Source organism: Sebastes umbrosus, chromosome 21 (genome assembly GCF_015220745.1).
Source record: "Sebastes umbrosus isolate fSebUmb1 chromosome 21, fSebUmb1.pri, whole genome shotgun sequence".
NCBI lineage: Eukaryota > Metazoa > Chordata > Actinopteri > Perciformes > Sebastidae > Sebastes > Sebastes umbrosus.
The window spans coordinates 14,338,543-15,491,975 of record NC_051289.1 but is presented as its reverse complement, the minus strand read 5'-3'; the positions used below and the strand labels follow the sequence as shown (position 1 = coordinate 15,491,975).

Sequence of the window (1,153,433 nt, the reverse complement as noted above, 5' to 3'; positions counted from 1 at the left end):
GATATATAACAGTAATTCAGTTCAGATGAGGATGTTTCAAGACTATTTATTTTATAACTTTGAGAAGTATTTATTAGAAAGTCTATGCTGACCTGTGTCCTGACCTGCCTGTGTTAATATATTGGAATACAGCAGCCTCTAGCTGCTGTCACAATCAAGAAAAAGATCCCAAGAATCTCAAGAATCAACACATTGAAACTACTTTCTATAACTTCAATTGACAGAAGGAATCCGAATGGTAATTTCTGCAAAACCCATTTTTTTCCCTCATGTGAATTTCATAGACCTTTCTAATGATGAACTTGTGGAATCTAACTTCTTAGTGTGTTTAACTGTTTGACGTCAGGGGACCTTCATGCTAAGTCAATGTGTCAATATAAGCTTAAGTGAAGGAGTGGCTTGAAAGCTAACCACAGAATCAGACTAAGTGTGAATTTCCATTTCTCTCACACGGTTGGTAATTACAGCTGCACTCCCTTATCCTCATTCTCTCAAACTGTCTTTGCCGGCAGTGTGCATGTAAGTATGTGAAGGAAAGAAAGGAAGAGGGTGAGAGAGTGCGAGAGAACGAGCCTTATGTATTATTGCAGTCACGCTGTCCACGTCTGAAAACATTTCACAGGCAGTGCAAGGGAAATGTAAATTTGAGTTTGCTGAATCTAACACACACACACGCCCACACAGAGGAGAGAAAAAAAACCTCATCTCTCCTCTCTCCCTTATACACACATAATGCATTAAAATGGAAAACAGCTCACACTGGCCCCGGCATTGAAGGGGGCCCTAATATTTGTTTTTCCCTCCCCTGTAGTGTCCTCATTGCCAATGACCAAATTTATAATAATCTCTGCCTCAGAGTCCAGCGCTGCTTTCAGAATCTATAATCACCTCGGCAGCGATTCCTTCAGCCTTGCCCTGGCCGGCTACAGACCCACTTCCCTTTAGCTCTGCTCCAGCGATACTGCAATTGGTACCAATCCCTGGAATCTGCCTGTAGGTTGGATTGTCTGTATGTATGGTGTGTTTTCACAAAGACACATACAACCGCAGTGAGGTATTGCAATGCAATCACCTAGCATATCACTGAGATTTACCTGCAGTCACCTAAATAATACGACAAAGATGACTAGATGCATACATGTGGCAGATATTTGACCTTGCTCAAAGCCATTATGCCACCAACCTGTTGCCCATTATTACCTGTGTTGTGGTTCAGTGTGTAAAGTATTAGAGCAACGCGGTCAGGTTCAGGGATTCTCACCGGGATGATATGTATGCCCGAAATAGAAGTGCATGGATTAAACTGAACACATCGTCTTCCAACATTTTGGGGAAATACGTCTTCAAATGAAAATGCATTTCAATTGCACAAAGTGGAAAAGCACAATATAATTGTATGCATTTAGCCAAAGTCATACTTTCCGCTTCCCCAGGAAGTGTGCCGGGTGCTGAAGCAAATTTTCGTAGTGGCCGAACGGTGGAATTACAACTTCAGGATCAGTCACGTGAAAGCACCGAAAATACTTTTTCCCATAGACTTTGATTGGAAAAGAGACGTCTGTAAATCAGCGGATATCAATTTATTTTTTTTATTAGGTAAATCAACTTTCCAGTATGAACACTTGAATAGCCCTTCTTTAAATCATTAGGTCCTAAAATATGTAAAATGCACTAATAGCTGAATTCATAGTTATATCCCTTCCTCCGTTCATGTGAATGAGACCCAGACCGCGGGCTGGACCGCGGGCTGGAGCGAGGGCTGGGAGTCGGGGTTAAAGGAAACGCTACTGCGCCTGCTCTGTGGGCCCAATGGATGCGGAAGATCAGCGATTGATCCGGGTACTTTTATACGCGGAAGTCAAGCTTGTTTTTGTGTCATGCGCCGCTGAGCAACTTTCATAGCAATGAACAGGATCCCACCTCTAACGCTGTACCTCTTTATACATCCATTGTCTATGCAATGGTCAGCCTGACGTAAATTTCTTAATCAGAGAGTTTAGGCTCAGTGAGGACGTCCACATACCGTGTTGTAACCACTTGTAGCATAGTGGCTGCGCGGACAAGTCCAGACAAGTCCAGACAAGTCCGTGCGGACACTATGCTACATAATGTAGCTTAACGATCTACTGCGAATGTGTGGAATGCGTCCTCCAAGCGGACAGTATAAACAGAACTACCATGTATGCGTCTGTTCGGGAGTATAACCAAGGCTTTACTCAAGACTCAAAACTGTAAGTGGTTTGATACTGGGGATGTGAAGGTTCAAACTTTGCTCTGTTGTAGATTTTGTGGTTCCAACAACTGACGAGATGGCAGTAAATGGTAAAACCAAACACTAGCCATCAAAAGCTATTTAAGTAACTGATGGTTGGCATCAAAGATACCACATCATGGTTAAATTAAAAACTTACAATACAGTAACAGTAAAGTACAACAAACTAATCTCAACATCAGGGCATGTGACTTGCCCTGATGTAATGAAGTTCACTGTTTTTCAGCTTAGGGTTGTTTCACATTCAAAGCCTTTCATTGGGGAAACCACAGGAATGATATTGTGTAATTGCTACAAGAAGTGCGGCCTTCATTGCCAAGGTTAGTAATGGAATAGATAATAATGATTTGGTGCTTTATTGGTTTACTGATCTGTTTTAAATATTGCAGGTAACCACAGTGAGCTGCTTAGATGAAGTTGCTACAGTTTTCTAACTCCCAACACATCATCAAGGTAAGCGACCTTTACTATGCTTTTCCTGTCCTATGCTGTAGAAACCAGCTTGCACCATGCCAGCATCACACACGCTCATCAGTTATTGCTGTTGTTGAAAATAAATTGAAAAATATTTTTCCCCAATGCAAATGCATTTTTAATGCATCTTACCTATTTACAATAATTAGTCTGTAGCGCTCTGTTTATTTTATTATTTTGCCAATATTTTGTCCAATTTGTGTGGGAATGCTCCTTTTGTACAAAGCTTAGACTACCTTAAAGAAATGTCTTTAAATTCAACATTGATGTGGCATGATGTATGTATGAAGCAAATGTTTACTTTCAAAACATATACCTGTTAAAGAAAATGACAATGTTTTCCCAGCGGGGAACTAATTTAAGGCTTAATATGATGTTAACTTTACAATGTCAAGGCACTATTCTTCTTGCTTCTCATTTCCAAACTGAATTATTGTGTCCTTCTCCTTCATTTTGGAGTTCTTAATGGGATTTTCCTGACAAGATGGAAAGAGCAGAAACATTTTGAATTTGTTTCTGACCTTGAGTTCAGCTGGCTTTGGTCATGTAGTTTTCTAACTAAAGCTATCCTTTCATATTTCTGTTTAAACCAGACCTGAGAGAGTAGTAACCCAGCCTGACTCAAACCTGAGAGGCATTCTGTTTTTTTATGTTCGAACCGACCCAGACGCAGTTAGTGTAAACTAAAGCACTGAGTTTGTGTAACCGGGGTGCGTTCGTCAATAGTCACCTAAGCGCCGGAGCCCACTCTGGCACAAACTGGACCGTTTGTAAATTTGAGGCGCTTTTGGAATATACCATTCGGGTTGGGTATCCACACTCTAGTATGTATGCATGTGTGTGTTGTGTATGTACAGTACTTGCATATATGAATTGGTACAATCCTTAAAGGTGCTAAATACAGGATTGGTAGCATTTCTATTGCCTCTCAATGGCTACGGGGAACAGGAGGATGGGCGTTATGCTTCGCAACGACGTCGTCAGTCGGGATGGCATTATCAGCTTTATGCAATAAGAGAGCAGTGCAGAGCAGCGGCCGTGAGCTAGCTTGTGGGGCATGCTCACATGCAAAAACAAGCCGGCCCGGCTATGTGAGCAAAGTACGGAGATGCTCAACACACACAGAGGGATAGTGACTTAATTCTCTGCACAGGTAGACATTGCTCCACCATATCTTTACAAAGCAAATAGTTGTTTGATGCTATATTAATAGTCTAGATATCGTATAGAGCAGTGGTTCTCAAACTTTTTTCACCAAGTACCACCTCAGAAAATATTTGGCTCTCCAAGCACCACCATTATGATCGATATTAAAGTACAGTAGCGTAGGCCTACCCTATTCAGCAATGCACAGTTCATGCAGAAGGCAAATTTATTCCTAATAAGAATATTGCTTATTGTTGACTTTTGTCAGCCACGGCCACGCTGTACAAACGGGTAGCACTAGAACTGGCACTTAAACTCTTCCACACAACTCTCATACTACGTAAGGGGCAGCCTCTCACACTAGGCCTGCACGATATGAGGAACATCTGCAATGTGCGATAACACTGTTCAATATTGTGATGACGATATGACTTGCGATAAATAAACGTAAATACATATAATTGTGCATATTAGCTATATATATACATATACAGTACTGTATTTTATATATAACTAGGCTAAATGTTGTTTCTAGAGCAGCAACAGTAATGTTTACAACAGCAAAGTCACCATATAAACTCCTTAATATCTCACTGGAAACAAATCTAAAATGTTAAGAAAACAAATTATATTCCTGACATGAAAATACTAAGTGAAGTTTATAAAGACTGGAGAACACAGACTTCAGTCAGTATCAGTCCTTCCTCCTGTCCTCTGTCCTCCGTCCTCTGTCCTCCTGTCCTCTGCTGCAGTAACATTAGGGCTGATAGAGGGAAGAAGGGCTGTTTGGTTTCAGCCAGCTGATAAGTTTACAAGTAAGATATGTGACAAACTAACCTAAACAGTCTGACTACATAGCCAACTGCCAGCTTTAGTTTCAGTCTTGTGTAGCCGAGGGTGACGTTGCTCCTATACTTTATGAAGGTAATAAATTAATAACACAGAGGCTCAGTCTGCAGCGCATCACCGCTTCACGCCTTCCGTTCCTTCACAATAAACTCCCCGGACACAAACACTGGATCACTGCTTACTAGGGAACTAAAGTCAGTCACAACTCAACTAAATAACTTACACGTGTTTACAGTTAGCTGTTAACCGCTGAGCTAAAGCGCTGTGCCTGTCTAAAGCGGCGGTGGATGAGAGACTGCAGACAGAGCAGATGGAAACGCCGCTTTCCTCCATGTTTAACTGTTTCATCATGTTTATGCTTGTTGAACAGGTGTAATGATAAAGTATCTTGGCTTTACACTTGCAAAGTTTTATTGAACTTACAGTAACGAGTAGTTGTAGCTGTCTCTCAGACTGACTGCGCTGTGTGTTGATGTGAGTGGAGAGCTCCGACACTGCAAAACAGAGGAGAGGATGCAGCGAAAACCATCCCTAAATACAATGATTTTTCTGACTCATCACGTTCCAGAAAGCTTCTTACCAATGTACAGTACACTACCTTATATTAAGACTGAAAAATGTTTCATATTGTTGGAAAAAGCTGATTTATTCAGTGTTCTCCACCGTGGCCATGCTGTGACTGGAGTTAAAGTGGTATTTGCCCCGAGTTGGGCCTCCCAGGCAGAACTTCCTCTGGAGCATTTAACAAATCCTGCCTCCTTTGCAGGTATTGGCAGACCCCAACCACAATCATGGCCTCACCCTATACCATCTGTAACCTAAAGCATTTCATTGGCAATGCATACTGCTGGAGACTCAGCTCAAATCATTTAAGTTATTTTTCCCAATAATATTTATTTGGCACAGATTATGATTATAGTTTAGAGTCTGAAACGATCTGTCCAGAACAAACCAGTCAAAAATCCCAAGTTTCTCTCGTTTATATCATTTTATCTGGTTACCACAGAACCTAAAGCTCAAACTGCATAGGCAGAATGTGTTGTCTATATTTTACCCCAAAAGACCATTAACAAAGAAAAGAAAGGTTGGACAGATCACATCAATTTATATAATTCATGTAATTCTATAACAAATTTATAATGTTGGAGTCAGATCTAAACCCAGCTGGTCTCAGGGGGGTGAAGAGAATGCTGACTATATTACATTTACCCTGCATGTTTTGCACCATTCATTATTCTTATGAATAATTAACATATTTCTTTTTATTGCTAATGTATGACCTTAATGCCCCATGTCTTGCCCAGACAGAGGCAACAACAATCATTGTAACAAAACAACGTCAAGGCTTCACTGTGATGTGAATTGTGTTGTTGGGTGTCTTTTATTCTGTTCAAATACAATTCAAAGCCAAACGCTACATTGTTATTACACTGACGTTAAAAATGAAACATTTCCAAACCAAATCTAATTTCTTTTCAGTTCCTCTTTCATGTTACCATCTGCCTCCCTCTCTGTGCCTGTTTTCTTAATCTATCAATCCCTGCTGCTCTCACTTTGCCAGACAAGGTCGCATCACCAAATCAGTTTTCCAAGAACAGACAGACACCCGCTCGCCCATACAGATACATTGACATGATAAACACACATTTCCCTTTGCAATCTAAGCACATATACAAATGAAGTACTCACACATATGACCAGTCTTGATTAATCAATTGGATAAAACAATTTTTTACAAGCCTTGCTCCTCCAGGGGCGTTATCTCAGGCGGTGTGCGCTCTACATAAATCATAAATCAGACCAATCTGTTCTGCAATCAACAGATAGCCCCTTGCTTCTGCACCGCCTCAGCGTGGCCTAATGTTATTTCCCCTCCCCCGAAATGCATAATAACAATAATGATAATAATAATATGCACGTCAAGCGCAGCTCATAAATAGCAGGATCAATCTGGCTTGAGAGAGGCTACATATGCATAAAAAACAACTCAAACGAGGGGCAAGTGGCAGCGTTATTGTGCGCGTTACAGAAAAAAGGGGGAGAGACAAATAGACACACATCTCCTGAAGAGAGCCGAGTGACCCCTCACATGCATATTTTGCTCATTTGTATGTGTGATTGTGTCCCTGAGTGTATTTGTGTGTCCTCCCATGGCGGATGAGTGATGACTTGGAGCAACTGTGACCCCCACACATCACCCCTCCATGCATATAAAAACAGCCTGCTGCTTTAATATCCTCATTTAATGACTAGCCCCAGTGAAAGACCATTAACGTAATGACATCACACTGGCCATCACACACACACACACAGACACACACACGCCACATACACACACAAGCATGCTAACTCTGAGCGGTGGCATTCTCTTCTCTCACTAATGAACAATGAATTAACAGTAGAGGTGAAATGTTTTTCATTATTACGCTCATGTGAGTACAGCTACGTCTTCATTTTAATCCTAATAGGAGATCTTTGCGATTGTTTGTCCGCATATAAGCTACAATATCTAAGTGTGTGTGCGTGTTGGTATATGAGTGTGTGTGTGTGTGTGTAGCTGCAGCAGAGTTGGGGGTTGCAGTTTCATCTTACTAATTCAAGGACGGTTCCTAATCATGCAGAGTGAATACATGGAGACATTACAGGAACATATGCATTAACCTCTTGCATATTTACGTCACGGACACCGCACACACAAAACGCGAGCGCACGAACGCACGCCGGCTACACACAAGCAATTTGTAATATTGAATAGCTGACACAGTAAGATTTCATAATCTATTGACAGTGTCACAGCACAGTCATGCAAGGTGGTGGAGCTATTGATAAACACAGTATCGGCCTGTCATCCGTGTTCCCTTTAATCCGGGCTGATGTAACGTAGTGCAAGCAGCAGATCCGAGGCCACTGTTGATGACATCATAGCACCCCGTGGGGGCTGAGGACTCCCAAGAGCGGGGCTTTTCCTTTTGCATTGGAGATTCCTGTTTTTTTCTTATCAGCAAATGACACACACAGATGATGAAGGATATAAGTAATTTTATTTTGTTTAATACAGATAATACACAATTTATTTACTGCATAGATTACAATATTGCACGATGTTATTAAGTGTTTCTTGAAAAGTTTATAAAGAAAAACAGTCAATAATAATCTTCATTTATATCAAAAACAATCAAACAAAAGAGAAAAAAACATTGGTTTTGAATGCAAAAGTAACTTAAATTGGAAACTTGGCAAAAACATACTTTTGCATTGATAGAGCATTGTCATCACACACACAACACAAACATACATTGATACACAAGCATTTGCATGTACTGGTGCATATTAAGTGCCCAGACAATCACACAAACAAAGGTAAAAAAAACAAATTAACTTATCAAAATCCATTTTCCTAAACCATAAATGAGAGTTGATGTCCTTCTTTTGAAAAAAGACACCGCATTAAACTCAGTGCTGCATCGTCAACAGTTCATAATTCTAATCAGCGGGCTAATACAGTTGATGTAGTATACCTCAGGACACAATCCCCCCATGGTGGCAATTATCGCAAAACACCCGAGATCAACATCCCCAGCAGACACACACACACACACTTGTAAACAGGCGTACGCACACCATCCACATCATTTTTGTCCCTCCAATTAGAATTTTTAATATCCTGGACGGCGTTAATGGAGATTAATGGCCAATCGCCATGGTGAATTCCAACGTCATCTATTATCATTCCAGCCTTGGTCCCAGTCCGCTCTAATTACATTCTCAAAATGCCCTCCGCTCTGCAACCCCCCCCAGCACCCTAAGATCAATCAATAATTTTAATTTTCGTATGCCCCCCAACCCCGCTCCAATCCCTACCCCTCGTCCTCCGCTTTCGCTCCTCTCTTCCTTCTCCGTGCGTGTCGATTTGTTTCCAAAGAAAATCAAATGCCGTAGAAATAAAGGGCTTATGGGGGAATTAATTACCCATCTCGTCTATAGCTCCCTTTGATTCCTTCGTTTGTTTGTCCGTTCGTTCAGTCGCTCGTCCCCCTCTCGTTTCTCTCTCTCCAGCCTGCCATGTCTTTCCTCCTTCGCCCTCTCTCTGTCTGGCGCATGGGGGGCGCTTTCCACTCGTTTCCCCCTTCTTGTCACATAATTAGCATGCAGATATGCATTGCCTTATTCGCAAGTCAAATCGCCTCGCCATTCCCCCCCCCCCTCTCTGTGTCTCTGCTCGATTTTCTGATTGTTCTTATTCAAATAGGGTGTTTGATTTGGGTACCCCCCTCACCCCCCTTCCTCCATCCAGTCTACCCAAACACACACACACACACACACACACATATGAACACAGTGTATGATAACATTCCTCTTTATCTGCAGACGACAGAGCTTTGCCCAATCCACTCCCGCACCCCGCCTTGCTGCCAATCATGCAAAACAAGTGAAATTAAACACATTTCCAATCTTGCGGCCGTTTCAAAAAACACCTTGGGGTGTGCTACACTGTCTGAGCCTCAGCATACCTCAATGGCGGGTTTCATATGATGCATGCTTTGCCTCTTGCTTCGTTGGCACACATTCAAACAGACAAGCACACAGTACAGTATGTGTTCTGCACCCCCCCATCCAAACCCTACACAAATACATTTCTCTCTCTCTCTCTTTCTCTCTCTCTTTCTCTCTCCCTCCCTCCCTCTCTCTCTTTCTCACACACACAGAGCACGTCTGCTGGTGCAGGAAGATGTTTGCTCAGCACATTTCAATATGAACATCATAATACTCTATCTAGCTGCCATCCGTTTTCCTTGTCATAAACCAACACAAGCCAGCAGTTTTTTTTTTTTATTATTCCTGAACACTGTGAGACAAAAAATGACATTAATTTCCTCCACTAAAACTCAAATGTCATTATGTATAAAAGAAAAAAAAAGAAGAAGATTGAGGTGGGTTGCAACATCTATATTTGATGGCCATGGAAAAAAAAAGATATGCGAGGAGAGTCAATATTTGACCTTTGCCACATTGCATAAATGGAGGTCAAATTGGAGGCCAGACCTCTATCTTTCACCCTCATTTTGCTTTAGGCTTTCATACATATTTAAATATCTCATCCAATGCATACAGTGATTTTTGAATCATTGAATTATCATCATTCCTGCACAGATAAAAGATAAAGGGAAGTGAACTGGCCCCATTGAGGTAATATGGCGAAGCTAAAACTGCACGGTCTGGTTATGGAATCTCCTGCTACAATATGCGGTCGTAACATGTAAACACGCTGACAGCAACAAGTGTCAGAGTGTAGGGGGGAGGTTTCCCTGCGTAGTCATGTCTTGGTATCGTTGGCACAAGGCCAGCTTTGCCATCTGTCTCCTCTCCCCCTTTCCCTGTCTCTCCTCCTCCTCCTCCTCCTCCTCCTCCAAGCCAATCTGCTCTACATTTGCTATCATTACGTGCCTGCCATCCTTATGGCATATCAGAGGCAGGCGCCAGGCACCCTTTACCCCTCTCTCTCTCCTCCTCCTCCTCCTCCTCCTCCTCACGCCCCTCTCTTCACGCCCCCATTTCCGCGCCCACTTCGCCACGGAGTTCTCTAAAGGGTCCAGGTGGCATCTTGCCCTGCTCTCTTCTCGGAGCCAGGACGGAAAACAAAGAAGCGGCGGCGAAGAGAACACAAAAAAAAGCCCACCGAAAAACGAGGATATACTCCTTTCCACATCCTGCTTGGAGCCTGCTGTGCTTCCTGTGCCCACAGGCTTGTTGTTGGTTTGTTGTTGTTGTTGTTGTTTGTTGTTGTTGTTGTTGATTTCCATGCCTCTCCCTCCTCTGGATGGCTGTTGCAGTTTGAGCAAAAAAAGGCTGTGAAGTAAACCCTCTTCAAATCTTGGAACTTTCCTGGCTTTGGTGCTATTGACGGGACCCTGGTACGTCTCCTATGCCCACACACACACATACTCACACACATACACATGCACGTAGATGCTGCAGAGTGTTTCTCTCAGAGCTCCCTGCCACCTCGTCCGCCTGCTGCCTCGAAAGAACTGGGAATACCATGGGATCTACCAGAGACTCACTCAGACGTACACACAGACACATGCCGGATTTAATACGCACGTGCACTCGCCGGTCGTTTGAGGCTGCAGGAAAGTGAATAATCAATTAAGTATTGATTTCTTGTAAGATTTTGTAAATTTCAAAGGCAAAGACAAAGAGGGTAGCTTAAGGAGAGCCGCCGCGAGCGAGAGGAGCCGCAAATTAGCCAATAAACACAGATGGGGGAATAAACGAAGGCGAACGAACGAACCGCTCGTCACCGCAATATGCTTCTGTTCATTTCTTGTTTCTCTATTGTTTCTACATGCCCCTCCAGATGAATTAATGCCGAATGCGACAATGGTTTCCTATGGAGACGAAGGGATGGCGAATTGGGCGAGCGAGGGTTAAAAGCAAGAGCTGCAGGAGGAGAGAGAGTCACTGGAGGACCTGGTAATTAGGCAGCCGGCAGCACACGCCTCATCAGTATGCGGAGTATGCAAATTGACCGGCTGGCTCTTTCTTTTTGTCATGGATCAGAAGGCAAGAGCTGCAGAGAAGAATTAAGAGCTATTATTCTACCCAAGGAGAGGCTGATATATGCAAAAGAGGGGGAGAAGTGGGAGGAGGAGGAGGAGGAGAGCAAAGAACACTCTTTAACCACAGAGATATACAATGGACTCCACTGCAAAGGAGAGTCAAATACAATCACACAAATACACTCTTATTCTCCCGCACGCCTTGGAAGATTCTTCTACAGTTGCGCTGGAAATAGCGAAAGAGAAAACGACAATCAGACACGCACCTTCGTTCGCTATTATGCCTATCTCCACATATTGATAGGCTGCTTCGTGGATGATAATTACCTTTTGGAATATCGAATCCCGAAACGAGCCTCGGAATGAAGGAACAAGAAGAAAGGAACAGAAAAAAAAGAAAAAAAAAAAAAAAAAGAGCGGAGGTATGCAAAGGCGCTAATGATATTCAGAGCGCTGACTGTGTGTCATCTGCATGATGACAACGGCCAATTATAATGAACCATTGGCTCTCCGCCACAGATAAGTAGGAGAGAAAAGGATATGGGGTGAAGAGGAGGGGGAAAGCGGAAAAAAAAACTTCCCCGTCCCTTTCTTCTTAATTTGCCGCTGATATTTGCAGATTCTGTGTCGTGTGGATTTACAGTAACGATGCACGCTGAAAAAAAAGACAACCTTTCCTTTGCATTGTCCCTGAAATGGAATAAAAGGCCACAAGAAGATCCCTCCATGTAGGATTTATGGCTGCTTGGGAGTGGTATTCCATCGCCACGTTGGTCAACTGGGCTTTTGGTTCTGATGGCACTCGCTCCTCTACCAACCATCGCTCTGACGAGCCAAAAAGAATCTGTTGGAAAACACACACATACGCACAAGCATACGCACACACACGGGCGGCATCATTCTCAGTTCCGCCGTCTCCCCTTCCTCATCACACTACAAAATGCCTCCCCATCACCGTTTTGCATATTCGCATGCCGCCCCGCCTGCCACAAAGGACTAAACAGCCGTATGCAAAACAGTCTGGTATCCCCACTTACATAGTGATGAGACGAACAGTGTGAGAAAGAGGGGGCGGGAGCTGAGGGGGGGGGGAGACGGTGGGAAGGTGGGGGGGGCAGGAGGGCCACAGGGGAGCTTGTTGGCACAAAAAAGGGGGCACGTGCGGTGATACCACTCCTACTACGTGATGACAGAAAGAGGCGGGCGTGGGAAAAATAGTGGTGGAGTGGAGGGGGGATGAAAGGGAGGGGAGGGGAGGGAGAAGGGGGACGAGGGCATGTTGGCACTAAGAGGGGGCACGTGTTGCCGGAGGAGGAGGAGGGGCGACGTGGGTGGGCGAGGTGCGGTGGGAGGTGCGGGGAAATGGGGGGTTAGATGGGGGCGCGGCAGGGGGTGGCACTAAACACAGACGAGTGTCTAAAGAGGACGAGGGTTTTTTCAGATTGAGGGGCCACCTGCATTAAGGAGGAATGTCACACCATTAAAACACAAGACACACACAGAGACACACACACCTCTTATCAGACCTCAGGGGAATATGCCAGGGGGAGGGGTGTGGCTGCCATGCCTGTGACGAAGCAGGGTAACTTCCACACGAAATACCCACGTGTGCCTCCACAGACCTGCAGGGGTGCCAGCGATGTGTGAGCATGCACTCACAAGCGCACACTCAACACTCGTTTGCATACGCAGATGCATCAGGAAGCTCAGTCTTCACTGCAGACTTGGCGCCGAGCCAGAAACGTACACACCGTGTGCCTGGTAGTGCATTATGCACAAAGACACAAACACACACACACATATTGGACCAGAAGGTTTTTTGATGCACCGATTTTTTTTGTGTTCATTTGAAGGTTTTGATTCCTCTGTAAGATTTCATTCTCTTGTATGGGATGTTTTATTGCAGTAGTACATGTAGTAAATATTAAACTGTAGGCTGCATTTTTATGTTTATTTGACACTTTTTTGTAACTCGACTTTGATATATTTTGTAATACGGTTTATATGCTTTTTATTTCTTAATAATAATTTTATTTCCAGTTAAGTTTATTGTTTGAAATGTACTGTTATTTTATATTTTATGGTATTTTGATGATAACGTTTACTGTTCTGCTGTAAAAAAAAAAAAGAAAAAAAAGTGGCAAATGATGACTGATCTGAGGGGCCCTGCCTGCAATTTCATGTGTCAAGTCAATTTCATTAGTAAACACTAGGGCTGTCAAAGTTAACGCAATAATAACACGTTAATGCTAAAGGTATAATACATATGAAACTAGAAAATCGAAGGAATCCATTGGTACCAACCATGTCATACTAGCTTGTCGCAAAGGAGGCTAAATATCGCTTCAAACTTGTGCAAAATTTTGGTGAGGAAAAACTGGTATGACCATTTTCAAAGGGGTCTCTTGACCTCTGACCTCCAGATATGTGAATGAAAATGGGTTCTATGGGTACCCACGAGTCTCCCCTTTACAGACATGCCCACTTTATGATAATCACAAGCAGTTTCGGTTATGTCATAGTCAAGTCAGCACACTGACACACTGACAGCTGTTGTTGCCTGTTGGGCTTGAGTTTGCCATGTTATGATTTGAGCATATTTCTTTTATGCTAAATGCAGTACCTGTGAGGGTTTCTGGACAATATTTGTCATTGTTTTGTGTTGTTAATTGATTTCCAGTAATACATATATACATACATTTGCATAAAGCAAGCATATTTTCCCACTCCCATGTTGATAAGAGTATTAAATACTTGAAAAATCTCCCTTTAAGGTACATTTTGAACTGAAAGTGCCAATAATTTGCGATTAATCAAGATTAACTATGGACAATCATGACATTAATCGCGATTAAATATTTTAATTGATTGACAGCCTTAGTAAACAGATTATTGTTTGACTGTTGCAGTTCATATGCAGGTCTTTTGTAGATTCATTACTGATTGTCACCATCCAAGTAAAGGCTCTCTTTTTAAGCCAAGATCCGAGACTTGCTCAGCTGTGATTTGTACGTCTGAACCTTGACCTTGGCGACAAAAAACACTAAATTGGTTTGACTCCAGTCAAGAGTTCACGTTCACCGTCTTAAAGTCATCCAGTGGCAAGTCGATTTGATTATTTTCACATTCACTTCTAGTTTAAAAGCGATAGTAGTTTCACATGTCCTTCTTGAGATGCAAGCCTATTGCTTTTAGCCTCGCTAAGTGAATCATCAGTGGCAGTATCAAATTACCCTCAACAGAGACCAAAGGTTACTTAAAGGCCTTTTAGTCATCCACGCTGGCACGCCAGCTAATTTACAGCAGACTCATTAGCCCGGCATTAAACACAATTTCCTGCCGACAAATTTCATTTGGTAGAAAAATCATTACCATGGCAATAATAAACAAGCTTATACAGTAGTGGCTAATGGCAATTTGAGTAACCTAATGTCGTTAGCAAACCCCAGAAATAGCAACAGTACGGCTATGATCAAAGCTCTGTTTAACATAGACGTTGACATGGCGAGTGTTGAGATTACTTTGGAGTTTTTTATTTCTCTCTGCTTTCTTTCTCCTTTTCTTTCTTAAGCTTTTGTCTCGGGCCTGGACTATGACAGTGGAAATATAATGTTTCATAACTGTCAGTGCACACACAGGGTTGTGTGTAGCCTGAGGTTGCTGTGCTGAACAATAAACCATAATTTGATAGATGAGAAATTACAGCGGTCCATCTACTGCGCAGGGCCTTCACCCCGGGCAACGCAATACCGCGCCAGATGATGTGTCACATTTCTCCGAGAGAGAGGGAGAAAAATGGAATTATTCTTTTATACTTTGTTAATAACGTCTGCCTGTGTTTTGAATGTAGCATCCCTGTTTGTCTTATGTAGATAAACTAATGCAGCAGATGGTTGTGTTGCATCTCAATGGCAATTATTATAAACCCCCCTGTCCTTTAAAGCGTCATACGTTGCAGCGTGCGAGGTGCTTGCAAGAGCGATAAGAGTTCATGTGGTGCGTATATTGTTGAGTACACACCACTGATTTATATTTTAACAGTCACTAAACACAAACCTCCTCCTCTCTCCCACATGTGGAGAGTCACTGCTGATAGGAGATATGTATCATAGCCAGCCCACCTCTGTTAGCCATTGCCATTAGCGGATGCATATCTCTTTGAGCGTGGCATGGATTTGCCGTGGAGCAGGTTGGAAATGATGCTTTCTCTGTGACATTGTGGCTGAGAACTACTCAAACCAGCCATTAGTACCCCTGGAGCATGCTCCAGTGCTGTATCATTTGTGTCAAGCATAAAAGACAGATTTGACTTGGTCCCATGGCGAGTGACTGACAGCCATGTGAATAAACATAATGGTCGCGATCCCGCTGGAAAACTAACGCTCGAGTGTAAATTAGTGGGCAGCGCTAATAGCGAGCGTAAGAAGGGAGCGTTTTAAGTGCAAGTATTTAACTGGGAATGTACTGCAGTACACCGGAGCGGAGGTAAGAAGTTGGCGGGGTGATAGGCGGCTATTTATCATCCCTGTTGTGTAAGCTGTTGCTTTGTGATTTCACCACTAGGGTCACTGTGAGGCGTGTGTTAACTTTTACTGTGCCCACATGTTACAAGAAAGAAATCCATTGAAATGTGCCCCAAGCACAGTCTCTCACTGTCTGATCATATATATATATGGTATGAACTATGTACTAAGGCAGTTACGCTGTTAAGTATATTATATTTTTATTGCATGTTTCAAAAGCTCCAGCCAATAGCGAGGAGGCTAATCCCACTCCTTTGTTCTGCCGTGCTGTATGTCTTGTCAGACAACAGCGGCACTGAAGTCAATGGAGGAAACATTTTGTCCTCTTTGTGAAGCCGCTGAAGCTCACATCCTCAGAAGGTGGTGATGTCATGTGAAATGAATGGCTTTTATTCCTCAGTAATTTTATGATCTTGGCATGAAACCTTATATCCTACCCCATTCCTATTAAGGAACACCCCTCCCCCCATCTTTTTTTTTTTTTTTTTAACAAGAGCGATCTGATAGATGTTCAAAAAGATGTTTTTTTCTATCCCCTTTGTTCTGGTCAGTGGGCTCATGCAATGTTTATTAGATTAAAAGTCAGTCACTGCGACGAGAGAAAAGGTGAAAAAATGCAAAACACAAAAGAGAAGCCCATCGCCGGCACTGGCGGCGCGTTCTCTGCCGGCCTTTTTTTATTACAAATTGAGGCCAAATCACTTTGGAAGGCACCAGCGAGGGGAGGGATAGATTCGTCTGTGATTTAAAGCAGCAGTATGTAGCGCAGCGTTTATGATCAGAGCTCGCGTCTGTGTCTGACAATTAACGTGACTCCAGTCGGTTTTATGGCCGGATTCAAACGGGGACCGCGTTTCATAGTGATGATAGACGACGGAGTGGACATAAATAAGAATATACATATGTGAAATCCATAAAGGGGTTACCAAATGGTTTATATGGGAAAAGGGAAGTTGGGGTGGGAGAGTTCATCCTCCACATCTGAATTGTCACAGCAGCTTTTATGATGTACAACATAGTGGGGGTTTGTCATGTTCTGGGGCTTCACATGTGCTGGATTGTTCTAACAACTGAATGTGACCAAAATGACTCACTCACACTGAAAGTCTCTCTTTCGTAATACTCGTTTTTTATCCTTGTACTGTATTAAACTGGGTTGTATCTAATCAGGCCAAATGCACAAATAAAGGTATATGAGCTGACTGTGTAATTGTTAAAGCTGAGGGGGGGAAAATGCTTGTTTTTATATGAAGGTATAAAGAGGCTGCTTGGCACTGAGTGATTTTTTATGATCTTTGATGACTTTAGGATATATCTATTGCTGCTATTACCCCATAAAGCATGTATATATTGCCTTGAATGCAGCATTTATTGCCCTGTTTTGTTTAATGGCATTCTCACACTGCCCATCTAAATATTTAACCAGTGTTGACCCTGGTTCCCATTATTCCCTCACATTAATTCCTCTTTGCATAACTGTAAATAAGTGAGAACATACCCGTCGTAAGGAGCTCCTTCACATGTTTCTGATTGTAGAGTCTCAAATCTAGCTCACAGTCTAGTTATGTGTAATGCCTTTTCACTCTCTAAATAAACACACGGCCTAGTAAATTAAGTAATGTATATTTTATTGTTAGAGATTTAAAGCGTGATCCAAAAGCAGTGGGCATTTAAACAGCTGCATGTATAGCGAGCGGCACAAAGATGGTTAACAGTAGATATCCATTTGAAGCACCAGTGCACATCAGCCTGGGGTGAAGTATTTTGACTTAAAGTGATCATTTCCAAGATTCTTGTTATTCTTTACTCTGGTGACACTTTTGGCGTTAAGTACTCTATGCATTGATGGTTTTCACTATAGGCACTTGCTAGTATTGAATACTAATAAAGACGAGCCAAACTGACCTTTTTTGGTCGGAAATATTTTTGAAAGATTAGTTAGTCCTTGCCTCACAGCAAGAGGGACGCAGGTTGGAGGCTTGGGGCCCATCTGTGTGGAGTTTGCATGTTCTCCCCGTGTTGGCGTGGGTTTTCTCCGGGTTCTCCGCTTTCCTCCTACAGTCCAAAGACATGCAGGTTAGGTTAACTGTTGACTCTAAGTTGCCCGTAGGTATGAATGTGTGAGTGTGAATGGTGGTCTGTCTCTATGTATCAGCCCTGTGATAGTCTGGCGACCTGTCCAGGGTGTACCCTGCCTTCGCCCAATGTCAGCTGGGATCGTCCATCCTCTCCAGTCTTGTGCTTCTCGATCCAGTTGCTCCCATGACAGCCCCTCAGCCTTAATCTCTTGTTCTGTGCTTCTTGTCCAGGTGGTTCTTGGTCTCCCTCTTTTTCTCTTGCCTTTTGTATTCCATGGATTAATTTTGTTTTTTGAGCGTATGGCCTATCCAGCACCAAGTCTTTCTCTTAATTTGAAGTTCTATGGGTTCTTGCTTGGTGTGCTACACCAGGTTGGTGTTGGTGATAGTGTGTGGCCTGTAGATTCCCAGGAGGTGTCGGAGACAATGGTTGATGAATGTCTTACATTTGAATTAAAATCTTTCCTGTTGAGCATCTCTCTAAAGCTTTCAGTACATCTCTGAAGTTGGTCTTCTTGGTTGTGAGGAGTGAACCTTTTGTGTCCTTAATGTGTACTGCTACCTTTTTTTTTCAATTTTACTTCTATTTAGTACATCCTTTTTTCCCTTCTCTAACTCACTTCCTTGTATGTTTCTGTGGGTTATCACTTCTTTACATGTCTCCTTCCATATGGTCTTCAGATCTTTCCAACTCTCCTCCATTTAACTTGGGGTTTCTATTCCTTGGTTTTGTAGTGCTTAAAACCGGATGTGTATTCCAAGTGGTCCAATGTGGTCGATCTTATTTTCCATTGTGTGGTTGGTGTAAACCCATGTTGCTTTATGGATGTCCTTGTGTGGGAAAACCAAGCCTCCGATAACCAAGGCGTTGTCTGCACAGTCTGTCACAAACCTTTCTCCATTGTTGATGGGTTCCCAGCTGATGAGGGCCCTCTGGGCCTCTTTGGATAGCATGAACCCTACTCCCTCTGAATGTGGAATCTTCTGCATCACAGACACCGCCAGTTAAGTATCAGATTTTAAGAATGCGAATACCAAAGGGAATTGAATGCCTTGTAGCTACGAAAAACATCTCTGTGTATTTAAATTTGTTCTATAGAATTTATCAGTGTTTATATAGGACTCCCTGGTCCAATCAGCCATGTCACATCTCGACCATTTCATTTTGCATTACATTTCCCAGAATTAATTTTGACAGAACCAAGAAAGCAGGCATGAACCCATTGCTCTCAATCAAAGGTGGGTCTATGGCAATTAACTACAGCTACCATGTGAACTCATTAGTTTGGGAACCTTGAGGCACGTCTACGACCGCAGCTGAATCCTTAAAGCAAAATGCGACATGCCAACTCTTATGGCTATGTTAGATGCTGATATGATTCCTTTATGTTTTCTATATGATTTCTGAGGCAAGAAAGAAGCTCTTCCTCTTTGATTTTTTTGGAGCGGTACCTGACAAAACCTTTACCGCTGGCATTTTAGAATTTTTTTGTTCACCGTTCAGACGTTCATTAGTTCCTGTTTAACCAGTTATTCAGGGAATTTAATGAAAACAAACACTGTAACAGTGAACTTGAACCGAACAGTTTTGTTGACAGTGTTAGCATTGACGGATTTATCATTTTAGCATAGATTTACCATCGGTATCATAACTGTCATGGCTAACCTTCCTCCAATGGAGTACAGGTGCATGGCCAATGCAAACTACAGTCTAATTAGCTCGGCAGAAAACAGAAAATAAACTATAATGGAGCACAGTTAAAGAAAGACTTATGTGAAATGACTGTTGTTGAGATGTAGGAAAATTACTGTAAGGGAAAATAAAATCCCAGAAACAGGGTGAATTAGAATAAAATAAATAAGAAGAAAGAACAAGATAATATTGGTTTGTGTGTTGAAGGAGTGCAACAATACTACTTGTTTTTTCCCCCCTATAAATCTGTGTGACTTCTCTGTGTCTTAAAGGATTGGGTACAGTAGATAATGTGTTGGACAATCAACACCACGACTCTCCGCCTACCCCCCCCCTCCTTCCTTCTCTCCAACCATCAGCAGCGTCAGCCACCTTTCATCAGGCCAGACCATTGATCCTCCACCAGGCAGGGGGTCCTTTCAGTATGCAGCCTAATGTTCTCATTATATGTCCTGCATGGTCCCATTGCTGATGACTGGCTGATTACCATCTCATTAAGAGACATGGCCAAGCAGGGGAGAGAAGGACCTGTCACAGTTTAAGGAGCTCATCAGAGCACAGAAATAATACATGCTGGAGACTTGCTTCATGTCTGATGGTACCTGAAGGAAAATCATTTTCTTTATTGGAGAAAATTGCGAGGAGGAACTTGCACTGTAAAATAAGAGCCGCACATATTAGGGATATATCATTTTTAATGCGCAAATTGATCACTTTAAATATTGTTTTAGCTTGGATACATTTTTGGTGTAACCACATTTATCACATAAGGTGATTAGTGGCATGTTTGATTCATTATCAGTATCAGTCGTCATCATTATCCCTTAATCATCTGCCAGAAAGTTAATACTGCACAAGTATAGCCTCAAAGTTGCTCAGTTTGATATGATCCGGTCAGCCCTTAACATTCAAACTGTGAGGTCTGATTCTGAATGTATTGTCATGTTTAAACTCCGAGATCCAAACTCCAACATCATGAATACACAATTTATCATTCAGAAATAGTATTTTAATACACTGTTGCTCGTCCGGTTTAATTAAGAAACGTGCTGGTCAATGATGCACCTTGATTCAGTCGGTCTCTTTCAAGGTCTATGGACAGATTTTCTTTGACATGTTTGTGTGTCTCTGTGTGTGCGAGTGTATCTTTATTCCAGCATCCATGTGTGCTGGGGCGGGAGGGGGGGGGGGGGGGGGCTGAAAATCCCAAGGTAATCTGGAGCACAAAGGCAATGTCATTATAGACATGGGGGGACATTATTCTAAAATGGCAAGTGATGCAGTGCTGAGACAGTAGATAAGGTGAAGAGAAAATGTGGAGGAAAGAGGAGAGGAGAGAGTGAACGCTTGAATTTGTCATGGACAGATAAAAACAGGCTAGGGCCAGGCTGGAGGACGCCTTGATAGGGGTGTTGTTTTTTTTTCTCTCCCTCTTTTCCCTCTGTCTTTCTTCCCTCCCTCCCTCTCTCTCTCTCACTACACCCTCCTCACTCCGTTTTTGAGGTTTATCTGACATACGATGAATGCAGCAATTTTATCTGAATAGACAAAGGAGCGGTGACATGCAGCCTCACTCTGACGATTGACCTTGAAGGAGACGAAAGGAAGGAAGGAAAGAGGGAGGAGGGAAGGAAGAAAGAGGGAAACGACCATGGTCGTTATTGCCTCGGTCTGTTTGTTACAACTCTCCGAGCTATCTTAACGTTATCCTCCTATTACTGGTAATGCTATACAATGCACATGTGTTTGTGTAACCACTTTTTAAAACTGGCTAAAGGGCATTTGTATACGCTATTTCCACGTCTAACATGAAACAAATACTTATTTCCTTTTCCCACCAAAATTAGCACATTTAAATACAGTTTTTTTAAACATGGGAAAACACGCTAAAAATAGATAGACTCCTTTTCCCATTGCAAGTTTTTATAACTACTTATACTACTACTTCTACTACTTACTTATTCAGTCTCTCTTTCAAACTCTCAAACCAGAGTTGGTGATTGTTGGACCAGTGGAAAGACTAAGAAAGCTGGTTTTGATGATTTTTTTTTTTTGGTTTCTGTCAAGATGTGTGTTTTGATGATCAGCAAGGTAAAATTACTATTATCTGACTGGAGTCTGGTGGGTTTGAGGAGAGCATATTAAATATGTTTTGTTCGTTAATAATTTATAGTAATTGTTCACATCCCTGTTGATTTTATTTATTATATATTCACTAACGCGTGTCACAAAGCATTGCAATGTCAATTGTCAATTTAAAACATAATTTTGCAAGTCAAGAAAGTCGCAGGCTGTTGTTATAAGACAGTGAAAATACGTAATTAGAAAGACTACACACCCAAAAGTTGCATAAGTGACGTCTCTCTCGCTGAAGCCATGATGCCTGTTTGTTTCATACTGGGATGTACTCACATGAGCAACGGGTCTATCGCTTCCCACCTGATAAAAAGACCAGAAGTTGCTGCATAAAACACATCAGGTAAGATAACGTTACATCTGTGCGTTGTCATAGCTAAGTTAGCGAGCTATCTGGTGTTGGTGACGACAAACCTATACGACAAACTGAGACTTTCTTGGCTTGCAAAATTATGTTTTGAATTGACAAACATCATATGTCTGATTCGTGGCACTATACAAAAGGGATCAAAACATAATTTGTCTCTCGCTGTTGGTCCCTTGGGGTCCACCGGAAGGGGAGGGACTTCGCCCTTCTATTAGCGCATCCACCCGGGTGTCATGTTTCCATCACTGCCGATCGGAGCTGGAGCCGATAAATACCTCTGAGTACTGCAGAGTCATTTGTCCTGGGAATGATTGCCGGTTTTAACCTTTCCCTTTGAAGACAAAAGCCAGATGTTAGTGTTTTTTTTTTTGTCCAGTGGGAAAGAGGCATAAACATTAAAGTTTAGTTCTTTGCTGATTTGAAATGACATATCTCTATCGCTATAGATCTTTTGTGGTGAATTCAGGATACTGCATACACACAGTTAAATACAATGCCTTAATGTAAAAGTCCACCTTAAGTGAGTTAAATGAATGAATGGTAAAACCTTGCAAGTCTGTGTCCATTTTGTTATTTGGTGGTGTATTTTCCTTATCGCTGCATGAGTAACTGGTCAGATGTCACAGCTACAGCGGAGTGTAATGGCACATTTTCTGCAATCTAAAACAGTCAGGCAGAATTGAAATAAAGGGCTTCTTTCTGCACTCAATATTTAACATCAATCATAAAAAAAGAAGCCTCCTACAGCAGCCTTAACAAGTCTATAATTCAACGGAGACACAAGACACGTTGCATGGTGAGTGCGAGGCACGACTCCCTTTTCTCGACAAGAAAAGAAATTTGCTCTCTTGCTCTTATTACCCTATCGCTTGCACTAATGCTTTCTCCACCTACACGTTAAACCAACAACTGGATGCAACAAGTTCAGGCGTGTTCTCTGGGGGCTGCTGAAAGTCATCCTGTGAAATGTAGGAAATCGCTATCTGATGTCGAGATAGGGGAGCGAGGTTATTGGATGACAGGCACATCAAGAAGTCAATTACAACATTTTTGTCTCCAAATAAAACCTGGAATGCAGCGAAGAACACCGATTGATATGTGTGGATTTTTTCTTCCAATGGAAACTAAAGCTCCAACTCTGTCATCAAAACAGGTTAAATATTTATATGAATTTCTCTTTATTTGTTAAATCAATCAGGTCTGTGCGAAGAAAAATTGATTTATCTTTTGTGAAATAAATACTGAAACCGTAATGGGACACCAACAGAGTTAATAGAGCTTCATTTTGTCTAATGCAAACCTCTGTCTTCCTGCTGCTGATCGTACTCTATGATTGTGTGTAATTGATGACTTTTCTTTTCACTCCCATCCCTCATAGTTACACTAGAAGTATCTACTGCCAACATATACTAATTAATTAGCTGATTAATGGCTCTTTGGCTCACAACCAGACATTAAACATTGTCACATACAGACCACAGTGCAAGAGATAAACAGTGTACTTGTTAATACCTCAGCAAATATAATTTCTTTCTTTGTTCTCAGTTGTGGTGTCATTTTATGTGCTTTATTTTCTGCATAGGAAACAAGATTTATTGATAATGTCCTGTTTCAAGAACACCATGAAAAACAAAAGATTGTATACAGATGACCGTAAGTTCACGGTTACGTGAGAATTGTGACCATAACTGCATGCACTCGGCATCAACCTTTACAACCTTTGAGGACTTTTAACCCAAGGTAGCAGCTGTCCGATGTCACCTGGAGTGCATGTGTTGAGTTTAACACACTTTGGCACACCTAAACTTTGTAGTCTACGGTTGCACACTGACGTGGAACAGGGTTATATGTGGCCCACAGCTGGCGTCTTCGCTTGTGATGGGACATTACCCGCAGCACAGACTTGAGTTCTGACCAAATCAATTAACGGACGTGTTCTGACATAAACATCACGGTTATGGCTCAGATGTAATGTAAAAGACGTGCTGGGAACATTGCATGAGAGGATTTGCCCGAAACTTCCTGAACTGCATGTTAGTAATTTTAAATGTCAGTAATCTTCTGTGTCACTGAGCTCAATCTGAAACAGGAAAGGAGTAATTTCACTAATCGGGCTAAAGATCACATATTATTTCAATGACAATATGGAAAATAGAGCAAGACAACCCCCAAGATCGGAGGAAACATTCACGTTAAACTAAAATTACTAAGGACTTCCACGTCTTGTTTACAATCATTGAAAGAAGTTTAAAAATTGTGTTGCCTTCTTTATGCGTAATAAGAAAATGACAGGGATAAATATGAATCTTTTGATGTTAAACCTCAGGAGTTCACAGAAAATCCGAAAATGTAATAATTACCTAACAATTCACTATATTTTTTAAAGCCAGATTTAGGTCATTAAAGCTAGGGTTGGTAATGTTTACATTACATTCCAACAGCAATCAATAAATCACATGCTCTGACAAAAAAAAGTATCAGTGGCTATTGGAGAACTGTAATAAGCCCGTCCAATCATTTCATTTGACCCAATGAAACAATTGGATGGGCTTCCTGCCTGTCTACCTACCTACCGGCCTGCGTGCACTCTGCCCGTGTACTCATTGCGTATCACTGAAGCAAAGAGACAAAATTCCTGTGTTTTATTTTTTACAACAATGGCTGTTGCTATTTTGGACTGAAAACACTTATTATATTTATAATATTTTATTGTTCAACACAGGTCATTTCAGTAAAATATCACAATATAATATAAATAATTTTGCTTTACTTTTGCGCGGCACTTTGTAGGCGGACGTTTTATTGGCGTCTGGTAGTCGCTTTCAATCCAAAATGGCGGAAGTGTAGCTTTGCTGCTGGGCACTGATGTTACAATGGAACAAACAACTGACTTTCACTTCTTGGCAATATACATTCTTTGACCGAAGTCTTCCACAAGCTGCTAGCTTGACAGCTGTGAGTACTAACAATAAACATGTTTGTTGTTTACGTTCATAAGGATAATTTTGGGGGAATGGCTTTGGAGGGAGTCCTGAATGGACTTGAGTGTCAGTGTTGACGACTTGGCGACTTTCTCGCTAGATTTAGGTACTTTTGGAGCTAGTGCTGCTAGCTACTTTTATTGGAAACGAGTTGGCAACACTAGGACTGGGTTTTCGGTTGGATCATTTTTAAAATCTAGCATACTCTTACTAGTTTCTCACCATTACTGACCGTAGCTTTAAGTATACAATATATCCAAATTAATTTAAATGTAGTTTGTAAAAATTATACCTATTCTCATAAAAAGTTCAACAAACTATTCAGAATGATACATATAATAATACTTATCCTACTGTACTTGCTAATGAATTTCATTCGTTTATAATCATAGACAATTCTTTTTAGCATCGACAAACTTACATCTCTCAGAATGCATGTACTGGTAACAGGTTTCATAGATATAAACTTGAAATTATTTGTAGCAGTGACTTAAATACTGACAAATGATAGGCATTTACTTTACAATTACTTGTTGGTATATTTGAATGATCAAGTTATTAAGTTTCATATGACATATACATGTATGCATCATCTGCATAGCATGTTAAGTGACGTGTCCAAATCGATGAAATATATAGGCCATATAGGATAAACACATTTAAATAAAATAGATGTTTGCCCAGAATTGAACCCTGTGGTGCCCCATGTTAGAGGCTAGTAATGAGAAAAAACCCACTGACAGAGGAAAGTTTTACCCATATGCCAACGTACTCCTTAAGGCTGTGAGTGAAGACGATATGACCCTTGCACACAAGTAAGGTAGAAATCAAACAGAACAGCAATTGTGACTCAAAATTGCAGTTTCAGTGCCGTCCCTTTGGCAGAAGACAGACTGATATTGATGAAAGATGTCATTTCAGCCACTTAAAATTGTTACTCAGCCACTACTTTTTCAAGGACTTTTACAATAAAGGATAACTTTTAAAAAGCAAATGAATGAATGGACTTTCAGGTTGAGGACATGTTTCTTGAAGAGTCTTATATGCTAGCTTGCTTCAAAAACTCAAGGCATAACAAAGAGACCAAGGATTTATTCACAATGGGGAAAAGGAAAGACCACGTGTTCTCATTACATATTTAATCAAGTCTGAGGTTACATCCAGAAGACTAGATGATACTTACAAATCTAAAAGATGAATACTCTTGAGAGTTTATAAAGAAATTGGAGAAAACTTAATTTAACTTTGTTCTGATATAACAATCTTGTCAGTTAATACTAAAAAAGAAAAAAATGTCAATGTTCCCAGTACAGACGAGGTGCAGCATGTCCAAGATCAATAGCTCTATAGAGGGATGATATTCTTTTGTATTTGCAGTAATTAAACAAGCAAACAGTTCATGTTTTCCATTATTTTTCCAATTCAGGGGGGTCAGTAACTCCTTCATATGTAAATAATAACTTGGAGTTAACTTCACTCCATACTCAGCCTTTCTTTAATTCTTTTTCACGATTAATATATGATATATTTTCTGTAATCTTCTTCTAGAAGCAAAACAAAAGGTGTTAATCTAAGCACTGCCTCTACAAACACAATCTGAGTTGGGGTCAGCCTCCTTATATTTCATGGAAAACAATAATGTCGCCAAGCTCTCTACTGGGGGAAAACACACTGCAGCGAGGCTTCGAGTCACATGTGTGTTCACTTTGAAAATGTCACCTTTTGGGTGGTATGTACTTCCCAAGCTCTCACTGTAGCTGTGTTTGGATCATTGAGAAAATGTCAACTTTTTTCCCCCTCACTTCTTGTAGCTTTAACTTTATTCTTTTGATGAGCAAAGTCATCAAAGTCTGCAAAGAATGCAGAGTGGCATCTTTCTTTGCCGAAAAGTAAACTTGTTAAATTTAGCCTTTTCCAGGATCTTCGGGCTAGATCAAATAATGCTGTTGCGTTAACATCTGAGGACTCGAGTAAGAAAGGTTCTTAATCCATTTTAAGCCCCTCTACATACCGGTATTCTGCTTCTGCATACTTTTCCTTTGGGCGTATTCAAAAATCACAGATGTGGTGGTAGATCAATATATTATTTTCTGTTTAATTATGTATTACAGAGTGTTGCCTCTTACTTTAAATGGACAAAGCACAGTTTGTGCATGTGTCAATTTCTGCTTCAGTCTTTTCAAAATAAAACTACTTAGTTAGGTTTATGAAAAGATTGGCTTGGGTAGGCTTAGGCAACAAACTAGTTAGGTTTCGGAAAAGGTCGCGGTTTGGGTTTTAAATAACTCTGGAAGTGCCGTCACTTAAGTACGGAAGTTACGTGACAAATAAATCAACATTGACTTCTGGTTTTACACGGGACACGAACATTGGTCTCCTGGACGAATGGTGTTTTTTGTCTCCTCCATACGCTGCATTCGCTGCTCTTCATATTTCCCGGTTCACAATTACGTGGATTACATCAGAATTGATTTTGTGCTGACCATCACGGAAAAAAATTGTGTCGATGTACACAAATCAATACATCAAATTTCGTGACTATTTCACAAACTGCTGTGTGACTGGGCTGATAATTAATGATTTGATTTATTTATGGTTCTCTTATCTATAGTCAAGATTCACAGTCTTTTCCATGTAAGAATGCCACAAATTGACCAGTCGAATGTGATGTTGAGAATGTCATGAAGGCCGTCTTTGTAACAGGTGTGTGACTCTATCCAGACAGTGATCTTTTAATCTGCTAATGTGAAGGGAAGAGCAATCCCACATCTGGAAGTTTTACTACTCTGTAATTGCGGAGCTGCTATAGTGAGCAGCCCCCTGAGCCTCGGTTGAAAAAGAATGACCTGCATTCAGCTCCAAACACAGACAGACGCGATAACATTTAGAGGGGATGACATTTGTGTTAATTTCAGATGACTTGCCTTTTCCAAACCAATTTGGCTTTCGCTCTGTTTGTTGACGTTGCTTTTAATGTGACGACTGTGACATGCATTTCCACAACAGATGGATTAATGTTTTTCTTTTTCTCCGTGTATTCTTTCCTCTCTTTTTTCATTCCACCCACTACTCTCTCTCGTTTTCTCTTTTTCTCTTTTTCTCTCTCATGCAGGATTTCATCTAGACAGGTGCTTCCTGTCCGGACTTTGACGTAAAATTAAACACAAGTCCAGATGTGAAGTGTGTGTGTCCGCGCGTGTGTGCATGTCTAAGACAGACAGAGGGGGGGAAGCATGTTTCTTGCGCGCGGCCTGGTCATTTTACCGCAGCTGAGAGAAGAAGGAATGAAAAAGAAATAAAGCAAGACAGACAGAGAGGAAGAGAGAGGGTGATAAAGAGAGTGGCCATGAAAGAGAATTTGCTACAAATGCAATCCCGTGATTTGAACAAGTTAACTTTCTATGGACCTATTACACTTAGAATTCAAGCACAGCACAGGGACATGAACTATGTACACCCCTTTCTTTATTTTCATATATTGTGCTTCTTCAAAAAATACAGTTAGTCTACTTATACATCCATATGGAATCGGCCGTTGTGAATGAAGCAGTGTAAATAGTAGCATTCTTTAACAGATACTTATGTCTGTGTACCTACCCCATACACATCATGGTCATTCCTTTAATTTAATGTCGGCTTCCAGCTGATTCCAGGTTAATGGCATCACAATGCTGCTTTCAGAGGCCGATCAAATACAGTCGTGGTTTCCCGTTCTTCCTTTGCTTTTCTTGTCCTTGTCCTGAATGGAGAGACAGGAGAGAAGGGGAAGAGAGAAAGAGAGGGAGAAATGGAAAGGTCATGAGTGATGGATGCTTTGTGTGTGTCTGTCATTCCCAATTACTGAACTTTGCCTTTTAAAGCATCGCTCAGATGCATTTCTCATTTCTGCCTTTCTGACTGATGAAGAGCAGGCTCTGACTGGGGGCGCTGTGTGTTTTAAACACCGCCTCGCTAGTCATTCGCTATTTACTTCAGATACAATACGCCGTGGCAGACGCTCCATGCGCCGCACTGCAACTTTCTTGATTTGTATTCATTCTCGTGTGCTTGTATCAAATGCGTCGTTTCCCGGCGCTCAGGTCTGTTATGGTGCGACGCAAAGAAAAATGAGATTACATATGTTCTTTTAAAGAAGTGTTCAAAGCTGCAGAAATACACCGCAGGGAACAGAGTCTTTGGGGGGAGGCTGCACTTTGATACTGAGCAATGCAGATGCATACAGTCGCTGCTTCCAGCACACACCTATAACTCTTTTAAGCTTATCACCATTACCGTTATTAATTCCTAACATTTTTAAAGGCTGTTGAGATGTCTAACAGCAATAAAAAAAAACATGAAAAAGTTACGCAGAGTTGGGTATTATCTCATTGAAACAGCAAACACATTATGATAGCCTTTTGCATGCCAGGAAAAACAAAATCACCATATTTAATGCATTTTTTCTGTACATTTGCACAGAATAACCGCGTAAATATGTTCGGTATGCTCCCAATTCCTATGCATATGCTCCTATCCTTATTTTTTTAACAATACCTGCTTGATAAAAGTGTTTCAAACGCTTCCACTGCCCTATATTTAACCCAATGTGGCCTATGCAGCTGCCTCATATGGTCGCCTGTGTTATTTTTAAGGGCAAAAGAAAGAGAGAGTAGAGGGACAGGTGCTATGGCAGGCAGCTAGGTTAATCTCCTCTGTGCTCTGTCAGCCTCCTCGCAAAAACTTTAAAAAGTGTCATGTTGACTAGCTGTAACACTGTGACACTCCACAGACGTAGGAAGAAGAGGTGGGAGGGAGGAAAGGAGGGAGGAAGCGGAGATTGAGACAGAGCAGGAGGGGATGGAGAAAGAGGGGATGGAAAGAGAACTGTTGGCAACAAAAAAAAAAAATCCAAATATATACACGCACAGCAGAATCCTCCCAACACCTTCCTCATTCTCGCCTTTTTTTTTTCCACCCACTGTCTATATTAAAATCATTCCCTGTTAATACATCTATTTTCTGCTCGTGAAAACCTCCCTAAGTGTCACGATAAAGGTGGAGGTGGTTTGTGAGGTCGGCCCGAGGAGAGCTTTACGAGACAAGCTGCGCTGATATATGGCTCGCGGAGACTCCATTAAAACCCTGGACCTGCGCCATTTGGGAAAATGGAGGTCACTCATGCTAGGGTCATGTGACATCTATAAAATCAAACTTTTTCTTAATATCTGGCCGTATATCACCTGTCTTTTTTTCCCTTTTTTGCCTTTTTTTCCCCCCCGCTAATGCTTGAATCTTAAACAATAGGTCCAGGGTCGAGGATGATCGTTTTTCAAGAGGCAGAAGGGGGGGGGGGGGTCGTGTGTTTGTGTGTATATGTGCTCGGGGTTGGTAAAGGGGAATAGGGTGATGCTCAGTTTTTGATAAATGTACCATATCAGATCTGCGAAGGAGCATAAGGGGAACAATCTGCAGTCGGTAATCTTAGAAAGAGGAGAACAGGTGTGTAAAGGCATGGTCGGGAGTCCTTTTTTCTTACTTTATCTGTCTCTCCTCCATCACTCTCTTTTCCTCTGTTTGTCATGCTCAGCGTCTCATTTCGTCCCTCTCTGCAGGTAACCTAATTAAAGTGACTTCACGCTTTCTCCCTCACTCACCTTACACGTATAATTGTCTCTGTCTCTTGCACTCGTTCTGCCTCTCTGTTTTTTCCCCGCTCACACACTTTGTTATAAACTTGTCTTAAACTTATCCCCATCCTTCTACTCCAGCTCCTGTCTCTCCTTGTACTGTATATCCTTAAAACCTCGAGAAAAACGTGTCATTTCCCATCTCTCCCTCCCCTCTTTCCTTCTCTGGTTCTCCCTTCCCTTATCTTCATGTCTCTTTAAGCCATGAGTGTGTGTCCTGTCTGTCTACCCGTGGCTCCCAGCTCCCTAGGGCAGCATTTCCAGGCTTCATTTGTTTGAGGGCTTTCTAATCTGGGGACTGGGACAACCTCAGTCCACCGTGCCCTCGTCAATCATCCCTGCAGAGGAGCAGAGAGGAGGTGAAGAAGGAGTAGAGAGGAGGAAGAAGACTGGAGGTGATGGCATGATTAGTTATCTATCCTCGCTCTCGCCCACCCGCCCCATCGCCAGCGACTACCACTCCCTCCATCTTCCCCATCTCTCACTCACTCACTCCTTCTGCCTTTCTCCCTCGCTGTCTCTCCATCTATCATACCTTCTTATCTCTCTTTTCCCCTTCCACTCTCCCCTGCATCCCGAGCGCCAGCCCGTAGCGCCAGCTATCCCTCTGTCCGTCTGTCTATTTATCTGTCTGTCTGATTGTCTGACCTCAGCCCCGACGGTGGTCCCTTTTGTGTCTGTGGACAAATGAGGATGACCTTTTATTGTAAAACAGACACCTACGGGGAGGGATGAAACCGCCAGTGTTTAAATTAACAACAGAGAGAAGAGAGGGAGAGGGAGGTCATTTCAAACAGAGAGAGGGAGTCGGAGGCAGGCAGAGAGAGTGTAAAGTTTTTGAAGTTCTAATAATTATAGAGCAGTGTTTGCGTCAAACTAGCATGGCCACTGTTCAATAATAAAGTCCCCTACCTGGCTGGCAGCTATTGATGAACAGTGAGGAGCGGACCTCTTGAACGCGCCCCGGACCCATCAGTATGGGTGCATGAATTATAAATGGCATTGACAGTGGAGGCCATAAGAGTAGACAGAGTATTATTGCACATGAAGGTCCATTCTGATTTTGATTATTTTTATTCCAGGGGGCTCACAAAAGGCCGTCGGTGAATATTCTAAAAGGGCACAGGGCTGAGATGGGCTTGATGGCAGGCTTTGATTTCTGGCTAATAGCCACTTCAAACAGGCCTGGACGACCCGGAGACAAGGGGAGGAAGATGACACCGGGGCTAAAGGACAGAGGGACACGGGACGCACACAAAGGGAGGCCACAAAAACCACACACACGTGAAAGACATGTTAAAGTTTAAGCATTTAGGTGACATTCGTATCCAGAGCTGCATAAGTTCAACTGGACAACAACAACTAATCACTATGGCACATACGCATGTAAACACATGTATATGTCAGACAAAAGGTCTGCTCACTGTACTGCTAGCGCCCAGCAAATTTAATTAAACGTTTCGATCTTACAGAGATCTTCGTGAAGCATTGTCAAATAACCAAGCAGTATATAGACTATCCATCTACTCTGAGATCCATTGGGATTGAACATGTGACATCAACAACATCGTTCTGAGAGAATCATTATATGTCTTTCTATATCATTCTCAACACCCAATCACCTACGAGCAGGTACTTAGATTTTGTTCTTTAACCTTTTTTGTAAGTGCTGGTTGGAAAAAACATACTTTTCCAATATGATTGATCCTACTCTTCTTATACAGATTGAATAATAATTCATATGAATATGTTTTGATCATCTCTCCCAAGAGTTTGTATCTGATTTCCCTGCGTTAGGTATCAATACAGGTATCAATACAAATTGTGGCCCATTGACTTTGTTTGCTTTTACTGTTTAAACCCTTTCGGGCAACTAATTAGGATGGGCATTTCAAGCAAAAATACTATACGATATCCCTCTTCTCATGTTTTACAATTCACCACCAGGCACACACACACATGAGCGAATATAAATCATTATTCACTGACGGAAAAGAGCCAAACTGAACATTCCACACACGTTTTACCATTTTTTTAAGACAAGACGGTAGTTACATAAACTATTTTTTTTATAATTTAAAGACTGTTTGAAAATTTGAAAGTCATGACCCATCCCTACCAACTAATCCATTATTATTTTCTACTTTTTCTATGTCTTTTTCTATATAGTAGAACTGGAATTTGAATGTACTAGATTGTTCTTTTCCTCATTTATTTTTCTATTTTGGGCCCCCTATATGGGAGTATCGGACAGTGTTATCCAGCTCTGCTCTGATTGGTCCACTCTGAGAGTATTGACTCTCAATCATGCAGATCCCAAGCACCTGAGTGAATGTGTTTTTGTCTATATACAGTATATATACAGTATATATTGCTTGCTTTACTTTGTTATGGTCATTTGACATGCCTGATGAAGATTAAAACGTTGCTCTGTTACATTACTGGGAGGTATCAGTACAGTATGCAGACCCTTTGCCTTTGATTAGTTTTGATCCAGCACCTGTTAAACATTTTGGGATGTGCGTGCCCTACACTATATTTAACACGTGCATATACAGTAAAGCCCTTTTGAGTAATGGAATCTGTTCTGGGTTTATCTATCTGTTAAAGCCGGGGCTTTTTGGCTTTTACATTAAGCAAAGTTACATTTGAGCCTGGTCTCACTCCCAGGGCGTCCAATATCATTGCTTGGGTAGTGGCCCTCGGCGTCTTGATACCGACGCACAAGGCACCCTTAAGCGTCTGTATGAGACGCACCAGGCTTTCAACTAACTCCAATGTAAACCCATCGGCGTCATTATTAGACGCTCATAGCAACGGATGTAGCATTAAGAGCGAGACGTTCTCATAAGGGTGTGCGGGAGGGGTGGTGGATGGGTCAAATAAACACAGGACTTTTACTCAGGGGGACTGGCATTCATGTCCCATGTGAACCCAAAAGTTCAGTGATTTTTACTTTACTGACGTCATGATGCGTGACGTTCTGAGTCACATGATGTGACTTACGTCCGTAGCTTACGTTAGGTTACAAGCGTACTTATTTAAAGCCAAACCATGATATTTTTTCTAACCCTAACTACCTAACCTTTGTTGCCTAAACCTATCCGACACCATTTCACAACATTAACCATATTTGAAAACGTTAACGGCAGCATTTCACAACGTTAACCATGTTTTAAAATGTTACCCGCAACCGTTTCACAACGTTAACCATGTTTTAAAACGTTACCCGCAAGCGTTTCACAATGTTAACCATGCGCGATCCTTCAGCGTGAAGGTACTAAACAAAAGGCGTCATTATACTGACGCCAAGGGCTTCTACCCAAGTGGCAAAATATGATGAGTAAATCACGTTATATACAGTAGTCAGATGTTTCCCAAACATGGCAGGACTCTACATACAGTGTAAAATACAAGGACTGATAATGTTACTACAACATGCTGTTAAGATGTCTTGTATCTTGTCCTTGGTATGGACAGAGGTATATAGTGTAGCTCCAATAGCTCATACAGGTCTCTATTAAGATCCACCACTTTAAAATGATGTCGGTGATGGTGCAGTATTTAAAGATTCAGTTACTAGTCTTTTGTGATTGGTTTGCAGGCTATACTCTATACAACTCTTATACATAAGTACATCTTGTGAGCCTTTACTGGCAACATACAGTAACCCAGAGAAACAAGGTGCGTAAACAAGGTGTAGGAGGATATCTAAGACCAGGCACTAGTAGAAAACATGCACATGTTTGTGTTCACAATGTGCATGTACACACACAAACAGACTTCATAACTTTGTGGATTAGGATGTTAAGGTTTAGGATACATCTCTTCCCAATCTCTCTCTCTCTCTCTCGCTCTCTCTCTCTCTCTCTCTCTCTCTCTCTCTACACACTCATAAACATGGAATCATGCAGACTGTCCTGTTGCCTCGGTGATCTGGAGTCCTTTGTCTGCTTCGGCCCGTCTGAAGTAAAGGCTTCTGGGTAGGGAGACAAAGTCTGGATTATAGGCTGAATTTAATATAGCAAAATTAATCTACCCCACTGCAACACACACACAAACACACACAGCACAAACTCTCACCTACACACACACACATAAATACCCAACACGGTATAAATCTTCCTTAAGGTCCATCTCCACCCCCTCTTCATCATAACTGCCTCTCATTCATTAGCCGTGCACAAACACACCACTTTCACACACAGAAACATGTCCACACACACACATATACACCAACTGGGATTGCCACACGACTGAGATAGCCCCCACGCCACAGTCCCACTCTCTCTCTTTTAATTACAAAGAATGGGCCTGGGTAGGTCACACAAAACAAATCAATACCTCTAAAAGAAATATTCAAATGTGACCTAGAAAACAGAGCTCGCGCCCCCATTTTATCATTGATTTTTGACGCAAGGCGATTTAGTCTTTGAGAGATATTTTTGTTTTTTGTTTTTTTTTTGTTTTTGCTGCGTGCCAAACAGCACATAAATATTTACTCCAAAGATAAAGCACAAGTGCGAGAGAATGAATATTGAATTTGGAGGTAAGCATGTGTGTATGATCCAATATCCATCCAAAGAGAGGCTGCGCATTGTCTCAGTCAGAAAGGCAATATAAATATAAGCATATTTGTTAGAGGCAGGGTCAATATCATAAGGTGGATATGGTTTGTGCCTCTGAGGCTGCTTAGAGAGATAGTTTGAAATCAATGGTGTGTCTGGCACCCAGCTCATTGTCTGATTACTCTTTTGTTTCTTACAGCTACCAGTTTATTTATTTATTTCAGATTCAATCAGGGTGGAAGATTCGGTCTCTCTTTTACTTACTCACAGTTTCATTTAGAATGCTCACAAACCAGAGAAGCTATCTTTTTAATAACTGGTTATATTCTTTAAAAAAAAAAAATCAAAAGTCGGTTCAAGGTAGGATTGCTGAGCCACCTTTTTGCCCCCATATTGTGCTGCTTCACGCTCGTGCCATCACACATTTTCACCTGGGAGCTGCCCAGTGCGGCCACGGCCTTCTACTGTGGGCGACTGAGCAGTCTCACTGGGGCCGTTGGGAGTCAAGTACTCATCCGGGGATTGAAATTGGCAGCTTTCCTGTCTCATGCCTACTTCTTTAAACTTTAAGCTGCTGCTGCCCTCAATAGAACAGTTCGACTGATTGGATTTTTTAGATAATCTATTAATGTTTCTATGCAGTTGAGGTAGCAGAGATACAACTTTCCTCTGGAGGAAGCTTAAACAATGATCCATGAGCGCCTCTGTGGAAGAAGTTGCAAAATTTGTAATGCAGAAACATGATGTCACATCCAAACAATTATTAATGTTACCGTGATAACGTTATACAATCATTCTCACTCCCGATTCGTCAAATACCGCTGCTTGGTCGTCTACTTTTCGACGGACCAGGGAAGGTGTGTCAATATACGCTCATTACATGCATAGTATCCTTTCAAAATAAACTTACATTTTCACAGTAAGTTAGGTTAAAGCAACATGAACACTTAGTTAGGATTAGGAAACGATTGTGGTTGACGTTAACTTCACTGACTAGTGAATCTCGTGACTAGCGACTCACGTGACTCACGTGACTGACAATACTAACGACGCATGTGACTCAGGGGCTGAGGATACTAACAACTCAAGTGACTAGCGACTCACGGGGCTGACGATACTAACAACTCACGTGACATACAGGGCTGACGATACTAACAACTCACGTGACATACAGGGCTGACGATACTAACGACTCACGTGACTCACAGGGCTGACGATATTAGCGACTCACGTGACTCACAAGGCTGATGATACTAACGACTCACGTGACTCACAGGGCTGACGATACTAACGACTCACGTGACTCAGGGTCTGAGGATACTAACAACTCACGTGACTAGCGACCCACGGGTTGACGATACTAACGACTCACGTGACTCACAGGGCTGACGATACTAACGACTCACGTGACTCACGTGACTCACAGGGCTGACGATACTAACGACTCACGTGACTCACGTGACTCACAGGGCTGACGATACTAACGACTCACGTGACTCACGTGACTCACAGGGCTGACGATACTAACGACTCACGTGACTCAGGGGCTGAGGATACTAACAACTCAAGTGACTAGCGACCTACGGGGCTGACGATACTAACGACTCACGTGACTCACAGGGCTGACGATACTAACGACTCACGTGACTCACGTGACTCACAGGGCTGACGATACTAACGACTCACGTGACTCAGGGGCTGAGGATACTAACAACTCAAGTGACTAGCGACCTACGGGGCTGACGATACTAACGACTCACGTGACTCACAGGGCTGACGATACTAACGACTCACGTGACTCACAGGGCTGACAATATTAGCGACTCACATGACTCACAAGGCTGACGATACTAACGACTCACAAACAATGAGTGTTTGTTTGACCCATCCACTACACCTCCCGCTCACCCTTAGTGGACTCTCACGCTTTTAATACTGTGTCACCCGATCTGACCGTCGAATAACACCGCTGGTGGGTTTACATTGGAGTTATTTGAAATCCCGGTTCGTCACATATTGTCGCTAAAGGTTGCCTCTGTACGTCGTTTTTTTCCAATGCCGAGGGGCGCTGTCCAAATCGGCGGTATTAGACGAGTTGGGAGTGAGACCGTGTTGCTCATTCAGATGAAGCATCGGCCATGATGGGTGATGGTTTAAGGAATGTTTTGGGGTGAGAACACACAGATTACTTTCTGTATGCACATGAAGCTGCAAACTCAGCTGTTTGTGATGGGTTTTACTCTTAGCTGGTTTCTGTGGGTCCCTCTGCTCAGGTGTTCTAGGTGTGTGTGTGTGTGTGTGTGTGTGTGTGCGTGCATGCATTTTTTTCACGAGTTAGGAGGAGGAAGAGGATTTAAGCCTGGATTAAGTTCAGAGGATGATTTTTATCCTTGTAGGGGGTCTCTAAACGGTAAGAGATGGATGCAAGGTGACCCTATCTGGACACACACACACACGTGCGCACACACACACACACGTAGACATGGACTCTAAAAGAAACATGCAATCATCACGCACTCACCAAGTAACACACACATGCACGAACACATATAAACACATACCCACAAGGGCAAGGACTCACAGGAAGAGAGACTCTAGAAGAAACGTGCAATCATCACACACACACACACAGACACACACACACACACACACACACACACATACAGGTGTGTCGTGATCCACAAATAGGGATTATATAGTGCTGATGTTAGAAGTAAAAGAAAGAAAAGACGGCTCTGCCAAAGCTTCCTCTTCATTGTCACGGCGATAACACTAACAGTATTGACGGGGGATAGAATCACACCTTCAATAACTTCTTCTCCCTTTTTATCCTTTTTTCTATGCGCACCTCTGACTTTTATGTATCTATTTAAGGTGTGTGAAAGACGCACTGTGTGCTCGGCGGAGAACTCAGAATAAACATGGAAGCTCAATAAATTGAGAGGTTGTCCAGCAGTGTAGGATTTCTTCTTGACCTCTTTACCCTTATGTTTAGAAAAAGAGTGCAATCGTATAGTTCCTGATCGAACATCAGGCCAGCATTGTGCCATTAGAGAGCAAAGGAGCAGGTGAGCGAGAGACATAAAAAAAAAAAATAAGAGATAAACAGAAAGGGTGGGTGGTGCCCTCTGTCATTTCATCTTTTCATTTTCCATACAAGCGTTTGATGGAGAAGCCGATTATTGTGGCTTTTCTCTTTGTTCTCGGCCATTAGAGCTCGAGATAAGCGGCGGACAAGCAAATGGAATTTTCTCATTCAAATCCTCCTCCTCCTCCTCCTCCTCCTCCTCCTCCTCCTCCTCCTCCGCTGCCATCTCTCTCTCTCTCTCTCTGTACGACTTCCTCCTTTCTTCTCCTCCTCTTCCGCTCCTTTCGCTTTCTTCTCCTCCTCATCCTTTTCCAGCTCCGCGTCCACGTCCGAGGCGCTGATCAGATTTAGCCCTTTGGAAAATGAGATTTCAAGGGACTCAGTTCATCACACAATGCTGAGTATGACCTTTGCTTTGTTTTCTGTCTCCGTGTCTGTCTTGCAACATTTCTACAGTATATGCACACGCAGGGGGCGGGCGCACACCCTCGCACACACGCACAGATTACTTCCCTCTGAAGTGCATTTGACACAAACGCTCAGCACACTTTATTAAGAGCGAGAACATATGTGGGAACAGAACAATAAAAGAAACAAAGATGAGAGAATGTGGATAAAACAAGGCAACATAGTGTAAACTTGCTGTTTGTTCTTGCAAGACTGGGGCCTTTGGGTCTCGACTTGGTCTTTGAGGTGGAAGTGTGGGTGTTAGGTCTGATCTAAAGAGCAGGTACAAACTCTGATTCCCTAACACGCTTACATGTATTGTTAAATAGAGTGCTCCGAGGGAAGAACTACATCCTCGTGGCTTCTTTTTTGAAATGCAGCTCGGAGTATTGCTGCAGCAGCAGGAGGGGGAAGTTGATAATAACTTCACTCGTTTCTATGGTCGCCCACCCCTTTTGCCTCCATTTCACATCTTTAACTTTCTTTCTTTCTTTCTTTTTCTGTCTCCATCTTCGGCTGCTAATACGAAAAATAAAAAGGTCAGCTCTGCTGCTTCACCTTGAAGAACACCCCCCTCCTCCTCCTCCTCCTCCTCCTCCTGCTCCACGATGGGATCATTCCAAACAACTATTTCATTCAGGGATGGTAATCAGACAGACAGTCACACACACTCGCTCACACACACACGTACACACGGTAATGGCAGTAAGTGATTAGGTTCACAGATGAGGGATCATTTTTGTCCATTTTCTGGGAAACGGTGATTGCTCACAGCATTCATTAGCAAATCGCAGAGGTCAAATGATTTTCAGAGGCAGCGCTCGCTCTTTTTAAAACCACCTCGCACAGTCCAAGATGAATAAAATGAGACTGCAAATTAATAGACATACCACTAAACTAGTTCTTTGAATGAAAAGGACACAGCGTTATGTCCTTGATGTTTCTGGAAAGTTGAGTAAAATTCACCAAAACAGCTTTTTTGTGTTAATTATCATCAAGAACGAGTTGCATTTGTACAAGAATATCTGTTTGCGGTGTCATTGTAGCGGGGAATATACAGCACGAGAGTGTATTTGAATGGTGCCGCGTGTGAATGTATCATTGAAATGTGTAATCCTCGAGCAGCTGGGGAGCTGCGTGTGATGGAGAGAGCTGGGCTTCATCATAGCCTCCACAGGAGACGGGATGAGTCCAGAGTGAGTGAGACAGACAGAGACGTAGAGACTGAGAGAGAAAGAAGGAGGGAGGAGGAGAGACACCATACTGACAGTATGAATGATACATCATATGATTGTCTTGGACAGAGCTGTTCTCTCTGACTGCCTATACTGCACTCTCCAACTGTCCTCCATTTCACAAGCCCTGGTGGACTGATTTATTACACTCAACAAAACTGCTATAGACTCGCTGTTGCTGCCCATAAGTTTTCAAACTTTCTCTCAGGGGAATTTTCCAAGAATATTTTGTATTTTTAAATTATTTTTTTTTTACTATTTTTAGTTATCATTTTGTTTTCCCCATTGCCAGTGATGGCTTATCTAAAATAAGTAAGTAAGGACTTACAATTTGATTTTAAAGAGGACCTATTATGCTCATTTTCAGGTTTATACCTGTATTTGGGGTTTCTACCAGAACATATTTACATGCTTTAATATTCAAGAAACACTTTATTTTTTTCATACCAGCTGTGCTGCAGAACCTCTTTCCACCTTCAGTTTGAAACGCTCTGTTTTAGCTCCTGTACCATTAATGTGTATATAAAACAAACTAGGTACAGAGTTCGAGTTGGGCTCCTGTTCATTCCTTCAATTGCCGAGCACGCAGATCTTCCGGCGATCTTCCGCATAGAGCAAGCGAATTAGCGTTTTCTTTAACCCCGCCTCCCAGCCCTTGGTCCAGCTTCAGTCTGGGTCTCATTCACATGAACGGAGGAAGGAAATAACTCTGGATTCAGCTATTAGTGCATTTTACAACTTTTACAACATAATGATTTAAGTAAGGGCTATTCAAGTGTTCGTACTGGGAAGTTGATTTACCAAAAAAGAAAATAGCCGCTGACTTCCAGGCATCTTTTTGGGCCCAATGGCATCACATGCCCGACACTCTTCCTGGAGGCTCTTCCTGCTCCCCCCTCCTGAAATGCTCAGTCTGCTCTGATTGGTCAGCTGACCTTCTCTGTTGTGATTGTTCAACCGAACAAACTCTTCAGACTCCGCTCCAGCTCCACTCTAACTAGTTATTTTTGAGGGCGTGCCAAACTAGCCGCTAGGCAGGTATTATGCAAATGTATTACTTGGTGACATCACCACGTTACGGAAAGAAAGGCGGGATTTCAAGCAAGGCGTTTCAGGCAGTTCAGGAGCAGTGTTTCTGTGGGGGAGAGTAATGGGCCTCTCACACAGAATGTGGTTTGCTCTGTGCTCGCCAAACTGGTTGAACTTTGGGCTTGCGCTTTGCTCGGCACAGCGAAAAGCTGTTGTTACACCGTGCAAGCCATTGGAAATAATGTGTTTGCAGTGTTCTGTGTGAAAGGCCCTTAAGTCCCTTTGGCGTGGACTTTGGGCTTTGTAACTTTGCAGATCTTTTACATGCACAAAAAAAACTATATAACACACTAAAGGAAAAGGAAAAAGCACAAAAGCATATGAGGTCCTCTTTAAAATAGTTAAGCAAAAGGCATCAAGCATCAGTTCAAACTTTTTATTTCTCTCGTGACTTTATTCCTAATCAGTGTAAGAAGTTCACTGCCGTTACTCAAGTGCTTTTGAGGTTGAGATGGGATATTTTTGTATTGTATGCCAGCTGCTGAAAAAAATCAATAGCAAAATCAAATAAAGGTGGCATATCAAGACAGATTTAAGTGGATATATCTGAAATGCACTTTTGTTTTATCTACCATCAACTTGTCAATAGCAATCAATAATCTTTGAAGTGCGAAGCCTTTCCTTCCTCTCCTCCCTCCGCTCAACAAGCAAAGGGCCGAAATAAACACATGTCATCAGTTGGATAACAAGAATGGTGTGTTTGTGGGATGTAGGTTACATTTCAAAGGTTTGAAAGGCCAGAGAAAGCTACTGTCTGTGAATTATTGAAGAGGTAAGGGATAGGATGGAGAATATGAGTGAGTAGCATTTAGAGTTCAGAAGAGAGAGAGATGGCCGGGCTCACAGTGAAGTTCTGTGTGCATGACTGCGATGGGAAATCTATACACGCTAACCTTTCTTTGTCTGTAGTTTTATTGAAATTGACTGGTCGGAGGGACGGTATTTCATCAGAATAGTATGGAGCGCATTCAGTCCCTCCTGATTCCAGACCTCCTTCACTCCTCAACTTACAAACTGTGTTTGCACTGTATGCGGATGATGAAATCCTGTAATATGTGAGATACTACTTCCCAATTCTGTCTGGAACTCTACTCTACTTTTTCTGGTTGATAGAAACTCCTGATAATAAATGTGTGTGTGTGCAAGTATTACACTCACAAGCCAGCAGAACTGTTATTCAGTTTTTAGATACTAAAACTACTTTTGTTTTCCGATGCTATATGCCACACAATCAACATATTCAAATATGTCCATAGGTTCTCAGAAACACTTATGGGACTACATTTGTTTTGGGACAAAGAGATATCAATTTTTCACTGCCGTTTTGCACCTATTTTCTAAATTTGCCAATTTGCCGTAAACAGAGACAATCATCAGAAATGACAACATATGGAATTGCAAAGAGGATTAGGCATAAACATCTCCCCGTATCTCCACCAGCCACCCCCGTTGAGGGGAGGGCAGGTCGGCAAATAGGCTTTTCACATTTCAGACACTGCAATGTCACTCCATCTCATTGCGGCATCCATTACATGCTACCTTGGGAATGAGGAGAGGTCCATGCTGAGAATCAGGGCAGAAAATGGCCGCCCGCGAGGAGGGGTAAAATGGCCAGCGTTATTATTCTGGCTCCCCCCCAGGGGGAATTGGCCTGAATATAGATATGCAACATTATAAAACCAGGTTATTATCTGGGTGCAGGGTAACGGCCTCTTGCCTCTCTCCCTCTCCCCTATGACACATACACACTGATAAACACACGCTCACGCACGAGCACGCGCATAGCACATTATAAAACGTGTGTGTATCTGTGTCGGTGTAGCATACTGTGATGATTGTAGCCCTTCTGGTGATTGAGAGATGTTTACCGCCCCTATTGTGTCTGTTTCCCTCTTTGTTTTTGTGATTATTTTTCTTGCTTTTCTTTTATTTACAGAAAATTAACATCACGCTTCCCTCTGTTTTCTCCTCCTCTGCCTCCGCTCTCCAAGTATACATAATGTCATTTTATGGTGCAATGATATTTCCGATTTCAGTAATGCAGACGGCGGCTTCATATCAGTGAGCATTATTCACTTATGGGCCGCTTGCTTTAAAACCTACTATTACTTCGGTAATAAATTTGTTATTTGAGTCGATATCTCTCTGTTATGTGTGTGTGTGTGTGTGTGTGTGTGTGTGTGTGTGGAGGGTTTATGTGGAGGTTTTACAGAATATACCTGAGCCATGTGTAGATATTCACCGCCACAATGATCTTGCTCCTTTCACAAATGCACACACGGACAAATGGACATTTAGTGCTATCTCCACATGCAGCATATAGGATTGACACAAGCAATTTAAATTAGGCGTAAAGCCACCCTTCTCTCCCTCTCTGTCTCTCACTCTTCATATGTCTTCCTCTTTCTATTTATGCTCTTATCTTCCTCTCCTCCTCTGTATCTTCCTCTCTCAGTTTCATCTTCCTCTTTCCCTTCCTTCCTCTCTTGTTCTAAATTTCCCTTTTTTTGCTGTTGATCTCTGCTGATTACGCCTTCCGTACATTTGCCCCCTTTCCTTCCGATGCTTTTCATACAATTTAATAGCTCTCTCTCTTCTCTTTCCTCCACCTCTCTCTATCTGTCTATCTGACTTCTCCAGGTCCGCGCTAATTCCCTCCTTTATTCATGAACCTAACCCTGCTGGGTTAGTTGGCTTGGTGTGTATGTGTCTGTAGCTTTGTGTGTGTGTGTGTGTGTGTGTGCACGAGAGGAGAGGCTGACAGTAAATAGGAATATGAATCTTTAAGGGCCTGCTGCTACTGTGGCTGAAATGACTTTTCAGAGCCGCAGTGATTTTCCAAGAAGGATGTTGATGAGGGCCGGATTGCAGGAGATGTGTATACGTGTGTGTGTGTGTATGTGTGTGCTTTGGTTACTGCATGTCTGTTTTGTCTCTCTGTGAATATATATTTTAAAGAAAAAAAAGCGATCCCAGTCTTCTTGTCTCCAAATCTCCTCTATAAATCCACAATCCTTTTAACTTTATAATCTTTTGTTTTCACCAAAAAGCAGCATTTCTCTAAATATGGATTGGAATATAAAATATCTCCTACGAACAGTAATGAAGCAGGTTGCTGCATTTTTATTCATCTCCCTGCCCTGACAAAACAATATAAACGTTGATGTGATGTTTCCATTTTTACTCACTCAGATATCCCCTACATTCACTCAAAACGACAAAACATGGATTAACATATCTAAACTTCAAAACTCCACTCTTGTTTTGGCAGTTTTATTTTTTTTATTTTCCAAACCTGAGCCCCCCCCCCAGCTCCCTGCGGGTATATTAGCCCTCAGAGTGCGGGACCTAAATGACTATTTGAGCACCACAGCCGTGTGTCCTGAGCCCCCAAAGTGTCAGGCTGATTACTCACCGCTGACCATGATGAGTCAGCAATAATTCATTAGCGGGCCCGAGAGCACAGTTGGGAGAGCGGCTGGGGGTCAGGGTCGGGGTCGGAGGTCATGTGGGGATGGTATACTGCTCGCTGAATTAAAATAAGTGGCTAGCCTTGGAACGTGTGCTATCAAAATATTTGACATTTGGTGGAATTCATTGGGGACGTGAAATGCCAAAATGTCAAAGAAATGGAAAATATTTATTCAAAAGATGTAGATAACAAGTAAACTGAAAAAGAGCAATGCTTTCAAATATTGCTGCTGACGGATTTATATTCACATGTCCTCTTTTTTAAAGTATATATTGAATGTACAAAATATTTAAGGGGGCATATCATGAAAAAAACACTTTTTCTAATACTTCTGCACATACATTTGGGTATCTGGAGTGCCTAACAACTCCAAAACTGTGAAATAAGACAATCCAGACAGTATTTGTGGGCTGCTTGTATCAGAAAATATGATTCAACAAGCATTTCAGATTTGGCTCCCCTTCCTATGTCACAGTATACCGCCCACAGCTTGAGAACTACCTTTGCAAAGGTGCACAATATTGTTCTCTCTCAAGCCAATCAGAGCAGACTGGTCTTAAAGGTCTTATTGAAAACATTAATTTCTATGTAGACAAATATTTAAAAAAAAAAAAAAAAATACATCCTCCATCTTTAGAAAGTTGCTGAATAAAAGTATTAATATTAAAAGTATTATGATTGTGAATTAATAATTGAAAAAAGTTTGGCGGGTCCAAAATGAATGTTTTGTTTATCGCTGTGGAAGATATCTGACTTTTGATTCCCAACTCTAACAAGACTTGTGAGCCAGTAGTAAAATAACGTTGGTATCACATGCTATCTCTGGGTTGTCTGTTAGTGTGGGGAAAACAGATAAATGGCTGAGATTGACAGTAAGAGCCTGGCAATGACTTGTAGTGAAGTAAATGCAATGGAACGGGGGAGGGATCTAGCGGCTGAATATTATCAATGTTATCAATAGCACCTTTAAAGAGACGGGCGTTAAAACAAAGCCTTTTTAAAAAGAGGATGAAAACAGGTAAGTTCAGACAGACAGTATGAGAAAAATAATGTTGTTTTTTTTTTACATTAAGGCATGTCAACATGTTGAAGTATGAATCTGGAAGTCAGCATGATATGTCACCTTTTAGATACCCTTATATCTGATATTAAGTTGCGTGTGTGTCTTCACAGTACATCTTCTCTTTTGCGATTTGTGCACTCTTAATTATGGAAATCAGTAATGGAACTTGGATTTTTACCCACATCGTCAAGTGAGCCTAATATCTTGGCCATAATGCACATTTTTCTTCTCTCTGCACTACACTTCATTTTTACTTTTACATTTTTTACTTGCCTTTAAAAAAAAAAAAGCTAAAAAAAAAAGCTCATCATGCCTCACAAGGTTGGCTCATAGGCTACAACTGTTTTTACATTAGATTAGATTTAGCTCCTGATGGAAAGCTTAGAAAGGTCAGTGGGTGAGATACTCCTGTTTCATAAACTAATCAAACCTGACAACCCCATCAAAAAGGGCCAGGCGACTGCTGACAGATTCTAAAAGAAATTTGACTGTGCGAATGTGTGTGTGTGGACGTGTGCATTTACTTCTACGGTGTGTGTGTGTGTGTGGGTGTGCGTCCGTAACTGTGAGGATCTGTACCTGCTAGAGTGTGCCCGCTGCTCTGGAGTGTCTGTCACTAGCCTCCATCACATTACCATACAGCCGTGACATCCCTGGCAGCCTTCTGAAGCCTCAAATCTGATAAAAACAGAGATAAATCTGATCTCTGATCTTCCTGATGAATATGATAAGACCTGCTCCGGGTTAATGGACCTTGACACCTATCAGGGCCTCGGGAACCACTGATCCTGGATCAGAGGTGGAAGAGACTGTGGAGGTGGAGTGAGAAGGGAGTGAGATCCAGGGGAGGGGGGTTAGTAGAAGCTGCCCTGGAGAGGTGCTTGCAGGCTGGGCTTGGATGACAGCCATGGCTGGGTGACGGTCCAAAGCTCCATGCAAAGCCCCCCTCTCTTGTCTGTAGGAGAGAGGAGGGGCTCATTCAGTCATTCACTCACACACACACACACGCACACACACACCTGCTCACACACACACACAACTTTTCCTGTTTTTAATTCTCCCATCCTATCTCCCCCTCTCTCCTCTTGTCTCTCTCGCGTATTCTTGTAGACTCTTCTATTTCTGTTTTCTCTCTCTCACACACACACACACACTCGCACACACACACACACACACACACACACACAGGGATCTGGGGGATATATAGGGGTGTGGTAGAGCTAGTGATGGGGCTCTGCTTTGATGCCCAGTGGGAGATTACAGGGCCAAGAAGCAGAGATAAAAGTACAACCGAAACACAGGTATCTGCTCTTGCTTATGCCTTACAAACACGTTCGCACACACGCTCGCACACATCCATAACACATGTTTCGAGTCGGCCCGGGATGCACACACACACACACACACACACAGACACACACCTACATACACACTAACATCTAATGGCTAGTCAGTGACACTGAGGTCTTAGCCCCTGTCTGCCAGTCCTCATTTGTTTCCCCAGCCCCTCCTATGTGTGTGTAGCAGTAGCACTTGCTACCGGGTGTCTTGTTACTCCTCAGAAGGTCTATTGATTTAACTCTTGCCACAATCTATAACACTATTGTCTTGCCTTAAGTGTCTCATCTGTACAATTCACTGGCAGGAGTCTATACATCAAAAACCCTGCCTGCTTAAGGATATTGGTATTCTGCAACATGCTGGGAATTCTATTTTTTTTTTCTCACATTTCTTGCACACTCAACCTTACTTTTTTTTTTTTTTAAAGCGAAGATGCTCGCAGCAAATCATAACACAGGCTGGTGCGGGTTTATTTTTACTACCGCTGTGTTTACGAAGTCAATATTTTATTTCACGATATCATATAGCAGCGGTGTAGAGCAGGAGTTATGTTTTAGATTTTTCCAGAATGGAACATAGATGAGATAGGTGGTGGGATTTTGACATATTGAAGAAAAAAAAATGACATCCTCTGGTTGAAATATACACATAGGCCTACAGTTGAGGAAATTAAAATAAACAAACCAACAAACAAAGGTTTGGGTTTGGGGCCTCAAAAGGCCTTAAGGTATGTTGCCACATCTTAGTTTAAATCTTAAATACACTTTCTTTTCAGTGCCATTCTGAGAATACAGATCCTTTATGAATGCGTTGATACTTGTACACACGTTTTGATCCTTTTTGTCCAAGCAGATACCTGAAAGCAACAAATCACCCTTGTATTCTGATAGAAAAAGGCAATCGCCTTGTCTGGTGTGTGAAAAAACGCTGTCTTGCGAGCAGCCTCTACACTCAGATGTTTGGCCTGCCCTGAACACATTACAATTATTGTAAAGAATATTGGACTGTAAGCCTTATATTGATATTGCTTTTATACCTTTCTGAAGCAACAGCAATTGGAACTATAAAGAATGTCAGTACTTACATAGTTATTCAGTTGATGTACAACATTTTACGAGCTTTAGCCCGCAGTGCACAAATCTCAAGGTTACCTTTCAGAACCTGGCAAGATCTTACAATTGATTACCTTCAAGTGGCACCTCAATACAAATCGTTGACAAGGGAATGTGGCCTCTTCTGAGCAGTATTAATTGATCTGGTAAGAATGTCTAGAGAAAACAAGGACGTGTGGCCTGGGCAAGTGAATAGCTCCAACGCTGAATAGCAAAATTCCAAGACGATGCCGTTTATTTACCTTTTCAGTGATGCAAGCTTCTTTGATGGTCTATACTTCTGGGACAAGTGTTAACAGTGTTGTTAGGTCTCTTGTTCGAGAGGTGTCATCAGGTCCTTGCTGCTGTATGGCCTGCAACGTTGTACGTAGCTAATTGGTAACTTAACATTGGTTTTGACTGACAAGACAGTAGTTACTTGGCCTTGCTCGCATGGAAATTTCATCTGGAAAATTGAAATAAAAGCCCGCAACTGATATTTTTATTATCCTTTGGAGGAAATGCGTTTTGAAAAAAAGAGTTTTTCTGATGATACTATATCTAGTATTATGACACATGTGATACTGTTTTTGCAATAGACTCCATTATATTTTATGAAAAAACATAAGTCCCATGTACCCAAATAATAGATATAGTATGATAAGAAAATGTCTGTATCTCAGAAACAACAAAGAACACAGTCAAGTATTTGGTCTCTATGAATTTATAGCTGAATATCAAAGATATGCACACATACGCAGTGAAAAACATATATATATACATATATATATATATATATATATGTATATATATATGTATATATTTTATAACCACAATGTTAGCATTTTTCCTAATTTCTACAAAAACCTGACTTTGACTATTAATAAAATGTGATTTTTCATGTGATCTAAAAATTTCTAAATTGTACCGATACTTACCCAAAGTATGTCCGTACCGAGTTTCAAGACTTTTGACCAATCGGAGCGAATGTTGTGGCATTATTCCTTATCATACTAAATATAGTCTTTTTGCACAAATGGGCTAATGGACCAACAAAAAGGAGTAAGCAGAGCTTTAACTGAAATAGACACAGTATGTATTACACAAATGTATTTGTTTGTAAATGATATACTTTTATAAGCCTGGTAGTAAATCTGGTAAATGTTGGAACTATAGGGCTGTCAAAGTTACCGTGATAATAATGCATTAATGCAATTTTTTTTTAACGCCACTAGTTTCTTTAATGCCTCAACGCAACTTGCGATCTTTAGGTTATATCGGGCTTGGTTTTAAAGCTAGAGTGAAGATACCATCCAAATCCACTGGTACCAACCATGTCATACTAGCTTGTCGAGAAGGAGGTTAAATAAATTTACGCTAAATCTTGGCGAGTAGAAACTGACATTGCCATTTTCAAAGGGATCCCTTGACGTCTGACCTCAAGATATGTGAATGAAAATGGGTTCTATGGGTACCCACGAGTCTCCTCTTTACAGACATGCCCACTTTATGATAATCACATGCAGTTTGGGGCAAGTCATAGTCAAGTCAGCACACTGACACACTGACAGCTGTTGTTGTCTGTTGGGCTGCAGTTTGCCATGTTATGATTTGAGCATATTTTTTATGCTAAATACAGTACCTGTGAGGGTTTCTGGACAATATTTGCCATTGTTTTGTGTTGTTAATTGATTTCCTATAATAAATATATACATATGTTTGCATAAAGCAAGCATATTTTCCCACTCCCATGTTGATAAAAGTATTAAATACTTTATACATAAAAAATGTGGGATTAATTAGCGATTAATTACGATTAACTATTTCAATCGATTGACAGCCCTAGTTGGAACACATATATATATGTATTATATATACTGTATATGTATGTATTTTACTCACATGTTGATCGGCCTTTTTATTGCATTGATATCTGTGAGACATGGGCGATCGATTCATGTAACTTGTCCTCATCATGAGGTGACGACAGGTAGCTTATTACTATTCAAAGTTTTGTATAAATCACAGATAAATATGAAAAACAAATAGTAAATGTAACAATTTGAGAGATGCATTCCATTCCCCAGTTACCATAACATATACTTCAGTACATATGGTAGTACGCTGTGTTTGTTTTTCACGCCTCCATCCTTCTACAGTCTGCTTCCTCTGTCCGTACTGAATTAGCCCTCAGGTTTACGTTTTATCCTTCCCTCCACGTTGCCAGTTGCGCTCTGCCGCTGATCTCCATCTGCCACTCCATCTATCTCACCATCACGTTAAGAACCTAAAGTCACACAGAGATCTGGTTGTCACGGCCAGGGCCTCTGTCACCGTGGAGACATCAGCGGTGTAATCCGCGGGAGGTACATGTACCTCATCCTAGTTACCATCGTCGGGCTCAGCAGGATATGACACGGGCCCAGCAGGAAGTGGTAGTGATTAGAGAGAGACATGGTTATGGAGATGCCATTTCACTGGGAAATGATCAGAGCAGTTTCATTAGGAGCCACAACAGTGTATCAGTACACAAGATGAAGCGATATTACAGTAATCTATCTATCTATCTATCTATCTATCTATCTATCTATCTATCTCATGAAGAATACTGATGCACACGTTTTCACAAATAATTCATTCCATCTCTGTATTGGTCCAGAATATTTACACTGGAAATCAAATTCTGTTGTTGTTTCTGGTGCAGGCATGAATAAAAACATGAGGGTGATTTTCCAAGGCAGAATAATGTGCCATTGGCGCCTTTTTTCCTCTGGAGTTCCATTGCCCTAAAATGAGGCCGGTCAGACGGGGAGTGATGGCGTTCCATGATGGTATTATACGATCACTACCTACCCGCACGCTCCCTTCGCCCTCTCCCGTGCTCCCTCTCTCTCTTTCGCTGTTGCCTCATTTCAGCCTCACCCCGGCGTCCAAATACTAAAAACCAGCCATTTTGGATCCGCATCACTGTCATTCCATTATGACGGGAGCATGCAAGCGTGCACGCACATGTGCAGGGATCACAAATATGTATGGAGCGATGCACACGCGGGCCACACACTGACATTGTTTCACAATGGTAGAAAAAAACATCTAGCATTGTGAAATCAGTTTGTGATGGAAAGATATTGTAGCTACTATATGCTGACAGGCATTCAGCGTTATAGCAGTTTTAAATGTCAGTATACAGCACAGCTGGAAGGGAACATGGTATAGTGTGACTCCACAGATCTATTTCAGTAGTGGCCTAATTGGACAGATCGTCCACAAAGAGGAAATACATATGGGTGCACTATAAATATATTCTTTGACTAGACTACTGGCACCATAGATGTGATAAACACATCATTTAACTGGTGTTCACTGTCCAAATTATATGTTTGCATGATGTACCATTGGTCCTGTTGTCCTTGAAACGCGCCAGCAGGTTTTTTATTAGACTATAAGCCATCGATATGTCTCACTGAACGTCCAACATTCCTGCACTTCGGCCATTATGGCGATTCTAATTCTTATTCTGTCTTTGAATAGGCGGCACATCCGCGCCCGACTGTTCATTTTATCCAAGCTGAAGGTTCCTATTGAATGTAACAACGGGGCCCACGCAAAGTAACGTTCATAGCAGGAACTTGATCCTTGGATGATGGCTGTGTTAAGATGGCAGATAGGGAACGAAATCCTCCCCAGCGGCGCCTTCGTCTTTGATACGCAGGCCCCTCCTCGCACACGGCTCCCTCTATGAATATTTCACACGTTTGTTTATATATATTTCCACGCACGTTTTTATTAGGGGGAATTATGTCTCGGAAATGTCAAGGTTAATTTCCTGGTAAGGAGAGAGAGTGAGACAAGGGGGCGAGGCCCGCAACGAGGAGAGGAATGTGGAGGATTTGAACGTGTGCGTGTGAGTCACTCGGTGGGTGCGTGTCTGTGTTGAACAAGCACACAAGAGAGGACAGTAGCCCATGTGGGAAGGATAGAAATACCTTTATTATTCACATATCTGTGTCATAGCAAGCAGCTGTTCAGATTTAGGAGGAGAAAGACAGGGATCAAGAGAGGGAAAGGATGTGTAGCAGACTGCATATCTTCTTCAACAAAGTAGTTCCAGTCAAGCACAAAAGTATGAACATGTTAAAATGTATTACGCAAAAAACAATAATGCAGTAGTTTCAGTAAAAAAAAAAAAAAAAAATCATGAATCGACATACATGAATGCAGTCGTCACGATCTTCGTCAGAGAACTTTTACAACACAGTGATGACGAAAGTGAAAGTTTAGACACAACAAGGAGAAACGAGCAAAAGGTGAGCTGGATGAAATAGTTGGTATTCAGTCAGAAAACAAAATATCGTCGTACCTTGACGTGCACAAACAAAGAATAAAAGTGTTTCATTCTGTGCCCTCTCTTCCTTCTATCCAATTTACCCTCTTTCTTTCTGTTTGGCGAGGCATTTCCCCCCTCCGCTACAAAGCCGACGTCATGTTCAGAGCTTTTCTACATAAGTGTTTCATGTCACTCCTTTTTTTCCCTTAAAACACACTCGCCTATTCCGTGTGTTCTTGGTCTTATATTTGGGTTTGAGAGTGGATAGGTAACATTAAAGAGCTATCACTTTCTCTCTCTGTCATTCCCCCTTCTTCATACACCATTTGATCTGAAGCCAGATATGGCTTTTAGATGTGTGGATGCGGACACACACACACTCACACACATGGAATACCTGCATGCAAACACATGCACAAACAATGTGCACACACTCTGACTGACAGATAAACTGTTTGAGGGAACACATGCACACTCAAACATGTGCAAAAACACACCTTTATCTCGCAAAGGCTTTTATTTTTCCTCCTAGCCAAATATCAAAAGGCGAATCTCACGTCACACAGACAAACAACAATATTACAATCTTCGGCACTCGACAATGCCATTTTCAAATGCCCCACCCTTGACAACTTGTGGAATGGGTTGACGGAGAGAAGGATTCAAACAAACAGACATGAATACACAACAAATACCACCTACAGCCAATAAAATATGCATGGCAGAGGACGAGTACCTTTAAACCGACTACTGTCAGAATTAATAACATGCACAAAAACACAATAACGGTGACTGTCTTCCACAGGTGTTCGTCTGCGCGTCTTCACACTCTATGTTCTATTTTTGCTCTCACTGGTGTGTGCATGTTAGTGCTCGTAAATATAATGCAGCTCAATACGTCAAAATGCACGAAAAGCTCAGATTATTAGACAACGTGCAAGAAAAACATGCAGCAAAGAAAAAAGTGTTTAATTTATTTTTATTTTTTATTTAATACACATTTTCATGAAGCATGCAGCAAAGAAAAAAAAAATTGTATTTGTTATTTTCTTATTTTTTTATTTTTTTATTTAATACACATCTTCATGAAGCATGCAGCAAAGAAAACAAGGTTTTATTTTTTTATTTTTTATTTAATACACATTTTCATGAAACATGCAGCAAAGAAAAAGTATTTTTTATTTATTTTTCGTTTCATACACATTTTCATGAAACATGCAGCAAAGAAAAAAATATGTATTTATTTCTTTTTGTTTAATACACATTTTCATGAAACATGCAGCAAAGAAAAAAAAGTATTTATTTTATTTATTTTTTCTATATTTTTTTTGTTTCATTTGTTACACCTTTTCACCCATATATACTCCTTAACATGACATAAATCATTTCAACAACCGAACAGAGTTATGGGCCTTTTTAAGTACAAAATATTCCGTAAGTCAAAATTAATGCACTCAGATTGTAAGAATGTGCGCGTCTGAAAAAAAACCTTGATATTTGAGATCCCCAATAACTCATCTTTTCTTTTACTCCCGCCTTTGTTCGCTCTCTTTCTGATCTGTAATTGAAAAAGCATTCCATTTTTTTTATTTTTCACCGCTATCCAAAGGCTAAATCCAAAACACCAGCCAAGAGGTTAGCCTGGTCACCTGGCACCCACAGGCACTCTCTCCCTCTCTCTCTCTTTCACACACACATACACACACCTGGCTGCTGTGCTTCAATAAACTGTAAATTCCTCCTCTGCGCCCACCGTACCCAAGCTAACCCTTTAAAAGTCACCCGCCTCCACCTTGTAATGCATGAACACACAGACACACACATACATACTTACCCACAGTCGCACACAACAGACAAGCCCAAACACACACACACACACAAAAACAATGTGGCTTAGTGGATGGTATCAAATTTAGTGGCCACGGGGATCTGGCTGGGGTCGTAAATCTATATCTAACATGTGAGAAAATCTCTACATGAATATCTGGAGACACAGAGGGGGAGAGAGAGACAGAGAGACAGACAGCAGGATACAGAGAGAGAGAGAGACAAAGGAAAAAAGAAGCAAAGTAAGAGTCTTGTAGGGGGAGAAGGAGAGCCACAGACGAACGGCATCAGTGGGAGACAGGAGTCTGAGCGAGGTGTAGAAAGAAATAAACAAATGCACGAAAAAAGTGAGTGGGAGAGTGGGCGACAAAAGCACAGTGGAGGAGAGAAGGAATGAGAGATAAAGATAAACCGGCAGAGGGAGAAATAGAAAGATAGACGGAGCAAGAGAGTCACAGACGGAGACTATGACAGTGAGAGATATATGGGCGGAGAGAAGGAGGGCTGAGAGAGACAGACAGACAGACAGACAGAGAGCGAGAGAGATACATGACCCCTCTCTCTCTAACAATGGCTCTTCATGTGGTGCCCAGCTTAGCAGGCGAGCCGCTGGAATCAGGAATGTGGAATGTGGGATTTCAGGCTTGGAAGTGATAGCTACTGTCTGTGTGTAATATTTAGGGCCGACGCAGGGAGCCTCTGGCACGCCATGAAACACATGGACGGCACTGCGTTTTTGTTTTTTTACTGCTGCGAGTCGGTTTATGTCTCTTGAACGTGTGTGTGTGTGTGTATACGTATGTACAAAAGCGTAAAAACATTTGTGCACAGAGCTAGATTTATGTACAATATTGTAGGACATTTTTTTTTTTTTTTTAATTTGCATTTTTTATTCTCACTGAATTGTCTCTACTGTCATATGACAAATATTTTGTCAGTTCGTATGACATTTTGGTAGAGGGATTTTTATTTGTTTAATTAAAAGTAATATCACAATGTAAAAAATACTGTGCAAGTTAAGTCAAATTTTGCTTGAGTAAAAATTAAATAAAAGTAAAAATTAACTAATTATAAAGGGCTGTCCCATTTTTGGGGGTTTCGAAGCTTCAGTGAGAAATATACATTCAAAGGTATTCGAAGCTTCGGGACAGCGCTGCTGCCACACTATACTGTACACACACGCATCTCTACACACAACAAACAAGAGATATCTGTGTGAGAATAACTAATAATAATTCATTTTGAATATGAATTGTGGGATTATTCCTTATTTCATAGGCTATTTGGGGATTTATACATTATTATTACATACTTACATATAAAAAAACAACAAACAAAGCATTCGAATACTGATTTGGAGTTCAATTACCATGGCGACGGTCAAAGCTTCGAAGCATTCCGATCAGTCGTATAATTATGCCGAATTGCCTCTTTTGGAGTGTTATATTGTTATATACTATTGTAAACTTTGTATTATTGGATTATTTAAAACAGCTTTTAGTGTATCTGGTCAAGATAAGGCTAATTTTAATTACTTTACATACTGTTTAAAAGTTTAATATATAACAATACGTCATATATTATTTATTATTCATATGTTTTGTATGAACATTTTAATCTACAAAGCTGTGAAATATATGTAGTGGAGTTATGAGTAGAAGTATAGTAGGAAGTAACATAAAATGGTACAGTACTAGTAAACGGATACTGTCCACCACTGTTCTATGAATGTATATCATAAACATATGTAGAAGGTCTAATGAGTGTCCAAACTCTGATCCACAAATATATAGAGCAAAGCTTGTTCCGATGAGTGTAATCTTCGCCGCATAAACATCGAAGTTGAAAGTATAAGCACACTGTATATTGTCTCTCACTCTCCGTCTCCCTCTCACACACGGAGCTAACACACACACTACTGCTGCTAACACAGGAGACAGTTGTTGCTGGCCGCCCCAATGCCTGTCATGGCTGTTAGGCCAAATCCCATGAATTATGGCTCTTCCAGATGTAAGAGATTTCTAAGCTGCCTCCAACGGCCTGCGGTCTGTGGTGAGAGAGAGAGAGAGAGAGAGAGAGAAAGACAGAGAGAGAAAAGGGAGAGATTTGGGTTTATGCAGTGTCATCCAAAAATCCATCTTCCTGTCTCTATCCCTCATCTTTATTATCTCTCTGTATTCTATCAGTAGAAAAACTGTCGTTACCTCCAATTACCTTTGGGCAAAAATATTATTTCACTTATCACACGTTTGAAATTTCTTTGCAATATGTGACTTATGTCTGCAAGAAAGAGTGACTACCTCGCGCGCTGCTATTTTTTAAAAGTGGGCTGGAAATTGGATATTTTTCGGGGGAATATATTATTTTTCCAGCTGAATGACGGCGACACATTCTACATTTTCCATTTCTATTTAATACCTGTCTGCGATTTTGAGAGTGTTGGGTGTAAAAATCATATCATATTTAATGTTGCGAGTGCAACAAAAGGCATTTGTATTTACATATTCATCATTATATCGAGTGTCAAAAAAAATATTTAGCAGACATTTCTACATTTCTTAAAAACTACCAGTTGCTGCAGAATTATCGACACATTGATCGTTTTGTCTGACCAGTGCATTAGCTTAATTTCCCCGTACGCACGTCAACACTTAAAATTCCACCCCCATCCTTCTCTTACTTCGTTTGGTCTGCTCTCACTCTTTCTCTCATTAGTACTTCGTAACCAGACAGTTTATTTGAAATTATGAAAGCATTACACTCTCTGATGTAGCAGTTTAAAAATCAATAGCTGAAACCCTAGCCGCCTCACTTAAGCCCTCTCCTATGGCAAAGGGGATGTCTCTTTCTCCCTCTCTCTTAAATGGTAATTTCATTTGCAGTCACTAAGACCTCGCCGATAATTACCAATGCCCTGAGAGAGAAAGGCGAGTGAAAGAGAGAGGGGAGACAGGAGAGATGGATTAAGAAAGGAGAGTGAATGCCAGTCATTAGAAAAGCTTTCCTCTCTCCCTCCTTTGATCAGAGTTAAGAACACATTGCCTTCGCTCTATCGCTCCCTGACACCAACCTCTGAAAAGGAAAGATGGAGCACAGTAGGGGGAAAAAAAGGTGAGTGAGGAAGAGACAGACAAAAAAAAATGATCCCTGAAGTCTTAAATAGCAGGCCTTAATTTTGACATTGAACCCTCTCTGTTCTTGGGTTACACCGGGGCCGTCCATTTTCAGAGAGCTCCGCCATCCATTTTTTCTCCCCCCCCCCCCCCCCCACCACCACCACCGTCTTCATCTCTCAAATGAACTAATCAGAAAGAGGAATATGAAGTGTCCTGCAGGATCCATTTCTCTGGAAGCATATGGCAATGATTGATGGGGAACAACTTTGACTTTCTCAGGTCATCCTCCCTGCACACATCTGGGAGCATGCAATAATTCTCTTAATTTTAGACCCCGTCTCTTCCTCCTGCTCCTTCTTTTTTCTATCCTTTTTCAAGGAACTTCAATTTCACTTTAGCAAAAAAAAAAAAAAAAAAGCGCCTCCACTCAGCCTATCCTCTCTCTCTCTCTCTCTCTCTCTCTCTCTCAAGGCTAACACAACCAGTCATTTTGGCTGAAATAAAGGTACCGTAGTGGTTGCCAGATGTTTATAAGGACTGTCGGGGCAATCCCCTTGTTTTTTTATGGCTCCCATGATTTTTCTTTCTTGCTTAAAAAAGCCTTAAGAACCACTTATGTCATCTAGCTATGGTAACTGGATTTACCATATGTGTAATGCTAGTTGATATTTCATCATGACAAATACTGTAAAAGAGCCACAAGGAATATGAGTTACCTGTGTTTATGGCTTTTGAATGGAGTTCAGCTTCTTTTAGAAAAAAAGCCGCACATCCTGAGATTTATTCACATCCAGTTCAAACTAAGGGGAAAACCTCACAAAAAAAAAATGTTTTGCTTGGTTGCTCCATTAATTCAAAGCTAAATGGAATAAAGCGTAAAAAAAAATTATAATCTGGATTGTTATTCAAAGCCATTTGAAATCCCAACAAGCTTTAAGTTTCAGTGTGTGTGTATGAGAGAGAGAAAGGGGGGGTACAACTATCTCAAACCTCCCCGACAGCAACTGGGCCTTGTTAGCTGTGCATTGAAATCATCTTTGACTCCGGGTTTACAATAACAGAGAGCGAACTTCGACCACTAAATGCTTTCGGGAAACCCGCCCGTCCTCCTCCTGCCATGTGATGATCCCACCTCTGAAATATTCAGCACCATTAACATTCCGATGGGTATCATCCCCTTTCAGACACAATTCGCTCTGCTCCTCAGACCTGTGGGCCAATGCAGGGAGAGGCCCGGAGCAGATGCTATCTGTTCCCATTCTTCACAAGATCTCTCTTTCTCAAAAAACGCACACTTGCGAGTGTTATATTTGGTGCAGAGGAAATGATACTCTGACTGGTGACAGGATCTTTAAAAAAAAAAAAAAAGATTTAATATGAAATATTTGTTATAGAATATGATTTCTTTAAATGTAGCTGCTGGAATATATTATATTTGCTTCCATTAATAACAAGGGGTGTAAGAAAATATCGTAAATATCAAGTATTGAGATATTGTGTTTTGTGATACTGTGTTGAATCTGAAAAATATTGTATTGATTTTTAATTAATAGTTTACTTTCAAAGCTTCACTCAGTAAATAATGTATTTAATTTGCAAAGAAATGCACCCTCTCAGTGTACGTACCATCTCAAAGTAGTGCTATGATGTTGGTTGTTACATAGACTGTGATAAATGCAAACGCAGATCCCAGTGTTCTGATTGCATAAAAAAGTAACTTTTTCACTCACATTTTATGCATATGGTGGTGTGTTCTTTATACTTTGACAGTTTTCCTAAAAATTTGATTTAAAAAATCACAATATATTGCCTTGTTTACTAAAGGTGGGAAAATAAATCGATTCACCTGTGTATTGCAATTTCTTTTTTTTTAAGATTTTGAAATAATTTTTTTAATGCCAGAATCAATATATTTGCTTCATTCTAGTCTATGAGGGGGTAAAAGGAAGTTATTGTTGTAGTCTGAGTAACTAACGTTATTGTATTGCGGTAACGTGCGGTCAAGCCAGCCGTCACTCTCATCTCTGTGGTCAAATCAGCCTATGCAACAACTGTAGAGCACCCATATACTGACATTTATGTTAAATGCAATCAAACGGCAAATCAGAAGAAATTAGATGAAGAACAACACGTGTGACTACGTCCGGTTTTCAAAATAAGGTGTTAACAAAGGGAACTCTACTGTATATACAAAATATATGGAAATAAGATTGATAAGAGTATATTCACCAGATGTATAAAGCATTACATGTCCCATATAAATTAAAAACAAAATACCACTAATTTTTGAGGAAAATATCTTTATTCTTTGTTTTTTGGGTTGCTGGAAAAAAAATGAAATAAATGATGCCTGACAATGACTGATATATTAAACTTCAGGACATCTCCGCTGAAAATCAAACATTTTTACTGTATCAGTTTAGATATCTTCCAAAGTAAAAGTCCCTAGAAGTGTATGATTCAACTTTTTCCCATGGTCTAGTGTTAAAAAAAGTGAACAAAAATTGCAATAGTAAATCGTAATATTGAATCGCAATACTTGTAGAATCGCAATACATAAAAACGCAATACATATCGAATCGGCACCCAAGTATTGTGATAGTATGGAATCGGGAGATAGGTGTATCGTCCCAGCTCCGTTGTTTACAGTATCGCAATATATCGTAATGTATTGAATCGTAACCCCTTTATCATGATATGTATCGTATCGCCAGATTCTAGCCAATATGCAGCCCTATTAATATCCTAATCAAGGAGATTAACATTGAACTATTGAATTAAATAGCATGTAGTTTAAATTGTATTTTTACTGCAGCTTGTTTCATCCAACTTAATTTTGCTGTTCAGAAAGTGTTCTGTTATCTTCAACCATTAAAAACTTCCATACGTGTTAATGGCCAATAAAGCTGAGTTGTGTTTGATCTTAATTGCTAATGACTGTGTGGCTAAATTGTTTTACCAATCAGACCTTGTGTTCTCTCCTATACTTACAGCTGCTTTCATGTTGTCAAGCCTCACAGTCCAACTGCCCACAATTAGCTAGGTGTGTGAGTGCGTGTCCGTGTATGTCTCTAATCGTGTGTGATCATGTGAGAGACGGAGCACTACACTTTAAGCACAATTAGCCAGGCATTTAGGCATCTTAATTGGCGACATTCGATCTCAGGCACTCGCTGATGAACCACTTAGCAGCAGACTTATGGATTAGCAACCGGCGCAGCTCTCTCTCCTCAGATGTAACTAACAGGTCAGGAATTAGTGCTCTTAACACCGCCTCGCAGATGAAGACAGCTGTATTGACTAGCACGGAAAAACTGCTTTATCTTCCACTTTGCTTTTGCTAAATCCAGTCTTCCTCCTGTCCTCTCTTCTTATCATCTCAAGTCATGTGTGTTTTTTCTTTATCTTATCAGCTGAAGCAAGCTTTTGTTTAAATTGTACTCTTTCCTGGACGATTTCAACCGTTGGCAGCGGGCCACTCACATTTTGGCCGTGACAGTATTTGGCGTTTTGTTGTCATGGCGCTGAAGCTGTCTCAGTTGTCTGGGCAACATGCGCCGGGGCTCATGGGAGCCTCGTGAATGTCATGTATCGACGGAACCGCTCTGGAGAGCAGGAAGTCCTTGCCAAAAAGGAGATAGATAGAGCGCCACTGGTGTTGGGGATGCCATGTTGCGTTAAATCATGTTTGCGCATATGCACACTAGTACAAATGTGCATGCAACCATGCATACAAATACACTGACACTTGCCAACAGTTGTGCTTGTAAACAGGCAGGTGTGCATGCAGTGATCACCAACAAAACACAGATATTACAGATGTGTGTGTTCCTCCTCCACCCTTTTATTCCTGCCCTCCCCTTTTAAAGCTCAAGAAGCCGATTCAGCAGCCTCCAAACCCGCCCCTCTGTAGGTGTGTCACATTTTTCGCCACACTTTCCCCTCCCCAGGTCACTGTCATGTGCCCGGACCTCCTGAGCAGAGAGGCTTTAAACAGGAGAGACAGCACTTGTCCGTTAGATTAGCGTGTTCCCGACGTCACATGCCTTCGCCCGCACACGTCACCACTTGTCTGGAGGTGCCTGTCGAAGTTTATTAGAAAACGCCAAGATTTAAGGAACGGAGAAATTTTTGTCAAAAGGTAGACAAAAATCTCCGGGATGCATGTAATGTGGGAACATATTTGATTTGATGTTGTGTAAAAGCTGGTAGGAAAATAAGTTTTATTTTATTTTTTATTAATAAAAATGCCTTTTGAATTTTTCCTCACATGAGAAATAAATATTTCTGACCCCACATCATTATCATTCAACACAAAACACATATTCTAAGCAACAAAGCAACTCCAGGCCGAGGCGAGGGCCAGCCAGTCGGCATTTCAAACGCCCCTGAGATTCCAGATATTCTAATACCGTGGGACCTCCTCTCATATTTATTGTGGGAATCAGAATTTATGATGAGTAAATTGGGCTTCTTCATCTGTGTGCCGGGGGGGTTGCAACATGCGGCCGAGATGGCTTGACTTATTGATTACAGGGAGCAGTATGCCCCATTTCAAAGGGAAGGAGAGCCCCCGCCACGCAACTTCTGAGAATTAATTTGCCCGGCATGGGCCTTCATGAGAAACACATGTCCATACACACACACACACACACACGCACACCGAAACACAAGCACAAACAGGCACACAAAAACCAAAGCCTGCAGGTAGAAGAATCACACTAAAAAAAAAAAAAAAAAACAGCTACACATGCATGCAGCCCCCCCTCCAGCCCACCGAACACACATACATGAGACCAATTTTTGCAGTGCTCCAGGTGACAAGACAAGGCCATTCTGTTGTAACCATAGATTGTGATCGTACTTGCTGGCACGGGCATAAACACACACTCTCCCACTGTCTGACTAAAAAAAATTAAACTTAGAAAGTTTGTTAGAAACCTTTTTTTTTTTCACAGAAACAGTAGCTATACTTATGGTGTCTTTCAAATCTGAAATGTATTTATTTATTTTACCTTTATTTAACCAGATAAGTCAATTAAGAACCAATTCTCAACATTCTGAAATGTTTGAAACCAGTTTTTTCATTATTCTCTATATTAAATTCTATTTTACGGGGGGAAAAAACCTAATAAGAAAGAAAAAAAAGAAGAAATACAAACCCCGTCACTGACAAATATTTTTAAAATCTTTTCTTTTTTTTTGCTTTACAACCTTTCACATTAAAGTAACATCCAGTGACACTAGTGGAAGCGAATACGACTCCGACACGGTCCCATCCAAAGCGTTTCTCCAGATCGAGCCACAGCTGAACCATCAGTGGTTCATCCCTGGCATTGTCCACCGGATCGCCCTCTGCACTCAGACACCAGCTCCTATTTCACCAGCAGCACCCGCGCTAATTTATCATCATGGTCGTGACAGACAACACATCTGTGTGTGAATGGATTGAGTGAGGACGGAGGGAAGTGAAGGAGGGACGCCAGTGAGAGCGAGGGGGGGAGCAGAGAGAGGGAAGAGTAGGAGGAAATGTGGTAGCAAAAGGAGGATTCGGATCGCACAATCGGCGAGGCTTTTTAAGGGTCATATTTTGTTTGAAGGGCCCCATCCTACCCTTCGCTCGACCTCTCTCTATCCCTCCTGCCTCCTCCCTCATAACACGCTGTCAGCCAACCCCCTCGGCAACTGGACAGCTCATTGTCTTGGGCTATCTTATATTACAGCCCATATACCGCAGGTGTGATATGGAAAAGCATTAAAGAGCTTAGGGAGTGAATTGAGAATGTAGACCTGCCGAGGTTTACACCGCCATATAAAACCGGCTTCGCAGGCCACGAAAGGGCAAATCCATGACGACCACGCCGCTCCCGTACGAAATATTCTTTTAAAAAATATTTATCATTTATTCATACTGTAACGCCGGTTGACTGACGCCGCCCGATGTGTTTGTCAGCGTGGCCGAGGCCCGAGCAGACGTTCTAGTGATGAGCTTGATGGGCAGATAGGTGGAAATACGAATGGACGACAGATGCGGAGACACACGCGCCTTGTGTTCACATGCTCATATTCATACGGTATCTGTGTGTGGCTTGTGCGTACATGCGTGCATACGTGTCGAGACAGCAGGTGTGCGCATACACGCGTTCTCATGTGTGTGTTCAAGCAAGCATATCTGTTTACTTTTTGCTCTCCAAAACCCACTCACATTTGAATGCAGGAGACAGGACACATCTCCCTGCTCTGTGAGCCGCTAGACAGCTCAGTCAGAATATTTTAGAGTGCACACACACACACACACATGCCTCCCTGGGGTACCCCATATGCGGTGCCTGGGGAGTGCAAAATGGAACTTTTTAAAAGCCAAAAACACTTCTCCCCGAACAAACTAGTCTCGCTTAATAATACCACACCCGTGTTTCTCTCTCTCCTCTCCCGCGACAGGCCGTCATTATCTACAAGGGGGTGGCTGCTTTTTAAGGAAAGGTCGCGGTTGTTGTTTCGGTGTCTGAAAGCCTTGCTACATGACATGGCAAATAGGCTATAAACTATTTGGAATCTATGCATCAACAAATACATTTTGGTATGGAAATGAAAAAAAAGGGGTAGGGGTTTGGAGATTGCGGATGTACTGCGACGTTTGATTGACTGAATTGCTTATTTCGAACCCGCGGTACACGCTGCAATATTTGTGATTGTGCATCATATTTAGGAATCAAGAAAATCTATGGCGTTGAGCTTTTTTTTTATATATATATACCGAACGAGAGGGCTATTTTTTCTTCAGTTGAGGTAAATGAACTTGTGCACACACAGACCCACAAAAACAAACACACACGACGCAGACTCCAGGCACACAACCAGTATGTATACAGACAAACACACATGCACCTTCTGCTCTTATGAAGATAAATATGGCAAGGGGTAGATTTTCACCCGGCACCCGCCGAACGGGACACACACATTCATCTTTGCTGTATTTGGTGTTTTGGGGTGTGTGTGTGTGCCTGTGACGGAGGAAAGGGGGATGGGGGTGGGGGGGTGCATATTGGGGATACAGCAGCAAGGGTGCGTGCACCTCACTGCCTCTTCAATGTATGGAAATGTATGTGCATTTTTTAAAGTAGAGGGGGGGCTAAATTTATTTCTCTTCCCCACGTGTACCCCTTCGCCCCCTTCCCCTCTCTCCACACCTCATTCCCGAAGCTGATAGACCTATGGATGCATGATAGATGGAGAAAGTGGGAGAGATGGAGGGTGGGGGTGTCTCTGCATGGATGCATACATGCATGCATGGATGTATATACACCTCCACCCCACCCCTTTCCTTCTCAATCGCACGCTATAAAGTCACCAACACACACATATGCATATACACCTCTGAATGCAGGATTCATGCGCATACCAAACGTAATCCATAGTTTTACATAATGGGGAGGAGGAAAAGAGGGGAGGCGAGCCGGCTCCTGTAGCCGGGTGATAAAGATAATATGAATCATCTGACTCTTTCTCTGTGTGTGTATACACATTCACCTAGGGAGATGCGGATACATGCTATAGGGGGAATATAATGAGATATGGAGAAGGTCCCCCCTGATCGTCAAGAACACATGTGGATCATATGTGTGCTTTGTGCAATTTTCACAAGGTATAAGGATTATGCTTCACGGTATGCAGAGATTTAAGGAAATTACTCCAAGTGCACGTCAAACGTGTGTGCGGAATGGCAAAGCGATTGCACTATTTGCACGTATTGCATAAAAGGCAATCGCATTGGGAATGCAAACGTTCGAGTGCACTGTTTTGATATGCAATTGATGGATTTTCCGCACGTTTGTATAATAGTATGGCTACACTGGGAGTTTGTTTGTCGCTGGAATTAATTAAGCAAAAAGTATGCATACAAACAAAAAGAAAAAGTCACTGTTAATTATTCCGAGAAAGTTAATTTTTCTGAATATAATTAAAGGCATTTAACCATCAGGGACGGAGTGAGATCAAAGATGTATATTTGATGTCATGCAGATAGCATTTTTAAATTAGCAAACCCTCTTAACTTTATAATTATCTTTGGTGTGAGAACTGAGGCAGGAAGTTCTTTTGTGTTAATTCTGGGACTGAAATAGTCTCCTAAGAATTAGATGAAAATTAATTAGAAATAATTGCAGATAGACATGCAGATTGCATTTACAATGCAAATAGATCTTAGCAGAGCAGGGCTAAAGTTTCCTTTTTTTTTTGCCAGTGTTATTCTGCAATAACAGTAAAAAATATAATTATTATTCAAATACATTAACTTTACATGACATTTTGAAGCTATTTATAGAATTTAAACACAAATTCTGTCTAAATTAAACAATAAATTCACCTTAATTTCATCACTCAACATGACAATATTTCCCTTTTCTTATTTCTGAGAAAGGATTCATGTTTTTGAATGTGTGTGTGTGTCACAACTGCTCTCCCTCTATCCCCCCCTTCTCTCCCCATGTCTCTGCTGAAGCTGACACACACAGTAATGTCCAGATATATCAAGAAAGAGAAATAGAAAGAGGGAGTGGGATAGGGTGTGGTGTGTGTGTGTATAGCGAGAGAGAGAGAGAGAGAGAGAGAGGGAGGGAGGTTGTATTCTATCTCCAAGTATCAGTGGCCCCACGGAAACATAGAATTGTTTCCTCCATATTAGGAATCAAAGCTAAGCCCGGTGTTATTGTGTCCACCATTTTGACTGCAGCCGACAGACCTTGAGGAAGCAGGTGCACCGGGATGAGTGTGTAGGTGTCAGTACATTTTATTTATTCATTTTCCTTTTTTTCCCATTTTTGCAGGTCAAAGTGCATGCTTTTGTGAATACAATTGTTGAATATTTATATGTTTGTGTTATATGTATATATACTGTTTTATCCATGTATTATCATGTGGTGAATAAGTGTGACCACGTGTGCGGCCGGTGCAGAAGCACGCATGCCTGCAGGTGTCCGCGCCTCGTGCATTTATAGTCCCGGGGAACTGTTGACCTCACCTACCGCCCCTCGCACAACCACACTGTGTGTTTTCTAGAGGACCCTTGAACTTGACCGTGGAGGGAGAAGGGGGGGGCGGGTGATGCCGGGACTGGAGCCGAGGCTTAAAACAAACCACTCTGATGGACAACAAAGACAAGGGTGGTGGTGGTGGGAGGGGGGGGGTGTGGTGGTGTTGGCTTGGGTTGGGGGGGTGTGTAAAGGTTGAGATTCAAGGGGGAAGGTCCCCAGGGTGCATGTGTGTTTGCGGTGGTGTGTCTATATGTAGTTTATCAGTCATCCATTCATGCACTCATTTTTTTTTAAACTTTTTAAATATCTACCTTCATTACACTGGACAAATGAAAACCACATATGTTTAAAATTAATGTTTTTTTTTGCAATTACTGCCTCTTTTTTTGTTAAAAAGTTCTTTTTTTTTTTTTACAGCAGGTCAAATGCTACCACAATAAAACAGCATGGTGTGTGGTTATAAAAGCTAGTTCACATCAGCAACACGTGTGCTAAGATATGCATACTGTATGTGCTGTGTGTCCATGCATATAAAATGTATTTGTGTGCATTGATGCTCATAATATTCATAATAAGGGCTGTCAATCGATTAAAATATTTAACCGCAATCCATAATTCACACATTTTTTTATCTGTTCAAAATGTACTTTAAAGGGAGATTTGTCAAGTATTTAATACTCTTATCAACATGGGAGTGGGCAAATATGAACCTTTATGCAAATGTATGTATATATTTATTAATGGAAATCAATTAACATTACAAAACAATGACAAATTGTCCAGAAAATCTCACAGGTACTGCATTTAGTGTAAAAAAATTTGCTCAAATCATAACATGGCAAACTGCAGCCCAACAGGCAACAACAGCTGTCAGTGTGTCAGTGTGCTGACTTGACTATGACTGCATGTGATTATCATAAAGTGGGCATGTCTGTAAAGGGGAGACTCAGAACCCATTTTCATTCACATACAGTATCTTGAGGTCAGAGGTCAAGGGACCCCAAATGACCATGCCAGTTTTTTCTCTCCAAAATGTAGTGCAAGTTTGAAGCGTTATTTAACCTCCTTTGCAACAAACTATTATGACATGGTTGATACCGATGGATTCCTTAGGTTTTGTAATTTCATATGATAACGTGTATGCGTTATCGCATTAACTCTGACAGCCCTAGTTTGAATATTTGTGTGCAATGATGCTCATAATGTTTATACTGTTTGTTTGCGTGTGTCCCTGCATGGTCCTCCATGTATGTGGATGGTATAGTGTTTAGATCATACAGTGAGAAGAAAACAAAGCATAAAGTAAACCCCTAAAGGTGTTTGATCGTTTGAATATAGATTATTTCTTGTTTTTATATGAACTACTAAAATATGAGCGAAACACCACTAAACTAAACAACTAACACCGAGACCATTATTCCAAATAGATGTGGTAAAGATGAGTTTAAATCAGAAGCTGCAGGAGAAGATGAAAGGAGTCAGACAAATGGGATGGAGAAAGATGGAGAGGAGGAGGAGGGCTAACATAGCGAGGAGGAAGAAGGGTGAGGAGGAGGAGGATGGAGAACAGGTGGGGGCGGGAGGGGGGTTGAAAGAGGTCAGGGAGCATAGCATCTCTTGGTGAGGAAAATGAAGGAACGCGTGTGCATGTGTGTTTGTGTCTTCCTAATTGTGAGTAGAAGGTGAGGGGTGAGGTCTTGGCACGCTTCTCGCAAATACAGCAGATAGAGATGGACAGTCAGAGGCAGCACTGTACTGTGTGTGTGTGTGTGTGAGTACATGTGTATGCATGGGTGTGTGTGTGTGCGTGCGTGCATGCGCCTACGAGTGTGAGTTTTAATAGCCACAGTCAGAGAGCCTCTGTCAGACGGTCAGCTAATTGGCCATCTTACAAGTACAGAGGAGGCTGCTCGCAAATTGGCAAAAAGGGCAACCGGCTTCAATCTGATACCAAACTCCTTTCTGTCACGATGCTGTCCATTAGACAACAGCTTAAGTCAGGGAAATGGAACAAAAATAAAGAAAAACAGAATACAAAACAGGGGGAAAATAGTGGCGTAATTGCGCTTTGGAGACTTGTGTTGTTGCGCTTGACCCGTGCGTAGCGAGACAACGGGGATCATGCCAGATTTAGCGTAAATAAAAATTTGGGGGGCGGTGGGGGGGGGGGGGTGTTGCATCTGGCCGCTGTGTTTTTTATATTTGTGTGTGTATGCATGTGTGTTTCCCTGTTGCAGACGCCTCATGTATTTAAATCCGTGTAAAGTCCCAACTGGGTTCCAATTAGGAACAGGTTTCCTAACGCCCTGAGGGGAAACTGATAATTATGCTGTTGACTGTGGTTGTGACTTAGAGTGTTTGTGTGTGTGTGTGTGTGTGAGAGTGTGTTTTCAGGGGGGACTTAACACAGTGTATATTCTTTTTTATCTTTCCGTAATGTTTACAATGCTGACGTTGTTAGCTGTATCAAATGATTCTTCATAATTAGACACGATGCAGAAATTCAAATCCTCTTATCTCAGTTGTTTATCACGAGTGCTGAGCCCAACACACACACACACACACACTTGTACAGTATATGTTGTTGTGCACTGAATTAAAGGCACAAATATAGTTGAGTGTAGTTGTTTCTGAACATTTTTTGGGGGCCTTGTCTATTAAGCATATACGTTGGAGTGTTTGTGTGGTTATAAAGGGACTGTACGGTGGGTGGTAGCCTTTTCTGTTTCATCTTCCTGTACTGTTTACCCCCGCTGATGGCTGCTAGCTGTACCAAACGATGCTTCATAATTGGGCGTGATGCAGAGATTCAAATCCTCTTATCTCAGTTGTTTACACACTGCTTTAGGTAAGAAATCTAAGGAACAGCAGGCTTATTCATACAGTAAATATAGATGTGCAGTATCAGTCTATTAAAGCGGCAGTAGGTAGAAATGGAGCAAATATGATTTAAAAAAAGTTGTTTTTATAAAACGGTCACTGTCCTGACAGTAGTGCATGAGACAGGTAATCTGAAAAAAATCATGTGCCTCTGTGTCCTCCGGTGCTCCTAATGTCATCTGCAAGATTTCACAGACCGGAGGAAAACAACCAATCAGAGCCGAGCTGGAGCCTTGCTGTCTCTGAGCAGCTGTCAATCACTCGCGAACTCCAATCAAATGGTCAAATTAGGCAGCGCTGATCAAATATGAATCAATATTGTGTTACTGTAATGCCTATTTCTCGCCTCAAATGTTTTCAGAAAGTAGTGTACTGTTTAGCTGTAAAATGAGAAAGTTTGTGACCCGGCAGCCATGTTGAGATCAGTTGAGGAAATACCAAGCACCGCCCACCAGCCGGAGCACAGCCAATAGGAACACTCAATAGGAACGCTCTCTCTCTGAAATGACCTATGATTGGCCAAAGTTTCCTGTCACGGGCTAAACTTTTGAAAGCCTGAAAACAGAGACATGAGGAGGTGCAGAAGTCAAGTTATCTTTCAGAACACTTGAATTACAATATGTTGAACGGTTATTATGGAAATTTTGCCCAATGACGCCAAAAATATACTGCCTACTGTTACTTTAATACATGTACATGATGAGGCTTGTGTGTGTGTGTGACAGGTAGCCATGCCCTAATGCTCTTAAACTCCCCGCCCGCCGTCTAACCTTGAAAAGAGAGAGTGACGCTGATGTAGTGGACGGCGCACCTCTCACATCTAAACCTAAATGTTGAAAAATGTCCCCTCAGATAAAATGGATGACCCAACATGTTGGAAGCCATCGGTATAAATATATTGTTTTGCGAGGCTGAGCCGACAAGCAAAGCCAAGAAATTTCCCTCCGTATGGTTTCACTGCTATTTGAAAAGCGGCAAAAAATAAAATCCACCCTGTTTATTTTCAGCACTGCAGTGTTTTAGGGATGCGAGGGCCCCTTCCTTACTGTGTATTCATGAACTCTTATTGTGGTTCCACATCATGTCAGTGCAAAAAAAACGCCTCACAGAGGGGGAATTGAATATGAGATATTTACAGCGGTTTTCTTAATCCGTACAGATGGACGTGCCGGGGTGTGTACATATCGCTGTAAACTGTTGTAGACTCATTCATATCAGACGAGATTCTGGGAGGGGGGTACGGGGTTAAAAATCCAACTCCCAATTTACAAATCTGAGATAATTTCCACACTCCCCTCTGAAGATTTTTACATGGAAATGAAGGGAGCGGAGGGTCGAGGGGGGCACGAAGGAATCTTTTGAGACTGCAAAACAGCATAATTGTTTTGCTATCCAGTCGGGTGTTATACTACACATAATATATGGTTATTTCATACAGCCCCCAGACTGCCAAGATGTTTTCAATTTGGCACAGCCCTGCGATCATGATATCACAGAGAAAAGAGAGAGAGAGAGAGAGTCTGGGATGGCCAGAGCAGCGAGAGGGCGATCATTTTGCCAAACTCAAAGGCTTTTTTTCCCCCCTCTCTCTCTCTCCCTCTCTCTCTCTCTCTCTCTCTCTCTCTGGGACGAATAATTCCACAGTTGCTGAGGCACTGAAAAAGCAATCTGCGGAATACCCCAGGGTCATGTCTGTGGCCGGATGATTTGTGTGAAATGTCATACATTAAATATAAGTTTAACATTCAGCCCGGTGCACTGTAAAACTGCCCTGTCGTTGCCACAGTCCGCCATTTCCCTCTGTGCAGGGAGGGTTCGGGTTCAGGAAAGCGGTCACAAAGGAGTTGGACACACAAATACACACACACGCATACACACCACCCCCTGTGTCTGCCCAATCTTAGAGGGAGTCGGAGGGGAAGGGGGGGGGTTGCGGACGACGGGGAGTTGTGAGGCCATTCGATCCACAGCTGCATTTCATTTACGAATGCGAGAGCACTAACTTTTTTTTTCTTGAAAAATATATCTATATAATTTTTTTTTTTTTTTTCAATTTCATCTTGTATTTTTCCCAGGGAGCTTTTGGGCCAGACAGGCATTGAGAGAAAAAGGGGGTGAGGGGGGTAAGGGAGAAGTAGACAGACAGATGGACAGAGAGACGGACAGTTTGTCTAGAGGCAGGTGTTGAATTCGCGTCCAGGCTGAGATGAGAAAGTAAGAGAGGAGGTGAGGAAGGAAGAAAGGCTTGTAACTAATTCATAAAGTTTCAGGAAAATAGCAGCCACTGAGAGGAAGAGAGAGAGGAGAAGCGAGAGAGAGACAGAGGAAAAAGGTGTCTCCAGGGACTTCAGTGAAGCAGTCATCCCAGAGAGAAAGAGAGGGGAGATTCTGTCCATCCTAGCAGATGAGAAAGAAATGACAGAGAGGGTACAAAGGATGTCATCCGCCAGATGGACAACTGATGAGTTTTCTCCCTTTTCTCTTTGTCTTTCTGTGTGTTTTTTCCTCCTCATGGCTTGTTTGTTTGTGCTCAGTCTGAGCCTCTGGAAAGTTTCTGTCTGAATGACTACAATAAGATCATGTGTTTGATATGTAAAGGGGGAAACGTTGGGGATATATCAGAAAAAAATTCATTGAAGATGGCCAAGTTTGGTGATGATCAAAGGGCAAACACTGGATGTTTGGAGTATCAAACACCCCATCTGCCCTGATTAGGATGTGCCAGACCCATTTGATATTGTCCATGAATGTAATTATGCGCTTTTTCAAAAATATTCTTATCTCCTTGGCACAGTTCAATTTAGTCTTCGCCTGGTGGTGTTTGACAACATTTGCATCTGAAAAAATCCATGCACCCTTTCTACAAATTCTGCTTATTATTGCCATGAAAGAGCTTACCAACAGATTTATCAATTTCACCTTGAAGGTGTCGCGCTCGCCAGTGCATTTGTAAGCAAGTCGGAACTCTTTGAAGACAAACACAGTATCGTGCAATCTGTAGCCCCCCCCTTTTCCTATACCCTTCTCCTCCCTTTCCACTCCCCACTTCAAAGCAGAAAGGCTCAGATGAAGGTTTGGAAAGAAATGGAAAACAAATTGTTCATTTGTATCTGGGAGGAGACCAGACACTTGAGCAAATTCTCTCTGCATTCTCTCTTTTACACGCGCCGCAGTGAAGTTATCTTAAGGTGGGGCGCCGGCAGAGACGGAAAGAGGCGAGGCCCGAGCAATCGCTGTTTTTAAAGTCTCAGACGGGCGATCAAATGTGTAAATGAGAGCGAAGCTGGTCAATGATCACCTCCAGGACAGATCCACAGAGATATTAAATGCATATACAAATGAAAGAGAATTTCCCGCACTGTTGTGAAGAAGACATGCTGAATTGATGTGTTTTTTTTTACACTGCAGTTGGTATGAACAGCAAGATAAGAAAAGTTACTGCAATATTTACTTTTTTAATAGTATTTTTTAATGTTATATAGCAGAGTCGATTAAATGTACTTTACTGCAGCAGTGAAGGTCCAACAGAAATAAACTGGAGAATAATTTTAAGTAGGGCTGTCAAAGTTAACACGATAACAATAATGCAAATTCATTTTAATGCAACTAATTTCTTTAACGCATTAATGCAACTTGTGATTGCTAGAGCGATGATACTGGTATCATATGAAACTACAAAAACCTAAGGAATCCATTGGTACCAACCATGTCATACTAGGAGACCAAATAACGCTAAAAATTCCTGCTAAATTTTGGCGAGGAAAAACTGTCATGGCCAGGGGTCCCTTGACCTCTGACCTCAAGATATGTGAATGAAAATGTGTTCTATGGGTACCCACGAGTCTCCCCTTTACAGACATGCCCACTTTATGATAATCACATGCAGTTTTGGGCAAGTCATAGTCAAGTCAGCACACTGACACACTGACAGCTGTTGTTGCCTGTTGGGCTGCAGTTTGCCATGTTATTATTTGAGCATATATTTATGCTAAATGCAGTACCTGTGAGGGTTTCTGGACAATATTTGTCATTGTTTTGTGTTGTTAATTGATTTCCAATAATAAATATATACATACATTTGCATAAAGTAAGCATATTTGCCCACTCCCATGTTGATAAGAGTATTAAATACTTGACAAATCTCCCTTTAAGGTTCATTTTGAACCGATACAAAAATGTGTGATTAATTTGGCGATTAATCCCGATTAACTATGGACAATCATGTGATTAATCGGGATTAAATAATTTTAATCGATTGACAGCCCTAATATTAAGGTCATGAAATGTTTGGTTTTTTGTTTGTGTAATATGAGTCTGTTTTAACACTTGTGAGAGACCCATCTCCATAGAAAAAAAGGCCATGATGTTGCTTTGATCATGAATACAATTATGCTCTTTCATTGACAAAATAGAGAGGCCTTTTCATTACAAAGGCCATGCTTGACTTCACTAAAATAGACCACATGGATTTAAATAGACACCTTGTACGTAAGAGAAGCATTCAGATAAACATGCAATATCAAAGGTGATGCTGGGGCCCCAAATTCAAACAATCTAAAAGATAAAGAAGAAACTGCTGCACACTGCAAGTCACCTCTGCACCAATTTATCGTGTCAGTGTTTGATTGATGAGATGAAGGACTGTGTGGCCCAACAAAATTGTAACCGCCACTTCTTAGTGTTACCGGCCTCCATTCAAGCGCCAGTGCGGCGTATCGGGGGAATTTACACCCGTGTGTTTGGTGGTGGGATTGAAAACCTGAGTCAGTGCCGCAATGTAGTTTCTATGACAGTATCTATACACACAGTGCATCCCAGTCCACATTGTATACGGCTTGAAGACGAGGGACTCCATACCATAAGGGTATATCACAGTAATTCGTATATGTTTTGAGCTCCGGGCCTGTGATAAGGAGAAATGGGATGATGGGAGAAGGCCAGACTGCAGCTCCTTGGCCATTATCCACAGGCAGGCAAATCAAGCCAGCAAATCAGGAACAATGGAGCCCTCAAAGAGCAGAGTGGGGATCAAAGCAGCACTAACTGGCCATTGCAATCCAATTGAAATGTTCACTTTGCATCTCTCCAAAGGTAATGGATGTGGAGAGTGGGAGGTGAAAAGAAAGGGCTGCCCGCTCGCATTTGACGTAAAATGATGGAAGGTGAGAAGAGAAAAAAGGAGGGAAAGAAATGCACGTGACAGCCCTGGCCTTCTCAAGTCATCTACTGTAGAAGCTTCATAATGTCCCTTGGTTATTTTGACTTTGAATTTGCGAAGACCCATTTTTTCACTCTTTTTTTTTTCTTCCTTTGAACCTTCCAATGGTAACATTATGATGATATATGAGATGCTATACTATGGCCCTTGCGCATGTGGAGTAGGATTGAGGCAGGCTATTTCTTAAAGTGTCCTCTCGCTCTCTCTCTCCGTGTCTCTCTATCTGTCTCTCCCTCTCCTCTCTTTGTCTCCGCCATCACTTCTCTCTCTCCATCTCCCCATCTCTCCATTTGAATGTGTTGATCACCTGGGGAGATGCTGCATTAATGCTGACGCCCGGTAAAAAGCAGAATCTCCTCTTTATTTATCTGCACTAAAATTCCTCCCAATCTTTCCAGCACATTTCACTCAATCACGCAACTCAGGCCATTCCATTAGCCACACAGGGGCGTTTTACCTCATTGAGCACAACACGCCCCGCACTTCTATGAATATAGATTCCCCTAAATTATGTATAATGGGAGTGCTCAGATTTTAGCATTTTTACTAAGAGGGTTTGAGGGTGTATGAGTTGTTTCTGCTGCTTTTTAAGTGCATCTTGAAATTCACCACGCCTGCAAGAGACCGCGGATGGTGTGTGTGCTTTCTTTGAGAGTGGAGATTGTAAATGGAGTAATATGGACAACTAAAGTTGCCAATAGGTCAAAGCAAAGTTCACTGAGTGTATGTTTGTGTATGACGGATAAAAGGTTAAACATAAATATACAGATTTTAGATGTCATTCCTTCCTTCCAAACAATTCCTCTTTGATAGTAAATAGTGCAACGTATCCTCATACAACAGTTCATATGATTTCTTATGTGTTTTCCTACGATCGTCCAGCAACGTGTGACGCACGTGTCATTTTCTGCTCCAGTCTTCTGAAAACTAAAACTACTTAGTTAGGTTTAGGAAAAGATCATGGTTTGGGTTCAGATAACACCAGAAGTGGCGTAACTTAAGTACAGACGTTATGTTATAAAAACTACTTAGTTAGGTTTAGGAAAAGATCGTGGTTTGGGGTTCAGATAACAGCAGCAGTGGCGTAACTTAAGTACAGACGTTATGTGACAAAAACTACTTAGTTAGGTTTAGGAAAAGATCGTGGTTTGGGTTCAGATAACACCACAAGTGGCGTAACTTAAGTACAGAAGTTATGTTACAGAAACGACTTAGGTTTAGGAAAAGATCGTGGTTTGGGTTCAGATAACACCAGAAGTGGCGTAACTTAAGTACAGAAGTTATGTTACAGAAACGACTTAGTTAGGTTTAGGAAAAGATCGTGGTTTGGGTTCAGATAACACCACAAGTGGCGTAACTTAAGTACAGAAGTTATGTTACAGAAACGACTTAGTTAGGTTTAGGAAAAGATCGTGGTTTGGGTTCAGATAACACCAGAAGTGGCGTAACTTAAGTACAGAAGTTATGTTACAGAAACGACTTAGTTAGGTTTAGGAAAAGATCGTGGTTTGGGTTCAGATAACACCAGAAGTGGCTTAACTTAAGTACAGACGTTATGTGACAAAAACTACTTAGTTAGGTTTAGGAAAAGATCGTGGTTTGGGTTCAGATAACACCAGAAGTGGCTTAACTTAAGTACAGACGTTATGTGACAAAAACTACTTAGTTAGGTTTAGGAAAAGATCGTGGTTTGGGTTCAGATAACATCAGAAGTGGCATAACTTCAGGACGGAAGTTATGTAACAAAAACTACTTTGTTAGGTTTAGGAAAAGATCGTGGTTTTGAAAGTCCAGTGTTTTTTTGACCCACCCATCCACCCGACCTCCTCCCTATGCGGCTTTTGTCGCTCTTTATACTTCCTCGTTCACAATTTTGTGGATTACATATGAATTGATTTTGTAGCATATATAAGAATTACAGTGCATTCATTTTTCATAGGTACAGCTACGAACGGTGTATGAGGACTGCCTGACTAGTGGTATGACTTCACCTTTTACTGTTGCTTTATTACTATCTAGTAACCCAAGTTGGACCTACTGTATATCACAAACAACTGCAAGGTCTTAGTGTAGGGAGTCTGATCTCTTGTTGTGCTGAACATTTTCTGCTCCGAGTGTGAGCCGTGTGACTAATTGGATGGTAAGTAATTTTAATTCACATGTTGGCAGTTGGTGTCCATGTTGCCCAGCGGGAGGGAGGGACACAGCTGAGCGATATCAACAAACAAGACCAGCAATTCTATAATCAGAACAAAATCAACATCCTCATTACTGACTCCGAGCTGCTGCCGACATCAAACCGGGCTTCAAAACTCTTTCCCCTTGTTTTCAGGGGGTGATTATGTTTAGTGTCAGGCCAGACATATCAACTTCTGTTTTGCACGGAGACATTGCTCACCAGAATACTAACAACCTACCGGGGGGATAAAGTTAGATGGATATTTTAATCGGATTCATATTTTGGCTGTTCATTTTATGTAGCGATGTGTTCATCTTTTTTTTCAATAAGTAAAAACATACCAATGTGTAGTAATTGTGTCATGTATGGGATGTGAAACTGCACCCTTTTCATCGGTTGTTTTTTCAGTCTCTTCCAAAGTGAGTGATGGATGTTTTGGACACAGACATTTTTGGACGGCTAACATTAAAAATATTTCTGTCTCAGCCATGACTGTTTTAGACGGAGGGGAAATGAACAGTAGTTGGAGGGAAGCAATGAACATACAGTTTTCATGTAACGTCAATCACATAAAATAGATGCTTTTTTTCCTCATATTTAAAAACAACCAGAGCAATAACTATGTTTCCGTTGTCGTCTTTTATTGGCAACGTTCTTTTTTACTTTTGGATACTTGGCAAACTGTGATTATATAGCTGAGCACTGATAGCAATTATGTAGTGTTCTCTGTGCCCTTTGACCTCTTGCTGTCTTTGTTACCACTGAGCTAGACTGTGTTTGGAACCTTCAGGTATCTGTACCTGTGGTTTGAGATGCAGCGAGGCATCTTTAACAGCTACACCGGCTCCTTTTTTCAAAACTATTTTGCAGATTTCGTGGCTCCTTTACGCTGCCAAATTCCAACAGTGGAAAAGTGCGTAAATGCATTTTTTATGGTTTAAAAAATGTGTCTTGGAACTTCATATTTCCTCCTAGATAACATTTATTTTAAATTGTCAAATCCTAATCACAAAAATCACTTTTTCTATATGTAGATTCATAACATTCAGTATGTCCAAAATGCAGAGCCTCTAAACTATATACATAGTCCTGCAGCAATAGCAGCCATTTATGTATAAACTATGGCTGTCTGTTAACACGATAATAACGTAACATAACACAAATTCCTTTTAACGCCACTAATTTCTTTAATGCTTTAACGCAATTTGCGATTTTGAGGTTATAGCGGGCTCAGTTTTAAAGCTAGAAAAACTGTAATGGCCATTTTCAAAGGGGTCCCTTTGAACTCTGACCTCAAGATATGTGAATGAAAATGGGTTTTATGGGTACCCACGAGTCTACCCTTTACAGACATGCAGTTTGGGGCAAGTCCTAGTCAAGTCAACACACTGACAGCTGTTGTTGCCTGTTGAGCATATTTTTTCATGCTAAATGCATCTGAGGGTTTCTAGACAATATTTGTCATTGTGTTATATTCTTAATTGATTTCCAACATTAAATATATACATACATTTGCATAAAGCAAGCATATACTCCCATGTTGATAAGAGTATTAAATACTTGACAAATCTCCCTTTAAGACACATTTTGAACAGATAAAAAATGTGTGATTAATTTGCGATTAACTATGGACAATCATGCAATTAATTGCGATTAAATATTTGAATTGATTGACAGCCCTAGTATAAACCATTCTGGTCCAACTCTTCCTCCACTGCTGCAAATGCAACCACAGTGCCAGATTTATTGAGCACCTATCAGATCTGACCAACCGACAGAGATGAACTTGGCTCGGCCGCACTTGCAGCACTCGCTCAGCTGTCCTATGTGATCACGGCTCTGTAATATATTCCATAATATCACATGACTGTGCATTTTATTTGCCTGCGGCTAAGCTTGGCAGCCGAAAGTAAAGGCCAATAGGTTGAAGGTTGCCGGGGCCTTTTGCATGTTTCATGAACATTGCATCCCATGACACCTATGGAAATTATGCGGTGGAAATTCAAACGCATGTTGGAATCTTTTTAGGAACGGTTCTTGGCGATGCATGGTATACGGCGGCCGGTATGCAGACGAGCGCCAGAGAGAGGCTGTCAGAGGTTTCAGGTTGAACCGGGCCTCTGACGCCGGCTGTCCCCGTTGTTAGAGCGTAATGGACGTGTCACCCCTGAGGAAAAAGGCTGCCGGCTGCTTGGGTCACCATGCCCTTCAAGCACATGACACACGCGTCGCCGATGTGACAGGAACATGCAAAAAAGCATACAGACACCATGGCAACTGAATCTGTGTATGTGTGTGTGTGAGCATGTGCGCACGGCTCTGTGTGTGTGTGTGTATTGATCTGCCGTGTTTCCCAAACTGTATTATTGACCTAAATGTTGTTTCTTATGTCTAATCTGTTCAAACTGAGATGTAATTTTATAAAGAATTTAGAAACACTTGTTAGTTTCACTTAAGAAGTCGTCGGCTGATTGAAATTTATTGCCGCGATTCAGATGGATTGCTTTCATAAAACCTGATGTTGCATCGGAGGGAGCCAAATATAGTAAGTGTTCCAGTAACCGTATGATGCCTCAGCACACACATAATGCACACCCACACCCACACCCACCCGCCCACACACACACGTATAAACATACGACAAAACACCTTCTCATATACGGACGCATACACTTGTTATCGATCTGCAGCTTAGCTCATGCCAGCAGGTAGTCCAACTCACCGGTTATTCTGAGGAATTGCTTTCAGTAGCTCTATCCACACACACACACACACTACATGATTGTTTCCAGTGGTTAAATCTACACAATTTGTGCACAACCGACTCTTAAGACACCATCACCTCCTCTTCACAGATCAAGGGCTGAGCTTGTCGATATCACACACACACGCACACGCGCACACACACACACACACTTTGCACCCTTATAGCTGAACCAAGTTTAATGCCGTGAGAGTGTCAAGTTGAATACTGTTGCATAGTTAGAACAAAATCCTTTATCCTGTCCTCTCATCCTTCCCCTTCCTCCTCTAAATATTGCTTCTCTGTCATAGTCATGCTTTTTGGATTCTCTTTACAGCCGATAACACAGTTTGGAGTGTAAAGGATAGGGGATTAAAGCATTTTGTGCAAGTACGTATGAATGGCTTGGGCGTACTCGTGTGCATGTGCGTGTCACGTTTGTTGTGATCCCGAGCGGGCCGGGGCCCTGCGTCTCTGCCGCCGCGTCCCCTATTTTTGAATCTAATTTGAAAACAAGTAAGAGGAACACAAAGTTCAGTCTGCAAAACCGACGTTAGGCACAATGGAATGTTTCTCATTAAAGTCAATCAGGCAGTAGACAACAAAAGGACCTTTCATTGAAGAATATGAAGTGAAAATAAAAAACAGGGGCACCGCTTTAGCTGGCACCGCTCGCCTTGTAATATGTTATGTGTGCAGCCTCCTCCTCCTCCTCCTCCTCCTCCTCCTCCCCTCCCAAAATCGGCCTCTCTTGTTTGAAACGGATCGAATTAAGATGTTCAAGAATTTTTTTTTTTTTTTTTTGCCCCTTCCCGCTCTTCTGAAAGGTCATAAGTCTAATGTAATTATAGCACATAACTGCGGTAAGGGAAACACATGCCAGGAGATGATATGAACATACAAGCTGTAAACTGCAACTTTCTCTTCGCTAAGCAGGAATGTTGCTTTTTTTTTATGACTGAATCAATATCTTTAACTAAGGCTTGTAAAGCAGCCCAGTTAGAGACTTTATTTAGGCTTACCTCTGCCTGACCTCCTCTCACTCCGCCTTGACTCGCCCTGCATGAGAACAGCAGGAAGCCTTACATAAGAACCAGGAGGCATTACGTACTGTATATATGAAAGTGCTCCGACGTGGTTCATTTTAAAACGGACATTTATTAAATTTATCGTGATGTATATACTGTTTCCTGATGTCATTGTGCTCCAAACTATATGCTAAATGGATTCTCTTTTCCACTTTAGCATTTTAAAACTACTATGTGTCATTTAGAATATTAAAACCAAGTCAGACGTTTAAGATTTACTAAATGTTTGCATTAAATGCAAAATAATATAAAAAGGTTTTGCACTCGAAAAGTCTATTAAAACATTCTAAAGTGAATAGAATAGAGGGGCAAACTGAGGGGGAAAGTAAAGAAATTAGGGCTGTCAAAGTTAATGCAAAGTTGTTTCACTGCCACTAATTTCTTTAACGCTTTAACACAACTTGCAATTTTTAGGTTGTAGCCGGCTGTCGCGAAGAAGGCTAAATAACGCTCCAAACTTACTGTACATTTAATTTTGGCAAGGGAAAACTACCATGATCATTTTAAAAGGGGTCCCTTGACCTCTGACCTCAAGATATGAGAGTGAAAATGGGTTCTATGGGTACCCACGAGTCTCCCCTTTACAGACATGCCCACTTTATGATAATCACATGCAGTTTATGGCAAGTCATAGTTAAGTCAGCACACTGACAGCTGTTGTTGCCTGTTGGGCTTGAGTTTGCCATGTTATTATATGAGCATATTTCTTTATGCTAAATGCATACCTGTGAGGGTTTCTGGAAAATGTGTAATTGTTTTGTAATGTTAAATGATTTCCAATAATAAATATATGCATACATTTGCATAAAGCAAGCATTTTTGCCTCCTCCTATGAAGATAAGTATATTAAATACTTGACAGATCTCCCTTTAAGGTACATTTTGAACAGATAAAAAATGTGTGATTAATTTGCTATTAATCGTGAATAACTATGGACAACTATGTGATTAATCATAATTAAATATCTTAATCGAATGACAGCCCTAAAAGAAATATAGAGTTATGAATAGATAAAAATCCAGAAGGCGTACTCAGTCTCAGAAAGAGAAAAGAAAGACAGAGTGTAAAGGAAAGAGGAGAAGCGAGAGCCCACAATAGATTGTGAGATACGCTTCTCAACCTATACAATGAAATGAATTTTAAATATAGTTTATGCATTTCACATGGCCTGAATCTGAGCCTATACCTCTGCTTCTCTGCCTCTCTGCAGGTGACTCTCGGTGGACCGCTGCAGCATGCAAGGTGAGGGTCATGTGACTGGCGGGGGTGGCCGAAGGAGCATTCACACTAGCGAGGTAGTCTGCTAGCATGTCTAGTACTACCAGCTGACCACTATTGACCATGCAGGTTATTGTTACAAACTCATCTCGCACTGGTGTGGCTTTGACGATGTTATTTTATTTTAAAAACTGTTACAACATTTCAATAGACAATGATGTTTGTCATTACATTGAGCTGTGCCCTCTTCATCTTCTCAAATTTCATCATCAGACAGACACTCAGCAAACACAACTCTGGTAACCAGACTGTAATACAAAAATCGTTCTGTTTGCATGAATATTCAAATTGGAATAATGTATTTTGTAGGGAGGTTGTCATGCTACAAGTCTTTAGTTTGTTTATCTCATAAAGTTAATCATTGATTTAAATATTTTGCATCATTTGAATCATAATTTGTCACAACTAAATAGAGAAAAAAGAGACAGACTTCCCAGAAAACCGTGCCGTAAATTATCCAAAAGTTAACTACAGCACTTTGCTCTTCTTTCACTTTCCCTCAGCCTATCCCTCACTCTGTCACAGCTTTCCTTCTGCACTTCTATCCTCATCTGTCACCCATTCAGCTCAACAGCTCTGCCAAACACTGCATCGCACTGCATAGTGTTTTTTCTTTAATACAACAAATGTAACTTTGTTTAATATAATGAGTTAGATTTAAATTCAGGTAATGCTTTTCATCAAAACACACCAATAATGATTGTATACAAACACCTCTTTAATTGACTTCAGCGTTACCTGTCTAACCGATGGCGAGGTCGGCCGTAATTCTTTCCTCAGCCGAGACAGAAATAAACAACATAATCGAGAAAAAGCGAAGAAAACTTTTTAATAATTATAATAATCAGCGCATTGACTAACCAACAAAGAAACAGGTGTGTGTGTGTGTGTGAGTGTGTGTAGGAGGATGGAGGTGGCTGGTGTGAGCATGCTCTCTCTCTGCTATTTGCTCGACTGGTAATCAGCCAAACACGCTACAAGTCTCCTGCTATGATTTGCCCCCCGGTGTGTCTCCGGTCTGAACGCCTGTGAGTAAGTCAGTGTTTCTCTATGCAGACGTGTGTATGTATTTATAGAGTATATATGCAGTATATATCTGCTCGTGTCAGTGTGTGTGCATGGGATCTGTGCATGTATGTCCATTATGTGCGTGTGCATCTCAGGATTTATATTTGTTTCCTGTGCCTTCCCCCTGCTGAGGGGTATACCCTGACTGAGGTTTATAGCTTGTGTGTGTGTGTGCATGTGCATGTGCGTGTGCTCACAGATGTGTGTATTTGCTGGATGGGAATACAACTCCTAGGACATTTAATCTAGGGTGAATTTCACGCTAGTTACTGCTTGTCATCAAACGTTTCTAGCGTAAAATACTGCAGCGATCTTTTATTGGCGGATGTTCGGGACAAATTCACTGTCAGACCCCTGAGTGCCCCGCTGCCCTCCAGATAGACTCAAAGTGTGTGTGTGTGTGTGTAGAAGTGTGTGTGAGAGAGAGAAAGAAAGAAATCGTAGACAAAGTTTGTTGCCTCCATTTTGATGCTTTCCAGTCGAGACAAATGAGTGTTTAAGTGTGTGTGTAAGAGTTTTAAGTTCAAATTCAAACTTTGGTCCACAGAGACATGAAAGCCTCTTCTCTGCACACACTCACACACACACACACACACACACACAGATCCGATCCCAAGCTTAGGGGAAGACCGATCCAGTATATCTACAGTCGTATGTGTTCACTTAGCGAGCCACAGCTGCTAGCGCCATTACTACGATTTCCTGTGTGTGTATGTCTCTCTGTCTATCTGCCCCCTCAACACACACACACACACACACATCTAAGGGCCCTATCCAAATGGGTTTTAGCAGGACACATATTTTACACCCGCCCAAGTCGCTCTGATGTTCAGGTGCTTCGCTGTAAAATGTGACCCAGGTTGTCTTCTAATGCATATCGCAGCCCAGAAAAAAAGAAATGACGTATGTATTCCCTTCCACCACTTCTTAAAAAACAAAGGAAGGAACTCATAACCTTAACTTTGAACAAAGGAAGCAGTAATAGCTTTTTTTTGTGCCTCCATATTAAAAAGCTTTCGGGTATTTAAGCGGGGCAGTGAAAAACAAAGGACGCATTTGTTTAATAGAATAATCCTCCCTGTGTTTTAAGACGACTCCAAAGCTTTCAAATTTGAGTCTTAATGTTTCGACAAGCTGTTCAATCAGTTGTGTTTTTGAGGACATCGCAAATGGCAGGCTGTCTCTGAAATACGTTTGCTTGTTTTACCTGACCCACTTTTCCCTCGCCGCGTGTGTGTTTGTGTGCATGCGCGCGCTGTCCCTCTTTGCTCAGAAGGTTGTAAATGTAATCTTAGACACATGTTACTTCTGCTGATGTTTTTCAGATTGATGTCAGTTGCGATTAGCATATCTCCTGCCAAGACACAGGAGTGCTCTTTAGAGCCTGGCCTCATACACACTCGCTGTCACACACACACACACACACACATGTACGCAAACCGTTGGGTAAACATAGCTCAGCTGCCATTTTGAATGATTGCACGATGATTATTTGATGCAGTGATTTATTTTGAACGCAGCCCGTAAGTAAACTGAGGCAGGAAAGGATGAGAAATCTGACTGACAAGCTCCAAAACAAAATTCTACCCAGAAGACAGTCTCCTGACACTCCTTTCCCAGCAACATATTATTACATCCTGGCCACTAAAAGAGAAAAAAACACACATTTTAACAATCCCCGGCCTCCAACTTTAATGTCACCCTGTCTGTTTCTTAAAATGCCGTCTTCAGAGTGCAGCCATGTAAATGCAGCTGTGACCAACACACTTCCGCGCCCCGAAACTGTTTCATTTACATTCATCTTGTGCTTGGGAATGGGAGAATTCCTCCTCCAATGTAAGACAGCGGGGGGAACTGTGCAAAACGAATTTCTCGCCATCTCTGGAGAGCGAATGATATAGGGATTCAGAACACACCCTTCAGACAATGGAAGAGGAGGGGGTCTTATTTTCTCTTCTCTTCTCTTCTCCCCCCCTTCTCTTCTCTCTTTCCCCTGTCTCTCTCCACACCTCCCTGACCCTGCTTCCCCTCAACCTGCCCAGCAGAGTGAGAGAATAAGTGTAGCGCCAACAGGAAGGAGGGGGGGGGATTGGTAGAGAGAGAAAGAAAGTCAGATAAAAGTAGTTAAAAGAGGGAGAAAAAAGGGGGAGGAGGGTGGCGAAGAAACAACAGGAGAGTGACTGACCAAATACCCGGCGACAGAACGAGAGAGGAAGACGGATGCAGAGAGAGGGGGGAGAGAAGATGAGAATATATATGCGGTGGCCAGTGTTGTGAGACAAGGCAGGTTGCTGTCACTTTAAAAATGACTGTAATAAAAGTGACCGTCGGAAGATGGATCTGGTGATTTTGGCTTGCTAATCAGTCATCTGTGAAGAGGACCACAGCCCAGATCCAGCGGCCCGCCTGACACCTCTTGATTGATGCCTGCGCCCGATAAAAAAGGCCCATTAACTGTCCTCCTATTAAAGTGGGTGAAATGGCAAAAAATGCTCTTCTCTCCCACTCTCCGCTCTCTCCCAATCTCTGTTTCATTTAAACCATATATATCCTTTTATATTCTCTGCCCTTTTTTTTTTGTTCTTATCACTTCTCCCTACGCTGTTAAGGTAGCCCTGTTCTTCCTCACAGTTCTTATTGAGATAGTGGGGAGTTAATCAGCGAGGCCTGCTGCTTGTGTTTGCATACTTGTGCGCCGGATGTCACATATTTGAGTACAGTTTCTCCCACCAGTGCAAATCAATAGGTGGCCCCAAAAAAAACACACTAGTACACCCCTGGTCACAAATTCTTGTTAAGTATGCAAATGAGTAATCAGTGATGTCACAAAGTGCGCGACTTCCTGCCTTTCCTTTAGCCTCGTGACATGCGTCAAAAAAAAATAATGACCCCGCGGCTGAATCTCATATCTCCTCATCTCGCCTTAGACACACACACACACACACAAACACACACACACACACAAAGATTGCCTGCAATAATAATAACCCCACAGACGACAGCTTCAGCCCCCTCCCTCCCATCCCCTCTCACCCCCCCCTCCCACATACAATCAAACAAAGCCTCTCTCTTACCTTGCGCATGACCAATCCTTCCATCTCTCCCTTCTTTTTTTTTTCCTCCACCATCCTATCTATGCATGCTCTTCCCTTTTCTGCAAACCCAACCACACCTAACAGCAACACCTTGCACTCTCCCCCGACCATCCCACAGCCTACAGCGCGCCACTCACACCCCCAATAAATACAGCCCTGCATGGTCTGCCGTTTTCCCATCTATCCCCTTTTTCTCTGCCCCAGTCTCTCTCCCTTTCTCTCTCTCTCTCTCTCTCTCTCTCTCTGTCTTTCCCTCTCCCCTCGCTCCTGGCTGGTGCTGGTGAAATATCAGGGCAAACGGATTCCAGCTTTTTTCTCTGGCTCAGAGGGGTTGTTCTGTGCGATTTGGCCCTGGGGTGCATTTCAGCGCTTCTGATGTGAGAGAGGGGGCTAGAGAGAGAGAGAGAGAGAGTGAGAGAGGGAGAGAGAGGGAGAGAGAGGGAGAGAGAGGGCAATGGAGAGAAAGAGAAAGGAAGTGTGAGAGAGAGAGAGAGAGAGAGAGAGAGAGAGGAGACACAGCCAGGGTTTATCCTTTCTGTCTATGGGGCAGTCAGAGGTGTTTAAAACGACAAGCTTTTGACCGGCGTTGAACCGGCAACCCAAGGTGTGCATGCTCTTTGTAAGCTTACAGAGGCCTTGAGGTGATCTCCATACATAATCAGGACAATCCACCACCTCCATGACAGGTGCGCAGCCATCTTGGAATCTCTCTGAGCCTGGCAGGGGACTTGAGCAGAGTGTCCGTGCTCGTGGAAAAAGATGAACGACTGCAGCGCCGCGGTTTTATTGCTTTAAATAAATTGACAAATGAAAAGAAGGAAAAAAAAATACCTTTTTTCGCTATATATTTTTTCATTACCAAACAATATTGTCTGGTATTTCTGATTAAATTAGATTTTTTCCACCCAGGACACCCATACAAAAGATAATAAAATGTACCTGTATTATTCCTTTAACTCTCTAAAATTAAGGATTTGTTATTTCCTTTTGGCAAAAACTTCGTATTCATCAGAACAAACTGGACAGAATAGTTTCCTTTGAATTACTTCTTCAATATGTATCCACTTTAACAGTTAAGTGAAAATGTGTCTGGTATTTTTTAGTTTTCAGGCCAGTCATGTTCGTCCAAATACATTTTTTTTTTCAAAGCACATAATTTTTCAGTAGAATTTATTGTGGAATTTCCACAGCTGATTGTGTTTTTACCTTCTCTTTTGTGTGTCCATGCACGTGTGTAGTTTAGGTGCGTGTATATTTGTGTGTGTGTTTATGTTTCCTAATCTCACATCTCACTGTGGGGCGTTCTAAAAGGATTTGTCATTCTCGGCTCAGTTGGGCTGATTGTGAATTAAATGTATTTTTAGGCACCTTTTTTTCCATCCTTTTGTGAACCCAGTTAGAATTGAGGTCAGGACACACAAACAGACACACACGCACGCACGCACAAATGCACACACCATCTCAGAGAAAGACACATAGCTTTCAGAACAAATCACTGTTGAACTACCCTGTGTGGAATGATTCTGACATTTTGTTTGGGAGAAATAGCATTTAATTGAAGGGAGGGGCGATACGGATGGCAGTTATGCAACCAAGGGAAAATGTCTACATTTCAACCCAAATTGAAAACATAACAGAGTTTGTGTTTGCGTGTGCCAGCGTGCGTATGTGTGTGTGTGTGTGTGTTAGGGGTTGCTTGCACCACTTCACTGTTATCCACAGTTTGCCTGCTTGTTTGATTGTGAATTAGTTCAAGTTATGGGGTTTATTCCATAAAAACAATATTGACTTTACATTATAATCCCTCTCTCTTACACTATAAAGTCCGTCTATATCTGTCTTGACTCTACTACATTTGCAGGTAGGAAATTTACATGCATAATGATTAAGTGCAAAACTCTCACACTCACTTTGCTGTTCAATTAATTTGATAAATACTTTTTTTTTTTACTTTTAATTTACAAAATTAATGAGCAGTTATTATATAAATATATATATATATATAATTACATATTAATTAATTTAATTCCCAATATCCAATAACAGAAACTTCCTTTTCCTCATTAACTGAAGTTCCACAAGCTTTTAAAATCATCCCCGGCCTCTGTGGTTTCATAATTTGTTTCTGTTATAATGAATGATATTGTTAATCCATAGGGGAAATCTTATTCTTTTGCCCCCTCCAACATAGTAAGGTCAAAGGTCAGACTCATCCACAAGAACAGGCGTCTGGAGCCAGCAGGACTGACTCAGTCTTTTTGCTCAATGACACTTCGGTGCAGTATAGATGCTTGCAGAAATGGCTGCTTGAACTCAGGTCATCCGGTTTAATGATGGTCACTAGAAAGGAGGCTGAAGAGCCCTCATAAGGACTCTTCTAATGCAGTGATGAAGCCAACAAGCATCTTTCAGGGTCACTGCACAACTCAAAAACATGACGCCTTTCTCTCTCTCTCTCTCTCTCTCTCTCTCTCTCTCTCTCTCTCTCTCTCTCTCTCTCTCTCTCTCTCTCTCCTTTCTTTCTTCTCTCTTTCGCTCCAAGCGTTGCCAATTTGTCTGCAGCCGCATCCGCTAATCCGTGCGCATTTACGCATTTGGTCATTGCGCCTCCGGTTGACTTGGCTGGCTTGATAGATGATGGCGTCCAGGCAGGAGACTGACTGACAGTGACTGTACAAGCTACACAGCTTGTTGTTGGGTGGTAACTCCTTCTTGCTTTGTAACGCAAATAACGAGCGGTGAAAAGAATATCCGCCTAAAAACAACACGTCATTCCTTTTTTTATTGCGCTATGTGGAATTAAATCATTCAAAATTATGACTCATTTTAAGTCGAAATAGGGATCGAAATAAATTTAAATTATTTAAATATTCTAATTTTTGTGAGACAAAAAAACCTTATCTACTGGAAAATAATTTTGCAACAGCAGTGTCACCAATATAGGCCTACAGTAATATTACTTTTGGGTAAGCACTGGCTATGGGATGGCCCACTGAGAGCCAGAGGAAAGGAGAGTGGGTGGCTGGGAGGGGGGTCAATGGATGGATGGATGGATGGATGGATGATGGGGTGGGAAGGTGGAGGGGTGACAGTCCCCAAGAGAGAGAGAGAGAGGGGGAGGGAGAGTGGGGGTCTCCTGGAAAAAGGACCTCTCGGACCACTAAATTGACATGTTCAAGCTCCTGGGTTGTCATGAAGAAAGCACTCTAATAAGCCATGTGACAACATAGTAGAGCAGACTTACTTACTTTCACGAGGCCATTAAATAGCAGCAGGCCTTGTGTTACATTTCAAATTGTATTATTATTATTGCTTACATTTTTTTATTATTATAATTATTTATTTTAACACAGTGTGTACAAATCAGATATTAATATTATTACTTTTGTTATTATTGTTGTTATAATTTATTCCCAGGAATTTAGTAATTTGTTTTTCATAAATATCATAATAAGATACGATACAACTTAATTGTCAGTTTGCACTAAAATTCATTTTGCATCCATAGGCAGCTCATTTTGAGAAAAAGTACACATACAATAGACATACTGTTACCATAGACAGACAGACAAGTAAGACCCATCAGACAAAAAACTAAACAAATCACAATTATTCATACATAACCCATTACAAAATTACCACATAATACCAATAATTAATTGTTTTATCAATGCTGCATATTTAATTTATTTTTTAATTTCTTCCTGCAGTATTTCTCAATATTTAAAAATGCAAATTTATAGGTAAATTACTAATTGAGAGTCATTTTTGGATGCTGTCAAATAATTCCCTCTTCTTTGATCTTTGATGCAGGAGCATACAGGTGCTATTGTTCCCATGCACGGCAGCTTTACGGGTCTATAAGTGGACGTGGATCTGAGTGATAATCAATAGTATGTGGATGTTGTGTGTTGGGGGGCATCACAAGGAGGCTGTTTTTTTTTTGGATGGTGGGGGGGTCTTTTTTTTTTTTTTTTTATTCCTCTGTCCATATATGGAGGACACTCACTGGACGCGTGTCTATTAAAGAGGGATCAACAATGAAAAAGATCGGAGGAGCAAAGGGGCCAAGTGGGAGGAGGGCAGCAGGGCGAGGTGAGGCTGAATGGAAACAGCAGTGGTGAGAGGGGAGGGTGTGTGTGTGTGTGTGTTTCTGAGTGTGTGTGTGTGCTTGGATAGTGTTGATTTCCGAAAATGCGGGCGACGACGTCTGCCAAGTCACCCATCTCCTCTCCTCCTCTTCCTCTCTCTCTCTTGTTGCTCTTCTCCTCCTCCTTCTTGCTTTGCTATACAACACTTGTTCTTCTTCAGGGCCCCGCCTGCATCTGGGTAAAAGACTTTACAGTCAGGGCCCATCGATTGCTCTTATCAAATAAACAGAGACCCACCACCACCACCACCACCCTGCACCTCCAACCCCATCCATCCATCCTTCCTTCCTCTCCACCTCCCTCCTGTCTCCTAATCTCAAATCCCCCCCCTTCCTAATTCCACCCCTAGCTCGAGAGCCCTAGCAGCTGTGGTCCCATGTAAATTTGACATGATTGGCACCTCCTTATTTCACCCCCCACCCCCTGTTTCTTACCCCCTCCTTCTTCTTTCATATCATGTTGCATATTAATGCACAGTTTATGCAATAGCTCATCTGACAGTGCGCACCATGCTTTTTTTTCCCTGGGAATCTGCATACCTGATTATTATAGTGCTTGCTTCTTGATTGTTGCTGTGTGATGCTGAAATGTGATATTTGGTTGTGGAGATGGTGGAGAGGTTGGGGGGGGTGGTGAAACTGTTCCCCTTGACCCTTGAAACGCAACATAATCCCGCGTGGCCCCAGTTTGATTAGGGGCATTTTTTCTGTCTAATTGTTGTCATCAGGACGCGCGCGCTATCATTGCGCATCTGGAAGCACTTTGACATCTAAGTTCTCAAAAAAAAAAGTGGGGTTCAAGAACCCTCAAAGGTCTACAAGGGCCATGCAGAATAGTTTAATTTGATTTCATTAACCTGAAATTATTCCCAATTACGCACAGAACACATGTCTGAACAAAAGGTTTCTCTTGTATACAGCAGGTTTTACAATGTGATTCTAAATCAATAACAACAACACAAAAAAAAAAACACATTGGGAGTCCCTGGGACAGAATCCAATTAAATGGGGACCCCTTGGCATAAGGTGTGTCCATTTGGGGGTCCTTGACATGAAAATGTTGGAGAAGCCCTGATCTAAGTGACTGAGAGGCAAAGGGCTGCATTGACAGTCTTTGTTTCTTTTTTTTCTGCTTTTTTCTCCCTCTCTTTCTGTCTCTCTCTCTCTCTCTCTCCCTCTCTCTCTCTTTAAAAGGGAGCGGAAGAGTGGGCTGATACCGGTCTCATGTTGCGTATGGATTTTCGTTTATATAATCGATTGAAATGTCCCAATACATTGATTTCGGGTTCAGTGTTTTACAAACAAGCGTTTATGGGTCTCGATTTTATGTTAGGGGGGTGATTCCAGTGTGACACCGATGCGCACAGAAGTGGGGAGTTGTTGATTTTTAAATAAATGATGTAAATGCAAACAAATAAATATCTATTGTTTCATGTATATATATATATAAAACAATATATAAAAACGGAGCAAAGAAGAGGGGAAAAAGGGAGGAAAAAAGACACAATATTGTGCTCTGCCTTTCTCCTTAATCAAATAAAGTGGTGTAAAAAAAAAAAACACACACACACACACAAAAGCATTTCCTTCCCTCTGAATTTCTCCTTGAATTATATGCCATCACTAGTGTGTGTGATTGCGGAATATTAAATTAAAGTGGGATAAGTCCGCACCGAGGCGGGCTGCGTCCAATCCGCAACTCATTTCCCCTGTTGTAGCACCGCATCACTGCGCTCCTCTCTTTTCAATGACAATGTGCCAAATCTGGGCATTTTGAAAACACTTTCCATATGCTATTATCGGATCGCTACTGAGCAAGAGAAAGACAGCAAAAGGAAAAGAAAAACGGAATGTTTTATACCAAAGGTACCGAGAGTCTACATTTTTATTTATCATCTCTTTTCAATGGCTTATTATATACTTTATGCTTTTTTTGGTGGGGATTTTAAAAAGAGGTAAGAGGAAGGAAAAAATGTGAAGTTTTTATAACGATTGCATATTTATGGACCGCTGTTGGATGGCTTTAGGGCTGAGTGTGAAAACGTCGAGAGAGTTTATGTCGAGCATATATGGGGCTAAAAACTTCATTTTGTGTCACTGCTTTTACTACGTTTTTCCTCTTTTTATTGCTAAAGAGGCTATTTGTTTTTTTGCTCACTTCTCTGTGGAGTGCAAACAAGTTGAAGAAACATTTTTCTCAGACATTCATTTCGCTGCAAATCACAGAAATAATTATGCTTTTTTGATTTATTTGCAATTACTTGATTTTGCAACTTTAATTTAACACAGATGACAACTTGCAAGTGACTTTACATTTCTATAATTTCTCTGTTTCTCACAATTTTTTTTCTTTTATTGTGGTGAAAATGCAGTTGTGATTATTGCACATATTTTGAAAGAAATATTTTTTATATTGTAATTATTCTGAAGTGAGTGGCAACGTCTGTGTTGGGTGTCATGCGTTCAAAGAGTTACACTTAACTTGTTATTGTGTGTTTTATGGGCCTTTTTGTAGAGCTTGTTTGTGCTGTGTGTGTTTTGCTGGACCAGAGTTGGCCAGTGGGTCACTGTGGCAGGTTGCTGATCAGAGCTGTGGGGCTTTTTTTTGCGTTTTTTGTGTGTGTCCTGAGGAGGCTGAGGGGTCATCCATGCAGCCCCATGAGGGCGCCGACGCATAGGACAAACAAGCTGGAGATCCTATGTGTCCTATATCCAGACAACACTGACCAGGTGTTATAAGAAACATTAGGACGGATTATTATTATTATTTTTAGATTAAAACATAAAAAAATCGAATAATCAATTCAGCTTTTTCAGTTTGACTTGAGAGAACATATCGATGGACCAACTACATGGTTCCATCTCTCAGTGGGTCAAGCCTTTAAGGTAATATCTGCGGACCATTCAAAGCTATTGATCCACTGAAGTGGCATAAGATCACTTGTGAGTGTTCAATGCTATACCTTTCATTCACATGTCAGTGGATGCATTAGAAAATAAAACCTTTAATGCTTAATAATTACACTATAATTAAAAAAAGTTTAATTCCAGCCATCCTGGTCTCTGTTTCCAGTGGATGCCACTAAGACATTTATAAGTCATTTTATTTGCTTTAGACAATACTCGCACACTCTTGCGTACACACACACACAAACATGCAGACACATACAGACACCAGAAGGAGTTTACAGATCAAAATCTATAATTAATTGAGGATGCATGCTGATATGGAAATGGGGGGCAAAATGTTAGTTAACGCGGTGGTGTGGTCTATTGTGGAGCGCTCGTCCTCCTCCTCTCCGGAGAAAGAGCATCATCTGCGGGGAGAGATGGAGAGAGAGAGAGGAGACCGGTGGTGGGGGGATTTACCGGAACGCAGGAGAGGAGTTAAGATAAACGGTATGATCACTTCTTCCAAATCCGCTTTATTCTAACAAATAAAATAACAAATGGCACTAAAAAATGTCACACAGATGCGCGCACAAATGGAACCACAGAAAGTGAATATAAGTACATCCTTTTTCACAGAAATGGAGACACTAGTAGGCTATATAATAAAAAAAGAAAAGAAAGAAATATCACGTTATGGCTACAAAAATCCTCCGTTTAAGGTCGCAAATGAGAAATAGGTCCACTCCAATGCAGCTCTGAGAAGCTTTACGCACTGGACTACTTTTTTTGCGCGTCCTCCGCAGCAGCAGCAGCGCGGTTGAGTCGTCTCTCCAAGCCGTCTGAGAGCGACGCCTCCCAGGCTGACAGGGCTGGGAAACCCCCCTGGAGGACGTGGAGGCAGCTGCAGCAGGAGAAGCAGCAGCAGCAGCAGGAGAAGCCTTGGATCCGGGTGAAAAGTGACGCCTCTGTTCCTCACCTCGACCCACCCACACCCACCCTTTTTGTGTCAGAGACCTCTCTAAAACCCCAGAATAAACAGCCTCGGGTCGGGTCGGTTGCTCGGATCTCTTTGGCTTCTTAAGGATCCAAGTTGGTATGGGGTTGCAGTCCAGTCAATGTGGCTGCAAAGTAGACCCCTAGTAGTTCACTTGCCAGCAGCAAGCAGCCTTATCATCACATCCCAAACACCCGGCTCATGCAGTTCAATTCACCCCCAGCTTCGATTTTTTTTTTTCTCCCATGAAGGCGAACAAGATCTCTTGATTTTCTCCCCGATTGAGACTGTGTAAAGTCTTTCCTCTTTTGCCCAAAAGCCACTATTAAGAAACACACAGTAAACGGTTTGCATTGAAAGGATATAAGGGCCAGATGCACTTTGTAAAAGGACACTAAATGTAAACGCCAGTGAATGGAGCTTTGAATAGAGAAGGGGGATTTTTTTGTGTGACCCTGTATTGGATTTTTTGCAGTTTGGGCTCTATTGAACCCACACGGGGCCTCAGTGGGTCCCGAAAGGGCAGTGATGGCTTTTCCAACATGTGGTTGGATTACTGTGATGCATTGTGGCTTTGATTTTTTTTTTTAAAAAAAGCTTGAGTGCCATATATATATATATACATATGCAACAGATCAGATATTACAGTCTCCTCACTGCATGCGACTATATTATTATTAGAGAATACAATAAAAAAAAGCCCCAAACTATTGCATCCATGTATGGCGCAAATTACGCACATGTATGTGTGTGTGAATGCGTTTAAATGATGTTATTACCTGTAAAAATGTATTATGTGCAGGCCTATAGTTTGATACGAAAAGACAATACGCTCCTATATGGTTCTGATTCTCTCTCTCTCTCTCTCTCTCAGGTGTCTGTTATTATGCACATTAATGATACAAAAAAAAAAAATTATTCCATAAAGTCCATCATTCATTTATTCACAAATTGTTCCTCATAAACTATCATTTTTATATTCTCGGAACATTTCTCCTAAAAAAAACCCTGTTAATTTTCATATTGTAGCACAAAAACAAATTCCCCATGTAGTGTCATAATCAATAAAAAATCAATGTAATATACAAAATGAGCATCATGGGCAGAACAAATAAAACAAGAATTAAAGCTTGTTGGAGCATTCTGTGCGCTTCAGAGCAGAATCTGCACAAAGTTGTTGTGTTTTTATAGAAGATAAAAGATGACTTCTAAAGTGCTTGTAAGTATTTCTCTCAGTCCAGCCTGTTTTGGTGTGCAGGAAGCGGTTGTCCATTGTTCTACATGTGATTTGGCCCTTAGAGAGAGAAACCATACAAAAGGATTTTTTTTCCTCCTCCTCCTGCGCGCATAGACCTATGCGGCCGCCAGGGCTCCTCCGTGTGCGCGTCATTTGCAATGTGGAGACTGTTGATCAACTCACTAATTACACTTCTCTCCTCTCTCTCTCTCTCTCTCTCCCTCCCTCTCCGGCTCTCTTTTTTTGCTCCCTCCCTCTCTCTCTCTCTCTCTCTCTCTCTCCTCTCTCTCTTCTCTCTCTCTCTCTGTCTCTCTACCCATTCCCAGAGTGCATATCGGGAAATAGACACACAAAGACATGCGCACTCAACTTAATCAGCCATTTTTTTAAACAGGGGCTAAAACGATAATAATTAGCAGAATAAAGACATATCGGATTTTCATTTCCTTTCCTCCGTTTCACCCGAGCCCCCCAGTCCACAAGAGAAACTGCGAGGCAGCCCGTCGACACGTCGTTTTCACCGCCAACCGGAACCAAAATAAGGGATAGCTCTCTAAAAAAACGCTTTGACATTTTGTGGTTTTACACCCCCCTTTTCCCAATATAAAGTTGGAGGATTATTGTAATTTTCCCTTGTTTTTTTTTCCACGTTTTTGATTGTTCCAATTACGCAAAGCCGCTGGATGTGACTGTTTTATATAAAGACAAGAGAGCAGAGAGAGAGAAGCGGAGGTGACGGCTTTTGGAGGGGGAAGAAAGTAAGTTTTTTTTTTCCTTTTCCACCTCTCTCCCTTTAACTTTTATTGAGTAGTTTGGGGTGTGTGTTAAATTTAGGGTGTCGGGGTATCGATTATCTATCTCCTGCTGGTGGATCTTTGACATTTAGGCTGTTTGGATAACAGGTGCTGGGTGTTTTTTAGTCCAGAATAAAGATAAAGGCGGATATCGTTGATGTTCTAGCGCAACTCCTGGCTACAATAAAACCAAGCGACTGACAGGAGTCGGAGGCGTTCTTACGCATACATGTGTCCGTGCTGTTACTAGTAAGGATAGCACGTCCAGATCTGCCTTTTAAGCAAAGTTTATACGGAGATTGTGTGGTGGACAGATGCACGAAACGAGAGACGAGACGAGCGTTTCTCTCTCTCGCGTTTTGCAGTGCGGATGTGGTGGTGTTGCCTTTTCCAGGAGTCCGATCCTCTCGGACATGTCCGCTTTTGAGCTTGTTTCTAGTCGATTTCTCCGGCTTGATGTGTTTTCCCCTTCCACACACACTTCCTTACTCCTTATATTTCATTGTACAACCATCAGATGTTTCATTCTGAAGAGGTAAATTCGGATGCGCCTGTTTGGAAACACATCGAGGTTTTCATTTCACCTTCCAGGCATTTTCACGGCCGAAGTGACCGAGATCCGTCGTCTCCAGACACGATCCCACCTCCTCTCGAAGTGTATATCTTTGAGTCGAAGTAATACCTTTTTTGATGTAATGGTTGTTATCAAAAGCGATCATACATCTTTTACCTGCTGCGCTCAAAAAAAAAAGTAGTCTCCACTTTTACCTACCGAGGCGTGGGTGGCTGCGTCGCCCAGGAGGGAGAGCGATTGCTCGGCTACTGAGAGCACGGCGGGTCCCTGTAGAGCCAGACAACTCCTGGGTCTCCTGTTTTTTCAGAATGTATCCAAAACTCATACTCTATTGTTCTTTATTGATATGAACACATTTTAATTTCCTTTCCATCCATATTATATAGCCTTTAAGTCCCATTCCCTCATTGGAGTCGCTGGGTTTATTATGTCCTTATAATAAATTGTCCATCTCTTAATTCCCAGAGATGCGGGGTTTTGCAACATCTTCTTCTCTAAGTTGTCCATTGCTGTTGTTTTTGTGTCTTATTTAGACGCGTCAGATGTTTGGAGTTCTCAGGTGCTTTTTGCGCCTCGATGGCTGTTTTTTTTTTTTTTTTTTTTGTAGCTAGGTAGATAGACTTGGCTCGGATTGGGACGCGACAGTGACAGGGGGGGACATCGATCGCACGGGAGGAAAAAAAAAAACAAAACATCAGGGCCAAAGGGGCCAGTCAGTCTCCAACCCGGGTATGTAACGGTGTAGTGAGTGTGTGTGTGTGAGAGAGAGTGTGTGTGACTGTGTTACAGGGTATAGACGACCTTTTTACAGGACTGTCTCTATTTATACACGGCTTTTCTGGCTTTTTTTATATGGATTTCAGAGCGTGTTTATCTCCGAAAAGAGATGATTTAAATATTGTTTTTTTTCCTAATGTGTTATTCTTTTAAATTAGTTTGGATTATTAAATGCGTAAAAGGTTTTTATATATACAGTTTAAGCCTACTTTTTTAATCAAAATACGGGCTTTTCTGTAGAATCTCAAGCACCTAATACGGACCGTTATCACTGCTTTAATAAGCATAATTATTCAAGTTTATTATCATTATTACTATTATTGTTATTAATAATACTATTTTTGTTATTATTATTGTATGTGGAGACGTTTACTAGTATTTACATTTCAAATTTTAATTCAATCATTTTTTATTGAATAATAATAATAATAACATTCCTGTTTTTCTATTAATTACAAATGTTAACTGAAATAAATCAGATATATTTTTTACAGATTACTAAAATATGAGCACTGATGTATTTTTTGATCAGGATGGATCTTCTCTCTTAGTCAGACAGATTTAATTGCATCTGCATAAAAATCCTTCATTTCATTACAAAAATGCAGCCTGGGCCTTATAATAAAAAAAACAAAATCAAAAAAGTGAAATTATGAGAGGAGGATGATCCTGTCTAATTGCAGTGAATTTCATCAGTTAATGACGGTATTGTCTCACTCTGTAATAACAGAATATCCATGTTATTTTTCTTGTCTTGCAAATGAGAGTATTTTTTTGAGTTTTTTATGTTTGCAGAAGCCCCTTGTTTTTGTTTTTCTGCACGGTGGTTGTCTTAGCACTATCAAAGGGCTGGGATGTGTGTGTATCTCTGCATGTTAGTTAAGCAGCTTGTAACGTTCATTTTACCCGTAGCAGTAGAGAGGGGAGGGATGCAAAAACATATAGTGTGAAAGATGGGCTGACAGCCCAGGGAGGACAATAGCTGTTGGCTTGAAAATGCTCCTTGATTATTAAAAGCTAATGCATTTTCAGCATTGCAGCCTTCATTAAGGGTGCGGATGGAGGGGGGAGAGTGGGGGGGATGAGAGAGGGTACTGGGAGGAGGAGAGGATGGGAGAGAGAGAGAGAGAGAGAGAGAGAGAGAGAGAGGGGCTGAGTCTGTCCTATAACTCCTGGGCCCAAGACACATGCAGCTAGAAGATTGGCTCGGGCCTCTCCTAGGGGTCGACAATGTGTCATTTCCACCCGGCTAGATTGCCCTCTGCCTATCTGATATTAATGTGCAAATCAATATTTCAGGGATTAAATTTCCCTTCTTCATTTTTTATGGTTTCTACCTCAATAAGTCTCCCGTCTAATAGAGGAGGCTGGATGATTTAGAAGCCCTTTGCTGCAGAAAGAGAGAGGGGAGAGAGAGAGAGAGAAAAGAAATAGAGAGGAGCTTTGCAACAAGGCTATCGCTGCATTTTAATGTTCTTCTCCGTGGATCCCCCCATAGGCCCTTAGTGAGGAGGGCTATATCGCTGCTTCGCTGTGTAAAGACAGCCAATTTGGCTAAAAGGGCAGAAAGGGAAAAATATGAGTCCGGTTGAATACTTAAGACGCTGTGGTAATCCGAGTAGCAGGTATTAGCGAAAGGGGAGCTCCCCCCACCCCTTCTCAAACGCACACACACAGAGCTACATCCAAACCTGCATTACCAGCCGTCATGCTCCAGCGAACAGTATGGCTTACTACACGCCGGGCTGCTATAACAATATCTATTTTTCTCTCTTTCTCCTCCACTTTTCGCCTCTTTTGCATAGGAGCTCGTCGACATCCACCGGAGAGATTTGCTCTCCGGCGTAATAACATCTGGCGTATGTGTGCGATAGAAATGAATCACTCTGACACAATGACCTGTGTATGATTATTGGGGAAAAGGAGGAGCGTATTACTATAGTCATAATGCTGCATCTCATTGAGAGTCAACTAAATGAGCTTAGACCCTTTGACTCCCCATAGACGTTCATTAAGGGACAGTGCACACACACACAGAGGCGTCTGTAGGTGTGTGCATGTGTGTGTTTATTTAATCCTCCTTCCTGTACCATCTGGTGCGCGTGTGCATGCTTGTATACGTGCGTGTCCAGTGTGAACACCCCCCCACCACCACCACCCTCCACATTCAGCCTTTGCAGCAGAGCAGAGTAGACTGTTTTAACATACCCTTGATAGGGAGAGTGTCAGAGAGTGAAAACACGAAAAAGAGAGGGAGAAAGAGACAGAGGAAGAGGCACAAAAGAGCTCTAATTGTAGCACGACCGCTTGGCTTCCTCCCTGATTCACGGCCATTACGATGTGAAAAGCACAACCGCCTGTCCTCCATTATCAAAACGGCAGGCCTACACACACTCTCACATCCATACACGCATACTCACTGGGGGGAATCATGTAGATTTTTTTGTCTCTTATCTATGGCTCGGATAACTAGCTATCATTCTGGTCACCAGCTTTGAGGAGATTCAATATTGAACGTATCCGGGCATTCTCCTCGCACCAGTTGGTGGGTGGTTGAATTTTCAAAGTAAAAAAATAAATTCTTCATTTTAAGTCTTCCGAGCTGGATCATCGTATTTGACTCTGATGGGCCGAGTTGTCTTTTTTTTTTTTCACTCTTCTTCCTAAGGTTTTTTAATAGATAGTGTTTTATGCAACATGTATTATGCAACTGTTCAAAGCATGTTTTTGATGCAAAGAGCTATCCAACAGCTGAATATTTTAGATGGATCAAGGTGTGATATTCTCTTGGTTATGTAGTGTGTGTGTGTGTGTGTGTGTGTGTGTGTGTGTGTGTGTGTGTGTGTGTGTGTGTGTGTGTGTGAGGGGTCTGCAGTGTCAAGGTCTCCTGGCTCGCCAAGGCCTGTAGGGGGAGAAGCTAAGAAGTCCGCAACAGCTCAGCATTATGTCTGAAAGAGGGGGGGCTCCCTTTGTCAGCCCTGGGGCACCACCGCTAACACACACTTTCTCTCTATATCACACACACTGAGCGAGAGGCGGAGGAGGGTTAAAGACTTGGAACGAGATCAAGCCCCTTTCGTAGCTCCCAGGGAGGGTACTTGTGAATATTCGAGTTTTAGTGTAATTAGCACTTAATTATATTAACATATGCAAATTGTCAGGCGGAGAGCTTGTACCGCCGGTGGGTATCGGCTGAGATACAAGTGACTCTATTGTACCACCGCGGCAGAAAAAAAGAATAATGGGTGTGTGTAAGGCAACCAGCCAGCCAGCCAGCCCCCCGTGCTAGCACATAACCAGCTAGCTCATTTAAATCTCTGGCTGGCCGCTTGGCCAAATTTCATTAGTCGCCATGACGACCTGGCTAATTGTGCTGACTAATGTCCCCTGATCTGTCGTCAGTCGGGATGGGTGTACACCCTTCTCCCCCCCCCTAAAAACATGAGAGGGGTAGAGAGAGAGAGAGAGGCCCGACTGTCCAGATCAAACCAGCACACAATGACTCCTATTTACACGCGTTCCGCTTGTACGAGCATTTGCATATTCAAAAAATACCCTGCCATCTTTCTCTGTCTGCTGTATGTGTGTGTGTTTGCATGTGCACTCGTGCATTGGCAAGGCTGCGCGCATGTGGCAGCAACGTGTCGGACGGGACGACGACAGTTCAGCTGTGTGTGTCACATGTGTAACACACACTGTCGTCTGCGAAGCGAGACTGGGACTGTGAGAGTGGTATGGCCCCGTGTAGCGACACAGCCGAATTTGTTTTTGATTATTGTACAAGACGGAGATTCTGGCAGAGGAAAAGCGTGGGCCTAAATAACAGGGACGAGGAGTTCTGCCTTTGAAACTTTCAGCCCTTCTTTTCATTCCATCCAAATATCTAATTACAACACATCTTCCTTGCTGCCCCCAACCAAGCAGCGGGACTTTCTTTTTTTAAGGGGGAGGGTGGACAAACATTTAATTTTCTGTGCTTCCCGCTAGCCAAAGGTGGATAGAGATTGGGCCTAGTTGGTGCTACTAGTACTTGCATGCTAATCCTGTTTTTTGACAGGAATGTAAACTGATATAATTGCTTTTCAGAGGCAGGAACGGCGGTTTATACAAGTGTGAAAGCACGGGAAAGGGGATTAGCATTATTTTGCATAATGCTGGGCAGGCGCTGAATGGGGCATTGAACGCTTGACTGGGTGACAGAGATGAAAGAGAGATGAAATGCTCTACCCCTCTTCTCTCTCTCTCTCTCTCTCTCCCTCCCTCTCTCTGTCTCTGGCCGCCGCTGCCGGTGGAGGACTGTGTTTGCTGGACAGGACCCCGGAAACACCAGGCTGGTGTTTTTGGCTGTTTGTTCGGATGCCAGCAGATGGAAGCTGTCATGTGAGGCAATATGTATGATAATAGAGTAACTGTGGTGGCTTCCTAAGCTTCCATGTATATACTAAACTGCATCCCTAAAGCACTGGAGTGTGCAATTATGTAGTGGATGGATGTGGCTCAGGTAGCATTTACATGGAAGGAAGGGAGCGGCTTTCGTGGATCAAATCAAACTACACCGTTCTTACATTTTCCTTTATTGAGATGTTTGCTAAGGATTTGGACGGATATCGTCTGGGTAGAGGGAACGGTGGAATTGCGAGGCAGGTGTGTTTTATGTGAATGCCTAGTTGCGTGTGTGTGCCGGTAGGCGGGGGCACGAGGGTGGTGACGCAGCTCAAAATTGCCACCGTGACTTCCATATGACCCGGCTCGACTTTGTGAGTAATTTATGATCAACCGTCATCATTGCTATTGCATCTGGCGTATGGAAATGATCCAGGGTCGAGGGAGGGGCGGCGAGGTTTGGGCAGTGGAGAACATGAGCGCCACAAAGGCCGGTGTGGCCTGTTTTTGTTGTCTCTCATTGGACAGGATCCTCTTTCTTTGACCTTTTGCACGCCTTCCCTCGCCTTTCATATGTTAATGCCGGCCAGACCCGAGGAGGAAACGTGCTGGAGCTGAGTGGAGGAGGACAAAGACTCCCCTCTCTCTTTCTCTGCCTCCTCCTTTCCACGCCATATCTCCTCTTTTCTTGCCTCTTCCCCTCTCAACAACTTGACAGACTTTGGCATGAAAGGAAGTGAGTGCTTAGCGGATGGGAAAGGTGGGGACGGCGTTTCTCGCTGTGACCTGCACCACCTGTGAGGATCAAGTGCGCTGCAGCGAGCGATCCTCGGTTATACGTGTGTGTGTGGAGTGTTATTTTTGAGTGGCCCTTGTGGTGTGTGTGTGTTGCAGATCGGTAATCGTTTGAGCCGTGCCACCGGTAGTGTTATAGCTCGGTCGGTTTGAGGAGTGATTTGTTGCTTTGCGAGTTGTCATTCTATATTTCTCCCCGTCTCTCTCAGCTCTTCCAACTCTTCCAACCAGTAAAGTACTGTCTCTGGCGGGGTAAACGGATACTAATATGGTTACTACAACCCTCCCCTAACATAATACTCCAGTGCACCACTGTTGAGCATGACGTGGTTTCGGGGCTCTGTTATGGGAAGGGGGCATGTTATCTGTAGGAAATGTAATTTTTGTCCTCATTGAAATCGTTCATTATTGAGCGCGGTTATCTAAATGTTTTTGTTGCTGTTGGTCCTGCGCCAGTCAGGATTGCGTTACCCTCTCTCTCCCTCTCTCTCTCATGTCTCTACGTCTGTCTCTCTCTCTCATCTCGCCAGGCCTTCATCAGTCTCTTAAGGGAAAATAGAAAGAGGGGGATTTTTCTCTTCCCTCCGCGCTCCATCCCGTTCTCAGGCTCTCCTGCCTATTTTGCATCAGCCATCTCGTACAGGATATTAGCCATGGAAAAACACGGGCCTGGGTATTTCATTTAGAATAATATGTTTATTCTTTTCATTTCAAAGTGGAGAGGGCGGGGTGGGGGGGAAGAACAATCGGGGCCGTGTGTTCGAAGACTCGTTCTGTTTGATCTGAGGTCCTGCGGGCCCTGGGGGTGGCTGAGATTCTCAGGTTTAGGTCAAATAAAATAGGCTGTTGAAAAAATGAGGCCTCAGTATTGTCTCACTGATTTGCTTTCTCTGTGGATCTCTGTTGGTGTCTCTGTCTCATGTTCTCTGCTGCTCTCTGTCTCGTCTTTCATTTGCATCTCTGGATGTTTTTTCTGTGGCGTGGCAGTCAGGTGGGGAGGGGAGCTAATCACAAACAGCGATTGGGTTATTCGAATGCAAAAGAGAAACTCCCTCCTCATATGATATTCCTAAACTTGTACTTTATTGTATATACAGTATTCGGTACTAACTTAGTCACTGTGACATTGCTTGTCCTCTATACTCCTCGATGCAGTCAATGTGAAGGACACTTGCTCAGCCCCTTCAGCTCCATTTGAGTGCCTCATCTTACATATTCAACAAAGCATTCAGCAGCCCTTTTGTTTTAGAAAAGCTTTGTCCCTCTTGTACTTACCAACAAAATAATGCACAGCACAAAAGGTTATACGCCACATTTCATCGATTGCTCTCAGAAGTATTATCATTGCTTTAAAAGCTGGCAAGGTAAAAACAAAAGCGGGGGAAAAAATATGCACAGCTACTTTGTCTCAAAGAGAAGTTAAAGAGACAAGCTCTGAGTTAAGAGGAGGGGGGGGGAAAGTTGATGAATGACTAAGTTTGTCCAGGTTTGAGAAAAGATGCACCACAATAGCACAAGACGTCTCATGACAAATGATGCATTCTCCCTCCTCGTTGGCCAAAGACAAAGGCGGGGATTGAAGAGCTCAGTCACAGGACTAATGCACATTAATAGACCTTAAGGAAAAATAAGGAGAGAGTGATGCTGTATATCCAAGTAAATAAAAAACAACATAAGAGATAAGATGACAATGATAGGATACTTTCTCTTCAGTTCAGGTATATATTATTCGTATGTGTGTCAGCATGTGCACGTGTATGCATGTATTTCCCATATGTGACATGATTGGCATGTGGTATTCCTGAAGGCAATAACATGTGGATATCAAGGCCATTGGCAGGGCTCGTCAGGGAATAAGTGGCTAATTAATTATGCATGACTTGTGGGCTTAAACAAACAGTGTAATGAGACATGAGACGAATTTACCAGAGAATTTAGCCCTAGTTGCATGGAGACCTTCTCAGTTATTCTATTAATAATAATAATAATAATAATAATAATAATAATAATAATAATAATAACAATAATAACAATAATCATAAGAGTAATAATAATTACTACTACTAATAATAATAATAACAACTCATAATTTTTTGACTCCATTGACAGCATAGAAACTTAATTTGTTTTTTTTTAATTTCTTAAATATGAAAGCTTCTCTGGATCATTTTGTAATTACAGGGATATATAAACATTATTTAAAAGAAAAAGAAAAGCAGAATATTTTTTCCAGTCGGGATGCACCGATCCAACTTATTCATCCCCGATACCGATAGCGATACCTGGGCTTTGGGTATCGGCCGATACCGAGTACCGATCCGATACCAGTGTTCAATTAATAAGCCGTATGCCTCACTGTGTGGAAGTGACTGTGATCATTCTTTTAAGTGTAAGGCAATATCAGGCTTGACTTAAACATTGCTTTCCTAACTTTGTAAAACAGAATGTGACCAATAAATACATAGGTATACATTTATTTAATTGTTATTTATCATTAAAATAATAAATCGTACACCAGCAACCTAGTAAACAATCTTCAAAATTAACAGGAATCACAATTCAAGTGTAAACCTTTTTAATGCAGCAACAAATGTAAACAAGAATTAAAATGTCAGTATATAATATATATAGTATATAAACATAAAATTGAACTGAACAGATCAGCCCCATTGTCACCGGTATCCGATCCAGCTATTTGAGTCAGTATCGGCCCAATATCAGATCCGGTATCCACTATTTTCCAGCGTAGGTCTCAGTCTGATCTAATACAGGCAAGCAAACATGTGTCCCCACAACTCCCCCAAGGAGACTCCAGCCAAAACTATCCTTCTCAAAACCCCTGCCTCTTTCTTTTTTTTTTTCTGGCCTGGCACCAGCCGTGGAATAATCTTTAATTATTTGCTTTTAAAAAGAAAAAAAAAACATAAGACTCCTGTTTTTTTTCTGTGACAGTAAAGAAGAAGAGCAGAGCAGTCGCAGGAATGTTCTTGTATATGAAATTGTAGGTATTAACAGGGCCGGTTTTGTCAGCGGTTTCACTGATGTATCAGCTCCCTGCCCCTAGACTAAATAAAGAGGGGAGTTTCGCAGTGTTTCATCCCAGTTTAGATGAGCAGATATAGGGAGGCTTTGGAGGAATTGTTAAAAAAGCAAAGTATGGCTGGAGACTGGACCTCTTCCTTAACACAATACCCTAAACAAGTGTCAAGATGTGGTGATGGATGGTCCGGTGTTCTTTTTGGCTTGTCGGAGACACTCATCCTTATACCTTTTTTTGTGATATTAAAGTAGCAGCAGAGATTTTATTAATAGACTAGAGCGTACAGTGATTGCTTGCCCTTTTCAGGTAATTTAAAAAATAAGATATATGTTTGAAATGTGTCTTTGCTTCACCGTAAGCATAATCTGTGAGTTCATGTGTGTGTTTGAGAGAGAGCAAAAGAAAAAAAGCGAGATATATTGCTGACTCTGGTCTTCAGCTGCCTTGTCATTGACCTCCACGGTCCCCTGGTTGTCACATTAAGGGCAATGCAACATACAGAGAAAAAAAAAGAGAGCAAAGAAAGAGACCATTTCATGTTGATATTTTAACAGTAAGCACACAGTGAGACATTTTTTAATCTCACATGTTAGATTCCAATATGTTATTGTGTCACTTCTATCTAATAGCGGTTATTTCCTGCAGCGAACGGCGAGGTAATGGGTCCATTTCATCTCGGTTCCCTCTCAGCGGGCCGGGCCCCTGGATTTGCGTGACATGGTGTTTATTTGATAAAGCAATATTATGGCGCTAATCTAAAACCACGCTAATTACATCTGACAGTTGTTTGTTTGTAGTGAAATCCAATTAAAATGTACACTTTTCAACTCAATTGCTCATCTCCCCCCCCAGCCCCCTTCACTCCTCCCCACCACCACCATTCTCTTTCTTCCCTCCCACGGTAACCAGTAAAAGAGCCTATGATGGCATAAATAACAACTGTGCTTTCCTTGTGGTTTTTGTGAGAAGAGGGCAAACTCGCAACAGCTGTCAGAAAAAGGGGGTTTGTTTAAAAAGCAAATGGCTTTGGTCTAAAGTTCATTTGGAGACCTCTCTAATTAAATAGAGAGCGAAAAGCTTAAGTTAATTAGTAATTCCCTGGGTCCAGAAATTAGACCTGTCACGAGTATTCGAGCTCTCGGAAAGCCAAAAGGTATGTGTGCATTTGTGTTTTTCCACAAATCCCTGCTCTGCTTGCTCCCATCTCTGTACACAAGTGTGCCTAAATGTGCTTTTTTCATATAGCAAATGCACATTTTTTACCCGTCGAAATGCTCAAGACATTAATAGTCTTTTTTTTGTGGCGTGTCAGAGAAGTGCTTCGGAGCTGTTTAAGTGAGGGGCACATAGCTTGTGGCGTCAGTCAGGATACCTGCCCTATGATTATGTTTATGAAGATAATAACAGGGCTAGGGTCCCGCCGAGTACCGTCTTTAGAAAACAGCGGGGGTTTGAACTTTAAACTTTATTGTTACCCCTGGAAAAGAACGGTCGCCATGTCGGAGAAACGTCTGTACAATTAGCGAGGTGTCCTAACTGTTAAATGTAAAAGCAGATGTTCGCTTCTTTTCTCTCCTGTCCTCCTCGCTTGTACTTGACAGTGTAATTGGACAGATAAGCACAGGTTAACAGACATAAATCAGCTGACTTTAACACAATGGAGAGACAAGATGTCCCGGCCTGTTTGGACCATAATAGAGTAATAACTAGCATTTGAGACAGCCAGCCAACCACACTGCTGTGGCACAATGCATTGACTAACATGTCCTGTCCTATCACTGGCTGTACTGTTTCTCTGTCACTCGATACACATCTTTCACCATAAAGGGCAACATTTGTGACATTTTTTGTCCCTTTTCCTAAAAAGGAATGAATGTTAGGCAACAAGTAGAGTTGCTACATTAGTTTGTAATGCTTAATAACAGGTTCCAAGGAATCAGTGGGACTTACTGCTCTTGCAAAATTCATTCCACTGCTGGAAAAGTATTTTTGTGATGAAAGTATTTTTAGGAATACATCATGCTATTTTTTTGAGGTCTGCACATACAAGTTGTTTCACAAGCGTCGCAGTTATCACAGCTTAAAATACAAGCAGAGAATCGGACGCCCGTGCTAGTCGATACAGCATAACCAACCGTTTATATTTGCCATGTGGATGTGAAAACGCCTGCGTCAGAGACTGCTCTCTGTGTCTGTCTGTGAGTGTGTGCTATCCTTGACTGACGTGGACAATGTTTGCTTAACCTCTTCTGCGCTGCACCACCACGGCCTTGTCAATTTAAGTGTGTGTGTGTGTGTGTGTGTGTGTGAGTGAGAGAGTCCAGTAATGGTAGCTTTCATTTTTCATGTTCCCAGCAGTCTTTTTTTTCTAAACAAACCTGCTGAGAGGCAGAGTGAGAGAAAGAGAGAAGGGGTCTGAATCAACACAAATGAGTGATATTTGTTATTTTGTTCTTGCCGGGTGATGTATAAGTGTGTGCATCTACACGCCCCAATAGAAAACATGCTTTTTTTTAGAGATTTTTTTTCAGGCTTTGTATTTAGCGGGATTATTAATTTCACTTGGCAAATAATCCCACCCTGCCACCCCCTTCGACTTCTCCATGTTATCGCTAAAGAGGAGGTGTGTGTCTATGTGTGTGTGTGTGTGTGTGTTTATGTGTTTATGGTCTCATGCTTTTGCCTCATCCAAAGGATAAGGCTGCGATTTATGTAACAGCTAAGCCCTTTCATATTGTGTATGTTGTACCTTACAAGAGCACGATGAGCAGGCTAGATTAATATTTATTTAGCACAGGCAAATCAAGGATTAAGCAGTCATCATTTTAGCGCTAATCCACATCTCTGGTGAGATGCGGAGACAAAGAGAGAGGCAGATTGCTAAACACATAACGCCGCGACAACCACAATTAGTTGGCGACTTGCTTTTCCCTCAGAAAGAGGTGGACAGTAGACGCGCAAACGCCTATAAAAGTTTTGCTTAATTGTCTTTCGCTCACTTACCTATTGTTGCCAACTGTTTGTCTGCCTCTCCCTGACTTTTAACTTCATCTTTCTCACCCTTCTCCTCTCTTCAAAAGAATCCCTCATTTGAAATTAGCAGTGGTTCGTCTGATTCACTCATCTGACGTAAATGTGTCTCATGATCTTTTCCACTGTCCGAACACACATGCACTCACTCACACACACACACACACAGACACAGACTGACACACATGCAAGAGCGATGAATACTTCTTTCTTAGCTCCCAACCACGTGGGAGAGGGATAGTTTGCTTATACTGTGCGAGTCTTTGGGTGTGTGTGTGTGTGTGTATGTGTGTGTGTGTGTGTGTTACGAGTTACTTGGGAGTCTGTAAATAAAATTACATTCTTTACTAATTGAGTTAAACTGCTTTGCTGGAGATGTGGCAAAAAAAAGATGAAAGCTCCCTGTGTGTGTTTTGTGTTTGCATGTTGTGAGTCCGTGTGTGTGTGTGTGTGTGTGTGTGTGTGAATGTTGAGTGTGTACCGTGCTAATCTAGTTAGCTCTTAGCACTCTCAGGTGGTAACCGATGTGTGCTAGTTCTGTCCTCAAGCCTTCAGCGTATGCAAAGCGTCAAACGTAGCCTTTGCAAAGCAGATAATCAAGAGTTGGCATAAAAAAGTAGTGTGTGTGTGTGTGTGTTGACTGTAGGGGGGCACCCCTCATACAGGGAGCAACAACAAGGAACAGCAAAGGGGCCAAAAAGAGCATTGGAGGGTGTAGTGAGGGGGTGATTTGGGAGGGCACGGTTGGGGGGGTCCGAACCAGATGTGAGGGCGATTGAGAGAAAATAAAAAGAAGAGAGATAAATAAAAAGAATGGACAGACGAGTCGTGCTGCGATAGAGAAAGACGAGGAGAAGCAGAGAGAGAGCGAGAGAATGGCATCCTCAGTTCCCCTTTGCCCTCCTTCCTCTCTCTCACCCGGCCACTGAATGTTAATGGCTTTTCTGCCTCACCCCCCCTCTACACGCACACACATACACAATCCCCCCCCCCCCTCCAATCCCTCCCCATGGACACTAGTGCTTTGTTTGTGGCAGTGCTTCTATTCTTTCAAACTTAATTACCTTCTTGCCTTTTGTGGCGTCAGGGGCTGGAAGTTTTGCTCTGTGGCAGTGGAGGTCGTCACACATTCTTTGGCGGTGCATTCCCTTAATCTGGGGGGTGGCGGTGGCGGCGGCGGAGGCGGAGGGGGCAAAGAGAGACGAGGGGAAGAGTCTAGAGCGGAGCTTCTACCAGCATGCGCTTCTAAGGTGGTTATAGTACCCCCCCTGTGCACGTGTACGCACGCGTGCACGGTCATAATAGTCGGGGCATAGGCTGCCCTTTGTTTGTGCGGTTCATTTCCAATCAACCCTAATTAACTAGAGAGTGTTTCCAGATTGCCGGCAAAAGAAAAATCCCCACTTTTTTTTTTTTTTTTTTTCACTCCCCCTCGGTCTTTGCTGTTTTGAGTTCGAGGAAGGGGAGTAAAAAAAAAAAAAAAAAAAAAAATGGAGGCATTAGCTATGTAGATTGGCTTTGCCTTTGATGCTGGGGAGAAAATCTTTAGCGAGGGCAGCGAGTGGTGACTGCGACCCAGCAGTGTCTGACTGTTTATTTTCATGTTTCAGTTTGAGTTTAGTTTGAAATATCGCTTCTTCAAAGGCGTGAGACTTGTGCATATATTTAGACTGGACTGCGTAAGCCCAAAGTCCATTTGTAAAAAAAAAAAAGCCAGTCAAAGTTGTCTTTAATCCATTAAACCGTGTCTCTATGAAACCGTACAAGCAGCAGATAAACACCGACATTGATATAATCCAAAGTATTATAATGAAAAAACAAAAATTTAACTGGGCTGTAAACTCAATAGGATGTCCTTGAGCGTTTGAGGTGGTTGCCTCTAAGCAAATGATGTTTTCGCCTCATCCTGGTTGCAGTTTGGATAGGGGCTGGTGTAACCTGATCCTAAATCAGATTTGGGGACCCATCCGTGGCTTGAGTGATATGATTCTCTTGTTGCTCTGAGAGAGAAAAAAAGACAATCACGGCCCCTGGGTTCACTATTTGTTCTCACCTTGGTCAACAAGTTTGTTTTTGCATACTTGACTATTTCCGTGTGTCACATGTTGCTGATTCTAACCAAGGTCACCCCAGTCAGATATAGTTTTTTTTCTCTAACAATGAAATATCAGGTGAGGACCCGAGGGCAGTTGGGTGTATGTTACCTGAGCAACCAATGAGACCAATTTACTTGTCATCAACCTGAGGGATAGAACCTGCATACCTGCTCTAGGAAAAGAAAAAAAAAATCCCACTTCCGTCCTCTACATTTCTCCTCATTATCCCCCTCCTCCTCTAAAACCCTTCCCTTCCATTCCTTTGCCTCCTTCTACAATCCGAGATCATTGCTCATGTGGGCGTAATTTTGATTTTGATTTGCTAAAAGGCATTTTTTTCGGCGGAGTAGGTAATTTGTCGAACAAGATTCCTGTGCTAAATGGAGTGGGGCTTGCTTTAGGTGTCTGGGGCCGCGCCTTTGCAATAATGATAAGGTGTCTTTTGGTAATGAAGGCCTTTGCTCAAGAGGGAGACACAGGGAAGAGGACAGGCGGACAGAAAAGGGTGTGGGACAGGGGGGGGGGGGGCATCTAGGGTCTAATATTACACCTCCGGGCAACAAACAAGGGCTGCATGAAAAACCCTCTGCAAGATTAAGAAGTAAAAAAACACTTGGTCACGCAAAAGCCCTCCCACTTTCTCATCCTTTTGCAATTCCCCCCCTCTGTCCTTTTAAGACTTTAAACAGAGAGCATTAGGCCCTCTTCTGTGATTGTGTGCATGTGTGCATATGTGTTTGCGCACGCACGCACACACCGGCGCTCTTTGATGGCAGCCGAAGAAGCTCCTCTCTCATTGTGAGGAAGGAGATAATTCCCCTCCTCCTCCTCCTCCTTCATGCACTTCGTTTTTTCATCCCTCCGTTTCTGCATGGCAACAAATAAACAGGTCTAATTAGACCAGAGTAGGCCTATTCATGGCACTGACAGTGGGAGATGGATGCAGCGGCTTTCACAGCGCCCTTCGCCTTTGTCTTTGGCTAACGCTTGGTGACATTTTGATAGAAGATTTGGTGTTAGACTGAGGGGCCACATGCCGAGAGAGGGATGACCTTCCAGGAGACCTCGAGGAATGGACACACAGCCGTAGTCTCACGCTGTCTCCTGACTTTGTTGTTTGACTTTACAAGCTTTCATGGGTCACCTCAAAGATGCAGTCTGGATTTAATTTCACCACTTATTAGCCGCGCTCGCATATGTGTCCAAACAGTTTGACAAGAAGAAAGAAAAAAAACATCTTAGACCACATCCCCGAAGCACAGATCTGCCTAATTCCAGTGTTTACAGATCGTATAAATATTCGCAGCGGTATTAACAGCGCCTGTCTGCCCTTGCATTAAGGTACCGGACAGTTAGTGATGAAGAATTTGAACCTAACAGATCCCACGTGTAAACAAAGACGGCAGTGTGTGGCGACACTGCAATTACAGGTTTGGCATTTAACAGTCTGCATCTCTGGCTAATGCGTGGTAGTCTGACAGGAGGACAAAAGCGGGAGGAGACCCTGACATTGCTATGAAGCTCGGTGTCTCGGGTCTGCACTGTGGACATGTTGTTGTAACACATCATGTGTTATCAGCACATTTATTACAACTGAACGCGGGGCCCCAGTGAATGCACTTTTTGGCGTATGTGGCAGCTTTTGTAAGCACAGAATGCAACTTCTATCTAAACCGGAAGCGCTTTAAGAATAACCCGAGTCGGAGGAGAAAAGTTGGGAAAAAATGAGAAAAAAAGTGGAGAAATCCCCTACTTTTGACTGCCTCTCTGTCTCTCAGGGAGCTACTGAAAAGCAGATGGAGGGATAGAGGAGAGAGGAGGGGAGGGGTGAGAAAAACAATAGGCCAAAGAGTCTCTTAGCCCCTTTTCTCCCATCAGAACTAGCAGTGTCCAAAACCAGGCATTCCTGGGCTATTATTTGCCTCTCACTGGATCTGATCTGCCACTTTAATTACCTTAGTGTATGTGTGTGTTTGTGTGTGAGCCTGCGTCCGTGTGCATGCGTGTGAAAGCGAGGGGACATGCTTAATTAAAAAACAGAGGTAGGAGCGGCTCAGGCCATCCCTTTTGTTCTTCTGTTAAAAGAAGGGGACTGTTTCTGCGGTGTGGAAAAACCTGGGCTTCATTGTTAGTTTCTCTCTATGTATCTGTCTATCTATCGCTCTCTTTCAAACGAAAGTAGTCTGGTTGGTTAGCAGAGCGAAGGAAGCCAGTGGGGGAGAGAGAGAGGAAGGTTTCCTCGCTAGCGGTAACACGATCTGCCTTAAAAGAAGCGAGGAGTGGGCACTGCTGCTGTGAAAAGGTGCGAATGGAGCAAAACAAGAAGAAGAAGAAGAAGCACGGCGGATAACTTTTCCATCTGTTTACTCTTGAGACAAAATGTCAAGTAATCAGCCCTTTTATAGAGCTGATTACAAGTTATTATATTGATCTGCGCAGGTCTTAAGATTTTGATGTCCAAAATGTTACTTTGAGCTCAGAAAGGTTGAAGAGGGAAAATATTATATTCACTTGATAGCAAGACCAGACGTCTAATTACTTCTCTGACTGTCCAACTATGCTAAATGAACTCATGCTGAATGGATCAGAATGACTTCAAACGGCTGCATTGCACCACAGCGCTCTTTCATATAAGAGCTAATACTTTAGCAATTGACTTAAAGGGGAAATACACCCATTTTCAAAATTCATACATGTTATTCCTATTGTCTAAGACAGCCCTAAAAATATTAATATACTTGAACAACTCTCTCCCAAAGCCAAAAACCAGAGTGCTAAAACTCTAAGTTGGGATGAACTGGGTTTAAAGTGTGGAGCTGCTCCATAGACAATGAATTGGGAAAGATGTTACAGGTACGTTTTCTGTTTCACAGAGAACACTACAACAAGAATAAAGCTCATCTGGGTATAAAAACGAAAACAAACATTCTGTGGGTCCACAAAATCAGTCTCCCAGTCATTGTCTATGGGGCAGCTCCAGACTTTACACCAGATGACATCCCAAGTTTGAGACTTACTTCTCTGGTTTCTGGCCTTGAGCCAGCTCATGTTCACAAATATTGATCGCACTTTTCCAGGCCATGGAAACGACATGTTGGAATTCAGAATTTAAGTGGTGTTCCCCTTTAAGATCCTGCATCTGGTTTTCTGGAAGCAGAAAACAGCTCCACTATGGAGTCAATTATTAAGAGTCACTGATGTCCAACTTAAGCATCAGTCACATAGTGTTATTTTTGTTTGTCAGTGTTCTGTCGGTGGCACAATTCATGTGTTCAATTACAACCAGGGATAACAAAATAATGGACAGTTGCGTTATTGTTGGCAGGCAGCGCAGGTGTAAACAGCTGCTAACCTGTTAGCATTAGGGGTGACGTGTCGGTGCCGAGTGCTTAACACATTGGCTTATCCATGAGACATAATTCCATACTTAAAGTGTTAGGAGATGCATAATTCATAAACCACAGTGTTTTATGTCCGAGCTACAATTCAAAGGGGGTTGCTCCCCTATGAAATAAGCAGTGGAATGACACCACTGACAAGTAGTAAATCCTGTCGTATGTGTCGCATTAGCTCTCAAACCCACTGCTTCTGAACAGCTTTACCCTCAATCACATTAAAGACAAACCTTGGTGAGAGGGGCACTGGTGGAAAAATGGTATATGTGCATGTTTGGAGGAAGAAGCCCAGTATGTGGTTTTGGTGCTAAGGTGAGCATAATGGATGATTTATGGTAAAAAGCTGACTGAGCTGGATGTGGAAAAACCTTTATTTTATATATATATATATATATATATTTCCCTACTGCTAAATCATTTCGTTTTTCTTCTTCTGTCGTACAGGCAGCGCAGCTTTATCTAAAACTGAGAAATTTGTGGTGAAACAGGCTCGGTGTGTGTGTGTGTTAATACCATGCATTCTTGTGGCATTGGCCTGTTTAGGATGCAGAGATAATTGCTGCAAATTTCTTTGTAATTACAAGTGTGAGTTAACATGTAGACAGGTGTGTTGGTGTGTAGAAATGTAGAAAAACCATAGTTGTTATCTTCAGGGATCTGTGCCGTGGGCTAAAAATCACTTAAAATAATATCAGATAAGGTGTTTTGAATCTTCTTTATCTAGCAGTTGGGTGGAGTTTACAGTGAAGATAGTTATTGGTATTGGTCACAGAAATGTACAGTGTATACTACATACATTTTCAAGTTCAAACACTTTTTTTGCAATCCATAAAGATGCTTTTAAAATGTGAGAAAATAACAATATTTTCTCTATGCTTTACCCTGTCTGACTGTACATACCTATGCTTCAGAGGCGACTTTGTCATGTACATGTTACACATCTACCTCCCGCCTTTTGCCACATCCATGCCGAACAGATAAGCACTGAAATTCATTTTCTGCTCCTTGCAAATTTTCCTTTTAATCTCACAAACAGAGAGACGGAAAACTGAGTGAGACACAGAGAGAGAAAACATAATTTCTCTCTTTTAATCTATCACTAGTCCCCCATGGAATCATCTCTGGGATATGTCAGATTAGACCTGATTATAGCGCGTGCACACACGTGCACCCACAAACATACTCACACACATGTTTGATTTCATTCCTCACGCTTTTACTGTCCCTCCCACTGGCTTTGTTTAGCCCGGGATTGTTGCAGATTAATCCTCTAATTGCTTTGTAGCTTTGTTGTGCGAGAGAGAGAGAGGGAGTGTAGAAAAAGAGAGGGAGAATTAAGCAGCAGGTGGATTGGGTTAAAGGTTAACATGGCTCTTTAAAGCTTTCTTTTAATGCCAGCTCATTTACACGCAAGCATCTGAAAGGCGCTGGTACTGTATCAAGTGAAAAAAAAAAAAAAAAACACTGGCATGCACAACTAGTTCATTTGTTGCATTTAGCCGAGCAAGAAAGCAGTTTCTTCTAAGTAGCAATGGAGCTTCGGTTCTCAAGCTTTTAGTCTGTTATTCTTTTTCTCCCCTTATGGCTTTGTTGTTTCTTCTTGTTCTCTTTAGGTGATGGGAAATTATGCCTATGATTACAAAATGAAATGACTCTGGGATGCTGTGTGTGTTTGTGGGCTTAGGAGGCTTTTCTTTTTGCACATTGTGTGCGTGCATTTGTGTGTGCCTTTGCGTTTGCATTTGTGGCTTGTTGTGAAAAGCCAAGAGATTGAAGTAGTGAGGGGTTGAGAGATGGGCAGCCGCCCAGGATTGATAGCATCTCACTGGTATTCCAAACATCATTCCTCATGGAAGCTCATTCTCTCTCTCTCTCTTTCCCTCTCTGTCTCGTTCCTTCCTTTATAGCTCCTATATGAAAAGACATATGAAATATTATTAATGTAAATACTGTTTTTAATTTCCTGATTTATTCCTGCATCTGCAACCTCGTCTAGAAAATGTGTTCTACCTTTCCTTAGCTGCTTGACAATACACAGTTTCATACTTCTCTTGTCCACACTGAGTCTAACCTTCAGGGCATTAATAGGTTAATAGGTGCTGCCTAGTTGACTGGTAAGATCATGCCAAGACTGATTTAGCCAATGATTGAAGACTCCTCCAACTCCAATCCGCTCTTCCTCTTAAAGGACAACCCGGTCTCACTCTCAGCTCATCAATGGAATCGAATGGGTCAAACAAACACAAGACTTTCAACCACAAGACCGGTGGTTATGTCCCGTGTAAAACTAAAAGTAAAGTTCACTTATTTAGTCATGTCAGTCGTTAGTCACATGACTCGCTGGTATCGGCATTCTTGTGAGTCACGTCAGTCGTTAGTATCGTGAGTCGCTAGTCACTGAATTTAATGTCAACCACGACTGTTTCCTAACCCTAACTACTTGGTTGTGTTGCCTAAACCTAACTTCCTGTGAGAACGGAGGTTTATTTTGAAAGGATGCTATGCATGTAACAAGCGTATATTGACACACCATCATGTCATGTCAGTGTCACCCTGTGTGTCCGTTTTCGATTCCGAGGGGCACTGACCGACTGGCGGTATTTGACAAGTTGAGAGTGAGAATGTGTTGTAAGACACTAACTGTTCTGCATACAAGTTGTTTGATTGATAAGTGTTGCCTCTGTGTGTTAGAGTATGCAAAGCTAGCTGGTACTAGCCTGACATCATACTCTTTTAACACAGCATTACACACACACACGCACACACAACAGAAACTGCTTCCCACTTCCAGTGTTGCACAGTGGTATCTCGATCAGAGAGTCTATTTACTAGACAATTGGGTTATTCCTATAAACTTCCCCACTGCCAGCTGTCGTGGGCGCCGCTTCATTCATTTATACCTAATTTCCCCTGTTTCCAAGCTCTGGTCCCTGGGGTCAATAAGAGACTAAACTTTTGTTCAAGGATGGGTTTTTTTCTGTAGTTGTGGCAAGCAATCTCAGTCTGCCAGTTATAAGACAAAGATGCAAGCGGGAGCAGTTAATATTGGATTCCTCCACTTTTCAAAAGTTGTCATGGTGCTAGCTACTTAACGCTGTTCTTATTACTGGTAGGTGGTAGGCTATATAGAGGTAGATACCTGTCATGCTGTTTTGTTGCATTTTAGATACAACTCAGGAACTTTTGGTGTCTATATATAACTGATCAGCACATTCAGTATTGAAATCACCAACAAAGAGAAATCAATCTCATCATCATCTGCTGTTAAACCCCATTCACTAAATCTATGTTGTCCTTTTGTCTTTCCCCAACTCAGGTCCCTGTTAGGCTGGATGAGATGAGATCCCTATGTAGTGGTCGTCATGGCAACTTGTGACTCTCCCCCTATGGTATCATCACGGCAGCAGGAACATGGTGGCCAGAGGCTGGACGCTGCTGCTGAGGACAACTCCGTCGTCGCCATGGAGACCAGTGTCGCCAACAGCAACAACGCCGCCAACAACAACAACCAATCGTCGCCTGCTGCCATTGGAGAGCCAGAGAATGGCCTTGGAGAGCCCGCTGTGAGCCCACTGAGGTCCACTGCTACCCCCACCAATGTCAGTGCAACCACCGACTCTGTAACCGAACAGAGTCGGAGAGAAAGCTTTACTACCGGTAACAAAGGGAGTGTTACCGGGACTTTACCAGGAGGAGGAGGAGCAGCTTTGGGTTCGGACTGTTCTGCCCCTGCCACGTCTCCTGTGGCACCGGCAAAGGAGATCCCCTGCAACGAATGTTCTAGTTCCTTCTCCAGTTTACAAAAATACATGGAGCACCACTGCCCCAACGCCCGCCTGCCTACCACTGGAGGTCACGAGGAGGGTGAGGAGGTTGAAGGGATGTTAGGGGAGGAGAGTGAAGATGAAGGAGAGCGTGAGTTGGGTGCTGCAGAAGTGGGGGAAATGAACAGCGAGATGGAGATGGAAGAGGATAGTGATGTGGAGAACCTGAGCGGCGAGATCATCTACCAGCCCGATGGCTCTGCCTTCATCCTGGAGGACGCCAAAGAGCAGTGTGGCAACCAGGGGGGGCTCTCTGGGCCTCTCCAATTCAGGGGCCTGTTGTCCCCCCAGCCCTTCCCCAATGCCCAGGTCAACAGTGGCCAGAGCCCAGGGGGGGATCGGTTGGAGCAGCCCGCTGCACCCATGTCCTTCTACCCCCAGATCATCAACACTTTCCACATCGCCTCATCCCTGGGGAACAACCCCCTAGTGGCCGACCACCCCTCCTTCCCAAATACCTCAGCTGGAGGGCTGGCGGGCGCTGGTCCCGTGTTGCACAGTTTCCGTGTCTATGACCTCCGCCACAAGAATGACAAAGACTATCTGAAGGCGGATGGTGCAGCCAAAAACTCCTGTGTGTCCAAAGATGTCCCTAACAATGTGGACTTGTCCAAGTTTGAGGGCTGTGTGGCCGATGGACGGCGGAAGCCTGTGCTGATGTGTTTCCTGTGCAAGCTGTCTTTTGGCTACAGCCGTTCCTTCGTGACACATGCTGTCCATGACCACCGTATGACCCTGAATGATCAGGAACAGAAGCTGCTGAGCAACAAGCACGTCTCTGCCATCATCCAGGGCATCGGCAAGGACAAAGAACCTCTTATAAGCTTTCTGGAACCAAAAACCCCCCAAAACTCTGTGCTACCCCACTTTCCCACACCTGCCAACTTCCTAGGGCCAGACACGGGGCTCCGCGGTTTGTGGAATGCTTTCCACAGTAGTGGGGAGAGTACCGATTCCCTTCAGGCAGGCTTTGCCTTCCTGAAGGGCAGTGCCAGCAGCTCCTCCAATGACCAAATCCCCAGAACCCAAACCATGCCAAAGGCTGAGACCAACCCAAACCTCGGGGGAGGGGCTGGTGCCCACAGGACCCCCAGCGGGAATTCTGCTGCTGCTGCCACTGGTGGTAACCTGGAAGGTCGGAACTCTGATAGTGACTGCAAGGGCCACCTTAGGGACACATGCACTTTGCAACCCAATGGGCCGGACCTGAGCCAGTACCCGCTCGTCAAGCGGGAGCCCGGTGCAGTTGGAGGAGAAAGTCCAGAGCAGGATGAGGATGCCTACTCCAATGGTGGTGGAGTAGAAATGGAGGCAGATGAGGAGGAGGAACAGGCCATGACCATGGCGATGACAGGCCAGCGGGCCGACAGCACCAGTAGCAAAGATTTCCCTCTCTTAAACCAAAGTATTTCCCCCCTTTCCAACAATGTGCTAAAGTTTAACAGTGACAGCAAAGGCCCTGCATCCACCTCCTCATCCTCCCTGCCTATGTGTGAGAAGCTGGAGATGGAGAAGAGCCGCTTGTCCACTGCCCTGGCAGCTGCCAGAGAGCGGGAGAGCAGCAACGACTCAACCAGCGAAGCCCTGGCAGGACGGGATGGGTCGTCGCCATCCTCCTATCCTCTTGACATGATGATGTTGCGCAGAGATGATGAGAGTCCTGGACCTCTGCATCAACACATGGGAAATCCCAGTACGCCTGGAACTCCAGGGACACCTGGTACCCCTGGTCCAGGTGAAGGGTCCCCAGGTAGTGGGGTGGAGTGCCCCAAGTGTGACACCGTCTTGGGATCTTCAAGGTCTCTGGGAGGGCATATGACGATGATGCATTCACGTAACTCCTGCAAGACGCTGAAGTGTCCCAAGTGTAACTGGCACTACAAGTACCAGCAGACGCTGGACGCCCACATGAAGGAGAAACATCCAGAGTCTGGTGGATCATGTGCGTACTGCCGCACAGGACAGCCTCACCCTCGTTTAGCCAGAGGCGAAAGCTATACCTGTGGATACAAGCCTTTCCGCTGTGAGGTCTGTCCATCTAATTTTTCATCTACTGTATGTGGACTTTTGTCTTTCTGAAATTTCCAAATCATAAATGTTCATGTTTTCTATTGGGTTGGGTTTTATAAGCCAACTTTTATCCTTGATTTAACCAAAACTAATCACTGGGTTTGGTGGACATATGCTGATAGAAAAAAGTATATCATAATCTTGGCAAATAGATGATGCAATTTGCTTTTGAAGCCAATTTTGAGGCACAGGCATCTGACCAGTTATGGCAACCTCTAGAGGTGGACATCTTTACTCAATTGAAAATTCAATGTTAGACGGGAGGAAGGAGGGAGTTAAATGTGTTTGTCTTTCTCTTTTTTATTCAACAACACAGCTGTAAAGGTTAACATAATTATCTCAAAATCTGAATTTTAATACTAATCAGAAATCAGCTAGTTTTTGTTATAAATGCATAGAGTGTATATCATGCTTCCCTGTATTAATTCTTCCCTTTTTAGGTATGCAACTACTCAACCACCACCAAAGGCAACCTAAGCATCCACATGCAGTCGGACAAGCATCTGAACAACGTACAAACACTCCAGAACGGTGGCACCGAGGTACAATACAACCACAACCATAACCACCCCAACCCTGTGCCCAGTGCCAGCCTTGGTGGAGGCTGCGGTGTACCCTCGCCATCCAAGCCCAAACAGAAGCCCACTTGGCGCTGTGAGGTAATGAAACAACGGTGGCATTGTAACGCTGTGGTAGCCACATACCAATTTGCTTGCTTCAATGTCTAAACAATGAGCCAGTTCTTTCCCTCTGCGTCACTATGTCTATTATTTTTCTTTGCCACATCATCTGACCTCTGGCCATTATAAAACAGGATTTCTCATACATTCTAGCATTATCTCCGAGTCTTGCAGAAACCATAAGAAATTAATCATCATGACCGCATTACTAAAACGCTTACATCTGATGTTATTCTGTGGCTTCCAGCTTATTCTGAGATTTGTCAAGTATTTAATACTCTTATCAACATGGGAGTGGACAAATGTACTTGCTTTATGCAACTGTCTGTATATATTTATTATTGGAAATCAACTAACAACACAAAACAATGACAAATATTGTCTAGAAACCCTCACAGGTACTGCATTTAGCAGTAAAAAATATGCTCAAGTCATAACATGGCAAACTCAAGCCCAACAAGCAACAACAGCTGTCAGTGTGTCAGTGTGCTGACTTGACTATGACTTGCCCCAAACTGCATGGGTTGAGAATAAAGTGGGCATGTCTGTAAAGGGGACACTCATGGGTACCCATTGAACCCATTTTCATTCACATATCTTGAGGTCAGAGGTCAAGGGACCCCTTTGAAAATGGCATGACAGTGTTTCCTCGCCAAAATTTAGCTTAAGTTTGGAGCATTATTTAGCATTCTTTGCTGCAAGCCAGTATGACAAGATTGGTACCAATGAATTCCTTGGGTTTTTCTAGTTTTATATGATGTCACTCTTCACTTTAGCTCTAAAACTGAGCCTGCTACAACTTCCGAAAGATCGAATAGCGGCCGGGCCCAATGGCGGCCCGTCTGATTTTTAAGGGGTTACTTAAAAATCGCAAGTTGTGTTAATGCGTTAAAGAAATTAGTGGCGTTAAGACAAAATTTGGGTTAACACGTTATTGTGTTAACTTTGATATCTCTAGTTTTAATGACAATTATATAATGAATTATAATTTCATTTGAAGTGTAAAACAATGCTTCGATGATGATAAAGAAACGAACAGAGGCCGATAAAAAGTTGAATTTATCCCGCTTTGCTTCCAACAGGTGTGTGACTACGAGACCAACGTGGCGCGGAACTTGCGGATCCATATGACCAGCGAGAAACACATGCACAACATGATGCTGCTGCAGCAGAACATGAAGCAGATCCAACACAGCCTCCACATGGGCCTGGCCCCGGCCGAGGCGGAGCTTTACCAATACTACCTGGCTCAAAACATGGGCCTGGCAGGTGTAAAACTGGAGAGCCCAGGAGGAAGCAGCGGCCCAGAAGCTCAGATGATGATTAACCCGTTCCAGCTGGATCCTGCAACCGCCGCTGCTCTTGGATCTGGTCTAGGTGAGTGATATTAGAACTGAAATTAAAAAGCAAAAAAATGCATTTCTGCGGAGGGTGTGACAAAAGTATTTTTTGCTTTTTAATATATTTGCCCTCTGGCTTGTTTTTCCGTTTCTTCTGCTCATCTTTCACTTGGTCAGTTTTATGTGTTTTGTCTCATATATCTGATGCCATCTGGGTATTGTTTTTATCTCTCTGCCTTTCCTTTGTTGCTCTTCATTTTTCTTCCTGCCCTCTCACCTTCTTTTTTCTGCTCCCATCCTTTTTACCTTTCCCCCACCTCCCTCCTTGCCGCACCCTCTTCTCTTTCTCTTCCCCTCTTATCTCGGCTCTCATATTGTCCCTCTGTCATTGTCTCCTTTCTTTGACCCCTCTCACTGATTAAAAAATGATTATGAGACGCCACATGAGAATTATTCTTAATCTTTCATTTGTAATTTTCTTAAGTCAGCTTAATCCCCCCCCCCATACACACCCTACCCCACCTTCGCTCACCCTGGAGAGGACTCACACACATATACGCACACACACTCTCACACAGCAGGAAGCGGATTCCCGTAGGAGTGAGAGAGATTTAACAATGACCCTGCAGTGTTGCACACCCACTCCCTCCTCTAGTGTGGAGGTCACAGCCCAGCCAGCAGATGTACTCTCAGTGAATTACACTGATAACACACAGCTCCCCATAGTGAGCGCAGCTGTACATAGGTTTAGTCTGTGCGAGCGGGATATTCATATATTCAAATGCTCACACAAATATGCACACACAGGTGAGGGATGAATATACGTGTATACAAACAATATATTTAAATTTCTGCTCAGATTTTGCATCCTCATGCAGGTAAAAGTGTGCTATTTTTTTTAAAACCAGCACACACTGACACACACAAACACATTTAGTCATCCGCTAATTGGGGGGAATTATACTTAAACTGTAAAAAAATCAGATGATGTGTAAAATCCTCTGTGCTCCAAACACGTGTTGAGATATTATCTGGAAAAAAACGACATGATGAGCTTTGGTAACATGCATAGAGAGACAATGAAGGGATCAAACGAAAGAGTTAATTACATTTCTATGAATGGCGTATCTTTTTTTTTTTTTCTTTTTTTCGTATAATGCATTGATCAGCTTTTCAAATCTCTCTGCGTGGATGTGAGAAAAGCCCAGAGCCCTGAAACCGTTGTCCCACCATTGCTGAGAGCAGTAATTAAAGCTACCTGATGAGCAAGTTAGCAAGTTGAAAAGGATGATTGTAATTGATCCTGATTCAATCCTATTAGGGTTTTTTATAGACGAGACTTTGTAAGGAGCCCTAGTCCTCTGTGAGGCTTTATTTTATCAAATCCTTTTGTGTGAGAGAGGCCTGCATGGAGGGCTCACTTTTCTCACCACGCTTAATTTCATTAAAAGAGCCTTTTCTCTTTCCCTCTATCCTTTATCCCTCGCTATGCATGCCAGCCTTTCATTTTCGTCCGAGCTCCGTCTTTCTGTCATACCTCTTTGTTTTCATGTATTCCTTCTGTGCCTGCCTTCTATCTGACATGTTATCCTCCTATGCTTCCACGTATGTAATCCTTATGAAATCGCTACCTTTTAAACACCTTTTTGCATTGCGTTCTAACCTGCTCGTTTTCTCCACAGTGAATAGCGACCTATCAGCGGAGTTGCGTCTCGCCAGTGGTCAACTGATGGCAGACGACCTATCCCTGGTGTCCTCCGGCGGAATGGGCGGCATGTCCTCGCAGGACCCCTCCCTCTCCTCCCTGTCGCCGCCCATCAACGACCCCTCGCTGCGCCTCTACCAGTGCGCCGTGTGCAACTGCTACTCCACGGACAGCCTGGAGGCTCTCAACGCCCACGTCAGCGCCGAGCGCTCGCTGCCCGAAGAGGAGTGGCGCTGCGTGGTCGGCGACGTCTACCAGTGCAAGCTCTGCAGCTACAACACCCAGCTTAAGGCCAACTTTCAGCTGCACTGCAAGACGGACAAGCACATGCAGAAGCACCAGCTGGTGGCCCACATCAAGGAGGGAGGCAAAGCCAACCAGTGGAGATTAAAGTGTGTGGCCATTGGCAACCCTGTGCACCTCAAGTGCAACGCCTGTGACTACTACAGCAACAGCGTGGATAAACTGAGACTACATGCCACCAACCAGAGGCATGAGGCTGCCATCCGCCTCTACAAGGTAAAAACGCATTCTTATTTTTTACATTATATTGTATAACATACAGCACAATACAGCTTTAACAGCATTCTTACTGGAACACCAGATTTAGAAAAAGCACACATGGTTTTTGTTTATAATGAATTTGCCCCATCCCCTTAACTGCACTGTCACATGGATATAAAGTTCCCATGAGAATGGAATGACCGAGATGGAAAAGGTCACCGTTAGAGCGCCCAGGATGATTTCCATCGGATATGGGTACATGTCCTGCTTATGACCAGCTGGCACTGCTGTTACTGTTAATTATACACAAGTCACGTCCTATCAGCGAGCTTCAAATGTTTCAAAGTCTTGATTATCTTCAGCTTGTTTGTTTCCAGCTGTAAATAATTCTGGAGTAAATCAAGAATTTGTTTTCATGCTGAGGATGTAGAGCCATTTAGTTTTGAATAATGGAGCAATGAAAGTAGACCACACTCTATACAACAAACATTACCAAAACTATTTTATGTACTGTTTTGTATTCTGAATTATTGTTTCATTATGGTTTCAGATTTACATTTCATAATTAATGTTTCCAGAAACACACACACACACACACATAATTTATGTACACATGTGCACAGCTCTTCTGCAGATTCTCTGTTCTTCAGGCCAACAGGGTAACCTTTTATGTGTCGGGATTATTTGGTCGTGATTTGTCGCAGGCTTACCCCACTAGTTGCCCATCAGAGCGGTAAACTCACACACAAGTCGCGTACTTAACTAATTAAACTCTTCACTCTCTGAGCAGTAAACAGCTCCCGCAAAGAAACTCCAACACGACCAATATTTGGCATCTTTCTCCTCTCCAATATATCTAAGGTGATTTAGTTTGTCAGACGTCTCCTTCAGCTTAATAGGATGCTGTTACATTTCCGAGGCCTTGACCTACAGGACAGGATCAAGTGCATTACATTAATGAGGATTTCTTTACTACTGTACGCAACATTTGGCAGTGGGAGGTGTTTGTGTGCGTGTGTGTGTGTGTGTATGTTGTGCCTTAAAAGTACTGTAAGAGGATATAAAAAAACATGGTTCTATTGATTTTTTTTAGTAGAATATACAACTATAGTTCTTTTTCTAATCTACTAACTTTTGTATTGTAATAAGAAGACCTAGTCACACTTATTTCATTTTCAAAATATGATTTTTTTTTTTGAATAGCTGTAAAATTTTAAAAGGTTGGAACAGGAAACTCAAATGAGTCAGAATGACAACAAAGATTTTCATTAACATTTTGATCTGCAACATTATATTTATAAAAGGAGTCTTGCTCCACTGACCCATCAGACTTTAGTCACTCCTTTCAATCATTTTTATGTAAGGGGTTCCTGCATTATGCAGTGATCTTAAAGGAATTGCATTTATTCAGAAATCTGTGTCCAATTCTTACTTACAGTTCCGAGGCTTGAGTGGATTAAGCACATTGGCATTCTTAGGGTTATTTAAAACAGCCATAGTTGACTTAAACAGGATGTACGTATTAACACGGGATTGGTCGACAGTCTGGCAATGGCTGGACTTGGCGTGGGATGAGTTGGAGATGGCTGTCCTCAGGGATTGTTCACTAATTACATTGAAATAGATAAAATGTTTAAACTCTAAACAAAAGTCCTGCTGGCCTACATATACAGTAGTTAACCTATATAGGATCAGCTTGATTAGCCTAACACTAATTAGGATCTCCTTACTGTCAGGTGTGTGTGCCTGCAAATGTTCGAGTGTTGAGCCACTTTTGGCAGCTGTTTAAGTTGATTTAAAAATGAGGCAATAGTCAGATAAGTTACCTAGGCTACACTGAACACTGGCAGCTATGTAATCATGCAAAGAAAGCTATTTATATCAGTCGTGATTAAATGTGCAAACCCGAGAAGCACAATCAACAGTACAGAAATAAAACAAAGAGGCTTGTCTGAACATTTTTCCCTAATTTAGTTCTTATTTTGCTTTCCAAGAAACTTTTAAGTAAAGCAGGGGAGTGTCTTTTTAGGCACACACAAACACCAGTTTAGCCAAGGCAAGTGAGGGTCATCCCAATGCCCCCTCCGTGCACCCGTACACCCCTGTACCTCATCTACCCACCCACCCACCCGCCCGCCTACCCCACAGGCCTCAACAAATCTGTTCCACAGATGACGCTTTTAATGCCTCTGGCAGAAATCCCACTATTTTACCCTTGGACATGTGGTAGTAAAGCAGAAAGAGGGGGGGAGAGAGAGAGAAAGCATAGAGCAGCAGAGCAAAGGCAGAGGGAAAAAAATCATTTCTTTATTTGACCAGAAAAACACCTCTCCTTTTATGTATTGGCAGAGGTGAAAAGCACATGGGGATGGAGGTAGCTTGGCCGGGCGCATAAAAGATCCGAGTGTTGACGACTTTACCATCTGGTTTTTTGGAAACACAGAATATCTTTATGGCATGGGAAACCATTTGAAGATACAAACAAAAAGCATATTCATGAGATTTTATGGCTGCTTTGTAGCAGCAATGGAGTACTTCTGAGGGGAATTGAGAGTTTGAAAGTGTTTTTTTTTTTTTCCCAGACTTTGAAACTGCAAGAGGGAAATGACATTAGCAGCACATGGACATCAAGTCATCTGGTGTCCAGGGCACAGCAGGTGGCGCAGGAAGTTGTAGGCCTTATATGGAAAAAGCGGAGGTGTACGCCTCGCTGCTTATTGGAGAGAAAATGTAGGAAATCTGATTGGTTTGCTTTTAACGGGTGTTTTTTTCCACTTTATCTCTCAAGATTGGAAATTAAAAAGTGTGCACAGAACCTCGCTTCAGTATTATCACAGCTGTCAAATCTTTATCCCCTAGAAACATGGAAGATGTTTTAACGTAGCGTTTGTACGCTGGCGGCGTGTGAGGTAGAAGCTCCGCATTAAATGTTGCCGTAGCGTATAGCGTGTCCATAGCTGGCCCGGCCTCGTGTTTGCCTTAGCGTTTGAATATGATGATGTATGGCTTCGTTATGATTTTTAATAACAAACACTGGCCTTAATGCACACGGAGACGGGCTTAAATCTGTCAGTGCCATTCACAAGTGCTGCAGGACTAACTAGGGAGTCGAGCATGTGTGTGTCCCCGCAGAGCTTTGAGGTTTAGATCTGGGCTGTGCTCGCCCCTGGGTCATTAGGAGTTGAGAATGTTCATGGTCAATGTGGCATGGTCAAGGACCACACACACACACACATACGTACCCACACACACACACACACACACACTGTGTCTCATAGGCCATGGCACCTGTTTCTCAGATGGCTGTCCGAATAAATCTTAAACTGTCCTCAGCCACCACCACCACCACCCCACCCCTGTCTGTCTGTCCAGCTTTCCGTCATAATTCAAGCGGAAATGGACGTCCGGGGCCCATTGCACATTTCCATATCTCTGTTTTTCTTTTCATTCTTTTTTTTTCCCCTTCCTTCTCTTCGCTCACGCTCTCCTTTGAACTCAGAATCGTATAAAATGCTCAACTTTTTATGACGGAGAGGGGGGAGAGAGAGGACATTTGGACAGAGCGCTTTGTTAGTGGGACATACAGAGATAGAAGGTGTCTCTTTCCCCGTGTCTCTCTTTGTTTTGTCTCTGACTCTCTCCTTCTCCCACTCTCTCTCTCTCTCTCTCTCTCTTTTTCTATCTCTCCCCTGGGGAGCCGCAGATAGGCCATCTCATTACCCATGATCCTCTTGGCAACACCATGGTTGGGAAAATGAGGGGTGGGGGGAATTAAACGAGGGGAGTGATGAGGGAGGAGGGAGGGATGGGAGGAAAAGAAGAAGAAGAAGAGGAGGAAAAGGGGGCTGGATTTGTAGATGCATCAAAAGAAGAGTCCCCTTTTCTCATTTTCATCATCTTCTTTGTATTTTCCTTTTCTTATTTATTTATTTTTTCATCAAACCACTTTTTTTTTTTTTTTCAATCTCCCAACTCGCCCCTCTCCCTCCCTCCCTCCCTCCCTCCATCACATTTTATTCTCCTCCATCTCCCTCAGATGGAGATGGCTGTGCTTATGCATCTGTGATATTAAGTCTACCGCTGTGCCTTGGCTATTAGCGAGGGTCAAACCCTGCCCACTCTCATTTGAAAATCAAATGGCCCTATATATATGCAGCCCAAATTATTGGACTGTCATTTGGACTTGTGTGATGGGGAAATGGACAGGAGATTGACTCCCATAGATTTGCATAAAAAGCCATTGTGCCGGTCCCCGGAATAGAAAAAAGCGACTGGATCTATTTCAAATGCATGGCACCATTTATGACACACACTCACACTCACATAAATGCATACAGAGGTATGGTATTACATACATTCATAGCGACCCACTCATACAGTAACTGCAATCACATACGTTTCTTGGTTATCTAGTTACCATTTTCCACTTGAGCCCGATGTCCCCTTGTTCCAGACACCAGCTCTTGATCACTGCGTCCTTGTCTCGCACTCGCAGACGGACCTAAAGAGTTCCTCTTCAAAAAGGAATATTTGCAGACACTTCACACTGGATGCTACTTGACTGCAAGACATAGATTTTCGTGTTCTGTCATGGAGACTGATGATACGGCCTGCCGCCGAGCGTTTCAGCGCTGTAAACCTGAGCAGGCGAATGAATTCACTTCAGTGTTTTTGCCAGAAAGGTTGTCTCTCTATCTATCTGTCTGTCTGTCTCTCTCTTCATTTTTCACTTCTACAAGTTGTTCTTTCACTCTCTCTCTCTCTCTCTCTCTCTCTCTCTCTCGGCGAGGCAAAGAGACGCCGGTTAGTAGATTATTCAAATCGTCTCCTCTTTCACCTGCGTGGAGATTACAATGGAAATCTTTCAGAGGTCCGGGGGTGGTGAAGTGGGGGGATGGAGGGTGGCGGCTAATTAAAGCATAAAAGCAGGTGTGTGCATGTGTGTGTGTGTGTGTGTGTTTGTGCGCTGTTGCTTTGTGTGTTTGACAGAAAGGTTTGAATGGATGGACTTCCCCAATCCTCCCCCCCTTCTTCCTAATAATCCTCATAGATATTAATAAGAGTTTCTCCCTCCAACGCCTTAACCAGATGGTCGGCAAAGCATTAGTGAGTGTGTGTGTGTGTGTGTGTGTGTGATGTCCAGCTTTGGTCCAGCTCCTGATTGACACTCATACGTAATGGTTAATTACCCAACCCCCCCTCCTTTCCTCCTCTACTACTAGACCCTCTGGTGAATTAGTTGCGGCCTGCAGACTGCGATGGTAGTTGCCTTTTCTTTTTTGTCTTCCTTTAGCAAGGTGTGTTACTCTGTGAAAAGAAAGAAGACAGGGCTGCTTTTCTCATATTAATAGCCAGATGTGATCCTCTTCATAGTCATCCCCACTCCTCCTCTCTGAGCTGTGGGTCATTTGGGCCGGGCCGGGCCGGGGCCAAGCCATTTGTCCATGTGCAGGAGACTGTGAAGCAGATCGGGGCTGACAGGTATGGGAACGATAGCAGAGGCGAGGTGGGGGGGTGTAGGGGGTCAGTGTCTTCCAGACCACCAGAAGGAAGGGAACATCGCAGGGATGCAGGAACAAAGGAGCTAGCAGGAGTTTGTCTTTTTTTTGTCTTTTTTTTTTTTTCCCCCTTGGCTCATTTGAACCCTCCCACCCTCGCCATATCCCCAACACCCACCCAAATACACACTTCTCTCCTCCTCCTTCTCCTCCTCCTCCTCCTCCTCCTCCTTCCATCCTTACACCCCCTACTCACACACTTCTCATCCTCCTCCTTCTTTTTTTTTTCGAATCCTCATCGCCCTTCTTTTCTCTTGGGCCTTGATCATCCTGTTGGGACAAAGATAACGAGTGTTTTTTTTTGTGTTTAAAAGACAAAAAAAGGAATAATCAAAGAGGGCGCATGATCTCAAATATGAACTCTCAGCATACGTTCACTTTTGATGCCTTGATTTCTATCAGAGCTGACACGGCAGCGAGATCAGACAAATATTTTTTTACGCAAGTTCATTATCGTTGCTTTTGAAATCACCTGACATTAAATTGCGTGCCTAATTTGTGAGAGAGTTGTCTTAAAAATCTTGAAAAACACTCGTAATACTCGTGCCAATTAAGGACAAATTAAGGTCTTCTATTCTTGAAATAGTCTGAAATGTTACATCAGCTTTAGAGATATTTAGATAGAACAATCACGCATTCCCCCTCTCATGAAGCTATCAGGATATTGATATGGACAAAGTTGAGCTGAAATACTCCTCAACGCCCTTCCAAATCAATAATCAATCGATCGGAGGTAATTGTGCCTCCCTTGGAACGGTCCCAAGTCTCTCTCTCTCTCTCTCTCTCTCTCTCTCTGTCGCTTTCCCTCTCCTTCTCACACTCTCTCTGTCATTATCAGCATGTGGCCCAGTATTCGGCATTTCAGCATTCCAGCTGTAATTGATTTTAACCATTAGGTGCTCAGTGAATAGATAAGTAGTGGGAGATATTCGATTATACGGTGAAAAAGAGAGCGACGGGGATGAAAAGAGAGAGAGGATGAGGGAGAGGGATGTTGTCGGACAGCTGGAGACGGAGGAACTGACCTGTCCTGCTGTCCGCGTGTCTCTACCGCTGGCCTTCCATCCTTGCAGCAGCACAATACCGCTGACCTCCTGTGAGTTCAAGCAGCTTAGTTTCTGCGAGGTAATCCGTAATGCTTTGAAATAGACCTGATAGAAAGCCCACTTACTTGTTCTGGATTAATGTGGGTTGGGTTGTGGGGGGGGGGGGGGTCCTGAGTTTTCGGCACATGTAGTTAAATTAACCCATTGGAATTATCATATTCATCTCTAATTGTGGACTCGCGCGGGGATCAGGAGTGTCTTTAAAAGCATGTTGCACTTTATCGGCCGACAGATGGGGGACTTCCATTTAACATCCTTATATAATATCGGGCCGTGTGCATTAATACGCCGCCCCTTCTCTATTGTTTATGTTTTAGATTTAATACTGTGGCCACAGCAGCGCTATTATCCCTTTCAGTCGTCGCCCATCCCCTACAGAGGCCATTTTGAATCGGAGCGGGGTGGTATTGCTTTCCCACTGTTTTCTGAAGATATAAGTTTTTTCACTCTGTCCTTTCTCCTCTTTTTCCTCGTTCTGGCAGGAGTGTAGGTTAGGAGTAGGGGTAGGGGCGAATGGGGGGGGGGGAACAAAGGCAAACATTTGAGTAATCTTCAAAGAGCCCATTGGTATGTTGAGTGGACGCTGGTATGCGGACTGCGGCTGAGGCTTTTTCAGGGGAAAACAATATCCTTCCTTTAGACAGCCGGGGCCTGGGCAAACACTACCGGGCAGGCGACTTTGCCCAGCGCTGCCACCACTATCAGCCAGCTTAACCCCCCCCCCCCAACGCAGACAAATGGAAGGGTCCTCTATGTTGCCGGAACAGCACAGAGCTCGTCATTATGGGGTTATGGGGGTAGACGGAACATCCAAGGTTGTCGAACGTTTCGCTTATGTGACGTGTCGGAAACTGTTGCAGAAATTATCTCCATGTCACTATCTAAATGTTTGTTTTTTTTGACACAGAGGGGTAACACAGACAAAAAGAGAGAGAGAGAGAGAGAGAGAGAAAGAGAGAGAAAGAGGCGCTGGCTTAAATCGCCCGCCTTCTGTAAAGAAAGCAGGGAGGGATCAAGTGTGCCATCTTGTAGGTCAACTGCGAGGCATTTGATTTCCTGTGGCAATATGCAAAACGGCGCGGCTGAAGAGGTGCTTTCATTGTGCTCTCCCTTGGCAGAGGTACCACTCCAACACACACTTCCACACAGCTTGTACACACAACAAGTCACATTGTTTCCCAAGGAATAAGGTCTTTTGTTTCTGTGAGGTGTGTTGAAATATGACATTTTTACTATTAGGGAGTTCTGTTACATTATATAAAGTTAGGTAAAGATTAAGCTGGTAATGTGTGCTAGTTGTATCTATTAAAAAAAAGTAGCATGAGCACTCTTTTGATTAAATGCAGCTCTTAAAAGAAAAGAAGCAGACAGTCTGCCATTTTGTGACAGTTTCAAAATGAACTCCCTTTGTCCAGTAATCACTAGCCATTTTCTCACGAGGATCCACCCCAGGGATAATTTCTCCCATTTCTCTGTCATTAGCAGGGCCTGGTATTAGGCTTGTGTTTTGTTCCCTGTACCTTTTGTTTTGTGCTAAGTGAAACCATGCGACAGGGTAGGGGCTAACTGGAAAACAATACTCCCCTTCACAGGCTCAGGAATGTGTAATTAGTGATTTGAACCCGACTACGCTCGTCTAGATTCTTCCCTATCATTCTCTCTCTCTCCGTCTCTTGTTCTTTTGTTCTCCCTGTTATAGATTCTCACTCTCCTCGCCTCTCAATCCATCGGTTAGTTTCTCTCACTGTATGTTTCTGTCATCCCCTTTTGTCTAACTCTCCCTAATAGACATTTCTCAGCGAGTCTCCATTACGAACGGAGCAAAGAAAGACAAACTTGGCAAAAAAAAAAAAAAAAAATCGCTGCTCCTCTCGGCACCAAAATAATTTTCCCTTCTCTTCCCTTTCAGTTTTAGTTAAATATAACAACATCAGTGTAGTACAAACCTCTTTGATGGTACCAGCCAATAAGAGGGATTTTCAACCCCCTTTATTTTTGTTTTTCTCCCCCGTCTCTTTCATAGATCCTGTCAATTAGGCCTTGCCTTGATTTCCCAAAAGCGTCTTTGCATGTTGGGAAAAATGGAAAATGATGAACCCTACCCAAAAGCATGTTAGTATTTCTGCAATACCCCTCCCCTTCGCACAGCGCTTGGAAAAAAAAGATAATCCCATGAGCATGTTAGCATTTCAATGATCTCGATCTCAGCATTTTATGATCTCTGTCCCATTGTGAGTGGATGGAAAAGATAATCTCAGCTGCAATATGGTTTAGGGAGATGGGGAGGTCTGGTCAGTCTCACCTGGCTGCGATGGAGACAAGCGGGGGCTTTTAGACCCTAATGGGCTAAGGTCAGGATGGCTAATAGGGAGTAAGTGGCTGAGCCATGCTGTCTAAATCTAATGCTAATGTAAATACTGATCCATTTTCATGGGGGTGGATGGAGGTGAGCTGGCTTTCAAGACACCTAACACACATACATGCACCGATGAGTAAGTAAGATTTGTCCCGGTGTCTCTGTCTGCTAGAATCTGTTATTCCCAGCAGCTGGGACAATTTGTGGAGTGTATTTCCCACATATTCATTGACTCAGACCCGAAGAAATGGATCATGTTTTAAATCAACAAGACTGTTTTTTCCCTTCTCTGCATAACTTATGTGTGTGTGCAAAAGAGAGAGTAAGAGATAGAGTCAGAAGGGATTTTTCCAAGCGAGGGGTCAGAGGTCAGGGAGCTGTGAACTTCAGATTGACCTTTGCCCCGTACGTCAGACACGCTTACGTCACTGCTACAAGTGTGTGTGTGTGTGTGTGTGTGTGTGTGTGAGTGACGGCGTGTCCATGTGTGGGAGTCAGAAAAATGGAAGGCCAGACTATCAACTGGACTTACATTATTTTCCGAGCTCTTCACAAAGCCCGATCGCTATTGCTTCCTCTTTTTTTTCTGCTGACAAAGAATAAAGAAGGCAGAAGAAACAGAGTGAAAAAAGCGGAAAAAGTTGAAGGGAAGGAGCTGCAGCACAGAAGGGGGAGAAGAGCGGCAGAAAGCTAAAGACTCGTGATAATTCATTTATTTGGCTTGCCGGCCATTATGCGTCGGATGCTTATTATCATTGGGCGACCTAAGCTAAGCTCGCCCACAGGCCCTGCACCTCGTGGACGGGCCCCAGAGCTCCGATCGCATGTGACTGCCAGCAGGCATAGCCGAGAGAAACAGGAGAGGCAATTTAGCTCTGGGAAATATTTTTCTTTGCACTTATGAAAGTGGTAGAAAAGAAAGGGAAGACGGTCATCAGGAGAGAAAAGAAGGTCAGGTAGGTCGGGGGAGGGGGGGTTGTTTTGCTTCTCCAGTATCTTTAGATCACACACAGTGGCCTTGTAGGAGTGAGAGAGAGCGAGAAAGAGAGAAGCAGGAGATGTGCATTGTGTCTGTGTGCATATGCAATGTGCACTCAGCACTTTTTATACGTGGCTCCCATTTGCATATTTGTTTTTGTGCGTGTGCAGCACCGAATCTGTCTCTCTATATACACCATATCTGCTGCTCTCTTTATCCGTGGAAAGCGAGGTGGCACATACCTGGGCCCCCAGCATCTCTTTTTCAGCGGTGCAGTCTGCCAGCGAATCCATTGGCAGTGATCTTGCGTTACATCTATGTCTTGGGGGCTGAGCGGCGGTTAGCAGTAACATGTGTTGGGGAGGTGGTAGCACTGATGGAATTCTACACTTGGCAGCCTTCCAGGCAGCGCTGGTATGTGTTTAAAATACTTTCAAGGAACAAAACACGCTTTTGTTGTTTGCCGGGCCAAGTGGGGCTGTTTTTGTCTCCGATGGCCCCCGGGGGCCCAGGGTATAGCACCGGAAGCTGGTGACGTTCTAAAAAGAAGGTATACCCGACAACAAGAAAAAAAAAAAAAAAAAACACTGATGAAAGGAGATAAAGAGGTTTTTATTTTCACAATGTGTGACGATCACATTTGCATGCATGCACATACTCTCAGCGGATGTATGTGACGATTCTTTACGTATAAAACGCGTACACACACGCAGCCGACACGCACACACACTGGTTATTAAGACATAGCTGCGGTGGTGGAGGGTTCAGTATGTGTTCATTAGCTGCCTGGTTCTACACTTAATGACAGGAGCGAGTCATGTTTGTACTGAATACCCTAATTTGTCATTTGGTTTATGGAGGAAAAGCACAACCCCACTGCTTTCGAAATATTTTGTTTTGTCGTATTACCGGCGTACGCACGCACAATCACAGGCAAAGACAAAGAGACAGACACAGAAACACACTTTGTGAGGTGAAATCAAAAAAAAATGTAGAGTTGAAATTATTGATGCGTAAAAAACCAAACACACACAGATGCAGCAGAAACAGAAGCACTGAAATTACCCTCACCCACCCACATACACACACACACACACACTTTCACGTACACGCACAGAGAGATAAAAGAAGTTGTGAGAAGATGTCTTTTGCCTTGGCTTATTAAGAATTCAGTTAATGAGGCAGCTTTGTCACCACAGATAGAACAAATGAATATGAGACAGCAGTGCTGCTTTCCTCCCCCCCCTCGCCAAACCCAGGGAGCGAGCGGAGGGGAGGTGTGTGCGCTCGTGTTTATGTGTGTGTGAGAAAGGTGTTTTGTAAACATCTCATTCTGCATAATGAATGCAGTCCTCTGTCATCCCCCCACACACACACACACACACACTGCAGCAGCAGCAGCAAACCACCACACAAGGGAGCTTCCCTTACCTGTCAAACTGACTCTCCTCCCCTCGCCTCATACAAGTCCCAGTGTGTGTGTGTGTGTGTGTGTGTGAGTCTGTGGGTGTGTGTGTGTCATCGACAGGGCTGACAATGTTGTGTTTTTGACAGGTAAACAGGAAGTCCCGGGTGTCATAATTTGCATTTTGTGTGTATGTGGGGGTGTACGCGCACTTCCTCCACCACCCAGAGATGTCTGTGCCACGTTTAGGTCCACCCAGGGAGCGCTGTTTAGCTGCTTTTGATTGGCCCACAGGGAGCGTTAGCTGATTTGGTTGTTTGCCAAACACTAATCCTCAACAATTAACCACCAGGCACTCTGGAGAGGTGCCATATTGACAGGGATGTGCCTTTTTGCCATCCTGCACACACACACACACAGACACTCATAGGACACAAATGTCTGTGCAGCACACACACACACACACAAATCAGCTGCAGCATAAATTACATACACATTTCAAGCAGACACACACACACAGGCGCAAAACCCAGGAGCAGGAACAGTGTGTTTGTGTGTTTGAATATGCATTACACAGCCCACGCCTGGCAGGAGTCAAAGTGCTCCTTTAAAAGTTCATAAATCATGGATGTTCTGGCCTGTGATCACCAGACCGCCTGCATTTTCAGGGCCTGCAGAGTGCCAGAGAGCGACAGACAGCCCTCTAGTTTAGGTCTTAAACAAACCCTCTGGAATGTGCTGATGGGGAGAGAATTAATATTAGGCCTAAACCTATCTGGCAGCCCAGTTCAACCCCAAGTATATCATCCAGCTACTCTCAGCCTACGCCTCGGATCTTAAAAACACACCGAATATACGTACGGGCATCATATGTGAAGCATTTTTCAGGCCACTACTGATTTATATGAATTTTATAATTTGAAAACCAGTGCTATTACCTTAATGGCCATTAGGAACCACTGGAAACCCTCTATCTCCTGATAAGACTCTCAACTATCATGCTCGTCTCCTCTGCTAAGATGTTCACTTACATAACACGGCACATTTCCAATGAGCTGTTCTTCTGTTGTTAATATAATAGGTTGTCAGTGGAGGAAAGAGCAACCTTGTTGATTACTAGTTTTTCAAGTACCCCCTCTACCCCCCACCACCTCCTCATTTCTAGCAGAGTGGTCATGAAATAAAAGTATTATTGCAGAGGAGACCAGATACGATTGAATCGAGGAACATACATCACGCAATAGTGAAACGTGTCCTTGTTTTTTTTCTGTTCTAGTGATGATAGATGGGGATGTATGTATGCAAGTATAGAGGCTTTTGTCTGTGGTGTCTACAAGCATATGGCATGGATATATGAAAGGCCAGAACAGGATGATTGGTCCATCTATTCTTTTTCTGCCGCTTATCCTGGGCCAAGTCTTCATACTTGAACTGTGATTGGTAACATTTCAAAATGTTATTGTTGGAAAGAATTAGAAAAACATTAGAAAATTAGTTTATATTTCAATTAGGGCTGTCAAAGTTAACGAGATAATAAACGCATTAACACAATTTGCGATTTTTGGGTTGTGGCGGGCTCAGCTTTAAAGCTCGAGTGCAGATGCTGGCATCATATGAAACTAGAAAACCTAAGGAATTCATTGGTTTAATACTAGCTTGTCGTGAAGGAGGCTGAATAACGCTCCAATCCTACGCTGAATTTTGGCGAGGAAAATCTGACATGGTCATTTTCAAAGGGGTCCCTTGACCTCTGACCTCATGATATGTGAATGTAAATGGGTTCTATGGGTACCCACGAGTCTCCCCTTTACAGGCATGCCCACTTTATGATAATCGCATGCAGTTTTGGGACAAGTCACAGTCAAGTCAGCACGCTGACACACTGACAGCTGTTGTTGCATGTTGGGCTTGAGTTTGCCATGTTATGATTTGAGCATATTTATTATGCTAAATGCAGTATCTGTGAGGGTTTCTGGACAATATTTGTCATTGTTTTGTGTTGTCAACTGATTTCCAATAATACATATATGCATACATTTGCATAAAGCAAGTATTTGCCCACTGAAATACTTGACAAATCTCTATTTAAGGTACATTTTGAACAGATTGCGATTAAATATTTTAGTCAAACCTTGCGTATGCATGTGTTTGCGTGTATGTGATATACTGTATGTGCTTCCGTGTGTGTGTGGTTTCCACAGTAAGGCTCTGCAGCCTAGTTCTCCTGCGAGGGAGGGAGGAAGGGAGGGAGGGAGGGAGGGGAAGAAAGAAAAGAAGCAAAGAGAGAGGGAGAGAGAGAAGGAGCGAGGGAGGCCTCCTTTCACAGAGAAACAAAGATAGCTGTAATTAATGGCCCTGAGCTCTGGACTAGGGGAGCTTTCTTCTGACAACTCCGACTTAATTAAAACTTAAGACTTCTGAAAGGGCCTCTGACTGCGCGGGGACGTCCCACCGTCTCGTGAGAAAAACCTTGTAAGATTTCCTACAAAAGAAAAAGAAAGAAAGAGGGGAGAGACAGAGAGAAAAGATGTGTTAGCGGCTGTAGCTATGTTGCTAATCCCTGTTTGTCAAAGGAGGAAGAGGGAAAGAGGTTGGGGAGGGGGTTAGAACTCACACACCTGCAGCTAACTGTGCCCCCACTCCCACCACACACACATTTTTCCAATCGCTCTCTCCTTGCTCCATATAACATGATGCAACAATGCTCAGGAGAAAATATATTACCTGGCTAACTTTTCATGTGCTTCAACAATGAAACATCTTCCTATAGGAGCCATGAGAGACAGAGTAGGGTTATAGCATGCACACACACACACACACATACACACACGCCATTATGTGTATTAATTCATGCATAGATCCCTGCACCTGTTTCTCACATGGCTGTATGAATAAATCTTAACAAAGCATAAACTAACCTTCGTGAGCCACCTCTGTGTCTGTCTCTTTGCCTCGTTCTCTCTTCCTCTCTCTCTCTCTCTATCTCTCTCTCTCTCCCTCTCCCTCCCTCCCTCCACAGAGGATCAGATAATAAAAGCTTGGCCTGGTCTTTTGTTTTTGTGCATTGTTCATTAGCCCGGCAGCAACAACAGAGGCACACTTGATATGCTTGGCTTGACTGGGTGTATGGGAGTAGGGCAAGGTGGGATGGGGGCTGTGCATGTGTGCTTACGTGTGTGTGTGTGTGTGTGTGTGTGTGTGTGTGTGTGTGTGTGTGTGTGTGTGTGTGCTTGTGTGCATACACACACACACATCGAGGTAGGGGGTAGCTTTGCATGGCTGCAATGCCATTAAAGAGGCAACTGGAAATTAAGGGCTTGCAACTGACAGCACACGTTGAATGAGAAACCCCTGCAGCTGCCGACAATGAGGAGAGCCGGACAATGTGCATGTTAAAGACAAAGACAGTGTTCTGAACTCAACCCCTCAGCTGACTTTTTGTGTGTTGTTAATCTGTATGTCACCTAAAACATATCCAGTTCATTTGGAAGGTGTAGGGTCTGAACATAAATACAATTACCATACTCAAAATAGTAAGTTCTTCTAACACTGTGACACTGTAGTAACATGTTAAATTGAATTAAAAGCGATACATAATATATAATACCAAAGATTTGAATCATATACTGCAAAAGAAGTGAAGAGCATGTACTGTAAAAAACAAAAAAAATAATTAGGGCTGTCAAGTTAGCATAATAATAACACGTTAACGCAAATTTGTTTTAGTGCGCAGTTTTAAAGCTAGATACTGGCATCATATGAAACTAGAAAAACCTAAGTCATACCAGCTTGTCGCGAAGGAGGCTAAATAATGCTCCAAACTGACATGTCAATTTTCAAAGGGGTCCCCTTGACCTCTGACCTCAAGATATGTGAATGAAAATGGGTTCTATGGGTACCCACGAGTCTCCCCTTTACAGACATGCCCACTTTATGATAATCACATGCAGTTTGGGGCAAGTCATAGTCAAGTCAGCACACTGACACACTGACAGCTGTTGTTGCCGGTTAGGCTAGAGTTATGATTTGAGCATAATATGTTGTTAATTGATTTCTAATAATAAATATATACATATATTTGCATAAAGCAAGCATGTTTTGCACACTCCAATGTTGATAAGAGTATTAAATACTTGACAAATCTCCCTTTAAGGTACATTTTGAACAGATATAAAAATGTGTGATTCATTTGTGATTAATCGCACTTAAGTATGGACAATCATGTGATAGCCCTAAGAAAATGTTTTCTACCTATTGACTTTCTGCTTGTTTGAAGCCAGGCAAGTTAGATTTCTGGGCGTTGGAATTTTGGAACCAAACTGGAAGCAGTGTAGAAGGGAAGGCTTTTATAGCCATGAAGCACACACAACACTGACAACATGATTTTGCAGACAAGCATCATTTGTTGCATTTAATTCACCCAAATATCTTTGTAATCTCCCAATTATTAAAAACACGACTCCAATGAAAATTTTTAGAGGAAACAAATGTACTTGCGAGAACAATAACTCCTTGAATCGCCTACAGGATGCCATAAAAAAGACCAGCACCACCTAACATCTGCGCTCTCCTCTCTCCTGTTCCACAGCACTTGCAGAAGCAGGACAGCGCGTACAGCCTGGAGTCGTGCCTCTACTACTGCACGCTGTGCGACTACTCCACCAAGGCCCGCCTCAACCTGGTGCAGCACGCCCGCTCGGCTCGCCACCAGCAGAACGAAGGGCTGAGGAAGCTCCAGCTGCACCAGCAAGGCCTGGGAGGGGACGAGGACGGACTGAGCTTCCAGGAGCTGTTCCACGTCAAGGAGTGCCTCTCCAGCCAAGGTCTGTGCTTCTTTAAACCCGCTTTGTCTGCTTGCTTAAGTTGTTGTGACTTGGGTTATTTGTTATTTCTAAGGTTATTTTGGGGTGGTTTTCACATTCCTGGTGCAGTACTCACAGGCCGTGACTTTCTTTAATTTCCTATTTGCTTGTGTTTTCAATTTTTTTGATTTTCGTTAAATGCTGATGCCAGTTGTGGTGGTCATTTTTTCTTCGTTTGAAGCCAGATCCATCTTCCTTTACTCTTTTCACTCCTCCCATCTCTTTTTTTCTCTTTTTGCACCACTCCCTCTTTATTCTGTCAAACCTCCCTCCCTCCCTCCTCTGGCCTTCATATCCAGATCACGTCTCTCGATACAGACCCGTCCATTCCTCCTAATCTCTCCAAAATGAGCATACTGTTCCTATTAGGCTGCCGCGCTTATACGTGCAACACACACACACACACACACACACACACACTGTCCCGTGCACAGGGACATCCCAGGCAGGCAAGCAGTCAGCTTATGAAATTTCACCTTGGGAGTATCTCATAGAAAAAAAAAAAGGCCTGTACACACATACGTTACTCACACATACACACACACACACACACACCCACGTATGCTACGGCTACACAGTCTCTCCCTGGAGTGAGCTTTCATTTCCTTTCTCATGACCAAAGCAATTTGGCTTTCATTTAAGACTCTCCGTCCTGCCAGCAGCTAATAAGTGTAACAGAACTGTAAAACATTCAGAGAGACAAAAAAAAAAAAAAAAAAAGATTAATCGTTTTTCTTTGAGTGGGGGTTGGATGGTTGGTGAGGGGTTGCAGGGTGTAACGGGAGGGGGCTGCGCTGTAATTTAAACCAGAAGACCAAGAGTCAGGGACCATTATTTAGTCATCCCTATGTTAATGCTGCCGGGAGAAAATGAGCGCTTAACTTGTTTTTGCTTTGCTTGACCTGAAGGAGCGGGTGGGATGGGGTTGGAGGGGGGGTAACACGTTTTGAATAGCATTCCAGAATAGCATTAGTCCATACATCCATCTGTGTGTGTGTGTGCTCCCCAAAGTGTCCTGTTTATACTGTACATGTACTCCCAAAACAGATGGGGGCCCAGCGCTTAGAAACATATGTGAATCCCAACGTACACACACACACACACACACACACACACGAATAGAAGAAGAGCTCCCAATGCTGAAATGGAGACCGTAGCCGGCGTACGTTTGGTTTTAATTACACATGGATCAAAGTTTCGGTGAGATTTGGGGTGCAGCAGAAAAAAAAAGCATGCTTAGATAAATCATTACCGTACATTTTAACATCCCCCGCCCCTCTCTCTCTTTCTCCTGCTCTCTTTTTCTATCCCTCTCTCTCTCTCCTTTTTTGTCCTGCTTATTCCACCTCTCCTGCTCCTGTCCAGTTTTTTTTATATCCAGAACACAAGCCCGGCTTCAAGCCCTTTTTTTTTTCCTCTTCTTTTCACATCTCAAACCAGCGAGCGCAACCAGGTTTTAAACCTGTCAAAAGCAATATTCGCCCGCTGCTGCACCTATTTCAAATGTTCCACTCTTAAAACACACCATATTTGTTGCTCGGGCCCTCGGTTTTTATACCTCGTCTTTGATGCCACAACGGTGAATTTCCATGAGGAAGCTGGTGCAAATGCTTAAGCGGATGCTGGCAAGGTCGCAAAATGCTAAGCCACTTTTTTGGATGCCCTCCTTTTGCCCACTCTATATAATTTTTTAGTGAACAACAGTATTCTTTCACAAGGTACGTGGTAAATGTTTCAAAGGTATTTCCTTGTACACCATACACTTTTTGGCAGGTGTAGGCAGAGGCGGGAGTAGATCAAACACAGAAAGTTAATGTAATAAATTGGAGTTCTTGTTCTATAGTTCTGTCAAATACAGCGTTTTTTGTGTGTATATTTTTAGCCCTTTGTGCTTTTTTGCAAACATTACATGCTACAGTATGTTATATGGAAGGAAATATAGCTGCTTTGGGCTCATATAGTGATAGATGATGTGAATGTTTTCTCCGATGGAAAAAGGCTCTTTAGTAGGCAACATTTCCAGCCAGTGTTGGGTTTAAAGACCCTCTGTTTGTGCGTACGTGCATGCGTATGCGTGCTGTTAGTTTTCTGGGGCTACAACTCCTGACTCGAGCACTTTCTGTTCATTAGAGACTGGTATGAAAAAGATTAATTTAAGTGCTGACCGGTATCTTTCTCTTAAAGCCTGGGACCTGGCACTGAGCCAGATAATTATAGGCCCATTTGGGAATAAGAGTTCTAATGCTCTGGACTTTATGTACATGTGAATGGCTTTCATTAAACAATTTTGATGCTGATTTTATGGCCTAATTAAGGATACAGTGCTGCAGAGAGAGACGCACCGCAAGGGCATAGGTGTTTTGAACAAAGACAGGAGTGTACTTCTGCTGGACTGCATTGTGTGCATGTCAATACACGTGTTTGCTAGTGCATGTTTATTTGAGAACCTTTCGCTCTTTGTTATCCTTTTTTGAGTCTGTAATTCCCCCGAACCTGGGCCCAGCCGTCTCATCCTTTACACTAGGTAAACACCATTGTGTAGAGCGAAGTGTGTGTGCATGTGCAGACTCTCACTGACTGTACAGTAAAAAAACTTCAGCCGATCTTTCAGCCGTGTCCTTCGGGAGACAAAAAGCCCTCTGTGCCCACGTTGCTGAGATAAATCGCTCGTCTCTGTGTACAATTAGAAGTGTTAAAGAAAATTGAGTTTATTAAAAAAAAAAAAAATGCCAGTTTGCATCAGAAGAGCAGGGATAAACATGGAGGCTATCTTGCTTTGAGGGTCGTCCAAAAGTTGTTAGAGAAATTCGATCTATTTTTTTCCTCTGTAATGAAGTTACGCCCTGAATGGAGCTGTTTAGTAAAAATATGACAGATTGCCATTCACGTGGATTCCATCATCGATTTTGTAATTTGAACAATTTGTTGAGCTGGATTTTTTGGAGACTGTTTCTGAAGTTAAGTTGTTGGGGATTTTTCTCCCTCTGACTGTTTCCCTGTTGCCGCCTCTGTCTCACCCATTTGTTTAGCCATAAAGAGCACTGTGAGGAGGTGTGTGTGCGTATGTTTTTCTATGTGTATGCTCGCCCATTAGCCCTGTGCTCCATCATGTGTAAAGCTCCTCATAAGCCAGACCAAGCAGAAACACTAGGGCCTTTTCTGCATACTTTTCTTTCTGTCATTTTTTTTTTTCCTTCCCCTTTCGTTCCCTCTGTCGTGTCCCTCACAGAAAGGAAAGGGAGATGGGATCTTATGGAGGTAATTATTTCTGAGAGCCCCAGCCTGTCATCCATCCCTCCACCACCCCTCCACCCACACATCTCCATCCTCTATAACCCCCCCCCACCACCACCACCCAACATGCATTAAAGAGGGAGGGAGAGGACCCTCTTTGTCTGAGTCCCCCTTTTAAACAAAAGACCTCTTCTGACTTAGAGAGACCGACAACACTTTTATCGTGAGTGTGTGCATGTGTGTGTGTATCCAGAGCCTTTTGTTTTCTCTGAGTGATAAGGCTCTGGGTCATTTTTGGTCCTAGTCAAATTAGTGTAGCTGTGCTAACCATTTAGATAGCAGCTGTAGGCTAAAAAAACAGAGCCTAATGGACACTTATTATCCCTATATGTGCTTCCAGCAGGAAGTGATGGGACATGGGCAGAGAGCAAGTGTGCCATATTTGCCTGTTTCCCAAGTGCGCCATTGCTTGTTTTCAGATTTACCCGAGCCAAACTGTATGCGTCTGAGCACCAAAAACATTCAATTTTTGAATGTGGGTAAGGGCTTTGCCGTTTCCTCGAAGAGCATTTCGATGCGATGACACCGAGGCGTCTTTTGAGGTATTAGGTTTTCCCTCCTCCCTCACTTTCACTTCTTCGTCTTATACTTTTTTTCCTCTGGGTAGTGGGGGTGGTTTCGCCATTCCAGCGGTTGTCTTCATTTTTAAAGAAGGTCTCTCCTCAGACAGAAGTCTATTTCCAGGGTTTGTCTCAGTAATTTGTGGCCATTACATAAACATTCACGGATGGCCGGAGGAGTGAGAGAAAGGATGCGACACACACCCAGATCCAGCTAACCGCCGGAGTTAGCGCAGCAGTGGTGGCCATTTTCAAGTCAGAACGCGGTAGGTGAGACCAGCTGACTGGCTCATCAGAGGATCATTCTGTCCTTTTTTAGTTACCGCTGCAAATGCCATCCCCTCTGTAAGATATCTATGTTTAGATTAGACGTTTAATAGGTTAAGGCAGCCAATTATATTGCATATTGATTTGCTTACAAACAGCTGATTGCCTACAGTTAATAAATTATTCGTGACCTTTCTCTCCCTCATTTACTGCGAAACAGGAAGTTACTTACATAAAAGGTAAAGTCCACAGATTTCAGTCAGGCGGGATCCATTCCTCGCATAATAAAAACTTGGAATGTTATTTTATGTGCCCGACATGAGTAAAATGCAGCTCCTGGGGGGGAACTATTCTGATGAGAGCAATGTGATGTTACCCAAGAGGATCTCTGTGAAGTATGCAGCTTTTTTATTGCTGTACATTTAGCTGGAGACAATGCGCTGCGTTTTAAATCATTTGTCAAATCAAAATAAGACACGTTCATATATGTATATTATTATATTTTCGGCAAGTAGCAATTTACCCCAAATTTCCCAAAACCATATTCTCTATGGCTGAGGGAGTAAAAGATGTGGTCATTTTTTGAATAATTCCATCCAAGTGAATTATAATTACTTTGCGGTCTGTGTGTGCACATAGGAAAAAAAAAAAAAAGGGCAGCAGGCTGACTTGTGCCTCAGAAAAAAACTCGTTCACCATAAACTATTTTTGAAATGGTGTGTCGGGGCGGTATGGGCTCAGGCCGATTGTTTTTCTTTGAGTTGAGCAGCTCTTTGGTGGAGGGGTATTACCCGGGCTAAATTGTTCCCTCATGTTTTCCGCCAAGGTTCTGTGCCCACCACACTGACAGTTATAATTTGCAGAAATTGCGCTGATTATCTGAATTAGCATACCTGACCAATGCCACATTAGTCTTATTTACAATACAAAGCCGTGGGGCTATGAGGACGCATACTAAATATGACTTAACCCTTTGAAGAGGGGACTGGCGTCACGGGGCCAGGACGTTTTTCACGTCGGTGATATCACAAAGAGCTCAAGGCCCCCGCTCCATATGGAGCTGAAAGCCTCTGGAAGGTCCTGGAAAAGGAAGTGGTGGATGTGAAGTCCGAGGAGCATATTGAAAGCGCCGGGTTATTGCATGTTTTCCCCCTTACTCTCAATATTTTTTTCTCTCAGCTCTTGTTTCTTTACTTTTTTTTTTTCTCCGCCTTCATCTCCCCCCCCTCCCTTTTTTTCACCCCTGCTCTTCTTTATTTTTTTCTCCCTCACCTCCATTCTTTTCTCCCCCCCTCATACACCCTCTGTCCATTGACTCTTAACCACAGATGGACAAAACAATGGGCCATGTCACACAGCATTAAGACAAACAATCCGGTGATGGAGGGAGAGCTGTGTGGAGCCGGAGCCGCGGTAACCAGGCAATACGCTCGCTGGGTCCAAGCAGCCACTAATCTCAGACCGCGATGATACAATCCACAGATGGACGTTTAAGGCAGCCTATATGCACACACAAAGAAGAGAGCAGGAACTTTACTTTAGGGATGTAGTATTGTCAGGTAGAATTTCTGCGATTCCTCGCAGAGGCCGCAAATTCTTTCCCTCTTATTGCTGCCTTCTTCTTCGCTCTCCTCTCTGTTTCCTTTACCTCATCCATCAGTGGGAGGTATGGAATTGATAGGAGCTATTGATTACCTATAGCGAAGGCTAATCGTCGCTAACCGGAGGAAGCTTTGCAGCTACAGCAGCTGTCAGTGGCTTGTCGTATGTGTGTGCGCGTCTATATGACCCTCCAGCGGTTCAGCGGCAATAGCTTTTCCTCTCCAGTGTTTACTTACAGCAGACTAATGACCTTAAAGCAAGCACATGCTAAACAAAATGAAGATTCTCTTTGGGAAATGGTATGTCTAACCCAAAGAAACAGTGAGAAACCTGCCAGGTTTCACCTCCCCACCTATGTGAATAAGACCCATCTCCCTCTCTCTCCCTTTCTTCATCTCCCTAATAGGAAATTTGAGCACACTGTGTGAGATTAAAGCCGAGAATCAATGCCTTGTGAGCAATAATTTCCAGACAAATCTCTTTCATCTTTTTCTCTCCCTTTTTTTTCCCCCCCGTTCGTTTTCTCTCCCACCTCCTAATGCTAACAGGGGGTCTCGTGTCATGACATCCCTTTCGCTTTTATCATGTCCTAATAACACTCTGAAAATAGAGAGGGAGAAAGAGGAATGTGACAGAGAGAGAGGAAAAAGGATGCTGAGGGGAAAAAAAAAGAAATGGATAGACTGATCAAAATCCATTGAATGAGCCCGGGTCTTGATTTGTGCTTTGATGTGGATGTCTTTGTGCAAATTAGACAAATATGCCTGCTGCTTTAGTCATCTCGGAGCTCTTCGTAAGACGCCATCTCCCCTTTCCCTGCTGTTTTTTATGAAAGATGGAGGAAAAGAAGGGAAAAAATGAGTGACAAGTTCATTTAGGGGCATAGAAATATACATTTGGGTGACTGAATAGAGACAAAAACATGGCGAACAGAAGGTGTTACGTAAAAATGCGGTAGGTGGTTAAAAAAAAAAAAATAGAAAACAAAGAGAACGTATGCAGAAAAGAGGTGTTTTTGCTTGGTTGGGCCTACAAGGTGCTTCACCCATGATGGCACATGAGGCTAATGGGCAAGGCTACACACACACACACATGCAAACACATACACTTTGGTCAGGCCTTTGTTTCAAAAGCAGGTTAATGGGGAGTGAGGAAGAGGAGCATTGCAATTTTCTGCTCTTTAGGCGCCGGAGAATTCTCTCCAGTGTAAGAGAGACCAGACTCTCAGCGTAATAGGCATTTTACACCCTCATCACCTCTTGCGCACAAACACACACACAAACACACACTCGCCAGGAACGTGTGGGAGTGTAATAGGCATTCTATGGTGTGTATTGCCGGTCCCCAGAGTGCCAGTAAGTGTTAGACATGCATAGAGTCGGCAATGAGACAATCAGCATGCTGAAATTGAAACCTTGTCTGGAGTCACACTGGAGGGGAGGAAGAGGAGGAGAGTAGAGGAGAGGAGACAAGAGGAGGAGAGGAGAGAGGAGAGGAGAGGAGAGGAGAGGAGTGAGGAGTAGATTAAATAAAAAAAGAGCAGTGAAGAGGCGATGGGAGCACAGATGGCCGGAGAGAAGAAGATGAGGAAGCGGAATGAGAAGAGAGGAGAGACGGAGGGAGAGGAAATAGGAACTGATGTTTGTTTAATTGCCTCATAAGTGATGACACAGATAATTACGTCGGAAAAAGAGATGCTCCTCTCAGGCAGGGCCGACGAGCAGCTGTATCTGTTTTTGTGCGTGTCGCCCCGTCTCTCCCTATAGCCCCATCAACCCTCGTCCCCTCCAGCCACATCAAGTATAGAGGACACCATTAAAGCATTACGGTTTGTGTCATATCAAATCATTCAGCTTAATTAACAGAAACACACACACTCATCATTTGGAATCATTTTAATTACTCTGTAACATCCTGATTATAAATATATCTCCGCTTCACATACCTGGGGATATGAAGTTCACCTATATTTCCCTGTGTGTGTTTGCAGGGCGTGTGTGTCCATGTGTGTGTAAGTGATGCTCCCCTGACTTCATATCTAATTGTCTTTTTTAATGACAATATTCCTCTGTGTGCCGGCTGTATGTAATGAGTCAGGGTGTGTCAAAGTGCAGGCCTGAGCTGTCTGCTCGAGTTAAGCTCTTCCCGTCTACTGAAGAAGCCTCCAGCATACACACACACTCGCTCGCGCGCGCGCACACACACTCGAAGAGACAGTATCAATGTGGGAGTTCCTGTATCTGACATGAGATTAAGAGGGCCAAGTGGAGGAACGTCGAAGAACTGCCCTGTTGCATTTGCAAGAGGGGAAAAAAGGGACCGCGCTGTCACACACACACACACACACACATGTGAGCATCCTGTGCTGTAAGTGAGCAGTAGCCTCCCTTGCATTATTCACAGTGGCCGAGTGATCGAAGCCTGGTTCAATAGCACTAAAGCGGCGCACGCTGGAGAGATTTGTCTTACAAAACCTTGACACACACACACAGGCGCACATATGCTCTCACACACATTGATTTTTGGTGGTGGGAATCTCCCAGGCTTTGGTCGAAAGGCAGGGACGTGAGAGGGGCTTCCCCCGTCAGAGCAACCCCCTGACAAACGCACACACACACACACACACACTTTCCTGAACCTCACATCCATACACACACACACACACACAGTGCATTGGCAAATACTGTAAGTACATCTTTAATTCTCTCAAAATGACATTTGATGATGATGAGATCCAGCGATAGCCTGGATATGAAAATGAAAGAAAAAATTGGGGAGATGGGAGACGAAGGATCTGCCTCTTAGATCTGATGGGGTTTCATTTACAGCGAGATGAGCTGATGGTAAAATAAAAAAAAGCAGGAAAAAAGAAAAGTCTAACTGATCATATTTCTTTTTTTGCTGACTCTCCTGTTTTGCATTTTACCATCAGGGGGCTTTTTGCAAGCGAGGCAAAAAAAAAAAATCACGCATTGCCTGATATGTCATATCTTTCCACTGCAGTGTGTGTGTGTGTGTATGTGTGTTTTCACACAGGCGTGTTCAATTTGAAGCCTTCACTTGATTTGAATGACTTTTTTTCCCGAACACATCAGTCACTTCATTCACTTTTTCCTATTTTTTTCTTTCGGAGCGGCGTAGCACACACCACCCCCTCTGGCGTTTTTGACGTATTAACATGTATCGACAAGCCGGCGCTCGCGTGGCTGTAAACACTGACGCAAAAAAAAAAAACGCACACATACTCACACCTCTGTCCCCTGAAGACATGTGATCAACCAGACCCAATCCCTTGTAATCATCTGGAACCCCCCCCCCCCCAACACCCACACACGCACACACACACACACACACACGTATAGTTCCCATTCAATCCTGGGTAATGGTTTGGGGCAGGGGGCTGAAGCGGTGGGCTTCTTTCCCTTAGCCCCAGTGTCTTAAGCTGCCATTGATTAAATGTTAACTGATATACTCGGCCCTGGCAATCTTGTTAGAGCCGGAGCAGGCAGGCAGCTAGACAGACAGTTTAGGACCCGCGCCCTCCTGATCAATAGCACAGATAAAGATTTCATCCATCAATGAGCTCCCAAAACAAAAGGTATCTGATACCTGATTAGGCCCGTGGGGACAAATGCACACACAGATTTGAACATGAACGCACACTCACACGAGTGGAAGCACACGAAGAGACAAACACCGGGATCACAAATAAATGCAGTGGGACATAGAAATCTGCAGCTTCAATAATTTCACACACATTCCTTTCACTCACTTATTTTGTCCGGAATAATACCTCCAACCAACCCCATCTGAAGTCAATCAGTTCCACACCTAATGGTGTAATTACAACACGTACACACAAGCAAACACACACACATGCACGGTGAAGTCTGCAGATAAGGCAGCCCTGACTTTTCCCGGATGAAGGTTAATTATGCTGTGTTAGTTCACTTAGGTGTGTGTGTTTGTTTGTGCATCTTTTCTGAGTAATGCGTGTGTGTGTGTGCTTCCTCACAATGCACGAGCATTTAGATCCTCGGAGCATGCCAAAGGCACCGCAAAACGGCCGAATCAATGTCTGGGCGACCACCACTGTTAAAGTGTATCAATAATGTTCCCCTATCTTCTTTCCCGGCCAACGTCACACGGCAGTTTGAGAGTCCAAGCCTTAGCCGCAATTAAGACTTAATTATAAATCAATGAGAGGAGTCATTTGAATATTGATTTTTCCTTTTTCTTCAAATTGTTAACATATTCCCTACCCTGTCTACGCCTTTTTTCTTTTTTTGTTACAACTTTAAGGAGAATCAATACTTCCCTTTACAGTCGTAGTAAAGGGAAGCGCTTTGGCGTAATTGGAGCCAAAAACACAACGGGATATCTTCATGGGGTTCGATACCCAGAGGTGGTCGAGGAGGGGGGGGGGAGGTTGGAAAATGTCACAGCCCCTCAAATTCTGATGGCTTTTCAAAAATACAGTTAATGACGCTTTGTGGTTGTCAAAGAGTGATCTCATTTTGGGGGATATTGGGTGACATTTGTTGTCACAATGCCAAAATGCATTTCCATAATTTTCACGGCTGACATTTTCTTTGATACGACGCTGTATCAGAGCGCACTTCAGAAAAAAAAAGAAAAGAAAAAAGATATCAATGCAACCCGGTAACCTGCGTTTCATTTGATTAAATGATATCTTTGCTTTTTATTTCCCTGCTCAACCGTTTTTGAGGGGCTGCGAGATTTTCAAGTGGCGTGTCAGGGGCCGGGAGTCTAATGCATGGAAACATGGAGCTTTCTGTTTTCTGACGGCTAGCAGAGATAAGGTAGAGATATGGCTCTAGCACTGGCTCAAATCTAAAACAGATCCCGCTTGGGGGGGGGGGGTTAAGAAAGTGAAGGAAAGGGAGGGGTGGAGGTAGCAAGAAAAGGGAATATTGTCAATCCTCTAAGTGTCTGGCGGTGTCTCTCTTTCTTTCCCTCTTTCTCTCACTCTTTCTCTCCCCCACTCTCCCTCAGTAATCTGATTTATTCGAAGCATATGTGTGCTGCTCTGTCTTTGTCTGCTTCTATTAGGGCCAGTGGGGGCCCATATGACATTGTTTAGCCAGTAATGAAATGGACATTTTTTGCATGTTTTTCAGAAAGTCAGAGGAAAGCCAACACTCCTTATTTGTAACCGTCTGCGAATACCATCTCCGGGGCAGTTGCCCCAGGTCCGTGTGTGTGTGTTGCATGTGAACATATGTGCCCGTGTATTACAGGTTCCATGTGGTCCTTTCGGAGATGATTCGGAGCAACCTAATGAATATTTGGGCTTGGAGATATTTTTCTTTTTCTTCCATGACTCTATTCTTCTTATGTTGAAGAGTCCTGCCGTCCTCCCAAACCTCAGCACATAACAAGGCCCTGACGATGCACACATTTTTGTTTTGCACACTCCTTTATGGCTAAAAGACATGTCACATGGACTTATTGTCAGTATATGAAATTGTTATGCGCTAATGGCAGCTGTGTGGTGCTCCAGACTCAAACGAAGCCCCCATCAATAAGGCATGTGGTCATAGAAAAGCATTGCAAATAATGAAGAGAATGAATGGAAACCTGAAGTCATTTCTTGTCATAATTCTTTACATGCTGTTGTCCTGGCTAATAATTATATATTGAATGCAGCAGGCATACAAGACATGTTGGAAATTGGGGCTGTCAAAGTTAACACGATAATAACGCATTAGAGCAAATTAGTTTTACCGCCACTAATTTCTTTAACGCATTAACACAACTTGAGATATTTATGTTTTAGTGGGCTCACTTTTAAAGCTACAGTGAAGATACTGGCATGATATGAAACTAGTGAATCCTAATGAATCCGCTGGTACCAACCATTTTATACTAGCTTGTTGTTAAGGAGGATAAATAACGCTCCAAACTTAGGCTAAATTTTGGCAAGGAAAAACTGTCATGGCCATTTTCAAAGGGGTCCCTTCACTTCTGACCTCCAGATATATGAATGAAAATGGGTTCTATGGGTACCCACGAGTCTCCCCTTTACAGACATGCCCACTTTATGATCACATACAGTTTTGGACAAGTCATAGTCAAGTCAGCACACTGACACACTGACAGCTGTTGTTGCCTGTTGGGCTTCAGTTTGCCATGTTATTATTTGAGCATATTTTTATGCTAAATGCAGTACCTGTGAGGGTTTCCGGACAATATTTGTAATTGTTTTGTGTTGTTAATTGATCTCCAATAATAGATATATACATATATTTGCATAAAGCAGCACATTTGCCAACTCCCATGTTGATAAGTATATTAAATACTTGACAAATCTCTGTTTAAGGTACATTTTGAACAGATAAAAAAATGCAATTAATTTACGATTAATCGTGATTAAATATGGACAATCATACAATAATCTCGATTAAAGATTTTCATCGATTGACAGTCCTAGTTGAAATATCATAAATTCTAAAAAAAAAAAGTTTAAATTTCTATTGCGCTTAATCTCTAAATCTTATTTTTAAGAAATTAATTTATAGAAGTTAAACACCAATAAACAATACAACTTTTCATGAAACTGTTTTTTTTTTTATTATCCGTCCTCTCTATAAATCTTTTCTTTGATTTCCATCTAGGATTACAGTCTTGCTTTTGGTGGCTCTGAAAGCAGATGTTTTTTACTTTTTTTTTATGCAGCTAAAAACGGGACAGTAGCCCAATAGGATAAAGATCTGTTTAAGCATTATCCATTTGGCCACTGCCCGTCACAGGCCTATTTTAAGCATAACACACACACTCACAGCCATTCTCTGAGACCTCGGCAGCCATTTTATTAGATTCCCTGATTCCCTGCCTCGTATTAGTTCTCGGAAAATGAATAAACCTTGAATACACGACAAGGACCGGTCTGGTCAATTGGAAACTATATCTATCCTGCTGGTATCTTTGTTTACCAGTGTAGTTGATGGATGGACAGATAGAGAGAGGAGCAGTTAGGATAGGTATAGGGGATGGATAGCTGTGTGAAAAGATATAAAAATAGATGGACAGATGGATAGATAGGTGGATAGATAAATGGATGGATGGACAGACAGATGAATGCGGCGGGGAGATCTTGTTGGGCTGATAGAGTTGAGCAGGTATGCCGAGAAACAGCTGCTTTCTTCATTAGGTTCATCTATCGATCTCGGACCCTCGCTGTGAGTGCGTGCGTGTGTGTGTGTGTGTGTGTGTGTGTGTGTGTGTGTGTGTTTTTGAGGGAGAGAGCGGGGAAAGACAGCAGCCTCTGTAGATAAGTGCTGGTAATAGAACAGAATGAATTCTTATCACAGAGATGGGAAGGCCATTAACCCTCAGCTCCTAGTTCTCTCTCTCTGTCTCCGTCTGGTCCGACTCTCTCTTTCTGTTTCTCCCTCCCTACCTCCCTCCCTCCGTGCGTCCGTCCTCCGGTCTGGACCTGACAGGGTCACGTTGGCGAGCGTGTGTGATATTTCCACTATGTGTGCGACTCTCTGAGTGTGTGTGTGTGTGTGTGTGTGTGTATGGTGTGTTTCGCCGGCTGCCGCTGTGCAGACTGCCCCATCGGCCAGATGTTTATAATCAGGCACTAGATAAATATTGGGCCGAGGAATCATAAAAGACCAGGAAAATAGAGAAAGGGATGGCGATGGGGATGGGGGAGGATAGGGGGGAGGATAGGGGGGGGGATGAAACAGAGGAGAGGAATCTTCTTTTCAAATTATTCCTAAATCCCTCAGTAAGCTTGCCGTGCCGCCTCCTCAATTCACCTACTCAGCCTAAGGTGATTCAAACAGCCGAAATGCAATATGTCTGTTGTGTAAGATGCAGGTGTGTGTGTGTGTGTGTGTGTGTGCACACGTGTGGAGGTGTACAGTAGGTGTGCTTGCCTATTGTATAAGGCCAGGTGTTGCGGCAATTTTTTTTTTTCTCCTCCGCCGCTGAACCTTTTGAAGCCATATTTTTGTCCTGTGAAAACCTTTTGTATTTGCTATTAAAGAATCATTAACATCCCTCCCTCCCCAGTGCTCACAGCACCGAGAATGAAACCCCTCTTAACACGAAACAACAGTTTCTGTCTGCGCAGCAAGCAAGACACGCAAGCCTTTAATCTCGGCTATGTTTATTCATATGATTTTCTTCTTTTTTTCCTCCATAAGAGTAATAGGTGTTTTGTTAGTCGCCTCCAAGACAGCGGAGCGGGCAATTTGAGCGAAAAGAAAAAATACAATGAAGTCTCAGGAAGTCGTAATTGACAACAACAAAGCAAATTTGAAGCTGCTGATACAAGCGTTTTTTGTGGGTTTTTTTAACACAAAAGTCATTTTTTTCAGCTTATTCTGTCAGTTCAACTTATTGACATTCACACCAGGAGCGTATTAAATGTGACAATCCTATTGTCTGGCTTTCAGAGTCGTCCTGAAACAATAGATTTTTTCGCTGGTGTAATAAGTTCTCGTGTGTTTTAAGCAGTAAAACGGGGTGGGTGTGTGGGTGGACCGGAGCGTGTGGATGGAAACACGTGTGTTTGCTTGTGCTGGTGTGTGTGTGTTTACATGTTAGCATGTGGGCTGTGGAACCTCTGTGTGCATGAAATGCATTGAGCGCCGCGTGGGAGTGAATGTGTGTTTTTTCCGTGTGTAGGTGTGTGTGAGCGAGTGCAGGTGTGCGTGCGCGTGTCAGTTATTCCCAGGCCCTGTGCAGGAGCTGTAGCCCCTCTCCGCTGGGTTGATGTTTAGTATTTTAGACATGCTACATTAACAACATCTGGTTAAGATCTAAATGCTTGTTAAACGCGCTGAAATTCGGGGGGAAAAGGTACAGGGAGAACGAGGGGAGAGAGAAGGAGGGGGGGGATAAAGAGGGAGAGTAGGGTAAATAAAGATTTGAGGGTGAGAGAACGGGAGGGGAGGGGAGATCAGTAAGTCTGTAAGGTTATTACCCTGGCAGTATTACCACTGGCCCTTGACTGTGTGTGTGTGTGTGTGCATGGCTGCGACTGTGTGGGGATGGTGTAATGTTTCAAAGCTTTCCCCTTTAAAACCTAGAGGCCAAACTAGAGCCACGCGCGGCGCAGGAATGTGACATCACAGGGCCCCTGTTCCTCGCACACACACACACGTGGTCTCACAGGGGACATGACCAGAGTTGTAAGAAGAAATCAGCGTCAACATCACGGCTAAGTGGGGGAGACATGGCAGTCATGGGTGTTACGCAAAACATTAAGGGCTGCGTTACTACTACAGATACCCGTATCTTTATTATTTTCAGACGTACAACACAACAGCACTCGTAATATTGTAGCATATATATATAACAGCTAGTTTCTCCTATATTTCTCGTGATATTTTTCTTTGGCAGCAATTACCGTTTCACTTGATGCGCCGCTTTCATAGTGTCCATGATTTAAGATAAACAATAATGTAAAAAGCGGATTTTTTTTTATTTTTTACCCATTTAATGAGCACCATCCGAGCCCTAAGGAAGCAAATTAGAGGCAGCTCGGGCCCAGCTAATGAATTCAGCCATTTTGGTGCCTTCGCGTCCAGCTCCTCCACAGCGCGCGGCGTTGCTCCACGGTTGTGTGCTGTGCGACTGAGTCCTCCACCGGGCACATAATGACCCGGCATGGCGGTTATGGGCCCTTAGGGGGAGACGGGGAAGGGAGCGAGTGGTCTCAGAGCAGGTCATTATACAGCTAGAGGGCACACACACACACACACACACACACACTGACACTTTCAATACATCCTCCATTGCCTCCATCTCCCATATGTCCATTCTTTCTTTCCAAACATCTCTTTCTATATATCTTTCTCTCCCCCTCCATCCTCCTGCGTCTGTCTATCTGTCCAAAACTTGTTTTTCCATTTTATTTTTGGACGGCGATGTTTTTTTGAAGTAATATGTTTGTACTAAAGTTTATGCTGCAATAATTGAGAACATCTTCTAAGGTCAAGCGTTGTGTTTTGGGAAATTTCAGGAGTTTTTTTCTTTTTTTTATTATTGGACGAACAAGAGAGTTATTCATCCAGGGTCCTAATTGGTTACACTGGCTTCCAATTAATAGTTAAATGTAAAAGCAGACTGATTTGGCCTTGTCCCTGATCAAGACTCACTTAATTATTCTTCCTCTCTTAACGGTTAAATATAGGCTGGTGTTGGTTGCAGGGTAATCGGACCCAGGGTCTGTGGTTAGCTCGAGCTCACCGGCCGGCTTTAATGTTCCGACCGACCCACATCAAAGAGAGTCCCACCAGGCTGCCAAAATCACACACCCTCCACAGCCTGACCCACTCCCTGTGTATATGTGTGTGTATGTGTGTTTGCACACAAGGCAGTGGAAGGTGACTGCAAAAGTTTTTTGCTCTGTGCGTCCTCTGGTAGCGATTAAGTTGATGGTTAAGAGTCCCTGCCGCAGAACCTTCTCCTCTGTCTCTCTCTCTCGCTCTCTTTCTCACACACACACTTGCACATGACAACTCACATGCAAACACATGCAGTCACTGTCTCACTCACTTGATCAATGGCGCACATCCACACAAACACACTCGAACACGCGCACTGGCGTACACACCAGCGTGGTGTGTAACTGTCAGGGTCAGTCAGAGGGCAGACGCAGTGCTGATGTATTGAGAGAGCTCGTCTGGGAATGTCCTCAGTGTGGAAACACATTCCCCGTATGCACGCACGCACACACACACACACACTCACCACAGATCTAACCGACTAGAAGGGGAAAGGAGTGAAGAAAAAAACACTGATGAGGCCCAGATGATCACCTCCCCCCCCCCCTCCTCCTTTCCTCTTTCTTTTTCTCTTTCTTCACCCACTCTTCACCCTCATTCCTCCCTCGCTTTCCCCCCTCTCTCTGTTCATTGTCTCTCTTCTCTCTTGTGTCCTATCTAGCTACAGGTAGACTGCCCCCTAGAGGTCAGTTAAGATGCTGGTTTAGTAATGTCATGATCAAGCACCGGCTGCATCTACGATCACTTTCGCCAGAGCCATATCCTCCTTTCTTTTGTTGATGTTATTTGAGAAAATGGGAGAGTTTAATTTGCTTTAAGATGCCAATATAAAATGTGCAATCATATTTTGCAAATATAAAGCAGTATCTAACAAATTAAGTTTGATTTATATTAAGTACATAAGCTTATACACTGATTATGAGCATGTTGTCAGATATTGTGCGCATGATAGTGATCAATAACTCGTTGTACTTTACCCACATTTTAGTTTAAAGTCACACGAGATAATATGAAAATAAATACTAATAATTAAAAGCCACAGTATATTATTATAGTAATACTATTATATAATAACATAAATGTACAATTAACATGTTATATAAAAGCAGGTTGCTTTGGATCAAAGCGATGGTGTATCTCATGTTTTACATACAAACGGTGCTGTGAAGGAATGAAGGCAGACAATGACAAAATAAATGAAAAGGTGTTTTTGTTCCTTCTGCTTTTTGAGATTGTTTTTTTTATATTCTTTTTTCTTTTGAGACATTGTCCTGACCTTGCAGTATGTGGGATCTTGGAGAGCTTATTTTTCTCTCTCTCTCTCTCTGTATTCCTGTTTTGACCCTCCTCCCTCCTCCCTCCCCCCTCCGTTTCTCACTCTTCTGTGAAACATGCTGTTCGATTTGTGCCATTTGCTTTTCCTTGGCATCGAACAAAAGTCAAGTATAGAGAAAAGATAAACCAGTGATGAAAGACTTCCAAACCCACTACACACAACATTTACACAACCACACACACACACACTATCGTTCCTCTTCCCCTCTATATACAAAGGTGGGGTGAATTAAAATACAAAGATGGACGCTGCAGCACCAGCAGTGAAAATTGCAATTTCTGCAGCCCGGGCTCTCGTGGCTGACAGGAGATATTTCATCCCCGTTGTCACCAACGTATTAATAAAACATCAGGAGCAGAGTGCAGTCTCTCTCTCTCTTTCACACACAAACACATGTACAAGGACGCACGCACACACACTCCTTGAAATAGACTGTGTATACACATGTGCGAAATGCGTACAGCGCTCACACGCATGTGCAAATGCAGAAATACAATGAATACGAACACACACACACAACCACAATTTTCCTCCTCAATCACATGCCAGCATCTGCCATGAAAATTTCATGCTGTATATAATGTCCACTTAATGTGTTGGCGCTTAAAGCAACGGCGCCAGCACTTAGTCTGTGTGTCTGTCTGAGTGTGTGTGTGTGTGTGTGTGTGTTTTTGGTTGTGTGCGTGTGTGTGCACCCCGCTGTATGCGAAAGGGTTAATCATATCATGTTTCCGAGGGGGGTTTTCGCAGACCCCTTGCGCTCGTCATACAATGGCCAAAGTGATTGTATGCAAATGCAAGCTGACCTCAATGCACCCTTTGCCTGATTTCTATGAATATGACTGCGTGTGTGTGTGTGTTGTAAAATATGGTTATTAAGGCAGCGCAGGATTGATGAGCGCAGCTCTTTTACACACACACACACACACACACGCAGACACATACACCAGTTTCATTCTCTGGCAGAGTGAGGGGTTTGTGGTGAAAGAGACCCCCCCCCCACCCCTCCAGTTTAGAAGACATGAAATTTTTAACGGTTTCGCTGTGTGTGTGTGTGTGTGTGTGTGTGAATGTGATACCGTGTGTGTGTGTGATTTGACGCCTGCGTGCAAGTGTTTCTGTTTGATTTTGCATTTGTGTGTGCTGCCCCGAGATGGAGGAGGGTACTATATGTGTGTGTGTGTGTGTGTGTGTGTATATATATATATATATATGTGTGTGTGTGTGTGTGTGTGCTGTGTGTGTGCGCATGCCTGGTTATCTGGCCTCTCTCAGACTGCTCAAAATTCATTACAAAGTGACATCAGCCCAGCCGGAGACAAATGATGGCTGGATGAAAGGGAGCGCTGGGGCTCGGCTAGGATTAGTGTTAGCTTGCGCTGGCGACACATATACACACATACACACTTGCGCGCACACACACTCACACGCACACACACACTTTAATCCACTGGCAGAACACTGCAGATACACAGAATTATCAAACAAGGGGCTGAACTCTCAGAGATGGGCAGGCTAATCTGCTAATAGTACAGAGCTGCACGTGTGTGTGTGTGTGTGTGTGTGTGTGTGGGTTGGTTTGCGTGTGTGTGTGTGTGTGTGCATGGACGCATATTTTTTTTACAGAGGTAACAGAAATACATAGACACAATATCTATCTAGTACAGTAGCATCTACGCACTCTCTACATGCGTTTTTCATTTTTGCTTTTTTGACTTTGCCTGTATAGAGTAGAGTCGGTGTGGGCTATAACTTAGATGCTGTTAATATTGATCTATATTTCCCTTTAATGCTTTTACTTTTTTTTTTTAATAAAGTAGAACGGATAGTTTTTTCATATATTATTTCTTTACATTAAAACTGTACAATTTCTATTTCCGCCTATACTGTAAAATGAACATTTTGTCTAATGCGAAATAATAATTAGAATATTTTGAAGAACAGGGGAAATATTTAACATTTAAAAGGAAATATATGGACAAGTAAATGGTATTCTGCCTTGTCTTCAAATACATTTAATAGGGCTGACCTGAATGCTTCGAAGCTTTGACCGTTGCCATGGTAATCAACCTCCAAATCTTAATTCGAATGCTTTGTATTTTCTTTTTTTGATATACAAGTATACAATTATAATGTATAAATCCCCAAATAGCCCATGAAATAAGGAATACAGCATTATTCCTTATTCATATTCAACATTAATTATTATTATTATTGTCCCAAAGCTTCGAATACCTTTGAGTATTTCTCACCGAAGCTTCGAAGCCCAACAAAACAGTATTCGGGACAGCCCTAGCATTTAAAATACTGAATACAAAATGTCTGATGTAGTTCCCCTGTAGGACATTCCTTGCTTCCTGACTTCCTCTGCTTTCAGACAGTATATGTATTATGTTTCACCCACTAGAAGTTGCATGGCAGGGCTATTTTCAACAGAACATGTGTTCAAGTCACTAGAAGCATTATTTGCTGGTGAGATATGCCGTACATTAGAGTAAACCCGACCTCTGTGTAGAAAAGCGGGGGGGTTGTGAGGATTAACTGAACATGTACAAGCAGGAATATTTTCAAAATGACTCTAATAAGATGTATCTGATATCTGATAAACCATGGAAGGTTTCTTTTTTCAGTACCCAGCCAGACAGTTTTTTTTTTTTTAGAGAGCATCATGGGTAATGTAGTTGTCTTCTCTGTGCGTTTTCAGAAGAGGCTGCTGAGGACGGTGAGAGACCTCCTCGCTCTTCCTCCAGGCCCGGACTCAACCTCACTGACCGAGACTTGACTGACAGCAGGAGAACTGACCGTAAGTCCACACACACACACACACACTTACAAAAACACATATGTACCGTAAGCTTCCCTTCTTTTATATAGTTATCCTTCATCTCTCTCCGGCCTTCAGATAAGGTTCTAACATGTGTGCGTAACATGTGAACGCTGCTGACTAGCCTCCATGTGACCTGCTTTAATCGTTTCCATCTGACAGAAAGAGAAAAAGAGAAAGAGAGTGGGAAAGAAGGAGAGAAAAAAAAGCGGAGAGAAAGAGAGAGGGATAAGTTGAGTGTTGGGGATATTACCAGGCAATGTCCAGGCCCCAGATTATTTTTTAATCAAATCAGTTTGCGTGCTTGTAATTTATAAGCGCCTTGCATTAATCTTTTCTCGTTCTTGTGCCCTCTCCGATGACATATTAATTTTTCATAAGCGCAGGATTAGATGGGGGGGCCTGTGTATATGTTTTTTTTCTAATATTGCACTGCATCCTTGCAACCCTTAAATTAGTTTCCCCCCCCCCCCGCACCCTCCCTTCATTTTTCTTTCCCTCTTATTTTTCCCTGTCTCAATCCATCCCTTAATTGTTGTCCAATCTGTGACCCCCATCACCAGGCATTACCTCAGATAGAAAAAGAGCACAAGAGCTGTTTATCCGTTTGTAAGAATGGCGGCGTTGTAAGCAGGGAGGGGCAACAATCCGTACTAGACGGCTTGGTGGGGTTTTTTTGTGTGTTATTTTGGGGCGAGGTAGGGAGCACATAATGCCTCCGCTGCGAGGCTGTGGTCGGGATAGCCCTGGCTTTGTTAGATTTGATTTACCCAAATAAGAATTCATATGGTCTTTTTATGTATGAGATGGAAATCCATGGCTGGGGATGAATATTGCATGGGGTCTCTCTCTCCTTTTTTTCACCCTCTGTCATTGCATGGGGTTCTCTCTCTCATTCTTTCTCCCTCTACTAATGTCTCTTCTCTCTTACCCCACTCACCCCCCACCACCACCCCAACTCACGCACACCTTCCAACTCCCACCCTCTATCCATCTCCAACTCCCTCCCCACCTCCTCTTCCTAGCATGCCATACCTAGCTCCATAATGTGAGGCTCAATGAGGCAGAAGGAGAGCTGAGTGAGGCTGGGGCCTATTAGTTTAGCTAGTCATCTATCTTTCAGCTCTATCTCTCTGACAGGCCTGTCTGACGGACTGGCGGGGAACCACCATCCATGCATTTACCGCCGCATATTACCGCCAGCGTCATTTAACACCACCGCACACATGCAAAAAAAAAAAAAAAAAGTGGCCAGGTCCCTCCTACTTTACTTACGTATGTGTGTGTCCCCAAGTGTAGTTTATCACATGTCAGGAATCTATTTAATAAAGCAGAACTGTATGCGTTTTATATTTTTTCTGTGAATAATTTGTTCTAGGAATCACCTTGGGGTCAGCTGGCTAGGACGCCAGATGTAATATTGCTAGTGGGTTTCGGGGTGTTTTATTTTGCATTTGGATTAAAAAGGAGGTTTCAGGAAAGTCAAACGCCAGGAAAAAGGGAGCCTGGTGTGTCAGCGCGTTGTTATGCTAGAGTTATCATCAGAGACAGGGCCTTGTTTTTCTCTTTTTCCCAGCTTAAAGTAGTAAGATTTAGCATCTCCATCCTCAGCCCCAAATCTCTGGCAAAGCTTGAAATGTTCAGATCGGTGCATGTGTGTGTCCGTATGGAGATCTCCAGGGAAGGGATTACAGTGTGACCAAGTGAGCAGTGTGTTTGCGCACTTCATCTCCAAGACCAAGATCCTTTAAACAAAGAGGGGCAGATAGATAGAGAGAGGCAGAGATATAGGGGGGGGAGGGGCAAGGAGAGACAGAAAGAGATTTTTTTTTTTTCTCCCTTGCTTCATTTACATTGTCTTTTATAATCCCATGTCACTTTAGATTAATTATAATCCATGTTACATTTTCCATGCAAATGTCCCCCGATGTGGATTACTTCCAGATAGCTTTGTGCTGTGTGTGTAGATGGTACATGTCGCCACCATGGCTCAGGGGCCCACTTCTTATAAATAACCAACTAAACAAAGGCCCCGGCATGGAAATGAGCCTGTCAGGCAGCCTAAGGAAATTACAGATCTCTACCTGCTTCAAATTAGCAAAGAAATTACTCACGGTTCCTACAGTCAAATGTTATGTATTAATATCGTGTACAATTTTGAATTGTACAGATAAGAAGGGGGGAAATGGAATCGCATGCAAACAAGATCAGATGTTAAATATTCCATATCAGCTTGTTCACATTGAGAATATATATATATTTTTTTTTTATTTGCATGCATCTTGCAAATTTGCCCAACTTGAGACGAGAGCTGTGTTCGTTTTCTGTCTCTCTCTCTAAGATGCGATTAAAATATATTAAAGATATTAGCATGTTTAATTACAAGCCTGCAGCAATCCTTTTGTGCCATGTACGGTATGTGTGTTTTCTGTGTGATGACAGCTTGTTGAACGTCTCAGACGATTTGTCAAATGTGACAAGGCCGTGCTCATATTTATCTCTCATTAGAACACAAGCTGGAGATGGAAGAGAAAGGAGGGCTAGTCATTAAAAAACACAAACTACAAGACAGCTGCTGTTTAACAGCCTTCCTCTCTCTCTCTCTCCATCTGACTGTGCCTCTTCCTCTCTACATCTCACTGCTTCCCAGTCTCTCTCTCTCTCTCTCTCTCTCTCTACCTCCCTCCGGCTAGATCTGGGCCTGCTGAGTGCTTCAGTGGGAGTTTGGGGTTCAGAGTGTGTTGCTGTAATGTTATCAGGTGACCGGGGGTCAGCCTAATGCGTAACCTCAGAGCAGTAGGCCAGTAAATCATGCTGGCCGGCCCTCCCTGGCCTGTTTTGGCCAGCTCTCCCTCCTAGATTTACTACTCCGTAACCTTAGCCAGTCTGCCAGGGCTCAGGACAGCTAAATTGAATACTAAATCCAAGCTGCCGCCACCCAGCCTGCTCCTTCTTAATTGACAGCCTTTCCCCCCCCTCACACACACTCTCTGCTCTATGTTTGTGTGCCTTTTTTTTATATATATTTTCATGAACCGAAATGTCAGGAATTGGAATCTAATTGTTTTGCAGCTTGTAAAAGAAAGAAAAAGATTACAATAGGTACGGTTTGATTGTTTTCAAAGCCCGCTCCGAGATGTAGTTGATTCCATATAAAGTCATAGTCAGAGTAGATATATATAAGGATTCAATGATATGCTTGTTTGTGTGAAAATCTCATTTGCTTGGTTCAGTTTGCACAAAGTGTCTCACCCTTTTCCGACACAAAAGGGCAGATTCTAAAATAGATCGGCGGGGAAAAGCATTAGCTATGATGGTATTGCCGGCCCTTTTTGAGGAACAATTTGGGACAGAAATATCCTGAGGTATTTTGGAGCTTCTCTGTCCCTTCCGCTCTATCATTTTTTTCTTCTTCTTCCCTACATTTCTCTGCCTCTCCCTCCATTGCTCTGTACTCCATTTGAGCGCCCACTTGCGTGTACATAAGTGTGTGTACACGCAGCTCCCTAAACACCATTGACAGTCGCAAATAAAGATGGGTGGCGAGTGTGCCGCTCTCTCCCCCTGCAATGCAAAAGGGGTTGAGTGTCATAAATCACCTTTTGATTTATCTAATCAAGCAAGGTCCTGCTGCATGCAGACATTTGTCATTGGTGGAGGTGGAGGAGGGGGGGATGGAGGGGGACGGTGTCAGGTTTATTCTGCCCCTCCGCTTCACTGGGCTGCAGCTGGTGGAGCCCACCTAAAGATGAAGGGATGGAGGGGAAGGAAGAGGGAGGAGGAGGGAAAAGGACACAGTCATTAAGTGTGGGGCGCAGACTCAGAGACAAAGGAAAATGCTCCTGTTTTGTCCTCAATCCTGCTCTCTTGCATTATTACTCTCTGATTGTTTTAGCACAAACATGAAGCTGGTTAAAAACTATATGGATATTTAGATTTTCTCTCATAGCGTTTGGATTGTGCTAGCCATTGTATTTCTATGTGTTACAGGTGATTATATCCTTGGAGGACACTCTACCGTTTTCGATTGCAATTCTATGTCTCCAAACAACTTTATTATTCCCATTGGCAGGGCTTGCCATTTAAAGCTCCTAAGTGGCCATAGAGAGAGCTGCTCTCTCAACGTTCAAGGTTAACCAACTGTTTTTCCTCCGCGTCAGTGTCATAAGTGTTGATGAAAGCGCGAGGTCGAAGTCGAATCTAAACCAGAAGGACGGATCTTCGCGTCACACACACACTACACAAACATACATTTACATTCAATATGACAGTAATCAATGGTGATCTGTGGGCTTTTTCCCCCCACGCCGCATTGTAAATGGGTTTGCAACCCCCTTGTCTGACAATCGCCTCATCTCCTTTTTTGCAGGGATGTAATTTAGTTGCAAATTGACTGGAAGACGGAGGCAAAAAAATTGAAAGTTGAAATTAGAAATGGTCATAATAAATACGGGAGGCGGGGCGGCGGCTTTCGGAAAGGTCAGGTGATGTGACGGGCGCTTCCAGGCTGGACCGATCTGACCAATGGAGTGTCAGAGGCCTGTCATGAATACACACATGCACATAGACACACACGCAACCCCTGCAGGGGCCATCACAAGCAGTGGAAGACGAGATTACCTCGCTATTCTGAGCTGCAGAGCAATTCTCGGATGTTCTTGGAAATTCACATTGTGCCCTTGTGTTTTTTTTTTTTCTCTCTCCTCTCTCTCTCTCTCTTTCTCTCTCTCTCCCTCTCTCTCCCTCCTTCTTCCTCCCTCCCTCTCTCTCTTGTCACTTTCCTTGACAGGCCAATATTTCAGGCTCCAGATATAGGGGATTACAAATAAAATAAGTGGAACGCCTACTTAATGCAACAGAATTAAAATGCATGAACGGGCCGGAGGAATTGATATGCGCCCAATACAAACACGAGCCACGGAATAATATGAAATACAAAATGTTTTTTTTTTTTCAACCCCCCTCTCCATGTATCAGTGCTTTGATTTCCCTTTTTTTTCCATTTGTGCATCTAGCGTGAAGCGTTGATTCGCAAGAGTGAGGCTCACATATTGCCTTGAGTGACCAGACGAGGGAGGGGAGGCAAGAGAGGGGGAGAGTAGAAGAGGAGGAGGGGGGGTGATGGCTTAGAGAGAGGGAGGAAGAGAGCAAGGGAGAGGGGGGAGTAGGGAGGGAGAGTTGCTGTGTCTTTGTGTTGTGCAGAGTGGGTAAATTGCAGTGGCAGAGTATAGCAGGGCCTGCATGGCTTGTATCTCAGGATGAGGCTAATGAAAGATTTATCAGTGGCTGCAGCATTTACTAAATACAACCAGAGGCTGATCTCCCCACATTGAGCCCCGCTGTTAACGTCACACACGCTTTACACGCGCGCATACAAATAGACACACACAAGCAGGCGCCGCTACTGTACCACCAGCCGTGACCGAGCCCCGAAAATTTAGCATCTTGTACAGACAGAGAAGTTGTCGAGGCAGCTGGGGAAATGTATATGAACTAATGAAGTGTATAATATTACCATAACATTTAATGTATGTCGTGCTGTGATAATGAGCCTGCCCGAGTTTTCTCCATTTCACATGTCCTCAGGGCAGAAACACGTCAGTGTATATGAATGTGAATAATAACACAGTCCACACTTGTATCCATGCTTATGTTGTCTTGGTGTCAAATCACCTATGTCCCAATGAATATTAATTTGGTAGACGTGTTTATCTTATTCACTATTATCATATGTTTATTAATAGTCATTTGACCACTTTTGTGATCTAACACAGCCAGAAAATGTCAGACATTTCAATTTATTCACTCAATTGTGTCACATTTATATACTTGATGTGTTCTAGATTCATTTTCCCAGTTCTCATACAGTATGTATGTGTGATCTATGGGATACTATATATCACTCTGACATAGCCCTGTTAGTCTCTTTCAACTATTATGTTCAATATGTCATTCTGCTCCAGTACTCATTCCAAAAAGCTCCATTTAAAAAAAAAAAAAAAAAACTGTTTAGCCATCAATCATTTTGTAATTTTGCAGCTTTTGTTGTATTTTCAAAATGTTGTTGTCATTTGTAATGCTTTACATTCTGACTCCCCTTCTCTCTCTCTGTCTTTCTCTCCCTCCACCGTCTGCCAGGAGTGAATGCCACATCCAAAGAGGTTACCGGACCGAATGCTATGGTTAAACATTCCCTCCTGCCAGATCGACAAATTGAAAGTCCGCCCAAAAGGCCAAAGTCTGCTGAGGGGAAGACCTCTGCCAATGAGCAGGTAAAGGTTTGTAGAATAACTAAAGGAAAACTGCCAATTGTGCTATAATAGCTACACTCTTGAAAATGTTACCGGTGTAGTTCCTAGCAACTCAAAGAGGACTTTTAACTGTTCTCACCTTTCCAAAAAAGTCATACATCTGAGTGCTTTGTGTGCCTATTTAGAGTAACAAATAAATTGTTACAGAAAAGCTAATAGTTAATGAGGCAGGTTCTCCTTCATAAGCACTAATGAAATCTAACCTTAGCTGTCACTGTGGGATGAGCTAATGGGAAGATACTTATGAACTGCAAGAAGCAGAAATGCTAAGCTAAGCATTTAGCAATTGCTGGCGCCAGCTTTCTATCAAAGGGTTAAACGCTACCCACCATTCCCTCCCTGACAGAGCTTTTTAGCATCAAGCACAGTAGGCCAGTCTTTGTGTTCTTAAGTGGAATACCTGCACTAGCCTTAGGCCTCCCTCTCTGCTTCTCCCCCTCTTTTTGCATCTCTTTAAATTATATGTGTTTTTAAATTAGATTATGAAGTATTAGCTTGTCTGGTTCTGGGCCCTGCAAGGAGGGAGGACTTAGTCATTTCAGAAATGGATTCTATTAAGACAGGTGGTGGGGAGGCAGCTATGTTCAGAGTACTCCCTGTAATGAGGGCAAGGCGTAGCTTGGGAGAGAGTACACACCTTTGTCATCTGTAATACTGATTAGAAATTCTGGCCAATCGTGGTTTCTGCTAATAAAATTGCATGAGTTGGGAGACTTAAGTGAATTACATGAAACATGGTTGATCTACATTTTCTGGGTTAAGGTTGGCATGGGGAGTGGTGGGGAGAGGTGAGTGGGCAGTGAAGAACAGGAAAAGCCAGTAACATGTCTACATTTTGTAGAAGTGCAGTTATTTTCACCCCAAACAGTGCAGGAGACAGGATTCTTGCATGTCTCGACCCTTGTTTGTTTTTAAAAAAAAGTGATGTTTGGCGTCTTTAGTGAGGCAGACAGTGGACAGACAGCTATGCTAATTGCTCTGTGGTGTAAGAATCCCACTAAGGAGGACATCTTGTGCAAAAAAGTAATTCCTGCTGTGGATTTATTTTTACAATGCACAGGATGTTCTTTTTCTCCACTCCCAATCAGCTGCTTATTATACCATCTTGTTGTTTTTTTAGGTTCAGCAGTGTCCATATTGCAACTACAGCAGTAAAGATGCCAACCGTATGCAGCTCCATGTGATGTCCCAGCATTCCATGCAGCCCGTGATTCGCTGCCCACTGTGCCAGGATGTCCTGAGCAACAAGATTCACTTGCAGCTGCATCTCACCCACCTCCACAGCGTGGCTCCTGACTGCGTGGAAAAGCTGATTATGACTGTGAGTAGAAGTAATGATTACAAAGATTTTTGTGTGTGTATGTGTGTGTGTGTCAGCAAAAATGTGTTTTTGCAAATTTGCAAATTCTTTTAAAAAGGAAAAGGGTACCCTTAAATGTCACTTAAAATGTTTGTGAAGTGTTTTAGACATCTACTGGGCTTCTAAGGGCTTACTGCAAAATTCCAATAAAATATTTTGCATGCATTTTTTGTACTAGCAAGTTGAAACACTTCCTCAACATTTACACATATTGGAAATAGAATCTACTATCTCATAATTATTTACAAATGTATATAATAATGAAGACATTTCTTTGTTCTTAGGTTGTCGGACCTGACACAGCAACACCAAATAATATAATGCATCCCCAAACTGGACAAGACAAAGGTCTGTCTCTGATGGATTCCTCTACCTCTCTTACTGATGGGTCAGGAAAGTCTCAAGGTGAGCAGAATTTGTTTTTTTTGTCATTAATTTGTTGACCAAGTGGTAATAACTTGAATATACATGTATAATTATTAGGTTTATATAGTTGTTTGTCATTTATAAGAACAATAAGAATGATAAGTCAATTGTGCAGTGTATTGTACTTCAAATTCTATTTTCTACTTTTAGGAAACATCTCAAAGGATGAACAGACCAGTCCAGACAAGAATGAATTAGACCTGCAGGGTGAGGATCTAAAGCCCCCAAAGGAGGCCTCAGAGGCACCAGGCTGGAAGAGAGCCAGCGGGGTAGGACATGATAGCAAGTCCCCTGATACCCTACAGGACCATCTCAGTGAGCTCCAAAGGCTCCAGCAGCAACAACAGCAGCTCTCAGTATCTGATCGACATGTCTACAAATATCGTTGTAACCACTGCAGCCTGGCCTTCAAGACAATGCAGAAGCTTCAGATACATTCCCAGTACCATGCCATCAGAGCAGCCACTATGTGCAGCCTTTGCCAGCGCAGCTTCAGGACATTCCTGGCCCTCAGGAAGCATTTGGAAAATGGACACCCTGAACTTAGTGAAGCTGAGGTGCAGCAACTCATAGGAAATCTGCCACTGAATGGAGATATCACTGAGAGTGAGGCCAGGGCCTTGGAGGAAGCTCAGGCCTTTGAGCATGACTTGGACAAAGATGATGAAATGGACCAGGAAGAAAAGCCCAGTCCCACCGGAAGTGACAGTAGCTCTCTGCTAGATGACATGGGAGCAGAACCAAAACGGACCCTACCATTTAGAAAAGGGCCCAACTTTACAATGGAGAAATTTTTGGACCCTTCTCGGCCTTACAAGTGCACAGTATGTAAAGAGTCCTTCACCCAGAAGAATATCCTACTAGTCCACTATAATTCAGTCTCCCATCTGCATAAGTTGAAGAAGGTTCTTCAAGAGGCGTCAAGCCCAGTTCCACAAGAGACAAGCAACAGCATTGACAACAAACCATTCAAATGCAATATTTGCAATGTTGCCTACAGCCAAAGCTCAACACTTGAAATCCATATGAGGTCAGTGCTCCACCAGACCAAAGCCAGAACAGCCAAAACTGAAATGAGCAGCAGCAGTAGTATCACTGGCACTAGTGGTCCAGTGCCTGCAAAAAGCCCAGCCCCAAGCACACACGGGAACAACAGCAACTCAGACACTGCTAGAAGTGGAACACCCTCTGCTAACAAAGAAAACACTGTGGAACCCAAAGAAGCTAACAGCAGCAACAACACAAAACAAACAACTACTGACCATGTTTCAGCACAGGCAAGCAGCCACCAGTCAGCGCAGTCCTCGGCCCAACTGCAACTGCAGCTTCAACATGAACTCCAGCAACAGGCTGCCTTCTTCCAGCCTCAGTTCCTTAATCCAGCTTTCTTCCCCCATTTTCCAATGACCCCAGAAGCACTGCTGCAATTTCAACAGCCACAGTTCCTCTTCCCCTTCTACATCCCAGGAGCAGAGTTCAATCTTAGCCCAGAACTTGCGCTGCACTCAGCAGCAGCTTTTGGAATGCCTGGCCTTACTGGATCATTCCTAGAGGACTTGAAGCAGCAGATGCAACAGCAACACCAGCTGCAGCAGGCTCAGGCCCAGCAACAGGCTCAGCAGCAACAACAGCAGCAGCAAGCCTCTCAGACACAGTTGCAAATGCAGCAACAGAAGAACCAGCAAATGCAGAACCACAAATCTAAAATGGAGTCCAGCACTGTGTCAATTTCAGAAATTCAGATGTCAAGAGAGGCAGAGGACCAACTAGAAAAACAAGAAAACCGAGCAAAGATGGAAAATGCAGGTGATGCATTAAGTGATGGAGGAAAAGACAACAAAGACCCTAGAAAATCCAAGTTCCCAGAGCCATTGATTCCTCCTCCACGTATTGTGTCTGGAGCAAGGGGCAATGCCGCCAAAGCACTACTAGAGAACTTCGGATTTGAACTGGTCATCCAATACAATGAAAACAGGCAAAAGAACCAAAAGAAAAACAAAGACGGAGTTGAACAAGTGGAAATGAACATTGATAAGCTTGAGTGTGGGATGTGCGGAAAACTCTTCTCCAATATGCTTATTCTCAAAAGCCACCAGGAACATGTGCACAGTCACTTTTTCCCATATGTGGAGTTGGAAAAGTTTGCCCAGCAGTACCGAGAGGCCTATGACAAACTCTATCCAATAAACCCTGCTTCCCCTGAGACACCACCACCGCCACCACCACCTCCCCCTCCGCCACCTCCTACTCCATCCCCAGTGACAGCTCCTCAGCCTCCTTCTACATCAATGACCAAGCCCCAAACCCCAGTACCTTCACCAGTTTCTGTCCCCAATACGGCCCAACACCAACAGTCTCACCAGGTACCACCACCCCAGCCAACACCCCCTCCTCCACCACCTACTACCCCTGCTGCTACACCTCAACAAGTGCAGCTCCCTGTTCCCATGGATTTGCCCCTTTTCCCACCTCTAATGATGCAGTCCATCCAGCACCCAGGCATGCCCCCTCAGCTTACCCTCCAGCTGCCCACTATGGATTCCCTTACCACAGACATTACACAGCTTTGCCAGCAACAATTGGGTCTTGATCCAAACTTTCTCCGTCAGTCCCAGTTTAAGCGACCACGCACCCGTATCACAGATGACCAGCTTAAGATCCTCCGTGCCAACTTTGACATCAACAATTCCCCAAATGAAGAACAAATTCAGGAGATGTCAGAGAAGTCTTGCTTGCCCCAAAAAGTCATAAAGCACTGGTTCCGTAACACTCTCTTCAAAGAGAGACAACGGAGTAAAGACTCTCCCTACAATTTTAGTATTCCTCCCATAACTACATTGGAAGATATTCGAATGGAGCCCCAGCTCAGTGGACATGAATACTACAGAACTGACTCAGCCTTCAACAAGAGGTCTTCCAGGACCAGATTCACCGATTACCAGTTGAGGGTACTTCAAGATTTCTTTGACACTAATGCCTATCCGAAGGATGATGAGATTGAGCAACTTTCAACTGTGCTCAATCTACCATCTCGAGTCATTGTGGTGTGGTTCCAGAATGCCCGCCAGAAAGCTCGCAAGACCTATGAAAACCAGGCAGATTCTAAAGATGAGAAAAAAGAGCTGACCAATGAGCGATACATCAGAACCAGCAACATGCAGTACCAGTGTAAAAAGTGCAACATTGTGTTCCCACGCATTTTTGACCTTATCACTCACCAGAAAAAGCTGTGTTATAAGGATGAAGATGAGGAGGGTATTGAGGAAACCAATGAGGAATACATAGATTATGAGCAAGGTCCAGTCAAGATTACCCAAGTACCTTTAGAGCCACCCAAACAGTCCCATAGAACTGCCAGCAGTTCTGGCTCAAGCTCCCCTGTGATGGCCTCTCCTCGTGCTAGCATGGGAAAAACTTCCCCCAAACCAGACAGTGCCCCTGAAACTGAACTTAAACAAACTGAGACTGCATCCTCGCCTGTGATCAAGTCACTACCAGAACCCAGACCATCGAAGGCTTGCACACCTCAGCCACCTCCTCAGAAAGCTCCCCAGCCACAAATGTCAAGACCCCATTCCCAGCCACAGGCAGCCACAGTGCCCTCAAGTCCACTCTCCCTGGCCCTTTCCTCACTCACAAACAGCCTCCCCCACCAGATGCTTCAGTACCAGTGTGACCAGTGTAAGATAGCATTCCCCACTGTGGAGCTATGGCAGGAGCATCAGCACATGCATTTCTTGGCTGCCCAAAACCAATTCCTTCACTCTCAGTTCCTTGAAAGACCCATTGATATGCCCTATATGATATTTGACCCAAATAACCCCCTAATGGCTAGCCAGCTGTTATCTGGAGGCCTCTCCCAAATCCCCACTCAAGGTAGCTCTGGTTTGGCATCTGCTACAGGCTCTGGGTCAATGAAGAGAAAACTGGATGAGAAGGACGAAAGTGCTAACGATAAAGATGGTGGAAACAGTAGTGAAGAGCAACACAGAGATAAACGTTTGAGAACGACCATCACACCAGAACAACTGGAGGTTCTCTATGACAAATACCTTCTTGACTCTAACCCAACAAGGAAGATGTTGGACCACATTGCACGAGAGGTTGGCTTGAAAAAGAGAGTTGTGCAAGTTTGGTTCCAAAACACTCGTGCAAGGGAGAGAAAGGGACAGTTTAGGGCTATAGGGCCCTCCCAGTCCCACAAGAAATGCCCCTTTTGCAGAGCACTGTTCAAGGCAAAATCTGCTCTAGATAGCCACATCCGATCTAGACATTGGCATGACGCTAAGCAGGCAGGCTTTAGTTTGCCGCCAAGCCCAATGATGAATCAAGACAATGAAAGAGGTGAAAGCCCAAAGTATAATTTCTTTGACTACCCACAGCTGCCTACCAAGACTGAGCCAAATGAGTATGAGCTGCCTGCTGCATCCTCAACCCCAGTCAAACCATCAGAGGCACAAGTAAAAAACTTCTTAAGCCCTTCATCCTTAAAAGCTGAAAACTGTGATGAAACTGAAGGGCCCAATATCAATTCAGCAGAAGCCTCATCTTATGATTTCAGTAGGATGGACTTTGATGAGACCTCATCTATTAATACAGCCATTAGCGACGCTACAACTGGAGATGAGGGTAATAACAATGAGGTTGAGAGCCTCACAGCCAATGGAGGGGACAAGCTGAGTGACAACAAGAGTGGCATGGCACCAAATTCTGATTGTGGCAGTGAAAGGTTCCAATACAGCATGGTGAGCCCTGCCCTCAGCTTCTCTGGAAAGGACTGTGACTCTTACTTTAGCTCCAGAGATGATGATATGGATGACTATTATGACATGAGTGAATCATCAAGCCTAGCTGATCCCAGTTCTCCTAGCCCCTTCGGAGCGGGTAACCCCTTCAAATCCGGGAAAGGCAGCAATTCTGGGGATAGGCCAGGCCACAAACGATTCAGGACTCAGATGAGCAACCTGCAACTTAAAGTCCTCAAAGCCTGTTTTAGTGACTACCGCACTCCTACAATGCAAGAGTGTGAGATGCTGGGCAATGAGATTGGACTCCCCAAGCGTGTTGTCCAGGTGTGGTTCCAGAATGCCCGTGCTAAAGAAAAGAAGTTCAAGATTAACATTGGAAAGCCATTCATGATAAGTCAAGGCTCACCAGACGGGCCCAGGCCTCACTGTACTTTGTGTGGTGTGAAGTACACTGCCCGGATGTCTGTCCGAGACCACATCTTCTCCAAACAGCACATCGCCAAAGTGCAAGAAACCCTGGGAAACCAGGTGGATAGAGAAAAGGACTACCTAGCACCAACCACTGTCCGTCAACTGATGGCCCAGCAAGAGCTGGACCGCATGAAGAAAGCTGGTGAGGTACTCTGCCTGCCTGGCCAGCAGCAACAGACTGCAGTGGACAACAATAATGCACTTCATGGCCTCAGCCTACCCTCAGGCTACCCAGGGTTATCTGGCCTTCCGCCAGTGCTACTTCCTGGGGTCAACGGGCCATCATCACTTCCTGTTTTCCCACCCAACACACCTGGTGAGTTAGTATGACGAACAGTGAAAAAAAAAGTTAAGACTAGAAGCTTTATGAACTGAGCTTTATCATGCACTATTTTATTCTACTATACTACTGTCTATTCTGTATCACAGTGGTGTTTGTCAAAAAGTCTTATTTTTTAAAACTATTTTAAAATTAAAAATGTTGGGAGTTAGTGCATGCATAATGTCATCATCAGAGTTGAACTGCTAATTGATAATTCAGAGATTTTTTACAACAAATGTATCTATATCATGGCTTTCGTTTGTGTTGTTTGTTTTCTCCCTTATTGTAGGTTTGGTATATTTATATTATAATATATTGGCAGATTGAAATTATCATAAAGCGCATGTGACAGTTTTGATCCATAACAAAATCTCAGCCAGTGACAAATTAAGCATCTGTATCTTGTCATACAAACAAATTTCCATAGTGATTTGGGGTTGAATATTTAAATATTGAATATTTCCATATTTATATACCACTGTATTTCAGCTTTAGCGTCTCCCGGTGCTGGCATGCTTGGGTTCCCTACACCAGCCACCCCCTCTCCTGCCATGTCTCTCAGCACTACCCCAACCAAGACTCTTCTGCAGACTCCTCCTCCTCCTCCTCCACCTCCTCTTCCTCCTCCTGTTCCCTCCACACCTTTGGCAGCAGTAAATCATACAGAGCAGCAAGGTAAAGACACAGAGAGAGACAGCAGCAAGAAACCAGGAGACAAGCCACCTCAGATGAAGGTGAAGGACAGAGAGAACGAGAGCGGCTCGCGCCCCGAGACCCCCAGCATGGCGAAGAAAAGGGAGAAAGCTGCAGCGAAACAACAAGCAAGTGAGAATCAACTAGACGCCACACAGCTTCAGGCACTTCAGAATGCTCTTGCCGCAAGTGATCCCGGCTCTTTCTTTGGGGGGCAGTTCCTGCCCTACTTTCTACCTGGATTTCCCAACTGCTTCACTCCCCAGCTTCCTAGAGGGGTCCAAACAGGGGGCTACTTCCCACCAATGTGTGGAATGGAGAGCCTGTTTCCATATGGCCCAGCAGCAGTCCCACAAGCTGCCATGGCCGCTGGTCTCTCCCCGACCGCCCTCCTGCAGCAGTACCAGCAGTACCAGCAGTCCCTCCAGGATTCGCTGCAGAAACAACAGCAGCAGCAGCAGAAACAACTTGAGCAACACCAGAGACAACAACTGAAGCAGCAACAGAAATCAACCGCTGGGAAGACACCCCAGAGCATACAGAGCACCACCACCACCAACTCTTTCAAACCAAAAGAAGCTATAAAGGCTAAGGATAACACCAACAAAGGCTCTTCAAAAGAAAGCACAAAAGAAGAACCGAAAGCAGATACCAAAAGTACCGTGGATTTTCCAGACGCTTTTATTGTACCGTCCGTCAAGCATGAGTTTATATGCAGGAAGTGCCAGACGATTTTTGCTGACGAAGATTCTGTGGTGCGTCATCAGAAGTCCTTCTGTTACTTAGGACATGCTTTTACTGACCCGCAAGAGACAGTGCTTCGAAAGGCAGTGAGCAACTACACTTGTGTTGCCTGCAATGTGGTTGTTAACGGGAATGAAGCACTTGGCCAACACCTTCAGTCGAGCTTGCACAAAGAGAAAACAATCAAACAAGCAATGAGAAATGCCAAAGAGCATACTAGATTATTACCTCACTCTGTCTGCTCCCCTACTCCTAACACCACATCTACCTCGCAGTCTGCAGCTTCTTCTAATAACACCTTTCCTCATCTCTCTCACTTGTCCATGAAGTCCTGGCCAAATGTCCTGTTCCAGGCCACCACAGCCCGGAAAGCTGCTTCCTCCTCCCCGTCTGCCTCTCCTCCTCCCCCCCTCTCCTCACCTTCAACGGTTACCTCAACTTCCTGCAGCACCTCAGGGGTTCCAACCTCACTACCCACCGAGAGTTGTTCAGATGAGTCTGACAATGAGCTAAGCCAGAAGCTGGATGACTTAGATAACGCGTTGGAAGTCAAGGCTAAGTCGGCCTCTGGCCTAGACGCGAGCTTCAGTAGTATCAGAATGGATATGTTCAGTGTGTAGGAGTGACAAAAGGATCCCTTGCTTAAAGAAAAAAAATAAGACTTTTTAAACTGCAGTTCCAAAGTTTCTCTTAACCCAAAAAATTACAGTACCAAATGATTGACTCAGGATTGTTTTTCCCATATTGATATGCTGGCAAGATATTGATTGATTTTTGTTATGGACAGAACTGTTGCAGATGCTTGACTGAGCTTATATTGTATACAAAAACATGGAGTAGGAAAAAATCCCACAGGCTCCCTTGGGGGGGCTTGTTTCAAGCCAAAAACTCTCACGATAGCAAATTGCACCTCAGCTGGATTGTTTTCCAAATGCTAGCATGTACTGTATGGGATGACGATCCAGAACCCTCAAAGAGAATCTCTCTTAGTTTAGATAGGTGTAATTCAGTAGCTTTAAATTCTCAGGTCAGAACATAACATTTCTCATTTGTTAAAGCAGCAACAAGCCTGGGTACACTTGGCTTATAACCAAAACATGTCAAGCTTTATCGGACGCATTTCCTTGATGTGTATAGAGTACCAAGAGACAATATTACTGTTACAGTGGACGATGTGCATATCCTTTTAGTTTTGCCCTACAAAGACAGTATGGTTTTGCCACTGAGGGAATTTAGAATGGTGAAGTAAATGTGTATGATGCCCCTGTGTTTGCCAGTTTGTATTACAACAAGCTGTATCTATTTCCCACCCCCCTTTTTTCTTGTAGTATATACTAATCTGTGCCAACTCTTACCTTCTCACTTTTACCTCTGCTCACACCCTTTTCTGAAGAGGTAATAACTCTAGTTTTGATAGACTCTCTCGGATTATGTGAATATAACATTTTTCATTTGTGAATTGCTGTACTGTTACGGTACCTGCTTGTGTCTGGACTATAGTGCACTTATTTTGTTTTTATTTGTCTTTTTATTATTTGAGTAGGCCATTTGTTAATTTAATAGATTTTTTTCTGTTTGTACGTATGTTTGTGTTTTAATTATTATTTGTGTCTATTGCAGCAGCATATTGGTCCATATTTGTTACAGGATTGATGCCTAACAATCTAGAGACCTATTTAACAATTGGTGCATCCATGAAAGCAGTACTGTATACTTGAAACTGTTAAGGTACAAGTTGGTCACAATGTTAAAAAAACGGTATGATCATTTGCTATACGTTTGCAAATATGCTGCTTTAAAAGGGGGACAACAGCATTTTTGTTGTATATTAAAAACATTTTCATGTACTTGTAGGACTTAAAACAGTGTTACACTAATGCGCAGCCATTTAGCGCATAGGTTGACGTCCTCCCATCAATTCTCTGGGCACTTCTGATGATCTACAGTTAAAGTCGACATTTTTAATTTTTTCCACATTTAGTGATTTCAACATTGCAAAGTATTACCTTACAAAGTTTTGCTGCTACTGTGTAATGTTATTTTGCTTGCCATAAATTCTCTCAACTTTCTACCAGACAAAATACTGATCCATTACTTGCTTTGCTTTGCTATTTTTTATTTTATATTATTTTGTTATTTTGCTGTGGAACTAAGAATGTGAAAGCTGTCAAAGGGTGTTCAATTTTTTACGAATCACTTTCTAGTTTGGTAATTGAAACCAATGTGATTCATTCCAAAGTAACAGAAGGCTATTTGTATGAAAGAAAAAGGCTTGTGAACAAAGAAAGCTAAGCTGTTGTACATATTCGTAGTTGGCTGTGCATGGTACAAATTTATTAATATGAAGAAATGCAAAAATGTATTGCTTTTGGTATTTCCTATTCTGAGATGAGCAAGTAGCATGTAATGCAACTGTTTGACAGGTTAAATCAAATCATGCTTAGTTATTGTTTCAAACAATGAAATCAAGTAACATTTCCTCTTCTGTTTTATTATTGTAAAGGTGTTTTTTTTTTCAAAGTTTTAAAGCAAAATGTCAGTTTTTCATTTTCTGCGTGAGCTTTTTAATTGTCATTATTTGGATTTTTAGTATTTTAACATTTACTTTAATCCTGAAGACACTTTTCGATTGTGTTTCATAAGAGACATCCTGGCCTCCCAAGGTGCAATTCTGCCATTGTACAAACATGAGCGACTGTCCTGATTCCAAAGGCTTTCACACAACTCGGGCTTTTTGCCTTTCCCCACTCTGTGGCTCAGCATTATAAGACTGAACTGTCCGCTAGCATCATGTGCTAAGATGTTAGCATCAGACAGGACGCTTTCCACACCAAGGACTGGTAAAAGCTAACAAACCAACAAAAAGGATGGTCCAACAATATAACTGTACATAGATATTGCAACTGCACAGCAGCCAAAAAGAAAAAAAAAGAACTTTTTAAAAAAAAAAAAAAATGGATGGATTGTGTCATGTTTATGGGGACAGCCTTCAAAAGGTTGAAATTGGAATTGTTCTTCTGGATGTCAAAGGGATTTTCATGGCGCAATCATATCCTACACAATATGTACTCTTCAACATCTGGGTTACATAGGAAATGCACCCTGAGGTTTTAATAAGAAGAAGCCCCTATGGCTAAAACTTTAAATAAACTAAACCAAAAATGTTATTGATGTTTTATATATAGAGAGTAGTCGCATTAGTTTTTGTTACTGTACTGTTTGAGGTCTCAACTGTACCGTATCACGGTAATAACATGGTTTTGAAACCTTTTTTTTATTTTGTCACAGACCTGTTGTCATAGTTGAAATGACGTTTATTGTAGATGGTATTTGAACAACTTCTGGAAATAGTTCATCAAGTATGTTTGTTGCTCATTGTTGTGATACATTAAAAACTGTATCTGCAAACCAGTTTGGTCTCATCAAATATTCTTTATTCCATTTTCACTCTTCCATGTTCTAATCATCTTATCATGACGTTTCCTTAGCTTGTCTTTAAAGGGGACCCATTATGCTTTTGTGCTTTTTCCCTTTCCTTTAGTGCATTATGTATTTTTTTTTTACTCTCCCCCACTTCAACACTGCTCCTGAACTGCCTGAAATGCCTTGCTTGAAGTCCTGCCTTTTCTTCCGTAACATGGTGATGTCACCAAGTAACACATTTGCATAACGGCTAATTTGGCACGCCCTCAAACAAAGCTAGTTCGAGCGGAGCTGGAGCGGAGTACAAAGAGTTTGGTTCAGTTGACCAATCATATCAGTGGGCCAGCTGACCAATCAGAGCAAACTGGGCATTTCGAGAGAGCGGGGCAGGAGCTCAAACAGAGCATTTCAGACAGAGAGTGAGAAATGGTGCTGCAGCACGGCCAGTATGAGAAAAAGAGTGTGTTTTTTGAACATTAAAGCATGCAAACATGTTCAAGCAGAAACCCCAAATACAAGTATGAATCTAAAAAGAAGCATAATAGGTCTTCTTTAACGCATCTGATTGGTTGGCAATTGATTGGCAATTTGACAGTAATTTACAGGTGTTTTAACTACAACACTGTAAATGTTTTATTAGTGCAATGCAATTGTTTTTTGTTTTTTTTTAAACGTAGTTTCCATATTACACTTGAATTTAAGGTAGTCTTTTCCCAAAACGTTCCAAGTATGCCTATGTCATACTGTTAACAACACATGTACTGTGTAAACATCCCTCCAATAATTGTTATTCCACTGACAAACTAAAATTCCAAATCATATAATGGTTATTTCCTGTCATTAAGCTATTTGTGGTAATCTGACTCTAAGCAGATGCAGGGGATTATGTTTGGAAGTGTCTGCTAATCTGGATCTGATCAGGTGCAGCTCTCGACCCCTCCCATTACAAAAGGGAAATGTCCACAATAATAAATCACGACCATGGATAAACAGACGTGCAGCCACAACAGAGAGCAAAGAACATCTGTTATTATCTAAAATGATGGTGGTGATCCTTTATGTAAGGGCAAAATTAACCTAGATTTCCCATTCTATAGATGGATAAAAAAAATAGATAGTAATTGTGTTTGTGCTGCAGACTATATACTGCTTTTAAAATTCTATTAAGAAGTGAAATGCGCGTCAGTGTGAGACAGGAGGGCGACTTTTTACATCTGAGGTCAACAGATGCTGTCACATTAAAAATTGCACCTCAGGAAAACCTCAACACAATACATCACACCCTGCCAGCGAGACGTGTCCGCCACCAGTGTCAGGGTCACGGAGAAAGCCGACATTCACAAGTCGTTAAATCCACCTAATGAAATTTCACAAGGACGGCAAAAATGAAGGGGAAGATGAGGATCTTTTCACTCCGGCGGAATCGGTTGTGGCCTTTATTGTTTCGCTTAACACACTTCAGTGTGCAGTGAAACGGCTGCGACATGTAAAAGCCTCAAAAACAGCTTTTTTTCTCTCTTCTGACTTCACCCCTCGCCCTTGACGAATGTGCTCGGCTCACAGGGTGCAACTGTTCTGCTGAATGGCCCTTTCCTGTTGCTCACCCTTAAAGCGAAGGCGGTTGCCGAGGTAGGGCTCCCCCCCCTCCCTCCATACCCCCCCCACCCCCCTCCACCATATTATGGGATTGAATTGCGTTTGACCTTTGTGGAGAACAATGGCTGAAGGCCTTTCATTTTTCTGGCCTTCTCAGCGCCTAGAAGAAGGACCTCTTTACTCTGTGTTTTCACTGTGGTCTGCCAGTAACTCACAAGCAGGATGACGGAGTGATCTATGCACAGTAAATGTGTGTGTTTGTGTACACGACTGTATACACAAGTGTATTGTTTTCCCATTTTGACTCATATCTACAGAAATTGCTGTCTATAGGTCAAACAAAACATAAAACCTCAAAAAAAGAAGCACTTTGATGTGACCGTATGTTGGTGGCCACCCAATCTTGCTACCTAACTGCACTGTCCTAGAATAAAAAGGCCCTCTGAAGAGAGTAGTTCATAGTAGTTCAGACACAGCTTTGCTAAAGAGGCCGCAGCAGTGAGCGGTCTTGCCCTGAATACACGATAAAAGGTTTACTGTAAATTCTAAATGGCGTTTTCTGCAACCCATACATCACTCATGACCATTAGGTTCCACCCTCGCTGCACAGCGCACCCTTCTAGCCACAGCTTTCCAGATGATACAGTACAGAGGCTGCAGTTCAGGCAGATCTGCCTTTGAATAGCCTGCAGCCAATGGATTTTCTCTGGATAATACAATGTTTGGGACAGAGAGGCAGGGATTAGTCCAGACGGATACATCCACCACCCCCCACATGCCCAATCTAATTAGACTGGAATCAGTTTAAGATGAAAGCAAGCCCTAGCATCACCGCACTAAATACTGGAATTAGTATTCCCCGCATGGGAATTTAATGACGGAGACTGAAAATCCAATCACATTCACTCCCAGTTTAGCCCCTCATGCATCGGGGCCTGGACAATGACGAAACGAAAGAACAACAACAATGATTTGTCTGTCAATATATATTGACCAGCATCACATCTGAGGCCACTTGCGTATTGGCGTTGCTATGTTGTCATCATTTAACGAGGATAAACAGCTTATAATCAGATATTTAGACAGTCTGTTTCTGATGTATACCTTTGTCACGTTCTGACTCTTCTAGGGTCCGTAATGGAAATGAATCAAAACAGGAAGGCAGACAGAGCATGTTATAGGACAAACACTCCCATAGTTGTGATATGTTAAAGGGACCTATAATGCTTTTGTGCTTTTTCCCTTTCCTTTAGTGTGTTATATAGTTTTTTGTGCATGTAAAATGTCTGCAAGGTTACAAAGCCCAAAGTCCACGCCAAAGGGAGTTACTCTCCTCCACAGAAACACTGCTCCTGAACTGCCTGAAACGCCTTGCTTGAAGTCCCGCCTTGTCTTCCGTAACGTGGTGATGTCACCAAGTAACACATTTTGCCTAGCGGCTAGTTTGGCTCGCTTTCAAACAAAGCTAGTTCGAGCGGAGCTGGAGCGGAGTCCGATGAGTTTGGTTCGGTTGACCAATCACAACAGAGTGGGCCAGCTGACCGATCAGATCAGACTGGACTGGAGGGCAGAGCTTGAACAGAGCATTTCAGACAGAGGGTGAAAAAAGGTGCTGTAGCACAGCTGGTATGAGAAAAGTAAAGCGTTTTTTGAACATTAAAGTGTGAAAACATGTTCTAGTAGAAACCCCAAATACAAGTATGCACCTCAAATTAAGCATAATAGGTACCCTTTAATGTATCTTTTCATTTATGGAATTCATGTGCAAATATGCATCTATGTTGTGTTTTTGGGCCAACAAAAAAAGTTAACCTGTTTTGTGGAAAAAGATGGACTTTGTCCTCTTTTTCCTTAGAAGGCTGCGTTTGCACATAAAATCCTTTAACAGGGATTGGTGAAGTTAGTTATTAATCAGCCCTTTACATCAAAGCCCCGATTGCTGCATAGGAATTGAAACTGTCAAATTATTGCTATCAGGCCGACAGCATCAGATCCTTTTTAGTTTCTATTATCTTACAGACTTTGAGCCCACATTCGCTGATAATACAGAACCCATTTTGCAGCACATATTCATATGAAACATTCTCACAAGTCTCTTGACTTTATCTTGCCCTTATTATTATTATTTCTCCACCTAAGTATATGCCATCAAGGGAACTCTATTTTAAAACCGCTAAAATGCGAGCCATATTTCAGCTTCAGCTCGGTGATTAACGGCACAGACCGGAAATAACTCCGGCACCTGTGTTCCATCCACCACACAATATCTCCTACACCTGCGATTCATCCACCAAAGCATTACACCTGAGAAATCAGGAAACCATTGTCCCCCGTGCACAAATACTCAACATGAAATCTTATTATTTATTGCTGGCTGTATTTGGGGGTATATGCGCCGAAGCAGAACCTGTTGTTTTTTTTTTTTCTGCTAACAGGTGTAATGCAACTTTTCACAACTGATTCTGCAAAACTTTGCTACTTTTTAAGCCCCAGGAGGGAAATTCAGTGTGCTTTTTTAGTAAATGAGGGGATAAATATTGTTTGGCAGCTCTGCATCAGTGGGGAAGAGGACACAGCAATAGGCAACAAAAGGCACAATTCTTGTCGCGATGCATCCTTTAAGATGGCGAGTAAACATTAACAGCGTTTTCTCTGGATTTACCCGGGCGTCAACAAAGGCCACACACAAACTAACATATGAAAAAGGCAATCTAATCTTTTTTTCTATATATCTTTCTTTGGGCCTGCTTTTGGTGTTTGCCGCCGCAATACCTAATTTCTGAGGCACAAAAGGGAAGAAGGAAGGTGAGGAAAATGGATGGGGAGGGGGGGCAGGGGTACACCTGCCTTATCATTGCATTGTGGATGAAGGATGCAATCACTGCTGGCATTTCTACAAGACACACAGCCAACTAACACGTATTTTAAAGTGAAAGAGAGGGAGGAGGAGGTGTGAGGGAGAAAGAGAGGCAGGCCCGAGAGAAAAAGAAAAAGGGGACGCATAGGCAGACGGGCCAACGGGCTGACAGAGACTGAGTGTCAGGGACGGAGAGAGAGAAAGAAAGAAAGAAAGTAGGTGATATAGACAGCAAAATGAGCAAGTGATAGAAGTGAGAGTGAGAGCAGGAGAGAAAGAAAAGGAGGGGCGACCTGAGAGAAATCAAACATGGGCTCTGTGCAACAGAGGTGCGTCGGCAAACGAGCATGTTATGGCAGCCCGCTGGGACTTCCCCGGCAGATCGTTTGTGCTGTTTCCCAATCTGTTCTGAGGAGCGGCACAGCCCCACATGGGGACGTGTGAAGGCGTCAAGATGGGATTGCTTAAGACAGATGAAACAAGGTGTTTTTTGATGCCATCTCGGGCGGACAAAAGCCTGATTTCCTGTTTTGCCTGTGACACAAAGGGGTGCTGTGTAGTTTGCAGAACAGTTCAAGGCTTTTTTGTTGTCAGGGCTGTAAATAACTAAACACACGAGAGGTGAAGTTACAGAGGATCCACATGCCAAAAACTGAAAAATATGTTTTTTTTTTGGCATGTCTTAACACCTGTAACAAACAAACAATATTACAGTTCTCTCATCAGTTTCCTTCAGTGAGAAAAGAAGTGAATATCCTCCTGGCACGCACTCATTTAACTCTGCACGACCACAGCTTTCTTTACCTCCACTGGACCCCTGAAACAATACCATAGTAACAGAGATCAAAGTGTCAGGCTTCATAATATTGCTTTACATTTTAAAGGGCGCTGAGCAGCCCGGGCTGAGGTTTTTACAAGGCGCGCCGAGTCGTTGGGGAAATAAAGGAGCAATGGAGGAGGGAATGAAGGAATTTTAGGGGGTGATGGGATATGTCTCACTCTCTGTTCGCGTACACTCCCAAACTGAAATCATACCATGTGCAGCGGAAGAGCAGGCGGTGAGGAAATAGAAGCTAAATATAAAGTGACACGCTGCATTCCCCAGGTCATTCACAGGCCCCTGCACCAAATCACAATGCTCCACAGCTCGTCGTTTATCACACACACACACACACACACACATACGCAAGAAAATTTTAAAAAGCAGCCAAATGTGCACGCCTTGTAATTTATAAAATCACTGATGAAGGGATGAGGAGATGCATTGACATTAAATTGGCTCGTTCTTATATGGTCCTCTTTGTGTATCAACTCAGCATCCTGGCAGGGACATTTGTAACAAAAAGCTTTTTTAATGTTTAAATGAAAATTTTAATGAGGGCCCCGTATTGCTTTTCCTTTTGAGTCTTTAAGAGCCCTCTAAATCATTAAAACTTGCTCCGTCTTTGATTTCAAGGTCATTTGAAGAAATAAGGCAGCCTTAAGTGGCCCTCGGACCAAAAGTGGCCTATATGCCAAAGACCGCAAATGAATGTAGCCTAATGCTTTTTAATTTGCATTCATCTTTAAAAACACAGAAGAGCCATCTCTAAGTTATAATAGGCTGAGATGGCAGTCGGAGGCCCTCTAGTCATTAGTGGCAATGCAGCTCCTCCAAAATGAAGGCCTTTCTCATCTTGTTTTAACTTAAGCCCATTACTGCAAAGATACATTAGCCAGCTGTCCACTGCCTGTTTGTCTGCATACAATATTTCCGTCTGTGTGTGCCCATGTTCACATATATGCCTGGATCCTGCCCCGTGAGCTTGAACACATGCAACGGCGCAGCTCGGCGAACACACGAAAACAAAGGATGCCAGGAACGACATGCATTGTTTGTTTAATCGCGTGTTATGAGATGACTCTGTAATTATGTTGTCATCCGCCCCGCTTCAACGCGGCAAAACTGGGCCGCCCCAGCATGCCTTGCTCCTCGCTCATAATTCCACTCTTCAAGCTTTAACGGTCAAAAGCGACAAACATTTTTTTTTTCTTTCATCTTTTTTTCTGTTTTTATCACAAACTGTGTATAGAGACTGAAACTGTGGTGGCGGAGCAGTCACATAAAGCCTGTTTGACAGGCACTATGTGTCAACTCCTAGTGCATATGAGCGGAGGGCAACAGTTTCTTACGTACTGTATTGAACTGATGAGACAGCAAATAACAGTGTCCTATCAAACGCAGCAAGATGGGTCTTTCTTATTTTCTCTTATTCCCCCCATCCTTCCCTTTCAATTTTGCTCCACGTTTCCTTCTCTTCTCTGTTCAATTTCCTCGCCATTCTTTTGCCTCTTTCTTTATCTTCCTCTATTCTGTGTATGTGTGTGTGTGTGTGTGTGTCTCTCTCTCTCTGCGAGGATAGGTGGTGTGTGTCTGTGAAAAAACTGAACATCTCCAGTGAAATTGGTTTTCTGTGGAGAAACTGATGGATCACTCTGTGTTCCTGACAGGAGTAGGGGATTGTTTATGCCATACGGACAAATACATGTATACACACACGTAGCCTATATATATACACACACACACACACACACACACACACACATATGCAGGGGTGAGAGGACAAGGGGGTTGTTTATGCTGAAGCAGAATTAAATTTTTATGAGCCGTAGATTGCTGTTTATGGGGAAATACACTTTTAAGCTGTGAGAGATGTAATCTAGATTGTAGCATTCCCAACAATGAATTATGGGTTTTGGAGGCAACAGCTGCAGCAGCCTTCCTCTCACCCTCCATTTCCTCAGCCCACAAACACACGCAGATTAGTAGCAAAATGTTACTGCTTTTAAAAACAAATGACTTCATATGCCCGGCGAATCGGGCACACACACACACACACACACACACAGAGATGAACATGAACATCTAACTGTAAACTAGTTAAACAAAGGAATTATTCCCATTTTCAGCCTGAACAGTGTTATTATCATCTTTTGTTTAACACCAGCAACCTCTATTAGAAGAGGTGAGAAATTATTCCATTACCAGCAATCTCTCCTCCTCCTCCTCTTCCTCTTCTTCCACCACACACACACACACTCATGTAGTACTACACAAACTCTGTGAATGATGGAGGAGAAGCTTGCTCACGTTATTATTCCAGCATCTGAGGTAGCATTGGCTAACACACACGCACACAAAAGGTCTGAATTTCACACCACAGTGCATCAGATGCTCGCTTGGATCACACACACACACACACATACACATACACACACACACATGCACACAAGCTAAAAGACATCATCTACGCTCAAGACAAGACTTGCTAGAAAATAAATGAGGCCTAACTTTTACCATTATGTTCCAACTCCGTCTGCTATCCTCTTCACGGCTTGATAGATAGATAGATAGATAGATAGATAGAGAGATAGAGAGATAGATAAATGTACTTTATTGATCCAAAATTGGGAAATGATTGTGTTACAGCAGCATGTTACCCAGGCAATAAATAAACCGGAACATTAAATAAAATGTGCATATCAACACTAGAGGAATATATCTATTTAATACACAATATAAAGAATATTGGTATACACTATAAATATACCAGACTACTACAACAAACATAACATTTTGCAGTTCCCAAAATGTTTTATGTACTGCCCTGGTTGTCGCGATCCACATATACATATTGCCCTTCAGCGTAGATACACATATCAAATGCACCAAATTATTGATATCTTATAAATGCCACAGGCATGTCTTTAATAATGATATACATAGAGGGAATATACATTATAAAATATATTATTATTTAAAAACACAGCTTAAAGGCAGAGGAAACTGTTATCGGGCACATTTTAAAGTTTAATTTTGTTTGCTTTAAAACAAAATCCTGCAGATTTAGAACAGTTTGCAGTAATTAATGAACAGATTAATTACTTTTATATTTTCATTATTGAATGATGACCAGTAAAATTGTGTTGTGTCCCGTTCATGACCAAATATGCCCCTATACTGTCAATTCTGAGGCAAACTACATCCTTGATTTCACCTGACGTATAACAAGGTTTGAATAAAAGAGTCCAATGACAAAAATTAGTAATGCGAAACATCTTTATGCAGTCAACTTCTATTAACGTGTGTTGGAAATAAAGTTTTTTTATTCAGAGATTAAATTCATTCCCTGTCTTCTTCTTTTTCCTTTTTTTTTTTTGTTCCCAGTTTTTATCAGCGCTCGTGCAATAACTCGAGCGGAGATGGAGCAAATGTATTCCACCCATATGTATGAATGAATGAATGAATATGATTACCAAGTCTTGGACCCTCTCAAGGACAAAGTGCTGTGTTCTTCCTTCCTGCATGTGCTTGTTGACAGCTTTGTGTGTGAGCGTGTGTTTGTATGTGGATTTGCTGTGATGGTGATGCATTTTAAAACCAATGTTCACCTTTGTCCACGTCTCCGTTTCGGGGGTGTACGCACGCAGCTTTGAATCAGAATTTTGTGAGTATATTTTCTTTTCCTTGTGTGTGTGTAAGTGTGTGTGTGTATATGTGTGTGTGTGGGGGGGGTAGGGGGGGGGGTGGGGGGGTCTTCATGTGCAATTAAAGGTTCATATAGTGTATTTGTGTGCAGAAGCTGTCCTCTAGGACTCCGTGCGGCTTGTTGTGGCGTGATGGCAATCTTCTTCCTCCCACAGTGCACACACACACACACCTCTTTCCCCGGTTTTCCTCCCTCACCTCCTCAGTGACTGTCACATTCAAATGCAGCCGTTTGCAGGTGACGTACCCAGGAAACGCTGTCCTGTAATTGTGTCGCTCTGTCTTCCTGTGGTGAGGTAGCCGGTGGCTTGCCGCCCGCCTGCCTGCGACACACCAGAATTACCAACTGAGGGGAGAGAGGGGTGAAGGGGGGAAGAGAGGAGGGGTACCATTAAAATGCAAAATCACCACTGCGGTGCAGTGCGGCGCCTCGCTCCCTCACTCTTTCTCCGAGGCAGCCATCTTATGATGGAACGAGTATGTGTTTGATGGTGTGTGAATGTGTGTCCGTGGTGTGTGCGCGCATGCATCTATATGTCTGTGTGTTTGATAGAGTGTAGAGTCGAGCTGCGGCGGCGAGGAATGGTGAGATGGAGTTGGGGTTGGCGGCGGCGTGCGTGTGTGATTGTGTGTGTGTGTGTGTGTGTGTGTGAGGCAGGGGTGATAAATCAGAGCTAGGTAAAGGCTTTTTAATGCAGCGGACCCCTCTCCCAGCCTCCATCTTCTGTCAGGGCTCAGTAAAAGATGAGAGCCCCCTGGGGAACGGCACTAGCCCGCAGCATAGCAGGACTACGCCGCAGGTCACACACACACACATAAGCGCACACACACAGCGGCCTGACGCATAGCCACTGACTAGGCCTTGTGAATGAGTGAATACATGAATAACTGAATCTATTGAATGCATGAATATATAAATAAAACTTTCCACGGGAGCCGCGTTTATTGATGAACACCCCGCAAATAAATGTGTTTTTCAAATGATTTCCAAATGAATTCCTAAATGATTTATGGCCGGTGATATTGCATTTATATCAGAGAAAATATTTTCGCAAGAAAACAGAATGGATATTTGGTTCATTTCTGCCCGTGCTCCTAAGGTCAAACAGAGTCTTTGTCGATGATGTGCCTTGAGTCTTGAAGCGGCCCCAAGTTTCAGGGGGCCGGATATGAAAAATATGTGGAATTTGCCAACATCTGACAATACTTAGTCGGCAATATATCTCCTGTCTGATAGAAAAATGTGTTCTGAATTGCAGATACGCTCTCTTTTTCTGGCATACCTTTTTAATTTGACTTTGAGGGAAAACACGCCAGGCTCCTAGATAGACAAGCAGAGATATGACGGCTGAATGTTGTGTAGGCCTTTGTGGATGCGGGGCAGAGAGGACTCCAGCAGCTTGGCGCAGAAGACAAGCACAAACACTTGAGAACATAATACTTGACAACGAGCCCAGAGTGTCAGTTAGGGGCCCTACAGAGAGAAAGTCTGGCATGTTTGTGAAGAGGATGAAAACAGAGACGATGGAAATGCCAGAGAGCTGATTCTTGGTTAGAATTTCACAAAATCTGGGGCCTCAATTTATGTCTCTTTCTTTATATAAATTTGTCTAGCTATTAAACAGTCTGGCATTACATCCCAGTGGAGGGCATTGCACTTTTTCCAAACCACAAAAGCCTTAATCTTGAAGAACTGATGATTACAAAAAATCTATTTCAAGGATTTAGCTGAATTTATGTAAAGAAAAAGACACCAGCATAACGTCTAGCAGGCACAGGCTGCATTTTGTATATTATGCCACACTATACTTGACCCTGCTCTAACAAGGTCAGTTCTAGTATGCATATATATTAATTTGGTGGGTGCTACAGGAATATAAATTAATCATTTAGTTGACATGGTCCCAGTTGGAACAAGCCTCTCTAACTCTGACTTAATGCTCTACATGTGAATGAGAGAGAGAGAGAATGGACTAAAACACCCCTGAAAGCATTATACTTAACTTCAACCAGAAAATTAGGGAACTACATAATATAAAGACATTGCAGTTGATTTTTTTTTTATACAATCACTGAGAGTGCTACACCAGAAAAAAATCATAAAGCTACACCCGTCAGTAAAATGGAAACACCTGCTGGGCTCATCAGCAACACCGGCTACACCTGGTTCCCTGTGTGCCATGTGCTCTTTTAAAAACCCTCTTGGAGCTCAGATGCTGGTTCGCTCTCCTCCCTGAGACACCCGTATGGTTTTTGGTGGAAGTTGTGATTCAGTTGTGGTAGTTTAAAGGTGCTCTACTAGATATCCAAAGCGTTAATATAGCAACAAACATCTATTTGCTATATAAAGATATAGAGGAGTATAATGTCTAGCTGAGGAGAGAATGAAGTTGCTCTCCCTCTGTGTGTGTTGTAATCTGAGCTTCTCCATGGTTTGTTGACTGGGCTGGTCACACGTGCCTATTTGTGCATGCGAGCGTGCCCCACTTGCGAGCTCATGGCCGCCTCTCTGCACTGCTCTCATACGGTGGTTACAGCTGATAACACTGTCCCAACCGATGACGCCATTGCAGAAGCGTAGCACCCACCCCCCCAGGTTAACACTGTTGGCTCTGTCAGCACTGTTCTGTTAGCACCGTTAGCTGCTCAGCCGTCACCATGTTGAGTGTGGAGGCAATAGAAATGCTCCCAATCTCGCATATAGTACCTTTTTTAAGTTTTCCTCTTTTGATGTAAGTGGTTTCCAACCTGGGGTCCAGTCTCAAAGGTTGTCAAAATTAGATTTGCACATGTATGATGAAAATCATAATAACACACCTACTGGATAATTCATACAAAAGTCTGTATATAAAACTATTTAAAAATAAATATTTTTTTTTGCAACTAAGAAGGCCACATTCTGTTTAAACCTGGTATTTCTGCAGTGTCAGATAAAGATAAGGCTACACTAATATTATTAGTGTTATACTATTTGTAGAAATAGATTCTAGTGGTGGCTGCGTAGGATTGTTTCCGACTCCTGTGATCTAAACATTTCCAATAACTCCAGAGTGTTGTGAAGTCCAAAAGTAATAATTTATTGAAAAAAGATGAATGTAATCATTTTCAAATTCACGTTTTTATCTAACTAAATATCCATATTTGTTGGCGCTTAGCTGAGTTAAAGGGTTGTTAAAGTGTAAGTTGATTTTATAAAAAAGACTATCTCATTTAATACACTGAAACACCTTATTCAAATTGAGGGTTTTGTTCGAGAATTTGTTAATTTTGGGCGATGATATCAGAAAATATAGGTGCATTCATTAAATTAATAAATCATTAGTTAATTGGCTTGGTTGTGTGCATCTCCCTCTTTTCATCATGGTCGTACAGCCCGGTTTGTGACACAGTACGCAGAAAGTATTCAGTATCAAAGTCTTTAGAAGGTACTTTTTCTGTCTGGAAAGCACCAACTCAACAGAGGAGGTTTAGACCTCATGTAGTACAACAGAACAACATCATAATCAAAGTTTTTTTCTTCAGGGTACAGCTCCGTGTTCACTCAAGAGTATATCAGCTTCGACAACGCGTAGCTCCACTCGCAACTGTGTGTTTGTGTGTTTAGAGGCTGCAGTTCAGTGTGTGCTGTAGCTACTCTGTGTCGAGATGAGAAGGTTAATGTGCATGTCTGTGTGTGTTTTATTATTCTTTCTTGTGCATGTGTGTCTCCGTGCATCTGTTGGACCGAGCAGGTTAATGCCGGTTGACACATGCGGTTCACTGATCTCCTAGAGGAGTCGAGACTCGCAGCGAAAACCTTCACACACAGGTATCCATGGCAACCACAAAAATTATATTTCTTCCCTCCCCGGCAAGCCGGAGATTCCAAGATGCTGAAATGCACAAATACATTGTCATTACCCGGCAGCCTCATACTTAACAGGGTTTTCTGCCTGCTGCTCTCATTGTTCAGTGTGTTGCCTACACATGTAATTTAGAAATTCCTCTTGTTACCTTTCCCCGACAGAAACTCCATATTATCTTTACATGCGGGGCTGATGCTTCTCTCCGTGCCAACGTGAGGCTGCGTTATTGAAAAATTCTTCCCATCCACGGCCATTATTGTGTTTCTGTTTTACATTTTTTGTTCTCAACTTGGCCCTGAGATTTGAAATATTAGATTTAGTCAATGAATTGAAGTAATGCTAGTCAGATTGGCAAGACATTATCAAATATTCATGTCACTTTACATGTGCTCTTGCTTGTCTTTGGTTGCTTGGGAGGATTGAGGGCCTTGTAGTAGCATTGATTGACACATGATGGGGAATAAAGCTCTGTTCTACTTCACTATCTTCCTCTGTTGTTGCTGACAACTTCTGGTTGATTGCACAATGATCACAGGCTTTTTTTCTCCCCCAATAACAGTACATATTTATGGAAATGAGCTCCAACAATAAAAAATATCTATACACCATATTGTTGGTACAAAAAGAGCTAAACAAAAAAAAAAGAGAATACAATGAATTTATAATTTTTTTTTTTCATGCGACTTCTCACATCTAATCTGTGTATTATACTGGAGAGAAAAAAACAAATATAAACATTCTGATATTCATCTTAAAATAATTTAGAAACCTCAATTATTACAGTTAACAGACTATAAATGGTGCAACTTTAAAAAAGTTTATAAGAATAATTCATTTCTCAGCTTGTACACACATCAAACATCTTTTTTTCTAACAATCCTCTTAAAACGTGCATAAGACTATATTGTGCTAAAAGGTGTACTAGTACCGGAGCCGAGCGCATGCCTCCGTTTTCATCTCTTTGAGGGGAAATAGGAATAAGCACATTGTGTCCCGCACCACATTCCTGAACAAGCAGAGGTTCAATCACATTTGCAGAAGTTATCAAAACTTTCAAAGAGCTCAGCTGGCGCCTTAAGCCACAGGAAATTCACTGGGACATCTGGAGGGATGTGTGCAGATTATTGCTCATTTAGTCTGTTCTAGACATCAGTAGGAAGAGGACTGAGAGGGCTAAACACGCGTACAGACTAGAGGATGCACACACACACACACACACACACACACACACACACAAACAGGCTTGGCTTTAACCCCGGGCGCACCACAACACACCTGTGTATAATCCCCCATGATGCCCTCTGGTCGTTTTGTCCAATCCCCTCGCTACTCCTGTCCCGGCTCATCCAATCAGAGGACAGGTCAGGTGAAGTTTGCTTCCATCTCTTTAGCCCTGTGTTAGTGTAAGAGGATGAGAAATGTAAACTGCTCGTGTCTGTTTGGTGTTTTTTATTTGATGCGGTCTCAAATACCTCACTTGTCCAGTCATTTTACAGCACCGCAACTTAATGTTCAGTCAGGGAAGGGAAAAAGATATACAAAGAAAAAATATAATATGATGTTAAGATCAGACAGATTTATAATGTAAGTATTAGAATTAGGGCTGTCAAAATTAACACGCTAATTAACGCAAATTCGTTGTAACGTCATTAATTCCTTTAACGCAACAACGCAACTTGCGATTTCGAAGTTGTAGCAGTCTCAATATTGAAACTAGAGTGAAGAGATTGACATTATATGAAACTAGAAAAACCTAAGGAAGCCATTGGTACCAACCATGTCATACTCATGAAGGAGGCTAAATAAGGCTGCAAACTTTCACTCAATTTTGGCGAGAAAAAACTGTCATGGCCATTTTCAAAGGGGTCCCTTGACCTTTGACCTCAACATATATAAATGAAAATGGGTTCTATGGATACCCACGAGGCTCCCCTTTACAGACATGCCCACTTTATGATAATCACATGCAGTTTGGGGCAAGTCATGGTCAAGTCAGCACACTGACACACTGACAGCTGTTGTTGCCTGTTGGGCTGCAGTTTGCCATGTTATGATTTGAGCATATTTTTTATGCTAAATGCAGTACCTGTGAGGGTTTCTGGCAATATAGTCATTGTTTTGTGTTGGTTAATGATTTCCAATAATAAATATATGTATACATTTGCATAAAGCAGCATATTTGCCAACTCCCATGTTGACGAGTATTAAATAGTTGACAAATCTCCCTTTAAGGTACATTTTGAAAAAGATTAATCACGATTAACTATGGACAATCATGTGATTAATATCAATTAAATATTTTAATAATTCGATTGACAGCCCTATATAGAATATTTTAAAATATTATATTAATATAAACTATTGCAGTATGAACACCAGTTGAAAATAACCAGCCGCCATATAATAAAAAAAGGTTTATAAAAGTGGATAAATAGATATGAAGTACAACACGATATATAATATTTGAGCTTATATGACTCTCCCCTCCACATCTGTGACTGTCTGCATTGCATGCTGTCAGGAATATCTTTGTTTCTGATGTGGAGGAGGCGGCTACAGCCCACATTTCAACTTTTTAAAGTTATACAGTAGCATAACCTTTATCGACGCGCTTCATGAGACGCAGGACTTTTTACTGTATTTTCTTGATCTTTGTATTTGCTCTGCCAAACTACACATATTGAGGTGAACATATAGATCCTATATAGATCCCAAATTATCCTGGGTCTCGAGAACAAAGAAGGAAAGGCCAAATTCTGTTTATTCCCAAACGAGCTCCGTTCCGTTTTTCTCTCAAGGTGTGAAATGCAACCAGACAAAACCTCAACGCCACGATAAAAGCTCAGGAAATTACTTCCTTATTTTAGGAGTGATTGATTGTCCCCCTGACCTGTTAGACTGAAGAGGTGGTTAAGAAGAGGAGGCAGACTAAGATAATTGGGCCCGGTGGTATCCAAAGCCCGGCAGGTGTTGAAAGAACTCAGGTACCTGCAGCGGCTGCAGCCCTGAACTCGAGCACACCTAGGATTTCACTACCTTGGAGGAATTTTGCCGTTTTATGTTTGGCATGTCTTTTATTGAATAGATGAAATATGAGAGATACTCGTAAAACCTATTGACACGTTGGACATGCCACAAGAAAAACACATACAGGTGTCAAAAATCCTCCGAGGTGTCAACAAACAAATTTTGTTTCATCTTTTTCTTGGCATGGAAATAATGTCATTTTGCTCTTTGAGAGTGATGTCGGAAATATCTCGCCATTACGAGAGGGGTGTAATTCCCTTACCTGTTGAGAAGTAGGTAAAAGCTTTCACCATGAGCTAAAGGATCAGAGATGGAATTTTGTTGAAGTGAAAAAGCACAGGTGTTTTTACTCTTTAATTTCATTAGTGATGCACGGGGCTTTCTAAATCCTTCTAGCCATTTCAAATGAAGAGGTAAAAGCCAGGCATAAGCTTAAATGATAACATTCTCTCTCAGAGAAAAATATGCATGTACGAATCAAAGCTATTGTACTATCCGTATTATTATCTGCAAGCCAAGGGCTCTGTTCCAATTAAAGAATACCACAGATGGACCGAGCATTGCACACAAACGAACCTACAATAGGTGCAGTAAAGTACCCGGTATTACAGAGCCAAGAGAAGAGCTTTTTACTTTAAAAACTATTTAATCAGGAAAATCAACGCCTCACATCAAAGAAATGGAGATGAGGGACAGGCGGATAAAGAGGCTCATCAAAGAAGGAGATCTAGTTAGGGATTCAACGCCCTAATTCCCTTTCTCTTAAAGCCTTCGTCAGAGGGGGCACAGGGCCAATTTGCTCCCTAAATGGCTGCGTGTGAATGGGCAGATTGCTTTGCATAGCCGCTGGGAATCCGGGCTTCTTCCTCTTTTTCTTCTCCACACGGAGCCTGTGAATTAGAAAAAGATCCAAAGACAGATAGGCTTAACGGAGCCCTAGCTACCTTTCCTTAACTCCAGAGCCCCTGTTCCAACTTCCAACTCCCAACTAATTCAATCCACGGCCTAACTCAATTAATAGACTTTAATGCACTGTTTCTTCTTTATCTCGTCTCTTTTCCTGGGGATTGGGGACTTCAGTTGGAGTTGTAGAGTAATATCTGCAAAAAGGTTTCGGATTGTAAAGTCGGAATGTGAAGACAATGACGTGTCCCAGCGGCGTTACGGGTTGATCATGTATGCTTCCTTAATCTCGCCTTCTAGGACCCGCCGTACATTAAAGGTGATGTAGTGCATGAAATATTGACAAACAGTCTTCCTTGTCCCTGACTCTATATGCATTGCTATAGGATTCATTAGTCAGAATGTCCTTGATGTGAGAGCACCTCCGAGTATCCACGTGTTCTTTACATAATGTCAAACCAATCATCATATAGGATTGGAACACCCTACCTCAAGGTGTACATTTTCTTTTAATCAAACGAGGGGCTATTTCGACACTTCTATGTGCTTTAAAAACCGTACAATTAATTAATTTTGGCTTCGCATTACCACCAAGGACATATACTCTGGCACATATGCTCTGCAAACCTGCGGAAGTTCTCGGAGAAATACAGATCACATCGGTCAGTAGCATAAATAATTTAAGGTCAGCCCTGCTACCAGTACACCTACCCAGTATTCTTGGGGGCATTCGTGCACCTCATGAGCACAAATATTTCATTCTATCCTCCCCGCTCAACAGAAACATTAACCTCATCTGAGTGCAAATGTGTGTATGTCTGTCTGAGCCGGGCAGATCTGAGAGCGTCTCTCCGCGATAGGCTTTCTATCACGCCTGCAGTTCCGATTGATCGTCTCGGCAATCAGCAATTAAGCCCCAGTGATCAGAGCGGGGGAGAGGGGGAGGAAAGGGGGGAGGGAAGAAAGAGGTGGGAGGTAGCCCCCACCCAACCCCAACCCACTCTTCCCTTGTCAGCCCAGGAAAGGCTTCACTCAGCTGGGGTGCGTTTGGCCCCGGGCTGGGCTCACTGGTGGAGGTTAACTCCAGCATAAATAAGCATCTTTGGACTCATTACAGGGATTAGAGAGTAATTCGCCTGCGAGGAAGGAGACGACTGCCAGGGTTTTGGTACAGTTTACTACAGTCTTATAGGGGCGAGGGCCCTGGAGATTACAGAGGGAGAGAGATGGAGAGGCAGCAAAAGAGAGAAAGGCCAAGGGAAACGAGAGGCTGGCTGTCAAGTGTGTGTGTGTGTGTGTGTGAGAGTCAATCCAAGCCCCCGGCTGCCCCCTTGATCTTGAGCATGTTGGGGTGCTGTGAAAACGGATAATGGGAGTTAGAACGACCGGGCCTGTCTAGAGAGAAGTGTGCTGATTGTTATAACTTTCCCTCATCTCTCTCTCTCCCCTCCACTTAACTAAATAAACACCCAAGAGGTAGCACTCTATCAATTTTAATGATGTTGAAATACAATTTAGGCACAAAATACACAACAAATGCTAATTTGGACCATGATGAGAGGCATCAGAAATTCCTCCCATTATTTATTCAGCTGACTTTCTGCATTTTTCATCAGAACAAATATTCCCATTTCAACAAACACACACACACACACATACATACACACATACATACACGTGCGAACACACAGCCAATTTGGAGCATAAATCAACACGTTTGCTCATCAAATATATGCCGTGGTTCTCTGTAGTCTGTCCAGTGCACCAAAGACAAATAGTTCTGTCCAAAGTCCAGCTGGAGAAATGGAAAGGGGGCAGAGGATTGTCAATATATGCGCACATATATTAAACATAGCAGGTCTTATGTGTGTTCAGGAAAGACACAGACATCATATGGACTCAAGTCCAGTCATAAACTCATACCCTACACAGACTACCGCGTGAATCTGTCAAAAAAGGAGGGCTGCTCACAGAACAGGGATTATTAAACTCCCTTTTTTTTCATGTTTTACAAAATATCCGTACATGATAAAGTTGAATTATTCAATACATTTTCATCAAAATGTGGTAAACTTCAAGATGCATTTACATAATCATACAAAATTAGTCATGTATTCCATTTTGTGCAGCTATAAAAGATGAACCACTATTTTAATTTCAAAAAAGTCCCTCTGCAATTACAAAATAAACTCCGTCTCCGACAGCTTCTTCAACTGCCAATCATCTCCACCTCCATCTTGACTGGCTCCGGCTGCCCTGCTTCTGCGCCACATCTGGGGCAGGTGAGGTAAGCGTCCGCGATGCTGTGGCTTTTGATGCAGTAGTAGCAGAACACGTGCCGGCAGCCCGCGGTGTGAGGCATGGTCGGCCACTCACCGCACAGCCCGCACTCTTTCCACGCCCCTTGCCCTTCCGTCGCTCCCTCCCCGTCGGCGCTTTCTCCCCCCGAAACAATCGAAAACACCGCCGCCTTCAGTTTCCTCGTATTGATCAGCGGCAACAAGAAGATGAAGAACTCGGCGAAGCCGTGCCAAAGCAGCTCGCGGTTCATGTACTGGTAGGTTACGTCCCGGACCACGTTGGGCTTGCTGAAAACCGCCCGAGCTCCCACGATCCTTTCAGCCAGGACAGGATGGCGACCTTTTCTCAGGAACACGAGGAAGTTGATGAGACTTGCGAGCTGTGTGATACTAGAAACAAGGGTCAGGCAATTGCGGAGACCCTGTTGGAGTAAACCGCCGTCTCTTTCAGACACAGAAAGCCCTCCTGAACTCAAGAACCGCAGCAGGCTGTGGGAGCGCTCTTGGAGCCAGCGCGGACCGGCGGTGAGCAGGGCCAGACCCAGCTTCTGCCTGCGAGACAGAAGCCTGTAGCGGCGAGACGAGGAGAGGCTGTTGTGGTAGCGTAGGCTCAGTAAAGACTGGCCCACGGTGGCACTGTTAGAATAAAGTGTGAACCTCCACAGGAGCAAATGGAGCAGAGCTCTCAGTTCAGGCTCCAGCGGGGTGAGCAGGCCCGGACGGCAGTTGTGGAAGCACTGGGAGAACTGGGTCCATACCAGCTGCTCTAGGGCTGAGTCCAGCTCGAGGGCATCCAGCTGGCTGATGCGCAATACCGGGGTCTGCGGGTCGACATCAGATTCTGGACTAGAACTTTTTGGGTTGTCCTCGCTTTCCAAACCTGCTGGAAAAAAAATAAGGAGATACACGTTAATTAAAAAACTGATTTTTATGAGTGGACTTTTTTTTCAAGTTTATCATGTACAAAAACAAAGGGATTTGGATTTAATTTTTTTTTAGTTCGGGCCATCATTCCTAGATGTCATGATAATTGTTGACAAAACAAACTTTGTCAAAAAAGTGAAAAAAAGAAACAGGAGAGTAAAAAAACATCTCCAATGATGGCCAAAAATAGTAAAAATCTGTAAAAAAAAAAAGAAAAAGAAAAGGTTTTCTCCTTAAACTGACATTAATCAAGTACTACTCTAATAATAATAATGACTTTACATCATTAAATACCTTATTAACATACGGGCAACACCATACTTGGTCTAATAAAGTCAGGGACATGAACAAAATCTATACAGAGGCACAACTATTTAGAAGGACAACTGGGTTGTTGGGAGGAATAAGGCCCCGGAGGTGAGGCCCATCCTGTTAGGAAGGTTATTTTCTCTTTATACATAGGAACGGAAATCACTTTTCACATGTAAAACCCGTCCTTAATGCAACCTTTGAGCTGCGCAATGCGGAGGAGCAGGGGGTCTTAGACTGCTCTCTCCAGTGTATAAACACACACAATCCAACACACACACACACACACACACACAGAGAGAGGAGGCGAAGCCCAGGGGCTCTCGGTGCCGGCTCCCTCTGGAGATAGGGGTGTGTGTACAAATCACATCACTAGGGATTAGGCTAACGGCACAGTCTCTGGTACACCGTAAACATCTGCCAAATGTGGAACAATTTTCCTCCCCCTAGAGTCGACTCCATATGGGATCCCACCATTGTGACGTCCGGGCTATTTTGCGCTGCATACGTTCCCAAACTGCTCGCAGTTTTTTTCCCCCCCAGTTTTTTATCTGCCCCTTTTCCCTCAAATGAAACGCTTAAGAAGTGGGAGACTAACTAACGCATGGAGAGACAGAGCAAGAGGCCCACAGAGAGCGAGAGAGAGAGAGAGAGAGAGCGAGAGAGACAGAAAGGCCTTTTTTTGACAGTGGCTTTTGTGTCTCGCTGAACAGGATTTGTCACGAGGCTTTAAAAGAGATTTCAGCCGGGTAAATATGGCAGTTTTGACAGAAAGAGAGAGCGATGATGGTCACTTTAGACGTTTCTCGAGGAGGTAAAAAAAAAACATTCTAATATGCGGTGGCAATGCTCGGGGGTTTATTGTGGCGCACAGGACCATCTGTGTATTCATGATGTTTCAATAGAGCCAGGATACACCGTCCAACTAAGTTAGAATTAGCAAATGAATGAAAAAAAAAGAGAGTGAATTCACGCCGAAGTAAGCAGGTGTGACAAATTCATTGAGCTGCATTTATAAAATGCTGCCATGTTTGGTGACTAGAACCTCGCCTGTGACGGAAGTGGAGTTTGGGTTTTCGTCTGTATGGTAACCAATAAACAGGCTCCATTTGTTTAGCTTAATCTGAAAGTTTTTTTACTTGATGGGAGAAAATGTGCAGATTATGCGCCTGTGTGTGTGTGTGTGTGTGTGTCAAGGGTAGCCTGGCAGAGCTCTAATACAGAGCTAAATTAATCTATCAGTTCATGGTTACACACACAGCCAGGTGGTGGAAATCCCCGTCACAGCAGCAGCAGCCCTCTCGGGAGAGCACAAACCCGGCCGGGTCCAATATTCTTTTCAAAGCCTTTTATCGAGCAGTTTACAAGTTATGAATGAATATGTTTTATTTGGGGAAACACGGTATTGACAGCCACCTATCAATAGTAATGTGACTATTGTCAAGGGTCTGTCAATATTAATGTAATTATGATGTAGAGGGATCAGAGGGATGCCGGAGTCGGGGGCCAAGTAACATCTCCTGCCCACTGCCATATCAATAGCTGGGATTGCTATTGACAGCCTCCCTTCAGACTTGCAGCACTTGCCAAATATATAACAAGCAGACACTTCAGTCAATGCCGGGCTGCCTATAAAAATTAAGCATTTGAATTTACAGGGCTTTTTACCGTGGACGGCTGGAAATCCATGTTCCTTATGTAATAGTCAAAAGTCACAGTCGATGCCAGTGTTTACAGAGCACTGGCACGGCGTGTGTGTGTGTTACATTTGCAGACGAAAAAGGTATACACGGACTCTTTTCTCTGATGAATTCACTCGAACACACACACCTGATGTGATACGCTGACTCTGTAATTCTCTCGTGGGTCAGCCAACCAGCCGAGCCGGAGACAAAAAATGACCCCTCTCTTGGAGAGTCGGCGGCTGACAACCAGCGGAGTCAGAAAAGGCGGGTTAGAAGAGTTCACCGAAAATCAACAGAAAAAATCTGGGGGTCTCGCTTTTTCTATCAGAGATGTATAAAACACTTTTAAAAAAAACATCTTCCTGGAAATATTAAAGGGTATTTTGATTCAGGTCAGATGCAAGGCTTTTTTCTCCTCTCCCTGTGTTCCCTTAGCCTGTGCATCTTGTTCAGACAAAGATAGCGCACTGACTCAAGGCTGACTGCCATAGCTTACAGACAACAACAACAACAACAACAACAACAACAATATCCAATCTAACAGGGAACACACTGCAAACATCGCTTCAAGGCAAAAGGGGCCATGACCAGTGTGCAGAAGGAGAGACAGGAGGAGGCAACAAAAGCATATACTAGAGCATGAGACTGAAGCCTCGCAGCTGCACCCGGGTCCTCTGAAAACTAGACAACGGGGCTGTAATGACAGCAATGGAAAGATGGATAGACAAAGAGACGGACAAAAAAAGACAGGCGCGTCAGAAAACGCGTCATGAAACCCTCCCCAGCTGGGAGCTATACTGTCTACCGATACAGTGTGGGGAAAAAAAAAAAAAACTAGGGGCAAAGATAGCTAAGGAGAAAAATGAGGGAGGGGGAAAAACAGATAAGCACAAACCTCCCTAGGAGCTGACCTTGAGACTGACGGTCACAATAAAGGAGGAGGGAACGCTCCTGAAGCATATGCGGCTCAGCCCCACTGAGGTGCGGGCATCCAGGGAATAGCCTATAGACAGAGGAAGGCTGCACTTTCTTCTTGACCTTGGCTTTGGTGTCTAGGGAGGGGATGAGGGTGTTTAGGGCAGGGGACTAAAGACTGAGGGATGCTGGGAAGATGGAGTATCTCTAGGGGGGGGGATTGCTTTTTCTGTGCTCTGAAGCTGCTCACAATTCCACGCAGAAAAATGTGCATCCAGACGTCTTGATTGCGTGGCGCGGGGGGGCTCAAATTCCTAAGCACTTAGCTGTGGTGGTTAGCATAATATATTTGCTGAAATAATGCACAAACGTTCACTTGGCTTTCTATGATGCTTGTAGCGAGAAATAGGCTATATATGCATTGGCAAAGCGTGCTGGATTACAACTTTACATTTTCTTCTCTCGCTCATGTAAATTAATTTGTGTAAAAGCTCTGGTGAATAAAACCTATTTCTCTGAGCACTCCGGCTCTCGTTTTTTTTTTCTCCCCTCTCCCGCTCCCCTCACTTTATTGCCCTTCTTTCGCCAGCAACGAGCGCCGGCCTATTAGCCGCGGCCCTCTAATGTCCTCACTATGAAAACGGATGAGAATGTCAGATTTAGAACTTTTAAGAGAGTGATGTCATACAGCAGACCACAGGCATTACGGGGGCGCTAAGATTACCCAGGCGGTAACCAGACTAATTGTTATGAGTCTGTTTCATGAAAAATGAATGTGTGCAAATGCAGAGAGGGGTCTTCGGGCTGTGTGCATGTGTGTGTTGCACACTAATGCTTTATCAAGGCTCTCCCCTTTTTTTGTAATCACCCAAGACTCCTCCGAGCCACGGGGGTGAGGGCCAAGTTAATGCCTGAACACAAGAAAAAAATACACATCAGTTAGTAACCGCACGTCTGACACACACAAAAAAATGTGCTCGGCTTAATCTGGTTTGCTCAGAAGGTAAATTATTTAAGAGAATTAATTGATTTCATGAGTAGGAAGGTTGAGTATGCCAGGGCTATATGAGTAATAAGTACAGGGGTTTGCGTAAAAAACACAACTTAAAAAGTAATGAAACATTTAGAGGGCAGAGAGGCACAATGAACGCGGAAGAGAAAGCGAAACGGCTAATAAATGAGAGGAGTGAAAGTTGTGTCTTTCTTAGGAGTCACTGAGAGAGAGCACTGGGGCCTCACCTCATGCAAATAAAATGGGTTATACTGAGGAATATTTGATCAGCACGTTTTTTTAGCTTCTTGCTTTATGCATGGAAACATTGTGTCTGTTTTTTTTTTTTAATCGGTGTTACAATTAAAATGCGTGTGGGAGTGGAAAATTCTGAACTGCGTTGAACTCTTGTAAAATCTATGAGAATGTAAAGGCCAATGCAAAATGAGAGATTTAAGACTTTGTTACAACAGTCAAACCCCACTGTACAAATCCTACTTTTAGGAATTCCTCTTCGGTGTGTATCTGTGAATCAATTTGGAGATGGTTTTAGATTGCTGCCACTGCAAATTGTGCCCATAATGACATGTCATGACAAGACGCATCTTATTTTTTATACATTTCCTGCAGTCAGAGACATTCATTTAAATCCAGTTACATATGAGACTTCAGCCTCTCTCTGTTTGAACAAGCATCACTATGAAGAGTAGTGGTGGCAAATCATCTGATGAAAAAAAATCATGTCAGAGAAGAGATGAGGAGTTTTGTTTTGAAACTAACCTTTGAACTGAGCCATGTTGGTTTTGAAAAAGCTAACTTTTCAGAATGAAATGGATCACTTTTCTCTTATACTTTCTTCTCAATTTGGAAATTTAATGCCTGTATTTCCTGCAAAAAAATGTGCCTTGTGGCAATATACACATTAGGGCTATAGTGCACTGCAAATATGATGAAAAACTGGGAGATAACTGAATATGATCAAAAGACTATAGCTGTCCTCAACCAAAGAAATTCTTAGTCGACTAACACTCGAAAACACGAACACAAAAAAAAACGATTTTGATGACTAAGCGATTAGTTGATTTAATCGACAGATCTGTGAAACTGAGTTTCTCCACAAAGAATCACACAAAAGCACCACTTTAAATCTTATGTTTCCCAGAGATGTGCTCGTAAGTTTCTTGGAAATAGTCATTCAGCATGAAAAACGACTAATCGACTAAAGAAATCTTAAGCCTAAAGCCTAGGTATAGACTTTAACACAATTAAATAAGCGCAGTGGATGTTCAGAGAATATTTTACATTACCTATCTGTAACAGCTGTACTCGAGTAGCACTGAAATGACAAAAATCAAACTGAAATTATGATGACACATAGATATATTAGATCGTTTTGGAGCTTCTAAATTTGAAAATATTGAAATCAAAGTTAAAATTAAAAACCTTTGTTCTGTTAAATGACTAACCTTGATACAGTCCTGGTACCTGGTGCTCCTTTTTAATGTAGCCTCTATTGGTGTATTGTGTTTTTATGTGATATGTTGTTTTAATGTACTCTTTTAATAGTAGTTTTTCCACATGTGAAGCAAAGACAAATTTCTGCCTTTTTGTACACGAAAAGCAGGCTGGAATTCTTTCCAAATAAGTGCACACAGATAACCTCACTTGCCTTTATCACTTTCCTTCATCTGGAAACCGTATAAAATGACCTTATGACCCCAGAGTGAGATCACAGCCCAATTTAACTTCAGTGACTCCCCTAAAAAAAACACACTCATTACACTAAGTGTTTAGCTCCAGAGGCACGGGCGCCTATACTTCAATCTCATGCAATCAGCCGCTCCACATTCCCCCTCATAATGACATTGTCTCTTAATTTTTTAAGCCCATGCCCATCAGTCTTTAACAACAACAACAAAAACCCAAATCTGCTCCATTTTGATAATAAGGCACAAAGCATTATGTGATAATCACAGTGGGGGATTAGGGTTCGGGGCAGAGTGTGTGTGCAAGAGCAGTGCAGTCAAAGCCAGTGGAAAAAGGAGAGATATAACCAAGAGAAAGATAAGAGGGAGAGGAGTGATGATTGGGGATGAGAGAAGTGAGTAAGTCTCTTGAAAATCAATAAGATCAACTTTGCCTTGAATCTCAATGTGGGAGGTTTTGATCTCTGGCACTGATTATTTAGGGGAATAATGGAATTATTATACATACTATTGAAGGAACACACTCACAAGGTTACCACTCAATGTTGCATATGGCAAACATGCCTGAGTCGTGATGCATACTAATTCACAATAAATGGTTGTTTTGAACCATATGCACTACACACATTGACATCCATTTACAATCGACTTGATTTTAAATGCAAATCTGCAGGAAAAAGAGAATAAATATCGCTTTATAGACACATAAGACTGACAAGTTGACAGCAACAAGGAGGTGTTAGTATTAAGAAAAAAGAGTCCACGTTATATTTACTGCAGTCTTTTGTTTTGAGGCCATGCCAAGTGACAGATGCAGCTTACATACTGAAACACTCTGGTCATCATTAAACACACAAAGATTACTTACATTTAGTTGTTATTCTCATGCATTAGTTCATTCATGTTTCCCTGACAAACCAGCAGGTGTTGCGACGGTATTTGGTCATAGTAGCAATCATTTCTAGCAATAACAAACGTCATGCACAGAGAGGAAAAAAAGTGGAAAGGATGGTGGTATTTAGCTAGATGTGATAGTTTCCATTTCATTGTGATTATGGCACACATTTGTTTTTGGTCCATGAGGTTATGAATGCTTACAGTCACTCACAAGGTTACCACTCAATGTTGCAGATGGAAAACATACCTGAGTCATGATGAATACTTATTGAATGAATATTTATGAAAATAAATAAAAACAGATACAAAATAATAACAAACAAAACAAGAGTAATAGTGTCCAAAAAGGAGTAGAAGTAAAACTTATATTTCCCTCTCACTTCTCCTCTAATAACTCATATATCATAGAATGATAATATCATATAATATAAAAACTATCCCAGATTTATTTACATCCCAAATTAAATATATGAAAAGCATCCCAAGTTGAATTTTAATTCACAATAAATGGTAATTTTGAAACCATATGCACTACAAACATCAACAGACTTGATTTTAAATACAAATCTGCAAGAAAAAAGAGAAGAAATATCCCTTTATAGACACATAAGACTGACAACTTAACAGCAATAAGGAGCAGTATAACATACTATTGAAGGGACACACACAGTCACTCACAAGGTTACCACTCAATGTTGCAGATGGCAAATATACCTGAGTCATGATGCATACTAATTTACAATAAATGGTTGTTTTGAAACCAAATGCATTACACACATCGACACTTGATTTTTAAATGCAAATCTGCAGGAAAAACAGAAGAAATATGGCTTTATAGACACATAAGACTGACAGCTGACAGCAACAACAAGGAGGTGTTATTAGTATTAAGAGCCACGTGTCTTTGTTTGCAGCGTTTAAAAGAAGCAGATGTGATGCATTTGAGCTTTCAGAGTGTGCAAGAAACAATAATGCAGGCTTGAATGCTCGCTAAATGACACAAGGAAGATATATTTACCCATTTCTTTTCTTTTCAAAGACGATTCCAGTCCTCTCCTAGACGAAAACAAACTGTATTTCCGGGTTGTGCAACATTATGCACCGCCTCCTAAAGGAATCTAACCAATCGGGTGCAGTTACGTCACGATTACGGTACAAATGAGCCAATCAGATCGCACAGCTGCAAACTGTAGGAGTCTGTCAGGAAATTTCATGATGCATTCAAAGTCCTCCGTTGTAGTAACGTTAACAGCACTATAGCGACCGAAGTTTGTTGGTGAAGCCACGGTAATTCAATATAAAGTAACACGATTACATGCACTCTACATAGCATGCATTGTCCCTTTTTTTTGCAGGTTGCTCTGCATGCAAGTTGTTTTGCTAATGAACTATGCTGTGCAGAGATTCAACCAGAGTGACAACAAGCTGTGATATGAGTGTTTAGCCAGCATGAACCTGCTCTCAGCCTCAGGAGAGGAGCTGAAAGTTGCCCTCCAGGATCCTGGGACAGAGACAAACAACATTAAACAGCTTCTAGACGAGTTTAAGGGACTTTACGAGCAGAGGTTGAGATGTCTGGAGCTGGACACCACTGTAACCCGAGAGGAGTTACTGCAGGTGAGCTATGTAATGTGTATACTACAGGTGTTATCAGAGCTTTGCGTATCATCGGTAGCGTGGCCGAGCGGTCTAAGGCGCTGGATTTAGGCTCCAGTCTCTCTGGAGGCGTGGGTTCGAATCCCACCGCTGCCATTATGACTATTTAAGGTCTCATGAACTATTAAGTGTGGTAGAAGTTGTGTGAAAAAAAACGATTTATGTATATCTGGCAACCACCCAGGTCACATCTCTAGTGGCATATTCACCTCAAAGTACAGGTTAGCTGTTGTTTGAACCTTTGACCTCAGTGTGTTTTGTTGTTAGGACAGTGGTCATAGACTAAGCTTCTGGAGTTACCCTGCACTATACTCATTTTTAACAGTCTCTTCTGCACTATATTCAGTTTTAACAATTTACTTCATCTCTTTGTATTTTTTATATTTGGTATATTTTTTTTGTACTTTTTACTTTGCACTACTAACTTTTTTACTAACATGTTTTGCACTATGGAACTGTGATGCCTGGAACTTGAATTTCCCTTGGGATCAATACAGTTACTAATTATCTATCTATCTATCTATCTATCTAAATTAACACTGAAATCAAACTGTTCCAGGTAACCATTAGAGCTGGACTATACACCTATCTCCTGATTCCATACTATCACGATACTTGGGTGCCGATTCGATATGTATTGCGATTTTTAAGAATTGCGATTCTACAAGTATTGCGATTCGATATTATGATTTATTGTGATTTTTTGTTAACACTTTTTTTAACACCATGGGAAAAAGCTGAATCATACACTTCTAGGGACTTTTGGAAAATATATAAATTACTAAATTAGAAATGTTTGATTTTCAGCATGTATGTAGTCAGAGATACCCCGAAGTCAAATACATCAGTCATTGTCAGGCATTATTTATAAAAAATGTTTTCCAGCAACCCAAAAATCAAAGATTAAAGACATTTTCCTCACAAATTAGTGGTATTTTCTTTTTAATTTATAAGGGACATGTCATGTTTTATACTTCTGGTGAATATAATCCAATCATTCTTATTTCCATACATGTATTTTGTATATACGGTTCCTTTTGTTAACACCTTATTTTGAAAGCTGACGTAGTCACACGTGTATACTTCCGCTAACTAACATCGCAATCCATAGGTGAATCGATTTTTGTCCCACCAGTAACCATCCAGGGTTCTGGTCCCTGATTGTGTTCATGGTTCCAGTCAACAACATACATTATGTTTTAAAAAAAAAAAGCATTATTGAGGACCCCTTTCAGACCCAAAGTCTCTATGTACTTTTCTGCCGACATCTATTGTCATTAGGTTATCATCCATCCAATACAAATCAAAGAGCATCCTGTCCACCGTGACTCGGGCATCAGAAGATGACCTCTGTCCTGTCAGACAAATGACAGGAGGAAGCGTAGGGGTGCTTTCATAAAGCCGCAGCACTTGTAACAGGTGGCAAATTGCATTACGTTTCCATCTGAGCGGCAGAGATCAGGAACACAGATCCACCCTCATATTTAAAAAAGAGAGGTTTCTAATCATCAGGATTGTCATGTGACATCATTTAGCTACAGAATGTAGCCTGTGTGAGCCGGGCTGTGCATCAAAGCAAGTGTAACAAGGTTTCCGAGATGGGTTTCGGTCAGCCGGCCCCAGTCGCGGGCCTGCTTAACAAGGTTATATGTTTAGAACCCAGGAGCTCCCAAGTCCTAAAGGTTGATATGGACAATTAATCATAAAGCCTGTCCATTGAAAACACGGAGCCCATTCATCCATGAACCCATTGTAGGTTTATGTTTCTTAACATGTTGGAACAACCTCCCAATTAAAGAATTCATATAAAGTAGCTGTCTTATGCTTTAGTGAGGGACCAAGCTGGCAGGAGATGAGAAGTCTCAAAAGGAGGGTTTTATAAACCTCAAAATGAAGCAAACAATTTACAAAATATGTAACAAAGTTCTGGGCCCATAAAGAGGTCAACTAAATGGAACTCAACACAGGCTGTGCTAACTTAGCATAAACGGAAAAAAAACGAACAGATAAAACTGACCCACCAAACTGAAGACGAATGAAAACTTATATAATATGTGATCAGACCATTTCTGAAACAAAGGGGTAACACAAGGACAAACACTACCAACTAAACTACAAGTGAAACAAAGCAGAACCATTATCATATATACATATTTTAGCAATTAACTAAAACAAAAGCTCCACCAAAATAATATATTCTAAAGAAATAATAACCCCCCCCCCCATGATGTGGCAGATGGTACATTCTGATTTGCCACTTCCTGTATTTAAGAGCCCCTTTTTAGTGGGCCATCTTGTGCTCTGGCCTGACAAGATGTCCCTCCAGCAGCAGCAACCAGCAGCGGCACCCTCAGCACTGGTAACTCAAAGTTAAATAGAAATTAGAACAAACTCATCTGAAGACAAACTAAAGCGTGACTGTACAGAAGTTAACCAAATGTCCATGCTACAAATAGAAACTAATATTCTACCAACAAATACTAAAATTAAACTCTGAGTATGATGCATGAAACAAAAGCTATGTGTCATTGTTTATCTGTTTGCTTTGCTGATATATTTGCAAGTGCATAAGGTCAAAAGGTCAACAAACTCAGTGAGGAGGAAAATTAACTATTAAGTGCAAACTATAAAGAAAAACTAAGGTGTGTGCACATTTAAAACTTTCCATCAAGTCACTAATAGCTGTTCCAAAGCTGGAAAAAACAGTAAACCAAAAATGCTTTAGTTATATAACGGATGCATTTTAAGTCCCACACCCTTTTTAAATACAATGTCAACCCTAAATGTTATCTTAGATACTGTCACATCTATCATATTTGTAAAGTTCCTCTCCCTGAAGCTATACATCACAGTGTTATATCACGCGTCAGGGGACACTTGTTGACTTTCTTGGCTGTAGGGGACAGACGTTTATGAACACAGATGTACAGGTGCTCCTCTAAGGCAAAAAATAAGTCTGAAATTCAGGGGCACTCCCTTTTTATCAGAGCTGCAATCAGTGCATGTGTTAGGCTATCTGTGCAATCCAAGTGCATAAGCAGTTTTTCTTAACTGAGATAAAAGACTGATATAGAAGAACTGTGAGGATTTGATACGGGATATCAGTTGTGGAGCATGTTCAGGTGACCTATTTTTTGTAAGCAATAAAATGTAAACTTAGAAATGCTTTTCTTCCAGAAACACAAACCAGCAAGAGTCAGGAATACCATCTTCTGAGCCTAGTTTTGTTTTGGAAAATAAAACAGTGTTTTCAATTTAAAAAAACATTTTGATACCCCTCATGAAGACAATGCCTAAATTAGGGCAATGATTTAGACAGTCCTGCTATATAGTCCTACTCACACAAGCCTATGGTTAATGGATGCGTTATTAAACTAAACATAAGTAGAGCGAGTGAATATTTACCACAAAAGGCGATAGAGCTGCCGTAAATCTGACGATGTTATCTTAGGCTATTACATATTTCACACAACTTCCCTCATAAGCAACGTGTTGCTGCTCTTCGGTTTGACTCCAGATGTTAAAAAATGCATGGACTACTTGTGGTAGAATGAGATGCCTGCCTGTAGATTTCACCGTCACCACAGTTTTCTGCTCTTCAGATGTGTGTTTTTGTCACAAAATAAGAGAATCACAACCTGCCCTGTGAGACTATATTGACTCCTCCACCCCCCATGTTGAATCAGATTCTTCGTTTCAGTGGGACTATCCTAAAGACACAAGGGTTAGATGAAACTAAATAAAACATACAGATTCTGTTATCCTGTTTGTCTGGGGAGCTCTCATGTTTCCCTCGTGAGGCCATCATTGGAGGCGTAGAGTCCCTGTTTTTTTTTCTGTTCATTCACTTGTGTCAAAGTGATATCTGACATCACTTTGACGTTTGATGAATCTCAGGGAAATTATGCATCTCGCTTCTGTAATCTGTCAACTTCAAAAAACGCTGATTTGCCAAGAGGGAGTACTACATTTATAGGTCAGGGAAGATGACATACTGTCTCTGCAACTCTGTCTCTTTGCTCAAGAGAAGAGCAGAGTTTTTCTAAGAGTCTTAGGAACTGTGTTCATATTGCAAATAATTTGCAATAGCAATTTATGTTCACTGTCAACTTTTGGCCCCGACGTAGGAGGTAGTTGCAGGGAGGAAATTAAGCTCCTCCACTGGCATTTGTGCCTTCCCCTGCTGTGATGTGTTTAAACATTTAATGTTTTGTCAGGGATCTTTATCTTACCTCAACCATGTGTTTTATTTGCCTAAACATAATCAAAAATAAACACATATCCCAATTTAGTTTCCACAAGTGTATATTGAAGGGACATTTTGTTTTATACTTTACAATATTGTATTATATGTTGTCCATAAAAAATGTAATTATGTTTCCCCCAAAGCATACAAAGCTAATACAAGATAGTTTATCAATGTAATTCTGAGTGATCCGAGTTGCACATCCATTATTGTTTTGTTTACTGCTCTCTTGTTTAAAACAGGAGTTGGAGCTTGTCATTGATTTGACTGACTCAATAAAATAAAACAATTTGTATTATAGAAGAAAAGTGCTTGGGTTGTACTGTCAGCTTGTTAAAACAGAGCAAATGAACCACTCTTTGATCCTGCTGCGCTGTTATTCTTGCAGAAGAAAGTGAATTTCCTGTGGTCTTACGTGAGTGACCTCGCAGACCAGAACCAGGTGCTGGTTCAGACCATCGAGGATCTGCAGAAGGAGGCCGACTACAAGGATTCCAATCGGGGAATGAAGCGCCGCACCTCTGATCGTATTTTGGACGTAAGGATTTATAAATGTTTTTTTATAGAGTAGATGACCCAGTATCGTTGTTTTCATTATATCTGTATTTTAAAACAATTTGTAATGTTCTTTATGGTATTTTTTTTCATTTTATACATATTTACATCTTCAGAAGAACCATACAGTCAGAGTTTCAATACATAAAGACATGTTACGCATCGTATACCCACAGTGGGACATTTTTTTTTAATACTTACAGTATATTTTGGAGCATGGGACCTACAAGCTGAAGATACCCACAACTCCCCTTGTGTGTGCCCACACATATATGAAACAAGAGCACGAAATACTCATAAGCTCAAAGAAAAATGTGGCTCAGCTGTCCAGGTGAAACCCTGCAAACCCATCTTATATCCTTTGAATATATACAAATACATGTACTTACTTTCATATTACCTTCCTGTTTAACCAGGGCCATTTATTTAGTATTCTGCATTAAGCGCAGAAGCATATGTCAATAGGATGAAATGCCTACTCATAAACACCATCTATACAAATATCAGGCACAAACACAGCCGCATTTATTCAAAAGAGAGGAGACGAGAGAGAGGGAATAACGGCTCGCGGCTTTCTTTTCTATGCTGCAGCATCTATCTCCGAGATCCTTTCTTTGTGTGCACCTCTCGAGGCCAAGGCCTCTTCGTCTTTACAGAATCCAATCGGTAGAGATCACACTGAATATGGTTAACAGTTAAGTACATGAAAATCCCTCATTGTTTATTCTAAGTAATACCTGTATAGAACAATGGCAATATAGAGCCGTGCAACAGTTTTCTTGTTTTTTAATGGTAGAAAGAAGGGCTGTCGATCGATTCAAATATTTAATTGAGATTAATCACGTGATTGTTCGTAGTTAATCGTTTATCTGTTCAAAATGTACCTTAAAGGCAGATTTGTCAAGTAATTAATACTCATATCAACATGGGAGTGGGCAAATATGCTTACTTTATGCAAATGTATGTATATATTTATTATTGGAAATCAATTACCAACACAAAACGATGATTATATTGTCCAGAAAACCCTCACAGGTACTGCATTTAGCATAAAACAATATGCTCAAATCATAACATGGCAAACTCAAGCCCAACAGGCAACAACAGCTGTAAGTGTGTCAGTGTGCTGACTTGACTATGACTTGCCCCAAAACTGCATGTGATTATCATAAATTGGGCATGTCTGTAAAGGGGAGACTCGTGGGTACCCATAGAACCCATTTTCATTCACATATCTTGAGGTCGGAGGTCAAGGGACCCCTTTGAAAATGGCCATGCCAGGTTTTCGTCACCAAAATTTAGCGTGTTGAGTGTTATTCAACCACCTTCTCGACAAGCTACTATGACAAGGTTGGTATCAATGGATTCTTTAGGTTTATCTAGTTTGATTTTCATATGATGCCAGTATCTTCACTCTAGCTTTAAAACTGAGCCAGCTACAACCTAAAAATCGCAAGTTGCGTTAATGCGTTAAAGAAATGAGTGGCGTTAAAACAAATTAGCGTTAACACATCGCGTTCACTTTGACAGCCCTTGTAGAAATTCTTCGCTGAGACCTTGTGTTAAAGGTACATCGATGTCTTCAGGATAAACTGTGTGTAAACTAAAAAAAGGAGTCAAGCAGAGACCGGCCCTTTGTTGTTATCTTTTACGTTTGTGGCATTCTGGAGGAAACCATAAATTATCATTCATTCTTAGTGGACTGGAGATGGAAAGCTGTGTGCAAAGACGCTGTACCAAAATGTCCCACCCCCATCCCCCCAAGATAGCATCAAGGCAAAGCAGGACTATAAAGACATCACCACTTGATGTAGTGACCTTAAGGTATTGTTCCATTTCAGTTATAGCCAGGCTTCCATCAATATTCGCTCTTCTGAGTGGATTTTGCACACAGAAAAGTAATTATGGCCTTTTATCCATCAAAGTACTTATCTGCTATTACGGAGAAGGTCAGAGGGCTAGCTTTGTGTGCTCTCTGCACTGGTCACAAAGGTCACGATAATACAATGCTTTGCATTTCTCAACGTTCAAAGCTGTCCATTTTTAACTTTCATCATTCTAAAACTTAATTTCCTTCAATGACATTGCATTAGCAACACCAATAAAAAAAATAGCTGCATACCCCCAGTTACTTTTCCATACGACTTACTCAAGTGCCTTTACTGAATAGGCTGTAGAGTATGTACATTTCTTTCAAACTATAGCGCAATACATGCACACTGAATGGCCTTCATTAGTTTTGACACGTGTTATTAACAGTAATTGAATTGTAGGCAAATTTATTTAGCTCTCGCAGATCAAAAAAAATACAGCAAACGAGAGGAATAGGTGAATTGGTGTAATTTGGGAAAGGACATTCTTGTAGTTGCTAAGAGTCTTCCAGTTCATCCAGTTGCACAATTTTGTTATTGTTCGTGTGACAACAGCTGCTTCTTTTGGCAGCCGAAGAGACGCGGTAGTGCGAGGGAACATAAGAGTTTGTAAGCCGTGCCATCAACCCATCTTCTGAGCTTTTGAATCTCCATTTTCACCCGTCTTAAACGATGCTCTCACTGTCTGTTTATGTTACTTTGTGTGTTTTCAGGGTCCAGATTGGTAAACAAATACAAACAAATGGACTGCTTCACTCAACAGTCTATTAGGATAGCCAGGGGACAACAGTGTGTTTCTGCTCTGATGTCCATAATGTGAAATCCAATCAAATGAAGAGCATTTAGAGCTACTTATGGACCGTTCCACCATGTAAACGATGCAATGAGCTCTGTAATAGGAGCTTGGCTAACGTCTGATTGAATCGTAGTGTATGGTCTTGTTGATGCACAATAGGGTTGAACCGTAATGGACACTAAACAGAGTTTGTTTTGTGGTCATAATATCATGAAATCCAAGACTTCTCTTTTCTAGACTGCTGCAATTAGCCTGTTGTCTATTTGTCATCCATTGGCAGACGGATGTAGCATCATCGTGTTCCCTGCATACAATATAAACTGGAATTAAACAGTACTTTGTGAATAATACTGGAAGTCTATTTTGAACCTGTGGTTACAGGACAATACCTTCAATATGCATACGTTCAGTTAAATATGGAAGTTATAGGAGAATCATTTTAAACTTCTCTACTATTAATAACCAATGTCTACGTTTACATGCACAAAATATTCTGTTTTTTTGCCCTTATTTAAAAAAAGACAATATTCCTACTAAGCTGTTTACATGACTAATGAAAATGAATATTCTAGTTTAAATGCAACCGATTAACGTAACCGGTGGCGGACTTGTTCGACAGTGCGAACACAGCCTCCCTCTTTCATTCCTTCAACCACATTCTTGAAAAGGTTGGTGTTGCGATATCTGCGCATATGCAAAAACCTGTTGATATCAAAGACTTTCATAATGTTTAAAAGTATGTGTGTTTCTCCTTCTGACCAGAAACGTGGGCTTTTCTTTTGGACATGCATCTCTGCAAACTGTCAGCTGGTTGGTTTGTGTACAACACACAGAGCTGGCCGTAAACTGGCAAGACGCCATCAGGCTGTGTGTCACAAACTGCCATAAAAACACCCCAATTGAAATGCATATTCTGAATGCGCTGTATTAGGGCTGTCCCGAATATAATTTTTTGGGCTTCAAAATTTTGACGAGAAATATTCAAAGGTATTCGTAGCTTCGCGCTACAGGCTAACATGTAGCTTCTGTATGTCCGTCTCCATCTCCATCCCAGTTTCAGTGCCCAGGACCGACAACAAACTACGACATTCGTTTGAGAATAATAAAATGGTAATTGGACTTGCATTTATATAACGCTTTTCTAGTCTTCCGACCACTCAAAGTGCTTTACACTACATGTCAGCATTCACACATTCACACACACATTCATACACTGATGGCAGAGGCTGCTAAGGTGCTAACCTTGCCCATCAGGATCTAATCTGAATACTCATTCACACACAACAATTTGGGGTTAAGTATCTTGCCCAAGGCCACATCGACATGTGACCCGGAGCAGCCGGGGATCGAACCACCGACCTTCTGATTGGTGGACGATTTGCTCTCCTCTCTGAGCCACATAATAATTAATGTTGGATATGAATAATGAATAATGTTGTGGGATTATTCCTTATTTTTTGGGCTATTTGGGGATTTATACATTATTATTACATACTTATATATATATATATATATATATATATAAAAAAAAAGTATTCATTATCATGGGTTATTCTGGATTTTGAAGGATGTAGATGTGTAGCTGGTTGTCCCAGTGGCAGCTGAACTCTAAAACAGCATTGTTTAATCCGTATTAGTGTTAGGGTGTAGACTCCCAGTCCTTGTGGTGCCAGTATCAGTTTCTATTAGCTTTCCAGCCAGTGAAAAAATGCACGGAAAACGCTGAACTTTCTTTGTGTCGTTTGGTTACAATAAAAAGCATTATTATGAGCGCAGAGTTTTTGGAAACGTCCTCATAGTAATTTCCTTCAATCGTCTGGGTTACACTTTCATTGGACGGTCATTTTGGCAGCTTAAGGATTAGTAATCATATAACGCAATAAAATTGTCGCTTTATTGATCTCTGTAGAAATGTTTTTTTTTTTCCACTTGTGTTATTCCAGGCAGGTCAAAGGCACAAGGGCAGCTACAGAACAACTTCTGGAGCTGGCAGGGATTCAGTATCTTGCTTGAAGACACATTTGTCGGTCAGACGGTGGTCTTATGAAGGCCACTTGCCTTTTATAAGACATATAATTAGGAAATAAACCAAGCTCAAAGTGAAAATGTCAGTTCATGTTGTTGTATTTTTATAACAGCAGGCTGCAGAATGGTTAGAATGTTGATTGGTCGGTGGTTGTATGTCAAACTCTTTTGTCCAGAGCTCGAGTTTGAGTAGGAGAGAGATCAAGTCAGACTTTAAAGCTGAAGTAGGTTGGAGCAAATATGATTAATAAAAGTTATTTTTATAAAACCATCACTATAGTGACAGTAGTACATGAAACAGTTAACCTGAAAAAAATCATGTCCCGCTGTGTCCTCCAGTACTCTTAACGGCATCTGCAAGATTTCACAGACCGGAGGAAAACAAGCAGTAAGAGCTGATCTGAGGTCTGCTGTCCATCTGCTGTCAATCACTCGCGAACTCCGACCAAACGGTCAAACTAGGCACCGCTGATCAAATCAACCAAATCAATATTATGTTACGTTAATGCCTATTTCTCTCCTCAAATGTTTTCCGAATCATCTTGTAGTGAACGGTTTAGCTGTAAAATGAGAATGTTTTGCGCCATTGTAAAATCTGTTGAAGGAACGCCAAGTACCGGTCACATGACCGGAGCACAGCCAATGGGAATGCTCTCTCTCTGAAATGTTCTGTGATTGGTCAAAGTAGATTTTTTAAAGCATCAAAACAGAGCCATGAGGAGGTGCAGAGGTCTAGTTATGTCTCAGAACACTTGAATTACAATATGATGAAAGGTTATTATGTAATTTTTGCCCAACGATGCCAAAAATATACTACCTACTGCCACTTTAACAATGTTACACAACACATCCAGCATGCTGGTCACATGCACAACCTTGATGTGTGAGTCCTATTGGTGGGAATCACCAGAAGCCCCACGATACAATATTATCATGACACTTATGTCACAATGCAATCTTATTGCGATTTTAAACATTCTGCGATATGCCGATATATTGCGATATATTACCTTTTTTCAACTGCAAATTATGCAATTTGTCAACATATGTTTTATCTAGTAAGATACAGTTTTCACTCCGTTCATCTCAGAGTTTTCATTCGCATATCTTGAGGTCAGAGGTCAAGGGTCCCCTCGCCAAAATTGATCGTCAATTTGGAGCGTTATTTAGCGTTCTTTCCAACAAGCCGACATGACATGGTTGGTACCAATCGATTCCGTAGGTTTTCTACTTTCATATGATACCAGTATGAGCGGTGGGATTGTTAAGTGGTAAATAGTTTATAAAATAAAAGATATTGATACAATATTGCCACGCAAAATATCACGATACCATGCTGTATCAAATTTTCTTCCCCCACCTGTAGTGAGTCCTATTCTTTCTTTTCCGTTATCTCTTGGTCCTTCATGTCTGTGTTCAAGTCTATCATGTCTTTTGCATCCATCAGTAGGCATGTCTTTGTATCTGTTGGCTATTTTTCAATTTTTTTTTTTTTTGTGTGTACATTATCTGCAGATTGTCTGTTGGGTAGATTTTTTAATTCCCAGAGTTTAGCCCCTGGCCTGCAGGGCAGTACGGGGGACTGTGAAGGCCTGAGAGGGATCAGCGTAGATCAGAACAGATCAGTAGGGATCAGCTGGGATCACTGGCCCTCTCTTTGATCCACTCATCCTGTCATCTCACCATTCCCACACAATTCTCAAATTATTACCATACCAGGCATATTCAAAAACACCCACATGTTAGTAAACACATTTTAGAGAGTGAAGATGTGTGGTTCTCTGTTGTGCTTGAATTGAGAATATCCCATTTTAGCTTCCCGTGTTTATGAAACACAGGGTTAACAAGGAAGACCTAATTTATTTTGTCTCATTTGTATCCGAGAAATGGGTTATAGCAAGTGACGACTACAAATGTGCTAACTGAATGCCGGGAACATCTCCAGCTGTGATGAGAGTCTCCAATTTTTTCGTGTGTGATTCAGAAAGTGACTATTTATGACATTCCCTATAAACCACAGAACAGGGGCTATTAAAAATGCCCAGGAACCAAATGAGAAAATTGGTCTCATGACTTAATCCGTGCTAATGAGAACATCATTTTTCCTGTCATGTGGCGCAACCCTCCGTGGTAGCACTCTTAAGACCCATTTCAGCCAAACAGTACATAAAAGAAGAAGTTATGGCATAAGCTGTTGGACGAAAACTTTTCCGGAATTAACAAAAACAGCCCTCTTTTCAGAATGACCGCAACTTTTTTGTATTCATAGTTCACAAGCGCACATGCAGATCAGCTTTAATGTGTTTCCATGTCACAGCAGTGCCACAAATACATGTATGCCCTTTTTCCCAGCAAGATTCTAATAGCGTTATTGATATATTTTATTGGCTACAACTGATTAAAAACAGAATTAGGCTGTCTATAACCTTCATGCTTTGGACATAATGCAAAAGAAGGAGTTGCTCCAAACTTGGCTGACCCTGTGTAGTAGTGACTGCCCAGCTCAAGGCAGTGAGAGAAGGTGGAAACTCAATTCAGGTCTGCATTAAAAACAGTCTCTGAACTGTGTGACCTTTATAACCCCCCTCCTCTCTCTCACACACACACACACACACACACACATATACATTTGCTTGTGTAGCAGTTGCTTGGAGGATGAGCGCGAGTGAGAAAAGAGAGAGCAGGGGAGGTCAGGGGGTTGCGATGGTTGGCTATGCTAATGCTGTTGTTAATGACTTTGCTGTGAGTGATAATTGATCGTCTTCATTACCATATTAACTTCTCTGCCCCCACCCTTCCCCAACCCCCCAGTCTCTCTCTATGCAGTAATGAATGCCCCCGTTTGATCCTTCAAATAATGAACTAATTAGCTTAATTAAAATCAATAGAGGTGCCAATACCAGGTTAGACATCTCAGGGATGCCGTCTCTATCTGCAGGGGAAGGAATTTTTCAGAAAGAGAGGGGTGAGAGAGGATGGATGGATGGCTGGAGGTAAGAGGAGCAATACATAAACAACAGGCAGTGTGGGAAAAGGTGAGGAGCAAGAGGAATGAAAAAAACGAGACAGGGGGGACAGACAGAAAAAGAGGAAGTAGGTATTCGAAAAGAGATATCCAAAAAATAAGGTGGGTATGTACAAGCGGACAAAGAAGAAGTGGGACGATAGGATTAGGAGTTGCAAGTTCAAAGATGGTAAAAAATGCAAAAATGAGTGGACAAGGGCGAAGACAAGAAAAGCACGAGGGAAAGAGACAGAAAATATCCGAGGAAAGGAGGGAGCCACAGAGAGGGGGGAACTAAACGAGAGAGAGAGAGGGCGAAAGAGGTTCCTAATGCTGATTTATGAGTGCTTGACGGTCGTTAGCTGGAATAAATGGCTTGTAGGAGTGGCTGCAGCATTACTCCCTGTACAGGATACTAAGTGCATTGTAAGGTCAGCCATAAGGCCAAACTTACATATGTAGTGCTCTGCCCTTGTAAACCTTTGTTAATATATCAGCCGCAGGATGGAACTGTAACTAGTCCATCTGATACACCCGGATGACTGTGACTCCCCAACCTGTATGGTAATCATTTTATTTCACTTTGATTTTGAGAACAACCCAAACATGAAAAGCACCTCCTGTGCTTGGTGCGAATGTGATAGCGCTGAAACGATTAGTCGATTCATTGATTAGGTGATTGCCAGAAAATGAATCTGACAATTTTATTAACCCATTTATCATTTAATCACTTATTGAACAAAAACGTGCAGGTTCCAGGTTCTCAAATGTTAGGAATTGCTGCTTTTCTCAGTTTTATATATCAATGTAAAGTGAATATCAGTTATGGACAGCCAAAATAAGCAATTTGAAAATGTCACCTTGGGCACCGTAAACGTGTGATTGGTATTTTAAGTTTTCTCACATTTTATTAAGTACATGATTAATCGATGAATTGCAAAAATATAAACGGGTATATTGGTATTACCTCACTAGGTTATAAGTTATGCCCCTTTCACAATGGCCAAAAAACACACCAACACCAGCTAACATCTGGCTTTTGCTTTCAATGGGAAAGATTACAGTCGGCATTCATTCCCGGGACAAATGACTCTGCAGTGGTCTTAGATGTTTTTCGACTCCAGCTCATGTGCGATGCTATGTGACGCGTGATGAAGTGAATATATTATAATAAAAATCAACAGGGATTTAGACAAATTATTTAAATTTATAACGTACGTTTATTAATGTACAAAACATACGATTAAAATGCTCTCTTCAAAGCCAACAGTCAGACAAGAGTAATTTTACCTCGCTGATCATCGAAAAGAGACCTCATTTAAATGTGACAGAAACAAAATAATAGTCATCAAAACTGTCTTGTTAGTCTTACTTCTGTTCCAACAATCACCAATGCTGGTTGGTCAAAATAAACCCTTAATTCACTGAGCTAGATGTGAAAAGAAACATTACATTATATGCGCTCCTCAAAGCTACCAGACTCCATTGACAGAAACGGTAACTTTACCTCGCTGATCATTGTAAAACACACTTCATTCAAACTCAAATAAACACCCCTCAAAACCATCTTTTTTTTAGTCTTTCCACTGTTCCAACAATCACCAACTCTGGTTTGAGAATTTGAAAGAGAGACTGAATAAGTAACAGATATAAAGAAATAAGTAACCACCGTAACATTCTCACTCTTTACTAACCCTGTTTTCTGGTAAAAGAACAGAAGGTCATACTTGTCTACTGGCAACTTGTACATGAATGACAGGCAATGGGAAAGGAGTCTATCGCCTGTATTTAGCAGATTTTCCCGTGTACAAAACCCTGCATATACGTGCTAATTTTGGTGGAAAAAGGGTATAAGGTTTATATGAATTGGTGGATTTTGTGACCACTTGAATCCCTTTACCATCAAGTCTTGCACCGCTGTTATAAACACAACTCTGCTCTGCAGACTCCCAGATAGGACAAATATATTCAGAAGATGTCATAAGAAAGTCAGAATGTCGAGTGAAAGATGGAATAAACTTGTGTGGGTATATATACTATATATTTATATATAGGATGTTATTCGATGCCATACAGTATCTTTTCAATATGGCATAGAAAAAAAGCCCTGAATGCAAGGCTGTGTGTGTTTTTCCTGTATAGGCTATCATCATAGTTGCATCACTTTACACTTGCATCAAGCTCACTCTGGACAAAGCTAAGGTCCACATGTTTAGTACACACTCACTCTAAACATGTAGCTCGCCCTTGGCATAGTAGAACAAGATGCTGGCGTGTTCCTTCCAGTCACCATCACCGCGATTCGCATTATTCAGTTTTCTTTTCATTCTTCGCTTTCTGTTGTGATCTGGTGACTCACGCACAAACACGTTCCTGCTTTTGTTTTTTCTCTCCGCTGTTGCCTTCAGTTGACCTAGCTGCAGACAAAAGGGACGGAGGGGAGTGGGAAAAATGGAATGATTGTGTAAATGGATGGCTATTTTCAGATAGAAAAGAAACAAGAAAAGTGAGGTGGGGAAGAGGAAGAAAAAAAAGAGTAGGGAAGGGTGATGGGCAAGTGAATGAGACAGGAGATGACGAGAGGATGTGACGAAGATGGAGGCTTCAAACAAAAGCATAGAAACGGAGGGGAAAGAAAAAGAGGAACAGTGACAATGGAGGAGAGGAAGTGAGCCCATTGTTGCTGTAATAAGTTTTCTTTATTTGTTTCTTTCTTACAATATAAGTACTGTATGCTGTGAAATTAGTCTCAAAATGGTTATAAATGTGTATTACATGATATACAAATGAAAAATATGATTTGCAAATGTGTATTTGTGTGTAGTTTTGGGTACTCACAAATGCCTTTTCCCATCTACTGACAAATAACAATCAATTTGAACACAGGTAAACAGTTTTATAAATGCATACATCACAACCTGAATAAATATTCATATTTTACATAGAGATTTTTGTGGCGCACCTTATATTTACCCTATTTTAATGCAAAACTGAGAACAACAAATCTGTGTTGAAATCAGCAGAAGGAGAATTGGTAACGTTACGTAACGTAACATTGGCTAAATAATAGAGATACCAACGTTAACGGAGGTTCCATTAAATTACATTATGATGCGTTCAAGCTCTGTTCAGTAAAAAATGATTATTGGGCGAAGGTAAATCATAACGTGGTCTATCAGCTTAAAATACATCATTAAAACTACTAATGCCAAGATATACAGTATATTAAATAGCAAATCAGAATAATCAGAATCAGAATAATTTGAATTGTGTGTTTTCATGCAAATAACCACTATAGATGACAATAGCAAAGTACAGTACAGTGTACAGTACCCTCCCATCCCTGAAAAATAGGGCTTCCCTGGAAGCTACAGTGTAATTCAAACACTGGAATTTACCATGCATATGTTTTTTTTATGTAAAACATATTGAACATTGAATGACACCAGATCTAAAATGTTGTCTAAAATGAGTGGCAGACAAAAAAATACTTGCCTGCCACAGTGACAGGCGGTGAAAAAAGTTAATTTCAGACCCCGTCTACAGCTATTGCTCTGCTACAGTATATTTTCTACTACTGTCTTTTCTCCAGTGAACAGATCCACAGTGACTGTATTCCACATTCTTGCGTTTCTGTACTGGAGACTGAGATGTGATCGCGTTGGAAGTCTCAGTACTGCTTGTTATAGACGGAGCACCTTCTATAAGAACGTATACTGCATATGTCTGTTCTGTTTGTCTTAAAACTGAGTGAGAAAAAACAAAGCTGTAACTAAGATGTGACGCAACATCCATGTAATGCGCTTCTCTGTTTCTCTCACTTTTCTGTTTCTCTCATTCATACACTCTGCTGGTTTTGACCATTACTTTAATAGTATATTTCCTCAGCGTTCTTTAATGGTATAGTACACATAAAAACACACACACACACAGACACACACACATAGAGGCACGTAAGCCCTCCCTCTAACAAATGAGTTTACCGTGGTCATAACCTTCACAGGGCTCATTATCATAGATTGCAGGCCTTTTCATAAAGCTGAGACCACTGGTGACGGATTACTAACGGCATGGACACACACACACACACACACACTTACAAGCACACGCACACCTACACCCACACACACACCGTGATCCGTAATGAGACCTTATTCCGGACACCCAACCCAGCTGCCTGTAAATTACAGCCGCCACTCCGCCATACATACTTAATCAGCTAATGTTGTTTTATTCCTTATTATTAATTTGCTCCTGTTTCTGATTTATCTAAAGCGCTCTGCATCACACCAATATTTTGTCTCCTTTACAGTTCAGAGAGGCAGAGAGAGAGAGAGAGAGAGAGAGAGAGTAGGCCGTCCGTGTGCTTATTCATGTACTTAGGGGATTGCATCGGTAATGAATGGACTGGCTGTTTAGGCATACACAACACAGCCTACTACTCACCTTAATAATGTAAGCAGGTCGTAACTCCTGCTAACCCAAGGGTATATAAGGCATGCACACACAGACACACACACACACTCACACTCGCAGCCTACCTGTATTAGCCAGTGACCTCTACGTGTGCCGGGTCGTCTCACTGTCACATTGCAGCTGCATTGGAATATGAATGTTTTGTGATTAGGGGAGAAAATCTTGTGTGCCTTTTGTCTGGTTGTCTTTATGTATGTGTTGTTTGGGGGGACACAAGCCCTCTATATTTGAATTTATAAGAGATACTACACAGTATAAAATCATTTAAAGGTGCTATTGATAATACTGATAACATTCAGTCACTATAGATGTCGCATTCTCCCGCCCCGGCTCCATTGCATTTACTTCACAACAAGTTGTGGCCAGGCACTTACCTTCAATCTCTGCCATTTATCTGTTTTTTCCCACACGAACTGATGACCAAGAGATACCACGTGACACCAACGTTGTGTTACTCTTGGCTCACAAGCCTTGTTAGAAGTGGGAATCAAATGTCAGATAGCTTCCACAGAGATAAACAAAACATAAATTTTGGACCCGACAACATTTTTAAAATGATTAATTAACAATCATAATCATTTTTTTCAGGAAAAAAACATACTTTTATACGGCACCTTTTTTTAAAGGCTCTGTGGATTTATTATTTTTTTTTTTTTTAAATATTCCTCTACATACATCTGTTATCAATAAGACCTTTAAATTCATAATTTGAATCGTAAATACTGTTAGATTTATAAGGCGTTAAAGTCACTTATTGTCTTCACATTCTCAGAAAAGATTGTACAGTGGAGTCAAGAGTGAGGTAGAGGAACTTAACAAGTCTCTCTGTGTTTTTATCGTTTGTTGTTTCCTGTATTTTAAAGTGATGTCCTAAAAAAGCAACTCGTTCACTCGGCAGACATAAAGGTAGCCAGTCCGCCTGCATCGTGCATCAAATATTAACTTCACATATATTGGATTCAATCTCATCTCTCCATCCGCACCAGCTCCTCTTTTTGGATGCTTTTTGTGTGTTCTTGTGTGTATATTTCGGTAAACACACGATTGCACACATACCCATACTTAACACTAGCGTATGCATAATTGAAACACACACACACGCGCTCACACACACAGGGGCTGCGTGTTGACCTGTGAGTCATCGCTGTCGGCATTGATTTCCTTTTTCCCGGAGTGACCCCTGTCACCACGGCGATAGAGTGGCCGATATTTCACCAGTACTACCGGGTCTCTCTCTTTCTCTCAAGCCCCCTCTCTCTCGTCCCTCTTTCTGTAAGTCTGACTCTTCATCATACCTCTTCTCTTTGTCCCTGTCTCCTAGTCCCATATAACGAAAAAGCTGGGTCACCATAACTGTTTTCCTCTCTTTTGAGATGATTCATTTATATTCTTTCTTTATATTCTCTTTTTTTTTGTACAGATGTAGTATGAATTGACCTCACAAACAATAATTTTGACCCGTATTTTTTCACCCGTCCTCCACAAACCAATCTTCAGTCACAAAGAGACACCGGGTAATGGCAGGGTTATTTGAGTCCAAGGAGTTGTACTGTATCTGGGAATGAACAGAAGACTGTGTGCGTTTGTGTCTGCGTGTACGCTTTTATCTATGTACCACGCTGTCTCTTCACATCAATGTCCTTCTTTCAGATCAAGTGACCTCCTCTGCTACTTTTGCGTCAAATGTATTTTTTTTTTTTAAATCCCCCAAAGAGGACGTCCAAATGATTAAGTCATTAGAGTAATCAGATTTCAAGTTTTATCTTTGATTCTTTCCCCTCGATTTGATACTGTCAGCTTTTTGATTTGATTTGGGTGATTTGTGTGCAGTTGGCCCTGTTTTGAAAATGAGCAGAAAGCCTTTTTTTTCCTTGCATCAATTGCTTATACAGTTGCACACTGTTTTATTAATTTGTTCTCCTTTTTTCCCATGATGCTATTTTTATGTTGCCATGGTCAGCAAGATACAAATTCCAAGCAATTAGTCCGGGGCGACATACTTCACATCTGTAATCCGCACTGTCAAACTTCATCACAGCTTACAGCACTTGAGAAAATCACTTTTAACAAAAATATTTTCCTCTATTGAGCAATGTCTAATTAATAAATAGAAGTCAAAGTTGTGTAAGTGTGAAAATGTAACACTCCTTGAGTATGTCAGAGTAAGTTTTAATTTCAGAAAAGCAAGTATAGAGTATATTTTCCCCCCTTTATACCATTATATAACATAGATTATATTATTTGGGCTCCATACTTAAAGCTGTACATTACATAGTCTCCATAACAAAATGAATAATCATTGCTGCACATGTGACTAAATAATCTGTATGCCATTTTCTATCTCTCCCAGGTGTCTGAGGCTGATCTGAGGACTTTGTTGCTGGATGAGCTTGTTGGACCTGCGGCTCACGTCCCACACAGGTATGTATAGCCTAGTTATAGCCAGACGTGCTGTATGGCTGACTTCTAATGATTACTAGTTATTCAGCTTACCTCCTCATCAACAAGGCCTTTTTTTTCCCCAGGAAAAGTTTACTCTTAATAACTTCTTTATAATAACTTCATGAATCGACCACACACACATACACAGGTCCCCCAGTGTAGAGAGAGGTAACGGAGTTGGCCTCAGGGACTCTGTCTCTCCTCAGGGAGGTTGAGCTCCTCGGGGAGTCGCTGGAACACCACTGTCCCCATGGCAATATGCAAATCCCCATATGATATTTCCCACCATGCAGCGCTCCAAGGCCCCTAAAGACTTGTTCTGTTTCTACTTTAGACCTTTCTGGAAAGACAGATTTTTTATTTTAAGTTTTCACACATTTCGACAAAACTAATGAAAGAAGCATTTTCTGAATCTAAATCTTCCTGCTCATACATATGTACCTATTCCAGATTTTTCCATTGTGAGCTAGACACCTGGACTCACCAGACCAGGGAGAGGTTTGATATTAATATGACTTGAGTTCCAGTAATCCCCATCGTTTGCTGAAGCTACAGTTACCCGGTGTCAATCTGAGCACACTCTGTATTTGTCAGTCAAAACTATACAGCAAATAAAACATTGAAATCAATTCACCATGCACTTTAATACGACTTCTTCACACCAACTTTCCATCGGTGTCTTGTACTGATTCAACATATTCTCATACAGCAGCTCGTAAGTTATTCCTCATTTTTGTTGTGTTTTCCTACGAATGTCCAGCAACACGTGACGCTCGTGTCAATTTCCTCTCTAGTCTTTTCAAAATAAACTTTCGTCTTCACAGGAGACCACAAGGCTTAGGCAACAATTTAGGTTTAGTTTAGGTGAGTTTGGTTTCGGATAAGATCAACTTTGTTAGGTTTAGGCAAAGAAACTACTTAGGTTTAAGAAAAGATCTTGGTTTGGTATAAAATAACACTGGAGGTGGCGTAGCTTAAGTGACAAAAACTACTTAAGTTAGGTTTAAGAAAGGTTCTGGTTTGGGTTAAAATAACTCAGAAAGTGGCGCAACTTAAGTACGGAAATTACGTGACAAAGACTACTTAAGTTAGGTTTAGAAAAAGATTGTGGTTTGGGTTAAAAAACTGTGGAAGTGGTGTAACTTAAGTACGGAAATGATATGATAAAAACTACTTAAGTTAGGTTTAGGAAAAGATCGTGGTTTGGGTTAAAATAACTCAGAAAGTGGCGTAACTTAAGCTCAGAAGTTACGTGACAAATAAATTAATGTTGACTTCTGGTTTCACACGGAGTAGGAACACCGGTCTCCTGGGCCCCGACCTCCTCCCTACGTGGCGTTTCTCGCTTTATATACTTCCTGGTTAACAATAACGTGGATTACATATGATTTTGTGGGATATAAACAAATTACAGTGCATTCATTTTCATAGGTTTAACTACGAACGGTGTATGAGAACAGCATGACTGACAACATATAGATTTCTGTCAAATACTACATCCCGGAAGTTGACATTGTAATGTTAAGTGCGATTACATGAAATAAATCAATTGATTTCCAGACATAGGGATAATATTGCAGTCAATATTGTTTTTTCAGAAGCTGTCATATGAAAACTAAGAACACATCCAAATATGGTAACCAGTCAGTAGTTTGACAGCCCGCAGTGCAGCCAATTAAAGCAACGAGCGAAGCAGGAATCGGTGGTCTGGCACAATGTGGCACAACTGAGTTTGCGGCTGTATGGGGTTTCTTTGCCGTTCCCGCGAAAGGCACTGAAGGGCGTGATGGATCCTCAGTCAGCGTACTCGCTGTCAGAGACGCGGGGATTTGCATCACACCTTGAGCGTTTTAAATGGCTGCACATATAATAATAATAATAAAAAAAAAAAATGAAATGAGTAAATCAGGTCTCATGAAATGAAATGACAGGCAGGTTGAAACAGTGGGTGAGTGTGTGTGTTTCTTGCCACCAGCGTCAACATTAAACACATCAGATTGAAGCCACCCTCCAGGGTAGCATCACTCAGCCAGGTGTGTGTGTGTGTGTGTGTGTGTGTGTGTGCGTGTGCATGGTGAAACCTAAGTCTTTTATCTACTTTTCCATTTCCTCTGGTTTTTTGTTTATCTACAGCTTTATTTATATATTTCTGCTGAAATGGTGCACAGAACACACACACACACACACACACACACACACACACTCACACACACATTGATCTATCGATGTATTGATGTGTGAGTGGGTGTCAGTTTTTTTATTTCCCATCTCCCTCCAATTTATTAATTATTTTCCCTTAGTATAATCTCCTGCAGAGTTTTTTACACTTGAGTTAACTTGAGTGCTGTTTTCCTTTGCCAAAAGCAGTCAAATGCTGGAAGTTAGTTAGGTAAAAAAAGAAAAGAAAAGCTTTGACAGAATATCCTGATTCTCATTTGGGAAAGGTAGGAACTTAACTTATTTCACACTCCGGCAGTATCCCTCAGCGTAACTGCTCTAATTCAACTCCAAACTTTTCTTTGTTAACAAAAGTGATAAGATATTTAAGCTTAGGAGACCGAAGGTTCATTATTGTTCCATTAATATTTTCCTCATGGCTTTGCTTGTTTTTCTATTGTCCTGCTGTTTATCCGACAGTCTCTCGACTCTTCCCTGACCGTTTTCTTCTTTCGCAAGGACATTAGTGGATGCACAGTACTTTCTATCTCGGTCTCTATCTCTCCCCTCTCTCTCTCTCTCTCTCTCTCTCTCTCTTTCTTTCTCTCTCAGGACGGGGAGGAGGATATGTCTCTTTTTCTCCATATTGACTTTCCCAGGTCAGGCTCCTCTTCTCCTATTAGGCCAAGCTAACTGATCAATACGCGGGCCTGGTGGGCTGCTGTGTGGACATGCAGACAGGCATACACAGCGGGCCGTGCCCCGGCCAAGTGCCACGCTCATTAACACACACACACACACACACACACACACACACACACACACACACACACACACGCGCGCGCGCGCACGCACGCACACACACACACACACACACACACACACACACACACACACGTACACATTTACCCAAACACACACTCTCATAAATAGATTTATACATAAATTTCATAATGATATAGCTGACTGCAGAAACAATTCCTAAAATCTGTAATAAAAAGTCACAAATCTGAACACACAACTGATGCCTTAATCAATCAATCAATCAATCAATCATGTATAAACCTATACATCTTCATCCAGTTGGTTGCTTCTCTGTCAAATATGAAGATGCAACAAACTCCTCCTCTCCTCTCCTCTCCTCTCCTCTCAAACCTTCTCCTCTCTTCTCCTCCCCTGCTGTTTTCCCAGCTGGTGAGTTGTGACATCTGCAGTGCTGCATGGATAAGCAGCTGCCAGAGATGGAGGGAGGGAGAGGAGGGAGGGAGAGGAGGGAGAGCCATAGAAGACAATGCAGGAGAGAAGTGATGAGGGAGAGGAGGGTGCCTAAGGGAGGGATGAGGGGCACTGACAACCAGCAACAGTTAGGTGTACAGCAGGGGGAGACAGGACGGTGTGTGTGTGCGCATACGTGTATACGTGCATGTCTGTGAATGTGTGTGTGTGCATGGCAACGTGCCAGGCGGTGCCATCTGGCTGCTTGACAGAGCTCTTCTCATTAACAGGGAGGTTAATTGCTGTGGCAGCACCCAGGCTGTGTCAAACATCACCCTGGGGACACGGAGGCAACAGACGATCTACATGTTTGTGTACGCACGTGCACAAACGCGAGTGTGTGTTTGAAGCATTTAATGTGGCACTGGAAATCTTAAAACGCTTTTCTCGACATAAAAGTGGTTAACAACGACCTGCAGTATATTAGCCCTGGCATGTGTCGAGGGCAGCGTCGAGGACCTGTGTCCCATGTGTGTGTGCATGCATGCATATGTGTGTGTGCTTGTGCATGTATGCCAGGCTACATGCATGTTTATATTATTCTTATGAATTATGTCTTGTTGCTGTAATGATGTAGAAAGAATTGGGTTTACAGAGCCAATGTCTATAGCCCTGAGGGCAAACACACACCCACACACACACACACACACAGGGCAGGGGGAAGGAGTGGCAATTTGCATGTTATTACTGCATATTCATGACTAATTTTGTTAGCCTTGCCTAATAGGCCTGAGTGACAGCTTGAGATATCGAGAGGCTGCTTTAATATCACACACACTCACGGTGACATGCACACACACACACACACACACACACACTCGTCACATTCACTCGCCCTGCTCTCTCTGTCCACGCAGTAATCATAACAACACTTAGGGCTCTAAATAGGAATTCCCTGTTCATCAGTTGGTTTGACATTGTGTCATTTGTTTAGCACAACTGCTTTATTGTATAGAACAATATAGTAAATCATATAGCCTCATTTGTTACATGCATAATCGTGAGCTAATGTGCACGCACATGCACGCACACATCGGATGGCATGAATAAATTTGCATTTTGACTTGTTGCAGGTCAGAATGTGTTGCATGTTTACATATTTATCTTCCCAAAAAGAAGCCAAACACTATAAAATACGACCTCTACTAGAAAATAGAACCTTATGTACCATTAAGTAATACAATGTATTCTTATTTTCTTCTATTTTTTAATCATTGTTGACTACATATTAGCTTGGTGCATTTGTGCGTTTTTTAAAAAGAATACTTGGCGAAAACAAAATGATGTTCCTTATCTCAGCTAGCGAGTGTTTTCTGTAGCACACATGTACACACTCGTACACACAGCACTCTAAACCCACTGTGCAGGTGGAAATAAGGATGAAATTGGCTGCAGTTATTTTTCATTCAAAACCCTCTTTTCGATTTTCAACTTGTTCCCATTTCAGGCCATTCGTCTCTAAAGAATCTCTCCTAAATTTGGGGTGATTTAAGTGTTTTTCCACCGAACCGACAGGGAAATAAGTTTTGAAAATGCTAATAAACAGACCAAGCTTTTTCCACTCCATCTAAAAGGGCCCTAAAATAATACGAAAAATCACGTTATAATGCAACTGTAGAAGGTTTTATCCTTTTGTAAAAGTTGAGGATTGATATTTGTGCATATATTTAGGGGAAGATTGTCTTTGTCTACACATTTATTCACCTATAAAGGCTCCTGGAGTACACACGTTTTTTGTACGTTCTTTTTTTAAACAGATTTTCTTAGTGAAATGCTCAGCAAAGTGATAATTCATAACAAAGGAACTCTGTAGTTAGAGTGGAATAAAAAAAAAAATCAAGTTCCCATTCTCCTCTAGACACAGAAACCGACTATAATCTAAAGACAGTTTGTTCACTCTCCTCTGTGGCTTTTACTCCATTTGACTGAAAAGTCTTTTTTTTTTTTCCTGAAGTGAAAGATTTAACTCTCAGCGCTCTCGATCCACTCACATGTCACTTTTGTCAAATCTTGCCTTTCCTTCCCTGCTTGGTGCGAACGTGTAGACACGCTTGATCAAATGTGAGTTTAACATTTTTAATCTGCGCAAAGTTTCATCAGAATAACTCCTCTCATGAGGCTGGTACATATGAAATTGTGTGTGTGTGTGTGTGTGAGTGTGTGTTTGCCTGCACGTGCACTGTGTGTTTGTGAAGAGTACCGCACAGCGCCGTGTGATGTGTTTTCTTTTTCTTTTTTTCCTCTCCTTCCATCTTGGGTGTGTGACAGCTGTCACTGGTGACTCAGAAGGTGTCTGGGCAGAGTTAACATATTCTCACCGCTGGGAAACACACACACACACACACACACACACACACACACACACACAGACGCATATCAGCTCCAGTTGCTGTCACCTAGCACAAATTTCACCAGGCTCAGCATCTCTTTACTGCTTTTGAATTAGATTTTTTTTCATGAATCACATATTACACTGGATACACACTGCATGCTGTTCACATAGCAGATTATTTATTTATTATTTCACGTTAGAGAGCTTTACATTAATTAATCAAACATCTTAATTAACCATCAAGGTTTCAGTGTGGATTGTCATTTTATTACAGCAAACCAGTAACAAGACTGGCCTTGAAAACAATGATATACATGGCCATATGCTGTGTTCAGATCATATTATGATACTTAGGCTTTCAGTTCTGCAATTAAGATCACATTCTTAACATATCCAATACATATACTGGAAATTGTATCTGTGAATATATCAGCAACTTTTATAGTATTACCTGTGCAGTGATGCTATAATTTCACCTGCTTTTCTTGTAATTCTTTGTCATGTATCATCCTCTCCCTTCTTTTCTCTCTGTCTTTCTGCTTTAGTACTGGTTCCTTGGTCCAGATTGCATCGGAGTTAGAAGACCTGAAAATCCAGTTGCAAACCAAGGACATGGTCATCTGCGATCTGGAGAAGGAGCTCGGAGAGAATCTCCAGCAGAAGCAAAAGGTAATCAACTTGACTTGTCCTGAATTGAGCTTATTATAAAGGATGAACTTCAGGATTACACCACAAAAAAATGTCATCAGGATGTTGTCCAGCCTTTTAAACCTCTGCCTATTGGTTAAGAAATCGTTCCTCTGTTTCTCTAATTTAATTGAATACAGTACATTGCATACACCTACATACTGTTGTTCCTAAAATAAGTAAGCCTGCAATGTAAACAAAGAAACTACATCTTATCATTTCAGCAGATTTTTTTCCCCCCCCACAGTTCTTAGACTGCCTACACAATTACATGACTTGTTAAGGTGATTTTTTTTTTTTTTTGCAGCGTGCTTGTTATTGTTTAGAAGCCTGTCTGAGAGGAGGAGAAGTCTTTCTTTTTTTTTTTACGATATTGGTTTGGCAGCTGTGCTGGGAGCGCTCCATGTGCAGCCAGGTTTAACAGGAAGCCGAGGCGTGTGTGATGAATTACCGGCATATCTCAGAGCCCTGGGTAACAAACATGGCGTCGCCGGCCGGGATTAAAAGGGAGAGTTTTTTACGGCCTTCCCACACCTCCTTACAGGGTGTCACTAAATTATACCCACTGCTGTTTTACTGTCTTCTGTGGCTTACGGTTAAGGCGCACGTAAATACACACAGGCTTGCAGAAATGAACACACACATGCACGCACACACATATTTGTGCTTGTGGTAAACCCGGGGCTTGTTGGTTGTTTATGTGTGTGTTGGCTGGTTACTGTTTGTTTATGCTGCTTGTGAGTTGACTCATTAATTTGCACTGCCGCTAATTAGTGGTTTGTGTGATTGCAGAGCATAAGAGAAGCAAGCGGAGTAACTGGAGCTTGTTCTGTTAATCATCTTTTCAACAAATGTTGATAAAGCTTTTCATTCTGCTGGTGTTTCCGTTTAACTGGTACGTCTGCAATGCAGATGCGCGGAGAGATCTGTTGGCAGAGACTCTCACACACACACAGCCTTAATAAAGATGATTGCATCTTTGTTTGTTAGCAATAAGCCAGTTTCTCTTGTATACTGTAACTGAATACATTCCCAGAATCTGACACCTACTTTATGAGGCCCAATTAAAACAAACTGTATACATGTATTTCCTTTGAATTTGTCAGTGTAGAAGGTTTTCATCTGTAATGATATGTGAATTACTAACATGGTTGCAGTGTGTCATTTACATAACACATACCATCATCCTCTGCTTGACCCTGGGTCTCCTCTGTACAGTCTGACCTCATAAATAACTAATAAACATGAGCCTAGTTTAAGACATAAACTGTTGTTTTACTTGAGAGTGACTAAATATAAATATTTTAATAAATTATATGACAATCTTCCATAATTCTATTCTCTTTAAAATGAGATATTAACAATTTATATACATTTTTTTTTTTAGATAGTTTAAGATTATTACATTTGTGAAGAAGTAATCGACAACATTTCTGAAACACACACACACACACAAAGATAGTTAGTCACACTCACTGAAAATAAATGTCTTCCTTTTGAAAGAACCTTTAACGTTTAAACTCCTTCGTGGCCCAGAGTGCAACACAGGTGCTGGAAAGTAGCGAGAGGCTGGTGCACCTGCAGAGCGAGCTCTCGTGTCTGCAGCGGATCCAGAAAGACAACATGAAGGAGATCGCTGAGAAAGACGTCTGCATCACCAAACTGCAGGCTAACGTTGAGCTGCTGCAACAAGAGGGAGCTGACACACGCGCTCAGGTGGGTAGAGACTCACGTGCATGCGTATTCAGATACTTACGTTGTTGTATTGGTACTTTTACTTAGTAAAAAAGCTAGTACACCAACGTAAAAAAATACTCCATTACAAGTGTTGTATTTGAGTAGTGCATTTAAAATCATATTTAAGTAAAAGTTATGTAAATAAATATTATCAGCAAAATATACTATAAAGTATCAAAAGTAAAAGTACTTATTCTACAGTAAAATTACCCATATGACTGATATGTTATTATATTATATTTATTATAAACGCATAATGTTTTTATGCAAAATTTTGACCTGAAAAATAACTAGCAAGTACATTTGTAAAATAAATGTAGTGGAGTAGTATGTAGGTATAAAGCAGCATAAAATGGAAATACTAAGTTAAGCACAAGTACCTCAAAATTATACTTAAGTGCAGTACTTATAGTAAATATTTGGATGATTTAGGATTCCTGTTTTCACATGTGTACTACTTTTAAGTCCATTTTATAGCCCATTATCACAAATCACAAATTTCATTCCTCAATTCACAAAGAAACCTCAGGAAGAGCAACAGAGGAGGGATCCCTCTTCCGGTACGGACTATAGATGTCGCGTGCACAGAGTAACTACATAATGAAAATACAACATAGACAATCCGTATGTAAAAAAAATGATACATATAATGTGAACATGTATGAAGGGGTGGATCCAGGAGGATGTCAAGCACCTTCCAGGCGTCGCCAAACAAATAGAGGCTGAGCAACACGACCTCCTCACCACCATGGAAACTAGAGAGAGGGCAAAATTTAGTTTTTAGTTCACATTTGCTTTGGTAATGTAAACGTGTGTTTCCCATGCCAATATGTAAGTATGTATGTGTATGTAAGTAAACACAACACTTAGCTTTCTTACAGGATGCTGCCTTGCACTGGGCCTCTTGGTGTTTCAGATTAGTTTTGAGATTAAGTAACTGGTACTTCATTTGTTTTACAGATGTGAGATGTGACTGCCTGCCTTTTTTTTTTCCTGTCTGACTTTTTTAGCTCTCCAAGCTGAGTGTGAGGGCGAGGGAGCTTCAGGAGGAGCTGAAGAGGAAAGAGGAGGAATGGAGGCAAAGAGAAGACGAACTGAGACGCAAATGTGAAAAGGAGCATCAGAAAGCAGAGGAGTGGAGGAGGCAGGAGCAACAGAAGAGGGAGGAGGAGAGGGTGAAGAGAGTGGCGGAGGAGAAGAAGAGGGAGGAAGAGTGGAAGAGGGGCGTTGTGGAGGCCCATGCTCAAGCTGTTAAAAAGTGGGCTGAGAAGGCGGCTATTCTGAATTCTGAGGTGAGTTTATAAAAGTACTAAGTATTGTATCTAACCATCAAACCTCTTCATTGTGTTCCCTCATTTCAATTATTGAATTGATGCTTTTTTCCTCATCACAAACTCAAGTCGAAATATCACACAGTTACACACCTTCATCCGCAAATTAAAAGATGACTCGAATCGTTCAATTAAAAATCTAATTTGCATGTTTAAAATAGCCTCTCCTCTTTTGAACTTCCATTTGTACATTTTTGTCTTCAGGCCCTAATATAGTGTCAACTTTTATTCACATTTTTTATGATGTAGTTTTTCTTAATTGAGCTGTTTTAGTATTTCTACTTCCAGCAGAAGACAGCACGCATGCATGTACGCGCACTTGTAAAAAAAGAAAAAACACAAAAACGACAAAACACTTCACCTTAATTCAGACCTCAGACACTCTCTCCTCTCCTCCACCCCCACATTCCCTCCTTCCTTCCATCCTGCCATCTCGCCACAACCGCTCCAAATTAATCTGCAAAATATTGATTTGAGGAGCAAGGGGGTGGGGGGTTAGGGGGGGCAGCACACGATTGCGGCCGCATATTAATACGAGCGGGCCGCTCTTCGTCTCTCCTCTATACTTTAAGATCCTCATATCTTCATAATTGATTAATGTTCCTTTGTGAAGTGGGGATGAATAATACATTAGTGGGCCTGCTGCACCCTCAGGCTGATGAGAAAATGTTTAATTTCAGTAAATGTAGCGCTCCCTCTCTCTTTCTCTCTCTTTCATTTTCCCTCTCTGGTTATTTGTGAGTGTTGGAGAGTGTGTTTGTGAGTTTTCACTCGTGAGCCGACGACTAGAGGAGTGTTGTTGATTTGCTTTTTTCGTGTTTACTGTCGGCTCGAAGCGCGCGTTAAGCATCACAAACAAAAGGCAGCGTCTGCGTTTGCAAACACCGAATGAATAAATTGGCGAAATGAGCTCCGTGTTGTTCCATTAACTGATATAACTGCGAGAGCTGTGTCACTTTTTTACGAGCTGTTTGCCCTCAAAAAAAAAAATGAAATCACCCCTTTGAACATTTTCACACATGTTGCGTCAGAATGCGGCGCGAACATCAGCTGCTACATTATCCATCAGCAATCAGTGAAAGCATGCAAATGTGCCATAATAAACCCACCTGATGGGCACAAGTAGCCTCTTCAGCAGCCTGGAAAGGTGCCGGGAGGGTGACATATGTCATCCGCTGTGACTGGCACAGCCTGACTCGGCTCAGCTCATCTGCTTAACAATGCTAATTATGCTAAACAGACGCCTAATGATGATGATTAGGGATTTAAGAGCTACAACATGGCATGCTTGCTCTGTGTGTGTTGGCATGGGGGTGAAAGGGTGTGGGGTGTCTGGCACCTGATGGTGAGCATCTGTGTGTGGAATAGATAAATGAACACACACACACACACACACACACAAGCAGGTCTCACTTCATGCCTACTTAACTTTGCTTCATTTTCATTTGAACTTGTGCCAGCGTTGAAGGGGGGATCTGTACACATGCACAGCTTCATACGTACACACACACACAGAGCGCTAATTGAATAAATAATTCTTATCCGTTAACAAGCATCCTAATTAGTTATGCTAATCAGCCTAGATAACCCAATTAACCTCATAGAGTGAGGCTCCTCTGTGTGTTTATACGTGGGTGTGGATTTCTATGCCTGAGAGCATATCGGAGACACTTAAGAAAACACATTTGCCTAATTAGTTTTCAATGACAGAGACAAGCATTTATGTTTTTCTCATGTCCTTATTGTTCTGCTTTTGAATGCGAGGTAATAGGCTTTTCACACCGAGGCAATAAGTGGTATTGAATTCTTGTAAACAGCGGTTTTCTACATGCATATGTGAGGATAAATGCATTTTATTCTGTCTGCCTTCTGCCAGTCTGTGTCTCAGTTAGATCCACATGGACATTGTATATTTTTACAACTATTATAGTAGTTTAAACAGAGTGTGTATTTGTTCAGGGAATGTCTGCCTGTTCCATTAGTTTATGTCCTTGGAAATACAATTTGGCCCCGAGTTCTCTCCGTTTATTTAAAACCTTCAGTCAGCGTTCCCATCCTAATAGTGAGCCGTGTTTCCTCTCGTTTAGCTTCGCCACTCATTATCCGGGCCGTGTGGAAGAGACAGTGTTTAGAGAGGAGAGGGAGAGAGAGAGACTTGGAGAGGGACAGAAAGAGAGAGAGAGTACAAGCGAGAGCAAACCAGAAAGAAGAAGACAGAGAGGGAATGAATGAGTGACTGAGTGAAAGAGAGAGAGAATGTAGATTTCCTTTGAACTTGACCACAGCTCCTTGTGCTTCTAATGAATGGCGAGGAGAGTGAAGAGGGAGGGAGACACCCAGACAAGACTGTCTTTGTTGTGCCTATGCAACAGAGAGAGAGAGGGAGAACACAACAGATTTATGTCTTACAGGAAGTCTCCTAGATTTGTGGTGTCGCAAATGCACCGCCTACCCCGAGTCAACTCCACGCTCTGGCTTTTAATTAATAGTTTCTGTGTGCACACTTGTATTTATTGGGTGTTCATGTTTGTATCTGTTTGCCTCTGTGGCACGTGCTTGTGCACCTGCGTTTGCCACATTTAGGCCTGCAGTTTATCACGTGGAGTTTATAAATGATAATTAGTTTTGCTCCTCTGGTTTGGTTTTGTATGGCTGACAGTGGGAGAGCTACAATTAAAACACAATGTCATCAATTTATTTGTCATGTGTTTTGGTTACCCTTGGTTTTTCTCTTTTAGAACAGTTTACTCTCAAAATTGATTACGGTGTTTTAAAAAAAAAAAAACGACTAAGGTATTAAAGGCCAATGCGCCCAACATTAGCATTAGGTCACGGCACCTTCGCTAATGTGCTAATGGAATTCACCGTGGCGAGCTAAACTGCGGGGCTTAACGTCCAAAGCCTGCACTTTTGTAATGGGAAGACCAAACACTGGATGCTACTCTGTGCGGCGCAGGTCTCGAAAACGGGGGGGCGAGATGCTAATATTAGCTCGTGCTCACATCAGCTGAGTCATCTCCTCTGTGTCCTTGGCTTATTAACTGATTTAAGACTGATTAGATCAGTCTTGCACGAGCGTGCACACACTGGCACGCACACACTGGCACGCGTACACGCCCAAATTTGAATATCAAAATGGAATTGCTTGACCAGTAGATTAATTCAAAAATGTTTGCGTCAAGGTGTGGGTAAAAAGCGATGACTGCGCGTATTGTTAATGCACCTTGCAGCGTTTAAAGCCATTTATGACATTATCCAAAGCTCATGTTATGCAAACACGTTTTGCAAGTCAAAGCCACTTATGTTGAGAATGCTTGATGCTCCTTTTTCGCCACGATTTGACTTCAGGAGATCATCAGCATAGGTATTGATTTTGCACTCCATTTGATGGAGTTTTAGTGAGCTAAAATGTGTATACCTCTTCCATAATAACATGCCACAGTACCAGAATAATGATGTTGAGCTCTGTTACACTACACAGATACCTCGGATATGTTAATAAGACTTAGGTAAGAGATTAAAAGTTTTTTTTTTCTCACATGGACAGTGTTCACCCATTTACCACAGCGCTGTTAAAGCGTCTCTTTATCTTTGTCAAGGTTATGCAAACAGATTGGCCATTGCTCTGCTCCCAACAAATGCCACAAATAGCTCCTCTTCTCTCCAGTCTCCAGAAACTGTCAAGAGATTGCGCCGTTGCTACCAGGTCAAATCTCTTGACAGCCAAACAGCGTGGTGGGTGATGTAAGTTTGGCCTAGAAACCTCCCACATCCTTATTCTTCCCTTTTGAAAAATCATTTCTATTATGTCATTGTTGTGGTTGATGTGAGAACCCACTGCACTCCCGTTTCTTCCTATTTGAATGCGTTGCTCAGTTCTACTGTGAGCTATTTGATCAGCTCAGAACACGGCGTTACACTTTCAGATAGTTGTTCTGGTAAACAAGAGAGTGTTGTCTCTCGCTGTCTGTTAAGAGTTTGAAAGTAGAGTGTCAATTTCACTTTTTTCATGTTCGATGCGCGGCAGTACTCAGAGTCCTCAGCCAATGTAGAAATGCGTATGTTTTGTGTGCGCCCGCTTGTTTTTCTACCTCTCTGTACGTGTGACAGTTTCCTCTCAAGATGTTAATTCCTCTCCTCCCTGTTGTTGTCATGCTAACACCAGCAGCGTCTGCGCCGGGGAGACGAAGACATATTGGTGTTAATGAAAAGCCCTCCTAAACTCTCCTCCCCGCATGAATGTTTAAACATGCTTGTCATAACATTCATTCGCTCACACATGACAGCTAGCATCTGCAGCTGCCTTGCTCGCCCTCAATATTTTATCATACCATCTCCCCTAACCCCAGACTAGCACAATGGCTGTGTGTTGGCAAACGGAATTATAATGACTCAAAACAGGCCGTGTTCAGACTCACTGCCAGCACAGGCCATACATAATGTATTCAGCAACACCACAGGCCTCATAATGGTACAATTAGTCAGTCTTAAATATGAAAGAAAGAGAGAAGGGCCATATGAAAGAAATGTGGTGATACGCAGAGAGAGAGAAAGAAAAACAGAAAAAGAGAGAGAGATAAACAAAGATGATCAGAGAAAGAACGAAAGAAAGAAAAAAAAGCAACGCAGAAAACAAGGGGTGAAGTGTGTAAAGAACAAAGAACAAAGATAAATTCTCATGTCCGTATACAGTTTGCTATTCAGAAGTCCCATAACACGGCAGGTCAGCAGTTGTGACCTTGGTGGTTTTGACAGAAGTGGTTCACCATGGTAACGGTTGGTCGGCAACCCTCGGAACACCCCCGCACCCTTCATCACTCCCCAACCTTCCTTACTGCCTCTCTGCCAATTTGATTGGACGCACAATTGAAATGTCATGCCTCAGCAGCACACATGCACACGCACCAGATCAGACTAGAAACAGTGGTATGAAAAGACACGTTGTACGAGTCAAAGTGAGAGAAACCAGAGACAAAAGTAACACACTATGAAGGGGAGGAGGGCTTTTTAGTTATATCACTGTAGTATTTCAGAAAGAAGCACAAAAAGTGCGCTGTGTTTATCTGAACTCATAGTTACAGGGTTAACATTGTGTGGCGGGCGAGGGGACCTAGGCACAGAGCATCAAAGCAGAGAGGTTCGATGTAGCCGCCGAATACAGAATCAAATGAATATTAATGCGGAACCAATTACCTCAGGGAAATGTTGTCTGTAGGTTAGCTTTGCTAACACACGCGTCTCACCTTTAGCAAAGTGGAAGCAGTGGGGGGGAAAGCCTGGAGGCTGGACAGCACTGATGTATTCGTTTTCCCTCCTAACAAGCTTGTCTACCCCTTTCTAAAATAGAATTGTCCACCGTGCACCTCCTCCCCTCCCCTCTCATTATTTCACCTAGATGCAAACTGCAATTTAAGAAAAAAATGAAGTACGGAGAGAATAAATCATACAATTCAACAATGCCTATGGCTGAGAGGGAGTTCATTTTTGGCACCATGTCTGACCACGTTGTTTGTTTACAAAGATTTGATTTTATAGATATTTTGCTGCAATATTGGCTAAAAGTGTTTTTTTCTATATCAGGTTTGGTTGAATATTAGAAACTTTTGGATATAAGTAGGGATGTCAATCGATTAAAATATTTAATCACATGATTGTCCATAGTTAATCGCGATTAATCGCAAATTAATCACACATTTTTTATCTGTTCAAAATGTACCTTAAAGAGAGATTTGTTAGGTATTTAAAACTCTTATGAACATGGGAGTGGGCAAATATGCTGCTTTATGCAAATGTATGTATATATTTATTATTGGAAATCAATTAACAACACAAAAGAATGACAATATTGTCCAGAAACCCTCACAGGTGAAAGTGCATAAGAAATATGCTCAAATCATAACATGGCAAACTCAAGCCCAACATGCAACAACAGCTGTCAGTGTGTCAGTGAGTTGACTTGACTATGACTTGCCCCAAACTGCATGTGATTATCATAAAGTGGGCATCTCTGTAAAGGGGAGACTCGTGGGTACCCATAGAAAACCTATTTTCATTCACATATCTTGAGGTCAGAGGTCAAGGGAGCCCTTGGCCATGCCAGTTTTTCCTCGCCAAAATATGGAGCGTTATTTAGCCTCCTTCTCGACAAGATTGGTACCAATGGATTCTTTAGATTTTGTAGTTTCATAAGATACCATTCCATATGCACTGTAGTTTTAAAGCTGAGCCTGCTACAACCTAAAAACTGCAACTTGCATTTATGTGTTAAAGGAATTAGTGGCGTTAAAACTAATTTGCGTTAACGCGTTGACTTTGACAGCCCAAAATATATGCCAATAAAGAAAAAAAGGGCTTTTAAAGTCCCTTAGAAGCACATTTTCTTCCCTCACACCTTTCCCCCTATGCAGCAGTTTTGAGGCTCTGTAGCGGTGACATGTATACTATCTTGTTGCGCGAGCGGCTTAGCACAGTGCACCACTGATCTGTGCAGGTCTCTAGCTGCTGCTGATCTGCATAAGTGACTGTGGCACACTTAAAGCTGCTCGCTCCTTAAAGCCCCTTCTAAATCAGTGTTAAAGCCTTGATAATAGACCTCACTGGCCAATTGATTGGCCTTCATATGTTTACAGCTCACTTTAATTGCCTCAAAAATACCATTTATCAGCCATGTGTGTCCATGTTATGCATGCATGTGTGCGTGCAAGCATGCCTGTCCATCGACAAAAAGGCCTATTGATTTATCAGCATCTGGATTTGTCCCGTTCGCCGTACATAAAACCCCTGCGTATGTGCTGTTCAAAATGGGAAATGGCCCCATCGATTCCCTTAAGTTGGAGCCCAAATGCTAAAGATTTTTGGATAAGCTTTCTCATTATTTAAGCTGAAATCAATAGGGGAGAGCATGGGTCTAATGAATGAACGGGCCACAGATCAGATGGGGTGTGCTCATCCCTGGCCTGTCCTGGTCGATCTGTGTGGGTGCGTGCAAGTGTGTGTGTTTGAGAGAGAGAGAGAGAGAGAGAGAGAGAGACAGAAAGAGAGAGAAAGAACCTTGGCACTCACAAAAAATCACACCGTAGGTCCATCTGTTTCTTTGTTTCTTTCTGTTCATTTGACCCATTGCTGTTTCATTAACTTCCATTTGTTTTTGTTCCACTTTTTGAACCTCAAGTGCATGAAATGTGACAAAAACATACAGTATATCAAATTCAGGACAGTTTTTCTTATCATTATTATTATTATCATTATTATTATTGAGCCGTTTCCCCATCACACACTCTCTGTCTCTCTGTAGTTGGAGGTCAGCAGGAAGCAGGTGGAGCGACAGAACAGGAAGCTGTCAGAGTCTCACCAGAAGGAGGAGATGCTTCTCTCTGAGGTACGGAAAAAAACACAACACACTGCATTCATGTGTGTCACTGTCCTTACATTCATTTAGTTGTGTAGTGTGGTTTAGATTCCTCTCTCACCTTCAGCTTGACCACACCACGGTCCAATATAAATTATAAATGCAATGGAAATTCATCATCTGGCCTCATAAGGCCCAGTTTCCCCATGGGGATCAGAGTAGTTTGATCTTATCTTTTTGCTTTGAACATATCCAAGGGGGAAATAAATTACAAAATAAAATGTATACAACAGCAATAGAGAGGCGAAGTCCCACCCCTTCTGGTGGACCACCATGGGACCTTATTTTGGAATAAATATGAGCAGTAGTCAACAGCAAGAGACAAATATTTGTTTTGATCCCGTTTGAATTATGCCACGTCTCTCTCGCTGAATCTACGATGAATGTGTGTTTCGTACTGGGATGCACCCACATCAGCAACAGGTCTTGCTCGTTCTTTCGCTTCCCGGCTGATAAAAAGACCAGGAGTTGCTGGATAAAACAGATCAGGTAAGCTGACGTTTCATTTGTGCGTGGAACATAGCTAAGTTTGAGACGAGAGATGTAGTTCATTGAGCGGTTTGAGACAAAACTAGATGATACTACGACAACTCTACGACAAACTGTTACTTTCTTGACTTGCAAACTTATCTTTTAAATTGACAAACATCACATGTGTGATTCATGGCCCAAATCAAATGGGATCAAAAAAATATTTGTCTCTTGCCGTTGACTACAGGACATATTTGTTTCTGAAATAAGGTCCCATAGGGTCCACCGGAAGGGAGGAACTTTGCCTCTCTATACCTACTGCAAGTGATCATTGACGTGACCCAGGAGTGAGGATTTCAAAAACAAAATAAGCCCTGATACTCAACACTTTAAAATAAAATGTGATTAAACACAAATCTGCATAGGAATATAATATGCAGTGCATGTGGCTGTTAGCCAGTGAAACCAAAAATTCAGCCGGAGACAAACACACACGCACACACACACACGCACACACACGCACACACGACTCTTCCCAACCGCAACCCCTTTGGCTGCCTTTCTGTTTTTTTCCACTTTCCATTCTTTCCACTCTGAAATATCAAACGATCCAGAGTGGTGTATCTCTAGGAAATTGTCTTAGGCCGAGCGTGCAGACACTGCCTTTCAGAGTACATTTACCAGACGACTGCTAAGAGTTTCACTTTGCGGTTTGGCCAACTCATGGGATTAACTACATTAATTAGCCACAGCTGATACTGCAGACAGTTGTCACGTCAGATGGTGAAAGCGACACTCGCCAGCTGAAAATGAGCCTGCAGACATTCAAAGTTGATAATAAAAGGATAAGATTGTGGTAATAATTAAATACCACAAAGGCTACATGCAAAGTAGGCTACTTTTTAGTGGATTTCTGCCACGTGGCTTCAAATAAGAAGAACAGTGAGTAATTTGTGCATATCAACAATATCAACATAGAGTGCAAATATCACTAACCAGTCCAATTTCCAAATAGTAAACTCCCCGTCCCTTCCCCTCACTCCCCTCTAAGGTGTCCCGCCTTTTGCGACTCATAAATATGGAAGGCGAAAGATGATGAGATTCACGGACAAGAAAGGAATCAAAATCTATTGTTGCGTGTCCTTTTCCCCGTGTAAAGTTTGGATTAAATGTCACACATTAGCATGTGAACTTTTAAATGAGCTTGTTTGCTCTCCGCGGTGTGGGGCATGTAAATACCCATCTTGAGTATGGAATGGGGATTGCTTAGTTGGGGGGGTGGGGGGGGTTCACAAGAATTGGGGAAGTGTAGGACATATTTGAGGGTTGCACCGGCAATTAGGCCGCAGCGAGGGACTGGAGTGCCAAACAGCTCTATTGACTGGTTGCGTCTGGCTGGTGTTCCACACCTGAAGTGGCAGATGGGGAAAGCTCCCTGTGGCTTCCGGTGATTGGAGGGAAGGAGATGATTGACAGGCGCTCCCAAAATGAGATGATTGACGTGCACTGTCACAGTGAATCTGCTCGTTGGCAAATTCAGGTGCGAGTGGAAAGAAATGTGTGTGCAAACACGCATGGATGTGGGTACATTGTAACCATGGAGCAGTGTAGCTCAGAGATATTGACCATCAAAGATTTCACATATTAACTGTCTAAAGTGTTAAAACTTTTGTGGTATTGTTCGATTCAGTTTTTACTATTTAACTTTCAGAGATTAACCTATAAAAAATAGCCAATTGGACTGTTATCAGGCCATTAAATAGGCGTTATCTGTCGCTAGAAGCACCATAGATTTTGCTCAATAGGGGCCTATTACACCCAATTGTAGGTTTTATCATGTATTCACATGAAAGATCACCGAAATAAGGTATAAAAGAAGACGACAGCGACCTCTAGCGACCGTTGCCTAAAACAAACCTAAAAAAAAGTTGTAGTTTTGTTGCCTAAACCTAAAGAAACCCTTTTGTTTGTGTTCAAAACATAACATTTCGTGCATTTTCACTTGTTTGAACAAGTTGCCAATCAGTTTCGCTTTCACTTTTACAACGTAGTAGGTGTAGTAGGCCCCTATTGACCCACATTTATGGTGCTTATAGCGACCGACAACGCCTATTTAATGACCTGATAACAGTTAAATTGGGTGCAGCAACAAGCATGTAGCAATGATAATATGTAAAATATAGATTTGTCCATGAAGTTGTGTTTAAAAACCGACAGAATCTTATATTCCTGAGCTCACAATGTGCCTTGATGATGTGCATGCGTCGCCGTGTTGTGTAAGATATTTGATAGTAACCAAACACCATTCTATATTTGCACGTTTTTTTTCATTGACTGCGATTCCCTTTTGTTTTAAAACACGAGGCTGCTTATTTATTGACATAATTTCCTCTCGGTGAAGGGCTTGTGTCTGTAAAACACATTAAAATCATAATGCAATCTTTCGCTAACCCAGGAGCAACGTTATTGTTCTATTATACTCACCGAACAACAGCTTCGCAGCCTGTTTATCAATCCAATATCTCATAATGTGTTCTCTACTCGGCCATTTTGAATATAAAAAGATCCCACACTGTTATTGTACCATATTTCCTATATTTAGTATCAATCTCTTGTTCTGACATGGATCTGACACATCCAATATGATATTTGATTAGTTGTTTTGGGGTTTTTCTGTTGTTGTTGTTTTTTCATAGTCTCCAGGTGATATTGGATACATGTGCAGAGCTGGTATTATGTTGGCTGTTTCATCTGGGTATAAAAATGATTTAGTGTGTGCTCAGCACGCGGTGTCATTGACTAGCTTTAATTTCACTGCAAGGGTGGGCTTTATTACTCTGCTACTCCCCGAATGTGTGTGTGTGTGTGTGAGAGAGAAGGAGCGAAAGAGAGTGGATGTTTCTGTGAACATATATTTGTGTGTTTCCATGCTCTCTCATGTAGCAGCATGCCACACCTGTGCACGCACATACACTGGTGCATATCTCTGTATATCTCTCCATGCCTGCTGCATATCCAGCATCTTCAGCATGTAATTACCATCCAATGGAACTAAACCAACACAGCTCTCACATCGCGCTCCAGCCAAAACCAAAACCGGTGGTCCCAGTTCAAGAAACAGAGGGGGCTCCACTTTTAGCCCGTGACAAACCTTACTTTTGATCAAATGCTACAGAGCCATAATCATGTTTGTGCCACTGAATTCTTTAACCTTTCCATGACCCCGCTGAATGCCAGCGGCCCAATCACAGAACCTAATTGAATCTGCTCGGCGGCGCCCCCCCGACTGATGAAAAAATAAAATTGGAGGTGAAAAATGAATACAGCAGCAGAAAGAGAGGGAGGAAAGGGGGGGGGGGGGGGGGTCGCACTGCAGCTTTATAAATACACAGATGTGCTCACAAACACACACGTACACACTGTCACACCTTTTTCAATCCTGCAGGAGAATGGGGAGTGGGAAATGACTGAGAGAGAGAGAGATAGAGAGAGAGAGAGAGAGAGAGAGAGAGAGGGGTTGGGCCCAGGTTTCTCATTACCCCCTCGGCCCATTCGGAGGATATTCCTATAAGATAATCTGATTTATTTGCAATTTTCCTTTAAGCGGCTTAGTGTTTACCTCCAAGATTAATATTTTTCTCTGTTATTAATATCAGACTGTAATTAGGAGTGATGTGCCTCGCTCCGCGCAGCTCCGTGGCCGCCAGGCAGCCAGCTGGATGAAACTCTTGTTGCGACTCTGTGATCCACAAGACCAAAAAAAAAAGAGAAAAGAGAAGAAGGAAGTTTTAAAAAAAGGAGGAACGAGGCTGCAGGGCGGGGATGTAAAATTACAATTGCGGCATATACCTGTCTTTGTGTCTACGGGTGTGTGTACGTGTACGAATATGGGAGTGTGTATTTCTTTAGTTTATGTGTGTGTGACAGTGTGATGGTCCCCTCTGATTGATAAGGTGTCTGTGCCGGCTGCAGATTGCTCTTGCTGATTGCTTCTGAGAGCTCCAGCTGATTTATAATCAGAGCAGGATGAAGGATTGAGCTGTGGATTGCTTATCTGTTTAGCCCCCCTCACAACATAAACTGACAAATTATCATGTTGAACACACACACACATAGACACACACACAAGCACATGTGAAAGAAAAAAAAAAAAAGTAATAATACGGACCTTCTTATTAAACACACACACACACACACACACACACACACACTGGCCACACATAACATAAACAGGTTGATTCATCAGCACAGTCACACTTTCATGATTGCCCAAAAGAGTGCAATCACTCTCATTTGTTTACATGTCAGTATCAGATGTATAGAAGTCAAGTTAGGTTGCAATTAACTTGTTTCGTGCACTTAGAGTTTTGATTTGCTCCATGCTGAAGAATCATTTGGAAGAGTCTGTACCGATGATCAACGACGTGGATTCTTTGTTTTGTTTTTGTTTTTTGACACACACTTATTGCTGCTAACTTTACCTGATATTTAACTGCTTTTCTGTACGCTTAAGCTCACATCCCTAGATTCTGCACTGTGGGAAGAGTGGCTAAAATGCTAATATTTGTCATTATTTTGTGTTGTTAATTGATTTCCAATAATAAATATATACATACTTTTGCATAAAGCAAGCATATTTGCCCACTCCCATGTTGATAAGAGTATTAAATACTTGACAAATCTCCCTTTAAGGTACATTTTGAACAGTTAAAAAATTTGCAAGTTGTCGCTATTAACTATAGACAAACATGCGATTAATCACGATTAAATATTTGAATTGATTGACAGCCTTAATATTTATATAGTATAACTAAAGTAGGTGTTTGTTGTTTTCGATAAAGATGCTGGCATATTACGTGAGACTAATTCCACTTGGCAAGCCAGAGTACAAGCCAGCAAGTTTAAATGCTGACAGGTTTAGTGTGCCCTATGGCACTGTGACAGCTCTGTGAGTGTGTGTGTGAGTGTGTGTGTGTGTGTGTGTGTTTCTCTGTCTCCACGTCTTTCCGTCTTTCTCTTCCTTCCCATTCTTACCTGTCTGTCTGATTCTATGTTACTTTCTCTCTTTTCACCACAGTTGTTTGTAAATGCACAGTGACAGAATCACAAAAGAAGCACAAAAAACACAAAGTACAGGAGCACTTGGCATCACACACACACACTCACACACACACACACACACACACACACTGACGAATGGCAGCAATTAGATGGGGAAACCAAGCATGTGAGGACAGAGGAGCGCTGAGGGGCTGCAACCGCTGTATGGAACGCGTGTGTGTGCGCGCGCGTGTTGTACGCGTTTGTGTGTATTTGGAAGTTTTTTTTTTTTTTCTCCTTCTAATGCGCCATCCATCTGTCTAAATATCAACACTGTCTCATATGTCACCGGACGGTGGCTTTGGTGGGGTGCAGTTTGTTTTGGGGTGTTAACATTTGCAATCAAGGACCAAATGAGAAAAGGACTGGATTACAACATTATCAGTTTGCAGAAATTAATTGCTCCCGGAACTAAAGCTAGAACAGAAATGCTTTTGTATTTGGCAGCGGCTGCACAAAAACATAAGGACACAGTACAGACAGAAAAGAACAAGAATGCTTGTAATTTCTGTTTTCTCTTGCTCTGGTTCCTTGTCAGCCTACGGATTTGTTTAACCCATTGACACTGAGACCTTGAGTTTTTCTGAGCTCCTCTGCTCGGTTCCCATTGGACGAATAACCTTCTCACTCCAGTCAGAGCTGCAGTCACTTCTCATCCTTTTTAATGTGAGATTGCATCTTTGTGAGAAATTCCTCACATCAGCCTCTACTCTCTGAATCAGTGATATCTCTATCTGCTCCAAATGCTAATAAACAGGTCTCTATCCTCTATCTCTATCCTTACCTAGTTCTGCATCTTTTAGAGGATTCCTCTGCTTTTATTGAACACTTTGGTGACATGTTGTCACAGACATAATGTACGGGTAATATGTTCTCGTCTCTTAATTATTTTCAGGCTGCCTTTCTTTTAGCTCGCATTTCATATTTTTTTTCAATCCTGCGTTAAGTCTAGATGAGATGGCACTGCCGAATTGCATATTTGAAAGTCACTATTCATAATATACAGTAGTCAAGCAATATAACAAACAAGTCAAGTCAGATTTATTTGTATAAAAAGTAGGGCTGTCAAAGTTAACATGATAATAACGTTTTAGCAAATTTGTTTTAACGCTCTTAATTTCTTTAACGCATGAACGCAACTTGCGATTTTTAGGTTGTAGCGGGCTCAGTTTTAAAGCTAGAGTGAATATACTGTTATCATATGAAACAAAAAAACCTAAGAAATCCATTGGTACCAACCATGTCATAGTAGTTTGTTGCAAAGGAGGCTAAATAACGCTCCAAACTTACACTTAATTTTGGCGATGAAAAACTGACATGGCCATTTTCAAAGGGGTTCCTTGACCTCTGACCTCAAGATATGTGAAAGAAAATGGGTTCTCTGGGTACCCACAAGTCTCCCCTTTACAGACATGCCCACTTTATGATAATCACATGCAGTTTGGGGCAATTCATAGTCAAGTCAGCACACTGACACACTGACATTTGTTGTTGCCTGTTGGGCTGCAGTTATGATTTGAGCATATTTTTTATGCTAAATGCAGTACCTGTGAGGGTTTCTGGACAATATTTGTCATTGTTTTGTGTTGTTAATTGATCCAATAGTAAATATATACACACATTTGCATAAAGCAAGCATATTTTCCCTGTTTATAAGAGTATTGAATACTTGACAAATCTCCCTTTAAGGTACATTTTGAACGGATAAAAATTGTGTGATTAATTTGCGATTAATCATGATTAACTATGGACAATCATGTGATTAATCACGATTAAATATTTGAATCGATTGACAGCCCTAATATTTATATAAAAAGATGTAAGACACACTGTAAAAACACTTTAGAAGTGCAGAAATAAAAACATTTTTTTTAAAACAAACTCATATTGACACCGGTTACTTTCCCAGGCTTTACAGATGTGAAGAGGCCTACGTAGAATCCAACTTTCCTAAAACATATCATGTGTCTGTCAGTGTATTATATTCCAAATATTTGTGGAGGGTGTGCTGTGTGTGTGTGTGAGAGCACATTTGTGTGGGTTTGCGTTATTAACGGTCTTGCTCTTCATGCCAACTTTTTAGCTGATTTATCCTCTCCTCTGTGGGATTGTGCAGATTTTACAAGCAGGTGTATGTGTATGTGTGCGTGTGCGTGTAGATTTGTATTTATGACCGTTGGAGATGTGTGTCAGACACCGCCACTGATGAATTACTTCACTTCTGATTGCTTGCATCACAAATCATCCCCATATTATAACCCTTCTCATGCAAATAAGTAGGCACCGTGTGTGTGCGCCTGTGCGTTCGAGAGCACCGGAGAGAGGGCATGAATACACGTGTCTGCAAAATAATGCAAGCTGTTATTTACATATAAACTGAATGTACACTGTGAGTTCATATACAGTATGTATAGCCCATGTGTAGTATCTATGTGTGTGTATTATGAATCGGTAAGTGTGTGTGTGTGTGTGTGTGTGTGGTAACCCTGTATCGCTGGCGAGCTCATTTCTCTCAGAAATCAAAGTTAAATGGGTCATCTATCATGAGAATATGTGACTGGGACACTTGTCTCTGCCACGCTCCGTATATGTGTGTGTGCAAATATACACACAAATGCAAGGTGTGTGGTGCAAAGGCAGCATGTGTGTGTGTGTGTGTGTGTGTGAGCTTCTGCAACTGCGTGCACCCTCTTGCGTGTGTCTGCATGCGCGTGTGTATGTGGCGGCCACTTGTCTTTGCCCGCGCTATGATTAATGGTTTACATTGGGCTGTTCAGCCATGCATGTTTCTTGGTTTATCGTTTTATGCTGTCTCCAATTAAAGCTCCATAACTTGAGTGATGGCTTCACGCCAGTGTCCATCAATAGAGGCCATCAGCGGCCTCATGCATTCAGGATATGGAAGCCACACACTAACTATTATCCTCTTGTGTCAGAGCCGGTGGGCAGTCTGCGCGCGCACGAACATGCAGATTTCTTTGTGTGTGTGTGTGCGTGCACGTAAAGTGTAAAATATTGATTTTAACGGATCTTTAAGATACATCTGATTTACTTCTTAAAATCTTAAAACAAATGAAATAAATTGTCAGTGGGGTAAAATAATGCTACATTTTTATCTAATCAATATCAATCATAAGCTAATCAATCAATTAATCATCCTGAACAAGTGGAATCTTCTCATCTTAATGGCAGTTTCTTTCTTTCTCTCTTTGACATTATAAGGAAATCAAAACTGAAAATCTTCACACTAGAATAGTGCAATTTTTTGCAGTGTGTGCATGCATGTTGAATTTTGCATCTTTGTGTTATCATGTGTGTGTGCCAGAAAAATGGTACATACATCTGGACGTGTGTGAGCTCGTCCATGCGTGCGCCACGCAGGCGTGCACGCGCAATATCATTTCACGCAATATTATTTCTCATATAGCTGTAATGACATTAGGCCGATATGTTGATTATACTGTCGGCAAACAGCAGCCTGCTGATTGGGTTAGCATATTACCCTATATCACATCTCTCCATTCATCCCTGTGTTTTTTTTTATTGCCCTCATTTTTCCAAATCACTTCCCACTTCCCCCCCTGTTTCCTGGGCGAGGTTCCAGGCTATGCAAGCAGGTGATGTGGAGTAATATGATGATGGGAAGGCACAACAATGCAAGAGAAGAAAACCCTAGTGCAGCTGTTGTTGTTACACGTCTGGATTTAGGACAAAGCCCAGTGATAGGATAGCAAAGTGTTAACTTTTGTGCAAATATAAGGGTTAATAAATATTTGATCACGCTGACAAAAAACACAAATGAGCGTGTGTGATGGTTTCTGGTCAGAATGTGTTGTGGATAAGGATGAAGTAAAGGCAGGTGTGCAGATTGGTAAAGAAAAATAGGGTGTGATTTAGTGGAGACCCAGAATAAGTAGGGGGTGGGAGGGGAGGCAGGAGGCAGAGAGATATTTCAGAGTGGGCTACTCAGATTGTTAGAGAGAATGAGATTTCATTTGCAGCTGGGACATTGAGTGATGACACCCGTGGTGTGTGTCCGTCTGTGTGTGTTCACATGTGTGCACACATTAATGGCTGAATGTGATTTTCACATATAATAAATAAATAAATAAATATATAAATAAATATATAAATAAATAAATACATATATAAATAAATACATATATAAATAAATATATATATATATATAAATAAATATATATATATATATATATTTATTTATATACGTATTTATTTATATATGTATTTATTTATATATATATTTATTTATTTATATATGTATTTATTTATATATATATATATATATATATATATATATAATATTAGGGCTGTAAATCGATGAAAGTATTTAATTGGAAATTAATCGTACATTTTTTATCTGTTCTGGGAGTGGGCAAATGTGCTTGCTTTATGCAAATGTATGTATATATTTATTATTGGAAATCAATTAACAACACAAACAATGACAAATATTGTCCAGAAACCGTCACAGGCGTCACATGCTCAAACCATAACATGGCTAACTCAAGCCCAACAGGCAACAACAACTGTCAGTGTTTCAGTGTGCTGACTTGAAAATCGCGTGTGAGCATCATAAAGTGGGCATGTCTGTAAAGGGGAGACTCGTGGGTACCAGTAGAACCCATTTTCATTCACATATCTTGAGGTCAGAGGTCAAGGGTCCCTTTTGAAAATGGCCATGAAAGTTTTGCCTCGCTAAAATTTAGCGTAATTTGGAGCGTTATTTAGCCTCCTTGCCGACAAGCTAGTATGACATGGTTGGTATGTACCAATGGATTCTTTAGGTTTTCTAGTTTCATATGATGCCAATATCTAAACATTTTGCGATATGCTGAGTATTGCGATGAGCTATATTGCGATATATTGCGATTTATTATCTTTTTTCGACTGCAGATTTTGCGGTTTGTCAACATCTGTTTTATCTAATAAGATACAGTTTCAGAATGAGTTTTCATTCACAGCCAAGCCGTTTTTTTACTCACCAAACTAGCGTAACTTTGGGGCATTATTTAGCATTCTTCCCGACTAGCTAACATGACATGGTGGTTAATAGTTTATATAATAAAAGATCGATACTTGATGTCCGTGTATCGATATAATATTGCCACGCAAAATACTGCGATACTATGCTGTATCGATTTTTTCCCCTTACCCCTAATTTATATATTGTACAGACTGCAGGATCACTCCCAGGGTTGCTTGTGTATTTCTTCTGTGTGGGTCAGTTCTCTCTTTAACACCAGTCCCTAAGTGGTAGTGGCAAAAATCAAAATCACTATAAAACCCACTACAGCAGTATAGACTCACCCCTCTTCTCCTTCTCCCTGGCCAACGTGTTGTGTACACACCAACATACTCAAACACAGACTTCATTATTAACTAGCAGGAAACAAACACTACGAAAAACCCCACAGGCAATATTTACGTTACGGTGAGACTTTTTGGTGCCGTTCGGTTCTTAAGACGGCAACATGTCTAACTGTCAAGATAGGAAATTTCACCGCAAATTACTAACGGTGTTATTCGATATTTGTACCACACGTGCAGGTAATGATTTGCCCATGCATAGTGTACAGTAGGACACACAGGCAGTAAATGGAAAAAAGATAACAATAACTCAGATGAGCCATCCCTAATATATAGGCTGCTACAGCATGTCATGGCTATGTGACACTTGGAGAAAAATGAACCGTGGTTATCTGGAAATTAAAAAAAGGGGGACTGATTTAATATTCAGCAGTGGCTGAAGGGGCTGGGGGAAGGGAAAGAAGGCGGACCTATGGAGGGGGAGGGGGTGGATGAAGACGGAGGAAATTAATCAGTGGTATCATCTCCATGGGAGTTTTGCTAACCACCGACCTCAGCGCTTTAGTCAGCCTATGAGAGAGCTTCTGCTATAGCTGCTGCCATAACAAACCAAACCCACCAAATCAACATGCATATAAATTTCCACACAAAGACACACACACTCACGGAGATTACACATCAGACTTACAAGCACCAACACCTTCAGACAAGCCCTCAAAAGTCCCACTCTGTTGTTTGTGTGTGTTAGTATGTGAAATATGTGTATAATCTGTCCATCCATATTTGTATGGGCAATATCTGCATTGTCTATTGTGTGTGTGTGTGTGTGTGCTGGAGTGAGAACATAAAATCATGCTAACAATCTCAGTGTGATGTGTGTGTGTGTAATGTTTTGCCATTTTATTGCAATTTTGTCGTCTTGTGAGGATAATTCCACACAATATCGCTCATAAATGATTCGCTGTCATTTTTCACAATAGAGGATCTTTGAGTTCAGACAATAATACACACGCCGCAGCTTTTGTCTACAGTTTGTGTTCTGACTGTGTTCCAGGCCGAGGCCAAAATGGTGTCTTTAAGGGACGAGCTCGGTGCCTTGTTCGAGATGAGGATGGAGGAGAAAGAGGCGAGGATTAACCAACTAATTGAGACGCTGAATGGAGCGAGACAAAAGGTAAGATTGCAAGTGTACACAAACACGCATGCTTTTGTTGTTTGTATACAATTTAAAAGAGGACCTATCATTTTTTTTCCCTTTCCTTTAGAGTGTTATATCGTTTTTTTTGTGCATGTAAAAGGTCTGCAAAGTTATAAAGCCCAAAGTCCACGCCAAATGGGAGTTACTCTCCCTTGTTTAAGTCCCGCCTTTTCTTCCGTAACGTGGTGATGTCACCACGTAACACATTTGCATAGCACTTGCCTATAGCGGCTAGTTTGGCACGCCCTAAAACAAAGCTAGTTAGAGTGGAGCTGGAGAGGAGTCTGAAGAGTTTGGTTCGGTTGACCAATCACAACAGAGTGGGCCAGGTGCTCAAACGGAGTGTTTCATACAGAGAGTGACAAGAGGTGTTGCACCACAGCCGGTATGAGAAAAATAAAGATGTTTTTTGAACATTAAAGCATGTAAACATGTTCTAGTAACAAGAAAAAAGTAGTATATAGTAGAAGTATACACCTTAAAATAAGCATAATAAGTCCTCTTTAAAGACATGATTTTATGCTACATGTTACAACTTCTTAAATGCATGTGTCTTGTGGTTAGACTGGCAAAATCCTTATTGCTGCTTACCTAATAATATTACGTTGTGATTTTAGACTGCCTATGTTTTTGTACACACATGGATGTATAATATTGAAAAACTTTGGAGCAAATTAAGAATTATGTTGCATTGTGAAGCTTTGCTAACATTATTGGTTGACCCCTGGGATTCTGTTAGCTACTTTAAGTAAGCTATCATAGCGCCTCAATTAGTTTTCCTCCCACTTATTTTATACCCCTTCAATTATACAGATTACCAATGCTGCTAGAGCTTATTGAGCTGTACTTTTGATTCAAAGGCACACCGGCCCATTGAGGCACAAACAGGCGACAGAAACGCACACGCAAACACACAGGCACGCTCCACTTGATCTGCATATCATTACGCTTTTGATCGCATGCCAAGGTTTCGCTGAGAAAGACGTCAGAGTCAAATGGAGCGTACATGTACACAACACCTGTAGGATTTGTGTGTGTGTGTGTGTGTGTGCCCGTGAGAGAGGCAGCTGTGAAATCTGCACCTGTTTAATTGAATTAGCCCCGTTAATGTATTCACAACGCCTGCCAAAAAAGGCACGGCTTTAACGAGCTCGTTAGACCAATTAGTTAATTAATTGTCTGTATAGCAGCGGCTTCCCAAAGAGCTGCGTCTTCATTATCTGATGGCTGCCGCCTGTTGGATCATTGAATGAGGGCTGATAATGCATTGCTGTCACACCGCGCTCATGACCGAGTGTGTGCGTCACCTCAAATGTCACATATTTGTGTGTATATACATTATAATGTATGTGCGGTACGTGTGGATGCTTGTGTATGTGCATTTGTCTGTCTGCGCGCGGTATGCTGAGAATATGGCGGCCAATATCAGTGTGCATATTGCAGTGAAAGGTTATGTGGGGGCCGTCACTCCCACAGGTAAAGACAGAGCAGTCCTCCTAGCCACTTTCTAATCTCTCTTTTATTAGAAGTTAATATCTCGCCTGCTCTTTCTCACTCCACACTCCCACCTGCTTAGAAATGGCCCCGCTCCATCTTTTTAATTCAATTATATTAGCCACCCTCTCTCTCTCTCTCTCTCTCTCTCTCTCTGTGTGTGTGCCCATAACTCTGCACCTCACATCTCTCTCTCTCTCACACTCTTTTTTCTTTCTGTCTCTTCCCATCTCACCCCTCCTTCCTTTGTCCTCAAATGTTCCGTTTCTATTCGTAATCCTAGATGGAGGATAGACTTTTGGCCAATCAAGGATTTACGCAAGCCGTTCTCCCTTTCTCCTCTCCTCCGCCTCGGTGGCAAAAACATATGATGGCTAGGAGGAGAGAATAAAGGAAAGGAGACAGGAGGAGGAGGAGGAGGCGGAGGCGGTGGGGGGCTGGAGCTGTGGGGAGGACCCCAGGGGTGAGACCTTAATTGCTAAAGTAATGAGACTTGATCAGATTGAGGCTTCTCTCTCAATAGGGACTACTAATATGAAAGTCCAAGGCTTAAGCACTAATTTGAAATAAAATCACAAATCTGATATTCTTTCTTCAGGACTTCCAGCCAAGGTCCTATACTCCCCCACTGGAGAATTAAGACTTCACACAGACCACATGGGAACTTTTAATCATCTCTGATGGTGGCAGATTTGGAGATGAGGAAAGTCACCGTAATGTATTCATTATGTAACAATATAACAGAGTTCTGAAAGTCAGCGGCGTAAAGACCTTGGGCTATGGGAGGGATTTTGACAGACATTGTGATCTTTAACTAGCTCCCTCATGGATAAATAGCAGTGACCATACAGTGGGTGGGATTATGAAAAATTCAATATGAATATTTGAGTGTAATACTAGGTTCACAAGAAACAACAAATATACAATACCCTATTTGTAGACCAGTAAGAAACAGAACTGCTTATGTTTTCTACTTTATGTGACTTTTATTATCCGAACATGCCAGATTACAATTGCGAAAAAAATACAGATTATATGTTATATTGTTGGCACTGACAGAATCCAGGCTGCCATTGTAGCAGTATTCACACGCTGCTGCATCAGCCATTAAATCATTAACGTTCATCTTATGCACCCACTCGCTTTACTCAGACAAAGCCAGCTACAGTACACAACTTTAATTAAGATAGCACAGAATAATCAGTATTTATAATATCTATTACATTGTTATCCGTATTTACTCTTGTATGCACTCGTCTTCACATATAGTTGAAATCCATCATGTGCTTACCAACCTAGTTAATTTACTAATCCTGATTTGATACCTTCATTTAGATACTCATACATCAGTTGCTCAATAACTGAGGCTGCACTCCACACCGATACAAACATATTTCATGTATTATATATTGTTAAATACTATCTCACAAGGTACCAAGGGGGAAATTGAGAATGGTCTGTTAAAATGTCCTCAAATGTGGAACAGAGCCACAAAATATACTGTAGCAATGAAGTAATCCATTGTGTAGTTTACCTGACACATTCAATAAGAGACAAACATGATTTGATTCTCTTTGATTTGAGTGTTTTTGACAAAAGTAATCAATTGCTGAAAAACACCTTGGTTGGAGTTTACTTGTATATGTAGGCTTATGTGAATATGTATGGTATGTATTTTGGTTTAGCAAAAACGATTCTGTTACACTTTCATTCTTTACAGAAATAACTTCTAGGAAAAAAAAGGCTGTAAATTACATATAAATTTGATTTATTGTAGATATTCATAGTCATTTAGTCATTCAGAGTAAAGCAAATGCATACAGGGTTGATAATGTTGAGTTGTAGTGAATGTTAAAGAGCACCTATTATGCTCATTTTCAGATGCATGCTTGTATTTTGGGTTTCTACTAGAACATGTTTACATGCTTTAATGTTCAAAAAATGCTTTATTTTTCTGTGCTGCAGCACCTCTTTATACCCTCAGCTTGAAATGCTCTGTTTGAGCTCTCCCCCCCCTCCCAAAAAGCCAAGTCTGCTCTGATTGGTCAGCTGGCCCACTCTGTTGTGATTGGTCAACTGAACCAAACTCTTTGTACTCCGTTCCAGCTGTACTCTAACTAGCTTTGTTTGAGGGCGTGCCAAACTAGCCGCTAAGCAGGTATTATGTAAATGTATTACTTGGTGACATCACCACGTTACGGAAGACAAGGCGGGGCTTCAAGCAAGTCGTTTCTGGCAGTTCATGGGCAGTGTTTCTGTTGGGGAGAGTAACTCCCTTTGGCATGGACTTTGGGCTTTGTAACTTTGCAGACCTTTTATAGGCATGAAAAACTATGTAACACTAAAGGAAAGTGAAAAAGCATAATAGGTCCTCTTTAATATCTGAACAGGTAAATGAAAGATGGCTTTTCAAATAACTAAAGTTAGTTATTAAACATAAGGTCTAAAGTTGATCTTGCTGGAGCAAGTTTAGTCCCCTCAGAGTTGCCCTGCTTTCTTGTGAGTATGTGCACTCACTGAACTCAGAATTGGCAATACCTTAGACCCAAGTTTAGTTTTAAATGCACACCCTCAAGATATGTTAAAAACGTAATGATATGTATTGATGGTGGAAATTATAGAAACATTTTATGTAATATTTGGATATACTGTACATAACGTCTATTGCATATGAGATATAGGCATGAATTGTAGTCATAAGTAAGTACAGTAAAACAGTTACAGTAGCTGAATTTTAGGATATATTGCTTTAACTTGGTTTAACGTCGATGGTGATAATGTTTAAAATGCATAGAAAATGTGCTCTTTTGCTTCATTTTTCATCTGAAATCCCTCTTGATGGGTTAACATTAAGAACAAGAACTTCTGCCCACTTATGTAATGTGTTGAACTTGGCTGAAGTACTGAAATTCACACCTTATTGTCTCAGTTTTGTGGAACTTATTTTATTTCCCAGTGGTCACACTAAAATCGGTGGAATATCCAGATAAAAGAGTAATTTTAATTTAGTGTCGCAATACTGGCTGCCCCATTGCTTATAATTGTTACCATCCATTAGCCATGCCGTGGATGAGTTAAGTGCATAAAAGACCACCTTTAGCTCGCCGTTACAATAGGTTGGATGATATATATACTGCATAGCCTGGAGAGGAGGTTCTCTGTGCCAAGACACAAGTCCAGAACCACAGTCGGCTGTTAGAGGAGGTAACGAGAGAGATCAGAAGTTCAGAAGGATACTGTAGTGTAGGTATATGTGTGTGTGTGCATGTGTGTGAGTCTGTATTGTGGGTGGTCACAAATCTTAAATCATCCAGTCTGACAAAATTGTGTATGCGCGCGCAAATGTGTTTGTGTGTTTACTGTCTGCGGAGTCTCCTTACTAATCTAACCCAGGGCTCATTTAACACAGTGCTAATGAATAGGGGCTTTGATTTGGCTGGGGGTCTCTGAACCACAGGCCTACACACACTCACAGTCGTGCACGGGGTGAGGAGTTCAACCACTGTCTGCTTCCCTTTGAAATAACCCGTCTCTTTCCCTCAATCATAACTGGAGCAATAATGTATGTACAGTAACAGTTATTTTGTTGTAGTTTTCAAGTATACATAACGTTTATGTGTTTTATTCCATCTTACTGAAAAGTAATTGTTCTGAAGGTGATGAGATCCAATTTTAATTTTGAGTTTGATGATGAGAATAATGATGTGCCACTTTTACATGCAACTATAAATATCACATTACAATGGTTAGACTAGAGTTTGAACAGTTGTAAGACTAAATAGCAGACTAATGGACTTCAAAACATGAAAACGTTGTTGTTTTCACATGGAATTATCTTTAGGACATCTGCCAAGGACATTGTTGATCAGTTAGAAGTGGTACTCTAGAGATCTGCTGCACACAAGAGACTATTACAAGAGGTTTGGCGCTGGATATTTTCTTGTACTTTTCCAATGGTTTCTAGTTTGTACAAGAATTTGAAAGGGGTTCTGCAGGGGGCTACCATAATAATAGGGCTGCACAATTAAGGCCAAAATGATAATCACAATTATTTTTTATCAATATTGAGATCACAATTATTCATCACGATTATTCCTTTATTTTTAGGGACTAAATATTTTTCTTGCACTTTCACATTTAAATCTACCAAGCACTGCTTTCACTTCCATGTCGTGCTACATTCCTGCTAATGTAGGGCTGCACAATTAATCAAATATTAATCATGATCAAGATTTTGGCTTCCCACAATTAAATGGACATGATCGACTGTGGTATCGACTAACAGCTTGTCACCACAGGGCGATTAAGAAGTTCACTTCAGCTTCACTTTTGGGGGGCTGTGATGACCAAGCTTTCCAGGATGTTGTGGCTGCAGTCCAAAGTAGAAGAATAATATACTCTATATTACTCGCTTTGACCGTCTTCTCTCTATTATACAACCGAACAAATCGAAATGCACTGAATTCAAGTAAAGAAGAACCTTATTTATGTCTTATTTTGTTAAATAGCAGGAATGTAGCAGTGCTCTTTTGATTTAATTTTGGATAAAAGGTTTTGGTACAATTTTATTTTCCTCTGGAGATGAACTGTGTATAAGGACCAGTTTTGCTGTATTTAAATTTGACATTGCAATTAAAATATTTTGTCCCCAAAATCAATGAATAATTGTGATAAATAATTGTGAACTCAATATTGATCAAAATAATCGTGATTATCATTTTGGCCATAATCGTGCAGCCCTATGCCAATGTAAAAATCTTTGCATCAAAATAAGACTCAAAATAAGGTTCTTCTTCAACTGAATTCAGTGCATTTTTGTTTTGCCCGACATATACAGAATATGACTCTTCTATTCTGAACTGCAACCCCAACATTCAGTTAAGTTTTTCACAGGCTGCCTGCTGCTGCAGGGTGCGTGCACAGCGGCATGACAGCTTCCCAAAAAGTGAAGCCAAAACATCTGGATCATCCCCTGGTGGGCTGGCTGTTAGTTTAGGAAGTGCCTGATTTGATATGCAGCGGAGTTTTCTATGAGCGCATGTTAAACATCAATATCACAGTCGATCATGTTCATTTAATTGTGGGAAGCCAAAACCATGATCGCAGTTAATATTTGATTAATCGTGCAGCCCTACATAACGGTCAAACATAGCGGTGTGTAGAGGTGCAGCTAAAATACTGAAAAGTGAAATAAAAAATATTCATGATACAGTCCTAAATACAGTATGTAAGCATAATGTAAAATGTATGAAAGAAGCTAATAACTTTGACATGAAACCAACATTTGACTGGCTTATCTTGACAAGTATGTAGACTTGGTGGATCAGCTCTACTCTGACACTTCTGAGACACTTTAGTTTGCATTTTCTGCATAGATACAAGGCAGGTCAAACCTACAGGCTGCAGTAGTAGTATATATATGTATACGTACAGTACAGACTGTTCTATTGTCCGTGTGTGTGTGTGTGTGTTAGATGAAAGCGAGAGAGGAGCATGTGAGGCACCTGGACCAGGATGTGGTTGGTTTGCGAGCCACACAGGACTCTCTGAAGGGAACCTTGGCCATGAAGGAGAAACACACACAACAGCTGGTCCTAGACAACGCACAGCTCAAAGAAAGCCGGGCTTCACTGCAGAGCAAAGTAGGTAACACACACTCTCTCTCAGACACACACACACACACACACACACACACACACAGGAGGGGAGCTCTTCTTAAATAAGGAACAGAATTGGGCAACCTTCTCTAAATCAAATCCAGTCAGGTACATCGGGGAATTCTCCTCATTTTTTACTTCCTTCACAGTTAATCATCCGTCCTTCTTCCCCTCCTCCTCCGCCTTCCCTCTCTCGCCCTCTCTCCATATTTAATAACTCATCGCCACCATCTTAGCTCCGCAGAGGGTTGGCTCGTTGTACAATAAAGAACCGTGTTCGTGTGAATATCACTTAGCCAAGAGAGGGGAGCGAGCATGGGGGAGGGGGTTAAATGTTGTTTTTGTTTCTTTCTTTCTTTTGTACACTCATTATTTTTACTTCATTCTTTCTTGTCTTTCATTTCCTCTGTCATCTCACCTCGTCCAGTCTCGCCCTCGCCCCAATGAGAGCCAATGGTAATGTATGGGAACATTAAAGAGTCATACGCATGATGAATGGAATGGCCTTTAGGTTTCTCTCGTTGTCCTTTTCCTCTCTTTCTTATAATTCTCTCCCTCTGTGTTTTACACTCTCTCTCCTTCTTTTCTCCCTCTTCTCGCCCCTCCAGGTATATCAGTGTGGAGTGTGGCACTGATGTGTTTTAGGCTTAAATTAACCCATTTACTGTGTCCTTGACCAAGTCAAGTCATTCATCTGCTACTAGTGTTTTAGCTGTGCGGGTGCCCGGCAGCAAACTAAACAAAGTATATTCAATGTAAAAGCATGTTAGTTACTTGACTTCGGGAACACTTGAAAGACTTTATGCCCTAACTTTTCTAACACAAACTTAATTTCCCTGTTACCTTGCTGACATCATTGGTGTAATTCTGGAGGTGGCAGCACTTTGAATGCGATCCTTTTAAGATTGTATTTCCTCATATTTTCAAGTGATCTGGCTCACTCTGCATACTCTGTGACACAGGTTTGAGTCTGGGTCAGATTTATCAGTTTTCCCTTTTCTTATACTGATCTAATGTTTGTTTATATCAGAGTCAAAATTAATTTACACCGGTGTTTCCCTCAGGATTTTGTGAGGTGGTGAAAAAGTTGTATTTTAAAGTTAAATGCATCAATCTGGTGCATTTAGAGAGCAAGAAAGAGAGTAGATCAATGAAGAACTTTGTGCTTTTGGAAACAATTTTGTGCTCCAGCAGTGGTGGAATGTAACTAAGTACATTAAGGCTCAAGTATTGAGCTTAAATGACGTTTTGAGGTACTTAACGTGAGTATTTTTCCATTTTATGTAATTTTAAACTTCTACTCCACTACATCTCGGAGGGTAATATTGTTCTTGTAACTTTACTACATTTATTTGACAATGTTAGTTACTAGCTATATGCAGATTCTGATTCTTTATACAAAATATAAATCAACTAGTAAACTATGATGTATTATTAAGTAGTATATAAATAAATAGTTAAAAGTAGCTCCACCATTACCAGCTGTAACATTAAAGTGATGAACGCATTAATGCATCAATAATTATAATTCAATGATATACTGTAATATGTTATTCTGAAATGGTACATTCTGCATTTTGAGTGGGTACTTTTACTTTTGGTACTTTGATGATAGTACTTTTGTACTATTACTTAAGTAACATTTTGAATGCAGGACTTTTATTTGTGTGTATTGTTACACTGTGGTATTACTTTTACTTAAGTAAAAGATCAGAGTACTTCCTCCACCTCTGTGCTCTAGTAAACAATATAATCATAAACACTTTGGTTGTATAAATATGAATATTGATGACTCAGCAAAAAAAGTCACACCCACAAAGCATGGTAAACGAGACAGGGTCCGTGTTTTACAGCGCACAATTAACTTAGAAGCTGATGGACACAACTAAACAAGAGCTCACATACAGTTTATAATAGTGCAGACAAGATGTACTTAATTATAATAGACATAACACTACTATTTATACTCCTACAGCCTCAGTATTATTAGTGACACATGAGATATTTTGAATAGCTTACACCCATTTGAAAGTAGTGTCTGTCAGCCATTCCAGTGTTGGCAGCATTATTTCGGTAAACATAGAATAGTGCAGTTACTTTAAAGAAAATGTGTGTTTTCCAAGAACCCATGTTGATAAAAGCATATTCTTTCTCCTGTCTGATGTGGATCGCATAGACAAAGGACCACAGCTCTCTGTGAGCCTTATAGTTTAGGAAGCACTAGTCTATAGTTGGTGTCCTACGACTTTATGATGTGCAGTCAAGCAGCTTTATTGGTCCTGAGTCAAAGCAGTAACTGTAGGGTTCCCCAGCCTGGCACAAAGCCTTTATGATGTTCCCTTTCACTGCTATGGAGACAGAGCGGAGGCAAACGTCCCTAAATTATACTTTCATCTCCTTCTCCTCTTGCTTGTGTCTTGTTGTAACGGTTCACCCATTCTTCTCCTCGTGTGCCTCTCCTCCTCAGCTCTCACTACAGCTGCCCGCCTGCCTGTGACTGTCCCTCTCTCAGCCTTTGGATCAGACATATACTGTACTTATCCTTCATCTCTTTTTCTCCCCCTCAGTTACAAACCACTGAGTGCATGTTGAGTGACATCAGTGAAACCCTGGATCAGACCAAAACCAGCCTGGACACGGAGAGACAGCAGAGGCAGCTGATCCAAGACCAGTTGCACCATGCCAACAAAGAGATGGAGCATCTGCAGCAGGAGCTAACGCATGTCTGTCACGCCACTGAAAAGAAGGTAATTGTTTTCTTCCTCAAGGTTTTCTTGAACAACTTTGCTTGCACAATTTCTGCCACTTTATTCAGAACACTGAACACTGCGACGAGCTCATTTAAACTTCCCTGTTGTTGTCGTCCATGTATTGTTGACATTGACACATTGTCAGCGAGTTTGGTTCGCTCACAAGGTCAAGAAACATTTTCCACACAAAGCGGACAGTGTCAGGAAGAAATGGTTAAACTGAAAATACGCAATTTCTACAGGATGGAGATGGAATATAATATTCACTTTAATGTAATGCATTGTCTTTTCCCACAATGGGGCTGATAAGAAGGGTTGTACAGGTGAGGGATTCATTTAAATATTCAATTTTCAAATGTAATATTCACTGTGACAGGCATTGTCTATTTCTACAATGGTGCTGATAATAAGGTTTTAGATAATGGGTAATGGGATGTTCTGATATTTAGAGCCTTATTAAAAACACACACTTTTGACGAAGACAGACTTGACATACATTTGGATTGTTCTGCTAAAATGGGATTTTTTTTTTCTCCCTGCTAGGACTGCAGTAAAATTTTAGACCTTTTTATGCTCTGCCCTTTTTATGTGATATACAAAAAGCATATGCTAGAGCTCAGTGGTTTGTATTTAACCTTCAATTAAACCAGATACTTGTCACTAAGCCATGGGTGAATTTCAAGGACTTGGATTTGTTAAAAAAAGAGGTAAGCAGCACACTAGGTTCAGTCCTTGTCACTGGCAAGCCTCTTCACTGACTCATTTCTGAATACTTTTAGGGTTAATGTGGTCAGGATTTTGTTGGCTATCACTGAGACTATTGTTACAACAGTCTCCCAGTTAATTCAGTTGTCATCCTGCAGGATGGAGGAAAACTGTTGCATTAGGGTTTCACAAGTCTGTACTGTACAACTATGAGATTGGTCAAATTTGTATTTGTTTGCGTGTCTTGTTGTGGATATACAGTTTAGGGATGTCACAAGAACCGATACTTTGGTGCCAAGTCGATGCCAAAATTCTGAAAACGTGACGGTACTCGTTTTTCTACAGTACCACAGGTACCATAGGTACCGGGATAAGGGCTCGAGACTAACGGTGTGCCGTCATCCCGGGGACGATAGATCCCTGATAATGCTACGTTGTGACCAACAAATCTGTGTTGAAATCGACAGGAGGTGAGCTAGTAACGTTAGCTGTTAGCAGCCGGTGGACAGCACAGTCCTGCTTGGCTAAATAACGGAGCTAACAGCTAACGTACTGAGGTTACACTGAGTTAAATCATGATGTATTCAAGCTCTATTCAGTAAAAAAAAATTTAATTGGGTGAAGGTAAATTCAAATGTAATCTTGTAAAATACAGTTTTTTGGCGTGAAAATTTGGCGTATCATCGGGGATTGATAATAAATTTGCAAAAAACAGTATGCAAACGGTAATAAAGGAGTGTATGTTAAAGTACATGGGATTTATTGTTTTGTTTGTTATCTTGGTTTAGCATATCATGGGATTTCACTGGTATTGGTATCAACTGCTAAATGTCTGGTATCGTGACATCCCTAGTCCAGTCACTCTATGCAGTGCATGCAATAAGCTGTACTCTATGCATGTGTGCACGTGCATGTGTGTGTGTGTGAGGTTGTGTCTTTCATGTTTGGATTTGGTTAAGTCAACGGATGGACCATTACACTCCGTCCAGGGATCTGGTTTCTGCTCCACATCTGGCCCTGCTTTATACACCAAAAACTGTTCCTTCTCTGATCTATTACAAGCTCTCACTCATACACACACACACCCACACACGGACACACACACACGCACACACACTTACAGCTTTGCATTCACTCGTGCACTTCATTCCATTATTGTATGGACAGTGGTAGCAGTAGGTGTGTGAGTGTGCCTGCTCCCACTTGAACATACTGTAAGTGAAACTGAGAGAACTCAGTGTTAAGTATTTTCCTCTGCAGCGCTAAATGTCCTAACATTAGCACAGCTGAACAAATACTGTCAACACTCTCTCCCTCATCTGAAATGTACTCTGCTGATTCACTCTCCCTCTTACTCTCTCCCCCTCTCACTTAGGCTTCTTTGCTCTGAAGAATAGGAGAGCAGTTTGCCTTTTTCTGTAGAGAATGAGTCGTCCGCTCACTTTTTTTGGGGGGGGATCTAATTCACTGAAACTGCTGGGAAGTAGATTTGGATTTGAGTAGTGGAAACCCTGGTCTGACCTGAGGTTTATAGTAATCAATGCAAACATGTTTCAATATTCAATTTTTTTCCCGTTTTATCATTTGATAGCTCTCGAGTTGAAATAACACTTGATCAAACACTGATTTTGATATTCCGTACAACTACAGTCCAGTTACGATCAGCTGTTTTTGTGGAGAAAAACAACACAAATGACATGAGGAACTTCACTAAATAAAAGCAGATGTTTGTGCTTTTTTGCATAAAAATAATATTTTTAAGTACAAAATCCTCCTTAATGTCTTTTTAATCCCTCGTCCTTTATTTATCTGTATCCCTTTTTTTACTTGTTCTCCATCCATATTAATAGTTCTCTCCATCTCACTAACTCGCACTCATCATCTTCTCGCAAATGGCCACGTCACTGTAGTTTGAACATGTGGTTAAAGTGTTCCAAACTCCCCCACTGAGGAACTTGAAAGCGGTGAAGCCATTAACATGACAAGGGGCTTTGTCTCAGAGATGATCTGCTTCATCTTTTCAGAACCAAAAGTCACTTGCACGGTTCTCTGGAGGCTCCTCTTGTAAATGTTCAGGTCATAAATGTACACGGGAGGGAGAAAAAGGAGGGAATGAGCGAGACAGATGGATGGATTTAGTGTGAGGAACGTCGAAAAAGGGGAGAGAGGTTACAGGATGTAGGGAGGAAGGAAAAGTTGAGATAAGGGGAGATAACTTGTGATCCAGTGGGTAGAGTTTTCAGTTAACAGCAGACTGGGCTGTGGCAATTATAGCCACAACATTTGGCCGTTGCATCTTAGTTTTGTTTGAGGTTGAACAGCTTTTTCACACCAAAAAGGTTTAAAGGTTAAAGGTGCAGTGTGTAACATCTGGCCACATTCTACAAACAAATAGGAGGCCATACCATCTAAATTGACAGTCTTCTGTTACAAAAAAAACAAACAAAACAACTACTACTAACTAGCAAGAATAAGCAAATTTCTACCAAACTGCTGAAACTCTGAGAGCTGGTCAAAATAACAGCTATCTTACAGTATAATCTTCACCTGTGACATCGGCCTAAATTGGGTTTACTGTGCCACTGTGCTTTCCGTGTACATTTTGATAGTTTGTTGTGTAACAATTAGGGGGATCTATTGGCAGAAATGGAATATAATATTAAGAGATATGTTTTCTTTAGTGTATAATCACCTGAAACTAAGAATCATTGTGTTTTTGTAACCTTAGAATGAGACGTTTATATCTACATAGCGAGCAGGTCTCCTCTCCTCAGAGTCCGCCATGTTGCACCACCATGTTTCTACAGTAGTCCAGAACGAACAAACCAAACACTGTTAAATTTTCCTGCTTGGGCCGGAGTCGATAACGTTACTCGCTCCTGTCGTCGCCGCCGTGCTCTCTCTTTTGCTTCACCACTCACTTCCCTCGTACACACACACACACTCTACGCACTGACTCTGCTCCAAATGCCTTTAGAGAGGGACATTCGCGTTTTCACGTCGGCCACCGTAGCTCTCCAACACGCTTGGCACAGGAGAGAGGCTTCAGTTGGTTGCAATCTCCTCACCTCACCGCTAGACACCGCCAGATCCTACACACTGGACCTTTTAAATCCAGAGTGGCAGGAACAAGAAAAGCTGGCTCAATGCTAGTCGCTACAACTAGTCGTTAACTGAAGGCCTGTCTCTTGGAGCCACCGCCCGCCCTCCTCCTGGCTAAGTGGTCTCTTGGTGGCAGCGAGGACAAAATTAAAAACACAAGTTGTTTTCTCATTTCTGGCACTACACAGACCCTGAACCTTCAACGAACCCTCAGCTCTTCTTCTTCGTCCTCTCATGAAGGCGGACTGGACGCTTCAGTGACTCACCCATCGCCTCTCGATGTACAAGTGGTATTATAAGACAGGACTGGCCGAGGCTAGCTGTGTAGCATGCTCATTTCAGTAGATTTCTCTACAACACAGCACATAAGATGTTCTGGCCAGATCTTACATATTACACCTTTAAAGCCTTTATATCTGATCGGCCTCTCTGACCCTTTACAATCATGTTTAAATAGATTGATTGTTAACACACAAGTGGGAGCCAATACATGACTCAAATCTGCGTGGAGACTATTCAAAGCAAGAGCGAAGAAAAAAAAAAACACGATTGCATGTATTGAGCATTTTTGTTCCATTTCGCCGTAGCCTATGTTCTTATAAGATGCAGCATGAAAAACAAGATCTGTGAATTTTAGTTCAATGCGTGAAGTCCAATCATTTTATTTATTGTTAACACTCCAGCACAGTGTGTCTCCAGCTTGCCCACTGGGACTTCAGTTTGAAAAGTATATGCACTCAAATTTCTTCTACATATAAGAATTCAAATTGCATATTATTTGAAACGGACAAGGGGAGCTGGGGGGAGAGAGAGAGAGAGAGAGAGAGAGAGAGAGAAAGGGCAAACAAAAGTGAAAGGATTCAAAAAAAGAGCAGTACAGTGGAAGGTAAGCAGGAAGGTTGTTGAAGCCTTCAAGGTTGGACTTGGACAAACATCGGTCCTCCTGCTCACAATGCTTTACAACCATCAGAATAGCTTACTGGTTTCTCTCTCTCTCTCTCTCGCCCTGCTTTCTCTCTTGATCTCTCTTATTGCTCATTTCTTTTCTTGCCTTGCCACTTCTCCCTTTCATCCCCCCCCACCCCTCCGTCACCACCCCACACCCCCAACTGTTCAAATATTATTTCTCCCCCTCCTGTCGTCCTCTCCCCCCTTTATTTCTCCCTCTCTTTATCTTGTCATTGCCTGTCAGTAGGGATTCTGTCGGCGCTGAGTGTTGTGTGCGTGCGAATGTGTGAACACATTGAGACTGAGATACACTTAAGAGCTCATTGATTTAAAAATACCTTCGATATTGGAGGTCCCCTCCCGCAGATTCGTTCAGAAGCTTATCACACACACGCGCGCGCACGTAGACATCCACGTAGAGATATGCATAAACCAAAGCTCCACTCCAAAGTTTCTCCTTAAACTTTGTGATTGACCTAGTTAGCGCGTCGTTTTGACAAGTTGTCTGTTTTGACACGACATCCTCCGGTGTTTATCAACATCCATTTTGCCTATCACACGCTCACATTGGGAATTCACACGCACACACACACACACACACACACACACACAAAGATAAATCACACTAAGATTTCAAAAATTGGCAGGAAGTATGTGTTTTCTATGGGTACGCGGAATGACTTGTATTTGTTGAATTAAATGAATGCTCTGGTCTTTTTATATCTGATGTCCATGCAATGCAAAACACAACCTATATTATTCTTGTCCAGGGTTCTGAGGTCTGTGTGTGTTTACATGAGCACTCATTTGTGATTTAGCTGCTATGTGCATGGCAGTGTGTATGCAGTGTTTTTTTTTTTTTTTTTTTCTTCCCTCCCTTTGCCGTAGCTCAGGTTTAGTGTGTTTAGCGAGCCTGGCCGCTGACAGCCAGAGGTGAGAGGTCAAAGAGCCAAGTTAACTCCATCAATCCCCCAGGACAGTTACAAACGAGCCCTCAACTCTGGTCAAAACAATCCCTGGATCATGCAGGCCGGACAGGAGGTGGGGAGGGGATGGAGAAGGGGAGAGCGAGCATGAAGGACTGTGTGTGTATAGACATATAAATCAAAAAGTGGAAACTGTGTCGGCATCAAATGCGTATACCAGTATTAAATGTGCAGTGCAAAGTAGACTGAAAAGTCCAATTTCTTCATTATTATTAGTTGTATTAGTATGGTTATTTTAAGGTTGTGGAGTGAGACAGTGCTGTGGTTTCATCCCCATGTTATTCAGTATATACAAAAAATGAACTTACCTATAAAGTGTTAAAACACGGAAATGAGTTTGCATTTTAGCACTTCCGGTTCCCTTTATCTGGAAGTCAACGGGTTTTTAGTTAGATGCCTGAAATAAGGTCTGTGGTTAACACAAGTTTAAGTGATTTTAACGTTTTGTCCTACGACATAAATTACGTCTATAGATATCCCACTTGTGAATTTTGAAGCTTTGTCTTGTCTTTGCCTTGTCTTAAAAAAAGGTAGTTGCTAACAACTACTAAGCGTCATCATGCCGAACAAGTCAGCCCTTTGGCTTAGTGGTGTTGACGTTAAGTCATGCGACCGTGGTGTAGTCGTTCATAGCCTAACGTTAGCGTTTTACTTCTGGCGATCGCATTTACGCTTCAAAAATCATAAAAGTGGTGGTTATAAATATTACTTGCTGTATATAACGTGGAAGTATCGTAAACTTTTGTTTGCCACAGAGCTTACTTTCGGCAATAATCCAAAACCCAATGGAAAAATCCCATTTGCTTTTTGTCGAGGGAACCCGTTTCAGATTGGCCTACAAAAATACGTCATCCCTGCATCACTCTATTACAACAGCCCTGGGTCCCTAACTCTTAGACATGGGAGTTCCTCTTTTTCGTAGATTAACTGGTTGAAACCTGTAAAAGATTAAAGGAAAGCCTTAGCATCTTACCAAAAAAATATTTGTCAGACACAAGTGCTTATACAGAAATAGCCCAAAATACATTTGAAACCTGTTTGGCTCAATAGACAGCACACAATGGCAAATATCTGGCCATTCTGACAGACCACAAACAGAGGAAACACATGAAAAGATACAGACTCTGTGAACACAGACATAAAAGTCCAACACATCCACATAGAACCATGTCCAGACATGCACACACACACACACACACACACATTATGCATACAGTTGGTATAGAACTGAAGTGGGTAATTAGGGAAGGTCACCAAGGAAACAGACAAACACAAGCAATTGTCAGACATACTTTATACTCAAGAGAAGCATAAACAACCGTTTCTCTGCATGTAGCACCATCCACCCTCCACTACCGTTACCTTAGACGCAAATATGTAAACAAGCCAGGAATATATTTATCTCAAGTTTTGTAAACAACGACCTAAGATCTCCCGTTTCCTAAGATACCGTTTGCGTTGCCAATGATTCAAGGAGATATGATCTTCTAACTCATCAAAAAGAGCATCCGTGTTTTGCAATTTAAAAAAAGAGCATCGTCCAACAATCTTAAATGTGTTTTGTTTTCCAGATTCAGAAGAGGGAGATGAAGATATGCGCGCTGGCAAAGGAGCTCACAGAGAGTAAGAAGCAGCACTCTGAATGTCAGAAAGAGGTAAAAACAACAGCTTCATTATTCAACAAATTGATTGGAATTTTAATGCTCATGATTCATATTAATGTTAACTGCGTTAAAAAAACATTTGATTGTGGATAAAATTACTGTAATTTTTATTTGATAATGGAATTAAAATGTTGAATCAATTTAATTTAGCTTGTTTCATGTAGTGCACATGTAGATAATGTTAAGTGATTTTTGTGATCCTTGAATTAATATTTTATTACTTTTACATTTAGGGATGTTATTTAAAGTTAATTTAAATATTTTTTTAACGTGGGTGTTGTGAAGCACCACTGTGGGATCGTAGCGCTGATCGAGTGGCTCAATTTTATTGCATGTTTCCCAGTTGCTCCGAAGAGAGAAGGCTTCGGAGAAACTGAGCGAGGAGAGGGATGAGCTGAGAGCCAAGATGGAGGACCGGAGCAGAGAGTTTGTCCACCTCGACCAGACCAAAGAGAGACTGGAGGCTGACTTGGCCCTGAGCCACGAGAAACTCCACACCTCGCACCTGGAGGTCCATCTCTCCGTCTCTGTTTCTCTGTGTGTTTGTGTGTGCATGCATGCAGAGGTCAGAGCTGTGCAGCAAAAATCTCATGTTGTTAACCAAATATTTAACTAAAGGAACATAATAGACTAAAATGCCAACACTTTATTGGAATTTGCTTTAAAGTGTGTTTTCTGTGTGTTCAGGTTCGAAGCAGAGATCAGTTGATTCTGCAGTTAAGAGCTGAAATGAAGACGGCTGAACAGAAGCATCAAAGGAAACAGGAGCAGGTGTGGTGGCTTGTTTGTGTCTGTATGCTGATTTTCCTATCATTCACATCTATTTATGTCCTTATTAGGGCTTTTTACGACTGTATTTATTAACTGGTTTCTGATTATTGAGTATATTTTCAGGTTATACTATTACAATTTACAAGAGATCACACCTGGCATTTTTAAAATTTCTAATTTAGCATCTTCCAACTATGTTCCATGAGAAAATAGGTTGGATATTTCAGATTTGTTTTTAGGTTTTAAATTTGTCTCAGGGCGTATATTCAATTCTAGGTAGTACTGCAAGGGGTTTTAAACCTGTCTTTTTGGTTTTTCCTTTCATATGCCGAGGCTAGGTTGAGTGAGCACCCCTGTGTTATTTTATTCCAACAATGACCTGTTTTACACCCACAGATCTACTCAAGGGAAGTGCCCAAACCAGCAACAGTTTTGTACAGTTGGCTACTGAGCAGCTCCATTAGAGCAGTGGGAGGCGTAGCACTTTGCTCAAAGGCTCCTCGAAAGTTGGAGCTAAGGAAAGGGGAAATCGTTACTCATTCATGTCTACCGTGCCCACATTTTCCCAACTGGTCCCAAGCCTAAACTGGGAAACTCTCTGACTCAAACCTGATTCCCTCACTTTTTCGGCTACTGCCGCCCCCTCGCTATCTTTTCTGTCTGTTTGTCTGTCTGTGCTTTGTATGCCAACGTAAAGTTATTCCTTTTCTCGTTCTTCTTGCTCAGGTGGCAGCACTGGAGGGCGAGGTTAGACGCTTGAAACACAAGGTCAGAGGACACCAGGAAGAGACGTGTCTGCTAAGCGAAAAGGTCAGAGATATCGAGCGCCTCGCGGACCAGAAAGAGAAAGAACAGCAGCAGCAACATGATCAGCTCCGTATTGGTCAGCAACAGGTGAGGAAGAACTCTCTCTTCTCCTCTTCACCTTCGCTCCTCTCCACCTCCCCGCCCCTACAGGGGGCGATCTATAGATCAGTTGAACTCTGACTTGGAAGCTGTGAAACAGGCTCGCGAGATTGATGCGGAACGCTGGAGCCAGAGGAGCGTCCTGCTTCACAGCCGGTTGAAGCAGAACAACTCCGAGCGCAGCCAAACACAGGGGGCAGGCTGAAGGATCGAGGAGTCAGAGGTCACAGAGCTCAAGGACAGTTTAAGTCTGCAGCACACGGCCTGCAGAGACTGCGAGCCTTTTGTGTGTTCAGTTGTCAATCAGTTGAGCCAACGACCTATGGTGTTAATCCAGCGAACAACATAAAAAAAGAAGAATCAGATGCACTTACGCGTCTGAGTGCGAGTGATCTAAATCACAGTGGACAATCAAGTAGTCAAGAGTCTTTTACCAAGAACAAGACCTGTTTACAGCAGACAAGCTTTATTTTGCAGTCAACTTCCATATATCCCCATCTACATCATCTGAATCACCAAACAAGACAAGATGACCCCTCTGTTTGTCAACCTCTCACATCCAATCGGCCTCTTACACGAATACAGAGAGGGAAAGACTGACCGTAGAGAGGAGAATGAAGTTATTATCAGCCGAGGGGTCATCTTAGGTAGTCATGTGACCGCCATGAATACTCAAAAGGCAGGCCAAATGAGGGTCAAAGCGATGTGTTTTCTATCATATTTAATGAGGGCTGTTTGTTTCCACAAAGCGCAAGCTCCTGATTATGGTCACAAGAAAGCCATGGTGTTCCCATTAAGCCTCGTTACAAGGCCTTTCATCCGGCGACAGAATGAAACACTAAATCTACCATTAGTGTTCGGACTGTAGTGGATACATTAAAGGGGAAAGAAATAATATGACAGAGTGCAAGTATCATAAAGAGTACAGCTATAATAGGTAAAGTTGGCACATGACACTTAACTTTATATTGTGCGTGTGCGTGTGTGTTTCATAGTGTGACTTTAAAACTGTTACCTTGGGTAACCTTGGCTAAAACATCACACTCGAATAAAGTCGAGTGGGCTGAGTCAATGGTTTTAAACAGTCCACACGCACACCTACACAGGTTGTTCAGTTTTGACTCTAAAGTAGAGGATGAAAATTGATGGTGCCCTCCATTCTCTCCTCTCTGCTTTGTGTCTCTTTGCATGAGCAAGTCTTCCACCCAGTCACGCTGCCTTCCACCCAGCGTTAGTCCTAGATGGGCCCCGGCTAATCCCTGGTTAAACCAAGCTGTGGCGAACCGCTGAAATCTAACTAGTTGGCTGTCATTAGTTGTAAAACCCTCATGTTCTGATCCAGATTACAGTGGGATTAACGTGGATGAACTCGAGATGAGTGTTAGAGCGGGTTTAACTTTCTCAACCTCTCCCCTTGAAAGGTGAGCTACGGTAGGATTCCTTGTGTAACACCGGGATTAAGCCCGGTTTCACTTCCTGGGTTCCCCCTGTCATTATGAGCGAGGTTACTGTAGAGCAGCGCAGTGTGTTGCACCATGTTAGACAAACTGGCACATTTAGTCCCCGATGAAGTTTCACTGTTTGATTTTGTAGCATTGTGATGATGACGGTTGTTGCTGTAATAGTTTCAGCATTTCTTCTTTATTTATGTATACATTAAGACTTCCTACTGCTTTGTTCATCAGATACTTGCAACACATTCAATCAGTAACTCTCCACACGTTGGCAGCAGTTCAGTACATTTTCCCAAGAGCACCTACAGTATACATGAGGGGAGTCAAAATGCTTCTTGCTTCCCTTAAGATATATGTTTTGGTCACTCTACCAAACCTTCAGGCTACATCTGTTCCACTTAAATAAAGAGCGATGGTTTATTCTCATCATTTGTGCTTCATTTCGCCGCTTTCAGGTCGAGACATTCGAAGGGAAGCTAAAAGAGCAGGAGGTCGAGATGGAGCTTCTTCATCAGCAGCTGAAAGGAGCCAAGGAGGAGCTGGGAGATGCCAGTTTACAAGCCCAGGAGCAGAAAGAAACAGTAGCCATTTTTAGACACAAGTACACCGCAGCAATAGAGAAGGTGCATAGGGTGCAAGGGCAGGTGGAGCTTTTGGAAGAGGAGCTACGATATTCACAGCAACAGGTAGGTCATAGTTTACAGTAATGTACTGCATTACCGTCATTGCATTGGCTTGCTCTGCGCCTCTGAAGAGATTTCATCAGCTCTTTACGTATCATTTTTGTGTAACATGTCCTCAATCCTGTGAGTGAAATTGCAGTCTAAAATTCTGCCATTGCCTTATTCGCTATGTTTAATTGGCAGCTGAGAGAGTCCCAACTGGCAACTCATTCGGTGAAGGACGAGGTAGCCGAGATGGAGAGGCGGTTTCAGGAAAAGGTCGGCCAGTGGGAGAACTCACAGGAGGCTCTTGACCAGTTGACGGATGAGCTGCAGGCCAATCAGAATCTACTGAGGGAGAGTCAACAAAAAGAGGACCACCTTAAAGGCCTGATAGGATCCCTGCAGGAGCAGGCGGACACACTCAAACAGCAGGTCAGGACAAACATGTACACATTACAGCAGCGTATGTAGACACAACAACAGCATCTAACTATAACTCTATCTGTCTGTCTGTGTTTCTGTGTGTCTTTCGCATATCTCGAGAACCGCTCATCTGATCGACTTTACACTTGGCAGGTTTATTGCTGGGGACCCAGGGGAATACATTGTCGAATGTGGTGGGATTTGACCAGATGGTGGCGCTATAACAAAGGAACTTTACGTATTGGCCTGTAACTTATGAATCGTAACGCTCAGAAAAAAATAAATAATAATTTTGCTGGATTCTGTGGTCCTAGACGAAGCTATTCATAGACGCCCACTTGCGTCTAGATTGATTTTCCACCATTTTCGAATTGTTTACAAATCTGATTTTTTTGCTACTCCTCCTACACATATTGAGCAATCTGCACCAAATTCGGTACAAAACATCTCTGGACCAATCCGGAAAAAGTTACTTTTTTGAATTGTTGATGTCTCATACAGCTTTTCTATAGCTGACCCTCACAGTTATCTCAAATGCTGTGGGCGGGGCTTATATTATAAAAAAAATGTCATGTCTCCTATTTGTGCTATTGCGACAACATTTGGCGGACATATTTAGATATGATGTCTGAGTGACCATGACAAATATGGTGCCATTTGGCGAATAGGTAGCGCTGTAGCAGCATCATCTAACTATATATCTGTCTGTGTATGCATGTATGACTGTCCTTAGCATATCTTAAGAACCGTTCAATCAACTTCACACCATACTGCGGTTCTCAACAACGCTGCAAGCAGCACTTCTGGAGGCCAAGCATTCTGGACGGGCACGCCATCCGAATGGGCACTGCACTAGTAGACATAAATCCAGACACAGGTGACATGACCGAACCAGTAGCCACTGGGTGCGGTCTTTCATTTCAAAATAAGAAACTAATATTTTTTTCAACCTTCATTGTATGTATTCTTTAAGGAGGCCTCAACTGGAGGATTAGGATTACGTGTACCAGTGTAAGTCCAATGTGTGTCTCTGTGTTCTTGCGTGAGCTCCCAGGTGCTTGCCAGCTCCATCAATGTCGTGTGAGGGGACGCATGGGCCTTTGTGTGTGCATGCGTCATTGCACTCATGCGTATGCGAGTGTACAAGTGCACATTTGGTGCATGTGCGCACTGGCGCGTGTCACTTAATCTTTTCTCCTTTTTCTCCCTGTTTTATATTTACTACGTCAGGCAACAAATGAATCATCTTTATTACGGAGAAATTTAATTTGGATGAACTTAACTGCCGCCGCCAAGGTCAGACGGGCAGAATGTCATTTTAATCCAATCAACTTTAATCTGTTGGTTATAAAAGAGTTAGGCCGTTGAAGAATGGCTGTATCTCGGGCCCTTTATTACGCCGGCTAATGACTTTGATTGTGAGGCGCCTATCAAGAGGTAAGGAGTTCTTATGGAGCTCCACATCCCGCTAATTCTCTACCTCGTGCCGCTGTTGGGCTCAGCTAACCCTAAAATCATTTATGTCTTCATTCCCTGTTTACAAGACAATCTTTATTGAAAGAAAACTTCTATAAAATATTTTTCAAATTCAAATAAATTGATAAAAAAATCCTGTTTGAGCACAAATGGTTAAAGAAGAAACAGTATATATGTTAATGCTATCTCCATTCTTGTCCATTTGTATTCTAACCAGGGACTATTTCACTATAACATATAGATGAATACTATAAGACACTTCTACAAAGATGTCTACTTTTGAATTAGTTACACAATTTGCCTATATAAAGGACAGCAGTTAATAGACTAAGATTGAGGGTAGTGATACATTTAGCAATTTCCAAGGAGACTTTGTAATTAAGAGAACATTGCTAAGATCTTTAGGTAAATTGCCTATTATAGTTTCTCACACTTAAATTCACTTGCTAATGTTATGCTAGCTGTGTTGTCAGCTGAACATCAAGGCCATGTGTCTCTGCGCTCTGCGATGCAACAAATCAATTCACAAGTGAGTGTTATACATAATGATGTGTTTCCTTAGAGGCACATCAGTGTCATTGTCATTTATTAGTAAACCAAAAATGCATATAATCTGTTGATATGCAATTAATTACAAATGCACAAGAGTCATTTTTTGTCTCTAGATCAGTTGTTTGCATTTCGGTGGTTACATTTTCAGTGTTTGATTGACTAAAATAAGCCTGGTTAATGCTGTTTTGGAATCTTTTTTTATTTATTATTTTGTTGCTGTGTATTTATGACAATTCTGTTGTTGTTTCCATTGTAGCCCATCATTGTTCATTGTTTCATATGTAGTACCACTTCACTTATTTTCTCTTACATTTGGCTTGTTTTGTCTTTTCTTGTTTTATTTGACGCTGTTTGATTTTAAATTGTTTTTATTGTTATTGTTTTGTGTGTGGACCCCTGGAAGACAGGCGACCACTTTGTGAAAGCTAATGGGGATCCAAATAAAGAATAAAGCCTACCAAAAAAAACAAGTGATATTTGAATGTGTTAGTTCTTTGAAATACTAACTGTGTTTCCTCTTTCTCTCTACCTTTTTCACTCGCTCTATCTCCTCATAGAAACTGATGTTGGAGTGTGACCTACAGCTTTATCAACAGAGCCATTCTCACTCTGACGAGGACTACCTCGGCCTGCTGAGACACAGACAGCAGCTGCAGAAGGTAAGGTCATACATTGTACCGCTCTACGCATTACAGATGTGCATATTTTCATCACACTTAACCATTAGAATATATCCGGTACTTACAGTTACATTCAGAGATAACAATTGAGAGATGACATTTTTCTTGCTGTATTCAGAAATAACTTCTATGATTGACAAAAAAAATGAAGCTGCATTCCAGCACCCACATTTTTTTTGTGTGTGTATCTGTGTGTTTCAGCGCTGCACTGAGCAGGTTGAGCGCCTTGCGGAGTGTGAAAAGGCTATTCTTCAGATGAAGTCAGAGCTGGAGAGACAGTAATAACCGAGTCTATAAAACTCTCATTCTCCTCTGCTGATCCCGGTTCCTGTCCTTGTCTCTCCTCTCATGCCCTTCCCATCTTCCTCCGCCCCCTCCTCTCTCTCTCTCTCTCATTCTCTTAACTGTCTGCTTGCCAAATGGCACACAGTAGCACACTATATGTCACATGGGCAATTTAACATAATCTAGTCAAATCATTCTCTTTTAATTTAGCTAATCTGTTATCTGGTTTAATGTTTTTTTTTTCTTTCGCTGTGTTCATGCATTCCTTACACAGCAGTTTGGACGGTGCCAGTCACTCTTTTGCTCTCCTCCCCATAGAGCCCGGGAAAAAGCGGGTCTGAAGCAAAGTCTCGTTGCGTCCCACCACACACACATGAGCAATCACAGCCAGCTGGAACAGGAAGTGACACGCCTGAAAAAGGAAGCTACACGCTTAGAGCTCCAGCTGGCAGACACCCAAAAGGTATTAAACTGATGCGAATCTGCTGACCTGTCCTCTGATTTAGAGATGTTGTTTTGACCTTTTTGAATGAAGAAGCCTCATCCACTGTCACTAAAATGTTGCATGCGTCTCAAGCTACAAACACGGAGCTGGAGATTCAATTCAAGTTCCCCAAAGAGGAGCACTCAACCCACCTCCATAGGCACCACACACACCCACCACTCGTGCGATTGTCCCGTGATTGCCTGGCAGAAACAAATTGCCCCGCCATTAATTAAAGCACCAAACGTGCCAAGGCTGGTGAAATTGACTCCAATTAAGAGCTCAATGGGACACTAAATATTCAAATTACTCAAAGTGGTGACTGTAGCCTGGCAGAGTGCCAACATCGCTGGCAGTCACAGTCACATCATTCATGCGAGCGTGTATGTGTGCAGTCAAGGTGCAAGTGGGAGCATTTGATTTTACGCATTAATTTGTGCGTCCCCTGGCACATACAAGTGTCATGCTTACCAAGATCATCATATGCATGCACACACACACACGCATAAGCAACTGTAGCATATTCCCCTCTCGCTGTCAGGTCTTGCCCATTTATCCAGCCTAATATCACATAATGAGTCGTGTAAGGACACATGTCTTGAAGGCTACTAGCAAGGTGTACTTCTCTAGCTGTATGACCAAGACAAATATGTATTTTTTTTATTATTATTTTAAAGTTTCAGTCAAGGTTTCCCGTGGATAAAAGCAAATGTAAGCAGGGAAGCGAAATCAAATAATAAGTTGTCACTCAATACACATTTAAGGTGCTTTTTTATGGAAAAATGTGAAGTGCATTCTAGACTAGCCACAAACACCAAATGTGTGTGTGCACCTTGAAAACGTACTTACTCACTATTCTCACGCTGCAGGTACATGTGACGCTCCTCAGGCAGTCAGAGGAGGAGCGGAAGGAGGCCGGACGAGAGGCGGCGAGGAGGAGCAGCGAGGTGGACGCGCAGAGAGGGGAGGTGCGGAGACTTCAGGGAGAGTTACTGAAGGGGGAGGAGAAGGCGAGGAGCGCCGTCAGAGAGAAGCAGACGCTGAGCGTTCGCGTCACGCAGTTGAGCCGAGAGCTGGAGGAGCTACGCCGCGAGCTGCAAGTGACAGGTAGCAATCAGTCACTAAATGTGTCATATCCATCCATCCATCTGTCCATTCATCCATCAACACATATACAATTTACCAAATCATTTTAAATTACCCCACATTTGACTAGTGGCCAGTCCGGCTTTCACACCTGCACAGTTGAGCAAATAGTGCACAAGCAAAAAGATAACTTTTTTTTAATAAAGAATTGAGGTTTTATGGCACTTCCTTGTTTGATCCACTAGTTGCCCTGCTTCTTTTTATTGTTTGGCACATGTTGCCCACCGGAAGCATATATACGATGCTGGAGGAGCCATACACAGTGTGCCCTGCCTTGTTTTGAACCAGCCACACTGCTCTTAGCTCGATCAGTTAGCTCAAATTAGCCAGCAGTGGTGCAGCAGTCTGCACGCAAGGTTAACTCAGACACACACACACACACACACACACACACACACACGCTGTAGATAGAGGTTTGATTTAATGGCACACTGCTTTAGCGGTATGGTAATGATCTAGTCTGTGTGTGTGTGTGTGTGTACGTGCCTGATGGTGGCTTTTGTAGTAGTGTGTCAGTGCAGGAATGGTGATGGCTGGGTCTCACTGGGCACAGAAATGTCTCATTAAGAATTAACGTACACATCTACGGTCACGCCAGGCAAACACCTCACATACACACGCAGCCATTTCTCCCAACTCCCACTGCTTTAATTAGCACATACACACTCTCCGAGGTACAAATACACACACACACTCACCTATTGTCCGCAGAGAGATGTATCTGAGGTCTTTCTCTGTGGCAGAGAGTGGCTGGCTTGCACCGTGAACACTGCTCATTAACAAGATAGAGACAGAAGGACAACGCTGTGTAGCTTGGCCTTTGTCTGTGATCAAAACCCATTCCCTCAACTCCACGCTCCACACAAAACCACATATTATTCCGCTTTTACCTTCAGCAAATACAATCCAGCGACGTAGAGCCTATTGTAATGACTTAAGAAGAATAAAGATGCATTATTATAACAAAGGGGGCATTGTTTACCTGGATATAGCAGTAGCCTGAATAGACTGGGTGAGGAGTCAGCTTGAGAAATTACTGTTGTGGACAAAAGGCCTTTTTTTTATTATTAACATGAAGCCCTTGTTGAGGTTCTTTCTGAATTATGAATAAACAACATCTTGAGTGGAGATGATTCTTTTTGTTGCTTGATAACAGTAGATCTGATCTGGGATGGAGTGGGTTGTGAAAATGAACAGGTTAGAATGGAGATTGTTAGAACAGTACGGACAAACACAAAGAGGTGTATTGTGAAATAATGAGGGAAAAACAAGAGTAGACAGTAGATTTCAATCAAAACCACATTCTTTTTTCATTATTTTATGTTCTGTTTAGGGCTGTCAAAGTAAATGCGATAATAACACGTTAACGTATGCCAAATTTTGGTGAGGAAAAACTGGCATGGCCATTTTCAAAGTGGTCCCTTGACCTCTGACCTCAAGATACGTGAATGAAAATGGGTTCTATGGGTACCCACGAGTCTCCACTTTTACAGACATGCCCACTTTATGATATATTTTTTTATGCTAAATGCAGTACCTGTGAGGGTTTCATTATTTTGTGTCGTCAATTGATTTCCAATAATAAATATATACATGTATTTGCATAAAGCAAGCATTTTTGTCCACTCCCATGTTTGTAACAGTATTAAATACTTGTCAAATCTCCCTATAAGGTACATTTTGAAAAAATAAAAAATTATTAATTTGCGATTAATCACGATTAACTTTAGACAATCATTTGTCAATTTGACAGTCAGAGTATAACTTGTATTGCTGATGTTTAAATTGTTATGGAATTGGTCTACATCAGAGCATTTTTACTCGTAAAGTTGTTTGGTGCATGTTGCATGACTCCTACAGTTAACTGGGCGTATACGTAACTGCAGTTGTGATGGATATTATATTAAAAGGCCTCTGTGGCCAGATAGAGGGAATGTCAAACGAGGAAAGAAACAGAGGATAGGAGGAGGATGAGTTGGGAACCAGAGAAGTGTCACATGGATGAGATTGAAGCGGCTGAAGGCAGCTGGATTCAATCAGACTGTGGCAGGAGAGACAGGAAAGAAGAGGGTGATTAAAAAGGAGAGGAAAAAAAGTCTTTAAACCTGGCATATGACTGTATGTGTCAAATTTACTGTCACTCTTTGACAGTACGCACTTTCTGTGTGATTCTCAGTTCAGTAGATATTTGGTTTCGTACAAAATAGTCCAGCGAGTAAATCACACAACACTAAATAAACTCAACATGGTGCTGAGAGAATGCCAGTGTGTGTACAGTTTACAGTATATATGGGTAATTTGAACTGAATTGAGACCTGATTTGTGGCATGATTTTTGAAACTCTAAGACACTTATTCAGACAACAAATAGAAAGATTGCGTTACTAACCAGATTCATAGGAAACCGTATGTGGTATATATTCTAAATGGCTGGTTAATTGTTTTGTAAAACTGTTTTTATAGCACCTACCTGTGAAATTCAAGCAGGGATGGATGTTTAAAATATTCAAATAGTGCCATCTTACACCTTAAATAAGACGTGTTGTAACGTTGGCCGTAATGTGAAATAAATGTGATGCTGTGTGACAACAAATGAAATAACAGCATAAACAAAAACACAATATCCATATTTCCACACTTCCACTAAAACAGAAATGTGATATTACCACCCTTCTGTGCTGCTGATGTGCATCTGCCTAAAGATGATGAAATCATTATTGTGTGTGCGCGTATGTTTGTGTGTATGTGTGTGTGTGCTGCTATCCAATCTGGATCCCTGGACGCACACGTGCACAGGCCTCTCTCCTCCAATTCACCTCTATTACTAGCTATAATCCCATTTCACACTCTATCGATCCCCAAAACTGTTGTTCACCGGAACCAGCAGCAAACACTGGCATTTCTCCCCATCATTTCACCACCATTGTTCTTTATTACACAAAGAAGCCCCCCTTTTTTTTTGTCTCAGAGCAAACTCAGCCCCGCTGAAATATGAATTATAAATGTATGGCTAATAAAAGAGAAGGAGGGGAAAGAGAAAGAGAGAGAGAGAGAGAAGGGGAGAGAGATAGAGATAGAGAGAAGTGGTTGGTAGAAACATCAGAGAAAATGACTCCTTTACAAGAGTCTATTGATCAGTTTCTATCAAAGGGGGATGTCAGACATGAGATTACCTGGCAGTTTGAGCATTAGGTGCCGTGTGTTATAGCCCCGGGCCCTTGTACCGCTGCCAGAGGATTGTAAATAAAGCGGAGAGGAGAGAGCAAGAGGGGAGTGTGTTGGGGTGTATGTGTGTGTGAGTTTTAGATTCCTCGGTGTGTGTGTTGCTCTTTGTCTTTGTGAGTGTTCACTGTTGTGTGCATATTTTTTTTCCTTGTGGTGTATTTGTGTGCATGACGGTGTGCGGCTGTGCGCCTGCACCTTTTGGCTTATACCCAAAAGCAGTGTTGCAAGCCCGTGAAACTTCAGAAAGAGAGAAAGTGAGTCTTGGGAGGCTTTGGGACGTCTCCAGGGAGCACCTTAGCCCGCTACGAATCCCCCAACAAAGCCAAAGGAAGCCCCTATGAAGCCTTATGAAGCTTTTATGAGGGCCGGGCAGGGCCCAGCCCAGCGCCAGCCACTGATTCAGGGTTAGCCGGGTTCTCGTCCCTCTCATGTTAAAGGTTAGCTGCGAGAGCAGGGTAATCTGTCCGCAGATCTGTGATTATAAGCCGATGCTGTATGATGGGCTTTGAAGCTCGCATTGAAGGCGTTGAGGGGGAGAGATCCAGAGAGAGTTAGATTATGAACTAATGTCATACCTTAAGGTGTGAAGCCAGTGTAAAAGGGTCACGAAAGTGAGAGGCCCAAGATCTTATGCCTCATCTCCACTGCGTGGTTCAGCTCGACTCAATCCACTTTTGGTACCGGGGCCTTTTCTCTATTTCATTTTGGGGATCTTCAACGCGACACTTGCTGAATCCTTTCATCGGCAACCAAACAGAAGAACGTCTGCACTTGGTCAATGTACGACGTAGTTTACATCATAGTTTTGTGGGCTGACATTTTTAAAAATCTGGGTTGAGTGAATAAAAAAATTGAGGATATTATTTAAAGGGGCCCTATTATGCTTTTGTGTTTTTTCCCTTTCCTTTAGTGTGTTTTTTGTCCATGTAAAAGGTCTGCAAAGTCACAAAGTCCACACCACAGAAGCACTGCTCCTGAACTGCCTGAAACGCCTTGCTTGAAGTCCCGCCTTTTTTTTTTCCCGTTACGTGGTGATGTCACCAAGTAAAACATTTGCATAACGGCTAGTTTGGCAGACCCTCAAACAAAGGTAGTTAGAGCGGAGCAGGAGCGGAGACCGAAGAGTTTGGTTCGGCTGACCAATCACAACAGGGTGAGCCAGCTGACCAATTAGAGCAGACTGGGCTTTTCGGGGGAGAGCGTCAAAACAGAGCTTTTCAGACGTACTGTGAAAAGAGGTGCTAGAGCACAGCTGGTATGAGGAAAATAAAGTGGTTTTTGAACATTAAAGCATGTAAACATGTTCAAATAGAAACCCAAAATACAACTACGCACCGGAGAATAAGCATTATAGGTCCTCTTTAAAAATGGCGGGTTTGTGCAGGCTGCCCCGTGTCAATTCTAGTGACGTTTCTCTTCGACCAATCAGTGGTCTGCAGTCTCCAGGAGTGGTCCAGCTTCTAGTATTGGCTCAGCTCCGAGGTAGTACCAAAAAAAGTACCAGATACCGGTTACTATACACAACTTTTGATACTGAAAACCCCCCCAAAAAGCGAGTGTAATTGAGTAGAGCCGAGGCGTACCATGCAGTGGAAATGCAGCATTCGATTGTGGACTAATGCCATAACTTAACTCATGAAGCCTCAGGCCTCAGAATGTGGACTACTGTTCTCTATCTTAAGCTATTAAGAGGAATTGATTGTTGAGAAATCCACAATCCTCTGCGGATCCTCGTTTAATGTGGAAAATGTCGGCATCAAACTCAGCTAAATATACCGCATATCTATTTGTCTAAAGTAAACTCATGTATGTGTGCTGCTTTCTACTTTTGTGTGTTTTTATATTTCTAGAATTTTGATATAGAAAGCTGTCTATCTTTTCACTTAATTTTTCGTGTGTGTTTCACAGCTGAGTGTGTGTGTGTATGTTTGGGTGCAAATAGGAGCGTTTGTGTAAACGGTCAGTCTGTGCAGCTAATTGCTCTCTCTGTGGCCTCCCCTGGTGGGAGGTGTCACTGAGGTCACCTCAAAACTAATGCCATGAATGCGAATTTGATCCCCACCTCAAGTTTTTCACATCTCTTGCTTTATTGATTATTGAGATTCATAACAAACTTTCACCTTGAGATTCAGCGAAATAGCCAAGGTGGAGCACGCACGCACGTACTCACACACACACACACAAATAAGAAGTGTTTGTGCATCGTTAAATATTTAGCAATTCCAGTTGGCGCTTCAATTTTCCTAGGGCTTCAGTTTAAACAGTTTGGATGCTGCGAAACCATAAATTAATCATGGTTTTATTAAATGTAGATTTTCTTTTCTCTGTTTCCTCCTTTTTCTGGTATTGGTTTTAGCTTCCCCCCTTATTCAGTCTGTCCCACCATCACAGCGTGGTGCGTGGCCCTAAAAGCGTTACGGCAATACACTTTCTCTATTTCTATTTCACACACTCAATGCACACCCACAAAGTCGAGGTCCGTCCTGTAAATATTCAACACACACATACTCAGGAGCACCTCTACATATTCAGCGCACACACCTTCTCAATATTCACTAGCCTTGGCCACCGATGGCTGACAGTTTATGTTATATTCAATGAATACTGAATGTAGTGAAAAGGTTTTAAGATCTATGAAGAAACATTGACTCACAAAACAGCATACAGAACAAAAAAAAGGGGGGATGGTGGGGAGGAAGAGGCAAATCCTAAATTTTAAATTCAAACTGAAAAGGGCCTGCAAAAGCAAACTTAACCAAGGAAGCTGACTAGTGGTTTATTATGCATCCGCTCAATGTGCAAAACTACTAAGTGTAGGACAATGGGGTTTTATTGCATGTAGACGGAGGAGACGGCTGAAAAGGGAATGTGATTGAAGGGATGCAGTCAGGGCTCAAGTGGCCTGCTCAAGGTAAAGAGTGCCATCTATTGACGGAGTCGGGGAGCGCTCCTTTTGTCTCTCAACAAAAGGGCTGCCGCCTCGTCTTAAGTGCAAGCGGTGCAATACTTTCACTTCTGCCTTCTCTGAAAGGCATTCAGCGCCTCTTCTGTGTGCGGAGTTTTTGCTTTGAAGGTGGCTCGCAGTTCATATTTTCCCACTCAATAATCACCTCTGTGTATGCATGTTTTGTAAATCATTCTATTAACCTTGGTTGGCTGGAGCATGTGAAGTACTGTGTGTATAATATACTCATGTTACATATTTCTTTATTTAAATACATTAAAACACAAAATCAAGCCAGGCTCAAGATCTATCCCACAGTATAATATCTCAATTGGAAAATGTCTTTTTTTCCTGTCATATGGCCATTTGAATTACTCTATAATGAATCTTAACCAACGGCGTCTGAAGTGAACTGTTGCTCTTTATCTCACACTTTTCTGCCTCTGTCTGTCCTCTCTCTCTCTCTCTCTTTCTCCTGCTCAGTGGAGGAGTTGGCAGCCCGTGCAGAGGAGGCGAGGCGGATGGAGGGGTGCTTGAATGAGGGGAAGCTAGCAGAGGGGAAAATAAGGTAAGGAGAGAAAGAGAGGGAGAGAGGGAAAGAAGCTTCCTCTCTTATCCCATTTCCCATGGTCCCCTGTGTAAGCTCGGTAATCAAAAACATTTAGCTTTTTTTACGTGCGGCGTACAGTAGGCTGTGTAACTGAACATGTGTTGAACAGAACAGCCCTAAGCTCTAAAATACGTGCGTTGTTTAACAGAGTCTACTAAGCAAAAACTTTTTTGGGTCTATGACACTGTTATTTCTGAAGAGCTGAAAATGTTTATTTCTGTTCTCGAGTGAATGTAAAAAATACCAAACTGCGTATTGATGGGACACGGTGGGCGAGCAGATGTTAGGTCGTGGAGTTCAGAGTTCAGAGGCGAGACCCCTGGTTGACCCCCGTGTGTCACCAGAGCTGCGGTGATGACATCAGCAAGCATGTATCACCCAGTGGAGTGTGTGTTTGTGTGCGCCTGTTTGTGCGCACATAGTTGTGGTTGTGGCTTTGGCTCCGGCGTGACCTCACTGCAACGGTGCCTCCTATAGGGAGTTCCATGGTTAAGTTGAGCCATGGAACATTTTCATCTTCAACCGACAATTTCAGACAATTTCAGACTCGGCGCGGAGACTTTATAGGTTACATTCTGATTATTATTACGTTTTATTAACCAATTTTAGGTAGTGACTGGTAAAACAATCGCTGCGTCTGCATATTATATCCATTTGCAGAATCATGCTGTTTACTGTTAACCCAGTATTATCTAATAACTGCAAAGACATGAAAGGTTTTTAAGCAACAACACCACGCTAATGGCTTCCATCTGTGCTGTGGGAAATCCCCTCCTTTCTCCACAGGATGCCTCCTCTCTTTCTTTCCTTCCTCTCTCCCACTCTGTTCATCCTATCATGTGTTCTCTCCGTGGACCAATCTATCAGGCATTTTCTTTTCCTTTTTGTTTTGGCCGTTCTGCTTCATGCTTCAGCTTTTACTACCACTGACTTACTCTATTAGTATCAGTTTTAAGTTCAGGACTGAAACATTTAGTCGGCTAATCTACGTGTTGAGACACAGACAGTCAACTATAATTTGTTTGGATATATTTTTTTAAACTTTTATTAATCATGTGAAAAGTTAATTAATAAAAATTGCCAAACTTTTGCTGGACATGCCCTCTCAACTCGTAACATTTTATTATTTTTGTTTTTTTCTAAAACTGAGCTGTTGTATTTCCAATAAATATTTTAAAACACCTCAAAAGAACTTTAAATTTGAGCTGAAATAATTTGTCAGTTATTTGTGAATTGACAAAAGATGAATTGGCAACAATTTTGATAAATCATTTAAGTACTTTTTTGAAGTAAAAATGCCAAAAATTCTACCATCCAAACTTTTCAAATGTGAATATCTTCTTTGAAAGTTAATGGAAATACTTTTTGCTGTAATTTGAACAATTCACTTTGAGTTCTGGGAAACTGATGGATAGTTTTCACTGTTTCCTGTCATATTATAAATTCAATTATTAAATAGTTAACCGAGAAAACAATCTGCAGGTTAATCGAAAATAAAAACCATTGATAGTTGCGGCCTTAAAAAAAGTAGAATTATTGTTTTTAACAGTCAATAGACTAAATGATTAACTGAAAAAATAATAAATCATGTATAGAGTGAGAGGAGTAGATATGGAACTGTGCATTAATATTTTGGTATTTTTTTGGATGTGTCAATTTAACACAAATGCCAATAAAAACAGTCAGATGCTGACTTTGTGGTCTTTCACTGCATAGTCATAACTGTAAAATCTATAATTTACTAACTTCAGTCCACTGTCCCAAAACTTTTACTTGCACAAAGCCCAAATATTTTTACTATTCATAAGCTTGTAATTTTTCATTTTTATACGTGCTTTTAGAGGTGTGGGTCAAGAGTGGGGGTGGTTTGTTTTGGTCCTTGTGCATGTGTGTGTGGAGAAGGTTGGTGGGGGTGTCGAGGCTCACGGAGCGGCCGAAGCGAGGCTGTGGAGGGAGGTTTGTGGAAATGGTAATCATTTGTCGTATTGATCTCGCTGTAGCCAGGGCAGCTGGCACGCACACAAACTCGCTCGCACACGTGTACGCACACACTCGCAGACACTAACTGACTCACATACACACGGACGCACAGTTGCGTGGCAGGAATAGACCCCCTCGTATTGATCCCCTTCACATTCCCTTAGCTCGGCTGCCACACACACTCGCACACATACTCACACTTTCTGGGCCCACGTTAAACACTCCCACAGAACTGGATTTTCAAGAAACTTAAATACTTTAAATGTGTTTTTTAGAATTGTTTATAAATGTGAAAATATTTAAATGACTTTTATATCCAAGATATTGGGGTGAATAAAATATAGTGTATGTGTTTTTTATTAATTAACCTTTTTCTAGTAAGTTTAATTGTTTTGTTTTGCAGGTCAATGGCTGTGAGGCTGGAGACGGAGGTGGCGGAGCTCAAGAGGAATCTCCAGCAGGCTGTCGATCACAAACTCGAGGCAGAGCGGGAGAAACAGGATGCACAGGAGCAGGTAAATAAATACACACCAGACCTGAGTGACACAGCCTCGGCAAATAAGTCGGAGTGTTTGTTTGAATTGGCTCGGAGCACAGCGCAGGTGAGGTGTTTGCCATCTGAACCATTGAGATACTGTCTGAACTCGCAGAAAGCAATACCAATTTTTTAATATCATTTAAATGTAATCATGTAATCCTTCTGCCAGTTAGTGTATTGATTTCCGTAGCTGACCTTACCCTTTTTATACTTTTATTTGAGCCAGGTCTACTGTGCTACATAAACAGGAATGCTATGTTAAGGTTTCATCTCCTCCCATGCCCTCCAAGGTCTTCCTCTCCTCTCCTTCCCTCCTCTTCTCTCTCCCTACACCCCCCCCCTCCTCCCCTACACACCTTACCTTTTTGATGATTAGTGGCATATATCCGGTGCTAGAGCCCGGATTATCTTGTCCAAGAGAAGGAGGGGTGTATGCGGGACCTAAACCTGGCAAGGTGATTTGGAGCGTTAATTCTTGGGTGTAATATTCCCTGATATTCCCTAATGTTCTGGCTGGGAGCTGAGGAGGAGGGGGGGGGCGTCTCAGGGGAGAGCGGTTGTCAGAGCTGAGCCGCCGCTGTACAAAGGCAGAATGGATAATTAAGGGTAAAGCCAGGACGGGGAACTGATGTTCATTTAGATTCGACAAACTTTGAATTCCGTCTTAAGCTTCCGTGCACAGTGGCGCTCACTCGGATCTTGATTTTTGCATTTTGTTCAAATCCGTACTCCTTTTCTCTCTCCCTGTCCTTCTCTTTTCTCACTCTTTCTCTCATACATGTCTTCCTCTCTCCATTTATTTCATTCGCTCTTCCTCACCTTACTTCTTTTTTTTCCCACTCTGTCCTTGTGAATAATGCAACACGCATAACGTGGCTCTCCTTTTTTTCTCTTAACATTAGTGCACCAGGGTTTGACAATAGTGATTGCCCAGGGCCAGTAAGACAACTGACTTAGGCCAGTTGATTGGTCAGTCAGTAGCCAAGCTCGTGCTGGCAAAGAGTTCTTCATCTATTTCTCAACTGTTGAAAATCCTTTCATCTCTGCCTTTGCTGTGCGACTGGCCCTCTTTTCTCTGTTGTACAATTTCTGATCAAACATATTGCAGGACATGTCAAGAGTTAGTCACGGGTCTGTCAAGTCTTGCAAGAAGAAGACATGGCAATGGATACCAGTGTATGAACAAAGTAAAGGTCTGTTTTTTTTATGTATTGGAAGTAGCAGTTTCCTTGGGCTGAAATAGGGCTGGTTAAAGGGCAGGTCCTTTATTTATTTTTATTTTTTTTTTAGGTTTTTATATAATTCTGTAGCTTCTCAGTGGTGGACCTTATGTATTTAAATTCAAACATTCACATTTCGGTCAAAATATGTATGTTTTAGCGTCAAAAGGATGTTTTCCCAAGAACTTCTAAAAACTTTTTCCCATGTGGCCTGACATAGGTTTCTGCATGATGACGCTGCTACATCTACAGTATGTACAGTATACATCCTTATAGTCAGTGTATTAACGTTACATACAGTAACTTAGATGACGGCAGTCGGCATGCTCCCAGTTTGGAAAGGCAGACAGGAGTACCGACACGGAGGCTAAGCAATGTACTGCTGTGTGGACACCATGCTTATTCTGATCGGAAAGTCAACACAAACAAACTAACCGATCGCTGCAGCGGTAGACCAGCAACTCAACTGTGTTGTGCGAGGTAAAATTATTGATTTTGTGAATGTAGGCTTTGAAGATCGCAATATAACGGCTCTAGTCCGGTGAAAATATTCCAAATATAGCGTACACTTTATAGCCGTTATATCGCTCTCTTCAAAGACACCAGACTACATTCATAAAAATAATAATTTTACCTCACAGAATATGGGAGTATACATACAACCCCACTTAAAAAAATCAAAACTAACCCTTTTAGATATGATTGCAGCCATTGTCACAATATTAATTAGCATATTTCCTACTGATAAATATATCTATATATATGGAAAAATATCTTATATAAAATAATCACCTTGATGTTTAATACAATAAACTGTGTTCTACAGTTTCGCACTTCATCAGTCAAAACTCTTTATACAAAACAGGAATTAATTTAGTTTTAATCACAACTTGCTTTGAATAATTAATTTGGATAACAGATTTTTTTTTTATTTTTATGATAAGATCATGTGATCATATCATTGCAATACAATTTCACTGAAAGTCAATAAACGATAATATTGTTAGTTCTTAAAGAAATAGTTTTATATTTTGGGTAATACGCTTATTTTCTCTCCTGCCAAAACTTAAGTGAGAAGATCGATACCACTGTCCTGTTTCCCCCTGCTTCCAGTCTTAATGCAAAGCTAAGCTAACTGGCTGTAGCCTCCTATTTAACGGACAAATATGAGTGTTATCGGCAAGAATGTGAATAAGCATATTTCCCAAAATGTCAAACTATTCCTTCAAGGCACTGATACCACAAACCTGTAACAACAGCCAGCAGCATCTAGTCACTATGATAGTGAAGTAGGTCCTAACAGGTGGGGTTAAAGTACTGACAAACTAGATGAATTCACAAACGTATCCGTGTCATTCGTTGGCTTCCACTCTTGGCTTTTGTTTGGTTGATCTTGTGTTCGGTCCTGTGTGCATGCGTGCTGTCCGCAGCTAATCTCGCATAGGCTACTACTGGACCCATCAGCCTGATATTTTGTGTGCTCATTTATGACTGTATGATCAAGGACCTCTCGTGGTTGCAGTGATTCACGATTTAAAAAAAAATATTTTATTAACTGTTTCATACCGCCATTGACTGCGGACTCCTCGCAAGTGATCAACAACAACAAAAAACATTTCTAGCAATCGGCTTGGCTCAAAGCAAGCCTTGCCTAGTCTGCTGCAGGCCACATTTTGGCCTTTGTCGTGGCACAAAAACTGACATCCATAGAAAAGTTTTGTCTCACTTTGAACCGGAGCACCTTTAGATTAATTCCATACCCGATATATGACCCGCTAAAGTTAGGCACGATACAAGATGAATAAATCCACATTTTTGTCATCCTCCCCGCCATCTTGACTGTAAGGGAGCCAGGAGGGACAATTGAGTGAGATGAAACTCTTTTTTTGTTTGCGAAAGGGAGAGGGAGACACACCTGGCGGAGATCTGAGTGCACTTTTCTAGCTTATTCTTGCATTTGTAGTAAACTGTTTGGGAGTGTGTGTGCATGTACTGTACTTATCTGTATGTCTTTGTATATGTGTGTATTCTCTGGCTGACTCCTGCACTCATACACAATCCCTTACATTTCCCCTTTGCATTCTTGCGGTCTTCCATCATTTCAACAACAGATGAGCTTTTCAATGAATTTGACTCCAAACAGTGTTTAAACACCAGTATGATGGCCCTTCTGACTATGACTCCTTCATTAGGTCCCAATCTCTGTTATTGACCATCAGAAGATGAATTATCCGCTGGTGAAAAAAATCAAAGGGTTTGAAATGGTAAATGGTACACTACAGTGGCCTATAGAGGAAATCTATATTACAAATTGCCTCGGTGCACAGTAGCTGAACCTCAGATAGCTCTGTCTTTCTCTCTGTGTGTGTGTGTGTGTGTACAGAGTGTGTTTATGGTATATGTGTGTATGCAAAGTCTTGTTTGTGTTTTCCAGGTCTGTTTAATGTTTCCTTTCTGGTACGAAGAAAGGGATTTGCATGTTATCTGCCAGTCAATTCTGTCCTTGCATGTAAGGCGCTCAGCATGCACACACACACACACAAACACACACACTTCACTCGATCCTGTCCCTCTGCATGAGTCCAGTTCAAATGCGACTCGTGGTAAACACGAGGCATGTTTTTGTGACTGATCAGATCGTCCCCTCTCTCCTCTCTCTCTCACTCTCAACACAATCACAGTCATTAGTGTGTTTACCGCAACTTCTCTAAGCATGGAGTAAAACGATTTCAAACAGCTTTAATGAGAATTTGCAGAGAAGTTTTCAGATAGCAAAAGTTCATGAGCATGTTTTCAGTCCCATAAACTTTTTTTTAACAACTATTGATGTCATCCTATAGAAATACAATTAGACAGTAGTTTATAATCATTCCGTGTCAGCGGGTTGCCTACCTGGTGATTAGAGAGACGAGCCTGGTCCCTGCTTAAGTGTCCTTGAGCAAGACAACACGCTCAATCACAAAAAGCTCCAATTCGCTCCATTTTTCCTCCATTGTCTTCACCACTTTCAGCACAGTGGGCAACTCTGAAAGGTGAAGCTAATGCGGAGGTGCCTTAAACTTGGTTAAACATGTGTTTATGGTCTCAATTGCTAGTTTCAAGTCTTCTTCAATACAGCGTGATGTTCATTTAGTAAAAAGAGTGCCCCAGGGATGACGTGTCTTTGGTTTAGCCAGATAATTTCCACAAATGAACAGCACATTTATACATTTTTGAAGTGTGAATACAATTGCCAGAAGTAAAAAGCTAACGAACTACACCACGGTCGCATGGTGGCAGGTATAAACAACGAGGCTGCGTGATGACGTTTAGTAGTCTCATTGAGCCACTTGTTAGTAACCGCCTTTATTAAGACACATAAAGGGGAGTGAGATATTTAATGACGTATTTTATATCGTAGAATAAAACGTTAAAATCTCTTAAACTGGTCTTAACCACAAACCTTATTTCAGGCATCTAACTAGAAACCCATTCAAAAAAACCCATTGACTTCCAGACGAGGGAACCGGCAGTGCTAAAATGCTAACTCATTTCCGGGTTTTAGGACTCATTTCTGTAGCACTCTGATATGGTCCCATTTAGATTAAAATTGACAATAAAGAATAGTGTTCTTTAGGGCGTGGCTACCTTGTGATTGACAGGTCACTACCACGGCGTTGTCTGGTCTGGGATTTGTTCTGTGTTTTCGTCCTAGAACTTTAACCCTTTCACAGTGTATATTCAGTTCATGAAAGTTAACTGTAACATTTTGGTCAAATATAAATGTCTTATTCAGCGTTCAGTCGTGTTTAGCTCTACCCTCTCGTGTCACTTCTGGTTGCAAAAACCCCAAATGAGAATGACCAAAAACCAAGATGGTGCCAAAATGCCTAACTCGAGGCTCCAAAACCGCAGTCCACAAACCAATGGGTGACGTCATGGTGACTACGTGCACTTCTTACGTACAGTCTGTGCTCAAGCAGTGATAGACATTAGATAGCGACTTAGCTTCCTAACGTTGCCGTTATCTAATCACTTCTGACACACTTACTGTACAGGTGTCAAACACAGACAAGTGTTTTTTATTTGAAATATGACTGTGTGGGTGAACTTTGCAAACATGAGTGCGTAGTATTTTCATTTTGGTGATGCTAGGGAGAGTTGATCTCTGGAACGGACTTATCTGTTCATTGATCTCACTCATTATACCTGATAGAAGCACCAAGCCTGGCCTAATTAGCTTAGAATGACCCGCACTAAATCACCGTTTTTACACACGAACACAGGTTTGATGGTGGAGAAATGAGGACAGACAAATGAAGCTCATTTGTTTAGTTGATGAATAAAGAGAAGTGGTCCAATTGTCTTGACTGTTTAACCACGGAATGGCCTTCGTATTTGTTCAATTCGCGCATGCAAGCGTGTCCTTTTGTCCCATCACCCTCAAACACAGCTCATTAAGCCGCCGTCGTGTAATTCATCTGGGATGGATGGGACGGACAGTCGAGCAGACACTATTTTTCTCGTGTTGTCTCCATAACTTTCGGTGTCCCCTCTCAGCTGTCACACTGCCTTTCTTCGCCAAAGAAAACCACATGTGGATATGGATGAACCATGAACAGCTGCTCTATGCAAAGGTTTCCAAAGGGCATATAAGGCAAGATGATTTTAATTTAGCAACAGAAAGAAGATGAGAGAAAAATGTGGAATAGGTGCATGGACATTCAAAGGTTGTTTCTCTCTCTTTCTTAAGTCACGTTAAGTTTTGTTTTACAGATGTAGTTTTCTTCTTTTTTTTAAATGTTGGATTACTGAAACCTTTTTGTTCTGCAAGTGCTCAAAGTCTGTATTTACATTGTTAGATCTAGCAAGGAACCGAGGCAAATTCATGAGTTAGTCAAAGTTCAGACTTCACTTTTGTACGTGTGCTTGTGACCTTGGTCAAGGGACCCTGTATAACAAGTGGAAATGAGTCTTTACAAATCACAACTGCCACTCATCGAACAGCTTCTAATTTCTAAAAGTAAGTAAGAATGCTATTATTGTAATTACTCAAGGCTAACATTTAATCATCTCACCATAGCTGCAAGTTTTGCTCTACAAAATCCTCTTCACAGATTCAAAAAGAGCTATATAATATCGCCCTATTCAAAGTCATTCTCAGTCTCAGAACCGACGAATAAAGGCTTGTTAACTTAATACATTGATATTATTAATAACATAAAAATGGAAACCTTTGAAAGTAGGTTTCTTTTTCATTTCGACATTTTGCCATAGCAGCATACTTTTTCTTTCTTTTTCCTATTGTGTGAGATTTGTTTTGGTAAATATCATGTCCCACATCTCATATAAAGGTGAGAACATGTAACATTATACAACAAGTGAATAGTATGATGCTCGCTGATAACCCACCCAGCATTGCTGAGTTTTGGGGCTGCTTCACTGTACTCTTAAGTGAACTGAGGGCCTCTAAAAAGAGATTGGCCTTGCCACATTTTTTTTTTTCTGTGCAGAAATTCTTTCCTAAAAATCAACCGTGTAGGAGAAAATAATAAATGAATGCCTCCCACCACTATACGTAATTTTTATTTTCCAACATTTTATTAAGCTGCTGAAAATTTATGTAGCCGGTCCGGCTGAGTCCCAGTGTTAGTGCTCTACTGGCTGCTCTGCAATTCGCTCATACGGAGGTTACCGCTGATAACGTCATACCGACCCACAACGTTGTGGCTGAAGTGTAACATCAGTGCTAGAAGTGGGCCAGTACTCACCGGTACGCAGTATCGTCACTTCTACATTTTATTCTTTGGCGTACAGTGACTTTTTCTTGCGCACCGGCATTTCTCAAAAACCGCCAGTACTTGTATCTGCTCTCTCCATATCAGGTTCTCTGGGAGATTCTTAATATTAGGGTTTTCCCTCCTTGGGTGAGAACAAGGGTGATATTGATTATTATTTTTTTTTTTTAGGTGGCTAAAATAAATTTTTCTGCTGCTCCCATCCACAGCCGCTTTAGCTCGCTGTCTGACAACCCTAACCAACAGGAAACTGAAGCTATATCGCTCTCTTCAAAGCCACCAGATTACATTCACAAAAGCAGTAATTTGTGTGCAAAACATCCCTTTTCAGAAACTAGAAGATACCAAACAAGCACTCTTACAAGAACTTTTCCTGAATAAAATGCAGTCTAAAATTATAAATATTATGATTTATTTTAGAAATGGTCTTATCAAAGGCTAAATAAAAAAAATTACAAATATATGCTGGAAGTGTTGGAAGTTTCTGCGCTTCAATGATATGGACACATTTTAGCTGTGCACCCAGAAACCTAGCCTGAGGTTGTGTCTAGAAGGTAACCCACAATTTGTGAAACTCTCGCTGGTTGATGGTTAAGGTTAGGCATTGAGCTCAAATGGTTAAGATAAGGCTAGGTCATTTGGCACTGAGTTTCGTGAAAATTTTGGCAAGTTTGCGCAATTTGTGTGTTACCTTCTAGACATGACTCAAGCCTGAGTTTTTACTATATTTCAAAAGGATACCTACTAGATGTGGGAAACTTCTACCAAGGCTGGCAATGTGCACATGCAGGCTATAGATGCAAGATAGCGGACTTCAATTCTGGCAGCCACTGATAAACAACCCAGCAGCATGCGTAGGAGAGTGTGTGATGAAAGGAGTGAGGCCGTGCAGCAGCAGACGAAGGTAATTAAAGAAGCCATCATCAGCATCATTAATATGCTAGATCTGCCGTGGCCCACTGACTAGTCTAATGGAGAACATGTCATCATCGTCACCATTAGGGAGAGTGGGACACACATAAACATACGCACACATGGTCTTAATGTTGGGTCACGCCATGATTATCGCCATTAAGCCTAGAGTGAGAAGACCTGCTTAGGGAACCTCATTCTCTCCTGCCATCGCACATGCACACACAAAGTGTACACACACAGCCACACACACACACACACGCCTGTAGATCTTTAATTCAGACCCTGTGAGTGATAAGTATGCATATTTAAGTGATGTCAGGCCTGTTGGGTCTTTTAATTAGACAGAATGAATGAATGTTTTATAAAAACGTGTTTAACAATAAATGTGTTCATTAATTTGATGAGAGGATGTGCTCTGATGAGTGGAACGGAGTAATGGCTCGTATTCAGCTCTGGCGGTTTGATGGTTATGGTGATGGTAGCAACAACCGGGCTGTCTGTTTCTGATTTCTCCCCCTCCCCATGTCCATATTCCTTCTCGAAAAAGTTAACTTTGAATCACGTTTATCCCACGACTTTAGGACAGCTCGGTCTGTTTTAGTGAAAATGCACTTTTTGTCCTGGACGGCTAATGTGCAATGTGATACTAGTGCACAGCTCCATGGAGAATAGAAAAGATGGAAAATCCATTAGTCCCCGCAATCTTTTTTTTTTTTTTTCTGTCTGCAGGTACGCTTTGTGGTTTGTCATGAAAGTTCATTCAGATGTAGAAGTTCAAAAAGAGATTGCACAAAGTCCATCTTGTATCTATGGTTCATAAAAAGTGTGTGGACCGGACACCTCTGCCTTATTTTGATAGAATAAACCATCAAAATGATGAATACCATTGCAGCAGCTGTAAAGATCCCAAATCCTTCACCAGCACTGCAGTAGTCAACTCATATTCTCTAGCGTAGACCTGAAAGGACCAGTGCTATCGCCCAACTTGGTTATAAGTGCGTCCCAAATGCATTTTGTTGCCCCTTTTAGCCCCCATCATCTGCTAAAATATTTGTGCAACAAAACCAATCTAAATGTTAAGCAGGTATGCTACTTTACTCGCTTGCAATTGCACCTCCTTTGTCCCTTTTTTCTCTAAATGTCCGTCCCTCTCTCTCTCTCTCTCACACTCTCCCCCCTTTTTCTCACACACCCTTTCACTGCCTCCCTTGACACCGGTGGAAACAGAGTGATGGCGCGTAATTTAGTCCTAATCACAACATCAGACTTGTGCCGCGATTTACATTCCTCCACCAGCCCAGCCGAGCCAGTCAGACAGTCAGGAGGGAGATGTTAATGTGAGACCACAGGTAATTACTGTCATTACAGCACGGCACACATCCCGCCAAGTGTGTGTGCGTGTATGCTCGTGCATGTGGAGGTGTGTGCAGATTGCATTGGGAGTGTGGCTGTGTTTTGAGCTTTTGAATAGTATGGTTTGATATATTTATATAAATAATGCTGGAGTATTAACGTGTGGTTTTGGACTACAACAGAACATCTTTTACATGGAGATGATGTGTCTTTGCAGGGGACAAAACAGGAATGAAATCACAAACAAACAGGCGATTCACGATATTTATTCCATTGTTGGTAAATGTAATTACAATTGATGCCCTGACTGAGTTTACTCTTCAGAATTGAATGACTTGCTTGATGTAATTTCATCGTCGATGTAAGTTCATTGCTTCATTTGTTGAAACGCAGCCCGTCCTTAATCGGAGTGTAATTAAAAGTGTAATTCCTCATCATGTTATGAAATTTGAATCATTGATTATGTGTCACGGTCATCTAAACTTCCTTTCACATCTAAAGCAGCCTATTTGTGTTGTTGTTGGAGGATCATTCGCTTCTTGAACTGCTCCTTTATTATCTCACATTGTTGTGACAAATGGGAGATTGCCCAAGTCACGTCTCACACAGTCAAACTTTTTCTGTTTTTCTTTTGACCAGAACCTGACTTCACTGACAGTCACCTCTTCTCTGACACACACTTTATGTCCTCCTGCTGGCTTGCACTGGAAGTTATGTTATGTATTGCAGTACATTTTTATGAAATGCCATTTAATTCAATATTAAATAAATAAAAACGTAAGCAAATGCCTATGAAATAAAATAAAATAGATAAATATGGCTCCTGAAATAAATAAATAAATGAAGCAAGACATATAAATAGATGTAATTATATAAATGAGTCAATATAGTTCAGTGAATTAATAAAAATTAGTTTATTTTATGAAAGAACACTTTTCAAATTTGTATTTATTTCAGGGAACTTGTCTTTCATAATTCCACACTTCTTTATTTCATCAAACTATGTCCCCTATATTGCTATTTTTTAAAGCTTCTGTAGCTGTCATATTTCCCAGAGACAAGCCTTCAGTTAGCGGCTGTAGCAACTCAAATTCAGCCCGTAGAAACAAGCACCATGCAGGATCTGATCCTGGACTGAACTCCACGCCGGATCAGTAAACTTTGCGGCGAAGTAGTCTTCCCGTGGCGGGTACTCTGGGGAGTGAGGCGGAGATAGCTAGCTAGTCTGAATCTGTGAGATAACCACGCCCCATTCATTTGGAAATAAAAAGATCTGTGAAATAAATATGGCAATAGGAACTTGGCTCATTTAGCAGACTTTTTTCATCTAGTGTCCATTCCTAAAGATGTCGCAGCAGACTTTAATATTAGCCATGTGATGATGAAATGAAGGCTAATTGTTTGTCATAAACACTTTTTGATTGCTCCTGCATACTATTTTTTTACATTCAGCTCTGCATCCACAGGATTAGGATGTCTTATTATCTCTGTGTTACATTTAACTCTGTGGCGTTTTCCAGATAAACATCAACAGGAAAATATTTCGGTATAAATATGAGATTCAACATGCACACAGTACATGATTCAACTCGCACAGCAGTTGATATTTTGACATTTTGGGTTAATCATATGACATTTTTGGCTTCTTAAATCCAGACCCACATATTGGAAACTTTTTTTTCCATGTTTGCCCGAGTCATTGTGGGAAGATGGTATGGTATATCAAGGTGTTTCCATGGCGATAAGGGTAATGTGTCAGGGTCCCTAGAGTTTAGGCCTGGAAAGGTCCTGACTGATAAGCAGAATGAAAAAGTCAGCAGTTTGGCCAGTGCCATCCCATCCCTGTTTTCACCCCTCACCCATCTTCTCTCTCCAATCTTCAGTGTGCTTCCTCTGTCCTCCATCTTTCCTCCTTTGCACCTGCTTAATACCTCACCCTGTTATTTATACCTGCGTCTGCAAATGACATCTCTTTCATCCCCCATTATTCTCCATTTACCTATTTTTTCTCCTGTGTTGCTATTAGGCTCAATTTTTGACATTTATTTTCACCCTGTCCTTGCTTCCCGTCTATTAGAGCCTCACTTATCCCCCTTCTTTTTTTTTTTTACCTTCTTTTATTTAACACCTTTGGTGTGAGTGTGTGTGTAGAGTGAGAGAGAGAGACTTACGTAAACCCATCTAAATGTGGAAAGCTGTTAGGTGTTAATACTTCCCTTCAAAGAAAGTCATATTATTAAGCTCTAAACATCTGTTTTAAAGGACCAGTGTGTAACAATTAGGGGGATTTATTGGCAAAAATGGAATATCATTTTTAACAAGTATGTTTTCATTAGTGTATAATCACCTGAAATAAGTCCTTGTGTTTTCGTTACCTTAGAATGAGCCGTTTATATCTTCATGCAGCCAGCCGCCATGTTTCTACAGTAGTCCAGAACGGACAAATCAAACACTTTTAACTTTTCCTACTTGGGCCGGAGTCGATAATATTACTCGCTCCCATTGCCGCCACTCTCTCTCTCTCTTGCTTCACAACTCATTTCCCTCGAACACACATTCTAAGCACTCTACTCTTACAACAATTGGCTCTAGAGAGGGCCATTCGCGTTTTCACTTCAGCCACAGAAGCAATCCTGCACGCTTGGCGCACAGGAGAAGTATCTGCAAACTCTCCGCTAGATACCGCCAGATCTTACACACTCTTCCTTTAACTAAAGAACATTAAAACAACAATGGATTGAATGTTGGTCTTCCAGTTTCTGTTTATTACGAATCCATTCAGAGAATATATGCACAGCATTTTACATTGTTGCTATATAAACTGTTTTGTATGACGGCTTACGTTGTGATGGATAATGTTTGACTGTGTATCGTAGGAGGACACACTCCGGTCGGAGCTGGAGGGGACGCGGTCCGACAACGCAAACCTTCGCCATGAGAGCCAACTGGTCATGACGAATGTCAACCGTTGGATTACTGAACAAAAGTATGACCACACTTACACAGTGATGTGTTTTTGTTCTTAATATTAGAGCTGCAACAATTAATTGATTAGTTGTCAATTGTTAAATGAATCACCAACTATTTTGATAATCAATTAATTGGTTTGAGTAATCTTTTGATGGAAAAAAAAAAGTCTAAATTCTCTGATTCCAGCTTCTTAAATGTGAATATTTTCTGTTTTCTTTACTCGTCTATGACAGTAAACTGAATATCTTTGATTTGTGGACATATCAAGACATTTGAGGACGGCATCTTGGGCTTTGGGAAACACTGATCGTTATTTTCACCATTTTCTGACATTTTATTGACAAAAGAACTAATCGATTAATAGAGAAAACGATCGACAGATTAATAGACAATGGAAATAATCGTTAGTTGCAACCCTAAATTATTATTATTCATTTTTATATGAAAATCGTATGGCCCCCTGTGTGTGCAATGTATATTTTCATTTTATTTTAAAACTGTAAAGCCCATTACCACTGAATACATGTTAAAGTAATGCTGCTACATTATTACTGCAAAAGACACTGTTTAACTGGCGGGTATTTATATCCTTATAAAAAGCCTTATCTATTGTAGTTAAAGTTCATTACATTTCAGATGTCTTTCTTCTCCTTTCAGGGCCTCCAGCGAGAGCCTCACTGCCCAGATGAAGGCCCAAAACAAGGTGCTGATCATCGTCACTGAAGAGAAAGAGTAAGTATGCATTCAGAGTGAGGTTTTTAGGTACGTTAGTTTATCAATAAGCAAACTTCTGTTTGTGTGTTGGCGTCTATGTATGTCTCTCAATCCTCTTCAGTATGTTCGTTTGCTAAAGATCGCTACACCTGCAAACTAGCTCACTGTTCCCACCAGAGGAGGTTGTGATTATATCGCATGTGTGTGTGTGTTTTTATGTGTTTTATGCATGTGTTGGAGTGATTCAAGTTGACTCTCTGACATGCTCGCACCTGACAGTCATTCTGCATATTTGCGTCATCATGACTAACACACACACACACACACACACGCATGCACACACAGACAGACATGGGCGTGACATATTCCTCTTTCTAGAGATCAAAGCGGTCTAGCTGTCTTCTGTCATCCCACCCCCCTGCGGTGCCTCCCTCCGCCCCGCCCAGCAGCACCACAACCGTCTGTGTGTCTGCTTTTTCCTCTCTCTCTCTCTCTTAACTTACAGTGTTTGTGTGTGTTTTGTTCTTACGTTTCTGTTTTGGTAACCTCTAGCAATGATAACAGTCTTTATACACCTGGAACGCATGGGTTACATGAAGTAAGAGCGATAGATTGTTTCTTCCTCATGCTAATCTCCCTGAATATACAGAAACGTGATATTTCTACATCCCCTACCATTAAATAAAACTTGTTTGATGCTTTTGATGTGTAGTATAGTACAATAAACGTCTGAATAACAGGTTGTTTTACGAGTTCCGGATACTGAGAAATGGTGGCATAAGAATATGAAATAAGTAGCCACAAGGGTAAGTGATAAATGGCTGCAAAAAAATATAGCATTTCATTATAATGGCTCATGATATGTGTGTGTTTGTGTGTCAGAGATAATGTCTGAACTGCTAGTTAAAGGCTGTTCTGGAGGTAGAGAAACAGACACCATTGCAGAATATTTTGTCTGCCATGTTAACAAGAGTCTCTTGATGATAATAGGTGTCTGTCTCTCTCACTGTGTGTGTGTGTGTGTCTGCCTCTCCATGTGTGTTTTCTCTGTTTAACTCTGCATCTCCCTCCACGGCTTCGTCAGACATCTCCAGGACGCTAATGACACATTGAAGGCGGAGGTAAAGAGACTGAAAGAGGTGGCGGATGAGAAGGAGAGAGACATGGAGCGCTTCAAGGTGAACAAGTGCAAAGTGGAAAAAAGCAATGAACTACAAGTAGGGAGAGACAAAAAGGGCTAGAGTCGATCACAAACAGGTTTTTCATTTTTATAATTGTTTGCAGGCCCGGATCCGAGACCAGGGCATCCTCCGGCGAGACGACAGAACGTGAGTCGTCTATGTGTGTGTGTGTGTGTGTGTACATATAGGGGCATACATTTGCGCGCATCCACCAGCTGATCAGAGTTTAGCATTCACGTCCGACAAAAGCTCGCCATGTTTCGCTCTTTCACACACGATCTAGCCCGAACAAAGCTGATGATGATAATAACAGCAGGAGTGCCAAGTTGTGAATGAAACACCCCGTGGGCCTAGCCACCTGTGTTTCACCGTGTGTGTGTGTGTGTATACATGTGTGTGTGTGTGTGTGTCTTCTTCAATCTGAATACGTTATTCATGCTGGGCCTTTAACAATGATTACACTCCAATCAAGGACCCATCCTCTCCTGCTTGCCACCCCCATGGCTGTCAAATAGCATTCATCAATAGAGAGGAGATATATTTGTTATGTTCATTAAGGCAATTAAAATGAATGTGGCACAGATGGGATTGGGTGTAGGATTGGAGAGTGAGAGATGTGGGGAGAGGGTGTTTGTTGGGGGGGCACCTGCCTGCAGCAGTACTCCCCATACTCCCAGTGTGACCCCCCAAGGTCTACCTCATTAACAACCCCCCCCAAACCTCACCCCGTTTTACCCACGCTCATGTCGCACCCCTCCCCAAACAAAAACCACCAGGCTCTGTTTCCAAAACGGATCAGATTTGTTTTGACTGGAGTGGGTTTCCAACGCTATTCAAAGCTGTCAGTCATTTTAATGATATCATTAAGGGGCCGCGACAGAAAGATGAATCGCTTTTCTTTGTCTTTCCCTCATAATTGCGAATGAGCGAGCGAGAGAGAGAGAGAGAGAGAGAAGGGGGGGGGGACAGAGCGAGAGAGGGAGTTCATATAGATGTATGCATAAGAGGGGTTTTGATTGAGCGAATATAATAACATGGAACGAGATAAAAACAGTGAATGAAAGACTTCCATAGTGTCTCCCCATCCATTCTCTCTCCCCTTTTCTTTATTATGAGGATTCCTAATTTATTTCATTTCATTACTGTACCCCTACCCCGCTTTCCCCCCCCACACACACACATACCCGAAATGCCATATGTATGAAAATCATACATCCATAAGGCAACAGATGTGTCATGATATTTGCATGGCAGCCACATACATTCAGTGTATAAATCTCATTACTGGTGGCAAAGGGGATATCTTCAGTGTCTTCTCCGCTGTCACTATCACTGGCAGCAATCAACACGGCGTGAAGGTTTTGTCATTAGATATGCCTTTATTAAAGAAATTTATTATGGTTACGTGGCCTACTGTTCACGTGTCACGGCTTCACATTGCGGATGGCATGTTGTACCAGTAAAGCCCACACAGAGGTGAGGAACAGAGGAGTGGGGAAGATAGGAATTTAGATGGATAAAAGAAACAGGCCCGTGTTAGATTTAAGTTAGAAAAGTTATTTGTTAGATACAAAGTAAGAGCATAACTACTAAATTCAGGTATGTACTTTATGAAAAGATATGTAAAATTTCATTTTTATTGATAATTTTTCATTGTATGGAGATGCTGTTTGTTCTGAAATTGGAGGAGAAACCAGGGTTTTTGGCTTGAGAACAATACTCATTAGCCTTAATGGCTTAAGTCTGTTCCACACTGAAGGCACTATGTGAAGTCTTGGTTTTGTATCAATCAGATCATGGTCACATGCCTGTAAAACCCTTCTCCAGGGTACTATAGTATGTGTAGCATGTTTTCCATACCCTTCCTGTTGCTTAAGGACCAACACCGTCGCCCATAACATTACATTCCCCTACACCTAAACTGCCTTCTCAAACACGTGGTTAATGTTGTAAATTGAAACAAAACAAGAAACGCTATAAAATGACTTTGGTAAAGTAAAAAAATTGCTCTGTCAATCGAATTAAATATTTAATCGCGATTAATCGTATGATTGTCCATGATTAATCACGATTAATCGCAAATTAGTTGCATATTTTTTTATCTGTTCAGCATGTACCTTAAAGGGAGATTTGTCAAGTATTTAATACTCGTATCAACATGGGAGTGGGCAAATATGCTTGCTTTATGCAAATGTATATATATTTATTACTGGAAATCAATTAACAACACAAAACAATGACAAATATTGTCCAGAAACCCTCACAGGTACTGCATTTAGCATAAAAAATATCCTCAAATCATAACCTGGTAAACTGTCAGTGTGTCAGTGTGACCCCTTTGAAAATGGCCATGCCAGTTTATACTTTAGTTTCATGTGATGCCAGTATCTTCACTCTAACTTTAAAACCGAGCCCGCTACAACCTCCGGAATATCGATTGCGTTAATGCGTTAAATAAATGAATTATGACTTTGACAGCCCTAGTAAAAAAAATATTATGATTAAAATAAGTGAATCTTTTACTTTTAGTTTCACACGAGACATGAACACCGGTCTCCTTGGCAAAAGTCCAGGGTTTGTTTGACCACCCTGACCTCCGTATGTGGACTTCCGCGGACCGTTGTTGCAAACGTATTTGTGACACGTCAAAAACAAACGTAATCCACAACATGTACATTCCCTCGAAACGTCATTCACAATGCATTTTCGTTGTATGGGGTAATTTTTAGGATACAGGGAGGGAAGGGGGATGCTACCTGTCCCTCCCCGTCTTCCCTCCAGAGGTGTTTAATATGAAGAGCAAGAATAAGCACTGACAATGCAAAACAAATGGCTCCTATTTGTGCCATAGAGCAGTGTTTGTGCTGTAAAGCAATGTACTACTGTAGGTTTGCTGTGAAATCTGAAATGCAAAGCAGAGATGCAAATAGTTCAGCGTGTTTCTCAACGGCAATTACACTCCAGTATCAAATTATTTAAATTATCTGCTATTAAAATTTTTCACATTTCACCTCAAATTATCTAAAAATACTATCTGGAAACATTAAAATACCAGCGCACATTGAAAAGCAGAGATTGATGCTGTTTGCTGTGACTGTCTGACACAAGCCATCTGTGGGGGGGAAGCGCTCATAAAGCATCAGGCTTCATCAGTTGCACCATTAACAATATGCTTCCAATTAAGAGCAGCCAGTGATCACAGCAGAGGATTTGTACAAACACAGGGAACCAAAGTGACGGAGAAACAGAGAGAGCAGATAAGAAGGGAGACTGTGGGAGAAGACAGTCGAGTCTTGCATAAATTTTGAGATGAGAGCAGTAAATAAGAAAGATGAGAGCGAGATTGGAGGGATGAGGGGACCACGTAGTTTATTGCCTGGTTTAGAGAGCATGGCAGCTTGGCTCTGACACTAATGACTGTAATTATACACACACTGATTGGGTTAGGCCGCTAATTACACACATCCATGTTTGCGTGTAAACACAGGAACACATGTTTACACAGGCGTCATGCCAGGCGCTAAGCGCATCGCTGCCTCCTCACGTCGGGCGCATAAATCTCACACAGTTGTCTCAGCGGCGGTGATGTTTCATGATCTGCTGAAGACCACATTACCATCTAGGAGAGAGTTTAAATCATGTGGAGAATCTGCGGCGCTTTGGATTTTATGCTCGCGCTTAAAGTTTATGCCTCCTGTTTTTCCTTTCGCTCATCTTTTAAAAGGCATTTACAATTTTGAAGGATCAAAGGGAATTTCGGCATTTCTTCTTATTAATGTTCTTTGTATCATCATTATGGTGTGAAATTAAAAGATTCGGAAGGGGTCACTTGCAATTATGTTCAGTTTATGAATGTCATTTTCAGGGAATGAGGTTTTCTTTAAAAAAAAAAAAAAAATGCCTGCATTTGCCAAGCTTGATTAGTTAGCTGGTTAATATGCATGATTCAGATGATCTTCTGTCAGCTGGTGTATGTATGGAATTCTTTTCATTTTCTGTCTGTACATATTTGGGCAAATTAATCAAAAATATATATATTCGGTATATAATTATATATTTTTGTATTTTGTTGTCCTCATAATTAAAGGAATAGTTCGGGTGTTTGGGATTGTATGAGTAGGATTGTATGAGGTGATTTTCCCTAGTCAGTGTATTACCTACAGTAGATGATGGTCGTTGCGCCCACAGTTTGGAGAACCAGACAAGAGCACCGACACCGGAGCAAAGCAATGTACTGCTGTGGACGGGGCTGGCATTAAAACGTCATTTAGCCACCTAAAATAAATCAATATCCCTTTAATTGTACCCCTTCAGTTCCCCTTTCTGACGGGGAACTGAACTGAACTGAAAGCGAAACTTATCTATGCTCTCTTCAAAGCAGCCAGACTCCGTTAACAAAAGCTGTATAGATACGTTTCACTTTTTTTTCAGTTCCCCGTCGGAAAATATTCTAAATATAACGTACGCTTAAACTGATATAGTTTTTTTTTTAGGTGTGCCTTTCTTTTAGGTGGCTAAAATACATTTTGCTGCCGGCCCCGTCCACAGCAGTACATTGCTTTGCTCCGGTGTCGGTGCTTTTGTCTGTTTCTCCAAACCGGAGGTGTACCGACATCTCCGTCATCTACTTGAGCTAATACACCTACTATGGATAAGTACCTCATACAACCCCACCTCAAAACACCCGAGCTATCCCTTTAATGTATGACTAAAACAGCGAATGAGTCACTGGATCGTATCCCTTCCTTGAGAGGCGTAGTACTGCACATGAACACATATTGCACATCACTGCTTCACTGGAACTGTTTTGTTTTTTTTCTTCTTTTCTTGTTGAGAAAATGTTTTGGTTTATTTTTTTATACTAGTTTTAGGTATGTGTTGTAACTCAAGGTTGCACCATAGAAAACCAAATCCAAGTCAAGAGATGGTACAGTAGCGTTTTTTATGCGGTGGTTTTGCCGTCACTGTTGTTTATGCTGTTATTGTCTCTTGGTTGATGTTTACCATAGATGGTTACAAATACACGGGAGCTGAATTGTTCCACTAATGAATCATTCAGACAAAAATGTCAGTTCACATATTAGCCTCTCCCTCAAGTGTCTACCCAAATCTTAAATGTTTTAAGTTATTGCTAATAGGGTCAAAACTTTGTGTGTGTGTGTGTGTGTGTGTCTGTGTCTGAGCTCACCCACATCTACAGGAACAATAAAGCCATTTATTAGCGTTTCGATGAGCGTGCCCGTCTTCTCAACTGAAGCAAAACGGGACCGTCTTTCCATCCGTTGCTCTGATAGAAAATCCCAGCTTGCTCTTTTACAAGAAAATTAACATTGGGGAGGTACAGTGGTACTTTAATGGGCTAAGAAGTCTTCAATAAAGTATTTAGAAGGTTTTTCCGAATGCTAACTGGACAGGTTCACTGGGGCATGAAAGAAAGAGCGCAAAGCGGGGGCAGCGAGCTCTTCAGCCCGTACAGAGCGCCATTATCCACCGTCGTTAATTTAATAGACATTCCTTAGTCAGCCCTGGGTCTGAAGATAGCAGACCCCAACATTTGTTTGTCATTTCCCAAAACGTTTTTAATAAACAGTTAAAATCTTAAATGGCTTCTTGTACTCTTAATGTTCCCTGGCTGCGGTTGCGTTCGTTTTGTTTTTGTATCTTTTTTTTTTCCCGTTTTATATGCGCTTTCATATATAATTTAATGATTCCTGGAACTCATTTGCTCACCCATCTTTGAGTTTAGTAATAAGTTATAATGAAGATGGTTATAATGAAGACGCCAACTTCTTTATGCCCCAGATTCCGAAGGACATTTGATTGAAACGGTTTTGTCTCGCAAATGCATATCACTGTGCAAAAATACAAGAGTTTAAAAAGTTTACCACGACAGGAGAAGTGTGTACTTAATGTGCGTTTTATGGTAAACTACACATGAGCCAGTTTCAAGCAGCAGCTGGAGAGTAACGTTTTTATTGTTATGTTTTCCTAAACTGCTACAGGTAGTAAGATTTACCGTGAAGACGTCAAAGTTAATTTCTCATATGTGTGTTACAGCGTGGAGAAGCAGGGCCGCGTGGCTCTAAACCTCAGCAAAATCGAGGACATGCAGACTAGACTGCGAAGCAACCTGGAGGCCATCGGAATGCTAAATCAACAAGTAAGAGTGCACGCACGCACACACACACACACACACACACACCAGGTCCTGACAGTCCTTTTACCCGACAGATACAAACACACACCCACACGCCAGCCCACCTGCTGTTGAGCTCACACAGAAGAGGAAGCTTTCATGCGTCCAACTTCAAACGCACACGCGCACTTACACACAAGGCGCACACAGACATCCATTTCCTCTTCCTGCGATAAAAGTGAAAAGACGGCAGCAGGGGTAGGGGGGTGAGGGGGGTGAGGTGTGAGCGCAGTGTGGGGAAGGGGGAGGGGGGGGGGGGGGACAAATCGTATCGGGAAAAAGCAGTGACGTTTCTTTCCACTGGTAAATGATTTCCCTTTCATGAAACTGAGAGAGGGATGTATATCAATACAGCCGCGCTGATCTCTCCATGACAGCGTAGGGAAATGGCCCGCTGTGATAAAACAATGTGGGGGGAAAAAACACAGAGGAATATTCTGAGGAAAAGCTGACATTTTTTGTTGAACTTCACAAGAGTCAACAAATCACCAAAGGAGAGACAAATCAAAAGTACTCCTCAACCCCCTCAGTTCTCCAAAAACTCCAAGGCCTGGGGAACGGCTCACCCCACTTTTGTTAGTCTATGGAATGGCCCGCTGATTGACGGGATACGACAAAAGCTGGTACGTGTTGAAGTTTTAATGTAGTGTTGTTTCAGTTTCAAAAAAAGCAGATGGCATTAGCTGCATGCATGAGGCAGAGGAAGAGGCCGACAGAGAGGAAGAGAGAGAGGTGTTGTTTAGCAGGTCAGGTGTGTAATAGCACCTCTTAATCTCCAGTGTGAATCATTACACACATCGATCCAACGCGGACATCCGGCGCACACACACATGAACATACAAGCACAGCTGGGAAGGAGAGGATATAGACAGTTCATTTACACGAGGCTATCCCACAGATATCAGTAAAGAAGCTGGATGGCATGTCTCAGTATATCTATGTAAAAGGCGTAAATCAGGTCTGTCTCTTCTTTCAGATCAGTCTCATTTACTCACAGTCACAAACCGGTTTAGTGCCGTTGCTTTCCTCACTCGCCCACAGGCGCATATTAACACCAGCTATATACAACACGCGCACGCATGATTTACATCCGACTGTCAAGCGAATTTCACGCAAACTCTTGAATTGTCACACAAAATTAGATCCGAGTTAAGTGATTTTTCCATCAACTGGGATGAAGATGAACATCAGAGGGGAAAAAAAAGATTCTCTCAAGACTTGATTAGCATTAAGCGAGCTGGTACGGTATTGTGCTTTAGTGTCAGCTGATGTCCAGGTTGTTTCATGCTTTCACGCGAAAATGAAAAAAGAGATGCAGGAGTAGGGATCCACCGATCCGACTTTTTCAGTCCCGATACCGAGAGCGATACCTGGGCTTTGGGCATCATCCGATACACAGCACCGATCCGATACCAGGGTTTAATTAATAAGCTGTATTTCTCACTGTGTGGAAGTGACTGTGATCATTCTTTTATGTGTAAGGCGACATCAGGCTTGACTTAAACATTTTATTTTATTTATTTATGTAACCTTTATTCAACCTTTTTCGAGGGAAACCTGGCCAAGATAGCACGCCATTACAGTATTACAAAAATGATCAAATAAAGCATGTCAAAAATAAAGATATGGCCAAATAATTGATGTGGGCAATATTGCTTTCCTAACTTTGTAAAACAAAATGTAACAAATAAATACAGATATACATTTACAGAATTGTTAGTTATTATTGAAATAATAAATTGTACACCAGCAACATGGTAAAAAAAAATCTTAAAAATTTGCTAACTTGAATTACAATTCAAGTGTAAACCTTTTTAATGCAGCAACAAATTGGTCAAAACTTAAACAGAAATTAAGTTTATTATGTATATAGTATATAAACATAGAATTGTATTGAATAGATCAGCCCCATTGTCACCGATACCCAATCCAGCTGCTTGAGTCAGTATCGGCCCGATATCCAATATTGGTATTGGTGCATCCCTACGCATGAGGCAATATTCCAGAACACTACAAGCAGCTGCAGGGAGTGATGGACCGACAGATGTTGCACAGTTTTTCAAAAAACTTCTTTTGTGCTGTTTTTTTCAGTGGGCAGATCATCACAGCCAAAACTCCCAATTAAAAAAGAACCAAATTTTAAACACGTTTTTGCCAACGAGAAGAAACATACTCAAAGTTTGCTGCCTCTATTCAGCTTTTCTAGCTCAGTAATTTTCATAATTTAGTATTAAAACACTTGAATGGAAGCCCAGCTATACAAATGAAGAAGTGCAAACATGCACCAGCAATAAAACACCCCCCTCCGTGTCTTTCTGTCCGTCTCTTTCTTTCTTTCTTTCTTTCTCCCCCATCCTTTTCATCCAAACATATGCCCACCAGTTCACCCGCAATATGTGAAGGTTGAGGAGACAAGCTGTGATTTTTAATTTCACCCCCCTCCCTTGCAATTAGGAAAGCATCCAGAGCAACCAAAGACGAGGAGAATTAAACAGGTCCCCTTGAATATACGGTTAATTACAAATGTCAACCTCACTGTTTTTCATCTGGAAATCCTATTGCTTTTGGCGTAACATAAAATGAACACGTTGTGGGATGTTTGCCGGTTGGAGATAGTAAATACTCTTTAAGCGTCTTAGGATAGTTTGACACATCGACATGTCGTTGGCTCTTCGAGGGTTAAGCCTAAGACCTTGCTATTTCTAGTCATGAGATGTAATACATTTGCTCAGATTTATTGAGCGTGTGTGTGTGTGCACGGTGTCTGGAAAGGGTAATGTTAGCAGAACCATCCGGAAATGTGTCTGTCTCATCTCCGTTTGTGTTTTTCTCTCCCTCCCCCTAACACACACACACACACACACATATGCACACGTACACACACACATGGCCAGACATGTCCATGTGACATCATTCTTGAACCGCTGTGTTCACACAGATGTACACACACACTAAAAAACAGATGTGGATGAGTGCAACTGTCATTATCCGACGCGTCTCTTTGTCTCTCCATCCTTTAATTTCTTATTTTACTCTTCCTCACAGCTAAAAATACATTATTTCAAATCTTTTATTCTCTTTTATGTGCCTTATTACATTTTTTTAGACTGGCACATTTTGCATATAATTACTACGCTGTACAACAAATGTAAATGGCATTTTTTTTTTTGGCATTTAAAGCCACTTTTTAACTCACACTCCTCCCTACCTTTACCCAAATGTCCCTGTCAAAAAAAATAAAACACCCTCAATTTAGCTAGTCTGTAATTGTGTTTCGGGGAGCCCAATCATGTTCTGACGACGCGCGATTTGTTTTGTGTCACGGATGATTTTGTGTCAAATCGACCTCTAATGATCGCTCAAATTGGTTGTTTTCATGTAGAAATTTACACCGTCGCGTGACTCCTACTCGCAACCATTTCAAACTGTGAAGACAATACTCTCCTGAAAAGCCCCCCCACCCCTCGCAATTTTCCACTCGCATTTCTGTTTCAACAGGCATGAAAGTAGCTGTGAAAGATGAATTAGGCACATAATGGGATGTCAGCTACTTCATCAACTTGATAGCTGTTGACTTCTGATGGTTGATATTTATTGGCGGCTTCAAATTAAGTTTTGTAATTTGGGTTGATTTAACTAAACGAGTGTGATGTTTAAACTTCCTTGAAAGTTCACCAAGAAATTGTCTGTTCCGCGGTCACACATGAAGGTTTTCTTTCAAAACTATTATTTGTCTGTACATCTGTGCATATGTCTGTACATCTGTGCATATGTCTCTCTCAATGTCTCTTTCTTTCTCTCTCCAGTTAAACTCCCTCAGCAGGGAGAATAAGCGGTTGCGTAGGCAGCTGGAGGAGGAGAGGTCCATGCGTAGACGAGTGGAGCAACTGCTCCCTCCTCCTCCTCCCACCTCCCAGCGGTGCTCCTCCGTCCACCTCCCCCTCTCCCTCAGTGCCCGCCCAGCTCCTCCCTACATCTCCCTCCCTCATCCCCTGAGCCTGGATGCAGCGATAGGGGACACTGACGGGATTCTAACCCGAACCCAGCTGAGCTAAGCTCGGCCAGGGAGACCAGGTGAGTCCGAGGCTTCCGGTGAAGCCTTCTGGATCAGGCCGGATCTGGAAGACGCTCGGTCTGGGAGGACAAGCAGGGATCTGAACAAATGAAACCCCCTGAAGACTTTGACCTGTCATGACTTTTTGACCCCAAGCTCCTCACCGGAGAGTGCGCTCAGTATGAGGTTAATGTCCTGCAGGTCAAAGTCAAGTCCCAGGGTGCTTATCGCCTGAGGGTGGCTCCAGAACCGGCGAACGATGGAATTCCCTCAAATCGTCAAAAATCAACTCAAATGTAGAGATTTAATCCAACACATTTTTTATAGATTCTGACACTTAACATAAAAAAACTGCATTGCATCCTCAAACCGCTGCTGAGCAGTGGCAGCTTGTAGCATTATAGCAATTACTTCTTCAAATAATGATCTTGTTTTGCATCAAAACTGTAGCACTAAGCACTAACATATATTTTGTCTGCACTTATTCTGACAGTTCTGATGAACTTTAATCACTTTAACTCAACCTAAATAGGCAAATCAACTAAACAGAACAACTGCAAAGTGTTGACGAATGTGTCTCACACCGGCGAAGAGTCGTTCTTTGGGATAAATGAGGGAGGGCACATCATCAGTATCCGCAGGCGTACCTCACATGTCGATGTGGACGGCTGTAACACAGTCTCTGATTACGCTGCAGCTGTGCGCCATGTGTCCTGCATCTACTGCGGTGGATGCGGCCGCGTGTCTTTATGTGCAGAGTACATTATGTGTCTGCGTGCTTCTGTCTCTCTGCAAGTGCCTGTGGGTGAGCGTGCGCTCGCGTGTGATTGAGTATATTAGATGTTTATTATCGTAGATGTTTTTTTTTATATTTTTGTTTTATACTTTAAAAACTATTTATTGATTTGTCTGTGTGTTCGAGGCCCCCGTGTTGTAAAGACGGGAGAATAAAAACAGATACATTTGTAAGCAGTCATATATTTCTCAATATGCCAACAATATCTTATTTCTAACAGTTGGATGCGTATAAAAACATTTCAGAGTGAAATATTGTACTTTTTTTCCTCCACTACATTTATCAGACAGCTTTAGTTACTTCACAGATTAAGATTTTACAAACATAACATGTGATCTATATAGTTTTAGAAATTATTTAGAAAATAAATAATGCAATTATTATAAAATATGATACTGTGCTACAGATTCAACTATCCAACCGTACATAAAGTAGTTAAAATGTGCTCAACCTCCACCAGCTATCACAGTAAAATACTGTTTACGTGTTAAACCATCAGTGTTAATAATCCAATAATATGATATATAATAATATAAACTCTCTGAAACGGACAATTCTGCCCAACAAACTTTTACTTTGATGCTAATGCTTTTTTTCTTTTACTCAAGTAATATTTTAAATGCAGGACTTTTACTTGTAAGAGAGTATTTCTACACTGTGGTATTAGTACTTTTACTTAAAGCTGCAGTGGGTCGAATTGGAGCAAATATGAAAATAATAAAAAGTTATTTTTATAGAATGGTCACTATATCAAGACAGTAGTGTATGAGACAGGTAATCTGAAAAAAATCATGTGCCTCTGTGTCCTCCGGTGCTCCTAATGGCATCTGCAAGATTTCATAGGCCGGAGGAAAACAACCAATCAGAGCCGAGCTGGAGCCTTGCTGTCAATCACTCGCGAACTCCGATCAAACGGTTAAACTAGGCAGCGCTGATCAAATATGAATCAATTTTTTTGTTACTGTAATGCCTATTTATCACCTCAAATGTTTTCAGAAACGTCTTGTAGTGTACTGTTTAGCTGTAAAATGAGAAAGTTTGTGACCCGGCCACCATGTTGAGATCAGTTGAGGAAATACCAAGCACCAGCCGGAGCAAACTTTCTCATTTTACAGCTAAACAGTACATTATAAGATGTTTCTGTAAACATTTGAGGCTAGAAATAGGCATTACAGTATCAGAAATTGATTCATATTTGATCAGCGCTGCCTAGTTTGACCGTTTGATTGGAGTTCGCGAGTGATTGACAGCTGCCTCCGTTGAATTAACAGCCAATAGGAACGCTGTCTCTCTGAAATGACCTGTGATTGGCCAAAGTCTCCCGTCACGGGCTAGATTTTCTAAAGCCTGAAAACAAAACAGAGCCATGAGGAGGTGCAGAAGTCTAATTTTCTCTCAGAACACTTGAATTACAATATGCTGAAGGGTTATTATAGCATTTTTGCCCAAAGATGCCAAAAAACATTCTGCCTACTGCAGCTTTAACTAAAAGATCTGAGTACTTCTTCCACCACTGACGCTCCACACTCTCACCATATTGACTTGCTGTCTTTCTACGAGCATCTACAGGTGACTCTTGTAGCTCTTTTTATATGTTTATAGTGGTTAAACAAGAGCACATTCACACGAGCAGCGACGAGGAAAAGAGGCATGCAAATATCTGAACTCAAACAGAAGGAGCACTGTTATTCTGTGATAATGAGAATTCTAGGGAAAGCAGGTCTCAGACCACAATTGGCTTCCTCATCTTGCCATTCTCTCTTGTTGTCTCCCCCCTCCCACCTGTCCCCCACGCTCTCCCACCTGTCTTCCAAAGCCCTTTTTTTTATCCTCCATTGGTTCTGTACACACATAGCTGTTGTATAGCCGGTCAGGATGCCGTACATTTTAATGATTGCGAGTAGAGCTGCATGTCCTTGTTAGCTTGGTTTTCCTCATTTGCCATGTCACACTCAAAAATACCCCTCTTTTATGTGCAAACACACATGCACCCACTCGCACGCATTTATATTCTTTCACAAACACACACACACTTTGCGCAAACGGCACAGTCATTAAAAATGAAACCACAGGCTTTTTTGAAAACTCCCAGGACTGAGGGAAAAGTCAGCAGCGCAGCGGTGAAAAGAGTCCCCCTGGAAACAATGAGGAGAATGATCATTTGTTGTTCTTGAAAACCCGGTGAGGTTTCACAGAGGTTAAGCTTCCCTTTGATGTGTTTTTAACTCGTTTCAGCTCTGCGGAGGGATTAGTCAGCCTCTCGTACACACAAACGCAAACGCACGCACACACACGAGCACATACAGGCTCTTAATTTCCACACCATGAGCTCTTCTCTCACAAAAGGCGGAAAGCACAGAACAGGCTCCTTCCTAACCTAATTTCATCAAATGAGAGTGGGTGGTACTTCACCGCTGTATGTGTGGTCCCTTGGAAATCTGTGGTAAACCAGTAAAATATTGCAAGTCAGTACTTTTCTTTTTATCCTAAATTAGCGTCGGGCTGTTTGTGAACAGTGTGGGCCCTCAACCACGAGAGAGACGGGGAAAGAGAGACAGAGTAGCTGTTGATCATCACGGCGCTCATTACAGTGTTTACGAGGCATTATTTGATCCCTATTTCAAGATACAAATGATTGGGGTGCTTGTGCTTGTGATGTGTGTTTGTTATCAGCTCCACTCTGGGCTTCCCTGTAGGTCTCTGTGTGGTTGCCCATGCTAATAATAATCACAGAAAAAGCTTGCATTCACAGCCCATGTCGTAAGCAGCCCTGCAACAAATAGTGTTTGCAAATGATTCCTAAACAACTCGGAGTACCAGATGGGTGGAGACAGACCGTAGAAGCCAGTTTATGTTTATTTTTTATATCTCATCTCCATAATTTGCTCATTATTAGCTGTAAGACTCATTAAAGTTATTAAAATGAAGCAAAATAGGTTTCTATTCTTAATCTAATTAAAGTTTTTCTTGATTTTAGCAACAGTTAAATGGTGATAACTGCATTGTCTCTGTGTAGGCACTGGACTACCTTACTGTTACAATAATATGTACATACATTTATTTATACCTCTGCGCTCGGCAATAGCCGTGGCCGGAGGCATTATGTTTTCAGGTTGTCCGTCCGTACGTACTGTTTGTCTGTCTGGTCCATTCTTTTGAACACGATATCTCAGGAACGAAATATAGAAGGAATTCCTTCAAATTTGGCACAAAAATCCACTTATACTCAAGGATGAACAATTAAATTTTGGTGGTCAAAGGTCAAGGTCACTGTGACCTCACGTCTGTTCCATTGTCATGATATCTCAGGAACGGCTTGAGTGAATTTCTTCAAATGTGTCACAAACGTCCACTTGGAATCAAGGATGAACTGATTAGAGTTTGGTGGTCAAAGGTCACTGTGACTTCATAAAACACATTTTTGGCCATAACTCAAGAATTCATATCCTAATTATGACAATTTTCACACAAACGTGTGATAGGATAAATTGATGGAGTGATGACATTTTTGACAGACATGGATGTAAACTGCAACTTGACTAGTTGGCGGAGGAATACAACCACGAGGCGGTCATGTGTCAACTATTCCATGCATACTATGGTTGCATTGTGTGAATATAAAATGCATAATTTGATGTGCACCTGGGAATAATTCCAGGGAAACAGGGTCCTTGCCACAAAGACTTTCACTTCAGGAATTTGCTAAATATTTTATTTAAATTGTCATATCATGACAACCTATATGTCTGGAACAGCCCTTTTGTCATGTGAAAAGCTGGGACCATCCCAGTATTCTGCCACCGTTACAATGACTTTTAGTGGGAGAGGCGGTTCTGTCACACCACGCACAGAAAATGACAGAACAGCAACAGAGGGTGAGAAAGAAAGAAACGTGACAGGAGTGCTGGCAACATGTCTCCTCTAAAAGTTAGGTCACTCAGGAAAAAAGACAATGAAGGAAAAAGGAGACAGTTATTCGCAATGTTTCAATTTTAAAAAAGTGGGTTTTTGTTATGTGGTTACTTTTTATAGACTATACAGCGACACTATAGCAAAATGCTGACATTTTGTTGGTGCAGGTGAATTCAGGCTGTAGGCAGAGATTTATTTCCACACTGACAAAATGTCCCAGCAGAAGCCCTCATTTCTCTCCACCACCAACCCACACGCACACTTATCACACAATCATCTACGTTTTGTATTTAGTTTGGTCACATATCAAAGAGTGAATCAGTGCCAAATCACATTTTTCATCTGTAAACATATTGATATAGCCTCAACAGCCTGCAGAATGAATCATATGCTTAATTTCAATATTTTCTAAATGAACTCCTCCACTGAAAGGATAGGAAAATAATGTTTGCTCTGCTCTCCATGGACTGTAACTTCTAACCATTTTGTAGTTTTGGCTCCACCTCAGTCATTCATTAACCAGCAAATGTTGCGCAGTCTAGTACTGTCTTCAAGTCATGAATCCATTTTTGTGCATAATATCCATCCATCATATCATATAAAGATACAAACAGGCAGTGCATTAAAGGGATAGTTCAGGTGTTTGAAGTGGGGTTGTATGAGGTACTTATTCATAGTTGGTGTATTACCTACAGTAGATGATGGGCGGCATACTCTCAGTTTGGAGAAACAGACAGGAGTACCGGCACGGGTGCAAAACAATGTGGACGGAGCCGGCAGCAAAAAGGCCGCCACTTAAAAGAAAGGCCCACATAAATACATCAATATTAGTTTAAGTGTACACTATATTTAGTATATTTTCACCGCTTTATCTTGCCATCATACAGCCCTTTCCGACGTAGAACTGAACCGAAAGTGAAACTTACCTGTGCTCTCTTCAGAGCCATCAGACTCCATTGACAAAAACTGTATGGATAGGTTTCACTTTCAGTTCAGTTCAACCTCAGAAAATATTCTAAATATAGCGTACACTTAAACTGATATTGATTTAGGTCAGCCTTTCTTTCATGTGGTTAAATATGTTTTGCTTCTGTCCCCGTCCACAGCAGGACATTTCTTTGCTCCCGTGGTATTCCTGTCTGTTTCTCGAGGCTGGAGACTGACTATGGATAAGTCTCTCATACAACCCCACTTTCAAACACCCAAACTATCCCTTTAAGCTCTGACAAAGGATGCAGTACTAAAATGAAAAAAATATCCTAATGAATAAAAACTTGCATTTGCAAGATATGTATTCAACAGCTATAGTAATGGCATTTGAAATAAAAACCCAACTAAGTATACAAATGTATAGTTCATTAACTCTGTTTAAACAACCGTAGTTTAGGAGTGTTGTATAATGATTTCATTTGCAGCATGTGTGGCCCTTTTGAGAATTGAACCCTTTGCATTGCCAAAATTGTTCTTATGTATATTCTATTAAACAACACAAGACCACAAACATAAACCCCCCCAACCAACTGTAAATTCAAATATCCCAGAGGATGACTATAAGTGGCCGTAACCAATACTATTTATTTGACTCCCATGCTCATTGCTGAGTTGTAAGAAAAACAAAATATAAGTGAAGAGATATTTTCTCATTGGTAGAAGCACAGCTCTTTTACAGTAGGTATTAGTCAGCCTTGAGAGTTACTGTGGAGTGTCAGTGCTTTTGTTGTATAATGGGATGTGGGTACACCAAGTACTGGAGTCCAAGCACAACTCTGATTGGCTGCAAAATGAGAACACAATGCTTCTGCGTTGGGTTATCTGGCTGTTTAGCTGACTGACTTATCGAGTTTGTCTTCTTTATTGGCAGGATAACAATTTTCCCTTTTTTTTATTAAGTTTCTCAATTAAATTACTTTTTATATAGTTGCTGTATTTGGCAACCAACAGTGTGGATACGGTTTATCTTTTTTTGTCATTTTATTGGGCCCAGCTTTGTAGATCAGACAAATACGAGACATGAAACAACACGGCGAAATGAAAAGAATGGAAAAGTTTGGAAAAACTATTGAGCCGAGTGGAGGTGGGGGGGAAGACAGGAGGGGATTTCATGAAAGGAAAGGGGGAGAAACAGTGCAATAAATTAGTCTGAAGCTGATAATGTGTGATCCTCTACTGATCCCTGAAGGAAGGTTAGATTGCAGGGTAGTACTCGGGAGCAGGGAGGGATTCAATGATGTCAATAAAGGAGCATGAACCCAGATTCTCCTGCTGACATTTAAAACAATAAAAAAAAGTTATGGGGGAGACAGGTCAGATGGTCAACAAAGTTGTCATTTCATACTAAAAAGTTTATCAAAAGCTTGTTTGCACAGCAAACTTTCAGACAAATTCAAAGTACTGTGATAAACCAATAGATGTACACACAAATCTCGGTAAAAGCTAAATGAATCTCTTTTAAATTGGTGATGGTGAGCTACATAACAGTATCACAATGGAGAACTAGCAGCACCAAATCTACAGTAAATGGGGAGCAATTTGATTTTTGAATAGTAACCACATAAAATGCATGTAAAAGAGATAAGATATGAGACTGCTCCTCTGAATGCCATGTTAAACTTTGAGTTGTACAGCTTATTGACTATAGTGTAAGTACAACAGAAGCTACGCTATGCCTTAAAAAGACAAATCCCCAAAACATTATTTAATAATAGAAATCATTCTATTAGATGTTCCTGTGCTCAGTGAGTGGAAATTGAAAAAGTGTGTTTTTTTCACTCTATTAAATCTCATTGCCTGGAGAAGTGGTTCTTAAAATCGTACATTTAGCTCATAAATGGACAGGATCATAAATGTATTGCCCATTGAAATAGCTTTGTAAAAAGTATAGAATTATGAACCACTAGCAGCTTTTTAAAGTAAGTGTCAGCTGTCTTACTCAGGATGAAGGTACTATCTTCTATCATAACTATTGTTACTATTTTAAAGGGGACATACATTTGTGTATCTGGAGTGCCTACCAACCCACAAACTGTGAAATAAAACAACCCATTCAGTTTTTCGTGGGCTGCCTAGATCAGAAAACATGTGATTCAACAAGCCATTCTGATTTGGCTCCCCTTCCTATGTCACATACCGGCTCATTAGAATATATCACCCACAGTTTGAGAACTACATTTGCAAAGGTGCACCATATTTTTCTCGCAAGCCAATCAGAACAGACTGGGCTTTTTCGGGAGGGGCTCTTAAAGAGACAGGCGCTAAAACGGAGCGTTTCAGACAAGAAGTTGAATACAAGTATATTCAGACAGACGGTATGAGAAAAATAATGTGTTTTTTGAACATTAAAGCATGTAAACATGTTCAAGTAGAAACCCAAAATACAAGTATGAACCTGAAAATGAGGATGATATGTCCCCTTTAATGCTTTATGGAGTATGCTGGGACATATGACAGTTTCCATCTCTTAAAGGGGAGGTCCATTTGCTTTCGTGAATGCAGATCCCCATCGGAAAGGGCTGGATTCAGGGCTGAAACAGCGAGGTAAAGGAGCTGTGGCTCGTCCAGAAAAATGTATTTTAGTCACCTAAAAAAAAATCAATATAAGTTTAAGTGTACGCCATATTTAGAATATTATCCTCGCTTTACCTCGCCATTAGACAGCCCTTTCGGACGGGGAATTGAAGCCGCTATATCGCTGTCTTTAAAGCCACTACACCAGACTCACATGGCATCCACAACAGTGCATCGCATAGCTTAAATACTATAGTATCTTGAAACTAAAACATACATACTTTGACCAAAATTTGAATGTTCTGATTTGAATACGTAAGGAACATCATTGTGAAGCTACAGAATGATATAAAAACCTAAAAATAATCATAATAATAATAATGGACCCGCCCTTTAATGGGTAAATTGACCATCGGTCCAATTTCTCAAACAAAAGTTGATATGTTTCGTCAAGGAGCAAAGGAAGAGGTAAGAGGAAATGGGGGGGAAATGGTACAGTTTAAGACAGTATAGGAAACCTAGAGGGAAAAAGAGATTACGAGACAATTTGAGTTAGAGGAAAAGAGTTGAGCACTATAGGGAAAGAGGAAAGGAAGTTGTGAAGTATTGAAAGAGGGATGCATGGGGGAAGAGGCTGAAAGAACGTTGCTGGGGATTTAGGGAGTAAGTTTGAGAATGAAGGTTGGGGAAAAAACGCAGAGTGAGCGATGGATGCAGAGGGAGGCCGACAAAGGAATGAAGGGAAGGAGGTGCGTTGTGTGATTTAGAGAGTGGAGAGGTTAAGATGAGGAAAAGGAAGAGAGAGAAAAGAGGAGGATGAGAGTAATGGGACATTTAGGGAAAGGTGGTGAGACGGAAAAAGAAAAGTGAAAGGTGAGAGAAGTGGCGGAGAATGAGAGATGGAGGAGTGAGGGAGACACTGGAGATTTAGCGAGGGGAAAGATGGGAAAAGAGCAGAGTGAGAGAAAGAAAGAATGAGAGAGTAGTGGGAGATTTAGGGTATATATGGAAGAGAGAGTGCCGAAGAAGAGCATATTGTCCTTATCGGCCTGCTCCAGAAAGCCTGCTCCCTAATGGGGCCGGTGTGAAGGGGAAATGAGGACTAGGCCTGATGCTACCTGATTAGCCATCGACTCAAACACACATCAAAGGCGGTGGAGGGAAAAGGAGGAAGGAGTGCAAGGTGTGTGTGTGTGTGGTTGTGGGCTGAAGGTGAGTCACCATCACCTCATTCAGCAGGACCACGAATGAGAATCACTCTCACTGTCCGCGCACACACACATACACGGCCATTTTCTTCAACCTTGAAAGGGAAAGCTGCTCTGAATAAGGAGATCCTCTGAATGGGGGTACGGAGGAGGAGGAGGAGGGGGGGAGGAGGGTGGAAGGAGGGGAAAATAGACAAAAAGGAGGCGAGAGGCGGGGATACGGTGGAAAAAAGGGAGGGAGCAGGGAGGAAGAAGAAGAGGAGAGGGAGACATCAAAAAGAGTCATCATGCTCCATATTAGCGAAATAATGAAATTTGCCTTTTAGCTAATGACATCTCGGGACAGCTCTGTTAGTTTTCACATAAATTACAGCAGGCCGGACCGCATCTCTCACTCGCTGCCTCGGCACAAAGCCATCAAACACACACACACACACACACATACCTACGTGTGGACACAAGGAAAACACACACACACACACATTCAGAGCGATCAGTGGTGCAGCGGCGACCGGTCGGTGTCCCTGTTTGAAATTCAACACTCTCAGAGACCTATATCCCTTTCCTATTCCACACCCTGAATTCATTACTGTCACACACACTTACACACCTATAATCATATTCATCATACTCGCCGGAGCCTCCCCTACCTCTCTATACCTAAATTTCTATCCAAGGGAGCCCCAATATGGCTGCTGATGACCTTCATTAGTCTAACCCCCTTTCTCTTCCACGCTCTACCTACTGTTTTCCTTTTTCATCTCTCTCACACTGCGTATGTTTCTCTTTCTCTTATTTCCCCCTCTGTCACACACTTTGTTTCATGTTTCTCTATTTTTTTTTCACACGTATTCTTTCATGCACTATTTCCTGTACCTTTTTTCCTTCTACGTCTCTTTTCTCCCTCTTTTTTTTTTTTTTTTAATCTGTCACTCTTTTCTCATTACTCCCCTCTCTCTGTGTTTCATTAGCATACAGAGTAAGAAGATGGCGCTGGGGGTAATCTGCGCGAGTCGGCGGTGACAAAATGGAGGGCGTCATCAGAGGTCGCGGCGCTGTCATCAACCGCCAAAACCCCTCCGCTGATGTCTGCCTGTCACACGCTAGCGCATGCATCACACATATTTGCGGCGCGCAGGGGAAGAGAGAGAAGGGGAACATGTATCCGTAATCAGGTGTGACACATCACAGCGTAAATGCTGCAATCTCACCTGACAGCCACGTACACACGTACACACATGCAATGTTGGCGTCGTGGACCACCGCGACGGGAACAGACATTGACAGGTATCCGAGTATATTGTGAGATGCACATAACAGCGGCTTTAATAAATACAGCCAGTTTGTTTTGTTTACGTTGTTTTTTTCTAGTTCTTGAATCTATTAGGGTTTTAAAGGATGTAGATGCAGAGGGAGACGGACAGTGAGCCCTTTTTCTATCTTCAGGGACCACTGATAATCAGTTCAGTAGACTGACATCGTTTACAAAGAGAATTTTATGCAGGACATCTTCTGTGATCTTCCTTTAAACGTATATATACTTTCCTCCTTGCCCCAGAGAATGCTTGCAGCTGCTTAGTAACATAGGCCTACTGTAAGTATGGCTCTTTTAATTGCTTCTCATAGTTGGAGCCTATAAGCATCATATTACCATGAAATTGTATTAAATGGCGAACAAAAACGACATTACTTACTTCCTCAACCTAGATAATGTGAAACATTAAAGAGGAACTATGTAACTTGTGCTGAATAACAGCCACTGTAGCCCAGGTTGTTCTCATACACCATTTGTAGCTATACCTACATAAAGTAATGCACTATAATTCATATCTACAAAATCAATTTGTATGTAATGCATGTTCTGAATAGTGAGGCCGATGCGGAAGTGCCTTAAACTTGCATTCTTTCTAATAGCCAGCAGGGGGCGACTCCTCTGGTTGCAAAAAGTCTGATTGTATATAAGTTTATGAGAAAATGAGCCTACTTCTCACTTGATTTCTTACCTCAGCGAACATTGTAAACATGAGTTTATGGTCTCAATCACTAGTTTCAAGTCTTCAATACAACATGATGTTCATTTCGTACATTATGGTCCCATTTAGAGTCAAATAGACCATAAAGCAGCTACATTGTGATTCTCCGGACTGGGAGTCCCAAGTTTTCGTCTTACAACTTTAACCCTTTCACAGTGTGTTATCAGTTCATGAAAGTTAATTGTAACATTTTGGTCGCCTAAAAATGTCTTATGTCTTAGCTCCACCCTCTCGTTTAACTTCTGGTTGCAAAAAAAGCAAGATGGCGACAGCCAAAATGGCCAACTCGAGGCTTCAAAACCGTAGTCCAAAAACCAATGGGTGACGTCACGGTGACTTCTTATAATATACAGTCTATGTATGTAACATGTATTAGTTTCTGCCATGTTGATGCTGCAAGATTTTCCAAACAATTCCCAAACAACAGTCCAGTGAGCAAGAGAAAATAGGCATTTTACTCCACTGTTTGCATCCGTGGTTGATCTGTTTTTGAAGCTCAGCACTGCAGTGGTTAAACAAAAATGTACAATTTTAAGCAGAATCATACACAGCTAACACATCTCCAGTTTTACTGACATTGCTATCTATGCATACTTTACCTTTTAACTGATCAAAGCCGTCAGAATGTTAGAGTAAGTAGCAAAATAGCTAAATTCACCGTCTGACCTTCACAGAAACCTTGATTTTCATTTACAAATCCTGTCATGTTTTTTTTAGTTTTTCTTCCTCACCAAGGGGAGATACTGCAATGTAATATGACAGCGTAGCAGAACTAAAATCATGTCTGTGCGTTGATCAGTTGATGGCCTCCTACTCGGTTCTTGATTAGAAATTGCACACTTACTGTATTAATATTTGTGCTCGCTTGACAAGCCAGCTGTGTCGCAACAAAGTAAATCGCGTTGGGCTTATGGAGAGTGAGTGTTGGTGTATAAAGAGGATGGAAGAGAAGGGGGGGAAAGAGGGGAAAAAATGGTTATAAGGAGTGGTAGCCAAGGAAAGAGAGAGAAATGGGAAACGAGAGGACAAACAGAGAGTGAAGGATGAATTCCCGGGAGGCAGTGTTAAGTTGTATTGGTGTGTGAGCTTGTCACTAATAGTCTCCCTGCCATGGTTATGAGAGCTAGAAATACTTTGGTGCTAATAGACAGATTATGGAAAGAAACGAAGCATGTCCTGAAATCCTCTTAGCAAGACTTCACCTTTTTATTTATTTATTTCCTGCCATATTCCTTTCTTTCTCTCTCTCTTCCTCTCTCTACCTCGGTGGCCTTGGCATTGTCTCGCTGAACGTATTTCATGTTTTGTCTGACGCTTGGCGGGTAGTGTTGTCTGTCTCTCTCTCTCTCTCTCTATCTTTTTCTGTCTCACACGTTTTCAAAAGGCACTTTATTTATTGTCCCGGGGGAGCACTACATTATGCATTAACCTGTTCAATTATGCATTCATTTATGCAGCCGTTGCCTTATGTAAATGCACTTTATGATTAAACAAATTGTTTCGCTGTTTGGCCGTGTGTTCCCCACATTGAGTGTTTGCTAGTGACATCATGCAGCGGTGGCAAGAGACTCCATGCCTGTGGTGTGTATGCGTGAGTCCTATTTGTGCCCTATTAAACTGGTGAAAGGGCCTCAGAGATTGCTAAAACACTCTGTGGGCTTCACAAACTGATACTAAACAGGGAAAGGCGAGAGCTTCCTCAGCAGCTATGTTTTGTGCCCCCCTAGATCTTGAAGGCCACTAAAGACGCATCTTTTTGAATGCTGCAATCATAGTGTGTAAGCTGGTTTTGTTTTTTTCAAATCTTTCACTATGTTAACCTTTTTCACTCCCCCCATCTTTTTCATGGACCCATTTTTGTCTTTTTTTTAGGGGGTACAGGAGGTCTTTTAGAGGAGATAGCAGGTCAACAGTAGATGTCACATAGAAGTGGTGAACATTATCTGGAAGCTGGGAACCTGAAGATTCATTTGAGATGCAGCAAGTTGTTCTAGTCATAAATTATAAATAAAAAAATAAATAATTGAATAATTAATTAAGTAAATAAATTGTGAAAGTGTATAAGGGCTTAGAGCATTATGATAGAAGTATATGATAGCCATCCCCATGCTCACTTACGTCTCAAAAGTTGTTTCAGCAATTTTTGGGTTGGTACCATTGTTACAAAGATTTGGTGCTAAATTTAACCATTTTTTTTAACCACTTAATAATTGATCAAATTGATCAATAATCCCTCCAAAATACCACATTAAGACACCAAGCCCTTGAGGAACACCATAGAAAAAGCTATGCTGTGATTGGTTATCAACATTTTTTTGACATTTAGAGATTTCTGTAAGATTTGCATTTTTCGGTGGATGGTGAGCACTTCTGTTCTGGAAACTGCTCAGAAACCCCCTTATTGTCAATCTAGCTAGAAAATCCATCCATCCTCTGAATGCCCTAGATCACTAGTTTGTGGTTGTAAAGTTTCATGAGGCTGTGATTATCCCAGAGGTCACCACAGGTCATTTTATACAGTGAGGTCAAGTTGGCGTCAAGTGGGCCCATTGAATCCCCCATTGAGTCTCAACTTCCCAGTCATACCAAATTCATGAAATTCCAAGACTGTTTAGGGACCCCAGTATGCAGAAATATTCAAACACATCATTTTTATACTAAGCAAAAATTACATATTTGTACTGCATGCAAAAGACTGCATGGTTTCTGCCCCAAACTGCATGTGATGATCATAAAGTGGGCATGTTTGTAAAGGGGAGACTCATGGGGACCCATAGAACCCATTTTCATTCACATATCTTGAGGTCAGAGGTCAAGGGACCCCTTTGAAAATGGCCATGCCGTGTTTTCCTCACCAAAATGTAGCCTAACTTCATAGTGTTATTTAGTGTTCTTCCCCACATGGCAGCATGGTTGGTACCAATGGGTTCCTTAGGTTTTCTAGTTTCATATGAAACTAGTATCTTCACTCAATAGTTCAAAAACAAAAAGAGCCTGCTACTGTACAACCTCTGAAAAAAGTAAAGTAGGCCGAGGGCGCCGGCGCCCTCAAGGAGTGGAAGAGGTTAAAATCAAAGAGATGATGTATTGTGATCCATTAAGAGGTTGTATGCATAGAAAAACTAATACAAGGCCTTTCTTAATAAACACTTTAGAAATGTATAGTACTGTCCATGAAACTGCATTTGAATTAGAGTATTTAACAGTCAGATCATAGTCACCATCAACATTTATTCATGATCATTTATGACTTTTGTTTTCTGTAATTGCACGCACACCTTAATCATAAAAACACATCTGAGTTGCTTTGCAGGGAAAAGTGTCAGAAGTTTTACTTTTCTTGGCTACATTTTTGTTAGAAAGCAAACAGTGAACTCACTATGGGCGCCTCAGCCTGCCAATGTTTGTGCTTTCATGAGATCAACTAAGTGGACGCGTGCCAAATAATGAAGTTGTTATACCACAGCGATATCACTATGTCAAAAAAACATGCGCCCTTATAGGAGCGTAGAGCCCCGAAACAACCGCTAATTTAAAACAAATACCCTTAATAGGCAGTGTTACGATGTCTGCAGAGGCCTTGGAAGTCTCCTATTGACTAAAGACTGAGAGAGTTGCTCCAGACATCTTAATCACGGCTATATATAGCCTTCCCCGCTATCTGACAAGAGAAATGAGCAGCCATTTAAGACAGATGAACTGTGTCTGGATGGCGGGTAGACTTATCGAAACCGCAGCCACACCTTTGATCTACTCTAGAATCCATTGGTTTCCATCTGATACAGGCTATCTGATTTACCCACGCCACCGAGGAATGAGAAGTTTTAGAGGAGAAAAGATGAATGGAATATGCATTAAGACACCTTGACTATACAGTCACTCTATTTTTCTGCCTTGCTTTCCCTGTTTTTTTTTTTCCTCGCCATTCCTCAATCATGCGGTTGTAACGCTGTGACTGTACCCCCCTCCTCCACCACCACCACCTCCACCACCACCACCACCTTCTTCCTCTCTCTTCACCTCTATCTTTCTCTCTCCCTGCCTCCTCCTCCTCCTCCCTCAGTGCGCTCTCGCTCCATCTCTCCGTCTCTGGCGGGGTGTGAGTGAGTGATGGAGTTTTAGTGGACCCTGCGAGCAGTCCTGTGGTTTTTCAGTGCCACACATCAGAGGCAGAGCATTAGCCCTCTGCATGCTTCGGGAGTTTGGCTTGGCAGAGCACCAGGCCCTAACTACCTCCTCTCCAGCGCTCGCCGCTGCCAGCGCGGGCCAGACAAACTACCTGAGCCCCATTCGCAGTGCACACGAAATTATGCCGATGCCCCACTGTTTATATTTATATTCATTAACCTTTATAAGGACGTATGTGTGTTTTTATTACATTACTTTTCTGAGTGCGCCCTAACACAGAATGAGTTAAAGCAAGTTTATATTGGCTGTTTTGAAGGAAAGCGGCTCCCTATCTGCATAATATACAGTAAATCTTCATTACCCGAACTTCAGGAAGACTGTACAGACTGAATGGTCGAAGGAACAAGCGTAATGAAGAGAATATGCACAGCAATGCAAAGTTATAGTCTGATAATTTTGTACATTAATAATAAAGCTACGTGGGACTTAGAGCTATAAAATGATATGAGAAACTCGGTCCTGGCGGAGATGCTGGACTGAGAGGAAGCAAGAGAAGTATATAGAGAGGATAACGCTCATGTTGGTGTGTGATTCATGTACATATGTATACACCGGTGTACAGTATATTATGTGTGTGAGAGAGAAACCTTTTCCAACCGCCTGTAGCTCTTTGTGCAGTACTTGCAATTTCACGTACAGTAACTGTAATTAAAGACAGATGGTAATCTGGTTTTAAAACACTGCAGGGTCATGATAGTACGCGAGCGTTGGATAGAACCAAACATAAACATCCATTTATTATTTACCACATATTAGTATGCTGTATGCGGTCAAAACTGCAGCACTGACAGTTCTGACGTTCCCTCTGATTGCAGATATTTCCAAAGCTTATCATATGGGTTTTATGTAGCTGTTTTTTTTTTAACTTTTTGGACAAGAGGTCATTTATTCACGCCCTCGGACCCTCAGTCATTAAAACAAACTAGAAGTCTTCCCAGTAGGGGGGCCCACATGAAACGAGTCCCTGACATTTTTTTTGTCCTGAGACACATTTTAAAAAACAGCTTTATTGTGACTGGCGGTCTGACGGAAGTAGGAGGGCGTCGAGAGTCACCACGGTAGACAGATAGCCTCAGGCTGTGCCACACACCGCCTGCACTGTCTCCGTGTGTGTGTGTGTCCGTGTGTGTGTGCATGGCTTTCGTGTGTGATCCTGCAAATGTACATTCACGTCAATACAAAGCACATCTTTTTAAAGCTGGGATTTTAATTATGCTGCTTTATTAAATAGTAATCATCGGAATGCTACTTTGGCATAATTTATTACATTTCTAATGAAGGACATAGAAATATGCACACTCCACACATCACGTCCCTGCTAATTCTTGGACATTACATTTGGCTGATATACGTTTGAAACAGCTCTTTGGTGATGTTGCAACGGAATAATTTATCAAAACAAATGCTCCATTTTATGCTGTCCCTCAATTGGATGTGACCAGCACTAAAAGATGCAATACTTAGGCATGCAATATGCATGAAATTATGCTAATGCACAACACTTGCATTCATTTATATATCTACATATGGACATATGTGTAATTTTATTACTTAAATCTGGTAAGTGTAGACTGACATTCACAATATATAGATATATAGATATATAAAAGCAGACTCAACACCAGTCTTTTTCCTGATTACACTTCATTGGTAAGACTAAAAACGTGTTAAAGTGAAATAGTATGAAAGCAACACATGTGCATTAGAACTTCATCAATCCAAATTTGCTGAAATGTCCACATGAGTTGCGTGGGTTAAGAAGGAAACATTAAAATATGCAGCAATGCGAAACCATAACCCAGAATTATGTGCATTTATTTGCTGCTGTGTGATATTGGAACCCTTTCAACTTGAACACGAACTTCACAGAAAGATTTTGAATATTTTTTTTTGTATTCTTTTGTTGTGTGAATCAATTAAGTATTTCAATATGCAATTTTTCTTGTGTAGTGTTTTTTAATATTTTATAGTCTCAATCACCTCCGGCAAGATTTTTTGGCAATGAACCACAAGGTAATTTAAATATTCATATTCATGTGTTTGAATCAATCATTTGGACTGATGCCTCACACTTGTTTTATAATAACAGATATCTGAATAGTAGCGCCGACTGTTTCCTCAGGAAAGTTCATTTCAAGTAAGAAGCTATATGCTATTAAATGCCGCCTAAATGGGTGTTTAGGGGTCCACACACTCTCCCCGTACACACACATATATACTACAAACATTCAGTATGCTGGTGACACCTCAGTAGTCACATGCTTGGCTATATATCTATGATAATGGTTACTATGCTGATGATCAGAGCTATTTACTTTAAATGGGTCATTATCAGTGGAAGACTCTACCTTGTGATGGTGATGAGGGCTTTGACAGATATATTGCTGAGCGGGAATAGGTGGTGATGATGAGCCACAGAAGTGCGCTACTATTCGGCGCTTTCATTCTCTCCTTGTGTCTCTCCACCTCATCGTCGCTTCACCTCTTTGTCCTTTGGTTCAATTTTCGAATCACAAGTCAGGAGCAGTCAAGTGCCGCCATTCCGCCGCACGACGGCGTGTCCCGGAATACTAAAAGAAGGCAGTGGGAATGCATTAGTTACACAAAGTCTGTGCTGTGTTTTTATTGAATTATGAAGAATTTATGACAGCAATTTGATCTGGTGTATCACTTTCAGCGAGGCTCTTGTTCTGCATGTTTAAGATATAGTGCAGCACTTGAGTATCTGTCTCTTTGGGGAGTTGGCAGGGAGCAAAGCACGCCGTGTGATGCTCCGCTCATCCCAATCACAGCTCTGAGTCTTCAAAGAAAATATGATGACTCAAATTCGTATTTGACACGGTAATAATAAAACTACTTAAAACTATAAAGTCTCTCCCAATTCCCCCATTTTCATAAGCCCATGTTTATCTCCTCATTTTAATTAGTAAGTGGCATTAATTTCTGCTGTTGCTTTTATCGCCAATCATTTACAAGCACGAGGATGATCATGTTAATATCACCGAATTATGGAATACATTCCCTAGGTTAATTAGGTTGTTCTTTTTAATTAGAATGTAATTGTGTGAATTGGTGTCTTTTCAAGGGGAAGTGCAGGCCATCTGACAGCACTAGGCGGTGCAGAGTTTCAATGTGGCTGAGACTGTAGGCAACAGTGCCCTCTAGATGTGAAAAACACAACTGCATTATTGTTTCTGTGTGCTGAAAGTGGCCTTTTTTAAAGTCTTTAGCAGGATGGATTGTGTGTGAGTACACACTGTATGCGTGTATCCCACTGATCGTGCAAGTGTAGATTTTAATAAAGTCATTTTTTGTGTAATAGGCCTCTATGAAAAAAAAAAAATTCCATTTGAAAAATAATCCACTACAGAATGATTCATCCGTGAGTCACGAGTTTATTTATCCTATCATTCATTTGTTTTGAGGCATTTACTTGGTCATACTTAAGACGTGTGTGAGAGAGAGAGATGGTTCGGTTTAGGCTTGGATTAAGTCTTATGGGTCGTATTAGGTTTTGAAAGTGTTGTGGTTTGTTGAGCATCAGAACTTGGTTAAAGTTTAATTTAGGATACATTTAGGCAGGGATGTGGCTACAATTGAGGACACTGAGGTCACGTCGTAAGTAATGTTTCTGAGAATGTGTTGGGTTTAATGTCACAAAGAGGAGTTTGCATTCTTACATTCTATGATTACACACATATTACATATGTTTAATCGTGATAAATCACATGTTTGTCCATAGTCAAAAGTAATCAAACATTTTTTATCTGTTCAAAATGTACCTTAAAGGGAGATTTATCAAGTATTTAATACTCTTATCAACATGGGAGTGGACAAATATGCTTGCTTTATGCAAATGTATGTATATATTTATCATTGGAAATCAATTAACAACACAAACAATGACAAATATTGTCCAGAAACTCTGCATTCTGCATTTAGCATAAATATATGCTCACATCATAACATCTCAAGCCCAACAGGGAACAACAGCTGTCAGTGTGTCAGTGTGCTTACTTGACTTAGAGTCAAAGGTCAAGGGACCCCTTTGAAAATGGCCCTGACGGTTTTTCCTCGACAAAATTTAGCATAATAGTCTTATTTAGACAAACTAGTATGACATGGTTTGGATTTTTTAGGTTTTGTAATTTCATATGATGACAGTATTTTCACTCCAGCTTTAAAACTGAGCCCGCTACAACCTAAAAAACACAAGTTGCATTAATGCGTTAAAGAAATTAGTGGCGTTAAAACGAATTTGCGTTAACATGTTATTATCGCATTAACTTTGACAGCCCAAGTAAATATCTTAAATTTGGATTGTTTGGGGCTAAAAACACTAAATTAATGTAATCAAAATGAATATAATTTCTGTTCTCCATTACAATTACATGCCTGGTAGTGTAGAGATGGCTTTGAAAGAACATTTAAATCATAATATGGGACAACATTTGCAAAAATCGAGCCTTGTGGTAGTTCAGTTAAAGCTGTAGTGGGTAGAAATGGAGCAAATATGATTAAAAAAAAGTTGTTTTTATAAAACGGTCACTATATCCTGACAGTAGTGCATGAGACAGGTAATCTGAAAAAAAATCATATGCCTTTGTGTCCTCCAGTGCTCCTAATGTCATCTGCAAGATTTCACAGACCTGAGGAAAACAACCAATCAGAGCTGAGATGGAGCCTGCCGTCTCTGAGCAGCTGTCAATCACTCGCGAACTCCAACTAAACGGTCAAACTAGGCAGCACTGATCAAATATGAATCAATATTCTGTTACTGTAATGCCTACATGTATTTCTCGCCTCAAATGTTTTCAGAAACATCTTGTAGTGTACTGTTTACTGTAAAATGAGAACGTTTATGACCCGACAGCCATGTTGTGATCTGCTGAGGAAATACCAAGCACTGCCCACCAGCCGGAGCACAGCCAAAAGGCTGTCACGGCTAGATTTTCTAAAGCCTGAAAACAGAGCCATGAGGAGGTGTAGAAGTCTAGTTTTCTCTCAGAACACTTGAATTACAATATGCTGAAAGGTTATTATGGAATTTTTGCCCAATGATGCCAAAAACCTTCTGCCTAATGAAGATTTAAGGCACAAAAGTCTTTTTATAGTCATGTTCCACACACAATTATGTGTACCCACGGCTTATCGCTCACAATAGGTGGTCCACATACATATCTGGTGCTCATTCTGTCTGCATACAACAAGTCTGAGATCTTGCTCCTCATGCCCTAGCACTTAGTTGTACATGAATTCTATATGGTTTCTTTAGAGTCTTTTATGGCGAGTCTAAAATCTGTTATGTGGGTGGGATTGTGTTGGGGAACATTACACTCACAGTCTCAGTATTTCTTAAATAATCTTTTCTGAGTTTAGATGTGTTGACAAGAAAAAGGATTGGGGATCAAGAGTAATAAATATCGTCAACTTGGAGGTCCTTACATGTTTTGTGTCTACCCATGTGTGGACATTATTCCGTACTTAGTCTGTCGATATACCTACAGTATGTATGTTTGCCTACGACTTACACACATCAGCCTCCGACATAATCATTCAGTGCAGTCCCTCCATCACACTCACAAACAGCAAACATAGCAGGCCACAGGTAAACAGCACTATCTCGAGGCCAATCCTTCACATGGGGTAAGGCAATTACAAACTCTGCATGTCACCCCACCATGCCACCTATATTACACACACACACACATCTATGCACACACTCGGAGACACACCCCTCAGTCCCGAACCGCCCTGCACACTTTCTCACTATTTCATCTCTCTCTCATTCCCTCTCCCTCCCTCTCTCTACATGTCATTCTCTGTCACTCGCCTTGTGCAAAATTGCACTGAGGCGAGCTGCCACAGTATTGAGGAATAGTGTCATATACTGGCAATTTCCTCCCTAGGTGTCAGGCATACTTTACCTTAATATGTCTGCAGCGACTCTTAATAAAACAGTCTTGTCTATATACATATCTCTACCGCAGCCCGGGCCTGCGCCACACTGCACACGGCACTCAATAGCATGCTGTTAAATATTTACCTCCGCTGAATGTCAATGGAAGAGGAGTCGGCGGAGAGGAGGAGAGGAGACAGAGGAGAGAAATGGAAAAATGTGTCCCCGGTTGGTGTTTTAGCTGTCTGGATCTGTTCCAAGGCAGTCTGGGAGAAATTCCATATCAGCCAGCGGAATGTTTTAGGATATCGCGACGCCATATCAATGTAGTCTGCTTGCTTGAGTGAAAAAAAAATGGAAAGATGGCGAGAATTGGAAATTTAAAAATAGTTGGGTATTTGTGACTCAGACAGGAAGTATTTGGATGCACAGAAATCGACTGAGCCTGTCTGCCTTGTGTTCATGATCTTCAAGCCTTGCGCGCCGTGTCAGACCTCAATGTGCTGACAAGCCTTTGACTCAGAAACGAACAGTAGGTCCCCTGCAGAGAGTCTGGGCAAACTTTATCAACCAAGAAAGACTATTGTGGGTTGGGATTAAGCCATGCGTTGCGTGATTTCACCGCTAACCATGCTTCCTCTAGCAGTCGTTTTGTTTTTTATTGTTACATCCCACATATGCAGGGTTGTATTGTGTTATTCTGCGTCTTCTCAGCTAGTAAAGATTCAGTGCTGTAGGTATGAGGAACAAAAATGTTGACACTTGACCTTAAAGGTGCAATTGATAACATAGATAACATTCAGCCGTTCCGTTGCATTCACTTCACAACAAGTGGTTGCCAGTTTGTTGCACAACCTGCATATTTTATGGTCGAGTGGAGTGAGACTCCAGACAGACAGTCATGTCAAGTGATGAATCTTTTGTGGTAGTGTAATGAAGTCATTTTGCAACATGTAGCTATAGGCCTACATTAGAGGTGTGTGTGTGTTTAGTTGTTGTTGGTTTTGTTTAAATATGACAAATTGTAATTTTATGGGTTATTATTGTTCAGACTATTAAGCAAAGACAGCTAATATGTGCTAACATCAGTTGTCACTTGTTGTCACGGTAAATATCCACGTATTCTGCAGCCTGATGGAGACACCAGTGTCAGTGCAGCCAGGCATGGCAGAGACAGCCTCCGGCTTTTACCGTCAAACTCAGCCATTTATCGTTTTTTTCCTCACTATCTGGCAACTTGATCGCTGACGACACAGAGACACCACGTGATACCAATGTCATTATACTATAGGCTCACAAGCCTTGGTAGAAGTGGGAACCGAACGTCAGATATCTTCCACGGAGATAGACAAAACATTAATTTCGGACTGCCAAACATTTTTAAAACGATTAATTCACAATCAATATTTCTTGTTTTTTAAGGAAAAAACATACTTTTATTCTGCACCTTTTATAAAAGCTCTGTGGATTATTTCTTTTTACAAAATATGAATCTACATAATTTTTTTTATCAATATAACGTTTAACTTCCAAGGTTCTGGCAGGCATGTTGTATGTCACCGATCTCAGATTGGTCCTGGTTTTAGCTTGACTCTGGCTTTCCTAATAGAGAACTGATAAAAATGTAGCATGTGTGTTATATTCAGTGAGATAGCATGGGGATTGCTTGGCGTCTTAGCTTTCGGAGCCACATAATCCTGCTGTACATACAGTAGTCACCCTGGATAGTTGCTAATATTGTGAGTTATCAACCCATTCCATACCCTGGGTAGCGACACATGGAGACCCCAAAATCCACCGTCCGACCTTACGAACTTTGTCACTTAGCAGCAGTATTCACTTGAGTGAAAGTTGGAAAAGTATCTCCTGGATGTTAACTATGTGGCAGGTGATCCTGATAATAATCATGAGCTTGAAGGAAGGAAAGCTAACATCTCCTTTAAGTGCAGATTCTCCAGCTCCGACTCAGAGGCAGAAATATTCTCAGCGAGGGGAAACAGGGAAAAAAAAAGGAAGAAAAACGACGGCTGGGTTTTTAATGACTTTCTGCACATTAGAATAATCTGTCATTTCAATTAGCGGGATTGTCATCTAGGAGATGTCTCCCGCTGCACCCCGCACATAGACACACCCATGCCGTGCGCACATGCACACACACATACCGCACATACCTATACCTTGAGGTTGTCATCTGCACCCCTCATGGGAGAGAAGCAGGGGTGTCAAAGCAACCCCCCCCCACCACCTACTCACCACCACACCAACACCACCACCACAACTACACACACACCATCCCTAAAAAACAAAGCGAGGTTTCAAGGGAAATTGCTTGACAGCAGCTTAAAAGCCAGTCAGGAATAACTTATCAGGCGAGGGCTGCCATCGTGCCTCGCGGGGTCATTTCATTACGATTACCTTACCCTCCTTAACTCAAAGAGAGTGAAGCGAGAGAATGAGTAAGAGAGAGAGGAGGTGGTGTGGGGGTTGCAGGTGGTAGTGGTGGTGGTGGTGGTGGAGGTGGTGGTGGTGGTGATGGCAGGGAGGGGGTAAACTCTTCAAGAAAGATAGATAGAAAGGAAGCCGAAGTTTTAGAAAGTGCTTAACTTTTACTTTTCTTCTTTCTCACTCTCTGGTTTTTAAACTTGTCTCAGTAATGAGCTTACATCTTTTTTTTTTTTTTTTTTTTGGGCTGCTTCCCACCATATACAGTATGTCATCTGCTGTTTCCTCTTCTCCTGCTGCAGGTATTATAGAATGTTCCGAGCTGTAGAAGAAAAAGTGAACGGTTTATTTGTTTCCTTATATTGTCTCCGGTTTTTAAGGTCAACATTTATATACAGTGGAACATATTTGACCCAAGACCTTATTTCCCTGAGGGGCGTTTGCTGCCTTCAGTGCAGCGTGTGCAACAACAGGGATTTCAAGCAGAGAAAAAGAACTTCCCCTCATGTCCAGTGCACTAACTTCATTAAACTTTTTTTTGTTTATTGAGGATTACTTGACCCACTTTCAAGCTGTTATTGCTTCTATCTAATTATGTTTTCTAGGGTAAGGAAGCATGTATTTCTTTTTTTTTTCTTCCTCTTCTTTTGTACCTCAAGGCAATTAAGTGGCTTCCAGAAAATAAGGCAGTATGGCATGTAGGGATGATGTTATGATTGCTAATTACGCTCTGATGCAGCCCTGAGAAATGCTCGGCGCTCTGGCTTTTGTCCGGCCGGCTTTGCCAGGCCCAGATAATATTTATGAAATGTAGACATTCTTGGGGCTAAGGCAGAGTCTTTTATAATGGGAGACAGATGGGGTCTGCTTCGGATTAAGAACATCGACTCCGCTATCTGTGGGAACACCTTCTCCCCACGTGTGTGTGTGTGTGTGCGCTTAAACGTTTGCCCGAGCGCGTTTTTGCATCCATGCGTGTGTGCACCTACTAAGCGCTCGCCCATGTGTGCGTGCGTGTGAACGCAATTGTCTTTGACAGCCGCGGTGTGGATATTTTTTAATGCATTTCTGAGTTATGATAACCATCGCACTGTCCGCCCCCTTTCCGACGGCTTATATATTTCTGACAGTAGAAATGGGAATAATTGTACAAAAACGCTTCTCAATAACAACAAAAAAAATCCCTTACAATTACATAGCTGGACTTCATTTGGGCCAGAACTTTGTTATTGCCAACAACCAAGGCTCTGTTTCCGAGTGAATGTTTCTCCAATCCTGATTCATCACAACCGATGAACCTCCAGCGCCTCGTTGAGATGAGGAGATATGCAATACGAAGGCAAATTGCAGATAATATTCCCCCTGACAAACAACACTATACACTATATACCGTATTGTTTACACGGCTAACATGCCATTCTAATAGCACAGTAATGATAGCATGATAATTCCACAGCACAAAATGATCTTCAGGCCGGTTCAGCAGGCAAAATGGTCGCTCTGTCTGTCTATCGTTTGCAGTTATTGAGATTTAATTATGTCAATGTGATTCCCAGAAAGGGTGAGGGCGAGTAAAGGCGTCGTGTTATGTTCGCCGCCATGGTAGAAGTGTATTATGTGATTCCAGAGTAGCCATAAAATCAGATGATGTCTCTGGATTCATATAGGTGGCTTCTCCTGGCGCTGATGTTAATGACACCAGGATATCAGCTGCATGGCTGCCTATCGCTCTTTCTCCTGCTTTATCTCTCTGCCGTCTCTGTCCTTTCTTTTTTTCCCCTCCCTGTGCCTGCAGGTTTCTCTCTTTTTCTTCTCTTCCTCTTTTCCTTTTACCTCTCTTTCTTCTCCTCCGCTCCCTCTTTTCTATCTCTCCTTCCACAAACACCTCCCCTCCCTCTGGAGCAGGGGTTGACAGGATAAGAAACATGTTTCAATAAGACAGTCCAGGAAAGGAAGGATTGATAGTGAGACAAAGGAAGGCTTTACTGCAGTGTACGTGCGCACGTATATATGTGTGCCTCTAAGTATTCTTACATGCATGCGCTCCTGTCTGAGCTGCACGCTCGGGTCTTTCAGCTGGAAGAGACAGAAAATGTAGTAAAACTCGGATGATTGCATTACCATTGAGCGAGGCTCAGATTCAACCAGCGAAACACTGCTTCCATGAAATATGCTGGCTGAAATTCATAAAGACACTAACACTCCAGACCTGAGCGAAGGAAATCAATATTTTTGAAAATATTTTCTCTTTGTTTGCTGGACTTCACTTTTCTTACACTCCACACGATCCCTAAAAACTCCAAACCTTCTCAGTAAATTTACATAAAACACCTTTATGCAGATTTTTTTTACGCTAGTGTCTCCAACTTCTCGGCTGAAAAGTGCTGTAATATGCATTTTTAAGACACAAATCTCCAGCTGGCAGTTTCAAAGACAAGAGAAACAAGGTTGAAGTCTATTTTGCCCCATATTAATACTTATCCTCTGCCAAATTGAGCAGATGGAAATTAAGTGAATCTATTGAGGCCATATTAGTCCCATTTGGGTAAGTGTCATTGAAAAGATAGGGAACAGAGCTAAGTCGAATGACACTTTCAGCTCAATGAATTAGGCACAGTTCAGGATTAGCCCACAATGGAGGTCAATTGATTAACAGTGTTAAATACAGTATTAAATGTTGAAGTTTGAATAAAAGGGAACACAGAGGGGAAGAGAAGAAGGGGGTTCACATGAAACTTAGAAGGAATGTTCTTTGTTTTTTTCTGCATCTATCTCAGGTCAGGTTTGCATAATCCTATTTTACCAACTAGTATGTTTTCTCCCCTGTTGAGATGCTGTTTCTGGAGTATCAAAGATCTTCCTTCTTTCATCCTTCCTTCCCTCTCTTCTCGCAGCCTTTTATTTCTCTCCCCCCTCCGCCATATCTTTCCTGTCACATCCCATCTTTTGTTGGGTTTCAGCCTCCGACAATGGGGGTGAAAATTACATTTTAGCTGGAACGTTTCATGTTGCAAAGCGCCAGCTGGTGTAATCTTTTTTTTTTTTGCAAAGGTGAAAAACATCAGGCTGCATTTGCCGCACTTCATGTATGTAAATCAGAACAGTGATGCACACCTTCTGAGGCCGGCTAGACGATGTGTTTAGACTGCTTAGAGAGACTGGTACAATGTAAGCTCTCGGTGTGTACGCGTGTGAGCGAGTGTGTGTGTGTATATGTGTGTGTGTAGGCCTATGTTTATAGCCTTTAGTGACAGCCTCAACATAATCTGGGCTTGCTCTACAGGCATGGTGGGATGATACTTCAAAGTAAGTACCTGCTAACAGACATTAGTCCATGTAAACAGGGCATACTCTACCTAAGCTGGGTGTGTAGTAGCCTGTGTGTGTGTTTGTATGTGTGTGCACATATATCTTGCATGTGCATATGTAGATTCAATGGCATATTAAGGTGATTACACACCTGTGTGGTGTATGTCTGCGTGTGCATTTGCAATATTATTACGTCACGCTGTGCCGGACAATTCAGCATGCGCGCACGAGTGTGTGTTTGATCGTATGTAGGAGATGTGTGTGTGGTCTGTTTGCGTGTCATATTACCTCTGCGGTGGCAGGTGAGAGAGTCAAACGTAATGAGGCCGTCTCCCTCATGGTTTAAACATGAGCACGGGAAGATGGAGACAGAAGAGAGCGAATCAGTTTAGCTTCTTGAGGCAGAGAAATAAAGAGGGACTGAGCCTTCAGCTGCGTAACAGTTTGCCACTGCAAGGAGAACCCTGTGGTAAAAAAAGATGCATTTTTACATCTTTGCATGGATTCATTTTACAGACTTTTATATAGCCTGTGTTAGAGTGCATAATGCATAAAAAAAACATCATAAAAATAGCATTTCAAATTGCATATTGCAAGGGTTTTTGTCAATGTTTGAGACCATTCTGAGGCCGGAGGGGCATTGCATGACGTTGATGACCACACCATATGTCACATATGTCATTGTATCCTGCTTTCTGTCTTCATCCGTATCTCTAAAATACATTTTATATCTTACTAATTTTCTTTGCCAGATGCAGTTTTGGAGGAAATTGAATTGCTGGATTATGATCACTGGCAGCATGTTTGTGTGACATTATTTTACTGTACTGCGCAGAAGTCGAACAGAGGAAGTTGGTGTGGATGGACAAAGCACAGAATTGTGATTCGAGAGACATTAGTTTGCATCCTGTGTCCCACCCATAGACTGTATGATATGGACGTAGTCACCGCGACGTCACCCATTGTCGTTTTGAAGCCTTGAGTTTGGCATTTTGGCCGTTGCCATCTTGGTTTTTGGCAACCAGAAGCGACACAAAACATTTTTAGCCGACCAACATGTTACACTTAACTTTCATGAACTGAAAACACACTGTGAAAGGGTTAAAGTTGTAAGACGAAAACGCTGACAACACCCAGACTGGACAACGCCGTGGCATTGACCTGTCGATCACAAGGTAGTCACGCCCTGAAGCATACCCTGCTTTATGGTCTATTTCACTCTAAATGGGACCATAATTTACTAAATGAACCTCATGCTGTATTGAAGAAGACTTGAAACTAGCGATTGAGACCATTGACTCGTGTTTACAATGTTGACTGAGGTAATAAATCAAGTGAGAAGTAGGGTCAACCAGAGGAGTCGCCCGCTGCTGGCCATTAGAAAGAATGCAAGTTCAAGGCACTTCCGCATTGGCTTCACTTTTCAGACCAGGAGTTTTGCCCACTGGTCCCACCGTGGAGTTTAAGTAAGATTAGGTTACTAAAACACATAATAAGGGTTTGGGAACGATCGTGGCTTTGGTTAAATATTGAAAAAGTCAGTGGGTCCTGTGTCATCCTTTAGGTCTGAGTTGGTTTTTAACCAAGATTGCAATCTTTCCCAAACCGTAACCGAGTGCTTTCAGATGCCCAAGCATGACCCTTAAAGGTTGATCATGCTTTAGCTGAGTGGATATTTTAGGAAAACAAATAAAATATTTTAACAGTGAATGTTTTGTAGATGCGTTCAGCATCGACAGTGAATATTTCAGACACATTTACTGTAAGTAACGCATTACCTTTATAGAAAAAATAGCCCAAGTGGCATTATGTTTCTTATAAAATGCAGCTGCAGTTTAATTGTAAATAAACAGAACTTTTAAGAGACAGGATCTTCAAATATGATGCGATAAACCCATCTGTCCAACAGAGTGCCCATTTCTTTGAACACATTTTCACGAATCAAGTAAGACGAGAAACACAATCCTGAAAGAAGAGAAGTCATCAAGTGAAACTCTATCGTAGACAAATCAAATGATCTCATCCCTCTGTCATTTATTTTCACTTTTCGTGAGAGAAAATTAGATTTAGAGGCTCAATATGATTCACTGACTTAGATTATCTGTTAAGACAGATAACCTCCGAGTCCAACACCTTTACCCTATACTTCCCAGCGCTGCTGACAGGATATATATCAAGCGCACTTATCAAAATGCCATTATCACACCTTCGGATGCATTGATGGTCACCCAACCTGCCCGAACCAGCCGGTTCATCACTCACCACATCACCACATATATGTTTCTTTTGCCACTGATAGAAATGAGAGAGCAGATGAGAAGAAGGTGTAAAAAAAAAAAAAATCCCCACACTGCACACTGAGATCGTTTTTTTTAAGATTTGCCTTTGTGTGCGTCTTCCATCTGACATACTTTTGCACTTTGAATCCCTCCTCCGTTCTTCTTTCCTGTCACTTATGTCGCCTCCCTGCATGTCCAAGCTCGTCCCTTATCGCTTCATGTTCAACACAGGCTGAGGGACTTCTCTCCTTTTCCCTGTCCTCGCCGTCTCTTTCCCCTCCTCTTTTCCCGCCAAGACAATAGGCGGGCAGGATAACCCCTTACTCTAGAATTAATTATCTGCCCCTTTAATTCTGGGCCACGCTGATTAGCTCTGTATGTAAAACGGAGTCCATATTAACATAATATTTGGCTATCTCCTCTAAGCTGAGGTCCCTTGACCTTTTCAGCCTCCTAAGTCTCTCTCTCTGCCTCTCTCTCTCTCTCTCTGTCATCTTTTACTCTCAGGAGGTACCTGACAGTCCCAGCCTATGAATGTGATTTGAAGGGGTAAATTAGATTTCGCTTCTCTCTCTCTTCCTCTCACGTTTTCCCATCCTTCCCTCCTCTGTATGTGTATGAAACTAACGACAGTTCATTTCGAGGCCTGGGTATAATTATGTGTTCTTTTTTTTTTTCTCTATCATTGACTGCTCTGATGGCAAGGCTGATATGCTGTGTTAATATAAACGTTTAGCCGGGTTATTATGAACCCTGAGAGTCGTAAAGGACAGCCAACCTGCGAGCTGATTGTCTCCCATACAGGACGTCCAACCTTCACTGTCGGCCGCTATTCTTCCCTTTATCGCTGTCCCCCCGTCTCTCTGTTTCACTATTTATCGCTATCTTGTGTCTTTTTCTATCTTTGTCTATGCCCGATGTAATGTTCCCCGGCTGAATTAGAGAGAGACCGGAGAGTGCTTTCAAATCAACTTTCTTGAATGGCCATGAATGGTTGGCACACTTAAGATGGCTGCAGTAGGATTTGTGATAATGTCATTTGGGGAAATGGGCGTCAGTGTGGTGCCTGACATCAGGAGAGCTGACACGCCATCGCCATCATGCAGCAGATTCATCATGCGGATGAGCAATGCAGTATGGGTTGTTTAAAGAAAAATCCATCCTTAGATACTCTATAACTATTAGACAATAATTCATGATTTTTAATGAGAGGGCATAGGCTGTATATAAGGAGTGGACGTAGTCACCGTGACATCACCCATTGGTTTGCGGACTGCCGTTTTGAAGCCTCAAGTTCGGCATTTGGGCTGTCGCAATCTTGGTTATTTGCAATAAACACTGTGGAAGGGTTAAAGTTGTAAAACTAAAATACGGACAACTGCTAGACCGAACAATGCCGTGGTAGTGATCTGTCCATCAGCTTTTGACTCTAAATGGGACCATAATTTACTAAATGAACATCATACTGTATTGAAGAAGACTTGAAAGTAGCAATTGAGACCATAAAACTCATGTTTACAATGTTTACTGAGGTAATAAATCAAGTGAGAAGTAGGGTCATATTTCTCATAGACCTCTTTACAATCTTCTTTTTGCAACCAGAGGAGTCGCCCCCTGCTGGCTGTTAGAAAGAATGCAAGTTTAAGGGACTTCCGCATTCATTTCACTTCTCAGACATCAGAGTTGCACACTGATGTAAAGCTGCAATTATATTATTAAATCCAGTGATTGCTTTTTATCATGAATCAATTGATCATTTTATCTGTAAGATATCAGAAAATAGTGAAAAATGGCCATCACAATTTCTCACAGCCCAAGATGTTGCTTACAAGCCAAAACGAAAAGATATTCAATTTACACTGATGTCAGACAGGGAATGTGAAACGTTTTCACATTTGAGCCATTGGAAACAGCAACTGATGGGTATTTTTGCTTGATAGAAGACTTTTATTGTTGTCATCAAATCGTTTCAGCAGTAGTTCAGTTAATTCCATTACATTTTTGTTTCGTTCAATGTTCCCATATTTGTTTGGTGAATTGTCTGTGATCACTTGCTTGTAAGCTGTAGGTTATATGTGTTTATGATCTGTCTTTTGGGGAAGTTTGTCTTCTTTGATGAACTTGTTTCTCTTCATCAGCACTTGAACACATCACACGCTGCACAAAAATCACAAGTTCAGGGTTTCGGCCTTCAGATAAAGACCCGGCGTATTATTATGTTTGCTACTATGTTTGTATTTATTGTAATTTTATCTTTTACATATTAACTCGTTGAGCTCGACAGTTCACTCTGACCTTGAAAACAGCGGTTCACAAAACTGTCTCCACTCAAGGTCCACTTACTCAATAGTAGCTTATCTTTCATACAGTTTTTAGCTCATTTTTGATACAATTTAACATCCCCACTCTCTGTTGATGCAATGGCACACTTTTATCAAGTTTCACCCAAGAAATATTTTCTTTGTGATCATCTTTAAATACCTCTGGCAACCCTCTTACACAGAATAACCACAATGCAACAGGAGAATCAATTTCTCTTTAGTCTACTCGTGTTTTTTCAGGACCCAAAAGTCCAAAATGTGAACTTATGTCGTGTTGGATAGTTGTTTATTACAGTCTCAAATGGCTGGCGCTTGATCAAACAAAGACATACTTTTTCCGCCACCACTCCATCACTCACTCACACAGATTTATCAAGCTGTAGAATTAGCAAGATTCACAATGTCAGCTAAGGAAATAGGCCTTTAATTGTCCAGAAGTGTGTGGGAAATTGGCTGCACACTCTTCCTCCTCTTCCTCAGGCCATTAGATATGGTGCATGTTGTTTCAGCTCCGGGCAGGTAAACAGTCAGAAGGACATTCCAATCAGCCTGTGCTATATCACCTAGAAGTTTAATTAATTTCAATCCATAGGGCATGCTGTGTATATGGAAAGTCCGCATTACTAATGTGTGTGTGTTTGTGTGTGTCTGCTTCCATTTAGACTCCCTTATAACCCTTTCACGGTCAGGGTGTCTAAAACTGCTGGAAAGGTCAGCACTCTCTTTAGCCTGCCTCACATTTTAATTGACTATCGCCCACGCGCCCCACCCACACACATGTACTGTGCATACACACACACTCCCCCATCATTACGGCGGGTATGGATCCCAGTATGAATTGATGATCTCCTATCTAAAGCCTAATCACTCTGCAGGACCTTAGGGAAGCTCAGTGATCCGTTTCCCTCTACCACTCGGCGGGAAACTCACACTCACACGCTGAGCCTGTTGATGAGTAGAAAATGAGCATTCTACCTGGTTTAATATTGTAGTTCATCACAAAGTCCCGTGAAAAATTGAAACGGACATGAAATGGCACTGGGAGACAGCCGTCAAGATTGGCGTGATTGGTGGAAGTGAGGGATTAATAGTAGCATGCAGAGGCAAATTTAGATCAAAAATTCCATCATGATTTGTCTTTTATTGGCAAAGTAATCACATGTAATGACTGCATATAGATATAAGATCTATGAAGTGAGCTGATAGAAAGACAGACGGACGCACAGATATGTAGATCATGGGTTGGATTTGATCACTGGCGTCCTTGTCAAAGGATAACTTGGTATTTTTCAACCTGGACCTTATTTTCCCATGTTTTTCCCATGGCTTTCAGTCTTTAATATTAAAACTTCATAAACATGTGGATGACAGTGAACTTAATGAATAATATATTAACATTAATAAAGAAAATAGATATTTTTTCTCAAGTGTACTTACACCCCAAATAGTTCAGTGTGTTCTATATATCATATGTTTGTTTTGTTTTTGATTAATAACTCTGGATTGATTTAGACTTAATGTGTGCCTTTTTAGTAGTAGAAAGAGCTCATCAAGAGCTTTCATTTGCTATTTATATAACTCATTTTAACCCCAAATGTTACTTACGCCCCACTGGTTCTCACCCCTTCTGAAATTGGTCCAGTATAGAGCGCTCACAGGCTGTAATGTCATCCTATTGGGGCAAGCTAACACCTTTTTTTTATACGTCCACTAAAAGTGCTGAATGTTATTATAAGTGTTTGACATTAATGAAAGAGTCTCACTGAAGGAAGAAGTCTCGTTCTGAAATCTGGACAATGACAATGGTGGAGTACATCTATGGTGGAAACGTGAGTACCAGCCGGGCAGAGTTTGTCGTGTTGGAGTACAGAAAGCCTAATTTAGTGTTAACTAAAAGATTGTCAATGTCATGGCTGAATATTTAGATGATTTAGATAATGTGGATGAGGTCTTTGAATAAAATGGTATTTATTTGAGCCAGAGTATACAGATGAAGAGCAGACGAGGAGAGAGAGAAAGGGCAACAGGCAGAGGACGGTGAACCAGCTGCTGCAAGGCCGTAAAGCTTGGGAGACTGGTGGTGTTCCTGTGGGTGCTCTGACCCTACGCCCTCAGAGGAAGTATGCTGTAAAGAGCGGGACCTGTTGCTGCCCGATATTCAGATTTCACAACGAGACTTCTCCTTGAGGGGGACTTGGACACAATAACAAACAGACAACACGGATCAAGTGAAAGGTAAGAAAAAATGTTTTAATTCTCTGTAGGGTCCTTTCCATAATGCTGTCTGACACTTATAATAACAGTCTGAGCCTGTCAGTGACAAAAACAAGCAACTTTTAGTGAACGTAACATTCTATTGACGCTGCTCACTTGCCCTTGTTTCACGGCTGCCGGTTACAGCGTTATCCCTCAATACTGGACCAATTTCAAAAGTTGTTGGCCCCCACACAAAAACATGGGAAAAGGGTCCAGGTTGAAATGTACCAAAGTTCAGTGGTGGAATATAACTAAGTACATTTACTCAAGTACTGTACTTAAGTACAATTTTGAGGTACTTTTACTTTACTTGAGTATTTCCATTTCCTCCTCAAACAAAATATAATCAACTAATAAATGATAATGTATTATTATAGATTAAACTACTCAGCAGTATATTAAGTAATTAAAATGAGATCCACTTTCACCAGCTTTAACATTAAAGTGATGAACACATTAATGCATCAACAATTATGATACAATAATATATATTATTCTGCATAATGAGTACTTTTACTTTTGGTACTTTATCAAGCATATATTTTGATGCTAATGCTTTTGTATTCTTACTGAAGTAATATTTTGAATGCAGGACTTTTTTACTTGTAACAGAGTATTTCTACTCTGTGGTATTAGTACTTTTACTGAAGCAACATATCTGAGTACTTCTTCCACCACTGCCGAAGCTACACTTTAAATTACAAGCAAAGGATTGCTTTGTTTAAAGAAGAAAATAATAATAAAATGTACATACTTTTACATTCAAGATAGATGCAGAATTAAATATATTTCAGTAAGTTTATTATAATTTATTGTATTCAACACATTGCAGGTGCTTCTGTGGTGAAGGCCCTATGTTCTCCACCAGACCAGTTTACTGGCCCACTGCTGCTGTTTACAATAGTGCCTTGTGTGGCAAGCGCAGTGTTGGCTGGCGAGGGAGTCAAACATGGACCATCATCATTATACTTTACTGGCAGACTCAACGGGAGAGACAATTAGGCCAAAAAAAGAGACAAAAGACACAATAGCAAAGACAGAAAACGAGAGTGAACATGTGCTACAATATATGTGGGCTTTTTAGAAGCTCTGTGGACGAACAAAGGACTTTTGAATGACACCAAACTTGTTTACTTTTAATAAAGAAATGAATCTTTAACTAGAAAATGAATCATTCATTACATGCAGTAATCATTACACTGATAAGGGTCAGTAAAAGGACAAGAAAGGTGTCAAATTGGTTGTAGAGCAAGAGAAAGAACTGTCAGGGAAGATTCATATGAAGATCGCGTAGTGCTCCTTTAAACCACGTAATAACAATAACATATAGATCTGCTAGTTATGATAATGGCTATATTGTTTGTTAAAATCCTCAGTTGTTAAGATAGACTGAGAGACAGACAGGAGACCCAGATACACAGACAGACCCTGGGTGGCAGCTATTCAGACATCTACATAATGCCCATTGATGCACCATTTCCTGAAGGAGCAAGACAGGACCTCTACATACACACACACACACACACACACATACACGCACACTCACACAAACAAAATGGCAATAACACAGGCCCGCTTTTGTCTCAGCCTTTTGGAAGTGGAGAAAAGGGGAGTGTGAAAATGAGCGAGCGAGAGAAAAGAAGGCCCAGGATGAGGTGTGTTATTCAGCCTCGCCACAGGGGGTTAGGACAACTAGGAGACCAGGAGAGTCTGCCCATTGTCCACACACGCCACGCACAAACACACACACACACACACACACACACACTGCGGACAGAAAGCAGGCTCTGCCGCAGCAAAAACCCAATATGTTGCAACATTTGCCAAAGAAAAGTGAAAATGAGTGTAAATTGAGGTTATTTTCTCCACCTCTCCCTCACTGCCTCACACTTGTTATCCAGTCACCCTCGGCTGTGATGGGGGTTCATTCATTCCACACCCCTTTCTGTGTCTGGAGTTCAGCACAGCCACTATATGAAGGTGCAGACAGAAATGTAACTAAGGAACAGAGAGCTGGAATTACTTCTCCTTGCTCAACTTAATTCTTTTTTCGACACATATGAAGCGAAGCTGATCGACAGCGTTTGGTCATCCATATTATGCATTAGTGTGAATCTGAATTTAGGTACTCTGAGACCTTCATTACTGCCAAGCAGGTGAAATATAGAGTGATATTATGGTTTTAGCTGACGTGTGTCGCCTCACTGTTTTGAGCGATGCACGTTCATGTTTATGTAGAGCGAGCACAAGCTCGAGCAACTGGACGCTGACTTTCGTTGACTTAACGGTCACAGGTGTCGCTGTTGACAAGCAATATCTGATTCTTACAAATAGTCCCTTTAAGACAAAAACACGGACAACTCCGAAACCCGATAATGCTGTGGTAGCGACCTGTCAATCACACAGTAGCCACGCCCTAAAGCATACCCTGCTTTATGGTCTATTTGACTCTAAATGGGACCATAATTTACTAAATGAACATCATGCTGTATTGAAGAAGACTTGAAACTAGCGATTGAGACCATAAACTCATGTTTACAATGTTTACTGAGGTAATAAATTAAGTGAGAAGTAGGGTAATTTTCTCATAGACTTCTATACAATCAGACTTCTTTTTGCAACCAGAGGAGTCGCCCCCTGCTGGCTGTTAGAAATAATGCAAGTTTAAGACACTTCCCAATTGGCTTCACATTTCAGACCCACTGCTGCACCCCTGCTACTAGGGGTGAATAACCATGGATCAGTGATTCTTGTTAGACCACGTTAGACTGCTTAACAACAATGACAGCAGCACTTAGGTGTGAACTGTCAATCACAGATTGCCTCTCTTTCAGTTACATTTGTGAGGATACAACTTTTAATGTCTCAATCACAGCAGGGCATCTTAGGGGCATATTGTACAATCAAATCTTATCTTGGGGATTTACGTTAAACTTGTCTGCATTTATTAGTCTTTACTGCGAACCCTACATTAACATCAATCTGCATGTTCAGGAAACATGGACAGTCATTTTCAATAACAATTATTTGTACAACTCCGCCAAAGCTCAGCTTGTCGGCTTTGTGTTAAGTTTGATTCCATACTTGAGAAATAATATTAATATAGTTAGAATAGAAAAAATCTTTTTTTTCACATTTTTAATTTTTGACACAAACCTCCTGGAGCGTCCTCGTCTGAGCTGCTTAGAGATAACACAGTCGCTTGCCAAAGTGTTTGTGGCAGCCTTTTATTCCACGGTTGAGACAGCCAAATAAAACTCCTCTTGAAAACAACCTCTGCAAAAGAAAATGTTGAGTTTTGGATTTGGCTGTTCACACATTGCTACACATGTATACATTTATGAGTGTGACAATTGATTCGGCACCAACCAGATAGGTACAAGACAAGTTGGCTTCCATTGCTGACAATGATGACAGTCTTATATGCCTTCACAGCATCAGATACATTTCTTAGCAATTCCAAATTATTATTCACTGCGAATAAGAAATATACAATTGATTTTTGTATCATTCCACAACACATTTTACATTTTTGAATGAAATTCAAGAGGTTCATCACCACAATTAAATGTAGACATGAGCTACTTTCTTGCATCTACATCCTGTAGCAAGACATTTCTGTTAACTATAGTGCCTAAACATATGGAAGATACAATGTTTTTAGAAAAAGGCAGACAAAATTAATTAATTTAATTATTGAAATATATTTTAAATATATTTATTTGTCATGGGCAGTACCTCTGATATTTATACAAATTAAATTTAGTAGTAATTATTCTGAAAAACAACAAGATTAAGGTCATAATGTCAACACATGATCTAATGTAAGCGCAAGAAATGAAAATTACAAGTAAAATATTCTGACTAAAACCATGTAAAGTTCTGGCGTCCTGCTACAGTCACAATTTTCACACTTCAAACAGTTCCTTGTCTCACGTATCTCACTCTTCCTCCCATGGGAACCAAATATTACAACCCAAATATTGCACCTGTTATGGGAGCAAACACAACCCCAGCATGACTCATTACAACATTGATCAGTTCTTATAGTGTACTCTATATGATTCTTTCACACATGTCGTTAGGTGACAGAACCACAATAAACAAGAAAGAATCTGTGAATGAGACCCTCGATGATGAGGATGAGGGTATCGAACTGGAAGAGGTGATAGAATGAGAAGTTTGCTGAATAATATGATCCAGTGAAGAAGTTTATATCATTTTGGGTCCAAAAAGTTTTCGGAAAATTCTCTTGCAGAACAAAATGTGTGCATACATATTGTATTATTACACATCTCCAGCTGTCACATTATCCAAAACAAAGCAAAGATGTCGTCGGGTGTTTTGCGAATAATATAAAATCAACACATTCCAGCTAATAAAAGAAGATTTACTGCGCAGGCTGTTTGCTTTATGCCCTGATCTGGCCTTACCAGTAGAAATAAAAATAATGTTATGCTCCATTACCACTTGAGATCCTGTTTTGCACCTCCAAATAACATTTTTTGCACATTTTGTTTTTGTGTAGAGGGTCAAAAAGAATCCAGAAGTAGCTGATGCATAGTTGTTTATGATACATGAATATCACATATATCTAGGCCTGAGCATATTTAATAATGTATAAGATGTACTGATTTTTGTGTCATTGATAGCCATCTTTCAAGACAGTCTTTAAAACATGCTTTTTGCGCTGCCTTGTCAAAATTCAGTTGAAACCTCACAATATTGGGAATATGTGTGTTTTTTTTTTCCGCAGAGACGGGCTGATCAAGGGAATCCACATGAAAGCTTCGATCCTTTATTGATTTCACCTTTTAAAACTGCATCTCTCCTGAGGGTGAGAGATTCAGATTATGAGAAAGACACAGGTTAAAAAAGGATTTGCAAATTGACAGATGGATTGTGAAAAACCGAATGGAGCTCATTATTAAAATGCCATTCCTAATATTTTGTAAACTCAGTGTTTATTAGTAGAGCTGAGGTCCTAATTTGAACTGTCTCCACGCATGCATCATATTACAAGACACAAGCTCGCTTTTCTTTTTGGTGTACGATACCCAGTACAAAGTGGGGACATGTAACACATCTGGCTGCTTTGAAAAAAAAGTTGATAAGGGTTGATGATGATATAGAGAACTACAGTAGAAACTGTCATCATTTGTTCTTTTGTGTAGCACCTTCCAGTCTCACAAATCAAAACTCCAAACCAGAGGCTCTCCATTTGTCTCCGAGCATTTTGATCATCCTGCTTTATCAGTTTCAAAGAAAATATTGCAACAAAAAAAAAAGGAAATAAAACGTGTCACAGGAGCTAGGCAATTGTGACACTTGGGAGAGAAGAGATAGAGCTTCGATGAAGGCGTTCATTGTTGTTAAGCACCAAACATGTCTGTTTGTGTTCTCATTCTGTGCTTTGCTGTGCTGACGCCTTATTCCAGCTGGTCCACATGCTTTAAATAGGTGAATGCAATTTGTAAATGTTGACTCCTGTCAGGTAAGTTTTTGTGTTTTCACTAAGTAAAGAAAAGATCTTTGAGTTGCAGCTATGCAAATCCACACCACAAAAACAGCCATCAATTCATGAATTTTCCATAAATTCTCGGAAGAAATTGTTGTACATGACATGCTGACAATTTCAGTGCTATTTTACAACGCACATTAATATTAACTGCACACTTTTGCTCTGTTGTCAAATGAATGCATGGGCTATTTTCATACTATTATTAGATTCAAACAAACACTTTGTAGGAGGGACACAAAATGCCTCCTGAAGATTGGTTCCGATTGGTGAGCTGCGACGTTATACACAAGTCCTCATCATTTCACATTATGACCATCACTTAAACTGATGCGCAGCCATTGGCTGGGCAAATGTTCCATAATGTGCTTAACCGTAATGTGTTCATTACAGGTGGATTTGTGAGAGATGGAAACGAGGAGAGGGATGTTCAGTGAGAGAGAGACCGAGCTGAGATGCTCAAGAGGAGAAGAAATGGTGATGTTAATCTTTTCTTTAATTGTCAGGAGTGTTTGTTCACGTATATATAATATATACTCCAGCTCATGGGTGTTGTGTGCTGTATGTTTATGAGCGCGGCGTAATGATAGATTCACAAGCTGCTCCCGTTGGACCGTGGCGCCTCCGACCTTTGACCTTGAAATCTCCAGTCAGGTTTAATGATCCAATCCTCTCACACCCTGGAATATGTTACCATGGAAACATAGCATTCCCCCCCACACACACACACACTCATAATGCAGGAGAGTTCTCCATCCGTGTCTAATTCAGTCTCAAGCCAAGTCAGTGACCTCTGAAGAGATGTTTGCAGTCTGATCAGTGTATCCACAGATATACTGTTTGTCTCCCTGAAGATGATGTTAGGATTTCTTCAGGTTAAATAGTACAGTTAATATAATTGGCACTGGCAGTGACTGTTATCCCGATGCAAAACAGCTCCCCAGAAAACATTTGCATTACATGATGTTTTAAAAAAACTAAAAGAGGCACAAAATAAAAATGTTTTGAGTCTATTAAAAAGATAATTAACATTTATTGTGCTCTATAAAAGGTCGTTTTACCTTATTATATATTTATTACATGGCTTTGTTGAATACTCCATTCTGATTGGTCAATCATGGCGTTCTATATAACAGACTGTTGCTATGGGCACAGTTCTGATGCCGGACTCTGGCGGACCGTTTTTGTGTCAAATTATTGATTTCTTAAGTAAGTAGCCGTGTAATAAGCAGGATAATGTACAGCGTTATAGTGGGTTATTGTTGTGAAATAAACCCTGTCGGGGTTTATTTCACAACAATGACCGGCTCGCTGTACATTATCCCTTACTTACATTATTTTCGGCCATATCCAAGACAAGATCCAGTTCTTAAAGTGAGTATTTTGAGTGAACATGTTGGCATATTATATCTTTCGTGTTGTTCAGAAATATACTTCATAGTCATCCACATCCTCAAGTCAGATTAAATATTTGAAAACATAGCCGCCGCTTTTTATCACAATCATTAATACTAACGTCCTCTTGCGCATGGCTGCACCGCCACTTTAAATCTGCATATTACAGATTCATATTACGTTCCACATTAAAACAGAGGCAATAAAAGTCACGGCAAGCTAAATGTTAACCAGATAAAGTTAACAGCGTATGGATTCTGCGTGTCCAGCTATTGCGGAGGAGGAGGAAGGAATGGTCCCTTTTAATCAATGTGAGTAATATTTGTGTCTGTGAGCTGGGGACCGGCCACATTATCATGTCAAGTTACAAATTAAAATGCCAGGCCGCAAACAGACTGGGGATGTATCATGGCCATCTAAGTGTTCTAATGACATTCTTCGCCTGCCAGACAATTAATTCTATCAATCTGCATAACCTTTCCCAAAGCTCCCGAAAACAATGGCATTTTTATGGGTCAAAATGAATGGAGTCCAACTGAAAAGTATGCTTAGGCAATCATTACATTATTTAACTAATGTATTTAATTGGATTTGGATGCCTGGGTGTCTGTTTCTGGAGCGCCGGGGCCAGTGCGCTGACTCCAGCTACGGCTAATTCAATAGGCTAAATGGAATCACTGGAAACACTCTGCAATCATCACTGCATTAGGACGCTCGTTCCCATCATGTAAACATTGCTTTGAGCTCTTGCCATTTATCTTCTGGTCTCTCCGTCTCTGTTTCCCCCCTTATTTCCACCACTTCTCGAGACATTCTTTCATCCCCCGTTTAATGAAAGTTGAGGTTGAGTTCCGTTTTGGACTCAAGTGAATTCACAAAAAGCAATTTACCAAAAAGCTAGCACTTCTAGACGCATGAACTGCTTAGCTCCTCACTTTTCATAAATTAGGGGTGGAAGGCTTCCATCAGACGGGGTCTCGGAGGGATTGGGAAGGTGCTAAGCACGTCTGCCTTTAACGGAGGTGAAAAACAGACTAATTCATTAAGCATTGATCACCCCAAATGACAGCAAAGTGCTTCGACATTTAGCGGGCAAATAACTGACAAATTGGCACACAATTTTTGTACATTTCCAACTCTTTAATGGGTAAAGTATGGAGCAAAAAGGCAATAAAAATGTTAGCAGACAACCCGATGAACCCACACCCAGCCCATTATGCTCGCCACTCCTTACGGCTAAACGCCCTTAATGTCTTAAACTGTGGGCAAGGGCTGCCCTAATGACGCATTTTGGTGAGTGTTTCTTACTTTTTGATCAAAATTACATGTTTTATTTGATTCTTTTGAATGCAGTTTGTAACAGGAGCCCCATTACGCAGTGGGCGAATGGACCCATTATGAAGGGTTAGGCTCAAAGTACCTGAGTATGTATTTGAGTAAATATGCTTAATCTCGGATGGCCTAATATCATTTCGATCAACACTGCACCCTGTTCCGGCCTGTGAGATGAATACTGATATGACCTCATTATTGTGTTAACATTGGTTGGACTGCATGGCTAGCAGACACACACACACACTTCCACCTGCAGACAGAAAAAGGCAAGTATATCAAATGTATATAATTTGGCAGAACACATAAACGATCACAGACATTCTGTATTTTTAACAGATTCAACCTTTGGCACAGCTTCTGCTCAAGGACAATTAAAAGAGGTTAAGCCATATCAGTCAGCACAGGAATGCTGGCAGACAGCGCCAACCGTGTGCGAGTGTGTGTCTGTGAGAGTGTGTGAGGCGGTTAGATGAGCAGCGAGCTGACCTGAGCCCCCGCCAGACTTTATTAATCAAGGCAGGAAACGTGTACAACCTCTCAAGCTTGGCCTAAAGACTTTGCTCGCTGTCTTCCTGTGATGTCTGCTTCTCCGTCTCAATGCTCTTTCTCTGTTTGTGTTGTTGGCCTTTTTTTTTTCCTCCTCATTTCTCTCTCTCTCTGTGCCGGCAGTGCCTATACCTTACGATCTCTCTCTCTCTCTCTCTGTCTCTGTCTCTCCGCATGCTCTGCTGATAAATTCTGTCTCTGAGAAGATCAGATAGCAGCGCAGGGATTTCAAAACAATACTTCTTCAAGCAGGGACTCTGAAAGGTGGTAATGATTTACAGCATTATACCTGTGGAGACCCAAGAACTCCTGTGTCTCCATGATTCATCTCTTTCATCTTCTCATTACATGGCCACAGATGGATTGATGCCTGGTACTGCTACCCTTAAAACCTTGTCGTCGTTGTTGTTGTTGTTGTTGTTGAGCTAAGTTGTGCTCATTTGCAGTATTTTGTGGTTGGATTATGATTAAGTGTTTGTGTGCTTCCTGTGGCTATTTTACTATTTGGTGCTTATCAGGCTTTCTTTGCGGTATTTTATAAGTGGCTGTGCTTATTTGTGTAATTCTGGCAGCATATGGTAAAGGCCATGTTCTCCATAAACCCTTGCTTCCTGTAACAATGAACTAACAAATCCCTTACCCTGGCATTGCTTTGTGTCTGTATTTATTTACGTTGAAGGACGTGGTCAGTAGCATATCTGATCACGTTAAGAGGACGTTCCTAGTTGATTTTCTACAAACTAGTTGCACACAGTGGTCAGTTCCCGGGGTCTGAGAAGCGAAGCCGATGCGCGAGTGTCTTAAACTTGCATTCTTTCTAATAGCCAGCAGGGGGCGACTCCTCTGGTTGCAAAAAAGTAGTCTGATTGTAAAGAAGTCTATGAGAAAATGAGCCTACTTCTCACTTGATTTATTACCTCAGTAAACATTGTAAACATGAGTTTATGGTCTCAATCGCTAGTTTCAAGTCTTCTTCAATACAGCATGATGTTCATTTAGTAAATTATGGTCCCATTTAGAGTAAAAAAGACCATAAAGCAGGGTATGCTTTAGGGCGTGGTTAACTTGTGATTGACAGATCGCTACAATGGCGTCTGGGAGTTTTCTGCATTTTCGTCTTACAACTTTAACCCTTTCACAGTATGTTTTCTGTTCATGAAAGTTAATTATAAACATTTTGGCCACCTTATTCAGTGTTCGGTTGTACTTAGCTTCATCCTCTCGTGTCACTTCTGGTTGCAAAAGACCAAGATGGCAACGGCCAAATACCAGCTTTATTTGTGTAGTACATTTCAGCAACGGGGCAATTCAAAGTGCTTTACACAAACAATCAAGAACATTGAGACAAAGTGCAAAAGAACATTAAGACATAATTAAAACAGTCATAAAAACGTTAAAGATTAGAAAATAAAACATAGAATAGAAGCTAAAATATTGTGAGTTCAACACACAAGAGTAAAAAGTTATAGTGCAGTATGAGATAATTATTTGGTTTAATAAAAGGCAGCAATAAACAGCGAAGTTTTAAGCTTTGATTCAAAAGAAATGACTTGACTCCATAGTCCACAAACCAGTGGGTGACGTCATGGTGACTACATCCACTTCTTATATACAGTCTATGGTTGCACATAGATTCAGACAAAAGGCTACTAGAAATTGCTGTAATTCCTTTCAGCAGTGGTCTCATTTTTATACCCTGATTAGAGGGATGTCTTGAAATGTATGTAGTTAGGATTTATTAATATTACAAGTACAGCATGACGCATGAAACCTTTGAGTTTTACCCCTGCTGCTTAGTGCCAGATCCTCAACTATTCCAACTCCTTTTATTCACAAAGAAACCCAATTGAATCAGTAAAGTAGATGGAATAAAGAGAAAAAAAATTGCCTTGAAAAGTTGCTTTGTTTGAAACTTTAAGAAATCTAATAGCAGTTATCAGTCGCTCTTACTGAATATTGCGGACATGATTCGAGAAGTATGCTGCCAAAAGAATATGCAGAACCAGATTCAGCTGTGAGCTACTTTTCACTTGGGGGTCTCAACATTCTTACGCCAAGTGACGCAAATAAGGCATAGAGGAATGATTAATGTGATTGCGTGAGTGATTGCAGGGCTGATTGATGGTTGGCCTCTTTTAATAAAAAGTTTGTGACAAATAATGTATTTTTTTTTTTGTCAAAAGGAAAAAAGAGCAGCAGAGTTGGGAGGAAAGTACCCAGACAAGTTGGTGCAATATTGACTGTGCCATCTGTGATGTGTGTGACTTCAAAGCTACAATTACTTTGAGCGGTTTTAAGACTGATACCTGCTCATGTTAAGAAGCAGCCTCTCACCTCCGGAGAGCTGCCTGCCAGACGAGAAATAATTCATTTTTAAGAAACTGAGGCAAGGGCAAATTCTGCCGCGCAGCTCTCTTCACATCCATCTTCAAAGAGAAGCAAGTTCCTATATGAAACAATGGAATATTTGGCTTCTTATTCATGTCATGGGGCTTTTTTTTTTGCCAGTGCAAGGTCCTTTAATTCCTCTATTGTTACTGACAGGCCCTACTGGGAAGGCCTAAGAGGCTTTTTGGACCCCACTGGACACTCTTAAACACAGACCAATCAGAATGCACAATAACAAGTAGAACATTCATTCCAGAGCTGCGGGGATTTTGGTATCGGGATGATCTCCATCTTTAGAGAGAGACAATAAAAAGTCCCAAAGACATCCTGGGTGTTTCCACGAGAGGCCATTTTGTTCGCTGCAGCTGTTTCCTCATGTCTCTTAAATGACAGCTTTGCTGCAGCCATTAACATGCATGCCACTGAAACAAGTATTATAGTTTAATTCCTACCATGAAAAGCTTCCAGAGGCATAAAAACGGAGCCACGATACGGAAGAAGGAGGGGGGGGGGTGTGCAAAGACAGACAAGCTCCAGAGGCCTCATTGCTTGTGTGTTGCGTTGACTTAATGGCAAATGGATGTCATTGGAATTTCGAGCGAGGCAGCAAAGATCTTATCGCGCAGATAAATGAATTAATATTTTACACTTCAGCTGGATTTTTTTTTTTTTTTCTTCCTTTTTGCTACATGAAGGCTAGAGTTGAGGGGGGGAGTCAAGTAAATTAAGAAAAAAGAAAAGAGAATAGGAGAGAAATAAGAGCTCGGAATGTGAACTCTTCTAATGTTATTCAGAGGCAGTGAGTCATGTAAGAGAAAAGGATCTTTTCTTGTACCAGTCAAGGACATTATCTGCTCCTGCTAGCAGTTATTAGCATTAGCATTTATATATTCAATGCAATTTTGAGGTCTGGTGATACTCTGAGGGGTCAGGAGAGAAAAACGAAATGAGGGAGGGAGGATAAAAAAGGTCTTTTCTCTGTGTGCAATTGGCACTAACCAGGACAGAATAACCAATGAGGTAAGACACAAGGACATTTCATGCTGGAATTCAATCTGTGATCGGAGCTCAAATTCTCTCCATCAACAGGAGGAGGCCACACCTTGGAACAAAGCAATATGAATAGTTTTAGTATCATCAAAGAATGAATGAACGTCACACAATCATATCTTTTTTATTGGTTTAAACAATACATTATGCACTTATTTAGTAAAACGTATTAATATTGTATATGTATAGCGAGTTAAACCCACCCCCCACTCTAGAGAGATGTGCGATAACGTTTGTGGGTCAGATTGCATTCGAAGCAAATGGTTTGAATAATTGAAAATTGGGTGTTAAATTGTGTTTTCCATGAAAGAAAAGTGGGGGAGGTGATCCACTTGATGGACACACACAAAGTGTCTGGACATATTCAGCTAATGGTTTCACCCCCCCCAAGCACAGGAGGGTCAAAGAGCACGAGCTCAAGCACTCAAAGACGCAGTTAAATGCATCATCTGTTCAATTTAAAGACAATAAAAGGCGATCAAAATGGTCTATAGCGCGCTGCATAATTGGCAAATTTGGGCCATATAATGATGCAGATGATTTTAAAGATTCTTCTTTTTAAAGAGAAAGCCTTTTCTTTTGAACTGCTTCACAGCTATTTAACATAATATACAGCTGGATTTAGAAGGCATTATTGGTTTGCAAAAAGGAAAATGGTTATAGGCTGTCAGGGAGAGCTGGATAAACTGGGTATTGCAATTGGCAAATATATGATTATACTTCCAGAATAATACCCCAAAAATATATTATTCTTGTATTTACCCTCCACCAACCTCTTGGTTTCATCCTTCTGAATCATTTTTCAAAAAACACCTTCAACCATATGATTTGCATTGTTATTTTTGGCAGGCATTGTTTTATTTAATTAACCTAAACGCTGTGCACTTGAAGGTGCCATTTCAAACGTCTATAAGCACCATTATACGCTGCAGTTTCCTTTGACTTGAAAGACAATAGCTACTCCCACTTCAGCGATAGCCGTGCATTTCATGCACCTACATCATTTTGAATTTCCGTCGGCGAAGCTCTGAAAACAAAATGAGCTTTTTTCTGTAGAGACAACAGAGCTTTGTGACTAAAACAGCGTCAGTTCTTCATTTTAATACAGCTCCGAGACAGCGAGGAAGAGAATGAGAAAAGCTGCGATCCATGAATCTTTTATCAACATTCATATTTCAACGTGGCTTTATATGCTATACCTATATGTGAAATATCATCTTTACAGTACATATATTCATCCCTTAGTGTGTCCACAAAAGTCATCTAATGAGTCTCTTTATTCTCATCATCTTTGTGTTTGTTCCATGAGTAATTTGGGGGGGCCCTAAGTGTCACAATTTGTCCCCCACCCTCCTCACACACACCCACAGCCCACCTTGTCCTAGACAGTCATTGTGCAGTTGTATTAAGTGGTAGGGGGCAGAAGAGGAGGGGATGGGGCACAGTGAGTGGGGGAGGTAGGGGGGCACATTCTCTTCTGAGGCTGACTTTGAGATTGTTATTATCATTTTCAAAGCATCAAAGCTTTCTCTCTCGCTTTCTCTCACTCTCTCTCCATCCAAGCTTAAAGAGATGAAAGTTTGCCTTTGTTCCATCCCCTGCTACATTACCTCTATGCATTAGGCCTCCTCTTTATCCGTGAAATTACCTTTTAGCTTTCTCATTCAGCGCAGGCAGTCTGCATGCGACGAGATGGCTCACACTTTTTCACCACATCATATCCCCCCTGCACACCTCTCCCTCTCTCTCTCTCTCTCTCTCTCTCTTCTAAAAAGATTGTTGCATTTGCAGTTTGATTTTGTCTACACCCCTCTCTCTCTCTCTCTTGCATGCTCTCTCTTCATTTCACTGTATTTCTCTCTCTCTCTCTCTCTCTCTCTCCACTTCATATAAGGTCCATCTGTCCCTTCATTATATGGTTAGTGTTGTTCTTTGATCGTTCTATCTCCAAAGCAAACACAGGGGTCTGTGTTGTTCCCCCCATCACGCAGATGGCTCGGATATGATGGCTGAGATGCTTCTGTTCTCGCTGCTGTTCAGAGAGCCACTTTCGCGGCCTCTTAAAGCGCTCTTTGAAGCTGACAGGAAGCACTCTAAGAGAGAAAAGTTGCTTGATCGTCATGCAAAAACACTTTCCTCCCCCTCTTTTTGGTTATGAATGTTTTTTTCACACTTTGATTGGGCTGATCTCTCTATCTTTCTGTCTCTCTCATATCCATCTATCTATATATCTATCCATCTATCTATCTATTTATCTATCTATCTATCTATCTATCTATCTATCTATCTATCTAGGTACTTGTACTTTACTTTAGTATTTCCATTCTCTACTACTTTCTACTTCTACTCCACTACATCTTAGAGGGAAATACTGTTCTTTTTACTCCACAGCATTTATTTAATAACTTTAGTTAACTAATAAATGATGACATTGTAGCAGTAAAGTATTTAAATTCAACCCCAATTTACCAGCTGCAATATTAATGTAATGTATCCAGTAATGCATCGACAATTATAATACAATAATATAATATATATCATTCTGCATAATGAGTACTTTTACTTTTGATACTTTAGGTATATTTTACCCTGTGGTATAATATAAACACTTTTATTAAGGTAAAAGTTCTGAGTACTTCTTCCACAACTCTATCTATCTATCTATAAGCGACATCTTGGGAGCAGGCGAAATGACTTTATATAGCGATTGTATTTTACAAGCCACAGTAAAATATTCTGAAACTCCTCCTAACATCATTACAAGCAATGAATGGGAGGAAGTTTAAGGGTCAGTGCCTCTGCAACCAGTGCCAAGTCAATAGATTTAATAAACGCCCCCCCCGTCCATAAAATGCTCATATAGGAGTAGCCGATGTGTGTTTGCTTTGCAAAGCAATACACGTGAATAAAAGTCCTTTCCACGCTCTTAAACTTATCTCCAGAGAAGCACTTACTGGGTATTGTTTGGCCGCAAGACGTTAATATACAAATGAGCAAAAGTGTATATGTGTAAGGATGGGAGATATACACACAGACGGAGATACACACACATATTCTACACAGCTGGAATGACTCTTCGCAGACTAATGTAATTAATAGCTTTTTATCCATGTAGAATTTGAAATGAAGATGTAAATTGTTCGTTTAACATAGCCATAGGACATGGAGGCTTCTGCTGTCAAAGTCAATTACAGACTCAGCATAGTCCCAGACTTTATGAAAACCTAATCAAGATGTGGTCTGTGTGTGTGTGTGTGTGTGTGTGAGTGAGTGTGTCTGGACACAAGATGAGACGTGGAGTGCGAGTTTGTGCACATGCATTTGTATGTGTGTGTGTGTGTGTGTTTGTGTGTGTAGCTTCTGTCTTTGTGTAAGCAGAATGTTTTACGCTGATTTCAGGCAGTTACGGCGATATAAAAATATCTACAAACCAAATCGTATCGACAGCGATAGAAGATGGTGGAGGAGGGTTATTATCTTAGAAAAGTTGCTTCAGTCTGTCTAACGTCAAATTGAACTGAAGTGGCAGTATTTGTACAATTGTAAATTCATGATACATTACAATGCAAAGTCTGTTGAAGTGTTATTAAAGTAGACAAAACGTGAGCATAAACAAAATACTGTAACAATAGATTCAACAAAAACATAACGCATATGTGTACATTTTCTACAGCGCTATGATTGAGTCGTAATTTAACTGATTAGTATATTGAATTAATTGGAAGTCATTATTTAAAGGAGCAGTGTGTAGGATCTGGTGGTATCTAGTGGTGAGGTTGCAGATTGCAACCAACGGAAGCTTCTCCTGTGTGCCGAGCATGTATAGGACAACTACGGTGGCCGACGCGAAAACGCAAATGGCCCTATCTAGAGCCAGTTGTTGTAACAGTAGCTTAGCTCATTTGGAGTAGAGCCCTAAACAGTGTTTAGTTTGTCCATTCTGGGCTACTGTAGATACAGGGCAGATTCCATGGAGAGGACCCGCTCCCTATGTAGATATAAACGTCTCATTTTAAGGTAATGAAAACACAACAATTCATATGATCAGATGATATTACACTAAAGGAAACATACTTATTTACTTTATATTTCATTCTGCCAATAGATCCCCTAAATGTTAGCCTACTCCTGTTCCTTTAAGCAAAAAATTACAAAAAAAATTCACTGGTTTCAGCTTCTCAAATGTGAATATTTGCTATTTTTATAGTCTGCTAGGATAGTAAGCTGATTATCTTTGGTCTATTTGGTATATTGGTCGAACTAAACATGCTATTTGAATATATAACCTTGGGCTTAGGGATACTGTGATGGGCATTTTTTATTTTTGTACAGCTTATGACCAGGCGGCTGATCAATTAATCAAGAAAATAATTGATAACGAAAACAATTGTTAGTTGCAGCCCTGTGCCGACCAAGGACTTTACTAAATGGCTTCAATTCATCAGTGTTTTTCTATAGAGTCTATAGTAGAAAAAAACAGTATACGACAATAAAGCCTCTGTTAACAATTTATATGAAACATATAGACCCTATTCAGCTCATTTTTTACACACTATTTACCAGTACTAACACAACTCTGTTTATCACTCCAAAAGTCGAAAACAGTAGTGAAAAATCTTGTCAAACTTTCTAATGCAACTTGTCATGCCAATGGACAACTGACACAAATTCTGTTGACAGAACTCAAATACCCAAATGAGCTCAGTGGAGTAAGACATGCAGACGGAGGTTTGCTTATGTGGAAAGTCATTTATAAACGCCAAGGGTAGCCATTCATGCTCAATGATTTAGGACTTTCAAAACACATTTCTAGCTCATTTGAATAATAATGGTCATAAAAAACATTGCCTGAGGCGCAGCAAGCATACATCAAGCAACAACAAATGCCTTCTGAAGTTGTCGAAAGGCCCACAAACACGAAAACAATTAGGACACACAACTTAATTTGCGAAGGGTCTGTTTCTCTGTTACGCCGGGCTCATTTTAATGAGTTTGAAGGCAGTGGTGTCCTGTAGTTTGCGCTGCTGATTGATTGACTGTTGCAGCCGTACAGTGCAGACCTCTATTAAGCCTCACTATGTGTTTGTTGGCGTACACACTTCCCCTGGTTCCTTATGCCCGACTTAATCGCGCCAGGTAGCTGATGATAAGACGTTCAAACACCCACGTGCACGCACTCACACAAAGCATGGATCAAACAAACCTATCCACTTCAAACAGATGACCTCATGATTGCCTTACATCAAAACTAGCATGCAATTAAGGCTGAGTAGCGTTCATCAGCCTAGCCTCGCTTTGTCCAGAGGCTTTTCATTGTCCAGCACACTTAGCAGCAAACATCAGTGTAGAGAATCAAAAGATGAGTGCAATTACATCACCAGTCTGTGGAAGACAAAAAACAAAAACCTCAACCCTTAACTTCTGAATAAAAAGAAAATGTGATTTAACCATATATTCTTGTTATGCAGCTGGCTTGGCCCCAAAGACAATAAACATGGGAAATAATATCAGTGTGAACTGTTGGTAATATGACTAAATGGGATTGAACATTGTAAATGTGTCAAGGTAGCCTTAGTTCTTTATAATAGTATATAACATAATAGGCTATTTGAATCATTTCTTAGTAACTTTCTCCAGTGTAGGTTATTCAATACGTTCGCTCCTGTTATTCTCCATTACTGCCGTGAGTCAGAAATTGTCAACTTCACTACATCTTACCCATTTAAACACAGTGATGCACAGCATCTGATTGAGAGTTTGTTCAAGGACTTCATTAAAAGTTTAGAAAATGACTCACAACCTGGCTCATTTCTCTCAACTGCTCAAAAGTGGTGATTTAGCCCCATTCTTGTGCTGATACACTGGTAAAGTGTTACTATAGCCAGTTTGATTATACATGATTTACATTTGTACATCTGTCATTTGCACTGATGTGTTTCTGGAAATGTAACACACCCTGTCGGTAGATATCTTATTGCACAAAGCCTCTTTATCTGTGTTTTTCTTATATGAATATACTGCAGGCATTACAGACATTAGCTCTTTAAATGAGCACCAATAGCCTACTAGATGGATTTGGTTTACCAAGACACTTTGAATAGTGTTGAGATGACTTTTAAAGGACCAGTGTGTAACATTTAGGGAGATCTATTGACAGAAATGGAATATAATATTAATAAGTATGTTTTCTTTTGTGTATAATCACCTGAAAATAGGAGTTGTTGTGGTTTTGTTACCATAGAATGAGCCGTTCATATCTACATAGGGAGCGGGTCCTCTTCACGGAGCCGGCCGCCATTTTTCTGCAGTCGCCCAGAACGGACAAACCATTTTGTTAACTTTTCCCGCTCAGGCCGGAGTCGATTTACCGGAGTTGACCCCCATCACTCCACTCAGCAAACTGCAACTTCCACTGTACATTCACTTGATATTCTCAAGGCTAAACTAACTCTGTCTTCTGCTCCACTGCAGATATTCGCCACCGCTCTCTCTCTCTCTCTCTTGCTTCACCACTCACTTCACATGTACATACACACTCTACACACTGGCTCTGGTATTCTCCAAATGACCTACACTACAGCTCTAGATAGGGCCATTCTCATTTTCACATTAGCAACCGTAGTTCTCCTTGCAATCTGCAACCTCACCACTAGATGCCGCCAGATGTTACGCACTATTCCTTTAAATGTTGGATACTTCCTAGCAGTGTAGCTCACGTTTATTCTTTGTGGTAAACCTCAAAAAAACTGGTTGGTAATATAATTTTATCTAGACTCCCTTTTCCTTTAAACGTGCTTGGTGCTTTGTAGGGAAACATTGCATTAATCTAAATAAAATTCCCCACTGAGATTTTTTTTCTTGTTGTCATGAAGAAAGGTTTTGAAAAAAAAAATCGTTTCCTTTTTTTTTAATAAAACGTACAATGAGGCTCTTGAAGCATTTTACAATATTTGTGAGTATAAATTGCAATTCATGTCTTTTTTTGCACTTTCAACTGCAACAAATATGATACAATCTTGCATTTATGAAGTTGTTTGCCCTCTTGTTTGGTGGTATGCAGTTAAAATATCCTAATTACTAAGCATTTCGAATGTGAATATATTATTTACTGAAATACTCTAGTCAGACACTGTTGGTATTGTCCACCAGACCAACCAGACAATCCTGATCAACATTTTTGAACAGCAGTTTATGAATTGAATCCCTGAGCATGTTAAATATGCTGAACATTTTCAAGAGGAATGTTTAATTCATCATTACAACATGCCACATATGTACGTTTTCATTTGTGCTACGTGGAGTAACAAAGAATGTAAAATAACGAGAAAGGATCAGGTAACAAGACAACATCTCATAATTACGACAATGATCTAGTTTCCACAAGAAAACATGGCAACTTGTTTGCCAGGTGGATGCTGCGCACTTCCATAAGATTTGTGCTTGAAGTGATTCCTGTTCCACAGCTTGTCATACACAGCGGCCTCACTGATTGGCTTTTATTGTGAGTGTAACAATGAGATTCACACGTTGTCTGTCTCCACTGGAGACCTTGTACACCATCCGAACAGTACATGCATGCACACATGAAACAACATGTACAGAGACACACGTACAGAGGACAATACCCACCGCAGCCTAGGTAGAACTGACACAAACAAGCACGCACAGCTCACTGACTAAAAAAGCTTCCAGCAAACAATGCAAAGTGAAAAGATATTAATATTTAAATAGATCATTTGCAAGATTGGTATAATTAGCGACTCATATTCATGTATTCACTTCAGGGATATCACATTGAGACATGTCTACTTATTCAAATAAGATGCAACATGTCACAGGGTGCATATATGCAAATGCACATATGCCGCTAATTACACATTGCCTGTCACAAAGAGAGAAAGGCTTTCAGCACAAATGTTCAAAGTTTTCTATGAACTGTTCAACCAGGCTGCTCAGGCTGTTCAGGTCTAATTAAAACATGCATGTCCCCAAGGCCTTATCAAAGCACTGAAGAAATATGTACATCTCAAATAGAGGAGAATTAGCTAAATAAAGGACCTCCCTGGTGCTTTTGTCCTGCTCACATCCCAGGATCTGCACTAACAAACTTTATTTCTGATTGATACTGATAGTCCACCGCAGGGATTTGAGAATATTTTGACCTGAGGCGGGAGACTTTTATTTTGACATATCCTCCCCTGGCACAATTCCAGATTTGATACTGTACTTGACACCAGCTGTATTGAAGGCTGTTGTCACAGAGATTGTTAATTCAGTGAGGTGGGAATGAGAGGTAAACCTTCTAGGAAGTGTTTTCCTAATTAACCAAAAATGATTTGGCCTTAAGGGTTGGCTACTGACAAATTGAACATTGTTGTACCACACAAGATTGATAGCAGGGTTTATTTTAAGGCATCAAAGGAAAAACTATAGGACTTTTTTTTTTTTTACAATTGTACCACAACTTTTGACTGACTCTTACTGAGAATATAATTTCATCATAATTTGATTTGATGTTAAAAGTAAAAACCATTGGGAATCATTTATGAAGTAAATCATTTAAAAGGATCAGAACTTCTATTTGTGTCCAAATATTTACAACTAGTCTTTGCCTGAAACTGGACATATTGATAGCATACAGCATAAGATCTTTCCACCACGCAGCGGCAAGGTTGAAGTCCATTTACTTGTCAAAACAGCTACTTGTTATGTCCTGCTATTTGTGCCTAATAGCATGTTTGACATATTTATTGCAGAACAACTGTGGTGAAAACATCATCCAAATCTCACCATTTCCTTTTCCTTACTTTCCATTCTGTCTGACCAGCACCGATCTAGGAAACCACTGGCTACCGGTCTGACGACGGATAAGCCTCTGGGCGTAAGGGGCAATATTTCTGGGCTTCCGGTGTCGTCAGACTTCCTTTTCTGTGCGGTGCTCATCGTTTACAGGCCGATAGCAACCTGAGATGCAAGACTGGATTTGGATTTGAGAGACGACGTGTACGACCGGATTTTTTTACAAGTAGCAAGTTTACAAGCTAATTTTAAACCAATAAAAAGCAAAATCATCGTCAGATGATAGCCGGCGGGTTCTGGGATTGCATTTGGCCAATGTGTTCCACCTCATTTGCTCTCCACACTCCAACCAAAGCCTGTTCGAACTTGATTGGTCAATGCTACTCAGACTACAGAACGCTTTCTGAAATCTCGTGCCATTGCCTACAGATTCTACATGTGAATGCAGAATCTAGATTAGACAACACACAAACAAAGCTTTAAAGCACAGTCGGTAACTTACAGCAAATATGATATAAAAAGTATTTTTTTATAAAAATGTCACTATTTCCAGACATTAGTGCATGAGACAGATAATCTGTGAAAAAAATCATGTTCCTCTGCGTCCACCTGGTGCTCCTAATGGCATTTGCAAGATTTCCGCGCATCCGAAGGAAAACAACCCGTCGGAGTCGAGCTGTCTCTAGAGCAGCTGCCAATCACTGCTCATGAAACTCACAAACTCTGATCAAATGATCAAACTAGGCAGCGCTGATCAAATATGAATCAATATTCTGTTAATATAATGCCTATTTCTTACCTCAAATGTTTTCAGAAACATATATTTCAGTGTACTGTTTAGCTGAAAAAATTTGAGTTTTTGACCCGGCCGCCATGTTGTAAACAGTTGAGCCAAAACCAAGCACCGCCCAACGGCCGGAGCGAGCAGATCACACATTTTACAGCTAAACAGGACACTAAAATGTATTTCTGAAAGCATTTGAGGAAAGAAAGTGGCATTACTGTAACAGAATATTGATTCATATTTGAACAGCGCTGCCTAATTTGACCGTTAGATTGGAGTTTGTGAGTTTCATGAGCAGTGATTGACAGCTGCTCTAGAGACTAGTTGGCTCTGATTGGTTGTTTTCCTTCGGGCGCGGTGAAATCTTGCAAATGCCATTAGGAGCACAGGAGGATGCAGTTTCTTTTACATTTTTACATGTTGTGTCGGACAGTTTCAAATTTTCTTTTCTGACCAAATACTCATTTGAGTAAATTCTCTAAAAAAAAAAGAAACCTGATAGCTGTACCTGTCAAATGCATCCGTCAAAAATGATCTTCAAAATGGACATTTTGTGTCTCACTCTCTTGCTTTCAGATCGATATGCATCCATGTTAACATACATTTGCATTTGCACACACACAAACACAAAGGCTAAAGCGCCCATTCTGGAGAGCTCAGAGTGCAGGGCTGTCCAGAAGCCTGTCTGTGTGAGGAAAATGTATGCGGCTCAAATCAAAGTGATGTTGCACACAGTAATCTTTCTCTATTAAGGATGTCACATTTTGCAATCTTTTCGCAATTGCGGCCTAATATCCTTTACCACTCCACTGCTGGGCTGGTGAGCTTCTGCAAGCGCGCATACACACATACACTCACTGTCTCATCACACACATCCACGGTGCGTAGGTATCCCGCTGAAGGAGTCAGTCATGTGTGTCTTTCAGATAGGAGTTGAGAAAGCCCTTGATTAGGACAGGAAGTCATGTGTGTAAAATTCACACTTTTTCAAACCACCACTGTCTCTGTGTACATAGCGAAGGTAGTGTGTGTCTGTGTGTGTAGCGCACACGTCTATAGAGATCATAATTAACTGACGTAAAGGTAAATAGTAATATAAAATTAATTACACGCTAACAGTGAATTCCTTTGTACCTTTTAAAGTGAGCTCAGTTCTAATTTCGGGGTAAAATAATTATATCCGGAGCTGTTTTGGAAATGAAAGGCTTTGCCTCTGCTGTGAAAGGCAAATTATTTACACTTGGTTTGTTTCTGATGATGAAATTCAAAATGGAGACCCAACGGTCTTGAGAACTGGAGATAAAAGTGTCTATTGTCTAATTCTACTGATCTTCTTCAGGTGCATTTAGATCTTTTTATGTGTTCCATGATTAATATTTACTCAGATATGCACTGATTCACACTGACAGTTGTGACCAGGTGCCAAATCCGCTGAAGCGGACAATCCTGTGCGTTTTTATATATTCATATATTTTAATCAATATTTCGTAATGGTGTTTGGTAGGAAAACTTTAAATTAAGAAAGTTATTTCAATTATTTCTAATTCTGTTTCCAACTTCTTTCATTTCCCCAGAATGCCTCCTGAAAACCCCCAGACAATGTGCTTGAACTTTTTTGCATCCAGCTGGTGAGTTGGGTGGAGGGAGCGTTGTAAATGGAAAGAGCAAGGAAGCTTTTCCAGTTGAGAAAAAAGTGAGGGTCACCAATTACTCAAGACACAACATGTCTTGTGACTGCATTATCGCATTATGGACTATTGATGTGACTGTCACTGGGGAAATTGCCATCTCTGCCTCTTCTGTGATGGATTTCTCCCTGATTGCTGAACTTGAAAATGGTCAAAAGGGCCCTTTCCTGCTTCATTCTTCGAGGCTGAAAACAAACACCAAGATTTGAGGATGATGTTTTAGATACAGCAGATTTTTCAGCTATGAAGCACGGTTTTGCCAGCTGGAAACGTCTTTGCACATCATCATACTGTATCATTTTCTTTTTGTTATCTGCAGGAATACCACCTGGCACACCAACTCTTTGCTCACGGCTCAGTGCGAGGTAGGCTGAATTTTCTGTTTTGTTTCCACATAGATTACCATATTTTCAGCTATGCTAGCGGCATGGCTCTATGGACGGCATGCTGGTTGCTTGGTTGGGTTACCACTTTGGTCCAGACTGAAATATTTCAACAACCATTGGGTGGATTGCTATGAAATTTTGTACAGACATTCATGTTTCTCAGAAGATGAATCTCACTGACTTTGGCGATTCCCTGACTTATCCATGAGTGCCACCTTGAGGTTGACATCTTTTTAGCCACATGTCTTGATAACTACTGGATAGATTGTCAAGAAATGTGGTACAGATATTCATGGTGCCCAGAGGATGAATCACAATAACTTTGGTAATCCCCTAGTTTTTCTTCTAGCGCTACCAGCAGGTCAAAGTTTCCCCTTATCATCTCAACAACTCAACATCTACCAAATGGATTGACACCAAACTTTGTAGAGACATTCATGGTTCCCAGAAAATGACTTTGGTGATCCTGATTTTTCCTCTAGTGCCACCAAGAAGTTTTGTATGAAATTTCTTGACAACTATAGATTGATTTGATATGGAAATTGATGTTTCCCCTCAGGATCACTTTTTATCTGGTGCTATTATCTGGTCAAATTTCAGTTTGTCCAATACTTTGGTTAATAACCAAATGCCTACAAAACTAATGGCACTCCCAGCTGCCTCAGCTGTACATTGTGTGTAGTGCTATTAACAAATGTTATCATGCTAACACAGTAAAATGAGATGGTGAACATGGTAAACATTATACAAACATCACCATGTTAGCATTGACATTAGCATTCAGCTCAAAGCACCACTGTGCCTAAGTACAATGTCGCAGAGCTGCTAGCATGGCTGTATGTTGTTCTTTTACTAAAAAGACATACGTGACCTAAACTGAAGGTCATGGGTCGACCCCTGCATCAGCCAGCGTATCCAATCCTATAATCACACTGAAGCTATTGGTGCTGCAACTCAATGCTCTCAAGCAGGGGGTCTTTTTGAGTAAGTAGGTTGTCATTCGAACACTTCAGCATCTAATTTAACTGAAAAACACACCTTTAACCAGAAAAGCTGCTTGTTTGAATAGAATGAAAACCTGCAGACTCTTTGGCCTGCATATCCCATGGTTAAAAACAACTATAGTGAAGGCATTTTCAAAGAGAGGTATCCACTCAGCTTTGATTCCATGCTGCTTAGTGTATAAATAAGGGCAGTATTCATGCACCCTTATTACTATTTGATATCACCTCTTATGGTGCAAAACATAGCCCACCTACATGCTACAATTTGCAATACATTTAGTGTTATTGACCAAGGTCCATAGGCGCCCTATAATTTAAGGAACCAAGCACAGACTTTTACTGCGCTTCACTACAGGGTTCCCTAATATCCTTTGGATTGAAGGTGATTTCGTTTACGCTGCAAACCCACGAAACCATTAGAGGGGGTAAAAAGGTAAGCATTTCCTCGATGCAGATGGAGTTATCTGAAATCATGGCTCCAGTATTTAGTCCGCTTCCTCCTCCTTCTTCTTCTCCCCTCTTCTCCTCCTTTACTCTCTCGCCCCTTCTTTCTCAATTGTGTCCCTCGCCTCTGGCAAATGGGAGTCATTTGTTTGTGTGAACTTCCCATAACCCGCAGCGCGTGAGACACTTATCATTCAGAGTGGGGCGGCTTCGTCCTGAGTTGTAATACCTCTTCTCTTCTCTTCTCTTCTCTTCTCTTCTCTTCTCTTCTCTTCTCTTCTTCCTCTCCTCCATTTTTTCCCTTTCACACCTGTACCATGTCTGTTCCAGCTGACTTTTACCATGGTTCATCATCTTTCTCCATCCTTTCACTCCCCCTCATACAACCCGCTCACCCATATCCCCCTCTACAGTACGCCCTCTTCAGCCTCTCTCTCCCTCTTCTCTCTCTCTCTCTCCAATCTCATTCCCCATGTAATCTCGGGGTACACAGGACCGTTTTCATTACTGCACTACTCATCTTATCATCCACCCTGTCATCTCCTCTGTCTCCTGTCTTTTTTATATTCCTTTATTCTAACAAGTCTGCATCTCAGAAGCCATCAGTGGTCCACCCCTTTTCATTTCCCTAATGTACCCCAAACACACACACACACGCACAGACACACACACACACACACACACACCCATGCCTGGCCCTAACCCCTAGTTTCATTGCCTTAACCTGGTTCCCATCATCATGATGTAGAGCGCAGCCCGCCTTGCCGCAATTGTGTAAATCACTGTGTGTGTAGTCGACAGTACAGTAAATGTGTTTCTTTAAATTTTTATCTGTGTGTGTATTATCTCTGCAGGCGAATCAAACAGATAACCTAAACAGGAAGAAAGTGTAAGACAAAAATAAAGATGGAAACAGACGGAGGGGTGAGACAGAAAGAGACAAACAGAGAGAGGAAGTAGAGAGTGATTTTAAGAAGGGAAAGCTGTCATTGAAGGCCGAGGTGAGCCTTAACCCTCTTGCTTGCTTTAATCCCTCATTTATGTGAACTCAGCTTTGGAAATGAAGCTGTCACTGTATTTTCCTTCCCTTCACCCATGCTGTGGTATAATCAGAAACCACACATGCATGCAACACACACACACACACACACACCGTCGCAGGACGGAGACACAGAAAATCACTCAGGAGAGGTTTTTAAATTCATTCCAGAGTTGGAGGCAGAGATTCGTACAGCCTCACCTTGTCTCCTAGAGGAGGAATCATCGGATATGTTGGAGACAGAGGGGAATTATGGGTAAATGCACTGGTGAGGAATGATAGCCTGCAATCTCCGGCTCTAATCTGGGATCGCTGACACATGCCATTCATTTCAGACTTGCCAATATTCCCCTGCATGGTGCAGACTGGAGCATACGTGTGTGACTTTGCAATCTCTTATGTCTACTTTTGAGACAAAATCTGTTCAGACAGTTTGGAAACAGCAATGTAAAGTTAAATTACAAAACACTGAACACACATTTACACATCACACAATTACAGTAAAATCATCTTTGTTGTTTAAAAAATCTAAATGTAAAATATTTAATAGGTTTATTAAACTGCAGATGCAAATATTATATATATTTTTTTAAGCATGAAATATATGTCAGTATGTTTCTCACTTAAGTTGAATCGATTTGAAATAAAATGATTGACAGATACATACTGTGCCATCTTAGATCCTGCAACTAATTAAAAAAGTGATACGCATAGCATTAAAATATGATAAAATATGTTTTTTAATTACATGCATTTTTTCCCATTTTTTATTATTTTGACATAGAATGACAGAGGAAGGGCAAAGTACATTGATAACAGCCATTAGAGGGCAATTTGTATATTGTAAAACCACAGACATGTACTGCCATCTAGTGGTTATGATGGGAAAAGGACGGATGGAGGGATGGGTGGATGGATCAGTTATTTGATGGACAGATGACCAGAGAAGGGGAAATAACTTTCTTCAAAACAGGTCCAATTTTTTTGCAAATTTTAAACAGTTTCTATAATAAAATAAAATAAATATATGCAAACGTATGTTGATAACTCAGTAATATTACTTACTTTAGGAAGAGAATACATTTCATGATCAGTGTATTTTCATGTAGCAGGTGAGTTGAAAGTATTGTTTAGTGTCTCATAACAAATAAGAGCATCTTAATATGTTCAGATTTTTTGTAGTATTCAATCAGTATTTACATATTTTGTACCAATTTCAAAATTCAAAACAAATGTGTGGGAAAAGTGCAGAATCACCACCTAGCCTGGGTAGAAAATGGGAGCATTTTTAAATGTATAGCCTTAATCAACAAGTCAAACTTAGATGCAACTATGTAATAAAATACCCCAAAAAAAAAATCATATTCCTGTCCATCTTTTGCTCCTCCATCCCTCTATCTCTTCGTCCCTGTATTTCTCCCACTCGTCGCCCTCCTCAGGTGGAGCGAGCGTCATACTGGTGTGTAATAGCGTGCTGTCAGTGTGGGCAGCGGCGAGGTGTGGGGAGGAGAGCGGTGCGTCTCAGATGAGATATGTGACTGGCATGCTAACACACAGTTTTATCTGAGGGAAAAGAAAGAGACAGGGCCCCCACATCTCCTCACTATAGGCCTTTGATTAAAGCTCCCTGGGTACACACACTTCCCAAAAACACACACACACACAAGAGTGTACACACATGCATCCGCACAGATTATAAATAAATTGCAGGTAGGAGCAGACGCACACATACAGTATATATGCATACACACATCCTCCCCTTGTGGGTGGTGTTGTTTTGACCTAAGCCAGGTAGCGTGTCCATTATGAAGTTGATAGGAGGATTTGGCCATGTTGATTCTAGACAGCATCATCTCCTCTACCATAAATAACCTGAGTGTTTTCTCTGAGTCACACAACAATATACAGAGAATAAGAGCTCTCAGCTTTATCCCCTGGTCTCATCCACTGCACATAAACGCTCACACATGCACACAGAACCCAGAGAAAATGATTGTGCGCGGTAAACAAAATAACAGATTTAAAAGTACAGTTGGCCCCCGGCTCAGTTTCTAGCTGGAATCGTTGCTTTACAATCTGGCTTTAGGGTTTGTCTCAAAGCGTGTTTTCCCAGATGGACGGTGGGGGAAACTAGTTTGATTTTAGATGAGCAGCATCATCCAGCAGTGCAGTCTCAATAGCTTGCCAATAAAGCTTTGGATGCACGCTGTATACCACTAACCAATGGAACTGTGGGGGAGCATGATGACTTCCATGACGGAAGTAATGGACAAACACACTGCAGTATTCTTGCACGTGGAGAAACCATATTGAAATACATCCTGTCAATTTATCATCATCTGTCTGTCTATATTGTTTTTCTTTCAGGATCCAATGTGAAAAAATGGCAATTTCCATTTTTCTTTTTTTCTTTTAGCAATATCCATTGAAATAGTTTTCTGCGGCTGTAGCAACCAGATACATGTTTGATTGGAAAGGAATTTCTTTTTTTTTTTCATCTCACACTTTACTTTTCCCTATATACTGTATATATAAAAAAAATGAAATATAAAAATGAATGAACGAATGCATTTCACATGGTGCACCGATGCAAACAGCATCAATACAATGAGTATTTCCTCTCTTGTCAGCAAGAGGGTGCTGCTGTGCCATACCAGACATCTCTCTGACTGTATGTTGTGCATTTTCAATTAATCCACATTCAATTAATTAATTTCAAATATAATACACAAAATTGCATTTTAATCAATATACTGCATAAATTCAGAAATGTACACATTATCAATACAAACAAAAAATAAAAATACAGAGAGGTTGATTCTAGAAATTGAATATAGAAAGACAGTTTGATGATCCAAATATTTCCTATCATACATTTTGTTATTTACAGTAAGTAAAAATACTACAATTTATCCACATTCATTTTTGCATTTAACATGAGGTCTTTATAAAGTATTTATACATTTTATTATTATAATCATGTTGATGGTCACAAACTACCCCATTACATTGTGTGTTCAGCTGCTGAATACATGTTTATTAAGAATATATGTGTTCACCATATGTTTTCACAAATACAACTGTAAAATGAGTTACTTCTTAATGTAGAAAATCTAAATCCTGAAAATCAGCAACAATGTCTGCAGTTCTTTAGAAAACAATAACTGATCTTAGACCAGTTTACAGGTGTAATAGGTCCCATTGATGCATACAATACAAACAAAACACAGCATTCAATTTCTATTCAATGGACAGCTGTAATGTGTTGACAGTAAGCCATGATTTTTCCAATGATGGTGCCTCTGCAATTTATGATTAGATCGTATTTCGTACATTTACACATTATCAGGACTTGCCATTTGATATACACAACTGATAGACTGCACATAAAGAACCATAAGGACGGAGGGCATTTTTTGCACATATGTGCCGAATCAAGCGAGATATTATAGTCAATACAAATAAAATAGAAACTACACTTCAAACAATGCAATTAATATGTATATTACATTACATTTGAATTGCCATCATGTCTATGAGCATGTGCCTTACTGACATGAAAACAGAGATACTGCATTGAAAAATCTGTATATTGGTTTAGGTGACCACAAAAATGCACAGCATGTTTTGTTAAACCGTCGTTTGGCGTTTCATTAGTTCACTGCATTTAAAAGTGACACGTTGAAGTTTAAGAGTGCTTCACGCAGCAGCTTTAATTGCGTCTTAGTTATTGTTGCAACACCACCAGGAGTCACAGGGAGAAGGAACGGGGGTAAAGTCTAACCGCAGACACTGAGCAGGGATTGCTTTCATAATCTTTTGACTGGGGATGATGAATAGGGGACGAGGGAACTGTGCTAGTGTCAGCTTCTTTGACAGAGTGCAGGGAGAAGTCAGAGATCTGTCTGCGCGGAGGGCGAGGGGCTGGCTGGAGGACAGAGAGGATGGGGAAAGTGTTTGAACTTCTCTGGGGCAGGACCCTGAGGAGGTGATGGGATGGGAGTGTCTGGAGAAACTGCAGAGACAGAGAGACTTTATTTTTATTTTTTTTGCAAATTAAAATGTTTTTGTGTAGGAAAAAAAAGCAATATTGTATGTATGAAGTCTTTAAAATGTATCAATTGTAGCTCACTGGAAATGTTGCATCTATAGCTGCTGCTTTGTAGACACAGTGCCCATCAATCTTGTGTCGCCATTAGGTGGTGTAATATTGCCAAATGCATTTTTTTATTCTTAAATGAAAGCATACAATAGGGCCACAAATCATCAATTCTTGTAAATGTGACATTTTTATGCTTTCATTCCACATTTCACTCTTTATTTGTTTCAACTAAGTTAATGGAGACACATCTGGCACACACTTTTGGAACATTTCATGCAAAGAGATAAATTGTACATCAATGTTGTGTTGATATTTCTTGTGTATTATGTCAGAGATGCAGTTTTTGCGACTGTGCGCATGTCTCACGGTTGTCGTGGTTCTTACCGATCTGTGGAGTGTGAGCGACAGGCATGGTGCTGATGACCAGTGTGTGTCCAGTCAAAGGGTCCTGGGCCAGCTGGGTGTGTGCTGGGTGGTGCAGGTGCGTGGGCTCTGACGTAAGGCCTGGACACATAACACCAAGTTTCTTGTTATACATTTAGTTTTGCATCTCATCTAGAAATGGTGTTATTTAAGTGACATTTAAGGGCTCACACACTTAATGAAACGCTCTAAAACACAGATTTATTCTCGCACATGGTGACATGTTCCCTAACAAGCCCTCATCAGACCAAAAAAGAACAATGGGTGGTTCACTTTGCATAGTTTTTTCCAACAAGTGCTAGAATAAATCTCTGTTTTGGAGCTTTTAATTAATTGAGTGAGTCGAGTTTTTCCAAATTTATGCAGAGCTTATTTCAGTCTTTGCCTTCAAAAGTGTATTGACATGTGTGCGTGTTTTATATAGTAATTGAGTGAGGCCTCCATAACATAAATCTATGCACTGTAAGCAGCTCTGTAGCATGCTAAAATAACCCCTATTTTTTTTATATTTTATAAGATGTAGAAGGACATTTGTTTACACATCACTAAATATAATAACAATATTTTTTTTTGTTATGTTAGCTCCACATTCCTACAGGATGTTGAAAAATAAAACACACACAGCTCTTTCTGTATGCGGTCTTCTAAGTCAGGTTGTCATATTCTGGAGTTGTTTTTAGCATGTGTGGAGAAAAATGGAAGACATTTTTGGAGATGACTTAGTACTTTATTTCCACGCCTCATCTTGGGCATGAGTTGTCTGTCATGGCCCTGCTTAGAATATGTTTGATGCTTTCTGCCTTTAACTACAGACTCCCTTATTCACACACATTGCGATGTGTTTGCAGATGTCACCCAGCGGCATCTCATGTAGCACGTTGCCTATTTTGGCTTTGCCTAATATATATGTGGATTATACAAAGTTATACCATGCTCTGCACAATCCCAAACTTTTTACCCATTGTTTATATCCAGGAAAACTTTGCTGAGTAAGTATACTTTTTGTATTTTACTTCATGCTTGTCCAGTTCCACACATTCATCACTGAATAGCTCTACCGGAGCGTTTGGTGGTCTTGCTGAAGGTCACGCTATTTTTCTTTCTGCAGGTTTACAAGCACAGACATGGGGCCGCGACTCACCTCCCAGCAGCATCTCATGCAGCAGGTTGTCTATCTTGGCCAGGCCACAGAGCTTAATGAACTGGAGCTGTTCGATCATCTGCCAGGTGATGCTCTGCAGGGTGGGCAGCAGGAGTAACAGCTCTCCGAACCGACCCCTGGAGTCATACTGACGGTCATTAATGTAGTCTTCCAGACTCATCTGGACCTGCGCACACACACACAAGGCCAAGTTTCCCATCAGTGTAAGCAAACTTCCCTTGTCCATGTAAATTATATTATTTACTGCATTGTAATTATTGGAAATTATAATAGAGCATACTAGAATATAACTGCACAAAGCTACAAGAGTCAAACGCTCCACCTACCTGCAGACGAATGGCCTTGATCTTCGATGGGTCCCGCAAAGACTTTGCATCTGCAGATTGGGAGGCAAAGCATGGAAGTAGGGGATGGATTGAGGGGTGGGGGGAGAGATGGAGGAAGGGATTGAAGGACAGGAGGGTGAGAAAAAAAACCCCCAGAAAGATCAGGGATGTAATTGAGGATATGAGTGGAATTGATGGAATGATTATGGTCAAACTGGGGCATGAAGGTAAAATGAGGGGATTTAGTGAAGGGGAGAGAAAGGGAGGACAGGTAACACAAGATGGGGGCAGGGATTGTGGTCACACTAGGCCAAGGAGAGATAAAAAAAAAAAAAAAGGATGAAGGAATTGGGATGTAACCAGATGGATGGGATTGGTTGGAAAAAAAAGGATCTGGACAAAAATGGCAATGGGTATTGGACAAGTTATCATTAAAACTATTTAGTTTGCCATTTTCAGTAATGTACTATTCACAATATTGTTTTTTTTCACCTTTTTATTTATTGTTCCTTGTTTTTGCTGGCTTTTTTCAATTCAAATTCAAATAATTGGCATGCATGTTCAAGTTATTTCCAAAGCTAAATTACATATTACTGAATAATTGCATTATACACAAGAACATTATATGCTCTATTTTTTTTTTGTAATGTGAATGCAGTACTTACTTGGAAACAAGACATTAATATAATTTATTTAAATTAAATTTATCCTTAATTAATATGTTTTTTAAATAATGATAAATTTGTGCGCCATTACACAATACCAACACCTGTGGGGTCCTAATGTTGCCCGATAGTTTCTGTGACCTAAAGCAATATTCCATTTCACTTTATTCAAACAAACAGACAGCAAATTACATTAGATATACAGACTGTCCCTGAATGGAGAAGCAAGGGTGAGCTGGAAAAACAGGGTAACCACTCATCCCCAGGAAGAATAAACCGGTTCCTAGCATTTGTTATTAACTGAACCTCACAAATCTCGTGATAGCTAAAAATATTAAACATGTTTAATTACCTGGGTCAAAGAAGACAATAGCCTTGAGCGCTGCATACTCATTTTCGTCTATTTGAATATCCTGGAAGGGCTGGACCAGCTCATCCAGCACTCGATTGGCTACCTTGTACATCTCTTGTTCAGGACTGTTCCTGTGGATCACACAGCCGTTACCTGCAGACACAGTGAGTATCGGTTAGTACCAGGGTTGAGGTATGTGGTTGTGTGTGTGTATGGGGTAGAGTGCTGTTGTGTGCTTGTGTGGAGAATAAGTTTAGCCATGAGAGAAAGAAAAGTTGACTTTTGTCAACCCTATTTAACGGTTTCAGTCCTAAGACATATAGCAATGCACAATGTGTGTGTCTGAGTGTCTGCAGTTGACAGACCTACCTACAGTATGATGTTGGTACATGTCTAGGCAATGAGTAATGCAGTTTACAAGAGACACTTTTGAAGTCACAAAGAAATAGAAACCTTTAGTTAATCATTCGCAGCAAACACAACATTTGATTGGTGACACTTTACAATACAGTATACACAAATGTTAGTAGTTACTAAGGCTGGAGTGAGGAACGACCTGATAATTAATGAATCGTTGATTAGTAGTTATGAATAACTCTGACTCAAGGCTATAAAGTTGATAACTAGAGAACAGACTGGGAAATACTACATTAATGAAACATTAGGTGATGATTAGGTCAATGTTTCTTCATACTTCCTCACTGAATGAGTCAGTGAGCAGCACAAACTAGCAACGACTCATTAATTAACAAACACTTAATCATTACTTAACCTTTGTGTGCCCCTCAGGTAAAGTGGTACATCATACTGAGTAGTCGCTAAGTAGTCCCTCATTACTTCATGATAGTCTGATGTTACGACTCAAACATCGGTTGTTCATCATGATTTACTAGAACAATTCATTAATCACCAGGTCGTTCCTATTTGTTTCTCGATCGTTCATTAGTAACAACTTTTACATTTGTATGTAACCGTATTGTAAAGTGTTACCCATTCGATCAGTCTTCACACTTCGGTGCTGATTGCACCATCAATAAATAAGACGCCATTTTACTGGCGAGTTCCTACCTAAAAGCAGGAAGCCCTTGAACGGCATTGACCTTTTGGCGACCCCGAGCAAAAGGTGTTCACCTGCGTGAGCCCTGAGCAAACTCACCTGGGAACAAACACACACGCACAGTTAAACAAAGAACACAAACAATGCAACAATGCCTCCCCTTTTGTGCCCTTCCACATATCACAGAGGGGCCATACTTGTAGTGCAGTACACTATATTTAGTAGTCTTTGTATTATATTATAACACTCTACTTAATTATTTCTTTTAATATTCTTTCATCTCACAGTGCATTTGGTTGATTAAAGTTTTTTTTTCTTTCATCCCAAAGGAAAGTGCTTTGACAGAATAAGCCAGTTGTTAGAGCAGCAGGCACACTCACACAAGCTAAACATGACCAATATAAAAAGACAGAATGTTGTTTAAACTAAAGTACTTAGTAGTTTAAATTTAGGATTAAAATGTGCACAAGGATGATTTAATTCCTGCGAGATAATCAAAGTTGACCCATCATGCCTCAGAGCCCTGTTACCTGGTCATCCAGTGGCAGTTCTCCAAATGCAGGGATGTATTTGGCCCATTCCACCAGCACCAATAACTGTTGTCTCATTGAATCGCACACGTCTCCGACGGTGGCTGACTTCTGCTCCGTTATGTCGGCTATTCCAACTGGAGCAGTGATCTGCAGGGAGACAGACAACCATTAGATTCCTTGTGCAAGTAATTTAATCATGCGCATGATGTGCTGCCTAATGAAAATATCATAAAAGGGGATTTTCACCTGTTGGGAGAGTGATTCAGCCTGGGCCAAAATAGTAATGGGTGGCAAGTCTTGGGTGTCAGGGATAGTTCTTCGGGAGCTGATCCGATCTCTCTCGTTCTGTACAGCTGAAAGGTAACAGACGGCTGAAATTACTGTGTCTGTGAAACAGAAAGAGCAATAAAAAAGGAACCAGGAAGAGACAGCACCTCCTTTACTTTCCTTATTGTAAAAATCATCTATAGCTTTCAAACTGGAATATGACAGTTTGCGAGAATTTGCTTTAGTTGGTATTTATCAGTTTTAAGAGTTGCCGATGACAGCGGCCGCTATGGGGCAGTTCATATTTAGGAAAATAGTCATACAGGCTGGCATCAGCAAGAGGAGTCAAACGTTAACCAGTTGCAATCCAGAACAACATGTTTGAATAACACATGATTAGGTGTCATAAAACTCCTTGCCAAGGTTATACCCCTCATAAATACACACACAAACACGCACACACACTAAGTAATCACCTATTTTATGGCTGAGCCAATTTCAACCATCTTGAAGCAGCTTTCAGATTCTCGTAAGACATGTATCGCCTCTCCTTAAGTGCAACTACTTTTAAGTCAATGCTTTGGAAAGTGAAAAGATGAAAAAGAAACTACATCTATACCACACACCAACAATACGCCATGAAAATCAGCCAGTATTTGTACAAAAGCTAACAAGGTATCCAAAAAATTCTCTATTTTGTGTCTCTCTCTACATGTAAACTTTTAGTGGAGGTTATGGTCAATACTTTCTCTCCTGACCAGAGAGCAGGATGCAGGTTTACCTACCTTCTTTCTTCATGCCAGCCCTGAAGCATTTGTTGAGTCTGCAGAAACGACACTGGTTCCTCTTATCTTTATCCACAATGCACTGTCTGCTGAACCTGCATACGATGAGCATACAATGATATAAGTAACTTTTACAGAGCAAGAAATGATGATACAGTGTATTGTAATTTAATATGATATGACATGTCATGATGACTGGGCTGAGAAGTAAGTTATCAATAGTTTAAGAGTTCTATTTATGATCATAAGGGTGCGCATGTACGAGAGCATGTTTATGTACTTATGCACGTTCATACTGTTATAATTTTGTATAAGTGTGGCATGATTTTAAGCTGTGTTTTTTAATATATGTGTGCTCACACTGTATGTTTTTGCTACCTGCAGGTGTAGACGTGGTTCTTGCGTATGGAGCGTCTGAAGAAGCCTTTACAGCCGTCACAACTGGAGGCTCCGTAGTGTTTCCCTGTGGCTTTGTCTCCACAGATGGCACAGTTACTGCTGACCCCGTCTGGACCGACCGGCAGGCTCGGCTCTGTCGGCATGCTGTCTGAAATACACACAAAAACCCTCACGCAAGTAAATACACGGACACATCCTCATACATTTGTACATTACACACATTGACGTTGACACAAATATGCTATAAAACAGAGTCAAAATATTGCAGTACACATCCAGGAATAGTTCTAATAATGGGACCACAGTCCTGGCTGTCCACTGCAACTATTTCATCTAATTGAAGCCACTATGTGTAGAATTAGCATCTCACTACTCTCGTAAATGTATTCTGTGTATATTCCGTAGTGTAACTGCAGAGGTTTGTTTGGGTTTCTATAACTGCTGTGACATTTGTGTTATGTTTGATTCGTTCATCAAACCAAACATAAATCAGGGAAAAAGAATAAATGGCCAGGCATTTCAAACATTACTGTTGATGTCTTTATGTTTGCCGTCATCTCCTCATTATCATCAGCATTGTCATGATCATCATAGTCATTATTATTATCAGCAGTAGCAGCGTCGTCACCATAATCAAAACCATAATCATCATCATTGTCTGCATATTTATCGCTCAGTCAAAGCCTAACAAATAGAACATCATAGCATGTGCAGGTAAACGCATCAACACATCCCCCCCCCACACACACACACACACATCTTTCTCAGTTTCACACCACGCAGCGTCAAGGCGAGATGAGTCAACGTTCGACGAACTTTCTGTTCACACATCAGTCTATCTCTGAGATGCATGTTTGCTCCTCAATAAAACATCTTTATGACACATGCCTGCAATTCCTGCCTAAATACCTTTATCAACATTCTGATTTCATGCTTTTTACAACCCCGACCCAGCCCTTCTCTTTCCATCACGACCACAGATTTCCACTGACATACCCATATACAAGCAATAGGGCAAGTGGAATGAATTTCCCCCAATCAGTGTTAACAGACGGCTAGATGCACGCACTGTTGGCCAACATTAAAGTGTCAAGACTTCCCCCATTGCTTAATTTAGCTGGATATGTTAAAACCCGTACTGATTTCCTTTTTTCTGCAAATAGCAACTCACTTGCCTTCAGCTGGTCTCACTTCACTTCATCAGTGAAGTTCCAGTCTTACAAACTAACACCGTTGTTCTATTAGTCTACCTCCTCACCCAGAAGACCCATCCCAAACCCTCCTTACAAGATGCATCGTGTTAAACAAGAGGCTACCGATATTTTTCTGTCCATATTAAGCCATTTTATTATGTGAAATGTGTGTGTGAGCTGCTTATCAGTCCATGTATCTCCATATCAGTGCTTATAAAGATGCAGTGTGCTATCTGCACACTGTCACACTGTATGTCAGCATGTCCAATTTAACATGCGTGCTAAAAATCAGGTGTTTTGTGCTTCAATTCCTGTTTGTATGTGCATGCCTTGTTTGTTGTTTAGTGTGTGTGTAGGTGGTTACACGTACTTACCTCCTCCTCCACAGAGCACCTCTGCATTCTCAAAGCCCAGGGTGCTGTATGAGGGATCCAGGCCTTCACAATAGTTTGCTACATCCATTTCTAACAGAGATTCACTCTGAGGAGCAGGAGAATACTTCATTCCTGTCTCAAACTTGGTCTTCCTCACGTGTTCTTCTTCCTCTCTTTGCTTCTCTTCCCAGTTCACTCTCTCTTTCTCCTTTTCCCTACCTGCTGGTCTCTGCTTCATCTAATTCTTACAGCCATGACATGGGAGATCCCTGGCATAAAAAGATCTATAATCCCATCCGATTGGGCCAGGAGCAAGGAGAGGGGAGGAGCTGTGGCCTAAGACTTCTCACCTTGTTGCACATTACTTATCTGTCCTTCTCTCTCACACTTATCACAAGGATGGATAGATAGTGGTGAAGGAGATATTTCCCTTCTCCCCCTCCGCCCTTTTTTTTTTTACCATAAAACCGATTTCATCAGATTTTGGAGGACAGCTTGCACTTAACTGTATGTGCATGGTGCTGAGCTACGTGTGCGTTTGTTCCTACAGGCACACACATTTATGAATGTGTGTGTGTTAGTGTGTGCGTGCGTGTGTGTCCTTGCCAGGCTTCCTAATCTAATCAATAGTGGAGTAATAGCACCACCACCTCAGCAGATATAATCTATAAAGACACAAAGCAAAGTAGAAAACGCTGATAACTTCCATTAACTCCTCCACAAACACACATCCAAGCCTCATTCATAAAAGTTCATAAAACTTTATTTCTAAATTAACCGGCCATATACCTCAAATAATTTATTATATATGACTTTATCTCTCAAATGACATTGACCTCATTGACCATGTTCTAGTTGAAACATCAGTGTTTTTACTTGTATTTATAGTTAAAGGAATATTTAAATTACCCAGTGAGTCATTTTTAAATAATTCATTGTTTTAGAACCTGGGTTTATTGCGGTTTCGCTGTCATTGTTTGTGACTACAAATCAGTAATAATTAACATTAGTACTGGATGAATTTGAATTTTCAGACAGGATGATACACTTATAGTGTCTTTGCTCTTTTCCTTTACAGTAAGAATGATGAGCCAGTCTGCTGTGTAAAAGTTAAATTAAATACAACCTGAGGAGCAGCATGTAATATTAACACTAGTTCTCACACTTCATTTAGCTCTCTTATTTTAAAAAACAGATCAAATTTCCTGAGAAATTCATGTTGAAGAGTGGCAGGGGGACGCCAAAAGTGGAAATCAAAAACCCAAGGTAAACAGTTATCAGTACGCTGCCTCCTCTTTCAGGGCAGGAATGCTGTAAACTGTACTCTACTGCCATAAACCAGTTAAAATGTCCCAACCCACCCATTTTACATTGGCAGTTTCATTGCACTAAATCTTATTGTGTGGCTTAAAGGTAATCAGATTGGGGCTTTGTGTTAGAGATAGCTGTAAATGATAAGAGGTGTCGTTATGGGAGATTTGATGCCCTACATCAGTAATGAGTGGGCCGGTTTAGCAAAGCAGCGACAGTATATGAGCAGGCATGGGGGTAATATATTGTCACTGTTGGCTCAGTATATCAGAATGCACATTCTCACAGATTATTTACTGGACATGAAGAGAAAAAAGCAATTAGTATTGGGTCACAGGGTAATAACAGACATCTTAGTTAATATACAAGGCTGAAATAAAGTGGTTGAGTGACAGAGACGAGAGAGAGAGAGAGAGAGAGAGAGAGAGAGAGATTACTTTTTAACCAGGCAGTGAGGTCAGTGAGCTCCTGACTCATCAGGTGTGTGGAGAGTGAAGAAGAATTTACTCTTTCTAATCACTTTCACAATCACCTAACACACAAAAGGACTGGTACAGAGCACTCTAGCGCAAGTGTGCTGGATTCAGTTCATCGTCACAACAGATAAATGGAACTAAATAGAAAGTATAAACCTGGCTTGCATGTATGAAGAAAAAGGGGTAAAGTTTATAGTATATACTGCATGTAAGTGGATGGTTTTCTAAGAGGCTGTCATGTGATATAGTTGGGTTTAACATACAAAAAGAAAGCAAGGTCCATTGAGGCTTTGAGGACAAAACAGATAAAATCCAGTATTCATCGAAAAGTGAAAATCATTTTACTTCATAGCTATCGGTGAACAGGTTAAGCGCTTTATACGGCTCTTTTAGCCTCACCCTCCACTGTTAAGTGCAAGGACAACAAGCCTAGGAATTCAAGTCTTTATTAATGCAATGATGAGTGCCTTTGATTTTTATTTTTCTACATCTTGAATACGTGACAAATCATACCCTCCTCTTGATTTATTTATCAAGTGACATAACCCAAACATTGAAGCTGATCAGCTTTTATAAAGACAGCTCATGTTACTGTTAATGTTAAGTTTGCTCACCACACTGACATACTGAAAACATATTCAGCCATGCTTTTGTGTGAACTGCAACACAGTAAGGTCAACAATCAACATATAGGTAGGGATCTCCAGCCCCTTCTACTCCATCATATCTACTGACAAAAAAAAACATAGAAGCTTACTGGTTTTTAAATTTTACCTGGGAATGTAGGTAAAAACAGAAAGAGTTTTAATATTAACAGCTATTATGACATCCTTAGTTGAAAACCAAGCAGGACGTCACTGAGAAACATTGCCTCCGCCTAGCAACCAATAGCTCTTTGAAGCCATAAAACCCAGTGCTAAGAGGCTATCTCTGTGTGAACCGGCCATAACACTGTTGCCTCTATTTAGATTAGAGGTTTTAATAGTCGCAGATGATCATCAGCCACCCAACCGACTCTAGTAAACCACTACTTCCTGATACCTGGGCGATAGTAAAAAAAAAAAAATACACGGTAGGCCTAAAGTAGAATATTTTTTTTAGTTCAACCACTGCTATGGTATTGGATTTGTGCAAAGTAATAGAAACATGTGAATTAAAGAATCACTTTATAGTCAACAACACTTCTACAACAGCAGACGGTTTCCTTAGATTTTAGAGTTACATGCAAGATCTTTCCTATAAACCCATAGTCCCCAAGGGTGTTTAATGATTGTCACATTCTTCTTCCTGCCATTATCATTATTAAAAAAAGATTGAAGGTTAGTTTGGTCAATAACATTCACCCTTAAAAATAGAAATCTTTTTTTGTTTTTGACGAATGATTTCATCAGCTGAAGTAAAGCCTGTGTGTCTTTAGCCTGTAAGCAGTATACACAGGGTGAACACAATCACATGCACAGTTTTAAGTAGGCCAATACAATACACACACTACAGCATCAAAAATCAATCTACAACTCTCAACAAAACATCACCAATGCAATCATGTGCCGAGCATATCTAATGTTTTGGCTGAAAGTTTTGTCAAACAATTGGGGATGGGAATGTCAATTTCCAATTACAGTAAATTACAGTATAAAAAAAATAAATAATTAAGAATATTTTAGAAATATATGTGCATTACTTTATTAGATACCAAATTATTTCTGTTTACTTTCAGTGGTAGTATCCCTTTGGTGGGGCATCATAAGAGAAAAACACAATGCGACTGTATTACCATCTTCCTGCTTACAGTAGCAACCTGTTGCTCTGTAACGCTCTGTTACAGATGACGTCCTTGTGCAGGTGAAATGGGTTATCACATGATCTTTACAGCACAGCATGCGTGACAAAGTGAGTCTATATCTTATCTGTTTTCACAAAATGCTGTCTGCGAACAGAGAGGCGAGAACACTATCCCATTAAATACACTGGACAAAACCCCACAAAGGAATCTAGCAGACTTGAACAACCACATACTGTATATATTCTACAATTCAAAAGCATATACCGACTTTTCTTACATGACACATAACGGGTAGTAACTACCACCATTACCGCGAAAATACAAACCACGTGATTTAACGGAACATGTTACCAAACTTCCTTGAGAAACTGTGAAAGATTAGCTTCACTTCCTCCAAAAAAGCAACAGCATTTCTCAGTACTCTCACAGCCGATGTTGATAGTTTGCATTTCAATGACAGTATACTTCACAGGAGGACTTTGACTTACCTGTGTTTCTGTTTCCGTCTGGGATGTGCATTTATCCAGGTGTACCGTTGTACTCGGGTAAAGTGAGCAGCCCGTCAGTGCGACATTAGTCTAAGTGACACTGAAAATAGGCAAAGGTGTACGACAACATTAAAAGGGAAGGTTGGAGAGCTGAGCGGCCTATAATTCATGGAGCGACACATTGGATGGCGCCACCATAGCCCTGTCATTAGATCGATTTACTAAACAAACTCAAAGTAGGGTGGGGATGTTAAACAGTAACCCAGAGCCATAAAAACCAAAAGGAAAGGATCACCAGGGAGGGGGGGTGTGCATGTGTGTGTGTGTGTGTGTCAGCAGAGGGCAGAAGGTAAGAGATCACAGAGGTTTGAGGTAATGTTTCACAAAATAATGGGAAAGAAGTAACAATTTTAGACATTTATTTCACTCCAGCTATGTACACAGGGGTTACCAAATACGGTGAAATATATTTACTTTTCATTTCCATTCACATGCTTTTCACATGAAGTCACATTTGGGATGAAATATGAGGGAACCCAAAGACCAATGGCAAACTATATAATAATAATAATAATAATAATAATAATAATACATAAGCTTGAAGCATGTGTAGTATATACAAAGACCAGTAGATGGCAAGAGATCATTCATTTTGAGTCATAAGCAAACAACAGTTTCCAGTCATGCCTTATTTCGATATTTTCATCAATAGAAACACAGTTTAAGGGGTACCCTGGTAGCCTACAAGTTAAGACACATACCACATTGCATGTCATACCTCTCTCCCTCCCCATGATTTGTGTCTCTCTGCACTTTCAACTATCACATATAATAATTTGAAAAAATCATAAACACAGTTCAATAAGTCACATAAAAACACAACAGTGGTAGGATTTAAAAAAAAAAAAAAAGCATGGCAAATCTGACAGAAAATGGTAATAACAACAGCTCCAAATAGGTTAGTAAGTAACCATTGAGTAGCCTAAAGATTATTTTTGTAAATGCAATATTTCTTATAAACTTTAATAAAGCAATAAAGAACAGTAAAGTAACGTGTAATCTTGACCCCCTGACACACCCCCTAACAACAGTTGTCAAGGACCCTTGTCTGGGAAGCACCGGTAGCAGGTTCTCCTCCCCAAGAAGGTGAGCATGTCCACACAGTTAAAAGTGGTCAAACTCAGAAACACCTCATTGACATTCTCCAGACGGGAGATGTCTTCTAAGTACCTTAGCCGGAACATGTGGTAAGGAATGAAGCTGACAACCATGATGAGAGCAAAGCACAGACTCTTCAGCTGAGCCCCAAAGTCTTGCTGAGAGGTGCATCCCTGGTGGTGCTTCCTGTATAAATCCCTTAGAACATTGGCATGGAGGGCCGTCAGCACGAAGGCCACCACTATGATGACTGTGCTTATGATGTAGTTGAACACCTTGGCGGTTGACGCTATGTTGTTGCCAAACTTGAAGCAAGTCCCAGTGTTGGTACTGTTGTTGGCCAAGCGCTGATCCTCATCCTTTTTGCCATAGGAAAAATGGATTATGCAAGGGACCACGACAAGCACCACCATCCACACCACGGCGCTGACGAGAAGTGCGTGAATCCTCTGGAAGGAGGCAACCCCCTGTGCTTTGTTGTAGAACGTCATCATGCGTGTGATGAGGATGATCACGTAGAAGATAAAAGACATGTACATGTGGATGTGAATCATGCCGCTGACCACTTTACACCAACCCATGCCCAGGTTCCAGTGATTAGTTGCGTAATAGTAAATCCTGAGGGGCACAGTGAGAAGGAAGACGAAGTGGGTGAAGATGAGGTTGAGTACGGCGATGGAGGTGATGGATGCCAGGCTGGACCTCATGATGTGCATCATCAGGCTCAGGGTAATGGTACCGATGAGCAGAACCACAGAGTAGATGACCAGGAGGACTGTGTGGTACTCATTATTACCAAGCGGCAGCGTTGAGGTTGTAAGTAAGGAGCTTGTGGTCATCATGGAGCTTATGGCCGTGGATTGCGCACTTTGGGTTACCGTAGAAGTCATCTTAAATAGAGACAGAAAGGGAAGAAGAGAGAGGGGGCACATCAGATACAAGAGTATAGTGATGGAGGATGACATCAGGAAAGGGTTCAGTAGTGTATTTCCATTTTTCTCCCTGTTGAAGTTTTTTCGGAGGGAGTTTTTCCTCATCTGAATTGAGGGTCTAAGAACAGTTAAATGTTGTACAGAAGACCCATGAGGCAAATTTGTGATATTGGGCTATATAAGTAAAGTTGACTTGACTTGACTTGTTACAACAGAACAGAAAAGGAGTAATACAAAAAAAGAAAAGACAGAAAAAGAGAAAATACATGTCAATAAAAACTTGCTGATTGAATTTATGTATGACTCAACGGATTATATTACACTTCGATTATCATTACATATTTTACTAATACTACATGTTGCTCATGTTTGAACACATAATCCAAATTAAGATATTAACCACTGTCTGACATGTTTCAAGTTACAATATATTATCAGTTTAACAGTACACAGGACTAAAAACCAACTAAAACTGAAATTATAAGCATTTAAATATCATGAGGTTTAAACACAGAGATATTGTTCACAGTGTAATCATTACCTAAAGAACAATCCCGAAATGGAAATTGCATCATGAATGAACATTACACTAAAAAAAAAAACAGACTTACGTACCTTTTGGTTCTAACACGAACTGCCTGCCGAGTGCTCTTGTGTGTGAAAATAAGGCATTAAATCACATTATCTCCACCAAGCAGCAAGCAATAGTTACGTTTTCGCAATGTGTTTGCGAGCGTGGGAAAAGCACTATGTCTGAGAAAACAACGTCTGTGTGTGTGTCTGTGTTTCTGCTTGGATGCATGTGCTTCTGTGCGTGTGTGTGTGCCAATTTATGAGGAAGTTAAGGTTTTGAAAATGTACTTTGTGTGTGTTGTCATAAACAACCCCTACAGTTTTGCATGTGTGTGTGCATCAGAAACAGGAGGTGATTGCACCCACATGTATGCACAACCACAGGGCTGTCTTGCTGCTTCCTCCTTCTGGTCAACCCTTTATATTCGCCTGTTATTTTGTATCTGCAATATCCACTTAGATACAAACCATTAGATGGTGATGTGTACATAGAGTACAATGCCTTATAGAACTGTTGATTAGGGGAATAGAGGAAAGAGGTAGTTTGGTGCATGATTGCAGGTACATAGAGTATGTTTTTAGGCTTGCCATTACAGATTACCTTTTAAATCTATGCCATAATATTACCAGAACTAAACAGCATAATGAAGCACATCTGCCTGTGGTTTAGAAACAAATGCTTCCTCCCAAAAAAGAAAAGAAATGCAGAACACTATTAGGTGCCAACACCTAAAGCTTATTCTGCATTTTAGTTTGAAATCCAAATGAGAAGTTAAGCTTTTTACCCTTATAACCAGGTTCATTTAACTATGTTATATCTCGTGTTATGTGAGTCGTTTGGATCTCAATTAGTATGTACACCATGTATGCATATATATATAGCATAAAAACTGTCATAGGATAAGATGTCGAAAAAAAGTAAAATATTTGTAAAAAAAAAAAATCATAATATAGTGTGTCGAAAAAATAAAAAATATTCATGGTATGGTATGTCGAAAAAGTCATAGCATAGTATGTTGAAAAAATATAAAAAGTCATAGTATATTATGTTGAATAAAAAGTCATAGTATAGTATGACGAAAAATGTCAAAGTATAATATGTCAAAAAAATGAAAATGTCATAGTATAGTATGTGGAAAAAAGGTCATAGTATTGTGTTTTCAAAAAATAAAAAAAAAAGGTCATAGTATAGTATGTCGAAAAAATAAAAAAATCATACTATAGTATGACGAAAAAAATAAAAAAATCATTATATTATGTCGAAAAATGTCAAAAAGTCATAGTATATTGTGTTGAAAAAATTTAAAGTCATTATATAGCATGTCGAAAAAAAGTTGGGTATAGTAATGTCGAAATTTTTTTAAAAGTCATAGTTTGTCAAAAAAGGAGTCATAGTATAGTTAGTCAAAAAAATTAAAATTAATATTAAAATATGTCTGAAAAAAGTTATAGTATAGTATCTCAAAAATTTAGGGGAGGGCATGTGTGTGGCAGGGGGTGTGGCTAGCTCCTCCCATGGTGGCAACAAGGCACACCAGGTTTCAATCAGCTCATCAACCTCAAACCAAAGAAGTCATAGAATGGTATGTCTAAAAAATTTTAACAAGTTCATAGTATAGTATGTCGAAAAAAAAGTAATAGAATAGTATGTTTATTGAATGAAAAAGTCATAGTATAGTATGTCGAAAAAATAAAAAAGTAATTGTATAATATGTCGAAAAAATTAAAAAGTCATATTATAGTATGTCAAAAAAAATCATAGTATAGTATGTCAAAAAAAAAGTCATAGTATAGTATGTCGAAAAAATAAAAGAATCCATTTTATAGTATGTCAAAAAATCTAAAAATCAAAGCATAGTATGTCGAAAAAAAGTCATGGTATAATATGATGAAAAAAAGGCATACAAAATTCATAGTAGCCTTCAGTATGTCAATAATGTAATGCAAAAGTCATAATATTGTAAGTCATGAATTAGTCATGGTATTGTATGCCGCAAAAAAAATCATAATATAGTATGTCATAAACTAGAATTACCAACTTCCGGTTGTACGCCTCCGCCAACCAAGTTACAGTTAACATCCATGTCTGTCCAAAATGTCATCTCTTGATCATTTTATTCTATTAGACATTTCTGTGAAATTGTCATAATTAGCATATGAATTATTGAGTTATGGCCCAAAACATTAGACATAGTTTAGACAAGTTTACACATAGTTTAGTATGCCATAAAAAAGTCGGTCGCCTGTAATATGCCCTAAAAGTCATAGTATACTGTTACAAAAAATGTCATAGTATAGTAGGCTATGCCTGTAAAATGTCATAGTATATAGTATGTCATGATTTAGTATGCCAAAATATATCATCGTCATAATATCGTATGTCATAAAAGTCATAAAATAGTTTTCTTAAGGTATTAATAATAGTATGGGAATGCATATATGAGTATAGTCAGTACATGCGGCAAATATTATCCCATTTTGTTATCCATAGTAATGTCCTATGGGTTGATCTGGAAAACAATGTCACACAACAGATCAACAGCTTTTCTTTTTTTTTATTAAAACATACTAACCATAGTTTTTTTGCAGCACATTTAAGGACATTAGTAGATTTGTCTTTAACTTTCCCAACTAGGTTTTCTAAGCTCGGCTCACAGCTACGGTTACCCTGATGTACAAACACAGAGCACAGCAACTATACTGGGACCTAGTTTAATTTAATGGTTGCAGTACATACAACACACAGGTCCCTTTATGGATATTCCTGTTTCCATTCCACCCCTTTAGTTTTATTGGTACAAACAGTCACAATAAATAAAAACAACTCCCTTTCCCTTATACACAATGACATGTTTTAGGCAGCTTCACAGGAAATAATAGTTACATACTTAAAGAGTTATCAAGTTAGCTTTCTTTGCTGGATCATAAATCAGCCCCCTTGGCAAAGGCAGAGTTTAAAGTCAAATATTCAAGTGGCCTTAGTCAATTCATCAATGATTCATGTAAAAACAATGATGTTGGAACAGCGACTGAGTGTACAAAATAATACAGTGCAAACAGAACTGTGCAAAAGTCTTAGGCCACTCTGGAAAATGTCCTATTAAAACCATCTAAGCAGGAAGTGTTTCTCAAATGCTTCATTTTTCTTTACATACAAGCTTACCCAACACCAAAATTATGGATCTTTCTTGTCTTATTTGCAATGTACTAATGTTTGAAATAGGGCTGTCAAAGTTAACGCGATAATAACGTAATAACGTAAATTTGTTTTAATGCCACTAATTTCTTAACGCATTAACGCAACTTGTGGTTTTTAGTGTGTAGTGGGCTCAGTTTTAAAGTTAGAGTGAAGATACGCATACATCATATCAAACTAGAAAAACCTAATGAATCCATTGGTACCATGTCATACTAGCTTGTCAGGAAGGAGGCTAAATAATGCTCAAAACACAAAATTTTAGCAAGGAAAAACTGGCATGGCCATTTTCAAAGGGGTCCCTTGACCTCTGACCTCACGATATGTGAATAAAAATGGGTTCTAAGGGTACTCACAAGTCTCCCCTTTACAGACATTCTCAAGTTTTGGCCTTCAAGTAACATAAATACGCAAAAAGCTCTCTATAGAGCCAGTATTTGATTTGTCCATTATGGGTTACTGTGGCAACATGGCAGAGCAACATGGCGAAGGAACAAGGCGGACTCCGTGAAGAGGACCCGCTCCCTATGAAGATATGAAGGCCTCATTCTAAGCTACCGAAAACACACTAGATTCAGGTGATTATACACTAATGAAAACATAGTTATGAATATTATATTTCATTTCTGCTAATAGATCCCCCGAGATGCAACACGCAGATATACAATATAAGAGGGGATTTCCAAAAGTGGTGTGGGACTTTTGCACAGTACTATACAGTATATTGAGTCCTAAAACAATATCCGATATCTTATATAAACAAACTCTGGCACAATAAGGCAAAAGCTAATGAATAAATATCTAAAAATAAGTCAAATAAGTACTAACCATTTGGTTTAACTAGTAAATGTGAATGCACAGGCGCACACAAACACCTTTATTTAGGGGAAGTGCATCTTGGGTTTCCACCACAGGATGAGTCTTTGTGAGGTGAGAATGTGTGTCGCCACACTGAGCAACATCAGGAAGATGGTCATTGACATCACTATCACATAGTGGCTAATACTGAAAGAGACAGAGAAAGAAGTTGAACATGTTTATGTGTATAAAGTGTACGCATCGCAGATACCATTAAAAAGAGAGTCTGAAAGTAGGGCATAAGGAATGAGGAAGGACAATGTGTATAGGAGTCAAGTTACTAATTAGTAATTCATTAAGACTTAGAACCGTGTATTTCGCAGTTAACTTACCTTGTGCCAATGTCTAACCAGCTGCCGTAGTCCTGCACCAAGAAGAAGAAGTGCTGAGGGGAGAAAGAGGGAGTTAGAAACTGTAAAAGAACATCACAGTGTATCTTCAACCCAACATTCAACCTTTCAACCAGCCTTACCAGAGCCATCAAGTCGGAGATGACCAGGACAATGAGGAACAAACTGGAAAAGAAGAACAAGAGACAAAAGAACCCGAGGAAGGGAAGTGTTACAAGCAAAACCTTTCATATTAAAACATACACAACATATTTACTGCATGTACAGCATGGGCAGTAGGTTGACGCCCTCTTCACACACAACGAAACCACAGAAAAGAAACATTATTTCGTTATTTGAGCGGACTCATGGTGTAAGATCCATGTCTGACACAAATTCAGTCTAAAAGCAAGCGTATAGCGTGACAAGATGAAAAGCTTCCTTTGGTTGGCAAGTGTTTGTGAGGCAATCGTAGATCCGACGCCAAAAGCATATGTGTTTTTTTACGTGTACTGGGTGTACCATACATCAGTCCCACAACCACCGGAGAAGATCAGATCAACGATCAACGTTTGTGACTGCACTGCTACGATAGCAGATGAGTTGAGTGTCTTATTTTGAAGGCTGCTGCAAGGAGTTACCTTCTTGATGAGAGCTGCGTTGCAACTTGGATGGTCTCAAATGTACACATTACTATTATGAATGGAATGATAACCTGGAAGAAAAAAAGGACAAGACATTAATAAAGATATAAAGATAGAGATAGAGAAATAAAGATTTAATGAAGAAGTCCAGAGAAATATAATTAATTGAGAATGCAGTAAAAACATATTTCAGCATATTTCCCAGACAGGTGTATCAATAAATTATGACTAATGGGATTATGATAACATAAAGAAAGGAAATGCTTAAAATATGGTACCTTCCACATCATCAATCCTCCCATGATGAAGGGGTTGAAGACAGTGAGGAAGCAATAAACAGATGCTGGGTCAAAACTAGATAGAAGGAGAAAGAAACAGAGGAAGTGAATACAGATGACTGAAAAATATATAGAATCATTCATTCAGAGCACACATCTGTCTCGGGGATATAGCTCCATAGATTTCTTTACAGTACAAAGTGACATACTGTATGTGACACAGTGTAGGCAACCTCACATAAAGTACGCAGGCATAACTACACAAGAGACACGCTGGTATAAATAGTGCACACAATGCACAGAGAGTCTATAGTCTGAGTCTACAGTTTTTCTTTTACAGATCACTTATTTCCTGCCTGTATGCAAATGGCACACGTCATAAATCTGTCTCATATCAGGCATGCACAGCCAGCCAACACAACTTCCTGCCATTTACCACACACGGATATATACATATATATATTTAAATACAAAGACTTACATACCTGTTAATGGAAGCTATGTTTCCTGTGCCGAAGAAAGCTGTTATTATAAAAAATACCTGTAGAAAATGCAGTCAAGGAAGCAGTGTTAAACTAATCAGCTCATTGTTTGTAATTATACACTTCAAAACATCAAAGAATATAATTTTTACTTTTTTAAAAGATAATCTAATTGCTTATAATTTGGCTTGAACATAGACTGTATATAAAGATGGACAACATGACAGCTCCCCTAAAGTGAATCATCTTGATAACCCCCTGGTGGCTGGCTACAGTATATGTCATAAATCCCACCCCCTCCATGTTAGAGGATGGGACAGGGGCCAAACTAAAAAGTACACGCCAAATAAATGTTTCTGACTCTGGCTCAAAATGACGTAAAAATCTCAAGATGGAAGCTCCCGTTTCTGGGATATTTTGTCTTCAGTTCTGTACAGTGGGAGCAAGTGGAGAGCGCGTCGTCGTTCTTCTTTATATATAGTCTATGGGTCTGAAAAACACCTGCAGACTCCATTGAGACAGAAGCACTTCTTCCAAATACACTGGTGTCAGTTTTTTTTTTTTTTTGTGCTTCTGCTAATGTCACTGTTGCAAATACTCTGACAAGGATACAAAAAAATAAGATCTTCTGATGTCATCCAACTTCAGTTGTCGGATTTTGGTGATGTCGATGTTTGCAGAGAAATCGATAGTGGAGAGCTGAAAGTAAATACACACACACACACACACACACAAAAGCATGCCCATTCACGTGTGCATACACCCATTCACAGACACACCCACGCACATGATAACGATCAGTCAGACCTTATGTACATTATGTAGAGCTTTATGTAAGCCTACTTCACAGATTACAGTATGTTATCACGAGTAGGGATTTCCCTTGTTTGTTTGATTAAGAAACTGCCATTAAAAAGAGTGAGTAGTAGATAAATGTGAACACTAGAAAACTTCAGACCAGATAAGTAGAGGCTCAAGAATACATATAAAATCTGCATAAATAGGTGAACATATGCCTATACAAGATCAAACAAACTGTGACTGCACATGCCAACAGGAAATGTGGTTGTTATACAGCTGATAACATTTACCAGATTTTCGTAAAAAAAAACAAAAAAAAAAAACATGTATAGATTAGATAAACATGTGTGTGTGAAATAGCAGTAGATGTTATCTAAATTCCTTAGAAGCGTACAGTAGAATAAACAGACACACATTTGTCTATTGAAATTCGCATGTAGTTTACGCTGCTCTACAAAATCTAAGCTTGGAAACATACAGTGAAAGGTTTTACCTCTTGTCTGCTAGAGACACCCTGAGCGAGCATAGCTTCCTGTTCAATGTTGATCCACACAAACATCAACCAAGACAACACAGGGGGGAACAGTGCCTCTGACCTGGATGGGAGAAAAAACATTAGAAATTTGATCATATCGTAGCTTCGCCGTGATGATAAAACTCTACACGAGACGTAATTTGACGTGTTAGTGCAGCTGCATGATGTGTGTGTGTAATATTCTCGTCTTACCCGGTGCTGAGCAGTAGGTATGTGGCTGTGAGAGACAGGAATATGCTGAGGAGTCGGTGGAAAAGACGTGAAGAGCTCAATAATGGAACCAGCATGGAAGATGCTGAGAAAAGACAAGAGACAGGTGACGTGTGCTGGATCTTAACAGCCAGAGGGGTATAGTACAGGATGTGACATTTAACCATAATGAGATGGGATCTAGCCAGGAATAATTTAAAATATCTGATCAATATTTAAAAAATTGAACATAAATACGATTATAATCTTCGAAGGCGTTGAACATGCATAGGTCACAAGTATCTGGTGCTCACTCGCACCCACCTACCTAATGTGGTCCAGCTGATGATCTGATTAAGAAGTGGCAGGCCCTGTTTCTGCTGCAGGCTGGAGTGCGTGAGGGACGGCACGTACGCACACACTGCCACGTGGAGCATCTGTGGCGTTTGACAAGTAATCATTTATATTTAGAAAATGCAATGACACAAGCACAATGACACACACACACACACACACACACCATGACATGTACTGTAGTTACCTGGGTGACAAACTGCTGTCTATCACCAAGGTGCAGTGGTGTTCTCCGCCGTGATGACCAGAGGTAACAGGCTGAAGTGAAGAGAGTGAGTAGACCTGCGCAGGTGCTGAGCAAACAAACATCATATGTAATGTTATTATTACAGACATATTTGTGACATACAGTACAGCTTCATTTTGCACATTGTATGCTGAGTACAGATGCTGAGGTTAATTAGCAGTATGTGTGATTGAGATTCTCTGTCTCTGACTCCTCCATTTCACGCAACATATTCAGTTTTCTTGTTATTGAAAGTCCTGCTTAGCTTGTGAAAGTGTCATTTACCACTGTAAATGATTTCCAGCTAAATTTCCCCCGCTCTATGATGATGTAGAGATAAAAAAAAAATATAGATATTTCCTTGTAACTGACTGATCATAATTTGAATTTTGAGTTTTGGGCCGATGGCGTGACGCCGTGGTAAACTTTCTGATAAATGTAAGCAAATAGAGGAAGCACTCACACCAGATGTATGTTAGGCTCTCTGCCCACAACAGGCATCAGGGGGAAAGCAGCCAGACACAGACAGCCCAGACACCAGCTCACTGAACGGAACTACACATAGACAGAGAAAATTGGTTCACATGGTTAGATACAGATGCAATTTCATAATTTAACTAACTAGGTATTTATCTGGCAGTAGTGGGGTTTTCTTGATAAAAACACTAATTTGTCCATTTGGTAGCTAAAAATCCATCAGTCGAGACTTCTGTGAACAGGAAATGTTGCTACTGTGGTCACGCTTCATTTGAAGGCAACTGAACCTTGTGTTCCTAAAACTTCGTGACACATCATTTTTCAATAACCTTTTCAGGCGTGGAAGTATTCAAATACCATGACTTTTCCTTGTGTACAATAATGTGAGTGCCGGAGCGGTGATCCGTAATGTCGTTACCTTGGCCTTGCCAAAAAGTCCCGAAAGGAAGGGCCAGAGAGAGAGGACAGCCAGGCCCACAGTCAGCATGGCGCGATGGAAGAAACTCACCACCTGGGGGCAGCAAAGGGATATTGTCATCCATGTTCCAGAATAACCTCATACTGCACATAATGAGTATACATTGTGAACAACTTGTAATATGTACTGTATGTAGAGGTAAACTAAAGGCTTATAAGTAAAGCTGTATGAGTGTACTGAAGCAGAAATATGCCTCAAACTGTACATTAGAAGAACATTAAAGACTCCTACCAGTAGCTCGATCCCAAACGCCACCAGCACAAAATAGCCCAAACACTTCCACAGCGGCAGAGAGGGAGCCGAGCGAACCAAATCAAAAAGAGTTCCACACCTAAAATGGATCATTAATGAGATTATTTTTCCTGTGGTGAAAGGGAGAAAAAAGAAAGAAAAACTGCAAAGACCCATCCTTTCATCCATTTACAGAGGAGAAACATGAATGGATACAACACCACTTCAAAGGATCTAATTAGCACTTCACTGCAGCTGTGCCAGACGTGCACGAACAAGTATGTGTGAGGTAAATTACACCCAATGAAAAGCTGCTATATCCATTGATTGTTGAATATCTCCATTGATGTGTTTTTGATATTTGCTGACATCCTGTGGCTGTGTGTGGATGTTGCAGGAACTATACACATGTTCGATTATTAGACTGTGATGTATGTGTGCATGTGTTTCATGTTTTTATCTATTTTACATACTCTAAAAGTGTGTGTTTTACTCACTCTTTAAGGACGGAGTACCATACAGGGACAGGCAGCAGGCAGTAAATATAGTAGGTGATAGGGCTCCTTTGGATAAGCAGGAACCCGGTGATCACCACTGTCACACACACACACAGCTTCGCCAGGGTACGGCTGGGTATCTGTGCACATATACGGAAGCAACACCAGAAAAATTTAATTTAATAAGACATTCAATATTCATAAACTTGTCTTGGTGAAAGGAGAGGCAAGTAAAGAGGGATTATAGTGTATGCCCTGACCTGTTTGAGGAGACTGGGGTGTCTGTCGAGGCTGGCATGAGTCTTCAGTATGACTAGGACAACATATGAGGTCCAGCCTACAAATCCCAGCACCACACTGCAGCCCAGGAAGAACCGGTCATAGGTGTGGTAGTAGGCCAGGCCCTCCAGAGCGTGGGATATCAGAGAGCGGCACAGAGAGATCTGACAAAAGACAGACGAGAAGAAAATGAAAGGGAGTGCTTTAGCAAAAAGCAAATATGCCATGGAGAAGATTAATCAGCAAGGAATGTAAAGCAACAAAAACTCATCATCATTCAAACTTCAACGAGGCATGCGTAGGTTTGTTGATGTAGACAGCATTGTTTTCTACTGCAACATTAGCAGAGTACTACACTCCAGTTTGCTGCAACATTGGTCTTTTACCTACAAGTTGCAGACTTTCTTTCTCCAAAATACTCACAGCATCATCATACTTCTCCAGCTGAATCAGTATTCTGGCACTGCGGATGAATTCTGCTTGTTTGGACTCAGTGAGTATTCTGGGATAACAAGTGAGACAAAGCATTAAAGACAGAGTGAGAGAAATTGCATTCAAATGTGGTCTGAAATATGTTGACCAAATAAAGCATGCTTCATTTGGCTTCATATTTACACAACCACAACAACATCTACATTGCATTGCCCTGCTTATTCTTTGCATAGGACAGCAATGGAGAACCTCAGCATTTACCACCTGGTTAATGTTCTTACTGACAATAATTAGATGAGTTATGAATAGTAAATATAGTATAGAATTAAGAATTATCTCCACACTTTGTACATGACAGAATCCCTTGGTACATTTTTTTTTTTTTTTTTCTTAAAAAAAACTGAACACACAACAAAGGAAAAGTAAAGTTATTAATCCACGTATTCACTGTTGTTACAAGTCAATTGTACTTACTGGTATGGGGTGAAGAGAAAAGACAAGGTGGTCTCCTTTTTCTGGGTCATTTTCATCTATAAAAACATATATAGCTCAGTCACCATAGATTTATATACCGGTAACCAAATTACTATATTACAAGACATGTGCAGCAAAAGGCTTACCACAACTCAGAAGAGAAAAATGACACAGTGTTTAAAGTTATTGTTATTAATCAAATAATTAAGTACTGGAGATATCTAATAATATCAACATTAGTATAACTTCAACTGACAATATTGTTACTAATGTATTATCATTAATACCTGCATATTTATTTAAGTTCAACAATGAAGTGACGAGTGATTGTTTGCATACTAATGATCAGCATGTCAGTAACAGCAGAGTTGAATGCTCTCATACCTTGTACTGCTCCAGTACTTGAATAGCATTTGTGTACATGCTCTCTGCCTTGAAGTGGTCACTGTTGTTGAGGTAGAGAAGAGGTAACACACCCTGAAGAGACACAAATACACAAGATGAAGATGTGTGGGCACATAACTTCTGTTAAATAATTGATTTTCACAGGCAGCCATTGGAGTGTACATTCAAAATCCATTTTCGACAACTTTAATGATGCCGTGAAAAAACTTAACATACAACTTTCTAAGATAATAAAAACACTAGAATATTTCAATAGTTTATCTCCGGACTTACGACAGAGTTAACAGGGAAGGGCAAACCGATGAGAGAAGCCATGAGAGGAGCGATATCTGCCTGCAACAATAAAACAATAAACAATATTTCAATTTACTACCTGTTGTTCTATCTCTACTGTCATGTATTTTATATAGGGGTAATAATTGAAGACAATGACATCATTAAAAAGTAACATGGACATGGGTCTTTACCTGATTGACGTCAACTCTACGAAGATGCTCCAGTTTCCAATCTGAGAGAAACAATAGGGATAAGAAACAGGAATCAACAATGTAGACTCAATAAAACATATAGTGTAAAAATTAAAAGGAAGAGAACTGTCTTGTTTTTTTTTGCGAATAAATTCTGGTCTAAATATAACAAAGATTACTTATTACGAATGTAATGGGTGTAGGAGAACCTGGATCCTAAACTGAACTGAAGCTAAAAACCTGCTTGAGAGACATTGAAGCGAGCAGCTGTGAGCACAGCACATGAGTTCAGCACCTTGCAGGAAGCCATCGTTGTATAGTTGGGGTTCGGTGACTTTGTGGGCATTATGAACTCCGGCTCCCCACACCACTAAAGGGGTGAGAGTCTCAGAAGGATGGCCTGCACCGTGTGAACCTGGAGACACACAACAGATGAGATAAAAGACGCCAGTGAATTAATATGCTGAAGAACAGGTTTTTTTTTTTTCTTTTATTGCAGACAGTAAAAAGACACGGATACACAAACAAAAGTCTTACCCCAGTTTGTCATGCCGTGATCAGAGGTGAACACGTAGGCCGTTCTGCCATCGTGACCAAAGAAGTCTTCTACCATAGACACCATCTCAGCTACACCAGTGTCTACTAGACCGATGTTTTCTAGGTACTCCCTTGACAAAAGACAAATACAAGATAAAGATACCACTACTTAGGTGATGTCAATTTAATTTTATGTCATGTGGAATGCAATGAAAACAACAAGAATCCTAATAACATGTCTCTTACTGTGACATTGGTCTGTGAGCATGTCCGTTTGTGTCGATGCCCAGCAGATGCAGGAAGAGGACATTCTTGTCCTCAAGCAGACTGGCCCTCAGACTGGAGTTAGACTTTGCTGACTGAAAGAATGACTAGAGCAGAAAGAAAAACAAACATAGATTGATTGATTTATTGAAGACGGCAATGTGCAAATCCCCACAACCACTATTTTCAAATAAAGCTTGTATCAGTCGTACTATAATCTATTGTAATGACTCCACGTGGCATCATATTTTGCGACATGAAAATGCATTATTTGACCACAAATAACACAAACATGACATTGTAAATAAACAACCTGCCAACCTTGCTGAATTAAGTGACAATGAATATGAAAGTGGAAAATATTGCACACAAGCAAATAATCTATCTAAAATTCTATGACTTAAAAGGAGCAGTGTGTAGGATTTAGTGACATCTAGTGGTTAGATTGCAGATTTCAACCAATTTAATCCTCTCCCGCGTGCCAAGTGAGTGTGAGGACTACAGTGACCGAGCAACGCGAATGGCCCCCCATCTTGAGCCTGTTGTAAGAGTAGTGTAGGTTACTTGGAGAATAGCAGAGCCGGTGCGTGGAGTGTGTGTATGTGGTAAGTGAGTGGAGAAGCAAGAGAGAGAGCGGCGGCGAATGTGTGTGAGAAACAAATGAGCTAGTGGAGCAGATGACAGAGTTAGTTTAGCGTTGAGAAAATCAAGTGAATGTACAGTGGAAGTTGCAGTTTGTGCAGAAATAAATGCTACAACTACTCAGGACCAACAGAGGCTTCCCGTGTCTTGTTTCCTGGTGGCTGACGCTCTGGAGAGAGTAATCGACTCCGGCCCAAGCAGGAAAAGTTAACAGTGTTTAATTTGTCTGTTCTGGGCTACTGTAAAAACATGGCAGCCTGATTATTTTCAGGAGATTATACACTAAAGAAAGCATACTTATTAATAGTATATTCCATTTCTGCCAATAAAGCCCCCTAATTGCTACACACTGTTCCTTTAATCGGTTGTTTTCATCAACAGATTCATCACAACATTCATCATTATCATTAGTAATTCCACTACCATACTTTGACTTGAGTGAACACCCAGCTGTCCAGCCTGGAGGCGTCTGTGGAGGCGAAGTCTTCCTGCTCTGCTGGGTATGTGTGGGTATACACATGGTCTCCACTGGCACCTGGAAGAACCACAGCACGAAATGAGCTTTCATTACAAACGGATTTTAAAATATTCAAAACATTTAAGCAGTAACGATGAGGAAAAAAAGAAATTAGTAACTAAGCTGAAATTTTCTGATCTTTGATACAGTCTTTATCTGTGACCTTTTGCTTTTTTTGTATTGATTAGGCTGGCGGTTCTGATTGTGTTGTTCGTGTGAATGTGAGTGAGTGTGTGCATGTGTACCTTTAGCAAACATTGGCAGAATATCAGGGCTGCCCCAGCACCAGGTGTGCCTGGTCTCATTAAACACTGAGTCAAACTCCACAGGATTCTCCTTCCACCCTGAACACACACACACAAAAAGGTCAATGCACTTGCAGTCACAAACAGACACAAAAGTAGTCACCCACACAGACACAAATACAAGTATACGAGTCAAAAACAAAAGCCTTTTATGTATCAACATGCACAAGTGTACACTTACCTTTAGCAACAGCACTAACATCCTCATAGAAGCCAGCGATGAGAGCAACATGACCGGGACGCGACTCAGTGGGCACGCGGGTGTGTGACACACCCCAGGTACCCCTTTCCTCAATCACATCTCTGATATTGGGAAACACACACATAGACGTGCACACAAATACCTGTTATGAAGCAGTTATGAAGCATAAGAAGAAAAGACCCGAATAACAGTCTCACACATACACAAAAACAAAAATAATCATGACAGACACACCACATCGAAGCTCACTACTCTGCATCAGTTTCCCAACCTCAAGTATGGGGCCCTGGATGAGCCGTTCGGGAGGAGCGTGAAGAGACTGTCGGCTCTGAGACCATCGGCGACCACTAATACCAGTCTGGAGGCAGGGGGGGCCAGCGGTGTGACCTGGGGTGTCATGCCGTGAACCAGGGGAGAGGTGAAGTAGATGTCAAAGATAGAGAGGAAGAAGACCACGTGGACTATTAGTCCAACCAGGAGGAAGGTGATCATCCTCATTTTGAGTGTCAACACCAAGCTGGGTCTGCAGAACAACCAGGGGGGGCTGGAGAAGAATAAGAGACAGAAATAAAGATTAAAATGACTGGGGCAAATATGAACAAACATAAAGTTATGCAGTTAAGGATTAAGAGGTTAGTTCAAATAAAGAAGGAGGTATTAGAAAGGTTCAGTATATTATAGACGGGTTAAAGGTCCCATATTGTAAAAAAGTTTGATTTTCATGTCTTTTATATCATAAAGCAGGTTTAAGTTCTATATAAATACTGGTAAACTATCAAAACGCTCAATATACGGAGAAACACACACACAGCCCATATTCATAAATTGTGTGTTTAAAACAAGCCGTTAGGATTTCTGTCCATTTGTGATGTCACAAATATACAATATTTAAACAATTTCACAGTTTTAAACATAAACATTCTAAATGTGTTCCAGTTTATTTCCTGTTGCGGTGTATGTAAATAACATCAGCTGACAGGAAGTAAACATGGCCCTAGCAACGCAATTCCGTTGAAATGCACTAAAACAGAGCGTTTCAGGCAGAGGGTAAATACAGGTATATTCAGGCAGACAGTATGAGGAAAATAGAAGTTTTTTTTTTAACATTACAGCATGTAAACATGTTCTAGTAGAAACACAAAATACAAATATGAACTGGAAAATGAGCATGATATGGGACCTTTAAGCCATAGTTTGTGCCATGTAAAGACTGCTTAGTAGGTAGGGGTAATCCTTCTGTCACCTTATGCCATGAGCCATATGAGCAGAAATAATGCCTTTAATATATACAATGACAAGTTACCCATTGGGCCAGCAGTCATTAAAGCATGTTTACAAGAGAGAGAGGCACTTACAACTTTAGGCAATGCAACAAGTATTACCTGTCAGTGGAATCTGCCCATTAAAACGGTGGGACGCTGTCTCTGTTGATGAATGAATGAGAGCAGCAACTATCTACATTACAAACACCCCATTCACCTGATTTAGTGCCACTCTATCTTCGTAGATAGTCGAGAGAACGCGACAGATGAAGGGCTTTGTTTGTGCGAAACGAGATCAACGTAATCTTTAAGTGCGTCCTTTTACGAAACCACCTGTGCCGTCTCTTTCTAAGAAGATTAGCACAATAAATTCAGCCACCATGAGCATCCACTTCCTTGTTGTGGTACTGACGTTGACGTGTGTCCTTTTGCAGGTGCATTCTGGGTACTGTAGTTAAAATATGTATTTCTTTTTTAAACAGAGTTTATTTCTGAATTGTGTTGATACAACTCTGACAATCAATTGCACAAACATGTTTGGACTGAAAAAATATATATATATATATGTAAAATAATAAAAAATATTTATTTCCCGGCGAGCTTTCATTTAAAATGTTCAACACGCTTTCTAATTAAAAAAATTAGTTTTACTATCTAGATCAGGGGTGCCCAATACGTCGATCGCGATCTACCGGTCGATCACAAAGGTAGTGTGGGTAGATCGCATGGCATTAAAAAAAAAAAAAAATTTTTTTTTTTTTTTTTTTAAATAGACGTCAGCCAACAAATTGCAACACTGTTTCACCTGAACTCATCTGGAGTGGAAGATGAGATTTTGACACTACAAGCTGACATTCAGCTTAAGTCCAGGGCTCATGGACAGTTCTGGAACTTCCTCACAGAGGAAAAGTACCCCAACATGAGGAAATGTGCTACCTCCTTGACTGCATTATTCGGCTCCACTTATTTATGCGAGTCAGCCTTTTCCCACATGAAGATTATTCAGTCCAAATACCGTTCCACCTTGACTGATGATCATTTGGAAGTGTGCTTGAGGCTGGCTATCAGCAGCTACTCCCTGGCTGATTCCATTCAGTGCAAGTCATCAGAGTAAGGTAATGACAAAAAATGTACAGAGTTATATTGTACAATATGGGTTCATGCAGTTATGCAAGGTACACCAACATATATTGTACATATAAAGAATACTCAATATATTTATAAATAAATATATGTTTTGCATTTTTATAGTAGGTAGATCATTTTGACTTTGTCATTTTATAAGTAGCTCGCATGCTGAAAAAGTGTGTGCACCCCTGATCTAGATATATGTGTTACAGTCATAGACTGTGGTCACAGTGCAGTTTCACTTGAAATGTTCACAGCTTGTGGTTCTCTGATAACACTAGTGATGTGTCGGTCACGAACGAGTCGGCTCTTTGAGCCGGCTCTTTTAAGTGAACGATAAGAGCCAGCTCCTGTCCGATAGACGTTTTTTTTTTTTTTTTATTAATTCATAGCAGAATGATATGCCAATTTTCTCCGCGCCATGGGCACTCAATGCACTGACTGTGACTGAATGTTGTGTTAATGACGTCCGTGCGACCGTGATGACAGACAAGGATCATACCATCAAGCAGGGAGGGGCGGTGGTGCACGGTGTGCTGACTGTCTACAGGTACAGAGCAGGAGGGAGAGGAGGAGAGAAAGAGAAAGAAGTGCGGTGCGTGAATAGCAGACAAGATGAGTGATAGTCGGAAACAAAGCAGCATGTAAAATGATGGTATTCTGGAAATTATAAGGTTTAGTATAATTATATTGAATAATTTAAGTGATATATGTGCACACATACTAATCATAGGTCAAAACAGAGCTACATTGGCTGAATTATAAAAAGGTAGAAGTGGTAAAATGAAGAGAGCCGAAAGAGCCGGCTCTTCTTGGTGAGCCGAGTCAAATGATGTCAAATGATTTGACATTGGCATGACTGTCAGGTGAACAATATTGCCAAAGCGTCAATTCAATAATAAATAATAAATAAAAAAAGAACAAAATAAAAACAAAAACATATATATACATATATACAATTTATTAAGCAAATTATAATATATATATATTTTAAAAAGAACATGCATGTAAATGGAAGAAAACAATAAATAATTAATTTGTTTGTTGTGTCAATAAAATAAACAAACAAATAAAAAACTATTAATAATAATATATTGCAATATCAAAGGATAAATGTAAAAAAAAACAAAAAAAACAACATATATATACATATATACAATTCATTAAGCAAATTACAATATAAAGATATTTAAAAAGAACATGCATGTAAATGGAAGAAAACAATAAATAAGTAATTTATGTTTGTTGTGTCAATAACACAAACAAACAAATAAAAAACAATTAATAACAATATATTGCAATATCAAAGGATAAATGTAAAAAAACAACAACAAAAAACATGAGGTGGAGGAGTAAATTCAAGATTCAAGATTCAAGATGTTTATTGTCACGCCGGTTGTACAGGTACAAATGTGTGAAATACTTTTGCTGGGAAGCTCCATTAAAATAATAAGTTATATTACATTTACATTACAATTATAAAGAAGAAATACTTTGCACAAGGGCATATTAAGAATATATACAGGCATATTAAGAACATAAATATTAGGAACATATACAGTATATACAGTATAAGATATATGTTTGAGAAGGTGTCGTATGAATTATGTATTTCAAATAAAAGGCAGAGTGTGAGTTACATCTGTTATGTGTTGTTGTTGTGGTTGTCTCTTAGGCTGTGACATGCACTCTCTTGTCAAATGATCCGACTCACTAAAAAGAGCCGGAATTCCCATCACTAGTAGCTAGGTAGCATAGCAGCTATCAGCTGTCAAATGTGCCCTGCCCAGTTTTCTTTCCTGTCAAAACCATCATCCAATCATTTTCCAGTATCCCAGGAAAGGGGCGGGACTTGGGATAACATCTCTCCCATTCGACCAATCACAGCTTCGCATTCTTTCCCCTCTTGTCAAAGCCAACCAATCAAATCATAGCTAGCACTCAGGAAGAAGAGCGGATCTCTCATTAGCTCGAGCTAGCTTTACAAATCTTTATACAGTGCAACACAAAAAGATGGCGTCGATCAACCCGTTTAATCTCAGTGATTCAGAGGAAGAGGCTGAATCACGGTGCCCTAATGATGAAGAAACAGTTGACACAGCGGAGAGAAGAAGAAGCCCTAGTGATGGAGCTCCAGGGCCGTCGCCAGGTAACCCGTTCTCTCCGCCCGCGGACGCCGAGGCTCCGACGCTTCTGCTGTCTAGCAACCGCACGAGCCCCAGCGGTGCGGCCAACACCAACACCACCACCTCCGCTATGGCCGCTGCGGAGACGCGGATATCTGTGGATGGTATCGCCGCTCAGTTAATACGGGACCAGTACATTCTCACGGCCCTGGAGTTTCACACGGAGCTGCTGGAGGCTGGCAGAGAGCTGCCCAGACTGAGGGATTATTTCTCCAACCCGGGCAACTTCGAGCGACAGAGCGGCACTCCGCCTGCCAAGGACCAGGTACTCGGACCTGGAGGACCACTGAGTAAGTAGCTGCTCCACAGTGCTATAGTCACGTAGTTCTGTCTGTAAATGCTGCATTAGGGTAGCTACACTTTCTAGGTAATGTTAGCTTTAAAAACACTGGGGTTTTGGAAGCCATATCGATCATGAGATAACGTTATCCTCTTGCTTGCACCTGCCCTCCTGGTCTATATAGGGCCTGCAGACTACATCATCACAGACATGTTATAAGGCTAGATCACACTGTCTCTAGCTGGATGGGATGAATCAGATAATCATTCTAATGTATTTTTTTTTTTTTAAATTGATTTGCACATGCAGACTACATCATCACAGAAATAAATATCCCTTTGGTTTATTGGTTCAAGGGTGTATATCTGTAGCACCCTCATCCACTTACAGGACTTCTGCATGGGAATAACCTGCAGCATTATTATATGGTGACTGAAAAGACAGACTACATCATTACAGACATGTTATAAGGCTATATCACACTGTCTAGCTGGATGGGACCTATCATAATCATTCTAATGTAATTAAGCCTTTTAGGGAAATGCACATTCTCCTTTTTCATTAGGCCAGAGAGGGATGTCAGAGGTCAGGCTCAGCTACAGAGAAGAAGAGAAAGGCTTGTACAAATTGCATTTTCAATACTGCATTGAAACTAGATAGACAGGGAAGTAAATATCCCTTTGGTTTATTGGTTCAAGGGTGTATATCTGTAGCACCCTCATCCACTTACAGGACTTCTGCATGGGAATAACCTGCAGCATTATTATATGGTGACTGAAAAGACAGACTACATCATTACAGACATGTTATAAGGCTATATCACACTGTCTAGCTGGATGGGACCTATCATAATCATTCTAATGTAATTAAGCCCTTTAGGGAAATGCACATTCTCCTTTTTCATTAGGCCAGAGAGGGATGTCAGAGGTCAGGCTCAGCTACAGAGAAGAAGAGAAAGGCTTGTACAAATTGCATTTTCAATACTGCATTGAAACTAGATAGACAGGGAAGTAAATATCCCTTTGGTTTATTGGTTCAAGGGTGTATATCTTTAGCACCCTCATCCACTTACAGGACTTCTGTATGGGAATAACCTGCAGCATTATTATATGGTGACTGAAAAGACAGACTACATCATCACAGACATGTTATAAGGCTATATCACACTGTCTAGCTGGATGGGACCTATCATAATCATAATCATTCTAATGTAATTAAGCCCTTTAGGGAAATGCACATTCTCCTTTTTCATTAGGCCAGAGAGGGATGTCAGAGGTCAGGATCAGCTAAAGAGAAGGAAAAAAGAGAGTCAATAGAAGAAGAGAAAGGCTTGTACAAATTGCATTTGCAATACTGCATTGAAACTAGATAGACAGGGAAATAAATATCCCTTTGGTTTATTGGTTCAAGGGTGTATATCTGTTGCACCCTCATCCACTTGCAGGACTTGAAAAGACAGACTACATAATCACAGCAATGTTTTAAGGCTATATATCACACTGTCAGTGATACTATGACAGATAATCATTCTAATGTATTTATTTTATTTTTATTTTTTATTTTGTATTTATTTGCACATATATAAAACTGCACAAAATCCAGTCAATGAAAAAAAAACAAGAAATGTGTCAGGAGAGGTCAAGAAGCCACAGGCTTATACACAAAGGACCCCCCCCCTCCCCCCCCCCCAACCTGCAGGAGAAAAAAAAAACAATAACAAGAAAGGAAGAAAGATCTAAACTAACATCATTTTAGTTAAACAACAACAAGAAGTACACAACGTGCAGAAAAACCTAACCAAACATTGGGAAAACAATCCAATAAAAACAATGAAATACATACAACAAACAGAACAGAAGAAAAGAAAATATATCTAAACATATCAAAAGATAATTAGACATCATTCATTAAATGTGATGGTAAAAAAATGTAATTAAGCCTTTTAGGGAGATGCACGTTCTCCTTTTCATTAGGCCAGAGAGGGATGTCAGAGGTCAGGATCAGCTACAGAGAAGGAAAAAAGAGAGCCAATAGAAGAAGAGAAAGGCTTGTACAAATTGCATTTGCAATACTGCATTGAACTAAGTTTATTGGCCCACTTCAATCCAATATCAGTCCTACAGCTAAGAGTCTTGGTATCATCTTTGACCGGAATATGACTTTTGACCATCATGTCACTAAACTTGTCTCCAACTAAGACACATTGCTAAAATCAGATGCATCTTATCCTCCACAGATCTTGAACTATTAATTCACACTTTCATATTCTCCCGTCTAGACTATTGTAATTCCCTCTACACCTGCCTCAGTCAATCTGCTTTAAATCGCCTGCATGTGGTTCAAAATGCAGCGGACAGGCCAACCCTCATCCATTTACAGGACCTCTGCATGGGAATAACCTGCAGCATTATATGGTGACTGGAAGTCTGGACCCATGAACAAACATGCTATGCAAATTGTAACCATGGTGACAGCCCAAGCCGCACATAAATAGAGCCTGCTATAAGAGCAGCAGGAGTAGTATTACCATAAACTTTAACTCAACTGTATAGCAAAGAAAGGGAGCATGGCATTGAAGGAAAATGTGAGTGACAAAACCTTTTTCTTGTGGCCCCAATTCAATGAGGTGAGCGAAACAAATCTATTCACACTTAACATACAGACCTCTGGTGGCTACATTCAAAGAGAGCTAGAAAGGTATAAATTACACCGTGAGGATATTTTGACTTATACCATTGAGCTTCTGAAAGGCCCTGTATAAGGATATGAACTGATAATGTTTATTATAAAATGCCCTCGTCTGTACATTTTCTTAATTGGATCCTCTTAAGGACTCTTAAGTTTTAATGGAAATGACTCAGCTCGGTATTCTCCACTGCAGTGATTGGATCTGTCTTATTAAAGTGTATTTATCTTCATCAGATCCAAGAGAAACAGGATAGAAACAATGCCAGTGACCGTTATGGATGCTTACACACCCACCTTATCTTTGAAACAATCAAGAGGCACACACGCAGGAAGCACTATAGGCTGTGTGAATTGAATTTACTTCTACATCCCTTGTTCAGTACCCAGATTCAACACAGATTAACAGATCTTTACACCCCAGAGTCTTCATACATTTACCGGTCACTGAAAAAAATAGGTAATTTGGTATTTATTTCCGTTAATCAGTGTCTATGAAAGCAGATGCTCTTTGCATCTTGTCAATATTATAAGTGCAATAGCACACCAGTGGATGTGATTTGCCATTTGGACTCAGTTCAAATGAACTAAATACATATGGCTTTCAGTGTCTGCCAAGAATTGTCTGTGTTGCATGCTACCAGATTCGAGGCAGAGTGAATTGGAAATGTTTCCTGTCAGTTTTTTAGAGGACGTGCAGGCTAATTTTGGTCATTCATTTGAGGAATTCCTCCTCATCAATTCCAGCATTCAAATCAGTGTTTTAGTTTCTGAACGGTTCACATAATTTACAGTATGTCATGACAGTGGCACTGCATTTGTAATTTTTTTTCAAGCATGAGCAACAAGCCCATGCAGATGATGAATTTCCATTGTATAAACATTTGGCAGTTTTCCAGCTGAAGGAAACCACAGCATATAAATAAATGCTGAAGAAAGAGAGGATCTGGTTTTATAACCAAAAGATTTATTTTCCTCATTTAGGTGCAGTAGCAATGGACAATAACCTGGTGTCTAAGGAGGCTGTTGTATAATCTTTAGTGTGGGTCTAGGCAACTGGCCTGAGGTTAGCTTTAGTAGATGGCAGTCAGTCAGATGCACTGACAGTATGAATCCCCACCCTGTAGAATTAAATACATGCGTAGACTGACTTATACGTTTTAGAGACCGCAGCAGTGAACACAAACTGTGAGCTGTGTGTGTGTGTTAGTCGCCAAGGTCTGGTGGTTGCATTATCATACAAACCCCTAAAAGGTTAGGAGCACGTCGGTAACAGAATAAATGTGTTTATGATGATGTCTTCGAAACGCATGACAGGACTTGACACTGACAGCACCCCTGTTGTGAAACTGGCACAAACTGGTCACGGAGAGAAACAGTGATCTCAGTCTTATTAGGTTGGTGAGACTAGATAACCCTGCATTCCTGATGAGTCAAATCTACCATACATAGAAGGAAAAGAAATGGAGCAGCTGATGGAAGTTGTTGAGGGAGCATTATCTGATGAGCCGAGACCTCATGTGATCACTGGAATGATCTTTTTCCGTCATGTTCGAAGGGTGAAAGATATATAGTTAAGTAGCTGTTGAGGAGGAAGGGATACTGATCGAATGTCTTCTGTTGTCAACTGTTCTGTTGTTGTTAGGCAGCCAGTTTTCCAATATGATTTTTCCAAGAGTAGCAACACATTTAATACCTTGCTTTTGACTCAACGCCCTACAAAAGAAACAACCTCTACCTTTGGTGTACTTACTGCGTTAGAATATGACTGCATCCAAAATCGCACACTATGCACTACATACCCAATACATATACTTATCAACATACTTATGTGTGAATTAACAGTAGTGTGTATCGTTTCGGATGCACTGAGCAGTAATTTACATCGTCACTTCCTGAGAGCCTCCTTGCCGGTTGGAGACGTGTAACCATGGTAACCCGTGTTAACCTCATGTGACCAAAACGACGGTTTGTGAGAATCAAAGTCTTAATTAATTCAAAATATATATATACTACGCCTAGAAAAGTGAAATCTTAAATTGACGTTTTAGTCACTACCGCATTGCATTGCGGGATATTTATGCCAACGTAGTGTCCAGCATTGCATACTATAATATTTCACCCTAAATAGTATGCGATTCCCTTACTACTGGTTTCATACTAAGGTTTCGGACATACTAAAATATCTCATATACTGTTTTAGCGTACTAATTAGCATGTTAGTGTGGAATTTCCGACGCAACCTAAATTTGACCTGCAGAATGTTATGCCTTCAGAAGGTGTGGAAAGGATGCGTGGGGGTTTCATATTATTGCATGGACTGTACAAGTCATAGTGACATGGCACGGCGTGGTAACCACACAGTTAGCGGTCCAGCCAGCCAAGAGCATGATACAAAAAAATTATGCATCGTTGGCTGAGTGTGATTATGGTTTGCTTGGCTGGTCTATGCTTTAGCCTAATAGTTCTATAAACAGTGCATTAATAGCCTTTGGTAAGGGTTCTGATTCTTCTGATAATCTGAAAGTATCCACCACACACAACCAGTGACTGTTAGCTGTAAGCAGTCGATTGCAGCGAGCTTGTGCAGGATAATGACCGTGTTACAAGCAGCATCATACCTGCAGCTGTTCCTCTGAGCCACATGGCACAGCAAGGCATCTCTCACCAGTTTGCTAATTTGTGGCAAGCAGGCATGAATGATTCTCTCTCCACCCCTCATTGTCTATGCAGGTAATTATTCGTTCATATCATGCGAGGAGCTTTCGAGGTAGCATGCAAGTCAATTAAATTGTACCATGTACAAGGTTCACGTTAAGCTGCCACATTTAAGAAGCTGGTGTGGTTTGCCACATGACATAATATGGTATACCAGAAAGTGACTCAGGACATGGATCTGAAAGTTAATTTGTAGTTGCAGGCAACTAACCATCTGTTACTTCAAATAGGCCATAGAGTAGCTTCACATGATAAGTTCTAGTTAGGTTCTTTGTAACCACTATTTATGTGCTCTCGCCTGTTACAAATCTGTAAAGCTGGCACAATGGCAATTCAGGTCAAACACACACACCACTGTCCTGTTGAAACAATCCTGTTAGTTGGCCCAGCTTTGATGTGCACTCTCTCTTTTTCCTCATGTTTTCTCACTTTATAATGTCTCTCCATCCTTTCCCTCTGTCTGGGGCAAGGAGTTGTCAAGGCGATTGATGATATTGTTGGAGTGCTGGCTTTGCTTCATGTAGTTCTGACGAAGCACCGACTGGCTGCTTGTTCATAACTCTCTGTCTTTCATTAAGCTGTGTGTGTGTGTGTCTGCGAATGAATGCAAGTGGTTCTGTGCATGTGTATGTGCATATGTCTTAGCGGCGGAGCAAATCACATTGCAGGTTATTATCGTGTGGTGCTTTTTCATTGAGAATTGGCACAGCATACTAAATATTTTCCACAGAAACTGCGTTACAGTGTGGTTACACCAATTACTACTATTATCTATGCATGGAATTCATATTTGCAAATATATAGCCTATAGTTCAGTTACACATGGGATTAGTGCGGTGTTGAATTAGAACCAGGTGACAATCATGCGCAGTTTCTACACAGGCTGATTCATTTTTATATTTCATTGAATGTATTTTCTTGATTTTGATATTGTTAGACAAAAGTTTGTACAGGTTTGTGTGCCTGCCTCGCATCCTCTATAATTCATTCCCTGTTGTTTCACCCTATTTATATTTCCGAAATAACTGACAGTCTTGCCAAAACATCCTTCCCATTAAAAGAGCTTGTTGGCTACACCTCCTGACCAATCCATCTACTCTTGTCTCCTTGTCTCTATTTGTATCAGCTCTTTTTAAATGTAACTCTTGCTCCTCTTCCTGTCTCCAATTGATCTGCTTTGTTTGTATTCTTGCCAAAGCGGAAAAAAAATATCCATCACCATGTTTGTCTTCCCTCTTCCTTAAGCTCTCGTTGGCCTCCCGATTGAAGAAAAAGATTAGTATTTTCAATACAAACCACCAGAGAGACAAAGAGGCTTCCTTCATTCAGCGTACAAATAAAGGCTCATTTGTAGCGTGTGATTGAATGTGAGATGGGGACACGCATGTACTCCAGAGCATAGAGAGAGAGAGAGACTATGCATGGATGTGTGTCTGTGTGTGTGTGTGTGACACAAGCTGCACGGCAGGAGTGCAGTGAAGAGGTGACAGTCTGAAGTGTCAGATCTATCACAGTCCAGACAATACACGCCACAGGCACAGAACTGAAAAGGTCAGCCGGGAAGAAATACTCGTTTTGTGCAATTTAGGCACACACAGACACACAAAAGAGATCTGTGCATGCTCCTGCACATTGTGGAATTACAGGTTTTTTCCACCCTCACACACACATGCATAAAACACTAAATTATACACTGATTCACCAAATAGATTTCAGCCACTTGCAGCAAACATCCCCACACATTATCAGGAAGTAGTGTTGCACGGTATGCCGATGCTAGAAAGGTATCGCAATACCCTGCCGTGTAAAATGATACGATACCCCATTTTATTAGTACCGATATTTTAAAAGAAAGACAGTGTTTTAATACGAGCCGTAGGCTATTTCCTATCAGAAAGCGGTCAGAAAATGAACTGCGGGTCCCGAGGTTTAGCTAGCACTAACCAGGAGGATGGAGTCAACAAATGAAGTTGAAAAATCGATTAAAGCAGGTCATGAACCGCTCACCGGCTGCACATTCCCGCTCTGAGCGAGAGTGACGTTCTCTTCACAAACACCACTTCGAAACAAAACGGTACTTTCTACAGTTACTGTGGCGTCTTCCTGATTTTAGCAGCTTTCCCCCACATCAACTTCTCACATAACTTCCTCTGAATTTATTATCATTTTGTGGGTTTTTTGTTTGCTGCAGTACCACTCTCTGCCTGAACTGTTACCGATGAGCCGGAGGGGGCGCTGTTTCACAAAAAAAGCCTTATTAATAACAATTATGTTTAAAAAGTGATATTTGGTTGCAAATACTAAGTTAGCTATCAAATAAATTATATTAAAATATAGGGGACATTAGATTACTTTTTCTAATGAATACATTTTTCATTAATACAAAAATAATAATTTTAATTTCCATGTTTTGTCATATATTATTCCATTACTGTTCCCTAGGTATTTGCCTTGTTATTGTTTCAGTATCGGTCAGAATTTTGGTATCATGACAACACTACAAGGAAGTAAAGATAGCTGGAATCGTTCTCCGCAGAAAAAACGTGATAACCTGACTTCAGCATGACAGAACAATGACACACTATCGCACTCACAGCCAGCTCAGAACCACTCTCACTGTACAGTCACAGGACTGAGAGTGTGTGTGCTTTGTGACGCTGCATGCTCATACATTTGAACATGTGACACACACACAACCACTCAAAGCATAAGCATCTACTTTATACACTTTTCAACAAAAAAAAATCTTGTCAAGCATTACACACAGGGACACACACTGATTTTCCTTTGACATTTCCCTTTGCCCTAACTACAAGAGCAACATTTTTTTTTCCTTTTTGAAAGGTCTAGGCCATTTGAATAATACCAAATAATAATCTACTCCGAGGACACTTCCAGAAAAGAAAGGAGCATTGATAATGTAAGTCTGCAAGGCAAACATGAATTGATATGAATCATCACACCCAGACAAAAAAACACAGAACTCTCTGGTAAGCCCAGGAAAGTCAAGGTCACTAATTGGTGTGAGGCTAATTGAGAAAGATCTTTTTTAAAACTTGTTTTCTTTAATGTGACCTAAAAGCAGAAAGTCTCAAGTTCCTGCGGTGTGTGTGTGTGTGTGTGTGTTTTTACTCAAGGTTAAAACAAAATATCCACTTCTGCACCAACAATGCTTTTATTCTCAGCTTCATTACTCACACATTCACTGAATCACTACCCGTTGCAAAGCAAACCGAGCTATGGTTTTAAAGCTAGTCTACACGCTACATTTGACATGACCTTCCACCGTATCAGAGACATCAGAGAACAAATAGTCCAGTCTTGCACTTGTATTGAGGTGGAGGGGAAACTAACACCATTGGCTAAGCTACAAGACCAGCCTACCTCAGTGAAATAGGAGCACAAGTATGCTTATGTATATCAGCTTCATCTGTTCTTTGAGTGAACAATACCTACTCAGATGTGAGGTTGTGGGTCGGAGGTGTTGGGTTGGGAAATGGGCGAAGTGAACGTTTTATGATTGATTTGTTTTCCCACATGTGCAGTGACTCATATGTTTCCTTGGCTAAAGCATAACCTTCCCACATAGTTTTTAAAGGTCTCTGCTTTTAGCTGAATTTAATAAAGTTTCCATCTGTTCTGTAGAAGAGTGGCCTAGCGGTTAGTCACCATCCTTTAACTCGAGCCCAGTGTCAGCACGCTTCCAGCCTGGTTAGGAGTCCTTAAGAGAAAAATACTGCATCCCTACCGCAGTGGGGCTACTGTTGTGTAGCTGACCCTGTCCCCTTCAGAGAGGATCAGCATCAGTGCATTGTCACATTCTTAAGCTCTCCGTGCTGCTTGACATTAAACTTTTCTGTGTGGATCGTATTGTCTCACTGTTGTCTCGTCTCTGTGTCTCTCTGTTCAGATCGAGCAGGCAGCATCAGCACCTTGGACTCTCTGGACTTTGCCCGTTACTCCGACGACGGCAACCGAGAGTCGGACGAGCGGGTGGCAGGTAAGATGAACCGTACTGCCAGGTGCTCAAAGCGAGAGACCCGGCTTACCACAGAGAAATAAAAAAAAAAAATCTGGAGAATAGGCAACGACAGAATGGGAGGGTGGCATAGAAACAAAGAGAACAACACCTGACAGCTGCATCAAAGACTGTCCAATAGTGATGTCAGCGTGAGCCAAGCCACCACAAAATTGAAATATGTATGAATTCTGATGTTGTCACAATGGCACAGCTGTATAAGAGCTGCTTTTGTAGTGATGACAAAATAATAAGCATATTTATTTTTAACACATTTGATGTCAGAACCCACACTAAACTAATAGTGTTGTTGTGTTTTCACACTATCATTCTGTTTTGTTGAGTTTTTAAACTAGCCAGGTCGGACTAAGTTAATCAACAGACTATGTATTTCAAAAATATTGGATTAGGGCTGCACGATTATGTCCAAAATAATAATCACAATTATTTAGATCAATATTAAGATCACGATTAATCATTGATTTTAGGGACAAAATATATTTATTGCACTTTCACATTAGCACTGCTTTCATTTCCATGTTGTGCTACATTCCTGCTGATGTAGCCTACACATTTTTGCATCAAAATAAATAAATAAAATGTTCCCAGGTTGCCACTGTATAGGGTGTGCGCGCAGCAGCATGACAGCTCCCCAAAAATGAAGCCAAATCATCTAGATCGCTCCCTGGTGACTGGCTGTTAGTTCAGGAAGCACTTGATTAGATATGGAGCAGAGTTTCTATCAGCGGAGCATGCATTTTTAAACGTCAATATCGTAGTCAATCAGGTTCATTTAATTGTGGGAAGCCAAAATCGTGATCAAGATTAAATATTCGATTAATTGTGCAGCCTTATATTGGATCAACATTGTATTCTTCCAACATGCTGTATGTTTCTTTCTTTAACTTTTAACTAGAGGTGTTCACGCCTCCTCCCATCAACTCTCACACTGTTGAGTCAGTCTGTGGTATTTTTGGTACAGGACCTGTCTCAGCATTGTTTCAAATCACACCCCCTTCCCCCTGTGGCTCTGTCGTGACACACCATCACATGGTTTTCACCAAATACATTAACAGTTAAGGCTGACGCCGATGGCGCCTCATCGCAGAACGCTGGTTTTAAGAGCAGCTGCTCGGTTACGAGCAGCTTGTTGGTTTTCAGATATTGTGAGTATTTTTACACTGTTGACTGAAGGAAAACAAAACAAGATGAATCAGCCTTTTACTTTAAACATTAATGCAGAAGGAGCAGGGACTTTATCCTGTAATGTTAACTTAATCTGCCTTGTGTTTTCATCTTTCTATTCTATAATCACCAACATGAAAACATAACTTTTTAGCCCCCATAGTTCAGTGGTTAACATTATCCATTACCAGCTTTCTGTAGTCATCCACCCATTTGGTCGGTAAGTGTTAGTCAAGGAGTCCTGAAAAGCCCCAATCCATAACGGCAGTATGGAATTGTGAACAAACTAATGGCATATTCTATAATTTATGTTTCCTTTCTGTACTGTACATCACTGCAAAGCATGAAAATTAGTGTCTTTCTGTATTATAATAGGATTGTTTAGATGTCTATTAATTATAAATGTCAGGGAGTTAGCTTGCTTTATGGTTTGGGGCTTTTATCAGTTTATGAAAACATACTGTACATTAATGTATAGCCAGGGCACAGTAAAAACCATGCAGCAGAGATGTTGGTTCCATTCTCCCAACTACAAATTGTGCATCTTTAAAAAACAAAAAAGACTATTATTCACCAAATTGGCACCTCGCCCCTCCTCTGTTCCCTCTTCACCCACCCCCCACTCTCATCCCCACGACCTGTTCTTCTTGCCAAGATGCCTGCCCCCAGCTGTCTGACTCTGGGTTTTCTGGCTTCCTCCTGACGTTGATCAAACCCCAGTGAACAATACTGGACAAGTCACTCCATCCAGACTAGCTTTTTGCTTTTTTTTTTTTTTGTTTTACCTTCTCCCCGTTATTCAGTTCTTGGTTTTCCATTTTGTTGCGCTTGCATCCTGTGCACTCTTGATCTGCTCGACAGGGTAGGGATTGATGGAGTGAGAGTGGGTGGATTTGGTCAGCAAAAGTCCAATTAATGTGTTATTTTTTGCAGGGATTTAGTATTCTTAAATCTGTGGAAACAGGAAATTATTATACTTAAGATTGATGAATTGAACATTTTACATGCCTTTTGCACTTTCCATGCTAGTATGTTAAAACCTTCTCACTATACCTGTTGAACCACATTCCTAGATATTAGATAACAGATTAGGGGACATCAACAGGATCCCATCAGATGGCAGATTTTCAGTGCACAGCTATGCAACATAGTTCTCCTGCTCCATCGCTTCTTACTTTTTTGCGTGTGTTTTTTTTTTTTTTTTTTTTTTTTAAATCTAACGTGTCTAAGAATCCTGTGTGTTTCTTTTTTCTTTATTCAGTGTTAGTTTCAAATTTCAATGTACAAATCAACAATTTTATCCAAATGTCTGCTGCTTCTGATCGTATAAGACGTCAGAAACGACTTGGATTGTGTTGTTCATATATGTATGATGGCCTAGAAGAAGTAAAAAACCTGAGCAGTGGCTGTCCTTTGAGTGGCTTGAAACCAAATGATTTAATTACTTGGCAGTAAGGTATTTGCCTGGAAAAAATCCTTTGTCAGACAGCTCCTAGATTATCAAGGCTACATTTCAGTAGCTTGAATAGATTTGCTCACCTCAGCTACGATTGAAGTAACTTTGGACTCCCATTTTTTTTAAGTAAAAGTTAATGGGAGGAAAACGAGGGCAGGAAAACCCTACCATTGAGATGTGTCTCAATGCATTACACACACTTGTCATCCAGCCGGCTTTACCATGATCCTCTGCTGCATGCGTTCCTTAGACCCATGATTTGCATGTATCCCTTTTTGTTGTTTTGTTTTTATGACTCTTACAATCTTTCGTGTGTGGTTGTTTTGTTTTTCATGCCCATCTTTGTTTTATTTGTTTGTTCCCTGTCTTTGGTTGGATGCATTTCCTGTGTGTGTGTGTTGTCACTTCCTGTCCAGTGCTGGAGTTTGAGCTACGGAAAGCAAAGGATACCATTCAGGCTCTGCGCGCCAACTTGACTCAGGCAGCAGGTGTGGCGTACTTTTAACTTCTTCTCCACCTGAAACCCTCTTTTGTTACAGCTTTCTCTCTCTTTTTTTTTTTTTTTTCTAAGAGAATTTCCTCTAGATGAATAACTCTCAGCATCCTTTCAAACTCATCTAAAATCTTCTCAATTTCTCAGAGAGCGAAGTGCCCTCTCAGGAGAGAAAAAACTTCAAGTCCAGTCCAGAAATTCAGGTGGGAAATTTAAGTGTTGGGAATGAAAAGATTTGTGACTTCCTTTTCCTTTTTTTTTTCAAATGAATATAAAGAATAAATGTGTTCCTTTTTAAAAAAAACCTGTGATGATATTACTGCGAGACCTTGAGTAAATCATTTCACAGCTTCTCTTTCCTCTCTGCCTCAGGAGCCCATACGCCCACTGGAGAAAAGAGCCTTAAACTTCCTTGTGAATGAATATTTATTAAAAAACGAATACAAACTCTCATCCATCACCTTCTCTGATGAAAATGATGATCAGGTAAAGATTTTTCTGGCTGTTGTAATTTTGAAAGTTGAGTTAACCATTTTCATATCATTGATTTCTGCCTACTTCTTAAAAGTCTTTTTATTCCTAAGGCTAAAATAGGAGACTTGCAAGCATGATGACACTGATCTAAGAGCCGTGGTAGGGTCATGTGACCATAAATAAATTCAACAACTCGGATCAGCTGTCCTTGTTCTGAGCCTGCATGGTGTCCTGCTTTATCTATTCAAGGGGCACGCCCACTTCTGCCACAAATGAGTTTTGTTTAATTATTTGCTTTTTATTTCGTTCCAGGACTTCGAGTTGTGGGATGACGTCGGCCTCAACACCCCCAAACCCCCCGACCTGTTACAGCTCTACAGGAACTGCGGTACCCCCCTCCCTTCTCCTCGGGACACGGTCGAAGTGTCGGTAGGGGTGGATTTCGGCGATTTTCCGGGAAACTGCATCGCCCCAGAGCTCCCAAAGAAGCCTGACCTCTCACATCAGGTTTGTGTGTCGGTGTGTATGTACACGTATGGTTTGTAATTCATGGATGTACAGTGCTTCTTCTTGAGTTTGTACCTTCCATCCATCAATGTTGGATTGTGGTCAGTCAGGTATTTTTGCCTTTGGCTGCATCAAAAGCTTTGTGATCAGAAAATTGTACCTATTCCAAAGTAAAGATGGTTATTCTCGCTGTCACTCTTTAACCCTCATTTATTTGCATGATTTAAAGTTGTATACTGGACAGCTGTCTTTGAGAGACAACGCCAGTTTCCCCTGAAGGTCAATTACTCTGCCTCATCACAGCTAATTATTGGAAATGGTCTACAGAGCATGAATGATGATGATGATGATGATAATGGTGATGATGATGATGGTGATGATGATGATGATGGAAAAACCTAATTGCCCCCTCTACATTGACATTGTTTCAGTAAAAGGCTGTGGAACTAAATGAAAAGTGTCTGCTTCCTTCAATAAAGTCTGAGAAACTGATGAAGAAGTTTTGACTTATGGGAGTACCCACTCTTAAGCTGAGCTAATAAAGTGTCTGTATGATCTTTTTTTGTCCCTTTATAGCAACAGACAGAAGTCGTCCAAGAGTTGGAATACCAGATAAGCCTCCTCAACAATGAGAAGCAGAGCCTAGCCGAGCAGATCAAGAAGCTGCAGAGGTGTGTGCCTGAGTGCATGTTTGTTTTAATATACAAGTGACTCAGTCAGTATGTGGGACAGTCAATGCCCAATGAAAGGGTTTTTTAATGTCCGTCAATCAAGCGTCTCACAGAACAGATACGCTTCCATTTTATTCAATGTATCAATTCTATTTTTGTTTAGTGAAGCGTAGACAGCTGTTTAAATCACACATATATCCTGCTGTATATGTGTTTTGAACTTATTAACCGTATCTGTATTGATTGATCAAGGCTCCCAGTCTGTCTGTGAGCACGCCTGTTTCACTACAAAGTCACTCGCTACGGTGGGCGGCGGAATAAAATCAATTAATGAATACATAGGTCTGATTTCTTCTCATGGAGCCGACATGAAAACTATTTTGGTTCAGTAAACATCCGCTGTCAGTCACCGTGGTCAAGGCAGGTTAATGAGCTGCTGTCCACTCCGCTCCCAAAGAGCTGCTACTGATGGACGGGCAGAGGTGTTTACGGAAGGCGGAGTCAATGTCAATTGGATGACAGAACGGTCACGCGCCACTCACCTCTCTCTTATATCTCGCTTCCAGTGGGGATTCCTAGTAAGACGCTGCCTATAGTTTTGGCTATATGTCCTATTAATCATATGACTGCTGTTAGAATGCTGTGATGCTCACACACATCTATTTCTATGCCATTACAAAAAGAACATTTACCACTAGGGGGGAAATTAGAAGCATGAAAATCTGGAAATGTTTTCAGCACTTCAGACCATAACTGTGACCAAAACAGGCCATGAGGTAGAACCAGTATGGAAATGTCCCCCAAGCACAAAATTACAGAGGAAACCCTGCTCTGAGAACCTATTTTCCTTCCATGTGGAATTATTAAGATTCAGACAAATCGGCTTTACCACAATCCAAAATTGTCGAGGCATTTAACAGAACTGTTCTGCCGCTACTTTTGGATGGAAGATTTTGGTCTCGTTGACTCACTTCTTCACTAAGAAGTATTATATGTTGTTTTCTGACTGTGTCCTTTCATGTCTCCTGTCCCCTACATAACAGTGAGATTCATACACTGAAGAGGACTGTGTCCTCCCCACCTCCGGCCACTCTGGACCTGGGCTCCCAGAATACATCGAACCCCTCCTCCTCCACCACCACCACTGACCCTCTCTCCGTGGTATGTGGTCAATTTGAGTGTATAATGCACAGACTTATGTTAATAGAACCAGTGTCCTGCAATAAAAAAAAGTGATAGAAAGTGAACCTTTGCACGTTTCTTGATGTAGTTTGGCAGAGACCCAGACGTTTCACCCATTCATTCTAACTTAATCTCGTCTTACCCTCAGCCTCCTACAGATAACGGCCAGTATCTGGACATCCGGGGGGTTTCAGAGCCTGAAACTATCCCGGACCCTCCCGCTACTCAGAACATTTCACAGCCTCACCCACAGTCCCACAACAAGCTTAAGAGTCGGCCTCCTGTCCAGTTTGATCAGCCTAACAGGTGAAAATTCTGTATATTCCTCCTGTATAGAATAATGATAAATTAGATTGTGTAACTCAAATCCTTACAGATTTTCTGTGAGGTACTTGAATGTAGACTACAGAAAATGATATTCAGTATGCTGTAACAGCCTGTAACAGCCCTTCTCAGTGTAGATACTAAATATTACCACTAGATGGCGGTAGTTATCAGCCTATGCAGCCACAATGGAGAATGCAACAGCACTTATTTGCCAGTATCTGTACTTACATAATGTCCTCAGAGCACATAGCAGTCCTGGTGGGAATTGAACTTTTGACTTTTGCTCATGTATAAACATATCTTACCACTGTCCCACCCATGCTGTAGTATATTTAGTGCAGTGGCATCTAGGGAATCATCCAGTCAATGGAATACTGTGTTTCCTATCAACCCTGTCTACTACAAAATTACGTTCCCATAAAACTAAACTGCAATCACAATTGTGTTTCGAGGGAAACGTATTTCCTCCTGGACTACGCGCGCACTTTTAAATAGTTTTAGACATGTTGTTGACGTTGTAAGTTGAAGCAAAATGCAACAACTATTTGGTGAGATTTAGTAAAAACACAATATGATTGAAATAAGTGACCGTTTTCTTTACCCATCCTCCTACCTACGCGGACTATCACTTCAAGCATATTTGTGATATGTCAAAACAAGCGTAATCCGCGACAAAATACGTTTCCCTCTAAACGTAATTCACGTTTTGTTGTATGGGAATGTAATTTTTAGGACACCAGGCTGTTCCTATTTATTCTCATATATTTATACTTTTATCAGATTTATGTACAGTTCCAAAACAAATAGTGGCAAAATACAGTTGGCCATCATTTGCTATTGAACAGGTCCCAGTGCTGCTGTGTTATCTTGTAGCCAAACTCCATCTATCTATAGATTTATTTTTTTTATTCCACTGAAATGCACAGCAGTGACATGGGAGAGTGGCGGCACTATGCTCTCTGGCAGGAAGGCCCATCATTCAGTGGTCAGAGCAGTATAGATTAAGTGGTACGGACTGTAGTGACTGTTTTTTTGTCTCTTGTCGTTTGTGGTGTCGCAGGAAGCTGTCCCCGGCCTTCCTGCAAGCCCTGCTGTCCTTCTGCAGAATGTGCTCCGACAGCCGCCTGGGAGTAGAGGTCAGCACATTTTCATGCAGACTTACAAACAGTACATTTATGATAACATACAGTACGGTCCATAATGTCCCCCCTCTCTTTTCCAGGTGTCTCGTATAGCAGACAGCGAAGAGAGTGTGATGCTAATGCTGGGCCGCTGCCTCCCTCACATCGTCCCTAATGTCCTTCTGGCCAAACGAGAGGTAACCCCACTTCTGATGCTCCTTTTCTCCTCCTCCTCCTCCTCCTCCTCCCTGTAGCCCCTTCATTAGTGTCATCATCACAGGCTCCTGCTCGTAGGATCCAATAGATACACACTCAGCAGCAGGGCTAAACAAGGTGAAAATTGAATGGTCATCTTCAGCTTGCAAATTCCCATCCAAACTTTGTCTTTCGTAACCAATTCTTAACCTCTTCCTGAAGGAGATCCACAGGATGGAAATGATTTTTCTGTTTGGTGATTCACCCATTTCACAATCTGCTATTGTCAGGAAGAGTTCTGTTTGCTTTGAAAGAACACCAACCTCTTCTTGGTTAGTGCCACAGGGCATTCCCAAAATCCAACATGTCAGTGTAGTGTTACACAACGTATAAAGGCTTCCAGTGTTCTCGGCAGTGGTCTATTTAGTGTTTGTACTAACTGTCATGTACTAATGCTGCACTTAGCACCTTTCTGCTTGTTACCTCCAGATCTGATTGTGTCTTCTGCCAGCGAGCTGCATGAATAAAGAGCTCATTTAAGACATTTGCAGTGACAAAACTTTCGTAACCTTCAAATACCCAGCTGACTTGTGTCTATCTATTTATTGGGAATTTCATCTTCTTTTATGATGGTGTTTGTTTTTTCACCAGTGTCATCATCACTGTTTCTCCTCTGCTGTTTTTTGTCCCCCACCACCACTCACATTTGCTGTCCTTTCGCTGGTTTTATTTTTTACTCTTCTCTTTTTTCGTCTCACTCATTCTCTCACTCTCATGCATGCCTCTCTTCTAGAGAATGGTTGCACATCTTTGCCAGGTGAGTCTGTCACGCACTCATCCGCATGGTTCTCATACGTATGACCCTAAAAATACATAACTAACGCCCTGCTCCTGTCGGCTACAACTGCTGCCACATTAGAGTCTGACTTGCCATAATTATTCACTTTTTTTAATTAGCACTTTGGCGCTGAAATTTCTGTAAAGTGCTAATGACTGTCGTTATTGCATTGCCATAAAAGGAAATTGAAAAATTGATTTACAGCCAAAATATGAGCTAATATGTAAAGGTGGCTTCAGGTATGCAGTTTTAGCCTTACAGTAGGTGGGTCATGTACTGTTAAACCCAGTGTATCTTTACTTCTGATTGGTTCCCTGTCTTGATTTATTTGCTGTGGCTTTTGAGATTCTGCTGTGATTTTAATTAATCTGATAACATTTTCTAGCAAGCTATTTAAAAGTGGCTTTATGCTATAATATGGCTAAATAAAACCAAAGAAAAGTGTTTTTGTTTTTTGAAGTGTGCAGTGATTCCAGGTAACTAACTGTAAACCAGCTTTTTCCTAACAACAGAGGGCAAAGGGAAGGAGATTTTAAAATAGATTAGACATTAACAAGCTTTTGCTATAATGCAGACACCTGCACAGGTGTTCTGTCCACACATAACTGCTTGCATGCAATTTGTGCCTGTGTGTGTCCGTGCGTATACAAATCCTACGCGCTTGCATTTTTTGCACACAGGGTGTTGAAACTTTATTAGACACAAAATGTGAGTGTTCGAAAGAGGTAAGTCTGGTTGGAGTAGTTCTCAGTCGGGACTGCTTTGCATATCACAATGGATATGTTGTTTTAGTCAACCTCTCACAGTTATGGGAAACGTAATCTGTTTGCAAAATCAAGATAGAGGGGGGGGGGGAGAGGATGACAAAGATTAGAACGTTTAAGCCTCTGGGTCTGAGTGGTGTGGACTTTGTACTCTATCCGTTAGATTCACCGACCATGACATTGCGTACACACACAGCTGCTCGCACTTCCATCTTGCAACTTGAAGCTTTCTAAGCCTGGAGAGGAGACACGCCTTTAGGTGTCTGAACGTGACACCCACTTAAGAACAAACGGTGGAACGATGCATTGTAACTCTGCCTGCCACCTGGCTGTAATATCAGACACTGTAAATCATTAAACATGATGTTTTTCCTCTAAATACTGTGCTTGTACTGTAGCATAATGCAATGTGCTTGTATATTCTCCTTTTCTTTGGACTTGATTTATGGTCAATTCCTACAACGCTATTTTCTTAATTCTATTTAATATACAATTAAAGGGTGTGTCCAGGCTTTACAAGAAGTGGTATCACTATGAAGAGAGTAAATATATGCTTTAACGATTGACTTCCTTTTTTCTACTGACAAGATTAACTGTGATCTTTAACGAACTACTAGCAAGACAAAGAGAATGGGCAGTTTTATCAGGGCTGTTCCGAGAAAAAAGATTAGGAGTTAAGTTACAACTCAAATGACAAGGTGTTTTTTTACATTCTGAAGCTGTGGTTTGTCTGACACTACAGTAGAAAGTCAGTGTGGATTAAAAATAAAAGGATTGAAAAAAATAGGCACCTGGAGGAGAGACGCCTGTTCAGCAAGTCACAATTAAAATAAAACAAAATCATAATACACAGAATATTGTAAGGCATAGTGATACCGCATTGTATGTATAGAAATGCAAGTCCATATGGACATTTACTTGTGCTACAAAAGAGATAGTCACTTTCTATTTTTTATTGATTATGGTAACAATGTGGACTCATGCAATTAAATATTTAAATATTTAATTGCAATATTGTCCATAGTTAATCGTGATTAATCACAAATTATTCACAGATTTTTTATCTGTTCAAAATGTACCTTAAAGGGAGATTTGTCAAGTATTTAATACTCTTATCAACATGGGAGTGGGTAAATATGCTTGCTTTATGCAAATATATGAATATATTTATTATTGGAAATCAATTAACAACACAAAACAATGACAAATATTGGTCAGAAACCCTCACAGGTACTGCATTTAGCATAAAAAATATGCTGAAATCATAACACGATAAAGCCAATACCCATACAACCCATTTGCATTCACATATCTTGAAGTCAGACGCCAAGGGACCCCTTTGAAAATTGCCATGACAGTTTTTCCACTGCAAAATTTAGTGTAAATTTGGAGTGTTATTTAACCTTATTCGCTACAAGCTAGTATAACATAGTTGGAACCAATGGATTCCTTAGGTTTTATAGTTTCATATGATGCTAGTATCTTCACTACTAGCCTTAAAACTGAGCCCGCTACAACCTCTGAAAGATCAATTGCGTTAATGCATTAAAGAAATTAGTGGCGTTAAAACAAATTTGAATTACCACATTATTATCGCGTTAACTTTGACAGCCCTGAGGTTAATACCAGCACTTATACGCATTTCATTTGATTATTTAAATGTGAGAACAGGCAGAAAACTGTTACAAATACATTACATTTTTTTAATAAAGATTTGATAGGAGTTGTTAAGGTAGGATGCGAATGTGGAAATCAACATTTTGCCTCCTCGGACTGGAATGTGCAGTCGCTCTGCTCTTTGAAGTAAAGCCTCCGGGTCCTGGCGTCGTGCTGTCCACTCTACCTGCCCACAATGTTTATCCAGGACTGGTCAGATGTTTAACCTCCTGAAGGAGTCTTCACATCAGAAGCACAGGAGTTCACACAGAAATAGAACGGGGTCAGCATGGTTTCTGGCATTTCAGATGTGTGCTGAATTCCTTTATTTGTTTTATCAGGCCAGTGCTGTTAAGTCTCCAACAAATGTCTCTTTTGTGAGGATGCATGGTATTTTTAGAGGCCAGGGCAGAATATTATCGAATGTGACAGTTAAATTTCCCTGAATGCATTTCATTTGCTGCTTTTTGATGCTTGAACTGATTTCACCCGTATTGAAGTCGTCATTTAAAACCACTTAAAATGACCCTCTTAAACTTCAATGTCATATTTTTACTTTTTAAAAGATAGCCAACATGGCACCGACTTCATAGGGCTGGTCCAGCATTGAGCAAAGTGACTCATCGCAGCCTATCTTTACCCAAGTGTCTCTGTCGGGTCCATCTGTCCGTCCAGCGTTGAGGTTTTGCTCGTTCTTCCAGCGCTTGGCAAGAAACTATGATATCTTTCTGGAAAAAAAAAAACAGAGTTTGTTTGAAAAAAAAACATATTTTTAACTCTGTATGCACTCTCTAATTTGGGTGTGTGTGGCGGGAATTTAGGGCCGACCACAATTTGGCCGTGGAGGCCCTGTATCAAGGGCGGCTGAGCTCTCTCCCCTCTGGCTGGAAGGTCCATAAACTCTATCTGAACTCTGGGATAGAGCTGTGTTAAAGTAGGGGAACTAGTGCAATAGGTATATGTGTGTCTCTCTAAATGCAGCCGTGTCCTGGTGTGTGCATGCACTATTTAAGTTTCCGCAGTACGTGGCTCTAATTGTATGTGCGTGACTCCAAAGCCAAATGAGTCAAGGTATAACACCAACGAGGTATTGAAGGTAAGCATGTTTTCACTGGTGTTGAAAGACTCCTATTGGTTTCAAAGGTGACCCCGTGTATTTCTTTCTCCCTGTCACTCTCCCATTTTCTCCTCTTTTTTATAAACACATTTAATTCTCCCCGTCCTCCATAGACTTCCAGGCCTGCTTGACTGCTACCGATAATCCTTTCCCTGTGTGTTTCAACCTCGCTCGCCTTTATCAAAGTAATCTAAACTGATATCTCTGTTTCTTTCTCTCATCGTTTCACCTTTAGGAGTTGATCCCACTCATCTTATGTACCGCCTGCCTTCACCCAGAGCCTAAAGAGAGAGACCAGCTCCTCCACATCCTCTTTAACCTCATCAAGAGACCAGATGATGAGCAGAGGTATTTAGATCAAACAATATGCTTATTAGTTTATTCTGCTGGTTGGATACCATTGTTTAACATCCAAGATATGTATGTTCTCATATGTTTCTGTGTGTTTCCAAAGACAAATGATCTTGACGGGGTGTGTTGCGTTTGCGAGGCACGTGGGTCCCACGCGTGTCGAGGCTGAACTACTTCCTCAGTGCTGGGAACAGGTACAGTACACACACATGCAGGTGGCCTTTTTTTATTGAATATGCTGTCACTGGTTTTCTGCAACGGTAATACAAAGAGGGTTTCACCTACACACACGCGCTCAACCTTTTAGTTCACTTTTTTTATGAGTCATTTCTTCTTTCTTTCTGTGACACCTAATTTCCACTTTATGGTGGATGTTTCTCTGTTCTATTTCAGTACAAAAACAACAGCATTAATATTAACCACGACTATTTTTGTTGTTTCCACTTTGCCTCTTACGTATGTAGATTTGACATAAAGGAAATGACTCGTGTTTTGCAAGAAATGCTCAAAGCTCTAATGCAAAAAATATTTGTGCGATATATTAGAAACAAATCTGAGTTGTGTCTAGTATTAAGTGAGCATTCAATGTTGTTGTGATTGCATATTCTTACACAGTAAATCACTATCATTATTTCCATGATGTCCCTGACATATTTATGATAGCAGTCTTGTTTTCATTGCCACCTGTGTCACCTCATTTTCAACACATTTACTTGAACAACAGCTGCCAGAAGGCTGAGAATCTGCCCAGAAAGACTAATAGCGGTTTCCACAGGGTCAGCGTGTTGATGATACTCAAGTTGTTTCCATTCCACGGTGGCTGCCCTCCAGTCTACCTCTCTCCTCCTTTCAACTTCTGTTTCTGTAATTCTTTTAAAACCTGTTTTCCTCTAAATCTCGCTCTCTCTTCCTCTGCAGATTAACCACAAATATCCAGAGAGGAGATTGTTAGTGGCAGAGTCCTGTGGAGCCTTAGCACCATACCTGCCTGTAAGAAAATTAAAAAAAGAGATTTTACATGAATATAGATGATTAAAATATAAATTAATCCTCTGTCTCTGACCAACTTGCTTTATGTGTCTGCAGAAGGAGATCCGTAGCTCCTTGGTGTTGTCCATGTTGCAGCAGATGCTCGCTGAAGATAAGGCTGACATGGTCAGAGAGGCTGTGGTCAAGAGTCTGGGTATCATCATGGGTTACATAGATGATGCTGACAAGTACTCCCAGGTTTGTGTGTTATGAGAGGAAAGCGTACAGAACTTAACATAAAAAGTGTTCTACTTTCTTTTTTTTTTCTCATTAAACAGTGTTTTAGCAATAACACAAATGCTTGCGGGTAAATCTTCATGCTCATCAATATGTGTGTGTCGTCCAGGGTTTTGAGCTGATGCTGCTGTCACTTGGGGACCCGTCAGAGCGGGTGGTCAGTGCAGTCCACCAGGTCTTCATTCCTGCCTTTGCTGCCTGGACCACAGAGCTGGGCAGCCTGCAAACTACACTCATTCCTTCTCTGTTGGCACGTATAGAGAAACTACTTATGGTAAGTGACCTTGTGCATTTTTTTCTCACCCCCTCTCGATAGTAAAAATGTAGTTTGTTGAGCCAAAGACATATTCAGAAGAATATTCAGAGCAAATGTGTGAAAGAATAGAAAAATGCTGTGAATATGTACCAGAAAATCATTGTTCATGTAGATAAACATTGTAAGGAAAACTATCCAATACAACACATAACAATACAGGTATGTGCATTTTGAATATGTCTACCCTATAAAGAAGTAGATGGACACACCATATGAATAACCTCTTGTCCATCTTGGTCCATCTCATTACTGCATATGAGCAAAATCTACAAAAGCATTTAAGTTGTGTTGATGGCTACAGATCTCGAGACAACACAAAATCAATAAATTGCACTTCCTCACTTTTGCTTTCTTTGTTTCTCTTTTCCCTTCTATGTCTCTCTCTTTCTGTAGCAAGGAGAACACGGTCTGGATGAACACAAGCTACACGTGTTCCTGTCGGCCCTGCAGTCGCTCATCCCTCCTCTGTTTGCTGTGGTGCTGCAGAACGCACCCTTCACCAGCAGAGCCATACTCAACGGAGACATACCTGCAATAGAGGGTAGGACATAGAAGTAACAAGCAGAAGGAGTAATTCTTAATGCAGTACATTTCCTGAGTTTCTATTCCTGTTCCTGTGTCTTTTGTTTCCTGCAGTGACCCGGTTCCCCAGGCCAGCTTCTCCCCTCCAGGACGTGGCGACCATCATCGGCAGCAGAGAGATGCTGAGTGCTCTGCTGCTGCTCTACGACTACCAGCTGGAGCATGAAGGAACCACTGGCTGGGACAGCCTGCTATGGGTGGTCAATCAACTGTGAGAAATGCACACATACACCCACTCACACACGTGTAAAGTCAGCTTTGTACATGGTGTCACAAAAGCATACACAAACTGTCACACGCACTGATATTTCCATCCGTCTGCTCTGTCTTCAGCCTTCCGCAGCTCATAGAGATCGTCAGTCGTATCAATGTGACGTCAACGACCTGCGTACACGAGTTCTCTCGCTTCTTCTGGAGGCTCTGTCGCACCTTCGGCAAGATTTTCACCAACACTAAGGTACAACCATGTGTGTAAAAATGTGCTGCCACAACACTTTGGTTTTAACAACTGTTTTTTGGCTTTACTGAATACCTTAATCCATTTGCTACTAAATTTATTTCAGACATTTTGAGTGTCTAAATTCTAAGTTTGAGATGTATGTGCACTATTTTGTGCCTTGCAAAAAATGTAATGTCCTAGCATTCACACAAGTTTTTGCTAAAAATCTCACTAAGCAATACTTCACTCTTGCTACTGATGTGTACAGTGCACTTATGCAACATTAGACCTGTCAGTGATGATGCAAAATGCTGTTTATTTGTAGTTTTTCTTTAAATATTTGTTTACTACACAGCGTCTTTGAGTCCTTGAAAAGCGCCATATAAGTTGAATTTATTATTATTATTATTACTACTAACTATAGAGTATCCATTTCAGTGTTAATCATGTAGGGAATAATGAATGTGTCTCTGATTTCTATCAAAAATCCATGTGAGGTATTGAGAACCACTGTAAAATAGTACTTTACAATAAATGTCAGTGGTATTTATAAATGTAATGATGACATTTTGTTTATCTTCATGACCTTTTTCAGGTTAAACCACAGTTCCAAGAGATCCTCCGACTATCTGAAGAGAATGTCGGTGAGTGCAGATTAAACCTACACATAAACACAGATGTGCATTTGTTGTAAGATTTTTCTCAGCTCTCTCAAGAGAACGCTGGTAGGTGGAGTTCACCCGCCGACACTGTTGATGTAAACAAGCTATTTGGAGTCCGGTATGGGTGTTCCCCTCTTCTTTTTTTTTTTTTATTCCGGACATGTTTCTGTAGTTATAAGAGGTGCTTGGTCTCAGTTGGCTGCCAAGTGATTTAGCTTTTGGTATTGTGGCCATTTATGAAATGTGTTTTTGCACTGGGTCCCAGTCTGTGTTTAGGTCATTGTGACCTTACATGGCAATTGTCCTTTTCAATAGATTTTTGTAAAAACCACAGCGATGTAATGCACGCTGTAAACACATTGTGACACACAGTCAGTGTTGCCAAATGCCTTAGCACGATATAATAGACTGCACCTCATCAGTCCTGTCATATTTAAATGTATGGGCATATTTTTTTAATTTCCCTGATTAACTGGGTAAAAACGGATGATGGTTACTCACACGATATGTCCAGCACAGCTGTAATAGTGTTTAACAGCAGAAAAATAGAGTGTAAGTGTCAAATCTTGTCCCATAGTTGTGCATACAGTGAAATGTTTACCTAGTTTGTTCTGTTTTTATTCCTCTGTCAGATACGTCAGAAGGGAACGATATTCTCTGCAAAGCTACAGTTCCTATCTACGCCACTGGAGTGCTGACTTGTTATAACCAGGTAAATTAATAGCAGACCACAGCCAAATAGTAGCTGACTGGAAAACACTCGAAGAGAGCTCTTTAAGCTGATTTAAGCCGATCCCAACATCTCAAAAATAAATAATAATATGTAATATGTATGTAATAATGTACATATATATATATGTATGTACGTACATGTGTAGTTGACTTTTTGACTACTTTTTAACCCTATACTTTCATGTGTGTTAATGTATAGAATGTGAACCGCATTGCATTTTATCGTTCTTTGTCACGAGGGAAATCCACCCCAAAACACAGCAAACATGTTTTTGTTTTGACTTTTAGGTTCACAAAATTATATAGCACTTACAAGACTGTGGACAGAACATGCTGTATTTGATTTACTTTTCAATACAACACAAGAACAACAAAACGTGTTCAGAGTAGCACATTCAACTCATGTTAAAAGTGACAAAGATGTTTGCTGTCCCAAAATGCTCTGACTGATGTGTAGAAATTTGCACACATATGTTCATGTTAAAAATGTAGATGTTAATGTATTTGTTGTCTACATGATGTAACTGATAAACATTTATATCATTTCTGTACAGGACGAGGATCGCAAGTTGTTGGTGGGTTTCCTGGAGGATGTTATGACAACCTTGTCTCTGTCCCATGCACCTCTCGACAGCCTGAAGGCCTCCTTTGTAGAGCTAGGGTGAGATAGACACACGCACACACACACACAAATACATTGCCACACTACCAAAGGTGGACTATTGTTCTACAGTGGGGACCATCGTTTCTGGTCATTTAGAAAAAGCAAAAATGAAATAGAACATTTTTATTTTAAGGTCATTTTTAATAATATCATTTTCTTTTTCTTTTTTTGTTTATTTGACAATTCATTTTTTTTAAAAAGACACTTACACGGTTACAACACCAATGTACATGCACAGTTAAAAGAACATCAAGGATAACACAAAAAAGTCACAGGACTTATTTCCATTGTGGTCCTTGTTGTCGTTCAATGTGTTAGAGTTGCGTGCGTGCATGTGCATGCGCATAGCTGCACATGGAGATAGTGGAGTTTGGCTTAAGAGGCATATAAAATCACAAAAAAACATCAATATACAGACAATATTCACATTAGGCATTAACAGGCATTATTCTTATAACAGGCTCTGATAACGGTTGTTCAACGACACAAATATCCGTACAACAACTGTCATCATCTTTGAGAAAAACAGATGCTGACCCACATAAAAGCTGGTTAATTCTAGTAGCTGATATGTTAACTATGTCAGCAGAGAAAGTATCAAAAAGAAAATTAATTTAATATAAACTATTGCAGATGATTTCAAAGAGTGCTGGTTAAAACTGTAACATGATTGAGTACTGTTACTGCTCGGAAAATCTTAATGTAATATAATATGATATATATAATATGTCGAAAAAAACAAACAAACACTTTAGCAGTTTGTTTTTTTTTAGTAGTGAGTGATAGATAGATTCAAGCTTCACACATTAACAATGGTCCAGGTAATTAAAATTACGTCTTAACACCAGATTGTATAAGTTGCATTTTTATTTATTTTGCTCGTGTCCTTTTTCTTTTTCGTAACACTAAAATAAATATGACTTGCATTGACACACACTTTCTTCTGTATAGTCTAATTGATTTGCGGTGCTGCTGTTATTATATAATATGTGGAAAAAAATGACTTCACAGTTTGAAAGCCAGTTGTTGGTTGACAGCTGCCACAATATTACCCAGTATCTTATCTTATGCTCTCTCTTTTCAGCGCCAACCCAGTGTACCATGAATTGCTGCTCACTGTTCTGTGGTACGGAGTCGTCCATACCTCTGCACTGGTCCGGTGTACTGCAGCGCGGATGTTTGAGGTAGAAAACACGCACATTAATGAACTAATAACAGATACAATTTTTCTTTTTTTACATAAGAATAAATGACTGCTCTACTACAAAGCTCATAACAGTAGAATATAACATGTCTGCACAATTATTAATAAATGGTAATTCAGATAGATTTGTTGCATTTTATGATTATCTGTAATGATCCTGTTAAACCACCTTAACTTTATATTAGACAACACATTCTAAACATTCTGTATTATTGAGCTGAAATTGCAGGCTTACACAACCGTGCAGTCCTACATTATAGATACTATATTCATGTTCACCTATTTGCTGTACATGTGCTAGCTCTGCTTGCTATTGCTGCTGTTTTAACACATGCATTTATATTTAGCTACTCTGTCTTATAAGTGTGAGTACTGTAGCGTATAAGGCGCCCCTGGTTCCGGCTGTATGACTAGACCCTCCTAGAGTTAACATCAGACCTCTCGCTGTGCACTGGTCTCAGGACAGACTACATAAATATCTGCTGCATGTCAGAGAAAGGCTGAAGTCAGCACCCTGAAAGTCAAAAGAGGTTCAAGGCCTGTTCTATTTCAGTGTTGTTGGAAAAATATAATTTAATCAGAAATGTTTTCTCGTGAACATTTTTTTTTTTTACTTTTTGAGTATTTCAGGTTTTGTTGAAATATAATTCTACCACTATTTTTCAAGGGAGACGACTCCCTGTTTTTGTCCTTGTCAGGTTCCCAAGGCAAAAGTCCTGGCCTAAACAACCATAACAAATCAGCCCGTCCTTTGAGATCAGTGCACACTTTAGGTCAAATATTGGACTGAGGATCTAGATATAGCAGTAAAACCGGGCCTATGTTGAGCTAAACTTGGGGGAGGAGGAGCGATAGGCTGTATTCATGTCCCCCCCCCCTGTTTTGTGAAGTACTTGCCCTTTCCCAACACACCCCACTGTCACCATTCCATAGTGACTATAGCTGTCCACCATTGCCGAAACTGTGGGTTGAAATGTGATCCTCTGCCACAGATCCCAGATCAGATCTAGAACTACTTTATCAATTTAAAGTGAATGAAATAATATTCTGACCTGGAGTCTGTGGAAAGAGCCCACAGCTTTACGCTCACCATACTGTAAAAAGTATTTGTGCAGTTTAGCTATGTTGGCTTCGCCATTCCTTCTGCATACATGCGTGTGCACGTGTGTGTGTGTTTGTGTGCGTGTGTGTGATTGTGATTGTGTGCGTGTACACACATGCTTGATACATGCAGTGCCGTTCCGTGCCTTGCAGCTATGGTTCTTGTCATTGTATATCACTTTCTTTCCTATCTTTTTTGTGTTTGTTTTTTTTCTTTTTTCCCTCCCCCTTTTCTGTTTTTTGCTTTTTTTTTTTTTTTTTTTTTGTTTCTCTCTATCTATTGGCGGTGTTGCTCGCTCTTGTCCCAATGCCCCGCCCCACCTCTGTGACATCACGGCTGGCTCTGTCCAATCCGATCAGCTGCTGGTGAAGGGGGTGAATGAGACGCTGGTAGCTCAGAGAGTGGTGCCGGCTCTCATCACACTGTCCTCCGACCCTGAAATGTAAGTGGAACAACAACAACAGTAAACCGCGCCGCGTCTCTCTCTCCCCCCTTCTCTTTGCCGCCTGAGAACCATCACTTGAAACAAGCCTGTACCAGCCAGGAGCAATTTCTCAAGACACTAACTTCATTGTTAAATAACTCATTTGATTTCCTATCAAATTTACAATTTCCGATTCTCAATGTATTTCCTTATAATTCTCCTTTTTGGATGGTTTTTCAGTGGATGTGCGGAGTTGCTCCTGTGTAGGTCGAGGCTGGGCCATGGGGTGGTTCATCAGCATAACCACTGTTAACACTAACACGCATGTGCGCATCATCAATCCGCAACACTAACCCAGCTCTCGTCACCTCATCAGTCTGCAACACTTTACCAGTCCAGATGTGTGCGTGCACATTGCCTGCATGCGGCAATAGCACAGTCCCAGCATGCTCATCTGTAACCCTTTCCCTCTTCCTCCCCACCCTAACTCCGTTTAAGCAGGGGCCCCTCCTCCTGGCCGGTGGTTTGGTTATCTTCACCCGTCTTTCTCGGTTTTATCCTGTCACTCTATTTTCCTCTCTTTCTCTCTCATATCATCCCCTTCTATCTTCTATCTTTACCTCCCTCCTCCTCCTCCTCCTCTCTCTGTCTCCTCCCCTTCCCCTTGCCTCTCCCTCTCTCTCATCCTGCTGTGTGGTGGGTTTGCAGTTGGTTCTCCGAGGCATGAGTGAAGCATTAGTAGATCGCCGTGCGGCTCCGGCCCTTATAACTCTGTGCAGTGGGCCTGAATTGTGAGTCAATCGACACGAGAAAAAAACCTCTCTGTAAACATTGTCATTTTGTGGGCTGCATCCTTACAGTGTGAATCAGTGTCCTCCAAGAAATTTGTCTCGCTGAGCTTGAAAAAAAAAAAAAAAACTTGTTACCCGTCAGTACATCTGAAGTACATCAGTGGCAGCTTCTTTAACCCCCGAAAAACATTCAGTGGAAGAAAAAATTCGAGCAATTTGAAGTAATTTGCCTCTCAGTGATTGGCTAAATTGGATGAATACTTGTGAAATCTCCCCCTAGTTCAATCTTGTGGCACACATTTGTCCTTTTCATCGCAGTATAAACATGCCATGCTTTGATAGTTATTCAAAGATCAGCTCTCCTACAAACAAAAGAACATTTTTTTGGGCTGCTGATGTGCACCCAGCTTTCATGTTTGTGATTAGACAAAATTAGTGGTGACACTGTTGGAATGCAGCCCTTCTCATCTCATCATTCTCTGTATTGAAATTCACACGCTAATGGGTACACACTTGACCCAACTTGTAGAACATATATTTATTTATATATATATATATATATTAAGTTGCTGTGTCAACGATCAGCAGACTGTAGAGTCCAAGATGGCTCAAGTGTATCTTTTGGTCTTTCCTGCTCCTACTGACGGTGGAATGATTATCTAACATCACTCTAACAGCACCCCATTAATCTTGCTTATCACAGTCCATTATAAATCATTGAGTATTGTCAGATGTTTTTTATTATGCATTATTTTGTTTTTGTATTTTTTTTTCATGACGGCTTTGAGAATTTAATGATCCACTTAAAAATATTTTTTTACCTTTGGGATTGTTAGCTTTTAGCTCAAGAAATGATGTGATGAATATATATACCTTATTGATCTAATCTGTATAATAATATTTTGATGAGTCGACCAATTGATGGACCAGATTTTAAGAAAATAACTGATCTATATAGATAAATGGTTATCAGATTATCATCGTTGCAACTGCCCATTCAAATATAAACTTACTAGATCAACAAGGCTGTTAGCTGTTAAACTGGAAGTCTACTACGGGAGCAACCACCTCAGTCTTCACTGTGGTTACCAGCATGTCATTACCATGTAATCACTATATTTGTATAAAACCTAGAACATGTGTTAACCAAATTAGTGCTAACTCTTTGTGGTTTTAGGATAAATGCTTACTTGGAACTTGATGTGCCATTGTAATAACAAATATGCAAAAACAATAGACGATTCCAGTAAATTTGACTCAGTTCATCGTAGCATTATTTGAGGAAACCTGATTTATGCTTCCCAGCCGACTAATGACATAACCTGAAGCCATCTAAAATGTGGTTAATGTGGTTAAAACCCAACAATCTGATGAATCAAACATTTTCTTTTTCTTTTTTTTAATCGTGCTTTTTATTGTTTCCTTAAGAAAAATGATTGCAACATAACCTAAACCCTAACAAATACAGTAATATATACAGATAGTAACAGATAGTAACTGTAAATCAAAAAACAAAGTATTCAAGAACAAGGGAGGAGAAAAATGGCAATAATTATAAATAACAATAATATAAAATAAAATATATAAAAACATATATAATAACAAATTTTAAATAAAAACATAAATTATACTAATAATTTAATAATAATAAATATATAAAAAGTAATTAATAAAATAATTTCAGACACCTACTTATAAAATAAAAAGGTGATATGAGTACAATTAAATAAAATACAAAAACAAAATGGATCACATAAAGGTTGCATCACAACTATTCAGGACACAATATCGTGACTTACCTCTAACAGATACCACCTGTTAAAACCACAAGACTGTGACTACACGTTATCGACTCCAAGATATGTCAGGCTAGACTGCTCTGTGTTACGATTCAATCATTTCCAAATAAATCTACAAACTGTTTGCAGATAACATTTGACTCATTCTGATTCCTACTTAAAGACACTCTTATTGGGAAATTTGAGAATACCTAAAATAGGGATACAGTGACTATGAATGGTCAAACCGTTGTCTTGCTTTCCTGCTGCTTTTAGCTCAGTGAGGATATCTACTATCCCTGCCTTTGGTACCATCATGGAGACCGTCACACAGAAAGAGGTAGGAAAACTAGCTGCACACATTTAATTAAATAAATCATTTAACAAATCATTATAAAACATGTACTTTCTGTGTGCGTGTGTGTGTGTAGCTGCTGGAGCGTGTAAAAATGCAGCTGGCATCGTTCTTGGAAGACCCTCAGTACCAAGATCAGCACTCTTTGCACATGGAGATCATCAGGACGTTTGGAAGAGTTGGACCCAATGCAGAGCCACGCTTTAGAGACGAGTGTATGTAATGGACACATATGTACATTTAAAAGACAACTCTAATGTCTAATTTTTTTATTTTATTTTATTTTATTTGCCTCTTTTGTGCACTAACTTTTAGTGTTTTTTTATTTTATTTTTCTAGTTGTGTTGCCACATCTTCACAAGCTGGCGCTGGGAAACAACAGCCAAACGGTGGAGAACAAGAGAATCGACATCGCTACCCAGCTGTTTGAGGCCTACAGCGCCCTCTCCTGCTGCTGTATCCTTCCATAGCTTATACCTGATGGTCTGTGAAAGCTGGGCTATATACTTTGGGAGGACTTTTATTTATATTCCTAATATTATTTATTAGGGATGTCACGGTACCAGAAATCTAGTAGCGATACCAATACCAGTAAATTTCCACGATTCTCGATACCAAATTCGATACCACGGTAAAAAAAAAACAACAACAACAATAAATCCCCTGTAATTCAACACGTACTCTTTTATTAAAAACATTTGAACATTACAAAAAAACAGAGGCATGTAGCCTTTAAGTAATAAATGAAAATATTAGACCCATTTTGTTCATTTTGGCGTATCATGTTATCAATGTATAGTCAGACGACGGACACTACATACTGACCGTGAACGCATCTGGTCTGTCCACTCAGAGTAGTAGGAGCAGGAGGCAGAGGATTTATTGTTAAAGCGAAAAGCAAACACACCTGTTTGGCAATTTAATCCCAATGCTATAAGGGAACAATAACATTAATGAGGTAATCGCCGCGGGGTCGGATGGAGCCTTCACAGCCAGTGTGCACAGAGCAGCGGCGCCAGGTAGAGCCCCGCAACAAAAGCCCTACCGGAGAGGCCAGACACACCCCCACCCGACGGTACAGATCAGAGTCAACGCTCTGCACATGTTGACCGTCATCTTTCTTGTTAAATGTCCGGTGTAATCGGTAACACCGGTGTTGTCACAAGTTTATTAACTGGTGGAAAATTGTCCTCACTGTCACATCCCTACCAACGACCATTACAGGCATCGTACGGTACCTTCGGTACTGTAGAAAAAGAGTACCGTCACTTTTTTTTAATTTTGGCATCGACTTGGTACCGAAGTATCGGTTCTCGTGACACCCCTATTAGCTATACAACAGATGGATAGCCTTGTGAAGCTTAGGGGGAAAATGTGCAGCACAGTCGTTTTCCAAGAAGTCAACTTTTGTAACTACTGTACTGTTTGGTATTACCAAATTGATTTACTAGAAGTCTGTGTCAAGGTTGGCATGGGTCCAGGGTTAGCTGTCGTAACAGTGAGTCAGTGTGGGAAGGCCGTTAGAATAACCGGACAAACGCTATAGCTGCGCCGGTTAGCTCCTGAATGTGCCTGTGTAACTGTGTGGTACGTAGTAGCGTGGCCCCTGTTGCATGAGTGTGTGTGGTTCAGTGTGTGTGTTGGCAGAGTGTGCCTGTCATTTGGCAGGAGGAGAAAGGGAAAATAAGCTGCCTCCATTTTGGGGCTAGAGGTAATTACAGGGTTGGTTAAGCAAAGGAAAGGATGAGAGAGCGAGAAAGAGCGTGAGACGAAGGGAAGGACTGCGCATCGACTCCAATTGTTAGTAACAGTTCCCAGGAAAGGACCCACGTTTACATTACCTCTGCTCTGTCTCTGTCACCCGTCTCTTCTGTGATTGTTTCTCCCCTTACTATTTCTCCTTTCTCACACTCACACACTTTTTTCCCCTCTCTACTTTACTCTACTCTGTCAACCCCACCCCACACACACACACACACATAGAGTACAGCTGGTCTGAGGTTCATTCCTGTGGATCTTTGTCAGGCTGTGATTTCACAGTGCAGTAGTGTCCAGGAGGTATAGCCCTAACCTCAGAGGCTTTACCTCCCACTGCACTTCGTTCTCGTGTAATCAGTGTGACAGGCTCTGAAATTGTACATTCCCATCTTCTAAAAATATAGATTTGTTCACTCTGTGTCCCGTATAGCTCCCCACCGGCTCTGACAGGTGGCAGAACTCATACGGTCCTGGACAAAGTAGCTTTGTGCTGAAACCTACTTTGCAATACATATATTTTTAAGAATTTGTACAATCAAAGGAAAACATTTTAAAAAGAAAAACTGCTTTTATTCAAGAAAAGAACATTTTGAATTATCCTGAAGTAAACTGCACCCATCTGGTAATGCCTGGAAGCACTATCCAAACAGTATTTGTAATTGCTTGGTGTGAAAACACTAACCTTTTCATTTCTATGTCTATACATGTAGTGAGAAAAAGGTTGGTTTTGTTGTCTTTTTTCATTCATTTCATTCCCAGATTATTCAATTTTAAAGTGAACACCCACATTTGGCTTTATGAAACCTGCACGGGAGCCTGTATGAATAGTAATACACTCATTCTTGGTGCTGCAAAGGTGCTTCTTGGATCAACTGTCATTTTAAACTGTACTAGTTTCCCCATTCCAGTCCTTAACTTGCTGTGCAGTCATTTCCGAGGAGGTGATGGTGAACCACTTCCTGCCTGGCCTCAGGTGTCTCCGCGCCGACATGGAGCAGCTCTCTCCTGAACACGAGGTCAGGAGACACAGTATTTCATCCACATACTCACACACTGATGGACCAGACGGTCTCCTTCTTCCTATCTCTTTTTTCTCACACGATATTTGACAGACAGTCTGACTCTTCACCTATTTCCCAGACACACTCATACACTCACACCTCTGCCATTTTTATTTGCGTCTCAGAAAATCTCACGTGGACCATTTCATGTGAGCATTTTCCCAAGGTGACTAATGATCAGCTGATTCTTTTCCCTTCTGTACACATCCGCTCTGTCTGTGAAGTATATGCATACCAGATTCTGAGACAGGGAGTATTTTCCAAACTGGAACGCTCACGCAATTAAATCAGAGAAGTACATTTTATTTTGTCATGCTGGGGACATAATTAGACCACGCACCACCTGTATTGTACCACTCCAGTAGTAAAAAAGCTGTTTAAGTATTGTATAGATGCACTCAAAGATAGTTTTGTAAAGGCAACATGTCAGCTCAATCTGTCTCTTGTCATATCCTCCACAGGTTATTCTGAGTTCTATGATCAAGGAGTGTGAAATCAAGGTGGAAAACAGAGGAATGGCAGATGCACAAGGGTGAGGACAAACAAACAGCCCCGTCCACACCATCAGTTCTGAAATTCTTTGCGAAATATTGTTTTTTTTTATTGCCTGAGAGGCAACAAGTGATAGCTTTAAAGTGGTAGTTGAGAAGAATTCGGAGGGGGGAGATGTAGTCGTACTGTGAGGAGGAGAGGGGTCACTTAACAGTGTTGGGAGTGGGCCTGCATTGTGGGTTTTATTCCCCCAGGGGAGAGAAGAGCATTTAAAAGTGTTGGAACCACACTCATTATGTGGGTATCTTCACAGAGAGGAGAGAGAGAGCATAAAAATGAGAGGACTTGTTTTCGTAAAGCTAAGAGAGCTGGGACACCGGCCAAACTGTGGGTGTCTTTTTCAAAAGATGTTTCCCCCCATCTTGTTAACATGTGTTCGGGGCTCATTAAAAGGAGCACTGTGCATATAAGTGCGTATATGTCTGCTCCTCTCTGCGCACATATGCTCAGTTTTGGGTGTGTTCCCCCCCCAGAAAACCCTCAGTTAAACTGTGAGGTTAAAATCTCTGTTTGTGCCGAGACATTTTTGTTCCTCTCTCATTTTGGTCTGTCAAGTCTTTCTTTGACAATCTCACACTATAATTGATCATTGGGATCTTTATTTCCCGCAGCATGTGTGTTTTGACCTTGTAGAATGTTCTTTTTTCCCCCCATTTTACTCCCTAGTATGAAATAAATTTGGAAATCGTGATATTTTGTGGCTATCGCAGCTTAGTGAGCATTCAGTTTGACTCTTTGAAGTGGCATTAGACATTAGAGCTGCAACAATTAATCAGTTTTGAGTCATTTTTTTAAGGAAAAAAAAGTTGATATTCTCTGATTCCAGCTTCTTAAATGTGAATACTTTCTAGTTTCTTTACTCCTCTATGAGGGTAAACTGAATATCTTTGAGTTGTGGGCAAAACAAGACATTTGAGGACGTCATTTTGGGCTTTTGGAAACACTGATTGACCGTTTCGATTGATTAAAAAAAAAAAAAATATCGACGGATTAATAGACAATGAAAATATTCATTAGTTGCAGTCCTAGACACATTAACATTGGTGTAATAATACTCCAGTGTATTACATTTCACATGTTTATTTGCATTTTTTCAGAAAGGTATATGCAATTGCTCGAATTTCTATACATACTTTCAATAGAACAAGTAAAGTGATAACAGTAAACTAACTTTTCGCAGGAATGTTGAGGCCTTTATGCCACAAAACACGAGCCATTTTGATAACAAATAGTGAAGTTGTACTCATATAGAAGCCATGTGAAGGTGTTCACCAGTCAACAGAGTGTGAACTCCAAATTCATTGACTTTGGCTCAGTGTTAAAATGTGATGTTTGTCCTTCTGTTGAGCAATGCAGCAGCTTGGCAGAGTGTTGTATCAGTCATAATCTCAGCTAACTCAAAAGAGGAACTGATGGAGCCGTTTGACTGTAAAAACCAGGAGGGGCTGTATTGGCAAACAGCATTTCCCTTCTAAAGAAGTAGAGTAAAGGTCTTTCAGTATATGTTGTTGCTTCATCATGGCCAAATTCAACATGTATGCCCTTTTTTCCCCCCTCCATAGCTCCATGTCCATCGCCTCCAGTTTGGTGGGCGAGGACGCCAAGACCAAGTTCCTGAGCAAGATGGGTCAGCTGACCACCTCCGGCGCCATGTTGGCCAACGTCTTCCAGAGAAAGAAGTGATCACGACACTGACTAATCGACTGCTGCGACTAACTGACGATCCCCCGCTGTTTTTTGGGAGCATTTCATTCTACTGGGAAAAAGCATTGGGTTCGGCTTAAAGTAGAACAAAACCACGTGTATTGTTTATTCAATTTCAAGAAGTGAAGGTTTGCTGAAAGTTGATTTTAAAATCTCCAGTGCAGCGGGGACTCTTTTTTGCAGTGACAGCTAAGGTTTTCTCCTCTGCTCATTTTTCCTCTCCTTAAATCATGACGAAAGCATCGTCCAGGACTTTGCGTTCATGAATCAGTGTTGTCAACATTGTCATTTCAGAAAGAGGCGAGAAGGGAGGAAGACACTGAGCGGTATTGCGATGCACCCAGAGTTGATAGTAAGGGACTTGTTTCTTGGACGTTGTCTGGACTCGAAAGTATCACAGAATTTAATTTGATTTTCATCAGAAGAGCTTCACTCGTCTCTAGGAAACAAAACTCTGAGCGCGGCCTGCTGGAATTTCATTTTGAATTTTAAAAACGCCATCTTGGAGCAAAGAGTTGTGCGATAGATGCATTAACATTCGTTACGGAATAACGTCTCTCGTAAGAACGCCTTGTACAGGGTATCTGTACGGCTCAGAAGTGTCACATACTTGAAGCTATAAAAAGAATTGTCTTGCCTTTATTTCTTCAAAGTCTGTCACTGTTTTTTTTGTTTGGACAGCTTCTGTTTTATAACTTATTTATGTCTTAATGAAAAAAAAGAAACAACCTTATTCCAACTTCCAAAGAAATTTGCACTTCACTTTACTATTTTGTTCTTTATTTTATATATATATATATATATATATATATATATATATAAATATGTTTTAATTCAGAGTCTTATACATTGAACATTATCACTACTGTTTATGGATTTTGTTTATCCGTTTTGGCAATGTGAAGTTGAAGAGAACACTGATCATGATTATTCCCTCTCTGTCGGTTGCATCTTGTCTCTGTGTTGCAGTGTCTCTGATAATTGTACTTTTTTTGTTTTCTAAAGTGGGTATTTGGTTCTATTTTTTTTTGTTGGTGTTCTTTTTCGATATGCTCTATACGAGAAAACGGTAAATAACTGTATCATACACTGAACTGAGGAGGATGGTACTCACTATGTATATTTGAAATCGGTGTCATGGTGTAATAAAAAGTTGGAGGTCAGTTGTGTACTTAAAAATATACGTCCGGAGGCCTCATTGAATGTCGGCATGCTTTTAGACTTCTTGGCGTTCTGATTATGGCTCCGAGTGTCGACAGGTGTTGGAGGCTGTAAAACGAAGTCATTTCACAGACAAACACACACTCCTCTGTGTCCCTGCCCCTCACATCCAACCCTTTGATGTGATCTATTGTCTGCTTAGTACAACAAACCAAAGTCCATCTTAAGGGACATTCCCAACAACTTCTTTCAAAGGAGCACAGAAGTAAAAGCTCAGATATGCCGTCAAGATTGCGCTATCAGGCTGGCCTGTAGGCTGCAGCCAGGGCTCCAGATTATTTTTAATTATTTAAATGTACTTCAGAGAAAAAAACAACTTACCCCATAAGAAACATTAAAGAAATTAAACAGTAGATGTGGCCCTCATCTACCAAATCAGCTGACCTTATGAACCTGGCCCCATGATGTGACCAGGTTCAAAAGGTCAATTTGGTTTTCAAAAAATACGTCACTACTGGACAGCGTAGTGGTAAAATGAAAGTATGTTCACGGAGCACAAAAACAAAAAGCACAACAGTTGAAAGAACACCAAGAAAATCCCTAAATTGACTATATATTTCAAGGTTTAGATTAAAGGCTGTCTCAATGTGTGTGTGTGTGTGTGTGTGTGTGTGTGTACGTTTGGGCCATGGAATATTCCTAACACGCTTTTACACATGGCACTAAATTACTATTTTCTGGTAACGTTAAAGCATGATGAATAAGTGTGGGGGCGCCACAGTCTACCTCTCAATCCATGCTATCTTCCCTTTAGAAAAGGATGATTTACTATCAATAACGTGGTTAACTTTGGCCCTAAATCATCAAAAGAAGACAACTGATCTCAGTCAAAGACGTGTGCATCTCAGGAGGACCCCCGTAGGAATTCAACTGGACAATTAAAGCTCAATCCATCTTTTAAAATATTGAAGTAAAGTAACAGGAAATGTAGTTGCAATTTCAATAACAGACCGGTTTTGGACAGTTCTGATTGACCTGTAGCGCAATCTAGTAGATTTGAAAATAGAAATGGGTCAGGCAGGCCATTGTGGAGCAGAGCACTCATTTAGTGGTTGATTATTATACGCGAGTGAACGAACACTTCTTGATAAAGAACAGGATTTGCATATTCGGGTTAATATTCAACCGTCATCGCTGATAACGATGCCAGGTGGACAAATAATTGATACAAGACACGGTGGAACTACACGGCATGGCAGCATTGTGTGGGTGTGTCTGCGTATCTCTATCTGTAGATATGTGTGCAGGGACAGATGCCTGATATGTGATTTGCATTCTTAGTGAATAGTATTTTTCTTTGTGTGTCAAAACAACTTTTCTGCTTGTCAAGACCCTTTGTTTGGCTTGGCAGCGTGGGTGCGTGTCGCTCTGCAAATATCTGCACATCTGGGTGTGAACCTGTATTTTCAGTATGTGTATATTTCTGAAAAATTCTCCTGGCGATTTAGTGTCCAAATGGCGTCAGCAGGCAGCTCTTACTCACATTGGCGACTTGGTGTGACTCACGGATCACATCTGTTTCCAAAGCAAGCAGAAGCAATACCGATCCAACCCTTAAACCCACCGGAACATGGTGGCTAAAGCCTTAATGTTATTGAATCCGCTCTGTTGTGTGTGTATGTGAGGGCCACATGCATGTTTTTCAACCCTGTGTGCTTTTCATTGTGTTCAAGGCAGACCGTGCCGAACCCTTAGAAGCTTCCTCCAAAAATCGTGGTACCAAAACAGGCTTGCGGCTGCTTTCTTCTGCAGATCCGAGTGTGTATGTGTGTGTGTGTGTCACTTTAATGGAAACCATTCAGCGGCCCATGGCGTGTGTTCATGAGCTGTGTGGAATAGGCATGAACTTTGACTTGTTGTAAGTGATGCTAGGCAACGCAAACCCACATACTTAACAGAGCTACACTGTGCTCCGACCCAGGTCATTTGAAGTGTGCTGCTTGTAAACCGGCGTGGCGTCCGGCCTGCTGTGAATCTACATTTTTAAATACATCAAAACAAGCTACATTGCAACTTCTGCGTTTGAAGTGGAGCCTTAAACAGTGACTTGTATGTGTTTCCAGTTCATGTTTTGTTGTTAAGGGGGGCTGACTTTTCGGTGTGAGTGTTAGGGGTGCGTTCAGAGTCAAGCTGAGGTTTTCTGATTGCTATAAGAGTCAAATTTGGCTCTTAATTGCTACTGTGCGAGCTGCAGAGGCTCCACCACAGAACAGCTTCTCTCAGCATGTTTTTACGGGAAGAGAGGGGAGAGGGAGGACAGAGCCCATTACCTCCACTGGCTCAGCTTAAAACCCTCATTAGTGTTGCTCTTTCTCCACCCATTGAACTTCCTATGGGTTAAAACAGTTCTTTGTCTATCTACACACCTCAATTGAACATCAGTCACTGTAGATTTTTAGCCATAATGCGTGCTTATTTTTATGAAAACATCTGGAATATCAGTGCTGCACATTAACATATCTGATTTATTATTTTAAAGGGGACCTATTGTGCTTTTTCCCTTTCCTTTAGTGTGTTATATAGTTTTTTTGGTGCATGTAAAATGTCTGCAAAGTTACAAAGTCCAGGCCAAAGGGAGTTACACTGCACATTAAAGCACGTAAACATGTTCTAGTAGAAACCTAAAATACAAGTATGCACCTGAAAATAAGCACAACAGGTCCTCTTTAAAATAGACACACTTTTTTTTTCTTTTTTATCTCTCCAGTTTCATTTCTTCACATCTGTTGTTTTCCTTGTTCACCTCTCCTCTCTCGTGCCAATCGACCCTATTACATCCATTCGGGGCCTTCACATGCGATGTAATATTTGCATAACTGTCAACTTGAAGAGAACATATTCTCCACTCTCTCAAACCTCCCTTCTCTTGACTTTGCCAAGGTGGGCTGGGTCTAATCAGCCATGCAAATTCAGTGCATGTTCCTCACTTTGTGCCCCAGAGGCAGAGAACAGCTGTTTTCCGTAGGCAGTGCATGATACTTTTTTAAATAAGTGGATTTTACAGACTGTAGAAAAAGGGTCATTGCTTATTCCTGGACCCACGCTCCAGGAACTATTGCTGGGATCGGCCCACACGATTCTACGGTATAATGGCAAAATGTAGGAAGTGAGATCTATGAAAGTGACCACATGCTTTGCCTTCAGCGTGTGGGGTCATCTGTGGGAAGTTTTGAGGTCATAACCCAACTTGTTTGGCAGATCACATGAGAAGTGCCACTTGACAAACTCTTTCAAAATAAGAGTGTGGGAGTGCAGCCAAACATTAAAGTTGAATCACAGAAAAACATGTAGTGACAGTATTTCTAACTCCAGTGTATAAAGGATCATATTACCATGATAATCTTACATCACTGACAACAATCAGGCACACTGGTCTGTCACATACACATTCATTCATTCAGAGAGAGAGATATCACTGCTTAGAGCCAGGAGAGAGGGCTGAACTTTTTTTTTTTTTGCAAACAGTATAACGTGGGAGGAGTTCCCTCCCTACCTCCCTCAGTCAAGTCAGTCAGTTTTTACAAGCTGTTGCACGCAGCTTACTCCACAACGCGTGGGTGAAAGCAGAAGGAAGATGAGAAGAGAGGAACGGCTGGGAACTGCAGCAGCCTAACCGGGAATGAAGGCGCAAGAATGCCCTTGGAGACGGTGTGGAGGACCAACCACTTTTACGCACTTAAAGAGAAGAAGTGATTTACTGTGAGGTGGATCTGAAGAAGAAGAATTGGATCTTGGTGTTAGGAAAAGAACAAAAAGTTTTCCCCTACAGAAGTTGTCTTCATAAAAGCAGCAGAGATGAGGTTTAACTTGTCTACAAGTTGGATAGTCCGAGGCTGGATAACATGCGTCCTCGTCACCTTTTACGCACAGGTAAAAAACACACACTTTTGGGTATTAAAAAGGTTTTAATTATTTCCCTGATAACAAAATTAGGGAAAGCATTTAATAGTCAAAGTTCATTCTATACTCTGTTTCCTGTGCACCTTTTTTTTTTAATCGAGCTGCCACTTTTATTCGAATTAGACTTTTATTCGAATGAGCGCGCAATGCAAAGTATTGGCAATCCAGATGTTTTTGTGAGTAGATGGAATAGGAGGTATGAAACAGTGAACCAGATTATGTGTCATCACATCAGATGATTCGTATGAACCGGTCAGAAGGAGAAGGAGAAGGAGAAGGGGAGGGGGGGTGCATTTTTACGCCCGGACGCTGACTGGAAACAGTTTTGTTTGGGTCGAGTCCACCTCGCCTGTTCTGACCGCAAAAACGCACGCTGGCGACTGGATGCTCTTCTCCCTCTACCAAGCATTCTCTCGAACCTGGCCAAATGGCTCATTCATCAGGAGCCTCATTAGCTCTGCCAAAGGAGAGGCTTCCAAAGTGAGAAGCAGAGTCCAACAAGGGGTCGTACAGAGATCAAAAGGGGGTGGCCACTAAAAATAGAAATATTCTAGGATTTGTATTCCCTAGAGAGAGAGAGTTGGGGGCTGCAGGAATGTGAAAGCATCACCTTTTTTGTGATCATTTTCTTGTTTCCACTGTATCAAGACACTTTATCTTGTATCTTGACATTATAAGAGCTACATAATGTCTCAGCTGATTCATTTGAAGGAGAAAAAAAGTGAATGTCCCAGGGCATGTTGATGACCATGTTGTTGTTTAGTCCAAGTAGCCTAACTCTGTCCAGGTGGAGTAGTTTAAAAGTTGTGGTCACAGTGGTGGGACTGCTGGGCACCAGTGATCTATCACTGCCTTGTTTGCCTGTATATATGGTAATAAACCAGTTATGACTTTGACTGGAACAGATGCTCTTTCTTTCTCTTGTTTTTTCTTCTCTGCTTCACCGGAATGTGTTGCAAGAAGAGATAGTGCTCATTGAGGGCACTGCATTCCGAGCTCCAGACAGGTAAATGGCACAGAACAGAAGATGTTTTCCACAGACTGTCAAATGCAAGTTAGTGGCAACAAGAGTATGGAAAACAAGTCAGTGTTGTGTGGACTGGAAGAAATATTTTTCATCTACGTTTTAAGGTGACACTGCAAACCGTTGGCTTTGGTTTGTTCTCACCGTGGTCTTGCCATTACTGACTCACAGTATCCCCAAAAGAATTCCCCTTCATTTTCTTGGTTTTCGACCGCTTCATCCAGTCCACGCCAAATTCATTTCAAACTGTCTGTGTGACATTGAGCAATACAAGATTACTTCAAGATGTGGAGTGCTTAAAAGTCGATACATCATGAATAAACTGAGCTTCGGTGGATTCATTTACATGTCTACCCACACGGCTCCTGTACTTTTTTTATTAGCCAGCCATGCATTCAGTCATCTGGCCACCTTTCATTCAAATTCTCCATCAGCAACCTCTTTTCCCGACTCTCTACATCTAATATTCAACCAACAACGCCTCTTCATTTTAATAATTTTATTCATCAAAGTGTGTTTTTCTAACCCCCTGTAGCTCCATCCATCCATTGAGCAATAACAGTACATTGCCTCAGGCTTGCAGATCCAAACTTGATTTAACTATAGCCTCTTACAACAGAGACATTCAATTAAGAGATAAAGCTTGTAGTCTTGTGTGACAATAGAGCTTTGTGTGAAGACGTTTGGATTAGAATTTTTTAAGACCTTTAGTATGTCTCTAACACACCCTCTGTCTTCAATCAAATACAATTAGCATGGATTATAGTTGTCTAGGGACTTGTTTTACATCTGTTTGCAGTATCTGTTCTGGTCATTGAGCTGTCTTTTTGCTGAGTTCCCAGCTCTTATTTAATGTTTTATTGAGCCATTCTTCCTGCTGCAATTCTAGACATGGCATTTTTTTCCCTGGAAAAACCTACAGTGCCACTTGTTGCTCATTTTATTTTTGACTGGATAGCAAGAAAATCACAACCATTTTTTTTAAAGATAAGAAAAACTGTGTTTGCATCTTCTAGATGCTCATAAATGGTTAAAGTTTTTAAAGTTTTTTTTTTAATCAGGAGATTTTCAAATATCCAGATTTCTGCAGGTGGCACTTCAAAGGATTTGTTTTTATGGCTTTTAAAGGATTAATCACAGATGCAAACAGTGCACAAAGATTCATTGTGCATTACAGCTTTTACAGCACCTTATCGCGGATAAGGTGATACTGGATAAAGTCACGCTGATGTGCTTCTCTTGGCTCGGGCCCAACGGCTGCTGCGGCCGTTATGCAAATTCTCTGGTATTCTGACATTAAATGGAATGCACTCTGCATCCCACTCCTGTTTGATGGGATCACGCATTAAAGAGATAAACAAAGCAGCTAGGAAAAGATGATAAAAAAAGGGAAGTTACTGAATATCATATTTCATTTTCTCCATTCAATGCCCCTCCGCTCTATCCAGCCGTTTGACTATTTCACCTTTTCCCTCCCCTATCTCTTTCATTTAAACTCACACTCACTCAAACATAAGTGTATATTTGAATCCGTACAGCAGATAAAGTTAGCTTTGAGGTTGGATGTTCTATCTTGACCGTCATGATAACCTATAATCATATAGGGTGGATCAGCTCTTTTCCTCTTACATATATATTTAGTGAAACATACGGCCTCACATAACTGAGACCCAGTGTTTAGATGTGGCGGCAACAAAAATACAATTCCCAGCATTCTTTTGGCTTCCCGTGCACTCTGGCCCAGTTGTACGGATTGACCACCACCGGCTCCGTGTCTCCACACGTCTGTCTGTGTCTCTGTCTACCTATCTACACAAACATGAACCCCTTAGCATGGGAATCTTTCCTACTTCTGTCACTTGTGTCTGCTGCAGCACATGGTCCTCATTAGTGCTGCGGTCCGAGCTATGAGCGCTGTGCATCATTATCCCTCTGGTTAGATTTGAAAAACAAAGACTGGCTGATGTGTGAGAGGGTTAGTGGAGGTAATTAAATGCTGCAGCGTTCTTATTGTGCTGTTGTAGCCTGAGGCCAGACAGACAGACAGACACTGAGACTAAACAGAGTTTAACATGGAGGTGTGAGAACGAGAGGCAAAGAAATAAGGGAGAGAGGAGGAGTTTTAATCTAAACTAATCTTATTGTGTATCCTAAGATTTTAACATGAAACTATTATTATTAGTATGATGACAGACAGACTTTTGTGTGGAGAGCACGGGAGATGGATTTGTCCCATTTCACTTAAAGCTGCAGTGGGTAGAAATGGAGCATAAATATGATTAACAAAAAGTTATTTTTATAAAACGGTCACTATATCTTGACAGTAGTGCATGAAACAGGTAAAAAAAAAGAATTTGCCTCTGTGTCCTCTGGTGCTCCTAATGGCATCTGCATGATATCGACCGGAGGAAAACAACCAATCACAGCCGAGCTGGAGCCCGCTGTCTCTGAGCAGCTGTCAATCGCTCGCAAACTCCGATCAAACAGTCAAACTAGGAATGCCTATTTCTCTCCTCAAATGTTCTCGGAAACATCGTGTAGTGTACTGTTTACCTGTAAAATGAGAAAGTTTGTGACCCGGCAGCCATATTGAGATCAGTTGAGGAAATAAAAAGCACCGCCCACCAGCTGGAGCACAGCCAATGGGAACGCTCTCTCTCTGAAATGACCTGTGATTGGCCAAAGTCTCCCATCACGGGCTAGATTTTTTAAAGCCTGGAAACAGATCCATGAGGAGGAGCAGAAGTCTAGTTTGCTCTCGGAACACTTGAATTACAATATGCTGAAAGGTTATTATGGCATTTTTGCCCAATGATGCCAAAAATATACTACTGCAGGTTTAACTGGAGACTCTGCAGCACCAGCATTTCTCTACAGTACAAATTACAGCGTGAATGACTGGATTAGTGTGTAATTTCATGGGAAAAAGATGCTTTTATAAGGGCGGAATGAGAAAAAGAAGAAGGTTGGTCCGAGCTCAGAGTGCAGTCAGGCCTATAGGTTGTATTTTTCTACATTTATATATAGATACTGAGGCTTTGGCGTAGTTGCTGTCATAACAGACAGATTCTCTAATTCAGCAATGTGGCTAGGAGTTCACCGGCCTCTTATTCAGGGTGGCTGGAGGGTGGGTACAGTGTGTTTGTGTGTGTGTGTGTGTGTGTGTGTGTGAGCCTGCATAGCTTATCTATGTGGCTTTTTTTTTTTTACCAGAGTTCCCATTCATTGTTTAAAACATGCACAGATGTTTCACTTTTCAATTCCATGTTCCTTTGCAACAGGAGCCCTATTCCAAGCTAATTCTATATCTTACACTGTTGGATGACAGCCGGAGGCCTAACAGCTGCCTCAAGATTTGTTTTTATTCACACCATTTACTTAACGGGCAATTTGACCAATCCTGCCAAAAGAACATGGTGATTTTCTTTTAACAGCGGGGAACAGGAGAATATCTGCAGCCAATTTGTTTATTAATTCCAAGCCAACTGGAGTTGATTGCATTTAGTCCCAGTTGGTTCTCCTTGTGCAACTGGTTGCTATTGGGATTTGGTTTGCTGGTTTGGAGGGTGTGCAGCGCTGTGGTCAGGTGCTTCTGAGAGTGTGGAAAGAATTCCTGGGCATGTCTTGGAAATATTTTAACCATCCTCTTCCTCTCATTACTCACCGCCATCTCGAAATATCACGTGTGGATTTTGAATGATGAACTGACGGAGACGGATTGCAATAGAAAAGCGTGAGGGAAAAAATGTACTGATTGAAAAATCAATGTTTTTGATCAAAAAAAAAATCATGATATCATTTGGTTATCTTTAAATTGAATGATAATTCTCATGTAAATAGTTTTGTTTTTGACATATTTTTCTCTAAATGTGTGTTGCAAAAGGGTATAAGACTGCTTAGTTTCCTGTCACACAAAAAGCTAAACTTGCAGAAAATAACAGACAACTCATTTTATGTCTTGATATTTTTTTTTTTAGAATGCTGTCTCCAAATCTCTCCAGTGTAATGAAACACATTATTTAAGAGGCTCCAGATGCTGCAAGAGGTGTAAACCAGGTAATAGCACACTCACACACACACACACACACACACACACACACACACACACAGGGATCAAAGTAAAACACAAGAAAGTAGAGAGAGCATATCGTATATCTGGTTTACTCAACGGAAGCAGCATAACATAAAAATAGATTTCCATTCACAGAGATCCTAAATGAAAAAGAGGAACCATGTTTAAAAATGGAACATTTTTGCTTAAAATGGCTCTGACATGCACATGTGTTTTCACAACCACACACAATTTGCGTTGACATTTCATCCACTAGAAGTACCCACTTATAGGAAAAAGAGCTCTAATTTTGTCAATTTCCTTCTACTTTTGTCTTCTTCCATCAGGTTTTTAGTGGTTACTGTGATTATGTATGGGTTGTTAACTCCATCTGTCTTTCTTCTTCCTTCTATCTCTTTAATTTCTTTTTTTTTTTGGCTAGGCTTCCGTGTGTTTTCCGACTGCACTGATTCCCAACACACTATATGTATTAAGTGTAATCGTGATGAATACCAGCCCGGCTGGACTGAAAAGACGCTCTGTTTTCAGCAGAAGTTCTGTGACCCAGGTCAGTACCTACAGCTTTGGATTTCAAAATCCTGAAAAACCATTAAAAAGGTTTTGCTTTAACTATAAAAAAAAATGTTTAAATATGAGATTATTGTTTCTGAATATTTTGTCAATCCCTGTTTACTTCCACTGGAGAACGCAATGTCTCATAGATAGGCCTCTGATATATACATTCTCAACAAAAGTTAAGATTAAGGGTTTAATTAAGTATTTAATTGTTGTATTGTATTGATTTCAGGGTTCTGATCACCACAGAAAATGTCCCTGTAAATAATTTTGATGAAGTGAACTCCAGGAAAGTTCAGATTCCAGCGTAGAGTTTTAGATGCAACAGACAAGATCACTCCTTTGCACTGAAATAGTCTCCCCTTTGACCGCCAGGTAAGGGGTTTATGGTGCAACCTCAGAACCCAGTGGCAGAGGAGCTGTGTCGCTGTTCTTCCGGCCTCCAATGCTACCCCATCAACTGTGAGTACTGTGAGAGGATACCCACCTGCGGCGCTGGATTTGGACTCGAGGTTGACCCCGGTGAGACACACGAACGCAAAACACGATTACAGCGGAGTGCCCACTTGGAGATATACTACAATGTTTGTTATTAATTCCAGAGTCTACTAATGGAAGGAAGACGTGTGTTGAATGTAAGAAAGGCTTCTTCTCTGCTGACAACAGTGCCGAACAATGCAAACAATGGACCAAGTAAGTGTAGATATGCACACACACATACATACTCACACACACACACATAGAGTTTTTAGCCTGGAATCTTTGGGTGCCATGAAGGGAAAATGCAATTGGGTGGTTGTCGTCCGCCTCACCACCAGCCAGCTGTTATGAGTAATACTCACACCACTTCCCCTGGAACCCTGGACCAGATACCAGCTTCCACTACCGGCCGGATCTGTAGTGATGATGATGACGATGGAAAGAGGGAGGGAGAATTTTGTTTTTCTCTCCATCTGTTCCTCCTTCTGTCCTTCATCATTGCAGATCCAACTGTAAAGGCTGGCAGGTTGGCTTGTAAAATGTAGAGGGAAAGAAAAAAAAAAAAAGTATTTCCAGTTGTACAAATATTCCTCCTCACTGTGTGCTTTTTGTGATTTCACCCTCTCTTCTAGTTGTAAGGCTGAGGGTAAGAATGAAACACAGCCAGGCAGCGCCCAGGCTGATGCAGTGTGTGGACCACCTATCTCTGGTGGGCCAGGTAAGACATGGACACATTCACTGCAGACTGTCACCATACAGAGGCAATTTAAAGGGGACATATCGTGCCCATTTTCAGGTTCTTACTTGTATTTTGGGTTTCTACTAGAACATGTTTACAGGCTGTAATGTTCAAACAACACATTATGTTCCTCATACTGTCTGTCTAAATATACCTGTATTCACCCTGTGCCTGAAATGCTCCATTTTAGTGCATTTCAACGGAATTGCAATGGAATCGCGTTGCTAGGCAACAGTTTGCGTCCATGTTTACTTCCTGTCAGCTGATGTTATTCACATACACTGCAACCAGGAATAAACTGGGACACATTTAGAATTTTTACGTTTAAAACCTTGTAATGGTCTAAATATTGTATATTTGTGACATCACAAATAGACAAAAATCCTAACGGCTTGTTTCAAACCCACAATTTCTGAATACGGGCTGTGTGTGTGTTTCTCTGTACATTGAGCGTTTTGATAGTTTAACAGTATTTATAAAGCACTTAAACCTGCTTTATAATATAAAATACATGAAAATATCATTTTTTACAATATGGGACCTTTAATGCACATTTAACCTCTAAAAATAAAGATATAGACTTTGCTAGGGAAAATATTATTTCTGCTGCAGTACAGTTTAAATGTCACAGTAAATGTAGAAAATAATAGAAAAGGTGTCTGAGTTATTGTATCTTTTGCAAACGTTTATGGCTGACAGATGTAGAGTAGAAAAGCAAGCTCTCTGTAAGAACTCCTCTTTCTTGCAGGTACAGCATCCTCCTGGGTTATAGTTTCAGTGCTGTCAGTCATCACTGTTCTGTGTCTCCTCATCTTACTCCTCTTCTGCTACAAGGATAAACTGAAATTACTCTCTGGTAGGTTACAGTCATGTTAATCTCAAAGTTCTCCTCTAGCTATGATGTTTCATTATTGCTCTTTTTCAAAAGTTTATGATTTTAAAAAGGTGTCATACATGGTAGACATTGATTCAAAACAGACATACATTTACTCGCACGTTGCACAAAAGTGACTACTATTACATCTGATCACATTAAGAACACATCGTAGCACATAAAAACTAAATACTTTCTTTAGATTTTACTTGCTGTTTTCACCAGCCTCTTTGCAGAACATCTTCACCAGAAATCATTAAGATTTCTGCTTCGGCATTTTATTCAATATTAAGGTACAATAAGTTGTTTCTTTGTCTAGTAAATCTGCGATCCTGTGTCCAGAATCTGAAGAGGTCTAGGATACAACAGGTAAAGTGGAATTTCAGTTAAAAAGCCATGGAAATACACAAAGTTATTACATGTACTCACACCTACTTATTAGATTGTTTATTAAATATATGATCAAATAAAACAATTAGGAACACATACAGCTCTTATGTCTATTACTACATGGTGTAGGGTTTGGGAAATCACATATTTCTTACTATTCATGCACAAAATAACAGTTCCTTACAATGTGCCTGTCTTTGTTTCTGTGGTTCTAGGAGACCTTGGCCCCTCTTTACCACAGTGGAGCAGGAGGAGGCCCTGGAGGCCCCAAATGTACACCCTGTGTTACGACCAAACTCATTTACCCAACGCCCACACATGATGAGCTCCCATGCACCTATTCCACCTCTGTTCCCGATGCCAAGGTCTCACTGCCCTTCACGAGGGAAATGACAGAAAAAGAAGGGACCAAGGGGAAGACGGTGACGGAGGATCGGAGCGAAGGCTCTGGAGAACCTGAGGAGGTGTCAGAAGAAGAGGAGGTTGTGGGTGCGTCTCCTCTTTTGGCAGGTTCTTGTGTGTGTGTCATTCCCGTCCACGAGCCGTTGGAAGTAGGGGAGAATGAGGACTGTAGCCAGGCTGTCAGCCCGGGGACTCCGGGAACCTGCTCGTGCGGAGGGCTGGATGGAGATGAGAGTGGGAAAGAGGAGAAAAGTGGGAGTGTAAGGGCTGAAAATGGTGGAGATGGAAATCAAGAAAAGATGGTTTTGTCCAAGAGTGAGACAGGTGTTGCATCTCTTGTCTCCCTTTCTCCTCCACTCCTCCACACCTCCTCTGTAATCCCTCCGTCCAGTCCACTTGCTGAACTCTGCCTGCCGTTGTCTCAGGCTCAGATGAGATCAGAGTTTAAACCCCACCTGACCGACAGGTTACTGGTAAAACAGGAGCAATTATATAGACCGGCATGCAAAGACTTCAACTCAACAGAGAACAACACGACCTCCGCGATGACCTCGGTCAACCCCTTGATGACTTCCTCGTCTGTCGGAGATCTCTACTTGGACAAGCCCCCTGAGGCCTCGAGCCCAGAGAAAGGACAAGAACTTTCCTGGGGGGATAGCAGGGGAAACAAGCTCTCTTCTGGGGAGTCAGAACTGGAGTGCTCACCTGAGAGCCTCCATAGTCAGCTGGCTGAACCAACTCTTACCTCAGGTAGGTGAAAATGTAAAACTAGCTGCCTCAAAGACACTTGGTCCCCCCCATGCATCAAAAATGAGAAAATGACACATGAAATAATAGGTACGACAAAAAGAAAAATACTAATGAGTGTGAGACCTTAAAATTATAAAATGGGAGGTCAAAATTATGAAATACAAAGTTCGAATTATGACTTTTTAACTCAATAGAATGAGATACTAAGTAAAAAGTTTTACCTACTAAATGTCAAAGTTTTGCTATTTCATATTTTTGACTTACTTTCATAATTATAGTGTCATGAAAAAGTCATAAAAAGTCATAGTATAGTATGTCATAAAAAAGTTTTTTAAAAAGTCATAGTATAGTATACCATAAAAAATAATTAAAAAGCCATATTATAGTATGCCATAAATAAATTCATATTATAGTATGCCATAAAAAAGTCATAAAATGTACAAAAAAAAAAGTTGTTTATCATAAAAAAGCCATTAAAAAAATCATAGTACAGTAAGTCATAAAAAAGATATAAAAAAAAGTGAAAAAGAAAATCAAAAGACTTGGAAAGTCAATCACTTAATTCTGATTTAGTATCTCATTATTTTCACTTAGTATTTGTGCTTTTATTTTTATTATTCTAAAACTTTTCATCTTTTTTTTTCCATGGCAGAATTGAGCTTCCATACTTCTGCGTGTAGATTCCCAGAAAGTCAAACTATTTCTTAGCTCTCTTAGGGCAATACAAAGATGCTACAGTATGGAGCTGGATAATTCCTGAATATTTTTTGCTATGACTACTCAGCAGCGTCAATGAAAACTGAATGCACAGTGGTTGTGTGCTCTGGGGATAATGGCTCATTACAAACACTGTGGGACCACAGTTGTGTTTGCCAGGTGGATTCTGTGTTCATTGTTTGTGCAGGCAGTCACCACCACTGTATTGCCACAGGGTCATACCCATACACGATTTGATATACTACACGGCAGCGCTCTCTTCCCGCAGAATAGGTGGGATTGGCGACCAAGAACAACAGAGTGAAATTCATGTTGGTTTTAATGGCGAGTTTTACCGTCACATGGATGAACTTGTATTGTTCTCGCAGAAACCTTTACACGCTGCCAAAGAGAAAGAAAAAAAATCTCTGGGAATCATATTTATGTATTGTGCCTCAAACAGAAAGTGGTTATGGTTAGTTATAAAAGCACTATTATCAGAACGGTCTGATCGAGACAGTGGTTAGCGCAAACCGGGGTATTATTAGGTGAACACAACTTATAACAGAGGATTGGTTTCAGCAAAAGAACAAGAAATTTGTGTGATTGTTTCCAAGAAATATGCTTTATGAAAGCCAGTATTGATAGTTGGACCCCGAATTTTGGGAGACCACACAGGAAGCGGGAATAAGATATGTGAGTGTTTGATGAGCGAGCGAACCACCAGAACCACACTCTAACATACAGTGTTGTGTGTGTGCGTCAGTGTGAACTATGCCATCTACAAAGCTCCTGTTTACCCAGAGTTCCATAGGGTTGCGCAAAGTGACCACAGCTTTAATTGAAGCAAGATGTGCGCAGCTTGAGTAATACTTTAAGAACCCTGCCCACCCAACAAAAACACACAGAGACACACAAAATGTGAGTTTTTTTTTTTACTCTCACTGATGACTCGCTTCTTTAATTACACTCTGGCTGGCCTGAAATTAACACCGTTTCCCATCATGCAATAATAACATGTGATTAAACGGACTTCCCGCATGTGCTATTTAAAGGTCAAGCAAGGGTCGAAGGTGTCACCTGTCAAAATTGATTTCTGAAGCTGGACAATATGCAACATCAGTGTTATTTGTTTGGAGGGTTAAATGCATTTGCTCAGTGACACTTCAACAGTAGTAATGACCCAGATATATTTTATTGGTTGAGGAATTAAACTGGTAGCTGTCCAGGTAAAATAAGCAAGATTTTGGGAAGCATTTTGTACCATTTTCTTTGAGGTTGAACAGGAGAGGGGTGCAAGAGTTCAACTTTAGTCTTTGGCTTGAAAGCCTTGTCAGTACACTGTATTGTCCCAATTGTTGGGCATCCAGAAAATCAGCTTGACAGAAGAACCCAAGCAGATTCCATAGCGCTTTGTTTTCAAAGTTGTGGTGGATCGACATATTTTCGAGCTAGACCTCTCAGACTGGTATTCCGGGAAAGGATCTCGGTTGGGGAACACAGAGACACACTTTCTGTGAGTGTGTGTGATTGTGTTTGCCTTTTTGCAACTTTGTGTCCGCTAGAGCCTGTTTGCTTACAGTTTCTGTGATTATGTGTGTGTGCGTGCACATGTGTGGACAGATGAGGCATGAGCTGTGAGTCACGGCGGGTCGGCTGGAAACTCAGACAGGAGGCTGGATAGGAACCAGGGGCTTAATGTGGTGGTGAAAGATGGCTCACGAAACAAAAACTGTTTATTTCCTAATTCACCTGGTTGGTTGGAATCCATTTATGAACAGTACGTGGACATCCGTAGATCACTGCATGTTTGTAAGGTATGTTCTGGAGAAACATGCTACACTTGTGGATGGAAATAAAGGTTAGAGAGAGTTGAATGTCACTTTTTTTTTTTTTTTATGCACTTATTCAGCCATGTCTGTAAAACCCTAAACTCTTGACAAATGACTTGTTTTCAGAGGTCTTGGGTTTCTCACGCTAAAAAGTGCTGGACAAAGGATATGATATGGCGGGCTATGTAGCTGCGGCCTCTCTGTGGTCATCCTGCATGGTCATTACACCCACTGTCCATTTGTCATCTGAGGTTAGCCAAGATATAGTCCCTTCTTCCGCGACATCATGAATAGGGGAAGCTCTATCTGCCTGTGTGTAGGAAGGCAGTGTCATATACATATTTCTACACATTTATTAATAAGGTGTCCTTCCACTCGTCATTTTCTATACCAGTTAGAGTGGGAGAAGATGATTCATTCGGCTTTTGTCACGCCAGACCGCTTGTGGCAGTTTTTTCTTAGAAAGGGCGAAAAAAAAAATGCATGTACCAAGCAAATATTATCCATAAGTAATGTCCCATTTCTCCCTCCCACATTTCATGTGCAGGTCAGGTGTCTGGGAACAACAACACCACCTTCATCTCCAGCGGTCAGGTGATGAACTTCAGCGGGGACGTCATCGTCGTCTACGTCAGCCAGACGTCTCTCGGCAGCGACGGGGCGGGGCAGGACGATGCCTTCGGGAGCCCCGTCCAGGAAGAGGCCAATGAGACGGCCCAGTTTTTCCAAAGCGTCCTGAGGCCGCAAGGGGACTCTGTTTCCCAAAGCACCTTGCAGGACGAGACACTGCCAGTCCAGGAAGTGATGGAGGAGCGGCCGCCGGGGAAGTGAAAAGTGACCAATGGCTGTTTTGTTTGTCAGAAGAAGAAGTTAAAGAACTTTATGGGCCAAGTCCCACCGGACTGAGCTACATCTGCCCCTACAGTACAGTGATCATCTCCGTAACCCTCAGAAAAGATAGCCTCTGATCCTTTCTGTTGGTTACTCCACCTTATATATTTTAGCTTCTAATTACATTAGAAAAATACCTGAATGAATTTTTATAGCATACCAGCTTTCTGGACAAGAACAAGGAAAGGAAGGCTTTCACTTAAAAAGAAGCTGAGAGCAACTTTTAGGGATGTGAAGCTATCGATCTATGCCGACATCTTTAATATCTAGTCCATTTTCACACATTAGTCACTGAATCTTGCCTCAGGCATCGCTAAAGTGCCTTTATTCATTTTCCATTGGAAGGCTTCATGCTTTTTCAAATGGAAACTCCCTCCATTCCAGACAATGGTGGGGAATTTTGTTGGGAATTGGATGTGGAACTGGGTTCAGACTGGAAGAAGGTCATGTTTTTATTGTATGTAAATTGCAGATGGGTCTTGTTCCTTTCTCATTTCCCACCTTCCATCACCTTCCAGCCAGGTTAAAGTCCGTACATTCCTGTCCTTTAACGGTTTCTAAATTTGACTGTTGGATGATTTCAAGAATTTCCTTGCATAACAAAATATCCACCATGTGGAAATCATTGTGCTTGCTCTCACAAAATCATGCCATTAAAGCAAATATTTTTGTAGTAGAAAATTCAATCTACAAGCTCCATTAAGATCTGGCAATTTCCTGAGTGAATGTTCCTTTTTTCTGGTTTTGTAGGGTTTGACAAAAGCTAATTTACAGTAAAGAGACACATCAGGTTTTGGTACGACGCTTGTTTATCCCATATGTTTTTTATTCTCTTCTTATTGCACCACAAGTGCAGTGTGTGTCTAAGAAAAAAAAAATGCTATGCATTTGATAAGCTATTTTATTACTGGTTTGTTTTGTTTCATAATGTGCCAGCCTTAATGAAGAAAATGTCAGCCTGTTTATATTTTAATTAATTTTACAAAGTAGATTGTTTATGTAATATTTCAGAAGATGCATTATGTGATCGATGTTTGTATATATTTCAAAATAAGCATTATGAACTTTCTCTTTGTGCTTCCTGTCATTTGATTTGAGGTGTGGATGTGTGAGCCATTGACAGCAGGCAAAACACACACAGTAGGAGTTATAAGGGACTGTTCAATTACAACCTTGCCATATGTATGCAGCCTTTCAATTATCATGTACATATCTATCAAACCTAATGCAATGAACCCCTGAGAGAGTATTTTGATTGAAATTAAATATGTTTTGCATCTGATCCTTTCAGGGATGGCTGCTATCCTACATTCTGTGGTTTCTCTCTGTCAACTTTCCTATTCTGGGTTTCGACAAATTACAACGAACGAGTCATTTATCTCCTCGAGATGATCTGTAATCTTCCTGAAGCAACGCTAATTACACATGTGGCGAGGCCTCTCTGTCTTTGTCCCCGTGTTGACAGACGGACAGGCAGACAGACAGGCAGCCTTTCATCAGGCCTGTGGATGGCGAGCAGCTGTGAGGGGAAACGGAGCTAGAAGTCAGACCAGCTAGCGTCACAGAGAGACCACATGAGAGAAGCTGGCAGCACTCATTTAGGCCTGGTTTGGGTCAGCAGGAGTATGTTTATATATGCGTGTGCGTGTGTGTGTGTGTGTGTGTGCATCTCGTCTCAGCTTATTTTATGGTTGTTTTTTGAAAACAGGAAGTTATGACTAGCTTTCACATGGTTTACATGAGACCTGGCTGCCCGGCCAACACAGAATCTGACTGTAAATGACTTCACCTTCTATTTTTTTCGGCCTTTCATGTGAGAAAACAGTCCCTCATTTGACTGAAGATATGTAGGAAGTCCTAAACCACTGCATGTTGCTACAGTCCGCCCTCTAGTGGTGTGTTAGGATGACAAAAAGATAAGAAATCTAAAGTAAATGTGAAAAATTGTGGCTTTAAAAAGTAGTGAAAGGCAAGCAATGATTCTGTTTGTCACATTTTTTATAAGCAGGTCCTGCATTGACTAGATAAAGTCTGTGGTCTTATTAAATCACATAAATACAACCCATTTCCCACCACACACACACTTTTTAAATGCTATTAAATAAAAGAAATATAAATTCCTGAAGAAGGGGAGGGGGAAACCCACTCTTGAGTAATGCACCGGGTTCCGCGTTCACACTGCAGTCCCTTCAAGGATCAGATGAACTGTCACGGTCAAACCAATCAGCAATTAGTAGGATACAGCCGGATGATAACTTAGACCTTCCTGTGGAAAGCACCAGAAAATCCACAGTGGTGAAATGCTGAAATTACAGTCGGCTCACCTGTGGATCCAGGTTTTCAATTTCACCTGCGGTGAATCTTCTGCACAGACACTTAACATAAGATTAGCTTTTATTTCCCCAATGGTCGTTTTTCATTCAGCAGAAGCAGTTTCTAGTTACTCCACAGATGATGATTTAGCATGCAGGACATATGAGGAGCTTATAAGGGTCAAATCAAACTACCAAAAAATAAAGTTATGTCACTTAGCAATGCCTGGACCAGAAGATTATGACCTTAAAGAGGACCTGTTATGCTCATTTTCGTGGGGCATACTTGTATTTCGGGTTTCTACTAGAACATGTTTACATGTTTGAATGTTCAAAAAACTATCGCAGCTGTGCTGCAGCACCTCTTTTCACCCACTGTCTGCAACGCTCCGTTAGATCTCTTGCCACCTCCTGAACCAAACTCTTCGGACTCCGCTCTAGCTAGCTTTGTTTGAGGGTGTGCCAAACAAGCCGTAAGGAAATGTATTACTTGGTGACATCACCACGTTATGCCAGCGTTTCAGGCAGTTCAGGAGCAGTGTTTCTGTTGGGGAGAGTACTCCCTTTGGCGTGGAATTTGGGCTTTGTAACTTTGCAGACCTTTCACATGCACAAAAAACTATATAACACACTAAAGGAAAGGGGAAAAGCACAAAAGCATAATAGGTCCTCTTTAAAATGCTGCTGCTTACATGTTAATGTATATTTTTAAAAAAATTAAAAATTTTAAATCTGTTTTTTATGTGTGGTGGAGCTCTTCGTGGTATCCAGTCGCTACTTTTACTAAGTAAGAAACATGACATTGCAATAATCTGCTGAGCCAAAGGTCAGGTTCAATTTAGAAATTGCAAGTATTAAAACTGCAAACTAAATACACAAACAGTTCTCTGTACTTTGTCTTCGCAGTACCTACCATGTGATTGCATTTCAGGAACCCTAAGTGAAATTCTGGCAAATTGATTAGTTACATTAACAGACTATTAACAGTAGGGTGTTTGTATTGCACTCTAAAATACATATTATCTCACTTCTCTGTCGTCCTCTCTTTCACATCTCTGGACCTGAGTCGTGAGACAACATCGGTGGGAGCCTCTCATAGTTTTAGGATTACAATTTTGTGTCACCAACTACAGAAATGCAAGCAGTCAGGTAAGAAACTTCTCATGTACGATATCATCGTGTAAGCCAAATTGAGTCATATTAAATATCTATTCACAAAATTACATTTATTTACCCCGATTTGGGCACCAGATGGGTGGAGACTGTTGCCTTAGGTCATTTCAGACAGATACTGAAATGTCAAGCGAAGTTGCCAAGTCAGCTCGAAGCCTGTGACTTTTAACTTCATTTTATACGATGACTGTTGTTTTCTGGTATTCACTGTTTTGCCTTAGGTGGTAAACCTCACCCAACTTATAATTTAGTTGCTGTAAGTTTAAACAAACATGTAACATAAGCAATCATTATTCTCTCCACTTGTCTTAACAGTTTTTTTTAAATCTGGATTTTACCATCATGTTTAGTGTCAGGATCCCCCTTAATATTTCTCTAATCATTTCCACCTTCATGCCTCACTCCTCAGGTCTCTGTTTATCCCCAAGTGGTCTTCGGATGTGCGTCTAGATGGGAAGACAGCTGTAATAACGGGGGCCAACGTTGGAATAGGCAAAGAGACGGCTAAAGACCTGGCCGGCAGAGGCAAGCAAACAGAACCGCACATTTAAAGACAAATGTGATGTCTTATAGGCTCTTTGTATTATTCTCTCTTAATGTGTGACTCAGAGTGCCTGTGTGGAAAATGTTTACAGCTTAACAAGCATGCAAGAATAATAAATATAATGAGGTGGCTTGAGTATTAAACTGCCAAATTAAATGAAAAATACAGCTTAAAACATGAGACCAGAGCATAGAACTGGAATTACAACTAATGCCTGCCATACTGTGTATATATATATAAATATATATTGATGTATAAACACTGAGACAAAGATACATATTTAAAAGTAAGCTCCTTACTTTGTTCAAAATTCAACATGAATGCACATGCAAGCACACAGTCACCATTAAGAGGCTATTAATCTCCGTAGGTGCACGGGTGATTTTGGCATGCAGAGACATGGCAAAAGGAGAGCAGGCAGCTCGTGATATCATGAGGGAGGTGAAAGGAGCCAAAGTAGTCGCCAGGCAACTGGATCTGGCTGACACCAAATCAATCTGCCAGTTTGCTGAGAATATCTACAACAGTGGGTGGCACGCACGCACACGCAAACACACAAACACAGAGACGCCAGAATACAGTGTACATTTTTCATTTTCAAGACTGTAATGCCGGTAACTTTGTTTTATTCCAGATGAGAAGGCTCTTCACTATCTGATCAACAATGCAGGTGTGGCTATGTGCTCTTACGCCACCACAGTGGATGGATATGAGATGCAGTTTGGAGTCAATCACTTAGGTACGATGACATTAAAATATAGAGGAAATACACCAGTTTAGGTGGAACTGTCTCTTGACTTGAATTCATTGATTAAAATAAATCTAACATTTTTATTTATTTTCTTCTTCCTAATTTATATTTTGCTCCCTATGTGTCTTATTTCTCTTCTTATTTCTCTCTACTTCCACCCACTTTCTCCCTCCTCAGGTCACTTCTTCCTGACCTTTCTGTTACTGGACTTGCTGAAGCACTCGGCCCCATCCCGGGTCATCAACTTGTCCTCAACAGCTCACACGATGGGCAAGATCCAGTTTGATGACCTGGTCAGCAAGAAAGGCTACCACCCCGTCAGGGCCTACGCACAAAGCAAGCTGGCCAACATCCTGTTTACCAGAGAGCTGGCCAAACGGACTGAGGGTAGGGCAACATTATGCACAATGTATGTCTGTCTTAAGGTATCTCTCTGTGCCTCTGTGTCTCTTTTCCATGTGCGTAAAAAATGGATCTGCATCTCTTGCCAGCGTGAGAGTCTCATGCCTCAACCACAAACTGCTCTAGGCAAGAGACAGAGCAAGGAGAAACTTGTTTGTAAAGAAACACACTGTTCTTAAGGAATGATCGCTCCACTGATCACACCTCTGTTTGTCAGTCTCACTACTGATCTAATCATGTCTACAGAAATGATTGAGGATTGTATTCTAAAGCTTAGAGTTAATATACAGTGTTAGTTTGTTGTCAAGGGTTTTCTTTTATTTCAGGTTGACCAAAACAATACAGTGGGATAGAAAAGCAGTGTGTGTTTTGGGAAGTTTGGCATCCACATCAACCCATTTGAACGAACTTCTGTACCTAAATGCACCCCCCTTTTGTCTACAGCTCTAGGTGTGATGGCTTACTCTGTGGACCCCGGCTTTGTGAACACTGAAATAACAAGGCACATGGGAAGCCCTTTTGTGAGCATAACCAAGGGGCTCAGTTTCATGCTCAAGACGCCTGCAGAGGGAGCCTACACCAGCATCTACTGCGCCGTCACTCCTGAGAACCAGCTGCTCACTGGAGGATACTACAAGTCAGTCTGAAATGCTATTGAAGTAGCAGCAATACTCAAGATCAATCAGTTCAAATTAGCCAAACTAAGCCACTTAACAAGCCTCCTAAGAGGTGAAAGGCAGCATGACAACACACACATTTAACCAACCTGATCTCATCGTTTCTTTGATGGTGCATAATGTTTGATATTGTAGTTTTTAAATTGTAGTCATAGAATTTTTGGGTCAACAGGACACAAAAAAAGTCTTCTTAAGGTGTGGCAGAACTGATTCCCCAGATTTCAGCCCTAGGTGAAAAGCCCAAGAAACCATTCCCAGCCACATAAAAATACAAATACAAAAACAAAAACGTATTCTGGGAAAACTATGAACAAGATGCCTCCTTATTTTTAATAAACAAATACCTCTTCAATTTTAATAAATTCAGTTTCCAGTTTCCCCCTCTTTGAAAGTTTTCCCCAAATTAAATATTCTCAAAGGACACATGAATGATTGCAAAACAGCAACAAGCTTTTCCTTATGGCCAGTAATCTGGCTTTTGTCAACTTGGAGTGCCCAGTGGCAGACAACCCTATTTCCCATAACCACTGTCAATATGTAAGAGGTGTTCGTTTGAGGTCTGCACTGGTTTTTAGCAAGTTCAGAATGCCCCAGGTGGCCCATTTCCACCTCTTTTATGCCTTCAAAAGGGCACCCTAATTGGCCAAACAGGAAAATGCACCCAGCTGCTACCAACTATCACTCAGGAGCCAGAACCTACACCCTGCACAACAGGTGATCTAAATCATTTACTAATTATCTCCACACTCAGCCAAAATGAATGTGAAAAAAAACCAAGTTTGACTAAAGAAAATCCGGAAAATTGGTGACTGGTGCCCGATGCAAAAATAAGCTAATCGGCTACATGACAGCTACGTCTAAAAGCAATCCCAGCTACCAATAGGCCGTACACTGAATGCATAAAATGTACTTTTCTCTTGAGATACACTGTTAAAGTGAATGCATGTCGAAGGCGGTCATCATTCATCATTGATTTCCCTCCTTAATTATGTAACCAATTACAATAGAGGAGGATTTGATAAAGAGAAACAGGGTGTTTAAAAAGGCATTTTAAAACTTTAAGACAACCAAAAGGTTGCATATTGCAAAAGAGGTCATGACTGTCTTTCCTTTTCCTTACAGGGACTGTGCCGGTGCAGAGACCGCCAGGGCGGGTCAGGACGATGGCACCGCCTTAAAGCTGTGGGCTGTGAGCTGCCACCTGCTCGGCATCCGCTGGAGATAAACTTACATTTAAATATGCTCTCCTATATGCTGTGAAGCACTATGCATGAGCACATACAGTGATACACTTAAATATTATGCAGATGTATGGAAACAGGATACTAATACGAGCCTAATGATTGTAATAGAGTTTGATTGGTAAAAAGGTAATTAAGGCTGGGAATGCTAATAGGTTGGAGAAAGCAATGTTGATAAGCTGTTGGCTGCTAATAAAAAATATCACTGCTATTCAAAAGTGCCAATTGTTATTTGTGTGTTTTGTTTGACTCAGCTAATCTGCAAGGTAGGATGTCGGCATCTCCTAAATCTTCACTGTTGTGTCAAAAACTCCTGTTCTGAATGAGTCATTCAATATTTAAAGGAACAATACGTAATACTGACAGCTAGCGTCTGAAATGGGTACTGCAGTCCAAATTCAAAACATTTCAACCATGTATTGCAATTTAAAAGGACAACTGTAGCATTGAGAAGCCTGATAAAGTGTTTATCTGGCTGGTGGGCGGTGCTTGGTATTTCCTCAACTGATCCCAACATGGCTGTCGGGTCACAAACTCTCTTATTTTACAGCTAAACAGTACACTACAAGATGTTTCTGAAAACATTTGAGGTGAGAAATAGGCATTACGGTAACAGAATATTGATTCATTTTCGATCAGCGCTGCCTAGTTTGACCGGTTTGATCGGAGTTCGCGAGTGATTGACAGCTGCTCAGAGCAGAGACGGCACAGGCTCCATCTCGGCTCTGATTGGTTGTTTCCCTCCCGTCTGTGAAATCTTGCAGAGGAAGACACAGAGGCACATGATTTTTTCTCAGATTACCTGTCTCATGCACTATACTGTCAGGATATAGTGACTGTTTTATAAAAAATATTTTTTTGTAATCATATTTGCTCCTATCTCGCCTACTGCTGCTTTAAGAGATGATGCTTTAGCTCTATACATATTGATGAATGTAATACTGATGCATGCACACATACAAATAAACACACACACAGAAATATAAATACTAATGTATCCAGTTAAATGTTTTGTGGGAAACTAAATATAACAGTCAGGATATAGTGACCGTTTTATAAAAATAACTTTTTGTAATCATATTTGCTCTAATTCTACCTACTGCTGCTTTAATCTCTGATGACATATCAAGGTCATTTTATAATTTATTACGGTAAATATATTACATATTGGTCCTTTAACAAGATTATGATTTTTCTTTTCTTTTTTCTTACAGTGTTCAGCTAATTTTAGAAATCCTCATGACTGGTAACTTGGTCCAGTTTGACTTTGGAGGCCCTCAAGTAGCCAGGAAGCAATGTTGCAATAATATCATGATAAAATCACAGCATGAAGTAGGTTATATCCTCCTGAAACCCAGCCCATTGACATGTGTCCTATGTAGTGGACATTTAGTCCACGTGCATCTCCTTTTACTCTTTTGACCTACTCTATCAACCCCTGGGGTATTGTAAAGAGGACATCATGGGCTTTCCAGTGATATGTCATGTGTTTCTTGGTTTTATATCACTCTATAGCCATTATTTTGTGTATCTTCTAAATGCGGCTGTCTTTTCACACTGAAATGGTCCTGTGGTCCACTACAGTGGACATATTGCAAAATTAGAAATACAAATTTAAAAAGTCTAAATTGTAAGATTTTCTTTTAACCCTAAATAGGAAGGAAATCACACAAAAAAAGAAATTGGAAGACTTTTTTTACTTGGTTTCCAGGAGGATATACGGAGACTGTCTCAGTGGTGTCACAAAAAAGCTCTTCTATTTTGACAGAATAGATTTCCTCCCACTCTCTCTCTGTGGTGAGCTCAGTCTGTAACTTGAGTCTCTCCAGCAGCAGCAGCAGCAGCAGCAGCAGCAGCAGCAGCAGCAGCAGCAGCAGCAGCAGCAGCCGGCGGATCCACAGTCTGCAAGTTGCCAATCAATTATGCGTCAGCTCGCTTCTGATTGGCTGAGCCGTGTTATTGTCGCGGCGGGGTGGGGAGAGACACAGACACGATGAGGAGGACTGAATCCAGGAGGTAACCCTCATTTTGCCAAAGTGGCTCACTGGTCCTGAGATTGGAAGCTGTTGCTCTTCAGGAAGAATGTACTGCAGGTAGGAAAACACACACAACCGCTATTAATACCTCAAAAGGTTAGGTTGTTGGCTCTATTTCTAACAGGAATGTTAGTGATTTTAGGGAGATTAGATTAGACCGTGCCAGCAGCAGATTTGGATCTGATTAGACCTGTGTACAAATGTGTAATTATAACATCGATTCAGACCCAATTTCTTTGCTCTTTGTAAATTATTCATCATCATCAGTCATTAGTAAATGAAAAAACAGTTGAAGTAACCACTCTGAATGTTTTTGCTTTTGTTAATCTGAATATTTTCTTTCATACTTACAGACAAATAGCCAGGTGTTTTCATATCATAATCATAATCAGGGAATATAAATACCTATTATGTGTACAGGATATAGCAAGCATACATACACATATGTGCTTAAATGTAACAAAAGTACAATCTTTTGTTAATGTAATCATCAATTTATGGATAATGTTTTTTTATTTTCCTGTTATTCTGAATGAATGTGTGTGCTAAACAAAGTAGATTATACAGCAATAATATCAGCTGGGATTGGAAAGTTATACAAAATAATACTTATTATGAAGGGAACTATTGTTTTTACCAACATGTGTTTTTTTGCTGTGTGTTGTTCAGGAGTGTGTGCTGTTGTCAATCTGAATATTTTCTTTCATACTTACAGACAAATAGCCAGGTGTTTTCATATCATAATCATAATCAGGGAATATAAATACCTATTATATGTACAGGATATAACAAGCATACATACACATATGTGCTTAAATGTAACAAAAGTCAAATTTCTTTAATCATCAATTTATGGATTTTTGATTTTCCTGTTAACGTATTCTGAATGAATGTGTGTGCTAAACAAAGTATAGATTATACAGCAATAATAGCACAGTGGGTATTGGAAACTTATGTAAAAAATAATACTTATTATGAAGGGAACTATCTTTTTTTACCAACATGTGTTTGTTTTTGTTGTGTGTTGTTCAGGAGTGTGTGCTGTTGTCAATCTGAATGTTTTCTTTAATACTTACAGAAAAATAGCCAGGTGTTTTCATATCATAATCATAATCAGGGAATATAAATACCTATTATATGTACAGGATATAGCAAGCATACATACATATTATGTGCTTAAATGTAACAAAAGTCACATTTCTGTAATCATCAATTTATGGATTTTTGATTTTCCTGTTAACATATTCTGAATGAATGATGTGTGTGCTAAACAAAGTAGATTATACAGCAATAATAGCAGTGGGGATTGGAAACTTATAATACTTATTATGAAGGGAACTATTTTTTTTTCCCAACATGTGTTTTTTTGCTGTGTGTTGTTCAGGAGTGTGTGCTGTAACCGCTGGTCATCCGAGGAGAGGTTAGATGGGAAAACAGTCATCATCACCGGAGCCAACACTGGTATTGGAAAAGAGACGGCCAGAGACCTGGCGAGAAGAGGTATACTGTCTCTCTCCATCTGCCTCGGTCTATTTCTGGCTCCCCTCCTCTGTAATGTGTACCTGCCTCTTTTCTTTTCTTTTCACTGACTTTCAAACTGTGACTTACACATTCCAACCCTTTCCCCTGGAATTAAGCACTCTCTAATGCTTGAGGGTTGTTTAAAGCTATAAAGCGTGATCTTTGACTGTGCCCTCTGTCCGCAGACCTCCACCAGAGAATCAGGTTTAATCCTGCTGCTTTTGTGCTTATTCAGTGTGTGCTTGTTTTGGTGGGACTATCAGAGGCTGTTTCAAGTGATTGTATTGTCTCCGTAACCTTTTTACATATTCCAAGGGCAAAATAAAGGGCAGATGGAAAAAGAGATAACCAAAATGAGCACCTTGGTTAACACTTCACCAATCCAAGTGGCAGTGATGGAAGACAGACGATGCATTAAGGGGACAGAGGGGGCATTGTGAGGGTCTGCTCGAGCCAGACAGGCAACAAAGAGAGATTGGAGGCACGCACGCACACACACACACGCATGCGTGATTCAGTTTTTTCATTGGTTTGCACTTAAAAAGGCTCAGCATGGCATCTACATCCTCTTTTTTTTTTAAAACAACCCATTGTGTGAGTGCACATGTGTGTTTTATTTTGTAAATGAAAGGGCAACCACTGTATGTTAACACATTTTTGTAATAAAAAAGTGAAATAAAAATGAAGATAAATACAGCATAATGTGAGAAGTGACAAAAGAAAGAGAGGACACAAACAGAACCATCACTGCCAGAGGAAAATAATAACACTCCTGTTGTGGTCTTTGCTTCTGGAGAATTCACCGTCCGATCGCTGTATCACCTTTCAGTAAATGAGATTATGTAATGACATGATGACAACGTGATTAGATTTAGCGAGGATTCATAACAGAAGGTGGTTCCTTTGGGTGCTGTATCAGGTAACATCCAAACTGAATCTCAACCTTTGAAATCGTTTATTTGTTTGGTCATAACGTGCATATTATTGAATCTGAATAATATAGAATATGATCAGGTTTGACTTAAGCCATTATTTACATTTTGTCCTTTACTGACATTATTTCTGCATGCATAACAGTGTAACCATGTGCTGGATGATCTTTAACTTGACTTAGTATGGCCTTCCATTCTCACTTTTGTTTACTATGTTATTTAATTGAGTGAACTTGGCTACCAGGGAAATGTGGGAACAATTGGGTCTTCCCACATGGGAACAGCAGGGGGGGGACAAAGACACTGATGGGATACAGACGCTACGCTCCAACTGATTAATGGCTCTCCTCTTCCATAATTGGTGGGCACAGCAGCTATTTTGTGTGGTGGGGGGGAATTGTCTCTCTATTTGTTAGTTTGTGTGGGAATACATGCATATTTTGTGCGTGTGTGTGTGTGTGTGTGCGTGTGTATGTGTCCTCAAAGCCCCTTTTTCTGGGCTCATTAAGGCGAATGCATCGTAATTTGCGTCAGAGGCGAGTGAGAATGACACAGTTGAGAGGGTCTTGTGTTCATGCGAGCGGAGCAGCTGGCTAAATGAGATACTGAATGAGAGGTTGGGGAACATTAGAGGATGAGCTCAGAAGTACACTGAGGCAGATTCACGTGCTTCCTCCTTGATTGACGTAGTTAGCTTTGTGTGCCTGGGAATGAGCAACGCTTTTGTGGTTTTGGGTTTGAGGGGGCTGGAGCCTCTCAGAAACACATAAACAAACTTGTACCTTTAGGGACAATTTAAAGTTTTCGAGTTCCTATGGGAGGAAAGTAGTGTGTAATGGGGGGATCATGCCATTATCATCATCATCAAGTTGTGACCTTTGGCCCTTGTTTTTCAGGTGCACGCATCGTCATGGCGTGCAGAGACCTGGAGAGAGCAGAGGAGGCTCGGACGGATATTTTGGAAGACACGGAAAATGAGAATGTGGTCATCAGGAAACTGGATCTCTCGGACACCAAGTCCATCAGAGTGTTTGCTGAACTCATCAACAAAGGTATAGGGAACTAACCGCTTATATCTCCGTAAATGGCAGAGTCAGTCCTGATTTTGCTTTGCATACTGCAGCTGCACCACTATTTATGCATATATGCATGGGTTAATAAGAGGCTGTAAACTGTAAAAGCGCCATGTAAATGCAGTCTACTTACCAAACATCAACTGCATTTATGTCGTTAATTTAACATATGATACTCATGGGAAATTATTATTACTAACTCTTTGGTTTGGTATCTTCTTTTCAGAGGAGAAACAAGTGAATATCCTGATAAACAATGCAGGCGTCATGATGTGTCCCTACTCCAAGACTGTTGACGGGTTTGAAATGCAGTTAGGTGTCAATCATTTGGGTAAGTCATACATGAAGTTGTCGTCTCTACCTGGATTTTAAATCCACGATAACGTGCATTTTCACACAAGAATCTGTCAATACGCAGTAAATGCAGTGAAGTGGTTTAGTTGGCTTAGTGAGATAATTAAAAGAGAGACTGCTCAGTCTTGGTAATTGATGTAACATACAGTTGGCACTCATGTCTTTGAGGGATTTATTAATACGACTACATAGTGATATGAGGGATTTTCCTACTAAAGAAGTTACAAATATTTGAATCCATATTAGCTGGTATTAACAGAGCCGCACAACACATGTACAACCCAGCTGGCCAACGTGTCAGTTAGGAAAATGAACCAGAGTTACTGTTTCCTTCAAGCTGTCAGTGTTTTGAACTATGGCTTCCTTCCAGATGATCTTTTCCTCGGTGGTATTTTTGTCACGGGCTGACAGAGAGAGGAACAGTCTGTGCTCGAACATGGTCACCCACACACATATGCGAACACATACGCAGACACACACACACAGTCGCACATGCACGCACGCACACATACATAAATACATACCTGTACATTCAAAAACATTCTTTACATGTGCATGTGTACTTTAAGTAGCGACAAACTCTGCTTAGGTCATCAGTGAAACAGGAGAAAGAGAACAATAGTAAGGAAAGCAAAAATACTCATTTCAACATTGGTGGGGACACATTGCTTTGGGGGACCTCCCTGAGGACTTTTGAGCGACAAACACTTCATTTCCTGCATTTTGGTGAATGTTCATGCACCAATTTATGGTCGAAATGACTTTACTTATGTAAAGATAAACAAACTTCAGAATATAAATAATTTAAAAATTGTATATAAATATAAAAATATAATGGAATATAATGCAGTAAGGCTCTCAGGCATTCAGGCATGACTTTTTTATGGCATACTATACTATGACTTTTTATGACATACTATACTATGACTTTTTTTATGACATACTATATTATGATGTTTTTATGACAAACTATACAATGACTTTTTATGACATATTATACCATGACTTTTTTTATGACATACTATACTATGACTTTTTATGACATATTATACTATGACTTTCTTTTAGGACATACTTCACTATGATTCTTTATGACATACTATATTATTATGTTTTTATGACATACTATACTAAGACTTTTAATGACATATTATACCATGATTTTTTTATGACATACAATACTATGACTTTTTATGACATATTATACCATGACTTTTTTTTATGCCATACTATACTATGATTTTTTTTATGACATACTATACTATGATGTTTTTATGACATACTTCCGGGTTCTGGGAAGTCGAGAATAATGTTGTAATATTTTGAGAAAAAAAAAGTTGTAATATTATGAGAAGGAAGTTGGAATAATAAAAAAAAAAATCTGCCTTCCCTTTGCTATGCATTTTGTTATTTCTCTGTATCCCCTTCAGACCGTCTGACAGACACAGAACCCTGTTTGGGTAACGTGAGACAATAGCCTGAAAGTGTGTGTCTCACAACTTTCCCCAGGTCACTTCCTGTTGACTTACCTGCTGCTGGACCTCATCAAGCGTTCAGCTCCTGCCCGTATCGTCGTCGTGGCGTCGGTGGCCCACACTTGGACCGGGCTTCGACTGGATGACATCAACAGCGAGAGGAGTTACGATACCATGAAGGCGTACGGGCAGAGCAAGCTGGCCAACGTCCTCTTTGCACGCTCACTCGCCAAACGGTTACAAGGTGAGGTGAGATGGTGCATGCATAAAGCACACATCTTCAAGGGATGGAAGAAAGAAAGAAAGAATTACCTAGTTACACATTTGGTATTAAATTTGACTCACAAATTCATGTTGTTGAAAAGCCTTTGCAAAATCCGAAAAGCAGCATTGTATTCAGTTTTACATTTGAAAAGACTGACGTAAGCAAGTCCAAGCTAACCATCACTTTCACACTGAATAGCTTGCATAAGTGTTCGTTCTAATTTCATTTTCTTTTCTCATTCTGAAGAAGTGCAGCAATTACATTTCATTCAATCAGACTTTTTGCTGGTAATGAGCCATTTGGTCGTCTCAATCCATTGTTCTTTCTTCTGCTTAATGGCCAAGAACTGAAAGAAATGACTTTCATATTACAACCCCACAGTCTAATGGTTGATAACCTAGATCTGGAATATAGCTATCAAAACTAGGAGCATTAAGATTTAAATTAAAAAAAAAAAAATAGAAGATAAGACATTAAAGAGAAAGAACAACTATGGCTATTCTACTCATTCACTGATACAGCTGTTGTTTGAAAAAGAAGCATTATTTGCACAGAAATATGTGTAAATTGTATGCAAAATCATAGCAGAGTGTGCAAATGTTAATAAGATGGACATATGCAGTATATATATATATATACAGTATGTGTGTAGTTGACTGCGTAGGTGTATACGTGTTGCAGGTACAGGGGTGAGTGTGTTCTCCCTGCACCCGGGGGTGGTGCAGTCTGACCTGTGGAGGCACCAGCACCAGTGTATCCAGGTGGCAGTGAAGATCTTCAGGATTTTCACCAAGACAACACTGGAGGGAGCACAGACCACCATCTACTGTGCCGTGGAGCCAGGCCTGGACAGCCAGAGCGGAGGGTACTTCAGGTACACGCAGTATTTCAGCCACCCTACAATTGGTTATATACAAGAGCTTTCAGAGGGCAGACTTGTGTAGCTGAGGGTTAACAGTTTGTTTATTCTTATACAACACTCACATAAATGCAGCACTCAAGTGTGTAATGGTCGCTCTCTGTCCCTGACAGTGACTGCGCTCCTGCAAGGTGCTCAAGGGCGGCTTCTGATGACGACTCGGCCCAAAAGCTGTGGGAGATCAGCTGCAACTTGCTTGGCATCACCTGGCAGTGAACAGCGGCAAATTAACCGTGCAGTGAGAGGACATTGTATTCTACGTATCATCTTTTAAAGAGCACTTTTACGCACTTTTATATAGAGGTATTAATGTTACTGTTAATGTTGTGAAACAAGTGCGTTTTATAACAGAGCAGTACAAAAGTCATTGGATCACTACCGAGAGCTCTTTTATTTTGTAAAATATCAAATTGAATCAGACGTTTTAGTCAAATTGTATTTATGAGACAAGATTGCATGATGAAAACTTTACGTCTTTTTACTGTACTTTTACCAACCCATGTGGGAATTCTTTGCTTAGTCAGTTTTGTATCTTGAGTGCAGATGCTGTTCTATCTTGTGAGCTTGTAAAGACGTTAGCCAGCTTGGTCTTGCTTTGGATGAAAATACACTACATGCCCCTGACAAACTTTGACTTCCAGTGGGACAGTTTTCGGCACTGATGAGAACAATTTGGCTCTAAAAGTTTACAAAAGCACACATATACAGACAATAAATACTAGGTAATGGATAGAAGAGCATGGAAGAGACGGAAAAAAAGTGTCAAGCTCTTCTTCAGACTATTTTTTCCGTCTCTGATAATTTGTCTCCAAAAGAACTTTTTCAAAGTAACATTTATGTACATCAGTGAACACATACACTATTGTGGTTGATAGTTAAAGCACTTGTTCAGCTTTTGTATCACTTAAAGTATTATAATGTGCATTTATTGATCAGTAAAAACATGAACCATTGGTCTAAAATGATTCCTTTTTTCTCATTGACCAGCCTAGTATCACGTGATCTGCAGTCTCAGATGCCTTTGTGTTAGACGAGGAAGGAAAAACCTAAAATTCTATTTATGTGACAACATGTTCATAATGTAAAAATTAAACTAGACTGGCTTAACATATCTGCTTGTCTGCGACTTTTGCTTAAAAATGACTGTGTACATGAGTTCTGAGTGTATTTAGTTAATGTTTCCAAGCTGTTAGGTTGACCTTTTCAGGTGCAGTAATGTGACACATGGGACACATTTAACCTTTTAGATTTAAAAGAGATTAGGTAAGTTCAGTGTATTAACAATGAGAGAATTGAGGGTCTTAAAGTCTTAGCCATGCCACCCAAACAGATGACTGCACATGTATTTCAATGTGAATCACTCCATGGTTGATTCATTAAAATGTAAAAAAGTAATGTTGGAATCCTGCTGCCTATAGGAAAGTACTGATAGCAAAATAGTGAATAATACTTAAGGCCCCAATAATGGATAGAAAACTGTGCAGTGGACTGCAGGACATGTACTTGTCTTTGGCTGGACATGAGTATTACTGTAAGTGTGGGTCTTGTTACACCGTAGAATCAGTATAATGTGGAACAAGAGAAAATGCCACTATTCTATTTAGAAACGGTATCTTAATCTAAATCACATGACGGATTATTTAAGACTGATGGAATGTGGCATGAACAAGAGGAGTGGCGACGAGGAGTCTAGGACAAACGCTGCGTCAAAGCAATGTGTGTATTACAACTTAGATTTATAATCACACTCGCCGAACAAAATATATCCCATCGGTCTGCTGTCTTGTTTCCAGAGATGTACTCTATTTTGAAAAACAGTTCTCTTACATTATTCTAATAAACTGACAGTAAAATATTCTTATTTGCTTCACAACATTGAGCTACATAGTTTGTTAGTACAGTAAGAGAAAGAGTGAGTTTTTTTTTATCAGATACAAAAATGAATACTTCAAATTATTAAATTGACGTCCCCTGTATCAGTACTGATCCCACAGCTGTCCTGCTGTGACACAACCATACGTGTTTTCATGTTTAAGAACAATAAGAGGAAACATTGTGTCATATGATTAAATTATTACAAGATTATTAAATTATACAGATTACACAGACAGAGGCACAGTTAATAGGATAGTGCAGGTAGCTATTTATATATTTATATTCAGTAGAAATACAATAATATGTGGGAAAAGAAAAGGATATAAGTGCATATTCAAATAATTTCAGTCTGTAATTTTTTTAATTCTTTTAAATAATTCAAGTCTTGTGTGCTTTTCTATTTTGCTGCCCAACTAAAAGGAGTTGGAATAAATCTGGATATCTTTAAGAAAGTGAGTAGAATGGGGTTAACCCAGGGGTCAGCAACCTTTACTATCAAAAGAGACATTTTTAGTCAAAATAAAAAAAAGAAAATCTGTCCGGAGCTGCAAAACATTTGAGCATTGTGATGAAGGTAACACAGTTTATAGTCTAAGTATATAGTATACAAGTCTAATGCAGTGAGGTCCAAAGAGCTAATGTACTACGGAGTATTAGGGCCACATTGAGGGAAAAAACATCTGAGATTTCCAGAATAAAGTTATAATATTATGAGAAAAAGGTCGTAACATTACGAGAAAAAAGTCATAATTTTATGAGAAAGTTATAATATTACGAGAATAAAGCCATAACTCTACGAGAAAAAAAGTCATAATATTACGAGAATAAAGTCATAACTTTACGAGAATAAAGTCATAATATTATGAGAATAAAGCCATAGCTTTATGAGAATAAAGTCGTAATATTATGAGAATAAAGTCATAACTTTACGAGAAAAAAAGTCATAATATTACGAGAATAAAGTCAGAACTTTACAAGAATAAAGTCGTAATATTATGAGAATAAAGTCATAACTTTACAAGAATAAAGTCGTAATATTACGAGAATAAAGTCTGAACTTTACGAGAAAAAAAGTAATAATATTACGAGAATAAAGTCAGAACTTTACAAGAATAAAGTCGTAATATTATGAGAATAAAGTCAGAACTTTACGAGAAAAAAGTAATAATATTACGAGAAAAAAATTATAACTTTACAAGAATAAAGTCGTAATATGACGAGAATAAAGTCAGAACTTTACAAGAAAAAAAGTAATAATATTACGAGAATAAATTCAGAACTTTATGAGAAAAAAAAGTCATAATATTACGAGAATAAAGCCATTACTTTACGAGAAACAAATTGTAATATTACGAGAATAAAGTCACAAATTTATGAGAAAAAAAGTTGTAATATTATGAGAATAAAGTCATAAGTTTAAGAGAAAAAAGTCGTAGTATTATGAGAATAAAGTCATAAGTTTAAGAGAAAAAAGTCATAGTATTATGAGAATAAAGTCAATATTTTAAAGTAGTAATTTTACAAGTTATTCTCTTTTTTCTCGTACAGTAATATTGTGACTTTATTCTCATAACTGAACTTGAACTTAACCCATGCTATTGGCAGCCTCTCTCTGTAGGTGAACCTCCTCACCTGTAGGTGTCAGTGTGGACAACAATGCAAGCTCAGATGAGCAAAGAGAGTGAAGCCACTGCGCATGTGCGGTGTTAAGTATACGTCAGCTCTTCTTCACTAACTAGCAGCGCAGCAGTTACGTGGCCTTCACTCCTCTTCTCGTCTTCTCATCAAACACGACCTCACAAACAGGTAATCTAGCTGCTATTCTATTCAATATCATTTTGTTTTGTTACATAAAGCTAATCTACTAACTGGAGTGTAATATTTGATGGAGAGAAATAGTATATTAAGAGTTATAACGTTGTGGGAGTCGTGATGCTGAAGTCGACGTCAGCACTGAGACGCAGTCAAAGCTTTAGCATTGTGTTTTTATATTGTGTCTTGTAGCTTGAACAACATGGATCAGGTAATGCAGTTTGTTGAGCCCAGCCGGCAGTTCGTCAAAGACTCCATCAGGCTCGTAAAGAGATGCACAAAGCCTGACAGAAAAGGTAGGTTTCATGTTTAATGTGGCCCTCAGTCTCTCTGTTGCGTTGGCAACAGTGTCAATCAAGCTAACCCAATTTCAAGGCTAACAGATTTTGGGATCTAAAAGATCAATATGAGTGATTTTCTTTAATAAGATCATGAGATTCTTGTTTTATATTTTGATTATTTGTTGTCCTTTCTTCAGAGTTTCAGAAGATTGCCATGGCCACAGCAATTGGGTTTGCCATCATGGGTTTCATCGGTTTCTTTGTTAAACTCATCCACATCCCCATCAACAACATCATTGTGTAAGTATTAAGCAGTGACTCATAACTTATTTACATGGTAACTGTATCATACAATTTGGTTATGTTGATTGTTATTTTAAGTTACAGTTAAAAGAGGGTAAAAGGGTAATTGTTAATGACATTATAAGATGAACAGAGAAGAGAAAAAGGGTTTTCTTGATTAGAGATTGTGTGTCCAGGGAAGCATTATCTAAGTGTCTCAATGATATCAGTGATAGACAGAGAGTTTCAGGGAGTTTTGATTAACTGCTTTATTGTCTATCTACTTACTGCAAAGATGTGTGAATAAATCAAATTGGGAAAGCAAAAATTCACTGAATTCACTGGTATTGTCTGTCCAGCAGTGGTACATTATGGCAAGTTTATTCAGTGTCTTACTCTCAATTTAAAAAAAAAAAACACAGGCTTTGTTTTCTCAGGTATTTGTAGTCCAATACAGCTCTGAAAAAAATAATCTTTAATTTAAATACCACTTATTTACCACAGCTGGAAGAGGCTCATATCATTTAGATCCCCCATTGGAGTGCTTTAATTTTGTATAATACTAATTAAGCGTGTTTATAGATTGTTTTCATGCTCCATCTATTTGGTTTGATTTACAGAGGAACTTCTCAAAACATTTTGAAAACGATATCCTACTAACAAAGATTGAGATATTACTCACTTTTAACAATCCAAGTTTTTTGGCAGATGGAATTTACATAATTAATTGGATTAATATTAGCAAAATCTTACATATCCATAAAATGATGGGGCTTAAAAGAATACCAATCTATGACCCCAAAATGGCAACATTTATTGAGTCTTGGATTTTGTGTATTGTTATAACTCTAGCACTGATTTACAGTCCAAACTACAATAAATCTTAGTTATCTTATCTGTTATAGTTGTCACCCAACATTAGATGGTGTCAACAAGTTTCTTATTGACCAATTACAAGCATAAATTACCAGAAATAACAGTCTTTTAATAAAGACAAAATTTTATAAATACTTTTTAATACGTCTATAATTAACATGAGCACTAATTATTATATATATATATTTTTAAATGTCTGATTAGGATTAGCTTTTGCATCAGGGAGAAAGTTAATTTTATTACATAATTGATAGAATACCATTAACTCAAATAAGGACCAAAAGTTATTTACATTTACCACACAATAGTCATTTATCATTGGTTATTTATGTACTGTTAATTACATAGTTTTCACTACATAAAAGACGAGGGCAAAAAAAACTGGTAGCACTCATGATTTAATTTTTGTGCACAGTAGGATAAAACATTCAAATAATATTCATTCAGGCTGTTATCCTAATAGTCAGAATATACAGTATCCTAAAGTGCAGAAGTAGGATTATCTGTTTATGGAAGAATGTTGTGGCACAATACTAAATCTAAGTGATACTGATGCACACAATCGGTGTATTTTGTGTATCTAAATTCCCATTTAGCTTTCTCCAGTCACTAACACTGCCTTTCTTGTTTCTCCATCTAGTGGTGGTTAAATGCTGGACAAGAAAAAACACAAACTTCAATACCCGTGGACAGGAAACGACGATGCAAAGTGTTATTGGGCTGGTGTGATTGGGGACTGAAGGGATGTCATTTTTACATTCTGTGCACAACATTTATATTTCGATGTGTAAATAAAACAAATGGAAACCCACACACTGATTTTGTCCCGTCTATACAAATAGCCTTGCTATCGCTGCAGCATGTATACAACAGTTTGGCTTTTACCTTTTCTGACTTTCAGAAATATAGTACTGTCATCATCAAAAGGCACAGAGAATTGGAAGCTGGGTGTGTGTACAGTATTTTCTGCTTAGTAGATATGAATATGGTAGCTACAAATGGACAGTGGAGCATTGACGTCAAAGGCACATAGTGTAGGCTGTGATACAAAGCAGATACCTGCATACAAGCTGTCATCTCGGTCCTTCTCAAAAGATATCAAAATGTGTTTTAATGAAGGGAACCAGATGTTAGCATAGAATAAGGCTTGGATTTTGGTCGTATTTATGGTGCATATTCATCATTTCTATATGGTCCAACTTGAATTTACACCTGCACAGTGTAGAAGCATATCCAAGTATTGCATAAAATCTGTGTTAAAAGAATACTGTAAATATCATTGACGAAGATCAACACTCTGGTATAAAAACTAAAAATAGTAATCAGCTCTATTTGGTCAGTTTGGAATATTCCTACAGAGCTGACCGCGTCTCGATCATTATATCACAGGAGGACACTCAGTGTTTTTAGTGAGACTTTTGGCCACGTGTTTCAGTTTTTTTTTTCTTATTTTACTTCAGGCTGTGCAAAACATAAGACTAGTGAGCCATAACTCAGCCGTAGCAAAGTAGTTACATGTTCTGATTAGTCAAATGCTGCCCGAGAAGAAGGATTTCTTCTGTGTCATTACCCATCCTCACGGATGCCCATGCTCCAGAGCAGAGGCTTGTCGGTTGTCACGGTTACAGGCTTCCTGGGGTTTCCAGGGGCGACGGGTTCGTAGGTGTTGGAGGTGCTTACTAGCTTCCCAAACTGCAGGACTTGGTTATCTGGACAGAGGAGACAGACGCATAATTAAATGCAGCAGTACTGAGAGATACCGCACTTAATGGCTACTTTAAATAGTCTTAGTTAAATTATTCAGTGGGTAAAAGTAGATAATTGGTTTTCAGTGTTACTAGTTATCTTATAATCACTGCACACTGCCTTCTGTACTTTATTTGACTATTAATAATGCAGCTGTATGTCAAGGCCGTGTTAGAGAGTGGTCAGGAGTGGTTCGTGGCTCTTTGTATAACCCCGAGGCGAGGTGGTCCACATGACTTCGCTTTACGTCTGAGCAAAGAAATTTGGCCCCGAGCGAAGCAGTCCGAGGCCAAACGGTTCACAGCCAAAGCCACACACATTCACAAAGGCTATTATGCTAAGGCCACTGAGCATACTCCCACTTTATGGTTCCTGAAATCCTCTCAAAAGAGAATCCTTCAGCTGCCGCGAACAGGAAAGGTGACCACTGAGTCAAATAAGGCTTTTTTTTGTTTGGCATCAGCAGAGAGTGAAGCAGAATGAACTCTTCAAGGACACGGCATTTATGAAAGGAACGTTTTAAAATAAAGAAGATACAACATTTTGATCCACATTAATTAACATTTTTTTCACATTTTCACTTTCAAGACCTAATGATTTAAAGGTTAAACCGTACAACTAGTGATTTGCTTGAACTGAACCAGTCGGACCTGAAAGGCAACACTGACATCAAGTGGCCTAACCAGGAAGCTCAGTAGTATCTGTAGTAAAGGAGCATCACATGGTCAAAAGTTTATCAACCTGAATAAATAAGTAATTATTTGACACTGATTATGCTTTTTTAATATTAAAACTGGTAAAGATTAACTTCTAAACAACTTTTCCAGATGATGTAACTCGTGTAAATATAGCACAAGAAAGGTTGTTGTGATGAATTTAGTCATGCAAAAATAATGCATCTTTAAGGAAAATAACAAAACCATTGACCGCGCTTCAACAGGCCCCGAATGGCAGAAATAGAAATTTGCGTGTCACTTTCCCCATTAACAGTTACATTTATTCACGCAGCATTTGCTCTGAATAAGCTGAGCCGACAAACACCCTGAGAGTGGAGCTGTTGGATCGTGTCTAATGTGAGAAGGGCAAACTCACCTCTGGAGATTTATACCTGGGGCTCTCTATTATTCATTCACTATTATCTGTCACTGTGTTCTTACAATCTGCAGCAAATTAAATAGTAAAGCATTCCTCCCCTACAGGTCAGGAAAATGTGGCTTTTATTGTATTGAAGTTTTGTTTCTAATACTTCACAGAGAAGACAAAAAAAGGTTCTGTAGCTGCTTTTAGCTCTAACAGGTTTTTTTGGAAAGCTTTTCACCTATTTATGTCGCAGCACTGCCATAAACCAAGAGTAGTTATAGCACTAAGCACTCATTGACTTTACTTTTTTTAGCCATCTTTAACTAATTATCTGGTTTGTCTGCTACGAGCAGAGCGTGTGGCACAAACCACAGCTGTGACTAGGTGAGTCAGATGAAGTTTTGTTTTCTACTTGTCAATCACCTCCGCTCCATTAATAACTCCTATTTTCATTTGAGAGGATAGCATTGTCATCTGCTCTACTGAATAATTTGTGCCTGGACGAATTACCTTAAAAGGCAATGATCTGTAACATTTCACACATTCAAACAACATCACAGATAACAGAGCGTGATTTTAATAATCAAGTTTCTGACTGTTGTTGCTGTGTTACATATTATTAAAGGTCCCATATTGTAAAAAGTGAGCTTTTCATGTCTTTTTTTTTTTATCATAAAGCCGGTTTAAGTGCTATATAAATACTGTGAAAGTATCAAAACCCTCAATCCATGGAGAGATACACACAGCCTGTATTCAGAAACTGTGCCTTCGAAACAAGCTGTTAGGATTTCTGTACATTTGTGATGTCACAAATATACAATATTTAGACCATTACACGGTTTTAAACGTAAACATTCTAAATGTGTCCCGATTTATTTCCTGTTGCAGTGTATGTGATCGACATCAGCTGACAGGAAGTAAACATGGACCCAAGCTGTTGCCTAGCAATGCAATTCCGTTGTAATGTGCTAAAACGGAGCATTTCAGACAGAGGGTAAATACAGGGATATTCAGGCAGACAGTATGATGAAAATAAAGTTTTTTTTTTAACATTACAGCAAGTAAACATGTTCTAATAGAAACATAAAATACAAGTATGGACCTGAAAATGAGCATGACATGGGACCTTTAAGTAAAGTCACATCATAAAGATGGATATAACAATAATAGCAACACCGATTTAATCTGATTTCACCACATTTCACAGCATGAAAGAGTTGCTTTACTCAGGTGAATACATTACAGTGCTACATGCCCAAATATTTCATAGATTTTAAAATATGAGTTAGTTGTTTCCAGTATAGTAGAGTTAGATTTCATAAACTAAAAAGGCGTTACTTGAGCAAAAGTCTAAATCATTAAACTGCAAGTCTAACAACATTGGGTGCCAAGGCAACTATGGTGCATCATTAGAATAAAATGTCTTTTTTGTGGGCTTTGCATATTTTGATAAAATAAAATTCAATTGTAGGTCTTACAAATACAGCTTTTCTATATAAAGTTTATTTCAAAGAAGTATAAATTTGATTCTCGTATAGAATAAGGAAACTAATTAATCATATACAATGCTACGCCCCAACATCACACTGTACAGTATATTGCACATTATTAACCCAAACCAACACATGATAATTACATTGTTTCAACGTCTTTTAGAAGAGACAAAAGGAAAAAAAATAATATGAATATGCAAAAATAGTTTTCGTGCAATCGCTTCATGCAAAGGCGAAAATGAACACAAAAGGAACAAAGACAGGAGAGAATGAAGCGAATCATTTGTCCACAGGCGCCTGTACGCACATCAAACAGGGACAAAAAAAAAAAATATTCTGCTTCAAAGACTGCCCCACAAGCATGGTATTAGACCAGCTTGACTCAGAACGAGGAGTAAAATAAGCTGTATGTGAAGTTAGGGTGCTTAATAATTGAGTGAACACAGAGCCACGGTGTGTATGAGAATAATGTCTGACTGTGTTAAAGTGACGGCCTGAAGTTTTCACTCTGCAGGGGAATGTGTTTCCGCCAGATTCTTATCAGCAGAGCCACGAAGGTTACCAAAGAGCTGGAGAAAAACAGAGAAGTCAAGGTAGATATTCTAGTATTTTTGTGTTATGTGAGTGGGAGTGTGTATACTTTTATAGCTCTCTTCGGGAGGTTCAAAAAGTCCTGATAGGTAAATGTAAAGATAAACAGGGATTTATGAGCAGATTCTCTGCAGAGGCCCTGAAAACCGTTTTGGTTATTTTTCACAAGACATTTCTGCATTCGTGTTTCTACTCACGGGTCAAAGTGGGCTAGGTGCAGTTGGAAAGGGGCGATGTCACCACGTCTATGCACCAATCAGAATTTACCAATATATTTTAATCGTAGTTTGCTCATGTTGCTAGGTCACTATCAATCAAATCTCTTCAAACCACACCCATACAGTCCTGATAAGGCAGATTAACTGTTAAACCTGTCATAAATAATAACTAAGAATGTATTTCTTAAACTTTAACTTAGATTTTTGCTAATTTAGCCATGAACATTTAGTGTTTAGTGAAATTATCAGAACTATCGGGGTGGGTTAGTTACTCTAGTATCGATTTAGGAAGTAGTTCCAGGGACTAAAAAGTCCCAGGAACATTTGGTGTAAGGCCCGCTTATTAGGGGCTATAAGGTCTTTGCGTCAGTTTTAGAATAAACAATAATTTAGTAATGATAATAATATAAAACTATAATTAAAACTAGAATGGCACTCGGAGAGCGCAGATCTCCGCCAAGGTGCCTGAGTATGATTACCCATCCCTATCCGTTCTGCTTGCGCCATCATCCACGTGTATTTTTGTTTATGTTGAGATCAGCTGTACGTAGCAGAGCAGCGTAAAACACTTCATTCAAACTGGACAGAAACAAAATTAAACTCACCTAAACCGTCGTCGTTAGTCTTTCCAACAATCACCAAGTGTGCTTTGGTCGAACTCAACTGTAATTTCATAGAGTTTAATGGGAAAAAACGCTGAATCTACAGCTGTCCAACCCCCTGCTCTCTCTCTCTCTCTGAAGGAAAGAGGCGGGGTCATGCGTCATCAACGCGTCATCAGTTACACTGCGCATGTGTTATACCCAGAGGTCTTAATGTTCTGGCTGATAGGAATCCGTAAAAAAATTCCTGAATCCGGATCATGGTCCGGATCGCCACCAAAATCGAATGGATTGTTCAATGTGCCACTACCCACACCGCCAAAAGATTTCATTGAAATCCATGGCTGACTTTTGGAGTAATCCTGCTAACAGACAAACCAACAAACCAACAAACCAACATAACCTCCTTCCCAGGCCTCTGGCCTTGGCGGAGGTAAAAAGCATTTAGCTACAACTGGCTTCTTCAAAAATATCAATTCACCAGTGTGCCACAAATATTAGGTTCCTCACACTGCCAAGGCTCCATAGCTATAAAATGATCATAAGATTTCTACCACAGCACACTGTGATTATATAAGAGGACAGAACATGTCAATAATGAAAAAAAAGTGATGGCTGGTATAAGTAACCCAACTACCACCAGAGGCAGCAGAGCACTGCAATAGGGGGGGGCATTAGGAGTCCTGCTCAACAGGATGGCATAGTGGCACTTACATTTACAAACACACATTATCTCTTCTGGCTGTCTCACATTTACACACATCCATTTGCAAACAAGCACACACACTTAGAGGCACACACACACACACACACACACACACATACGTGCGTGTGCAAACTCTTTTACCGCACAAAAGGCTTTCAGATGGCTTCATTAGTAATCCCCTCCTCAAAACTGATACCGATCAATAACGGCCCCCGTTGCAGAGGGGACCGAAATGAGCATCGCACCCTCCAGTGATAACAATGGAGATGTTTGCTGCCTGTAATTGCATTTCCAGCGTCACAGCCGAAAGGGCCCGTCAGCTGTAAGTAGACCGTATTTACACAACAAATTACCCAGGAGAGAGAGAGAGGGTGGGCGAGGAGAGGAGAGACTCACAGACACTCACACTGCAGTGGACAGGTAGAGAGGGGAATTATGGGTGTTAGGGGGTGCATTGTTGAGAGGGAGAGGAGACTCTTGCTGCTCTATTTTTGCCTCTCGATGTTTTGTAAGCAGGTCTCTCGAAAGACATGTTAAAAGGTGCAGCATGAAGCATTTTTAAGCACCAAAACATTAGTGTCAAATTATCTGTGATATATTAGTGCACTGTAATACACAGCCACAGGTAACTGGTCTCTATCTAAACCATTATCCATACATACTGTTTTGTGCTATGAAGATACTGGTCGATAAGAAGACGAGTAAAGCTGCCCATCATATATCTGTTTAAATGCTAATTATACTTATCACTTGTAATGGAGGATGCTTTAAAATAGCTTTAGTCACTGTGACCCCCAGGTACTCCAACACAAACCAGCAGATCATTTTTCTCTTCCCATTATATCTGAATGTGTTTAGCATGAAACAAGTGTCCCCCTTTTATCGCGACTTGTCATCGAGAAGGCAAATTGAACTCATTCAGTCAGATCCTCCACTCCTTCAGACCGGCGTGCTATCAAATTTCATCGCGCTTCACAGTTCGAGTGAGAAAATCATTTTCTATAAATCATGTTTGTTCAATACTGAGCTGTCCAATTACTAAAAAATGAGGTGAATGTATGACTGTGTTTTCGCACACATTCTGCCATCCTCTCGCCACCTTCAGAAAGACACCGTACATCATTGCACTAAATAGACTGGTGCAGAATCTGTGTTTTTCCTCAAGGTAAGACAGAAGAGTCGTACGATAAAAAAAATAATAGATACCTGTATTTAATACGGCAAAGTTTGATCTAAGGCCTGTTTCACCTCAACAACCGTGTTTTTATTTTTTTTTAAAAAGCTATTCATCTTTCAAAAAAACAGAAATGAACGGATTATAAGCTCACAGTTGTCTGTCGTTTGCAGATGGATGAGGCAAAGACTTCAGTTAATGCTCAATAGTCAGCCAAGTTATATCGAACTCTAACAGAACACAAGAAGAAATTTGCACTGGGTTTACTGGTTGAACCATTCAGATGCAAATTCACATGAGAACCACTCAGAGTTTTGTTTGAATAGCTGATTCATATCCTTTGGAGTGTGAACAATGATCATACTCCATGAAAAAACTAAAACTCAACTGAGCACTTCCAATTTTAGTTGTGGTGATAAACTAAAACCAACAATTATAGGAGATTCTGAATATCACTGATCTGAAAAATATGTCTGCAAAATATGCACTGTGTATATATATATATATTATATCAGCCTGTAATTTCAACAGTGTCCTTCATTTCCTCTAGCTGACAGTCTCCTTATATTTAAGGCTATTTATTGGCCATGACATGACTGCACTAGCAGTGTTAGCACCATCTGCTGTGCAATGATAGCCACTTCCATTAAATGTTTATGATGGCGCTGCTGGGTTTGCCTGAGAGCGAAGTGACAAACGCCGCTCTGGCTTAAGCTGACCTTCAGATAAGAAAACCTCGTCTCTGCTGGGAATGTGGTGTCAGTCAGGAGGAGAGACAAAAGTGCAAACAGGCAGGAGAGGAAATTATATATTTTTGATATTAGGGGGGGTGATTGTGGGGATATGTTGTAGTAGATTACTTGATAGGCTTGATGTGTGCAAATTAATATCCTGTCATGAATACTTGAGTTTATTTGTCTATACATTAGGTCGTAGCTAATGCGTGTTTGGTCCACACTGTAAAAAAATATATATATTTTTTTTACATTTTTTGTCTGTATTTCAAAAATGTAAAAATTACATGTTTCATTTGTGATTTATATGTAAATGGTCTTAGATTTACAGCATTTTTTGTAATCACAATCGTAATTATCTGTATTTAAGCTTTTCTTGATCATTTTTAAAGATAATTATTCTGTTTTTTTAGAGGTTCATGACTCTATTTTAACAATTCATTTATGTTAGAAGAAAAGGATTTCATGGAATTCTAAAAATATTTCTTGTAAAAATACAGATTTTTTTTGCAAAACTTCTTAGTTAATGTAAATTTGGGCTTTCGCAACGTAAAATTACATGTTTCATTTGTGATTTATATGTAAATGGTCTTAGATTTACAGTGTATGACTATTCTTACAATAAATATATGTTAAAAGTAAAATATTTCTTGTAAAATTACAGTAATAAAGGCTAATTATAAAAAGATAATTACTGTTTTTTTACAGTTTATTTATGTTAATTAACGGAAAGTATTTTTCCGTTTTTTTAACAGACATTTTCTGGCATTTTCTGACATTTTTTTTTTACAGTGCAAAATATGTGAATGTGTACACTCCTCCTTGCCAGTCTGCAGCTCCACTGGACGTACTAGCAGCAGTTCGAATCAGGCTGCTCTTCATTCCCCCTTCTAGCCCCGTGTGTGATGTGCACAGCGCCAGAAATCTACAGATCCATAAATAAAACCATAAAACAGCAGTTTTCCCTCCCGCTGCCACACAGCACCGCTACAGAATACATACACTTTTCATTTCCCCTCTCCAGGACCTTGGTGAGTGGGAGTGAAAGCAGAGAGAGAGGAAATGAGAGGGGAAGAGAGAGTTAGGAGAGGGAAAAGGGCAGAGTGTGGTGTCGTCATTATGTAGAAAGGTGTAGCGGAGAGGAGAGAGTGTGAGAGAAACATGTGTAGAAAGGGATATGAAAGAAAAAGCAAGACGGAGAGATAAAGGAAGAATAGATTAAAAATCTTTAGTCTGAATCCCTGAAAAAAAAAGAGACAAAAACACTAGACGACGGACAGAAAAACATCGTCAGGGAAAGAAAAGAGATATGAGAAGAATAGGAGAAGGTCAGAGAGTGTTTGCATTGTGAGAAAACAGAAGGAAAAGGAGAGATCTTACAGTAGAGATGTCAGGTATGACCTCACTGAACCAAGTTTGTCAGACACATTATCTGTTAGACTACAAGATAAAGTACACTGCGTTATACCTTTGAAAACATTCCTTTCCGGTATTTAGAATGCCTCCTGAATACTGAAATCTATGGCTGCACACACACACACTGCTAAAGGCTTGGGCTGTTGCACAAAAACTTTAAAAGGTCCTGTCAACGTTTCCTTAGATTCACTGTTTCTGAACTCATATCAAAATATTTTTTGCTCGCCGTTTCACAGCTTCACAATGGAATCCAAATGCCTCGCCTTTTTTTTCCCTAGAAGGCTGTTGTGCCAGACATCACAGCACAAAAACTTAAAGCTTCAACACAAGGAAAAGAGTATGTAAAGTCTTCGCCAAGTATGATTTTCTCTTAAAGCGAAGAGGCCAATAGGAAGGCTGTCTAGTGCCAATGAAGTGCTAAAAGATTGTTTGTGATGTAAACCCAAATCTCACGATTTATGTGGTCATACTGTACGTGTAAAACAGAAAAAAAAGCAGAACAAAGGCGCTGATGTTGGGGAATCGTGCTCTGCTTCAACTGTGCGAGAGCTTGTGGACGCCCAACCAATATTTCGGGCATGTCAGAAATTCATCCGACTGTCCGGGCTGAAATTCGTCCGACTCTAAAATGAGTCATGCGGCTCAAAATTCAGGTCAGAAAGGGGCTAAAATCGTAGTGTATAACCAGCTTAACATGTAACCAAATGTACTTGCACATGTCCTAATCTGTTCCAACAATGAGTATAGGCTACATGCTACTCATACTGCATGTCTAGTTTGTCAAAATACAGAATACCTGCATTTGCAGAGTGCAACTAAAAATATGGAACATGCAGCGAAGTCCTTATTAAAACACTATCTCATTTGCATGCCGACGTGTTTGCGAAGGCTTACATTTCATAAACAGCATGTTCTCATTATCAGTGAGGGCAAGCCTTCTAATCTCGCCCAAAGTTTACTTTTAATTAAGATTTCTCAATTGCTTCGGCTCTCTGTGAGACGTTGCCGGCAAAATCCATCTGTGTTCACGTGTTTGTTTTTTATCAAACTCGGCACCTGTTTGTGTTGGGTTCGTGCGCGAGTGTGTCTACGTGTCTCATGTTACACTAGTTCATGTGTGCGTTTCGCAGGTGCCGGTGCCTGGAAATATCTTGGGAGAGTGAGTTAAGAAACCCCATCTGGTGGGTCATTTGAAGGTCTTTTACCATTCTGATGACATTTTAAAAACTGTTTTTGGAACAGTGTGTGTGTGAGAGTAGCTTTATCTGTGTGTTAAGTGTAGCATTTGGAAAAGCTGGAGAAAGAGTGAGAAGGAAAGACAATACATGTGGATACATCGATGTATAGATGAAGTTGTGTGGGGAATATGGCCTATTGAAAAGGGAGAAAGACAACCTTTTCACAAGCATGAATCCTCTCAGCCCACATACGCACTTGAACTTCTGTTGCATTTATGCAATTTGGCATTTTCTTGAGCAATGTCATTGTCATTCTCTGGCACGTTCATTATATACCAACACGTCACCTAGTTGCCGCTCTAGGCATGTTTGCTTTCCCCAGTATTCAATAAAGGTGTCATTTAGAACAGATCTTTGGGACCTGTGTAATAGAGTGCTACAGGAATGAGTCCTAAAACCCGGAAAGGAGCATTTTAGCACTTCCAGTTCCCTCGTCTTGAAGTCAATGGGTTTGTTGAGTGGGTTTTCAAGTAGATGCCTGAAATAAGGTCTGTGGTTAACACAAGTTGAAGAGATTTTAACATTTTGTTCTACGACATAAAGTACATCAATAAAAAACCCACTTGTGAATTTTGAAGCTTTTACATGTCTTAAAAAAACGGTTGGTAACATGTGGTTAAATGAGATAAAGGTCATCACGCCGACTCGTCCGCCTTTACAGCCTCGTTGTGTATACTCGCGTTCATGCGACCGTGTTTGTTTAAAGCCTAACGTTGGCTTTTTACTTACTGCATTCATGCTTCAAAAATCATAGAAGTGGTGTTCATTCCTAAAGATTATTTTACGGAACCAAAGTTGCAAGTATCATAAACATGTGTTTTCCACAGAGCTTTTTTTCTGCAATGATGAATCGGCTTTTTGTCGAGGGAACCAGGGTGATGCTAACTTCCTAGTTGGCCTTAAAAAACACGTCATCCCTGGAGCACTCTATGATTATAACTTCAAAAAGCTGGAAAAGACACATTTTAAGATATCTCTGAAGATTTAGTAAGATATATCTATATGATATATATTAAAATAACAACATCCCAAATGTAAATTTTATGTCACAATATTGATATTATATTGATTTATTTATGCTCGTGCTTGTGTGTATGTTTCAGTTTGTGCTTGTGTATGTGTCAGATGATTGCTATTGCATGGATTATGAGCGTGATGATACTGAAGTTATGAGGAACAGGGTTGTAACTAGTGTTGTGGAGTACTAGCAGCCTATTTGCATATCAAACTGAATGGAAACCTTACAGAGGAACGCCTCATCATGCCTCCCTGTCATAAGGGGGCTGACAGCCATTGTTCATGGTCTACAGAAGTTTGTCTCGTTCACACACAAACACACAAGGAAACTAACACGCGGTGAAATACAAACAATGAGCACAATGAAACAAGCGCACACGCACACATGCGCGCCCGCCGCTAATACAAAACACAAGCATATAAAAGAAAAGATACATTCATACCCACCCACCCACTCACACACACGCCATGGGGAGGAAGAGTTGGTTTGTGGACGACAGCTATTCAAATTTGTTGTTCATTATGATCCACGCTAAGCCGAAAACATCATGACGAAGCAGGTTTTAACACACACAATCACACACACCGTGCCAGAGGCCATAACTCAGACTGTGTTGCTGCAGGTTGAAGGCTTTTTAATATTAAGCTGTCGGGCCGGGAGAGGGCTGAGTCACACAGAAATGACTAAGGAGTTTTTTCCGCGTGTCAGCACATAACGCGCGCACACACTCCGATACACACGTATGATAGCAGTTCTGTCAGTCACAGATGGAGACCTATTGTCTCACTGACCTTCATAGCCATAATTATCCATTTTGCTTTTTACTTGGTGGAATAAAAGTTGCATGGTGATTTAAAAGTCCCCAAAAAAGCACACATTGAGGAACTTCATCCGCTGACAATAGATCTTGACCCACATTTACTTCTTAAGGAACATAATAGATGGCAGCCAATGAGAGGCATAATGGGAAATGAGTGTTTAAAGACAAAGCATAAAGCCTGAGGCATGTGTTGGTCATTTAAATTGGTTTAGACTGAGCTCCACATTGTATTTCAAAACCACAGGAGTGTTGTGTGTGAGAGTTCAGATTAAGTGTGTATTGCATCAGCAGTTGCTTCCGACCTTCACTCTGGACAAAGGCTGAGCTCCGAGTATAGACCACAATCAGAATTAAGATATCATACACATGTTATCCCTAAAATATTAGAGTCCTAATAACAAACATCAGAAACAAAACATCTGATACCATTCCAAACTTAATCGACTTTGGGGATATACTGATAGCATGGGTTGATTTAGACTATATATATAGAGGTATTGACCCATCTTTATGTAGCAGTGTAATAAAACATTATTGGGATATAAAATCCCAAATCACGACAAAGTGAGAATCTTTGTGTTCAGGCAGTAATATTGACTGGACGGTCAAAGAACATGAGGCGAAGCAAGGCAAGGGCAGTTTATTTATACAGCACATTTCAGCAACAAGGCAAGTCAAAGTGATTTACATAAAACATCAAAAGCATGGAGACAAAGAGCAAAAGAAACACACCACAAAAGGACATTCAAATACAATTAAAAACCGTCATTGAAGAGTCAAGAGAAAAGAAAATTAAAACATGCTAAAATAGAAAAATTACAGTGCAGTGTAAGAAATGAATAATTATTTGATTTAATAAAAGGCAGAAGAAAAGTATTCAGCCTTGATTTAAAAGAACTGAGAGTTGCAGACCTGCAATTTTCTGACAGTTTGTTCCAGATATATGGAGCATAAAAACTGAACGCTGCTTCTCCATGTTTACTTTTGACACTGGGGACAGAAAGCAGACATGTCCCAGATGACCTGAGAGGTCTGGATGATTCATACTGTAACAGAAAATCTGAAATGTATTTTGGCCCAAAACCATTCAATGCTTTATTAACCAACCGTAGTATTTTATAAAATGTATTCTTTGACAGGCAGGAAGCCAGCGCAGTGCCAGCTGCAGCTGTCTAATCTATTTTTTTAGGGAAAAGACACCCTTACAGTAGTCGAGTCTACTAAAGATAAATGCATGGACACATTTTTACAAATCCTACATAGACACAAGTCCTTTAATCATTGATCTTTTTTAAGGTAATAGTAGGCTGACTTTGGAATTGTCTTAATGTGGCTGTTGTAATTCAGGTTTGAGCCCACCCAGATTCGTGGCTTGGTCCGTGGTTTTTAACATTGTCGAAGCTGAACTACCTCAGTTTTGTCTTTGTTTAATTGAAGAAAATTCTGGTACATCCAATCGCTGATTTGTTCAATGCACTTACCGTCAGTGCTTGTATTGGACCATAGTCTTCTAGTGATATGGTTATATACATTTGTGTGTCGTCTGCATAATTATGATAACATTTAGTTTTTTCCCATAATCTGAGCCAGTGAAAGCATGTAGATGTTAAACCGAAGAAGAACCAGAATGGAGCCCTGGGGAACTCCGCATATGTGTCTGCTAAGATGTATAATTACCTAGAGATAGAAAGTAATCCCTGTCCTTTAAGAATGATTCAAACCAGTTTACTAATGTGCCATAAAGACCCAGTTTTCCAGTCAGTCTAGTAATATATTGTGGTTAACCGTGTTGAATGCAACACTGAGATCCAGTAATATTAAGACTGAAATTCTGCCACTGTCAGTGTTCAAGTGGATGTCATTAAAGATCTTAACAAGAGCAGTGTCAGTGCTGTAGTCAAAAACCTGACTGGAAGACATCAAAACAGTTTTTTAGTGCAAAGAACTTGTTCAGCTGTTGAAAAGCAGCTTTTTTTTTAATGATTTTACTTAATAGCGGGAGGTTTTGGGCTGATAATTGTTCATGAGTGACATGTCTAGACATGGCTAGATGACTGCAGTTTCCAGGGCCTGTGGGAAGACACCCGAGAGAAGAGACGTGTTTACAATTTGTAGAGGATCTGAGGCCATGCAATTTGGAACATTTTTGAAAAAGCCTGTTGGCAAAAATATCAAGGCAGCATAGGGAGGATTTCAGATGTTGTATAATCTCCTCCGGGTTCTTATGGTTGATTGGATAAAATTGTGTCATGGTATTTGAATTGATTTTCAGGGACACAGGGACAAACAATATCCTGTACCTGTTATGGAGGCACTAACTGCTTGTCTGATTTCCTGAATTTTGTCAGTGAAGAAGGCAAATTCATTGCATGCACCGGTGGATGGAAGTTCAGAGGCCACTGAGATTTGTTTTTCATCACCTGCGTTCAGCTTTTTGACACTCTCTTTTTTCCTATTTTTACCGGCGTGGCATTTTTCCATGGAGATCTTTTCTTACCAGAGACAGCCTTCACCTTAGTGAATGCAATGGCACCAATAACATTTATAATTTTATAATTGAAATGATCTACAGACTCATTGACTGAGACTACAGAGAGGAAAAACCTGAATAAATATTTCAATGGCGTTTTCACAGTGACTGTTTTGTGATTACCTTCTTTTGAACATTTGCGTGCACAGAGATAGTGCTCTCAAAGAAAACACAGGAACGATTAGAAAAAGCAACATCGGTCACCACAACCTTGGAAATGTTCAGAGACTTGGGAGATAATTAAGTCCAGAGTGTGCACCTTACTGTGTGTGAGCTGAGTCACATACTGACTCAGTTATCAAGAACACAACGCAGTTCTTTAGTCCCTCAGTCCTGGATTGTTAAAATGTTAAAATTCAAAACCAACAATAACTACACAGTCAAAGTCAATACAGAGTACAGACAGCAGTTCAGTAAAGTCATCAAAAAAGGTTGCACACTATTTAGGTGGCCTCTAGATATTTAGGAAACATAGCTTGAGAGGAAGAATTCAGCTGAAGAGCCACATATTGAAAAGAAGCAACATTTCAATAAGATATCTACTTGCATTTGAGGGAAAAGTCCAAAATGGCAACTCCGTTAGAGTAGGGCAGAGGGTAAGCTTGGTTCCAGCAGTGACCAGCTCCTTCATCTCGGTCAGTGAAGTCCAAGAGGAAGGAGGAGGGAGAAAGGGTGACGGGATAGGAGGGTGACCTGGATGGGGTTTGGGGGGTGGAGTGAAGGATATGAAGGAGGTGGAGACTCCTCCTGTCGGCTCTGATGTCTCCCATGATCAAAGCTCTGGGGGCTGAGGTGTTTCTCTTCTGAGGTTTCTGCCGCAATGTGTTATGTCTTCGTCCTATTTTGATTCCTCTTGTCTCTTGTCCTTGGCAGAGGGAACAGATTAGACTCACAAGTCGGTATCTAAACGCTTCGCTGAAAGAAATCTCCCTGGTTTCGTTGCTAAAACTGGGTGGAAACAATTAAAGAGTTCGGAAAAACCTGCATAGCAGAACCGATCCAAAATCTTTAGGGTGGCCCTTCATATTGGGGGCGGTGACATCCAGAAGTTGTCGTAGCACAAATACATGCACAGAACTGTTGTTGCTACAGCTGCTCAGCAGAATGTGACTCACGGTAACAGGTTTTATTCCTCCAGAATTTCTGGCTCCCTCCCGGAATCCTAGACGACGTCGTCCAATAACGTTAGCTTTATTCCCACGTGGCACCCCAGTATGTCTCCATGGATGTAGATAAACGATTGTGATTTGCCTGTCTGAATCCAGGACATGTAAAGGGGCGTAGGTTTGTTATCAGCCGTTCTTGCCGCCGTTCTAGCAACAACTTTGCATTTAGAAATCCCCAGACATTCGGTAGGCGGAGATCTCCGATTGTCTTGTATTGCGGGACTAGGAACAGATGGGTGACGCAGGAAGTAAAATAGGTTATAGGTGAACAATCTTACTCCTGACTTGTTAAGGCAAAGGCCATCTGCCTTAAAGAGATTTCTTTGGTCCCAGAAAAAGTTGAAATTGTTGATAAAATGCACTGAAAGCACGATACATGCAGTTGAAAAGTTATAAATTCAGTGCCAACAGTCTGCTCAATCTCTCAACTCCTCTTCTGACTGGCGGTAGAGGGCCACTGATAAACAACCTCAGCATTCACAGAGCTGACTGTGTTCAACAGATCAATACAGTCCGGTTTCAGCACTTCACACTGTTGTTTTACAACACCATTTGACCCCTATGTGCAGTATGATGTTTTTCACAGTTGGGTGTGCAGCCACAATATAGGATTTTTTTGTTCTGACAAGTCAGAAACCATATCCTTGGGGAAACAGAGTATATTGGTGTTTTTACTGCATATCTTTTAAAGCAAAGTCACCCACAATCAGAGTTTTAAACCCAGTCATTAGCTTTCCCTGCAGCCTTTTTGCTTTCTGAGTTACTTTCAGGCCTTACACCTTTCTGGGTGAAAATGAGAGATCGTGATCCAGGATCCTGCAACAGTGGAGCAGATCTGTTCTCCAGTTGCGCACTTAGTTGTTGGGGAGGTTTGTTGGTAGTTCTCTCCTTTCGCAGCATCCACGGCTGTAAGTACATGGTTCGAGGAGGCGCTCTGCCTGGATAATAATGCAGGCCAGCTGGTCGCATCACAAATCAGGGCGCTGGGCTCTGCCTGTTACTCGTCCTCCCAATTCCCAGGGAGATGATTTACTCTTAGGCTTTGCACCAAGAGAGTTTCAGGGAGGACTTGGGACTGTCACGACTTCACAAATGTAATTCTCAGTGTAAACATACACAGGCCATAAATAGACGATAGCTGTTCCTAAAAACATCGCCTGAAGCCAGAGGCAACAGATTCAATGCATGGGCCATTGAAACTGAGTACAATGTGTTTGATTTAAAATCTTCTCCAAGCCAGACAGTCTTTTTCATCAATTCCGCTCACAATGCATGTGTGTGCGCTTAGCTTAAGCTCTTTTGTAAATGAACATACAAGGATTTTCAAATCCTTTTAATGACTGCCAGGGAACATTTTTATCTCCTAAAAGTAGCTTTATATCACTAATGTGACACTAATGAAGAATTCTACAAAAGCAATATCCATAAAAGCACAAGATAGGGGAGAAAAATGAAAAATTAAGCTAAGAGAGTACCTTCAAACAGGCTCTGGCTTTTAAAATATTTGGGAATTTTAAAAGTCCAACTCACCAATGAAAAGTTATATAATGTATCAAAATAACATAGTAGGCTTAAAGCGGCAGTCGGCAAGACTGGACTAAATATGATTAAAAAAAAGTAAATTTTATAAAACGGTCACCATATCCTGACAGTAGTGCATGACACAGGTAGACTGAAAAAAATCATGTGCCTTTGTGTCCTCCAGTGCTCTTAACGGCATCTGCAAGATTTCACAGACCGGAGGAAAAAAAAAAAATCGAGCCGAGTTGGAACCTTGACGTCTCTGAGCAGCTGTCAATCAATCGCGAACTCCGACAAAACGATCAAACTAGGCAGCGCTGATCAAATATGAATCAATATTCTGTTACTGTAATGCCTATTTCTCACCTCAAATGTTTTCAGAAACATTTTTCAGTGTACTGTTTAGCTGTAAAATGTTTTTTTTCTGCAGCCATGTAGAGATCAGTTGAGGAAATACCAAGCACTGCCCACCAAACTGAGCAAACTTTCTCATTTTACAGCTAAACAGTACACTACAAGGTGAGAAATAGGCATAACAGTAACAGAATATTGATTCATATAAAAACATTCTGCCTAGCCCCTGCTTTAAAGTGTTGTAAACCATCCAACATTTTCTATATGCAAGTATAATCATTTTTACTTCACATACATATTTTTATTCAAATTGAATAGTTCCATAATAATATGACCCGTGCACATGCATTAGATATTCCAAGCATATCTCATGTTTGTGACAAAAGAAATCAGTCATGCTATGTGAATGTATGAATGTATTTCCTCCAAATACAGCACCTCCAAACACCCCATTACTGAATAAAATACTAATAATGGTACAACAAAGTATATCCTGGATGAATCTTTTTATTTACTGTGCAGCTGCCTCCAACAAGCAGGCTAAACAGCATCCATGGATCCATTTGTTTTGAGGCCTAAATATGAAACCCCTTTCCGCTCCATCATCCACCCACACCTGCTGTCTTTCCCTTAAATTCCAACCTCAGTTTCTATTCATGTCAAGGGATAATGTTGGCTTGAAACTTTCGCAGTGAATGCTATTATGCCTTTATGTAGGGCACTTTCACACTCTGCATAAACATACAACAATCGGTTTAACCTCTAACAGATACATTTAGTTGTTAGTGGGTAATTTATTAGGCAGTTAAATATGTTGTATTATAAATAACAATGGGGCTTTTGTGGGTTAAATATATAGCGTTGTACTGGCCTGCTTTGAATAAGCTTCTCATTACACTTCCATATTTAATCAGTGTATGTGTGTGTGTGTGTGTGTGTGTGCTTGGCGTAAGGATAAGGTGTCATTAATTGTTTGCAGAAGGTAATAGAGGAGCTTTGCTACATGGCGCGGCTTCAAGGGAAAAACGCATGACGCAGCGATGTGTAGGTGTGTGTTAAGGAAAGGGATAATGACCTTGACTTCATGGGTTTGCCACAGTTGTTTCTAAACAGGGATGAAAAACGCAAAATATAATAGAGGTCATTAACATCCCAACTACTGTACTTAGTGACATCAATATGCGATATTTCAATTTCACTACTTTATTGCCATGTCAATACAGTTGACAGGAATTTGCCTCAGTGCAGCTAGTGTGTGTGTGTGTGTGTGAGGCTTGCCGAGCTGCATGCATCTCCAGCTCTGCAAGATTTAATGCCACACTCTGCTAAACAGTATAATCAGTGTAAATAAATCCATAATGCTAGAGAGAGTGCAGAGCAAACCCCCAACCTCCAAATAACAGTAGACATTAATGTGGTTGAAAATTCACACATAAGCACAGTGTGATGTGAAGGTTGCTGTGCTAGGAGCTGAGCATTGGTTTCCCCGACTCCTTTCCTGCTTCCCTGGCTGTGGAGACTCAATGACATCCCTTTACGTCAGATTAATGTTACAGTGGTTATTTGCTGTGGGCGGTCCACTGCCACTTATTTTCTGCGGGGTAGAGCAAGGGCAATGGAATGCACAACGGCAAAGAAAATGAGCAGGGAAAAATAGAGGGCACAGTATGGCTTACTTAATGCAAATAAATTGGCAGGGGTCTTAAAGTGGTACTGCAGGCAACACCGTTCATTAATCGGAGCCTGGCCCAACAAGAGCTTGGTCGGGGATTTATGTTCCCGGGCATGACCAATCAAGAGTGCAAAGAACTCAACCCTTATTTTGCATAATCACTGGTATCAGCAACCAGGTTTCAGCTTCTACAGTAAAGGATATGAGAAAAAAAAACAGCCTTAGTCTGAGTCTACCACTGCTTATGCTACAGATATTTAAGCTTGCAATAAGTGCAATATATTGCAGGACTTTGCAATGTATTTTGCAACTAAAAAAGGATATTTAATAGCATATTTAGCATATTTAATATGGGAAACAAAATTATGCTCACCGTAACTGACCCTGCTTGCATTGTCATTTCATCTTTATCCCTTTTTAATCCCCAGACTATAGCGGTAATGAACTGCACTTCCACCTTTGCATATACAACTAAAAACATCAAAAAACAGCCTGTGGTAGAAGCCTGAGGCTAAATCAAAAGCTCTACCTTTTAAGGGTTTTCACACTTTGTATTGTTTCAACCTCTCATGAGAAGTAAAGTTTTGTGTGCGTATACCGTATGATCAAGCCAAATGAGGTCAGACCTTTCTAACAAACCAAATTCACACCATGTGTGGTTCATTTTAAGGTCTTGGGATGTGAATGTGTAATGTACCTTTAAGCACGCTCGGTACAGTTCATACTTTGCATTTACAGTTGTAAATCTTAAAGGCTGAATTGTATGCAGGTGGAACAAACACATGAAGCTAAAAACAAACATCAGGAAAGCTCCCACAGATGGTTGCTGCATTATTTCGGTCCAAGAAAGGAACAGATGTACTGCCTGACATTTAGAATAAGGGCAATTTGAACAAACAAAACTAGAGACTGCTGGTGAAAATGTACAATATTGCAACAGAGGAGCAGATCAGTAGACCTAAAATGAACAAAGACAAAGAAAACCTGTTAATTCCTATTTGTATCTAATAGTGAGAAGTAGATGAATCAGCCCTTCTAAAGTAAAATAGTAATTATAGAGGACGTTGCTGGATTGGCATGAGTACAAAAGTAAGACTATGAGAAACTATTAAATTATTTAATCAAATTATTGTTTGCTTTTCTTGAAGTTTAAAAGTTTGACAGCTGAATTCATAAAACATTAACACAATACACATTCCCACGGCCATCAGTTGCCAAGCCATCAAGCTGGCTGACTAGGAGATTGGCGGAGAATAATTACTGTTCTGCTAATTAAGACTGTGTACGCATTGCATTTAAACTTGTCCAGTCTGAACTATGATTTGCATATTTCCTCAAAACATATTAGAAAAGAACAATCACTTTTTTCAGCAGAGAAGCGGCCATCAGTAGAAGAATGGAGAGCGCTGCGCTCCCCACCTCCGGGGTGACATTATTGGATAAGGGCTCCAAACCATAGCAGAGTTGGTGGAGCCAGGAACAGAAACCCTGAAGCATGTCCTGCTCTCAGGCAGATGTCACAAGCTGTGAGAGAACTGCTGTCACAATGAGGCCAGGGCAGGAGGGGCAGCATCGAAGAGAAACCATCCTTGACCACAAGTAATCGTCTCATTTGTCTTAATCGTCTCATTTGAATGAAAGGTGGATGTCTGGTTTGGGCAAGATTGACGTAAATACGTCAATTCCCTATGACGGTGCAGGGAAAGTAGGGTTTCTTTATAGAATTTTGTTTTGTTATCGAGTCACACTACCAAGACTTAAAGGTAAAATGTGGAGTTTTCTGGTATACAAAGTTTCTGTTTACATTCAGTGGTTCTCTCGAGGTCTAACAAACGTGTTGAAACATTTCCTTTCTTGTAAATCATCTGCAAAGCTGATTTTTCAAACCTGCATTGTTTAAATCCATGTTTACTAGCATGCAGGCTTCTTTTTCCCTGCCTTTTTTTAGTGCATTTCTTGATATGTTACTGTTATCACTGGAGTAGTATGAAACCATTGGCTGGAATGTGTATAGCATCACCCGCGTGTGCTTGCTTGTGCATCCTTGCGCGCATCCACAAGCGCAAACAAAATGCTGACCCTCACATAAAAACATTGCTCCATAGCGTAAATAGTAGACAAAAACTTCACAGGGAACCTTTAAATGAGTAGTTTGACATTTTGGGAAATACGCTTATTCACTTTCTCAGTAAAAACAATGACATGTTGTGGGGCTATGTCATGGATGTATAAAGAGATCTGGATACAGGGTTGTAGGCGGGCTCCCGTTCATTCCTATGAAAGTTGCTCAGTGGCGCTTGAAGTAAGTTGATTTACCTCAAAAAACATTATCCACTGATTTACCGACGTTTCTTTCCCAATGGGAAAAACTCTTTTTGGGCCCAATGGCATCACGTGACGGACCCGGAAGTTGTAATTCCACCATTTGGCCACTATGTAAAATTTTCGATTAAGGTCGATCTATTACTTCAATAGAACAACATATACTCTACAATCATGTTGAAATATTGCTGAGATTGAAAAAGCTAATTCCACGGTTGTGGGTGGGATGGGAAACAGCTCCTTGTATCTACTCTATTGGTTACAGCAACCCTGTAATACTTCTACTACACTAATCTTTTTGTTATTTGAGAAACCCTTTGTTCACCCTCTACGTTAAATCCTGGTCAAGAGCACGGTTGCAAATTCAAGTTGGATAGCAGGAATGTACCAATGAAGTCAAACATGCAACACATTGCTTCTGTCTGATAGGTGCAGGATTTACAGAAGTGTCAACAGAGATTGGGTAAATAGTAAATAGTGGGAGGTTGTGGGGGGAACTAGAAGAAATAAATAAACTGGATGAAGCAGGTTTATGGCCAATGTACTGGCAAGCATCTGCCGTGGTGAATCGTCCTAGAGAAAGAAAGTGAATCCCTTCCAGCCTATCTGCTTTACAAACTCACTCTACTGCAAAAAGGAAAACCTCACCTGTGGTATCTTCTGTAACCTGATATCAAATAATTGGAACAATAAAAGTAGTGAGCACAGAAGAGGAGGATTGGATGAGGGAATCAGGGAACAAGAACTACTTGTACAAAAAGGAAAAGGCACAGAATACTTTATTGGACACTGACTACATTACAGCCAAGTTTGTATATGGCTCTCTCTATGTGTGTGTGTGTGTGAGTGCATGCAAGCTGCTGCCAACAGCTCCTACACACTTTCCATAATCCTCCACGCAGAGATATTCTGGAAACAAGCCTGTCCACTTATCACATAGAACTGGAAGGGTGGCGCATAATATAGTGTGTGAATGTGACATATTAACGTGAATTTTAAAAAATCACTGACGTGAAATTACATCATTAAGGAATATTGCCCTGAGCTACTGTCCAAATCCCACGACCCATCTTCAAATACACACATATGCACGAACGCAAGCTCAGTCATGTATGGACACTTAGACACGAGCAGTTATATATGAGCGCACACACAATGACAGTATTTACTGACAGTTTCCCTGGGGGGATTTTTTTATAACTGATGATTGAAAATGAATGTAATATACAGAAGGTGATATGGCACAGTATCTAATAATGAGAGGGAAGATAGCAAGGAGTGTCAGGATTAGAATGAGAGCAAATTGGGAAGGTAAAGAATGAATAATAAAAGTGAAAAAAGAAAATGATAGTAGGCAACGAGAGACAGTGTGAATTACTACAGCTTAGTATGGGAGTGAGAGCAGAGCAGTGCCAGATTTATGCCAACTCAGAAGTCCATCCATCTCTCCAACCAGCACATTACATTCAAGGCACTAAACCCAACATGCACTGCCCTCCTGCATGGATATCAGCCCATAGCGGTCAATTCATTATAAACTTGTACACTCCCCTCCTACATTGTTACCTTTACTACACCGCAGTCACTTCATTATTTAGTAGTACACTCCCTTCCTTTAGTATCATTACCGCAGTGCAGTCCTTTCATTAGACAGCAGTCTCAACAAAGACTCTCTTGAGCCACGGCCATCCACGGCTCCTCATCCTATACTCCCTGTTTTTTTCCCTCACTGCCCAACAGGCTGAGTGCTCTGAAGAGTTTGCTATGCAAAGCCTGTGCATTCAACCTCCACTGCGGTGCTGGGGTGATATGACTATCACAATATTATATTCATAACAGGTTTATTGATTTACCTTGAGAATGGCACCAGTTCAAAATGATATATTTTTTAAAGTAGAAATTGCAAATTTCCCCACAGTGGGACTAATAAAGGAATATCTTTTCTTATTTTACAATTGTAGCTCCCAGGCAGCCGCAGTACAACTCATGAAAATCATAAATCTGCTAAAACAATTGTGTTTTAAGTGTGCTGAGTCATAAAGACATGAGCGCATTAAGGCATCTGTTGCATGCATCTGCGTTTCTAAGATGTAGAATTAACACAAAAAGAGGCAGAAACTGAAGTGTGGTCAAGGTGTTGTAGTTTTTTTTTTTACAGGGAAAACATCTACTTATTAGACACATCAACATGAGCAAAATTAAGTTACTGACTCCTAATGTCTATTCTACTGGGAAGCACCTTGCTTTCCATCTCCCACGTCAACAGTCACTAACCAACCCCTCTTACTTACTTTTCTTTCAAATGCCTGATTCAAACATATGTCAAATTTTTAGGCCTCAACTGATCTACCGTAATCTGCAAACTGCCTGCAGAACGTTCCGAGCAGATTGCTTCTGCCGTGACCTCCAGGAATTAGACTGTGCTATCTTCCTTTCTCCCGGTACCATAGGGCATCCACCCTTGTGCTCCAAGGTTCACATTAAGTTGCCACTTTGGTGTCTCTGCCGTGCCCTCATGCCTTAAAGGATCAATCACACATTTTCCCCAACTGGTATGTACCCATGTATTTTCTTGTGGTTATGAGATATCCACCAGTAAACTTCTGCCTCTGCTCCAACACAAGAGATGTGAATGGAAGTTGCTTGTGGTGGTGGTGGTGTGATATTTTCCCCATTTTCTATGTTAGGTATAGTTCCCAATGTCAAATTCTAAAATAGAGATATTGTGGTTCACAACTTTCATGTTTAAATGAATAAAAACAAGGTAAATCTCACTGAAATTTGTTGCAGTATGAGATCTGGTATATTTTTGTTATACTTTGTACTACTTACTTGTGCCTTTTTACTAATATGTTTGCACTATGAAACTGAGATGCTGCAAACTTGAATTTCCCTTGGGATCTATAAAGTTACTATCTATCTATCTATCTATTTATCTATCTATCTATCTATCTATCTATCTATCTATCTATCTATCTATCTATCATGCTGTATTGAAGATGACTTGAAACTAGCGATTCAGACCATAAACTCATGTTTACAATGTTTACTGAGGTAATAAATCCATTGAGGAGTAGGGTCATTTTCTCATAGACTTCTATACAATCAGACTTCTATTTGCAACCAGAGGAGTCGCCCCCTGCTGGTTATTAGAAATAATACAAGTTTAAGGCACTTCAGCATTGGCTTCACTTTTCAGACCCGGAGTTGCCCACTGATGAGATCATAAATACCTGTAAAGATGTGCTGTTGAAACTTTTAGACTTTAATATGACTTTTCAATCAGATAACTTTGAATAGCTCAGTAAATATTACCTCATACAGCATCATTTTTGTCATATTTATCTGGTTTTATTTTGCTTGCCCTAACTGTGTGCATTGTGTGATACTATAATCCGAAACGTCAAAATAGAGATGTCAGGTTTCTTTGTTTTATCATTAAAATAGAAAATGAGTACCTTATTATAATGCTTTGCCATTTTGTTCCCAAGCATTTCACACAAAATATAAATGATAGATTCTCAAGACAGACTTTGACTAAAACCCGACAAGATAAAAAATGTATCCTCTGACTGCGAGCAGAAGCTCAGCTCTGTGAGCATACATGTGTAATGTGTCTGATCTAATTTCATAACAATGTAAATTATAGGTCAACTGACATCAAAAAATTAACACATGATATAATTAACTTGGGCCAAGGGTATTCCAGTTCATCCCGCACACTCCCTCTAGAGTACCACAACCAGACAGAGGAAAAAAAAAAGTTCGCTCAATGACTCCTCATCCCAAATTTACGCTCTGGATCAAAACAACATGAATCATTGCCGAGTTTTATTCTTTAAAGCGAAAGTTAAAACAAGCTCTGGATGCAAGCAAAAAGTCCCCTTTGGGGCAACAAGGCTGTAATGGCTGACAGCCCAAAACTCTTTCTTTAGAGAAAGATCATATATTTTTCATCACAGAAAGGCTTTGAACCCAAGCGTGGGGGATCATTTCAATGGACTTCTAAAGAGTCTTGGTGTCACCCGAGAGTGGCACAGAGCTGATTTTGGGCCCCTGAGCAAGTTGCATAGAAAAGCCTGCACCGACACACATTTAAATAGTAAAAACAAGTGCGAGAATCAACGCAAGATGGCATTACAAGATGCACTGTTGCTATATGAACGCTCCAACATGCAATCAAACATATGAGACAAAAACTAATATTTCTAATTTTTTCTTTCATATTCTGGTCCTTCTTCCCAACCCCAACGGGAAATCATTACTTCCAGCCTTCTAAATATGCATATGATTAATTATGCATCTTGTTATCACAGGCTAATCTGCATAGGACTCTCATGTATAAAGTCCCACTCATTACCATTCAGAAGGCCATCTCACAGGTGTGCTGAGTAAATATACAACACACAGTAGCTGATCAAAACACACACACACACACACACACACACACACAGAAAAACGGGGCTGGAGGTGCACACACACACACACACGTATGTTCAACCACGCACACAGACACACAAGTGTGCTCTCTCAAGTGTATAGACTCCCGGAAACATACAAACACATGTGCACACACACAGATGCTGAGAGTGGACACCCACCAAGAAGCAGACAAACCCTCCTGACAGAAGGTCCAGGTTTCCCCTCGCACTGATGGCAGGTTGGTCTGTGCCAACTCATTAAGAGCACAGCTGGCCATAAGGCTTCGAGCGGGGACAAGACCACAGCGATCTTCAGGCTGGTGTCTGATTGGATTTCCATACAATGTTCAAGAATATAAAAATCTCATTGTGGCATGTGTCTTCAATATATGAAACTCTAAATTACTGGATCTTAAAAAATCAGAGGAAGTCAATGGCAGCTAACGGTTATGTGTAGACACTTGATGTTAGATTCCCCCTGTGATAACAGCACAATAAAATAGAATATCAAGAATGTCCTCCCCTTCACTATCGACCTGAAACACTCATATTCAGGCTATACCGCCACCAATCTTCCTAACATGTATCTTGCTTATTTTGGACAGTTTCTCCAGCAATGTAAATATGAGAAAGACAATGGGCCTAATGAATGTACACCTCATATGAACAGAATTGTTCTTAAGTGGTACATACGAGTGATTTAAGAGAAATTGTGGCATTCCCCAGTTTCCTCGTACTCACAATTTTTTCTTATAGGTACAATCAAAATTCACCAGTGGTCCAGCCATGTCGTACGGGTCATGTACTAGTCTGCTTCTCTCAACAGGGGGAAAAAACACTTTGACTTAAGGATCATAAAAGCTTAATCTGAATGAATTATAAATATGATATAGAAATGAATCAAAATCAAATAAATGAATAAAACAAACTTATTGCAAAGTTTATATTTTGTTCACCATACTTTACTGAGAGGTTTCTTCTAGATTTTATGTAGAGGGAATTTCTTATTTTTACTTTTTAGTAAAACAAAATTGTGAATGACACTTGCCCACAAATAGAGCGGAATATGTAACCTTATACTGTATGGTATTTTTAGGGGCATTGATTACGCTAATGATCAAATCTCACAAACATGCACCTCCTCATGAACAGGCGGAATCCATCAGGCTGAAATGAGCAATTTACAACAAGGTTGTCCAGTTAAGAGGGTTTGGTGAATCGGACTTGAGCAAATCTCATATGAAAAAAAGTGAGAGTTTTAGGATAAGAATACAAAGAAAAGGTTTTTGCATAAGGACGATTGTCATGTCTTCCTTTCTCCTCATCACATGTCTATTTTTGCAGGATTGTTTGACAAAAAAGTTAGTTCTTTACCTTGTTTCCAAGTACAAAAATGAACTTTCACACTTATTTTTGTATGTTGTTTTTAAATGAGCAAAAGAAAAGACATTTTTTTATTGAGCCTTCAAACAAAATGTAGTAACAAGGAAAGCTGGAGAGTAATTAGTGGCTGTGGAGCATCATTCAAATGCTAAAAATAATAGAATAGAATAGGACTCACTCAGGTTCCATTTGAGTCCAGTGGTGATTGTTTGGCAGGGTCCTCCTACTGGGATGAGGCTGCACCAGTCCCCCTCCAGGCCTGTGTTCACCTCCAGTCTGTGGCTGCCCTGTTCACACACACAGCATGAATGTGAAAATGAATGAGTGTTTGTCTCTGCGTGTGTGTGTACCAGAGTCGATGACAGGTGGAAACAATGAGATAGGGAAAAAAATTAAAAAGGAAAACAAATATAGAGCACGACTTCTTAAACTTTTCCCGTCCCAAATGAGAAACTGAGCTTCTCCGCCCAGGGACCGAGGCTCATTAAAATAAATGATTGCTCTTGTCAGCGCTGCAACCCATTTTCAGTTCCTGCTAACACTTAAAAAGGATCCCTTGACATTTTGAATTATAGTCCATTCTCCTGTGTGTCACAGGGAGTCAACATATTTTTGTACTGACACTCCATAAGCAGTGGTTGTACACTTGAATTCAACGTGCAGTGTTTACCATAGTGAATTCTATTAGCTTAGAAAGAACAATATCTATTGATGATGAGGGAGGATGGCTGACTTTGTTAAGAGGTCTTTTTCCAATAGTGTGTGAGGAATAGATGAAGAAGTGTTTTTGAGATACAGTGAAGTATTTTTTTTATGAAGTGCTTTATAAAGAAAACAAACATGAACAAAATTTCAAAAAGTCACAGTAACCCTTTGAGGAACTATAGAGTGTAGAGAGAGAAAAAAAGCATCACGCAGTGAAGGTGCAAGGCAGTGTCACACTCTTCAGGCTGAATAATGGCTTTGCTCTGAATGCACTGGTTATAATAAAGCCTGATGCTGGAATGTAAAAAGTAAAGACACAAAGAAACACCTCAATCTCATTACAGCACATGTACTTGGTAAAACTGCCTGAAATATTATAAACACTTTGAATATCTGCAGGCTAAAAGGCTATGTGTGCTCAAACTGCCATACAACCCAAGCATAAATACAAAGACAAATAGCAGCGACAGCTAGAGCTTATGATGATCAGTCATCTAAAAAGGATCATACAGACAACAAAGACGGGCACAACTCAATTAAGAGTTTGAAATGTTGAAAGTGTGACATGTTTAAAGCAGAGTTTCCTTTGCTTGGCTTCCTGGAGCTGCAGAGCCAGAGGGAAGGGAATAACGGTTTGGTGTTCAAGAAACATCCCTGAGGTTGTTTTCTATACATAAACACAGTCTCTTTGTGTAAGTGTGTCAGAGTGAGAGTGTGTGAGGAACAGAGAGAAGGGGTAAACAAACGCATGTGCACCTGCATATGAACACACACACACAACTCGGAGTAAGATTGTACATTTTTTTTTCGGGTTGTAGAGCTAGCTGCTAACTTTTTTAGCTGGGACACAGAGAAGAAGGAGGGACGAAGGAACTTTATGGGGAAAGTTTAATATTTAAAAGTTGCCTGGTGACTGCTTGGAAAAATCGAATGCAGTACGAGACACAGTAAACCATGTGTACAATTTTACGGTATTTTATTTTGTCCTATTTCCTTTGAGTTTCAATTTAAATTATTTTTGTGAAATATAATAAAAATTGCATTGCAAAGGCAGGCTTGTTACCAAAGCTATCAATCAAAGTGAATACGTTCATAGGTGGTGTGATTTGCAAACAGGCTTATGTGCATAGTAATAACACAGAACTGGGGAATAAGAAATATAACATTAAAGACATTAACAGCAGTCCACAGCCATAGTAGCGTCTCGATGAGGCTGTATTTAAAGGAACAGTGTGTAACATTTCAGGGGATCTATTAGCAGAAATGGAGAATAGTATTCATAACAATGTTTTCATTAGTGTATAATCACCTGAAACTAAGAATCGTTGTGCCATGTAGCCCCGCCATGTTTCTACAGTAGCCCAGAACGGACAAACCAAACACTGGCTCCAGAGAGAGCCAGTACGTTACCTGAAGGCCACCGTAGGTCTCTGACACGCTTGTGAAACTGCGGTAACATGAGCCACAGAGTGCAAAACCGTGGTACCGCCAGCCGCCGTCTGACTTCCGTTGCTCCTAAAGTAGTGTTATTATGGTAAGGACGGCCTCTGAGCGAGGCGAACGGCGTTACCACGGTTTTGCAATTCGCCGACTCACGCTACCACAGTTTTGGAAAGGGAGGAGTGAGCGGAGGGGTACCCCAGTTGGTTGCAATCTGCAACCACACCACTAGATGCCCAAGTCCTACACACTGTACCTTTAATCACAGCATGCTGACGTTCGCATTCGGCTCAAGGCACCTAACATGCTCACAATGACAATGCTGTTAAAGCATTCCATGTTCATCATCTTATCTATTTTAGTGAGAGATGTATAATGAATTTAATAAAACAATCAAACATATCTATATACAAGTGTTGCCATGAGTTTTATTAAAATGTTATATTGCTAAGTAATTTGGAATTAAAACCATCACCTAAAAATCATTAATATCATTTGGTCCCGCCTGTAAAAGTTCTCTCTGCTGAGAGACTTTTGAGCTTGTCATTGTGTTTCTATGGGGATACTGTTCGTCATCTGACCTTTACTTTCAGGGAGCAACGCAGGAAAAAATTTAATTATTATGTTGGAATATTATCTGTATCAAAGTCATTTCAAAAATAGTTTTTAATATTCTGTAAGATTTGATTTCTATAAATAAAGTTATTGTCTTGCAGTCAGTTCTTCTTCAGCTCATATTTATATTTATTTTATATTTGAATGCCACATGGTTGCTAACCTTGGATGAGTTAACGCACCTCAGGTATCACACTTTATCATTTAAATCAGCTCTTGCACTGACAAGTTTCACTCTTCAAAAGGGCATCAGGTAAACAAGCTCGTACGTTTGACCTGGAGTGTGTGCGCTTATAGGGTGATTTATAGCGCGGATTGGGCTGACACAGCGCTGTGCATTGGCTGTCCCCACAACACAGAGAGCAGGCTCTCTCAAGTGTCTTCAGAGGCCGGGATACTAACTTGAGTAAATGTGGCGCTGCTCGGCCCTTGCGACAGAGACTCAAGAGAAAATAGATGAACTCAGTGCAACTTTTGTCTTTTTGTTTTTTAAGATTCAAATTGAGTAAATTTAGCGTCACCTTGAGACCTAGACTGATTAAAACATATTCTTGTTGTGTAGGGACTCAGAATAAACAAGCCTGCAGCCCCTCGCAGTGTCCCTAGCCATAATTTAATAAAAGACTTGAGAATTATGCAGTGCCCTGAGCCAGCTATAGAAGATTTCTGCATATTTCCCAAAGATAGCATAATCACACTTTGACACCTCATCTGGGAAACAAAAGTTAAAACAAACAGGCACAACCCTGATTAAATAAGAGCTAGAATGAGGTAGCATGCCTCAATAACTTTCCAAAATGTGCATGTTTAATGAGATATTGCATTTAAAAAAAGTAGCTTTAAGGGTAGGTGACATAATCCCACTTGTCAAATTTTGCAAAAATGGACATTTAACTGGTAATTTACCACTGGTCTTAATTTGTTGTGTGTGTTTTAGACTCTGTACAGAACATGAACAACTTGTATACGTATTTATTGAACCACCAAATCCCGAAGCTAGGCACGTAACGAAGCCGTGATTGCACGGAATGCGGGCGGTGAGGATATTTGGCAAAAGTTGTAAACACTTCAATTACAGATGTAACTTGAACAAATAGCACTGGGTCCTTCGAAGGTTGCGTTCACCTTCATGTACAGGCGTCTGCGTTCATCAGTCGCTGGCGAATTGGAGGCGCGTTGACAAACGAGCTTAATTTACCCTCGCTGAAGTAAGATTAATTGGAGGTGTCGAGGTATGAAGCAGCAAATGACAACGCGCCTTTGGAATAATGACAAGACGTAGGGAGGGAGCGCATGAGAGAGAGGTTTACTTAACGTATTACAAGGTGTCATCAGGAAGTGTGACAGTTAGCTGTTTGTCCTGAAGATCCGGCAAATAAACAACAGAGGAAAAAAAAAAAAAAAAAGAAGAGCAGTGTGTGTCCCAAATGGCGTCGGCTCGGCCCACTTGTAAACTCAATCAACTGAGGAGCATGAGAAAGTGGCTGGCATTGAGGAAAAACAATTTGGGAGCATCAGAAGAAACTCTCTCTCTCTTTCTCTCTCTCTCATGCACAACAGCAAATTGGGGCAACATAAGAGCAGAGAAGTGTGTGGGAGGGAGGGGGGGATATTGAAGTGATTACTTAACAAAGAAACAAAGTGTTCAACACTCCAATCAAGGTGGAAGCAGCACAAAGAAAAGAACAGTTGTGAGAGAAAATGAAGACGAGGACTGATTAGAAGGGGGAGGATAAAGATGTATCTTTATATACAGTCTAAGGTTAGTCTAGTGCAGTGAAAATATACTGCGGGTCTGCCTGTGTGTGTAGTTTTTATATGCGACTTCAAACACAGATAGAGCCATAATAAGTCCACCGTTAGTTTCATGAGAAGTGAAATACTGGAGGACTTAAAACTCAAGGATAGATGCAGCAACCAATTTATAAGTTATAACTTCACCACTTTTTAGTTGTATTTCACTCCACCTGTGGAAGAAATGGCCCGCAGACTTTTTGGACAGAATCATTGCACAGTGGTTTGTCTATGTGTGAAGGCTGAGTAATGTGTGTTTATAATACACTCACGGGTCTGAGTAGGTATGCCAGGCTGGTCCCCTGTATGATCAACAGGGGGAGTCGTGTCATGGGCAGAGCGTGGTGGAGGGTCTCAACAGATGCCATGGTCTGGTCAAACCTGCCAGCGAGACCGCCCAGCGTCACTATGGCATCCACCTGGAAAAACAAACTGAATTTAATAAGACAAAGACAAAAATGCCATGGTTTGATATACTGGATTGGTTCTCTGGCAGGATGCTGGTGTTTGTTTCAATGAAGAACAATGACAGCAGTATAGTGGCTGCAGAAAAACAAAAAAAAAGAAATAACATCTTAATTATGTTTAAAATGCTTCTATATGTGACATGCCATATCATGTTTTGCCCTGAGAAAGTGTGTAAAATAAACAACTACTAGAATAACTTTACAATTAATTATAAGAAAGGAGTATGGTACATAAAAAAACAAACAAATGAACAGCTTTTTTCCAGACACATTCAAATATTTTATGTGTTCAGTTTGGTGAGGATTGGATGGCATTTGTGAAACAGATTTTGCAGATTAAAATAAAGCAGCTAAAGAGCTTTATAAATAGGAGCACTCTGCACCAAAAGCTAATCCTATCCTGCTAACTAACAGACAAACAAACAAACTAAAAATGGGACAAAAACATAAACTCCTTGGTGAAATTAAAGTCTGGTGATATTGTCAACAAATCCCACAAAAAGACCAAAACCGATGGTGGATTGATCCCACTAACGAGTATTGTGTAGCCAAATCCTGATATAGATTACTCTTCTGTGCCATAGAAGTTCATTGTTGTCTATCAACTAAAAAAAAACACAACAATAAGCCACTGTAGATGTGTTTCCATTCAATTGTCAAGCAAATTTTAAGCAAACTTTTGAAATGTTGATGTGTTTCCATCAACTGGTTTGGAGCAAATAAACTTGGTCACAGCGTAGTTTGGTCAGAAGTTGGCGCGTCAGAAGTAGAACCCGGAAACAAAACAAGTCGACTGGCTATCTAACCATCTATGAGAGAAAAATACAGGGAGGTCTTCAGGAATTTGTTTAAATCGGGCAAGTTTTAATTGTGTTTCATGTCAGTAGTACTGACCATGTTTTATGCTGTCCAGAGACAAAGACAAGCATTCACGCTTTATGGGAATATTCGAGAAGACGCTCACAGCAGAAACAACTGATCAATCATGTGAGTTAAATGTTCGCTATGTCAGAATTTATTCAGCAAATGTATTTCTATAACCCATTTAGCACATCAACTCTTTTTCGACAAAAGCAAACACCACCTCAAAGGGAGAGTAAAAACCTTTTTTTCTTTTTGCAATTTAGGAAGTTTTATCAAATTTCCATACAGCTTTTCTAATGTGATCACTTCAAAATGTGCATAAAATATGTGAATGGAAACACAGCTACTGTTCCACTGGGTGGATGTTCCTTTATTTTCATACAATGAATAGGCACTGCAGATTATTTATCAGATTATTACATCTTCAGTAGGAACTAATGAACCTGAGTGTGACAGAGGATGGGGAAAGTAACAAAGTAATGAGGCTAATGCATTATTGGTCTTTTTATGGGATTTGTTGACAATAACAAAAATAGAGAATAATACAAGCCTTTTCATTTAACGAAGAGACAAACAAGCACAACAACTAATGCCATTGGGACTAAAAGAAAGAAACAGCAAGGACACAGAGCTTTGAGAGAGAGAACTGAGATGGAGGACAGATAAACAATCAGTGGTAGATCATAGAATGAATTTAGGCCGTTACAATGAACGTAAACAACAACAGTCTCTTGAATTAAGAGGTTGAACATGTTAACAGCAAACCAAGCAAGCTGAGTTGAAACTAATGCCATTTTCTGCCACCTCAGTGCTGAAATAAGGTTCTTCTCAACTTTGAGCCAGCAGTTCTCTCTTAAATACAATATTTACAGCTCTCAGCAGTTATATCCTTATACAAAGTCCCCTAGCAGTCAAGCACCAGCGCTGACAGCCTTAACACCCAACAGAGACTATGAGGGCAGAGGCGCTGTCAGAGGCTGACGACTGACAGTCACACCAGCACGGAAAATGAGCCACATACAGTACCGTCAATCACACTCACTTCACTTCAGTGTTCTCACTTCCACCGCAAAGTGCAAATAAATAAATAAGCAAACGGAATGCAAGAAGTAAATTCAATTTGTATTACCTCCGCTGATGCTGGGCTGCAGCTAAACATTAGGGGGATATAGTACACATTAGCAGCCAATAAACATGTACAGCTTACGGGGTTCTAATGTGGAGAATTTACTACTCTTATACACTTATCAGCCAGATCATATTGGCTCCATTCAAATTGCTACTATCACAGAAATGTGTTTTTTTTTTCTATGTCGAAGTGTATGTGCATGCATTAACCCATTAGATGAATTGCAGCAGTATCACCTCGCCACTCTGAAATGCATTTTCGTTTCCACATTCAACCACCTGCTATTACCTCAATGTATTCAACATTATTCAAAAGGTGAAAGATCAAACTGTAGCTCCTTACTGTATATATAGTGGGAACGGACTATTGCGCCAACTGAATGTATCGTAACTAACTTGCCGCCTCAGGCGATGGAGTTAAAACAAAAACCGTGTGCTGAGAGATTGAGGTTATTTCAACATCTGGCTGACGCCCCCACATGCAGAGGCATCGCTTAAACTGTAAACAACAACACTTGGTAAACAAGTGTTCGCTCTGAAAGAGAGAGAGAGAGAGAGAGAGACACAGAGAGGTGTTATGAGGTAGAAAAAATGAAAATCTTCCAGTCACATACGTCCCTGTGATTTAATAAAAATTACATAATTAGGAAATAATTCTGAAATTCACTGCATTCATTTACACAGAGAACTCCATCAATGTGTTACTCCAACAGGTGGGAACCAACACAAAAATGTCCTATGTCAACATGCTCTTACAGACCTGTTGACTTATTGCCAACACATCCCATGACAACACCAAAACTAACAATGCATCAGTCTATCTCTCAAAGCGTTCGGACTCCTGTACAGTCTGTGGGTCTCAGACTGTAGCTCATTCATACCTACAGAAGATGTAAATCTTTAAAAACAGGTCACAAATATGTAGTTCATTTAAAAAAAAGGCTCAGTCATTTCCTAAAACAGCTGGCCATTACTCTAACAGGAGTAAATACTATAGTGCATGGGAGCCATCTTCAGCCACAGATTTGGTGCCCTAGTAAGTATTCACAGCACCAGGAGAGTGTCAAGTGTGGCTCATTGACATTGTGTGTTTTTAATAGTCTTTAAAGAATGGAGTTCTATGGCAGGAATAAGAAGCTTTGGCAACTAAGATGATACTTTAGTTAGTAGAATCAATTCTTCTTAATTTTTGGTTTTCATGAATTTTCCAAAAATTTCAAATGTGAAAATACAGAAAATTGCAAGGTAGGATCTCGTATCTACAATATGTTTGTTCCTTTTTTCCATCTACCACACCCACTAAGGCCATTAAATGTGCATTATCAGCTGCTAGAAGCACCATAGATGTGGATCAATAGGGGCCTACTATGCCTAGTGTGTTGTAAAAGTGAGAGCGAGACTTAAAAGCAAAACGTTCTAACATGTTGTAAAACTGAATGAAATGGTTTAGAACACAAACAAAAAGGCTTTTTAGGTTTAGGCAACAAAATTATTTAGTTAAGTTTAGGGCGAAAACATTGTATTTTGGCTTAAAATAATATGTTTCAAAAGTGAAAGTGAAACTTAATGCTAGTGTACACCAAAACAACTACACATTGTTGGTTTCATACGAGAAGCGAACTCTGGTCTCTTGGGTGAAAACCCTGTGTTTTGTGTCCCATCCATAGCCAACCCATATCTCATTTCACTTCCGCTTTTGCTTCTGTCATAATTACTACGGTCGCTAAAGGTCGCTGTCGTCTTCTTTTATTCCTTCTTTCGGTGATCTACCATGTGAAAAGATGACAAAACCTACTATTGGGTGTAGCAGGGCCCTACTGACCAACATTTATCAGGCTTATAACCACTGATAACGCACATTTAATGGCTTGATAACAGTCTAATCTGTTGCAAAACCATTCATCTCTTATGTCCTTCCCACCTTTGTTGCTGCTTACTAAGAACATTTTTTACACAAAAGAATACCCTCAACGGACCAAAGCTGTTATCAGTGGTAGGAATGAGAGAGGAGTGGAGGGATCAAACCAACAGTGTCAGTGAAGAGTATCAGTCAGTTCAAAATTCACAGCAAGTCGCCAAAGCCAGACGACAGAAGACCTCAAAGAAAGCAAACAAAGCTGAAAGAGAACAAGGAGCAATGACTAGAGAAGAAAAAAAAAAAATTATGTATTGTGTTTCAGCATCTGATGACACACTAGCTTGCTCAATCTTCCGCTTCCCATCACACTTCTGTTGTGTCCGCTACGCATATCAAACTCCATATAACAGCTTGAATTTTTATGTGTTCCTATTTCATGTTTGTTTACTAAAAACAAAACAGAAAAACAAGCGGGGAAAGGAGAATCTCACGACTGAATGAAGAGAATCTAACAAGCTGGCTCAACAGATCCGGCCGTTCTCGCTCCTGATTGGCTGGGGGAGCCGGAGCGAGCAACGCAAAAAAACTCATATCCATTTATTGGGGGGGTGATGAACAGATAACCAGAGAAAGAGAGAAGAAAATGAAAACAGTAGTGCTGCTCATGCCTGCAACAGTGAAGCAAGGGGAGGGAAGCTAACTGGGACACACACACACACACACACGCTTCAACAAGTATATACACAAACAGATGTAAACAGTTACCGAATGCTCTCACACACACAGACACTCGCCTTTCACAAACACATGCACAATATAGATACACACACACTTTGAGACATAAACACACAACATATAAATATATATATATATATATACACAAACAAACACATACTCATCCACCCACCATAATCCTCTGATACCATTCTTTGGGATTTCAACCCGACACAATACGAGATAAATTCTCTAAATCGAGCGCTAAGCTGTGTGGAGGAAAACATTCAGGGGCTAATACGTTGAATCTTAAACAGCCCAAACAGTAGCACAATGCTCTCCGCAATCTGCAAATCACCCTGTTATTATTTCATCTATGTGTTCGATTCAATTAAACAGTATAAGTGGAGGGAAATTAGTGAAAGTGAGCAAAAGAGAAAACGACAAGGCGTGTGATTAAATCATTAGAAAAAGTTTTATGTAACCTACTCCTATTCGCAAAGTGTTGAAGGGAAGAAAAGTTCAAATAAGAGTCATGGTGGGGAAAAGAAAAAGTTGAAAAATCCTGGTAAACAAACAAAAAAAGAAGTCATCATCAGCAACTCTTATATAACATCAAAAACTGATTGCCAGGCTCCTATCTTTCGCATGCAGACAGACAGACAAACACCCAGCGTCAGTTCAAAGGCAGAGTAAATATTAGCCAGGCCGCGAGAAAAAGGCCCACGGAAGGACAAAAGTATATCCTCTCTTTAAAGGGTAACTTGTGTTTTTTCAACCTGTACCCTATTTTCCCAAGTTTTTGTGTCTAACTGACTGATAGGGACTTTCATTTCTGAAATTGTTCCAGTGTTGAGGCAGAGCGCTGTAGACAGAAGCTGCTCACGGGCTGCAATATGGTGCTAATGGGGCAAGTTGGCAGTGTCATTTATGTCCACTAAAAGTGCTTGTTATGAGTGTCTGACATTATGGACAGAGTCTCGCTCAAGGAGAAGCCTTGTTCTGAGATCTCGTGAGGTGACGTGTTGCTGGAAGACAATAGTGGAATCGTGGAATACGTCCATGGAAACGCGATTGCCAGCCGGGCAGAGATTGTTGTGTTGGAGCACACTTGCCCTCGCAGCTCGTATCGCAGCTGCCAGTTATAGCGTTACCCATCAATACTGGACCGATTTCAGAAATTGTTGTCCCCATTTGTAACTTAGACACAAAAAACATGGTAAAAAAGGGTCCAGGTTGAAAAATACTGAAGTTACCCTTCAAAGCCTGACACCGAAAATCAAAGTGAAAATGCACAATGTGGCGACACGTGCGCATTCTGTATGAGATGAAGTGCATTTTTGTGTGTCTGCAAGCGTCTTCTTCATCAGCTTAGAGAGGTGAAGTGATTGGGGCACTCGCCTGTGATTGGAGCAACACTTAGTGTGCTGCTTATGAATTTGAATAATGGAGAAAATAGAGGGATAGAGAAAGAGCGAGAGAGAGAGAGAGGGGACAGAGACAGGAAGAGGACAGACTGATAGATAAATAGATAGACAAATTGTTGAAATTATGGAAATTAGAGCGACATTGTTTGTTATAATACATCGTTGTCCTCATGTGATTGCACATTCTGTGCAATTCAGCTGACATTTTCAGAGTCGGAATGGAAATGGAGTCCATCTCTGGATCAGATCTCTGTGTGTCTGGCTCTGAAGCAGCTGGCTGGGCGCGGGGCTTCGCTCTGGCTGGCAGCTCATTTCAAAGTTTTGGATACCAGTTTGTTAGGGAATGCTTTACACTTTGAAAATATCACAGCAAAAGTAAAATATTTAATTTTAAAATCTGGCAAACCGCAAGTACACTTTGCATTTTATGTGTAGGTGTAAATGTGGCCAATGTTATTCCAATGATATTTTTCAATACTGATTTCATGCATGTTCTTTTTCCAGCAGCACGCTGTTTCATATCCATACGCCCACACACACTCGCACCTCGGATGTGCCCGCTGTCGGCCACAGTCTAACACTATTGACCTCTGAGCAGCTCATCTTAAGTACCTAAGGACTGAATGCCTTGCTTAAGGGTACTAAACTTTCAGAGGCTAACGGAGAGGAGAGCTTTACTTATTCATTTTACCCAGTGCTAGAACTGCTGCTTGTCTTTTTAATAATAGTAACAACAATACCCAATGTTTTTGACACTGATATGCCCAGGGAGTCACTGCTCCCGGCCAAGAAATATTCCGGCACATAACCCCAGTAAAACCACAACTTGTTTTTCACTTCAGTTTTTTGCAGGGATTAAACAAACAACATATAATGTGTCTATTTCTGAGCTTTGGAGGTGCTTTGTATAGAGTCAGGCTAGCTGCTTTCCCCTGCTTCCAGGCTTTATGCTAAGCTAAGCTAACCGTTTCCTGGCTCTAGCTTCATATTTAAAGGGGACCTATTATGCTTTTGTGATTTTTCCCTTTTCTTTAGTGTGTTATATAGATATTTTGTGCATGAATAAGGTCTGAATAGCTACAAAGCCCATAGTCCACGCCAAAGGGAGTTACGCTTTGTTTATACTAGCGTGAGACACCCGGCCTCTGTCAATGACACATGCACTACAAGCATGCACAGAGTGCCTTATATTGCAATATTGCTATTCATGCTCAGTGCGTTGCTCATTGCAAAATCGCGCCGGTTTCACTATGGCGAGCATAAACCAAATTCTCCCCCACAGAAACACTGCTCCTGAACTGCCTGAAACGTCTTGCTTGAAGTCCCGCCTTTTCTTCTGTAGCGTAGTGATGTCACCAAGTAACACCCTTTGCCTAGCGGCTAATTTGGCACACACTCAAACAAAGCTAGACAGAGCGGAGATGAAGTGGAGTCTGAAAAGTTAGGTTCAGCTGACCAATCACAGCAGTGGGCCAGCTGACCAATCAGAGCATTCCAGACAGAGAGTGAAAAGTGGTGCTGCAACACAGCTGGTATGAGAAGAAGTAAAGCGTTTTTTTGAACATTAAAGCATGTAAACATGTTCTAGAAGAAACCCAAAATACAAGTTTGCACCTGAAAGTAAGCATATAAGTCCTCTTCAACAGACAGAAATGAGTGGTATTGACCTTGACATCTTACTCTCAGCAAGAAAGCGAATAAGCACATTTGGCAAAATCTCAAACTATGCCTGTAACAGTTAAAATGCCAGACAAGAATTTAAATCCTGTGAGAATAAAAAGTGTGTGCAGGGTGTGCAGTGGATGTTTACCTGCAACTGTCGTCTCTGAATTTCCTCCAGCATGATTGCAAGGCACTTGGTGTAGTCGGTTAGATCCTGGTCAGCTGTTTCTATCAGCTTGCACCCCTACGCACAAAAGAAAAATAGAAACACACACGCAGACACAATCAGATGGATGTACACATAGATAGCAAAACAAAAACCCAAGGCAGAGATAAGGGAAGGGGGGATAACAAAGCACGGGAAAAACAGAACGAGATAGAGAGATGGAAGGAGGTATAAATCAGTGTTTTAGTCTTGTCTGGCAGTCTGTGGGCTGTGTTGCTGAATAATGTAGAGGTTGCAGTCAGTGGCCCTAAACTACAGCATCCAGGTAAACAACCATGCTCTGGCTTTCTCTCCCTCTGTCTCCTTCTCTCTCCATACACTGTCACTTTCCTCCTGAAACTTTGCCACACACACACACTGCAGTCAGTTCACACAAACTTGCTCGCTGTGCTCCGTTTGATCCCATCCATCCTCCCTCCCCTCCTTCTCCTCTTCTCTTCCCTCATCCCTCCCTCGCCTCTCCCCCCTCCCTTTGCGGATGCTTTTTCTGTTCTCTCCCTTCCATTTATGCAGAATTATTCACCGTTTCCGACAAATCTCTGAAGGAACGCCTCAAACTTTCCCATTGTTCTGCTCCTTAAGCATTACCATAAAAGTCTGTTCTCTCTCACGGAAAATAGGTATTGCTCTTTTTTTTTTTAGGCAACCTGTGTGATATTTGTGAAAAAAGACTAATATTACAGACAGCTACAGAGAGAGAGAGAGAGGGGGAAACGGGTGAGAGGGAAAAGGAGGGTTGTCACAGCTGAGGGCAACCCATATCGCGGCTGTGTGCGAGTATGTATGTGTGTGGTTGCATGCATGGTGAAGTATTGGATCTGTATTTCCAACTGTAAACAGGATGTATTAGAGCGGGGATGATCACAGTAACACACAGCAGCACAAAGATCACACAGGCAGTCACTGTATTTTCTTCCCTCGAAGGTGTGTGTGTGTGTCTATGTGACACCTTACCCTGTATTTATCATTTATTGAACCAAGTTTCACCTCTCCTCCACATGTTCTGGTTTAACATTAAGCCACTTCATTGAAGAATTAGCAGTTTATTTTCATGACCTTGGACAGTTTTGTCTTACTATGCTTACATGAACAAGTATCTTGCACAGCTAGGGACACAGGGAGGAAAGGCTGTGATGGAGGATGTCATCAGAAGATGACTGTGTTTATATATCAATTTTGTGGAATACATTTATATGTTAAAATGCATTTCAAGTAAACACATCAAACTCTTTATTATAGAAGATTATAGTCTTTTATAACTGACACTAGTCACCACATCTTGCATGCTCTCTACAGATTCTTAAAAGACATTTTGCATAAAGTACTTTTTGGTTGTATAAACTCATTTATATTTCATAAGTAGTGGATTTGTGCATTAAACTCAAGAGATATCAAACAGTGATTCTCAGTTGTTGTTTTTTTGCCTGTGATCCATTATTAATATAAATAAATATCTCCTGGCAACTCCTCATTGTAGTATTGCGTTTTTAAGTTGTAATTTTTCCCTCTCAGATAATTTGATTAAAATACACAAGAAGCAAGCAAAGACCACAGAAAAGTCTGAATAATAAACATGGTTATATAAATCAGATTATAGTTTTTTCTTTATTTCTACAGGGGTATTAATATTGTGACCACTGATCTGACATTTTCACAAGTACGTCCAACATCCAACAATTGCACTGATCTGTAGGTGTGGTTAAATGAGTGTTAACACTCCCAACGAGCTCCATCTATTTATTCATTTTTCTTTATAATTTCACTTGAAACTGTTATGTTCATTTTGCACTAATTTTCTTAATTAAATGAGAAAGTCCTCTACTTTTCAGCTATTTAATTCACACATGAGTATCCAGAAAATAGGTTTTACCATGTCATTATTTCATATAGACTTTATTATAGACCATTTATTTATTGAATTACAAGAAAACATGGTATATCACGATATATATCGTTATCGAGATATGAAATGACCCTCAAGATAGAAGATTTTAGTCCTAGAGAATTGGTCATAAGTATGATGGAATGTATTTTATTTATTAAAAGTAAAATGTTTGTCTGTTCCTGGGTCAGCAGAGAGTGAATTATACTTGTAAAATGGGACTCGGACCACCTCCAGGGGTAGTTTTTGAAGACCGGCTCTAAATGCTTCTTGAGTGCATTGGCAGTTGAAGCCAGGTCAGGCTGCACATTTGCACCCACTCTGCATGTTCTTGTCACTGCAGGTGAAACTCCTGGAGAGTCTGGATCATACGAGCCATTAAACCCCGGTCAACTTTGAATAGCCACTTATCCACTTAGGCAGCGTGATGTCAGCTCTGTAACCCCGCACACACTCAGAAAGCATGATATTTTCTCAAACTCAAGCTGAGTGGACAGTTCATGTCATGTTGAGTTGCTAGGAGTTTAGTTTGCTGCAGTGACAGTGCGAGGGTCATTTTGAATGTGCATATATTCAGGATTGGACATAATCTGAGTCACAACATTGAAATGAATCACCTATGTTACCAACTGACCCTTATTCTAACTGCCACATACATACACTACTCTACTGAAAAACTGTCATGACCATTTTCATGACTTCTATGGGTACCCACGAGTCTCCCCTTTACAGACATGCCCACTTTATGATAATCACATGCAGTTTTGGGGCAAGTCATAGTCAAGTCAGCACACTGACACACTGACAGCTGTTGTTGCATGTTGGGCTTGAGTTTTCCTTTTTATGATTTGAGCACATTTCTTTATGCTAAATGCAGTACCTGTGAGGGTTTCTGGACAATATTTGTCAGTGTTTTGTGTTGTTAATTGATTTCCAATAATAAATATATACATACTTTTGCATAAAGCAAGCATATTTGCCCACTCCCATGTTTATAAGAGTAATATATAATTGACAAATCTCCCTTTAAGGTACATTTTGAACAGATAAAAAAATGTGGGATTAATTTGCGATTAATCATGATTAACTATGGACAATTAATCGCGATTTAATATTTTAATCAATTGACAGCCCTACTTTTTAGTCACTCAAAGTCTTTGTTTGGTGGCACTTTGCACCAGATGCGGGAAGTTGATTCACTGGGTAAACTATGAAACAGAGATGTCCCTTTCCTGTGTGGACAAAAGTGCAAATCCTCAATCCATGTTGAAAAAAGTCACCTTCTTACTAAAGTTGTCAAGGCTAAAGATAGTAAAGAGTTCTTTAGTCCAAACTAGTCCTATTTCTTTTTGTTTATGTGTGAGTGTGTCTCTGTGTGTACACACCTGTAGCTCTGAGAGTGTGTCGCACGTTGTGTTCCACTCACCTTGTCTGCATAGAACGCTTTGACCTCGGCGGTAATGGAATCAAAATCCCCACTGATATAGTCGGGCAGAAAGCTGGATGTAAGGATAGAAAAAGAGAGGGTGAGTGACAGAGGGAGAGGGTTACGATTGCAAGAAAGACAGAGAGTGTGAGGAAGAGATAGAAGCGAGAAGGGGAGAGAGGACATCGGGGCATGTGTCAGCTCTTTGATCTGTGCAGCGAGGGAGTGACGCCGCCGGGGGAAGACGAGGAGACATGGAGACTGACAGGGTGATTCTCTGTGGCGTTGAGCCTGGCCCTGTCACACACACACACACACACACACACACACACACACACACACACACACACACACACACACACACACACACACACATGACTGACTGCAGAGATACATAGATTGATCTGAAAGCGCACACATACACATCCAATCTCTCTCACACATGCACGCACAAATAAACAGAGCATGATGTACCTGGCGTTCATCAGATATTGGCCTGTTCCATTACACCCAGTGACTACATTCTCCATTAGAGATAAATATTGGTTTGATTACTACAGGTCACGGTGTGATTTGATGGTTTGGAAACATTTGATCAATCAGTGCCGTATACTTTAAAAATAAACGGTGAAATAAGGTAATACAAATAGATTAGGAATGGGTTTATTTATATGGATACGGGTTAGAGGACAAAGTGAAGTGAAAACAATACAGACTTGTTTGCTGCAGTCCACTTAAATTTTGGAGCAACATTGACAGTCAACAACACTGAGAATTAAATTCTGCCAATATCATGTCCAGGTGTCCAAAAGTCAAACTGTTTCTGGTTTTAAAAATACATTTTTGTAGAGGATCAAATGGATTAAAAGCGAATTTTCTTATAGATTTTATGTCTCTATAGATCTTCTGTCAATCTTGCTGAGTGAAGATGTTGATCACGACAGTTTACATGTTTAAAGCTAGCTCAAAAAATGCTTTCAATTTCATTTATTTAGTTATATTTTGGAGTGACCATTGAGGGCAGGCCCTCATTTACAACGATGCCAGGTTAAATAAGAGTCAGATAAGCAAAACAAAGTTTTATAAAATAATAAAAAGTGAAGGAGGAAAATGGAGAGAAAACACAAATCGTGAGCTGATTATGTACTATATTCTCTCTATATAAATAAACTACAATTACCACCTTGCGGTTGTATACCTCCGCCAAACACTCAAGTTGTAGTTTACATCCATGTCTGTCCAAAATTTCATCACTCCATCATTTTATCCTGTTAGACATTTATGTGTGAATTATGGACAAAATGTGTTTTGTGAGGTCACAGTGACCTCGAACATCGACCACCAAAATCAAATTAGTTCATCCAAGTGGACGTTTGTGCCAAATTTGAAGAAATTCTCTCCAGTTCATCCTTGAGTCCAACAATTAAGAGTTAAGCTTTGTTAATAGGTGGACATTTCAGTCATTTTAGATCATTAGAATAGGAAATAAATTCCCTATTTTTATAAATAATAAATAATACAAGCTGAAAAGTAATGAACCAAGAATACAGCATGTATTAATACAGATAATATATTCTGCAGTTAATATGCATGAAACAAATGTATGTTAACTTTCATGTTTACAGGAACATGTGTGCTGGAGGAAGCAAACAAACCTGAACTGGTATAGGTTTAAAAGCTTGTTGCTTGCTTACGTGAGACCAATGCAGCCTACACACACACATTTTTTTATACATAAAAAATTGAAATGCAATTTTATTGGCATAAAAATGTATTCACCCATGGTTTATTACTCACATAACCCCGGAATTGCCTCTCAGAAAACAGGCACAATGATCCCTAAATTAAGTAATACAGAATATTAGTTGTTAACTATATAAAACTGGCAGAAATACTATGTTAATGCATGCAATTAAGAGGATTACTACGGGAAAATTAAACTGGGCAGGAGGTCTGGGAATATACAGTACGTGCATGCAGGCGTTGCATTCTGAATACAAATTCCACTATGCATTTTCATTCATCCGAACACAACTGTGTTTTGAGGCAGCCTGCGTTCCCAGGGTGTAGGAATTAACAAGGTCTGTAGCAGATATCAGTGAAAACAACCGAAAAATTTACCAGCCACTACTGAGTAGAACATTCCTGTCAGAGAGAGACAGATAGCTCTCTGTTTATTCCATTCATGTGTGTGTGTGTGAGGAGGAGGAAGACCACGCAGGGATGCAGTTGCCGCTATCTAGAGGCATTAACAGGTCTGACATTACGATTTCATGGTTGGTTGGGTGGTGTGTGTGTGTGTGTATTGTGTGCGTGTGCTCCCCAGCAAGAGGCGAGAGCGATGTTCCGGTCGGTTGAAGAAAGAGATACAGGGGGATTATTCCCACCCTCCCCCCTCGGCGTTCCCATTTACACCAACAAGATACAGCAAAGCAAACATAACAACAATTGTGTGCAATCTACTGTCACGCACACACAAACACCCCCTGAACCACAAGCACGCGTAAAGACAATCAAGCACAACCCTATGCCTGAGCTTCACAACCAGGTAAAAACTTTCCTTGTCCAACACAAACACATTCACTGCAGGCACTGAAAAGTGCACGCACACACATATATACAATATGCACAAACATATGCAGGCACATGCACACTTTCCCCCCTCCTGGTACGCCACAATTGCATCTCCATTCAGAAATAACCTTCATGTGACAGATGGGACGAGACGTGACACACTTTACACACACACACACACACACACACACGTACACACACATCCGATTGTGACCTGTGTGCATGACTCCATCGGCTGCTAGTAATTGACCAGGCGAGATTCTAAATTCTGTATTTGTGTCTGTGTGCGCGAGCGTAAATGCTGTTTGCGTGTGTGTGTTGTGTGTCTGACAGTCTTCACTTCCACATTAATATTAACTGACACTTTAATTTGGATGGGAAATAGAGCATTTTACCAGCAGTTTGTCTGAGTACCGGGTGGCGGGGATGGCTGTGTGACCTTTGCCTGTGCTTGCGTGTGTGTGTGTGTGTATGTGTTTGTCTATCAGCCCCACTTGTGTGTGTCCCTCTCTCTGCATCCTCTTTACCATGCTTTTTTCCCTCCCACCTCTCCTTCCCATGCCGCTTTGGGAACCGTCTTCCAATCTCGTCTCATTTCCACTCTGCAATACTTACTTTTCGACGTAACTGAGGCAATTTCCGTCAATCTAACCACTTCATTAAGATAAAAAAAAAATACAAAATCGTTCTCTTCCACTATCTTATACTTCCTGCTTTTGTTTCCATCAAACTCCCTGACACCATCCTTCCATATGACCACTTAATTACAACAAAATGTGTTTGTTTATATGCTCTTTCATCATCTCCTGAACCACAGCACGACGAACACTCGTCTCCCTTCTTTCTCGTCTTTTTCATCACTTGAAGAGATGCAGCTCTGATTGCTCCTCTCATCCCTCCCATCTCCCAATCAGAGGAGGAGAGCCAGTGAAGGGGTGGAGGAATTATTTTTGGATGACATCGTTAACGACCCATATCGATAAACAAGCCAAAGCAAAGCACTTTGACACGTTCAGCTCTCTGACTCGTGGATATGAACTCTAAGGCAAAGATAAAGAGACAAACTCTGGTCATAAGTGACTTTTGACAAGATATGACTTGTTTGTAGGAGACTGTCCTCATCAGAACAACAACATAATCGGGCATTTGTCCAAATGCAACCTCTAGTGGCAACGTATCCTCATACAACGGGATTTTTTTTTTTTTTGTTCGTTTTCCAACGAAAACCTCGACACACGTGTCAATTTCCGCTCCAGTCTTTTCAAAATAAAACTACTTAGGTTTATGAAAAGATCAATTTGGTTAGGTTTAGGCAACAAAACTACTCAGTTAGGTTTAGGAAAAGATTGTGTTTTTTTTTTAGTTAAAATAACTTCGGAAGTGGCGTAACTTAAATACGTATTTTACGTGACAAATAAAGGAATATTGACTTCTGGTCTCACACAGGGTTTGAACAGCGGTCCCCCTGACCTCCTCCCTACGTGGCGTTTGTCGCTCTTCATACTTCCTGGTTCACAATTACGTGGATTACATACGAATTGATTTCATGGGAATATATACGAATTACAGTGCATTACTTTTTCGTAGGTATAGCTACAAACAGTGTATGACACCAGCCTGCTTGTGGTCATGACTGTCCTCTCTCAGAAGAAAAGGGCAGAAGTGGGCATTGTGCCGCAAAACCTCGTAGGGAAGGTTTTTGCCTGACTTGGCACTGGAAGCCACACCATTAAGTTTAGAAACGGGGCATCAGTAGCTCAGTGGGTAGAGCGGGTCGTCCTTTAACCACAAGGTTAGTGTTGTGATCCCCGGCTCGTGCCGTCCACATGTCGAAGTTAAGCAAGACACTGAACCTCAAGTTGCTCCCTGGGCGCTTTACAGAAGCCCACTGCTCCTAATGCTTAGGATGGGTTAAATGCTGAGATCAAATTTCATGCATGTACCTGTATGATGATTCTAATTAAGTTTATGTTTAAGAAACCACTGTGATCGCATTTAAAAGAAACCAACAAACTAGTTTTAGTTGCATGAACTTTACCGAACTTTCACCGTAGAGATACCAGACCAGAAAACGACCATTCAAATGACTAATTTTGTCATTTAAATATGAGGACTTGTTGGTTCGTAGATACAAGTTGTATGTGGTTTATACGTGTCTAGTTTCATAATAAAGCACTACAGCATCGGTAGTTATGAAAAATGACCAATCAGTGCTAACAGAGATCTTATTATCCCACTGCAATAAAGATTCTAATTAGCAAGACCGCAAGGCACAGGAGTGTGAGCCTGCTTGCATGCTGATGTACATGTGTCTTTAACAATGCTTGTTACTCTATAATGAAACACTTAAAAAACACCTGTTCACCAATGGTTTTGATGTATGCATGATTTTGAAAACGTATGTGTAGTTGGATTTGTTCATCTAACAGCAATCCTGTGATTTGTGATGTGAACGGTGTCTAATCCCAAAGTTAATCAGCTTGATGCCCGTAGGCTGTGAGACTAATAACCAGACACAGTCATAATTCCACACACTCCTTATCCCCTAAGCACACACGTACACTTACTTTATTAATTCTCCGAATTACACGTAGAGCTACTAGGTGTGCTAGAGAGAGGCGGGGGGAATAATTGTAATTTTAATTAACATTAATTGTTTCAATTCTGATACGATAAAGTTAACAAAACCTAACAACACACATTATGTACAAACAAAAGTGCAAAGCCCTCACGTTAAAAGGCAAGGCCCAGTTCCCCGTGCTCATCAACTCAACTCGGCATGTCAATTTACAACACAGAGCAATAAACACAGAGGGGACTTTTCAATCAGTCTATAATAGACAACACTCCAGCACTGCAGCATAGCAAGTGTATTGAGAGAATATCTGAGCAAAAAAAAAAACAGAAGAAAATTAGTTTGGCTATGAAAGCTGTCTTCAGTTTGTCTATGTAGCTATACTGTATCTGTCCCTGTCAAATAAACAACGTATCCTCATACAACGGTTCGTATGATTCCTTACGAAAAGTAATTCCTCATTTTCCGTGTTTTCCTATTTCCACACATTACATGCATACAATCTTTTCAAAATAAACTTCCGTCTTCACATGAAACAACTCGGATAGGTTTAGGCAACAAAACTACTAGGTTAGGTTTAGGAAAAGATCGTGGTTTGGGTTACAATAATTACGAAAGTGGCATTACTTAAGTAAGGAAAAGACATGACAAATAAGTCAACGTTTGGGTTAAAATAACTACGGAATTGGCAGAACTTCAGTACGGAAGTTACGTGACAATATATCAACGTTGACTTCTGGTTTCACACGGGGTACGAATACCGTTCTCCTGTGCAAAAGTCCGGTGTTTTTTGACCCGCCCAACCACCCCGACCTATTCCCTACGCGGCGTTTGACGCTCTTTATACTTCCTAGTTCACGATTACATGGATTACATACAAATTGATTTTGTGGGATATATATATACGAATTACAGTTCATTACCTTTCGTAGGTATAGCTACAAACAGTGAATGAGAACAGTCTGAAATAAACCGTAAATGAATAAATAAAAGATGATATGATAATAAAGAATAAAATAAAATCAGTAATAGCAGCAAATTCAGTGCAGATTAAGAATTTAAGTTACTGCTAACACAACAGACCTACTGCAGTAACATTACACAAAACAATTTACATCCACCTACCACAAAAAGATGCAACAAAAAAAATCATAAATTAAGCAAGGTACTATTGTAGAAATGACTCAGCATATTACTTTGATTCATGTTGAGAGTGCAAAGGAAAAAGAAACTCATTTGTAACAGCACTGAGAGCAATTAGGGAGGAGACCAGTCATCAGCTGATCCACGAGTTTCATTTGCAGTGTAATCCTCTTAATTGTTGGCCTGTGACCCTGTTTTTAGGTCACGCAATTCTCGATACTCCAGCAGTTAAACATGATATGTGAATTTCACTACGGGGAGCTCTGAATGGATTATATAATTAGTATTAAACATCTGAAACATATTCTAAACAAATATCAACTTATCAGCCCTAGAAATCTTCAACTCACATGGGGTACTGACCACAACAACGCTAAGAGATACTAACATAATTAAAATACATTAATCATCACATATAGCCGTTAGCCTGTCTGGTGAGCATAAAGAATAAAGATGTGAATGAGAAAACATGAAATGACAAATAGAGAGAGCGACTGTCAGAGATATCGCTTTGCCACTAAGCCTTATAAAATAAGTTGTCTCGCGCTTGACAACCTCATTTGCTGAGTAAAAGCATTATCTTCTCTAAACCAACACGCATACACAATCATATGCTGACACAACTATACTCTGAAAATCTCTGCCACATGTACACATGCTTATAGTCAAACACGGATAGATCCACACATCTCCGTCTTCCTGTAACGCTACACCCACACGCAGCTGCACTTTTTTATAAACTCTGCTTGCGTACAATTACCTCCTCCCACATTCATCCATCTCTTGACTTCTTATCCTCTCAGGGGATTTTTCATTAGATGCACAAATTAGACCAAATGCTATTTTCATTTAGAAAATGGGGAAGATACAGGGTTAGATTTACAGGAGAGCCGGGCGGTCTCGGCTCCCAATGAGAGCAATTTTGGTGCATTTCTTTGACTGATAATAGTTCTGTTGATAGAATTAAATCATGTACTGCTAATATGCATAGCGAGCAGATGTACTCTACAACTGCATGTAGATAGGGCAGTGTCCTTGTGTGTGTCTGATGAAGAGAGAGGGAGAAACCATGTTGTATTGTCCTATATAAATAAGGTTTAATCTAAGCACATAATACAAAATGTGTTACACATTTGACTCATATAGTGGCAGATTTATTACAGCTGGTGCAAAGGACTTACAAAGCATATACACTACTGCTGTTATTTACTTTATTAACAGCGAAATAAGACATTACTTAAGATCAGTACAGTTTCCAAATTCACCAAAGCCTTGTTGAGATCCACTTTACTCCTACTGGTACAACAGGGTATCACGCCCACGTGTATAATAGACCCGTCTATCCACCAGAGGATAGTGTGTCAGTGTCATGTTTTTGCCTCGCAGAGGCGAGAATATTACAATGCGTGCATGAAGGTGCAGTACCAGCAGGGGGGCAACAAAACCACTTACTTAGGTTTAGGCAACGAAACACTCAGTTAGGTTTAAGCAACACAACTATTTGGTAAGGCTTAGGAAAAACATCATGGTTGGGCTTAAAATAAATAAGTAAACTAAGTGCAATATGTATACAAACAACGTAACATAAGTACGTAACCTACAAAGCAAAACATCGGTCTCGAAAACTGGTCTCCTGGTTGAAAGTCCTGTGTTTGTTGCCCGCCTTTCTCGCTTTTCATTCTATGCCACTAGCTCTGAGCGTAGCATATTCACGCAGATGCATTTTCATCGCAGTCAGTACAGACTGCAATGTAAATGCCTAAACGTTCCTATTAAAAGCTTTTGCCTTGCGCATTATCCTGTCATTCATACACTTTATTGTGTGACCGGGCTGACTGGTACTTCCTAGCATTAACTGGAGGTGGATTTTTTGGTTAGTTCTCTGTGTGAAACTTAGCTCTTTGCTGAGTAGTTACTGGCTGATTGTGCCAGTTTATACCACCCACAAACTGGAGAGGTCTGTATATGTGCAGTACAGATATATAAATAGATGTCAATGATGAATACTGCTTCTTATTGCCATGGTGCTATTATGGTAAGTAGCCGACTCAGAAAAAAAGGGATAATAGGGAAAGACAAAGTAAAAGACAAATGCAATCTAGAGAGAAAGAGCATGTATTGGATGAGCAACACTTATACGCTCACAATAATGGGACTTTGTGCAATTTCATGCAAGTATGTAATAGCTGAAAGGACAAATAAGTGACCCCGCATTTCTAAGAATTGAGCGGCTGCTTGAACATAGTGATCAAGTGCAAACACGTCATGACATGACAGAATGCTCTGAACACATAATGGTTTAAAAAAGCATGTTTCAGCCACTTACTTTTAACTGAAGAGACTGAGAAACTGAGATAAGAGAATAAGAAATATGCTAAAGGATCCAAGTTCAATCTGGATTTTGTATGACAATATGAATATGTCTTCTGACACCCCATACAGTGAAGTTGAATCCTTGTCACTTGACTCATCATGAGAGACAGAGAGCCTTTAGCCTGACGTTCACCCTCCTCTCTTCGTCCTTAATAACTACCATTAAGGCTGTTTTGACAGAAAATGTGGCACCTCTCTTTTAACTGTGGGAGGCCGTCCACCCACTCTGTTCTTGAGGCAGAGCAGGAGGCTGTAGAGGCTGACCGCAAAGTTTATTATCCTCATTCATTTATTATCCTCATTATGTTCCAATGGAAACACTCACTCACAGACAGACGCGGACAAACACATACAAACACGTCACCTCACTTATTAAGGCTTTTGCTTTTTCAGAGGGGTTTGCCATCATTTACATTTCAAAGAAAACCTTGTAACGCTACAGATTTCAAATCTGGTTTGTCCTCACCTCCACCACCTCAGGCACTGTTTCCCTACAGGCAAAATGAAATGCCTAGATTTCCCTCAACAAATCTGACATAACTTAAATCTCCCCCAGCACAATGTCAGCGCACAGACTGTGGAGCACTTTTGCTGGCTTCTCGTTTTAAAAACTGGATCTTAAGAAGCCGACGTGTTCCCCCTGCAGTGAGGCAGCACAATTTGTCAGCATTACTTGCAGAAGTTTGGGGGAGGGATTGATCCTTTCATGAGTCTGTTGATGTGTAAGCTACAGTTTAGATGTGGGACCTCCCAGCAGGCTCTGTTCCGCATGTATCCGACAAACAAAATAGCCCAGTTTTGATATTTGGAACAGAGGTTTTTCACTGTGATATCTGGGGCAGAAAAATGTCCCAGTAACGATTTCATTTGTACATAATTTGGGGGAAAAAGTGAAAGACGCACACCCACACACATACACAGAAACACAAATAGACCCACACAGGCACAACTCTGCTCTGCTATCTACAACTTTATCTTGGTTTCAAAGTAATATTTATCTAGCAATCTGTTTGTTGTTTTTGTTAATGTTGTGTTTGATTATGTAGTGCTGCTGTTGCCTGTTTTGCCAGGACTCATAAAGCTTGGCTTTGATTGATTACTTGCATCTCCGCCTCCCTTCCTCCCCTCCTCTCCCTCTCTGTAGTCCATTAGTTATGGTAATGTTGGGTTAAATACATCTTAACTTGCCGGTGATTGATTTACGCATCCCCACCCGTAATATATTCCCCTTCTTTTCCCCCCTCCTCCCCTTCCTCGCTATTTTTTCTCCCTCCCGTCTCCACCCTCCTTGTATAATGTATAACTTTTCATACCAGATGCTGTTTGGGTTGCGGTCGGGGAGCGGTCGGGTAAAAAGGCGGCCTGGCTGTCAGCTCCACTGTACAGGCTGCTGACAGAGCTCGGACTGGAGGGTCAGAAAATGAATCTGCTGTGTCACGCAAACAGACAGAAGTATGAGCGATGCAGACCAAACAAGCTCAAATTTGCACTCTGGGACAAACATGACTAGTTTTATTTTGGAAAATTCTATGAAAAAAATACATGTACATGCTCAGAGACACATATAACGCATACATGTTCGTCCTACTGCACTAGTGAGGAGCTCATTCATTATCTCTCTTTTTAATCAACAGTTTACATGCAAAGATTAACTCAATCAATTTGCAAATAGATGCACTCTCTCAGTGTATGTGCCCTCTCAAAGTATACGCTATGATGTTGGATGTTACGGGGACTGTGATAAATGCAAATGCAGATCCCACTGTTCTGATTGCATAAAAAAAATTATCTTTTTTTTACTCAGATTTTATGCATATGGTGGTGTGATCTTTATACTGTGACTTTTATTCCTAAATTTAAATTAAAAAGTATCGCAATATATCGCCTTGCTTAAGTATCGCAATATCACAATATACTGAATCGTAACCCCTTTATCATGACACGTATCGTATCGCCAGATTCATGCCAATACACAGCCTTAAATCTGAGTCATCACTGCAGTGTGTAATTCATACCTCCTCCTGTTTATGATGTCGATTGGATGATCCTCCAAGCAAATTGTTATGATACTGTAATAAAAGTTATCATGTTGTTGTTTTGTAATTTCTTCATCATGCTACTTAGGAATGGACTATAATGCACCAAACTTTCACTTTCTCTCTTTGTTTGTTTTTGTCGGACTTAACTTTCAACACTTTTTAAACATTATTAAATCAGTGCTGCTTTTGTGAAGTTGTTTTACAACACTGGTACTGGTCTGCAGTGAATCGGATAAAGTCTACACCATTGTGCCATTTCCTGAAGCGGTGGTGTTACAAGAAATGGTTTTGACTTATCAGTGTGACGTGTTTGACCCGGCAAATATGATAAACATTAATAGAAAAATATGCTGAGGGCCTGTAACCACAGCACAGGTGCTGTTTTTAGTGTAGTCAATAATATACATTCATAAAATAACACTATATTAGCTGTAAAAACATTAAGGATTTCAGCTGTAAACTTCAGTCTTAACCTCAAGGACAAGAATACGCTGTCCCAATGTCCTCACCTCAGATGTCTACAACCTAAAAATGTTGTTACCACGATAAAATTGCGAGAGCATGCCACGCACGTAGACAGACAACATCACACATAACATCACATTCACGCCCGGACAAAATGCACACTCATGCTCGCACTCGGCGTGTTAATGTGAAAGCCTCGACACTTCAGGGACACGGTGAACCCCAGATCCATCTCCTGACAGCAGTCCTCCATTAGCCAAACACACACACACACACACACAAAATGTGGTTGCAGAATGCACACATACAGTACTTTATCAGAAACACATTAAACAGGGTGTATTTTTCTCCCCTGGAAAACACGCACTCACGCACATGCAACCAAACACAGAGTTGCTGAATGCCCAATACAGTACTGCTCAAACACAAACACAAGGCTATTAAATAAACAGTTTGCACTCTCAATTTGATCATCTTTCTCCCAAACATAACCACACAATTGCATGCACAGAGGAAAACATAAGTGAAAACACAAATTAACCAACCTGTCTCTGACTCCAGCGGTGATGTCGTAAAGGTGATTGGCAGCTCCATCAGCACATGCCCTCAAGAGAGCTAAAGATAGACAGAGAGATACTCAGGCCTGTGCTATTCATTTTATACAAATAGTACATGCACTGGAGACACATTTTCTGCCTTTTTAAAATGTAACCAAGTACTGACCCAGTTCAAACTGGTGTAAACAGTGTCACAATAAACCAGTTTACACATATGCAGAGGTGCATTCCCCCCCACACACTTCACTAACATCATTTCTCCCACCCCAAAACAAAACCTCATCACATTCAGAAAAGCCTCACATCAGGCATGAAACACCACTTATGATTAGTTCCACAGGAGTGAGATACAAACAAGATCGGCACATACTAATGGTACTTGGCGTTGGACATTAAGAATTGTGACCGTCTATGAGTGCAAGTTGTACAGGGTACAAGGATTTTCAAAGAAATTATTCTCAGATAGGGCCTTGTATACTGAGATGCTCTCTCTTCATCCTGTGGTGCGGTTTCAATTCAAAAAGGTGTCCAGGGTTTTTGTGAGAACACCGACAGCTTCTGTAGCCTGCTTGCTTGATTCTCACACACCACACATAGCAATGCACTGACTTATTCTATTAGACACTTGTTTTGTGATAATTGTTTATAATAAAAGCAATGTTATTATACACTGAACGTTAAAATGTCCCAAATCTGATTTTTTTTTGGGACTCGGATCTGTTTTCTTTTTTCATAACAGTGTAAACAGCACAAATCCCATGAGATCTTTTCAATTCTGATTTGGGCCACTTTCACATCAGATACAGGTCTGATTTTTTTTACAATAACACCTCAGTCTGAACAGATGTATCGGAACTCGTGCAAATTTTAAGTCGCTCTAGATCACAACATGTCTGCGCTGTGTAGCCATTCACGTCAATCCCACCACTCCTGGCTACGACTCTGCATCCACGTACAACCCCGTACAAAAAGCCATAATAAAAAAAAAATGTGTCTCTCTTTTTCCTCATCCTCATCCTGCTCACAAATTCTCTGGCTTCCACTGCACATCAACTTAGAGATAAAACTGTAAACACCGACATCAGTGGCCTCCGTGTTCACTTCAGTACGACAGCGTTCTGCGTGTGATGAGCCAAACAAAAAAAATCAGATCTGAGCAATAAATCTGAATTGAATTGAGCACTAAGGCTTGCAGTGTGAGCCAGAGATGAATGTTCTGTTGCTTTATACATCTGACTGTCAGAGCGCTGACTGCACAAGAACAAATTTACAGAAAAAGGAAAAATACAACAACATTGTGCAATTTAAACACAGCAATAGTTTGGACACCAACATCAGCAATGCCAAGGCTTTTGTTAAATAAAAAACCTTGACATTACATCAATCACTGCAAGTTCTAAATTAGTTTTTTTTTTTTTTAAAGTACATTTCTGCCATAGAAAACATAACAAATGACAATACACAGACAAGTAAATTTGATTTGACCCTTTAAAAGGCATAGTAAGTGAAAGAGCACTTATCTTTTCTGATTTTAAAACACAGACAAATGAGGTGCTTATTTGCCATTCTTAAAATGGTATTCAAGCTGCACTAAATTAGATGCAAACTATTTGCAAATGTATGCTCTTTCATGGCCTCTATTCTATTCAAATTGAACATAAAGCCTATTTTTTTTAAGAGTTTGGGGCTTGTGCGGTACACACAGGGGAAAAACTTCAAAGTATCAGCTGTAGTTTTTTACTTGCTAGTTTAAAACTGACTAAAGCCTGCACCAAAAGAGACGGGCAACTGTTGTACACATGTTTTCTGTCTCATAGGCTTTCTTTCTCCAAATGTCTCCAAACCCACATGCCTGTGTGCATGCTATTAGCTTGGTTGCAAAAAAAAAGTGCAGTAATACAATAGGATATAATGTGAAGAATAGGCTCCAGTCACAGCTGTCTATTACACATGTGAACATTCCTGGAAGTTTACTTTGCACTTGAACAGTGTATTTCTACCGTATACATGTTTGCTACTGTGACAACTGCCCAGAGCTCCTGTCTCCCAGCGCTCAATTTATTTGTTTATTGGTGAATGCGAGCCTAAGGGAAACAGTGGTTATATGCAGAAAGGTACCCGTGAGATAATTTTTTTTCTTCACGTTTCTTCACTTTTTTTTATTTATTGAAGCGAGACGTGACATGTGAGACTAGACAAGACAGAATTTAATACATTGGGTGACATGACAGGATTTACACGAAGGGGCAAAGCAAACTGACAAAAAAAAGCACTCACTTGCCCGGGTCAGAAATCTACTTGCCCAAAGTCAATTTGCACTTGCCCCTATACAAATTGTTTTATTTATTAGCGGTTATCAACTAACAACAAAGACTAAAGTAAATGGTCATGTTGAATCTTTATTTAAGTAAATTAATCTGGAGTTTCGCCCACATCCACTAACACCACCCAACTAAAGCCATGTTTCCGAGATAATCGAAATCCTCGCTTGCGCTTCAGCTTACAAACTTTAGTTTTAACTGCCACCATTTTCTTGCGAGTGCTCGATCGGTACTGCGCACGAATGGATATGAATACTTGGCAGAGTTGAGATGAGATGGGGGAGTATAGGAGCATGATATAACAGGGTGTAGTTTGTGTACTGTATTTGTAGTATGGGTGTTTAATAGGATATGGTCGGAATGTGAAGCAATGCATTTGCTGTATGCGTGTTGGGGGGGGCGCTGGTAGGAAGCCATGCCAGTGAGCCAGCATGCACAAATGCAGGACCTTAGAGCTAGATCACCTAAAAGCAATGCAGTTGTTGTTAATGTACTCCATTACACCTGTACTTTTCCTGCTACAACCTACCAAAATGTCTACTGTGAAAAAGGTCTATTAGTTCAAAATCCGGCGACCTCACATAGACCACAGCATAGTTTTGCCCATCTTCAACCTAAGCAGCGGTTTAATCAGCCAGATAACTGAAAACACCTGTTGGGGTGTGCAGGGCCTTTAATTTAAAACATTTGTGGAGCTGATTTTTTGAATAGTCTGAAGTCTTTATCATCCACGTCTGCTAGCTGACAGTCTTCTTCCCTGCCTTTGTTGTCGCAATGCTACCGACTGTCAATTAGCAGAATGGTGTGAAATGATCATCATCGGCGTGGTTCACATTTCCCACGTGTGCGTGTCTGTGCGTCCTCACGCAAACGAGATACTAACAAAACGGGGACCGCTCATGAAAACACACACAGTGCTATTAGTGGTCATAAAACTCCACAGGGTACCTTTAACTGGGGATTCACAGACTGTCTACAAATAAAGAAAAAATAAGTACTACTTCTGACATTTAAAAAAAAAAAAAATGCTTCTTGAAGTAACTGGTATTTACTCCAAGAATATAAAATTGTATAGGGATGTTATCGACGAGACAAGACTACCTACTACCTACCTCGCACTTCAGGGTAAAATAATCATCAAGACTTTCTACTTGTAAACTGATTTCCTTCACATCACAGACATGAATGGAATATTTAAGTTTGCACTCTGTACACTGTAACAACTAATGTAGGTGGAGAGTTTAAACTTAAGCATAACTGCCAACTTTCAAGACATCACAGCCCTGAAAATAACGGCAGTACAAAGCATACTGTGTCCCACCTGCACACACACAGACTCACACTTAAGCAGACGCGATTAGCAGAGAGAGGGATGATTATTCCAATATCTGGGGGGGGTCCGTCTCAATCTAACTATCCTAGCCTTGAGCGCTTAAAAAGTGAAAGAATGCAGAGGCATTTGCATTGATGTAAATAAGACACTCAAGGCGGTGCTTTTATTCAGAACCCTCACCACCTGCTGTCGACGTTTCACGTCAAGAAATGATTGGAATGTAAATGACTCATTATCTCTGACAGAGTGCAAAGGCTGAGAAACTTTTCAAACAATGACTCAAGAAAAACAACAGAGAAACTCTTCTTTAAGCCTGGTGGTGACAGACTGTAACGCTATCAGTCATTATCTGTGTGTGTATACACGCACACACACAGAATAGTTTTCAGACTTAAGATTCTAGAACAGTTACTTCTGTCTGTCAATCATTTACTCGGCTCTGTTTACACTGCATGCCGTTTAAACACACACAAACTTTCAAATTTGTATCATTTCCCATTATATGCATCTCTGACCATATGTTTGCCGAATATCCATCCCGTAATCTTAAATTGCATTCACACTGTGGTGTAATAAAAGGGCCGTCAGACAACCACAAACTGCATTTTATCATGGGAGACTTATCATTGCTATTTTTTGATAAGCAAAAGGTCCCTTCCAGTATTGTATGAAAGCAGATCTTATGAGGGATCATTTTCAATATCTTGTTTACGCTAAAACCTCTTTTGACAATATCCTACACTGTTAATTTATTACTATGTTCTATGTCTTTATGTCAGGGTTTCCCACAGAGCGGCATCCCTCCTCTTCTGAAATAAAAAGTGCCTCCGCTAATGTCAGAAGAATGACATGATGACAAGCTTATGAATTATATTAGCCTTATTAAGCTTCAGGGGGAAATGAGCAGTGGCGCTACATCACACACAGCATGTATTTAATGAGTGAGGCGACTGTTTAAACTGTTTAAAAGTTTTGTTTACTTCCAGTGTTTCTCACCAAAATGCATTGTGTGTATGCTTGTGGTCTAATAAACGTGTTTAATGTATTTTTTGTTTAAAAATATATTTAAAATCTTGCATTGTTTACATCCATTTTAACATGGTGAGCAGTGTTCTTCATCACTGCCTTTGTTGGCGCATTACTACACTTCTTTGTGCGTTACCGCCAACAGCTGTCAATCAGTGGCTCATGCAGGTGTTTGTGATTACAAACGAAAATGGGACATATGGGATGTAAAAACATTGCTCCGTAGCAGTATTAAAGCAGCACACTGCACTGTCGAGAAGAGTTTTAACAAGTTGGGAAAAGTAGAGACAATCAGATGCTAATGTGTGAGAGAAATTCTTGACGCTGCACTGCAGATCAGACACCAGACTGAGATTAGTCTGATAATCGGCAGTTGAACACATGTTTTATCCAATACAGTCTGGTCGAGCTGAAGTTATTTGTGTTGTGTATGAAGTTAATTTGTATTGACCAGCTGGTCTTGAAACTTCAGGGCTGCTATCCGCTAACCAACTTCCTTGGGGAAACCCTGTTCATTTTTATTCTGCTTTGTATTTATCAGTAATTGATTATATGTTTTATGTCCCTTTAGGTTAAATTGTCAGAGTAAATGACTTTATTCCCTGTGTTAAAGGACCAGTGTGTAACATTTAGGGGGGATCTATTGGAAGAAATGGAATATAATATTAATAAGTATGTTTTTTTAAGTGTATAATCACCTGAAAATATGAATTGTTGTGTTTTCGTTACCTTAGAATGAGCCGTTTATATCTACATAGGGAGCGGGTCAAAGAGTATAGAAGCAAAGAGACAAAACTCTGGTTACAACCACCGCTGCCGCCATTATGGACGCATATTATATTTATAATATTTGTATTGTTCAATACAGGCCATTTCGGTAGAATATGACAATAGAATAGAAATAATGTTGTTTTACTTTTGTATGGCACTTTTTATGTGGACATTTTACTGGCGTCCGGTAGTCGATTTCAGTCCAAAATGGCGGAAGCGTAGCTTTGCTGCTGGGCACTGATGTTGCAATGGAACGAACAATTGATTTTCACTTCTTGGCGATATACGTTCTTTGAGCAGGTGCTCTCCATGGAGTCCGCCATGTTGCAACACAGTAGCCCAGAACGGACAAACCAAACACTGCTAACTTTTCCTGCTTGGGCCTGATTGGATAACGTTACTTGAAACTGTTGCTGCTGCTCTCTCTCTCTCTCTCGCTTCACCATTCACACACACACACACACTACACACTAATGACCTATGCTACTCCTACAACAACTAGCTCTAGATAGGGTATTCGCGTCAGCCACCATAGTTCTTCTACACGCTTGGCAGATGGGAGACACTTCAGTTGGTTGCAATCTGCAACCTCACCGCTAGATACTGCCAGATCCAACACACTGCTCCTTTAAGGTTGATGTCCTTGAGTGTGTGTCTACCTTCAATTGTTCTTGTGCTGCATGCGTGTCAAATAGTGAAGAAGTGTTCTTCTCCTGTCGTTCTTGACACAATTCTATACAACTCCAAATTCACATAAAACGGGTCAAGCTTATTCAAAAGTTAATCTTCATTGTAAGGGAAATGCCCGTGGGAGCATCTGTCTTTCCACATCTCTCAACATTCAATTTGTCTTCATCACAGTAAATGGCGAAAGTGAGTAAACTGAAGTTGAGAAAAGATTATCTCCATCTGCACTCCATTCAGGCAGTGGAAATACAATTACTGTCATTCTCCTGCTGAAAACAATGAATTGCCGGCTGTTTGAAGCGCGCCGCGATTGTGAATGCAACAGCCTTTACCGACTCCATCTTCTCCTTCTCCTCGGAGCATTTGAGCTTAACAAACAAGCTCGAACAGAAAAATCACATACAGGGACATGGCTGCCTTATGAATTCCGACGGTGATATTGTGAGCGGAGCGGGGACAGCGGAGGCAGTCGGTAGAGATGACCTTGTAAATTAACTAGCCATAATAATCCCTCCCTGCAGGCTTCAGAACCAACTCCTCCTGCCACTCACTCGGCTGGATGACGGACACATATGGTGGGCAGGAGATAATGCACTTCCGCACACAGTACTAAAGCTGTCATTTCACTGGTTTTTATAATCTATTTTGCTTTTGATGCAGGGAAGATGCATGTTCATGCAGAAACACACACACACACAAACACACAGCTGTAGGGTATGTTCTATAGCGGGCCAGTATTGATGAGGTTAGTGGGGAGGATTAATACCTGTCAGGTTGGGGCTTTAGCGCCGTACAGGAGAGGGCAAACGGTCACAGAGAGCGCTGAAAAGATTATTATCCTTATTATGATGCCTTGATGCCCTCCGTTCATCTATCAGTCCAGCTCTCCCCCTCCACCTGTCACCCTGTCTCCAGGTCCACCCTGCTCTCTACACCTCGCCTCAAATTTGATTGATTCCCTGCACATATATCTCATTTTCTTTTTCTCTGTTACTCTTTATTCACTCTGCTCTATCCTTCTCTCTAGGGTGGCAAAATTTCACCAGTTCTTCCACTCATTCTCTTTTGCTTTTCCATTAACAATCTTACAGGAATTAGCTTTTTGAGCTTTCTGACGACCGCTATCCATCAATCTTCGTTAGATACAGTATATAGATGGATTGACTTCATTGTCCACCTCAGTGTAAAATTTGTCTTTGGCTTCTCCAAAATACAGCAAAATTACATACAATACACGTAACAAAACACACCATTAAAACATATATTTAGAATACGATATACAATAGTGCAATGGGCAAGTAGCAGCAAGTTATATAAATAATAAAAGAGAGCACATCTTATAAAATGACAAGTGTTCCCTGGTGCAGTCATTCTGAGTTCAATGCCTGTATTGCATAGGGGATAAAAGACTTCTTATATATGTTTCCGCTGGCCCTTGAGACCCTAAATCGACAGCCAGATGGAAGCAGCTAAAACTCTGAGTGTAGTATGTGTAGTTATATGTTTAGCTTTCCTGTGTAAAGCCCTGTTAAATACATTGCAAAGTTTTTTTCTGTGACTTGCCAATTACCTTCCCTGCAATACTAACAATCTTGGAGAGCTTGTTTTTGCTCTTTGCACTGAAGTTCCCCCGTACCATGCTGTGATGTTAAATGATAAAATGCTTTCATCCAGACTTCTGTATGCCATTTCAAGTATGTGTTGGCTAACGCTAAAGCTCCTCAGCTTCCTGATTAAAAACAATCGCTGATTGGCTCTGTTACGAATGTTCTTTGAGTTCTAATTAAAAGTTAGGGCCTGGTACTTAACATGTTCAACTTTTTCCAACAGGCTTGGTTGTCTTCGTATTCTCCATCTACCTATTTACTCCATCTGGCACATGGTGCATAAATGCAGAAGCTCAGGAAGTGTGTATGTGCACGTCAAGCGCACTGCAGCCACATCACCCAACTGGCCTTGATTGGGAGGCTGATACTCGACTGGCTGACGTTCATAAACTTCAACGTCGGCAAGCTGCTCCGCATCGACAGATGATGAAATCAGGCACGTGCCTGTTTTTGTTTTTTTTCCTCTTGTAGAGAGAGCTACCTTCACTGATTGCTTTATTGATTTGCTTGTTTGTGTTGTTACACAGTGAAGTGAAGGATCTGTAAGTAAGTAAATGAGTGACTGAATGAACAAGTGAGTGGGTGACTGAGTAGATGAGCGAGTGGGTGACTGATGGACTAGATGAGTGAGAGGGTGCGTGAGCGAGATAAGCAGCTTGATCCCACTTCACAACATCGCGCTCGGCACGTGGAAATGAGCTTCCCTTTGATCAGCGGTGCGCTCTTCCAGCCCCCCTATCGCTCCTTTGCTCCCTGCTGCTCTAGCTCTCCCACAGGTGATGAGGGGGGCCCAAGGGCAGCACATCAGAGAACCTGAGAGAGCTGTGCGTATGTGCATGTGTGTCTAAGGGTGGAGACCTGGCTATGGAGCCTCCAGGTGAACAACCATCTGGAGACCGACACACGCTCGAGACACGCTCATGCGCACACCGACATCTGCTCATCCCCATAAACAACATTAAAAATACATGGCATATCAAGCGAGGAACGATAAACTCGCTACAAGGATGTTTACCATCGCACTGCGAGAGATCTGAGATCTGCCATTCATGCATCATCATCATCATCACACTGTCAAAACTTCTTCAAATCCCCCATGTGCACGGCTGCCAAGAGCAAAACCGATTTCTGACATCCACACCACAGCATCGCTTGTGGCACTTAAGAAACTTTTTATAAGTCGCCTTATCTAAGAGGGAGCAAATGCCATATGACATCATTAAGCTGCATCATACTGCCAAAGTACATCTGATATGCCCATCTATCTCACAGCGGGGCGCAAAAATGGTGCAGGTGGATGGTTTGATGATTTGATGCAATGCTTTCCCTAATGATTACTTTCCTGATGATTACTGGCAAGTATTGAATGGGGTGAGAAAACAATAGCGAAACAATCAGAGAAAGGAAATGTAATAGTTCCGCAATGCATATTTGTAAAATGTAATCACTGGAGTATAACCACATCTGTTAAACTTTGCTAGTCTGGTCACAGTTGGAATTTGAAAATAAGGAAATTAAATGAAAAATATCAATCTCACAACACAATTGAGGGTCAGTTATAATCAACAAGGCGTAAACAATGTATTACCAGTCTAATACCACCGCATGCTGGTAGCAAACAGACAATTTAAGATGAGTATTGAAAAACTGTCTTCAATTTAGATATCGCTCGCACTGAATAATTACAAATGGGGTGTTCGAATGCATTTCAAATCATGTAACTACTGCAATTTTCTGTAAAAATAATTGATAATATTGTGCAGATATCCCCTATACTCTAGATGCAGAGCGTAAGACTTTAATTTATCATCATTTAACATGTACCAAAAATCTTTTAGATTCATGTTTTATACGTTTTCCTTTCTTTAAATTCTCTATTTTTGATTCCTCTCACATAATTAACTATCCAAAGAATCTTTATCTTGGGGCAACAGGCAACCTTTGGTGTGAAATCAGATGAGGAAATTGCTTTGTTTTTTGCCATTAAACATTTTTCTAGAGGTCCTCTATTATAAAAGGCAAAAAGCGAGAGAGCTGTGCGATGCAAAGAGCTCAGGTGCCTCTTGGGTTTTTTGCTAAGTTGATAAGAATATCAAAGCCTTGTTCATTAAAATGCAATCTGGTGTGGTTTTTAATCACAAGTTTGCCTTCAAAGTTACTTTGTTTACCAACCTTCTTCCCTGATTGCATAAATCTGTTTATTACATTTTTTTCATAAATTAGTGTGCCTACAGTTTTTTTTTTGTTGTTGTTTCATGGTTTCAGCATCAAAACTGTAGAGAAGCAGTGATCCAGGCCACTTATCTCCACTACGTCCTTGATAAAAACAACTGTGTGCCTAACACCTTCAGCCCAGTTTTGGTTCAGTTAGGCTCTGTTTATGATCAGTTCACCAGATTTAAAGGAAAAAACAAAGTTGTAGGATGCAGGTTTACATGACAATGTCTGGTTTAAAGGCTCAAAGTCAGCTTTGCATATTTAATACATCACAGCCAAGTAGCACAACCGCTAAGCATCGACGCATCTCATAAGCGGCACCTCGGGGAGTCTGGAGCTCTACTTCCCTTCAAAAACCTATTTTTCCTCCTTTTAACAATGAGCCTTCAGAGCATGTTTTCTGAATTTCTGTTTGTCTTTTACTCTGATAAAGGGCCTGGGAGTATTCATGAAGCGGGAGGAAATCAAATCCAGTTTTAACTTCCTCTAGTTACTTACAAATTAGTGGTTGGAATCTAGGCGACTTCCGTGGTTCATAAATTGCCAGCAACTTGTGAGCAGCAGGTTGCTGATGTGAAAGTGATTAAACACAGTCCTTCCCACCTTCAACAAATAAACATCAAAATGCCCCTGGGCATGACTGGTACTCCTAAACTGCTAAAGTAGAGCTATTCAGCGAGTTCGTAAAGGTACTGTATGTTTGAATATGAATGTATAGCCCTTGACCTACTTGACATGTTTTGCCCTTTGCTAATTTTACATGTATAAGCAGCGGCTGTGCACATAGACTGCATATAAGGAGTGGACGTAGTCACCTTGACGTCACCCATAGGTTTGTAGACTGCCGTTTTGAAGCCTCGAGTTTGGCATTTTGCCCGTCACCATCTTGTTTTTTTGCAACCAGAAGTGACACGAGAGGGTGGAGCTAATTACAGCTTAACACAGAATAAGACATTTTTAGGCGACCAAAAAGGTTATAATTAACTTTCCTGAACTAGAAAACCAACTGTGAAAGGGTTAAAGTTCTACGACAAAAACATGGACAACACTCAGACCGGACAACGCTGTGGTAGCGACCTGTCAATCACAAGGTAGCAACGCCCTTGAGCATACCCTGCTTTATGGTCTATTTGACTCTAAATGGGACCATAATTTACTAAATGAACATCATGCTGTATTGAAGAAGACTTGAAACTAGCGATTGAGACCATAAACTCATGTTTACAATGTTTACTGAGGTAATAAATCAAGTGAGAAGTAGGCTCATTTTCTCATAGACTTCTATACAATCAGACTTCTTTTTGCAACCAGAGGAGTCGCCCCCTGCTGGCTATTAGAAAGAATGCAAGTTTAAGGCACTTTCACATTGGCTTCACTTCTTAGATACGGAGGTAGCCCACTGGTTGTGCATCAAAAAAACATTTAGGCTGAGACACAAATGCACTTGCTTGAGTGCGAGACAGTTAAGTATTTCCTATCTGTTCACATCACTAAACAGACCATTTCCCCTCTGATGGGTGGCGGCAAGAGACCTCGCAGATCGAAGCTGTGAGGGTGGATTTGTTATGACTGAAACGCCCACGTTGTGAATGCAGGGGTCTCGGGTCCAATGGGTTTGTTGATATCGACCTTGTCACTCCCCCGCTGAGTGGAGTGGACACTTACGGCCCCTGCTTGTGTTCACATTATTTACCAACCAATTAGCTGTAATGAATGTATACACACTTGAATGAATCCGACTGGATGTGCTATTCTTGTTATCTTTGAGACCTTACAATTGCTGTAAAGAGTGCTTTTAGTAGGGTTGAATGAAAAATTGTACAGTTTGTTCAGCGCTGTTAAAGCTGATGACCTACGGATATAATAAATGAAATGCATACAGACCTTTTAAGTCGGCAAAATAGCTCTTATTTGATCGCATATATTACAGGTTTATCTGACCCCTTCTAATGATTTTTCAGATGCAAAACTCCTGCTATTTAAGATGCTAAATAATGTGTCTCGGGGGCAATGCAAGCATGCTGCATATTCAGGCTGTGAATGCAATGGAACTTCATTTTGCATCATGTTATTTTTGTTTTCATCAATAGTTCAGGTCATGCAGCCACAGGAGTTATTAAAAAAAAAGAAGGAACGTTATTTTCTGCAAAAGAATTATGTCATCTTTAGCTTCATTAAAACACATCTCACAGGAAATGTGGGCAGAGGGCAAAGAGGGGGCATTTCAATGACATGGCACTAATTAAGACTTTGCACAGGCTAAAGAGCTCAGTGCGCCAAAAAAAAAAAAAAAACAGGGGAATACATGCTCTGTGAAAACCAATGCAGACGGGATCTAACTGATATTAAGGGGACTTGTTTGATCGGTGTTGGCGATGTGTGAGATATACCTTTACTCCAGAGGATGTGCAGGTAGTCCTTATCCAGAGGCTGGTTCAGAATAATCAGACAGATTCTCTGCGTGCCTGCACAAGAAGATAGAAGGCGGAGTGGCGGGGGGAAAGGGAGCAGTGTGAGTCATAAACAGTCAGATAGAGACGCTACAGACGATGGAACATAATGGACAAACACAACACATCACTATGCATGTTTTTAAAAAAAATACCTTTTAAATACACATTGGAGGCTGTTGTTTTGTGGCGCTGAATGTGCTAAATAAAGAACAAAACTAAAAACAATGCCGTTATAATGAGCTCATTATCATGGAAAATAAGAGGGAGGATTAAAAACAGAAATTATGCCGAGCAAGTCAGAATGTCGAGTCTCGCTTTTGTAAATGTTCAAAAAACTGTGCCCACACGATCCAATGAGTGGTTTGTTTGCAACATCAGACAATAACAAAACCAGAGTAGAGACAATGGACCTCATGCAGCAACGTTCTCTTAAATGTCTCTAATATTTTCTCTTAATTTTCTGTTAAGAGAAAAAAATAAGTCAACTCCAAAAAACGTTCTTAACCACCCCAAATCTACTCTTACCCATGTGATGCTGAATGATGAATCCCACTTGAACATAATATAAATAATGCAAATACTGTACTCTGGCGCATGCCCTACAATTGGAGAGATGCCACCAAAACAAAAATGACTGTAAGAAGAAGTGCAGTAGTGAAACTGAGGTACTGTTAAATAAACTTAAAACAAAGTAAACATGTGATTCTGCAGAGCGTCACAGGAAAATCAAAAAGCATCGAAGAGCAAGCCATCAGAAGATGAACGCACGCAAAATCATCCAAAGGTTTCATAGTCTTAATTGTATGTCTTTAGCCCACAAATGTATTTATCCAATCATTATAAATAATTTAAAACATATGATAATCAAAATTTGATTACATGATATTCAGGCGTTGTTTTAATGTTCCTCAAATTTAAAACTTTCCTTCCTTCCTTCCACAATTTGTGGACTGTGAAAACGAGATCACAGAATCAGGTTTATTTGGCAAAGTATGTAAATACAATTTATAGAATTTGACGTTCCGGTTTGTATGCAGCTCTCTCAATGTACTTACACAGAATGGACATAACAGAATGAAAGAATACAATAATAAAAATAAAATAAATAAATAAAATGTCTATATACAAGTCAAGTAAACAATACAAATAGTCTTTTTCTTATCTTGGTAAGATTGCCCTCGACCACCGCTGCATGAGGCCCAACGTCTATCCAAATAATGCAACAATGTCCCTCAACTACAGTACCTCTACAATGTCAATGTTACAATCAATGTCAAAGTCCTTATTATTAGCTGCTGTTGTTTTAAAAGGGAAATGTGTGCACTTAGGCTCGCACACATCTCATAGATGCTCATTTGAATGCGTTGACCTTGGCGACACACCATCTGTAACTACACGGCAACAAGAGGAAAGCCCTTTCAAAGCAGCAGAGGTGAAAATAACCTGCCATCTATATAACTATCTCTTTCCTATCAGTGTACCTCCATGCTTCTTTGTCAAAGCCTCTATCCCAGGGTGCATCATTTCACAAATCTATTTCCTCTCTAAACCCCCACCCCCACATCTATCTTTTCTTTCGCTCTGCTTCTAATGCAGATCCCCTGACTAATACTTTAGAATTGTCATTTTTCTATCTGCAGGAGATGAAAAAGAAAAAATAATGGAAAACTCTGCATTCATTGACAAAAGTCAAAACAGAGCTGCTAGAAAGGCCTTAATGGAGCAAAGACTAAAGCACAACGTCTCTTCCTCCTCGCCTCAACACTTAGCCATTTCTCTGCTCGCTCATTTATCTTTCACTCTCGTGCCTGCCCTTATGAACGATTTCTCATCCATTTTTAAGGTTGTTGCCCTTTGTAGCAAAGACAAAATGCCGTATGCAAGCTTAAGCAACACCCTGTGATTACAATGTCCTCCTTCCTGTCCCCCCTAAACTGTACTTATGTAAATTCCACACAACTGGATACCAGTTTCGGAGCAACACGACATTGCATATCTAATAAAGCGTGTATCTTTCCCCAATGCACCTTTCATAATACATCATAAATGCAGTGGGCAGCCAGAGGAACCAATGGTGAAGAAGGAAGACTTTAGGTTTCATGAAATTGCAAAAATGTGCATCACCTTGTGTCCTGACAAAAACCCCTTTGTGGATGTATACCCTCAAGTGTAAAGAGTGCATTTTTGGCTGAGAAAGTGTGGAGGAAATACTGTCCTTTGGGTTTGTGACTTTGTTGCAGCAGCGGGCTTGATGTTGTTAAAAAGTTCACATCACTGGAAGGTCATTTCCGATGCGAAAGTCAAACCCCAGCAGAGTATGGTAAGAGGAAGAGGAAAAGGAGGAGAGGATAAAGACACAAAGGAGGAGGAAACGAAAGGAGGACGCAAGGAGGGGGTGGGTGAGGAGGAGAAAGAGGAGGAGTAGATTTGTCAGTCTTGTCTCTTAATTGGCTGGAGGTGTACAGAGAACAAAAGACGAACTCAACCAGCCGTGACTTTTCAGATAACCCCTCGTCGCAACAAACACTCGCCTCCCCGCGCACACACACACCCACAAGGAAGGTGCGCGGCCTTTCGTGCACTCCGTTCAAAGAAATGTCACCTTGGGATTCTTCTAAAAAGTGCCAGACAACATAAATACCACACACACGCACACACACACACACACACACACACAATCCAAGCACATAACCTAGGCACATAGATATTCCGGGAGTAGGCATTTATAATTAAAAAGATGAAATTTAAAAGGCTAACTTTGCACACTAGGGATTTTAAAATGCAGACATCCAGGGGCTGTTTTTATATTCTCCACCGAGAGTCTAGATAAGCATTTTCCTGCAAGATATGAAACTAAAGCAACCATGGAAATATTTTCTGAACGTATCTAATGGAGGAAAAAGTGTTTCACTATACTGTGCAGTTGGGAGAAAGCTTTTATATGATACAGGGAATCTCAAACACACCTTTGATTAGAAAGCGATGGGGGTTTATCAAGAAAATTAGATCATGGGGAGGATGCATGTGCGATTTGTTCTGCAACCATATCGAGGATTATTTGCACACCCTGTGAAATCTATAGAACAAATCTAGGATTTGTGCAGTGAGCAAACCCGGGGTGTGTAGCCTGTAATGCTAAGCTAACGTGTTTGAGTAAACATTTGTTTCAACGGATGCTTCAGAACTGCTGATAGCGCCCCGTCAGAAGTGAGTGTCTCTTGACTGATGTTGGCCTTTGAGTGTTATTGATTTTCCAGCTGTACAAGCACAGAAAAATCGACGCCACTTCTGTGTTCTCGCATCTGCGTGAACCACACACACACGTGTGAGAATGTCAAGTATATACGATACATATGTACGCATACAGGAGCACAATTACAGTTGCCCCCTTTTAGTGGTATAACAGCAGGATTATAACCTTCAAACAGCAATCAATGGAGACAGAGGAGGAGACACAAAGGAAGCAAGAAGAGAGCAATGCATCATAACACAACCACACTATTATAAATACATACACACACACATATATATGTGTATATATATATATATATATATATATATATATATATATATATACACACATATATATATATACATACCTATATATACATATATATATGTATATATATACACATACATATATATATATATATATATATATCTACATACATATATACATATATATATACTATTATATATAAATATTATTATATATAGTATATATTAAATATAAATATAGGTATCAATATTAATATATACATATTAAATTTAATATTAATATGAATAATTAAATATTAAATATTATTAATAATAATATAAATATTAATATATATTAATATATTATGTTTTATTATTTTTACATATATATATATATATATATATATATAGTTATTAGTGTCAGAAAATAGGGAAAAAATGTCCATCATAAGTTCAAAGAGAGTCTTCAAATTGCAAACAGTCCAAAATCCATATTCAGTTTATAATTATATAAAATGGAGAATGCAGCCAATCCTTATATTAGAGAAGCTGGACTTCAATGATTAATCGATTATCAAAGTTGTTGCCGATTATTTTCTGTCGATGGACTAATTGGTACATTGTGTAATCATATCAGCCCTACTATGTTCAACTTTAAAACAAAAACAAAAAATAGATTGCGTTCAGATGGGAACCAAACACGATCTGAATCCCCACATGAAGCTCAGTCTGCGATCAATACAACTGAGAGTCAAAGATCACCTGCTGTTGGCCACAATAAATGCTCAGCTCGGAGCCAACACAGGTTAATAAATGATGAACAGAGGCATGATGGACAAGGTTTTTTATCAATGTAGGTCATTTATATCAAATTGTGGCTTTGTTTTTGTCAGTTTAATTAAATCCTAATTATAATAAGGTACAATTAATCATTCAGTTTTACCTTCATCATTTTATTTTTGAGGAATCCATGCTCATATCAAATCACCTCAACATCTCTAAAAAAAAAAACAGCCTTTTGCATTGCACCTGACATCCCTTGACCCATTTTCACATTCCACTCTGTGAATGGGCACACACAGACGACAAGAGGTCAAGAGACGAGATATTTCATGTTCAAGTAGAAAACAGCTCGATAAAAGATTATTCAGCTGTCCAAACAGTGGCAGGTTGAAGGAAAGTGGTTCCACTAAATTACTTCTTTGTAAATAGCTGAAGATGGCTGAAATTCATTTATACCTCGTCAGTAAAGTGCGCACAGCATGCCGCTACTGTATGTCTGTGAAACGGGTTCATCTGTGCCTGAAGCCAAGAAGGATGAGAGAGGCAAATGCTCTGACACCGCTGAGCTTTCTGGGGGCAGTTTTTCATCTGTTTTTCACTCCTAAGCTCTGTATTTATATCTTTCTGTGGGTGGACAAGATTTCTTCTAGCCAGTGTCAAAAACCCACACCTCTATTAAATTTGGACAGTGTATGGGTGTACATTTTTAAAGCAACCCTCCCAACCTTGCCCTCTTCTGATTGTTAAAAAATGTCCGTGGACCACCTTCCCAATTAAATAAGAAATAGAAAAAAAGGAGAAAAAATAAACTGGACTGTAAATACATGTTATGCCACTGTCAGCTGTAATTACCAAAATACATTATTAATCCAAATTGAATATATTCAGGGTCATATTTCCTCACCACACACTTTAGAGCTTTAACTGGCGCAGGGTTGTCTCCTACTAGGGCTGTCTTCGACCAAAGAAATTCTCAGTCGAAAAAACACTTAAACGATTTTTTCAAGTAATAGATTAGTTGATTTAATCGACAGATCTATGAAACTGAGCTTCTCCACAAAGAATAACACAAAAGCACCACTTCAAATCTTAGTGTTTATAAGAGATGTGCTCACAAGTTTCTTGGAAATAAGTCATTCAGGATGAAAAAAGCATAAAAAAACGACTAATTGACTAAAGAAATCTTAGTCAACTAAGACCAAAACGGCCGATAAGTCAACTAATAGAAGAGGGGGGCAGCCCTATCTCCCACTTTTTCCACTTTTTCGTCTCAAAAACGACAACCAACAGTGATAAAACCTTTTGTCTCTACCTGATGATGTATCGAGATTGCTGTGGTGATATTCAAATGTTACAGGTCATTGAAATTATGCATTCTAATTTGACGGTCTTTTATTTATTCCTACTCCCACTCTGAAGCCCACTGAGAATACCTTCTCTACAGACCAAACTGTTGTATGATCCCCTTGACCTTTACGGCTCTGGGTAAAACCTGCCGTTAGGCAGCTTTCCTTCCTCCACACTCAAACACACCACCAGGGAGCTCACATAAACCCTGACCTGAGAGCTGTTGCTAAAGGCAGCTATAACCAGCTTCCTCCTCTGGTCTGTAGGGCGGCCAGTGCTGACCATCTGCAGGGTTTCTTAATTTTTTTTTTAAGAGCATCAACAGATACAGAACATCTTTGGGGAAATTAATCTTGCTACATGCCTTTGGAAAAGAGAGAATACATGTACTGCAGTGGGATCAGATTTAACTTCTAGTGTTGTGTTTGAAAACAAGAATTTATATGATGACAGGGATTTTATTCAGAAGCAAAATTATTTATTTTTAGAAATATTTTAATTATCAAAATGCCTCCTCAAAGTTTGTTTTTCTCTCAAAGAGCTAACATTACAAGCAAACGCAATCAGGCCCTCTTTCAATAAACATTCATTATTTACACAGCCAAACAAAAAGGGAAGTGCATCTCATACATATACACATTGTTGTCATGGAAGTGCCAGTGATTTGTTTTTGAGTTTTAATTCCCCCGAGACGAATGTCTGTGTGTGTCTGGGAGAGAAGGAGAGAGAGAGAAGACAAGTGTGACAGGGATGCGAGTAAGTTTGTGTTTTGATCAGACGCATACAGATCTGTGCTTGGGTGCCGGTTTGTGGCTTGTGGGTGAACACACCGTATATGTGCATGGACCTGCGGATTTGATTGATTGCGTGCCTGCGTGTTTGCGCCGAGGGAATGTGTGTTTGAAAGGCAGTACCTGAGGGCAGCAGGCAGTCCAAAGGCGTCAACTCTTCATCCATGGCCAGGATCCACAGGAGCTCGTCTTCAATCAGTCGACTCACCTGGAACTGAGGAGAGGACGACAGACACTGTTTGCTACTTTTCTTGCTTTTATCTGTTTTATATTTCCCTCCTTTTGTTCTTGTGTTTTAAACCGATGACTTGTCACTAATCCCAGGTTATCACCAGCCTTCCCCTGGGCTAATTATTCACTAACAATGACATGCACAAGTGAGCATGACCACACTAAACGTTGGATCACTGCGCAAGACATGATAATGACACTAGGGCTGCAACTATAAAACATTTTTCTTCTTAATTAATGTGCCAGTTGTTTTCTTTAGTTAGCTCGGTCATCAAATTTCTTGTTTTTTCTGACCAAAGATATTCAGTTTACAGTGATATAAAATAGAAAGAAGCAGTAAATGCAGCTGCGCCTACAGATTGTTTGGAATTTCTGCTTAAAAAATATTATTTTTATGATTAATATTATTATTTTGATTAATTTATTATCAAAACAGTTGAAGATTGTTTTTCTTCAATTAATCTACTAATGGTGGCAGCTTTAACTAACACAATACATTGCCCAGTCAGGACAGTCGTCACAATATATGCTGAAGAAGCTAAATTTGTTATCAAAATAATAAGAGCTGAAGCAATAAATCAATTAATTGATTAGTAATTTGAAAGAAAATTAATCTGCAATTATTCTGATAATTGATTAATAGTTTCTTTCATGTTTTATTAGCCATTAATCAAATAAAAATGCAGAACATTTGCTGGTTCTAGCTTCTCAAATTTGTGGATTTGCAGCTTTTCTTTGTCACATATGATAGTAAATTTAATATTTTGGGGTTTGTGGTTTGGACACAACAAGCGATTTGAAGTAACACTTTGAACTCTGAGAAATTATAATGGGCATGATTCACAAATCGAAATGAATCAAGAAAATGAAGGTAGATTATTCCATAACGTAAATATTCATTAGCTGCAGCCCTAAAACACAATTTTAATGAGAAGGAATGAATTCACTGCATAATGAAGAGTGTTTAGTTTGCCAGAAGGCGAAATGAAATACGCATAGTAACTCTCTTCTATTATTCTCTGCAGACTAAGTTTAACAGTAAACTTGAAATTCAAGACGACTATGAATATCTGAAATAATCTGTAAACAACCTTTCTTCCTCCAAGAAAAATATTCGTTAAAAAAACAGGACAATTTCAAATGACGTGCATGTACTACTACACTGGACTATATTCATTTTGCAAAAGAGTTGAACTTCAGCCAACATAAAGTCAAATTAATCATTGCAATTTCTTCCCATTTTACTAGGCTAAATGTGGTCAATCATTAACATCTGCTGCCCCTTACGAAAAAGTAGTATACTTATTTACTTTATCAAGTAAACTGAAGTAAAGTTCAAGTATATTTCCCAAGTATACTTTATGTAATAAGTATAGTAATATCAATGTACTATTAGTATACTTGTCAGTGTACTACTTAAATACTTTTTCGGGACTAAATCGGCCCACTTTTTAGTTTATAGAAATATACTTTTAAGTGTACTTTAAGTGTAAGAATAGTAAACTTTGAGAACACAACTAGTTTACATCTAAGTTGTATTTTGTACTGCAACTATACTATGAAGTGAACTATACTACAAGTAATTTTATAGGTTTACTGTTAGTTAACTAGTTATAAACTTGTATCCCACTTTTTAGTTTATGAAAGTACACTTTAAAGTATACTCTCAGTAACCTACTAGTTTAATAGATTTTACTGCAAGTAGACTTTCCTGTATACTTTTATAAGCCAAGTTTACTTAGACTTTCCTGTATACTTCTCAGTATAAGCCAAGTATACTTAATCCTTCATGTATACTTCTCAGTATAAGCTAAGTATACTTAGACTTTCCTTTATACTTCTCAGTATAAGCCAAGCTTACTTAGACATTTCTGTATACTTGTCAGTATAAGCCAAGTAAGTATAACTTTGTTAGGGTTTTCTCATATAAGTACCTAAAAAGTAAACTGAGAGCGTACTCTCTTATTTTAAGTTTAAAAGAAGTATACTATTAGCACACTTGAATTAACTTATTTTGGTAAGGGGCCATACATATCAATAGCCCTGTCACGTCTCACCCAAATTCTGCTTTTCTGTAATTAAGTGTTTTTACAGATATTAAAATATACTTGGTCCATGACTTGTAATTTCTAACAGTCTGTGCAAAGTATTCGAACGTATTCAAAGTATGTAAAGTAAAGTTATTTTTATAAAAATTGTCACTATATCCTGACAGTAGTGCATGAGACAGGTAATCTGGGAAAAAAAATCATGTCCCTCTGTGTCCTCTGGTGTCCTCCGGTGCTCCTAATGGCATCAACAAGATTTCACAGACTGGAGGAAAACAACCAATCAGAGCCAAGCTGGAGTCTTGCCATCTCTGAGCAGCTGTCAATCACTCGCAAACTCCGATCAAACAGTCAAACTAGGCAGCGCTGATCGAATATGAATCAATATGCTGTTACTGTAATGCCTATTTCTCGCCTCAAATGTTTTCAGAAACATCTTGCAGTGCACTGTTTAGCTGAGAACAGTTTTATTAAATACAAAGCACCGCCCACCAGCCGGAGCGCAGCCAATAGGAACGCTCTCTCTCTCTGAAATGACCTGTGATTGGCCAAAGGTGGTGCAGAAGTCTAGTTATCTCTCAGAGCACTTGCATTATAATATGCTGAAAGGTTATCATGGAATTTTTTCCTAATGATGCCAAAAAATATTCTGCCTACTGCAGGTTTAATGCATTAAATGGGCTTAATGCAGCAGCTCGTGATGCAATACTCACACTGCTAAAGCAATGCTAAACCACTGAATCACATGCAACTCTTCAACCAGCAGCTGTGTGCGCATGCACGGTGAGACCGTGGAGGCAACGCGCTTTGACGCTGCAGATAAAACCGTGCTATTGTAACAAAAACATCACACATACCGACTCTACACTTCACAACTGATAAACCAACTTCACATGTTAAACCTGTCACTGCTTTGCTTTGTAAATATTCAATAAAAACTCACAGAATGAAGCCACTTCCGCCATAGAGGTTGTAAACAGTCAAGGAGAGCGCGCTGAGCTCACAGAGAGACAACCAGCAGGACCCAGCAGAGTGGAGGGACTTTGTTACGGGGACATCTAGAGGACAAAAGTGGAAACGCGTTTTCCTGCTCTAAGAGCAGAGGCAGTCCCAGTCGGTTCTTAAGGAGAGACTCTAGGGTTCTCCAGCAAATTGAGAAATAGTTTAATTTCACTCTGAGGATTTTTCCAGTGGAAATTATTCCAATAAGAGTCCAATCAGTGTTTTCACTCATCACTGTAACCATTATATGTGCACCCATTACAACATGGTTGTACGGAACAGATGTCCAATTTAATATCAAATAAACAAAAGTGGTTATAATTTGGGGGTGTGTGTGAACCCTTAAAATCTTTAAAATGCTCACCTGCTCACTTCCCCAGTAAGTCAGTCACTATTTATACCAGCTGCTTTGTACCTTGTTGGTTTGTCTTTCATTATGGAGTTATATTGCCTGTTACCTGCCGACATCAGGGGCTCTGTTTGTAACCCTTTTTGTTAATTAACCCTCTGAGACCTGTTTTTGTCTTTTTTTAGGGGGGTACAGGGGGTCTTTATGGAGAGATAGCAGGTCAACAGTAGATGTCACATAGAAGTGGTGAACATCATCTGAAAGCTGGGAACCTGAAGATTAATTTGAGATGCTGCTCAGCACTGTGTCAAGTCAATAAATCAGAAATATACAATTAATTATTAATTCAGTATTTAAAATGAATAGTGAAAGTGTATACGAGCTTGGGACATTATAATGGAAGTATATGATGGGCATTTCCTCTATTATGTCTCATAAGTTGTTGCAGCAATTTTAGGGTTGATACCATTTTGTTACACAGATTTGGAGCTTTAACAATTTTTTACCACTCAAGAATTGATAAAAAAATTAGCAATAATCCCTCCAAAATATCACATTAAGACACCAAGACCTTGAGGAACACCATAGAAAAAGCCATGCTGTGATTTGGTTTCAAAAACTTTTGACATTTGGAGATTTTTGCCAGAATTGCATTTTTTAGTGATTTGATGGCGAGCACTTCTGTTCTGGAAACTGCTCTGAAACCCCCTTACACATGAATGCAGTTGGACGATTGGATCCACAAGAGCTTCAGCTTGACAGTGATACCCAATACATGTAATTCCAAGACTGTTAGGGACTCCAGTATGCATAAATATTCAAATACACATTTATACGGCACCAAACAGACCTGCATTAACACCATACATAATGAGACTTTTATTGAAGGAGACTATTTTAATGTTTAACTCTAATTTGTTTAATGGAGAATTAACAGTTAGACAATTACATGCTTCATTGATCCCCCTCCACAGAGACAACTAACGGGTCTTTACTGTAGCTTAAAAAAAATGTACAGCAAGGTGGATGAACCAGGATCTTGCAAACTATCTCAGCCACCCTCTAGGCTATAAAAGTGGGATAATAAAAACAGGGGAGAGATTGAAAACAGACACCAAACAGTCATGCATTTCTTCAATATTATCTGACTGGAACAACAAGGAAATTAAATTATCCGTCATTTGGCTGAAGAGTCCCTGCAAAACAGGACCGCAGCTTCCCCTGAGGACACTGAGGTCATATCCGATTTTATTCTGGGAACGTATTTTATACAGTAGGCTGATTCTATTATTTTAAAACATAATACATCTAAATTTGATTACTTACTATCTTTTTTTAGACATTGTGTCACAGTGCAGGGAGCAGAACAGGCAAGGATCTAATAGAGACGACCAGATTCCACAAAGATATTTAACCCTCTGAGACTCGACCGTCTTCGCTGTCTTTCAGGGTTTTTTTGAGCAGTTTCCAGAACAGAAGTGCTCGCCATCAAATCACTAAAAAATGCAATTCTTGCAAAAAATCTCCGAATGTCAAAAGTTTTTGAAACCAAATCACAACATGGCTTTTTGTATGGTGTTCCTCAAGGTCTTCGTGTCTTTATGTGGCATTTTGGAGGAATTATTGGTCATTTTTTATCAATTCTTGAGTGGTAAAAAAATGCTTAAATTTAGCTCCAAATCTGTGTAACAAATGGTATCAACCCAAAAATTGCTGCAACAACTTATGAGACATAATAGAGGAAATGCACATCATATACTTCCATTATAATGTTCCAAGCTCTTATACACTTTTACTATTAATTTTAAATAATTAATTCATAATTAATTGTATATTTCTGATTTATTGACTTGACACAGTGCTGAGCAGCATCTCAAAGTAAGCCAGCTTTCAGATGGTTAGTTAACAAAACGTGTTACAAACGGAGCCCCTGATGCCGGCAGGTAACAGGCAATATAACTCCATAACGAAAGACGAACCAACAAGGTACAAAGCAGCTGAGGGGGTATAAATAGTGACTGACTTACTGAGGAAGTGAGCAGGTGAGTGCAGGACTAATGAGGGACAGGTGAAAACTGATGAAGGCATATAATCAAAAAGGTGGGAAACAAACAAAAGCCGGAAGAAAAAACAGACAAGACACAAGAGGAGTGAACTTATCAAAATAAAACAAGAAACACTAGAATAAATGAGACAAGAAATATATCAGAAAACCCAAAACCATAGAAACCAAAATAGTCTAGACAAGTCAGAACTAATAACATAAACCACAAAAAGATGCAACACAAGAAAGTCTAAAGTCTTAACAAAAAAGTCAGAAGGTCTCTGGCCACACAGCCAAACTGTGACATATTGAGTTTTGGCAAAATTTTACTCCTCAGATGATATCCTTTCTAAAATATCAAACATCACAGTAACCAAAGCTGAAATCACCACTTACTTGAAGTGATTATTTTTTAATTAATTTATTGGATATGGCCAAAGACTGTGACTGCTGCGCATCATTCACACTGTAGAATTAATTTGATTTATAGATGAATTAATATCATATTTGGGACATGAGTGAAAGAAATGTCAAAGGCAAAGACAAAAAAAAGACCTAAAAAAAATCTAAAATGGTCCCCAATCAATAATTTATAGCACACACATAAACACATCCTCTCACTCACTCAGTCACTCACTTGCAAACAACACGCAGCGAGACTTACACAGTGACACACAAGTGCAGCAAAAATGCAGGCAGCATCAGAAAGCTCACACATAACTGCACAAATATACACAAGCGAAACACACACAGGTAAACAAACATCGTGAACACACACACACACACACACACAAGCGGTAGAGTGATGGCGTATGCTTCACATATCTTCAGACAGCAGTAGAAGCAGTGTAAAGCGAGAAACCAAATCTCTCTCAAGGTGAATCCACTCCGGAGGCTCGTTAAAACAAACGCTCTCTCATCAATCAGTTCTTGTCCTGTCTCCCAGACAGACTGCACAGGGGGGGGGAGGATGATACACACACTTAACACACAGGCATGTATGGGCTACACACACACACACACACATGCTCAGATGCATGGGAAGTCATTCATTCTGTGTGCATGCATTATAAATACATCTATGAATAAATTCCTGGCTGAGTGCATTCTTCATTGGCAGGGATTTTTTTTTTTTTTTTTTTACAAGGCCACCCCACCTGAATGTTTGATTGCATCTCTCTCTTCTCTCTGAATCAAACTAACTAGCTCACCTTTCCTTGTCTGTCAATCTTTCTGATGTTTAACCCTTCCAATTTCTATCTCTTTTTAACCACACTGTCTTCTCTCACTCTCCCATCATGTGTGGATCCAGCTCTTCCCCCCCCTCACTTCCTCTGTTTTGGAATTCCCAAATATGATATTTTTGTTATTCGGTTGGAAGGACATGGGTGAGCAATAAAAAAGTGGGTCAGTGTGTGCAGCCACATTCTTCTTGCAGGAAGGAGGTTTATTAGAACCAGTGGGTCAGTCATTACACACTCTGTTTGTGCAGACTGCTGGAGAGCCAAACACTGTTCAAACCCCACAGATATTAATTTCAAACTCGATTAATTATACCAAACATACCAGGCGGAAAGGAGGAAATGGGTATAAAAAAAGATGAACACGACATTTAGAATATTTCCATTTGATGGAATGGTACAGCCGCAAAAAAAAATGTTTGTTTGAATAGCGTAAAAAGCTTCAATGAAGAGCTGGAACAAGAAGATACATTATATAGGACTACTGTATGTGATAGTGTCAGCCAGAGTGGAAAAATATGATTTTTTTTTTCTGTCTGTAAAGCTACTTGAAGGAACAGACATTTTGGGAAATACTCTTATTCACTTTCTAGATCTAGATCATTACCGCTCTCATATCTGTCTGTTACGTTTATCTGTAGTTGTTGTTTACCTTTTAAAAGATGCAGGCTATAGCTGCTTCTCCTATTTCCGGTCTTTATGCTCAGCTGAGCGGCCCATCTCCTGGCTGTAGCTTCATTTTTATCTTCCAGATATGAGAGTGGTGACTTATCCATCTTCTCATCTAACTGTCTTCAAAGAAGCAAATAAGCATATTTCCCAAAACTATTCCTTTAAAGGAACAGTGTATAGGATCTAGAGGTGAGGGTTGCAGATTACAACGTGTGCCAAGCATGTAGGCAAAGAACGTATTGTAGTCAATTGTTTCGTTCCATTGCAACATCAGTGCCCAGCAGCAGAGATACGTTTCTGCCATTTTGGATTGAAAGCGACTATACCGGACGCCAGGAAAACGTCCACCTACAAAGTGCTGTATAAAAGTAGAGTAAAATTATTTTTAATTCTATTGTAATATTTAATGTCTCTACCAAAATGGCCTGGGTTAAACAAAAAAAATATTATAAATATAATAAATGTTTTCAAAATTGGCTGTTGTCAAAAAAACACCAGTTTCGTCTCTTTGCTTCTATACTCTTTTTAAAGGATTGCAACGGTGGCCGATGTGAATGTTAAATCGCCCTCTCTAGAGCCAGTTATTGTGAGAGTGCTTAGAGTGTGTGTGTGTACGTGGGAAGTGAGTCATGAACAAGAGAGAGAGAGTGGCGGCGACGACAGGAGTGAATAACGTTATTGACTCTGGCCGAAGCAGCAAAAGTTAACAGTGTTTGGCAACTGTAGAAACATTGAAACACAACGACTCTTATTATGAGGTGATTATGCACTAAAGGAAACATACTTATTAATATAATATTCCATTTATGCCAATAGATCCCCCTAATTGTTACACACTGGTCCTTTAATTGGGAAACAGGGGAAAACTTTGCATTAAGAAGCTAAAATAACATAGCATAATAACAGTAAAAAAGACCATAGCCTGAAAAAGGCCATAGCTGTGGAAGAGTGGATTAGTAACTCGTTAACATTTACAATGTTTTCTATATATCCCCATGATTTCCGTCCTCCGTCAAAATAAAGAGACGCCTGAGTCACATTTAATGCACAGCATGAAAATTCTCACAGCTGGCAGATGGTTGAACCACAGAAAAAAACACCGTTCCCAGGAAGTGAACCTCTGCCAGGCTGTCTTTCTTTCTTTCTACTGTGCAAGGTAATAATAGAAGTCTATCAAAATCTCCTGCCAATTGCTTTTTAATTCTCTGTCTTTTTGTGCAGAACATTGTGGTTGGTCTCTAGGTTTTGGCTTTCTATCTTATGCAGCTAATTACTTTCATTATTTGGCACGTCAGAACCAGGAGGGCTGTTGCCAACTTCTCACCTGCAATAAACAGCGAGGTAACGTTAGGTCACAAACACCAATGTTAGTTGCTACAGCTGAGACAACCACGCCAGCTCATTTCTTCTTAAATTACCACCTGCTTACAGAGAGAGAGAGAGAGCTATTGCTGTGGACATTCTTATTTCATTTTCTCCTCAAGGTCACAGTGAAGTGAGTGTGTTTGAGTTCAATTTAATATCTCCTATCAGTGAATACACGGGTCATATTATTACCCCTGGCGGAATACACCTGTTATTGTGACAGATAATAAAACAAAAGAGGGAGACTCTAACTGACATGCAAATTCACACTCTCTCTCTCCCTTTTATGTACACTTTCTCCCTTTAATACTCCCTATCGTTACCCAAACTCCTTTCTGTCATTTCTCTTTCACCTGTTCTTTTTTCCCTCACTAATGCACTTTTGACTTTGTCTCCTTTATTCCTTTTTATCTGCCTCATGCCTTTTTCCTCTACCCGCTCCCTTTTGTCTCTTCCTTTGCTTTCAGCTTTATTCACCTCATTGTACCTCTGCTCTTTTCCATCATGCTCCTGGGCTTTATTTCACTAAATAATGATTTTTTTGTGATGTTTGATAGCAGCTCAAACAAGCCAGTTCAGGTTACTCAGGCGGGATCTTGCAGCTCTGCTCGGTTTGGCTACTGTTTAGGAAGTAGTTGCAGGGGGTATGTGGAGCTGAATTAGGGCTAAGTAGGCCAATTTTCATTTTTATCTGCCAGTGATGATGACCCATTTTAGTTAGGAATGAACAAGACACAAGAGCAATGGAGGACAGCCTCTTTTCCAGTTGTTTTTGAGGTAGAGTCTCCAGCTGCCATGGTCAAATAGGGTAAAAACAATGTAGTGCAGTCTGCCGCTTGGAAGGGAATTTCTCTCTCAAAGCTAATAAATGGCCCTCAGTGGAAAGAGACGGTGCTTAAATGACTCTAGGTAGACCTCAGCTCGGAGGAATGGGTCTGTGAGAACAAGGAGCAGTGTATGCATAACCTCACCTACTTCCAAGGTGCATGGACAGCCGATTAGACTGTTGTCAGGCAATTAAACAGGCACTATCAGTCGCTATTAGCCCCAAAGATGTGGGGCCTATTACACCCACTAGTAGGTTTTATCATCTAATCACATGGTAGATCTCCAAAAGAAGGTATAAAAGAACACGACAGCGACCTCTAGCAACCGTCGTAATTATGACAGGAGCAGAAGCAGAAGTCAGGCGCTGTAATATAGACACAAGTGAAACCAACAATTTGTAGTTGTACTTATTTTAACCCAAAACACAATGCCTTTCTCTAAACTTAACCAAGTGGGTTTTTTGTCTAAACCTAAAGAAGTTGTAGTTTTGTTACCTTAACCTAAAGAAGTTGTAGTTTTGTTGCCTTAACCTAAAGAAGTTGTAGTTTTGTTGCCTAAATCTGAAGAAGCTGTAGTTTTGTTGCCTAAACCTAAAAAAGTTGTAGTTTTATTGCCTAAACCTAACTGTTTTATTTCCTAAATCTAACTGTTTTGTTGCCTAAACCTAAAGAAGCCTTTTTGTTTGTGTTCAAAAAGTCACGTTTGGTGTTGCTTTTAAGTTTCACTTTCACTTTTACAACATAGTAGGCTTAGTATGCCCCTAATGACCCACGTCTATGGTGCTTATAGTGACTCATAAAGCCTGTTTAATGGCCTGATACCAGTCGAAGCGGGTGGCATGGAGACAATCCTGATGAAGGCCACATGCCTAAACGCATTGGTCTCACTATAAAGTTGTTCTTTATTCTACAAGTGTTGCTGGAGTTTTGTCTACTAAGAACAAGGAGGGCACATAACAGGCGATTGGTCCCAGGATGTCACTCCAATACTTGGGCAGGGTGGTGATTATCAACGACTTGGCAGCTTCTTCCCCGTGGCATTGCCTTGCTGTGCTGTACTTAATACCCCCACAGGCTTCCTGTCATATATCCAGGGGAAACTGGTGGATTTCCTTTTGGCCACGATATCACCGCCTAAGGGTTGGTGTCCCTCACCTGCCTGTCCAGAAGCAGGGATAAAGACCGACCTTGAGCGTGGGGTGGCAGCATTCCAGCAACTAGTATAAACTCATATCTGTTGAGGAGGCCAACCAATGTGTTCTTAGAGAGGAGTAGAGCTGGCAGCTTAGTGCAAGACAGTCATTTTTTTCCTCACATGAAGCCAAAAAAGAGCTCTCTGGCTTATTAATCACTCCTGCCTCTGATTCTACACGTCTGTCCTGAGGGCTTGGCACCCTATAGGGTATACATTAGTGGATGCTGTATAGGGTTTAGGGGTGTGGTAGAAGTCTATCAACCGAAAAATGAATATTTCCACCTGCGTATGCTACACCCCTAAGGCAGATTTCTGTGAAGGCCGGTAGCACAACCTCTCTCACTTAGGGGAAGAGGGGAAAAAAAGAGATGGGCTGGACTGACCTCCCAGAAACGGCTGGAGGAGTTCATGGGGGAGCTGCTGTGGGCCCTGCCAGGCGCTGTGAGGGATGATGCAGATGGTGCCTGGTGATGCTACGGAGGAGGAAATTTCTGTGCTCCCTGCGGTGCGGATACCAGCAGAAACGGGTTTGGCACGGGGAATGGAAGCAAACTTTCATTCCTGTGTGCAAGGGGTTATTTCAGACAAACACAGAGAGAAGAGGGCTTGTGTAAAGGTCAGGGAGACGGCCCGGCGAACACTTTGATGTTGATTGGATGTCGACACGACAACCTGTAAGAACAGTGTGTGCCTGTTAAAATACACCGCTTCTAAGAAAGTGTGACAAGATTAAAATATCTTTTGAATATTCAATTTTCTTTGCCGTAACAGAAAATGTAGAGAATATTTATTTGTCAAAACGCGAACAGCTTGCCAAGACCACCAGTGGCAGGAGGGCACCGGCGTTACTCCAGAGGTCAGCGCTCCTGCAGATGGCTGTAATTTTAGAAAATAACCTAAAAGCGTTGCATAGTTTCACAGTGTTGCTTCATTGCCCGCAGGCTACAAGTGTTTCAACTGGCTCAGTGTGATGGAGGGGAAACTTTGAGTAGGCGTCATCAGGCTGTATGTGTCCTTTATGTAAAAAGATGTTCTGTCGAATTCTTTGCTTCGAGGCCAAGTTAGCCACTTGGGTGATGATGCACAAGATAAGGATGAGTGGTTAGGTCTCAGGCTGTGCTGAAAGAGATGGTCTCAGCATGCTTCAGGGTGAGGAAAATGTCTTTTTTCTCTCTTGAAATGATATTGTCATGGGGGCAATATGTTGGGGACCTGTGAAATGCAATATATACGTATATATTGGGAGGCTGTTTGCATTCTCTGTGATGCTTGTGGGCTTCTGCTGACAATGTGGGTTTCTGGCGCCTATTCTCAGTTTTGAGAGAGAGAGAGAGAGAGAGAAAGAGAGAGAGGGATTATTAGTCATATTTCCTGTATGACTATTGCTACTTTCTTTTTAATCTAAACTAGGGGAGCAGGATGACACAAAAACATCATATTGTCTCATAACATGACGATTGATATTAAATTGATGTGTGACAAAAGATAAATAAGGTATATCTAACATATCTTGGTATAAGTGTGTGTGAGAGTTGTTGAGTTGTTACAGAGTTTATTCGTTTCACTGTCTCGTTCAGGTATACTTCATTAAAAGCCATCAGTTTGAATGTGTGCCCCCAACCCTATCTCACTCTCTCTCTATCACTCTCTCTTTCTGCCTTCCCACTTCATCCTTCCATTAAAACACCATTGATCTTTCTCTCCCCTTCCTGCCCAGTCTCTTGGGTACGGTGTTGTCTAAACACACACAGACCAACAGAAACTCTGACAATGAATCAATCAGTTTAATGAATGAAGTCCCGTCTGACTCTCCACTACCACTCCTCGGAAGGAGTCTTCAGGTCTTTCTTTTCTATTTCTACTCTATTTTTGTTTAACCTGCTCTCGTGAATCCTGTCAATCTCAAATGTCCACAACCAAATTCAATGTCTTGCTTTTTTTAAACTGAGACTTCCTCTGTGTTATTCTCTTTCTCTCAGACTGCCCCCTCCTTCCTCTCCCCTGGTGGCTATTAAAATATTGACTCAGTCTTATCTACATTTTTAAGACACTAGGGATCTCCCATCCTTAATTGACTGAAGTGTGTGTGAAAGATGTTCCGTCTGTCATCTGGAGTCTAGAAAGTTGATTAATAGCATCAACAAAGTTTGAAACTATAATGATAATAATCCAATGATTTATCTTCTAGAAGTCATTCAGTGATGCTGAATGTGCAGTAGAACATACAGTAAATCAGTATGTGTGACATACAGACTTAGCTGTGAGCAATTTGACTCTCATGATTATTTAAATAGTGTATTTGTATTCTTTTTAATAAGGTTTTCTTTCACCCGGGAGAACTTTTCTGACCTGAGGAATGTATTTTCTGCATTTTATGCATATTACTTCTTATTAAAGCAGCCAGATACTATCTGTCTGGTATGTTGTATCCTTACAGATGACCTTATATTGATTTGTGGATTAAAAATTTGAACTGTTTAACCTCAGAATAATTTCAACAAGTTATGGAGCAATGTTCCATAATGTTGGAAGATTATTATGTACAGAAAACAACTAGATACACATACACTAGAACATCTATCAATAGCATCATGCCAAATCAGGTCAGGGGCGTACTTCCATACTTTCGATGCCCAAGGCCGTTCTCATTCCCGGGGCCTCAAATACCGATGCTTTGTCACAGCCGTCGGCGTGTGATACTGACGCACACGTCACCCTTTAGCCCCAGTATGAGACACACCGGGCTTTCTGTTAACTATAATGTAAAACCATCCGCGGCAACAGGAAATGCTCCGAGAAAGCACACCGGGAGCGAGGTGACCCGTGTGTTAAGTTTCACTTTTGTGTTACAATCAGCTGTTTGTTCGTAACAAAACTAAAGTGACGCCAAGGGGTGTGACAAAGTGGCCATATGTGACGAGTTGAGAGGAGAACGTGTTATATTTCCCTTGTTCGGACCACACCCATCTTCAATCTTGACCATCAGGATCTCAACTTAAAGTATTGTGACTGCATCTTGCACAGTTGTGACGCTATCACGGGCACAAAATTGACCCACAAACACATAAACACATAAACACATAGTTCCTGCTACAGTAGGAGTCTCCAGGGCTACATTTTGCCATGATGACACACACACACAGATTCACATGGTGAAAACATTACCAGCATCGCTGGTAAAAACACAAAATGCAAACTGTAATCCCTGTCTATAAATGCATTTTAAAGCGTGAATAAAATCCACTTTACAAGATCCAGTGTTTTGTGAGGATGAGCCCACAGAAACCCATACAATCTGCCTCCTGGTAGGACGGTGCAGTTGAAGCTGGCACACAAATATGTACCCTGAGAACAGAGATTGTTACAACTCGACAGTCATTTAAAGTAACTCACAAACGTTGTCCAAATATATTGTTATTGTTTCAGAATGTCCCTTTTTATTCAGTACGAAACCAGCTGTGGTTGTGGTGCTCATATGCATACTAAATTAATCTTGACGTTGCCTGTCTGTTTATGATTATCACACTAAAGTTCTTACTGTAGCTCCTACGAACGTTGAGTGACGTGTAGTTACCCAGGAGTGGGTAACACTGACTCCTGCATCATGAACAATTCAAATGCACGAATCAAACGAAACTCTGACGGCAACTCTCCCGACACAGCGCTGATGATGGCCTCCAGGGAGGGCTATTTGTGATTCCCATGTTTCTCTTACTTTATCTGCTCTCTTTCTTTGGTGAAGAGAACATAAAAGAAGCTTATTCTTTTTTTTTTGTCACACTGAATAGAGCGGTGTAATCTCAGGAGAGGGTTTTTCTGGGGTTATGTGTGCATGTGTGAGTGTGTGAGCGCTCTCTGTGGGATGTTCTTCATATAGCAAGTGTTTGAGGAAAACGGCCGCAGTGTTACATTTTGCTTACCTTTCAGACCTCACCAACACAGGAGCTGCATGTGTATTTACTTTTAAGACAGAAAGTCCACTTTTTGATCTATTGTGTTTTCCATGGAATGCAGACCTCATGAGACAACACAGTCTCACGGCAGTTCGTGAAATAGTCATGAAATTTAATCTATTTGATTCGTGTACATAGAATATTCCCTTTTTTTCATGAGCCTCTGCACGACTTTCAACAACGGATTTTTCGTGTGTTTTCCTATGAATCTCCAGCAACACATGACGCACATGTCAATTTCCGCCCCAGTCTTTTCAAAAGAAAACTGCTTAGTTAGGTTTAGGAAAAGATCATGTTTGGGTTTAAATAACACTTTAAGTGGCGTAACTTAAGTACGGAAGTTATGTGACAAAAACGACTTAGTTAGGTTTAGGAGAAGATCACGTTTTGGGTTCAAATAACACCAGAAGTGGCGTAACTTAAGTACGGAAGTTATGTGACAAAAACTACTTAGTTAGGTTTAGGAAAAGATTGTGGTTTGGGTTTAAATAACACTGGAAGTGGCGTAACTTAAGTACGGAAGTTACGTGACAAATAAATCAACTTTGACTCACACAGGACAAGAACACCGGTCTCCTTAGCGAAAGTCCAGTGTTTTTTGTCCCAGCCACACTTTATGTAGATGTTGTTATGTACGCTTAAGGTTCCGCAAACACGTTCTGCTCTTGGAAAGTCAGCCTTTTAGTCAACGACCTCCAACACACCTTGAGGATCAGTGGACAGTTCAGGGCCATGATCATGGGCCACTGTTTCTCAGTGTGTAATTGTTTTAGCTGATTTTATTGTTCTTATCTTTGTTTTTAAATCCTTATATGTGACTCTTTAACTTTGTTTTGTTTATCTGACTGTTATTTAACTCGGCATCATTGTAAATGAGGGCCTGCCCTCAATGATCACTCCAAGATATAAATAAATGAAATAAATGAGATCAGCCGGCTGAGACTGTGCTTCCTTCACTGTCACATTAGTATCTATTCTGGTTTGGATCTGGGTTACGTTTGCTTTTATCCAAATAGCTGGGTTCCTTTACTGAGGCAAGCTGATTTTCTGTGCCATTTTGATTTGCCTAAGTCCAAATCCTCAGTCACCATTGCACTCCAGGAAAGCCCTAAGTAAAAGTAATAGAAGAATTTCAAATGGTTCAAGGTTTGGATTATATATTTCAGAACATGGGATGGACAGATGTCAGTGAGTCGGTGAGGCGGAATTCACTAAATCCTACTTTTTGAAGGCTTTTATTAACCAATAGAAGGTTTTCAGTGTATGTCGTGCTGCACACTCACACTTTCTATCCAGTCATACCAAGAAGCTGCTAGGTCCAAATACCAAACAGACTTTTACTATGAGTGGAGAAGATGAGGGTCGAGTGCTTTGCCCAAGGCCACTCTTTCAATGACACCTTTTTCACGTGGGATAAAGAAATTCTTCTCCTCTTCCTCTGTCCAGATTTTCACAGCTTGTCCAGGGATTCGAACTGGTAATCTTCTGGTGCCGAGCTTGGCTCTCTAATGTTCTGGTTAGTGCTCTCCAAATTTATGTGGAAAACGCATCAGGGTAACCTGTGAAATCCTCTGGCTTCAGCATCGGGGAGAACTTGTGACAGAACAGCAATGTAATAACATTGCTCTTCATAAAATATGTCCTCAGGTCACGGCTTTAATCTCCGATCAGTATGTGCTCGCACAGATTGAGCTTTAAACTCAGCAAAGTGGAGACTTTTTAGCTTAGTTTAGGAGTTTGAGTCTCAGCTTCTGTGCTGCCTTAAATCTGCATCCTCTCCAAATTAGTTTTTACCAACACTCCAACTCTGTCTGAAAAAATATTATACCCAAAATATACTGTATGTGGCTTCACTGCAAAATAAGAAATAGTGCCAGTCAGAGAAAGCAACCAAGAGCAAAAGAGTAAGAGAGACACTTTTTGTGCCTCAAGTCTGTTGTTGTCATTCAGAACAACGTTGCTTAAAATGCAGACAATGAACAGCTGTTTTTCTGATGTTTTTTCCCCCCTTTTTTCCAGACAAACAATGTCTGCATACTTTGTAATGATGACTGAAGTGAAAATGCATGTGTTTTATCAGACATCAACACATTTGAGTTAGTTTAGCGTTCAGCAAGTAAGTCACCCTCATTAAATAACTGTGTGTCTCTGTCTCAGTCTTTCACTCTCAAACACACCCTCAAAATTTACAATAACATAACACAGTATATACACCAAAGATCCCAGGGGGTGCGCCAGGATTTGTCTGCTCTGAGGTTGTCAGAATTAGATTTAGACACTAAAATCATAATAACACACTTACTGGATAATTTATATAAAAGTCTGTATATAAAACTATTTTAAAAAGTTATTTTTTTTCGCCACATTCTTTTTAAACTCAGTATTTCTGCATAGTTGCAGATAAAGATCAGGCTAAAATTATTAGTGTTATTAGTGTTATACTATGACTTCTGTGAGCCAAACATTTCCAATAACTCCAAAGTGTTGTAAAAGTTATAGGCAAAAGATAGATGTAATCATTTCTAAAATTCACGTCTAACGAAATATCCATATTTGTTGACGTTTAGCTGAAGAGTTATATTCATGAAAGAAGGTTAATTAAAACAGACGTTTTAATCGCTAGTCGCTAGATGTGGGTCAATAGGGGCCTACTACACCCACTAGTAGGTTTTATCATCTATTGACATGATAGATCACCAGAAGAAGGTAAGCCTTTTTGTTCAAAACGTGACGTTTCAGACATTCAGTTTTACAAGAACGTGTTGCATTAAAGTTTCACTCTCACTTTTACAACATAGTAGGCCCCTAATGACCCACATCTATGGTACTTATAGCGACCGATGAATGCCTATTTAATGGCCTGATAACAGTCGAATCAGATGAAAAAGACTAACTCATTTAATAAACTGAAACACCTTATTCAAATTGAGGGTTTTGTTTAAGGATTTGTAAGTTTTGGGTGATGATGTCAGAAAAACATTTGGGGGGGTGGGGTGGCACAGCTTTTTTTAGATACATGTTTGGGGGCTTCAGGAAAAATAGGGTGGGAATCACTGAACTATACTATAACATACATTTATTTTAAATGTTGAAATTGTATCAATATGTTTTAAAAGATGTATTAAAGATGCACTTTTTCAAAAACAAATGGACAATCAATGTAACAAAACAGCTGTCTCTCCACGCTCTCTCTTCTCCACACACTCACACTCTTAATTCTGCAAATGTTTAAGGAGGATAACAAGGTTATTGCCTCTTCCGCTTCATAACTGGGAGCGCTGGATTAAATCAGCGCTCAGTGATGACATCATTACTAAGAGCGGAGGATTATTTGGGTTTAGTAAACGTGTTCGTGATGTTTATTCAACATGTGTGCTCACCTCGGGAGTCTCTTGTCTCTGTCAGTAGCGGGAAATTAATTCAAATTTGCTTTTGGTTTTGGTGCAATTTGTTTCTAATTCTTACTGGATGTCCATTTCAAATCTGTAAATACGATAGGTACATCAGTGAGGAAACAACAGGCGTGTGAAGGAGAAAAGTTCCTGTCATACGCTTTTGATTGTTCTAAACTTTAAAGTAAAATTTGCGTTTTTTTTTGCACCTTCCTTAATTGTTTCATTCTGTTTTTTAAGCATTGTTGTGTAGCAAGTAAAGCCTGAAGGTAAGAAGGGGGACAGGGAGTATATTACAGCTCTATTGGTTGTCCAAACTATACACTGATGATAATGGGTGATTACAATTTTGCATCAGTGCCTGGAGGCTTTGAATGGACCACGCCAGGGAGATTAGCCCTGTTTAAACAGTGTTACAGTCACTTTTATGGTCTTTTATTAGAGACGATCGTCTCAAGGTTTATTGTGTATTTCACAGTCTTCTCTCTTATATTAAGACTGTTTTATTCTGTTTTTAATGAGATTTTAAAATACAGCTCATTTTAGGAAGCAAAGAGTCAGACGGAGTGAAGCGGAGGGAAGGAAAAAAAAGAAATTAACAGAGGAAGGAACAAAGGAAGGAAAGGAAGGAAGGGGAAAAAAAAAGATTTCTTTTGTCAGACACAGAGTAGAATAGATTACCCTGCGAGAGCTGCTGTGGGGGCTAGATTTAACCTACAAGCAATCTTCCTGGAGAGTGTCTGCATGTGTGTGTGCGTGTGTGTGTGTTGTACTCTGCTCTGCAGTCTCTCGGGGCAGCTCTTTTATCCCTCAGCACAACATACCACACACAGTCTCTGCTCTCCATCGTCTTCATTTTCTCTCTCTCGTGCGCTTTCTATCTGGCAAATGCAAAAACACACACTTACTCACACATTCATGCTACCTCTTAAGTTCTCCCGCTGCACTTTCTCACACACAAGCTCTGTTTCTCTCGCACAGACACAGCGAACACATTTGGAGGAAAAAGACCTCGAGGGTCATGTATTATATTCAGATTTAATTTTTTCTAAGATTGGGAGAGTAGTCACACAGAAACTCATTTAACTTCCATCCAAAAATGTTCTTGTAACACAAGAAATCTGTGAAAACCATTTGGGTTAACCAAAAAACATGCTTTTGAACTGTTGTGCTGGCCACTACAGGCTTTCTATGTTTTTGGTTTGTATAATTTTTCCAAACACTTCACAGTTGGGAAGCAGTGCAACAGGGCTCAAAATCCCAAAATATATTGCTGCTTATTTTGAATATTCAATATATGCATGACAATTTTATGGAAATTAAACAAAAATGTACATGAAATTTGGATTATTAAAATGCAATTTGCAGTGTCAGTACTCAGTGGTTTAAAGGAATAGATGAGAAGATGCACTCTCATGTCTGTAATGCTACGTTTAAGTTTAAGTTTTAAGTTTTAAGTTCATACTATGAAGTTAAAAAGCAACAAAACGGCCAGCATGGCCAGCTACATTGTCGGCAAATGTTGCTCAAGCGTTACGTAGTAATGTTGTTAAATAGCACTGGTAACTGGCTAACAGCATTTTTTAGATAAAACAGAACAGCCTGAAACAAAAACATATTGAGGCTTCACCGCATCATTGGAGTGCTTAAAAAAGTTGTGACCAGCTCAATGTTATTTGTAGTGCTTCACGCCTGTCACAAAGACAAGTGTCGGGCAGTAGTTGTAAGCTTCACGTCACCGGCTTCCATTGAAAATGACTTGTAGAATGGTGCGGCGTCGCTCATAGTGTGAGCACAGCATAAGGTAAATAAATATGAAGATACAGTATCAGCTGGTTGGCTTGGCTTAACACACAAAGACTGGCAACAGAAGGAAACAGTTAGCCATGGCTCTGTCCAGTGGTAACCAAATCTGCCTACCAGAACCTCTAAAACTCAAAATAACAAACTATTAATTGAATTATTTGTTTCTCTTACTGAGGGACTCAGGATAAACTGTATGGTTAGCAGTGTCTTCTCAGATCTGGAAACACAATAATGCTTCGATGTGTTGGGAAACTGTAATGTGGGAATGATCTGGGTATTCATTGAGAATCAACTAGAATTACCGCCTCATGGTTGTACGCGTCTGCCAACCAGTCAAGTTTACATCCATGTCTGTCCAAAATGTCATCACTTCATCATTTTATCCTATTAGACATTTGTATGAAATTGTTATTGTTCGTTATGGCCAAAAGTGTGTAGGTCACAGTGACCTAGACCTTTGACCACCACAATATAATCAGTTCATCCTTGAGTCCAAGTGGATGTTTGTGCCAAATTTGAAGAAATTCACTCAAGTGGTTCCTGAGATATCGCATTCACAAGAACAGACTTACGGATGGACGGACAACCCAAAAACATAATGCCTCTGGCCATGGCTATAATAAAACCGGAAACTCTGAGCCATACATAATAAGAATGGAGGCCATCATTAGACATGGTATAGGCTCTCCCCCTTGTCAGTAAGCATTTCCTTGTCTAAGTGTCCTCGAGCATGGCATTACATCCCAACAGGATTCTGAATTGAGTTTGGTTCATGTCAAATGGGGACATAAATCCTTTGAGTAAAAATAAAGCTAGCCTATTTATTTATTTATTCACCTACTGTTCTTAAAGGGGACCACTGCCTAAATTTAGAATTCCAATATGTTATTTCCATGGCCTAGGGAAGTGCAATCAATATTTGTGAACATGAGCTACTCTCTCTCAAAGCCAGAAACCAGAGAAGTCTCAAAATTGTGATGTCTGTATAAAGTCTGGAGCTGCTCCATTGACAATGAATGGGGGACTGATTTTGTGGACCCACAGAGTGTTTGTTTTCCTTTTTATATCCCAATAAGTGTTATTCTATTGTAGTGTTGTGAAACTGAAAATGTACCCATATACTCAGATCACTTCCCCCTGGGTGTTCTCATCTATAACGTCTCTCCCCTATTCACTGTGTATGGAGCAGTTCCACACTTTATACCCTATGACATCACAAGTTCGAGCTTTAGCACTCTAGTTTATGGATTTTGCGAGAGAGTTGTTCATGTCTACTAATATTTTTTGGACTGTCTCAGACCATAGGAATAACATGTAGGAATTTTGAAAATGTCCGTAGTTCCCTTTAAAGGTAATGTGATATCTGTGGATCTGTTAACTTTACTGAACTCTGTATTTAGCTTTCAGATGATTTTCCTCTGGCAGTCTCTCTCCACCCCTGAAGTGACACTGTCAAATCGTCTTTATTGTAGAAATCTAAGAAAACTATGGATTTATATACAAAGTGTTAGCATGATATATACTGTATATCAAACTGCATCAAAAGTGTTTTCTAGCTCTTTCTTCTTGCTTATTTAAAAATTTGGCAGGTCAGTAATTAAATGTGTAGAAAGCTGCATTCTACTTGTTTCAGTATGTTCAATAACAATTCAACGCTTGTTTCATGATATTTGCCCTGAAGGTGTTTCGAACAGCATCATACACACAGATAATCACTCAGTGTTTTCTCTCCGGTGTACACCAGATGGTTTTGTTTATGTCTCTGACATATGATATTAATTAGGAAAACAATGATGCAAGACAATGTTTGAGTGAGTGACTGACTGGGTGACTGACTGACTGTTTGGTTTTCTAATTCCTAAGGTACTATACCTGCAGGGGAGGAAGCTTTGTTGGCTGTCTTGATTGACAAACTCGCCTGCATTGCTGACTGGCCGACTGCTGGGGTGATGCACCAGCAGCTGAAGAATTACAGTGCTCTGTACCAGGAGAAAAGCCAAAAGCTATCGAGGAGGAAATAAAAAGCAGCTTTTAAAGTATTTTCACAATATGGATTGCTTTTTTTCTCTTGAGCCATGTTGTACCTAAACTATTAATTAAACCAAAACACATTTTAGGGGTAATAAGAAATGTTTACTGAAAAGAGGCAGCATGAGAAAATGATGATGCAGTATTAAAGCAACGTACTTGGCAGGGATCAGACACAAAGCTATGACCTCAAAGCAAGGATTCTTTAGCAACATTTTCCAGTGTAGCAACAAAAGACCGCGTTAGACATGAGTGTTTGGGTGGTATCTAGGTATTATGGTATACCAGGGTCTTCAGAAATCCTGAAGGTTTCTATTACTGTAACTAGTATTTTCTTTAGAAATGAATGAGGTTGAACTTAAAAGGGACCGTAAGGCATTCAGATGACATTCTGTATAAGGATTTCCTTTTTTCTTCCACCAGCTGCTCCACAGAGGCTCTGCGGTTGATGTGCTTTTATCTGTCAGCGGGCTGCTGGACATTCAGCTGTGATAACTTTTTAAGACTCATAATCTATTCAATTTAATGATAAGGAATGTTATTAACAAATGTATTCACTTTCCGAATGGTTGGTTATGTGGCACGCTCTGCAATGTAGATAAAAACCAATGCAGTGTTTGGGGATATCTGCTATTTTCCTAGGTCTATTTTCACCTTTTTGCATTGTCATAAACTTGACAATAAATAGCCTCAGTGTGTCTCGGATGAGATGGTTCCAGTAGAGAGGGTCAGATATCATTGCCAGTATTTATGGGGGAAGGTGAGTGTTTATATTGTTTTCCATCTCAGCTGCTGTGGGTTTTTGGGATGAAATTTGTCAGTCACCAGTGGACGATTTTGACAGTGACCAGTAGAGAGTACAATACTACCAGCTCCTTTTGTGACCTTGAGATGGATCATGAACACAGGTCACTGGACACAGGTCAACTCCAAAGACAATTGACCTGATGCGGCTCAAGAGCTCGCTGTAAAAAGCATAATAGAATTTTCTTATTCAACCCGGTCTCATAGGAAGGCGTATAAATACCACGACATTACACGGACATTCAGCGTGTAATGAGTCATTTGTACGACACGCAAACGTTCGCAGTTAGGTTCAGGCAAGAAAAACGCTTAGTTAGGGTTATTGAAAACGTCATGTTGGGCTTAAAATAAGTACGTAAACTATACGTATGGAAACACCGTAACCCAACTACGGAATACACGTTCAAACATCAATAAAAAACATGTGACAATCATCAACATAACAAAACCATAACCGGTCAACAACGGTCTCGAACACCTTTCTCCTAGTTACAGTTTTTCTCAATCGCTTTTGCCCATTTTTCGAAACAGTCTTAACATTCTCTAAACTGTAAGTGCAATTGTCAAAACTGTTTGATGGGACATAAAACTCTATTGCATGTCTGCAAAAGGTAGTATCTCACCCAAAACACTTCATTCATGCTTCAAAACATAGTTATTGTGTCAGTAAATTGGCCAATGGCACCAAAATGAAACGTTTCTTTGTCATTGTGTGAGAAGTACTGCTCAAAATGTTTCGGTGGTTTTTCACGATGGCAGTCGACCCTGGAAATGTTTCTTACATACAAATCTCTGTTTTGTTGTACCTTTTTTGTTGACACTGACTGCTTACTCTAGGCAAAATGTCAGTTTTGTCCAGCTGAATGCTGTTGTGTATCACACTGAGCTTTTTAGATTCCCATTTCAACAGTAGGTCAAAGTTTACTGGGAAAAGTCAATACGGTAGTAGCCAAAAAAGAAAGAGGATATGCACATGTGTATGTATACAGTAAATGTAATTGTGTAGCAATTTGTTACATGTACCGTAAACAGGAAATTCACTTTTGATCTTTCATGTAAAGTTATATGCAGTGAACAGAAATTTTGCCACAAAATGATATCATCACAACAGTAGTGCAGTAGTTCATTTCAAAAACAACAAATTGTACCTCCTCGTCATTGATATTTATGGAATATACATGTATGTCTGACAGATTTTGATAATTGAATGGATCATTTTGCATGTGACGGCTCAAACGATGAAAGAATGTTTAGAAGTTGTGAAGAGTTGACAGTTTCACTGAGAGTCAACTCATCAGTTTTGATCAGCAAGACGTGTGCTAGTGTTTATTGTACTTACTCTTTTGCACACGTGCCAAAACACGTGTAATTTCCTTGAATGAATGAGAAATTCATATCTGTTGTTAACAACAAACTAATTGTTCAGAGATTTGAACATATTGTTATGAAAAAAAAAATATTCTCATTCAAGAATTGAGCTAAAGCGAGTGAGAAAAACTGTAAAAGTCTAGTATTTGCCGCCCATGTCCAATCCATATGGTCTTTCTGGCTCTGACTCTTACAGTAGCATGGATGTGTTTACATTGCAGTCAGTTCACGATACATGGCTAACAAATGACATGCGGAAATCAAGAAAGGCGTACTCATTGCATGCTAAACACCTTGTACATTTGAGCGGCATTAATATGCCTTTTTCGTGCGAACAGGCTGTCTTATTGGACCTGCCACTCTGGCTGGATGAATGACTAGTTGGCAGTCCTGATACTTCATCAGTGCAGGCAACATATTGATCAAATGTGGTAGTCAGAAAATCAGTTTCTTTCCTCAAACCTTGATGTCAAGAGTCAGAAAGTTTACACAACCTCTTCCTCCAGTGGACGGGTTTCGATCAACATCGCAACATTCTCCCAAATGTAAGACCATTTTTTAAAATATATATATTTTTTTTTAGAAAAGGAAAGGATCGAAGTGGGAGCTTTGACCATGCCAAGTCCTTGCTGTCTTGCTCTCATTTGGTCAATAAAGATTATTGAAGGCTTCTGGAGGGGAACATTTTGGCCCGATCATCCACAATTCCTCAGCTCGCCTGGCTGTAAGTCTGCCTGCCAGCCATTATTGATTCCTTCCAGTTACAGAGCAAGGCAGCACAGGCTAATACGAGTAAGTGAAAGAGAGTATTTGTTTGTTTTAGTGTGCACACAAACCAGTGTAGAGAGGAGGGAGAATTATGCAGAAAAAGAGACTCCATGGGTTCAATTCAAAAGAGCAATATCTGTGAGGCTGCATCAATTTAGTCTATCTGCAACTGTTTGCTCATTGCCAACCGCTGAGATATTGACTCCCCACAGACTTACACGCAAAATGATCTTTTCTAGGGTGCTGTATAATTTACTTGCATCATCTTCACTGCTTATGCGGTAAAGTATAAGATTATTAGAATATTGGGAAGATGAAACATAAAAATACAGAATGATTGCTCTCTCCTGACTGAAGAAAATATGCAATATGCAAGTATTATTGGTTCAAAGCATGAAGTATTGCCACTGCCAGGAAGTGCTATATTTATACCATGTTACAATCTGGTGAGATCTGCTGAGAAGAAAAATATATATATAAAAAAAATATCATATTGACAACAGTTATTGATGCCCTTCTCCCTGCAGCTTCACAAGTTTGTTCCACACACAGTGAACGATTTCACTCGCATATCTGAAAATTGGCCCCATAACACATGCCTAGCACATTGAGAGCACTCAGGAGGAGATGACAGGTGCCAGATCTGCATTTATCAGATGCAAAAAAGAGAGAGAAGCGAAAGACGGAAAGTAGAAGGTGGAAAGTAAGCAAGTATAGGGAAGAAAAACTGAGACGCCGAGTTCTCGATATGGTGATACTCAGCAGACCGTGTGCATGTGATCCCAGGGATAATGGTATCGGCTGATGTGGGAAGTCTCCCTCGGAGCGCACAGTTCCTTCACCCTGGAAACAAATCAAGTCGCAGGAAGCCTCTAATGTCAATCTTAATGAGATATTCCATCCTGGAGAATGACATATATATGAACCAGTGCCCCTCGCTGCAAAAGAAGGATTTTTGTCTCAGCAGAAGAAATATTACTTTCTGTACTTTCTGTGTCACGAAAAATAAGATAGACCGATAGATAGATAGATAGATAGATAGATAGATAGATAAATAGATAGAGCAACATTCTTCTTCAGTGTCTTTCAGGGCAATTATTGAGCTGAGCGTTCACATAACTAACTGCAGACTGTCTTTTACTCATCCCAGTTTGTGTCAGCCTCCTTTGACCTCTTTCATTAAGGAGCCAGTTTTGACCACAGTCCAGCTTTGAGCCACACTTCCTTTGGGAGGTGGACCAATCTAGATACACACAGGACACTTCTGGGCTTAAAAAAAGTTGCAGTTCTTTACAAACCAGCCTGGCAATCCCCTATCAAAGCCTGTTCAAAGGCACATAAATCTTATTTTGTTCATTCTGTCACTCACACAATCCAGAGTCTCGGCAGTAAGACTTTAAAATCCTTATTTAATTTATCTCCCTGCGCTGATTGAGGTGGATTTAACAGGTGAAATGAAATGGGGGATCACAGCTTTCACCTGGATTTACCCGATCAGTCTGTTCCAGGGAAATAAAGAGAGCATTCATTCTTTGTAATGTTTTGCACATTACAAGTTAAATGTTCAATTAAATATGAATATGCAATGAATGCCATTCAGATCCGCCAAGAACTTGATGTGCACTGAAAATGTGACTGTTTAATCTGTTTTGGTCCAAATCCACATATTCTGTGAATATTCAAGCTGTTCTCATTCACCATTCACTGCTATGCATACGAAAAAGTAATGCACTGTAATTTGTATATATATCCCACAAAATCAATTTGTATGTATCCACAAAATTGTGAACCTGGAAGTATAAAGAGCGATAAATGCCGTGTTGGGAGGAGGTCGGGGTGGATGGTCAAAAGACAAAAACACCGGTCTTCTGGGAGAAATTCCTGTGTTTTTTTAGGTTTAGGAAAAGATCATGGTTTGATTTATTTGTCACGTATCTTCCATACTTAAGTCACGCCACTTCATTATTTTAACCCAAACTGTGATCTTTTCCTAAACCTAACTAAGTCGTTTTTTTCATACAGTGTAACTTCCGTACTTAAAGGCAGGGTTGACGATGTTATCCAGTATACACTATTTGTTGTACTGGTTGAAATGGTCTTTACACCCCGACAGCGATCGGTTACTTATGAGCTCTGAAAAAGAGCCGTCATCTGTAGCTGCTGTAATCCTGTAAAAACGTCCACCAATCACTGCCTCGCGGACCGCTTGGAAAGGAGCCCCGAGGGGAGGTGGTGGGTTTAGACGGAGCTCCTGAGGCGGTGCTACTTTCAAATAATGCTAGCTTTCCAACATTACATAACCACTTCTGGTGTGGCGTAACTTAACTACAATCTTTCCTAAACCTAACTAAGTGCTTTTATTGTCTAAACCTAACAAAATTGTTTCCTATGAACACGGAAGTTTATTTTAAAAAGACTGGAGCGGAAATTGACGCTTGACATTCGTAGGAAAATGCACAAAAATGAGGAATAACTTTTCGTAAGATATCATACAAACCGTTGCATGAGAATATGTTTAAATATTACATAACCCAGGGTTATTTGTAAATTTGGGTAATATGTGAATAATGCTTTAAATGATTTATGAGTTTTGTGAAAAACACATCTTCCATCCATCATTTTCAAATGTAGGCACAAAAGATTCCAGTCACCGAATTTCAACCAAAACTATGTATGTTTGAATGAATGATTTTAATAAATTTCAGTAATGTTTTCATCATCTTTTCAACAACATGTTGCCAGGAGGCTCATTCTAACGTCCTTGGATATGTTTTGTACTGCAGCTGCTCCACCATCTAGAGGGACTTTTTAAAAGAACTCCTGCAATGAAAGATGGCATGTGGACCATGTAGTTCTTAATAACCCCTTTCTGGAAGTCCACAGATGTTAGAAGAGGATGATTATGAGCCAGAGGCATGTTATAGACGCGGTTTGTTACAGCCTAATCCATATGGAGAAATCCAAGCTTAAAGCCTTCCCTTCTCAGACACTACACGGGCATGTGTTTGCAAGGCTGCTCTCAGTGTGCCCCCTGATGTGACAGCCCAGCCGGCGAAAGTTTGCTCAAATTAAGAGATCGTGTGCACTATTCCATAGGCGCACACATACAGTAAGCCCTCGCGTTTAACCAGAAACGCCAATAAATTCCCTCTCACAAACACACAGCGAGGGCAAAGCCGACAGAGCAACCATCAGGCTGCAGTAAAAAGACGAGGACATACTGTGATAACAGCTTTGTCAAAATAACCCCCAGACACACACAAGCCTCTGCACATATGCTCATACACTACACACAAATCCTCCAAAAATAAATCTCCAACGTTATAGCCCATGATCTGCAGGTTCAACCAGTGTTTTGCAGATGTAAAGTTGCTACTTTAAACGCTTGAAATCCCTTGTAATAGCGAAAAACAATTTCTCTTTTCAACTCAAGCTTATAACTCATTTAAATTGCTTCGCTCGGGGGCGTTCAATGACAGTACGGCAACATGGCATCAATCACACAGTGCTTCACACCTTTCTCAAGAATGGAAAAACAAATGGATATTTAACGATTTGCTTTTACCTAAAGATCTTTTTATAACCTCTACATTTTTACACATCCACGCCGGTGACAACCACGGCCGGAGGCATTATGTTTTCAGGTTGTCCATTTGTATGTCCGTCTGTCTGGTCCATTCTTGTAAACGCAATATCTCAGGAACGCCTGGAGAGAATATCTTCAAATTTGGCAAAAATGTCCACTTAGACTCAAGGATGAACTGATCAGATTTTGGTGGTCAAAGGTGAAGGGTCAAGGTCACTGTGACCTTACATCTGTCCCATTCTTGTGAAAGCAATATCTCAGGAAGGCCTTGAGCGAATTTCTTCAAATTTGGCACAAATGTCCATTTGAACTCAAGAATAAACTGATTTTGTCTGTCAAAGGTCAAAGGTAAAGGTCACTGTGACCTCACAAAACAAGTTTTTGGCCAAAGTTTTGGTTTCGGTGGTCAAAGGTCACTGTGACCTCACATCCATCCCATTCTTGTGATATTTCAGGAACAGCTTGAGTGAATTTCTTGAAATTTGGCACAAACGTCCACTTGGATTCAAGGATGACCTGATTTTGGCTGTCAAAGGTCAAAGGTAAAGGTCACTCTGACCTCACAAAACACGTTTTTGGCCATAACTCAATAATTCATATGCTAATTAATGACAATTTAACACAAATGTCTAATAGGATAACATGATGAAGTGATGACATTTTGGACAGACATGGATGTAAACTGCAACTTGACTGGTTGTTGTAGGCATACAACCGTAAGGCGGTAATTCTAGTTAGAATATGTCCTACATGGCTCATGATTCATATTGATTTCCATTTTTCTTTATGGATTAAGTCTCTCTGGGGAATTTGGCTTTAAAGTGCAACAATGGATTGGCTTTAAACACAGAAAGGGACCACAGGCGTTTTACAAAGCGTTAAATCACAAACAGAACGGACGGTTTAAGTTGAAGCTCGCAGACGACCGCATACACATACATTAGAGTGCGTTCACAAAGAGCCTGTGGATGGGCGGGTTAAACAGAATGAAATTAGAAAGAGGCTGGGTACTTTTAAAATCCCATCTGGGACTCAGTCAAGCAGTCATGACACCAAATTAGCATTTACGGCGAGGAGCAATTACCGAGAGAAAAGCTAACTGCGCTCAGCGTTCTGCAACTGTACCTGCCTTTAATACCTGGGACACCATCTCTTTCTGTCTCACACAAAGACCCTACTCACACACTCACTTGTACATTTGTTCTATTGCTCTTTGACTCCGTCTTTCTTATCAGATCTGCACAATTTCTAATTTATCACCACTTTCCTCATATGCACACATGCACACATCAATTTTATGAGCCGTACAACCAAAAGCAAAGTGAACAAGAGCAAGATATGGAAGGAGGGCACGGAGGCGGGGTGGGTGGAATTAGAATGAATAAGTGTCGAACGAGTAGATGTGGGTGAGAAATTCATTTTATGCATTACGCGCTAAGCCAAGGCTCCTCATCCACGGGTTTTCTTCTTGGTCCCTTATGCATTTGGAACAATATAGGGTCACCCTCCCATAGACACTAAGCCCCTGAATCTCTCTCCATGTCCCTCGCTGCTTTTGTCTGTCCGCTGCTGAGACAGCATGTAGCCCTCCACTAGGAAATGGCAGGGTATTAAAAAGTATTAAGAAAGAGTCAGAGTGGGAATTGGAAGCGATAAGAAATGAAAGTTTACACACAAGCAGCAGAGCTATCTTTGAGGTTTTCCACTTGGAAAGGGATTAGTGAAAGTGGGGGTGGCATTGCGGCGGTGGACATGTATCAAAATTCTTGAGAAGATAAAAATGACTAATACAGTGCACACAGATATATGATGATCAAACATTATCATGCTTCATCAGAGTTTAATTTATGCAATTTAAAATTGGACTCTACATTTTTTTTCCATCAAACTGTCACAAATTGAATTGGACTTGAATTTGGAGTCTCCTATCAAATCAAAGCAGAAGAGACAGGAAGTGCAGGTCCATCATAAACTTACCGTTACAGTGTGTGGGGATGCAGAGTCATCATAGGTGCAGTTTGAACTTTAAGGTTGGGGTTTCACAAAAAAAAAATCAAGAGGTAATATAATGTGTAGCCTACAACAGAGGCTTTGTTTACACAAAAAATAATAATCAAGCACCTGTAGGTGCATATTTATATCCCGACTAATATACCCAATGAGTGATGGAATATTGCGAGAATTACCATAGAAACTGAACCCGCACAAACCGCAAAACCCGATGAGCCTCGCTCGTTGATAGACCTACAGGCTACCCCGGGCTGTCTAATGGTACATGTCCACAGGCGCCATCCTTTCCACGCTTCCCATTCGCTGTCTATGTAAGCAAATGTGCAATGCCTTCTGGTGGCGTGGCGGTGCGATCCGAGGGACAGGATGTCACGTTGGCCGCTCCTCATTTGCATAACGTTGAGGTTTAGGCTACTTTATGCAAATCAAGGGCATCTACCACAACTCCCCGCCTCTTGAAATTCCGTAGAATCATTTAAACTAACCATTGTCCCTCTAAAATAAAGACAGATTTAGCAACTGCATAGCTTATTTCTCGCATATAATGCTCTAGAAACACATTCTGATTAACTATTTTTGTAATATAAGAGAAGAAAGGTTCCAAACTAGCCAACATGTTGGTTCCACTTTGAAAGCAGCTCACGAGGGAAAGCATTTGTCCAATCAGGTGCCTAGTTTCCAATGGCAGCTCATCAAGCGTCCAATGCTGGGAAGCGAGGCCATCCCTCGCGATAAAAAATGCCCCTGTGGACACTTACAATAATAGCATGTTAAAACGCAGAGAGGTCTAGTGTATTGGGTTGCTGTGTGTACAATACATATTACTCCTAACTGAATGCAACGCAAGTGAGCGTCAGCGACAAAATCAGTTTGATTGCATTATTTTCTGATGGAACGTCTTAACTGGCCGCGAGCGACACGGTGCAATGTTTGGCGCTGAATTTTTGTTGTACGGAGCGTTTTTATTTATTCCTGTCACTCGCATTGAAAGCGTCGCAACGGACGTGGGACGGCAGATTTGTGATGTTGAAATGAGCAGTTAATATCGACACGATACTTTCTCATTTCACTACAAAAACCTAAATAAGGTGGCAGCTGGCTGGAGGGAGAGATTTAGTGTGGACAAAGAGCGCCCTAGAAGTAAATAAAAATACCACAAAAAAGGGATCTTATTGGTTTCTTAATCTGTCAGTAAGAAGACACAACAAGGCCGAATCTATTTATCATTACAATAAATTATTAGTTCTGTATTATTATAAAATATATAGATAATATTTAAATCCCTACATGCATTTTTGGCTACAGCCAGTAGGGGGTTCAGTGAGCCCCCTGAACCAACGCAAACTGCACCTGTAAGAATCATATCTTGATGCCATATGCTCTCAAACAAACTCACGTGCACATAAATTATTCTCACATACATTTATCGTCGAAAGGTTATTTTTGCAGCCGTCCCGGCAATAATGAATTCTGAGTGTTTCTAATCAGGGGCAGATAACATGACATGAGCCGCGACCACCTCCTCCTCTTCCTCCCCCTGGCGTTGACCACACACTCTCTCTATTAGCAATCACCTTTGTATGCTGTGTTTACAAGGGCAAAATCGGATGCATTCTGGTCATTTACATGTTATTCACACCTTTAACTTTTTGCATATATATGAGCCCATTTCCTTGCTTCAGCCCTCAATGAGTGCTCTTAGGCAGAGTTATGACTGCCTCAGTGAATGGCAATCGGCACGCCTGAAATCTAAAATCAGGAGTTGGCGTGGCGGAAGTGGAGCTTTGAAGAAATTTGCCAGAAGGAAACTTTAGATCAAGCTTGTTTGTCAGTGGATTTATATTAAGCTACTGGTCATTAAAGTTAAATATTAGCTTTAATGTTTTAGAATAGTGGAATACATTTTTATTGATGATTAAATGCTTACTAGGACTTACTAGGAAAACATATCTAAAACATGACGTTAGTTTGACCTGCATGTACGTCAGTGCCTCACGAGAGCAATGCAGCCAATTCAATTACCTAGACAGGAAATGAATAGGTTTACCTGATGGCCTACCTGCATGGATGTATAAAGAGAACTGGATACTTATTTGGATACTTGTGACAGATGCAACAAGCTCTTATTTCTAGCGATTCAAAGCTTCATGAAGCACTGAAGCTCTCCAGCAAGTTGGTTTGCAAAAGGGTTCATTTCACGAGGTTTCATCTGGGCTTCATGTGCACATGAAACCACCGATTGTTCAAAGAGTGTAAAACAGGCAGATATAATACAGATATGTGGCAGTGGTTTAACTGGGCAGAGGGCAGTGAATGTGCTTGTGTAACTATAGGAAAATGATAGATGGGAGACATATTTTGTTTTTATTCAGGAATAATAAGTTCTCATCTGTATTTTGGCTTCGGGCGTCTTCAATGACGTCATTGGTCTAAGACGATACAAGCCTCGATACGTGCTTCACAGAAAACTTCCTGGATTACTCGACACACGCTCCGAAGCCTCGGCACAGCACTTAACGTCACTACTTATTTCCCTTTATGATAGAGATAGCCACTAATGCTTTGCATGTTAATTTACTCGCTCAACTATTACTGCTTTGCAATAGCTTTATTCTACTTTGTTTACCTAAGTCCTTGGTTTTAGCTCTGCTGCGTTTCTCCTTTTTTGCATTTTAATTCAGTTTGACACTATTGCATTTTAGCTTTAAGTGTTTGCTCTTTTACTCTGCTTTTAGTCCTGACAATATTAATATATATTTATTTACCACATATTTGTCCTGGTTGAATATTTTGAATCTTTTTTTTAAAAAATGACTATTAACTTAAAGGCATTGTTTGCCACAAACTGTAGGCTAATTGTATCCTTGTCATGAATGGGCACAGCTGTATTGGCACAGGGACATGCTGTGTGACTTCTCATTTTTTGCTGGATATAGCAGCAAAGCAGGGGCTAGCCCTATAAACGCTAAAGTCTGTCACTGAGAGAGTGAGTGATGAAGTTAGTGGCATGCGCTCCTTTTCACACAGCCGGGGCACAATCCGGCGAGAAGTGATGACAAGCGGCGAGGGAGGAGAATGCCTTTTAGATGGAGCGGAAAACATTCGCCAGCAGGAATAGGCGTCACTTTAAACAAAGCATGGATCTGTCAGAGCAATCAAGGTTTATTTGTGTCATTATTCGTTGACGATGCCACAGAGAAAAAAATTATACCAGCAATCACCTGCTGACTGCTCTGCTGTATGGGGTTTACTAATTCAGCTGTAATAGCATCATGTATTGTACTCTGCTATTTAGGGCTAAGACAGTAATCGCAATATACCCAAATACCCTGTTGTGTTTGTATCAGTCATGTGGTGGAGGTAGAAGTGTACGCCGCTTTCGCCAATGGAATTGAGCTGAGCATGCTGGTAATGAGTGATGAAGTTACACCATTGGTCGCTCAAGTTGGATTTTCCCCATTGATTGCTGCTCTTTTAAACTGGATAGGAGTGAAAATGTTTCCGGAGATAACAACTTTGCCACCACAGCAATAAAAAATTTACAAAGTCTCAATACATACACGGTTGTTGTTGCTTCGCAACCCGTACTCTACCTGCAAAGCTCAAAACTTCAGTACACTTTTAGAGCAAATATTACTGGGACCACTACAGAAAACTGCAGATGAATATTTAATACACAGGAATTTACATTATAGACACCAGTGACTATCCCAGGAACAATTTGGCCACAATTAAACGCGGTCCAGACATATAACCTAGACTTGTTTTGTTTTTTTGCAGGCATGCATTCACCGGTGCCCTTGTGCTTATCTGTTTTATTTATTGCAGTACTTGTGTTTTTCATGCATAAGTAATATTATAAACATTGGGTATTTTAATATTAGTAAAAAAGTAATTTTAAACATTTTTACTGACTCAAAATAAATTGTCCTCTGATTTGTTAACAGCTCACGTCTTGCCTCTGCTGATGGGAACTCAGGATGAGAGAGAGGACGAGAAATTAAGTGAGAAATTGAGCCTGAACTGTACATAATGAGTGTATTTTAGGTGAAAGTTTGAAGGTGGCATAGTTAATAATTTGGCCTGGTCGAGTCCTCTTTCCGGCTCTGCCACATTAGCTTAAATCCACGCACACATATTCATATATTTCTTTTCTTTGAGGGTGTTTTGGACTGTGGGAAGAAATTACAGCACCCATAAACCTCCCAGTGAAAGAAATAGGGGCTATTAGTTTAAGACAACAGTGCTGACCACACAGCTCCTGCTGTTGCGGCTACACTGATCCATCACTGAACCGGGAAGTTTCAGTGTTTCTATCCTCTTGGTTTGTTTTGGAAAACACACACACACACAAGCTTTGCCTTGATCCTGTAGACTAAAGGGATGATGAAAACTAAAACATGTTTGTTAAAAAAAGTTCAGTCTCTTTAAACTTTTCTGTTCAGGCAGAAATCTGGCACAGACAGATGCGTCATTGGCTTTGTACAGCGAGCAGACGCTCATCAGTGAAAAAACAATTACAAACATTGCTGCACTCTAAATCCAGACTTCAATTCACTCTTTCAGACTCAAGGACTCCATCACCTTCAAAGGTACTGCACTACAGTGGACATGTATTCATGGTGAATCCCCACTGGTCTATGTATAAAGACAGGCTTTTCATACACTGCTTTCACCCTTTGATATAATGTCAGTCAGCCAGTCTACAGATTTTAATTTCTTTCCTTTTAACACTCTTTAAGACGAGGACTTTCACTGAATGTCAAGTCAGTTTTTCAACTGCTCTTTTTGCTTTTGGTCTCATGTGGGTCACTCGTATTTTATTAATATGTCTTTTAATTCAAAATCACATGTGGCTCTACAGCTCAAGCACTTCCTTTTTAAATTACTCTCTTTTTTCAGCTGCAAATCCGGGCCTCTTCGAGACCGCCGCAACCTCAGTAATAACTCTCCCCTGACCCCTGTCCCTCACTGCCGGGGATCCCAGCGAGACCACCAGCGACCTTTTAAACCCCACTTTGCCCCGAGGCGATTCACAAGATTTATAACATCTGTCAAATCCAGCCTTTTCTCACCAGGGATTCCGCTCAAGTCCTTGTCCAAGCCCCAGTCATTTCTTGACTTAGACCCCCTGTCAGCTCAGCTCCCCGTGCACTTCCGTCTGCGCTGTGCAATTCACCCATTACACCGCGGCCCACCTTTCTAAATTCCTCCAAGCCACCTCAGCGCTGATGACAATATAAAGGATCCGACAGGAACTGTACCCCCTGCCTCCAGGCGATGGTTCAACCTTATATTCCAGCTTTGCACTCAGTAGCTAGTAGGTGCTCAGCATTCTCTTCCCTGTGGCGACCTGGCTATCAGTGCGCTGTGTCTGGGCTATTCGCCCTCCTGGGTCCTCAGTGGTGAAATGATCCTCCTGTCAGCTGCAAGACAGCAGAATCACTCCTTATCTATTGTATAATGAAAACTTCAGGCTACACCTCACCCCAGACTTTGTCTAGCCTTCCGTTTACTTTCTTTTTTCCTTTCACACTTACAGCTAAAACTGAACTAAAATAAACCTTTAGCACTGTTTAACAGTGTGTTTTACCCTCTCCCTGAACCACAGTATTGTCAGTTTTGTTGCCCTTTGACGTCTTTCCGCTGCCAGACTTAATTTTGTATTTCTAAATTCTCTCAGTGCTGCCCTTGTTGAACTTGTTTTACTGAGTTGCTGTAGGTGAAGGGGCTGGCAATAAATACAGTATGGCCCTGTTCAGACCTGGTATTAACATGCATCCTGAGGGATCGCATCACAAGTGTAAAGCTTTAAGTGAAGGTGTGAATGCACTCAAGATGCATTGAGGATGCACTGAGATCCGATCACTCAGACCACATTCAGAGATCTCACTTCCCCGCTCTATATGCAAATAAATACGTAGTAAACACACGGCTAATACAGCAGACGTTGTGACTTAATATTACATGAATGTCAGCAGTAATATTGTACATATTCGTGAATTTGGGTGCATTTTATTAACATCAAAATAAAAGTTTATTGTACCGGCGGGCCCCGCTGGACCTCCATGCCGCCGACACCGCTGCCTTCGCCAGGCAACAGTGGGATATCGAGCTTCAGAGTGCCGGGGATGAGAGCGAGCGGGCGGGCGGGTGTCAGCTCTGTGCAAAGCACTGGAACAAAAACACAGACACATCTCCGACAGCATGATAATAATACGCTTTGCATGCCTAGACTAGCCTGTAGATAAGATATATTTTAATAAAATACAGTTGTACCGACAGGATACAGTAGAGCACAGAGGCCGTTTTCATGCTGTGAGGCAGAGAAGCGCCTGCGTATGCCTGTCTATTCACATGAGGAGCGCAGAGATCCCACAGATCCCAACGGGATGTCAGTTGAGTAGGCAGTCCAGGACACATTCCCGTACACGCTGCTAAAAGAATGTGGCCACATGTGGCCCAGAACACCTCTGAATGTGATCTGAGCGATCGGATCTCAATGCGTCCTCAATGCGTTCACACTTACTTAGAGCTGTCCACTTGTGATCTGATCACTCAGGACGCATGTTGATACCAGGTCTGAACAGGGCCTATGACCTCACGTTCCACCCTCACCCACCACACAACACAACACAGACACACACCATGCTCCATCACCTCTCTCGCTCTCTCTGCATGACGTTTGTGAATGTATAAGTGGCAGACAGACTGGCAGGTGGCTTATTCACATGCACACTGGAGAATCACATGATATGTGAGACGGAAGCTCTCTTATCAGCCCGAGCATCTTTATTATTTTATGAGTGCTACATATGCATATACAGTATATGGGTCTTTATTTTATGCATGGTATATGTAGTCCCTATGATGTAGTATGTATACTGTAAGTTATGTACATGATATTATGTCAGTCAAATCTCTGCTTATGCAAGCACCAAGACTTCATGACGGCAATGTTGTTTGAAAATCTGAAATTTAAAGTGTTTGACTGTCAGATGAGAAAACGTTCCTCTTCTTCGCTTCATGCAATTGTTTCACTCGGCAGTAAAGGCTGCAGGACGGCTTATTTCCCAAATGTTAACCAGGATTAGGTTAAGAACTCCCTTGTCAGCGTGAAGTCAAAAAGTATGTATTCGCTTCTGTGTGTGTGTGTGAGAGTGTGTGGTTACACAGGAGAGTCAGACAGAGTTAAATAAGAGAAGGCATTACCATCCATCCCAGTCTCTTCCCATCGCTGGATATGACAGGCAAAATGCTGACACCGCCCTCCTCTCAAATTGAATTTGAGATATAATATATTCCTGTTTTAATACCAGTGGTAAATCATGTGGGAATAACCCACGCTCGCTTGCTTTTGTGCTCTCTTTCTGTTTCTCTGGATCAGTGGGGGGTGGATGGATGGATGAATGGAGAGGTTAAATGTGATTTGATTCAAATCTCGCTTTCTTTGTCACATGCAGACAGGCAAACATCAGTACTTACTGTAGAGAGATGCACAACAAATTCTGCCAAAGCCCATCTCCTGCATACGTTACAGCTTGTTTTGTACTTCCCTGGCTTCACTTGTTTAAGCGCCCTCACACCCTTTTTAGACCTTTAAAAACAGCAAAGCCTTGCATTCTGTTAAAAGTTCAGCACATCAGAAAGACTACAGTTGATAGCCAGCTGACTGCTGCAATTGAAGGAAAATGTGCTTATTCACTTCTTTGCTGAGAGTTAGAAGACTTATGCCACTGTCATGTCTATATGCTAAATAAGAAGCCACCGTGCAGGCAGCCCGGTCGCACTAAATGGCGCATGAATGACACTGTAATTTGCAAGTCATTTTGCGTGCAATAAGATCGCCGTTCTTGGTTGTGGCGTGTCATTTGTACGTCATGTAGTCTGTTACTAGTCTGTTAGAGGTGCTGGTAGTTGGAATTTGTTACCTTTGAACAGAACTAGGCTAGCTGTTTCCCTGTTGCCAGTCCTTGTGCTGAGCTAAGTTATCTGGCTGCTGGCAGAAGCTTCATATGGTATAAATCTTCTCATCTAATTCTCGGCAAGAAAGTGAATATTAACATTTCCCAAAATGTAAAACCTTTCCTTTAATTCTGTGTCTCTATGACAAGAAAAAATAGGAACTATTCAGTTTTTTTTGCAATCCAAAGACTGCAGAAAGAAAAAACTAGTCCCAGTTTAGTAACAGTTTTGTTAAATGCCTGGAATATGAATCGAGAGTATAACATGAGGAGAATCTAGGCTGGATGTGTGAAGTCAGTGATTAATAACTTGACTGAACAACCAGTCAGAGAGCTCTCTCATCGAGTGCCTTCCTCGCTTTTTCAACATGCTCAATTGGCGTATAAGGGCAAAATAATATTCAACTTGTGCCAACAGTGCCAGACACACTGCAAAAACTTAGGTAATGGTTGGCAAATGACAACGGTGGCCCAGCCCGCTCTCATTTCCAGGGCGTCAAAGTAACGAGACTTTGTCACGAACATCAGCATTCTTCAAGGGGTCTGACAAAGCGGCGGTATGTGACAAGTTGGGATGAGAACGTGTTGCAGCGCCAACGGTCAGCTTGATGTGTTAGAGCTCTAATGGTACGTGTCCACAGGATACGTCCTTTCCACACTCCCCATTCATCGTCTATGTAAGCAGCCGTGCAATGCATTCTGGTAGCGTGGCGGCGTGATTCGAGAGATGGAGCGTCACGACGCCCACTCCACATTTGCATAAAGTTGAGGTCTAGTCTACTTTATGCAAATCACGGGCGTCCGACGCGACTCGCTGCCTCTTGAAACTCTCTAGAATCTTTTAAACTAACCCTTGTTGATCCAAAATAGGACGATAAAGACAGATTCAGCAACTGCATGGCTTATTTCTCGCCTCAATTGTTTTCAGAAACACATTTCGGTGAACTATTTTCATGAAATAATAGGGAAAGCGTTCGTCCAATCAGGTGGGGAGAGCTTTGTGTCTAGTGACAGCCCATCAAGCGTCCGATGCTGGGATGCGGCGCGTCTCCTCGCGATAAAAAAACGCCCCTGTGGACACGTACCATAACAGCTTAACAACAGCAAAACCAGGACAACAGCCCTGAACTGATAATACCTTTTCTGCTGTGCCATCAGTCAAATTGACACCCTTGAGTTTGAAATTGTTTGACTTCGTTATTTGCTCAGAATTGGGCCATTTATCACAATATCCCATAGGCCACAAAAAGTCATAAATAATTGAGAGAAAAATATGAAAAAGAAAGAAAAAAAAAACAATAAAATGCATGACACAAATGAGGCTTTTTCCATTCAGCCTTTATTCTTTATGTACTTTTCATGCTCAACAGGAAAATCGGTAAACCCTAGGAGCTTAATAGCAGCGTAATGTGTTAAAATTCAGAAATCAATTCATTTGACAGCACATATTAATGTTCTCTACTCCCGAGTCACACTCAGGATGCAGAATGTGTCGGATTTTAATTCTTACCTCCTGGCAATTGTTATTCTTTCTTTTTTTATATTGGCACTGAATCTAGAGTAGCTCAATCATATACACAAATACTGTACACATACACACACACAAAGTGCAGAGCTGAATTTGAATTATCGCACTCGCTCATACATAAAAGCCCCAGAGCTAATGCCCCATACACACATTGGTGCTGGATTCCTCCTCTGCGTTGTGATAATTACTGTAGGCAGACCGTGTAGTTTAGCAGAGAAGCAGAAATGCGATGTGGCCTGCAGTCTTACCTGCCATTCATTGCTCTCAATAGAGCTTATGGAGACATTAGGCAGAAGTCATTAACTACAGCAGAGACAAGGAGAGATGGGGAGAGAGTCCAACTCACTTACCGAGCTCAATGCGAGAAATAAAAAGGCACTGGTGCGTGAGGGGAGAGTGTGTGTGTGTGTCAGTGTGCATATACAGTAGCATCTGTGTGTGTTTGTGCATTAAAGAGAAAAAAGAGAATGGCTTTATTTTTGCATCAGTAATTTGTATCCATGACTCAAACCATAAGCTATATTTTGTTTATGCTGTGATGCAGTGCAGAACAGTGATGCTGTTAGTGCAGCCCAGGTCGCACAGCAGTTCATGAAATAGTCATGACATTGAATGTATTGGTTCGAGTACATAGACATGAATTTCACTTTCACTGCACAAAATCAGTTGTAATCCACATAATTGTTAATCGCGAAGTATAAAGAGCGGTGAATGCTGCGTAGGGAGGAGGTCGGGGTGGTCGTGTGGGTCAAAAAACACAGGACTTTCGCCTAGGAGACCAGTGTTCGTGTGCTGTGTGAAACAGTCAAAGTCAAAGTTGATTTATTTGCACTTCCAGAGTTATTTGAACCCAAACCACGATCTTTTCCTGAACCTAACTAAGTAGTTTTGTTGACTAAACCTAACCAAGTCGATCTTTTCCTAAGCCTAACTAAGTAGTCTGTTGCCTAAGCCAAACCGAGTCCATCTATTCCTAAACCTGAGTAGTTTTATTTTGAAAAGACTGGAGCGGAAATTAACATGTTGTGTTACATGTTGTTGAAAGTCGTGCTGAGCGTCACGATTAAAAAGGGAAATTTGTGTCTATTTACATGAATCAAATAAATTCAATTTTGTGACAATTTCACAAACTGCTGTGAGACTGTGTTGGTCAGTGATGTGAGGTGCATCAATTCACTCCATTCATCTGTGGGCAATGCAACAGACATACATATCCTTGCAAGTCCTACTGTAGGATGCACATGGAGGAAAAAAAAAAAAAACACCTGCCCTTGTGCACACTGACAGCGCTTCACACTTCTACATTCAGTCTTCTTAAAATAAAAATAGAGATGGTAACATCTCTGCAAATGTCAACATATGCCAAAAACAAATTTGCATTTGCTTTCATATTCAATTCTGTTCCCACATGATATGCAGTTAAAGGAGAAAAACAGCTGCGTAAACAACATCCTGCAGGATCTAACCTAGAGATCTACAGTATGTCCCTGTGTTCACTGTAACATCCGTTTTGATGCATGTATTTCATTACATATCAGTGATTTGCAGTATTACCACCAATGTATATCTATAAGGGTGGGATAAAAAACACCCAGTGGTGCTAGCTTTCAAAACCTCTCTGTTCTTACCATATGTTAAGCCTGACTTGGTTTTATTCTAAAATAGTTGAAGTATTGGTTGGTAAAATGGTTTTGTATGTCTGTGTGACTGTGTGTGTGTGTGTGTGTGTGTGTGTCTACCGGTACAAAATGAGCAAGACTTAAGAAGCATTTATCATGATTAGTCTTTCATCAGTGGACCAGAAGAGGCCTTTAATATCATTGACAGTCGTTCCCTGCTTTTTCCATCTTCATTTTTTACCCCACCCGTCCTTGATTCACTCAGCTCGGCTTTCCACAGGCTGTTTTCATCAAAGAAGCTCAATAATCAGCGACCGCCACCCTCATCACCTCAGGCCTATCAGAGCACCCATTAGCTTGACCTTGCTCGCTGTTTGGGGCGTAGGGGTGAGGGGTTGTTATTCATATCTAACATCGCAGACTGTGCATAATATACTTATATTCTTGGGTCAAGCAAAGAAAAATATGTTTAAATATTCTATATATGAAATAGCAATGGTTAAGATCAAAAAAATGTAATCATTGTAGTGTTAAAATAATCAGATCAAAGCTGTTGAGAGTACAGACTTTTATTCACCAGACACTGGAAAGTCACAAAATGACCTCCTCCAGGGCGTTAAAGGAAGCTGTTTATCATCACATCACCAGTTGAGAAACAGTTGAAGTGGCAGGACGGAGCCTCGTAAAGCCTGGGCCCATGTTCTCTCTCCACGTAGTTCTCGAGAACAGCAGTAGCTACCAGCGCTGAGCCCTTTATGTGTCTTTTAACTACACAGTATCTGTCTAGTTCACTTTTGATCTGCGGCGAGACAAAAGGGTGGCAGACAAATGCTAGACAGTCATTTCTTACCTTTCTTGGAAGGCTGAGAAAATCAAGTGCGGTGTTAAATCTGATCCTGTCAGCGAGCGCAGTTGACGGCTAAAGGGGACTCGGTAAGAGGCTTTATGTCTGCCCTGGATCTGTTGTCTGTGGGATTTCTTCTTTAAAAAGCTAAAAGAAAAGACAGAGAAAGTTTTTGGGAGCTCGTAGTCTAAAAGAAATATATTTTATTCCGTCTGGCAGAAAAAAAGAACATCAATGCTTGTTTGATTTTACTTTATGGTGTTTGGATTATAACGACAAAAGACACCGTGAACACCTGCTGCATACAGTATGAGAACAACCTAAACAAATGTATGCACATAAATTGACACACTCAGAAACACACACACATAGATATGGTATATTTGTTCCTCCTTCTTTTGGGCCTTGTTTTAATGTGTCCTTCTGTCCTTGCAAAATGTTTAGGATTAGCTCAGTTTGCTTATCATTTGTTCGGTGAACAGTCAATACCAATACACAGTAAAATGAACCAAAAGTTAAGTGAGCAGTCCAGTCATCATCCCTCCCTACTCATTTTGCTCCACTACTCCACTACTATCAGAAAACCTTTCACACCAGTCTTTGACCTAGTGAGCCTTTAACACCATTAAAGGGGACTTATCATGCTCATTTCAGGTTCATACTTTCATATTTTGGCTTTCTACTAGAACATGTTTACATGCTTTAATGTTCAAAAAACACATTATTGTTCTCATACTGTCTGTCTAAATATACCTGTATTCACCCTCTGTTTGAAACGCTCCGTTTTGGCGCCTCCCAAAAAAGTGCAGTAACAAAACAAACAATATAATAATATATAAAACGTGTGTTTCCTGTTTAAAAGGTACAAACTTCAGAAGATAGCAAGTGCTACTCACCCATCTTGTGTGGTTACGTCTCCAGTCTGATTTTGAGCACACAGCTGACGGGTTGCGTGGTTTGTTTACATGACGTAACACGATGCTTGCTGTCAGGACACGGTGTCACTTTCTCTGCGGCCGGGTTCTCTGCCATCATTACGGTCGTGGTTGAATTATTCCTCGTTCAGGCTGACCTAACGTTACACTTCAGTGACGTTGTGTGACTCCCGACATGCGGTGCATTCATTTTTTTTTCACAATCGAATGTTAATTTTCACATTTTAACATCTGTTTGTTTTTTTCACTTTTGCTATCACTAGCAGCATCCTGCTCAATCCAATAATCATCCTCTGCTACCTCTTCTGTAATAAGCAACAACAATATGTCAGGCTAACTAGCATTCCACCAAGTCTCCTGTTTGGTGGAGGCTTGGTGGTCAGTGGTGTGTGTGTGTGTGTGTGTGCATATCTCAAGCCTCACTAGGGGAGCCGTTACAGGCCAGGTGACAGATTGTCCAGACAATTGCTTTTAACAAGCTGGAGGGAAAGTAGGGCAAAAATACTAATGTCTCGCCTCACCGATCCATTCCACCTCAATACATATTTTCTTTCACTCCCTATAATTTATAAATGGATGCTTCTTCTTCCCAACACATCTCACACACAAGTATACACACGCTAATGTGAATGTGCATGTATGCACCAACGTGCACAGACGGCACGGCAACAGGCGCACACACACAGAGAGAGAAGCAGCAGGTCTGGAGAAAATGGCTACTTTATCTGTTTTTGTTTTGTCATTTCCAGGTTTTGTTTTGGTAAAGTAAATACCAAGAGCCCGAGGGAGACGCGCCGTTACACCTTGATTTAGAAATGATGTGTTCGTGCATGTCTGTGTCTCTGCCTCTCGGGGTTTTTATTTGCATGCTATTGAACCCCAGGCCAATGTGACCGTCTAAAGTCTAAGTGCAGGATAAGATTAGCCAGTGCAGGACAACTAATCAGTTAGAAACCAAATGGATTTATTGTTAGCTCGCAGCTGCATGCAATATGGGCAGGGAGAGAAGGTCTGTCAGTCACAGACTGGAATAAAAGTGTGTTTGTTTGTAAGTGTGTATGAGAGTAGAGGAAACGGCAGACAAAAGAGAGACTGGGAAAAGGAAGAAATGCAGTTTCCTGTACCAGGTAGACTGTGAGGAAAGCTGCACTATTCTCTCTAGTTTGTTCTACCTGGCAAAACAGGAAAATTAGATATTGACTGCAGAATAAGTTTTTTCATTTCAACGAAAGTAGAGGCATTCCGGCAGTGAACAAGCTGCTGCATTAAACATTCACTGAACAATACACAAACCAGGCGAATACAGAGACAAACCAGTAATGATATTTGGACATTAGATTAGCCTTTGACTCAAGCAGATATTGACATCTCCGTATAAGGGCTGGGCAATATATCGATATTATATTGATATCGTGATATGAGACTAGATATCGTCTTAGATTATGATCGTAATATGGCGTAAGTGTTTTATTTTCCTGGTTTTAATAAAAGCATACTTGCCAAACCTTCCAATTTTCCCAGGAGTTTTTCATCGCCCTCTCCCGGTTTCCTCCCGGGGACACAATTCTCCCGATTTACAGCAATTTTTCACACCTTTTTCTCCTTTTTGTTATCTCAACCTGTTTCTGGAATTGTACAGCGTGCATGAGCATTACTGTTTCCACCCGGACGGCAATAGAGCTACACCAAATGTCTTTTCCCAGCGAAAGAAAGCTGCTCGCTACACTGTGGCGTGGTTTGAGCTGTGCACGCCGCACATCACAGCATCACAACGAAGTCGATGTGGCGTAGCTCTAGCTATTGGAAATAACGGGTTTGAGAGCGCTTTCAGTGAGTGAGACAAGGAGAGGAAATGGAGAGTACTAAGAGAAAGAAATACTCAAGATGCAAAAAAATGTATGAATGAAAACTGATGAATAGTAGCCTAGTTTATACCAGAGATTCACCCAAGGTCACGCCAGAGGGGCAAATTATTCAGTTTTCTTTTCTGAGAATTGAAAGCAAAATTAAAAGTACGCCTATTTAACAAAAAATGCTGTTGCAGTATACTTATTATTGTTGTTATTTTCATTCTTTAAAAGTCACCAGAATGCAGGAAAAAAGTCTATGAAACTCAAAGACCCCCCGCTTTTGTTTTGAAATCCTCCCTATTTTTTAGGTCTCATGGTTGGCAAGTATGCAGTAAAGTCATTTTCTGAACTTACCATACTGTTCCAGCTATTATCTGCTTTTATCCACTGAGGCTGTTATGTTCTAGTTCCCAAAACATGGACTCAAAAGCAGCACACCACGAGAGTCTTTAAAGAGTGAACAAAAATATATTTATTTTAACAAAAAAAGGTTCCAGGTTGATCCAGGAGTAGAGTGCAGGAGTGAGCAGGCAGGTAGGTAGCAGCCACAGCTGGCAGATGAATAGACCTGAGCACAGAGCAAAACGAGGTAAGTCCAAACAATCCAAAAACCGAGAGCAACAGCAAAAACAAGAGAAAAAATACTAGGAAGCCTGATTTAGGTAAATACCACTGTGGGTGACGGACTGATCTGGCGATGAGTAGCAGGAAAACCGGGGTATATATACTGCAGGTGTGATGATTGGTAGATTGTTCTCAGCTGCTCCAGCCGAGCCCGCCCAGAGGAGGAGGAGGAGGAGGAGGAAGGCCACACCCCTCAACACACTGACAAACTAGACAAACCAGGGGAAAACACACAAGAGACAAAAGGACAGGGAAACATAGGAAACAAAAGGAAACCCTAGACTACAGGCAGTGATAACATGACAGAGGCTTTATATCCACATTACTGATGATTATTTAAAAAAAATCTTATTGTGTAAATATTTTCGTGGTCAATGCTACAATATCGCCGCAATATCGTAATCAAGGTATTTTGCCAAAAATATCATATTTGATTTCTCCATATCGCCCAGCCCTACTACATATTTTAGAATCCATAGTTCTCTCCATTAATACCTTAAAGGTTAAATCACATTTCCTATACAGCTACATGCATCATTCTCTGTTGCTATAATGAATGAAAATACATTTTGACCAAACAAAGTAGTTTTCCAGTATGAAATAACTTTTTTCATCCAATCAATACAGCGCTAATTAAGTGAATAATACATACTGGTGTGCAAAATATTTGATCTAAAATTACATCCTGGTAGAAATTGTTCTTAAGAAAACAGAGTATTCTTTTCATTTCAATCATGTAGTCATTCATCTGAGCTTTTCATTGTCCAGCAGACAATTAAAACTGTGAAGGCTGCTGATTAAAACAATCACATAATCACAGCAGAACAGCGGCGACAGCAGTGGAGCTCATTCAGACCACCGGTAGAAACCCATGGTGGAGCTCATTTGGAGCATTATTAAAAGGCATAATTTGACCCATAATTATCTTTTCGCGCTCCTTGCCGAGCACTTGACAGTCTGCACACAGGACCTGTTCACTGTGTAAGGTAATTATCAAGAAGTTAGTCTTGGTTTCGAAGAAATGGCAATCTGCTGTTGCTAGGAGATTTACGGTAAAAGAGATGTCGCAGTAGCAGAATGCAAAATTCATTCATTTTAACACATAGATTTATAGACGGAGCAAGGGAAATGTTATCTTTGAACTGTCCAGCATGGGGGTCATTTGTCAAAATCTCTGGAGTTGTGTTGTTGGCTGTCGATGCCGATGAAGTAATTCAAACTTTTCCTCGGGGAGAAATAAAATGTGTAATTGTGGCTACAAGCTTTAAGTGATGAATTTGTTTCTAAATAGGAAAAAGAGAAGCATGAGGTTCTGCTATATAACACCTATAACAACTAGCAACATGCACACATGCTGCTGAGTTCTGTTGTCTTCTTCCTTGCTTTTTCCAACTTTATGCTGATGTACTATAAGAGTTATTCCAGTTAATTAACAATAAGGCAATTGTTTTTTCTCTCAATTAAAAAAAAAGTTAAACAAAATCAAAGTTTCTTTGAAAAACAATTGCGTTCCATGCAGCCCAGTCCTGCTCATGCAAAGTCTGAGATGCTATGATACATTTGCATATTTATATATTTGATAAATATTAATATTTGCTAACCTGGAAGACTTTCCAGTCCTTATCTGTCGCTGTTATGCATCTGTCTCTGCTACCTTCCTCTCTCTCTCTCTGCCTCTCTGTCCCCGGTGTGCTCTGTTTCAGCTGAGGCAAAGTATCAATCCATGCATAAATGATAACAGACTTTTTTGTTACAAAAGGATGATCCCTTTCTATCCCTCCTGCACAAGCACCTTTGATCGTGTCGCATATACAGCAACACACACGCACGTTCACACTTTTGAGTTGCAGAGTGTGCACGTGCATTAATCTGCGGGACTCTGCTTGGGTGTCAACACAAGTGCTGGTCAAAAATGTAAGTGTGTGTGTGTGTGCGCGGCTGTATGTGACAGGATCAAAGGTACTTGTGCAGAGGGGATAGAAATGATAATCCTTCGGTAACAAAACTCTCTAATCATTTATGCATGGATTAAAACTTTTCCTCTCCTCTAATGTTGCATCCCAGAAAAAAAGAGACAGAACTCTGACATTATTAATATATGGATTAATTTTAAGCACAGTCGCTACCACAGCTGCAAAACGCTGCTGAGAAGATAACCAACTTCAAAGACCAAAGAAACTCCCAAATAGGGACAGCACAGGGTCCTGTTTTAAACATAAAATGTGAGCTTGTCAACTATATGGAGCTTTAAGATTTGTAATAAAGCGCATGCAATTTGGTGGGAGAGCTATAATTCAAAGTACTTTATTGTAAGAGTGTCTCTTTTAAACAACGTTTGCGTTGACATTTTCCGACTTCTTGGAATCAAATCTACTTATTACCACATTATCTCCTCTCAAACTCTCACTGTTATTCGGCTTTATTGAAAATCAGCAGGCATATGAGTATTTCTGGTGACGGTAAATTCCTCTAACCAGCTGATCTATAATGGGAGGAAAATATCAGTTCATATGCATCACTTTTACCCTTGCAGAAGTCAAGGATAATTAGAGTGTGTGTGAGTATGCAGTGTGTCCGTGCATGTTCATTCCACTAAAAATGGAAAGATCTGTCTTTCTGGCGTTGCTTTGAACTGCTAAATGTGGACAGTTTGAAGTGCGTATTCACATATCATACACATTAGTGTCAAATCTGGAGTAATCTCTAAGTAGCTTTATTTTTTTTTGAAAACACAGATGACAGGTTTACCACAGTGAAGACGGCCAATTTCATCCATAGAGAAAATACCTTTTTTATAGTTACACCAAGGATCAGTTTGGATCATTTCATTCCATTGTGGACAATGAAAATGTGCCTTCGTCTCCTCAACAGTTATTGGCAATTTTCAGTTCCGTTGTATAATAGTGTAGGCTGACAGGCTGGGGATATTTCATATTGGTAGCCAAAGATCCACAGAATATGTTGATAGTGTTTTTTGCGTTAATGTGTTCGCCTAATACCTTAAATCCCTACTCGACAGTGTCAGTTTAAGTGACTTATCCAATTGTTTTTACTGCTTTAAGAGTGCATGAAATTGTCTGAGCTGTATATTAGTTACTTTGATGCTAGAGTTTACAGCCACAAGCGGCTCAGGTGAGGTAAGGTGAGCTTAATGCTAATGTCAACATGTTAACATGCTCACAATGACGATGCTAACATGATGATGTTTAGCAGGTATAATATTCACAAGGCTCATCTTAGTTTAGTGTGTTAGCATACTTACATTTAGCACTAAATACAAAGTACAACTGAGGCTGATGGGAATGTCATTAGTTTTGCAGGTATTTGGTGATAAGCCAAAGTATTAGACAAATAACATGTTATAACATAACTAGCTTTGTTTGAGGGCGTGCCAATCTAGCCATCGTGCAAATGTGTTACTTGGTGACATCACCAGGTTACGGAAGAAAAGGCGGGACTTCAAGCAAGGCTCCTTTTGTTCTGGATTTTGGACTTTGTAACTTTGCAGACCTTTTACATGAACAAAAAGCTATATAACACACTAAAGGAAACGGGAAAATGCACTTAAGCATTATAGGTCCTCTTTAAGGGATCACCAAAGTTATTACAGTTCATCCTGATGTGGACATGAATGCCTACCAAAGTCCATAACAACCCATCAATGGTTGTTGAGACATTCACTCAACATATGAAATGTCAACCTCATGATGGCACTATTGGAAATGTCAGGGGATCACTAAAGTCACCAGGATTTATCGTCTGGGAACCATGAATATCTGGACCAAATTGAATCACAATCTATCTGATAGTTGTTGAGATATTTCAGTAAGAACCAAAGTGTTGGACCAACCAGCCAACAGACAATCACAGAGCCAGGAAGTAGTGTCCATGGCATGTGCGCTACTTTAAACTGTTAGAAAGTGTACAGCTTTGTGAGCTCAATAACCATTCAGTTTTGAATTTGACTGTGTGGAGTCTAGTTTGTGTTTTATCAATCCTGATGATGAAAGCTCAGCGGGGGCTCGTGTACAGCAAGCTCGAATGATCATTAAATCAAAATGTTTCCCCTTTTTTTCTCTTTGAGAGCACACTGAAAAACTTGGATCGACTGAGACAATGTTCCTTTGGTGTCTGCACCAGCAGAAGAGAGGACGGGAAAGGGGAGCATTATTAAAGAAATAAAGAAAACAAGGAGAGCTGCAGAGTTGGAACAAGAGATTGAATTTGAATATTAGAGGGAAGAGTTCAGAGTGTAGGACGGGGGAGCACCGGAGAACGGAGCTGTGTGAGGATGATAAAAGAGATGCAAGGTAGAGGGGGTGAGCGGAGGGAAGAGAGAGGGAAATGCTGAATAGAGGCCCAAAAATACTGAAGTGCTGACTCAGCTACTTGACTTAACAGTCCCAAACTCAGACACACACACACTTGAGCACGTACAGTTGTTATGCTCCCTGTCGTTGCATGCTCAGATCCAGAAAACAGTGTGTGAGTGCACTAAAGAACACTGTGATTTTGTTTTATTGGACTTCATTACTGTGAAAATAAAGCAATGAAGATAAAACGCCTTTTTTTCTCTTTCAATGAATACAGCAATAGACATCTTTTCTTCTATTATTACTGACTGATATTCACACAAATGACTCCTAATGTTCCAGCAGAAATTGATATGTTCTGACATGCACTTGAGATTTACTCAATTATTTTCTGTTTAGGTTTGTAAAGATTTGTTAAAGCCAAATGGGATATTGTAGCAGAACATTTGAGGAGGGGAAAAATGGTGTTGCTTGTATCTCTTGTTGGTTTTGCTATTCTGTTTGTCTGGAACATGAGATAAGTGAGAGAATGGGCGTGTGACAAATTGCAGACATGTTGTACTCCTGGTATGAGTGTTCACCAACACTGGCTAAGCCTACAATCCAACTGAGGTATTGAGCCTTTTTATCCCTTTATGCTCCCTTTCACTCAAATTGTCTGTAACTAGCAGTGGTTGAAGAAGTATAGAGCTTTTACTTAAGTAAAAGTAGCAATACTGCAGTGTAGAAATACAAGTAAAAGTCCTGCATTCAAAATGCTACTTAAGTAAAAGTACAAAAGTATTAGCATCAAAATATACTTAAAAAAAGTAAAGGTAACCTACTCATTATGCAGAATGGCCCATTTCAGATCACATTACTTTTATTTAATGTTGCATGCTGGTAGAGGTGGGCCTTATTTTGTACTACTGGGTAATGTAAAATCCCCCCTTAGGATCAATGAAGTTTTATTTTTATCCATAATAATACATTATAATTGATCTTATAATTTAAATATAATTGTATTTGAATTAATCTGAATCTGCAAAGTAACTAGAGGTATCAAAAAAAATTTACTGGGGTAAAAAGTACAATATTTCCCTCTGAAATGTAGTGGAAAAGAAGTATAAAGAAGCAGAAAATGAATGTACTAAAGTATGAACTACAAATTGTGTCTACATTAAGAATGTCAAAGGAAATTTGGTAGTCAATACCAATACCGGTGAAATTCCATGATTCTCGATACCCAATGTGATACAACGGTAAAAAACAAAAACAAAACAGTGAACACTTTGGATGCGTTGTTAATGTAACGTTAACATGAATTGAAACTCACTCCCCTTGAATTCTTTGAATAAATTTGTCCATCTTCGCTAAGTTGGATGTGGTTCTGCCTTTTTTCTGAAAAGTTCAATGGCACCGTTTGCACACTGGCTTTTGTGAATTTATGATTTGTCTATTTCTTGTATTCTTATTTAAAGGGAACCTGTTTTGCTTTTGTGCTTTTGCCCTTTTCCTTTAGTGTGTTATATAGTTTTTTTTGTGCACGTAAAAGGTCTTCAAAGATATAAAGCCCAAAGTCCACGCCAAAGGGAGTTACTCTTCCCCCACAGAAACACTGCTCCTGAACTGCCCGAAATGCCTCGCTTGACGTCCCGCCTTTTTTTCTGTAACATGGTGATGTCACCAAGTAGCATAGTTTGTCTAGCGGTTAATTTGGCACGCCCTCAAAAACGAAGCTGGTTAGAGCGGAGCTGAAGCAGAGTCCGAAGAGTTCTGTTCGGTTGACCAATCACAAGAGTGGGCCAGCTGCCCAATCAGAGCAGACTAAACATTAACTAAAAGAAAATCTTGGCATTAGTAGTTTTAATTATGTATTGTTAGCTGTTTAGAGCTAGTGTTAGAAGTTAAATGGGTCATAATTCCCTCTCTAATATCTATTTCATATTGCTGTGAATACATCTCCTTCGAACAACTGTTTTTATAGTGTTTATCACCAAAAGCTACATTTTACAAGATTACATTTGGACACATCATGATAATGTTATAATGTACCTTTGCCCAAAACTACACTTCTTTACTGAATAGAGCTTGAATGCATCATAATTTAACTCAGTGCAGGCAATGTTTGCTAAGTTGTGCATTACAAAACCATACGGATATCACTCTGCTTGGATACTATCACTCCAATCGTGTCCCATAGATACTGTGGGTCTGATAAAACACACAAACCCACCCAGAACCACCAACAAAATCCTTGTACCAAGGCCGGCAGCTTTCCTCTCAATAAACATGTGAGTCAGTACACACAAATATTACCTGGCTGTCTCTGGTGGCATTTCTCCCATAGTCTTAGGAGGGCATTGGAAACTGCAGAATGGTTTGTGTGCACGTGTACTAGATAATTTTTTGTATTCTCTGCACACCTCTCTTAACACAGATAACATGCTGTAGCCATGGAGCGATTCCAAATTTTAATTTGGCCATGTACTGACCCGATTGAGCCCATGATTAGTTTATAATTATCTTGGAAAAGACCAGAACGCCAGCATCAGCAAATTGGAGCGGGAAAGATTTATCTGTGGGCTTTCATGGTGGGATTTTAATCAAACCTTATCAACATTTGGGAAAACACAACAAAATGTGTCCCAGAGTGAGAATGAAGTTTGTTTTTTTCTCGATGGAATGCTTATTTGAGATTTGACACAAGGTGATTTTTGTTCAAGCTCCACATCAAATCTTGTCAGCCACTGTGTCCGCAAAGTCGATCTGTAAGTCAGTGTTAATGGAGCAATTTCAGGTTTTAGTCCCTTGGCATTTGTCTTTGCTTGTTCTGGCTTCTCTGAGTTTACCCTAAAGGTAAACGTGTTTGCTTCTTTTTTACAAATCAGTGCTGAACTTACTGGATTGAAACAATAGAGGAGCCACGTGATTCTGGATCAAATTTAATGGCTTCAACAGTAAGGTTGGTAACACTTCATTTTACAGGTCTGCAAATTTCATGGTAATAAGGTGATAATTAGCAAGTAAAAAAAGTTCCTATTGGAAAATAATGGAATATATTTATTAAATAATGTTTATAATAAAGTAATTTTTGATAAATTTTGAGGTAAATATTGGGGTAATTTGGCAGTAATTCCAAAGAAATTTAAAATAGGTTACTTGCTAAATATCACCTAATTATCATACAATTTGTGGATCTGTAAAATGAAGTGTTACCGTAAGGCTTTATACTTAAATATTGTATCATTCAAAACACTTGTAGGTGCTATATAGGAGTGCAAAATGACTATTTCATATTCCAAATTACTTGACTTCAACTTGACTTGAAGGGAATTTCCTACTGTCCTTTATACTTCATAATTTACTTTCATTTTGTAATTTAGAAAGTTGCACTGTTGCACTTCATATTTTAAATGGGACATCTGTGTATTGGTGACAAAATGTTGGCCTTCTTGTGCATAATGTGTGTGTGTGTTTGTGTGTGAACAGATGTGCATGTGTCTTGAGAGGGGTTCCCTATGGCTGTGAGGTTTAGATGAAAAACAGATGTCTCCAGTTGGAGAGAGAATGAGGAACGTATAGGCTGTCAAACACAATTAATAATAACAAGACACACACACACACACAACTACCAGTGGAAATGTCTCTCTCTGTTTCACCATTGTAAGGAAAGTGTGTCATTTTGTAACATTGCTGACTTGAATGAGTGTACACGGTTAAGCTATACAAATCCAGCAGAATCACTCTGTTATACCGTATGTAAGAAGCTAATTTGGAGGAACACAGCAGGTAGAGGAAGCTGCCTCAAGAGCAAACCAAGGAGAAAGGAGAGTCCCTCTCTGCGCCGCTCTCTTTCATGCTTTTCCTTTGTGACTTTTGAGGCTGATGAGAATTTCACTGCCTCCATCTGCCCATCCATCCGATGTTTGTGCTGCCTTGCTAACAGCTAATTGTAATTTGAATAAATAATGACATCTATCAATTTATCCGTTCAACTCCAAAAATAAACACCAATAAAACCAAAGCAACACCATTAAATTAATGAGAGCAGTGACTGCATTCATGTTTACTAAATTAGCTTTTCATGGATTTGATGGAGTTGACCTACTGTGTTGCTTTGAAGGCGCGTTGCACAATTGATCCGTGGTTTGGAAGGATTCATAAGACAAATTCTTAAGTCCTCACTCTATGCTTAGTCAGTTTACTTATGCTGATGAGTCAAGTGCTCCCTTGTTTCTGTTGGCATTGGTTGTTTCTCTTCAGTTTATCATTGAGCCATCAAAATTGGGTGGCAGCACTGCTGGCTGCTTTACCTGGATTGTTAGCTCATTAGATCTTTTAGACTTAGCCCCTGGCATCCAGCATGGGTAAGCCAACAAACCGAGTTACCATGCTGCAATGAGTTTCCCCATGGACTGTTGTCAAATTCTGCAGCCAATGCCAGGATAGAGAGTGTCAATGCGTGTAACAGAGGGACTTAATTGTGAATGAAACAGCCACTACTATTATGAACATATGGGCAGTTCTTTTAAAGAGCCTATAATACTGCCTGCAGTAGGAAGAATGTTTTTGGTATCAGTGGGCAAAAACCTTTCAGCATATTGTAATTCAAGTGTTCTGAGAGAAAACTAGACTTATGCACCTCGTCATGGCTCCGTTTTCAGGCTTTAAAAAAATGTAGCCCGTGACGGAGACTTTAGGCCAATCACAGGTCATATCAGAGAGAGAGCGTTCCTATTGGCTGTGCTCCGGCTGGTGGGCGGTACTTGGTATTTCCTCAACTGATCTCAACATGGCTGCCGGGTCACAAACTTTCTCATTTTACAGCTAAACAGTACACTACAAGATGTTTCTGAAAACATTTGAGGCGAGAAATAGGCATTACAGTCACAGAATATTGATTCATATTAGACCAGCGGTGCCTAGTTTGACCGTTTGATCGGAGTTCGCGAGTGATTGACAGCTGCTCAGAGACGGCAAGGCTCTAGCTGGGCTCTGATTGGTAGGAGCACCGGAGGACACCGGAGGACACACAGGCACATGATTTTTTTTCTGATTACCTGTCTCATGCACGACTGTCAGGATATAGTGACTGTTATATAAAAACAACTTCTTTTAATCATATTTAGTCCATTTCTACCCACTGCTGCTTTAACAATGGATCACATGATTACTTGAAAGGGACCAAACCCTCAGAGAATTTTCACCCGACCGCTTCGGTGTCTTTTATCTCATGTTTTGCTATTCTGGTCCGTTTTTGCGTTATTCTCCTTGCTCTCATTGTTTTCAGTCACAGCTGCTTTCAGTGAAAAAGTTCTAAAAACCAACTGTTTGCTGCCTGCCCTTCAACAAAAGACAGACAAAGTTACCATCTAGCTGGTAAACATAATGAAGCATTTAGCGAGAAAAAATGTTGATATTTCCAACAGGAACTGATTGTGGAGACTAAAAACAGAGCTCAGCTGGAGTGAATGTTGGACTTACATTTGGCTGTAAACACGACTCCAAATGATTGCTAATGTTGCCCTGTATATATACTGTATATATATCTGATCAATTTGTAAATAGGCAATTGTGCTAATATGTGGCCCAGTGGCCTAATGGATAAGGCACCAGCCTCCGGAGCTGGGAATTGTGGGTTCAAGTCCCACCTGGGTCGTGTGGGACTTACTTGGATGGTAGTGACCCCACTTATGGTGTGTCTGGTCATCCATCAACCACACGTTTGGCATGTTGATCCATGGATCCTATTGTCTGCATGTTGAAGTATCCTTAAGGTGAGACACTTAATGCGAAGTTGCTCCCCGGGTGCTTTACAGCAGCTCATGGGTTAAATGCAGAGGCCAAATTCATGTAAGAAACAGTATGTGACAAATTTAATAAAGTTTAAGTTTAAACTATAAGCATGTCGATTGGTTCAATAGTCTTAACTGCACAAAAAGTTGCTATTGTTTGGATATTTTTTATTGTTTATCAGTCTTGACTGAAATCAGTTACAGTTTTTCTTTTCAGTTCAGCTAACATTTAAGGTTGAAATAATGATAGTAAATATATCTCTTTAAGCCTCTGCCACATAGCGGCACAAATCCTCTGCCAGCAACCGAGACAAATACTTTTCTGCTTAGCCAGGGTCGATTTTTCTTTTTCTTTTTTTTTTAAGCTAACGCGACACATTTCACCCCGGCACACTGTTGAGAAACAAGATCCGCCAACAGCACATAATCTCTCCCTCTTTATCTGCCTCTCTTTCTATCCCTTCCTATTCTCTCTCATGCATTTTTACCCTTTCATTTTTACATTTCTCTACTTTCTCTACCCATTTCTGCCTCACAATCCCAAAGGCAGCTCAGATACAGGAGGAATAAGCAGGTGAGCTGGTATAAAGGATATTTCTCTTCCCTGATATGCCTCTGCACGATCTTTATATAATGCATCCTTAGCCTTTTTTTTCTCTTGCGTTCAATAGGCTGCTTTTAAGATCTGGCACCGGATCAAGTTGTTTAAGAGGAAAACAATACTGCTGTCTACCTGAGTGGGTGAGAGAAAGAGTGTGTGTCTGAATATCTTTGTGCGTGTGGTGTATAAGCATTGCGCACCTGCATCTGAGTAATGCTGTGTGTATGTGTGTGTGTGTGTCTCAGTTCGCCTGCAATGTGTGCTTCCTTCTGATAGGGTTTTCAGTCGTCTGTAACGGCTGAAATTGTATTTGCTAATGGAGACATTTTGGGACAAGCAGGCTCAGACAGAAACAGAGCTATCTGACCCGAGATAATACGTTTGTTTGTTGGCATTTCTTCCCATTGCTGCACCTCATTCATCAGGCATTTGGGCCGTGCTATTTATTCTCTATTAAACTCACACAGCATGGCAATTCAGTTCAGTTACACTACATCTTGATGTGTTTACTAAGATCAATTTTATCACCTGAGATCCTTTGATCAAGGCACTTAATGCTCCTATTCCCCCAGCAGTGCTGTTTAGTCACTGACAATATAAAAAGCAGATTTTGCCCTATAGGTTTCAATATGTGTGAGTGTGTGAATGTAAAACAGGGTGATGCTGAGCAATAATGTGAGCAGTGAGGTTTTTTTTTGTGTGGATAAATGCAGGTTAACATAAAAAAAGCAAATTGCTCCATTTTGGGTGAGTTCATCTCATAATAACTCCCCGTTCAAATTACTAATGCCAATCTCGGTACACAGATAATAATATTTATTCTCATGGGGGATAATGATGGATCATTGGTTCAGTGCAGTCGCCATAAAAAAGCATCACCACCTGCCATTAAATTGCTTGCAAGTGACATCTGCAGGCACATCTGGACCTGAAAAGCAGTTTGCTATCAGCACAGCATCATATAGCATTACGCAACATTGAGTTACCACCTACACCGAGTCCAATTGGGTGAAATCTGTTCTAAAATGAGAAGTCAACAGCCTGAGAGAGCAACACGTTGCACAGTAATTGATGGTGTGAATTTGAAACAAAATGGTGTTTTGTTGAGGAATACACTGCTGGCCCCTGAAGTCCTTATTAGACAGCATTACATTTGTAAAACAGATGTTAGAAATGTATGTGAAAGATATTGTTTTTTTGTTTTTTTTAATATGCCTTTACAAATCAACAAATATATTTTGGATGGAAAATATAATTACCCGTTAACGCAAATTTGTTTTAACGCCACTAATTTCTGTAACGCATTAACGCAATCAAACTTTCGGAGGTTTTAGTGGGCTCAGTTTTAAAGGTAGAGTGATCATACTTGTATCATATGAAACTAGAAAATCCATTGGTACCAACCATGTCATAGCTTGTCACAAAGGAGGATGAATAATGGTCCAAACTTGCGGTACATTTTGGTGAAGAAAAACCGCCATGGCCATTTTCAAAGGGGTATTTTGACCTCTGACTTCAAGATATGTCAATGAAAATGGGTTCTATGGGTACCCACGAGTCTCCCTTTTACAGACATGCCCACTTTATGATAATCACATGCAGTTTGGGGCAAGTCATAGTCAAGTCAGCACACTGACACACTGACAGCTGTGGTTTGCCTGTTGGGCTTGAGTTTGCAATGTTATGATTTAAGCATATTTGTTATGCTAAATTCAGTACCTTTGAGGGTTTCTGGACAATCGTTGTCATTGTTGCCCACTCCCGTGTTGATAAGATTATTAAATACTTGACAAACCTTTAGGTAAATTTTGAACAGATTAAAAATGTACGATTAATTTGTGATTAAATATTTTAATCAGTATATATCTGTATATATATATACCTTTATTTTCCAAGATTTGAGTCGCCATCATCATCGACATTTAACCAAGGTAAACAGGAAAGAAAAATATTGCAAATAACATTACATTTCCCAATCATACAGACATATATTGTATAGTGTAGAGTCTTCTGCAATAGTTGATCCAATCCCTCCAGTTTTACCCCTTAGTGGCAAAGGCCCCTGGCATTTACATTAATAAAAAATAGTAGAACATGACTGTGAAATTATCTTGGTCTCCCAGCCTCCTGATTATTATGGCGTTATTGCCAATCATATATATATGTAGTGAAACGGGTCGTCCTCTCACCTCCAAAGTAATTGAAAAGGTCTCTATCTTTCTCCAGCCCTGGTCACTTTCCCATTAGCCCCGCACTCTGCACTGAAATGAGTCGTCAGGCTTCCCAATCTGATTTACCTGGGACAAGACATTACCATCATTGGTGGAAATATTACATCGTCATAGTTTTAATAATGAAATGGTGTGGGGGGCAAGGGGCTGATGGTGGTGAGAGGGGGGTGTTAATGATATTGAAAGGTATGGTATGAGGTGAGTTTGAGTTCATGGTTGAAATAATGAGGGTGTTAGGTGAATTAATATGTTTGATTCGGGGATGTGAATACATGAATGTGAAAGGCAGCTCTTATAAAGTCCTATCTACCAAATCTATGCATATTTTAAAATGTGAGATAAAGCTCTGAGGAAAATATTGCTGTAATATCGAGAAGACTCGGGCGGCCATTACGTTTTTTATGCTATTGAGTAATGTACCCGTCATTAAATGTAAAAAGTGAAAGTTACACTAGGGTTTAAGTTCAAGAGCCTGAATATTATAACATATTTGAAAAAAGCAACTCATTAAACTGCAAAAAAACACGGATCATTGGATCATTTTGCTGTACTGTTTATTTTTTTGTGAACTTAATTCAAGATCCTTAAAGTGCAGTATCTTAAAAAAGAGCAGCCAGAAGCAGTAATGACTTTTTATTTTAAGCTCGTTCTCAGTCAAGGTAAGACACATCAATGAATAACATACCTCCTTTTGTGTTTAAACCTGCGTTTGTTGACCTCAAAACTACAGGTAAAACAAGAATTATTCAATTATTCATCCATGTTATTGTTGGAATTGTCTAGTAGGGTCAGTGCAATGTGAAAAATTGTACTGTAGTGTATGTATAATGTATTCAGTGAAACATGTTATTGGCTGCACTGGAGAGATTTGGCAGGAGGATGTAAGAGGAGAGAAGAGGTGTGTGTGTGTGTGTGTGTGTGTGTGTGTGTGTGTGTGTGTGGTGGGTATGGGAAGACGTGGGAGCAGGGTATGGGATTTTAGACTTGAGGACTGCAGCAGCACAAGGGCAAAAGGGCAGCTGTCCATATTTGGAGGTAGCCAGCAGCCAGCCAATCATCACGGATTAGGAGGCATCACGACCTTCAGCCTCCAACGAGAAGTAAAATCCGGGAACAAATAGTGCATACGTGCACACGCGCCCGCACGCACACACACAGAGTTCCTCGCTCAGACACACATTAGTTGAGAGTAAGGACAAGCCGGTAAAGAAAGCCTTGGATTTGCTACTATAAATCCAGCTTATGGACGAATGGCCACCACAAACAGAGAAAATGCCTTCACAGCAAAATCACAAACGCTGAGGGCTGGAAAGAGCAGGAGAGTCTGTTTTTGGACTTTGCGGGTGAGAGTGATAAAGACTGGAGCGATGACAAAAGAGAGGAGGCATTTCAAGGAAGAAAATAAATAAAGCATGTGCTGCATGAAAGAGATCAGGATTTTTGCCTGCTGACCTTATTTTGGGCAACCTAGTTTGAAATCATGCCATGGCCTCTCCACCTTATCCTCATGTGGAAGGAGGGAAACCCATGCAGATGTTTAAGCAAACTCTACAGCCATGCCTGCAGTTTTAAAGAGCCATACTTTAAGCACAACTGTGCCTTAAGTTGAGCTAAATTAGCATGCAAATATACTTACAATAACAAAGTTAACATACTAATGTTTAGCAGGTATATTGTTAATCATGTTCACCTTTTCGGTTTAGTATGTCAGCATGCCAACATGTGCTAAACACAAGTACAGTACAGCTGAGGCTGAATGGTATTGAATGTATTTGGGTGTAACAACACAACAGCTTTTTTAATAACACCGCATTATGTAATAACTAGGCAAAATGCAATGACACCCACATTTTGTATTAACCTGTCACATCTTGTAATAAACAGCTATTACATATTGTGTAGTGGTTGTTAAAAAATGCAGATGTTGCAGTTTTTTTGTCAACATGTAATAATACATGCATTATGTAATAAACAACCAAGTGGATGTCTTCATTATAAAAAATCGTGTTAACAATGTTTACTTCATGCATGCATGAATCATATATGACTCATTTTAAAAGATACAATTAGTTCAGTAGATTATCTTTCATTGGCCAAAACTACATCAAGATGGAGGCATGTATTTTGATTGGTCATTGCAAAATGCATGTATACATAAAAAGAAAATCCAATGCAGTACTACCCGAAAACCCGAAAAAAGTTTTTTACAATTAATTATGATGGGTACATGAATGTCTTTGTCAGATATCATGATATTCCACCCCATAGTTGTCAAGACATTTCACTCAAAACCACAAAATGTTAGCTTTGGGCCAATAGAAACTCTGATATGATTGTGACACACAACAATAAGTTCATTATTTTTAAGTTGAAGTACTCACTGAAAGTCATCTTTAGACTTGTAAATTTAAATATCTGGATTATTAGCACTATGCCAGTCTTGCTACTGCACATTCTACTTTCTCATTTTTACATTTAGGTTGTGAAATGCTGTCAAGTTGAGTCGAAATGGAATTTGAATGAAATCACCCTCTGTTTAAAGGTATATGAGTAAAATTAACATTTAATGTATTGCTCATTTAGCTGCTGCGGGACTAGGAAAGGATTATTTGATCTTAACATGATTTAAATTGAAATGTGTTTCTGTTTATCACTGTGACAGACAGACAGAAGAACATGTCAGTTTGCTGTGCTGCGCCATGAAGCTTCGAATACCTTCGAATATTTCTCACCGAAGCTTCGAAGCCCAAACAAAGTGATTATGATACATCGTCTGGGAACCACGAATGTCTGTACAAAGTTTTGCACCAATCCACAAAGTGAAAACCCTGAACTACAGTTATCCTACAGTTGACGTAATGTCATTAATTTCCTTCCTCTTCATTCGGAAGAGGGACATCCTAAACTCAGATCTGACGGTGATCAGCCTGCTAATTCCATTTTGATTAGCCATCTCTTAGTGCCTCGGCCACACCTGCTCGGACACGCGCCACCGCCCCGCCCCCTCGTTAGGGCGGAGAGCGTTCCATCATTAACGAGACGCCCAATAACCACAGTGACCTGGCAACACATTCCCAAAACATTCCATCAGTCAGTAGAGCATGTGCATGAGATCGTTAACGGAACTCTCATTAATTACAAGGCGATGGGATTGGCTGGGTTTGGGGTCGCCGTGGCACTTGAGATGATAAAGGATATGGCTAATGTGATCAGTCATTAGCATTTAACAGTAGAAAGCTGAGATGAAACATGCTTTATAATCATCTCATCGCAAGAGACGGTGAAGTGAGTAAAACAAGGTGACGCAAACATGCAAAGTTGTGTTGGTGGAAAAGTATTTAAAGGAAAAGGACGGGAGGGAAAAAGCATGAGGGTGAAAAGTATAAGAAGAGATCACAGGGAAAGGAAGGAGGAAGGAGAGAAGGAAGGAGGGAAAGTTAATGAGCGCAACAGCTTTTTATTATTCCGGCTCCTTTGCAGACTTTAATGTTCTTTACAGGTCTCTGGCTCAAGCAGTTGTCCTTCTTTTTATCACACTCTGAAAATGCAATTAGTGTTTTCAATTTTCCAGATCCTTCTTCTCCACTCAGTCATAAAGCGAGACCAGGTAATGTCTAAAAATGTTGCTTCATAAACATAATTGGATGACTGCTTTCGCATAAAAAAAAAATACTAATGTGTTTCACCTTAATGTAAACTGCAAGAGATCAAAATCTATTACTTTGAGGTGAGTTGAATTAAGAAAATTACACGGTGTGCTGAATGGACATGTTAAAACTGAGAACGTTAGTCACACCAGACTACAAATTCCTAAAAAAACAGTTCATTATTTAAATAGCAGTGGTATTTAAGGGAGATTTAGTCACTCATACACAACCTACAGGTCAGTCAGTAACTCTCTTCTTCAATCTGTCTCCAGAAGTTTACTCTGCTTCCAAAGTTAGACGTCTAATTTTCCAAAATACAACCATAGCGTTCTTTTGTTTTGTTCTGTCTGCATAATGTATTTTTTTTTTTTCGGTTGATTCAGCCACAATTTATGCTCAACACAATCAGTCTGTCATTGTCAGTTCAGCATCAAAGGCAAAATGCACCGAAATATGATTGGCAGGGGGGGGGGGAAAGATGGAAATGATTCATGAGATGTATAAGAAAGTAAGAAAAATGTATTTATATAGCGCTTTTCACAGTCACAAAGTGCTTAACAATGACATCATGCAAACATACAAGGAAGAGATCAAATACATAGTGGAAACAACACAGTAGGCGGCACAATAAAATACATAAAGTGCAGGCCTGGTGCATACGGGTTACCCAAACGCCTGTCTAAACAGGTACGTCTTTAACTGACTTTTAAAAGAATCCAGAGTCAGTGGATCGTAAGGGTGCGGGCAGAGCGTTTTAGGTGCTATAGCCATGGGTCTTAAGGCGAGTGCGTGGGACAGACAATGAATTATACATGTTAAACCTAAGAGAGCGAGCTGATGAATAAGGGTGAAGTATTTCAGCCACATATGTCTGACCGTGCAATGCTCTGTAAGTAAGAGAATTATAAAATGGATCCTATAGGCAGCCAATGAAGAGGTCTGAGTATGGGGGTGACGTGAGATCGTTTATTTGTTACAGTACAGTTACAATAGTCAATGCAAAATGAAATAAAGGCATGAATATTTTTGGCATCTTTGGGCAAAAATTCCATAATAACCTTTCAACATATTGTAATTCAAGTGTTCTGAGAGAAGACTTCTGCACCTCCTCATGGCTCTGTTTTAGGCTTTAAAGAAATCTACCCCGTGACAGGAGACTTTGGCCAATCACAGATCATTTCAGTGAGAGAGCGTTTCTATTGGCTGTTCATTCAATGGAGGCAGCTGTCAATCACTCGCAAACTCCGACCAAGCTGTAAAATGAGAAAGTTGCTCCGGCTGGTGGGTGGTGCTTGGTATTTCCTCAACTGATCTCAACATTGCTGCCGGGTCACAAACTTTCTCATTTAACAGTTAAACAGTACACTACAAGATGTTTCTGAAAACATTTGAGGCGAGAAATTAGGCATTACAGTAAAAGAATATCGATTCATATTTGATCAGCGCTGCCTAGTTTGACTGTTTGATCGGAGTTCGCAAGTGATTGACAGCTGCTCAGAGACGGCAAGATTCCAGCTCGGCTCTCGTTGGTTTGTTGTTTTCCTCCAGTTGGTGAAATCCTGTTGATGCCATTAGGAGCACCGGATGACACCAGAGGACACAGAGGGACATGATTTTTTTTTCAGATTACCTGTCTCATGCACTACTGTCAGGATATACTGACAATTTTATAAAAATAACTTTTTTAATCATATTTGCTCCAATTCTACCTACTGCTGCTTTAAGTGGAAAAAAACACAAGATATTGTCAGCTGCTCAACATGGGTGTCAAACGACGAGGATTGGATGGAGGAAATTACAACCTTGCCACATACACACCAATATGGAGCCAGCCAGCCAGCCAGCCAGCCAAGCAGTGCAACAACCTTAAGACAATGACCCCATCTGTTGATGCCTTTTTCTGTCTTTTGTATGCCTGCCTTTTCGCCCCTGAGGGTCTGTGGTTGGTCTCCTTGTAGCCTTCAGTGGTATCGCCCGCACCTGTAAAGGAGATTATAAAGCTCACTCTCACTCTTCCAGCCTACCCATCTCGTGGCCTTGTTCCAGCCTAAAAGGGTGAGCATCCAGGCCGTTTTTTCTGTCTTTGTTTTGTTCTTTTGCCCGCTGGATACACTCACCGCTGTGCACATGCCTGTCCAACCATGCGAGTAACACCTACCAAATGGGAAGTTAAAAGCAGCCGCTGAGGTTAAAGTAAGGTCTCCCTCCTCAGTACATCACCCCGCGACTAAAGGCCACATCCCCTATCACTCATGTTCTTCATGGCAGCAGCTGTGAGACTTTTATAGGTGCAAACTCAGTTCAGCATGGAGCAGAAAATGACTGTGACCTCACTGCTGCCACTTCTGTATGATAGTTTTTATATATTTCTACTGTATGCCATTAGTGTACTGTCACACATTACACCAATCACTTTTTTATTCATTTTCAACCTCATTGATGTCATTTTATTATAACCTTTCAGCATCGCATAAAAGATTGCTTAAATGTGGATTGCTTTTGTTCCTAAGCAACTCTGCTATTTTTTCCAATTTATGTTATTTGTTCCCCACACATGCCACAGAGAGAGTGTGTAAAAACGCTGGTGCTTAAAGCCAGCTTCTGACCTTATCAACTGCATCAACATGAACTTCAGCAGCATCTGCTTAGAGATATAACTTTCAAAGTTTTAATTTCAGAAATGTTTAAAAATATCATGTTGGGGATGAGTAGTGGAAACACTTTCTTTTTAAATTTTCTAGGTCAAAAACAGATTTTGCACCACATACTTTTCATAAGAATGCATTTATTCACAACTCCTTGTAACTTGTAAGTAATCATGTTGTTTTACCAAGACGTAATTACTGTATAGCTTCCAGCGATGCTGATGTGTTTAACAAAACCCCATATCAGCACTATTCTATAAATGTACAACAGCATCTACTGAGTAACATTTTCATTATCAGCGCAGCAGAGTATACCGTATAATCATATGAAAGGATGCAGCCCACACGTCAACATAATCATTCCTGTAATGAGATAAAACATTAACTTGATTTGGACCAAAATGCCATTCATCCTGCGCACACAGAGCCCAGTTTAATCCTGTTTTTCTTTCTTTCTTTAATGTACTTGCTTGGCACACACAATGCAGAAATGCACATAGATCTGGTGGTAGTAGCCTACCAACACTCAAAAAGGAGAATCAGTCAGTAAATAAGAAGCTTAAAAAACACAAATCTTCCTTTTAACATGAAAACAGACAAATCTCCTAGAACGTCCATTCATGTGCAATCATTTTACATTGGTAATTATTTTCTAGGGGAAAGCCCTGAAATGTTCTCAGCAATCATTTTTGACTTGGTTGCTCCTAAAACATCTGTGTATGGTAATTAAAGTATAGTTAGGGTTGGGCTACTAAAGATCAGGATTTAAGTCACTATATATATTTTTTTATTATTATTATTATTATGATGGTAAAGAGATACCCGGTGAAAATGGTTGTGATGTTCTTACCACTAATGCAGAATAGTTGCATATAAATTATAAAAGTATTTATTAAAATATTGAATCGTGATTAATCGCATGATTGTCCATGATTAATGGCGATTAATCACACATTTTTTTTAAATCTGTTCAAAATGTACATTAAAGGGAGGCAAATATGATTGCGTTATGCAAACATATGTATATATTTATTAATGGAAATTCATTAATTTTCATTCACATATCTTGATGTCAGAGGTCAAGGGAGCCCTGTGAAAATGCCCATATTAGTTTTTCCTTGCCAAAATGTTGTCTTATTATTTAGTCTCCTTGTTGTCAAGCTAGTATGACATGGTTGGTACCAATGAATTCCTTAGGTTTTCTAGTTTCATACGATGCCAGTTTTTTCACTCTAGCTTTAAAACTGAGCCTGCTACAACCTAAAAATCTCATGTTGCGTCAATGCGTTAAACATATTAAAACAAATTTGCTTTAACGTGTCATTATCACGTTAACTTTGACAGCCCTAATATGAATATAATTTTTAGAAGGCCAATCAAAACTAATGCAAATCGGTCACTGAGGTAGAAACTCTGGCAATCCATCTGAGACATGAAACATGCCAAAGTCTCCACCTGTTACATTGTAGCACCGAGCATTTACAGTGTTCAGTGCTCCCACAAAAAATTCAGCCCAGCTGCTAATTCTTTACCCAGCGTGTGCTGGAGACATCCTGTGAATGTGAAGTCGATTCATTTCAAGTCGAGAGAAGGAAACCTTTTGAGAGTGAGGGTGAGAGGAGGACCAGGAATGAATAGCAGACTTGTGAACTGAAGAGATAAGATATCTGATCTCAATCAGTTGTATTACTCCTTTCTGTGCCCCTCTCTATTCCCTTCTTCTTCACTTCCCCCTGCCCCTCACTGATTCCTTTAGGCCCATTTAGTTAATTAAGGCCATGAAATGTTTCAGAAACCAATTATGCGGTGACATTATTAAAAGACCACCCTGCCTTGTAAGTGCAGATTGTGTCTGCCTCTTGTCTTCCAACAGAAAGGAAACTTGTCTGACCCAAGCGGCCATTAAAATAGGGTTTGGATTTATACAGTGAAATGCAACATCAGCAACTTTCACTTTCCTTTGTCTGTTTTCTTTTTTTCACTTCACTTGTGGATCCACATTTGCTTTTACTGCTATATTACTTGAGAGCTCGACATTCTTTGCAACTGGGTTTTCTATTAGGGATAAGAAGGGCCTGTCATCAGATTAGAGACAATGCTTTGGCACTGATAGGATCTCTTATTCATTTTGGGGGGATGGGGGTATGGCAGGTTGAAACCAGTAGATGGAGATTTTTAAGAAATCCTCTTAAACACCTGCTGAGACTGGACGGGGGATCCATCGGACTCAAACCTTTAAAAGGGAGTTTATGGTTTTTATCATAGACATGTAAATTTTTTATAGCATGAAATAACTAATTAAAACCAAACTTATCAGAGAAACACTTGAACATACATCAGCGTGATTAGAACTATACCTAAAATGACAGAAACCATCTTTTGAAAAAATGTATTTGAGGTTTACTTTGACTTTTTAGTTTGACCCATGTCCCATTCGCTAACATGGAGGAGGCGGGCTTTATGAGCTATACTGCAGCCAGCCACCAGGGGGCAATCAAGATATTTTGGCTTCACTTTTGGGGAGCTGTCATGTCATCCATCTTTATATACAGTGTATGGTTTTTACACACGACAACTATTTTTTTTTCCTGATTCTGAAAGCACTGAAATACTGTTGTCTTTAAGAGACCTCATACCTTACTGATAAAAGTGTACAGTGCTGTATGTGCATGACAGTGGGAAATGTATGTGAAAAGACATTGATGGAGCTCCAAATTCCTAAAACATCCATGTTTTTCTTTTACACAATGAGCACTTTGGTTTGTGATCCTACTTATTTGCCGCACAAAGAAAGACAACAAATGTACCGAGACGGGGATGACTAAGGGAATTTGCTCATGCTCATCAACATACTGCATAACTTACAGTGATTTGTACAACATGCATTGTGATTTGTATCGCAGCGCTATGATGTGTTGAAGGGGGGAGAAACGAGGAGAGTTTCACAGAAGTGCAGATGTTGATTTTCCGACTTCTAGTGCTATTTTGAGAATATGCAAATATTGCCTGGAACGATTGACACCAAAGGTCGCTAATTAACATAAGTCAATTCCACTGTGCTTCTTTTGGGAGTGAAATGTAGCGGCGTTCTACCTCCTCTCCATGTACACGTACAATGCAAATGAAAGTCAGGCACAGCAAGCAGCAAGTGCAGAAAGTAGAGAGTGATAGGAATGAAATGTGTTAAATTCTGAAAATCTGAATGTCACATTTATTACAGGGCTTGCAACAATGATATAGCAGAGTAGAGTGAGTGACATTTCCAAATCATGTCTTGTAAACAGATGTAAACAGAGTTTCTTGTTAGGCTTCATCGTAAAAAAAGATGTGAAAGCATAACATTAGAAATTTCCCAAATTATATATATTTTTAAAAGCATTTGTTACAAATAATACACATGAGCATTGGAAAAAACAGGACTTAATAGATAGAAAAAAAAAATAACACTTGAACATACATCAACATGATAATAACTACATAAAATGACAGAAACCAATTTTGTTTTGAAAAAAAATAATTTGACATGTAGGCTACTTTGACTTTTTAGTTTGGCCCATGTCCCATCCGCTAACATGGTGGGGTCGGGATTTATGAACTATATTGTTTATTTATTTGTTTAATTGTTTGTTTATTTGTTTGTTTGTTTTTTACTACTTCCTGATAGTTAAGAAGAAACAAAATCTAGCACCTGCAAAATCAACAGTCAACAGTCATTTTGTAATGCATTGCAGCAGGAACATCAGAGAAGAGAAGAACTGGAAAATAAAGAACAATACAGGTAACGTTACTGTCTTAAGTCGACTCTATTGTTTTCAAGGTAGAGGAGTTAATGCTAACGTTACCTTAAGTAATTTAACACATCTGCTAAATAAGCTGGAGTGCTGTCAGCTCTAACATTAGTGCTAAAACATTATTTTCAGACTTTATTACCAGCTTGAACTCTCTAAGAAGAGATTTCAGGAGTTTACTACTGTTGAGTAGCCTATTTATCGTTTTTGTAGAGCTTAACTATTTATAATTAACACTTGTGTTCCAATCCGCATACTTCTGTACTACATACTCATTATTTCGAGTGCATAGTGCGTTCCAATTGGGTAGTACGGCGAATGCAGTGCACTCAAAGTACCCGGATGTTGTACTCAAAACGGTCAGATCGTTGAGTGTGGAACGCTGGACACGTTCCACACTCATTTGCCTCCAGCTTGGCTACGTAGCGGAAGGGGCGGAGCCACGACCACTATTCAAACAGACGTTGAAGTGTACTTCTGGAAGTACGTGGATTTGATGTGTCGTCCCGAACGAGCCGACTCTAAGAGCCGGCTCTTTTAAGTGAACGATAAGAGCCGGCTCTTTTAAGTGAATGATAGGACGATCTTCTCCGCGCCATGGGCACTCCATGCACTGACTGTGACTGAATGTTGTGTTAATGTTGTCCGTGCGACCAATCATGTAAAGACAGATAAGGATTATACCATCAAGTAGGGAGGTGCGGTGCGCTGACGGTCTACAGGTACAGAGCAGGAGGGAGAGGAGGAGAGAAAGAGAGAGAGGAGTGCGGTGCGCGAATAGCAAACAAGATGAGTGACAGTCGGAAACGAAGCAACATGTCAAATTATGGTATTCTGGAAATTCTAAGGTTTAGTATAATTAAATTGAATAAGTGATATATGTGCACACATACTAATCATAGGTCAAAACAGCGCTACATTTGGCTGAATTATAAAAGGCAGAAGTGGTAAAACGAAGAGCCGTTTGGGAGCCGAAAGAGCCGGCTCTTCTTGGTGAGCTGAGCCAAATGATCTGGCTCACTAAAAAGAGCCGGAATTCCCATCACTAACTGGTAATGTTAGCCTTCTCACTGTTGACGCTTAATTGAAGTTGTCTAACACAGGTGTACCTAATCATAACTAATCACATTCTAGCTGGAGTGGCTTATTGGCATATCTTAATGGAAACAACAGCATACATCTTGACAGGACTATGAATGAGTTATGTTGTATGTTTATGAATATTGGAGGTTATAATTACCCTTGTATAATGTATGACTTGTATCTCTTAGTGAAACCATAATGTGTTTGTGCAATGACTTAATGGAATGGATGCACTAATATATATATGTATTTTTGATTACACTTGCAGAAACAATCTACTGTACCTTCACAGCACCTCAGTCTGCTGTAAGTAAGTTCTTTTAATTTCATAGTATAGCTGCACTTACAGTGTGTTAAGCATCCAAGATATATACAGAGTCATCACATTGATTAGAAAACAACAAAAGCACACTCAACACATTTCTCAATGAAGAACTGAATGGATTTTTTTCTCTTATTATAGTAAGGTACTGGCTTGCAGGTAGATGTCAAAAGAATAAGGAGGAAAATCACCCACTGATAACACAGATGTACTTTATAAATGATCTATAAACATATGTTTAAAAAAAACATGTTTACCAGACTGGCTTCTAATTGCTTTTACCTTGATATTTTGATCAGAGTGCAGGATGTGAAGTTTATCGAGACACTTTAATGATCCAGAAATGCTGTACCTACCTTCCAGAGAGAACTCCAAGAGGATCTCTATCCAGCCCCTCTCAGGGTGTTTGATGACATGATGAATTGGTGTTGCTTTCCACTAATTTGACTCCTCTTCCCTTGTCCCCTCTTACCTTCCGTCCCCACCTCTCCTCCTCTCTCTCTTCGATCTTCCTTTCTCTTCTTCTCCCTCTCCGCCTACTCTGTGTCTTCTCTCATTCCTGCACCTCTTTTTTCAATCTCTGTCATCAGGCTTTTCCAGTGTTTGTTCAGGCTCCAGCGCTTTCACAGGCAACCCCCTTTTATATGTTGCGAGGTGCTGATACTGGAAGGAATGCTTAACAACGAGTTGCATTTGCATGTATGTATAATTTATTAACACAGCTGACATATGTTTAACTGCAAATAATACATGATGTGAAATTAACAAGATTGCAAGTTGTGTGGCTAAGTGGCTATGTTTTCAAAGTATGGATCTTGATTTGAAATTAAATATACGATCATTTTGTAATACTATATGTATATTTACTATAATATACATGATATTATATATTATATGTGGCTGTGTAAATGTATTTGAGGACAATCTCAATTTGAAAAATGTGGCATTTTTGTCTGTAACTGTCTGTGGCTAAGAATTTCTGACTCACCCTGAAAAGTGACAGTTTACCTGTTAAAATAAATAACTATGTGTGTATGTGCAGGTCAAGGAACAAGGTAGCATCTCCACACATCACTACTGCTCTAAAGTCTGCAGACGTCCAAATCAAGATCAACATCGTCTACAGTGAAAAGACAGCAACTTCCTGCATCCTACATCCTGCTGACTGCCTGAGCTCATCTAATAAGGTAAGGACATGGTTAGCTAGCATAACACCTGCTCAGGGGAAAAAAAAAGATATTTTCACAAAGACAGGATGTCAAAACTTTGCTATTGGCACCCATTTCATAATAACCACCAATTCACATAATGGTACCATTGCATCAGGGTGCATGCTGGGCTTGGTGTATTGATGCGTACGGGTGTGAGTGTGAAATAGATTCAGTTATAATAAGGGCTTTCAATGGATTCAAATATTGAATCGCGATTAATCGCATGATTGTCTATAGTTAATCGTGATTAATCGCACATTTTTTAATCTGTTCAAAATGTACCTTAAAGGGAGATTTGTCAAGTATTTAATACTCTAATCAACATGGAAGTAGGCAAATATGCTTTCTTTATGCAAATTTATGTATATATATATATATATATATATATATATATATATATATATTATTATTATTGAAATCAATTAACAACACAAAAAATGACAAATATTGTCCAGAAACCCTCACAAGTACTGCATTTAGCATAAAACATATATGCTCAAATTGCAACATGGCAAACTCAAGCCCAACAGGCAACAACAGCTGTCAGTGTGTCAGTGTGCTGACTTGACTATGACTTGTCCCAACTGCATGTGATTATCATAAAGTGGGCATGTCTGTAAAGGGGAGACTCGTGGGTACCCATAGAACCCATTTTCATTCACATAGCTTGAGGTCAGAGGTCAAGGGACCCCTTTGAAAATGACCATGCCTGTTTTTCCTCGCCAAAATTTAATCTAAGTTAGGAGCATTATTTAACCTCCTTTGTGACAAGCTACTATAACATGGTTGGTACCAATGGATTCCTTAGGTTTTTTAGTTTCATATGATATCAGTGTTTTCTCTCTAGCTTTAAAACTGAGCCCGCTACAACCTAAAAATCTCAAGTTGAATTAATGTGTTAAAGAAATTTGTGGCGTTAAAACTAATTTGTGTTTAACTTTGACAGCCCTAGTTATAATGTATTAATCAGTCAGAGGTAAAGGGAAAAAAAAGGTTTTATATTTCCCCCATCTACTTAAATAAATTGCATTGGAAATTATGTGAATTGTGTTTAGGAACGGCATGAGAAACAGCAAGTGTTTGAAATTGCAGCTGTCACTGAAGTACGATATTAATGAACCACTTAAGATATCAGCATGTCTGACATAACACACAGTATGAAAAATAGCAGTTGTAATCCAGTCCAACAAATGCATAGTATTGTGCGGGGCTACTATTTGTGATATATTGGCAGCAAAATCTGTTAAAACCCTGAACCACTATTTTAAAAATAGGCCCACACATCTGCTTGCTCTGCAGTCTTTGAGATATTGCTAGAGTTATTTAAATTTTTTATGTTTGAGCTTTCTCTGACCTAAAGAAGAACTTTTTTTTCTCTAGGAGTGCTATTGCACTTTTTGCATCATTTGACTTGACTCTGGGCCGTTCCCTGTGGTTTAAACACAGAAGGATTTGGTTTACACTGTTTATTTAGTTTGCCAACTAAATGAACCAGAGATGGTCACTTAGACACACCATTTGCTTATCGCACTTCGTTAAAGGAGAAGCTCATGTCGTACATAAGAAACTCACCTTCCCTGTTTATTATCAGTAGGATGGTTTCTTCCTTTACCTCCTCTACTTTACCTTCACTAAATGTTTAAAGCAAATTAAGCTTGTACACCAAGTGAAACGGGGTAGATTTATCCCACTCTGCGACTGTGTTTGCCACAATAACTTAATAACAGGAGTTCCTGATGAAATTGTGGAGGGGGGATTCTTGTGTTCCTTTCTTTACTTTCCCCACAGCAGTGAATCACTCTATAGACCACTCCTGAATTCCTCCCTGGGGTAGCAATTTAGTCACATCATTCTCCAACCCTCCAACTGTATTGGGTATTTCAACAATGAATTCCCTTTTCACCTCCACTTACATGGTGTATCCAATCATTTCCTCTCCAGTGTATATTGAATACAGTCCTAGTGTTTTAACTTTATTGAAAGTCTTCTGTATTCTGCTGAGTCAGGATCTGTAATAATGCACGTTATCACCACAGTAATTTCCTCTCATAAACCGACCACGGATTCTTGTCTAAATCTTGTTCAGGTCTCTCTAGAGAAACTCTACTTAAGAAAACAGACATTTCCTCATATTGTTTGGGAGAGATAAAGGAGGCGTCTTTTACTAATGATCCCACAAACACTACGTGACATTATACCTCAGAGCCTTATTTTTTCTCTGTCCTACAGAGGGTAGATAACAGCAGCGAGTCAACCAGTTTTACTTAAACAAAACAGCCTTCCTCTGAAGATTCATCACTGCTGTCATCAACTTTTTTGTCCATCTATGGGCCATCAGTCATCACTATTTTTTTTATGAGATGAATGATGGCTGTAAATTACCATGCATGACATATTGACAAACCCATTTGCTGTCCTTGTGGAGAAAGAGCACTGTCATACAGCAAAAGGCATAGCGGAGGGGTGGGTGGAGTAATCAACAAGCAGAGGAGGGAGACAGGGATAAGGACAGAAACAGACAACAAAAAAGAGAGGAAAAGGGAGAAAGAGCAAAAAGATAAAGAAGCATATTCCTTGAAATATCCCTGGCCACAGATAAGAAGTCATACTTGATATTGTGGCTCTATGGATGACAATTTCGGCCTGTCAATCGCCCGGTCCACTACTTTTGTCCAGATTGGATTCATACTTGACACAGGGGGTTGATAGGACTCCTACCGTAGATACTCATGGCGTAGGTTTTGATTTAGAACTCAGCAGTGGATTTCACCTGTTGATAACACCACTACAGCAAGAGATGTATCTTACATGATCAGGCGATTATTTTGCTTTAACTATATTCCCCACAGGAACTGTGCTTACTTTCTTTCATTCACTTCGGGATGCGAGCAACAATGGGAAGGTCCGACTTGTTACATAACTGAATATGATACTATTCCATGCAATCACAGTATTTACGTTGTTTGATTCACTGGTCGTCGTTGGTAAGCAGAAGGTTTGCAGTGGAGATTGCTTAACTAGATGTTTGTTACTGGAAAGGAGAAGATAATGGAATATTAAATCCAACATGTTTCAAGCAGTGGGCTACCTCCGGGGTCTGAAAAGTGAAGCCACTGCAGAAGTGCCTTAAACTTGCATTCTTTCTAATAGCCAGCAGGGGGCGACTCCTCTGGTTGCAATTAGAAGTCAGATTGTATAGAAGTCTCACTTGATTTATTACCTCAGTAAACATTGTAAACATGAGTTTATGGTCTCAATCGATAGTTTGAAGTCTTCTTCAATACAGCATGATGTGCATTTAGTAAATTATGGTCCCATTTAGAGTCAAATAGACCATAAAGCAGGCTATGCTTTAGGGCGTGGCTACCTTGTGATTGACACGTCGCTGCCACGGCGTTGTCCGGTCTGGGACTTGTCCGTGTTTTCATCTTAGAACTTAAACCCTTTCACAGTGTGTTTTCAGTTCTTGAAAGTTAACTTAGACATTTTGGTTGCCTAAAAATGTCTTATTCAGCGTTCGGTTATACTTAGCTCCACCCTCTCGTGTCACTTCTGGTTGTAAAAAAACAAAAACAAGATGGCAACGGCCAAAATGCTGAACTCAAGGCTTCAAAACCGTAATCCACAAACCAATATGGTGATGTCATGGTGACTATGTCCACGTTTTATATACAGTCTATGGTTTCAAGTTGTATTCTCTCTGATCAATCTCCACCGGCATCAGGAACTTGTAGGTGAAAACACAAGCTGCCAGACACAGTTCTTGCAGTCTCCATGTGGTATCAGACGTGTATTCAAATTTTTTAGGCTCACGTCAGCTAAGGCGTAGCCTATGGCATAGTTTTGGAGCCTATGCACGAAGCCTCTTAATGTATAGAGTAACTCTTTTACGCCAGAGTGCACATTCAGCTTGGTGATGAGATAAAGTTATTATGCCGTTTACCTGTAGTAGCCATTTAAATAACTTTAACAACATGCATTTATGCTATTACTTTTACATTGTACATGTGAAACTATATGCTCAAAAGAATCACTCAACACCTAATCAACAGTGTTATGTGCCTGTATCTTTTTTTTTATTTCAGACTAATTATATTATAAGAGCAAAATGACATAGTAGTAAACACTGTATACTGTTGATCACTGATGACAGGGGTAGCTGTGGCTTTAGGTGGTAGAGCGGATCTTCTACTAATGGGAAATTTTGCGGTTCGATCCCCGCCACCTCCTGTCCGCATGTCGGAAGTGTCCTTGGGAAAGATACTGAACCCGCAATTGCTCCCGAAGGCTATGCTGTCGGTGTGTGAGTGTGTGAATGAGCATTAGTTTAGACCCTGAAGAGCAGGTTTCACCCTGTATGGCAGCCATCAGCATGTGTGTGTGTGAATGGGTGAATGACTGCTGACGTGTAGCGTAAAGTGCTTTGAGTGGTCGGAAGACTAGAAAGGCTCCATATTAATGCAAGTCCATTTACCATTTACCATGAACGACGTCGCCACTTCTGTTTGTACAGTAGTGACTGATAATCTCCTCGAATGCTTTTGACCCATGGTCCAGCATCCGTGATAATAGCATGCTGCCGCCATAATCAATCCTTCATTTGGAGAAATAAGTGAGACATTACCACTGATGGAGCTGTCTGTTATGAATTTTCCATTTCCATTCACCATTTTCTTCATTTAGAAAAATGCTCCCCGCAGTAATGATAATCACATATTATGTTCTGGACAGATGACAGTGACTCAGACATGACTGAGACATGATAGTGACAAATGCGGACAGCCAGATATGGAAAGGAATTAGTCATTATGGAAATTTCTTTCACTAGCTTCTGAAGGATATATCTAGATTTGTTCCTTCTTCATATAGCAAAAACACCACCACCACCACCACCACAAATACATTACCATCACTTGAGTGGAAAGTAATAAACAAATGTGCACAGCACTTGATCACTATTCAAAGGAACTTTCTCTACAGTTCAGAGGCAGAATTAAACAGAAGCATACAAATATAAAACATGTTTAAAAGCTTCGGAGATCAGCTGGTCTCAGTCAGTCATGCTGTGTCTTAAATATTTAGACTAAAGTCTTCTAGAGCTGGTCATCCATGCACACTGAGCAAAAGGACTAAGACACAGTTGCTATGAATGGATATTTCAGTCTGAGAGACCTTAGTTCACCTGAAATGATTGTCAGCCTCAGTAGTGTCAATAGTGACCACCAGTGTTTAATGATGGCACAAATAGAAGGAGCCAAAGTCAGTTCATAATTTAAAGATTTCCTTTCTTATTAACATAAGATGTCATTCAACACCCACAGAGCTAAATAACAAGCTTCTTTAGATCAAGAACGTAAGTCCATTGACTGGCCGAGCCAAATCCAGCCCTGAGCCTCTTGAAAATGACTTGAGAGTTACTTGAAAATAAACTGTTGTACTGTAGATTTGCTCCTCAAAACACATAAATTCATGCAATGTGGAAGCAATATAACAGAGATCAACGTAATACACATACACAAGTAAGATAAAAGTGCACATCAGCGACAGATTTCACTTAACTGAGGATAGACGTTTTCAATAAATGTGTAATCATTTCATTTTTACATGCATTAGAAGATGTATTTTTGTGTCGTTTACAACAACAATCCAAGAGCATGTTCTCTGCAGCCCTAGTAACATGCCAGAACAAGTTGAGATACACATTTCTAAACGTGTAAAACATAAATAATAATTTCACATTTTATGAACTCATTCATATCATTTAGCCTATCTCTGACAAAATGTGCAACTACATACCACACATGTTTAGGACTGTTTGTTAATGATTACATTAATCATCCTCATGCAGACCCATAAAAAAGCATTTTGACAAGGAAGGTAGGTAAATAGGAGAGATGAGGAGAGACACTAAGACCTAAAGTGACTGTAGAGGTCGTGTGTTTTTTTTTTATTTTGATGTGAGGAAAAGAGTACAGGACTACCACCACCTTGAGAAGGAGGGGGGCACTGTCTGGCTATAAGAAACAGAAAGACATTAGAGAGAGAGAGAGAGAGAGAGGAGAGGAGAGAGAGAGAGAGAGAGAGAGAAAGAGACTGAGATAAGTTCAGTTCAGCACCGCGGACAGCGCACCGGAGCTTCTGGAGAGGAGAAATCAGTTCAGTGGATTGGAGCTGATGCGCACAGTCATGCCTCCTTGAACTATACTACTGGAGCCACACTGACTGTATAAACTCTACAGTCGCACCACCTATTCGTCCTGTGCAAGGTGGAGGTTTTTGTTTTATTTGGGGGGAGAGAATCGCGTAATAAGGAGGACGAGAGAGAGAGAGAGAGAGAGAGCTGCAGAGAGAAGAAGAAGAAGAAGTGCGGTGCGAGCACATCAGGGCCAGCCTGTTTAGTCGGCGCGCGATCCTTACATCATCTCTTTATTGGAGAGAGAGAGAGAGAGAGAGAGAGAAGGGGGTGAGAGTGAGAGTGAGAGAGTGAGAGAGAGAGAGAGAGAGAGAGAGAGAGAGAGTCCGTGCAGCCAGGCTCCTCTTCGCCAGTCCTCAACTGCGAAGCGAGTCTGACGGACCGACTGGCGTCACCTCCTCCTCCTCCTCCTCCATCACCCTGTTGTGTTTTTATCTGAGTCCTCTCTCTCTCTCTCTCTCTCTCCGGCTCTGTGTGCGTCCAACACCCGGCCGTGAAGATGCACCGGCACCGTCCTGCCCGGGGATTGACGTTGTTGTTATTGCCGGTCGCTTTGTGGATTTGCAGCAACTGTGTGCACGGAGCTTTGCCAACAACCCGTAAGTTGTTATTCTAATTTTTCATTTTTCATTTTTTTTTTTGGATGAGTCTGCACTGAGCCTTGTCTCTGGAGCACAGAGTGCAGAAAAGGTGCGCGTATTACCGGCTGGGCTGCAGGTATCCATCCTCCACGGTGGTGCCAACTGAGCGCCAGCATGCTGGAAGGGAGATGGAGAGGGGTTATAGCTTCTGAGTTTTAGACCTATACACGTGTTAACTCCTCGGGATTTTTGTCATTGATTTTGGGTGATTTTGATCTTCCAGAAAGGTCTGGATTTAGCCGACATTTCAGTGTGTCAGTGTGAGGTTTTGTTGCAGTCTCAATCCGGAGGGCAGAGTGCATTTGAGTGACAGTTTGAACCCATTTCATAAATGGCTATTCTTCCGTCCAGGGATTTCTTTGGGGATTAACATTATATAAAATCATTTGTTTTCAGGCCATTGCACTGGATAAGCCCCCAAAGAAATTCATTGAATCTCCAAATTTATAGGAGTTTTTGGTCTAATGGACTTTGTGGAAGTCTTCTCTGTCAGTGACTCAGGGGCATTTTAAAGATTTCTCATTTTGAGCCTATTTGCTTGGGTCTAATTTAGGGTGTTCATGAAGTTTCAATTTGAATTTTGATTAGTCTCTCCTCTATTACCAGGTCAATTTTAGCCAACTTTTATGTTTCAGCAAATCAGTCACTGGGAAACTTGGAGACAACTTATAATAACTCAGACATAAGGAATGGATCTGTTTTACATGGTTATAAAAGCCCCACACATTTAAGACTTTAGGTTTAGCCGAGGATGATCTTCTTTTGGCGTATCAATAACTGCAACTTGCAAATCACCTGCAATTGCACATGTTTGTGCATTTTATTGACCATCTTCCAAAGGGATTCTTGGTATTTATGTAGTATGTTATTATGCATACTCATATTTTAAAAATGCATCATCTCCCTGATATTTCTAAGCTTTAATGCACAGTTTGTTTTTTTCCTGGAAACATCCACTCTTGGTTTCGGTGTCATTCCGGTTGTTGCTGACGGTGACTGAGCCGCTGTGACTGATTCCCTCCGGTGATCGCCGGGGCTCCTCGGGGTCCCGGATGAATGTGTCCGGAGACGCGCCTCATTAATCATCCCGACAGTCAGACAACAACGATGCGAGACGCGCATAGATATGTCTGCGTGTGCGCGTCAGCAGAGACAGAGGAGGAAAGAGAGAGATGGAGAGTTGGAGGAGAGGAGATGGGCAGTGCGTTTTTCTTTCTTTCACCAAAGTGTTGCTCCATAGCGACCTCCTCACAGCGAAGAGGTGTCACAGTGACAACACTTTATTTATAAAACTCAATTGGCAGGTCTGACTGGGTCATCAGTGTCCCTGGAGAGAGAGTAGAGATTTTAGTGTCTTGTTAAAGAAAACTTCAGCTGCTAGGCTTGAACAAGGTTGATTTAAAAAAAACTTGTAATGAATAAAATATAAAAATGTCGACCTGATGAATCTTTAAAACTACATAGTATATCTAAATGCTTTCTGACATAAATGAATGCCTGTACTAAACAAAATTGTACTCCCCATTAATATTTTAAAGTGTTGTACAAGAGGCAACCATAAGAAAGAAGAAGTCGCTGTAAACTTAGTATTATGTAAATTATCCTTTAAATAGTGAGGTAAAATGCATTTTTATGTACAATTTATACATATGTTTGAATAAAAATCCAATAACATATGTTAGGGATGCACCGATATATATCGGGGCTGATCTATTAAATTAAATGTTTTGTTTGTATACTATATATATTGTAATTTTAATTCCTGTTGACCAATTTGTTGCTGCATTAAAAAGGTTTACACTTTAAATGTAATTCCTGTTAATTTTGAAGATTTTTTACCAAGTCTGTACGATTTATTATTGTAATAATAAACAACACTAAATGTATATCTATGTATTGTAAAGTTAAGAAAGCAATGTTTAAGTCAAGCCTGATGGTGCCTTACACATAAAAGAATGATGCCAGTCACTTCCACACAGTGAGGCATACACTGGTATCGGATCGGTACACGGTATTGGCCGATACCCAAAGCCCAGGTATCGCTATCAGTATCGGGACTGAAAAAGTCAGATCGGTGCATCTCTAACTGTATCAAGAGTCATAAGAGGCACTATTCTGATGGTTTCACTTCCTCTACAGTTATCGCCTCCGTAGTTGACAATTATAGAATTCTGGTCTTAATAATATCTAGCAAACAAAATATTTTCATATGGAGGTCCGTGAAGCGAAATCTTATCAAATGGGGGGTCCATGCCCTTATGTTCATCAATTAAGGTGTCCTTGACGTGAAAAATGTTGAGAACCAAAGATCCGTAGCATATCAATATATGTTGCATTACAAAATATAAGACAACGACACAACAGGAATATCAAAGTGCGGAGAAGGATCAGGGTAGGATTTGCAATATGAGAGGCAAGCAAGCGAGTGTGTGTGTGTGTGTGTGACGGAGAGAGAGCGAGAGAGAGAGAAAGTCATACAAACAGCATGTTGAATCGGACCAGCAGTTCCACCCCTGAGCTTAAATCCGAGTGCTGACTTTATCCCTCCTCAGGGACTGGATGTGAAACACTCGGGGGAATAGACAGTGTCATTGTGACCAATGGTCTGAGGCACGGACTAAAAAAGATTAACATTTCCATCCTACCGGGGCAAACACTCACAGACTAAAAGTCAATGGGCTGGTTGGCCCACCGACTGTGTGGAGTCTCCCAAGTGCATGCTGATAATGCTTCTTTGAGGTGTGTGTACCAATGAAAGAAAGAGAGAGAGAGAGCAATACAGAGAGATTCATTTATGTTTTGCCCACGTTTACATGGATTTATATGCATGTTTATGTATACAGTATGTTTTTGCATGTATGGTTCTTCAAAGGGTTGTATGTTGAGCTATAATCCAGGGATTTTCTCCTACGCAAGCTGCTCCTAAAGCGTCTGTCAGTTTTATGTTGCATTGCAGTATCACTTAATTGGCTAGCACAGTGTTATCAATTTCTGAACATCTATTGCGCTCTGTCAAAATTAGATGAGACACATACAAGGATATACAAGAAACACTCAGAGATACAAACTCACATAAGCACGAAGGTGCACACAGGCACTCACACAACTGAACAAAAGAAGATTTTGTTTGTCCTTGTTGTACTTCAGCTGTACGCTCTAATGAGTTGTCACTGTACAGTATGTAAATGTGTTGTTGTTGTAGTGTGTCTGAGGCAAGGTCTCTCACCACCTCCTAAGATGTCTTATAATCATCGGGACATTAATTTTTCCATTTGCAATTCAAATCAACACATTTCTCTGATGAAGATGGTTCACATGGCCACTTTCTGACAGAATTATCAGCTCAATGCGTATGTGCTACATACTGTACTTGAAGTATATTTTATATGCACAGCTATTTGGCCCAGTCATACATTATTCATGGATATTAACAGTTTACTTTTATGAAACAGCTAATCTTTCATTTGAGGATCCTCGAACTCTCCTGCTTTGCTTTGCACTATACCTATTCATCGCTCCCTGCATAAAGGACAGGGTTTAAACATTTAACGTTGTCCAGGGCTCAACACTAACTTGTAAAAGTGGTTGCCAGACTGGAAATCAGGCAACAGCTTTTGGTTGCGGAAACTGAAAATATGGTTGCCATTTTCAGTCACCTTATGTTTTTGAGTAGTTAATATACTATGCCGATATACGTCAACTTAATAATGCAAATGCAACGTAAAAGAATAAAAGCTTTATTACAGTAACCAAACTAAATTATTTGCAGTTTGTGTTTTATCTGACACCTTAGAGAATTTGAATCTTAAGCGTTATCAGTTAAAGGTATAATATTCAAGAATTTCCTAAAAAAAACAATGTATAGACTAATACAAAAATAATCCCTCTCACTCATCAGTTATGACCCACTACTAGACACACTAAGTGTGTGGTGGTGTCTGTATCTACAGAGACCCTTGTCTTCTTATTTTGTTGTGTTCGGGACGTTTCTATGTTTCAGCAAACAGCCTTTCGGCTCCACGTGGGGGTGTAACCAAAGCCCCCAGGAAGAGCGCCGGTCGTTGATCCCAATTTTCGTAATGGCCAAATGGCGGAACTACAACGTCCGTGTTTGTCACGTGATGCTATTGGGCCCAAAAATACTTTTTTCCATAGACTTACATTGGGAAAGAGACGTATGTAACTCAGCAGATAATTTTTTTGAGGTAAATCAACTCCCCAGTACGAACACTCTAATAGCCCTTATTTGAATCATTAGGTCCTAAAAGTTCTAAAATGCACTAATAGCCAAATCCAGAGTTACTTCCCTTCCTCCGTTCATGAGAATGAGACCCAGACCGTGACGAAATGGATGCGGAAGATCGCCGGAAGATCCGGGTATTTTTCCAGACGGAAGTCGAGCCATTTTGGCATCGTGCGCCACTGTGCAATTTTCATAGGATGAACGGGGCCCCGCCTCCAACGTTGTATCCAGTTCTCTTAATACATCCATTGTGCAACCCCCCGCCAATAACAGCGTGCAAGGTGTGCAGCCCGTTCGGGTCGTCAAATATTTGCTTTCCCCGCTCCCCTCGGCGTCTGATACTGAGGCACAAGCATTATAAATCAATGCGTACAAGTCCCCCTTTAGCTCTGTTAGATGCAAAGCGGCTGTATTTCACGGATGAGAACGGGTTGTGTGTTTTTTATGTGCGTGTGCTCCAGACAGTTTTTCCCTATGACCGAGAGCAGGGCTTAGCCACACACAGAGCGGACAGAAGGAAGCCTGCCCTTCTGCTGCATTCATTCCAAATCCGGCAACTTGGCATTGGGTTGTGCATAATTGTGGTCGTGTTTATTTATGCTTTAGAATGTAACCGCCATGAAACAATCAGAAAATAAAGTTTTATTTCTGTGATTCACTGCTATGTTCTCACTAACGCCGCTCCCTCTATTCATTCACTCTATAGCTTGCTCGTTGAGTCGAGGAGGAGGGGCTACATTTGAATGTTGTGTGTTTTCAAACAGCAACCGCCAACGGTTAAATATTATACCATTAACTTAGCCACCCTCAATTCCTGGTATGCAAAATACCAGTAGTGCAGCTGTTGAATGAATGAATCCAGCAGGTCACTGGTTGCTTGTTCATCCATTCTCTCCCTTTCAAATTTTGGTTTTCTGGACTTTTGTGCTGATTCCCACCGCAAATCCATTTGCCCTTCAGCATTAAAGTCTTGAATTTTGGGTCCCTCAAGTGACACCGACATCAGCTTATCCATCATCTCTACTTTCAGAGATGACCTCCAATCTGTCTTGATTCTGCTTAGTCCGCTGAATCCAGCTGAGGAGACTGAGAGAGCCAACACCACATCATGTAGCATCAGAATGTGGGCAATAAATATTAGAAAAATATTTATTCTAGGGTGCACGTTTTGCTGTCCCTATTTTTAGATGATAAAAAGTGGATGCCACTGATGGCAACCTAAGGCCATTAATTGGTTGCCAATGGCAACCTGTCAACCTGTCGAGCCCTGTTCTCAGCACCAGTGTGAACTGTAAAGGATGTGCCTTTAAGTCAGTGCGTTAGTGACACTGTGGGTGGCTAAATGGGATGCCCCTAGAGCCTGTCTTTTATAGAATCAGATTAGCCTTTTCTCATCTCATTAAGCATGCCAGGCCATTTGACATAGACATCAGTCTGGTTGCACCTCCAGGGCCACACAGGCCAAGACAGAGTTTCCTGTTCTTCGATATAATTCATTATGTACCGTGTGAAACAACATGGAAGTGTTCAGTTGTTTTCTGTTGCCAACACACATGTTCTCGGTTGAGTTTGAACAAAACTCAAACAAGAGAATAATCTGGTATGTCCTCGCAGTCCTACCACAGTGACATTGAGGAAAGCAGCATTTCTACTGTGAACAAATGAGTCACTGTGACCAACGCACATGCAGACCTGATGCCAGTTGTGTAGCCTTATGTAGTATCTTGTGTGTGTGTGTGTGTGTGTTGGCTCCCAGTAGGAGGTGGTAATAATAGGATTAGAGCTGGAGGAAGCAGACTGGTTTGGCTCAGATTAGATCCGCTCAATACTTGATGTTTGGCTTTGTTTGGGCCCTGTGTATTTATATGTGGGCACCTGTCTGTGTTTTGTGTGTGTGTGTGTGTGTGTGTGGGTTTGTCCACATTGGTAGATTTAAACATGCAATCGAGTCAAGTTAGCCAGAATTAGGAAACAAGGTCTAGTTCTCCATTCTCCTTCCAGCTCCTCCTGATTCCTCTCGCCTGTCTTTATGCCTCTTAAAAAAAAAAAAATGCTATCCCTAACTACCTCTGATGATTCGTCTTGCTCCCTCCTACTCCTTCCCTCTTAGTCTCCACAGCCTGTCTCTCATCATTTCATTCAGTTTTCTCCCCCTCTCGCCTCCTGCCCTTTTTCTTGTCCCTAACTATCTCTAATTCTCTCTATCCCTACTTGGCTCCCCTCAGTGGTTTCATCATCTGGCCATAATCACTTTCCTCCCTCCTTGTATTTTTTTCGTCTTCTTTTTTTCAACCACCCGATCTCTCTTCTCACAATCTGTCCCCCTGTCGTTTTACTCCTGATTACTAATACGATTTTCAAGCAGCCCAGTCGCACAGCAGTTTGTGAAATAGTCACGGAATTTAACGTATTGATTTGTGTACAAAGACACAAATTTCGTTTTTTTTTTGTGATGGTCAGCACAAAATCAATTCGTATGTAATCCACATAATTGTGAACCGGGAAGTATAAAGAGCAGCGAACGCCGCGTAGGGAGGAGGTCGGGGTGGGTCAAAAAACACAGGACTTTCACCCAGGAGACAGGTGTTTGTGTTCCGTGTGAAAGTCAAAGTTACGTCATTTGCCACATAACTTCCATACTTAAAGCAGCAGTAGACGAGGTTGGAGCAAATATGATTTAAAAAAGTAATTTTTATAAAATTGTCACTATATCCTGACAGTAGTGCATGAGACAGGTAATCTGAAAAAATTCATGTGCCTCTGCGTCCTCCGGTGCTCCTAATGGCATCGACAAGGTTTCACAGACCGGAGGAAAACAACCAGTCAGAGCTGATCTGGAGTCTGCCGTCCAGCTGCAGTCTATGAGCCATCTGTCACTCACTCGCGAACTCTGACCAAACGGTCAAACTAGGCAGTGCTGATCAAATATGAATCAATATTCTGTCACTGTAATGCCTATTTCTCGCCTAAAATGTAAAACACTTGGATTACAATATGCTGAAAGGTTATTATGGAATTTTTGCCCAATGATGCCAAAAACGTTCTGCCTATTGAAGCTCTAAGTTACGGCACTTTCGGGGTTATTTTAACCCAAACCACGATCTTTTCCTAAGCCTAACTAAGTAGTTTGTTGCCTCAGTTTAACCAAGTCAATCTAGCCAATCAATTTGTCTATATAAATAGAATAAATTCAATTTCCTGACTATTTCACAAACTGCCGTGTGACTGTATTGTTTCAAGAGAGTAATGTGATGCGTATGCTTGTGCATGCTCATGCAAACTCTCAAAGCAGCACCTACTCTGTCTGTCCTTCGCAACAACCAGACTGACATGGATCGCAGCCAAACCGACACCGCGACACTGTGTTCTCCTCTTTCGGCCTCATGCAGCTCTTAAAATTTGCTCGCCCCGTCAGAGTATGAATATTTCATCCCACCGAAACATGAATTCATGACAGTGCTTTTGAGACAAAAATGCTTGACCTACAATCCACTGCTTTCCAAAAAACACTTTATTTTCATAGCACTAGGAAATCAGAATTGCTTCATTTCATACAGCCCATAATACATGAATACGAATTTGACTTGACAAAGATATCTTAACAACTTTGCATGGTCACACATTGTGATATTAGGATACACAAGTTAACTGAGAAAAACCTTCACTCTTGCACATTTCAAAATATATATTCAAACACGCACAAAGTTAATAAATTACCAAAACCATCATGCTTACTGTACATGCTTTTTGTTGATTTTCTTAGTAAGAAATTGTCAGAGCCAGAGCACCATGACTGTTTTCTATTTCCTGTCAGCTTTATACTTGAACTGCTGTATCGGTCTCCTTGAAGAAGTGAACTTTCTCTCTTGGAAGTGAATGCTACTGTGAGGCTATCTATGTTTCATCATGGGAGCAAGGCCACAGTGATACAAATGCGCACAGACAAGTCATGCAGCATAATTCCCTTAACAATGTCAGTAACGTAACATGCACACACACACTCCCACACACACAGAGGCCCACACCATGCAGCTCACACCTACCTCTCTGCCCTGCTCAGACACACACATACACACATTGAATATTACTGACTTTACATGCAATAATTGGGAACCCCGTAATTGTGTAATTCTACATTTGAAGGTACTGCATGTGCATGCATGCTTCTCTGTATGAGGCACTGCAAGTGTGTGTGTGTGTGTGTGTGTGTGCATGTGCAAACGCGCAGGATGTGAAAGTTATTCTAGTGGAATGTGTTCTCATGTGAACCCGTCAGAATCTGTCCACCTCGTTAGACAAGGGTCTCTGAGACGGAGAGTAGGCTGGCAGGATAGGGGGAGGAAGAGAGGAGGACAAGCGAATTGGCGTCATTTATCAGAAAAGAGGGAAGGATGAGGAGAGACAGCTTCAAGAGAGACGGTCAGGAGGCGAGGATTTTCTCTGACACCTTGTCGTTCAATATTACCAGCTTGTTATTAGCTGCATCAGAACGCAACCTTGCATTAGTCAGGAAATGGACCGGGCCATGTCACCTAATACTGCACTTCACTTTGGTGATACCTGGCTTTTTTTACAACTTGACTGATCATTTAACAGCGTTCATAACTGCTTTTTCAGTTGATGTGAATATCCACTTAAAATCCACTTATTGCACATCATCGTCATCATCATCATCATCATTATTATCATCATCATCATTTCAAATTAGTCTCTATAGGACCTACTTTATGAACGCAAAGTGTCAGTGAAAAAAGATCAAATTTAAAAAAATGATAAAATACTAAAAATGATAAAGTAAAAATAACAGCTGATAAAACAAAACAAAATTGAAAATAATTAAAATCGGAATAACAGTTAACAAATATTTCTGTCAAAGAAGGTTGTAAGATGGAATAAATAAGATGGTACTAAGTCGGCTGACCTGAGAATCCCGAAATCTCAAGAGCTCAGTTTTTGCTACAAGATGTTGGTTTATAAATCCACTGAGTCACTAGAGTTGAACCTGCCCCATCAGCAGACTATGTCGAGAGGTTTAGAAGATAATGTGACGTTCCAGCCTCTGAAACTCCTGAACCTTATCAACAATAACTGTAGATGTTGCAGATCTAAAACGAAGCAAGGTTGTGCAACTGCAATGTCTGTTTTTTGCTTCAAATTTATTTAGTAACCGATTTTACGAGATAAATTTGTCCTTCTTCAAAGCAGTCACCATGCTTTCCCATGTTTGTCCATTAAAAACAATACATTTTTCAGGTCAAGTGAGGAGACACGGACTTGAAATTGATGCTGATTGGACTGTAGGAAACCTGAGTAACCCTCTGTATTTACCACCTTACAGTTGATTTTGCTGCAAGATTAAAACAGGCCGAGGTTTCCCAAAACTGTACAGAATGGAGTTGAAATGATTTAGCCTCAAATGTACCAGTTAAATCACTAAGAGGAAGCTAATAGATATGGTACAACATCTGGCCTAGATTAATTTTAGGGGAATACCAGAACTGAGCTGCACCAGGGTACTGAAGGTGTTAGAAAGAGCAGTTAAAAGCAGTGTAAGTGAACCTGACCCGAATCATCAGTGTCAAAACAACAGTGTCAAAAGCAGCACAAAATATAACTGGGCAGTCACCTCTGTCAGTGGCAGGGAGAAGGTTTAGACACACTGACTAGAGTGTAGAGTGTTATAACCATTGGACGTGCTCTTGAAGTACATCCAATGCTAGAGAAGGCATCGGTGTAAATACATAAAGTTGCTAGTGCAACAACGAGGACATGATCCCTCACTGGCATCCCACACATGAATACTGCCAGTCACGTTTGATGATGTAGCTGGCCAAGCTGCAGCCGAGGACTGAATCCGAGGCGCTGTCGTGGTGGGCAGCATTTCCAGTCAGGTGACTTTGGTTTTCCGTTTTAAACTTTTCAGTAAAATTACTAATAAATGCACGTTTGTTCATTCAGCAGGTGACTGAAAATCTATACTAATACTAGAGGCACTATGTTACTTGGAAGAACAATAATAATCAATGTAATTTTTCTGTTTTAATTGTTATTGATAAAAGCATAGCACTTATTGACAATTTGCTGCATGTTTTAATTACAGTGGCATGTTATTGCTTTATTACATATTGCTTTTTTAAAGCACCGCCTCTCATCAGTCAAATTGCTTTTAATATGTGAACTTCCTGGTTGGGTGCCTGGGTGCAGTTTGACTTGCCTTCACTTTGAGTTTGAGTTCCCTTGCCACATGGAGGCAGTAAACGCCTCAGTGGTCTGTTCTGAGATTGATCTCCAGACCATTATGTGTTTGTTATATCTTTTGTGCTTTGTGTTTGCTTCAAATCCAAGCTGATTGTACCCCAGCTAACGTCCTGCTGGCAATTAACTCATGCACTGAGGAAATATAATAATTTCTGTAATTATTATTTTGACCTTTGAGTTTATTTAGTATGACTAATGTGGTTCCTGACTCGGAATGCAAGAGTGATCCATAGTAACATGCAAAATGACACAACCAGCATAGTGGTTCCCCAAGCCCCCTTAAAAATGTTAATCATAAAAAATCATATGATCATCAGAACGGCAGAGATGTAACTGTGTCATAATGTGAACTTTTAATGACACTCTACTACTATTCAGTATGCTCACTGCTCTGTATAAACAGCTATTTTCAAATCATTCAAACGTTTTAATAATTGATAAAAAAACCCCACTTAAATTTTCCTTTGACATGAGTGTGATATTAGATATCAAATTATCAATTTGCCGCAAAATTGCAGGAGACATATAGAGGGAAAACACTGATTAATCACACATACATTATTTAGTCATAGTGAGTACATTACATAGTGAGTACAGTGATTTAATGAGTCCTTGAGACAATTACATTAACTAATTAGTTATTGCTCATGTAAAAATAATCAGCCTACATTACTAAGTCATTAGCCAAGAGTTTGCCAGTGGTCTAGCAATATGAAGCTGTAATTCTTGAAATATATAGGCTCGCATCGAACGTATTTCAGCAGATAATTAAACTGTTGCTCTTGCCCGTCTCCCTCTCTGAGTTTAACCTATATTCTGCAACATTAACCCTTTGATCTGCACATGCCTGATGGGTAACATGATGAATCTGGGGATTACACATTCAAAACGGCAGCACAACATCTGTCCAGCTGTCTCACTTAAGCATGCACGCGCAAACGTACACAGCCATACTCTCACTTTCACTTTCCATCTTTTTTGTCACTCCATACATACAGTTAGGTAGCATAGTCAAAATGTGTGTGTGTGTGTGTGTGAGAGAGCGAGTTTGTGCGTTTGTCAGACCGTGCATGTACGTACATGTGCGTACGCACAAGTCCCTTTCTGTCATAATGGATGTTGGAAATCTAGCCACCAGCTCATGTGGAAGAGCGCAGTGGAAAAGGGCATTGTGCCGCAGCTAAGACAAATGTTGTTATTACTCTCAGCCTTTGCATTCAATTTGTTTTTTAAGCCGCTTGAATACCCCATTCACAGCCCAAGATTAAGTGAATTAATCTTTGGGCTACTTCCATTGAAGAAACACTCCTCCTTTTTCTCTTTAGACTCAGAGGAAAAGCACAGAGGCAGAATGGGAACATACTGTAGCCAGCCAGTCACTTGGAAAACATAACCTGTGTATTTCTGTGTGTGTATCTCTATTTCATAGTGAAGCTGCAATGTGTGCATGTCCTGACTGTGTGCATGACTTGGTGTGTGTATTTGTGAGTGTCTCACTGTGGTGCATGTATGAGTGACAGAAAATTAAGAGAAGAAATGTAACTGGAAAGGCAAACTGGAGTTGTCTACGTTGTTTATGCACACAACATTTATGCTAAAATCACACCACTGCTTTCAATAGACTTGGCTTAGGGACAAATAGATCTCTGAGTGTGTGTATGTGTGTGCAGGTATGTTTGGATCTGTTGCTGCAAATGAACACATGTTCATTGTGTTCCCTTGGGCGTGCTTGAATGAACATGTGTGTGTCGTTACGTGTGGTTGCATGCATCGTGTGCGCACATGTTCTTGTGGAGTGTGTGTGTGTGTGTGTGTGTGTGGACGGGCTCAGCCAGGAGGAAACAGTGGTTAAGGTGCTCAGTAGTTGGGATGTCCAGGTCTGGTCTCTCGCAGAGTATTGGAACAATCTCTGATTGCCACATACACAAGGATTCACACAGTGTATGTGTGTGTGTGTGTTTTTATGTATTTTTGACCCCGATCCTGATCCGAGTTCTTTAATACTGGGTGTCTGCCGGTAACGAGTCTGATCCAATACTTACATATTTGTTAAATATGTATCTGACACATTGAAATAACAAGCGTAGCCTTCTAAATTTGTCCCTCCTTATTTTTTACGACCTACTTGATGCAAAGACTGAAGGTCCCTTTGCATACTGCTCTTTGCTAATAAGAAAGGAAAGCTAACCGATTTGTTACCGTCTGAGTTTAACAAATCCATGGATTTTGCCAACCCAGGCGTCAATCACCGGTGCGACCAAATCAATTTTCACATTCAAGTCCTAATCCCAATGTCCCCCCTAAGGCCTTCAGCCCTGAACCCTCAGGGACTTGATTGACGTCACCTAGTAAGTTGAGTGTGAGAAGCTGCAAGGGCTTGAAATAGTACAAATACAAATGGGACTGCACTCTGCGGCGACATAACATGTAACCTTGAAGATGCCAATTGTGGGTTTTTATTTTACGTTTTTGTACTGCCTATTTGAACATCTTCCAGGCTCTTACCTTACGAGATGAGAGGTAACAGTCGAAAGATGAATTTACTTGTTTTTGTCAAACCTCATTAACCAAAATTAAAAGAAGTGGTTGATGAATAAACCAGCTGTGTAACATAGTCTAATACTTGCATTACTCTGATTTCACGTGTTTTTAATTTGATCTTGTTTTTGTTTTTTTACGCCTCCGGGCTTCCCCAGGTAACTGTGGTAACCCTGTATATAACGTCACAGTGCTATGCATTGTGGGTAATTCTCTCAGGCGAAGTCTGCAGAAATGCAGACTTACCAAAAGTGCTCATAAAAGGGCTCAAAATATGTGCGAGAAAGCCCTCCTGCACTTGACGATTTGACAGTGGGACAGCCCTAAACCCTCACGGACTTCGGAAGAACACGCCTCAAAGTCTGTGAGTGAGGACATTGGGGTTGGGCCTTATTGTCACTCGCATATGCAGTGAAATGCAACACTGTTGGCTGTCAATAAGGAGAGCAGTGCTGCAACACTAGCAGCACTGAGATGACAAAACACAGTAGAGTTCAGTGAATAAATGAACTGATTTTGATCTGGTTGTACGCAGTCTGTACTGCAACACACCTGCCTTGGCTTTAACACATCTTTGTGTGTGTGTGCGCGGGCGGGGGGCAACGAATTGCTTCAGGTGAACACATACTTGTAGTTGTCAATGTGTATGTATGTGTATAGCAGAGCCTAGGTGTGTATGTGTGTAAGTGTGGACACTTAAAACACCTTTGTGTGTGTATAAGATGGAGAAAAAGCGAGAGTTGAGGCGAGATGTGGATGTGGTCCATTAGCTCTGGTTCAAGGTGCTGTTACAGTGCGAGCTAAGATTAGTCAGACAGGGGTCACTGCTTCCTCTTTATACTTTTCTTTCACCTGCCTCCTCTCGGCCTTCCTCTATATTTTTCTTTCACCGTGGCTTTTTTTCACCTTCTTCTCCCTCTCTTGGTCTCCATCTGTCTTTGTCTGTGTGCTCGTCTCTCTCCTTCCCTCATTTCTCTCTTTTGCACTCCAGACTGTTTCATTCACTCAGGTTGCCTCTCACTCTTATCCGCTCTTCATTCTTCTTTCTCTCTGTTTAATGCCACCTTGTCTTTGTCTCTCTTTCATGTTGCTTCATATCTTGGTCTTCTGACTTTCCTTAACCATTTTGTCTCTCCTTATCTTGCTGTCTGTACCCACCTCCTCTTTATGTACGTTTCACCTCTCACTCAAGCTGTCTAGATTATCAGGTCTAAACAACACTGACACAACATTTACTTGACAAAAGCAAGCCTTGGTTTGGTGACCATGACACCGATGCTGGGCCCACACCTCCTCTCATGTCAGTTTTGCACTATTAAGATGAAATAACTGCTTGAAATGCCTTTTATTGTATGTAGTGGAATATTTTCTCAAAGAAGAAGTGAAATATTTCTGCAAGAAATCAACAACAGATGTAGCACATCAGCTAACTAAATGGCACTTTATAGACAGCAGGCTACTTCAGTCATGCTACTTAGAGGAACCAGAAATATGTCTGAGATTTGTGATGTTAAAATACCTGCATTTCTCTCCTTTTGTCAATAAATGCAACTAATTAGTATAACTATTTCTTGCATTTTGGGGTCAGGCCTTTCAGAAACTGAGCTTTCCTCAATTCCACTTATGCCTTTTGCTTTTTATCAATCAACTCGTTCTATTTAAAAAGAGCAGTCCCCTAAATTAGATTCTTGTACAGCTTGCATTTGATTAGTCAGTGATTTTCATTTCTGCCAACTCTACCTCTGCACTTATACTGGCTCAATGAAATGTGTGTCAGCTGCTTGGACTCTTTTAGGTTTAGGAACCGTGGCCAATGAACTATTACATGAACCAGTTTCTGCTTGTGAAAAATGGTGAGTTCTCGAAAGGGTTTCGGTTACTGGGAAATGTTTCTGTGTTGGACTATCTTTTTCTGCCGCCACCCCTCCTCCCACTCTCAGTGAAGTCTGTTAATATGCTCTCCAGCAATAATTCCGGTTAATCCTGACCTTTTGTGGAAATAGGTCAAATTACTAATTAATATGCTGTGTGAGTTTATTAAGAATGAGCTCAATTTAGAGCTGCTGAAAGTGTCACAAAGACAATATTGAAGACAGCAGCACAGCTGTAGATTGAGTTAGGTCAATCCTTTAGCAGCTCAGTTGATTAATTTGGAATTTCATTAATTCCCCATTAAACTGTTGGTTAATGAGTGCACAGCGTTGAAAATTCACTGCGTGCTTCCAAATTGTGATTCCAAAATGTACATATTTGGGAATTAGTTTTAATATCATTACTTAATAAATGCTCATCCTGTCTGCTGGCATCTCCATCGGTTGTCTAGAGATGAAATGATGGTGGCCAACATGGAGGGGATTACAGCATGGCTGATCACAGATCAGTTTCAGCCCTTTAATCTGTGTCTGGGACGACCAGAGATGCTGACTGAGTACGGACAGGGCAGACAGGAAAAATCAAATCTGATTTATAGATTTATCTACTCAGTCACCACCCTACCATGCTCCTGTATTTCAACAGTTTGGGCGATGGATAGAATATGTAAGCATTCTGATTCCTGCGTGCGCGTCTGAGTATGAATGGGTTAGTGAATGTGTGTACGTGCGTGTGCTTGCATGTGCACATGTCAGTTTGTCTCTACAGGTTTCTCCATGCGTTGTTTCGGAAATGGACAATCAGACGCGACATCGACTCGCGCGCACACACACACACACACACACACCTTCTTAGTGCAGCAGACATCTTCTTTGCTTTTTACTAAGGAGGCAGAAAAGTGTGCTATCGATTGACTGTGAGAGCAGAGGAGAGGCGAATGCTCTTTGGCACCCTTTGAAGGACACAAAGTGCTGCCCTAAAAGCTCAGTGTGGGGTCTGGTTCTTTTGGCTGGTTGTGAAGCTGGTGTAGTCCGTGCACCAGGGTGTTTAATCAAGTCTTTATAGTCCCCGGTGGTCAGTGACATAGGCAGTCAGCCTTTTGCTGGCAGATGGCTGTGGCCAGCAGAGCAACAATACATTTTGATTTGGTATTTCTATTGTTATTCAGTTATTTGTTTATTTTTAGAATAGTTCCCTCCCAGTTATGATACTCATTCCATCAGCTGTTTAGTTTATATGTACTTAGTTAGTTCATTCACCAACTCATCAAAGTTTATAACTTGTTTAATTATTCGTTGGCATTATTTTGTGACTTCCAACACAGTACTTTATAGAGAAATACATATTATCAATGTTGTTGTTGTTGTGGGTCAGTAGCTTAATTGTTGAATACCTTTCCAATCTTGTAAACATTTTGTTGGTTTTGTGTGTGAATGGTTAATTGAGTCTGTGTTAGTCAGTTTGTATTTAGTGTTTTGCACAAACCAAATAAAGAAATAAGCTGACTGGTTTCTATAATAAGTCAGTATAAATGACAGCATTGCTCATCAAATGCCAGTCTTAACATTAGTTGGAACAGAAAATAAACTTAAACTGCCAATTGCCAGCCATAAATTTGAACAGATGAACAACTCTTTTTTTAATGAAACAGAACTGGAAAGGCAGTTAGTTTAAAAAGCAGTCCTCCCACAAACGTTAAACTTTACCGAGAGGCTATAACAAGATTCCCCAATTTGAAAGAGAGTGACATTTTTTTGCCCTTTAAAACCTGACGGCTGCCACATTTATTGGGCTTTGGTTCAGTGTAGATAATGTCAATTGGCAATTTATAACTTGAAAAAGCACACTGCATGTATTACCATGGTGCAAGATACTTTAGATAAAAGCATCCAATAAATGGCTTACGCTTACAAGAGACCACAAATGAATTACAAATGATTTTATTCAATTGGCCACAAAACGAGTCAAAGTCTGTACTCATCCAGCAGTTTAACCAAACCAAAAGTGTTAAATGGGAAATAATGTAGTCCTCTGCCCCGCTATACTCTTCTCTTTCGATCCTCTGAATTGCTCAAACAATATCAGGCAATCGTACTTAAACCTATACTCTATATATGCAGACATACACACACAAATAAACACAGAGCCACACAAAATCAGTGCTACTTTCATCTCCCAGATAAAGGGGTTGGCATGGGAGAGAGGAACTGCAGACAAGGGCACTGGAAGTGTTGTGTTTAGTCAGCAGAGTGTGTCAGCTAGCTAATGGACAGACAGGCCACAGACTCTCCCTGAATGGGATCCAAAACCATTAGCAACTCGCACACTTCAAAGAGGTGGTAATGGGTGATCTTGTGAAGCCATCCTAATGGGGAGTGTGTGCGTGTGTGTGTCTTATTTACCTCTGTGCATGCCTGTTGTGCATCAAGGCTTGTTTGTGCATGTGAGGTTCAGAGCGCTAATCCCCCCGACTCCCACATGAAGACAGGTTGATGTAGACATAAATTACTAAAAATAGAATAACAGTGGGGGGTTTTCACCTGGCATCTTCAATGGATTTGTAGCCTATTAAAGCTAAACATATGATGCTAAACAGTGGTGTGGCATCATGTGGTTTTATAGGGTCCAAGACATCCTTGTAAATAGGGGATGATATTGATAACAGAACCTGAATAGGCCTACAGTATATGCATCTATTCAGTACACTGAGTTGTGTTTTTCTGTGTGGTTTGTTGCTGCTGAGATTATATGCAGATTATTAAGAAGTAATTGAAGCATCATCTATAGATGGATTGTGGTAAATACATCTGTTTAATTACACGGCTTTGTGGAATACTCAATTCTGATTGGTTAATCACAGGTCTACGGTCTGTTATTTCTTTAATAGCAGACCGTTGCTATGAATAACAGACCGTTGCTATGGGCGCAGTTCTGATGTCGGACTCTGGCGGACCGTTTTGTGTCAAATTATTGATTTCTTAAGTAAGTAGCCGTGTAATAAGTGGGATAATGTACAGCTAGCGGGTCATTGTTGTGAAACAAACACATTTGTGCAGCATCGGGGTTTATTTCACAACAATGACCGACTCGCTGTACATTATCCCTTACTTGTAGAAGTGGAATTAGGTGGTATATGGGAATGTTGACATGTATTGACCAACAAATTAAGTGATAACCTGTAATACCTGAGATCAATATGGCCATTGTCTTACACAGGAAGCGTTTCAGCAGTGTTTTTCACGTTTCACTCACACTCGTCAACGCTGCTCGTGTGGAAGCATATTTTTGTGCTTTGTCTATTTTCTTTGGTATTGACCTATACACTCAATACACGCATTGAGTGTAGGTCATTATTGTATGCATGTGCATTGCCTGAACGTATCCTGTGTAGACACAGATGGAGGACTGAAGCTGCTGCTGCTCTGCTGAAGTGCTGCTTACACTACGCCTTCTGTGCAGACGTGGTGTTACTCTTTATAGTAAGAAAATGATGTTCTGATGACCTTTCACTTCAGCACTTTTGCGCTATGTGAGCATTTTATGTAAAGTGAAGAAGTACATTTTTCTAATCTCGGCCTATTGGATGTACATTATCTATATGCACTATCAGCAGGGTGCTGGCTCTTTTTCCATTCTATTTTTATGCTATTCTTGGGATCCACGCAGCTGAAAAAAAGCAGTTGAATAGACTGAAACTGTTTTTAACAATACTGGTTTAGTGTTTAACTAGGTCTATGTTGGCTTGTAACATGATTTAAACTCCTTAGCGAGTATTGCACTCTGATCCGGTATCATGGAAAGCCTTTGCTGGTGCATGTGAGGTATCCGGAAAGGAGTAATTATGCTCAAATGGGATTACAAAAACAAACAAATCTTCCTCTACAGTACATGTCTTTCCCTTGTCCTCTGTTTTCAATCTTCATTGCTTTACCTCCTGTTTGCTTCCCCATCTCTTTGTCCTTGTCTTCCTTTCCTTAAAGCTTTCAACTGTCCTGTTTGCTAATTTACAACCATATGAAACAGTTGAAAACACTTAATCACACTATCTGAAATCAATTTCTCATATTGCCAGTTGTACAATGTACGACTGATAGCAGTTTATTCACAGTAACCTCTCTAAGAGCATCAAGATGCACTCTAGTTACATTCGACTCGGTCCGTCTACATACACTTGTCTGATACTCTCATCCAGAATGACTAACACATGACGTTCAACACCATAATCACAGCAAGATGAGGTGATGACATGACGAGAAAAAGGCTGCAGTGGGCATGAGAATAGTTTTGAAGTGCACTTCCCTTTTTCCAGCAGTAACTGCATAGTACCCTTGAGCAAGACACTTAACCTCTATGTCCTCCAGTAGATCCGTTCAGTGGCCACCAGACCGACTGTACTGAGCAGCTGTCAAATGGATGTGTGTTATACTCCGCAGCCCTGCAACTGCTTCTCCAGATTCTTACTGCAGATGTATTCAGCCACCATGCTTGGTTGGAACATTGCAACAAAATGCAGCACATATCGTAGGATATTTCTGTTACACATCTGAGCAACCGCTTACTGCTTATTTTACACAGTGGCTGCCCCTCACTATAATACAACCATGATTTGACTTTGATATTCTTCACTGTTGAGTAAAATGCCTCTTGTCATCTCATTCCATCATACAAAAACGGTTCTTTGTATTGTGGTTTTAATGGGCTGTCTGGCAAGTCTGAATAGCTAAATCTACATTTTTGGGAAGTATTTTATTGATTTTTGTGACATTTCTTCTTGTAATGTGGCGTAATGTCAGTTAGAGAAGGCAAATATATGCCAGAAAGAAATGTTGATTACATGTTAACTCCACTATACAGTATTTATGAGTCACTTTGCAGAATTTCAGATTATTGACTCTCAAATTATTGCCGTTGTCAGGGAAAAATATTGTATCTGTACAATGTCAACTTTTCAGGAATTCTAACAACTTCTAAAAACTAAAAACATTATCTCAACAACATCATTATTGATTTGTTTTCCATTTAGTCTGGTTCGGTTTCACGGTGCATGAATTGAGGCGGACCAAATTAGGTAAAAAATTTGCTGAGGGGCGTGTATGAAGGAGCACATTTATCTTTTTCGTCTCCAGAGCTGCCACTTCTATGCAGGGAATTGCGGACTTTGATATATTGCTTTCAACGTTTGTTCACTTTGACTCGGCACTGATCTACTATGCGCACCAATCCCTTTTCCTCCCGTTAATCCACAATTACTTTATAAATATCACTATTTTCGTGGACTTTATTTAGCGAATTATGTATGTTCTCTTCGGCCCAGATGTCACTCAAACATCAGACTTCTGCAGAAGACCAGGTCAGTCTTCTCTCTTGTCATTTACCTGTGTCCATTTCAACAAATACCCACGCAGGCAGCCTGCATTTTTGTTTGCTTGGAAACAGTCCGAGACCGATTGCAAGAGGTGGCCTTGGACTGTTTCCAATTGTTGTTTTGATCCGCACCAGAGGAAGATTACTGCGTTCACAAATGCCCAGACAAACCGCACCAGGGGTTGAAGTGCACCAGAGTTTGATTAAAACAGACTAAATGTTGGGTTGTTAAAGCGCCCTTAGAATAGACATCTTTATTGTCCACTTGCGTGGAAAATTTGTCTTTGGCTTCACAGACACGCACACTTCACAGACATACATACACTTAGAAGCTTCCTTTGCCATGGGTTGAATTACATGAGATTAGGGGGAAAAAAATAAATAAAAAATAAGTAATAATAATGAATACAATGATGAATACCAGTAATGGTGGGCCAAACAGTTGGGATGAGAGTGCTAAAATATTAATAGTTAATACATAATGTATCTTAAATAGACATCCTAAAGAAACAGCAGCTGTCTCTAATATCTAATGAGATCATTTGTTAAGTAAAATGACAGAGGATTAAAGATGTTTCTCTTTGCTGTGGGTACCCTGTACCATCGTCCTGAGGGGAGTTTTTCATATTCATTACACAGAGGGTGTAAAGGGTCCTGAACTATTAACAGAGAATTACATGCTACTGTAGAGGAACTGCCTGACCATTCATCACGGTGACTTACATCATACATACATATATGAGCACATTTTTCTGCTAATGCTTTTGAATGGAGGTTTTTTTGTTTTTCCATTTGGTATGTATATTTTTACTCAAGGAAAGGAACTGAGTACTTCATCCACCACTGACGCCCGTACAGAACTTTCATCTGTCACTATGAGCAACTATGTCGTTCTACTGACAAGTTGTTGCTTTGTCTGGGGTCACAGTGGGAATTGCTGCACTTGATTCAGCACCAAAACACGTTTCAAACAGAAATTACGCTGCATAAAACAGATAGGAGCTACATAATGCAACACAATTGCTTGTGATTGAGGTGTACTTGACGACGATGTATTGAGAGAATACTCAAGAGGGGATGCGTGAATGTGTAATGTACACTAGTGATAAATGCAATACAATGCAGTAGCCAACCTTGTGCCAACACTACTGTATAAACAGTATATGAAGGAGGTGAAGGTGAAGGTAGTTCCTTTTTTTTCTTTCTGTCTTGTCAGCTTGCGTGCATCAAAAGCAACAAAGCAATTAATTGTATGAAGTACGTCTCCAGGGTCAGATTATTGAACCCAATTAACTCTTACTTTCAAAACCATTTATATGAAATATCAGAGAGATTTATATAGATAGTATGGTGAGGGTGGAGCTTGATGAAAGGTCATGGAATCAACAAAAAATCGTTCTTCCGATTGACACGTTAATAGGTACTTTAATCCACCTCTTACTTCTTGAGTTAATTATGTTCACAAACAAACCGGTAGACAATCACATGATCTCAATATGTGGCCGTGGTAAAATATATATACCGGTAATACAGTGGAAACCACTCAGTGATCAAGGTTACTTTGAATAACCGCTTATAACGATCAAAAAGCTCAGGACAGAATAATAAATGCTGTTAAAATAATTCGCTTATAGTAATCAAGTGGTCCGCTCACAGTGTTCTTTTTGGGTCTTTTACTTTACTCCGTTGATGGAGGCTGGTGCTGCGTGCATATAAAAATAATAACGGGAAATAGAAAGTCATTTTCTCTCAATAAAGAGAGATTGCAGCAGTGAATCTTGGTGTTCCTCAGGCTAACTTACAGAAAATGCGCACTGGGAAAACACCTGCAGTTGAAGCCGCCCTCTCAAATCGATTGATAATACCTGGTCACGTAATGCCCTCTTAAAGTGAAACTCTTAGCCGATCCTCAGCGCCACCACAGCGTGGGCAGCACATGCAGACGAACGGCACCCGCCTCCCTTCATGCCGCCAGCGCCTGGAGCTCACCCAAAAAGTGCTTTTGCCGAAGAATTGGCAGCGTGCCAGTAAATAGCAAAGCTGTACGTTTCATTACTTTATATTCATGTAATAAATTTACAAATGTCAGTTAGATGGAATAAAGTGAAACATTAAAAATTCATTATAATTATCTGCTCATAGTGATCAATTTGACCCGGACAGACGGGATCACTTTAAGTTTCCACTGTTAATATAATAATGTAATAAAAGATACATTTTTTTTGCTGATCTAACTATTAAAGATGTCCCGATCCGATCTCAAAGATCAGTATCGGGGCCGATCAAGGCATTTCTTAAGGTTATCAGCTATATTGAGCTATCGAGCCACATCCGATCTGGTTTTACGTCAGCTATCACACAGGTGTTTTTACTCGCAAAGCTTGCTTTCATGCACAGCAGCACATCGAGTGCAGCCCGACTCTCCGCTGTCCGTCTCTCCTCCACTCTGCTGAGCTCCATGTGTGTTTGAAGAGCAGGGGGCTGAGCCCTGCCCGTGGCCAAACACCACACACCATGAATGACTGCAACACGCAGTACGAGAGTTTATTTATGTTATGTACCTAATTTATGTGCACTCGTGTTATTTCAGCTCAGAGTCTCTGAGCTGAGAGTCTCTTGCATTTCGCTGTCATCTCTGGTGCATGGTGTTTCACCACAGACAGAACAGACAGACACAGCAGTGGATAGCTGACGACAACCACCACGCCACTGCAAGTGCAACAAAAGGCCCACTATAGCATAAAGCCAATGAGATGAATTTATTCATGTAATACGCGCAAAAGATGTAAAGACGACATAAATAAACACTCAACTGAATACAGTTCATTCACGTAACTCAGGCTGCACGGAAGCAACAAACACTGGGGGAAACTTTAAGTTATTTTATACTTTATTATTTTGTAAAATCTTGTATCATGAAATGCGGTCCTCTACTTTAATATATTTTCAATATTGCCTGTTTAGTTTCCTTCAAATTAGTGTCCTTTGAGGCCTAAATTGTTAGATGCCTTCTATTTGACACCACATGAACATTTCTAGTTTTTTGTTTTGTTGTTTTTGTATAGTGGGAATCCAGCTTATTTGAAAGAACATTAGCATAAAAAAGAATCAATATGTGCTGCAGTATCTGAGGTCACTGTTGTTCTCGGGAGTATTGCTTTTTCTGCAATATAACATCAATGTATTTTGTTTCTTGGTCCAATATTAACAAGGCCTGAAATGAAATGCATCTCCTTTTTTTGCATAGTGTACGTGCCTTCATCCTGTTGTCTGTGTTTTGCTGTTAAATGCACAACATACTGTATTTTTGTACAGGATGTTATGCATTTTACATTATATAGTGAATGAAACTCATTCAAACAACAATGTGTTGGTTATTGTTTCACAGAAACATGATAATTATTTTTACCGTGTGCGTACCGAGTGCAAATGGTGGAGTTATTTCATTCACCTTAGAATTCACCCCGAGGATGCATTTACAAAATTCACTCTGGACACAACAAAGGCATTACATTTATCTGAAAACAAGGTGTACTATTACATTTTGGAGGTACATTTCTATTAAGCAGCAACATGAACCTCCACAGATTTAGCAAGTGAAACAGAGAGTAAAGTTATTTATGTCAAGGCAGGTTTACACTGTGATAGCCCTTACTGTACTGTATTCCCTCCGGTGGCTCGACTGTAAGCGATGCTCTAATAATAAGTGTCTTAGCAGGCTACAATTTGACTCGCATCAGGGACTAGAGAAGAAAAAAGTATTTTTTCTACACTTAAGCTACAATCAGTGAAGACTTGTCAAGCTCCGTCATGCATTTGTAATCTTCATCTCTGGAGAATAAGCCCGCATTGTTATTGAAAAACAGCCCAAAAATATGACACCGTACTCTGCAAGACTGAGCGGATTTAGGAGCATTTGGAGATAACAGTCAGTGCTAATATATTGACAAATCATATATATTGTAGGTCTCTAAATTAAAGCATTCTAACCGTGATCTATGGTTATTACTGCCATTTGGGGTTTCAAGGTAATGACTCTGGCCTTTGGTATTTAGTTTAAAGTGTGTATAAAGGTTAGAAGAAACAGGTTTTGCTATTACATGGCTCTTCTCTCCTAAGTTACCACAACAAACCCTTATTATTATGTTGTTATCGCAGAGCTGTAACGTAAAGTGCTACTAAACAACCTGCTTAGCAGCACAACAGCAGCAGATCGCCCTCTCGACAAAAAAGAGACCCTCTTGACAACTCTGAAAGAAACGGCCCACAAAATCCACTAATATTATCCAAGTAGGCTACCTCTGCAGAGTCAAAAATCAAATCTTTTAACCTCATTTTTATATCAAGGTAAAAATAAAATGTCCCAGAAGCACCCTCAGGATTTGACTCTAGTTTTCTTTAAAAGAAGCACTGGCCTTCCACACTTCTATTACTGTATTTCTTGTTGTGTCGCTGATGAGCAGAGGAGACACAGGAGAGGAGAATCAATCCTTGGCCGGGTGGGTGCATGCGGTTCCAGAGGTAAGGCTCGGAACAACTACACCGTCTAATTTATTTTTCTGCTCTTCAAAGTTATGTTTTGTCCAGAGCCCGAGTGAGCCCAGGGCCCTCCTCCCCCACCCCTGAGAGCTGCGAACAAAATTTCATATGGCTGTAAATATTGATGCTTTGAGAAAGACACAGGATAGCAAAAGCAGCTGCAACCCGCCGTACTGAAGGAGGAGGATAATGTGGAGGAATGATCAAGGATGTTTGAAGTCCTGCAGAGCTTTCTTTCACTGTGTGATGTGAGACATTTTCTTTGTTATATGCAGTGTGTGCGGAGAGTCTGTCTTTGTGGTGTATAAACCAGTACAACGACTACAGTCTCCCATTAATAGCAAATGGGTGGCTGCAGGTAGCACCTTTCTATTGAGGTTGTGTTTGTTAAATAATGTACCAAGTCGGCTAATTATGAATAATATATCACTCCGCCCCATTGTTCCCCTTACTTTCCTTCACCTTACAATGATTAAAATGCCCTCCGCCCATCACCTCTCCATTTTTTCCTTTTCATTTTACATCTTTCATCATCTCCCTCCCCCTCTTTTGCTCTCTGTCCTGGTTTCGCTCTCTGTAGCACTGATTCATAACAGTTTCCAGCTAAATCATTAGCAATAGATCCATAATATCTATCTAAGATGGTGTCAAAAGGTTCAGATTTTTTGAAAGATTTTGATTGCATCGTTGTCTTTACCATTATCAATGCGAACCGTGATTGTACTACCTGGCCTTGTTACTGAGTTAAAAACCTTGATGTTCCCCAGACTCACTTTGGCTTTTTCTTCTTTAAATCCTCTCTTCCTTTGTGAAAGCAACCCACTCACTGCCGCTCGCTGCAGCCTCTCTCTCCTTTCTACCCTCACCACATGCAACTCTCTTCTCTTTTCTCTAATTTCTCCTTGATTCCTCTGCTCTGTTCTCCTTCTTTTAACCTCCTCTTTTTTTTTTGTCACCTGCCACAGTGAGAAGAACAAAACGCATAGAAGCATCGTGATCTCACACACACATACCCTCCCACAGACAGACACACACACACACACACCAACATGTACAGACAGACCAGCTGCAGGTTCTGCTAGACTAGAGCGTGTGGTGACAAAGGACCACAGGAGATAGGTGAAAAAAAGAAAATCTTCAGCTGAAGTGGAGACAGTTCTTATACCTACCGAAAAAAATCACACACATGGACATCGATTGGTCTATTTTGGCATTTCCGAGCCCCCTTTTACATTATTTATTGTGCATATTTTAGTACTTCATAACAAATATGACACTGTATAGATACAGAGAGATAGAAGGAGCTGATAACAATGTGTGTTAGGGTGGAAAAAGAGCCAGACAGAGGGACAGATTGAGAGCAAGAAAAAGAGAGACTGACAAACAATGAAAGGAGAAATTGTTGCAGAGAGAGGGAACAGATCCTCACAGTAACAGCGAGGTAGAAACAAGCCTACAGAGAAAAGCTGAAACTATTTTAGTGGAGAACGTGGCTACCTGGATCCCAACAGGCGTAAAATATATTGGCTTTCTTTGCTCTGTGCTTTCCCTGTTAAGTCCCATCGCACTCCCAAACTTCACTTCAAGGACTATAAATGGTTGAAGATATAGTTCACTAGACACATAGTTCTTATTTTTTGTTTCACTGAAAAAACATTAGCATTTTTTTTAAAGGACCACATCAATTTAAACCGATTTCTAGACAGAATGAATGTCTCCATGCTCCCAAAAGTTGTGCTTCCTACTGCAAAAAAGATGCTGACCACCATAAACTATGTCCTCTTGTGTTTGGCAAAATCTCCCAGTAATAGAAAGTGAAGAGAAAACACAAACGGGTTGTTTGTAATGCGTCAAAGTTCCTTTTGAAAAAGAAAGAAATGGTTTACATTTCGGCTGTCAATCGATTTGAATATTTAATCGCAATTAATTGCAAATATGTAATACTCTTATCAACATGGGAGTAGGAAAATATGCTGCTTTATGCAAATATATGTATATATTTATTATTTGAAATAAATCAACGACACAAATCAATGATAAATATAGTCCAGAAACCCTCACAGGTACTGCACTTAGCATAAAAAATATATGCTCAAATCATAACATGGCAAACTGCAGCCCAGCAGGCAACAACAGCTGTCAGTGTGTCAGTGTGCTGACTTGACTATAGCTTGCCTCAAAACTGCATGTGATTATCATAAAGTGGGCATGTCTGTAAAGGGGAGACTTGTGGGTACCCATAGAACCCATTTTCATTCACATATCTTGAGGTCAGAGGTCAAGGGACCCCTTTGAAAATGGCCATGCCAGGTTTTCCTCACCTAAATTTAGAATGAGGCTACTTTGCAACAAGCTAGTTTAACATGGCTGGTACCAATGGATTCCTGAGATTTTCTAAGGTTTAGGTTAGGTTTTACAACCTAGAAATTGCAAGTTGCGTTAATGCTTTAACGCGTTATTATGACGTTAACTTTGACAACCCTAGTTTACAGATATGATTTATTTTCAAATTACCTGGATTTTTGTGATACTGGTGTCTGATTTTCACTTGTTTTTTTAAGATTTGAAATAAACGCTGATATGGGTTGAGTGTGTATTCCAGTAAGGTCCAATTGTATTCCAGTAAGGACTGAAACTAGGAGGCTTGAAGGATGGGGTAGCCCACCTTCACATGATACTTGGGGCGGCTGTGGCTCAGAGGGTAGAGCAGGTTGTCCACCAATCGGAAGGTCGGTGGTCGGCTGCTCCGGGTCCTTGAGCAAGACACTTAACCCCAAATTGCTCCTGAAGGCAATGCTGACATGTAGTGTAAAGCGCTTTGAGTGGTCTGAAGACTAGAAAAGCGCTATATAACTCCTAGTCCATTTACTTTTATTCATGTTCACATACTTAAAAATAACTACTAGATGGGACACACACACCCTTTTACCTACATCCTTATAGGGATCTTACATTTAATTTAATGAAAAATATAATCCTTCATCCTTCCTCCTTGTGTTGGAAGAAGTTTCGGCACAAATGACAGATGTGTCTGGAGGATAGATGTGAAAGAAAACACACACACAGCTGTCATGAATAAAGCATCCATATTCTCAACAATGCAGCATGTGCTGTGTTTTTAGGCCCAAAGCTATTAAACATTCCCTCTCCTTCTCTCCTTCTCTCTCTGCAGGCTGTCTAATGAGCCCGTGTTTGAAGTGCTTTTCTGTGTGTATGTGTGTGTGTTATTGAGCTTTCAGGGATTTATGTGTTTATCTTCCCACATCTTTCCGCATCAGTGTATGTCTTCCTTTCTGTGTCTGCGTGTGTGTGTACGCAAGCGGTATGTGTCATGCGATTGTGCATTTATTTGCATTTAGGCACCCAGCGTTGGGGGGTTTGGGCTTGTATTCTCATCTTATTGCTTGTTAGAACAAATTGAGGGTGTGACGCCGTCATGCGTGGACACAATTTTCAGCGGCGTAATCAAGAGTAGATCGATTTTATTCAAATAAAGCCAGGGGTTGCTGTGAGCCAAATTCACGCCTGAAGGGCTTGGAAATAATGAAGCAGAGCACACAAGCAGAGGGGGGGAAGCGTTTTGGAGATTCTAGTCTGACTCTAGCTTCCTTAGGCCAAAGCATTGAGGAGACAAACTGTGTAGTGCGCCGTACGGTGGAAGCTGTTTAGTGTGTAATCCTCCACAACAAGGTGTCACTTTGTTGGATCTCATAGATTTAAAATACACTTAAGTTTATGAGTTCTTTAGTTTTTTTGGAAAGTTATTTTTGCTAATAACCAATCCGTTTCTCACTCCCAACTCGTCAAATACCGCCGTTTGGTCAGTGCCCCTCGGCATCGGAAACCGCCGCGCGGAGGCACAACTTAGCAACAGTATGTGACGTACCAGGCTTTCAACTAACTCCAATAAAAATCCACTCGCGGCGTTATTCCACAGTTGGAGCAAGTGATGTATTAATAGTAGGTCTGCACGATATGAGGAAAATCTGCGATGTGTGATATCATTCTTCAATATTGCGATGACGATATGACTTGCGATAAATAAACAAATATCGAAGTGTGTATATTAGCTATACTTATGTCTGCCTCGTTGTCTTTAAATTCAGAACTGGATTAGGATTTCATATTTTAAATAGGCTAAATGTTGTTTCTAGAGCAGCAACAGTAATGTTTACAACAGCAAAGTCACCATATAAAGTCATTAATTTTCGCGATGGAAACAAATCTAAAATGTTAATAATACAAATAATATTCCTGATTGACGTTTATAAAGAATGAAGAACACAGACATCAGTCAGGATCAGTCATTCCTCTTTTCCTTCTCCCTCTGCTGATGTGAACCACTGCCTGCAGGTAGCGCTGGTAGAGAGATGAGGGGCTGCCTTATCTCAGCCAGCAGATACGTTTACAAGAATTTTAAGATAGGTAGCTGCTTTTGTTTTAGCTTGTTTGTAGCTATTTGCCACCAAAGCTTCACAGCCTTAATACAGAGCAGTCCCATGAGTCACTAGTCACGTGACTCATTAGTCAGCGAAGTTAACGTCAACCACGACCGTTTCCCAAACCTACCTAAGTTGTTGTGTTGCCTAAACCTAACTAAAGTGTTTTTTGAAAGGCTACTATGCATGTAACAAGCATACATTGACACGCTGTCCCTGGTCCGTCCAAAAGTGACGCTAGAGGGGTAACCCGTGCGTCTGTCTCCGATGCCGAGGGGCACCGACCAAGCGGCGGTATTTGACAAGTTGGGAGTGAGTATGTGTCGCAACAACGCATCTCCAATAGTGCTGACATATTGTTTTACACAGACGTTAAGAGCAGCTCATATTGCATCTCATCTCATTGTCTAGGCCTCTACACAAGTTTACTGTATTTGGTTTGTTCTAATAAGCTTTTAGCTTGTTCCACTCCAGTTATTTCCAGTTATTGCTATAAATCATTAGGGAGCAATAGCTGTTATGAAATAATTGAAAGTTCAGAATTCCCAGAAGCAATAGTTGATGCATTTTGCTTCTTGGAACAACACGTACTATAGCATGTAAACCCCTAGAACTGACTCATTTTTTGTGTTGTTGAAAATCCCAATTATTTATTTCCCGAGGGAACTTGAATACACTCGTGTTTTGATAACAAGCTGTGTCTGCTAATTATGTTTTGTCTGATTGCTCTCTTTCTGTGCTGTATTTGGCAGCTTTGTTCACTCGTACCTGCAGCAACACACCGAAACCTCAAAACTACCGAGTACTGTAGTGAGATAATCAGTTAATATACTTTATTCCACTTGGAAGACATGCTCCTGGAGTTTCGGCTTCTAAGTGCTGACGTTATGTGTTCCTGTAAGACTGAATGCAGTGTTTAATTGGATGGATGGGCAGTGGCAGGGGAAACACATGAGGCCTCCAGTTGGCTCATCAGTAGTTTGTTGAGTCCCAGAGACACTCTCAATGCTAAACAAGCTGGACCAACCTGAACCTGACTAATTCACAACATCACCCAGTAATTTACAAACTCTCTTCTGGTCTCAATGGGAGAGAACCACACTTCAAACAGCATGCCGACGTTAGCCACATGCGAAGGGAAAGAGTGTTAGATTCCAAACTCGGGATGCACCGATCCAACTTTTTCAGTCCAGATGCTGACATCTGAGCTTTGGGTATCATCCGATACTGAGTACCGATCCAATACCAGCGTTTAATTATTAAGCTGTACAGTATGCCTCACTGTGTGGAAGTGACTGGGATCATTCTGTTATGTGTAAAGCAACATCTGGCTTGACTTGAACATTGCTTTCCTAACTTTGTAAAACAAAATGTAACACATAAATACATAGATATAAATTTAATGAATTATTATTTATTATTAAAATAATAAATCGTACACCAGCAACCTGGTAAAAAATCTTCAAAATTAACAGGAATTAAAATTTCTGTATATAATGTATATAGTATATGAACATAGAATTAAATTGAATAGATGGTGTAACAAAAGATCTTACAAAGTCCATATTGCACAATTCACAAAGTGTATCATTTTCTCTGAACAAGAATTTCTTGTAGTAACAGCTACCGTGTTTGTGTTTTTTTATTTATATTCTTCACTCTTGTGGTTGTGTCCCTAGCTTCGCAGTTATGAGCTTAATTTCACGCCCAGGTCAGAACGGAAAGTAATTCACTAATTCCCACTACAAACAGATGGTGTTAATTATGTTAACGCTAAAGTCTGCGGTGTAAAGCTTCACTGATGACTTAAAAAAAAACAAAAAAACGTCTGCATTATTCAAAGATGGAACATGTGTGCAGCTCTTTGTAGCCCATCGCTTTTTTTTCCTTCATCTCCTTCTTTCCATAATCCATCTTTGATGTGATCTTGTTTCCTTGATTTCTGGTATCTCATCATGTCTGTGTGCATAACTTTAATCAAATTTCCGTCTTCCTCCAGTCACTGTTGTAAGCCCAAAATCTCTGCACAACTTCAAAGGGTGTCTGTGTCTGTGAACCCATAAAGGCCTGTCTAAACCCAGGCTTTATCACTTTCTCTTCATGTCTGCTGTCTACCCCTCTTCCCCTGTTCCTTCCTTCCTGCGTCTGCTCTCACTTTTTCTTTAAACACACCTTTCTCCCTCTGTCAGTTTTGCTTTTCAACGTGACCGCCTCACCTCTCTGTCAACCGCTTATTTGCATTGCTTTTCTGTGTCTGTGTGTGTGTGTGTCTCATAGTCTATATATCAATTCCTGCATTTATGCATTTCCACAATACTCACAGTTCTCTGTTTAAACCTATGTGAACCGTTGCCATGGCGCTCAGACTGTCAGGCCAAGGTTGATGGGCAGAAAGATACTTGGACATGTGTGCCTGTGTGAGTGTGTTGCCAAGATGATTGGGCGAGAGCAGAGCAGGGTGAGCTCTGATTGAAGCTCGGAATAACATTAAGGCAAACCTTTCTATTCTCTGTCTCTGTCTCCTTAACTCTCCTTTGCATTCTGTCACTCATTGGCTGCCTCATCTGTCTCATCACTTAGACCATGTCTCTGCATCTCTCTCTGTATTTGTCAGACTATCTTCTCTCGAATTGGCCTTATCTACCTTTTTGCTGTATTTTTTGCTTATACATTTCTTTTTCTCACAGACTTTTTTAAGAAATGCACGGATAAGTAAGATAGATATGCAGTTTAGAAACATGCACAGATGCATATACAGTAGATACACACATACTGTAAACCTCCATCATCAATCACTGCATTTTTTCAAAGACAAGCAGCTAAGCAAAGCGTCTGATGATATCCAGAGGTTTTGAAAAGCGTCTTTGTGTTTGTATGTCTGAGTCTGCCTGGTTAACTGTATCCATGACCACATATTTGTTTGGTTGTGTATTAAGACGCCTCTTAGTAAGAGCAATTATTTTGTTTTGCTTGTGACAAATTGAAAGCAAATGCTGTGTTATTGCCAGTCGGTGGTTTGTGCCTCCTTTGAATGCTCGCCCTGTTATTAGCCGAGCCGTCTCTTGTTAGTCACTGTATTCCTTTTGGAGGACTCTATAACCGAGGCGGATATTATTTCTATGTTCTTGTTTTTCATCTTAATTATTCCTCTTTAGCTCTTTGCTGGAGATATGACTACTGACATCCGTGTATAGATGCGCACGGAGAAAAGAAAAATGCCTACAGTTCCACACTCATAATCATTGGTTATGACCCGTGTAGTCATTTTAGCCTGACGTAACCAGTAATTTAAAGGTGCTAAATTACATATCTAGAGCTACTAATGTAGCAGCAAACAACAATTAGCTATGTAAAGATATAGAGGAGTAAAGTCTACCTGAGCAGAGAATGAAGTCACTCTCCTTGTGTGTGTTGTAGCTTCTCCGTGCTTTGTTGGCACATGTGAACATGCCCTACTGGCTAGCTCACGGTAGCTAACCCGCTCTCATACGGCGGTTACAGCCGATAGTCGCAGAAGCGTAGCACCCACTCTCCGGTTGTTTGCACTGTTAGCGCTGTTAGCACCATTAACTGCAAGCCGCAGGTTCGCCGTCGCCATGTTGAGAGCTGTTGAGAGGCATTATTCTCGTATTTAGCATGTTTAATTGATGCAAAGATATGATCTGAAGAATATTATCTCACTATTCCTATGGTGAGCATTCATGTAGAGGCCATATTCAGAGGTGTAACAGGAAAAACATGCATCCATGCAACTTAGTACAGAAGAAACATAATGCATAAATGACCTAATCTTTCTCCCAAAGTGTGTAGAGAAATCACGAGTTATCATGCGGGCACGTCCCTTTAACAGAATTAGGCCAGCAACACCTCATGAAAGGCTCAATAGTATATTCCAGCGTCCCAGAAGCATCAACCTCAGCACCAAAGCAGCAGTTACTGAGAGATGAAAGTGTTACATCCCGGCTTTGCCCATCTGCATTTCATCAGATATTTAATATTTACAGATTTTTAATGAAAAACAGCTTGTGCTGTAAATATAAATTTCTAAATCATAATGTTTACTGGTAAAGATACCACTATATATGTTGCCTTCTACATGGAGTGATATGGAATGCCCCTATTACGATTTTTACTGCAATCCTTTTATACATAATTGCACAGTATCTACACTATCTGCACAGTACTGTTTCATATTTGAATTTCCCTCTGATCTCTTCTGTTTGTCTAACCTTTGTGCTCATCTCTCGTCTCACCTCTTATTCTCTTTCTCTGCTCCCTGGCTCCCACGTTGTTCCCCTCTCCTCACCAGTGTTGTTTCTTGGGCTTACAACTTTGCTCCACACTTCACTTCGCACTGCTGCAATTCTTTTAAAATGTTGTGTTTTACTTGATTTTATGAATTCTATGTATTCTATAAAGTGAGCTTACTCAATGTAGTTAGTCACAGATTATGTATAACTTAAGTGTTTTAAGTTAGACTAAATGCGGTCATTAGATTTGAGATAACATGACTCTGTGGTGTGGGAAGATGTTCCGCTGCAAATATGGGTACTGATTTCACAGTAATATTTGTACCTTTATTTGTATTATTATTATTGAGTGCATTATATTTTTCATCTTATGCATTCTATGTATTCTATTTCATCTTATTTTTTACTATTATTATCAAGAGTGTTTTATTTTTCCATTAGTTATAGCCTTCCATCCCTGTTTTTTCATTCTTTGTCTATTTTCCCTTACTGTAAAGCACTTTGTGCTGCATTTCTTGTATGAAAGGTCAAGCGCTATACAAATAAAACATGTTATTATATTATTATTATTATTATAGGTATTTTTCTTCAAGGTATTTTTCTCCGCTCCTGCATACCTCTCCATTTTGTTACTCCCTCCTTTTAAACAATAACAAAGCAGAAGACGACAAAATGGAGAGGGTGAACATTAGTGACCTTTGAGTAAAGAGTGCATATCCCTTTTTCTGTGTATGTATTTTGTGTGTTTGTGTTTGTTTATTCCTCTGTGTGTGTGTGTGTGTGTTTGTGCTTGCGTGCTCCTCTACAGACTGTGTGAACATCCCTTTGAGACTAATGGAGAGGGTGGTACAGAGTCCAGTTCTGAACCCCGACTGTAGTCACTCCGAGCCAAATGGACTCCTGTTGTTAACAGGTTTCGAGTGTTGTTGGGAGGCTCATGTAACAGGGGTCAGACACAGAGCACACCACTTTTACTTTCTCTCCATTTCCCTCACTTTCTGCTACTCTTTCTGTTTCTGTTTTTTCCATCTTTACCTCTTCTCTATTTCTCCCCATTTCACTCTTTTTTTTCTAACTATTCATCCTACAGTATGTTTTCTCTGACAAATGTACATATTTCAAATTCAAATTCAGAATTACAGAATACATGTTTAGTTTTCTTGTGCTTGTACATCATAGATTAGCTTTTTTTTTTTTTAAATTGTGGCTGTATATACATGGACACATAGAATGATATGTGTGGAGTGTGAATTGTGTGCCAGTACGATGTGGTCAGCTTTAAAACGGTAGCTATCCTCAGCATGACCTACTGAACGGCCGGATTAAGCCCATCATCTGCATTCGGTTTGGATTTAAGTCCCCTTGCTCACACACACACACACACACACACACACACACACACTCACATATACAAACAGAGCCAGCTGTCATCCCCTCCCCCACATATCAGCCACAAAATCAAAACGGATAGACTGGGTTAAGCTGTGTTAAAATCACCATTCACGAGTGGTCATTTGTAATTTTTTTTTTTACCATAATGCACATGAGTCAAAAGGTTAATTGTGGCCTTAGGCATCATCTCTCACAAAATTATAGTGATACTGGTACTGCAGTCTCATTACAGTTAAATCAGGGCACGTTTAAGTATATTCAATGCACATGAAAACATGACATGCAAATCAGTATCTTTATTTATTTATTAAAAACACATTTAGATATCTGATAATATCTCCAATCGTAGTTTTTTTTTTATCCTGGGAATGGAAGCAGCATATGAAACAGCACATATTTTTGCATTAATAAGAGAAATATATAATAATGACTTTCCTACCCTGGGTAATGATAGCAAGTGTGTTTATTTCTCTTGAGGAAATTGTAGAAAATAAATCCAGAACACTCTTATTGGCATCATGATCATGGCTTGAATTTTGCCCAGAGCTAAAAATCTGTGCAAGAACCTTTTTTAAATGAGGCCGACTGTCGTCATTGGGAGCAGTAATTGGGGGTACGACACATGCAAAGTGCAAGTTTGTGCGAGACATCTCAATCGTAAGAAACAGCTTCAGGGAGCTCATTCTCATTCTCATGGTGCAGCGTACATCCGCATGTATGTTGGGATATTCTGAGAGAAACCACGAAAGTATCCACTCCAACTATGTTTTCAGTTTTATTTTTTGGACACAGGGCCGATGTGTATATGCTCGTGTGTGTAGCTTAGCTTGTGTGTGTATATGGCCAGGATGTCTGAATGTGTAACAATCATGTAAGCAAAGCAGCAGGCATATGACAGTGGCCTTCCTTTGAATGCTGTGCCGGCCACTAGTGTGTTTGGCGTTGCGGTGAAACCGCTCCTGATGTTCCATATCAAAGGGAAGGCTGGCACACATGCTGTTTCCTGTCACAAAGTAGTGCTGGTGTGGGAGCCATGCCAACAGGAGAAAGCAGGTGGAAAAAGTAGAAAAAGAAACTTTGAAAAACAGATTTCATGGCAGCAGACTATTCATTTAAAGGTGCTAAATTCGATATCCAGAGCATTAATATAGCAGGAAACAACTGTTTGCTACGTAAAGATATAGATGAATAATATAGAGAGAATGAAGTCCCTCTCCCTCCCTCTCCCGGATTGATTTATACGTGTAAGAAGTTACAAACAGTCCCTTTAAAGTCTGCATTTGTGTGCCTATGGAATGCCATTTCATTCAATCTTAAATAAATACATAAATAAATGAATATATGTCTATGAAATGAATAAATATGGCTATGAAATAAATCCTGACATAAATAAATGAGGCAATGAATATATAAATACATGTAAATGTAAATATATAAATGAGTCAATATAGTTTAATCAATAAATAGTTTTTTCAAAGTGCTACTTTTATTTATTTCAGAGGACTTTTATTTCATAATGCTACATATATTTTACAGCTCTTTTTTATTTTTTATCTGTTATATTCAAATGAATGGGGCGTGTTTTTTGTTTTTTTTACCTTTATTTATTCAGTGGAGATTCACTGAGAGCAATGCTCTCTTTGTTATCTCACAGATTCAGACCAAAGCACACAGGGTAGGGTAGGGTGGAGGGACTTTTACACCTATCTCTCCACCGGGTTACTCTATTGTGCCGTGAATCTGCTAGAGAGTGGAGAGTGGGATTAGCGTTGCATGATTGCTTTCTCTGTACACAAAACACGCTCATACACACACACCTTAAGTTAGTACACTTGCTCATTTCCATCCTAATCCTATTTGAAAGTCCATTATGCACAGTCCATGCTGTGTATCTCAGAATTAGCAAGAGAGAAATGGAAGAAAGCGAAGAAAGAAACGAAGAGTGGATGAAAATTCCAGTCACCACACTTAACATTATGGTAACTGTACCTCAATAGTGTTAACTCGCAATTTGAGTAGAACATTTTGGATTGACAATATACAGGAGGTGGGTCTACTGAATGCTTTTAACCTTTGAGATAAGATAAGATAATCCTTTATTGGTCCCACGGTGGGGAAATTTGCATGATTACAGCAGCAAAGGGGGACAGTACAAACAACAAGAGGCATCAGTAAAAAACGAAACAAGATCTAATAAATAAGTAAGTAAACAATAAAGATATAGTAAGTACCATTTGAACCCATTCATATGAGACCGCTGCCATGTTAATCCATGGCAATTATTCTTCACAAATACTCAGTTCTGCAACTATAGCCCCATACACAATACTGCGAAACAACAGAATGACATTAAGAAAGCAAAGTAAATTGAGTTGAATCTATCTTCACAAAAGCTAAGTTGTCCGCCCATGGTTGGGAAGAAAGGTGAGAAGTCAGTTTGGATGACGTGAATTGACCCGTTGTTATCGACCGCCACCGCAGGTTTTACCCACATCACTGAGACCACCTGAAAGGGGTATTACTCATTCTCACACCCTCTCTCTCTAGCTGTCCACCCTTCTATGCCCTCCATCTTTTGAGCCACCCACAGCCCCACTCTAATCCCCCAGCAGGCCCACTCTCCCTGGGATAGGATTAGAGACCTCTCCCCTACACTCAGCGAGGCTCGGGGCTATTTCTCTGTGTGTGTGCGTGCCTGTGTCCTTGCGTCAGTGTGTTTGCAGGAGTATGTGTGTAGAGGCGCACAAGAAAGAAATGGACAATGAGCAAGAGCTACAAGGAGGTAGAAGTGAATTGGACAGAAAGACACAGAGGGGGAGAGAGAAAGAGAGAGGTAGAGGTGCAGAGGTATAAATCACTAGAGCACAATGTGTCAGACGAAGGACAAAAACGTCTCCTGCAGCCCTCTGGGGAACAGACTGAAGGAGCCCGATGAGAGCAATGCAAGGTTGGAGATACCATGAGACAGAGGAGCAGAGAAAGTATAGTGTAGTGTGACGTAAAATCACAGTCAGAAGTTTAAAATGAAGATGTGAAAGTGAAAAACCGAGATCTGAAGGGTTACAACTATGATTTGAAAGTCTAATTTTGCCTACACCCTGAAGTGTGAAAAAAGGCAAGGCCTTAGGTAGGCCAAAGTTGATTTCCTTTTTAGTTTTTAATTTAGTAAAAAGTTGTATCTCTGCCCATTCAAGTAATCAGAACATGTGAAACAACAAGTCAAAGTTGATTTATTTGGCACGTAACTTTCGTACTTAAGTTACGGCACTTCCAGAGTTATTTTAACCCAAACCACGATGTTTTCCTAAACCTAACTAAGTAGTTTTGATGCCTAAACCTAACCGAGTTGACCTTTACCTAAGCCTAACTAAGTAGTTTGTTGCCTAAGACTAACCAAGTCGATATATTCCTAAACCTAACTAAGTAGTTTTGATGCTTAAACCTAACCGAGTTGACCTTTACCTAAGCCTAACTAAGTAGTTTGTTGCCTAAACCTAACCAAGTCGATCTATTCCTAAACCTAACTAAGTAGTTTTATTTTGGAAAGACTGGAGTAGAAATTGACCAGTGTTGTTGAAAGTCGTGCTGAGCGTCACGGAAAAAATCCATGTACACGAATGAAATAGATTTAATTTCGTGACTATTTCACGAACTGCTGTGAGACTGTGTTGGAATGACATCAAACCTACTGCAGAGCACACAGTTGAGCCTATAAGTGGTACCAAGTCTGGCATGCAGAGTGACAAGAGTCAAGTTTTTTTCTTTTGTAAAATCATATATATTAATTGCTGTCTGGGACTAGTGTTGTAGACAAGACAGGAGATGAGAGAGAGGGTGATGGAAGAGATAGTGGATATGTGAGACGGTTCATCAGAATAGATTGACAGTGAAACTACTGGCTGTAATACTGAGTCGCTAAGCAAACGGTGAGAGAACATTGTCATTTTCTAAGCAATAGCTTATCACTTCCCAGGCTGTCTGCTCTGAGGTTCAAGGAGTCGTTTGTTCTTGCACTGTTGAGGCTGTGAGACGTTTATTTGTTGTTTATCCAGTCTCTCAGTAAAGAATCACTTGTATTTATCCAAAATCATCCACCATCCTTTGATCTTTGGAGACGTGTACTTTTACACTTCTGACGTAATATTTTCCCATATTCCACACAACTGTTTCTGAAAGAATATTGGGCGAACAGTGATGTTGAGTGATCCGATTCTGATAACTGAATTTGGATATCTGCCGATACCGATATGATTCCGATATCAGAGCTCTTTTTGCATAAACATTGCATTTCACTGCAATTTTGCATTACATTTAAATGTTATCCGAAGCAAATTTAAATGTATTCTGAAGCAATTTATTTGAAGTGTAGGTGAAGCAGGCTTCACATACAAGCAGGTGTAAGAGAGCAATTGCTATGGCAACTCCTTTAATATTTAAAAAAAACTTGAACAAATCAAGTGCACAGCAATTATCAACTACTTGTAGATTTCTATACATGAATTCCAAAGTAATAAGAAAATGTCAAAGAGGAGTGCAACGGCAGATTGACAACTCCTTCATGAGGTTTTCAAAGTGAATATTTGAAATAAAAGTGCAAGAACTGTGAAAAGAAATAAATATCTACAGTACCGTCACTGACTGTGAGAAAAACAAATGGCAGGCCGTGTCAGTTTATACACACTAGTTGAGCGTTTCAATGAATCTTTGTTGAGACCACCGCAGGTGGCTCCCCCCACCTGTTTACCGAGCGAAAAGTCTGTCACCGAACAAACGTGTTTGCCCTGTGAAAAGCCTGAGGGCAGTTACTGTGAAAATGTAAATGATAGTAATGTGTTGCTTATCATGTTCGTCTTCTGTTCTGGGCTTGGAGCAACCATTCGACCTCCGTGCTAAAGAAGCCAGCATAGCTAACTAGCTTCTTTGCAGATACGGGTACTTCTCTTTGCCAAGAGACCCTCGTTAACAGCCAGCTGGAGCGTGTGAGCGACACACAGCAGGCTGGGGAGTCCCACATGCGAGGCGGTGCACCGCGACTGGCTCAAGGTCGACTTGGAAAGGCTTGTGGCGAAGGTGCTTCCCGGGCCCGTGACCAAAGTGTCACCGGGGCGGACTGTCCTTAGTGCGTCTGGGAGGTGGAGCGTGAGCGCGTGCGATAGGACCTGAAAGATGGTGAGGAGAGGTTAACGTCACGCTGCCGTAAAGTGGTATCGGAGCTGTTTTGCGAGTACGCGTACGAGTACATGAGCACAGTATCGGACCCGATACCTGATACCCGATACTGGTATCGGTATCAGAGCATCCCTATATGTAACAGTAAACTCTTTTTATCCGTTCAAAATGTCCCTTAAAGGGAGATTTGTCAAGTATTTAATATACTCTTATCAACATGGGACTGGGAAAATATGCTGCTTTTTGCAAATTTATGTATATATATCTATTATTGGAAATCAATTAACTCTGTAAAACAATGATAAATATTGCCCAGAAACCCTCACAGGTATTTCATTTAGCATAAGAAAATATGCGTAAATCATAACATGGCAAACTGCAGCCCAACAGGCAACAACAGCTGTCAGTGTGTCAGTGTGCTGACTTGACTATGACTTGCCACAAACTGTATGTGATTATCATAAAGTGGGCATGTCTGTAAAAGGGGAGATTCATGGGTACCCATAGAACCCATTTTCATTCACATATCTTGAGGTCAGAGGTCAAGGGACCCCTTTGGAAATGGCCATGCCAGCTTTTCCACGTCAAAATGTAGTGTAAGTTTGGCACGTTTTTTTAACCTCCTTCCCAACAAGCTAGTATAACATGGATTCATTCGGTTTTCTAGTTTCATATGATAGAGTATCTTCGCTCTTGCTCTAAAACTGAGCCCGTTGAAACCTCCAAAAGATCGATTGAGTTAACCCTTTATTATCACGTTAACTTTGACAGCCCTAAGACTTCAGGTATCACTCTCAGCTTTTCATCAATATCCTGATGATTTCTCTCATCATACATCATGGCTTCATTTATGTAGCCAGCCAATGATTTATAGAGCATGACAATGCTAGCTCTGAGCAAACATGTTCCCTCTTTTCCACAGTGCGTTCCCTCCTTAATACATCAGACAATACTTGACTGGCTCCTATGGCTAAACAAGCTGCTAAACATCCATATGGGGAAAATATGGTGTTGCTTTTGTTCCATAGTTCCCCTGTTTACGTTCTACCAACTGTCCCAAGATGACATTTTCCTCTGATGTCATGATGATGGCAGGCCCAGTCCTTCATTATGCCAGTAATGATAAGCAGTGATCTTTACCATTAGCAAATGAAGGGATGCCAGGAAATATACAGAGATGTCCTCACACAGGGATGTTAATGTCTCTCTTGGATTCTTATTAACCATTCTCTGTTGTTTAAAAGCACTCCCTTTGGTAACTTGAACACCTAACAAACAGATTCACACTGTGATGTACAGTGCAGTTGTTCCCTGTAGATCAAACAGTCAGTTGTGTTTTAAATATACAGTACCATGGCACAAAAACATCACTTGAAATGCCGCGGCTTTTTTTGTGAGCTACAGTTTGTATTTCATCTTGAGCGAGCAAAGATTTATCAAAAGATAAATTATTACCATAAATTGCAACAGTTCAAGTAGTCGAGCACAAACAAGTAGTCACAGAGAGGAGTCTGCCTTTTTATATATGTGTGTGCAGTTTATATCTGACTATATTTACATGTTAGTCAGTGTTAATGTGTGCTTGTCAACTGTTAATGAGGAGAACATGACAGACTGTGAAGTGAAGATTATATACTTCTGCTCTTGGCATCAGATTACCACATGCATAACACTATTTATACCTGTGTAAGTATGTGCTGCATGTGTTTACGCAACCTCTCTTTCTTTTTCCCTCCCTCTGTCTCCATTACGTCGATCTCCTTCCTTTTAACATTACTTATTACTGCACTACTTTCTTCCCTTCTCCTCCTCCCCCCGCTCTGTCTCTCCATCCCTCTTTCACTGTACATGAAGCCACATGACCTGAGTCAGCACTTTTTGCTCTCTCTGAGTGGAACTCGCTCGCTCTCACGCCAATGCGTCTCATGCTGTTGGATCTGTTACAGGAAGTGAATCACACTGGTCAATAAGCAAGGCTTGAGTTATCCTGTTTCACATGGTGTTGTACAGACTCACCCTGAGTCTATCTTGTTTTATTTATCATTACAGTGTTTGCACTGACCTGCTGGTAGTCACAAAACAAACACTTTTGTATGAACATGCACACACACACACACTCCTACGCACCCATATTCCCACATTTCTGCATGCCCCATTGAGAACACAGGTGCCACTGTTGCTGTCCAACTGTGTGTTGTAATTGGAAGCCTCATGTTCCACCTCACTAGCCAGAATCCTGATCAAGTCATTTGAGACAGTGACACACATAATGTTAACGGTTGCGATCTGCAGCAGGTTCATTATAATGAATTACTTTTAGTGCCCTGAACATGATTTCACCCAAAGAAATGTGCAGATACAGTTGCTGCTCAGCCTTCCTGGGTATTTTTAGTTTTAGTTTTTATTTGCACACATACAAAACCAGATAATAAAAATAAAACCGATGTGACGAGAGGTCAAGAAGCCACTGGCTTATACGATGGATAAATGACTATATGAAAAACACGAAATGAGCATAAGAGTTAACTAAATCAGATATATAAAAGTAAAGAAACAAAAGAATTAGACATAATCAAGAACTAATTAGACATCAGTTTAGACATAAATTAAACTTTAAAATACTAAACGTCATGCTTTATTGTCATGAGTAATATCTACACAATAGTTTCATGTTATACATGCTTGCCTGGCTGCTTTCTGTGCTGCCATATCATCCCCAAGAGGATGTATTTTGAATTATAGATGGTATATTTTGTATTATTCGACATAGTGTAACTGTACTGCAGTGGAAAAGAGAAATTCCACTGTCCATAGGGGTGGAAATAATAATGTATATGGAAGCTCATAGATAGCATTTGAGTTATTTTCCTTTGAAGATTTCTACGTATATTATATTTAGTGCAGAGCCCTGCGTTTGTTTGTTCAGTTGCATCAAAGGAAGCTCAAGGCCATCCAATCCATTTTTCTCTCTCTCTCTTGGTTGCCTATTATAACTTTGAGCCAGTCTCTTCAACAATTGGTACTGGTTATTTTTATCTTTTCATGGGGAGATGAAAACAGAACAACCAAAACATAGACAAGAAGAGCTGTACTTCTAATGAAAGAAGCACTGACTGAAAGTACTGTTACACAAAATTGAGTGTGGTACTGTACTTTCTGTCTCTAATATTATCATCATTATCATATAATGTCCTCGCTACGTACTTTCATCTTTCTTGTTTGCCTTTCGTCTCTCTTTGTGTGGGCCATCCTGTACAGGTGAACCAGACAGTCAGAAGGTTGCGAAGGGGAATCAATAGGCGAACAGTCTATACTGTACCTCTAGGGCCTGGCTGCATGCTTTAACAACCAGGTTAATGTATGATCTCCCCTTCACACCTACGCACACACACACACAATGCACATGGACGTATATGCACATCAATGTCCACACGTGTGCAAAACTTAAGTTAAAAAAAAAGCTTAAGAATTAATCACCATTATAATGAGAACTGGAGCAGACTATCTAATATACACTGCACAGAAAAGAGTGTGCATGCACATATCCCCATTTGTGCATGGCCATTAGTGTGCACTTTTGTGTGTGTGTGTGTGTGTGTGTGTGTGTGCGCACAAAGCCCTATTATCTCCCCATCAACAGAATGTTTAATTGGTCAAGGCCGGTGTCGAAATGACCCTGTTTGACCCGCCATAGTTCACATTTCAATTGTCTGGACGAGCTGCTTTGAACCTCAGAGGCTAGTGTGCAAAAGGCCAAAAGGTTTTCACCTCAGAAAGGAAATGGGCTGAATGTAAAAGAGGAGTCAAATTGGGAGAGGAAAAATTAGACAGCGAGGCAGAGAGGTAGCTGATGGAGAAAAGATTAAAGTTAAACTTGATAGAGGGTAAATGGACATAAGAGTGAGAGGAGAGAGACTTTCAGAGACACAAAGAAAAAATGGGAAAATGATTCATCCTCAATACTGTATGTTTTGGTGGATTTGGCAGACCTAGTGATGACTGGCGGTCACCGCATTTTATTGATGGGTAAAGTTCAGTTTGAAATGAGATGTGGAGTATACGTCGTGGGCGGCAGAAAAAACACTTTCTGGCATTAACAATCATCACTGAAAATTCATTAGTAACTCATCCATACTTCTACACCCACAAACAAACCAGCAAGGTTAAACCGGGAGCACGAGTCTACCGTATCTGTTTATATTTCTTTCGACAGACTTTTCAAAAATAGCCCTCAGCTCATTAGCTAGCTGTCTAATTCCTAAGAGCTTGCGGTGCAGTACGCATCGCCTCTTCTAATTCACATTTGACTTCTATAATTCTTTGCGTGTGCATTAAATTGACGCGTTGCAGTTTAACGGATGAGCACCAATTGAAACTATAGCATAGAGTAGTGCTCACAGAACGCATTGAATCATCCGTCCGTTTCTTACATTTGAATGCATAGACTTGTCATTTTTCATTCGCAGCACATTGATTCACATTAGCACAATCATTGCCTCTAACACACTTAAGTGAACCAACGTCATGGATATAGAATGAATGGCTAATACAGCTCAAATGATGATGAGCAGGCCATTAAAAGCAACAAAAGGAATAGATTTGTTCATGCTATCAGCAGGTTCTATCCTATAGCAGGTACAGCAGGTCAAACCCACGCACGTTGATATTTTTAGCCCCACCTTTTTTAGTCTGTCAGTCGTCGCTGAAGTGATTCTGCTGCTGCGAGTCAAGCTTGCGAGCCACTTTTGATGTGGTATGTATGGAGAATTTGGAAAGAGACAGGGAGTGGCAGGGGATGGACACACGGAGCACATGGAAAACAGCGTGAGAGGAGCGAGGGGGGGGGGGAGATGTTCGTGGCATCATGTCAATATGTAAAATATTAGCGGTTGTGCCTTGAAGCCAAATTAGACATTAACTCTGATCTTCATCTGTAAACACTTCAGCGCTGAGATTTGCCTTGAACTGGGACGGTCTCACTGCGCAGGAGGTACTTTGTTGCTGTCACTGAACATCTTGTGGGCATGTTTGTATTTGTGTGTACGTGTGTGTGTGTGCAGGACACACAGGGTAAGACGTGTTTATGCGAACACAGTTTAATTGTTGAATTGATTGCATTTCATATTGTATAATTTAATTCTATTGTGAATGATAACACACACACACATGCACACACACAGAGAATTACAATGTTGCAGTCATTATAAAAGGTTGCTCGGTGTACCACTGTTGCTTTTTTCTCCAAAACAGAAATGTTTTGAAAATTTAAAAATGTCAGTAGTTCCACATTTGTTTCTTCCTTTATTAAAGCACTCACTTAATTGGCTCGCTGTCCTGACCTCTGTTCTCTCTGGAGCTGAAGTGGGAAGAGTTAGTGGGCTTATCATTAGTGTGATGGCACAAGGCAAGAATACACAAAGAAAAGGTGGAAAGAAGGAAAGGAAAGGATGAGGAGAAATGTGTAAAGAGGAAAAGCCTGAAGGCCATCTAAAGGCATGAAACATTTTACAGGGCATTTACTTGAGCAATAATGACTTCAGCACAAATCCGGATTTGCAGCATATGGCAAAATCAATGTGGGTAGCAGATTGTCTGTGAGAAGACAAGAGTATGGTGGAAAAAATATACTGCAGGTGATAATTGTGGGAAATAAAACTGCCCACAGATGAAAAGTTGGCTGTATCTAATGTCTTCATAACTAAAAAACAGAAAGTACGAAAGGATCTGCAGAGGAAATAGGTGAGAAAGATGTAACCAGTGAGAAAGACAGAAGGCAGATATGTGGAATCAACCAGTGGATAATAAGGCTTAGAAAACGAACTATGAATTCCCTTTGACCTATAGGTGCAGACGTGAACCACAGACATGGTTTTTGCAGGAGGTCTGTTTGCACGTAGCTTAAATCTGAAGCCGTCGACTCTCTTCCTCTGCTCCGTTTGGAACCGGGCTTATTGAGTTAAGCTGTGTCGACGCCAAGCGGATCATCTCATTTGATTGCACTCTGCAATGACACTGACACAGAAAGAACGACAGGGCTGCATAGAAATAGAGGAAAGTAGACAGACGGCGTGTGGGTGTCGAGAGAGAGACAACAGACAGACAGAAAGTGAGAGGAAAACACAGCAGCAGAAAGATAACAAAGCAAATGATTGAGGAGGGAAAATATATATGAAAGAAATACATCTTGAATAAATCCCCCTAACCTGGAGGTGTTTATGTGGGGATGATTTAGATCTTCTTGGCTTAGGAGAATGGGGCTTTGTCAACAAGAACTACTACTGTCACCTCATATCTCCTCTTGCTCTCTGTTCTGTATTCTCTCTCTTTGCTGTGCTTGTACCTGAATGGCAGTGTTTGTGTTGTGTAGACTAAAAATGTCCCTCCATGTGGTATGTTTGCATTTAACTTTGTTTATACATCTGTCTGCGGACAGATTTTGTCACCGTGATACCATCACAACAGTGCAAGATGCAGTCACGAAACTTTACAGATGTGTAGTTGAGATCAAAGTGAAGGTAGAGTTTGAAAATGGGTGTGGTCCGAGCAAGGACACCGGAAGTAGGGGGGTAGGAAGTGGGGACTTTACGGCCAAATTTGCCGCTGCGGCTGATGTGATCCAATCGCAAGATAGTTTTCAAATGTGTATGTTCTTTCTTCAGAGAAGAAGTTACAGTATGAACTGCATTATTTGGGTTTGTTTTATGTATGTAAGTGTTGATGTGGATATACATATCATCCCTCTTTATGCAGCCATACTCTTAAATGAAGGAACAGTGTGTAGGATTTGGCGGTATCTAGTGGTGAGGTGAGGAGATTGCAACCAACTGAAGCCTCTCCCGAGTGCCGAGCGTATTGGAGAGCTACTGTATGGTGGCCGACAGGAAAACACGAATGGCCCTCTTTAGAGCCAGTTGTTGTCAGAGTTGCGTAGGTCATTTGGAGCAGAGCCAGTGCGAGTGTGTGTGTGTATGTTGGAAGTGAGTGGTGAAGCAAGAGAGAGAGAGTGGTAGCGACGGGAGCGAAAGCAAGAAATGTTAACTGAGTTTGGTTTGTAACATGGCGGACTCCGTGGAGAGGACCCGCTCCCTATGTAGATATAAACATCTCATTCTAAGCATTTCTGCCAATAGATCCTCCTAAATGTTACACACTGGTCCTTTAAATGATTCAATGATAGGCTTGTTTAAGATATGCGTGTATGCACGTGCATGGTGTGTGTGTGTGTGTGTGTGTGTGTGTGTGTGTGTATATGCGTGCATTACACAAGGCACCAGGTAAGTGCACCAGTTCTCTTATTGTAATACCTCCATGGCATAACAGCCATGTCAGCCAACCAAATGTTTTCTTACCCTTTTGCAAGAAAAACTGGTGTTTTCCTTTATTTTCCACTCTATGTCACTGTTTCTACATTCAGCCTCCCTAGTAGCCATTTTTCATCCATGCCATCAGCCATGTTTTCCCCCACAACTACACAAAGTGGTTTAATTCAAGATGTGACACATGTTGCGAGTGAACACTACCCATATTCCCAGAGATTTATTGTATCCGCAGCCAAGATGAAACCTGTTGAAATTGCCAAAAAGCTGTCACACATTTTTATCACAGTGACACTACTTGCTTCACTCTATTTTTACTTTAAGTATGGGGCTGAAAGTGTTCTTCCTCACAACTACATGCACGGGGCCCACAGCTGTGTGGTTTCAAAACGGTCCCCCTATTCAAGGAATATTGAAAAAAAAATCTTCTTTCTCTTCCCATCTGGGTTGCTTCTTTGCAGGGTTCTTTTGTGCATCCAAACTCTGCAACAAGGAGAAGAAGGGACAGTGATTTTTGAGGATCTTATTTAGTATGACTCATAGATTTATCTCCAACCACTTACAGTACACACACAAGCCTGTGAGTGAGCACGCACACACACACACACACACACATTCACACTGGATTCTCCTGGGGTTATTGTCACTGAAGCAGAAATCAGAAAGCCATTCAAATGGAAGGCCCTGCTGACTCAGCTAATACGTGGCGCACCGTGTATTGGGAAATTGCAGATAATGCATTCAGTGTGTGTGTGCGTGTGTGTGTGTGTGTGTGTGCGTGTGTGTGTGATGGAGACAAGAGGAAGTGAAGAGAAACAAGAGAAAGACGCACAAGGAGAGAGGGAGAAAGTTAGAAAAGATGGAAAGACGTAAATCTGGACGAAGATGGAGAAAAGATTTCTTTCCTTTTTTTCCTAGATTGAAGCACAATGCGATTGTCACTTCAAGAGTCTTGTGTTGTCAGTCAGAGCGAGAAATATATTCCTGTTGCACCCGACTGCTCGGTATGGCAACAAAAACACTGATGCATCGACGCGTCCAAAAATAATCAGCTTTTTTCCGACACAAGTAGCTCGCTGAAAAATTGGTGGGTTGCTGCATCTTTGTTGTACCGTCCTTCTCTAACCTCTACAAGTCTTTCTGTTGTGATATTTCAACATGTTTGTCTTTGTTTGGCTACAGTTTTAGTCTCATATTCCCCAGGGTCTACCCATTTCATCACCTCCCCCCTCCCAACCCTCTCCCCTCAAGTTCTTCTTTCGAGTTTTCTTTTGTTTTTAGTGCTTATTTGCTCCAGCAGCACTGTGCTATATACTTCCATACTTTGTGTGTGTGCGCGCGCTTGTGTGAGTGCGAGTGAGCAGGTGTGACTATGTGAGTGTTCACTGTATACCTCTTTTTGTGTGTGTGTATGTGTGTGTGGGGTTGCGTGTGTGTGTTCTATCAGTCTGTGTTGAAGGAGCAGATGCTGAGTTAAATGCTATATTGAGCAAATGTTTGATATTGGCTTGAGGACAGCACTTAAATATGTATAGCTGTGTACTGTACTTCCACACATACAGTATAATCTAGTGTGTATTTAGTAGGGGTGGGGAAAAAATGTATTCACCTATGTATTGCAATTTTTGTTTTTTACAATTTTGAAATAGATTTCTTTTACAGAATTGATATATGCTTCATTTGAGTCTATACAGAGGTAGAAGGAAGTTACCGCTTTTATTGTTGTAGTCTGAGTAACGGATCTGTTCCATATCAATCACCAAAACAAAGGACAGGAAAGGAAACGTTATCATATTGCGGTAACGTGCTGTCGAGCCAGCCGTCACTCACAGCTCCATGGTCAAATCAGCCGATGCTACAACTGTAGAGCACCCATATACTGACGTTCATGTTAAATGCATTCAAACAGGGGTGATGGAGCTGACCATGGATGTATGAAGAGAGCGGAGCTGACGGTAAGAGCTATAGCGACAGACTTGGCGAAGTTAGTTGAAGTATACACGTGTGATTACGTCAGTTTTCAAAATAAGGTGTTAACAAAGGGAACTGTATATACAAAATACATATTTGGAAATAAGATTAATGGATTATATCCACCAGTAGTTTAAAACATTACATGTCCCTTATGAATTAAAAGAAAATATCACTAATTTGTGAGGGAAATGTATTAATAAATAATGCCTGACATTGACTGATATATTTGACTTCAGGACATCTCTGACTACATACGTGCTAAGTAAAAATCCCTAGAAGTGTATGATTCAACTTTTTCCCCATGGTTTAGTGTTAAAACAAAAATCGCAATAAATCGTAATATCGAATCGCAATACTTATCAAATCGGCACCCAATTATCGTGATAGTATCGAATTGGGAGATCGGTGTATCGTCCCAGCCCTAGTATTTAGATAGATCGGTAGATAGGTAGAACAGTCCGTTGCCTGAATCGCAGCAGCCAGAAGATTGAATCTTATTAGCTCTGTTTGTTTTATCTCGTTTTTCCTTGTGACTGAATCAGTTTTGCCAGCTTTGCTAAACCCCGAGGCCTGAGGGTTGGAGATGAGAAAGCAGACGAGAGAGTAGAGGAAACGGGAGAGCAAAGGAGAAAGAGATGAATGAACACACTTGGGCCTTAAATATGACAGAACCACCAGCTGTTCAGGAGCATCACAAGTTTCTCTTTTTTTTCCCACTCCGTGTTTCTCACTGTAAAGGTTGGATCATCTTGTCGCATCGCTTTCATTGGATAATCATGATTTTTTGCCTCTAGTAGCTCCAAACACTGCGCTGCTTAGGAATCTAACGCTGATCTTGTGTCTGTGTGCTTTAACGCCTCGGGTTTCTTTTGCAGTGCAATGAAGAATGATGAGAATCCTTTGGGAGGTAACACTCCACTCAAATTACAGAGAATGCTCTGCTGTTGGCAGGCAGCTGTCAGCCCGGTGCTGCTAGATACAGTCAGAGCAGTGAAATACACAACCTAAAGCACCCCAGGCTACTGTTATATTAACGTAATAGTACAGAACGGTTTGATGTGGCGGCAGTAGCAGCAGCAGCAGCAGCAGCGGTGGTGGTTACAGTAATACTAGTAGTTTTAGCATCAACCTTTACATTGACAGAAAAACTGTCTGTCTTGACAGGACTGTATATATTCTGTTGGGCTGGAGGTAACAGAAACTAATGATGTCACATTTATACAATAGAAATACTAAGCATTAAAGAGACTGATCATCTAGCAAAAACAACATCTAACTGACAATGCAATTTTCATAACACAACCTCATTTGCTTTATTGAATTGACAGCAAGATGTGTTTGCAGAGTCGGCTGCTTACCTGTATATCGCCGTCCTACTTTGTTGAGCAGGTGAAATGTTCTTACTGTAGATGTGTGTGTTGTGTGAGAGAGAGGATGTGGAGGGTGGTGTTTGGATTGTATTTTTGTTTACATAACCTTTATAAACTAGAAATCCCAGCACATCTGCTCATCCACGATCTTTTCCTAACCCTAACTAAGTGGTTTGTTGCCTAAACCTCCTGTGAAGACGGAAGTTTATTTTGAAAAGCCACTATGCGCTTAACAAGTGTATATTGACACGCCGTCTCTGACAAAACCAAAACAGACACCAGAGGTGTACCTAGAGTGTCATAGCTTGAAGCGTAGGGCCACTGACTACGCCTCGGTATTTGACGAGTTGGGAGTGAGAACGGGTTGATATAATGACATATTTGTGATGAGAGCGGCAGAAGAGTCCTTAATAACTTAAAAGGAGCGAAATCTGTAAAAAGGTATGCCCCAGCGTGAACACTCAGAGGCGCAGCGAAATTTAGTGAATAGCTATCATCAGCAGTCCAATTTAAGCTCTGACGGTGCAGTCAGCGGGGAAGGATCACCACAGTGTGAGCCTTGTGGGAGAGAGAGGGTGAGGAATAGACCAGAGAGGGGCGACGCTTTGTTTAGAGGGCACAATGGAAGGTCAGTTTAAAGTGAGGGACTGAGAGAGGTGAGGAGAAACAGAGAAGGAAAGAGACAGATTTGGAAGACGGGAAGGGGGTGTGGAGGGCTGTGATGAAAGGCCACGCCGAAGTGGAGTAGGTGCTGGATGGTCGACAGAGTGAAAAACAGGTGAGACCTGTACTTACGAGAGGACAATGGAGAGCTACTTTAAAGAGAGAGAGAGAGAGGTAATGATGCCCAGTGCAGAGGGGCCATTGAAGTCTGCTCTTTGAATCCAGAGAGCGCTTTTGCCTTTGGTCCTTGGCGATTCTCTTCTGTGTGTGTATTTGGTGGTGGTGGGGGGGTTACTTTCAGAGCGAGTCTTTTCATCGCTGCCAGATATACTCTTTCTTTGTCTCCTGATGCTTTGCCGAAAGCCAAAGTGATACAAACAACGTTTGCTAGAAGTCAAAATGTATTTATTTACTTCTGTTTTACACCCAGACAGCATTCACTTGTCTATATTTGTGACCGTTTTAATTAGAAATGCCACGGCTGCCAAGTTTTTTTTCTTTTCAATTTATTTTTGTATGTTAAAAATACACAGGAAAGGCTGTTAATCTGTTAATTTATCCGAATGCAATTGCAATGCAATGCACGATTACTACCACAAAATGTTACACAGGGAAGAATCAGTAGAAAATTAATTGAGTAGTAAACAAGGTAAAAGCGACTCAAGTAATGCAATGGGAAAAAAAAAATATATATATATATATATTGGCCCAAAACACAGTAAGAAAATAAAAAAAAAAATAAAATTATTATTCAAGTTTGCAGATTACTAGTTTGTACAAGTTAAACATTGCAGGAATGATCACAAATAATTCTTCTAAAGCCGGCTTGGGTCCATAAAAAGGAACCCCCATCAGGGAGACTAATGTTGTTTTGGCTTTGATTTGGCTGATAGGGGCTGACACACACTGTTACACTTCTCCTTCACCCTACTCCCAAATGTTCATTAATTCCAGACTTAATTGAATTTTTGGCAAAACACTGACTTTGGCAAAAGCAAGAATGCACAAACAGACACACTGAACAACACAGTGTGTCTGGCTTTCGCCGAGTGATATCCAGCCTGTCCTTAGGAACAATATTTACACCATGGTGCTGATTAATGTAGCTGTGTGTGTGTGTGTGTGTGTGTGGTCTGTGAGGGCTGATCTATGTGACAGTGTAGATATGCATACTCAGGAAGTGTGTTTCTGCTCTGCAGTGCTGGAATTCAATAAGCAGTAAGATAAAACCAGAACATATAACATATCACATTTAAGAAGCTGGAATCAGAGAAGTTTTACTTTTTTTTTTCTCTAAAGAATTACTCAAAACAATTAATTGATTATCAAAATAGTTGCCGATTAATTTAATAGTTGACAACTAATCGATTCATTTGTGCAGCTCTAATATGAATTCAAACAAAGCTTAATGTAATACAGTGGAAATACATCAATTCACTGTGTCATTCTGTAAGTATAGGATTATGAAACCTGTTGGCCTGAAACAGGTCATCCCAGGTTTAAAATAAAATGAAAACAGCGGTGTTTGTTGCAGGTTATATCATCAGTCCAGCAATAATTAGAGTGGCAGTGCTGGAGATCCACAAGCAGTAATTAAACATATTCCACTGAGGCAATTACTGAAGCAACAGTATCCCTCAATTAAGACAAGTATTGCATCAGTAGCGTTTCTCATAAAACGGCCTCACTGCCTTATGATTTCTTTATTTTTCCCCCTCTCCTATATACTCTATATTTTTGCTTCCCTTCTGCCTCTTTCCTTTTCCCATCCGTTAACTTCACTCACACCAGGGACCTCATGGGATTGGCAGCTTTTATCAGGCAGGCCAAAAGGTGATTGGCAGCTTTTATCACTAGACCAAAGGCTATTAGCTGTTTGTGCTTTTGCTAATGTGGCTGTGCTACTGTATTTAGAGAAATAAACTCTTTGAACTTTAACACTTTGCTCGTCTTATCCAAGTCGGAATACATTAATGTTACGAATTGAAAATTTCCTCATTATAACCAGAGTTCCCTATAGTGCTGGGGTTCTTAACCTGGGGGTCAGGACCCCCAACGAGGTCACGAGATAATTAACGGAAGTCGCCAGATGGTTGTGGAGAAAGGGAAAAAAAATAAACATATTAAAAGTAAAATAACAATTCAGATTGGGGAATGACTTTTACATTACATCACCTGTTCCAGTGATATAATTTGCCTTAGAATAGATTTTATTGAGTGTGTTTGGGCACATTGGACAATGCCTAGGTGCAAGCTGTTAAAACTAAACAAAATTATCATCAAAAAAAACAAAACATTTATATATATTTATATAATTTTAGCCTACATTTATTAATCAGAAAAATGTTTACAGCCTTGTACAAAATAGGTTTTAACCTCTATAACTAATATCCCTGTTCATGGCAACTGTACGTGGGGAGAATTTTTATATAACTCACCCATTTAAATCATATTAAGGCTTAAAGTTATAGGCATAATTGATGGTGTGGCCGCTTTGAGTGACAGGTGGATGCCGTACCAGGTCGCTAGCTGATTGCCGTCTGCTCTTCTGCGTCACTCGGGCCGCCTCGGCTCCACCGACGATCCACCTCTTTGCCCATTTTTGGATTAGTCGTGACTCAGGCTGTGTCGTCACTGCCGAGATGACGATGGACAGAGCCGCTCACTTTGAGCTTCACAACAGCTCTTCAGAAACCTATGGGTGACGTCACAGAGACTACATCCAGATTTTTTTATAGTCTGGTAGAAACGGATGTTTACGCTGAGAACACCAACCTGATTATCCTGGTGGTTGCGACTCGAAGAACCGCTGCCCTAATGAATCACTACAGGTCAAAAAGGTCTTGGCTGCTGTCCCAATAGGCCCAAAAATGCAATAGAAATGCAATATTTTGCACCCTCTGCTTTTATTATTAAGTGTAATACAGTATCTAATATTTGTGTATCTTTACTTTCCAAGAGGGCATGATTGTGACCTTTTATGTAATTAGATCGTTGCTACTGTGTCTCCATATGAAGAGCAACATCTGGAAAACATTTTTTTATTACTCTGGATATTAAATTGTTCTTATTATTTGTGAATGATTGACACTGAAGAACATTTTACTCAAACACAACTATAATTCTAAAGAAAAGCTAGAGTTGCAGCTCTGAGTCAGCCAGCAAAGAAATAATTACGTGTGATGTTTTTGTTAGATTGAGCTCTTAGATTGGCAGTTAATTGCACAGCATTTGTCGTTCGGTTGAATGGATTATACCCACCACTTGGTCAATAGCCTGGCTGGATGTTGACGGTCAGGAGCGTAGTGAGAATGTGTGGGGAGACATTCATTCTTTGTGTTTGTCGTTTATTGTTTACAGGAACAAGATCTCAAGACATTTTTTTTTTTTTTTAAATGAGCAGGCATATTATAGTATTCTTTTAAAGCTAAAAGCAGTACGTTTGGCCACAATATCCGAGTGAAGTGAAGTCACTGAATGTCTGCAGTACTGTATGTCTAAAATGCACAGCTGCCATTCTGTAGCATGCCCTCTTTTTACCAAGTACAAGGAATCCTGATTGAGTTTGGGGCACTGGGAGCTCAGCAGTGTTCAGGAACAATACCACAGTGAATTAGAAAGCCGATCTCTTTTCAAGGCAATTCAATTTGAATGTCTTGAAATTTCAACAAATTGAAGAACATCACACTTGGATAGACTCTTTAAAAAAAAAACTTGCATCGTAAAAACAAAGCATCCTCTGCCAATTTGGCTCAGTGCAGCACCTTTCATTTGTGCCACTGGCACGGTTATCAAAACGGCATCCCAAGTAGAGCTGTTGAGGAACGATAGAAAACAACTCCCTCGATTACAACATCTCTGGGATTGTGATTTGTTTGTGTGTGTTGTAGCTTAGGTACAGTAGATGTATGTGTGAAACCTGTTGCTTTTTTTTCTGATTCATCTTACTTCCTTTAGCTTTCCTCTTTCTGTTTAACCTATTCACATCCACTCTCTTTCCATTCACATTTACATGCACAGTAAAAGACAACTTTAATCTCTGCTTTGCTTTTCCTTTTCGTTTAATTCTATATACACAAACATGTTTTTTAAATTCTCTGCTCATTCATATTTTTTTTAAAATGCTGAAGCTCAAGGATGAGACTGAGCCAGCTGTTCACTCTTATCCAGCCTCTCCTCTCGCCTCCTACCTCCCACTATATCTCATCCATCCAATCACTCCCTGGGTTTCACCGTCCTGCCTATTTCCATTCATCCATTTGTTTTTCTCCTCATTTCCTGAGTTGCTCGTCTCACGTCTCACATCACACCTCCGGGAGCTACACCTGCCCTAGCGAGTAGTCTTGATAACTCTCGGGCTCCCCGTTGGCTGCACACTCAGACGCCCTCCTACGGAGCTCTATGCTCCAATCTTGCGTGCCAAAACTTCACTGAATGATAATTTTTTTTTCATCTTATTAATTTAATTGGCAGCAAAGTCTCTTGATACCGAAACCCTTCTTCTTCTGCTTCCTCTTTCACATTTGGCATGGACTCCCTAACATGGCCCTTATCTTGAACCATCTGACAGGCAGGCAGCACCAATCAATACAGTTCCCATCTTGCCTAGATTGATTCATAGTTATGGGACTTTTACATGGTGGACCTTATCTTGTGATCTGTGAAAGGTAATGATGTCTAACAATGTGTTGCTACAGGCATGGCAAGCTCTCTAACAATCCGTTATTTTCAAGGTGAAGGAGAGCGAGTGCACTGTGCTTGTTTGTCTGTATATACCTTGGTACTGCACGATTGCATTGTTAACCTGAATTTAAGTGGTTTTATGTGTGGACATCAAAGAGATACTGTAGTCGCTCTGTAAACCAGCCAATCAAATCACAACAACACTCTGTTTGTTTGATCATATTAGTATTTCACTCCGTGTTCTTTTCCTCTAACACTCTCACCTTCCAGGATCTAGATGTTTTTCAAGTGTTAGCCTTTTGAAAAAAAAAAGGTTTCAGATTCCAAGTGAATTCACATTTACAATTATGGCCTCATTTGATGCTGCTGCTGTGATTACAGGCTTGAATCCATCTGGGGCAACATACAAAAAAAAGATGCCTTCAGGGGCCACAGAAATCTAGAGCAAGATAAGCAGGTATGACAAATAGGCAGAGGGATGGATGGATAGATGGCTTTCTGATAATATCTCGTGAACATTAGCATGCACATGCACCCTTGCTTTCCTTCATTCGCTCTCTCACAGCATATAGTATACACACAAACAGGCTTCGGCATACAAAATATGATTGTGATCAATGGGTAATAATGAAAGACCTTTCCTTAAATGTCACAAATTAGATTCGGTTTCGACATACGATGGGACAATGATGACGTTCAAAATTTCAGAAAACACTTTAAATGGATTTGAAATGGCCTTTAAGCACCGAAGCTATTACCACTATTGACATCTAAATTGTGAAGCGACAAAGAGGTGAATGCATTCAGATTCAGAAACAGGTTTGATAACACGAAAGGTGGAGCTTTCCTTCAATTTATCACAACGTAACTGTAAACTGTGTCCATTGAGAAATACCTTAATTTGCTCCGTAGGCTACAGCCAAGTTACTATTTCAAATAGTTTAGAATAGGGCTGTGTGTTGGTAAGAATCTGGTGATACGATACATATGATACAGTGTTTACGATTTAATATATTGTGATATACTGTAAGCAAGCCGATATATTGTGATTTTTGTCAAATCTAGTTTTACGAAAATTTTTAGTATAAAGAACAAAATCAGATTAAAACAAGACTTGGTCAAAACCGAGTATATGGCTGGACTGTGTATGGTTACTCTGTGAATTTGTGGCTAAATTGTTATACAAATACTTAGTGATCATGTCTATAATGTTAAATCCAGCGGTACATGTCCACCAGATCTGGCAAGGACATTGCTCAACTCTCCACTCAACTGGCCGTTCAAGCGTTGACGTATCCTATCGAGGAATGCACATCATTTGTCCCTGTTTTTCTTCTTGCTATTTAAAACAAGAAACAACATGAGCTGCCTGCTCGTAAACTTTCTGTTATTCCGTCTAAACAATCCACCGAAATCTCCTGATGAAAACATTTTAAGCAAGAAATAGGCTATGCCACTGCTGAATCTCATTTCATTTTAGAACTAGATCGCCTAGTTTGACAGCTTGATCCAAGTTTCGTGAGCCGGACGGGCTCATTTGCATAAAGGACTGTTCCCAGCCTTTTCATTTTGAAAGAGCAACGGCCAATGAGGAAACACCAACACTCGGCCGATCAATCGTGCAGGTTCATCACTCAGTCACTCACTCAGAGAGAGAGTTTTGCGTTTGTAGGGCTGGCCCTCTCAGTCCAGCCAAAAATTTTACTTTTTTTTAGGCACATACACTGAGAGGGCGCAAATAAAGTAAGTTAAATAAAGTTGAATGAGTTACTCTTTGCATGTAAACTGTTAATTAAAAATCAATACAGTGTTTTGGAGAATCACAAAACATTATATCGCAATACTCTTAATGTTCGATATTGTCTTACACCCATAGTTTAGAAGCAGTATTAAAAACTAAAACGAGGGATACAGTGTTACATTTAGTGCTAACTACTCCAAGGATTGTAGGGGAACCTATTGGGTATTTTTTTAGAACTCTGCTATCAATAATTTTTCTGATATTGTGTGTTTGCATTGTGGCTATGGTCATATATATCTGATTCTAGACCCTTGGTAATGATCACCCATGATGATGTTATATAGAGAGACTGCTGACAGTTGGTAGCATCTCCCTAGTGCTGAAATGGCCTGTATCCACTACAACCTCCTCACTAGCTCATGCCAGCTGAAGACCAGAAACATTACAGTATTCATGAGCTTGTTTGCTGTACGCCTCTTTGGATATTGTGTCTGTGTGCACTGTGCACCAACTTGACTGACAGGCCGTATAACCTTGTACTATGAGTGTCAAAGTGAAGCTACCTCTGCCATGTACATGTGTCCGGGAGAAGGAGAGTAGGAGGCCCCATAGGACCCAACCAGTTCTATCTTCGCCTACCGCCTTAGGCGAAGCACACTGCAACACACAGACTGTAGAAAAAAAACACACAAACAAACATATATAATGACAAAAATACACTCAAAGAACATATCCACTTCTGCTTAAACCTTCTCAAAGATACATGTGGGCAAACACTCCCTGTATACACTTGATCTGTGAACTCCATAGACCTAGCAAAGTTATTCTTTCCACAAATCTAAATGTGTAAACTTTAGTGGTTAAATGGAAAATGTAGCCAAGAGAATATTTCCGAGATCTTTAACTCATCAAGATGATGTATGATCTGTGCGATTTTGGTTGGCGTGTGTCTATTTCTGTGCGCATCTGTCTGCGTCAGTGCATATAAGCAGCTGTGCAATCCGTGCCATGTATAGGTATCTTCGCCAAGTTTGTGTGTATTCCTCCCATCTGCCTCACGGAAGATTTATGTGTGCATAGTGTTGGGTGTCAAACTCCAACCTGTGTCTGGAATTTCAATAGTATTCAACATGGCACTCATGGTTTGAATTTCCTCACACGGGCACACTGGAAGTATAGTCTCCTGAACACAACAATCAGAGCTCATGCATGTGTCCATGTATGCTCACGCGTGCATGTGTATTTTTAATATGTATTTGTTCATTGTTTTGTGTGAGGTAGCTTTTAAGCAGGCTGCTCCTCTACGCCAGACTGTAAGTGTGTAAGTAACAGATGGTCTGTGAATGATGTCCATTTATTGCCATTGATCAAGTACAGTATGTGCACCAAGTTATAGTTTGTTGATTACTGGAAGAGAGTGGAACACAACAGGGTTGGCCATCTGAAGTGTTAATGAGGAAAATGCATTATCTGGCTCTGTGATTGTGTGTGTGTGTATTCCTCTCTGTGTCTCCTGCCTGTGGTCAGAGGCTGTCAGACCACAGTGGCATATGACAGTTTTACCCTGAGGGTTTGTCCTTCCTATTCCATTAGTTTGCTCAGCATCACACTGGCATCATGTCATGCCAAGAACACTTCTCCACCTCGGCAGGACAGAGCTCATGATTAATGGCTCTCGACATGTTTAATTTTGTGTTTTTTTTGCTTTGTCGTGTAGGGTACAGTAGAGAGCTTTAAAAAAAACAGGCGAGAGAAAGGATACGACATGTTACAAAAGGTCAAGTTTTAGCTTTGAACTACAAGAAACTGTGTCTCTGAAGGTCATGTTTCAGAATGCCTGAGGCTCCCTTGCAATACATTTAATATAACATTAACTGTACAGTAAAACCTTTGGCCATGATCAGACATAACATTGTTTCTACTGAGCATTGCTAGTAATGAAATGTGAAAAGGGAGTTTAAAGGGTGCAATGTGAGTTGCAAAATAGTGTTTGCTAGCACAAAGTGGGAAATAAATATACAAATAAACACAAGCAATTTAGCAAGTAGCTCAGTTTGCAGGTGAAGTAGCGAATGGTCTGCGTACTGCACTCCCAACACTGCTAATGTGTCTGATGGTGAGATAAGACATGGAGCAAGTTAAACTGAGACAGAGCGCCGCTATATGGAGGAGAATGTGCATCTGACATTATCAAATTGAACAAAATAACTTGTGGCATGTTGAAAAACAATGTCCTGTGGTCATGGCCACATTTATTTATGTATATCTACAGACCATTTATGCTTTTTTATGGATGAAAACATAACGTAATCCAAGTTTTCTAACTGGGTGATGCAATTTACGAGCAATAAACAATTTAAGTAAACTGAACCATGAGGAAATTTACAGCAACCTCGCTTAGCCTCGTAGTGCAGACTGTGTTCAGTCTCATGAGACTCAACTAACTCCATGTTAACTTTGTCTCACATAGCTGGGCAGCTCTCCACACTTGGTTTCCTCTAATTTAAGTGCTGTGCCAGCACAGGATAAAAGCTCGGCCCATGCTGTTCTCGCGGAGGGACAGCGGAGTGGACTTAATGGTGGAGTTGGTGGGTTTGAAAGCAGCTCTGTAGCAGGTTAGAATCTGCACAATCCGGCACAATCATGGGGGAGAAAGTAGCAGAGAAACAATTTCCACTGCAGTATCTAATGTCAGTATACCTTTCATCGAGAGCTAAGCTTCAGTTACCAACATTTAGATTACAGTTTACATGAATGAAGATAAAGAAAAAACAAAAACAATGACAGGAAAATGAACTTTCATGATCACAATTATATGCCTAAACTCAGTGCTATCTAATTTAATTATCATCTCAATCCTAGAATCCAAGTTGCAACACATTCTAACTCCCAACTCATCAAATACCGACGCTTGGTCAGTGGCTCTACGCTTCAAATTATGTTGCTCTAGGTCTTTACATGCACTGTGACTATGCAAAATAAACTGTGCTTGTTTGACCCATCAGTCCTCCCCAGTATTCAACGTATTCTCATACAACGGTTTGTATGATATCTTATGAAAAAGTTACTCCTCCTTTTCGTTTGTTTTTTCCCACAGACGTCCAGCAACATGTGACGCATATGTCAATTTCCACTTGTTACATGTGTACAGTCTTTTCAAAATAAACTTCCGTCTTCACAGGCAACAACTTCCTTTAGGTTTAAGCAACAAAACTACTTAGTTAGGTTTAGGAAAAAGGTTGACTTGGTTCGGATTAGGCAAAAAAAAAAGTACTTAGTTAGGTGACGTGACAAATAAATCAACGTTTACTTCTGGTTTCACACGAACGCCGATCTCCTGGGCGAAAATCTGGTGTTTTTTGTATCCACCAATCCACCCCGACCTCCTCCCTACGCGGCGTTCGCTGCTCTTTATGTTTCCTTGTTCACTATTACATGAATTACACACAAATTAAAATGCATTACTTTTCGTAGGTATAGCTATGAACAGTGTATGAGACGAGGTGAGAGTGAGAATAGGTTGTAAAACCAAGTCTTAACCCTCAAACAACCTTTTGAAGAAATGAGGACCGGCCAAAATGTCCCCACACCTAAAACTTAAATTGGTCCTAACAAAGATAGAAGTACAAGAGCACACACAAACACACAAATAAACAGAGAGTGGAACGCCCACAACCAATACCATAATACACAAATAGAATGGATTCATATAGTGAATTATTATACCCTTGTGTTTCATCCCAGCTATGGCAATTTCAGACCTCATTCCCACCACAATTGAACAGGCAAAGATTCAGATTTATTATTTCTCCTGATCGTATCATTATAAATCCCACTTTTACAGCATTTCATTCAAATTTTATGGGCTGCCGTGACTGTGACTCACTCGGCCATAAATTCAGCCCTCAAATTCTTTTATTTTCTCTACAGACTTTTTTTTGTTTTGTTTATACGTTCCTTCTTTCACTCTTCTCTTCGTGTCACGCACTCTCTCTCTTTCTGTCTCCTCATCAGCAGCGCAAGAGTGTAGTTTGTTTCAGTTTTTGTGCGTGAGTGTTAATGGAAATTGAGTTGTGTGTGTGTGTGTGTGTGTGTGTGTCCGCTATGCATATTTGTGAAGAACAAAAATGGCCAAAAGTGCCCATGAGCTCTTAACACTTGAACAGATGCACTGTTTTTCTGCAACTATGTCTGAAGAGTGATTCATGTAATTAGCTGTCTTCGGCTGAGAGAGAAAGATAGAGAGACAGAAAATAAGAGAGAATGGTTATGAGCACTCTCTTTACTGTATCTCTCTTAGCTTTTTACCTCCCTCCTGTCACTCACACACTTCAGCTCCCTCTCATTTGCTTTCTAGCGCTCATTCTTTACAACTTACTTCTATTTCCATCCTACATTTTTCAGCACACACCTCTTGTTAGTCTATTTCTCTTTATATTTCTGTCCTCCCTTCCCACTCTTTCTCCCTCTTTTTTCCTTTCAAGGCCATTCTCATGATGTCTGTTAAGCGCTGTTTACCAGGCTTAGTGACCTATATCTCTACTATCCTAATGCCCTGCCCATTTATCTAGGATACTAGGATCTGGGCTAACACAGACATGTGCACACATAAATAAAAAATACATGGTGTGAGTAGAGCTGGAAAGGGTTTAAGGAGAGAGTATATAACATGACGGGTCATATTATTTGCTGGGGTTTCATGTGAACATGGTTGTCTCTGGTCATTCCACTTCAAAAGTGACATAACAAAAGCTGCGCCAAGAAAAACAGTGACTAAATAAATAAATGCAAAAATAATAATAATAAACAACATTGGAGGATTTTAGTCTGAAATTTATGCAAAGCACTCTTTTCTCCTGACAAATCAGAGTAGTAAATCCCTCCTCCTCCCAAAAACGAACAAATATTCATTAAAAAAAACTGCTTTGCATTCATATCTAACAAGAGCATCAACACATTTTAACTGTTGTCACATTTGTTTTAAAAATCTCAAAAGAAGAGAATGCTTTTATGCTTGTTTTTAGCCCTCTGTGTCCTCTCTAATGAGTACTTTCACTTTACCCCCCACAGAGTAGTACTTATATGTTGCCTGGATGCTGAGTAAATATGACTTTTCTTTCACAGCGGTAGCCTGTATAGCAAAGTACAACTCTCTCCCCGAGGTTCAGGGCAAACACGTCTGGCTCAGAGAGAAATATTTTCTTTTCCGAGAAAGGCAAACATTTCATCTCCCATATTGGAGAGCAGCCTTCAAGCGAAAGCCTCTTTCAGAGATGGTACCTCCATCTCCTCTTTTATTCCCATTGACTTTGCCATTTTCTATTCCATTTTCTATTCTAATACCTCTCTTCTATTTACTCCATTCTCAAACAAATTACCCCTGAAGTCAAATCTAATGATGGTGATCCAAAGCACAAATTATATCTATCATAATTTGTGGCTTGGATCCTGTTTTTCTTATGGTCAGGACACTGTCTAAAACCTGTGGAGCTATTATTGATGCAAATTAGATGATAGCATTATGCTAATAAAGCCGCCTACTAGGGCTGCACAATTATGGCCGAAATGATAATCACGATTATTTTCATCAATATTGGGATCATGATTATCTATCACGATTATTCATACCTTTTAGCGACACAATATTTTTACTGCACTTTCACATTTAAATAAACAGAGCACTGCTTTCACTTCCATGTGTGCAAATTATTGCTGTTTTTTTTTTGCAATATATTTTGCGATATGAAAAAAATACAGCATTATTCACCCTAAATTTTGTAGGCTACATTTTAAAGTTAAATGCATCAATCTGGTGCACCTTGAGAGCAAAATTAAAGGTGAATGAGACGGGCTCCGTGTTTCAAGTCAGTTCGGGTGTGTTGCCCACAACACCACAGACCCCTGACGCACTGAGGACAATCCGCCCGGTTGACTGTCACACTGGGATCCCCGTCCATCTCTGCAGGGAGAGCGGGCACAGCAAACATTAACTCCATGGTCTCAGGAAACAATGAAGTCCGGGCGAGGGGTGCTGTGAAGCTCACAAAAAATGCGCCTGACGAAGGCCAGCCTGCACCGGGCAGCTGTCTCATGCCCGTTGAGTTGAACCCCCTGGGCAAAACGAGTAACATACAGTATATTACTCCTCTACTTTAGTGTGCAGCTGCAACATTCAAGAACGTTTCTCACAGGCTGCAGCTGTAGGGTGCGTGTGCAGCGGCTTAGAGTGAAGCCAAACATCTAGATTGCCTCCTTGGTAGCTGGCTGTCAGTTTAGGAAGCGCTTGATTTGATATGCAGCAGAGTTTCCTATGAGCAGAGCATGTATTTTAAACATCAATATCGCAGTCGATCATATTCATTCAATTGTGGGAAGTCAAAATCGGGATCGCGTTTCGCTACCCTTAGCGTGGCCTACCACTCGGAACAGCTGTATGTGACATAGGCACTTTTTGATGACGTATATACCTGCGTTGTGCTTTGCCTCTGCAAGTGTCTGCACTATGCCCTACCGCGTGGTGAACGAAGAGCAAGTTTCTTATCATCTGAAGAGCAGCTTAACTGTTCATTAGATCACCTTGTTGTATTAATTGAATTAGCTCTCAGATAAACCCTTCCTATTTGAAATCAGAGTCAGGTTAATTCAATCTTTAGAGTGGGGGGGACACTGTGTGAAGTTCACCTGGAGGTCAAGAAGTACACACACCTTTCTATTCATGTTAAAACACATTAAACTCATGCAACATGCATATATAGCCTGGAGGAAAGTTCAATTCAAGTTCATTTGCCTCACATTATACATGTAACCAAGATAACTGCGTGTCACCTGTGTGTAAGTTTGTACATACTGTATATAAATGTGTATAGATTAGTGTGTGTATGCTGGGGGCTTCAGCTAGTTTGTGTGTGTGTGCATGAGTCTGTATCACTGTGTGTGTGTGTCAATTGCCACCTCTCCTCATTAAAGGTGAACTGAGGCGAGGCCTGGCCGTTTGTTGGGCTGGTAATTGATGTGCGCAGCTCAGTGGGATACAAGGTTTAATTCCTCAGCGTTAACGAACGATAAATCACACACACACACGCTCACACAAACACACTGCGAAGGAGGCATAAATCAAAGACTAAGGGCCTGCCACTGCCTGCCTTACTGCAATGACAATATCACACCACCTCTCCCTCTTTCTGTTTTTCTTTCTCAATCTTTCCTTCAATCCCTGTTAATCCCTCTCTACCTACGACTGTAGTGACACAATCAGCGCCCGTATCTCCTCTCTCTTCCACCTCGGTTCAATTCTACTTTGACTGCAATTACAATATCACAGCACTGCTCGCTCTCCCCCGCACCCCCCACTCTGTTTGACTCTCTCTCTCTCCCCCTCAATCCCTTTCAAGCTCTCTCTGAACAACAGATGGTCACCTCATCCCTCCCACAGATAGAGGGATAGAGAGTTAGAGAGGAGGCTGATGGGGGAGGAAGGATAGAAAGTGGAGCAACCAACTAAGAGAGAGAAAAAGAGAGAGAGGGAGAGAGAGCAGTGCTGGTGTCTTGAGAGGCCTTATACATAAACACAGGAAACACACAACACAAACCACAGCCTTGCTGGGAATTTAGATTAGATCACACAAACACACACACCGGGGCACGCTAAGAGGCGTTTCAGAATCTGCCTGCACAGATTGCATCCTCATCCCACCTGATGGCACCGGGTCAGATAATTATTTAAAGCATGATTTACATATGAATCACTAATAAGAGATTTGGGGCTGGGCAAGGAGGGCCGAGGGGGAGGTAGAGACGTAGAGAGAAAGCGAAAGGGTGGAAGATGAGGGAGAGGCGTAGTGGCAGATTGAAGTGCAGCGTAGTGTAGGATGAGATGGAGGTGACGCAAGGTGAATTACAGCGGCACCGGAGAGGGGAAACCGGGCCAAGCTTCTGTCGCTCTCGATTTTGCTGGCTAGCAGGAATTCTGACCCCCCCGCACTCCCTCCCTCCATCCCCTATCACCCTCTCAAATTGGTATTCATGGTCTATTGTGGTCACTACATAATTGAGCCGCTACCGGTGATACAGAATGATGAGAGAGGAGGAAAGAGGGGGGGGGGGGCGCGAGAGGGGGGAAGAGCGGTAGCCTATCATTGCACTAAAGCATACTATAGGTGCTATTTAATAGCGTATTGCTGCTGAAAGTGCAGGTTTGATCTTAGAGACAAAATTAAGTGCAATCAAAATATTGTTATGGTGGTTCCTAGCAGAGCAGTGACCGATAATAAGATGATCATTCATTCTGAAAGGTTTGGAGATGTGCAAAGAGGAAAATAGCAGTGGGTTTTGTCAAGGCTGCCTTTTTTTTCAGAGCGCCAGTAAAGTTAGGAGTGAAGCATAACGCTCATGGGAGAGAGTGTTTGCCCCCCTCTGTCAAGCTATCTCTTCCAACCGTGGGCCTCATTATAAAAGTGGTAATACACCAGACAAAGAAGCTAGCGCACATCGACTGGAAACTTCTGCCTTCGCAGCAACTCTTTAACACCGGATAAGTGGTGGGAACCAAGAAAAAGATGCAGCAGAGCAGAAGTTTAAAGTTTTATAGTTTAGTGGCATTTTATATTTGTATTTACATTTAATGTACTATAGCTATGAAAAATCAAATGGCATTTATTATTATTAAAACACACAAGGGTGCATGACTTAACATTGTCCTTTTTACAGTAATTGACATTGTACTTCATCGATAACGAAATGGACCAGTTGTACCACACAATATTGTTGCAAAACAGTGAGACCTTTCTCATGTTTAGGTCATCACACTTTCTTAGACGGAGGCAAAAAATCTGCAGGGAAAATCCTGGTGTATCTCTGGTAGCAGGGCAATTTATTTTCACCATTATTATGATGAACACGGCGAGATTAATTTGCGCTGCCTGAAGCTAAGGCATGGGGATTGATAGAGAGGACTCAGTATTCACAGGAGTGCTGTTAGCTCCTCATATATATACAGCAAGCTTTATTGACACAGAATGATGATACAAGATCCTGCAAAGTGTAAAGAAGAAAATACCTAATATGTTGTCTGGTACTGAAGTACAGCTGCTGAATACAGATTGGGATAACGATATTGAACAAGGGACACTGTAATAAATGGCAAATAAACAAAACTGCAGGTCCACTCTTAAAGGGACAGTCCGCTTTAATACAGCATGTAGTACATTTTGATCGTGTGTGGCTTAGTATGTTTTCATGGAAGGATATTTATTTGGCTTTAATGGATTGATATATTGATTTAATAATCAACGATCCAATATATCGATGCAAAGTGAAAACATCGATGCATATCATCATTTTTAAGATACGCCCTTATTTTGAAATTCTTAACTGATAAAAAACATTTGCACATAAACATGAGAAATGTGCCACTTTATAGTAAGTAACAGCAGGTCTATTTTTATTATTTCTATGGAAAAAAAAGATCTTTTAAATGTCTGAAAGAGCAGTTATAAAATTGTCAAATCATATTTAAGTTGCTTTTTGTAGGTTGTATAAATGTATATAAATGATATTGTCTCATATCGATCACAGGCCCCTGAATTGAATCAAATTGAAATTGTATTATGGTAGACTTGATGATATCTGCAAATATCGTATCGTTGTCCAAAGAATATTGCATCGTGATGAAACTTGTGATTTATACCCCTACTAACTGTCATTCAGACTCAGTGTGCTGTTGGGTAAAGTAAAAAGCGAAAGGTGAGAGCCTGTGTTGTGAAGCCAGCTTAGTTTATGTAGACTTGTACTTCTTCTTTATCCAGTGGAAACTCCTGAGTGATCTCTGGTCTCTGAGTATTGGAATATATAGTTTTCTGGTTCTTCGTCTGTCCCCTTCTTTGAATCAGCTTATTATATACTGTATCTTTAAAGCCCTTTTGTGAAAGTTTCCTTTATAACTACAATCTGTGATTGCATTATTGATTTTATTTGCAGTACGCTACCCTCCATCGACTTTCTTTACATGGTTTGGAGACATGATGTGTGTATTTTATAAGGCATTTAACTGGTTATTAAACATCCAGAAACACCATCTATAAGGCAAAGTTTTATAACTTGACAAACCAGATGGTTTGTTACATAAAACCATTTGAGAAGCCGTCATTTGTAACTGTTTGGAAAAGGACAGGTACTTTCAAAAGATACTTGGCAGGTGATTGGATGAACTGTCTGTCAATCAAACCCATGCCGAAGCCAGTCGGGAGAAGAGCGAAAGCATCTTTTCCATCAAGGAAAGCCTTCAGTGCCATTCTTTATTCTTCTTTCAATGACGAACTGCTCTCAGGTTCTGATATAACTGATGCTATTGCAGCATCTACATTAACCTCTTCAGGAGCCGCCATTGCATTGTTGTTTAGAACAAACAGTTCCCACTCTGTGTCGCCTCACACACACCTGAGCCACGGCCGTAGCTGCCAGTAGCTCCAACTAAATAATCGTTAGTTGCAGCCTTAGTGATATGTGGATCCTGTGATTCTCACGTGATCTCGTGAGAATCCAGCTGCCGAGCAAGGTAAAAAGTCTAAAAAACAACATACAGTGCCGGGTTGTTTCTTTAAGATGTATCTGCAATGAACTCATCCAGCATGAATCTCGTGGAACAATAATAACTTTCCAAGTCTATTGTTTTGCCGAGACACTTTCTGGCAGCCATCCAGCGCAGAGGCATAAACAGTCTCTAAAGAAAGCAGCAGAAGTACTTCTAGAAACTTACCCTTGCAGATTTCCCCCTTACGAATGCAACATTACATCGAATTAGTTTAGGAGATCTGCCAGAAACTGTATAGTGCTTACCCATCTTTAGAGAGCTGCCACTGTCTACAGTGGTTCACATCAGCAGACGTTTGATCAGCAGAAATGATTTTATTGCTGATGTCAGTTTTTGAGTTATTGCCGCCTGATTGTGTTCAATAAAGAATCTATAGGGACTAATTACATGGGGCTGAGATTGGGTATTGATAATTCTCTACGCCTAATGATGTGTGAGAAATTGTGATTGTGTGTGTTTGAGAGGCCGGGGTAGCGGGTTGTCTAGTTTCTAAAGTGTGTGACATCATGCATGTGGGTGTGTCCTGTTTCGCTTCTGTTCTTTAAATAGTTGAGGTTTTTCTAAATCCATCCTTCATGATGGACAGTTGGAAGTGAAATAGGCCAGTTTTAATTTGCTGCATGGATACCCTCCTCGGCTCTCCCGGGGACTCTCTGCTTACCACCTCTCCTGTTAAACCAACACACTCTCAGCAGCACACACACACAAACACACGTGCACACACTTACAGTATATCCACACTAGAAACCTCTGCAAATACGCTGTATGCACGTCAAGCTTCACACTGATATACTGTACAGATGCCAGACACTTTTATGCAGATAAAAACACACCGGCATGCAGATGTGTGTTTGTACACACACGGAGGCGGAGAGGGATCTCAGGAGGTGCCCTATTTAGATGAAATGAGTCACAGAGATCTCATTACTGCTGTCTAGACTATTTATCACTTTTTAGTGGATATGCTCTGAGCAAGGGCAAACAGAAGAAATGAGCAAGAAACACGCAGTGAGACAAAAAACAGGGTGGAAAGTAAGAGGAGATGAGGAAGGGAGAGAAAAGACAGAGGTCAGAAAAGAAGACTGAGAGTGGATGAAACATAATGAAAAACCAAAGAAACAGTAGACAGTCCTGTGTCAACATATCCACTTTGAACAGCCCGTCTGCTTTTGTTCTCTGTAGATCTATCTCTCTCTGATAATCACCGAGCAATATCATCACCATGACAGCCATGCTTCTGATCTGAAGACATTATACAAAATCAATCAATCAGCTCTTAGATTAAACAACTTCTGCAAGGTTTTGTAAAGCAGTGTTGCTCATTCTTCAACAGCACTGTGGTAGATGCAAACACAGTAAAAGTCTGTTTTTAGTATCCATGTTGAACTGTTTTGTCTTAAGATAAATCCTGTAATACTTTTGTCATGAAACTCAAATGACTCATCTAAAGCAGCCAACGTATCAATGCAGATTTTTTAAAAAATGACATTATAATGACTCGCAGAAAGCACTTTACTTTCTGTGTGTTGCGTAACGTTTGCTGGGGATGCAACAGATGTGCCAGCAATGTTTGTGATTAGAGTCTTATCATCCAACTGGGCATAGTGCATAGCATTTTGCAGTGGATGTTTTATGGTTGCTCCTGCTGTTGAGCTGAAATCTAAAACCATCACTCACTCTGTCTATATAGCTTTAGGGCTGCAACTAACGGTAATTTTCATTATTGGTTAATTTGCTGATTATTTTCTCAATTAATCAAACATCTTGTCCATAAATTGTCAGGAAAATAGTGAAAAATGCATATATTTTTCCTGTCCACGACAGGTTGACATCTTGAATTTCACAATCTTTTTCTAACCATCTGTCAGAAAACATGAAAATATTCACCGTATTATTGGATATGACAAAAATAACACACAAAAACTCACATTTGAAAGGCTGAAATTTTAGATTTTTTGGCATTTTTGCTTAAAAAATGATTAAAACCATGAATAGATGAAAATCATTGCCAATTAATCTTTTGTCACTGGACTTATCATTCCAGGGATACAAAGTGTATTGGTGTCATTACCACAAAAACTACTACTGCTACTGCCTCTGTAGCCAGCAATGCTGTCCATACTCCTGCTACTACAGTACTACAACAGAGACTACTTTTACATCTACCACTGCTACTGACTATAACAGGTCTCCAACCTTTTCACCTCTAAAAGCTAATTTGACAAAATAAAAGTGGTAAAGAGCTACTCATAGCACCAAGTTGTACATTGCAGATATCAGACATAATTTCTGTCTTACTTTTATGGTCCTTTAATAACGTTTAAGCCACAACAGTCACTTCCTCTGTTACAATACCGCCATAGGCAAAGGGCTTTTTGTGTTTTCTTAGAATGTGCGCCGCTAAATGACGCCTCTGTTGTTGCGTTGGCCTTTTTCGTAAGTTTGATAAACTGTTGTCTTTAAAGCGTTGTTTTCAGCTCCTTTACCTTCTCTGTTCGTAAACTGCTACCAAGAAGAACGTCCCATGAAAAGTTGCTGACGCTTGACGTTACGTCTTTTACCGACTGACGCGCTCGCACCGCAAATGAGATACACACATTTGTCATTCACATTAGTGAAAAAAAAATCACTCATTCCTCATGAAAATAGTAGATTTTTTGCCTTTTATTGGCCTGGCTGTTTGTCAAATCTGGTGTGCACTTGCTAGTCTGCTAACATCGCCTAATGTTATGGCGTCACGGATGTAACCAAACTTGAAGGCAGTGTAACTCGTTGAATTGACAGCTGATCATTTTGTGTCAGAAGGGGGCGGGACCTGTATCTGTCTGTATCTGAATTTGATTGGATAGAAATTCTAACAGGTTTACAAAGTTTCTTTGTGTTATCAAATGTACGTATTCTTTGACCCTTTAGCGAGACACTCAGAAACAGGTAGCCAACTACTTGTTGGAGACCCCTGGACTATAATAATAAAGATGCAAGACTGTTAGTAGCAGCTTTAATAGACCTAGAAATAGTTGCAGCAGCAGCATACTAATCTGTACGGCTGCAACTGTTTCTGAGAACATACAGGACCACGGACAGTTCCGTCCCTGCCGCATGAGTCAGTTGTGGGTTCAGCACCGTGGAGAGCTCCTGAGTTGTTCACTAAAGGCTCGTTCAGCCTCTCTCTTATCCCGCCTCTGTCACACTTTTCTCTCATAATTGCATTCCCACACTCTCCTCTCCATCTTCATTCAATTTTTTTCCCCCTCTCTCTCCTCCATTTTCCGCATTTCCCCATTCTTCCCAAAGGGCCTCGGAGCGGTGGTGCGGCATCGCAAAGCAGCAGCGCAACGTCGACACAGAAGTAGTTACAGTGGTGCCCAATTAAAATGCACAGCGCAGCAGCCGGGGATATGTGGCAACGATCAACATCACAGAACAAATTTTTGGTATGCTGGTTTTGTGCTGTGAAGTTTCTTGAGACAGGCTGAGGTGTGTGTGATGCAGCAGAATGCCAAAATAGCTGGAGTGATTTAAATGATTTAAACACCCGCAACACACACACACACACAGAGGGTTAATATACCCTATCCGCACCTCTCTATAGGACCGCTGAGGAAGAAGGTATTTGGAGCGTTGTTACAGCAGGAGCCGTGTTCATTATTTATATCCACAGTGAAGGCTGCTGCTTTCACTTCTGCATTCAAAGACAATAAAATGTTCTGGGGAGGAGAACAGCGCTGGAAATTAATAGAGCTGTTTCTTTGACAGCTTCACAAGCCGGCCCTTTCAGTGAAAATGCATATAGGCTTGTAACATATGTGCTCGTACCTCTGCATGCGTGCATGTGTGTTCCGTTGTGCACAGAGTGATAATGTGAGAGTTTTTGGAGTGCAAAAGAAAAACATGTAAATTCCAGAGGAAAGTAAAAAAAAGCTTTTACCCAAAGTGGAACACACACACACACAAACACACACACACATAAAGCTCTTTGAGACCAGGAGGTGCTAAGTGAAAGGTAATTGCAGACAGCATTTAATTGGTTTAGGGAAGAGAACAGATGTGAGGATTGACACACGGAGATGGAGAAAGACACACCAAAAGATGAAAGGGGGGAGATTAAGACGTAGCGAGAGATAAAGAGATAGAGGTGGACAGATGGAGAGATTGAATACGAGACTGAGAGAAAGGCCTAGAGATTGAGAGATGATGAAGAGAAAGGTGGATGGAGGGTTATGAGTTTAGAGGAAAGTCCTTTGAGGGTAAACCCAGGCAGGCTGTTTAAGGGCGTCACGTTGAAAGCAGGGCTGTCTACCTGTTTTAACCCTCCTGTTTCCTTGCTTACTACATCATGCACTTCTCTTGTTTGTTTCTCTTTCTTTGTCTCGCTTTTGTGATTGTCTTTCACACGCTTTTCGCCAAATCTCGTATCCCCTTTCCCCACTGATCCCCTCTGCAACCCTACAACCCCCCTGCCCACACACACTTACATGTACAGCAGCATTCTCCAGCAGAAGCCTCTCAGGGTTCTTAGTATCCATTTGCAGGGGTCTTGCATCATGCCCCGCTTCCTGTAACCCAAGGTCTTTGCAGCTCCACACTCACAGCAGGGGGAAGCCTTGATGAGCACCCGCTGGCCTTAAAGGTGCTTCCGCATGGGAAGGAAGACCATGTCTAATTGGCACAGTTAAGACTCTGAATCCATGTTGGTAGATTAATCTGAAAATAGCATTTCGGCTTTGGGTGGTTGTAATTTTGTGAGGTTATATATCCTGAGGAGGAGTTGAGTCCAAAACAAGAGGTCAGAGGTTAGGGTTCTTACACTTACACTGTTTCCTTTTCCCTCAAAAACAGAAGCTGTCTTAGTCAGGAACGGGGGGAAAAAGACTCGATACAGCATAGTATCACAATATTGTCTCGATACATGGACTTCAAGTATTGATCTTTTATTTTTTAGAAACTATTTTTATTGCAAATACAATGTAGTACAATGTATGTTCTCTCATACAAACAGGTTTTTCAGGTGCATGATGCAACATTTATGTTTTTATGACGGTGTTGGTCAGTCCGTCTGCTTGACTGACAATCCCATTTTGCTGCAATATAAATGATTGAAGTGAGATGAACAGAGGGAAAACTGTATCATATTGGATAAAACAGATGTTGACAAACTGCATTTTTAATCTGCAAAATAAATCACAATATATCTTATCGCAATACCCCATATCGCAAAATATTTAAATCGCAGTAAGATCGTATCGTGACATAAGCATCGTGATGATATCGTGTCATGGGGCCTCTGGTGATTCCCACCCGTAATGTTAGTGCTCATTGCTCTTCACTGTGTGTAGTTACATAAACGTCTGTGCTTCTGACAACTCTTACCTGTATAAAAAAAATACTGCAGAAGGAAAACTTTGCAGGGTTTCTGCACTAATGCCACACTGTTGCTCCATTTCGTGAAACTTTCTTGGTTTTGTTCAAACGTATCTTTTCTTTGCCCTCCTCTATAAGGGCGACAGAGCACATGGTCAGCCGTACAATACATCCCCCTCAATGTCTGGCCCAAGGACACCTCAGTAAGATGTTTTCTGTTGCCCTCCACTTGAAAATCTCCCCTATTAATGTGTCACCTTGCTGCCAAAACTCGCTGCACTTGCACATTTTGACTCTCCCTTCCAAATAAGGTTCAAGGCTTGTCACTGGGGCAGTGCACGATAAGGCTGCATACACCGCAGGTAAAGAAAATATGGCATTAATACATTTATAAAAACCCTACAAACCTTCGGTGCCCTTTACAGGATGTTCAGGTAACTTCCACATCCAACGTGTCAAACAAATTCTGTCCGTGTGTGTTTAGATTCTCCCAAGAGCACCGAGGTCGAGATGAGAGAGGGATCTGAGGTGGGGCTGAAATTCGTGTTGGAAAGTGTATCTGGGATATACAGCCTCGATCTAAAGAGAGTTCAACACATCTGAGCAGAAAAGCCAGAGGAAAATCTCAGTCTTTTGAAGTGTGAATCACAGCAGTAATTTTCAGGCAATCTGAACCATTAGACCCTTTCCCTCTCATATAGGACTCAATAAAGAACTCAGCCCCATCTGAATTACAGCGTAATACTTTCATCCAAACTATCCCTGCTTTAACGTTGTTCTCCTGCTAATGAAGGGTAACTTCAATCGAGACCTGGGCCATTACTCTGCCAAAGTGGGATTGACTGTAAGCCTGCGGTTGGAGGGCGGTACAAAGACACAAACTCGCGCGCACACTTTTTGTGTGTTCGCGCACGCGGTCACGCGTCACAACTCATCAGAGGAAGCTCTCGAACAAATCTCGGCTCACACATCCCGCATCACCTATGCACAGTGGGGGATTTGTTAATTTTTAACACGGGGGAGAGACGCGGTTCGTTTTGCTCACCCGCGACTATAGCGAACCGACAGAAGGGCGGGAATCAGAGAGTCGCAATTACAAATTTGTCTGTTACTTCAGCACCACGGACAGCGTATTATCAAAACACAGCACAGTTAGGCTACTGATATTTCAGAGCTTTAGATTCTAACTTGCACAAACCTCAGTCAGATAACGGATCAATGAGTCAAGCAGACTAGACTAACATATTCAACCGCTCTGCCCCTGCACTCTCTCGCTGCTACTAGGGCAGTGCTTCTTAAACTTTTTTCTTTCAGTCCCCCCTTTGGAGGAAGAACATTTTTCACGCCCTCCCCTAACAGAATGATGATGAAATGTCCCCAAGTTGAACATGTGTATTGAAATAATAACAACAAGATCATGAGCATTCCTTTCCCCTTTCTTACATCAGTAAGAAATGCAAACAAAAAAAGGAATTTCCACTTTATCAAACCACTTTTTGTGACATCTGTCACCAGATTGCTCCCTTCAGTCTGTGTGCTTTTTCAAAAATAGAAAAAATAACATTTGCCATCACTTTGCTACAAAGACAACATGTATGATGCCATTTGTGCTTTGTTGTTCACTGATGCAGCTTTTTACAAAGCTTTGTTCCCACTGATGGTATTCAAAGAGTTTTCTTTGAAAGAACTCGAGTGGCTTTATTGACGTGACTGGGATGTAATGTTTCTTCTTAATTTGTTGGGTCTCATACTGTCAGCTGCCAGAGTTTTCAGACGGAAAAATACACACTGGTCTCTCTTCATCTCCCACTGCATTCACTGTGACAGCAAGATAGGCTTCGTCATATTTTCCTCTTGACTTGTTTTTTGGTTGATTACTTTTACTTTTGGTTGTCAGCTGAGCACGTTGTCTTGTTCATCTCGGAGGCATCGCCTGTTCTTCTTCTCATCCCTGTCAAATATGTGTCCGTTTTCTGTCTGAATGAAGCACGGCGGAGGACGGCTTGTTTACTGTGAAAAAGATGACGAAGTCAAAACATTAGTTCCGTCAAAACTAATGTATATTTCCCCTGGTCACTCGCGCGCCACATGTCATGCCTCTGCGCCCAACAAGGGCGGCGCGCCACACACTTTGGAGAAGGAGGATGGCAGGTTAACAAGCGGCATGTATTTTGTTCATTTTACTAATAAGGGGGATGGTATCCCCCCTTAAATTTCCTACTACGTATGCACACACGCATGCTTAAAATGTGATACACAGTCACTCATATGAGGGCACACACATACAGACTACTGGGAAGCCTGTAGTGTAAGCACGGCTGATATTTGTATTGAATGATTGTGGGGAAACAAGGACACATTTAAACTCAAATATACTCTTAGTCTGAAGTTGGCTGCAGCTGTCAAACTTTGAAGAATAGTCTTCATAAAGTAGGTGTGCCCTCTTCACCCTGAGTCTGTCTGAGTTTTCCTCGCGACCCAAATACTATGGTGTTATTATCATTTCCACCAGACAGTTGGATAGAGGGCTCTCAACCTGGCTTTCCATTCTGATTATGTGGACACTGTTTCACTGCCAGTCTGTTCCTCTGAAGATTCAAAGATTGTGTGTGTGTCTGTGTCTGTCTCTTTGTTTGTTTGTGTTTTATGTACCATACGTGTTGTATCTCTCTCTAGGACAATGTAGAAATAGAAACAGAATGCCATATGTAGTTGTAACCCTGTCTGTATTGTTTTTTTTATGGCTTCACAGGCTAGGTAAAGCACTTACATAAACATTTTTACAATGATATGAGAGTCTGCTCCACATATAGAATGCATTTCTGAAAAATATAACTAAAATATTTTGTGTTTTCACGCCACAAGTTATTCCAATTATTCTGATGAATATTCTTTCAATGTTTGTTCACATAACTTCAAATTCAATTTTACATACTAATAGCGATCCAAAGCTTTCTAGATGAGAATCTGAATCACTGGGAATATACGGTTGCAAATATTGCACGAGATATTTATATTTTGCATGGTGCGGCCATGAAAAATATTGGATTTAAACATCATTCACTGAGTGCATGGAGCATGATGATTGCCATTTAGGGCAATATCGAGGTTGAATATCAGGGTTTGTAAAATGTCACCGACATTATGACAGCTTCGAAGTTACTTCAGCAACAACCCAAGTCTAAAAACACTATGGGGTATTTATATTTACAGTCTGTAATGTCTGCACATAATCAATCTATGATCTCTTTTACACCTGGCATTAAAATGCATCTCCTATCCAGATTGTATCTACAACCGATTTAACCTGATTCCATTTACACCTGGTATTATGTGTCTCCAGTGTCCACATTGAGATCCAATCTCTCTGTCTGAAAGGGCTGAGAGGAAGCCTCCGGAGGCTATGCACTATGCATGGGCTTGCAGCCGGACACGACCTCAAAACACCACTGTTAAACATGACTTTGAGGTAACGTTAGGGATGAGGAGCGGAGACGCTGAGCACAGACAGAGCGGTGGCAGTGATATCTCTGGTCACGACGGTCCAGTGACCGGAGGAGCAGTGACAGCGCGCTGCAGGTTGACGCCCACTGTGTTGTATGTGGATTGAAAACGCAATTGCATTTATATTTGTGTTCAATATGGTCACAATGCGTCCCTGACCACCTCTGGTGGTTAAACCGATTGGACCACAATGCGTTTTGGGTGCATTTACACCTTTACTTTCATGTGGCCAAGCTCTGTCCAATTGTAATCCGATCACCCAAAGCAGATGTAAAGGGGGTCTTCGATTCTCATCTCATAGAAGTATTCCACTTTCTTGATGTGTTGCGGGTCAACGTTTGAGTGGCAGCCTATACTCTAGGGGTACTAAGTCAACAATGTTGAGCCTGGAAAAAAGAATGCTGCTTGGTCAGAAACTTTTTTTTATTGAATTCAACCTGAAAAGTCCACTCAAATGTTTTTTCTAAACATGTAAAATGAGAAATAGGTTGTGCAGTTTTCTGAATCCTGATTCATTTTTTAACTACAATAACTAGGTTAAAAGTTTGCATATGAGATTTATCAGTCTGTCCCGCTGTTATCTGACAGCAGCTGCTGTCTGCTGCTGCACTTTCAAGTCTTCATGTCTTATTTGAATACAACAGGATCTTGTGAACAATCATTAAATCTAGCAATTGCAGTGTTAAGTCATTTGTTGTTACGTGTCTGGTTGAGGTGAAATAAGATAAAAAGCGATATCTCTCTGCCATGTGTCTCCAGCTGAAAAACCAGAGACAGTTTCTGTTCACTGATTGGCTGCTGTTTTTTGGGAACCGTTTGATGCAAGCGAGTGAGGGAGGGGAGGTTTCTGAGATTGATCAGTGCTGTCAGCCAATTACGGTTTCAGTCATTAACACTCATATCAATATTAACAGGTAATTAAACTAACACAACCACAGCAACAGACTGAACATGCCACTGAGGCTACTTGGAAAATATGATTGCATTCTTTCCCCCAAGGGACCACAATCCCCTGGAGAATATTTGATGCATTATTTGAAAGAAACTCCAATATATTAATGTACTTATGAAACATCAAAGATATATTCAAAATTAAACCAATATGACAGACGTTGGACTACAAACTGCTGTATGTTTAGCTCACTTTTGTGGCATTTCTTTACAAAGAACAACATTGTGAGACAGACAGAATGAGAGAGAAATTCATGTGACACAGGTCAAAATTCTGACTCAAACTCAAATAGTCTCTGTCCGTCCCATAGATTGCTCCTGAAAGAAACACAATTAAGATCTTTGATCACCTCGCTGTTGTAGAAAAAAAGTAGATTGATTGCGCTTTCAGCTCCGGGGAGACTATCGCGGATCTGTTTTTTTCTTTTTGTTTGAAGCAGATCAAAGAGCATATTCGTCAGCCAGACAGTGTATTAATATAACTGTCTGATCCACTAAGATATGTCATAGGAAGTCTTCAATCAGTATGCAGTTGGATTTTCTTCTGGGAGGGGAGGAAAAATTACATCGCAGTGGAGTGGTGGTCCCTTGCGGCTTTACTAGTGCGTTATCTCAGTCAAACTGGTTTTTGGTCCGGATCTCATTCTCCTCGTTATGCATGGCAGGCCAATCTAGGGGTACTCCTATAAAAGGGCAAGTGAAATCCCACTGATGTATTCCCACGGCAATTGTTATTGTACTTTAATGTTGATAAGAGTAGTTTGTGTCTATGTGCGAGTGGAGCAGAGGGAATACAAAGTAACGCAGCAGAAGAAAAGAGAATTTTCCTCTCACACTAACTAACTTCGGAGGAACTCTATGAGTGAACTGAACCCTGTCTCTTCTCATCTGACTTTTTCTCTCTCACCCTCTCTGTATCTCTCTATCCATCTGTCTCTTTCTCTGTCTATCTCTGGCCTTTTGTCTCAGAGCAACTCTGTGGGCGTGCATACATTATGTGTAATCCTGCTGGGCAATGACAGCGATACAAGGAAAGAGAGAGAGAGAGAGAGATGGAAAGAAGCCATTTCTTCCTCTTCCTCCGCCGATAAATTACTATTTATTGTGTCCCTTACTTTTTTTTTTTTTTTACTTTCTCCTGTGCTGTTTTGCTGCTGCACCCACAGCGACCTGTATACAGAAACGAGAGGAGGGGGGAGACAGAAAGACAGATGAGTAGGAACAAGGATATGAACAACTGAGGCTGAGAGAATCAGGTAGCAGAGGCAAACAAGAATATGAGGTAGAAGAATGTTAAGAAGGATAATAGAGTTATAAGAATAGATGAGAGCAGAGAGAGAGAAAGAGAGGGGGAGTGGATGATAGCGGCACACACTAAGCTTGTCAAATCTGCTTTGGCCAGAGAGAATACATAACCTCATGATGGACAGGTGTTGGCCGACGAGTGTTGAATCCGCTGAATGTTGAACAGGTGCCCGTTGTTTTGTGTTTTTCATTTGCTTATGTTTGTTTTCCCGCTCCGAAGTTCCACTCGATTAGCACTCAATTATCTACTTGGATTGCAGAGGGAGCGGAGAGTCTTACAGCAGGACAGTGGACCCATTCATCCACGTTATGTGGGCAGGAAGCCATGCAAATACTCAGTGGTTCACTCAACCACTGAGCACCACAGACGCGCAGTGTTTATAGTGGTGCAGTGTTTAAATCTTTTGGTATGTAACAGATTTAGTGTTTAAGCCAAGGTATATTCGCACTCTCCAACATTTTACAGCCTGCCAGGTAGAAAGATTAAAGGAGGAGTTCGACATTTTTTTGGAAATGTGCTTATTCGCTTTTTTGTTGAGAGTTATATGAGAACATTGATGCTACTCTTTAAGCTACTGCAAGCAGCCGGTCAGCGTAGTTTAGCACAAAGACTGGAAACATGGAGGAAACAGATGTCTAAAGGCAACAAATTCTGCCGACCAGCACAATTAAAGCTTACAAATTAATATGTTATATCTTCAGTAACTGATTTATCGTGACCATGACGTCCAGACAATGTGTGGAAGTTACTGCTCCAGGCCAAGAAATAGTCCGGCACATAACCCCCGTAAAACCACGACGAGATTTAGATGTGCTGTAAGGCAGATTTTGTGACCTTTGGACAGAGCCAGACTAGCTGTTTCCACATGTCTTTATACTAAGCTAAGACAGCTGGTGCTGGCTTTAACTGCATGTGTACCGCACAGAGAGAGAGTTATTTATCTTGTAATCCAACTGTCAGCAGTAAAGCGAATAAGCGTATTTCCCAAAATGTCAGCCTGTTGCTTTTATTATTTAACACACAGTAACATTCGGATCTTATTAACAGTGTGAGATTATTATGAGAAGTTTAAAGTTTTAAACACAGACTGATACCATGGCCATAACTCAAGAATTCATATGCTAATTATAGAAATGTCAACACATGAAACACATTTTTTGGACGGACATGGATGTAAACTGCAACTTGACTGGTTGATGGAGGCGTACAACCGCAAGGCGGCAATTCTAGTTTTGTCCTCAACCGGCCTAGAAAATGTGTTTTCGTTGCTAGAAGGGATCATCACAACTACTTTCCTCATTGTCCATTGATGAGAATCCTCTCCTGGAAGCTGTCAATGTTTTAACACTTACGCAGTGAGATACACAGTCCTGCTGCGTGTATAACATCTTCAGACAAAGGAGGGGAGTAAATGAAAGGAAGTGGCCCTTGTCCCATTGACTGAAACATAATATGAATGATAGAGCGGCCTCTTGACCTATATTGATAAGAGGTAGATATGCACAGCTCGGGCAGAACAAGTCTCAATTTGTAATCAATACCTCTGTTAAGATCGCAACGGAGGATCAATGAGAGAGGAAATAAGCCACATACTCTGATGCGCGTAATCTACCCTCGGTGCTCCACGCTGTTTTATTGTGCCGTATCTTTCTTCTATAGTGTGTGCGCTGACACTTTCCATTAGTTTTTACACAAAGTCTTTGTTAACGCCTCACTTCGGAAACAAATGAATGACCTCTGTCTCTCTTTGCTGCGCTCTCTCAGCCTTTTGTCTTATGTTCTCTTCCTTTCTCAGTGCACACATCATACTTGAAAATCTTTTTAGCTCTTCCTTTTCTCTCATTCTCTGTGACACACACACTTATGCGAGCTGTTTGTACTGCGGTTGTGGGGGGAGCAGCAGATGGGGGCGGGTTATGTAGCTACCTTGATTAGCAACCCTTTCAGAATGCATTTTGCCACTTCTAAATGCATGAATATGAAGAGCGTGCAAAGTAAAAAGCTTTTTGAGTGTGCGTGCAGTCTTGTGCGAGTCGAGAGGTGTTTTGTGAGTAACAACAGGCAGATTAAATTTGTTGGGAGAGGGTGTTTGTGAAGTGTGTGGGAGACAGAGAGTAAAGCCAAAAGAAATCAACTCTGGCATCTTCTCTGGCTGCTGTTGAATAGAGCGCTGCGGACAAACTCCAGTGTGCTCACTGCAGCTTCAAATCTGTTGCTTGATGAATGAGGAGTCAAAGTGGCAGCAGAGAGAACTTACAAATTCCACAAAACAAGAAGTAAACTGTTAGAATACATGCCTTGCATCCTTTCATGTGGCGTTTTTGACCAGTTGCAATAAACGCACCCTGTGGGGGGAGTAAATGAGGCAATGCGAACATTCAGCTGATTAGACTGTTATCAGGCTATTAGGCGTTATCGGTCGCTATAAGCCCAATAGATGTGGGTCAATAGGGGCTTTTTACACCCAATATTAGGTTTTATCATCTATTCACATGGTAGATCTCCGAAAGAAGGCATAAAAGAACACGACAGCGATCTCTAGCGACCCAGATGGGGTGGAAAATAAAACAGGACTTTAACCCAGGAGACCGGAGTTTGCATCCCGTGTCAAACCAATGTGTAGTTGTTTTTGTGTTCACAAACGTTAAGTTTCACTTTCATTTTTGAAACGTAGTTTTGAGCCAAAACACAATGTTATTCCCTGAACTAAGTGGTTTTGTTGCCTAAAACCAAAAGACGCCTTTTTGTTTGTGTTTAAAATGAAATGGTTCATTCAGTTTTGCACGTTACAACGTTTTGCTTTTAAGTTTCACTTTCAGTTTTACAACATATCGGACCCTAATGACCCATATCTATGGTGCTTATAGCGACTGATAACGCCTTTTTAATGGCCTGATAACAGTCGAATCGGGTGGAACATTGGAGAAGTTTGTCTATAGGTGATAATAGCCAAATGTGGCCATTGTTTTTGTTGCATACCTACCGTGTTGTTTGTGTTCACAGGCCAAATGTCTTTTTTTCCCCAAGGTCAGGTTAAATCTGGGAAGTTAGTTAAGAAGTTAGAGGGAAGTAGAGGAAAAAAGTTACAGTGTAGCACTTGTATCAATTAAGATGTTTGGTATTTTAGTCCATATTTACTTTTATACATTGTGGGCATGTAAATGATTTGTCTTTGTTTTCCCTCGAGCTCAATTTTAAAAGTTTAAAGGTCTCTCTCTCTCTCACACACACACACATACACTCGTACGCACACACAGCATCTGTGTGGTTTGAGTATACAGCCTTGAAGATGGATATTTTCTTCAAATTAATTTTAAGAAATAAAAATATATTGGCATATACCAGGGATCAGCAACCTTCACTATCGAAAGAGTATTTTTTACCAAAAGAAAAAAACAAATCTGCCTGGAGCCACAAAACATATTTGAGAATTACAATGAAGGAAATACACCCTCTTTAGTCTAATGCAGCGAGGAACGCAAGTGCAAATGAGAGGCAGGACATTGAGGAAACGTCTGAGGAGATTTGGCTGGAAGCTCCTGCTGGCTTTTCAGCAAAAGCAGTGTGCTTGTTCTAGAAATGTCTTCAAATGACTTTGTTGTTGTATCTGTCCACGCACTATTAAATTCTCTATTTTCTTCTGAGACTTTTTGTTTTTTGGATTTGGAATCCATAGCTAACCTATTGAGCTATTGAGGTTTGGCAAAATTAGAAGAGAAGGTGCCGGGCCATAGACGTACATAGGCTATGACGCACATCTTAGTTGACTGAAATGATAAAACATTTTTTTATTCAGTGTATAGGCTACATATTTTTACAATTGGAGAATGTAAGAATCACAATAGTAAATGAAAATTATAATGTTAAAAAATAACCATTGTTCATTTCCACATAATTTTTTTGTCAAAGCCACAGGGAGCCACTGGAGAGGGGCTAAAGAGCCGCATGCGGCAGCTCCATCTCCACAGGTTGCTGACCCCTAGCATATTCATACACACATGCAGACTGTAGTGTGCACACACATACAAGCATACGCAATATTTGTCCTGTAACAACAAAGGACAGTGTTATAGGATTATATATGAAAGGAAGGATCAAGTTACTTTAAGCATGGTGCAAAAAATCTCGATGCTAGTCTTATGCGTGAATCACCAAGCCTCAACAAATCCTCAAATGGCCTGTCAGCCTTGTACCACATTTCTTTAGACAAACCATTTAAATTGCTTTGAGTGCCTTTTTCCAAAGCACACTCAGAGAATATGTTGATTTTGCAGATAGAGGCAAATATACAGCAGACAATGAAAATGCCCTTGTTTTGGCACTCCAGGATGCATTTAATCTGAAGGCTTAACAAGCAGATGTGAGTCAAAGTGCGGAGGTAGCCAAGTACATTCACAGATCCTGTACGTACAGGCGTGTTGGTAGTGCTTGTGTCGGCACGTGGTGTTTATTGGGCCAGTGTGGTGTCGGCGAATTACATCATCGAGGTGGCGTAGCAGGGCAGACCCCCTTTTATCCCCTCATAGAATATTCATCATGGCTGAATGAATGAGGAATGCATTGGGTTTGCGCATAATATATCACTTTAGAAGTGAATATGTGTGTTCATTTAGTGTGTTTTTGTGTGTGCTTGTGCATACAACGTGGAGAAACGTGTGTGCACAAGTGTGTGTTTCTGCACGGATCCCTGGCCCGCCGTGCTCGCGCTGCTTGCACTCACTTTTCCAGATGAAAGCCGCTGCGCTTGTCCTCTGGTGCCGACTCTTTCACACAACATAAAAGCATGTTGAACCGCCGGCGCCACACATTCACACTCGCCTCTCTGGCTCACTTTGCTTCCAACGCTGTCAGCTGAATCTGTAAGGCAACAGGAGGTCTAAGGTACCGATGGCGATGCTGCACACCGACTATACAGACATCAGTGTTTGAGAAAAAGTAGAAAGAGGAGGATGGGGACATGTTGTTAAAACAAAATACACTTCTAAATTAATTTTCTTTGGCAGAATTTTTAATTACTTTCTCCTCAATCATAGATATATAACCATTTTCAAAATATTCTCCCACTGTAAAAGCATATCAACATGTATTCAGAAGGAGCATTTGCAAGTCCTTTCCAAATAATTGAATACAAAATTAAATTAAAAATAATTTTATAATGTTTTCCCACAGAAAAGCAATTTCATTGTAATTTCAGATTGGCTAAAACAGCATCCACAATAATGATTTTAGCCACAGAGGAGCTTAGCAAATATTTTATTACCCACCTCCCTCTGGAATATTAATCCTGTCTGAATGGGGCTTTAGTAATACAACATGCCAGCGCTGTGTTTTGAAGTGTCTGATTATTCAGATTTTCTGCAGCAACTGACGGATCACAGCTCCTTTTTTCTTCGTAATCAAAGCACTACTGTAATCCACTGTAGGCCACTGTAACAAGTCATCAACCTTCAGAGGTAAAAGACGATTACAGAAATTGTCGATGGAGTTGACACAAACAGAGAACAGAGAGAGAAAAATGCACTCTCAAATAAAGAAATGCAGCAAATATATTTGTGTAAAATTACCGCTGTGAGAGCCTGGAAATGATCGAGGAGATATTTCACTTTGTGTTTCTACAGGACAGGAAGAAAAAAGAGGGACAGAGGGAGAGAGATAAAGCCTGGGATGTGTGTGGCGACAATACAAATGCGGCGGGAGACAAACAGGAATAAAGATGTTGAGGAAAGAGATGTCAAGGTGAACATCTCACCTTTGTGGATACTGCATGTAGACTGAGGATAAACACTAACCCTGCAAGGGAAAAGACAAACGCGACATAGTGAAATAAATATCTGAAGAAAAAAAAAACTTGTCAGCTTGTAAAAATGATACAAACTCAGAGTGGAGTACTCCAGAAGTCAATGTCACCGCTTGTCAGACTTAATATTTCATGGTAAATATGATTTGACTCAAAATGGGAGCAATATCTTGAAATTGATTACTTGACACGTTACCTATACTGGACAAAAAGATAGAATGAGACAGGAAGAAAGAGACAGCGGCCTTGCGCGGAGTGCCACATCACTCCGCCAGTCATTTAACATTTGACTGTGGCAATTTGAGCCTCCATTTGCATCAATTGATTTTCTCCACTCAAGTTGGGAGCTGTCATGGGATTCAATTTAGTCGCCATTACATCGCTGGCCCCCCAGTGTTATTGCTCTCCCATTATCCCAATGCTTTAGTGCGCGTGCACACGTGTGTGTGAGCATGTGAGCGTGTGGCCATGAAAAAAATAAACTCATATACAGTATTTGGTACTGGACCAAGCTTCCACACGATCAAAGTGCCTTTGATCAAATCATGCCCTCAGATCACCCACTTACGCTCTCAAGTGTGCGCTGTAGGCCCCAAATCACGCTCACACACACACACAGCTCCGCATGCGATGCTGGGATTCTCTCTATTTAACTATCTCTCTATCAGACGTGCACACACGCGCACTCATTTGTGCTCATAGCTATGCATACGTCCCCGGCTTCAAACACCACTGATTTGACATTTCCTTCAGAGCTTCACTGTTCGTGACGCCGTCTCTTTCCCCATGTGGGCTTTACCAAGCCTCAGAAGTGAGAACCAACTTTGCTCGCTTCACACACACTCCAAACTTCTGTCCCCCTGCTCCTTCTCTCATTACCGGCTCCCCCTCTGGTGTGCCTGAGGTCTTTTCCTACTCTATAGTCGTTGTGTATGCATGTGCAAAATTGTGTGTGTGTATCTGTGCATACATGCAAAGCTAGCCACAATGCCTGCGTGCGACTGTGTGCAATCATTCTCTCATGCTGTCAGAAGCAACTCTTCTCCCGCGTCGCTTCACGAGGGGCAAACGAAGCTTTGCGAAGTTACGCTGTTGATAATGAAGTCCTTTTTACTGTAGGAATATCACTCCCTGATCTGTGTGCCCAAGTGATTTTTTTGTGGATCATTCATATGGTAATGCCGGTACGTGTATAGACGCGTCCTCTCGGATTTTGGTTTTGTGTTTAATCTCATGGATTGTCGCTTTAAAGATGGAGACAGGAGACTCAAGCTGACACTTTGATTCACAGAACAGTGAGAGTTTTTGAAACCGATACGACCAAAGTTTCAGAGCAAAACTGATCAAAGTCTCTGAATCCTTTTTTTTTGTCACACCAGAACTCATGTAAAAGTTTGATGTATCAAAGCTTTATCATCTACAGAAACACTCTGGTCAGTACTTGATTCAAATGTCAATCCTCTCAAAAGAACAGAATGACAGCTGACCTGCCAGAGCGCAGAGACATGAGCGCGACGAAAATCACACTTTAATGCTGCTGATGCTGAAGACAGAAAGAACAGCTTAGCATGTCTCGCCCCTGATGTGTTAATTGTCCTCTTGAACATTTTATTAAAATGTCAACTTGCCTGTGGGGAGTGACAGAGTGACAAAACAGACGCTGACAGAGGAACGAACCCTCCCGCGACCTTTATAATTCCCATTCTTCCTCTCAAAACCTCCCTCCACCTGCGTCTAATGAGCTGGCCGAGAGAGGACGCGCCCTTGAAGACAGGAAGCCACGCCGTCTCGACCTTTAAACGGCGAGCACCGTAGTCAATATAAACTGTAACGCTAGTACACATTCTCTACTTCAGTGCCATTTTTTGTGATTCCTTTTTGATCTCCAGATATCGAAATCTATTTTTTTTTTTTCTTCTACGTGTCACACCTCCACAGGGAATCCAGGATCAGCTACAGAACAGAGATTTGATCTGCGTCAAAGCAACGGTGACCTCATGGTCTTTCAGGCATGTGAGGGAAAAGAAAAGAGTGAAAATGTCTTTTATGTCAGTGAGTGCTGCTGGCGCTAGCGTGTCTTATTAATACAGGAGAGGATTGCCTTTTAATACCAAGACTCTATTGATCCTACTAGACCTTCTGGCTGCAGATGAATGGGGCTTACATATTATCACAGGTCTGAAATGGGCCCTCGCATATCTGTGACATTTCCACCACAGACGGCTGTAATTTGCAGAGCGACACACCCCAGCCCTCGCTCTTTTTATTTTCACCCATTTACGCTATTTTTCTCCGCTTCTCTCTCCTCCCACCCTTGCCCTTTTCGGAGTTTCCGCTCCGGGCTACTTCGTGTTATCAGCCCCTCCCGCCTCTTGCCGTCTGTCTTTCCATCACTTCCCCACCTTTTGCCATTTTGCTCTTTTCTCGCGATTCATCCCTTTTTGTTCAGCCCGTCTTTTCTGACATGTACGTCTCACTTAAGAGTTGTTTTTTCGTGGTCTCTCTCCTCCTGAACTGTTTCACCACCTCAGTCTCACTCTTTCTCACCCGCTAAACCTCTCCACCTGTCTTTATCTGTGCTTGCGCTCAGCCGTAACCCCTGCCTCTCATTTGGTTCTATTTATTTATCTCTTTCGGTTTCTCCATCCCTCTGTCTTCTCACAATCCCTCTCTTTGTATTTTACTCAGCAGCTCTGCTTTGTTTGGCACCCAGCAGACAAGGCTGCTGACAAAGGTGAGCGAGAGCATATTTAAAATGTCACTGGCAAAGTGACAAAAGGTCATATGGAAAGTAAGAGACTCCCAGCACAGTTTGGACTGACTGCTAAACAGGCATTCTTGCCCCGTTTTGTGTGTGTGTGCGTGTGTGTGTGTTGAGGGTTTAAAGACACGCATGCATATGCATGTACATGTCTGCATCTGCCCAGAGGTGTGTGTGTCTTTTTGTGTCTTCTCTATGAGAGAGAAAATACAATGAAAGGTATTTAAGGATCTGTGTACATATGTGGATTACTCTGTGCATTCATGCATGCCCCAGTGTTTGAGTCCACATGTGTGTATGTGGTTACATGCGAGCCATATAGTATGTGTTGCCATGTTTATGCTGCTGGCGTCCTTATACCTTGAATGCTAGTCCCTGTCTGAGGTGAGGCCTTGAGCAGCCTGCAGTCTGATGAGTCGGCTTTTAAAAAAAGTTGCCCGCCAGACACACTGCTGCGCTGAGAATGTAAGACTGTGCATTGACCTAAAGGATACTGGTTTAAATCCAGAAGGGAGTTGTTCTAAATCTGTAAATGAGCCTGCCAGCAAGATGTCAGCCAGGTCTTTGTCAAGGATCATGTAGGATCCCTGGCAAACTTTGCATACATATCAGAATACAGGTGGAGCAAGTTTAGCGTGAAACCACAAAGCCTCTAAATATGGATAATATCTAAATATTACACTGGATAATCCACAGTCATCAATGCCATTGAAACTTTCATTGAAGACTCAGTCCCTATATGAAACCCGTTGACAGCATGTTTTGTGGATTATCATTGTGGTGTCCATAGTCTACTTTATGGGCTTATTTTTGTGTTACCTATTTGATTAAATGGTGTGAGTTTTGTGCTGTTCTCTTTCTAACACCCGGGGCACACAGGATGTATGAGCAGCACATGTGACATGAAACCTCTTGCTTTTTATTCCGGCGCCCATGTTAACAGGTTAAAGCAGCCACGCGACCCGCAGGAGCAGCGCAGCTCAGGCGTGATTCGGCAGCGTGTCACTTGCGTTTCTTCTAGAGATTTGAGGTCTCGCCTATTTTTTTCTGCGTGCCTCATGCCGCGTTCCACGCATGGTTCACAGCAAAGATAGCAGTGAAAATGATTTTTTGACCGTATATTGAAATCATACCAGCAACATTACGACAGTTTCAATGTCCATATCTGTAGAATATTTCAAACACAGACAAAGAAAGTACATATTTATTTTTAACTCAACACTTTTCTGTTTCTAAATAAAAGCCCTCCAGCGTTTTTTTTTTTTCTGTGGACAGAATTCCTTCATCTGTTAACACAAGGCTTTTATTCTAAAATGAATATAAAATGACATGAATAATGTACTGAAATGGTCAGTATGAAAGGAAGACTCTATGTAGAAAGAAAGGGCTGGCAGAGACGCAGAAGTTCAGCGAGGTAGCCGTCATGCAGTCGTTATGCATCCACTGTGGGCCGGGGCTAATTGTGTAATGCGACTGAGGAAGACTGTTGTTGTATTCATAGAGTCTGATTCATACATAGGCTGCCAACAAACGCCTGTATGTAGAAACAGGGCCGGAAGCGAACCCGCGACATTGCGGTTACATGGTGCGCTGTAACTAGTCAGCTACCAAGGCGCTCCAGAAAAACTGAGTGTTTAGCTGCAACAAATGTATCTTCACTGTGTGTAATTTAAGTGTTTGAGCAGAAACCTTCACCTTTGCACACCTGTAAGCAATTCCCCACCTCACATTTGTCGGTCAACGTTGTTATTTTCTAATGGACAGCATCATTTTTGAGCTCTTAGAGCTGTCTTGTTGCATCCGTGAGCTAATTAAAAGCAACACATAGATGTAAATGATATTGCGAACTGCTGAGTGTTGGTGACGGGTAACTAAACTTGAAAATCTGTTTGGGGAGGGTGCTTTGAGACGGGATGAAAAATACGAGGTCATGTCTACAATGGAGTAGAAGCGCTGCTGGGTCTCTGTGGTAATCACATACAGTAGCTCTTTGGATCCTTCAGGTGTATTGGGCTCGTACAGTCTTGTGAAGGGCTCTTTGCATGAGTGGAATATGGTCTCAAAAAAGTACAAAATGCAAGTGTCCCTCAAAAATAATCCAAGGTACACTGTAGTGTTTGAACAAAATTAAAATGCTTTTTTTTACATGGCAATAGTTGTTTAAAATGACCATCAGGGTTACAGTGACCCAGTGGTCCTTCACAAAACTGTACGAGGTCATGTCTGTTCTTTTTATTATGTTTGTGTTTGGGCAACTTCTACTTCTGGGCTGTGTTGAATTTTAAGTCAGCACTTTGGTTTTTGGAGGCTGTGTACGACAGAGAGGAGTGTTGACAGATACAGATGACTTGTCTCAAGCACAGGCAGTTATGCAGAAAGGGGGGGAAAAAAAAATGTAGTGCTAAATGAGGAAAGGGCAGGTGGTGGGAAACCAACTAGCACAAAGATGTACAGAAAAGCCGCGAGGCAGGTGTGAAGTTCAGCAGGCAGACAGACAGATGTTATGGATGACAGAGAAAAGTACGATTTTTTTTTTTACCAAGTCAGGTCATATAGTTTCCGCTTAAAGCGGAGTGCAGTTTTTCTCTCTTTCTCTCGAGCAGAGAGCTACTGTCTGGAGTGACTCATTTCACAATGCTCTTGTTTTTCTGAAGCACTTTATATAGCACTTAAAGTTGTCATTTGGAGTGTGTTTTTCCCCACTTGCACTTAATGTTCTGTATGGGTCTCATTTGCAGTTTGAGGCTCATTCTCCTGGTGCATGCTTACAGCCATCTGTCTTCCTGCTACTCTTTTTTTGCCCTCCTGCCTGCCTGTCTGTCTGTACCTGCAGGCCCAGCCCTCTCTCTCTCTCTCTTTCTCACAATGAAGTGGTACAATAATCCATCTCTGGGGGAGAGGAACAGATCCATAATGTATGTGTGTGTGTGTGATGCTGAGTGCTTTCCATTGAATCTCCGAGCTATGCACTAAATGTCACTGCCAGCTTGTGAAGATTCACTCCCCCCTTCCTCACCCTCCACTCTGATCTTATCAGCCCTCATCCATGTTCTCTAACCTGAATCTGTCTTCTATCTCATACCTGTTTGCTTTCATAACATCCAATTTTTCATTTCATTTTTTTTTCTGTTACACTATTTGAATAGATAGATTGGATAGATTTTTTTGCTGACAGATATATGCAGCTAGGATGACTCAGATGGATGCACATAGGAGATGTATGTGAGATATATGTATGGACAGATAGAAAAGAGAGGGATGTCAGCAGTGTGTCAGCGGTTTTGATGCGTTGATGGCAGAGCTGACACAGCATTGGGAATAAGAGGCCAGCCCTCTGCTTATCCTTCTATCCTTCTCTCGTTCCCTCTTTCCATCCATCTATCTAGCCTATATCCATCCATCCCCTGTCAAACTGAGTTTCTCTTGCCAAGGGCAGAGAGGGATGTGAAAAGGAGAAATTGGACATTACTGGGCGGTCATTTGTTGAACACAGCTTCCACCATAACCCCGTGACTCTTGCGTGTTTTCCCTCTCTCTCTGTCTCTTTACATACATACTCACACAAATGTCAAGGCTATAGCTTTTTCTCTCTCAGCGTGACACAGATTGAGTCAATACGGAGGCAGGATAGCCTTCCTTAATTGGGTAACTACAAACTACTTCTCTGGTGGTGTTTTGAATGTAAAATGTAACCTATAACTTATACTCATATAATTTAAAGGGTGTCTACTCACCAAAACTCCAGAGCTTCTTTATATGCAATAAATTTGATAGTGTGCAGCAGTGGCTGACAAGATGACAGGCTATTAGGCTAATATTTGTCTCATGTGATAAGATCATATTAGATGTAGTTCACCAAAGACAGATACTGTTTATGGATCACTGCTCGCTGAAGGGATTCAGTTCATGTATGACTTCTGAATACACTTCTGGGGATTTTTTTTTATACATTTTGCTCTTCATTAAAGACTGAAATGAACAACATGTCTTGTAATCATATTAGGGTATATACAAACACAGGAGCTGGATTACAGTTCCGACAGTGATGGTTAGCTAACATTAAAAGTCAATCATATTTATTGCCTGAGCTTTTAACCCTGGATATAAAGTAAGAAATATGATAATTACGTAACCGGGGGGGTAATATTCCGAGAAAAATACTCAGATTTTGCGAGATTAAAGTCATAAATTTAAGAGAAAAAAACTCGAAGGTCCTGAAAGCTACATGTTTTGTTTCATGTTCATGTTTCATGTGTTCTTTTATGAACATAATTACTAATGTATTAGAAGTTACAGGACACTAGAGACAAACAACTTTTATCTTTGAATACACAAAGGCATGTGTCTTTATTTCAGCACAGCTAACACTACAAACCAACCGTTGAGAAGACGTTACTCTGAGAATGGATGAATGGAGAATCTGCTACAATATTTAATATATAATAATAATATTAATAATACATTTTGCACTCTACGGCTCACGTTACCACAGTGTTTAACGGTGGCATAAGTGTAATGAGGTTGATCCAACCTTGCAAAGTGAAGCGATGTGATTCGTAAACAAAAATACCCCACTATTTTTCATTACCACAGTTTTGTATGCCACGATTTTACTCGTAAATATCAGACTTTATAATCTTGCAAATTTGTGAATTTTTTTTCTCGTAAATTTATTACTTTAATTTTGCCCCAATATGCCGTTGTAGATGAGAGTGAGGGAAAAAATAGTGCTGAAATTAAAGTAAAGGAGATAGTTTGCCATGGAAGTCCTTTTTTTGTAATCAATGGTGTTGTTATCTCAGACTGATGATGTCCTTCTATTTTGGTTCATAATTCAGCCCTGCATTAAAATCATTTGCCACAGTACGGTTACATTGCACCTTATTTCTCTTAACTATCTAAACTGTTACAAATGTTACCTGTCCCAGTATGATAAGGAGTAAATATATTCTAATCCTGAGCATTTTGCATTTTTCTGGAGTTGGCCTGAAAGGAAGAATGTATTAGCAAGACCATGTTTCCTCCTTAATTGGTCTCTTAGAAAGGCGAGGAAGTGTGTCCTCCAGTTTGATTGGTTGACCCGCTGCTTGTGAGTCTCAGTCTGGCAGGTCAGCGGCTGTGACAGGGTGCATGCTTTTTCTCTTTGATGCTCATGGTGCAGAATAGTGGTGCTGTTGCATATGGAGATGCTGCAGACTGGCAGACCAGGTCAGGGAGAAGCTGACTTTGCTGCCCCTTCTTACTCCCGGACAATTTGTTTTTTCCAACATGACACAATCTTTGTTAGACTCCACAGAGCCTGCGGACACATCATCAGCACAAATAATAGAGGACACATCCTGAGAGAAATCACCCTCCTCAGCCACAGTGGACGAGCCCTGATTCTCCTTTTAGTGTTGATGCAGCAAAGTCATATTTTGTGTAAATATAATTAGTCTTCAGACTCATTGCAAGTTGTAGATGGCAGCTTATTTATTTTTTAATTTTTCCTATGAGAGGCGGTGATCAGCGTATAGGATCAGAGCTGAATGTGCCCATGATCCAACACTGTCAGTATGTTGCTATAAAGATAAGCAAAGAAGTTAAAGCAGTCAGTTTAATTAGAGTGGTCCGTTTAGGTCTCCGGTGCTTCACAGGTGTGCCTCGCAATGATTAGCTTTTTGACTTCTGCCCAGCTGTCTTTACTGAGAGCAGGGCATTAAGGATAAATGTGTGAGAGAAAAAGTCAAAAGCATTTCTTGATCAGGTTGAAAACGGATGGATTGTGTGTGCATGTGTGAAGTGTGTCTAAAAGTGTGCAGGTATTTGTGTGATTGTACTGGGTGTATGTGTGTCATCATATCTATCCCTATTCTGGGGTTAGTCATCAACATTTGAGAGGCCTAGCAGATGGCTTAGAGAGCTGTGAGAGGAGAGTGATCCAAATCTGGGACCGTGTGATGCTTACTCACTGTGTTTACATGCTTCGAGGTAACCTGGACATTGTCAGCCCTAATCTGCGGTAACCTGACCAGACATCATGTAAATGAGAAAGCTGGCTTTCCTAAATGGGGTAGTGAATTAAAGGTACAGTGTTTAACATGTTGTGGGATCTATTGGCATAAATAGAATATAATATTCATAACTATGTTATCATTAGTGTATAATCACCTGAAACTAAGGATCGTATTTTGTTAGCTTAGAATGAGCTTAGAATTTATGTTACCTGAAAGCCACCGTAGTTTTCTGACACGCTTGTGGCATTACCACGGTTTTGCCCTCAACAGCTCACGTTACCGTGGTCTTGGAAAGGGAGGAGTGAACGGAGGGGTATTCAGTTGGTTGCAATCTGCAACCACACCACTAGATGCCTCCAAATCCTACATACTGTACCTTTAAGAGAAACTTGGTTAACAGTAGATTTATGCTGAATAAATCTGATGTCTTGGCCATCTATAGATGCACCAGGTTTATAACTTGTTTTTTTTACAAAAAGCACTCTGTGCATGACAAAGACCTCCAACATTAAAAGGATCGTGGTGGCAGCAGTTGCAATGATAAAAATGTCTCATTAATAATCACCAAAATAATTAAAAATCTGACTGAAATAAAGACAAAATGCATCCAAAAACAAATGCTTAATATACAGTAGAGTAAATGCCAGGCTTGGATCAATAAATATGAAAGTCACTAGAGGAGAAAGGTGATTATTGATGAGCGGCATGCGATCACACGGTTTAGGGTAACCAGGTTACAGCACTGCGATGCCTTCTTTGATTTCGTGCCTTAACCTGATTTCTCCCAGCAGCCTCTTGACTCTCTTGAGTGTGTTTTGTCTGTGAGCGAGGGAGAAGAGGGTGTATCTCATTAATGGATGGAGGAGCTAGATAGTGCTTCCTTTGTGTTTGACTAATCATATACTCCACCTTAGGAGAGCTGCTAATGAGCCCATACTGCCCCGCATGCCGTACACACACTCTTTGACAACGTGAGATGCGAGCTGAAGAAGACCAATTGCCATGTGTCTGTTTTCATTCGAGTGTGTGTGAGAGAGAGTGTGTGTGTTGCTGCATACTGTACTTCTGGCCCTGTGTGGGATCAGTGTCGCCGGCTGATGACCAGAGAGTAATGAAGCTTAGCAGCTGTTAATGAGCACATCGCCATGGCAACACACTACCTACAGTACATGGCCGTTGTGCAGAATGAGTCTTGACAAAATCACAGCAATCAGGAGAAACCGCATCATAATTTGGCTCTTACTATAGAAACTTAGTTTGTGCTAGTATTGTGTTATTGTTAGGGCTGCCTCCTCTTAGTCGATTAGTCGACTAATCGGTCGTTTTGGACTTAATCAACTAAGATTTCTTTAGTCGATTAGTCGTTTTTTTTAAGATTTTTCATGCTGAATGACTTATTTCTAAGAAACTTATGACATCTCTGGTAAACACAAGATTTAAAGTGGTGCTTTTGTGTTATTCTTTGTGGAGAAACTCAGCTTTAGAGATCTGTTGTTGAGTTGTATGAGTGTTAGTCGACTAAGAATTTCTCTGGTCAAGGACAGCCCTAATAATTGTGATGAGTTTGTACGTTAATTGCATGTGTTATTATTTAGAAAAATATGCTGTCAAGTTAAGTGAGAAAAGTCCTCCTAAAGGAGAGATTAAAATTGTCCATTTGCATGTGTAAAATAAGCCTCCAGGGGGGAGGGGGTTAAAATGCCTGAAGTTAAAACAAAGACAAAAAAAACTTGAGAAAGTGAAGACAAGCTGCGATGCAAAAAGGATCGGGTGTCAGTGACAGCATTGTGTGAAATGTTTGAACATGTCAGCACATCGAGATCTTTTTACACTGCATATCTGGCTTTGGCAGCGACATAAAAATAACACTTGTGAATGCATACAGCACACACTGCCATTACCTTGTGATTTACATCAGTTTGCATTATTATATATTTAGGTGTAATTACAGCCTGTACAGTTTGTTTACATTAGTGAGAACGTATCTGCCCAGAGATAGCTATCATTACCACATCTGCATTCTATGCTACAGTATGATAACATACATATACGGTATATTTATAATATAATATAAAATTGACTGTGAGAAAGTTGATGTTCAAAAGCAGTGGACACCAATTTAGAACATTTTCCACCTCCCCAGTGACTCACCTGCTTTGAAGAGGACAAACCAAGACTTTGATTTGACCACAGATAGTCAGGAGAGGAAGAAAATACAAGTGTTTGGAGTGATCATAACTCTGAAAGCATATAGAGCCGAAGATTGCCTTTTAATGGCAGGTTTCAGCGGGTCCTTGGTGTCTGAGGCAAGTGTGGTTTGGCATGTCTCTGTGGTAACCAACAGCTCTTAGTGAGCATTTAATAGATCCTTACAGGGTTAAATAGGGTCAGTATAGGGTCAGAGTTTGAACCGGAACCAGAGAATATAAAAGCCCTTCAGCCGCATTTAATAGAATACCTTGACATTGAAAATGAAATTGGTTGTTTTTCTCGAGCAAACACCTGTCAGACTGAAAGTGGAGGTTAAGATTCAACATTTTCAAATTGTTCTAGTATACGATAAATCAAGTCGGGTACAAACTCGAGGACGTTGGGGAGAAACTGATGCGATGATGAACTGCATTCCTGCAATTTACGTCAAAGCTAAAGATAAATGTGGACGTGAATACTCAAGGCATATGGAATTACAGTAATTAAGAGCCAGGGAAAATGAATTATGGTTGAAGATCTTGATATGTAATGTGTTCAAATTAATGTCATAGTTGTGTGTTTGTATCATTTTGTGCTAAACAAAATCTCTCTTTTTTCTTCTGCATGCTCCGTGTTGGCAAACCCTCCACTGACATCTCCAGGTAAGTCTCTTGTTGATTGTGTGTGTGTGTGTGTGTGTGTGTGTGTGTGTGTGTGTGTGTGTGTGCGTGCCCAGTTGTCTTGTTTCTTCCTGTTTCTTCGTATGCATTTCTTAATGATATCAAATGTTTTTTTTATAAACAGACCAAACTGTAAACTCCTTTTGACTTTTGACACTGACTAACATTATGTTTTTGCAATAATGGCTCGATTACCCTCGTAAGAAAATTACAGTCATATTATTTTGTCTTTACGGCCTAAATAAACAGATTACATCAGTATGAGTGCTTCTGACAAGCTGGAGGTAAATCCACATTGAATAGGGTTTTGATGGCTTTAACTTGATTATCTTTTGATTTCGCCTTAAGCTACCGTTTTTGTATCTGCTTAGTGGCACCCCGCCAATAATATCAAGTCTCCACACACATTCATTCTGCTGCCTATGTTGAAATGGCTTCAGAAAAAGAGGAGATGAAATAATTTATTACTCTTGGAAGGCTAGGTGGCAGCTGATTTTTTTTTATTCTGCGTTGGGTAGTATAGTCTTTCTTTTCTGTGTGGCGATGTAGGAGTGTGTGGCAGCTGGTTAATTTTGAACGGGCTCTTTCTCTCTCTTCTCTCACTCTCTTTTCCTTTCAAGTATTTTTCTCTCTTTGTCCATTCATCATTCATTCCGGGTTTATTTGTCACACTATTGCGGAGGTTGTATGGGTGAAACTTTGCTTGAGCCTGTGTTTGATGTGGATATTGGACAGCACGCATTTTATAGTCTTCTTTAGTGATTACAAATTGGTGTTAAATTGCTATTTCAGAATCTGACTGATATGGCCTTTGTGTGTCTGCATATTCCTACTGCCTGGGCTCCATTGTCTCTCTCAGGTGTTTCAAAGTGAATTGAAGATTCTTTGAAATTTAGCAGAAAGGAGAGTAAAGCAGATGGCCTCACATTGATTTTTTTTTTTGTAATAGCAGATGCGTGTGATGGCGTTCATGCTTTTGTATGTGCTCACATCTGTCCATGTGGAGATTGCATTGTTTTGCATGCTTTTTTTGCACCTGTAAATGGGATTGTGCCAGCGTCGTCTGGTTGCGCAGTTTGTCAGTTTTATTTGTGCCCACATGAAACCCGTGGCTTTGACTTCCTCTAACTATTAATCGTAAGTAGGGATGTTAATAATTAACCGTTAACTGACATTAAGAATTTTAACCGATTACCGCTATCGGTTAAACAGTTAAAAGAAATATTAAAAATAGCTAAAAATGCTGAGCAAAACTCCGAGGAGCGGCTTGTCACTTAAAGGATGATAGCTGGTCCACCTTAATAGCCCACCTTAAGTGAGTCTGAGCCGTTGTTGCGGGACACGGAAGCTTGGCTTGGAGGAGCTGTAGCATTTATTCACCGACAAATAAACTGTACTCCCACTGCACTGCTACGTTCACAGCTATAACGCCACAGACAACCCCACACTCACTGCCGCAAAACACACAAGGTTCCGTCGGACGCCACGCTGACAGGCTGTATGTGTGTGACAACGGCGAGCGCGAAGCCACCAGCAACGATACAGCTTTGAACGTATAGCACAAACACACGGTTTGACACTCGCTAACGTTACGCTGGGCAGACACATTGCTGACAACCTCGCAGCTAATCTAAATAAAGCGGTGGAGACTTACTGGGACAATACACGCAGCGTCATGGCTGCTAACTCTCCCGGACGAGTGAACTCAGTTGCCTGATTTGTGCATACACTGCAACCTGCGATAAATGATGGATTTAACATGTTGTGCATCAGCTTTTCGTTGCAGCTGGGTGACTTGTTAGGCATTAAAAATAGCACCGCTGCATGTGACGCACTAATCTTGTCGGTTAACGGTTAACAACTGGTAAACAAGGGCCGGTTATTGGTGAGAAAATAAAATAACAATTGGCATCCCTAATCGTAACCCCTTTGGCTTTGACTCAACTTCCTCAAGTTATTAATCATATGCATCGCCTTGTCTCAACTTATGTCCACCATGTACCGTGAAACACCTTGAGCTTGTCGCGATCAAGCCCTTCTTAATGCCATTATACATTTATGACCACCTTGTAGGGACGTTCCGGGCATCGGCTTGTCAGCAACTCATTAGTGAAAATCGCAGGCAAAACGGAGCAGCTTGATGCCGGATCCTGTCACCCCTCCCCAACCCCTATCCCACCCTTCACTTTAATGAGCCACATTTGCAAGGTGCGAGACGAAAAGGTTCCCAGTCCGTCCACATCAACATGACAGCTATTAGGAGACACCAACAGCTGGTGGAAGGTGGAATTAGGGATGAGGAGGTGAGAGAGGGAATGACAGACTGAAAGAATGAAGGAGGGGAGGGGTGGAGAGAATAGTACAGTAGGTGCAAGACAGCCAAAAAATCATAGACAGTGAGAGAGATGAGGAGTACAGCTGGTGATGGTCATCGTGTTCCTTGGGCCACGCTCGTCCTTCATTAGATTCATTACCTTGCTGGAGTACGAAGGACAGAAGAAGGGAGGAAAGAAAAAGTACGAGACAGTGAGTGGGGAAAAGGGGGTAAGAGGCTAAACTTGCATCCAAAAAGAGAACACACACACACACACAAGTGATGCAAAAGACCGCTGGAGCACAAACATGAATACATAATGCATAATGCAAATACAAACTGCACCAACACACTGACACATGCTATCGTTGCAGCGGTCCTCTCATTAGTTCTGTCATTGGGAAGTGTGCTCAAGGCTGTTGCTATCATTAGCAATTTACAGAGAGTTTAAAGAGTACGAGAGACCAGAAACGGGACAGAGGGAGAGAGAGTTAGGGGGGAAAATAAAATCAGAGTAGGAGAGAAAGCCAGTGTTGGTAAGGAGAGAGGAATGGATAATGACAGGGTGTTTTCATGCAAGGTCTGTTTTTTTACCTTCCACTCCTCGAGAGCGTCGGCACCCTGAGCATGGGAATTGTAATCATATAGTTCTATCATAATTTTCTAAGCACTTGTACACTTTCAACATTTATTTTAATTAATTAATTAATTTGTTAATTATTAATTATATTTCTTATTAATGACTAGAACAATTTGACACACAGGGCTGAGCTGCATCGCAAATTAATTTCCATGTTTCCACTTCTATATGACATATACTGCTGACCTGCTATCTCCCCCTAAAGACCCCCTGTACCCCCTAAAAAAATACAAAAATGTGTGTGGAAAAGGTTAATTAAATAACATGAGAACAGGGAGAGACAGAGGGCAAATAACTGAAAAGGTCAGACCAAAAGATACAATTAAGCTTCATGCCCTGAGGTGTAATATTAATTTATCAAGAACAGTTGATACTGACTTCATGTATTAACAGGATACACCGTAATGTAATATATGTACATTTCCGATACAACTCATTAATTTGATTAATCTTGAATCTCACACAAGTTGTCACACCTCCAAAGTGTGCTTTAACTCTATAACACATGGACATGTGACTAAATGCAGGAAAGTCAATGATACAAGAATGATCTTTTGAAATGAATGTGCTCATACATTGCTTAATGCTACTGACACTAAGCTAAAATTAATGGAATGGTGGCAGTGCTGTGAAAATATTCAGTAATTTTCAATTAATCTAATTTTAGCACATCACCAAGGTTTTTTTTATTCTCCCTTTTCAGTGAAACTATATCATAGAGAGTCAAGCTAATGTGTCTCTGTGGTGATTTTTCAACTTTGCTGTGTGAGAGGCTATTCAGCAGTCAGATTTGCACTGTGGTACAAACACCTCTGATTTGTAAACGTCTTCCTGCAGTAAATAAGAACACACAATACCCGCGGTGTTGCATTCCCAGTTAAGTCTTTACTTGTTGAAAAATCCAAATGTCACTTTTGATCATATGTTACTTAGGACTGCTTCAACAACAAGAACAGCTGATTACACCAGAATATATTGTCACTATAGCTTAAATAATGTGTTGCTGTGTAAAATATAACAGCCTAAATCACATCCGTCCTTTTGGGAAGGGCAAAACATATTCTCCAGTCACATAACACGTAAAGAGATTTTTTGACTTTGCACTTCATTTGTTTATGTCTCACTACCCTTTTTTACTGAGTGCATTTAAATCTAAAATGGCCCGTTTACGTATTTTTTTTTTGCCTACAAAGCCGTAAAAAAGGAGAACAAGCACGGGGACAAAATGCTGCTCAAGATCGAGAGTGAAACTGACCTTTGTTACAATGTGCTGTTAAAAGTTAATGTAGAGTAAAAACAGGACATTTTTGAGTGATAGCCACAGGGAGTAGCTCAGCGTCCTTTGGTTCAGATTTTACTGATATTAGACATGTTTTTTTTTAACAATAAGAACTGATCCGTCAACTATAAGCCACTCCACCATAATTACATGTCACCATTACGGAGGAAATGATCAAAGTGCCTTCATAATACCCCTGTACACACAGGATGATAATGTAAGTTTGAGATGTGAAGTGTATGGTTAAGAAATAGAATAAGAATTAATCAGAAATAGTAAGGAGATTTATATAGTGCAGTCAGACTGAATGATTGGAAAGAATATGATTAAACGGGGAGAAGCCTGCTGTAAGGTTATTCTTGAAAAAGATGAATTTGCAGCCTCCGTGGCAAAGTAGGGAGTGACTCTGCATTTATGAATGGAGTGGGAAGGTCACTTTTTTCTTTGGGGAGCCAAGACAAGACCAGAGCGATGCCCTGTCGGTGCATTGAACACCCAAAACATTTGTCAGCATCCTTATTCTGATGTGCTATCCATTCATATCATCGTAAGTTACGATGCAGAATTTTTCTTGACATCGAGTAGTTTTATTATGCATCATTATATACTAACTTTTTTTGTTGTGTGGTAATTAGATCAGCCGGCTAGTGTGTAAATGAACATTTTTCTGGACAATCTATTGCCACGTCTCTACTCCCCAGGCTTTACACGGGGACTAATGGAGGTGGATCAGTGAGGGCAGGCCCATAAAGCTTCCAGCTAACTATAACTTTATATCCAGCAAATTAGGCTCTCAGGTCCAGAAGGCTCATTAAAACTCAAACTTTTTGTTCATTATTGAATGTAGCTGTAAATAATGTATTCCACATCTTCAGTCTGCTGCGCTGTGGTTGGGAATGAACGTGCCACATAAATATTTAAATAGTACACCACAAAACATTTAACTGGATACATTAGTATTTATATATGTGTGTGTGTGTTTATGTGTATGTACGCTTTCATCCGTATTAAATTAATCACCGTGTATACAGCTAAAGCACCATCTCTTAAAGCAGCAGTAGGCGAGAAATAGGCATTACAGTAACAAAATATTGATTCATATTTGATCAGCGCTGCCTAGTTTGACCATTTGATTGGAGTACGCGAGTGATTGACAGCTGCCTCCGTTGAATGAACAGCCAATAGGAACGCTCTCTTTCTGAAATGACCTGCAATTGGCCAAAGTCTCCCGTCATGGGCGGGATTTTTTTAAAGCCTGAAAACAGAGCCATGAGGAGGTGCAGAAGTCTCTCTCAGAAAACTTGAATTACAATATGCTTAAAGGTTATTATGGAATTTATGTCAAATGATGCCAGAAATATACTGCCTACTGCCACTTCAATGGATCAAGACAGGTCATATGTGTGCTGTTAGATCGCCTCAAAGGGTTTTATGTTGACATGTTATAGTGTGTTTTTTACATCCTCATACATCGTATCTTGTGTTAGACTTGACTGTGTACTTAGAAGCTGAACAGTAAAAGTGAAGGTGTTATGTTTTTAAGATAAGTGCCTTCCGCTTGTGAGCAGGGGTGCACAGAATGCAAACATTTTGAATTTGAAGTTTGCAGAACACACAGTTGTCTCCTTGAAACCCACGAAGATGTCTTCTTTACCCTTTTATCAGTTAGATACTGTGTATTGAAAATTTCCAGCCCAGTGCAACATTGTACTTAATGCTATTGTAGAGTTGGCAGACGAGCGTTCTTAACAGTTTTACAACATGAGTTCAATGAGGCCAAGGAAATAGATATTTTTCCCGGCAGGTATTTTGACTTGTCACAGCAGGGAAAGCACAGGTGTAACTAATAACATTAAAGCTGGCTCAATTTTCATTTCACAACGGCTGCATGCACAATAGCAGCGCCCTGACATTACAACGCCTGAATGCAATGCCTCCATCATTTATCATCTTAATTACGCCTCTGCTCTTCCTTTGTTGACCTTTTCTGTAATAAAAGGTTCATACAAAACTCAGACAGCTTCTAAGATGTTCAATCTTGAGCAGAATTTTTAAAGGCATGGAGGTTATTGAGCATTAAAAGCAGCAAGTAGCCCAATATTTCATTACAATCATGTTTTGCATCGCAAAGATACTTGAAGTTCAACCTTCAGGTTGACCTCAGAACTCTCTTTGTCATGTAGATTGCCATGTAGCTCTAGATCAAGCACGGTTTTTGCTTCTGCGAGGAAAGGTTTGCAGGCTTGTGTTTCTTGGCCCCATCAACTCTGTCGTGCCCATTAAAGTGCTCATCTCCACAGTCTACAGTGGGGAGTACAATGTTATGCAAAGAACAAGACCTGAACATGAACGTATTGTATGTGGATAGTTTCAATGATATGTTTAAAGCGTATTTCAAAGGAAAACATGAAGACAAAAGCATGCTGTTTTCACCTTCACCGTCAACCAGTAATAATCCACATGTAACTGATGGAGTTCTCCCGCTCCAGAGTTTACTTTAATTGGTCGGACACCTGAGCCTCAAAAAAAGTATTTTGAAAGCGAATAACACAGCAATGGCACAATCAGTGCTGCATCCATTCCGAGCGTTAAGTGCTTACTTTGGCATCCCACCCTCTGTGAAGAAATGTCTGCCTGAGACTGAATCTAGGAAAAAGGAATCAAACACAACATCCCCTGGCTAGAAACAAATGATAAGCACACCGGGATGTGATGTAAACTGTGCCATACACATCACAGTCTAGTTGAAAATGCAACATTATGACAATTCCATGAACAATTTCAGTCATAGTTTTTAAAAACACAATGGGACATTGTAGTTCAGGATATTGAAAACAAAAATATGACTCACCTCCTAGACAGATGAGAGCACACGTTACGAATGAACCTCAAACACTTAAACAGCAATATTGTCTGCTGTCAGAGAGAGTGCAATTACCTCTAAAGTAATTTTGAATTAGGATTTTTTTGATTAACACATAATAAAAGTGTGAATCCTACAGTCACGTCTATTTAAGTATGATTCTTTTGTTGATCTCTGCAGTAGAGGGTACGTTAAAATTGTGTTTATGGACGGGTGGAAAGCGGGGGATAAAAACTAAACGAGTGATATCACAAAATGAGCGGCTCAACATGTGATAAAGACTTGAGCCGTGCGAGCCAGGGTGATGACAGGCAACGGAGGAGGTTGCGGGGATGTGAGAGGAAGAAGCGGTTGAAAAAAGAGAAAATAAGTAACACAGAGAGAAGGGCAAAAAATAAAACTAGAGAGTATGGAGACAGGTGATAGACACAGAGAGAAAAGGTGGGAAATGGGAGATGGAGCATGTGAGATGATATGAAGGGAGCTCAGAAAGACGGGGGGGAAGATAAAAAATTAAACAAGGGTGAGCAAGTGTGGTGTGAGAGATGGAGAGTGGTTCTGTCTGTTGGTTATCTAAGCCTGCGTGAAGAAGAAATCAGGGACATTATGGATAACAGTTTTCTTTGTCAGAGAGATGCTGTTAGATGGACAGAAATGCATGTGTTGCTTTAATGGAGTGCCTTTACTTTGGCTACCTGTGTGCCTCGAGGTAAAAAAGACATCCCTCTGCTTTGCTTTTTGCATAGATACTTTCATACCAACTGAGTGAGATTCACTTGATCTCTCAGTTCTGTTCATTTTGAAAGCAGAGGTCATGCCAAGGGAACACAATGAATTTGTCTCTGATGAAAAAACATCATTAGTTTGGAACAAGAGGAGCTGTCACTGCTGTCATTGTCTCGCAGCAGTATTGTTTTGTGCTGCAGGTGTTGTGTTGATGCACAACATTTATGCTTCTTACACAATAGAGGTGCTCTATACAGTATCCAGAACATTAATATAGCGGCAGACGACTATTTGCTATGTAAAGATATAGATGAGTAATGTCTACCTGAGCAGAGAATGAAGTCGCCTCTGTGCGTGTTGTAATCTGAGCTTCTCTGTGCCTTAGTGACATAGCCGGGGCAGCCGTGCATGCTTTTAGTGCATGTTAGTGTGCGCTCTACACTGCTCTCATGTCGCGGTGTCCCAACCGATGATGTCATAAACCCCAAGGTTAACACTGTCAGCTCTGTCAGCAGTGTTGCCTTTGTTTTCACTGATAGCGCTGTTAGCTCCCAATATTACATTTAGCCCCTTTAATAATGCTTCTAGAAACTAAAAACAACATTGTTTGACCTTGTGTTTTGTTTTCATCAGTGAATCAAAATTGCAATGATTATTTATGCTGTAATTCTGTAATAACTAGCCATGTTTTAATTGTTTGAGTGAATAAAGCGAGCTAAGAAAAGTGGGGCTTAAAGGTCATATTGATAACATTTGTATGTAGACAAATAATCTTTAAAAAAGAATAGACCCACAGAACCTTTAGAAAGGTGCCTAATAAAAGTACGGGTTTTCCTAAAAAAAAAAAAAAATCAATATTATGACTGTGAATGAATCATTTTAAAAATGTTGACCGGTCCAAAATTTGTGTTTTGTTTGTCTTTGTGGAAGATAAAGTGACTTTCGGATCCCACTTCTTAAGGCTTGTGAGCCAATAGTATGACGACGTTGGTATCACGTGGTGTCTCTGTGTCGTCAGCAATCAAGTTGCCAGTTAGTGTGGAAAAATGGAAAAATGGAAAACAAGTGACAACTGATGTTAGCACATATTCGCTGTCTTAGCTTAAATGATCTGACAACCACTTGTTGCGACGTGAATGCAATGAAACGGGGGAGGGAGAGTGCGACATCTAGGAGCCTAATGTTATCAATGTTATCAATAACACCGTTAAAGTCCAAAACCGGACTTGAATGAACTTAAGAAACCAGGCAGGGCTAAAGCAGTTCCATAAGGTCAATTCAAGTTCATGCACACTATTTCAAGTCAGGTTTAATTAGTTAAGATTCTTGAGTGTGCATGCTATTCTTAAGCAGCCCAAGAGCAGCAGTCCACTTTAGATGATGTGGAACACTGTGATTGGCTTATGGAAATCCAATTCAATATGTTTTCTGCATTTGGGTGGAGTCAGATGTCAGTAATCATAGACCTAGACATCCTAGAAAGGTTATGTCCACTGGAACAGTGCATTCAAACATTTAGTAACAACAGAAAACCTTTAGATTATTAAAGTATATACATATATATTGGATGTTTGTCCCTTGCTCTGTTTTTGCATTTATTCATTTTCTGTATATGGATCAAAAGTTTTGATAAATACTGTCATTTTTTTCCAGCAAAGAGATTGTGGTTGGCTTTTTGTTGCAGAAAAAAAGGATGGCATTGTATTTACACGTAGCTGATTCTGGCTGACATACAAATGCATTGTGAGGTAGACCTCTGCAAATGGCCTCGCAGAACTGATCACAATGTTTGCCGTCTGTGATATTGCAGTAATTTATTTTTCTTTGGCTACATGAGATACCCAGATGCATATTCCTGAATGGTGATAACAAACTCTCAGTCTGACTATAGAGAGCAGCAGCTGAAGTCATGACATCACGTCTGGGTCAGTCTCTGTTCCACTATCCTACGTCTACAATCTCTCATTCAGCATTTATTTTACTCTAGTTGTAAACTCTGCTGTCTAAAAAAACGGTTCTGTCCTCTCAGTCCTGCTGTTACTACAGACATGTCTGACTCACCTCTTCTAAGCCGCCACTTTTATCCCGTGTTTCCTGGAACAGTGTGTATTCATTAAGTGACCCTCACATTCAAATTCAAATTTCTACCTTGTTGAGAAAGTTACTGATAATTTATCATTACATTGTCAAACCCAAGAGACTCAAGTTTCTCTATTTCCCAGACTTTCTAAAAAGCATTTATCCGACAGTGTATGTAAGCATAATGACTGTGTTTTTATCCTCTTGAGGAGAAGGAGAGGAAGAGGAAGTCCGTCCCCCTTGTTTGATTCAGCTCATAGTTTTCTAGCGTTATCAACACTGTCATCTCTGCTGGCCCATGCTGTTGCAGCTCCTGTTCTGGCAGTGCCAAGCATTCGCTGTGATAGATCACTGTTATTACCACATGTGCTCCATTACTGGAGAACAGCGGGAGGCCAGGAACACACACACAATGAGCACACCGCCAAGAAAAAGCAATTCAAGATAGAAAACAAGCACACACACACACATACACATGGAAGTATACATATGTTGTGTATATTACACACTTTCCATCTGTTGGTACATGTGTATGCATAGTGTTTCCCCTAGGTGGACTGCTTTTGGGGGGGGGTGGATGGGCCGCGGGAGGTTGGGCTTGTCCCCACTATTACCTGAAGCCTATATGCCATATGGCATTTTACACTGCATAAATTAGCCTAGCGGCTAGAGGACTTTTTCAAACTCATAGCTCTTGTACTCTTACTTGGTTTGAGTCACTGCATCAGAACACCACGGTTGAATTTCAGCCTGCATGCACGTTTTTTTCAGCCTAAACATTGTTGAAACAGAGCGGCTAATACTGGTAACGAGAGCAACAAGTAAGTGGACTATCGTCGAGTCCGTCTCTGTGCTCCACTGTCCCTATACACACCGCACGGTGCAAATCCCACCCTCGTTGAAACACAGAGATGAGAAAGAGGAGAGAGGAGAGAAACTCGCATGGCAGTAAATCACAGCAAAATGCAGTAAAACCACTCTCACAGTGCACATAAATTAGGTAAATAAAATATTTTGTTTCCTTCTTTCTGGGGGAGCGGGGGCTCACACTGTGCATATGTATGTGTTTATATATAGACCAACTATACAGATACGGTTATTATTATTTTATTACACAGATTTGTTGAATACTCAATTCTGATTGGTCTATCACTGCGTTTTACGGTCTGTTATTTCTTTATAGCCGACCGTTGCTATGTATAAAAGACCGTTGCTATGGGCCAATTCTGATTTCGGACTGTGGCGGATCACTTTTACGTCAAATTACTGATTACTGAGGTAATTTAGCGATGTAAAAAGCGTAATAATGCACATCTAGCGATTCATTGTTGTGAAATAAACCCCTTCATGGTAATGCAAGACCCCTCTGTACGCTTTGGGGTGACGCATCTCTGTCTGCCGGGGTTTATTTCACAACAATGACCCACTCGCTGTACATTATCTATAACATATCACGCATTAGTGACAAGACACACTGGTGCATTGCTAGGGGTAGGCTATAGCACAAATGAAAACACACACTGACAGGACACAGACACACTCTCATGCTGTACACGTCCACTGTAAAGTATATGCTCACAGGAGGTATACACAAAGTGTTACACATGCAGTACATATCAGCCACAGTGTAACTTAAGAAACCTCCAGAGGTCGAGGAGTCTTGTGTTAGAGCCAGCTGCAGTTGTTATTGGAGTGGGATGGCTGAGTCGACCACAGTCTGTAAGAGTAGGTTTCATGGAGACAGAATGAACGAGAGGGGGAGGCAACCGAAACAAATGAGAGCACTGGCAAGAAAAACAGAAGCCTGTGGTCAATACCGTACTCTAGGAAATTTAGTTTCGACTTCAGACTCTGTCTCGATTGATGTTTCATAATGACAAAGTATATTGCAAGCTGTCCAGACAGAACATGTTAGCCTCCTGATCCATAGTGTTTATTGTACAGCCATATTGTCTTGTTCTTGTGTTTATGTGTGTGTGTGTGCATGCATGGGCAGGATGTGATAGACAATGTTTTGTAGATAAACGTTTCTGGCCCCAGTGTTTCCTTCCATTTAATTCTCCATAATTCACTTAATAAACATAAAAACTGACAAAAGGAATTTAGCCTTTGCCCTCCGTGCACGAGTCGAATTAAAAGCATATTTTGCTCAGGGCAATGCTGCTGACTTAATGCACAGCTTTGGCCAAAAGAAGGTGGGGGGAAAAATGCTACGACAATACATTATCCAACGCAAGAGGTGCATATTTTTGGGGGGACGTATGCCTGCTGAGGAAAAAAATCTAATTTAATTTGCATAAGCACATTTTAGCTTGTGCTCTATTGTGATCACAGCTTAATTTTTCCAGAGTAAAAGTGTACATTTACGACTATGTCTGAGTGCATTCGGGAGTGTGTGCAGGAGGAAGGAAATGAAACCTCTGACTTCCTTCCTGTTCCTCTTTAATCCTCCGTAACAGTCGCAGTCATGCATGTCAACGTATGAATTGGCGTCAAACATTCTCATGATAACATAATAATGTGAGAAAGTTGACACTGCATACTGAACAGACTATACAGGATAAATTTAGTTTTGTGATGAGAGAAACAACGGGGGGGGGGGAGACAAAGCTATCAAAAGTTAAAGACTCCGGTGGAGAGAAGAGAAGATGTACATTTTCACCCTCTAAGAATAAAAGGCAGGCAGAAAACGAAGCATTTTCAGATATAAAAGAAAACAGGCAGATGGAGTACTAGACGGAGAATTTAGGCTCAGCATGAAAAAAGGCAAAAAGAAGAAGAAAAGCTAAGTGTGTCTCTTTTCAAAGTTGCTCCAGAACATGCCCCAGGGTTTGGCTTTAGTGAAGCGGATTGTGCTAAACCAGTTATGGTGCCGGGGGAGAGCGGCAGACATTGTCACAAAATAAACACAACTGAATATACTGTCTACAACCCACACTGCGTTTACACAATAGCTGTCCTCCAACATCTTATATTAACAATCAAAAACATCAATATCCGAATTACAACATGAGTCACCTGTTCTGCTAGTGAGGAGAGATAAAAACACAATAGAGATGAGGAGAGAGTTTTAGCTGTCAATAAAGAGCAGCAGATGGAAAGGGAGGCAGAGGATGTGGAGTCAGCATGTAATATAAATAAAATAAAAGAGGTGTGGGAAGTGTGTGTTTGTGTGTGTTCCTGCTGCTGCGGACCATCGCCCGAGGGTTATCTTTCACTGAGCAGATACATATGCGTGTTAATTGTTCAGCCAAAGGATATAGAGAGGCAATCATGAGGAGAATCAAGCACGTTTTAATCAAGCAACATGATTGGTTGAGGGCACATTTGAAGGAAGCTGATGATTTCCATTATGCCTTGTTTTATAGGAGTGATTTAGAAGAAAGAACAAGTGATTTCAGAAAGTTTTCAAAAGGGACATCTGAGCCAAGACAATCTCAGTGATTTGTTACAATTGCAATCCATTATTACCATCTAAGTTTTGAGGCAGTGGTTGACCCCATTGTGTAGGTATGACGTCGTTGCTACTTCAGCTTTGGTAGCTGTGGGGCGCAACGCTGCTCAAAAGCTTCCTTGTTCTCTTTGCTTGTGCAACAACCTCCGGTTCTGAAAAGTGAAGCCAATCAAGGAGGGTTAAAAGAGGAGACATCACTGCTCATGCGTCATATCATTGGATACAACACATGCGCGGTAAAATCTGGTCTGCACTTGCCAAAAGGCTCACTATGTAGCGCACGGTCACAGAACATGGGGATGATTGATTTGTACCACTGAGGCGCCCGCAGGGAGCAAAGTAGCTTACTTTATGGGTGTGAAATACAACTGTGCAATTATTGAACATTTCTTTAATAAAAGACCATAAACAAATGCTTTCTATTTGAAAACGTTCTATTGAATATCAGCCGCCAACCACTCAAGCGTACTGTCAGGCGTAGGACACCCAAAGAGCACCTGAGCGGACACCATCCCTTTATTTCTAGCGTTATCTGCTGTAATCATGACCATGTCCCAGCCTCCATTCAATAGCCAACAGCGAAAATGGCATCCCATAATATGAGTGCAGAGGGTGTTATGGACGAGGATTTTTAACTGTGTAACCGTTTTACAGCGTTTTGGCTGACTGGGATATTCAGCCGTATTTAGCCGGAGAGAGGCCGCTACTGCGGGGAAGATATGCTTCAGAACCTGAGCTGCCGAGAGCAAACACCGACTGCTGGAGCCTTTAATCAAATTGCCCTCCGACGCCAAACAGAAACTGAATAATTTTGCTGTAATGAATGTCAGCGTGGGCAGTTTCTGTTGGATGCTGTTGCCTACAACAACCCCCGAGAGCGAGCCGTGTGCACTATGCATGAAAGTTTTCCTCCTCACTGGGATAGAGGTGTGCTGGAGACCCCTTTTCAGGATCCCGAAGATAAACTGGAAAAGAACACCAATCAGGGCGATTTTGGGGCAATTTTCGTCATTGTATTTTGCTACTTTAATGGTCTGCCTCTGAAGAAAGAGTGAGAGGGTGTAAAATACGGGCGGGATTTGAGGTGGGTGCACCAAACAAACACAAGGTTTCCATCCAGCTGTTCATGTCCCGTGCGGTGCATTTCACTTTCTCTTTGGAATCAGCTGATTGTTCGTGTCCCTTGTTCACAACGTCAGGTCACATTTTCAATGTAAAAATGTAGTAATTTTAACCCCAACTATGTTGTTTTTTTCCTAAACCTAACTAAGTGGTTTTGCTGCCTAATCCTTAGCAAGTATTTGTGTTTAATTCACAACATTAAGCATGTGTTTACTGCGAGCGAAAAGTGACGCCGTGGGGTCTAACAAAGTGTCTAGTAGTCTATGAGAACGTGTTGGATTGTTGGAACAGTGTAAAGACTAACGGACTCATTTTTTGGTGAGTTTTATTTTGTTTCTGTTCAGTTTGAATGACGTGTGCTTTACAATGAGTTAACAACGCATTTAAGCCTGAAACATTCAGAAGGTGTATTTTTCTGTTAAAGTTTCTGAATATTTCCTTCATTGACATTTTGTGAGTTTACTTGTTTATCAGACGTCGCAAACTCACCGCCCGCGCGCAATGCATCCTGGTACATAAGCACAGCCGGCACGGCCCCGCAGCAGGAGAGATCAGCTTTCTCGGTCAATAAGGCACGCACTGGGGAATTTATTTCTTCAGTGGACTACATTTACCATCACTAACCACTAATTCACTGAGTCAGAGATGTGAACACTGCTGTCAGCAGGAGCAACCACAAACATCTTCCCCTGTAAAATCTGCAGCACTTTGTTAACCACTGTTGCAATATAAATTTGAGTTGTACCTCAAACCCAAGAAATGCATTTACATATTTGCAAATAATTGGCGGTACGTGAACTGAGCTACAATGAGCTGAAATATTACAGTATTCAAAAACAGCCGGGAAAACAAGTCTGTTTTTCATGTTTGAAGCTCTGATTTTGATGCTGAATACAATTATCATGGTTACTTAAAGAATTTCAGCTGCCCTTTTGAAGATCATTTTCACGCATACTTTTGGATATTACCATATGTTAGTGCAAAATAAATAACACAAGAAAGATTTCAAATTGCATCACAACTTTTCGGAAAACCTCATCAAGGTTTTTGTGGGACTGAATAAACATCATGGTGTCATGCTCCGTAACGATGACCAATGACTATGTGTATACTGCATATTTGCATATTCTACAAAGCAGCCAGAGGCTATTGGGATTAAAAACCTCAAAAGAGAAAAATTGTACTTTACTAAACAAATTACAATTTGATATTCCACAAACTGAGACCTGTGAAACTGGTGCAACTGTGCAGTATTTATCAAGAGACTTTTATCATGGCAGGCCAATTTGACTAGTTAAAAACTGGAGTGACTAATAAAAACTCGCTAATGATAATGGTGGTTTTCCATTTAGCTATGTCAGTGTCAGTGCCTTGGTATTGTAGGTGCTGGCTCACTGGGACACTCAAATTGAACAGAGCCATGATTCATATTTTTAGTTAGACCCGTGCATTTCAAATGAAATGTTTATTTGATTCCATATTTGACTAGACTGGTTTTTACAGTGCACTATACTGTGGTAGTCAGTCAGCTCTCCTCCAACGTCTTGTTACTCTCTAGATTTGGATATTCATGTTGTTGTCATATCTGTTATACCTCTCCTTTCAAACATGTCATCACGTGTTCCTTTGGATCATTTAGAGCATGTGGTTGGCAGTGATACCATGCAGTGGTTTGCCAGTGATTTCCCTTCCTAAAAAAGTGATCTGAAGAAATGGCAACTTTTATTCTTCCCCTTTGCCCTTCTTTTAGAGAGCATCACAAGGTTCCATTTTACTCTGCTGCTCCTATTCCACCTCCAAACGCCTTTGATCTCATGTCCAATTAATTTTGTCCTTTCTACAGTCCCAGATAAAATCCAAGCTTTTTTCCCGTTGTTGCTGGCTGTTGAAGAGTTTACTCATCTCTATTACATCTTCCACTCCCAGTTTTTAAATTCCTCTGCTCTTTTTACTTTAGTTTTTCAATCTGCTTAAAGGTTATTGAGACTTTACGAGAGTTCGTATTCTGTCTTCTCTTCTCTCTTTGTCTTTCTATCTCTTCCCATTGTATTCTATACATTCATATATATATATTTACTCTAATTTTAGTTGTCTAAATATATATAAACTATCCATATGTCACATTAATTATTATTATATACTAGGACTGTCAAATATTTAATTGTAATTTATCGCAAATGAATCGCACATTTTTTTAAGTATTTAATACTCTTATCAACATTGGAGTGGGCAATTATGCTTGCTTTATGCAAATGTATGTATATATTTATGGAAATCAATTAACAACACACAACAATGACAAATATTGTCCAGAACTCCCCTCAACATTAAAAAATATGGTTTACTCATAACATGGCAAACTCAAGCCCAAACAGGCAACAACAGCTGTGACTATGACTTGCCCCAAACTGCATGTGATTATCATAAAGTGGACATGTCTGTAAAGGGGAGACTCGTGGGTACCCATAGAATCCATTTTCATTCACATACTGTATCTTGAGGTCAGAGGTCAGAGGTTAAGGGACCCCTTTTGAAGATTGCCGTGCCAGTTTTTAGGTTTTCTAGTTTCATATAATAGCTTTAAAACTGAGCCCGCTACAGCCTCCGAAATATCGATTGCGTTTATGTTTTAAAGAAATTAGGGGCGTTAAAACGAGTTTGCATTAACGCGTTATTATTGCGTTAACTTTGACAGCCGTATTGTATACCTAAATTGACCACAACTCTGCATTTGGTCTATTAATGTGTGACGTTGCTGTGTGCAAATTTACATTGTTATACAGGAAAATAAACTAGTACCAGTCTGATATTATTTATCAAATGTGTTACTCACAATATGAGCCATAAGCCTGACAATTGTACCACTGTTAACTTACTATTTCACTAACCACTGTGCTGCAACCACAGTCTTACACCTCTCAAATGCTCAATATAGAGCTCTGTCAGTCATATGACACACAACAGAGGGTTTCTGTTTGCATTGTCACAATACAAATCATCATGCAATGTAAAACTACCGGCTGTAAACTTTTATCTGCATCACGTTAATCCCAAAACAGATTTTCTATATTTACACTGTACAGAAGTATAATTAAAGCATTTCTAAAATCAGAAGACAAGGCTTTGAAGATTGATTATGATGCATATACACAGTTACAATAACACCCACTGTTTACTAAAAGGAGCACAAACCTTTATGTCGTCGTTGCATTTTCAGAAAGTGAATATTTTGTCAGGTGATATTCACTTTATAAACTCAGAAAGAATGTAGGGCAAAAGCAAAAAAAAATCCAGCTATTGATTAAAGGCATTTTCTCTTTGTTCTTACAAACTGAAGTAATCGCCTAAACTAAAGTAAATTTCTCATGTGTTTTGTCGCTACATATCTCATGCAAAAACAGTAGAAATAAATGAATGAATTAATAAATGTTCCTGACTAGTAGCCAATCAACATCGCCACACTGTTATGTTGCCCAGATGGACTAAGCTTTGTGCCAATATTAGCCTCTGAAATAGATACGAGAGAGAGAATGGATTCTGCCAAAGAGTGCATTGTAAAATATTCATTCATCACTTTAGGATTGATTCATGTCTAGGTTTAATGCAAGTACAGCATCTTCAAGTCAGACGGAGGATGGGTATTTGTAGCCATCTATCCCAAAGCCATTTAACTCAGTGTCTCTTGCAGTATGAAAACAGCAGAGGAAACCCTCGAAGCAAGGTCAAAACCTAGATCTGTTTTATTCAAGCAGTGAAGCTGAACAACAAAACAAAGCATTTCTCATAATAAGTTAACATCCACACATGGGATTTTTCAGCTTATCATCATTTCTAGGGATGCACCAGTCCAACTTTTTCAGTCCCGATAACGATACCGATACCTGGGCTTTGATTCAGTATTGGCCCGATATCCGATCTTGTATCGGTATCATTGCATCCCTAATTGGTTCAATGAAAGCGTTGCAACAGTAGTTTGAAAAATATGAACTTATTTAAAACAAAAATCTTATCACAGATATAAAGGTCATAGCTGACTTGCGGAATGGTAAGACACCACTCAGTGCCTGAATTGGACCTAAAAAGGTGCCAGTACCCTAATTCAGCAGTTGCATGATATGAACATCTGATGTGTCTTGGATATATTTATATTCATACGTATATATTGGTAATATATCCCACTTTGAATGTATTTTTGTATGCATTTCATTACATACATTGGGCCTACATATGACATACATTTCCACAGTTTGTACATACATTTGGTTAATAAAAATATGTAGCTATTGTTTCAAATCAAATTGTACACAAATATAATATTGCATATATGCTACAATAATACCACTGGAAATATGATATCTGTTGGCCTACAGGTTAAATTGGATATTGAGAAGGAATACCAAAGGCATTTTCAGTGCTGTTTTCTCAGCATTAAACTAACTATGTGTTTAAAATAAGAAGTAAGGATACTTGTGGACAAAAATCAGAAGTAGTGGCACTCAGTACTGGTGATACCGGACAATTTCAGGCACTGACACCACTGCATATATTAAAATAAGGCAGAAAAAAATCAATCCAAAGTTTATTTCTAGTATTTTATAACGGACAAAAAATGTCCTTATATAGCAATGACTTTTATCAGTTCACATTTCAGTGTAGCATCTTACATACTTGCACAAAAAAAAATCATCCTCAATCAATTTTGGCATTATTCAGGCATTTCTCATATCAGCCAATGTGGCCAACCATATTTGTATGTTAATATATTTGCATGCAAGTCTGTGTGCATGTCTGTAGAACACTGATATGTTGGAGACAGGTTGTAAACATCTTGAAGGCATTTCCTAAATAATGCCCATTTCCTAATGTTCCACTGAAGAATCGGCTTTGATTAATAAAATATATATATAAATATACTAAATGTACTGTATAAAATTTGGCAAAATACTTTGAGGTAGCACTACTACTGGTTAAAGAAACACTCAAATGATTACAGATGAAAACATAATAACCAGAGCAGTTAAAAAAGACAAAGAAACAATAAAATAACAAATAAAGTGTAACTGCATCATTAAATTACACGTTAGATTTACTTTTATAGGCCATTAATCACTGTTATAGTCACCACAAGGGCTTCACAACACCCACGGTATGAACATTAGCCCTGACCTTAGAGTCTCACAGGGAGGAAGGAAAAGCTCCCACACAAACCTCATTAAGACCGCACAGCATATTAAGCATAAAATATATATATTATAAATACAATCTTGAGTGCTGAGCTGGATTTAGCAGGACCTTGTGTGTTAATCTACTTGATTCCTTACCTGAAGAGCCAATCCTCTCAGCTATGCCTTGCCAAAGCCGTTTTGCTAAACAATCTTTACAATGCCAAGACTGCGGTGGTTTTGTTAAGGTCTGGGCATTTTTTTCTACCTCAATAATGAAATTCTCCACCTCCATTGTGACATAGTAGACCACAGAAAAAGATGTGCTTTTACCTCAGAAGAGAATAACTCAAGGGACTGTAGCCAATGTGTGCCAAGTGTGGAGCAAGACTGAAAAAAATGTCACTTTTCTGGTGAATCAACTCTGGAAAATAGGACAGTGTCATGAGCAGTCACAAGGCAGCGTGTCCACCTTTGGTAAAGTGTGCACCGAGACAATTTATAGCTTTATACAGAAAGACAAGGGCCATTGTCTCGACATGTCAAATGTTGCATCAATGTTTTTTTGGGACTACACACAATATGCACAGAAAAGACCTGTTAGGTAATACAGCTGGTGTTTGGCATCACTGGCAGCTCAGTCAGCATTGTTTTATAGCTCTGTGGCTATGCTGAAAGTGAGCCAAAACTACCCGGCTACCGCCTGGAACAGATTGGAGACTTCCCTTTACACATGGCAGACCGACTCATTTGCTCAACTCACACTTTTGATAACACAGTCATCCCAACATAAATGCCCACAGGCCTGAGAAAAAAAAAAAAAGAAGCACACAGAATACCTCCAATCAGTGTCTTAGCCGACTATGGGCATAGACTCTGACACTATACCAGCGCTTCAGGATGTCACAGGGAAATGCTGTTTGGGGAGGTCTTTCCTCTAGCTTTTCCACTGTGCACAAGCACTCACACACACACACACACACAGAAATGCACGCCTTACACTATAGCACACACACCCGCACAAAGAAAAGGGTCTTGCTTTCAGCCGGCACTCTCACTGTGCCCGCGAGCGCAGAGTCAACTGTTTTATCCACACTGCCGACGGGAAACAGCCTTGCATCTTCTTCTGTCACACTGACACAACAAGAGGAATGCAGCGAGAAATACAAAGCCAGAGAGAATCGAGGGAAAAAAGGGGAGAGGTACAGAAACAGAGAGGGGGAAATAAAACAGAAGCAAAAAAGAGACAGAGAAGGGACACAGAGAAGCAAAGAGAGCCGTATCGCTGAAGCTATCAATTGCAGGGGTGTTTACACCTGACTTCCTTCACTTTCTACTATCTGTTTCCACTCTTTTCCTCCTCCTTTCACCTGCCTGAAAGGGAAATTCTCTCAACCTGAGACCTGTCATATTTCAGCTCCCCTGATGTGCAGTACAGACAGATAAGGAGGCAAGGAATGATGGTGGCCTCAAGTAGTGTGTCGAAGGGGAAGAGAAGGGAGGAGGCACCGCAAGATTAGAGGTTTACAAAAAAAGTGATTTATGTTGTATTGGATTTGTTGATGTAGATACAGTAAATACCTCAGAAACAGATGATTCATTTTATTTTATCCGGGACATATTAATCAATAGTAACTATATCAGCCTTGAAATTTCCTGTGACCCTGTCTACATAATAGACAACCTCATGTTGGTTCCTGACCCTTAAAGGCCCAGACAAAACAAACCGACATCAAAGAAATAGCGTCAAAGGTCAACTGTTGCGTCGCCTCACGTTGCCCGTGTCTTGGCCTAAAAGTTGCACTTTACAGCCAACGGCCAACTACCATGTAAGACACTGCATGAGAGGAAATAACTCTCCATACCAGCAGGCAGCGGTAGTCTATATTAGTCATTCAAAAAGGGAAATCGGAAGACCGAGGACAGCGGATACACAAGCCGTTGTTATGGTATGTACATGAAACAAAGCGACCATTTTCACACCACTCTCACTCACTACTTAGCTTCATTCCAGATGGCCATGTCGTCGTGAAAATATCCGTGTATTCGAATGATCAGATGAGATGAGAATGTAAAGAGCCTTCTGTGATTGCCCTCTTGACTTGCTTTCCTCACTTCCGTTTCTGTTCTTGTGCACTGATTTGTTTAAGCTGAACAGCCAATCAGAGTGATTTCTCTCAACATGCTGAATCGGCCAAAAAAACCTCCGACACAGGCAGACTAGAGCCGCAAATACTTGGCCGTCAGACGCTCACCGACAGCCCCAAGCTGGCTGATGGGCTGCCGTCGGCTTGGTGTGTCGGGGCCTTAAGGTAGAGACTTGATGATGGAATATATTAGTAATACCTGCTAAGTGAGAGTTCCTGTGCCTTTCTACAGTAAGAATTGGAGTGATCATAGATACAAAAAACTATGAAACAGTTATTATAACTGACGTCTCGTTCTCCTGATTAACATTTTCTTTGATTTCAAAAGACAGTGAAAAGAAAGAATTTGGAGAAAAGTAAGAGGAAAAAAATATGTGTGTGTTTAACACATTTTTTGTTAAAAGCTTTTCCCTCATTTTGTATTTCAGCATTAAACAGCGATAGATTTCTTAAAACTAAACTTATGAGCCATATGTACTAATGGTTTATAACACAGAGTATTATTTGTTGGAATGTGACAAATTCTTGCCGTCATTTTGTGGGACATCTACATTCGGTGCATTTCAGCCTTTCTGACTTACCAAAACCATTAATCATGTACTGTAACACTTCTTTTTCGAATTCCCTCTCAATATGCAACTCTCCCCTCTACAAACTTTCTACAAGGTCGGTGCTTTTTTATCACTTGAAGTTACAGCGGAAGAGACAAACTGTTGCAAATTTCAAATCCTTGCTACAAAACCCTGTTTCTGACAGTATAGTCAAAAGAGCAGAATTTAAAAATCTGTGGGGCAGAAGAGCCAGCGATGCTCGGTGTAAAAAGAAGGATGTCTCTGCTATACGTCAGTAAGAATGTGTGCAAGTGATAAGGTATTTGCATTCTATACTACAATGTATGTACATGTGAACTCGTGTGGGTGAAAATGTGTATGAACATTCGCTTTGATCTCGTCATTTTCTGTTATTATTTTTTATTCGTGAGCCTGTGTTGCCTTGTGTGTGCGTGTGTGTGTGTGTGTGCGCGCCCTCATGCTGATGTGTGCTGCCGTAATGGAAGCTGTCCTGCAGCACACAGTCTGGTGTTTGCAGCCGGAAAGCTGTCATAAACAATCTGCTCCAGCGTCAGTTAAACAGCAAGCGTGGGAGAATCGGGTGCTCTATAGGCTACAAACAGCCCCACGCTCTCTAAATAGACCGACCCATCTGCCTAATGCACTGAAATCAAAATGAGCAATGGATATCCCGTATGACATTGCGATAGCCGTGCGACAACAGGTCGGCCGGGAGTGACAGTGGCCGGCGACTCAGGGAGGTGTTGAGCTTTGACACTGAGTGAAGCTGAAGTCAATCTTATGCTGCACTGTGGGAACTGGCAGACTGTGGATATGCTCCTGCAGGAAATGTGGCTTTTTCAGGTTCAAATGATTTCACACATGAATGTGATGAGGTTGCTGTAATGTGTGGTAGAAATAGACTCCAGCCCATAAGCCAAAAATACCCTTATACTATTTGAACAGGACACATGCAGTATAGCCCCATAAATACATTTAATCATTGTGGTAAACCGGAACAAATAGTTTCTACCGTTGAACTGTGCAGGCTGAAGGCTTTTTGAGTGGCCAAATAAACAGGTCTGTCCGTCTGTCCGACACATCGGGACAAAAGTCGACTGCTGGCCAAGTTCTCATGACATTTTATATGACAATTCATGTTTTCCAGAGGACGATTCCAAAATATTTTGGTGGCCTCTTGACCCTAAGCAAGCACTGCCATCAAGGCAAAATATTCCTTGATCAACCCTTAACCCTCTGAGACTCACAATAGACCTGTTTTTTTTTTTTTTAGGGGGGTACAGGGGGGTCTTTCGAGCGAGATAGCAGGTCAGCAGTAGACGTGTACGTCATCTGAAAGCTGGGAACCTGAAGATTAATTTGAGACGCAGCTCAGCACTACTGTGTGTCAAGGTGTTCTAGTCAAACATCAGAAATAGACATGAATTCATTCATTCATTCATTTATTCATTCATTAAAATAAACTGTAAGTGTGTGTAAGGGGTCATGTTCTATTATGTCAAAGAATTGATAAAAAATGATCTGTAATCTCTCCTAAATACCACATTAAAACAACAAGACCTTGAGGAACACCATAGAAAAAGCCATCTCGTGTGCTGAGGGTTACACCTTAAAGAAGGCTGTCTGTGCCGCCACGCGTAGGTTGTTACCCAGCTCAATCTTTACATGTACCAGCATTGTTTGACTATTTTCTTAGAGGTCACAAAGGCCATTTTATACAGTGAGGTCAGGTTTCATAAAGTGGTGAAATGGCTACTATGGAGATTAACTTTATCACACATGAATACAATTGGGCTCATTGGATCCACAAGAGTCTCAGCTTTACAGTGATACAAAATGTATGTAATTCAAAGACTGTTTAGGGACCCCAGTATGCAGAAATATTCAAAGACATCATTTTTACATTAGGCGGAAATAACACAATTATTCTACCACCTGCCTCTTTAAACTGGAGCTGACCGGCTTGAGATGAAAAATGTATTCTTGGTTTCACACTCGTTTTCTTTTTTTGTGTCGGTACATGTATAAACATTTTTCTCCCCCCCAGCTCAAAATGAGCTATAATAATGATAATAAGCTATAATATATCTGCAGGGGTTTGATAGGTTTGTTGATCAATACCAGTGACTCAGCAATTGCTTCACTACCCACTGAGATTTCTGGCTTTGAAAACTCTGTTTCCAGCTTTTATTGCATCGTGAATCAGTCGCCCTCCGCTCGCAGTTCAAGCTTTTCAATGATAGATCACGCTGCTACATGGCAAGCAACACATTTTATGTTACCTCATGAACTGTTTCTCTTATCACTTTACAGTTTGACTCAGGCCAATGTCAATTATTAGCTGTGCCAGAGACAATATTGCATGTACCACTATGGTTTCAGGCATAATTGTAGATATTATTATAAGAATGTGAAGCCATGTATTATGGTATCATGCTGCTCATGTAATAATAATGCTAATTTAGTAGTGGTAGTTTTGAAACTCAAGCTTGCTCTTTGCTTCCATAAACATATTTTTGCATAAAAAATAACCTAATGATCAGATGGCATCAAACATTTATCAACTATATTCAGGAAAAAATGACAGACTTTCTATCCTTCGAATGTGGCCGCTATATATTCTTTAATCAGAACTGAGGACGGACCATCTGCTTACCTCCTGACCTTTTTAGGTTCCTACTAAATATTGATGGAAAGTACTAAATCTTTAGCTTACCAACATATTTGCCGAGTATTTGTTTACAGACAGCCTTTCGAAGTTACGGTAAACTTTAGACATACAGACAACATACAACATACAACAGAAATGCTCCCAATCTCGCATTTTGCACCTTTAATTACTGTGAGAACAGAAAACAAGACATCAAACATCTCAGCTTGTTGTTTTTGTTTTCTTCATTTTTCATACTCTCCGTATTCAACATATGACTCTTGTCTGTGATGGCGAATATAATTTGAGGGATCTGTGTAGAGGCATTCGTTCTATCAGAGGAGTTGTTTTCCAACTGTATAGAGACTTTGTCAAAGCCGCAGCTGTTGTCTCCTTTCTAACATCTCCCTGTTTCTGCATCTCAAAGGCAATGAATTCCAGAGCAATCAAATGCACGTCGCTTTAACACTGTGCCATCTGTCAAGTTGTAAAATTCCTCCCAGTTTCGAAATAATGGCAAGTAAAAAAAAAAGTATTCTAGGGCAGTTCAAGGTTTTCTACTTATCCAGCGACACTGTGCACTAACTATTTAACCAGTTATAGCAACTACTTATGCTATTTAAGCTGTTTGAGGGAGCTCTCGATTAAACCAAGCAGCGATGGAGGGTTATACATGAACATAAACCTTAGTTAAATCAAAGATATCAAATACCACATAAGGTGGAGGTTGTTGGGGTGGTGGAGGGAGCTGTGTCAGCAAACGGTGTTGACATGAGCATAATCAGCAGTGTCACATTCATAAGTGGCAGGTTACAATGTCTGCACTGTACACCTGCATGATTGAATGTTATAGCCACACGTCTGAGAATGAGCCAGTGATTTTGAATCATATTGCAAACAGCTCATGCCAATCAGCCAATACAAGCATGAATTCAGTGCTCTGCTTGAATTTCTGTAAAACTACTCAAATGGTACGTGTCCACAGGATCCATCCTTTCCACACTTCCCATTCATTGTCTATATATAAAAAGCCGTGCAATGCATTCTGGTAGCGTGGTGGCGCAATTCAAGAGACGGGGGCATCATGTTGGCCGCTCCTCATTTGCATAACGTTGAGGTTTAGGTTTATTTATGCAGCCCCTGGAAACTACCGAGAAACTTTTAAAGTACCCGTTGTCGATCTAAAATAAAGACAGATTCAGCAACTGCCTGGTTTATTTCTCGCAATTTTCATAAACACATTTCGGTGAACTGAATTTTCAAACAAGCTTTCATGTTGGTTCCGGTTTGAAAGCTGGGAGCAGCAGCCCACTATAGGGAGAGCGTTCCTCCAATCAGGTGCCTAGTGTCTAGTGTCATAGCGGCAGTCCATCAAGCGTCCAATGCTGGGAAGCGAGGCAATCCTTCGCATCCCAAAATGCCCCCGTGGACACATAACATGTCTTCAAATTTGGCGATCCTCTGACTTTGAAGAGCCACGGTCGGTTCAAAATTAAAATTTCCACCAGCCATAGCTGTGCTTTGTGTCTAGTGCCAATTAGCAAATGTTAGCGTGCTTTCATGCTAAACCAATGGGGGAGAACATGGTAAACGGTATATCTGCTAAACATCAGCATGTTAGCATTTGTTAGCATTTATCTTACTATATAAGTATAGTATAGCCTCACACAGCCACTATCAAAGCTGATGACTCTTAAAGTAAACATAATCATTCACAACAATATCATTCAACTCATGCTAAAACTAGGGCTGGGCACTATGACAATATATATCATCAAAAAAATATAAAATATCTATCATATATATTTTATTTTTTTATAATTATTTATATAATTTCACTTAAAACTGTTTTAAGAAAATACTCCGTACTTTTTATTTGTCAAGTATTTAATTCACACAGGAGAGTGCAAAAATAGGATTTTACATGTGGTTATTATAGACTATTTATTTATTGAATTACCAGAAAACTATATTGTGATATATATATATCGTTATTGAGATATGAAATGACTTATATTGTGATAGAAGATTCTGGTCATATTGCCCAGCCCTATAGTTAAAACTGCATTAAGTAAGTTTTGACCTTTTTTCAACTCTTCTCGTTAAATTGTTACAAAGCGATTAAATATTTAAACTTCCCATTAAAGCTGTCTTTCCTGACACCTGTTCAAAGTTCAATGTTCAGTCACCTTTCATCCCTGATTTGGTCCAACACCTCCTGAGGAAAAATATATCTGGGTCTCTTTTGCTCGATCTTTAACTTCATTTACTTTGGCTCTCCATTCCACAAAGGAATGGTAGAATACAACTTGTGTCTTGGGGGGGTAGCTGGGGGTGGAGATAGTGTTGTCCCACAATCTCTATGCGTGTCCTTATCTTTCTACATGTCCTCCCATGTTGAGATTAAATACAACTTTTTTTTCTGCTTACAAAATAATCTCTTTTTAGGCTTTAAGTCACCATTGGATAATTATTTCCGGTTATCTCTCCCTTAGACATATCAGTGCCTCTCTGTCTCCGCTAATTAGGTCTCCTATTAAACTAACTCCCTGAGCAGGAAAACTATTCAGCCAACGCTGACTGGATCCGTGTTATCATGTTTAGTTGATTAGAAGTGAAAGGAGGTCACCTCTTAGATTGTCATTGATCGTTTTTTCTCTTTATCAAACAACAAGAGAACAAAATGCTGTTTCTACTTCACTCAGTGGACTCTTTCTCTTTCATTGCACACCTGCTCTTCACAGCTGGGTGTCGGATAAATTGATTCAGATTCTGCGCTCCCTTTTGTTATATCACGAGGCCTTGTACGTTGGAATATCTTGGGTTACTTGAATATGAGCAGCTGGGGTTAATCAGTAAGTTATGCTTTTTTTTAAAAACCCGTAATAGCTCTTGCCAGTGAAATATTCCCCAGAGCTGCTTCTGAATTTAACATTTCTGACAGATATCTTGTAGCCATACACTGTACACCACATGCATGCTGTTCAGATTTCTAACTTATCCCAATGTGAAACCAGTGCACGTTCACAACGTCCTCTATTTCCCTCTCCGGAGAATGGCGGTCCTAAAACTTTCACCACTGGCTATATTCCCATGACGGATGTTTATGACAAGGATGTGATCCACATATTTCTACACACACGTGCACACGCACTACATACACTCAAACGGTAACAAATATGTACAGACAGACAAAGTGAACTACATTCCAAAGGAGATAATTCATTGTTACGGTTTTCCAAACCAGCTGACATGCCCATTTCCAGCATGCAGGCCTGTCGGTATTTATAATAGGATGCTTATCATTATGCAGCAATGCCAGGGAAGATAAGCAGATTTGGGAAATTTAATTTACACGAAAAGGACAGCGAAAATCATCCGGCTGTCAAGTAAGCGTATTCTGGTTTAGATTTATGTGGACGTAGGGTGCATTTATTTCCCATTTTAACATCAGTTGTTGACACATTCTGAAGTTTCCTGTTACTGAAATGTTCACGCCCTGCCTGCTCAGTACGCAGTGTCCACTTTGATTAAACGAGAGAAGAAGGGGAGGAAAAAGTTTGACACTATTTCAGGACTGAAAAGAAAAGTTGATGTTGAATCTTTACCCCAGATCTCTTTCAGGGATTTAGAGTTTGTACATTGTGTCTTAAGAACTGCGAGTTCCCAAAGGTTCCCTGGAGTCTACATACTTGTACTGTACCTTTGTTGCTCCCCTCTTTCATTGCTAAAACATGCTCTCCTTCCTCTACCACTGTTACCGCCACATCTGGTTGTGAATAGTACATTTGTAGTGGAGAGCATGTGGACTCTGGATGGGATAGGGTGAGGGACAAGAATGTCAAAAAGAGGATATCTGAAATAAACTCATATCTAAATACATTGCCAGACTTTTACTGCCTTAACTTGGGTTAGTAAGAGCCCCTGTGGAGATGTGAACTGAAGTGGATTCTAGGGCTGGGACGATACGCCCATCTCCCAATTTGATACTATCACGGTGCCGATTCGATATGTATTGCAATTTTTAAATATTGCAATTCAATATTACAATTTGTTGCAATTTTTGTTTACTTTTTTAACGCTAGATCAGGGGATAAAGCTGAATCATTGACTTCTACAGACTTTTACTTTGGAAAATCTCTAAATTGATACTGTAAAAATGTTTGATTTTCAGCATTCATGTAGTCAGAGATGTCCTGAAGTCAAATATATTGGTTCTTGTCAGGAATTATGGAGCAACGTGTTTTATTAGAACCGCAAGCATTCAAAAATGTAGCTATTTCAAGGTACAAATATGGGACTTTTATTGGGAATTTATCTAAATTAATATGGTAAAAATGCTTGATTTTGAATCTCTATGTAGTAACAGATGTCCTGAATTAAAATATGTCAGTCATTCTCATGAATATATATATATTTTTTTTTTTTCCAGCAACCCTAAAACCAAAGACTAACGATATTTCTCTCACAAATTAGTGGTATTCTTTTTATAACTTATAAGGGACATGTAACATGTACATGCAATTGTGTAATTGCAAGATCATATACTGTATATCAGCTGAATAAGCTATTTCCTCAGGAATGTTGAGATTTGAACATCAGGGTTTCTGCCAATGTATTGCAAGTATTGTGGAATTTTTTTTCAAAACGTATTTTTGAAGGGGGTTGGTGCCGAAGTTTAGCTTTTGTTTTATTGTAGCAACTAGCATTCAGCCAGTGCAAACCCCTGCGCCGGGAGTCACAGCGGGCTGGTGGCCAGTGGCAGCTCTGGGTCTAACATATAACCTGTGAATTTAGATTGTATGGACCCAGTAGTAGAGGTGAAATGCTGCCCCTATTTCTTTGGAGCATGTGGCCATATCGTACACATTGCACCTTTAAATCTCCTTGTGGCTTGATTTGTGACGGGTGAAATTAATCGCTTTCTGAGAGTTTAAAAAAAGGAGCTTTGGAAGTCTGAAGGGATTTAAAGGGATCAAATAGATCACAGGAGTGTGGTGTGTATTATTATTTCCTTTACAGATTATGCAGGTCAAAATCACACACAAATTCATTTCCTGTGAAGCTGAGCTAACGTTGCTGTTTTGGCTATGTGCCTTATTTGATGCATCACCAAATTAGCTGTGTACTTCTACTTTTTTATGAGCTACAACAGATGTGTTCAGGAACCTATTCATCTCGTTTTTTAAGAGTTTTAATGTACAGGTGGCCTGTTGTCCTTCGCTAACCTTCTCCTCTCCTCTCCTCTCTCTTACTCCTCTCCAGTCCTCTGTACTTCCCTGTGGTACCCTCTGTCTCCTTCCCTCAATGCCCACCGCTCAGCATTTACTGTTACTGTGATCTGACCCAGCCTCTCTCTCTCTCTCTTTCTCTCTGTCTCTCTCTGCAGTACCACTGCAGCTCCATCAATCACGCACATGCACGCGCACACACACACTGAGCAATTCAGAGCTTATCGAGTGGAGACAAAGATGGCTCTGTGATAGACACACAAGGAAGAAGTGTGTGTCAGTTACACACACATGCATGCATGCACGCACACCACACGCTACTCTGTCAATTCATAAAGCTGAGAAAGACTCACTGGGGATTTAATTATTTTCAAATGTGTTAACATTATTTAAATTAAGAGTTATCGTTATAGATCTCTGAGCCTGCATGGAATATTCCAATTAAGAGAGGACTGGTGGGTGCACATATTTGTATGCATGTGTCATATATGCATCCACCCTCACGTACACCCTGTGTCTCACAATTTCTTGTGTACTGTAGATCGTGTGCATGTGTGTGTTTACATTTATTTGGGGTAACAGAGGGACTTGGGAAGAGGCCTCCTCAGACTCCTGATGAACAAACACACTAAAGGCTGGCCCACACTAAAACATGTTATGTTAAATTGAACAGTTTTGTTCCTATAGTGTGTGGAGAGCAACGATTTGTCAAATGACAACAAGATACATATAACACACATAACGACGTTATGTTAAATTGAACAGTTTTGTTCCTATAGTGTGTGGAGAGCAACGATTTGTCAAATGACAACAAGATACATATAACACACATAACGACGTTATGTTAAATTTAACAGTTTTGTTCCTATAGTGTGTGGAGAGCAACGATTTGTCAAATGACAACAAGATACATATAACACACATAACGACGTTATGTTAAATTTAACAGTTTTGTTCCTATAGTGTGTGGAGAGCAACGATTTGTCAAATGACAACAAGATACATATAACACACATAACGACGTTATGTTAAATTTAACAGTTTTGTTCCTATAGTGTGTGGAGAGCAACAATTTGGCAAATGACAACAAGACTCCTGGCTATCAAAAACGAAAATCTCGCAAAATATCTCGCGATCAACCCTGACTTTAGTGTAAACAAACATGGAGGACAACGGGCAGGAATAAGTAGTGGTTAGTTTTTGCATTACTTTATACTGAAAATTTACAAATAAAAAATAAAAAAAATATGGATGAAGTCACGGAGACACGTTAACTAAACACTTGTGTTGTTTCCACAAATCAACAAATTGGTCTTCCATTCCTGAGATTCATCTTACTACTACTATATGGTTCGCATTTTGCATTAGCTGCGAGCGCCATGACCGGCGGAAGTTGTCCTTTCTTCTTCAGTCAGCTTGGTTCCCAATTGGCTATCGTTCTTTCCAACGTGACTGTGTCATCGGCTGTCCTCGGGGTTCCCCGCACACAACAGGATATCCGATCGGAAATATTGAACATACGATTTGATATCGTTGCGGCCAGGATGGATTACCGAGCTGATCAGGGGACGTAAAACCTCTCTCAACATACCTCACGCCACAGGAATATCTGGCAAGATAATCTTTAAAACCATAAAAAAAAAAATCTGGGCTGTGCTGACTATTGTCAGGAATGGGGACCAAAATCAGCTTGATTCTAAATAATAAACAAACACATACACAACATCAATCAACACTCAATTGCATTGAAAGTTGTACATTTCAAATTGGTGAGACTTGAGAGCAATTGGTATGTTTTCTTTTTGTCTTTGACAAAGTACTATTCTCCAGTCCACTTGAGCAATGACATTTTATTACAGAAAATCAAATAGTAAATGGTAATTCATATGCTTAAAAAAAGCAAATTGAAATATTCTTGCGATTCCATACAGTGGGTATTCATACACTGAAAAGGCATTAAGTAAATCCACAAAGAGACATTTATTACATTTGTGCATCCACAATGAAAATTGGTTCAGAGCACGGTTCGGTTAAAATAAACGACTTTCAGTTAGTGGATGTTGAGACCATTAACTCCAGACCCCTAATAGCATCACAGAGGCTTTCATTTCATGCCTTTTCCATGTGGAGAATGTCAAGGGGAAATTGCTGTTTCTTGCATAGTGGGACTAATTTCACATGAAAGGCAAAATATCTCAGGACAATATTGCCAGCTAATGATATGCCATGCTGTTAATTAAAAAATTTCATCATGTCTCGGCTGGAGAGTGACGGAACCGCAACACAGCGGCAATTACACTAAACCATCAAACTACTTTTTATTTCGTTACATAAGAAAGGAAAATATTATATTGATCAGATATTACTGCCTTTAATGATAAAAAAAAACAACTTGCGGGACTAACTGTAATTTGTTTCTTTTTAATAATTTAGTGCCACTTTTCAATGCCTCAAACTCAAGCTCCTTGTTCCATTTTATGTTGTGTGTTTTGCAAATTGCACGGTTGCACTGCTAATGAGCATGGAGACAAACTACTCTTTACATCGGTTCCGCCTCAGAGTGGCATTTCAGAATTAATCATCTTTAATTACCAAAAAGTTGGAACATAACAAAGTAATATTTCTGTAAAAAATGATGTCTTTGCACAAGTTTTTAAAGATGAAAGGCTGACATTTGTGCATTGTCAATATTAGGCTATAGCTTTGTTTTGGCTTTTCTTTCCTCGTCTTTGATGGTTTTTCTCCGCACCTTTTAAGTCTTAATTTGTTTTCTCTACAGTGCTCTGTAAGATACTAAAGTCATAGTCATTCTTTGACGTCTAGGTGTTTTTTTCCGACTATGCACATAACCCACCACTGAGTTCTACATGTTGCCACCTCACCATATGTCCTTTCCCTTAGGGCTGGCACACACTGTAGTGACACCATGGCGTGCCTTGATGTGGTCGTGCATGCATGCATTCACACTGCAACCTCACAGTAGGGGATAACTGCACTGACCCTCAAAAGTACGGTCCTGCCAGGGAACAGGGCCAATCTGTGGCCCTCTCCATGTTCAACCAAGCTGTGTGGTCACTGTAAACCGATTGGCTCAACAAGTGTGGTCAGAAAGGCCACTATTATAGGGAGCATAACTTTTCGAAGGCTCACCAGATTGAGCTTTAAGTAATTTTTGTAGCTCTTGTGTAACATGCAGTGGGCAACCTCCGGTTCTGAAAATTGAAACGTGCCTTAAACTTGCATTCCTTCTAACAGCCAACAGGGGGCGACTCCTCTGGTCGCAAAAAATAAGTCAGATTGTATAGAAGTCTATGAGACAATGAGCCTACTTCTCACTTGATTTATTACCTCAGTAAACATTGTGAACAAGAATGTATGGTCTCAATCGCTAGTTTAAAGTCTTCTTCAATACAGTATGATGTTCATTTAGTAAATTATGGTCCCATTTAGAGTCAAATAGACCAGAAAGCAGGGTATGCTTTAAGGCGTGGCTACCTTGTCACTGACAGGTCACTACCACGCCGTTGTCCAGTCTGGAAGTTGTCCGTATTTTCGTCTTAGAACTTTAACACTTTCACATTGTGTTTTCAGTTCAGGAAAGTTAATTGTAACATTTTGGTTGCCTAAAAATGTCTTATTACGGTTGTACATACCTCCACCCTTTTGTGCCACTCTCTCGTGTAACTTCTGGTTGCAAATAAACAAGATGGCTATGGCCAAAATGCCGAACTTGAGGCTTCAAAACGGCAGTCTACAAACTAATGGGTGACGTCACGGTGACTACGTCCACTTCTTACATACAGTCATATGGTAACATGGGACTCAGTGATGGTTGGAATTTTACTTTCATCTAACAAATACCCAGCAAGCTTTCAGTTTTCTAATCCACTTCTTTGTTGCACTTTTGGAATCATTATGACCTCTATCTGATGTTGAGCTACTGTTAAAGGCAAATGCCTTCCACCTACAAACCACTGGAAGGCTTCGATTGTGGAGAAGCTACAGGAAATGTTGAGTTAGTTACCAAGATTAGTAACCAACTGTTAAGTACTTTTGATATTTTTGTAGGTAATTTTTACCTTGTCAGATCAGTTTTCAATATTTTAAGAAAGGAACTGCAAAAGAATAAGCAGCCACGGTGAGGTGTTTGCTGAGGAGGTGCAGGTGACAGGTGCTCACTGCCGTTTGGGCGAATCTTCGCACTTGTCACCAAGGTAAACAACACCCTCTGCTGTGTCCTCCTGTCATGTGGGAAATGACTCACGCCGTGTCTGCATCATGGGATGTAATCACAACTCATATGATGTTAAAATGGACCTATAGGCAAGTAGCTGGAGATTTTTCTTGTCTTCATTTGAGTGCCTCAGTTATTCATTGTTAATTAATTGTTTCTTTAATCAACGTTGTAATAAGGACATCTTCATTTTTTTCACTTTTTCTTCTTCCTTTTTTCTTCTTCTTACTCCCTGATTTCTTGTTACACTCTTCCACTCCTTCAGAACCAATCCATTTCCACCATATCCTGCTTTTGAAAAAAAAAATTACCGTAAGATTGAAGACAGAGCGAGACAGAGATAGAGAGCAGAGAAGATGACCATTGATGGCAGGCAGGATGACAGTGTAGGTGAAAGAGTGTGACACAAAATCAGAGAGCAACAGGGCGGGGGAAAGAGAGAAACGCCGAGATGGAGAATGATAAGAGCGTAGAATATATGAGAACGGGAGAGGAGAAAAGTTCAGGAGAGAAAGGCGGAGAGGAGCGTGAGTGTGAAAACCTGCAGAGCCTTCCCGTATCGCCTCGACGGCGCAGAAACAAATTTAGCCAATTTCTAATCCTCTCCATTAGCAGCAAAGGTAATAATCTCATCTGAGAGCAGCGGATATTGTTAACATCCCTTGCTCCAGAAACATCAGTTAATACATGATAAGCAAACATAGTTAGCGCTTTATTGCCACAGCACAAACACAGCTAACCGCCATAAGCCTCGTTTTGTATTGCATGGCCATGAGAAATGCTAATTCCTGTTATGGCTGCCAGGTATTACTGACACAGAGAACAATGCTAAATCCCCGTTAGCGAACCCCAGCCACTGCAGGGGCTTAGCGCAGCTTGGGTTTCCATTAGCCTGGCAGTATAGATGTACACACACACATCAGCGAATGCATTGTCTCTCACACGCACGCACACACCCACACACACACAAACTCGTCCCCCTGATTCCCATTAACCTGTGGGAGCCCCTGCGTGGCTCGGAGAGAGAACCCTAATTTGTCAGCCTGCCGTGGGTCTCGGAGCTGAAGGTCGTTAGCAAATAGAGTTCACCTCTAATTACTGCTGGACTTCCCTTAGCATGAGTGCGCATATGTGTGCGTGCATGCATATTCTATATGTAAGTGCATTAGTGTAAATGTACATCAAGCACTTAAATATACCATGTGTGTGCTTGCATGTGTGGCTGTGTACTGTCTATGCTGTGTATCAGCAGCAGAGGCTTGTTTATTGGACTCCATACATTTCAATTTGTCCAAAAATGGAACGCTTCATGTTCCATACTTTCAAATTGCACATATATTAATGTCTTATCCCCATCTTTGCCTTTCTGTTTCTATGTCTCTGGCTGTCTCTCCTCTATACTGTGGTGTATTTCTCTCTTTAACTATCTCTGCTTGCCTCCACCCCGTCATTCCTCCCTCTCCTTTTTTCTCTCTCTGGTTGGAGTGCAGCACATCTGGTGCAAAAAGGACTTATTGATTTTAGGATTATATAAGCTATCAAACTCGTACAGTCCTCCGTATACCCTCCTTGTTCTTTCTCCCGCTATGGCCCTGAGTCCAAGACTTGTGGGTTCCAGTTAAATCACTAACACGGATTCTTAACACCTGTCAGCAATCCATAGTTATTTATTCTTAGAGGTTTAGCGCGATGATGTATGAGACAGGCAGCCATGAGTCAACGGTCAGGGTCGGCTATTGGTGCGGCGCCCCCGGAGCCCTTGTGGGGATTCAATATTACGCTCAAGGACACTTGAGCGGGGCAGAAGCTTGATGACAGAGAGACTTCAATTTGGATCCTCTGTTTGAAGGCCAGTGTCTTTATCAGTGGGCCATCATGCTGTCAACTTTAAAAATTGATCTAATGTCTGAAAGGGAATGTAGCGGATGGGAATCCACAAGTGGGGATACATTATGTGCCAGGATTGGGTTCTGATAGCTGATACCGTTTTGTTTTTGTTGGTTTGTAAAAAAACTTGCAAATATTGGTTCTTTCCTCACTGTTTTTTTTTTATGAAAGAGAAATATACGAAGGATTGTCATTTTCAACAGGCACATTTGCTGGTTAAAATGACAAATAGTGCCAGCGGCAGATTATATCAGCTCTAGCTAATTAACAACAATTCCATAAGTAACTCGCCCAAAGGCCAAAACAAATGTGCTCTTTTTAAGCTGGTGTTTACTGGGCCAACGATTGTTTGTTAGAGAGAGAAACACCAAATTTCTAATATCACTCCATTATGTGGATGGACTGTGTGGTCTCTCAGCTCAACCAGACCAACAGAGATATGTGTGAAATGTTATTGCTGATTGCGTCACATCAGCTTCTTTACTTCGAAATCCTCTCAGTTAAACTTTCATGAGTATCACATCAATAATTTACGCCGATCAACATAATAGTTCAGAGTCAGGACTTCCAGTATTTGGAGCAAGTAACTTGTGAAAAATGGGGTATGCCAAGTAGACTTACTATGTTTCAGTGTGTCAGATACTTAACCATCATTTTATGTCTGTCATCTCATTTTCCGGTTGTAGGCATTTATTAAACCACCACTCAAAACTCTAGTTTTTCTGCCTTCTTGAAGTCATAGTCCAGTCAGCACACTGACACATTGACAGCTGTTGTTGCTTGTTGGGCTTGAGTTTCCCATGTTATGATTTGAGCATATTTTTTATGCTAAATAAATGCAGTACTTGTGAGGATTTTATTATTTTTTTCTTTGTTGTTAATTAATTTCCAGTAATACATATATACATACATTTGCATAGAGCAAGCATATTTATCCATTCCCATGGTGATGAGAGTATTAAACACTTGACAAATCTCCCTTTAAGGCACATTTTGAACAGATAAAAAAAATGTGTGATTAAATGTGATTAACTATGGACAATTATGCTATTCATCACAATTAAATATTTGAATCGACTTACTGACCTCGATAAAGCCTACATCTTAATAGATTTGATATAGCAATATGAAGGGTTCAAATGTAATAAACAGATCTGATATTGGATTTAGATCTTTTAAAATGTTTTCAAGCCCCAACTCTATCACACTTTTATGTGTCTCTACCAGCCTGTCTATATTTTTCTCGTCTTTGCCCCCCGCTATCCTCTTCTCAGCACCCTCTTTCTGTAAGGCAAACCAGCCATATTGGACATCAGCATGGGACTATTTTGAAGGGAAGTTAATTGGGTATGTGTACCTTCGTGGAAGCAAGTGCATGCATGTGGGATTTTAACACATATGCCACACAAGTTTTTCCGTGTCTCGCTACTTTATTTCGACCTTTCTCTCTCATCCCCTCTCCCTGTATTCGTCTTTTACTGCCAGTCAGAACATATTGTTTCTCAGCATGGCAGAGTTTAGGGCTGACAAAGGGGTGGAGAGTAGTGGAGGGAGTGATATTATGAGCTTCAGTTGCCAGCTTGGCAGCAAATCTTCTTTATGAGCACACAGGAGAGCAGAGAGGCTCACGATTTCTCCCTGACTTCTAGAGGAAATGACTGAGGCCCATCCAGACCGCACCGACAGCCAGCGATTCACTGATTGCTCTGATATTGACCCACCGTGCAGGTATTCACAGAGGAGGAAAGGGAAACAAGCTATGTGCATCTTTTAATATTTAGTATTTCAGTGTATTTTTTTCTGTTTATCTGCTTCGTTCGTCTGTTTCTGTTAAAAGTTGCACACAGATAAATATGGTTATGCACTGGGAAATGATGACACACACACACACACACACACACAAATACTGTATATATCATATACTGTGCCACTGTGTATCAAACTACACATTTAGTAATCATGTAGCTTCTGTAGCCTAAATGAATTGTCCTGCTCAAGACCAGTTGTTAATTGGAATCCAGTAGTGTAATTGAGGGTATATGCAGGTATAGATTATCTATCCATTTCACTTTCTGGCCATGATGGAGGATGCTTATCAAGCTAATTAGAACTGGTACGGAGTGGCAGCTAAAGAATTCCTCAACCCTGCAGCTTTCCTGGATGAATAGCCACTGTAGCCTGTTAATTTTCCAAATACTGTAAAATGCATCATTGGCATTACTGTAACACTTGCTCTCACAGTTAGCTATCTGATTACTAGACTGTTTATTTGTTTTTCTGTAACAGCCAGACACAGTATAAATCTACTTTTTGAGGCAGAGCAAGGTGCAGGTTTCCTAAATATTTGTATGCTTTTGGCTGTCAGAGTACATTGATATACTATATTGGAATAAATATAGTGCAGTACGTAGTTCACACCTGCTTTGTTTGACCAAACTAGCTCCGTGTTACTCACCTTTTTTTTAGTGTTCTTGAAACAGACCATCCTTACATTTGTGTTTCTGTTTGAGCTCCTTTGATACCAATATCCCCACTAACCAATAAGCCAAATCCCCAAATCTCACTATGGTCTGCGCGTGATGGTATTTTAATGGCCTCTGAAATGAAAGGCATTCCCACCTGAGGAACCATGGGAAAATAATTAATAATCCTCAGTTGTTATGAGCATTGTACAAAGACCCTACTTCACTGGAAGAAAATACAATTGGCCACCATAGTCTTCTTTCAGTTCTTCGATATTACCATGAAAAAGCAATAATTACTTACCAAGATCTCTCAGGACAAAATTTGCTAAGCTGTTTGTTCCTTCTTTGTAGACATATTGTGCACTTAAAGTTGTGCATGCGATGTGTGAAACAGATGCAACAGCCTGGAAGCACAGTTTGACCATTATCTGACAAATACTACGCATCATCAGGAAGCACTGCACCAATAAGAGGAGGAGGACATTGTGGCTGAGTGCATTCTGTCGGATTATTAACGTATACGTGGGCCAGTTTGCGTGGTAATTTCTTCATCTCTGGAAAAAAAAAGGTGCAAATAATAGTAATAATTCAACATATAGTAAATGGTACAAAGCACAAACACATGTTGTAGTTTTCGCACACTAAAATGAGCTGCTAATGTACTTTGGCAATTGCACTCCTCTTTTATAAGACATTTATAGTGTGCATTACAGCGCAGTTACCTTGGGATTCTGGTGAGTTATTGGCCATATATACACCATTTACATTCTCCACCTGTTCATGTGTGCTTCTGCTGGATCCATTGTTCGACTGGGTCAGCTGTCTCTACTGCATTGCTCCACAACTGGATGCTCTGGCTTGTATTTATTTTTTAAAAGATAGTGTTGTATAACTATATTATTATTATTTTTTAATTGACTCCTACTGCCTTCATTTAGAAAGTAAATATTTTTGAATATTTTTCTTCACTCCCAAGTATTTCTGTTTAATAATCACTACACTAAGATTTATTTTCTGAACACGCTGATCTTTTAAACTCTCCTTCACTCAAAGAATGCGACTGGAAGGCAGTCTCAGGCGTTGATTGCATAATGAGCTGCTCACTTAGTAAATCCGGTGCTAATTGCATACAGATTGTGAGTGCAAATTGAATAAAAGACGTGGCGCAAATTTGCCCTGCACTTTCATGTATGGATTTAGCCCTCACCCCACCCACCCCATTTATCATGGGAGCCACTTAAGCTTGCCACATTGTAGCTATTGGCTATGCTCCGCTATGCTTGCAAGATGAACATAACAACACACACACACACACATGCATAAACAATTTCTCTCATTTACTCCCTTGTTATCATGTTTTTTTGTATTTCCCGTCTGCTACCCCTTGTGCCATACTCACATATAAATGTGTCTAAACGCTCTCTTTCTCTCTCTGCCAAGCTCTCCGGAATATGAACCTGCCATTCTTTTGTGCTTACTCTCAAACACATACACCTGTGCACACATTCACACACACTCGTCTGAAGGTAGAGTGTATCAGTGAGAGACAGAGGGTTCTGCTTCATGCACTGAATCAGGCAGGTATAACTGATCTGACCTGGCACCAAGCGGGCACGTCAAACAGCCAATCATATTGCCACAGGGTGACAGAGAGAGAGACAAAAATGCAGAGTGATGACATGTTGAATGAATTTTTGATACGGAGTGTAAGAGAAGAGCATTTCAAAATATTACATAGTGCATGTGAATGATCACCATGTGTCATTGAATGGTGAGAGTCTGCAAGCTTTTATTTGAACTAAAAACTACATCAGGAACATATCCTCATACAGCGTTTCGTATGATATCATACGCAAAGTTATTCATCATTTTTTGTGCGATGTCCTACGAATGTCCAGCAACATGTGGCACATGTGTCAATTTCCGCTTGTTACATGCATACAGTCATTTCAAAATAAACTTCTGTCTTCACAGGAAATAACTTGGTTAAGTTTAGGCAACATAACTACTTAGTTAGGTTTAGGAAAAAATCGACTTGGTTGGGTTTAGGCAACAAAACTACTTAGGTTTAGGAAAATATTGATTGGTTAGGTAACAAAACTACTGAGTTGGGTTTAGGAAAAGATCGACTTATTTAGGTTTAGAAAACAAAACTACTGAGTTGGGTTTAGGAAAAGATCGACTTATTTAGGTTTAGAAAACAAAACTACTGAGTTAGGTTTAGGAAAATATTGAATTGGTTAGAATTAGGCAACAAAACTAATTAGAAAGGTTTAGGAAAATATTGACTGGGTTAGGTTTAGGCAACAAAACTAATTGGTAAGGTTTAGGAAAAGATTGACTGGGAAAGGTTTAGGCAAAAAACTGATTAGTAAAGGTTAGGAAAAGATTGACTTGGTTAGGCTTAGGCAACAAAACTACATAGTTAGGTTTAGGAAAATATTGACTTGGTTAGGTCTAGGCAACATAATTACCTAGTTATGTTTAGGAATAGATTGTGGTTTGGGTTAAGGGTTAGGGTTAGGTGTTAGGGTTAGGGTAAGGGGTTAGCTCCGGAAGTGGCGTAAGTTAAATACGGACGTCGAATATATGGGACTGGTCAGTGACATCATCTGCTGTAGTCTTTGAGGATACTCTTGGCTCTCCATGTCACATTGTGCTTATCTCTGTGTCTCTCCTCCTGTCTCTCTGGGTTCTATTGATGATGCTAGACTAGTGCAAGGAAGCAGTGTTTTGTTTATCATTGTGTCCTACCCTTGGACAACTATATTATTTGCAGAACCTGGTTGGTGCTCTAATCTTAATTTGGATCCATATTGGTCAAGCACCATTATGATTTGCTCCGCTGTTTAAAAGTTGTGAGGAAAGTAATGTGGCTGGCTGATAACAAGCCTTTTGCATACAGTGCGCTTCGATACTCTCTCATTGTCCATGCGCTTGACCTATCCCTTTGTATTGGTCGAGGTTGTAATTAGTAAGATCCAATCTGTCTCCTACTTTTCTTTTTGACCCTTTCCTCTAACATCCCTCCTACCTATTATCTGTTTCTCTTCTCCTTCCTCATTTAAAATTACATGTATTCATCCCTTTCCAAAACTGCATCAAAAATCACCAGAGGTGTCCAACCAGGGGGTCCTTTCTGTCACCGCAGACCTCCCATAAACCTGCCCGAGGCTCCATGGATTACCAATGACACAGAGAATCAGTCATCCTGAGTAGCCCTTTAATTACTGGGATAAATAATAGATGAACTTATACAGCAGACCCAGGAGGGTTTATTGAGCTGGCCGGGCTAACTGAATGTTAGACTGAGGAGGGTCCATGGTTACATTATTGGACAAACTGAAAAAGCGTTGGCCAATCTTACGTACAACAAACTGACTGCAAGGATTTGATTAGGAGAGTGAGAACTGCAGCCAGATGATTTTTTAAGGATTTTTTGATGGGACATAAAGACTGAGAGCTTGGTTTCCACTCAAGTATTTTATGTAAATTATAATCTTTCAAATTGTCAGTTGCCACACTGGTGAAAAGTGGCTTTTGACATTCTGAAATGTTTGTTGAGACCAAATGGTTGGAAAAAATCCTTCCAACACAACATCTCTTAAAACACCCACTGATGGTTGTAGTTGGTGCATTTTAGTGCCAAATGCATTTCTTAGTTTTTGTCCTCGGACAGCGGGAAATATGGCCAACATTAGCTACACTATCAGCATATCCAGCATTGATCATTGTTTCCATTCTTCTGGTTTTGTTGTGTGTTTCTGATGAAGCTAAAAATCTACATTTTGTAACTCTAACTGTTGAGAGACATTTTGGTTTTTGCAGCATTTCAAAAGTTTGTTGGAATTTCATTTGACAGATGTAAATGTAGGGGGAAGCAGGAAAGGAAAAGGTATGTGCGTGTGTGCGAGTGCGCGTGTTGTTGGATGTCTGTCTTTATATGTTGTTTCTTCATCCAAAACATCTCATTATGCGCTTGGTCTGTGCACACATTGGCACAGGGCACCAGATCTGTTGACAAAAATTGTTTGGTGAGGGTTCCAAGACATGAAAAATGAATCCGGACCAAAAAATTTAGATTAACGGCTCAAGCAAAGAGCTGGCAAGCCTGGGGGTGGTGGTGGGTAGTTGGAGGGTGGTCTGGAAAGGCAGGGGATGGGAGGGGTGAAAGAAAAAAAAAAGCAGAGTGAAAGTGTAAAGAATTAATGAGCAGCATGAGAAGAGATTTCGTTTTTTATTTAATGAAACATCTTCCAAGAAGGAGAGAGGAAAAAAATAACTAATTACATTTTAACATTCTCCCACTCACATATAAACTCACAGAACAGACATGGAAACGGGTAAAAAAATATATATACAGAAGGGTGTAAACAGTGTGAGGGAGATGAATAGATCGAGAATATAATAACAAGAAAATGCTGGACGCTATGGCCAAAAATGTCTTCTTTTTTGTTTAATTGATAATTATCACATTATACAATACATTCACTAATAATAATAATAATAATAATAATAATAATAATAATAATGCTCAATTTACAGTTTTACAAGTATTTTCATGGGACAGATTCCTAAAGAAACCAGAAGGTTAATTATGATTTATAATATTCAATTATGTATTATCAGAACGGGTCAGGTCGTTAAAGGTTGATTACATATGTACAGTATATACGGTACTTGTTGGCCGTCTAACTACTACTATACTATACTTTTGAGTATGTGCACCAGAGACTTCCGCCGGCTGAGTCGGCTAACTTCCGGTTTAGCCCAGTGCTAAAAAAATGTTTATTCAAAATTAGGGCTGTCAAAGTTATCCCGATAAAAACGCATTAACGCAAATTCATTTTAACGCCACTAATTTCTTTTAACGCATTAACGCAATTGATCTTTCAGAGGTTGTAGCGGGCTCAGTTTTAAAGGTAGAATATCCTGGTAACATGAAGATACATAAAGAATCCAGTGGTACCAACCATACTAGTCATACTTGTCGGGAAGAAGGTTAAACTTGCGACAATTTTGGCGAGGAAAAACTTGTTCTATGGGTACACACGAGTCTCCCCTTTACAGACATGCCACTTTATGATAATCATATGCAGTTTAGGGCAAATCAGTCAAGTCAGCACACTGACACACTGACAGCTGTTGTTGCCTGTTGGGCTTGAGTTTGCCATGTTATGATTTGAGCGTATTGTTTATGCGAAATGCAGTACCTGTCGGGGTTTCTGGACAATATTTGTCATTGTTAATTGATTTGCAATAATAAATATATACATATATTTGCATAAAGCAAGCATATTTGCCCATTCCCATGTTGATAAGAGTATTAAATACTTGACAAATCTCCCTTTAAAGTACATTTTAAATGGATAAATATGTGCGATCAATTTGGTATTAATCACGATTTAATATTTTAATGGACTGACAGCCCTATTGAAAATAAATCTCATAAATTTCTCATCATTACCGTGGAAGATTTTATCGTTTTATCGCCCTGCCCTAATAAATAATAAGATACCCCCTAATAATAAAGTACTCACCCCAGGCAAAGTGAGTCAGATTCCATGTATATATCATAGGTTCTAAACAGAGAGAGTTGGGAAAGCAACTCACCTTGCTTCAAGAGCTCAGTTTAAAAACAACCAATTTTTGAGTTCAACAGAGTTGAGACCCGAGATTTCAGCTGAAAACAGCCATGAAAAGACCAAAGTGAAAACATTCATTACCATCTTATTTAGAATAAACATATTTAAGCAATGGAAAAACACCAACTGTTTGTTATATCTGTTCCTGATGGGATGCCATTTCTTCAGAAATATGATAACCCCTCTTTACCTCTCTCCTTTTTTCTCATAACAAATTTCACATTTACCACTTTGTCATATTGTTAAATGGTCATTTTAATTCCCACTGGGGTATTGTGTGAGTTGAAATTGAATGGGCACTCACCCTGGGGTCTAGATGATTGTTATTCACTCCAGTGCCATCCGCTATTTCATGCCGCAAGGCTGTGGGAGCCCTCTGCAGAAAGGTACATAATTTAACTTGGTTTTGAAATTACAGTGTGTAACTAGATACACGCTGGATGGATTCACAAAACTTTGATATGTGTGATCTGGTTATCGTGAACGAAAACGTTGGACTGTGTCAGGAAAATTGTTTGTTATTCATATTTAAGAGCAGCAGGAGATCTGAGTCAAGTAGTCAGAAAATTAGTTTTTCCAATACAAATTTATGTTGGGTTATTTTACCAGATATGGATGCTCTATCCATAGTCAGAAAAAACAAATTGCAGTTTCCACTAATATAGATTGAACTTCCCTTTCTGTCTATTTGGCTGGTTGGTGATTTCACTTATTTTAGTGTTGCTAAGCACTTTACTGAATAGTGAAGTTCCACTCTGTCACTGTTGCATCTTTTATAAAGTGTGTTTGTCGTGTCCTTTATTCTTCCTTTGATTTGAAAAGTGAGCTTCAGGCTGCTTCGCGAATGTGTATCTGACACAGTTGGACTGTGATGTGTTCATAGGCTGTGGGAGCTTCCAAGACTTGAAGGTCACCTGCTCAACAGAGCCTTTTGAATACAAGACGCGACCAAAATCACTTCATTAAAGCAATGCTGTTTGGCAGCTGACATTCAAGCTAAAGGTGCCCTGTGGAGTTTTCTTGTAAACAAACAAAAGTTAGAATTACATTCAGAGTTACTCTCCAAAGGGCATTATGTGTATCCTTAAGGTCTAACAAAAGTACATTTCCTTCCTCATAAAACATTTGCAAAGCCAATTTTAAATCCAGTATTGTTTACATCCATGTTTACTAGTTTATACTCTTCTTTTCCCTGCCCTTGTTGTAGGACTGGGACGATACACCTATCTCCCGATTCGATACTATCACGGTACTTGGGAGCCAATTCGATATTGTCATTATAAAAGTATTGCGATTCGATATTACAATTTATTGCTATTTATTTTTGTTAACTTGTTTAATACTAGACCATAGGCAAAAGTTGAATCATACACTTCTCGGGACTTTTACTTTGGAAAATATCTAAATTAAATCAGTAAAAAATTTTGATTTTGCATGTATGTAGTCAAAGATATCAGTTGAATAAAAGAATAAAGACATTTACCTCATAAATTAGTGGTATTTTATTTTTAATTTATAAGGGACATGTAATGTTTTATACTTCTGGTGAATAGAATCCAAGTCGGTTGCTAGCTTTCCCCATTAGCTCCGTTCTCTTTATACATCCATGGTCAATTCCGTTTCACTGTATTTACCATAAATGTCAGTATATGGTTGCTCTACAGTTGTAGCGTCGGCCGATTTGACCACAGAGATGAGAGTGACGGCCGGCTTGACCAAACGTTACCGCAATACGATAACGTTTCCTGTACATGACAGAGTTAACATGCAGCTTTAGCCATAATGTCAAGCTGTGCTTTTCCTGTCAATGTGTGAAACACAATGTGTTTTCATACTTTACTGTATGTGTAGTGTTTACCACTTTGGATTTAAAATGTGAGGATGCACGTCGTATTCACGCCGACCCTCCGCTGTTGTCTGCTCTGTTGCATCTGCCGGTTCCTTCTCACTACGGCTGGTCGGCTACTGTTTGTTTTGATTGACGGATACGGAACGGATATGACGTCACGCTACTCAAACTACAACAATAAAAGCGGTAACTTTCTTTCACCTCTGCATGGACTCAAATGAAGCAAATATATCAATTCTGGCATAAAAAATCAATTTCAAAATCGTAAAAAATAAGCAAATCGATTTTTTTTTTTTTCACCCCTGCTTTGTTGGTGCATTGCAGCATATCTTGGCGTCTTACTGGCACCTCCAGATTAGGGGAATGGTGTGAAGCTATTTACAGGACTGTGTACCGTGTCACCCACGCATTTTTTACTACATCCACCCTGCTGAGGTGTCCGTACTTGTGTTTACTTCACATTTTTTTTTGTTTTGAAGTGAGGACACTGGCAAATGGTAGGAACAGCCATCTGTAATGCCAATTACTGAGGCCTTTTCTATGCTGCGGAACATCTGTTAACTTGTGTACTATACCTCTTTGTGAAGCCCGCTGGGGAGCTGCTGTCGCGCAATTCCAGGTGTACATGCCGACACGCATATGTAACCGCTTGTTAATTAGCGAATGGCCATTTGACCGCTTTTGAAACTCTTTTTCTGTGACCCCCACGGAAAAGAAGACTAACTTCATTCAGTTTTTGAAAGCAGATTGGGAATCAGAGTCGCTTTAATTGCCAGACTTTGACAACTCTGCATATAATTTGACCAGGTTGAATTATACTTATAGTTGAATCATTTAGTTCAGGCAGTCCATACGTTTCCTGTGTGATAGTCAGAGGGTATCAGTTTTCTGATGCTTTTGTTTACACCAGCAGAAAGCAAATCTGTGCGGGTGGTTTGTTGAGAATATTTTTCTTGAAGGCTGACAAGTAAAACAGTCCTTGGACTATTTTGAGTTTATAAATATTACAGAATAAATGAGGTCACTGCAGAAGGCTTCTACGACAGCAAACACATCTGCTGCAGATGGACTTTGTCAAACTGAAGCATAAATGTGGGCAAAAATAGAAAACAGAAAGAGGCGACCCACGCTGCTCCCAGCCACACCAGAGACCAAAGGCATGTGCAGACGGAGACTCTCACACTCACTGGTAGTTTGGAGAGTCAGACTGCATCTCCATACAGCTGTTGGCACTTTTGACAGCTTATACTGTGTTCATGACTTGAGTCCAGGAAAAGCCCCCAAGTCCCAAAACTTCAGCAGTCAGTGTTGTTGAGAGGACAGACTTGACAGTCCCATACCAATACTGCACACACAACAGTGAAATTACTAGCGTCTTCGGAGTGTTGGCGGTAACTGAAGCGTATTTATAAGGGGTGTCACGCCAAGACGTTCTAGTGATCACGGCAGCATTGAATGATTTATTTTGTCCTCCGCTTCAAATCATCTTCTTTTACAGTCTGAAGGTGTGCGTTTGAAAACACCAACAGCACTGACAGACTGGGATATTAAATCCCAAATACTGTTTCTCTCTGCCACGTTTAAATTTCTTGCCTGAAGTTTTGAGGAAAGCCTCTGCACCTTGTCGGTCAGGACCTGTAGCTCGTGGTCTGAAAATTAAATTTTTCTTTTTCTCTCCCTGCCATTGTTCTGCCTACTGTGTTCTTGGCGCAAATGAAAAAGGGCAGAAGGGGAAAGGTAGGTTTGGTTTTATTTTAAGAGTCCTTTTGATCGGGTGGAGAGCGAAGCTGAGGCAACCAATGAGCTGGACACGATCGGGTGTGCGTATAAGAATAATGTATTACAAAAACTGTTAAAATTAAAATACAATGCACAAAAAAACTAAAGCCCAGGTAATGTTGCCATAAACCAACAACAAATAAAAGGTATATTTAGAATGAGACAAGATTAAAAGTCTTAGTTTTTAATAAGAAATAAATTAAAATGTCCTTAATTCCCCTCTTCGATGGCGCTGTCCTCATGTGCCGGGCTCGTACTCCGGCCACCGTGGCAGCTGCTCACTCATCAGTGTCTTTCCATTTTATGGCTGGCTGGCATGTGGGGGGGACGATGTTGACACCGGAGCCTGGGGAACGCTGCCCAGTCAGTGATTTCCTTTTGCCATGGTGCGGTGGCACTGCTGGATCCTTCCTCTACCTCTTCCTTCCTTCCTTCACAGTGTGCCCACAGGTACGCTGAGGCAGATACATACGTCATCGATGACCACATGCACATCTGGTCCTCATCTTCATCCGCAGACAGGCGCAGCAATTGTCCCCCTCCTCGGTCACACGCTGCCGCTGCCCTCTTCCCTCGTTTCTCTTTTCTCTTTTCTCTTTGTCCTATGCTGCTTGTGAGCTCCTTGCTTCTGTCTTTATTTCCATGTTTGGCACACAGTTGTTTCCAGTGGCTACATCCTTGTGTCCGAGCAATGTCTGTCCATTTAAAAACACAATATAAACACCACAAACAAAAATTTAAATATACGTAAAACAATACCATTACTTCTGTCGTGTGACACTAAGGTAAAATGTATACTTTGCCACCTGGATAATTGCAATCAGCTGCAAAACTGTATGAGAGCAATACCTTTTGTGAATCAGAACTTGAGGCTGATAGCGGTTGCAAGTGATGCGAAATTCATAGTGCTATCAGCAGCCGCAATACATTCTTTGTCAATTCACCTGTCAATGTTCTTCACCTTTGTTAAAACACGCATGCAAAAGATGAGATTTTAGCAGACTTGTCCATTCAAATTCATTATTTTAGAGCTGTCAATCGATTAATATAGTTCATTGTGATTAATCGCATGAATGTCCGTTATTCATCGTGATTAATCGCAAATTAATCTAACATTTTGTATCTGTTCAAAATGTACCTTAAAGAGAGATTTGTCGCGCATTTAATACTCTTATAAGCATGGGAATGGGTAAATATGCTTGCTTTATGCAAATATATGTATATATTTATTATTGGAAATCAATTAACAAAACAAAACAGTGACAAATATTGTCCAGAAACCCTCACAGGTACTGCATTTAGCATAACAAAATATGCTCAAATCATAACATGGCAAACTGCAGCCCAACAGGCAACAACAGCTGTCAGTGTGTCAGTGTGCTCACTTGACTATGACTTGCCCCAAACAGCATGTGATTATCATAAAGTGGGCATGTCTGTAAAGGGGAGACTCGTGGGTACCCATAGAACTCATTTTCATTCACATATCTTGAGGTCAGAGGTCAAGGGACCCCTTTGAAAATGGCCATGCCAGTTTTTCCTCGCCGAAATGTAGCGTTAGTTTTGAGCGTTATTTAGCCTCCAAGGTGATTTTCAAAACATGCATCGAGTTCGGCCTTTGTGCTAAGTACTTGTAAACTCTCTGTCAGGGCTGCTTCCCTGCATGGCCAATGTGGCAGGTACAGCAATTCATTAAAGGAGTTTTTTGCCCACCAGTTTTCCGTGTTATTATGCCACATTCTGGATGCCAAAAATGTAGCTTTGTGGCTTCAATCAGTGATTTTATGCCAACTGATCTTTAGGATGTCATGGACTTCACCCTGGATGTATTATGCTCTATTTGTATCCAACTCCCTTTAGCTCCAGAGATGTGGCAGCGATGTAAAGCCCTTTGAACAAGCTGGCCAAACCCTGTCTATCCATGGCTCTGGTCCCAGATGATGGCAGCCGGCTGACACATCTCCTGGTTGCTATTTTTCCACATCCTAGTTATTTACCTAGCTGGAAATGTCACTGAGAAGGTTTTGGTTGGCAGCCACTTTCCTTTGCTCTCACCTTCTGTCTTCTTTTTTTTCTCCCCTCATCTTATCTGTCTCTCTCTCCCTCACTGCACCTACCTGTTTCTCCTCTCTTATCATACCATCATGCGTATAACTATCTGTCTTTTGCCCTCCGGGGAATAGGCTGACATTTGCACTTGGATATTGTAGTCATTTGCTTGCCCTAAAGTACATGAACACACAGAACCCTACTTTGCACTTCAGACACGAGCAAATATCAGCCACGATCTCAAACTTGAGTCCTGAGCATATTACCTGCATTCATGAATGTGTTATACCGCATTGTAACAAGCCAGTTGCTGGTCACAGGTGACACTGTGCACTATTTTAAGTATTTTATGTAGGTGTGCATGTGGGTCTTCATTTCATTACTTAATTGATCTACTTTCATGATCTATTGTCCTTTATATTACACGACTAAAGTACAGTATGTGTGCTGCAGCAGGTGGCATTGTGATACATCAGTGAATTATTGATGGTTATGATCCCAGCTCTCCGTGTTGCTATTTAATCACCCTAAGGCAATAAATCACTTAGGTGTATTACTATTGCTGGTAAAGGTGCATTCCTTTAAGATGCTTAAAAATGGGAAAACAGACAGTGACAGATTTACTGCCAGTAATTTCAAGGTCGTAGCCTTACCCGAATTCCCTACTCAGCTCTAAAAAGTCCAGACATTTTGTAAGGTACCAAGGTGTCCTGGTACAGATTGTCATTTTATTCAGACACTGGCCTCATATTGATGAAATAGAGCCTATATAGTAGAGTACCAAAGCCACCAAAAAGACTGCATTGTTCTTCCCGGACACACTATGTCGGCTTCACTACAACAGCAACTTTCCTTTTCACTGCTCTGTCCTTGATTATATGTTGTCCTATTATCATCTTAACCAGACCAACATTCTTGTTAGTAAAGATTGAAAATGGAAAGTGTTCAGAAAATGTTGGGTTAAAATTCATTAGATATCATGTCTAACTTTTAGTACTTCACACAACAATACATACATATTCATTATCTTATAATGTAATCTTCAGGCGCTTTCACAAGCCGACATTTAGTCTGTTTTAATCAACCTCTGGTGCGGCTCGTTTGGGAAGTTGTGAACGCAGTAATCGTACTCTGTTGCGGACCAAAACAACCGGTGCGAGATCGCTTGTGAGAGATGTGATGTCGGACCGTTTCAAAGCAAAGCGAAACGCAGGCAGCCTGTGTGGGCATTTGTTGAGATGGACACAGGTAAACGACAGGTTAACATGAGTGGGAGAGGACTGACCTGGACTTAGATTTTTGCTTGACATCTGGGCCGAAGTGAACACACAGAATATGCTGAGTAAAGTCGACAAAAATAGTAACATTTATAAACGCATTCGAGATAAACTGGAGAAGGGATTAGTCTGCACAATAGATCAGTGCCGAGTCAAAGTGAAAACACTTCGACAGCAATACATCAAAGTGAGAAGGGGCAGTTCTCAAGACGAAAACGATAAATTTGCTCCTTTGTACACGCTCCTCAGCTAATTATTTTTTTTGTTTGGTCCGCTTTAACTTGTGCACTGTAAAACCGAACCAAACTAAATAGAAAAATTAACCAAAAGTATCCATTTCACTCTGATTCGAACTAGCCAAACAGACTATGGCTTGTGAAAGCACCCTTTGTTGACAACTATAGACCTAAAATACTGGTGACACTGCTGGTCTAGTTTGTAAGAAGAAGTGTCTTGATGAAGTTTATTAATGAGATGTCAACAGCCTTCTTCCTTTGGGTTGTTAAGTTGTTGCCACTTTTGCTTGCTAGTTCCATCTTTTTAAAGACCCAAGGCTTCCAAACAAAGTGAAATAGCCAGGTTCAATTGACTCTGTATGCACTTCTCTATCTGTACATTGTTGCATTGTCACTACAGCTCAGCACTTAAGCTGTAAATTGCTGAGGTTTTGATGCAAATCACTTTCATTGTGTGAAAAAAAATTGCTGAGATCTTGACCTTGTCTTTGAGTAAGTGAAATGTTGAATTATTATGGGCTATTGTACACCAAAGACCAAAGCTACATTCCAGCTTTTGTATAACTGTCTATATTCTAACTACATACTTAGCTCTGAAGGTTTCGATATGATAATGAACATTTTATGAACATTGCAGTTAAATGTAGCCAAAACCATGAATCTAAGCGGCATGCTAAATATTGAACTGGGAGCCGAATCGATTGCCTTTGGGGTATAATGTGCAGAACAGAAGCAGACATATCATTGAAGTATTGAATATATACTATACAATGCACAAGGCAAGGGATGCCATCATGTGTGTGATTATTAATTAATTAGAACAGGAGGAGAATCAGTGCAACCAGTAACAACAGCATGTAGCTGCACAGACAGGTGCAAGAAGGATGAGGTGTTGGCAGCTAAACTGACCCCCTCATTAAACTGTTAAACATGTCTGCGGATTTTTTTTAGATCAGCTGAACAAAGACTACTTAATGCACATGTACTGTGGTGGTAAAAATGAACGCGAGCTGCATGCGGGCGAAATATATTTAAATCTAATCAGTCACTCTGTAAACAAAGCCTTTAATATGTTAACGCTGCCTCAGGAGGGGTCGCCATTATCACATTTAAGAGTTTTACATTTACAGTTTTATATTTAGATTTCTGATTTCACAGGCTAAACACATTTTCACTCAAGCATGTTGGGTGAAAATTATACCTAATGAACCACAGGCTGGATTCACACATGATCCAGCCAGTGATGTGCTATATATATATATCTTTTTTTTCCAATATCATTTGTGTCTTGTACGCGAGCATTAGCCGGTTGATTAGGTATCATTTTTTATCATCCAATCACTAAAATCCTAGTGATTCTCCCCCACCGGAGAGTTAAGAGGGCTCCGAGGAAATAACTCGAGGCACTGAATGATGTACTATATTTTTTCTCCACACTTCCACACCTCTTTTCCTTTAAAATCCACTTGCTCTCCATTAACTCTGCTCTCCAATTCCATTCATTCCTTCCCTCCCAGCAGTTATTCTATGCAATTATACAGTATGTATTCACCCGCGTGCGTGTGTGTGTGTGAGTGTGATCCACAAAGCATGTTCATGCGCAGCTGGAAGAAGTCTTTGCTGAGAAACCTATAGAGACACTCTATAGAGACCCAAGCTGCAGGAAAGTAATTGTGTGGGCACATGCGTTTGAATGAATAAGAGGCAGCATGTATATGTGTGTGTGCCTGTGTGGATTAGTGCAGGAGGAGGGTTAATGTAAGTAAGCATATGTGTGTGAAATTATGCGGTTTTGTTTTCATAAACGAAGGTGCGAGATCAATTTCTGAGACATTTGAGCGTGACCTAAAGGTTTCTCCCGACCAGATGCTGCTGCGTGAGAGGTGCACCCATGGCACAGTTTCAATAGGAGATAAGCAGGAACACATCACTAGGTTTGCTGGCATGAGTCAAAACCAATGACATCAGCTCAGCTAAGATCCCCTTTTAATTTAAAAGCACTGCACTCCCTTGCATGGGATACAAACAGTTGTATAATAGAGAACAGAGCCAGGCCACCTTCTCCCATAAGAAGCAGATATCCCTCCTTGCAATGAGACCTTGAAAAGGGGTGTTACACCTCGTTTCCACAGGGTTTTGTTTTGTGTCCGTAAATCTGTATAGTACAAGGATTGCGCCCCTAGTGTTCAATGTGAAGAAATGCATCTCTTTACGTACGGATAGAAACACCACCGCAGATATGGGAGAGAAGTTACTACATGCATATAAAACAGTATTTTTATATCTATGAGTTACTGTCTGGTTTTGGCCGTCCAGTCTAACGTTAGACAAGTCACATTTATAATGTTATATTTTTTCTAAGTGAAAACTGTGCTAACATAGAATGTGCATGCATAGTGGTTCATATGTCTTTTAATACAATAGTTCACAAAAATGCTGTCAAACTTTTCACTTAGAAAAAAAATGTATAAATAGAGCTGTATTCATCAATCAGTTTTTTAATTTGCTAATTCCAGTAAGCATGACATGCTAAGTTCATGTGGCACACAGTGCATACGATCTGTCTGTAGTCTGCCACAAATTTACATTTTTTCAACGTACTCGAGGCATTGTGGACCAAAAAAAAATGGAAAGAGGAGTTTCGCAAACACATCGGATATCACGGAGGTTGACTTGCATTCGTACACAGAGCTATGTGTAAACGAGGCGTTAATAAAAACCCTCATATGCCAAAATATGCACACATGATCTATGACGCAGTCCAAGCGGATGCAACTATTGTTTTTTTTTTTATATAAATTACATTGCCCAACCCCATTTCTGTTGACAATCCCCTAGTGCACAGCACTGCGCATTTCTGTGGTGGCAAGCCAATCACCCTTTGCTTGCTAGTGGATGTTACTACTTTGCCAGTGCAAGGTCAATGTGCCAGAGAGCTCATTACTTATTGTGTGTGTTTATAAAGGAGAACCTGTGTGTCAAGAATGTGTACGCGCTGTCAAAACAGGCAAGGATGTAAAATATGGACCTGGCTTACGCGCCGGGAGGGAGGCTGCAGACCATTTCCCCTTCCGCACAGAAACACCCACACACACACTCATACATTATCAGGCTCTGATGATGTTATTTTTTTTCTCTGTGAGCCCACCTGTGACACAAAGTAATAGCTCTAACAAGCCCAAGAAGGTAACATGGCTTTGACTTTCACCCACAATGTACTGTACACACACAGATGCAGTGTGTTGTACATGCACAGAAGCACAAACAAGTCTTTTTCTTCTAGATCTGACTCCACACACACACACACACACACACACACACACTTACACTGTGGGGCATGACAGAGAGCTATTGACTGCCTACCTGGCCTGACAGACCATTCACAATTTCTCTCTGTGTGAAACTTCATGTACTGGAAGAGGTGAGTGTGTTTGTGCGTGAGTGAGTGAAAGGGCCAAATTGAGAGGGGGGTGAAGGAAAATGACTTCATGACTCTGTGTGTATGTCAGGAATATATATTTGAGTATTTGTTCCAATATGATTTTTGCTGCCTTTTGTGTGTGTCTCATGCATACACCGCTGTAGTCGCTTTCTCTCGGGTTTTCTTGTGAGTGCGTCAGGAGTTGCGAGTTGACATTGAGGTCGGCTTGGACTGAGCAGCACTACAGCGCTGGCCTTTCTGACTATTTTCCTCATGGCTGCCGCTGCTCCAGGTCATTTGATCCACAGTTCATTCTGCTAGTCAGGTGGAAATGTGTATCTGGACTCAACGTCTACATGATTACATTATATTCAACGTAATGTGCTGCAGGCTATATCGTAAAGCTGCTGTATTTACTTTTTTTGCTCACTATGTCATTGAAGTAATGAATGATTTGCACAAATGAGCATCTACATTATGTAACCAATATCTAATGTTCTACAAGAAGAAAACAGGACAGTACAGTCAGTCTTACACAGAAAGAATCAGTGCTATGCTGTGCAATATAACTATCCTCCCCTTGACGACAAAACCATGTATCACAGTTGTGCTCGTATCACATATAGCCACAGTAAATTGTATATGCCCCAAACTATCCCAAAAATCAAAGACAATTTAGGGCTTTAGTGTACCTGCTGCTGTTATACTATACTACAATACTACATCTTTTATACAATCTGTCTGCTCAAAAGCCTTTCTTAAATTCTTCATATTAATTCCTGAGATAGATCCATGTTTCAAATGGAAGTTCACTTGTGCAGGAATTGAGTTCAAGAAATGAAACTATGTGAATATGTGGCAGCAAGGCAATCCAAAATGCTTTACATAATACATAAAGGCATTAAAGTGTAACTTTGGTATGTTTGAACTTGTTTTTGTGTCTAACTTACATTTTTAAAAACTGGTCCAGTATTGAGCAGGAATGATGTAGGCGGCAGCCGCTAAACAAGCTGTAATGTAATCGCTCCGGGCAATACTGCACCGTCAATAATGTACCTCCAGTAAAAGTCCTTGTTTTTGCCACTGACAGTTGCTCAGATTGTTATTTTAAGTGTATGACAGCATTATGGAAAGGACCCTACAGAGGAATGAAACAGTTTTCTTTACCTTTCACTTTTCATTTGTCATTGTGCCATGTGACTTGTCGCCGGAAGAAAACGGTGGAAACGTGAGTGAAAGTTGGAGAGCGGAGTGCTGGTGTTGTCAGAGTTTGTTGTGTTGGAGTACAGAAAGTGTAGCTTAGTGTCATTTAAAATAATTTTAATGTCACGGCTGAATATTTAGCTGATTTCGACACTGTGGATGTGACAAGATTTCATAATTTGACTTCTCCGAGCGAGACGTGGTCAGATACAAACAGACCGGATCAAGCAAGAGGTTAAAACAAGCACTTTTAATGGATTGACACTGACATTGCGGAATTGCCCCAAGCGATTACATTGCGTCGGCTGCTTTCTGCACTTTCTCGCTCAATATTGGACCACTTTAAAAAATTGTTGTCTGCATTAGACACAAAAAACATGGGAAAATAGACCACACATAATAGAAACACAAGGCAATGTAAAAAGACACACATAAATATAATTTCAAATTAAAACAGAATAAAACAAAGTCAGTTTGAATATTTTAAAATAAAATAGTATAAGACAAAATAATAGAATAAAAATGAAAAAGTTGCAGTGCAAGATAAAATATGAATCAATAGTCTCAAATTTCACTAAATAAAATATAGTGGCAAACAGAAAAGTTTTAAGCCCTGAAAGTTGGAGCAGACTGAACGCTGCTTCTCTATGGTTAGTTTTGACTCTGGGGGCAGTCAGTCAGCTGACCTGTCCCAGATTCATAATGGAGAAGCAGATCAGAATTGCATTTTGGCCCTAAACCATTCAGTGCTTTATAAACCAACAGTTGAATTTTAAAGTCAATTCTTAGGACACACAGGAGGCCAGTAAATATCTGCAAACTAGAGTGATGGGATCCACTCTCCTAGTCTTAGTAAGGGCTCTAGGATTTTTTAGAGAAACCAGAGAAAAGTCCTTGAATTCAACTAAGAATATATCTAGAATTAATGTCCTTTGATTCTAGATATATTCTTACTGTATGCTGATAGTAGGATGGTTTTGTAATTGTCTTAATTTGGATGTTAAAATTGTTGATTGATGTTAAACCAAGATTTCTGGCTTTGTTCGTGGTATAAGCGACTAAAACTGAGCGCTGACTTTTAATAGTTTTTCTTTGTGTCCAAATACAATGATTTCAGTTTTTATCTTTGTTGCACTGAAGAAAATGTTGGCACATCCAATCATTGATTCGTTTGATGCATTTACTCATTGCTTATACGGGACCACAGTCACCTGATGAAATCGTTGTATAGATCTGCGACGTCTGCAAAATGATGGCAGCATAATTACAGCAGAATAAGACAGATCAGAGCCTTGATTGTAGAATCTGATTGTGCAGAGCCTGATGCACTGAGACTGGAGCAATCCAGAATTTAACTTATTTAACATATCAGTTTCTTTCTTTTTTTTTCCTCTTTTCTGAATCAATTATGCATCCTTATCTGGCTACAAGGCCGGATTGCTTGTTATAGTGGATATTTCGCAGTGCACTCTTGAGATTGCCTGCGAAGTCAACAATGTTTGGAACGGCCCTGCGGTTCAAGTCAGACTGACCTGACTTCCAGCTTCCCTCAACCTCCAGCTATGCCCCGTGTTTCTGCCCTTTTGAGCAAGTCTGTTTTTGACAGTACACTGAGTGAAACCATGCGGAAAATACAAGACTTCAGAGTTTTCAGCTGAAAGTACTCGAATCGGGGAGCTCTTATCGGAGAAACCATTTATTCAACATTTAATTACCAATGTCGTGAGTTAGAACTACTTCAACCACTCCATGGACTTGCATTGCATTGATGTATATTCTCTAATTGATGTCACATTTCCTAATGTTCACCATTTTCTCTTTTTCTTATTCTTTCTCTCTCCACAGAGAAGTGTGATGAGGCTCTAGCCTCTCCTCTGCCTCACACAGCCTTCACCAGCTCGTCTGTCTTCTCCAACGGATATGCACCCGGATACGCCAAGCTCAACAGGAGAGGAGGTAGACACACACACATGCACTACACACACACAGAAGAAGCTGCCGACGTGCATGCACTCACACACTCATGACTGATGCTGTAGACAGAGGAAAGAGTACATCTCTAATTCAGGTACATGTACGTACATCCTTATGAATGATTTTACAGATGACACACTGAGAAGGTAAATGTCCAAGCACTCATAGAGTGACACGCTTCATAGTGCTGCACAGCTGCTCTCCTCCTCCTCCTCCTCATCCTCCTCCTCCTCTCTTTCTTCACGCTCTCTATTTCCTTTTACTTATCCTCCCTTCCCTCTCTCAGCTCCAGTCATTATCTCAGAGACTCAGACCGGAGCTCATTTCCACATCAGTCCACAGCAGCAGACAGAGATAGGAGCCGACAATTACACCCCTCTATGTTTATACAATTAATAATTCATACTTTTCCATCTAATATAGTCACACCACAGCTGAGGCGACAGAGCTCAGAGCCGGCAAATAAACACAAGGTAATCTGGTGTGTTTAATCATACCAATGGAATTATTGCTGAGAGCTTCTCCTTAAACAATGACACCCACCAACAAGAGGGAAATAAGAAAGAGAAGAGGGAGAGAAATAAAGACCAACATGTCAATGACAGCAAATAACAGATGAGTGTAAAGCTTGTGCTTTCTCTCCACGCATGCTTTCACTTATTCAATCTCCTCGAGGATGGAGGTCCCCTGGGGAACATGTAATGGATAAAGCATGGAAATCCAGTTCCTTAGGGAGTGTTGTTGTAGATACAGTGTTAAATGCACTTACACAAGGTTTTAATAGCTCTCTTACTCTAGAGTAGCATCTTATTTTCATTAGAGCTGCAACGCTTAATCAATTAGTTGAACTATTAAATTAATTGCCAACCATTTTGATAATCGATTCATCGCTTTGAGTCATTTTTTAAGGGGGAAAAAAGTCAAAATCTCTTATTCCTGTTTCTTAAATGTGAATATTTTCTGTTTTCTTTCCTTCTCTATGACGGTAAACTGAATATCTTTGAGTTGAGGACAAAACAAGACATTTGATTACATCCATTTGGGCTTTGGGGAACAGTGATCGACATATTTTCACCATTTTCTGACATTTTATATTCACCAACTAACTGATTAATCCTGAAATAATCAACAGATTAATCAGCAATGAAAATAAGCTTTAGTTACAGCCATAAATTTTCATGAAAGGAATAAAGCTATCACTAAAGTTACTTATTCCTAAAATAGCTTCATCTGTTTCATCTGGGAAGTCTCGTACACGATATGCTAAAGGTTAACACGTCACAACTCGTGAACTCAGAGCTTTCAGAAACTTTCGATTTACCAGGTTGTGAATACCACAAGAGGGGGGCGTTCATATGGACTCTACTTATTCAAGAAAATGTTTTAGATGAGATGAAGTGAAATTTTCTGACCCCAAGGCAAATTTGCTCGCTTCACAGAACGAATTACATGATTCATTACCCAGGCTTAATGACTTGTTTAGGTGTACAAGGGTTTAGGGATGCAACTTACGATTATTTTAATTAACAAACTAATCTGCTGAATATTTTTTTTAGATTAATCGATTAATCATTTGGCATTTAAAATGTCAGAAAATAGTGAAAAATGTCCATTTCTCAAAGTCCAACGTGATGTCTTTAAAGTCTTGTTTTGTCAGTCCAAAACCCAAAGATATTCAGTTTAATACTATATAAATCTCCATATTTGAGAGGCTGAAAACATCTTTTTTTTTTTACATTTTTGCATGAAAAATTACTTTTCTTTTATCGAAATAGTTGCCGATTATTTTTCTGTCGATCAATTTATCGATTAGTAGACTAATCGTTACAGCTCTACAATGGTTATATCCACAGACATTGTACTGCTTCTGTGCTGTTAAGCAGTGAATAATCTTACTGCCAAAAAAAGAAGCGGGCAGCTCTCTCCCTCCTCCACTACCTGTCAATTTTGTCTTGTAATTAGGAGCCAAACGTGTTCTAGCGAGACTTTGTTCTAACACATCTCCAAATTTCAGCGATCCAAAGGAGATTAGATGACAGTCAGGACCACCACTGTGAAAAACTCCGTCAGATGTCGACACGAGTGCACGAGATACACGCTGTACTGAGACAAAGTGTCAAAGTAGCGGGGGGAATGAGGGAAAAGTGTAAAGTTTCATCTCATCCTCTATGTCTCGGTGTCCTCTAGAGAATGACACTGTGTTTTTATGATGAGGTCATCACCTCGTTAGCATACAGCATGTGACAGGGGGGGAATATAAAATTAGAGAAGTTGTGCAGGAAGGGACGACGAGGTTACGTCCTGCGGAAAAAGTTCTCCGCGAGGATTAGAAATGTGTCATAAAGTCAATTTATCTTTTCTTAAAAAACAAATCTCATTTTTGTATGCTGTGAATGAAGAGGCTGCTCAAAAGTTGAAATCAGCATTGTTCTTTTTCTAACTTCGTTCGGTGTTTCACTATGGGAATCGCCTCGGCGTGACCAACTAAGGAAGCTCCAATGACACAACGTCTGTCATTGACAGACAGGTCGACCTGTGTTAGGGCTACGCCCCCTCATATTAACACAGTCGACCGCCCCTTACAAATCATTCTCGCTTTCTTCCCGTGAAGAAACTATAGCTCCCTCAGCTCATCTAAGCTAGCTTGGTTTTCTGCTTAACAGTTCACAGACGACCCGTCAAGGAACACGTCGCCGAACGCAGTTCCCGGCTTTAGTTTGGTTTTGCTGAGTAAGTACTTCGTGAGAAGTGTACTTTGTGGTGTTACACAGGATAATTAACCGAGCAGTGTCCGCGTTAAGGCGAGCTGTTTTGTCCGGCTAACCTGTATTTGTTTATCGGCGTAGCCGGTGACTGTGTAACATTATACCGTACGGCTAGCCTACTAGGTTCAGTTAGCATTAGCTTGTTAGCCGAGCCGAGTACCCGGAGTTCAGCTAACGTGTCACGGCGAGCAGACTCTAACGGTGCGCTGTTAGCTCGGGCTAAACCCCGTTTGCTAACGCTACTAACCGACAGGCTAACGCGTTACGGCGCGCCTGATACGGCTGAATATTTATACTTTTCGCTCCTTTTCCAGTCGCCATGTCTTCGGCTGCTCCCCCCACCAAAGGGTCGGAGCCGAAGGTTAAAGAGGCTGCATCCCGCCTGTGCCCTGCGTCATGCGGGGCTTCCATCTCGGGCAAGGACCCTCATCCTATGTGCATAGCTTGCATGGGCGCTAAACACGCTCAAGCATCGCTGGCTAACCCCCAGTTATGTACCCACTGTGCGTCAATGCCAGAAAAGATCCTGGAAAGGAGGCTGAGAGTGGCAGTGGCCGGTAGTCAGGACCCGTGCCTGTCTGGAGCCATCTCAAAAGCCACAACCAGCACCCATCAGCCGCGAGCCTCAACCGGCTGAGCGGACTCGATGGACGCTGGTTGCCCGGACATGCCTCCACTTTTCGAGGAGCTCCTCGAGGTGGAGCCGGGCTATGAGGACGCAGAGGGCGATGCCAGCTCTGACCTCCTCGACATGGACGACATGGAGGATGAGGAGGATGACTCCACATTTCCTCTTCAACAGTCCAGACCCCCCAGCGCATCTGATGCTGTTCCCACAGTGGACAGCAACTTATACGAGGTCTGCAAACGGGCCGCGTCCAAATTGGGGATTCAATGGCCGGCAGCCCAGGACGCCACAGGGGCGGAGAGAGATCTATATGATGGTAAGAGGCTCCCACCAGCCCAACCACCATCTAAACAACTCCTGCCAGCAGTGCCTGCCTGCATGAAAGAAATGAGCAGGTACTGGTCCAGCCCATTTAAGAGTAAGCTTCCCACCAAGGGCTACTCAAAGCTGGAGATCCACGGAATGGGTGAACTGGGGCTGGCCGAACCCCCAGCGGTGGAGCCTTCAGTGGCTTATCACCTCCACCCAAACCGTCGCTCTCTCTCAGCTTCCTCCAACATCTCTCTACCTAGTAAAATGGAGCGCCTCACGGCGTCTGTTTTCCAGAGGATGTATAAGTACGCAGCGCAGTCAGTGTGCTCTCTTAATACAATGACACTGCTATCTGCATACCTGGCGGAAATCCTGGAGGAGATGGGTGGACAGCTGGACTCAGGTTCACCTAACCCTGCTCTCTGGGATGAGATTTGTGTGGTGAACGACCTCATCCTGCGCTCCTCACGTGGCGCAGTGCAGGGCTGCGGTCATGTAATGGGACTTGCAGTCTCAGGTGAGAGGGCCCTGTGGCTTAATCTCTCAGGCCTGAGTGATGCTCAGAAGGCAGAGGTTATGGATGCGGCATACGACCCCACCAAAGGTCTTTTCGGTCCAGCTCTGGAGAAAATGAGAGCACCCTCAGAAAACAAGAGGGTGAAGCTTTTGACCTCTGCCTACCCCGACGACCCATCTCTCGCCCGCCTCAGGGACCAAGAGCCGGCTTTGCTGCCGCAGCCTCAGCAGTGAGGGAGAGACAGGGGTCGGACCACAGACCACGGAAACAGGCAGCTGGTCAACAGACTAGCCAGCAGCCTCGGTCAGAAAAAGCTAAGCCATGGGGCAAACACTCTTTCGCTGCAGTTGCAGCAAGAAACCGCCCATCCCACCCCGGGGACGGGAAGAAGAGGCGTGCGACCTAACACCCCTTGCTTCTCCCTCGCCCCCTCCCTCAAAGAAAAGAAAGGGAATGGAGGTGGAGCAGAGCCCCCAAGCTCAGGCTTCAGAGGCCCTGGTGTGTTCCAGTTTTCCAGAGGTCCTCTCTCAGTTCCTCTCCCCTCATGTTCAAGGGGAAGAGAACAGGGGGCAGGTAACAGTGTCACCAAGCACTTGTACCCAGTTCAACACTAAAAGAAATAAAGTGTGCATTTTCACAGCCAGGTCAAGGGCCAAGGGTGAAATGTTCCCCCCAAAACAAAATAAAAACAAAACAAGGTCATGGCCTCATAATCCCAGCAGGTGGAGCTCACGCTCCTCTGAGGGGAGGCCGCTCCCTCCAGGTGATGGAGGTGACGTCACCGCAGGGCGTGCACAGTCCACTCGCTGCGCGGACAGACCAGTGGCGCGCATGCGCAGTTCACCCATGGGTTTTGTCCACTGTTACCCAGGGTTACAGGCTACAGTTCGCTATGAAACCACCCAGATTCAACGGTGTGTTAGTTTCAGTAGCCAGGGGGGATTCAGCACTAGTCCTAGAGGACGAGATAGCATCCCTGCTAAACAAACAGGCGATCAGAGCCGTCCCAAGCGAGGAAGCTCAGCGGGGTTTTTACTCCCGTTACTTCCTCATTCCCAAGAAGGGCGGCTCAGCCTTACAGCCCATTTTAGACCTCCGTGTGTTAAACAGACACCTACGAAAGTACACTTTCAGGATGTTAACACACAAAGGGCTCTGTCGATCTATTCGTCCAGGAGATTGGTTTGTAACAATCGATCTCTCGGACGCGTATTTTCACATCGCCATTTATCCCGCACACAGGAATTTTCTCAGGTTTGCGTATCAAGGCAGAGCCTACGAATACCAAGCCATCCCGTTCGGGCTGTCATTAGCACCGAGGGTGTTCACAAAGTGTGTGGAGGCAGCTCTGTCTCCGTTACGGAACAGCGGCATCAGGATATTCTCGTATTCTCGACTACCTGATATGCTCCCACTCACGGGAGCAGGCAGTCAGGGATTCCGCTGCGGTGATAAATCACCTCAGGGATCTTGGGTTCAATATAAACTGGGCAAAGAGTCGAGTAGAACCCGCACAATGTACAGAATACTTGGGTCTCAACATAAACTCGCTCTCTTATCGAGTCACGCTGTCGGAGGGGAGAGTAGCGTCCCTCACACAGTGTCTCTCCCGTTTCCAGGTAGGGACAGCCGTGACGTTCAGACTCTGTCTGCGCCTACTCGGCCTCATGGCGTCAGTGATTTCTGTCGTACATTTGGGACTCCTATGGATGAGGGATTTTCAGCGCTGGGTCGCGGCATTGCGCCTGTGCTCACGCCGTCACCTCAGCCGCAGAGTGAAAATAACGCCAGCTTGTGTGCTGGCGCTCCGCCCGTGGGAGGACCGGACGGCTCTCGCGTCAGGTGTCCCGCTAGGGGCGGTGTCATCCAGGGTAACCATGACAACGGACGTGTCCCTGTCAGGTTGGGGAGCGACCATGTTGGGCAGAACAGTGAATGGCACCTGGGACCAGAGTCTGGCTCAGGCTCACATAAATCTCTTGGAGCTTTGGGCAGTGTTTTTTGCACTAAAGCATTTTCTGCATTTTCTCCAAGGTCACCACGTCTTGGTGAAAACAGACAACACAACGGTGGTAGCATACATCAACCGTCAGGGTGGGACTCGCTCACTGCCGTTACACAGGTTAGCTCGGAAGATAATCATTTGGAGCAGCTCGAGGCTAATGTCCCTCCGAGCGACTCATGTGCCGGGCGTTTTGAACAGGGGCGCAGATCTCCTGTCCCGGGGAAACCCCCTGTATGGAGAGTGGACTCTCCACCCGCAGGTGGTGGAGCAGGTGTGGCAGAAATACGGCCGGGCAGCCGTAGATCTCTTCGCCTCGCAGGAAAACGCTCACTGTCGACTGTTTTTCTCCCTGTCAGACGTAAATGCACCTCTGGGGGTGGACGCGCTGGCCCACTCATGGCCAAACGTGCTGCTCTATGCATTCCCCCCTCTCAGCCTGATCTCCCCCACTCTGGCCAGGGTGAGAGAGCAGGGCTTGTCGCTAATCCTAATAGCACCGTGGTGGTCGTCCAAGCACTGGGTAGCAGAAATAATTCAGCTTCTAGTGGGCGAACCGTGGCCTCTCCCCATACGCAGGGATCTTCTATCCCAGGCGCGCGGAGAGATCTACCACCCACACCCAGACCGCATGGCGCTCTGGGCCTGGCCCGTGAAAGGTGGAACCTGAACGCGGCAGGCCTGCCCGCACAGGTCATTGACACCATTCAGAGTGCGAGGGCCTCCTCCACTCGCTCTCTTTACAGTTGTAAGTGGCGGGTTTTTGAGGAGTGGTGCGACTCGAGGCATACCATTCCTTTTCAGTGTTCGGTGGTTGACCTGCTATGTTTCCTGCAGGAATTGGTAAATAAGGGTAAGGCCTTTTCTACCATTAAAGTGTATTTAGCGGCCATCTCAGCCTGTCATGTAGGCTTTGGAGAGAAGCCTGTGGGGCAACATCCTTTAGTTTGTCGCTTCATGAAAGGTGCACGCCGCAAGCTTCCAGTTTCCAGTCCCCTGGTTCCTCTGTGGGATCTGTCGGTCGTGTTGGACGCCCTCTCTCATCACCCATTTGAGCCTATAGAGGCGGTGGGGATGAAGTTTATTTCACTTAAAACAGTGTTACTCTTAGCCTTAACCACAGCAAAGCGTGTGAGTGATTTACAGGCTTTATCTATCCGCCCTTTCTGCTTACAGTTTTTCCCAGGGCTCACCAAAGTCTGCCTACGGCCCAATCCAGCTTTTGTGCCTAAGGTGGTGGAGTCAACCTACAGATGTCCTACAGTGGAGCTTTTGGCTTTTCACCCACCTCCATTCTCCTCAGTGGAGGAGCAGAGGCTTAACACATTATGCCCAGTGCGGGCTCTGCATGTGTATGTGAGTAGATCAGCAGGTTTCAGGAAAGGGGATCAGCTGTTTGTGTCCTGGGCCACTCCCCACAAGGGCAAGCCAGTTTCCCGCCAGAGGCTATCCCACTGGATTGTGGAGGCCATATCCCTGGCTTATGGCTGTAGAGGTCTGCAACCTCCACAGGGGTTAAAGGCTCATTCCACTAGGAGCATGGCCACTTCATGGGCCCTGTTCAAGGGAGTTTCAGTGCAGGACATTTGTGCTGCGGCGAGCTGGGCTACGCCTCACACTTTTTTAAGGTTCTACAGGCTGGATGTCTCGGGGCCATCCTTGGCACGGGCTGTGCTAGAGGCAAACACGCCAGGGTCGGTGTGATGTTCACTGTCTGGCTTATTGTTTATGGCTTCGGGAAACGTATGCAATACGGGAGTGGTCTATATCTCCCATAGTGAAACACCGAACGAAGTTAGAAAAAGAACTTAAGGTTACTTAACGTAACCCCGGTTCTTTGATAACAGAGTGAGGTGTTTCACCAGCACGTCCCTACATGCATAGACACGGAAAGAAACCGTTCTAGAATGATTTGTAAGGGGCGGTCGACTGTGTTAATATGAGGGGGCGTAGCCCTAACACAGGTCGACCTGTCTGTCAATGACAGACGTTGTGTCATTGGAGCTTCCTTAGTTGGTCACGCCGAGGCGATTCCCATAGTGAAACACCTCACTCTGTTATCAAAGAACCGGGGTTACGTTAAGTAACCTTAAGTTATTTCTTGTCAGTTTCTAACACAGAATACAAAACACATCAATAGAAAACAGATGCACAGACATCTCAATCAAACAAACATATCAGTGAAACATTTGCAGACACACACTGAATGTAAGAACAAGCTATAGCAGATGACATGTATACACACTTTAACAGAAACATGAGAAAGTCAACACATAAAGCGCCCATACTTTCACAGGAACACAAGCATCTCAAGACACTTGCAGCACACACATATACATTCACAAATACACAGGATCATAAACACATGCCCACACAGTCATACTAAAAGGATCGATCCCTCCGAGAAGCTACATTTGGCATCCAAATGTGCCATCAGTGGCGTGAGTGTGTGCTGATAAGCCAATCTACTCCAGTCTCCCAGTGCTATGAAAACTGAATTAATTACATTATGGGTGCAATGGATAGTGCTAGTCCCAGACGGGGCTAATGAATGAATGACATTAGCAATAAGCTATCATTGGGCTGCCTAGATCACAACAACTGTCTAATCTTTCCTACATCCTTTGTTTTGCAAATATCCCAGAATCCAAGCTGTTCTGCAATTACCTGCCACGATCGATCTTTAAATTCCGCTTTTCTGTATTCTTTTATTTTCTTTGTATTGTGCTTTATCCTGGGAGATGAAGTGGCTGTTTATCATACCATTTTGGATGATGACATTTGCACGGACTGTGGCTCTGAGTGGTCAAACAACCCTCTTTTGCATTTTGAAAATCAAACTTGTTCCGAAAACTTAACAACGGCCGAAAGTTTCGGACTTGGTGTGCAAATGCCTTAAAGCTGCAGTGGAAAGAAATTGGAGCAAATATGATTAAAAAAAAAGCTATTTTTATAAAACGGTCACTATATCCTGACAATATTAGACAGGTAATCTGAAAACAATCATGTGCCTCTGTGTCCTCCGGTGCTCCTAATGGCATCTGCAAGATTTCACAGACCGGAGGAAAACAACCAATCAGAGCCATCTATGAGCAGCTGTCAATCACTCGTGAACTCCGATCAAACGGTCAAACTAGGCAGCGCTGATCAAATATGAATCAATATTCTGTTACTGTAATGCCTATTTCTCTCCTCAAATGTTTTCAGAAACATCTTTACAAGTGATTGATAGCTGCCTATGTTGAATGACCAGCCAATTGAAACGCTCCCTCTCTGAAATGACCTGTGATTGGCCAAAGTAAATTTTTTAAAGCCTGAAAACAAAGCCATGAGGAGGTGCAGAAGTATAGTTATCTCTCAGAGCACTTGAATTACAAAATGCTGAAAGATTATTATGGAATTTTTGCCCGAATGATGCCAAAAACATTCTGCCTACTGCCGGTTTAAATCCACACAAAACGCCCATACTTTCACAGGAACACAAGCGTCTCAAGACACTAGCTTTGATAAAAACAGGATTGTATACCCCGCACTTGCACATGTATTAATGAAAACAAAAACAACTACTGCAGCATGGAAACTGCTCACGCTCAACACACCCACATATACATTCACATATATACACAGGATCACATATGCATGCCCACATAGTCCTACTATAAGGATTTGTCCCCCCAAGCAGCTACATTTGGCAGCCAAATGTGCCATCAGTGGCGTGAGCATGTGCTGATAAGCCAATCTACTCCAATCTCCCAGTGCTATGGAACAGGGGAGGCACAAAATCAATGGGACACACCACCAATATTAAGCTTGTGTTGTGAATGCTGACAGCTATTAGAGTTTTAGGCTATAGGCGCGTGTGTGTCCGGGTGTGTGCATCTGTAATGTATGTTCATTCTGTCTATGTGTGAGTGCGTGAAAGTAAAAGAAAAAGAGGTAAAATGACGCCATAACGATTTTCCGGCAGTTAGCTGTCTGGTGTGTGCCAGCCAGTCACTATACTCTACTTGTTCATGAGACTGCTGTCACATGCTCTCCATCCATGTGCAAATGTGTGTGTGATATGAGAAACTGTATGTTTTTTAAGAGAGTATATGTGTGTGCATGTGTGTATGAATACCTAAGCAGGAATACGTATGTGCACATTGCTTTATTCATGTGTTTATTTGGAGGAGAGAGCTCGCTAAATGCTCCGTGTCTGGCTCCTGAAACACATTATTTACTAACAGACTCATCATCATGGTGCTAAATGCCTTTTGTCTTTGTTTGGAAAACACAATCACTCACAAGCTGTTACTCGATGTTGTTTGTAAGCTTACATCTTGGCATCTTATTTAAGACCAGATCAGTTTGATTGTCCATTATTACATTAGCTATATTGTTATTATTGTAGTAGAATAAATCAAGCTGGGACAGTTTCTGCCTCTGGGTTTTGAAGACAGAATAGATTGATAAAGACTGACACTTTATTTGTCTCTGTGCTCCTTTCCACTCATTCATTTTATCCTCCCTCTCTCCATCTGTTAAGATCGGATTCTCGCCATCCTTCTCGGTTTCCCCTTTTTCCCTCCATTTCATCTTTTTTCCACATCGCCTCCCTCCATCCACCTTTCTTCTTCTCTCCACTTCCTTTCAATCAATCCTCTCTGCAACCATGACCCCTGCTAATCCCTTTCTCTCTCTCATGGTGGTGACTCTTCTCTGTCTATCACCCTTCTTCCTCTGCTCTTGCTCAAATGTAGATTGTCCCACCCCCTCACTGTCTCCCCTTAGTGCTGGTTCATGTATGAGACCTTTCACATCTCGAGGGTGTCAGACAGAGGGAAAGGTGGGCGCACTCCCTCGCAGCCAAATCCCTTTGGTCTATTTGCACAGAGAGAGAGGGAGGAAGAGTGAGAGACAGAGACACAATGAGGGAGACAGAGAGAAATGAGATGGCACCAAGTTCCCAGGAAGAGCGCTTGGCTTTGACGCAAATTTTCATAGTGAATGCTGAAGATCGAGGAAGATCTGGGTACTTTATCATTCGGCAGTCAAGCTTCATGTGCTACTGAGCAACCCTTATAGGAATGAACGGGAGCCCGCCTCCAACACTGCAGCCAGTTCTCTTTATACATCCGTGGATTGCATCTAATGAAATGTAGAGATGGATCTTTTCCTCATATCTCTTCAACGTTTCTCACCCACATAGGATCACTAGGTTTGAAAATGGGTCACAGAACATGTTTAACATTGATATTAGCATTTGTTTGATATGTTAAACAATTTTTAAATATCGTTTGTATATATTTTGTAATTAATTCTGAGCTCAGTAATGTTCTAAAAGGGTACGCCAGCAATTTAGTACAGACCTGAATGAAGCTGAGGGATTTAAGAAAACAGCTTAACACAAGAGTGGCCAAAATGTGTGCTACAGAGGCCAGGCTATCTTACTTCAACGTATCCTCGTACAACAGTTTGTATGATATCTTACAAAAAGCTATTCCACATTTTTTGTGCATTTTCTTAAATGTCCAGCAACATGTGACACACATGTCAATTTCCGCTCTCGTAAAAATTGTCTTTAGGCAACAAAACTACTTAGTTTTAGAAAAGATTGTGGTTTGGGTTAAAGTAACCCCGGAAGAAGTGTAACTTAAGTACAGAAGTTATGTGACAAAACTACTGAGTTAGGTTTAGGAAAAGATCATGGTTTGGGTTAAAATAACCCAGAAGAAGCTCAACTTAAGTACGGAAGTTACGTTATAAATAAATCGTTGACTTCTGGTTTCACACGGGGTACGAACACCGGACTCCTGGGTGAAAGTCTGATGTTTTTTGACCCACCCATCCACCTAGACCTTCTCCCTATGTGGCGTTTGCCACTCTTTAAATTATATATCTGCTTCATAACTACATGGATTACATTGAATTGATGTAATGGGATGTATACGAATTACAATGCATTACTTTTCGTAGGTATAGCTACAAACGGTGTATGAGAACAGCCTGCTACTTTTAAAACCTAATCTGCATCAAACTCCAAAAAACCCTGGATCCTACACTTCCCATGATGCAAACCAATAGCATCTTTTTAATTTTTGTTTTACCTAAAAACAGAGTCATGTGCCAGAAAAGCTTTGAGAAACTCTGCTTTAACTTTTTAACATGAGCTCCTTATAGCTTTTCAATAGTGACATAGCAACCGCATGAGCTGTGATCCGCACCCCACTCAAGGCTGCAGTCAGCCCTGCCAGCTGAAGACAGCTGCCCTGTGGATGCAGGTTAAAATAGATGAGGCATGGAGAGGGCGAAGGCAAAAAGAGAGAGGAGGGGATGTGAAGATCTGGAGAGAGGAGGCGAGGGAAGAAGGGACGACACGGAGTGGGTTAAAGAAGGGTTCTCTGAAACAGACTGAAATGGACAAAAGGAACAATGGTTCACAATTTGAGCCAGAATTGTGTAAATACTGAAATTCGGCTTCAAATTTGACAGAGCGAACTCCAATTTGAAGTCTCGTCTAATCACAAAAAAGTATAAATCAAATTTTCATGTGGGTGCATTTTATTATCTCTGCCACCATGGAAACCACACCTGATAATGGCTTATTTTGACATAGCCTTCATTCATAGAAAACTTGTCATAAATTGATTTGGGCTTTGAAGCCAAGCACATATAGCAAAACTAATGAATACCTTTTGTGTGTGAAGAAAGTGAGAGAGAAATGGGTGGACGGAGTGTGTGTGTGAATATCCCTGCTGACGTGCATGCATGTGAGCATGCATACAGTATGCCATGCATGCACACGTCGCTGCACAGTGCAGACATGGCCAAGCATGAGATTGGGTGGCTAATCACAAACACGTGGCCACTGATCTTTAAATTCCATTTTCTTTTCTCCTCCTCTTCTTCTGTGTTTCTCTCTCCTCCGCTCTGCCCTCCATCACATCCTTGTCTCCCCTTTTCTTCCTCTCCCATCTCATTTTCCCTCCTCACACTTTCTATTTTCTACAGTAACATTCTCAATCCCACACTCCATTTTCTCAGCCTGTCCCCCTCTTTCATCGCAGATCTCATTATATATTTTTTTTCTTCATTCACATCTCCACCCCGACTTACACTTTTCAAACTTTTTCCAAAGTTTAAAAAAGTTGCACTCCTTATTCAAACAAAGAATGTCACAATACTGCAGTATACGACTGCGCTGCACAATTAACCACATTTCCCCCTCCCCTTTCATGCATTGCTTTTCACTCTCCGTCGCCTGGCAAAGTTGTTTGATGTCTCTAGTCATTGCAGTCATCCATCGATAATGGCGGTCCGCTCCTAATTAAATTACTCTGTCTTCATCCGCTCCCTTTGCTCCATGACAGAAAGATGAAGTACTAGCAGAGGGCTAACCAGCTGTTTTCTCTCTGCTCCTTTCTTCCGGCGGCCTTGCATCTTAATTAATTAAGATGTTATACTTTCTGTTAATGCGGCTGTGGTTGTTATGAAAAGCGGCAACTTTGATAAAGATACTCTCACATGTTCTCTCGGGGGCTGGAACACACAAGACATAAAGGCGACGCACCACGAGCCATGAAAGTGTTTAAACCCGCATGCGCAGGAGCGAATTCTGTCATGTGTACGCGCCCACCCACGCACGCTCCCACACTGACAGTAAGACAAAGGAGAGATGTTCTCTTGTTTGATGCTCTGCTTTGCCGCTGTCACTTTTGTCTGTGTGTCATGCCTGTCAGCGGCTGCTCGTCACTCGTCCAAAAAAATCACGCTGTGTCTCCATTACTCACTCTCAGAACTCAGGTCTTTTCCTTCTGTGTTTTAAAAAATCTCCTTTTTTTTTTGTACCCTCTCACACATTTTCACTTCCTCTGTTGTTCCTTTTGTTGCTCTTTCTGCTTCTCTTCACTTTTTTCCTCCCGTCTGACTCATTTTCTACCATCGGTACTGTAAAAGCCATTTACTGTACCCAGTCAGGCAGTTGAATTAAACCTCCTACTTTCCATTTCCCTGCTGCGCTGTACAAGTTGAAGTCATCTTTGTCATCATTGCACACAAAGATGTTCACACTCCACTCTATGTTAACATTGTAACTACATACTATGCTGTATGTATGTTTTCACAGCCAATTAGACTATTGTCAGGTTATTAAATAAGCGTTATCTGTGTCTATAAGCCCTATAGATGTGGGTCAATAGGGGCCTACTATACCTACTAGGTTTTATCATCTATTCACCAAAAGACGGTATAAATGAACACGACAGCGACCTCTAGTGTCCGTAGTCTGGCGCTGTAGTATAGACAGTGTGAAACTCAATATGGTACGGAGGATGGGGAAGATGGATGGGACATAAAACACAGCATTTTCACCCAGAAGATCGGAGTTTGCATCGCGTGTGAAACCAACAAAGTGTAGTTCGTAGCTATTTTAACCCAAAACACAATGTTTTTCCCTAAACTTAACAGTTTATTGCCTAAATGTAAAGACGTTGTAGTTTTATTGCCTAAACCTTTTTTTTTGTCTAAACATAAAAAAGTTGTACATGTGTTGCCTAAACCTAAAAAAGTTGTAGTTTTGATGCCTAAACCTAAAGAAGTTGTAGTTTTGTTGCCTAAACCTAAAGAAGTTGTAGTTTTTTAGCGTTAACCTAAAGAAGTTGTAGGTTTTTTTTGCCTAAACCTAAAGAAGTTGTAGTTTTTTAGCGTTAACCTAAAGAAGTTGTAGTTTTGTTGCATAAACCTAAAGAAGTTGTAGTTTTTTAGCGTTAACCTAAAGAAGTTGTAGTTTTGTTGCATAAACCTAAAGAAGTTGTAGTTTTTTAGCGTTCACCTAAAGAAGTTGTAGTTTTGTTGCATAAACCTAAAGAAGTTGCAGTTTTTTTTTTGCCTAAACCTAAAGAGGTTGCAGTTTTTTGCGAAAACTTAAAGAAGTTGTAGTTTTATTGCCTAAACCTAAAGAAGCCTTTTTGTTTGTGTTCAAAATGTAACATTTCATTCAGTTTTACATGTTAAAACGTGTTGCTTTTAAGTTTCACTTTCACTTTTACAACCTAGTAGGAGCAGTATGTCTCTGATGACCCAAATCTATGGTGTTTATAGCAACTGATAATGCCCATTTAATGGCCTGATAACAGTCAAATCGGGGTGGTTTTCACATTCACTCGGGGGCGATGCACAACCCTGTGACTTGTCCAGTTAGGCGAGCTCTGATCATCTATATCTAAAAAAAACAACAACAGCATGGGGGAGTCGACTTGACAGCCTAACAAGAGACGAACAGAGGAGAGAAAAGACGGCTGAGACAGTGCAGCAACACTGTTTGATTTAAACTCAAAGCAACCAAAGGGAGCTTCCATACCTTTGGTCGTGGTCTGGTCTAATGACTCATAGCCCAGGGTTTCTTGAACAGTGTGAATTTAGATGTGTGAGATGCGACACAAGAAAAATATCCAGCTGACAGTTTCCCAGAGGGCACTTCCTGGTTTGATTTTCTATCCACTACGTTCCCCTGCTTTTGCTCAGTCAGCACATCTCTGTTAGTACATCGATTCATTGGCAGTCTTATGAGAATATTTGTGGTAATAATCAGTACTGATGTCCGTAGGATTTCACTGTAACACACGCTCCGACTGTGCCACCACTGCAGGGTTATCTGTGTCATCGCAGATAGCTTAAACCTTGTTTTGCAAGCTTGGAGAACCTCCAGCCACGTGTTTCGGTCCCGGTCGGCTCCTTTTATCTCAGAAGGAGCCTCTCTGTGTGAATTGCCTTCCAAGGGCACAGCACAGGGACATTTTCACCAGGGGTAGCTTTCAGGTAGCAGATTAATCTGATTTCTAACATCCTGTTTGCTTAAAATGCCGGCGTCAGTGTTAGAATTAGTCCCAATTCAAATGCATTATATATTATAGAGTAGCCATGTGGTTCCGTACAGACAGCTTTTAAGCCATTGCAGAAAGGACTGATAAATTGCTAAGGTATATCATCAATACCAGGGAATTTCCCTAGTGTGAAAAAATCTGATTGGATTTCTACTTTTCTATGTTCATTAAAGGATGTTCGATCAGTCCGACAGGGGCCATTATTAATTAATGTTATTTTGTATTCATCCATTAATTGTTTAGTTTATAAAGCATCAAACTAATTGCGAAAAAAAAATGCCCACGACCACTTCCCAGGACCCAAGGTGCTTTTTTTCAACGTGCTTTTGTCAACCGACAGTTCAAAACTTTAAGTTTTCAATTTACAATTATATAGAATAGGAGACAGCACCAAGTTCTCACATTCAGGAAGCTAAACCAGTGAATATTTGGTATTTTTGGTTAATTACAGATTGAAAAAAAATATAAATTATCAAAAATGTTGCAGACTAATCAATAAACCAGCACCATATGATTTGGACAAAATAAATGACATCTATATATATTTTTTTCCATTTTTTTTCTCATCATTTCATCCCTTCACTGAATACCTCGATGTAGACTTCACATCTTATAAAGCAAGGAATCTCTGTCTGTCTGACTGGACTGAGTAGAGCTTGACGTCCGCAGTGGTCCTTTAAAGGCCGCGGCTCATTGACCGCAGTTCACTTTTGCTGCTGAATGTACGTAACCTAACGCCACAATAATTCCATTTTTCTGAGGCTGGGAGGCGTGTTCATGTGTTCCAGGCGGGAAAAAAAATTGTGTAACATAGGTCAACATGTCACAGGAGTTCCAGGATTGTCCGGCCGCAATTCGCTGCCAAAAGTTAAACCTTCCCCAACTTTTAGTTTGGCCGCACTTCGCCGCGGAATAAAACAGCCGCAGTTCGCTGAGTTCGGACCGTCCACCGCAGCTTTCCATAGACATTCCATGGCAGTTCACTGCAGGCTGCACTTCACTGCTGCTTGGTGTGTTTCCGGCATTACAACTGAACTCGTCTTCACTTACCTGGAGTCACCATGCCATGAGCTGTTCTCAACAGTTGGTGCTAGAATGGATGGTCCGGATGGTTATGCGCATGCGCTACCTGTCCCCTGACCAATAGGCAATCTTAACTCTTAACCATTTGTCCTACCGGATCATCCGTTCTAGCATTATCCGTTCTCGACAACGCTGCAAGTAGCGCCTTCATGAGCCAAGCAATCGGACAATTCTGAACGTGAATGTGCTCCAAACGGCACTGTGCTAGCGTTTAAAATAAACACATACATTGATGCTTTGAGTGTCTATTATTCACAAAGCAACCAGGTATCAGCAGCACTTTCAAGACTTTTCTCAGCTTCAATGGAGAAAAATCTGGGTGGCAGTGCTGCTCTACTTTGAGCCTTCTTTACTTTCAGTGCTTTATTCTCTCCATCTTCCTCTCGGATTGTACTTATTCTACATCCTTTGTCCTGAGCTCTATCTCCTGATCTTGCCTTTCTCCTTTTCTTCGTCTCTTCCTCAAAGGTGGTTTCTTTGACCTTCTCCGCTCCCCCTGTTCTCTCCCCTATCCTCCTCCTGCTCCTCCTCTCCTCCCCGAACATCTGTGTGTGTGACAGGTGAGAGAACGGCGACAGTCCCCCGACGCTCCTCCCCTCCCCTTTCTCCACCCCTTTCTTTCCTCCTTTTTTCTACGCCGATGCTCCTATTCGCTCACACTCACTCTCTCTCACCTTCCAATCCCCCCGTCGCCAGCCTCCTCCATCTCCACTTTATTCTGTCAACCTCTTCTCGCTTCTCCCCTTTCTCCCTCAGGCTTTCACCTTTCACTGCACCTCTGTTCTTTTTTTATATATATATCACTCTTCACCCCACTCCTAACCTCTGTCAAGCCGCCCCTCCTCCTCTCACCTCTCATCTGTTCTTTTTGCAGCCCTTCTTCCTTCCCCTCCAATCAATGACAGCATTTGCTCACTTCTCTGGTCCCTTCTTTTTTTTTTTGCTCCCCACATCCTTTATCCATGTCCCTTGTTCCTCCTCTGACCCCAAACATTGAGCTCTTTAGCCCACAGCTCTCTTTTCTCATTGCTTTTTTTAGTCCGTCTTTCCCAGATGCCTGCCATCACTTTCACGATCTTTTGAACCTTTACGTCTCCGGACTTTTCAATCTATCTGTCCCTCTCTCATTCCCATCTGTTACTTCTAATAACCCTGTAAACCTAACATGCCTTCTGCTCCATCCGTCCACTTCAACCCCTTTTTCCCTAACCATTACCCTGTCCTTTCATTCACCCCTTTAAGTCATGTTCAGACTGACAGAAGCACTTCTTCTAAAACGCAGTCGCCTCATTCATTTCGGTGAGATTGCGAGGTTGGGCTCCGTCAAAGAAAGGCAGAGTTATCCGTCAAAAAAGTCGAACCTGGCTCAACTTTTGATACAAAACACAATGCAGCATCCTCAAGCATCGCACCGAGCTGACCAATGAAGTAGTGTGTATTTTTTGTACATTATATTGTAACGTGAATGCCATAATTCTAATGTTTAGTTTGGGATTGTTCTAGGCACGTGATCAAATGATTGTTGCCATGATACCTTTCCAGTAAAATCATCTCTCATAGTATTATGAACTGTTCTGAAAGTCTTCAAACCCATGGGTGTATGGATGTTCTCAAAATGGACTCAACTGGACTTGATCATATGTCATTTTCTCATCATTTGGAAGAAGACCCAGATGCAGACTCACAGTCAGAACAGGAACTATACTAGAAATAATCTATGGAGAACAGGAACGGGTCAGGAACAAGATGCAGGCAGGTTCAAGTGAAGATGCACGTACAGGTAGAAAGGGCTGGAACGTAAAGGCGACCAGCAACATTCACTATATGGCAGAGAGCCAGTTGTTAGAGGTAGGGTCTGAAATTGGCACCCACCACCCGCCAAATGCGGGTAAATTGTTGGCATTGCCAGATGAAATCGTCAGGCCATCCGCCACTTGGTTCCCAGTGGAACCGATTCTCAATTCCCCTCCCAAGCGTTCCCATCCTAGTTTTCCGATTCCTTGGCATGTCATGTCTCTGTGACTATTGATTCTTCTTCCATGCTTTCCGACAGTTACGCATGACAATGACGCATACACAAGCTGTATCATGTTTCAGTTTGTTTACTGGAGTCACGGCGGAGAGAAAAAGAGTGCTCAATAGCATGGTGCTACTTCTACTAAACCTGAAGAGACACACCCTATTTTTTCCCTGATAATGCTACAACACTATGTTGACATCAGCAGGAGGAGAATTAGTAATGTCACCTGTTAGCTGCTGGTGGGCAGCATAGTCCTGCTTGGCTAAATAACGGAGCTATTAAAATTAACGGAGGTGCCATTGCATTATGAGGTGTTCAAGCTTTGCTCAGTAAAAATTACTTTTGGGTGAAGGTAAATTACAACGTTATCATGATGTGTGCAAATGTAATCTCGTAAAATGTATTTTTTGGAGAGAACTTGAAAGAAATCCAATTGTTGGAAGGAGATGTTTTTACAGTAATATAAAATGTATATTAGAGAGAATTATGAGCTGTTTAACTTCTTAACACTGGCTCTAAGCAGCTTATAATACATCATTAAAACTACCAATGCCAAGATTTTTTTAAATCAAAACAAATATTTAAATAATCATAATCATTTGAATAGTCTGTTTTTTATGCAAATAACCACTATAGATGACAATTACAGAGTACTGTACAGTACCGTGTACAGTACCCTTCAACCTACAAAAAATAGGGCTCCCCCTGAAGTTATGGTGTAATTCAAACACTGGAATTCACCACGCATATGATTTTTATATAAAATATATCGAACATTGAACGACATCAGATCTAAACTGTTATTCCTTGATTAAGTGTATATATTTCAAAAGTGGCAGATACAATTTCTGAGTCAAAAAGCTACTTGCCTGCCACAGTGGCAGGCAGTGAAAAAAGTGAATTTTAGACTCTGGTTAGAGGGCAGGAATATGTGCAGATTGAGGCTGATCAGGAATGAGAGACAGGTGTCTGCAGGTGTCTGCAGGTGACGGGGACTGGCGGGACAATCCTGAGGGCATCTGGTAGACGGATGGAGAATAGAAGATTTGGAAAGTTCTCAAGCGTTGCAGGGGCCCCAGAGGGGAAGTGTGAAGTGGCTGAGGTGTAGAACAGGCACACATGATGTCTGGTCATGATGACACATACCAATGCAGCCCAGTGCAAATTCCAGTGCTGTGAGAGTGGTCACTGTGGCTGTAGCACTGCAGGGTAGAGAATATACCGACCGGTAACGACCATTTAAGTGGCCTTGAACAATGTGCAAAAACTGCATGCTTTGTTTCTCAGTGACTAGTCTGACTCACAGGATGCAGAGTGCATATAAGCTGTCTATTTCAGACGGATTATGATTGGTTTTAAAGAAACACACACTACCCAGAGTGTTGTTTTTTTTTCCCTTAGTGTGAAATTATAACGGGTTCAGCCAGACCTCACTCCAGCGCTGTCACAGCGCTAAAACGAAGTGTGGAGATAAATCTGGCAATGCAAAAACTACTGTGACAACAGTAAAGAATTGTATTTGCACTTTAGCAGTGTGAATGTGTGTGATTATGAAGCAGGGGGGGTGTATGAAGAACAGCATGCCAGGTCAGCCTGCCCTGGATGGATCCATTTTTGAAGAAATACAATTTCATATCTGGTATTTGGCATCAAAACGGGTATGTCAGTAGAGTGTTTGAGGATATACTGTATACAGAAATGGAGCCACACATCTTGGCTTCACTTTCAGATGAACTGACACTGAAATCTTTTAGCAGCATACCCGCCTCACTATTATTGAGGAATGTGCAGTAGAAGCCAAATACATTGCACATGTATTCTAACCATTTCTCTCTCACTTTCTTCTATCGTCCTATAACTTTTCTAATCTTTGCTTTCTGTTCCACGTCATTAGAGCCCACCTGCAGTCTAACTCTCCGTTGATGTTGTCCCCTTTTCCAATGTGTTGAATGGGTTCAGTTTATCTCTTTCTCATCCTTTTCCCTCCGCTCTGCTCGTCCTCCCCTCTTCACTTTTGGCCTCATCCATCACCTTCTTTACCATAACCACATTGCTCCTTTTTGTTCTTTTTTTTTTTTTCCATCCCATCCGAATGCTATCTACCAAAGCCATAAAACCCTCTCTCATCACTCCCTCTTCTCCTCACCTCATCCATCTCTCTTACTCACCCTCGTTTCCATTTTTCTGCCTCCTCTCGTCGCCTGTCACCCCCCTCAACACACTCCTTCTTGTCATCCTTTTGACACCCCGTCCTCGATCTTGTTCACGGCGTCACAGCGCCTTGGTCATTGTCCACTCAGCTTGCTTTCTTAATCTTTATTTTCTGTTTACTGTCTGTTTACTATCACTATCACCCCGCCCCTCACAAACCCAATGCCTCCCCTTCCATTCCCTCCGCCCTCTTCCCCCTTTTGATAGTGTTTTATCCCCCCAAGGGAATGGCTTTGCTGCAACGTGTTTTTTGAGGTATTGACGTTTCCACTGATACGGGCCTGGTTATCTGTCAAGGCCGGGGCTGGAGTGTAATGGCTCTGTAATTGGATAAGATATAGGATTTTTGCCAGGGGGGGGGATACATCGCAAACTGCCTCACCCTTTATTTTATCATATGACTATCATCTCTCATGACTCCTCCACTACGCTTGGTGCTCCTCCCCCACTCTCTCGTACTTTCTTGGTCTCGTTATCTCTCTCACTTTGTCCCCATGGTTCTGTTCTCTCTCTGTCATTTTTAAATCAGTCATTCTCCTTCACTTGTGCTTTCAGCCCGTCACTTTCTTATCTGTATTTGTGTCCTTTTGGAAAAAAAAAAATCCATCACAGAGAATCAAAGAAGACGGCCGTGACATGGCCAGTTCGCAGTCCATCCACCACCCACTCTTCCCGATAATCATTTCACTGTCGCATTCTGTCACAGGCTCGGCTGTTTGTTGCACTGATACATTTTCGGTGCTTGGTGTGTGTGTGTGTGTGTAAGTGTGTGCGCACTAGTCCCTACATCTGTTTTATGCACTCTAGTGCGCTCTCTGCATGCATTCTCTTCTTATTCTTCGTTTTTGACTGCTCCCACAGTAGCCCGCTTACAATGTTGGCATCACACGTTTGTTTTTTTTCTCTTAATTTCTAATGGCAGATGGAATCAGGTCAGTGGGATCCCGTCCAGCATTCTTCTTTCTCTTCTGTCAAGCAGTCGCCTCGCTCTTTTGTTTCTGCAACATTTAACCGACGGCTCATTTAACCCCCGAGGTCCAGGGGAGTTTGGCCTCCCGTCTCAGGTAGACACCTGGAGGTGTGAAAGGGGGGCAACTTTTGGAGGACACATTTGTCTGGCAATGAAGGCAGAGCCATGAGGTTTGAGGCTAGGACAAGGACGCAGACTGCCACTGAGAGGATTACGATACAAACGCAGCCATCTATTCCCACAGTCGACACTGTAGCCATGGGAAAATAACATTGAAACGCTCCCCTTTGATGCTTTCAGAGATAGTCATTTTCTTCAAAGCAATATTTCACCTTGGTAGAAATGTTTTCCAACTTTAGTGCACCTCCCCTGTATAGGAGATCATAAACCTTCAACTTCAAAGAGCTGTGTTTTTGTACATATTTGACAATCTGCTAAACTATGTGCATAAGGTAAATAGGAGGTCACCTAATTTCACTCCCAAGATTTAAAGTAATTCCCTGTTTTTATAAAAAAAAAAAAGAAACTATGCATGTTCCACCGGAGTGAAATATCACTTTAATCTACACTCAAGGATTCGCATTTTGAACCAGTGCTTAGCTGGAAATAAGCGCAGATAACCATATGTAACTGTCAGCATGAAGTGGGTTCTGTTTATGCTTGACAGCGTTTGCCTTTTGACTTATTTACATCTCGAGAGATTGTCTCATTCCTGTATTACTCTGTGTAAGTACTTTGTGATCAGTAACAGATCATGCAACACAATCTCACGGCAGTTTGTGAAACAGTCATGAAATTTAATCTATTTGATTCGTGTACATAGACACGAATTTCCCTTTTTTTTCGTGACGCTCAGCACAACTTTCAACAACGTATTTTGTATGCTTTTTCCTACAAATGTCCAGCCACACATTACGCACGTGTCAATTTCCGCTCCAGTCTTTTCAAAATAAAACTACTTAGTTAGGTTTAGGAATAGTTTGACTTGGTTAGGCTTAGGCAACAAACTACTTAGTTAGGTTCAGGAAAATCCAGGTCTCCTGGATGAAAGTCCTGTGTTTTTCGACCCAAACCAATCCACCCAGACCTCCTCCCTACGTGGCGTTTGCTGCTCTTTATACTTCCTGGTTCACGTATACGTAAATTACATACGAATTGATTTGGTGCTGACCATCACAAACAAATTTGAAATTTGTGTCTATGTACACAAATCAATACATTAAATGTTGTGACTATTTCACAAACAGTTGCTGTGCAACTAGTCTGGATCATATCATACATAATCATTAGTAATGTTCTGCTCATGTTCTGACTGTGGGTTTCATTCTTGGCCACTTTGTGTATCTGAGCTGCAACTGAACATATCTGTAGTTCTGTGGACTCCACAGCATTTCTTAAATGTCATATTGTGTCTTGCATATCAATATTAAAAAAAGGAGTCCACCCTGGAATTTCATACATACTAATGCCGTTCCTCTAGAAGTTGAGGTGCCATGCTGTGCTGGACGGTGAATAATTATATGATACTGAAGAAGAGTGTATACGCTATTCCAGTGCCACTCTTGGAGCAAATGGGCTCCTCTCTGCTGGACACTGACCATTAATAATAGGAGGGACTATAACCGTGTAACTCCACATTCTCTTTGTAAAATGTCATTATGGCAGGACCATGCTGCTTCTCTGCCGGTCTTGGTGCTCAGCCTGCATGTGCAACAGGCAGTCTTTGCTAATAAGATATTCTGGTATTTCCTACTCTTTGCTACTATTCACTGTATTTAATTATACCAGGGCATAGCCATTTTACTTCACACACATACTGTTAAACAGATATAAGATAGACGAACTTTGACCTCGCACTCATTATAAAATGTCACTGTCTCTGCAGGTGCTGGCGGATGGTCACCTCTGGACAGTGACCATTACCAGTGGCTACAGGTGGACCTGGGCTCCAGAAAGCAGGTGAGCGCCATAGCAACGCAGGGCCGCTACAGCAGCTCCGATTGGACAACGCGTTACCGTCTCCTCTACAGCGACACAGGAAGGAACTGGAAACCATATCACCAAGACGGAAACATTTGGGTGAGTGAACAAGAAATATGTGTGCAGGTGTATATAGTATGTGTGTGCATATAAGCCATGGACACAGGCTATCAGATAGGGAACTAAAAACAGTAAGACCATCAAAGACAAAGCTACAGTTTTATATAATAATTGTAGCGTTGCATTTTTCTTGAAAACAATTCTGACTCTGTAACTATTTATCATTTCCCATACTAATGTTTTTCAGCGTAACAATGAATATATCAGTCAACATGTATGTGGTTAAAGGACTGATCAGAAGGGGAATATTTTATTATGATAGAAAAGGAAATGAAATGCTTATCCACATGCCTATCCACATTATCATTAAAATGTGAAGGCTTTCTTTCCACGTTCACATAACCCAGAGCAGAAAACCTTGTGTGGGAGTGCCACAGCGTGGTGCGCATAAATATTCATCAATTAATTAGCTCCGATTTTACCAAGTGTTATATCGCAACCACGGACCTCATTCAAGCACTGTTGGGTTCTAGATGGAAAATACAGTCTAAGGACAACATGTGGAAATGAGCCATTAGCGCTTTATTCCTTGACATTGATGTGATCTTTCTGTGGCGATGTTGCCTACTGTGCCTCGCTTATTCCAAACCAACAGACCTCCGTCACCGCACTTAGCAAGCACTTGAGTGGGGCAACTGACAATCCGTGATCATTAGCTAATGGGTTAAAGGCCCACACTGTTCGCTGTTGCTGCATGGTGAAGGGCTACAGGTGATAACAGATGGGCTTTCAGCAAGAGGAGAGGAGAGGAGAGAAGAATAGCCCTGTCATGAATAACGTTGATACACCAAGCTAGTCAGCATAAATTTAAAACCTGGGAGTAAAAAGGGGGGAGGCTGTTTGCTTGTTTATCTCCACCGGTGGAGACAGAATATATTTTTTCCCCCCAGTCCCTCCACTTTACTTTATTGGTCAGAGACAACACACAATAAAGGAACAGTGTGTAGCGTTTAGGGGGATCTATTGGCAGAAATGGAATATAATATTAATAAGTATGTTTTCTTCAGTGTGCAATAATCTGAAAAGAAGTGTTTTCGTTACCTTAGAATGAGCCCTTTATATATCTACATACGGAGCAGGTTCTCTTCACGGAGCCATGTTTCTACAGTAGCCCAGAACGGACGAACCAAACACTGGTTCTAGATAGGGCCATTCACGTTTTTGTGTCGGCCACTGTAGTTCTCCTGCATGCTTGGCACACAGGAGAAGTTTCAGTTGGTTGTAATCTGCAACCTCACCACTCAATACCATCAGATCCTACACGCTGTAAATGTATCATATTTAGCAAAAAGGCTAACAAACAAGACATACAAAAGCAGAAAAACAACATCAAGGACATACTGTATAGGAGCACACAGCATACATTAAAAGGAAAGCTAGTAAAAAAAAAAAAAAACATTAAAAACAGACCATATATACATGTAAGCATCTGCGTTGAGATGAAAAAGCTTTAAAAACAGATGGAATAAACAGAAGCTGACCCTGTTGACTCCTGTTTCTGAAAATACACCACATATCAGAATGTTACTAAGTGTGATAAATCTGATAAGGGAAAATGTATTTTCCAAAATACTGACAAAAATAAAATAAAAAATAACCAAGCAGTTATACGTCTGCAGTGCAGAAGTACCCGATTTGACTTTTATCAGGTCATCAAATAGGTGTTATCAGTCACTCTAAGCACCATAGATGTGAGTCATTAGGGGCATACTTCGCCTACTACGTTGTAAAAGTGAAAGTGAAACTTACTGTAAAAGCAACACGTTATAACATGTTGTGATACCGAATGAAACATCACATATTGAACAAAAACAAAAAGGTTTATTTAGGTTTAGACAACAAAACTACAACTTATTTAGGTTTAGGCAAAAAAAAATTGTTAAGTTTAGGGAAAAACATTGAACAATGAACATAACGACAAATACACATTGTTGGTTTCACAAGGGATGTGAATTTCGGTCTCCTGGGTGAGAACCTTGTGTTTTGGGGCTGTCATTTTCTTTTTTACCTTCTTCTGGTGATCTACGATGCGAATAGATGATAAAACCTACTAGTTGGTGTAGTAGTCCCCTATTGGCCCACATCTATGGGGCTTATAACGACTGATAACTCCTATTTAATAGCCTGACAACAGTCTAATCGTCTGGCAGAAGATGCATTTTTACTAATCTGGAGTTAGTGTTCACTGACAAGTAAATTGTTAAATAGAAGTGGAGCCCAATGCTTGCCCTCTCAGCAGCCACTGACACACCATATGTTCTAATCATGACATGAACACCCTATAGCCGAATATATTAACATAAGCTTTTCACTAATGCCGCTTCTTGAATGTTTCCTGACAGGCGTAATTCCGGGCAGAGTATGTTTGAACGGACTCTGTCCCTTAAGTTTTACTCCTGAAACGCTGCTATGCAATTCAAGCTTTTCTACCTCTGCTGACAGGGCAAGAAAAGTAATCTTCAATAAAGATTCATGTGCACCATCACACTTTCTGTACAAGAAGATCCGACGTGAAGAATCTTGTTTACCTGCCACAGAATTAAAAGCTCTAGTTAGCGGGTGTTTTCACACGCAAATGTGCACAGTGTTTGTTTTTCTGCATGTGTGCATTTTTGTCCGTGGGTATTAAGCTGCATTCAGCCCCAAATAGCTTCATCATTATTCTCTCTTTTAGAACTGTTAGGACGGGATGCGATGACAAATATGGATCGTTTACAGTTGAAAGTAAATTAAGCTGTTGTTTGTGTGTGCTGCATCATAATTGTTTGCCGATTATTATTTATTCAGAAGTGTTTTCCTTCTGCCATTAACCCTGATTCATTGCCTCTAATATTTCTGCAAATACTCCAAAACACATTCATCTTGGGTGTATTTGTAACTATAGCCGACTTTTTTTCTTCTGTTTTGCCTCGATGTATGACACATATATTGCTTTTTAATTTATCGCCAGTGCAATTCAAAATATTGCTTATGTAAACAAATACAGAGCCAATAATTTTAAACTGGGCATACACCATCAATAACCCCCCAGTGCAGTAACAAGCAAAAACCCAGAGCCATTTGTTTCTCTCTGTCGCTTGCCTGATTTAGAAGAGGCTTTGGGATTGCAGCAATCTACATGCATACACACACACTTCTACTCCTACTAAAGCTAAAGATTAGACCTTTTTTGTGAATGTAAGTGGTGATAATATTGGAGCTATCAGTGCTTTTGATCAAAGGGACGAGTTGGGATGGTAGGGTGCTTAAGCCATCTTAATGTTTCACACACACACACACACACACGCTGCTGCCATCAGGCCCTGTTTCAGCCCATTCAATCACATTCGGCTCAATCCCATTCACCACTGGATGAGGTTCACACAGTGATCCCCAGAGAGAAAACCACCTGTCCTGCAGTCTTATGCATGAAGGTTCTATTCAGGAACATTTTGCCACCAATCACCGCCTGCCGTTACTCCACATTGATGGCTTAACTCTTTCACTGCCAGACTTAGAGGGCGACTTTCAGTCACAGCAATAGCGTCGATGCTAAGCTGAACCGTTGTGACTGTGTCACTGGGGAGGATAGTTGGTAATGGCCTGGCAGCCGCAGTATTGGTTTTGTGAAAAAAATAATGTTTTAATTCCTCACTAATGTACTACTGAGGAGTCGCAAAGACACTGATGAATTACTGTGATAATTAAAACTGGTCGAATAGAGGACAATGCCTAAGAGACTGCCAATACTTGCAAACTTGAATTAATCAGTTACGCAATAATCATACTTATAAGGGGACTCATTGGCTGTAATGGAAGATGCAATGGATTTGTGAATAGATAATATCTGACTGAGTTCTCATCTAATTATTACAGTAAATGGAGAGTCAAGTTTTTAACCATTAGTTTGCGATAGACCAATGTGTTGAGTAGCAGGTCGATATTGTTTGTATCTTGTGTTTTACCAGGAGGCACATTTTTTTGGCAATTAATCTAGCGATTATTTTTTTTTCAATTAGTCAATTATGACATGTTTACAACTAATATAAACAACTAATCTATTGATTATTCTAAAGATACTTTTTTTTAAATTCCAGATTAATATAACAATTAATTTACCCCAAATTAATATCACAAAATTGTCAGATTCATATTTCAATATTTTATTAAATCCTTTTGTCTTAAAAAAAAACAAATGTAACAAGATAATAGACCTAAAAAGATAATAGACTTTGTTAGATGCATGATCAGAAAAATATTGGACCTCAAAATCAGAAAGGATTGCTGTGACACACAGATTCATTTAATCACTATATGTCACAGCAACCCTGAACTGAATCAGTATTTTTACTTAAGTACTCAACTTAAAACTTAAACTGGTTATGACATGGATGGATTTCATCAGTGGAGTAATATGCAGATAAGATAATCACTGGCAAATGTATTTTTGCATCAGCGTGGGACAAGGGAAATAATGGAAATGATTCACAGACAGAAACAACAGTCGGTAACGTTATGTAAAGCCATTTTCTCAGTCATACAGGGTCGTTTAAGTAAACAGAAAATATCAAACAGCAGAATCCCAACGTTAGATGATACGTGTGTGTAACGTTATGTTAGCAGCGGCGGTTACTGCAGAAGTTACTTTTAACATGGAGGTGATGAAGAATCATTTAGAAAATCAATTTTAAGTGACTACTAACAGAAACACAGAAACAAATTCCACGTGTTGATAATCCTAATATATCATGCTCTGGTGGGGACAAAAAGTAAACAGGACGATGCTGTCTTGCTGCGATTGCTGTCTTGACAAACGCAGAGTTTTTGCAGAGTTTACAGAGCTAGGTTTCTGGGGGAATGCATGGTTTGACCGGGCACAGCCATTCTTGTGACACGCGTTATGCAAATCGACGTATTTTTGTTATCAATGACGTCGATTAGGTCAACGAATCGTCCCAGCCTATAGTGACTTGATACACAGTCGTGCCTGCTACAGAAGTTGGTAATAGTAGCTGGCAGTAATGCACTTAAAACGCAGCAATGTGACAAAAGAGAAGAAGAAGACAACAAGCAAATGCAAAGAATTAGGGTTTAAATCTCTCAAAAAATGTTTTAGGAGGTACAAAATACATTTAATATGTTTGTTAGACCTTAATGACTATGATTTGGTGAGTAGCATTGAAGACAAAAACGTGTTTGTCCACATGGTACTTTAACAATATGTATTTTTTTGTTTGCCAAATTGCACTTTGGCAATGATTTCAATAAATAAAATGAAAAAAAAAATCATTGATTTACTTTCTTACGCATCCTCTGAAAACCTTCACCCATAAAATAGTGGCAGCTGCAAAGATTATAGAACATGCGTTTTAGAAACTTGGAGTACTCAATGACAGATAACAATTTGTCATCGAGGTGTATGTCTTGGAAACCTGTCAAGTGATCATCTTTTTGTCAGTTTTAGTGTCAGACTTTGATTCCACAGTTACAGCATCATGATCTATTGTGTGTCTCAGGGGGAACATTAAAGGCTAAACGTGGTGTGCAGTGAATTCTGTGACTGTCTGCACATTAAAACTCAATTACCTTAAACATTTTAAGTCACATTTTCCTTCCACACACTTGTTTACCATAACTCTTCTTCAGATAATGCCAGCAGGCCCTGTCAGATTGTTTATTAATGTGGATGAGAAGCTTGCAGCTGCATGTAGACCAGCCAGGTCAGTTGACAGTAATGTATGTATCCAATAATCTAGCACAGACAGTGCTGCACATCTTAAACCGACACAGGATCAAACGGGGGCATGTTAATAATGGTTTCTCACTGGACCAATGAAAAATGTGATTTCTGTTCTTTGGACTATACTTAAATATATAATAAGTTCCTGCCACCCAAAACTGCCTCCATGCGACTGTTTTTTTTTTTTTCCATAATGTGTTATATTATTATTACGTCTCTTTGTCATTTTCCTTTTACGTGTGTCTCTATGAACTTTGTGTAGGCAGCACAGGGTTAGAGATTGAATTCAGATTCTACATGTGTGTGTCTTTGTTGGTGTCAGGGGTTAGATACTTACTTACCTTAATTATACACATAGGAGAAATAGTGCATGACTATGCTGTAAGCTACACCTGTAAATACCGTATATGATGCATGTTGCTAATATTCACCAAGATATACTGGCACTTAACAGCAATTACCTCAGAGCAAAACAATGCAGTGGGGGGAAAAACACAAGACATAAAATAAATATTTTACTGTAAATCAGCATCATAGAGAAATTGGGATCTTTGAGATTTACAATGGAATAGGGCACCAATAATTCTTCAAGCCTCTGTGCTTGGAAACATATTACTGACCTTGTTATCTTGTCAGCTGGCCTGTGAGCCACTTTGGTCCATGCTTGAAAAAAGCAGGGCATAATGCAAGTGAATTATAGTTACCGAAAACTCTGACAGGTCTATTAATCTAACACCGTCGTATCACTGTTTGGAATCTTCACATGTTGTGAGATTCTCACTTCTATTTCCCGTTGTCTTACGAAGAAAAATTTCACTGCTGGATTTCACCGGGCCATTTCTTAAATCTAGGTCACATAGTAGACGTGCAATTATTTTAAAAATTGGTGACTTATGGCCAGATAAAACTGAGAAAAAGGCTGTAGATTTCCCTATATCTCTAAATATCCTACATCAACCAGAAAGCATTGTGCAGAGTGCCTTCCAGACCGCTCCAAGGCCACTCTTTTTATGGGTACTTTCCACAAGGACTGCCGCCGGTGGTGGCGTGTTTATGGAATTTATTTTCAGCAGAGATGAGTTGGTATTGACCAGTATTATATCGCACTGGAGTGAGTTATTATGTAGATCATTTCGAACTTCCAGAGAGCTGTACACAAGCCAGAATCAGTGGGCAACTCCGGGGTCTGAAAAGTCAAGCCTATGAGACAATGACCCTACTTCTCACTTGATTTATGACCTCAGTAAACATTGTATACATTAGTTTATGGTCTCAGTCGCTAGTTTCAAGTCTTCTTTAATACAGCATGATGTTCATTTAGTGAATTATGGTCCCATTTAGAGTCAAATAGACGATATAGGGTATGCTTTAGGGTGTGGCTACCTTGTGATTGACAGGGCGCTACCAGTCTGGGAGTTGTCTATGTTTCGTCTTACAACCTTAACCCTTTCACAGGGTGTTTTCAGTTCATGAAAGTTAATTATAACCTTTTTAGTCGCTTACAAATGTCTTTTTCAACATTCGGTTGTACCTAGATCCACCCTTTTGTGTCACTTCTGGTTGCAAAAAAACAAGACGATGACGTTCAAAAATCAAGATGGCAACGGGCAAAATGGCAAACTTGAGGCTTCAAAACGGTCATGGTGACTACGTCCACTTCTTATATACAGAATACTGCGAGAGCACAGCGGCAGATAGAAACTGAGCACAGTGAAGTTCGTTGTCGTCTACATCGCTCTGCCGCACAAACATCTCACCTGTCACCAGCTGCGGAACGAGCCAGCCCAGCCAATGGGCTTCTCTGTCGGCTGAGATTGTAACGAAGCTCTGGCGGCCGCCTCCTCCTCCATACGCTGTTGTGTCTAATTCCGCAACACTGCACTTGTGCTGGAGTAAATGTATTTACCTGCCTCCGACTTGATTTATTTATCTGTGATATTTCACAGTCAGGTCTGAGAAAGAAAAGCAACAAGAAGAATGAAAGTGCAGTGCTGACTTTTTGAACTTGAGCGATTTTCCCAGTTGTAAGATTTAAACCACCCTCCGCGTTTTTGCATCCGATTAAATACAGACATCAAGTGCCTCATACATTTCCATTTAGGCATTTGGCTGACATTTTTATCTAGAGGGTTTACATTAGGAGGGAAGTAAGTGTACATTAGTGCAAGGGACCAAAGAGACAACAACAAAGCAAGGAACAATGAATAAAATGGTTAGTGTAAAAACAAAGATAAAAGGAGTGCTCAAAATATCTTGCATATACTGTATATATTAAAGTGCTCATAAAGGAGAGGCGTATATGAGGATGCAGGGAAGTGGTCTGGAATTAAAACTTTCTCTCTCTTGGGCTACAGTCTTAGACTTTAATAGAAGAATAAAAGCAACTAAGTCTTTATTATAATGATATTTACTTTTTATGTATACATTCATAAGTATACAACATATAAGTATAACAACAGACTAGTTTCAGGTATGTCTAAGGGCCATTTGGTTGCAAAGGCAAACTACTATCTTCCAGGAACCACTGGACTATTGAAACACCCAACAGCTGGTTTTCGTGAAGCAGGAATTACGCACAATATATTGATAATGCACTTTCTTGAAACTAGTGCAGTGCCTGTCCTGAACAGACTGATTGTTTGGCCCCCAGAAGTTCTGCTTGCAGCATTGTCGAGAACCACAGTATGGCTGCTTATGCCCGCCAAGTGAGAAGTTGAATGGATGAACGGTTCTTGAGATAAGGACAGTCATATGCACAGACAGACAGACAGACAGACAGACAGATATATAGTTTAATGATGGTGCTACAGCACCACCTACTTATTGGCCAGATGGCACCAAATTTGTCATGGTCACTCAGACATCATATCTACATATGTCCACCAAATGTGGTCACAATAGCACAAAGCGTTCAGGAGACATGACATTTTCAGCTATATTAGCAAAACTGTATGGAACATCAAAATCCAAAAAATAATTATTTTCCGCTTGGTCCAGAGATTGTTCTTTACTAAATATGGTGACGATTACATAGATTTGTCTAGGCCGACAGAATCCAGGAAAATAATACTTTTGTCTCTGAGAGTTAGGAGTCCTAAGTTATAGGCCAAAACGTAAAGATCATTGTTATAGCGCCACAATCTGGTCAAATTGCACCACAATCGACACTGCACTCCCTTGGGTCCCCAACAATACACCCGCCAAGTGTGAGGTAGATCAGATGAGCGGTTCTCGAGATATGTGAAGGACATACAGAAACAGAAACAGACAGAGATTCTTCACTTTATAGTTAGATAGGCACATAGCTCCATCATACCCACATATTCTGGGGAGACCCGTGTTATGAAGGACCAAATGCCTCGCTCATAAATTCACATTTAGCTGGCGAATCTGCCGCCTGCTAAATGTCAGCTTGTAATTGAGTGATCAGGAGGAGTGCTCCAGATCTCAGCAGGAGTGCGACTACACTGTTGTTTCACTTTGCTTTCTACTATGCTTTCTATGTATTTGTTTTAATTTAATCTTCATATCACAAAGATATTTTTTTAAGGTTCACTTATGATGAGTGGACCATTTACCTTTCACTGTGAAGCTTCTGAATAAAAAAGCATGTTTGTGTGAGTGGGAGAGAGAATGAAGTGTTGGCTTAGCTGTGATAGTGTCAGGAGTAGGAGAAAGGGAGATATTATGTAAACAGAAATGTTGACTAATTTCTTTGCTCTAATTATACTGTAGCTGCACAATCTAGCGCTGCCACCACATCCAGTGCAACTGTTAAGAAACGCCTCCGATGTTTGAATGATGATAGCCTTTCATTAACTCATCTAGGAATCATTTCAAACAGCCCAAACCTTCATACTCCTGCTATTGTTTAAGTTGACCACATTAGTGGTTCTATCTAAGTGCTGCTTCACATCAGTGCCGCTAATTGCTTTTTCCAGTAACACAAGAGAAACAATAAGCCATTGTTGTTCCGTCAAAGTAAACTTGAATGCCTATTTTCTTACTGATTATTATTTATTCTGGAGATAAGCATCCATTACAAAATGTTACGCAAATATTGCACACTACATTCAACCATGCGTTGTTGAACTCAAAGCCATGTGGTTTCCAAAACGCTGCATAATGACTCAGGTCACAAATGGAGATGACCCATACAAGGGGTGGGAATCACCAGAGGCCCCACGATACCATATTATCACCATACTTAAGTCACGATACAATCTTATTGCGATTTTAAACACCTTCTTTCAACTGCAAATTATGCAGTTTGTCAACATTTGTTTTTATCTAATAAGATACAGTTGTCACTCTGTTCATCTCAGAGTTTACATTCACATATCTTGAGGTGAGATGTCAAGGGTATCCTTTGAAAATGCCAGTTTTTCCTCGACAAAAATTAGCGTAACTTCTCACCGATAAGCTAACATGACACGATTCTTTAGGTTTTCTAGTTTCATATGATCTACAATCTCTAAAAGAGAGAATAGTGTGTGGGCTGTCAAATTGTTAACAGTTTAATAGTTCATGTAATAAAAGATCAATACTTGACGTTTGTGTATCAGTACAATATTGCCATGTAAAATATTGCAATACTATGCTGTATCGATTTCCCCCCCACCCCTGATAGCTACCCCCCAAACAGTAACTGGTACCAGCTGATAAAATGGATTGGGGAGGGGATCAAAAGAGATCATTTACGTCAGAGGAAATGAGGTGCACTCATTTGATATTAATGCAGGATCTTTAAGAGGTTTAGCATTCAGTTTGATGTGTGTATTAATAGATGTTATCCTCTTGTTTGATCCTGACTCATATTGACCCAGCACATAAATTGCCAAAAGAGGCAACAAGGCACCCACATGCACGAAAAACACATTCATGCACACACACATTCACTCACAGCGACGGCATGCTGACCAATTTGCCGTTGGCAGTTGTAAAGGAATTATTACATGCAGCATTAAAGTCCAAAATGTTTGAATTTAACTAATCAGACCACAGAGGAACGCATTGCTCGCAGTCACGGATATGACTTTTATGGCTTTTCTTTTTCTTTTTTTAATCTACATTGATATAAAGTCTCTTCTAACTTTAGGCTCTATATCTTGATCCGCTGCAGTGACTTCACAGGACTTGAACGTCAGCCTCTTTAATGTCACTTCACTCCATTCCAGATAAGAGTTGTATGGAAATTAAAAATTGCTGAGTGTGAATAACGAGGATGATGAATTGAAAAAGATAGGACGCTTCCCAGTGAGTCATGGAAGTCTCCTGTGGTACGACTTGAGTGGCTGCTGTGAAATTTTAATAGTACGGTCGTGAACATGAACATTTTTGTGTCAGCGGACAAGACACGGCACTGAAAAGTTTAGACAAATAATACCTTTCTATAGCAACAGTGCAAGTGGTGCCACTTTTTGTATTTTGTCCACAAGACTGCTGGTGATGAGTGGCATCTGTCTGATTCATTTTGCTGAATAGAACTTCCCTCTTTCCAAATGGTTCTCGTGGGTCTTAAAGCTAATGTCAAAGCTCCGGGTGAGTAGGCGGCGGAGTGATGCACGAGGAGGAGTCAAACATGAATGAGTGTGAAAATGCTGGCCCCCTCAAAACATCATGTCAAAACACACATACACTCACAAATAATGAGTTGTTAGCAGGCGCAGACGCATGCACGTACACAAACACGGCGACTTAGCTCCGTGTGGTGTGTGTGTGGGGTTTTATGGCAGAGCCAGAGAGGCAGTCTTCACTCCATCAGTGTTGGTCCCTGGTGAGCAGAGGGGAGAGAAGGTGCCAAATGTTCACAGTCTGAGTAATGGGCTCTTAAAGCTCTATTCTTTCCCTGTGTGTGTGTATGTGTGTGTGTGGGTGTGTGTGTCTCTCTCTCTCTCTCTGTAAAATTTAATTCAGTGCAGGGGCATATTTTGCACACCAATGATAATTTTTGTGAAGTTAGACGGGTGAAATACTGATGATGGCGTGATGCTAAAATGTTCCTTGATTTTTACAGACCTTTCTTCCTTTCTTTCCATTACTCCACAGTAATTAATTATCCAAAAAATGGAGGTGCAAAGAAAAGTATTAGCATGAAATGTTCTGGAAGTGTTCCTCATTTTTCAGCTAATAGTGTGTGTGAAGCAAAGAAAAGGATTGCAGTTCCCTTTTGTCACCAGCTCCTTTTAGCAGGTGAGAGCAGTTAATGAGAAACTGAACTGAATAGCAACGCTTCGGCACATGGGCTATAACGGATACAAAGGGGGGTTATAATAATGGACCAGCTCCAGAGGGAACATTGGAAACACCTTGCTTGCACAAATACTTAATGTGTATTAAAAAGCGTTTGATGCACAGAAATCAACAAAAAATGCAAAAAGATGAACATAAAGTAAATGGTTATAATGAAATGTGCAGATGTGCAGTTCAAGCTCAGTGTTCTTCCTCAGATAGCATTGGAGAGTAATGGAGGACTGTAGAAATGAGGAAAAGAGGCAGGAAAACTGGAGACAGGATGTGAGCTCTCCACTGGAATAGACAACATAATATCAATGATATCAAAAGCTACTAGGAGGATACAGTGATTAGAAGAAATTACATATTTTAGGATTATACGTTCTAGGGCTGTCAAAGTTAACGTGATAATAACGCGTTAACGCAAATTAGTTTTAACGCCACTAATTTCTTTAACATATGAACGCAACTTGTGATTTTTAATTAACCACTTAGAAATCTGACGTGCTACCAATATTTCAGAGGTTGTAGCAGGCTCAGTTTGTGAAGATCTTGGTATCATATGAAACTACAAAACCTGAGGAATCCATTGGTACCAACTATCTCATACTAGTTTGTTGCAAAGGAGGCTAAACAATGCTCCAAATTTGCGATACATTTAGGCGAGGAAAAACTCACATGGCCATTTTCAAAGGGGTCCCTTGACCTCTGACCTCAAGATATGTGAATGAAAATGAGTTCTATGTGTACCCATGAGTCTCCCCTTTACAGACACACCTACTTTATGATAATCACATGCAGTTTGGAGCAAGACATAGTCAAGTCAGCACACTGACACACTGACAGCTGTTGTTGCCTGTTGGGCTTCAGTTTGCCATGTTATGATTTGAGCATAATGTTTTATGCTAAATGCAGTACCTGTGAGGGTTTCTGGACAATAATTGTCATTGTTTTGTGTTGTTAATTAATTTCCAATAATAAATATATACATACATTTGCATAAAGCAAGCATATTTGCCCACTCCCATGTTGATAACAGTATTAAATACTTGACAAATCTTCCTTTAATGTGCATTTTGAACAGATACAAAATTTGATTAATTTGCGATGAATTGCAATTAACTATGGACAATCATGCGATTAATTGATTGACAGTTCCAATACTTTTATTACCAACAAGAAATTGTCGGGAAGAGGGAGAGCATCCATTCAAAACTATAAAAAAAATAAAATAACAAAACAATTAAAGACTTCAGTCCGTCTGGAGCTGTAGACCCAGATCAAAAGTCCATTTAGCATCTGCCTGCAGCAGAACTTGGTTGTGGTCTCCGCCCTATTGGGAGGCTTGATTGACTTTGTAGCCCAGGATTTTTATACTGTGAGCAAAGTGTCAATAAGTGGTATACCAGAAGAGAAAAATCCCTCCCATCGAGACAACTGTTTTTTCTTCAGTAAGGCCTGTTCCCATTTGCTGTAATTTACCGACACATAGTTTCAGGCAAGGGACATGAATAACATAAAACCGCCCATGGGAGGCACAGTCGGATATTTAAGTTAGAACATGTTCCACTTTTGGGATTCACAAACTGCTTTGGTTTGTTGGAAGGAGGGCAGACGCAGCTTGTCTAGTGGGACAAGTGTTGTGGTGCTATTAGACTTGAATTGATCACTTAAGTCTCTGAGGTTGGTGTTACATTGAAGAGTTCCAGTGGGTTTCTCTCTGAAAACATGTAATTTGCAACACATCCCAGTAGCTCTACTAAAAGACTATTTAAATAAGCCGGAGTTGTAGGCATTCACACACAGTCTCATGTGTCCCTATACACTTGTTGATAAAAAAACAGAAGATGATTCTTTTTTACTTTTTTAAAGATTCATGACTTAAATTTAGCAGTTTTTTCCTGTCTTGGCGCAGAATAGAGGCACACGCCCACGCAGACACAACCGCCCACAGGGCTTCACAGAAACACAAATTTCTCTGTGGCCCTTCTGTTTTTGTCCTGTACACTTGTCGATAAAAACAAAAGACCAGACCAGGCCGGACTGATTTCCCCTGCCTCTGTTAGGAAGGAGCACGCACACACTTGCACACACAATGGCCCCTTTACTCTGGGCTGGTCTAACAAAGCGTCCAGCAGCAACAAGCAAACACCAGAAAATAGCTTTCACTTGTTGTTCCTCAGTATCTGGAGATCTGTTCTCTGGAAAGGCCTGTCTCTGGCTGTCAAAACAGAGACACACAAACACACACACACACAGATTCACTGACACACAAACAGACACACATGGAGAAATGACAGATTCAGGAAATGAAAAACATGCAGCCAGGGAGAATAAGTAAGCAACTGAGGTGTAGGGAGGAGGGGTGGAGAGAGCTGCTGAGCATGTAGATAATGGGTGTATGTGCACATGTGTGTGTGTGTGTATGAATGCCCAGTGGTGTGTATGGGCACAAGCATGCCAACATGCATGTGTCTCTTGTTTACATGGCGAGTGATGTGTGTGTGAGAGACAGAGCAGACCACAGGGGTTTTTGTTGACCAGCTGTAGTGAAGTGATTGTTTCTTGAATGACAGCCGCCCTGGTGTTCCAAATGCCCAACGAGGACACTGGCTGGCTCTCAGCTTCCCTCATTATTTTTGTTTTCCAAGGTTTCTCTCATTGCTTCTTCCTCCACTGATCTCACAGATTGCTTAAATCATGTGACAGCCCTGCGCTGTTTTGACTCTCATGCAATGTTTTCTTCACTAACTTTGCGTACTTAAACTTTTAAAACGCAGCATGTTCAGCTTTTTAATATTCTTAAACTTCATTAAATCCTCACAGGAGTATAAGAAATAGGAGTAAATATTTTTCGGTTTGAATCCACTAGGGATTCCCAAGTGCACCGCTTTTTTTTTTTTTTAATATAATACAGCAGTACATTTTAAAAGTAGTTTGACGAGCATGAATATACATCAATTTTAGGATTAAAGTTTTGGAGAGAAACACACAAATCCATAAAAGCATGTGCATACACAGACATATACTGAGTGAAAACTGAAAGTCGCCTCGGGCACTTTGTGGCCTTTGTTGCCGTAAATTACCTCAGTTCTTGATTAAACAAAACGTCAAAGTGTCTAAGCTCTTAAGTTGCCTAACACTTACACACACCGACATAAACGGTCACACACACACACTATATGAAGTGACACGCACACACACAAATTCCCAATTACTCATTGGATGCTGGTTAATGATTTGACTTTGGAGGAGAGGGAATTAAATGGTTGACTAAGCAGACTTTTGCGAGGTGTTCAGCATCCACAACTTTTTTCCTCATCTTCATCCTCCTCCTCTCTTCCCTATCCTACCTCTTGCCCTCCGCTCTGCATAGTAATGCCTTTGAATTGAGCTGTTCATTCAGCCAAGCACAGATAAGTGCCGAATAGCGGGATGAACACAATAGAGAAATAAAAGGAGGAAGCTGGGAAATGGGGATGGAGCTTTTGGGTGGAGCCGGAAAATGGTTTTGTTCTGTCTCCCTTTTCTATCTCTTATACCTTGACGGCTGGATAAAAGAAGTAAAGTCTTCGGCACGCAGTCAGACAAATCCTCAGTAGATATTCATTATTCAGAATTTTTTTTATTATTATTATTTTTTCCAACTATGAAATGAGCTTAAGGTTGATATCAGGTTTTAACGCCACAGAAAAAGTTTAACTGGCAAGGTGGTGTGAGGGCGATCGTATATGTGTGTGCATAATGTGCTCCATGTGTGCATGCAAATTAATACATGTGTGCTTTTTGTGCTTCAAATCCTGAGCCAGGACCACAGGCTTTTTGGAAGCAGAGTAGTGAAGGACAAATATGCAATAGAGAGAACAAGGTGTGAAGGAGGATTTAGAAGATTTGACAGAAAATGAGAAGAGAGAGAGAGATGAGTTTTGGAGAGAAAATCTGAGAAATGTACCAAAAACTCCACATGGTGGTGCTTGCCCTAGTTGTTGAAGGAGAATTTCAGTTTTGAGGACATTTTTAACCAGTTTTTCTTCTTTCAGATGCTCATTTTATGTCTTGGGATGCAGTTTGAAGGTGTTAAGCTGTGAATGTATCTTATCTCAACTGCAGCTCCAAGGACACTGCGTCTTTATAGCCTTGTCTTAAAGAGTACATGAAACACATGTTTGGGCACAAAGTTGCATAAAATCTGATTTTAAAAAGTTGTTAAAACTACAGAAAGATATGACAAATTCATTTTCATAATTTCTAGCTAGTTCATCTATTTTTTGACTGTATTGTTTGATTATTGAATGATAGACATGCATGGGGGAGAGAGAGGGGATGACGCCGACCGCTATTCAGCTACCGGGTCACCTACTTAGTAACCTACCTAGTATATTTAGCTTGGGAGCCGTCATGTTGGAGTGATGCTGTTGTATACGTTACGCGGTTGGTTCGCCTCCAGTGGTGGACGGTCAACATTTTGGATTTAAAAAGTAATATATTGTTCCAAAAGTAAATAACTGTGCCTTACGTTGGTTCATAATGGCTACGGTATTTTTTAATTTGCCACCAGACATTGTCTGACGCTTTTTCAGCCGTTAATACGGGTTAAAAATGCAGCGACCATTAACAGTGTTAACGTTAATCCTGCTGTTATAATATCCTGAGACAAGACCGAGAGAAATCTGAGTTGGTGCATGTGTCCGTGTGTGCATCGGTTTGAGAGTAACGTTCTCTCACAGAAATCCATTGGAAATTATTCAAACTTCATGCAGAGACATAAGAAAATCATTAATTAGTTTATCTGACTTTGGGTATGTAGGGGAGAGTCAAAATCCCCACAAAGCCAAGTTATCCCATATGTCCGTGAACATGAATTGATGATTGAAATCCTTTGGAACCACTCAGAAAATAAAGAGTCTTGACATGACGAATTGTTTCTCTTCTCTGAATGTGACATGGCCAGCAGTAACCCTGTATTAACTAGAAATGACGTGCATATAGTACTGTGAGTGTGTGCGTGCCCTTGAGCAAGTCACTTAACCCAGACCTTACGGACCTGTGCACCTGCAGAGACTAGAAGCTGCAGTTAAAGTATACTGAAGGGCTCCCTGATGAGTCATGTAGAGCTTTGTGAATTTAGAAACAGGGTGCTAATAAAAAAAAGCGTGTGTTTGTGGTCTCAGTTAACCTTTCCTGGATAAATAAAGATTAAAAATGAAAGTGAGGTAAAGGCACAGAAGAGATAGAAGTACTGCTCACCTCATGTCCACACACCCCTGCCACAGCAGAAGCCCTGAGAGGCTCGGAGCTTAGTGTGAACTCTTGACCATCTCTTCCTTTGCAGATAGCGTATCTTCAGGGGTCACTGAGGAGTCAGCTCAAAGCAGACTGTCGAAGCCGAGCTTTTTTTCCCCCCTCCGCACTCATCCACTGCCCTGCCCACTTCACGTCTTATCTAGAATAACACATGGCTGTCTAGTGTCTTGCTCTCGTCTAGTTACCTGCTAGGCTTTTAATGATGCTTCTCCCAAATGGATCGTGCCAACTGTTTTGTGTGTAGAAGAAAAGCACGTGGGACGTGGTGGTGGTGGTGGTGGTGGTGTGTGTGTGTTTGTTTCAGAGAGGAGGAGAAAGCACAGAAGTGAAAATAGTTCAGGGACTGTGGTGAGGTGGATTAGTGGGTGGTTAGAGGTTCTCCCCATCATGTCAGGTCAAGTGAAGGAAGAGACACTGAGCGGGAGGAACAGAGGAGGAAAAGGGAAAGAGAAAGGAGTTGAAAGAAGGGATGTGTTAAACGGTGCATTTTCTGGTGACTTTGTCGGTACTCTAGGTTTCCGCTATGCTGTGAAAACGGATGAATTTTCTCTGTTTTGTCTCTCGTCTCTGCGGCGTAAACAAAAATTGTAAATTTCTGCTTTGAGCTACCCCTCTCTAACAAGATTTACCTATACTTTACCCCAATAGATCGGTGTAAAACTCATCACAGCATCGCAGACACGAACCTCACCTTTGCTGACGGCTTTTTAGAGTGGCCACAGTAAATGCTGTTCTTTTAGTGCACCACTGCCATTACACGTCCAAAGAACTGACAAACTGCCAAATATAGCCTGATCTCCTCAAATCCATACCACTTTATTGATGCTGCCTCTTTGTTGTTAGCTGACCATGAACTCTCTTTGTGTCATTGGTGAATTTCTGCCATGCTGTTGCTCTAGACAGAGGAGGGATTCTTAAAGTTGAACTTTCCTTATATGCACCTTTAAAGAACAAAGTGTTTTTAATTAGGGCTGTCAATCAATTAAAATATGTAATCGCAATTAATTGATTGATCGTCCATAGTTAATCACGATTAATCGCAAATTAATCACACGTTTATTATCTGTTGAAAATTAACCTTAAAGAGAGATTTGTCAAGTATTTAATACTCTTATCTTATATTGGCGGCTTGTCAGATTTTTAAGAGGTGAATTAAAAATCGCAAGTTGCGTTAAAGAAATTAGTGGCGTTAAAATAAATATGCGTAAACATGTTATTATCATGTTAATTTTGACAGCCCTAGTTTTAATGTGATTTTACACAAAAACCAAAAACTTAAACTTTATTGTATGTGCATAGTAAAGTAAATAAATAGACATATTTTATTTTGTTTTGTAGATAACACAGCATGTTCTTTTCTAGAGGCTGAGATTTCAGAGACTGCACCAACTGAATGTGTAGAGCGCAGAGCTGCTAATATGACAAGAAACTGTAAACCTCATCAGTCACAAGCCCCTGTGAATCTTTTGGGAGCCAGAAATCAGCCTAAATATGAGATGAAGTGAGCAGGGACTTTCTTACATCCACTTGGTGCTGAATACGATATGCAATTTCCTCTTCAAATCCCCCGCAGTCAGATTGTCTTATGGCGGGCTTATTAGATATGTAGACTCATAATTGTTTTGTATGTTTTGTGAGTGCGCACCTTTAGGGCAGGATGTGGTGAGTGGAACAAATACTCTCGCTCCTGGTCCCGAAGCTGCTTGTTCGACTGCAGGCTTGTGGCTTTGATGTATTTAATTTCATTGTCTGTGTGTGTGTGTGTGTGTGTTTGTCTTCACAGGCCTTCTCCGGGAACTCCAACTCGGAGAGCTCAGTTCGCCACGATCTGCAGCAGGGAATCGTGGCGCGCTTCCTGAGGCTCGTCCCGCTGGACTGGAGCGAGGAGGGACGGATCGGTCTGCGCATAGAAGTCTACGGCTGTTCCTACTGTGAGTGGAAACAAACACACGTTCAACTAGCGGCTAAATATATTCACTCCCAGTACTTGAGGAATCTATTTGTACGTGAGTGTTATTAACATTTATAATTGCGGATCTAGTGGGAGAGCGTAATGATGGTTTGTCAACTCCAATCATGTCACAATGGCTTTTTCTTCATTATGGGCTAATTCTGTTTAGGAATCAAACACAAACCCGGGGTGAAATCCTGCTTTGACACACACACACACACACACACACACACACAATGTGCAGAAATATGCAGAGCACAGTTACAGATGGACAGACATACCGATGCACACACACTTACACACTGTCTCTCGCTCTCTCTCTAACAAATGTATCATCCAGGGAACTGTCTCTCCTGCAGCCTCTTTGCGCTCATCCTATTAAAGGCTGCCAAATTGATTTTGATAACAAATTTCAATTAAGGCTCTGCATAAATTACTGTTTTAAGTGACACACGTACATCTTTCATTTCAGAGATGCACTACACTGTGTGTGGATATGCCTGAGTGTGTGTGTGTGTGTGTGTGTGTGTGTCTGTGAATACAAGGGCATGCGTTGCATTCCAGTCAGCCCTTCATCCCTTTGATTATATTTCCTTTGTTTAATTTCCCTCCCATGTTAAAAGAAAAAGCAAGTCAGTAATGATAAGGATGACAAGATGTGGTACACAGAGAGAGATGCACACGCGTATGCACAGATGCACAGAACAATAAAACACAGAAATCGAGCCCACTCTAAGTTTATATCCATCACCTGTCCCCTCCAACAAAAAACACTCCTGCACTCACAAACAACTTTGACAGGGAAATAATTCACTTCTAATACTTGTGACTGCTTTTGTGCTTAGATGGAGGCAACTTGTTGCTGTTTTTTAACCAGAATAGCTTCCACCCTTATATTCTCTGAGAGTGTTCGTCTCATTTGATCTTAATTTGGACTATAAAAACTGAAAAACGAATTTGATTTTGGGAACATCTGCCTTGTTATTTAATGTCACATTTTCTTAAAGGCACATTTTATTTAAAGCCACTTCAACTTTAAATAGTGTCGTGCAGTTTCACCATAACAACGCAGTTACGCTTTGCTTTTCAGAGACAATAAAGAAGGTAGAAAAGATATTTTTTTACAAAAAAACTTCAGTAAAACCAGATAAGCATGGATAGCCTCAGTCCAACACAGAAACGTTGAGGCAGCTAGTAATCATTACAGGGCCTGCTCGCATCATTTCATTATTTATGAGCATTATTTACTTAGACTTTTCCAAATACAGTATAAAACATGGTTTTCAAGTAAGAAAAAGCAAGATGTATTTCTCAACTTTAGAGAAAGAAATGTAGGAACAATCGATAGCTTACACAACAGTGAAGCTGGGTGTCAAGCACCAGCGGCTTTGTGAGTTGTAGAATTTTTGCAGGACTGACTAACATACCTGGAACACAGTGTATACTATTTATTTATACTTATTTTAAGAAGTGGTTACCATTTGACTTTAGACAACAGAAAAAGATGGTAGACTGAGTTTGATCCAAGTAGGCTTTTTAGCACTGACACTGTTTGTCACTACTATAGCTTGCTAAATGTGAAAGTAAGTACGTAGACTGAAAAAAGACTAGATTTGATTTATTTATTCTGCAGCTCCTCCACCTACTTGTCAGTAGTCAGTGTGTCAGATATTAATATGGTTTCTGCATATGGGTCTGTTTAAATGAAATCTCTACTGGCTGTAATTGTCATCTGAAAGCATAGGAGGCTTGTGCATTAAACATGTCATCTCTTTAGGTCTCTTTGCTGTCTAAGCTCTGATGATGCAATAGAAGTTTTATCGCTTAAAATGATATTACACCCAATCACAGCTGTCGAGGCAGCTGCAACCCTGTCGCCTACAAAATTACATTCCCATACAACTAAACTGCATTCTCAGTTACATTTCGAGGGAAACGTATTTGTCTCCTTGTGCACAGTTTTAAACATGTGATTAACGTTTAAATTGAAACAAAACAAAAATGCAACAAAATGACTTCGTTAAACAATAAAACAAACACTTGTAAAACATAATGGTTTGGCTTAAGATAAGTTTTTTATGTTGTTCAAGTTTAACGTTTGGTGTCACACGGGGCACAAACAGTGGTCTCCTGGGGGAAAGTCCTGTGTTTGTTTGACCCGACCATCCACCCCGAGTTCCTCCCTTCACAGACTGTGAATAGAAACTATGGCTGTGAATCAATTCAAATATTTAATCGTGATTAATCGCATGATTGTCCACAGTTAATCGCGATTAATCGCAAATTAATTGAACACTTTTTATCTGTTCAAAATGTACCATAAAGGGAGTTTTGAAGTATTTAATACTCTTCTCAACATTGCAGTGGACAAATATGCTTGCTTTTGCAAATGTATGTATATATTTACTATTGGAAATCAATTAACAACACAAAACAATGACAAATATTGTCCAGAAACCCTCACAGGTTCTGCATTTAGCATAAAAAATATGCTCAAATCATAACATGGCAAACTCAAGCCCAACAGGCAACAACAGCTGTCAGTGTCTCAGTGTACTGACTTGACTATGACTTGCCCCAAATTGCATGTGATGATCGTAAAGTGGGCATATCTGTAAAGGGGAGACTCGTGGGTACCCATAGAACCCATTTTCATTCGTATATATTGAGGTCAGAGGTCAAGGGACCCCTTTTGAAAATGGCCAGGTGAGTTTTTCCTCGCCAAAATGTATCGCAAGTTTGGAGCATTGTTTAGCCTCCTTCACAACAAACTAGTATGACATAGTTGGTACCAATGGATTCCTCAGGTTTTGTAGTTTCATATGATACCAAGATCTTCACCCTAGCTTTAAAGCCTAATACAACCTAAAAATCGCAAGTTGCGTTAATGCGTTAAAGAAATTAGTGGTGTTAAAATGAATTTGCGTTGTCTTGTTATTATCGTGTTAACTTTGACAGCCCCATTAGAAATGTATTTGTTATGCGTCAAAAACAAACGTAACGAACATTTTTTTTTATATTTAGGAGACCAGGCTGGTTAAGGAACAAAATAAGGTCAAAAGTTTTTGTTCAAAGATGCCCATTTGTTTGCAGAATACATAAATCTAAATGTTGTCCCCATCAGAACTTCCCCTTCAGCCACCCATAAACCACAGAATAAGAAATACAGTACAACAGAAACTACGTACTCTAAAATCCCCCCAACATGCACAACAGTAGAATTAGACAGAGACTGAGGTTTAGCAGAATCTGGGCATGAAAAGATAATGAGTTTCACTTTTTCCTGCCTCAACAACAACTACTGCTGATGTGACCTTAGCCAGCATCTGCTCCAGTGGAGCTGCTCATGGGCCAGTAGGGGAACACTGTGATTATGCTTAACTCCCACATGTAAATGGGGTTCAGCTGTGTGAAATAAATCATGACGAAATAGATCGTGTGCGCTCTCTCTAGCTTTCCTTTCTTAGATTCAAATAAGACAGTTTTATTCAACAGACAGACAGAGAAACAGAGCGTTTGGTAGACAGTGTTTGAAGTATACAATATTGAAAGAACGTATCTGTTCCTACACCAAATAAGCACCGAAAGTGTCTGTGTTTCTGACAAATATGAATGTTGTCAACCACACTTTGACAGATGAAACACATAATAAATACAAAGAACGCACCCAATCAAGTGAACGCATGCTTACAACTCAGATATCAGTGATAACACAGAGAGAGAGACACACACCTGCACATGTAAACACACACACACACTCCCCCTGGTCCGCTGTGTCTTTCAGAGTTGTCTGTCAGCTGTGTTTTGAAGCCCAGAGTGCTTTCTCATGATTATGCTGTCACTGCTCCTTTCTTCGGCATTCAGTCAGAAAATGAGAACTCGTACATTTCGCCTGTTCATCCACCCGCCCTTCACTCCCAAACTCTCCAATTCTCTTAGAATCAACTTCTCCTAAATGTTTTTTCCTGCTTCCCAATCCAAAGATGAAAGAGAGGGAAAAGTACAGTGTCGGGCGACGACAAAGAAAAAGAGGATGAAAGAAGAAAGCACAAAAGAGAATTAGTAGGAGGAGAAGGAGGCAGATAAATATAGATGTTATGTTCCCCGGCATAATCACCAAATATGTTGGTTGTAGATGATAATTCTGGGTTTTGAAAATGTATGATAATTAAATGCAATGCCATATTATGAGTCATCTAGGACTGTGCAATGAAAGGCAGTGTGTGTGTGTGTGTGTGTGTATGTGGCTGTGCCAGAGCCATAGGGCACAAAGGAGTCGTGAGCCACCATGCTGTGGAATTTTACGTGCTCATTTCCATTTTGATTAACATAGGATCAACAGAAAATCAATTATTTCATAGATGAGTCAGGAAATAGTGGAGCCAGTATGCAAGAGAAAAGGGAAGTCAGACGGAAACAGAGTACAAATTTAATTTTCTATACAAACCAATCACTCTCGCGCAAGTAGAATTTGAAATGACTGCGAGCATATCATATCTGACTTCAACCTGTGGCCCATTTCTGCCAACAATACTCTAAACCTGTTTGTCAGGATGATGTATCACCATCATTATCTGTCGTGTCCAAGAAATGTACTTATGTAGATTGGCTTATTGTTAGCATCTATTTCTGGAGCAGGACTGAGGCCAAACGCATAAACAGCTATAAGAGCTTCATTGTAGCCTTCAGGCTCTGGGGTGCAATAAATATGAGGGAAATACATACAGTATTTGTTTTATCATTTTATCTACAGAACAGATCACCTAACATTTGATTATTTTGTCTTGCCAACAGTCACGCAATGCCAACACACATCTTCCATGTGTATGAAAAGCACTCAAATCCTATAGTTCAGTAAAGGAACGTCATACTGTGACTGACCGGCTTTTGTGCTCACAGCAATCGAAATTTGCTGCTTGCCCAACGACACGTGTTGCCATGGATACAATTTAACATGCCAGTTATGTGCATCCTCAATTTGTCTTGACATGATGCAGGTGGCATCTCCGTGGTATTGCTATACGTTGGCTGATTGCGTGTCTTTTTGTTTTGTTTGTATATAATTGCACAATCAGGCAGTTATCCAAAGTGACACATTTAAGAGACATGAATTGGAGGGATGCCACCAAAAAGTGCTGTAAGAAGAAGAAGAACTTAGATAGATATAAATATAGAGATAGATAGATGGATAGATGGATGGATAGAATTTCTTTAGCCCAGAAACGTAATAATCCAAACAATATAATTACATTAAAACATATAATAATCAAAATACTAAAATCAGAAAATGTGTTCGCATACCGCTTCCTGCATGAGGCCCATTTAGTTTAAAGGATATTATGTGTAAACATGTAGAATAACTGATATTATGCCATTTGAAGGGGAGAATGATTATGAATATAATGTAATCCTTTTTAGATTGAATATATTTCAAGTGTAATACCTCACTTAATAAAAGTGAATTTTGACAAACGTGACATTTTTTTGGCATTGACTTTGTAGCTCTACACACCACACAGTCACCATTGTGCAGGTAATATGACAGTGGTGTACTGAAATCAACTTGTAATTTTCAGACCCTGATAAATAATAACTTGCAGTATCATGTATTTGAAGATTATATTGGCTGTTACATGCAGCTGTCTATATATTACACCTCCATCTCAATCACCGTCTGTCGCTTCACACATCTCTGGTGGAAAACCACCATCTGGGTCAGGGTCCAAAATGGCACGGTCTCCTGGGTCAGGGTCTGGAAACCTCTGCCATCTTGTGTGTGTGCCATAACAGCTGCCCTGGCTGCAGACCAAGTAGTCGTCCCTTGTCGCTCCGCATCGCAGTGGATCAACATTCCCCCCCTCTTTCTCTCTCATTCTCTGCATCTCTCGGTCGGCTGCAGGTGGTGGAAAAGCCCTCCATCCCCCATAAAGTCTCCCCACTGACATCAAGCACTCAGCTGAGCTGCCAACCCTTTTTCTGAACAGCACACCTAGATCTGCAATATCTCATAAAACAATTGGGAAACTGTCAACTACCACCACTGTTTGCGCCATAAACGTGACAGAAGAAGATGATGAGAGGGGCTGGGAGAGAGAAAGAGGGATGAAGCAAATGAAGTGATTGAAGGAAGAGGGGGAGAGTAAAAGAGGGAAGCAAAAGAAATCAGAGAGGAGAGTAATGGCGAAAGATGAAAGTAAGAGCGAGGAGAGAGCGAGAACTAGTGTTGAGAACAAAGTGTAAAGCAGCGAAAGAGATGGAAGGATGTATTTCCACCCAGTGAGAAGCAGCATGGGACCATTTGGGGGGAGCATTGAAGTTAGAACAAAGGAAACAGATGTAATATTCCTCTAACCTCCCTCTCCAGGTGTTTATCATGAAAGGACAGGCCGGGCATAGTTGTGTGTGTGTTATGTAAGTGAGAAAGTGAAAGAGAAGGTAAGATCGAGGGGGCAGCGTGCGTGACTGCGCATGAGTGTGTCCGTATATAAGATGATACGATCTTTCCAGAGCTCTGTTATCTTACCACAGCCCCGTACATACACTCGTCTCTACCTTCTACAACCACACACACGCACGCACTCTCCGCTAACCACTTGACCAGTTGGGGTGATGATAGTAAGATTGAAGAGGGCCTCGAGCACTGCACTTTATTTCTCTTCTCAAAATGTTCTCCACCATGTTGCCTGTCTCCTTTCTGCCCTCAGTGTCAGTTTTTTTTTTTTAGATGTAAACCTTATCCGATGATATTTAGTTTATTGTGCAATCAGTAAAAATATATGTAGCATTCAAACCTGTAGATAATAGTGCCTTCAAATGGAGTCGTGTTTACCGTGTTCAAGAGAAAAGTCCATATGAACGCCCCCCTAATGTGGTATTCATGACCTCCTAAGTGGAAAGTGACGTGTTTGTTGTCATTTTTCAGTACATAATAAGTGAGTACATTGTAATTTTAGCCGTTAATTATTTTTCTACATCATTTTATAATATATCTAAGAAAAATGTTGACATTTCCAACCGACTAATCTTTTTCCTCCGTCATTATGCCTTTGTATATAGCCTCTGTGGCTTCTAGACGCCAACAGTAACGTTAATATTGCCGTTGCTTAGCAGCGGCGTTCTCACGACTTAAACTTGAACGCCAAACATATTGTGTACACGACTTCCCATGTTGAAAACACAAGCTCACAAGTTTCATTTGAAGGCACCATGAGCATGTTTAACAGGCCTGCGCACACACACAGGTGTTTTCAATTATGTCTGATTAGACCTCAGCTCAGGTTGAAGCTGGCCAGAGTTGTGTCTCCGGCCAGCAGCAGCTAATCAGCCACATTAAGTGATACCGACGAGTCTCCCCTTTACATACATGCCCACTTTATGACAAGCAGACTGACACACTGACAGCTGTTGTTATGATTTGAGCATATTATTTATGCTAAATGCAGTACCTGTGACGGTTTTCTGGACAATATTTGTCGTGGTTTTGTGTTGTTAATTGATTTCCAATAATAAATATATACATACATTTGCATAAAGCAAGCATATTTGCCCACTCCCATGTTGAATAGAGTATTAAATACTTGACAAATCTCCCTTTAAGGTACATTTTGAACGAATACAAAAATGTACAATTAATTTGCGATTAATCACAATTAATCATGAACAATTATGCAATCGCAATTCAATATTTTAATTGATTGACAGCCCTAGTATACTGTATATACAGTATATTACTAATTAATTTCCCACATAATTCTATAGGACCTTGTTATACATCAATGCATTAGAAACTATTTACTGTGAACAAGTGTCACTGTTTTACAGAACAGCACTGTTTTACATCTGTATCTGTATCTGGGAAATATTACATAAACTCCACATTTTTCTACAGGTCTTTTTCACAGCAGACATTTTGACTTGTCATAATAGGAAAAGCACAGGTGTTACTAATAACATTAGCGGTGGCTCTGTTCTATTCAATTATCCCAGTGAGCCATGACAGTGTGATAGTGAGTGAGCCAACGTGTTTAACATCAGGACGCTGAAACAGAAGCAGCCAAATGGAATTCAGTCATCATTAGTTTTATTATTTACACCTGTGCTTTTCATACTGTGACAAAATGTCAAAATGTCTTCTGTGAAAAAGGCCTTTTGGCTACGATATCATTTGAAACAATAAAATCTCTATTGCAGCAATAATAACCTGTAACGATGACATTTTTAATGCACAAACCTCCTAACATTTTGTTTTTGTTTTTTTGTAATGATTTTGTACTTAGCAGAGTGAAGGCTTTAGTACGCTCGTTTTTTCAATTTGGGATGAGGGTCTTGACCTTTCCCTCTCTGCAATCACAATTTACTTCACTAATCCCTTTCTATCTTGTCTTTTCTCCCTGTCTCTTTCTGTCTTCTTTTCGTATTTCCCTCTGTTTTGTTTCTCTGTATCTCTGTTGTTTCTATCTGTCTTCTTTAGGGGCGGGCGTGATCAACTTTGATGGACAGGGTGTAATCGCATATCGTTTTAAGGTACTGGATTAACTACATTGATATTCTATGTTATTTTGACTAGACCTTCCCATTAAAATTCACACTGTCGAGGTCACTCTAGTCAGGCTGTTGTCATACACCGTACGTAGTTATACCTACAAAAAGTAATGCACTGTAATTCGTATATATATCCCACGAAATCACTTTGTATGTAGTGCACGTAATGGTAAACCAGGAAGTATAAAGAGCTTCAAACGCTGCATAGGGAGGAGCTCGGGGTGGATGGGTGGGTCAAAACATTTTGGACTTTTGCCCAGGAGACCGGTGTTCGTACCCCATGTGAACATTGATTTATTGTAACGTAACGTCCATACTGAAGTTACAACACTTCCGGAGTTATTTGAACCCAAACCACGATATTTTCCTAAACCTAACCAACTTGTTTTCTGTGAAGACGGTGGTTTATTTTGAAAAGACTGCAGCAGAAATTGACACATGCGTCACGTTTTGCTGGACATTTTTTAGGTAAAAACACGACAACTGAGGAATAACTTTTCGTAACATGTCATACGAACCGTTGTATGAAGATACATTATTCTAGTACGTTATGGTTAGATCCTAAAAATCAACAAAAAGTATTATAACGTGATAGGAAATAAATAATTTGATGTAGATTCTGAGCAGGCCGCCTGGAGATTTGCAAAAGTGTTGTTTTTCTAGTAAAGTAAAGAAAGTTGTGTTTAACAACCACGTAAAGTTCATGGTGTTTCTTCCCATTTGTGCAGGTGAAGAAGATGAAGATCATTAAGGATGTGATTGCACTGAGGTTCAAGACTTCAGAGAGCGAGGGGGTGATTCTCCATGGGGAGGGCCAGCAGGGAGACTACATCACTCTGGAGCTTCGCAGGGCCAAGCTGCTGCTGCAGATCAACCTGGGTGGGCAACACATGCATGTCATTGATTTAGACAAAGATATGCAAAGTATGCTGACCCTCCTGACACAATGTAGCTGTCTAGTATCAATCGATTATAGACATGTTTTACCTTCTGATAATATCCAAACTTTGTAGGTGCTATGTCTGTCAAACAATGTCTCTCAAAGTACAACTCAAGCAGTCTTGAAATATTGGATATGAAATATCCAAGTGAGGCCAAGCTATACCCAGTCCAGCTCTGAACCTTGGATTTAATAGCTACTCAGTCTAATGCATGCAGCTACACTAAACTGGTTGTGTTTGCAGCAATTTGACAGCTCAAAAGAATAATACCATCATTATAGACTTGGCAATAATGCTGAACTTTTGTAATCTAAATTAATGCCCTGTCTGTCAGGATAGCATTATCCCGGAGCAAAGATAAAGTGTCCTGGCATCGCTTTTTACCCTTTACACTGTAAACAACAGCCACAACAATCCATAAGTGTGCGGAGCATCACTCACTGTCGACCGGCTGTGTTGCTGACAGAACCGGTATAACCTTTAAGGATGCCTTACTGCAGCACAGAGGCAACGACTGCAGTGGTGCATTCTCGTACCCGTTTTTGGCTGCTAAAGAAATGTCAGGTGTGTTGTTGTTGGCAGGAAACAGCACCAAAATGAACTGCATTGTAATGTGTGTGAGGATGACTTAATTTGCGAAACAAACACACAAAAAGCAGAATCGGATTGTGCCATGTGCTGTAAATTACAAATACAAGGTATAGTCAATTCCACTTATGTGAAGCACTGATATTAATTCTGTCTATTTTGGCAAATCCCTGCCAGAGAAGTTACAAATACATTTTGTGTCCATTGTTCCTTGTTAAGCTGCCCAGAATATCTCATAATAGCTTTTAGAATAAACACAAATTCAACTTTTGTTCGTAGATATTTTACCCGACATATATTCATTAATTTATGGCGGCTTCATTTACTGTACAGTGTCCAATATCTGCGTTTTTTGTAACTTGTATTATTATTATTATGCGTTAATTACAGGCAGTAATCAGTACGGCTCCATCATGGGTCACACATCCGTGACCACCGGCAGCCTCTTGGATGACAACCACTGGCACTCAGTGGTGATCGAACGCTACCGCCGAAATGTCAACTTTACCTTGGACAGACACACTCAGCACTTCAGGACCAATGGAGAGTTCGACCACCTCGATTTGGACTATGAGGTGAGAAGTATACTGAGACAGGAATGTGAAGGACGCAGACATAATAGTATAGTCTCCCCTTTGAAGTAAATGAAAAAATAAATCCAACCAAAAAAGCCTGATAACACACACACACATCCAAACACAGATGCAGGAGATGACTGGGATATATTCCATGTATACAGCTGTGTAAACAAGTTTGCTACTTAAATATGCACTACATCTATTTCTATAATCCATATCAGCTTAACATCAATAACAAAGCCTTTGGGTGCCAAATGATTCAACAGCTGTACATTGATAGGCAGTCATGGGCAGGTTCAATTATGAAAAAGGAACTGGCAGACCATGGAAGAAGTGAATAGGTAAAATGTCAGCTGATATATTCAGCTACCTCAGCTTTGCCTGAGTGATGCTTTTATGTGTGTGTCAGTCCAGAGCAGCTGCCCGATGTACAAGTGACTGGCTACTGTATAAAGAACACCTATATTAATTTAACTTCTCAGCCAATATATGTGTTAATTGTAACAGTACATCATCTCTTAAGTAGCATGCTAGCTTAGTAGGTTGTCCCAGTGTGCACTTTATTTATTTGTTGAGCCCTATATCACATACGGGGCCCTATGCTGCAGGCGCAAAGCCAGCGGTAGCGCAAATGCAGTCCTTTTGCACCTCGCCTCAGGCAATCCATTAGTCTATTTGGTAATTCTCTGGCGCCAAACGAACCCACTTGTGCCAAGGTGGGAGGGGTGGCGCAGCTGAGGCTGTGTTCACTCTGATGAGGTGGCGCAGTGTAATTTTGGGGGAACATTTTGGCATGAAATTATTTGCGTTTCCACCTGTTCAGACCACCTCTTTATTGCAAACACAAGGCAATCATCGTGGCTTTAGTTGGCAAAAGTTGCATGCCCACAGACCTCTCCAAAATCACAAAATACCTTTCATGCTTTCATGCACGTTGTGTTTTTCTCTCTTTTAGTTTGCACATTTTGACATCTGCTGGTTTTATATGTGCACAAAATGCAACTGTTAATGTGATTAAGGCACAATCTGTAACAGGCACATGAGACCAATAATGCATCCACATTTGAGACACTGAGTTCATGAATTGATGCAACCCCTCTGAGAATGGCTTATTTTTATTTTAGCACACTGCATTATGTAGCATATTCTAATGTTAGCACATGTAAATACTGAGTTGAAAGTCCCCAGGTGAGAATCCATGTCTTATTTACTTGAAAGCTTAATATAATATGAATAGTTAATATGGATTATAGAGTCGGAAAAGGGTTGTTGTTTCCAGCTTTTGCCTAAGGCATACGGCAAGACAAGAGCGAGAGCTTCTGTCAGCAGAGTATAACGTGTGCAGTACTGGGACAAAATCATGGGCACATTTGAGTTGCATGTGCTTGCATGGCCTTGCACATAACTGTAAATACTGTAGCAGTGTACATGGAAGTGAGTGGAACAGTGATGTTTTTATTTATGTATTTTAATAGTTTTGTGTTCAAGGTATTTTTAATGTTTTGTATTATTGCTAACTATTAAATAGTTGGAAAGGTAAATTGAAAACAGATACTACCCACACATAGGCTTTAGTATTACTCAAACCCAGGACTCTCAAACAGCAGACGGGTGACCGAGACCGGTGTTTGGTTTTGCCAGTTACTTTAGTAGTGTTTGTGACGGGTTTTGTAGTGTTTGTGACCGGTTTTGTAGTGACGCTTGTCACATGTTTTCCATACTTATGTAACGGTGTTTCCGTATGTATTGTACTTAGTTTACGTACTTATTTTAAAGCCAACCATGATGTTTTTCCTAAACCTAACTAAGTGGTTGTGTTGCCTAAACCTTTAGTATGTGACTGTAGAGTATATGCCAAATATCAGTGATACAATAATACTGATATTTGGCTTCTAGGCTCTGACCTCATCACTTCCTTCAAAGAAACTCAACAACACCAACTTCCCCTCAAGGTTAACTTGTACTCAAAGTGTACAGGTGGATGATGGAGTGGAAGTGGAGCTTTTGAACAGCAGCAGTAGCATAAAGTGAGAGCAGGGAAGGAAAAAGACTGAGCAGAGCAATGACGTCAGTGCAGCGTCGGCAAGAGAGGAACGTGCCATGTTGAATGTAGCGATGCGTTTGAGCTGTCTGCCTGAACTAGCTCGTGGGCTTTGTTTCATTAACTTTTGAGGTGTTGTGTATTTGTATTTTGGAGCTTAATGATGGAGGTGAACTTAAGTCCTCTAGAAAACCGAGCGAGAATTCTTGTTTAGGAGCCTCGGGCAGTACTGATGTTCAGCACAGAATACCATATCTGCTAATGTGAGCAGTTCTCAGATACAATCTGAACCCTCCAAAAAGTGCTGGGAGTCTCAACAGGGCTGTCGGATCATGTCAAACCCGTGAGAGACAATATCTTATCTTTACTTAGCTTTCATTTGTGATGCTTCTTGTTATCTGAGTGCTCTGCCACATTACCTGTCCTTATGCGCTGTACTGAACTGCTTTTTAAACAACATCTCTGGGGGTAGGAAATTAGATATTGGTTTTACACTGTGTACTAATACTAATCCATAAAACTCACATAATTAATGTCATTCAGTAATTGAAGGCAAAGAGTTCAGGTTATAATACTTAAAACAGGAAAATTGATTTTGGAATGGGTATTAAATGCACTTGTGTGTGGTGTAAGTGTGTGCAAGCATGTCAAGCTGTAACGGTGATTACATATATGGGTGTATACAGGTGTTTGTGTGCGCATTGATGTGGTTGTGTGTGACCTTTAGCAGGTATTGCTTGCTGATATGGCTGATCTGTTCCGGTGTTAAGTAGGATACTGAGAAATGGGGCAAGACAAACCACAGACCAATTAAAGTGAAGCTGTTGAATTAAAGGATCTTCGGGGAAATCTATACAACAGGATGAACCAGGAGGTTGTGTGTGTGTGTGTGTGTGTGTGTGCGCGTGTGTCTGTGGTGACTGAGTCTCTCTACATAGATAGAAAATTGTGACCAGCTTTTACTCAAAGTGCACCACTGTACTCCATCTAGCCCACACACTCCATCTTGTGTGTCTTTGTGTGTGCACGTCCGTACATTTTCTTCTCCAATTTAAGCCTGTAGACTAAATATCCGGGTGCATTTGTGTCTACCCTTGGCAGTAATTACTAAGACTACTGGAGCGTCACTACAGACACAGACAAACACACACACACGCACACAACCACACATACAGATAGACAGACACATATCGACTGGTAATTGCACACTAACCCTCCCTCTTCTTGGCTTCCCTCAGAGCTATGTCTGAAAGAAAAAGAAAAAAAAAACACATGTTCAACTGTCTAAAAATATGAAACGCGGTTTACATTTTCATCAGTTCTGTGTCCTTCAGCGCTTCCCACCAGATGCCTGTTTATTAGCCTCCATCTCCTCACCTCAGTTCTCCTCTCATTGCATCTGTTCCTCACAAACCACTGTCTTCTTCCTTTAATGCTCTCTCCCACTGCCCCAGCGGTCATATTATATAAATAAATATATAATGTTTATGTCAATAGTGTGATGATATCAAGGTGTTCGGTTAAAAAAATTGTCAGTATTGTCCTTGTAATGCAGGCCAAATACCTCAGGATTTAATGTGGGGTTGACACTAATTGTCCGATATTTAAAATCAGAGTGACTGTGGATCGGACCTCTCCATCCATGCCTGCATTCTTTCACACAACTGGCCGAGAGGTGGCGCTACAATATTTTTCATAAGCATATTTTTATACCAACACATCATCAAAAGACGTTAAGTATACATGTAGATTTGATCTACAAGTAGATTTGATCTTTTTCAAAATGCAAATGCAAAATGATCCTCTTATTTTGTTGTCATCAGTAAATAGCGTTGACTTCATAGAGCTTCATGTATTTCTTTTTTTTTAAACTTTTTATTGCAAACTACTCATGAATTATACATCCACAAAATATCTAATATATATTTGCAATTGTTTTTTTTATTTTTTTTTTACACCCAGTGGTACAAACAGAACAGGAGAGTAAGAGAGAAAAAGGAAAACAAGATAAAAAATACATACATGCAATACACACATACTTATACATACACTCACTCCCATACATCCAAATATATCTGTATAAAAAATCAGGAAGATTCATGTATTTCTTGGTCATTCCTCCACACACAAAGGCAAACATTAACCAAAACTTTACCAACAAAGTAAAAAAAAAAAAAAAAGCGTGTATTTTAAACACAGTTACACCTATTACAACATTCATCTGTGACTATCATGACATTTCATATACAGTATGTCCATTTGATACTCTTTTGGGTGTTGTTTACAAACCAAAAACTCCCCAACTGTTCTTCCCATAAACAATGGATGTTTTTTTATTAGCATAACATTATAATGTCCATACAAATTGAACATTAGCTGGCTTAAACCTGTTTTAGGAATTGTTGCAGTTTCTGTCAATTGACATTTGTATGTTGCTACTGTGACAATGACTATGTTTACATGTACACTAATATTCCACTATTATTCTGAATTTGACACAGGTTATGTAAACAGCATATTCTGTTTGGATATTCTGAATCAGGCCTTTTTTCCGAAAGGAGCATTTTTCGATTAAGACGTGTGGGATATGGCGATATTATTTGTGTTTGAGGAGCTTTGGACATATATGCAGCGCATTCGGAATATGCGTCTCAATTGAGTTTTTTACTGCAGTTGTGCATTGTACACAAAACCAATTAGCCGATAGTTTGCATAGGTGCATGCCCAAAAGGGAGGCATTTATTTCTGCACAAACGTCCACTGAACATTCACTAGATATCCTCAGAGCTAAACTAACTCTTCTGCAGTGTGGAGTGAGCGCGCTTTCACGTCTAGAGGTGGAGCGAGACAGCGAGAATGCGCGCGGTGTGAGTGAAGGCAAGCAGGCAGAGGAGCAGAGACACGGGCCACACGCGAGCGCGCATATGCAAGCGCGCATGTGTCCCGACCCGGTACATTTATACGCTTAAAAAGTTACAAACAGTCCCTTTAAGTTAACTAGTTGTTTTTTTTCAATTTTCTAGCAGTATAATCAATAGTAAAGGAAGTCATAATCTGTATTGTTCCCGCTATCAGTCTCTTTTTACCTCTTTGCCTTCTGTTCTCCTCTAGTTGAGTTTTGGTGGGATGCCATTCAGCGGGAAGCCATTGGGAGGAGGGAGGAAGAACTTTAAAGGCTGCATGGAGAGCATCAACTACAACGGAGACAACATCACAGACCTGGCTCGCCGCAAGAAGATAGACACCTCCAGCTTTGTAAGGGCAATGTGCATGCACACACACTCCTCTATACCCTCTATACATACACATACTGTATATAGGAACACAAAGCAACTCAGTTTGAAAACATTTAAATCTAAAGAGCTTGAAATAACACCCTTATAAAGGCAGCTGAATACTGAACATGCTCATTATTGTCACACTAACTCAGTATCTGACCTGAGTGAGGGGGCAAATTATTCACCGTGCCAAAATAGTTTAACAGATTCATAATTAATCAGATACAACTGACCCATCAGTGGCCCCTCCATGTGTTTGCCTCCTGTCTTTTTGCTCCCTCTTGATATCATGGCTGCCATTTCACTGCAGCAACCGTGGAACAGTTTGTTTTCAATCTCGACAGAATAAGGAACATATTAAATGCCTTTCTTCTCCTCATCAAATGCACGGCAGTCTGGAAGCAGTCTGGATTACTGCTGGATGCACATTAACTGTTTTGCCATCCTTAAAATTAGTTACTGAGCAGCCTTTGATAGACTGTAAAGGCTCAGAGCTCTCGTTTCCCCTCCTTCTCCTATTCTTCCTCAACAGTGGACAGCCAGTGTGTCTTCTTCGATCTCTGGTGAACAGATTGAACAAATGGAGACACTAATGAAGTTCGTTAAAGCCGCACGTCTAATTCTCTCTGATGACTCACACAGCCATTCATTTCTAATCAAAACAGATCTGCTCTCAAATTTCAGAAACACACACACAGGCCGAGGCAATCAGGAATCATCTGTAGCTGGTAAGGCTGCTCAATAATGTGCAATTGCTGATGATTTGATTAAGAGCACAATGTTGGAGATGCTCAATGGTAATTAGCGCCTGAAATCCACAATTAATGTTTGTTTTCCTCCAGCACACAAACATCACCCAGGTTACTGTTCAACCCTGGTTTCAAAGACAGGGTGAGCCCAAAAAAAATAATTTTTTTGTGATGTGTACAAGCAACATCAGCCTTTGAATCTCACTTCAGTGGGAACATCTGAAGGTAAACATGTAGACGCTAGATTCAAAGCAACAAAAAGCCTGGTGAATAAATACATGATTTCCTAAAGTGTTGGGGCATTTAAAACATTCAAACAACTTCACGCACAATCCCACATTACAGTGTTTAGCTTTGTTTTTGACTTTTTCTCTTAGAAAACCAATTAATAACTTCCTATTATCTCACTTTGTTGACGTCTTTTTCTCTCTAAATCTGTGTCTTGACAGCGTAACCTGTCCTTCTCCTGCGTGGAGACCCACACCTTCCCGGTCTTTTTTAACGCCACCAGCTTCCTGCAGCTGCCGGGTCGAGCCAATCACAACACAATATCTGTGAGCTTCCAGTTCCGTACGTGGAACCCCGACGGGCTCCTCTTCTTCAGCAATCTCGATGACGGCACGCTGGAGATCTCCCTCGAGGACAGCAAGGTCGCAGTTCATATCAATGTGACGACGGCGACCAGAAACAACCGGGTAGACTTATCGTCGGGTGAGTTTGTCCACATAAACACACACCACACAATTTAAATAATTTATCTAAGATTTGGCAAAGGAACAACAAGCAAGACCATTTATTCTACTACAGCTTCTCTGATGTATTCAAAGTATGTCATTGCCACAAATCCACTATGGAAATATGAAGAATTTCTGCTTTTCACTGACATTTCATGCACACGGTTTAGGGTTTACCAAAGAGCATTGGAGGAATTTTTGAATGACATCTAAACTGACTTCTTGCATATGTGTATTTTGCTGGTGTTCAGGGGGTTTGGTACAGTTTAGGACAATGTGCACATTTGGAAACTTGCTGAAAAAGTGATGCATAAGGTGAAGTTACTGTTGGCTGGAAGTCTGACTTAGCTCATTTTTGTCCTGGACTTTATTTTACTTTTATCTCAGAGGATATCTAATTTTTCTTTCTGGTAAATTTACGACTTTAATGTAGAATCTCTGAATATTACCTCCCTCCCTCGGCTCCATAATTATTTTTTTTTACCTACAATGGCCCTAGTACGCCGTCACACTAGTAACATGGATTATACATATATTTGTATTTTGCTTATATTTTGAAATAATTCCGCAATGCTGTATTTACTTTTAAAGCATTAGCACACAACTACATGTTCCCATCAAAACAATTATTAGGCTAGTTGGGAAGGCACCCAAAATCTTTAGATAACCCTCCCGTAGAACAAAGCACAACAGTGTTTTTCATAATATCTTAGGTCTCCTACATATGAAATGGATTCCTGTATAAACATATTTTATTGCAAAAGTGGTTAAATTGACAGACATTGTGACCCACCCCATAAATTAAAAGAAGTGCAAACTAAAGCCTGGCCAAATGGTGGATGATACACCTGATCTCACTTATTATTTATTAATGAAAGCTCTGATTGATCCCAGATGTGGTGAGCAAAACTCAGTGCACGTCAATCCCACTGAAAAGGCACTGCGGTTCCCATCACTACACTGTCAGTGTGTGATGTTTCTGAGCTCTAGTGAAGCAGCCGCTTTCTGAAACAATGTGGCCTCAATGCATCCGTCTTCTCTGGCTGTCCAGCCTTTTCAAATGAGATTCCAGAGAAGTGCCTTTGGAAGATTGCTATGACGCCACACTGCCGTCTGATGCATCGCTCTCAGAACATGTTGCTTGAAAGCGTCTTCAGTTTAGGGTAGTTGTGCCGCTGATGCATCGGTCGTGGATGGAAACTGTATCTCAGCTCATCAAAGCTAGAGCATGGACTCCCGTTCTCTTTTGTTTTTTGACCATACAGATGGAGGGCATATTTTCTCGCCACAGGGCTTCTCTTCCAAGCTGTCAGATAATTCAAAGTTTGACATTTCTTGTAAAACAGCGAGGTGGGTTTTCAGCTTTGTACAAGTTGTCTTGCCTTTCCTATATACAAACTGCTTGCGTCGAGTCACAGCCTTGACCTTCCTCATCAATGATGTACGCAGATGGTTCCTTTGAAAGTTGCAGAAGAGCTTTCATGTTTCCAAACACTGTCAAAAACAGTCTGCATTGAAGAACAACTGACGAAATCACAGCTTTGTCTGGACATGTGTCTAGATTTATGTGGTCTTGAGCCCAACAACAGCAATAAGCAGTCCAGCGATAGAGGAGGGTTTCCAACAAATAAAACACATAATGGATGCTTTGAAGCTGTGGCTTTGAGATCCTATTTTTCTGCTTTCTCTGGCATGAATGACAACAGAGTAAATTTGAGTATTAGCGCTGTTTTCGTATTTGAGTTCAACTGCTGTACATGAAGCTAAACGTTCAAACACATTTATCATTTAGGTAAAAATAAGACTGAAAGGAAACTTTATTATCAACAAGTCTGTCTTCTTCCGTCCCTCTTATTCTACCACCTCTGTTAGCCTCCCCCCTTCCTCCCTTAGTCGTATTTCCTGCCTCTCCTCCATTGTCTGTCCCTCTCTCTCCCTTTCCTTAGACACACTCATTTATTCTGTCCACTGCTGCTTTAATAGGCCATTATGCCCAGGGGTAGGGATTATTACAGAGTTACCCTCTAGGCTAATTGGGCTTGAGCCTGCGATTACATCAGCATTACTAGAATATACAGACACACAAACACAGACTTGCACACCCAAACACACGCTCCCTCCTTTGATTCTGTTATTAGTATCTCTCAGAAAGAAAGGCACACTGGCTCCTGGCTTCAATGACACAGTGGGAGCTCAGTAGACTTGTAATGAAATGCTTAGTCCCTCTTAATGGCAAATATACTGGGGAGAGACGTGCAGATGTGCACACACTAAGAAGGAGCGAGTGAGAGAGAGAAAACAGAGCTTCTTACAGAGACTACACAATCCAGTTTTCTTTTCCCAGTGGGGATAGACTGCTTATGAAGCTATTTAGCGACAGCTTATTCATACATATAATCAGGCATCTGCTGGAAGGTAAAACCACGCAGACTTACTCCACTGATCTGCAGCCTGCAGCACACCTCTCCTTGTGCTAATGCATGGAGACTTTGTTTATGGCACCATCCACTCAGGAGGCCCCACCAGGAGGCACACTTTGTGTCAATAATGTATCACTCTTTGATTTTTTTCTGATCTGTTATCCATGATGGGAAGAGTCTTCAGAGAAACTCTTTAGAGGTAGAATTAGTAGAATTTGTCGGCTGCTGTTTGTAATCACAACATTTAAATTTGGCCCCTTCTCTCCGGCTCAACGACATCACAAGCTCACGCCCCCAGACCGCGGTTTGGGTTACCGGCGCTTGTCTGCTTGGAGTTTCGCCTCGCTATATTTGCGTTTTTTCAGCGCTGTATCCACCATTCTTGTTACTTCCTCTTGGATGAGTGCTTACGATCTGGCACCTGGTCGCTACGTTTTTATAAAGGTCGATGCCCAGAAACGCATCAAACACAGCAAAATAAGAAAATACAGGCAGTAGGCAGGGTCTCTACAAATACAAACACCACCATACACTTCTAGTGGGTCAGAAGTGCAACCAAAGTGCCAGAAAAAAATGTTGGCACAATATCAACATGATATATCAGCCTCGTATCGTGCATGCAGAAACACATAATGCCACGTGTTTAACGTTGTGAAAGGATTGGTTAGGTTAAGGCAACAAAACTACTTGGTTAAGGTTAGAAAAGACATTTATGGTTTGTGTTGAAACAATAACCTAACAACCGTAACGTAACGAGCGCAAATGAATAACCGCCCCCTTAGCGGAGGTTCTTCTCTAACGTTTTACACTTGTTACATAACGTTACTGAACAAGCATAAAGTGACTTTAAGTATTACACGGGACACGATCTGTTGACCTTGTTTGACCCACCTACCAGCCTTCCACCAGCCCTTAGTGGACTTCCTCGCTTGTTATACTCGTTATTATACCATGTAACTTTCATACCACCTATCTTTAATTAATAGTCGCTTGATATACTACGAGCCGTGTATCCGTGGATTGTACGTACAATGCCAACATTTTTTTTTCCTGGTGACCTTGTCGAAATATAAACCATATTAGCTTAAGATGGATCAATTAATGATGTAACCATATATGTCTTTTATATATTTTTTTTCTTTTTGACCCTCAGTAATTGTTGTTGTACTATTTAAAGCCTCATTAACCAATATTTTATTTTGCTTATGTTAATATAGAATCAAATGACTCACTTTAAAGTAAGTCATTTGAGTGAGTTGCATGCACTATTGTTTCCACTAAGAATGAGCTTCCTAGTTTGCAACATTTCATTTTTGATTTGCTTGAGATGGTATTACTGAGAGCCTAATTTAGAGACAAACATATAACAAGCCAATGTGACCCAGATATTTGTTTTTCTCAGGAGTTAGCGGATCAAGCCAAGGCAAAAATGCAAATTAATGTTAGTACATCGACTCCGATAGGATGCCCATGTTGCTCTGTTTCTACTCCCGGTGTGTCAGTAATGCTAGACAATTGTTTGTGCTAACACAAGTAGAATATATCTGGGCTCATAGATGTGTTTGCTCTGGGGTCTGCTTTTGTTTGTGGTGGTGTGTCATGTGTATATATTGTAAGAGGGGGATATTTAGGTGTGGACCAAAGGGATAATTCATCAACCTTTTTTATGCGTGACTGAGCACTGCCCTCAGACTACTAGATTGTAATTTCCGAAGGGTTTTCCACAAAACCCAAGTGAATCAGCAGGTGCAGTATAAAAAGGGATGGTGGATAAAGGATGAAGGGGAGGCGAATAAAAGCTTCATGTCTCTGATGTCGTGAAAATCATCTGAATATCTCTTCATAACCTCATTCTGTCCACGGTGGGTCCCAGGTCATTAAAGTTAATTTCTCTCCCTGATTAGAGACAGAGCGACAGGTACAGTAGGTCTCACATGCTCTACTATGCATACACACATGTTCAAAAATGTGTGTGCGAGTCTACGGATGTGTGGTCTTGTATGTGTGTGTGTGTGTGAGAGAGAGAGCCCGAGGCTGTTTGTGACCTGCGGAAACATGCTCTTCTCTCCTTTGAGAAAACTTCTATCATTTCATCCACTTCCTCCTCTCAAGCAGAGAGACAGGATGAAACTAAAGGGAAGACGAGGCCTTTGAGAGAACGCTCTCGATTAGACTGTGGGGGACTATTTAACGGCATATGTGTGTGTGTGTGTGTGTTGCGTGTGCATTAATAGAGAGTACTTAGTTGTGATTCCTGCGGGGACTCTGATCTAATTTTCCCATCACTTTGCTTTTACTTACTCATTAACTCTCTTCTCTTCTCTTTTGCTCTCATCACTCATTTGTTAGAATCATACAACAGCTTGGTTTGAGCGGGGCTGGAAAATGTTGCATTGATGGCCATACAGAAGGACCAAAGCATGCTTTCATGTGCCCAAATATAAATCAAACCCCTATTTTCCACATTACCTACCATGAAATGATCCAATAAACCAGCGCCAGTGAAAAATGCTGCTTCTGTACCTGGTACAGATAGCTGGTGATTGGTATTTGTCTTTGAGTATATGTTTTGAAGATGTAATTCTTTGATCACCCTCTTAATTATCGAATTATTGGGCACCAGCTTTGTTTCCATGGAAACAATACTCCACTGTCTCCAGTGCTTTTTGCAGAGACAGGGACGTCTAATTTCCTAAGAGGCTCTAATGCAACAAAGTGAGGAAATATGTTTCCGTACTCCTGTTGGTTGTCAAAGAAGACAAAGGCAGTGTACATAGTGATAATTAATGTTGATGAATTAAATATGTTATAGCTTCAAGACAACATGAAAATAGGATTTAGCTCTCTGCACATCCTCTTATGCTTTTAGACAGTGACAAGTAACAAGATAATCATAAATGCAGTTGAGGCAAATTTGGAAATGCTTGTTCCTAGAAGAAAATATCATGTTTATTCCCCACTCCTTCACATTGTACTGCTGTCATCATTCAGTCCAGAAGCAAAATAGTACCATTATGTCCAACATTTCATGCTGTCATCGCTTTTTAACTTTCCTTTTCAATACTTTTATACATCTCTTGTACTGTATCACTTGAGGGTTATTATCACAAATATTCGTTATTCATTCATATTAGCAGGGCGAATACACTAAAGGATTGCACGGCTTTTTCGGACGCTAAACCTGCACAAATAAGACAAAAAATAACTGTGTGATTCTCAAAGCACCCGCAAAAGGTTGAAATGCACCCCTAGCTGCGCTGCAAAGCAAATAGCAAATTGCGTCTCGGTAATCCTGTGCTATTTGCTCATATTTAAATGAGGTAATATGCATACATTTAGCCCAAAATCTGCCCCTTTCTATGCAAATGCAGTGATCATGGCAGCAGTGATTTTAGCCAGGCAAAGGCATCGTCATACTCCGCTCAAACTCTTACATCTCCTACATGAGATACATTAGAAAAAAAAAAGAAGCAAGATATGAGGTTATGTAAACGAATAAACAAATGATTTCTTCCGTCTCCCTCCGCAATAAAAAGTGCAAATTGCACTCAGCTGCAAAACTTTATGGGCGTGTTTGCACTGGAACATCATTACCGTATCATCTTTTGCGAACTGGACCTTTAGACGGGGCAGATAGAGGTTGCAAATGATGCGCAATTCATGGTGCTATCAGCGGTTGCAATCCATTCGTGAATTCGCCCAATGTATTATGTCTTTCCCCTCTCTAACAGTTTTATAAAACAGGTATTTGCTATGCAAGAATAACTCTTTTATCTGCTTTGCTCTCGATCTGTTTTGCATGTTTTGCATATTTTGCATTTTTTTTTTTACTTTTCTCTAAATCGGCCTATTTGATACCACTACGGCACTGTGTCATCCCGCAAAACCCTTGTCAGTCAGAGGCAAGGCTCATTGCAAAATAAGTCAAAGCCACAGGCAGCATAAACCGTTTGATTCAGCCACCTCTAAAGCCGAAATATGTTAAAACTGTGTGAGTGTTTATGTGTTCTTTCATGGCTGCGTTCACACTCATCAACTTAGCCAGAAGTAATAACATCAGTCCCTCTGAGATGCAGAATAACTATCAGTCACACACGCACAAGGTTACTTGCACAGTCCGAATAGGAAGTATAAGGCATTACAATAATAGAAAAGCCTGAGGCACAGATTTGTGGGGGAAAAACACACAACAGCCACCCCCGATTATAATGTTATATTGTTTCATTCCCCCCCACCCCCGAGTGTTTGTGTGCATTTGTGTTTGTGTGTGTAGGCAAGGCTTAATATGTTGTATTCTCAGGCTTTGTGTGGTTGGCACATTGCCATCCGTTAAGGCGTGCAAAGATCTGCAAACTACCTCGGAGGACCGAATATTTAGGAGTGGAGGAGAAGGGGGGGAGGATAAATTCATGAATGCCAGAGGGCCCCATAAATTTATAGCAGACAAAATTAATTTATACTGTACATACAGGATCAATATGTAATAGAAACAGTTGGAAGGAAGAGGAGAGGAGAAGAGAGGAGAGGAGAGGAGAAAAACGATGAGAAAAGGAGAAGAGGAGTAGTAGGGACGAGAGAGGATGGGAGGAGAAAGGAAAGTAAGCAGGGAGAGGAGCAGAGTGGTACTGTTACAGAAATGATATCCACACTGGGCAGCTTTATAAGGATTTGTTGCACTGTGATGTGATATTCCCAACATGTGCCCAGGGAGTTGAGACAACGAACAAAAACATTCAGGAGCAGCCATAAATAATGTTTCTTCCCCATGTGTAATGGGATAATATGATAATTGTGGCATATTACTTTCTAATATCTATGTAATCAGTTTCTACCTCTGAGAATTTGATCAGTATTCACCTGGCCACTTCCTATCGACTATAATAACCCCCACTGCTATTTTCCATTATATCAAGGGGACTCATCATTAACTGAGCCCATTATGTATTTAGTAGTTTATGAAGTAGTGACCATTTTACTTACTTTGTTTAAGATCCCGTAAAACATATCTGTGGTTGTACAGTTCTCAGTTTATACGATATATGATACAGATATTTAACAATCTACAGTAGTATTGATTCATGTATTACTTTAGAATTACTGCAACAAGATTGAACTCAATTTGGCCCTCCCTCCTTTTATACATTTTTCTCTCCCTCTTTCTCACCTTTGCCCTTGTGTACTGTTGATGCTGACATGTCATCCCGAATTATTATCTTGTTTCATTTTGTAAAAAAAAAAAGAAAGAAAAAATCTTATTTTTTTATGTACGTATTTAGCTCTCCCTCACTCTTAATATGGGATCAGTCTGATGCTACTGTCTGCCATCCATCATTGATCCCTCGTGGCAAATATAGCTGAAATCAATAGAAACTACTGCAGTACTGTTTCAAAATGTGCCTGTTAGGAACGGGCAATTGCTTGGCCTCAGGTATTGCTGCTTGAAGGTTTCGTGAGAACCACTCATCCTAACAACTTAACACTCAACACTACGCTTCCTTGGGTCCTGAGAAATACACCTGCCATCACATAGTTTCATCCCTTAGCAATGCTAGAGTATACCTGTCATTTGGATGTAAAAGCTCAGACAAACATCGACGGAGAGCGAGCTCTACCCAGGTTTGTCGAGAAAATCGAAGGACAGACAGACAGAGAGAGATTCCTTCCATTTTTGGTTAGACTAGTGCAGTGCCTGTTTGGGTTGTGGCTGATGGAGAGCGTACCTATTCAGAACGGACCGATTGCTTGCTGCTTGCGACATTCCCGAGAACCGCTCATAGCTCGTTGACTCCAGGGAAGTGAAGAAGTGTTCGGTTGTGACGTTAGTATATCCAGCATCCAGCAGCTAACGTGAACCGCAGCCTGTGACGGTCCGCTGCTGACGGCATGCTCGACTCAGTCCGGAGAACGCCACCCCCGCTGCTGCACAACGTGTCGCGTGTCCAAATTGCACCAACTTCCGACACTAAACGTCCGTGGGTCCCCAGCAATAAACCTGCCAAGTGCGAAGTAGATTGGATGAACAGTTCTCAAGATATGCAAAGGACACACACACATACAGACAGACAGAGATTCCATGCTTTATACTGTAGTTAGATGCAATACCTACACATAGACATATAAACACAAATACACACACTCCTCTTTGAAACCAGAAGGATATCACTCGCTTTCTAACATCATAATACCACTAATCCTCTCGGGGCCCTAACACACTGTATTCTAGATAAAGCTCAAGCAATGCCCATGACCTCAAATTAGAAACTATGGGTGACAAATAGCTATAAATGTATCCAGATCCAAGAAATGGCTTGGTCTCAATTACTCTGTTTAACACCTGTAGTATCTCTGTGTTTTATATGTTAAACTGTTAATCTTATTGATGCAAATTACTTACCTAAAATGTAGTCTTATCTAGTGCTTTATTTCACTCTGATAATGAGAAACATGATGAACGCCATCTATTTACCACAGGTATACTGATCACAGCTTAACGCAGAAGTCTGACTGGGTAGCTGTAACTAGCTACTTAAACCTGTCACTGTATGAATTGAGTCATTCAATGAAACATGTTAAATGCAAAGCACATCCACACACTATGACATAGATGTAGGGCTGTCGCGGTGAAGGAATTTCCACTGCGGTAACAATGCTTGGCTCAACAGCGCGATATTATTGGGGTTTTTTTCTTCATTTATCCTGATTATTGTGCTATATAAATAAGCTTTATTGTAAGGCTATTTTTGGGTATATTGTTGTTTTTTTTAAAGACAAAGATGACAGTTTTTAAAACTAATTAAATACTTGTTTATTGTTATATGCAGAAGACAGAAGGGCAATAAGGCTCAGCTTTTTATCAGCTGAGACGCTTTGGTTGCGTCTGGTTGCTATGATACGGAATATCCGCAGAAGTAAAAATGTCAGCACAGGGTGGAGTAGTTGCTCTGGATGAAGGGAAGTCTGAAGCACGTAGGGGGAGAGGACAGACCCACCGGTCTATGTGAATTAATTTTCCTTCCATTGTTGTTCAGCACTTGTAGCCTACATGTAGGATGTGGCGGTTGGTTATCGTGGTATTTTTCACGCCTCTGCACCATTTTGATTGGACGGCTGGGTAAAAATTGACTGTGACGAGCGCAGCATTTTACCCAAAGGTGAACATTTTTCAGCTCTCTGCGACCAGAAAAAAAAAAACACCATATGTGCAACGCTCAGCGCCTCGTCACGCTGCTGGCATTCACTCATACTCTTCACTGTTTTGGTACACTTTGGACTTCACTGTGTTGGTACACTTGGGACCTCACTTTGTTGGTGTACTTGGGATTCCACTCTGTTGGTACACTTGGGACTTCACTTTGTTGGTACACTTGGGACTACACTTTGTTGGTACACTTTGGATTCCACTGTGTTGGTGTACTTTGGACTTCACTGTTTGGAGAATGTCATGTGACACCATGTGTCAATACTGTATGCTCATGTAGTGTCTATGTGTTTTTGCATGTGTGCAGGACACAGACAATTTCAGTAATTCAGGTTAATGAAAATATTGACTTTACTTAGTTATTAATACTCCCAGCTATAATTCATAGGTAATATTGTGTTTTAACATATGGTTCCATCTTCTCATTGGTCCTGCAGCTCACTGTCCAGTTTCACCTATAACTCTAAATTCTAGACTAGGTTCGGTTGTATTTATACCATTAAACTTGGCCTATTACTATACCCAATTACTGTACCTGTTTTATTGAGGATTAGAAAATCTTAAGTCTTACTGATTATCCTTGTATTGCATTGAGATGAAATGCTTTTTAACCATGCTGTCAGTCGATTACTGACCATGTATGCATGTGATATGATTACTATCTTTGTTGTATGGCCTGGCACAGGTCAATGGGTATCACTCAAAAATGTGACACATAAATATGCTGTTGCAAAGGCCTAATTAATTTGGATAGTGTGAGGCAAGGCCCACATTTACATGCACACTAATGCTTGATGTGGTTAATTTATTTATTTTAGAATATTGCAATTAAGACATGTTGTTATTCAAACAACCTAAAGTAATTAGGTTACTTGGATTGGCTTTATCAGTGGAGGGTTGCTTAGAAATACACCCAAGACGTGACACTCCAAGTAAGCTTGTCCATTGGAGTTTTCATAATTGTAGGACATTGACACATCATAATGTTCATTGTTAATCGTTACACCTATAGCCTATGTGTTCACACCTGATGTCTCAATATTGAATAAATGGTGCAAAAAAAACGTATTCTTCCTTTCATGACAGCAGCCAGTTAATGACAGTATAGCTTTGTGGTGATCATGCTCAGTAGTTTATTTATTAAGTGATCATAGCATACAAGAGTCAACTTCTTTCTTCTTTGTATATAAATGATCAAATTGAGATAACCAAGGACAATATTCACAAAGTATGTGAATGAGATGTAGTGTAATAGACAACTGGAAAGTGCAGAAATCCTCAAGACCTTGGTGACGATCCGATTATATCTGAAAATCACAGAGGGAACAACAGGAAACCACTGAAGGTGTTCAAGGTGCTAGCATCATCATAAAGCCCACAGTTTTGTTGGAGACGCATATGGACCAGACCTCCTTGTTCCAGCTGAAGAATCAATGCATTTGAAAACAAAGTATGACCAAGAGCTATCTCAGAATTATGCAAAATCCTCTGACTACCATGGTATAAATTCACTGCCATCCACTCGTTTTTCTTGTTGTTGAAGGCAGTGAATCGGAAATAGTAGACTCCTTTGACAGGTGCTGTGAAGATACCTGCAACAGTAGAAGATCAGAGAGGTCAGCTTTGTCTGTCTGGCAGGCAATATTAAGAAGTTTATGGTAATGCATACCTGTAATTGGGTTGTAACCCCCGCCAATGTTTGTGAAGACTCTGCTGTAGACGAGTGGAGTTTCCGTATTGAATGGTCCAATCTTTCCTGAAGTGGACAAACCAGCAGAGAAAGCCAGCTTCGGAGTGTCTGTAAACACCGGATGGAAACATTCAACAAAGGCACAAGATGCTGAATTTTGGTTATTTTCTTTATAGCATAGCATATAAGCAAATGGTTAGCTTCAAGGGAAAGCCATACAAGTTTAAAGTCTCTTATCAAAATACCTGCAATTTTGCTTTGCAACTCAACCAATGTGTTCCCGGTGAGCTGCAGTTCAGTCTTAGAAATATCCAGCTCTTCCCTGAGAGCTGTCACCTCCTTCTTCTGCTCCTGCACCTCCTTCTCACTGGTTGTCACTCTGGAAACCAGTGCTGCCAGTTCTGCTGCTTGTACTAGAAGCACAAAAGCCAATCATTTCTCAACTGCTCTTTCACGATTAGTTTTACCAAGTCTGTGATTTTGATAATTGCATACAAGAAATCAGTCTCTCAGCCTCCTCCACTTTTGTCTACTGGAGCTGCTGTTAAGTCTTAGTCGCTTCCAGCTCCACTGCAATCGCTGTCGCCTTGTTTTCAGTGGCTGTCAGTCTGGTGCTCATCACTGAAATACCATAGAGACTGAAGATGAAGTTCTTTTAAGTAAGGCTGTCTAAAGTAGCGTTTTACGACATCTTTATAGAAATACATTTCTGGTTTGTTGTTGTCTATTGCTCCTGATATGGCCCCATATTCAACTTATACCCAGTCCACAAAAGCCTTTTTTATTGACTTTTCTAATCTCCTGGTGTGTGGTATTAGTTTTGTTTTTGTTTTTTCTGGGAAAAGTGTACACAGTAGATTGCAACAGGCTTTACATCACATCAGATTAGGACTGTTAGCATGAGTTTGTTGTTTTTAATTTCTGAAATATTTCATTTAAAATTGACAATAATTAATAATAATATTGATTCATTTTCTGATTATATACTGAATTCATATTGAAATGACTGTGTTTATAACTTTCCATTTACATCCATTCTCACAAGTAATGATTGGATTAACTTTACCTGGGTTTAGCCTAATCTAGAGCTAAAACACTTAGGCAATTGATGGATTAGTCGATCGACAGAAAATTAATCTGCAACAATTGTGCAAATTGTTTAATCTTGTAAGTATTTTTGAAGCGAAAAATACCAAAAAATCAGCAGTTCTAGCTTTTCAAATGTGTATATTTCCCTGGTTTAAGTCTTGATTGACATATTTCACCATTTTCTGACAATTTACTGTCCAAATGATTGACAGATTAATAATCATTGCATCTCCAGCGTCAACAACATCACAGATGTTGTCGATATACTTACCCGTGTTCTCTTTCTCTAGACCAGCCACTTTGTCTCTCTGGGTTTGCAGTTCAGCCTTGGTATTCCTCAGTTCCACCTTTTGCTCCACCACCATGTCTCTCAGATCTCTCAGCTCATCCCAGATATCCCTCTTAGTCTGAACACTCGTCTGTAAACCTTGGTCAGCTCCTCCGATCTCTTCCTCAGCTGAGGTCCCAGACAGACAGAGCAGCAACACCAGCAGCAGAGTGCCCCTCATTGTAAAACCTCACCTCTCCTGAAATACCTCTAAGAAATCAAATGGAATCTAATTTTTTTAGTGTACGTGTACTTGCTGCAGGTGTTGTGAGCAATGGCAGTCAAAGAAAACTCACTTAGTATTTATCTTGTGCAGAGTTGGCACAAGAATGCCATCCCTGACCATATTTAGGAAGGTAGGCTGATGCAATGACCAGCTGTTTATACAAGAATGACTGCACATGTCGACACAGCAGAAAATGACTTAAAAGGATAAAGCACCCACAAAGAATAATTTAACATGTAGTTGTGTTTATTACATTATGACACTTATATTGGATATAAGTAGTGCTTTTCTCATAAACATTAGGGGTGGGAGAAAAATTGATTCACCTATGTATCGCGTTTTTTTTTTCTTTTTTACGATTTTGAAATAGATTTTTTAATGCCAGAATCGATATATTTGCATCATTTGAGTCTATGTGGAGGTAGAAGGAAGTTACCGCTTTTATTGTTGTAGTCTGAGTAACGTGACGTCATATCCGTTCCGTATCTGTCAACCAAAACAAACTGCAGAAAGTAGAAAATGACGGAGGGTCTGCGTGGATAAGACATACACCCTCACATTTTAAATCCAAAGTGGTAAACATTACACATAGAGTTAAGTATGGAAAGACTTTGGGTTTCACACATTGCCAGGAGAAGCAGAGCTAGACATTATGGCTAAAGCTGCATGCTATAAAGAGAACGGAGCTGATGGGAGAACTACGGAGAGGTAGAGACGGACTTGGCGAAGTTAGCGGAAGTATACACGTGTGACTACGTCAAGTTTTCAAAATAAGGTGTTAACAAAGGGAACTGTATATACAAAAAAATACATATGTGGAAATAAGATTGATTGGATTATATTCACCAGAAGTATAAAATAAAAGTCCCTAGAAGTGTATGATTCAACTTCTTCCCACAGTCTAGTGTTAAAAAATTGAAGATAAATCTATACCCAATTACTGTACTTGTTTTATTGAGGATTAGAAAATCTTAAGTCTTATTGTATTATCCTTTTATTGCATTGAGATGAAATGCTTTTTAACCATGCTGTCAGTCGATTACTGACCATGTATGCATGTGATATGATTACTATCTTTGTTGTATGGCCTGGCTCAGGTTAAACCCTTTGTAAAACACAAACAAATACATACAGAGAATTAATGCAATAGAACTTTCTTGTATCATTCAGTTTTACTAATTGGATTTTCCATCGTGAAATGTTGACAAATGGCTGATATTTTCCTTGCTCTGAATTCCATAGCTGTTTGCATTATTAATCCTGCAAACACTTTGTCATTTCATTCTGTCTTGAATACACCAGTGAGTAATTCAACTTAATTGTCTTGTGCACTGTATTGACTGGGTCACAGACTGTAAGGCAAATCAGTTCCGAGTTGTGGTTCTTAAATCCTAACTTTCTCTTTTTTATTATTTAAAATCGTTTATGTCAGTATTTGTGAAAAGTCAATGGGTATCACTCAAAAATGTGACACATAAATATGTTGTTGCAAAGGCTTAATTAATTTGGATAGTGTGAGGCAAGGCCCACATTTACATGCACACTAATGCTTGATGCGGTTAATTTATTTATTTTAGAATATTGCAATTAAGACATGTTTTATTCAAACAACCTAAAGTAATTAGGTTACTTGGATTGGCTTTATCAGTGGAGGGTTGCTTTGAAATACACCCAAGACGCGACACTCCAAGTAAGCTTGTCCATTGGAGTTTTCATAATTGTAGGACATTGACACATCACAATGTTCATTGTTAATCGTTACACCTATAGCCTTTGTTTTCACACCTGATGTCTCAATATCGAATAAATGGTGTAAAAAAAACATATTCTTCCTTTCATGACAGCAGCCAGTTAATGACAGTATAGCTTTGTGGTGATCATGCTCATTAGTTTATTTATTAAGTGATTGTAGCATACAAGAGTGAACTTCTTTCTTCTTTGTATATACAGTAAATGATCAAATTGAGATACCAAGGACAATATTCACAAAGTATGTGAATGAAATTTAGTGTAATAGACAACTGGAAAGTGCAGAAATCCTCAAGACCTTGGTGACCATCCGATTATATCTGAAAATCACAGAGGGAACAGCAGGAAACCACTGAAGGTGTTCCAGGAGCTAGGATTATCATAAAGCCCGCAGCCTTGTTGTAGACGCATATAGACCATACCTCCTTGTTCCAGCTGAAGAATTAATGCATTTGCAATGAAAGCATGACCAAGAGCTATCTCAGAATTATGCAAAATCCTCTGACTATCATGGTACAAATTTACTGCCATCCACTCGCCTTTCTTGTTGTTGAAGGCAGTGAATCTGAAATAGTAGACTCCTTTGACAGGTGCTGTGAAGATACCTGCAACAGTAGAAGATCAGAGAGGTCAGCTCCGTCTGTCTGTTAGGCAATATTAAGAAGTTTATGGTAATGCATACCTGTAATTGGGTTGTAACCCCCGCCAATGTTTGTGAAGACTCTGCTGTAGACGAGTGGAGTTTCCGTATTGAATGGTCCAATCTTTCCTGAAGTGGACAAACCAGCAGAGAAAGCCAGCTTCGGAGTGTCTGTAAACACCGGATGGAAACATTCAACAAAGGCACAAGATGCTGAATTTTGGTTATTTTCTTTATAGCATAGTATATAAGCAAATGGTTAGTTTCAAGGGAAAGCCATACAAGTTTAAAGTCTCTTATCAAAATACCTGCAATTTTGCTTTGCAACTCAACCAATGTGTTCCCGGTGAGCTGCAGTTCAGTCTTAGAAATATCCAGCTCTTCCCTGAGAGCTGTCACCTCCTTCTTCTGCTCCTGCACCTCCTTCTCACTGGTTGTCACTCTGGAAACCAGTGCTGCCAGTTCTGCTGCTTGTACAAGAAGCACAAAAGCCAATCATTTCTCAACTGCTCTTTCACGATTAGTTTTACCAAGTCTGTGATTTTGATAATTGCATACAAGAAATCAGTCTCTCAGCCTCCTCCACTTTAGTCTACTGGAGCTGCTGTTAAGTCTTAGTCGCTTCCAGCTCCACTGCAATCGCTTTGTTTTCAGTGGCTGTCAGTCTGGTGCTCATCACTGAAATACCATAGAGACTGAAGATGAAGTTCTTTTAAGTAAGGCTGTCTAAAGTAGCGTTTTACGACATCTTTATAGAAATACATTTCTGGTTTGTTGTTGTCTATTGCTCCTGATATGGCCCCATATTCAACTTATACCCAATCCACAAAAGCCTTTTTTATTGACTTTTCTAATCTCCTGGTGTCTGGTATTAGTTTTGTTTTTATTTTTTCTGGGAAAAGTGTACGCAGTAGATTGCAACAGGCTTTACATCACAGCAGATTAGGACTGTTAGCATGAGTTTGTTGTTTTTAATCTCTGAAATATTTCATTTAAAATTGACAATAATTAATATTAATATTGATTCATTTTCTGTTTATATACTGAATTCATATTGAAATGACTGTGTTTATAACTTTCGATTTATGTCCATTCTCACAAGTAATGATTGGATTAACTTTACCTGGGTTTAGCCTAATCTAGAGCTAAAACACTTAGGCAATTAATGGATTAGTCGATCGACAGAAAATTGTGCAAATTTGTTGATCTTGTAAGTATTTTTGAAGCGAAAATGCCAAAAAATCAGCAGTTCTAGCTTTTCAAATGTGTATATTTCCCTGGTTTAAGTCGTGATTGACATATTTCACCATTTTCTGACAATTTACTGTCCAAATGATTGACAGATTAATAATCATTGCATCTCCAGCGTCAACAACATCACAGATGTTGTCGATTTACTTACCTGTGTTCTCTTTCTCTAGACCAGCCACTTTGTCTCTCAGGGTTTGCAGTTCAGCCTTGATATCCACCATCATGTGGAGATCTCTCAGCTCATCCCAGATATCCCTCTTAGTCTGACCACTCGTCTGTAAACCTTGGTCAGCTCCTCCGATCTCTTCCTCAGCTGAGGTCCCAGACAGACAGAGCAGCAACACCAGCAACAGAGTGCCCCTCATTGTAAAACCTCAACTCTCCTGAAATACCTCTAAGAAATCAAATGGAATCTGATTTTTTTTAGTGTACGTGTACTTGCTGCAGGTGTTGTGAGCAATGGCAGTCAAAGAAAACTCACTTAGTATTTATCTTGTGCAGAGTTGGCACAAGAATGCCATCCCTGACCATATTTAGGAAGGTAGGCTGATGCAATGACAAGCTGTTAATACAAGAATGACTGCACATGTCGACACAGCAGAAAATGACTTAAAAGGATAAAGCACCCACAAAGAATGATTTAACATGTAGTTATGTTTATTACATTATGACACTTATATTGGACATAAGCAGTGCTTTTCTCATAAACATTAGGGGTGGGAGAAAAAATTGATTCACCTATGTATTGCGATTTTTTTTTTTTTCGATTTTGAAATAGATTTTTTAATGCCATAATCGATATAAACTGGGAAAAAAAAGTTTGTAAACTTGTGTTTGGTTGATTATTTCTCTGTTGTTACAATGCTAATTGGCATTGAGTTTTACATCGTTGGAAAGCCTGTTTATTTACCTTCGCAATGATGTCCAACTTGTAAGGATCATGTATTTGTGGGATGAGCAGCACAGCTGATTATGTGGGTAGCGCCCAAGAAAAATTGTCAAAATCCTCTGCCAATGGTAAACAGTGTATTCTCATAAGGCTACCATGAAGCCTGCAATGACTGCCCTTCACCGTGAGGCCCGTTTGCGCTGGTGTCGACAACACAGACAATGGAACCTGAACATGTGGGGGAATGTCATGTTCAGTGATGAGTCCAGGTTCTGTCTGCGAAAGTTGGATGGCAAGGTCAAAGTATGGAGACGACGCGGAGAACGCTATGCTGATTGTTGCATCGATCGAGTAACAGCTTTTGGTGGTGGCGGTGTCATGGTGTGGGGCGGCATCTCCCTCACTGGCAAAACAAGGCTTGTCATCATTGAAGGCCATCTCAATGCAGTGAGATATCGGGATGGGATTCTGCAGCCAGTGGCGATCCCATATCTCCACAATCTGGGCCCTAACTTCATCCTCCAAGAAACAACGCTCACCCCCACAGAGCCAGGGTTATCACAGACTACCTCCACAATGTAGGAGTAGAGAGAATGAAACGATTCAACACTTGTGAGATCAGCTTGGGCGTGCTGTACGTGTTAGAGTGACCAACACAATCATGCTGGCTGACCTGCAACGAATCCTGGTTGAGGAATGGAACGCCATCCCACAGCAACGTGTGACCAGGTTGGTGACCAGCATGAGGAGGAGGTGCCAGGCTGTTGTGGCTGCGTATGGATCTTCCACCGCTACTGAGGCTCCTGACGGTGTATTAAATGAATAAAGTGTAAAATAGCCAATATGTGTTGTTTGTTCCTTGTTACTGATAGAGAGTTCAATCATCCAATCCACCAAACAACTCAAAACAAGAGTCAATACCAACAGGAGAATACACTGTTTACCATTGGCAGAGCATTTTGGCAAATTTTTCTTAGGCGCTACCCACATCGTCAGCTGTGCTGCTCATCCCACAAATGCATGATCCTTACAAGTTGGACATCATTGTGAAGGTATATAAACAGGCTTTTCAACGATGTAAAATACAATGCCAATTAGCATTGTAACAACAGAGAAATAATCCACCAAACACAAGTTTCCGACCTTTTTTTTCCAGTATATTTGCATCATTTGAGTCTATGTGGAGGTATAAGGAAGTTACCGTTTTTGTTGTTGTATTCTGAGTAACGTGACGTCATATCCGTTCCATATCTGTCAACCAAAACAAACTGCGGAAAGTAGAAAATGACGGAGGGTCTGCGTGGATAAGACATACACCCTCACATTTTAAATCCAAAGAGATAAACACTACACATCCAGTAAAGTATGGAAAAACATTATGGCTAAAGCTGCATGCTAACTCTGTCACGGACAGGAAACATTATCGTATTGCGGTAACATGCAGTCAAGCCAGCTGCCACACGCATCTCTGTGGTCAAATCGGCCGATGCTACAACTGTAGAGCACCCATATACTGACGTTTATGTTAAATTCAAACAGCCCCGATGGAGCTGAATATGGATGTATAAAGAGAACGGAGCTGATGGGAGAACTACGGAGAGGTAGAGACAGACTTGCCGACGTAAGCGGAAGTATACACTTGTGACTACGTCAAATTTTCAAAATAAGGTGTTAACAAAGGGAACTGTATATACAAAATACATATGTGGAAATAAGATTGAGTGGATTATATACACCAGAAGTATAAAATAAAAGTCCCTAGAAGTGTATGATTTAAATTCTTCCCGTGGTCTAGTGTTAAAAAATGTATATTGTAATATCGAATCGCAATACTTAAAAATTGCAATACATATTGAATCGGCACCCAAATCGGGAGATAGGTGTATCGTCCCAGTCCTAATAAACATCATCACTTATCTTGTTTATGCAGATGGTCAGTAGCTTTCAAAATGTAACCAATTGAATCGATGCCTCTGTTGACATAAATAATGAATGGCTCTCTATTAGATGACAGTATCTTTAAAAAAAAAAAAAAAGCCATGAATGGAATTCTGAACAAAATGCCATGAAGATATCTGGGTCAAATGTTATTAAAAAAATCTAAAATTATATAATTACTGTAGTTCCACATTTTATTGTTTATTACGTGAAAGCATTCTCAACCTTCCAGTTGTTTTAATGGGTTATTTTTCAGTTCTTGCCTCAGTTCAGTGGCTTTTTTCTTTCTAATGAGTATTCAAAGTGAGGATATGGGACGACGGGAGTGAACCCACAGTGCAATTTCTTCATTTTTATTACTTTCAAAACAAAAACAGAGCAAAGTGACCGGTCAGCCTTCCACCTTTATATCAGGCCCATGCATATGAATGATAACTCTAAAAGAAGCCCTGAAACGGTCCTATCTAGTCAAATCAGAAATTCCTTCTTCTAGTCTCCTTCATTATCTGTGCTCTTTTTATCCGTGGCAGACAGCCGCCATGTGTGTAATTTGAGCCTTTGTGTTGGCGTGTGTGACAGAAAGAGAGAGTGAGAGCTAGTGCACCTCATATTTGTGTGTGTGTGTGTGTGTGAGATTCTTTGTGTGTCCGTGCAGCTGTGAGCGTGAAGATTCAATAACACCGCTATCACTGAGAAGCTAATCATTCACAGCTATTGCAGGTGATGTAAAACAGATGAGGGCACACGAGGTTACACAGTATCTATTTTCCATTACATTCAAGAGGTTATAGAGAGGGACGGGACGGAGCAGAGAGCTTAATAGTGATTACATCAAACCAATATAATGTCAGAAATGGGATTGCCAGTAAAGGAGCACATCAAGGTCTCTTTCTACCAGAACTGACTTTTCTGATGTCATTCAGACAAAGCAGACGCCGTCCTCTAATTTTCCGTCATTATTACTTTTCAGTTCATGACTTCCCAACATCATCGTTGTATTTTATTCTCTGCCAGAGCTAGTGGAAATATTCATGCATAATCGCATTCATATTTGTACTGTCGTGTGTGTTGCATGTGTGTGTTTGTGCTGTATTTAACCAGCATTGCCCTGAACAAGGCCACAGCGGTCACAGCCCCTCAGCAGGTGGCTATCTTGGCTCTTAGTTCCTTTGGCCACTGTCATGATCTCACACACACACACACACACACACACACATACGCATAGTCACCCTGCTGATGGAGATTAATTAGTGCAGACTCCCTACTGATGCGAAAGCCAGGGTCTGCAAGTGCATTCTGGGAAGAAATAAACAATGTGAAATAGGGATGCACCGATAACCAGAGCAACTAGATCAGGTATTGGTAATGATGGGCCAATCTATTCAATTCAATTCTACTATACTGTTATATATCTGGTGTCTTTCAGCTTCCTCTTCACAATACCCCACAAATTCTCTATGGGGTTCAGGTCAGGGGAATTGGCAGGCCAATCGAGGACAGTAATGCCATGGGCAGTACACCAGTTACTGGTGGTTCTGGCACTGTGGGCAGGTGCCAGATCATGCTGGAAAATGAAATCCTCATCTCCATAGAGCTTTCCAGCATGATCTGGCACCTGCCCACAGTGCCAGAACCACCAGTAACTGGTGTACTGCCCATGGCATTACTGTCCTCGATTGGCCTGCCAATTCCCCTGACCTGAACCCCATAGAGAATTTGTGGGGTATTGTGAAGAGGAAGCTGAAAGACACCAGACCCAACAATGCAAATGAGCTAAAGGCCGCTATTGAAGCATCATGGGCATCCATAACACCTCAGCAATGCCACAGGCTGATTGCCTCCATGCCACGCCGCATTGATGCTGTAATCCGTGCAAAAGGATTCCCAACCAAGTACTGAGTGCATTAATGGATATATATGTAAATAGCCAAGTCAACCCCGATGTTGCCTTGCACGTAAAAGAATGATCCCAGTCACTTCCATACAGTGAGGCATACAGCTTATTAATCAAACACTGGTATCGGATCGGTACTCGGTATCGGCCGATACCCAAAGCCCAGGTATCGCTATCGGTATCGGGATTGAATAAAGTCGGGTCGGTGCATCCCTAATGTGAAAGTGTGCCTTGTAGATGGTCAACACGCACGTGGAAAACTGCCACACACGAAGCAAGAAACTTGCACACTCTCTCACACCCATGGGGTCTAATGTATTGACACATGCAGCAAGCTGAGGTGCATATGTATTGCCTTGCAGCTCCATGAGTAAATGCACTCTTCTCAAATCCATTTGCACATGACCGTACCTTGAACTTCGCTACACTGTCCTCACTATCAATGTATTACAGTCAGTGAAGCGGCGAGCGGGCCGAATTGAAAGAGACAGACAATGCAGAAGATGGCCACAAGAGGAGAGGGGCATGAAGACAGAACAAAGATAGGGAAAAAGTGAAATGCAGAAATATTGGAAAGGAAATAAAGACAGAGCGACGGAGGAAAGAATCAGGGACGGAGAGGGAGGCAGGGAGGGAAGGATGAATAGAGATTGGTGTCAGTAAGAGGTGATGTATAGAGGACAGGGTGATGAGAGTGAGCTGGCTTCTCTCTCGGCTCCAGTAGTAATGTCCCTTTCCAAAACATCACTCATATTTAATGGAGCACAGCTACAAGGGAAGAGAGGGAAAAGGAGAGCACAAACACACACTACACTGACATATGCAGACAACGCAACACATTACAGACTTGTACACACTTGCACAGAGTGCTCAAAGCTCGCATGCACAGATAGAGAACACACACACACACACACACACATGCACTCTGACGCAAACAGGGTTCTCTGAGAGTTAATGGAGTTGAGACACAGGGGCCTTGAGACTGGGAGCTGCACTCGGCTCGGCGAGGGGGAGAGAGAAAGATGGAGCAAGAGAACAAAAGAGAAGCGATGGAGAGCATCGGCATACATATGAGAATACGTGTAGAAGTGAGGAAAAAATGTGGTAGAGGCAGGAAGATGATGCTCCGCCGAGCATGTCTTAACTCTGTCTGAAGCCACATTCGCCAGGCAGATGAGATGGAGGCATTAGATGGCAAAAAAAAACACAAGGGGTGCAATGATTGTGGAGAAAAAAATGCTGTATGACAAAGTAGAAGGTAAACAGAGAGAGATAGTCACACATCACAGGCAGAAATTGTATTTCTTAGTTTCACCACCCACATACCTCTTACCCATGATGAGTCACCCAGTCGTCTTTTCTGTCCTTGTCAGATCCTTCACATTCTCCTATATTCTCCTATAACAAACTTAACTTTGACCTAGTAAGATGAACCAGTCCTCAATATGGACCAGTCCTCAGCTGAAACCTTGTACTCACCAAGAGAGTTTTACGCTCATAGAACTTGATGTTTATGAATTTACGAAAAGACGTTTTTATCTCTGCCCCCCCCCCTCCAGGTTCAGGCCTTAACGACGGCCAATGGCACGCGATACGCTTGGTCGCCAAGGAGAACTTTGCCATGTTGACAGTAGACGGCGAGGAGGCGTCTGCTGTGCGCTCCACCTCACCTCTCACCATCACCACGGGGGGAACCTATCACTTGGGAGGTAAGAGTCACCCCAACATCATCGCCACAGATCAATCGCTCCCCTCACTTCCACCTCGTCATCCCATCACATTCCTCTCCAGAGGTTAAAATGTTCAGAAATTGTGTCCGAAAATTAGCATCCAGTTTACATCTCTTTACATCCAGATGTGTGTCAGTCGATCTCGACTCCTTGTTTCATAAGTTCTACGAAATATCTTCAGGTTTGGTTGCTGTGTTGTCTGAAATAAGTACTTTTTGTGGTTAATTGCATAGCCTCCCATTGTTTCATTAATTATAATGAGCCCAAGACATATGATATATATACGTTTAAAAACCTGTGGAGCTAACATTAGGAGAGTACGTTAGCACATCATTATGCTACGCAAGGTACTGAAGGTATACTGAATGTATACACACGCTGCTTTTGCTTTTTAATGATTGCAACCGGCTTTACAGGACCATTGTTGTTCCTTAATTTCATTATCTTCTGTCTCGATCGCCAGGTGATTTTATACTGTGATCTGTGGGCATTAGCTTCTATCTTTATCTTTTTACCTGCTTTCGCTGCTGAATCCATTTGACATCCTGATATGTCTACTGAGCACATTTTGTAGATCCTTCATGTCTGTTTCTCTCTGAAATCATTTTTTCCAAAAATTAGCTAGATATTTATTTATTTACAACAACAGCTGTCAGTGTGTCAGTGTGCTGACTTGACTATAACTTGCCCCAAACTGCATGGGATTATCATAAAGTGGGCATGTCTGTAAAGGGGAGACTCGTGGGTACCCATAGAACCCATTTTCATTCACATATCTTGAGGTCAGAGGTCAAGGGACCCCTTTGAAAATGGCCATGACAGTTTTTCCTCATTTTTTTTCAATTTAGCATAACTTCGTAGACATTCGTAGACATTATCAAGATTCCTTTAATGCATAACATATTTATTAGGAATGTAAATCGATTAAAATATTTAATCATGATTTATCGCATGATTGTACATAGTTAATCGCAAATTAATCACACATTTTTTATCTGCTCAAAATGTCAATTAAAGGGAGATTTGTCAAGTATTTGATACTCTTATAAACATGGGAGTGGGCAAATATGCTTGCTATTTATTATAGAAAATCAATAAACAACACAAAGAAATTATAAATATTGTCCAGAAACCCTCACAGGTACTGCATTTAGCATAAACAAATATGCTCAAATCATAACATGGCAAACTCAAGCCCAACAAACAACAGCTGTCAGTGTGTCAGTGTGCTGACTTGACTATGATTTGCCCCAAACTGCATGGGATTATCATAAAGTGGGAAAACCTAAATTTGGAGCGTTATTTAACCTCCTTAGCGACAAGTTAGTATGACATGGTTGGTACCAATGGATTCCTTAGGTTTTCTAGTTTCATATGATGCCAGTATCTTCACTCTTGCTTTAAAACTGAGCCCGCTACAACGTCTGAAAGATCGATTTCATTAATGTGTTAAAGAAATTAGTGGCATTAAAACGATTTCGCGTTAATGCATTATTATCACGTTATTATCGCGTTAACGTTTACAGCCCTAATATTTATTTATATGGGGAGTGCTGTTCAAGACAGTGGTGGGTGGCTCCATGGTGGCTCTGACAGCTTGACGGAGCAGCAGCGGGGGGGCAGAGGCTTAGCAAAGGGTCAATTAATGTGTTTTTACATGGAGTACTTATATTTTGTATAGCATCTTTTTATAAAGAAATTTGTGAAACTCGACTCAGACTTATTATATGAGCTGTACCAACGGAAGTCTTATCCGTCTGTGCGTTTGCAGGTTAAATATGTCTACAAATCATTTGTCTCCCTAGAAATCTATATCCCAGTGGCCAGGGTTCAGGAAGTTGCTCACTTAGCAAGAGCGCAGACACAACTTTACCATACACAACCAGAGGGGAACACACATGCAGCAGCCACAATCTGTCTGAATTAGGAAGACGCCAGGTTAATGATGCCAGACACTGCTGTCCGTCTGTTGGAAGATGGTCCGTGTCTAAGTGTGCACGTGTGATTTTGTGTGTGAGTTGGGTGTGTGGGCACCTGTATGAAATTACAGTAACTGAGAGAGATAGTCTGGGCTCTGATAGCTCCATCAGGCCTCTGTCCCTCTCCCTCCCTCTCTCTATCAGAGTACAATCTCCTCCATCAAGCAAGACCAATTTCCCCAGGCCAGTCAATAAGGATCAGAGCACATCACACACACACATCCACATTCTTTTATTATATGTTGTCCATCTTAATTTTACTCTGCTGCTGTTGAGTGAATCCCCCTTAAGCCCATGATGACTACTTTTTATTTATGAAATCTAAGCCTGTGATGACTTGATATGCTAATTCCATTTCACTCAGGAAGCATCCAAAACCAGCTGCAATTTATTAAGGATTTTTACCACTTAAAGGGTTTTCTTTGATTCTGTAATCCTGGGTGTTGCAGAATCATCCAATATTAACACTTTTATCTTTTATTATCTCTCTTTCACCCCAACTTTCTCTCCATTTTCCGTCGTTGTCTGTCTTTTCTAGTTTCTCCCTCCTCTCCTCTCTTCTTCCTTCTCACCCTCTAGTCTCCGTTTTGATCCAATTGGTGATTTATTGATTTTGGTAAGCTGAGCCGGGAATCAATAGTGGCTGAGAGGAGAGGATCTCTGTAATGTTTACCCCTTGAAGAGGGCAGAGGAGGCAGACAGAGAGAGGGAGAGAACGGAAACTGAAGAGAGGACAGATACAAGATAGGGAGGAAGAGAAAGTAGAGAGAAAGAATGAGACGAAGAGAAGTTTTTGGCAGAGAAATTTAAAAGGTTAATAAGTGAGTGCAAGGCTCGAGAGAGAGAGAGGAAGAGGAAGTGAAAACTATATCCTAAAGAGCTGAGAGGCTGAGAGGAATGGTGACAATGACACATAAAATCCCAGAGGCAGTTTCAGAGGAAACACAGCGCTCAAAACGCATATAATTCATATATTTGTATCCATATACATGCAGGTAGATACACACACAACAACACACACTACGTTATTGTATGTGCTATATATTTTTGTTTCTGTCTCATACTGAGAAAAAAATTGTGGCTTCATTTGCATGCACGCCATAGACTGTATATAAGAAGTGGACATAGTCACAATGACGTCACCGAGTTCGCTTCGAGTTCGGCATTTTGGCCGTCACCATCTTCTTTTTTTTTTGCAACCAGAAGTAACATGAGAGGGTGGAGCTAAGTACAACGAACGCTGAATACGACTTTTAGGCCAAAATGTTACAATTAACTTTCATTAAAGTTCTAAGACAAAAACACAGACAACTCCCAGACTGGACAACGCCGTGGTAGCGACCTGTCAATCACAAGGTAGCCACGCCCTAAAGCATACCCTGCTTTATGGTCTATTTGACTCTAAATGGGACCATAATTTACTAAATGAACATCATGCTGTATTGAAGAAGACTTGAAACTATCGATTGAGACCATAAACTCATGTTTACAATGTTTACTGAGGTAATAAATCAAGTGAGAAGTAGGCTCATTTTCTCATAGACTTCTATACAATCGGATTTATTTTTTGTAACCAGAGGAGTCGCCCCCTGCTGGCTATTAGAAATAATGCAAGTTTAACATGCATTCATCGCTACAGTTCAAAGATATACAACTATGTTCTTTCAGAAGTTTCCTTTTCCCCCCTACCAAAAGGCGTAATGTGTGGGCTGAATTGGCAGAAACAGTTTCTGGGGGATTTCTCGTTAGTTTTACATGACATAACGAATACTGAGGAGCAGGGAGCCTGGTGGTAAACACAAGTTTGAAGGCTGTAGGGGCTACAGAACCGCTGATTACTACTATGGCAAGGAGTACAAAGAGATATTTAGGCCACCGCTTCACAGGCTAGAGGAGAGGTTTTAGGAAGACATGTTTTTGGAACTATTCCAACCAGCTCATTCTTAGTTCAGACTTGAGATTTCTTTTTCACGTGAAAAGGTATGTGTGCCTTTGCAGGTTGTTTTCAACTCCGGGAATTATTTTAGTTTGCTCTCACCTTTTTGACAATTGGGTTTGGTTTTACTTTAGATTTATACAGCATACTGATCAGTCCTCCAATTTCATGACCTGATTTTATTATGCTTTGCCTCCCCATTATCACAGACTTATGATGAAGCCCTGAAGCCATCTGAATTTGTGTGTATGTGGGTTAGTGTGAGCAGAGGGTGTTTTTGACCACATGCTCTGAAACTCCCAAGCACACACATGCACACAGAAACACACTTAACTTACAACTCAGACACATTTATTCAAAAATCGTCCACCTCATCACATTCAGGGGCTAATTTCCATCCCACCACAGAGGTAACCAAATAATATAGTGAATGTATAAAAGATAGTTTAGCCTTTGACTTGCCCTCAATTAATCTCTTAGATCGTTCAGCTTGATGAGTCAGAGAGGCCAAGCGCATTAAGCTGTCCTAAAGCTCTCTAACCATATTCCATCAGCGCTTTCTATTTGACCGTTCTGTCAGTGTGCCACAATTAGCAGAAACCCTTCAGTATGAACAATCCATGTTCTTTTATATACAGGATGAGGCTTGAGATAATTTCCGAGAGTCTTTTGTGTGGGTTCATTTAGGTAACCATCTGCTTCAAATCTCATGGCTCTGAGGCATCAATCTGCTGTTTTCACTGGCAACAGTTGTTGATCAGTGACCACAGTTTGAACCAGACTCCGTAAACAAAGTAACACTGCTACTATGCTACTGCTATTAAAATGACTTAGCTCTTAATACGCTCATTTTGACAATAGAAATATGTCTGCTCCATTTTCTGTCTTGATTTAAGTTGTCCTCTCTTCGTCTTATTGTGATGCATGTAGTGAACATATTATAGTGTTTCCCTGCATGTAAAATTATATTTGGACATGGGAATTAGTAAGCTGGGTTCAAAGTAGCCGTCCTGGTGAGTGCCACTGTAGAAACCTTGCTTACATGTCAGTGGAAAGAAAGTTCGACTATATGTCTGTTTCTATATTCTTCATTTTATGTTTTTTTTTTTCCCACTGTGGCTTAATGTTTATTAAGCATGTCCAGTTGCCAAATTAAACCAAATTAGGACTTATAAGTATTTTGTTGAAGCTTGGCTGGCACACATATGCAGGGATATACATTCATTATGCACACAAAGTCTGAAGCACAATGACTTGACATTAAAGTAAAATATCAAAGCGAGAAAGGATCAATGCACCTTGGTAACAGGTAATTTTCCTATCAAGGCATTTAAACAAACATTGCACACGCACACACAAACACACACACAAAGGTTGTTGACAAGGAGACATTATGTGATTGTGAAATAATTACCAGTCTTGTTTGTGTTTAATCAAATAGAAAGCAAGTGACTTGAGTGTGTATGTGGGTGATCTTACATTTTACAGTGGACAGAATATCACCAGTGGCACATGACTACATGTAGTGTCCTCCAGGCCAAATACTGTCTCCATTAAATGTGAAATAGTTAGCCAGGGGCGGGTAAAGTTATCTCACGGCCTAAAGCTACTGTTTGTTTGTCCTACCAGTGATGATGTGTCAAAGTTGAGACATTATTGCATCAGAAATGTGACACATTAAACTACAGGTTCCCTCCATATACTGTAGCAGTTAATTTTCACTTGAATGCACACATATTCTTTTTAATTAAGGAAATATATATTTTTAAACGTAACAGAGCTCCATAAAGCTGAGGTAGGAAGTATAGTTTTGGCATCGTTGGGCAAAAATTCCATAATAACCTTTCAGCATATTGTAATTCAAGTATTCTGAGAGATAACTAGACTTCTGTTTTCAGGGTTTAGAAAATCTAGCCTGTGACGGGAGACTTTGGCCAATCACAGGTCATTTCAGAGAGAGGGTGTTCCTATTGGCTGTTCCACAAATGCAGATGTGCGGGCAGGTCCCTTCAGATCACTGTCTGAAGGCCTGATTCAACGGCGGAATATCCTGCAGGAAAAGTTAGTAATTCCAGCGTTTCAGCTCGGGGCAAGCATCATTTACTCTCCATCACTCTAATAGTTTAGCGTTCTGCGTGAGCTCGACGCGACGGCTACAGTTAGCAGGAGGCTTAACTATTAGCGTCATTTTCTGCCCATCTCTGAAACGCTTCGCCAATATTGTATCTCGCTAGATCCTCGAATCACAGTATGTCATGTCAAAGGGCTTTATAGGCCCGCAAGTTTGCAAAGAACCAGGACGGTAATTATCATAGAATTGCCACTATATAACGGCATCGGGATGATGTTTGAAATGAGTGACTAGTACTCGTACTGGTTACTGTATGGCTTAGGACAGAGAGGGGTTAGCTGCAGGATGAGGGCTGTATGTTCAAATTCAGTTTTTCTTTCTTTTTTTTTACTTTTCCAGAAAACTGCCTACCCTTGGGTACCACTTGAATTACAAAATGCTGAAAGGTTATTATGGATTTTTTGTCCAATATTACAAAAATAAACTGCCTCCCCCTGCTTTAATGCTTTTAAAACATTAATATTAATACCATTGAGGTGTAATGCGATGACAAGCGTGCTGACATATTATGCTGACAATATTTGCTAATTAATGCTTTAATTAACTCAATAAATTACCTTATTTGCATAAGTGGTCATGTTTTATGTATTTTGATGACTATGATGGGACATTACGCAGCTCAAGTACCATTCCCAAAGAGTTGAAAGGCTAAATTAAGCAGCCAATGCATTTTCCTTTCTTCACTTTTCTTCCTTATTTCTGTCAACTTTTTTAGTTTGTAACATTGTTAAAGTTTTTTTATTCCCTAATGCATGCTTTATTTTAAACAGAAAGTAGCGTTTCACTGCGACACAATGTGTCGCTGCTCTTGTTTTTCATATCTGAAATGACGTATTCCTTGAGAACAGTTTTCTTTGAGTTCAGTGGCATTAAAGTAACCAGCCAAGAATGCTGATTTGACATAATTGCCCTCCTTTTTCTGATTCGGTGGCATTAAAATTCACGTGGCGCCTCCTAAACCCAAGGTCACAGAGTTGCTGGATATTATACTTTAGATGTCAGAGGAAGGAAAAGGCTTGGCTCTGAGCCTCTGTCATCTTATCCTCAACTATGCCCTCTTTCTTAATTCTGTTCCTCTCCTCTGTTTTCTTCTCTTCTTCTTCTTCGCTTTCCCTCATTTCTTTCGTTCCCTCCAATTTCTCAGTTTATCTTCTCTTCTTTTTCCTGGCCCTCATCCTCTCCTCTTTCCTCTCATCCCTCTTATCCTCTTTAACCGGGTCGCCCCCTTCCTTTGCCTCCTCTCTTCTCCTCTCATCTCCACCCCTCTATCCTTCGAGCGTCTGCTTTTAGAAGCAGCCTCCTGAACCCAAAGCCTATTTTACGGGGAGTAGTTTCTCACTCCTGACGCTGCGCTTAGAGAAATTAGTAAGTGACTGACACGAGACATCCGCAAATTGAATTTCTCAAGAGGGGAGACAGACGGACACTCGCACAAACACAAGCATGCACATACACAAGGCCATAAAGTCATGCTCTCTTTTCTCCACCGGAGCAGGGGACAAATGGATATACTAATGAGAGAGTAGTCAATTATGGGACGTTCCACCCTGAAGCATGCTGGTGTTTGATAATTTTGGGGGGAAAAAACAGCTGAGTTTCCTTTATTAGTTTTGCAATCTCCACTTCTTTACCAATTTTATAACTCAGCTGAGTTGTTCCAAACTGTGTCGCAGCTCATTGCTTCCTTTGTCATCATTTCGCAAATGTCATGTTTTCCTTCACATTTATTTTATTGCGTATGAATAAATGACAGTGTTAAAGTATTTGACGGTCTTAAACTTTGCTTTTCCATTACAATCTAGTGGGTACTATGATGCAAAACCTTTCTGACCTTTTAAAATAAAGTGTTTTGATGCTGCTTACGCTCCAGTTGGTTTATTCGGTCACTCCAGTATGTCAATTTATTTCACTTAGCTGTCAAAAAAAGAAGAAATCTTTCACTTGTAGTGTGAATTAATACTCACATATAGTATGTATTATAAGTAATTGTAATACATAGCACACTTCCAGCTTCTACATACTATCATCTCCTCATCTTAAAGCTTGTGCTGAATTAGACATTTGACTCTGACGCCCACATCCATCAAAGAGCAGCCTGTGCTGTCTGTCCATCATGCACTTATTGTATATGTGCATACAGTCTCGTACACAGCTACCATTACGGGTACATACTATCCTTGACTTGTGTGCAGTACGCATGCATGCTATGTTTATTTGAAGGTGCTCCATGGTGCTCTTAAGTAGAGAGAAATAGCAGGAGGTGGGTTATAGATGAGCTCATGGTGTGAATTTGGGAAAATCTACATATTGTTTTTGGCAACGCTTTTTGTCTCTTCTGAATATGTTGTAGAATTGCAGCCTCAAAATATTTGTTTAATTCTTTTACTTCCAAGCATTTTGGCCGATTTCCAGCCTACCTACGTCCCCGAAATATGTCGGGATGTGGCAAGCGCTCTGCTAGCCTGACAGCCAGCCGTGCCAGTCACATGGCGTTCAGGTAGTAGAGCGCTGGTGCTGGCCTTCCTGTGTGTATTGTAAAAGAAGCTCTTTGGGCACAGCAGGGAGGCTGTGATGCCAGTGCCAGCAAGACTGCAGGGGATTATTGCTGCTGTTCCAGATCCTGAGGGGTTATGAGCGATAGAGCTTCTGTTTATGCTACAAATTAAAACCACACAGCATCGTTGCTTTCAGGAAAAAAAAAAAAATCAAATGTGGTCAGACATTCTTAGCTTGGATTTAAGCGATGGGTGTGCGTGATAGCTTGAGGATGTACAGATGTATGGCCACATCCATGCTTTGTTTGCCAAGCGTTTGTCTCTCTTTGACTACACCTCATGAATTTTGGTCTGTATCTTCCTCTGTTTGTCGCTGCAGCTGTAATACAGCATTCTGAATGATACAATGATACATCGCTGGTCACGGCTTTAGAGCGACAATAAGGGAAAACATGGTGCTTTGACCAAATTTAGAGCCTGACTACTGTCAGGATCAATTTCCTCTTAGTCTTATTTAGCCAACTACTACTCATTTAATATGTATATTAGTATAGTGAAATGTCCACATGAACATTTACAGTGTTAATCAAAGCGACACAAGGGAGCTGCCCAGTATAGCTGCTAACCGTAGGTGTACAGGAGGTCACGTGAAGCAGATAGTGAGGGATTAGGTAGTCGTTTTTTTGTCATGGCTCATGTATTTTTCCAGATTTCAGACATTATCAAGATTCCTTTAATCCATAACATATTTATTTGGAACGTCGATCGATTAATATATTTCATCGCAAATTAATCACACATTTTGTATCTGTTCAAAGTGTACCTTAAAGGGAGAATGGTCAAGTATGTAATACTCTTATCAACATGGGAGTGGGCAAATATGCTTGCTTTATGCAAATGTATGTATATATTTATTATAGAAAATCAATTAACAACACAAAAAAAAGATAAATATTGTCCATAAACCCTCACAGGTACTGCATTTAGCATAAAGAAATATGCTCAAATCATAGCATGGCAAATTCAAGCCCAACAGACAACAACAGCTGTCAGTGTGATGACTTGACTATGACTTGCCCCAAACTGCATGTGATTATCATAAAGTGGGCATGTCTGTAAAGGGGAGACTCGTGGGTACCCAGAGAACCCATTTTCATTTACATATCTGAGGTCAGAGGTCAAGGGACCCCTTTGAAAATTACTATGCCAGTTTTTCCTCGCCAAAATGTAACCTAAATTTGGAGCGTTATTTAATCTCCTTAGCGACAAGCTAGTATGACATGGTTGGTACCAATGGATTCCTTAGGTTTTTCTAGTTTCATATAATGCCATTATCTTCACTCATAGTTTTAAAACTGAGCGCACTACAACCTAATAACTGCAAGTTGCGTTAATGCATTTAAAGAAATTTGGCGTTAAAACGAATTTGCGTTAACGCATTATTATCACGTTAACTTTGACAGCCTTAATATTTATCAAATGAAACATAACCAGTTCAGTAAAAATTTTGATGGAGACAATATCTATTTCTGTTGCAATATCTTAAAAATTCTGCAGTAGGTAGGCTAAAACAGGTGACACTCAACAAACAATAGGATGTTTTTCGTATTGTTAAATTGGGAAAACTACCCCCCCGGTGGTTTAAATAGAATAACAGAGCGATCACCCCCTGCTAGCTTTCACGCCCTAGAAACATACGTACATCCATCCACCCATTCGTCGCTCCATGCATTGCTCCGTTCTTTCTGCATAACTGTCAAGAAGGCTGCATTTCCTTTGCATTCATATGCTTTCCGCAGCACACAACGTGCTGCCAGCCAGCTGTAGTCTGCTCTGTTTCCCATCTCCTCTCTCCGTTGCCATCTCTCCCTCTCTCCTTTCACTGTCTGTCGGTCTGTCCCACACTCCCCCTGGAAAGACAGCAGACAGGTGTGGCAGGAGAGGAGACAGATGGCAAGGATGACAGGAGAAACTTTTGGGGGGAGGAAATGAAAATCAGAAGATGTGAAGAAGAGGATGAATCCAGCACAAACACACACACACAGAGACACACACACACATTTTACTTTTCTGCTGCTTTATTTGCTGGCATAACAACCAGGCACATAAACTACAATTATGCTGTACACGCACACACGCACACACACACACACACAGTGCATATGCCCTCTATAATAAGCCTTTTTGATGCTTTGGCCTTGAGGCTAATAGGCATGCTGGAGAGTGTGACAGCTTATAACATCACAATGATGGAGATGTCATTGAGCGGCAGTGCTTTATGAGTGACCTGTGTGCTTGTGGCAAAGATTGAACTCCATGCTCTCATCTCCTATATCTGACATGCACACTATAGTAACGCACTTACATACTATATACAGTACACACTATACTGTACACAGCATGAAGACAGATTTGTAGAAAACACACACGCCTACCATATATCCATGGACTTGCATTTGTGCAAATGATTTAGCATGCACTCACTCACACACGCCATATGCACGTAGTTTTGTCCTTGCCTTGTCCTCGTTCTAGTCAAGGCCCAGTGCTACCTCTGGACGGGCCATTGACTCTTGTATCTCATAAAGGTACTGTATATAGTAAAACCTATATGTCCTCTAGTCTATTGCGGCCTTTGCACAGGGTATTAAGGCTAATGGGCCTTGTGGATAAGCTCTAAAACACGAGGGCTGATGAAGGTTCACGGCTTTAAAAATGACAATAAACAGGCACTTCCCGGGTCTGTTGTTCCTCGTCAAGGATGATATCGTTGTTAAGTCTGATGTCTACTTCTACAGAAGGTCGTCTTTTCATGATGCATTTTAAATCGTGGATCAAAAGCATCCATTTTTTTCTTGTTTATTGTCGTCCTCCCACACTCTTTCACCTCTGTCACTCTGTTCTTAGAAAACAAGCTGCTGTGCATCCTTTTGTTTTTGCTCCTACTCAAGTTCTGTTCTGTATTCAGTTTATTCATCTCTGTGATTTGTAATAGTAAAAAAAAAAATCCACAATAAAGTTTCATTTTGTTTCTTTTGCTGGTTTTAGGGTATTTTCTCCAGACGCTGTTCCCGCCCTCCCAGCGTTCCTTCCAGGGCTGCATGCAGGCGATCTTGGTGGACGACCAACCAGCTGATTTGCATGCGGTGGAAAAAGGCACTATGGGAGCTTTTGAGAATGTCAGCCTAGACATGTGTGCAATCATAGACAGGTAAGAGTGCTCATTCTTCACGCACGCACATCCGCACAATCATTCATAAAAGAAAATGAATACATTCAGTCATACGCGAAGCATTAATAAGTGTCATAAATCAAGTGGTTTAAATTGGAGTCATATAAACAGTCTTTGCATTCTTATCTAGAGATGTATGACTCAGGGCTCTGGGTGCTGTGTGTGTTACTGCACAAAAATATGTTTGTGTGGCTGTTTTTGTGTGCTTGTCATACTGATAAATGGATATAATTGATGTGATGGATTCACAGTGTAAGGGGATGTGTGTAAACAGTACATTTTTTTTCAATTTAAATCGAAAGAAAAGAGTAGGATTCATCCTTTGAAAACACTATATGATCTTAATCAAACATCAAAAAGGAGCCATTTCTTTATTTCATTGCCAAGTATAACAGAGCTGGATATTCTGCACAGCACGTCCCAATGTTGGCTCACTGGAAGCATTCATTACAACTTGTTGACATTCCAATTTATTTCCTTGTCATAGACGAGACAAACACATTGGGATGGATTTGTCATATATGGAGTCATCCATGCCTTGAGCTCAATTTGAGTGCTTCTTTACACTGAATCAGATGCCTGTGTGCAAAACATTTAAGCTTTGTCGACTGGGTTAACCTCCAGGGATTAAAGTCCTTGTCCTATGTTACATAAAAGTCCAGTGGTTTGTCATTCATACGCTGGATATTAAGAACATTTCAGTGATATTTAGAAACAAGAAGAATGGATCGCACCGCTAAGGTAAACGTGACTAGGGCGCAACAATTAGGAGTTGACCTTGCGCTGATTGGAACAGCATTTTCCCTGACCTGAGCGATTAGTTTTCAGGTTAGGTTTGCCAATAACACTTACCATCATCAATATCCTCGCCCAAAGAAGTAGACACCAACTGCCACTGCTTGATTTAGATCAATTTTGTCCTCACTTTCCAGAGAGGTCTGGCTTGCTGGGATACTTAATTTGGACCACAGCTTGGGCCATGTTCACACTAGTACAGATTTACACATTACACATTTTAAAAAAGCTATATCTGTGTCAAGCAGCCTTTCTTTTTGACTCATAAGCATTTTCAGGTAATTTTCTAAAAGTTCACGCCAAACAATTAAACGTTTTTTTGTCATCTCTGTCTATGTTTCGCTACATAGACAGAGATCGATCGCTTGTGTTGTTATTTTTCTATATGGCTGAAGTCACAATAGGGACGTTGTAATTGATTGTTTTTGTTGCTAGGTGACTTTGTTATTATAGAATAGTGATTTGATCGAGGTTATAAGTGCTACTTGTTACGTTTTTATTGTAAAATATTTTGGTCAAATCACTATTTTATGCCCATGAAGTCATCTGACGTAGTATATAATAGTATTTAGAAAGTGAATGACCACAGTGTTGGAATATTGACAGAGGGCCTTTTAATGTGGAAGTGATGTACCGTATATGTGAAGGCAAATCAATTATTTTTTTGGCCACTTTTCAACAGCGTTAACAAGCTGTGAACTCAACGCTGGTATATTATCACATTTTAAAATGATGTTAGCATACAGTTAGCTATACTTAACACATCCAGCAGACATTAGTATTTATTTAAAGTCCGGCCAACTGACAAATGTAAGTCCAATATTCACTCTCGTAAGCTCTTTCACTAACTCCTGACAGAATGATGTGTCTCTGTAGCTGCTAAATTCCTCACAATGTTAACCAACTAGTCATTTACTTTTTTCTGCCTGGTAGCATACAGTGTGTCTTTAGAGCTTTTTTACTGAAAAACAGCTGCCTGCTGTTGCCAAACACAACACTATGAAAGCAGTGAGCCTGAACCAAAACTGTAAATGTGTAGCTCGGGAAAAAAAAAAGGGAAACTGAGTTAAAACATGCAATAAAGCTCCGTAGAGTCATTTCATCCATTAATAGTATAAAATCATTGATTATAACTGCTTTAACAATGATATGTTAGCATTTTCAAAATAAAAAAAGCTTTGCTATCACAGTCATACTACAGTGTGAAACGTTACTCTCTAGAGTTTGAAGGTGAAACATTTAAAAGGTGGGGTTTAAGTATTATTTTGGACACAGCCTAACTTACATTTTGACGAAGCTCTCTCTAAGTTATGGATTTGCTGGCAGCCTTCTGTTATCATTTGTTTTGCCTTCCAATGTGAAGTAATGTAGTATGAAATTAGTATTATTGCAGATTGCGGTGCATTAGCGCTGCTGATATAGTTACCAGCAGCGGGCTGACTGCAGTCAGATTTTTAAAACAAACTCTTGTGAAGGTCCTAAGACGTCCACAGCAGCTCCCTACCCTTTCTTTTGCCCATCTCTATCGCTTCAACTGTTGTGTGTATCCGCCCTGCAGTATTTGAGGTTGGGCCCTGTCCTGCCATGGAAGATGAATGGGTGCAGTGTTACCATCTAACTAATCAGAATGTCTTTGAAGACAGTTCAATAGCCCTGTCTGACCTCCTTTTGATCAATGCCGTTCCACTGTGGGATTCTGTTCAGGCTGAGATGCTGGAAGAAGCAAAACACACACACATGTCTCCACAGACACACACTCATGCTGACACAGACGGGGGCAAGACATGCAAATTAGAATATTCCACAATGTCACTGTCAGTCTGTAAGGATACTGCAACACACACATGAAAGCATAAACACACTCTAGAGATGCTCCATTCTCTTCATAGATCTTGCTTTTTTTCCTCACACAAAGCCCAGAGCACATGTAGTCAGTGTACTTCAGCGCTCACAGCTTGCTGAGCATAATGTCTTTTGTGATTGTCGGTGCTCGTCAATCGTAGCCCATTGTGAAAGCACAATGCCATTTTGACTGCACTTTTTTAGCCTGCCGAAGCTACGAAACATTGTGACATACTTGAATTTGTTCGAATTTTTCTTTTTTCATTAACAGTAAACGCAATAGCATGCTGAGAAAGTCATGGTTTAATATGATTTGAATACCAACTCCCTTACTTTTTGTCATTAGAACTTTTTTTTTTTGTTCATGTAAAGCAGTGTCGCTGCTGAAATGGCAGCCAGGTACATGTGTAGTAGTGTGTTTTTATGCATTAGTCAGAGCCAAGATATCCTTAGAGAGATGGATGATTATTTTGCAAATGTCATTTTTCTACCCACATCTCATTGTACACATAGTTACAATATAGTCCATTCATAAAAACACACCAGCACTTCATTTCTTCAACGCTCGCAACCTTTGTGGCTTGCAGCATGTACTTCCTCACTTTTTCAGAAAGTAAGAAAGGACATTTGTAAGTGAAAGGGATAGTTTGGGTGTTTTGAAGTGGGGTTGTACGAGGTACTTATCCATAATAGGTGTATTACTTACAGTAGATGATGGCCGGCACGCCCCCAGCTTGGAGAAACAGACAGGAGTCCTGACACCAGAGCAAAGCAATACAGTGCTGTGGACGGGGAGCAGCAGCAAAACATATTTCAGCCACCTATAAGAAAGGCCCACCTAAAAGAACGTATATCCGTTTAAGTGTACGCTATATTTAGAATATTTTTACCGCTTTATCTTGCCATCAGAGAGCCCTTTTCGACAGGGAACTAAACTGAGAGTGAAACTTATTTACGCTCTCTCCAAAGCAGCCAGACTCAGATGACAAAAACAGTATGGATACGTTTCACTTTCAGTTCAGTTCGCCGTCGGAAAATATTTTAAATATAGCGTACATTTAAACGGGTATCAATTTTTTTAGGTAAGCCTTTCTTTTAGGTGGCTAAAATCCGTTTTTCTGCAGCCCCCGTCCACAGCCCTATATACAGCTTTGCTCCGGTGTCGGTGCTCCAGTCTGTTTCTCCAAGCCGGGGGTGCGCCGGCCGTCATCTACTGTAAGTAATACACCCACTATGGATAAGTACCTCATAAAACCCCACTTCAAAACACCCAAACTATCCCTTCAACGTCACCTCACTTGACAGCTTACAAACAAATGTAAGTGCATCTGAGTGCTAATACTGTACACAGAGACATAAAAAATAGTCCCAATTAGAGATGCTCCACTGTCAGTGAACTCACAAGCCCACAGTTGTATGCCAGCTTCATAGTCACTGGAGGTTTGACAGCAGTGATCATCAGAGATGGAACGTCTCTGTGCCGCTTAACTGCCCGACTCCCTACATAACTAAAGAAGAACTCGGCATTTTAAAGCCCCCCCTGCCGCTCTTATGAGTCAGTGTTTGTTTTTTTTCCTCCAGCTGGCTTTCCTCTTGACATCACTTTGATTCATTCAAATAATCAGACTCTATTTTAATCACATAATTCGTGCGTGAGTACATGTGTGCGAGTTTGTGAGTGGAAAACCCAGCTCTGAGACTACAGTGCCTTGGGATCTATCCCCACCAGGCCTGCAGGCAGATTAAACCGCAGAACTTTGATGTATTCATGATTTGAGTTGGTATTGAACAAGGAAAAACAGTGATGTCTGAACTGCTATGTGCTTAATTCTGTACTCACACTGAGGCGGATAAAACTGTTTACATGCACTACACTCCTAATTTCTGGTCGTTTTTGAAATGTTGACAATTGTGACGATACAATTCATCCCTTTCTTTTGGTCAAGAAATGCAAACTTCCGCATTACAGCCATCATTATGCCCATTGTCACACAATGTATTAAGTATAGAATAGTGATTAATTGCATCTCATAATTACTTCCTGTTAAACTAAACTAAAAATGTGAATTTACTGCTACTGACACGTTCAATCAAATGCTGTAATGATCAATAAAAACATCTGTATTGTGTGGTCAGTTGCCCTAGTCAGTTCACCCTATACTATCCTCAATACCAGAAGATGGTTTTGTGTTGCCAGTCAACATTTTTAAGATACAGTAATTGACACATTAGACGCACTTATGGTCAAAGTCTTGTGTAAAAAGGGGCGCTTTCACAAGCCAATATTTAGTCAGTTTTAATCAACCCCTGGAGCGGTTCGTTTGGACATTTGTGAACGTAGTAATCGTACTCTGATGCGGACCAAAACAACTGGCCCGAGACAGATTGCGAGAGGTCTCGGACCGTTTCCAAGCAAAGCAAAATGCAGGCTGCCTGTGCGGGCATTTAGCCACAGGTTAACATGAGTGGGAGAAGACTGACCTGGACTTCCGATGAAGGAGAAGTCCGATGTTTGCTTGGCATCTGGGCCAAAGAGAACATACAGAATATCCTAAATAAAGTCTACAAAAATAGTGACGTTTATAAAGTTATTCATAAACTGGAGTAGAAGGGATTCGTGTGCACAGTAGATCAGTGTAATTTGTGCACTGTAAAACCGAACCAGACTAAATAGAAAACAAACCAAAAGTATCAATATCATCCTGATTATACCCAAACGGACTATGGCTTGTGAAAGCGCCCTAAGAATCTAATCTAAATTTCTCACACGTGACAGATGTTTAGCCGGCCATTTTTCATATGTTAATACTGTAAATACTTCATATCAACATAACCAAACTTAAATCTGAATTCCTCACAGGCTGGCAGTGTAGATGTGTGGAAGTGTGTGTTTTCGTGTGTGCTTCTGACCTTTACATACATTCTGCTACATTCTAATATTTTTCCCTCTTTGAAAGGCATCGTGTGTTTTGCAAATGTTTTAAAGTACTCTCTCTCTCTCTCTCTCTCTCTGTCATTCATTCTCCAGGTGTATGCCTAATCACTGTGAACACGGCGGCCGGTGTAAACAGACGTGGGATAGTTTCAGCTGTACCTGTGATGGAACAGGATACACTGGAGCCACCTGCCACACGTGTAAGTATGCGAGTGTGTGTGTGTATGCCGTTGTGTGCTATTGCCCATCTGTTTTTTCTCCCCTCACTTGAACACCACTGTGTTCTCTTCCTTGTGCATTTCTATTTTTTTTTTAATTTGGCCTTCCTCTGTTCGCATTTGAGTGATTAAGCCGGTTCTCCTTCCAAAGCCACAATCCTCAGCAGAGGGACAGATGAACTTTTGATGTGTTCAGAGGACAGGCTTTACTGACTGCCTTGTGCGTTTTGTTCTGGTCTGACAAGAGGCAACCCGACCAAAAGCGCCAGCACACAAAGAGAACAGAGTCAGAAAGAAGGAAAAAGCCAAAGAGGGTTTTTTTAAAGGCTTAAAATTTGGAGAATGCCATCCTTCCTCCCATGTGCAACAAACATTGTTCTCTTTTAAGAGAGGATGAGAGGGAGAAGTTCTGGCAATATTGTGTATGTTCAACATAAAACAACAGATTAGATATAAATGAAGTGTGAGAAAATTAGAGAATAGAAGAATAGAGAGTGAAAAAGACATTCTTCAGGACATAGCATTACAGAGGGACAGAGGTTGAATAACATCAGAAAGAAATAAAGCATAGTCAATATGATTAAAAATGTGTTTGTCCATATTTATGAAGGACTAATTCACTAATTAGAGATAGCTGAAGGCACAGCAGCAACCTGGAGATGGTGGGTTGAATCAGGGGACCAGCCAGGAAAATATGCGTTATGAGATTTGATGATTAAATGCATTTGGTTTAAAAATCTGTGCTGTGCGAGTCGCCAGACCTCACTTTAAGTGCTAAGAGTAAACTATTAGTTCATTAATCAATTAGTGGAAAGTAGAACACACTCTGCACAGCACTGTAGCCTGCAGCTCTAAGCCAAGAAGAAGACCATGACATTTGCATTTTGGAACATAAAACAAATCCGGCTTGGGGCCCTTCTGTGTGGAGTTTGGATATTCTCCCAGTGTTAGCGTGGGTTTTCTCCGGGTTTTCTCCGGGTTTTCTCCGGGTTCTCCGGCTTCCTCCCACAGTCCAAAGACATGCAGGTTAGGTTAAGTGTTGACTCTTAACTTCGCCCAATGTCAGCTGGGATCGGCTCCAGCCCCATCGCGAGCCTGAATAGGATAAGCGGTTACGGATAATGGATGGATGGATGAATGAATATATATATATACAGTATATATATATTTATCGGCCGGTAGCTCAATATCAGATTTTTTTACTCCCTAATATCGGCCCCATAAATTCCATATCAGTCGGGCTCTAATGCTAACAGATCGAAATTTTGTGGCGTCTTAAAAAATAATTGGATGTGGTTGGTTTACCAGTTATAGGCTACAAGCTACTGATATCTTCTCTTATACTACTTCAATTTAGATTTATGTTCAAGTTCATTTCTTTAATGACTGTAATTCAGTTCAGGTAAAGGTTACAGTGAAGCGTAGGTGTTGCAGAGCTTTTATCTGGATATTTTATGCATTTTTACTCTGAACATAAATTAGCCAAACGTGATTTCTGATCTCTAACTTTCTCTGTTGGCCTTTGAAAGTTTTTGTTGTGTCCCCGCGCTGTTAAGAAATCCTGAGAGAAGGGCTGGTTATTCAGCTCCCATCGTGTTACAGCCTTTGACCAATGGCTTTGAACCAGAAGTAGTGCCTCGACAATTTTGTTCAGAACCTTGTGAGATGGTTCAGCAGGGTCAGTTCCTCCCAAGAGAGGAAGAGCACGTCCTCTCAGCAAGCAACTGCATCACTGAACTCCTGGATGAGTAGAGGGATATCATGGAGAAAATTGACCAATAATGAAGTAGTCAGAAGATGTAGAGAAAAGAAAGATGGAAGAAAGGATGATCAAAAACAGAAACCATAAGAAAGAGCTAAGGGAGAGAAAAAAGGCAGTTTTGTTTTCTTTTTAAACTCAGTATTAAGCCTGTGAACAGTCTTGCCTCAATCAAGGAAGTTTCACTCCAACATTTCTCTTTGAACTGAAATTCTTCCTCCCTCCCCCTCTTTCTCTGTCTGTGTGTGTAGATCAACACAAACATAGCATCAATATGTTGTCAGATAGATTGCTAGACTGTGTGGGACAAGACACCACTCCTTGACAGGCGCTGAATAGAGACTGGCAACCACATGAAATTGCCTTCTGGAAGGAGGGAAAAAAAGAAAACAACTTTGGACATTGATGTTTCAGATCCATCCCGAAATTCTACAAATTCATTCATCTTTGGTCCAGTACATGAAAGAAATATATTAAAATGTGGACATGCGGGCTATCTTTGGGGAGGTGTATCATCTTTATTGTCATACTGTTGTTATTGTGGGCAGCATATAGTAGTAGTATAATATCATGACTTACACTGTGATTCCTCACCCGACCCAAGATATCACAAAATAGATTTGAGTGGATTACTGTAATGAACTCTTTTCCAGCGACAGGACAGAAAATGAAAATAACTGCCATGCAAATCTCTGAACACTTTCGTGTTAACCAGAGGATTAGTGTTGTCCAACATATCGAAATATCAATACTGAATATTTGAAACTGTTTCAATAATCATTTTCCGCAGTATCGATACACGGGTACCCGCTATTTTTCTTTTAATAAAAATTTTAAATTTGACGCCCTCATGGTTGGGTCAATTCTTCCCCACGGTATCAAAAATGGTATTGAATATCGATATTTTTCAAGATATTGTATCAAAGTTAGAAATTCCAGTGACATGACAACACTACAGAGGATCAACCCCTCTGATTTTGGATTAAAACATGACCTCAACACTGCCACCACCCTCAGGCCAACCTTTACATTTTTGTAAAGATGTTAGAATAGCAAAGCTGTCTCTCCATTTTCCATCCATCCAACAACAGTGCTGTTTGAAATCATTGTCACAAAATGTGGATATTTTCCAAAATAGACATATATCTCATGACGCAGTGTAAAATAAGCAAACAGATGTGTTTTACTGTTATACATTACACAAGAACAAACTCTTTGCAGGTGTTGAACAAAGCTTTTGTTATAAACTTTAGCAACACATTTTGTTCATTTTTCATGTATTTGTCACTCAGCATTATCCAACATTTTATTTTATTGAGTCTGGAGTGTCATGCACGTAACAACCTCAGTGGCTATGGATTTTTGGATTTTTAGTCTTGTTTCCTCCTCCTCCCGCTCATCTGTCTTCTTATTTCTCTTTGCCCCTTTCCCACCCCCAGCTATCTATGAGCCATCATGTGAAGCCTATAAGCATCAGGGCAGGTCCTCTGACACCTACTGGATCGACCCCGACGGCAGCGGACCCCTAGGCCCCTTCAAAGTCAATTGCAACATGACAGGTGTGTGCGGGGGAGAGCCCAAAATCTCTATTTGTGTGTGTGAGTGTGTGTCTGTGTGTTTGTGTGTGCACACTTCCCTGTCCAGCCCTGGTGACCTGTGAGGGAAGAAAAATCTCCAGCCCTCCTCATTCTTAACCTCAGACAGCGGCACTCTTAACCTGCTCTACCTGGGGTTTCCATGGCAACACGTCACAGCTACTGACATCTAACTCTGAAGGAGCAGCAACCACAGACACACACAGATACACGTACACACCCACCACAAGCGCATATGAAACGGACCTATTATGCAAACCTAAGAGTGCTCCAACGGTCTGAGTGACAATTCTGTCAATCATACGCACACACATCTTTTCTCCAACTCCACGCTCACACACACACATACACTTACACACACAGAGAGAGCGGAATAAGTAGATCGTCTGGAACAGCAGAGCACGCAGGCAGAGCAAAGGCGAGACTTTTAATGAAATGTCACTGCACTCCGCTGGCTGGCCCCCTTAGTCACGCTGAATAGCACACTCACACATACCTCAGAAATGTTAAGAGTTTCTTTTTCTCACACACACACACACACACACACACACACCTCCGAGACCTGGAATTCACACACACATATTCCCTGACTGACAGTGTGAATGAACAGGGAGATGTCTGAGTGACTGGCTCATGTTATAACAGCACAGAAGTGTCTATTAAACCCTGGAGTCACATAGCTGTAACTTAGATTACACAGAAAGAACGTCACTGCCATGACAGCCAGTTGTCTGTGTATGTGTGTGTGTGTGTGTGTGTGTGTGCATGGAGTTGGGTAAATCTACTGTTTGTGTAATCTATGTATACTTAAACAAAAGATGTACTACATCTATCAGGTTTATTCTTGCAGTTGAAGAATAATTCTTAACATGCTAATATGTTTGTGTTTGTAGAGGACAAAGTGTGGACGACAGTTATGAACAACCTGCCACCCAAAACTGCAGTGATTGGCTCCAGTAGAGAGAGACGCACCGTCTTACAGGTCAACTACAGTGCCTCTATGGACCAGGTAACACACACAGACACACTGACACTTACATTATGCATAGAAAGTCTTGTGTTGCAACGTTTTGGTTTTCGATTTTCTACAATTCACCTAAAAAACAAATCAAGAAAGCAGATAAAAAAGATATTGATGCCTGGAACCAAACACAAAGTAAAAGTGATGTGTTATTATTTTATGAAAATACAATGGAAACAACAAGAAGGTATATAATTTTATATTTGTATAATATGATATTGTGAAAATTGTAGTCATCAGGTTCTTAGTTTCGTGCTAAGAGACTATATCGACATCCTCTTTTGGAAAATGTGATTTCAAAGTGGCTGATAATCTCTCAATCAACACAGTTAGCATCTATTTAATGATATCCCACACTTGAAGGCAAGTCTCACAAAACCAGTTTCCAACAAGGTTGTTCGTTGAATTGTGTTGCCATTTTCCCCTAGACTACACTGTGCCAACATTTTCTACTATGTCAGGCTGCCTTCTGAGATGTTTGCTGATCAAAAGCTCCTTTGTTTTTCTCACTCAATACACACCGGAAAGAATCGCCCTTTAATGGACTCCTACAAGTCACTCACAGTGATCCACAAAGAACAGTCGTGGCATTCACGTGCGGATATTTGTCGACTGAGGCCTTGTACTCGGCCTCACCAAAGTCTCACCATGGGAGTACGCCTACTTAACAGCCACACAGTGACACCTCAGTCTGTACTGCCTAAAAACAAAGTACCAGAAGTAAATTGGAACTGTACAAGTCACTTTTCCCATGATGGCACAACACAGGAGCCAAACACCACTTATTAAGTCAATCAGTGTTGGTTAGTTGAAGCTTTACAACTAACCCTTTGACATGTTTTGTCTGCAAATGCATTGTTAACAGCTAGTCTGAGCTAGCAGAGCTGTGCATTACGTTTTCTGTTAAGTTAGTCCAGTGCTGACGGAGTGCTCTTGAGAATCAAGTGAAACTCGATTGCCCAGTCGCAAAAGACGATACTCCGGTACCAAGTCGATTGCCAAAATGCTTGTTTTTCTACAGTACCGTAGGTAACGGGGTACAGGGCTTGAGACGATCAAAACTTTCCCTGATAATGCTACATTGTGAACAACAAATCCGTCTTGAAATCAGCAGGAGGAGAGCTAGTTAACGTTAGCTGTAAGCAGCTGGTGTACAGTACAGTCCTGCTTGGCTAAGTAACATAGCTAACATCTAATGTACGGAGGTTGCATTAAGTTACATTATGATGCGTTCAAGCTCTATTCAGTTCAGCGATGATAAATTATAACGTTATCATGTTGTGTTCAAATTGTTTTTGGCGAGAAACTTGAGGCTAATCAACAGGGATGAATATTAAATTTGCAAAAAACAATGTGCAAACATTATTGTGTTGTTTTTGTTTTTTACCGTGGTATTGAATTGGGTATCAAGAATCGTGGAAACTCACTGGTATTGGTGTTGACTTCTAAATTTCTGGTATCGTGATATCCCTACCAGTTTCCATGATTTATAAATCAAGTAGAGGAGTAGGCAACCTGATCAAGTTGGGTTGAGGTTTCCATATCCCCAACATGAGCAATATAATCAAATGTAAAAAGTCAGATGGATTTGTGATGTATTCTGACATTCTTGCTTGTTATTGTTCGTATTAGTGACTACCCATCTTTCTACAGTCCTTGGCATTGAGAGTGAAGTGAGTAACCATGCTAACATTTATGCTGTCCCTGTCCCCTGACAAACCTACACTATCAGCAGCGTCATATAATGACACCGTCTTAATTCTTTTAAATGCACAATGATAATCTAACACAAGTGCTCCACCTCATGTCTCTACCACTTGTCTGCTGTGGTTTTGTAAAATACAGCTCAGACTAAATGAATCTGTTCTCTCCTACCAAGGAGTCGATACGTTCTTGTGAGTGGTTGCACAGGTCACATGAGGATGCTAGCCAGCTTTTTCCAGTTGTCACTCTCCGTCAAAAGCAAACTGTGTGTGAACTTTACACTTAACTTTCCAACGCTCCAATGAAGGAGTGACGGCAGTTTTTACCTGCAGTGTGTACAAGACCACTGTGTTCCATGGGATGACAGGGCTTGAGTAGCATATCCTTAATGTAATTATGTTCCCTCCTAATTTGTGTGGATCACTTGTTCCATTTTCAGCTTCTCTAAATCACGGGAAGCTAAATTAAAACAACATTACATTGCACTTTGTTTCATTTCACAGCTCAATAATTTGCTTTTACATGAAATTGTCCTGTCTGGCTGAATAAGATAAAATGAAAACGCATATCCGTGCCTGTGTTTCCAGGTGACAGCCATCACCACAAGTGCAGAATATTGTGAGCAGCAAATCGCCTACAGCTGTCGCATGTCCAGACTGCTCAACACTCCAGGTAAGGGTTGAGAACGGCATCTTTATTCACCACTGACTCACACACGAGTACACAGCACTGAGACAGGCAGGATGTTCTTTTTGTCACGTAGTCAGCATTTGATGGGAAATTCATAATAACTACAACACTCTCTCCCCATCTCCTTTTGTCTGGGGATGCTACAGATGGAGACAGTAAAACATGAAAAACCTGGGCAAGTCATTGACTTTGAAATGAGCTATGTCCAGGCCTGGAAAGGTTTTGAGAAAATAAATAAACCCTCAAAGTTTTGGAAAAGTCATGGAAATAATTTACATGTATATCTACCGTATATGTGGTTCAATTAAGATCAGTTGAGATAATCCCTATGTTTTTTTAATCAAGTCACTTTTAAAGTTAGAGCAGAATCACTCACGTCTACATTGTGTTCTGTGCATGAGGTAATGTCCTTTCTGCACTGAGATAAATGTTAATTTGCACTAGGCAAAGTGCAAATTTAATAATGTTTGGTTTCACATGGACAAGTGTATGGCATGCCTTGAACCGGGATATGCAAAATGTGGACTGTGTAGAAAAACATTTGTCATTTTTAATGTGGGTGAGGCAGCACTAGCTAGCCATGCTAATGGATCGAAGCACCAGGCTGCTGCTGATGCACACAAATCAGCGCTCACTTTTTCACTTCGGCAACCAGCCTGTCTTTTATCTGCCGCTAAGCAAATGCCCATTTCGGATGCTGTATCCAAACATGAAGCCTTAAACTGCAGCGGTACTGTGGACATTTAAAGGTCCCATATTGTAAAAAGTGAGGTTTTCATGTCTTTTATATTATAAAGCAGGTTTAAGTGATATATAAATACTGTGAAAGTATCAAAACGCTCAATCCACAGAGAAATACACACAGCCTGTATTGAGAAACCGTGCCTTTGAAACAAGCTGTTGTGATTTCTGTCCATTTGTGATGTCACAAATCTACAATACATAGACCATTTCACAGTTTTAAATGTAAATATTCTAAATGTGTCCCAGTTTATTTCCGGTAGCAATGTATGTGAATGACATCAGCTGACAGGAAGTAAACATGGACCCCAAGCTGTTGCCTAGCAACGCGATTCCGTTGAAATGCACTAAAACGGAGCGTTTCAGACAGAGGGGAGTGCAGGTATATTCAGGCTGACAGTACGAGGAAAATAAAGTGTTTTTTTAACATAAAAGCGTGTAACGATGTTCTAGTAGAAACACCAAATACATGTATGAACCTGAAAATGACCATGATACGGAACCTTTAAGACGACTAATTTGCACAATTCCTACAAGTTGTGTGAAGAAACAAGCCATTTTCAAGTCATATTCCCCGACAACCAAAATTTGCATGCGGTGAACACAACTTCACATATATATGTACATCTGGGTTTGCTTCTTACTTTAAGTAACTGACTTTGTCCAAAGTATCAAAGCATACATCATTATTTAATGAAAGCCTGAACCACTACTTACAGGCTAGACAGATAGACATGCATATCAGGCTATAGGACGACACTGGGGTGAAGATCTAATACATCAGCTCTGGATAGAGAAAATTAAGCTGCTCTCAGAGATCAGATTCATGAACCTTGTCGGAATCTCAATGGACGGGCTGATCATGAATTGGAAAGTAAAGACAGTTCTTGGGTTGATATTGGATTTGCAGTAGAAGCCACACTAAACCAACTCAGGTTAACTTCAGGGAATTTGTCCCCAAAACAGATCAAGTTTATATGAGACAATGGGGACAAAAGCATCATTTTTCACAGTGTTGGATGTGGTGAAATTTCTACTTGTCCTATCTCATGGACAGGCCATTTTTACTGTAAAAGAGCATTTCCCATCAACAAAGAATTGGCTGTGGAGAATCAGAAGTTCCTGTCGAACTGCAAAAGCAAAAAAAAGATTGGAGATCGAAAAGCAGATTGATAGGAAGCTTGCAGAAATTAACAAGTGTGGAGGTTGTTTTTTGGGAAAAAAACAGGGAAGGCGCTCTGCTGTTTATTAAAAGTTTGTATTAAAAAACAGTTAGTTCCAACCTGACACTGCTGCTGATATGTGTCAGTGTTACTGGATAAAATGTTTACTTACTTATTTTTCCAATCAGTATTGCCTCATTTATGTTATTTGAGGCTACACAATTGAATTCCAGGGTTCCATCCCTGCAATATGTTGTTTTTTTTCCTTTAATTTGTCACCCATCTGTATCTTTGACTGTTGCTTTCATCCTGTCTTTATCTAGCACTACAGATGATAGTACTGAAACAGACCAATGGAAATGAGTTGGGGCCTGGCAGGGCTCATTCTGAGTAGATTAACTTGGATAACATTCATTTGGCTTAGATTTGTTTGGACTCAGTCAGTTTGGCTGTAATGTGCTTGAGCAAGGCCTGGCAGGGTTTTCTGTCAGTTTGGTTTGGATTAGCTAGGCTGGCTGGTGAAACGGTTGAGTTGTGTAAGGTGTGCCCTGGATTAGATACGTTTGATTTGTGCTGTGGTTGGGTTTAGTGGACTTTCAAACAGGGTTTTGAATAGTTTTTAAGCAATAGAGAAGGGGAGAAAGGAGGGACTGCAGCTGTGTTTTACTCTTGTTTTGCTCTTTCTGTGCAAAGATTGGTACTTAATATCAATATACTGTATGTGTGTGTGCGCCTTATTCACAGCGCTGTGTGCTTTTCACTGTGAGAATAACAAGCCTGCTGTCATTGTCAGAACCGTTTCTGCCTTTTTCTTCTGTTTCCTCTGACTAATACACGCTCTCTCTCACACACATACACACTTAGTACACGCACGCATAAACACAAAGACCCACCTTAGGGATAGCTTCATAAAGACAAGACACGGCTGGCAATTAGAGTGAGTGAGAGGAGATAGAAAGAGGGTGAGGGAGGGAGAGAGGACTCCGCGTTTGTTAGATGTATGCCCGCGTATGTGTGTGTTTGTGTATGTGTGTGTGTGCATGGTCCTTGATTGACTGAGGAGGAATAAAGCAGTAGGTGGTAAGTAATAGCTGGGTATTAGTGCAGCAGAGCAAAACTTTGCCATTAACTCCCACTGCATTGAGAGATGGCACCTACACCTGCGAGGGAAACACAAATATACACACACCTTCTTAATACGCTCTTTTTTTACACTCAAGCTTAAAGTGCTGTTGTGTGAACACACACACACACAGGCAAACACCCCTCCCACAACCACACAGTCAGTCCTTCATTAACCAGTTTACTCCTAATTCACTACCTTGCAAGTTAAGGGAAATCCAATTACCAGTTTAGAATGACTGAGGAAGTAGAACCGGGGAAAATCATTTACCCAAAAATATGCTTCATAAATTAGCTGTCAGCTTTCATCAAATTACACTGTCAACAGCATTTTCCTCTGTGAACCACAGGCGCACGCACACACATACGCACGGCTATACACACAGACGCACACTTGCTACTCTTCCACTTCCACTTTTTTTTTTTCTCATCCAGATCTCATCTATTACACTAGGGCTGGCATTTTAGAGCTAAACGAACCGTTAAATGGGAATTATATTCTGCCACCAGTGACATCCGTAATTTGGAACTTGGCCAGTAATTGTCCTAATTGTCTGACCCCTTTTTCACCTCTTCCCCGTATTCTGTCCCTTTACTCAAACATATCCTGCATCCGCAAACACACACACACACACACACACAGTTTGTCTCTGTCCAACATTCGCAAGATGGGTAGATAAAATAATGGGAGAGCGTGATGCTGATGCATGCAGCAACACACACACACACAAAGACACAACTCAAAGAGACACACAACCCCAGGCAATATTTCCCTTTTCTGTCCTTCCTCCCCTATCTCACCTCTTCCTCTCTCCACTGCTCCCCATCATCTTCTGCATCCACATTTATCAATTTATATCCATTTATTCTCTCCCTTTACTCCACAGTTACCTCCTCTACTGCCCCTTTGTTTTCCCTCTCATCCCATTTACCATTTTCAAGCCTCCATTTTTTGCCATTCTCCCATTTTTCACCTCCAATTTTGCCTCACATTATTTTCCTCTTTCCTTTTTTAAGCTTCTTTTTTTTCTCCCCACCCCATCTCTCTGCCCCTGTCTTCTCACTCACTCTGTCAAACACTATTTCCATTAGTGTTGGAATAGCGGCTTTTAAAAGGAGAATTAGCTCCCTTCACTAATGATTTAGAATTGTTCCTTCCAGCGTAAACAACCTGTAAACAACCAATGGCACAAGGCTTGGCACAAAAAAAAAGCCCTTGTGCAGATGCAGAAGCAGATAAAAACACACAGCTCTCGTTCTCTGACACACATACAGCCACGGACAAGTTTGGATGCTGAAGCTTAAGTGCTGCACATCAGTTGCCTTGAAAGTTTGCAAAGTAATTGTATTCCTTCTTTAAGTTTCCTTGTTACTGTTGCTCCTTCTTCACTCTTGGAAATGTACATTATGTTTGTATGTACCTGAAGTCATGGTCCAATCTATTTGGCTGAGCATTGTGCAATCAGTGTTCTGCACTTGACCTTAATCCACATGTGTAGAAGTTGGTGGTATCCTAGTAACAGCCTGAAATTACCCATTACAACTCTCAACAAGTCTTCCATCATTTTCAATTTCCATGCTTTCTATAATGTCTGCCAGGACAAGGTTAGTGGAGGATTTTGTTGTTTGTCCATGCCCTCTGGAACAACACTTATAAGTTTTTTTTCTGATCTGACGCCACTATCAACAAGATGACATCATTTGTCTGTATTTCCAAAACAGTTACAAACCAATGTTGCAAAAGTAAATCAGTTTTATGATCTGAGAACGCTATGGTTAAGGTTTGGTTAGATTTAAACTAGGGCTGTCAAAGTTAACGCGATAATAACGTGTTAACGCAAATTTGTTTTAACGCCACTAATTTCTTTAACGCATAACGCAATCGATATTTCGGAGGTTGTAGTGGGCTCAGTTTTAAAGCTAGAGTGAAGATACTGATATCATATGAAACTAGAACACCTAAGGAATTCATTGGTACCATGGCATACTAGCTTGTCGAGAAGGAGGTTAAATAACGCTCCAAATTTGCGCAAAATTTTCAAAGGGGTCCCTTGACCTCTGACCTCAAGATATGTGAATGAAAATGGGTTCTATGGGTACACACAAGTCTCCTCTTAACATACATGCCCACTTTATGATAATCCCATGTAGTTTTGGGCAAGTCATAGTCAAGTCAGCACACTGACACACCGACAGCTGTTGTTGGCTGTTGGGCTTGAGTTTGCCATGTTATGAATGTATGCTGAATGCAGCACCTGTGAGGGTTTCTGGCCAACATTTCTTTTGTGTTGTTAATTGATTTCCAATAATATATACATACATTTGCATAAAGCAAACATATTTACCCACTATCATGTTGATTAGAATATTAAATACTTGACAAATCTCCCTTCACAACTGTACATTTTGAACAGATAGAACATGTGTGATTAATTTGCAATTAATCGTGATTAACTATGGACAATCATGCAATTAATCACAATTAAATATTCTTATCGATTAACAGCCCTAGTTGTTTGGGTAAAATTACTACTTTATTAAGGTTAGGGGACCTTTGTCGTCATGGTTACAGTAATAACCACTTGGTTCAGGTTAGGGAACGACCACAGTAATGGTTGAAAGAAGCGAACGTTGACTGTTGATAGGAAATGGCAAAGAAACAGCGAAAAGTAAAGCCACCAACAACCAAAAGCACAAACTTAAACATATGTAGCATGTTTCTTTACTGAACAAACTCTTTCTCATTCACACACAGACACTGCCAGATGTATTCACATATGTGCACACACTCAGAGCTTTTGTTAGTTTATGAAAACAAGTGTTTTTCTCTCTATATTTGCCAGACTTGCCTGAAGCGATTGATAGAATAATTTATAGAATCCAGGCTAATGAAGAAAGCAATATTTCAAACAAATGAGCTCATTAATCCAGTGAAGTGGTCTTCGCTAAGACGTAAGTGTCTAATATGTGCACAGTTTAGAGGCAACGCTAATATGAAGAAGCTTTCGCAGAGTCGCTGACCAAGCGAACACGTCTACTAGACTTAATAAGTTATTCCGATTTTGTGCTTTGTGGACAGGGGCTTGTAATAGATGTCTGTTTACCCAAAATGGCAGTAAAAAAAGTGTCTCTAATAACATGATAAAGGAATGCTGTAAATGCCTCAATACGATATCTTATCAATGGTTAAGTTACACGTAAAGTTTAACTTATTGACTGTGTGTAGCATTACTGACTCAAACTATTTTTGTAATAAAATTGTCATCCAATCGTGTAATCAAACTGTCAAACGTATTTTGTTCTCAAGTGCAAAGTAACACTGGCAGCAGAATTCAGTTCCAGCAAATCGTAATGTTTTGTGATAAAATGTGATTGCTGATAGCGCTGCATATCCAGCCTTTTTCCTTCTGCTCAGGTAAGCTTTCACTTGCTGTCAGCAGAGCAACATCCAATTAATCTGGGGTGATGTCATAAAGTTAACAATGACTTTTCTTTTTTTTCTGTCCAGTCATGTCAAAAGTTATTATGATACCGGCAAATACTATCATTATAAAGTGTTATCATTTCAGGAGTTTATCACGTTATGGAATTTTGTTATGTTAGCATATTTATTGGCTGTTAAAATGTTACAGGCCTCTAAAAAGGAGGTACAGCTAAGTGATGCGGCGGCTATATACAGTAGATAGATGGAAAGGGGAAATGTTTACAGAGTGGGGAGAATAAAATGGAGAAGGCTGAAGAGAGAGAAAGTGGAGCAAAGGGAGAAACTGAAACTCTCTCCAAGCCGTCAACACACTTCAGTCCCAGGTCGAGCAAAAGGACTGGGCTATGGCCAACAACAGACTACTGATCTCTGATAGCAGGGTGGACAGGAGGGCACTCAGTGAAAAAGAATGGACATGGGACAATTGAATAACTGGCTAAACATAGAGGTATGAACATCACCAAAAGCTTGATTTATTGGCTTTATTAAGTTTTCCTCAGCATTGTTTTAATGAATATTCAAGTTCTTTTTTTGTCATATGCCCAACAATTACAGAGAAGCAGTGGTTTACAATGACAATCTTAGATCTCAGGCTCCCTCCAATAATGCTCATTTGAATATGTATAAAAAGAAAAACGCACAAGTAAAAAATCGGAAGATATAAAATAGTGCAGAAGTTAAAATATAGGGATGAAATATATGTAATAAATGTATATGCGTAAAGCCTGCCCGCTCGCCAGCTCTCATCCCCGGCTCTCTGTACCCCGCTGTTGCCTGGTAAAGGCGGCGGTATGGGCCGCAAGATATTACTACTGACATTCCTGTACTTTTACGTCTTAACGTTTGCTGTATTAGCCATGTGTTTACTACATGCTTATTTGCATATAGAGCGGGGAAGATCCGATCACAAGTGGTCACTCAAGATGCTAATGGAGACGCAATCTAATGCCAGGTGTGAACAGACGTAGTCAGAGCTGTCCACTTGTGATCGGATCACCCAAGACGCATGTTAATGCCAGGTCTGAACATGGATTAAATACAGAGATGTAAACAGGTTATGTATATATACTGGTCACATGGTGTGATGTTTTGTAAATGGTTTGACCTACGGCTCATGAAGTCTGGTATAAAACGGTCCCACCCGTAACAACCATGAATGAAAACACAGGTTAGAAAATTGGTCTTAGGTGTAAATGAGAGCCAAAGGAAGTGAGAGTGAAGCACACAGGAGGAGAGGGGAGAATCGGGGGTGGCCAGAGATGTGAGATGAGCGTGGCTCAGGATAATGAGGCTGTGTGTATGCATGGCGTGGTTACAGTCTTATTCCTTGGGCACTTCTGGTCTCAATTATTGCCTCACGAGTCACAGAAAGCCAACCACTGTAATATTCCACACACACTCACAGGTCTTACCCATAACGACTTTATTCTGCAGCGTTGGTTAACCACTCGTTTATTTTTTTCTCTTGTTTGTGGTTTTTGATGTTCATCATTAACCTTTACAAATGCAGTAGTGTGCAGACAATTGTTTTCTCCTATCTCGCTTTCGCTCTTAAGCTCTTGTGTCTCTCTGCAAACAGCAACAGCTACCAATAATGGTGCACTGCTGTGGAATGTGAACACGGCTATAGCTGACATCCAGCTGAACTTCAAAAGTGTGTCCCTAATTATGTTTTATTGGGAAATATGAAATCAGTAACTAATCTACAACGAGTGCTGCTGACTCCTCTGCTGTGTGGCTTTTATATCAACTCATACCTGTTACCTTGTTTTTGTCTTTTATATTTTTACTGCTTATTACAAACAAATAAGACTAAGCTGACGACGGACCTTGTTATTGGTTTTTAACTGTTTGGGATGATGTCATTATTCATTTTAATACCCCTTTATATTTCATCTATAACACTTTTTTATTAGCCTATTGTGCCCGCACACTGCCTGATTGTGCCACGTCTTTCATTACCCGACTAATGTTCTGGTTACAGTGTCATTAATTTGTGAAGGCACTCCAGGCAAGAAGCAAGTCAGGGGCCGAGAGAGAACAAGAGCTAATATATCGAAAGACAAGAGAAAGGAGAACTATCACCAGCACCCTCAGGCGGCTCTCTCTCTCGCTCTCCCCATCACCCCAGTGTCCGCCTTTCTTTCTCCCTTCCTTTTCTTACCCCCTGTAGACAAGATGCTAATTAACGTTAAATTATCTTCTCTATCTTTCCCTGCTTTAAACGCACTGATGAGAATCCACCTCCCTTCAAGGTTGCAGGCAGCTTTTTCCCACCCACCCCAACCCATTACGGGCTGGTGCTGAGGGTGTTCAGTCAGTTGATAAGAGGCATTGGAGTCTGACGTGTAAAGTTAGGCTTTATATAGAACAGCAAATTAACGGATGGAATTAGCCTGAAACCTTTCTACAGCCTTTCAGATAGGTTAGAACTGGAGACACTTGAAGACATCTGTGGCTGTGGTGGTTGAAGGTTTGCTAATGGGAAACAGCAGGCGGGTGTGGGCGGGTTTTTTTTTGTGACAAAGTGATGTTTAGTGAGAGACACTGTACAAGAAATAGAGCAACAACGTGTGATCCGTCACAGAGAAGCCCTTGTCATTTACATCCCAAAATGTGTGCTCTCTTGCCTCAGTAATGCGTCATTGCCCGGGATAATGCTGTCATACGTTGTGTTGACAGAGCCATGTGTCTTATCCCACACCATGTCTGTCTACCTGAGTGCAGCACTTACAGCTCATAGCCACACCGGTGCCGGTGTCGAAGGAAAAGAGTATAACATTTTACAGTACATTAAGTTGGAGTAATAAGGTGTTTGCAAGGGCAGCATCATCGCTCTCTTTTTTTTCTCTTTTGTTTCCTCAGCTTTTCCTTCCTTCGTATTTCTTTTTCCTCTCTTTCTCTTGTCGTTTTCTCTCCTGCAGTCTCTTAGTCACACAGACTTGTGTGAGAGTCCCAAGGGTGCTAAAGTTACGGTCATAGTGTGTAACTGTGTATCCGTCTGATGTCTGTCTGTGTGGATGGATGGTGTGTGCGGTGTAGCTTTTGTAAAGACAACACCAGCTGCTAGTGAAGCTTTCGGTGCGTGTGTGTGTGTGTAGTTTTCAAAGCCTCCATGTCTCTCTCTCACCCAGTACTTGTGTGTGTGAGAATGTGTGTGTGTGTTTGTGCTTATTGGCATTGCCATAGAGTGAGCAGTCCATGCCTGCTGCCCACTGGCTGTAGCATTCATCCAGCATGTCAAATACTCTCTGTTCCCAGTCTGCCCTGTGTTGGGCAGAGTGCACGAATTCTGTTTTAACACAAGCAGAGACAAGAAGTGGCCATGATGGAATTAACCTGAGCAGAAGTTTAATTGTTAACAAGTACATAAATTAGTTTAAAAAAAAACAAATTGATCAACAAAAAACCCTTACTTTAGTGCAAGCAGGGTCAAGGTACTTATATGACCCAAAATGTATCAATCTAGTGCACACTAAAGTCAAATTCAACTGTAATTTCTAAACTGATCTCAGTGGATTAGTTTTCCAGTAATACAAGAACCATACAGAAATAATGTCAAATATTCAAAGTGTTGTGTTTTCCTTATAAGTAGTTTACACATTTTCATGTTTTTTCACGCGAGACAAATCTGTCTGATGTACCCGCAGCTGCTGGAAGCTCAAATTAGTGCTCTGTTTCAGGACACAGCCGAAGATCAAATGGTATGGACTGCTCTCGGTCATGTTTCGCTCGAGGTAAACTGGTTCACACTCAAAGGTAAAAGCAGTCTTTTGAAGTTCTCACTGGCTGTAAATGCATTTGTATGTAATTTAGAAAAATAACAAGCACAACTGTTTAGGCTAATGCTCTTTTCAGTGATATAGGATCAATGATTTTCAAAGTCCAACCTCTTTTAGTTATGCAAGTGTCAGGCGCACATAACTAGAACTACAAATCAAACACTGTCAGTAAAGATTGAGTACTTTAAAGGAAAAGACAGGCAGTGTATAGATTTAGGAAATCAGCATCACATGTCAAATGAATAACTCAGTTATGTTTTGCAAATGCTCTGAGCATATGCATCCCAAGTCTCGTCATTGACATAGCAGGTCATTAAAAACAGTTGCACACAGCAGAGCTTATAATTAGTTTTACTTTGAAATAACTTCATTGGTTTAGTAAATGCTACTCCACTTATCCCTCTGCAACCTTTTCAGATTGTTTGTGTTCTTTCTGATCTGAAGTCCATAATTTATTTTACTTTTAAGTTTAAATCCATGATACATGAAATGACTAGGATAATAATTAATACAGTATCCTAATTTAATTTAAAGTCATCCTACCCTTCAGAGACTTAACTTCAACTTTCATTTGTGGTTTTTCTGTCATTGGTGCTACTAGTGCTGTACCCTTTCAGAGCGCGTGCCCGTCCAGAATGGGCCAATCGCTTGGCCCCCAGAAATTCAGTTTGTCTATGGGCTGCTTGTACCCGCCAAGCGTGAAGTTCATTGGCTGAATAAAATTGATATTTTAGCTGTCCTTGTTTTTTGTTGTGGGAGTTATTTTCTCTTTCTCTTGAATTGTAGTGACATGTTTTGGATTTCAGGATTTGTTTTGTCTTGTTTTTATGTTAAATGTTTTGTGCTTCGTTGTGTTTCTCTGTCTTCTAACATCTTGGGACCACGTTGGAAATAAGTGTTTTGACTTTAACATGTTATAATTGGATATTTGTTGTCTTCTTTGTCTGATAATCCATGAATAAAATCAACCAATCAACCAACGGTTCTCAAGATATGTGAAGGGCAGTCATACAGCCGGACAGACAGAGAATACTTCCTTTATAGATAGATGATGTTGCTACAGCGCCACATATCAACCAAAGGTCACCCAGACATCATATCTTCACCTTGTACACCAAATGTGGCACCAATAGCCCAACGCGTTCAAGAGATATGACATTTTGCAACAAAAGCCCTGCCCACAGCATTTGAGCTAATTTTGAGGGCCAGCTATAGCAAAACTGTATGGAACATCAAAAATCCAAAAAAGTAACTTTATCCGGCTTGGTCCAGAGATGTTTTGTACCAAATTTGGTGACGATTGCTCAAAATTTGTAGGAGGAGTAGTAAAAAATAAGATTTGGACAGAATTTTGTTTCTGAGACTCAAAAGTTACACATCAGAATGTACTATTCATTGTTATAGTGCCTCCATCTGGTTAAATTGTACTACATTGGGTCCCAAACAATACACCCACCAAGTGTGATGTAGATCGGATGAGCTTCCTTGCTTTATAGTTAGATAGTAGTTGGAGCAATACAAGATTGGATTGGAACAATTACAGGAGTGAATGACATAAGGATCATTTCAAAATGTTTTAATGTATCCTCAATGTTGGACGTATAGGATTTATATAGGAATTTATACAATTAAATATGCAAATAAATATGTTTTTTTCCTGTATTGATGTTTTAATATGCTGCACATAACACCTCTGATTACAGGCTTTTGTTTTAGAGCAGCTTCAAACAGCTAGACTATTTTTTTCCTGCCTTTGCTCTTTTCAGCCAAAATTAGACATCAGTCAATATAAAGAGCCTACAAGGGAGTCCATTATCCATACACAAAACGCAGCACTCAGCACATAGCACTGTTAACAATTTGCTAATGGTTTTTGTTACTGCCATTATGTGCATTACAGTTCAACATAAGACATTAAACTTGTTAATGATCTTCTGGGACCGAAGTAAAGGCACGTCACGTGACTGATGGGACGGATGAGAGTGTGTTATTCACTTCATATTTTAGTCGAGAGAATATAAGCCGCGCAAAGCTGCAGCTATAAAAGGAGAAGCAATTCCCAGAAAATAAGTATCTTTTTTAGAAAGTAGATGCCGTGCCCATTATGTCTCTCAACTCACAGACATCCACATATTATTCCAAAGCACACACCAGTAACACAGACATATCATTGGAAAACATGTACATGAGAGACAGGCCGAGCTACACAAAAAAATAAGTACAATACAAAATCCACACAGTACACTGACACAAACATCCACACAAAGCATGCCTTATCTTTATTTTTTTAGTCTTTCTCTATTTATATTTGTTCTGATTTCTTTCTGAGGCTTCTCTCTTTTCTCCTCTCCCTGTTATCTATTTTCTTTTCCATATTATTCTTCTTTATGTCATGTGCTCTCTGAAATGCTCAGTGCTGAAGGGTGGGCCCGAGGCACAACATAACCAAAGGCACCACACACACACAAATACAACACATACATTTGCACATTAATGCAGGACAGTGTTCCGATAAATCTAACTAACAACATTTATTATTGCTCTGGCTTCATGTCTTTAAAGAAGAATTGCCAATCCAGCATAAATTAAACTGATGTGTGTGTCGATGATGGCGCGTGTGTGTGTGATTCATAACAGACTCATGGCTGATGGACCAAGTACATTGAGCATTTTAATGTATTCATTCCATTCAATGCCGATACATCTAGGAGGAAACATGTGTGTGTGTGTGTGTGTGTGTGTTGGTTATTATCAGTGAGAGCTTGTCCCCTGTGGATGTCCATGCTCCTGATATTACTAACTGGAGATTGTTGTCAGATAGCAACATTAAACCGAATGCTCCTCAGAGGAAAAAAAAACTGCATGGTTAGCATTCAAGTAGGCGAGATTTTCTAATGTGAGCATGCTGAGCGTTGATAAAATGAACCTGATGGCTTATTGATCTCCTTTGGGAAATTTTCATGCCTCTAGAGATTCAGTGTGTTGCTCAAAGGAACATACTGTATACGAATATCAGATTGTTGGTGCAGTTAGGTCATGTGACTCCCCAGATCCGTTTTATTATTATCATACATTGTGTTGGGTTACTACACCCACAGACATGACCTTTAAAATAAGACAAAGCTGTTAGCGATGAAATCTCATTAACTTGATGTGATAATGATCTAGCCAGGTTTGTCTTTTTATAGGTGAGTAAGTACATATTCATGTGCTTTGCGGAGAAATTAATTCTCCCATCACACACTACCTCCATTTTCAATAAAAAAATGTGATACTTTAAAAGTTAGGCAGAAACAGAGACATTTTTGTGATGAATACTTTTACAGTATTTTTTTTTTTTTGTATCTTACTCATATAAAGTTGTGGGATTTACCCTGTCAGAACAAACAAAGTTCATTTGAATCAGTGTAAAATCTGATGAAACTATAGCCACGCTTCCATTGACTTATTTTTGTGCACACTTTGAAGCATCGCATTTGAAAAGCTGTATGGAAACGGCAAAATTTGATAAACATTCTGAATTAGGATCAAAATAATTTACACTCGCTTAAGGTGATTTGGTCGTGATGCGCTAAATGATATGGAAACGCCTTTGCTGAATAAATTCTGACACAGCGAACATTTAACTCACATGACCGATCAGCTGTTTCTGCTGTCGCCGTCTTCTCGGATATTCCCATAATGTGCAAATGCCTTTGTGTCCGGACAGCATGAAACATGGCCTATGCTACTTCTGACCAAACTACACTGTAGCCGAGTTTTTTTAGCTCCAAACCAGTTGAAGGAAAACCCACTAATTCTTTGTTTCCGATATTTCAAAAGTTTGTTTGACAATTGAATGGAAACACGACTTGAATGTAGTTGTCACCATCCGTACACTGTTGCCTCGCAAGTAGATCCCTACGCAGTTAGCATGAATGGCTAATCCAGGGTCTACATTCTGTGTTTACATTTGGTTGGCTCAGAGATGAGCATTTCCAGTGATTTATGCACAATTTAAGTTTATTTGGAAATCTTTAGGAGGCTTTGTCTGACTTCTCTTCATTTACTGTATCGGGTGAGAAGATGAACCAGACTTACCAGTACCTGATACCTGGTGCATTCCGTTAAGGTCATCCCTCCAACACAGATGCACGCCATAACCTCCAGAAGACAAACACATGTCAGACAGATACAATTCATGAGCAGCCGTTAATGGGTTTCGGATATCATAGTCTGTCATGTATAATCATGCGCTTTAGAACCATCAACACTTTCAACATTACCAATGCTCCAAAATGTCTTCAACTGTCTTCTTCATTTTTCTTCTTTACTAGAAATTGTTTCTGCCGTTAGAGCTGTTGTTGACTTGCTGTGTTAATAACAGAAGTGAATTAATTCCTTTTATTTGCTCTCTAGGTAATGTACTGTATGTGTACAGAAACCCAATCATATTTTGCAATAGGGATGTCACGATACCAGACATTTAGTTGTCGATACCAATACCAGTGAAATTCCATGATTCTTGATACCCAATTTGATACCACAGTAAAAAACAAAAGTAAAACAATAAATCTCATGTACTTCAACATCCACTTCTTTATTACCGTTTCCATACCGTTTCCATACCGTTATTTGTCAGGAAGTTAAACGATTCATAATTCCCTCTTATTATCTATTTTATATCACTGTGAAAACATCTCCCTCAAACTCCTGGATTTATTCAAGTTTCTCGCCAAAAACTAAATTTTACAAGATTACATTTGAACATAAGAATACACAACTGAATAGAGCTTGACCACATCATAATGTAAATCAATGGCACCTCCCGTGTTGAAATCGGCAGGACGAGAGCTAGTAAACATTAGCCGTTTGCAGCTGTTAAGCAGCACAATCCTGCATGGAGCTAAGATTACACAGATTTGTAATTCACAATGTAGCATTATCAAGGGGAAAACAGGGTGCAAAGGGACGCCAATAGTCTCGAGCCCTGACGGTAACGTCAATTTCGGCAGCAACTTGGTACCGAAGTGTCGGTTCTCGTGACATCCCTATTTTCGACTGTGGTGAAGTACTGAAATCGGGTTAGAATCAAGAATAAACTTTGACTTTGACATTTACTGGAATCTATCGTACTCAGCACACGGCACCTTTGAAACAGACAAGCATAATGCTTCAATGAGAAATTGTCCTACAGATTTTTTGCAAGTGTTTGCATGTTTTATACCAACTGAGAACAAAGCAAGCACCTGGAGTTTGTTTACTTGTTTGTGTTGTTTGGGATTTGATTCGTTGCCGCTGTTGAGTACATAAGATAGTGGAGGAACGCTGATCCAGAAACGGCTATTATTTTTCAAACTTTGGAGATTGACAGCGTAACACTGAGCACAACTGAAACTTGTATCCAACTCTTTAAACGCACAGATAGCTTATCAATTCAGACTTGCATGGTGTGAAGAGAAGGACAGAAAGAAGGACGAAGGAAAATGTTGCATCTTTGCTGTAGCATAGGGATGAGTAGAGGAAAGAAATAGAGAGAAGGGGGCGTGTAAGACAGAGATTGATGCAGAGTGACAGAGAGGGAAGAAAACAAGTAAAAGAGGGAGAAGAGAAGGAGGCAGAGGGGGAGAAGGAGAAGCAGATTAGTTTGTTTTCTGCCGCTTGCTCTGACATTGAAAGATATGTCGGTACTAATGTCCCAGAAAGCCTTGAATAACACAGCAAACCGATACATATCCTCCTTAATGGGATTTTCTGAGCTGTACTTGCTGCCTCTCACGTGCACGCACACACACCAGCACACCCCAAAAAAAGCACATAAACAATACACCATATGGCCACCGCCTGGCGGAAAGATAAAAGGCAAATGGAAAAATAGAAACCGCTCGCTTGAGGAGTAATTATAATATTGTCTTCTCATTTGTGACGAGCTGAGGGGTTGATCTCAATTATGAAGCTTTCTAAGGCAATCCTCGGCTCCCCATTTGTCCTCCCCAAGGTTGCCGGGGACGACGGATGCACGATGAGCTGTGGCGTATGACCACAAACCGATCATCAAACATAGTGGTTTCAGTGATGGATCACACAGGCGAGAGGATCCTGCTCCATTATGAAGACATGCATTTGCATATGCATACTAATGGACTGACTTTTTTTTTTTTTACCTGCGTCTCCCTCACATATATATTATGAAGTATTTCCAATGTCAGTAGTGTTTATGTATGCAGCAGAGTGTCTGGCATCAGCAAGTGCATGGTTTATTGGCGTCGGTGAGTGCGTACGCGGCGATCACTGGAGGCAGTTTCAACACAGCTCTCGGATTACAGCGGGATATTGGGGCACAGAGAGATTAGACCAATTGGAAAAACAACAGGAAGAGAACAGAGGAAATATCACTCAGTGGTGCTAATGAAGCAACACAGGGCGGGAAGTTGATTATCCGACTTGACCTTGAGGGGTTTTAAAACTAACCCAGGGAAAGTTACAGAGACAAAGTTGGAGAAGATACTGAGTTTTACAGAGAGGCGGAGGATGTGTGTGTGTGTGTGTGTGAAATTAACCTAGCGTTTCTGTGTGGACGTGGATGTGCCTGGTTCTGATTGTCATACGCTTAATGTCTGTGTGGCAGTGTGTTAATATCAGTGTGTTTATCTCACTGTCAGTGTTCGTGTGTTCGTTCCTGCGTGTTGCTTTGTGCCAATGACACATCTCTGCGGAGCGGTTTCTGCCTTTGTTTCTCACGCGGGGAGCATAAACAAACTAATGAATATTCATGATGTTTGTCTTATCAAATGTTGGCGTACCATGCGACATTCTCTCGTAATTACTCAGCCCCAATTGTTTGTGTGTGCTTTTGTGTACACATTGCTCGTGTGTCTTACTGCGTGTTTGTACACACAGCCTTTGATTCCTGAGTGCCCATGCATATGACGTCCTCCTCCTGGGTATCAACAAATGACAGCTTTGTCATCAACTTGACATAGTCTTAATACGGCTGAGTCATAGATGCAGGCCCTTTAATTAATCCCATACTTCGAGGGAGTGAGCCAAGAGTTGTTTTTTACAGTCCATGACTAGATACCATGGTTATAATAGGACTTCAGTGCAAATATGTTTATTGAATAACATGAATAATTGTGCCAATGGGAATCTATTTAAAAAATGACCGTTGCATTATAAAACTGCTTGCGCCACACAGGCACACTAAGTGCAGCAGGTATAATTTTAAACCAGTTAGTACATCTGCGAGATGTAATGGATGTTTACAATGGATGGTTTGAAAAAAAGGATAAATCAACGAAGACTTTAACCAAACACAAATCGATCCTTCTAACAAGTATTGCCTCTGTTGCAAAAGCCTGATATAGTATATTTTATTCCTTTTGGCAGTCCAAAAACTATTAAAAATGCATCATTGAGCCACACTGTTGCACATGTTCCTTCATTATTATGAATTTGGGCACTGCAGTTTATATTAAGTTGATTCCACATACATAGTACTGCCGCCGTAAATACTCACCAGCGCACCAAATCCACTACAGAAATTAGTCCCCAACAACATATTTAATAGTATACTCATGATCTGTTTTTAAAGATTTATGTTTTCAGTAGTAACGACCGGGCTTGGGGATGAGGAAAGTGTTGATAAAGGGACTAACTTGTGATTTGTTGGCAATAACAAAAATCAACTCAGTCGCTAGACAAATGTTGGTATTGGACATTTCTGAAATACGTTGGATGGCAACGTTTCTGAATCAAAAATGCGTTTCATATCAGCCTCGTATCACGCTTGCAGAAACGCAATGCCACGTCGGTTAGGCTTAGGCAACAACACTTCTTGGTTAATGTTTGAGAAAAGATCATGGTTTGTGTTAAAATAATAATGTAACAACATAATAATGTATCAAAACCACTATAGTTAGGTCCAGCTGATTGTAATGTGACGCACGGGGCACGAACAATGGTCTCCTGAATGAAAGCCCTGTGTTTGTTGGACCCATCAAACACCCCTCCCAGCCGCACAGTGTGTCTCTTTTCGCTATTTAAACACTTGCTCTGACTGAATGCAAAAACGTGGCTAATCAGTGTATCCCCGGTTTGCAGAAACGTCCAATGCCAACATTCCTGGCGACTGGGCTGAGAAACATATAGAATATTGCCAGCTTATCAGTTGCTTTAGTATGTTTTTTCAATAATATTATTAAATTGTAAACTTGATTAAAACCTCTATGATACGTAGCTTGCTTAAATGCCCAGTGCTCTCTGTTGTAAAGTTGTTTTTAACAGAGTTCCCTTGTCCCTTTACTGTTGTAAAATGTATCCGGTGCATCAGAATTAATCAAAATCATGTTATGGATACAAGTACTAATATAATATTTATATCATTCGAGTATATTGATTATAATTATTTGTGATATTTACCTAATTATATTCAATTATGTAAAGTTTTTTGTTTCCGTTTTAGGTCTTTGTTTAGGACCCTCATTTTTGTTGCGGCATCTCTGGCTGTAAGAAAGTAGTCAATGCCGTCTCCTTCACTTGGAATAAATTTAGGGATTTGGCTCCCGCAGACGGGGAGCTGCCTCAACAGAAGCTCATCACCGAGTTACAAACGTAGTGGAGTTCCAGGCTGAAGATGATAGAAAAAGAATTGGATGAAGAAAAATCAGCAACCCAGTCCTTTAGGTAGATGAACAGACAAGGTACAGTACTCAGTAAACATATGGCGAGACATGGAGGTCTTGGACTGAATGAGAAAGCTCAGCAGGAACTTCACAGATAGCCTTTCAGGCAACAACCTTGTAATTGTGTTTTGGAAAAGGGAAATGTTGCCCCTTGGTCAATGCAGACACATCCAAACTGGATGAAAATCTAACTTAGATGGGATAGGATGGCTATTCTAAGATAGAGCCACAGAATAAATAGCTGTATAAGGAGCATGCAGAAATAGTAATAGCTGGCCATCAGTTGTGTACTTTTTTTTTAATTCTTTATTATACTGACACACTTTTACATAACATAAGCCAACCGATTTTTATCTGGAAAGTCAAAGTCAGGTGTTATCCCCCAAAATGGTGCAGGTTTGTTAGAATATAACTTATTATATTACCCACGTCTTTTGGTTTTGTACCTGTGTTATTGGCATAAACATCTTAACTAGATCCTTGTGTAAAAAACCCAAAAGCAGGCCGGACATTAAAGAGAGAAGTTTGATCTGAACGAAAGTGATTTTTCTTCTCTGAAGCTATGCGAGATCCAAACATGTTTGTGTCTCACGCGTCCTGGGTGTTTGCTCTGCTCGGAGGCATTCGGGCGCGCTGAGTCACAGTACGTAGGCTATCTTGAAAAACAGATGGGTGAAGATTTGCATTTGCTTGCACATTTGAACTCCACAAAAACAGTCACAAATCTGTGATCTGTGATCTGTCCTCTGTCGATATGCGTTCAGCCATTTGAGTTTGTTATACTTTTTTTTGCATCTTTCTCATAAACCAAATAGAAGGAGTGCTATTCATGCCATTTTCACACAATTTCAGGAAAAACCACATATGATACGTGCATTGAAGTCACATGTTAGCCTTTTAAAAGTTTGGCTTTGGATCTCTTTGGAATACGTGCCTGCTAAAGCTCTTGTAGTTTTGCCTTTTAAAGCTGTAATTTAATTCAACCACACCTAGGAAGGTATTTAGTCAAAGCCCCCTGAGAAAAAAAAAACAGCAAACAAAGTATCTCGACTCTCTTTAGTGTTTGCAACAGTCCCAAAGGGCAATTGATTTGGATCACGATCAAAGAAACAGCAGTAATGTTACACAGCAATAACAGAACCTGGGCATTAGCTTTGTAGTTCATACCTTCACAGAATACAAACAGCAATTGATATTTGGCATCAACTGTAAATGCAAAGGACGGGAACAAAAACGGAGCGGGAGTTTTAATGTTATTTTTTTGTGCTGTTTACTCTGTTCGCTAAACAGTCGTGTGGTCATGTGCCAACAGGCTAATGTGGATGAGAGAGGGTGAGAGAGAGAGACAAAGAGAGGAGGAGTTGGATGAATGCTGTGCCACTCATTAAACCATTAGGAGGAGTAACAGCTGGACACCCACAACCATCTGCAGCATGTTTCCTCTATAAACAAGACTGTTTAACCTGATCTCTCACACACACACACACACACAATATCAGCACACAAACACTGCACAGACTCTTAATACTCACACACACCGATCTGTCTACACCTCTTTCTTTCCCAAACACAAACCAATCTGAGTACCTCTATCACACACACACACACACGGACACGCTGAACCTTCACGCCCCCACAAGTCCTTAATTTTCCAGCTGTGTAGGCAAGCAGCAGTGGGCAGTTTGTCCCCCTGACAAGGGTCACCGACCCGGGGGAGAGGGCTCTCCGTCTCTCCCCTGACTGCCTGGATGACTGGAGCGCAGGCAGCGAGATAAACACTTGAAGAGGGAAAAGGGGAGGGAGAGGGGTGACAGGGAGTAAGGGAGATTGAGGGAGGGAGGAGGGAAGCGGAGCGCAGATGGGTGGGAATCGAGGCAGGGTGGCGCACGGAGTGGGAAAATGAGGAGAGGAAGGGAAGGATGGAGCCGGGTCAGGCAGGCAGCTTGAAAAGGGTGGAGGCGAGGATGAGAGCGAGGGATTGTGGTGTTGTGGGAGGGGGGGGGGGGTCCGGTGATCCACAGCGTGATGGATCACGATGTTAGCGGATAAGACGGGGCGTTGAGAGGTGGGGTGTGGGTGGCAGGCTTGGCTTGTCGAGAGCAGCTTTTGTCAGAAGGCAACATACAGACACACGCAGTCAGACCTGAGGGAAGAGAAGGAACGGGAGAGTTGAAGGGCTAATGTATTTTCTTTTTTAGGATGAGTGGGAGAGAAGAGATGGAGAGAAAGGCCACACTTACATAGTCCTTTTTTGATTTATGTAGCACTGTGAAAGGCAATTTATCCGTGTAACACTAAAAGGATTCCAAAGATTTTCAACCTGCCTTTCATGCAGATGCACCCCATTGCTCAAGAAAGAGCTCCACATGCAGTTTCACTCACGTCCTGTCGTTCTATCTCTCTGTCTAACACACACACACACATACATACATGAACACACACACATGAGGATCATTGACCCGACAAAGGTGGGAGCCATTTTCAATTTAGGTTTTCATTCTGGTGATGCATTGCAGTGTGTGTTCCTCACACACTTTTGCCTCAACCTTGACTTGACCACCACAATAGTTCAATGGAAGACGATTTAGACATGACTTTTGCTCAATGCAGTGCTATTACTTGGGCATTGGATAGAAAATATATAATTTTTTTTATATATCAGGTCTTTCAGAGTTCATCTTTGCACAGATAATGGATTTCACACTACTGGGTTTGGTTATCGCCGTATAGAAATTGACTATTCTAAGTGTGAAGTGAATTCACATCATTTGATTACAGCTTTGAAGGTAACAGATTTGTGATGGTAGTATATGTTCTTGTGTCGTTTGTTGAGCTGGTTTTAGAAAAATCCGCCTGAGGATCCTGGCACACAGAGAGAGAGATAACCTCAAAGACCTTGCGTCCACAAAGATTGACTGATCAAATGCTTTACATCTCCTGCACTCCGTAAAGACTACATCTGAAGGCTATGGAAGCAAATAAGAGACATAATTATTACAATTTGAACAGCCACTGAATACTTAGAATTGACATTTCAAAATTCAGCTTTTGAAATTGAAAATCTAATGCGTCTAATGTTTTTTCCAACCCACTTCAGATGAAACTACAGCAAAATGAGCCCAGAGCGCCGGTATCGTGCATTATTTGCATAAAGCTTAGTGGATGTTTCAGCTGACTGCCTGTCTGTGCACCGCGCAAGATGAGAGGGTGAGACTATATTATATAATACATTTCTCGCTTTTTCCCTGATGTGGATAAGTCACTAAATTTGTCGTAAGTCGCATTTTAGAAATAAAGTCTCTAAGAGGGTCCGAAAAGTTGGTAAATCTAGTGACAAAGTCGCGAAGTTGGCAACACTGCATGGCTCGATGCCAGAAGTGGGTTCGATTGCATTAAGGCTCGATTGCCTCACCTGTCCTGGGTAGCCCAGATGTTGGTATTTTCATTTTTTCAACTAAAATTTTTAGATCTGAATTTGACCAATCGAATTCGAGCAACCTGAATAGATATTTTTTTTTTCTTTTTTGAAATTCTGAAACTTGAATTTTTGGATCTGAATTTGTGAACATTGAAAAATATATATTCAAATTCAGCTTTTGAAAATGCTATTGAAGAAATGTTATATTCTAATTTCAAAGAGCTGAATTCAGAACAAATAAATTCAGATACTTGATTTTCAATGTGACATATTTCAACGCTATGAATTCAGTGGTGTTTAAATGTCAATAGTAAGTATTCAGTGGCTTAAATACTCATGTCCCCCATAGAAGGCCAGCCGACCTTTGGCATGTATCAGATGGAATAACTAATCAACAGCCTGTATTTGTTAATAAGGCTACCATATAGGCTACCATTTTCAAACACATATGAATCTGTCTAAACAGTTTTGTGAGATTATAATCAGAACATATTTGGTAAAAAGTTAAACCCTGACAATCTGGTTCTATAAAGTGTTGTTTTGCTTTAAACTGGTGTTTTTGCCTGTTGAAGAAGAGAAATAGTGTCTAGAAAGACAAAAATAAGGAGAAACGGCAGTAAACGGTTGAACTAACTGATTCTCTTGGCGGAACAGCTAGAAAGCTCCTCTACCCGGCTAGCAAGCGCTCTCCATGTATCTGCCTTGTTCTATTAGAGAGACACACTGACCACCACCTCCTGCTCCAACATATCCATTCTTTAATTGCCAGATGCTGTTTCTTTCATGAAATCTACACTTTCTCACTGGAGGATAAATTAACATGGCCAATTCTCCCTTACAGTGACATCAAGTTCATCTGTTTCTTGTTGATTACCTGGATCCAGCCTAACTAAATCCATCCCTTTTGTTATTCTCTTCTCAAACTCACTTGTTACAAACCCCTGCGGTTTTGAATTATGCAAATTGTGTCTTTGGCTCAGCCATGTTTAGGGCTGCCTTCCCCAGCCTAGACTAATCCCGTCCAATTACAGGAGCAAAGAGTTTGATGTCATTTATGAGCGCTCCTTTACTCACATAGGTCCGTGTGTCAACCCAGGCCAGCGGTTCAGTTCATAAATTGGGAGTCCAATCAGAGTACTTAGCGCCTGATGCCCAAATTACGTCCTCGGAGGATAAACCCAAGTCACACCACAGAGGTGCTGAACGCATAACCATAAATGTGTTCAACAAGCAAATAGAAGGCAACACAAAATGAGCAATTCAGGGGGCTTAATACACGCAGGCAGATTTGTTCATGCTCCCAAATTAAAAGGCCTCCTGCAGTGATCTCATCTCTTTATGTAAGACACATCCAGTTGCTGTACAGTCTCACAGCAGCAGGTGATGTTGTTGATGCAACCCCTGAATAATCAGGAAATCACCAATGTATTGTCAAGAACAAATCCACTGACTTTAAAACAGCTTGACATTTTTGGAAAAGAAGATTGATACCACTCATATCTGCCCACTTTGCAATTAATATGATTGTTTTTTGTTGCACTTCATTGACTTGAAATAGACTGCTGCAGGAATAAGTCCTAAAACCAGGAAATGAGTTAGCACTTTAGCACTTCTGGTTCCCTCGTCTCGAAGTCAATGGGTTTTTTGAACATTTTTTTAGTTTGATGCCTGAAATAAGGTCTGTGGTTCACACAAGCTTAGGGGAATTTAATGTTTTGTTCTACGATATAAAATACATAAGTAAATATCCCACTGGTCAATTTTGAAGCTTTTATGTGTCTAAAAAAAGGCGGTTGCTAACAAGTGGCTAAATGAGACTACTAAACGTCATCACGCCGACTCGTCCGCCTTTACAGCCTCGTTGTGTATACTCGCATTCATGCGACCGTGGTGTAGTCCGTCTATAGCGTTAGCTTTGTACTTCTGGCGATTTCATTCACACTTAGATAATTATAAAAGTGGTGTTCATTTGTGAAGATTATCTGCTGAACAAAATGTCATAAACTTGCGTTTGCCACAGAGCTTATTTTCTGCAATAATATCCAATGGGAAAATCCGATTAGCTTTTTGTCGAGTAAACCAGGGCAATGCTAACTTCCTGGTTGGCCAACAAAAATATGTCATCCTTGATCGTCCACCAATCGGAAGGTTGGTGGTTCGATCCTCCGGTCACGATGTCGAGGCTTAGCCATCGGTGTGTGAATGAGTATTTAGATTAGATCCCGTAGCACCTTGAATGGCAGCCTCTGCCATCAGTGTATGAATGTGTTTGTGAATGCTGACATGTATTGTAAAGCGCTTTGAGTGGTCGGAAGACTAGAAAAGCACTATATAAATGCAAGTCCATTTACCATTTTTTTAGTGAAGTATCTATGTGGCTATGTCACTGAAAAAGCTCAAGCAGGGTTTGAATTGATTTTGAGGTTGTTGAACGGTGTCAGTGTTGAGAAAGCAATATGATCGGACTGTTGCTACTTAATTGTAGAGTTGAGGTTTTGTTTTCTCCGGAGCTGTAGTCAGTACACACTTTGATCAACATCTACAGTACGTTAGGTCATCTGGCACTCATAAATATGTCTAACCTGTAAAACATAAATGAAAGAAATAAAATGACAACTGTATGATTTTTTCCCAATAAAAGCCATTTCCTATTTTGTTCATTTATTTCTCCTGTTTATGTTTCCCTTTAGACACACTAAAGTACTTGCCTCTCCATTTGTGCCTCATCGCCTCATTGTCTCTGTGTCATTGCCTCACAATTGGCCCGCTTTCTTTGCACAAACGCAGCTTTTCACAGCTGCAGAGGAAACTGGCGCTGAGGTTATTTTCTTTATAGGTTTTCACTTCCAGTTTTATTGTAATTTGAGTGGGGACCTTCAACTTCTCGCTGAGAGTATATTGTTTGGTGAATGGTGTTTTTTTTGTGCCTTTTGGAGTGGAAAATAGCACACCATCGCAACTCTCAGAGAAATATTACAGCCGGAGACTCTGAGATGCCGCGTCGCTCTCCATCCATTCTGCCTCAATGTGAAGCCATGGGTTGTTTATTGTCCTTGTTGTCGGCAACTGCGCACTTACAGTAGGCACCACAACAGGACCCGATGTTGTTGCAAAGCTTTCACCCATTTCAAAAGACGCCGTGGCTGTGTGTGTGTATGCGTTTACGAAGACAGAAGATTAAAAAACACTGAGCAGACGGTGAGAACGGAGGGAAGGAAAGAAGAAGAGGCATTAAATAAAGTGCAGAACAGAAACACAGAGAGAAGAGGAACATGAAAGGTTGTACAGAAGTATGTGTTAGTGGATCTCTCCACTGATGCCGCTCGCTGTGCACCTCTGCAGGAGGTTACAGGGAGGCTACTGATGTTTCCGAACAACTCCTCCCGACTGCTTTTTCCAAGGCGGTTATGAAATTATCATAATCCATTTTCAGGGTGCACTAGAAGACTCATGCCATGTGGTGGGCTGTAAACTGAGATTAGATTCACAGCACGATATCGAGGCACCTCTGTGCGTGCAAATGTAGATGGGACGTTAACAGGGTCCAATTTTAGGGGCCAACTCCTTCAAAGGACATCATGTACGATGTCGTGGCCTTCAGAGGACGTCGTAGGACAAGTAGTAGCATGAACCTGCACCACTTCACTAGATGCGGATAACTTCATTGTGAGTTACTCATAGAGACCAGAAGGTGCATTTGAGCCAGTGGGAAACACCGGGGTCTGAAAAATGAAGCCAATGCTGAAGTGCCTTAAACTTGCATTCTTTCTAAAAGCCAGCAGGGGGCGACTCCTCTGGTTGCAAAAAGAAGTCAGATTGTATAGAAGTCTATGAGAAAATGAGCCTACTTCTTACTTGATTTATTACTTCAGTAAACATTGTAAACATGAGTTTATGGTCTCAATCGCTAATTTCAAGTCGTCTTCAATACAGCATGATGTTCATTTAGTAAATGATGGTCCCATTTAGAATCAAATAGACTATAAAGTAGGGAATGTTAGGTTTTACTTATCTCCACCCTCTTGTGTCACTTCTGGTTGCAATAAAACAAGATGGTAACAGCCAAAAACCAAGACGGTGACGGCCAAAACATGTCAAAAACACATACCAATAGGTGACGTCACGGTGACTACGTCCACTTCTTATATACAGCCTATGATTTGAGCAGTCTTCGTCAGAAACCAAGGCACAGAAAGGATACACTGGCTGTTGTCCTCCAAATTTGAGGCCCCCTTAGAATGGTGCAGCCTTGTCAGCCCATTATGACGCGTTTGTTCTTGAAATGCAGATTTCAAAAGAAGCGGCCCCTGAAATGAAACACAATTGTGTCTGAGGGTGTGCGTGTGCTTGTACGGCAGCATGTGTGCATGCATGCCTTACATACGAGTCCTTCAGAGTTCTTGTGTTTGAGTATGCGCTCGCAGTGTCTGTGTTACCGTATAAGGGTACTTGTCTGTGGCTCCAAGCTCGCCTTGGGCCATCCTGTGGTGTTTAAATCTGTGTATAATCTGTCATTTAGCCTTCTATCCCTGTGGCTCTAAGAAGCCTACTGCCTCTTCAGTGCTTGCGGCCCCACAACGCTTCCAGTACAATAACTCAGGCAAGCTAACAGGATCACATAACGTAGCATGACTACTGCGAACACCAACAGTGGAATTTGCTTTGTTGTTCAGCCTTCCTGTATCTGCGCCTGAAAATGTTCCGATTTCCACCCGCCCGTCTCTGTGTGTCGTTCAACATCGAGCTTTCTTCTTTGTCTCTTCTCCCTTTTTCTCTGCTCTCTATCTCTCTGTCTGTTACTGTATGTTTTCTCATCTTTGTGGAATAGCCCAATTGAGTTTTTTTTTTTTTTTAAACTCATTGCTTTTTTGTAACTCCTCAAGTTCCACATCAGATGGCCCTCATCCAGCAGAATCTCAGGTGATATTTCAGACAATACGCTGTGAAAGGTGCCATGGGTACGCTGAAGTTAAAGGGATCATTTTCTAACTTGGCGCTGCTGGAAATTGCCACATCAACGGACCAATTTTGTCGAAACTGTGAACGATGCATCTTGGCATTGTCTTCTTGTGTTGAAAAAATAACACTAATAGGCCTAATGGGGCACTTTGCTATGTCAGCCTTTTTTTTTTATTCAAATATAATGTGTATCTTATGAAAGAATGTGCATTTTACGCTGTGTTCTTCTATGCGTAAATTATACTGATGCCTGCAATCAAGTTACTGGTGATGGTGGATCTGAAGCACCTGTAATGTGTCACTCACACTTACATACTTGAATATGTTTTTATTCATAAACACATTCATACATGCATGAATTAGACACTCTATCATTTGTGAATAGCAAACAGCTTGCTAAGTGCCAAGTGCATTCATGTGATTTTCAGAGGTGTTTCTCCAGAAAATATTATACCACGATGTATAAAAAGACTGGCGAAATATTTGCACTTGTCAAAACAAAGCTTTTAGCTTCATTCAGTGCTCTTTCCTTTTAAGACCGTCAGAATTTATTCTGAACAGGAAAGCGTAGCATGCTCTTAATGCCATCAGATCTATTTTTAAGCCATCCTGCAGGAATGATATAAGTTGGGCAGCAACTTACTTTTTCAGACAGTTTGATTGAAGCATCCCTGTTTTTCTTCCAAGGAGCGATAGCTTAACTGCACAGTTTGCCGTTAGAGGGTGGTGATGAATTGCAAAAGGCAGAGAATTGAAATACTGCTCTCTCTTTCTCTCTCCCTTGGTGGTTAGCTGTGGTCGTTGGTGGGGTTTAGTTTCTGTAGAGTTTCAGGGGAAGAGGAGGCTGGCAGAGCAGACAATCATGCCCACGTTGTCACCCCCAAGGCCCCATGCTTCATCTCAATAAGCCCCTGTCTTCCTCCAACTCCAGAGGAGTCGGAAATAGCATTTGGGATTTATGCAGGTGTGTATGTGTGTGTGAGCGTGCCTGTGCCTGCATGTGTATGCGTGTGTTCGCTTACAAAAAACAACAAAGATTGCATGGATTTCAGCCAAAGTGAGAGGTCATGTTCCATACTGTCAGATGGACTGCAGAGGAAGAGAGAACAGAGTGGGGGTGGAAGAGAGGGAACTGAAAAAAAGAAAAATGCAGCGCTGTAAAGAAAAAGACAAATAAAGAATAAGACATAACTAAAAACATATAAATCAGATAGGGAGGTAAAGAAAGAAGGGAGAGCGAGAGAGAGAGAAGCTGGGAACAGAGGAAGGCTACGAGGGAAAGAGAGAGAAGCAGAGTTATGTTGGTGTTTTCCGTTGTGGTACATTAGCCTTTACTAGTCTTGTACTCTGCTCCCTAGCTAATAACAGGGCAGAGGAAAAAAAGAGAAAAGAAAGATACAGGGTGTTTCTCATAGTCAAGGTAGGATCCTTCGACGGCTGAATTTCAAGGATGCTACATCATCATATCCCGCAGAAGGACTGTTCCAATGTTCTTTCGAATTCTACCGAGGACTTCATTCAGAGAAATTTCAAGGATTGAAAGAAATTGGCATTCCAGTTGCTGAATCTCACTCGTATTAGACGTATAAGGACTACTTTAAAAGTTTGTTTTGACTCATGCTCAGCCTCATTCAGCAAACTAACCCAGTAATATTAGCACAAGCAAAGAGAGAGACAACGGGGAGAAACAGCATGTAGAGCCGGCATATTTTCACATCTAACTCGGTGAATTAAGGGTTTATTTCGACCAAACCACTGTTGGTAAGTAAGTAAGTAAAGCTTTATTTATATAGCACCTTTTAAAACACACCGTTACAAAGTGATTTGGTGATTGTTGGAACAGTTAAAAGACTAACCAAGACGGTTTTGATTTTGTTTCCGTCAAGTTTGTTCTACAATCAGCAAGCAGTAAATTACCGTTTCTGTCTATCGATCATCTGATCCACTTCCTCAATACATAAGCGGTTGTTGATGCTGCACCATGCTTTTGTTAACAGAGGTGCCATCTCTCATGCACTGACCATGAGACTCAAACAATTTCCAATTTTCACCCTGGATACGTACATGTGCGCGACAGCTTACGTGGTCACATATATTAATGTATATTAGCCCACCACTTATTGTTTGGTGTTTTATTCAACATTTTATTGATGATGCGTCACGTTTCAGATGTCTGTCCGGTCTATCCTCGGGATCAGCGGCTGTCAGTATACTTTTGGTCGATGGTTAGTTGCTGCTCTGTGCACACAGGAGGACACCGCAGGCTCTATTTTCGTGAACCCAGCGGCGCAGCCTGGATCCCAGTCAGGTGCACCCTGCCAAGTGCCAAACGCATTTGGTAATTACGAGGCCACTTTCACCCCCTTTAATCACCGAGCTCTCCCTGTCATGACGCACTGACAGTTTGGGAATCCTATAGAGAGTTTTCCTCAGAGGAAACTAATTGTTGTCTCGGGAGTTTGGGCGTTATTATTTCAACTTTAATTTTGAACCTGGACAATCTCTATCATATCATGTACAGTAGCTCATCATAGCCACACGTCTGCCTGCACTATAATTAAAGATGTGGAGCAGCAGATCTGCCTTGCGTAATTGTGTCTTGACAGTGATCTCTCCAGTTAGAGACTGCAGATGGAACAGATACCTGCTGTCTTGAGATGGCTGTGAAGAGAGTCACCAGTAAAGGAAAGGCCTTTAGCACTACTAACTGTCATGACAGACGGAGCTTTACTCTGCCTAGCTGGCATTAATGCCATAAACGCTAAATATTACAAATATTAATGGGACCTTTACAGAAAATTGCAGATGAACATTTAATATCCAGGTTTCACATTTTAGACACTAACACTGACTATCTGTGTAACAATTTGGCCACAATTAAGCAAACTGACCATACACGGTTCAGCCATATAGTTTCAAGTTTCAACTGAGTTTTGTTCCACCTCTTCTTCCTGAATTATTATTACTTTCAGCTCAATATAGCTGAATTCAATAGGCCTTATTGGTGTGAACATTACATAAGAGAAGTTGCCATAGAGTGGAAATATAATGAGAATTCAATGGAAGAAGAAAAACAACAAGGAGCATCAGTTGTGTGCAGCCATGCCTTGTTAGTAAGGATTCTGCCGTATTCAGCTCCCAGACCCCTCCACCCTCATTTAATATCAGTATTTCTCTTTTCTTATATCACCCCTCAGTCCAATTACTGTATGCTCTCTTTCTCACTCTTTTTTCTCACTCTCTCTCCACTCCCTGATACGATTTCTGTTTACTTTTTACTGCCAAATAATCAAGGTCATGACAGTCCGTCACCTCTGCTTGCCACAGTTCTGCCTCTCACAAAACACTCATCTGTCCGTTGTATCTCAGTGAATATTTCTATCATTCTACTATCATTCTACTGTGTTTACGTGTGTGTCTTTACGTATACTGCATACCCACCATGGCCTCTGTCATGGCAATAAACTTGCGGTAACATCACAGTGCTTTCTCTCAGATGCCAACATAATCTCCCGTTACCGCGATAGTGTTGTTTTTCCATCACATTGGTAGGTGCCAGTTGTGATGCTGTGCTATGAATAGCTTGCTACAGTGTTCATGTTTGACTAGTGCATCACTTGTGACTGCCAATTAGTCTTTTGTTTGGAGACCTCGAGAGAGGATGCAGTAAAGTTTGTAAAATAAACTGGAATAAAAGCTGAGAGGATATGCCGCTATGCAAATCAAAAAGCCCATGATACATATGAGAAAATACTATTAATCAGGTTTGTATATTAGCTACAAAAGAAAGTAGGTTACTATGTCATATTTTAGATCAATAAAACAGTTGGATAAAGCCATTAAGTATAAATATAATAGTCACTGCAAATAATTATCATCAATTACTATTGGAATGTTATATAACTATAAAATCCCTGCTCCCTGTCATGTCTAAGTTCTTATAGGAATATAATACTGATCTTGAAATTATACATTTTGGTCGATTGATCGACCAGTTGTCAATTATTATATTAACCGCCAACTTTTTTGCTAATCAATCAGTTTGAATTTTTTAAGAAAAATAGTCAAAGTTCTCTGATTCCAGCTTCTAAAATGTGAATATTTTCTTTACTCCTCTATGACAGTAAACGGAATATCTTTGAGTTGTGGACAAAACAAGACATATGAGGATGTCATCTTGGGCTTTGGGAAACACTGATCGACATTTTCTGACATTTTATAGACCAAACAACTAATCAATTAATCGAGAAAATAATCAACAGATTAATCAACAATGAAAATAATCGTTAGTTGCAGCCTTCGTACATTTAGTAAAGCAATGCTTATAAATCTAATAAAACGTATGCTCTCACAATATTTTTTCATGGCAATTCCCACCAATGCTTACAGACACACAATAACGCTTATTTCTCAAGTGAAGGTGTTTTGTTTCTCTTGCAAATCTCCCCACTGTGGGACTAATAAAGGAATATCTTATCTTATTTTATCTTAAAAAGCTCCAATGTACTCTCTGATGTCATTAGTAAATGGAAATCAGCTACAAGGATATTGATGTTGAGTTAAGCTTTTCATGCAGTCCACCAGTTTAATACGGTGCAGTATAAAAATTTCACACATAATTATTTCATGCTATAAGACGTGTTAAACTATAAACAGAAGTGAAATACTGTCAACGATTGAATGTGAAGGTGTGGGAGACATTTTCTTCCGTATAAGACCGTAGACTTTTTTATCTCAATGGTAAACTGATCCATCTTAACTAACCTGATGCAACGTTTTGTTTACTTCTGATGAAGGTTCTTGATATCGGTTACTCAGTCTATATGGCTGATTCATGGACAACACATGCATCTAATTATTTTTAATTAACCCTACCCTCGTTCTCCATTACCACCAGCTTTTACAGGCTCAGACACTCTGTCAATAATCGTTTGGACTGCCAATAGTGTTTAACTCTATCACTGTCAACTAGAAGCCCCAGTGTCCATCTCAAGACTGTATTAATTTGCTTGTGTCTATGTACATGCATCCGTGCATGTACGCCTTGATTAAAATATGTCCGAGGGCGATATCGCACTGACAAGGTTGCTTCCGTACCCCTAAGGAGACCACTTACCCACTCATCAGCCATGATCTTCCTGGGAATGATATCCCTGGAATGACCTCCAGGAATTATTGCCGGGGCTTCGCCATCTGGGAATGTCAGAGCTTTGGGACAACTTCCCTTAAGCAGCCAGTGATCTTGTTCCAACAAGCGATCATTCCTGACCCCTCGACTTGTATTTCCCTCAAGCACTCAGAGAATTTCATTTTCCATTTTGCTGCAAGCACCTTGATACATTGCTGTAATCCACCAAGTACATCCCGCCAAGGCTGTACCTAAACTGCTAATATCATAAAACCATGATTGGAAAGTGAATGGGTTCTATCATTATACTGAGGTTCAGCATACGGGCACAGGGACAGCACTGTATGTCATGCATGTCTTTTCATAATACCTACCGGCAGTTACGGTAAACACTGCAATCATGTTAATATTAATATATCTTTTATTAGATCACTGTTTAATAACCGAAGATATGACTAAGTAGCAAACTACAAGATCACTCTTAATTTTTAAATCCACTTGGTGCTGTTGAAGCACTTTGTTGAAGCAAGCAGGAAAAAACATTGCATCATTTTTTTTATGTACAAAATATTTTATAATATCGGCTTTTTATACAGTGTTACATCATGTTGACATACACGGCCAGTAACTAAACTTGAAAGGGCAGATTTCTTTTTTTCAATACCCCTCTCAAATGAAGCAACATTCAGAACAAGTTACTAGAGTGTACATCTGCCTTAGAGAATTGAGACACTTGAGGGCTTTTTCTCCAATGTTTGCGTTTGGTGTTTCATATTTTGGATTATCATGCTATTTAGGATGATGTAATTTAGGATGAAGTTTGAGTTGTGGTCTATGTATTGAAACGATGAACAAGAGATCTATTAGCATCAAACATGCGCAAATTTGCAGTAGGTGCGACCACGTACGCGCATGAATCCACGCCTGCATGCATTCACACACACACACCCAACCTCAAAAACACTTGACCTCCATGGCAAAATGAAAAAGAAACTCTCTGCTGAGACCAATTGAGCCTCCCACAAGTGTCTACGATAAAGAGTTAATGAGTTATGAAAGAGGGCGTAGCTCAAGTATAGGGGCAGGGCTAACCTTCCTCAATGAAACTGGAACTCTGCTGAGACCAATGATACCTCCCATAACGCCTCATTTCCACACAGTTGTGTTTTGTGTCCATAAATCTGTATAGTATACATATTACACACCTTAGTGTTCAATACAGGGAAATGCATCTCACAAACAAACACATCGGAGATCACGGAGGTTCCCATAGGAATGAATGAACTTCCGATTGACTCGCATACGTACACAGAGCTATGTGGAAAAGAGGCGTAAGCGTCTATGAGAAGTTACGCACCCTTTTGTTGTAGGCTCTCACTGCCACACCTCCTTTTTGCCAATTAGCATGAACATAAATACACACCTTCACACCCACACACTGGACCTCCATGCCAAATTTCAACCTCCTAGGGAAAAAGGGCAGGGACATTTTTGTGGACCGACTGACAGAGTGAGCTATAGAGCTACTGGTCGCAGCTAAAAAAGTAGTCAGGCACAAAGGAGGAAAACATCACTTCTAAGAAAAGGAGAACACATGGAAACAAGATAAGGAACGGAAAGCTTTCTCACTAAGGCTACATTCACAATACAGGGCTTAATGCTCAATTCTTTCCCAGATCCGATCTTTCTGCCCAGACTGTTCACATTCATGTTTGAAGTGACCAATATCTGACATCATTGTGAACGGATCTCTGGCCTGAAATGCCTCACATGCAACCAATAGCCCCACACACACACAGGGGACTGCCCATTGGTCCGAAAATACACACTGGAGTCGTTGGGAGTTCAATGATTGCCAGGCTCCATTAATATGGTGCTCAATTTAACAGATCTGGGTTCCCTGTTACACAGATGATACTCCTAAATCATAACGTATGACTTTGTAGGACTCCTAAAGAAACACTTTTCATTTTGGCTGATATTTAACAGCTCTTCTGCGAACGAAAAGTAAGATGTGTAACTTTTTGACATCCCAAAACACCGCCAGCCAGCACGTCAATGCAATTTTCATAATGAGTGATTTCATTAAATCAAACTTCTCTTTGTGAAACACGACAAATTTATCAGTAGAACTGAGTGAACTGTGGAAAGTCTGTTTGATAAGTTCATTTACATTTGAAATGTCTGACAATGCAAATAAATTCTTCAACTGTTTCCTACTGTCGGAGGAAAAACCTCCGTTGACATATTGTTAAATTTAATGGAGCAGAGTTTACCGGTAAACATCTACTCCTAAAATATAATTTATGATTTCTTACGACTCATAAACAGACACTAACGCATTCAGCGATATGATTTAACATAATTCATGATTGATTTTTAGCTCCATGTAAAGTAGATAAACATGATGTTTCTCAGATAAAGCTCGTCTGCTTTAACGACGCAGTTTACACATTTTTATAACTGCTAATTTATTAAATTGGAGTTCTACCGAGAGAAACATGACACCGAATTAAGCAGAAGAACTGAGTAATATAGAAAAAGTCCTTCTTGTCAGGTAACAAACATTATCCGTGTCTTCTTCTGCAAATTCAATGGTGATCCGCGCCCGCAGTGAAGTATGAGGTGGAAAAAACGCATGAATTCCGATATGACCGTTCTCACAGTGGTTGCATGTCCAGTGATTGAATCAGATTGAGGACCACGTATGAAAGTGGCCCAGATCTGATAGAAAAAAATGGATATCAGTCCCCACACTTCTCTAAAAAAAATCAGATCTGTGTCACATGAGAGCAAAAAATATCTGATTTGTGCCACATTTGCTTGTAATGTCAACATAGCCTTGTCAAACAGCAAGCCAGAGTAGTTAATTGGAAACAAACATGGGTGTTAAGGCTGCCACTGAGCTGCACTAAGAAGTGCATATACTGCAGTGAAGACAGTGTTAACTAAGCCTAGCCTCCAAGAGGGATCATAAACTGACAGCTTTTTGACATGTTTTTCATTTTTGTTTTTTCCCATTGTTGTTTTTTTCTCAAGATAGTAGTTTTATTTTATTTATGAAGGCTTATTTATGTAGGTACATCTACCCATTCGTACACACCTCTGCCTATATCTAGGTCCTTGCTCAACGTGTTATTCATGTAAATATAGCCCAGTAACTAAGTGACATGTACGTTTGCTCTGTCAGTCATTACGGTGTTTGACTGACAGCTGTTTGTGGAGTCGTGATTCGGCTCCCTGGAGTTGATATGTGTGACCCCGGGTGGAGACAATCCCCCTCCGGCTGTAAAACTAAACACACGTACAGAAATAGATGACGCCTTGAAACTCGCTCTGAACTCAACAGTTTGAACTTGTGTGAAAGTTTTCTTCGGAGGTGTGGGCAAGTGATTCATCTGTCCTTTTATCCATCGTTACTTAAAGAGACGATTTAGCGCGGTGATAATGGGGAGAGTGTTTTGAAGGATCATTGGATACTAATTCTGTATTTGCAACATGTTGTATCCTTGTTATCGTTATATTTACATTAATCCGCCTGATTGTACGGTCATGCTTAAGCCTGCATCGTGTGTTAGGGGACATGCATGTAAGTATGAGCTTGCATGTGTGTAAATGTCGTCCCCTGGGGAAGGTCAGGGACATTAGTAAGATCAGTAAAGCGGTCTTGTTCATTTTATTAACTGTCTTCCTGATTACATCTTGCCCTGGGGTATGCTGCCTCCATTAGCCAGGTCAAAGCATGATTACACCAGAATAGATTAGTGTTCTATTTTCCTCACTTAGAAACCACTGCGGAGGAGGAGACCTTGGATGTAGATATAAGGTGAACGCATATATATACCGGAGAGTAACTTCACTGTGGATTTTGGAAAAGAAAACACACAGGGAAGCCAAAGGATTAGCCCTGACCTGGTTGCATTTTGATGTTTTTTCTCTTTTGCTTTTGATAAAGCTCAATCTGTGTCTGTGAAATTGGCAGTCTTGTCCTGCGGCAAAGAGTACAAAGGTTACTCGGCTGGTGATTTAGAGGTTAAAGCTGCTGTTTTTGTTTTTCAAAAGTAGTTATCAAAGAATAATTGCAGGGCCTGAACAATGGCGCTGCAGCTTTAAATAAAACACAAATGGGAGCATCTCCAGATAATACCAACCACCTGTCTGCTATTTTTTAAATCGGTAACACAGTAAGTAAAGACAGAGAAGCGGGAACGTTTTCAAAGAATGATATATTAGTAAAGTACTGAGGAATGCCCGCAACATATTCTCACATTGAAGCTGCCTGACATGCCCCTTGTTAAAAATGAACAAATCCGCCACCGGCGATTGTCACTATTGACTAAAATGTTGAAGTTTAGATTAATAGGTACTGTCGGGTCTGAACATGCTGTGCGCCATTGGGGATTTCCCAGCTTGAAATTTAGATGGACAGATACATGTGACATTTCTAAACTCAATTTTCAATTATGGACGAGGCCTCCTCTCCAGCTGCCCACAGTGAGCCCTGATAACTGTCTGACAGCTGCAACAAATGATGAAGGCCTGCCTCGAAATGATTGAAGTGTATTCATCATTTGCTCTCCTCCGCAGCGAGACAGGACCTGCAAACTTCGACTCAATCATTCTGGCCCTCATTAACTGGCAGAGCACCACACAGAAACACACACACGCCTACCCTACACTCAAAGCACTCACATATCTGCTACAGTACTTTCCAGTGATTTAAAAATAAATATAACCTTATAATAGGTACACATACACTTTTATTCTCTAATGGGATATAAATCTACAGATCAATATAGACTGTATTTATACTTAGACTACCCATCACCATGCATAGCAGTTATTATTGTGCGTTGTTGTCTTCCTTCACATACAAAAATAACCTTTATGGTTGGTTTACGTGTTTCAGAACTACCCGAACTTTATGCAGGGGTGTCTATAGAGTGGTGCAGGGATGAGGTATTTTCGTAGGCCAACCAGGAAGTTAGAATCGAACGGGTTCCCTTGAAAAAAAGCCAATGGGATTTTCGCATTGGGTTTTTGATTATTGCAGAAACTAAGCTCTGTGGCAAACAAACATTTATTATACTTGCACGTTTTGTTCTTCTACACAAACGAACACAACTTTTATGATTTTTGAAGTGTGAATGCAATCGCCACAAATAAAAAGCTAATGTTAGGCTATAAACAAACTACACCACGTCGCATGAGCGCAAGTGTACAAAATGAGGCTGTGATGGCGTTTATTAGTTTCATTTAGCCACTTGTAGTAACCGCCTTTTTCTATTAAAGCTTTGAAATTCACAAATGGGGTATTTACTGACATACATTATATTGTAGAACAAAATGTTAAAATCTCTTAAGCTTGTGTTAACCACAGACTTTATTTCAGACATCTAACCCATTCTAAAAACCCATTGATTTCCAGATGAGGGAACCGGAAGTGCTAAAATTTTAACTCATTTCTGCTGTTTTAGGATTCAATCCTGCACCACTCTATATCGTCATTACAAATAAAGTCTGTAAAACTGGTCTGCGGATCTAATTAATCAGCTGTTTTGTTTCTAGTTTCCATATTTATAGTCAATCCCAAAAAACAAACCTGGAACTATTTCCTAAATAAATGAATCCCAATGCCTCTGGCACTCATTGACTCATACATAAAGAGCGCTTGCAAAGGTGTCCATAGCCTTTGAAACTCAGATTCATTTTGCACAAACTAGACTAAGTTTATCACCCAGCTTGAAAAGTTTCAAACCCTAATTAGAGGTCTGGAAACACAAATTCCTGGCTCTCATTAAAAGTGCAAACATACCAACTAATGCAGGCTTGCACATCGTACGTTTATGCACACAAACACAGTTGTAGAGCACATCCACAGTTACATAATTCATGGAAGCTGGTCCCAGGCCAGTCAGCATAACACAAAATATAAGAGAGTTAAGTATAAAAGTAAAATACACATGCTCATTACATTCAACTAAGTTTTCAAACTTTCCGCTCCCAGCCCTTTACTCACTCTTTCTCATATCTCTTTATCATTCCGTACGTGTCCTCGCGTAAACTCCCGCAGAACCTTCCACCAGCACATCCAATGAATGCTCCACAGATCTCTCAGACACTGTGTGCATTCGAGCTGTCAAACCAAACCAAAGCACTTGTGCTGCCCTCAGCCAACACAGCAGCCGAACAGAGAGATTGGACAGAGAGCTGAAAAGTTTCCTAATTATTGAACACAACACGTCATTAAGACTCTGTAATGAGCCTCCAGAAGCCAGGTGCAGCCTCGCCTGTCAGCCACGTCCTCATTACTAATATGGTCATCATGTTCCCCAAGACACCATGTGTCCGCTAAGTGTTGCTCACCTGCCCATCATTCTCTAATAACGGGCAGGTGAGCGGCGCTTAGTATACTGTTGAAGTAAAATCCTGCAGTTCTGAAAATAAATTGGCAATTTGTTGCAAAATGTTTCCGGTTTTTGGCTAAATTCAACATGACCTATTAAAGCACAGATACGATGTTGCTTTCTTTATATAGTAAATTTTGATTTGTTTAACTGCCTTAATGTTTTGCGGAAGCATTTTTTGAAGGGAGAATAATGTTTATTCCAAGGTAAGTTTGCAATTTGATATCCCCCTTATTGTCAGACTAATTGCCTGTGTTTTCAGAAATCCGCCACATCTCGCGACTATGATGAAAGTGTTGCTTTCTTTTAAGCATAAGTTAAACTGTATGGCTGTTTGGGGACACTAAGTTTCTCGCTAAACGTGTGATGAACTTCCTCTGCGCTCATTTGCTGTGGAATTAACGGTGATGACACCTATTTATGAGAGCGACAATTTTACACAATCAACCTGGTGTTGTGCTTAGGTGTTTTCGCAAAATAATCTTGAAAGTATAAAAAGTTGTCAAACAGTTTACACATCTAAAGTGTTTGTAAGGGTTGTATGTCAATATGAAAGCATGGAATACCCTTAAAACAAGAGGCACTTCTGCTGCCTCATGTCCCGACCTAATAACCATGATGTACTAAACCTAATCATGTTAACCTATTACTCATTCCAATCACTACGCCCATTAATGCACTAATAAATATTCATGGGCAACTTACAGTACGTTGTCTGCACATAACGCAAGGCTGGCAGTAATATGAACTCTGTATCTTTAAGCATAAACTGTTACAGCAGTTTCAGCAGTATCACTTTTCCCTCATTAATATACAGATTCATTCAGCAAGGTCTTCCAAAATCCGTAGGGGAAACCTCTGAAGTAAGTCTGTGAATATGAGTTAGTGTGTTCATAATGTAAGAGTTCATGTTCATGCTCGGAGAGACATAAAATGTTATGTATATGAGGTCACATATGTGGCCCATGTGGACGACTATCACAAATCACCGTCATAATAAATCATGCTGAGTGCCTTTACATGAAGACACACAGTATTCTCTGGATATAAAATATGACCGTAGAGTCTCCCATAGACAGAGGTTTAACCCTCCGAGACCCACAATAGAACCGCTTTTATCTTTTTTAGGGGGGGCAGGGGGTCTTTAGGGGGAGATAGGAGGTCAACAGTATATGTCACAAAGAAGTGGTGTACATCATCTGGAAGCTGGGAACCTGAAGATTAATTTGAGATGCAGCTCAGCACAGAAGTATATGATAGTCATCCCCATGCTCTATTATGTCTCATAAGTTGTTGCCGTAATTTTGGGGTTGATACCATTTGTTGCACAGATTTGGTGCTAAATTTAACCATATTTTACCACTCGAGAATTGATCGAAATTATCAATGATCCCTCCAAAATACCACATTAAAACACCAAGTCTTTGAGGAACACCATAGAAAAAGCCATGTTGTGATTTGGTTTCAAAAACTTTTGACATTTGGAGATTTCTGCAAGAATTGCATTTTTTGGCGATTGGATGGAGAGCACTTCTGTTCTGGAAACTGCTCAGAAACCCCCTTATCGTCAATCTACCTGGGAAAGCCATCCATCCTCTGAATGCTCTAGGTCTCTAGTTTGTGGCTGTAAAGTTTCATGAGGCTGTGATTATCCTAGAGGTCACCACAGGTCATTTTATACAGTGAGGTCAAGTTTAAAAAATTGGTCTCACTATATGAAATGTCTACTATGGGGACTAACATCATCACAAAATAATACAATTGGGCTCATTGGATCCACAAGAGTCTCAGCTTTACATTGATACCAAATGTATGTAATTCCAAGACTGTTTAGGGACCCCAGTATGCAGAAATATTAAAATACACCATTTTTAGAATAGGCAAAAATAACACATTTGTACTGCATACAAAAAACTGCAACTGCAAACCCATATTCATTCACATATCTAGAGGTCAGAGGTCAAGGAACCCCTTTGAAAATGGCCTTGCCAGTTTTTCCTCACCAAAACTTAGCCTAACTTTGGAGCATTATTTAGCCTCCTTCCCAACAAGCTAGTACGACATGGACATTCGTTTCATATGATATCTGTACGTTCACTGTAGCTCTGAAACTGAATCCGCTACAGCCTCTGAAAGACAGTCAAGTCAGTGGTTCTCAGGGGGTTAATAAGTTCTTTATATCCATTATCAAGTTCCAGTCACATCTGTTTTCTTATACACGCTTTATTTAGAAAATAAATTGTGATAAATTGTTGACAGATTTTACGCACGTCATTAAAAAAACAACAACAATAAGCACTCATAGGACTTTGGCTGGTCGAGCCTCATCCTGCGCAGTCTCATCTCTTTAGAAAACCTTAATGCACTCGACACATTTCTATATTTCATCTTAAAACTTGCCTCAAGGGACTGCACTTTATTTAAATACAAGTTTTAGCTAATTTACCAGATGCTTACATACACGCAATATTTGTTTTTATTTTGTTTTTATGTTATATGTTTAATTTCTTTGCTGCCTTTTACATTTGAGAAAGAACAATCTTAGAGAGAGAATGCAATGTTTTCCTCAGGGATTGTTTTCTTTTGGACACGCGCTCTCAGTTGTGTGGGCGTCCTTCGATTGTGACAGACATCTCTGAATAAATTTACGTGCTATAGGATATTTCTGAAAGACAAACTCTGTTCAGTGTTGCAAACTGACATGTTTGCACCCTGTCCAAGCCAGGTCATGGCAGAGTAGGAGTGGGAGGACGATGGACCATGTAGATGGATGAATGGAGTCTAGAAATTTTAGCCTTAAGTTTAGCCTCCCAGGGAGACACAGAGATGAGTGGAAAGAGCGAGAGAGAAATAGAGCGACTGAATGTGAAGTTTAATGGTAGACCCAGTGAAGGAGATGAGGGTGAAAGATAGAAAAGCAGGAGAGGAAAGAAGAGGGAGTTAGAGAGGGAGAGGAAAAGAGAAAAGTCAACCTTTACAAAAATCAATAACTCAAGCTAAGATGGAGAAAGCAGAGCAGTGAGGGAGAGAAGGGGAGAGGCAACGGAGAGACGGGAATACCAAAGGGGCGAAAGAGAAAGCAGCCGAGAGAGCAGACAAAGCTGAAAAAAGAGACTGAGTGTGTAAGAGAGGCGGGATAAGATAGAGAAGGTTGCGGGTCTTTGTGTGCTCAAGAAGAAGCCCAGCGGGTTAGAGTCTGGCCCGGCGATGTCAACTTCTTCACCTGCAGATCAACTGCCAACAAAGAGCAGGCGAGGAATGAAGCAGAGGAGAAGAATGTAGCAGGCTGGATGAGAGGAGAGTGTCAAAGGTTATTCTTTGTTCTTCTTTGGCAGATGTCGTGTATACCTTTGAAATGTCTGCGCTGTCGAAAGACGCCCAACCTTTTTTTTTTTTCACAAAGCTGTGGCTTTCAGTGTCTTTGGCTGTAATAAATGCTTGTAAAAAAAATCCTCAAGGCTAATGCAATGATGAACCAGCAAGACTATGCTGCATACATGAGACTCAGAGTAAATCATTCAGACATACAGAAACATATCACCAAGGTTAAGCCACAAGCAGTGTTTAAATCAGTATTGACAGGAAGAAAGAAAAACAGATAGTGACACAGGCACAGCCCTCGTTGATGTTTGTTGACAACATGTCATTCCTTCCCAGTCATCTTTCTTCACTTAAATACATTTTACCCAGGATGTGACTTGATAAGTATATTGTTTGATCATGCCACGTGAGAGTACAACACAAAAAAAAAGTAAATGGAAATGGAGCAGCAGTTGTTTGGCAGCACAGCTGGACCATAAAAGAAGAAGTCAGACTTTAAGAAAAAGAAATGTCTTTAAGGATAAAAGTCTGAAATCCATCATGCGTCTGACAAAGTGTAGCAATGACGAACATATCACAGAGTTGTCTGCAGGATGCACATCCCCTTCATGAGTAATACAAAGCCAAAGTGCGGCAAGAACTTCTTTGATGATTGATAGACACCAGAGAGACTTGTTTCTGTTGTTATATGTCACAGCAACATGAAAGGAATGTCTGTTGTGGGCGTGTGTGCGCGTGGGTGAATGCACACAAGTGAAGTCAGTTTATAGCTTATATGCACCTCAGTGCTGAGCTATGAAACTGTGATGTGCGAGGTGTTTGTAATTAGGGCTGTAGTGTAATATTAATTAATTCACATGTTTGTTTTTTCAATTAACTGAATAAATTTGAGACCTTTTTGAGTAATCTGTGCTGGGCCAAAAAAGCTGAAAGGTAAATAGAAGATTTGGAGACTGGAGAGGCAAGCAGCCGTTCCACAGAGTATTTACACCAAACTGTATCTGCAAACAGCAATATGGCTCCAAGTACTCATACAGTAGCAGCTTTTTGTGCCGCTGACTGAGTGTCACAAAATGCCATTTCATCGTTGTGCTTAACATAATCCCAATCCTCTTGAGTTTGTGTTTACCAAGCAGCGGCTGAATGTTAAACATCCTGTCGTGTCCTTGATGAATATTTTCAAAAATTATTATTCCTCGAGGAAAATATTAATACTTGAAGAGGGGATGTTTATGGCTGTGTCTGTTTGATATAATGCTAGCTTTGGCAGCTTGTGATAAACCGAAATCTGAGCTAAAACCCTGTTTGACATCACGGATGCTATAGTCTATGTTATGACTGTCAAAGTTAACGGGATAATAACGTGTTAACGCAAATTCGTTCAAACGCCAGTCATTTCTTTAACGCATTAATGCAATCGATCTTCGGGAAGTTGTAATTTTAAAGCTTGAGTGAAGATCATATGAAAGCTAGAAAAACCTAAAAATCCATTGGTACCAACGATGTCATACTAGGAGGAAGGAGGTTAAATAATGCTCCAAACTCGTGCTACATTTTGGCGAGGAAAAACTGTCATGGCCATTTTCAGAGGGGTCCCTTGACCTCTGACCTCAAGATATGTGAATGAAAATGGGTTCTATGGGTACCCACGAGTCTCCCCTTTTCAGACATAACCACTTTATGATAATCACAAGCAGTTTGGGGCAAATCATAGTCAAGTCTGCACACTGACATACTGACAGTTGTTGTTGTCTGTTGAGCTTGAGTTTGTCATGTTATAATTTGATCATATTATAACATGATCAAATGCAGTACCTATGAGGATTTCTGGACAATGTTTGTCATTGTTTTGTGTTGTTAATTGATTTCCAATAATACATATATACATACATTTGCAGAAAACAAGCTTATTTGCCCACTCCCATGTTGATAAGAGTATTAAATACTTGACAAATCTCTCTTTAAGGTACATTTTGAACAGATAAAAAATGTGTGATTGATTTGCGATTAATCATGATTAATCATGGACAATCTTGTGATTAATTAAATATTTTAATCGATTGACAGCCCTAGTCTATATGTTTTCTACATCTAGATAAAAAAACAAAGGAGGGTTTATGCTAAGGAGCAAACGAGTTAATTCAAATTCATTGCTGACATCCTTGATGAAGTTGAGAAATTATCGGAGCCACACTTTCGCCACAAAGTCTTGACGTATTGCTCATGTAACATGACAGTGTGCAATATATTTGCATATATCTTTTTTAAGCAGTATCTAATTAAAAAAGTGAAGTCAAATTTTGACTGTGACAATTTCCCTTTAACAACAGCATGACACTTCACACCTTTGCCGTGAGTTCTCTCATGACTCCCACAGTTCTCTTGTCTTATACTGTAAAGAAGCTGCACTTGTCTTCCCACTCTCACCTATAATCCTTCAAAACATCTCTGTCACGAGCGATCCTTCGTCTCTGTCTTCTCACTTGTCACGTCTTCATCTTTTGAGTCCTTCCTTTCTTTTTTGTTCTGTCTGTTTTTTGCTTTTCCAGCTGCCTGTTTTCTCTCCACTAACCTCTCTCTCTCTCTTCCTATTTGCCCTCGCCTCCGCAGTGTTGTTTATGCCCCGTTCATCCTCCTCTGTAATTATGAGTGTTGTTCACTGTATCCCCATCCATATGACGAGCCTGACGGATATGCGGCGAGATGGATGGTGCGAGTAAAAAAGCAGAGTGAAAAACGAGTGTGTCTTGGCAGAAGCCATTTTCCTCGTGACACATCTGTCCATCGGCCTTGACCTGAGGGGACGAGGCACTAAATCTGACTTATAGTCATAAACACAGAGACACACACACACTGATCGAGATTACCCTGCGGTAATGATGATTATAGTTGTTTATGGTCTTCAGCCTACACCTCTGTCAGTTACAACGGCTGCCGGAGGTGTGTGTTTTTTTGTGCGTGCCTATTTTGAGCTTATGTTTGTGTGTAGGCAACACAGTTTAGAGTCAGGAAAGAGGGGGTGATTGCAGCAGAGTCGGGTTATTGTGTCCTTCATCAAGCAGACAAGCCAATTAGGGGCACAACCATTGATATTAATTTTCTCTTCCTCCCCCTCTCTCCCCTTTCCGAGGTGTTTTTCATTTAATAGCCGAACACACTCTGTGATGACCCGTGAAGAGTTGTAGATGGGTGCATAGGTATGCAGAGTGGATTTACTAGAGCAGAACGTTGTGCTGAACAGCGGGCGGGGAAAAGAGGCTCGCCCTCAGAACTGTAAGGGAGGTGGATCGCGTTATGGATGCTCTCAGGTAGAAATTGTTGAAATAACTCATTATCCTTCCCCGGCCTGTCTGCTCGGTGTTCTGATGTAGACAACGGAGTCGCCTCTCCTGACATTGCGTGCACTGCAGGCAACAGTGACCTCATTTCTATGCTGTACTTCTTTAACCTCCTACCTCTACCACCAAAAAGAAGGGTAATTGCCTGATTTAATACTTTATGAGATGCTTGATTTTTTTTTTTACAATACAGAATACCAACCAATCTATGACAAACTTAAAGGTGCCCTGTAGAGTCTTTTTTGGAAACAAAGTTATGTTTGCATTCAGTGTTTCTCACCGCAGCATATTGGCCTCATTCACAAGCGGTGTTTTGAACTCTCTCAGACCTTGCATACGCACAGGCCCCACTGTCTTAGAAAATGTAAACACACACCTTTAACTAAATGCATAGCATATTAAAATAGCATTCAATCAAGAAGGCTTTTAATAGACAACAATATTTAAAACCATTAACTTACTAATGCATTGGCCAAATGTATTAAAGGAACAGTGTGTAACATTTCAGGGGACCTATTTGCAGAAATGGAATACAATATTTATTTACTATGGTTTCATTAGTGTATAAACATCTGAATCTAAGAATCGTTGTGTTTTCTTCAGCTTAGAATGAGCCCTTCATATCTAGGGAGCGGGTCCTCTTCACGAAGTCCGCCATGTTGCTCCGCCATGTTTCTACAGTAGCCCAGAACGGACAAACCAAACACTGGCTCTAGTGTTTTAATGTTACATGGATGCCTCCATAGTTCTCCAACACGCTTATGAAACCGTGGTACCGCCAGCCGCAGTCTGACTTCCATTGCTCCTAAAGTAGTGTTATTATGGTAATGATGGCCTCAGAGCGAGGCAAACGGCGTTACCAGTTTTGGAAAGGGAGGAGTGAGCGGAGGGGTACTCAGTTGGTTGCAATCTGCAACCACACCCCTAGATGCCACCAAATCCTACATACTGTAACTTTAAATAACTATGAAATTCATTGAAATGCAAGAGTTTTGGTTTTCTTTGTTTTGACTTGGCTTATAATAATCGGCTAATCCCACCAATTTTTATTGCCATGAATTTGCGCATTATGTAGCCAATGTTCAGTTGTGAAATTTGTTTGCTCTTTTGGTATAGGGGGCTCTAGACAAAAAATGTATAACCTTATATAGAGAAATGGGGCCGTGGCAGTACGCTGATTGCAAATAGCGGGCACACGGATGTTAATTTAGAATGATTCTGATTCAGTAACATACGCACGGTGGAGAACAAAATTGGTCTGTGCGCACGTGTAATGAATCTGACAGTAATTTTGCGTGTGCATGTAATTTTAATGCAAAGTAAGAAGATTTCTGAATGACTGAATGAGTCACAATGTGTGTATCTTCTGTACCTAACAAACATGCTGAAGGCGTTTCCTTCCTTGTTAAACATTTTTCAAATCAGATTTTTGGAAGATCTAAAAATGTAAATGTTTTACATCCATGTTGGCGTGCTAGCAGTTTTCGTCTTCCTTGCCTTTGTGCATTGCTACATTCCTTGGTCGGTTATCGCCATCAACTATTGATCAATGGAATGACATGAAACTGTTTTCTCTTTGTTGCATCACCCGCTTGCACATGCTTATGGGTGTCCTTGTGCACAAGATACTAACAAAACGGGGACTTGCTCTGAAATTATTGCACCATAGGGCTACTAATGGTACATTTAAGTTACCATAGAATATTCAGCCCCCATTTCACCCTCATTTACGCAACCAAGGGTAAAGAATTACAAGGACTTACAGATCACAGGCGTTTGATATTTTGGTATGCGTTGTAGATCTTTGCAGATCGAAACCATAAGGGATAGATGGGGAGGGCGGGATGTGTTTCAAGTACAACTTCAGATCAGGATCAGGGCAAGGGGAGTTTGCAATTAACATGGATTAAAGGGCAGATTATAGCGAGACTAATGAGAACATAAAGAGACTAGATGCCAGGAAAGAGTCGTGGAGACATGGGATAGATAGACAGATACGGAGCACGGAGACAGACGGAGAGAGAAAGACCACTGAGACCAACTGATATGAGAATGCAAGGAAAGGTGTGCGAGGCAGATATGAGGGAGAAAAAGTAGCCCGGTAAAGCAAGAGATCCAGGAGTGCAAAGAGAGAAGCTAGAAAGACATAATGGGAAGAGAGATAAAAAGAAAGAGGCCTCTGAGACCAAGAGATATGAGAGAGCAAGGAAAAGGTGGGGAGCGTGAAGAAGAGAGAGGCCTAAATATGTGGGAGCCATAGAGACGGAGAAAACGGTGGTAGCGCCGGGAGGTAGGACAGGTTCTCGAAGTAAATTGATGGATAGGTGGTCCGGGAGAGGAGAAAGATTGAGACAATAGAGAGAGACAGGGGAGCCGGGCAAAGACTCAGAGACAGATTAAAAGGAGCAGAGAGGAGAAAACGCAGACACACTCGTATACTGTAGATAAACAAAAGGACAGAGACAAAAGAAAGAGACACACAAATTCTCTCTCTCTTTCTCTTTTTCTCATATATACGCACACTTCATTATCTGTAGCACTCGGGGGGGATCCCGGAGCATGGCCAATATGCCTCCCCACAGTCTCCCTACAAAAACAGAGATGTTAAGAGGATAGGAGCCTAACAAAGACCAGCGGGTGCAGAGTGGAGACACCAGGCTCTCTGCACAACAAACAGAAATGCAAACAAATGATGACAACAAAGAACAGAAAGCAACGGTGCCCTGACAAAGACAAATTGATCCACGACTTTGTGCAAAAACTCTCAAAGATGGTGGTGGTGATGGTGGTGGTGGTGGGGGGTACTCTTGTCTTTGTCCAGAGCCCTTCAAGAGTGAATGAGGGTGCATGTTCTTGTTGTGTTTTTCAGCAAAGACATTGGCGGTGTGCATAAGACTTATTCTTGCCCTTTCTTTTTTTTTCTAAATTATACAGTAGCTGCTCTTGTTAGAGAAGAAGTATTGATTTACTTTCACACTCCTTAGAGATCAGTGCAGAGAACAGATGAGCTGCGTATATTCTCGTCCGCGCATGCGGGTTTCCGCTCACTGCACAGACACCTGTCACTCAGCAGGGCCAGAGAGGGAATTCAGTGTAAATGGAAGGCAATAATAATCACTCTTTTGGGTGTAATGACTCCGGTAAAGGTGCAAACTAAAGGTGATGTCTGGAGACAGATTTATGAGAAAGCCAAATCTAAGGGCTATGAATGCCATTCTGGCATTTCAGTTCCACCTGACCGCCTTTCTTAAAAGCCATCTTTTCCCAGACTGGGGATATGAGCGACTGAGCATGTCGAGTGCCATTTTGGACCCACTGACCTTTCAGTTCACGGTCTGACTGGCAGGGTTGTGATCCCTTGATATGAACTAAGTGTGGCTCATTCGCTTGTGCGGTGTTGAGTTGAGTACGAGTACTTGTATTGGATAAAGTGAGTTTTATGGACGCCTGTGTACTGCGGACCGATCTGTGATAAGCTTGAAGCAGCCGACCCACATTGCCGTCCGCCTTTGACCAAAGAAGACGCTGCTTCCAACATGGCCCTGAAATGTCAGCCTTAACTCAACAGCTAATAACAGTTTTTGACCCAAAGCCAAAGAAAGTGTGACATAAAATAAAGATTTGATCTAATCTACCAGCGTTAACCAGCAAATAAGTGCTTAATATTTCAAAACGTACTCATCACTTTGCTTTAATATAATGAGCACATTAACAAAAAGCTAATTCAGACCAACTCAGAGAACAGAATATGAAGAACCTGATGAGTTGAGGACTGTCAAAAGCTCTCTATTACATATTTTATTCTCTGTATTTTCCATTAACCGACTTTCAAAACAATCACAACATACAGACGTAACCCTGGCGAGCCATCAGTTCAGCCGTCGCCACGTTGAGAGCCATGCAGAGGCAATAGAAATGCTCCCAATCTTGTCTTTAGCACCTTTAAGGCGCGGCCTACACAAAGATACTATACTCAGCTCAGGCCTAAGAACAATAAGAATGACTTTTGGTTCAGTAGCCCTCCCGAAAAGTGAAAGCCTGCAATCTTCTGACATTAATGAGTATTCTGGGTGCCATTTTGGATCTAATTGCCTGGCTAAAGCTTCGATGGTTATGAAAGAAGGATGTAACTGTCAGGTCTCTTGTCACTATATATGAAGATAGCGATCATGCTCTTTCTATCTTTTGTCATTGCTGTCTTTCTTTTTTTTTCCGCTGTCATTGCTCTTATCCCACAGCCTCCCGATCCCTCTTGTCTTCCCCTCTACAGCTCTATCTGTCTTTGCTTGGGGAGAATGAGTGTCTGTACAAAATACAGCAGACATGATGAAGATGTAGATATTAACCTCTCTGGATAGGAAGGGAGATAAATAGGTGTGTGTGTCTGTAGGTGTGAGGTTGAAATAACAGATAGATAAAGCCATCACAATAAGTAGTGTTGTGTGGCTGTACCTGAGGACGGAGGAGGAACACAACCCCAGGCCTTATCAATCCGTCATGTCCGTTCCCTCCTCTCCTGTGAACATTTAATATGTTTGTTGGGGAATTTGGCTGTGAGAGAGCAAGGAAGGGATAAGGAAGGACGTTTAAAGTAAGATTATAAAGATGAAACAGACAAGAAATCTGCTTGGTGTGTTTGATTTATTCATCTGTTGAGGTTTAATGGATTTTACTATTGTTCCTGGGAACAGGAATACTGTAACATCACATCAGTTCAACAGGGCAAGAAACACAAGGGTCGGATGAACAGATGATTATCCAAATGATCTAAATCACTAATCACTAATCACTTTGTATGTAATCCATGTAATCGTGAACCAGGATGTATAAAGAGCGACAAATGCTTATTTGTCATGTGACTTCCATACTTAAGTTACACCAAGTCCCATAGTTATTTTAATCCAAACCGCAGTCTTTTCCTAAACATAAATAAGTAGTTGTGTTGCCTAAACCTAACCAAGTTGTTTCCTGTGAAGACGGAAGTTTATTTTGAACAGATTGTACGCATGTAACAATCACAAATTGACACATGTTGCTGGACATTCGTAGGAAAACGCACGAAAAGTGAGGAATAACTTTTTGTAACATATCACACGAACTGTTATATGAGGATACTGATTGTGTCTGTTGCCTAACAAAAACTGTTGCCGCGCTCACAGATCTTAGCAATTAACTTGAGTGCAACGTTATTATTATTTCTGATAGCAATGATGGTCAAAAGTAGTTAAATGGAACCTGTAAAAGCGATCCTTTATTGTGGTAAATGGTGCAACAGAGCAGTCCTACAATACCCAAAGACAAGGCATACATCTGTCTCTTTCACTGCTTTCATTTTACAAAAATCTGTTTGTCTTTTACCAGTTAATCCCTTGCTCTTTAAAAATTTTTTTTTTTTTTGCCCCACCAAGACTCCTCCAGTATTTTAACAAGTTCAAACCAGAAATGCTTCATCTGTTGTTTTTTTTGTCTGATATAATGTTGCATTTAAATACACACATGCAGCTACCACTCTTAAGACTAATCTTACTCTAGTGGGACTTCTGATAATTACCCAGGACTTAAGTACACCCAAACACACACACACACACAAACTGTCTTTCTCAAACACACACACAAACATGCTGCTGAGCCCCATCTTGGCAGTGGCCTCTCTCAACGGCTCTCCATATGAACTCTCTGCCAGTACGATTCCATCTCTCCTCCCTCATATCTCCATCCATCCATGCTGTCATTCTCTCATCTCCCCCTCCACCCTCTTCCTCACTCCCCACTCTTCAGTTGTTTGTTTTGGCAGAGCTTGAACTGAATCACACAGGAGACTTAAACTGGCACAATACATAGCTCCCATTCCACCTGATGCCCTGCTGTTACTCCTACACCACTTCTCCTCTCCTCTCCTCTCCTCTCCTCTCCTCTCCTCTCCTCTGTCTTCCTCTATTTACTCATCCTGAAAAGTAGGTTATGAAAAGGATCAAGTTGGAATTTTTATATGAAAACAATCTTATTTCTACTTGCTCCCCACCTGTCTAAAAAGCTTAGAAGAGTGAAGACTCAAATCGGGTGTGTTATGAGACGGCAGGGTTGGTGAGAGGCCAAGCAGAAAGTGAGAGAATGAGACTTCTGGGGCGTTCACTCACTGTTGCACACGGCATGCTTTTGTTTACTTGGGCCCTTTGGCTCACACAGAAGACTGTTTGTCTATTCAATGTGACTTGTGATCAGATGCACCACATTACGAGTCTGATCACAGACTGTATATAAGAAATGGACATAGTCACTGTGACATCACCCACTGTTTTGTGGAGTACGGTTTTGAAGCCTCGAGTTTGGCATTTTGGGCGTCACCATCTTGTTTTTTTGCAACCAGAAGTGACACGAGAGGGTAGAGCTAATACAACCAAATGCAGAAAAGGGCATTTTTCGGCATCCAAAATGTTACAATTTCATGAAATGAAAACACAACATGAAACGGGCAGTGTTTCCCATTAATTACCTAGACTCTGGCGGCCCACCATAGTCTATTTCATCCCGCAATAGTTTCACAATGAACCAAAAAATATTTTTACACTTCTCCGGAAAAGCACAGGGTGAAAGTAAGAGTGGCTCGCGGCTCCAGCCGTGTCAGATTTACAACACCCCTCGCTGCTTCCCCGTGCTCACTGTGCCCTCTTACCAATACCCTGCGCATACCCTGCTTTATGGTCTATTTGATTCTAAATGGGACCATAATTTACTAAATGAACATCATGCTGTATTGAAGAAGACAAGAAACTAGCGATTGAGACCATAAACTCATGATTACAATGTTTACTGAGGTAATAAATGAAGTGAGAAGTAGGCTCATTTTCTCATAGACTTCTATACAATCAGACTTATTTTTGCAACCAGAGGAGTCCCCCCTGCTGGATATTAGAAATAATGCAAGTACAAGGCACTTCAGACCTGGCGGTTGTCCACTGGACCACACTGATGTACCCACATTTGAAAATTGATACTTAGTGCAAGACAGTCCATTAGTTATTTATTTATTTTTGTATTAATGCAATTTTGTATCTATTAGAGATAGTGCCAGCAGGAGTCACACACAGGTGATTTAAGTTGCTTTTGTTATCTACAGTATACAGTAGCATCTTTTTGGATGTTTGGTGCTGGAACCTTTTCACTGATCATAGTTTCTTGCTTTCCTCATATAGTTTCATGTCTATAGTTATACAAGACCTAGAGGCAACATAACTGCACCCCCTTGCCATTCACTTTGAAAAGTGGCCGCAGATCAGCTTCAAGGACGATGACATGACACTCGCTAATTGGGTTGGGGGGCAAGATGCATGACGTTTCGGGTGGCTGGGGCTCAGCTTAGCTGGCTGTGGTTGGGGACCTTGCTGACCTATCTGTGAAGGTCTTAATTTCAAAGTTGGTTCTCACTTGTATAGAAGTGCAACAACACAAACAGACACACACCCACACACACATATGTGTCCACACAAAGGCAGAGGATTGTGAAGTCTCTTGTGCAGGCAGTGTTAATCCTATTGACAATGGCTTGTCTGAACAGTGGCCCGAAGAGAGATGAGGCTAATTCTCTTTATGAGGACAATAAACCCACAGGTCACCAAGGCCAAACAAACATACAGACACACACACGTACACACACATATAATATATATAAACACACAGGCACATCCGTAGCTTCCTCCTGGAGATTAGTTTAGAAAATAAAAAAGTGCAATAATGCAGTACAGTATATCACCTCTCAATGCAATTGTGCTGCATCAAAAGTCAGCTTCAATCCCCCTCCTGTAAAATATGTGGCTCAGGAGATTTCATTGTCTCTGAAAGAATTTGACAAAGCGATATTGACAATGCAGCTTATTTTCCTGGAATAAAGAGGGAAATGTAATATTGTTTCATTCTCTCTTGCTGTTATTGTGATGTATTTCCAGGCACCAAAATATTGACACCTATCTCTCTGCCTAGTTACCGTCCCATCCCAGAATACGTTTATCCAAGGCCAAGAAAACAATATTACATTTCTTATTGAAAAGCGTCGATCCTTCACCTTTCATCCGCTCATTAAAACACACACCGACGCACGCACACATGCACACGAAGGTGTTTGTGTGTCAACAGATGTGCTCAGAAGTACCTACATTCACACAAACACAGATTCACACATAACAATGCAAAAAGATAAATGCAAATGATGCGCCGAATCTGTGTTTTAGTAGATCTCTAAAATCACAGGTGTGATCTATGACTAAGTGTGCCCGCCTGTCTCAAAGGCATTTACCATCCAGCTGTGTAAAACATGTTGAGCAAATGAATTACATTCACTATGCAGCTGCTTGCTGTCAATATAAATCACATTAATGCGACAAAAGCCTCAAACAGTGAATGATTTAACAATTAATCATTTGCAATGGGAAGGAGTTTGGACAGTTTAGTAACACAATTTAATTGCCTTCACAAAAGTTTGATCTTTTCTGTGAGTGAACATTGTAGTATTCAGCCAGAAACCAGTAAGGACTGCTTTTTTTTTCTTGAAAGGAACTTACACATTGTTTTTTGTTTGTGTGTGTCTTTGTTTGCTCCCCAGATGGGACCCCCTACACATGGTGGGTGGGCCGGGGCAGCGAGAAGCACTTCTACTGGGGGGGCTCAGGGCCCGGCATCCAGAAGTGTGCCTGTGGCATCGACAGGAACTGCACTGACCCCAAGTATGACTGCAACTGCGATGCCGACCACAAACAATGGTAAGACAGCCTGCCTGCCGCGTAAAACGTTCAGCAGGAGCACAAACAATTTGTGTTGTATTGATTAATTTCCCTAATGTTTCAGTTTTGCATCGACTTTAATTAAAGTCTGCAGAAACAGCTGCCAGTGAAAAGTTTTCGATCACACCCAAGTCCGCCCACTGCAGTGGAGCATAGCGGGTCATACAGGGACATTCATACAACTGAGTCAGCACATCTGTCATTTACATCATTCTGCTTAATGCTCCTATGAGCACCCAGCTGTATCCATCCTACTCCATTTGTGGAGATTTGCCCCATCACTAATGCCACATTACATCTGGGTTATCAGAGGCTCTATATGGCATACTGTCTAAAAGTCAAAAGCATTAACTGAAATAGTCTCAGATTTGTCAAACACATTGGTTAGTCTTCATCCTAAAAGCCTTTTGTCTTGTACAGGTGAAATGTTTGAACATTTTCACATTAGTTTTAGGTATGTTAATAATTAACCATTTAACCATTAACCGAAGTTAAGAATGTTTACCGATTAATGCTATCGGTTAAACGGTTAAAATAAATATTAAAAATGAAATAAGAAGTTGAGCAAAACTCAGAGGAGCGGCTTAAAGGAGAATAGTTGGTCCACCTTAACAGCCCACCTTAAGTGAGTCTTAGCCGGTGTTGCAATATATATATATATATATATATATATATATACTTCATTTAATCAGATAAAAGTCTTATTGAAATTAAAATCTCTTTTGCAAGAGAGACGTGGCCATGAAGGCAGCATTGTTACAACAATAAACACAAACAATACAAGCAGACAAATACAACTGTCACACACTACAAGTAATTAAACACAATATCCGGTTATCAATATGCAATACAAGGAACAGTTATAATGCATAAAACAGTTCAATTTTAAAACAATTTTCAGTGACAAATTTAAAAGCAATCACATTGACCGAGAGTGCTATTTTCTCAACCCTTTAACTTGAATTCCCCCATAGTAATCAGCTCGGATAATGTCAGGTCCGTCTGTACATTATTCCAGGGAGAAGGGGCAGCATATATAAAAGCATTTTGCCTAGTTCTGTTCTAACCTTGGGGACTAACATTATGACATAATATTGTGAGAGTGCAGACTATATTGATTATGGTAGAAATAAGAAGCTGCTTTTGTCTATTTCTGTCAGTCAAGGACCACAAAAGTACTAATCTGCCACCGTTATTGTAAACTGCACACTGCACATACAGTGGGCATGGCAACAATAACCAAGGGGTATTGGGCTTAGTAAACGGTCAATTACCGTAATTACAATCAATAATCAGTGCACGATTCAATTAAGACGTTTGTGCTTTTTAACTACCTTGATAAAATGTATGAATTAAAGATTCTCACTCTGCTCAGTATAACCACTAGTCTTTTACTGTCAGCTACAAAGCAGCTTCAATGAAGCAATTAGGGGTTAAATGAGTTGCTCAAAGGTTCTTCAGGGACAGAAGAGTGTTTGTCATTCAACCCACCCACAGATTTTCTCAGCTGGTCAGAGGAATTTCTATTTTACTTAAACAGTATTAAATATTTTTCAAAGCTTTTACTTCAGACGTGCTACTGCTTCTAGAATAATGTCAGTTTAAAATAAATTTGTAAAGGTCAATAGTCTATTAAGTGCCTATTACGTTTTAATAAGTACATGTTCTGTTATTGGTTGGCATTCACGTATAAAAACATCTCTGAATCCCTGAATAACCTACACAAAGAACAAAACATCTTGCCTCAAAGACTCAACTGAATCATCAACTGAACTTAAAGGGGATCTATGATGTGTTTGTGCTTTTTCCTATTTCCTTTAGTGTGTTAAGTAGTTTTTTTTTTGCATGTAAAAGGTCTGCAAAGATACAAAGCCCAAAGTCCACGCCAAAGTTGAGTTACTCTCCTCAACAGAAACACTGCTCCTGAACTGCCGGGACGCCTTGCATGAAGTCCCGCCTTTTCTTCCGTAACGTGGTGATGTCACCAAGTAACAAACTTTGTCTAGCAGCTAGTTTGGCACGCCCTCAAACAAAGAATCAGAAATCAGAATCAGAAATACTTTATTGATCTCCAGGGGGGAAAACTGGAGCATTACAGTAGCTCTTATATAAACATAAATAAATGTAATAAAATAGAAATAAAGAGTATGGAACATGTAAATTATGTACATACAGTAATGCTACAATATTGTACATAATGCTACAATATAAACATAATATATGTAAAGAAATATAAGTAATACAATTAGAAATAAGAAATGAGAATATAAGAAATATTAAATATGTACAAATATTTGTATTAAGATGTGCAATATGCAATATATAACCACAGTGCAAATAAGTAAATACAAAATGCTGAGAAGTGGGATTTATTAAGTGTGTTAAATATAAATCTCAAACAGAGCGTTTCAGACAGAGGGTGAAAAGAGGTCCTGCAGCACAGCTGGTATGAGAAAAATAAAGCGTTTTTTGAACAATAAAGTATGTAAACATGTTCTAGTAGAACCCCAAAATACAAGTATGAACCTGAAAATAAGCACAATAGGTCCTCTTTAAAAGTGAAATATGTCATACCCATTGAATTTTTGATGGGACAATTTCCACTGTTCTGAAGCTAAAATTGTCCCTACTACTAATGCTAGTGTTTGCATGAATCTGTCAGCTGGGCAGTCTGATGAGGTGTCTAACTTCAAAGTGACTGAATGATGAATGCCACCATCAATGCTGTGCTTATTTAAGAGGGATGTTTGCCTCCAGAATCAACAGTTTGTGTTTCAAAGCTCCTTTAGCCAGCTGATGGATATTCTCATTAAACCAGTTGTGTTGCTGTCTGTGGGTGTGTGCATGTGTGTGTACATGCTGTATGTTTGTCTGTGAGTAATTGAGTGTTAGCAAGAAGGAGAGATTTCATTTACTTTCATGTCTCCCTCCTCATCTCTAAAACTGATGAGATTACAAATAAGTCTTACTCTGTCTGGTTCCCTCCATTAATAATGTATGCATTAATGTCTCATTGTTTGGCTGAGTGACTTTATGAAATATTACCCATACAACTCTATTTCCACTCATTACCCATATTTTGGCAGCACATAGAAACACACACACACGTATGAACACAGTCACAGATGCACACATGCATACACAAAGCCCTAAATTAGATCTTACTGTTTTATTTCCAAACAACAATGAAATGCAAATCATTAAAATCAAATAGTTATGTGAAGAATTTAGAACATTTCAAACTCATTTCCACTTTAAAGGCTGTGATTTCAATATTTAATGTTTGTATTGTTGTTGTATTATCAGTGGACTAGTGATGACAAGAGAAAGTAATGTTTTATATATGTATAATTTTATCAGTTGATTTCATTCTTTTGATTGTTTGATTCATTTTGTTGATTTGCTCTGCTTCTCATCCATAGATTACTGTAAATATATTTCCATCTGCCCACCCATCCATCCATGCATCCATCGACTCACAATTTATTCATGTATTAGTCACTATTTTATTTATTACATATTCCATCCTTTAACCATTTTGTTTATGCAACATGCATAATAATAATAATAATAATAATGTCATATTTTTTTTAGTTTTATGAGTTATATGAGTTTTTTAGGAGTTTATTTAGGAGTTATATTAGTTTACATAGTTGCCACAGTAACTTAGAATATTTATATAACAGAAAATAAATATTATTAAGAAAAGTTGGAGGAAAGAAAGGAAAGAAAAATACAGATATGCACCTATTTAAAAACAACACATACCCAAATACAGTACTGTATACACACACACACATATTTAAAGTAAGTAAAGACATAAAAGTAATATAAGTAAAATATAATTTTATGTACTACAAGTACTGTAGACGCACATTGACTATGTGTTATATTGCACTTATCAAGCCATCATATTTCCCAAAACATATTTTAAGGATGCACATATGTGCATAGATTTATGTATACACACATATAATATACACTACAACTTACTGTATGTATGCTCACATAGACCCATAGACAGTCGAAACACAAGTTATGTTTAGATATACTTCTTATATGTAGTTATACTACAACTTGCACAATGTCTAACAGTATATATGAAACATACATACAGTATATATATACATGCCTGTGAACAATGCCTCTGCTACAGATATTATAAGTGTGCTTACAGTTTCATACAATGAATGCATATTCTCCGATATACATATTTGTATATTAAGTACTGTAGTATGAACAGTTGCTATGCTTTATGTAATATAATGATATACATATAGCTATCTGTCGTACATGTTTTTCCTTCCGTAACACTATTTCTCTGCTTCACATATAAGGGGCCATTTTCCATCTTCAACATTAGCCTTCCCTTCTTCATTTCAGAATCTGTTTGACAACTATAAAGGCTGCACATAAACACACTACGGGTATTCCCTCAAAGCCAAGGAATTACTCTAGGAAAGCCGTATTTGCATAGTTATGAATAATGTAGCCGTATAATCACAAATGTGAAAAATACAAGAAGGTTTCTACACCGCAAAAGGTGCAGAAATTGCAGATAGAAAAAAAACACGGTGAAGAGACTAAACAATGTTTAACCTGGTTTCTCTTCTTCCCTCTGTCTGTTTCTTTCAACTCATCTTACAGGAGAGAAGATACTGGTCTCCTGGTTTATAAAGAACACCTGCCAGTCAGCCAGGTTGCCGTGGGTGACACCAACAGACCGGGCTCTGAGGCTAAGCTTACTGTTGGACCACTCCGTTGCCAAGGAGATAGTAAGTGTTGCGTCATGGATACATATGTACTGTGGAGTTGGACTTGTTGATGCAACATTTGGCTGCAATCTTTAGTATTTTTGACTGATGGGCAGCTTGGCAAAATATGCAACCATCTCAGAATCCAGACTGATGATTGGCTTAGACCAGAGGGCAACTCCGGGGTCTGAAAAGTGAAGCCAATTGGGAAGTGCCTTAAACTTGCATTATTTCTAATAGCCAGCAGGGGGCGACTCCTCTGGTTGCAAAAAGATGTCTGATTGTTTAGAAGTCTATGAGAAAACTCTACGTCTCACTTGATTTATTACCTCAGTAAACATTGTAAACATGAGTTTATGGTTTCAATCGCTAGTTTCAAGTCTTCTTCAATACAGCATGATGTTCATTTAGTAAATTATGATCCCATTTAGAGTCAAAAAGACCATAAAGCAGGGTATACTTTAGAGCGTGGCTACCTTGTGATTGACGGGTCGCTACCACGGTGTTGACCAGTTTGGGAGTTGTCCGTGTTTTTGCCTTACAACTTTAACCCTTTCACAGTGTGTTTTCTTATTCAGCATTCGGTTGTATTTAGCTCCACCCTCTCATGTCACTTCTGGTTGCAAATAACCAAGATAGCGACGACCAAAAACCAAGAGGGCAATGTGAAACTCGAGGCTTTGAAACGGCAGTCCACAAACCAATGGGTGATTACATCCACTACAGTCTGTGGCTTAGACCAACAAGCTTAATTATGAAGATGAATATTGAGGTGAAAAAGCAGGAATCCCATGAGCTGCAAGGTGCTGTAAATGTAATTAATGATTGAATCAGGGACATTCAAGAAGTAACTTAAGTTGATACACACAGGAGGGATCCTGCCAGAGGTTGCCAGGGTGTGCTCTGCTTCAAAGCGAGCAAAAAGGTCAGTAATGTAGCCAGGAGCTAAATCAAACTGTGCTTTAGAATGATCAGAAAGATCTTAAAAATAACTTCAAACCCTAAAGGGCACTTGCACTGAAAAATGAAGACTGGTGTGAGCATTCTGGATTAGCTGTAGGTATAAAAGGGACCTTTGAGTGAGGCAGGAGGGCTGCAGTGGCAATGGCCTAATTGTATTATCATGTGACCCAATGACAGCTGGTTGTAGAGGCATGACTGCATAACCTTTGTGAAGGGCTCATCAAAGGTTGAATCAAGTGAACACCCCCTGTCGCTTTAATACAGCTCGCCTCGTATTAAAATCCCTCTGTTGACATTTTGTGTAGCTTTTGAACAGTCGGGGGAGAATAAAGACATTTTGTTAATTTGATGTTAAGTCTTAGAAAATTCCTGGATAAACAGTGAATTGCATTTGAGCAGACGTTGGGTTTATAACGTGATAATTTTACTTTGCGGAAGACTTTATAGAGAAAACGAGTTTGAGCTTACAACAAAGGTCACTAGGGCGTACAGTATTGTTGTAGATAAAGGTTGTCTAACCTATTAAGATACGGATAGCTCTATGATGTCTGTTGAACCATGGTAGTGTTGTGTCTGAAATGCCAACACATTGCTAAAGCAGGTCAAGTAGTACTGCATGGACCATGGAACACAAAGACCGAAACATTCCCCTATGTCTTTTATCCAAAGAAGGTCATTTGTGATCCTCAGGAGAACTCTTATGCCTCGTATGCAGGGAAGCAGCCAGAAACCAGACTGTAATGTTATTTGTATTAATGCTGAATAAATTAGCTGTGAGAATATTGCTCTCTCAATAACCTATGATAACAAGTGTAGGCACGCCAGTCAGGAACATTGGTAGACACTAAAACTTTTTGACATATGACTGGTACTGGGCTCTCTATAGGTTCCAAATGACACATCCTCTTCTCTGAATGTCAGCGAGATAATGTAGGACAACATGTTCAGGGTTTTGGCCAATGCCCTTTGCCCTACAACAGTTATGTCTTCTTAGACTGAGTGTACATATAGCATGCTTTTTTTGAGTGCCAGCGTATTTTTTCAGTTGTTCTACTGTATTCAGTAGGGCAGCAAGTGGTGCTTTTGTGTGATTCTTTGTGGAGGAATTCAGTTTTACAGATCAGTCGATAAATCAACTAATCGATTAGTTGACAAAATCATACTAGTGTTGGTAATTTTAATAATTTTTTTGGTCGACGACAGCCCTAGTATTCAGGTATGTGAAAGCAAGAAACTGAAAGCATTGTGTAATACTGGTGAGCTATATAGTGCTATACATTTTAGAATGATAGCTGGCTACATTACACTTGAATACCTAAATTACTGGCTATTTCAAGTGACAGGTACATGGTGTGCTGATCACTGCAGCTGCAAAGGGAACTAAGCTTTGAAAACTTTTATATTATCTAGGCCTACACATTAAAAGAAAATCTCACTTCCAGCAATGATATACACAAAGTGGTATGGTGGTATAGTGATTATCTCGTTGGTAGACAGTTTCCAAATACATTACTTCCCACCCTGCTGGAAGAATGCCCCACCTTTGCCATGGTTGCACCACACTTAAAGGGACTGTTTGTAAGAATCAGAAATGCTAGTTAACAGTGACACCTGTGGCCGTTAAGTCAACGAAAGTCAGCGTCGGGCTCGCGCTTGTGCTCGCTCTACATAGACATGAACGAGCATCGCTCAAAACAGTGAGGCGACACACGTCAGCTAAAACCACAATATCACTCTATATTTCAGCTGCTTGGCAGTAATGTTAGCTGACCAGACAAAGGTCTCTCCATGAATCAATGCTGATCCTAGTATTGGCTTTTCCTGCTTCAGCCTCGCGACCGCGGCCGAAGGGTGACACCAGCACATGAGGAGGAGCGAGCTGAGTGAAGGCAGGCAGGCAGAGGAGCAGAGACTCCGGCCCTGGAGACCAAAGCTACGGTCTCCCCCGTGTCCTCCGACCGCGGCCAACACTGTTTAACAGACGGGCTTCACTAGATATAACTTTGCGGTTTTGGTGCTTCCGTGTCGTTTGTGTTGGAGTCTGAGTCTGAACAGCGTAGCCACACGCGAGCGCGCATATGCGAACGCGCATGGGACACCGACCCGGGTGATTTATACGTGTAAGAAGTTACAAACAGTCCCTTTAATAACACTCATAATGTTAAAATAGATCTAAGAATGTGCAAACACACCCTCTGCATCACTTTACAGTTAATGAAAGTGTACAGCTGTACAGTTAGTGAGGTGGTGGCAATAGTTCAGTTTTTGAGGAGTTTATTCTTTTGCAAAAATCATCTATTTTCATCCCTGATCCCAGCGGAAATGAAACACTGTCAGTATGTCTTAGTGTACAATGCATTCAGACATTGTTAGCCAAACTTTTGGAAAGTAACAAACCTCTTTTGATGATTAGAATTTGTTGCTGATGGTTTGAACGGGGTTTTAATTAATAGCTATCGTGAGAGAGAACAAGAGGAAACACTTCATGCATAGCGGAGTACAATTGGGCACATTGTTATTCTGGGGCGACGTTTGAGTGGGAAAATAACACATTGCTCATACTCACATCGTGCTGATCATTCAGAGAAACAGTTGCTTTATCTTGACTTGTCTTTCTGCTGTGAAAAATGACTGTGTGTGTATGTGTGTGTGGTTTAAGTGCACTTCATGTGTTTTTGTGTCTGTAGGCATGAATTTGTGATTATGTATGTGTGTGGCCAGATAAAGGTATCTGAACTCTATCCAGAGACTTTGCCTCTAAACACTCCTCTTATCCTTTTATTCTCTTTTATCTGGTAGTTTTGTAGTTTTGGTTGTTTCTCAGGTAAACATCAGATATCAGATCAGGCTACTGCAGAAACACACACACACACCAACACACCCTGAGAATCCTTGTTGTTTCTCTTCCTGTCTATTCTTCTAATCAGTGTTGGCGCACTGCTCTCTGTGGGACTTTGGGTCAACTGGAAGACACGAACAGATTCTGCCGCTCCATCACGTTGACCGCCTCTCTTTCCTCCTAACTCGTGAGCCTGTGTTGTTTCATTTTGTCCTGAGGCGTGTCAGTCCTGCAGTGTGTGTGTTTTTTTTCTGTTGGGTCGGCATGAATTAGATGCATCACATTCCTGAAGCATCTGTTATACTTGGCTAAATTAAACATTTCTCATTCTGAATCTGAGTGGGCTTTCACACAAACTCAAGAAAGTCAAATAGATAATGGAAACCTTATCGTAGTGATGTAAAGCCACACAACCATAAGCAATAGCTCCCATTACAAGGGGATATTCAGTAGCTGTAGGGCTGGAAAATCACCCTCAACCGTTGTTTTCTTTGAGCAAGACAACTTGAAGATGACGCGGGCTGGCACAGCAATTTTATAATATTTGCAACCCCGGATTAACTGCTTATTCTGTCTAAGGTTAGAACGATTTTGTATCGATCTAATGCAATTATTTTGACTAATATTGCGATATGATTTGCGATTTCAGAAGATGTGATCATTTTGAAATCATTATTCTCATTTTCATTGAAAAACATTAAAATAATTATGGTGTGATTTTTTGCACGGATCTGTACCAATCAAAGATGTTTTCTTAAGCCTATAGAATATGATTAGAAGGAAGACATCTCTGCAGCACCACAATATTTAATTTAAGATGGTATTTTGACACATATTTTGCATTTAACAAATATTGCAAGTATATAAAATCCTGCGATTTGAAAATTGTAGTAGGCCATATTGTGATTTCGATAAAATTCTGATTAATTGTGCAGCCCTAATTCTGTCTGTATGGTGCGTCTGGTGTATGCTATTGGCGTCAATTGACGCAACGCTACACAGCCGGCATGTGTTGCACTTAAGTCTTTTTGCGGCCCAGAGTACAATCTGTTCGGAGGCTCTCTGGAGGCCGCCAGAAGCCAAGAAGCTGATTTGTCTGTTTAATATGCATCAGGCGTCTTCAGGGGTCTTTTCTCTCATCCCTCCTGATTGTGACCTGAGCACGAAACAGACTACAACTACAGTAAAAGGCAATGCATCATGTTTTTCTTCAGCCTGGAACCAAACCACAGCTGTGAAAGCAGCCTCAGTCTGATTCCGACTTCCCATATGTGTTACCCGTCGAGAGGATTCAGAACAGAATCGTATGAATTCCTCTATCAAGTGGTTTTGTCTTTTGAGATTGCCTCTGCCTCCCTCATGCTCTCTCTTTACTTTTTCCATCTCCTTAGACGAAATAGATTAAAACAGCATAGAGGAAGTAATGTCGGTATCTGCTGTGGAACGTAAAAAAAGTACCAGCGAGGTTTTTGTGGAAAGTAATATCCTGCGGAGAGGAAAAAGCAAACATGGATTTAATCTTCAGTGCATGGCAGCGTGATCATTACGATGATAATGCTTCATATATTATCTATTGACTGCTCATTTTTCATAGTAAAGGGGATAATAGAGTGGAGCTATGCGATCTCAGTGGACTGTGAGTGCAGATATGTGCATACTGCGTGTTTTACAGATAGACTGTGCTGCATTTAAAGCCACAAAGGGGATATATCTAAGAATATGGTTTACTCTCGTTCATAGATTTTTAATTCTCAGTCCGTCCCTCCTTTCATCCAGGAGACAGGAAGTGGCCTGGTTCTGTCGAGGGTGCGGAACATGACAGAACACCTGGCCCTCGCTCCTCACCGGTGTCGCACTCATCACGGTCCCCTCATCCCCAATCTGGTGCCACTCTCACTAATGTCCCTTCATCACGGAGCTGCCAACATACAAACAAACCATGATTTAATGACCCGTGACATCACATCTGTTTGTGTGTGTGGCATTATCATGTAGCAGTATGGCAGACACAATTACTAAAGATGGATCCCTCTGTCACTTGGAAAGAGACATATTCTCTTTGTATTACTCTATTATCCACTGTGTGTGTGTGTGAGTGTGTGTGAGAGACAAAGAGAGTTATCCTCTTTCATATTGAGTGACCAAATTAACAAACTAACTTTAAAATGAAGACGACTTTGAGGTATGTTTGCAATAGTGCTGGCCAAGACACCGGAACAAGGAGAATACATTATATATTGGCCCATTAAGGCATATTAAACATATATTAAAAATTTCACACGTGAATTGGTACTCCGTGTATGATTGATGCTTCTCATACTCTGCATGGAGCTCTGTCTCAGTAAGAGCAATGATGATTGGCTGCCATATAATGGGTTTTCATAGGCAAATGACTAATGTCTTGGGCAGTCAGGGAAAGTTTTAGTAAGGAGGTACTGTGTGTATGTATGCGCATGTGCACGCGTCTGTGTGTGTGTGTGTGTGTGTTTCCGTCTGTCTTTCTGTGGTGGGCACAAGAGCAAGCATGTGTGCAACTTTCTGTGTGTGTGTACGTGCTCCAGCATTAATGAAGCCCATTTCCATGGCTACTTTTAATGGCAGCCTATACAGTCGCAGGCAGACAGAGAGGAATTAGTCCCATTTATTGATGTTAAAAGGGTTTGGACATTTTAATAGATGGGGATGAAAATAAATGACAGCGAATGAAGCGAAGCAGCATGTGCTATTATTATAATGTAATGCACCTGCCATGAGACATGCTCGGCCTCATGACTGACCACAAATGAAAGCTTACAAGGGTCACCTATGAAAAGTTCAAAATTGGTTTGTACCCATTAGTCACTGTCCCTATGCCCACATATAATGTCTTTGTAACTGATTTGTCATGAAAACATTTAGGGTCTGGTGTGCATTACCTAGGGCTTGATTACTTTTGTTTTTATAAAGTCTGTGAGTTTATCTGTTCATTGTGAATTTTAGGCGTAAACAGATGGAAAATCTAAATGTAAAAATGTGGGTAAAAGCCTGATTTAAAAAATACCATTTGTAACACAAGTACTTTTTAGTTTAACTATTTCTTGTTGTTGTTGGTGTTTTGTTTTTGTTTTTTTTACTAAATTAAGGAGATCTGGTGCATAATCCGCAGTCCATTTGTGTTTTATCCTCATTTTAGTCTTCTACTCTGTTACTTTGACTATTTTCTGAGCTTGTCACTGGACATTGTTTACTGTAACTATGGTGGTCGGCGTCTTCTTGCAGTAAGAATGAGCAATTATGGATGTGTGGTATACATAAAATCCTTTTTTTAACATTTGGACCATGCTTCAGTAACTTTCTGCTAACATATAAAAATTATGTTTCCGTTTTACATTGATATTGTAAATGCATGATATTACAAGTCATTGTATTCTCTTTTATCTTACGAAAAAGTGAATCCTCCGTTTTCATTCCTTTTCCTACTACCAGCAACACGTGTCAATTTCCGCTCGTTACATGCATACAGCCTTTTCAAAATAAACTTCTGTCTTTACAGGAAACAACTTCCATAGGTTTAGGAAATAAAATGACTTAGTTATGCTTAGGAAAAGATTGAATGGTTAGGATTAGGCAACAAAACTTCTTAGTTAGGTTTTGGAAAAAAATTGACTTGGTTAGGTTTAGGAAAAGATTGAGGTTTTGGGTTAAAATAACTGCGGAAGTGGCGTCACTTTAGTACATAAGTTATGTGACAAATACATCAATGTTAACTTCTGGTTCCACAGGGGACACAAACGCTGGTCTCCTGGGCGAAGGGCCGGTATTTTTAGACCCACCCATCCACCTTGACCCTGTTCCCTATGTGGCTGCCGACATTTTAATGATTCAATAGACCAAACAGGTACTCAAAAACAGTGAACAAAGCTATAAATGGAAAGGTCAATTCAAAGATAATTACAAGATTGTTTCTAATCCCCATCATATAGTATGGATATGGACATGTGTGTACCACTTGGTGGATGTTTTTACCCAAAATAACATGTTCATATAGTTTTTACCATAGCATTAAATATAAAAATTAAAATTAAAAAAACACAGTTTATATGTATTCCTCCCTCTAATGATTATTTATACACTAGAAATAATTTAAAGAAAATAAAGAATTCAATTAAACTTATTTTCATTTCTGTCTTTGATAAACTTGTATTTCTTGTCACATCCCCATGAATATGATTACATCTCTGAAGGTTAATGCCAAAAATGTATGACAAGCAACTTAATTATACAGTGAGATTGATTACCGCTTTGCAGGTCTCAAATGACAGACAAAAACTAATTACTTGAAGTTTCAAATGCCATATTTACTGTAAAAATACAGAACCTAGACCATAAAATTACTCGCCTCAGAAAGCTCAATTGCACGCAGATGAGATGAAACCCAGGTCTCAATGGCAATTTAGAAATGAGCACTGAAGAAGTAGATGCGTGTTGTGCCACAGTCCCACACGTTTCCGTTTTCTATATATGTTCAAGTGTTATGTTTTGAACAACGATAACTCAGCCATGCCCTTAGGGGCACATGTGCATCACCTTCAAAATTGAAACTGCTGTCACTCTTGGTAGATGAAACTATTCTTAGTCCTTTGATAAAACACCTGAAGTAGGCAGCAGAAGAAGTAGCGGAAGTGGAAAAGTTAAATGAGATTGCACAGCTCATGTTTGCTCCAGTAAACAGTAATAAATGCTCCTGAGATCCTGAATGTCACGAACTACAGTGATAATCCAGTTCACACACTGTGTGTAATGTACATGCAGTATGTGTGATGATGAGGTTATTAACATGAGCTATTGTGGCAGTAAGTGTAGTCTATTCTGCCTGTAGCCAACAGTGTACATACATTTGTGTTTTCAAAGTGTATGCACATGTATTTATATGTGTGTTTGTTTGTGTGTGTGCCTGAAAATGTCCTTGTTAATGACCTGAGACAGTGCAGTCAGTCATCCTTACCATCTGCTGGTACTGGCACATAACCCATCTGGTCAAGCATAGACAGATGAATCATCTAGTTGGCTTCCAGACCCCAACTTCACCTCAAATTGTATCTCACATCATGTCAGCCTCAACAGTTCAGTGGGTTTGCAGTCCCTGTGGTCTGATCCAGAGGTCAGCAGCTGTTTACAGTGTTTTATGCAACACCATGCTTCAGTCAAATGAGTTGATGGGTCCAAGAGATATCCACAACATGCTGGTAAAGAAACATCTACAGTATCTGTGAAGAACATCTGAAGGGCAAAAAAAAAGATAAGAGTTTGGGGTGGCTGCAGATGTGCTCAGTTTTTCTTGGTTACACTCGTGATTTTTACTTCTTGTGAGTACACAACAGCCTATATTACTACCCTGTCGAAATTCATACACTAGGCAAGTAAGTACATAGTGTGCACAGTGTACTACATGGAAGTGTACTAATGGAGGTATCCAATTTGAGACAAAGCAAGTAGCTATACATCAAACATACCCCCATTCTTTCCTCCTTGAAAACTGTGAGTCATTGCTATAGACCCTTTCATTGCCATTCTGTTGCTGGGGCAACAGCTTTGGTCCAAGTTTACTTCCTGTCAGCTACTGCATTAACAAACAATGGAGCAGGAAATACAAAGGAGCCCATTTACAGTGTTCATGTTGTCAAGTTTGAAAAGGTCTTTATTCTAAGCTCCATGGTCACTGCACCAACAAACCAGAGCATAAAAGCTGTACACGCCTGATGTTGACAAAGTGTCAATTGTTGTGTCGTGTATGTCCTCAATCAGCATGTGGGCCGTGGGCACTCGCTGGGTTTTGTATTATTAAAGGCTGCTAACTGATGGCCGTTCTCTCATCCAGAAAGCAGTGGTTTGCTATGTTTTTTTAGTTGTATGCTACACTCAGTCCTTGTAAACAATGTGAAGTCTTTCAAATAGTGGTTTAATGTAAGCTGCATTGGGGTAGGACATATTGGAGGCCACCACCAAGCAACTGAAGACTCTTGAGTACATAAAACATTTGGTCTAAACTTTGAAAGAAGAAAGAAAATCAACCATTATTCTGCTTCTGAAGCGTCTGACTATCGTGTAGCTCAGCAGCAGAGGCCATATACATCCTGAAAGTAGATCTGAGATACTCTTGGGTAAGCTGTATTGTCTACAATAGTGCACCACACAATGAGACCAAGGGCATGAAGGAGAAGAAGTGACAACAGCATGAAAATGTCTGCATTGGCGTCACCTTGAGAAGTAATTAGACGAGGAAGAATGGCTTGTCAAGAAAACCGCCTGTCTTTGAAGTGCACCTCGCTAAACATTGACAAGGTTCCTAAAAGGCTTTCTAGTTTCTTGTTTCTGTGTACTGTAAGTCTTATACATATGTATACATAAGGGAAATGGCTTGATTGCACACAGGAGGCTATAGCAACACATGGATGGGCTGTCTGTCGTCCAAGGCTGTTTGGTGTGGCATGCAGCTCAGTTCATATCAAACTAATTTTTGACTTTTTTTCCCTTGCTTTTACAGCTGCAGTCGGTAACTTTGAGCAAATATGATGAAAAGTTATTTTTTTAAAACTGTCCCTTTATCCTGACAGTAAAAAAAAACATGTGCCTCTGTGTCCTCCGGTGTCCTCCGGTGTCCTCCGGTGCTCCTAATGGCTTCTGCAAGATTTCATAGACCGGAGAAAACAACCAATCAGAGCCGAGCTGGAGCGTGCCGTCTCTGAGCAGCTGTCAATCACTCTCAAACTCCGGTCAAACGGTCAAACTAGGCAGCGCTGATTAAATATGAATCAATATTCTGTTACTGTAATGCCTATTTCTCTCCTCAAATGTTTTCAGAAACATCTTGTAGTCGACTGTTTAGCTGTAAAATGAGACAGTTTGTGACCCAGCAGCCATGTTGAGATCAGTTGAGGAAATACCAAGCACCGCCCACCAGCCGGAGCAAACTTTCTCATTTTACAGCTAAAGAGTACAGTACAAGAAGTTTATGAAAACTGTTTATGCGAGAAATAGGCATTACAGTAACAGAATATTGATTTATATTTGATCAGCGCTGCCTAGTTTGACAGTTTGATCAAAGTTCACGAGTTTCAAGAGCAGTGATTGACAGCTGTGGTAGAGACTGCTCTGCTCTGATTGGTTGTTCACCTTCGGGTGTGGTTACATCTTGCAAATGCCGACCACAGAAGGACACAGAGGAACATGATTTTTTCTCATGTACTACTGTCAGGATATAGTGACCGTTTTATAAAAAATAACTTTTTATTATATTTGCTAAAAGTTAGTCTCCAGCTTTAAGACATCAGACATTATGACTCCCAGTTTAATATTTGTGCTTTCTCAGTCAGACATTTATGTGCTGGATCAGTTTTTGAAACATTTGTTTGATAAACATTTCAATATGGGAGTGATAAATGTGCCACAGAGCCTAGCCAACCAGTTGCATCTGTGGATCTGGCACCGGGGCAATCAGAGGTTTATGATTTGGCTCCCATGTTTATTCCTCTAGCACTGTTTTCTCTCCAACACTCAGTATCTGTCAACCCCCTAATGTTTTGTTCTCCTTTGCTTCTCACACCACAGAATCCCCCTTTGAGCTCTTTCTCTCTCTAACCTCCTCCCACTTCCACTCTTTTCCTCTTGTTCTCTCTCCCTCCTTCTGAAGCGTGACTCGCCTCCAGGCTGTATTTCTATATCCTTGTGTCCTTCTTGCTTCTATGTCTTTGTCAACCTTCTTTTTTACTCTCTTGCTCGAAGCTCTTAGGGTCTCATTCAGCGCATACAAATAGATATCAGAGCACATGAGACTTGTTGTATGTTGGTTATGTACCGTATTTGTGATGTCGCATTTGTATTGTGAGGGCTGATTGTGTTTGTGCAGTATACACAAAAGAGTGAATTCTTTGTGTCTACTCCAGTAACTATTTGGTTATTTCTTGTGAAACACCATCCTTATTGTACATTTGAGCCTCTGCATATGCTGCAATCATCAAAACAATTCCTTTGTAATCAGTGGTTTTACATCTGAGTGTCACCAACTATGTGGCCCTTCATGCTATGATGCTACAACATATTCAACATAATTATTTGTTTCTGTGGCCTCTGCAGACTTCCTCCTGTTTAGTCCTCAATTAACCCCGTTCAATAATTGGCTGTGCCTCCCGTAGAGAAATGAACAGTATTCCAACTTCAAACACACTAATCACAAAGGCAGCATCAGTAGGGGGTCGCGTGTGTTTGTGTGTGCCAGTGTGTGCGCTTGGCCGCTATCTGCCCTTGCCCCTGGTGACAGGATGTTAGGCAAGGAGGAGAGGGGAGAAGCTCAGCCCTGTCATTGGGGGAGCGCTTATCGCACTGAGCCAGGACACACACACACGCACAGAGATGCGTGGACACTGGTGCATACCTACACTTAGAGCCATGCCCTCACATAAACAAACACATGTGAACGCATATGCACGCATACATCAGTACACTCGAAAGGAAGCAACGGGGTGTTAAAATGATAAGTCAATTAACTGATTAGTTGCTCAATGGGATATTCAGCAGTGGTGTAGGAAGTACTCAGATCTTTTACTTAAATTAAACCACAGTGAAAAAATACTCTGTTACAAGTAAAAAACTTCATTCAAACTTTTACCTAAGTAAAAGATTAAAAGTATTTGCATCGAAATATACTTAAAGAACAAAAAGTAAAAGTACTCGATATGCAAAATAATATATATTATTGTACTGTAATTATTGATGCATTAATGTGTTCATCACTTCAGTGTTGCAGTTGGCAAAGGTGGAGCTCATTTATTTATTTATATATTTTATATTTATTTTAGGGCTGTCAATTGATTAAAATATTGAATTGCAATTAATCGCATAACTGTCCATAGTTAATCACGATTAATTGCAAATTAATCGCACATTTTTTATCTGTTCAAAATGTACCTTAAACGGAGATTCGTCAACTATTTAACACTCTTTTCAACATGGGAGTGGGCAAATGTGATTACTTTATGCAAATGTGTGTATATATTTATTATTGGAATCAATTAACAACACAAAACAATGACAACTATTGTCCAGAAACCCTCACAGGTACTGCATTTGGCATAAAAAATATGATCAAATCACAACATGGCAAACTGCAGCCCAACAGGCAACAACAGCTGTCAGTGTGTCAGTGTGCTGCCTTGACTATGACTTGACCCAAACTGCATGTGATTATCATAAAGTGGGCATGTCTTTAAAGGGAAGACTCGTTGGTACCCATAGAATCCATTTTCATTCACATATCTATATCTATCTATATAGGTCAGAGGTCAAGGGACCCCTTGAGAATGGCTATGCCAGTTTTTCCTCGCCAAATTTTAGCGCAGATTTGGAGCGTTATTTAGCCTCCATTGCGACACACTAGTATGAAGTGGTTGGTACCAATGGATTCATTAGGTTTTCTAGTTTCATATGATGCCAGTATCCTCTAGCTTTAAAACTGAGCCCGCTACAACCTCCGAAAGATCAATTAGTGCCGTTAAAACTCATTTGAATTAACGTTATTATCGCCTTAACTTTGACAGCTCTAATTTATTTTATTATGTTGAATTTCACCAAGGGTTCAATAAATGTGCTATCTTTATCCATAATAATATATCGTCATTTATTTGTTGATTGAATTTTGTACAAATAATCTGAATCTGCAAATTAACTAGTAAGTGAAGGTATCAAATAATTTCAGTGGAATAAAAAGTGCAATATGTACCTCTGAGATGTAGTGGAGTAGAAGTATAATGTAGCAGAAAATGGAAATACTCAAGTAAAATACAACTGTCTCAAAGTTGTACTTAAGTGCACTACTTGAGTAAATATCCGTAGTTACTTGACACCACTGTTATTCAGCAACAGATTTTCTAATGGATGAGTATTTGTCATTTATCTAGAAATCTTGATCGTACAAAGTCCTCTTTTTTCCTCCCTAGTCTTCATCTTCCCTGAGTGATAGGAGTGAGACAGAGACATGGCAAGGGGAGAGGAGAGGAGAGGGGACAGCAGAGAAGTCACTTCATCAACCACAGTCTGATAATTCATCAGCAGCTGTTTAGCGTGCCGCTACTTTGTCTTCATTAGCGGCCGCTGGTTTCGCTTCACAAAAGTCATTAGAAAAGTTGTTATCAAAAATCCCGCAGCACTCTATCCGTGTACCCTTGTCCCCTTCTCAGGTCCTCGTTTAGAAGAAAAGAGATAGTCTCTCTCTCTCTCTCAATGCTATTCTGATATGATCAACTTTCTATTGAGTATTATTGAAGTTGCAGGAAATTACGGGCTGCGTTAAAACCTCTGCACAGAAATAGAGTTTTAGGTGATGAAGACATTTTTACTGAGGAGATATTAAATGAGCCGTATTAGACAATGGACGTGAGATAACACTGTTTTATCCTGAATAGATTGATAGCTCTGTGGAATGAAAAGAAAATGGATGCATAACCATTTGAATAATTTCTACAATGAATTTATTCTGCAGCTCATCAGATAAGAATGGGTTATAGTGTTTGCCACAGTGCTGATGGAGGGTACAGTAGGTGCGTGAGTTGTAATTCCATCTGTTTCTCCACAGATAACTACTGGAACGCTGCATCCTTCACCACCCCGTCATCCTACCTGCACTTTGCCACCTTCCAGGGTGAGACCAGCGCCGACATCTCCTTCTATTTCAAGACCAGCGCGCCTTACGGCGTCTTTCTGGAGAACCTGGGCAACACCGACTTCATTCGCTTGGAGCTCAAATGTAAGATACATCTAAGTGATTTTCTGTGTGTGTGCATGGGAGTCGTTTCTCTCTATGTTTGTCCCTCTCATTCTGTCTCGCACTCACACTCTTTATCTAGCCTAGTGTGAGGTTTAATCCAGCGGTCGGTCTGATAGCACTGGATGCAACCTGTCACCACACACACACACACACTGATGCAGATGCACACACCAGCAACAGTCAATTGCCTTCCCGATTATGGTGCACTACTTTGTGTGATTGCAAGAGAGAGCAATCATTTATTTAAGGTAATTGGTGTGTGCAATAATTATGTCCATTATAAACCTCTGTTTAACCAAATCACCCATTTTCAGGGTTGACAAAACACAAGCTCTTCACGCACACACAGAGACATACTCTCTCTATCTCTTTATCTCTTCATTTCTTTTTCTAAAAAACATTCTTGCAAATATGAGCGTTTAACTCTCTTAAAAGTACAAATTCACACACAAAGGGTTACCCAATGGTGTTAGTGAAATGGGTAAACAATATGTATTTCAGTGTTGAGTGTGTAGCTGCACACATTCAAAAACTCTTTCACAATCCTGAACATATGCACACACAAAAATGTGGTGCATTTACTAGTTACTCAGTGGACAGAAACACCACACTTAAGGCCTTTACACATCGGGGCCGTGACGAAAAACAACACGAAAATGCAAAGTACTTGCCCGCGAATATTTTTGCATCAAAACTATTCATATCGCCAGCGATGTGAATTTGCGACAGTTGCAACACTTTTTCAATAAAAGGTTCCATAGATTTGCACAGTCAGGACAAACTACCAGGATCCTATTGACCCAGAGCAGCGTCTGGCAGTCTGTCTGAGGTAAATTGTTGTATAGCTACTGTAAGCTATTTTATTTTCCTTTTAGCGAAATTCTCTGGGTATATTTGCTTCTGGTTAAAAGTTATGCTGTGAATATGTCTAGGGCTTTTATTGTGAAAGATAAGAACGGTGTGGATTTGGTCTGCGCTGAATTTGTCAAGGTTGAAAGGAGCAATAAAGTTTGCTGTCTTGGTTCAGACTATGGAGCGTCCGTGTTGTCCCTGTGTTTTGAATATGTCCGTTCCGCACAAAGTGATTGGTTGATGCCTTTATTCGTGGTGCGAAAGCTCAGAAAAAATTTACCTCACTACGCAAAAAATTATACCGCTTTTTTGCCGCGTAATCTTCACATTATGTGTGAAAGTACTTATAACAAAAATAATAGTTCAAAAAAGTATATTGACGTGTGAATTAATCGCATCAACAACAAAAAACAAACGCCCGCGGTGTGTGAAGGCCTTTAAACACTAAAGTTTCTTTATCAATGTCTAGATATCAATGTTCTGTAGTTTCAACTTGAAAATGAGATGAGCAGCATTACATGTGTCTAGATTTATTTGACACATTAGAATAACAGGGTTGGCCTGCTTACTTTTGCACACCTTATCTTTCACAAGCTACTCTTGCCAAAATCCGAAGGTCAAAACTTAAGTTTGTTCTTCTAAACTGTGACAGATAGATTCACTGGATCCCACAACAAAGAGAGAAAAAGTGCTACATTTAAACACACGGTAATAACTATGAATTAAATCAGAGACTCATATCATCTGTGAAGATGCTTCTAATATAAAGAGGGCCTCCACGGTCTGTTTTCCCTCTGTTGCCTTGGCTGAAAGTGAGAAAGAAGACCTGGAAGACCCCAGCCTATGAGAAGAGGAAATAATTACCAAGCTGACGTGGAATCCATTAAAAAGTACCTGGAGAAAACATTGCCTGCGGTGTTTTGCACATACATTGCAGCTAGTTGTTCCTAATGGGCTGAAAGAAATAAACATACTGAACAGGTGAAGACATTTTGCTGTCTGCTTCACTCCATCTGCGGGTTGAAAGAAGCTTTTGAGGCAGAATATGGTGCCAACCGCAGTAGCCCCTCAGCGACATCAGTCAGATGGAGTTCAACTTCACGGCTTGTGGAAGCCATCACTCATTTGGAAAATCACAGACTCAACAGTCTTCTCGAGGCCCAAGGACGTGAATAGCTGTGTCTATCATCAATGGGCCACAAAGAGTTTGCAGATGTTTTTGAGCCAGATGTTGGAGACACAGTCTACATGCTGTCCGTTCTGCTGGACCCATCCTTTTGTCTCTTCTGGCTTCTCGGCCATGACGTCCTCGCACCAGATGATTAAAGAGGAACTACTGGGTGGGTACAATATTTTATCATCACTTATTGCAGAGTAATGCTGCTATAAAAACTTTTTACACCCTACTTCATGATTTTTTTGCACAACTTCTGACATAAAATAATTTTAAAATGATTTATTCTCTTATGGATAGCGTTGGAGTCTGGAGGTTTCTGAGAAAAATAAATATTAAACAATCCATTGAAATGAAATGAAATGAAATGAAAGAAAATGCATGTGGGCGCATTTTACTGAGACTGTTCTATAATAAAGTTATTGCATTTTTTTTAATCTCACCATATGTGTATTATCTATAATATAATATGCTATCTATCCATTAATTTATAATCTAAAATATAATCTTCTTTCAGATCTTGCAGCAGCAGAGATGGAACGATTTCCACGTCCTGAGAGCAGCAGTGGAGAAGATAAGCAAGAGCCCGCCGCTAAGACATCACAGTTTTTTTCTCAGTTCTACAGACACAAAAGCAACCATTGCACCAGTTGCGAGAGTGTTCCGTCATGGAGGCATTATCGTATCATGCATCCTCATTGTGCAAGACTGAGTGCAAAGACGTTGATATTCTTGTGATGCAACTGCACTGTTGAATAAAAGTAGACACATACGAAAAGATCTCGTTGAAATTATGACCACACCTTTGCAATGAGTCTCTAAATCTTGATTTTATTTTATTTTATAAAGAGAATTCCTTTAAGTTATTGTTATTCATTATTTTTGTAACGTGATTGAGACGTTTATTTTTCCACTTTATTGGCTGTAAAGTTGGGCTTGCAGTATGTTTTTGTTTGTTTTCGTATTTCATTTTTATATTTCAATTAGTTTTCAATGAGGCAATGATTGAGTTAATGTCACTGTTTGAATGAAAAATACAGTTTTTCTTTGAACATATGTCTTAACCGTATTTTTGTCTCTCTTCCTTGAATTAATGATTGCTATAAACCCCTGTTACACTTATTATTACACTGGAAGAAATCCAAAAAGGAGACAATGCTGTTGGCATAGACATATTAAGTCGGAAACATTAGAGACTTGACTCGGACTTCCATTTGAATTTCTCTGCTTTCACCACAGAATGTCTTATTGAAGAAACGGAAGAGATGGCGACAGAGGAGATGAGAACGAAGCGTTTTAAATAAAAAAAAAAAAAAAATGGGACAGCTTTGCACCAGCCCATTTCACATCCTCTAAGTCCTTTCTGAGACTTATGATTGACATTTCATGCAGTAGGCTTCTGTGATCTTGTTCCAGTGGCTCAAATTAACATCCCAGCGGCCTCGTGGAGCCGCACTGATCAGGAATGTTAAATCTCGGGCTTCAATTTAATGGCAAAGCTGCATTGTGAAGGGGGTTACTGGCACAGCGTGGCTGTCGATAGATGACTAATTGCATTTCATTGGGATTCAAAGGGATTTGGACATTTGGTGTCAAAGGCGTTCACTTACCATTTCCTGCTGGTGTGCCCGGCCCGCCATTTTGTGTCAAAATGCCAATAGACACACAGTCGACGGATGATTTTTGAGGCAAAGTGCTTTCTAAAGCCATTAAACTGGGTGACATTATGTCAGCTATTTTGTGGCCTAAACACTTTTTTTTTTTTTTACCAGTTCTTTCAATTTAAATTTTTTTTCAATTCAATTCATCTTTATTGACAGACTCGAAGTCCATTAAAAAAAAATACAACACAAACAACAATACATACATTAAAATAGAAACTGACACTTTCTTACAATTGATCTTGGTTTTGCACAAAGTCCTGTATACACTAATGCATGCACACACTTCAATTTGGTCTCACAGGAAGGCGTATAAACAGCATGACATTGCAAGAACATTCCAGACGCATTTTAGCCTTTTTACTTGTAATTTGTACACCACGTAGCCAAAAGCAGGCCTGGCGTCCTTATTGCACACCAAATGCCTTGCTCGTTTTTGTGCCATTCATACAAAAAACTATGTGCTGATACTTAACTGTACATGCAGTGAGAAGTTTGTCAAAGGGGGTTGGTATTTGTCTACCAAACGTGCACACAAAAACACACACAAAGATACAGTAAGTATCTAGTTTGTCATGGCTGCACAGCAGGCCAGGGGAGATAGGGAGCGTGTGTTTTTGTGTGTGTATGGGTGCGTGTATGCGTGCGGGTGTGTGTGCGTGTCTCTCGAAGCTTTCAAAATGCCCCCACATCGATTTCCTCTCCCCTCTCCATTGCTATCATCTTGCATTTTGCCCCACAGCACATGTTTAGACACACACTCGCAAAGTGACTTGCGTGCACACACACACACACGCGCACGCTCCCACACATAAACACACACATAATCTCTGCCCTCTCGCTGGTGCAAAAACTGTATCTGCTCCTATCCAGTCAAGGTATGAAATGACTAGCATTAGGCCAGAATAGCATAGCGGTGCCATTGCAGGAGCTCAAAGCACACACACACACACACACACACATACGACCTTGTACAAAACACGCATTACGGTGACCTCAGCAGACTCAAAGCCATCAAGTGGACACTATTCCTCTTTGAATCTGAAGAAGTAGGCATAGACATATTTGAGAGGCAGCATTGAAGACATATTCAGAACCATGTGAACTGAACTGGTAACAGGATTGAGGACAGATAGAAAAAGCTCCCTAAATACAGAAATGCTTGACTTCTGGGGTGCTCTGTAGCTCAGTGGAAAGTATGTATGTGTCATATTTTGAGTCTTTAAGAGGCTGCAATTTCAGCGATAGTCTCGCCCAAAGGTTATAAACACTTTCAGCCTGGGATCCAGCTGAGAAATGCTCTTTCCCGCTTGAGACCTCGGCTTATAAAATTGTATTATTGCCTTTTTTTTATGTGAAGACCAGACAGACACAAAGTTTACATCTGAAGTTTAGCAGTGTGCATCTCTGGCTTTCTAAAGTTGTCAGATGTCTCTCTGACTCGTGAAGCAATATGTAGTTATCTGCTAAAGAGAAAAGCAGCCAGCCACCACTAAGAATATCTATTTTTCTTTTCAAAAACTGTCAGAAGTGAATCTTTATCTCACTACATCTGTTCTGTGTACACACTAAGATATACTCTTTGCTATGTGAGCGTGCACATCTTTTGCCGATAAGCATAAAACAGTTTGATTTGAAGAGGCTTTTTGTCACAAAGAGATGCTTAGCTTTTGAGAATTTGCTTGAAATCTCATTTCAGCGTCAACAGCAGCAGGTTTGCTGTGTGCGCTCTGAGTTTGGCTCGCACTTGAATAGAGTTTCCCTCCTTAAAAAGGGCCGGACTGTTGCGGCCGTCCCAGGGGTGGAAAACACAGAGCAAAAGGCTAACAAATCAAATGAGACAAACAACAAAGAATTAGCAAGTATAACAGAGAAGAGATCGAAGCGATAACACGCTGCGAGCCATCTGAAGATAGCTGAAAAACTGCGAAGGGAAACTTCACATTAGACGAAACACACACGCACATCTGCACGGCCACACAAGCAGTCACACAAAGACATCTCTTTCACTATTTATCATTGTTTGGTGGCGTTGTGCTGAAGCGTAATTTGGCTCTTTCAGCATCCATATTAAAAGATTAATAGAAAAACAAATAGCGAAAATGGAAAAAAACTGCTTTGTTTTCCCTAGGCCGACATGCGATTGTATCTCACACACGCAAACGTACATTCACACGCACATTAACACTTACAACATCCATCACAGCTATTCAAATAGATGAGGCAAGCTCTGTGCTCTGACTGCACTTTAGTTTTCATTCCCGCCTGTGGACGGAGTATAAAAAAGAAAGTTGTAGGGCATTCATCTTGCTTTGCAGTGCTGCTAAAACAACACACGAACAATCAAGCACACTCACATGCCCGTTCAGCGTGGCTATAGCAGCATTGCTATAGATTTGTTTCTATTGGGGTATTCTGATATATGTTTGGCTTTCCTTCAGCATTTAAAATACGTGCTGTCGCTCCTCCCTGCCCCGCAGACCTGCTCTGTGCACACAGACATCATTAATTCAGTGTACTAAAGCCTGTCAGAGGGCTTATACTCTGTGCCTCACTGTGTGTGCATACGTCTATTTGTCTGTATGCTGCTGTGTATTGTGGGTTGTTGAATGTTGTAGAGCTTTTTGAGATTTATCTTATAGGTTAATGCACTCAGCACATCCAGGCAGGCTTTTGCCGAGATGATTTCTGGTGTCTTTGCATCTCAAGAGGAAGTGATATGAATGTCTGCGAGAAACGGATCAAGGAAGGATGGGAGGGATGGGAGGGAAGGCAAAGTGAGTGATTCAAAAGGGAATGGTTAACTGAACGCAAGAAGAAAGCAAGCCGTAAATGAAGAAACAAATGAGCAAACAATGAAGAAATTGAAGAATGAAGGAAGTAATACAGAGTGAAGGGAGGATAGACTCGGGAGAGTGTGGGGATGGATAAGAGGAGGGGAAAAAATGAAAGAGCAAAGAAAACAGAGGGACTATAGGTGTGCCGTAGAAGAGATGCAAGAATGGAAAAGAAGTGAAAACAGATAATTAGATGAAAGCAATATGAAAAGGAGAAAAAGGCGAGGCATATTGATTAGGCAAAGAAAAAAAAATAAAGTTAATTTCCCGATTGACCACTACATAAAAAGATCCACTTTAATATCTGAGCCTAATGAAGCCATAATGGAGCAGCAACATATAGAGCTATGAAGTGGTTATTCATCATCTCTATAGCTGCAGCACACTAGTGCCAATAACCACCACATGGCACCACCCAGAATATATAGCTTTTATACAGCGGTATCACAGTAGTACCAAACATTAAGGAAAGAATCAAATTGGGTTTTAATTTGACAATTGCAAATCGTCTTGTCCCGCAGCAAAAATAATCCCCCTCATTGTTTTCTCATTGTTGCCTCATTCAGGTCAAGGATAAAGGATTCCTTTGACATTTTGCAGTGGCAAGCATTCATTGAACATCTCTAGTCCGCACATAATGCAGCATGTTGTCAGCAACAACGACGTATAACGTTAATAATACTATTGTGAATCCAAACTATCAGTGTCCTGCAGTTAGAAAAGATGAAAGCCACTCAGCTTTAATATGTATTCATTAGGGCTGTCAAAGTTAAAGTCAGAGTCAAGGTACTCCTATCATATGAAACTAGAAAAACCTAAGGAATACATTGGTACCAACCATGTCGTAATAGCTTGTCGTGGAGGAGGTTAAATAACGCTCCAACTTTTTCTAAATTTTGGCGAGGAAAAACTGGCATGGCCATTTTCAAAGGGGTCCCTTGACCTCTGACCTCCAGATATGTGAAGGAAAATGGACTCTATGGGTATCCATGAGTCTCTCCTTTACAGACATGCCCACTTTATGATAATCACATGCTGTTTGGTGGCAAGTCATAGTCAAGTCAGCACACTGACACACTGACAGCTGTTGTTGCCTGCTGGGCTGCAGTTTGCCATGTTATGATTTGAGCATATTTTTCATGCTAAATGCAGTACCTGTGAGGGTTTCTGGACAATATGTGTCATTGTTTTGTGTTGTTAATTGATTTCCAATAATAAATATATACACACATTTACATAAATTGAGCATATTTGCCCACTCCCATGTTGATAAGAGTATTATCATATTCAATTATAATATTTATAATATCATAATATTAAATACTTGATAAATCTCCCTTTAAGGTACATTTTGAATAGATAAAAAAATGTGTGATTAATTTGCAATTTATCATGGACAATCATGCAATTAATCGCAATTAAATATTTTAATTGATTGACAGCCCTAGTATTCATATAAAGCTGTATATTATCTAGTATGTCTGGCTAGTAGTGTTGTCTTGTGGAGATTATATACCTGACTGTGTCAAGTCGACATGGAGGTGGAAATAAAAACACACTCACACACATACTCTGCCTCTTTTTTCATCTCCTTTTCTGTGATAACACACACACAGACAGTGTACAGATTGATCACTGTTCCCTACAGAGAGGTTAAAAGCCATCAGACAGTGACCTCACCAATCCAGTAGCAAAAACATCTGGTCTGGACAGGTGGTAGGCTGAAACACACACACCCCTATATACACGCACACACACACACACTTTAATTCAGAAATATCGATGAACGTTTGACCTGTCATGGTCATAAAAAGGTATAACAGTGCCCCCTGTTGGTCTGTTGATATATTAGGCTACTGAACTGCAGAGAAGCAATACACTTTATGGCATTTCAACTTCATCCCAAACACACACACATGTGCACACACCCACACCCACAAATCCACTTCCTTTAAAATGATGAAAATTAATCATGCAGAAAATCAAGGCCATCCTGCCCTCATTTTTCATTCATTTTCCTTCTCTTTCCTTCTGTGTGTTCATTAACACAAACTCTCTCTGTCATTTATCTTCTACTCTCCCTCTTCGCTCTGTTTCTTCTCTCACTCTTTGGTTTTCATCTCTCCAACTAAACAAACCTCCAAGAGCTCAAGAACAGCAAAAAAAAAAAAAAAAAACACACATGGAAACTGCTGAGGTACAACTTTATGTCATGCAAAACCAACAACAGTTCCTGGCATCTATCGACTGTCTGTGAGATTAGTCCTGTCCAAAGCTGTGAGCAGTCGTGTATTGCAAAGCTGAAATCTATACGAGCCAAATGAATGGCCTTGAAACAAATGAGCCTTTAGATTAGAAATTGAACGCATATTTACCTGCGGACTGGACTATGACAGAACAGGGAGTTATGGCTTTTAGAAAGTTGGGATGTTTGGTTTAATAAATGACTTCTGTAACTAAGATTCTTTCTTTTTCTTTCTCTGCGCAGCTGTTAAAGTCATCTCCTTCTCCTTTGACGTCGGAAACGGACCCGTGGAGTTGACGGTGCATTCGGACACGCCCCTCAATGACGACCAGTGGCATCGCGTGATGGCCGAGCGAAACGTCAAAGAGTCGGTCCTTCAGTTGGATCAGACGTATCGGGCGTCTCAGCTTGCTCCTGCACAGGGGCACACACGGCTAGAGCTGTTCAGCCAGCTCTACGTAGGTAAGACACACACACTCCCTCGCAATCCAAACAATTAACAACCCCGTATGCGTAAGATTGACTCAGGTACACGCATTTGATTGCAAATTTGAACATTTAATATCCGCTTTGTGTGGGAGGGACACTCGCAGAGACAAACACACCATGATTAAAAGCTCTTACGTGTGGAATTCAAACGCCTAAGTACACGTCATCCTTGTAATCATTATTGGATTGAATTAATTAAGTTCTGTGCGGTCTTTATTTCCAGTCATGTTACCCTCACATGCAGACATCCACTGAGAGGACGTCTGATTGTTTCAGAAGTTACTGGAAATTACTGGGTTCTCTCTAAAGAGGCTTCAGTCCATTTTAGCCACAGCCACTGCTAATTAAGTTAATCCAGCACACACACACACACACACACACGTTTTATGACATGCACACATGAGGACACACGCGCGTCCTCGGAAATTAATCCGTGTAAGTGATCAGAGTTTTAATAAAGTTAAAAGCGAGCCTCCGTGCTGGCTGTGAGGGCGTGTGACTAAAACTAACTTAAATCACTCATGGAGGTCATTTCTTTCATACTTTAATACTTTGACTCAGCATTTATATTCCTATGGATTAAGAAACTATTATTGCACAAGGACGATATCAACCCTCTGACTTTCCCTATCCCACACACACTCTGTATCAGGCAGCTCAAGCCCTTATTATCACACCAATTATGCCTGCAGTCTGTTAAAAAGGTCTGGTGAGTTCCTTATGGCTTCATCCTCCTCTCCACACAATGTCTCTCACGCTCATCCGCAGTTCAAATGGCAGAAGATCCGTCCATTTTTTCCTCCTATGCTTTCACTTTTCCATCTCATTCTACCTTTTGTGCTGAGCCGTCAATACGCTGTAAACCAAACTCGGGGGCTAAAATAGTTTCAGGGATTTGCGGATGGAACAGAAAAAGTGCTGAGGCGGATCACAGAGTTCCTACTATCTCATGGAAGAAAAGTTCTGCCCAAAGGAGATTGTTCCAAATTCCAATCAGGCATCCCGATGTGATAGCCTTAACCTCCCCTGATCCCCGTTTATAATATAATTTCCCCGTCTCATCACTTTTGCTGATTCGAACGCCGCTGAAGCATCCTCACCTTATCATGTCCCAATTTGGCTCTCGGTGTGTTTGTACTTTCATTTAGTGAAATGGTAAAGGTGCAGGAAAGGTGTCGTCACCGCGTGACTCATGGCTATGAAACCGGGACCGTAATGGCTTCCAGATAGCGCCTCGGCCTCATTTGCATGTGTGCATTCTGTCGAAAGAAGACAGGAAAAAGGCTCAGGCCTGCTCTGTTTGGCACACATCTAACAACACAAGAGATAGAGAGAAAGTAGACTTGTATGTGACAACAGCCACAGAGGTGTCGGCACCTTCCCATATCTGATCTCTAATCCCTGCTTAATCCTCATTTGAGGATTGCTTTGAGAAGTTACAGTGTGACACACAGGAAGTGACTCAGCCACTAAAAGGGAAGTTGTTTAGATCTGGCCTTTGACATCAAGAAAAGATAGAGATCTTTTTGTGTTTGATTTGGAAAGAGTGGGGAGAGCCCCACAGGCATCAGGATTTTGTCTGAGTCTCTCTTGTAACATCCACTGCCACTTCACACATCTCCGATTGATATTGATGTGGCTGTTTGAAGGTAGTGCAGTAGAAGAAAATCCAGAAACCTAAAAAAAGGATTTAAAACATGATCAAAATGATCTGTTTGTATGATTTTGCATAATCACACAGTGGGGGGAAGTACAACTCAGAGCTTTAAATGTCTCATCTTGCTCTCATATCTGTCGCTGTATCAGCTCCTTCTCTCTTTCTCAATCAATATGCTCCTCATCAAGCATTTGATTGCTTTAGTGTTTACTGCACAGTGGCTCATTTGCTCTAATGGCCCTGAGAGTAAATGTTATACCATCAGCCTGCTGTCATTTACTTCACACTGTTAACTTTTAGCTCTCCAATTCACTTCATACATGCACATAACTATCAATCTTGCCACATTTTATTAATTTAACGCCACCATCTGTTCTTTTGATTCCCATCCTGATTAATGCTCACTATCGCACTTTTTTTTTTATGTTTTTGCATGTTTTTTTGCTCTCATGGTTGGATTGTTGTGTCTTTCTTTTCTGCTTTGGTTTTTCTGTCTTCATGGATCGACGTCTTGCTTGTTTCTACTCGCTGCATGTGTGCGACACCTGTCACAGGGAAGCCAGCCTCGCTCACCTGCCAAGACAGTAGGTAACATTTAATGAGTATAATGAAATGTCACTGTGACATCGATGCAGACATAACGGGTTCAGTTTTCACGGTACACACAAACACGCATGTTCACGGACCTCACCTGCAGTTCAACTAGTGTGTTTTGTTGCATCAGATTTTGTCGCAGCTCCACACGAGTGGTGATTAAAGTTTAGCCAGGATTAATCTTCTGAAATGCAACTGCTCTCGTGCTGCTACTATTTTTGATTCATGCTATACATAAACACAAAGGTGTGAGGGAACGCCTCTAGACTCAGGGTTATTGCAATACACAAGTTTCCATGCAGTGATCCATCAGAAGCAAGCCCATTATGGACCTTAAAGAGAGATAGTTGGGAAAAAAAACATTGCTGTGAACTAACAGATATAAAGTACTGGGCTGGTAAAATGGTATTTTTATGATAATATGTCCCCCCTGGAAATGCCGGTGGGTTAGGAAGGCTTTTGAAATGGTATTTAGACCATATAAATCAAAAATACTCATCTAAAACCTATACAAATTGTATTCTAAAGTGCAATCCCCAATAAACATGAAGTGGATACACACTGTTTTGGGGATCTCTTCAGTGTTAAACAGCAAACAGACTAATAGAAAGAAATAGGACCCGCTACCATTCTATTAACCCACTTATACAATGATAATGGAAGAACAGCAGTGCAGCAGATGTGCAGCCTGTTGGTGTAAATGGGGAATTCATCTATGTGGTTGGATCAGGCTTAAAGGAAGAGTGTGCAACATTTAGGGGGTATCTATTGGCAGAAATGGAATATAAGATTAACCTGAAAATAAGAACCGTTGTGTTTTTGTTACCTTAGAATGAGCCCTTCTTATCTACATATGGAGTGTGTCCTCTTCACAAAGTCCGCCATGTTTCTACAGTAGCCCAGAACCGACATACCAAACACTGGCTCTAGATAGGGCCATTCACTTTCTGTAGTTCTCCTACATGCTTGGCACACGGGAGAAGTTTCAGTTGGTTGCAATCTGCAACCTCACTGCTAGATGCCGCTAAATCCTACACACTGCACCTTTAAAAGAACCATCCACACACATATACATATATGCATACTGTATATCCACTCCCTGTTAATGGGTAACTTTGGTATTTTTCATCATAGACCCTATATTCCCATGTTTCGTGTCTAAGTGACTAATGGGGACAACAACTTTTGACACTGGTCCAGTATTGAGCGAGAACTGTGCAGATGGCAGCCGCTAAACAGCCTGCAATGTAATCGCTCTGTGAAATTCTGCACCGTTAGTGTACGTCCACTAAAAGTGCTTGTTTTTCCACTGAGTTGTTATTATAAGTGTCTGACAACATTATGGAAAGCACCCTACAGAGATATACGTTTTTCTTACCATTCCCTTGATCCGGTCTGTTTGTTATGTGTGTGTGTGGCCTGTCAGTGGCAAAAACAAGCACTTTTAGTGGACTTGATGGTGAAGAATTGCCCCGAGCGATTACATTGCCGCGCTCTCGCTCAATACTGGACCAATTTAAAATATCGTTGTCAGTCACTTCAACACAAAAACATGAGAAAATATGGTCCAGGTTGAAAAATAGCGAAGTTACAACCCTATAACTCTATACAGTATTTAAGTTCATACTGCATGTTTATTCATTAGTTCATCGCTACTCGGCTCACACCAACATAAACACACAGAGTGAAGGTCGAAAGGTCACATTCATGGCTCCTCTTATAATTGGTAATTTGGCTGTTGCGTGTATACAGTATGCGTGTGCGTACTGTGTATAGCCTAGTGAATATAAAATGTTTCCTCATTAGCACATCATTACAGAGTAACATACCCTTGAGCCATACATATCACCCCCATAAATAAATAAGTTCTAACATATGCTACATGTTGTGTTTGACTTTCATTACTGATAATGTGTCTGAATTTCTGTATCCATGTCAGTGTTTCTGTGTAGTCTTGTACTGATGTGTGTATGTGTGTATGTATGTGTGTGTGTGTACTCTAAAGCCTGACCAATACAAGAATATGGTGAAATATTGGAAGTAACGCCATTACTGCGGTGGCATCTCCCTACAATACCCACGTATCTAACTTTAGTGGGCTAAAAACTGTCTAGGAGCTGTAGTGGTCCCACAGAATAACTTAATCTACAACCTACTGTGGCATTATTGTGAAATATAACATTAGTTGCTTTAACTCGGGCAACCTAATGACCACAAAATAAACATCAATTGGTTGGCATCACAAACAGAACACGTACAAAGTGTCTGCTAACTGTGTTAACTGGTGACTCTCGGCCGAATGTAAAAGCCTTCAATTTGACTTTAATCCATTTTAAATACATACTCATCTTTGTTTATTATCTACGCCGAGCATTTACGGAAGTTACTACGAGCAACCACAGATGCTTTCAGATGAAAATCACCAGTTAACACGGTTAGCAGACAGTAGAGTCACTACGACTTGCCACCGCAGTAATGGGCCGCTAGATCGCAGAACACATAAAGCGGTTTAAGCAATTACAGTACAAATTTATAAACACATAGAACTAAATATATTTACCTGAATTAAGAAAAACAAAGGTACTTATGCATAAAAACAATGCAGCGTATCAAATATTGCTGCAATTTACTGCACAGCACTACTTTTTTCTGTCACCATATTTACCAAACCGTTTATATCTGTGATAAGCCAACGTTGACTTCACTCAGTATCAGTCAAGCTCTATTACACACCATTTGTGAGTTGTACAGAAACTGTAAGCACCTGTGTGTGTGTGAGTACTGTATGTGTGTGTGCGTACCTGCGTACGTGTCCGCCCCGGTCTCCGCAGGCCTCAGAGCCTGCTGTCCGCTTAATCAGAGACTGATTTAGACCTGGGTAAACAGGTGGCAGAAACCTCCAGCCAATCAGTGGTACAAAATGGATTAATTAGTAGGTCTACTAAAAGTCAAACCCTTTGTGGGATCGGAAAGCGGAGAAAGCGTGCGAAAGCCCAGCTGCATCTTGATATGTGAATAATGTATCGGCTGGAGAAAATCAAAGCACATGTATTAGTAATATTGTTAGATCTGTGTGGTACCTGCGTGGCTACGCTAGCAGATGTGTGTGTGTGTGAGAATGCAGCTGCTGAGGGAGGAAAACTGTGCGTGTTCAAGTCTCCTTAACATGTCTTCTTGAATGGACACTTCTCTGTAATCCAAAGGATGCAATTGAGAGGTTTTAATAACTTAAATGCCCCTCGGCTCTTGTTAATGATAGCGTGCATGAGCGTGCGCCCATACTCGTGTGTTTATCCATACAGTGTAACCATCCTCTGTGGGTGTGCTTGTGTACGTTTGAATCTATACCTGTGGGTGCATGTTTATGAGTGTGTTTATTGCTATAGTCATTTAGGTGCACATTAATCTATTTAACGCCCCTACTCTGTCCAAGTTAATGGGTAGTTAGACTGTAATGGTGCACGGCCAGAATGACGATGGAGGCACTTTAGAGGAATGGCTATCGACACCCCAAGGCTAAGCATTAATGCTTATATTGACTCGTTCAGATCAGGTGAGCTGTGTGTGGTGTGTTTTTTTAAATGTGTGTGTGTTTGTCTTTAGTATGTAGTTTACGTGCATTCGTGCATCCGTTTGCGTGTGGGATGCTCATTGAGACACAGTGTTCATTAGGTCGTTTTAATTAGCGAAAAAATCAAAGCCGCTGAAGGTTGTTTCAAGAGCGGCGTCACAGTCGGAGCGATTAACGTGACATCAGTGGTTTCCTCCAGGCGTTGGGATATTAACGTTTCTACCAGAGATTAAAACAGCCTCTTACACATTCAAAATTACTTCTGTGACCCTGACTTCCGTTTGTCCTTCTTTTTATTTGTTTTCTCCCAATGCTACGTATCCTCGCTACACTGATACCACCTCCCCTCCCTTCCTCGCTGCTCAGGTGCTGCAGGGGGACAGAGGGGCTTCCTGGGCTGCATCCGAGCCCTACGGATGAACGGCATCACCCTCGACCTGGAGGAGAGGGCTAAGGTCACGCCTGGGGTCAAGCCCGGTTGCCAAGGCCACTGTACCAGTTTTGGGATGCACTGCCGGAACGGAGGGAAGTGCGTGGAGAAGTACAACGGCTACTTGTGCGACTGCACCGACACCGCTTATGACGGCACGTTCTGCACCAGAGGTGAGAGGCATTTTAGGGAAGTACAATTTCAGTAATTGACGTAGATCATGGGACTATAAATGCCACAAATGCACCACGCATGCTCTTCATCTTCAAATCTTCGATTGCAAGACAAATCAATCTCTCTTTGTGTGGGCTTTCAGGTACTATTTTACATCAGGTTTTATTTCCCCTTTGCCGACACTGCAGTTTTTTTTTGCAATTCCCTAAGGTATCTAAATGATTTTTTTTATTTCCTCAAGATGTTGAAGATTGCGCCGCTCGAGTGGCAGCCTGTTGCAGCAGCTCGTGCAATTGTAATGCCATCTATCAAACCTAACAAACTACCTTTCTAGGGTGACACACGGAGTCATAATCTCTCGGCTAACACTTTTCCAACAAGTTTTACAGGCATCTTTGTGAAGCCACGTTATCATTGGCATAGTCCCTCCTTAGATCACAAAGCCAGAGGCAAATAGCGCCATGATTACTGCTGGAGTAGTCGTGTTTCAATGAGCTTTCATTGCCTGACAACCCACTGTGATTTTTGCTGCGCTCTGTGATTGTCCTCGCTTCCTATTCAGTTTGGAGCTGTCGGAGTTGAAAGTGTTTGGGCTTATGATAAAAGGCATCGATTTCAGAGTGATATTGTGCTTACCCACCAATTCTCCCTGACTTTAGAGTGCACTCAATGAATGCTAAAATTGTGCAAATGCAGAGCTGAGAGATCAAACAAAAGAAAAATGCAAGTCACTTCGCTAAGCCGTGGGTAGCTCTGGGTTTTTTGAAGTTCAGCAGAGATGAGAAATGTCACACTGTAACTCTGCTCTCCTGCACTGTTGCATATTGCTACAACATCATGTCTGTTTCACAGGGATTCATTAGATACAGCATTAAAGTTCGACTTCCCAAAACAAGTATCCATAAAATGCTCTGGGGAGAAGAGCAGCAGCGCTGTCAGAGGCTTTCTGCTAGCTCCCAGTCAGAGAGTTGATCCCCGACACGTGAATTAATTTGTTTCCTAAAGCCTAATAGTGTTTTTCCCCTGTGCTCTTGGCAGGGGGGCGACAAGATGACAGAAAAGCAAAGTGTGTGTTGGTGTGTGTGTGTGTTTGTGTGTGTGTGTGTGTGTGTGCCAGGGAAGAAGGTGACAGTGTGCGGTGATATGCTAGTGTAAAACATGAGAAGGCCTCCTCTGAATCCTGTCATAACCAATCAGGCATTTCAGGATTTAGAGAACAGAGATTACTGTCTGTGTGTGCGAGGGTGTGTGTTTGTGTTTGTGTTTAAGTATTAGCCTGTCTGTGCGTGTGTCAGAAAAAGAGAGAGGCAAAGAAAGGGAGAGAGCACACCCTTGTGTCTGTTTGTTCCTGTGCATGACATGTGACTCTCCTCTTTCCTCTTCTGTCTCCTCCTTTTCTTCCCTCTGCTTCCAGTCATCAAGTTCTTTGTTTTCCTCTTTTTTTTCTTCCTCCTCGTGTTCCCCCTTTTTAGTGCCTTCTTTTTTCTTTTCCTCTCTCATCTCCTTTCTATCCCCGGTGCCTTTTATCTACGATTCACTGCTTCCTCTTCTTGCTTCGCTTTGTGCTACTCTCCTCCCTATCTAAAATCTTTTCTGTCTTCTCCATCTCCTTTACCTATTCCTTCCCTTCATTTCCCCTCCATCATCTCTGAATCTACCCTTCCCCCCTCCTAAATATTTCCTATCTCCTTTTACTCTTGTTACTCTCTATCCTCCTCTTCCTCTTTTCTCATTTCTTTCATTTCTTTTGGTTTCTCCTTCCTCTTGTTCTCCCCCTCCTCTCCTCCCTCTCTCCCATTTACACCCCCTCCTCCTCCTCTTCCACTCCTTCCTCCTTTTTTACCCTCTAAATTCTTCTTCCTCACCTCTTCCCCCTCCTCGTTTCTTCTCCGGCCCTTCTCCCCTTTTTTCTACTCTCCCAGTTGCCCTGTTTCTGTTTTCTATGTCCTTTTTCCGAATTTCTTTCCCCTCTCTCCCCATTCTCCCAGCGAGTGAAAAATGCATGAAGCCAGCCATAATTGCATAGTGCATTTCCATTGTATCCATATTTACACACTGCTCAGGGGACCCCGCAGTATTATTATTATACACTCTCATTCTTCTGCTTTTCTGCCCTTGAGGGTCACATGGAGCCGATGTGCACATGTACATACATATACATGGACACGCACACATAAACTCGCAAATACCTGTAGAGGTTTGCATGCTTGCACAAATTCCCTCTCCAAAACTTCTTCACGCACTGACATAAAACACACACACACATAAAGAGTCCCTGCCCTGGAGCGGAGTTTTCTCATTCCCTCTTATGCTTCCAGACAGCTGTGTGTGTTGCCGCTGAGGCTCTGGGCAGCAAGTCAGAGTCTCTCTGCTGTTTTTCTCAGCAGGGCAGAGAAGGCTGAGACAGGTTACACAAAGGCCCCACATAATCTACAGTTTGTATGAATAAAGATAAAATGTAAGAGTAGCTTTTAAAGTTAAGAGGATGGTAAGATTGGGGCTGGTTGCACAAGATCTTCATACAGTTAAGACTAGTTATAATGTGTTTGCTGAGAGATTAACACACAACTAAATGAAAACAGGGTTGCACCACATAAACTTAGTTACATAGAAATTAGTTGTCACAAATTCAGTTCACCCACAAACTCCCAGGTGCAGATGTTGATGAACAGACAAAGCTAACATTAGCTCAGTAATGTTCCATGTTTTTCATATTAATCCGTCATCCAATAAAAAACGTTAAGCACAGAAACCATGCACACTGAGTCCGATGCGTTTCATTAATCTATTTGTTGCGAAAATTCGCAGTACAAGACAAAACTGCCGGATGCGAAAAATGCAGAAAATCAAACCTGTTCCATGCGCCTCGTTTAGACATAGCTCTGTATATGTATTTTCCGTAAAAATACGCAAGTTAGCATGTCATACTAACATTCTCCTTGGAATTAGCTAATTAATAAATGATTGATGAATGTAATACAGCTCTATTTATAATTTTTTTTTTCGAAGTGAAAAGTGCGATGGCATATAAAGCAGTTTTGTGAAATATTTTGTTAAAAGACGTATTATGCGTATTTCAACACGGGAGGTGCAATTGATTTACATTATGATGCGTTCAAGCTCTGTTCAGTAAAACTAGTATTGGGCGAAGGTAACTTCTAACATTGTCATGATGAGTTCAATGTAATTTTGGCGAGAAACTAAATGCAGTTGTTTGTTGGAGTTGTGTTCACAGCAATATAAAATAGATAATAGAAAGGGATTTATGACCTGTTTAACTTCATAACAAAAATCAGTATGCAAACGGTAATAAAGAAGTTTATTTTGAAATATATTTATTGTTTTGCTTTTGTTTTTTACCGTGGTATCAAATTGGTATCGAGGATCGTGGAATTTCTCTGGTATTGGTATCGACAACTACATTTCTGGTATTGTGACATCCCTAACTGACAATGCTAACGTTAGCTTGCATATATGAGAGTGAAGAGTAAAAGAGGGGGCTAATATGTGATAACACGTGATAAAAAGCTGTGAGGGAAGAAGCAAACTTTTTTTCTGTCTTTAGATATTGAGGCTTGTTATATTGACTTGTTTTTCCATATATTATTTTGTAAGGTAAGGATTTAAGGATTTCAATCACGCATGCTGCTCTGACAGAAATACTGCATTTTGTCTGATTTAAGTAATACCCAGCAGCATGGATCTTGGCAGACAGTGAACAATCCAGCCGCATCAGAAAACGAAGTGAGAAGCAGGCCATTTGAAAACTTCACAAGCTCTCCGCCTGGTTAACGCAGAACAATTGCTAAAATGGGTCTCTCCAGACTTCCAAAGCTTGAAACGATATCAGTGCACAGCAGAATAGAGGATAAAATTGTGGTGTGGCTGAATGGAAGTGAGGTTTTGCCTGTACGCCGATACCAGTCAGAGAACTTGTCCATTTTCTAGTAATAAGCCTTCTATTAAATTTAAGTAATGTAGCTTGAAGTATTTATTGTACTGTGTCCGGTGGGAGACGATGGCTGAAGTGAAGCTTTAAAATCAGATGCATAAATGTGTTCACTTGGTATTCTTCACTCATAAGGGGTATAGTTATACATTTTCACTGCTGCCACGGAGGGAAGGCCAACATGTCAAGAAATATTCCATGGCATTTACAAACACAACCCTACTGCTTTCCCTGAGACCATTCTCTTTAATTTCACGCCTTTTTTCTCCATTGTAACAGACACTAGGACATTGTGCATGCATGCACATACACACACAAACAAGGAGCATAACAGGAGTATTGAAAAATAAGGTCCCTTCTTCTCAACACTTGATTATAAGAATCAATATGCCTCCTGGAATGGCTGGAATATGCCATTAGGTCTGTTAATGTACTGGCAAACAATGTATTGTTTGGTTTCAGATGCTGGAGCAGAGCAATTTAACACCCACTTTACTACACCTCCTGAACACAGCCATATTTATGTGTGTGCTTATTTCTCTCTGGCTATTTAATATGTTTACCCTGTTGTGTCTTGGCATGTGTGAGTTTATGAGCGCTTCCCTGTGGCTTCTCTTTGATGGAAGGTGTTTTTATGCCTCCGCGCCGGAGGTGTTGTTTTCCAGTTGTCCGTCCATCCGTCCGTCCCATTCTTGAGAACGTGATATCTCAGGAACGCCTGGAAGGAATTTCTTCAAATTTGGTGCAAACGTCTACATGGAATCAAGGATGAATTGATTAGATTTTGGTGGCCAAAAGTCAATGTGACTTCACGTGGGTCCCATTCTCGTGAATGCAATATCTCCCGGTGCCTTCAAATGAAACTCGTGAGCTTGTGTTTACAACATGGGAAGTCATGTACACGATATGCTTAGCGTTCAAGTGGTTAAGTCGTGAGAACACCGCTGCTAAGCAATGGCAATATTAACGTTACTGTCGGCGTCTAGAAGCCACAGAGGCTAGCAAGTAGGTAACATAATGCAGTAAATGCAAAGGCATAATGACAAAGGAAGAAGATGAGGCCATTGGGAATATCAACATTTTCCTCAGACCTTACGAAGAAAAAACAACATTAGACTAAAATTACAATATATTAACTTATTATGCACCAAAAAAGGAACTTCAATGGCTTCCGCCATTTCTGACAACATCAACAAACACGTCACAAGTCTACACAAGAATACGACAAGAGGGGGGCGTTTATATAGACTCTTATCGTGAACATGGTAAACACAACCCCATTTGAAGGCACCATCCGTAACACCTGGAGGGAATCTCATTGCATCTGGCACAAACGTCCACTTAGACTCAAGAATGAACTGATTAGAATTCGGTGGTTAAAGGTCACTATGACCTCAGACAACACGTTCTTGGCCACACAAAGAATTAATTAGGTAATTATGAAAATTTTACTCAAATGTCTAATATGATAAAAGGCTCTATTTCTAGTTCTTTTCTTTCTTTCTCTCTTTCTTTTCATTCTTAGCATCTGCTGTGATTTGTCAAATATGATAGTTCTACTGTTTGTGTCGTAAATACATTGACAACCAGTTTATTGTATTTGTGTGTGTTCATACATTTTTTTCATCTCACCCAGATATTGGGGGTTTCTTTGAGGCAGGAACACTGGTCAAGTACAACTTCTTGCCTGAAGCGGTTGCAGGAGCCAGCAGGGACACAAAGATTGTGGCGCACCAGCTGACACCCCACGAAGTGAATCTAACAAAGGAGGAAGTGGCCTTCAGTTTCAGCACATCCAACGCTCCAGCTATTCTGATGTACGTCAGCTCCAAGACGCAGGATTATCTGGCTGTGGTTTTAAGGCAGAATGGTAAGCGCCACACACACACGCATGCAATATGTGGTCGCTCACCACTGAGAAGTGATGCTTGTTAGTGCTGCAAAGTACATTTTTAAAGGCTGTCCTTGCAGCACAGTTTAGAAAGTTCTATAATCTCCAGAAATCCATCCTGTCAGCGGCCTCCCACTGAGCAGCTGACAGGCAGCGCAGTGCTTTGATGAAATAGAAGTCATAAAAATTTGACAGTGCCATCTAGCGTTTCAGCAATCAATGTGCACAAGCACCGAAATAAACTTTCAAAATACTCACGCTGCCTAGGGGTGCTGCTAGAAATTCTTGGGCCCCCTGCACACCCAGGGCCCTGAGACAGTAAATATCTATAATCCCCTGTCAAGCTGTGGGCCCTATGAATCATTCAGGGTTTCACCTTCTGTTCCTCACCCCTGCTTGCCCCATCACTTCAATAAGAAAACTACATTTTGGCCTGAAGAGTTCAGTTCACTCAGAGTACTTCTGTAAGAAAAAAATAGTCTATAGTGAACAAAATGAATTTAAAAATGGCAGTCTGAGGTGTCATCAAGTAGCAATACACTAACTACTTACGACTCATCAGCATTCATGTTTTTGGAGCCGGTGCTTAAGATATATCTAGAAAATTCATTATATTTATTCAAAGAGCTCCGACCAGCCACCTCAAAGACAGTTTTTACCCTCAGGCAGTTAGATAACTGAACAGCAAGCACTTTAAATAATTCAGTGATTTATTATTATAGGATTTCTTATTAGTGTTGTTGTCTTTTATTTATTCTTATTGTACAGTAGAGCCGCAATCGTTTAGTTGTCAACTATTAAATTAATCGCCAACTATTTTGATAATTGATTAATCAGTTTGAGTAATTTTTAATGAAAACAAAATCTAAATCTCTCTGATTCCAGCTTCTTGAATGTGAATATTTTCTGGTTCCTTTACTCCTCTATGACAGTAAACTCAATATCTTTGAGTTGTGGACAAAACAAGACATTTGAGGACGTCATCTTGGGCTTTGGGAAACACTGATCAACATTTTTCCCCATTTTCTGACATTTTATAGACCAAACAACTAATCCATTAATCGAGAAAATAATCTACAGATTAATTGACAATGAAAATAATCATTAGTTGCAGCCCTATTGTACAGTATATGGTTTTAAGGGCAGATGCATTTCATTGCATTTGCATGTACAATTGTACTTTTTAATGCATATGACAATAAACCAGAACTTGAAATTCAGGTATTAATTGATGAGAGCTCATGCTTAAATCATCTTGGAGAAGTGGAAAAGCAGAGATGTGACGGGTTCCATAAAACAAGAGCAGGTTTCAAACCACTGGCCTGTATGTATGTCTTCAGGTTCACTACAGGTCCGGTACAACCTGGGAGGTCTGAGGGAGCCGTTTTCTATAGATGTGGACCAGCGTAACCTGGCCAACGGACAACCACATAGCATCAACATGTCCCGGGTCGACAGAAGCATCACCATCCAGGTACAGCCCACACACACACACACACACATATCTGATCACTCTCAAACACATTATTTTAAGCTTCTAGTTGATGCTCACAAATCAAAAGACTTGCGTTTCAATTTCAAGATCTTACTTACAAGCAACCAAGGAGTGCATGGGATTGCCATCCAGCACACACATACACTGCGCCCAGCCAGTGTTAGCATTAAGTCAAATGGGAGAGCAGTGTCCTGTTCTTTCTTGTGCTGTGATGAAAGTGCTTGTCCTCTGCCACTGTTAATCCACTTCCAGTAGACAGCCTAAGCATAGCAACAGAGAGAATGCATCGATCTGTGTGTGTTTGTATGACTGCACGCTGTTGTGTGATTGTGGCTGCATGTCTTTGTGTGTTTGCCGTGCGCGGTCGCCGCGTGCGTCTGAGACTGAGCAAGAGAGACTGAGCGAGTTTGTGCTTGTGCATGACAATCTGTTCATGTGTATGTGCGTTTGTGTGCATGGGTTTTTGTTGGTGTGCTCCTTTGTTGGTGTGCAGCTAAACAGCTTAGTGCAGATCAATACAGCCAAGCCTGAGTCAGTAGCTGTCAAGGATGGAGTGAGAATTCAGCTAAACTATTACAGACTTTGTTCTGGGCTAAAATGCTCCAATTTGGCTGCAGGCTGCAGTTTAAGGAGGACTCAGTGGATGGCAGCCGCCTGTAAAGCCTAGTTATTGGTTGCATCCAGATCAGAATAAATTTGTAGTTGCATGGGCAGTGTATGGTTTGTGAGAGGAAAGGATTGTTTTTTTGTAAAAATGAGAAAAATTGTAAAAACTTGAGTTCTTGAATTGAACATCTACATAACCGTTTCTGTATGCATGACCTCCTGTAGAATGTGTAATTTGAATACCATATTTGCACATCATGTATCGTGGCATTATTGCTGCACACCATTGCATTGCAGTTTACGGTTAATACCGTACAGTGTGCATATTTATATATTTTTTGCTGCCTTCAGAGAGTAACTCGCTCACATGCTCACTTGTGGAGAGCCCACCTACCCCCTACTGGCCAGAGGGAGGCGTTGCATTAACCTGAGGCATTGACTCACCTCCTCTCTGCAAAGTTGCTGAACCATGTGGAGAGCATCATGTCAATCATTTTGTATAACCTTGCTCTCGCTGATATTCCAGCTATTTGCTCACATTCTGCACTGTTTATCCTCTATGGATTTAATGTTAATGCTGACAGAATCAAATTTCCCTGCGAGTGTCAATGAATCTGCTGTATCATCTTATTCATGCCATGGTATCCTCATGGATTACTTTCCATCCATGAGACACTTGACCTTCGGTCTGCATCATATCTATTTTAGGAATTATTGTAGAGAAAAAGATATACCCTAACACCATGTTCAGTTTGAAAATAAAAATAAATTTGATTAACTAAGCCATAGATGTAATTTGATTTGATTTAATTGGGAAAAAATTATAGTTTTAGCAGTACATAATTAGACAAATATATGAAAAAACATAAGTTTAATGCAAATGTTGTATATAATGCAACCAACCATAATAACACATTAGAACAAATTAAGTATTAATGGGAAGAATGACATTACTACATTAGTTTGTAGGATGTTTAAATTAATACATTTAAAACAAAATGGACACAAAGGAAATTAATGAAATATATTGGACTCAGGGGGTGTCCATTGCTCTTCTAGTGGAGAAAACATGATGAAGCGTCCTCTAGGATGCCCTTCTAGTGGAGAAAACATGATGAAGCGTCCTCTAGGATGCCCTTCTAGTGGAGAAAACATGATTAAATGCCCTCTAGGGTTCCCTTCTAGTAGAAAAAATGTGATGAAATGCCCTTTAGGGTTCCCTTCTAGTGGAGAAAACATGATTAAATGCCCTCTAGGGAGCCCTTCTAGTAGAAAAAATGTGATGAAATGCCCTTTAGGGTTCCCTTCTAGTGGAGAAAACGTGATGAAGCGTCCTCTAGGATGCCCTTCTAGTAAAGAAAACATGATAAAGTGCCCTCTAGGATGCCCTTCTAGTGGAGAAAACATGATAAAGTGCCCTCTAGGAAGCCCTTAAATGGAGAAAATGGGATGAAGTGCCCTCTAGTGTGGCCTTAAAATTGAGAAGATGTGATGCAGTGCTATATCAGCTGCCCTACATGCTACATACATGCTTTATGCGCACTGGTGCCCTTTTAATCTTTTCCTCATAAAGAGATTATTAGTTGGGTCTTTAATTTCAGAGGACATGTTTCTTCACTTGCATTAGACTTCGGACACAAGATAGAATATAGTGGAGTCTATATAATGGGCAGTAGACAGTGAGTATATAATTAGTTGTGTTGTTTCTAATCCTGGCTACCGTGTCAAGTTGTCACCCTCTCTTGTGATAAATGAAGTCCCTCACTGTTGCTCTCATTAAGGTGAAATACAATGTTGGCCAGAATGAATCACAGTACATTTGCAAACCAATAATCATTACACCTCCTCTTCTACATAAGTCTTTAGGCCTTTCTGTCTCTCATTATATGTACATAGACCCCATCCATACTGGAATCTAATCCCCTACATTCACACACTAGAGTGAAAAAGTGTGACAGTGAGAAAATTGAAAACTGAACCATCCAATGGAAATCGTCCTCATTTTCGGAGCAAATCACCTCCAGCAGCTGCTGATCACCCCAGCGGGAGCACTTCAGCATAACACATCCCCTTTTGACTGAGAGTGATTGGAGCAACTGTACGCTTATTTGCTCATCACACACACACACACACACACATACATGCATGCACACAGAGTGTCTTCCACCGGTTGCCTGGTTGTGTCTAGATATCGATGTTCAGCCCAGTGTTGAGTGTGTGACTGAAATATTAACTATCAAATGCATATCCCCAGTTTACCACTCCCCATGTGCCCAGGCTGTACTCTAAATAACAATCCACTGACTCTTCTTGTCCTTAAATGATGAGTTCATCACTTAAACATTAAAGAAATGATAAGAAATGTAAGCGCAACACTGGTGGGCCCGATGTGGTAATTTGGATTTAAGGGGGGAGGGAATCAGCAAGGGAACTGTGGGGGAGGGAAAATAGATCAAGTTTATAGATAGGGCATGAAAAGTAGAGCCAGAAGGTGTGCTAACGAAGATAACTTTGATGAGTAAAACTTTTTCATGTTGCCTTACCGCCTCTGGGCTCTTTCCAAGGTACAAACATGCACTTAATATCCACGGGTAAACAGATGTGGACATGCATACCAACAGACACGCAAGTGAGATCTTGTCAGGTCAACTCACTACAAAGGCTTCACACTGCTGTGCCACAAAATCAACATTATTCAGCCTAATTCATCTGTCCACTCCACTTCTCTCCTTCTGCCTCTCCGTTCCTCCCACCTTCTACCTTCTCACCATCCTGGGGGGCTTTTAGTTAATGTTAATGCACTCATAGCCAGGAACCATGACTGCAGCTCACACCCACACTAATGAGTTGCGAGGAACAGGACAAGAGAGACACTGAGCAAGATTAGGGAGTAAGTAGGTAGTAGTCTGCTTATTTCATTCTTAAAGGGACAGTGTGTAGGATTTGGCATCTAGTGGTGTGGTTGCAGATTGCAACCACCTGAATATCCCTCCGCACACTCCTCCCTTTCCGAGACTGTGGTAACGTGAGTCGCCGAGTGCAAAGTAACGCCATTCGCCTAGTTCAGAGGCCATCCCTATCATAATAACACTACTTTAGGAGCAATGGAAGGCAGACGGTGGCTGGCGGTACCACGGTTTTGCACTCTGCGGCTCAGGTTACCGCAGTTTCACAAGCGTGTCAGAGAACTACGGTGGCCTTCAGGTAACATAAAAACGTGAAAGGCTCTCTCTGGAGCCAGTGTTTGGTTTGTCTGTTCTGGGCTACTGTAGAACCATGGTGGAGTAACATGGCGGACTCCGTGAAGAGGACTCGCTCCCTATGTAGATATGAAGGGTTCATTCTAAGCTAACGAAAACACAACGATTCTTTCGGTTGGTTATGCCCTAATGAAAACATAGTTATGAATATTATATTCCATTTCCGCTAATCCATCTCACGCAGGCGCAGAACGTGTGTGGCAGTTGGCCGTTGGCTGTAGTCTTTGCGGTGTGTTTGAGTGCAACGTTTTGGCCAAGACAAAGGTGACGTGAGGCGACGCAACTGGTGGCCTTCGTCGCCGCTAGTTCTTTGACGTCAGGTTGTGTGTCCCCAGCTTTAGAGCTGTCCACTTGTGATCGGATCGCCCAGGTCGCATGTTAATGCCAGGTCTGAACATGGCCTTAGATGTGTAAATAGGCAGCTGTTTGCTAGCATGTTGGCTGTATCAACTTTAAAGGTGATAATAGGTCAGTGTTGTGTTTACTCCTTGTTTCTGCTGCCTCCAAATGGCTATGAAATATTTAGTGCAGGTTTAAATAGTCACGGTTCACCAGACCTGTTCTATAATGTAATCGATAAGATTAAATTCCAGCCATTCAGCAAGTTCTTTAAAATGCCATCCATCAACAGCATTTACATAACTTGTCCTACATGCTGAAATGTTCGCTGCTTTTGAACGTTCAAACTGAATTATCGTGGGCTGAAATGTACACTTGCTAATTACCGAGTTTGAAATTGGATCACAAATTATTGCATTATGCATTAAAGGCTAAAACACCAACTCTGTTATAGCGTGCCACCAGCATTTGAAATTGAACCAAAAGCCATTATTATTTTTGCTTACATGCTCATCAGAGGCCTTGTTGCAGCTGCTTTGATCTGAGCTGTAACGACATGAGTGAGAGGCAGAGATGAGAGTCAGATGCAATAAAAGTCAGTTATGCTGGTGGGCCCGCCAGTGGATCAAATTCAATTTCCAGGGTAAAAGAGTGAGTCGAGTGTTTACCTGAGGCTGCGGAGGTCTCACTTCTCTGCTATCAGGGCTGCAAATCTTAAAGGCATTTAGACAAGCGACTGTTTAGTTTAAAGACACGGCGGAGAACAAGTGGGAAGACAAGTAGGAGTGTGGTAATTGGAATCTGAGAGAAAGGGGAGCACAAGAGAAATGGAGAGCAAAAGAAAAAGAATACAGAAAGGAGGGGGGTTTGAGAAGAGAAAGATTGTGTTTTCAGATAAAGGAAGAAGACCCACAAAATGAACCCACAAAGATCACTTTGATGCATTCAGGTTATCTAACCCATCAGTCCTGAGGCTTATTTCACAGCGTGGATTTGCATGTGCACACAAACACCTGCTGAGATGTACACACAGGCACACCAAGTGCACTGCAGGAAGCAAGTGTTTGGGTTTTTAAGCAGTTTGTGAGGTCTCGTCAGGTTAGCTCGCTATCAAAAGGCATATCAAGACGAGATCAAAATAAGTTCCCTTCTCCCATCGTTGGCTTTCGCTTTCTCTCAAACTCTCACACACTGTGAGGGCTTAGAGATGAAAGCGAGGAGTCCCTTCAGGCAACAGACATCTCATCTCTGTTTCCTCCTCTCCTCTCCTCCTTTCTCCTCTCCTCTCCCCTCCTTTCTCCTCTCCTCTCCTCTCCTTTCCTCTCCACCTCACCCCTCTCTTCTCCTCTCCTCTCCCCTCCTTTCGCCTCTCCTCTCCTCTCCCCTCCTTTCTCCTCTCCTCTCCTCTCCTCTCCTCTCCTCTCCACCTCACCCCTCTCTTCTCCTCTCCTCTCCCCTCCTTTCTCCTCTCCTCTCCTCTCCTTTCCTCTCCACCTCACCCCTCTCTTCTCCTCTCCTCTCCCCTCCTTTCTCTTCTCCTCTCCTCTCCTCTCCTCTCCTCTCCTCTCCTTTTTCCTCTCCTCTCCTCTCCTCCCCTCTTTTCTCATCTCCTCTCTCCTCCTTCTCCTCTCCTCTCCCATCTCCTCTCTTTTCTCCTCTCCTTTACCCCCTCCGTTCTCCTCTCATCTCCCCTCTCCTCTCTCTTCTCTCCTCTTTTCTCCTCTCCCAACTCCTCTCCCCTCCTTTCTTCTCCCCTCTCCCCTCTCCTCTCCCCTCCTTTCTCCTCTCCTCTCCGCTCCTTTCTTCTCTCCTCTCCCCTCATCTCCCCCCTCTCCTCTCTCCTCTCTCCTCTGACCTCTCTCCTCTTTTCTCCTCTCCTAACCCAACTCCTCTCCCCTCCTCTCTCTTCTCTCCTCTTTTCTCCTCTCCTCTCCCAACTCCTCTCTCCTCTTTTCTCCTCTCCTCTCCCAACTTCTCTCCCCTCTTTTCTCCTCTCCTCTCCCCTCTCCTCTCCCCTCCTTTCTCCTCTCCCCTCCTTTTTCTTCTCTTTTCCACTCTCCTCCCCCCTCCTTTCCTCTCTTCTTTTATCTCCTCCTTTCCTCTCACCGCAAGCAGGGAGGTTTCGGCGGTTGGTGTTAGTGGTGTGAATGGCTGGCTCTAGCTGTGAAGGGAAAAGACAATAATTCAGTAGTTCACTTGATAATGAGGTCAAACTATTTATGGAGTAAAAGAAAAAGAAAATTAGCATTTATTTGCACTTAGCTTCTCTAATGTTTAATCTGTGATGGGAGTCTTTTTTGTCCCTCAGATATCATTAAGGAAACAGAGCTGCCACGAGTAGGAAGTTCTTAGTGTACTGTAAATTAGTGTGAATATATACAGCACATTGGCTAAATTGGATTCCTTTTGAGCACATAGTTAGGGAAATAGATTTCACCCATTGTTAATTTTCTCTTTGTCTAACCCCTGATTACATTGCTTATGTAAGCTTTATGTAACCTAAGAGGCACCAGCAGCGCTTAAAGTAGAAAATGGTGTTGTCTAAATGGTGCAGCGTGAAACGAAAGGATCCCAATAATTGCGGTTGTAATTGACAAAGTTTGGTAAAATGAGGTTTCTTCCATGGCTGTCTTCCTCTGTGGACCTCTTTGTGGGGTTTTGAGCCTCCGACCGCCCTCCCTGACTGTGCAGCCAATTTGTTTTCTCAGATAAAAGTAAATAAGCTGAGCGCAATTTAATTGTGCCCCATTATCCCACCCTCCAGTCACCGTGGAAAACAAAACCCACACAATGCTCCACTGAGACCAGGCTTTTGGAAAGAATCAAATTAGGATATGTTGTGTGTGTGTTTGTGTGTGTGTGTGTGTGCAGAGAGAGGAAAAGAGAGAAAATAGTCTGGAGAGGTAGGGGGTAGGGAGGATTTTCTGTATGGGAGGACTCTACTGACTCAAACCTGTAAACAAGAGCAACTACACACACATACATCTCAACCCTTTAGTGGCGGTCCAGCTCAGCTCCCTGCTAACAGCCTACGACAGCCATTCAGCACATCAATGGAGGAAATTTCCAGTAAAACACACAGTAACAACAGTCATTGTTTTCAATCAACCTCCTCTCTCCTGGCTCGGGCCGTCGGTACGCGTCGTGCAGACTGAGATACAGTCCTCCTGTGAGCAGAGAGAGAAGGGAGGATCTTTTATTTCTTGAACACACGCAGAAACCAATTTGTGGGGTTGAAATGATTCTCATCAATAGCACCGGCTGTAGCCTTCAAGCTAATTAGAAACTTCAGTGAAACAGCAATAACAAGTTAATTATGTTGCAGGGATATTAAAGTCGTGTATTCCCTCTCTCCATCACCCCCTCTGCTCTCACGTCTCCGCTGACGCTCCTCAGTGTAAACACGCCGCTTCTTCTCCCTCTATTTTAAGTTCTTGGGGAAAGGCTTTGAACCCACCGCAGACTTTTGGAAATTGCATATTGTTAATTAATGTGTGATCATTTATCTGGAGTCCTGGTGAAGAGCTGTTTGTGTTGCAGGATGATTATGGAGGATCGCTTTTAAGTTTGCGTTCAGCCGTGACTCGTTTGACTAAACAAAGAGGGAGGGGAAAGAAATGAACGAGAGGTTTTCATTTGTTCTGGTGTGATTTCTGTGAGCAACCGTGATAGTATGAAGGGAGATATTGACCCCACTCAGTATGAGGATTTTCACGCATTTTTCTTCTAGTTCAGTCATTTCCCAAAGACTGGGTCGGGGACCCACAGGTGGGACGCAGGAGATTTTATTAGGGTCGCCAAATACATTTCTTCCATAATCTTTTAACATTTATATCTGCAATACACCTTTGAGCCACATGAGGGAGCCTGAATGTTCGTATTGTTCTGATAATTGTAGCCTACTTATAACATTGAATCTAATATAAAAGGCTAGCGTATACTGTATATAGCGCTTGTTTTACTGATTAGAGGAAATGAAAAGAATGAGCCTGTTTACTCCACCTAAATACATATATTTGGTGTCATTTATAAAGTATTTAACTTGTCTATGTGTTTTCAAAAACACACGCATAAAACAAAGTTGTGATTTTAACATATATCTCTCTTAAATGGCTGGTTTACCTATACAAGATAATATAAGGTGATGCAGAAATGGCGGTAAACATGGTCAGGAACGTTCCAATTTATGCACAAATCTGCTCTTCTCATGATTTATAGATAAGGCCTATTGTGAATTGGGTTGCGATGGTTTGTAATTTTTTCAAACATCGGTCCCCAGAAAAAAAGTTTGGGAAACACTGTTCTAGTTTAAAGAGAGTTATCAAAACGATGATAAAAGATGTAACACAGGTGGATCTTTGTGGGGTTAATGATACATTTTCTTGTTCATAGGAGATTTTAAATCTTCTCTTTATTGTAAAGTATTTCCATCCCACCATCTGGATGCAACTTGTGTCAAACTTCTTTTTTAGAAAATGTATCCAGGAACATGTATAGTATCACCCACATGCCAAATTTTGGCTTCTCTGAGCAGCATAACCTGTCAATGTAAATATATGGCATGCCTGGCTTTGCTTCAAGGCATCCTTGAAGTAAAGGGAGTAAGACACAGACTTGGATTAATATTTGATAACAAACATGTTTCAGTCCTACTTTGTGGTGGTGCTTTTGAGTCCTGGTTCTCTAGCATCTGGATTTGTTACAGTTAACTGGGTCATGGAAATGATATACAGGTTTATTATCTGAGTGGTTTCCCCTTTACTGAACAGTTTGGACCACAAGAGGGAGCCATTGAGCTTTTGATTTTGCTGTGTTGTAGCTTTGCAGTGCCTGGCAGCAATGAATTACCATCTCTTCTTCTTCTTCCTCATCTTGTTTAATGTGCTGATGCAGGTCTCAGGCAGGGTGTCTTTTTAAAAGGCTGTGATCAGTAGTTTTAGTCCCAGGCTCTCTTTAAAATGCAGATACTAATTTATTATCTCTCGCTCTCTCTCTCTCTCTCTCCCACTGCTTCAGTTGGATCATTACCCTCCAGTCAGCTACACCCTCCCAGACGCCTCAGATACACAGTTCAACCTGGTCAAGACGCTGTTCTTGGGCAAAGTTTTTGGTGAGTATGGTAGCTCATCATTTTTCACACTGTGCAAACTTTTACCACACTTACTATGATCATATTTCTTTCCTTAACTCAAATTATACCACTCAATCCCCCACCCCATCATGGTTCAAAACTATTTGTTTAGGAGCTTTTTGGAGTGTTAAGGAGCTCAAGTTTCTAATCCTCCTGATAATCATTTTAATTGTGGATTATTGAAGAGTACAATCGATGCTATTGAGGCTGCAAAACAAAAGATTTTCCAGAAAATAAAGCATCCATGTAGTTATTAAAATGTAATTCATGTATGTGGGTTGACCTGGCTGTAATCCCCAACTAGAGCTTATCCACCTGGGTTAACCTGATATAAACAATTGTCTCGTATGAGGCAAGCAGTCAGTTAGCATCTCACCTGTGTAATAGTTTTAAGTAAAAGTATTTATGTTCTAAATGTATATTTGGATCTATTTATGCTGTATTTATGTATATAACAGTTATACTCTATTATATTCTATTTCTGTAAACCCCTTTAAATACACCATCTAATTTACAAATGGGTCCCAAACACTAATATATTCTACTAATATATCCACTAATTTCTTTTACACTTTAATGCAATCGGTCTTTGGGAGGTTGTAGTGGGCTCAGTTTTAAAGCTAGAGTGAATATACTGGCATCATATCCAACTAGAAAACCATTGGTACCAACCATGTCATGCTAGCTTGTCGGAAAGGAGGTTGTATAACGCTCCAAACTTATGCTTAATTTTGGCGTGGGGAAAACTGGCATGACCATTTTCAAAGGGGTCCCTTGACCTTTGACCTCAAGATAAGTGAATGAAAATGGGTTCTATTGGTACCCACTGGTCTGCACTTTACGGACATGCCCACTTTATGATAATCACATGCTGTTTGGGGCAAGTCATAGTCAAGTCAGCACACTGACACACTGACAGTTGTTGTTGCCTATTAGGCTGCAGTTTGCCATGTTATGATTTGAGCATATTTTGTATGCTAAATGCAGTACCTGTGAGGGTTTCTGGACAATATTTGTCATTGTTTTGTGTTGTTAATTGATTTCCAATAATAAATATATACATAGATTTGCATAAAGCAAGCATATTAACCCACTCCCATGTTGATAAGAGTATTGCATACTTGACAAATCTCCCTTCAAGGTACATTTTGAACAGATAAAAAATTTGCGATTAATTTGCAATCAAATATTCTAATTGATTGACAGTCCTATGAAAAAATCCAAATATACACAAACAAAATCTCTCCTCGTGCTTCTCTGTCTGACTCTCAAAAGAACAGAGGCTGTAATTACTCATTATGTCCACTAGAGGGTACCAGAGGACTGAAAGAGGGATATTGGTGCAGCACATGATCCCAGCTGCATCCATCTCTGCCTTTATGGGTGTGCACCACATTTGTGGCTGATAAGGTTATGAAATCTGACAAATACTATGTTAGGATGGAAAGTTTCTCATCAAAATAACCCTGATATTCTTGCATTAGACTGTCCAGGATTCCCTCAGTGCTTCACCAGTTTAAAAAACGTAATAATGCCCAACCTTTACTTTAGGTCGATTTTCCCTTTGATGTAGCTATTTAGGTTAGTCCACCACCTCTACTTTGACTACATTACTTGTAGGAAACACTGACATTGGATTACATTACATTAAATACCCTAATTATCAACAGCCAGTTACTGTATCCTATTTAGATTCTCCTGAGTAGTAGCTGTGGTTTATGGCTTGACTCATATGTACCCCTGATGAAAGATTGTATTCTCATATTATTAATAGCTTGCTCTATTTTATCTATCCTATACTTCTTCCGTCTTCCCTTCCCTTTGACTCTTTTGTCCTCTACCTCAAGTGCCGAGAAAGTCAGTGAGGTTGAAGTAATGGCTGACTTCACTTTCCAGCCAGAACTATCGACTGCTGCACACACCACCAGAACCCCCTGGGAACACAGCAACCATGCACACTAACACACACACAAACAAGTGAAACAGGCACATGCACACAGAAAGAACACAGCCATCCATCTTCACCCAACTAACACAGCACAGATGCTTTAAGGACATGAAGGACAAAGTCACTGCACATGCCATAAACAGCCCGTACACTTTACACATCAATAGACTCAACATGTCGTAAACAGAATAAAATATATAGACAGAGCGAGGAAATAAGGAGGTAATTGGATCGAGAGGGAAAAAAAGGAGGAAAACAGAAGGATGACAGGAACATTGTGATGAGAAAGACAGAGAGAGAAAGGAAACGGAACAAAAGCAGGCGTTTGATTTTTTGCACATCTCATCAGATCTGTTCCACTTCTGTGTTGGGACCACAAAGACAAGAGAGGCTGTCAGACAGCTGAGCTATCAGATCCTTTATTTCTGGGAGACAGAGACTCTGTGTTTGGTACAGCACACACACCGATCACAGCGACGTCTCCTCTATCACCTCACAGTCTGCTCATTGTGGGAAGGGATAAGCAGGCTGGAATAAAGATGGTAGAAATAAAGAATAGAGATACACAGATAACCTCACACTGTTTCTACGGTCTAATCATCATTAATATACAGTAAACATGTTCTTTTCTATTAACTAGCTCCTTAGATGACAACTCTGTACTTATACTATAAACACAATAATTGTTTATCTATACCTGCTCATAAGGGTTTCATTGATTAGGGCCCCAATATCCAATCCCTTGTTCCTTGAAGAACGCCTGAGGGCTGAAACGTCATCGCAATAAAAGAGATGCATATGCAGCCAGAGTCTGCTGCACTTTTTTCCTGCCCTCAATATCCAATAACCATTTATTCGTTCCTCCATTAACTGATGCTACATTTTACCTCTGGGCTAATGGGTATAAATACTGTAAACAACCTCTACAGTTATGGAATATTTTCATGATTTGCAACTAATTTGGCCTCCCTAGCTCACACTTATTTTTGTTTCTTCCACGTTAGAAACTGTGTTCAGAAGCAGTCCCCTTATTTTCCAAATCGTCCTCTTGAGTTTCCTTGAGCTTGATCCACAGCAAAGATGTGTCATTTCTGTCACATGCGACACTTTTATCTATTGATAGAGTGGCAGGCTGGGTAGTGGGAGGCTACAACAATATCTACAAACACGCGTCTTCACTGTTTTTACAAGCAAATTCTGTACTGAAATACATAAATTTCAAGCTCACCACCTGTTGTCTGCAGGTCTGTATAAGACCTGAGGCTTCATATCATAACAATGGTTCGTATTAGAGCTGAAATGATAAATCGATTAGTCAATCAACATCTGTTTTGATAAATGAATTCCTTAATTAGTGTTAAAAATGCCAACATGCCATACTTCTAGTTTCTCCAGTGTGATAATTTGCTGTTTTATATTATTGTAAAGTGAATATCTTTTGGTTTTAGACTGTTTGTCATGCAAAACAAGCAATTGGATGATGTCACCTTGAGAGCTGCAACGATTAATCGATTAGTTGTCAACTATTAAATTAATCGTTAACTGTTTTGATAATCAAGTGAGTAATTTATTAAGACAAAAAAAGACAAAATCCTCTGATTCCAGCTTCTTTAATGTAGTTTTTTCTGCTTTCTTAACTCCTCTATGACAGTAAACTGAATATCTTTGAGTTGTGAACAAAAAAAGACATTTCAGGACGTCATCTTGGGCTTTGGGAAACACTGATGACATTTTTCACAATTTCCTGGCATTTGACAGACCAAACAACTTATCGATTAATTGAGAAAATAATAATCGTTAGTTGCAGCCCTTGTCACCTTGTGCTCTGACAATTTGTGACTGGCATTTTTCACTATTTTTTTTTACATTTTACAGAACAAATGATTAATCGATTAATTGAGAAAATAATCAGATAATCAGATTAATAAATAAAGAAAATAATTGTTAATTGCAGCCTTATCTAATATACCAGTCCAGCACTATTAATGCAGACTCAGGTGAAGTACTGCCACACTGCTTGAACTAGCACTAAAATCTAAAGCTGTCATAGCCTCACATTCAAATTCCTGTATAAACTGACTAGAAAGGCATGTTTTAATGTTAGCGACCGACTACAATGCTGCAGTCAGCACAATGTCACTCTGGTTTTCAAGAACAAAAGCGATGTCTTCTTAATTGTGTTTGTTTGTTGAAGCTGTCGGTGTTAATGTCTCGGTTTCAGGGTCATGAGATCTACTGTGTTTGCTGCAAAGGGTAATTGTACTAAAATGGTATTGATCATGAAGCACAGTGATGATTCAGCACATGCAACAAACAGTAAATGCTACTGAAACTGCTGCAGCCTGATGCTTAATGTAACAGTATGCGGTGCGTGAAGGTAACCATATACGGCATATTTATACATGTAGGGTCAGGATGTATGTGTGCATGTCTTTCCTTTCATCGCGCATCAATGTGTGTGTGTGTTGGGGGCTTGATGTATTGCGTATGGGTCTGTCCTCCCTGGGTCTGGGTGGAATAGATGGGGGACATGAGTCATACATTAGCCAGAGCAGCAGGCACGCGCTCTACCCAGTCCTCAGTGCCACAAATCTGTCTGTGAGTGTGTGTGTGAGTGTGTGTGTGTGTGTCTAAGGGAATAAATTCAGAGCCAAAGGCAGAGAGAGAGCAAGAAAAATAGTGACAGTGTGAAAGTGCTATTAGAGACAGATGATTGTAGCCCTGAGGGTTGCTTGTAAAGGACATACTGAAATTCTGATTTCCCTCCTTTATTTTATTTGATCCCCTAGCCTCTCTTGTTCTGTTAACTCTGCCCACACACATTTAACACGTTGCTCCCTGCGGGTGCTGCCAATTATTTTACACAGGCCTTAAGTCATGCTGCCGTTCTCAGGTGTAATGGCTTTATTCTGAGAAACTTTGAGGCGTAATGGCTATTATTTGCATTCAGAAGTCTTTTCTCATGTTAGGCTTTTTCATGTGCTTTTAATTGGAGCAGGGTGTTTTCTGTCACTTCAAACATACTTTGACCCTCGAGATGTATCAGGGAGACATTTTCAGCAGGGCATGACATGAACCAACTGCATTTTTTGTAATGTACTTTGTACATTTTAAGAAAACTGCCCTATAGATAAAGAGTGTGGTAGCATTAACTGCAAGTACCCTGTTTTACCACCATAACTCTCAACCATCTGCCTGCACATGTGACGTCTTGCCAGCTCCATAAGCTATGAATATCATCACTATATCTGTCCATTGAAAAATGTATCCCTCTCTGTTAATCCATCTGTCAATATGCCATCTTGCAGATAAGATAAGATAAGATAAAATAAGATGAACCTTTATTAATCCCCAGGGGTAAATTCAGGTGTCAAAGCAGCAACATCAGCAAACAGAGTGAAACACAGGATAAGGTCAAGATAAGGTCAACTTTGTCACATGAAAAATCAGGCTCAATGTAAATTTGTCCAAACAAAAAAGTAGGAGTTTGTTTAAGGAGCTCAGCTATTATCAGTATACAATTATTTTTTGCTTTGTGTTTTTATTGTTAAAATATTGGCGTATTTAACTTGGGTGCAGAAAAGTAAGCAGACTGAGCATTTATATAGATATACGACTTATTTGAAAACCAAATAGTAATAATTTGAGTATTTACTGATGGAGCTCAAGATAGTTTTCATAGGTAAAAGGTGAAAATATTCCCTCTAATCCCTCAAATGAACTAATGTGTATTTGTATATATGTAGTTTAATTTGTAAAATGTAAGAACTTTTGGTAAACATATTTATATAGACCCCTTTAAAGGCACAGTGTGTAGGATTTGGCAGCATCCAGTGGTGTAGTTGCAGATTTCAACCAACTGAGTACCCCTCCGCTCACTCCTCCCTTTCCAAGACTGCGGTAACGTGAACCGCCGAGTGCAAAACCGTGGTAACACTGTTCGCCTCGCTCAGAGGCCATCCTTACCATAATAACACTACTTTAGGAGCAACGGAAGTCAGACGGTGGCTGGCGGTACCACGATTTTGCACCCTGTGGCTCACGTTACTGCAGTTTCACAAGTGTATCGGATAACTACGGTGGCCTTCTGGTATCGTAAAAGCCAGGGTTTGGTTTGTCCGATCTGGGCTACTGTAGAAACATGGCGGAGCAACATAGCGGACTCCGTGAAGAGGACTCGCTCCCTATGAAGATATAAACGCTCATTCTAAGCTGAAGAAAACACAACGATTCTTAGTTTCAGGTGATTATACACTAATGAAAACATAGTTATATATTCCATTTCTGCTAATAGATCCCCTGAAATGCTACACACTGCTCCTTTAAGAGCATATTTACATACAGAAACGGTTTGAACTGAACTGAGCACGTTTCAAATACAGTGTATAGAGTTGATTGTAGTTGGTTAAAGAACCATATTTGCAGTTTTTGCCTCTTTTAACTCATTAAAAAAATGATGAGCAGGACAGCATTCCAATTAAACGCCTTATTAATTCAAGGACATTTCACCCATCTTCATCAGTGTTCAGCATGATGCCTCTTTGCACGCTGAGTATGGCATTCACTTAGAACAGCAGTGCATTAATGAATCATTTCATTGTCCTGCTGATGATGTTTTTTAGGGGCTCTCTGTTTTCGAGGATTCAGCACTCAGCCAATGTCTACATTGTAGAGACCATTGATTCTTTATTAAGTACAAATCTGATGTACTTCACTCACTGCCGAACGGTATCATGCCGTGATGCGGTACAATCAATTTCCTCCCTTCCAGGCGGCCTCTGGTTCAATGCCTGTCTTTTGTGCTGTGACCTTTGGGTCGAGCCACCAGACGTCCCGACTCTGATTAAAGTGCTGATGAGCCCTGATGTTAGATGAGGCTGATAACACAGAGCAGTTTTATCTCTTATCTCCAGGCTAGGTATACTCTCTCTAATCTCAGTGTGCCTTTAAATCGAGATGGACGCACCTGTACGTGGTCACTGCTTCGCATGTGTGGAGGATGACATCATGCCATCCTCCCTGGCTAGCACCACTAGTTGTACTTTATACTGGTGAGTCCGGATCCATGGCAAGGTTGGTCCGTGATCCAGGTTTTCTCCAGCTGTAGTGTTGGAGTGGGGGTGGGACTGCACTGCAGTGAGAGAGAGAGAGAGAGAGAGAGAGAGAGAGAGACGGTTGCCTATCTGGTACCGTGTCAAGAGATCCACATAGCACATAGAAGAAGAACGAGTGACAGAAGAGGAGAGGAAGCTGGTTTGCCTCACAAACTGTATACAGACACTGACGCAAACTCCACATAGGTAACTACATCTGTATGCATGTGTGTGTGTGTGTGTGTGTATGTATATACCTGTGTGTCTTCATTTGTATCTGTTCTTGCATATGCATGAGTGTGCCAAGGACTGAGTAATTCATCGACTCTAAATGTGAATTAAATTTGCTGCTAAACATGATTTCCCCATAGATTGACATTTAGCCAAATGTGTGATGCTTTTGAATTTAAAAAAGGCAATCCACCCCCTGAAGTAATGGGATTACAGGCAAATTACACAGAACCCTGGTGTGTGTGTGTCTGAGTCAGAAGGAAAAATGAGTCGTATATTAATTACTGCTCTTGTTTGTTGCTGCGTCTCTGTTGTGTCTGCGTTTCTTGGCTTGGCGTCTGCGAAAGCCTGACATCCTGGTGGAGGAGGAAGCAGCTAGAGGTGGCACTGATGAATACACCTGTGTGTTTGTGTGCTGGTGTGTGTTCAGTAGGGTGTTGCAACCACAGGTCTAAAACTAACAGGTCATACATCTACTTCAGCTCTTATCTCCCTTCTCGTTCATCCGTTTCTCTCCTCGCCTCTCCATCTTCTTAATTCATCATCTCTGTTCGTCAACACCTCCTCTCTTTACACATCTATATTTACTGCACTTCATCACCACGTTGTGACATCCATAGCAAGTTTAGAGAAGATCACAACCAAATAGAGCACAAGGATCAAAATTCAAAGAAGAAAAGTTGTGGTCAATTTGTAGTTCTTGGCTTTACTATCAAACTTTGCATTGGATGTAAGTATAGAAAATATTTACACCGAGAACAAGCATGAATAGATGAAAATACACAAGTATGTGTTGGCAACATTTCATCTCTTCACATCTGTAGATCTCTATTTCTCACAATTTTTTTGTCTTTTTTACTTATTCTTTAGTCTATTTATCTCAATTAATTTCCACAGCTTTCTCTCATTTAAAAAAAAAAATTCTATCTGCCTCTCCCTCTCATAGTCTGTCCCTCTCTGTGGTACATCTGGCCAGCAGCTGTGCTCATGTGTGTGTGCATTTCTGCATATGTTACATATTAATTTTTTGTATTACTAAGGAGGGTGTGGTGGGTGGATTCACATTAGTATTCTTTTGATGTGTCTCAAATGCTTCATACTTTCATTAACCCCCCTCCTCTCTTCTTTTTCTCCCTCTCTCACCCCTACATCAGCTTTCATTTGTTGCCATGGCAACTGGGTTTGATCTCCTCTACCCTGCCCCTCCATTTGAGCGCCCTTCTTGTCACCCCATTTCTTTCCCCACTCCTCTCTTTTTTTTTTCACCCACTCACCCAGACACACTCTCCAGAGACACTCCTCCTCCTCCTACTCCTCCTCCTCCTCCTCCTCCTCCTCCTCCATGTCGCTCACCTTTCCCCTCACCACCAGCTCTTTTTGGAGAGCCAGCCACACCCTCCCTCTCTGCTAGTCCTGCAGTTCCCTCCATCCTCCATTCTTATTTCATCCAACTTCTTTTTCTGTCCTCCCCTTCATAGATTTTGCCCCCCCTCACCCGACCCCAAAACACACCCCTACCCATTGTCCTCACAGCTTCATGTGCTGCCTCACCTTTTGAATTATTCATGTGATGTTACTGGTCACCCCGATGGTGACACACCATCACAGGATGCAATCCTCTGTTCAGCATGCTGACCTTGTTGCTGTCGTGACGGTGTGTGTGGGTGTGTTGAAGTGGATGTGTGAGGGGCCACATATGGAGGACCTGGTTGTAATCATATGTGATGGTACATTTCATTATTACAAGCCAAATGGATTAGTCTGTGCTCTTTTCTAATCGTGATTAGTGTGTGGGGAGCTGTTAGTCTGAGTGTGTACTTGCGAATGTTTTATTGATCTGATCAGTCTGAAAAGCCCCTTTAGAGGCCACCAAGGCAAGCAAAGTAAGGGATTACAAGCCTTAAGATCAGTGTGTGGTGACTGGCTCTGAAAAGCTGATTTTACTTGTTAGTACATGGCTTTGTTGAATACTCGATTCTGGTCAATCAGGCGTTCTACGGCTTGTTATTTCTTTATAGCAGATTGTTGCTATGTATAACAGACCGTTGCTATGGGTGCACTTCTGATCTCTGACTCTGGAGGACTGTTTTTGTGTCAAATTATTGAGTTCTTAAGTAAGTAGCTGTGTAATAAGCGGGATAATGTACAACGGGTCATTTTTGTGAAATAAAACACTCTGTGTTGAGGTGCGGCATTGCCCTGTAGGGGTTTATTTCACAACAATGACCGTCTCGCTGTACATTATCCCTTACTTAATGTTTATATATGGTGTTAAAGGTCTTATTGTTAACATTTTTACATAGACAAATATTTTTTAACTAAAATTAAAAAAATAAAAAGTATGGCTTTTTCCTGAAAAAAAATATTATGATTGTGAATTAATCATAAATAATCAAAATAAATGTTTTTTTTATCTCTGTGGAAGATATCTGACGTTTGGTTCCCACCTTTAACAAGGCCAATAGTATAACGAAGTTGGTATCACATGGTATCTCTGGGTCGTCTGTTAGTGTGGAAAAAAACGGATAAATTAGATGAGATTGATGGTAAGTGCCTGGCAACGACTTGTTGTGAAGTGAATGCAATGGGATAATGGGACATCTAGTGGCTGAATGTTAGAGATGGAGATGGAGATGGACAAAATATGATTTAAAAGGTGTCAAATATATCTCTCTGTTGGCAAGAACTTACCACGGAAAGCTTTTAATTTTTATTGAGACTGCGTTAGAGGAGTGTTACTCTATGGTAATTTTATAGGTCACTGTTTGTGGTTTGGTTATTGCATTATATTCTAAGCTATTCACTTCCTTCTTTCCTGTGTGCATATAATATTTCGTAGAGCTGCACCAACACCTGATTTGAACACTCACAACTTCACAAAGGTAGTGTGTTTTTGCAGTGGATTGCATTAGCTGTGTAATTGCATCCACCTCTTGTTCCCCCATTAGCACTAAATGGATATTTTGCCATTAAAAACATCGAGGCCTCTTTATCAGTGACAACCAGTTCATATTAATGATGTTTATGGGCAACATTATGTTATTCAAATTGGTAACACGCTGCTTTCTTTTCCTCGTGAAATCACCGGCCACAAAAAAACAAAGGATTTGTCGACTGTTTACTCGCCAGCATTGTATGCTAAGCAGCCTGTTATACTCCCAACAGAGAGCCTATTAGTATTCACACGCAGGCCTCTGTCTGCAGTGATCAACACATGTTCATGCATACAGGAGAGAGAGGATTCATATTCTGTATTCACAAGACTTATCAGTAGTCTGCTCACTGTGCTTTACTGTAAAGGCTCTTCTTTCCCTAACGTGTCTGTCTCACCACCTATTCTGCACACCCCCACGCATATGCAAATGCACACACGCTCTCACGTACACATCATCCACAGTGTTTTCAAGGTGCGAAGGGATTGATAGCAGATACGTTTGTCTCTGTTCCTGCAGAAAAGGGCTGACCTGTGTCTCATCAGACGGGTGATGCTGAGCCACAGTTCAGAGCTCACACACTACTAGCAGCCTCATCGATGAACTGTATAGAAACTGAACTGTAGAGCCTGTATCAAATGATTGTTACAGTATACAGTGTATACACACAATGTCTGAAGGAGGTCTGGTCAGATGATGAAGACTCAGATAGTGCTGAGCTCTATTCCTGGCAGCACAATCAATAGTGTACAAACACACACACACTTGTATTTGGACCCATCAAAATGGAATAACGAGAGAAAATCACATTATAAGCCACGTCCAGATACTCATGTGCTCATCATCTAGCATAACACGATTCAATAAATAAACACACACACGGAGAGCAGAACTCTAGTTAGTCATCCCAGGTTCATATTTTGCTGCAGGATTGTCCAAACAGCCGTTCTCTCTTCTGGGTGTGGCTCAGTCGTCTAGCAGCAGTGCAGCCATGCATGTTAACATTAAAACCATAACTCTGTCTGCTCACACACAGCCAGAGTTCATGTGAAGGAGTAAGATGGTTTGCAGCATTGTGCAAAAATGTTGAAGACAGTTTTGAAATCAGTCCAGGTTTGTGCCAGAGAGGGGTGGAAATGATCGTTAATGTGAGCTCATCTAGACAAACACTTTTTTTTAAAGGCTATTTTCGAGGCAGACTGGGAACGGGGAGAGAGAGAGAGGGTTGTGTCTTGATGGTAAACTCCAAGTTGCTAAAAATCTCGCAAGACTCGCAGCCCAATGACCTATCCTAACCATTCAAGGTCAATGCCTAACCTTAAAGCTGCAGTGCGTAGAATTTGAGCAAATATGATTAAAAAATATATTTTTATAAAACGGTCACTATATCCTGACAGTAGTGTACGAGACAGGTAACCTGAAAAAAATCATGTGACTCTGTGTCCTCCGGTGCTCCTAATGGCATCTGCAAGATTTCACAGACCGGAGGAAAACAACCAATCAGAGCCGAGCTGGAGCCTTGCCGTCTCTGAGCAGCCGCAAACTCCGATCACGGTCAAACTAGGCAGCGCTGATCAAATATGAATCAATATTCTGTTACTGTAATGCCTATTTCTCACATAAATTGTTTTCAGAAACATCTTGTAGTGTACTGTTTAGCTGTAAAATGAGAAAGTTTGTGACCCGGCAGCCATGTTGAGATAAGTTTAGGAAATACCAAGCACCACCCACCAGCCGGAGCAAACTTTCTCATTTTACAGCTAAACAGTACACTAGAAGATGTTTCTGAAACATTTGAGGAGAGAAATATGCATTACAATAACAGAATATTGATTCATATTTGATCAACGCTCCCTAGTTTGACCTTTTGATCGGAGTTCGCAAGTGATTGACAGCTGCCTCCGTTGAATGAACAGCCAATAGGAACGCTCTCTCTGAAGTTTCTTGTCACGGGCTAGATTTTTTAAAAGCCTGAAAACAGAGCCATGAGGAGGTGCAGAAGTCTAGTTTTCTCCAAGAACACTCTACTGCAGGTTTAACCATCTCGGGAGAGTTTTGCAACTTGGGAGTTCTAGACACAACCGAGAGAGAGGGGTATGGCATGCAAAATGTCCCAATGGCCAGAACATGCACTTTAAGCATTAGGCACTCTGTCCCCACTGAATGGCTCTGAGTGGATTTAACACTTAGATTGTGTTTAATGAATGCCCCCGGGTCTGGGCCAAATCAGCTCTGAGAGAACAAACATCCCCAGTCGACACTTTTCACCTCTAAATAGCTGTCAGTAAAAAAATCAATGTTAGTCAACACTGGAAAATATTCTGTGAGTCACCAAACAGCCTATTTAATCCTCAGATTGAACAGGGATATACTGTAGCAACGGCTAGACTGAGCTCAGACGGCCAGTTGGCCAGCGTCTGTTGAAGTAAAAATAAAAAGAGATGAAAGTCAAAGGAGAGAAAACAACAGAGACTGTGGCGCAGAGATAAAAGTGCACAAATTGCTGCGTTTGAACAGGCACATCTGAATTTGTCTGGATTGCCATGGCAATAATTGGACAGCAGGTAACTCTCCCAATCATGGTAGTTGTCACAGCTGGAGAGTTATTGTGACGTGTTAGCACGGTGGACAACAAGACACATCAAAAGAGAGAAAGCAACTTGTTTATGGAGAGTCAATTTACAAGAAGAGAGGAAAGACTTTTCATCAGATTATGACCACAGCTTGAAAGAGAAGCTGCTTTTTGCTTTAGAAACGTACAAATCCACATTCGATGCTACTAAGGAATCCTGAATAGGAGAATGAATGAGAGACTGTTAGAGCGGAGGGAGTGTTAATTCATTATTAATCCGCTTAATTTGACAGTAGAGGTCAATGTGAGTGTATGTTCCTCCTCTGATTCCTCCCTCCTCCTCCTCCATCTTCTGTCCTCATTTGTGTTATTGGTTTACTGTGCATCAGCAAAATTTGTGCCTAAGACTTTGAGTATTCAGAGAAAGTGTGTTGTGTGCTTCGGATAATCACTGCTGATCTTTTTCAAAGCTTTTGTGGTCAATGCTTGAGATCCCTGGTTTCTCCTTGCTCTCTCTCTTTCTCAATATCAATCAAACTTATGGGCATGGTTCCACCTCAGTTAACATCACATTCGACTGGTTTGACAGTCTCATTAAACAATGAAAAGAAACAAAAAAAAAGATGTTATTCTCCGTGTCTTTGTGCAGAAACTGGACACATAGACCCAGTCCTCATCGAGCGCTACAACACCCCAGGCTTCGTCGGGTGTCTCTCGCGGGTGCAGTTCAACGGCGTCGCCCCCCTCAAGTACGCACTGAGAACCGTCCCACAGGCCCAGGCCACACCGACAGCCGCTCAGCCAGACAGACCGTCTGCAGCCGCCTCGCCGGTGTCTTACCAGGGGAAACTGGTGGAGTCCAACTGTGGGTCGTCGCCTCTCACCATCCCGCCAATGTCTGCCGCGACAGATCCCTGGCATCTGGACAACACAGGTGAGGATTACTGCAAATGTATCCATACTCTTGACTCTACACATAGACATCAGCACTCCTGTGTCTGAGGTTTCCTCCCACGCCAGCGTTTAGTATTTCAGAGTGGCATTATTCTGGATGCAGCCGTTTTCTTCAGGCCCGGTGCCAACTGTGCCTTTGGGAGCGTTGAGCTATCTGACATCGATCCGGTCCACATTGATCTGGACTCCGGGTCCAAACTCGCAGTCAGCTCTCCACCATCCTTCCACAGAAAGGATTCATTTTGCTTTATATTTTCTATAGATAGTTCTAATCTATATTTCAACCAGCCCTCCCTCAATCTGCCATGATCATTGTCTGTCTTTTCATTGATTTTTTTTTTTTTTCACATCCTATCATCCTAACTTCCTGTTTTTCCATTTTAAGTTTTTACTTTATTAGTCTCCTCTCCTCTCTGCCCTTATCTCTCATCCTTTCAGATACAGTGACTTCTTGATATCCGAACACATCCAACCAACTGACAGACTATAATGAGTCTGATTACTCTCCTCCTCTCTGTTGCTTCCCGTTTTCACCTCTTTTTTCCCCACCTCATCATCCTCTTCTCCGTCTTACTCATGCTCTTTACCTCCTTGGAGAACTGTGCAGTCAGCAGCAGAAATAGCTGACAGCTCATTGCAGGGCGAAGCAGTTTGTGAGTGTGCGTTTATATGCAACAAGGCTTGATTATACATGTCTGCAGCTCTAGCCATGCTTTTACATGCGTGTTTGTGCGTGTTCCTAAATAGCAACTACAGACAAAAATGGACAAATTGGCCAACAATATTTCTTCTTTTAACACCCACCAACTCCTCCGCATCGCAACCTCTCATCTCTCCCTCCGCTGCTTCGCCCTGCACTTCTGTCCATTCAGGGAGAATCACAGTAGTTAGATAATTGTTGCAGTGGACAGGCCGAGGCAGCAGCTGTTATTAACCTCTTAACCTGCCATGGATCTTTAATGAAATATATGAAACAACGATACAATAAATAATCTGCACTAGTCATCCCCTAAGGATGCTTAGCACTGTATCCATCTAGTTGTCTGATGTATGTATGCAGTGAAGCTAGAGCCAATATAGAATAAACTGAGCTTCAATAGTAGTTAGAATTCAGCACAAGTTATGCATGAAATTAGTCCATGTGACTTTTTACTGCTGAAAAAAAGACATCTATTTTTGTGTTGCTGCAAGCAGGACTGTGACATGTTGGCATTTGCCTGACCTTCAGATGCACTTTCACCGTCTGTTTGGTATTTTCATGCGCACAAATTGGTCCAGTGAAGCTATTAAAGTTGGTTACGTTACTAGAATGAATATAAAACGTCTTAGATATTCTTTTAGTCTCTTTACGTGTGAGTGCACGGTCTGATTTCTTCTTGCTTTACTCAGATGCAGAGTTCCCCTTCAATGAGGAGAGAGTGATTCCTGATGGGGTCAACAGAGACTCTGCCATCATCGGAGGTAAAGAATGACATTTGTGAAAGCAGTCTTTCATTTGTATTTACTATATAACAAAGAAAAGCAACAGATACTCACATTTGAGAAGCTGAAACCAGGGGATGTTTGGCCTTTTTGGTTAAAAATTGACTCAAATGATTAATGAGATGTATTTTCTGTAGGGCTGTCAAAGTAATTATGATAATCACATGCAGTTTTGGGCAAGTCATAGTCAAGTCAGCACACTGACACACTGACAGCTGTTGTTGCCTGTTGGGTTTGAGTTTGCCATGTTATGATTTAAGCATATTTTTTATGCTAAATGCAGTACCTGTGAGGGTTTCTGGACGATATTTGTCATTGTTTTGTGTTGTTAATTGATTTCCACTAATAAAAATATACATACATTTGCATAAAGCAAGCATATTTGTCCACTCCCATGTTGATAAGAGTATTAAATATTTGACAAATCTCCCTTTAAGGTACATTTTGAACAGAAAAAAATTAACTATGGACAATCGTGCGATTAATCGCGATTAAATATTTTAATCAATTGACAGCCCTGATATTCTGTCAATCGACTAATCAGTTAATCAACTAATTGTTTCAGCTTTGCTCCAAACTTGGTCAGATGGTTGGTGGAATACACAATAACGCTTGTTTTTGTGCCCATGACGTCCTCTGCAGGTATCATTGCGGTGGTGATCTTCACCATCTTATGCACTCTGGTGTTCCTGATCCGCTACATGTTCCGTCACAAAGGCACCTACCACACCAACGAGGCCAAGGGCAGCGGGGAGTCCGCCGGCGGAGAATCGGCGGACACGGCCATCATCGGCACCGACAACCCGGAAACCATCGACGAATCAAAGAAGGAGTGGTTCATCTAACGGCCAGTGGCGTTTGACTTTGAGAGAGAGGAAGTGATTCGTCAGACCGCCAGGTGCCACAGAGATGGAGGAGGTTGAATTCAATGACCAATCACGGGGAGAGACGGAGAAGAGGCCATTCAATAGGACAATAATCTCCCAGAGTGGGCGGGGATGTGGGAAAGACGTGTACAGAAATATTTTGTTTGTTTTGTTTTTTTATATATCCAGAGTATTAGAGAGAGAAGAGGGACAGTTACGCAGCGGAGCACGGCTGTAAAAGACTGTACATGTATATACTAACCGGCTTGTCCTTCTTTGTATCGTGCTTGGGAGTTTTCAGGAGTCCTTTGAATACTGTATATGACAAATAATTATACTTACTGGGTCGTGTGATAGCACAGATTTATCGCCAGTCTCTGTTGCAATTTTATTTTATTTTTTAACAAAAATCTTATATCAAAAATGATCAAATCAACATGCCAAACCCTTTTTTTTTCTTTATCTATCAGGCTGTGGTTGCACCAGTCTGTCAACACTCATATCCGTCGAATGACCTGCCACTTATAGTGTGGTAATATAGAGTTGAATATGGATGCCAAAACTCACTTTGTAAATACAATACTTTGTGTTATTTGTTTTCTTTTTCTCAAAAGATTTATTCAGAGTCCAGTACATAAAACATTAACGAGAAATGTCAGATCTATATTACAATAATATCATATGTCTGTCCATTACATTATATGTGTATTAAATATAGAGTTTTATGTTTATGACATTCGATTGTATGGGACATTCCTCTCTGAGGAAGAGCAGAGAGGGGTTTTTTTTTCAGAGCATGATGGGAGATCATGACACTCCGTTGGTTGGTTCAAGCTCAGCACGGCAGCTTTCTTTTCATTTGGAAACAGGTCAAACCGTGAGCCTTTACTCATTCACACTTGATCAATCCGTTTGTTTCTTTGCCAAACACTTGAGTCTTACGTCATTTACAGATCGGCTTGGCTTTTTTCGCGTTAAATGTTTTAATTTTTACATCTTAGATTGATTCGTTGGACTGTAGGTTTGCAGTGCGTGCATGCATCTGTGCGTATACGTGTAGGTCAGATGAATAGTACTTGTTATATCAGGACAAAAAGATGAGATTGATCAACTTGCCTGACACTTAGTGAATTCTATTGATGTGCTGAACTCCATGCATTATGTGGTCGAAGCAGCATAAAGCACAACACTTAATATTTGGTCAAGATCTGGGAAAGGTTCAAATGACAATTGGCTTTTTAATCCGTTGTGCCTTCAAGGTGTTGAGCCATTGCGCCTTGAACCAGACCACTTAACACAAACATATTACAATAACTTGCTGCTCTTTAACGAATAATGTCATTAATCAGAGGTGTCTTTACGTTTTCCTGATCTGAGTGGTGCTTGATTTTGAATTCAGAATGCAAATTTTCTCTCAAATCCTAAACAAGTCTGACTTTCCAAGCATATAACTGTGTGGGTTCTTATGCAGCAGGAGACATACAGGAGAGCTGCACGCTATACAACACACAGGAAGTTTATACCTATACCCTCTGTGACGCACATACAAACATGCATGTTTGATAGAGCATGAGTCAAGGTTGTCCAGAATGAGGAGGCTGCTGCTTTGTCAACAATGAATTGAGCTTCACTCTAACAATGCCACAGTTGTCCAACATACAAGATGTATATTTTCGAGCCATGTTATTTTTCCTGTCAGTGTTGTTTACCTTACCGTAGCATTTACACAAAAGTGTGTTAACAGTTGAAAACCAGCTGCCAAATTTATTATTTTGTTGTGAATTTGCTTTCTGTGTGTCTGTTTGGTCAAATTGCCGCCATGGCGCCCTCTTACATGAATGATTTTGTACATCGTCGTCGCCTCATGGTTGAGCGCTAACTGTAGATCACTTTATCAGAGACATTATTAGAACAGCTGGCGAACTCAGCCTGCCTTCTACCGCGGCCTCAAAGACTTTCTCCGTCCACGCATCACACCCATGAAGGCAAATCAGTGACTTTCCTTTTTTTTTTTTTAAATAATTATATTACTCAGACTATACATAAACATGCACACACGCCCTTGATATGTGGTTTGAACATGACGATGATAATGGATTATCAGCTCCAACAGACATAACCCAAATGTTTTGCTTTTCAGTTCTATTGAGTTCAATAAAGAGTGTTTGATCTTTATTATTGATCTTTTTCTATGCATCACTTTCATGTTGACATATAGATGTCTTCGGACCGCATTATGAAGCACGTGTTACACAAGATATTCATGGGACATCTTGGACCTTATACCATGTAATAACCATGACATCAGGCCTTTAATTCTGACTCGTGACCTACAGCTACATGTCACCACTCCTCTTTTCTACATTGCTCCATTTCACCGTAACAGTATACTCCGTCAGCAGTTCTAACAGAGTATACTGGCCCCTTGAGATGCAGTAAATAATTTATTTTGAAGGATACGTCTAAGATAAATCTCATAGCTGCAAACCACTCACTTTTTGTCATTTTGAATGAAAAATATGGCATCCCTCTGGTTTCGCATAGATCCAAAGTTCTGCGCTCTGCCTGGACAGACAGATTGCACCTAAGGCAGGACCATACAGTCTATGGGCAGGACACTGCTTGACCTCATGCATGCATGTACTGTAATGTAATTGTAATTAAGCTGTTTCCAGTTGCTGTAACCTGAAATGAGTTAAAAGGGGTGAAGTGAGAGAAAGTGAAGGATACTGGGTCAGAGGGAATGAATCACAACTACACATAATCTCTAATGGGTCACTTTATAAAGCAATTTTAGTTCAACTGACTTAATTTAACAGCCTCTATCTGGCCTGTCTGAGAAAGGTCATACGCTGCCCCCTAGTGGTCAGATGGTGCAGCTTCTTTCAGACATAAGCTTAAGAAACACAGCATTCAGTGCAATTTAATACAACTTAATTTATCCCTGTAAGAGTAATTGTATGCAGCAGATCACAAGCAGATCAACAGCTCCCACTATAGAAAAGAGAAGAATGAAAAGCACTGTTAATCACAAAACCAAGAACAATCAAAGGTTAGGCTATTCGTTTTAAGACTATATGGAATTTGTAAATAAATATAAATATCTAAAAAGACACAAAGCAATGAGGCTGTACTAAAGCATAAAAAAATCATCTTCCGTCATTGTGTTAATGGATGGAATTATAGTGAAAATAGATGAATCCCTTTTTAATGGGGAAGTAGATTATTATTATACTAGAGCAGGGGTCAGTAACCTTTACTATCAAAAGAGCTATTTTAGGCAAAAAAAAAATTTAAAAAATCTGTCTGGAGCCGCAAAACATTTGATCATTGTGTTGAAGGTAACACAGTTTATAGTCTAAGTATATAGTATATAAGTCTAATGCAGTGAGGGCCAAAGAGCAAATGTACTATGGAATATTAGGGACACATTGAGAGAAAAATAATCTGAGATTTACAGAATAAAGTCATAATATTACGAGATAAAAGTTGTAACATTACGAGAATAAAGTCATTACTTAACAAGAAAAAAAGTTGTAATATTACGAGAATAAAGTCATAACTTTACGAGAATAAAGTCGTAATTTAACAAGAAAAAAAGTCGTAATATTACGAGAATATAGTCAGAACTTTAGGAGAAAAAAAAGGAAATAACACGTAAAATTACTACTTTATAATATTATGACTTTATTCTCAGAATATTGCAACTTTAATCTCGAAATCTCAGATTTATTTTTTTTTCCTCAACGTGGCCCTAATGCTCTGTCGTACCGTTTTACCATAGACCTACAACAATGATAAATAAAAATGAAAATGTAAACAAAAAAACAGTTATTCATTTCCATGTTTATAAATCCACAGGGAGCCACTGGAGAGGAGCTGAAGAGCCACATGTGGCTGAAGAGCCTCAGCTTGCAGACCCCTGTAGGCTACTAGAGCATAAAAACAGTTAACGACGTCCTGAAGGCAACAAAGAGAGTGAGGATGTGCTCTGGTAGGTTCAGTCACACAAATTAGACCCCAATAATGTTTGAACAGAGCGTGAAGCACAGTCCAAACCTGTCGCCTACATTACCCACAATGCAACTCGACCACCGATTGTGTGGTCGGAGATTCCAAGTGATGATTCTATTCAGGTGTGTTATTGCTAGTAGAAATAAGGACTCCAGAGGTCTGGTAAAATCACTTTTTTAACTCCACACGGCACACACATTGACATTTTATGTTAATTTACACTTTTACTCTACTCCATTTTAAAAGCAAATATTGTTTCTTTTACTCCACTACCTTTATTTGACAACTTTAGTTACTTGTTAATTTGCATAATCCGATTATTAATAGAAAATCTAAAATTCTAAAAAAAAAAAATGTATTAGCAGTATGTAAAGTACTTAAAATTAGTTCCACTTTTACCATCCAAAACATTAAAGATGTATACATGCTAATTATAATTAAATTATATAATATATATTATTCTGAAATGGGCCATTCTGTTTAATGAGTACTTTTACTTTTGGTACATATTTTGATGCTAATACTTTTGTACTTTTACTAAATAAGACTTTGCATGCAGGGCTTGTAACAAAGTATTTTTACACTGTAGTTTTGCTACTTTTACTTAAGCAAAAAGTCTTAATACTTCTTCCACCACTGAGCTAAAGCAACCCTATAATCAGTTTGTAACATTATGTCTAAAAACTTTATGTTTACCCATTAAATCCTCATCTGAACCACAGTGTTTTGCAACCCTCATATGTGCATAATTGCCACCATAATGTGTATTATTTCTGGGCATGTAGTTGTATGCCTGTTAATCAGCCCACAGGGGGGCAGTATGTGACATTCATTCATTGATCTGACTTTAGTTCAGTTCACACACTTTGAATTTCTGATGCTGTTTTTCAAAAACCAACAAGGAATCATTCTGAACACTGAAACATTCATGTATTGTCTTTACTGGCTTTTATTTTATTGCAACAAAAGATAAAACCCTACAAAAGAAATTCAGCAGTTACAAAAAACACACAGTAAACTAACAGCTTTCACAGTCTCATTCCTTCCCTTTTGTTTCACCATCATCAGCCCTTTTGTTCGTTCCACTCTGATGCCACAGTTAGTGTGTGAGTTGGAGGGAATTGTTCTTTGGTACACGCAGCAGGGATTGGAGTAAAATGCTTAAGTTTCATTGTCTCAGGTGGAGCTTTCATTGGGATGATGCAGACATCACAGCGAGGGGGTACAAAATAAGAGTCTTCTGAGATGAAAGCCTGGGACTTCAGAGAGCGAGAGATGTTAGGACGGAAGATAGCAGGGGGACTCTTCAGACCTCGGGACACTCAGCTGTAACAACACACATGAGGAGGCCAGTGAGCATTAATATTGCATTTATATTTAAGTGCAGTTGTATGTGTTAATTTGATTATATACCATTCTTAGGCAAGATGGCGATATTGTCGGCGAGGATGCCACTGTTCAGGGAGAACTGTGTGAACTTCTGCTGCAGGACGTCACTGGACACAGGAGCACGACCTGCAAACCACAGAATGTTTTAACCTTCACCAAATCCTGAATCAACATACATGTTTTAACCTCCACCAAATCCTGAATCAACATACAATGCATTCCCCTTTAGGGACAATGCTGTGGTGTGACGGATCCAGACTTACTGTAAAGCTTGGTGAGGGCCTCAGACACTCCGTCCTTTGTCTTGACAGTGTGGACCAGAGCGTAGTCGTCGTACAGAACGTCAACAATGCGCATGTCGTTGTCGTTGTTCCAAACTGATGAAAGCAGAAATAGGTTAAAGGCTGTTGAATCTTTGTCTCTCTCTTTGTGTGTGTGTTTAGTGTTTTTGCTCCACTCACCCTGGCTGCGGAAGGTGAAGCGTCCAGGAGTGTCGGTTTTATGAGCTAGGTGAGTCATTCTCCAGCAGGTACCATCTTCACTAAAAGACAGAAAAAGAGGGTCAGTTTATTTATAATATTTTTCCACAGGAGAATCATCAGGATGTTTTTGATTTAAGGGTATAATTACATAGCAAATACTCACTTCAGGTTGGCATAAGAGAGGTCCAGGTCTCCTCCATCAGTTGGCACTAATGTGGCAGTGCCCATCTTCATCCCTGCTTTGTTGTTAGCAAACCACTGGGCATTAGTGGCAAAGCCAACCATGTACCACTTGCCTGCCATCTAAAAGAAAGACAGAAGGGGGGTGAATAAAGGGTTGTGCAATCAAAGCATAATACTTGAGGTTATCTATACTGCAGCACATGTATTACATAACTGTATTACATCTTCCATATTCTTAAAAGTAAGGTTTGCTCCATTAAACATGTCAACCAACTAAAGATACTAATAACTCTTCCATACGCCTTTCCCTTTTGTAATATCAGCTATCTTACCTTCTGCAGGTCGAAGTCTTGTACCGGCGTGACATCGGTGCAGGTGGCCAGCGCACACATCAGGGCGGCCAACATCCTCAGCAGTGTGTTCCTCATGGCTTCTCCTTTGTGTCCTTGGCTCTTCCAGCAGAGAGTGAAGTATCAGGAAAGAGGTGAGAATGAAAAAGGCCAGTAGAGGCTCTTTATATCCTGCAGAGTCCAGCTCCCCCCATCTCCTCCTCCTCCTTCTGTCTCCTCCCTCCCTTTTGCATTACAAAAACACTTTGGCCCTCACTCACTGGCATGCAAATCCCTGCCGTTACACAACTGGCACGTGTGGATGGAAGAGGGGGAGGTGAGGGGGGAAGGGAGAAAAGGAAAAGGGATAGTGGATACATAATGGGGTTCTTTTAACACTCCCTCCCCCTCTCCCTCCTCCATCCATCACAAATGCTCAGGCATGCCTGGACTATCAAAACAGCTTGTTTGGTAACAGTGCAAATTTCTTCCCCATATGGTGCGTGAAAGCTCCCAAAAAACACCACATGCACAATAAGAAGTTAGAGATCAGAGGCACTTTTCCTAAGCATCCTTGAAAGGGGGCTCAAATCTCTATGAGCCAATAAACTCCACTTGAAGTAAGATAGAAAATGAGAACTTTCTTGATATAATAAAGCAATTGTAAATATGCATTCTCTTGCAGCAAACTGCATTGTCAGCTGCAGTGGCAGTGATTTTTAAGTTCTCAGTGAAAACATGTTTACTATTTCTCATAAAAAGCTCCGCCAGTGTTGCTCATAATGCTTTGATTGTTCTTTGCAGTTCATTTTGAGTGTTAATAGTTTCATAAAAGCTTTGAAACATGAGTAATTTAAGGGAGATGCTTTTTCGGTTTTATATCAAAGATAGTGAGAAGAAGAGTTGACTTTTTTGACATTAAATGTTGCATAAATCTCTGCTTTATTTGGTCAATAATACCCCTTAAATCTATCACTGTTTATATAAGGATTTGTGTAATCTACATTGTGTAATATGTAATGTGCTGATTGGCTGCAGATTCTTCATTTGCAAAAAAATGTATTGATGGACTCATCGGAGCTCCATTTGCTCAGAGACGAGACAGGCACCGACTTGCGATCAGATGGTTATGTAACTTTCAGAGACACAGAGGTGCTGGGTGGAGCTAGGGGCAGCATTAAGAAGCACATTTTGTAATCTAGTTTTGTAACCAAACTCTCTCAACCCCATTTGGGCTTCACATCTGGGCTACATTAACAGCCACCCCCAACCCCCGATCTTTTGTGTCCTCACACCAACCCCCAAAAGCCAAATGCTTACAGACACTCACTGAAAGTTAAATCTCAGAATAAAAAGATAGGAGGTAGTTAACATGATAATAGGTCATGCATGAGAATAGCATCTCACCACAGAATCAGCTGGTGGTAGTAAAAGCCCATTGTGGATTTTTTTTTTAACTGAAAACATTGGACAAAACATGATTTTGCTCCATTTTGCTTTATTTATCTGTAACTGGTAACATTTAAAGTTTTACTGTTTTTAAACCATGGTGCGAAACAACTTTCTCACTGCACATTTGTAAATGATACAATATTCAGATATTCGCTTGAGAACCGTCGAACACTGCAAGGTTGGATCTGTCTGCCTCCTCAGCATGTGGGGACACAGTCTGTATAACAAAGAGTGACAGGTTAGATTACATAGAAGCTGTGCAGCTATTTTAATCAGAGAGTGGAGATTGAAAAACATGTTGACAAAGTTTGAAAAACTGAACCGAACACATGCAGGAGCAAACGTGAAAAGTGTTTGGGAAGGTTACGGCAGCAGGTCATTGGTTTCCTTAAAGCTGCTCTCAACCAACTTCTATTTCTCCCTCTCTCTCTTTTCTCTCTTGTGATATAACAGCCTATTGAAATGATTTTGTCACACCTGCAACATTTTGACATTTCGTTGAATGGGAGAAATATCCACCACTAAATCCGTATTTGCAGGAATTTTTATGAATTCTTCACCCCAAATCACACTCCTATAAACTGGCATTAAATGCACTATACATTTGAATGAGGTATGTTTAGTAGGGCTGTCAATCTGTCAAAAATATTTAATCGCGATTAATTGCAATGTGGTCCATAGTTAACTGTGATTAATCGCATATTAATCGCATGTTTTTTCTGTTCAAAATACACCTTAAAGGGAGATTTGTCAAGTATTTAATGCTCTTATCAACATGGGAGTGAGCAAATATGCTTGCTTTATGCAAACGTATATATATATATATATATATTTATTATTGGAAGCAATTAACAACACAAAACAATGACAAATCTTGTCCAGAAACCCTCACAGGTACTGCATTTAGCATAAAAGAAAATGCTCAAATCATAACATGGCAAACTCAAACCCAACAGGCAACAACAGCTGTCAGTGTGTCAGTGTGCTGACTTGACTATGACTTGCCCAAACCTGCATGTGATTATCATAAAGTGGGCATGTCTGTAAAGGGGAGACTCGTGGGTACCCATAGAACCCATTTTGCTTCACATATGTTGAGGTCAGAGGTCAAGGGACCCCTTTGAAAATAACCATGCCAGTTTTTCCTCGCCAAAATTTAGCGTAAGTTAGCGTAACCAATGGTACCAATGGATTCCTTAGGTTTTCTAGTTTCATTTGATACCAGTATCTTCACGCTTAAAACTGAGCCCGCTACAACTAAAAATAGCAAGTTGCATTAAAATGTTAAAGAAATTAGTGGCGTTAAAACAAATTTGCGTTTACGCATTATCGCATTAACTTTGACAGCCCTAATGTTTAGATGTTAAAATTGTAAGATATTGTCTACCTCCAAATAGCTTTTACAACATCAATAATAAAGCCATAAAATTTTACAATCCAATAGCTTATCCATTCACAATATATCTTATCAACAGCAACACAATATAGCTTATCGAAACACTTAATTCAGTTACTGTACTGTAATCTCTCTCATTGACATTGCTGCAGGCACATATCTACAGATTAGACACATAATAATTACAGACATAATAAAAAGGGTCAGAGCAGGATAATACATTTTTCATCATTCAGCACCAGCACATGGCATAAGTGCAGCTGTGAAGGTGAAATGATGATCGACATGTAATGCACCGAACCAATGAACCATCGGTTAAACTGAATAGGATCAAATGCATGAAATAAGTCTGGAGCACTGCAGAGCATAGGCACGATTCTTAATGTACTGCAGTGTGCAGTGACCTGTGAAAGTACTCCATGTACTATACATTAAGCATGCTACATTGACCACTATTGAACTGAAAATCATTTGCGGTTTCCAAAAAAACGTTTTTGTTTTTTAAAGTGGCATTTTACATGTTTCAGCACGTCATGGTGATTAAATAAAAAGCTGTATTTGCAAAATTTGTCTGCTACTCCATTCACATCTGCCCCTTTTTATGTTAATCTTATAATTATCACACCTTTTCATTCTATTAAAGAATAAAGGCGTAATCTTATTTTTTACACATTTAACTTACTGATGACATGGTCCTGGTCCACAGCACCACAGTGACCTAGAAATTAAAAAAAAAAAAAGTACACAGAGAGAGTTATTTAAAAGCAGCTGAGGAGGTAGGCAGGTGTATGACTACATTTTAATCCTTTATATCAGTTATTAATCATATTAACAATAACATATAATCAATATGTTTTCTTATTTTATTTTGAAAAGTAGCACAATATATACCAAACTACTTTTAAAAATATGCTGAATACTGGAGATCTCTTCCAGCTAGATTCTGACCTCTTGTGGTTTATTATGCCATCTTACATTTAATATCGCAGTTGCAAACATAGTTTATTTCATTTCATTTCAGGTAGACATGGACGTACTGTAGGTGGGGAAGGGGAAGAGGTATGCCAGTCCCAAGCCCTGTGTTTCAGCAAGCTGCTCAAACTTGGTCAACATAGGCTCGGACAGATTGTCAACAGACCTTCCTGCATACAGAACACAAAAACAAACATCATGACATTACAAAAGCATTTTTTAAACATACAGTGCAATCTCAATTTACCAGAGTAAAATAAGATTAGACCTACCACCTGGCTTTTAGATGTGAAACAGTGGGCAACTCCGAGGGTCTGAAAAATGTAGCCAAACCTGCATTCCTTCTAATAGCAAGCAGGGGGGCGACTCCTCTGGTTGCAAAAATAAGTCTGATTGTATAGAAGTCTATGAGAAAATGACCCTACTTCTCACTTGATTTATTACCTCAGTAAACATTGTAAACTAGAGTTTATGGTCTCAATCGCTGGTTTCAAGTCTTCTTCAATACAGCATGATGTTCATTTAGTAAATTATGGTCCCATTTAAAGGCAAATAGATGAAAAAGCAGGGTAGGCTTTGGGGCGTGGCTGCCGTGTAATTGACAGCTCGCTACCACGGCGTTGTCCAGACTGGGAGTTGTCCGTCTTTTCATCTTACAACTTTAACCCTTTCAGTGTTTTCAGTTCATGAAAGTTAATTATAACCTTTTTGGTCGTCTGAAAATGTCTTCAGCTATGTCCACTTCTTATATACAGTCTATGTTTGGTAGGCCCTCCAAACACCCAACTGTATGTGCACAAGCACTGAAAAAGTGAGTTTCTCATGATATGTCCCCTTTTAAAAAGTGCCGGCTCAATTTATCAAAGTAAAATACGATCAGAACTACCACTTGGCCTTTAGATCTGAAATACCAAACAAAGGCCGCATGACTGAGGAACCCACCGTAGAGTTTCATGGTGATCTTGCCCCTTTTCTGGTAGTACATGATCGCATAGTTGTTGTCCATCTCCCCGATCGCTATCTCAGTGTTCAGCTCAGGATTAGCTCCTGGTGGAAACAACAGAGAGCACTAGACATTAGACAAAGGGATGCTGCATTGCGCTATACAGTAGTTTATCAATCATGCTTCATAAAGGAGGCACTGACCTTTAAGTGTTAGTTTGCCTGGGGTTGGTGTCAGATGGTAGACCTGTAATATCTCCCAACATTGGTGATTACTGAGGAGAGAAGAGAGGAGTGAGACATTTGAGGAAACATTCAGTAAAAACAAGCATTATGGTTAACAATCATTTCTTTAAAACCCTCATAGACTTTCATATCATATACATTTTACATGTATATATGCTGTTATGTAATCGAGCAACATATTTCATAATCTAAGCACATGTCTCAGCCTCAGGCCTCATATTGAACTATCTTTCTATTGTTGACTGAGAAAAGGACCAAAAAAACTGTTTTCCTCTGCGTGGGCCAGAAGGGATTTATAAAGCTCGAATCACAACAAAGATATCACGCAATGTCCTACAAAAACAACCAGATTTCAACATTTCAATTTTGTATTGTACTCTCTGTCTTTCTGCAAACGCCAGGTCAGGATGAGCTGAAAGTTTTTTAAATGAGGGAGAGCTGATGGATTTAACTGTTCTGCCTCCTTCCTGTTTTCGAGGATACGCAAATATAATCAAACACATGTGGTTGAGACATGAAGTGGATAGATTTGTGGCATATTTGCCCCCTCTGCAGATAAATCAAGGTACTGAAGAGCCACAGTGTGTAGATGGTGGTACTTACTGTCGTGTTTTTGTGCTTACAGACAGCGTTTGGTCAGAGGCGGTGGAACGCGTGAGGGTCATGACCGTGGGCTCCACCTTGGTTCCATGATTTATCAGGTAAGAGCATTTGGAGGCCGTGTTTAGCAGGTACCACGTTCCTGTCATCTGCGGCACGTACAAGCAGGATCAGGCAACAGAGACAGAGGAAAAATAAGCACAATTCTCACATCTTTCCTAACCCTAATGTTTGCAAATGACAAATTTCTTCTTCTTTACATTTCATGTTATCAAACGATCTGTAAAACCTTCCTACGTAGTATTCGCCCTATTTGACCAGGGTCAGATGAACTTAGATTGTATATTTAGGGTTGCATAAACTTTCTCTAGGGCTGTGTGAGAATCTGGCGATACAATACATATCATGATTAAGCGTCTTTGAGATCACTAAAAAGCGCTATATAAATCTAATATATTATTATTATTATTATTATTATTATTATGATACAGGGGTTATGGTTCAGTATATTTCAATATATTGCGATGACGTAAGCAAGGCAATATTGTGATTTTTAAAAAATCTAATTTTAGGAAAACTGTCATATTATAAAGAACACACCACCAATCTATTAATTCTAATTTATTTATTTATTTATTATTTATATTATTATTTATTTAATCCAATTTATGCAATCAGAACAGTGGGATCTGAATTTGCATTTATCATAGTCCCTGTAATATCCGACATCACAGCACTACTTTGAGAGGGCACATACACTGAGAGGGCCCATCTCTTTGCAAATGAAATAAAGTATTGACTGAGTTAATCTTCGCATGTAAACTATTAATTAAAAATAAATACAGTGTTTTTGAGAATCAATACAGTATCACAAAACATGATATTGCGATACTCTATGTTTACTTACACCCCTAACTTTCTCTACTAATGGAAAGGACAAATGTGCTTCAAGTGTCCTGTTTTATTATCTTTTATGTTCAAATTCTATTTCACTGAAAATCCCCCTTATTGCCTAAAACACCATATTGACACAATTACACAAGCACGTCCACGTCACCATCCCCCACACTAATCCATAACCAGGCAGAGCTACAGTACATGCCTGTATGTTTGAGGCTCTGGAAAAAATATGGTAATTTCCCTTTTTAGCGTGGGTTCATGGATAGAAGTTTGCAAGTTGTCAACCTCCTGAAGTGGGCATTTAAATCTAATCTGTTTTAGTGTGCTTGTACATTTAACAATATAGAAGATTTGGACAAAAACCTGCTGCATTAGTCAAATGTATGGCAAATGGATGATCCTTGCATCACAAAGTTCACCTCCCCTATGTTCTCCTCAAAGCAATAATAGTTTTTTTGTTGGGCTATTCTGTTGAGGTAATTTGTCATGGTTTCCACTTAGTATTTTGCAATCCGGTTAATTTGTGTTATTGGGACATTGTGGTGAGAAACAGAATGACACTGTCAATGTGCAAAGGTCAGGTAACGGCACAATGAACTGTTTACTGTTTTGCTGTCAGGCTGCAGCTGCACTCCACACTGCCTGGAAACAATGAGACATTCTCTCTTTTCATTTCATGAATCTTTTTCCAGCCTTGTCACAATTAAACTTTGAATGGAAGTTAAAAATGGTCACTAGATGCCAAACCATATGCAGTCTCGACTCTCTACCTATCTAGATCTATTATTTATTTAGAGGCGTTAATCACAAACAAGGAATGAAAAGATAACTTTAACTTTTGAAATAATTATTCAAAAAAGCACTTAAGTTGAGACACCCCAGGTGAATAGGGTAAAAAATGTTATCACCATGAATCTTCCCCAATTGATTTCTTACATTAAGACAATTATTTTTTGTATTACAAGTTTTCTGAAAATGCGTGTTTAAATATGCAAATGAGGCATTATCTTATAAAAGTTGTGCTAATTTGCATAAATGTCCAGAACAGAAATGTGAACATTGGATAAAGCCAGGGTCAAAATTATTGTTTCATTTTGTTGACATATAAGAGTCAACGGTTTTCACCGAGGGGATTTTTTGATATCTCCTTTTATCGCTCCATAAATCCATGGATGTTGTCTTTCCACTAATCTGAAAGAAGACATATGAAAGTCAAATAGTCCGAAATCTCAAATTGACCAGTGCATGAAAAACAATGTTTTTGCTTTGGGTGTCTAGCCTTAATACACAAATGTGGAAATAATACACAAGTCAAAGACAAACACGGTACTCAACTCCTTCCTCCAGTTTTCTTACCTGTTGTATGTCTATGTTCTGTGCAGCTGGGGTCAAGTCGATAGGCTCGACCTTTGGTTTCTTGGGAGGTCGTCTTTGGGGTCGTGGTCGACTCCTAGCCCCCCCTGCGGCCTCAGTGGATCCCCACAGACACAAACACATCAACACCGCCACTGCCAACATGCATCGCCGTACTCCAGCCATCCTCGCACTCACAACAATACACACAAAGAAGAAGCAGTCCTCTTCTCCTATAGTATTGCTCAGGTTCCTGTGTTCTAACTTTTCTTTTTCTAAACTCTCTTCTTTTTGTATTAGATTTTCTGTCCCCTCTGTCTCTGTCTGCAGTCTACTATTCCCAATCTGCTTTACTCAACCTCAAACACACAGATAAACAGACAGAGAGCAGGGGACAAACAATGAGGATGGCCTATTTAGTTAAATATTAACTTGGTTAACCGACAGAGATGAGGCCATACTGCAGTGCTGCAATGTGTGCATCTGAAGGGGGAAGCAATAAATTCTCATTAAATACTGACTTTAAAATCTAAATAAACTCTACAGCATAATCATAGATTAAGAGAACAAACAAAATGTGCATTTATTAACAATTAACATTCAAGTTTGCATGATTCCTAACACAAACAATTTGATCTGTAAATGTGGGCCTCGACTGAAAAACACACAAAGCAGCAATGTCAGAACTTCCTGTGTTTCGCAATCTCTGCAGAAAAAGAGGCACAGCGTATTTTGACATTTTTCAGACATTCATACATTCAGTTTGAAAACAAAATTACCAACTCAACAAAAATTAGTGAATAAAAACACTTAACACGGTGACTTTTTTGGGAAGTATGTTTTTCATTGAAGGAGCTGCTGGTCTGCAGTTTTAATTTGTGTGAATCCTGTACTGTATGTTCTGTACGTAGACTTCTCTCAAGTGGATATATGTTTCTTAACAAGAGACTGAGACTGACTTAATTCTTTTTCAATTTGATTAACACCAGAAGGTCTTGATTAACACCAGAAGGTCTTCCTTCGAAATTCAATTATTAAAAGAATAGTTTGAGTGTTTTGAAGTTGGGTTGTATGAGGTACTTATCCATAGTCAGTGTATTACCTACAGTAGATGGCGGTCGACACAACCCTGGTTTGGAGAAGCAAACAGGAGTTACCACATGGAACCAAAGCAATGTACTGCTGTGGACAGGGCCAGCAGCAAAACTTATTTTAGCCACCTACAAGAATCAATATCAGTTCAAGTGTACGCTATATTTAGAATATTTTTGGGAAACTGACTCTCTTATCTATGTCCTCACCAAAGCCACCAGACTCCATTGAAAAAACCTGGGATTTTGCCTCGCAGAACACAGGGCTTGCTGGTCTACCGTTGCCTCCATCTGTTAGTTTGTTGGTGCTATTGTATGACTTTGGTGAATCTGAACTAACCAAAGTCACACAATAACACAAACTAACCGATCGAGGCAACGGTAGACCAACAACTCCTGTGTCCTGCGAGGTAAAATAACTGTTTTTTTTCAATGGAGTCTGGTTGCTCTGGCGAGAGCATAGATAACAGCTTCAGTTCCCCGTCGGAAACATAGACTGAATAGCTGTCTCACAGCAAGGTAAACTTGCGAAAATATTCTAAATATAGCGTACACTTAAAGTGATATTGATTTTTTTTAGGTGAGCCTTTCTCTTAGGAGGCTAAAATATGTTTAGCTGCCGCCCCCGTCCACAGCTTTGCTTTGGTTCCCTGAGGTAACTCCTGTCTGCTTCTCCAAACTGGGGGCGTGCCGACCGTCATCTACTGTCTCATCCACCGACTATGGATAAGTACCTCATACAACCCCACCTCAAAACAGCCAAACTATCCTTTTAAGACACTTTGTTCCACACAAAGTGTCACACATTTTTAGATCAAAACCGTGGAATGAATGCTCTGACATTTAGGTGGTCCTTCAATTTGCCTCTTAAATGGACTGATGTGAAATGAAACATAATTGCGTTTTCAAGTCCAGATATTAATCCTTCTCATCCTTGTCAGGTTTGCCGTTTCCTCTGGGTTCAAACGTGAGGGCCACGCTGTTGATACAGAACCGCTGACCTGTCGGGTCCGGTCCATCCTCAAACACATGACCCAGGTGGGAATCACACTGCATCAAACACAAACATATAAGTCATAAACCAACCAAAAATAACACTTGTATATGAAGAAAATGATGCATGAAATTCTCAATGTAAATATTAAACAATTTGCTTTATTAAAAAAAACACACACAAAGCTACATTAAGTAGAGCAACTAAAGCAAAGTGAACTTTGGCTTCATAGCGCAGAGAACAACTCACATTTTTACAAAGGACCTCTGTCCCAGCACTACCCAGGCTGTTGTCAGGGCGACGAATGACGGAGGCAAGGCTTTCGTCCCGCTCCCATGTCCCATGAGCCTCTTTGAATGCTGGCCAGCCTGTCCCCGAGTCATACTTAGCCTCTGAACTATTGATAGAGGAAGGAACATTTCCTCAATGAGCATCTGCTAACACATTTCTATATAAAGACAAAAATTCTCTCATGGCTGTCTGTCTAAGTAAAAAAAATCATAGTAATATTGCACAAAGCAATTCTGACAGTGCATACACATATATCAAACAGTAATAAAAATAAATGCAAATATAGAAAATATGTATAACTGGAGAAGTGTTCACACATTAACACTCAGGTTACCTGAAAAGTGGAGCCTCACAGCAGACACAGTGGTACATCCCCACTTCAGCATGGTTAAGGTAGATCCCACTAAAGGGCTGAAAACACACACAACTGTTAGATTTTGGTTTTGCGTCCTTAAGCTTTTTGATTATAAGGATTTTGTAAGTGCAATACAGTAACTTGTCTTCTTATTATTCTTATTCCTATTATTATTATTATTATTATTACACGCTCTGTGTTTCAAGCTGATAGCTTCTAATCATAAAACACCATGTTTGTAGCTTGACTGGTTGAACCTGACAACAATGCAAGTGATGAGCAAAGTCCACCTGGAACTGTGCCGATTGTTAATCAGATACATATTATGTGTGTCAGTCTGGTAGACAGAGATAATGTTGGCTTGACACAAATCCCTGTACGGATGTGCATGCTGTATGCAGTACTCACCACCTCAGTCCCCCTCTCCCTCGTGACTACATACTGTTCTGGGGTCAGCTTCTTCTGCCAGTCTGTACCCTCATTATAACGGGTGAGAGACTGCAGGCCTGCAGAGGTACAATGAAGAAGTCACAGTGGAGTTTTGTTGTGCATATACTGAACATAGTAAAATAACATAAATACATTGGTTCTGATCAATCAAGTAGCGTAAAATACACATAAATAAAAAAAATGTTTTGACAGCAATCAATTATTAAAATCACTATCTATTGCAGGATTTCCAAAACCTTTTCAAAACAGAACCCACAACATTAGACCACATACCCTGAACACTAATATGGTAAATTGAGAAAATGTTTACTATTATATGACTTAGAACTTGGTCATAAAATTTCACTTAATCCTAACTCCTAAAATACAATTAAAAGTAATGGAATTAAATGTATTAGTATTAACCAGTCCTTTTTGCACAAGCAATAACTGCAGCATGGTGCACCTGCAGGAGTTTACAGCCTGAGATGCTTGAGTTTTGTTGTGCATACTGAACAAAGTAAAAGAACATTAAATCCATAGGTTCTGGTCAATCAAGTAGCCTAAAATACACATTAATTAAAAAAATGTTGTGACCGCAATCAACCGAAAAAGTAAGTATTAGTATTAACCACAGTCCATTTTTGCACAAGCAATAACCTGTAGCTGCATGTTTCTTATTGTTAGTACTTGGTGAGCAAACTGCAGCATGGTGCACCTGCAGGAGTTTACTGCCTGAGATACTAGATCAGAGTAACAGTAACAGTAAAGAAACCAAAGGTACCTTTAGATGTGGATAGAGGACGCATGAACACCGGGATCCTCCTCGGTAACACCGCGGATCTGGCCGTGGCATGCTGAGAAACTACTACGAAGAGACGGGCGACGAAACGAGACATGGTTGCTGCAGCAGTTGTGTGTCTGTGTCTAAAGTCAAGTGCTGATATCAGAGGGAGCCAAGTGCGCTCGCTGAGTCCTGATCGTTCATGCCGAGGCGAGTTCTCGCTGGTCCTCTATCGACTGATCCACTCTGTTATAGCTGGGTGACCTGTCACACCTCCAGCTATAATGTAGGTTAAAGTGGACAAGGTTCACTGGCTCTTTTTTATTGCTAGACAATGTGCAAAGAGCACCATAATTGTGTAGCAGCTTTATGGCTCTAAAAAAAAAAAAAGCTGAATTTGGAGGAACAATCTGTCAAGTCAAGTTTATTTATATAGTCCACAAATCACCAATTTGCCTCAAGGGGCTTTGACCCACATTTACCAAGGGACATAGGAAGTGTGTGTGTGTGTTTTTTTTGTTTTTTTTCAACAAAACTAGTAGTATTGCACAGTGAGGTAATTGTAAACCAAAAGATATAATGGGAACTCTGAAATTTTCAACAACAAACAAACAACATTTGCAGGTGGCATTTCATTTAATTCTCACTCTGCAATATTATTTTCCACTTGTGCAATTTTGTTAATAGTCTGTTTATTTTCAATACTGTATATACTGCATATTTTGTTACACTTTGTTTAGCTCTTTTTTTTTACTGTTTTAGCTGATGCATCTTATTTTTTGCACTATCCCCTTTGCTGCTGTACACTGCACATTTCCCCACTGCGGTACTAATAAAGGAATATCTTATCTTATCTTATCTTAAATAATAAATCAGACACATATTAGAGTAGGGCTGCATATAATGATTTTCATTGTTGATTAATCCGTCTATTATTTTCTTGATTAATCGATAAGTTGTTTGGTCTAAAGTGTCAGAAAATGGTGAAAAATGTTGATCAGTATCTCCCAAAGCCCACCAAAAATTTCTTGTTTTGTCCACAACTCAAATATGTTCAGTTTACAGTCATAGACGAGTCAGGAAACCAGAAAATATTCACATTTAAGAAGCTGGAATCAGAGAATTTTGACTTTTTTTTCTTAAAGAATTACTCAAACCAATTAATCAATTATCAAAATAGTTGGCAATTAATTTGCTAATTAACAACTAATCGATTAATCGTTGCAGCTCTATATTAGAGGAACTCTATTTGAGTTTAGATGAGTAATCCTAGAATGCAGTATGTCTCCTGACAAAAATATATTTTCCTTACAGTTATTTGACCTCAATTGAGTTCAAACAGCAGATAAAGACCTGATAATCAACTCTAACATTTAACTGTGGTGCAGCACCGTGACACTGTTTGACCCCACCAGTCTTTTCTCTTCAGTTACAACATTGTGAGTCATCTGAGGTGAAGAACCAGGTTAAACCAGTGTGTTTATTAGAGAAGAACACTAACAGCATTCTTCATTTTGGCTTGTGTTTGCACCAAAATAATCAACTGACATATTGAATAATACTCTACAAATACACATGCAATACAAATCAATATCTATAATGCATGTGAGTAAAATGTCTGGTCACAGCATTATGTACTACAGTATTTGTACTCTACAGTGTTGGTCTATATAGTCTGGTATTGCTCAGCAGCAGGGGTACTGGCTGTCAGCAGTCTTCCAGGCTGGTGCATGAGGTCTACTATATAGCGACAGGGCTGTGAAGAGGGCTCATTCCTGGAGGGATTCCCATTGAAGAGGAGTACCTCGTTCCAAGCCCGGTTGTACTCGCCTCTATCAAGTGTGCAGCTTATTCCGATGCAGTCAGCCAGACACTGAAATGCAAAAGAGAGAAGAGGGGTCGATTATGATTTTGTAAAGAAGAGATGGATGAAATGGAGAGGGTTGTAATAATAATACTTTAAGTGGAGGATGGGGAGAACTTGAGAAGGGGCTTAATTAAAAGATGTGGGTGAAATGTAAAGGAAGGGATTGCTGCTGGTGATGCTGTGTGGTAGCTAGGTTAGTGGTACCTTGAAGAGAAGTGCCCTATGGCAGAAGATTCCCCTGCTGATCAAACCGATTGGAACGACATTACACTGAAGGTGAAACTCGAGCTCGCTGAGGTGCAGCACCCATGAGAACTCGTGCAACTTTTCCATCTCCACCGCTCCGCCCATGGCTTCGCTCACCAGCCTGGCAAATCCAAATCCATGCACACAAAACTCATTACAATGCAGGAACCTTCAAAATGTGCGGTGTGTTTGTTCTGCATCCTCACGGCTCACAGTGGTATGCTAGGTATAATGCTGTTAAATGCCACTTCATATTTAGTAAACCTTTACCAACAACTTATGAGCTGGGGTTCATTATAGAAACTGTAGTCTGAAATACTGTATTATCTCAGTTTAGGATGACATTTAGGATTTGTGGTATTACAGAAACATGTTCGTAACTGCATTTAGGAAAAAAGTCATATATAAGGATAGGAATTCAGCTATTACAGAACTCTCCTAACTTAGGGATTTCCCAAGTTATGAATCCTAAATTCAAAATGATTGCCAAAAATGGCAGCAGCAATGCTGTTAGGACTGTATGACAATGACAATGAAGATGGGGAACAACGTGAACACCAAAATATAATGATTGAAAGGCTACTCAAACTGTATGATGATACTTTAAATGTCCCAGACCATGTATTAATGGGTATATAATATCGACCGCCACAATTAATTTTAATCGACATGTCCTGGGCCGATAATTGAGAAGAAAACTCCCCGAAAAGATGCGCTTTCCTGTCCTCCCTCGAAGAATCAAATTTACAGTGATAGTTCGGATTTCTTAAGTTAACATAAGATAGGAGGTCTGAGATAGGATAGGATACCGCCATGAGTTTAGGAATAGATTCTGTAATAGAAAGATAGGATTTGTAATATCTTTGAAACATAAGTTAAGATAGGAGAAGCAGTTGGGATATTTTTCTGTAATGAGGCTCCTGATGCGCAAATACAGTTTCCAGAGTGTTTCAACTTGTTTCCAAGGTTTTGGAGAATTGACAACAATGGCTGCCAGTCATATAATATGAGATGATTTTCTGTAGTGACATCTGTGCATGTTGGTTATGTGCCGACTGCATTAATCCGTCACCTGGCCAAGGCAGCACACTGCTCTCGTTCATCACTCAGTGGGATGATGGATTCTTTGGCCTCTTTAACTAGAAGCTGCAATGAGACGTCATCCATCATCTTCCACGGCTTCTCTGCAGGAGACTCAGGCTGGGTCTCCACTTTCTTCTTCCTGTGCAGAGAGACAGTGAATTAAAATGAAATCTGAGTCAGTGTCTTAAAAATAGGGAAGAATACTACTGGACTATACTATACTACTGAGAATACTTCTGGCAAAAAAATAAGCGAGGCAGTGTTATACATACTGTACGTATTCCCACCACCCACATCCACAGACACTCTCACCTTGGTGTCCTGCGGTCTGCCTTGCTGCTGGTGTCTATTTCTAATGGGTTGCTCTGCCTCTCTTCTGGCACATACACCGTCTCTCTGCAACAGAAATACACAGTTTATATAACTGAACACGGCACCGTTATTCTATTTTTCACTGTTCTTTTTGTATATTTCAGTTGTTGCCAGGTGTGTACAATATTTGGGTGTCTCTTTCTGTACTTGTAATGCACAGTAGCCTATGCACATTGAAATATGTACAGTATGCATGTGTGAGAGATCCTACTATTCTTGTCTCTGAAATGGTTTGCCAATATTCAAGAGAGGAGTATATGCATGCAGCACATGTAGAAACACATAGAGGCACACATACACTCTAATAATAAGCAATGACAATATGCTGTTGTCTTTCATTTGTGCGCACATTATTATTATTATATAGATAAGAGAAAATTAGAAGGTGCCCAGTGAGCAAATGTCTGCCAATACAATCGTCCAACACATTATTCCAATCTTTTTTTGCTCTCTGCTATTTTAAAATTATGGCCAAAAAAGATTTTAATTGTATGATTGCAAAACTTCTGGAGCTACAATGCACTGTGTTTGATCATTAGAGGAAGAAAAGTAATAAAAACAATTCTTATATTAATTATATAAGAGCCCTTTTCCTTTATAGAGTTAAACTTGGGTCATACTAAGCCATGGATGAGACCATAGACGGATTACATAACACACTGCTTAAGAATGCCTGAGATGTTGTGTGTGTGTGTATGCTGAAGGGGGGACGTGGTGGAAATGGGGTGGACCAGAGGTACCCTGAGGGGGTAATACTGCTCTCTTTGGTAAGGTTAATTCATCAAAATGCTGGAAGCTTGTGGGAGCATTAGTGTGTGTGTGGGTGTGTGCATGTCCAGCCAGACACAGTGTGTTTTTTTATTGTGTGTGTGTCTCAGTCAGCGTGCATGTGTATTATGTGCAGGAATCTTCATGGCTGTGCCTGGTTGTGCGTGCAAGTCCATTAGTCTAAACACAAAGGCTCTTTTACTGTGAGTGTGTTGCCATCTTAAAAAAATGGGATCGTTTACCCTGAGAGGCCACCCTAGCAGAGCACACTGAAGGCAACGAGGAGAGAGGGGAAAAAGAGAAGCAAAAGGAAAAAAAGTGGAGTTTTGGATTGGAGGAGACAAGGGGAGGGTGATAGTAATCTCACAACCACAATAAATTGTGCCGACAAAACTACGTGGTGTGGCTGGTAGTGTAAGAAACTTGCCAAGTCTCAGACAATGCTCTACCACCATCTGTGTGATTGTTCCTGTTATTTTCCCACTCTGTACTTGTAGTGTTTCAAAAAACACGTTTGTCCAAACTTTTATTACTGGGTTCGAATATGATGCATACAAATAATAAGCAATGTTTCGTTCTAGTTGTTTTTTTAAGACAAACATACTCTTTTGCTGTGTTGAAAACAATGATGGGCTGGTGCTCGTTGACAGGCTGCTTGGACAGTTCCTCTAAAGTCAGAATCCTCTGACCTGCACAAGCCTAAAAAAAGGTAGACAAAGAGATGTGAATGCGTAAGAAATGTTAAATCCTCCAATTTTGTTATTTGAATTTAACTCACATTCCTTTAAGTGACCTATGTTTAACATCAATTTCATTAGTATACATACATACACACACCTTCCCTGCGTCATAGAAGCCATCACTAATAACGTCGGTGGAGGCCAAATGACCTGTGAGGCTGTATTTGACAGACAAGTTGTGGTTAAGCAGGCTGATCTCAGCCAACTTGCTGAAACTGCTCCTTCGATTCACTGATTGGTTAATTTCCTGAAGCAACTCCAGGGCTCTGAGACACACATAAACAGATATCCAGACACTGATGATAAAAAGCACACACTAACAAACACACACACATATGAACAAAATTACCCATACTTTCTTTTGGAGCCACACATAATACTGTCCTATACTGCCATCTACTGGCTATTAAAGAGACTACTCTGAGTTGGCTTCAACGTGCTACGCTTTTTACTGTGCTGTAACTTTACATCAATTAACAACGCTCCTCCAGTTCTACATGTAATGATTAATCAGTCATGTTCTGATGTCAATCTGTCATCTCAGTGTCTTACCCAAATTTGCACATCTCCACAGCAGCAGGCACATCACTGGCACAGACATTGATAGCCCAGCATGCACTGTGCAACACATCCTTGTGATGGGAACACAGCACATTGACCAGTGGGCGAAAGCCTCCAGCCCTTTGTAGCTATGTAGGACAGGGAGTGAAAAGGAAAGCATGTACAATATTCCTGGACAATTTAAAAGAAACTATTGTTCATAATGAATATATTTTTTTTTAGTTTTATAGATTTTGATATGGGTTAAGAATGAAAACAGTAACAGTAAAATTCAACCTCTCCAAATTTCAGAATATTCTTGTCATTAGCAAACATGACAACAAAGCAGCAATCTGAACCGTCATCAGACACACAAAAACACTAACCTCTGTCCTCGCTTCTGTGTCACAGGCCAGCACTGCCAGGCACAACGTCGTGTTTAACAGGACCTGCGTATCTGTAGACGTCAAGGGCTCCACCAGAGCCTGTATGGCTCCATGTGACAAGATACTGCAGCGGATGACCTCCTGTCCTGCCATGTTGCCAAGTGTGGCAGCAGAGTTGGCCACCGTCCTGGAACAGCTTCCATACAGCTGCTGGACAAGCATCTCATGGCCTCCTGCCTCGTACACTGCACTGCAGATACCGCAGAAATGGATGGGAGTTTTACGGAGGTGACTATAAATGCAGTCTCATAACACATCAACAGCACAGAATTTATGTAAAGTGTGTGATTTGCACAAATAAGTAGAGTTTAAGGGGAAAACAACCATTAAGAGTAAGGATAGTGAGAGGATGACGCATGGGAGGTGGAGTTAAATGTCCCAAGAACTGAAGGAGACAGTAATACTGAAATATGATGTCAGACAGTGAGAGACGACGGGTATAGGGAAGATTTGTCAGGGGATAAAATGGAGAGAAGAGAGGTAAAGAGATGTTCAGTGAGGGAGAACCATGAGAACCATGAGAAGACAGATGGAGTGTTAAATCATTTGTGAAATAGTGAAGACGAATGCACACTGCTCAACTTTAAAATACCACCTCCTTCCAAGCTTCGGTTTTAGAGACTGCATACTCATCACTTAATGTTTGAAGTTGCACATATCATTAATACTTTGTGGCATACACATTCAAAGAGCTTGAAAGTATTCATTTTCAATGTCTTTTTTGAGTCACTGTCACTCACAATGAGTTGAGCCGGTTGCTGTGTGTGAGGTTGCTGAGGGCCAGGGTTGCTGCCTGTCTCAGCACCAAACTCTCATCGCTCAGCAGCTGTACGACTGCAGGGATACCACCTGAAAAACATAAATCCAACTCATTCACACTTTCATCGTGGCGAGTGTGTTGATGTTAAGGAGGTTGTGTGAATGTGCACGTATGTACCCAGGTCTCTGAAGATGACTTTGCTGGCTTGGTTGGAGCTCATGACGGTCACAGCCTGGCAGGCAGCTGTTTTCACGCTGACGTCCGCCACAGACAGAAGCTCCACCAGGACCTTCTCCACATTCTGCTCTTGGAGCAGTTTGCAATTCTCAGCTACACGCAGAAAACACACACAGATAAAAGTAAGTGTTAAATATACTTAACGACTTCCAAACCTACAGCTGGAAAGTTACGATTAAATCTCATTTGTCTCCTGTGCTTACAGCTCTGAGCAACCATGGCGATGCATTTGACAGCGTTGGACTGGATTCCAGGCGCGTTGGGGGTGAGAACAAACTCCATCAGCCTCGTCAGCCCTCCACACTCTTGGATCAGCTGTAAGGTCTTGCTGTCACTCACACAGTTAGCAACTACCTGTAAGGCCTCAGCATGAAGGTCAGTTAAGAGCTGTAAGAAATAAACAGATATATAGGGGGCAGAGGATGTAGAGGACACAGACCTTGAATGGGATAGGAAAGGCATTAGGAGTTGAGAACAAGTGTTAATTCAAATGGAACCATTTCCAGCTAATGATGCAAACATAAACCATATTTTTTCCTCTCATTTTTATTAACACTAAAGGGCAGGATGAAGACATACTGTACATGAGCATTCTCTCTCTCACACACACACACACCTACCGTGTTACTGAGGATATCCATGACCTTCTCAAATCCTTGCTCTTTCCTGAAGGCGTCGCATGTATCTTTATCAGTGGTGACGCTCTGCAGCGTCTTTAAAGCCAAATGCTGAATGACAGGGAAGTCCGACTTCAACAGCTCCAGAAGTGGAGGGATCCCTTCCAACTCGTGTACTTCCACGCGACTTTGGTGGTCCTTCATACATACAGTACAGCACAATAGAAGATACAACAATCATTTTGGAACCATTCAATTTCACTCACACCCTTGTAACCCTCTCTAGGCTGACGCCAGTGAGTCACCTGAACCAGGTTCAAGATGACCTCTAGTGAGTTCTTCTTGACGTCGGGGTCTGGACTGTATAGGAGCTCGATTAGAGGCGACAGGCCCTCGTTTTCAAAGATCTGGACCTTACAGATGAAATCCACTGACAGAGAGGCCAGGCACAGTGTTGCAAACTCATGGACAACTATATCTTCTTGAATAGGAGAGAAAATGGCATTGTTTGTTTGTTTTTATTATATCTAGTTCTGAATCTATTAATCTTGTGGTCAAAATTATTCACCTTCTGACGACAGTTTGTCAATGATTGTTGGAATGACATCTGTTTTTTGAAGAGCAGTCTTTACATCACCTTTCAGTAGAAACATGAAAGTTAATAACAGAGTGGCAGTTATTCAGTGAGCAAACCCATCAGTCAACAAAACAGTGAATTCTAGCCAGTCAACAAATCTCTAAACAGTCAATTGCCTGACAAGCACATAGATGGTCAGGAAGATCAGTTGTACTGTAAGCCACCGAAATGTGTGTTTGCATTGATTTCATATGTTGTCTGACACACCGTTGGAGGCCATGATGCCCAAGGCCATGAAGGCGTTGCGTCTGACCAGCTTGTTCTTGTGAGCGATGAGCTGACAGAGCGGCTCCAATGCCCCGAGTCCCAGCAGAGAAACCTTGTTCTCATCTCCTAACAACAGGGGGAGACAGTGATCAGGGAAATTAAGCACGGTGCCAAACAGACCTTAGTGCCTGTGGGCATGTATTATGTATCAGTGAAGCAGCGTGAAGATAAACACTGCAATGTGATTGGATATAAAAGACAATGGCGGATAAGAGACTAAAACCGAGTGGTATTAAACATAGTTATATACATATAATGTTATATCATGGAGCCTCATAACAACACAGCATAGTGTGAGCTGTGCTTGGTTTCCTACTGTCCAAATGTGGCAGTAAGTCCTCTTTTCATATAAATAATGCTAAAAACACAAAACGTCTCCCTCACACTCACATCTGAACTGTCACAAGAGTCTCTAAAAAAACTAGGAGACACATAGCGTAGCCTGCATAGATACAAATATACATATATGCAAATACATAAAAACAAATAACCCCCTCCATGTGGAATAATGGCATTTCTGGATCCAAAATCATAATTTCATATAAAAAATATCTAAAAAATAAAAGTAAAAATCAAAGGAATTGGTGAGAAAAAAAAACAGTGCTGTTCCACTGTGTGATGCCAGTTCAATGAATCTTTGTGAACACACACATGTCCAGAGGCCATTTTAAAAGCAGCCACTAGATGAGTTTCTTTATATTACATAATATACAAGAGCTTTATGCGCATAGAATGGGAAAAATAGATGATAGTGTAGGCCTAGATCTCATAGTAAATACAGTGGTCAGCCACAAGTATATTTTGTGCATTTCAGCTGTAGGGTTGCTCACAATAAAAAGTTATGTGTAGGGGTTAGCATTTGGTAGTCTACTGTACCTTTCTCTGCAAATGTGTGGATTGAAATCATATAATCTGTGGTTCTTTCAGGTCCAATCGCTCTTGCAATCTTATTATTAATATATAGCCTCTCCTTCATCTTTTACTCAGCTTGTTCCTAATAATCGTAACACGGTTACAGTAAAGCCAGCCTGTTTACTGAATGTTTTATCTGGTGTTTTTAGATTGAGGAGAACTTGCTTTCCAAAATCTAAACAAAATAGCTGAGCAGTTAGTGAGCAGCATCGCTCACTCCATTTATTCATTTAGTATATAAATGTCTGTTTATAGAAATTGTCCCCCATGGGGTGGCTAGCTAATGGTGTAAAAGATGACAATAGTTTAGTTTATGTAAAATACAGAGGAATTGTGGCCCTTTGATGCAGAGTGCTGCTCTGCTTTAGCAAGGTAATTCATCTATAATATATAATATAAAAGGAATATAAATATTTCGGACTAGTTCCATAACAGATGTCAGTTGCACATTATTATTGATTTTGTTTGTGTTTAGTCTACTGTACCTTTCTCTGCAAATATGTGGATTGATTCACAGGCTTTGACTAGGATGTCCTCCTCTGGAGAGCTCAGCAGCAGCACTACTGTTGCTGGAGTTTTGCCCTCAACAGCTAGTGGCTCAAACTGAGTGAGGAGAGAGAGGGAGAGATGTAAATGCTTTATAATGTTGCTTTATTATACCGTCCCGGGGTGTACAGTATGTTTCCAGGCTATGGGCATCTGCTTCAATTGACATGACATATAGGAACTTTTCATAAAAAACATTAGCTATACTATATAGCTATACTGTATTATATATATTTTACTAATTATTTTCTTTTTGTTTTCTTTTTGTTCCCCCTATGCTGTACACATAAAAGGTAGGATATCTGTGTGCATGTGTACAGTATATGTGTTTAAGAGTAAATATATGTCATCTAGCCTCATTCAATGCCAAACACACACCCATTATCCACATCATACACACACACACATTCCCCTTGTGTTGTTTTTGTTTTGTTTTGTTTTTGTACTTTGTTATTTGTCTTTCTCTGTATAATATATTTTGGTATTTTTTATATATGTCCCTGCACATGTCTTCTCTTGTTTTTTTAATCACTTTATAACACAATACAAAAACACGTGAGCTCTGCTGATGAGAAAGCTTTCATTACTCACCGTTTCCTTGCATGTAATAACGCTCTCCTTCCTCACTTTCTTCCCCATTCTGTGACCTAGAGAGTTCAACAATTTGTACAATAAACAGCGTTTATTGATCACAGTCGTTCAATAGCTGCTCAATGCAGTCACATGCTAGCGAAACTACAAAGCTATAACCTGACAGCTCAGTAACGTTGTCACAAATCACGCTCACAAACCAAACAAGTTCGCAGATCACTCTCTCAAATATTCACTATCACTTACCTATTTTTTTTTTTTTTTCCCCCACTAAAAGAAAAGTGCAAGATTCATGATTAGCATGATAGCCGACCAGAAGAAGCAGGCTGTAATAGTTTAGTGTTGTGGAAAAGGATGTTGACACCGCGTTGCTAGGCAACGCCAAAAAGGTCTTAGACCATCTGTTAGCTGTGGTTAGTATTATAATAATATATAATTATATATATTAGTGTATATATATATTATATATATATATATTAGTGTGTATATGTATATAATATATATATATATTATATTATATTATATATATATATATATACAATATATATATATATATTATATTATATATATTATATATATATATATATATTAGTGTGTATATATATACACACTAATATATATTAGTAAGCCAATTTAATGTTAAAATACATCAGACGTTACTGACTTTAATTTGTGGATAGGACAAGTTTACTGACGCCAACAGGGTCGTCTGCCATGCAGATAAATAGAATATTTATTTATTAGAATAATAAAAGTCAGAATTTGGAACAAAGTTTATTCAAGGATTATTGATAGATAGATAGATAGATAGATAGATAGATAGTAACTTTATTGATCCCGAGGGAAATTCAAGTTTCCAGCATCACAGTTCCGTAGTGCAAAAACATGTCAGTAAAAAGGCAGTAAAAAAGTTAGTAGTGCAAAGTACAAAGTACAAAAAAATATACCACATATAAAAAATACAAGGACATGAAGAAACCTGTTAAAAGTGAATATAGTGCAGGGTAACAGCTGTGATACAGGAATATTAAAAAAGTGAATATAGTGCAGAAGAGACTGTTAAGCATGAGTATAGTGCAGGGTAACTCCAGTGGCTTGAAAGTGCACCAAACAACTCAAAACAAGAGTCAGTACCAACAGGAGAATACACTGTTTACCATTGGCAGAGCATTTTGGCAAATTTTTCTTGGGCGCTACCCACATTATCAGCTGTGCTGCTCATCCCACAAATGCATGATCCTTACAAGTTGGACATCATTGTGAAGGTAAATAAACAGGCTTTCCAACGATGTAAAATACAATGCCAATTAGCATTGTAACAACAGAGAAATAATCCACCAAACACAAATTTCCTTACTTTTTTTTTCTGAGATTATAAATCACTTACATAAAAAGGTCCATAAAATAAAATAAAAATGAATGGGGGGAGGGGGGGGATATTGAATAATCAAAGGAAAGGAATTTGTAGGCCATTGTGTGAGTGATGTGTGGCGTGTGTGTGTGTGTGTTGAAGGGATGGCAGTCTGTCCTGTGCAGGTCATTGGAACAGTATTGAGGTGCTGCTGTGAGGGGTGAGTCATAAAACAAATGAGCTTTATACAGCATCAGTGCACTGAGGCCTCCTGCTCTCTGGAGAGGTACTGACACAGCAATATGCTGTTGGAAAACAGCACAGCATGCACCAGAAAACCAAATGACCTCTAAAGATTCTTGTGTTGGTGGTGTGGGACATTATCACCCTTCTTCTGCCTGCCCTCCTGAAATCAGCCTCAGATTATAATCTAAACGAAAGCAATAAAACAAGGATGGGGGGATGGTTGTGATGATGTACAGGTTTGTCCTTTCTTCGACTTTAGTTTCTATTGATGTTTTTCAGTTATACACATATCAACAACATATGGGCATGTACACAGTAAGACCCACAAACATAAGGAACAATACATACAGGTGTTTGGGAGCTACACTTCCATTATTCCATACATTCTCATGTCATTTCCAACTCAATGAGTTTTCCTTTCTGCCGTCTTCGTCCCTGTTTTGGTTTTTGAATAATGTCCATTTCTCCCACTTGTCTTCCATCTGTGCTTCTTGCAGTCTTAAAAGATGTGTCAGCTTCTCCATTATGTATTATCTCCTCTACTACCCCCATCCACTGTTCATGTGTAGGGGGTTCCACTCTACCCCATTTCCTTTTGATAGCTTTCTTACTAGCTATTAACAATATCTTGACCAGATATCTATCACTTATTCGTACGTTTCCATCAATAGAATTCAAATTACACAGGTAGAGAGTCATGTAACTCAAAGTGATATCATATCCTAGTACCTTTTGTACCGTGTTGTGTATATAGGTTTGTCCTTTCTATTGCATTATTATTATTACACAAGCTGCAAACATATGGCCACCTGAAATGGGGATAGTCTTCCAGTGAATGCTACACTTTCACACTCAAGATTCAAGATTCAAGAGTTTTATTTGCCATTTCCACCTAAGTACATTGGAATTCTGAGCAGTTTACACCGAGTCAGCTTAAAGAAAAGAAAAAAAGATAGAAAAGGCATAAGGTAATTACAGTACAAAATAAGTAGCACATTCAACTCAACACAATAAGTAAATAAATTATTAAAATATAAAACGCCCTCAGTGTAGTCAATAAATAAACTAAACTACCCTCTGCATTGGAACGATACCCCCAGAATACAAATACACAGTATATATGCTCCACTCCAAAGGGATTTTTCATTCATTCATTCATTCATTCATTCATGGTGTTTCAATTGTCAATAAATGAAAATGCTAAATTTAGACCGATATTAAATTGTAGTGTGGTATTAGGATTGGGATGGTTGTGATGATGCACAGGTTTGTCCTTTCTAATGACTTATTACACGAGCTGCAAACACACTACAACTCATATGGCCACCTGAAAATGGGGATATAGTCGTCCAGTGAATGCTACATTATGCACACTCAGAGGGGGATTTTTCATTCATGATGGCGTTTTCAATCGTTTCAACTTGTAAGGATCATGCAATATATCATGCAATATATCATGCAACTTGTAAGGATCATGCAATATATCATGCAATATATCATGCAACTTGTAAGGATCATGCAATTTATTAAATTGTAGTGTGGCATTAGGATTGGGATGGTTGTGATGATGCACAGGTTTGTCCTTTCTAATGCATTATTATTATTATACGAGCTGCAAACACACTATAACTCATATGGCCACCTGAAATGGGGATATAGTCGTCCAGTGAATGCTACACTATTCACACTCAAAGGGGGATTTTTCATTCATTCATGGCGTTTTCAATTGTTTCGACTTATAAGGATCATGCAATATATCATGCAACTTGTAAGGATCATGCAATATATCATGCAATATGTCATGCAACTTGTAAGGATCATGCAATATATCATGCAACTTGTAAGGATCATGCAATATATCATGCAACTTGTAAGGATCATGCAATATATCATGCAATATATCATACAACTTGTAAGGATCATGCAATATATCATGCAATATAGCATGCAACTTGTAAGGATCATGCAATATATCATGCAACTTGCAAGGATCCTGCAATATATCATACAACTTGTAAGGATCATGCAATATATCATGCAATATGTCATGCAACTTGTAAGGGTCATGCAATATATTAAATTGTAGTGTGGTATTAAAAAGAAAAGTAGCATATAGGCATAGGTGTAGGGAGGGAGGGGGCTGCAGCGAATCAGCAGCAGCAGACACTGCAAAGCGCATACAGGCTGCTGTCACCTCCCTCCTCCTCCGTCGAGCTGTCAGATGACAGCAGCAACACATGAACCTCAATGCTGCAGACGAGAGTTGATTCATTATTTTACGTTTAAATAACCTGCTCCTCTGCGTTTTTAATTCAAACAAGGGCACGGGCATGACAGGATAACACCCCCCCTGTCCCTGTCATCTCCACACGGACTGACTGACCACTAAAGCGCGTATAGGAGGAGGAGGAGGAGGAGGAAGAGCTGAGCTGCTTGTTAGCTTGTGTGTGCTAACTATCTAGCTAATGTTAGCTTGCAGGCTAATGCTAGCTAGCTGGTGAACGGAGGTCGGGACGTTAGCTTATGGTAGTAAAGAGCCTTTAGTTAAGTCATGAATGTGTCATTTTAATAATTTGTTTACGGCTGCATAATAACTTGTTTTAATACGTTTATTAATTGCAGCTGAATTGGTTGCTAACGTGTTGCTAGGTAGCAGATTTATGCTAAGCTAAGCTATGCTAACGCCAGCTCAGTGAGAGACCTCACAGACTAGTCTAAGGAAGGAAGAGAGAGGGTGACTTATGATGTGGGCTGAGGGAAGCAGGCGAAGGAGAGCAGCAGTATTAGATTAAACACATCGGATTGTCCTCATTTTTATTCCTTTTTTGTCGAAGTAAAAGGCCAATAGTGTCAGTAAAGCTGTGTGGAGACTGTTGGATGAAGACTTTGATTTTTGCGAGCTGGCTAAATGAATAGTATTTGGTATCACTGAGTCGTGAGCTAGTAGTGGCCACTGTGCCAGCTTCAAAAGGGAAGAAGACACTGTCAAGATCATCAGCACAGACTGTAATAACTAAGCCTTTAAAAGATGGCTTCGGCGAGCAGCATTGCCGCAGCAATTGCGAGCAAAACGAAGACCAAGAAGAAACACTTCGTCGCCCAGAAAGTGAAGCTCTTCCGTGCCAGCGACCCTCTGCTCAGCGTGCTGATGTGGGGAGTCAACCATTCGGTGAGTCAGACCACCACCATCTATAATGTCCCTTTATTTCATCCACAGTATATGTCTCACCTCGACCTTTTTGATATGCCACATTAATAAGCTTTACTAGCTGTCAACTATGAGCCTTTTGTGTGTTATTGCATTAGTGATTGACACATAGGAGATGACAGCTGTCCAGCTGTGGTTATAGTGCTGTCAATGTAAATGTGTGACTTGGCTTCAAGTGTTACTATTATTTCTTTATATTAATCTTGTCTCTAGGTGGAGGCTTCAGATAAGCCCAGTGTTTTTTTTTTTGCCTCTTCCTGCACTTTATATTATTAATTTATTAATAATATGAATTAATTTATTTTTTTATTATGTTGTATAGTCTTAAATTGTGCAAAATAAATAAATTAAAAATAAAATAAGTGTCAAATCATTAGTTATGTTTGCTTTGTAGAGTGACGATTCGCATTATATTAGTTTTACATACTTAAAATGTGTAAAATACTAGCTGTCAAACTATGAACCTTTTGTGTTATTGCATTAGTGATTGACACATAGGAGATGACAGCTGTCCAGCTGTGGTTATAGTGCTGTCAATGTAAATGTGTGACTTGGCTTCAAGTGTTACTATTATTTCTTTATATTAATCTTGTCTCTAGGTGGAGGCTTCAGATAAGCCCATTTGGTTTTTTTTGCCTCTTCCTGCACTTTATATTGTTCATTTATTTTTTTTTGTTATGTTGTATAGTCTTAAATTGTGCAAAATAAATAAATTAGATAACTGTCAAATCATTAGTTATGTTTGCTTTATTGAGCTTTGTACAGTGACAATTCCCATTATATTAGTTTTACATACTTAAAATGTGTAAAATACTAGCTGTCAAACTATGAGCGTTTTGTGTTATTGCATTATTGACTGACACATATGAGAGACGACAGCTGTCCAGTGGTTGGTTATATAGTGCTGTCAATGTATGTGTCAAGTGTGCTGGACTGGTACAGCAAATCATTAGTTATGTTTTGCTTTATTAAGCTTTGTACCGTGACGATTCGCATTATATTGCATTAAATATCTTTAAATCTAAAATGAAGGCTTTAGAAGCAGACTCTATGACAGGCCAATGTTTTTAGCTTCCCTTGTTGTACAGCTGACTCCCAGAAAAGTTCCTTTTTGTCCCCCCATTTGTCTTCAGATATTTCTCTTTTAATGCAAATTTTAGTGCTTTCAGTGTTTGTGAATTGTATTTTATATCTCTATTTGTGTCTACTACTTTGTGTTCTTGCTGCTGACCGTCTTGGCCAGGTCTCCCTTGGAAAAGAGGTTCTTAATCTCAATGGGACTAACCTGGTTAAATAAAGGTTAAATAAATAAAATATTAGTTTTACATACTTAAAGTGTGTGTGTGTGTGTATGTGTGTGTGTGTGTGTGTGTGTGTGTGTGTGTGTGTGTGTGTGTGTGAGAGAGAGAGAGAGAGAGAGAGAGAGAGAGGGAGAGAGAGAGAGAGAGCTGCAAACTCTTCTTTGGCTTCCTGTTGTGCACATGTAGGATAAGCTGCTAGGGGTCTGTGTCATGAGAGAGCAGCAGATCTTCCCATGCAAGACAGCTTATCTCTACTCTCTCTTTCTCTTCCTTTGCTGACTATTTTGCACTGGGCCAATACTCATATGTTGGAGAGAGAGAGAGAGAGCAAACTTGGCATGCAGGGGACATTTTGGCACCAAATCACAAGTATTAAACCTTTTACCAATGTTTTACACACATCATTATAACACACTTGGTGCTCAATCAACGGAGGCATATAATCTGTGGTTCTTTCACGTCCGTCGCTCTTGCAATCTTATTATTAATATATAGCCACTCCTTCATCTTTTACTCAGCTTGTTCCTAATAATCGTAACACGGTTACAGTAAAGCCAGCCTGTTTACTGAATGTTTTATCTGGTGTTTTTAGATTGAGGAGAACTTGCTTTCCAAAATGTAAACAAAATAGCTGAGCAGTTAGTGAGCAGCATCGCTCACTCCATTTATTCATTTAGTATATAAATGTCTGTTTATAGAAATTGTCCCCATGGGGTAGCTAGCTAATGGTGTAAAAGATGACAATAGTTTAGTTTATGTAAAATAGAGAGCAATGTTGGCCCTTTGATGCAGAGTGCTGCTCTGCTTTCTTGCTCTTTATTCATATACCTTTGGTTGCCCTGCTTGGTTTTGCTGCGTGTGGCAGTGGTATGACAGAATGAAACCGTAGAGCCAGCAGTGGCTGGTTTAGCACGGTAATTCATCTATAATATATAATTTAAAAGGAATATAAATATTTTGGACTAGTTCCATAACAGATGTCAGTTGCACATTATTATTGATTTTGTATTAAGTTAATGTGTCTGAGGAATACTATTTGGACATATGTCTACAAGAGCCTGACTATAGGTAAATACTAGTGGTTCAACTGTTCAAGAAACCCACGGTTCGGTTTGTATTGCAGTTTTTGGGTCACGGTTTCATTTTTTTGCACATATAGGAGAAGAAAAACACAACCTTTTATAATGTGTTTGTACTCCAAAATATATAAATAAATTGATAGTAATGAATGATATTTCTATATCATACAAAGACAAAACACAGATTTTATACATGAAATAAGGCAGGCTTCTTAATGGTCAAGTATGCCTATGTTCAGATATTTGCGTCTTCTATGTCTCTGGCAGCGCATGGTGCAACGGTTCAACAAGCCCACGGTTCTGACTCTGATGAAGACACAGTTGGCGTCCAAACGTTAGTCTTCTAATAAAATTGATTGCCTTAAATCTGTGTGCTCCGATGTGCTTTGGACCTGGTCTCTGAAGTATCTCCTGTTACAAGATTGCCCTATTCTGTGAGAACCTGACAGGCCTACTTTTCGTTGTGAAACGGTTGAAGCACGTCTAACCTCCTTTTTTTCACTCAAGCCCACAGTTCGGTTAATACAGTCATTGAATGGTTATTTTTTTCAATTTGGTTTTGCATCCTTAGTAAATACAGGGGATTGATATTGCATAAATGCTTTGTGAAACTTGCGGGTCATGTCAAGGTTGCATACCTATTTGTGCTATTTCAACTTCCTATATGTTATATACTTTCTCTGACATATTTCTCTTGAAATGCACAATTTGTTACCACTGTTTCCTCTTTGTTGATGCAGTTTGTCATGTTGTTAGAGACTGTGCCCTTTGACATATTTGGCTAAATGTTATCGCAGTTTTTGGCTTATGCACCAGAAATTTGTGCATAGATGATTTTGCCTCTTTTGAGCTCTGTTTTTCTTTCATGTTGCTTTGAAAACTCATACTGATTTGCTAATAACCACAGCTCTATTTAACATTTTAGCAGTGTTGGAACTATGATTCATTTTCTAAGAGTTATCTAACTCAGTATGTCTGTATTGGATTAAGGAATCCTGGGGTGTTTGATGGACATCAGTGAGACAGATGCACATTACTAAGGGCACATTGACGATGGGGTCAATACTATGCATTTTAGCTTTGTCGATTTAGACAGTACCATTTGATTTTTGGCATAGTGTTAAGGGTCATAGTTTAGTGTGGCTTACGCAGACTCTAGATAGCCCGACTGTATGTGAGGCCAAGACAGCTAAAAAACCAAAGCTGTTATTTTGTATCTAAGCTGTAGTCTGTAGATAGATCACCGTCACCTGGCTGTGGTGTTAAGCCTGAGGGTGCCAAGTAAGGTACACAAGAGGTTTACCTCCACGTAGCTATGCGGTACTGATAAATCATTCACTTGAAATGCTAAGGCTGGGACGATACACCCATGTCCCGATTCGATACTATCACAATACTTGGGTGCAGATTCGATATGTATTGCAATTCGATATTAGGATTTATTGCAATTTTTGTTAACTTTTTTAACACTAGACCAAGGGAAAAGTTGAATCATACACCTCTAGGGACTTTTAATTTGAAAAATATGTAAATCAACACATCAAAATGTTTGATTTTCATCTTGTATTTAGTCAGAGATGTCCTGAAGTCAAATATATCACTTATTGTCGAGCATTATTTTGTTAATTTTTCTTCCAGCAACCAAAAAATCAAAGAATACACATTTCCCTCACAAATTAGTTGTATTTTCTTTTTAATTTATAAGGGACAGTTTTTGACACGCCATTGTAAAATCTGTTGAAGGAACGCCAAGTTCTGGTTACATAACCGGAGCACAGCCAATAGGAACGCTCTCTCAAAGACATGACCTGTGATTGGTCAAAGTCTTCCGTCACGGGCTAGATTTTTTTAAAGCCTGAAAACAGAGCCATGAGGAGGTGCAGAAGTTTAGTTATCTCTCAGAATGCTTGAATTACAATATGCTGAAAGGTTATTATGGAATTTATGCCCAATGATGCCAAAAATATACTGCCTACTGCCACTTTAACACCTTATTTTGAAAACCGGACATAGTCACACGTGTATATTCTCACTAACTTCGCCAAGTCAGTCGATAGCTTTCCCCATCAGCTCCGTTCTCTTCTCTATCCATGGTCAGCTCAGTTAGAATGCATTTAACATAAACATCAGTATATTGGTGCTCTACAGTTGTAGCGTCAGCCGATATGACCATGGAGATGCGAGTTGGGGCCGGCTACCGCAATACGTTAACGTTTCCTGTACATGACAGAGTTGTCGTGCAGCTTTAGCCATGATGTCTAGCTCTGCTTTTCCTGCACTGTGTGAAACCAAAAGTGTTTCCACACTTCACTGAATGTGTAGGGTTTACCTCTTTGGATTTAAAAATCAAGTCGTCTCCACGGGGACCCTTTGCTGTTTTGTGCTTCCTCGCTGCGGCCAGCTGTTTTGGTTGACAGATACGGAACGGATAGGACGTCACGTTACTCAGACTATAAAAATAAAAGCGGTAACTTCTTTCCACCTCCGCATAGACTCAAATGAAGCAAATATATTGATTCTGGCATTAAAAGATAGATTTCAAAACCGTAAAAAAAAAAAAAAGTGCGATACATAGGTGAATTGATTTTTCTTTCCCAACCCCTATGAAAAGCCTGAGAAAGATGAACATTGATGCATTGTCAGATATGACATCAGCTATATCATGTTGACTGTCATCCAAGAAAGTACAAAAAAACCTCCCCCATAATGGTATAGTTATATACTGCAGTGTCTGTCAAGAGACTGATGATGTTTTTTCAAAATACCTTCACAAGTTTGGAGAATCTACATGTTCAAACTGTTCTCTCGTATTGCATAACACAAAGCAGGACTGCCGCCAGCACATTTCCGTCTTATGCCTTAGGCTACCTCCCCTGCTGTTTTTCTCACCACTTGATAAGGCACTTTGTTTTTCACACCACTGGCAACATAAAAATGACATTCCATGCCAGGTCACCAGTTTGAGCCACAGAGTTACTGCCAGCGGGTGTGAGGGCTGCAGTTTGGAAGTGTTAATGTAAAGTTACGTTACAGCATGTAGTTTGCAAAAGTAAACTCAACCTGTAAATAACAGGACACTGAAAGGAAGGAATAAAAGGAGAGGCCTGAGAATGCAACCAGACTGCAGAGACAACATGCAAACACATGCACATGCTCTGGAAAATGTAACCCCCACCCCTTCATATCTGGCCTGTCAGTCAAAAGCATCCACTTTGGTGCCTCCTGAAAACCTTAGTGATATTACTCTGGGAACTACTCTGGGAATTACTCTGGACTAGGTCTGAACGATTTTGAAAAAATATCTAATTGTGATTATTTTGACTGATAATGCGATATTAGAGGGAATGATAATTTTTACATCATTATTCTCATTTTGATTGAAAAACATATTAAATGATTATGTTGTGATTTTTGCACAGATCTGTAGAGATGTTTTCTTAAGTGTGTAGAATATGATGTGTAGGCCAGGGCATCTCTGCAGCACCACAACATTTAATTTAAAATGGTATTTTGACACACATTTCACCTTTAACAAATAGTACGCCTCCTGCAATTTGAAAATTGCAGTAGGCCATATTGCAATTTCGAGGATACTGCCCCTCTAATGGTCTGATGAAGCAAAAATGTTATGTGGACTGAGCCAAATGTGAGTGCCAAGATGTATAAAAATAACTGAGACGTTTATGTGGCCCAGGACATTCATTGTACGTTTTCAAAATGATTCTTGTGTAACAGCTGAGAAAAGCCAGGGATATGTGTTCTGAAATGTCTTTATGTGGCAAAAGGTGCATGGCAGCTTGCTGAAAATAACCTTCATTGACAGGTAGACAATTTTTACTTTAATCCTAATACTTTGAAATTTTACTTGCATCCCTCAGAGCCTAAATAGGTTACACAGCTCATGTTTTTTACAGTAATGGATTGAGGCCAAAGCTAAATTTTTATTTATTTATTTTTTTTTTTCAGTGGAAATCACAGTTGTAACTACTGAAGCTTAGTGGGGGCAAAAGCTCTAACAAACCAGAGTCTACAAAATCAATCTCAAACTCATTACAAAAGCATCTCCTGGTTCTAAGTCTGCATGACATTACAAATAAAGAAGAGGTCTTGTCTCGCTCGGATCTATTTTTTGCTGCTGCTGAGTTCACAAATTATGATTTGGCTGCCTCAAAGTGTTTTCTGTAAATGAGTGTTGTACGCCTATGAAACTAGACTTCTGCCTCACTTAATAACTTTCTGACAGGAATAACCATTCTCTCTTACTTGTGCTGACATGAACAAAATAAGTTGACCAATTTTATGTTGGTTGTATCCTGTAACATACTTTATATTCTTCATGAAAGTAGTAGCTCTCACATACAAGTAAAAATCAAAAACCCTGTAAATCTTGGCTTTGTTATACATTAACATTCTCTTGTTTGGGCCTGAAAGTAAAATTGTCCTAAAAAAGACAAAACCGGAGGGTGGATGCTACGCTTCCACGATGACACCGTGGGTCAGGACGCCGTTATCAGCGGTAACCACCGTATGAGTGTAGTGCAGAGCGGTGGCCATTAGCTAGCCAGTGGGGCACAACAGAGACTCACATGCACTACTCGGCCAGCGGGTGTGCATGTAAACAAAGCACAGAGAAAACTCAGATTAGAACACACACAGAGGGAGAGCAAATTTATTCTTTGCTCGAGTAGCCTTTACTAGACTATATCTTTACATTGCAAATAATAGTTTGTTGCTATATTAATGCTCTGGATTTCAAATTTAGCAAAGAAAAAAGATCTTGGTAAAACATTTGCTGTGTCTGAATGTTGCAAAATCACTGTAGGGACACTTCACAGGCTGCAGTTCTAACCCTTTTATAGTTGGTGGTGTTAACGTGTTGGATCAGACACTTGGGGAAAACTCAGACTATTGCAGGATTTATTGGCATGGATTTAGGCCCCGACAGTGTAGTTGAAAATACTGTTTTTCAGTATGGCAAGCTAATTCTAAAAATGTTTCAAGGTGTTGAACACATTGTGTCAGGAGTTTTGTTTCTTCAGTGGGAAATGGATGAGAATATAGTTTACAGCTTCACCTTTGTGTAATTCGTCAATCTATAAAATAAATGTAATCCTCGCTTGTCTGTCAGTTCTTGTTGCAAGTCTTTTGGTGTGTCTGAGCGCAAATGTGATTTGTTACACAGCTGATTTTTGAGTCGATTTTTTCCGCTGGCTTTAAAGCTGCATCGTCTTGTCACAGTTTAAGGCCCCCACTGTGTAATGATAGTTTTGAGTCCAGCAGCTCCTAACCTGCTGTTGCATGTCACCTGCTCCTGTCCTTTTAAAGTAAAGAAGATGATTGTGTTGAGTTGATGTTTTTACATGTTTTTAATTAATGCAACTTGTGATTTTTAAGGTCGTAGCGGGCCTATGTCATACTAGCTTGTCGTGAAGGAGGCTAAATAACACTCCAAAGTTATGCAAAATTTTGGTGAGGAAAAACTGGCTTGGCCATTTTCAAAGGGGTTCCATGACCTCTGACCTCAAGATATATGAATGAAAATGGGTTCTATGGGTACCCACGAGTCTCCCCTTTACAGACATGCCCACTTTATGATAATCACATGCAGTTTGGGTCAAGTCATAGTCAAGTCAGCACACTGACACACTGACAGCTGTTGTTGCCTGTTGGGTTTGAGTTTGCCATGTTATGATTTGAGCATATTTCTTATGCTAAATGCAGTATTTGTGAGGGTTTCTGGACAGTATTGTCATTGTTTTGTGTTGTTAATTGATTTCCAATAATAAATATATACGTACATTTGCATAAAGCAAGCATATTTGTCCACTCCCACGTTGATAAGAGTATTAAATACTTGACAAATCTCCCTTTACGGTACATTTTGAACAGATCAAAATGTATTTGCAATTAATCACAATTAACTATGGACAATCATGTGATTAATCGTGATTAAATATTTTAATCAGTTTTCAAGAAAAAGAAGGCCTTTTAATTAGTAGAGGTGGAAACATGTGAATAGTAGGAAGTAAGTCTTTCCCTCTTATACAAATAGGAAATGAAAAATGACTACTTTCTCTTGATATTTTCCCAGAGCACTTAGTAGGTATAGGTAAATATCCTTCAAGTCTATATTCTAAGTTTTTCCTTACTTTGGGCTTCCTTAGGTTTTACTTTTAGTTTTTCTTAGTGTCATTCTTTACTTTTTGAACTTCCATTAAACTCTCCCCATCCTGCAGGTTCATTCACTGTTTTTGTCGTAGCCCCTTTTTGTGTCACCCTGTCCATCTGGCTCACTTTTATTCCCTGTCCCCCTCTTTCTCCCCTTTCTTTGCGGTGTCCTGCCTCTCTTTCTGACTCAGAGTAGCTGTGTCTAGTTCTGGGGATTGCATAAGAGGGGGATTCTATAAATATCTGCAGGAGTGACCTATAGCTAATGTGTGATGATTATGGTGAGGAAAACAGAAAAGCTTGAGCCTCACATCCTGGCACCCTGAGGCATTGACAGATAGAGGAACTCATGGAAGCGTCTTGTGTTTTCGTTCCAGCGCGTCTCCAAAAAACCTTTTAAACAAAAAATGTTGTCCACTCCTGCATGCATGCAAACATGTATGCACGTGCCTACAGTACTTGTGTTTCCTTCGCCACAGAGTCAAAGTGCCAAGGGCCTGTCATGGCACACTCCTAGCCTGAATGCGATGCGACATGTTGCTGAGCAGCTTGATTCTCTCAACAGGACAGGCCATATACCATAAGCCTGTTTGTTGCTCAGTCATCAGTCTAAACCACTATATCCTTTAATAGCTGGACTTTCATAGCACTGACCTCATAGCAGACTTGCTGAGCTGTCTGCATGTACCTTGATGACAACTATAATTACTGTGTTACCTATTTCCACCTCAGTCATTTGTCATGTAGTTTTTCAACATAGATAGGAGCATGTCTGTTGTAAGAACTTGGCTCCCAAGGAGATGCTGACATTGAATAATGTGCGTCCTAATTATACACTGTATAAGCTTGGTATACCTGGCATAGTCTACTGTAGTCTTAGACTTGGAAACACACACTTCAGCAATTGAGTGTGTGTGTGACTGAGCGACTAATGCTGACTAAAATAGACTTGAATGAGCTGTTAGTGTCTGATGATGTGAATGCAGACGTCTCACAATTCAAGGGATGACTACCATAAGCTTTAAATTGCACTGCAGATGTCTTACTCAGTTAGTTGCATTTATTCAAGGCCCTGTTTTTCTCTGCATGTCTCTGTATCTCTCACTAGCGCGCGCACGCACACACACACACACGCACACGCACACACACACGCACACACAGATGCAGCAGCCCTTTTACCTTACCACTGCTCCACTTTTATCATCACCGTGTCCTCATTATGGCTGACCTCTCTATGCCGCGGTTGTGAGCAGAGGGAGGAATGGGAGTGAGGGCTACCCCTGACACTGAAGTTGTCAAAGCTGCTCCACAGAATTAGGTCACATACAGGCTGTCATGGCCACATTTTTAGTTAAATTATGAGGGACTGATCATTGCGTGTGGTTTAAAGTAGGCCTGCAATTATAAATAAACAAATATTGAAGTGTGCATATTAGCTATACTTGTGTCAGCTAGGTTGTCTTTAAATTCAGAACCGGATTAGAATTTTATATTTTAAATATAATTTCGTATTGATGCACCGATACGATACCAGTTTTGGGTATCGGGTCCGATACCGCCTCGTATGCGGGACTCCCCAGCCTGCCGTGTGTCGCTCACACCCTCCAGCTGGCTGTTAACAAGGTTTTTTTTGGCACAGAGAAGTACTCGTATCAGTACTCGGTATCGGCGAGTACCCAAATGTAAGTACTTGTACTCGGTCTGAAAAAAGTGATATCGGTGCATCCCTATAATTTCGCTAAATGTTGTTTCTAGAGCAGCAGTAATGTTTATAAAGGCAATAAATGCATAACACTGAGGTTCCGTAGTCTGCACCAAAACGGCCTCCAACCATGTCAAAACTGCGCATCACTGCCTCACTCTTTCCGCTCCACCCTTCACAATAAAATCCCCAGACACATACACTATAAAACTGCTTACTAGAGGGAACTAAAGTCATTCAGAGCTTTCACTAAGAGGCAACTCAACAAAATAGCTTACACTGTAGTGACTGTACGCTACTAGCCACCGAGCTAGCGCGTGGTGCTTGTGTAAACATAGCGGCGCTGGATGAGAGAGACTGCGGACAGAGCAGATTGAAATATTGCTTTTCTACATGTTTACATCATGTTTATGTTTGTTGAACAGAAGTATAAAGTATTGGCTTTATACTTGTGAAGGTTTTATTGCACTTACTTACAGTAACAAGCGTAGTTGTCGTCAACTCAACTTCACCTGGTTCACTGCATGTGAGTATGTGGAGAGCTCCACAGCCCCGACACAGAGCAGGGAGAGGATACAGTGTGATAATAAATACTAATGTTATGGTCTTTAGTCCCAGGGCCCGTTTAATACCTGGGCTCGGGTTTCGGTAACCATCCCTAAATAAAAAAAAAATTTCTTAATCATCATGTTTCAGGCAGTCTTTTGCGATGTGTTGTGAAATTATGATTTATCGGTCAGCACTAGTTTAAAGCGGAAGATGTACTCGTGTTTCTTAGAATTTAATGAAAAATGTATTGAATAAAAAAGGCATTAACGTACTGCTACACCAGTTATAAGATTAACTATACAGATTAATAATTAAAAACTGATTAGTTGTTCATTTCCTGTTCTTTACTTTTTTTTACCCACCCTATTTTGCGATAATTACTTTTTACGGGTAAATGAATCTGTGATACACACACCCAGATACCATTGTTGTACTGTGTTTAGGCCTTTCCACCTAAAAGGGTTTGATTTGGATCCTAGGGTAAGATGTATTCTTCTTCATGTGGATATTGTTAAAATGTCCACATGCTATGAATGGTTCTGGGATTCTTAACAGGTCAGGTGATGATGTAATAACCTTGTTAAGTGGTCAGTGAAAGGTCAAGTCCACACTTAACCCAATACAATCTGCTACAGCTATATGTGACCTTTGATGCTCACTATCTGACTGTTAAAGGGCAAATCTCCATTTAGCTGGGTGTGTCCATATACCGCATGTGATTGTGATTATGTTTGTGATTTATGAATATGATCTGTCATGTTGTGGTCTGGTTTGTTTGTGTATTTGAGTCATTCCCTAAAAAGTACAAAACTGATGATAAGTAAGTGAATGTGTGTGCTGCATTGATTTGAGCATAGCTTTTACCAGATTGTATAATCACATTCCCTCGTAGTATATTTGCACCTCTACATATTGGGTAATTGCATGATCCGTCAGTCTTGATTACTCTTCAATTAGAGCCACTTAGACTGTAATGTCTTGTAAATTGGCATAGAGAAAGTGTATGCTAACACTCCACGCTATCAAGGAGTCGTTTATTCCGAGCACATGTCCCATTTCCCCCACATAATTGACAGCTTGACACTGAAACATTTTGGCATGCTGCAAGATGACTCCAATGTAAAATATATCATATAATGATGCTGTTTTCTCTCTCCCCCTCTCTCTCTCTCTCTGGCTCTCACCTGTTACAAATTGTCCCCAACTCTTCTGTTAATCTTTACAGTTGTGATTTGCCTTGTAGGACATGTTTGTCTTAAAAAGGCAGCTTCTTTTCTGAGGTGATAAATCTCCCACATTGACTGTTGTGTGTCTTCCTGGACCAATGCCAATTTTAAAAATAACATCACTGATGTTATTTTTAAAAGTGGCATTGGTCCAGGTTTGTTTAATTCCCTGACTCTTGCCACCTTAAAGGCAAAAGTGCAAGAGCAAAGGGCAACCTTGAGCTGCATACATTTGAAAAGCCACTGGACTCAAGATGGAAGATTGTATTGGGGTGACACCCATCCATGAGGGTAGCAAAACATCTCAAGAGTCCAAACTTGAGAACTACTTTTTATTGGGACCCAAAAGTAGGATATGAATGTTAGATCGGGTCGAGAACAGGGTTAATGCATTTTTCACTTATACTTCGACATCAGTTACCACCAATTGATTTGTGATTATTCTGCTTTCTTGTGCTTGTGGCTGCGTTGTGGCTTTGTAGAATTACAATTAATTGTACAGTGAGAAATTAAAGTACATGTGATGTACATTTAGTAAATAGCAGGGCTCTACAGTGTGACATATACTGTCTGTCGCACATACTACAAAAAATCTGTCTAATCGGTATATTTAAATTTGGTCACTATTTCACACGTTTTTAGCAACATTTTGCAGAAATATAATGTATGAATAAAGATAGTGTCTGAAGATATTGAAGGATGCTGATTGGAATTGGTGGCAAAAAATCTTTAAAATCCTTGACTTTTACCGACAAAGGAGGAACTTGGCAGAATTGCCACATCACTATGATGACTTTTACACTGGTGACTCATTCTAGTTGTTGCTTGTAAGTCAGTATCTGAGTTAGCAGGAAATTAGAAGAGTTGAAAAAAGATGACTGTTGGTTATAGCCTTCTTGTTCATTGCCAGATGTCTCCCTCCATACTGGTGACATACCTGATGATTAGGCTTGCTTCTTTTCTTTAGGAGAGGTTTCTCTCCATATTTTCATTACCCTTCTATATCTTGCACCTAAGAAATGGCCCAGTCCTTTGTATTATTACATCCAGATTTTTAAAAGTAAAAGGTGTTAGAATCTCACTGCTGTCATCTGCTAAAGAGTGAGTCATCTATCTGTCATTGTTCAGAGAGATAATGCTATGCCAATGCTGCTGACAGAGCACACTCTCTTCACCAACTTCCTGTCCAATGGAGCAACAGCACATACTTGGTTCACTCTGGGCCGGAAAACCAGTCTTCATCACCATGGAGACAAACAGGAAGTGGTGGTGTGAAATTTGTCTGCAAGTTTGATAGCTGCAGGAAGATCGGCAGATATGCTGGAGGCTGATTAAACAGAACATAAGAGCTGTACTTTGCTCAAGATAGACATTATGACAAGAGCCTAGCAGATGTAATAGCAGTACTACATGTTACTTAATGTAGATTATAGGTGCTCCAATTGAACATTGGGTTGACCGGATTAGTCGTACATGTAGGCACCTGCAAAAACATTTAGCAACAAGGCAATGCCACTATGTTAAAAATCATTGCTGTACCTATCCAAACCAAAGAATGGTGACTGTGAAAAGCATACTTATTATATGAAAATAGCTCACTATAGTCATTCTGACTTGAGCTCACATTCATGCTCTGTTTACAGTTTTTTTTAGGATGGCATGAATTTAGTTTCAAGAAGAGGAACATTTGCCACGAAAACAGTAACAGTAAAAAATGGGTGCAGGAGTGGAGTTTGGGGATATTTCTTTTCAGGCATATCTCTATAATCTCACATATTTGTGTAGACGTGTGTGTGCATGCACGTCTACACTATTGTCGTTGCATACGTGCGTAAGTGCTTGGTAAGATCAGGCATTGTCTCTGCCTTTGTGTGAAACACAGCTTTGTTGATTAGGCGACATCTCCCCACTGAGTACCCAGGATGCATCTGTGCTGTAGCATCACTGTGACGTTGGTGCCTGTCACACCAGGGCACTGAATCATTTTTGGATATGGCATCTGTGGACTTGGATCCCCTGCTTGCTGTCTCTCTAATGCCCTCATTTTCATATCTTCTATCTCATGGTTTCCTCTCTTTTCAGACACATTTCCTGCTTTTCTTCCAGATATGTTTTTTTTCTCTCTTTACTTTATAGGTTTCTTTCCTAAAAAAGATCTCCTGCAGTTAATTTATCTTCTGTTAATGATGCAGACATATTCAGTGTGAATTGTAACTCTCACCAGTAGTAAGACAACATCAAAAGTGCTGTATGCAAGGTAAACAGCCTTCTTCTTGAAACGCTACTGTGCTCAATTTGTGCATGTTGTGCACGCTGGTTAACAGCAAAGTTGGAATAGTGTACAAAGGCAGACCTTTGCCCAACACTGGACAAGCTTTTGCAGATTTCTGCATTAATATTTGTTGTACAGACCAGAAGCTGTTTGGGGAACTAGCCCCGGATCTCTTACTGGGCAGTTAACTCATAAGTCAAAGTCTTACGGACTATTTGGCAGACCTAAATGTTAAACGTCTAGTTCTACAGCAATTGGGCCACATACTAATTTGAGAGGCTCTGGGATCATGTAGGTACTCTTCCAAGGTCAACCTGTTAATCATAATCAGTTGTTTGGCATAACCAAGCTGTTACAATACAATTTAAAGCCTTATGCAGTGTAGTGATATTAGTCAAAAAACAAAATCATGAGCATTAATATCACAAACATGTTTAAGGCATACTATCCTAAAATGCACACTTCTTAATGACCACCTGAAGTATGCCAAATGCTTTCATGGGTCAGTCAGTCATGCTGAGGCCTTTCTCTACACCATCTGCTGTAATATTCCTGCAGCATTACAAGGCCATAGTCAATCCTCAATGGTAAAAAAATATTGGCTACCTCCTCTAATGCAGCTGCTGGAATTGTGATATGACACCACCTCGTCTTTGCAAATCCTAGCCGTGAGCAACGTATAAAGCTTAAAGTACATTTGGGAATGTACTGTAGAGGAACACACACACGCACACACGTTTCGTGATTAATGTTATAGTCAATCAAAGTCTGAGTGTTTGAGTTTATTCAGTGCACCTTCATTACAAGTGTGCTTGGTGGAATGACAGGTTATTAATAGATTCAAGAAACCTGCCAGCACTCCTGCCTGCAGCCAACAACGAATACACAAGCACACACACACATAGACACACACATCATATTTGTATCAAGCTGTGCCTGAGTCATAACAAATGTCAGGTCTATGTATTACAGCAATGTGATGCATGACCAGCTCCAAATGGAAACCCCATTGCAATGTATGTGTTAGAAGCCCCTCTGTTTATTCAGTGAAGGTTTATTGAAGTGTTGTGTTATTTTGCATTTTGTTGGATGGCAATCATGACCATAAATGTGCAATCAATTAAAATCATGTAAGGTCATATAATCAAGTGTAACTCACCTGACAACGTCTAGTTTATGTATTTTCATACACAAGAAGCAAATAGGCTTTGTCATGTGATATTCTAAAAAGATTACTCCTCTGGAAACTCAAAGTGGTTCTAACACTGCCTTTATTTTCCTCATTTAATTGTGATACATACTTTATCTGTAAAGAGAGCAAGATGTGAGCATTGAAAAGATGAATGCTCCATTTTAGCTAATGCCAGACTCGCCATCTGATGAGTGCATTTCAATTATGCACACAAGGAGAGAAATGCACATAAATAGAAAAGTCATCACACATCGAACAGTGATTATCTGCTCTTGAATGATGAACACACTCAAACTAAAATAGCAGTGCATCTGCAGGATATTACGATTATCTTTCCCGCAGGAGCGACACATCCTTTCACTCACACATCTCTCTCTCTCTCTCTCTCTCTCACTCTCTCTCTCTCTCTCTCTTTGACCTGCAAGTCCTCACCTTGTCATCTTGTCATCATTTTCATCTGTATGTTGAAAACACCTTGAAGCTTAAGCAATCCTGGCACCATTTCCATTCGCCCTTCCCCTTCAGCCGTCCTTCAACCCTGTAGGCGCCATCATCCTGAAAATCTAATCTGTAAACCGCTCAGTGCTCACATCGCCAGGTGTTCTGTGCCGAAGATCGGTATTGATTGATGACCCGGACCAGATTTCTTGGCCTGAATCATAAATTAGCCCTAATAAATAACTTTCAGGCTGCTTTGATTGGGGTAAACAAACTACATTTTACTCAGTTATCTGAGATGGTTTAAAAGGAAAGGTGACATTAATCATGTGAGTAGTATTTGTGCAGTAAAGTGGGGTACTTTTAACAAGCACTGGCGGGAGTCTTAGCCAACTGTTTCATCCTTTTGCCAATATCTGAACCCAATACAAGTGTACATTCTGTTACACTGGATGTCTTTTCAGAGGCAAAATCTAGTAGTGAGCATTCGTGGGAAACCATGTGACCGCTTATCTTCACACCACTTTATTAAAAGATGTTTTGATTGTGTTGGATAATATTCCATCGTGAAAAGGTTACATGAGTTGAGGTGTGAAGCACAGCTAGCACGTGGTTTAATATCTGCAGATTTCCTGTGTGATTTTTAAGATATATAAAGTAAAACTGTACTGTAATGGTTGCAAAGGTCCACTACCAGGTTTGCATCAGATGTTGTGTTGTCAAAATCAAGTAAATATGTTATGTTTTTTCCACTTAAGGCTTTGCCACTGCATTTACAGCGATTCCTTTCAGTGTTGACCCCACTGATCACCACATTATGTTTATCAGTGGTAATGATTGATGATCTTTGTCTAGGTTTTGCCTATATTCCCTCAATCACCCAAGGCTTAAATTCCTAACTTCTAGCATTTCTAATGTGACCAGTGATTTCACTGACATGCTTTAGACTGCTTTGTGTTGCTAGACACATCACTGATCTCCCTTTCTTCCCTATGTTTTTTTCTGCCCAGATAAACGAGTTAAGCCATGTTCAGATTCCCATCATGCTCATGCCAGATGACTTCAAGGCCTATTCTAAGATCAAAGTGGACAACCACCTCTTCAACAAGTAAGGTTTTTTTTTAAGTGTATTGCATAATTATTGTATTTCACAAAAAAAATAACATATTTTATTTTCAAATCTGTCTCTTGTGTTTTATGATTATTTTCTTTCTACACAGGGAGAACATGCCCAGCCATTTCAAGTTCAAGGAGTACTGCCCTCTGGTGTTTCGAAACCTCAGAGAGAGGTTTGGCATCGATGATCAGGACTTCTTGGTATGAAAAACATATAACATTACTGCCACTTCTGGGTCAAATATGTAGTTTCTTTTGTTCTTTGTAGCACTAGATTAGTGTGAATCGCCACGAGAGTTCCAGCTACTATGGACAATCGGATGATTTCACAGGCAATACATTATCCTGAAATGTATCTGTGTATCTAATAACTGTAACCCTCTGGTGCTGCAAGCTCATTGAAACACTTTTCAAACTGATTTGATCACAGCCTTAACTAGTAAATTGTTGCACTTTTTCCTTTCCCTTCTTTTGTTTCAGCCTTGATTTCCTTTATTTTCCACTCTTCCCTAGTAAATCCCCATTCCCAGTGCAGGCAATGAGTTGGCAGTATTTGGAGGTCGTTGTGTCCCAGCTCAGTGCAGCTGTCCTTCTCACATGTTTACATTAGGGTTCGGCTGGCTGCAGTGAGTGGGCAGTTGGGGGTGTTAAGACACTGGCCAGTACAAAGGAATGCTGTGACATTCTCAACATTAAACTACTTTCCGACATGAGGCACTAGTCACATTGTGGTCAAAAAGGTTTATTGGTTTGTATTTTTTTTTCTTTGTAGCCCTTGCTCTAAAAGCCTGTTGGTATTATTTCTAAATCCATTGGTAAAATTCCTCATTACAGCCAGTGGGTACCACCAGCTGCAGGCTCTTTTGATGACATGCACAGTAACCATTAGTTTTAATGAGCAATGCTAGCAGTATTAAATTAAGTTTGGGGAAGGTAACTGAAGTGCAAATAGATTAACCTTTTTCCCCACATTATGATAAATGCCTGGTGGAGAAAATGACTAACTAAAACAAAAACATTAGGATATTCCTTTGAAAGCGTTTCATCTATGCCAGCCTCAGGCAAAGGGCCTCTTAAACATTTTCAGGCTGTGACACAAACCACTTCAATGTTACACCAGGACCCGGCCTGTAAGAAGGCTACCTAAGTGTCCATGGTTTTTAGAAACCTCTAGAAAACACGACTGCAACCAATTTTAGGTCTAAACACAAGAAAGAAATACTGCCTAACAGTTGTTTTAGGTCGCACTTTAAAGGTTAGTCCTCACTTTGCAATACAAGCAATAGATGCTATGAACTGAAGAGTGAACTGAGGGCAGAGGACATGAGGAATTCTTGGAGAATGAGGCATTGAGCCAGGGATGTTGGATCATGTTACTTTTGAGCTCCAAAGTCTGGGCAGCAGCTGTTTGTGTCTATGTGTAGATTTGGACAGGGAGCAGGCGTAGGGGTCAGAACCCCACATGTTTAGACTGGAGAGTGGGAGGTGGTCGCCGTCGGACAACAAGAGGGAAGAGGCAGGACATGGTGTGTTGTTGGATCCATTCAAGTACACTAGACTATTACCAACTGAGAAAATGTAGTTTCACCAGCAGCTATTTAAACATGTTGATATGGATTCTGAATCATAGTTAAATAAGCATTTTTTCAAAAAAATGTTTTCTGCATTGAGTGACAGACCACTAAACAAAACTAAAATACAAGTAATAAGCTCTCTAATGGCAGTGCAAATAATGCACATGCAGGGGTTGTGAAAAGGTGACCGCTGGTCATATCTCAGTGTGTACATCCTGGTAAATATTATTCATTACTTTCTGTCTTTGCTCTGTGTGTTTTCAGAACTCCCTGACACGCAGTGCTCCCTTGAACAGTGAGGCCCAGGGACGGAGCGGGGCCCGCTTCCATACCTCTTATGACAAACGCTACGTCATCAAGACCATCAGCAGCGAGGATGTGGCAGAGATGCACAATATTCTAAAGAAATATCATCAGGTGATAACAGCTTATCTTACAATAATGGATTTAAATGCAAGCCTTGTTTAGATTTTAAGAAACATAGGCTTTCTGAAACTGTGTGTCTTTGGTAGACTCATAATACCTCAGAAACTGAATTTTACTCTAATAAAACCCTCTTCTGTTACAAACATCTATCTCTTAGAGCAGTGTTTGTCATCATTTTTGTGTCAAGGACCCCTAAATTGATACATATTAGGTCACGGACCCCCATTTGATAAGATTTCTCTTCAGGGATGTCCATCTGAAAGGATTTAGGTTGTTTGATATGATTAAGACCAGAATTCTAGTTGTCCACTACAGTTGAGGAGATAACTGGAGGAAGTGAAACCTGTGATCAGCATAGTCAGTCTTGTGACTCTGACTCACATTGGGCGCCACTTCTATAGTGAATTAAATGGTGAAAATAAACTATTCCCCATTTTTCTGGGGACCCCTTGGAACTCAATGGGGGTCCCTGGGGATCCCTGGACCCCTGGTTGAGAACCACTGTCTTAGGGGGACCACAGGACTTCAGAGACGCTGTCTTTCTCTCTCATTCTCTGAAGGAGCTTGTACAAAGCGGGACTACATTATAAACACATGTATAATTTTAATATTCATCTGTACCCTTTTCTTACCTGCATTACAAACTGACACACAGGCCTATAGCACGCACAAGTCAAAGACCTTTACCATCAGTGATGGGTGGCTGAGCTCCTGCTAAGGCACCAGTTTTATTTTTTATTATCATATTTATTTAGTATTTTCAGTTTCATAGCATAAGAGACGCTTTCAAGTTTTATAGCATGTTGTGACCTGTTGCCTTTTGGGAAAAGGCTTTATTCAGTCACCGTACAGTGTACAGTGAAATGTGCCTTATTTTTATTATAATAATAGTTTACCAAAGGTGCTAGTGGACAAAATGCTGCCTTGTATTATCGAAGATTGTCAGTGTGCAGTCACATATGTTAATATGAAAGTGACAAGAATTTAAAGTTTTTAACTTCTTTTACTGACTGATGTAGATTCTGGTTTCATTTGATGTTGATAAAGATATGTAAAGATTTTTTATTGTATTCTAAAATATAGTTGGATAGTTGAAATAAATAAAAACAATTTGTTCAGTAAGGAGAGAAATAGCATAGTTTTGGAAGGTAAAATGTTTTATTTTATACTTTCATACTTTCATTTCATACATAAATAGGTACCTTTGGTACCTGTGCTAGTTCAGTCAAAAACAATTCTAACCAGCACCCATGTGATTACATTTTACAACTTTTGCTCTACATATTGATTTTGGATTGGTCAATAAATTTCAAAGACTGTCAGAGTACAGATTCGATTTCCCAGGACAGCTATTGCAGTAGAGCCCTCTTGTCTATTTATCACCTTACAGTTAATTACAGAGTGTACACTAGTCATAAAGGGACCCTGCTGTGCTTTATAAATCTTTCTTTCTCAATTTCTTACTGTCTTCCCTCTAATGCAGGCAGTAAGCATATATTGTGACTATAAAAGGGCAATCAAATAATATTTCTTACTCTCTTTTTCGCAGTTCATCGTGGAGTGCCATGGTAACACACTGCTGCCTCAGTTTCTGGGGATTTACCGGCTCACCGTGGACGGAGATGAGACCTACATGATTGTTACACGCAATGTCTTCTCCCACCGCCTTTCCGTCTTCAAAAAATATGATCTCAAGGTAGGAGGGGAAAACGGATCAAGAAAAAGAGGAAATGAAAAGTGATCAAATAGGACATGAATATTACAATAAATGATGTAAATCTATAGTTGCACTACATTAACTTCAAGGACCTGTTTTCACTAATCATCTGAGCTTTTGGTGCAAGAATAAACAGAATGTTTATTTGATATTTTTTATGTTTTTTTACTTCAAATGTTTTGTAAAAGCTCATGTACAAGTCTAAATAATAATTTGTAAATATACCCAAAGTTGGTCAAACAAGGTTTGGTTGTATGTTTTACAAAACAGGCATCATCCATTGGGTAATATAAGTGTTTTGAAACAGGTCTGAGAGCATCAGGTAACTAGTCTTAGAACAGAGTCAAACTGTTATAATCCATTTTAAGTCATTGCACCCTGCATGCCTAATAGGGTGAGCTTCTGTGTTCAGACATGCAAAAGGGTTATGAGTATCTGCAGGAATGAGTATAAGTAGGGTGGTGTGGGAAAGACTAAAGCAACACTTTCCTGTGCTTTCACTAACAAGCGGGTTATGGAGAGTAATTTCCTTTCTTTTGTTTCTAGGGTTCCACTGTGGCGAGAGAGGCCAGCGACAAGGAGAAGGTACAGTCACCTGTCGTGAGCCGGGATCCACTGTTATACATAAACACACAACTTTCAACTTCAGAAGAGGCTGGGCCTCTTAACCTTTTAGTGTATGCTTTAAAAAGACAATAATAATATAAGCTCAAGAGTGCTATGATTTAAAAGCAAAGTAAACAAATGCAAACTAGCACAACAACAGTTAGAAATATGTCAAACAATCCACACCGCCAGCGTGTTTTTAAAACGTCTGTGGAATATTCCTCCCTTTTTTATCTTTCTCTCAGAACTAAAAGTGTATCCACACCGACACCACGTTGGTGCATGTCAATATGCAAACTGCTTTTTTATGCTCCAAGGAAATACAAGTGAATCAGTTAACATAAACTATTTTGATTTTCTTCTTGTATTACTTTTCATGCAGCTTTCTCAAACTATTTTTGTCCATTGAACAAACCGCTCTCCTTTCAGCGCATCAGAAGGTGCATTGCTGAAAGAGCAGTGTTGATAGTGGAGGTCGTTATGGATTGAACAAATGGACACTTCCATAGCACATTGCTGACGTCTCGATTCTGGTGTAATTTTCGTAGGGTAGTTAAAACGTTTCAGAAACTTTTTACCAATTCACACTAAACATTAATTGTCTATCTTTCCAGTAATTTAAACGCTGCTGTCATGTACTGAAAATGAGTCCGTTAAATATTCCGATTGAACTCGATGTTCATTAAAAGCCATGTGGACAATTAGAGAATGAGAGAGAGAACAAACTGTGTTTCCAGTGGTTTCAATAACCGACACAGCTTCAAACAATTCCAGGCTTACTGTCATCACCCAAATGCCCCAAACTAACACAACTTTGGTGTCTGCCTTTGTTTCCCTTTGGGTGGGGATGACAGTAGCACATATCCATCTCCTTAAGTTAGCACCTACTTCATCACCCCATCCCCTTTCTAGCCCCTGCACGCTTTTTGTGTTTCCTTAATTTGCTTCATCCTCTCTAACCTCGCTTCTGCTGTTCCATCAGTTTCCCTGCCTGCTGTCTATGTGTGAAAGATGGAGGTTTCTGTGTGTATGTGTGTGTGTCTGTCTGTGTTGGGTTTAGAGCTTTATTGTGAATGATGTTTTCTATGTAGTTGTGTATCTGAATGGGCGGTGTGTGTGTGTGTGTGTGCTTTTATGTGACTCATAGTGATGGAAATGCTGCTGTTTGTGTGAGACTGGCTATTTTGATTTTTTTTTTTTTGCTCTTGGCTGCTTGGACAGTCACCTGTCAAAAATGAATTGTGTCACTGAAATTGTGAAGGACCTGGTGGTTCACTGTGCTTCCTGTTAAAGTTAGCTAACAATTAGTATGGATATTTTATCAGATATAAACAATATATATTTGTATAGATTTTAACCTTTGAGTGATGGAAGTGGCTGACAGCGTCCTTGAACACTATGACTTTGGACCACTGTTCGTTTGACCTGTCATCTCAGCAGTATTGGAAGGGGATGGTTGTCCAAAGTGTTTTGTTTTTCATTGCATGTCTCCACACGTCGCTCTGCACAGGTTTGTCCGACCATGAAACAAGTTTTTATAAGAGAGCGTTTGACCCAGAGAGGTTTGAACTTTCCACCGGGTTTTACAGGGGCTTAATCGTGGGGCCCCATGCGGTGAGGCATGGAAGATTTCAGGGAATCCCCAAGCTAAATATAGCCGTCTGTAAATGGAAGAAGAAACAAAACATTATTGGGGTTAAAACAGATGAATGGAAAAACAAAGCAGCTGCGGATTTAACACACACGTGAGGCTTCTGTTTGACCTCAATTTGTCTGTGGCTCAGCTGTGTGTGAAACACCATTTGCAGTCTAGCAATAGAGAAGGAACAGGATACATTTTTGCCGAGCTGGCTTGAATGAAGATGTTATTTTCCCACACACTTACTACCACTGACTCTTAACTCACAAATTATTACAAGTTGTTGCTGTAAGTCTGTGTGGAATTCTGTGGTTTCTTTATCTTTCACTGAAATGCAGCTAATACAATAAGCATTGTACAGTCGTCGCTTAAGTGAAGCCTTAGTACATACATACTTTTGAATGTGCACACACACGTTCACACCCAACTTACAACATGTCTCAGAGACACAAGTAAGGCTCAGACATCAAAGACAAGGATCTGACGAGAGACATGCTGGTTTCTCCACATGAAACACCTTTGTACGTACACACACTTACAGACATGCTTAAATTAACCTGCAGTTACTTACCACGAGTGCTCAGCGGCTATGAATCAATCCTTTCCTTCAAATAATTCTTCTGTAGTTAAAGTCCAGTATGTGAACACTACACTACAGTATGTGTGTGTGTGTGTGTGTGTGTGTGTGCGTTTTTTAAAAACATTGCTTCACACACACAAACAACAAGCACGGCGGGGTTTTTCTCCTAACTGCATGACCGTCTCCCCTTCATGCATGCGTCTGCATGGTATATAATGTTTGTCTGCATCTTTTTTTGAAGTTACATTATTTCTAACACATTCCGATGTGTATGAACGCCAGCTCCATTCTGTTGCACATTGTGGATATGTTCTGTTCTACCCACGTATGACATGTATTTTTCTTTTCATAAAATACATTTTTGCGGTTCTTAGTAGCTGCTGTCTCAGGGTTTTGGCTGTCAAACAGCAGCAATTGGCTTTCTGACACATTTTATGTACAGCATTTTACCAAGCAGATGATCAGTGGGTTTAGGTTTTACTTGTTTTTACTCTCAAATTATCTTAACTAGAGCCCGAACTAGGTCAATTTGGTCTCACTTAGGCCCATCAAATCATACTAGTTACTTTAATTTACGTTACTTTATTTGTGGTTAACCACAAAAAATCTGTCCATGACCCATTTAGGACACTGGCCTATACTGATGAAGGTCATTCGTGCGATCGCAGTATTTGTTATGTGACTTGGAAAATATAGAGGTTTTGTTTGTATGGTGTTAGATAGCTACTGGTCCTTGGTTTGTGGAATACCACCTGTCTCCACTTGGTGTCTGCTCAGTAGCTATCTGTTACAGTTGTTTGTGTTTTTGTTTACTCTCCTCTCTCTCCTCACGCCAGCACCGGCTGGTATCTCCTGTGGGGGCACATGGCTTTAATGTGTCTGTATGACTGAGTGTGAAATGCCTGGATATTTTCTTAGTAGCCCCTTATCCAGTTATTGTAATAAGCCCTTAGAATTAGTTTACGGTTGTTTGCTTGCTGCGCGTAGTTCCAGCTCTTAGCCTCCTTAGAGTAGCGCTGTTGCTGCTTCCTTTCTCTACCAGGTGTTTATGCCAGGAAACCGTCATAATACCAGTGTAGGCAGACCGGAGTCATGACTTTGAATATAAATAAAATACTAAGAGTATGGAAATAGTATAACTGCAAAAATCATTCCACTTATTTACATCGTCATTGGATGAACCTGTTGGACATTGTTGATATATTGTAAAGACATCTAAGAATTATAATTAATTTTTATACGTATTTTCCGCGTTCATGCCCTTTCCAACCCTCTACCAATTTGAAAACAATTGTGTTCTGTTACATTTTAAACACTTTGCCTTTACTTCCAACTTCCTTCCTCCCTTCCTCTCTCCTTTCTTCTCTCCTCTCCACCACCCCTACCGCCCCCCTCCCTCGCTCCCCCTTCTCTAGCAGCCGCCCCAACCAGAGGATGTGCCCCCGCGGCCCAAATCTGGTAACGTTCAGCAAAGGCTGCAAACACTGCGGATTGCCACGCGCTTTTACTGCGCCATGAAACACGTAAGAGATGTAAGGAAACCAGGGCTCATATACCAGGCATGATCTATTAAACCAATCTTTTTTTATTTTTATATTTGTACGCCCGAGCATTTCCGTGTCCTCGTCTTCTCCAAGCTGATACACTGTTATTTAAAGGCCATATTTTGCACACTTTTCATCCATTTACAGTCACCTTTTGCTCAACTTGACAGCAAGTTCAGTTTTAGTTTTGCCAGAGAGTTTGTTTTCGTTCCCACCATTCACTCAACGGCACCAACGTGTATGTGAAACACTGGAGAGCAAGAAGTGGAGGAGTAAGGTGGTGGCATGAATGGGAAGGACACACTGCATGGTCGGGAAAAAAAATCAGAAAGAGAAAGTACATACTTTTAACGTTCCTGGAAAGTTGATTTATTCCAGAGCTTCCATGCTTTGTTGCTATTTTTATTCCAAGTTTAAAACTAACTAGTGAGTTGTACAAAATGCTACTATTTTCTGCAGTACAAATTGAAAGCAGACCACATTAACCGACCTATGTACGCTACCCACAGCAGTGTATAAAACGGAGTGCACATTTTGATTTGTCTTCTAAATCGGTGAAGAATAGTTTCTTAAAGCTATTAAGATTTAATATAGCCTGTGATGTAGAGAACCTGTCCCGAGACAATAGAGTGCAGATGAGATGTCCTGCCTCTATGTATTGTATCCCACTTCAGCCAAAGCACTTTGTTTTTCTAAATTAAATGCATTAGGCCCTGATCAGACAGAGTGTGTTTTGCAGGTTGAAAACACGAGGTGCTCCGCACTGCTTTTCTGTTGCCCTATCAGACAGAGCGTTATTTTGCTGTTTGCTGCATCTTTTTTATTTTATATGTTGCAAGGCAACAACCAAATGAGTGCTAACGCTACCTTATTAAAAACAATGAACTGTACGTGACCCAAATAGTTCATAGTACAGTTTAAACCAATGAAAACAACTTACCCGAGTATTTTTTTTTTTTTTTAAGGCTGTACAGTATTCAGCGGTAATCGAACCAAACACGGTGTGACTGGTCAGTTTTTATTATTTTTTTATAGCTACAGCCCCCTGAGATAATAAGTGTTTTATGAGTCAGTATTGTTGGCATACTTGACTGACTATGGCAGTTACCGATGTCTCAATTCTCAGTTTGTTTCTAGTTTTGGGGGGACATGGCCTGTTGTTTCCAACAAATAGTCCAGCATATGATGATATGTTGCTTTTAGTGTAGAGGCAGGAATAGATTGGGAACATTTGACAAAATCATTTAAGGGCAAACTATTTGAATGACGTTTATTATTGTTTATGCCCAGCTTACATACTCAAACTGTTTTGTTTTCAAGAGCACGTTGTTCTCATACACACCCCAAACAGTTGATTTTGCATAAATAACAATGCTAGATAAACACATGAAGTGCTTGATTCACGTTGCCCTTGCATGTGGTTGATATGATCCTGCTGATTTGCTAGTAGCTGATCGAAGTATTGAATGATACTTCCACATAAAGCATTAACAGTGAAACCTGCTCGTGGATGTTAATCTACGCTTGACAACATCAGTAGGAATATAACTGGATACAAAAGTCTAGGAATAGCACAAATCCTACAGAAAAGGCATAGCTTTGTTCTTCTGAGACATCAACGTTGTCAAAGGCCAAGATCCATTTCCAACCAGCTGATGGGAGACGGAAAAAATAAAATTAGATTGATTTTTTTTTTTTTAAGGTCGGGGAGAAATTCACCTGTCACACAGCTTTACATCAGCAACCCGCCCTTTCTTCCTGCCTCTAATATATCCTTCTGTTTTTCTACTTACTACCTCAATGTCGTGCACCACTCAAGAGTCAGACACATTTCATTGTAATAGAGAATATCCGTAACAGGCCCGCTGATAGAATACTATGCATGACTGGGAGAAAAGCACAAGACTTAATGAACCGGTTAGAAAGACTGTGAGAATGTACGGCATGGAAATAAAAGACGGTTGAAAGCATAAAAGAGATGGATGAATGTAAGAGATGAGGTGTCGGTTTAGGTGACAGTCCTGCAAATTGCTTTCAGGTTACGTTCACTCTTTGCAGTTGGCCTCATGTTGCGTCCTCATTCACTTTTATATGTCGCATTTATTATTATCAAGTCTAGCCAAGTTGTACATCCCATATTTCTTGCAAATTGGAGGTCTATGTCTGTATAAATATATGTGCTCAAACGTCCTATTTTGTGAGATGTATTCCTGTCTTCATCTGTGTAAATGTGTAATCTGTATGTGTATGTATGTATGTGTGTCAGTGTGTGCTGTCCAAGCTCATTGTAGTGCTACAAAGTGCTGTTGTGTTGCTGCTCTTCTCCTGCTGCCATAGAAACACTGTAGTAGCTAAACCGCTGCTGTTGCCCTCTTACCTCATGTCCTGCTCTCTTTTTCCTCAGTGACTCAGAACTAGGCCCCGTCCCTCCTCACTTAACACCTCTTCCCCCTACAGGCTGCTGGCAGCTCTGCAGCAGCCTGGTTATGAAGTCTATTAATCCCAATAGATGAGACACTTAAATAGGAAATTCTGCTTGTAGGCTGAATAGTGGGAATCCGTCACAAAGATACAGTACGCGCTGGCTTTACAGAGTAATAAAAAAAGAGTTTAGATTAGGTGCAAACCACAGTCTGGTTTCCGAGAAGCATCTGAACAATGTGTGTATATTTGTCTCAGCGAAGGATATACTCTATTATCAAACCAATAAGAACGGGATGCTTTTTGGAGACCAGCCCAGTGCCAACAAGGGACGTTTCATGGATTTGAGTTGGACGTCCTTTTTTTTTCATTACACAAAGAGTATGGATCTACCAGATGCATTTAAAAAAGCTGTCCAAAATGTCTGTGCAATATTCCACAAAAATGCTGAATTTCCTGTGTTTCATGGTACTGAGAAGTGAATACAAATATGCAAATTGGTGCATCAGATGGATCTGTACCCTGCTGTGAGCATGCTGCATGTTCGGTTTCACACAGTCAGCCTTGGTTTGGACAGACTGCCTGTACTTTGTCAGCCAACTCATTTGACCAGTAATATGTGTTGTATTTGGCTGAATCAGACAGGCTTATCTAACAAACCACAGGCTCAAAGCCTCATTTATGCCAAGGGGGCATTTCAACATGCAGGATTGTCTTGTCAGGCAGATACAGTTAAATACGCTGTTGACATGACTAATTTCTAAGATTAGGATTAATCTTTGCCATCAGGCATTTTGAAATACCCCTTAATTCTTCTAGTTGAACAAGACAGCTCTATGCTATCTTTTTCTCCTGTTTATCAAATTAATGTTTTTTTAAGTATTCTGGGGAAAAAGGATGAAGAACACTGTTGCTGGTGTTATAGCTTTTAGTAAATCTTGTATTTCTTGTCAATTTATGACCTTTTATGTCAAATATCTCAAACCAAAATGTAATCAAAAAATGTAAGGATTCAAATTTGGATGAACTGATGTTAATGGAAACTTCCTCATCTTTTCAAAGAAAAGTTAACACTCACTTTGAGCACCAGATTTCTGTCACATTTTTGCCCAGGTCTGCTGCGTACGTTACCATGCCTCTCGGGTTTGAACCGTCTAGTGTTGTGGTTTTGACTGTTGTTTATTTGGCTGCTAATCTGCAATACTAATGGGCAGGCCAAGGAGCTGCCCACCTACAAGGACAATGACTTCATCAATGACGGGCAGAAGATCAACATCGACGGGGAGAACAAGAAAATGTTCCTGGAGAAGCTTAGGAAAGATGTGGAGGTATGTGTTAAATGAAAATTACAGAAACCCCCTCCTTCAGTGTCACCCCTTTCCGTCTGTATTAATACATTTTCTCTTTCCCCTCTCTACTCATTGCTATCTCCCGCCTCCTTAAACACTCCTCCCATCTCCTCACTTGATTTTATTTCCTCTACCGTACTACCTTCTTCAATCGTCCGCAGTTCCTGGCCCAGCTGAAGCTCATGGACTACAGTCTGCTGGTGGGGATCCACGATGTGGAGCGAGCCGAGCAGGAAGACGTGGAGAGCGAGGACAACGATGCCGAGGAGGAGGGCGAGAGTGACGGAGGGGGCATTGGAACGCCCCCAGACAGTCCCAGCAACACGCTGGATAGCAACAAGCCTCTGTCACCTGGAGAGTTTGACCCCGCCATTGACGTCTATGCCATCAAAAGCCATGATAGTGAGTAGCCAGATGCATGTGTTTTTCAGGCTCAGTACAACCCTTACAATGTGAGGCTTGTATTTAACAGCTAAATAATATACACAGTACTGAGAGCTCCCCCTACTGGGTATTGTGGTTCTCATTGTCAAACCTGCTGCCGTCAGAAGGATTTTGTTTGTCTTATTTAACAATACCTGATTTTGCCTGATTACACTGTGCAAATATATAGATTCTCATCCAAGGTGTATTTGTTTTAAACTACAGGCAGGGGCGGATTTAGTGATTTGCTTTACTTTTCACCCTCTCTAACTGGAATTGTTGGTATAAACAGTGGTAGAAGAAGTAAACCTTTTTTCTGACATAAAACTATTAACTATTAATAGTAAAACTATTACTACCGCACAGTAAATGTCCTATTCAGATGAAGTGAAGAGTGAAAGAGAGGTATTTATTTAATGTCTACTTAATGTCTGTTCGAGATGGAGCTTTAAATTTTAATATGATGCTGGATAATTTAATGAATGATAATGCATCATATTTTAATTGTTACATTTTGTGAGTCAAATCTGAATCTTCAACATATCCAGTAACATTTCTCTGTCAAGTAAATGTAGTAACCTACTATGTTTTCTTCTCAAATAGAAGTACACACAGTAAGGAGTATACAGTTGGGTTGCATATTTTTAAGTGCTTTGGGGGCCTTTTGTAAGTTATTTTGGGGTACAATGAGTCAGAACAGTAACATGATTGAATATGTTTCATTTCTAAACATCATAATATGCTCCAGGCAGTTTCCTATCAGTGCCTAACGGTAAAGTCTGCTCCTGACTTCAGGTGCTCCCAGGAAGGAGGTTTACTTCATGGCTGTCATAGACATCCTGCAGCATTACGATGCCAAGAAGAAAGCTGCTCACGCCGCCAAGACTGTCAAACATGGGGTACGTAGCCGCATACAAGAGCTATTTGAATGGTTCTATCTAAAAAATATTGAGAAGTATAGACGGGTTTCTTGTATACAAACATAACTGGGTGCGTGCGCATTCAGGGGGCAAAACCGTTTTGGCAGCCGCTGTAATCAACGTAGATTTTGCATTGTTTATACATTCTTGTTGACTATACTAGACCCTGCAGAGTCCGACTAGCAGATATCATTATCATATGATGTATTAGTATGAGATTTGTTTATTATTATCATGTATTAAAATGTTATGAAACGGGTAACGTTAGATCAGACATAAGTGTGATTTGACTTGGGGGATCTATGTCTGTTTAAGAGTTTAAGTTACGTGAGTCCCTTTTTATGGCCGCCGCCAGACACTTTTTCCCTAGCGATTCCTCAACAGGTATAACGTTAGTATAAAAGTAGAGACTTGGATTTTGGTCTTGTTATTAGTGCAACCACTCACACAGCAGCTTTTTGTATGTCGGGCAGGTGAACATTAACATTAGACCCCTGACGGCTCTCTATTAAATAGCCTGTTTCTAATTGCTAGTTAACTTTAGCGGTTAGCCCTCTGTCGGAAACGTAACGCCAAAAGTCGATACAAAATTGCTGATATGTGCGATTCAAATTTAAACGAACATCAGCTAACGTTATCTTCCACGGCCGCTTGTTGTTGTTGTGACCACGGGGGGGGAGGAGGAGTGGCTGCTCCGGTAGACTACCAGTCGTCTTCCATTCAAAATGTAATGTTACGGCATACCGAAGTGAGCTTTCCCCAGCCATAGTCGCTAAACATTACGGCAATTTAGAGCCGTAACGAAGTCTTGCAATATTCTCGGAATATTAAACATTTTTAATCCATCTTTTCTGCTGTTGGTGCAGTTTACTGCAAAACAACTCCTCATCATCTGTGCTTTGGAGCTTGGCTCTGCGAGACTTGCCGTGCTTTCTGCCCCCTAGCTGCGCGCGCATCTCTGTGATGACGTTGCACAGAAACCCGTCTATAAAACTGACTCGAGTTACAAGACAAATATACTGCATCCTCTGTGTCCCTCTTCAGGCCGGAGCGGAGATCTCCACGGTGAACCCAGAGCAGTACTCCAAGAGGTTTTACGATTTCATCACCACTATCCTGTCATAGCCTCCAGGAGCGACAAGGAGCACAGAGGCACATGGGAAAAGGGAGGGCAAGCGGGGAGCAGGGCGGGGAAGAGCAGTGACGGAGAGAAAAAAACCATCGAGAGGCTGAATTAATAAGGTGCTGTGATGGCTTTGTATCACTCTCCCTCATGCATTCTCCTCCCTCCCTGTTTGCTTCTCTCTCTTTCAGTGGCGTGCCACGCTCTGCAGCTAAAAAAAAAAAACATCATTCGTTTACATTTAACCTCTCCTCTGTTGACTTTTGTTCATGTGTTACTTTGAGGGTGTTGAAAGCAAGCGTCCAGGTCATTACGTTTTGTTTTTTTTACATAATTTGTTTTTGTCTGTTTGGTTGTTTATGTGGAAATATGGCTTTTTTTATTGCCTCTAATACATCCAGCACCCTGCATTTTTTTTTTTTTTTTGATGCTCGTATTTGTCTTCCCCTTGTGATGTTTAGGGGGAAGGTATGATGTGTATAGTGTGAGGTCAAGGGAAGTGCAGAGGTCAGATTACGGCACAAGGTGAGGCCCCTCTTGCAAAAAGAATGCTTAAGCGGGATGTAACGAGGAAGTTCGCGTTGAGCCTCGCCTAATGCAATTGCTTAATTTCAGGAAGTGGGAAGCAGTCTTCCAATAGGCCAACAGCCAGACCACCCCCCACCCAAATGCTATACAAGTACTCAGCCAAACAAATCTTCCCATGTGGATTCCTCCTTCATCATGCCACCCGTTCCTTCGTGTACACTTGATGAATTGAGCTTCTGGGTTATCCTCTTGCCACACACACCCACAACTTCTCATTAGCTGTGACGCTTGTTTTCCGGCACTAGTTGCACCACAGTGGTTGTCCTTTTTTGCTTTTGTTGTGATGCACAGGGATTAAGAATGATTAAGGGAAGGATGTGTACCTTGAAATGAGTTAGTAGAGGGATTTGAGCACACAGTAAGTGTTGTTTACTTGCGTTCCCTCTGAACACGTTGGGCATTGTTAAAGTAGGTAGGCCTGGTTTCTGTTCCTGTGGCAGGGAATGACCCAGAAGTCGCGTGTGGCTGTAGTGATTAAGAGTAAATCACTCCTTGTTCTATATCCTCATATATGGTGTCGGATTGAAACATTAACAGCCCTTACCTTTCTGTTGCCATCAGCACCTTATGAGTAAATCAAAAATGTTGCACTTTTATTTGTTATTAGAGGTTAGGAGCTCTTGTTCTGTTACATGCGCTGCAACAAAGAGAAAAAATGAACTCAGCTCTCTTAGAATTGAATATTTAGGGGCCTGATCTCATATCCCATCTCCTCTGCAATTTCTCACCTATGGGTGCTTCTTACTGTAGGGATTGGTCGGGAAGACTTTACTGCAATATTAGACGGGGAAGTGGACGAGTTCTGTTTACGGGGCTTTTGTAAATTACCTTTCCAATCCTTTTTTTTAGAAGTGCTCTGTGGTGTTGGGGAGGTGGGTTTTGGGATCAGGCGACAAGTGTGACTGTGCGTTCAGGGCAGGCAGAAAAAAACTGTTTACCTCCAGCATCGTACCAGCACACACTCAATGATGGCGAGCGATGTGTGTGTGTGTCAGTGTTCAAAAGTTGTAAAGGGGAAGGGGGGAGGTTGGGAAGCTGCAGATGTAAAGATACGCGTTAAAGTCATTAACACCAACAGCATCGTCCTCTTCTCTAACCTCGGCTGTGAGTCTGTTATTCATCGTTGTTAAGTGTTGTTGTTGTTGACATTTTTAAAGGTGGTTTATCTGTGTTTGAATTTGGCGGTTTTATGAATTGATGTGGTAATAATTTTTTCGTTTCTGTTTTTGAGGTTATTTTTTGTATATTTTGCACAAGAGGAAAGGAACCAAATGTTACGAAATACGATCCCAATTAGTTGATAACGGTCTTAACAAGGGAAATGCAATATACTTGTGTGTAAGTGAGAAAAGTTGTTGTGCGTGTGACGTTGTGTATCACTTCTGGATAACCAACTAAAACAAGTAAAGTCGTCCTCCTTGACTATTGTAACCCATGCAAAAAGCTTCCATCACGATATGTTTGTTTAGATATCATAGATTATATTCACATTTATATTTTTACATTGGATTTTAGTCATGAAATATAGTTGTATTTAAAATTAAAAAAAAAAAAAAAAAAAAAGGAGCCACCCTTGGGAATGAATGATGGTGCTGTGGTAAATGAAGAATGAAACTGCTTGAATTTATACTTACTATAGATGTACTTTAAAAGAAAAAGTCATTAAAAAAAAATTGCATGTCACAGGACTAAGTTTCCTTTTCCCTCTCTAGTCTGTGTTGTTGGCTGTTCAGGTTCTCTTCGTGTCCCTACACTTTAACCAGATTTGTTAGCTGTTCAGCGTAAAAATAGTCCCTACCATGCTTTAAATAACTGTTTTTCATTGTATACACTGTGCAAGATGTGTGCCTTTATACTCCAAAATTATTTAATTTTATATTTTGTAATCTTTTTTTAAAACAAAAGGTAAAAGGTTATTTTAATAATAGGGTGTTTACTTTGACATGCATTATTTCCAACTTTATTTTCAACCCCTCCCCCCCACCCCCTCATGTTCATCCACTCCAACGCCTCCATATTTAGATTTGTCACGTGAGTTAAACAAAACCATTCGAGTGATTTGTGTTTTAAAAACCGACACAAAAACGTGAATAGCTGTCTTACATTCTGAATATGGTGGATCGGTTTGGATTCTGTAAATTCAAATCTGTCATTGTGATTATTCGGTGTGGGCAAGCGTCCCTTTCCTCCTCCTCCTCAGAGCGAGGGGTGGCGTCTGCTTGATATTAACCCCTTGTCCGTTCACGCTGGTCCTGCCTTTATAAAGAACGTGCGTGCGTGCGTGAGTGCATTGTGGAATGTGATTGTGTTTTGTCGTGCTCGTCCTCGCTAACTGACGGCTGGCTTCACCTCAGGAGTCTGTCAGCATCACGTTTACCTTTCTAACCACAGATTTCAGGAATGTGTTTTTTTTTTGTTTTTTTTTTCATGAAGTGTTTGTCCGATATTTCACTTTACCGTCTACGTACAGACTCCCACTCATTTCTTTAGAACAGGTTTGTGTTCTCTCGCGTTTCGTGTAACCCCGGATCACCTGTTTGTTATTAGGGAGGTCATCAGCTGATAGTTCATCCTGAGTCAGTGGTTAATTGATATTTCAGTGTTCTTTCACTATTAATGGGCTGTTTTATTTCTATTGTCACGTAGCTCATACTGTACATAGGTTGTGTCATAAAGAAAAACAGGGAATGAGGGAACACAATCATCTTCTAGTCTGCTTTGCTCTGTATGGCCCTGGAGGCTTCCCTGTAGTCAGACATAAGCAAGTAGAAAACAGCACTGCATGCTGGGAGAGTGATTTTTTTTTTGTTTTTGGGAATATTAACTCTGGATCTTTGATGATGCCAGACTTTAACAAATGCAAATTAAAGACGATAATAACACACGCACCCTGCTGCTGTACCTTGAAATTAATAAATCCTCGCTTTTGTGACTTTATCTCACGAATGAGCTCCTTCACCCATTAACCCCCAGTCAACCTGCTGCCACGTTAACTTGCCAAAAGCATCTTTTAGCAGTCAGAACTACCCCACATGAGCTTGAAGAACATTGTGTATAGTGTAATGTGTCTGTTTGTTTGAACTGAATATTTTTTTTTTTCTTTTTCTTTTTTTTTTTTTACATGCACTGGGAGATGGAGCGAGGTGTGCATCGCTGATATGTGTACATTGTCCAAAGTTATGAGAAACAAAACCCCTGTGTTCATGTGGTTTATCAAGTGTTAAGGGAAAAAAATTTGATTACAAAAAACAGTGGAGGCCAGGCGAGATCTGCAGAGATGGAAAGATTTCCTTTTGGGCTTCAAGATTTAAAAAAAAAAAATCACAACATCTTTGTGAAGAAAAATATCATTTTGAAATTGAATCCTTTGAATTTGCATGTGCAAGTCCAAAAATGCCCTCCTGCAATTAAGCTTTGGCCTCACAACAGTCCCAAGTACTTTTAGACTACATCTAAAAGACTTAACTGTGTGTATGTGTGAGTGTGTGTTTATTGCTGTCTGACAATGGTTTGGTGAGAGTTCCCTTTCAGTGGCAGAGAGGCCAAAATGATGATGTATGTTTATTGTTCTTCACATTTAATGGTGATGATAATAATACACTCCATTCCATAAGCGTTCACTCAAACCAATTAAAGCACTTGTTCTGCTTAACTCTACCTCTGATGGCTTTTCTTTGTTGTTTACTCTCCCACATCCTATACTTATTCCTTCATGTTTGTTTTACACTGACGCTTTATATTTTTAAATGACACATTTCACACTCTAGTTAATTTCTTTCTTCCTCTCCTCCTTAGCAGAGGCTAAGAAAAAATGGCTCTCCTGTGGCTCTTAAATGAACAGTTAAAGAAAATGATTTTTGTATGGTTTAATTGTCCCAGTTTGTGTAACTATGATGTCATTTTTGCAAAGAAAACTAAAGGCATTGTTTTTTTTATGATTAGCTATTAACCTCGTGCATCTGTCCCATCCCCTGTTAATAATTATAATAGAATACATTTTAACATTTGAAGTAACAATGTAATTAAATTAAATAATGGACAAAAAAGCTGAAAGATGAACGATAACGAAAAAAAATGCTTATTACTTAAAAAAAAAAAAAAAAAAAATGTTTTACTTTTTGTTTGTCGGATTTATAAAAAAGCGCAAACGAGGTCTGTTTTACTAAATTGGCAGTTATGTCCAGAGGAAGTCCCGCTTTGGAAATGTCCACGCAACAAGGGAAACCTTTACTTCTAGTTGTTAGTGGCATAGAAAGTAGCAAAACGTCGCAATCGCTAAAATCATTGCATCATTTTACACACTTGAATTTAGCAACAACAACAAATACCTAAAGTTACTTTAACCCGCCTCATGCATCATTTAGTCTAGTCTGGTTGCAGAGGTGACCATAGTGGGAGCAGGATGGGAGGATTACCCAAAATATGATATATGAATCCGTTAATGGAAAAACGTTCAACTTCAAAATATCTTTTTTTTTTCTGCACGCAAAATATGAATTATCACAAATAAAAAACAAATGTACCGGAGTAGATGAAAATGAATCATTACATTTGGACATCACAGACTGCATTTGTAGCCTACATAGAAATATTTATTTTGAGTGTTTTATTTGCTTTTCTTATTTACAAAAGGTTTATTAGGCTACCGCAAAAAAAAAAATGTGCGCAGAAGATGTGCGCTTTTACTAGTTTTTGATTATTTAAATGTAGTTAAAACCAGGCTATACATGAGGAATGGAGCAGTTTTTTTTTAAAGTCTTTTAAGATTTCATTAGTGACCATCCTTTCTTATCGCCGCACGCAGCAACGCACTACCAAGGAGTCACATTTCCAACATTTTCATAACTATATAATAAATGCTGTCATTTCGTCGTATGTTGATTTCAAAGCCGGGTTCACAGGTTTTCATTCAACATCAACGAATTAGAATAAAACAAATGATTGCACTAATAAAAGCAAAACGCAGTCTTTTGTTTTGCAACACGCCTTGCACACTAGTTTAAATGTCCAGGCTTTCCTATATAGGGTTATAGGCTATAATAAGGAAAAAATGTTGTGTTTTCGATCTTGTTTTTGTTGTTCATCCGCTGAATATGAAATATATATACATTTGTATTATTAGCCTGAATAAACTCGATAGCTATAGGTTTATTCGTTTATAATCAACCTGCAGGTCTGGATTTATTCATTTATGTTGAAATCAAAATCTCCCTGCTTTTTCTATAACTGAATCATTTCATTTAGAAAGACATTTACATTTGCAGACCTGAAAAAATACATGAAGCGATAAGAGTCGTATAGATGGAGGCGGATGTAAAGTCTGTTTTTTAAAGAGAGAAGAGAAGAAGGAGGAGACAGGCAGCTGCAGCCAGGAGCCCGATCACATCTCTGCGGCGGTCAGAGGCGGAGGCTCATTTGCACCGTCAGTACAATGTGGAGAACAAGCAGAGAGACACAGAGACAAACCAGCAGACAATAAACAAAGAGCGGCTCGCCATGTGCGCTGCAGCTGCTGCACACACACACACACACACACACACACGGCTGAGCTGAGCTGCAGTGAGGAGTCACACGGCCGCCAGGGGGCAGTGTGACAACCTGCAACCACAGCACAGCACAGACAGATTCATAATCTTATTCGTGTGCAATACAAAAATTACAACGCATATGAGCTAGACATGACTCTGCTCTTAAAAAAAGGGTTCAAAACCAGGTGTCAGCAACCATCCAGCCTCCTGAAAGTGTCTTTGAGCAACACACTAATTCTCCACCACCTCCATTGTAGCTGCTCTGCTGAACCTGACCTTTGACCTCTCTATAGGGGGGCATAAAATAGTTTTAATGAAGCTCCATGAAATGTCCTTTATTTATTTCTATCTTTAGAGTACCTTACACAACATATAGTGACAATATTATGAGCATATACTCTCATATCCGTCCTACAAGCTGCAGTTATACTGCCAACATGCATTTAAAGCTTAACCCAGACGATATAAAAGAAGGAAAACTACTCTTTAAAACTGCTTGAATTTTACTGTAAAGGCATACACACACCGTACATGTTCATGTTAACATTTCAACAGGATGTGTAGTGTGAACGGAGGTCAGGATGGCTGGTAGTTCTCTAACCGCTCCAGCAAGACATCTGAGTAGCCAGGTGAGTAGTACCTGAAACAACACACACACACACACACTGTAAATACCCTACACTGTGTTTTATACTGAAGGATATTTTGTCTGTTTTACCATTATCATACAGCTAAATTCTGCTTTTTAAGTTAACTTATTCAATTATATTTGTTTACTCTTATGTAACCTTAATTCTAAATATACAGTGTTTTTCTTCATTTAGTTGAAATTTATTTAGGCAATTTTTTTTGTTAAAGCATTTTGTTACTCTGAATAAATGCTAAAAAAAAACAGATTATGATGTTATGATTGTTACAGGACGGATGATGCTGAGTCTGCACACAGCTCTGACGTTACCGCTGTGATGTGATCAGTCACTCCTAGGCTGTGGTCAAAATTACATCCTAATGTCTCTTCCTAACCACTTTTCCTTGACCTCAATGGAAAACGTCATGAGGTCAAGGAAAGAGGAGAAGGAGAATTCATAAGGACTTAAGCTGGGCATACACTGTACGATTTTAGCCCGTTTCTGTTCCAATTTTTGAGCCGCACGACTCATTTTAGACGACCGAATTTCGTAAAGGATGGTCCAGTGTATCCTATGCTAAAGGAAATAATAAAGGAAGCATTGAAACACCTTTCCTTAGCATTTAGAGATTTCAACCAGCTCTTATGATTCCACCACAGCCCCATATTGCTGTTTACAGCTCTCTCTCCACACACAGGGTTTCGATGTCGACAAAGTATGTGTTTTAGCATGTGTGTGTGTGTTAGTACTGGGGAGAGACACACACCTGACAATCTCTTCAGGAAAACAGCTGTTGATGGTGTTGATGTGCTCCTGTAGAGGGGAGCCAGGCTCTGCCTCGATCTCCTGCACTTTCTTCAGCCCTCCGCTGGTCACAAACAGACGGCGAGCCTTACTGTCATGAGGCAGCACCTTTGAGGGGAGGGAAGGCAGAGTGGATAATACAGCTATAAAATCTTAACCAACAAAACTTGAAAAATGCAGATTACTGATTCAGATTGCGATACTCATCATAGGCTGCGGTCTAATAGTCTTTTTAGGAAGGTTCTCGAGGAAAAGTGGTTAGGAAAAGACATTAGGTTGTGATTTCTTTTTTCTTTTTTTTTACTTTTCTACCGCAGCCATAGACTCACTCACCTTGCTGAACTGGAAGACAACATATTTAAGGATGTTGCTTGGAGCATCGTAGAGGAGGGGCTCCAGACCTGGCAGGTAGGTGCACTTCTGCAGAATGCTCTTTAGGGCCTTCTTACTCTGAAAAGACAAGAGGAAGGAAAAATAATACATATCCAGTCATATTAACCTTTTTCCCTGGCTCTCATCTTTTTACCAAGTGACCTTTGATACCAGCTGACCTGTGACTCAAAATGTGACTATGTTAGTACTATATATAGAATCTCTTATTGTTTTGTGTTGCTTAATTGTTTGTTTTTGCAGTAGGAACCATTTCATCTCCAGCATTCCAAATACACTGAAACTACCCAACTGTGTCCACTTGTTACTTGATTGAGAGGCCCGACCCATCACCGTGTTTACTACCCTCTGGTGGCGTGGCATACTAATACACACAAAATGTAAACTAGTCTTTCAAAAAGAAACCAAAAAACACCAATATTGGCTCCAACATTCATACACATACACACACACACTTGAACTCTTTGTTATTAAACTATTATATTTTGATTCTTTAAGTAATTGTCTTTTATGTGTCAGTTATGGCACAATTAAAGGAATTGGAGGTCAAGAATCATGTGCTTGTAAAACCAGTATTTTATTATTTGACCAATAAACTTTGAACTGATAAAAGCTAATATATGGAACTTTGGTGAGCTTCAGGAGGTGATGTTATGTAGGTGCTCCCTCTTATCAAATTAATCGGGTATTTATAAAGCAAGAATGTGTGGTAAGAAAGTACGCACATCACAAAAAAAGTCATGAAAAAAGTAATTGTATGTTGAAGAAAGTACAAAAAAATTACTATTTTTTTCGACGTACTATACAATGTCTTTTTATTTTTTAGACATGCTATACTATGCCTTTTTTATATTTTTTCAACATACTATACTATGCCTTTTTATATTTTTCGACATACTCTATGACTTTTTTTTTTTTTTTCCGACATACTCTACTATGACTTTTTTTATATTTTCAACATACTATACTATGACTTTTTTTATATTTTCAACATACTATACAATGACTTTTTTTTATTTTTTCAACATACTATACTATGACTTTTTTTATATTTTCAACATACTATACTATGACTTTTTTTTTATTTTATTTTTTCAACATACTATACTATGACTTTTTTTATATTTTCAACATACTATACTATGACTTTTTTTTATATTTTCAACATACTATACAATGACTTTTTTTTTATTTTTTCAACATACTATACTATGACTTTTTTTTATATTTTCAACATACTATACTATGACTTTTTTTTTATTTTATTTTTTCAACATACTATACTATGACTTTTTTTTATTTTTTCAACATACTATACTATGACTTTTTTTTATATTTTCAAAATACTATACTATGACTTTTTTTTTATTTTATTTTTTCAACATACTATACTATGACTTTTTTTATATTTTCAACATACTATACTATGACTTTTTTTTTATTTTATTTTTTCAACATACTATACTATGACTTTTTTTTATATTTTCAACATACTATACAATGACTTTTTTTTATTTTTTCAACATACTATACTATGACTTTTTTTTATATTTTCAACATACTATACTATGACTTTTTTTTTATTTTATTTTTTCAACATACTATACTATGACTTTTTTTTTATTTTATTTTTTCAACATACTATACTATGACTTTTTTTTCCGACATACTCTACTATGACTTTTTTTTTATTTTTTCAACATACTATACAATGACTTTTTTTTAATTTTTTCAACATACTATACTATGACTTTTTTTATATTTTCAACATACTATACTATGACTTTTTTTTTTCGACATACTCTACTATGACTTTTTTTTTATTTTTTCGACATACTATACTATGACTTTTTTTTCTCGACATACTATACTATGGCTTTTTTTTTTCAACATACTCTACTATGACTTTTTTTTATATTTTCAACATACTATACTATGACTTTTTTTATTTGTATATTATAGCATGTTGCTAAAAAGTCATGGTACAGTATGTAGAAAAAGTCCCAGTATAATATGTCGAAAAAAAAGTCATAGTATAGTATGTTGGGGGAAAAAAGTCATAGTATAGCATGTCGAAAAAAAGTCAGAAAAAAGTCATATTATGGTGAGTCAAAAAAAGTCATAGTATATAGTATGTCGAAAAAAGTAATAAAAAAATGTCATTTTATAGTATGTCAAAACAAATTCATAGTATAGTATGTTGAAAAAAAAGTCAGTATAGTATGTCGAAAAAGGTCAGAAAAAAGTCATAGTATAGTGTGTTGAAAAAAGTAATTAAAGAGTCATTATCTGGCAAGTTGAAAAAACCACAGTATAGTATGTCGAACAAAGTCACAAAAAACCCATAGTACAGTAAAAAGACATACATCAGCACGTCAAAAAAATGTCATAGTATAGTGTGCCATAAAAAGGTAAATCACCATTTGCATTGGCAGGCAAATAAGAACAGCAGATGCAATAATATCTGAATCATTCGATCACAATGTTAAAATAAACAAAAACAACAACTACATTGAGAGGTAAAACATGAGCAAGAAGTTTCACTTTGATTTCAGTTGTGATACAAACACTGCAGAGCTGCAGCACTTACTTTGGCCTGCAGGTCCTCTGAGCTTCTGGCGTCCATGTAGAGTTCCAGCAGTTTGGTCAGGAGGTTAGTGTTGGCCACTGCCTTGGCGTGCTCAGGGGTGTGATAACCTATCTGACCGATGGACCAGGCTGTGGCTGCCTTGATATGATGTTCATGCTCCTCAGACAGACACAGGCCCAGCTGGGGCACCCCCTGCAGGACAAAAAAGGACACACAGCACAAAAGGACAGTCAATATGACCTACATACTGGACCTGAATGGAATGTCTCTGGTTGTAGAGGTGGATTTAGCTGTCACATGGCGTGTCGAAGGGGAATCACAAGAAAGATTAACACCTTGGAGAGAATGACAGCCATGGCGAGGTTCTCGCTGTGAGCTGCCACATATCCCAGCATCATGATCCCCGGCAACCGCAGGTTTCCACGGCAATCGCCCAGATAGTCGATCACAGCTGCCATGCCACCACAATTCACAATCACCTGGGACAGCTGGAAACAAAGACACAGATTACATTGTGTCCCGCCGTGCATATTTGTGCCCACACAAGTGTGAAAGTGTGACGTACCTCCGGTGTGTGTTTCGCAACCTCCCTCATCAGAGTGGCGACGTTCTTCCTGACATACTCATCTGGATCTTTGAGGCAGGTCACTGCTGCAGGGAAGATCTCAGCCTCTATCACCATCTCTGCCAGGCAGATGGAGTGTTTACTGATCTGACTGAGGGCTGAGAACACCTGCCTCTGGATTGGAGACAAAAACAGGAATTATTTCCAGAGTTCATTCACATTTTTTGCAAATTCAATTACAGCTTCATGTTGTACATTTCTAAAGCCAGTATCTATGTTGAAATGTTCTTTATTAAATATGTGGTTCTTTTGCTAGCTACACTTGGATGGCACATTTATTCCATTTTATTTTATTTACAATCAATGTAGTTGTTTCTAAAGTAGAACTACCTGCAGTTAATGTTAATATTGTTGAAGTTTAGGTGGATAGGTGCCCCTCTTAGCTCAAATCTCACCCCTATTCAGATTTCTGTATGATTGTGTTGCTCTTTTGTTTACTCAAAAATGCTGAGTTACTACAATGGTCATTTGTACTCAATGTAAAAAATACAAAAGAATATTTTAACATTTTAACTTGACATGACAAAGAATATTTTCATCTCTGTATTTTCAATAAAAATTCTTTTGAAAGGACATTTTCTAAATCATAATTCATTCACAATTAAATCACAACTGATTACTTTTGATGAATTTAAAACATTAATGCAAGACGTAGAAGCAGAGTCAATCGGGAGCTGTCTGTGTTTTTGAATATTTTCACTTTAACGTTGGCTTCAAACACTTGATTTTAATGTGTTTTGTAGATATTATGCTATGTATTTATTTTGCATTTTTTTTATGTTGTGGCGTCTGAAACTTTAATGTATGTTTAAATGCTGCTGTCTTGGCCAGGTCTGTCTTGCAAAATAGATTCTTAATCTCAATGAGTACTACCTGGTTAAATGAAGGTTAAATAAAAAATAAAAATAAACAATGTATCACATGAAATGCTGACAGGGCAAGATGTTTGTTAAAAAAGTGAATGGAGAAAGAACAATTATATATTTAGACAGTATCTCTATATCTTGAGTACATTTTTGAAATAGAAATATTTTCAGAACAGAAGAAAGAAAAACATTTATATTATAGCTAACGTTACCTCTTCAGACGTGGGGTAGTTAAATATATTGGTATCATATGAAACTAGAAAGTCTAAGGAATCCATTGGTACCAAACATGTCATGTTAGTATGTCAGGAAGGAGGATAAAAAACGCTACGAAAGTACACTACATTTGGGCGTGGAGACAACTGTCATGGCGACTTTCAAAGGCGTCACCTGACCTCTGACCTCTGACCTCAAGATATGATTCTATGGGTACCCATCATGAGTCTCATCTTCAGACATGCCCACTTCATCCTAATCACATGCAGTTTTGGGCAAACACAATGCCTTTTTTTGCATGCACTATACATGTGTTATTTTTTCCTATTCTAAAAAATGATGTGTTTGAATATTTCTGTCCCTAAACAGCCTTAGAATTACATAAATTGGGTATCACTGTAAAGCTGAGACTCTTGTGGATCCAATGAGTCCAATTGTATTCATGCGTGATGATGTTAGTCCCCATAGTAGACATTTTGTTGTAGTGAGACCGTTTTTAGAAACTTGACCTCACTGTATAAAATGTAATAAATAATAAAATCACCTGTTGTGACCTCTAGGATAATCACAGCCTTGGGAAACTTTACAACCACAAACTAGAGACCTATAAGACATTCATGGGATTGTTTTTTTTTCTAGTTATATTGACTATAGCGGGGTTTCTGAGCAGTTTCCAGAACAGAAATGCTCTCAATCTAATTGCCGAAAAATTCAATTCATCTAATTCTTCTTCAAAAGAAGGAAAAAAAAATATCAAAATATCAAAAGTTTTTCAATTCCAAATCACAGCATGACTTTTTATATGGTGTTCCCCAAGGTCTTGGTGTTTTGGTCTTGTAAAAATAGTTAAATTTAGCACCAAATCTGTGTAACAAATGGTATCAACCCAAAAATTGCTGCAACAACTTATGAGACATAATAGAGCATGGGAATGGCCATCATACTGTATACAGCTATCATAATGTTCTTAACCATTACACACTTAATTCATTCATTTTTTCTGATTTATGACTAGAATAACTTGACACACTGCTGAGCTGCATCTCAAATTAATCTTCAGGTTCCCAGCTTTCAGATGATGTACATCACTTCTATGTGACTTCTACTGTTGACCTGCTATCTCCTCCTAAAGACCCCCTGTCCACCTCTAAAAAAGACAAAAATGGGTCTATGGTAAAGACGGGTAGAGTGGAAAAGGTAAAAAAAAAAAAACAGCCTTAAGCTTCAATAATCAAAACAATAGAGGGCGCTTAGGTTACATGAATTTTTAGCATGCATGTCTCAGGTGTTGCTTATTTTTACCATACTTGGCAAGCATTGTTATAAGGAAAGAAAATCCCAATAAGGTGTTATTTAAAGACTTGTTTTTTTTTCCATTCATGCCATTATACATCATCAACTGAGTTAGGCCAGCATCTGTTTAGGTGAGACTGTTCTTTGAGCTGGCCTACCTTTAGTTTGGCGTCTGGGTTGAGGATCATCTGTGCCAGATGTGCGATGGCACCATTGTCCACCACAGTCTGGGCCAGCTCTGGTGTGTGCTTGGCGATGTCGCTGAGGGTGGAAGCTGAGATGCGTTTGAGGGCCAACTCAGGCTCCAGAAGACACAACACCAGCAGGGGGATGGCACCCGCATCCACAACCGACTGAGACAAAACTGCACAGCAATGGAAAGAGGAGGGAAAACATGAAAACAAACACATATTTAAAGGATGTAGTGCAAAGAATGATATTTAAAACATCTTACCATGGGCTAAAATTTCTCTTCAAACCAAGAAAGTGAGAAAAAGGTAGAGAGAAATCATAGAAATCTAAGCATGTCAGTGTGTTTTCCTTACATGCATTGTGTCGTGCGATGTAGCCTAAAGCCCAGGCTGCAGCCTCCTTCACCCCGGGGTCAAACTCCTCCAGGCAGAGAACCAGGGCATCAACTCCCCCACTGGTCACCACAGCCTGGGCCAGCTCCGGGGAGTGTTTAGCAACTGCACGCAGCACAAACGCTGCTGACTTCTTATAAAACCTCTGCATGCAAACACACACAGAGATACACACATTCATTGTCACGGCCCAAATTGAGGATTAAACTAACATTAGACTTTAATTAGGACCAGCCAGTTATGTATATTGTTCCATGATTTGATGACAAATCTCCATGTAAAGCCTGGAATGATATTTTATTTTTCTCCCTGTGTTTTAAAAATAAGATTTTTTAACTTATTAATAATTTAAACATCTCATGTATCCTAGAGTTTTCCCTGTACTGTTTAACCCTCATGTTTTGTTGACACTGGCTTTAATTCCTCATTGTTTGGGATCACATAATACCCAATGCTGTATGTGTAAAAAATTAAAATAATTGCAAAGACCAGCTATTTGTTTTACCTTCAAATATTCTTTTCTTTTCCAGTGAACAGAAAAGTATTGAAGTTTTAACACAGGGTTTTTCATATTTCAAAGACAATATATTTAAATGACCATAAATCATTGTTTTCACACCAAAAAAAGGACATGTTTTTTTATATGTTTTATACACTATTTTCCCTAGAAACTCTTCAAATAAAACATGTATTAATTTTGCCAATAACATAATCCATAGACAGCTGCAAAGCCACCTCAAACATTGTGATTTTTTCTAAAGGTTTCAATGGAGATTTTTCACTAATAAAGTGAAAAATAATTCTGCAGAAAACACTGAATTCTTGTCACATTTGACATAAAATGTTTAAAAATGTATCAGATTTTAAACGTATGAGACTGCAATGTCCCATTAATAACAAGAAACTGCAGTCTGTCTTCTCTGAGAGGCCTGAGAGAGAAAGAGAGGGAAAACAAAGGCCTGGTTGCTCTCATGGTAAAGGGCTCTTAGGTTTTGAAGTAGCCCCCAGGCGAGCTGCCAAGTTAGCCCAAAACACACTCTCACATACAGGGAGCATGACCCTGAAGTCCTGCAGGGTCTCTTTTTCCTCTCTCTCGCTCACACACCAGCCTCTAAATGGCGGTGACAGAGTATTGGACAACCTGTGTGTATGAAACTGGCACTTAAGGATGAGATACTGACATTCTGCGAGGCCAGCGATTGGACCAGCTGGGACAGGATGTCTTCCCTCACCACGGCCTCGGCCAGGTCATCACTGTGGTCTGCCAGGCGGCCCAGAGCCATAGCTGCCGTCTGCTGGATGCCGGGGACCACGTCCAACATGAGGGGACGCAGCATGGACATCACACCTGCAGGAGTTGTTTGTTGTTTGAATAAGTCTTTATAGATATTTAAATCAATATCCTCCTCACAAACACTAGCCATACACTTCCATGCAACACACACACACACGTCTTTTTTTTATATATTTACTGTATTGTTATTATATATATATCTTGTCCTAATTGTTTTGTTATCACTGTTATATAGTCATATTATTTCTTTATATTAATCTTGTCTCTAGGTGGAGGCTTCAGATAAGCCCAGTGTTTTTTTTTGCCTCTTCTTGCACTGTATATTATTAATTTATTTTTTTGTTATGTTGTATAGTCTTAAATTGTGCAAAACAAATAAACAAACAAATAAACAGGAGAGGACAAACCCTGCAAATAGCAAACTATAAAGCTACAACATAGTCTCAGTGGTTATAATTTCTTACCAGCATTTTGAAGGAAGTCTATGTTTTGTGGTCTGGCTGCCAGATCAGCAACAGCTTGCACAAACTGCATCCTTGATTTCTGATACTGCTCAAAAACTGCAAAACACAAGAAGACAGATAGTTTGACTTTTATAGCTCCATCTTTCCTTTTTATGAATTAAAAACAGCTCATGTTCTCACCTTGAATTATCTGTCGTTGACTCATTGTTACCCTGATTGGAAAATGCCTCCTCTTAAAGACTTATTATAGGATTATCTACACAGAAAACACGTTGAATTGATCACAATAATCCGTGTTTCTCCTGCAGGTCTGCAGGTTTGGGCTATGGTGATGTTGTTAGGTGTTGCTGTGGCAACGCACAGGAAGCAGAATGGCTCCTGCCAGAGATCGTCTATTGCCAAGATGAATCACCCCCTGGCAGGAATCCGTTCGCACCTCGCAGAAATATGTTCAGTGTGAGAGCTCTGTGCTGCTTTCCTCGTCTCTGCTGCAGCTAAAAGAGAGAACGTGTCGCACGACACTTTGCACAACATCATTATTCACCACCAGAGGAGAGAAACATGCAGGATTGGCTGATAAAAACGCTGACTATACAGTTGAACGTGTTGAGCTGATTTTAGACAGACTTTCATCATGAAAGACTTTTTTTTTTTTTTTTTTTTTTCAACTTTTGCATGCCTTGCCTGCTCTGAGAGTGTGTCCTCAGATGACCTGCCTGGGAGAGTTGTTCTTGTTGCACTTTGTAGGCTAAACCTGGTTTAAAAGAAGTGATAGGCCAAAATAACCCTTAACATTATTATTAGGCTACTAGCCTATAAATAAAATAGATGAAATGTGATCAGTCCAAACATTATTCTATCTTTCTCGGTATAGGCATGTTAGATAGATAGATAGATAGATAGATAGATAGATAGATAGATAGATAGATAGATAGATAGTAACTTTATTGATCCCGAGGGAAATTCAAGTTTCCAGACTCACAGTTCCATAGTGCAAAACATGTTAGTAAACAGGCAGTAAAAAAGTTAGTAGTGCAAAAGTACAAAGTACAAAAAAATATAGCAGATATAAAAATACAAGGAGATGAAGAAAACTGTTAAAACTGAATATAGTGCAGGGTAACAGCTGTGATACAGGACTATTAAAAAAGTGAATATAGTGCAGAGGAGACTGTTAAAAATGAGTATAGTGCAGGGTAACTCCAGTAGCTTAGTCTAAAGTGCACTGTGTGCATTATTATGTGTCCTGTTAGTGTTGTAACCGCAAACAAAGAATAAAATAATGGCAATGATAACAATATGTATAGAAATGGCCATTTAAAAAAACGTATAAATAGAAATGGGTCCAATCGGGCACACAGACACAACACTGCATAATATCAGTCATGTTACTGTGAAATATAGCCTATTTTAGATGCACCGACTCAGATGGCAGAGTGCCGATTTATTTTTTATTATTTTATTATTTATAAAGATTTATAAGATAATTAGACATCTTAATGATGTCTAATTATCTTTTGATTGTTTTAGATATATTTTCTTTTCTTCAGTGCTGATTTTTGTATGTATTTCATTGTTTTTACTGGATTGTTTCCCACTGTTTGGTTAGGTTTTTTTCTGCACAATTTGCATACTTCTTGTTGTTGTTGTTTAACTTTTGTTGTATTTTTAAAATTATGTTAGTTTAGATCTTTCTTTCTTTTTTGTTATTGTTTTTTTTTTCTCTCCTGGGGTTGGTGGGAGGTCCTTTGTGTATAAGCCTGTGGCTTTTTGACCTCTCCTGACACATTTCTTGTTTTTTTTATATTCTGTGGATTTTGTGCAGTTTTATATATGCAAATAAATACATAAAAAATATTGCCTGGTGTAACTAGGTACAGGCCTATTTTTAATTAATGTTTTTTTTTGTTTTTTTGCAAATTTTATTTTTTATTTTATTTAAACTTTATTTAACCAGGCAAGTCAATTCAGATGAAATTCTTATTTACAATGGCGACCTGGCAAAAGGCAAAGCCTCTTGAGGGAAGGGTGTAAAAAGAAGTATCAAAAGTTATAAAAGGACAGCACTGGCATGCATGACAAGCATTACATAAAAGAAAATGCAGACAGTTTTGTTTTTAATTATTATGTTTTTTTAACACTAGATGTAAATGCGTATTATTGTCGTTCCGTTTGAGCTCAGTATGTTCTCACCGGAGGGATAATTATCACATTAAATTAAATTAGCCTTATTATCACTCAGTTAAGCCTCAAAGAACTGATCATTCTATTAAATTCGACCTGACTCCATGTTTATGTTTATGAAGCTGTTCTGTGAAACACTGGTTTTTAGAATATATATAGGCTAAAATATAAACACATTGGCCATATCTGTCCTATATCAGCGTGATATGGTTCCTTCTTCAACCTGTCCATCTGTTTGATAGGCCTATTCTTAAACCTGCCTTATTTACTTATCTAGGTTAACTTACATTTTTATTTATTTAGCCTATATTTAAGTTTTATTGGAAAGCTAGATTTCTAACATATATTTTTGACTCGTTTTATTATCAACTCACAACTGTATATATATATATATGTATATATATATACATATATATACAGTATATTTATATATACTGTATATATATATATATATATATATATATATATGTATACAGTTTATATATATACGATATACAAGTTTTATTATTTTATTTCAAAATATTTTTTCAAAATTTAATTAATTATATATATTTATAATTAATCATATATGTATATATATAGTTTATATATATATACGATATACGAGTTTTATATTTTATTTCAAAATATTCTTTCAAAATTGAATTAATTATATATATTTATAATTAATTCAATTTTGAAAAAATATTTTGAAATAAAATACTAAAACTCGTTGGTTAGGTAGCATCCCATATATAGGCCTAATCATAAAATGCCTAAAATAGGACAAAGAGCATTATAGGCAGCGTTACTTGACAACGAAAAATCACACTGAAATTTAATACTGGACTATTAAAAATAATAAATTGTTGTCACATAAATTAGAATGTTCTTAATCTTCTTAATTAATTAATTTTCCAATTAAACCCGCTGCATGTCAGTGCAGTAAATGTAATTAATTCATGTGATAAATCATCAATACAAAACAAAAAATCAAAAAGGCTTCGATCTTCATTGAATGTAATGGACCTCCAGATCTCCTGACTGCTCAGAGCCTCCTTATAACCGAGTTATCTACATCTGATTCACACAGACATCTGGCGCTTTGCACCGTCTGTCTGCCCATTTGCATTATTATTCCTTTATTTGGTTGTTAATGCAAAAAACACCAGACCTGACTGATTGGTCCTCCATCACAAAAAGGGGAAATCGAACTGACTTCTTCTATAAGTGTAAAATGTTTTATTTAGATGTTTTATACTGTGCAACAGTAACAATACAATAAGTTGTCCATACAATCGAGCGATACAAATACGGAAAACACGAGGAGAGACATCAAAAACATCATTGAGCATGAAATGGAGCTGAAACAAGGAGCCCAAGTCATTCCCTCAACAACAAAAGGGGAATAAGAGAATAACATCATCGCTGATTAAATATGCATTTTGTTTATATTTACACGTGGATTCTCGCTTATAACGTGTTAAAGACGTGGAGGATAATAAGCAATCCGATTCCACTGCAGCTACAAGTTTGTTTTTCCAGTAAAAGGCAATTTAAAGTTGTTTTTTTTCTCCTCCATATAGGCATGTTTTCCATGAAGCCAACAGCATACAAAGTTATGTTCCTTTAAGTGGAACAAAGATCTCAAACACTTCCAAAAAACTAGACTTGTGGGGGCAAACACACAGAATCCTCTTTCATAAAATTAAAAAAAAAAAGTGTTATCATGAGCATGCATGTTTTTTAAACTGACAAAATATCCCATAACACACATGATAATAATCATGATTTTTATACACGTTTTTTGAAATCTGAAAAAAAGTAAAAGAAAATATAAAATCTTCTTCGGTCACTTCTGTTAAAATAAAGATGTAGCTTTTAAAAAAAAAAAAAAAAAAAAAAAAATGGGGATAAATGCTTGTCCATCTCCTTTTTCCAACTTTCTTTTTTTTTCTTTTTTTTTTTTTTTAAAGTCAACATCAAAAAATCTGCTTTCATATTATAAAAAAAACATTCCCACCCAACTTTCCTCTGTTCCTTTTATTATTATTATTGAAATGTCTCTGATTCCACTATAAACTTACATATGATGCCATAATATTCAGAACAACAGATGATGGAGAGAAGAAGAAGAAGAGTTGTCTACACAATGGAGCTACGTTGGCATGGAAACAGGAGGCCTATATTAGCTGAGCGGTTGTCTGGCGTTGGCTGGTTTCTGGTCCGGAGCTCCGCGTCATCCGGAGGAGGTCGACGAGCCGTTCAGAGACACCTTCCTCGGCTTGCTGCTGCTGCCGCACTGAGTGAAGGACCGGCTGGGGTTCGGAGGAGCCACAGCCGGAGTCCCGTTAACGGGGTGCTGCTGCGGAGACTGAGCTGCAGGTGTACCGGGGCTCGGTAGAGACGAGGACGTGGACGGAGCCCCGGTGGGACTCCCTGCTTTGTCGCTGGCTGAGTCGCTCTCTGGACCGGATGCTCTGCTCACGCTGTTCTGGCCTTCCTGCTGTGCGTGGCTCACCTTCATCTTCTTACAGTTGGGTCGGACTCGGTACTTCAGAGGCAACGGGCCGTTCTGGAGAGGAAAGGGTTAGAATAAAGGTAGAATAAGATAAGATAAGATATTCCTTTATTAGTGCCGCAGTGGGGACATTTGTATATGTATGTATTTTTTATTATAGGCAAGGGAAAAGTCATATTTTGGATGTTTAAAAGAGCTTGGTTACATGCAGTTTTCATTTGGAATAATTACCAAGTTTATATTTGGTCATGGATGCAGGTGATCTCCATAATGTGACTAGATTTTGAATTAGCTTGGACAAATGCATTTGGAGTTCATTTTGTTGTATAGGTCCATTATGGCTGGTTCAAAACATCTTTAAACATAGTGTGAAGAATAATATGTATAGGCTAAGATAAGATAAGATAAGATATTCCTTTATTAGTCCCGCAGTGGGGACATTTGCAGTGTACAGCAGCAAAGGAGATAGTGCAAAAAACAAGAACAACAAACAAAACAAAATATGAAACATTTAAATAGAAGGAAGTATATAACAAAACAAAAAAATATATATATAAACAAGATATAATAAAATACTAGAACTGTTGAATTAATTGCATAAAATAAATAAAAAATAAAACAAGTTTAACATTGCCTATTCTTCACACTAAAGATGTTTTGAACTAGTCATAATGGACCTATACAACGAAATTATCTCCAAATGCATTTGCTCAACCTAATTCAAGGTTTGAATAAAGATATAATAAAAATCCTGTTGAATTAAATCCAAATGCATAAAATAAATAAAAAAATAAAACAAGTTTATCATACATACTATTCTCCACACTACACTGTAAACAATTGCTGTTAATTTACAGCAGGATTTCAACAGTATTAACCTGTTATTGCTAAAAAACGGTGCTTTACTGTTAATACAAAAGAAAACCTGTTAAATTACGCTCATAGGCCGTTTTTTAACTGAACTATAATGCATTCTTAAAAAACAGCACTTTACTGCTGATCAACTGTCTGAAGTATCATCAGTAACAGTTTCATGCAGTATTTATTTAATTCTGGGACCTGACCTGCAGATGTGAGGCTTGTACATTGTACATGATTGTAAAATCAGTGAATTAGCTCTGTTCTTCACTCACATGTTGTTCTGGTTGGCATTCTGTGCTTGTAGCCAGCTATAGACAGACATTTTGGGAAAAGTGTCAACAAGTCCATTATAGCCTTTTTCCTAACAAGTGCCTTTAATTGTATTTAGTGTGACTATTCCTATGTCTGTAACCTGCTATTCAAGTCTATTCATCTAGGCAAAAAATTATGTTTATTAAAATGTATGTAAAAAATACAACCTAAATAGTGCATTGAAACAAATCAGTAAGATAATGTAAAAGAAAGGTGAAAAACAGCTATATAATGTATCTTTAAACAGTAAATGAACTGTAAAATACTGTGAAATTAATAAAAAAAAAACAGTTCAAACTGTATTTTTCACTAACAGTACAAAGCTGTAAATTTCAGCAACAGTATAATAATGTTAATTTTACAGTAACATTAAGGCAACCCTACTGCCAGTTCTTTACTGTTATTTTACTGGGAAATTCTTCACAGTGTATGTTTAAAGATGTGTTGAACCAGCCATAATGGACCTATACAACAAAATTAACTCCAAATGCATTTGTCCAACCTAATTCAAGGGTTGAATAAAGATAGAATAAAATGCTACAACTGTTGAATTAAATCCAAATGCATAAAATAAATAAAAAATAAAACAATAACCTGATATTTTCAGGTGGAATTTCATTCATTCATTCATTTCATTCTCACTGTGCAATATCATTTTCCACTTGTGCAATTTTGTTAATAGTCTGTTTATTGTCAATACTGCTCCTATTTTATACTTCCTTCTATTTAAATGCTTCATATTTGGTTTACACTTTGTTTAGCTCTTTTTTTACTGTGTTAGCTGATGCATCTTGTTGTTTTTCTTGCACTATCCCCTTTGCTGCTGTACACTGCAAATTTCCCCACTGCGGGACTAATAAAGGAATATCTTATCTTATCTTATCTTATCTTAGCCTATACATACTATTCTTCACCTTATGTTTAAAGATGTTTTGAACCAGCCATAATGGACCTATACAAAAAAAATGAACTCCAAATGCATTTGTCCAACCTAATTCAAAATCTAGTCACATTATGGAGATCACCTGCATCCATGACCAAATATAAACTTGGTAATTATTCAAAATGAAAATAGCATGTAACCAAGCTCTTTTAAACATCCAAAATATGACTTCTCCCTTGCCTATAATCAAATGAATTTTTAGGTGAGATGTATTTTTCCATTCCTCAGAGAATAACTGACTCTCCCCCTCTTTCATACACTCTCAATACCACCCCCCTACTGTATCCCTCTCTCCCTCTCTCCCTCTCTGGTACATAATTGTTTGCACACCGGCAATATTTGCACTATCTTTTTATATCATGTTTATAGCTTATATTATATATTGGTAGAATTTAAATTTTTTTATTCTTATTTTATTCTAACATTTTGATCTATTCTTTTGTTATTATACTGCACCAACAAAACCAAAGCAAAATCCTAGTGTATACCTCTTACACATGGCAATAAACACGATTCTGATTCTGATTCTGAATAACCTCTATGCGGGCCTACAAGCCAAATAAAAAAAATTGAAAATTTGAAATATATATACAATTGTCTGACCAAGAACCTTCCCCATCCAACAACCTCCTGTCAGTGTATTTTATGTTTAACAAATAAAAATATTTTTAAAATGTATATAAAATTGTCTGAGCAAGAACCTCCCCCATCCAACAGCCTCCTGTCATTCTGTATTTTATGTTTAACAAATGAAAATATTTTTAAATGGTCCACATTATAGTGTCTGCACCACCAACAGAGTGGCGGAAACCCATATATAACAAACATACAATTATTTTCTGTGCAGTGCCTTATAGCCTATTTGATGCAACTAAAATCAAAATGTGTGACCTGAATTTATTTGTTAGTAAAATAAAATCTAAATACACTCATTTGAAGATTATTGGTTGTCTTTGCTAAAAAAAATGCTAAAAACTGCATTTTTAAAAACAATAAATCACAAAGTGTTTAAATGAATGCTCCAGCTGATAAAACGGACATGATAATAGCTAAATGTATTCGATAATATAGAAGACTTAAAATGATCAATACAACATCATACATAAATGGACAAAATAAGAACATTTGATTTATGACTAGACATGTGGATAAACCAACTGAAATCAAGTGTATTTTGTCCAAAAAGATCTCTTACCCTTCTCCAAGTGTAGATATATGCTATATCCATTAACGTGTAGTAATCTTTCAGAGGTTCGTCTTCATACATGACTTCAACCTAGAGAGAGAAAAAACATATTTTAACTTGAATAGAGCAGTAAATATATCTGCATTTAAATACAATTTTTGAAATAAAAATCATAATATCACAATTCCCTTGTACCGACAGTTATATTCAAGTTAGTCAAAAATTATATAAATAAATAAATAATCAGTAAATCAATTAAGACCTGGTAGGCATTTGGGATGTCCATTTTGCTTCGCAGAAACTTCCTCAGATGCATGACTGTCATGGCTGCTGGACACTGCAGGTACCTCTTGTTAGCCACCTGCAGATTATGTAAATATTCCAAAATTATACACACGGCAACCCATTTGTATATAAATATACTGATACAGAGCAGGAAAATGATTTGCTATAAGAAAACAATGTAGCCCTTTCCCAAGAGGAAACCATGTTTGGTTAACATGTGTCAGATTTCACAACAGGAAAAGTGAACAATTAAATATAGCTGCTTCCTTAAAAAGGAGTCTGCAGGACGTTTCATTCTTATTTTGTTCTAAAGGATGTTAACAAGAAAAATAATGCTGGCAGAGAACACAACGTGGCCAAAAATCTACTCACAATATTTTGATCTTTAGACGGCTTGTCTTCCACTGCACCTCCCAGTCTGCACAGAATAAAATAAAGAGGAAATATTAATACTTTACAGCTCTGTGATACTTGTGTTTTTCCAGGTGCCAACATCATACCTACATGCAATAACACAATTTGATTATTAGCAATAAATAACATGATATTTAAAAATAAAAAAAACATATATTTTGTGGACACCCAATGATCTACCACTTGAATGAAGAGAACACATTTTTTTTTTTTCTTGAAACCATATTTGACACATACTAGTACAGTACTTGGCTTATTACTCATGTCAACAGCCCTTAAAATGTTAAAAAAGTGTTAAAATTGCAAAACATAAAATTAAATATAATAATAACATAAATATTTTGAAATAATTTCATTAAGGCTGAAACAGTGAGGGGCAATCCGTTACACATCTATCAGTCGCTTCCTTAAAAAAAAGAGCCTACATAAGTGACATCCAGAAATGATAACTGGAGGCCAATTTCTTAAACCTTATCCAAATATTACAATCCTAACTCATCTCTGCTTTAATAAACCCTCTACAAACATCTCAGTTTCAACCTAAATTTTTCGAATTTCTCTACACTTGTATGGAAATAAAAGAACATACAAAGAAAACAGACACACTTTCCGGTGGGGTTTTGCACTCCATCACGACTTAACCTAAAGAAAATAGGTGTTCAGGACATAACTTAGCAGTATATGACTCATTTGGCAGTGTTCCACCCTGGATATCTATTATTCTGGACAGTAGGAAAACTAAGTTTGGAAGACAAAAGGACAGTATGCCTTCTGATGCAGGACAGCAGAGTTATTAATGGGTCCAGAAAACACTTGGGTTGGACCTGATCAATTATGATCTATCTGAGACAATATGTCATTCAAATAACAAGATCTGATCAAATACATGACAATATGTATGCTTAAATGTTTCCTTAAGCATATTATGGCATTATAAATCATGACATTTCTATCGGAATGATTAATACTTAGTGGCACAAAACCAAACAACAATGCCTACCTGCTGTGATCAAAGAACTCAATAGAGAGGCTGATGATCTCATCATCTGTAATAATTCTCTTGTCCTCGTCCGCTACCTCTCCACGATCCTCATTTGATCCATTAGAGGCTGTAGAAAAACACATATGAATACCCAGAAAATTAAGTAAAAAAACAACGAATCAAAAATATATCATTTGGAACACTGAACTGCAATGAAACGCCTACAGAGCAGAAATTAAGTCTTCATCCATAGCTTCAAGAAATGTGGTTCTCTCTTGGGTGACTATAATGAAATGAAATAACATATTTATATACATTTGCTTTCTAACTCACCATCTACAGGGTGATCCGCATAAAAGTCTCTCCTCCTCTTCATTTCATCTGAGGACATTCAGGAAGACAAGCAATTACAAGTCTGTTCACTTTCTCAGTTTTCACAGAAATATAAAATCTCGATCAGGAATCAGAATATGTAACAATTACCAACATTTGGTGACATTACAGGGTTATTTCATTACAGCAAAAATAGTGCCTCAAAACCTGCCATACATTCAACATTCATGTTATCATATCAAATGGACATATCAAATACATGAGCCTTTGCAATAAAACAAATGTAGTTTTGCCTGACCTATTCTGAGAGGTTTGATCAACAGCATATACAGAATAACACCAAACAAAACCAGCACGAAAAACAACCCGATGTGATGATGACAGCAGTAGATATGATCTCAGCTCAGCCACCGCAGCATACGCATTTATAACAGATTATGAACATATTGAAAAACATTGAAAACATAAATATGTGTAAGTCTTTTTTTTTTGTAGAAGTGGTAATACAGATGTTACAGCTGGCTGGCTGACTATAAATGAAACAACTGATCAAAATAAAGCTAGAACAAGTGTGCAGATGCAGAGTCAGAATGAAAGTAAACACATGTTAGATAGGGTTCAACTGTCGCGCTCTTACTTTTGAAGAGGCCGGGAACCAGCTTGTACACAATGTCCTGTAGAGTTTTGTCAGACCTAGAGAGAGAGAGAGAGAGAGAGAGAGAGAGAGAGAGAGAGAGAGGAAGAGAAACTTCAGTCAAGTCATTGAGATACTGGAATCCCCAAGACTTGCATGGTTGAATCGTTCCTTTTCAATTAAGCTCTTGAAGAAGAGGAAAAATAAAAAGCTTATCACTGCAAAGTGTGTTTTCTTCGCTTAACATATACATTCATAAATACTCATTTCTTGCTTTGCAGCACATATGCAGCTTGCATGCAACACACACATATTCAATAGACATTCATAACTGGTATTCAAGGCTGTGGAAAATCTCACATATAGTATATGTAAGTGTTCCTTGTGTCTTTTAAAACCAAGCACTGGTTGATCCAGCCCGAATACAAATGGGGAAAAACACAAAAGGGCAAAAAAGAGGAAACAAAGCATGTTCAAACTACTGTTGTAGCTGCATAACATAACCAATAACAAAATCTGCAGGGGCACAAAAGCCAGTTTGTTTACACTGTGAATCTTAGGTATCTTAAAGACACACTCCTTTGCCCTAAATAATAAATACAATCTATGATCAAAAGCAATAAAAGAGACAAACAAATAAGATGCAGAATTCTCAATAAACACATTTCTCACCTAATGTTGAGCAGAGGCTTGGTTTTATGCACTTGTACATCACAGATGGGACAGTATTTGCTGGTTTCCAGGTAGCGCACAATGCACATCTTGCAAACTGCAAACCATAGAAAAACAAAAGAAAGAAATCAGATGTAATCTCAAAGGATATCCTGGATGTACACCAATCTGGTTTAAGGAGAAATCTGTCTGCAACATTAACACTGAACAGTTTATATCAAATCACAGTTGTAGGGAAACATGCAAGAAAGATTCCTCTATAGGCTATAACTTATGCAACATATTCTCATAGTCATTAATGTGCACAACTCCATGGTAACATTTCCCCCCTATACAACAAATGCCATTTTTCTTGTGTCAGTTTTCTCACATGAATGAAGACATTCGATGATGGTCGTTGCGTCTATGAAATATCCTCCACACAGGACGCACATGAGGTGAGGGTTGAGCTCAGTAATCTTTATCCTGGTCGTCCGATGCATGTTGAGAGGAAAGGAACAACAATCCTGCGTGGAGAGAAAGAAAAAGAGACGAGCAAGTCAAAACAATGGCATGCATGGCCGGAGAGGAGGCATCAGAGGTGATGCAGGTTCCTCCTTTTTACAACAGCGAAAGCAGACCATTTGGAGAAATCAAAAAAAAGGGCTGCTGTTTGTTTGACTGTGTTAAAGAAACATCATCTTTTATGCTAATCAAATAAGAAGGAGCGCGGTGGCAGATTGATAGCTGCAGCCACACAGAGTCACCTGACAAGAGAGACGCAGTGAATAATCATAAATCAATCACTTGGAGATCGATGGAGGCGCTGCGCTCTTTCTCCTCCTCCTCCTCGAGCTTCATGTTAAATCAACATGGTTCAACACATGGCAACATCAGAGGACGAAGTGAACAGCGCAGATCCAACCACACACACACACACACACACGCGGGCTTTTTTCAATCAAAGGAGTTTCTCAGCTTTAAAAAAAAAAAAAAAAAAAGAGAACAGAATAGAATCTAGAACAGAATTCTAGAACAGAATATTCTGGGTTCCATGCGTCATGATTTGGATAATCTGATATTAAATGCGGCATTTGTAGCTTTAAAATCAGTGGGCAAGAGTCGAGACAGAAATCTAAAGATATAGGCTATAACACTTATAAAAACAAATAAGACCAATGAAGCATCAATAGGCTGCCCTTCAAAATAAAATGCGCATCTGCGTCTCATAATGTATCTCTCATAATAAAAAATGGATAGATTTATTTGGTGGCCGTTCCACTTTTAAGAGTATGCGAAGACTTGCCAACAGCATCTCTTCTGATCCCTTACATGTTTTAAATGGTGGAATATCAATTTTTGCCCTCCAAGAGGCGATTCAGAGTCCCTACTGTACATTTAACCTGCATCAGGCTAAAGAAAGGCTTTTGTCCATCAGTCCATCTTGTTGCTAAATAATAACAATTAATGTGCTGCTAAAAGACATGTAAATCCAGAGGACAGATGGTAGTTTTGTAATGTGTTATGTATGAATAATTGTGATTTTGTTTTTTGTCTGATGGGTCTTACTTGTGTGCCTGTCTATGGTAACAGTATGTCTATTGTATGTGTACTTTGTCTACTTTGTCTGTGTACTCAGGTTCATCTGGATCAGGTCTGCTTAGTGTCCCCCAGAGTCAGAACTAAACATGCAGAAGAAGCAGCGTTCAGTTTTTATGCACCAAATATCTGGAACAAGCTCCCAGAAACCTGCAGGACCAACTCCAACTCTGAGTTCTTTTAAAACAAAGCTTAAAACGTTCCTGTTTGCTGTTTTTTATTGAACCAGATCATGATCTTATACTGCACTAGAGCTTTTACTCTTGTGTGTTATACTCTATTTTAGTTTCTATCCTATAGCTTCTTTTATTTTTAGCTTGTTTGTATTTTCTAATCTTTAATGTTTTTATAACTGTTTTTAATTATGTCTTAATGTTCGTTTGCACTTTATTTGCAATGTTCTTGAATGTTTATGTAAAGCACTTTGAATTGCCCTGTTGCTGAAATGTGCTATACAAATAAAGCTGCCTTGCCTTTCCTTACTTTTTGATTTATTGTGATGTGTTTTGTTTGTTTTTTTGTCTGATGGGTCTTACTTGTGTCTATGGTAACAGTATGTCTATTGTATGTGTGTACTTTGTCTCAAACTGAGCTGGATGCAAAATGAACTTCAGTGCAAACTGACAGTAAAGTTGTTTTGTATAACTAGACCTGAAATTGAGGAAATTCTGGTGGAAAATAATATTCAGTATGTGTGGTGAGTGTGTGGATGATATGGAGACACCCATTCACTGCGTCAGGTGTGCCACACGCGCTATGGGGGGAAAACCTGAGCGTTTCTATGGCAACTCCTTTTGCTTTTTAGCCCACATGGCTGGTCGCCAGTAAACCACCAGAACAAGACAGGATCTCCAACCAAAACAAACAGCACGGCGAGCTACTCTCGTGTAGAAGTCTAAGGAGGAACCGGAGGGACTATCCTGGTCCCTCCAGCGCACACAGGCAGACAGACAGACAGACAGACAGACAGACAGACAGACAGACAGACAGCGGCTGGCTGGACTGCCAGGCTGCCGACAGCACGGCTGCCATTTTGTGGAGGAAAAAAAAAAAAAAAAAAAAAGCCCGTATCGGTTGAACGGGGCTGCGAAAAAAGGGGCAAATAAAACCACACTATCCAGCGCGTTTACGCAAAATCCCAAAAATCTTTACGCACCACAGGAAAGGTGTAGCATATGCGCCCAAAACGGAGCAGAAGCTCGGCTCTATTCTGCGTGTTTTTCATGCGCGATAAGCAGCGCCGCGCAGCAGCAGCTCCACCAACAACCAACCAACCAACCAACCAACCAACCAACCAACATGGACAACACGACTGCTGAAGTTGAAGCGCAAAACACTGGATTATACTTATTATATTCTGCGCCATTTAAGCAACTAAAGTCACACACTTCATTTATTTAACATTGCTTATATACTTTGTGCCAATTGGCATTTATACAAACCCCACAAACATCATAAAACGTCCTCCAAACGACAAACGCATCCACATATTCCATTTTATCCAGTATTTATAAAGCCATTATAGGGCATCTTCTAGAAAAGGTTGTAAAACAATAATCTATCGGCGCGTATTAATACAAAAAAAAAGCTGTAATGACTTTCAGGGCATCCCCTTGATGAAATGAAAAAACACCAGTGATTATTAAAAGTCTAAATGTAACACACACACAGACATGGACATGAGGAGGTGACCTCTCTTTCAGCACTGGATGACAGCCAGCTCCTGAACATTGCTTATACTTTGTGCCATTTGGCATTTATACAAACCCACAAACATCATAAGCTCAAACGGGTGAATATCCTCCTGAGCCCATTGACATGTGTCCTCTGTAGTGGACGTTTTGTCCACATGCATATCCTCTTACTCTTTTGACCTACTCTATCAACCCCTGGTGTATTGTAAAGAGGACATCCTAGGCTTTCCAGTGATATGTCATGTGTTGTTTTTTTTTAATCAGTTTGAATGTATTCTTGGTTTAATATCACTCACATTCATTTTTTTTTAGTCTTTTCACACTGAAATAGTCCTGTAGTCCACTATACAGTGGACAATAAAAATAAAGTTTAACAAGCCTACATTTCTTTTAACCCCTAAATAGGAAGGAAATCACAAAAAAAAGTAATTGGAAGACACTTTTTAACTCGGTTCCCAGGAGGATATACGTCCTCCAATGACAAAGTATCCACATATTCCCTTTTATCCAGTATTTATAAGCCATTATAAGCATCTTCTAGAAAGGTTGTAAAACAATAATCTATCGGCGCGTATTAATAAAAAAAAAAAGCTATAATGACTTTCAGGGCATCCCTTTGATGAAATGAAAAACACCAGTGATTATTAAAAAGTCTAAATGTAACACACACACACACACAAGACATAGACAAGAGGAGGTGATCCCTCTTTCAGCACTGGATGACAGCCAGCTCTGAACCACACACTGTTACTTTATGGAGGAGCCACAGCAGCAAGGCAAGTTTGGACAGCGACTCCACACATGGATAATGATGGATGTAATGTCTACATACATGCAGAGAGAGAGCCTGTTGCACCATTAATCGATTGACTTGGTGTTTGGACAACTGGTCTCCTCTCTGTCCTGTGGGAGCTGCATGATCACTTTATAAGAGTCAATCACTCCACGAATCCAAAAAGAAGTTTGCTCAGACTGGGAACGAATGGTGTTTAAACCAGCAAAACGCTGCTGTAAAGACTAAATCAAGAAACAGGGACTGTGGGCTATACAGAAGATGCAGCCTATATACATCACATTGGCTGTGTTCTTTAGTTGGTGTTGATAACACATCAATTAATTCAGACCCGCTGTAATTCTCTCAATAAAGCAACAACAAATGAGGAGATTTCCTCTCAGCTTCTTTGCAATGACCCAAAACAGAGAGCAGTTCCTCTTGTAATAAAGGTTCCCCCCTTTACACGTAAATCAGCAGCAGCTGGAAATAACCCAATTAAAAAATCGGCAATGGGAAAAACCCAAAGACCTCAGACAATCCAGAAAATGTTGAAATAAATAACCTGGAGATTCCTAATCCACCACATGACTGAAAAGTCAACACAAACAAGAAGCACTTTTGGTGTCTTAAATGTGACTCATAACACACTAAACCATCCAGGCTACATTAGAACATCTACTCTCAGACATGTGAGGCTGTCAACTTGCAAACCCGAGTGTGGGTTGGGGGGAAATACATTAATTTTAACCCATTAAGCACACACAGAGGGTGCCCAACAGCATTCATGAGTAAAATGATAATTTTTTATCCCCCCAAGAGGCAAAAAAAAGCCCTGGCTCATGTCTGCTTGTCCTGTAAAGCACCAGATCCAGAGCCACACACAGTGCGCCAGCATTTAGCCTGCATGGAGGTGAAAATATAGAAAATCCATAATGAGCTTATACATGTCAACAAACAAAACAGTCTATGTGAAATTAAGTGACTGCTATAGAGAGACTCCACCAGCCTTTATGTCTCCTGGCCGACGAGTCGCTCCACACATTTTTTTTTAATTTCTCAAAAACCCAACCATCCTTCTTAAATATAATAACCACACACCAAGACATAAAGAACCACTGTTTAACCATGATCCAGTGTTTTTACCAAAGCAGCCGTCATGAAACATTTACGCACAGTTGAAATGGTTCGCCCTCCTTGTCACGTTTCATGGGATATACAATCCATGTTAAGTTAATAAAACCAGAATTTAGTCACATACAACCAAAAGCAACACAGCATCGTGTCCACAACACTCCAAAGAACCAATCTCTATAAAATAAACCCTCTATATGGAAGTATGAACCTAGAAAGAGCGTTTGGAGCACTTGCTGTTGTGCTCATCTCATCCAACCTCAGCCTGTTTCACCCGACATCTCCCACTTTACATAAATCCAAACGACGCAATGCAAACCCCAGCCAATATCAACTTATACGCACACGTTGCTCAATAGTACATCATGCGACACCGGGTGCGCGTGGATCTTAATTCGCATTCGTGCACGAGCTAGGAACATGTTTTGCAGAAAGGAATAAAAAAAAAAAAAAAAAAAAGTGGTTGCTTGCACACACACACACACACACACACACACACACATACTGGAGCTCCACGTCGGTGATCGCTACCGTTTGAAAAGCTCCACATCCACCAGCTTGGATCGGTAACGTAAAGGGGAAAAAACACGCACAAAAGCACCACGCAGAAGCGCTCCTTTTGCGCCCGTTAGTTGGAGACGATATCGATGAAGGCGTACCTGGAGGCTCGGCTGTGAATCCGTGGAGCTTGAGGCGACTAGACAATGAAAGTTGGTGAGTGCAGCTCAGCAGAAAATGAATAGGAGCCGAGCCGCCATCTTGAAGCAGGCTGCAGACGCTGTCAGTGGCGGAGAGGAGGCGCACGGCGCACCGGAGCGCATTTCAGATGGTGAGAATAAAAAACAAAACTCCTCGTTTTTCCTCTGCGCGCTGTGAGCGTATCCGATATCCACGGAGCTCCAGTGCTCCCGGTTCGACTCCCACTTCGGCACCGACAACTTTGCCTCCAAAATATCCTCCGCTTCAACCCCCTCCAGTAGAAAATGCAGCAGCAGCAGTCAGCGTGTGTGTGTGTGTGTGTTGCTCTGTGGAAACTGACACCGTCCCCAAAATGGCTTGTAGTTCGACCGCCCCGCTTTGGTCACGTGGTCTCGTTGCTTAAGGGTGCCTAGGAATTACTGTCGGTGTATGCTGTTTTCATCCTGATCTACTACGCATGATGCATAGACTCAAATAACACACATATATAGACATTTTTACAGCCTTTTTAAGCAACACATCTTAAAAACTAAGAAGCAGTTTGTGCCTCACTTTGAGCTGAAAGGACACCATGGCACTATGGTTTGCTGTTTTTCCCCTGATCTACTGCGCATGATGTAGAGACTAGAATAAACACACATCTATACATTCTAACAGCCTTTTAAGCGACAAATCTCAGAAACCAAGTAGCAGTTTTGTGCCACACTTGGAGCAGAAAGGACACCATGGCAGTTGCTTAAGGGTGCCTAGGAATTACTGTCGGTATATGCTGTTTTCTCCTGATCTACTACGCATGAGACTAGAATAAACACACATCTATACATTCTAACAGCCTTTTTAAGCGACAAATCTCAGAAACCAAGTAGCAGTTTTGTGCCACACTTGGAGCAGAAAGGACACCATGGCAGTTGCTTAAGGGTGCCTAGGAATTACTGTCGGTGTATGCTGTTTTCCTCCTGATCTACTACGCATGATGTATGGACTAGAATAACACACATATATAGACATTTTAACAGCCTTTTCACCAACAAAATCTCACAAACTGAGTGTCAGTTTTGTGCCTCACTTGGAGCTGAAAGGACACCATGCAGCTGCTTGAATATCACTGTCGGTGTATGCTTGTTTTTCTCCTCATCTACTACGCATGATGTATAGACTTAAATAACACATTTAACAGCCTATTAAGCAACACATCTCAGAAACTTAGTAGCAGTTTGTGCGTCACTTGGAGCTGAAAGGACACCAGGCAGCTGCTTAAGGGTGCCTAGGAATTACTGTCGGTGTATGCTGTTTTCCTCCTGATCCACTAAGCATAGACTAAAATAACACACATATATACATTTAACAGCCTTTTAAGAAACAAATCTCAGAAACTAAGTATTAGTTTTGTGCCTCACTTGAGCTGAAAGGACACTGCTTAAGGGCGCAGAAAAAATACTGTCGGTGTATGCTGTTTTCTCCTCATCTACTTCGCATAGACTAAAATAACACACATATATACATTCTAACAGCCTTTTAAGCAGCAAATCTCAGAGATTAAGTATTAGTTTGTGCCTCACTATGTAAGCTGAAAGGACACCATGGATGGCAGCTGCTTGAAAATTACCCTCGGTGTATTCTGGTCTCTCTATAATGTAGGCTATGACGCATATGATTTTAAATAACCCATAATATACATTCATAACAGTTTGATGCACTTTTCACCTCGAAAAGAAACACAACACATAGCCCAATCCTCTCATGTACTTTGGCTCAAATGAGACTATTACGCGCGTGTATAGAAAGTAGGCTACTGATGGTGATGGTGTGCCCTCTCGTCTCTCTCTGATGTTATAAATAACTGCAGCACAAGCACGCACTCTCTCACACACACAGTTCCGTGTCGTTTTGACCGTCCAAATCCACTCACACAAGAAGAACAACGCAGTCTATTGGAGAGCACCATGCCAGGCAGCTTTATAACCTTTATAATAATCTCTGTTCATCTTTGCTTAAAAAAAAAAAGACCCATGTGACAAATGGCTCTGGTGTCAAACCTTTGTCACAGGCTTTTCCTGACATCTGCAAAAAAAAAAAGAAAAAAAAAAAGAGAGAGAGAAAAGGAAGAAAAAAATGCGCCACAACATCCACTTGATGAATTGGAGCCTTTATCCTCCAGCCAGCGCCGCAGAAAATGAAGGCATCTCGGATGTTTATGGAATCTGAGCCGCTGTGGCGCTTCAGCTGAGGAGCTTTGAACTTTTCAGCTGTGTGAGGTGGATGCAGAAAGCTTATGAAGGGTCTAAAAGGGGGACCAAAATTCCTGCAGAGAAATGTAGCTAATAAAAAAGTATAACTTTTTATAAATAAACTAAATCCCATCCAGAAAAAAGCTGCTCTTGTTGCAACAAATGCTGCAGGAAACAATAACACACGGCTGTCATGAAACTATGGCAAAAATCCTATTCAGGGTTGACAAAACATGCCTATACCTCATTGGCTCAAAATTAAATGTTTCACATCTCTCCGACACAAATCCTAAAATATGACAATGACATCAACTGAATGTTATTAAAAATATTTCCCCGACCAAAATGGTAATTTCTAAAAGACAATGTGTGCAGCTATATCAGTGTGAGCACATGGATTTATTCAAAGCAAAAGGTGGATTTGATTTTTTTCTGTTTTAATTGAAACACACAACTTGGAATGATAATGGTCTCACGTGCACATCATGTCAATCTTATAGGTACAAAAGAAGCTCTAAAGAGAGATGAGCAAAATGCCGCTGGAAACTGCTGAAGTTCAGTGCTTTTGTGGTGCCCGAAAAGGCGAGGAGGAAACTGGACACCGGCATCACATCTGACTGGCTTTCTCCACACTCTTGGCAGCGTCTTTGAGCTTTCCCACCAAATCCTGAAAACAAGCAACCATCGATCATTTTCAATAGGAAACACGTCCGGTGGTAAAAATATATATATTTAAAAAAAAAAAAAAAGAATATTATACTCATTAGAATAAATCAAATAAGAATTAAACAGAATTAGTAAGCGTTCAGAATTTTGATTACTGAATTCTGGAATATTATAATATTTGGTAAAACTGAATTCACCAAATATTTTGCAACGTTAATCCAACATTGTTCATCTAAATTGTATTATTTATTTAAAAACAGGTCAGTCCTCACATCACATAAACAGAAAGCATCAAACAGCCGAGTGTACTGTAAGTTATTATGCCAGTATAGCATTTCTTTTTTCACACTTGATCAACTTAATGCATCATCATCAATACGAAGTTCAGTTGGTTCCATTTATTATATTTAAGGTTTGGCTGCAGCAATGAAAAGCTCTATCATTTATTAAGTCGCAGATATAATGATACAATTTAGTACATATTTTCTTTGGATGTTGCCCTCTCTGAAGAGGAAAACTGCTCAGTGAGTCGACTTCTTTCACTTTCGTTTCTGAGGCTGAATATGGTGCGTAAAAGCTCATGATACAACTAAGATGGTCTAACTCTGGAGTAAAAATGACAGACGAGTAGATCAAAAAGCAGCATTCAAGGAATAAAATCCTTCCTCTACCTGTAGCTGCTCCACTGTGCAGGTGAAGTTGATATCTTCCGTGGATCCTTCATTCTAACAAAAAGGCACAATCGTTGTTTTACGCACTGCAGAAGCGCACCAAACACATCCAAGAAAATCCAGGAAAGTGGAGGCATGCTTAGAGTCTTACCTCCGTGTTCAATGAAATCAAGTAGAAAGGCTCGTTGACCTTATCGACCTGTGCGTTCTGCATGTCGGGGAAACAACATTTTTAGTTTGGTGCAACAAAAAGACAAAAATGTGCTCAAAAAACTTGTTTAATGTACCTTTACGTGGTATTGTAGACGCCATGACGCGTCTGTAATCTGAGGTGGACACCTTCCTATGCTAGAGGAGAGGGACAGAAAAGATTGTGTTGCATCTGTAATCTCGATTAAGTAGAAATTATACAGAAAACAGGATCAGCATGATGGAGAAAAAGCAGAAATGTGTTCTCAAAATGTATCCCCATTTGAGCATTTTTAGCCGGATCCTCTAAAGACTTTCAGTATTTAACAAATAGTCCTTTTGTGGTTATTTAACCACATGTCCCACAGTTTTGTGTGCCTACTTTTTTTTATGAAGATTAAAATACTTTCCGTGTTTTTATATGAATTGACCATTTGTTTGCAACTGTTTCGAATCAGTTTGCAGACAATGAGGTTCTTTCACAAAGAGCGTTTGTTTATGGCGCGTCATAAAGCAGCATTTACATTGCAATTAATCACACTCCATGTCTCTTTCGACTCTCTCTGCTTCTTACTGGGCTGAAGCAACAACTTTTCTTGCTCTTCCCTCATTTTCAGTAAATAATCTAATCCAATTCTTTAAGATTATGTCAAAACTATTTTTTTTTCTCTCACATCTCATGTCAATCATAATTACTGAGGAGTCGAATACCAATTGGAAATAAAAATTCAGTTTGTGATCATCAATGAGCAAAAACTTTCAGTTATAATTCTGCAATATTTAATTTACAACTCATGCTATGAATTTTGTATGTATATACGTTTATTGATGTATTGAGGCTTCACTGTGTGAACTCACAAAATGTGAATTCTTTTCAGAAAAATCTCCATGTTTGATTGTTGAAAGTTGGTCTAAACTGAAAGCTCTGGAAAGAAGACCTCACACTTCAACACAGTTCAATACAAACTCTACTGTAGCTTCTAGAAATATCTCTGTGTGTCAACTCAAAAAAAATCTCATGTTCCAGTTTTATCTTGGAGACATGATCAGTTTGGGATAAAACAACTCTAAAATAACATCATCACCTCCACTAATCTCTTCACCACTGACAGCTCTAAGAATTTCAAGCTTACCTTGCTAACAGGCGCTCCAGTTCTTTTTTATGTTTCTGTAAAACAAAACATGGAGATCAATGAGTTATGGGCACAGTCACAAGATGACAAAACATTTTTTTTGTAAAATTTTATAAATGCAATATTGTTTGAAGTGTCACCTGATGTGTGCTATAGAAGATTTCTATTCTCTCTGCACTGAATGTGAGCTCTTCAAGGCAGGAGCTGCAAGAACAAAACAACACTTTAATTAGATTTCACAAAACTGCAGATTTTTGGACAACTTTACACCAGCATTTTAATTGTAACCTTTGTATTTTTCCCTTCCCAAAAAGAGATTACAGGGGAACAAATACATCAGTGCTACTTTGGTACCATGTAGAATGAATGAATGCGGATGCCTCCATTGTCCAAGTTAACGTTTGTAATCACAGTTAAATTGCAGTTTTTAAGAAATACAAGGCAACCTAAAAGCTGGAGTTTTTATGAGAAAAAATGAAACACTTTCCTAGAAGCCTAAGAGATCTTTAGCTTTATATATCCTGAACACCCAACTGATGATCAGATTATCACCTTCCCTTCTCTGACTAAAAATCTAAACATTAAGGCAATGTAGGTGGACAATTGTGAGAAACTGTATTTCAATCATAATCTACCACTGATCGACTCAGACCAACATGTCAAATGTAACTATATTATTTTAATTGATTTGCATCCATCTGCTGTTCCATAAAACTTGCAGACAAATTTCAAAAGTTGCTTAATAATAAAAGGGCCAATAAAAGATTGGCCCTTTGTTTTATTTGTGGGAACATTTCTGCTGTTTTGCAAGCAGGACATGTTACACATCTGGGACATCTGGGCCACACATTCAGAACACAACAGCAGCATGGCTAATTAACTCATTTCAGTATAACAACACTGTGACCTCCTGCAAATCACACTGATGCAGTATTTTAAATGTACAATATTTGTTTGCTGTTTTATACAGTTTCCTCTAGGAAATAAGCCTATCTCACATATTTTGTTAATTCAATTTATTACTGCAGTCTAATAGCCTATAGGCTCATGGTCTATTGGGAGATGGAATCAGAAGGTAACAATAGTGTCCTTACATATGGTTAACAATATGAATATAGGCTACAATATAAAACCATATAGAGCAATACATTTGATGTCACACTGTGATATTAGCACAATTTTCAGAGCCATATACAGATAACTAATGAGCCTATTTTTTAGCAAGTGTGTTGGGTTAAAAACAGTCAACAGGAAAACTTTTAGTCTCCTACCTGATCGTTGACTTGTCTGCGTTTTGTTTGACCGCCTCCAGTATGAAGGTGGTCACTGCGGTGTGACTCTGCTTCAGCAGGATCTGGTCGATCTGCTTCAGCTCGGGCTGATCTGGAAGCACAAAACACCTAAATGTGAGGATGCACACTCTGCAGGTAGAAACACGCAGATCTTTCTCTCTCTGTGGACGCAACAGACGCGTTTGATTGGTATAAATGATGTAGGGGATCCATATACTCTCCAGATTGACGTGCCAGAATGGAAATCAATGACAATTTGCATGTGAATGGGCCCCTCAGCTGCATCAGCCAGGGGTCCTTTGTTTGTTTGCATGGTGGACATTTCACTTTCTATATGATTCTGCCATTATAAAGAGTCGGAATGCTGCAGAAGTTGGACAACACATGCAAAAAAAAACACCAGTCGAAGCTGTAACTATTGCATGAGGTAGCCAAATCATGCCTTCATATTGCATTATTTATATTTAGATCTAAATTAGTAGGCTATAACAAAGATCTATGGTTAAAGAGAACAATCGGATGTATCTCCTTTATCGTTTTTTTGGACTAATGGTGATTGAAATAGTCTAACACAGTCTTTTCTAATGTGCTGAGTAGACTTGAGTAGACATTTCACTTTCTCTATGATTCTGCCATTATAAAGAGTCGGAATGCTGCAGAAGTTGGACAACATATGCAAAACAACAACCAGTCGAAGCTGTAACTATTGCATGATGTAGCCAAGTATTTCGTCATTTTGCATTATTTATATTTAGACATAAATCTAAATGAGTACATAGCCTACTGGTGGTTCCAAAGATCTGGTGGTTAAAGTGCACAATCGGATGTATCTCCATTATCGTTTTTTTTTGGACTAATGGTGATTGAAATAGTCTAACAGTCTTTTCTAATGTGCTGAGTAGACTTGATGCCAGTTTAAAATGACAAAAGGCATCCCCGAGTGGCCGTGTGATTGTGTGACTGCTGCTGAATGTAAAGCAGCTCCAGCAGCAGCAGCAGCAGCAGAAAGAGGACTAATATAAACCCGCTTTAGTGCAGCTGATGGGCGGCTTGTCTGCTGCTGCACCGCTGCGCCTCATTACAGATCTGAATATAAACACACAGAAAGAAAGAAAGAGCAACATGCACGTAGAAAAAAAACAGCAAAACACATCGAGGCATGCACACACACGGGGGTGAGAGAGAGAGAAACCGGAAGCAGCGGCGGAGGGAGACAAAAGCGTCGGCGGTGGAGAGGAGGAGAGTCGGCTCACCGAGGACGCCCGGGTCCGCTGCAGAGGAGAGCAGGCTGCGGAAGGACGCGTCCAGCAGCGCCTGGTAGCTGCTCTGGTCGAAGCAGGAGGACGGGTCGGCTAGAGACTGCAGTCCTCTCTGCACAGACTCAGACAACTCCATTTTGCAAAAAGGGTTGACCCACGACACCAGACCACGTGATGGATCAGCTGATGTAGCGTGTGGTGGAGCAGCAGAGAGCTGAGGCTGATTCCACCACCAGAGAGCTGCAGGGCTGGTTAATGTGGAGAACCCTGTTATGGGAGCACGATTTTGGGGGGATTGCTATTAGGATATGTGGTGGTCTTCATATTGCGATTCTCCCCTTGTTGCTCATATGTGCACCAAAGAGGCTATAAAGACAAACTTGCCACTACATGGTGAAGCCACACATTTTTTTTTTTTTACCTCTAAACGTAGAGAAAAGTGGGACACTGCCTAATTTGGGACACCATAAGCTCCAGTGGGTGTAGGTCTTCCTCAAACAAATACAAGTCAATAAAACTATTGGTATTTCATGTCTTTTTTAATATGCCTAAATGCTTCAAAACTATTATAGTCTTTATTCATTATTATTTATATTTGTATTGCATTTAATTATGCTTTCTTTGCATAACAGATATGGTAATATAGGTCTTGGTCTACAGTATATGTCATTCCAATATGCCTAAATGCTTCAAAACTATTATAGTCTATTGTTTGTTTGATGTTGCTGTTTGATTTTTTTCAAGGTTTTGTAACAGCAGTAACATTGTAAGTGGTAAAATTACTGAACATGAGATTGCACATTTAGCCTTGAGTGTTTCCTATGTTGATTAAGGTAATTTTAGGCCTTTTAACAGACTTTTCAGTGTCCAACATTTCCGACATGACTGTCCCACAATAGAAAATCAAGATTTGTCTGAGAAATCTTGGCATTAGAGTACTGATATGTCTACCAGTTTTTTTTATGAGTGTGATATCTGCATTTTCTTTTTTTTGTTGGTTTGATTAGGACTCATCCTGGGGATTTCGGAGTGGTACTGGGTTTGAATTTAATGTATTGGCTTCATATCACAATATATTCCAGAATTCTGAAATGCAAAAAATGTCCTACATTAGGCTAATTCACCCTATATTCTGATACAGTTCTATACAGTACTAAGAAATCTTACAAAAATCTCTGAATTATTGAAAGATGCATGATTTGCTCTAATATTATAGCCTATGTCTGTTAACCTGCGACCTCTTGAAGTCAACATGAAAACAGTCAGAGGTCAAGTCAAAAGTGTGCTAGAATCTCTAAATCAATGGATAACCTTTAACTTTTAAACTTTAAGACTTTTGCAGTAACCAACGGTGTTTTAGTTGTGGGCAAATAAAGTTTAATTCAGACTTGTGACTTGGATTTGAGTGCAATGGAAATATTGTAGTCCCCCTTTCTGCAGCTATAGCTGCTTATTTAAGTAAACTGACACAAAAAAATAGTCCCACTGAAACCATGAGATCTAATGGATTCATGTAATCCTCATGTGTTTTAAAGTCTGTTGAATAGATGAATAGATTTTTACCATGCAATTATTCACACACAGATCTGGCTGTAGCTAATTTTATAGCCTGATAATATTTGCTCTATAGTGCATTGTCATTACCTGTATATACACTGATACACTGTTAGGGCCATTCTTTCTTTAGGCTATGAAGAACTGAAACCAGGAAATGATCTATATCTCTCAATGGTTTCTGCTGTTGAGTAAACTGAAACAAAAATACTCATTCACAGAGGAAAACCTAATGAATTTCTGTAATTCTCATCTGTTTTAATGTCTGTTACCCTACATAAATAGATTTTACCCATACAAGCATTCACACAGATCTGAAGTAGCTCAATATCTGCAATACATTGATTAACTGTTAGGGCCACTGTTTCATTATGAAGAGCTGAAACCAGGAATCTCTCAATGGTTTCTCCTCTTAGGCTAAATCACATCGCACAGGATATTTAATTAATTTGATTTATTTAACCTTTATTTATACAGGTAACCTCATTGAGACACAGGGTCTCATTCTCAAGAGGGGCCTGATACCGACTCAACAGCAAACAACACAAACTTACAGACATACAGGACATTCATACAGAGACAAGATAGAACACAAATCATAAAAGTGATATGAGCAAAATGAGATGAAGTGAAACTGAGAAGACAAGGGATTATTCATTGAGAAAGTGAGACTTTTGTATACACACTGTAGTTGCTAAAGTGGAGAAGGCACCAGCCTTTTTTTACAGTTTCATTTCAAGAAAATTGTCTATGCAGTTGCTACTAATATTCTACCACATTGAAACCTGTTATTCATCTTGATTTTTACAGTTGAGATTTGGACTGTGTGAAAGGATGCAAAACATGAACTTTATGTTTTATATTTTTACAACCAATGTAAATCTGACTTGTGTAAAGTGATGACAGTACCGGCCTTTTTACAGTTTCATTTCAAGAACATTGTCTATGCAGTTTTGCCACTAATATACTACCACATTGAGACCTGTTACAGTTTAATTAAGTCATCATGTTACATGATTTTCCTTTGATTACCCTGAAGAGTTGATCCAGCATAAATCTAATGTGACCTTTTGGTTTTCCCTGTTAAAGATCAAGATACACAGACGGGGATAAATTATTTTTTAAGACAGCTGAAATGTGGATTGTGTGAAAGGATGCAAAACATGTATTTTATGTTTCATATTTTTTACAACCAACGTACATTTGACTTGTGTAAAGTGAAGACAGTACCAGCATTTTTACAGTTTAATTTCAAGAACATTGTCTATGCAGTTTTGCTACTAATGTACTTCCACATTGAAACCTGTTACATCAGTTACTCTTTTCATTAGGTGACCTGAAGAGTCGAAACCAGCATTGTGCCGTATTGGTTTTCCCTGTTAAAGATCAAGATACACAAATGGGAGGTAAATGATTTTTAAGACACTTTAGATGTGGATTGTGGGAAAGTACACACAACATTTAATTGTTTTTACAACCACATCTGACTTGTGTAAAGTGAAGGCAGCACACACCCTTTTAATTTCCAAAGCATTATCTGTGCTGAATTATCATGGGTTATTATACCACAGTGCCTAACCCTATAACCTGTTTAAAACACTTTAACACTTAAGTCATCATGCTGTTACATGTTGATATGATTCTCTATTTTAATCATCTGCATATGCGGTTGTTTTTCGTGTGGGGGAACTTCCCTCACAGAGTGTTGTAGGGCAGTCACCAGGAAGAGTAGGTCAAAACATGTGTTATTAGTGTGTAATGCAGCATATACAGAGAAAGGAAATACCCTTTAGTATAAAAACACAACTGCATTATTAACTGTTTGCTGCATAAATAGGCAGTCACCAGCAAGAGTAGGTCAAAACATGTGTTATCAGTGTGTAATGCAGCATATACAGAGAAAGGAAATACCCTTTTGCATAAAAACACAACTGCATATTAACTGCATAGGCTATAGATGTGCTCCTAAATTTCCCCCCAAACTGTCAGAAAAACACAAGGTCATGGTATCATGACTATTTTAATCCTTTTTTCCTTTCCTATTGGTCTTAACGCTGTTATTATTTTAATGTCCTGTTGGTTTTAAGTTGGTCTTAATGTTTTATTGTGTTGTTTTTATGTTTTTATATATAATTGTACAGCACTTTGATCAACTTTTGTTTTGTTTTTAAATGTGCTTTATACATAAATTTGGATTGGATTGGATTGGATCATGTGAACAACATGGGGACATTCAATGGCAAAAGAAGAGCATCTTTTAGAGAAGCAGAGGAGAAGAAAGAGGAGATGATTCAGCATTACTTGCTTCTTTTATTTATCATTGAGGCTACTTGGCTTCTGCTGCTGATTTGGCACATTTTTATGACCACCAGCAGCAGTTAATGGGTTAAAACTCTTGGAGGAAAAAATAATGTTTTCAAATGCTTTTTATAAATCACACTACTAATTGTGGGCTGCATCATTTCACCTATAAGTGAGAGATCTAGAGATTTGGAAACGAGAACTGGAGGATCTACACGCTGCAGCAGCTATCGGAGTGACCTCTGACTCCAAAGCTTTGTCCAAAGTCCATTTTGGCTCCAGGTCCGGGTTGTGAAATAGATTAGCCTTCACTCTCTCTCTCTCTCTCTCTGCTGTTTTGTTTTTCCTCCAAGATGTGTCTCTTTCTCGCCACGTGCATCCCACTGTCTCCTTCTCTGTCTCTTATTGCATCGACAGATTTTTTTTTTTTTTATGCGTAAAACCTGCGTTTTTCTGCGCATAACCCCATTCACACATACTGTATGAACATGTGTGGACATATGCTGCCTTGTAATCCGTTAGCCTATAATGTATTTACATATGCAGCTTCTTAATAATTCCTTCAAAATAAAAGTCAGTAATAAAACCCTCAAATCGAATAACTGGCTGGATGTGAGTTAACACTTTATATATATATTGATACAGTTCTATTTCTGCAGCTTTTCATCTTCATCCTTCATCTGTTTACACATAACTTTTACAGCTGATCACAAGTCGTTTCCTTTTCACTAATATGTTGCTTCTGTGAATATTTTAAAGATTAAAGCGCACCAGTTCAACGGAAACACATTTTTTTTTTCCTGTTGTCAGAATGAAAACCAGGCTGATCCTGCATCATGTTGGTGGAGCCACAGCTCCTTTTGTTTTTAAACCTCTATAAGTATATTCTGATACAGCTGTATAGCCTACAAAGAAATCTTACAAAAATATCTGAATTGTTGAAAGATGCAGTGATGTGTTAACCTGTGACCTCTTTAAATGAATATGAAAAACTGTCAGAGGTGTCACATGCAAGTCAAAAGTGCGCTAGAATCTCTCATTTAATGGATATTACCTTTAACTTGTCAACTTTAAGACCTTTGCAGGAGCCACCAGAGTTTGAGTTGTTGCCAAATACAGTTTAGAGCTGCAAGCCTACTGACAGGTAAATAAAAAATGATGGATAGCCTCTAGCCTATAATGTTTGGATGAAGTTTTGTGGCAAACAACTATAAAGAAACGCTGATCTGCATCTCTATTAAACTCTATTTTCTTTAATTTTATTCCGCTTTTCTGTCTTGTTTTTAATCCTTGATTGACTGAAGGTCAATAGTCGAATAATCACTTATTATTTCCCGCCACTGGCTGTCTTTACATCCTAACAATGACACTGGAAACATCCCCTTTAAGAAGATTCTGCGGTAACATGACCTTGGAAAACGTGTGCATTGTCAACAACAAGGGAACACATATTTAAAAAACAGTTTTTAAGACAGACATGTATGGGCATATCTCCTTGTTTCACCTTGCTGGTTTTAATAATAGGACTGCATGTTCCTATATATATTTGCAACGTGGGTTATTATAACCCTGGATGATTGACAGATTGTCACATTTAGGTTACCGTTTTTTATGCTTGCTTTTATTTTCCAAAATGATAACAGCCTATATCTGAAAAGTAAATTTGGCTTGTTTTCCTAATTTCTTCACAGCTCTGTGACAGTAAAATCAACGGATTTTTTACAAAAGCATCAGATCATTTCAGTGTGTGGAAGGATTCATGTGACATAAAGGATCCAAAGGGCTTACCAGTACCTGCAGAGCATGTTTTCATTCTCTATACACCAACTAGTCTATACTTAAAAGACTGTATTAACCACGATTGTGCATCTGCATTGTTGCAATATATTGCACTGTTCGCCCTGTAACATTTCTCCACGTAGACAGAGGAGGTGACTGGCCTCTTTCCGGGGTGACCCACCTTAACCTTATTATACTCATGTCTGACTCATACCATGAATGTTGCACAGCATCTACAGTGTACAGTGGAAATACAATTAGTTATGAGCATCGTTGCAGAGAGCTATAAGCTATTCGAGACTCCTGAAGATCCTAAAAAAACATTATGTTATCTCATAAATTATAACAACCCTCAGTGTGATCTCGTGAATAAGGCATTGGTGACATTTAATTATTCTCTTGTTAACATGTCTTTTTAGAATTTCAACACAACAGCCCTTTATAGCCCATCTGGCTGCTATTATCTACAGTGTGCAACGATGATAGAAAAATGGGTAGTTGGTGAGTTCATTCACTGTCGAATAAGCTGCACGTTTTCTGAGGTGGAAATTGTGAATCACTTAATTTGTCTGCCTGATTCAAGACCCCTCAGATCCAAAGAAAAAATGTCCTTAATTCTGCCTTTAGAACAAGAAGATGGTACACAGACTAGGTTTATTTTAAGACTTTCTCCTACAAATGATCATTTGCAAATAACGTGGTTGCCTTGAACCATATACCAGATTTGATTTGCTATGAGTGGATGTTGTGGGAGATAAAAAAAAACAAAAAAAAAAAAACTAGCCTAACATTTTAAGATACATTCAGTAGGAATATGTCAGCCAAATACCTTGGCAGATATCACATAAATTAAATTAGAACAGGAGAAAGGTCTGGCTTATAAATAAACCTCCCATCTTCATCTTTAAAATAAATGTCAAACTGACTGTCTTTGTGGATGTTTGTCTGCGCGTTAAGATGATTAAACTAAAGGTTTAAAACCAGGATATGTTTTTATACACATTGCACCCAAAGGTATAGCTCTTCATCGGTTGTCGGTGGAGCAAAAGAGATTTTGAGAGGCATGTTTTGGTGAATCTAAAATCCCCAAAAATAACGTGGAAAATCAGTTTCTTTGCTCTGTCAAAAAAATACTTGAAATATGCAAATAATATGTATTGCTTGAATTTACATGTTGAATAAAAAAACGTGAGGGAAATAAATGCAACAATATTAACTACCCTTTGCACTTGCCCTGCCATGTTGCATTCTATTATTTATAAGCTCCAAACATCCAAATTTTGCTTTAATTAAAACTTAATTAACCATGAAGCAGCATGAAACCACAACTCCCAAACCACCAGCTCCAGGGTCAGGACGATGTAAAAAAGGAGGTCCCTATAGGAGGAGGGGGAAAAAATACTAAATTTACTGTGATTCATCTGGTTATTATTTTAAAACTTTAAACTAATCCCAAACAGTAACCTTAGAGGAGAACTTCATTTGAGCTCCCAGGAGGGAAGAAAACTTTTGCTTTTGCACTCAAGTCTGTTTAACTGTTTAAGCACGTTTTTAAACACCCTTTCAGCCTCATTTGCTAAAATAGATTAGAACCCCTGGAAGTAATCTACCCCCTCCTCTGATCTGGCTCTATACGGTTTATTTGTTAAACAAACAAACAGCGCTGAGGCTGTTTAAAGGGAATTTTTAAGGCAGCTGGTAGGAGGTGAAAATTGCTTGCAGAGGAAAAACAACAGATCCTAAAGCAGAGCCTGTGTGTGCATGACATATGTGTGTGTGATAGAGAAAACGAGTTTTTTTTTGCAGAGTAATTCTGCCCCCTGTTGGAAAAAAACCCTCCCCATCCCCTCCTCCACCTTCCTCCCTCCTGCTGCTTTTATAACGTTTAAATTATTTATTATTTTAACTCACACTCTGATCATGCTATAGGTTATTTCCTGACATATTATGTTGCTTTTGCTTTAAAAAATAAATTAAAAAAATATATTTTGTGTGGGAACTGTCTGCACAAAACACCAATTATGAAATGCACCACAATAAATGAATAAATAAGGAATATATGAACCCAGTTTTGTATCAGCAGATGAATTAAAGGCGCAACATTATGATTGATTAATCCCACTTAAAGGCGCAGAGAGAGAAGCGAGGAGGATGCCCTGCAGGAAAAAAAGCAGGGGCCATATAGAATCTGTAATTAACGTCTCCCTGTTAAGTACCTCATTAACTAGGTTATATATAGGGCTAATTAAATTATTGTCCTGCAGAGCCTATATTCCCCTTTTTATTGAATCATTCTGATGCGTAATCCGTCAGATATGGTGGTGAAAAAGGGAGTAAGAAAGACACTCTGATGATAATATGATAATCTGAGGAGGAGGACAGATCCCCTCCTCCCTCACAGTCCCCATGCAGAGGTCAGGATGGGGTCAGTGTCTTGCTCAAGGACACTTCAGCAGGGCGCGTGTGTGTGTGTGTGCGTCGGTGCCATGCAGTATAGTGCCAAACGGATGGAGAGGAGAGCGGCCTTGTGCGTGAATATGCTTGTAAAAATGTGGTGAAGTTGCACAGTTTTTTTTTTTTTTTTAAATACCCACTGATGGAAATTCATGGAGGTCGGGGCTAACAAAGAGCACGCGCGGCACGGTCACGCGCGCCTCCGCGGCCGCTGGGTGGCAGTGGTGTGGTTTCTCTCTCTCTCTCTCTCTCCTCTCTCTCTCTCTGTGTCTCTGTCTCTCTCCTCTCTCTCTCTCTCTCTCTCTCTCTCTCTCCTCTCTCTCTCTCTGTCTTTCTCTCTCTCTCTCTCTCTCCTCTCTCTCTCTCTCTGTCTCTCTCTCTCTCTTTCTCTCTCTCTCCTCTCTCTTTCTCGCTCTCTCTCTTTCTCTCTCTCTCTCTCTCCTCTCTCTCTCTCTCTGTCTCTCTCTCTCTCTTTCTCTCTCTCTCCTCTCTCTTTCTCGCTCTCTCTCTTTCTCTCTCTCTCTCTCTCCTCTCTCTCTCTCTCTGTCTCTCTCTCTCTCTTTCTCTCTCTCTCCTCTCTCTTTCTCGCTCTCTCTCTTTCTCTCTCTCTCTCTCTCCTCTCTCTCTCTCTCTGTCTCTCTCTCTCTCTCTCTCTCTCCTCTCTCTTTCTCGCTCTCTCTCTTTCTCTCTCTCTCTCTTCTCTCCTCTCGCTCTCCTCTCTCTCTTTCTCTCTCTCTCATCTCCTCTCTCTCCTCTATCTCTGTATCTCTCTCTCTCCCTCTCTCTCTCTCTCTCTCTCTGTCTCTCCCTCTCTCTCTGTCTCTCTCTCTCTCTCTGTGTCTCTCTCTCTCTTTCTCTCTCCTCTCTCTCTCTCTCTCTCTGTCTCTCTCTCTCTTTCTCTCTCTCCTCTCTCTCTCTCTCTCTCTCTCTCTCTGTCCTGTGTGGAGCTCATAGAGGGAATCATCGGAGGGGAACAAAGAAAGGGAGGGAGAGAGAGGGGGAGGCTGTGCGCGTGTGTGTGTATGTGTGTGTGAAGAAGAGGAGGAGGAGGAGGAGGAGGAGGAGAAGAGGGGGTCTCCCTTGTGACAGGACATATATGGAAATTTTGAATGGCTCACATTCACCTCTATATACCAAAACCAGAGCGCGCATGCCCGCGCTCCAATTCACCAGCAAGCACCATTATGATGACCGCGGGAGCGCGCATCCATGCAGGCAGCGCGTCACTGCTTAAAGGCAGAAGAAGCCCTGATGACATGTGACAGATGTAACAACGATAGAGGCTCCTTAGTGATTTTTTGTGATGTGTAGAAGAAGTGTACATACATAGCCTGAAATAAGCTTGGTTATACCCCTCTAGAGTGTGTGTGTGTGTGTGTGCGCGTGCTCATACTCTGACAATAAAAGCTTTTGGGGTTCAACGTGATTGTAGCCTAATTACAGTCCTTTAAGCCTGTCTGTCACAGTTACAATATATGTGTGGCGGAGGGATATTAAATGCAAATATCACCCTGACGTAAAATTCAATAAAAAGCTCATAGTCTTTAACCTGCTGTTCACCTTTTCATATCGCTGCAACTCATGCATATTAGATATTAATTAAATATATATAAATATATATATATATATAAAGAAAAAATATACAACCTAATATTGTAATATGACAATAACCTCTAATAAAGAATAAAACAGACACCAGATGGGCTAAAATATAATTGGCCAACTAAATAGTCACATTAATAATTATTTAGTGCCTCAGATAAATACAACATATATCTTAATAAATTATTTTATAATTGTTATAATTTTAATTATTATCAGCAATTTGATTTTCAGCCGCTTTTTTATTTTTCTTAAATAAAATATATAGGCTGTGCCATTGTGTCTGCAATTTATTCCTACATTGTTGGCTAGAATACAAAGCTATCATATATTTTAGATTTAATTTTATAAATTATTAATAATATATTATTGTTTTTATACGTATAGCCGTAGTGTTGGTGTTTTTTCCCCGAGCCCCGCAGTATAGCAGCTGTTCCTCCTCCAGCCTGCCGGTGAAAAGCAGCTTCCTGCCGGCTGCTCGCTGCTCCTGCAGCCGCTGTCAGAGGCTCGATTTCCGGCCACGTTCTGCTCGGCTCCTCGGTACGGCGGCTTCGCACCGAGCACGACAAACTGAGAGAGGAGTTTAGCGACTTTATCGATCTCAAAAAGCATTTAGAGTTTTAAAAAACGAATTTAACACGAGTGTTGTTGCTTTATTCTCACGGAGGACCGGCCATATTTAGGCTGACAAACGACGGCAGCCAGTTAGGGTCTTTTATAGTTTAACACATTTGTTCTCTGCGTTGCTCCACTTACAACCAACTTAAAGAAAAGCGTTGTTTTCCTGTTTCTGCACTGTTAAGAATTTCGCAGTAAAATAACAGTAAAGAACTGGCAGCAGGGTTGCCTTTATGTTACTGTAAAAGTAACATTATTATACTGTCGCTGAAATTTACAGCTTTGTACTGTTAATGAAAAATACTGGGGTTTTTTTTAAATTAATTTCACAGTATTTTACAGTTAATTTACTGTTTAAAGATACATTATATAGCTGTTTCTTTCCCCTTTCTTTTACATTATCTTACTCATTTGTTTTAATGCACTATTTAAGTTGTATTTTTTAACATACATTTTAATAAACATTATTTTTTGCCTAGATGAATAGACTTAGCAGGTTACAGACATAGTATAGGAATAGTCACACTAAATACAATTAAAGGCACTTTTTAGGAAAAAGGCAATAATAGACTTGTTGACACTTTTCCCAAAAATGTGTGTCTATAGCTGGCTACAAGCACAGAATGCAAACCAGAACAACATGTGAGTGAAGAACAGAGCTAATTCACTGATTTTACAATCATGTACAATGTACAAGCCTCACATGTGCAGATCAGGTCCCAGAATTAAAACAAAAGACTGCATGAAACTGTTACTGATGATACTTTAGACAGCTGATCAGCAGTAAAGTGCTGTTTTTTAAGAAGGCATTATAGTTCAGTTAAAAAACGGCCTATGAGCGTAATTTAACAGGTTTTCTTTTGTATTAACAGTAAAGCACTGTTTTACCAATAACAGGTTAATAGTGTTGAAATCCTGCTGTAAATTAACAGCAATTGTTTACATTGTATGTTCTACAAATGTACATCTGGACTCACATCTGTTTTGCAACATTGTGAAAACCTCTGAAGTTATCACTCATAATATCATAATAATAATGCACACAGTGCACTTTCATAGACTAAGCTACTGGAGTTACCCTGCACTATATATTCATTTTTAACAGTCTCTTGTGCGCTATATTCACTTTTTTTTTAATAGTCGTGTATCACAGCTGTTACCCTGCACTATATTCAGTTTTAACAGTTTTCTTCATCTCCTTATATTTTTATATCTGGTATATTTTTTTTGTACTTTGCAAAAAATAGCAATACCACAGTGTAGAAATACTCTGTTACAAGTAAAAGTCCTGCATTCAAAAAGCTTACTAAAGCAAAAGCACATAATAACATCAAAATATACTTAAAGTACCAAAAGTATAAGTACTCATTATGCAGAATGACCTATTTTAGAATAATATATATTATAGGATTATAATTACTGATGCATTAATGTGTACATCAATTTAATGTTACAGCTGGTAAAGGTGGTGTTCATTTTAACCATGCACTATATTCAGTTTTAACAGTTTTCTTCATCTACTTGCATTTTTATATCTGGTATATTTTTTTGTACTTTGTACTACTAACTTTTTTTACTGCCTTTTTACTAACATGTTTTGCACTATGGAACTGTGATGCTGGAAACTTGAATTTCCCTCAGGATCAATAAAGTTACTATCTATCTATCTATATATCTATCTATCTAGCTATCTTTCTGCTCAACACTGAAGCTGCTGGTTTGAAAGTTTCTTTATGATGAGCCCATCAGTTTGCCACAACTATGTGTTGTTGTTGTTGAATTCAAAACTGAGCCTATATACTGAAGGCTCATTTTAGCCAGTCCACATGTTAAAGCCTCAATCAGAGGCAGAGGTCTGGATCAAAGTGAGTTAAGTGAGTAATTGAACTTTGTGGTTACAAAGGTTACAGTCTCAGTTGACATGTTGCCAGAAAAATCTGCAGCCACCCCCTCCTCTACACTTCAGCTCTTACAGGTTGACTGTTTGTTTCTGTGGGTGTGTGTCCAAGGGAAGTTTGTAGCCAGTGCAGAGAGGACGAACAGTTCTGCAGTAGTTCACATCATATCATACATCCAGCAATAACATTCATGAATATTCCTCCTTTCGCCTGCCTTGTACATCTCCCACAAGGTCATGGTAGGCCATCTGTGTTGGGTTCAGTCTTTGAAGCAAATATAATTGTTTTCTGTCAGCACGTTTGGGAAATACAGACATTTTTAGACTCAAGGCCAGTTTGATAGCTGAAGTCTAAAGGACAGCTGAGCATAAAAGGATTGTTGAGATTATGAATGTGACGTTGTCGGGAAAATAAATCTGTAAAGATGTTTTATGATGCTTTGAAACGGCGCTAAGGTTTTCTTTTTTTGGCATGGTGTGAAAGCTCACATAGCCTATTTATTTCTGAAGGCTATTTGCACATTCAAGAACCTCCCAATCAGTTCTTCAAAAACCTCAAATATAATAAGCTTTATCCTGCGAACGACATTTGCCTTCACAAACCTGAGCTGTAAATACTTGTTGAAAATTAAAAAAAAAAAAAAGAAATGGAGGAAAATCAACATTTTTTTGTCTCCCTTTAGAAGAAATACTTTTATATACATAACACATTTTGCTACAACTGCAACATTTGAACCCTGTTACACATGCGGACACATACTACATACTCAGTCATACTTCTCACTTGGTGCAACAGAGCCCCGTACTACTGCATATTCTGCTACTGATATTATCAAGGTGTTAGAATATTAGAAATTATGGAAGTAAGCTAGATACAAATGTTACTGTTCACTAAGGAAATTATATAATTTGGCACACAGTAAATAAATCAAAATAAAGAAATAAACATAGCTAAATAAATAATAACAGACAGAGGGACAGGCAGGCGTCCACTGCAGCCCAAATTAAAACACTTTCCAATCAGGCAGGGTGAAGGACGGCCCTGAGGCGTCTCAGTTTCCTTGTACGTGGGGTCTTAACCGAGGATCAACTTTCATGAAAGCACTCCCAAAGAAGGATGTTTCTTTGTTCTATCAAGACCAGTCTACACAGAATCTCTCTCTCTATTTGACAAAGGAAAGAGATGAGGAAATGTAATTATGAAAGATTACTTCTGAAAAAGCCCAAAGAAGACCTTTTATACACCGTCACATAAAGGCAAAGACATACAGCGGCTCTCGCACATGTGTGCAAGAAAGGACAGTTAATTATAAACACCCTTTAAATACAGTAATCTATTTATTACAGTGTACATTGTCAAGGTGGCCACACACAAAAATAGAAAAATATTTACTGTTTTTCCTCCTTCCACTTTCCCCCCACCCCCCAAATGCAGAGTTAATTGAGAGACGGTAACGCAGAGTGCAAGCACAGGTTCATTGTTTGGTGATGCAAAATGTAGCTGATGTGTGCAGAAATGTGCTCGCCGAGAGGCCGCCGCCGTCAGGTTTGTGTGGAATGAATACAATGTTGGACACAAAAGGAGCACAGCAGAAAGAAAAGTGTCAATCTCCACCTGACTCAGAGCCCATTATAGGGTGAGAGAGGAGATATGTGTGTGTGTGTTTGTGTATGTGTGAGCAGGAAAGGGAAAGAGAAAGAGAAAGACACCCAAAGGTGTATAAAGCACACTTTCTATGATCAGCAGCCATTATCAACAGCCCGAGCTGGGTGCCAATCAGACTGAATTATTCTGCAATGAATCGACTAGCAGGGCAGTTGACCAATGACAAACACTAACTCTGCTCAGTCTGATTTCATTTCCTACCCTTTCTGTCACTCCTTTCATTGATTGGCTCCTGTGCTTTCAACTAGAACCTCTCTTTTATCAATCCCACCCTCCTTTATTTCTATTGCTTGCTGTGTTTCCTTGCTGTTCTCCCTTTGTCCGCGACACCCAGCTCTTCCTTTTTTTTGTGTGCTTGTGGCTGAGCAGTGATGAAATCTGGGGTCCCTGTGGCAACAGGCGCTCTCAGTGCATGTATGTGTGGTCGTGCATGTGTGTGTGTGTGTGTGTGTCAGGGCAGGGCAGTGCAAGCAGCAGTCTGATCCATACTAATGTTCATTGATAGGAAAATCAATGGTGCATTGATCCAAGACTTGGCTCTGAGAGAAGAGGGGGGGGGATGCAAGTGTGAAGACTGGTGGAAGAGCAGCAGAAAGAGGAAGAGATGGAGAAAGAACAGTAGAGGAAGGAAAGGATTAGGCAGATGAGTAAAGAGAAAACAGAAAGAAAGAAGTTCAAACCACTGCAGGCCTCTGTGTGTCTGCACATGACAAAGATGAGCCCCGGTGGCTGCTGTTGGGGGTGGGTAACTATATGTGTGAACAACCTGTCGTGGCCTAACTATTCTCTTTTCTCTCTCTGTCTCGCAGAACTGCTCTTGAGAGTGGATGAACAAGCCTCAAATGGAACCTGAGACGCAAAGAAAAAAGAGGAGAGGAGAGGAGAGGAAGGAGGGGAGGGAGAAAATCAATTTTCCCAGACAGAGGCAGGCTGGTCTAATGGAGGTCTAAAAGAAGAGGAGGACGAGAGGACATATTTTCCTCTGATTACCTCCTGTAACCTCCCTGGCAAACCTTGAAAGCTAGGATCGCTGCAGCGGCCTCGCTCATCCGACCTTTTCACAGGAGGTATGGAGGCTATGCTTTCACTCTGCAGCAATCAGGCTTTGAGGTGGACGAGACAGTGCAGTTAAAAAGCATGCAAAATCACTGATTGCAAGAAAATCAAACACAGTGACCTGATAGACTTTTAACTTAAAGAGGACCTATTATGCTTTTGTGCTTTTCTCCTTTTCTTTAGTGTGTTTTATAGTTTTTTTGTGCATGTAAAAGGTCTACAATGTTACAAAGCCCAAAGTCCACGCCAAAGGGAGCTACACCGCATTCACACCAGGCAGTGGTGAAGTGCTGCTCGCCGCAATAATTACGTCTTTCTGCGGCCGGGAGATGTTTTCATGTGTTTCAGGTGGAAAGAAATTCTTTGTAACAATAGGTCAACATGTCACAGGAGTCACCGGATCTGTTAACAGATTGGCTGCATGCCCTCTCTGGCCGTACTTTGCCGCTAAAAGTTAAACTTTTCCCAACTTTTGTTTGGCTGCACTTCGCTGCAGATTCAAACGGCTGCAGCTCGCTAAGCTCTGGAGCGGCTGCCCCATCTTTTCATAAATATTACATGGCAGCTTGCCGCAAGCCGCACTTCTCCGCGACTCTGGTGTGAATTGGCGTCACTCTTCCCCACAGAAACACTACTCCTGAACTGCCTGAAACGCTGTGCTTGAAGTCCCGCCTTTTCTTCCGTGATGTGGTGATGTCACCAAGTAACACATTTGCATAATACCTGCTTAGTGGCTAATTCGGCACGCCCTCAAACAAAGCTAGTTAGATCGGAGCTAGAGCAGAGTCTGTAGAGTTTGTTTTGTTTGACCAATCACAACAGAGTGGGCCTGCTGACCAATCAGAGCAGACTGGGCTTTTCGGGAGGGTGGGGCAGGAGCTCAAACAGAGCGTTTCAGACAGAGGGTGAAAAGAGGTGCTGCAGCACAGCCAGTATGAGAAAAGTAAAGCGTTTTTTGAACATTAAAGCATGTAAACATGTCCTAGTAGAAACCCAAAATACAAATATATGCCTGAAAATGAGCATAATAGGTCCTCTTTAAAGGAAATCATGTCTCCATTAGCAACATTTTTCTCTACTCCTTTTTTTGGAAGTAAATCTAAGCTTAATTTTCAATCTCTATCCTGTTCTTTGTGGAAGTTATGTAACCTGCTGTTACATCTCTGAGAGAGAAAATGTGCTGATTAAATGGATAAAGGTTTCCATTTGGCTAAGAAGAATCGTTTATAAAGTATAAAGGATGGAAATTTGTCATTAGTGTCTCTGTCAAATGAAGGGAGATACGTGGAGTGCCCCTTTGCTTGTGAATCTCTGTCTGATGTCATATGACCAGGTCGCTATGTTCAATTTCCTGTAGCAGGCTAGATTATTATAAATTGGTGAGTGAAGTGGACATTCAGTGCTATGCAGAAAATGCAGGCAGTGATTTGTTCCGGTTCTAGCTGAGTGAATTTTGTTTATGGCTCCCCTCATAAAGTAAAATGCATGTGCCATGGTAGAAAATTTACGTGAGAATGATCAAACTGATGCAAAGGGAGCAATAAATCTAAGAATTTGTATTAAAACTTCTTCAAAACGGATGAAGCAAAACTGTCCAAGTTAGTGCATGTAAGACAGCTTCAAATGTGAGGTAAACCGGCTGTCTCTCCCAACAAAAATGTTGCCACAAGCCATCTGAAGTAGGAGTCTAAAGGCTGTGACCTACAGTAGAACCAGAAAAGAGAAAAAAAAGGCCAAAACAGGGACAGATGTGGCTCCGAAACCACAAAACCCCTCCAACAGCCACTGTACGCATACGCTTCTGTAGCTTAGTGATGTGCTCATTAAACTTGTGAATGTTCAACCAGCTATTAAACAACGTCTCAATGAACTTTTCCCTTTCTTTGGAGCTCTTGCTGTACAAATACAGTGTTTCTTTCCCAGGAGGCAGTGAAAAAAAGCTCAGAAGGGTTTGAAAAGCTATTAACTGTAGCTGAAGGAGAGCTCGCAACACTCTGTCTGTCTGTCTGTTACTGTTTTTCTGTCGCTCCCTCCCTGTCTCGGTGGCTCTTTGTGTTTTTCCTGTCTCTTTCGGCCTGTCTCTCTCGGCCTGTGAGGTGAAAGTGGCTTCCATGGTAACGGCACACTCTGTTTATGCCACGACGTCTCACTTCATCACAAGCTGTTGATGGCTTTGATTTGCATGCGTGCCTCTGTGTGTGAGTGTGTGTGTGTGTGTTTGTTCTCCCCGATTTCCGCCAAATACTCCCGAAAACACACATCATACAGGTGTTTGTGAGACTAACAGGACAGGTTAAAACTATAAGATGGATCACATTCCTCTGTAAAATACAGACGAGTCAAAACCTAGTTTGGTTCTGTGATGCTTTTAAGAAACATTTCTCTTTATTAATAGCACAGATCACAATATGACCTGTGAAAAGCAGTTGGTTTGTGTTTCTTAATCAACACTTAAATGAAAAATATAAGCACCAACTCTCTTGAGATGCTACCAAACCCCCTCAACATATGCATTTATCTTGTGCAAACTGCCATATGGGGGTTTAACTTACAGAAACCTCCAACAAAACCATAAAAAGGGAAATTGGCACTTTAGCTGTTAAGATTTTAAAAAATGTAAATTTAATCATACTCATTTCCTCATCCTGCTAGCTGATCCCGTACACTTAACCACTTAAATTAGCAGCAGAAACAATGATTATGACTTCTTTTCACCAAAACCAGTCGCCAATTAGTGGACTAGGGGTGGGAGGGGGAGAGGAGGGAAGGGGATAAGGGAGGGTGGTGAGAGCAGAGGAGGGAGGGAAGGAGAGAGGGAGGGCCTGCATGGCTCGCCGGACCCCCTGCAGGGCAGAGAGGGGGGAAAAATGGATTCCATACCAGGAAATCCATTAGGGCAGGGAGCGGCGTGGAGCTGGCAGCACAGAGCGGCCGCCGTGTTTTTAAAAAATTCCTCATTAGGTGTAATTTCTAAATTACAATCAGCATGGGCAGAATGAGAAGGCGAGGATCTGACCAGCTCATCAGGATAATCAGGGTAATAGCATGATTCAGAGAGTGTGTGTGCTGCTGGAGCAGAAAGAGAGACAGATGAAAAGAAGGATGGAGGGTGAATTTTAATTCTGCTGCTGGACACTGACTTTGGGATGTTTTTCTGCTTTGTTTCTTCTTTTTTTTTTTTTTTTAAAGTGATCTCAATAATTGCTGTAGGGGGGGGGTTGGATGGCGAAAGCAACAAGTTAATGGAAAAGCTTCTTCTCTTGCTGTCTCGTCTTTGCCCTCCACCTCTGAATGAGACATGGAAAAATTGGTGAAAGTGAAGCGAAAAGGAGGAAGAAGAGGGACAGAAAAAGAGGGTGGAGAGTAAAAAGAAGAGAGGGAGTCGAGGGGCCTCTGCGAGGGAGAGAGGAGGGGAAGCGGCAGGAGGGGAGGAGGGAGGGAGGAGAAGAGGTTAATTTGCACATATTAGAGAGGGCAGGATTTTTCATTAAAAAGAGATTGAAGTTGATATATGCCTGTGCGCTCCTGACACACTGTACACTCTGATTGTGTTAAGTCCTTGACAGAACAAAGGATTTCCCCCCTCTCTCTCTCTCTCTCTCTCTCCCTCTCTCCATCTATCTATCTCTCAAACAGCCATTGCAGCCGGCTGCAGCTCTGGCAGCATGTTGCAGCTTTATATGGAGCTGTTTCATGGTGAATAGAAGCACAGACAGAGTGTCATATCACCTCTGGAGCCCCCCCTTGATGCATATGCATACACTTACTTTCTTATATGTTAATTTGCGTCCGTGCAGGGGAGGAAATGGCTTTCATGCGTGTGTACGATTTACCCCTATATGTGTGTGTGAACATTCGGTTCTCCTTCCTCACTGCAAACAGGAAGCACAAGAAGCCAACGCCTCTTTTGATATTCATTCCTATTCCCTGTGACTGAAGGAAGCATTTAATAAAGAGCTATTCACCAAACCGTGTGACCATACAGTTGGTTTAGTTGGTGGTTGGACTCTGACCAAGCTCCCAGTCCATTGTTCAAGGCCGACATTTACTCAGGTAAGCTGATCTGGTGCCTGAGGCCATCTCATACATGCTGCAGAAACAACAGAAGCAATAATAACAGTTCCTTCTTTTTTTATGATCTGTTGTTCAGGACACACGCAACTTCTATAAATCTCTCTCGCGTTCTTTCTTCTTTTCCTTTCTTTTTATCTTGTTTCCCTCCGGCCACATCTGTCATTCCACGCTGGAGGGTTATACCTGATCTTTGACCTTAGTTAGCGCAGCCCTGGAGACCTGTTTCACACAAACACACGCATACAAGCCTGCACACACAGAATAGGAGGTATCGATTGGCGATAGATAGATAGAGCAGGGCTGGCCTGATAAGGAGGCCATATTTGATGTTTGCTCTGGCAGTGGAGAGAGAGATTAAATCAAAATGAGCAGCCTGCTCCGTCCTTGGCTTCGTCCCTACTTGAGGCTTCGCAGGAGTTTAGGGGTCGAGCTTAAAGGATGACGGGTGAGGGATTGTGGACAAGGGGGCGGCCCGGTCTGCTTAAATCC

The 1,153,433-nt window shown here is 40.6% G+C and overlaps 21 protein-coding genes, 1 long non-coding RNA gene and 2 other non-coding genes across 43 annotated transcripts; 11 read left to right on the top strand and 13 right to left on the bottom strand.

The window, feature by feature from the left end:
• The first annotated feature begins 95,592 nt into the window (after positions 1-95,592).
• On the top strand, positions 95,593-179,173 carry zfhx4 (zinc finger homeobox 4). 2 transcript variants are annotated; one of them, XM_037756280.1, is made up of 12 exons: positions 95,593-96,021; positions 117,464-119,999; positions 120,482-120,700; positions 121,804-122,098; positions 123,744-124,285; positions 140,263-140,497; positions 160,568-160,666; positions 166,826-166,959; positions 168,119-168,319; positions 168,643-168,763; positions 168,935-174,319; positions 174,815-179,173. In XM_037756280.1, exons 2-12 carry the CDS (start codon positions 117,510-117,512, stop codon positions 176,380-176,382), a joined length of 11,289 nt encoding a protein of 3,762 aa, XP_037612208.1. In that variant the 5' UTR covers positions 95,593-96,021; positions 117,464-117,509; the 3' UTR covers positions 176,383-179,173. The 2 variants fall into 2 exon arrangements, with proteins under 2 accessions (XP_037612208.1, XP_037612209.1); XM_037756281.1 differs by lacking the exon at positions 95,593-96,021 and adding an exon at positions 96,074-97,360.
• Positions 179,174-197,418: 18,245 nt separating this feature from the next.
• On the bottom strand, positions 197,419-206,820 carry pex2 (peroxisomal biogenesis factor 2). Of its 2 annotated transcripts, none has more exons than XM_037757248.1 (2): positions 206,687-206,820; positions 197,419-199,124 (listed from the first exon to the last, which is right to left on the bottom strand). In XM_037757248.1, the coding sequence occupies exons 1-2, from the start codon at positions 206,688-206,690 to the stop codon at positions 198,151-198,153; spliced, it is 978 nt and encodes a 325-aa protein (XP_037613176.1). In that variant the 5' UTR covers positions 206,691-206,820; the 3' UTR covers positions 197,419-198,150. The 2 variants fall into 2 exon arrangements, with proteins under 2 accessions (XP_037613176.1, XP_037613177.1); XM_037757249.1 differs by having other exon boundaries at positions 197,419-199,121; positions 206,687-206,783.
• Positions 206,821-207,083: 263 nt separating this feature from the next.
• Positions 207,084-316,563, top strand: LOC119480719 (trichohyalin-like). The gene is made up of 28 exons (XM_037757246.1): positions 207,084-207,285; positions 211,959-212,108; positions 226,648-226,718; positions 233,049-233,172; positions 234,727-234,906; positions 235,938-236,219; positions 243,553-243,636; positions 255,620-255,739; positions 262,732-262,899; positions 265,482-265,661; positions 272,977-273,060; positions 273,413-273,580; positions 273,757-273,840; positions 274,567-274,734; positions 276,656-276,886; positions 277,067-277,297; positions 279,874-279,975; positions 280,198-280,274; positions 280,600-280,744; positions 281,635-281,872; positions 288,563-288,647; positions 291,073-291,184; positions 303,349-303,458; positions 304,100-304,174; positions 305,241-305,334; positions 305,441-305,484; positions 311,395-311,497; positions 315,340-316,563. The coding sequence occupies exons 1-28, from the start codon at positions 207,118-207,120 to the stop codon at positions 315,586-315,588; spliced, it is 3,927 nt and encodes a 1,308-aa protein (XP_037613174.1). The 5' UTR covers positions 207,084-207,117; the 3' UTR covers positions 315,589-316,563.
• Positions 207,339-207,420, top strand: trnal-uag. Its single transcript has one exon. It is a non-coding gene; the product is annotated as a tRNA-Leu (tRNA).
• Positions 316,564-379,351: 62,788 nt separating the features above from the next.
• hnf4g (hepatocyte nuclear factor 4, gamma) lies at positions 379,352-392,025 on the bottom strand. Of its 2 annotated transcripts, none has more exons than XM_037757611.1 (11): positions 391,807-392,025; positions 386,161-386,329; positions 385,783-385,877; positions 384,977-385,083; positions 384,728-384,877; positions 384,209-384,296; positions 383,141-383,293; positions 382,124-382,173; positions 381,777-381,963; positions 380,597-380,716; positions 379,352-380,125 (listed from the first exon to the last, which is right to left on the bottom strand). In XM_037757611.1, exons 1-11 carry the CDS (start codon positions 391,835-391,837, stop codon positions 380,004-380,006), a joined length of 1,272 nt encoding a protein of 423 aa, XP_037613539.1. In that variant the 5' UTR covers positions 391,838-392,025; the 3' UTR covers positions 379,352-380,003. The 2 variants fall into 2 exon arrangements, with proteins under 2 accessions (XP_037613539.1, XP_037613538.1); XM_037757610.1 differs by lacking the exon at positions 391,807-392,025 and adding an exon at positions 387,749-388,462.
• A 183-nt stretch (positions 392,026-392,208) lies between these two features.
• LOC119480955 (probable G-protein coupled receptor 141) lies at positions 392,209-395,292 on the bottom strand. Its single transcript, XM_037757613.1, has 2 exons — positions 394,512-395,292; positions 392,209-393,854 (listed from the first exon to the last, which is right to left on the bottom strand). Exon 2 carries the CDS (start codon positions 393,852-393,854, stop codon positions 392,901-392,903), a length of 954 nt encoding a protein of 317 aa, XP_037613541.1. The 5' UTR covers positions 394,512-395,292; the 3' UTR covers positions 392,209-392,900.
• A 2,809-nt stretch (positions 395,293-398,101) lies between these two features.
• Positions 398,102-410,242, bottom strand: pign (phosphatidylinositol glycan anchor biosynthesis, class N). Of its 2 annotated transcripts, none has more exons than XM_037757574.1 (29): positions 409,951-410,242; positions 408,840-409,091; positions 408,548-408,669; positions 408,307-408,405; positions 407,973-408,079; positions 406,885-407,009; positions 406,639-406,769; positions 406,397-406,516; positions 406,102-406,142; positions 405,908-405,967; positions 405,614-405,706; positions 405,230-405,285; positions 404,747-404,825; positions 404,305-404,487; positions 404,045-404,184; positions 403,548-403,647; positions 403,257-403,349; positions 402,825-402,916; positions 402,323-402,428; positions 402,110-402,218; positions 401,785-401,887; positions 401,551-401,653; positions 400,869-400,955; positions 400,260-400,315; positions 399,775-399,850; positions 399,494-399,567; positions 398,996-399,038; positions 398,856-398,908; positions 398,102-398,670 (listed from the first exon to the last, which is right to left on the bottom strand). In XM_037757574.1, the coding sequence occupies exons 2-29, from the start codon at positions 409,064-409,066 to the stop codon at positions 398,547-398,549; spliced, it is 2,802 nt and encodes a 933-aa protein (XP_037613502.1). In that variant the 5' UTR covers positions 409,067-409,091; positions 409,951-410,242; the 3' UTR covers positions 398,102-398,546. The 2 variants fall into 2 exon arrangements, with proteins under 2 accessions (XP_037613502.1, XP_037613503.1); XM_037757575.1 differs by having other exon boundaries at positions 410,048-410,242.
• Positions 410,243-412,883: 2,641 nt separating this feature from the next.
• relch (RAB11 binding and LisH domain, coiled-coil and HEAT repeat containing) lies at positions 412,884-451,755 on the top strand. Of its 10 annotated transcripts, none has more exons than XM_037756712.1 (31): positions 412,885-413,434; positions 422,738-422,827; positions 425,903-425,974; positions 426,127-426,182; positions 426,352-426,465; positions 426,766-426,972; positions 427,537-427,631; positions 428,675-428,792; positions 428,962-429,119; positions 430,201-430,276; positions 430,363-430,458; positions 431,250-431,273; positions 435,067-435,179; positions 435,286-435,376; positions 436,101-436,172; positions 436,269-436,409; positions 436,558-436,722; positions 437,158-437,305; positions 437,401-437,557; positions 437,680-437,803; positions 438,381-438,429; positions 439,080-439,159; positions 439,734-439,840; positions 440,928-441,027; positions 443,282-443,364; positions 445,419-445,482; positions 445,574-445,712; positions 445,837-445,953; positions 448,183-448,271; positions 448,778-448,848; positions 450,431-451,755. In XM_037756712.1, the coding sequence occupies exons 1-31, from the start codon at positions 412,972-412,974 to the stop codon at positions 450,549-450,551; spliced, it is 3,600 nt and encodes a 1,199-aa protein (XP_037612640.1). In that variant the 5' UTR covers positions 412,885-412,971; the 3' UTR covers positions 450,552-451,755. The 10 variants fall into 10 exon arrangements, 8 of the variants coding, with proteins under 8 accessions (XP_037612640.1, XP_037612644.1, XP_037612643.1 ...); XM_037756710.1 differs by lacking the exon at positions 443,282-443,364 and adding an exon at positions 442,509-442,591 and having other exon boundaries at positions 412,886-413,434; XM_037756713.1 differs by lacking the exon at positions 443,282-443,364 and adding an exon at positions 442,509-442,591 and having other exon boundaries at positions 412,972-413,434; positions 426,766-426,960; positions 450,431-450,551.
• Positions 451,756-455,227: 3,472 nt separating this feature from the next.
• tnfrsf11a (tumor necrosis factor receptor superfamily, member 11a, NFKB activator) lies at positions 455,228-469,701 on the top strand. The gene is made up of 10 exons (XM_037756720.1): positions 455,228-455,663; positions 460,695-460,773; positions 461,211-461,336; positions 461,720-461,866; positions 461,947-462,037; positions 462,457-462,542; positions 463,312-463,419; positions 463,757-463,806; positions 464,043-464,979; positions 468,055-469,701. Exons 1-10 carry the CDS (start codon positions 455,589-455,591, stop codon positions 468,336-468,338), a joined length of 1,983 nt encoding a protein of 660 aa, XP_037612648.1. The 5' UTR covers positions 455,228-455,588; the 3' UTR covers positions 468,339-469,701.
• A 2,013-nt stretch (positions 469,702-471,714) lies between these two features.
• si:dkey-73n8.3 (uncharacterized protein LOC100150965 homolog) lies at positions 471,715-475,729 on the top strand. The gene is made up of 7 exons (XM_037757562.1): positions 471,715-471,859; positions 472,293-472,408; positions 472,798-472,953; positions 473,062-473,166; positions 473,356-473,565; positions 474,025-474,217; positions 475,380-475,729. Exons 1-7 carry the CDS (start codon positions 471,846-471,848, stop codon positions 475,480-475,482), a joined length of 897 nt encoding a protein of 298 aa, XP_037613490.1. The 5' UTR covers positions 471,715-471,845; the 3' UTR covers positions 475,483-475,729.
• Positions 475,730-477,438: 1,709 nt separating this feature from the next.
• zgc:112332 (uncharacterized protein LOC553712 homolog) lies at positions 477,439-485,468 on the top strand. Of its 2 annotated transcripts, XR_005205033.1 has the most exons (8): positions 477,439-477,591; positions 478,919-479,034; positions 480,884-481,039; positions 481,287-481,391; positions 482,924-483,133; positions 483,836-484,028; positions 484,187-484,863; positions 484,902-485,468. XR_005205033.1 is itself a non-coding variant. In XM_037757563.1 (7 exons), the coding sequence occupies exons 1-7, from the start codon at positions 477,581-477,583 to the stop codon at positions 484,287-484,289; spliced, it is 894 nt and encodes a 297-aa protein (XP_037613491.1). In that variant the 5' UTR covers positions 477,439-477,580; the 3' UTR covers positions 484,290-485,468. The 2 variants fall into 2 exon arrangements, 1 of the variants encoding a protein (XP_037613491.1); XM_037757563.1 differs by having other exon boundaries at positions 484,187-485,468.
• A 2,132-nt stretch (positions 485,469-487,600) lies between these two features.
• Positions 487,601-489,860, top strand: sec61g (SEC61 translocon subunit gamma). The gene is made up of 4 exons (XM_037757140.1): positions 487,601-487,754; positions 487,953-488,056; positions 488,239-488,341; positions 489,840-489,860. Exons 2-4 carry the CDS (start codon positions 487,963-487,965, stop codon positions 489,847-489,849), a joined length of 207 nt encoding a protein of 68 aa, XP_037613068.1. The 5' UTR covers positions 487,601-487,754; positions 487,953-487,962; the 3' UTR covers positions 489,850-489,860.
• tpk1 (thiamin pyrophosphokinase 1) lies at positions 489,391-567,525 on the bottom strand. Of its 3 annotated transcripts, none has more exons than XM_037757137.1 (9): positions 567,374-567,525; positions 564,275-564,365; positions 557,691-557,765; positions 545,327-545,396; positions 533,613-533,685; positions 530,227-530,322; positions 522,231-522,377; positions 517,583-517,691; positions 489,391-490,908 (listed from the first exon to the last, which is right to left on the bottom strand). In XM_037757137.1, the coding sequence occupies exons 2-9, from the start codon at positions 564,315-564,317 to the stop codon at positions 490,766-490,768; spliced, it is 756 nt and encodes a 251-aa protein (XP_037613065.1). In that variant the 5' UTR covers positions 564,318-564,365; positions 567,374-567,525; the 3' UTR covers positions 489,391-490,765. The 3 variants fall into 3 exon arrangements, with proteins under 3 accessions (XP_037613065.1, XP_037613067.1, XP_037613066.1); XM_037757139.1 differs by lacking the exon at positions 567,374-567,525 and adding an exon at positions 567,288-567,326; XM_037757138.1 differs by lacking the exon at positions 567,374-567,525 and adding an exon at positions 567,144-567,276.
• Positions 567,526-620,085: 52,560 nt separating this feature from the next.
• Positions 620,086-620,158, top strand: trnar-ccg. The gene has a single exon. It is a non-coding gene; the product is annotated as a tRNA-Arg (tRNA).
• Positions 620,159-634,024: 13,866 nt separating this feature from the next.
• On the top strand, positions 634,025-1,030,625 carry cntnap2a (contactin associated protein 2a). Its single transcript, XM_037756451.1, has 29 exons — positions 634,025-634,054; positions 635,202-635,310; positions 635,654-635,798; positions 642,515-642,614; positions 797,731-797,841; positions 822,116-822,309; positions 841,371-841,518; positions 850,009-850,061; positions 850,808-850,958; positions 851,999-852,183; positions 857,339-857,482; positions 858,704-858,965; positions 881,860-882,009; positions 893,620-893,782; positions 899,469-899,575; positions 902,792-902,911; positions 903,841-903,956; positions 906,260-906,344; positions 960,485-960,641; positions 965,310-965,437; positions 979,825-979,995; positions 989,029-989,247; positions 995,463-995,699; positions 1,001,286-1,001,519; positions 1,002,881-1,003,014; positions 1,012,257-1,012,350; positions 1,025,798-1,026,082; positions 1,027,492-1,027,563; positions 1,028,227-1,030,625. Coding segments are annotated over exons 2-29 (4,170 nt in total). The 5' UTR covers positions 634,025-634,054; positions 635,202-635,308; the 3' UTR covers positions 1,028,430-1,030,625.
• Positions 869,728-872,007, bottom strand: LOC119480310 (complement C1q-like protein 2). The gene is made up of 4 exons (XM_037756452.1): positions 871,657-872,007; positions 870,542-870,709; positions 870,276-870,404; positions 869,728-870,198 (listed from the first exon to the last, which is right to left on the bottom strand). Exons 1-4 carry the CDS (start codon positions 871,892-871,894, stop codon positions 869,921-869,923), a joined length of 813 nt encoding a protein of 270 aa, XP_037612380.1. The 5' UTR covers positions 871,895-872,007; the 3' UTR covers positions 869,728-869,920.
• Positions 943,801-961,852, bottom strand: LOC119480311. Its single transcript, XR_005204877.1, has 3 exons — positions 961,842-961,852; positions 948,706-948,713; positions 943,801-943,925 (listed from the first exon to the last, which is right to left on the bottom strand). It is a non-coding gene; the product is annotated as an uncharacterized LOC119480311 (long non-coding RNA).
• A 2,922-nt stretch (positions 1,030,626-1,033,547) lies between the features above and the next one.
• On the bottom strand, positions 1,033,548-1,035,016 carry LOC119480735 (lipocalin-like). Its single transcript, XM_037757269.1, has 7 exons — positions 1,034,851-1,035,016; positions 1,034,499-1,034,638; positions 1,034,315-1,034,394; positions 1,034,117-1,034,230; positions 1,033,878-1,033,979; positions 1,033,730-1,033,790; positions 1,033,548-1,033,687 (listed from the first exon to the last, which is right to left on the bottom strand). The coding sequence occupies exons 1-6, from the start codon at positions 1,034,944-1,034,946 to the stop codon at positions 1,033,771-1,033,773; spliced, it is 552 nt and encodes a 183-aa protein (XP_037613197.1). The 5' UTR covers positions 1,034,947-1,035,016; the 3' UTR covers positions 1,033,548-1,033,687; positions 1,033,730-1,033,770.
• A 1,309-nt stretch (positions 1,035,017-1,036,325) lies between these two features.
• Positions 1,036,326-1,043,065, bottom strand: c8g (complement component 8, gamma polypeptide). The gene is made up of 7 exons (XM_037757268.1): positions 1,042,712-1,043,065; positions 1,040,459-1,040,604; positions 1,039,814-1,039,884; positions 1,039,610-1,039,714; positions 1,038,733-1,038,837; positions 1,038,378-1,038,413; positions 1,036,326-1,036,516 (listed from the first exon to the last, which is right to left on the bottom strand). Exons 1-7 carry the CDS (start codon positions 1,042,892-1,042,894, stop codon positions 1,036,497-1,036,499), a joined length of 666 nt encoding a protein of 221 aa, XP_037613196.1. The 5' UTR covers positions 1,042,895-1,043,065; the 3' UTR covers positions 1,036,326-1,036,496.
• A 1,392-nt stretch (positions 1,043,066-1,044,457) lies between these two features.
• msrb2 (methionine sulfoxide reductase B2) lies at positions 1,044,458-1,051,769 on the bottom strand. The gene is made up of 7 exons (XM_037756377.1): positions 1,051,763-1,051,769; positions 1,046,924-1,046,931; positions 1,046,653-1,046,772; positions 1,045,848-1,045,945; positions 1,045,419-1,045,495; positions 1,045,043-1,045,190; positions 1,044,458-1,044,849 (listed from the first exon to the last, which is right to left on the bottom strand). Exons 3-7 carry the CDS (start codon positions 1,046,765-1,046,767, stop codon positions 1,044,718-1,044,720), a joined length of 570 nt encoding a protein of 189 aa, XP_037612305.1. The 5' UTR covers positions 1,046,768-1,046,772; positions 1,046,924-1,046,931; positions 1,051,763-1,051,769; the 3' UTR covers positions 1,044,458-1,044,717.
• Positions 1,048,102-1,057,661, bottom strand: armc3 (armadillo repeat containing 3). Of its 2 annotated transcripts, none has more exons than XM_037756370.1 (18): positions 1,057,533-1,057,661; positions 1,057,282-1,057,340; positions 1,056,630-1,056,747; positions 1,055,173-1,055,298; positions 1,054,897-1,054,965; positions 1,054,634-1,054,809; positions 1,054,332-1,054,526; positions 1,053,915-1,054,098; positions 1,053,652-1,053,804; positions 1,053,455-1,053,563; positions 1,052,655-1,052,904; positions 1,052,281-1,052,417; positions 1,051,826-1,051,994; positions 1,051,593-1,051,687; positions 1,050,161-1,050,244; positions 1,049,838-1,049,987; positions 1,048,724-1,048,886; positions 1,048,102-1,048,525 (listed from the first exon to the last, which is right to left on the bottom strand). In XM_037756370.1, exons 2-18 carry the CDS (start codon positions 1,057,327-1,057,329, stop codon positions 1,048,319-1,048,321), a joined length of 2,433 nt encoding a protein of 810 aa, XP_037612298.1. In that variant the 5' UTR covers positions 1,057,330-1,057,340; positions 1,057,533-1,057,661; the 3' UTR covers positions 1,048,102-1,048,318. The 2 variants fall into 2 exon arrangements, with proteins under 2 accessions (XP_037612298.1, XP_037612299.1); XM_037756371.1 differs by having other exon boundaries at positions 1,054,634-1,054,806.
• A 3,416-nt stretch (positions 1,057,662-1,061,077) lies between these two features.
• Positions 1,061,078-1,097,696, top strand: pip4k2aa (phosphatidylinositol-5-phosphate 4-kinase, type II, alpha a). 3 transcript variants are annotated; one of them, XM_037756375.1, is made up of 11 exons: positions 1,061,078-1,062,047; positions 1,079,024-1,079,121; positions 1,079,234-1,079,330; positions 1,080,968-1,081,120; positions 1,082,679-1,082,825; positions 1,083,393-1,083,431; positions 1,087,087-1,087,194; positions 1,090,851-1,090,964; positions 1,091,147-1,091,387; positions 1,092,204-1,092,307; positions 1,093,373-1,097,696. In XM_037756375.1, exons 1-11 carry the CDS (start codon positions 1,061,907-1,061,909, stop codon positions 1,093,451-1,093,453), a joined length of 1,323 nt encoding a protein of 440 aa, XP_037612303.1. In that variant the 5' UTR covers positions 1,061,078-1,061,906; the 3' UTR covers positions 1,093,454-1,097,696. The 3 variants fall into 3 exon arrangements, with proteins under 3 accessions (XP_037612303.1, XP_037612302.1, XP_037612304.1); XM_037756374.1 differs by having other exon boundaries at positions 1,061,079-1,062,047; positions 1,087,087-1,087,203; XM_037756376.1 differs by lacking the exon at positions 1,087,087-1,087,194 and having other exon boundaries at positions 1,061,080-1,062,047.
• Positions 1,097,697-1,099,887: 2,191 nt separating this feature from the next.
• On the bottom strand, positions 1,099,888-1,109,664 carry spag6 (sperm associated antigen 6). The gene is made up of 11 exons (XM_037756372.1): positions 1,109,503-1,109,664; positions 1,109,323-1,109,418; positions 1,108,746-1,108,912; positions 1,107,526-1,107,709; positions 1,107,139-1,107,344; positions 1,104,546-1,104,719; positions 1,104,316-1,104,468; positions 1,103,981-1,104,172; positions 1,101,334-1,101,450; positions 1,100,963-1,101,108; positions 1,099,888-1,100,207 (listed from the first exon to the last, which is right to left on the bottom strand). Exons 1-11 carry the CDS (start codon positions 1,109,525-1,109,527, stop codon positions 1,100,144-1,100,146), a joined length of 1,524 nt encoding a protein of 507 aa, XP_037612300.1. The 5' UTR covers positions 1,109,528-1,109,664; the 3' UTR covers positions 1,099,888-1,100,143.
• Positions 1,109,665-1,112,710: 3,046 nt separating this feature from the next.
• bmi1a (bmi1 polycomb ring finger oncogene 1a) lies at positions 1,112,711-1,134,222 on the bottom strand. The gene is given in 17 exon segments (XM_037757598.1): positions 1,112,711-1,114,060; positions 1,117,318-1,117,398; positions 1,117,571-1,117,669; positions 1,117,966-1,118,011; positions 1,119,008-1,119,116; positions 1,119,323-1,119,370; positions 1,119,960-1,120,015; positions 1,120,629-1,120,725; positions 1,120,999-1,121,134; positions 1,126,466-1,126,530; positions 1,129,352-1,129,400; positions 1,130,071-1,130,124; positions 1,130,222-1,130,278; positions 1,130,358-1,130,418; positions 1,131,393-1,131,596; positions 1,132,664-1,132,775; positions 1,133,938-1,134,222. Coding segments are annotated over 17 exon segments (1,752 nt in total). The 5' UTR covers positions 1,134,080-1,134,222; the 3' UTR covers positions 1,112,711-1,113,724.
• Positions 1,134,223-1,153,433: the final 19,211 nt, after the last annotated feature.

Coding starts and splice junctions, on each gene's coding strand:
- c8g (XM_037757268.1), bottom strand. CDS start 1,042,894: ATGGCTGGAGTACGGCGATGCATGTTGGCAGTGGCGGTGTTGATGTGT. Junction 1,039,715..1,039,813: donor AGGCAAACTAACACTTAAAG/GTCAGTGCCTCC, acceptor TGTTTCCACCAG/GAGCTAATCCTGAGCTGAAC. Junction 1,038,414..1,038,732: donor CTTCCCCTTCCCCACCTACA/GTACGTCCATGT, acceptor TTTAATTTCTAG/GTCACTGTGGTGCTGTGGAC.
- pip4k2aa (XM_037756374.1), top strand. CDS start 1,061,907: ATGGCTTCGGCGAGCAGCATTGCCGCAGCAATTGCGAGCAAAACGAAG. Junction 1,081,121..1,082,678: donor TTCTAAAGAAATATCATCAG/GTGATAACAGCT, acceptor TCTTTTTCGCAG/TTCATCGTGGAGTGCCATGG. Junction 1,087,204..1,090,850: donor CCATGAAACACGTAAGAGAT/GTAAGGAAACCA, acceptor ACTAATGGGCAG/GCCAAGGAGCTGCCCACCTA.
- zfhx4 (XM_037756280.1), top strand. CDS start 117,510: ATGGCAACTTGTGACTCTCCCCCTATGGTATCATCACGGCAGCAGGAA. Junction 122,099..123,743: donor TGCTCTTGGATCTGGTCTAG/GTGAGTGATATT, acceptor TTTTCTCCACAG/TGAATAGCGACCTATCAGCG. Junction 140,498..160,567: donor GGAGTGCCTCTCCAGCCAAG/GTCTGTGCTTCT, acceptor GTGCGTTTTCAG/AAGAGGCTGCTGAGGACGGT.
- armc3 (XM_037756370.1), bottom strand. CDS start 1,057,329: ATGGGGAAGAAAGTGAGGAAGGAGAGCGTTATTACATGCAAGGAAACG. Junction 1,054,527..1,054,633: donor TCATCTTGAACCTGGTTCAG/GTGACTCACTGG, acceptor GTATGTATGAAG/GACCACCAAAGTCGCGTGGA. Junction 1,054,099..1,054,331: donor TGGATATCCTCAGTAACACG/GTAGGTGTGTGT, acceptor TATTTCTTACAG/CTCTTAACTGACCTTCATGC.
- sec61g (XM_037757140.1), top strand. CDS start 487,963: ATGGATCAGGTAATGCAGTTTGTTGAGCCCAGCCGGCAGTTCGTCAAA. Junction 488,057..488,238: donor CACAAAGCCTGACAGAAAAG/GTAGGTTTCATG, acceptor TCCTTTCTTCAG/AGTTTCAGAAGATTGCCATG.
- tpk1 (XM_037757137.1), bottom strand. CDS start 564,317: ATGGATGAAGAGTTGACGCCTTTGGACTGCCTGCTGCCCTCAG. Junction 557,766..564,274: donor GGACTGCCTGCTGCCCTCAG/GTACTGCCTTTC, acceptor CTTCTTGTGCAG/GCACGCAGAGAATCTGTCTG. Junction 522,378..530,226: donor TTCAGAGACGACAGTTGCAG/GTAAACATCCAC, acceptor TTGTTTTTCCAG/GTGGATGCCATAGTGACGCT.
- cntnap2a (XM_037756451.1), top strand. Junction 857,483..858,703: donor AGATAGACACCTCCAGCTTT/GTAAGGGCAATG, acceptor GTGTCTTGACAG/CGTAACCTGTCCTTCTCCTG. Junction 1,027,564..1,028,226: donor AGACTCTGCCATCATCGGAG/GTAAAGAATGAC, acceptor CGTCCTCTGCAG/GTATCATTGCGGTGGTGATC.
- zgc:112332 (XM_037757563.1), top strand. Junction 479,035..480,883: donor CAGAGACCTGGCGAGAAGAG/GTATACTGTCTC, acceptor CTTGTTTTTCAG/GTGCACGCATCGTCATGGCG. Junction 481,392..482,923: donor GTTAGGTGTCAATCATTTGG/GTAAGTCATACA, acceptor AACTTTCCCCAG/GTCACTTCCTGTTGACTTAC.
- spag6 (XM_037756372.1), bottom strand. CDS start 1,109,527: ATGAGTCAACGACAGATAATTCAAG. Junction 1,107,345..1,107,525: donor CATCGCACGACACAATGCAT/GTAAGGAAAACA, acceptor ATTGCTGTGCAG/TTTTGTCTCAGTCGGTTGTG. Junction 1,100,208..1,100,962: donor TTTCCTGAAGAGATTGTCAG/GTGTGTGTCTCT, acceptor GTGTTGTTTCAG/GTACTACTCACCTGGCTACT.
- LOC119480955 (XM_037757613.1), bottom strand. CDS start 393,854: ATGACTTCTACGGTAACCCAAAGTGCGCAATCCACGGCCATAAGCTCC.
- si:dkey-73n8.3 (XM_037757562.1), top strand. Junction 472,954..473,061: donor TGCTGAGAATATCTACAACA/GTGGGTGGCACG, acceptor GTTTTATTCCAG/ATGAGAAGGCTCTTCACTAT. Junction 474,218..475,379: donor CTCACTGGAGGATACTACAA/GTCAGTCTGAAA, acceptor TTTTCCTTACAG/GGACTGTGCCGGTGCAGAGA.
- LOC119480735 (XM_037757269.1), bottom strand. CDS start 1,034,946: ATGAGGAACACACTGCTGAGGATGTTGGCCGCCCTGATGTGTGCGCTG. Junction 1,034,639..1,034,850: donor AAGACTTCGACCTGCAGAAG/GTAAGATAGCTG, acceptor TCTTTCTTTTAG/ATGGCAGGCAAGTGGTACAT. Junction 1,034,395..1,034,498: donor CTCTCTTATGCCAACCTGAA/GTGAGTATTTGC, acceptor TCTGTCTTTTAG/TGAAGATGGTACCTGCTGGA.
- msrb2 (XM_037756377.1), bottom strand. CDS start 1,046,767: ATGTCTCGTTTCGTCGCCCGTCTCTTCGTAGTAGTTTCTCAGCATGCC. Junction 1,045,496..1,045,847: donor GGGAGAGGGGGACTGAGGTG/GTGAGTACTGCA, acceptor GTGTGTTTTCAG/CCCTTTAGTGGGATCTACCT. Junction 1,044,850..1,045,042: donor CAGAGGTCCTTTGTAAAAAT/GTGAGTTGTTCT, acceptor TGTTTGATGCAG/TGTGATTCCCACCTGGGTCA.
- hnf4g (XM_037757610.1), bottom strand. CDS start 387,986: ATGAAGCAGAGACCAGCAGGTAGGGAAAAGGAGAAAGAGAGAGTGAAC. Junction 381,964..382,123: donor TCAAGGCCATTCGTCTGCAG/GTAGGTGGAGCG, acceptor GTGTGTGCGCAG/GTCCAGATGAGTCTGGAAGA. Junction 380,717..381,776: donor GCATGAGATGCTGCTGGGAG/GTGAGTCGCGGC, acceptor TTATGTGTCCAG/GCCTTACGTCAGAGCCCACG.
- tnfrsf11a (XM_037756720.1), top strand. CDS start 455,589: ATGAGGTTTAACTTGTCTACAAGTTGGATAGTCCGAGGCTGGATAACA. Junction 460,774..461,210: donor CTGCAAGAGGTGTAAACCAG/GTAATAGCACAC, acceptor TTTTTTGGCTAG/GCTTCCGTGTGTTTTCCGAC. Junction 461,867..461,946: donor TGGACTCGAGGTTGACCCCG/GTGAGACACACG, acceptor TATTAATTCCAG/AGTCTACTAATGGAAGGAAG.
- relch (XM_037756712.1), top strand. CDS start 412,972: ATGGCGTCGATCAACCCGTTTAATCTCAGTGATTCAGAGGAAGAGGCT. Junction 427,632..428,674: donor CAGATCAAGAAGCTGCAGAG/GTGTGTGCCTGA, acceptor CCTACATAACAG/TGAGATTCATACACTGAAGA. Junction 431,274..435,066: donor TGGTTGCACATCTTTGCCAG/GTGAGTCTGTCA, acceptor TTTCACCTTTAG/GAGTTGATCCCACTCATCTT.
- LOC119480310 (XM_037756452.1), bottom strand. CDS start 871,894: ATGAGGGGCACTCTGCTGCTGGTGTTGCTGCTCTGTCTGTCTGGGACC. Junction 870,405..870,541: donor GTTGCAAAGCAAAATTGCAG/GTATTTTGATAA, acceptor CGGTGTTTACAG/ACACTCCGAAGCTGGCTTTC. Junction 870,199..870,275: donor GGGTTACAACCCAATTACAG/GTATGCATTACC, acceptor CTACTGTTGCAG/GTATCTTCACAGCACCTGTC.
- LOC119480719 (XM_037757246.1), top strand. CDS start 207,118: ATGAACCTGCTCTCAGCCTCAGGAGAGGAGCTGAAAGTTGCCCTCCAG. Junction 273,061..273,412: donor ACTCTGAATGTCAGAAAGAG/GTAAAAACAACA, acceptor CATGTTTCCCAG/TTGCTCCGAAGAGAGAAGGC. Junction 303,459..304,099: donor CGTTGGATTACTGAACAAAA/GTATGACCACAC, acceptor TTCTCCTTTCAG/GGCCTCCAGCGAGAGCCTCA.
- pign (XM_037757574.1), bottom strand. CDS start 409,066: ATGAGGATGATCACCTTCCTCCTGGTTGGACTAATAGTCCACGTGGTC. Junction 404,185..404,304: donor ACCCCAGTCTCCTCAAACAG/GTCAGGGCATAC, acceptor ATATGTGCACAG/ATACCCAGCCGTACCCTGGC. Junction 402,219..402,322: donor GACAGCAGTTTGTCACCCAG/GTAACTACAGTA, acceptor CAAACGCCACAG/ATGCTCCACGTGGCAGTGTG.